At 42.0% G+C, this 1022623-nt stretch overlaps 6 protein-coding genes, 2 long non-coding RNA genes and 1 pseudogene across 21 annotated transcripts; 6 read left to right on the plus strand and 3 right to left on the minus strand.

The window, feature by feature from the left end:
• The first annotated feature begins 29308 nt into the window (after window positions 1-29308).
• MAN1A2 (mannosidase alpha class 1A member 2) lies at window positions 29309-169967 on the plus strand. Its single transcript, XM_066377284.1, has 13 exons — window positions 29309-30403; window positions 54716-54971; window positions 58608-58704; window positions 72356-72474; window positions 78278-78358; window positions 103894-103988; window positions 109116-109239; window positions 110331-110424; window positions 129770-129885; window positions 140707-140923; window positions 143677-143849; window positions 148149-148264; window positions 166412-169967. Exons 1-13 carry the CDS (start codon window positions 30102-30104, stop codon window positions 166542-166544), a joined length of 1923 nt encoding a protein of 640 aa, XP_066233381.1. The 5' UTR covers window positions 29309-30101; the 3' UTR covers window positions 166545-169967.
• LOC136397342 (tigger transposable element-derived protein 1-like) lies at window positions 59272-61906 on the minus strand (annotated as a pseudogene).
• A 74740-nt stretch (window positions 169968-244707) lies between the features above and the next one.
• TENT5C (terminal nucleotidyltransferase 5C) lies at window positions 244708-268972 on the plus strand. Of its 3 annotated transcripts, XM_066377286.1 has the most exons (3): window positions 244720-244813; window positions 246407-246530; window positions 263497-268972. In XM_066377286.1, exon 3 carries the CDS (start codon window positions 263523-263525, stop codon window positions 264696-264698), a length of 1176 nt encoding a protein of 391 aa, XP_066233383.1. In that variant the 5' UTR covers window positions 244720-244813; window positions 246407-246530; window positions 263497-263522; the 3' UTR covers window positions 264699-268972. The 3 variants fall into 3 exon arrangements, with proteins under 3 accessions (XP_066233382.1, XP_066233383.1, XP_066233384.1); XM_066377285.1 differs by lacking the exon at window positions 246407-246530 and having other exon boundaries at window positions 244708-244813; XM_066377287.1 differs by lacking the exons at window positions 244720-244813; window positions 246407-246530 and adding an exon at window positions 245428-245451.
• Window positions 257177-610350, plus strand: LOC136400491 (uncharacterized). Its single transcript, XR_010750322.1, has 2 exons — window positions 257177-257206; window positions 609765-610350. It is a non-coding gene; the product is annotated as an uncharacterized lncRNA (long non-coding RNA).
• On the plus strand, window positions 280604-295478 carry LOC136397788 (uncharacterized). Its single transcript, XR_010749920.1, has 3 exons — window positions 280604-281047; window positions 291554-291605; window positions 294051-295478. It is a non-coding gene; the product is annotated as an uncharacterized lncRNA (long non-coding RNA).
• Window positions 495731-578232, minus strand: GDAP2 (ganglioside induced differentiation associated protein 2). Of its 2 annotated transcripts, none has more exons than XM_066377277.1 (14): window positions 578067-578232; window positions 566388-566621; window positions 564681-564820; window positions 555507-555660; window positions 555022-555110; window positions 552320-552396; window positions 543788-543947; window positions 541581-541737; window positions 519552-519628; window positions 518760-518836; window positions 515968-516107; window positions 514810-514864; window positions 503795-503938; window positions 495731-496287 (listed from the first exon to the last, which is right to left on the minus strand). In XM_066377277.1, the coding sequence occupies exons 2-14, from the start codon at window positions 566552-566554 to the stop codon at window positions 496240-496242; spliced, it is 1485 nt and encodes a 494-aa protein (XP_066233374.1). In that variant the 5' UTR covers window positions 566555-566621; window positions 578067-578232; the 3' UTR covers window positions 495731-496239. The 2 variants fall into 2 exon arrangements, 1 of the variants encoding a protein (XP_066233374.1); XR_010750321.1 differs by having other exon boundaries at window positions 496182-496287; window positions 503795-503901.
• On the plus strand, window positions 578336-610350 carry WDR3 (WD repeat domain 3). 5 transcript variants are annotated; one of them, XM_066377279.1, is made up of 28 exons: window positions 578366-578387; window positions 579543-579655; window positions 582576-582863; window positions 583801-584010; window positions 587500-587618; window positions 589254-589332; window positions 589897-589992; window positions 590847-590960; window positions 591138-591239; window positions 591670-591767; window positions 592791-592898; window positions 593438-593668; window positions 594623-594716; window positions 596762-596863; window positions 598682-598767; window positions 598904-599039; window positions 600310-600366; window positions 601779-601879; window positions 602092-602203; window positions 602341-602475; window positions 602955-603002; window positions 603433-603498; window positions 603947-604039; window positions 604480-604527; window positions 605521-605564; window positions 607037-607165; window positions 608893-608986; window positions 609268-610350. In XM_066377279.1, the coding sequence occupies exons 3-28, from the start codon at window positions 582693-582695 to the stop codon at window positions 609421-609423; spliced, it is 2829 nt and encodes a 942-aa protein (XP_066233376.1). In that variant the 5' UTR covers window positions 578366-578387; window positions 579543-579655; window positions 582576-582692; the 3' UTR covers window positions 609424-610350. The 5 variants fall into 5 exon arrangements, with proteins under 5 accessions (XP_066233375.1, XP_066233379.1, XP_066233377.1 ...); XM_066377281.1 differs by having other exon boundaries at window positions 578372-578387; window positions 582662-582863; XM_066377278.1 differs by lacking the exon at window positions 579543-579655 and having other exon boundaries at window positions 578336-578387.
• A 1739-nt stretch (window positions 610351-612089) lies between these two features.
• Window positions 612090-817606, minus strand: PDE4DIP (phosphodiesterase 4D interacting protein). 7 transcript variants are annotated; one of them, XM_066377294.1, is made up of 48 exons: window positions 817310-817606; window positions 790600-790655; window positions 788473-788624; window positions 770356-770466; window positions 730128-730204; window positions 726498-726621; window positions 726165-726340; window positions 721128-721245; window positions 697647-697778; window positions 696138-696257; window positions 695807-695899; window positions 695472-695684; window positions 685710-685868; window positions 683776-683889; window positions 683449-683586; window positions 682602-682781; window positions 681235-681429; window positions 678068-678235; window positions 677846-677927; window positions 675287-675378; window positions 671330-671446; window positions 670905-671042; window positions 668884-668996; window positions 667655-667782; window positions 657767-657855; window positions 651420-651652; window positions 646674-647109; window positions 645673-645865; window positions 644703-644819; window positions 643551-644079; window positions 641834-642069; window positions 640207-640258; window positions 638130-638353; window positions 637375-637527; window positions 635282-635467; window positions 630976-631227; window positions 629636-629767; window positions 628873-628998; window positions 627076-627265; window positions 626455-626579; window positions 623197-623436; window positions 619708-619821; window positions 618931-619160; window positions 617410-617553; window positions 615705-615843; window positions 615424-615470; window positions 613939-613990; window positions 612090-613100 (listed from the first exon to the last, which is right to left on the minus strand). In XM_066377294.1, exons 1-48 carry the CDS (start codon window positions 817327-817329, stop codon window positions 612823-612825), a joined length of 7533 nt encoding a protein of 2510 aa, XP_066233391.1. In that variant the 5' UTR covers window positions 817330-817606; the 3' UTR covers window positions 612090-612822. The 7 variants fall into 7 exon arrangements, with proteins under 7 accessions (XP_066233391.1, XP_066233392.1, XP_066233389.1 ...); XM_066377295.1 differs by lacking the exon at window positions 635282-635467; XM_066377297.1 differs by lacking the exon at window positions 613939-613990 and having other exon boundaries at window positions 612964-613100; window positions 817310-817605.
• Window positions 817607-891713: 74107 nt separating this feature from the next.
• SEC22B (SEC22 homolog B, vesicle trafficking protein) lies at window positions 891714-912531 on the plus strand. The gene is made up of 5 exons (XM_066377288.1): window positions 891714-891946; window positions 900480-900589; window positions 903574-903734; window positions 906259-906405; window positions 910604-912531. Exons 1-5 carry the CDS (start codon window positions 891872-891874, stop codon window positions 910756-910758), a joined length of 648 nt encoding a protein of 215 aa, XP_066233385.1. The 5' UTR covers window positions 891714-891871; the 3' UTR covers window positions 910759-912531.
• The last annotated feature ends 110092 nt before the right edge of the window (window positions 912532-1022623 follow it).

Consider the following 1022623-nt stretch of genomic DNA (forward strand, 5'->3'; position numbering starts at 1 on the left):
TGGAGCAAAGTTGGCCCCGGGCGCTGAGGATGGTTCCATGGCCTCCACTTCAGGTGCTAGGATGGCTCCAGTTGCAACAAAGCAACACCCCAGATGGGTAGAGCATCGCCCCCTAGTGGGCATTCCAGGTGGATCCCAGTGGGGCGCATGCAGGAGTCTGTCTCTCTGTCTCCTTGCTTATCACTTCAGAAAAATACACACACAAAAAAAGTTTAGGCTCTGGTCGGTTGGCTCAATGGATAGAGTGTGGGCCTAGCATGCAGACATCCCAGGTTCGATTCCCAGTCAGAGCACACAGGAGAAGCAACCATCTGCTTTTCTCCCCCTACCTCTCCCCCTTCTTCTCTCTTCCCTCCCACAGCCAGTGGCTCAATTGGTTTGCACGTAGCTGGTTGATTTGAGCATCTGCCCCAAATGGGGTTGCTGGGTGGATCCTGATCAGGAAGAATGCAAATGTCTGTCTCTCTATCTCCCTTCCTCTCACTTAAAAAAAAAAAATCTATAAAGCAGATTAGAAAAATTATGAAACAGAAACAGCAGGAGCAAAACATAAAAGCAGCTAACAGGATGAACTTATGTTTGAAGTAAACCAGGGAAGAAGCAAAGGTCTTTAAAGACTGAAGGTGGCTATGAAGTGACATCTCCAATCAAGATCAGCACAAGCAGAAATGCAGAAAGTTATCCAAAAGAGCTCGTGGCTAACGGTAGGCCATAGCAACCCTTGTTCATCGAGGGGAATTGGAGGTGGGGAGGTGGTCGAGAGATGGCTGGTGGACCCCTCTGATTGCCCGCTGGTAGGCCATCACATGATTGCACCAGCTGCCGAAGTAACAGGCCCTGCAGCAGAGTCAGGTGTTCCAGCTACTTTAAAACAAACATGTTCTCCCGCTCTGCCCCTGCCCCACTCCACACAGGGGGAAAATGGGTATTTGTTCAGTTGAGTTTTACATCTCAAACAGCTGTTTTTCTCATCACTTAGTTTGTTTTCTAGATAGAAATAAAAGGTGATTTATAACTGGTAGGTTCAGTGGCCAGTGAGAGTGATAAAATTCCAAACGAAAGCATTGGTATTCAGTACCTTTAGCTATTCTGCTATCTAATCTAGTTTACAGCAAGCAGAGATGGGTCACTTGGGGCTCCTAGAGTTCCCATTTATACTTCAGAAAATAATTTCTAATGATTGGGGCAGGGTAAATAAATAAACAGTCAATAAAGCTCAAGGTAAAAGCTACGTATAGATCATATCAGAAACTACACATACGCTAACTGACATAAAACTGTGTTTTGTTGCTTTAAAATTCCACCATCTGGGTTATAACAATGACTCAACATAATAAACATAAACATGTAATAATATACCTCATATGCACATAATGTAAAAATTTGTAAATATGTATTTTAAGCTTCAAAATGGTTCTCAAGTACTGTTCCAAATGTGATTCTCTGAATTTTAAAGTCCCTTCTAATTTTGGTTTGTCTTCACATTTGACAGAATGAAGCAGAATGAAAAATGTCCTAGATTTTAATGTAAAATTTTCAAAAATAATGGCTTACATTTATATAGTGCATTGCAGCCTATGGAGTATTTCCCATATATAGCATCTGTAGCTGTTCATCGTGGACCTTGAAGCAGGTAAACTTTAAAGAGGAGTTAACCGAGTCAATAAGAGAAAATAATTGAAGCCCACACAGCTGGGAAATGAAGCTGGTACTCCAAGTGAGCATGTGTTGAAGCTGAGGGGCGGCCAGGGGAGGAGAGGCTGGCTGTCCCCTTGGGGACTTCACAGGTGGCCTTATTCCATTGAGTAGCCAGGAGTAAGATCTGTCCTTCGCTGTCAGTGTCCCAGAACTTTGCTTTCAAAGTCAACTGAAGCACCCTAACCAAACCCGTGAGGGACCGAGGTCTGCACTGGTTTCTGTACTGTGAGAAATATCACTGCCATGGGAAGCGGAGGGATGCCGTTGTTGGCACACCACCATGCCCTCCTTGTGGGCAGAGGTACATGGGGTGACACATCACAATCACAAAGAGTGGTCGCATGAGGAGGCAGATGTTGGCAAGGAGAAAATGACATGTATTGACACAATATGCCCATTATTATTATTATTATCAATTGCCTTATTACCAGTACTTACCATTATCTGTCCCATTCTAGAAAGGAGGAAATCGAGACACAAAGAGACTAACTTGCCCAAGGTCACACAAGCAGTATGAGAGAGGATTCAAACTCGGTCTCTCTGCTTTCAAGGCGCTTGGACCTTCTTGGAAGGAATGAGTAGTGATTATATGGGATGATGGTGATGGTGGGGGAGGAAGAAGAGGGAGGAGAGGAGGGGGAGGAATGAGGAAGGAGAAAGTGAGGGGGTAAAGGGAAACAGAAGTAGGACAAAGACAAGAAAGGGAAGGAGGGATGGGATCGATCTAGAAAGAAAGGTACAAGGAAGGGGCAGGGGCAAAGGGGAAGGAGAGCCAAGGCTAAGACATAGCCTCTCTAATTGAAGTAGGATTCCACACTTTGAAGGTGCTCTCACAGTAACTCAATCCGGAGCCAATGGCAGGCCTCTACCTAGTCTGTGCTACCCAGGGAGCAAGGCTATTTATTCTCCTGGGGGCAGAGGTGGGATGGGGGAGGGGAGAGCCAGGCAGGCACTGCAGGGCTAGTGTGTGTGCAGAACTTCTGCCCACTTGTGACTGGGCTAATCTACCATTGGGGGATTTGTACAACAACCTATTACAAGAAGAAAATTCTAGCCCATACCACTTAGAAGTGACTGTACTATCTCATCAGACCTTTAACTTGAGGTTCAGGCCTCACTGTTCATTTTCTAACTCGAGCACATCATCACTTAAACTCTCCAAGCCTCAGTTTTCCCATCTGTAAAATGGAATTGAAATATTTGCTCTACCTTCCTTATATTATCTAATATTTTGAAGCATTTGCCAGATACCTGCACTATGCAGTGCTCTCTCCATAGGCACCATTGTTTTTAATATTTATAACATCTTGTGATTCATAAAATAAATTATGATTGTATTCATTTTATAAATGATTAACACGAGGCTGAACAAGGCTGAGCATCTTGCCCAAGGTGGTCTTAGGGTACTTTGTTATAAAAATCTCGGACTTAGCTTAAAAGTTTTTCAACTCAAAGAGTAATGTTTTTTGGGTTTTTTTAATCCTAGCCCTGGGAACACTGGAACCTCATGAGGAAGAAAGCATCTGTTTGACCTCATTTCTAGGTACTGCTTCCTGATATGGTATTCTCACACTTGAGCTGGAAGTAACTTGTTTTGAATTACAGCCATAAAAAAAGGGGTGAGGGGACTTCTCACATAGTGGGTCAGGGCATACAAGCTTGACAGGAGCCGATCTGTCTATGGATAAACCCCCTGGCAGGGCCAAGATAATTCCCTTTGAGTCTCAACCCCATGACTGGTGCATCAGTGAATTTGTTTAGTAGAGTGCTTCACACCGAGCAGAAGGCATTGCAGTCCTCTCTGGAGCTGCCCTCTCCTGGTGGGGCCGTCCTGCCAGACAAGAAGTGGTTTGGGACTTGGATTTAACAATTCCAAAACACTTTTTGAGATTCTTTGTTTTTCAACAGTGACATAAATACCCCATTGCTGACATATAATTTGATGAGTAGTAATAGAGGACCCAATCCCTCTTCTTTTGTAATTTTATAGCTCCCACATTATTTTTTAGAGGTTTAAACACATAATCTCTTTAGGACCCTGTAGATTTTAATTACCAAAACAGCTATATCAGTTTTTACCAAAAGCAGAGTGACCTTATTTTATAACTGAAACAGAGCCCAAAGCTTGGTCCTAGCAGTGGGCAGTTAATAGGTCATTCCATAAAGATTTATATGTACTTTGTGGACAGAGAAGAATGTCAAATAGGGTAAGTCAAACTATGAACTCACTTTAATCACTGTAGGCAAGTTAGGATTTACTTCAATTAGAGGCTGCATTCTGGCTCAACGTGGTTTGTTTTTATGAAGGTTCCAAAAAACACCACCATTAAAAAATTTGGAGAATAGTAAATTCAGCAACTAATTTTCATCTACCTGCAGGGGAAACAAAAACAACAACCAGGTTTTCTTCTGTTTCGGCATGAAGGCAGCCTTCCAGTGGGACCTGAGAAGCAGGCAGTGTCTCATAATTGCATTTACACAGCTGACATGAGGAGATATTACTCCCAAAGTGAAAGCAAAACGTGGACAGAAATAGCTGGGTGTTGGAGGGAGGGTGTGTGTGCTTGTAGGAGAGGGTGTGGAGCCCTCTTATCTTTTAGATTTAGTGACAGCAATATAACCCAGCTTCCAGCCCATTTTGCCTCTGTGAAATTCTTGAGAAAAAAAAATCTGCAATTAAAATTCTCAATCTCTACATCCCTTGCCCCACACCCACTAACCTCTTCCCTCAAAAAAAATCTGTTGCCAGTGCCTTTGCTCTGGTCCTTTCTTGTAGAAGTTTTCTCTGTGAAATGACAGCAAAATCAGGAAAATGTCTTGACCACAGCTCACTGGTTTGGTGACCACATTGAGTCCAGCTGGGGCCCTGCGGGCTCAGACTCCGGCCAATTGCCACAGAGGCAACTGCTTTGAAAAGCAGCTTCTCAAGTCACCATTAACCTCATGCAGGAAAAAGAAAAATGGGGAACACAGTAATATTTTATTCAGTTTTCTGCTCATTCTAGAAAATAGAACCAAGGCAAAATAGGATTGGAATGAAACAAGGTTATTTTTAGCAAGTAAACATTCCACATACAGGTCAGTACAAAATGTGGTATAGAGAGTATTCTGAAATAAAGTCTAGGGGCATTCTTCATTTTCCTATCAATGAGGACCAGGATGAGGTGAGTAGAGGGGTGGGTCGTGAATGATTGACATTTAGAGAAGAGGCCTCTTTATTCCTGTCTTTTAAAATAGCCTTCAAATGTGTATAAGCTTTACAGATAAGTTTGTCATTACAGAGAGAAGTGTCTTTTAAGCATATTCTGGGTGAAATATAAGCGAATGTAGTTGTTACAATGTTTTGAGGTATCAAAATTAAGACTACTAGAATCTTCTGCACTATGGCATATTCTTCATTTGCAGTATAAAACCCAGAGCCCCTTTGCTCTTAGGGAGGAAGATTAGGAGGGGCTGGTTTCAAAGCAAGAACAACACCAGGCACAACGGAATGAAAGTGACAGTTTGCCACCAATGATAATCCACATCTCTTGGCTCTGACATAGTGAATACAAATCTCTAATCACTTGGCTTATTCCTGGCTCTCTTTTTCTCCCCGAGCTCCTGCTGTCGGTTAATAATTTCTTGCATCCGCCTGAATGGCTGTGTCCCCTCATTGCGGGAGCTCACTGGGGCCGGCATGCCTAAATGAGCAGAGACAGGAGTTCCCTGGTGTGATCCTGCCTTGAAATTACATTGTTCTCTTCACTGTGGGATAGGCAAAGGAGGGGCTTCCTACAGTTCAGATGTCACGTGAATCCACAGTTCTCACTCCGCTTCATCACACAGAGAGAGAGAAGCTCAGCCACAGAGAATCAGACTTCAAAGTGAGATGGAAGTCAGGGTGGGACTGGACCTGCCTGGCCAGTAGGAGAGAGGCTGGTGCCTTAGGAGGAAGGTCAGTGCAGTGGCTATGAGTCCAGGCTGCGGGGTCAGACAGGCTGGTTCCTACTAACCACCTGATCTTACTTAGGCTCATTTCTAAACCTATGCAGTTTCATTGGCAGCATTGAGTTTCCTTATTTCAAAAATGGAAAAACTATGTTCTGATCATTACAAGAGCCCTGGCTGGTTGGCTCAGATGATTGAAGCATTGCCCCAATGTACCAAGGTTGTAGTTTCAACCCCTGGTCGTGGCACATTACAAGCATCAACCAATTGGTACATGAATGAGTGGAATGGTAAATAGATGTTTCTCTCTCTCTCTTTCTCCCCTTCTCTCTTTCAAAAGTCTGAAAGTAAAAAAATTTAAAAAAGAGATAGCACATATCTGACATGTAGTAAGCACTCAATAAATATTATATATATAGACTCACAATAATTGTAAGTCATGCTATATATCTTAAACCTATACGGTGAAGTGTGTCAATTATAGCTCAATAAAACTGGAAACATTGAATAAAATAAACAAAAATAACAACACACTATTTAAAAAAAAAAAGAGTAAACAGACACATGTTTTTCAAATGGCATCTGATGTGTGACTGATGGTTCTTTTGTCCCTGAGCTCAGGTTCTCGGATAGGCAAGTAGGGGGTACTTTTAGCCAGGCTTTAAATTATGTCATTAACTTCAGTTCTGCAAATTTTGATTTTGTGTTGGATTCATTTCTGTGCAGAGGAGCTGGCATGAAAGTAGGCTGGAGCTCTCAGTTGGCCATTTTCCCTTTTTGCTTTACCTGGTCTCTACAAGCCATCTAATGAATATTAATGAAGCAGTTTTAATAAATGTCTACCTGAGAGAATTGCAGAGTGGAAACCTCTGACCTTTCATCCTGTCTCCCCTGTTTGCTGGGGCTTTGAGAGTGACAATTATGGTTGTAACATCAATTTTTATTAAATAAGGAAAGAGACTAAATTAGGAAAATGAAAGGCTTGGGTGCAATTGGTTGTGCTTTTTTAAACGTGTATTAACTGTTAACACTAACTTTGTTCTGGGCACTATGCCACCCACTTTCCTCACACTCTGTCCTTTGGTCATTGCAGTAACCTACGTGGAAGTAATTTTATCTCTGCTTTAATGAGGATCAGAGAAATCAAGTAACCTGCTTTAAGTTACACAGCAGCTAATCCATCACTAGCTATGTCTAACTATCCATCCATTCCTTAAATATTTTTGGAGTGCCTGCTATGTATTAGTCACTGTTCTAGGTGCTGGGGACATAATGGGGAGCCAGATAGACCCAGTCCTGGTCCAGGGGCTTCTAGCCTACTGAGGATAGTGGACAAATAAATAGACAATTGTAATTTGTTATAACGCAGAGAGTGTGGGGTGGGAAACTCATTCCAGGCAGGAAAAACGGCCTCTGCTAAGGCCTAGGTCAGGCGTCCCCAAACTACGGCCCGCGGGCCGCAATGTGGCCCCCTGAGGCCATTTATCCAGCCCCCACTGCACTTCTGGAAGGGGCACCTCTTTCATTGGTGGTCAGTGAGAGGACCACTGTATTTGGCAGCCCTCCAATGGTCTGAGGGACAGTGAACTGGCCCCCTGTGTAAAAAGTTTGGAGACCCCTGCCCTAGGGGCAAAAATGAACAAGACACTTTAGGGGAACTGCAAGGAATTCACTGAGGTGTTAAGTGTTATATAATAAATAAAGGAATGGGCCAGAGCTGTGGGCTCTCAGGAAGGGGACCGCTATCTCTGCCCATGAAGATTTAGGCTGACTTTGAGTTTATTTGACAAATTGTGCTGTCTGATTCTGATGTTTTCCAAAGCAGTAATAATAGGCTCTGAGGATGATTATGTGTTATTTCTCGGATTATAATTGTCTGAGAAAGAACGGACTCAAGGTTTCTCCAGGGTTGTTCTGTGTCCCTATGCCTCCACAGAAGGACGGCAGCCCTGACTCAGTCACAGCACAGCAGACTCACCAGAGGAGTCACCAAAACATGATGCAAGGTCCTAGTGTCCCAAAGGGGTAAAACATTTCTCCTCACAACATCACTTGACCTTGACCACCTAACACTATGTGCCAGGCTGTGTTCTCCAGCTACACAAGCACCAACTCATTGAGTCTTCATAATAACCCGAGGACGTTGGAGCACTTACTCCTAATGCTTCAGATGAGGAAACTGAGGCACAGAGCTTAACTAAATAAGATGCCCATGTAAGTGCCAGAACCAATTTTTAAACCCAGGTCATCATGGTTCTAGAGTCTGCTCTTATTCATGGTCCTGTACCCTCTCTTCCCTCCAACTGTCTGAAGTGTGTTCAAATTGCTGAAAGTTCATGGAATCATCTACACAAATTACGGAAGATGAGCCACAGTTCCATTCTCTGGCGGTATATGAATTAAAACCACCCATAGGCAATCTCATGGATAAATCTATCACCACCCACACTCGCCCCAGTGCTTTCGACTCAGTACCTCTGCACCTTCACCAACAACCAGGTGTTGTAAAGCTTGTAACTTTCAGTGGAGCGGTAAGCAAAGGCATCACACTCTGACCTTGGTTGCTTGGAAGTGGAGTGACTGCCTGCAGGTGGGTGTTTTCTTCACTCAGGCCTGAACCCCGGCTCCTCCTCTGATTGCTCTTGAAAGGCTGAACCCAAGGTGGGTGGTGGTGACACTATGACAGCCTTTTGTTCCCAGGGAAGCACCTTAGGGTTCATTACATAATCCCACTCCAGGAGATTCTTATTTAGTGGCTCAGGAAAGGGGCTGGAGTATGCAGATTAAAAAAAAAAAACAAAATTCTATAGTAATGATGATATACTGCTGAAACGAAGAACCACTGGAACTGGTTGATCAGATGGGTCGTTAATATGTCTGGTTCAGAGAGAAAGGTGAACACACCTGGAGCCAGTGATGATGATGTGATGATGATAAAAATTTACATGCTACCAGACTATTTGGCTATTTCATTACAAATAAACAGAGTTCCGTGCCTTTGCTGTGCTGCAGTCTCATCAAGAGACCCATCTCTCTATGGAAAGTTATAACATAATCTACTTGCAGCCCTGTACCTCTTGCTCCATCTTTCTTCCTCCCTCCCTCCCTCCCTCCCTCCCTCCCTTCCTTCCTTCCTTCCTTCCTTCCTTCCTTCCTTCCTTCCTTCCTTCCTTCCTTCCTTCCTTCCTTCCTTCCATATACATTATTTTTCGGGAAGTACAAAGATTTGAAGAAAATATTTACCACCAAACACAAAAACAAAACCCCCTCAACTTTAATACATATGTCAATCAACTGGAAAAATAAAGAACTATAATTTTATTGCCGTGGCCTAATTTTGTCCATTATGTTTAAAACTAACACATTGTAATTTTGAAAAATATCAGAAAAGTAAAGTATGTCAGCTCCCTCACCTTGCATTATAGGAAGATGCCGCCTACAACACCCTGATAGCAGGCCCTCTGTGATTTCAGCATTTCTCCAGTTAACGGAGAGGTATCTGTATTGCATTATGGCACCCAAATCATGCTTTAGGTTCAGGGACATAGCAACAGGCCCTAAAGGAGAAGCCCATTCACTATTTTGCTTTCACTACATCTACCTGGATGCGGAGGGCTGCAATTGAAGAAGGAATATAGATGGTCTAAAGTGAAATTATACAATAATGGCTTGTAATAAACAACAGCCTCCAGGTGTAAAATTTAGTGCAATCTGAGCCCTCAAAAAAGTGTTAACTTTAAAAATCAGACACAAAAATTGCTGGCATGAAAAAGGGATCATCATCATGACCTCATTGTCACTGACTTGAGCCCAAAGGTTGCTGTCTTAAAGCCCAAGATCGCTGGCTTGAGCAAGGGGTCAATGACTTGACTTGACCCCCAGGTCAAGGCACATATGAGAAGCAATCAATGAACAACTAAAAGTAATGCAACTAGGAGTTGATGCTTCTCATCTCTCTCTCTCTTTCTGTCTGTCTCTCTCTCTCACACACACACAAAGGTTGGTTTTGACACAAAGTAAGGTTTTGTCTCTTCAAAACACATCCTTGCCATCATTTAAGAGGCAATAGTATAGTCACACATTTCATTATGGTTTTTTTTTACTATCAGGAAACTTCCAGTCTGCAGACTCCCAGTTGGATTCCCTCTTAGGTTCCAAAGGATTTCTCAGTTGTTGGAGCAGTCCTGTTCTGGATTCCACGCTCAAACTTTAGCAGTGCGATAGAATGTTGGCTGAAATTGTACAGCCCGTCTGGAACTTTAAAACTACATCTCATTTGCATTTTGGAATGACTGTAAAATAAATATGAAACCTTAAAATTTATATTGGAAACCTGTAAGTCTTTTCCATCTTTTTCATGCTTAAAGCTACTAAATAAAGCGCCTTTGGAAAATCAGCTCCTTAATTTTCAGCACTTATAAGTGATCTCAGTTTGCCACTGCACCCAACATCAGTCAATGAAAAATCATTGTTTTTAGAAGGATAACACACATTGTAAATTCAAACAGTAGTTTAAGGTATTTAATAACAAGCAGGAAAAGAAAAAAGAGTCATATGCTATGAAATCTATGACTCGGTAAGAATTCACAGGTCATCAGACAGGATTTACTTGTTCTTAATACAAGCTGTGCCCTAAGGAAAGTCATGACTACTTTATTTCTTCAGTACTTAGGCACATAGGTGTGTTTGAAAATCCATTATCTATATACATATAGAAATATGAAAATATGCAATATAATATAAATAATCTTAAAAGACTATTATTATTTTGTGGAAACAATTATTTAGAATAGATGCACTTTTTTTGGATATTATTATTATTATTATTATTATTATTATTTTTTTTTTTTTTGCATTTTTTCGAAGTTGGAAACGGGGAGGCAGTCAGACAGACTCCTGCCTGCGCCTGACCGGGATCCACCCGGCATGCCCACCAGGGGGCGATGCTCTGTTGCAACCAGAGCCATTCTAGCGCCTGAGGCAGAGGCCACAGAGCCATCCTCAGCACCCGGGCCAACTTTGCTCCAATGGAGACCTGGCTGTGGGAGGGGAAGAGAGAGACAGAGAGGAAGGAGAGGGGGAGGGGTGGAGAAGCAGATGGGCGCTTCTCCTGTGTGCCCTGGCTGGGAATCGAACCCGGGACTCCTGCACGCCAGGCCGACACTCTACCACTGAGCCAACTGGCCAGGGCCTAATTTAACTTTTTTTTTTTTTTTTTATATAATTTTATTTTTTTAATGGGGTGACATCAATAAATCAGGATACATATATTCAAAGATAACAAGTCCAGGTTATCTTGTCGTTCAATTATGTTGCATACCCACCACCCAAAGTCAGATTGTCCTCTGTCACCTTCTATCTTGTTTTCTTTGTGCCCCTCCCCACCCCCTATCCCTCTCCCATTCCCCCCTCCCCCCCCGTAACCACCACACTCTTATAAATGTCTCTTAGTTTCACTATTATGTCCCACCTACGTATGGAATAATACAGTTCCTGTTTTTTTCTGATTTACTTATTTCGCTTCGTATCATGTTATCAAGATCCCACCATTTTGCTGTAAATGTTCCGATGTCATCATTTCTTATGGCTGAGTAGTATTCCATAGTGTATATGTGCCACATCTTCTTTATCCAGTCATCTATTGATGGGCTTTTTGGTTGTTTCCATGTCCTGGCCACTGTGAACAATGCTGCAATAAACATGGGGCTGCATGTGTCTTTACGTATCAATGTTTCTGAGTTTTTGGGATATATACCCAGTAGAGGGATTGCTGGGTCATAAGGTAGTTCTATTTTCAGTTTTTTGAGGAACCACCATACTTTCTTCCATAATGGTTGTACTACTTTACATTCCCACCAACAGTGGATGAGGGTTCCTTTTTCTCCACAGCCTCTCCAACATTTGCTGTTACCTGACTTGCTAATAACAGCTAATCGAACAGGTGTGAGGTGGTATCTCATTGCAGTTTTGATTTGCATTTCTCTAATAGCTAAAGAAGATGAGCATCTTTTCATATATCTGTTGGCCATTTGTATTTCTTCCTGGGAGAAGTGTCTATTCATATCCTCTTCCCATTTTTTTATTGGATTGTTTGTTTGTTTGTTGTTGAGTTTTATGAGTTCTTTGTATATTTTGGATATTAGGCCCTTATCTGAGCTGTCGTTTGAAAAAATCATTTCCCATTTAGTTGGCTTTCTGTTTATTTTGTTATCAGTTTCTCTTGCTGAGCAAAAACTTCTTAGTCTGATGTAGTCCCATTCATTAATTTTTGCCTTCACTTCTCTTGCCATTGGAGTCAAATTCATAAAATGCTCTTTAAAACCCAGGTCCCTGAGTTGAGTACCTATGTCTTCTTCTATGTACTTAATTGTTTCAGGTCTTATGTTTAGATCTTTGATCCATTTTGAGTTAATTTTTGTACAGGGGGAGAGACTGTAGTCCAGTTTCATTCTTTTGCATGTGGCTTTCCAGTTTTCCCAGCACCATTTATTGAAGAGGCTTTCTTTTCTCCATTGTGTGTTGTTGGCCCCTTTATCAAAAATTATTTGACTATATGTATGTGGTTTTATTTCTGGACTTTCTATTCTGTTCCATTGGTCTGAGTGTCTATTTTTCTGCCAATACCATGCTGTTTTGATTGTCGTGGCTCTATAATAGAGTTTGAAGTCAGGTATTGAAATGCCCCCAGCTTCATTCTTTTTCTTTAGGATTGCTTTGGCTATTCGGGGTTTTTTATAGTTCCATATAAATCTGATGATTTTTTGCTCTATTTCTTTAAAAAATGTCATTGGAAGTTTGATGGGAATTGCATTAAATTTGTATATTGCTTTGGGTAATATAGCCATCTTGATTATATTTATTCTTCCTAGCCAAGAACAAGGTATATTCTTCCATCTCATTATATCTTTTTCGATTTCCCTTAACAATGGTTTATAGTTTTCATTATATAAGTCCTTTACATTCTTTGTTATGTTTATTCCTAAGTATTTTATTTTTTTTGTTGCAATCGTGAAGGGGATTGTTCTTTTGAGTTCCTTCTCAGTTGTTTCATTGTTGGCATATAGAAAGGCTATTGACTTCTGTATGTTAATTTTGTATCCTGCGACCTTACTGTATTGGCTTATTGTTTCTAGTAGTCTTTTTGTGGATTCTTTGGGGTTTTCAATGTATAGGATCATATCATCTGCAAAAAGTGATACCTTTACTTCTTCTTTTCTGATATGGATGCCTTTTATTTCTTTGTCTTGTCTGATTGCTCTGGCTAGAACCTCTAGTACCACATTAAATAAGAGTGGAGAGAGTGGACAACCCTGTCTTGTTCCTGATTTAAGGGGGAAAGCCTTCAGTTTAGTGCCATTTAATATGATGTTAGCTGATGGTTTATCATATATGGCCTTTATCATGTTGAGATATTTTCCTTCTATACCCATTTTGTTGAGAGTCTTAAACATAAAATTGTGTTGTATTTTATCGAAAGCCTTTTCTGCGTCTATTGATAAGATCATGTGGTTTTTGTTCTTTGTTTTGTTGATATGGTGTATTACATTAACCGTTTTACGTAATTTGAACCATCCTTGAGATTCTGGGATGAATCCCACTTGATCATGATGTATTATTTTTTTAATATGTTGTTGTATTCGATTTGCTAGTATTTTGTTTAGTATTTTAGCATCTGTATTCATTAGAGATATTGGTCTGTAGTTTTCTTTTTTTGTGCCATCCTTGCCTGGTTTTGGTATGAGGGTTATGTTGGCTTCGTAAAATGTGTTTGGAAGTATTGCTTCTTCTTCAATTTTTTGGAAGACTTTGAGTAGAATAGGAACCAAGTCTTCTTTGAATGTTTGATAAAATTCGCTGGTATAGCCGTCAGGGCCTGGACTTTTATTTTTGTGGAGGTTTTTAATGGTTTTTTCTATTTCTTTTCTACTGATAGGTCTGTTTAGGCTTTCTGCTTCTCCTTGACTCAGTCTAGGAAGGTTGTATTTTTCTAGGAATTTATCCATTTCTTCTAGGTTGTTGAATTTAGTGGCATAAAGTTTTTCATAGTATTCTACAATAATTCTTTGTATATCTACGGTGTCCGTGGTGATTTCTCCTCTTTCATTTTGGATTTTGTTTATATAAGTTCTTTCTCTTTTTTCCTTGGTAAGTCTTGCCAAGGGTTTGTCAATTTTGTTGATCTTTTCAAAGAACCAGCTCCTTGTTCTATTAATTTTTTCTATAGTTTTTCTGTTCTCTAATTCATTTATTTCTGCTCTGATTTTTATTATCTCCTTTCTTCGGCTGGTTTTGGGTTGTCTTTGTTCTTCTTTTTCTAGTTCCTTAAGGTGGGAAGTTAAGTGGTTCACTTGGGCTCTCTCTTGTTTGTTCATATATGCCTGAAGTGATATGAACTTCCCTCTTATCACTGCTTTTGCTGCATCCCATAGATTCTGATATGTCGTATTGTCATTTTCATTAGTCTGTATATATCTTTTGATCTCTGCACTTATTTCTTCTTTGACCCATTCATTTTTTAAAAGTATGTTGTTTAGTTTCCACATTTTTGTGGGATTTTTTTCCTCTTTTTTGCAGTTGAATTCTAGTTTCAAGGCTTTATGATCAGAAAATATGCTTGGTACTTCAATTTTTCTGAATTTGCTGATGTTGTTTTTGTGGCCCAACATATGGTCAATTCTTGAGAATGATCCATGTACACTGGAGAAAAATGTATACTCAGTCACTTTGGGATGAAATGTCCTGTAGATGTCTATCATATCCAGGTGCTCTAGTGTTTTGTTTAAGGCCACTATGTCTTTGTTGATTCTCTGTTTGGATGACCGATCTAGAGCCGTCAGCGGTGTATTGAGGTCTCCAAGTATGATTGTGTTTTTGTCAGTTTTTGTTTTAAGATCAATAAGTAGCTGTCTTATATATTTTGGTGCTCCTTGGTTTGGTGCATATATATTAAGAATTGTTATGTCTTCTTGATTCAGTGTCCCCTTAGCCATTATGAAATGGCCATTTTTGTCTCTGAGTACTTTTCCTGTCTTGTAGTCAGCATTATCCGATATGAGTATTGCTACACCTGCTTTTTTTTGGATGTTATTTGCTTGGAGTATTGTTTTCCAGCCTTTCACTTTGAATTTGTTTTTATCCTTGTTACTTAGATGAGTTTCCTGTAGGCAGCATACAGTTGGATTTTCTTTTTTAATCCATTCTGCTACTCTGTGCCTTTTTATTGGTGAGTTTAATCCGTTTACATTTAGTGTAATTATTGATATTTGTGGGTTCCCTATTGCCATTTTATATCTTGCTTTCTGTTAGTTTTGTGTCTTGTTTGATCCTTCTCTTTTGTTTTCTATCTTTTGTTTTTATTTGGTTGTATTCCATACATCTTTCCACTGTTGCTATCTTTTTTATCTCATGTGCTTCTGTGGTGGTTTTTTCAATGGTGGTTACCTTTGAATAATGAAAAGGGTCCCTACCCTGTTCATTGTAGCGAACTATTTTGTGAGTACTTTTGCACTCCATCGTCCTTTGCTACTGTTAATCTCCATCTTCTCCCCCTCTTTCTTTTTGTTGTTGTCACAGTTTAAATTTGGTTTTATTGTGTTCTTCTTGGAGCTTTTACTTGTGGCTCTGTTTTTTTTTTGTTCTTTGTATCTGATTGGAGAACCCCCTTTAGTAATTCCTGGAGTGGGGGTTTTCTGATGATAAATTCCCTCATCTTTTCTGTATCTGTGAATGTTTTTATTTCTCCTTCATATTTGAAGGATAGCTTTGATGGGTATAGTATTCGTGGCTGAAAGTTCCTCTCTTTCAGGACTTTAAATATTGGGGTCCATTCTCTTCTAGCTTGTAGAGTTTCTGCTGAGAAATCTGATGATAATCTAATGGGCCTTCCTTTATATGTTGTATTCTTCTTTTCCCTGGCTGCCTTGAGAATTTTTTCTTTGCTGTTGGTTTGTGTCAATTTCATTATGATATGCCTTGGAGTAGGTTTGTTGGGGTTAAGAAAACTTGGAGTTCTGTTTGCTTCTTGAACTTGAGGCTTTAGTTCTTTCCACAGGCTTGGGAAGTTCTCATCTATTATTTGTTTGAGTATGTTCTCCATTCCATTTTCTCTCTCTTCTCCCTCTGATATACCTATTATTCTTATGTTATTCTTTCTGATGGAGTCAGATAATTCTTGTAGGGCTATCTCATTTTTTTTAATTTTTGAGTCTCTTTCTTCTTCTCTCTGTTGTGCCTCAAGTTGCTTGTCTTCTATTTCACTAATCCTCTCTTCTATCTGACCTGTTCTATTAGCTAAGCTTGTTACTTCATTTTTCAGCTCGTAAATTGAGTTTTTCATCTCTGTTTGATTTGTTTTTATAGTTTCAATTTCCTTGGACATATATTCTTTGTGTTCATTGAGTTGTTTTCTGAGCTCCCTAAATTGCCTTTCTGTGTTTTCTTGTATATCTCGGAGGATTTTTAGGATTTCTATCTTGAATTCTCTGTCATTTAGCTCCAAGGTTTCCAATATATTAAATTTTTTCTCCATAGATTTTTCCTCATCTAGCTGTGTTACCTCTCTTTCTTTTGTATCCATGATATTCGATTTTCTCTTCCTTAATGGCATCTGAGGGTGGTTTTGTTGATAGTATTAATGAGATTTAATAAAGAATAAAAAGTTTAAAAAAATAATAAAAAAAAATCGAAAAAAGTTGTTTTTTTAAAAAAAAATTAATAATGAAATAAAGAAAAATAAAATAAAATAAAAATTTAAAAAAAAAAAAAAAAAAAAAAAAGGAAATTATTCCCCCCCTCCTTTTTTCCTCTCCTCTCCTCTCCCCTCTTTCTTGATAAAATCTTGTGGTGGACTGTGAATTATAACAAACAATGCCTGTGATGGAGGGCCTGAATTGGGGAAAAGTAATAAAGGGGCAAACAAAAAAAAAAAAAAAAAGAAAGAAAAAAGAAGAAAAAAAAAAAGAGCGTATGGACCCACAAAAAGCAAATAAGGAAAAAATTTGGGTCAAGAATAAAATGATTTGCTTTTAGGTGTTGGTTGTCTAAGAGTTATGATGAGAGGATTAAGAGGAAAACGGAAAAATGGGGGGACAAATTAAAAAATTACTATTGTATTTAGTGGAACAAGAACTAGATAATATGGAGAGCCAGGGATGGGAGCACTGCTAGTGAGTTAAAAAGGTGAAGTAAAAACCCCCCAGAATGCCACAAACATAAGTTTGAGTCCCAGATAAGATAATTTGTTTGTTATTGAGGTTTGAGTGAGAGGAGATGTAAAGGAGAAAGGAAGAAACTAATATAGAGGGAGAAAAGAAAGAGAGAGAGAGAAAAAAAAAGGGGGAACCACTAAAAGAAGAAAAAAGAAAGGAGAGAGAGAGAGAGAGTTAAGGGTTTTGGAGTGCAACCCTCATAGAGAGAAAGGAATAGAAGAGAAAAGATAATGGGAGATGTAACACTTATGGGTAGTGTAGTTCAAGGAGAGGAGAGAGTAAGACCGGTAGAGAGTTAATTGGCCAAATTGGAGGAGGAATAAAAAATATCAAGAATGAAGATAAGAGTAACAAACGAACAAATATAATAAAATGGGATAGGTTATAAAGTCTGCAGATTATTCTTGATTTTGAGAGGTTATCTTCTTGCTTTTTCTTTTCTCTCCCTCTTCCTGGTCGGTGACTCTGTACCCCGGGTTTTGCCCCTTTGCCATGCTCAGGTGGAGGTTTGCAGTTGATAAGTCTCTATGGCAATGTCATGTATTGTGCTTTAGTCTCGTTGGCAGTCTAGGCTATTAGCATTTATAGGCTCCGACAGTGAGAGAGTCCGTGTTCCTAGAGCCTTTCTCCTAGTCTTTCCTTCCTCAATTAGTAGCCTGATAATCCAGCTATGGGGTTGCTGCTGCCTCTGCCTGGATAGTAAGAGGCTCAAAGAGCTGGCAACTCCCCACTCTATTTCCACTCAGCACAGGGCTCTGGGTAAGGCTCAGTCAGTCAGAGCTGCTAGCATAATCAGGCGGGCTTTCCGGCCATTCAAAGACCTCTGGCTCTGCCACTCTGTCCGGTAACACAAGCAGGTGCCCACTTCCGGGGCGCTTGGAGGAAACTTTCACTCACTGGCTGCGCGCGCAGACCAGGATATCCGGCCAGCAGTCTCACGCTCTGAGTGAAACCCCCAACCGCAGGGAAAAGTTGCAGCGTTGGAATTGAGTCTCGCTCCGTCCCCGTGCGCGGCTTTTGCAAGGCGCTGGGGCGGCCCGAGATTCCGCTTTGGCCCACACAAAGGCCCCTGACTCTGCCCCTCTGTGCGATAACACGGGCGCGCACTGCCGAGGCACTCGGAGGAATCGCTCACTCCTTATCTGCGCGCGCAAACCAGGATATGAGGCCGGCCGCTTTCCCTCTGAGTGAAACACCCTCTGGCAAGGAAAATCTCCACCATTGGAATTAGTTCTCACTCCCTCCCATGCGTGCCTTTCCCAGGCGCTGGGGCTGCCCAGAGACTCTGCCCTCGGCCCACAGAAAGGCCTCTGACCCTGCCTCTCCGTGAGGCAACACGGGCACTGACTCCCGGGGCCTAGGAAGAAATCTCTCGCCCACTAACTGCGCACCAGCCAGGAGACCGGGTAAAATGGCCGCGCCGCTTGTCTTTCTTTGTTTGGGTTTGGCGCGAGTGTTAGCTTGTATTGCCCGGGTTGCCACAGGATCAGATTTTCCTCGGCTTGGATCTCCGTGCCACAGCCTGGTTCGGCCGTTTGTTTCGCGGCCTGGATGTATTCACCCCCTTTGCCCGCCTCAGTTTCTATATTCACAGTTACCAGAGAAAGCCGCCCTGTTTAGGTTAGTGAGGAAGGCGGAGCATTTCTTACTCCCTATTTCCTTCGGGGTTTGGTTATATATTTAGCCAATTTTTCACTCAATCATACCTTTGGGTGTATTGCGAAGCATCTGGAAGCTCCAAGTATAGGTTTTTCTGTTTCTGGTTGAAGATCTTGTTGAGTTTTGGGGGAGATTTATCGGTATCGCTTCCTACCCCGCCATTACTCTGACGTCATCCTAATTTAACTTTTTAATGAACCAGTTTGAATGCCAAAATTGAGGGCTGGAGATTAAGTGGCACTATCAGAAACAAGGAAATAATCTCATCTTTCTCCCCAAAGTCCCACTCTTCCTCTTTGTTGCCATGCATCAAGTTCTTTAGGGCAGGAATATGGATACTGTCTCAGATCCTCTCCTCCACTATCCAATCTACTATGCCATCTGAATGCTTCTTGAAATGCCTACTGTTCTTATACACCAATGATACTACTATATAGTTCAGGTCATTTGTATCTCTTGCCTAGATGGTAGAGTTTTTTGTTTTTCTTTCTTTCAATTGATTTTTTTTTTTTTTTTCATTTTTCTGAAGCTGGAAACAGGGAGAGACAGTCAGACAGACTCCCGCATGTGCCCGACCGGGATCCACCCGGCACGCCCACCATGGGGCGACGCTCTGCCCACCAGGGGGCGATGCTCTGCCCATCCTGGGCGTCGCCATGTTGCGACCAGAGCCACTCTAGTGCCTGAGGCAGAGGCCACAGAGCCATCCCCAGCGCCCGGGCCATCTTTGCTCCAATGGAGCCTTGGCTGCGGGAGGGGAAGAGAGAGACAGAGAGGAAAGCGCGGCGGAGGGGTGGAGAAGCAAATGGGCGCTTCTCCTGTGTGCCCTGGCCGGGAATCGAACCCGGGTCCTCCGCACGCTAGGCCGACGCTCTACCGCTGAGCCAACTGGCCAGGGCTCAATTGATTTTAAAGAGAAAGAAAGAGAGAGAGAGAGAGAGAGAGAGAAACATCAGTTTGTTGCTCCACTTATTTATGCATTCATTGATTAATTCTTGTATGTGCCCTGACTGGGGATTGAACCCACAACCTTAGCATATGGGGATGATGCTCTAACCTAGTGGTAGTCAACCTGGTCCCTACCACTCACTAGTGGGTGTTTCAGCTTTCATGGTGGGCGGTAGCAGAGCAACCAAAGTATAAATAAAAAGATATATTTAATTATAGTAAGTTGTTTTATAAAGATTTATTCTGCCAAACAGCGAAAATCCAACATAAAGTACTTGGTAAGTAATTATTATTATATGCTTTACTTGCTGTAACTCTGCTTTATAAATTTTATAAAGTAAAGTTACTTCCCTACTTTGTAAATCACCATTAATGTGGAACTAGTGGGCGGTTAGAAAATTTTACTACTAACAGAGATACAAAAGTGGGCGGTAGGTATAAAAAGGTTGACTACCCCTGCTCTAACCAATTGAGCTACCTGGCTAGGGCCAGGAGGAATTCTTTTAGAAAAACTGATGTCCCTGCCTTTATGTAGTCTGACCACCCTGAAGTCCATTCTCTATTTTATAGCCAGAGTGATCCTTCTAAAAATGTATGTCTGATCTAATCATTTCTCTGCTTAAAACCCTTTAATGGCTTCCTATTGCTCTCAGAATAAAACCCAACTCCTTAATGTGGCCTCCTTAGAGGCCCTTCATGATTCCATCTCTATTAGCTCTGTTTTTGTCTGCCTGATCTAGCTGTGTCTGATTGATTGTTAAAATCTCCCACTCAGAGGTTGGGCTTATCAATTTCTCTTTGTAATTCTGGTGGTTTTGCTTTCTGTAATTGAAGGCAATATTTTTAGGAACATTTAACTTCTTGGTAATGAGCTTCTTTATTTCTATTAATACATTTGGTTTAAAAGTTTTTTTTGACTGATATTAATAATGCTTCATCAGCTTTCATTTTGATAATATTTTAATAATTTATTATTTATCCCTTTATGTCCAGTATTTCTATGGTTTAGTTTTGTGTGTCTTTTGCTAGCTTTTTATACCTGAATATTATTTTATATGAACCTGATAATCTGTCTTTTAATAAGGAATTTAAATCTGTTCAGTTTTGTGTTTACTGGTATATTTGGACTTAATTCTCTTTTCTGTGTGTTGTTTGACATGCCTTTCTTTTCTTCTTTTTTTCTCCTTTTCTGCCTTCTATTGAATGATCTGTTTTCTATATCAAATCTCCCCAACCTTCGGCCACATTTTTCTTGTTGCAGATTTAGAAGCTCCAGATCAGTTTTTTATTAATATAAAGTATCTTATAAAGTATTCAACATCATTATTTTACACCTCTCCCAAATCTGACAAAGGCCTTAGCATGCTTTACGTACCCATTGTGCATTTCCTTTTTTCTTGTTATTTTATTTTAACACTAGAGTAGTTATTTTTATTCTACCATCACATTTATTAATATCTTTCCTCCCCAGGATCCCTTGTAGCCTATGCCTTCCCTTTGGGCTTATTTTTCTTACTGGGAAGTACATTCTTCAGTAGTTCTTTTCATGTAGGTCTGTGAATGTTGTACTCTCTTAGTCTTTTATGATTGAAATATTTTGTTTTGCTCTCTCTCTTCCTGAAATGACAATTTATCTGGAAATCAAATTTTTGGTTGAGAGTGTTCCATTCGATACTTCTAATATACTCAATTGCCTTGTTTCTGTTCTTGCTTTTCAGCACTAGAGTCCCCTTGTAGATAATCAATGTTTTTCCTTTGGTAACTTGAGATTTTATCTTTTTCCTTATTGTTCTGTGGTTTCACTATAATGTGACAAATGTGTTAGTTTACTTTTATTTATCTTGCTCATTACACATGGTGTTCTGATGTTTTTGATTAGAAAATCTTTGTTATATCTTCCTTTTTATAAAATATAGCTTTTGTACTCTTCAGTTTTTCCTTCTGGAACTCTTGTAAGACATATCTTGGTGCCACTCAACAGAACCCCATGAATCTTAACTTGTGAAAAATCACATTTTTAAATCCCTTTACTATTCTCTACTTGTGTTCTGGGTAAATTCTTTAATACATCCCTTTAATCCATTACGTTTTCTCTTCAACTTTGGCCAGCTCCCAGTAACTTCACGTATTGACTTTTTTCATTTCAATGATCGTATTTTTATTTTCTATATATCTCTTAGTTCTTTTTCATATTTACCTATTCTCAATTCAGCTTGTATCTGTTACCTAATTTCTTGTCCTTTTAAAATGAGTGCTATGCCTTCACTTGTTACTTTGAGAATACAAAAATACTAATTAAAAATAATCTTTGTCAGACAGTCCCATGGAGTTAATTTTATGTGGAGTAAATTCACATTCTGATTGCTCATTTGGTTGGCCTTTTTCTTAGTATTAGATATTTGTGTGTGTTTGCAACTTGCCGATCATGCTCATGCTGAATGGGAAGTTTTCCTTTGCTTTTCTCTGTTTCTGCTGGTTTAGTGTTACTCTTTTCCTCTTGCCCCTCTGTGTTTGTCCCTGCATGTCCCGTGAATTTTGCCTCCACCTACTTTCCTGGACCTCCATTCTAGAATCAGTGTAACACTGGCATTTCCATGCTCCTACCTCACAGTGACATTGGGGTACTGCAGAACCAATCACATGGCTAGCTGCTTGGCCTGGTTCCTGACTCTAAGGCTGGATCTTTGCTGCTTCCCCAGGCAGTGGGTTGGCAATTATTTATTTCCAGCCCCCTTTCACCAACTCCTGACCTCAAGAACTAAGTGTCAATTCTCTCCTCCACCTTGTTTGGAGCAGCTTCAGTTCCTGTCTCCCTGCAGGAGACAAAAATCTTGGCTTTTGAAATAGGTCCATGAGGACCCTGTGGCTTCAGACTTGCTAAATGCTGCTTCAGTTCCATTTCTGATCTATGAAAAGGTTTGTTTTTGAGCCTGGTTATGTCTTTTTGGTTTTCTCCTATATTTTAGCTAGCATTATTATTTGTATACGGTAAAGGGAGTAGATCAAAACATGACCTTACTGCACCAACTCAAGCAGAAATTTTCCTGTGTTTAACATTCCAGCTTTATCTCACCATCCCTTCCTCTACAATCTATGTTCTAGCCAAAGTTAATTTCTTTAGAAGATCAATAAATTGCATGCCCTTTCCCTTCATCCTCCCAAAAAAAATTTTGGATGAAAAAAGACAAAGAGGATAATCAAGTGGAGAGTTTTTTAAAATGTCAGCTTTCTTACAGATAAGTTAATAAAGAACAAAATTCTAGGTCTGTAACCCGAAAGAGCTTGCTAACATTCTGTAGCTTTCAACCATCATAGAATTTAGCCTCCAAATAGCCCACCAAAGGGTAAGGCAGGGTCTGTAGAGCAGACATGTTTACCCAGGATCACCATCTGCACTGGTCTGGGGCAGAAAGGGAACTAGAAAATGAATCTTCAGTAATTGGAGGTCTTTTTAATAGATTAGTTCCATCCAGTCAAAAACTATGAGCCATTGAAGGTAATGGTACTCTCCAATAAAGTAACTCATTTCTGAGTGTGAAGGTTAGTGGTATAGGAGCCAAAAGTTTTATTCTAATAGAATACGCTTCCAAGACAGTCCCCTAACCGCCTAGAAAATGGGATCAGGGGAAAGGAGGAACTCCTAACATATGCCATGCCCTTTCTCCTTCATCCAAGTCTTTCCCCAGGTTCTTCCCACCTCTTTCTCTGCTAACTCCTATAATATTTACTGAATGCCAACAATGGAGGAGCAGTATTTACCTCATTTAATCCTCATAACAACCCTATGAGGTATGGATTTTTATTTTAATCTTAAGGGTGAAGGAATTAAGCATAAGGAAGGTTTCCAGTGTTCTCAAGGTTACACAGGTAAATGGTGAGGTAGGATTAGGCCCAAGGTTCTCTAGTTTCAGAGTTTATATTCTTTTCATTATAGCCAGCTGTCTCTCATATTTTATTCCTTTTCAGACATGCTCAGTAATATTTAATGAATGAATATGTAAATCAGTGAAACATTCTCAAACTAACTGCCTTGAGTGGATTAATAACAATTTAATATGAGAATTGATAAAGAATGCTTAACCTCCTTTGGCATCAGATTGCTATTTATTTATTTATTTATTTATTTGTAAGAGAGAGAGCAAGAAAGACATGAAGGGATAGAGATGAGAAGCATCAACTCATAGTTGTGGCACTTTAGTTGTTCATTGATTGCTTCTCATTCATGCATTGACAGGGGGCTCCAGCCAGTGACCCTTGGCTCAAACCAGTGCCCTTGGGCTTCAAGCCAGCAACCTTTCAGCTCAAGCCAGTGATCCCATGCTCAAGCTGGTGAGCCTGCACTTGAGCTGGCAACCTTGGGGTTTTGAACCTGGGATAGTGTCAACCTCAGCGTCCCAAGACAATGCTCCATCCACTGTGCAACCACCATTCAGGCTCAGGTTGCTCTTTATTAAGGTGGACATGGGCATTCGATTTTGAATGTATGTGGGAGCTGCTAGGTTGGTTCCATACAGCTTTGCTGTTATCTCTGTCCAGCCCTTTCAATTTTAGGTCTTCTCCCCCTGGTGTCCCAAAAAGACAGTGGCTCTCTCTTTGTTCTACCCCACCTTTGTCCCTGGCCCAAGCCTGTTGGCCCTTAAAAAGTGGGTACCTTTGGTCCCTGATGCTTTGTTCTTGTGGAACGACTGATGCTTTACATCTTCCTGGCAGCCACCTGTGTGCAAAGACATGCTGTGTATTAGCCAAGACTCTGCACTGCAAGCCACAGAAACTAATTTACTTAAAAAGAAATTTATAGGCTTGTGTAAATGAGAAGTTTACAGAATGAACTATCCTTAAAGATGGCTGGATGCAGAACAGAAATAGATTTATGATGAACCCAGTGAAGTTTAACCTTCTTGGTTCCTCATTGTTTTTAGCTCTGTCTTCGGCACTGGGAGAAGCCCTAGCAACATATTTACACAGTCATATGTTTTTCTAAAAGTTGTAAATTTCACTCCCCCAGTTCAAGAATGTTGGGGGATTAGGGCCAGGAAAGCTATATATTGGAAGAGTGAAGCAAGGGAGGGGTGAGAATAAGTGGCAGGAAAAAGCAGCTATGTATGCCTGTGCATGTTCTGCTACCTAGGTTGGAACACCACCCTTCTCTCTCCTGGTTAATTAAAGGCTCAGCTTAGGTGGCATTTGGTCTAGGAACCTTCCTGACACATTCCCAATCCCCCTCCCCTCACTCTGGTGCTCCTTTAGTGTTCCTATGAGCCCCTGGGGCTTTATTCTAACTGTTCTCTTCTTCCTGTCTTGTAATTGCCAGGGCTCACCTGTCTCCCCACGTCAGACTGTGAGCTCATTGGTTAGGGATTCTGACTTATTTCTCCAATTTTGGACACACAGTAGAGGGTTTGTCACACAGTAGTCCAACAAAGAACTGTTATAAGCAAATGAGCCTCAAAGGCTTTAGCTCAGAGAAACAGCTGAAACTTTTTCAGCTTTGTTTCATAACACTGAACTTCAGCCTACCTTTGACCTCGGAGAAAAAAAAGCTTCACAGAATAGCGATTTTCAATCTTTTCCCATCCTATGAAACACAAACTAATTATTATAATTCTGCGGCACACCAAAAATAGATATTTCTTGTTCACCTGACAAAAAAATAGGTATAATTTTGATTGATTCAAACTGGACAGTTATTGTGTTGGTTGTCATTTTTTAATTTGACAATCTAAGGGAAAAGAGGTCAGTGTCCCTGACTAAAGTCATGTATTTCATGTTTTAAAAATTCTTAAGGCACACTGGTTGAAAATCAGTGCCTAGAATACAAGAGAGGAAAGAGCTAAGTTAAAGCCTGGTCCTTTGGTCATTTTTTCACCCTATATATTTTTTACATGTCCTATACATTTCTCTACACATGGCCATGTCTGATAATTTCTTCTCTAGTATCTTCCTTGGATACTCTGGGAACTAGTTGAAAGTAAGAAGGAAGAGGTTATATAAGTAAATCAAAAACCTCTTTTTGCATATCAACTGTATTTCCCCCCTCTAGCATATAATTTCAGTTTTATTAACACAGAGCTAGAAGGAGTGTGCATGTGTAATAGGTGTTAAAATTGTTTCACTTTCTTCCATAATGGTTGTACTACTTTACATTCCCACCAACAGTGGATGAGGGTTCCTTTTTCTCCACAGCCTCTCCAACATTTGCTATTACCTGTCTTGCTAATAATAGCTAATTGAACAGGTGTGAGGTGGTATCTCATTGCAGTTTTGATTTGCATTTCTCTAATAGCTAAAGAAGATGAGCATCTTTTCATATATCTGTTGGCCATTTGTATTTCTTCCTGGGAGAAGTGTCTATTCATATCCTCTTCCCATTTTTTTATTGGATTGTTTGTTTGTTTGTTGTTGAGTTTTATGAGTTCTTTGTATATTTTGGATATTAGGCCCTTATCTGAGCTGTTGTTTGAAAATATCATTTCCCATTTAGTTGGCTTTCTGTTTATTTTGTTATCAGTTTCTCTTGCTGAGCAAAAACTTCTTAGTCTGATGTAGTCCCATTCATTAATTTTTGCCTTCACTTCTCTTGCCTGTGGAGTCAAATTCATAAAATGCTCTTTAAAACCCAGGTCCATGAGTTGAGTACTATGTCTTCTTCTATGTACTTAATTGTTTCAGGTCTTATGTTTAGATCTTTGATCCATTTTGAGTTAATTTTTGTACAGGGGGACAAACTGTAGTCCAGTTTCATTCTTTTGCATGTGGCTTTCCAGTTTTCCCAGACATTGATAAGAGTGTGGTGGTTATGGGGGGGAGGAGGGAATGGGACAGGGAAAGGGGGAGGGGGAGGGGCACAAAGAAAACAAGATAGAAGGTGACAGAGGACAATCTGACTTTGGGTGATGGGTATGCAACATAATTGAATGACAAGATAACCTGGACTTGTTATCTTTGAATATATGTATCCTGATTTATTGATGTCACCCCATTAAAAAAATAAAATTATTATTAAAAAAAAATTGTTTCACTAATGAAAAACAAAACATTTGATTGAACAAATACATGTTAAGTTTATATTGCAGTACATAGTGGATCTCAGGAATGGTCCTATAAATCTGAATTATGTAGGGGTAAATTTTGTTTTGTTAGGAATTTAATAATTTTAATTTCTTAAAATAGTTTTTAATTTATATAGATTTGTGAAAGGAAAATCACCACTTTATAGCCACTTTGTTATCTTCTCTATACCTTTGATCAAAGCGTAACTATTCTTGGAAGATGACATATTGTCTTTAGACCCTCTAGAATGACATCTTTTCTTGTTGCATATTTATTTATTTATTTATCTATCTATCTCATGTACTATCCACTTTCTGTTGATTACCTTCAGATGAACCCATTCCTGTGTCCACCTATTTGAAATCTGACCTTAACTTTCTCAAGTACCAGTGTCTTTAAAATTATTTACTTATTTAATTATGAAAGTAACACGAACCCATGGGGGAAAATCATATGTAATACCAACATCTTAATACAACAGCTATATTTTCAAATATTCCTTTTTCATCTTTTTATATGCATATTTTATACTTGTAAATCTTAATTTATGAATAAATTTGCAACTTCCTTAAAAAACAAAGCAGAACTGATTTTTTTAAGAACTCATTTGAGAGCCCTGGTTGGATAGCTCAGTTGGTTTAGAGTAATGCCACAAAGTAGAGAGGTTGCTGGTTCAATCCCTGGCTGGGGCACACACAAGAACAGCTCTATGTTCCTCTCTCTCTTCCTCTCTTGCTAAAATCAATAAATAAAAATAATTTTAAAAAACCTCATATAAGACAGACCTAGTTAGTCTCTGGGAGAAAATACACACACCATATTTTTTGATGCTGGTGTAGGATCAAAATAAAGTAACTGATAGCATCATCACTGGCCTTAGAATTGCAGACTGCACTTGAACATCTTGCAATAACCCCTAATTTAAATAATGATGTTTTTACTCTCCTAAAGGAAAAATAAATTTTATAAAACAGGAAAGGGCAAAAATAAAAAATGGCAGGGGCACATATAAGTCTCCTCTGGCTAATAGGCTGAGCCTGCTTATATCACACTTGTCAACTAGGTGATGGCAGGTTTCATTTATCTCTGTGGTTAATGGTGTCAACCTAGATATATTTACTTTTCATATAACTTGCTATTTCATTCAGAAGTCAATATTTATTTTTCCTCATCTTTTCATGGAGAATAATGATCTCAAAGGTAAGAAACCAAAGTGTTTTCCTTTCAGAGGTTCATCATTAGAAACCTCCTCATAAAACTGACATTTTATAAAGACACATTGGGAAGGCAGTGACTTTCTTACATCTACTCTTCACGAGAACTCGCACTTTTTTGGGCACTCTTTCCTGCCACCCTGACTGGGTGAACGCTGAGAGCTGGACTTATCATTGTACGTCTTTGTTAGATTTGGTGAAGCCGGGTCCATGACAACGACTTCTTTTGTCATATGGTATGTAGTTAGATATGCAGAGCTTCTGGAAATAGTGCAGACTGGAATGTACTTTGAATTATGCCAATGAGCATGAGGATATTTGCTTTTTTTTTAACCTAAGCCTGAACCTCCCCCCCCCCCCCCCCTCCATTTAAGGGCCTCCAGTCCAATTCCCAGTCATCAGTAAGGTTATGTAGAGGGGTCTGGAAGTGAAAATACATATCTATATATTACAAAGAATTTTTTAAAACTTAATCACAACCTGGTTCTTCTCAATACTCTGATTAACAGAATCCACACAAGAGATGAGAGGGGGACATCTTCCAGACACTGAGCCAGGAGAAAGCTGTGTCACAGACTCCTCAGAAAGGAAGACTAATGGAAAGCCAAGGTCGCCATTTTCTTTTTAACACAGAGCCTGGCACATGGTTGGTGCTCCGTATTGATGACTCGAGCCTCGGGTGCCCAACTGCGTGCACATGGGCTGCATATAAGAAGTCTGAGCCCTTGTCGGGCCCTCGGGATCATAGATCTGTAATTGCAGACAAGACTTCCACGAAGCAAGATTAAAGGTTAGCCTTAGACGTCAGAACCCTTAATTCCAGTTTTCCTTAATTGCAGGGAAACCTCAGCGACCCAAGCCTCCTCTCCTCCCCTTGGCCCGAACGGCTGTCCAACCGCCCCTCCTCCCCCAACTGGCGATGGCAGGGCGCCTGGCACCGCTGAAGTTGTCAGCGAGGCACAGAAGCGCGCCGGGCCCTATCGCGCCCGGACGGCGGGCGGCAGGCGGGCGCTGGAGCCCGGAGCGGCGGAGGCCGGAGCGCGGCCCGGCGGGGCGGGGGCGGGGCGGCGGCGGCGGGCCGGGAGCGTGCGCGCGCACCTCACACTCCACCGCCCGGGGACGCCCGCTCGCCAGTCCCGGCCGTCAGGCCAGCTCTAGCCCGGCCGCCCCCCACCGCCCGGCTGCCTCTCCGGCGTGTGCCCAACGAGTGTCGGCGGCCAGCTGTGCGGCGCTCTGGCCCCGAGGAGGCCGGTGGCAGGACCGGGTCGCAGCCCCGCACCGCGTGGACGCGCCGCCTCTCCCGCAGCCGCCGTCAGCGAGCCGCGCCAGCGACCGGAGGCAGCACGGAGGAGGCCCGCGCGGCGGCCGGCAGCTGGGCCGATCTCTGCCCGCCCGAGGCGTAGCCGCTCCCGCGCGTCCGGGGCCGCCGCCTCTCCAGGGCTGAGCGAGGAATGAGCGGGCGCCGGCCCCCGGCTCTCGGACCGAGGGGCCGCGGCTCGGCTTCTCCTCACGCCGCAGAGCCGCGCGGGCTCGGTCACCACGAGCGGGCGCGGCGGGGGTAGCGGCGGCCTCGCTCGGAGGAGAAGGAGGAGGAGGAGGAGGAGGAGGAGGAGTCGGCGGGGCGGCCCCGCGCGCACGCCGGGGCTGCTCAGTGGCCGCCCGAGGAGGAAGTTCCGCTGGCTGACAGAGCCGGGCGTTAGCAACAGCAGCGGCGGCAGGTGGGCGCGGGTCCCCGGGGCGCCGATGCCCTTCGCGCCCGCCGTCGAGGGGCAGTGTTGGAGCTCCCCCCGGAGCTCGGAGCCGCGGCGGGAGGCGCGGGGGTCTGAGACCTTCTGCCGCCTCGCCCGACGCCGCTGCTCCGGCTTCCTGGCGCGGCGGGAGACCGCCCTCCCTCCCAGTCGGCCGACTTCGTGGAGAAACCCTGATTTGTCCACCGCTTAGGTTGAGAGATTCTGGGGTCGAAGCATCAGAGGAGGAGAAGTGAGCCTCCCGCTACTCCGCGTATCTGGTCAGGCTGCTCTCGGGGGGCGGGAGACTACATTGGAGCCTCAGCAGGGTGCGGGAATGGAAGAGCCCACCTGGCATCCTCTCGGCGGAGCTGCTTGCCGGACCCACCCTTAGGAATGAGGACGGCGCTTGTAAGAACCCAGAGGAGGTCCTGAAAGGCAGCTGTCACAGGACAGGAACCAGTGATCTTTTGGGGGCCACACGCGTTTCCGAATGTGACTGGACGAGTGTGGAAGAGGTGTCCTATTTAAAAAGCACAGCAATCCTTTACGAGGAGAAAAATTGAATTTTCCCATTTTTTGGACAAGATTTTGAAGACTGTTCAATGTATTGTACATTTGATGTAAGATGAGAACTTGAAAAAAATATTCTGTCCAAGAGCATAACGATGACTACCCCAGCCCTACTGCCCCTGTCTGGACGAAGGATACCACCTCTGAACTTGGGGCCACCTTCCTTCCCACATCACAGGGCTACCTTGAGACTTTCTGAGAAGTTCATCCTCCTCCTTATTCTAAGTGCCTTCATCACCCTGTGTTTTGGGGCATTCTTCTTCCTGCCAGACTCTTCAAAACACAAACGCTTTGATCTGGGTTTGGAAGATGTGTTAATTCCTCATGTAGATGCCAGCAAAGGGGCTAAAAACCGTGGCATCTTCCTGATTCATGGACCCGATGAACATAGGCACAGGTTTGTTTATTTCAGAACTTCTGAATTAACATTTAGCAGAACAAAGTAGGGTTTCTTGCATCAGATCTGTCTGTCTGTCTCTCTCTCTCTCTCTCTTTTTTTTTTTTTTTGCAGTAAAATGCAACTTTCCCTGAGTTGTGAGACTTGTTATTTTGAAACTGGTTGAGTAGAACCATAGATTGAAGAGGCTCCTAGGACCCCATATATAGTTCAGCTCCTTCATCTTATGCAGGAGAAACATTAGTGTCCAGAGATAACCTAAAAAATAGTGGCACACTCCATGCCTGCATTTATTAAGAATATGTTGCATTCAGTCATTGTGCTACCCAGTGAAATAGACAGGGAATCCTGACAGCTTCTGTTGGTTTGTCCTCTCCCAAAGGGCTTTCATTCTGTGACTGAATAATTAAAGCTTGATAGTGAACCTTAGTTTTTTAGGAAGATAAATAGCAGAATATCTTGCATGTCATTTCTTAACATGCAAAAATACCCTTGTTATTTTCAGGGGGTGTTTTTGTGTGCTCTGTATGGAGTCAGTTAAGATAAAGATGTCATTGAATCTTGTCATTTCACTTTGTGAATCTTGTAGACAAGATTTGGTTATGTTTTTAAATTTAACCATGATATATATATTTTCATTCTTTGTTTAATTGAGAGATGGAGTGTGTGGAGTAACTATTAGAAGATATGGTTGATTAAAGGGTCCACATTCTTTCAAATTGCCAAATCTGAAGTGAGCTCTTGGGAGAGTTTGGTCAAATTAGGATAAAATAAAATGGGAGCTCTAGTTAAAATCTCTTTGGCCCTGGCCGGTTGGCTCAGTGGCATGCAGGAGTCCGGGTTCGATTCCCGGCCAGGGCACACAGGAGAAGCGCCCATTTGCTTCTCCTCCGCTCCCCCTTCTCCTTCCTCTCTGTCTCTCTCTTCCCTTCCCGCAGCCAAGGCTCCATTGGAGCAAAGTTGGCCAGGGCGCTGAGGATGGCTCTGTGGCCTTTGCCTCGGGCGCTAGAATGGCTCTGATTGCGGCAGAGCATCGCCCCCTGGTTATTGAATTCTAATAGCAAGGGATAGTAAGTGAGCCAAATCCTGAGACTCTGGATAGCAAGTGCTGTATGTGAGAATTTATTCAAATGTATCTGTTTCCTGAATTTTGGAAAGCAGGAATTCACATAGAGATTAGGTAGCAAGGTATCTCTGCATAAATTTCTGGGTTTTATCAGTTATTTTTATATTTGCTTGGTGTGTTATAAGTTGTTACTTAACCATATCTGAAAACACAGGCAGTGGTATAAGAAGTCTTCTAATTTGAGCAATGAAGTACATTTCAGATTAGAGATCATTCAAATAACAAGTTCAAAATGTGAATCATTAAACATCAAATCATTTTTAAACATTAACTTACTGAAAAATTCAGAAAGATAGCATTTTAATAGAATTAGTTGATACTAAGATCATACCTAATTTGAGTGTGGGTCAGAAAAACATCTTTCTTAATTTGGAAAAAATAAATTGATAATTTATCTTAATTTTGTGTGTGTGTGGAGAAAGGTGCAGGATAGAGGGATGAGAATGAGTAATGGAAAATAAATCATGTCTGTTATTTCTTGTTCACAGTATTTAAGAGATACTTTTTGAATTGGTTCCTTTATTAATGAGTTAGTTTATTATAGTAGTTTTAGTTTATTATAGTAGTTTAAGTACTTAAGCTCTGAAGTTAGATTTAGACTGCATGGATTCATACTGATAAAATGTATACAGGAGCAAAATTTTAATCTTTGTACTTAAGTTGCTTCCTCTGGATGACAATGGCATCTTCTTTACAGATTGTTATATTAAATGTGATAGTACATGCAAATTTCTTTTTTTTTTTTTTTTTTTGTATTTTTCTGAAGTTGGCAACGGGGAGGCAGTCAGACAGACTCCCTCATGCGCCCGACCGGGATCCACCCGGCATGCCCACCAGAGAGCAATGCTCTGCCCATCTGGGGCATTGCTCTGTTGCAACCAGAGCTATTCTAGCGCCTGAGGCAGAGGCCACAGAGCCATCCTCAGCGTCCGGGCCAACTCCAGTGGAGCCCTGGCTGCGGGAGGGGAAGAGAGAGACAGAGAGGAAGGAGAGGGGGAGGGGTGGAGAAGCAGATGGGCACTTCTCCTGTGTGCCCTGGCCGGGAATCGAACCCGGGACTCCTGCACACCAGGCCAACGCTCTACCACTGAGCCAACCGGCCAGGGCCAGTACATGCAAATTTCTTAACATAGTTCCTAGCATTTAGTAAACGCCCAGTAAATATTAGCTATTATTGCCTGACCAGGTAGTGGCGCAGTGGATAGAGCATGGAACTGGGAAGCATAGGACCCAGATTTGAGGCCCCAAAGTCACCAGTTTGAGCTCAGGCTCATCTGGTTTGAGCAAGACTCACCAACTTGAGCCTGGGGTCGCTGGCTTGAGCAAGGGATCACTTGGTCTGTTATGGCCCCCTGACCAAGGCACATATGAGAAAGCAATTAATGAACAGTTAAGGTGCTGCAGTGAAGAATTGATGCTTCTCATCTTTCTCCCTTCCTGTCTGTCCCTCTCTGTCCCTTTCTCTGTGCCTCTCTGTCTCTGTCACACACACACACACACACACACACACACATAAGCTATTATTATTATCAATAATTACAGTTTTAATTGAATATTTTAATTCTGAGTCTACTTACATTTAAGTACTATACATGCTTCTGGAAAGTTGGGTACACATTAATATTTCAAAAGTATATGAGAACCTTGCCTGACCAGGTGGTAGCACAGTGGATAGAGCATTGGACTGGGATGCTGTGGACCTAGGTTCGAGGCCCTGAGGTCACTGGCTTGAGCAAGGGCTCATCCGGCTTGAGCACAGGGTTGCTAGCTTGAGCGTGGGATAATGGGCATGACCCCATGGTCGCTCGCTTGAGCCAAAAGATCTCTGGCTTGAGCCCAGGGTTGTTGGCTTGAGCAAGGGGTCACTCGCTCTGCTATATCTCCCACCCCCAAGGCATATATGAGAAAGCAGTCAATGAACAACCAAGGTGCTGCAATGAAGAATTGATGTTTCTCATCTCTCTCCCTTTCTGTCTGTCCCTATCTATCCCTCTCTCTGACTCTCTCTCTGTCTCTGTTAAAAAAAAAAAAAAAAAAAAAGGCTGGAGGCATGTGAAAAAAAAAAAAAAAAAAAAAAAAGTATATCAGAACCTTATTGTCTAAAGGAACGTTTTATAACCAAATTAGTTAGCAACAAATGTGTATTATGTGTTCAGGCCCTGCTTTTATGGACCATCGGGGGGGGGGGGTTATGGACATTAAATAAATAAATTTATTTTTGAGATGTGATGAGTGTTAGGAAGTTCTCAGTGCTATCAGAGCACACACAGTGTGTTTAGCCTGTGGAGGCCCCAGGGGGTGCTGGGTGTGGAGGGTGGCAGCAGAATAGGGAATGCCTCCCTGAGAAAGCAATGGCTCAGAAACTTGAAACAAGTTGGAGATCTCTGAGGGAAGTAGAGATGTGGGAAAAATGTGGTCAAAGCAGAGGACATGATGTGGGTCAGCCCTTAGGTCAAAAAGCTTGGCATCACTGAGGATCTGAGAAATGTTCAGTATGGCTGATACAGAGATTACAGTGTGGGGCTAGGTGAGATTAGGAGGGAGATCAGATTCGGTCTCCTTATTGTTGTTCAGAAAGTTGGAGTTAGCTGCCAGCATTCACATACCAGGAGACTTCATATAGAAGTATGGATTTCTGATTTCTCTTTAAAAATTAGAGTTTATGGCGGCACCCAAGTCTGTGTTTTCAGAGGACAGCACTCAGCTGGATCTGGGAAGCAGTTACTCTCTCTATGCCACTCAATCAAGTTGCCACATAAGTAAATCTAACCTGGTTATTTTGAGTTCAGATTTTCTAGGCAGCATCCTGGAGAGTTTGTAGTTAAGTGTTTCTGTGGGAAGTCATTGAAGGGTTTTCATTAAAGCAAGGGAATAACATAATTACTGAAAAAAAAAAAAGAATCACTTTGGTTGTAATGTAAACACTGGATTGGGAAAGAACAGAAGGAGATGTAGTGAAATCAGTTAGGAGATTCTAGGTCCCAGATGATATTGGCTTAGACCACACTGGTGATAGTGGAGGACAAAAATAAGTGGAGAAAAGTGGTTGATTCCAGAGCTGTTTAACCGTTAAGTTTCACAGAACTTGGTGGGAGTCCAGGATAACTCCCAGTTTCTGGGTGACATGATTATGGATTACTAAGAAATATATATTATATTTAAATTTATGTAATTGATATTACATGAATTTAAGATAAAATATTTTCACCAGAAAACCTATGTGTTCCTTTTCATTAAGTGGTTCATAAATAATTTAGAGTTTACAGACAATATATACCTTCCAGAAGATAACATGAAATGTATAGTTTGATGTGGATGATAGTAATTTTTAGCATCTGTGATTTTAAAGTAACAAAAACAAGTGTTGGCTATAATATACATGAATGTTGTTATAAATGTATATAGATATACATGAAGTATTATGTTTGTAATTTGTATATATACTAGACCTAATTAAAAATTTCCTTTCTAATTTCTTTCATTTTTTTAAAACTGACATTTGTTTTAAATAATGGTATTATATAAATGGACTTTGTGGTTTTGTTTTGTTTCTTAAATACTTTTTTGAGTTGCCAATAAGTTTCAGCTACCAGTCACGATTTTGTTAGTCTGAATTGAATACTTGAGGGTCAGGTATATGTTAACTTTTGATTGTTTTCTCAGAAGGAACATAGGCTTAGGATTTAGAAGGTCCTAAAGTTGCCTCTTGGTTCTACTAACTAGCTTTGTGATACTGAACTAGACAATTATTCTAAACCTGTGTTGGCCAATATGGTCCTTTAGTGATATTTGGCTCCTGAACTTGAAATGTGGCTGGTTCAAATTGCGGTGTGCTCTATAAGAAATTCTCAGGTTTTTCATGTCATGATTTATATTTTTGCTTGATTCAGTTTTGTTTTTTATTGCAAAAGTAGAGATTTAAAATCTCACTCTTGTAATTTAAATTTTCTTTATTTCCTCGTCTTATCCATTCTTTTCCCCCATATCACTCAGATATGAATAAGGTAAGGTCTGTTATACTTGATATTTATCAGTAGCCTGTAATATAGATGACTTTATCACATGTATTGAATGAATACCTCTTTTCAGCTGTGTAGTTCATCAGTTGATCTATACAGCTCTCAGGCTGTTTTTCTCTATTCTACAGTGATGGTAGAGACTTTTGTCCTCTCATCTGTTTTGGTGATGGAGTAGATTTTATGTCTTTCCCAAATTCAGAGACAGTTGGCAGTGTGGACAGCTGCTGAGATTTCTTTTGTCTTGTCCCTTGCCACCTAGAATGCAGTTTTTCATTTTATACTTCACATGTGCTTAATTTCCCCAGTCCTCCAGGAATTGCTCTCATAAGAACCTAACTAGTTAGATAATAAGGTAAGAATTAAGAAGGGACTGTGGGGAAAGGCAAGTTGAACAGTATTCTGACTACATAGAAGTCTCTGTCCCATTTTTTCATTGGAACAGACTGGTTGCTGAGATAAGTTACACTTGGGATAGGGTGGTAGTTTGACATATTTTGTTTCATGAGTTTGGTCTTGGTGTTCTGTATATTCTAGCTATGGTTATAAGTAAATAAACAGTTCTTCCAGATTCTGTTATGATGGCTCCTGTTTCTTTGATAGTCTGAGTTTTTACCATTTTCTGCATTTTTATGAATTATAATATTGATTTGGAAAAGGCTATATTTTGGGGCTAAGTAAAGTGATAGTGACTTTGCTTTTTTTTTTAGTTTAGCATCTTAAAATCACTGAACATACCAGTATATTTTTCATTCTTCTTAGAAATGAATAAAGTATTAGTATGGTATGGTTAAAATGCAGAATGCTAAGGTAGCAATCCTGATTTTCATGTTGATCAGTAAGTGTTGGAAGTTCCAGAAAATGACATACTGTACAGTGCCACACAAGTTGAATATTAATAGGTGAACAGTATTTATTAGATGAAGTTAAATGTTTTAGGGAAATAAAATTTGTTCAAGCATTAATTTATTTGCTTTAAAAGCTATCTTTACCTTTTTCTAATTTCTCTTGGGTCTTATAAGAAATGTTCTAGGGCCTTGGCTGGTGGGGCAGTGAATAGAGCATTGCCCTGGAGCACCAAGGTTGCCCACTAGATCCTGAGGGCCCTGGCTTGACCCTGAGGTTGCTGGTTTGAGCCCCAATCAGGGCACATATGAGAAGCAGTCAATGGGTGCATAACTAAGTGGAACAACAAGTTGATGCTTCTTTCTTTCTCTGCCCTTTCTTCCCTCTTTTCCCCCTTTTCCTTTCTCTTTCAAAAAGAAAAGTGTTCTAAGGCTATGAAATGTTTATTGACTCTTATTTATTAATATTTCTCTTGGACTTTTGTTTTTAAGGATTTTATTATTTTTATTGGTCTTAGAGAGAAATATAAAAGCGGGGGTGGGGAGGAGGAGCGGGAAGCATCAACTCATAGTAGTTGCTTCTCATATGTGCCTTGACCACTCAAACCCAGGCTTTGAACCAGCAACCTTTGCATTCCAGGTTGACAGTTTATCCACTGATCCACCACAGGCCAGGTTGGACCCCCACCCCCTTTTTTTTAAGCAAGGAGAGAGAGAAAGACAGGCAGACAGACAGGAAGGGAGAGAGAGGAGAAGCATCAGCTCATAGTTGTGTCACTTTAGTTGTTCATTGATTGGTTCTCATATGTGTCTTAACAGGGTGGGGAGAGCTCCAGCTGAGCCAGTGACCCCTTGCTCAAGCCAGCGAACTTGGGCTCAAGCCAGAGACCATGGGATCATGATGATCCCACATTTGAGCCAGCGACCCTGCACTCAACCTGGTGAGCCTGCGCTCAAACCAGATGACCCTGCACTCAAGCTAGCAACCTCGGGGGTTTGAAATCTGGGTCCTCAGCATCCACCACTAGTCAGGCAAGGCTGGACTTGTTAAAGAATCAAACATACAATCTTACAACATACAAACTTAGAATATTCCTTCCATATTATTAACATCGACTTATGTAGATTATGTAAGCCTCTATAACATGTAGTTTAAAATTAAGTGTTGTTTTTATCATTTATTGTAAAACTGTGCTTGAAATTACTTTGAGTGGTATGCATTTAATCTTACTTCCTATTAGCGTTCTCTCATCTAGTGGTTCTTGTTAATGTTAATTTATGTATTAACAGCTGAGATTTCCCAACGTCATGTATAGATTTAGTCTCTTAGCTCTCCTGCCTCTAGGTAGTCTTTTTCCTGCATACTTTTATCTTTCTCATGGATTGTCTCTGATTGCTTATCTGTCACTTGCTTATCTGTCTCTCCCAATTTAACATGGGCTCCTTGAGGACAGATGACTATCTTTTATTTATCTTTATATCTCCAGTGCTTGAAATGTCTTAGTAAAATTGTATACCTATTGAATAAATGATGTCCATGGTAAGGTGACGGATTCCGCAAGAGAAAGTATAAGAAGAATGCAAGGAAGAATTGAGAGAGAAGATACTAAAGTAGGAGGAATAATGTCTTAAAGTGAGAAGGATAGTTTTAATAAAGGCCCTTTATAACAAATAATTTAAAAAATTAGGGAATAATTTGTATTGACCCTTTCTAGAGCATACTTATTCCTGAAAATGTGTCGAAGGCATTTTACATGCCCCCCCCCATTGAATTTCTCATTGTTTAAGGGAAAGAAAAGAAAACAATAAAGAGTATGTAATGACTATTTTCACATATTTAATCTTTATTTTTCTTAAAAAAATTTTTTTAAAAAAATTTTTGTGACAGAGAGAGGGACAGACAGGCAGGAAGGGAGAGAGATGAAGCATTAATTCTTTGTTGTGGCTCCTTAGTCTCCTTAGTTGTTCATTGATTGCTTTCTTATATGTGCCTTGACCAGGGAGGTGGGGGGGGGGCTGCACCAGAGCAAGTGACCCCTTGCTCAAACCGGCGACCTTGAGATCAAGCTAGTGACCATGGGGTCATGTCTATGATCCCACACTCAAGCCAGTGACCCCATGTTCAAGCTGATGAGCCCATGTTCAAGCTGGATGAGCCTGTGCTCAAGCCAGTGAGTGACCTTGGGGTTTCAAACCGGGGTCCTCCGCTTCCCAGTCTCACGCTCTATCTGCTGCGCCACCGCCTGGTCAGGCTTTAATTTTTGGTTTTCACATCTGATCTATAAGTTGAGTATTAGTAATATCAGTTTTACAAAATATGGGTACTGTAAAACTTAGATCATACTGAAAGTTGGGAGATTGTCACCGTAGAAGCCAAACACCTATTCAGTGGTACACGAAACATTAATACAATTGCTCAGCTGGGCAAATGTTATAGTTTCTATTGTGTGGCAATTATAAAAATATTTGGGCTGACTCTCCAAATTCATTGCCTAGGGAAATCATTTTGGTTCTTTCATTTTCCATAATTGTGCAAATTCAGTCATAAAAGTTTCTTTTGATTGCCATTGAATTTTTTTATTGATTTTAATTTATTGTGTTTACATAGATTCTAGTGTTGTCCCAAATGCATCCCTCCTCCCCCATATTCCCCTCAACATCTCCTTTACCTCCCTCTCCATAGTGCCCTCCCCCTTCCCTTCAGGTTTATCCCATCCTATCATCCCCTATCCCTCTGTCCTCTTTTCCTCTGTTTCCTTTGATCTTTCCTCTGTCTCCATTCCGTTCCTCAGTTCACATTGTTCATTAGATTCCTCAAATGAGTGAGGTCATATGATATTTTTCTTTCTCTGCCTGGCTTATTTCACTTAACATAATAGTTTCCAGGTCCATCCATGTTGTCGCAAAAGGTAAGATTTCCTACTTTTTCACGGTCCCATAGTATTCCATAGTATATATGTACCATTGCTTTTTAATCCACTCGTCCACTGACGGACACTTGGGCTGTTTCCAGATCTTCGCTAATGTGAACAAAGCTGCCATAAACACGGGGGTGCATTTCTCCTTTTGAAATAGTGCTATGGTGTTTTGGGGGTGTATTCCTAAAAGTGGGATAGCTGGGTCAAAAGGCAGTTCCATTTTTAATTTTTTGAGGAATCTCCATACTGTTTTCCACAGTGGCTGCACCAATCTGCATTTCCACCAGCAGTGCAGGAGGGTTCCCTTTTCTCCACATCCTTGCCAGCACTTATTCTGTATTGTTTTGTTGATGAGCGCCATTCTGACTGGTGTGAGGTGATATCTCATTGTGGTTTTAATTTGCATTTCTCTAATGATTAGTGATGTTGAACATTTTTTCATCTGCCTATTGGCCATCTGTATGTCGTCTTTGGAGAAGTGTCTATTCATTTCTTTTGCCCATTTTTTGATTGGATTATTTATCTTCCTGGTGTTGAGTTTTACAAGTTCTTTATAAATTTTGGTTATTAACCTCTTATCAGACATATTGTTGAATATGTTCTCCCATTGTGTAGTTTGATTGCCATTGAATTTTTGCTGGAATCTTTTTCCTTTTAGAACATATCTGTCATGAATGCACTGGAGATTTATCTGCAGATTGGGTTTTAGGATTTAAGATAAAGAGAAATCTTCAAAGGGCTTTCATTCCAATGATTTATTTTGGAATTTTATGTATTCCAGAAGGAAATCACTATTGTATATTTAGAAGAACATTGGGCTCAGTGTTAAAAAATAGAAGCTCCAGAGCCTGACCTGTGGTGGCACAGTGGATAAAGCGGCAACCTAGGAATGCTGAGGTCGCTGGTTCAAAACCCCAGGCTTGCCTGGTCAAAGCACATATGGGAGTTGATGCTTCCTGCTCCTACCCCTTCTCTAAAAAAAAAAAAAAAAAAAAAAATAGAAGCTCTGGTTTTAGCATTGTTCTTACTTGCTGGAGTGTATTTAGATAAGCTATTAACGTCTGTGTCTTATTTATAAAACGAGGAAATTGATTTAATCTTTAAAGATTCCTTCTAGCTCATACATATGAAATACGAGTAATTTTATGAAGCAGGGAACCATGAAAATAAAAATGTATTCTAAATAGAATTAGCAGTGCCATTTTTATATATAAAAATTGAGATTTAAAAAATCATTTTATAAATGACTACAATTCATTTATATATTACAGTAGTCCCCTCTTGTCCATGGTTTTGCTTTTTGAGGTTTCAGTTACCTGTGGTCAACCGTGGTCAGAAAATATTAAATGAGAAATTCCAGAAATAAACAATTCATAAGTTTTAATTGTGTGTCATTGTGAGTAGCATGATGAAATCCTACTCCATCCCATTCTGTCTCTTCTGGGATGTAAATCATCCCTTTGTCCAGTGTATCCATGCACTGTATGTACACTGCCCATCTGTTAGTCACTTAGTAGCTCTCTCAGTTATCAGATTGACTATCCTGATACTGCAGTGTTTGTGTTTGTCACCCTTGTTTTTCATAATAGTAGCCCCAAAGCAAAAATGTAATGATGCTGACAACTCTCATATGCCAAAGAGAAGCCATAATGTGCTTTAAGTGAAAAAGTGTGGTATATAGGAAAAAACATATTGAATGAGTCCCTTGTGGATAAGAGGGGTCCTACCTACTGTATATGATTATTTATAAAGTGAAATCTGTACCAGTTTAAAAAGTAAATGAATGAAGTGCTGTTTTATATGTTCTTGTTTTTCATAAGTTTAAAAGTAAAATTTATTGAACATTTTATATACCAGCCTGAAGGTAATAGGTATATTTACAAAAGTATTTCCAGGTCTCATTTTTTAGCCCAGTTAACAATTACATCTTTTAATTTATCTAAGACTTTAGGATAGATTTTGTAGAAAATGATAGTCCTAGCCTCAGACCTTGTGAAATTTTCTTGTGTTTAAGATTGTAATTTTCTGCCTGGCCTGTGGTGGCACAGTGGATAGTGTCGACCTGGAATGATGTTGCCAGTACAAAACCCTGGACTTGCCTGGTCAAGGCAAATATGACAAGCATCAAGCAAGCAGTGAACAACTAAACTGAAGCAACTATACTTCTCGCTAACCCCCCTCCCTGCCACCCTTTCCTCTCTCTGTAAAATCAATAAAAAAAAAATCTTAAAAATAAGACAAATTTTCTGACCTTAATATTGAGAAACACCCTTGAAAGTGTTCTCTTTTATTCTCCATATCTTAACAAGAACTTTAGGGACAAGTTATATAGTTAAAAAAACAAAACAAAAGGATATGAAGTAACCTGGAGAATACAAAGAACAATGTGTGTTGTTTTCTTTTTATATTCTTGACATTTACATATTTATAAAGTTAATCTCTGTTCCTTAAGCAGATTTCTTGATATCTCCTTAGTGATATTGCCATTACATCACTTAAAAAATATTGGTCACATTTTGGCCTTGGCTGGTTGGCTCAGTGAATAGAGTGTCAGTCCAGCATGTGGACATCCCAGGTTTGATCCCCAGTCAGGGCACACATGAGAAGTGGCCATCTGCTTCTCTTCCTTTCCTTCTCCTCCTTCTCTCTCTCTCTTCCCCTCTTGCAGCCATAGCTTGACTGGTTCATGCATTGGCCTCAGACACTGAGGACAGCTCAGTTGAGTCCGGCATCATAGGCCCCAGATGAGGGTTGCTGGTGGATCCTGGTCAGGGAGCATGCGGGAGCACTGTCTCACTATCTCCTCTCCTCTCACTTAAAAAAATATTGGTCACATTTATTCAGCAAATGTTTTTGAGTAGTTATTATGTGCTAAGCATTATACTAAGTATTGGGGATTATTGGACAATAATATAGACCAGTGTTTTTCAGGTGCCAGTCTGCCAGAAATTTTGTACTGTTTCACAGAAGAGTTAAACACCCTGATGTCGTGTGAAGATTATAGACCCAGTGATCTTAGTCGAATTCACTTATGCTGAGAGTGAATTCTGCTTTAGTAGTCCCCAAATAATTCTATTTTCACTGGTTCCCAAGTGTTAAAAAGGTTGAAAACCACTAATATAGATGACTAATTTTAACACAAATACTACTGAAAAGTTTAAATCTTAGGTTAACATAATTCTTAAAGCATATATTATCATCTTTGGAGTCAGATTCTAGGGGTTCTTAACAATATCTTTTAACTAGGTGAAGCTCTGATGCATGCATTTAGATCATTGGCATTTTTTTTTGAAAGTTTAGGTAAGTTATTGCTTTATCTTTCCTTTTTTTTCTAACATGCATTAACTTATACATTTCTGGCATATGGACTGGTTATTTGGATATAAGTTGCAATGTTCTTGCAGCTTTTTTCAATAAGGAACTAGACCCTAGCATCTGAAAAAAATAAACTAATCATTGTGCTAAATTGAGATCTGGCACAATTGTATGTGTTGATGTACCTAAAGCTATTTATATGTAGCTACATGGTTGCTTTTGTTAAGTTTATATAAAAACTTGTATGTTCCTACATGACCTCTTTAGTTACTTGGCAGTATGGTAGCATCTGAAATGAAGTTTATATCTGTTTGCTGTATATCTGTTATGTGTGTAATAATTAATGTGAATTTTTTGTTAATTTGTGATGCCATCATAAAGCACTTCCTTTTTCATGACCTAGATAGTTTCCTGTATTAAAAGGATTGGTAATACCTATGGTGTGGTGAGCATTGAGCAGCTAATTCCTCTTGTGCCTACACTGTTGGTGTTAAGTATAAATTAATAGAATTTTTGTGAAGAACAATTTAGTAATAACTAATTTAGAGTACATATTCTTTGATCCAGCAGTTCTTCTAAGAAGTTATTTTTGGTAAATTTTCACATCAATGTGCAAAGTAATGTTCAAGAATGTCCCCTAAAGCTAAAATATGACATATTGTAAATGATTTAAATGTCTTGTCAATAGGGGATTAGTTACATAAATGATAATATATCAATATATGTACAGAATTCTTTTTTTTAACTTCCTCCTGCCGTAGACTTTGCTGGTTATTCCTAAAAGCACCATGATATTATTGTTTTTATTATTTTTTATTTATTCATTTTAGTGAATAGAGACAGAGAGATAGAGAGAGAGAGAGAAGGGGGGAGGAGCAGAAAGCATCAACTCTCATATGTGCCTCGACAGGGCAAGCCCAGGGTTTTGAACCAGCGACCTCAGCATTCCAGGTCGATGCTTGATCCACTGCGCCACCACAGGTCAGGCTGCACCATATTTTAATTGTATCATTTTATAATACTATGTTTAGATATCTGGTATATATTTTCACTATAATTCTTAGTTTTTAAGTTATAAGCATACATAAAAATATTAACAAATAATATTGTCACTGTATCCACTATTTCAAATCTTAACATTTTAACTGAAGATTACCCTTCTTGAGGTAAACCTCTGAGTTTGATGTTATCTTGCTCAATACATGGTTTCATACTTCTACAATATATATATTGAATAAATATAGCTGGATGATGCTCTAACCCAGCAGTTCTCAACCTGTGGGTCGCGACCCCGGCGGGAGTCTAACACACATGGCCCTGTGTTTTGGTCCTTCGACCCCCGCTGGGGTCGCGACCCACAGGTTGAGAACCGCTGCTCTAACCAACCAAGCTATCAGGCCAGGCTAATTTCTATTGATTTTTTTTTTTTTTTTTTTTTTTTTTAGAGAGAGAGAGGGCAGGGGGAAAGGAAGCATTCATGTGCTGTTCCACTCAGTGTGCATTCTTTGATTGCTTCCCGTGTGTGCCCTGACTGGGGATAGAACCCACAATGTTGTTGTTTCAGGATGACACTCTTGACCAACTGAGCTAACCAGTCAGGGAGGGCTTACTCAACATTTTTAAATGATTTATGTATGTTGATATATTGAGCTGTGGTTCAGTTATTTTATACACTTAGATATATGATTAAATCTCAACTTATACATTCCCCTGTTGATAGATTTTTTTTTAAATTTATTTATTTTTTACAGAGACAGAGAGTGAGTCAGAGAGAGGGGTAGGGACAGACAGACAGGAACAGAGAGAGATGAGAAGCATCAATCATTAGTTTTTCATTGCGCATTGCAACACCTTAGTTGTTCATTGATTGCTTTTTCATATGTGCCTTGACCACGGGCCTTCAGCAGACCGAGTAACCCCTTGCTGGAGCCAGCGACCTTGAGTTCAAGCTGGTGGGCTTTTTGCTCAAACCAGATGAGCCCGCGCTCAAGCTGGCAACCTCGGTGTCTCGAACCTGGGTCCTCTGCATCTCAGTCTGATGCTCTATCCATTGCACCACCGCCTGGTCAGGCCCCTGTTGATAGATTTTTAAGTTGAGTCCATATTTTTGCTGCAAAATATTCTTGTACATGTATTTTTGGCCATCTGTATTTTTTCTCCAAGGTAAAAGCTTAGTAATAGAACTATTAAGTTGTAAAGTATGTGTGTTATTGACTCTAAATTTTGTTGCTCAATTAGCCTCTCCAGTGGTTGTACCAATTTACACTCACACCTGCATCTTTGCAAACCATGGTATTGTGTATTTAAAAAATCTTTACCAATCTGATGTTAATTTTACTTTTCATGTTTCTCATTACTAATAAGGTGGAATATTTTTAAAACATATTTATTGGTTGGTTGTGTTTCCTAGTCTTTTAGTTGCTCACTCACATTTTTTTTTTGCCAATTTTTCTTACGGGTTTTCCTTTCTCTTACTCATTTGTAGGAATTATTTATATATCCTGATGAATTCTTAGGTAGATACATCACATGTATCTTCTTGCAGTGGATCTCTTATTTTTATACTTTGTTTATGGTGTCTTTTGTATTACAGAAGTGATAAATTTTAATGTAATTTAAATTGTCAGTATTTCTCTTTATGGTATAACTTTTTGGATTTTGCTTAGGGAATGCTTTTCTACCTTTTAGTTATAGTCTCCTTATTTTCAGTTTTGGTAGTTTTAAAGTTTTGTTTATCCTATCTAGAAATTTAATCATCTTGGTTTTGGTTTTTGTGTATGTTGAGGTTGGGATTGAATTTGTATTTTTCCATATGGGTGTTCAGTTGTCCCCATGCCACTTATTGAAGCGTCTGTCCTTTCCCATGGATCTGTAATGCCACTTCTGCCATATAACAATTTTTTGTATTTTCATAGGTTTGTTTCTAGGTTCTCTAGGACCTTTTGTATATTTTTGTTGGATCAGTATGGCATGCTGTTTTAATAATAATAATAATAAGTGTAGTAATAATTATAGCTTTATATAATGTATAGACTGAATATTTATGTCCTCTCAGAATTTATGTGTTGAAATTCTGTTCCCCAATTTCATGGCTTTTGGGAGGTAATATTTCTATAATTAGGAATGGGATTAGTGCCCTTATAAAACGACATGAGAGCAATTGCTTTCTCTCGCCTTCTATTCTTTCCTTCATGTCTGCAACCAGGAGAGGGTTTTTACCAGAACCTGACTGCATTGGCACCCTGATCTCAGACTTGCACCTCCAGAACTGTGAGAAATAAATTTTTACTGTTTATAAGCTACTCAGGCTATGTATGGTGCTGTGTTACAGCAGCACAAAGTGAATGTGTTTGTTTGAGTTCCTGTTGTCAGTTCTCTTCAGTAGCTGAATCATTTTATATTTTCATCAACAATGTCTAAAGGTTACAATTTCTATGGTCATTGTCAACACTTTTAAAAAATTATATCTATTCTAGTGTATGTGAAGTAGTATCTTACGGTTTTGATTTGCATTTCCCTAATGACTAATGAAGTTGAACATTTTTTGTATTGTTGGTCATTTGTTATATCTGTGTTGGGTAAATGTCCATCCAAGTTATTTGTCCAGTTTTAAAATTGGGTGGCATGTAATTTTGTTGTTAAGTTGTAGGAGTTTTTTATATCTTTTGGATACAAGACCCTTATCAGTATATGGTTTGTAAATATTTTTCTCCTTTTCTGTAGGTTTTCACTTTCTTTATAATGTCTGTTGATATAAAAAGTTTTATTTTCTTTTGTGGCTTATGTATTTGACATCATATTTAGGAACCTTCCATTGCCAACCAAGGTCATGAAGATTTCCGTTTTTTTAAAGACTTTTATGATTTTAACTTTTTTTTAAACGAGAGAGAGAGAGAGAGCTACAGAGAGAGACAGAGACAGGGAGAGAGATGAGAAGCATCAACTTGTAGTGGCGGCACTTTAGTTGCTCATTGATTGCTTTTTCATATGTGCCTTGACCTGGAGGGGGGTGCACCAGCTGAGCCAATGACCCATTGCTCAAGCCAGCGACCTTTGGGCTCGAGCCAGTGACCATGGGGTCATGTCTATGATCCTACACTCAAACTGGTGAGCCTGCACTCAAGCCAGATGAACCCATGCTCAAACTGATGACCATGGGGTTTCAAACCTGGATTCTCAGTGTCCCTAGTCGATGCTCCATCCACTGTGCCTCCACCTGGTCAGGCTATGATTTTAATTTTTATATTTAGGTTGTGTGTGTTTTATATTTATGTTGAGTTTTTGTGTATGGTATGAGATGAGGGGCCTCAGGTGTAATGGATGCCTTTTCTCTAGAGAGGCTTTTCATCTCCCTTAGGTGATGGTTTTGAACTGGGTAGATGATCAAGACCTCTCCCCAGGAATGACTGAGGCAGACCTTTTTAGCCTGTGCTGGAAGTTATAGCACAGGGGTCGGGAACCTATGGCTCACGAGCCAGATGTGGCTCTTTTAATGGCTGCATCTGGCTTGCAGACAAATCTTTAATAAAAATAATAATAACGTTAAAAATATAAAACATTCTCATGTATTACAATCTATTCATTTCCTACCACTCATGTTCATGGTTGCGGGTGGCTGGAACCAATCACAGCTGTCCTCCGGGACAACACCAAATTTTTATTGGATAATGCGTAATGTACATGGGTTGTTGTATGGCTCTCACGGAATTACATTTTAAAATATGTGGCATCCATGGCTCTCTCAGCCAGAAAGGTTCCTGACCCCTGTTATAGCAGTTCTTAACTCAGGCATGGGAACAGTCTTGCAGGAGACCAGGCTATATAGGTTAATGCCTTGCGAGGTCCCACATCTCTTTCCAGATTTCTGAAAGTAACTTCTATTGAATGATTAATAGTAAAAAGTAATTATGTGCTATTTGACTGTCTCCCTATATTTCATCTTGTTCTCACTTATGTCATATTCAGAATAACTTTGAGTTTTAAATATGTAAGTTGGACCCTATTTCAGTGGTGTTGGTGGGCCAGAATTTTCTATTCTATGTTAGTTGAACTGTTTAACAAGAATTGAGAGGGATTGAGTCAAAGGCATGTACTTTGGTTGTAGTCCTAGAATACCTTGTCCATATTTGCACTGAAAAGACTTGTAGAAGAGGAATTTTGTATACAAATAGTAGTGACCAACTATAATGCATGTAAAATGGGTATTAATTGGAAGACTATGGGTTGGCTTTCAGAACTGACATAAGGTCTAGAGAACTAGATTTAGAAGAAAAGCATTGAGGGAAGGCAGGTATGGCAGAACCATGCTGAAGATTAAGGAACAGTTAATGTACCATTGTCAGTGCGGCTAGTCACTGAGTCTGCTTATGGCTTTGCTACCTTGGGACACTGATTTCTCTGCTTTCTGACTGATTTCTAAAGCTGAGTTCTTGTTTCTTTAAGTCACTTAGTCCAGATCTTTGTTTTCAGCCAGACCATCTGATTGCCCTAGGCCTTGGTCGGCAAACCGCGGCTTGCGAGCCACATGCAGCTCTTTGGCCCCTTGAGTGTTTAGCAAAGGCCAGTTTAAGAGTACCCTAATTAAGTTAATAACAATGTACCTACCTATATAGTTTAAGTTAAAAATATTTGGCTCTCAAAAGAAATTTTAATCGTTGTACTGTTGATATTTGGCTCTGTTGACTAATGAGCTTGCCGACCACTGGCTAGTGTAAGTCATAGGGCCTTGCCATGCTGTTAGACAATAGAAAGATAAGGTACTGAGGACCATTTGGCTTCTATAGTAAGAAAAGAGATTCTGTTACCAGTAAACTGAAAATTTGAATTTAGATAGGGGATTACATATTAACATATTAAGAAATGTAAAGTAAATTGGAAAGAACCCTAAATTTTATTACAGTGATTTGTATTATAGTTGAGGATAAAGTTCTTAACTTGTGCTGAGTTATTTAGAAATGTAGATATAAAAGTTTTCCTAGACTCTACTCTTTTAGCACTTTCTGTGCAGTGCGTTAAAATAGGCCAGTACTGCTCCTCTTAGAGAGGAATCTTGGAAACATGAGGGTATTTTTTGTTTGTCACCATGAAGATAATTCTGAGTGACACTGTTGGCATTTAGTTGATGAGGGCAAGGAATGCTAACTACTCCACCATAGTGCCCTGATGTTCTGCACAACAAAGAACTGAGTTATCTTGCCTAAAATGCCCATAGTACAGTTGAGAAGCACTAGGTTACATGGATCATCTTAATGAGGGCTAGAAATGCGTACCGGCTCCCATTGCTTCACAGTCTGCACTGTACAGCTTGAACATCATTTCTCACTTTCTTGTTCTGCTTCTGGTCTCTTCTTAGTTCAAGAGACTTGATTCCTATTCAAGCCCCCTCCCGCAATTTAAAATCTGCCTCCAATACCATATATAAAAATTAACTCAAAATCAATCAAAGACCTAATGTAAAAGCTAAAAAAACTATATAAAACTCTTGGCATTAGTTTTGGGCTTCAGGGCTTGGAGTTGAGGGCAGGGGGCTATCATAGTCTTCTCAGGCTGCTGTAACAAAATACCATAGACTGGTGGTTTAAATAACAGAAATTTACTTCTCACAGTTTGAGGTTGGAAAGTCCAAGATCAAAGTCTAGCAGGATTGATTTCTGGTGAAGGCTTCTTCCTGGCTTGCAGGTAGCTGTTGTCTTGTTGCATAATTACATGACCTTTGTTTGTGCTTGCAGTGGGTCAGGAGGGGGTGTTGGGGTGGGCGATAGGAGAAAGTTATAAATAGCGACGAGATATACTGCTCACAAAAATGAGGGGCTATTTCAAAATGAATATGAAGCAATAAAAAAAAGCATTTAATTTTTTTTCTGTTAAACAAGAACATCAGAAAAACAAATGACAAGTCAAAGAAAGTTGATTATGCACATGAGATGCAAAACCAACTTTTATTTCATTGATGAAAATGCACTCTACAAAAGGCTGAAAGTAAGGAAGTGTCTGCACGTTCCTTGATCCCCTAATTTTTGTGAGCAGTGTATTTCTTTCTCTCTTCTTTGTTTTATAAAACCACTAATCCTATCAGAGGGCCTCACTCTTATGAATTAATCCAGTGGTTCTCAAACTTTTTGAAGTCAGGGTGCATTTAAAATCCTACAAATAATTGTAGGTGCACTATATACAAATTTCTGAGAAATATGTTATAATAATTAAGTCAAATATTAAAGAAAAATATATAAAGTCCAAGCATGCTTTTATGGTAATTAAACCAAATAAATATGTCAAAATTAAATTTATTCTGACATTAAAAAACATTTTTATGTTACATTTTTTGAGTTATGCTTTTTAGAATTCGTAAAGAAAGGGGGTTAAAAAATTTTAAAAATGACAAAAAAGTTATCTTTTTATATATATAGATGCATTCTTAGTAAGATTTAGTAAATTTGGCAGGTCCCTGTGCAAATGTGTTAAGTTTTTTCATTCTTGTGTTTATGAGAAACATGAGCCTGATGTGTCCTAGTGATTTCTTCAGTGTTTGGGCATATATTTGAAAGGCAAACTCTCATTTCTTCATCAATGCATTGAAAAATTTCTCTTTTTACTCTTAATTGTGTGGAGTGCAGAAAACCCCCTTAACTTTACACCAAATAAGAAGAAGATGGAAGAAACTTGCCTCCAGTCTTTCCAGGGAACATGGGAGTTAGTGTAAGCAATCCAGCACCACAGTTTAACAGCCTTTTGCAACCTAATCAAGCAAGTAAGGTGGGGGGTTGTGCAGACTGTCAGCTTATAGCCAATTCCCCACACCTCTGTCCCCCAAAAATCTAAACTCCAAAAACCCTGTTGGTTTTTTGGTCCCCAACAGGCACATATTTCTCTGGAACACCATAGGGCGCACCTGGAAATCTTCTAGGGCACACCAGTGCGCCCTGGCACACACTTTGAGAACCACTGACCTAATCTAACACTAATTACTTCTTTTGCAAAAGCCTCTTCTCCATATACTATCATGTTTGGGGTTAAAACTTCAACATATGAACTTTTAGGGATACAAACATTCAGTCTAAGATGTAATATCTTATTGAGAAACCAGATGAATGTAGGTAGACCACAGAAACATTGTCAGTGTTAGTAATTTGGTTCTGGAGTACTTAGTAACCTGGGAATGGCTGACCATGTGTATTTCATTATAACAGTTGAGAAAATACAGTTGAATGATGTTGAATGGGAAGAGTATATAGAGTACAAACAGAAGTGAGGATGGAATAAAACATTTTTGGGGGACATTGATGATTTTGGAGCCAATGATAAGCAATGTGTTGGAAAGGCAGGTCTGAGGAAGAGAGAATTTCAAAGGAATGATAAACTTAGCTACCAGTTTTTTTGTTTTTTTTTTTTGCATTTTTCTAAAGTTGGAAACGGGGAGGCAGTCAGACAGACTCACGCATGCCCCCGACCGGGATCCACCCGGCACGCCCACCAGGGGGCAATGGCTCTGCCCATCTGATCTGCCGCAATCAGAGCCATTCTAGCGCCCGAGGCGGAGGCCACAGAGCCATCCTCAGCGCCCAGGCAAACTTTTGCTCCCATGGAGCCTTGGCTGCGGGAGGGGAAGAGAGAGACAGAGAGGAAGGAGAGGGGGAGGGGTTGAGAAGCAGATGGGCGCTTCTCCTGTGTGCCCTGGCCGGGAATCGAACCTGGGATTCCTGCACGCCAGGCCGACGCTCTGCCACTGAGCTAACTGGCCAGGGCCGCTACCAGTTTTTAACTGTGGTACATACAAGACTAATGTGAGGTTGAGGAAAGTAGAGACAGCAGATGTAGTATTCCTTGGAAAAGTATAGTGATAAAAGGAGGAAAGGGAATACCAACCAAGGTGAAGGAGGAAGCAGTTTTGAGAGAAGTTTTTATTTATCTATTTACTTGTCTTTAAAGGATGGCTGAGACTTTGTGTTTGTAGGTGAAGAGTGAAGGTCTAAAGAGAGTGAATATAAAGGGAAAATGTTGGTATATTTGTGTAAATCTTTGCCAAACAAGATTTCAGTGTAATTTTATATATCCTTATGTAATTGAGGATTGTATTTGTCCTTCACAATGTTTCCAAATATAATTTATTTAAAGATTTTAATTGGAGAAGGAAATCTATCCCTTGTTTAATTTATTTCTGGCAAATCATCCCTCAGATACTAATGAGAGCTCCAGGGAAAGAGAACATCTGGATGTGGAGTGGCTCAGTTACGATTAGGTTATTTACCAGCCATAAAAATCACAAAATAACAGTGGCTTAAACAAGATGGAAGTTTATTTTTGATCACATGAATTCTGTGGGAGCATTGTCAATAAGGGGGGCTGAGAAATAGACTTTTGATACAGCAGGGTCAGGTGTTTATCTAAAAATCGAGGGCTCTAAGACAAAGGAATAAGAGAGAAAAGATACTGAGAGACAGGTGTTAGTATCTCCAGTGGTCGGCAAACTCATTAGTCAACAGAGCCAAATATCAACAGTACAACGATTGAAATTTCTTTTGAGAGCCAAATTTTTTAAACTTATACTATATAGGTAGGTACATTCCTTATCAAGATAGTGCCTGCATGTGGTATTTTGTGGAAGAGCCACACTCAAGGGGCCAAAGAGCTGCATGTGGCTCGCGAGCCACAATTTGCCAACCACTGAAGACAGTAAGAGACAAACTCTTAAAATTTATTCCTACTGAAAGGCATACTATTTACGTAGTGTTTAAAAAGCCCAAATGCATGTGCTAGGTTTTCTACTTTCTACAATAATTCATGACCCTGAACACATAACTTAATTTGTACTACTTTGAGTAGTATGAACGTTCATGTACGTCCTTGTGCCTCCTGACCATCCAGAGTATGATCGTACAAAATTATTTTTTAATTTTTGTATTTTTCCGAAGTTGGAAATGGGGAGGCAGTCAGACAGACTCCCGCATGCGCCCGACCGGGATCCACCCGGCACGCCCACCAGGGGGCGATGCTCTGCCCATCTGGGGCGTTGCTCTGTTGCAACCAGAGCCATTCTAGCGCCTGAGGCAGAGGCCACAGAGCCATCCTCAGCGCCCGGGCAAACTTTGCTCCAGTGGAGCCTTGGCTGCGGGAGGGGAAGAGAGAGACAGAGAGGAAGGAGAGGGGGAGGGGTGGAGAAGCAGATGGGCACTTCTCCTGTGTGCCTTGGCTGGGAATCAAACCCAGGACTCCTGCACGGCAGGCTGACGCTCGACCACTGAGCCAAGCGGCCAAGGCCCGTACAAAATTTTTATTTTAAAAATGTGTAAGGCAACATTTAAAAAGGCAAATGTATGTTCTTCTTGTTTCCATAAATTGGTTATCAAACAAACATGATTTTAAGTTAATAGAACTGTAACTGAAACTAATTTCATTTTTTGAAAAAAAACTCCCAGGGGTCAGTGAGCATGAAAAAAACTCACTACTCAAAGGGTTAATTTTCTCTTTGTGCCTTACTATTTTATAATAAGATGCAGAACAGTGTTTAATAGCGGGTACTTCACAAATTGGTGTGAGAATTAAATAAGATAATCTAAGCCAGTGAGTGCCTCTGACAGCTAAGGCACAACAGTTACTAGTTTTGTTGTCATTTGTCTGTGCTTTTCAAGGAACAAAGGTATTTGGAAGGTGTTGGGTTAGATGTTTACTCTTGGAGTAGCCATCATTGGTTGATTTTAAAATAGCTGCCATTTCTGTATTCATTCATGTGGATTGAGGCAGACGTGGAGAGAACACTGAGCTTTCACAAAGTACGTCTGGGTAGAAAACCCAGTGTTCACTGCAGTAGTGGTTTCCAAATATTTGTGTACACCAGAATCAGGGGAGCTCTTAATAATATAAATTCATGGGTGTTACACAGACCTGCTGAACTGGAATCTGTAGTGTTAACAATAGTTCAAGAGATTTTTAAGTCATCATGCCCACATTAGTTGGGAACTGTTGTGCTATAAGCTCTATGGTATTTCCAGTATGCAAAAGTTTTAGAAGAGTATGATGTACCATATAATAAATGAAAAATTTCCCATCCTCTTATTTTTTGGCTTATTTCCTTCCTTGACCCTATATATATTTTTGTCCATCTTGATAATTAGTTCTTACTTCTATTTTTTTTTTATTATTTATTGATTGTAGATAAAGGAAAGAGAGAAAATGGGGAGAAGGGTGGAGCAGGAAGCATCAACTTATAGCAATTGCTTCTTGTATGTGCCTTGACCCAGCAAGCCCAGGGTTTTTAACCTGCAACCTCAGCATTCCAAGTTGAGGCTTTATCCACTGTGCCACCATAGGTCAGGCAATTTTTTTTTTTTAGGTGAGAGGAGGAGATCTAGTGAGATGGACTGCTGCATATGCCCCTACTGGGATCCACCCAGCAACACCCCCCTACCCCTCATTTGGGGTCAGTGTTCACAACTGAGCTATTTTTAGTGCCTGAGGCTGACACTTGGATCAACTAAGCTATCCTCAGTGTTGGGACTGATGCTTGAACCAGTCAAGTCATTGAATATGGGAGAGGAAGAAGGAGAGCAGGGGGAGAGGGATGGAAAGAGAAGCAGATGGTTGCTTCTCCTGTGTACCCTGACTGGGAATCAAACCCAGGACAAGCATATGCCGGGCCAACACTCTATCCATTGAGCCACCAGCCAGGGCCCTTAATTCTACTTTTAATTTTCTCCCTCCCATCTAATTTCTCACTGGTATGTCTCCCTTCATTCCTTTCTTCCTCCTTCCCTGCCCCCCCCCCCTTTTCATGTGTCTACTGATAGGTTACTGATTGCTGTTTTCTCTGTTCTCATTGGCCCTGAAATTGCAACTTTCTTTCTAGGTTTTCTCTTCATGCATTCTGTAAAGTGTTAGCTTGACAGCATCCAGGACCCATACCAAGTTATATTTGTCCTGTTCTTTAGCAGATAGATCAGAATCTCTACAGATCGAATCTCTACAGATCATTCTTAACTTTTAATGACAGAAGAAGGAAGCTATCAGAGGTTGGTGGAGGAAACTTCAAGTTTTACATTTAAAGCTTGAAGTTCTTAAGGGTCATGCTAACCAATCTTTTTTTCCTCCTCTTATTAAAGGGAAGAAGAGGAACGTTTGAGAAATAAAATTCGAGCTGATCACGAGAAAGCCCTGGAAGAAGCAAAAGAAAAATTAAAAAAGTCAAGAGAAGAAATCCAGGCAGAAATTCAGACAGAGAAAAATAAGGTATTCCAAGAAATGAAGACGAAAGAGAAAAAGCCACTGCCACCAGTCCCTATACCAAATCTTTTAGGAATAAATGGTGGAGACCCAGAAGATAATGACATAAGAAAGAAAAGGGACAAAATTAAAGAGGTAATAATAAGCTGAAATTTATGATACAGAGTGGTTATGGATATATATTTGACTGGAGATTCACACACGCACACACAATTTATGTTGTCATATTTGATCTTGTTTGTTTTTGGGTCATAATTGTAGCTTGACTTCAGAGTTGGCAGTAAGGGCTAGAACTCTCCTAATATGGATTATAATATAGTTATTGGACACTTAAAATTTTGTAATGTTGTTTGGATGGTTACATCACTCAACCCGTGTTCAGAGATTTGTTGATATTTAGCATTTTATAAATAATATAGAATAGCTCTATAAATAATTTATCTTTGAATGAGAAATTTTCTAAGTGTTAAGTTATAAAGGACTCTGTTAGGTACTGTGCATATCTCCTTATAAATATGCTTATGAAGAGTTAGCATTATATCTGCCATCTTTTAAGGGACATGTCATAAAACCCATAACTATACAGCTGATTAAGAACATATTCCTTCCAGAGAGTTTCAGTGGATTGAAGAATGGGGAGGGATTGATCTCAGAAGTTTTAAAATTTGTTTAGTCACAGAAGTCTTTCAGTTTGTTATTTTGGGAATGACTTAGAGATAAAGAGAATACTGGGTGGAGGGTATTTAGTGAACATTTCAGATGAACTTTATTAATTAGAACTCCAGCTAATTCTGGGTATAATTTGCAGTTGTACTACTCATGTAAAAGAAGATTTTGTCTGAGTGTAATAGCATCATCAATATTTTAAATAATCAGATATCTCTATGAATATATTCTAGTAATGAATATGAACCATTTAGCAGGTACTTTAAGATTGGCCTTATAAATTATTATAAGACCTTGACCTTGATGGAATAAAAATAGAACTGTACTCTGAGTTTATCTTACCCCTGGTGTCTTGTTTATGCATAGACTGCTTAGGCACTTTGTTTAGATAGTGTTAGGGAGATGTTAATAGTTTTTTTTTTCAGATGCCTGACCTGCATTTTTAGATGCCATTAGGATTTACTGAAATACTTTCTCATGTACCTAGTAATTTAGATAGGTAACTGTGTGTTTAGGGGACCCTAACACCACCCAAAGGCTCAGTGATATGCTAGAAGTTCTCATAGGACTTAGCAAAGCTATTATATTTGTGGTTTCAGTTTATTACAGCAAAATTAAAATTAGTAATAGAAAAAGCACATAGGACAGAGTCCAGAAGAAACCAGGTACAAACTTCTAGTTTTCCTTTCCTCGTGGAGTGATATGGACAGTGCTTAACTCTCCCAGCAGTAATGTGTGGCAGTGTGTATGAAGTGTTGCCAACCAGGGAAGTTCACCTGAGCTTTGGTGTTCAGGGTTTTTATTGGTTTGTTATGTGTAAACTTGGCTGAGCTTAGTTCTCCAATTCCTACAGGGGCCAGGCTGATACTATATGGCCCAAGGCCCCTACCATAAATCACATTGTTCACATAAACTATCTGACACAGTCTAAGGCTTTAGGTGAACAAAGCTACTTTTTTTTTTTTTTTGTATTTTTCTGAAGCTGGAAATGGGGAGAGACAGTCAGACAGACTCCCGCATACACCCGACCAGGATCCACCCGGCACGCCCACCAGGGGCGATGCTCTTCCCACCAGGGGGCGATGCTCTGCCCCTCCGGGGCATCGCTCTGCCGCGACCAGAGCCACTCTAGCGCCTGGGGCAGAGGCCAAGGAGCCATCCCCAGCGCCCAGGCCATCTTTGCTCCAATGGAGCCTTGGCTGCGGGAGGGGAAGAGAGAGACAGAGAGGAAGGGGGGGGGGTGGAGAAGCAAATGGGCACTTCTCCTATGTGCCCTGGCCGGGAATCGAACCCGGGTCCCCCGCACGCCAGGCCGACGCTCTACCGCTGAGCCAACTGGCCAGGGCCAGAAGTAGGTTTTTTGAAGATACCCTTTATTAGGTTGAGGACATTTCCTGATAGCTGTAGTTCACTGACAGTTTTTATCATGAATGGGTATTGGATTTTGTCAAATGCTTTGTCTGCATCTATAAGATTATTGGATGATGTTTTTCCTTTTATTCAGTTAACATAGTGAATTATAATATATTGTTCAGCTTTTTAATGTTAAATTAGCCTTATATTCCTGGGTTAAACTGCATTTGGTCATTGTATCCTCATTTATCTCTAATTTTTGTTCAGTAGTTTTACATTTGTGTTTTACATTGGTCTTTAGTTTCCTTGTAATGTCTTTGCCTGTTGTTGTTTTTTTTACAGAGAGAGAGTCAGAAAGAGGGATAGACAGGGACAGACAGACAGGAACGGAGAGATGAGAAGCATCAATCATTAGTTTTTTGTTGCGCGTTGCGACTTCTTAGTTGTTCATTGATTGCTTTCTCATATGTGCCTTGACCGCGGGCCTTCAGCAGACTGAGTAACCCCTTGCTGGAGCCAGCGACCCTGGGTCCAAGCTGGTGAGGTTTTTTTGCTCAAGCCAGATGAGCCCGCGCTCAAGTTGGCGACCTCGGGGTCTCGAACCTGGGTCCTTCCATATCCCAGTCCAACGCTCTATCCACTGCGCCACCGCCTGGTCAGACTGTAATGTCTTTGCCTGGTTTTGGTGTCTTAGTAAGGCTGGCAGTAAAAAAACAAGTTGAGAAATGTTTTAATTAATAGTGTACTATTAAATGACCAGATTCTAGATACACTAAAGTTCTACTATTAAATATAAATAATTAAACTGGTATATAATTAAACACTTTGCTGTTGTGTTGCTTAGACTCCTTGGGTTGTAAGAAACTCAGTTCAAACAGATTGATACAAAAATGATTATTAGCTTAATGGCTCTGAGGGCTTCAAGGTTGGCTGAATCCAGGTCTGTAGATGTTATTGTCAATAATATGTAGCTGTCTCTCTTTCTTTCTTTCATTATTAACTTCTCTATGTTGGGGGAGAGTTAGCCCCCTTCAACTCTAGGATTCTATGTTACTTAGACTTTGAGGTTGCAAAATGAGAGAGTTCCTCTGCCTCCTACTGTCTGTAAAAATATGTGTAAAAGGACTTGATTGTCAGTGCTTAAATCATTTTGTCTAGGTCAGGGGTTGGTACACTACATCCTGTGGGCCAAATTCTGCCTTTCTAAAAATAAAGTTTAATTGGAACAGGCATGCCCATTTGTTTATGTATTGTTTAGCGCTGCTTTTGTACTACAACAGCAGACTTAAGTAGTTGATATACAACTGTATGGACTGCAAAGCCTAAAATATTTACTCTAAGGAAGAGTTTGCTGATCTTTGGTCTAAGAATAAGGGTTTTTTTAGCCAGGCCTTGTTAATTGTTGTGGAATCAGAGCCTCTTGATTGACAGCTCTATCGAAATCACAGTGAGGGAAGGAGATTAGTTCCCAAAAGAATTGGCAGTTCCTAAAAGAAAAGAATGCCAGACACCTTCCTTTTTAGTAAACAGAACTTGTCTATTACATCCAATTTTTTCTAGTGTTGTGTAAACACTGAGATTAAACATTACTTATGTGTTTCACACTGATATAAATGTTAACAGAATAACATATTAATGTAGGAAATATAGGAGAATATGTAAGGATATAGTGATAAAATCTATAAATTACATAAAATGAAGAGATAATAGTGAATGATGGGAATTTATGGATTATAATTTTTCTTTCCTCAGATGATGAAACATGCCTGGGATAATTATAGGATATATGGATGGGGACATAATGAACTCAGACCTATTGCAAAGAAAGGACACTCCACTAATATATTTGGTAAGTTTACGTTTTTTCTTACAGTTTCCATTTTCTATCTCCATTTTTAAAACAATTTCTAACTTTTTAAATACTTGCTAAAACTTGAGTATTTCTATGGAATTATAATTTGGAGCAACATGTATTTTTTTCTCAAGTTTCAGTCAAGATTGATTATGGTTGCTATGTTGCATTTTCAGTGTACATATATGTGCTTTAGTCATTGATAGAGTATTTTGAAGCTTTTTTTGCGTTATTTTTAATACTGAGAAATTAGGTATCTATTTGTAATTCCATTTCTTCAACACAGTACCAGTTCTGATACTCACACATTATAGATCACAGGGGGGAAGGAAAGGAAATATCAGTAGTGCTGTGTACAGGCATAACTTGGAGATGTTGCAGGTTTGGTTCCAGACCACCACAATAAAGTGAATACTGCAATAAGGCACAACATACAAATTTTTTGGTTTCCCAGTGCATATAAAAGTTATGTTTATACTGTATTATAGTCTATTAAGTGTGCAATAGGATGTCTAAAAAACAATGTACATACCTTAATTAAAAAGTACTTTATTGCTAAAATTACTAATTATCATCTGAGCCTTCATTGAGTCTCAGTCTTTTTGCAGATACAGGGTCTGGCTGACTGATCAGGGTGGGAGTTGCTGAAGGTTGGGGTAACTGTGGCAATTTCTTAAAATGAGACAACAGTGAAGTTTGCTGCATCAAATGACTCTTCTTTTCACCAGTGATTTCTCTGTAGCATGAGATGCTATTTTGGTAGCATTTTACCCATAATGGAACTTATTTCAGAATTGGAGTCAATCCTCTCAAACCCTGCTACTGTTTTATTAACTAAGTTTATGTAATGTTCTAAATTTTTTTTTAAATTTTATTTTTTTTATCTTTCTGAAGCTGGAAACGGGGAGAGACAGACAGACTCCCGCATGCGCCCGACCGGGATCTACCCGGCATGCCCACCAGGGGGCGATGCTCTGCCCCTCCGGGGCATCGCTCCGCCGCGACCAGAGCCACTCCAGCGCCCGGGGCAGAGGCCAAGAAGCCATCCTCAGCACCCGGGCCATCCCTGCTCCAATGGAGCCTTGCTGCGGGAGGGGAAGAGAGAGACAGAGAGGAAGGAGGTGGGGGGGAAGCAGATGGGCACCTCTCCTGTGTGCTCTGGCCAGGAATCGAACCCGGGACCGCCGCATGCCAGGCCGATGCTCTACCACTGAGCCAACTGGCAGGGCCTAAATTTTTTGTTGTCATTTCAACAGTCTTCACAGCATATTCATCAGGAGTAGATTCCATTTCAAGAAACCATTTTCTTTACTCTTCCATAAGAAGCATCTCCTTACCTGTTCAAGTTTTATTATGTGATTGCAGCAGTTAAGTCACCTCTTCAGGCTCCACTTCTAATTCTAGTTCTCTTGCTATGTCCACATCTGCAGTTATTTTTTTCACTGGAATCCAGAACTCCTTACTTAAAGTTATCAATGAAAGTTGGAATCAACTTCTTCCAACTCTTGTTAATGTTGATATTTTGGCCTTGGGCTGTGAATTATGAATGTTCCTATGGCAGCTATAGCCTTATGAAATGTATTTCTTAAATAATAAGACTTGAAAGTCGAAATTATTCTTGCAGATTGTATGTTGTGTTAGCAGGCATGAAAACAACATTAATCTCATAGTCTCCATTAGAGCTTTTGAGTGACCAGGTGTGTTGTCAATGAGTAGTATTTTGAAAGTAATTATTTTTCCTGAACAGTAGGTCTCAAATATTAAAATATTCAGTAAACCATGCTGTCAGTAGATGTGCTGTCATCAAGGCTTTGTTTTTCCTTTTATAGAGTGCAGGCAGGATAGATTTAGCATAACTCTCAAGGGTCCTAGGATTTTCAGAACGGCACATCAGAGCACTGACTTCAATTTAAAGTCACCAGCTGCATTAGCCCCTCACAAAAGAGTCAGCCTGTCCTTTAAAGCTTTGAAGCCTTGAAGCCAGGCATTGACTTTTCTGTAGCTGTGAAAGTCCTAGATGGCATCCTCTTCCAATAAAAGGCTATTTTTTCTACATTGAAAATGTGGTATGCCTGACCTGTAGTGACACAGTGAATCAAGTGTCGACCTGGAATGCTGAGGTTGCTGGTTCAAAACCCTAGGCTTGCCGGGCCAAGGCACATGTGAGAAGCAACCACTATTGAGTTAATGCTTCCTACTCCTCCTCCCTACCTTTCTCTCCTTTACCCTCTCTCCAAAAATCAATAAGTAAAATCTTAGAAAATGTGTTATGTAATGTCACCACCTTCATTAATTCTCCTAGCTAGATCTTCTGGATAACTAACTCACTACGGCCTCTACATCAGCTGTTGCTGTTTCACCTGCTATATTTATGTTATGGAGCCGGCTTCTTTCCTTAAACCTCACAAACCAACTTCTGCTAGCCTCAGACTTTTTTCTGCAGCCTCCTCACTTATCTCAGTCCTCATCGAATTGAAGAGAGAGTTAGGGCCTTGTATGGATTAAGCTTTGGTTTAAGGGACTGTTGTGGCTGGTTTGATCTTCTGTCTGGACCACTAAAACTTTCTCCATGACAGCAATAAAGCTGTTTTGCTTTCATATTTGTTTATTTATTTAGTTTTTACAAAGACAGGGAGTGAGTCAGAGAGAGGGATAGACAGGGACTGACAGACAGGAACAGAGAGAGATGAGAAGCATCAATCAGTTTTTCATTGCGCGTTGCAACACCTTAGTTGTTTATTGGTTGCTTTCTCATATGTGCCTTGACCGCGGGCCTTCAGCAGACCGAGTAACCCCTTGCCGAGCCAGTGACCTTGGGTCCAAGCTGGTGAGCTTTTGCTCAAACCAGATGAGCCCGCGCTCAAGCTGGCAACCTCGGGGTCTCGAACCTGGGTCCTCTGCATCCCAGTCTGACGCTCTATCAACTGTGCCACCGCCTGGTCAGGCTTGCTTTCATATTTGTATGTTCACTGGAGTAGCACTTTTAATTTCCTTCAAGAAAATTTTCTTTGCATTCACAACTTGGCTAACTGGTGCAAGAGGCCTGGCTTTTGGCCTGCCTTGGATTTCGACATGCCTTCCTCACTAAGCTTTATTATTTATAGCTTTTGTTTAGGGTGAAACATGCAACTCTTCCTTTTACTTGAATAGTTAGAGGCCATTGTAAGGTTATTAATTAGCCTGATTTTAAATTGTTGTGTCTCAGAGACCTGAGGAGAGGGAGAGAGATGGGGAATAGTTGGTCAGTGGAACAGTCAGGACATATATGTTTATAAATTGTTTATCTTATATGGAGACCACAAAATAATGACAACAGTGACATTAAAGATCACTGGTCACAGATCACATCACAATAATGAAAAAGTTTGAAATGTGAGAATTAATCTAAGTGTGACACAGAAACACGAAGTAAAAAAACAAACAAAAAAAAAACACGAAGTAAGCAAATGCTGTTGGAAAAATTGGGGCTGATAGACTTGCTTGATGCAGGGTTGCCACAGCTTCCACTTGTAAAAAACACAGTCTCTGTGAAGCACAAGAATGCGAAGTGCCATAAAGTGAGGTGTGCCTGTGTATAAAACATTTAACCTGCTTAAGGTGATTTATTTGGTAAATTGAGTGGTTTATGTTGTACATTCACAGTTACAAAGAAAATATTAAGTGTGATTGTAGGTAGATATCTGGGGAAGAGATATGTTCAGTTCTCTCGAACTTTCTACCTCTTTTGAGTTCAGTCCACTTATTAAACTTCTCAATTTAAAAAAGTTAACTTACTTAACTAACACCTTTTACTTAACTTCATGATTAATTTTGAGAATTATTAAGCTGTTCTTTATAGTCTTCACTTCTTTCACTATTTTCAATCCTTGTTGTGATGGATATCTTTTAAGTAACAATAGATGAAAATATTAATGGGGTAACAAGGTACATAAAGCAGTCATATGCAGTGTAGTTGTCTTTACTAAATGTAACACACCACCACAGTCATTCAAATAGCAGCATTTTCTTTGTGAAACCATGGAAAAATTTTTCTAATGCTTTGTTTCGCTTATAATTTGCTTTTGCTAGGGTGTTTTCTGTAAAAAAGAAAATGAATGAAAATATAATTTTCCCTGGGTATGAAAGATATTGGGACGAAAGAGTAATGGAATATATATTTTAAAATTTATATTATTTAAAAATTATAATGAGATGCTTGAGATCTCTTTATATGACATTTAATTTAGTAAAAATCACTTAATGAAATAAAGTATATTTCCTCAGCAGAGGTTACAGTTGGACGAGTTCCCATTGCTTTATGGATGCCACAGTGTGAGACATTAGTGCAGTAAAATCCATTATATTTAATGGTTAATTAAAACTAGATCCTCTTTTTAAGTAGATATCCCTTTATATTAAACTCAGTAGTAGATAGCCCTTTTATAGGATTGGAGTATAAAAATGTATGGAAAACAAGAGTTGGATATTAAGTTTTTACTTGTTATTTTAACCTTATTTCTCAAAATAGTTAATGTATTAACATTTATCAAATAGATACTGGTTCTAGGCAATGTAGTAGGTGAATAACATACATAGTTTTATTTAATCATTGCAATAACTGTTAGGAAAGATTGCTGAATTTACATTCAGAAGATTAATGAGCTTTCATGTAACTTTAAAAATTTCATTTCTTAAAAGTCAATACAAATCTTTTAGTGTGCAAAGGGATGTTTCTTTCTTAACTGAATATAATTTTGTTAAAAGTTTTTCTTTTTAAAAGTAATAGAATATTTAAAAAATGAAAGGCAGTTCTGGTTTTGGTAATTCTGTCAGACTTGTTCAAATGTAAACTTTGTAGATCACTTTTTTGTTAGGTTGGTAAATGATGAGTAGGGCCTCAGGTTCAGATTATATCAGGTGAATTCTTACTAGTTGGTCATTAGGAGCACTTAAATTGATTTACTGTGTACACTAAGAGTTATTTGTGAGATCATAAAAGTCAAAGGAAGTTAAAGTTGGGAATGAAGACTTTACAAAATAAACCCTTTCATTCTGGGTTAACTGAGTATAGAAGCAAGATTTTCCCAGTGGTCCTTCATTTCAGAGGAATCATTATATAAGTCAGGGGTCCCCAAACTTTTTACACAGGGGGCCAGTTCACTGTCCCTCAGACTGTTGGAGGGCCGGACTATAAAAAAAAAACTATGAACAAATCCCTATGCATACTGCACATATCTTATTTTAAAGTAAAAAAAAAAAAATCAGGAACAAATACAATATTTAAAATAAAGAACAAGTAAATTTAAATCAACAAACTGACCAGTATTTCAATGGGAACTATGGACCTGCTTTTGGCTAATGAGATGGTCAATGTGCTCCTCTCACTGACCACCAATGAAAGAGGTGCCCCTTCCGGAAGTGCGGCGGGGGCCGGATAAATAGCCTCAGGGGGCCGCATGTAGCCCGCGGGCCATAGTTTGGGGACCCCTGATATAAGTGAATGTTAATTAAATATATAGTGTGTCCGTAAAGTCATGGTGCACTTTTGACTGGTCACAAGAAAGCAACAAAAGAAGATAGAAATGTGAAATCTGCACCAAATAAAAGGAAAACTCTCCCAGTTTCATACCTATTCAGTGCAGTTCGATGTGGGCTCATGTACAGAATTTTTAGGGCTCCTTAGGTAGCTATCCCCTACAGATTCGTCACTGACTGATGGCCTACCAGAACGGGTTTCTCCACCAAACTGCCGGTTTCCTTCAACTGCTTATCCCACCGAATAATGTTATTCCTATGTGGTGGCACTTCGTTATAAACGCGCCGATATTCACGATGCATTTTGGTCGCGGATTCGAATTTAGTGAGACACAGAACACACTGAACTTTCCTCTGTACTGTCCATATCTCGACTAGCATGGCCGTGGGCTGCTCTGCTGTATACATGGTGTTATGTCATCATCTGTGCATGTGCACATGCTGCCACATCATCCTACAGAAATTGGGAGGGAGCCCTGGCCGGTTGGCTCAGTGGTAGAGCGTCGGCCTGGTGTGCGGGGGACCCGGGTTCGATTTCTGGCCAGGGCACATGGGAGAAGCGCCCATTTGCTTCTCCACCCCCACTCCCTCCTTCCTCTCTGTCTCTCTCTTCCCCTCCCGCAGCCAAGGCTCCATTGGAGCAAAGATGGCCCGGGTGCTGGGGATGGCTCCTTGGCCTCTGCCCCAGGCGCTAGAGTGGCTCTGATCGAGGCAGAGAGACGCCCCGGAGGGGCAGAACATCGCCCCCTGGTGGGCAGAGCGTTGCCCCTGATGGGCGTGCCGGGTGGATCCTGGTCGGGCGCATGCAGGAGTCTGTCTGACGTCTCTCCCCGTTTCCAGCTTCAGAAAAATACAAAAAAAGAAAGAAAAAAAAAGAAATTGGGAGGGTTTTCCTTTTATTTGGTGCAGATTTCACATTTCTATTGTCTTTTGTTGTTTTCCTGTGACTGGTTAAAAGTGCATCATGACTTTACGGACATGCTATATATTCCAATAAAATATTTTACTTTTGTTCTGGCCAGTTAGCTCAGTCCACTAGAGCATCGTTGCAACACAACAAGGTTGTGGGTTCAGTCCCTGGTCAGGGCACATGCCGTTAAGCAGCCAGTGAATGCATAACTAAGTGGAACAACAAATGGATGTTTATCTCTCTCTCTCTTGCTAGCTCTCCCCTTTTCTTTCTCCCTTTTCTCTTCCTTTCTCTCTTCCTCTATCTTTAAAATCAATCATTAAAAAAAAGTTTTATATTCTCTTTTGCCAGTCTGACCTGAGGTCAGTTATTTGCTTTAGATTTTGTAATTTGGTTTGTGAATAAGGCTATTTTTCTTTAGAGCAGTAGTCATATACACATTAATAGCAATTAACATCCACAGTATTTATATAGTTTATAGTGCTGTGAAGTGAATTGTGTTCCTCACAAATTCACATGTTGAAGCTCTAACCTCCAGTGTGTATTTGGAGATAGAGCATTTAGGAAGTAGTTAAGTTTAAATGAGGTTGTAAGTGTAGGACTCTAATCTTAAGGTTAAATGAGGTCATAAGTGTGAGGCTTCTTAAAAGAAGAGGAAGAGACACCAGAGCTCTCTCTCCCTTTGCATATGTTCCAAGGAAAGGCTATGTGAGGACGTAGTGAGAAGGTGGATGCCTACAAGCCAAGGAGAAAACCACCAAAACCTGGAGCCGTGACCTTAGGCTTCTAGTCTGCAGAGCTGAGAGGAAATTAATTTCCTTGTTTAAGCCTCCTAGTCTATGGTATTTTGTCATGGCAGCCAAGCTGTCTAATAAATGTAGTATGTGCCAAGGACTCATTTCAGAGATTTATGTGAATTGTACTTATGTAGTACCAACAGCAACTTTATGAGACAGATACTATACTTGTTTCCATTGCATAGACGAGCAAGCCAGTCTGAATCAACTAACTTTCACAAGGTCACAGAGGAACTAATGGGACCAGGATTTGAATCCAAACATCCTGGTGCCAAGATCCATGTTTGTAAGCACTATTCTAAACGGATTCAAGAATCCTTCAAGATAGAAACAAACAAAAAAATCCAGTTATTATCAGCAGAGAAAAAATCCATGTGAGAAGGAAAATATAGTGAAATAGTAGACAAAGGGAAAATGCAATCTGCAGAATTTTCAATAGTCAAAATGAGATGCTTATATTTATTATTAATATTTTTGAGTTGGTTACAATTATTTTCCCAGCCAAATAAGAGTTTAGGAATGGATCCTTTATTGTTTTTTTTTAAAATCTTATGTTTTAGATCTACAATTAATTTATTAAAGGATTAATAAACAAGGTTTAAAACTTTGTTTCCTATGTACTCTGTTCCTTTTCTGTATCTAATATTCTTGGTAGTGAGTATAATTTGGGAGTTTGTGTTTTTTTAAATCTGTTCTTTTACCTTTTCTTTGTTTAAATAGAAGTCTAAAAGAGAGGTCGTAGTTCTGAGTGTCTCATTTGACATCCCAAATTCAGTATGCCTTTATAGAATCAGAATCTTAGAGTTCAAAAGAACTTCAGAAGTTTAGCCTCTCTATTAGTATAGGTACATACAGGCGAGTATTGGTACCTTTAGTTACAATATTCTAGATTATACATAAAACAGCTTAAAACATTTTTTTTTTACTTTTTTTTAAGCTTTGATGATTAAAAAGTTCTTATACAAAAACCAGTATTCCTTTTACTTCTATCCAGTTAGTCCTACACATCAGAAGATTCTTCATGTGCAGATAACAGAAAATCCATTTCAAAATGGCTTAAACTAAAAAAGAAATTTAATCAGTTTAATGAAGTCCTGGAGTAGATTGGATTCCAGCTAAGCTTTTTTTCTCTATTTCTTTTCTCTGTTTTCCTCTGTGGGCTGGTAAATTCAGACTGGCTTTTCAGCAGGGTGGCTGCAGCAGCTCGAAGCTGTGTGTTTCATACTACCACATCTACAGAAAAGAACACTGTAGGGAAGAGAGCACTTGGCTGTTTAGAAACTTCATTGAAAGACTCATTGTTTCTTGTTTCTAACTGGGTTTTGTGCCCATCCTTGAACCAAATGCTATACCCAGAAGGATGAGATTTATTTGTTTGGTTTTGCCCAGTTAGGACTCACTGCTGGAGCTTGTGGATAGGGAGAGGGAAATGTTGCTGGACATAAATTAACACTGATACTACTTTTTCCAATAGAGATTAGAGTCTATATATGCTACGTTCCCTTTAGTCACTTAATAGCTGTCTTTGTTATCAGATCGACTGTTGCAGTGCTTGTATTCAAGTAACCCTTTTACTTAAAAATGACCCCAAAGTCATTCACATAACTTTTATTATGGTATATTGTTATAATTGTTCTATTTCATGGTTAGTTGTTATTGTTAATTTCTTACTATGCGTATTTATAAATTAAACTTTATCATAGGTATGTACGTATAAGAAGAAACATAGTATGTATAGAGTTTGGTACTGTCTGCGTTTCAGGAATCCACTGGGGGTCTTGGAATGTATCTCTTGTGGATAAGGAGGTGGCTACTGCACTGAATATTGTTGTAATGTCAGTTCTCTCGAAATTTAGATTTAGAGTTAAAGCATTCCCCCCAACATGACTTTAATGTATAAATGATAGGCTGACTCTGAAATCTATATAAAAATGCAAAGCATGTGAAATAGAACAGTTTTTAAAAAGAAGAACAAAATTGAAGGATTTCTATTACCTGATTTTAAGATTTACTGTACAGCTGCAGTAATGAGGGCAGTATGATCTTAGCTAGCATAAGGACAGCTAGAGATCCATGGAAAAAAATAGACATAGTTCTGCACATACATGGTTAATTGATTTTCATCCATGGTGCTTAGGTAATTCAGTAGGTAAAAAGATAGTCTTTCCATAAATTATGCTGGATTCACTACATATTCATGTAGAAAAATAATGAACCTTGACTCTTCAACGTTGTGCACAAACATTAACTTGAAATGGATCATAGATCTAAACATATAAAGCTAAAAATTTAAGCTTCTAATAGAAAGCATTTGAGAAAATCTTTGTGACCTTGAGTAAGTAAAGAGTTTTTAGAATACAAAAGCATAAACCGTTAATGAAAAAAAATGGTAAATTAGACATTAAAGAATTAAAAATATTTGCTCTCCAAAAGACATTAAGAAAATGAAAAGACAAGCCACAAGACTTGGAGATGTATATGGTATATGTATACAAAGATCTATTCAGAATATGTAATTAATTCAGATACCGGAGAAGGTATATGAATAGACAATAAAGCACATCAACTACCAGGGAAATTAAAATTCAAGCCATAGTTCAACATCCTACACAGCCATTAGAATGACTGAAATTAAAAGACAAACAATACCAAATGTTGACAAAGATGATACAGCAACTAGAACTCCATATTGCTACCAGAAGTATAAAATTGTGTACTCTAGAAGGCAGTTTGTCAGTGTATTATAAAGTTAAATGTAAACTTACCATACAGTGCAGCAATTCTCCTAAATTTTTCTCTGATGCTCACTATGAGATCAGATAGTTTTATTTTTATATATATATAAAACATTATAATAAACCTTATATGAAGGATATCTTTTTTTTAATTAATTAATTTATTTTTAATGGGGTGACATCAGTAAATCAAGATACATATATTCAAAGATAACATGTCCAGGTTATCTTGTCCTTCAATTATGTTGCATACCCATCACCTAAAGTAAGATTGTCCTCTGTCACCTTCTATCTAGTTCTTTTTGTGCCCCTCCCCCTCCCCCTTCCTTCTCTCTCTCCCCCCTCCCCCCATAACCACCACACTCTTATCAATGTCTCTTGGTCTCACTTTTATGTCCCATCTACGTATGGAATAATGCAGTTCCTGGTTTTTTCTGATTTACTTATTTCACTCCGTATAATGTTGTCAAGATCCCACCATTTTGCTATAAATGATCCGATGTCATCATTTCTTATGGCTGAGTAGTATTCCATAGTGTATATGTGCCACATCTTCTTTATCCAGTCATCTATTGATGGGCTTTTTGGTTGTTTCCATGTCCTGGCCACTGTGAACAATGCTGCAATGAACATGGGGATGCATGTGTCTTTACGAGTCAATGTTTCTGAGTTTTTGGGGTATATACCCAGTAGAGGGATTGCTGGGTCATAAGGTAGTTCTATTTTCAGTTTTTGAGGAACCACCATACTTTCTTCCATAATGGTTGTACAACTTTACATTCCCACCAACAGTGGATGAGGGTTCCTTTTTCTCCACAACCTCTCCAACATTTGCTATTATCTGTCTTGTTAATAATAGCTAATCTAACAGATGTGAGGTGGTATCTCATTGCAGTTTTGATTTGCATTTCTCTAATAACTAAAGAAGATGAGCATCTTTTCATTATCTGTTGGCCATTTGTATTTCTTCCTGGGAGAAGTGTCTGTCATATCCTCTTCCCATTTTTTTATTGGATTGTTTGTTTGTTTGTTGTTGAGTTTTATGAGTTCTTTGTATATTTTGGATATTAGGCCCTTATCTGAGCAGGTGTTTAAAAATATCATTTCCCAATTAGTTGGCTGTCTGTTTATCTTGTTATTAGTTTCTCTTGCTGAGCAAAAACTTCTTAGTCTGATGTAGTCCCATTCATTAATTTTTGCTTTCACTTCTCTTGCCTGTGGAGTCAAATTCATAAAATGCTCTTTAAAGCCCAGGTCCATGAGTTTAGTACCTATGTCTTCTTCTATGTACTTTATTGTTTCAGGTCTTATGTTTAGATCTTTGATCCATTTTGAGTTAATTTTAGTACAGGGGGACAAACTGTAGTCCAGCTTCATTCTTTTGCATGTGGCTTTCCAGTTTTCCCAGCACCATTTGTTGAAGAGGCTTTCTTTTCTCCATTGTGTGTTGTTGGCCCCTTTATCAAAAATTATTTGACTATATATATGTGGTTTTATTTCTGGACTTTCTATTCTGTTCCATTGGTCTGAGTGTCTATTTTTCTGCCAATACCATGCTGTTTTGATTGTTGTGGCCCTATAATAGAGTTTGAAGTCAGGTATTTTAATGCCTCCAGCTTCATTTCTTTTCTTTAGGATTGCTTTGGCTATTCGGGGCTTTTTATAGTTCCATATAAATCTAATTATTTTTTGCTCCATTTCTTTAAAAAATGTCATTGGAATTTTGATGGGAATTGCATTAAATTTGTATATTGCTTTGGGTAATATGGCCATCTTGATTATATTTATTCTACCTAACCAAGAACAAGGAATATTCTTCTATCTCATAATATCTTTTCGATTTCCCTTAACAATGGTTTATAGTTTTCATTGTATAAGTCCTTTACATTCTTTGTTATGTTTATTCCTAGGTATTTTATTTTTTTTGTTGCAATCGTGAAGGGGATTATTCTTTTGAGTTCATTCTCAAATGTTTCATTGTTGGCATATAGAAAGGCTATTGACTTCTGTATGTTAATTTTGTATCCTGCGACCTTACTGTATTGGCTTATTGTTTCTAGTAGTCTTTTTTGTGGATTCTTTGGGGTTTTCGATGTATAGGATCGTATCATCTGCAAAAAGTGATACCTTTACTTCTTCTTTTCTGATATGGATGCCTTTTATTTCTTTGTCTTGTCTGATTGCTGTGGCTAGAACCTCTAGTACCACATTAAATAAGAGTGGAGAGAGTGGACAACCCTGTCTTGTTCCTGATTTAAGGGGGAAAGCCTTCAGTTTTGTGCCATTTAGTATGATGTTAGCTGATGGTTTATCATATATGGTCTTTATCATGTTGAGATATTTTCCTTCTATACCCATTTTGTTGAGAGTCTTAAACATAAAATTGTGTTTTATTTTATCAAAAGCCTTTTCTGCATCTATTGATAATATCATGTGGTTCTTGTTCTTTGTTTTGTTGATATGGTGTATTATGTTAACCGTTTTACGTATGTTGAACCATCCTTGAGATTTTGGGATGAATCCCACTTGATCATGATGTATTATTTTTTTAATATGTTGTTGTATTCGATTTGTTAGTATTTTGTTTAGTATTTTAGCATCTGTATTCATTAGAGATATTGGTCTGTAGTTTTCCTTTTTTGTGCCATCCTTGCCTGGTTTTGGTATAAGGGTTATGTTTGTCTCATAAAATGTGTTTGGAAGTATTGCTTCTTCTTCAATTTTTTGGAAGACTTTCTGTAGAATAGGAACCAAGTCTTCTTTGAAGGTTTGATAAAATTCGCTGGTATAGCTGTCTGGGCCTGGACTTTTATTTTTGGGGAGGTTTTTAATGGTTTTTTCTATTTCTTCTCTACTAATAGGTCTGTTTAAGCTTTCTGCTTCTTCTTGACTCAGTCTAGGAAGGTTGTATTGTTCTAGGAATTTATCCATTTCTTCTAGGTTGTTGAATTTAGTGGCATATAGTTTTTCATAGTATTCTACAATAATTTTTTGTATATCTACGATGTCCGTGGTGATTTCTCCTCTTTCATTTTGGATTTTGTTTATATGAGTTCTTTCTTTTTTTTCCTTGGTAAGTCTTGCCAAGGGTTTGTCAATTATGTTGATCTTTTCAAAGAACCAGCTCCTTGTTCTATTAATTTTTTCTATAGTTTTTCTGTTCTCTATTTCATTTATTTGTGCTCTGATTTTTATTATCTCCTTTCTTCGGCTGGTTTTGGGTTGTCTTTGTTCTTCTTTGAAGGGTATCTTTTTTTTTTTTTTTGGTATTTTTCTGAAGCTGGAAACAGGGAGAGACAGTCAGACAGACTCCCGCATGCGCCCGACCAGGATACACCCGGCACGCCCACCAGGGGCCACGCTCTGCCCACTAGGGGGCGATGCTCTGCCCCTCCGGGGCGTTGCTCTGCCGCCACCAGAGCCACTCTAGTGCCTGGGGCAGAGGCCAAGGAGCCATCCCCAGCACCCGGGCCATCTTTGCTCCAATGGAGCCTTGGCTGCGGGAGGGGAAGAGAGAGACAGAGAGGAAGGAAGGGGTGGGGGTGGAGAAGCAAATGGGCGCTTCTCCTATGTGCCGTGGCCGGGAATCGAACCCGGGTCCCCCGCACGCCAGGCCGACGCTCTACCGCTGAGCCATCCGGCCAGGGCTGAAGGGTATCTTTTTAATGACAGTTTTTCCTTTCCAAATACAGGAAGTTCACAAATGGGTGCTACCATAGTAGATGCTTTGGATACCCTTTATGTCATGGGACTCCATGATGAATTCCGAGATGGGCAAAAATGGATTGAAGACAACCTTGATTTCAGCGTGGTGAGTATATGATTGATGATTTCTTTGATTGACTATGAGAAAAACAGTGTTGAACCATAATAGTTTTGAGCACTACACTTGCAGTTTAAGGAAATCCTAAATCTCATTTTTTGGGAGGATTATTAGTTGTTATTTAATTTTTGCATAAAATACTCTCACCATCTTCCTTGTAGTTTTCTTGCCCTTATCATTTGAGGCAGTGTGTTAAGTGTGTTAAGGCAATAGTTGGGGGAGGGGTACACTGAACTAGAAATATGAGGAAAGCATGAACTGTAAATATTGCTTTCTTATTTATTTATTTATTTATTTAAGATTTAATGATTTGGTGCAGCTTTGATGAACCTTCCTAATTAGGCCTGTGCCCATCCTTCCAGCATTTTGGCACAGTTGTTAAGTGGTACTGCTTAGGTTTGAAGCCCAGCCCATCCACATACAATCTACTGTGTGACTTGGGAAACTTTCTTATTCTTTGTAACCTTATCATTGAAGTGCTTTCCCGTTGCAATATTGTGAGAATTATTTGAGATAATCTGGTACATAGAAAATGCTCAGTAAATGAAAGCAATTATTTTCATTATTATCAGTCTTTATCTAAAAGATGTGTGGACTGTTTTGTCGTCTTCATTATCATCTCTCATGGTATTTGTGCTTGCTGTGCTCTGGCTCCTCTATGAGAGTGGCTCACACTCCTCTATGTGTTTTTCTTTTTGGCAGACTTTGTATTACTCTAATTGTGATTTAAATTTATAATTACTTTTTTCTCTGATGTCTTTCCTGATGCTAACTAGACAAAACTGATTACTTTCTTTTATATTATTCTAGTAGTTTGGACATCTCAATTAGAACAATTTCTATTATCAGGTAGGTTTAGGCTTGGCTGTGAGTGGCAAGAAATGTATTATGAAATAGCTTAGATTATATAGATGTTTATTTCTATTTCATTCAAATTAAGTACAGAGATAAGCTGTGTAGGGTTGATTTGGATAGCTCCTGATCATCAAGGTCCTATAGTTTTTTGTCTCACCAACGTCAGCGTACAGCTTAGAACTCCAGGTACAAGGTGGCTTCTCAAGATAAGGTAGAGAAACCTTCCAGTTACAGAAAAGAGGAAAGAATAGAGGAATGTGCTACTGTTTTTTAAGAACACTTCTTGAGAGTTGATCAGCCCACTTTTTCTTTTATACTGTTGAGGACCTCTTATTCATATGGCTCTACCTTACTGTAAAGGAAGGCTGAGAAATGCAGTCTCCCCCCAACTTCCATTTGGCTATGTAGTCCTTATAGATGTAGTACTTTTTGATTCGGGTTTAAGAAAGCCCTGCTCCAGAGTCATGAAGATATATTGCTATATTTAATTTTAAATATTTAATGTTTGTTTTTGCACTTAGGTCTTTAATTCATATGGAATTGATTTTTTTTTTTTTTTGTATTTTTCCGAAGCTGGAAACGGGGAGGCAGTCAGACAGACTCCCGCATGCGCCCGACCGGGATCCACTCGGCACGCCCACCAGGGGGCGATGCTCTGCCCATCCGGGGCTTCGCTCTGTTGCGACCAGAGCCACTCTAGTGCCTGAGGCAGAGGCCATGGAGCCATCCCCAGTGCCCAGGCCATCTCTGCTCCAATGGAGCCTTGGCTGCGGGAGGGGAAGAGAGAGACAGAGAAGAAGGAGAGGGGGAAGGGTGGAGAAGCAGATGGGCGCTTCTCCTGTGTGCCCTGGCCGGGAATCGAACCCCAGACTTCCTCATGCCAGGCCGACGCTCTACCACTGAGCCAACAGGCCAGGGCCATGGAATTGATTTTTTATGTAGGCTACTATCAGTTAACGATAGCGCTATGTATTTCCCCACTATTTGTACATGCCACATTAGTCATATTAGCCTATTATTTTCTATTGCCCTTTTTTCTTTACCCCTTCATTATTAAACTGTCTTAAATACAATATTTTTATAAGAAACTTGATATCTGTATTTGAATCCTGATATCTGATCTTGTCTATCTTTATTTGCAGCTTTTCATTCTTTTATAAAAAAATATTTTAGCCTGACCTGTGGTGGCGCAGTGGATAAAGCGTCGACCTGGAAATGCTGAGGTCGCCGGTTCAAAACCCTGGGCTTGCCTGGTCAAGGCACATATGGGAGTTGATGCTTTCAGCTCCTCCCCACCTTCTCTCTCTCTCCCTCTCTGTCTCTCTCTCTCCCTTTCTCTCTCCTCTCTAAAATGAATAAATAAAATAAAAAAAAAGAAATCTTTAAAAAAAATATTTTATTTACTGATTTTACAGAGAGAAGAGAGAGGAGTGCGGGGACTGAGAAGTATCAACGCATAGTTGCTTCACTTTAGTTGTTCATTGATTGCTTGTTGTATGTGCCTTGACCAGGGAAGCCCACGGTTTCGAACCAGTGACCTCAGCATTCCAGGTCAAAAGGCAGATCTTTGTTCTTTGAAGCTCTGGAATACTGTTGAAATTTTGATGAGGATTACATTAAATTTATAGATTAATTTGAAGAGAATTGACATCAGTACAATCTAAAATACTCCTGTTCATTAACATGGCAGCTTTATTATGATAATTTGCTTGTGTGTTATTTTATCTAATGGCTCTATCAGGAATCAGAACTAAACTATTTTAATTAGAAGATTTGCTTTTAAAATTTGTTAACCAAATAATGGGGAACTGAAAAGGCAAAAAGAGGACACTGTGATATCACAAGAGGTAGTAGTAATTCTAGAAAACAGCTACCACCCCTGGGACTTTGAGAACAATGTGAAGAGATTGGGATAATGAAAATTTAGTAGCTAGGGACTCTGCTTCTGGTACCTTAGGAGCTGTTAGAAGGGCTTTCTTGGAGCTGGGCCTCAGACTTCTGAGGAGCAGATACCTAGCTAGCACTTGGTATTGCTAACAGCCGTAATGAAGCTGATGGGGAGATTGTGTATGTGTGGCAGGGGAACCGTAATCTGGAACCAACTGCCACTGCCAGGGTGAAACTAGAGGTAAATTGGGTGGAATAAGTCCTTTCTCCTTCCTCTATTCTTGTATTATCTTCGTAAATTTCCTATTGGGATAGCCTGGAAGACAGCCAGCTGGCAAATGAGAGCTGCATTTGCAGAGTTCCAATTCTGATATATGAGAGTACAGAGGGTGGGTATGAACCTGAGTAAACATAGCTTAATGATTGGCACGATCACTTATCATCCCTTTACTTTTAACCTGTGTCATAGGTTTAACTGTACATTATACATATGGTAGTATTTTGTTTTTGTTATATTTTTTAAATCTTGGAGGCTTTTAAGTGTTAAGTGTGAAGTAAGTATATTTATTATAACATATTTAGAGTTGGAGCTTCGTCTTTGTTCAGCTGCCTTTATTATTGTACTTTTCATTTGCTTTTATTTTCTGTCTTTATTTTGGTTTAAATTACTTCATGTTTCTTTTTCCCTCTACTAGTCTGACATTTATACTTTTCATTCCCATTCATTTTAGGGTTATGCTTAAAATTTTATATGTATTCTTATCAAAGGTTAAAATTAATCAGTTTCTTTGTTCTCCTTCTAGAGAACATAAGCATCTCAGAATACTTTAATTTAGTTCATTCCCCTCTTATCTTATAATTCTTATCTAATTGGTCCCAACTTGTATTTAAAACTTCCAAATAAAGTAATGAATAAATAAATATATTGAATGCTTCCTCTGTAAAAGACACTTAGATTTTGTGAAAAAAGTAATGAACAAAACAGTCATATCTCTTTCTTTAGGTTATACTCCAGTTTTTGGGAGAAAAACAGTTGTTAATCTAAAAAGGAAAAGCGAAAGTGAGAGGCAACAAGAATTTATTTGGGATCAAAAAGAATTGAAATATAAGAATATAAATTCAGCAGAACCCCAAGTTATGTTCCAATTAGGAGGGAAGGCAAGAGCTTTTTATGAGGAAGGAAAAAAAAATGTGATTGAAAGGAAGGAATTTCTGTTGGTACTAATGAGCCGAGTTATTCGCTATTCTAATTCTAAAGAGAGTCCTTAATTTTCAGTCCTTGTCAGGATTTCTGCTTCCTGTTAGCTTTACAAACAGCTGCTTGCAATATACTGTCATTAGTGTTGCCCAGTTCAGAGGTATTGTTGCCCAGTTCAAATATACCGAAAGTTAGAGGAGTAAGATAGCCAGGTAGCTCCTCTGGAATGACAGCTCTGATTCCATTTTGAAATGGCTTCATTTATAACATTTTCACACAGTAAACAAATATTCTAAGTTACAAGTAGTCTATCAGTTGGTAATAAGTGCTGTGGAGAACAATAGAGTAAGTAGGATTGGAATAAGTAGTCCTTGGGACTGCTATTTTACAGCGGGTAGTTTTGAAGGACTCTGTTATGATGATATTTTTAAGAGGAGATCCCAGGGAAATCATATGGCTATAAGGCTTCTTTCTAATAGATATTATAGCTGGATATAGAATTAGAGATTGATCATTATTTTCTCTTAACCTTTTATAGATACAGTTCCATTGTTGTTTAGTTTCTGTTATGCTGTTGAAAAGTGTCTAATTTTTCAAAATAATGTCTTTTTTCTCCTTATTTTAATATTTTATGTTTTGCTTTGTTGTAGTATAATTCCATTATCATGTGTCTATTATCCTTTGAAGGACTCAGGGTGTTATCAGCCTGAGGATTTATGTTTTTATCAATTTTGGAAGATTCTCAGTTCCTACTCGTTTGAATAATGCCTGTCTCCCATTCTCTCCCTGCTCTCCTTCTAGAACTTCTCTTGTGAGGGAAGGTATGAGTTTTACAAATAACTAATTATATAGTAATCAGATGATAACTGTTAATCAGGGGAATAATGCAGGATAAAGGGGCATTAGTGATAAGGGATTATTTTACTATTTTACATTGTGTTGTCAATTCTGGAACAGCAAGTAGAGCCATTTGATAATAAAAAAGTGAGTCCAAGAAATATTGGTAGGAAGTGACATCAGAGAGGTTGTGAGTAATCTGATTATGTTGAGTCTTATCAGTCATTTTACGCTGAGTATAGCCAGAAGTCATTGTAAGGATTTGCGCAGACTCATAGCCTAAACAGATTTAAGATTACTCAGCTATAGGATGCTGTATAGATAGAGTGTAAGCAGAAGGGTAAGGATGAATGAAATCAGGGAAACTGGCTAGAAGATTATTAAGGTGATAGAGGCCTTCCCTCCCTCTTTCCCTGCTGTCTATATTTGTGAATGTCTGTTACAGTACGTTAAATATTGGGAATATATGGAATAATATAAAGCACCGTGCTTTTGAGGCTGGGGTGTGATGACAGTTATGTTATTAGAAGTTACATTGTATTGTGAAAATTCTATATTGGAGAAATATACTTGTGTTATCAAATGAAGTGTTCTGTCTATGAATGTTGGAAAGACTTCAAGGTAATATGTATTTCCTTTTAATTTTTAATAAATTAATCATAAATGTTATCTTTATATTGGTTGGTTGTGTATATCCTGTGAATTCTTTGGTCATATTCTCTGCCACTTCTGCTTTTCTTTTTTTGGGTTAGTATCAAATATTTTGATAATTTCAGGATAATATGTAAAGGACATGAAAATGGCCTATTGTTTTGTCAGTTAGGAAGCAGCAAGGACAGTAATGGAGGAGCAGCAGTAACATTAGCAAATGGGAGGGGAGATTGCAGTTGCATAGAAAATGGAGATGTAGAAAGTGGAAAAACCTTCTCCACAGGATGTTTGCAAGGAATATATGAAGTATGAAAAACTCTAAAGACTTAAGTATATGTGACTATTTTCAATATGTTTTCACAGAATTCAGAGGTGTCTGTGTTTGAAGTCAACATTCGATTTATTGGAGGCCTATTAGCAGCGTATTACCTTTCAGGAGAGAAGGTGAGCAAGATCAAGTAACACATTGTTTGTGTTGGGGAAGGAACTGTGAATGGAATTTAATAAAGTGAAAGATTCCTCTAGCACAGCATATTGTTTTCTTAATTGTTGAATATTGAACAATTTTAAGGTTTGCTGGAAGAACTGGAGGCTGCAGGTGGGACTGTTCTATGGAAATAGCTTTTCATTTTGAGAATCTCAATAAAACATAAATTCATCACAGATCTTAGCTTTATATATAGCAGGTCTCCTCTGCAAGAGCCATCCTTCTCCAAGCTGTTGCCACTGCAATTAATTACATGGTCAAAACAAAGGGGGGAAATAAATAAGACCATAATTAAAGAATGAATCAGGAATATTGAATATGGATCCTCTTAAGATCAAAAATTAATTATTAAAACTGTCTGAAATTGAATACAGTTTTTTTTTTTGCTATAAGTTAAAAAAACAAAATAACTAAATTCTCCTTTCTAGCAGTCTTAGTGTTAATAGGGACACACTTGAGACCTACTGTGTTGGGGAAGTGGGCATGGAAAATTTCCTTTTCAACACAGATGGGGTAAAGAATGGGGCTGAATAGGAGGAGAAAGAGAGACTAAGAGAAGGAGGTTATAAGTTTTTTCTGTTCCGTTTGCTGAGACACTACTTCCCCTAAATATTTAATTGGTTTGTTGGTCTAAATAATTGCAAGAGCTCTTTGTAAATTTAAGAAAATTCATCTTTTGTTCTATGTGTTGTAAAGATGGATTTCTATGTTGTCTTTAGTTTTTATGTTTGTTGGTTAACCTTAAATTCATGATTTTTAGAATTTTTTTAACCTTTATGACTTATAGATTTTGTTTATTAGAAAGTCATCCCCATGTCTGTATATTATACAACAAAAATTCCCACCTTTATTCTGGATTTTAATGATTTTATATGCTTATATTTAAATATTTCATCTATGTTGTGTGCTTGTATGTGTGCAAAGAGTGAGATATTTCTGTAGTATAATTTTTTTAGAAGTAATATATTTTTCTAGTATTTACTTCTAAAGATGCTGGTATGTACTGTCAAACTTTATTATGTAACTTTGTTAAAATACCTTCAACCCATTTGGCTATAGCCAGAATACTTCAGTTCACATTTAATACAATTTTCACAGAACTCAGTTGTACTCTGGCCAGCAAACAGGTGTTCAAACTTTAGTGTGTACCAGAATCACATAGGGTGCTTTTTAAAAATTAAGGTTCTAAACCCTCCTTGCAGGACTGTGATTCAGGTGGTTTAGTGTGGAGACCATTATTTTAATGTTTTTTTATGGAGGCTTCTTGTTAAAGATGATTTTGGAAATGGTGCTTTTATACTTTGAGAAATTCTGACTTAGCTTATTTGAGTAAAATTATTGTAAATTAAGTGATAGTATTTTTAAGGTCAGATTTATTGAGATATTATTACATTGAGTAAAATTTACCCATTTTTGTGTATACTCCTGTGAGTTTTGGCAGTGAATATAGCAGGGGTCCCCAAACTACAGCCTGCGGGCCGCATGCAGCCCCCTGAGGCCATTTATCTGGCCCCCGCTGCACTTCCGGAAGGGGCACCTCTTTCATTGGTGGTCAGCGCAGCGGCACTCACATACACCACTACTTCCGGTGACGCGGGACGCACATGTCACAGCTCCGGAAGCGCATCATATCACTTGTTATGACTAGCAGTGACAAATATGAAACCGGACATTGACCATCTCATTAGACAAAAGCAGGCCCATAGTTCCCATTGAAATACTGGTCAGTTTGTTGATTTAAATTTACCTGTTCTTTATTTTAAATATTGTATTTGTTCCCGTTTTGTTTTTTTACTTTAAAATAAGATATGTGCAGTGTGCACAGGGATTTGTTCATAGTTTCTTTTTTTTTATAGTCCGGCCCTCCAACGGTCTTGAGGGACAGTGAACTGGCCCCCTGTGTAAAAAGTTTGGGGACCCCTGGAATATAGTCTAGTAACCACCATCATAATCTAGATAGAGAAGAATTCTTCCCAGAAAATTTCTTTTCTCTTTATAGTCACCCTACCCCCTACTGCCTGCCCATTAGTCACTTTGCTGTCTCTTATCAGCTTGATTATCACAGTATATCACAAGTGTTTGTATAAGTAACCCTTATCTTACTAATAATGGTCTCAAAACATAGGAGTAGTGATACTAGCAATTAGGATATGCCAAAAAAGAAGCTGTGAAGTGCTTCCTTTAAGTGGCTGTAAATTCTCTCAGTTTCTTTTAGTTTGAAAGTCTATATGAATTTTTTTCCTGTGTGTTAAATTTAGGTTGAGTTTTTTTCTTTCAACAGTTTAAAAATGTCACTACATTATCTTATAGTTGATGATGAGAAGTCTCTGTAATTCTTTGTCTCTCAGTATGTAAAATGTTTCTACCCACCCCATTCCTCTTTTGGCTGCCTTTAAGATTATCTGTTCATATTTTGTTTTATATGAAGAATCTGAGTGGTTTTTCTTTTCTTTTCTTTTTTTTTTTTTTTTGGAGGGACGAGTGGGATTTATTTATCTTGTTTGAGGTTCTATGAGCTTCTTAGATATAGTTTCATATTTTTCTTTTGAAAAATTTTTAATTATCTTTTAAATTATTTTCTTCTGTTTCCTTTCTCTCCTCCTCCTGGAATTCCACTTACACATACATTAGTCTGTTTGAAATTGTCTCATGGCTCTTGCATTTGATATTCCTTTTTCTCCTATTCACAACTTTTTTATTCCTTGTGTCTCAGTTTGGGTAATTTTTATAAATCTACCTCTAAGTTCACTGACGTTTTTTCTCAGCTCTGTTCATTCTACTTTTAAGCCTGTTGAAGACATTTGGCATCTTTCTTGCTTTGACTTTTTATTATTATTGTAGTATTTCATTTGACATTTACAGTTTCAATTTCTGTTACAATTCTCGTTGTCTTTATGCATATTATGCATATTTTCCACCTTGTTCACTAGCTAGATCTTTTAAGGTAGTAATCATAGTCATTTTACATTCTGTTTCAATCTCAGAGTCTGTTTTGTTACTTAGTTTTTCTCTAGAGAGTAGACTGTTTTTTTTTCTTCCTTTCTTGGGTATTTTATAATTTTTGATTGAATGCCAAATACTGTGTATGGGGCAATAAAGACTGAGGCTAATGATATTTCTGCCTGGATTAGTGTGCCTGTATTGTTAGCTGTCAGTTGAGTCTGGAGTTGAACCAGGTGTAGGTTTTTTATTGCTCAGATTACCTGTAGTATAACACTAGGCTTAAATTCCTCTATCATTATTTTGTAATTAGAGTGGACCTGGTTTGCAGACCAGTTTTTCTTAATGTTCTTGCTCTACCACAGGAATGCCTGCGCCTCAGAGAGTGTCTCTTTCTATATGTACTTTGCCTCTCCCCAAGCCATGGACTGCCGTTACTCCATGCTTCCTCTCCTTTATGTCCATACTCTTTTTTGTCTTTATATATATTATCTATATATAGATAATATGCATATTATCTATATAATTATCTATATATAACTATAATTATCTATATATATCTATATTATCTATATATCTACATATCTATATCTATATATCTATATATATAGATAATATATATCTAGATCTAGATATATAGATAATATATATACATAGTGGAAGCCATGAGTTCATGCCAATAGCTCTAATTTCAGTTAACACAGTAAGATTCATTCTAGCTTTCTGCCTTTTCATATTTCTACTTCTCTAATAGTGAGAAACCTGCCTTCTAACATTCCTTATGTATTTACCTGTTGGCTTAGCCTTGCTGGATGAAACCACTTCCTGACCTCACCAGGCTGCTACCTGGTTGGGTGTATCATCTTCACATGGACTCCTTTGCTTGGTCGGCCTTACTTTCCTCATGTTGGTCCCACCCCCTCCAGGAAGTTATGCCCGCTTCAGTCATACCTTCTGTGCTCTGACCCTGGACCTCAGGAGCTTCTAGAGTGAAATATGAAACAACGAAGAAAATGGAACTATTTGATGCTTTCAATTTCAGAGTTTTCCCCTCACATGTCCTTGAGAAAGGAGAGCATTTTTCTTCTTACTTTTATGCTTATCTGATTATGTAGAAGAAATACTAAATATTCTGTGTGCAATTGGCATACTTGATTAATTTCCCTATCAAAGGCATATGATTCAGAATTCATTATGAACAGCTTGTGAAAGAGAAGTGTCAGCTTTGGCAGTTTCACATTGGGCTCCCTATCTGAAGGTTGAAACAGAATGTTGACAGTTTGGTTGCTGCTGTCATAGGAAAACACTAAAATGATGAAAAAGTTTATAATCTTACCAGCATTTCTTTTTGCCATTTTTATGTCCCAAACTTTAAGAAGAAACATTTTGAGATGGAGGAAAGTACATATGCTTTGACATTAGAGGTTTGAGTTACTACTCTGCCTCCCTTTGTTAATGATATCTGGCAAGGCACTTACCTTCAGTTCCTTCATCTGTGAAAATGTGAGAGTTCACTTGAAAGCTGTGAGGTTAAGTTACATGACAGTGCCTAAAGTAATACCTGACTCAGTAGATTCTACTGTATTTTTCCTCCTCTTCTGACTTTTTTCTGTGTGGTGAATAGTCTATTTCTAATGGGTGGGGAACCCTTTTATTTATTTTTAAATAGCCATCATATATTAACTTCTTAGGATATAGTCTACTAAAAAATAAAGAGAATGTGTTTTACTTTTGTGACTTTCTCATACAATAGAATATTACTATTTTACTTTTCTCTTTGATCATTTTACATTGAAAGCTCTAATCCATATGTCCCAGGAAACCAATAGTGAGTCCCTCAAGTTGGCTAAAAAGAAGTTAAAACATAGAAAAATAATTTAAATATGATATATTCTAATACTGGATAGACAATAAACTTATACATCTCACATAAGCCAGAAAATTACCTATAACTGGCAAAGTGCCTCTCTTCTGGAACATTTTACATGTGTTCTTGTGTTCTGGGATAGGGAACTACTTGAGGGTTAAATGTCATCCTAACAAAGTGTTCCTCTACCGTTGATTTATTCATATCATAAATGTGAAACTTTATCATTTTCTTTTCTTAGAACAAGGCTATTTATATTAAATACTCACAGGTTTAAAAATCTTGATGATTTATTATGTTTACTTGCTGCTAGCCTCAAATATATGGCATTTCTTTTACAGGATTGTCTCTTCTCATTTTTTAATAGTTATCAAAGTGGCATCTTTTCCTGAGTAAGATAATAATGTAATTTATGTGGATAACCGTATCTGAAATCTGTCAGGTGGAGTAGAGAAATGATTATGTAGAGTTTAACACATATTTCACAGATAATAAAAACAAAATAAAAGAAACACCACCACCAAACTCTTTCTTTACCAAAACCCAAATGGTACTATATTGCTTATAGGATAAGATCATTTCTGAATAAGTTCAGGAATATTTTCTTAGACAAATGAGATATCTTTTTTTTACCTAAAGTCCTTTAATAAAAGTTGCGAATTAAAAAAAATGTAGAGTATTTATTTTCCCTGCTTTATATATTGGTCATTAATCTCCTACTGCACAAATTCTCAATTTATTTTTGGAAAACCTGATTTTGCTCCAAAAATTGCTGAAATTTTCATTGAAAATTTGTTATCTTTATTTTCTATGGAAGTGTTGGTAATTAGACAAAACATTTCACTCTGCTTTGCTGACCCGGATAACATTTTAAAATACACTTTCAACATTTTTCTCCTAAATGTGTGAGTTCATATACAAGTTTGTACACAATCATACATGTATACATGTTTAAAGTCACAGAACTAATACCAATTCATAGTTGCTGATTATGGTTATAATTACTGGTTGGACAAATCAGAAGACAGTGTTTGGAGTCTCCTACCATAGGAGTTCGAAATTTAGGTGTGAAACCCAGGATTGAGGGAGCAGAGAGGAAAGCCTCAAATTCTGCATACATGAGACTATGTATTTAGACCACATTGTTTTTATTTCTTTGTATTTTTGTAGAGCTATTCCATAATTTTCTGACAGAAATAAACTCTCATCCTTCTGCTTTCTATCTAGTAAAGAACTTCAACTCTGTTGAGGTTAATTTACATGCAATAAAATGCACCCACTTTCAATGTATGAAATTAATTAAATGTGTAGTTTGAATTTTAACAAATGTATGATAAGCTGTTGGAAAGAATACAGAAGATACAGCTTCTGGAAAATTATTTGAAAGTGTCAGGTAAACATTTAAAATTTAAAATTCTCTTTGACACAGTAATTCACTTCTAGCAATATACTCCCTAAAAGTAAAAATGTAGATACATGAGATATACTTAGGAAGGAGATTTCATTGTGTTTATAGTAGTCAATATTTGAAAAGACCTAGGGGGAATGGTTGAATAATTACTATATCTCTTACTATAGAATGCTATAGAACTATGAACATAAGTTTGTTATATTTTAACTAGAAAGTATGTTTGCTGTGTGTGTGTGTGTGTGTGTGTGTGTGTGTGTGTGTGTGTTCCATTCATCTAATCAGTTAGTCATTGCAGTATTTTGGGTAATACATAAAGGCATCTTGAACTAAGATGGGTTGTAGAGATGAGAGATACAAATGACTTCTAGGGATTTCGGAGGTAAATTCAAAAGGATTAGTGATATTTTGGAGGGAAAATGAGGCAGAAGGAGGAATTGGCTTGTCTCCAGATTTCTGGTTTTTAAACTAGACTGATGATCTGAGAGTTATTATATATAGAATACTTTAAGAATACTGGATTGGGGAGGAAGATCATTGTTCATTTTAAGTATTTTGAGTTTGAGGGATTTTGCTATATTTAAGTAGAAATAGGTAGTAGACAGTAGTAGATTTGGTGCTTTTTGTAGAAGTCTTGACTCGATTTATAAATTTGGGAGTCAATTGCTATGTAGCTGATAATTGAAAAAAATTACGTGAAATCGCTCACATGTGCAATGTAGGGGCTAGGAAGAGAAATACAACATTAAAGGTTAGATATGAGGAGGATAAGTCAGTGAAGGAGGCAGGGGTATTTTAGGACTACTGAACACAAGGGAAGAACTGCCCAGTAATGACTGAAAATGCTTTTTACTCAGATGTGTGGCTAATTCTTTGCAAGATTCATTTCAGTGAAATGATGAGGCAGAAGCCATGTTGGGATAGGTCGAGGAGTAAGTAGGAGGAGAGGAAATGGATACAGTAAAGTAGACAATTTTTTAAAAATTGGAAAGGTACTTGTGTTATGTTAGTAGCAGGAAAAGATAGAATAAAAATCCAGCTACTTAAAAATTATAAGTATATACAGAAAAAAAGAGGATATAAATTTATCAAAATATGCAGGAACCATGCAAGATTTAAAACTTTTCCTTTTGTATTTTTTATTTTTTTGGTTTTTAAAATAAGCATACATTTAATAATAGACAATAATAAAAAATATGGCTTATTTATTTATCATTCAGGTCCATTAGGAGCTAGAAACTATGCCAGTTATTTGAACAGAATTTAATATAAAGTATTAATAACTAGGCATAAAGTTAACTTGATAAATGCTAGATTAAAAACAATACCTAAAGGGTATTTAAAGTGAAATAAGTCAGAGAAAAACAAATACTATATGATTTCACTTATATGTGGAATAAAAACAAACAAAACAGAAACAGACTCATAGATACAGAGAACAAGCTGATGATTGTCAGGGGAGTGCGGGGTGGGGGGAAGGAGAGGGGCTAGGGGAGGGGGAGGGAAAGGCACAAATTTCCAGTTATAAAATAAATACATTATGGGAATATGTACATCATAGGAAGTATAGTCAATAATAATTGTAATAACTTTATGGTGACAGGTGGTAATTAGACAACTCATTGTAAGGTAATAAAATACACAATCTATATAAAATATAGGATATACATAAAACAAATACAATATTATACATGAACTATATTTTAATTTAAAAAATGAGTAAAGTGTCATGGAAATGGCTCCTACAGGAAGCAACCAGAACTGAGGGACTAAGGGGAAAGGTTTCATTACTAAATCTTAGAAACCTTAAGAGGAAGAGCTATGCAGAGCTGAAACAGACCTGTCATGACTGTGCGCTGCAGGTGGTGCGCCTGCTGCTGTCCCTGGAGTGAGGGTTGAGGGTGATGAAGCTGGTTCTGCGGGTGTTGGAAAAACTGCAAAGTGGATTCATCTGTTGTTGCAGGAAGGAGGTGTTGCCACTGCTGATGTGAAGGGTTAGGAAAGCAGTCAACCATAGTGCTTGAATGTCCTTGCTCACTTTTGCTGGGAATACGAAGAATACAAGGCCCTGACTATTCCTTACCCAGGTTATTGCAGCTATGCAGCAATACTTTCAGGGATGCAGCTAGACCAGAGCCGAAGGAGGTCTATTGGCTGCTGTGTGCCAAGGTGAAAGGAAAGGGCACTGCTTGCATGGTATGCACAGTCAGAACATGGAACACAAGCATGGACCAAGGTAAACTGGAAATTGTAGAGCAAGAAAGGGACCATCTTAACATTACATTGCTTGGTGAGCTAAAATTGCCTGGCTTGGGACATTTCCAGTCATGCAACTGCAAAGTGTTTTATTCTGGAAATGACACATTGTAAGGCCAGGAGCCGCCATCGTGGCCATTCACATGCAGGTTCCCATTGGATTCGGGCAGACGATAAAGAAATGGCGGAGTCAGAGGATGGGGGGCCATCCTATTTATTGGTGTCTCACCAAGACAGGCAAACCACAAAAGAAGACAAGGGAAAAGCAGAAAACCAGCTCTTCTCATGAAGGGCCAGGGATCAGGGAAGCCCCTGCAAATGTGATAGCAGGAACTGTGTGTCCAAGCTCCTGGTCTGTCCCACTTTATAGTGTAGAAAACCAAAATCCCTTAATCCAATATACAAACAAGGAAGTCCCCGATACAAAGTCACTTATCCAAGGCATAATTGGATTCCTCATGAGAGAGCACCACCCAGATCATACAATCAGTCAAGGGTGTGGGGAAAAGCTTAGTCCCAAAACCAAACCCCAGGCCACAACGACCTGGCCTGCCCATAGCCTGTCTCCCACACCCAATATAAGTCACAAGCGAGCAAACATATATATCATATTTACAAACTTATTTGACCAACATTCCACCCCTTTTGCTCGCTTTACAATCTAAACCACAGGCATCTTCCATGATGGTCACTGTGCAAGGAGTAGGATACATTGCATAAACAGAAATAGTACCAACTACAGCAATAGGATTAACAGATCAAAAACTATGGGCGAAATGAGAGAGCTGTCAGTGGCACCAAGAGAGGCAAATCTTTTCCCTCTGGCAGAATACAGGCCAGAGTTTTGTCTGCAGACAGCACCGTAGCTGGCACCAGAGGCCGCCCTGAGCGGGCATACCAAACCTTATTGGCCAATACACCAGCATCTGCTGGTTCTATGTGTAGTAAAATAGGGGAACTCATTATTGGCCATAAAGAAATTACAAAGGTGCCCTTCAAAATGCTGTCCCCTTGAGCACTCAAGGGATAATACACTTCTACCTTAGGTGGCCAGGTGCTGGTTGCCCAAGGGGTTAACTGGAGGTCCACCTCTAACCCCTTTCCCCATGGTGCCAACAAGGCCACCCATCTCAGATGGGGGGCCTGTACAGTCCAGGGCCAAGTCCATTGAAGCCGTTGTCCTTTAAGAAGGGCTGTTGGAGCAGGCAAGAGCACATTGCCCTGCTGTCCGAAACCTGGCTTGAGTAAAATGTCCTTGGTGCGTATCTGCAACTGAATAGGGGCAGCTGTCCGATGCAGGAGGGCCTCTACTGGAGCTGGGCTTCCCCGTCGAGGTCGCTCATTCAAAATCCGAAGTACTGTCCATAAGCGGCGTGTCCATCCAGTAAGAGAGCCGGTGCCCCCCTCCTGTCGCAGTCCCTGCTTTAAGAGTCCATTATAACGCTCAATGATACCAGCAGCCTGGGGGTGGTAGGGAACATGGTACTTCCAGTCCACCCCCAGCTTTTGAGCCCATTGCCTCACCGTTGAACCAGTGAAGTGGGTACCATTGTCACTTTCAAGGACCAGCGGTCGCCCGTATGCAGCACTCAGGCGGTCCAGAGCCTGTATGACTGCCCTCTGGTCAGGGTTACGAGCGGGGTAAGCAGCAAGCAGCCCGGTGGCAGTATCTACACAAGTGACTGCATACTGGTACCCTTCTGACTTTGGTAAGGGTCCAATGATGTCTATCTGCCATCGTGTCAGTGGGACATGACCCCTCTGGATCTGTCCAGGTGACACCAGTGGTCTCCGAGGGTGTTCCTTGGAACATACTGCACATTGCTCACAGGCTGCAAGTACCTCTGCATAGGACACAGGCAAGTTCCACGCCTTAACCGTAGCCCACATAGTTTTCTGTCCTGCATGGAGCAGGCGCCGGTGGAGCCACTGTGCCACATCACCTGCAGGTGCAGTCTCCAACCATCGCACCCTTGCCAACGTATCTGCCTCATCATTCCCAGGATGGGCTAGAGGGGCATGCCCTGTGACATGATATACTGTCACCTGCTTCTGGTGTCCTATTTCCCATAAGTCCTGCCACATGGCCTGACCCCATAATGGACGGTGCATTACCATCCACTGGTTAATGTGCCAAGTAGCAATCCAAAGGGTCAGTCCACGATAGACAGCCCAACTGTCAGTACAGATCACCAGAGGTGAAGGTTCATTATGGGCAACTAGCCAAACAGCTCTTAATTCTGCCCATTGGCTGCTTTGACCTGTACCCGTGTCCATCCAAATAGTCTCAGTGGCCGGATGGAAGGCGATAGCCGTCCATTTGGCAGGTTGGCCCCTGCTAGAACCATCAGTATACCAGGCATCTTCGGGGATGGGCACCCGCCCCTCCTGGTAGGGACTGACCTCAGGTTCTGCCTCCTGAGCCCCAGTTGCACCTGACTCTAAGGTCGCATAGGTGACTGGACCCAAGACTTCCTGCAGTTCTGCCCTCAATGGGCTGGTGCTAAGAGCACAGCGTTGTTGCAGATAGGCACCCCACTTGGCCAGGGTAGACATTTGGGCCATACCACTACGTGGTTTAGTATCTCTCACCCATCCAGCTATAGGGTATGTTGTTTTGACTGTAACTGGTGTTGTGGTTGTAATACTCTCAGTTGCCAGGAGGGCAGCATACACAGCTGCCAGCTGCTTCTCTACTAATGAGTAACGAACTTCAGCACCTTTCCACAATTGGGACCAAAATCCAATAGGTTGCTGTAGGCGCTCTGTCTGCTGCCACAAGCCCCATCCAAACCCCTCCGAGGTTACATGAACATCCAGCTCACAGGGCCTGGCAGGATCAAACACATTCAAGGCCTGTGCCACCTTGACAGCTCTCTTAGCAGCTGCAAATGAACCTTGCGCCTGCTCAGTCCAATCCCAGTGAACCCCCTTTCGAATAAGGTTGTACAAGGGGCGTAGTAACTGAGCCAAATGCGGTATAAATGCTCGCCAATACCCCAACAAACCTAAGAATTCCTGTAACTGTTTTACCGTAGTGGGCACGGGGTATGCTTGAATCTTATCTATAACTGCGTCAGGGATAACTTTTGTCTTACCCGACCAGACAACTCCCAAGAATTTAACAGATAACCCAGGTCCTTGTAATTTGTTCTCGTTAACTGCCCAGCCACATGCTTTCAAATGGGATAGCAGGGTAGGGACTGCTTGCTCCAATTCTGAAAGAGAATCACTAGTTAGCATAATATCATCAATATAATGGTACAAGCGGACTACCTCTGGCTGTTTCCATTTAGCCAGGTCAGCAGCCACCAGCCCATGGCACAAGGTGGGGCTATGCAAATAGCCCTGGGGTAACACTGTAAAGGTCCATTGTCTCCCTTCCCAACTGAAGGCAAATTGGTCTTGACTCTCTGCAGCTATATCAATAGAGAAAAAAGCATTGGCCAAGTCTGCCACAAAGTGGTATGTCCCCAACTCATGGCTTAGCCGATCCATCATGTTAGCTATCTAGGGAACAGCAGCGTGCAAAGGGGGAACAACTTTATTAAGTTCCCTGTAATCTACTGTCATTCTCCAGGTTCCATCTGCTTTGCGCACAGGCCATACTGGGGAGTTGTAAGGACTGTGTGCTGGCCAGATGATCCCCACCTTTTCTAGTTCAAGGATTGTCCCTGTGACTTCTTCATAACCACCTGGCAGGCGGTACTGCTTGGTGTTAGTCACACGCCGAGGGACGGGTAATTGCAAAGGGGAATGTGATGCATGTCCCTGCAATACTGCCTTCACAACCCTGATCCGCAGCCGGAACTCCCCAGCTGTAGTTTCCAACCACAGTCATTGCAAGACATCTACCCCCAAAATATATTCAGGTATAGGAGATACATACACCTTATATGGCTTAGGAGGCAGTCTCCCTATCCCCAATGGAATAGTTATTGGCTTCACTTGAACAGTTTGGCCCCCATAACCGTCAATGGCCACTGGGGTCCCAGCAAACCGCTCTGGGTTTCCATAGAGAAGGGAACATTCTGCACCTGTATCCACCAAGGCCAACACCTGTTGTACATTGGAAGGGGACCAGTGGATAGCCAGTTCCACATGTGGCCTCCGGTCCCCGCCCATCCCCGTTAGACGGGTCCCTCGGCCTTTTTCCTATTCAAACTGGTACAGTGGGTCTTGGGAGTTCCCCTCTCCCTCGGCCGTCTCTATCATATAATCTTGTAACCGAGCTGTGCGCGCACCAAACGTTTTATTGGTAGCTGCTGGGGCCTTTCGTCTCAGTGGCTGGAACTTCTGTTCTGGTTTAAGCTGCCGCCAAAGCTCCAAAAGAATTTTATTAGACTGGCCATCCAATTTCCCCTTATCTGCTCCAGCCGCAATCAAGTCTACCCACATCTGCGTTCGGGTAACCTTTACAGGCCCGTTTCCCTTGTTAGTTGGGGGGGAAATACAGGCAGCAGCCCTCACTGCTTTATGATCCCGAGCGGCCTCCAGCTCTCCCAAATCTGCTACCATCTGTGTAACTGCATTGATGGGCTGCCCCACATAGGGGCCCAAGATAGCCACAAGTGACCCAAAAAGGGCTGATGGGGCGCTAGCAAGGACAAATTCCCTCATTTTGGCCGTAAACACTTCCTCGTCTGGCCCACGAGACCCAGGGTTGAAAACAGCATTCTTCATACCTAGTTCTCGAAGGACCTTTACTAACTCACTGTAGCACTGCCACCAACTCATTGCCCCCGGCAGTTCTCCAGCATTCTGCCAGACCATACGAATGGCAGCCATCACCCATTCTAATAGGGTATGGTCTCCTGGGTTGCCATGGCAGTTCTGAAGACGCTGCCTCAAGGAAGAGTGTGTGGTAATGGCGGCCAATTTCTCCATCTCTGTTCCGGAGAGCATGATGCCATCCACCCCTATATCCCATAATCGTAGTAACCAGGCTACCAGGGATTCAGTAGGTTTCTGCCTAAATTGTGCCCCCAACTCCATCAGCTCTGCCTGGGTATAGGGCCGGACCACAGAGTGTTCCATTACCTGGGCAGGAGGCTGTGGCTGCCCCTGAGGGACTCTTTGTTGCTGGGTTTTTACCTTCTTGGCGACAACTGGTCGGGCTCTCAGTGTGCGTATGGCAGCTTCAGCCTGAGCCTTCTCATCCTCAGAAGAGGAGTCGCAAGAGCCTGCTCCCGCTGACTCAAAGCCAATCCACCGGCACGGATGCTGCTGCTCCTTTGGTGACCGTTTAGGCTCCTGTGGCTGCTGGCTTTTGGCCAGAAGCTGAGACTCGAGCTCTTGAATCCGCAGTTGTTTCTCCAACAACTGCCGGTGAAGACGTTCAGCTTCCAGGGTAAACTGCAACTCGCGAACCCGTAATTCCTTCTCCAGTGCTCGCTCCAGTTCCAGCCTTTTCTGCCGTTCTATTTGCAATTCATGCTGAAACTTTTGACCTCGGGCAGTTTCCTCTTGAGTAAAAAACATGTAGCCCATGGCCCCTAAAAGGACAGCCATGGGGAGCCAGAGCAGCAACCAGTACTCTATCCCACCCATCAAGGGTGGTGGCTCCATACCAATCTCTGAATCCTGCCGACTACGCCAGTTGTAAGGCCAGGAGCCGCCATCGTGGCCATTCACATGCAGGTTCCCATTGGATTCGGGCAGACGATAAAGAAATGGCGGAGTCAGAGGATGGGGGGCCATCCTATTTATTGGTGTCTCACCAAGACAGGCAAACCACAAAAGAAGACAAGGGAAAAGCAGAAAACCAGCTCTTCCCATGAAGGGCCAGGGATCAGGGAAGCCCCTGCAATTGTGATAGCAGGAACTGTGTGTCCAAGCTCCTGGTCTGTCCCACTTTATAGTGTAGAAAACCAAAATCCCTTAATCCAGTATACAAACAAGGAAGTCCCCGATACAAAGTCACTTATCCAAGGCATAATTGGATTCCTCATGAGAGAGCACCACCCAGATCATACAATCAGTCAAGGGTGTGGGGAAAAGCTTAGTCCCAAAACCAAACCCCAGGCCACAACGACCTGGCCTGCCCATAGCCTGTCTCCCACACCCAATATAAGTCACAAGCGAGCAAACATATATATCATATTTACAAACTTATTTGACCAACACACATACAACAAGGAAATGGAATGGCTTTAATATTGAGGCAAGGTGTAGCATGGGTCAATCAGACTTCTAGGAAAACCTGTTTACATAACCATCATTCGAGTCTATGCTCCAACTGCAGAGGCTGAAAGCTTTTACACAAGTATCCAAGAAAAAATTGATCACACACCAGAACAAGCCAGGATAATAATTATAGGAGACTGGATGGTAGAAGTAGGAATATAGCAGAATCAAATGCCATTAGAAAATTTGGACTATGGGTCAGGAATGAAGGAGATTGGTCCATGAATTTCTGTCGAGTCAACAACTTGTTCATTACAAACACATGCTTCAGACAACTGTATACATGGACATCACCAGATGGCCAATACAGAAATCAAACAGACTGTGTAATTGGAAGCAGGAGATGGATAAGTTGTACTTTCTCTGCCAAAACAAGATGAGGAACAGATTGTACTGACCACGAACTGTTAACATCAATCATTATTAGAGTAAAACTGGAAGACGATCATTAAAAGAATAACAGTGCCAAAATATAATGTAAATAACATTTCTGAGGGATTTATTTTTGCAACTATTTTTTTATCTTTTTATTGATGTATTGGGGTTACATTGGTTAACAAAATTATTCAGATATCAGGTGCACAATTCTACAACACATCATCTGTATACTGTATTATGTATTCACCTCCCCAAGTCAAGTCTCTGTCCATTACCACTTATCCCCCCATATCCTCCTCCATTTCCCCCCACCAAACAGTTGTCTGTGTACATGAGTTTTTTCTCTTGTTCAATGCCTCCACCCCTGCCCCCACTTAGCACCCCCCCCCCCAACAGCTGTCAGCTTGCCCTCTAAGGAGCTGTCTCTATTTTGCTTATTAGTTCATTTTGTTCATTAGATTCCACATATGAGTGAAATCATATGGTACTTTTCTCTGACTGGCTTATTTCACTTAGCATAATGCTCTCCAGGTCAATCGTGTTGTTGTCAGAGAGGGTAAGATTTCCTTCTTTTTATTTTTACAGCCAAGAAGTATTCCAGTGTGTAAACATACCATAGCTTTTTGTGTGTGTGTGTGTATTTTTCTGAAGTGAGAAGCAGGGAGACAGAGAGACAGACTCCTGCATGTGCCCAACTGGGTTCCACCCTGACCATTTGGGGCATTGTTCCATTGCAACCAGAGCCATTCTAGTGCCTGAGGCGGAGGCCATGGAGCCAACTCAGGCCAACTTTGCTCCAATGGAGCCTTTGCTGAGGGAGTGGAAGAGAGAGATAGAAAGAAGAGGAGAAAGGGTGGAGAAGCAGATGGGCACTTCTCCTGTGTGCCCTGGCTGGTAATTGAACCCAGGCCTTCCACATGCCGGGCCAACGCTCTACCACTGAGCCAATCGGCCAGGGCCACATACCATAGCTTTTTATCCACTCACCTATTGTTGGGCATTTGGGCTGCTTCCAAATCTTGGCTATTGCAGATAACTCTGCAATCAACATAGGGTGCATATATTCTTTCAAATTAATGTCTCAGGTTTCTTTGGATAAATTCCCAGAAGTGGAATTGCTGAGTCTTAAAGCAGTTCCATTTTTATTTTATTTTATTATATTTTAGAGGAAACTGTGCTGCTTTCCACAGTGGTTGCACCAATTTGCATTCCCACGAACAGTGCAGAGGGTTCCCTTTTCTCCACATCTTCACCAATACTTGTGGTTTGTTAATTTATTGATGATAGCCATTCTGACAGGTATAAGGAAATCTCATTGTGGCTTTAATTTGCATTTCTCTGATGATTAGTGACATTGAGCATGTTTTCATATGCCTGTTGGAGAAGTGTTTATTCAGGTCCTTTGTCCATTTTTAAATTGGATTGTTTGCTTTTTGGTTGAGTTTTATAAGTTCTTTATAAATTTTGGATTTAACACCTTATCAGCTGTATTGGTGAATCATGTTCTCCCATTCAGTGGGCTGCCTTTCCATGTTGTTGGTTTTTTTCCTTTGCTCTGCAAAGACTTTAATTTGGTGTAGGTAGTCCCATTTGTTTATTTTCTCTTTTGTTTCCCTTGCTGAGGAGATATATCAGAAAAAATATTGCTACAAGATATGTGCAAAATTTTACTGTCTATGGTTTTGAGTCTTACATTTAAGTCTTTAATCCATTTTGAGTTTATTCTTGTGTATGGTGTAAGAAGGTGGTCTAGTTTTACTTTTTTGTACTTATCTGTTCAATATTCCCGACGTCATTCATTGAGTAGACTATTTTTACCCCCATTGTATGTTCTTTTTTTTCCTCTTGTTGCTTTTAAGATTTTTTCTTTGTTATTAATCTTTGTTATTTTGATTATGATATGTCTTGGTGTGGGCCTCTTTGAGTCCATCTTCTTTGGGACTCTGTGTTTCCTGGACCTGTGTGGCTTTTTCCTTCACCAGGTTAGGGAAATTTTCAGTCATTATTTCTTCAAAAAGGTTCTCAATCTCTTGCTTTCTCCCTTATTCTGGTACCCCTATGATGTGGATGTTGTTAACACTTCATGTTGTCCCAAAAGGCCCTTTAAACTGTCCTCATTTTAAATGATAGTCTTGCTGGATAAAGAAGTCTTGATTGTAGGTTCTTGTTCTTCATTACTTTGAATATTTCTTGCCATTCCCTTTTGGCCTCAAGTGTTTCTGTTGAAAAGTCTGATGTCATCCTTATTGGGGTTCCTTTGTAGGTGATTGACTGTTTTTCTCTTACAGCTTTTATTATTTTTTCTTTATCTCTTAGCTTTGGTATTTTGACTATAATGTGTCTTGGTGTGGGTCTCTTTGGTTTTTTTTTTAATGGGGTTCTCTCTGCCTCTTAAACCTGAGTACTCTCCTGAATCAATTTAGGGAAATTTTCAGCTATAATTTCTTCAAACAGGTTCTCTATTCCTTGTTCTTTCTCTTCTCCTTCAGAAACCCCTATTATGTGGATATTGTTTCTCTTCATTTTGTCACAGAGCTCTCTTAGAGTTTCCTCAGACTTTTTGATCCTCTTTTATTTTTTTTGCTGTTCTGCTTCCGTGCTTTCAGTTATCTTGTGCTCTAAGTCGCTGATTCAATCCTCTGCTTCATCCAGCCTTCTTTTAATTCCTTCTAGTGTAGTCTTCATTTCTGATATTTGTGTTTGTCATTTCTGTCTGGTTCTTCTTTATGATTTCTGTGCCCTTTTTGATGCTTACAGTTTCTTTATTGAGGTGTTCATTAAGTTCGTCCTTTGTAGCTTTGAGATCCTTAAGCATCCTAACAATCATTATTTTATACTCTGCATCCGGTAATTTGATTATTTCTGTTTCATCTTCAGATCTTTTTCTGAGGATTTGTCTTGTTGAAGCATATGATTTATGTTTCTCTATCTCCCATTGTTTCTGTGTGTGGCTTGCAGGCTTGTTCCAATTGTGGTCTCCTTACCTAGTAAAGCCGCTTTGAAGTCTTGATTTGTTTGTTTTCTTTTCAGTTTACTTAACTCAGTGGTAGGCTTGTTTACTGATCTCAGCAGGGGGCTTATTTGAAACTGTATCCAGGAATGTGGTGGGTGTGACCTCTGAGAATCTGAAGGAGTACTGCCAGCTGCTCTGGGGGGAGGTGCTTTCTCAGCTTCAGTAGGGGGAGGTGTATCTCCTAAACTGTCCTCATTTTAAAATTATTTTTTCTTTTTGTTGCTTTCTGATTGGGTGTTTTTTCTTACCTTGTCTTCCAAATCACTCATTTGATCCTCTGCTTCATCCAACCTTCTGTTTATTTCTTCCAGTGTATTTTTTATTTCAGATATTGTATTTTTCATTTCTGACTTGTCCTTTTTTATGGTTTTTGTGTCCTTTTACATGCTGTTGAGCATCCTTATCACCATTACTTTGAACTCTATATGTGATAAATTGCTTGACTCCATTTCATTTAGCTCTTTTTCTAAAGATTTCTCCTGTTCTTTGATTTGGAGCCTTTTCTTTGTCTCCTCATTTTGGCTCCTCTTTGTGTCTGTTTCTATATATTAGATAGATCTGCTGTGACTCCTACTTTTTGTAGGATCGCCTTCTATAGCAGGTTTCCTGTGAAGTCCATGGTGCAGTCTTCTTTACCACCTGAGCTGGATGCTCCAGGAATGTACCTGGTGTGGGTAATGTGGGCTGTCCTGCTGTAATTGAGTCTTGACCGCTACTGGCCTGTTTGTGTGTGGGATCAGCCCTCAGGCTAGCTGACTGTGAGGCTCAACCCCTATGAAGGCATGCGAGCTGCTGTGCAGGTGCTGACTACCTGGAGCGGAATTCACCTCAGCAGGGTCTGGTGCTTGCTGAGATCTCCCTTTGTACATGCTGCCTGTGAAGTTTATTAGATCCTGTCTGATGTTATCTGAAGCTGGCCACTGGATGTATTTGTTCTGGGCGTTTTAAGAGGTTCTCTGGTGCAGGCCAGTGTAGGATGCTGCTGGTGACTGGCCCATGACAACCTGTTTGGAGCTACAAGCAATCCATCATTTGTGGCTGCCTTTGCTGGACCTGGGTGCATGCAGCAAAGACCAAACTGTGTGCCTAGGCTCTTTTTTTACCAGCACTGGGCCCGGGGCAGGTCAGCAAAACTCCCAGGCACCCCAAGATCTGCCTCCACCTTCCAGCTACCTTTAGGCTCAGTCACTGACAGAGCCTTTGGCTCCACTCCGCAGTAGCTGTAAGCTCCACAGGGTGGAGCTTTTGCTTTCTCCCAGACTGATCCCTCATGGCAGGGAGTGCTCCACTCAAGAAAGATGGTGTCTGCTATATGGGAGAATAACTCGGCACAGGGATCTCACAGGCTTTCCCTTCAGCTCTCTCCCCAGAGCAACAAGCCCCAGACTCTTCTCACACAGCTCTATACTGCTCCACCTTCCCTTTGCCAGAGCTCAGAGTGAGTGGTTGCAAATGAAATTTTGTGCATGGGCCAATTAAGCAGGCACCTGTGTCTATAGCAGACTCCCATCTCTTTTTGCCAGACAGCTCTGGCAAACTGCTCTGCTTTTCATAGCCAGATGTTCGTTATATAGCTAACTCTTCCCAGCTCTTAAGCTCTGGGCCGGGGTGCCCTGCTATGCCCTACTTGGGTTTAGATCCCATCCTTCTCAGGGCGAGCCCCCTGCAGCTGAGAGATCCCTCCAGAACCTCAGCCGCTGCCTACATATGCTGGGCCAGCCATTTCATATCTCCGCCCTTCCTACTGGTCTCAATGTGGCTTCTGTAAATCCTTAGTTATGAGACTTCAGTTATTTTTCCTTTGGGTATTCAGGATGATTGTTGTATAATTTAGCTGTAATTTCATTTTGGTTCTGGGAGGTGGTGTGTGTAGCTTCCACCTACTCTGCTGCCATCTTGGATCGCTTTTTCCTTGGCCTGGCTGGTGGGTGGAACCAAGCTGATGTTACTGACTTCTGACGAAAGTGAATGAAGAAAGTGCCAAAGTAGGATTTCATTTGAACAACGAGAAGACAAAAATCATGACCACAGAAGAAATGCATAACTTCAACATAGACAATGAAAATATTTAAATTGCTAAAGGTTTTGTTTTCCTTGAGCAAGTCATTAATTCAGATGGATACTGTGGCTATTTAATTAAGAAAAGGCTGAGACTTGAAGGGCATCTGTGAAAGAATTAGGAGAAAGCACCAAGAGCAATGATGTGTCATTACAGACCAAGGCTAAGATCATATACACCCTCATGTTCCTACTTACTGTGTATGGATTAAAAAATTGGACAGGGATGAAGGCTAATGGAGAACAAATTGATTCATTTGAATTATGATATTGGAGAGAGCTCTGAAGATACCCTGGAAAGAGAAAGTGGGTCCTAGACAAATTAAGCCTGAAACATCACTGTAGTAAAAAATGACAAAGCAGAAGCTTACTCTGGGGACATCATGAAAAGGCAAGGTTCTTTGGAAAAGACAATAATGCTGGGAAAAATAGAAAGCAGGAAAAGAGTAAGATCAAATAGGAGGTGGATTGACTCTGAAGGAAGCCATGGCATGAGTCTATAGGAGCTGAGCAGGGCTGCTGAGGACAGGACATTGTGGACGCCACTCATTCATAGAGTTGACAGGAGTTGGAGTCTACTCACTCGCATGTAACATACAGTATCTACGTCTGTAAGTAAATATTGATATTTAAATGTCAATATCTGTATTTATTGTACTTGACCCTTGAACAATACAGGTTTGACCTGTGTGGGCTCACCATTTAAGTGTTGTTCAAGGGTAAGCTGTACAGTGAAATAGTCAAGCAGGAACACAGACTCTAGATCTGACTACCTGGATTTAAGTTTAGGCTTACCGCTTACTAGCTGTATGACTGTGGGCAAGTTAACTTGTCTGTTTGATACCTCAGTTTCCTACTCTGTAGAAAGGTGGTCACAATGATACTTATTTCATTGGGTTGTTGTGAAGATTAAATGGGTTAATATATCTGTTTGTCATTAGCGTAATAGTCATCATTCCAACATTTTTGTAGACTGTCTTAAAAAGTGCTTAAGACCTTTGTATATTAACATTGGCTATTTCAAGGAGATAGGGGTTGGTATGAAAGAAAGAGAAGGTGATTTACTTGTTTATTATAAATCTCTGTGCCCTTTGGCTTCCTAAATTTATTCATTCGACATTTGTTGAGCACCTCGTATATGCTAGGTACCAAGTATATATACAACAGTGAATAAAACAAAAACATTTTCTTCCCATTACTGTAGGAGTAACAGGCAATAAACAAGATAGATATGTGGGAGAATGTGCGCTTACACATATACATGTACAGCTACATACACTAAAAAGGAAAGTGCTAAGGAGAAAAATAAAGCATGGCAGGGAATAAAGGGTTTTTAATTTCAAATAGAAATTTGAAATTAAATTTCAAATTTAATTCAGGTGAGTGTGTGCCAAGGTAAAAATTTGTGTAAAGGCCTAAAGGGGATGAGAGAATTGTGTGGATGTCCTGTTATAAGAGCATTGAGTTGAAAGGAACAGCAAAGGAAGAGATAGTGAAGCAAAAGCATCACTAGCATTCTCAGGAATCAACAAAAGAAGTTAGTAAGGTAGAAGCAGGTTCCTGTAGGGGGAACAAAGGAGGGAGTAAGGCCATAGAAACGCTCACTTAAAGATTTATATCCTTTTAAAGGATTGTGATTTTTACTCTGAATGAGATGGGGTACCATTTTAGCATTCCAAACTTGACTTCTAGTTAACATTCTCATTCTGACTGCTAGGTTGAAAATAGGCTGAAGAGTATATTACCTTAGTAATTTAAATAATCCAATATAGAAAACAAAAGCACCCATAGATTCTAATATCATTTTCCTCCTCAAGAATCTACCATGGTTCTTGTTATCTATCGTCTTGCTTTGTTTTATTGCTTATATTTTAAAGGTCTTTGTAATCTTGCCATATTGTTTCTGTTTGGCCCCATTCCTCAGATCTAGGAATAATTTTTTCAGTCCTAATTCTTTCAAATGTAGGACCAGTTTTAATATAAAGAAAGTTGATTTTATATAATGGACATTGAATACATAAAGATTTTTTTTCTGTAAATAAATGTTTTCTAACATTTAATCTTAAACAGGCGAGTAATTGATTTACTTTTGTCATCTTATTGGTCAAGGGTCCTAGTAGCAGAAAACAGAATTTGTTTTACCTAGTGACTTATTAAAGGCTAATGACTATCTAACAGAATCTTTGGGAGGGACATGAAATCAGATGCTTTTTGTTGCATAGCTTGGAACCAGGCAGCCAAGAGAAATTCCAAAGCATACTATACAGGTGATCAAGCACCAGCTCCATTGCCTTCATTGCATACGAGGTATCCATGAAGATGAAGACCGATTGCTAGAACTTCTGTTAGAGCTACCACAGAAGAAACAGACACCTTTGCCACTGTGCTTGCAAGACCACGACCTCAGATCATTTGCTTCTTATTTCCCAATATTACATATGTTGGTATATTTGGCAATGCTTACGCCATTATCTAGAACCTTAGCTGGAGTGGAGTCTGAGAAATGTTATATAGTTTTCTATCCTCTGCAGTTTATGAAGGTATGCTTGAAAGGACTGAATGAGTGTTGAATATCTGCCACATTTATCATAAAAGAAATGGAAATAAAAATGACATTGGGATATTCTTTTTCATATCATGTTGGTTCTATAAATTTCAATAACTTTGGTGTTAAGAAAAATACAGGGAAACAGCCACTCAAATTCTGGTAGGAATATAAATTAGTAAAACGTGTGGAGGACAAATTGGCATTAACTCTCCAAATTACAAATGAATATACCCATTGATTTAATAGTTCTGGGATTTATCTTACACAATCTCATAGTTTGGAAACAAATGTATATTAATAGAGGACTGACTAAATAAATTACAATATATCCACAGAGGAGGAAATTCTGCAGCCACTAAAGATAAGGAGATAGGCCCTGGCCGGTTGGCTCAGTGGTAGAGCGTCGGCCTGGCGTGCAGGAGTCCCGGGTTTGATTCCCGGCCAGGGCACAAAGGAGAAGCGCTCATCTACTTCTCCACCCCTCCCCCTCTTCTTCCTCTCTGTCTCTCTCTTCCCCTCCCACAGCTGAGCTCCATTAGAGCAAAGTTGGCCCGGGCACTGAGGATGGCTCCATGGCCTCTGCCTCAGGCGCTAGAATGGCTCTGGTCACAACAGAGCAAGGCCCCAGATGGGCAGAGCATCGCCCCCTGGTGGGCATGCCGGGTGGATCCCGGTCAGGCACATGCGGGAGTCTGTCTGACTGCCTCCCCGTTTCCAACTTCAGAAAAATACAAAAATACAAAAAAAAAAAAAAAAAAAAAAAAAAAGATAAGGAGATAATAGATTTGTGGATTGATAAGGAAAGAGCTCCAGGGTACAATAAGTAAAAGAAGCAAGCTCAGAATAGAGTATATGATACTCTGTGTGTGGGAAAGACAGACACAAAGGCTGTGTGTGTGTGTGTGTGTGTGTGTGTGTGTGTGTGTGTGTGTGTAAACGATAACAGAATTTGTTTCTGGAGCAACCAGAAAATGAGGATCTGATGTGACACAGCTAGGAACTATGCATACCATGGAACTGATTTAGCACAAAATATTTACTAGATATTTAAGAAACAGATTGTTGTTTGCATTGTAGAAGGAACTGTGTAGTTAAGGGATAGGACTGGAAAAGAATTTATACTCTTTGGATTTTGTATTATTTGTCTGCATTGCATACTAAAAGCTAATTTGTTTTAATTCTTGCCATTGTCTACTAAAATATGGTTTTGAAAATAGGGAATGTTAGACTATGATGTATTTCTTTTTAAAGAGTTTGTATATTTATGAATAAATTAAGATAAGCATAGTATAGAAGGAGAGTTTTCTCAATGATTATTAACATGTTTTTCAGGGGCTGTGTAACTCTATTACTTATATATGTTAACTTAATGGCACAGGTAATTGGAAAATAGAAAATACGTCATTGATTACTTCTGGAAGTAAATAGAGAATGCTTTCTATTTAGGAAAAGTTTATGTTTGTAAGACAGTTTACCATTTTGAGTATTAATTTTATATGTAGAAAAGATATGATACAAAATTGTGATTAACAGATACATGACATTAATAATATTAGTTTTTAGATAAGAATTTAGTCCCTTTGTCCTCATGGTAAACAGAAACAATACTATTTATTATATAATGTCATGTGTTTTTACTAACATATAAATGTTAGTACAAAGAGAACTGAATTTACATTTGTGAATTAATGAGATGAATATAAGAAAATTATTAAAACTTTTATCATAAATTGTTATATATATTTTTGGGACTTTTGTATTACAGTAGATATTCAAGGACATGGTAAATTGTTGATCTGTGAGTATATCTAATTAAAAGTTCTGCTAATAGGTTTTGCCATATTTAAGTAGCCTTGCTACTTTATCTTAGCCTCCTGCCTTTGTCTTAGCATCATGGTTCTTTGCTTGAACATTTTCTCTCCCGTGTGTTCTACCCCCAGTAATGTTCTTGTGCTTTGTTTAATACAATCTTAGCTTAGAACTTTGATCTATTCCAGATCTTCACCTATTTACTTACTTGAATATTTTGTGAAAAACATTTGACTACAGTGAAAAGATGGAACCTTAAATAACCAATTAATTTGAGATCTATTTGAGGGAGGATAGGCTTGAGACATATGAGAATGAGCTACATTTTCTGATAGGATGTTTGATCCAATCTCAGTTTGGAGCCTCTGAGTCAATATTCTTCAAAATAGGGTACACAAACCTACTTTGATATGCTAGAAATATTAGAAATTTTACAATATATATCTTGGTAATAATATATGATTTTAAAAGTTTGGAAACCACTGATATTTAGATAATTGATTGTTTCAGGTACCAAAAAAAGCAACAACTAGGACCAAGGGATGAAGTATTTATAACTCTCAAAATTAAACTTGGAATGTTAACAGATGTTTTCTTTTCCTTTAATAATTTGAATAAACCTTGATTGAAAATGTTGAGACATAAATGTGCTTATAGTACTTCAAGGGCATTTATCCAGATTTTATTGCTTCTCTTTTGTACTAGTCTTGTATATCATGGATGAACATTTCAAAGCCTAATAATGTTTTCTCTTAGATCTTTTTCCAGCTGAAAATACAGATACTAGCAACACCAAAACCATGTCTTTCCCTTTCAATTAATTGTAATTTCAGCCCATTATACATTGGGTAGCTTTCTTCAGTATCCAGTTTATATTTTCCCTGATTGCTGTCTGCCACATGGTACCAAAGAGATGGCATTTTTTGCCCTGAACTTCTTCCATGTATCTAGTATCTTACATATGCATTGTAGGAGAGACCAGCAAATAGTGATGGCTATCATCTATGAATATTCATGTTTTTATCTCAGATATTCAAGATTAAAGCAGTTCAGCTGGCTGAGAAACTCCTTCCTGCCTTTAACACACCCACTGGGATTCCCTGGGCAATGGTGAATCTGAAAAGGTAGATTCTATTTTTATATGGTTATTTCTGTTTTAGAATTCTATTTTAATTTATCTATTAGGATTTTTTAATTTATTTTTTAGCTATTTTTTAGTGGTTGCTTTAGGAATCACACTGTACATAATTAATACATAATTAATTTTTCAGTTAACAGTTAATATTTTAACACCTCATGTAAAGTATAGAAACATTTCAACCATACCTGTTCCTTTATACTCTCCCTCCCCTCCATTATGTGCTATAGTTGGCAAGTAAATTACATCTAATACACTATTAATCTCAGAATATATTGTTAAAATATTAAACAGATCTATTTATTATTTTATAGAATTGTGGGGAATCTAATATGTATTATCCAGTATTCTTCATTCGACTTTAAAGATCTGAGTTTTAATCTGGAATTACCTCACATCGGCCTGAAGAATTTTATTTAGCATTTCTTGTGATAATCTGTTGGGGTGAATTCTTATTTTCTTTGTTTGATAAAGTCTTTACCTGACTTGAGCCCAAGTTCGCTGGCTTGAGCAAGGGGTCACTGGCTCGGCTGGAGCCCCCCAGTCAAGGCACACATGAGAAGCAATCAATGAACATAAGTGCCACAACTATGAGTTGATGCTTCTCATCTCTTTCCTGTCCTGTCTGTATGACTCACTCTCTCTGTTTCTCTCACTAAAAAAAGAAAACTAAAACCTTTGCATTCATTCTCTTCCTCCCTCCCTTCCTCCCTTCCTTTATTCCCTCCTTCATTCCCTCCTTCCTTCCTTTCTTCTTTTCTTCTTTCTTTCATGAGAGAAGGGGAGAGTGAGAGAGACAGACTCCTGCATATCCCCTGACCAGGATCCACTCAGTAACTCCTGTCTTGGGTCTATGGTTGAATCGACTGAACTATTTTTAGTGCCCGAGGCTGACCTGCTTAGACCATCCAAGCTATCCTTAGTGCTCAGGGCCAAGACCAATCTAGTCACTGGCTATGGGATGGGAAGAGGGACAGAAGGCAGGGGCGGTAGGGAGAAGCTGATGGTTGCTTCTCTTATGTGCCCTGACTGGGAATCGAACCTAGGATGTCCATACTCTGGGCTGATGCTCTGTCCACTGAACCAGTTGGCCAAAGCCTGCCTTCATTCTTAAAAGATATTTTCAGTGTATGTATAATTTTTGAATAATGGGTTTTATTCTTACTATGCTTTTCATTGTTTCTGATGTCAGAATTTGAATTGCTTTTTTAATATTTTGTTTAGGGTCTTTGCATCTTTTTTGTGTGTAGGATATTGGTCTGTACTTTTCCTCTTAATATTCTTGTGTAGTTTTGGTATCAAGGTTGTGCTTCTCTGAGAAAATATGTTGAGTAGTGTTTTTATATTCTTCTTCTCTGGAAAAGGTTGTAAAACACTTTTCATTTTTATCCTTATGCTTGGTAAAAGCTTCTGGTAAAGTCATTTGGGTCTGGAATTTTGAGAAAGTTTTATACTGCTGATTTAATATTTTTTATTACTTAAATAAATTAGATAATTAGATAAAATAGATAATTAGTTTTTTATTTATTTTAAGTAAATTTTAATAAGTTATACTTTTCTAGGACTCTGGCCATCTGGCATAATATAGTAATTATATCCTTGTATTATTTACTCTCAGTATTATATGTTGCATATTTTCATTTTTATACTAATATCAAACACTCAGTAAGGAATAGCATTTAATTATTTTCTGCATACTCCTAAGCAAGAGACTGTAGATATTTGGGTGGAGAATACTCAGTTTTCCTGTCAAAGTACCAGCCAGGACTATGTGAGTGATATTCAGTGGAGTGAACACGGGACCCAAGTAATGTTATAAAGTAGAGGGCATCTGGCTCTGGCCAGTTGGTTTAGTGGTAGACCATTGGCCCAGTGTGTGGATGTCCCGGGTTCAATTTCCGGTTAGGGCACGCAGGAGAAGAGACCATCTGCTTCTTTAACCCTCCCACTTCCTTCTCTCTCTTCGCCTCCTGCAGCCATGGCTCAATTGGTTCTAGCACATCGGCCCCAGCTGCTGAGGATGGCTCCAGATTGGCAGAGCATTGGCCGCAGACAGGGGTTGCTGGGTGAATCCCACTCGGGGCACATTCAGGAGTCTGTCTCTCTGTCTCCCCTCCTCTCACTTGGAAAAAAAGAAAAAAAAAGTTTAGTATTCTAGGAAGTGTTTAAATGCACTATGGGATAAAACTTTCATTTGGGATTTTTGGCCAGAAAGTGTTTACAGGGAAGGGGAAGGGGAAGCTGTTGGACTTCCTAGGGACTTTGTGTTTATACTTGACCACACTATTATTTATTCTCCATGCTGGTGCCTAGGTAATCTTTCTAAATGATATGATTTATTCCTTAAATCTTATGTTACATTTCTTAAAGTCCTCCATGACTTTAAAATTTTACTATGACCTTACAGAATTCTTATGTAGTTTAGATTATGCTCTCTAACATTTATTTCACCTTCCTGGGCTCTAGCTGCACCAGCCACCTTCTTTTTTCCTCAAGGTCGTTGCATTTGCTGTTTCTTTGCTGGGAAGTCTCTTCTTCCAGATCTAGTCATCACTTGCTCCTCCCTCATATCATTCAGGTCTCAGTTCCAAACTGTCTTTTCAGAAACATTTTCTCTGAACATTATACATAAAAAAATCTCTTCTAACTCACCTTCTTCACTAGTACCCATTTTCTATATCTCTATTTAATTTTCATTTATTAGGGGAGCAGGAATGTTACATGTTAGGTTCACTCCTCTATCTCCTGGAGCATAATAGGCACTTACTATTTGGAAATGAGTGACAGTTCTACGTAGTTACTTACTGATATGTATTTATATTTCTTCCTTGATTCTCACTTCTAGCAACAAAAAAAATCTGTTACTGGTACCATATTTTCTAAGACAGTGTAAAAACTGCACCAAATAATTAAAGAACTTGAAGTGAAGCAGTGACAATATCTTGACATCTATTTTAATGTTTTCCCAACACAGATAAATAAAATATGTCATATTGAATTGGCAGTATACAAGTGGATGTACAATGAGTAAAAGACTTATATTTTTACTTTGTCAACAAAGTAAAGACTCTTGAGAATGGTTTCGAGTTCTAGGAGGAATAACTCAGGAACTGTGCCTGTGAATACTTAAACTAGACTTCCATTTCCAATCATGGAATAGCCTATGTCAGTTTACCCCTATTGCCAAAAACAATCATGAAAGGTTGGCAAAATGGTTTGGGGGCATTGGAGAGCAGCTGACTCAGGTAGGACTTCCTAAGTGAAAGTCATCTCCATATAAACATTGGCTTTTTCTTTTTTCTTTTTTTAATTTTCAATTTTTTTGACAGAGACAGACAGAGAGAGGGACAGATAGGGGCAGACAGACAGGAAGGGGGAGAGATGAGAAGCATCTCTTCTTTGTTGCGGCACCTTAGTTGTTCATTGATTGCTTTGTCATATGTGCCTTGACTGGGGGGGGGGGCAGCTCTAGCAAAGCAAGTGACCCCTTGCTCAAGCCAGTGACCTTGGACTTCAAGCCAGCGACCGTGGGGTCATGTCTATGATCCTACGCTCAAGCCAGTGACCCTGCGCTCAAATTAGTGAGTCCACAGTCAAGCTGGATGAGCCCACGCTCAAGCTGGTGACCTCAGGGTTTCGAACCTGGATCCTCCATGTCCCAGTCCAATGCTCTATCCACTGTGCTACCACCTGGTCAGGCTAGCTTTTTTCCTGAGGGCATTTTTCAAGTCATAGGGTAATAAAAGTCAAGACTAACATGCTGGTCATTTGGAGTAGAGGAGGCTGTGATCAGGTATTGGAGCTGCCAAAATGACTGAGACATGAGGCACAAAATCTCTAAGCAGAAAGAAGTTGCAGAGGAAAAGCTCAAAGTTTTATGTACAAATTTTCCTCAAGTTTTTGGCTGATTCTCTTGACTGCACATTCATAGGGCAAGACTCAAGGAAACCCAGTAGAAAACAGCATTTGGAGGCTAAAGGGCAAAGATGAAAAGCTAACAGTCACATGGCACTAGGGAGACAGAAGTTAGTGTTTAATACTGCCAAGGTGAAGGTCTATTGGTAAATACCCCTGGTTTCAGCTGAATCTCAGATGGCCAAAGGAGTAGAGGTAAAACTGAAATCAATGATCCTTAAATAAGCCTAACACCAAAGTAATCTGCCTGTATTTAACCTGTATTTCAAAAGAAGCTTAACCTTCCTAGAAAAGAGAATGTCCAAAGCCTCAACACATTTTCATTTAACTTGCCTGGCTTCCAATAAAAAATTATAAGGCAGACTAAGAAAAAGGCAGTAATATATCCTAGCAATACATCTGCACAAAAGAAATGTACATAAGATGATTCACTGTACAGGTTTTCATACTAACAAAATATCAGAAATATACTAACAGACCACCTATAGAGGATTGGTTAAATTATATCTATTCATATAATGTAGCTTTTACACTGGCACTATTAGCATTTGGGGCTGGACAAGTTCTTTATTGTATGATACTGTCCTGACCTTATAGGACATGTTACATCTTTGGCCCAAGCACAGTAAGTGCAAGTTGCACCTTCAAGGTTTGAGACAACTCAGAATGCTCTCACACATTTTCATAGGCCTCTGGGTGGGGCATTTCTAGTTGCAAATCATTCCTATCATGGGGTTTTGTGCAGCTGTAAAAATAAAATGAGGATGTTTTTTATGAACTAATATGGAAAGACTACTGAGGTATATCTTAAGAGTAAAATACAAGGTACAGAGCAGTAAGTATACTTTGCTATGTTTTGTTAAAGAAAGAGGAAAATAAGAATATATATTTAGATTGCTTATATAGGCATAAGCACTCTGTACTAACACATAAGTTAATGAAAGTGATTACCTATGGGGCTTGGCGTGTAAGGAGGTTGAGATTTCCAGGGTGAAATATATTTACTATCTACTTTTCTGTTTTAATTTTTAAAATGTGGATGTAGTACCTAGTCAAAAAATAATAAAATTTTAGATATTAAAAATCTTTTGTTAGATATAATAATTTCTAAGAGATTTATTTAAAGTCTATGTTTTCATTAAAAAGATGTTTTGGTCTTTATCCAATTCTGTCTCCTTTTCCCTTTGCTTTCACTCAGTGGAATTGGGCGGAATTGGGGCTGGGCCTCTGCAGGTAGCAGCATTCTCGCTGAATTTGGGACACTGCACATGGAGTTTGTCCACCTCAGCTACTTGACAGGGGACCCAGTTTACTACAAAAAGGTTAGTTTTCTTGCCTTCTTTTCTTTGTTATAAAAGAGTCCTTTAAGCTTTACCAAAAGACTTGATGAATGCTTAGAAAATGATTACCTTTCTAGAAAATGGGTATCAGGACTCTGGCCTTCTTTTTCTTTTTAAATTATCTAAAGAAATATTCTTTCTATTTAGAACATATTTAAAATATTTACTGTTACTTGAGAAATTTTAACCACTATTAGGCTTTTTAAAAATTCATTGCCTGAGGTCGCCGGTTCGAAACCCTGGGCTTGCCTGGTCAAGGCACATATGGGAGTTGATGCTTCTAGCTCCTCCCCCGTCTCTCTCCTCTCTTCCTCTCTCTCTCTCTCTCTCTCTCTCCCCTCTCTAAAATGAATTAATAAAATTAAAAAAAAAAAAAAATTCATTGCCATCTCTGTTCAACATTGTGCTGAAATTCCTAGCCAGCATGGGAAGGCAAGAAAAACAAAGTAAACCAAAAGTTCAATAATTGAATTGACACGGAAGAAAGAAAACAATGATTAATCATAAATTACATGTTTATCTACCTGAAATATTAAAATAATCTACATTAGAAATTATTAGAAATAAGTTTAATATATTTTTTTAGTAGAGATATTAAAAATCAGTAGCATTTCTTTACACCAGCTACAACAGTCAAGAAAACATACATTATACGGCAGGAACTAAAGTGTAAATTTTCTACAGATAAATCTACCAAAAGGTAAACAAAGTTTAAAACTATTGAATACCATTGAAGAGGACCTTAATAGAGAGATATATCATGTTCATGTATAGTTAAAACAATATCATAAGAATTTCAGTCACCTCCAAATTGATCTGTAGTATCAGTTCAGTGCTAGTCGAAAATCTAGTGGCTTTTTGCTTTGTATTTTGTTTCTTGATTTTAAAATAATGATCATATGTCATCATAAAAATGAGGCATTCTTGACCACCATATCAAAAAAACAAAACAAAACAAAAAAACAGGCAGGGAGGTGGTGAAGTTTCTGAGTGAAGAAAAAACACAAACCTTAGATTAATATAAAGCCACGATGACATTTATTTTTGTTATATGCATTCTTTATTTTGTTTAGGTCATGCACATTCGGAAACTACTTCAGAAAATGGATCGTCCAAATGGTCTTTATCCAAATTATTTGAACCCAAGAACAGGTCGCTGGGGTCAATGTAAGTATTTCTAGTACAACTTGATATTTGTTAAAGTATCGTTTGTGTGAAAACTTTGCTTGAGGTGCTAAAATGTACAACACATGTAGAGTGAGAAGCCCCAGTTAGTGTCTAACCTTGTGATTTATAAGAATGTTAACCTTTGGCAAGTTTCTCATCTCTTTAGCTTCAATTTTTCTACTTGTAAAATGGAAACATTAACCTGTCTCACAAAGCATTTTATTTTATGTTTGTGTAAGTAGTTTGTTAAAATATGGTGGGGCATTCACCAAGGGTTGTACTTTAAACCCCTATTTATAAGGCCTATTTTCATGTAAATAGGTATTTACTAAAGGAATATGAAGAACAAATGAGTATCTTAAATGATTAGAAATGGGGGTTATGGCTCTGGCCGGTTTGCTCAGTGGTAGAGTGTCAGCCTGGCGTGCAGGAGTCCCGGGTTCGATTTCCGGCCAGGGCACACAGGAGAGGTGCCCATCTGCTTCTCCACCCCTCCCCCTCTCCTTCCTCTCTCTCTCTCTTCCCCTCCCGCAGCTGAGGCTCCATTGGAACAAAGATGGCCTGGGCGCTGAGGATGGCTCTGTGGCCTCTGCCTCAGGTGCTAGAGTGGCTCTGGTCGCAACAGAGCAACACCCCGGATGGGCAGAGCATCGCCCCCCGGTGAGCGTGCCAGGTGGATCCCAGTTGGGCGCATGCGGGAGTCTGACTGCCTCCCCATTTCTGGCTTCGGAAAAATACAAAAAAAAAAAAAAAAAAAGAAATGGGGGTTATGTTCCATCTTTTGTTTTAAAAGAAGGTATCAATGTCTGTTATTTACCAGGCTCTGTACCAAATTCTTGGATGAAACTGGAGGTAGGGAAGAAGTACGTTAAGAGTTATTCTGAATTCAGGGAGCTCCCAGTATAGCTGGGTAGGCAGGCAAACACACTTAGAAGTAGCTGGAATATAATGTGGTAGCAGAATAGTGTTCCAATTGTTATGTGAGCCTGTGGTAGAAGTGATTCCCTCTGAGGACAAAGTATTTTGTTTGGAGAGCAGTGATTTTCTCATTAGAGCTTTAGAATTGCTCTTTGAAGAATTGACTTTTTTTTTTTTTTTTTAAAGAAAGGTTTTGGAGTTTTTTATTTTTATTTTATTTATTCATTTTTAGAGAGGAGAGAGACAGAGAGGGAGAGAGAGGAGAGACAGAGAGAGAGAAGGGGGAGGAGCTGGAAGCATCAACTCTCATATGTGCCTTGACCAGGCAAGCCCAGGGTTTCGAACCGGCGACCTCAGCATTTCCAGGTCGACGCTTTATCCACTGCGCCACCACAGGTCAGGCAAGAATTGACTTTTTAAAAATAATAAATATTTATGTGGAAATGTGGGATTTACAGAATTTTTTTCTCTTTTGTGACAGAGACAGAGAAAGGGACAGATAGAGACAGACAGATAGGAAGGGAGAGAGATGAGAAGCATCAGTTTTTCATTAAGTCTCCTTAGTTGTTCATTGATTGCTTTCTTATATGTGCCTTGACCAGGGGCTACAGCAGAGCAATGACCCCTTAAGTGAGCATCCTTGGGCTCAAGCCGGTGACCCTGGGCTTCAAGCCAGTGACCTTTGGGCTCATGCCAGTGACCATGGAGTCATGTCTGTGATCCCATGCTCAAACCAATGACCCTGTGCGCAAGCTAGTGAGCCCACGCTCTAGCTGGATGAACCCACTCTCAAGCCGGGAACCTCGGGGTTTCAAACCTGAGTCCTCTGCATCCCAGTCCGATGCTTTATCCACTGTGCTATTGCCTGGTCAGGCTTTTTTTTTTTTAATAATAATTATTTTCTAAGACTTTATTTATTTAAGAGAGGAGAGAGAGAGAGAGAAAATTGGGGGGAGCAGGAAGCATTAACTCCCATGTGTGTCTTGACCAGGCAAGCCCAGAGTTTCAAACTGGTGAACTCAGCATTCCAGGCTTTATTCAGTGCACCACCACAGGTTAGGCTTGGAACTTGCAGAATTTTAATAAATTGTGGGTTTATCAATCATTTTCTATTAAAAGATCAGAAAACTGAAACAAATAGAAGTTGTGACTTTGCCTCTAGTGTAAACACATTTGGACATTTTTTGATACTAATAACATTATAATGAAGTAGTAAAAAAGAGGCAGAAGTAGCAATTACTTAATTTTATCTATGAGGATCACTGTTGAATCTGGCAGTAAGAAGTTATGTGGGCTCATGCTACTGAGAATAGGAAAACGTTTGCCATAGACTTGTCTTTTGGATTCCACTCAAAGGAATTGTCCTCTATTTTATGAAAGGAAAGCAGATTGGCCAATACAGTTATGTCTTTCATGGATCTGGGAACAAATTGATCTTTTGGCTCATATGTATTTTTCCTTTCCTGAAAGTCTTTACATGTAGCTCATCTTCTAGATATAATTCCTAGACTGAGTGGAAATGGTACTTTCTGAAAAAACAAAACCCTGTGAGCAGCATTTCTAAAACATAAAATTGTACTTTTCTTATTTTACATAAGGATGACTAGTTTGGATGTCAACTCAGTAATTGGGGGAATTTTTTATCCTTAGAGTTATATTAAGATTTGGGAATATTCTAACACTGGGGGGAAATTATGTTCATTTTTTTCCTTATATGCTTGTATATGTTTTATATGGTATAACTATTTAATTGTAAAAAATGAAATTATAAAAGTACTAAATAAAAGATTGGTTATAATTAGGAAAACCTTTTCTAAACATGTCACATAAAGCAAAAACCATAAAGAAGAAGGTGTCAGTTTTACTACATTTAAATGTTAATCTACAGTTCATAACAACAGGCAAGTAACAAATTAAGCAAATATATTTGAACATATTTGGAAAACAAAATTTTTATATCCTCTCTACATCAAGAACTCTTATAATAACATAAGAAAAAGATGATCACCCCAATAGAAAAATAGATTAAGAACAGTTCATGAAAAAACACAAATGACCAATAAACACATGTTCATACTTAACCTTAAAAGTGGTGCCTGGAGACAATGTAATGTCTGTACTATAGTAAGATTTATAAAGATGAGCTTCTTTGGTGCCATATTTGTAGCATCTCTACAGGCCAGAGACCTTTGTTTCTCTCTTTTCCCACTTCACCACCTCCCTAATCAAATTAATATAGCTTTTAAACAGAAGACAGTATTCTTTTTTTCCAATATTGTTGGCAGTATTTTTTATTTATTACTATTTTTTTAATTTAAAATTTTTGTTAGTTACAGTATATATTCAGTTTTATTTTGCATTAGTTTCAGGTGTACAGCATAGTGTTTAGCTTTAGACAGTCATATACTGTATTTTTCGCTCCATAAGACACACTTTTCCCCCCAAAAGTGGAGGGGAAAATGTCCGTGCGTCTTATGGAGTGAAAAATACTATATTTTATTAAATATTTTAACATACTATTTGGTTCAGAATTTTTTTTTCTTATTTTCCTTTTTAAAACCCTGGGTTTGGTCAGATATGTCTTATGGAGCATAAAATACGGTCCGTTACAAAGTGTTTCCCCTAATATTTCCAGTACCTACCTGGTACCATACACTATTATTAGAGTATTAATGACTATATTCCCTATACTGTACTTTACATCCCCATGACTGTTTTCTAACTACCAATTTGTACTTTTTAATCTCTTCACTTTTTTCACCTAGTCTCCCAAACCCTCTCCTCTCTGGCTACTACCAGTCTGTTCTCTGTATCTATGAGTCTCTTTCCATTTTGTTTGTTTGTTGATTTTATTCTTATTTTATTCTTTAGATTCCACATATAAGTGAAATCATATGGTATTTGTCTTTCCATGACTGACTTATTTCACTTGCCATAATACCTCTAGGTCCATCATTGCTATCACAAATGGTAAGATTTCATTCTTTTTATGCCAAGTAATATTCCATTGTATATATGTACCACTTGTCTATTGATGGGCACTTGGGTTGCTTCCATATTTTGCTATTGTAAATAGTGCTACAATGTATACATAGGGGTGCATATATTCTTTGGAATTAGTGTTTTGGGTTTCCGAAGACACTAAGGCCTTTATTTATTAAATTGATAAAGGAAATAAACATGTCTCTGGATGCAGTGGTTCAAAAAGTGGAAATTTGTATGCCCTTTGAACCAGCAACTCATTTCTAAGAACTTATTCCAAAGAAATTTGCAGAGCTATATATATAAAAAGTTTATTACAGTAATTTTTAGTTATTTATTCTAGGGATAATTTGGAAGCATTCTTAAGCTATCCAGTTTAGTAAAACTTTTTATGATGAGGAAAATGTTCTAAATCTGTGCTAATACAGTAGGTACATATGGTTATTGAACTCTGCAAATGTGACTAGTACAATGTGGAACTGCATTTTAAGTTTTATTTACTTTTAATTAACTTAGATTTAAATAACTGCTTGTGACTATTGCCTACTATGCCAGAGAGTGCAATTTTAAAACATCCTATAAAAGAGATTTGGTGAAATAAATTATAGTGCCTCCAGATGTGATGTGTTATATGAAACCATTGAAAGTTATGTTGAGGCCTTGGCCGGTTGACTCAGTGGATAGAGCATCAGCCCAGGGTATGGACGTCCTGTGTTCGATCCCGTCAGAGCACCCAAGAGAAATGACCATCTGCTTCTTTCCCCCTATTTCTTTCCCTTCTCTCCCTCTTCCTCTCCCAGAGCCAGTGGCTCAATTGGTTTGAGGGTTGCCCCAGGTGCTGAGGATAGCTCTGTTGGTTGAGTCAGCCTGAGGTGCTAAAAATAGCTCAGTTGATTTGAACATCAGCCCCAGATGGGGGTTGCTAGACAGATCCAGTCAGGGTACATGTGGAAGTCTGCCTCACTTGGAAAAAATGGAAAAAAAAGAGTTATGTTGTATGATATTTGGCATAGATAAATATGACATGTAGAGAGAGAAGATAAACACTAGAAGAATAGAATCCAGAGTGTTATCTGTGTTTTTTTCTGAATGTTTATTTTTTCTTTGCTTACCTTTAATAACCTAAGTTTGATAATGAACATCTATTACTTTTAAATTAATATTAAAAACATTTTTAAATAAAAAAGAGGATGCTATCTTCCAGCCCCAAATCTTAGAATACTGAAAAAAAATAAATCACTGTTTGAGAGTTGTCAGCCTTTGAAATAACCCACAGTATAGCATTGATAACATCTTAATATACCGTATTTTTCGCTCCATATAACTCATTCTCTTCAGCATTTGGTGTTGTAAAACTGGATAACCACATGTAAGAGAATGAAATTGTGTCTTTCTACCATATACAAAATTTAACTTGGAATGTATCAAAGACCCTAAATTTAAGACCTAAAACTATAAAACTCTTGAAAGAAAACAGGCACAGATCTTTAGGACCTTCGATTTGGCAATAATTTCTTCAAAAGCAGAGGCAGCAATAGAAAAATTAGATAAATTGAATTTCATTAAATGAGAAAATATTGTGCATCAAGGGACTCAGGAGAGTGAAAGACAGCCCACAGAATGAGAGAAAATATTTGCAAATACCGTATCTGATAAGGATTTATTATCCAGACTATATAAAGAACTTCTACAACTCAACAACAGAAAGACAAACAGTTTAAAAATGGGCAAAGGACTTGAACATTTTTTCGAAGAAGATACACAAATGGAAAAACACATGCAGAAGATGCTCAACATCATTAGTCATCAGGGAAATGCAAATCAAAAGCACAGTGAGATCCCACTTCATCCCTACAAGGATGGTTGTATTCTTGTATTCAAAAAGACAGAAAGTAAGTCTTGGAAAGTGTGTGGGGAATTTGGGACCCCCTACATTGCTGGTGAGAATGTAAAATGGTACAGCCACAGGGAAAAACAGTTTGATGCTTCCTCAAAAAGTTAAACTTAGAATTCTGTATGATTCAGTAATTCAATGCCTAGGAATGTAACCAAAAGATCTGAAAAAGGACTGAAACAGATTCTTGTATTCTAATATTCATTGCAGCATTATTTACAATAGCCAAAAGTAAAAGAGCCATGTGTCCAACAGATGAATAGATAAACAAAACTGGTATATTTATACAATGGAATGTTTTTCAACCATAAAAAGGAATGAAGTTTTAACACATGCCACAACGTAGATGAACTTTGAAAACATTATGCTAAATGAAAAAAAAACAAACAGTCATTAAAAGGACAAATAATGTATGATTCCACTTATATCAAATATCTAGAGTAGTCAAATTAATGGAGCCAGAAAGTGGATTAGGGGTTACTAGGGGCTTGGATGAGGAGAATGGAGAGTTATTGCTCAATACGTACTGTTTCCGTTTGAGGTGATGCGAAATTTGGAAATAGTGGTGATGGTTGTACTATATTGTGAAGTTATTAGTGCCACTAAATGGTACTTAAAAAATGGTTAAAATGGGAACTTTTATGTTATATATATTTCACCACATAAAGAATGGCAATAAAAATAATCCTTTCACTCTTCCTTGTTTTCTTCCTGCAAAATACATTGAGAGTGAATGCATTTACTCTCAGCAGTTACTAATTTTGAGAGTGCTGTCCAGAGCTGTTCAATGGTTATTTTGGCAAGGGTCTTGAATATACTAGGGGGTTGCCCGGGTATCCTTTCACAGCTGTAGCCCTTACTAAATTGTACAATTTATTCCTTTTCATGTTTTGTGTATTTTATATCGGCTTCTGAAAAGTATATCAAATTTCTTTATTATCTTTGAGCAGTGTACATCTGTCATGTCTATAAATAGTCTGCAAAACAGTGAATTGAATTGAAATTTAACAATTCAGCTTTGGCTAACTGTGTTGTAATTAGGGTAATGATAATGTTTGTGACATGCACATAGCAATCACAGAGTAATTACTGGTAATTACCTTTAGGAAAAGTTCTTTCCAACAGATATAAAAGAATATAGTAACAAACCTAAACTTAAAGGCTCATCATTACTATTTTTAATTTTTTTACTAGTATTCTAAGTACAATCCTTAGCCTATGCCATTTAATGACTGAAGTGGAGAAAATATAGGTAACTGGTCATTAATGATTCATTAAATTTTATACTACTAAATTAAAAATTGTGAAAAAAACAGAATGGGTATAATATTGGAATTAGAAGACTAATCCTAGCTTTCCCACTTAATAATTTATTTATTTAACTTCTCTATGCCTTTGTTTCTTCATCTGTTCTGATTGTACTTATTTCATAGGGTAATCATTTGGGTCATATTTTGAGTTAATATATTTGAAAATGCTTCATAAATTATAACACATAATATAAATATTAGTTTTTAATTCTAGAATTTTCTATAAAACACTTTAATAAATAGCTTCTGTTAGAAACTGCCATTAACTTCATGACATGCTGACATAGATTATATGAATCATTGATATTTAGTAGTGCTTATAATGTGTTATCAATTTCTGAATATCAGAAGGACCTTTGAGGGACACGGTCCATTGAATTTGACAGCTAGCAGTCATGATTCAGTGGTTCAAGTAAAAAAGTCAGACTACTGGGTGATAGTTGTCAGGTTTCTGCTGTATATTAATACAATTAATAAATATTAAATGTATAATCTTCCACTGGAGCAACAGCCTAGAGGAGCTGCAGAGAACCTGTCAGCAGAACTGTGTCTACATCGTACAACCTAAGTAACATACAACTAAATCTGTAAACTGCAATAACTCACAGATCCAAAACACATTTCTCCTAAACCATGATGCCAAAGGCTTTTGTCTTTCTTTCCCTGCTTTCCCCTCTATTTCACCTCCTTTAATTCTGTTAAATTTTTAACCTCATTTTCTTTCCTACTTATTTGTTTTCTCCTTAGATCTACAACATATTCATGTATATATATATGAGGCCAAAGTACAAAATTTTAAAAAGTCCTTTATATTATGTTATTTTAATTGCTCTTTGAAAAGTCTTATGCTCCAAAGTACCATATTTCCCCGTGTATAAGACACTCCCATGTATAAGAGATGCACCTTAATTTGGGGGCCCAAATATTGAAAAAAAATGTATTGCATAATGTTACTGAATTCAAGTTTTATTCATCATAAAATTCATATAATTCCTAATCCCTGTCAAAACTCCCATACATTAGCTTGTCCTCATCTGTGTCTGATGATGAATCACTGCCTTCATATATTGCCTCGTCCTCAGTTTCACGGCATTTGAAATGCCACACTTCTTAAATGACTTGACAACGATCTCAATCTTGATATTATCTCAGGATCTTTTCACCCAGGTAAAAACTTCTCTTATAATTGGTTTCTTCACTCTTCCTGCTGCTGTCAAATTGTCCCCAGAAGACTTCATCCATTGGTTCCATTTGTTTCTCATGGCAGCTTTGAAGGGTTTATTAATGCTGACATCAAGTGGTTGGAGCTGCGGTGTCAAACCTTCAGGTATGACAGCAAGGTTTGATTTTTGCTCTGCAGCAATCTTTGTGGTTTTTGTTATGTACACCCTGAACTGATCAAGCACCAATAGCGCAGGTTTGCATAAGAGCCCACCTGGTCTCCTTCTCCAAACTTTCTCAAACCAGATCTTCATCCCATCCTGATCTATCCAACCCTTGTCATTAATGTGGACAGTCACTCCTCGAGGAACATCTTCTTCTGGCATTGTATTGCATTTGAAAATCAGCATAGGAGGCAGCTTGGTTCCATCTGCACAACAAGCTAGATCAGCTGTATCATGGCTCTTTTCATGTCCACTTGTCTTCACAGTTACAGTTTTCACCCCCTTCTTATCAACAGCTCTGTTACTTGGGACATCAAATTGAAGGGGGACTTCATCCGTATTTGCAATCTGTCCCAACTCAAACTGATGTGTCTTCCGACACTGAATGACGAAATGATGAAATTCAAGGACCTTCTGCTCATAGCTTTCAGGCATCTTTTGGACAAGTCTGGTGTGTGTACACATGCTTAGTCCATTCCATTTCATGAACCTGAAGCACCATTTGTGTCCTCCTTTGAAATCAGCAACTTCTTTTTCAACAGCAATTCTTCTTGCCTTATGGTGAACCATCTGTGTGGGACACAGGAATTCCAATTGTCCTTTACTCTTCAATCCATATCTTCAATTCTCTCTTGAAATCAGGCCATTTTGCTGACTGGCTTCTCATGGCCTTCTTCTGCTGTGGTGTTTTCAGTAGGGTTTCTTCATCCTGTAGCCAGTCTCAGATTGATTTCTCAGTTGGAGGAGGACCAAACTTAGGCTCGCAGCACGATTTCCATTTACTTTTGCAAACCGGATCACTTTTAACTTGAATTCAACACTGTATGAAAATCTTTTCTGAGCCTTTCTGGGCAGAAAGTGGCAAAAGGTAACCTACCATAATATACCGGTAACAAATGCAAAACAATGAGTAAGAAGACAACAAGCGTGAAAAAGTGGAAATGCAAATAAAAAAATCTACAACGAGCACAAAAATAAGTGTGAAAAAGCGGGAAATGCAAGTAAAAAAAAAAAATCTACAACCACTATAAAAGATGCACCCAGTTTTTAAACCCCAAATTTTTTGGAAAAGGGTACGTCTTATATATTCAGGGGGGAATATGATACTATTTGTGTCCCTTAATCACTTTGTGCATTCTCTCTGGATAAACTCTTATGGCTTAGATCCATTTTATATATTGATAACTCCCACCTTAGCTCTTTCTCTGGATTTCTCCATATCTGATTGACTGTTTAGCATAGTAATTTAGATAGCCATCTCATCTGGCACTTCAAAGTCAACATGCCTATAATTCAGACTCCTTTAAGGGTCTGGCTTCATCTCTTCTTCCCTTTGGTTAATTTAGGCCTTCAGTTCTCTCTCACAGTTCGGTATCACCCCTTACCAATACATCCTTCACAGTGGCCTCCATGTTGATGGCTGCTGACTGATTAGGGTGGTGGTTGTTGAAAGTTGGGGTGCCTATGGCAATTTCTTTTTTCTCCTTTTTGTTTTTGAGAGAGAGAGACAGGAACATCGAGCTCTTCCTGTGTGTGCCCTGAGTGGGGATTTGAACCAGCAACCTCTGTGCTCTGGGATGATACTCCAACTGACCAAACTCTTTGGCCAGGGCAGTGCGGCAATGTCTTAAAATAAGAAAACAATGAAGTTTGCAGCATCAATTGATTCTTTTCACAGAACCTGCAGTGCTGTTTGAGAGCATCTTAGAACTTCTTTCCACACCCTACTGCTGCTTTATCAACTAATTGCTTAATGTAAGATTCTAGATCCCTTTTTGTCATTTCAGCAGTCTTGACAGCATTTCACCAGGAAGAGGAGATTTCATCTCAAAAACCACTGTCTTTGTTCATCCATAAAAAGCAACTCATCAATTAAAGTTTTATCATGAGGTTGTAGCAATTCAGTCACATCTTTAGGCTCCATTTGTAATATTAGCTCTTGTGCTATTTCTACCACATCTGTACTTCTTCCACTGAAGTCCTGAACCTCAAAGGTGTCCAGGAGGGGTGGAATTAGCCTCTTCCAGACTCCTGTTAATGATGGTATTTTGACTTCTTCCCATGAATTACAAATGTTCTTAAAGGCATCTAGAATGGTGAATTATTTCCAGAAGATTTTCGATATAAACTGCTCACAAACATTAGGGGATCAGGAAACATGAAGATACTACTCCAGTACTTTCAGCCTTTTGTATAGTACATTTTCACCAATGAAATAAAAGTTAGTTTTGCATTTCATTTGCATAATTGAACAACTTTTTTTAACTTGCCATTTGCTTTTCTGATGTTCTTGTTTAATTAAAAAAAAACCAGCCTGACCAGGTGGTGGCGCAGAACATCAGTCTGGGATGTGGAGGACCCAGGTTTGAGACCCTGAGATCGCCAGCTTGAGCGCAGGCTCATCTGGTTTGAGCAAAGCTCACCAGCTTGGACCCAAGGTCACTGGCTCGAGCAAGGGGTCAAGACACACATGAGAAATCAATCAATGAACAACTAAAGAGCCACAACGAAGAATTGATGTTTCTCATCTCTCTCCCTTCCTGTCTGTCCCTATCTGTCCCTCTCTCTGACTCTCTCTGTCTCTGCCACACACACAAAAAAAATGCTTCTTTTTTTTATTGCTTCATATTCATTTTGAAATATCCCCTAATTTTTGTGAGTAGTGTACTTTGCCAAGATCCAGCAGAGGAATTACTACCTATGGTAACCTTAGCCTTACAAAAATGTATATTTTAAATAATAGGACTTGAAATTACTCCTTGATCCATGGGCTGCAAATTGGATATTGTGTTAACAGGCATGAAAACAACATTAATCTTGTAGTACATCTCCATTAGAGAGCTTCATTAGGATGACCAGGCACATTGTCAATTAATAATATTTTGAAAGGAATCTTGTTTCCTGAGCAGTAGGTCTCAACAGTAGGTTTAAAATATTCATTAAACCATGTAAACAGATGTGCTGTTATCAGGCAGGTTGTTCCCATTTCTAGAGCACAGAGTAGATTTAGCATAATTCTCGAGGGTCCTAGGATTTTCAGAATGGCACTGGCTTCAACTTAAAGTCACCAGCTGTGTTAGTTCCCTAACAAGAGTCAGCCTGTCCTTTGAAACTTTGAAGCCTGGCATTGACTTCTCTCTAGCTGTGGAAGTCCTAGGTGGCATCTTCACCCAGTAGAAGGCTGTTTAGTCTACATTTAAAATGTGTTATGTAATGTCACCACCTTCATTAATTCTCCTAGCTAGATCTTCTGGATATTTCTATGCGGCCTCTACATCAGCTGTTGCTGTTTCACCTGCCATTTTTATGTTATGGAGACGACTTCTTTCCTTAAACCTCACAAACCGATGTCTGCTTACCTCAGACTTTTTCTGCAGCCTGCTCACTTCTCTTAGTCCTCATCAAATTGAAGAGAGTTGAGGCCTTGTCTGGATTAAGCTTTGGTTAAGGGACTGTTGTGGCTGGTTTGATCTTCTGTTTGGACCACTAAAGCTTTCTCCATGTCAGCAATAAGGCCGGTTCACTTTCTTATCATTTGTGTGTTCACTGGAGTAGCACTTTTAATTTCTTTCTAGAACTTTTCCTTTGCATTCACAACTTGGCTGTTTGGTTCAAGAAGCCTAGCTTGGCTTTCAACATGCTTTTCGCACTAAGCATAATCATTACTTTTGATGAAAAGTGAGAGGTGTAGCTCTTCTTCCACTTGAACACTGAGAGGTTTATAGGGTTATTGATTCACCAAATTTCATTATTGTTTTGTCTCAGGGAATAGGGAGGCCTGAGGAGACAGAGACAGGGAAACAGCTAGTTGCTAGAGCAGCCAAGTTTTCCGTTTTATCTGGGTATAGTTCATGGTGCCCCAAACAATTAATAATATTAAAAGTTATAATACAAAACAGATGCAATACAAACCTATAATATATCATCCTGACAAGTGTAATAATGAAAAAGTTTGAAATATTGTGAGAATTACCAAAATGTGACACAGAGATAAGAGGTGAGCAAAGGGTGTTGGGAAAATGACGCCAATAGACTTGCTTGAGACAGGGTCACCACAAACCTTCAGTATTTAAAGAGCACAGTATTTGCAAAGCACAATAAAGCAAATGCATTAAAACAAACTGTATATTTCATTATTTACTTTTCTTGAGCTTTAAACTTCTCTTCATGTCGAGGGTATTTGTTTCTGGTTATTTTTTAGGTATCTTAAACTCAGTATTTACAGAATTAAACTTCTTGTCTCTCCCTTAAAATTTACTCCTGTGATTTCTTGTCTCACCTACACTCTACATAGTCTGTAGCCTGCGCCAGAAACTTGGCAATCTGAACAGACTCACATCCTATTGTTTTTACCTTCTTAGTAATTCTAAAATCTGCTCTTTCATCTCTTCTTCCCTTTGGTTAATTTAGGCCTTCAGTTCTCTCCCACAGTCCGGTATCACTCCTTACTGGTTTCATCTTCCACAGTGCCCTTTACATGAAATAACCAATTTCCTTCATGAGTGGGGACTGAGAAAAAATGACTCTTAAACTGTAGAGCATCATTTGGTTTGGCTATATTATCAGCTAAAGCCAGAATTTAGGAGATTAAGGAGTAAGTAGATGAAAAGGAAGCAGCTGTCAATTCAAACTCTTTAAAGAGAGAAGAGAGGAGTGGAATTGTATATTTTTACAAAATACATTTCTACTGCAGTCACCTGAGTAGTCTGAAGTATTTTATCTGGACATTGAACTGTGAGGTGGTTAAAAAGCTGTAGGTGCAATGGTATGTTTACAGAAGATTATAAAACTCCAAAAGGAAAAGCTTAGTATCAAGATTTTTGTTCATTTTTCTAATAATTCACATTATTGGAGTAGTTTTTTAAACTATCTTTTCAATGTAAACAATTTTATGTATTATAGTTATGGACACCTTAATATTGGGGGAATAAGGAAGTGTTTAAAATAATACACATGAAAATTTTATTAAAATTTGAATGAGTACTTCAGGTATTTAATGTATTCATTCTGCAAACATTTTTTTGTTGAACTTGTAATTATTGTGCTAGGTATTACTACCTATGTCATAATTACTTGTTTTTCTAAACTGAAAGGCATGAGAGACTATGCAAATGGAAACATTTTTTTAAATGGTTTAATTTATTAAAGTAAAAGTACCTTAAAGACAGGTTATAATTGTGAAATGCTATTAATACTTGAAAATGGAAATTTAGCCATTCGTTTAATGCATGCTTACTGAGTACGCGTCACTGTAGGAATTGCGCCAGGTGCTGTAAAGAAGCTTTTAAGTCAATAATGTGAGTGTCCATTGTCAAGTTGCTCATAGGTGGGCAGAATCTGATTTCCTTTCAGGTAATTCTGACTTCTCAGAATATTAAACAGGGCTGTTTTCAGATTGAGTCTGATTTTTTTTCTGATCGATTCATTGTTTTTCAAGTAGATTTAATAAAATTTTCTATATTTGCCAATTTTTCAATGGAATTTTTATTTTGGGTAATATTATCTTTTTCCTTTTTTTCTTAGTACACTTTAAAAATATACTTACCAGTTTTTTCTGTATTTTTCCAAAGTAAGAAGTGGGGGTGGGAGTGGGGGTGAGGGTTGGGAGGCAGACAGACAGGCTCCTGCATTCACCTGACCGGTATCCACCTGGCATGCCCACCAGGGGGTGATGCTCGGCCCCTCTGGGGTGTTGCTCCACTGCAATTGGAGCCATTCTAGCACCTGGAGTGGAGGCCATAGAGCCATCCTCAGTGCCTGAGCCAACTTTGCTCCATGGAGCCTTGGCTACGGGAGAAGAGAGAGAGAGAGAGAGAGAGAGGAGAGGAGGAGGAGAGGGGGAAGGGTGGAGAAGAAGATGGGTGCTTCTCCTGTGTGTCCTGACTGGGAATCAAACCCAGGACTTCCACACACCAGGCCAACACTCTAACGCTGAGCCAACTGGCCAGGGCCTTCAAGTAGTTGAACGCATGCATGAAAAGTAGCTTTGTTTAAGGTGATTATAGGGTACATGGGCTTTACTTGAAATTCTTATCCACCACCTTATTCTTGGCATTTACTAGTGGGCATTATCATGCAGCTCTTTTAAAAAATTGAATGATTTCATTGAAGAATGGTAAGACTTTTTATATGGATGTTGGTACCCCAGAATAATGCCTCCTTTCATTCTACAATTCAAGCAGATCCACAGAGCACAATATGTACATCATTCCTATCTCTAAAGCAAAGCCTGCCAGTTAGCCCACCTGTCCTCCTTAGCCTACACAGAAAGCATCCAGTCAGAATTCCCAATCAGGAAAGAGATGTAGTGACAGATATATCTTTCTAGTGGAGGAACACCCACTGTTCAGTGGAGGAAACCCACAACTAGCTACCCAGAACTTCAGTGGAGCAGAGCTATATACATCAACATGATTGAATCTCACAGTGTTGAAATACAGAAACTAGACACGAGAATAAATAATGCCACTTATTATGTATACCGAAGGACAAAATAAAGCAATAGTGGTTAGAAGAGGGTATTCCATGATAACCATATGGAAAAATCAAAGTGATTACTCCCAAATTCAAGATATTGGTTACCTCTAGAAGGTGGGAACTGTGATTGAAAAGGGGTAGGCTTTCGGGGTACTGACATTATTCTGAGCAGAGGTTATACAAATGTTCTCTATAATGAGCATAATATTTATCTTTTACATGCTTTTTTGTATGAATGTCAAATTTCACAGCAAAAAAAAAAATGTTTAAATTTACAAAGGGGATCCCAAAGGAGATTAAGGCAATTTTATAAATAAACATTTTTAATCCTCTCTTTAATTCAAAGAACTCTAAAAATATATTCCTAAAATAGGAATAGGATACTATGAAAAAGAAGCAATTAGAGAACAGAAAAGAACCCAGAGATTAAAACTATGATTGCTGACATTAAAGCTTTAGTATAAGGACTAAAAGATAAAATTGATTTTTTAAAAGTTCCCAGAATAAAGAGAAAGAAGACCGAGAGACTAAAAATTGAGAGTAAAGAATACTAGAGTCAGCTTAAGAGGTACAATTTCCAGCTAGTGTGAGTTTCAGAGCAGAGATGTGGAGAAAATAAATAATGTAAGAGCATTTTCTCCAAGCTGAAATACATATGAAAAGTGCTCAGCACAATGAATGTAGGGGAAAAAATTAACCAATATCAAAATGCAGATTTTAAAGCTCAGGAAGGCCAGTTGAGTGAGAGGAGGGGGAATTGAGACCTACACAAAATAGAATGGGGGGGAGGGTATAAAAAAGACATTTTCAGACAGCATGGTTACATCCCACATATTCTTTCTTGGGAAATTCTGTGATAATATGATTCAGTAAAAGAGGTATAAACTAAGACATAAGCTGGAGGAAATAGTGAGTCTAACTCAGGAAAGCAAGAAAAGTCTCGACGATCGCTTGTACAATGTGCTTAGAAAATAAGATTGGGAAGAAGGTCTCTAGGGGCAGAAGAAGGGCAGGGGAGACTCAATGTAAGCCTGAGTAACTTGATTGTGAGGCTGGGATACAATACGAATGACAAAAGAAAAAGATAGGAGGCAACTGAAAATCTGGGGCAAAAACTTAAAAGCTAGCGAGAGAGTCATGGTTAAGATAGGAAGACAATTAAAATACAGCATGATTTTAAGCAGCTGATGAAGTCTAAGAAAAACCCAGGCAGCTGGTCAAATAGTAATGCTGTCGTTTCCTCATTGAGTCAAGACATGTTGCCATAGCCACAAAACTGAAGTAGAAGTATTGATGGAGATATTTGTTATAGTGCTTTGAATATAAAACCACTGCCTTTTATTCATTGCCAAATAATGTGCCCAAACGGCATCCCTAATCCTTGCTCTGTCCCAAATGCCTGTTAAGTATGAAGGACTTTCCCACTCTATTCCATATTGTTTTAATATATTATAAGTATGTTGTCTTTTTGATTTTTTATAATTATAAAATGTTTAAGTGTTAGAATTAATTTAGCATCTAGGTATAATTTATCCTCTAAACCCATCATCATATATTATTATAAAATTCTTAAATGTAAGTATGGTGAGTATTGAATGCTATTAGAAATTTAATTGTGATTTTTTTGCATGTGTGCAGTTTGAAGCTTAGAGTAAGGGATCACATGGTAACTGTCTTCTGTTCCTCTAAGTGTCTTCTCTAATATCCACTTACCAGTGTCAGAAACACAGAGTGTCAAATAAGCAGAGGCGTCCTCCTCCTAAATATTTAGATGGAAAACAGTGGAGAAGATTGTTAAGCTAACAAATTACAGTTGAAAGTAAATTCTGTTTTATTTAATGGCCATTTATATAAGTTTATATATGAACTTGGCAAAAAAAATCCATGATGATAGAGATCAGAAAAAATGGTTATCTTTGGAGTTAGGCATTGATTTTGAAAGCCACATGAGGAAGATTTTGGGATGCTAGATACTGGAAATGCTATATATTTTTATCTTGGTGGTTTTGTGGCTATATACATATGTAAAAATTCATTAAATGTATATTTATGGTTAAAAAAAGAAATAAGAGCATTTTAGATGCAAGTTGTTTAAGGTACAAGTGAATTATTAGAGTATCAGCAGACATATTACCTACAGTGAATGAGGGCACTTTTCCCCCTTTTATTACTTTCTATAACAAAAGATGACTTAATTATGCAAGTTACATGTATTCTAATAAAATATAAGTACATAAAGTAAAAATTGAAGGGCTCCTTCCTTAGAGTTAATCACTGTTGACACTTGTCAAACCTTTTATATGTGTACATAGCATTCATTTAAACACATAAATTTTTAGTAGTATTAAACTATTGTTATGAAACCTGCTTTTTTGCTCCCCACTGCATTCAACAACATATAATAAATATCCTTCAATATGACTTATAGATTAACCTGATTCTCTTTAATGATTTCATGGTCTGCTGGAGTATGTTTAGACATAATTTATTTAGCCACTTCCCTAGATATATGAGGAATCTTACTATTTTGCTAGTGGGAATAGTGCTGTGATGCATTTAAATCTCTGTGTATTTATACAAGTATTGTTACGGGATAATTCCAAAACTAGAAAACCAAGGTTTAATTTTAATAGCTACTACAAAATTGCTCTTCAATTCCAGCAACTGTGAACCATAACCTTAGCAACATTGTTATTAATCTTTTAAAATGTTTGTACATTAAATAGAAAAAAATGAAATCTCATTGTTTTAAATCTCATTGTGAAAATCAAATGAAATCTCATTTGATTTTCTCTGATCATTAATGGAGATGAGCTTCCTTTCTTAGGTTAATTATCAATTTGTATTTCTTTTTTGTTAATTATTTATATGTGCCCTGTATCAGTTTTCCTTAGGTTTCAGAGTTCTTTGTGTAGAACATGAGCCCTTATTTCTATTATATATGTTACAAATATCTTCTCCCAGTCTCATTCTTGTCTTACAGATTCATTTATGATAGCTTATACCTATCATATGATACAATAAATCTTTTCCTTTATGGCACCTTTGTTTTGTGTTTTGTTTAAGATCATCTGCTAAAGAAGAGCAGACATTTTCTTATATTTTTTTCTGGTATACTTAAGTTTTCTGTTTACTTTGAAATCATTAATCCACCACAATTTTTTTTTTTTCCTGAAGCTGGAAACGGGGAGGCAGTCAGACAGACTCCCGCATGCGCCCGACCGGGATCCACCTGGCACGCCCACCAGGGGGCGATGCTCTGCCCATCTGGGCATCGCTCTGTTGCGACCAGAGCCACTCTAGCGCCTGGGGCAGAGGCCATGGAGCCATCCCCAGCGCCAGGGCCATCTTTTGCTTCAATGGAGCCTCGCTGCAGGAGGGGAAGAGAGAGACAGAGAGGAAGGAGAGGGGGAGGGGTGGAGAAGCAGATGGGCGCCTCTCCTGTGTGCCCTGGCCAGGAATCGAACCCAGGACTTCCGCACGCCATGCCGATGCTCTAGCACTGAGCCAACCGGCCAGGGCCTAATCCAACACAAATTTATTTTTGTGAGCTAAAGATAAAAATATTGATATGCATTTCCCCCTGACAGTTGTTGCCATAAACTACCGACTAGTCTATCCTTCCCTCACTAATTTGAAAAAAACCCAACAATAATTCTAAATGAATGATTGAAGGGGCTATTAGATACATGATCATTTTCTTTTCATGCAGAGAAGATGTGAGTTTTGAAACAAAGTTCGTGGATGTAGGGTATGGTTGCCTTGGGAGTGATATTAAATTGGATCGAGTTAGAATAGATGGGATAGAATAAGAATATACCTAGGACAAATAGGTACTAATAGCTATATAAATAGTAATCAAGGGTATTGATTTAGGAACATTCTATAGAATGTAAGCAAATATTGCAAAGGAATTCTTGGGCTGTTTTTTTTTTTTGTTTTGTTTTTTTGTAGATTCATTTTAATTTACTGTCTTCAGCACAGAAATCACTGTTCACCACTCTATAGAAAAATGAGCTCTTTTTGGTTAACATCATATTTAAGTATATCTCATATTTAATCTTATAGCTTATATAGTTAAAGCCACTAAAAATGAAGGATAATTATTTTCAGTTCTGGAAACATTTGTATGTGTGACAATATGCAAACTATGTGACTAAAGAAAAGACTACTAACTGTGAAATACTACAACTAGCAGGAAAAGATTTTCTAGCAAATTGGATACACGTGTAGGGGAGAGTAATTATGATGTGCTCTTACTGGACTAAATTTGAACTATATGTTGGAAATAAAGCTGTTAATATAATTTTTAAATTATTGACCTGTAATAGTCATTATAATTGAAAAACATTTTTGCATTGTTTTCTCTCTTGTTACAGATCATACATCAGTTGGTGGTTTGGGAGACAGTTTTTATGAATACTTGCTGAAAGCATGGCTGATGTCGGATAAAACAGATCATGAGGCGAGAAAAATGTACGATGATGCTATTGAGGTAATTACAGTCAGAAAATTTACTAATTTAACATACTGATATCCAGTGTATTTGATATAACAGATGAATATTTTATATGCATTTTATTATATGCACTTGCTATAAAGTTTGTTAGTATTTTAATATAAAAGTCATATTAAATTTTCCTTTATTGTGACATTTTAAAGAAATTATTGAAAGAATTTAGTGTAGCATATTTATGTATGAAAATTTATTTTAATAATTAAAATAATTAAATAATTAAAATAATTCCAGTTATTGTCTGCAGAGACTGGAAAAACTTCTGACTACATGTACTTCCATTAAATTTCTTCTTTTAAACGACCTACTGAACCTGCATATTGAGAGCTGATTGGTAAATAAGAAAGGCAAAACACGTATATATACTGCTCACAAAAATTAGGGGATATTTCAAAGTGAATATGAAACAATAAAAAAAGCAGCATTTGATTTTTTTTTAATTAAACAAGAACATCAGAAAAGCAGTCAACAAGTCAAAGAAGGTTGTCTGATTATGCAAATGAGATGCAAAACCAACTTTTATTGCATTGGTGAAAATGCACTATACAGTGTGTCCGTAAAGTCATGGTACACTTTTGACCGGTCACAGGAAAGCAACAAAACATGATAGAAATGTGAAATCTGCACCAAATAAAAGGAAAACCCTCCTAGTTTCTGTAGGATGACGTGGCAGCATGTGCACATGCGCAGATGATGATGTAACACCGTGTATACAGCGGAGCAGCCCATGGCCATGCCAGTCGAGATGTGGACGGTACAGAGGAAAGTTCAGTGTGTTGTGTGTCTCACTAAATTCGAATCCGTGACCAAAGTGCAACGTGAATATCGGCGCGTTTATAACGAAGCGCCACCACATAGGAATAACATTACTCGGTGGGATAAGCAGTTGAAGGAAACCAGCAGTTTAGTGGAGAAACCCCGTTCTGGTAGGCCATCAGTCAGTGATGAGTCTGTAGAGGCTGTAGGGGATAGCTACCTAAGGAGCCCTAAAAAATCTGTGCATGAGCCCACATCGAACTGCACTGAATAGATATGAAACTGGTAGAGTTTTCCTTTTATTTGGTGCAGATTTCACATTTCTATCGTCTTTTGTTGCTTTCTTGTGACCGGTCAAAAGTGCACCATGACTTTACGGACGCACTGTACAAAAGGCTGAAAGTACTGGAGTATCTGCACATTCCTTGATTCCCTAATTTTGGGGAGCCTGTTGGTTAATTCTAGCACTGTTCTAAGCCCTTTTCACATGTAAAATAATTTAGTCTTTACTGCCATCTTACATACGAGGACCTTAAGTCACTGAGAGCTTCAGTAACTTGATGAAGGCCACACACTTAATAAGTAGTGGAGCTTGGAACCAAACAGTCTGGCTCTGGAGCCTGTGCTCATAACCACTGTACTATACTACATTTATATAACCTCATGCCACAATGCCCTGACAGTTTGAAATTGGAAAAAGTTTCATTCTTGGAAACACACATGATATTTCCAAGCAAAAACTGAAATAGAAATTTGTTAATTACTTAGTAAGTTCTTTGCTTTTTGATCTAGTATAAACATATCCTTTTAATGATTTTAAGCACTTTTTTAAAGTCCTATATTTTGTATATACTAAAATATATATACAATTCTGACTGTAGTCATCAGTCAGTATTTAGAGTTATAGTTGTTGTTTGTTTTTAAATTGTACCAAGGATTTTATTACCTATTTTATATCTTTACCTTTTAGGGCAGCGGTTCTCAACCTGTGGGTCACGACCCCGGCGGGGGTCAAACGACCAAAACACAGGGGTCGCCTAAAGCTATCGGTTGGCGCGACCCACAGGTTGAGAACGGCTGTTTAGGGAAACAGTTTTCTGTAGTTGTTTACAAAAATGAAGAGGAATTGAACTAATATGTACCATGTAGTACTTTGCTCATTGTAGGCATTAGATACATTTTCTTGGGGAACTGAGTTAACTAAGAAATTGAACTAAATTAATGTATAATCAAGAATCTTCATTTTAGTATGTGACTTCAAAAATTCAAAAATTCTTACATTTTGGAAAGTTATTGTGTTATTAAACTTTAGGCCTAGAAGGTTTTATGACTTGGAAAAGTCATCTCTAGGAAGAATGTAGTAGTCTTAGAATCATAGTGTTGAAAATACAAAGCTCTTAGCCAGGGGTCCCCAAACTTTTTACACAGGGGGCCAGTTCACTGTCCCTCAAGGGCCGGACTATAAAAAAAAAACTATGAACAAATCCCTGTGCACACTGCACATATCTTATTTTAAAGTAAAAAAACAAAACGGGAACAAATACAATATTTAAAATAAAGAACAGGTAAATTTAAATCAACAAACTGACCAGTATTTCAATGGGAACTATGGGCCTGCTTTTGTCTAATGAGATGGTCAATGTCTGGTTCCATATTTGTCACTGCTAGTCATAACAAGTGATATGATGCGCTTCCAGAGCTGTGACATGTGCGTCCCGCGTCACCGGAAGTAGTAGTGTACGTGAGTGCCGCTGCGCTGACCACCAATGGAAGAGGTGCTCCTTCCGGAAGTGCGGCGGGGGCCAGATAAATGGCCTCAGGGGCGGGCCGTAGTTTGGGGACCCCTGCTTTTAGCCATTCCCAATAGACTGTGGGTTCCTTGAAGGCAGACTGATTTGTTTGCCAGTGTGTCAGCACCTTGTGTAACACCTGAAACAATAGGTTATTCAGTATTTGATAAATGAACAACTACAGTATATTTAATATTTTTAACATATATATATATTTTTTTTGTGGCAGAGACAGAGAGAGTCAGAGAGAGGGACAGATGGGACAGACAGACAGGAATGGAGAGAGATGAGAAACATCAATTTCTCATTGTGGTTCCTTAGTTGTTCATTGATTGCTTTCTCATATGTGCCATGACTGCAGACCTTCAGCAGACCGAGTGACCCCGTGCTTGAGTCAGCGACCTTGAGTCCAAGCTGGTGAGCTTTGCTCAAACCAGATGAGAACGTGCTCAAGCTAGCGACCTCGGGGTTTTGAAACTGGGTCCTCCGCATCCCAGTCCGACGCTCTATCCATTGCGCCACCGCCTGGTCATGCTTAACATATATTTTTTATATGTTTTTTATATTTTAAATATACTTATAAAGTAACAATTAAATTTTAATTTGAAATATAATATACTTAATGTTGTACATCTTAGCTTTCTTTTCAAAATTATGTACAGTTATAGGTTTTATATTCTGATCAAGTTTTTGGTTTTTTTTAGTTTTTTTTTTTTTTAATTTAATTAATTGTGTTTACATAGATCTAGGGTCACCCCGAATGCAACACCCCTCCTCCCTATTCCCCTCAACATCTCCCCTGCCACCCTCCCTACAGCTCCCTCCGTCTTCCCTTCAGGTTTGTCCCTTTGATCCCTCCTCTGTCTCAGTTCCGTTTCTCAGTTCTCGTTGTTCATTGGATTCCTCAAATGAGTGAGGTCATATGATATTTTTCTTTCTCTGCCTGGCTTATTTCACTCAACATAATAGTTTCTAGTCCCTCCATATTGTTGCAAAAGGTAATATTTCCTTCTTTTTCATAGCCCCACAGTATTCCATTGTATATACGTACCAAGCTTTTTAATCCACTTGTCCACCGACAGACACTTGGGCTGTTTCCAGATCTTTGCTATTGTGAACAATGCTGCCATAAACATGAGGGTGCATTTCTTTTTTTCAGTTGGTGATATGGTGTCCTTGGGATATATTCCTATAAGTGGGATGGCTGGGTCAAAGGGAAGTTCTATTTCTAATTTTTTGAGGAATCTCCATACTGTTTTCCACAGTGGCTGCACCAGTCTGCATTCCCAATAGCAGTGCAGGAGGGTTCCCCTTTCTCCACATCCTCGCCAGCACCTATTGTGTGTTGTTTTGTTGATGAGCACCATTCTGACTGGTGTGAGGTGATATCTCATTGTGGTTTTAATTTGCATTTCTCTAATGATTAGTGATGTTGAGCATTTTTTCATTTGTCTATTGGCCAACTGTATGTCCTCTTTGGAGAAGTGTCTATTTATTTTTTGTGCCCATTTTTTGATTGGATTATTTGTCTTCCTGGTGTTGAGTTTTACAAGTTCTTTATAAATTTTGGTTATTAATTCCTTATCAGATGTATTGTCAAATATGTTCTCCCATTGTGTGGTTTGTCTTTTTATTCTATTCATATTGTCTTTAGCTGTGCAAAAGCTTTTTAGATTGATATAGTCCCATTTGTTTATCCTTTTATTTCATTTGCCTGTGGAGATAATTCAGCAAAAATATTGCTGCGATAGATGTCGGTGAGTTTACTGCCTAAATTTTCATCTAGGATACAAATGGTTTCATGATTTACATTTAAGTTCTTTATCCATTTTGAGTTTATTTTTGTGCATGGTGTAAGTTGGTAGTCTAGTTTCATTTTTTTGCAGGTAGCTGTCCAGTTTTCCCAATACCATTTGTTGCAGAGACTGTCTTTACTCCACTGTATGCTCTTACCTCCTTTGTCAAATATCAATTGTCCATAAAGATGTGGGGGTTATTTCTGGGTTCTCTGTTCTGTTCCATTGATCTATATGGCTGTTCTTATGCCAGTACCAGGCTGTTTTAAGTACAATGGCCTTGTAGTATAACTTGATATCAGGAAGTGTGATACCTCCCACTTTATTCTTCTTTTTTAAGATTGCTGAGGCTATTCGTGTTCTTTTTTGGTACCATATAAATTTTTGGAGTATGTGTTCTATATCTTTGAAGTATGTCATTGGTATTTTAATTGGTATTGCATTGAATTTATAAATTGCTTTGGGTAATATAGACATTTTAATGATGCTTATTTTCCTAACCATGAACACGGTATATGCTTCCACTTGTTTGTGTCTTCCTTGATTTCTTTTATCAATGTTTTATGATTTTCTGAGTACAAGTCTTTAACCTCCTTGGTTAAATTTACTCCTAGGCACTTTATTTTTTGTTGTTGCAATAGTGAAGGGGATTGTTTCCTTAATTTATCTTTCTGACAGTTCATTGTTCGTGTATAAAAATGCCTGTAATTTCTGTGCATTAATTTTATATCCTGCCACCTTGCTGAATTCATCAGGTCTAGTAGTTTTTTGACTGAAACTTTGGGGTTTTCTATATACAGTATCATATCATCTGCAAATAATGAGAGTTTTACTTCTTCTTTTCTAATTTGGATGCCTTTTATTTCTTCTTCTTGTCTGATTGCTGTAGCTAGGACTTCCAGTACTATGTTGAATAAGAGTGGTGAAAGGGGGCATCCTTGCCTTGTTCCTGATTTTAGGGGAATTTCTTTTCATTTTTGTCCATTAATTATAATGTTGGCTGTGGGTTTGTCATAGATGGCCTTTATCATGTTGAGAGGTATATTCCCACTTTGCTAAGAGTTTTGATCATAAATGGGTGCTGGATTTTATCAAATGCTTTTTCTGCATCTATTGAACTTATCATGTGGTTTTTCCTCCTTCCTTTTGTTTATGTGGTGAATCATATTAATTGATTTACAAATGTTGTACCATCCTTGCCTCCCCAGAATAAATCCCACTTGATCATGATGAATGACTTTTTTCATGTATTGCTGGATCCAGTTTGCTAGTATTTTGTTGAGGATTTTAGCATCTAAATTCATCAGGGATATTGGCCTATAATTTTCTTTCTTTGTGTTGTCTTTGCCTGGTTTTGGAATCAGAATTATGCTCTCCTCAAAAAAGGAACTTGGAAGTATTCCTTCCTCCTGAATTTTTTGAAATAGCTTGAGAAGGATAGGAGTTAGTTCTTCTTTGACTATTTGGTAGAATTCGCCAATGAAGCCATCGGGCCCAGGAGTTTTGTTTTTTGGGAGCTTTTTGATAACTGTTTTGATTTCTTTTGTTGTAATCGGTCTGTTTAGGTTTTCTGATTCTTCCAGATTGATTTTGGAAGATTATATCTTTCAAGGAATTTGTCCATTTCACCTTGGTTAATTTTTGGGCATACAGTTCTTCATAGTATTTTCTTACAATATTTTGTTTTTCTGTTGTGTCGGTGGTTATTTCTCCACTCTCATTTCTAATTTTATTTATTTGAGTCCTCTCCTTTTCTTGGTGAATCTTGTTAAAGATTCATCGATCTTGTTTACCCTTTCAAAGAACCAGCTCTTGGTTTCATTGATCCTCCATATTGTTTCTTTACCTTTTATGTCATTTATTTCTGCTCTGATCTTTATTAGGTCCTTCCTTCTACTACCTCTGAGCCTTACTTGCTGTTCTTTTTCTAGTTCTTTTAGATGAAGGGTTTGGTTGTTTATTTTAGCTTTTTCAAGCTTCTTAAGGAATGCCTATAGTGCTATGAACTTCCCTCTCAGGACTGCTTTTGCTGTGTCCCATAAATTTTGAGTTGTTGTTTGCTCATTATCATTTCTTTCTAGGAATTTTTTTATTTATTCCTTGATTTAATTGTTAACCCATTCGTTGTTTAATAACATGCTATTTAATTTCCATGTGCTTGAGTATTTTTCAGTTTTTCTGTTGTGGTTGATTTCTAGTTTCATGCCATTGTGATCAGAGAAAATGCTTGATATGATTTCAATCTTCTTAAATTTGTTGAGATTGCTTTTGTGTCCTAACATGTGGTCTATCTTAGAGAATGTACCATGAGCACTTGAAAAGAATATATATTCTGTTGCCTTAGGGTGAAAAGTTCTAAAGATATCTATTAAATCAAGTTGATCTAGTGTGTCCTTTAAGTCTGCTGTTTCTTTGTTAATTTTCTTTCTTGAGGATCTATCTAGTGATGTTAGTGGGGTATAGAAATCTCCTACTATTATAGTATTGCTGTTGATCTCGCCCTTTATATCCATCAAAGTCTGCTTTATATATTTATGTGCTCCTATATTAGGTGCGTAGATATTTATGATGGTTATATCTTTCTGTTGGATTGTTCCCTTTATCATTATGTAGTGACCTCCTTTATCTCTTACTATAGTCTTTGTTTTAAAGTCCATTTTGTCTGATATAAGTATTGCTACCCCAGGTTTTTTTTCATTCCCATTTGCATGAAGTTTTTTTTGTTGTTTTTTTTTTACAGAGACAGAGAGTCAGAGAGAGGGACAGACAGACAGGAATGGAGAGATGGGAAGCATCAATCATTAGTTTTTCATTGCACATTGCTACACCTTAGTTGTTCATTGATTGCTTTCTCATATGTGCCTTGACCACGGGCCTTCAGCAGACTGAGTAACCCCTTGCTCAAGCCAGCAACCTTGGGTCCAAGTTGGTGAGCTTTTGCTCAAACCAGATGAGCCCACACTCAAGCTGGTGACCTCGGGGTCTCGAACCTGGGTCCTCAGCATTCCAGTCCGACGCTCTATCCACTGTGCCATCGCCTGGTCAGGTTGCATGAAATATTTTTTTCTATCCTTTTACCTTCAGTCTATGTGCATCTTTTGTTTTAAGGTATGTCTCTTGTAGACAGCATATATAAGGGTCCTGTTTTCTTATCCATGCAGCTAACTTATATCTTTTGATTGGATCATTTAATCCATCTACATTTAAGGTTATTATTGATATGTAATTGTTTATTGCCATTTTATTCTTTAAAGCTGTATTCCTCTTTTGCTATATTCTTTTCCCACTTTGATCTGTTTACAACAGGCCCCTTAACATTTCCTGCAGCATTGGTTTGGTTGTAATGAATTCCTTGAGTTTTTTTTGTCTGGGGAACTTTTTATTTCTCCTTCAACTTTAAATGATAGCCTTGCTGGATAAAGTAGTCTTGGTTGTAGGTTCTTGTTCTGCATTACTTTGAATATTTCTTGCCATTCCCTTCTGGCCTCAAGTGTTTCTGTTGAGAAGTCGGATGTCATCCTTATGAGCTCCTTTGTAGGTGTTAGCCTTCTTTTCTCTAGCAGCTTTTAATATTTTCTCTTTATCATTTAGCTTTGGTATTTTAAATATGATGTGTCTTGGTGTAGGTCTTTTTGGGTTTCTCTTTAATGGAGTTCTCTGTGCTTCTTGAACTTGTGAGACCCTTCCTTGCATCAATTTAGGGAAGTTTTCAGCTATGATTTGATTGAATAAAGTCTCTATCCCTGTTTCTTATCTTCGGATGTTATTTCTCTCCATGTTGTCACAGATCTCTCAGAGTTTCCTCAGACTTTTTGAGTCTCTCTTTTTTCTGCTCTGCTTTCGTGCCTTTGTTCATCTTGTCCTCCAACTCACTGATTTGATCCTCAGCTTCATCCATCCTGCTTTTAATTCCTTCCATTGTGGTCTTCAATTCTGATATTATATTTGTCACCTCCGACTGATTCTTTTTTAATATTTCAATGTCCTTTTTTATACTTGCTATCTCTTTATTTAAGTGTTCGTAATGACCATCCATTGTTGTTCTAAGATCGCTAAGCATCTTAACAATCATTATTCTAAACTCTGCATCTGGCTGTTTGGTTATTTCCATATCACTCAGTTCCTTTTCTGGAGATTTCTCTTGTGGTTTCATTTGGATTGCACTTCTCTGTCTTCTCATTATGTCTGTGTGTTTTGTTTGTAGTGCTGGCTGAGTCTAAGTTTGGTGTTGTCTGCCTCCAATTTTCAGTTGTGTTATTTCTAGGTCTTCTTGGGTTGGCATCAGCTGTTATTAGTAATCCACTTTTGGATTTGGGCTGCTTTGAAGTCTTGATTTGTTTGTTTTCTTCTTAGTTATAGTCTTGTTTACTGATCTCAGCAGAGGGCTTATTTGAAACTATACAGGAATGCAGTGGGTGTAACCTGAGACTCTGAAGGTCTAATCTGCCAGTTAATCTCTCTGGGGGCGGGGTGCTTTCTCTGCTTCAGTAGAAGGAGGTGTATCTCAGATCTCCATGGAGGCCCCTCCTCCTCACTTCTTGTTTTCAGCTGTGTCTTGTTGTGCTGATTGGAGCTGGAGAGATGTCAGGCTCAGTGTGGCTTCTTCTTTGCTCCTTGGTTTTTGAGAGCTGGTCTTGTAGTCCAGAGTTAGTTTTACACGCTGATTGTTCCTAAATTAGTTTGTGATCCAGTTTGGTGGTGTGAGCTGAGAGTCTGTGCATCTGCATACTCCACTGCCATCTTCAGGTCCCCTACTCTGATCAAGTTTTTATTTAGTCTTTAATTTTTGAAATAATTAAGAAAAACATACTTTTTAAGGAATAAGAAAGTAATGCATTATTTATGAAGGTTTGTTGAATAGAGGGCAATAATATTACTCTTAATTGTAATTCAATAGTTTGGCATTTTATATAAGTTAAACTCTTAGACATTTGTCATTTTTTAGAGAGAAGAGAGCCTTACAAGTGAGTTACTGGTCAAAAGTCCTATCTTTATATCTACTTTTTACTTTAATTCTACTAGATCCATGGATATGTTTGGTAACTTTTAATTATAGTAAGATTTGTTTTATAATGAACAAAAATAACAAAATGACAAAAGTATCATAAAGTGGTTTGGTATCAAACTGGATATGCTCCTTTAGGTATTTACTGAGTGCCTCACATGTGGAACACATTCTAGATGCCATAGGTCCACAGGTGAAGGGTGTGGTCCCTGTACTCACACACTAGTCTTCTCATTTGTGCTTCAGAGTGCTGTGGTTAAAGCAAACAATGAACATTCATAATCCAGTAGCCCCTAATTAAGCTTATCAACCACTCCTCATTCCCCTAACAGGTGAAATACAATTTTTTACCATTTATTTATAAAATGACTTATTAATTAAACATTTATTGAGTGCGTATTATACTTACAGGCTTTGTGGCATATAAGATGATGATGAATAAGGCATAGTACTTAAAATTCTGTAAAACATTATTATAAAGAAAATAGAATAAATTTTTCCAAAGCTGATTGTTACTGAGCTTGTTAGAGAAAACCCCACAGTAAAAATGTGAGTTAATTTAAGTTCCTTTTTATTGTCAGGAAATTAGTCTCTAATTATATAATAAGGTCTACCAAAGAGAACTGAATTAACGCAGTTTCTTAATCTTTCCCATAAAACTATCTCTAGAGGAAGAGAATCCATAGATTCCATCAGCGATGTGTGAGAACGTAGTCCAAAGTAACAAAGCTCTTACAAATCTCATTTAAAAAATTAAATGTAATTGTTGGACTCTACTTTTTTATATTCAAGTTTAATATAAAATATTTCTCTTGCCATCCCCATGTATTTTGAGTAAAATGGACATTCCAGGAGGATGGACCACATGGCCTCTCCTAAACATGGCACAACATCCAAAATAATGCCTCACTTTGCAAAGTAAGGGATTAAGCAGTTAAATTTGAACTTACAACTAGTTTCCTAAGCTTTATAACATATAAGGTATCTTACCTAATGGTGCCTTTTTAAAGTACTTTTAGTAGAGGTATAGTTATACAACAAAGGAGAAACCATTACTAATTATCAAAGTATATTTTTCTGATTATCTTAGGTATTCTTTCTATTCAGTTTTTGTTGAATGAAATAGAAAATAAATCCACAGAGCCTTTGGGTTTTAATATGTCATCGTGATCTCAATTGACTGATTATTTTAGCTCAAGAAGAAAGATGATCTTTAAACTATTCTCCCCTCTTATACCTTGTTTTGTTAAAGTAGTGATTGGGATATTTGTTCAAATATGTGCAACTTGATTATTCATTCCAAAACTTACTTATTGTAAATTAAGCCTCTCAGTTTGGAAAAGGTACTGCTCTGTAGAATATATTACCCAGGTCTTATAGTCAGAAGGATGCAGTAAGTTTGAACTCTTAATATTTTGCTTCTGAAATTTTGAATAGTTACTCTTTCTTATAGGCTATAGAAAAACATCTCATTAAGAAGTCCCGTGGAGGCCTCACCTTCATTGGAGAGTGGAAGAACGGGCACCTGGAGAGGAAGATGGGGCATCTGGCCTGCTTTGCTGGGGGAATGTTTGCACTAGGAGCAGATGGTTCCAGGGACAAAGCTGGTCATTATTTAGAGCTAGGGGCGGAAATTGCACATACATGTCATGAGTCTTATGACAGAACTGGTAAGAATATTAACACCAATTACTTAGTCTAAAATATCCTAGAAGATAAAAATATGTTCAGGAGTTAGAAGGAAAATATATAGACATTTTTATTTCAAAAGAGTTTAATACAATAAATTATTTTCTTAAGAACTTGAATTTTAATTCTGGAAATGTATTCCTGCATCATTTTCTTTTTATTATTACTGAATTCTGCTACTGTTTCTGTTAATAAAGATTTTGAAGAAGTTGTTTTAAAATCAAGAGCTAGGACATTTGGGGATATGTGGGATAACAGTATTTATTTTAATATAGTAAGAATCTATTTAGCCATTCAATTCAGCTTCTATAAAAATAGTTACTTTAAAGAGGACACAAAATTAACTGATTTAGGTGACATGCCTTGCCTATTCTCTTGTGAAAATAAGATAGTAGTGGTTATATTGATTGTATAATTGGTATCTAGGTAACTAGCAGTTTCTCTCTTAGTTTACCAATAATTTTTTGAGTTGTTTGTGCCTTTAACTAAAAAGATTCTCTGGCATTGCTTTAGGCAAATATGTAATATTTCCTGGGCTTTATCCTTACTTGGAAAATGGGATGATTCTCAGCAGTGACAATAATTGATTCTTGGGGGTGAAAAATAGTTTTTTTATATACAAAGCATAGATGTACATACAGTTATATATAGGTAAACAGTATGTATTATTAAAATTTCATGGAGAAAAAAGGCAATTAGATTTTTTAAATGCTTTAAAATAAGATTGAGGAAAACTGAACTAGACCTTTCAAGGTTTTCTGTGGCTTTAAAAATGTATGTTTCTATATGAAATAATGGGTAATGAGTTCCCTGAAAGAATAAAAATCAATGATTCCTGTTTGTGATTTCAGAAGTTGAATTGTCCATATATTAAACAACTGAATTTCTGTTTTAGGGTTAATTTTACATCAGGTACCATGACACAAATACAACTGGCATAAAATTTATTCTGTTTTAAAAACTGTCAAATTATTTTTATATAATAAGAAATTGAACTTATGGTATAATTAACCCTTTAATTTCCTCAGTAACTAAGTCAGGGCTTCCATTTCATAAAATTAACTAAATCAAAAGAGATCTTATTTTAGGGTAGTTTAAGTGTTGGTATATAATTCATGTAAAATCAATGATCCGAGTTACAAATAGAAACTAAATTGTGTTATCATGTTGATGATATAGAGTATTAAATATGTACTTAAAATAGAACTCCAGTTAGTAACACGTTAAGGACCAGGATGGATATTCAGTGTTTGTGTTAGTACCCATAATAAGGCTTGTTATTATTCAGATTTTGACCACAAATCAAATAATTGTTATAAAATAGGAAGATCTTAAAATATAACAGGCATATTCAAAATATACCATAGTTGTTATAATTAATCATTTACCCCATTAAACATGGAGCACCTATTATATGTCAAGCATTACACTGGTTGCTTATAGGTGAAAGTATGAAATTCATAGAATACTAAAGTTATGAAAAAATTCTCTGTATTATATTTCTTTTTTTTTTTTTTTTTTTCATTTTTCTGAAGCTGGAAACAGGGAGAGACAGTCAGACAGACTCCCGCATGCGCCCGACCGGGATCCACCTGGCACGCCCACCATGGGGCGACGCTCTGCCCATCAGGGGGCGATGCTCTGCCCATCCTGGGCGTCGCCATGTTGCGACCAGAGCCACTCTAGCGCCTGAGGCAGAGGCCACAGAGCCATCCCCAGCACCCGGGCCATGTTTGCTCCAATGGAGCCTTGGCTGCGGGAGGGGAAGAGAGAGACAGAGAGGAAAGCGCGGCGGAGGGGTGGAGAAGCAAATGGGCGCTTCTCCTGTGCCCTGGCCGGGAATCAAACCCGGGTCCTCCGCACGCTAGGCCGATGCTCTACCGCTGAGCCAACCGGCCAGGGCTTGTATTATATTTCTGATCATCATATTTTATAATGACATTGTTGTTGCTGATATGAAAGACTGTGATTATGGAAAGAACATGTGAACTGAGATTCAAAATTCCTTTGTTCCACTGTTTTTTAATATTTTTTTTTCTTAAGCTAGTTGGAGACAGACAGAAAAGAGAGAGATGAGAAGCATCAGTTCGTAGTTGAGTTACTTTAGTTATTCATTGATTGCTTTCTCATACGTGCCTTGACCAGGGGGCTCCAGCTAAGCCAGTGACCCTTTGCTCAAGCCAGCGACCTTGGGTTTCAAGCCAGCGACCATAGGATCATGTCTCTGATCTCTCGCTCAAGCCAGCAACCCCGTGCTCAAGCTGGCAACCTCAGGGATTCAAACCTGGGTCCTCAGCATCCCAAGTCGACAACCTATCCACTGCACCACCACCAGTCAGGCAAAATTGTGTTGACTTTTTAAAAAATAGTTCTATACAGTACAGTCTCATTTTATTTTGGAACAAAACAGAACATGTAATGTGCTTCTGTCTGCCTTTGCATTCGTTTCCAAAGGACTACTGGACTCTTGTCAGTATATGGAGATTTAACAGTTGATGTACATTATTTATGAGAGAGATTTCATGTCAGAATAATAGGAATATTTAAAAGTCTATTATAAGAAAACCAAATGTGGATCTTATAAAGTGACTGATTTTGCAAAACAGCAACAATAAAAATAAAACAAAGGACAACAATAACTATTTCATCCCCTATCCCTTCAGGGGAGGAAAAAGCTTCGGCATACAAACACGCATAGTTTATTTTCTCATTTATTTCTTTTGTCGTGTTACAGCCTTAAAGCTGGGTCCCGAGTCCTTCAAGTTTGATGGTGCAGTCGAGGCTGTGGCAGTCCGGCAGGCTGAGAAGTATTACATCCTCCGACCAGAAGTCATTGAAACGTATTGGTACCTGTGGCGATTCACTCACGATCCAAGATATAGGCAGTGGGGCTGGGAAGCAGCTCTGGTAAGTAAACCAGTTTTTCATTTCGTGTGCATGTGTTATGTCAAGTCCTTTCTAGTGTCACTTCTCCTCCATGCACCTCCGGTTCAGTAACCATAGGGCTACTTACCTTTATCTGACAGAAAACTCTGTCGGTCAGTTTAACTTTCTTAAGCAGCAGAAGTAAACCTTAGAATCCAGTTTAGGTCCTAGCTGGTTGTTTAGTGGATAGAACTTCGGCCCAGCGTATCGATGTTCCAGGTTCAATTCCCAGTCAGGGTACACAGGAGAAGTGACCATCTGCTTCCCTCCTCTCCCTTTCTCCCTTCTCTCCCTCTTCCCCTTCTCTCCCTCTTTCTCTCCTGCAGTCAGTGGCTTGATTGGTTCAAGCGTGGCCCCGGGCACTGAGGATAGCTCCATTGGAGCGTATCAGCCTCAGTTGCTAAAAATAGCTCAGTACTTGAGCATCCAGAATTGGCTCCTGGTGGGGTTGCCAGGTGGATCTAGGTCAGGGCGCATGCGTGAGTCTATCTCTCTATCCCTCCTCTCACCTAGAAAAAAGAAAAAAATAGAATGCAGTTTAGTTCTATAGTCGTGTTTTCCTACTAGTATTTATTCATTATTCTTATCAAATAACTATAGAGAGACATTTAAAAGGCAATTTCTCACTATGACTATAAAGTTTCTATACTTCCCTGCTAATGCTCAAACTCTGAAAAAAAAGAAAATATTGTAAAACTGTCCAAATTCACAGCATAGGTAGATTGCCCCCTAATTTATTTCAGCTTGTGTTCCAAGTAATTCCTTAGTGGATCACAATAAGAAGGATCAATGAATTGTTAAAAAAATTTTAGACTGATGGATAAATATATATGTTTAAAACAAGGAATTTTTAATAGTAAAGTAAGCAAGTAAGTGGTTTACTCTTACAACATGGGCCTGAGAGCCTTGCAGCTCTCAATGTCAGGGCAGGAAGAAAGCCGTTAAGTCTTTTTGTGAAAGAATAGCTTATTCTTGGGAGTGGAGTGTTATATTCTCTGAGATATACTAATTATGATAAATAGTACTAATTAGGATGAATATTCATCTTTAAATTGTTTAACATAAGCCTCTAGTGTAGCTAGAATGAGATAAATAAGGTCAGTAAATTGCTCAGACAAGAATGTACAAGATATGTTCTAGGGCAGAATGCAAACCAATGTATGGAAACAGAATGCTTCACAGTGGCAACCAGAGAGAGCGGTTTGAAACCATTGTGAAGATGGCCTTACATGCCAGATCTCAGTGACACAGGAATAGCATGTGCATGCATGCATGCGTGCGTGCGTGCGCGCACACACACACACACACACACACACACACACTCACACACTTCTCACTTACTGCGTAGGTGTTTTTCATATGGTGATAAAAGTCTTTTGCTCATATATACTGCTCACAAACATTAGGGAATATTTCAAAATGATTATGAAGCTATAAAATATCCCCTGAATGTTTGTGAGCAGTATATAAAGCCCATCAGATCTTTTTCCTCACCATCTGCTCCCCTCCAAAGGTCCCTAACTTGAAGAATCCATTATAGGGTTACTGAAGATTTTTCAAAGGGGGAGGAACTACTTGAAGGCTTTTTAGTGGAAAGTAAGAAAACAGAAGGGTCTGACTGTAATCTGCAAACTGGTGGGTTTTGGAGACTGCTGCAGTACTCTGGGAACAATGCAATATAGACTTGAAGTAAGGTGAGGACACTTACATGTCATTTGTCATTCAGACAGGGAAAGTCCTTACAGAGTTTAATTATAAGAGAAGAGTAATGGAAGGTTGGTAACATAGAACAGAAGCAGAGGCAGCGTTTGTTGTTGCTGCTCTTCCACCTGGGTCCAGAATTGGGAACAGAGGTGCTGGTGAAACTCTGTGCTGCAGTTGAGAAGGTAGACAGGCTGTTGCCACATGGCTCAAAAACAAGACACACATCTGTTGGTAGCAATGGCTTACCAACACTTATGTAAGTCAAACAATATTTCCGATAGGGGCAAGAGATAGGTAAAATCCTGCAGTGAACCTGACTTGAGTGTCCCTAATGTGTAATGGTTCTTACTTAGAGGAAAAGGGGGATAGATCTGAATCGGGGCTAAAGGGTGGTGACAGAAAGGTCTACTCCTTAAGAAATACTAGGGTAATTTATCCTGTTCCTAAGGTCCTTTTTTCTTGTGCACCTTCTTATCCATCAAAAAGAGGTTTTGGTCCTGGCCGGTTGGCTCAGTGGTAGAGCGTCGGCCTGGCGTGCAGGAGTCCTGGGTTCAATTCCCGACCAGGGCACACAGGAGAAGCGCCCATCTGTTTCTCCACCCCTCCCCCTCTCCTTCCTCTCTGTCTCTCTCTTCCCCTCCCGCAGCCAAGGCTCCATTGGAGCAAAGTTTGCCCAGGTGCTGAGGATGGCTCTGTGGCCTCTGCCTCAGGCGCTAGAATGGCTCTGGTTGCAGCAGAGTGACACCCCAGATGGGCAGAGCATCGCCCCCTGGTGGGCATGCTGGGTGGATCCTGGTCGGGTGCATGTGGGAGTCTGTCTGACTGCCTCCCTGTTTCCAGCTTCAGAAAAATACAAAAAAAAAAAAAAAAAAAAAGGTTTCATAAACTCAAATTTTAACCCATATTTGTCTAAATTTGAATTAATACAAGTTTAAATTTTGCTTCTAATAGCACATATGGGCACACACAAAGTATAAAGAACAAGACTGAAATACTTATGCTTTAAATTCAAGTTTCAAAAGTAATTTGTGATGAGAAAGGAGGCAGGGGTAGAGACCAAAGAGGAGGAGTCACATGATAAATAGAACTTGCTTGTCACACCCTCCCCTTTTGGATGTGAAGAAAGTAAAGGGAAGATGTACAGAGACAGGATAGTGCTATCTCAGGTCCTCTGTAGCTTTAGCTTTTCCATGTACGAATTCAAACTTCCAGACACTAAAGTATATCACGTATGAAAATTTGCCTTTAAGAAATGACTTTTAAGTGGCTTAATGATCAGGCATGCCTCCTACTTTCTCAGTATTCTTCAACTGCTCTGATAGTTCTGAGGGGGTAAAGATACACGATCATTATGCAGAGCATGGTGTTTAAAAACTCTTGCATTTAAAAGATTAGATGGAGAAAAGTGACAAATCCTGTGGTAAGAAGACTTGAAAACCCAGCTGTAATCAAAATGGAACTAGATAAAAAAAGAACAGTCTTATTAAGAAAATATGATTAGAGTTAATTAGCTTCTCATTTGAAAGGAGGAAGACCAGAAGAATAAGAAAAGTAGCAAGACTAGGAACAATGAGCATAGCTTCATTCCAGTGTCACAGGGTCTGGTAGGGAAAGAAGTCCACACCTGCTTTCAGCCTCTTGTGGACGGCTGATTTCTGGAGTGTAATATACCTACAAAAGTAGGATAGTTGGTGGCTTTGAATTAAAAACATGCTTTTGAACAGATTCCATTTGATTCAGTATATTTCATTTAGACATGTTCAAAGATGCAAATGAAGATATAAATTAAAATTTTCCACTCCCAGTCAGTTAATAATGTGGAACAAATTACTCTGCCTCAGTTTTCCCATCTGAGAAGTAGAGCTGAGACCACCTCCTGGTGTTGTTGGGAATTTAATTGTTAATACATGTAAAGCTCTGACAAGAGTCTTCAGCACAGTCGATACTTCACCACTGCTGGCTCTTAACATGGAATTATTATGATAGGTGTGTGGGTGGGCACTTCCTGCTGGCAGGTACCACCCATAATGCCTAACTCATAGAATTAGGGTGATGCAATCTCTGTCATATAGTATGTTTACAATAAATATTATCACATTGCTATTCCTAGGCAGAAGTCTAAAGTAATACTTTTGTTTGTTTTTTAGCATGTTTGGATTATTGTTATCTTTGGAAGTAATAAAATTGCATTTAAAAAACTTTATTTTATTTTTTTTTATTTTTTTATTTTTTTTTTTTTAATTTTAATTCAGATTGACCTCCCTCTTGATTTGTCAGAATTAGTGAGACTTAATTGTGCCTTACAGGTCTCGAATCCAGTGTGAGTAGTCTAACTTTGATTCTTAAGTTAGGAAAATATAAGATGTCCTAAAAATATTTTAAGAGTTTTAAAGAGGGAGAAATTCTACAGGAGGCAGGATACCTCAATTAGTTTTTCCAGAGGGAAATACTTCCATATGATAATAAATTTTATTCTTAAATTGTCAAATTCTCATATAGAGCTCTATGAAGTTTTAACTGTGGTCCTTCAACACTTGACATTTGTGGAATTGATCCTCTGTCTGATCTCTCTCCCAGGCCATTGAGAAGTCCTGCCGGGTCAGTGGTGGGTTTTCCGGGGTGAAGGATGTGTACTCCTCCACCCCTGCACATGATGATGTGCAGCAGAGCTTCTTTCTTGCGGAGACATTAAAGTAAGTAGAAGCCTTTTTAGTCATTTTTATTGTAGGCTGGTTTTGCAGGATGATCACTACATGATGAATTATGACTGTAATATATTACACTAGATTTTATTACAAATATCTTTTTATTTAATTGGTTTTAACTTGTTAGCTGCATCTCAAGAAGAATGACTATGAGGTAGATATTTTGGCAAATCAGAGTTTAGTGCCTTTGTTTTTTCCTTAGTTCTTTATTGTGCATTAGAATCACCTGGAAGACTTCTTCAACTAAAGATAACTGAGCCATCCCTGCAGTTTCTGATTCAGTAGGTCTAGGGTTTGATTTTTAGCTTAAGACAGTGGTTCTCAAAGTGTGCACCAGGGCGCACTGGTGTGCCCTAGAAGATTTCCAGGTGCACGCTATGGTATTCCAGAGAAATATGTGCCTGTTGGGGACCAAAAAACCAACAGGGTTTTGGAGTTTAGATTTTTGGGGAGTTGGCTGTAAGCTGACAGTCTGCCCAACCCCCCACCTCACTTGCCTGATTAGGTTGCAAAAGGCTGTTAAGCTGTGGTGCTGGATTGTTTATACTACCCCCCATGTTCCCCGAAAGACTGGAGGTAAGTTTCTTCTATCCTTTGGTGTAAAGTTAAGATGATATGTATGTTGGGGATTTTCTGCACTCAACACAATTGAGAGTAAAAAGAGAGGAATTCTTCAATGTATTGATGAGGAAAAGAGAGTTTGCCTTTCAAATATGTGCCCAAACATTGAAAAAATCGCTAGAACACATCAAGCTCATGTTTCTCATAAACACAGAATGAAAAAACTTAACACATTCATGGCAGGGACCTGCTGAATTTACTAAATCTTACTAAGAATGTATCTATATATATATAAAGATAACTTTTTTGTCATTTCTTTATTTTTTAACCCCTCTTTTTTATGAATTCTAAAAAGCATAACTCAAAAAATGTAACATAAAAATGTTTTTTAATGTCAGAATAAATTTAATTTTGTCATATTTACTTGGTTTAATTACCATAAAAGCACGCTTGGACTTTATATTTTTTCTTTAATATTTGACTTAATTATTATAACATATTTCTTAGAAATTTGTATATAGTGCGCCTACAATTATTTGTAGGATTTTAAATGTGCCCCGACTTCAAAAAGTTTGAGAACCACTGGTCTAAGAATTTGCATTTCTGACAAGCCCCTAGGCGATATGAATGATGCTGGTCTGGGAACCACACCCGAATTCCCTGCACTAGCTAAGGAATTTTGTTAGGAGTAATCGTGGCACTTTGATAGTACTAGAGAATATATGACCATAGCCACCCATTCTTTCAGTAGAGATTCACGTAAAGATATACACAAAGGCAACAATGGAAAAGAAAAATGACAATGTTATTATTTGGGCTTATATTCAGAACTTCAGGGAGAGTTCTCTTTATAATGACTGAAAGAAGGTAGAGACCTTAATTTTTTCCATTGATTTGAGAGAGAGAGAAGCATCAACTCATTGTTCTACTTAGTTGTTCCATTTAATTGTGTACTTGTTGATTGCTTCTTGTATGTACCTTGACTGGGGATCAAACCCATGACCTTGGTGTGCCAGGACAATGCTTTACCCACTGAGCGACCCGGCCAGGCCAAAGGTGAAGACCTTAAGTATGTCCACTTCCCTAAAGACTACAAAGTAAATATGTCTTGATCCTTTCTCTTAAGCTTCATATTTCTATTTCCTGTCTGTCTGTACCTGAATGCCTCACAAACTGTCAAATCATTTGTTAAAAAAATGTTATTTTTCAGTCATTGCTCAGGTTATTTGAGGATAAATCAATAGGCAAAAAAGATAAATATTCCTGCTCTCCTGAAGTTTTTATGCTACTATATTTCTAGCTTACATAGTAAATTTATGTTTAAAACTAAGTTTCATATCCTAATGGCCATCTTTATTCAATTTTTCTTTTTCATTCTTTTTTTTTTTTTTTTTTTGTGACAGAGAGAGACAGATAGGAACAGACAGGAAGGGAGAGAGATGAGAAGCATCAGTTTTTCGTTGCGGCACCTTAGTTCATTGACTGCTTTCTCATATGTGTCTTGACTCGGGGGCTACAACAGAGCGAGTGACCCCTTACTCAAGCCAGCAACCTTGGGCTCAAGCCAGTGACCATGGGGTCATGTCTGTGATCCTCCGCTCGAGCCAGAGACCCCTCCGCTCAAGCTGGTGAAACTTACTCAAACCAGATGAGCCTGCACTCATGCCTGCGACCTTGGGGTTTCGAACCTGGGTCCTCTGCGTCCCAGTCCGATGCTCTACCCACTGTGCCACCACCTGGTTAGGCTCAATTTTTCTTTTGTTAAAACTAGTACTCTTATTTGCACGTTTTCAGTTTGTGCATTAGACAGCTTTCTTTTTTCTCCTAATATATCACTAAGTCTTGCTATGTTGTTTCTTTATTTTGCCTCTCGTTTCCATATTTACAGTTGACCCTAAGCGAGACTCTGTTACTACTGAGATGGTTTAGAACACCTCCCTGGTAGTCAGTTCCCTACTTCTAATAGTCATTTCTGTTTTGATGTATCCTGTGTGATTTGGCTTGAGACTGAGAGAGTTGAAAGAGCACTGGACTGTCAGATTAAATCACAGCGGTGTTAGTTACACACTTGCTACAACTTAGCTGAATGACCATGACAGAATAAAATTTTGCTTTCAGTGATCACATCTGAAAACTGTGGAATTGACCCAAATTATATGAGCTCTTATTTTTTTTAACCAAATTGTAAGAATAAAATACAATGAGTATTTGTATGTCTTTCACCTAGATTTACCTCTGGTTAATTTTTGCCACACCCCCCTACCCCTGAATAGATGTATGTACACATGCATAGTTTTACTATTTATTTAAATTTTTTGCTCTATAATTTGAGAGTTACCAGATTTCTGATACTATTATAAGCATTTTCAAGAAAAGGGCATAACCCTACATAAGTCATAATACAGTTATCACACTTGGGAAACAACATATAACACTGTTATTTCCTATGTAGCCGTTTTCAGATTTCTCAATTGTCCTAATAATGTACTTTAAAACATTTTTTTAACCCCCGAAGGATCATATGGCACATTTGGTTGTCATGTCTCTTTTGTCTCTTTTAATCTAGAACAAGGCTTCCTTGCTTTTTTTTTTGTTACGACATTGACATAAGTATTTAGGCTAATTGTACTGAAGAATGTTCCTCAATTATATATTTATATATTTGTGATTGTCTCCTTATGATCAGATTTAGTTTAAAGACCTTCTTTTTGTTTTTGTATTTTTCCAAAGTTGGGGGGGGCAGACAGACTCTCACATGCACCCGACCAGGATCCATCCGGTATGCCCACCAGGGGGCGATGGCCCCTCTGGGGCGTTGCTCCTCTGCAATCGGAGCCAATCTAGCACCTGAGGTGAAGGTCAGGAAGCCGTCCTCAGCGCTCGGGTCAACTTTGCTCCAATGGAGCCTTGGCTGTGGGAGGGGAAGAGAGAGAAAGGAGAAGGGAAAGGGGGAAGAAGCAGATGGGCACTTCTCTGTGCCCTAACTGGGAATCCAACCCGGGACTTCCACACGCTGGGCCGGCACTTTTACTGCTGAGCCAACCAACCAGGGTGTAGTTTAAAGATTTTTGAAGCAAATATTACAAAAATGGTGTTCTCATTGTATTCTTTAAAGAGACATATGATAACAGTTTAACACCTAATTGGTGATTTTAGGTGTGATCATAAGCTTAGATTTGATTATAAGGTTATGTAAAGAATCTTTTTTTATAAATAATAAGTAATAACTTTGGTAACTTTCAGACTGAATATCCTTTTTCCAACAGTCTTTCATTCACTGTTATTAGCATCTTGCCTGAATCAGATATTATTGTAGTAGTGGTAAAATGCTCATTCTGATGTTCCTTTTAGTCTTAAAATTAAATTACTTTGATTTTCAAAATGTATATACCATTTTCTTCATATCACTTTCCTCCTCAAAAGCGACAATGATTCATTCCTCTCTAGTTTCATCTCTCATTTTTTTTTACTTACAGATTCTATCCTTAAACCCAGCTACTCTATATTCAAATATTCACCTATATAAACATGTACATATAGCTATACATGTAAGTTGTTCCTGTGCATGTCATTGTCTGTTTCATATTTTATTGGTTCTGGCAGGAATACTTTTACCCTTTTTGTAATTAATACCCCGCTCTTGTTTCTAAATTTAGTTCATATCTCACTTCTTGCAGTTTGGCTTTCATAATTCATTCTTAACTGCTTCATTAGTGCAGACCTTGAGCACTTGACCACATTGGATAGGGCTGCAAATGTGTGGCCTTGCTGCCTGGTCCCTTCCAGTGTATACATAGGGAATAGCACCAGTTGACTTTGGTAATTTTCCCTACCTAGTTCTGGAAGAATCCTTCTCAATGCAGTACTCTAGATAACCTGTTATATATCTATATAAATTACTATAATGCTTTCAGAAAAACCATATATACATTTGGGTTAGTAAAAGTAGAAAAGATCAAACAAGGAATCATACAGTAATTATAATGAAACCTAGGCTATGAAAATTTCAACAATTGAGTACAGCATTCAGCACTGAGCTTCCTGGCAGCTAAAGCAAAGGGGACTTCCTGCTCAGTGTCATTTTTATCTGTGAGTTGAGAGAACATGCTGCTTTGACAGATGAAACAAAAGTTTTCCATACTGCTAAATTATAAGGTAACTTAATTTGATAGTTCATTATTAAAAAATATTGAACTATTAGGTAAATGGTATAAAATTGTTTTTTTAAGTAAAAAACAGTTGAATACTGTCAATTCCATGTGATTTAACGTAATACATAATGATAAATATATTAAAACATTGATATTATAGAGAATGCAAAAACACTCACTATGACTTACTCTTTATAAAAACTGATGACAATATTAAAATGCAATTGAATCAAGACATTTCTGTGAAGACTAATATAGTTGTATGTTTATATTTTTCTTATTAAGCTAGAGCTTAAAACTATAGAGGAATGACAGTAAGTCTGACTCCATAGAATTTTCTCAAATATTAATTTAAGTAGACTTTTGTCAGAAGCTGAGTAACTTAATTGAAATTGTATAGTCTATCAAGTGATTGAAATTTATTGTGAATTCAAGAAAGCGTAGCAGTCTATGTGTTTTAGCTACTCAGAAAGGTGAAATGACACTAAGCAGGGTGCTTCCTTTTTGCTTTAGCTTATTATTAATTAAATTATTAAAATAATATGTGGATATGGCAAAATGAATTTAATAGTATGGAACATAAAAAATGAAAAATAAGTTTCTCTGTATCCCATATCCAGTTTTACTTCCCAAAGATAACTCTTATTCAACAGTCCTTGATGTAGCCTTTCTTTTAGAAACATAAAAACACATTTATGTCCTGGCCGGATAGCTCAGTTGACTAGATCATCATTCTGAAGTGCAGAGGTTGCTGGTTTGATCCTCAGTCAGGACATCTACAGGAACAGTTCGATGTTCCTGTTTCTCTGTCTCCCTCCCTTCCTCTCTTGCTAAAATCAATCAATCAATAAAACTATTTATAATATATATACCCTTTTAATAGCCTTTTATCCCCCCCAGATACATTTATATATACCTCCTATTCTGAAACTTGAATTTTTCATCTTACTCTAGAAAAGATTTCCATGTGGACACATATAAACCCACTGAGGAGTATATCACAATTTTATTAATCAGTGCCCTATTTTTAGGTATCTGGTTGGTCTAGTTCTTTGCTATCATAAATAGTGAATGCCCTTTTGTATATATTCACTTTCTGTGTGAATATATTGGTTTAGATTCCTAGAAGTAAAATGGCTAGGTCAAAGGGCATATACATTTGAATTATAACTTTAATTAAACAGAATAAGCCTAGAGAGCTAACTCTTCACAAAATCTGTGATGGCAGAGTGGATAGAGCTTCGACTTAGAGCACCAAGGTCGCTGGTTTGAAATCCTGGGCTTTGCCTGGTCAAGGCACATATGAGAAGCAATCTATGAACAACTAGAGTGAAGCAACTATGATCTCTCTCTCTCTCTTTCTCTCTTGGTCTCTCCCTAAAATCAATAAATAAAGATCTTAAAAATAAAAAAAAGAAGATAGAAATGTTAGAATCAAGGGTGTTCTGAGAAGTAAAAGAAAAAAAAAACATTGCACAAGATAGCTAAAGGAAGGTTTGAATGAGTGGGCTTTTTAAAAAGTTTATCTTAAATTATTTTGAATTTTTAGTGATTAAGAATAAACTCAGACAAGAGAAGAAATCACATTTTTTTTTTTCTGTAGGTTAAGAACATAGATAAGTCAAATAATCAAAGGATCTTGGGAAGTTAATGGGTATTTCACCTCTTTGTTCTTTATCTGCACACTGTTTTTTAAATCTTCTAAGTAAATGGTGTTTAAAATATAGAGATGATACAATGTACTATGTACGATAATTCATCAGACAAGTACTTATTATTAAGTGCCTCGTATGTGCCAATGCTGTTTCAGGATACATCCTGATATCAGGGAACTTACCAGGCACATTCACACTTTCCTTAACCTATAATTGCTGTATTTGTTGTGTGGCTGCCTGTGAAAAGAAACCCTATGTATGTATGTATATCATCTGTACACTCCATTATTCTTTCCCCCGTCCTGCTTTATTTTTCTTTATATCATGTTAACCACCTGACGTATGTTTGTTTATTATCTTTCCGTGTCAGTAGAATAAGCTTCACAATTACAGGGACTTTGCCTTTTAACTGCTCTCACCTCCCTAGAACCCAGCACAGTGTATGAGGCACTTGAAAAATATGTTTTGAATTTGTTGAATACGTCTTTAGCCTGTGTGTTCAGTAAGAAAAAAGTTGACTATTTGTACCTGTACTCTGATCATTCTAGTAGGGGTTTTTTTGGCTAGAAATAAATGATAAAGATTTATTTAAGGGTCTTAGGGTTTTCAAATAGAAACACAGCTAGGCAAAAACTCAGAAATATTCCATAAAGGAAGAAAAGTTAAGGGTTCTCACAGAACAAATGCATTCTAGTGAATAATTAGCCCTACACTGTTAGCCCTGGGATTGGTCCAGGATGTTATCAGTTGGATGTCAGGTGGTCTGGATATGTGGACATTCTTTTCTTAGTCCTTCTAGGGTAATCAGAGGATTAGGTTATCTGGAGTTCTGATGTCTATATATCCAGGCATTGCTGCAGGACTGGAAATTCAAAAGTTTAGTTTTCTCGGCTAGTTAAAAGAAGAATAGACTAATTTCCTCATACCTCCACCTACTTGAGTTTAGAAATTTAACAGTTTGACTAGTGACTTCATTTATATATTCACTCTTTTGCTTACATTATGTAAGTTTAAGGTATAGAGTATGCTGATTAGGGATACATTTATATATTGCCATACAGTTACCACCATAGTGTTAGCTAACATCACTTAATTACTCTTTCTTTTTTGTTGTGAGAACATTTAAGATCTTCTCTCTTAGCAGCTCAAGAATATAATGTAGCATTGTTAACCATAATCACAGTGTTGTACATTAGATCTTTAGAGCTTACTCATCTTTAACTGGAAGTTTGTACCTTTGACCAACATCTCTCTTAATGCCTTACCCCACCCTCCAGTCATGGTAATCACCATTCTGTCCTCTGTTTCCATGTAAGTTTTTGGCTTTTTTAGATTCTACATATGGATATTATACAGTATTGGACTTTCTGTCTGATTTAATTTCCTTAATGCCCTTAAGGTCCATCCATGTTTTCCCAAATGACAGGATTTCTTTTTTTTTTATGGCTGAATAGTAACTTATTGTGTATGGGTTTCACATTTTCTTAGGTTGTTTTAATATTTTCTTAGGTTGGCTATTGTGAGTAATACTGTCATAAACACAGAGTGCAGATAGCTGATACCCTGTTTTTGTTTCCTTTGGATATGACCCAGAAGTGGGATTACTGGATCATATGGTAGTTCTATTTTTAATTTTTTTTTTTTTCTGAAGCTGGAAACGGGGAGAGACAGTCAGACAGACTCCCGCATGCGCCCGACCGAGATCCACCCGGCACGCCCACCAGGGGCGACGCTCTGCCCACCAGGGGGCGATGCTCTGCCCCTCCGGGGCGTCGCTCTGCCGTGACCAGAGCCACTCCAGCGCCTGGGGCAGAGGCCAAGGAGCCATCCCCAGCGCCCGGGCCATCTTTGCTCCAATGGAGCTTCAGCTGCGGGAGGGGAAGAGAGAGACAAAGAGGAAGGAGGGGGTGGGGGTGGAGAAGCAAATGGGCGCTTCTCCTATGTGCCCTGGCCGGGAATCAAACCCGGGTCCCCCGCATGCCAGGCCGACGCTCTACCACTGAGCCAACCGGCCAGGGCCCTATTTTTAATTTTTTGAGGACCCTCCATACTGTTTTTCATAGCATTTGTACCAATTTACATTCCCATCAACAGTGCACAAGGGCTTCCTTTCTCCACATCTTATTTCTTATCTGTTTGATAATAGCCATTCTAGCAGGTATGAGGTGACACCGCATTGTTGTTTTGATTTGCATTTCCCTGGTGAATAGTGATGTTAAGCATCTTTGCATGTATGTGTTGCTATTTGGAAACATGCTATTCAGTTCCTCTGATTATTTTTTTAAATGGATTTTTTGTTGTTATTATTGAGTTGTATGAGTTCTTGGTGTATTTTGGATATTAACCCCTTATCAGATATGATTTGCAAATATTTTCTTCTGTTGTGTAGATTGCCTTTTCATTTTTCTGATTATTTCTTTGTCTGTGTATCAAAGATTTTTAGTTTGATGTTGTATCACTTATTTTTGTCTCGTTGCTTGTGTTTTTGATGTTATATCCTAAAAAATGTTGCAAGATCCTTGTCAAGGAGCTTTTCTACTGTGTTTTCTTCTACAAGTTTACAGTTTCAAGGTTTTAAGTAATAGCTTTTATTTTCTCTTTTTAAATTTCTAATTGTATTTTTAAGACATTCCTTGATCCTTCTGTATAAAATTTCAAATTGCTCCCTTGTTCTTTATCATTTTCTCTTACTTTACCTTTTTGCATAGCACCTCTCGTCTTAACATTACCATAGAATTTCCTAGATGTTCTGCAGCTGGAGTGAAAATCCACCAGGGCAGTGATTTTTTGTACGTTTTCAGTAGTTATTGTTTCCCCAGTGTCTATGGTGAGGCTACACGTTTGTGTTTCAGTATGAAATATTTGCTAAATAAAGGAGTGAGTTATTTGATTCCAAAAGAGACGGCTGAGAAACAGGATTACCTAAGATTTTGCCAGAAATGGGAGCAGTAAGAAGAGAATAATAGATCTATTTTATTTCCTGGTTGGGACTCAGGGCTTGAACACAGTTCAGTTGGTGCTAGGAGCTTGGTAATAATGAATGGGTTAAGGAATTTATAAAGCAAATAGGAGAGGCCCAAAGTAGGATGTGAAAAGTTGGGGAGTCAGGAGTTTTCAGCATCTGTTTTCAGCAGAGTCAGAAGTTCCGGTGCCCACAGGAAGAGAAAAGCAGAAAGGGTACAAACTAACTCTTGTAAGAAGTCACACAAAGTTGGTAAACCTAGGGCAGTGGTTCTGAGAACTCGAGCATGCATCGGAATCACCTGGAAAGATTCTTAAAACACAAATTGCTGGGTTTCATCACCGAAGGTTCTGATGAGTAGGAAACTCAAGTTCCCAGGCGATGCTGATGGTCTTGAGGATACACTTTGAGAGCCACTGATAGCTGTGACCATTTATGGGAGTGTAAAGCCAGTATCCACGGCCACTATCACAGCCGCCTGGCCCATGCAGGTTCGCATTGGATTCGGACAGTCGGTAAAGAAACAAAGGAGCCAAAAACTGATGGGCCATTATCTTGAATTCTAGCTTGCACCCGGTGGGCAAGTAAAATACACACTGGGCTCCAAAACCCACTCATTCAGTGCTCACAAAGCTATTGACTTATCCGAGTTTCCTAGAATCAAAGGTTTCTAGCTCACCAGACTTATTCACCTCTGTTCCCCATCTCCTTCCTTCTCCCTGCACAAACTCTGCACAAACTGGCTTCTCACTCAACAATCCGTCATCTTGGCTGCTTCTCCTGGCCTCCTCCACGTGGCCTTTCTCTGCTCTCCTCTCTCTAATGCTAATCTCAGGAACCAAGAGAGCAAGCTCCCGTTCTGCCCCTATTTTATAGTGTAGAAATCCAAACCTTTAATACAATATACAAAATAGAGAAGTCTCTAATACAGGGGTCCCCAAACTTTTTACACAGGGGGCCAGTTCACTGTCCCTCAGACCGTTGGAGGGCCAGACTATAAAAAAACTATGAACAAATTCCTATGCACACTGCACATATCTTATTTTAAAGTAAAAAAACAAAACGGGAACAAATACAATATTTAAAATAAAGAACAAGTAAATTTAAATCAACAAACTGACCAATATTTCAATGGGAACTATGCTCCTCTCACTGACCACCAATGAAAGAGGTGCCCTTCCAGAAGTGCGGTGGGGGCCGGATAAATGGCCTCAGGGGGCCGCATGTGGCCCGCGGGCCGTAGTTTGGGGACCCCTGCTCTAATACAAAGTCACTGATAAGACATGATGGGATTGCACCACCCCACATCAAAAAGGGTGGGAAAGGCTTAATCCCAAAACCAAGCCCCAGGCTACAAGGATTCTGCCTGTCCACAGTCCGCCCCCAACACATATTAATATCACCTGGGTGATGGCCTCCATGTGGGCAGTGCCATCTTTAACAACAAAGTGAGCATAATATTATTTTATCTGCCCAACAGGGAGCACATGGAGATGAAGAAATTACTTCTGCTGTGTGGCGAAGGCTAGCTAGTACACCAGGCGGTCAGGTGGGCAGATCTTGTTTAGCTGCTATGTCAGGTAGTCCCCTTCTCCTCAGGTGGTATACTGAGGCCTAGGACCTAATTACAGTGTCACAGTGCAATCCAAATAGTAGGCTATTTGGATTTATTTAACACACAGAGTTAACTTCATCAGACTGTTCAATATAAGCATTTTTTTCAGTTTCAAAACTGTGTACTTAGAAATATCCTTGCTAATTGTTTTCTGCTACAGTAGAGGGAACTACAAGCCAAATTGTTCTTATGCAGCAATTACAAATAATAAAGTTATTGTTGGAATCCATGGGAGTCCGAAAGACCAGAGTAACAGGCTTTATTGAAAGGAAGAAAGGAACCCTGCTGGGCACTTCTGGGGGGGGGGGCGGGGGGGGGGGGGAGAAGAGCCCCGGTTACAGACTAGGGGCCAGTTATATACTGTTTGGGAGAGCCTGAGGGGATACTGAGGCAAAAGTCCTGTTATGTCTGGAATGCTCCTCCTTGGGGGCTTGGAGCATGTGGGTGTTGAATCAAAAGTCCTGGTGTGTCCGGAGCCCCTCCTTGGGGCGGCTTCTCAGCTTTTTGGAATTCCTTTGTCTCAGGGGCGGTAGTCCAGTAAAGGTGAGGTCTGACAGATAAGCGGAACATCAAGAGGGCAGTTTGGAATTTACAAATCTATTAGTTATTTTTTCCATCCTTTTCCATTAGTCTTTTTTTTTTCAACATTAAAAGTTAACTTTATTGAAGTATTTTAAGTGTTCAGTTCATTGTAATTTTGGCACTATATAAGCCTGGTAACTACCACCCTAGTTAACATGGGACATTTCTATCCTACTCTTGCAGGAGGTTTCACTCCACCACCAAACACACAGCTTTCTGTCACCAGGTTGCCTGTCTTAGGATTTCATATAATTGGAATCATGCAGTATGCGCTTATATTTTGTCTTTTTTTTCCCAGCATAATATTTTTTAGATTAATCAATGTTGTTGCTTGTATTAGTAGTTGTAAAGCCAGTGGCCATGGCTACCATCACAACCGCCTGGCCCATGCAGGTTCGCATTGGATTCGGACAGTCAGTAAAGAAACAACAGAGCCAAAAACTGATGGGCCATCTTCTTTAATTCTAGCTTGCACCCGGCAGGCAAGTAAAAACACACACTGGGCTCCAAAACCCACTCACATTCAGTGCTCACAAAGCTACTGACTTATCCGAGTTTCCTAGAATCAAAGGTTTCTAGCTCACCAGACTTATTCATCTCTGTTCCCCATCTCTTTCCTTCTCCCTGCACAAACTGCACAGACTGCCTTCTCACTCAACACTCCGCCATCTTGGCTGCTTCTCCTGGCCTCCTCCACGTGGCCTTTCTCTTCTCTCTGCTTTGATCTCTCTGTTCTCTCATGCTAATCTCAGGAACCAAGAGCGCAAGCTCTCGTTCTGCCCCCATTTTATAGTGTAGAAATCCAAACCTTTAATCCAATATACAAAACAGGGAAGTCTCTAATACAGTCACTTCTCTGAGGCATGATTGGATTGTACCGCCCTACATCAGAAAAAGTAGGAAAGGCTTAATCCCAAAACCAAGCCCCAGGCTACAAGGATTCTGCCTGCCTTTAGCCCACCCCAACACACATTAATATCACCTGGGCGACGGGCCTCCTTGTGGGCAGCATCATCTTTAACAAAGTGAGCATAATACATTTTATCTGCCCAACAGTAGTTAATTCTTTTCTATTAGCAAGTAGTAGTATTTTATATGGATATGCCACATTCTGTTTATTCATTTTTTAATTGAACTTATTAGGGTGACACTGAATAATAAAATTATATAGATTTCAGGTGTACAATTATATAATACATCATCTCTAAATTGTAGTCTGTATTCACCATTCCCAAGTCAAGTCTCCTTCTGCCACCATTTCTCCCCACTTTACCCCCCTCCCCCTCCCCTGCCCTTTTCCCTCTTGTAATCACCAAGCCGTTCTCTTTGTCTGAGTTTTTCTCTGCTTAATCTCTTCACCTTCTCAACCAGCCCCCAATTCCCGTAGTCATATGTTTTTGAAAGGAGTTAGAAAAAAAGGAATAAATGAATCACTTGGTCTGAAAATTAAAATATCTCTGCTTTGAAAGATGTTTGAAAAAGAATGAAAGAAAATTAAATGAAACAATGAAAAGTGTCTAGACTGTATACCAACAATAGGGTAACATATAACCCAATTTAAAACCAGAAGAAAGAGCTAAAGTGTCTACTTCACTAATGAAGATTATAAGGATGACAGGTGAGCTGATGAAAACATGCTTGATGTCATTAATACAAATTAGAGCTACGAGATACTACTGCACACCTGTTAAACTATCAAAATAGACCCACATCTGGGAGATATCTGCCTTTACTTTCTGATTTTGGACGTCCTTGTGTGGAGATGTAAGGCAAGGAGCATCTTATAATTCTGAGGAAGAAATCAAGAATATTACTAAGATCCTGATAACTGGGGGAAAAAAATCAAAAAACAAAATCTCCCAACTCAGAAGATCCTGTGCGCAAGTGTAGCAGAAAAAGAAAACATTTTTACTGCTAAGTAAGCATTAAGCCAGACTGCAGTTTGCATCACAGGCACATTGCAAAGATGGGAGGAAATCCCACCTTTCCGTGTAACTGGGGTAGACCGTTGCATACATGTTCTGAAGGTAAATGATAACTTGTCCTCATGTAGTAATACTGTCTCCATAGCACCGTCTTTTATAGTAGTTCATTCTCAGGGCACATGGTGATTGGGGTGACCATCTGTGTTAGTTCATTACCTTAACCCAAAGAAAAAAGAGTACTTCTGTCTTAATTATAGAAGTTACCTAAACTAACCTGCCCTAGTGACAGAGAGGTTGGCTTGCTTTCTTCCTTGATATTTACATTTCAAGGACAGAGCACCCTGGCCTTGAAGAAAAACATATCTGGATTGTAAAACTGGGAAGAGGTTTGCTTTTAAAAAGATTTACATACATATTAAAGGGATAATTACAGGTTTTCTCAAGGCAGTCATCTAAGAAAAAACAGAAGGAGAGATAAAGTCTTTTGTCAAGAGGAACATTGTAATACTTTTACATTAACCTTATAAAATTGGGAGCCCTACAATGTTTTACTGCAAACCTAACCAACCTTTGTTACCATCTACCTCTGGGCTGTTTGTTATGCGAGATAACTCCAATTGTTTGTGTAGTTTAGGTATCCCTTCTCCTATAAGCAAAATTATCCTAACTCACTTGACCCTTGAGGGCAGAAGAAAATGAATTCTCCTTAGCTCCCTATCAGGACAAAGTGTGACCCATCACCACATACCAAAGATGTCTGCCTTCTTCATCTTATCTTTAAAAACTGCATGTGTATTTTGCATTTGAATCCATAATATACCCATGTTTCTTTCAATGTTTTTTCTTCCCTATCCCCCCACCCCCAGAAAAGAACTTTAAGATTTGACAAAAGATGTTGGGAAGGGCAGAGAGGGGCCAATCCTTTGAAGAGCTTAATGGCTGTGTGTTTTAATTCATCATCCTTCAGAATATAATTTTTACTTGCAATTTTAATTTGATTTCTAACCAGTCAGTCAGTTCCAGAGATACTATTTAAATAGTAGAAATATAAATGAAATGGAATTTTTAAGTAAATTATTTTTCAAACAGTCTATTTCTTAGCAGTTCCTTGTAGTCCTTAATGCAAGCCTTTTTAGAGTTGTAATCTGTCCATAATGTACTCAACGTTGCCATTGGTAGTTGTGAAAAAGAATAACTGAGTCCTCAAGGCTTGTTTAATAAATAAACATAAGGGACTAAATAAGAATTCATTAAGGTGGTGGTTGGCCCCTTTGGCCTTACCATTACTCTACAGGTTTCTTGTCAGACTGGTTGACTACCTTCTGAAAAAGCCCCCTATTTAGTTTCCACTAGCGCTGCATTGATGGCTTCTGGCAGCACCACCACCTCTGAGTGTCTTGTTTTCACAGCGTTTAAAAACAGCGTTTAAAAATAGGTCTAGACAAAAGTAACCAAGACATCCAGTGAAACAGCTACTTAATAGCACCTTTTTATATACCCACAGGCTTCGGTCAAAGTCATTTGTAATGTACAGTGTTCTGTAAAGTCATGGTGCACTTTTGACCGGTCACAGGAAAGCAACAAAAGATGATAGAAATGTGAAATCTGCACCAAATAAAAGGAAAACTCTCCCAGTTTCATACCTATTAAGTGCAGTTCAATGTGGGCTCACACACAGATTTTTTAGAGCTCCTTAGGTAGCTATCCCCTATAGCCTCTACAGACTCTTCACTGACTGATGGCCTACCAGAACGGGGTTTCTCCACCAAACTGCCGGTTTCCTTCAACTGCTTATCCCACCGAGTAATGTTATTCCTATGTGGTGACGCTTCGTTATAAACGCGCCGAAATTCACGTTGCACTTTGGTCACGGATTCGAATTTAGTGAGCCACAGAACACACTGAACTTTCCTCTGTACCGTCCACATCTCGACTAGCATGGCCGTGGGCTGCTCTGCTGTATACACGGTGTTACGTCATCATCTTCGCATGCGCACATGCTGCCACGTCATCCTACAGAAACTGGGAGGGTTTTCCTTTTATTTGGTGCAGATTTCACATTTCTATCATCTTTTGTTGCTTTCCTGTGACCGGTCAAAAGTGCACCATGACTTTACAGACACACTGTATTATCTCTAAACTTGAACTGTAGTTTCTAAAAAATCTTTATTAGAAGAAAAAATATCTAGTAGGCTGACAACTAATTTAGACTATAGATTTTCTCAACTTTCACAGCAAAGATCATGCTCCTTTAATTGTTCTATTTTTAAACTCCAGGTTAAAATTTTTAAATTTAAATCAATACTATACTGTGTCCTTGACATCCTTTTTTGAATTTATAATCCAGAGTTAAAAAGAGTTGTTTAGCTGTATTACTTAAATTTTGAATATTGACTTTGTTACAAATTTTAACTGTACACTATATTATTTAAAAGTCTAGTGCAGGGATCGGGAACCTTTTTGGCTGAGAGAGCCATGAATGCCACATATTTTAAAATGTAATTCTGTGAGAGCCATACAATGACCCGTGTTCATTACACTTTATCCAATTAAAATTTGGTGGTGTCCCGGAGGACAGCTGTGATTGGCTGCAGCCACCCGCAACCATGAACATGAGTGGTAGGAAATGAATGGATTGTAATACATGAGAATGTTTTATATTTTTAACATTATTTTTTTTATTAAAGATTTGTCTGTGAGCCAGGTGCAGCTATCAAAAGAGCCACATCTGGCTCGCGAGCCATAGGTCCCTGACCCCTGGTCTAGTGTCAGCCCCTGCTCTTCATGCATTGTTTGATTCTGCCAGAAGGGGTCAGTCTTGCTCCAGACCCCAGGACCAAGCAGCAGTACTTAAGAGCCACAGGTCTCCGAGAGGGTAGGGATGGAAATTGTGTTGTTTTGCTAGGGCTTCTGTAGCAAATTACCACGAACTTGGTGGCATGACAGAAGTTTATTTTCTCTCAGCTCTGGAAGCTAGAGGTCTGAAACCAGCTCTTTTTAAAGGTGCTCCTTGGCTCGTGGCAGCACAGCTTCAGTCTTTGCCTCTATCTTCACATGACCGTCCCTGTGTCTCTGGACCCAGATCCCCCGCCTTTCTCTTCCAGCCATACAAGCCCTTAGATTTATAGCCCACACTACATCAGAATGATTTCATTTTGAGATCCTTGAGATACTGTTTCCAAATAAGATCACATTTGGGGGCTCTAGGTGAATTGGGAGAAAGGATGCAGTATTCAGCCCACTATAGTAGTATTTAATTAAGATCCTTAAAAAAAAAATAATGGCCTCTTTTGTTATCTAAAATGTTCCCATTTGTTACCCTACTGATTTTTATAACATTTCTGTTGACCTGGAAGTACTTCCATAGCGTCTCCCATGGAAAGGAATTGCTTTTCAGGAAGCTCTTGTGTTTTCTCTCTTCCTTCCTTTACTCACACCTCTTCAGAAAGTGATGAGATTCGAGTGAGGCTGATCCATGAGCCCACATTCAACCGACAGACCAGGAAAGTGGCACAAACTTTCCTGGACATTTTTGTGCTCCTGGTCTCCACTCGGTAAGCAGACCTAGCAGAGCGTCTTGCTGTGTCCAGCCAAGGCTGTCTTTTCAGCTCTAATGTCTGCCTACTGTGGGGTGAATCATTCGAGCAGGCTGCAAGGTCCAGGGTCAAGGACTAAGCCTGGAAGCCCGTCCCTCTATCCTCCAGCTTTAGTGCTTGTCAAGTTGATGTGCAGTCTCCATTGATGTCAGTGCTGTGTGTTTATACTCCATCATCCAGAACTATAGCAGTAATCAGAAGAGATATTCAAATGCCCATTTAAAAAATAAATTTTAGCTAAAATACTGTAAAGGAATTATTTACTGAAGCTTATCAAAGCCCAGCTAGTTGTTGCTAAAGTTATGAGTTAGAACCCAGAGTTCCTTACTCTGTGTGTAGTTAGTTTTTATTCTCTTTTATGACCTCTCCCCCCAATAGAATTCAGATTGGAATTTGCCCAGCGCTATAGGTAAGAATCACACTTTGTGTTAAATCTATCATTTGTGATTCCTAAGTAAGCACTGTGGCTTGCCTTTCTCGTGGAAAGGTCAGGAATCCTTGCCTTCATATAAACAGTGCTGTGACTCATGAAGAAAGATTAATAATTACTAAACCTCCTATTAATCCATGTTTCTGAAACCTTTATTTAATAGTTTGTAGCACCTGCAAAAGCTAGTAATATAATAGGAGTGTATAAATGTTCTTGCTATATCTGAATAATGTACTTTATTTCCTTCAGTATTTATTTACAAATGTCAATTTATTAATTTCTATTTATGCTGTGTAAGCTGCCAAAACATATGACTGATACATTAGTTTTAAAAGAATGTCTGAAAAATTATGACGTGGTTTGTCTCATTGCATTTTGCAGCCTGTTGTTTTCCGTGCCTCAGACAGGTGTGTGAACCTGTCCTTTCAGGTAACTCAGAGGTCTCGCCATGCAGCGTCCTGGGCGTACTTAGGCGCCGTTCTGGGACACACTGGTTTTCTGTTTTAGATCATCTTTATGACTGGGGTTCATCCTCTGATGTGTTTTTCAGCAGTGCTGCTCAATATAGGTTACTGGTGTCCTCTGCTATTATAACTGGACCCCAGGGTCTTCTTGTTGAATTCTGATTGAAGCTCATTTTCTCTCCTTTTATTTTTAGGTATTTGTATCTGCTGTTCTCCGGTGACGACCTTTTACCTTTAGACCACTGGGTGTTCAACACGGAGGCTCACCCTCTGCCTGTGTTACATTTAGCCAACACCACACTTTCAGGAAGCCCTGCTGTTCGATGAAAGCAGCTCCAGAAAGCCCATTTTCACCTGTGTGTTGTTTACATGGACCACCACAGAAGTTAGTCTGCAGAGGGGACATTGGAAACCTGAACCTCTTAGGCCCACATGGCAGGGTGAAACATGACTCATTCCCCACAGACTTCGCAACTTGTAGATCTCAATTTTAAAATAATTCCATTTTATACCTGACCAAAACATATTCCAACGTGTGTAGGACAGAGATCTGATGTGCTTTGATTCTTAACGAGATGGTCACATGAGGAGTTATGCCAGTTGCTACGATACTGTTTGTTTTTAGAGTCCTGAATCTGGAGGCTAGACTTCCTAAGAATAAGCCAAGAGTGTGGGCGGAGCATCTTGCTGAAGTTAGAGATGGCCTCTGGCACCAGTTTATATTTGTCTCCCCCAAAGTGGAGCAGCGTTCCAATCAAATATTTACGCCTGTTTATCCCCCTTTTCTCCGTTTTTAATAATGGAATTGACTAAAATACACAAGAAGAAAAGAACAGTGTAACTGTGTCAGCAGCAGGAAGACTCAGAAGAGAAACAGATGTACCTACCCCATCTTAATTTCCACATTCCCCATTGGATGACCAGACTGGCAACCATTTCAAATCCCAATCTATTCCACAGTAATTACTTAGTTAAGATAAATGTTCTCTGGGGCATGATTTACAGAGAATAATCTGTGAGCCTCTGTCTGCACATGGAGCCATGGAAGCTCTGGGTCACAGCCGCTGCTCGGAGCTGGGATTGGCATTCTGTGCATGTCGTTGAGCCTGCGGTTGGCAGCGTGACAGAAAGTGGGGGATGCCGCAGTTGTTGCCCTGAAACCTATTCTAAGGGAAAGCCTTGGTTCTGCTGGTAGGAGATTATTTTTCCTAACCAGCAAATCTACCAAGCAGCCTTTAATCATTTTAACCTCATCACAAACTTAGTAGAGCCCCTCAACTTACAGCTTTGTTTTCGTGGCTTGGCCAAGTTTGCTGTACTGTCATGTAGCTCTGCATTTACCCTAGTGAGCCAGATTCCTGTGGCAGATCATTAAAAACAAAATGCATTCAGTGAAACTTCCTTAAATAGTTTATCTGAAATGGGAACATGGGGTCCTTTATTATCTCATCAGATGAGTGAGCTTTTCAAGAATATTTTTATGTAATAAACTTTTATTTTCTCCAAGGATATTTATAGAAATCCAAAGAGTTAATCAAAATAGCTGGCAAATAATTTTTAGTGTGGTGTAACTAATCATATTACACTGAATTTGGGATATAGCTAAAGAATTTTCTCATACCATTCAATAGATTTTACAATGCTATTTCCTTTTAAATAAATTAATATTTCTTTATATTTGGAGGAAGAGCTTAAATTTTATCAAGAACTATATTGTAAGATAAGTATCTAATGCTTATAAATTTTCTGTCCCTTGAACTATGTCACAGTGCAAGACACTCTTTATATTTAATACAGATGGCTTCCATTAACAATAAAAAGTTGGGAGTAGTTTAATTAGTCTAATATTTACTCTGACTTTGAAGATTTCAAGAAAAAAATGTTTGCATAAGAAGCCCATCTTGGAATTCTGAAGTCTTAATTCCTTATTTTAATAGCTTTTATTTTAAACTTTTTATGGGTATGTAGTAGATTTAAATTGGGCAAAGATTTATAAATTAATAAAATTAAATTTTTTCTAAGGGTGATCATCTTATCCCACAAATAGTCAAGCAGCCTGTAAAGTTCAGCGAATGACCAGTAATGATAACCGTCCCAAGACTTTCTGTGTACACAGAAAACAAGGGGGCGGAGTCAGTTACATTATTTACATCTTTAAGAGAGTTCAGTTTTAGCTTATATTTTGAAATTATAATATCTTTACTACTTGAAAATTAAAATTTTAAATGAGGTTAGATGATTAATTTCAAAAAAAGGGAAAGTAAAGTATTTTCTCAAAAAAAGCAAAAAACTTGCATCAGCAAGGACCCAGGACAGCTATGCAGATGGCACTGAACCCCCCTGCACTGTCTAAAAGCATGCAGAGGAAAGGGCCCTCCCTCCTGAGCTCCCCAAGAACTTCTCAAGGATTAAGGCAGAACCCTCACTCCTAAGTCCTCTGTGTAGTTCTCAAATGCCTGCAGGGAACTTAAAAGAAGGCGGACAAGTGTACAAGCATGGCCAGTCCTGGTAAATTCAAGCACAGAGTTTGAGAGAGACAGGGAAGGGTCACCCCCCTGCCTGCCTTGTGCCTATGAGAAGACTAGAACCTCTAAGAATGCTTCCATTTCTTTCCTTCTTGAATACCAAAGGCAATTAAATTAAAGTTAGCTACAAATGACTTGCCAGTGTCATGTTTTATTTTTGTTATGAATTTTTAAAATTTTTTTCTCCGAGGTCAATCCTTAGGTCATTTTCTGCTTAGTTTCCAAGAGTATTCTTTACTTCCTGTCCTTGACAGTCCTTTGCATTCTGTAGCCCTGTGACTCAGTTTGTGTAACTCAGTCCTTGTGTAAAAGCTCCAGCAAAGAGCCTAGAAATGGTCCTTTCAAAGGTGTCTCCTCGAAGAGAGGATACCTCACTGTGCCTCTGGCACAGATTTGCAAAGTAGATATATCAGTTGGTACATAAAAGAAAAAAAGAGATGTTGAATACCCCTCTACCTTCTACATTTATTTCTATTACAATTTTAGAATCACACCATTTTGTTAAAACCAGTATGAAGTTAAGGCCAAGAAGATGTGGCCCTAACCAAGAAGACGTCTCAGTGCAGAAAAATAAGTTGCCAGTCAAGGGTTCTTATTTCTGGTGGATATATGCTGTTTGTGTCTCTCTGACACCAACTTATTCCTGTCTTTGAGCCAATGTTTATATATAACTGGGTGTTAAAGGAATGTATTTCTTTTGTGGAATATTCTGTGATGTCATCTAGGGGTTCACTTGATAGATTGTAACCAAGCATTCTGAAGTTTTGTTCATCTCATCTCCACTTTCTATTGCCAAAGTCTTTGTCAAAACTACAACTGTGTTGATAAAAGATTGTGCTTGCCATTCTCATCATGTAGTTTTTCCTTCAGCCTGGGCTTCTCTGAATGAATGCATGAGTGAGTGAGAGCATGTGCGTACACACAGCACCCACATATGCCAGGCATCACGCGGGGCACTTCCATGTACAACGCTTCGTGATTACAGTGGCATTTTCTCTATGAGTGTGGTTCATACCATTTTAACTGTTTTCCATGAATCGTGTTACAAAATCTTAACTTTCTATTTCATTGAAATTTAAAGAGTAAAAAAAATTGTTTACATTTTAAAGAATTTGTTACTATATAATCCCAACAGCTATAATTGTAGTTAATGACTAAAGTCTCTTGGAAAATGTCAAAGAAATAAATACTTGATTCCTGATGCAACTTTGACTAAAAGATTTAGGGGTTGTTTTTTTTTGTTGTTGTTTTTTTTTTTTGTTTTTTTTCATTTTTCTGAAGCTGGAAACAGGGAGAGACAGTCAGACAGACTCCCGCATGCGCCCGACCGGGATCCACCCGGCACGCCCACCAGGGGCGACGCTCTGCCCTCCAGGGGGCAATGCTCTGCCCATCCTGGGCGTCGCCATGTTGCGACCAGAGCCACTCTAGCGCCTGGGGCAGAGGCCACAGAGCCATCCCCAGCGCCCGGGCCATCTTTGCTCCAATGGAGCCTTGGCTGCGGGAGGGGAAGAGAGAGACAGAGAGGGAAAGCGCGGCGGAGGGGTGGAGAAGCAAATGGGCGCTTCTCCTGTGTGCCCTGGCCGGGAATCGAACCCGGGTCCTCCGCACGCTAGGCCGACGCTCTACCGCTGAGCCAACCGGCCAGGGCTGACTAAAAGATTTAGAAATAAATACATTCTTATTTTGCTCTACCACTTTAATTGTATAGTTAGAAGTTAATGTTTTCTAGAAATACTGGTTATTTTATATTCAAAAAATTTTGTCACCTAATTCATGGGTAAAACTTTCAGTTGTAAATTATCTTTGTTCTGCTATGTGTCCTACTAATGGTTCTGTGCTGTTAAATATAAAGAAAAATATACTAAAATATTTCTAAGTTTCAAATAATAGTTCCCAGTAATAGTATTTTGAGTTATTTTTCTTTACGTTTTCTTACCCTCAAATTGGCTAGCTCACATCTTACCCACCTTTTACATGAATACATAAATACAGTTATACACAGAAATTTTTAATACTGTGTGTTTACAATTGTTAACTGGGTTTTGGCTGCACAACATCTAAGCAGAATATTTGAGTAATTAAATATGGTCTGAAGAAATTTAAATACACTTGTTCTGGTTCAAGAACATTGGTAATGATGATTTTCTGTTCCTTTAGCTCATTCAGATCATGATGGAGATGTTCTCTTTGGTCTGTGGCTCAGCATGCTTTTCTGTCAAGGTCCAGATAAATATTTCCAGCTTTGTGAGCCGTCCAGTCTCTGTCTCTGCTACTCAGTTCTGCTGTTGAAATGTGAAAGAATATATAGGCATTATGTAAATGAAGGGGCATAGCTATGTTCCAGTAAAACATTATATACCAAACGAGAAGGGCTGCGTTTTGCCTAATGGGTCACAGTTGTTAACCTTGGTCCCAAAGTTTAATTTGTGTAAGACCCTGTGATCTTTGATCTGCATCTTTTCTCTGTATGTGAATTGCATAATTCATTTTTAAAGCAAAAAGATATGTGTATGTACGATTGTATGTATTTGTGTAACCTAAATATATATTTTGTTGTAACCTAAATATATATTTTGTTGTCTTGAAAGTAGGTACACTCCTCTGGAGTCTGTTTAGGTTTCAATATGATGCAGCTATCATGAAAGAGGCACATATTTTTGTCCTTGGGGTATGCTGTCAGCCAGAATCCTTGCCTTGTCATTTTTATTTTTTTCCATTTTTCTGAAGCTGGAAACAGGGAGAGACAGTCAGACAGACTCCCGCATTCGCCCGACCGGGATCCACCCGGCACGCCCACCATGGGGCGACACTCTGCCCACCAGGGGGCGATGCTCTGCCCATCCTGGGCGTCACCATGTTGCGACCAGAGCCACTCTAGCGCCTGAGGCAGAGGCCACAGAGCCATCCCCAGCGTCCGGGCCATCTTTGCTTCAATGGAGCCTTGGCTGCGGGAGGGGAAGAGAGAGACAGAGAGGAAAGCGTGGTGAGGGGTGGAGAAGCAAAATGGGTGCTTCTCCTGTGTGCCCTGGCCGGGAATCGAACCCGGGTCCTCTGCACGCTAGGCCGAGGCTCTACCGCTGAGCCAACCGGCCAGGGCCCTTGCCTTGTCATTTAATTCCAGAGTCCCCATGTAAAAGTGTTTCTGTGGTGTCAGAATAGTAATTCTTTCTAAATTCTGCCTGCTGATTGACCTTTGGACCAGGACTCTGGATGGCTGGGTCTGCAAAAATCCTTGCACTTGAATACTGTTAGAGCCCTCTGACAAGAATATGACAGAATTTGTGACCTTGTGCTACAGAAACCAATCTCTTGAAAATTTTTAAGCAGTAAAAAATGAGTTATGTGCCATTTGGTAGCCACTGCTACTTTTCAGACTGCCCCTCTTACTTCTAGAACTGCCCGAATCTGAGGAGTGCAGAGAAAAGATGCGTCCAAAAGGACAGTCCCCCTTCCTCTTTCCTTGCACAACTCACCTGAAACCCTTCACAGGTTAATCATTATTTCAGAATGTCTGTATGCATCATATTTAAAGTAATCCATTTGAAACTTTGAGCTCAGCAGAACTCATGAAATTACTCAACATCATTACTAGTAGCTACATGGCAATGCACCAGTCATCCTGAGAGAGAATCAGTTTTTTGCTAAGAAGTTTACCAAGTATTTTTGGAAATTCTAGAGGAGAGGAAGCCCGTATTCAGAGTGACAGGGAGCACACATTATCTGAGCTGCCTTCCTAGGTCCAGTATACTGTGCAGACTGCTGCAGCTCAGTGTGAAGGAGCACAGACACAGAAGCCTGCATGCGTGTGTACATGGAGGACTTGAAACAATTGAGAGTGTCTTGCAACTATTGATCTATATTACAGAATTTTACTGCAGACTGCATACCAGAAAACCCCGTGGAGATAAGCTCAGCTCTTGGAAAAACTTAGTTTTTAGAAAATTGAGAAATTAGCTTTTTGTTGGATTAATTCAATTAAGTATCCCGTTTTAATTGCTGGATTTGGCAGTTGAAATGCCATTGCTCAATCTCACTGGTCTCAAATTCACTGATACAGTTTTTCTTAAACTAGTAAGTGGAGTAAGTGTAAGCTCTTCAATCTACTGCTGGCTGCTCCTGAACTGATTTCCTGTCATGTTCTCCGTATGTAATTTTTATAAATTAAAGGTAATATTGTATATTAAAGATCAAATAAAGATGTTCTTTAAGTGAAAAGTCTTTGTCCTTAATTTGTACCCACTGATGACAACACGGTTAAGTCTTCCTAACTACAGAACATATCTGTCTTTTGCAGCAGCTGGTGGTCTCCAGTGCCCTCCATTCGGAGTATTTCCTTAGGTTCTGCGAATCATCACGATCCTTGATCTTACAGAAGGATGAAGAGCTGACTTGTGGGTAATTTTTATTACTGAAAATATTTAATTGTATGGATATACCATACTTTGTTTATCCATTCACCAGTAGTAGACATTTGAATTGTTTCCACTTTGCTGAATATTCTGAATAATGCCATTGTGAACATTTGCATACAAGTCTTTGGACATATTTTCATTTCTCTTGGATATGTACTTAGGAGTAGGATTGCTGGGTAATATGGTAAAAGTTATGTATGACTTTTTAGATGTTACCATACTGTCTTCCAAAGTAACTGTTTTTACATTCCTGTCAGCAGTGTACAAGGATGGAACTTTCAGTTTTTTCTCATCCCCATCAGCACTTGTCTGCCTTTGTTTGTTTGTTTTTTATGTGAGACGGGGAGAGATAGTGAGACAGTCTCCCACATGTGCTCTGACCAGGATCCACCTGTGTTGGGCCAGTGTTCAAATCAACCAAGCTATTTTTAGCACCTGAGGCTGAAGTGCCCTAATCTCAGTGCCTGGGGCAATGCTCAATGTGGTTTTAATTTGCATTTTCTTAATACCTTAGGATGTTGAACACCAGTACTATTAGTCGTGTATATGTTTTCCATGAAGTGAATTTTTAAATATTTTTCCCATTTAAAAAATTGGATTGTCTTAATGAGTTGTAAGAGTATTTTATATATTCTTTATTTTCTCTAAGAGTGTGGTTTGTCTTTTCATTTTTAGTGGTCCATTTCGAAATGAAAAATGTTTTAAATTTGATAACATGCAATTTATCTTTTTTTTAATGGACTGTCTTTTTTTGCCTAAGCCAAGTTCACAAAGACTTTAGACCTAGGCTTCCTTCTAAAACTTATTATTTTAGCTCTAACAGTTATGCTGTGATTCATTTTGAATTAACCTCTCATGTTATGGTAAGGGTCTAAAGTCATTTTTGCATGGGGGTATCGATCCCAGTACTATTTATTGAAAAACCTATCCTTTTCCTATTAAATTGCTATTAAATCCCTACTAAATTGGTGCCTTTGTGAAATATCAAATTGAGCATAAACGAGGTAGATTCTTTTGCTGCATCCATCTATGTCTTTCCTTAATCAATACCACGTTATATTGATTATTGTAGCTTTAGAGCCGTGGTTGTCAACTGAGAGGTTGATTTTGCCCAACCTGCCAGGACATATGTGGCAATGTCTGAAGACATTTTTGATTGTCATGACTGGAGGAAGGGGAAACTGGTATCTAGTGGGTGGAGGTCAGGGACAGAGATGATATTTGACTGCTGTTTCTCCCCCTAAAAATAGATCACTTGATCACTTTTCTATTTCTTTGCATATCTTATAATTTTTTTATTGAAAATTGGACATTTTAGATATTTTGTTGTAGCAACTCTGTATTCTGATCTGACCTCCTCTACCCAAGGAGGTGGTGGTTGTTGCTACTGTCTTGTTTGTTTGTTTGCTTGTTTGTTTGTTTAGTGATATCCCCAGACTAAATCTATGGAGATGATCTTTTCTTGGTATATGGTCACTGCTGTCTCTGCTCAGTTTTGTATTTTTAAAATATTACTCATATTTTTAAATCTTGTTTCCTAGGAGACATCCCTGTGTCAGCATAGCTTGGTGGTCAGCCAGTGATTTGTCCGAGGTTATCAAATGCCTTTAGGCAGGAAGGGCTCCCACCCTTTGCCAGTGGATCTGTGTGTAGTGGGGACCACATTCAAGGTTCAGGCAGTTTCCGAGTCTTCCCTGATCTGGGCCCTTCTGTGTGTTTTCTGCCTATGTCATGGGCCTCATGTTCAGCCAGGAACACATGCAGATAAGGCTCTGTCTGTGGTCTTCCCTGAATGAGTACCCTGCCCTTGCTCTTGCGTGCAGTCTTCCAACCCCAAGGGCTCTATGGCAAGGTGCACTATGTTTGTCTCATTCCATGGTTTGTCTCATCCCATGGGTCCATCTCCCTGTTACATTTCTGGCTGGTCTGCCAATCTGTTGCTTGTCCCTGCTAGAACCAAAACCTCAGGTTAGCTGCGTTGACTTTTCCCATTCATTTGCCACTGAGATGCTTCTGTTTCTGACAAGCCCAGGCAAATGGAGTTTTTCTGTACTCTACTCCAAATGAAGTCATCCCCTCCCTGCTGGTCCTGCTGGGCCAGATATCCTATTGACTCACCCAGAGTCAATGATTTTTCTTGAGTAAATGCTTTCTGATTTTCTGTATGCCTTTGCTCAATTTCTAGGAATTTTTGTCCATTTTATTTCTTTTGGGGGAAAGATTCTGCCATTCCAGGAATAAACAGGAGATGAATGGATGGATCAATATTTTTTGATATTTCTTATCAATCCCTCTACAAATGTTAGCCTTCTTAAAGCTTTATTCTTTCTGCCTGATAGGTCTTTATACACTTTTATCAAAATCCTACTCATCTCTGTTCTCACACACTGAAACTTTTACAGAAACTTTCCTAACTTCCCTACCTTTGAGTGATTTCTTCCCCATCTCTGCATCCATTGCTCCTGCTCTATTCTTGCAGTTTATCACATCCTGCCTTCCATTTACTACAGACATGCCTTCACCGTCTCTCCTGATTGTTGCTTAAGAACGTAGACAGTATCCTAGTCATTTTTTATTCCACTTAACATTTTGACTATCTGTTGAATAAACACCCAGTTCTCAGCCCTCAGTACTCTCCACCAGACCAGGCTGCCCCATTTAAGGGTGATTAGAGTCCATTTATCTTGATTTGGAGTTTTCTATTTAAAAACAAAAACAAAAACTTTAGCAAAGCCATAGACAGAGAAGTCTAAAGTAAACATTATAACAGTGATGTGGCATGTATTGTGCCTTTTTATGCAGCTGAGGGAACTGCACAGGGCTGTTGGTGCAACAATGTCGGGAAGCTCTAGTGAGATGAACAGGGATTTCTGACTAGTCAGGAACCCAGAACTACAGTTCTTCATCCTTCCCTGATTGATTCTAAGACAAGTTACCCGGTTTCTCCAGACCTCAGTGTATTTATAAAACAAGGGGTCTGGACTAGAAAATTCAAATGTGATGCATGAGATAGCTGATATGGTTATTATATTCTAGACACAGTTATTGAGCTTTTATCTACTGTTTCCAAATGCTCTAATAAGCTTTAAGTATGCAGAAATAAATATAAAATCTCTACCCACAATGAGCTGACCTGCTTAATATTGTGACAAAAGGTCTGATGGAGGAATGCATTTTGCATTATAGGGAGCTTCTAATTAGGAGGAACTTCTAATTAAGCTTAGGGTAGGTTTGGAAAGATCCAAAGCAGAGGTAGGAAGGCTAGCATTGAACTTGAGAGGGACATCCATTTCACTCAGACCTGTATAACAATAGTCCTCGAGTGCGGTCCTTTTCAGACCCTGAGTCTGCCTTGTCCATTGCCCCGCGGCACCCACCATGATCACCACAGTGGCTCCCCCTCCCGAAAGTCTGGGTTCAGAGCCCATGAGATACAAAAAAAAAAAAAAAATGAATGTTATTCTGGAAAAGGTTAAGGGACTCCCTGGAAATATCTTTCAAAAATACTTATCAAAGCTTTGGATGATCCAAAAAGATTAGCATGGGCACAGTGTTTTCAAACAGTTCAGCAGTAAAAAGCTAGAAGTGTGTGCCACCAGAGGGCGCTAACGTCTCTTTATTTCAACAACTCCCCACCAACACCCCCCAGCCTCCCCTTAGTTTTAATGAAGCCTCTGACTTAAGTTTTTGCTACACCCTGAGGTTGACTAACAGGCACACCACAGGTCTTGACTGCCCAGGTAAGCCTGTGACTAAGGACTTGCCGGGACCAACAGCAGCCTCAGTACAGGACTCTGCCCACCCCAGGGCTCATGCCCCGTTGAAATCAAGTCAGTGATGAAATGTTTGTCAAACAGAAGACAAATATTGCCTTAAAAAGACTTCCTTCCTTTAAAAAGAACTTTGAACTAAAAGATAAAAGTTTTTAGAAGATGAAAAATATAACCTAGACCTAGAAAATTTTTAATTTGAACCCTACAAATAATTTTAGCTTACATAGTACAATAGATGGGTTGTGGCATAGTATATTCAACGACATTTTATAAATCAAATTGTAATTACAGATCTTTATGAAATTTTAATTTAAGTTTTTTCTTTTTTTCTTTTATATTGGATTTATTGAGGTGACGCTGGTGTAAGGCCAGGGGCCACCACCGTGGCCATGCAGGTTCTCATTGGATTCCAGCAGACGGTAAAGAACAGTGGAGCCAGAAAATGGTGAGCCATTCCCTTTATTAGTTTCCTAACAGCAGACGAGCAAACAGGCAGGGAAGACCGCTTCCCTTTCTCCCATTTCAGGACCCCACCAGTGTCTGGGCTCCCAGCCCCTACTTGGTGGCTGGTGCCACAACCCGGACTCACCCTCAGGACTCCCTTGGCACCCTCTCTTTCTCTCTCACCCTGGACTCTCCAGCAAAACTGGCTGTGGGGAAGAACCCCTGCTCCAACAAACAAGAGCAAACAATGGCCCCTCCCAAGCAGGAAGGCAAGCCGCAATTTGCAATCTGCCGCCCTGAGGGCAAGCACCACAGCCTTCCATAAACTATGCACACATGGCACTGCCCCAATACAAGCGAGCAAACCTAAAAAACACTTGTTTACTCAACACACTTGTTAATAAAGTTATATAGATTTCAACTGTACAATTCTATAATACATCATCTGTCTATTATATTGTGTGTTCACCACCCCAAGTCAAGGCTTCTTCTGTCACCACTCACAGTTATTCTTGTTTACACAATGCTGCTTAAATCCTTTTGGAATTATTATTTTTTTGAAACATTTATTGAACATGTATGTGGCAAGAGTCATGTGAGGCACTGGGACTATAGAGCCAACTATGATACTTGTGTGTCCTCTGGGGTAGAAGAGGATAAACCAGCAAGCCAGAAACTATGTTTTCTAGGAAAGGTGTGTACTGAGTGCTGCTGGAGCTTAGAAGAGAGACACTACTGGTGGGGGGAAGGCAGGAGGGTATGAGACACCATATCACTGATCATGAGCCCGAGTCTTCCCCTTCCGTGGAGCAAGGACAAGGTTTGAAGATGAAGGAGAGGAGGAATCCAAACCATCCTGATGCAAGCTTTCAGAGAGGAAGCATTTGCCTGCAGTGTGAGGAACAACAGTCTGGTTGGATGTGGTAGGGACCTGGCTATAACAGACAAGGCAGAGACTTTCTGGGAAAAGGAAACATATTTATGATTTAGGAGGGGAGCAATTAGGAATTTTTTTTTCAACATACTAATTTTGCAATTCCTATAAGACATCTAAGTGAACGTGGAGCATAAACCATTGGCCCTGTGAACTTGGAGTTCAGGAGACAAGAGATGTGGCCAGTCACCAGCATGTAGGCAGCCATTTGGGCTTATTGAGATCACCTAAGGCAGTAGTTCTCAAAAGTGTGTGCCAGGGCGCACTGGCGCACCCTATATTTCCAGGTGCGCCCTATGGTATTCCAGAGAAATATGTGCCTGTTGGGGACCAAAAAACCAACAGTTTTTGGAGTTTAGATTTTGGGGGGACAGAGGTGTGGGGAATTTGCTGTAAGCTGACAGACTGCCCAACCCCCGACCTCACTTGCCTGATTAGGTTGCAAAAGCCTGTTAAGCTGTGGTGCTGGATTGTTTACACTAACTCCCATGTTCCTCGGAAAGACTGGAGGCAAGTTTCTTCTATCCTTTGTTTGGTGTAAAGTTAAGATTTGCTAATGGCCTCACTTTGCCCTATAAATAAACAAGATGTGGTTTTTGGGGTGCACTTTGTTCTTGCCAACAGCAATTACAGGGCCCTCCGACCCCATATTTTCTTAATTCTGCGTATTTTCTTAATTCTGCACCGTTCCCCCTTTGGGACCTGGAATTACTAGCTGCGCTGGTTCTCGGCATGTGCCCAGATATAAAAATATAGTTACTCTATTATACCATTTCATTACAGAAATACCACTCTTTTTGTTAACACATCATTATTATATTATTAACACATCATTATATTATTTTTAGATAAATACACTCAAATAAAATGGATAAATTTCTCAAAAAGAAGCGTGATATTAAAGAATCCGATTCTGGAAGTGAGCAGAAGTGAAGTGCAAGTAAGAAAGCAAAATCGCAGCCTACTCACAAATATAGTGAAAGTTATTTAAGCTTTGGTTTCACTTGCACTGGAAGTGAAGATCATCCTTTACCGCTATGTTCAGTATGTGGATGTAAAATGGCAAATGAATCATTGCTTCCTAGTAAGTTGAGTAAACATTTTAAAACTATACACTCTAATTTACAAGATAAATCTAAGTTTTTTCAAGAGATTGAACAGCAAACAAAAGCGGCAAATTCTTTTAAAAGTATAATGACTGTTTCTGATAAAGCTCAAATCACTTCTTATCAAGTCTCAGAACTGACAGCAAAAAATATGAAAGCTCATACTTTAGGTGAGTCACTTCTTTTGCCTGCATGCAAAAAAATCGTCATGACAATGCTAGGAAATGAAGCAGCAATGAAAATAAGCAAGATTCCTCTGCCCAACGATACAGTTCACAGGCGTATCATAGAAATGTCTTCTGATATCGAGAAAAATGTATGCAGTAATAAGCTTCAGTATTCAAATTTTGCATTGCAAGTTGATGAGTCAACAGACATTACCAACACGGCACAACTCTTAGCATTTGTCCGTTTTATTAGTGAAGATCAAATAGTAAATCAGTTTCTTTTTTGCAAAGAATTAGGTGTGTCTACAAAAGGTGAAGACGTGTTTAACATTTTGAATAACTATCTTGATAAATGGCAGATAACATGGAAGTCGTGTGTAGGCATTTGTATAGATGGTGCCCCTTCCACGGTAGGCTGTGTTAAGGGTCTTACATCTTTTGTAGAAAAACAAAATGAGAATGTTATCGTAACTCACTGCTTTCTTCATAGGAGGCCTTGATGGCAAAAACATTGGGAGAAAAATTAAGAGAAGTTTTAGATCAAGTTGTTCAGATGGTAAACTTTATTAAAACAAGACCTGTCAGTGTTTATTCGAAAAGCTTTGTATCAATATGGATTCACAATACAGACGGCTGCTTTTACACACTGAGATCACTGAGATGAGGTGGGTATCAAGGGGAAAAGTACTTAGCCCGCTACACGAACTATGGCAAGAACTTCTTGCGGTTTTTGAAGAGATGAAAGTTACATTTTTGTAACCTCCTTCAGTGCGAATTTTGGATTGCCAGGTTACAGTATTTGGCTAATATATTTCAGCAGATCAATATTTTGAATACTAGCATGCAAGGGAAAGAAGAAAATATTCTCACATCCACTGACAAAATGAAAGCATTTCAGAAAAACTACAGATTTGGAAAAGAAACGCTGTTGAAGGTAATTTGGAAATTTTTTCTTTTTTAATTTTTATTTATTTATTTTTTACAGAGACAGAGAATGAGTCAGAGAGAGGGATAGACAGACTGGAACAGAGAGAGATGAGAAGCATCAATTATTAGTTTTTCATTGTGCTTTGCAACACCTTAGTTGTTCATTGATTGCTTTCTCATATGTGCCTTGACCGTGGGCCTTCAGCAGACTGAGCAACCCCTTGCTAGAGCCAGTGACCTTGGGTTCAAGCTGGTGGGCTCTTGCTCAAACCAAATGAGCCCACGCTCAAGCTGGCGACCTCAGGGTCTCGAACCTGGGTCCTCCGCATCCCAGTCCGACACTCTATCCACTGCGCCACCACCTGGTCAGGCCCGAAATGTTTCTACTTGTAAATAACACTTGCATAAATGAAACACTTCCAATAATAGTTGAACATTTAATAAGTTTAGAAGAAAAATTGAGGTCTTATTTTCCATCACTTAACACTGAACAATCCAACTGGATTAGAAAATCATTCATGGAAGCTTCAAGTGATTTGGGTTTGACATTAACAGAAGAATTGGCAGCTATATCCACTGATCGTGGAGTGATGATTAAACATAAGGAATTGTCTCCTGAAGCCTTTTGGATTTCTATAAAAGAAGAATATGTGGCAATATCTAAAAAAGCTTTGAACATTTTACTACAATTTTCAACATCCTATTTATGTGAATTAGGATTTTCTACCCTCAATACAATTAAGAGTAAAAAGAGGAATTCTTCAATGTATTGACAAGGAAATGAGAGTTTGCCTTTCAACTATATGTCCAAACACTGAAGAAATCTCTAGGACACATCAGGCTCATGTTGCTCATAAACACAAGAATGAAAAACTTAACACATTCGCATTGGGACCTGCTGAATTTACTAAATCTTACTAAGAATGTATCTATATACATATAAAAAGATAACTTTTTGTCATTTTTTTATTTTCAACCCCTCTTTTTTACAAATTCTAAAAAGCATAACTCAAAAAATGTAACATAAAAATGTTTTTTAATGTCAGAATAAATTTAATTTTGTCATATTTATTTGGTTTAATTACCATAAAAGCATGCTTGGACTTTATTTTTTTCTTTAATATTTGACTTAATTATTATACATATTTCTCAGAAATTTGTATATAGTGCGCCTACAATTATTTGTAGGATTTTAAATGTGCCCCAACTTCAAAAAGTTTGAGAACCACTGACCTAGGGGGTTAGGTCAGGGGAGAGAAAGAGAGAAAAGAAACCATGTAAAGGCATGCAGATGGTTAGGTGAGGGGTCTGCAGAATGAGAAGCTAGAGAAGGAAGTGGTTGAAGGGAGTGAGAGGCTGCCCCTGAGGATAAAGTGAGGTGATTGCTGAGAACTGACCAGAGGACTTGGCGACTGGAGATCCTTGGGGACTGTAAGAAGGCCCAGTGGCCACCACTGTGGGCATGCAGGTTCCCATTGGATTTGGGCAGCCGGTAAAGCAACTGTGGAGCCAGAAAATGGTGGGCCATTCCCTTTATTAAAGTCTTGTAATGGAAGATGAATGAGCAGGCCGGGCTCCCAAGCACCTCAGCATTCCAGATTCACCCGGATTCACAGCCCCCACCAGCCTCGGCACTCTCCAGCCAAACAAGCCAGGATGAAATTTCAGGGCTCCCAAACCCCTCAGCTAGCTCTCTCTCTCTCTATCTCTCTCCTACCCACTCCCTCCTCTCCAAAACCAATCTGCTGCCCAGAGGGCAAGCACCGCAGCCCAACACAGACTACACACAGAGGCAGATTTTTTTATTATTATTATTAAATTTAATGCACTGACATTGATAAATCAGGGTACATATGTTGAGAGAAAACATCTCCAGATTATTTTGACATTTGATTGTGCTGTATACCCCTCACCCAAAGTCAAATTGTCTTCTGTCACCATCTGGTTTTCTTTGTGCCCCTCCCCTCCCCCACCCCCTCTCTCCTTCCTCGCCCCCTCCCCCCTCCCCCCATCCCCCTACCCCTGTTGCCATCACATTCTTGTTCATGTCCACAGAGGCGGATTTAACAAGCGCACAGGGAGCACGCCCTGGGCCCTGACTTCTGAAGGGCCCTCAAAACCCCAACTTGACACTTTTTTCTAATGACACCAACTTTGGTTGTCACATATGCAATTTTAACACTAATAGTACATAATATTTTTTGTTTATTTAAAAATATGGTTAACATGTATTTTTATTTTCCCTCTCTTTTTTTTAAGGGGCCCAATATTTTCTTCTGTGCCCGGGGCCTCAACCGACCTTAATCCGCTTCTGACTATACACACATGGCGCTGCCTCGCACCAATACAACAATAAGGCAAATAGGCAAAATATAACACACTCGACACAGTGGTTTGCCCAACAAGTGACCTTGACAAAACCTATTCTGTGAGATGGTGGGGACAAAAGCCAGCTCAGAGTAGTTGCAAAAACAAACGGAAGGGAAAGAGGTGGACCATGTCAGCAAGTCCTTGAAGGAGTTTTGGTGCAGTGGGGAACATAAAATCTGGAACCAAGAACAGATTCTCTCTCTCTCTTTTTTTTTTTTTTTTTTTTTTTTTTTTTGCATTTTTCTGAAGCTGGAAACGGGGAGGCAGTCAGACAGACTCCTGCACGCGCCCGACCAGGATCCACCCGGCATGCCCACCAGGGGGCGATGCTCTGCCCCTATTGCTCTGTTGTAACCAGAGCCATTCTAGCGCCTGAGGCAGAGGCCACAGAGCCATCCTCAACGCCCAGGCCAACTTTGCTCCAATGGAGCCTCGGCTGCGGGAGGGGAAGAGAGAGACAGAGAGGAAGGAGGGGGGGGGGTGGAGAAGCAAATGGGTGCTTCTCCTGTGTGCCCTGGCTGGGAATCGAACCCGGGACTCCTGCACGCCAGGCCGACGCTCTACCACTGAGCCAACCAGCCAGGGCCTGAACAGATTCTCTCTTAGCAGAAGCTGTGGCTACCTGCTTGTACTCTGGCCGGGGGGGGGGGGGGGGGGGGCGCTGCGGGGTGGGAGCCAGTCCCTATGGGTAGTGCACGGTCCCCTGCGCAGAGGCCTCCCAGGCTCCCACTCATTTCACCAGGAGGGAGGGCAGAGCGCCAGGGAAGAGAGGCAGGTGAGACTCTGGGAAGGGGGAGCACAGGGAAGTTCTCTTCTGACTGCGCTTGATTTTTCAGTGCAATAAGAAGCCTAGTACAGTGTGTCCGTAAAGTCATGCTGCACTTTTGACTGGTCACAGGAAAGCAACAAAAGATGATAGAAATGTGAAATCACCAAATAAAAGGAAAACCCTCCCAGTTTCTATAGGATGATGTAGCAGCATGTGCGCATGCGCAGATAATGACGTAACACCGTGTAAACAGCGGAGCAGCCCACGGCCATGCCAGTTCAGTGTGTTCTGTGGCTTGCTAAATTTCGAATCTGTGACCAAAGTGCAACGTGAATATAGGTGGGTTTATAACGAAGCGCCACCACATAGGAATAACATTACTCGGTGGGATAAGCAGTTGAAGGAAACCAGCAGTTTGGTGGAGAAACCCCATTCTGGTAGGCCATCAGTCAGTGACGAGTCTGTAGAGGCTATACGGGATAGCTACCTAAGGAGCCCTAAAAATTCTGTGCGTGAGCCCACATCGAACTGCACTGAATAGGTATGAAACTGGGAGAGTTTTCCTTTTATTTGGTGCAGATTTCACATTTCTATCTTCTTTTGTTGCTTTCTTGTGACCAGTCAAAAGTGCACCATGACTTTACGGACACACTGTAGATAAGACTGAGCATGGGGGAGGTGGCGTCGGGGTTTGAGGGTAAAGGAGAAGGAGATCAGAATCAGAACAAGGAATGTCTCTCAGGAAAGCAGGTACATGAAGCCCTGGGGAGCAGCGGGTTATCCACTTGGACTAGTGGCGACAGACTTGCCATCCCTCCCCTCCCCCCACCCCGCGCACAGAGGACAATTTAAAAAGCCAAATGAAATTTTATAAACAAAAGAAATATTTTTTTTAAGGCATATAAGAAATGCAAGCTAGTGAGGGATTGGGTCAAACCAAAATCTAGGAAGAGTGAACCCAAAGAAGTTAGCCTCGCCCTCAAACTGCCTTTGACCCCAAGGGCATTGGTGACAAGGAAGTATGTGAGACAAGAGCTCCTAAATTGTACCTGAGGGGAGCATTAAATAAGTCAAATACCACCCCCACCCCCACCCCCCACTCCACCAGTTCTTCAGTGTCCAGTCATTAATGGGACACTGAGGTGGAGGGCCTCAGGGTGCAGTATGTGACCGCCACTAAGAGGCTCTGCCCGCTCACAGTGAGCCTGGCCTTCACAGCGCACAAGCCCTCTGTGCTCCCCAAGTCACTCAGCTTTCTGTCCTCTGTGCCTGTGTTCGGGGCCTTACACCTCTCAGGGCACCTGCACCAACGTGGGCAGCTCCGCTGGCTATGGCGCCAGGAGGGTCGCTGGGCCGAGGAGCTACCCGGCTGAGCCTGCCCATGCGGCTGTGTGCCCACAGTGCTGCACGTGCGCGAGAGGGTGCAGCTGTGTCTGGTAGGTGTTCCACTCTGTGACCACTGAGAGGGGTCACACATAGGGGGCTGATTACCTGGGCAAACCCTAACATTCTCCACTGAGGTCACCCCCATCACTACAGTCAAGCTTAGCTGTTGAGGGCCAACAGGACTCCCCTCTACTTCTATGCTTAACAAAAAGGCATTTCAAGCAGGAAAGGATGAGGTGAAGGGTAACCACTAACCTCTGCCCTGTACACAGGGCCCAAAGCAGCACCCACCTGCTTGTCCTGGTCACCCTAGGCAGGGTCACTGAGGAGTGGCCCAACATGGCTTTGGACCAGTGCTCTTCAACACAAGAGGCAGGAACCAGATCTGAATACTTAAGCCAAAAGGACTTATGAGAAGGACATATGGGGACTCAGATCATCTGCAGAGGACTGGGGCTCAGGAAGCCAGACCACAGAAGCCCTGGGGCAGGAGGCCACTGCCAGGCACAGCCCACACTGTGGCACCATGGCAGACCTGTTCTTAGTTGGCCCTTGCTCTGCAGGCGTGAAGTTTATGTTTGGGGTGAACAGTGAGGAAGGGTTTGGCTGCTCACTCTGGCTAAAAGTTGAGGAAGCATTGAGACTCAGGTAGCAATGGATTCCCTGTAACTTGGAAGCCTGCCTAGGAGCCGGCAGGTAGCAACAATGGAAAGGACAGCTGTTCCTATAAGGTCAAATATGCTCAGGGTGTAAATTCTAGGTCTGGTGCATATTCACGATGTGACTGTGAGCCACTAATCTAATGTCCTAAGCCTAAGTGTTCTCATCTGAAAAACGGGACCTCTAACAAGGTGGTTGGGAGGATTAATTAGCTTGCCACACATGGCACCATGAGGTCAGATCAACTGAGGCTCAGATCATCTGTTGGGTAAACGAGTGTGTTTAGGTTTGCTTGCTTGTGTTTTGCATTGGCAAGGGGCTGTGCCATGTGTGTGTAGTCCATAGAAGGCTAGGGTGCTTGTCCTCAGGGTGGCAGATTGCAATTTGCGGATTTCCTTCCTGCTTGGGAGGGGCCATTGTTTGCTATTGTTTGCTGGAAAAGGGGTTCTTCCCCCAGCCTGTTTTGCTGGAGACTCCAGGGAGAAAGAAAGAGAGAGAGAGAGAAAGAGAGAGGGTGCTGAAGGGTTGGGAGCGCTGAGATTTCTGCCTGGCCTGTTTGGCTGGGGAGTGCTGTTTTGCTTGTGGGGGCCTATATGTCCGGGTGAGTCCAGAGGGAGAGAGGGAAGCGGTCACCTGCCTGTTTGTCCACTTTTACAAGATTTTAATAAATGGAATGGCCCACCATTTACTGGCTCCACAGTTCTTTTACTGTCCAAATCTGTGAACCTCCATCTGTATGACCATGACAGTGACGGCCACTGGCCTTATGTAAGTCCAGGGGTCGCCACCATCACAGCCAGGCAGGTGCAGGTTCACATTAGATTTGGACAGATGGTAGAGATGCTGCAGAGCCGAAAACTGGTGGGCCATCCCTTTATTCTAGCCTCACACCCAGCAGGTGAGTAAAAACACACAGGGCACCAAAACCCACTCATTCAGCGCTCACAAAGCTACTGACACATCCGGGTTTTCCTAGAATCAAAGGCTGCCACTAGCTCAGTCCCTCTGGTTCCTATCTCCTTCTTTCCTCACAAAGTCTGCACAAACTTGCTTCTCCTTCAGCACCCCGCCATCTTGGCTGCCTCCTCTGAAAAAACGGGGCCTCTTTCTTTCCTTTCTCCTTCTTCACAAACTTTTCTTGGTGCAAACACCCTTCCTCCAGCACACATTAGCATAAAAAAGCCCCTTCCCAAGGAGGAATATAATTAGCTGTTTCACATGGGCAATGGCCATTTTTAACAATAAAAGTGAGCAAAATCAAATAACACAAATTTTACAAACTTATTTGCCCAACATCTTACAACCATCCTTAACTGTCCTGCTGGTGGCGCGGGCCAAGGCCAGGGCTTCACTTGCAGACGGGCCATCTGACTGCAGCCTTGCTCGACTCCTCGCCATCCACCAGGCTCTACAGGTGGCGGGTATTTGCTGTGCCTCGTGTGAAGACTGTGACTCCTCTACACTCAGCTGAAGAATAATACCCTTGTATTCCAAGCCCCTCTAAAATGCCAGGCACCATGCTCATCACACGACAAGCACCCTCTCATGTAATCCTTTTAAGAAAGCGTGCGGTGGGTACTAAGATCTCTCCCATTTGCAGATGAGCAAGCTAAACCTCAGAGAGGCTAAGCTGCTTCCCCTTGGTCCTTTGAACTGAAAGCACACACTCCTAACCACTGGCCTACATCACCTCTGGCAACAGTTGACTCTGCCCGTGGGCCCAGCCCTGGCTGCGGTAGCACAAAGGCCACCTTCCTTGAGAGCCAGTGCCCTCTGCAGTAGTTACAGGGATCCTGCCACCCCCTACAGAGCTGGGTGGGCCTGTCCTTCCACATCCTGGTCTGAGGTATGGGCAGGGCTGAGCCAGTCCAGCCAGGACTCTGGGTGGCCCACAGGGCTCTGCCCCTAACCAAGATCTTGGGAGGACCCCCAACCCATCCCAGGGGGCTCAGAGGAAGCAGCCCCACAGGCAGTGGCGCAGGTGGCCCTGAGCATCCTCTCTGCCTGGCTGCAGCGGCCAGGAGTGGTGCTATCCAAGGTGTGCCCGACGTGCTCGGAATGAGTTGAGGGCCGGGCCTCTGGAATGGCTTGTCGAGGAGATCCACCTGAAAGGGCACCAGTGTGACACATTGTGACAGTTCCTCGGGGCACTCAGGGCCAGCCCTCTTCAGAGCAAGTGCCTGGAAACAGCAGCCCTTTTTGTGGAGGACAGAGGGAAATGGCACACACCTGGCCTGGCAGATACGGTGTAGTTCATTTTACCCCTTAGAGGAAGTGTTTCTAAGAAACACAGAAAGAAGCCCTTTGGGGATTGGGTATTTTTCCACTTGGCAAACATCTGTGATTTATGGGACACTTGGTACTCCTCGCTGAATTTAGTCCTTTCCTTCTGCCTCCGCCCGTGTCCTCTGTCCACCCGGCTTAGGCTGAGGACCTGGGTCAGCTGGGCACACACAGTTCACAGGACCTTGGTCTCTCGGTGGGGAGTCCTGAGGGAGACCTGCAGGGGGCAATCCAGCGGCCACTCAGACCCGGCAGCCAACAAAGCTTCTCCAAATGCAAGAGCAGGGACGCAGGGCCCTGGGTTTTCCTGGAGCCAGTAGATGTCAGAAGAGGCCTCAGTTGACATGTTCCTGGTCTCACAGCAACATCCGGAAAGTAGAGGACATGCAGGGTGAAGCCACCAGCACATCGTAGCTACAGAATAAAGCTTCCATGGCTTCCACCAGCTCGGCTAGAACAATCACCAGCATCCTCTTAAGGAGCAATAATTTTTTTAAACTCTAGCTTGACTGTCCTTAGAGAAAATTTGAAAATTAGGAAATTAAAAAAAAAAGGAGGAAGGTGGGAAGGGGGTTTTAAAAAAATTATTCATGTAACATTTGTTTATTTACAAAGCACATGCTATAATCATTAGTGCTGGGTTACGGAAGGTTTATAGGATTAGTTATATTTAGTCCCTACCTTCAGGGACTTATCACTATATGTCGTTTCTACTTTGAATCAGGAAAATCACTCCAGAGAGAAATCATCCCATCTAGTCTTTCTGACTGTAACTTTTAAACCTGGTTTGCTTTGAGGGAAGTGACTTGGCTAACAATTAGGCTAAAGACATTTTTAGTTCGAGTTAGTGTAGCCGGTATGGGTTCAGTTCAGCTGCACAAGCATTGAGTGAGCATCTTCGAAGGTGGTTGGTACTGGTAGGCATCAGGGGTGCAGAGGAAAAGGGATGCAGTCGTTGTTCTCAAGATCACAGTCTGAATGTGTCCAAAATGTCAGGGAAAGGCATGACAAGCTGTGGGCGGAGAGGGAAGCTTGCATGACTGGGAATTAGGAAAGCTGTCCGAGGAAGGAGGCAATGGAGAGTTAAAACAAACTTCTCTGGCCCTGGCTGGTTGGCTTAGTGGTAGAGCATTGGCCCAGCATGTGGAAGTCCCGGGTTTGATTCCCAGCCAAGGCACACAAGAGAGGTGCCCATCTGCTTCTCCAACCCTCCCCTTTCTCTCTGTCTCTCTCTTCCCCTCCTGCAGCCGAAGCTCCATTGGAGTAGAGTTGGCCCGGGCGCTGAGGATGACCCCACAGCCTACATCTCAGGCACTAGAATGGCTCCGGTTGCAATGGAGCAACAGCCCAGATGGGCAGAGCATCGCTCCCTGATGGGCATGCCAGGTGGATTCTGGTTGGGCGCATGTGGAAGTCTGTCTCTCTGCCTCCCCACTTCTCACTTCAGAAAAAAGAAAGAAAAAAAAAACCCTCCCCAATGCTGCAATCCCTCTGTCTGTCTCATCCCTCTTTTGCTCTTCCCTGCCAAGTCACTTTGTTCGTATATTTAGTCATCCATTCATTCACTCACCAAATATTTATTAAGGTCCACAGTGTCCTAGATACTGTTCTAGATCTGGGGGTGCAGAATGGGTAACACAGATAAAGTCCCAACAATTGGCATACATTCCAATAGGGTGGAGATGGATAACAGATACCAGCAAGTGAATTAATAAATGTAATGTTGGTGCTGTTATAAATTAAAATAAAACAGGGTAAAGGGACTGGCAGTGCATGTGGATGGGGAAGGCATGTGTGTTTCATTCCAAGCACAGTGTCGGACAGGCTTCTCCGAGGTGGGACATTTGAGCAAAGATCTGAATGAGGCAGTGAGGTGAGCCTGAGCACTTTGTGGGGAAGAGCATTCCAGGAGAAGGAACGGCAAGCACAAAGGCCCTGAGGTAGAAACCTGTTTGATGGCCTGATGGCAGGTGCATTATGAATGAGCAGAAGAATGGTGAGAGAACTTGGAGGGACAAACAGGGGCCAGGTCAGGAGGAGCCAAATAAGGAGCTTGGATTGTATTCTGAGGATGATGAAGCCACTGGAGGAGTTGATGACCTGATAACGTGTTTTTAAGAGATGATTGTGGCTCTGGGTTTAAGAACAAACTTTTAAAAGGTCAAGACAGGAAGCAAGGACAACTTGTAAAGTATTTTCTGTTTGAGAAACAGAAAGTAGAGCTGACCTTTCTGATGGAGGGAAATAACAGAGGAGTCCTGCTGGGGGCAGGGAGTTCCGATCCAAGTGCTGGCCTAAGCTGAATATGCTCACTAGATATCTGAGTGGAGACACTGAGCAGGCATTCGGACTCTTGGGTCTGAACTTCAAGGAAATAATACTGACAGCCACCCAGAAGGCAAATGAGATGAAGACTAGCAGATTTCTCTAAGATTTGGTATGCAGGAAATGTTTACAACTTCCTCTCCTAGAGAAGCCTCAGTACAGTGAATGATGAGGGTAAAAGCCAGATTGTGGGTGTGAAGAGAATGAGTATAGATTATTGTTTCAAAAGAACCACCCTTTGGCTTTGTTAACTCTGTTTCTGTGTTTTATGTCATTCATTTCCAGTCTTATCTTTATTATCTACTTCTTTCTGCTATCTTTGGGCTTTCTGTCTTTTTTCTAAACTCTTAGGATGGAGTCTTACCTAATTAGGTTTTCTTCTTTTCTGATGGAAGTGTTTCAGGACATTAAAGTTTCCAAACATAACACATGTTACATTCCCACGAGTCTTATATACTCTCATTTAGTTCTGAGTATTTTAGATTTTTTATTTTGAGTCGTTCTTTGACCCTGACTCCTGTCTTATTCCAAATAAGAATCCAATTACAAAGATACATTTACTGCAGAAAACCAACTAAAATTACAGATTTGAATAACAAATGGAAATTCTGGGAATGAAAGCTGTAACCACTGAAATAAAGATCACATTCAGGCCCTAGCTGGTTTGCTTAGTGGATAGAGCATTGGCTTGGTTGGTTCGAGCATTGGACCCAGACAGGGTTGCCGGGTGGATCCTGGTCAGGGCACATGCGAGAGTCTGTCTATCTCCCCTCCTCTCATGTAAAAAAAGAAAAATCACAATGGATGAAACAGAAGATTAGACACATCAAAAAGAGAATTTATTTAGAGTGCAGGAAAGAAATATAAGAATATGGACAAAAAGACTGAAGAGGCCTAATGTATCTGATTGGAATTTTTTTTTAATTTTACTAGGGTGACATCAATAAATCAGGGTACATATGTTCAAAGGAAACTTGTCCAGGTTATCTTGTCAATCAATTATGTTGCATACCCATCACCCAAAGTCAGATTGTCCTCTGTCACCTTCTATCTAGTTTTCTTTGTGCCCTTCCCCCTCCCCCTTTTCCTCCCCCCCCCCCCCCCCCCCCCCGTAACCACCACACTCTTATCAATGTTTCTTAGTCTCGTTTTTATGTCCCACCTACATATGGAATAATACAGTTCTTGGTTTTTTCTGATATACTTATTTCACTTTGTATAATGTTATCAAGATCCCACCATTTTGCTGTAAATGATCCGATGTCATCATTTCTTATGGCTGAGTAGTATTCCATAGTGTATATGTGCCACCTCTTCTTTATCCAGTCTTCTATTGAAGGGCTTTTTGGTTGTTTCCATGTTTTGGCCACTGTGAAAAATGCTGCAATGAACATGGAGCTGCATGTGTCTTTACGTATCAATGTTTCTGAGTTTTTGGGGTATATACCCAATAGAGGGATTGCTGGGTCATAAGGTAGTTCTATTTTCAGTTTTTTGAGGAACCACCATACTTTCTTCAATAATGGTTGTACTACTTTACATTCCCACCAACAGTGAATGAGGGTTCCTTTTTCTCCACAGCCTCTCCAACATTTGCTATTATCTGTCTTGTTAATAATAGCTAATCTAACAGGTGTGAGGTGGTATCTCATTGCAGTTTTGATTTGCATTTCTCTAATAACTAATGAAGATGAGCATCTTTTCATATATCTGTTGGCCATTTGTATTTCTTCCTGAGAGAAGTGTCTGTTCATGTCCTCTTCCCATTTTTTATTGGATTGTTTGTTTGTTTGTTGTTGAGTTTTATGAGTTCTTTGTATATTTTGGATATTAGGCCCTTATCTGAGCTGTTGTTTGAAAATATCATTTCCCATTTAGTTGGCTGTCTGTTTATTTTGATATCAGTTTCTCTTGCTGAGCAGAAACTTCTTAGTCTGATGTAGTCCCATTCATTTATCTTTGCCTTCACTTCCCTTGCCTTTGGAGTCAAATTCATAAATTGACTTTCTGTATTTTCTTGTATATCTCTGAGTATTTTTAGGATTTCTATTTTAAATTCTCTGTCATTTAGCTCCAAGGTTTCCAATATATTAAATTTTTTCTCCATAGATTTTTCCTCATCTATCTGTGCTACCTCTCTGTCTTTTGTATCCATGATATTAATAAAGAATAAAAAGTTAAAAAAATAAAAATAAAAAAGAATAAAAAATTATTCCCCCCTTTTTTTCCTCTCCTCTCCTCTCCCCTCCTTCTTGAGAAAATCTTGTGGTGAACTGTGAATTATATGGTGCTAAATAGAACAAAAACTACCTATAATGGAGGGCCTGAGTTGGGGAGAAGTGATAAAGGGGCAAAAAAGGGGGTATGGACCCACAAAATGCAAAAAAGGAAAAACTTTGTGTCAAGAATAAAATGATTTGCTTTTAGGTGATGGTCGACTAAGAGATATGATGTGAGGAATAAGAGGGAAACAGGAAAAAGGGAAAAAATTTTAAAAATTACTATTGTATTTAGTGGAGCAAGAACTAATAAAATGGAGAGCCAGGGTTGGGAGCACTGCTAATGTGTTTAAAAAGTGAAGTAAAAAAACCCCAAAGCACCACAAAGAAAAATTTGAGTCCCAGATAAAGTAATTTGTTCGTGATTGAGGATTGAATGAAAGGAAAAGTAAAGGAGAAAAGAAGAAACTAATATAGAGGGAGAAAAAAGAAAGAGGAAAACACAGAAAGAAGAAAAAGAAGAAAAGGAGAGAGAGAGAGAGAGAGAGAGATAAGAGTTTTGAAGTTCAACCCTCATAGAGAGAAAGGAAAAAGAAAGAAGAGATAATGGGAAATGTAACACTTATGGGTAGTGTAGTTCAAGAAGAGGAGAGAGTAAGACCGGCAGAGAATTAGACGACCTAATTGGAAGAGGAAGAAAATAATCAAGACAAGAAGATAAGAGAAACAAACGAACAAATATAATAAAATGGGATAGGTTATAAAGTCTGTGGATTCTTCTTGATTTTGAGAGGTTATCTTCTTGCTTTTTCTTTTCTCTCCCTCTTCCTGGTCAGTGACTCTGTACCCCAGGTTCTGCCCCTCTGGCATGCTTAGGTAGACGTTTGCAGTTGATAAGTCTCTATGGCGATGTCATATATTGGGCTTCAGTCTCGTTGGCAGTCGAGGCTCATTAGCATTTGCAGGCTCTGACAGTGAGAGTCTATGTTCCCAGAGCCTCTCTCCTAGTCTTTCCTTCCTGAATTAGTAGCCTGATGATCCAGCTATGGGGTTGCTGCTGCATCTGCCTGGAGAGTAAGAGGCTCAAAGAGCTGGCAAATCCCCACTCTATTCCCACTCAGCACAGGGCTCTGGGTAAGGCTCAATCAGTCAGAGCCGCTAGTATAATCAGGCGGGGCTTCAGCCCACACAAAGACCTCTGACTCTGACCCTCTGTCCGGGAACACGGGCGCCCACTCCTGGGGGAATCTCTCGCCCACTATCTGCACTCGCTGACCAGGATATCCGGCCAGCCGCCTCTCACTCCTGGTGAGGCGCCCCGCCCACATGGAAAAGTCCCAATGTAGGAAATTTTGCTCCCACTCACTCCCTGCACGCTGCTTTTTGGGGTGCAGGGGTGACCTCAAGACTCTGGTTTCGGCCCACAGAAAGGCCTCTGACTGTGCCCCTCTGTCCAGGAACATGGGCGCCCACTCCCGGGGGAATCTCTCGCCCATTCTTCGCGCTCACCGACCAGGAGATCAGGCCAGCTGCCTCTCACTCCGAGTGAGGCACCCCACCCGCACGGAAAAGTTTGAGCATAGGGAATTTCGCTCCCACTCCCCACACACTGCTTTTTGGGGCGCAGGGGCGACCCCGAGACTCCAGTTTTGGCCCACAGAAAGGCCTCTGACCCTGCCCCTCTGTCCAGTAACACGGGCACCCACTCCCGGGGTTCTAGGAGGAATCTCTTGCCCACTATCTGCACGCCGACCAGGAGATTGGGGCGGATGGCTGTCCCAAGTGCCTTTCTTTGTCTGGGTTTGGCGCGAGCATTAGCTTGTGTTGACTGGGTTGCCACAAGCACAGTTTTTCCTCGGCTTGGATGTCCATGCCACAGCCTGGTTCAGACGTTTGTGCCGCAGTCTGGTTCTATTCACACCCTATGCCCACCCTAGTTCCTATACTCTCAGTTCCCAGTGAAAGCAGCCCTTATTTAGGTTAGTGAGGAAGGCGGAGTGTTTCTTCCTCCTTATTTCCTTCAGGGTTGATTATATATTTAGTCAATTTTTTGCTCAATCATACCTTCATGTTTAGTGTGGAACTTCTGGAGGCTCCAAGGATAGATTTTTCTGTCTCTGGTTGAAGATCTTGTTGAATTTTGGGGGAAATTTATCGGTATCGCTCCTTATGGTGCCATTTCTCTCTCTGATTGGAATTCTGAAAGGAAACTATAGGGAGAATGGAGAAGAGGCCACGCTCGCTGAAATGGCAAGCAAGACAGGTGAGCCCACGGTCGGGGAAGCGTAACAAGAGGAGGGTAAGTTAAAACCAAATCCACTCCTAGACACACTGTAGCAAGATGGCAAAACATCAAAGACAGAGAGAAGACTTTGAAAGCAGCCAGAAAGAAAGACGGATGGCTTAAAAAGGTCCGTTAGACTGACAGCTACCTTCTCAACCGAATGGAGGAAACTAGAAGATGGGCCATGAAGGGTTGAGTGGAAAGTGCTGCCAACCTGGACTTGTGAACTCAGCAAAAGTACTGTATGTGAATGAGAACAAAATATTTACAGAAAACTACATTTAGAACATTTGCTACCAAGAGCGCTATTCTGAAGAATAAACTTCAAGGAAGAAAATGACGCTGACAGTGGAGTGTGATAGGCGAGAAAAGGTGGTAACTATATCAACAAACTCAAAAGTGTTTTTTGCTGAATTAAAAAATATTCCAAACAGCACTGAGTTCAGAGGGAGAGAAATGGGGCTAAATTCTAGGAGAGGAAGAATAAATATACTTCAACTTTAAGACTTTAGACTAAATATGTACAGTAAACTTTGAAAGTAACCACTAACGAAATAAAAATAGTTTGCAAACATTTCAACTGTGTAGAGGAGGGAAATAAAGTACAGAAATAATTTGATTAATTGTTTAAAAAGGCAAGAATGAGGAGAGACAGAAATAGCCAGGTTAAAATAAAACAGTGGTATGCTATTTGTGCAAGACAAGACCAAATGATGAGAACAGGGAAAAGTCACATGTCCCATCGAGGAGTTTAACGTCAGAGTGACTGATCAGGCTCAGTTTAACGTCAGAGTGACTGTGGCACTGCTCACACATGGAGTGTGGAGGGACAAGAAGGCCACAGATGCAACACTTAGCAAACTTCACCACAGTCTAGGCCAGGAATGGCAAGGCCCTGGGCTGAGGTTGCAGCAGTGACAGTAGTGACAGGCCAGGGTGGGCTGGGGGACATGAAAAGGACACCGCAGGATTATCCTGAGATACAGCCCCTAATGGCCAAGCTCTTAAAGCCAAAATGACAGCCACAGGCCTCTGATCTCAAACGGGGAAACTGCAGCACTGTTCCAACACCAGGTCTGGGTTCTGGGCCCAACATCAAGGCCTCTGGAATTGGAACCACATGAAGCTGACCTCTTTTCACTTACAAATGACATCATCCGTGCAGTCTATGCCTTCTAATCCTGTCATTGTGGGAGGTGCTTGCCAAATTGTCACGTTGAAAACCTGTCTCTGCAATTGTCATTTGAAGCTTTCCTGCCTCAGAAACTAGAAAAACATCGTAGGGGAGAGTGAAACACATACACTATCTAAAAACTACCATGTCTGAAGTTATTGCAATAAAAATTCCTTCCATTGAACAAAGCGCGGCCCAGTTCTCCTCCCTGCTCTCACGAGCTCTTCATGCTTCCCTGCACCTCCCTGCACGAGTAGATCCTACCATTTGGTCAGGTTGGGCAGCCAGTATTTTTCACGTTTCACGTTTCTGTCTGCAGATGAGGGGACAGCCCAGAAGTGGATGCACTTGCCCACGATCCCTCCACAGTAAGCGCAGGCTGCGAATGGAAGCGGGTCGGGTGTGGGGCCAGGTCCCTTCCCGCTGACAGGTGCAGACGTGTTTTGGTTAAGAGGCAGGCAGTGGAAGGGAAACCTGAGACTCCAGCCTGTATTTCCATCCACCCCCACTCACCAGTCTTCCTTCTTTATGTGAAGAGGTTTGGGTTTTTACAACAAATAAGATTTTGAGATAAATATAAGCCTTGCATTTAGATTTTAACAGTAGATTTCTCAAGTTCAGTGTCAGAAGGCAGTTCCTGAGAAACAGACCAACACCCTCACAATTGGAGTTACTGAGAGAGAAAACAGAGGAGGAAATCACCAAAGAAATAAGGAGAATTTCTCCCTACTGACAAACATGATTTACACATTAGAAGGACTCTCTGAGTTCCCATCACAGAAGGTGAAATAGACAACACAACTGGAACTGTGACATATCTGAACACTGTGGATAAAGAAAACAACCTGGGGCCCTGGATGGGTGGCTCAGTGGATGGAGTGTCATCCTGGTGCGCTGAGGTCGCAGGTTCGATCCACGGTCAGAGCACATGTGAGAAGTATCCAATGAGTGCACAACAAGTGGAACAATGAGTTAATGCTTCCCCCTCCTTCCAAATCAATGGGAAAAAGTTTTAATAAAAAATAAGAAAGAAAACAATCTGGAAAGTTTCTAAAGAGTTGGAGTAGGATGCTAACGGTTATATAAAAAGGATCAGGAACCAGAACGGATTTGCATTTCTCAATAGTAACCCTACAGGCTAGAACATGTGGACCATTGCTTTCAGGTTTCTGGGAGAAAATAATTTGCAACCGAGAATTTTACGTTTGATCAAACTGTCAAGCATAGGACTAAAATGAGGACATTTTCAGACAAGCAAGGTCTTAAAAATGTGCCACCCAGTGAGAGATGCTGCAGAATGAATGGTATTGGCTGAAGTCCCTAAATCACTGTCATTGAATGAACCCCTGAGACACATGACTAAATCAGAAATTTTACTTTTAAAGTTTACTACTTAATATGTTTAACTATTAAAAGTTCCAGAGGTCAATTTTTAAAGTTTGAAATTGGAATGCAGCAATTTGTCAGCCTTCAAGCTGCTAGATCACTCCTGGTATCATTATATTTGTCATACAAGCAGATGCTCACTTCCTACTGAGGATTGGTGGAGGAGAAAGCTATTTTTAGTGTCTCCTTGCCAGTGTGGGGTACCCCTGATGGTGCTCCCAAGTAATGAATCTTTTCTTTTCTCTGCCATACCAAGGTAATGCTTATTTAGTTCTCAACTCTTACTTAGCGATTTGATTGCTTATGAAGATGCTATTTAATTGAAGCCTGCCCACAAATTCAAGTTTCGTACTGTTGGAATATTTTCATAATGAAACTTCAGATTTTTGTTCTCACACAAATTTGTATTTTTTGAAACCTTAAATAAACAAGTATGGAAATAAAGTAAGAGACTAGATTTCAGAATAACCAAATCTATGTTTCCACCTGTATCAAAGATTTTATTGCAGGCACACTGATTTCAGCATTTTTCCTAGAGAAGAATGAAAGGAGAAAAGAGGAGGTTGTCCTCTTAGAGTTCATCATTTTGGTTACTTCTACAGCAGGTTCTGGCAAATGAATTAATTTCTCTGCAACCAACCTGTAGGTGTAAGCAAATCCCAGTAACTTGGTGTTATTACTTCATACATACAATATTAAGTCATTTTGTTTTAAAGATTTTTATTTATTGATTTTAGAGAGAGGAGAGAAAGAGAGAAAGGTGAGGGGGAGGAGTAGGAAGAATCAAATGGTAGTTGCTTCTCTATGTGCCTTGACTGGGCAAACCCAGGGCCTAGAACCACTGACCTCAGAATTCCAGGTGGATACTCTATCTACCATGCCACTACCAGTCAGATCTTTTTTTTTTTTTTTTTTTTTAGTGATAGGAGGGGAGGCAGAGACAGACTCACGGCCCGATTGGGATCCAACTGGCAAGTCCACTAGGGGGTGATGCTTTGCCCATCTGGGGCCCTTGTTCTGTTGCAACTTGAGCATTTTTTAGTGCCTGAGACAGAAGCCATGGAGCCATCCTCAGTACCTGGGGCCAACTTGCTCCAATCAAGCCATGGCTTCAGGAGGGGAGGAGAAGAGAGAGAGAGAAAGAGAGAGAGAGAGAGAAGAGAGAAGAGGAGGAGTGGAAAAGCAGATGGGCATTTCTCCTGTGTGCCCTAACCTGGAATCAAACCTGAGACATCCATACACCAGGCAGACACTCTACCACTGAGCCAACCTGGCCAGGGACCAGTTAGGCATTTTTTAAAAATCAAGTTATCTTTTAATATGTGATTGCTGCTGTTTCCTTTTGTTTGACTATCTCATATAAGTAAATGACAAAACAACTCCAAAGTCATGTCGTTTCTCTTTAGCTAAAGAAGAATGATGACAGTGGTCCCCTGGTTTGCTTTGGCCTGTAATTCTGTTCAGCTATACTGTTATAATTTCATTCTTAACATACAACTTAAGGATGTATACAAAAATTTTTTGCTTATGATTCCTTAATCACTTATTTTCTTCACTATGATTTTGCTATTGTCAACCTAAAGATTGTTTTTTATATTCTCTGAATGAATGTTTTCCATCAGTTTCACCATTCTCTTGATGAGACTGTCTTTCCCAAATAGGACACCATAACTGAAATCCAAGAAAAAAACCTTGAAATATCAACAGTCTCACAGATGATCCTGGTATTGAAGTTATCAGACATGATTCTAAAAATAATTGATTAATATTTTTAAGAACTGATGACAAAGCCCTGGTGGGTTGGCTCAGTGGTAGAGCATCAGCCTGGCATGTGAATGTCCCAGGTTTGATTCCCAATCAGGTCACACAGGAGAAGCACCCATCTACTTCTCCACCTTTCCCCCTCTCACTTCTCTCTCTTTCTTCCCCTCCTGCAGCCATGGCTTAACTGGAGTGAGTTGGCCCTGGGTGCTGGGGTTCCATGGCCTCCACCTCAGGCTCTAAGAAGAGCTTGAATGCTGAGCAATGGAGCAACACCCCAGATGGGCAGAGCATCACCCTTTAATGGGTTTGCCGGGTGGATTCCAGTAGGGGCACATGTGGGAGTTGGTCTCTGCCTCCCTTCTCACTGAATTAAAACAAAACAAAGAAACAGATGACAAGATGAAGAATTTTATTGGAGAATTGAAACCTATAAACAGAGTCAAGTGGAAATTATAGGACTGAAAAAACAAAATAATTGACATTAAGCTTTACACAGATGATTTGAACTGCAGAGTTTACATAGCAGAAGAGAGAATTCATGATTAGGAAGACAGGTTAATAGGAAATATCCATACTGAAGTGAAGAGACAGAAAAAAGATGGAAATAGAGAGCAGGAGGCACAGAAAACCATGAAAAGATCTAGTGTGGATGTAATTAGTATCTCAGAGAACAAAAAAGAGAATGAGATAGAAACAATATTTTAAGAACCACTAGCCAAATGACAAGAAAATGTATTTTGTTTTCCTCATTTTTTCCAAAAAACTTTCATTTTTATTCATTATTTATATCCTTATTATGTCTGGATCTAAGAGGATTTATCATGGATGATGTGGTACATGGTTTTGAAGTTTCTGCCTTTTTATGAAATGTCTAGGGGACAAAGTACATGCTCAAAAGCCATGGCAAATTTTCTTGAAACACCTTTGGCCTAAATGGAGTTAAATAATAAAAAGTGAAGCAGATCTCTTAATGTTTATTTTGTTAATGTTGTGAATGCTAGTACATCAAAACGTTCTACAATGATTCAAATTATGTTGTGATTTAATCACTATTATTCTCTTTGTGGTATTTGGCTTTTTATTAACATTTTTAGTTCAAAAAGTTCTTTAGATAATTTAACTAACCACTCTATCTTACCTTTCATATCAACTGATAACCTATTTTCTATATATTCAACTATTCAAATGTTTTTTCATAATTGTTTTATAATGTAAAATAACATTATGGTAGTATTTCTATTTTGAGACATTAGACATACATTTATATTCAAGTTATTTATAGAATTAAAAAGTACACAAAGAGATTCTCACTCCAAAATGCACCCAAATGATTACTAATACTTGAAGGTAAGTATTCCAATATTAACAATAATCAATAGCCCTGGTCAGTGGCTCAGTGGATAGAGCATCAGCCCAGAGTATGAACATCCCGGGTTCGATTCTCTGGCACACAGGAAAAGTGCCCATCTGCTTCTTTCCACTCCCTCTCCCCATTCTCTCCCTCTTTCTCTCCTGCAGCCAGTGTCTCAGTTGGTTATAGTGTCACCCCAGGTGCTGAGGATAGCTTGGTTGGTCTGAGCCCATTGACCTCAGGTGCTAAAAATAGCTCAATACTCGAGCATTATCCCTAGATGGGGGGAGCCAGTTGACAGGTGGATCCCAGTCAGGGCGCATGGCAGAGTCTGCCTCACTATCTCCTCTCCTTTCACTTAAAAAACAAAACAAAACAAAACAAAAAACAATAATCTGAATGCCATGATGTTTATATTACTGACACTTTTTGTGCTAATTAGATATGATAGTAACTTTTAAGATCACACAACTTTTGACTGTCACAAACTCATGGGTGCCAGAAATAATGGTGAAGTATGCATTTGGCTCTCTGGCCTTCTTAAGGCTGAGGGTTAATACTAAGGCCAAAGCTAGTACACAGCCTGTGCATACTATGCCCCATTTCTTAGGTGGTCTTATACCAAAATGAACATGTAAACCGAGAAAGAAGAAAACATGAGATTCAGGCAACAGGAGTTCCAACTTAATGGAGGGAGGAAGAAAATCTCTAATTAATGGTGAAAGGAGATTTTGGGATCACAGCTGTGCAACAGGTATAGCTAGAAACCAGTCCAGCAGGTCCAAAGGATCCAGAGAAAGAGCTCCAGGAAGTTGAAATTGACAGACTGCCTGATGTCTCTGAAGGCTTGAGGGGGCTTAGATGGACAGATGAGAGCTGAGATGGCTTAAGTGATCATATATGGAAAACTGTGTCAGACACAAACTCTGGGAGCCTTTCCAGCTGTCCCTGCAGTGGGCCAACCCGAAGTCCCCAGAGTTTGTGTCCTCCCATCACTTCGAGTGTTTGATGAAACACTCTGCCACAAGGTGTGGGATCTGGTATCCAAATAGGCAGCACAAGAAGAGACTGGATATGCACCTGGAAGAGCAAGTGTTATGGAGCAAATGTTACCAAGTAAGAGACCAGAGACAGGAAGGAGGCAGACAGGCAGACTCTCTCCCTCTTCTCTTCCATGGAGGACGCTGAGACATGAGTTATTTAACCTTGCAGCTTACCTGGAGAAATCTCAGGTGCAAATGAACATACCAAGCAACCTGCCGCGTGGAGACACGTCATTTGCACTGCCTCCCGTCCTCTCTTGCCTGCCTTCCCTTTTCCTCATCCTCCGAACTCGGCATTGCATCTTCCACATAAAGTTTAAGCAGTAGAATTTCTACTTTGGACCCTGCTTTTTGGAGGTTCTGGGTTAAGATTAAAAACTAAAGAAATAAACAAGAAACTTACACAAAAACTAAAAGTAAGCAAGAAAGGAAAAATAATCAAAGTATAGTACATGGCTCAGGCATTAATAGTATTTATTCACAACCTCTAAATACTAATTATCCAACAAAAACTGAGACCTCGCTGCACAGGAATGATGGTGACAGGAGACACTGTGTGTGAAGTAGCAGGGGTGAAAGAGACCCAAATTCTCATCTTTTGTAGTGAAAAGTCATTTAGACAGAACAGTCTGAAAAACTGAAAATTAAATTAAAAGTAACAACTAATAGAGTTGAAACATGATTGCACTCTTAGAAAAAGGGAACAATTGAAGACAGTTTTTCGTTTTCAAGTCTTACTGAATTAATCAACTCTTCAATCATTTACGTTTATTACTTCATTTTCAAAAGATACATTGCCTGACCAGGCGGTGGCACAGTGGATAGAGTGTCAGACTGGGATGTGGAGGACCCAGCTTCGAAACCCCGAGGTCGCCAGCTTGAGCGCAGGATCACAAGCTTGAGCACAGGGTCACAGGCTTGAGCATGGGATCATAAATATGACCCAAAGGTCACTGGCTTGAGCAAGGGGTCACTGGCTCTGCTGAAGTCCACCCCCCCGCCCAGTCAAGGCACATATGAGAAAGCAATCAATGAACAACTAAAGTGTGGCAATGAAGAGTTGATGCTTCTCATCTCTCTCCCTTCCTGTCTGTCTGTCCCTCTCTTTCTTTCTCTCTCACACACACAAAACAAACAAACATAAAAATACATTTCAAGTGCTAATTGTGATAAAGGGCAAAAATGTGATTTTATTCTTGTTCACCCTAAAATCAAATTATAATAAATGATTGTTTCTCTTTTAAAAAATTTTTTAGTTCTCTTAAGTGATTGTACCATTTACTATTTTCTCTGGCATGTGAGACTTTTGCCCATGATGCCTCTTAAAAGGAATGGCCAACCTGTCAACATATTGCCACCAGCAGTGGTGGTGTCAGTCTGGGACCCTGTGCCCACCTGCAGTGATGTTGATGAGCCCAGGCTGGTGCTGTGTGCATCAGACCTTTACTGCAAGGCCACTCTAAGCACCAGACACCAGGCGTCCACCTGCCCAGGCGGTGGCTCTGCCCTGTCCTCTGCAGGAATCAGGCTGCTTGCCAGCCCGCAGCCATGCCAAGTTAGAAGCCAGGGCAGGGTACAGAGTCACCTGAAAGCACTCTCTACAGTGGGAGCATCTTACGTGCCAGTGAAGAAGCCTCCTGTTTTGTTGGGATGGTGTTGTCTAGTGTGCAGACCCACTGTGAGGGAGGGAACTGCTAGACCCGGAAAAGGCACCTAGGGAACAAGAGAAGGAACATTTGTGAAGCACCCACTAAGCTCCAGTGGGCCCGCTGGATACTCTGTGAATGATATCGCTAAACCCCACAACAACTCTGCAAGTCTGTAAGCCTTGTTCTGTCTTGGAGAGTAGAACTTGACATTCAGAGAGGTTACAGAACTGGCCAAAAGGCACACAGCACTAAGTGAGGAATCAAGGCTCCATCTTCCTTCGGAGCCCCATGTTCCCCACTAACATCCCACTGGTGCCTTTTCAGAGAGAGGCCTCGGTGGCGCTGCTGGAAGCTGAGAGCTGGCCGTTGGGGCAGAGTTTCCCAAGGAAAAGGGTCCCAGAATCTGTTTGTTCTCAGGTCACTGCCTTAGCCTGGGCTAGAGCATAACCTGGGCCAACAGCAACACCTGGAAGGCTTATGGCAAAAGGCTTTCGCCATTGTCGTCATCACAGTCGGGATTATTGTTGCTAGGCTGCAGACTCGACAGCTGATTAAACCCTTGCACACCCCTTCTTTTATTTGACCTTACAACACCCTGGGAAGTGGGTGTTAGAATTATGTCCATTTTTCAGATAAGCAAAATGAAATGCAGAGAAGTCTTTCCTCCCAGAAAGTTCCTTCCTAGTGAGAGATCACTGTAACCCCTCTGGAGAGGGAGAGGAAGAAGCAGGCTCCCCCCTTCCGGAAGTCAGGGGCCCTGCCAGATGTCTGTGGGTGTGAGACTTCACCCAGGTAAGGGTGGAAGACATCAGGCCCAGTGGATCACCAAGCATTTGAACTCAGCCTCAGAACAGCAAATATTGATTCAAGAAGCTGCCCAAAGGAGCTGACATTTTTATAGTCAACAAATCAAACCAAGCCCCTCCCAGCTCCCCTTAGTCAAAGGCCCTTTCTCCTAGCAGCTGCCAGGGTACATTTCTGTCACCTGTGCCTGGGAAGAGGAGGAAGAGCCGGTGGGAAATGTCCACAGTGGACTGGCTGACGTCACCACTTCACCTTTAGAGAGAGGGGGAGCCCCCACCGCAAGGGTGGGGCCTCGGGGAACCAGCCAGCCAGCCTGACAGGTGTCAGAGTCCCTTGGGGCAGAGCAGAACCTGGCACTGAACCCCAAAGACAACAGACACACCCCCAACATAGCTCCTACTATGGTGGCTCTTTGGCTGCTTAGCATGGCTTGGTGCCCCTCATTCACGGAGGAGGAACCTGAGGCCCAAAGGAAAAATAACTCCTCAAGGTAATAGTAGGATAACAGCAAGGTCCACCTTTATCTTCTGTTTCAAGGCAGTGGGAGGGTCAGCTCTCTCTAAGCTGGAAGCAGAGGCCATCATTGGGCAGACAATGTGCCTGCCCTTGGCTCTGCCACATGCCCTGAAGCCTGGCACTCACGCGCCTACCTCATCCTTTGCTCAGTCAGGTAGGTCCTTCTACCTTCCATAACCCTTTTGGAATGCTGTTCCCATTGCCAGCCTTGTCCACCTGTTATCTCTTCAGAAAAATCTTTCAACTCCCTCCACTCTGCGCTCAAAGCAGGGCACGCAGAATCACTGCTCCCTGCTCAGTGCTCCGAAGCACAGGCTAGCTTCCTGTCTGGGGCAGGGGGGTCATTTCTTGGTGCTTGTCTCTCAGTCCTTCCAGACCAAGAGCCCCCAGCAAAAGCAACTGCACTTGATCCATCCCTGTGGCCCCAGGAGCCTTAGAAAAGCGCCTGGTGTCTGGCAGACATTCAGTCGGTGTTTATGGAATTGAATGAGAATAATCCAAGATACGTGATGAAGAAAGCCAAGAGCAAATTCGGCTGCACCTGGACCCAGGAGAAGCTGACCAAGCCCCAGGTGGGCCACCACAGGAGGAGGCTCTTTCTTTATTGCCCACTCAGCCTTCTCTTCACCCATCAGCCTGTCACGTAGGGTTGAGCCCCTGGGCCAGGCCTTGGTTGGGTGCTGGGAAGGCCAAGGTGGGGAGCATGTGCTCTGCACTCTGTCTGGAGCTTCTAGAGCATGCCAGGGGCTCTAGAAGCCAACAGGCCTTTTGGCTCCCACACTGGCCTGCGGGCCGGCCTCTGTGAGCTGAGGCTGTAGGACTTCCTGGCATGGAGGACTAGCCCCAGGCAGAACTGCAGGGTTAGCTGGTGGTGCTCATCACTGCTGTATACCTGCGGTGCTCCACCTTGCAGGCAGGCAGCAGGATGGCTTCACCGGCCCCTGTGGTCGACTGTTTGCCTGGAGCTAGCTCAGGGTGTACTGACCCCTGCTGAGCTGGATACACAAGTGCCTATTTCATCACCTACATGAGACCCTCAGGGACTCTCATCCTGAGTAGGCATTTCAGTGCCCTGAGGCCGTCCAGGGACCAGTAGTGGGGCAGCTCTGGTAGTCTCCACAGGAGGCCTGGATATATGGCTGTGTCCATGGCAACTGTCCCATATGTCACCAGTTCTCAGACAGCAGGAAGGTAAGAGAAGTTGTGCTGGCCTTCAGGAAGATGAGCCAGGGGCAATTTTGTTCACATCTGTCAGCCTAAACTTTGTCACATGGCCACACCTACCACAAAGAACTCTGGGAAATGTGGTTTCTAATAAGACAGCCATGTGCCCCGCTTAAACTCAGCAAGGTTTATTATTCAAATGAAAAAGAGAGCATGGACACGGGATGGCTAGTGGTCTTGGACTTACTCCTGCTCCACTCTGAACAGCACCTGGTTTTCCTCGACAGGCCCTGGCTGCCCACGGTCCATCCCCCAGCCTCCTGGGTCTGGGGACCTCTCCCTCCCTTTCACCGTCCACCTTCCAGCTCTGAATGACCTTGGACGTCCTTTTCCTCAACTATAAAAGAAGGGTTTTAGACCATGGATCACTGAGGTTCCTTCCAGCTCTGACATTTGTTGTCTGTGGTCACAGGCAAGTTATTTAACCTCTCCGGGTTAATTTCCTCATCTAAAAAATAGAGATTAAAATAGTTCTTACCTCAGAGGGTTGTTGTGAAATCATCCAGTGTTCTGCCTGACATATAAGAAATAATCGCAAAGTGCTTTTTGTTTTTTTAAAATTTTGCTGTTATCAAAATAATCTGAGTTCCGTTTGTCAGTTCCTTAGAAAGAATCTGATGTACTGGTTCGTACTAAGGCCTAACATGGGGCCAGTAAGTATTTGGCACAAGTCCTCCCTCTGTAGCAGGTAACAGACATCACTAATCAATCCAGACATTGTTCACATGAGCCAGGCGATAGCCTCAAAGACCTCAATGCAACCCCACCAATCAATGTAAGATGGTATCTCTTCCTCTAGGAAGCCTTCTTGCTTCAGCCCTAGGTGTGTTCCCAAATCGCAGGCACATATCCCTATCATGGCCGTGGCTATCTGTAGTTTCCTTTTCACTTGTCCGTGCACCAGCTAGCCTGAGTCCCATCACAAGGACTGTACTTTCCTCTCCACGGTCCTGCCCAGTGCCTGGAACATTGTATCAATATATATTAGAAAAACAAAGGCTGGACCCTGTGGCTGGCAGGAGGAGATGTTTAGGGATGGTCCATGTCCCTGCCCCTGGAAGCTGCTGCAGGGGCTGTGGAGTGGGTCCCAGCCAGATTTCCCTGCAGGGTGGGCTGGACACTTCTGAGTGAGTGGGGGCAGCCAGCATATGTGGGTACCAAACTAGGACAACTGGCGTGGTGGCCTGAACCTCAGGCTTTAGGCTGTGGGGCAGCTTCCAACTGAGCCAGGCACCTGTTTCCTACTCTTGCAGACTGACACTCAGCATCTCCTTGGTGACAGTAGAGAACTGGTGTGTGTATGTGTGGAGCTGCCACCTGCCTGGTTACCCAGAGAGGTGATCACTGCTCGGGCCCTGGCAAGTGAGGGTGAGGGCAGTGGCCCAGCTGTCCTTGAGCTGCATGAAGTGCTCACAGACAAGGTAGAGCTTCAGACACAGTGGTTCATGGCCACACAGTGTCAGCTGATTTGGGGGCTATACGGTATGGTTACTGCACGGGTCAGATGGGGAAGCATATGTTATTCAAGGGGACTAAGAAGGCCTATGTGTGCCATTTACCTACCCTTTAGCTTGTCACAGCCAGTGAAATGCCAGAATGAGGAGGAAGCCAGGAGAATCACCTTACTGAGAATGCCTCTTGGCTATGCAATCTATTATTGCAGCCATTTTATAGATAAGGATCCTGAGACTCATAAAGGTTAAGTGACTTCTAAAGGTCACATGGCTTGGAAACCAGGTGTAGGGCTCACCTCTCTGTCCTTCAGACCTTGGCAGTGAGGGCTTGTTCCTCTAACCAATTGTCCTATTGTTCTGCAGCAGACAGAGTCGACAGCAAGGGTCCCTGAAGGGTGACAGCTAAGAATTACTAAATATGTTAAAATTTCTGTTCCTGATCTTAGGTGCTGGGGTGAAAGTGGCAGCAAGCCACAAGCCTGGCCTCCAGGACTTCAGAGCTGGAGGTGGACTCCGCCAGGTGACGGCGAGTGTCCCGTGATGGCATCTCCAATGGCGTCCGCGGTAAATAATAACAATAATAACACACATGCGCCAGTTAGGGAGAAAATGTGGTGAACTGTATTTGCAGGCTTTCCCTCCCCCCCACCCCACGTCTTCCACACCTGCCACCAGCCTTCTCTGGGTTCAGCCAGGTTGTCTGTGGCTTCCCAGGGGTGGGGGGTGGGGTGGGGTGGGGTAGGATTGTTACAACAGGAGCACAACAAGACAAAATTATTATGCAGATTTTGATTTCCACAAGAGGTCTTTTCAGAGGCAAAAGTTGTGAAAGTCATTGCTACTAATTTATAAAAACAAAGGGTACTAAGAGGAAAACAGTTTGTTTGCAAATCCAAATTTCATCAGTCACTTATTCAATGAGTATTTATTGAGATCTTGTTTTGTGTCACCGGCACTGCTGTGGGTACTAAGGCTGCTCCCAGAAACACAGTGGGACAGGAGGCCTCCTGGATCAGCCAGCCTCCTGGGGGGGCTGGGTTTACTCTGACTTGTAGGTTGGAGAGTAGGGGGGCAGAAGGTTGAGGTGGGGTCCAGTGTGGCCTCCTGGACCAGAGTCCTCAGGGAGAACGGTTTTGGTGTGGGGACACTGCCCAGCTCGGCCCGAGCAGCTGCAGGCTCTCTTGTCAGCACTGCCCGGAGTGGGTCTCCATGGTGTCTGCGCCAAGACAGCCCCCTGAGTCAGCAAGAGAGGTATCTGCCTATGCCGCCAGACCTAGTGCTGGGCCTCTGCCCTGTGTGGCAACGCTTCATTTTTAATGACCCAAGGTAGCATGGGAAACTACTGATCTCTCTGAGCTGCAGTGTTCTCATCATACAACATGAGGCGAGGATTCCACTTTGCCTGGAATGTCCTATGTGCCCCTCTGGACTGACTCCTCAGGATAGACGATCAGATGTAGAAGTCCTGGAGCAAAGGGCTCCAGTGCTTTTAAGACTGACTGGTGCTACATGTAGCCAAATGGTTTTCTAGAGTGATTGGCCCAAGTGACACTTTCACCAGCAGTGGGCACAAGCACTTCTTTCCCTGTGGCCTCCTCAGCACGGAGAGTCGGCGTTTTTAGGTTATTTCCAGTTTGGTGAGTAAGCAAGGCACCCCACTGGGGAGACTACGCATGGTGTGCTGCTCTAAGTGCACGCTCTGGGGTTGACTAGTGTGACCTAGGGCCTGCTCCTTGGCCTCGGTTTCTTCATCTTTAGAATGGGAATACATCATGGAATTGTTGTGAAGCTTATTACGATAAGCCACATGGAACATGGTAGGTGCTTAATAAATGTATCGTTTCCATTTCTCTGGCTAGTGGTGAAGTTGAACTTTTATATTTCTTGTCTTTCTTCTCCAACAAATACTATAACATGTTTTTTGCCCACTCTTCTATGCAGTACAGGACTCTTTCTTACTGATCTTCTAATAAATCTTTTCTATTCATTATATTGACATTGGGTTCTCTAATTTTTAATACTAGATACAGATTAAAATCACCTGGGAGCTTTAAAAACTTAAATCAATCTTGTGGGATAGACCTGGGCTTGATAATCTTAGTGCGCCTCTGATGTAGCCAGGGTTCAAAGACGGTGGTCTCTGTTAATGTGGTCATTTGTTTGTTAATTTTGTGTATACCTAGCTTGAGGTTCAAAAGGTTAAATGCTCATGTGCACAGCCATGTTTGCCTTTTTGTCCTACGTGATTTCTTCAGTATCCTTCATGTTTGAGAGGTTCTTTCCCACTCAAACAGGCACATGTTTCTTCTAGTTTCACGAGATGGCGTCACCTCTCCCTCAGCACTGGCCCAGCCCAGGCCCTGTATCAGCGGGTTGCTGAACCCTCCAGGCTTCCTTTTCTCCAAAATGAGGGAGTTGGGCTAAATCAGATTTTCCCCAAATCTTCTGACCTGTTTTGTAAAGAAAACGGGTTACTTGTCCAAATAAGTTTGAAAAATGCACATTACTATATATCAAAAGTTCCAAGAAATTATACAGTAAAGCAGCAATTTTCAACCAGTGTGCTGCAAGAATTTTTAAAACATGCGATACCTATTTAGTCAGTAGCATGGACCTCTTCTCCTTTACATTGTCAATAAAAAAATGACAACAGCCAACACAACAAAAGCTGTTCAATGGAAGTGAGTCAAAACTATATCCATTCTTTTTTGTCATACTGGCAAAAAAAGGTTGGAAATTGCTGGGGTAAAGTATGATGACCCAGCAGTCCCTTTCCTGAGTGTATGCCCAAGAAAATGAAAACCTATGTCTGCACAGAACCCGTACATGAACGTCCACAGCAGCTTCATCCATAATGGTCAACAGGCAGATACAATATAATCCACACATCTGTGAATTGATGAGTGGCTAAACAAAATGCCCAATTGCCAGACTATTATTCAGTCATAGAAAGGAATGAAATACTAATTCATGCTCAACTTAAACAAAGCTTGAAAACATTATGCTAAATGTAAGAAGCCAGTCACAAAAGACCACGTATTATGATTCCATTTATATGAATTGCCCAGATTAGACAAATCTACAAAGACAGAAAGTACATTAGTGGCTGCCTGGGGCAGAGGGAGAGGGGGCATGGGGACAGGGTTTCTTTCTGTGGTTGACATTGGTGGTGTAACTCTGCGAATATACTGAAATCACTGAACTAAATAGTTTAAAGGAGTGAATTTTATGGTTTGTGAACTATATTTCACAAAGCTGTTTTAAAAAAAAAAGGTTAGAACTTTTGAGGAGCTTCCCATTTTGTCTTTGCCTAACCCCAGGACCATGGGCAATATTTTTTAAAACTATCTTCAAGCCTCTGTTTCCTCACCTGAAAACACAGCGTGGAGCAGCACGTCACGCAGCGGGAAGGACACCCCCTCCTCTGCTCCTCGCTGCCTTTCCGGGAACAGGCTCATCAACTGAAACAAAACCCAAGCTCCCATGAGGGCAACTGGGTTCACGGCAGCTGTGAAGTGGTGGTGTTTGGATTTGAACCCGTTTCTGTCGGGCTGGGTGCGCTGATTAATGTCGGCCCAGCCAAGGTCCCTGGGGTGCGGAGAGGTTTGCAGTAATAATGTACAAGAGAACCCGAAGGTGCTGTGCAAAAGTGGGGCATCCTGCTAGCCAGCAACGCTGGGCGAGGAGTGGTCTGGGGGAGTCACACCCATACCCGCTTCCTCTGAAGCTGGGATGGTATCTTTGTTTCAATCTGTGGCCCCTGACCAGCAACCTCACCACTCTGAGCTTGGTGATCCTTGTTGAAACAGAAAGCCAGCCCTGACCTCATGAGAGCTGGTGGGAGACAATAACAGCTGCCCCTCACTGATTGTGAATCAGGCGTATGTGCCCCACCAGACTCAGTGCTTCATGGAGGCTCACGAGACACTTTGGGTGGTGTGTGGTCACCCCCTTTCACAGAGAAGCAAAGAGGGGTGCACCAGCCATCTTATAGCCTGATTTCCCTGTTTAACCTCAGCCCCATTGTTCAATAGTCTCTGAAGAGATTGTCAAAGGCTATATAACTATTCTGTCATAGGCAGGTACCTCCTTTAACTATTGCCCTAGTAGTTGACATTTGTTCCTGTTTTACTTTAAAATACAAACAATGCAATGATGGATACACTTACTCATTTAGTGCATTTTATTAACTTGAGGCGGATTTGGGAAGTGGAGTTATGATGTGAGAGGGTATAAACATATCTACTGTTCTTCCTCTGTGTTGCCAAGCTGCTTTCCAGAAAAGAAGGCTGAGCCCTCCACACCCCACGAGCAGTGCGGGCCAAGCCAGTGCTGGTAGACCAGAAACCAGCTCAGGCCTCGGTTCCTTCTCCCGTCCATGTGGATGATCCCCTGAAAACTGACCTGACCCAGCCTCACACTTGTTAAAACTTAGGTTAACTAGTAACTAGGAATTGTCAATCTCATGGGTCTGTGGAAATCCCCAGGGCACCTTCCCATGGAACCCTAATTGTCAAGGTAGACAATAAATCAAGAGGGAAGTGACTATTCCTGTGGACATTCTCATAACTTTCTGGTGAGGTCTCAGGTGTCATCTGCTGTGTGACAATGCCACTCCTGGTAAGAAATATGGTACTTTGATGCTGTCATCCCCAAGTCAGCCAATCATAATAATTCTTACCATTTATTATTTACTCAATACATTATTTGTATTAATTAATCCAATCCTGATAATAATCCTATAGGTAGACTTTCTCACTTTGCTCATTTTGGCAGTGGAATGAGGAAATGAAGGCACAGAAAGGTTAAGTAACTTGTCTGAGGTCACACAGTAAGTAGGTAGTAGATTAGGGGGTTGACTTGATCTTAGTGGGTCTAACTCCTTAGGTCGCACCCTCACCCATGACACTGTGCTGCTATACTGTCTGGTAGGTGGGCAATAGGTACTCTTGGTCAAGCAGCCTTGAATTGACAGGTGTAGAGGCCTGAGAATATTTCAGTGGGGCTGGTTTCTAGAAAACTCTGTGAGGACAACACTTAACAGAAAATTCAGCCACACTTGAGGCAATCTAATGCCTCTATTGGTTCTGGTATCCACTAAAGGAGTCAAGGTATAAAAAAAAATAGGTGCAAATAAATGGAAGCATATACCGTGTTCATGGATTGGAAGAATTAACATAATTAAAATGTTCATACTACCCAAAGCAATCCACAGACTCAACTCAGTTCCTATTAACAATGGAATATTTCACAGATCTAGAACAGATATTCCAAATATTTATATGGAACCAAAAGAGAACCTGAATAGCCTCAGCAATCTTGAGAAATAAAAGAGCAAAGTGGGAGGTATCACACATCCTGATATCAAGTTATACAAGGTCATAATAATCAAAACAAGTACTGGCATAAGAATAGGCATGTACATCAATGGAACAGAATAGAGAACCCAGAAATAAACCCACACCTTTCTGGTCAATTGATATCTGACAAAAGAGGCAAGAGCATACAATGGAGTAAAGACAGTCTCTTTAATAAATGGCATTGGGAAAATTGGACAAGTACTTGCAAAAAAAAAAAAAAAAAAGAAACTAGACCACCAGCTTATACCATACACAAGAATAAACTCAAAATGAATAAAAGACTTTAAGTCACAAAACCATAAAAGTCCTAGAAGAAATTATAAGCAGTAAACTCTCAGATATCTCTCATAGCAATATTTTTTCTGATATATTTCCTCAGGCAAGAGAAGGAGGAAAAAATACCCAATGAGACTACAGCAAACTAAAAAACCATCAGCAAAATGAAAAGACAATCCACCGAATGGAAGAACGTATTTGCTAACACATCTGATAAGGGATTAATATCCAAAATTTATAAAGAATTTATACAACTCAATACCAAAAAAAAATTCAATTACAAAATGGGCAAAGAACCCAAATAGACACTTCTCCAAAGAGGACATACAGATGGCCAATAGACATGTGAAAAACACTCAACATCACTGATCATCAGAGAGATGAAAATTAAAACTGCAATGAGATATCACCTCACAACTTTCAGAATGGCGCTCATCAATAAATCAACAAATAGTGTTGGTGAGGGTGTGGTGAAAAGGAAACCCTCCTGCACTGCTGGTGGGAATGCAGACTCATGCAGCCACTGTGGAAAACAGTATGGCATTTCCTATAAGAGATTAAAAGTGAGTCTGCCTTTTGACCCAGCGATTCCACTCCTTGGAATATTTCCTAAGAATCGTGAAACACTAATTTGAAAGAATATATGCACCCTGTATTTATTGCAGTGTTATTTATAATAGTCAAACATATCTGGAAACAGCTCAAGTTCCCATCACTGGATGAATGGGTAAAAAAAGCTGTGGCGCATTTATACAATGGAATACTACACAGCCATAAAAAGGGAAATCTTACCCTTTGTGACAGCACAGATGGACCTGGAGATCATTAAGTGAAATAAGCCAGTCAGAGAAAGACCATATGATCTCACTTATATGTGGAATCTAATGAATACAATAAACTGATGAACAGAGGCATGGACACATGGAACAGACGGAAAGCAATCAGAGGGGTGGGGGGAGGAGGTAGGATGAAAGAAGGTGAGGGATTACCCAAAAAACATATATACATAATGCATAGACACATTCAACAGGGAGGCAACAGCCAGGGGAAGGGACGTGCAGGTAGGTGGAAGCAGGAAAGGAGGGGAAACGGGAATGGAAGGGGACTTGCTTGGGGCGGAGGGTGCATGATGCGGTGTGTAGATGGTGTTATATTTACTTGTACACTTGAAACCTGTACAGTTTTGCAAACCAATGTCATCTTAATCATCCAAATAAATTTCTTCTTTAAGATGCAAAATGGTTTTTATTCATTTACCTTTGTGTTCAGTGGAGGGCGACAATTCTTATGCCTCTTCCCTGTGCTACCAAGAGTGAACAGGAGTAGGTATTGATGTGGCTACCAAAATCCTCCTGGGTCCTGCCCAGTGACGCCCATTCCGTTCTCCCTCCCCTCTGCAGAGCTGTAAGGAGTGCTGTGCATGTGTCGCGGGCTCACTTCCTGTTTGCTGGAGTGACCAACTGCAGCACTGAGACCTGGGCCCACCATGGCATCAGGCACAGTGAGGCTCAGAGTGTGGGAAGTGTGGGCAGGCCTGGTGTATGTGTGCGCCCAGAGGGGTAAGAGGGTGGAGGGCTCAAAAGAGATCTCAGCGCCATTTCTTCCACAAGTCTCCATAGACTGTAGGCTCTGGGAGAGCTGGGGCCTGTGGCTATGCTCTGTGACACGTGCTAGAAAGTTGACAAATGTTAGCTGGAGGCGGGTGTGGTGAGGTTGTCAAATATGAATGAAGGATTCTACTTTTAGGAGTTAGGAAAATAGGCATAAAGCCCGGGAAAGGGAAAGTCCAATGTGGAGGAAAAACATCAGTGAAGGAAGTGAAGTGAATCACTGAGCGTCTGCCTTCCGGGGATGGTAAGAGGACCTGCTGTGCCAAGGAAGGCCGTGAGGACCATGGAGGGTGTGGGCTCGTGGTGAGAGCAGAGGTTGGAGGGGGACGGGACCTGTCTGGGAGTGCCCGTTCTGGGGTCTCCTGCAGGCTTGTTAAAACAGACTGCAGGGCCCACTCTACAGTTTCTGATTCAGTAGGTCTGGGGCGGGCCCAGGAATCTGCATTTCTACCAATTCTCCTGACACCTGCACAGCTTTGAGCTCAGCATTCCTGCCCTGGGATGCTCTGACCCTCATCTCAGGCTTATCCGGGGCTTGGGAGCTTCCTTCTGTCTTGAGTCAGGAGACCTATTGGGCACAAAAGCTGCCCTGTGGCTTCCTGTCCGCACACCAAGCCCATCTGCGTTTCCCCCAGGACAGGGTACTTGTGAAAGCACACATGGGCATGCAATGGAGTAGCACAAAGCAGGCCCCGTGAGGTGAATCCCATGGGGCTGGGCTTTCCTCCCATCTCCGTGCTGCCTGCAGACCGCTGCCAATGCAGTGGTGGGTGTGGGTTGGGGGAGGCCAGGCCAGAAGGCTTTAGAAACACAAACTCCTTCCACAGCAAATTCCTGCGAGTTGCTGGACAGACATACACAGTCACATCTCTGTGACAGAGAACCGTGCCAAGTAAAGTCCCTGAGAGGGAGCCCCTGGGCCACTGAGACACCAGTCTGTACCCTCCCCCCATGCCCCCCATTGTGAAGACCTGGAGAATCAGGGCTGAGACAGGGGAAGCAGTGGGCCTGTGACTGGGTTCAAGTTCAGCTTCTGCAGCTTAGATTAAGCAGACCAGGTGAGTTACTAATCCCCCTGGAAGGGTGCCAGTGTACCTGTGAGAGCAGGACACTGAACCCCCCAATGTGGTGGGGGGCTGTGGGGGTAAACGAGGGTACCCTTGGTGCCCCACAGTGCTGCTCAAGGCCTGAGAGGTCCCGGCATGGGTGACTGTGAGGGCCCCAGGCCTGGTCCAGGTGGCCGGTTGGAGCAGGGGCTGAGGCCACGGTTCCTGTGAGTAGAACAAAAGAACAAGGCCACAGACCCAGCACGGAGCAGCTGGAGGCAGGTGCCGCTTTCATCTGTTCTGTTTCCCTTTAGGGGAGGGCTTGACCCCCTCCCTGCCCCTGGAAGCCACAGGCTGGGGGCTCTGGTTCCTCAAGGGCCCACCCCTGCAGGCCCAGCCGCCCTGCCTAGCCCTCCCTTATGATGTCAGGGGAAGGATCAGGGATTTCATTAGGCTAGAGGTTCTCAAACTCAGCCTGCCTCAGAGTCCCCTGCAGGGTTTGCTGAAACGCAGACTGCTGGGCCTACCCTCAGATTTTCTGACTCAGTAAGTCTGGGGGAACTGAGACTCTACGTGTCTAACTGGTCCCTGCATGATTTGCAGTCTGAGACCCACTGTATCAGGCTCATCTCTGCCAGGCGTTCTTCCAATTCCACTCCACATGGCTCTGAGGCCCGGCACTGTTCCAATCTGACTGTTCCATGTCCCCAGCATGGGGCTCTGTTGACTGTCGTGTGGCTCAGTGCACAGGCATTCTGTATGGTCTTTCCCATGGCTTCTTCCCTTCTGCTGTTCCTCCCGAAACCACCTCTGCTTCCTGCGCTCTCCGCTTCCAAGGGCTGCCCCATCCTGGGCTCAGCTTCCCGGGTTCCTTGCCTTTGTTTAGGGCACAGCTCTGTCATTTTCCAGGCCTCCTCAGAGGCTCGCCCAGGCTATGCCTAGTATGTTCACCCCAGGCTCATGTGCCCCCTCACAGGGCCTCTTTTGCGCAGGGGCCCCAGTGCCCACGCCCACCCTCCCTGACCTATGGCTTTAGCTTGCTCTACTTTGTGTTTGGCCAGGGCCTCTCCTCTGGAACTTTCCTCCAGCCCACAGAGGGGGCAGTAGAGGAATGACTGAGGCTCAGGAATGTGCTGGTCCTGGTGGGGAATGCTTGTCTCCTGTGGCTCCAGCTGCAAAGTACATGTGAAGCAATTATTTACTGAAGGAAAAGGCAATAAAGGAGCTCAATAAATATTTGTTGACTAAGGGAACACCAACACCACTTTTCATGATGCACACCCCAACACGCCTCTTACAGAGGGCACTTTGATTCTGAGGGCCCCGCAGGTGTGCAGGCAAAGCCCTGAGCCCTTGACCCAAAGTGAGAAACAGGAACCCCCTTGGTGGGAACTTTCTCAGGCTGGAGACTTCCAGGGAGTTCCATGGCAGTTGGTGTCTCAGGCTGATTAGTGCTACGACTTCAAAAAGGGACTTGGAAAGCAGTGGAGGGAATGAATGTCCACCAGTCCCTGTGCTAAGGGGACCTGTCTCAGCCAGGCTGGGAGAAACTTGCTTCAGGCCTTGAGGACCATCTCCCCAGCTCATTGTCCTGGGATGTGTCTGCTGGACACCTGCCTGGGAACCAAAGGGAGCGTGCAGGTGGGCGCAGGAATGAGGGCGTTCTTCATTCAATCACAGAGCCCTTCTCAGCCCAGAGGAACCAGCGTTTGTGCCCAGGAAGGAGAGGGTTTCCTTCCCTTCCAGGCTTCCACCAGCAAGGCCAGAGAAAGTCACCCCTCCCCTGACTCCCGAAAGAATGCTGGGGCCTTGGGGGTAATTGCTGAGGGTCACAAATAGCTTGACAACTTGAGGTCAGAGAGTCACACACATGCGTGTGCGTGCGCACACACATGCACACACGCACACACACACACCCTAGGGTTGTATGGGTGGCAAACCCTGCAGCTCCAGGCCACTGGAAACATAATCCTGGTTATCCTCCTGGGAACCCATGAGCCACACAAAGACCGGTGGGAATATGGACAAAAAGGTGAGCACGAGTTTGGAGGGACATCTCGGGACAAGGCTGGAAGAACAAAGCCCCAGAGGCTGAACTCTAGAATACTAGGTTGGAGGCAATGGTGGCTGAGACTGAGCCTGGGCACCAGGTCAGAGAGGAGAGGACTCAGGCGAGGACAAGCAGTTGGTGGCAGCAGCATGTAAGCAGTTGGTCGGGCTGTGATCAGGGAGGGCAGGGTGCAGGCACTGCCCTGGCAGATTGGAACCACTGCCCACCTGCTAGTTCTGCCCACGGCAGAAGGGTCAACAGAGTCAGGCCTGGGACTAAGGGGCACCAAGTGAGTGTCCTAGCTTGAGAGCAACATTACTGGGCTGTTCTTCTACCTGCAGACCCGTGGGATAGGGGTCGTGCCTGGCTCTGTTTCTCCTCCTGGGCCACTTCTTTGCTGTGCCCAGCCTGCGAGGGCCAAACTCTCAGTTTGGGCCACACTCTGCTTTTTTATTCTTCATGCTGCTGGCGCTTCAGGTCTCTACCTGGCGTGATGTCCTTCTCATTGCAGGAACCAGTGGGTGACTTCTGAGCCCCTCTGGACGTTTCTTTCTGACATACCCCTCCTGAAGGTGTGTGTGATATCTTCCTGAGGCTGTGTGATGTTTGGGACCTTGTCTTGATGTTTGTCTTAAGTATCTAGCTCCTTAGAGGGCTCAGTCTAGATTTGATTTGATTTGACATAAGGGTGTGAAGGGTTAATCAAAAGATACTGTTGCCTGACCGGGTGGTGGCGCAGTGGATCGAGTGTTGGACTGGGATGCAGAGGACCCAGGCTCGAGGCCCCGAGGTTGCCAGCTTGAGCAAGGGCTCATCTGGTTTGAGCAAAAGCTCACCAGCTTGAGCCCAAGGTCGCTGGCTCGAGCAAGGGATTACTCGGTCTGCTGAAGGCCCGCCATCAAGGCATGTATGAGAAGGCAATCAATGAACAACTAAGGTGTCGCAATGCACAACGAAAAACTAATGATTGATGCTTCTCATTTCTCCATTCTTGTCTGTCTGTCCCTGTCTATCCCTCTCTCTGACTCTCTCTCTCTCTGTCTCTGTAAAAAAAAAAAAAAGAAAAAAGATACTGTTGATCTTCATGCTGCTGGCGCTTCAGGTCTCCACCTGGCATGATGTCCTTCTCATTGCAGGAACCAGTGGGTGACTTCTGAGCCCCTCTGGACGTTTCTTTCACTAGCTGAGCCTTCACTCAGTGCCAAGTTCTGTGACAAGAGGTGACATTCATGCTGGATTTGAAGGATAAATAGGAGTTTGCTCATAATACATGGTAGGGAAAGTTGGCAGGCATTCCAGCAGAAGGAAGGGCTTCTGCAGGTGTGGTAGGACTGAAGGTGCATGATGGGCACAGGCTATGACCATCATTAAAGTCCTTGCTGGGTTGCTGAGATGACCAAGAGAAACTGGGGAGCAAGGCATTCATCTTGGAGAATAATGTGGGCAATTCTTCACTGCTTTGCAGCCTCAAACTACATGTGATGAACATTTCCTGGCATGTGCCATGCTCTCCCCATGAACTTCACTTGTCTTTCCCGAAAACTCTCCTGACTCTGAGTTTTCCCCTTCTGTGATAGTCTGGTATGGGGTGCAAGGCTCTGTGGGGCTTCTTCAGCCACACTGCAGGGGTAGTTCTGCTCCAGCAGCTTATGGAGGACAGGGACTCCAGGAGGCAGTTGATGCCCAGGTGACTGTTGGAGATCTGTCTGTGGGTGGCAAGACCGTAGCTCAGAACTAGTATAGAATAGGACGGATAACCTCCCCTCACCGATCACTGGTCACCAAGTGGGCTCAGAGCAGAGATCCACCTCAGAGGGCATCTGGGGTGCCAGCAGGGTGGCTGTTCAGAACCAGGACAGAGAAGATGGAGCCAGGCTCAGAGGTGGATGCTGCAAAAGGATCAATGAAGGATGCCTGCCCTGGGTAGCAGCACCTCGCTCAGAGTGCAATGTGGGCACCAGGTGCCGTCTGGCGGGGCCATGCCTATGGCTAGACCAGTGATTTTCAACCTTTTTTTTCCATGGCACAAACACACACTAATTACTAAGGTCAGTGCCCCTGACAAAATACAACCATTTTCATCTCATGGCACAAATAAATTAGTTACTAAGGGAGAAGAGGTCAGGGCCCCTTTTTCTTTAGTAATTAGTTTATGAGTGCGTGAGACAAAGGTTGAAAATCACTGGGCTAGACAGTCCCCCTCATGTGTCTGGCTGGGGCTTTCGCAGGTTGGAACTGATAGGTGGCAGAGAAAACCAGCTCAATCTCCTAGGGAAGTGGGTGTTTCACGTTTTTATTGTTTTCCTCTGCACAGAGTGTTGGTTTGGCAGGTGAGACCAGCCTACTGTCTCACATTGGTACCTAATATTTATTTGGGGCTTTCCCTGTGACAGGCACTGTGCTATGTGTTTTGAAAGCATTGCCTCATTTAATGTCCATACCGCTCTGCATGGGCGACATTGTCCTCATCCCTGCTTAGACAGGAGAAACCACGCGCAGGGCAGTTACACAACGCGGCCAGGACCATGAACCTACGCCCAGGAGCTGTGCCCGGGACCACTGCATGGTGCCAGCTTGTCCCCTGAGGGCAAGGCTGAGGAAACTGAGCTCTGCCTGCCCCCTCTGCCTGCCCCACTGCCCATGTCCCCATGTTCGCCACAGTGTTTGCTGACAGGGTCACTGTCCTAGTGGGAGAACCAGGCTGCGCTGAGGTTCCTCATCCTGCCCCGTCCCCCCTCGCTGGGCTAGGCAGAGGCTGGGGCAGCCGCGTCCCCCCTCGCTGGGCTAGGCAGAGGCTGGGACAGCTGTAAACTGCGTTGGCTGTCCGGGAGCTGAGAAGCCATGAGGGCCCGAGCCACGAAGATTTTCTGGGATTAAGGATCCTCTGAGGCCCATGGTACCTGGTTGTGGTGGAGGCAGTTGGCTCTTGGAACCAGGCATTAATCCGAGTGAAATACTTGGCATTTCCAGTCATTCCATCTGGAATTAAACTTAAATCAAGCCCAAAAAGCACAGCCAGGAGAATGTGAGCAACTTGCCAAAGAAACCAGGCATCCAGCCTGCTCAGATGCTGGTCTCACTCCTCAGGAAATGTGGACCATGCATGCCTGTGCCAGGGAGCAGGAGGGAAGAGAGCAGCACCCACTGAGCTCCCAGGCGTCCTCCCGCCGGCCCCATCTGTCTAGGCATGGCCCACCTACACCACTGCTGGTCAGAGGAGAGGCAGGTAGCAGCGTGAGGCAGCCAGGTCAGAGCTCTGGGTTCTAACCTGGATTCTGCTGCTATCACAAGTCCCTTTAACCAGGGTCACACTGTCGTAGTTGGTAGCAGAGAAACAGCCCAGCTTAGTGGCTAGGGATGCGGGCACTGGAGCCAGTGCGCCTAAACCCGACTGGGCCACCCATTGTGCGAGCACTCACCCGTGACCCTCGGCCGCAGCTACCTCACTGGGTGATTGTAAGTACTAAGTCGGTTGATACATGTGAAAAACTGTGCCTGGCAGATGGTAAGCACTGGCCATTAGCTATTATTATTTCCGTGGCCTCAGTTTCCTCACTAGTAGGTGAGGTTGGGTGGCACTTGACCACCAAGGACCTTCATGCGATCTTCTCCAGCCATGGACCCAGCCCTGTCCCAGAAGAGTACCTGCATGCAGGGGAGGGCCTGGTGGCTGTGTGTGCCTGGAGTATGTATATTTGTATGTGTTTGTGTACATGGGTTTCTGTGTGTGTGTATATACATACATCTGTGTTTGTATAGGAGTGTCTGTGTCTATGTGTACATATATTTGTATATATGAGCATATGTATATGTATCTTGTGACTGTGTGTATGTATATGTGTATGTTTACATGCGTGTTTTGTGCACGCATGCACATGTGTATGCATGTGTGTGTATGTATGTGTTTGTGTTGTGTCTGTATACACGTGTGTATATGTATCTATACAACTATGTGCTTCTGTGTATATGTGCATGTATATTGAGTGCATATGTGTGTGTGCCCATGCATATTTGTGTACAGGTAGACAGTGCAGAGAGCCAGCCCATCGGGTCTTTGTTGAAATGCTGTGGGGAGCGCACCTTGGCAGGAGCCTGTCAGGTGGGCAGAGGGAGTAGCCCACACCCCAGAAGGAAGGCCAGAGGGAAGGCAGAGAGTGAGGGAGACGAGCCAATGTGGAATCTAGAGTGACAGGGCTACGGGGTGCAAGCAGGGCCAGTTCCTCAGCGGTGAGCACTGCCCTCCAGGCTCTCTGGGGTGTTTGTGTCACCAAAAAAGTAGGTGAGGCTCAGAGGAACCTGCCTGAAGCCGTCAGTGGTGGAGCTAGGACTCAGGGGCTTCTGTGCTGTGCCAGGCGGCCCCCAGGGAAAGGCTGACAGACTGTGACAGGCACAGTCCCAGGCCTGCACCCTGCTCAAACCCAGGTGCAGGAGGCTCACTGCCCAAGCAATGGGCAGTGTTGGACGGCACCTATCTAGGAAGGGGGGAGGTGGTCATGGTTCCAAGTGCTGAATGACAGAGCCTCTCAGCCTGGAGAGGGGGAGAATCTGCTGAGCAGAAAGCCAGGATCCCCAGAAGCCGGGGCAGCCAGAGGGCTCCAGGAGGGCAGTGAGGTGCTCAGAAAATGGCTTCTGCCTAGACTGCAGGGCATTTAAATTTTACTTCTGTTTACAACAGAGGTCCCCAAACTTTTTACACAGGGGGCCAGTTCACTGTCCCTCAGACCGTTGGAGGGCTGGACTATAAAAAAAACTATGAACAAATCCCTATGCACATTGCTCATATCTTATTTTAAAGTAAAAAACCAAAATGGGAACAAATACAATATTTAAAATAAAGAACAAGTAAATTTAAATCAACAAACTGACCAGTATTTCAATGGGAACTATGCTCCTCTCACTGACCACCAGTGAAAGAGGTGCCCCTTCTGGAAGTGCGGCGGGGGCCGGCTAAATGGCCTCAGGGGGCCGCATGCGGCCCGCGGGCCGTAGTTTGGGGACCCCTGGTTTACAATGTGCATCTTTGGGCCAAATGGGACCACAACCCCAAACCTGACTTCAAGGGAAGAAACAATGTAGCACTGGGGCTAAGAGCCTTGAGCATCTCAACCATAGACTTTAGCCTATGACTTTTACATGCGTGACTTTAGCCATAGACTTTTACATGCGTGTTTTGTGCACGCACGCACATGTGTATGTGTGACTTTGGGCAAGTCACTTAACCTCTCGGCCTCAGTTTTCTTCTATGTTAAATGGGACAACAGTAGTCTCTACCTTTACAATCACCATGAGCATTAACTCAAATAATTCCTATAGAACATTTAGAACAGCACCTGGCACAAAGAAACAGTACATGTTAATTACAGTTGCAGTTGCTGTTTGCCCATAAGGCTGTTGGGACAAAAGGAGCTTGCGCAGAGGAGACTGCTGGGCTGCAGGAACACCTGTGGGAAGAGAGTAGGTCCTATCATTGTTTGCACTTATCCGTGCCCTCCTTCCCTTTCACAGTAACACGTTTCAACCCATTGACTTTGGACTTGATCGTTTGATATAGAATGAGAAGATGTGATGACATTGTCCAGGTCTCAGCAAAATTTAAAATGCACCAAGAGAGTTTCTAGCATCGCACTTGCTTCTTTCCTCTGTCGTGAGAAGCAGCTGACCCAGATGCGGAGCTCCAACAGCCTGGGCTCTGCCTGGAATGAGAAGTCATGGGGCAGAGCCCCAGGGGCCACAGTTGACAGCCACCTATGTGATGTGAGTGAGAAAGAAATGTTTCTAACTGAGCCTCTGAGATTTGGGGTTGCTTGTTACTACAAACTGACCACCCAGACAGTATTAAGAGGAAGGGTCCCCAAGGAGGTGTCCCATGACCTGCTGGAGAGGAGAGGAGAAAAGTCTTGGAAGCTGATGTGAAAGAGGCAGTTGACGCAAATAAAACACATACACACACAGGCGTGCGTGCACACTCACACAGATGAAACACAAGGGAACTCTCAACACGGTCTGCCCTTTAACTATTTCCACCAGACATTGGACTACTGAGCAGGTCGCTAGAGCTAGCTAGCTTTCCTGCAGGGTTCCCTCACCCCACCCTACTCCTCCTATGCTCCTGGCCTTGGCTCCTGGGTCGTTCTCACTTAGAAAGCCCAAGAAGCCCTTCGCGTTGGCCTGTGTTTTGTTTGCTTTCACTTGTGCCATCTGCTGTGGACAAGAAGGAGGCATACCAACATCAGCCCCTGCCACAGACCAAGGGAAACATTTCTTGGCCTCTGGTTCGGACGTGGTTCCCTTCCCGTGGGTCGTTCTCCCAATGCCGGGTGTGTAAACTTGGGGAGCAAATGACTCGTTGCTGTACTCTATTCGTCCTGCAGAGATGTGTCTCAGAGGGGTCAAAGGGAGGGGGCTGAGTCTTTGTCATGCTGCCTGCCCCACGGCCCCAGTGTTCTCACGGTGGGCACAGAGGATCTGGTGGACTCTGCCATCTTGCTTTGTGGAAGCAGGGCTGCTCATAGATTCTGACCTCACTAGTCTGGGACAGTTCTCCACTCAGAGTGCTCTCCATCCAGGAGGCAAAGCAAACATCTGGTCACACAGCTCTCTTGCTCCCTGCCAGCCACCCCACTCGGGGATTCCAGGCAGATTCCATCATTTCTCCATTTCCTTTCCACCACATCAGGCTAAGCTTTGGCTGCTTCTCTCTTCCCTCCCATCCAGGGAGCCATTCACAGCCTCCCCCTCATGTCTGCTCCTGGCCCTGACGGGAATTTTCCTGTGGCTTTCTGTGGCCTCCAATCCTGTAATTTACCACCCAATGCTCGCAGCCTCCCCCAGCATGGAAGACTTTCCGAGCAAATCTTGGTCCAGTGTGGTCGCTCCGCGTAATTATCACAAAGGCCTTGGAGGAGCTGCATCTGTAGCCCAGCAGCACCCAGCCCCCACCCAGCTCACAGCAGATTTGTCTTTGGTGCTTTGGGTGCAAGGACCCAAGTCTCCACACTCAGGCAGCCCCAGGCATTGCTGGCAGGGCCAAGACTCAGCTGCGTCAGCAGGACTTAAGGAGCTGCCTCCATTCAGCTCAGCAGCCAGGCCAGGACTGGTGCCGCCTCTCTCCTTGGCCTGCTTCTGGGTCTTCATCATTCTTGCAGTTCGGCTGTTCTCGGTTGCTGCTGCTGCGGCCACTATCCCCCCCCCCCCACCATCCCCCATCTCTCCCCTCTTCTCCATCTCATTTGCTTCTGCTTGCTCAGAATGCCTCATGCTTTGTGGCTCTGCTCACTGCCATCTCTTGTGGGGACTTGCAGCTTGCTGCGCTCTGCTACAGGAGCCATCTCTGTGTGGTTGCTCTAGAAACTCCCTGAGAAGATGTGGTTAGGGCATTTCTGGTATCTAGTCCTGCTGGACAGAGCTCTGTGCCAGGCCATCTTGAAGGTCTCTGGTGTCCTCATGACCAGCTCATCAATGCTTCTCCAGGAGTCAGTTGCCAAGCCCTAGGCCAACTGGTTACTTATGGCCAACTGCATGGTGGCATGAGCCAAAGTATGGCAACCAGTGGCTAAAGAACCACCGTGGTAGCTCTATTCAGATGCAGGGTGGGTACAGTGGGCACTCGTAGACTCCAACTATTCAACAGCACTGAGAATGCCATTATCTGCCCCACTTAAGACTAGCCCATCTGTCTCCTACTGCTGCTCAACACACACCATGCCTCCAACAGGGCAAGTCCTCACATGTGCCTCCGTCCTCCCTGTCCAGAGTCGCCCTCCCCAGTCCCATACACCTGCTACTCAAGTGCCCACTTAACCACTCTAGCTCCTCCCCGAAGTCCCTTCCAGGAACCAATTATTCTTGTCATTAGGGTTAGTCTTTGCATGTGACCTGTCCCGCACTGTTTTTTATGTGTCATTACCACACTGCTCCTCAATGGTGATGACACACGGCAAGGGTCACTATGGGATATCAGTCCTCAACAAGGCACCCCACTAATAGTCCTGCTTTCTTCTGGTCTCTGTAGTCACAGAGGGCTGAGATGGACTTCCCATCTGGTGGAGAGATCAGAAAGGCATGGTTCAGCACTAACAGTGGTATTTCTGAAATCATATCATGTCACTCCTTTGTTTAAAACCTTCTAGTGCTTTCTATTTGTACCATGAGTCGCATGAAACTCTCTGTGTGACCTGCCAGTGGTGCCTATATGTCCTGATCCCTGCTGACTTCTTCAGCCTCCTCTCAAGCCACATTCCCCCAGCTCACCCAGACTTCTCAGTTCCTCAAAGAACCCAAACTCTGTCTTCTCAGCTAATGTACAAGCTCAAACGGCAGGTTCTGGGCTTTGGGTCCCCACCATGCCTAGATGCTCAACACATATGATTAAGTGAGCAAGCTGTGTGTGGAGTGACTGGAGGGAGAGATCAGGAGGCAGTGTGGCCAGACTGAAGGGCACAGTGATGGTAGATAGGCTGAGGAAGCTTTGGTCAGACCGGGAGTCTGAATGCCAGGCCAAAGTCTGGGCCTGACGCTGTAAACTGCAGCCCGGGGCTGGATGTCTTGCTTAGGAAAGATCATGAATGATTCAGGGAAGGCCTTTGGCAGCCACCAGCAGGAGACACTGAAGCATGAGAAACCTGGAAGGCAGGATACATGTTGGGAGCCTTTGGAAATATCCTAGGGCTGGCAGAGGAGGCATGTGGACTGGGCAGGGCCGTGAGAATGGATGGGTGAGGAGGCTGGCAGGGAGGGGGGGGTACATGGTGGGCTGGTAGAGAGGAGACAGAGCCAAGTCTGGGAACATGAGGACTTGGGGTCTCTCCATGGGTGCCACACCCTGATTTCTAGGAGGGCAGAGGAATGGCAGGGTCTGGAGCAGGGGCAGATGATCAGACCAAGAGCACAGGGCTGCCATTTGCCGTGTCTGCGTGACACCGTGGCAGTGTGGCATGGGCTTTGCCTGAAGTCCCACAGCCTAAGGTTATTTCCCATCTTTGTCATCTATTGGCTTGCTGAACTTGGCTAATCATGTAATCTCTCTGCACCTTCATTTCCTAATCTGTCCTGTGGGAATAATGACGTCCTACTGTGACTCCCTAAGATGATGCAGGCAGAGGGCACCACAAAATGTCCAACATGTAGTCAGTCCTGGGTTACATAGGAACAAATGTTTTGTGACTAATGTTATAGATAAAGTAACAATAATGCAAACCACACAGACTGGGGGCCTAGAACGGATGGGACTCATGCTTGATGACTTAAGCCCAGGCGCTCTGCTGCAGAACGGCATTCCCAAGGGATGGCCTCCTCGGTGATGCTTCTGACAAGAAGTGACAAGGCAGTAGTTGAAGCCAGGTACATAGTGTGACTTCAGGCTTGGCTGAAGGTTCTAATGACCTTGGCGCTCCCTGTCTGACCAGTGACCGAGGTGGCAGTCTCTGTCAGTGGGAGACGTATCCTCAGTTTCTCCTGTAGACACTTATGCTCCTGCTTATGCTCGGCCCCACCCTGGTTTCTGGAACTCGGCTCTCTGGCCGTGGGCACAGAATCACCGTGATGCTCATTCACATGATGACAGCACCTGGACAGGGACTGCAGAACTCTGACTCAGATGGAGCCAAGAGCAAGCCTGGGCCCTGCTGCTTCTGCAGAGGGCTCTCGGATGCTCCTCAACTTCTCTATGTCTGTTCTTTCACCCACCTGAAAACATGGAGACGATGCTTGTCAAGTGCTTATTTGAAAGTTGGGTAAATGCTAAGTAGTAATTGAAATTCTTGAGAAAGCTGTCACACTGTGGTCGTAGTTGACCGTCACAATAAAGCTGGGGTGTGGATGAGGCAGTTCTTATCTGCACCCTACAGGGAGACCAGTGCTCGCAGAGCTCTGTAGCTGACTCAGTGGCACCGAAGCCCGCTCTCTCCGCCTCGAAGCTGGTGCTCCAGGCCAGCTTCAAGTCTAAAAATCTTCGGCTCTGGGTGCTTCAGATTCTTGTTTAGAGGTGGGAGGGGGGTTCAAAAGTGATCTCTTTAAAAGCCTCTCCAGATGGCAAGCTGAGGAGCATTTAGGAAGCTAAGACCTGGAGGGCAGAGGCTCTGAGCCACTCGAGCTGTCATCTTCAAGTCCCTCAGGTGGAAAAGGACACACACATCAGGTTGCCCTGCACAAATACTGGAAACTTGTCAAACGAAAAGCTGGATGCTCTCCAGGCCACAGCTCCAAGAAAGGAGGCAAGCAGGGGGCACCCTGAGCTGCCCACGCGGTGTCTGGAGGGCCATCCCTGCCCTCAAACATGCTGGAGAGACATTGCTCTTCAAGAGCGGCCAGCTCTGGAGCTAGATGGCCCATTTCGAGTCCTTTCTCCTGGCTCACTAGCCCCGTGCCTGTGACTAGGCTCTTAGTCTCTCTGCCTCCATTTTCCTATGTGAAGTAAAAGCCCCATTTCCAGGAAACAGCGCTTGGTACACAGCGAGCACGTAATGATCATGAGCGACTGTTCTGACCATCACTACCTTTGACTCCAGCAGCCTCTCCTCATCCTCATCAGCCTCTCTCTCTCTCTCTCTCTCTCTCTCTCTCTCTCTCTCTCCAGCTCACAGTTAGACTCAGCTGGGAACAGACAGGCTCAGGGACAAGTGTGGAGATGAGACTAACCCCATGGAAGTCAGGTCAGCTTTGCTTCAAAGCTCTGTCATCCCTGGGAGAACATATTTGACAATATGGTCTGATAAGGGGTTAATAACCAAAATTTATAAAGAACTTGTAAAACTCAACACCAGGAAGATAAACAATCCAATTTAAAAATGGGCAAAATTCTCCAAAGAGGACATACAGATGGCCAATAGGCAGATGAAAAAATGTTCAACATCACTAATCATTAGAGAAATGCAAATTAAAGCCACAATGAGATACCACCTCACGCCAGTCAGAGTGGCGCTCATCAACAAAACAACATATAATAAGTGCTGGTGAGGATGAGGAGAAAAGGGAACCCTCCTGCACTGCTGGTGGGAATGCAGACTGGTGCAGCCACTGTGGAAAACAGTATGGAGATTCCTTAAAAAATTAAAAATGGAACTGCCTTTTGATCCAGCCATCCCACTTTTAGGAATATATCCCAAGAACACCACATCAATGATTCAAAAGGAGAAATGCACTCCCATGTTTATGGCAGCATTGTTCACAATAGCCAAAACCTGGAAACAGCCGAAGTGTCCGTCAGTGGACAAGTGGGTTAAAAAGCAGTGGTACATATACACAATGGAATACTATGGGGCCACAAAAAAGAAGGAAATCTTACCTTTTGCAACAACATGGATGGACCTAGAAACTATTATGTTAAGTGAAATAAGCCAGGCAGAGAAAGAAAAATATCATATGACCTCACTCATTTGAGGAATCCAATGAACAATGTGACCTGAGGGACGGAATAGAGGCAGAGGTGGGATCAAAGGGACCAGAGGGAAAGCAGACAGAGGGAAAGGGGATGAGAGGATGGGATCAGAGAAGGGAAAGAGATTAATGAAATTATATACATAACACAGCATTATAGAGAGCAGAAAAGCAAATTCTGGAGGGAAGGGGGAGGATGCTGTGGGGAGGGGGGCAAGAGGGATGTTGAGAGGAACATGGAGGAGGGGGGATGCATTTGGGAGGGGACACTAGAATCTAGGTAAACACAATAAATTTAAATTTTAAAAAATACAAAAAGTAAAAATAAAAAGCTCTGTCATCTCCATCAGAGCCTTCCCTCACGTCAATGTCACCGGGGCCCACAGTACGCTGGTCCAATGAAGGACAAGCCAGGCAGAGACCCACTCTAGTTGATATTGCCAGGTACCACCTTGGAAATGATGGCCACTCAGAATCGAGCCTTGCTGTCCTGGAAATGATGGCCACTCAGAATCGAGCCTTGCTGTCCCGGACATGCACCATAAGACACGGGCCTGTCGGCTGCCCCGCAGAGCTGTGTCCCCTTGCACAATGCCAGAGAAGGGGAGACTCTGTTAGCATGGTGACAAGGTACAGGTCAGGCCAAAAGAGTGGGTGCCCAGAGGCGCTGTCCACTCTTCCCCTCGCTGTCCTGGCGTCGGAAGACTTGGCTAGTGTTCTCGGCGCTGAAAACTATGTCCTCATCTTGGGCTTTTTCCATTACCACCAGCTCCGCTCCACCTGGACAGCCGCCCTGGAGAATTTGTTCAGCAAAACAAATAGAAATGTATTTTGTATCTGCTCACTGGCATCAAGAATAGGCACTAGCTGCCCTCTGACCTGTAAACTAGAACCAAGACCAAGCACTATTCTATGGACATGCTGGCCGTGCCCTCACCCAGACCTACAGACTGCAAGTAGGGGGCATGGAACTGAAGGACAGTGGCTCGCTGCATACAAGGGCACTCTGAAGCTCAGGAGCGATTTGCCCAAGGTCACACAGCAAGTTCAGGAGAGCCACACCTAGAGCCAGGTCTCTGAGCCCTCCCTACCCAGAGGTCCCCAGTTGGTTTGTGTGGGATGGGCATCATTTTTGGATGTTTGGCAGGACTTGAAGCTTAATGAGGTAGAAGCTGATTTACCCTGAATTCTAATTAGTAGAAAGGCCAGTTTGGGGATTCTCAGATACAGTGATAACCATTTCTCCTAAGAAGGACAACAAAGCTTTACAAGTTTTTAAAGTAACTTTCTAATCTTCAAGGATAAAATTATACTCAGCAGAACTTGGGAGTGGCCAGAAGTTCTGTATAAGTAGCCACATTAAAATATTAGTGTGTACACCTTAAAATATTATGCACCGTCTCCCAGTGAGCCCGGATACTTGACCACACAGGATGTCATAGTTCTCCAACGGCTGGACACCAGTTCTTGGAATACTACTAGAAAAACCAGAAGCACTTAAGAGTGCTCATGGTGAGTACATGAGACCTCTGCTCAGCTGTGATGTCAGCACAGGAGACATGCTTGGTGCTGATAGTGCCCTAAGTGGAGGTGGAGGGGCAGGAACCGGCCTAAGGAGCACAGGGCACTTCCAGGCAGAGGGCTTGTCCACTTGGCAGAGAAAGGAGGAGGTGTGAGCGTGCTGGGATGGAGGTGTGATGGGGTGGGCTGTGTATCAGTACAGATTCTGAACAGAGCAGCCTAAGCTAGCATTCCTTCAAGACATTGGAATTAATGTTCATTCTTACAAAAAGTGCCCCTAGAGAGATCTAGGTCTGTGAAGGGGTTTTTAGTCACACTCTGTCACCCGTGCATTGAGAACAGCATCTCATATTGTTTATTCTTCTTAATGGTATAATGAGGCTGATAGTGTTCCTATTTCTCTTAAGAGAAATAATTAAGTCTCATTAAGAAGACTGAGGCACAGAGAGATTAAAGAGCTTGCCAAAGACAGCACAGTCAGCAAGTGGCAGAGTCGGGCTGTGGCCTCAGGCCAGCCTCACACCAAAACCTTTCCTTAGACCAGATGTCTTTAGTTGTGGTCCTTGGTCATCCAGGTCAGAAAAACCAGGGGTGCTTGTCAAAACCAAAGACCCCTGGGTTTTACTCCAGAGCTATGCAATAGTAGCCTCAGGGTTGGGACATGGCCTTTTTAACAGGTACCCCAGGTGGTTCCAACAGTCTTCAAGTTTGAAGAACAGTATCCTAAATGAAGGAACAAACCTGCTACCACAGATGGGAAGCCCTCTCGTGACACTTCAGTCAAAACCCCAGGGCTGGGCATGCTCCTTGGGGCCTCAGCTGTTTCCAGTCTGAGAGGCACCCCTACCTCTTCCCCAGATGAGGGGACCCTGTGATGAGCTCCCCCACATCCTTCCAAAGGCAGCCTTGTTTGCAGTGTGGGTCTTATGTGTTGATTCATTACAGTGACCGGAGGCCAGGTAACAACAGGCATCCCACCCTCTGCTTGAGCTGATTGTATAGATTTTGGCCCATGTGGTTACAAGACCTCTGTCTAGTCTGCAAACACCAGGCCTGTGATGTTTTAGGCTTTTTCATATAAAAACAAGCCCTTTGGGAGAAACGCTCTGTAACAGCACTGTCCTCGCTCTTGCTTTGTGATGACCTCAGCTCGGGAAAGAATCCTTGGCCTGGGAGGAATCTACCTAGGAAGGGAGGGAGGAGGAAGCCTCCTGGTGACAGCTGCCTCAGCCACACACCGCCTGCCCCTCTGTGAGGCCTTGGGCTCTGGGCTTTTCTCTGCTGTCCCTTGAGCCCCTGTGCTCTACCATCCCAACCTAGTAGCCACACAGCCACATGGAGTTGCTGGCACCACCCTCCCCTCTGGGAGTTTGATTTTAGGTAACATAGGTGTGGTGAATCCGTGGTGGGAGAAGGCGCTGGAAAAGATAGTAGACGAGTCTCATGAATGATCAGAAAGTAATATGGTGCCGAGGGAACAATGAGATCCGTTGTGACTTTCTAGTTCCCAAACCAGGTTGTGGGTGCTATGAGGTCAGCTCTCCCTTCTGAGGTCTCTGTGAGATGCCTTTGTCCTCGGTTCCCCAGCAACTTCTGAGAAGTCTTCACTGGCTGAAGCCCTGTGACAGAACTTATTTCGTTGCAACCTCAGGTGGAGCTCTCCCCAGCTCTGTTCCTCATTTCAGTGGAGGCTGGTGGCTCCAGATAGAGGAAGAAAACAGATATTGACGAGACACCATTATGTGACAGGCACTTTCACATGTCACGTGGACAATTTTACATAATCCTCACAGTTCCTCTGAGAGGCAGGGAGGGTGATCCCTCTTTGTTGATGGGCCCACAGAACGACACAGCACCTGAGACTCAAACCTATGGTCTTTGCGCAGTGCACCCTGCACTTGATGTCCAGTATACGCGATGAGCAGCATGGGCTGGATCTGTGTGTTTCTACTGCTATTTCTACACTGAAAACAAAAGAAAACAAACATTGCTGTCCTCCTAGAGAGCCGTGCAGGCCCTTGTGACATTTCTGAGGACAGGGTGGCCTTGCATGGTGCACTGGTGAGTTTTGGTTGGGACCCTTTGCCCCTCAATGAGTAAACCTTTGAGCACAGGGTCCCTCAGCTCCATTCTCCATTTTTTTTTTTTTTGGTAGAGGATGCGGGCACTCCATTCTCGGCCAAAGGCAGCATGTCAGGCTGGAAGGGAACCTTCATTACTCTGGGGCACCCCCTCCTTCATCAGGGGAGGAGATGAATCCCAGGAGAGGAAGTATCTTGGATAGTCTCTAGCTGACATTTTTTGAAAACTTCCTGTCTGACACACACACACGGGACATGAGTTAGCTACTTAATCCTCACAGCATCCAGATGAGAGAGTTCTCTCTCTCTCTTTATTTTTTATTTTTCTTTATTTATTTTTTGTATTCTTCCCAAGTGAGAATTGGGGAGGCAGAGAGACAGACTCTCACATGCGCTCTGACCAGGATCCACCCAGCATGCCCACCAGGGGGTGATGCTCTGCCCATCTGTTCTGCTCAGTTGCTTTGTTGCAAACTGAGCCATTCTAGCGCCTGAGGCAGAGGCCATAGAGCCATCCTCAGTGCCTGGGCCAACTTGCTTCAATGGAGCCTTGGCTGTGGGAGGGGAAGAGAGAGACAGAAAGAGAAAAGAGGGGGAGGGGTAGAGAAGCAGATGGATGCTTCTCCTGTGTGCCCTGGCCGGGAATTCAACCCAAGACTTCCACATGCCAGGCTGACGTTCTTTCACTGAGCCAACCACCCAGGGCCTTCTCTCTCTTTTTAAAATGACTATTGGAGTTTATTTTTTCAAATTTATTTTTCAATTACAGTCACACACAATATTATATTAGGTTCAGGTATACAACATGGTGATCACCTTAAGAAGTGGTTACCCCAGTTAGTCTAGAACCAGAGAGTAGTTCTCTGTTAGCATATCTTATTATCTTAAGATAAGGTAGCTGAGGCTGAACATGGTCAAATCACTCTCCCAGAAGGACAGGCCAAGCTGGAACTTGACCCCAGCAAGTTTGATCTGGGAGCCTGGACTTCAAACCACCATTGCAAATTATGCCCCTCACCCGAACACATTTATTCTGCCACAAAAATCTGGACCCAAGTCGGCTTAAGTGGTCATCATGATGCACGTGGTGCTACCCTCCTAGGCCTCCTTTTTCCTTGACACTTGTGAATGCTGAAGCTAAAGTTTCTGATGACTTGGTTACCACACAATAAAACAATAAAAAAAAAGTTTTATTTAGAGAAAAAAAACTAGTATAGAAAATGCCTCTGTGTAAGGTGCAATAGGGGACTTTGGGACAATGAAGATGTCATTTGGAAGGTCAGCTTGAGTGAGGATGATGTAAAATCAGGGTTATCCTTAAACTGCAGGTGTGACACTTTTTGTTTGGTCAACATGACAGTCCTGTTCTCTGACAGTAGTTGAGTTGGAAAGAAGTTGTTTAATTATTTCAGTTGCTCTTGGTTGATCAGTATCAGAAAATACAGTTAAATTGGCTCAAACACAGGAAGTCATGGGCTCCTGGGAAAGAAGAGTTCAGTGAGAGTGTGGCCTTCTGATTTGGCTAGCGTGGTCTTTGGCCAGCCTTCGCTGGTATGTAGCCTTCACCACACACTGGGGTCTCTCCTGACAACCTGGTGACAGCAGCCATTGCAGAACTCCCATCTACACACCATCCTGTCCAGACAGAGGTGAGTGTTCACTGCTTCTCTATCTCCAACCACTGACCACGGGCAGGAGGTGACTTCTTATCCCGGAATGATCCCAGATCAAGGGGATAAAATTACACTGATGGACAGGGGTCCATTATTGGGACACTGTGGGACGGGATCCATGTCCAGTCTATCTAAGCATCATGGCAGCCCAACCCACCCCATCAGGAAAGGAGAAATGGAGGTTGGTTACCAACCTACAGTTCCCATTACCTACATTTTCCCCCCTATTTTATTTTCATCTTTAAGTAAAAACTGTCTATTATTTGATATTATCCCTAGTGTTAGAGATTGCAGTCTTCCCCCATGATTGAATAAAATTCATTTGCTACAATTCCTAGAATACATTCATTAAAAAGCAATTACTCGCCTCACCTGTGGTGGCGCAGTGGATCAAGCATTGACCTGGAATGCTGAGGTCGCCGGTTCAAAACCCTGGGCTTACCTGGTCAAGGCACATATGGGAGTTGATACTTCCTGCTCCTCCTTCCCTTCTCTTTCTCTGTGTCTATCTTCTATAAAATGAATAAATAAAAATAATTTTTTTAAAAAAAGCAATTACTCCCTGACCAGGCAGTGGTGCAGTGGATAGAGCATCGGACTGGGGATGCAGAGGACCCAGGTTCGAAACCCCGAGATCACCGGCTTGAGCGCAGGCTCATCCAACTTGAGCACAGGCTCACCAGTTTGAGCGCAGGGTTGCTGGCTTGAGCGTGGGATCATAGACATGACCCCATGGTCGCTGGCTTGAGCCCAAAGGTTGCTGGCTTGAAGCCCAAGGTCACTGACTTAAGCAAGGGGTCACTTGCTCTGCTGCAGCCCCCTGGTCAAGGCACATATGAGAAAGCAATCAATGAACAACAACTAAGAAGACTAAGGAGCCACAGTGAAGAATTGATGCTTCTCATCTCTCTGCCTTTCTGTCTGTCTGTCCCTATCTGTCCCTCTCTCTGTCTCTCTTTCTGTCTCTGTCACAAAAAAAGAAAAAGCAATTACTGTTACTTACTCCTCATTTCATAGACTGAAAAAACTGAGGCACATTGCAATCATCTTTTACAAATCCTGCCAGATAATGAAAAGGATGCTCTTCCTCTAAAATCACAAAGCCGTAACCGTCCACTCTCCCTCACAAATGAGACCACAGATATTACTAGTGTAACCTTGAAACAGGACACTTAACTCCCCTGGAGAATTTCAAACCTGGCCTGACATGGATTTGGCCCAGGGATCCTGGACAAGACCAGCAGGGCCACCCTGGCCATCAGCGGGCACATGAGGCATCCAGGGGCAGGGAAGCCCACAGTCCACCTAGAGCCACTCTCTCCAAAGCCAAGCGAATGGGCCAGATGACCCGCCTGGTCCCTTTGGGCTCTATAACTTTCTAGTACAGCTTCTACCGTACACTGTCCTATGATTTAGACAAGGAAACTAGTGATAATCAATTTGATTTGTAAGCCAATGGGGTCCCCTTCCTTCCACAGGATTTGGTCTTAAGCCCCCTTTACATGACCCCTCAGGACCCCCTGAGGACACCAAAGAGCCTTGATTTATGTGAGTTACTTCTGTGGCTATTTACTGCAATAGAACTTCAGAGTGAGAAAGAAGGTTTTAGAACACAAGAACACAACACACATTCCATGAGCCTCAGAGTGATGTCATCACCTGTCACAGGCTCTAGAGACTTCATTGTGTATTCATGAGGGAATGAGAGCTCAGAAGGCAAATATTGACAGTCTTATTATCAAAATAGTTCTGAGCCCAGACTCACTGTAGTGGAGCATAGACTTTGAGAAAATGGGCGTTTGAATCATACTGTCTGAGTTAAAATTCTGGCTTACCTATTTAACTTTTCCAGGCTGATTTCTTCAGCTACAGAATGGGGATGATAATAATAATAGTAATAATAATAATAACTTAGGTTATGGGGGTGTTAGGGGATTAACAATGTAAATAACCACAAAGTTCTTAGAACAGCACCAGTATATAGTAAGCATTACCTACTATTAAATATCAATTACTATTGGCCTAAAAGATTGATTTCTATTTATAAATCACTTTTATTCATGTAGACCTTTGTGCTGTCCTCATGGGCTTGCCCCTCCACCTGGTTTATAGATGTCAGTGCTGTGCCCACAGCCCGGTGAGGCTGTGCCCCGAAGGCCAGTCCTCCTGCATCCCCGAGGTGCCCAGCAGTGTGTGTTACCCCATGGAGGAGGCTGCACTGACCACAGAACTGAAGAGCTGATTCTGCCTCCAGTGAGCAAACCAGAGGTCAGAGCTAGCAGCCAGGGCTTCTAACTCATTGCATTGAAGGCAACACCATAAAATAACATTTGTTGTCAAGGACGGAATTAAGACACCACTACATTTTCTAGAGCTGGAATTCTAGAAATTCAGAATCAGTTGTTGCATTCATAAATGCACATAGTGAAGTGAGCTGGACTATCTCCATTTACCCATCCAGACCCTCCTTCCACCCATCTAATGCCCTCTCTGTGTTTCAGGGAGCTGACTTCTAGAAATGGCACCAACCTGCATTCTAGTTATGCTGGGCCACAGGGAGGCACAGGCAGGGATCAGAGGGCACAGGGACAAGCAGCTGGTGTTTTCCCCTGGCTCCCTCCCTGTGGGGAGTAGATCGGTGTTCAGCCACAGGCTACCGCTCCTACAAGGCCGCCCTTTCCCCAGGTTCTGTGAACCTCCCTCTCCTCATCCCTCCAGCCACAGAGGGAAATGGCTCAGGCATTGTCAGTCCCTCAGGGCTGCTCTGTCCCTTGTTATGGTTTCCCTTAACCTTGCCACAACTAGGTAAATGGTCCCTCTCAAGCTCTCTTCAGTCACCCTGCGCTAGTGTGCCAATGTCTGCTCAAGGACCCTGCCTGAAGCAAGAACAGAACACGTGCGTGAGTATGCACAGGCACCCGTCCATGATATGGAAGGGTAAACACCACGCACTGACAGAATTATTGCTGTAGGGATTAACAATGACTTATTTCTCCCTTCTGCTTCTCTGATTTGTATGCCATGTAACATGTATTGTTTATGTTTTAAAACTGCATAAGAAACGAAAAATAACAGATTTGTGAAATCCATTTGCTTCTATCTATGAGAATCAGGCTCAGGGGAGACTAGAACCCCTGGGATCCAGGTCTGTCAAGGGCAGATCTGGGCCCTGATCCACTTCAGTGGAAGGAAACTGAAGACACTGGCCATTAGCCACTAGATCAGATGTCATGAGGATTAATGAGATAATCGCATCTGCAGCTTGGAATTTTTAACCTGATTAAAAGGAAATAAGAGACTCGTTATCATTCCTTGGCTTTGGAAACGCCCTTTAACCTTGGCTGCCCTGAATACTGCTGCCACCCTGACTGTGTTCTAATCATACCAGGTGCCGAGGAGAAGGAAGGGGTCAAGGCTCCCATGGCACAGAGGATGTCTCAGCTAGGTGGTCTTCAAGCTTCAGCATGCACAGAATCTTCTGAGGATGTGCTAAATGCAGATTCCAGGGCATCTACCCCAGAGGGCCAAGACGGGCCCAGAGATCGGCATTTTAAAGAAGCTGGCCCTCCTCTGTTCCCATAGACATAATGAGGCATGAAGAGCCCTTGCTACAGAATGTAGGTGCAATCCAGCCTCCCTTGGACTCTCAGACCTAAGACTCAGTGAGCAGAGGGAAACAGAAAGGGAAGTGGAGGAGAGCTGGTGGCCAAGATGGGCATCAACATAGGTGCAAGCCCAGTTGATTATCACCAGGACGAAAGCCACAGGCAGGACTTTGAACCTGCCTGGGTGATTAGTGCTCCAGAAACTACCAGGACCCGCTGGAGGCTCCAACCGATGTTGTGTTCTTTTCCATTTCTTCTATGGTTACATTGATTCTGTACTTTTGCTGATGTTGTGACAGTCTAATTATAGACTTCTCGGCTGCTGAGCAAACAGCCATCTCTCTTGGTATATCTGCCTGTTGTTACACAAGCACCAGCTCTGGGACACTGTCATTATATGCAGCCAACCCTATGGGGTGCTGGGCAGCACAGCCACTCACCCTCATTTCACGTCACTGCTGGAGCCATATGTGTTGAAGGTAAGCTAGGCCAGGTCCATTTTTTGGTTTTGATTTTGTTTTTTGCCAGCTGGGACACTGAGGTGTAGAGCAGTGGCTAATATAATGCAGAGCTTGAAATGAAACCTGAGACTTGAGGTTGAGGGAGTGTTGATGTTATCCGAGGCCTCTTTTCTCTTCTCTTCTTTTCTTCTCTTTCTTTTTAAAAAGATTTTATTGATTTTTAGAGAGAGATCAACAGAGAGCGAGAAGCAACAACTCATAGTTGCTTCACTTTAATTGTTTGTTGATTGCTTGTCCTATTGCCTTGACCAGGCAAGCCCCAGGTTTTGAACCCGGGACCTCAGCATTCCAGGTCGATTCTCTATCCACTGTTTTACCACAGGTCAGGCCAAGGCCTCTTTTTTATTTCTTTTTTCCATCAAACATCCACTTAGTACCTATTCTAAGAAATTTGGAGGAAAAGTGTCAACTGGCCAAGAGCAGAGAATATTGGCAGGATGCGCCAGCTGGCTCATCTCCATCCTCAAAGCTTCTCAAGAATCCATTTCCTGGTCCTCCAAATTGTAGGCCTCAGAAACTCATCTGCATCTGTGACCCAGCGGTAGACTGATCAAAAGACACTGATCCATTCAAGCAATGCTCACAAAGGGTGGACATAGGAGCTGAAGGGAACAGGTATGTCATCCAGAATCTGAACCTGTTTTGCTGGTTGGAGAATCCCATCTACAGAGATAGAGCCATCTTCCCAGAGTCAAAACTAAAAGGATCAGATACTCTTGTTTCCAACCCTTCTTTGTAACTGGGGTTTGGGCTCACGATCTGGGCTCCTCCTAGATTTTCAATCAGAAGCTAATGATGGGAATAAACAGGAACACAAAGACTAGCTTATCAATCGATGGTGACAGTGGTGGTGGTGGTGGCCAAATTCTCCAGCCATCCTGCTCATTCTGTGGGCTACCCAATATCTTCTAAAGAAATTCTCTTTTGTTAAAATTATCCAGAGTCATTTTTGATTAATTGCAACTAAATATCTAGACTGATATGAGAACTGGAAGATAATGTTTGAACATTGAGAATCACACCTGGCAGGTGAGTTAGCTGTTCCTGGAGGGGATGTCCCCATCCTTTGGCAAGTTGTAGAGGTGACAAGCCTCTTCTCCAGCAGGCATGGCCTCCAGTGCTGGGAGTTTAGACATTTTGGCAACTGGAAAAAGATACCCAGGGCCTAAATGTAGGGCAAGTTCAGAGTGGATGCAGGGGTTGGTCACAAGTTATGGAATAAGCAGTTTACAATTTACATTTTCACTGAATCCCTTTTCCCTGAAGGGAGATGGGAGATTTTAAAACATTAACCATAGCATGGTGTGGAGAATTCACTCTCCTATCCTCCAACATGCTTGCCAAGCAGTCCTGACAGTAACTTGAGAAAGGGCCCAAGGTTGGCAAAGGGAGACATTTGTGCACAGGGCCAGTTGCCTGCACAGGAATTCAACACTTTGTCTGACAGCACGCACTTCTGTGAAGCAGGAGGTGAATGATCATTCCTATGCTTGGGTAAGGAAGCCAAGACTCAGATCGGGGAGCCATTTGATAGGGACAGAACCATCTGACCCAACCCTCCACCCTTCTTCCAGGGACACCGTTCAGGAGGTAGACAGGAAGGGTTACTCATCATTGATGAGGTCAGTTTAGTCATCCTTGGCACCTATCCTCTTTCCTCTGGCAGGGCCACTATCATCCCTTCCTCTTCCTGGGCCCCTATCTTCTTCCCTTCCCAAAGCCCTGGAGCCCCAGTGTCTCTGCTGCTATGATCATCCCCAAAGATGCAGCCTTCCCCCTCCTTACCCCACCAGATCTGACCAATTTTTAGTTCCCTCCTCCTGTGCTTTTCTCCAAGTAAAACTTACATGCCTTTTTGACTCAAAATTAGTGTTCTTTCTGCAGCACCCAAGAAAACAGTGGCTGGAAAATGCTCGAGAAGGGACAGGGCTTTACTGGTGAGGGTTCTAGATGGAAAGTGGAAAGCCAGTCTGACTTGGCTTCTCCAGAAACTCACTAGAATGGAGATGGTGCTACCGTGGTGGCCTCAAAACAGGCCCTATGTACTTGATGCTTCTCTGCTTCTCATCTGGGTTCCAGTGACACTGGTTTGTTCAGTTTGTGAAAATTCATCAAGCTCTGCTCTTATGATCTGCTCTTGTGATCGCTGCTCTATATGTCAATATACAGCAATAGAACCTTGGCTTAAAATCATTTTAAGAAAGATAAGACATTTAGAACAGGGCATTTTAGCAAGCAAACTTGACTAGAAGGAACCACTGAGCTAAAGCCAGTCCATACAGGGCATTTTAATAAATGCTTATCATGGTGATCCACCTTGAGATAAAGTAATAGAAAAAACACCAGACTTAAAGGAACTGGTCAATGAGGATAACTGGGCACTAAACAGAAGACTTTTTTCCTTGCCTTACAAAAAGGATTAATGATAGAATTTCTTTGCTTCCTGAAGTAGTTAAAATAAGATTCTATTGAGACATAAAACTTTTTCAGGGTCATGGCCACAAGTAAGATACAACCTGCGTTTTAAAAACTATTTCCTGCCTTTGCTTTTCTTGACTCAGCAATCTGAGGTACAGATCAGAGACTCACTCTGAATGCAAAGGTCTTGAACCATTTTCATTGGCTATGCTCCAGCAGTGGCTGGAATTTGCCAAGAAGGAGGCTCTAATCTCAGAAGGACAATTTCAATACGTGGTTCCATGTCCAGTGGGCAGTACCTGGTGACTTCTTGAGACTCCGTACAGCTCCAGGGTGCCACAGCTTTATGAGGTAGAAAGAACACTGTGTATTTAAAAAAAAAATAAGAGGAACAAAATTCTAGAAAAGTCAAGTCATGCCCCTGAAATAAAAAGGGGCCCAAAGAAAACTATATACGCATTTTTGAAAATAGATAAATAATGCATTTCTTTTCTGGCTCTTGGCTCTCTTATCATACCTACCACAAAACTGCCTAATGGTCAGAAAGCTAGACAAAATTTTACCTAAGCAAAGGTAGAACCAAACAACGCCAGACCAAGTTCTCAGTAAGAATTTATGACCTGTGTTCTACCCTGAGGCTACCTGAGCTAATGGTACCCATGAGATACTAAAAAAGTAGATATAATATAATATTTGCATTAATTTTAATGTGACTATGTATACTGGATTTTTATGGACAATCTGGATTTTAAGTAACCATTCACTTTGTTCTCTTAACAGAATTCTTCAGCAGTTCATTCATTCATTCATCTATTCAACAAAAATACTTGCTGATGACATTGAGCTAATTTTATCTCCATATGGAAAAAATAAAAGTTTCCCCAAACTACACAAAAAATTAATTTGAGATAAATCATAGACCTAAAAATGAGAGCTAAAACAATCAAGTTCCTAGTAGAAAATTAAGTAGATGACCTCTATGGCCTTAGTCTGGGCAAAAATTTCTTAAACAGGACATAAAAAGTACTACTCATAAAAATAAGATTAATATGTTAGGTTTCTTTAAAATCAAGAATATCTGTTTATCAAAAGATAACACTATAAAATGAAAAAAAGCCATAGACTGGGAGAAGATATTTGTAATACATGTATTGGACAAAGGACTCATTGCAGAATATGTAAAGTACTCATAAATCAGAAAGACAGACAACTCCCTGAAAATGGGCAAAAGACTTAAACAGCTATTTCATTGACAGGGTATCAAAGTGGCCAATAAGCATATAAAAAGTTGCTCAACATTATTGATTCTTAAAGAAATGTAAATTCAAATCACAATGAAATACACTTTAAAACCCCTTTTTAAAGTAAATAGAAGGACAATACCAATACAGGCAAAGTTATGGAGCAACCAGAAATCTCATATCACTGGCTAGAATATAATTTGCTATACCACTTTGGAAAATTGTTTGGCAGTCTGTTTAAAACTTAATACATGTATACTCTATAATCCTGTAATTCCAATCCTGAGTATAAGACAAATTAGTTCTAGGGACCTGATATGCAGCATGGTAATTATAGCTAATAGCACTGTATTTCATACTTGAAATTTGCTAAGAGAGTTGGTATTAAGCATTCTCGTTACACATACATATAAAAAGGTAACAAATATGTGAGGCATTGGATATGTTAATTAGCTTGGTTGTGCTGATCATTTCATACTGTATATCAAAACATCATGTTACACACTTTAAATATATACAATTTTTATTTGTAAAGTATACCTCAATAAAACTGGGAAAAAAGATTATGTATAAGCAGCTTTATTTGTGACAGGCAAAAACTTGATGCAACTCAAATATCCACTAGTAGAATAAATGTATAAATTATTGAATATTTATATAATGAAATAATACACATTATTGGAAAACAACGAACCATTGTTTCGTGCAACAACACAGACGAACTTCATAGATGCACTATTAAGCGAAAGAAGCCAGACACAAAAGTACACACACTATGTATTCATCCATATCAAGTTCAAATATTGGTAAAACTAATCTATGGTGATAGAGGTCAGAACAGTGGTTATCCTCGTGGGACACTGAATGGGAAGGGGCATAAGAAAGTTGGAGATTGCCAATGTCTTGATCTGGATGGCAGTTATATGGGTGTACACATATGTAGAAATTCATAATTCTGTATGTATGTGCTTTGTACACTTTAATGAATTTATACCTCAAAAACAAAAAGTAAAAAAAAAAAATGCAGACCGTATATCTTAATTTCATGTCCAACATAGAGTCACTGTGGCTTTCCTTACAAGTACTCATCCTGATCTCTTAGCTCCTTGACGTTCCAGGAACTTTTCCCTCCCCAGAGAAGGCATGTATCAATATTTGAGAACTCTTTTTATCCTGGCAGACTCCGAGAGCCATTTTTTATTTATTTATTTTTAATTTTTTTACAGAGACAGAGAGTGAGTCAGAGAGAGGGATAGACAGGGACAGACAGACAGGAATGGAGAGAGATGAGAAGCATCAATCAGTTTTTCATTGCGCGTTGCAACACCTTAGTTGTTCATTGATTGCTTTCTTATACACGCCTTGACGGCAGGCCTTCAGCAGACCGAGTAACCCCTTCCTTGGGTCCAAGCTGGTGAGCTTTTCCTCAAACCAGAGAAGCCCGCGCTCAAGCTGGTGAGCTCGGGGTCTCGAGCCTGGGTCATCTGCATCCCAGTCCGACGCTCTATCCACTGTGCCACCGCCTGGTCAGGCCCGAGAGCCCTTTTTATTTCAGGCAAGAATGGAAGGGGCAGGGTACAGAAATACCGCATCTGGGAAACAATCTTTTCTCCCACTACCCAGTGGAGGATCAGTACAAGCTCAATAAATGTTTATTGATAAACAACAGTTACTATTTGATATAACATTTACCACGCACTTTATAATTAAGCACTGAACTAATAACTTTCCCTTTTCTTATTTAATTCTTATATAACCCTACAAAGCTGTTCCATTTTTAGAACCATGGTACAGGTAAGAAAGATGGAGATTTATGGAGGATTGGTTAAGTTACTTGCCCAAGGCCTTACAGATAGGTGTGAAATGGAAATCCCACTCAGGTTATATGAATTTAGAACCTGGGCTCAACCATTTGCTGTGGAATGAATGGGTGGTGTCCAAGCTTCGCCTGCATGTTATATAACACACCCGGCTGAGCCCTGTGACATTTTGCGTAGGGCGGAAGCTGTGGCGGATGCCAGGCTTGGCGATGGATTCTTCGAGGCTCTTAGTCCCTCACGCAGGTGGTTAACTCCGGCCAGAGAACGAACTGCTTTCCCCAATGATCTCTAGGCACTTTGGTTCGGGAATCAGTTCAGAAACCATGCTTTTTTTCCGACTTCTAAGCACACCGCAAAGGTAGGCTGAGGGATTCACTCCCCACTCCTGAAAAGCAAGAACCAACACGAAACTTCCAGAGAAGCAGAAGAAAAAACAAACAGTCCAACAGGGAGTGGGATGGAGATGGGAAAAGCTTGGGGAAAGTTATGTGACAGGAACGGCAGAAAAAACCGTAGTGGAAAGTGAAAACAGAAGGAGCCCCAGATATTCTGAAGTTAAGGAGGTATCAACAGCCCCTCTCTATTGCGCCTGCGCAGTGCTACACACACACACACACACACACACACACACACACACACACACACACACACACACACACACACACACACACACACACACACACACACACACACCCGCCCCTCCCCCCTCGCCGCTGAAGATTTACTTGTCTCTCGGCAACCATTCACCCGAGGAGCCAATCAGAGGGCACCTTTCGCCCTGCCCTCAGTGTCAGCGTCCAGCCGGAAGAACCCTGTGGGCGCTGGCTCCGCCCAGCCCTGCCCCTCGCTCCCTTGGGAGGCAGGCTTAGGGGCGGGGGCCGGGGCGGGAACGGTGGCCGGGGGCGGGGTCAGTCCGTATAAGAACGAAGGGGGCGGCGGCCGAGCGGTTCACTCTGTGCCTCTGTCGGTGGACAGTAGTGCCCGCGTCGCTCCTGTTGGGGGCTGCCCAACGCCAAGGACCTGCCACTGTCTTCTCTTCCGCCGCCAAGGTGAGTCTAGGGCCCCCTCCTTCAAAGGGGCGAGGATGCGGTGGCTCCAGAGAGTCGCGCGTTCTGCCCTCGGGGGTCTGTCCCCGCCGAGCCCAATGAGGGCGCCGGGGGCGGGAGGGGTGGTGCGGACAGGTGCCAGGACCTGGTGTACTCCCCCCGCCCCCGCCCCCCAGCAGCTTTCTCAGTGGCAGTCTCCCTCCGGCCCCCGCTCCCGTGGGTCAGGCGAGACGCTCCGAGAGCGAGCTGCAACTTTCCAGAGACTTCGGCAGGGTCTTGGCAAACTTCAGTGAGTTCCTGCTCGGCGCGTCCCGCGGGCTGCGCGCTGGCTGGGCGCGGCGGGGAGGCCGAAGCGTACGTGATGGGGCCTTAGGCTGCTGCCCGGGGTCCGCCGGCGCCCCGCCACCCCTTCCTCGCTTGCAGTGTCTCGGGCTCGCACCTGCGCTCCCACTGGCACCTACACCCTCTCCGGCCCGCGCACCGAGAATTCGAATGCGGCGGTTTGGGGAGGCGCAGTTGGAGACGCAGCGGTCAGGGGCTGGTATCCGGCCGGGCCGGGGAGGGGCGCTTCCTAGGCTGGGTGCCAGGGCCCGGGCGGAGATCGCTCACTTTTCTTGGACTCACACCAGGCTGTAGACACGGTAAAGTGACCCAAGCGAGTGACTTGTGCGATGCTCTTTCTCTCGGAAACGTTTTGGAAATAAGGTGTCTGCGACCTGGTTCCGTCCCTTTTAGAAATGAAACTTGCTTACAGTGTAGAGACTAAAAGCCATGACAGTCAGTTGACTCGGCTAGCGGTGCCGAGTCGGTGGCTCAAAGGCGCCGCTGGCCCAGGAGGTGTCGCAGTCCAGATCACGAAGGTGGGAGGGGTGTCCGAGGAAGGTGGCGAACCTAAGTACAGGTGGGTAGCCTGTAGACCTAAACTCAACGCCGGCGGGCGGCAGAGCAAAACAGCGCTACCTCGAAGCGGGAGGGGCGGGGGAGGGCGGACTTAATCCATCTTCATTAAAACCGACTGTTAGGACTGGACTCCGCGGAAGCGATCAGCTCAGCTCCCTTCCCCCTTTTGGTTTAGAGGAGGGCTTCGACTGGGCTGCCCGAGTCCTTAAGTAGGGACCTGCTGCTTTTTAACTTTTGTTTGATTTTTTTTATGGAGTTACAATATGCAAACAATGCAGTGCTTAAAGTGCACCGATTACTGTAAGCGTTTATGTAGACTGTAATTACGATATTTATATTGTGACAGTTGGTATTCACGATATTTGGTTGGTAGGTGGGTTAGGAACCTGAATTTCCCCAGGAAATGAAGTTAAGATGATTAAATCCTCCTGAAGCCGACTCTGGGCCAGGCTCAGCTGCCCTCCAGGGGGGAATGAGAGGCTATTGTTGGCTATACTAACCTTTCAACAAGTATAACTTGACAAGGAAGAGAGCAAGGAAGCAAGGTAAGGGTGGTAGGAGCACTTATCAAGAATTGTGCTGAATCTGAGATCCCCAGAGGTATTTGGGGGGGGGGTGAGAACGGCACATGAGACCCTGCTGTTGAAGGGGGCGGGGTGGGGCCTAGGGAATGCTGACTTTTCTCTTCGCTTTCAGGGAAGCGGTCTGAGCTGGACCAGCAGGAATTCTGTCCTTTGCCATTGTTGTTTGTGAAGATGGAAAACTTAATATCTCTGGAGGCAAGCTTTTACTTGAGATAACTGAAACCTTGTGTCTTCAGGTATACTCATATATTTAGAGTACGCTTATATTCAAGTAGTTTTTAGAAAGAAGTTTTGAGTATGTTGTATATAATTGTTCAGGTAGCAGTGGGGAGAGTCCCATAACATTAAAAAACAACAAATGAACAAAAGACCATTTTTTCTCTGTCAGGAGGCTTCTACATTGTTACCCAAAACAAAGATCCCTAATTTTATAAGGAACATTAGTGTGTGAATGTAGAGCTAACAGCAACACTCCTTGTGTGGACTTTCTTCCACAAACTTCCCTCCTCTCTAGGGATTAAGTTGGGGTAACTCTAAAGGAAGGGATTTGGCCCTTGGCCTGTTTGTCAGAGTGACTGTGATTTAGCCTAGCACCAGCAGTTCCCCCTGCTTAGTCCCTCTGCTCTAGTCTGAGCTCCAGCAGCACTCTGAAGTCCCAGCCTGAGCTGCAGAGGCCCCCCCACAGCCCTCGTCCGGCAGCACCCCAGTTAGCCACATGCCCAGCGTTCAAGGCTAGAGCAGGCTATGGACGTTTTGCACTACCCACTAGAGAACAGAGAAGCCCTCGCACTTCTGAAAGTTCAAGGAACTGCCCGGCAATACAGATAACTTAGTGTGGACTGTAGTGCCCTTGTTTTGCCAGTGCCAGTGACCAGACACATTTGATACTGAATTAGAAAATAATATTTTGTTTTTTAACTGCTCAAGTAAGTAGTCCCTTGTCTTCATCTTTGATATGTTGTGCACATGGAGTCAGTCACTAAAGGATGACAAGCCACATGCTCTGAATGGATGTGGTGTTACTTAGAGAAGTTGTAGAAGCCCAAGGCTAGTTTCAGGAGTTAAACTTGTACTTGGGTTTCTTGGTTTCACACTGTTCTCTGGGCTGTATCTGTTATTTTGTAGGGGTGTGTGTCTGGTTAGATAAGGCTCCTTGCTTATTTTGAGTATTGTCACCAAATTAAGCAAGGCAACATAGAAAAACATGCTCTGTCATCTCAGTGTTTTGACTATAGCATGTGAAGTTGGCATACGCTGTATTACGTGAAGCAGACACCTGTGTAAAGAAACGTTCATGTGTGTACAACCACTCAGATACAGCAGTGGTGATCTCTTGTGCTCCTTCTGGGATTTCTGATCGCAGACTTTTTTATTCTTTCACTACACATGCGCTATAAGGAAGCTCATATTTGTGGTTAAAGGGTATGGAGGAAGCATCTTTATATAACCCAGCTATGTGAGAAATAGCCTTCTGAATTGTTTAGAACTAATAGATTTTAGACAGCTGTCCCCTGTAGCCTGTTCTAAAACTGTTTGCAGAACTTCTTGGAACAACAGGAGAAAACTACTATGAAGAAACAATTGCTGATGTTGAGTAACTCTCCCTATAGCATGTTTTTAGTTTCAGAGCCTTTTGGGGTCTTGGTCACTAACCTACTGTCAGTGTTTTTTTTTTCTTGGATAACAGTGATTGAGTCAGTAAGTGGTTAAAAGTGCTGCCTAGGCAGTAGTTTGTGCCAGGTGCTGAGGATCGCAGGGAACGGGCTGTGGGAAGGCCTGTGGAAGAGCTTAGGGTGCAGGAGGAGCTGGGGCAGCTTCGTTGTCTTCCAGGCACTCAGTTGCACTGCTTTGTCTCAGCCACCAGCACTAGGTCCCCAGGGGGCAGGGCTGTGTGCTCACTGCTGCTCCCCAGCCCTGGAGCAGGGCCTGTCACACAGAGGTTAAGGGCACACAGTGCTCTGCCGGCATTTGGCTGCCATTCCTCTCAGAGAGGGAGGCCTACTTTAAGTACGTGTCACCCTTGTGGGCCAAGGGGCTACGGCTTTTGAGATCAAAAGTTCCTAAAATGCAGGGTGGTTCCTGGGCCGTTTTTTAAGTGGAGGCTTCACAGGTATAGGTTTGGAGCTGAGGGACAGGGACCACTAATTGGCTCACAGCTGAAAGCTCTCAGCGGTTACCCTGCTCCCTTCTGCACTCCCAGCCTGCCCATTCACTCAATACCAGCCTCATGCCATCAGCCCTTCTCTTTCCACAGACACCGGGTGGCTAGTTCTGCTGACTCTTTGTCTTTTTAATTTTTTGTTTTCCACTGCCATCACTGACCTGGTTTAGGGCCCTACAGACAGTAACTTGATGAGAGTAGTAGTCAGCTCCTCTCCCCGCCTTCGGCCAATTCTGCATTTCAAGTTCCTGGAACACCACTTTTCATAACTCGCAGGGACTCCCCTACCCTCAGGAAGCTGAGCATCTTGTCAGGGCCTGAACCTTTTTGACCTTCTGTTTATTCTTCACCTCCTGTGGAAGAACCCTCCCAGCTGCTCTGCCTCACCTCACAGAAGGCACACTCAAACATCTGATCCGATGAACGCTCCTCCTCCCACACTGTCCTTTGATCTGTCTTCACACCCTTCTCAGAGGCCCCTGCACTACCCCATCTGTGCTACCCTTCTCCCGTGCCTCTCCTCTTCAGTACTTCTCCACAGTGCTGCTTCATGCCTTGTTTTCTACTTTTTCCAAATCTTGTCTTCAGTTGGATGAACACAGAAATCCCATATCTGTCTCCATATACGCTCCCTGAAAACACCTGTGAGAACATTTTCCATGACTCTTGAACTGCCCCCACCCCCTTTGGGTGGACATAGCTGCTTTCACCTTGCTTAGCCCTCAGGATTGGGAGAAGGGGCAGTCCTCCACATCACCTGGCCAGCTGCCTCACCCCAAACTCACCCTGTTTGTTTATCCCTGACCTGTACCTGTGATAGTGAGGAGGCAGGCATGAGGACTCCACGGTTAGCCGGCTGTGCCCTTGTGGCCATCCAGCCCACCACGTGAAGGAGCTGTAAGGAGGCTGCAGTGGGGGGTGCTCCCATCCAGGGCAGAGAGGAGGTGTGGCTACTCCCTTAGCACCTGCGTGTGTCTGGTGCTGGCCCAGAGTCTTGGTGCCCAGGGCCCTGGGGGTCTTGATCCTTGCCTCCTCCCTGTCCAAGGCTGCCTTAGCTGTGAGGACACCTGAGTTCTGGTCCTGGCAGCGCCTTGACCTCTTCAGGCTCCAGTTTCTTCATCATAATAAGGACAATAGACCAGCACTATTCAGTAGAAATATGAGAGCCACAGTTAAGTTTCTAGTAGTCACATTTAAAAAGTAAAAATAAACAGGTGAAAAGAACTTTAATTTTATTGAACCCATCGTGTCAACTGTCATTTCAATTTGTAATCTTTATAACAATATTAACGAGAGATTTTACTTTTTTCAGTGAAATCCAGTGTGTCTTTTGGATACAGTGTTCGGCAGTTCAGGTCTCCACCATCTTTGAAAATGCTAGACTCTCTAATTCTGATTCTGTTTGTGTGGGAGACGAGAGTTAGCAACACGAAGTTATGAAAGAAGAGTGGCAGCCGGGATATAAGCTCTGCCAGAGCAGAGATCGTTGTCTCTTGCTTTGTCTCATAAGCTCCCAGAACAGCCCTAGAAACATAGTAGGAACTCATATTTGAAAGAATGAAAGGGAATTCAGTCATGGTGGCCAATTTATTGGTAATCATTCACCCTGTGAGTCAGACATGACCCTAGAACACAGGCTGTTTGATTCCTAGTCCGGCGTGCATTATTTTGTTTTTCTGTAGTTGAGAAAACTTATGAGTTATCATAAGGTAATCAAAGAACTGCAGATAAAATCTGAGAGTGGCAGGGGACCAGGACTCCAACAATATATGAACAATTAAAATTTAAAACTGTAAGAAGAAATAACTTGCAAGTAAACGGTACCTATGAGATGTGTAATGACAACAACACATGAGTTGGTAAATGCTGACTTATTGGTAATTATCCTAGTGAACCATGGCCATGGCTGTTATGACTACGCACGTCTGGGAACACCAAAGACAAGGTGGCTTGGCCACCTGAGATGCAGTTGCTGTAGAAAGAGGTGCCACGCCATGGTTTTCCCTTTCACTTTAATCCCAGCCCTTCCTCAATTCTGCCTGTTTACTTAAATTTCTGTTCTTAGCAGCCTTTATAATGTCAGAGGGACCACTGAGCCTGCTGCCACGCTCAGACCAGAGGTCAGGGATCCCTACGTGAATGTTAACTCCACAGGGAAGGATCTGTGCAAAAGACAAACCTGGATGAAATGTGCGTGATTAGTGTCCTTAGACATATGTGAGTGAGGGTGTGTATATGTGTCTAATGTTTATGAATTGCATTTGAGCACCTGAGAGTGGCCTGTGCCGTTCCTGAGAGGGCCCAGTGATGCTACCAGTGACTAGACTGTTAGGGGACTGAGGATCTGGTTTGGACAGCTGACAGCTGTTCAGAGCTCGCAGCTGGAGAGTCTATGGTAAAGCAGCCTGTGGAAGCAGCCCTTGATAAAACTGAGGGCTGGACTGTCAGCCCTTCAACCTTGAGCATCCTTACAGTCAATGGTCTGCTAGAAAATGTCTTATTTTCTCAGTTTAGTCAGTCAGTTTAAACAGTGGGACCAGCTCTGGGGATCTCTCTTCACGAGTTCAGACCAGTAACATCTCTGATTTAGAAAGAGGCATTTGTTAAGAGAGAGTGGTCCACCCAGTAGCAACAAGGATTATTTCCAGTTTAGTTGCATAGTTAGCACTTAATAATGCTGACACCTTGGAAAAACCAAGGCTTCTCTGCTTAGCTTCCATCAAAACATGTCTGTGTTCTGACCTTGTTCATATCTACATTTGCAACAATTTTAGCATATCCCTTTAAGCACTTGAACGTCTGTGGTGTCCCTGTCACGTGTGGGCCAGCATTTTGATTCTGCTCCTGCTGTTTTGTAGCATTATCTCTCCACCACACTTGCTGAAGCATCCTATTTTGACAGACAGATGAGCTTTCTGTTTGGAGTGTCTCAGGGCGGGTGTCTGTGGACAGAGCCCAGTCATTGATAACCAAGGCTGTGTTGACACAATGTGGAGGAAGAACTTGTGAGGACCCCTCACACTCGGAAAGCCTGGTGCACAGCAAGGATGCACCAGGTTCTGCTTTGGTCCAACACTCTCTCTTTCTCAATTACTGTGAGAATCTGACCAAATTTTCCAGCTCTGGTAAACATCAGTGTTGAGTGGCTCGGAGGATGCTGATAACCCTGAGAAAATAGATTGAGACCTGAGTTTGACCTGAGCCAAGAGTGAGAAAAGGCCATCTGCGGGTCTGTTGTGTCACTGACTTAGAAATGTTTTCTCTGGGCCCAGCTCTGTGGCATGGTGCAGTTATTTGAACCAAGGTAGAATGTATTTGTGGGTGTTTGCATACGCAACTATAAACATAACTTCTTGGAAAAAGTAAACACAAAATATTTTATTGTCCTTTTCATAAGCAAGGCATTGTTTTATCTGGTTTTGTTGCTCTGAGCCATCTACTAATATAAACTTCTATTCCATGTACATTAAACACAGGTGTGTGCCTTGGTTATCTATAACTCTTGAATGTATTTGGGGGCAGTGAGGAAGTCAACCAGAATATCCCCACCTCCGTGGTGGTGGGGGCGGGGGCCCTGGTGAGAGGGTCTGGCTGGCAGCCAGCAGACAAAAGGCTTGCTCAGGCTGCCCCCTGGTCCTAGATAACTTCTGGCCTTCACCACTCTAGGAATTGAAGAAGTGAGGGAGGTTCTCTTCAGAAAGCCAAATCCACCTTGACCCTGGTTTTTCTCCTTTCTGCCCACTTATCTGCTGTTGCATATGTCAAGCCATGGTCATTCAAAGCGCCTGGCTCTTTTCTCCATGATGAAGGAATCTCAGGGATCAAACTATACCCAGGTGGGAAAGTGGCAGGTGTCCAGTCCCAGGTTCACCGTTCACGCATGGGTCAGTCTGTGCCAGGCTGCTTCTATTTTCGGTTCTGTTCCAGCTCTTTTTCTATGCTTGCCCTTGGGGTCCTGGTCACTTCTTGCAGATGGACCTACCTGTCTCTGCAGCTCCAGTTGAGTTATCTATTTCCTGGATCTGATCAAGTTGCCCTCTTGTTTGCAGGGAGTGTCCTGTTCTGTTGCTTTATCAGTAGCTGAACACTCCCGATCTTTCAGGCACCAGAACAGATCCTGGCAGTCACTGCTTTATTCTGTGAGTGGAGCCAAGGGCCCAGTTGCCCAGATAAGTAAAGATTGACCCATTCCTAGAATCTGCCACTTGTGCCATTATTTTTCTTCATAATGCTTGCCCAGCAAGCTGACTGTCCCAGTTCCTTCCACTCCTGGGTCCTCCCTTTTGAGCTTGCTTTCTCCGATATCACCACTGCCCTGCCACGGAGCCAGCATTGCGGAGCTCCCACGGGAGAGGACCCCAGGCCCTCATCTCCCAGCCACTGTTTCTTTAACATAGATATTGGCACAACTATTAGAATTTCTAGACTTCATTACATTCAGTTCTGGTGGCTCACTAGCCTGCCGACAGCCCCTAAGTGCAGGCTGACTCTGAGGGAGAGTTTCTGTACGGACAGTCACTAGTTTGGTTCTCTGTGCTTCTGTCTTGCTTTCAGCACTTGCCAACTGACTTTTCTCAGATGGCTTTCACACATCTCTCCCTCCATCTTGTAAGAAACCTTCACACCTTCTCCCCTTTTCCTGCCTTCCTTCCCTTCCCTTCCTCTTGCTGCAGACTACTTCCTACAACTCCCTGAGCAGCTTCCTTGTCTTTAAGCCCTGCCCACACCCCAACACAGACATTCCAGTGTTCGCCTCCAGGTAGCCTCTCAGTCCCATTTCTGCCACTTCCCAGTTATTCTGTGGATCCTCTTTGTTCCCAGTGTTCTCGTCTGTAAGGGGACAAGATCGGGTCTCCCTCTCCAGGGATGCTGAAGAAGTCACTGCGGCAGTCTGCACACAGCCCTACCACACTGTCTCTGGCATGTTGTCAAGTAGAGTTTGGTGGCTCATATCAGGACACCTGGCTAAACATGTGGTCACTTTGGTGTCCTTGGGCCATGCCTGTGGCCACACAAAGAGCCCCTGGAGGGTTCTGTATCTGTCAGTACCTGCTGGAGCCTGAGGAAGTGGTAGGATTACTCTGGGGGGGAAAGGATGTGGGTGGGGTTAGTGCAGTACTCAGTGATGAAATAACTGCTGTGCATCCCACTGAGAGCTAGGATTTCCCACAGCACACAGTGGGCAGTGAGTTGCCTTTTCTGGTGCATCTCTGCCCTCAGAGCCACCCTGGTGTCCTGGAAGATGACCACTGCCCTCATCTGGAGTCTGCACTAAATAGGCATTGAAGGGTGATTAATTCAAACTTTGCTGTCTCTACGTGGTGGGGGCAAGAGACAGTAGGGAGGTATGTGCCTAGTGATGTGGTTTACAGAAGGCTGCTTTCTGTCTTCCTTTTTTTTCTTTAGAAAGAAAGACAGACAGGAAGGGAGAGAGATGAGAAGCATCAACTCATAGTTGCATCACTTTAGTTGTTCATTGCTTGCTTCTCATACGTGCCTTGACCAGGGGGCTCCAGCTGAGCCAGCAACCTTTGGGCTCAAGCCAGTGACCATGGGATCATGTCAGTGGTCCCATACTCAAGCCGGTGACCTGAGGGTATCAAACCTGGGACCTCAGTGTCCCAGGTTGACACTCTATCCATTGCACCACCACCAGTCAGCAACAGAAGGTTGCTTTCTCCTTTTTTGGACAGGACCAATAAAATCTCTATTTTAGAAAAGATCTCTTTAGCAGGAGCAAGAACTGGTGGTAGTTGCCACCAATTCCAGGACTTAGAACACTGACTTAGGAGCTGAGAATCTGGGGACAATTCACTTAATCCTTCCCGATCCTTGCTCCTAAATTGTGGGGAAGGGACAGTGCTGCTCCTTTGCAGTGCTTGTGAGAGTGAAATGGGAATGATGTGGAGTGGCTCGCGCTCAGTGGTCTTTCATTTGCTTTGACATGTGCCTCTGCACACCTTCCTTTTTCAGGAAACAAAGCAACAGGCCCAGACTGGGCTTCTCATTCCCTCGGCTAGCTAAGGAAGAAGTGGGAGGGACTTCATGATGCATATTGTCATCTACTTCCACTTCTGTTTACATTCTCTGGGCTTTTATAGGTAAGGAAACTTTTTGCTTAAAGGGTCCTCTGTTGTAGATGGAGAATAATAGTTTGTACGGAGGATGCCTCCACAGGTGTATGTGTCTCGTCTCATCCAGAAGCCAGGGACAGCAGGTGTCACCAGACTTGGTCCATTGTCCATGGCTGGGTCTCTTGCCCTGAGCAGGAAATTGTTATTAGGAAGGTCCAGGCTTTCAAGATAACATTCAATAACAGTGAAAGGAAAGTTTGCTGTCAACAGAATGCTGAAATGTGTTTGAGGTTTTTTTGTATTCTTAAAGGGTCAGAGGAAGAAGATGTTTCTCAGTTGTCTCTGGGCTGGATGGAGGGGCTGCTGTAGCAAGAGAGCTGCAGGATTTCCATGAAACCTCTGCACAAGAACTTCTACAGCTTTCATGCTAAGTATCACAGACCTGACTTACATGTGTACCATTTGCGTGGAGGTACAGCTCCTCACACATCAAGGACTCTTTGGACAGGCTGTCTCATACCAGTTGCACGCAGGAGTCAGTGTTGATTTGACCTAAGCCTTTGACCATGAGACCGGGAAGGGCTATAAATGTTCTCAGCACTCTCATCTCCAGCTGTCCCTCTGCCTGTCCTATGAGCCTGCCTTGAGTCCCTGAGTCGCTTCATGCTTTCATAGCCTCTGCCACTCTTGTTTTTGTGTTCTAGGTAAAGTATGAAGCAGAACTAGAATACCCATCTTCCAAAAAAATTAATGGGCTCAAACATAGGTTTTCAGGTCATCCTGCATTGAATGGCTCTGTCCCAGGCTATGGGAAAACAAAGTAAACTAGGCATCAACTTTCTGTCAGGTAGCTTGGTGTAATCTTCCAGCCTCCTTGGATTTTTCCTCCCACTTTGATTGCTATCTGCAAACCTGTGTTCTTTTCATGTGTCTATTTGACACTTGTGTTGCAGACAGATGGTAGAAGAAAAGGAATTCAAGGGTACCCAAGATAGTTGTTCTTTGTGAGTCAAACATTTTAGAAGTTTAAATAGCTTGAACTGAGTAGGAAGTTGGTCATCCTCACTTGTAATAGTGCCTGGATTTTCAAGTCAATGAGAAGTCATGGTTCCTACCTTCTCGTTTCCTCTGTTCAAAATATGATTTTGCTTCTCAGACAGTAAAAGGAAAATAAAACACTTTAGTTTTAATTTACCAGGCTTCAGATTACTTTTCTAATCACTATTTCATGAAATTTTGAACTAGAATTTGCCTTTAAGCAGGACCTTTCATGAGCTGGGAATGTATGTTTTGTGTGATTCTTTTATATGGGGATTACATCTATATTGATTTCAAGTGGTTAATTAAAACTGTCGCACTAAGCTGTGGTGTGTTCTCTAAGCATTTAGGGCCTATGAATTGGATTTATTAATAATACCAATGTTTGTCTAAGTAACTAGAAAATGTACTTCTGATATTTGAAATTGTTTGGGTGGGTGAGGGAAAACAAAGACTTCCTTTCTAGTAGGCACCACTAGCTCATTCTGGACTCTTCTAGTGAGCAAAGTACTGAATATGAACCCAGCCTAAATTGGCGCTTTCAGTACCTTGAGTCCCTATACCTAGATCATGGTAAATTAGGAGAATTAAAAATTACACCATGGGCCCTGGCCGGTTGGCTCAGTGGTAGAGCATCGGCCTGGCGTGCAGAAGTCCCGGGTTCGATTCCCGGCCAGGGCACACAGGAGAAGTGCCCATCTGCTTCTCCACCCCTTCCCCCTTCTTCCTCTCTGTCTCTCTCTTCCCCTCCCGCAGCAGAGGCTCCACTGGAGCAAAGATGGGGATGGCTCTTCGGCCTCTGCCCCAGGCGCTAGAGTGGCTCTGGTCACAACAGAGCGATGCCCTGGAGGGGCAGAACATCGCCCCCTGGTGGGCAGAGCGTCGCCCCCTGGTGGGTGTGCCGGGTGGATCCCGGTTGGGCGCATGCGGGAGTCTGTCTGACTGTCTCTCCCCGTTTCCGGCTTCAGAAAAATACAGAAAAAAAAAAATTACACCATGGCCTTGGCATTTGTTGTGTCCCATACTGTGCCTGTATCTAGATTTTTTTCTAAAAGTTAATATCGTTATTCATATATGTGTCAGAAGCTGACGTGGAAGAAGCCAACCACAGGCATTTTAGAGTATTGAAACGACGTTTATTGCATTTATTAAGATTCTTGCAGCTGTAGCTAATGATCAACATAACACTTTCATATGACAGAAGCCATAATGTCTGAAGTGAGATATAGCAAATCTTATAAAACTACAAAAAACATTTATTTATATTATTTATTTTATTTAAAAAAATTTTTTTTGTGACAGAGAGAGAGAGACAGAGAGAGGGATAGATAGGGACAGACAGGAAGGCAGAGAGATGAGAAGCATTAGTTCTTCATTGCAGCTCTTTAGTTTCTCATTGATTGCTTTCTTATATGTGCCTTGACCTGGGGCTACAACAGAGCAAGTGACCCCTTGCTCAAGCCTGCGACCTTGGGCTCAAGCCAGTGACCATGGGGTCATGTCTGTGATCCCATACTCAAGCCAGCAACCCTGCACTTAAGCTGGTGAGCCCGCGTGTAAGCTGGTGATCTCAAGGTTTTGACCTGGATCCTCCATGTCCCAGACCAATGCTCTATCCACTGCACCACCGCCTGGTCAGGCCAAAAACCATTTTTTTTTTTTTTTGGATAGGCTGTCATCTTTAATTCTAGCTTGCACCCGGCGGGCAAGTAAAAATACACACTGGGCTCCAAAACCCACTCACATTCAGTGCTCACAAAGCCACTGACTTATCCGAGTTTCCTAGAATCAAAGGTTTCTAGCTCACCAGCCTTATTCTCCTCAGTTCCCCATCTCCTTCCTTCTCCCTGCATAAACTGCACACAAACTGGTGTCTCACTCAGCACTCCACCATCTTGGCTGCTTCTCCTGGCCACATGGCCTCTTTCTACTGCTCTCTGCTCTGCTCCCTCTGCTTTCTCATGCTAATCATCCCAGGAACCAAGAGAGCAAGCTCTCGTTCTGCCCCCATTTTATAGTGTAGAAATCCAAACCTTTAATCCAGGGATCTCAAACTCGCGGCGGTGCGGCCCGCCCACCAATTTTGTGCAGCCTGCAGACTAATCAAACTTCGTGGATTAATCTGCGGGCCAGTCTTCGGACCGCACAAAATTGGTGGGCAGGCCCATGCGGCCCATGGGCCGCGAGTTTGAGATCCCTGCAAGTTTAATCCAATATACAAAACAGGGAAGTCTCTAATACAAAGACACTTCTCTGAGGCATGATTGGATTGTACCACCTCACATCAAAAAAGGTGGGAAAGGCTTAATCTCAAAACCAAGCCCCAGGCTACAAGGATTCTGCCTGCCCACAGAAACACACATTAATATCACCTGGGCAACGGCCTCCACGTGGGCAGCACCACTTTAACAAAGTGAGCATAATATATTTTATCTGCCCAATAATCCACCCCTATGCTCACTTTACTATCCACAATCTACATCACCGGCATCCCCGTGCAAAGAAATTAGGCACATTACACAAATTACAACAACATGGCAAATCATACAATTTCAACAATTACAAAAGTACACTTCACCAGTCTCTGAGCACTTTGCCCAAAGCGCACAATGTCCTCGGCCTATGGGAAAAGCTTCCTGGGGCAGGGGAGTGCTTCCAGCAAAGCCATCCCCCACCCCCATCAGGGTATTTCACATTGTCCAAAATCCGTAATCTGTAAGTCCATCCAACAAAGGAGCCAGTGCCCACTCCGGTCGTAGTCCAGGAAATCAGTCCATGCACATGGGGCGTCAGCCACCCCCCTCATCCCTGCCATCCTGGCAGGTCTTACACTGTCCCAAAGAGGAGCACATGGCAATGGCAGTCAGCATTTCCATCTCTGCTCCGGAAAGCATGTCTAGCCCTATGTCCCAAAATCGCAGACCTACCAGGGCCGTAGTAGGTGATCCTTCCAGCTGGGCTCTCAACTTATAGAGACTGCGGATTGCAACTCCAACCCGATTCTCCTCATCCTCCAAAGAGGAACTGAAAACACCAGCTCCGGCTGCTGGGCTCGAGCCCCAGGCCGCTGCCGCCTTCTGCTCTGCAGACCTTGCAGCTCCAGACCTGGCCTCAGCCTCAGCCCTGGCCTCCTGCCGCTGCTGGCTCTCCACAACATCCAGGGCAATCTGCAACTCACGACCTGTGAATCCTCCTCCAGCAGCTGCTCCATTTCCAGGTGAATCTCGCAAGCCTGGTCGACCTCCTCCTCCAGCCCTTCCTCCAGCTCCAGGGTCAGCATCTGTTTCTCCCACGTTTGCTCCAGCTCCTTCCACTGCTCGGTTTGCAGGTCCCAGGCAGCCTCTTCCACAGAGCTCTCAGTTTCCTCATGCATGGCTGTAAAAGTCAGCCAGCCTACAATCCCCAAAAGGACAGCCATGGGGAACCCTAACACTAGCCAGTCCTCTACTCCACCACTCAAAGGCTCCTTGCCGAGCTGTATCGAATCCTGCTGACTACGCCAAATGTAAAGCCAGAAGCCATGCAGGTTCGCATTGGATTCGGACAGTCGGTAAAGAAACAATGGAGCCAAAAACTGATAGGCTGTCATCTTTAATTCTAGCTTGCACCCGGCGGGCAAGTAAAAATACACACTGGGCTCCAAAACCCACTCACATTCAGTGCTCACAAAGCCACTGACTTATCCGAGTTTCCTAGAATCAAAGGTTTCTAGCTCACCAGCCTTATTCTCCTCAGTTCCCCATCTCCTTCCTTCTCCCTGCATAAACTGCACACAAACTGGTGTCTCACTCAGCACTCCACCATCTTGGCTGCTTCTCCTGGCCACATGGCCTCTTTCCACTGCTCTCTGCTCTGCTCCCTCTGCTTTCTCATGCTAATCATCCCAGGAACCAAGAGCCAAAAACCATTTTTTAATAACAGAAAGGTACTAGATGAGACAGATGAGACGGCTTATCAATTATTTTAAAAGTTTTGGGGGGTTTTTGTTTGTTTTGGTAAACAGTGGACATCATCTTTCATACAATACCTAAGTAGAAACTTGACAGAAACTTTCCTCCATTCTGGAGGGAAAATAGTCTCTCCTTCCCTTCCCACCCCTCTAGCGATCAGCATTTAAGGCTTGGATGGGAAGCTTCTAAATTTGTTTGATTTTGGAACATGGATATGGGCATAGTTGGGAAGGATAGGAAAGGAGCTGAAGGAATTAAAGTAGCAGATGAATAGAAAGCTCATGGGGAAAGATTTTAGAACACAGCTCATAAGATTTTAACTTTTTTCAACTAACACATGTATAGGTTCTAAATTAAAAGGGGTTGAAATCAGTTTTTCTTTGTCTTCTGTCTCCCAACCTACAGGTGATACGTGGTACAGGTTGAACCACTCTGTGTCCTTCCAGAGATGTCTGTGATTGTATAAGCATAGACTTGTACTTTCATACACTTGCTTTCTATTAATAAATCTTGATGAGCATTTCACACTCATACAGATAGAGCTGTCAACTCTATGGACAACTGTATGCATTGGTATTTTAAGCTTTATAAATAATTCTCCAATGAATAGTCTTGAGCATACTTGCAAGTATACCCAGGGGATAAATCCAAAGTAGACTTCCTAGAAGTAGAATTGCTATGTCCACGGGTATATCTACTGAAAATTGAGACTGCCACATTGTTCTCTAGAGAGAACTCCTGGGCATTGTACCTAAGGTGACTGCTTCTGGATCTTGCCAATCTGATAGGTAAAAAGGATACACTGAAGTTTTAATTTGCCCATCCTTTTAAGGTATGGGTGAATATGTTATGTGTCTGAGCCACTGTTTATGTGCTTTGACCCTTCTTCTGATAGGGTTCTAGTATTTCTGATCTGTAGAAGCTCGTTATTCATTAAGGAAATGCATACTTTGCCTAATGTTACAAATATCTTTTGTCTTCTGACTTCTTTATGTTTTTTTTAACTATGTAGATTTTAATTTTTACATAGGCAAATGCACCAGTTTTGTGACTTCTAGGTTTTATGTAATTTAGAAAGGACTACTCACTCTATGTAAGTATATAAATTCTATGTTTTTTTCTAGTACTTTAGGGTTTCATATTTTATACTTAAGTTTTTAATTCACCCATTGAGATCTTAATTTGGCACAAGATAAGGAGCCACCCTGTTTATTTTTTTGAATCTAGATAACTATTCAGATGTCTCAAGTTTTCCCTTACTATTTTGAAATATTATATATACAAATACCCTTATTATTAGATTTTATTCCTAGATTTAAAAAATTCTCTTCCATCAGTTTGTCTTTTTTTGCTAGTACCACATGTTTTAATTATTGTGGCTTCATAATGTCTTTTATGGGGCTAATATACATCAGTCCTATTTTCCCTTACTCTTCCATCTAGTACTGCCCCTCCTCCCATATGAACCTTACAAATTCTTGGTCTATAACAAATTTTAACTTTGAATCTACTACAAGTTCAGAGATTTAAAAATATATGAAAATTCTCATGTATATGCACTTTTCTCTCCCAGAAGCAGTGATAGCTTCACCAGCTTCTCACTGGTGTTAGATGTCCCTCCTCTAATGTTAAGAACCACACTGTTTTAGAGGTGGGTGTAATCCTGACTTTAACTCTCCACTACTTCTTCCTTTTTTCTTTTTCTTTCTTTTTTTTTTTTTTTTTAACAATTCCTTAGAAAGAAAGGCCCGAGTCAAAAGCTATTCCTACAGTGATTTTCTGCAACGTGAGAATAACCCTCCAGATTCTTCCTGGAGATTTTCTTAAAATTAATTGTTCTTTCTATTCTAACTACCGATTGGATTAAAGCTCCTCCATTTGTATTTTTACAGGTAGATCAGCATACTTGACCGAAATCTGTCACCAAATCACAGATCATTTACCAGTGGTTTGAAACAAAGCTTGAGCTGTACCTTTCTGTGGGCATTGGAACTTACTGGGTAGTACCCTGTATAATAGGCACAATTACACTGTATGCTCATCATAAAAGGGGTCATGAAGAACCAAATGTACACAGAGCTCATTAGAAAGAAAACTTCTGTCCCAAATCTGACTAGAAGCTAAATGCCAGCCACAGTAGACATTCAATATTTCATCACAAATTTTGTGTGGTTTCTGGAACTTGGGAGTGCTCTGGTAGAATGATCAGATAGCCTAGGACTTTAACACTGTCCAAACAGGTTTGAAGGGAAATTTTTATCTTCCCCTTGGCAAGTAATTTTTCTGTAGCAAGCAGAGGAGCACTCATTCCTGGACTGATCTTCCTGGAGCTCAGCCTTCCTGTGCCAGCCAAGCAAATTCAGGGTCTTAACCTACATGTAAATAGGAGCCTGTGATTGACTTGAGGAGAGGTGCACAGTGGCCAGACTGGACATGGCCAGCTCTTGGCTGCATGCTGCCTCTGCCCGTCAATTCCAGCCACGAGCTCATGCTGGTTTTCAGTTGTCCTGTGTCTCGTCCTCATAAGTCTCCTTTCTGCCACCCAAAGGACACTTCTTTCTTTATATTACATTTTCTTTCTAGCATACACAGCCTATACTGATATATTATGTTCTCACTCACATTCTTAATAGCCAGCTCCTGGAAAGCTCCGCTTACTGGGTGCAGTGGCGCCCAGCCCTGACAGCCGCCCGGTTGATCTGAGCACTGTAGGTAAGGCAAGGATCCCTGGCCCCAGGGCATGACCAAAGCTCCACTTGGAATCCCAGGACAACAGGTGCTGGGTGTGCATTCAGAAGTGCAACTGCAGAGGTCACTGGGGTGGGTGTTGCGTGTGTCCAGTGAGTCAGAAAGGTGAAGGGGGTGGGAAGACTGCTCACTGTGAAATCTGAGAACACCTTGACCTTTTGTTTCAGCTCTTTCATCCTTGTAGCTAATGTCACCTTGACTCTAATATATCAGTACTTTTTTCTGTGTATTAAGATTTCCAGGAATATGTTGCATTTCATTTTCTGCAAAGTATAACTTAGTTGAAAATTAGTGACTGTGGCTCCAGCAGGTGTAGCATGAGTGGTGGTGTTTTACTCCCGCTGAGTGCGAGCTTTCTCCTTGGATAGCATCAAGGTACTACTTTTCAAAATACTGGTGAAAATTGACACTCCCCCGAGGAAGTTTCCCACATGCTGTGTGGGGCCTCCTTGCTGGGCAGAGTGGGCAGAGTTGCTCCACTACATAGCTGACCTAACCCTTTTTAAACCAGGAATTTTGTCATTTAAACAGCTCCTTGGTCCTAGCCTGGATAACAAAGGTGTTAGTCATAGGGTGGACCACTCCCACGAGGGAAAAGGATGCGGGGCTGATGCTACTGTGACATCCATGTAGTTGATATTACCAGGACTGACCTGACCCCCTCTTCTTGGGTGGTTGCAGCCCAGAGTTGAGAACCCATCCGTTCATGGAGTGAAGGGAGCCTTTCCTCATGGAGCCTGTGTTCTGCGAGTGGCGCAGGCTCCACGAGTTCAAGGTGCAGTTAGGGTGCCAGAGCAGGAGAGGTAGTCTCCACCGATGACAAGGGAGACTTAGCAAACCTGCAGGTCCTCGGTTGACTAATGTTGTGTTCAGGTGATGTGATGTAAGAGTCTCTCTCCCTCCTGTCACTTAAATCCCCACCGTCCACCCCCCACCCTCACGCACACAAAACAAGTAAACATACGAAACAAGCACCTACAACAAAATTATGAACTTGTCCAGTTTGGTATAAAGTAAATGTGTGTCTTATCCTTACTTCATGAAAGCACTATTCTTTACATATTTAACTCATTTAATCCTCACAGTAACACCTAGCAGTAGGTGCCATTTATTACTATTTTACAGGAAATGTAAATGTCCAGAGAAAAATCAACGTCATCTCTTGAGTCTCTCAAGCTGTTTTTCCCCATAGAAGTGAATCCTAACTCTGTTTGTCACCCCTCACTTTCAGTTTCCTTGGTGAGAACATCCCCCAAGATGGCTGAGGAGAGCAGCAGCAGCAGGGATGGCATGTCCTTAAGTGTGCTCAGCTGGGACCAGGTTAGCCGGCTGCACGATGTCCTGACTGAGGTCGTGCCCATCCATGGCCGGGGCAACTTTCCGACCTTGGAGATAACTCTGAAGGACATCGTCCAGACCGTCCGCGGACAACTGGAGGAGGCGGGCATCAAGGTGCAGGACATCCGGCTGAACGGCTCCGCTGCTGGCCACGTCTTGGTCAAAGACAACGGCTTGGGTTGCAAAGACCTGGACCTGATCTTTCACGTGGCTCTTCCCAGCGAAGTGGAATTTCAGCTGGTCAGGGATGTGGTTCTGTGCTCCCTTCTGAACTTCCTGCCGGAGGGTGTGAACAAGCTCAGAATCAGCCCAGTCACTCTGAAGGAGGCGTATGTCCAGAAGCTGGTGAAGGTCTGCACGGACACCGACCGCTGGAGCCTCATCTCCCTCTCCAACAAGAACGGACGCAACGTGGAGCTGAAATTCGTCGACTCCATCCGCCGGCAGTTTGAGTTCAGTGTGGACTCCTTCCAGATCATCCTGGATTCTCTGCTCTTTTTCTATGATTGCTCCAGCCAGCCCATCTCCGAGCATGTCCACCCCACGGTGATCGGGGAGAGCATGTATGGGGACTTCCAGGAAGCCTTCGACCACCTGCAGAACAGACTGATTGCCACCAAGAACCCTGAGGAGATTAGGGGCGGGGGGCTGCTCAAGTACAGCAACCTCCTGGTGCGGGACTTCCGGCCCACAGACCAGGAGGAGATCAAAACCCTGGAGCGCTACATGTGCTCCCGGTTCTTCATCGACTTCCCGGATATCCTCGAGCAGCAGAGGAAGCTGGAGACCTACCTGCAGAACCACTTCGCGGACGAAGAGAGGAGCAAGTACGACTACCTCATGATCCTCCGCAGGGTCGTGAACGAGAGCACCGTGTGCCTCATGGGCCACGAGCGGAGGCAGACCCTGAACCTCATCTCCCTCCTGGCCTTGCGTGTGCTGGCTGAGCAGAACATCATCCCCAGCGCCACCAACGTCACCTGTTACTACCAGCCCGCTCCATACGTCAGTGACGGCAACTTCAACAACTACTATGTCGCCCAGCCTCCAGTGACCTACAGCCAGCCCTACCCCACCTGGCTGCCCTGTAACTAACCTTAAGACCTGAGGGTTTCCACAGTGGGAACCCCCATAGGGCAAGGGTTCTCAGGTAGGGAGCCGTAGGTGTTTGGCTTTTAAAGGGGGAACTCAGCTCTGATTCTGCTTTTTTTTTCTTTGTGTACCCATTGGAATGGGTCTACAGTGTATCATGAGCCAACCCTAAGGGACCCATTATTCCAGTACCACTTTGGAAAATGCTATAGGAAGTATGGCTTATCCACATCTTTCCAAGATAGACACTAACATGCCACGTCCCACGCATCAGCACAGGTGGCCTGAGCTCTGCTGTAGCATGGCTGGGGGTGCGCGTGGGCAGTGTATGAGAAGTATTAAGCTACTTGTATTCTCACTTGAGCCTGGAGTAGGCAATGTTACTCTCACTTGGGATTCTCAGTTACATGAAAGGTGTGCTGATTGTATTTTCTTGTGTCAATTTTAGTCAGGCAGAAAATGGTAAACATGAGGGTGCTCCTGTGACTTAATTTTTTGTTCAACAGACTAGATTGCTTAGTTTCTAACCAGTCTGCAGAGCTGAGGCTCTCTCTCATTAATAAACCAAAGCCAGTAGCTGGAGAAGTGAGGTCTGGTTGAAGTGGTTTATGGTTTAGATGCTGTACTATCATGAGGACTTGTGTGACATATTGCTGAGGAAAAAAAGAAAAAAGATCTCTTCTTGAAATGTAACTTGAAAACAAAATAAAATGTGGAATGTGGAACAATGTTAAAATAGAATGGTGATGGGTGATGGTGATTGTAAATAGGAAACATGAATGTTCAATTTTTTTTAAGGAATTCTTATTGAATGACGCTTCTTTTTTCCTTATGAGTTCATCATTTTGTTTTTCTCTTCCCAAGACTGAGGACTATGCTGAGTCTAGGGTCATTGCAGTAACTGACATGTGAGGGTCTTCCCATGTTTTAATTGGAAACCCATTTTGGTCACATTCCAAGCATGACAAGCTGTTTTTTTCAAGTACTTGGGCTGACTTTGTTGTTGTTATTTTCTTTTCAAAAGTGGCAGCTTTCTCCACCAATTTTTTTTTTCTTTTTTGATTTTTTTTTTCTTTTTTGACAGCAAGTGAATCCAGGAATGTCAGTAAAACAGGGTGACCTATGGAATGATCTGCTCTTGTTGGCAGAGTTTTTTGGCTTAAAATTGCTTTTAAATGGAACCTGCTGTCCCTGAGCTGTGTGTGAGGTGGAGGGTTAGCATCCCTTTGGGCCGTGTGTGCATCGACAGTACCAAGGCACCTTGCAATGATCAATTCTGGTATAAGTGGGGAAGAATTGAGTGAATGAAGAAGAATCTTCCTTATCTGGTAGATTTGACCATACCTGTTTATATTCTGCACTTTAGAAGGAAAACAGTATTAATCTCTAGTCTAAAGCAAGCTTAGTAAATAGGAGAGTTCTAGCTTTCCCAGTAGATTAAATAAGGGATTTTGTTTGGAAATTTTTTGTGCAATCTCTTAGCAAGCATCACTTTAGGTAGGATGTTAAAGGCAAAGAAACTCATATTGCCAGCTAGCTTGGTTTCTAAAGTGACTTAATCTAACCCATGGTCCTAATTTTGAATTTCTCCTGTGGCCATAAAAACCCCAAGCTCTGAGTGATTGCTTTCCCCTCGCTTTACTAAGCAATGAAGTTACCTTCATATGGAAGTGCTTAATAGAAAATAAGTGGTTTACCTTTTTCTGAAGATGACATTTTCAGGGGATTTTTTTAGAATGTGATGTCTTGGTCCTCTTAAAAGCAGATGGGACATAACTAAACCCCAAAGCTTAGTTGGTATCCAGGCTGTGCTATGTTAGGTAAATAGAAGCCACTTCTTAGTATATAGAAACCGGCTCCAGTTTCCTTTGAGCCAGTCATATTTGAATTCAGTGGCTTTGAGTCAAGGCCGGTTCAACATTGGAGAGGAGGGGGCAGGGTGCTTCAATATTAAAGGGGGGACAATGAAGAGTGAATCCCAACTTTAAAAATGACGTGGTCATCCATGACCTTAAAAGACTGCCAGTGTGGTCAGATGGCAACATATTTGCCCCAAAATGACAGACCTGTTTAACCAAAACTTTGAAATATGATGAAGCCTCCAACAAAAGCACTCACTAATAGAAGTCAGTATGCATCTACCAGAAGGCTCCAGATGCAGAGGGGTTAGAATCACATCAAGTAATTAAATTTCAGTTTGTCCTTGGAGTTCTTTCTGCTCATTTCCCCCCTACCTGGTATTGGATCTTCTTTAAGAATGAAGGGAGGCACAGAAGATGCTAAAAATTCCCAGCCCCAGAGTTCTTTGCCCCTATGTATGATGGCCAGTTCGCTAGTCCCTTCCCCTGCAGGTTTTGGGCAGCCCAGCTGTTTTGGAGTTTGGGAGTAGACATGTGTTCCAGAAGCATCAGGGTAAAAGCTGCACTTTTGAAAAACAGCACCCTGCGCTAATGGTGTCTCCACCTGCTCTGTGAGCCTTTTACCTGCCTCAGAATAGACCAGGTAACCTTGAATTTCAGGTGTCGGGAAATTCCAGTTGAAACCTGCCTTTCATTCTGTTCACAAGTACCACGTCCTCTGGACTTGTACCGAGTCCAGTGGTTCTTTCTGTGTGTTGAGTAACATGAAACTTGGCAGTGGCCAAGGGCACTAAAGTTCAAGTGCAAGTTATCATATATAAAGCAATCTCATTTGTTTCAGGGCTCTGAACCGTTTTCTGATGCTTTCTACGAGTGTGCAGCTTGTTACCCAAGCCTGCTTCTTGGAATCAGGTTAAGCAGCAGTGAGAGTAAAACAGTACGTTTTCCCCTTGTGTTGGAAGAAGGGTACACACCAAATTCCTGGCCCTGAGCTTCAGTCTCATCCTTAAATCTCACCTTGACAGCATGACACTACTCCTCACTCAATAATTTCAACTCTGAAACTAAACTCTGCATCACTGACACCTTCAAATCAGCATTCCTGCTGACCACATGTGGGATGTGGCTTGAGCCACACCCAGGAGGGCTGGCAGAGGGGTGGAGAAATGTTCTTGATATATGGTGACAAGTATAGTTTGGCATTTAAATTTTTTTCCCCCTGTTTGATTTTTCCCTGGAGTATTGAGTTATGGTGAGCTGTGTGTGAACCTCTTTTTCTTTGTTTTGTTTTGTTTTGGGGTTTTTTTGTGGTGACGCAGTAATACGCAAATGGCTGGAGCCTGACACTGCTTGTCCTTCAGCCTTTCCGCTAGCGTGGTAGGTGAGGGTTATAGGGCTTTCTTAACTTTGGGAAATGGTGCCACTCAAAAGCAACTTCCAAATTTTTGGAATACCTCCTTTCTAGTTAACTTTCTGGTACTGGTGCCTTGTTTTAGGGTGCAGCCAGATTCTGAGCTTAAATGTCCTCTTACAGAAAATAAATGATAGTTACCCACTTATGACCAGGGACCTTGATGCTCACTGGGGCCATCACTTCTGGGGTGTCTGGGGCTCCACACTAGGGAAAACCCTCTGGGGGGATTCCGTGAGGTGAAAGAACTTCCAGTTGCCAAGGTTAAATTCATACATAATCTGGCAGAGACCAGAATGTGACAGCTGACTTTGGAACATATTCCAATTCATGTGGTTACATTAAGAGGACCAGGGGAGGTGTGTGTGTGAGAGTGTGTGTGTTGGGGGTGGATGGGGAGTGTATATTTAAAAAGACCTGGCAACTTTTCAAGATTATTTGTGGAGACTTCCAAGGTGAGGAACAGGAAAAAAAAATGCTTTTTTTGTGTGAGTTCAAGTTCTAAATCTTGTTGACCTATCACTTAAAAATAAAAACAACAAAATAACAGTGTCAGCAAAAGAAAATGCTTGGAGTTTTGCCTGGAAGAGTGCGAGTTGGTGCAAATTGTCATGTGTGTTTGCATAGGAAGGTGGAAGACCACTAAAGAGGAAGTCGTTAAATAATATGGATCTGTGGGTGTTTGAAAACTCAAGCCATCTAGGGGTTTTTTAATGGGTTAAAATAATAGCTGCATTAGGAAAATTAAGAGTTTTTATCCATTAACTTCCAAATTAATATAAGTAAAAAGTAAGATATTCATTAGACCAAATTGGAAGCTGTTACTCTCGATTGACATAGCCTTGGAAACGCTCATTTACTTTGGCACCCAGGACTCCTGAGGTTTCCTCTTTGGTACAATGGTCACTGACCTTCTTATGTGAAGCAGGTAAAATCAGTTAGCAATGCAAATGTATTAGAACTTGATAAAATAGAGCTTTAAGTTGAGAAATAAAAATTTATTTAAAAGAAACACCTTGTCAGTTATGAAACCTTCTTGTGCTCATTTCTTTGTGTGTCTCTTTAGTGGTGAAATTATTTTAATTTTCGGGTAAGGTGTTGTTGCATCATTGTGGGTGGTCATCAAAGGTAACCTTGGCTACTCCTCTGAAAGATGGTGCTTTCTCTGGGGGTTGTGTGGTTACCTCGGGAGGCATCATTCCCTTAATATTTGGGCTCTTCTCCAAGGTTCTTGACTAATTTAAACTGAGCTTTGTTGTTGACAACAGCCTCTCCACTAATGCCCACGTTAGGTGGTATAGTCTTGAAATCTTCCTTCACAGGCACCTTGTTTGATTCAGTGCTAAAAGCTGTTTTTATGACCTTGACCTCGGCCCTATGCCCCTTTCAATAAGAGAACCAAAATAACTTTACTATATACAACTGCTATCATGGTTTCTTCACATTTTAAAAGAAGAATAGAAGTGAACAAGTGATATTTGGGTAGTTAGTAGATGTTTGTAGGGTGTAAAGAGAGACTGTGGATCTTGGGTGGTGATCAGCTTGCTTCCTGATCCCTCTGGTTCAATTCACAGCACCTCTGCGCCCCTGCCCTGCCCCTTCCATGTCCTCTCTTCTGTGCTGAATTTCTTTATCTCCTACAGTATTTTCTGTAACTATCATAAAAAAATGTCTATGTATAAAAATCCTTCACCCCTTGTCTTCAACCTGCCTGTTGCTCCTTTTCAAGCCTTTCAGTCTGAGGCTGAGTGCTGCCTGGAGTCCTGTCGGTGTGGGGTCCTCCTCCAGATCGCCTCCTCCGAGAGTGTTTATTCAGTGGCCCTTTCTTCTCTGAAGCCCGCTCACACCATCTCTGCTGCATCTTTGACCCTAGAGCTGACTTCCTTTGTTGTCACGTCTCCTTGCATTGGCTGGACTTTGGGTTTAGCACTGTGCCTGACCTGTGGTGGAACTGCTTGGGAAGGTTGAAGTGACTCTCTTCCCCTTCCATGATCATAGAAGTGCACCCAAATCAAAGAGCGATTTTGCGGACCTGCTATGTTTGCCTGTGAGCCAACTGTAGGTTCCTTTTCCTCCTCCCTGTCACTGCGTGTTCCTTCTGCAGTGGTCTTCAATTCTGCCCTTTTGATATTGCCTTTAGCACTTGCATGGGCTATTTCATGAGTCTTGTCACTTGCCTCCCTCATTTTTCTTGATTCATTCAAAGGTTCTTTCTAAAACAGATGTGCCTTTGCCCCACCAAACATTAAAACCCAAAGACCTTATTGTGCAAGGGTAGATGTCGCACTGAGAAATGTGAGGAGTCCTGCACAGCTAGCTCCAATCTGCCTTCCCATTCCAGAGCACACAGCTCCTTCCAGGCACCTGTCCATGCAGAGAGCCTGGAAACACCCACCTACCTAAAAACCCACCCTCCCTTCTCCGACCTGCTGTTTCTATTGGTGCGTTAGCTAGGTTGTATCACTTCTTTACCTAGACTGGGAGCACTTGTTGGTTTCGTTTCCCCTGCCTGTCCTTCCGCACAACTGGCAGAGGCTTGGTGCTTCTAATGGTGAACTGGGTGTTTTTGTCCCTAAAGGACTTGGACTTGGGCCACTAGCAACCAGAACGCTAAATCCTGGATATTAACAGGGGTGTGTTGTAATGCCTTATTGTAGTGCCAGAAAACATTTTAGTCCAGGCATTGTCCAGACCAATATTTACATGTGGATCGATGTGCGTGGGAAGTGGTGGCACCCAGTTCTTCAGAATGAGCAGTCACCTCCTGGACACTGACACCATTGGTCACAACTTCCTAATCAAGGTCAGTTCTTATGGCTTCAGTCCTCACACTCCAGTGTATTCTCCCGAACCACCCACTCTCCTAGTACCTCTAAAAGACGTTCTCTTCGGATGTTTTAGTAGAACTTCTCCTGTGTCATCGAGTAGCAATACCTCTGCATTGGAGCAGTGTGCCCATTGGCACCATTATCTCCAGGATTCTGGAAGTATGTTTTCAATCAATGGGTTGTTTTTCCCTTCACTGTCCAAATAGTGACTTGGTGGGATAGTAACATATTTGGTTGTAACTGGGATTGCTATCTGCTAGAAGATGCTGAGAGCATTAGCAGGACCTCAGGGGGTTTACCACACAGTTTCTGAGGGGAGCAAGGTCAAGAAGAGGCAGGTAAGGGTGGAGCCAGTCTGGGATATACATAGTAAGATGTTGGATGGCATCGTGCTCAGTGTCTGGTCCACCTTCCACCCCTGCTCAAAAGCTGAGGGGGACATTGGTGAGGTCAAGTGACTTCCTGCCCCAGGTGACAACAGCAGAGCTGGGTCCACAGTGCTGGCTTCCTGCCATCTGAGCCCACGCTTCCTCCTGGACCACGGTCAGTGTACCTCTTGCAGGTGTAGATGCTGTCTAGAAGCTGGTGCTCCCTGGCAGATGAGCCATATGTCTCAGCCACTCTCCTGGCACGCTGTCTGAGCAGATGCTGGGAACACTCTCAGGAAGCCAGGGAGGCCGGGCATGCTTGAGGGGCGAGTCCTTGCCCGGCTCATAGTGAGCCTGCTAGACCGGTCTGGCCACAACTACCACAGCTCTACCAACTCCAGGATGTTTCATTGAAGCCCATCACCACTCAGGCTGCCTTCTACTGGAGGAAATTTCTTAAAGGTGGCCCTAGGAGAAGGTGTGAGGAGCAAGTCACCTGGCTTCTTTCAGATGCTCACCTGCAGCTATAGTGTGTGTGTGTGTGTGTGTGTGTGTGAGAGAGAGAGAGAGAGAGAGAGAGAGAGAGCACAACAGTGACTCTGGCCAGACTCTCCTGAACAATTTTAGTACTTTCAGTATGGGTTGTGTGTGAGCCTTTGCTCAGGGCTCTGTTGGAAGCTAAAGCCATGAGAAAATGGAGGGACTATAGTTCACATTGGTTAAGGCTTTTGGGTTTCCCAGCCACACGTCCCGTGTGTGCTGCTCGTGGCCTCCGAAGCCTGAGCAGTGGGCAGCAGTGTTCTGGCGACTCCCAAGGTCATGTATTTTGTGCAAGGCAGCCCTGTGCACAACAACCGAACTCCAAGGCCCATTCTTCACTAGCACAACCCTGAGGGCACTCTATAACTCATAAACCCCCACACAAATAAGTGTTGTTGTGCTGGTCCCTCTTGAGGGCCGAGGAGTGTTGAGTTGCCTGGTAATAGATCTGCTTCCCCTTATACAGGAAAGGAATTCCTTGGACAGGGCAGCAGCTTTTCTCAGACAACCTTCCCTTTGTGATTCAGGTGGGGACGGGGCGGGGGGGTAGGGGGACCTCCTGCAGGCCCACTAACTTGTTTGGGGAATATCACCAAGTGAGTGCCAGGTCCTGCACTAGCCATTAGCATTTACTTTCCCAACAGCAAAGAGATGGGACCATCAGGTGTCCAGAGGAGACCAAGTGTCAATATGGTGGCAGAGCCAGTACTGGCTGTAGGGTGTCTGGCTTCAGAGCTCAAGCTTTTAGCCCCCTGCTACATGCTGCTTTGCCTTCCACGTGTACTCTGCAAGGTAGCATGTGGACGAGGCACAAGACAAACATCCGCCTTCTGACAGGAGCCTTTGAAGAGGAATGAACACACCTCCCGATCTATGGTTAGCAAACAGAGTATTAAACTGGAGGCCAAAGGAACTGATTCAATTGTTCTAGTCAAAAACAAAAATTAAGCCGACTGACTAAGCTAACATAGGGAGCCTATTGTGGACTGAGGTTGGCATAAAAATTTAAATTAGGGTTGAAATGGAAACAGCATCCCTAGAAGTTACATAATGGAAGGTAGGGACACTACCTGCAGGCTGGAGAAGGAAGGGCATTCGGGAGGCACAGGGTCAGCGACCCAGCTTGCCCAGCTCCGGAATAATGAAACCGAGAAGGGAGGGGACTCAAAATAATAGCAAAACTTGAAGCAGTTCCCTAGAGTCAAACACCTGTAGGTCTTCATGCACTAAATATAGTGGAAGCTGGGCCATCTTATCCTTAAGTAAACACTACAGCTAGGCAAAGGCTTTTTTTAAATAGCATCTTTACATTGACCCTTGTGTGCCAGAGGCTGGAGAAGCCCGTTTGGGCAGCTAGGAGTGTCTCCTGGCAGCCTGGCTCCTCTGCCACCCCTGTTATCAGGGCCTCCCGCAAATGACCAGTGTCTGTGGTTCTTCCCTCCTCTCAGGTCCACGCCATGCACCTGACTGTCCTGTACCTTTTGTCCCCCAATGTGAGGGGTTCATTTCCTCGGCCTTCAGGGTGGGCGCGGGGACAGGAGAAGAGCCCCTCTCTCCAGCCCTGGTAGCAGAGGCAGCTTTTCGGTAGGTTAATTTTCCAGCCCCCTTTAGATACTACTGAAAGGAAAACGAGTCTTTCTTTGCCTTTGAATTTTGGCTGCTGCTGAATTGGGTGCAGCCTCTATTTCAGGAAATGCCAACCCAGAGGCTGGACGCCACAGCTCCGGGTTCCAAGGCCCCATGGGTAGTGCTTTCAGCCTTTTGCCTGAGCACCAGTTTTGTGCCCAGGTACCCAGCAGGACACAGGGATCAAAGGGGAGGGGCTCCAGAGGGGCAGAGTATCAGAGACAGTGAGGGCAGCAGGCACTTTGGAGCCAGAGGTCTGAACGCAGCGCCTTTACTCCCTGCCTACTCACCGCCCATCAGCTTTGGGTTGCTGGGGATTCAAGAGGCACGATATTTCATTGAAGCCCCAAGCCCAATGCTAGGTGCTCACAGATGGTATCTAACCTTGATATCCTCTGTGCTCCAGGAGTTTACAATCTGCTTGTGGAGCTAAGAGAAACTAAGTGGTGTTACAAGCACTAACATATGGGTGCCACAGACTCTTCAGCTCTGTCAGACATCAGGAAACACAGAGTAACACTAGCTACTACTTACTGAAACCGACAGGGCCAGTGAAGGGCCTCACCTATACTATTGTTAATGCTCATGACTACTTTGCCAGGTGAGTGTAGCAGTTTCTCTGCCCACCCCACCTCCCACTTAACAGACAAGGAACCAAGGCTCAGAAAGGTTAAGCAACCCACACAGCCGGGGCTGAACAATGCCATACCTGGAGCCAAGATGGTGTGGAACACGCCCAGTGGCTGGGCTGGGAGCCTGGGGCTCTGGCCAGTGCTCTGTCCTGGCAGCCTGCCCGATGGCCCATTGGCTCAGGGGTTACAATATCATTATAATTCCAACTAACAACCAATTAGCCTCACTTCTGAGGTGTTGCCAACTCACGCAGTTCCCCAGAACTTCAGACAACGTCCCCCACTCCTGCGCCGGGGGTGAGCAGAAAATGAGATTCCTTCTGGGGGCAGCAGGTCTCTCGCTGTGCAATGAAGACACTTTGTTCTTTTACCAAACAGCTTCCTGCCCCAGGAATGAGAACCTGCAGGCTGAAAAGGCCCGGAACACTCCTGCTCCAGCGTGGCATGCTCATTTGTGAATGTGTGACCTGTGGGTTTTTGCTGGGATGTGCACATTTCTCATAATGGTATTGATAAACAAAGAGGACTTTGCAGGGAAGGGGCACATCTCTCTCCAAAGCTGCTGTTTCATATGTTTCTGGCCCACCTGAGCCCTGGGGCCAGCCCCTCCACAGTCCCTCACCAGAGTCCCTGGAGCTGGGGCTTTGCCTGTCTGGGATTTGGCACATTCACATCCTCGCACAGTTGTGTTTCCTCTGCCAGACCAGTGCTTCCCCACCCAAAGAACATCCAGTGACTTCTAGCAGCATCAGCAGCTAGGACCTGTGGGAAAAGTCAGGGAGACACTGCATAGCCACGTGGGGGTAGCTTGAGTGAGGTTCTGATTCAGCCATCGCAGAAACTGATTCAATACATTACTTACTGGGAATATTTTAAGGGTTCTTCTAATATCTTTTTCTTAAAGGACCAAAGAGTCAATAATTTGGGCTTTGTAGGCTGTATAGTCTCTTGTCACAGAGTGGGACACTTGTTCTCACAAAAATAGCCGTAGACAATACGTACATAAATTGGCATGACTGTGTTCCAATAAAACTTTATTTAGGGACACTAAAATTTGAACTAGATGTAATTTTCATATAACATAAAATATTATTTTGATTTTTCCAACCATTTGAAATGTGAAGTTCACTGTCACTTGCCGATGGCATGTACACAGGCACAGGACAGACGAGCCAGTCCTGGCCAGGACGACAGTCTGCTACACAGGAAAACTCTTGCTCTTTTTTGACTCCCCCAACCCCTAATGGCCCTCAGCTAGATGACTTCCAGTCCCATTACCTGTGTGCTACTGGCTTCCTGCTGACTCCCTCCACCCAGAGTCCTCAGGGTCTTGTGTGGCTGCCCATGGCACCTGCTGGCATGACTTGCTGTCACCACAGCTGAAGCTGGACCTGGAGGTTCCGGCCAGATGAGCACCACTGACCTCCGCCCCGTGCAGTCCTCTTGGTCCGCCTTCCAGCACACCTCTTGCCCAGCTGGGGAAGCCCCTCTTCCCATCACAATTTCTTCTATGTTCTCAAAAAATATGAACTCCCTCTCTCAGTTCTTCATAGAGCCCCTAAATAATACACCTCCTCCTAGGCAGGCTGGTTCTGCTCCTTAAAACTCCTTAAAACTTGGGACACTTTGTTTGGGACTTTCAAGTCATACCTCTTAGTGTTGAGTCAAATGCACCCTTCCTGCCCATGACACTCAGGGTTCCAAGGTGCTCCGCTAAGCAAGTGCAGGTATCCTGGGGGCTGACTACCAGACCGCAGAAATCTTTACCACTTCTTGTAGGGTCCTGGGCTGTTTGAGAGGCAGTCGCTGACTGTATCCCCAGGCTGGGTTCCACAGGGTCGGTCCTGCCTGGCTCGGACCTCCTTCCCCAGGTCAGTGTGTTTCTGCAACAGGCACACAGATTGTCAGAGCTTTGGAAGAACAACAGCCTGCCATGCCAGGTGCTTAAGGCAGGTGGAAGTCCCATATGTGGAAACTATGGATGTTCTCCACAATGAGTCGAAGGATAGAAGGGTGCTAACAAAGTCAGTGGGACTCTACAGGCCATTCAGGTGTTCAGAGGACAAGGTGATAGAGGGGGACATAATGAGAGAGGCTCAACCTTGGCAAGGATTAGTCAAGAAGGCTCAAGCCATGTGGAGAGTATCTGAGGGACAATGAGTTTCCTCCTGCTGTCTGTCTGCGCTTCCTTCTGGTGTCTGTGCTTCCCGAGGAAAGAGACAGCGACAGTGACATACCGTGAGGGCTGAGGAGACAGATGGACTTTGCACTGCCGTTTCCCAACTCAGCGACCTTTGGTAGGTATTTAATCTGTTTCCTTGGTTGTAAAAATGGGGATGCTTACCTGCTCTGGTTGGTGTAAGGATTAAAAGAGATACCGTTAGTAAAGATACTGGTACTAAATGATCGCCTTTGTGTGTGTGTAGACACATCTATGAGTGCTTGTGTGTGTGTATGTGTGTGTGTGTTTACACAGGGTGACCCTCCAGTAAAGCAGGGGCCTGCATTTTGGTCCTCAGATTGCCTGATTGAAATCACCTACTGCATTAGTTAAAAATTCAGACTCCTAAGATCTCACCCTCACATTCTGATTCACTAGGTCTGGGGTAGGGTCAGGGGCTCATTCCCAAATAATTCTCCAGACTTTAGACACCACAGCCATGAGGGTTAAGGAGGAGATGCTCCACAGGAGCAGGGACCATCAGAGGGCCCTTAGAAGCTGGAAAATTGGGGGCTTAGTCACAGGAGATGACATCCCAGAGGATGTCAAAATAGTTGAAAATACTTGAAAATGGGATCACATGTCACAATTTTCAACAAGAAGAAAATGTGACCAGAAACATCAGACCCATAAGCCAAATGTCTACACTTGGACTTGGCTTGAATTTTTAAAGAATTGCCCACATAAATTCAATGAGAAACCAATCTGCCTGTCATTTTCTTGGGCTATTAAATCAGGGTGCAGAAGATAGTTTTATTTTTGTGGTTTTACTTGACTATTGTTAAACCGTTGCATGTTTACTTCAGATTTTGAAAAAATAAATTACTGTTTCTGGGGAGGAACCGTGTACTGAATAGTATTAAAATCAGGGGGATTTGTGGTTTATAGAGCAAAACTGAGTCCAAGATATGAAGTCTGCTCAGACGGTGCTGGTGAAAGATTTCACTTCCATAGTACTATCCCCAGTCTTGAGGTTTTAACTGTGAAAGAATCTTCCAGCAGGAAGAGTAAATGACCTAGCTGTTCTCCCTGCCCATCTGAGCCTTCTCGCTCCTGACCCTGCTACCCCACTGGCCCAGGGGCTGCTCCTCCTTTGCAGACTGCCCCCTCAGGGGCACCACTAAACACTCTTGGTTTCCCAGAGCCAGTTGAAACAAGCTGAATTTTTAAAAAGACCTTTTATGGGCCTGGCTTGTTGCTCAGTGGATAGAGCATCAACTCAGCATATAAATATCCCAGGTTCAATATCCAGTCAGGGCACACAAAAGAAGTGACCACCTGCTTCTCTCCCCCCTTCCACTTTCTCTCCCCCTGTCCACCGCAGCCAGTGGCTTGATTGGTTCAAACATGGCCCTGGGTGCTGAGGATAGCACGGTTGGTCTGAATGGGTCAGCCTCGGGCACTAAAAATAGCTCAGTACTCAAGCATCAACCCAAGATAAGGTTGCTGGTGGATCCTGGTCAGGGGGAATGTAGGAGTCTGCCTCACTATCTACTCTCCTCCCTTCTTTCATCTAAAAAAAAAGACATTTTAAAGAGAACAAAAGGAAAGTAAATAAAGAAAGAACAAGAATTATAAACAAAAGACAACATCCAGAGTCCTGGATGCTCCCCAAGGTGACCTGGGCTTCTAGGCTTGAGTCCATGTCCCCCATGGCTGGCCAGTTCTGGGCTCCAGCTCCTAGAGCCTGGCTCTACATCTTAACCTCCACTGGTGGGCCTCAAGATTACTGTCACCGCCTGAATCATGGTAAACTGTGTGGATTTGCACTTAATATCCACGTTCAGAGTGGTGGCTCAGCATCCCCTTAGCTGTGTCTGGTTTCCTTAAATCCAGAGCCTTGTTAATTCACCCTCCATCATCCACCAGGTGAGGCGGGCGCAGCTGCCAAACAGCGCAGGCTTGGGAAGGAGTTCTTTATGAAGTGCAGCTCTTTATGAAGACTTTTTACAGATCCTCTGGCTTTCTGTCCAGCCCACATTCTGACTTTCAAAGGCTCTAATTCCTAAGCCTTTCTGAGGCTTTGAGTTTCGTATAGCTTTTTGTTTGTTTCTCCCCTCCCCAGCCCTGATTTCGGCTCTCTGAAGCCTGCCAATTCAGTCGCTATCATCGAACCACTTCCCGACTTCCAGAAGAGTGTGTGGTGCTCTCACAGCTGTCCTTCCCTCTCCCGTTCTCACTGTCATTGTGAACATTGGCCTTCTTTATTCTTTTTCTGTCATTATCACTGGGACTGAAGTGAAGTCAGAGATACATGCTCATGTTTCGTTTGCCTTGTTTAACTATCCCAATGTGACCTCCTTTTGGTAGGGCCCCTGAAAGTTTATTTTGAAGAGATTTAAATAATAAGAAAAAAATCTTAATTAAGCCATGCAATTGTCATTTTCAGCACACTTCATTCCATTGTGTAGGTTCAGATTTTTGTAGTTTTCTTACATGTATTAAGGTTTCTTTTGAATTAAACCAATTATCAATAACAATAAATCTCTCTATTCATGCTGTGTTCAGAACAGGTAGAACCTACAGCATTTGTGGTGGTGAAATAACTAAAATATACTGAGCACAGCTGTGCAGTCTGTGGCGGGTTGAGCTTTGATGAAGCCCCCGAAAGACGTCCATGTCATCTGCCCACTCCTCTCCAGAACTGGACTGCATGATGGAGCCTCAGCAGTGAAGGTTGCATCCCATGTCAGCCAAAGGCCAGAGCCAGCTTCTGTCTTTGGACAGTGTGCAAAGGAGTGGGGGAGGGAGGAGCAATGAAATTATTGGTGAAAGAGATTATACTATCAATGCTGTTTTTCAAATTAAAAGCATCCTCTATTACTCGATCTCTTTAAGACCCTGGAAGGAGGGATATTGCTAATTAGGAAACCTATATATTTTGGCAATTCAAGAAAGATCAGGCTAATGGAATGACTCCCTGGTCCTTTATCTCTTATCTCTGGTGGCCTTACAGGGCTGTACCTCTCTGGTTATCCGGCCTCTCAGATGCCAAGAGTGGCTGGGCTAGCCTGTTTCTCACGACCAGAATCCAGCACTTCCAAAATTTTACCTTCTTGATAAATTATTTCTAAATTCATTGCATACTTTTTTGCTTTAGTAAGAGTAATAAAATGACAATACCAATAATAATAATAATAATAATAAAATAATAAAATGAGTTTAGCACAGTTTTAAGTGCTTTACATGGGTTAATTAGTTTAATTCTCACAACAACCCTGTGAAGTATGTACAAGTATTGTCACCATTTCATAGATGAGGACACGTACAAAGAGATGAAGTATTTGTCCAAGGCACACAGATCACAGGCATAATTGTATCTGTTCTTGATAACTCAAGAGATATCACTAGGATCATCAAATATTAGACTGTAGCCATGAATGCAAACACATATAGATGGTCCTTGAAGTTTGAGAACAATCCTGGGGTCCCCCAAAGTTAGAACTATCCTGGGAACTTGCTGAGGACCCTGTGTGAGACAAGCCATGGAAGTCCCCATAGAAAATGAAAGTCGGGGGATTGATGAGGGTGGGGAGCATGTGAAAGCTGGAAACCGTGGCTGTGGGGAAATGCGGGCTGTGCAGGACCTCAGGTTGCACAGGTGAGCGTCATGGTGGGCCTGCCCTGTGCCGCAGTGTGATGGCTGCTGATAATTCAGTGAGTTGGATGGGGCCGTTCGTTCCCGCGTTCACCTGTATTGACACAGTAATTCTGACAGCTACCAAACCTCCATGTGTATTAGTTTGCTCATCAGTAAAAAGGAAAAAATACTTAACATTTAGGTAAGATGAACTTGGATTGACCCAGATATGTACATAAAGCACTTAGCAGTATCTGGAATGTAGTAATAACTCAGTAAATGGTCTTAGCTGTTTTTATTTTTGGGTTTTGTTTTTTTTTTGTATTTTTCTGAAGCTGGAAACAAGGAGTGACAGTCAGACAGACTCCCGCATGAGCCCGACGGGGATCCACCCGGCACGCCCACCAGGGGGTGACGCTCTGTCCACCAGGGGGGCGATGCTCTGCCCCTCTGGGGCGTCGCTCTGTTGCGACCAGAGCCACTCTAGCACCTGGGGCAGAGGCCAAGGAGCCATCCCCAGCGCCCGGGCCATCTTTGCTCCAATGGAGCCTCGCTGCGGGAGGGGAAGAGAGAGACAGAGAGGAAGGAGAGGGGGAGGGGTGGAGAAGCAGATGGGCGCTTCTCCTGTGTGCCCTGGCCGGGAATCGAACCCGGGACTTCTGCACGCCAGGCTGACGCTCTACCACTGAGCCAACCGGCCAGGGCCTTAGCTGTTTTTAATAATGAAGTTTTGGCCTGAGGCCGAGAAGAACAGTTGCCTTTGGTTATATAATACATGCTGTCTACTAGTTTCAGAGCCATAGCCGGCAAGTTTCTCTGGAGGGCGCTTGTCCTCTGAGAGGGAGAGTAGGGCTGGGGCTAGCTCTGAGCAAGGTCCCACCTCCCGTTCCCATCGCGCTGGGCAGTCCTGCACACGGCCCCTTCCATGCTGATGGCCTGGGCCTCGGCTCGCTGACGCTTGGCTCCCAGCCATCATATGACTGCTCCTCACTGTGCCCAACTAGCTAGGGCAGGGATCAGGCGGCCTGCACAGTGATTGACTCCTGTGTCAGCAGCTCTGGAAGCCAGCAGGTCAGACAGGAGGCCAGCAGCCCTGCGCCCATTGGGACAAGCTGAGAGCAGGGCCATCAGACCTGGCAGCACAGGGCCCAGCCGGGTGGAACCCAGACCGCAGGGGCTGCGATGGGTCCCCAACTCCTTTCTCCAGTGGCCCAACTGTCTGCCCTTTCCAGTATGGACTGGGGGACTCCACCTTCTAGAAGCCACCTCTGTCCTGAAGACCACCGGGTGAGTCAGCATCACTGGAATTGGTCCCTGTGTCCAAGGAAGCAGCTTTTCCCTCAGCCCAGAGCTGGGGAGGATGTGGTTGGAAGGGAGGAAATGGGGAGTCAGGGAGCAAGACTCGGGACCTCAGGGCCCAGTGTCTAGCCAGGGGTCCCCAAACTACAGCCCGCAGGCCTCATGCGGCTCCCTGAGGCCATTTATCTGGCCCCCCACTGCACTTCCGGAAGGGGCACCTCTTTCATTGGTGGTCAGTGAGAGGAGCACTGTATGTGGCGGCCCTCCAACAGTCTGAGGGACAGTGAACTGGCCCCCTGTGTAAAAAGTTTGGGGACCCCTGCAGGGAAGCCTGAAGGACAGTGCTTAATTGTTGTGAACCACCGTGACCAGTAATTCCAGGTCCTGAGTGGGAATGGTGCGAAATTAAGAAAATAGGCTTAAAGAATTAAAAAGAATGGCTTCTGGGAGGGCTCTGCGAAGTTGATAGCTGCAACAGAGGGCCCTGCAAAGCCGCATCTTGCTTTGTTTATAGGGCAAAGTGGGCCATTAGCAAATCAATGAGATCTTTGATTATGTTTCCAAGGCAACCCAAGAAAACCCCCACCATACTTAACATCCTAACTTTACACAAAGAAGAGACTTGCCTCCAGTCTTTCCAGGGAACATGGGGGGTAGGATGAGAATCACAGCTAACATGGAGGTGTGGGGAAGGGTTTAGCTTTTTGCATCTTCACAGAACAAGTGAGGTGGGGGGATAAGTCAGCTTACAGTCAACTCCCCAAACCTCTGTCCCTCAAAAAACTGCAAAAACTCTGTTGGTTTTTTAATGAGGAGTCTGGAATAGAGATTTTAAAAAATAAAAAGTGATTCTAGTATTTCTAAATTCTATGTCCATTACTTAGTGTGGGCAAATTGATACCGCAGAGATGTTCTGCATTTCTGTTTTGGCATCAAAGCCATTGTTCAAATGAAGCCCATGGGGGTGCCCACCCCCATGCTTCACCTCTGTGAAGCAGCTGGAAGTCGAGCAGCTGTGCTGCCAGATGGGGGGCCACCAGTCCTGCTCAGTGGCTGACTGCTCCCTTGGAAACCCTTGACCCACCTGCACAGAGCCCCCAGGACCATGCTGAAATCCCTGCAAAGTGAGAGGAAGGGAAATGGAGTCAGCACCCAGAGGAGCTGTCCACAGCCTGCGTACCCTCCCTGGTGGCAGAAGCACCCCCAGACCACAGCCTGAGGATCAGTTCTCAAAAGTCACTTTCCCTCTGTGAGGGCCCCGGATTTGATTCAGGATTGGTAAATCCAAGGGATGGAGCTTTTTAAAAAGTCATTTTGGAATTAGCAGGATGAGAAGATTTGTACTTAACTTTTCCTTATTGGTAGAATAACTACCATTTCCAGTAGCAGCCCTCCCACCCTCACCCCCAACCCAGCTCTGCCCCACTCTCCCCTTTCCAAGGGTGCTGTGCTCCTGACCTTTGGGATGCTCTCGTTTCCCCCCTTTCTTGGTGGTTTTCTCCACTGTGTGTGTACCTCTAAGTGCCTTGGTTTAGTTTTGCCTGTTTTTGAACTTATTGGACAGAATTCACAATTTTATTCTTTTAGCCCTTGCTTCTTTCATTCAACAGCATGTTTGTAAGATCCAATTGTTATGAAATGGAATCAATTTCATTTGCACTGGGTTTTGAATATGTCATCTTCATGTCTTTGGGCAAGTTGTTTCATTTTTATGAGCCTCAGTTGTCTCACCAGAAACTAGTTCAGAAATAGTTCCAGCACCAGCTTTAAATCCCTTCTTTATTGGAGTAGAAATAACTTATCTGTAACACAGCCTTTCTACCCACTCATCTCCTGATGGTACTTGGGCTATTTCCAGACCTTGGCTATTGTATATAACGCTGCAATGAACATAAGGGTGAATATATTCTTTTGAATTAGTGTTTTGGGTTTCTTTGGATAAATTCCCAGAAGTGGGATTGCTGGGTCATATGGCGGTTCCATTTTTAATTTTCTGAGGTAACTCCATACTGCTTTTTACAGTGGCTGCACCAGTCTGCATTCTCACCAGCAGTGCAGGAGGGTTCTCTTTTCTCCACATCCTCATCAACACTTGTTTGTTGATTTATTGATGATAGCCATCTAGCCAGAGTGAGGTGATATTGTGGTTTTAATTTGCATTTCTCTGATGGTTAGTGAATTTGGCAAAGTAGAAGAATATAAAATTAATATTTAGAAATAAGTGACACTTTATACACCAATAATGAACTAACAAAAAGAGAAATAAAGAAAACAATCCTATTTATTATTGCAACAACAAAAACAAAATAGAGTGCCTAGGAATTAATTTAACCAAGGAAGTAAAAGATCGGTACTCAGAAAATTATAGGATATTAAAGAAAGAAATTGAGGAAGATACAAATAAGTAGAACCATACACTGTTTCATGGATGAATAGAATTAACATCACTGAAATGGCCAAAATAGCCAAAACAATCTATAGATTTAATACAATTCCTATTAAAATACTAATGGCATATTTCACAGATCTAGAACAAATATTCCAAAAAATTGATATGAGCCAAAGAAAGACCCTGAATAGCCTCAACAATCTTGAGAAAGAAGAACAAAGTTGGAGAAATCATACTACTTGATATCGAACTATACTTACAAGGCCATAGTAATCAAAACAGCATGGTACTGGCATAAAAACAAGCATATAGATCAATGGAACTGAATAGAGAGCCCCAAAATAAACTCATGCCTTTATGGTCCATTAATATTTGACAAAGGAGGCAAGAACATGCAGTGGGGTAAAGACAGTCTATTCAATAAATGGTGTTAGAAAAATTAAACAGGTACATGCAGATAAAATGAATCTATGAGTTTATTTCTGTTTTTTTGTTTATATATTTTGTTTTTTAGATTACACATATAAGTGAGAGCATATGATATTTGTCTCTCTTTGTCTGACTTATTTCTAAGTGGATAGCTCTGATGGAGAACACTTCAGTCTTCTACCACATTCTTTTTTGTTATTAAGGTGCCATATAAAAACCATGAAAATTACACACAGGAATCATAAACATCATTTATTGGCTCTCTGCCAGTCACTTGAATTTAGTAGAGCTGGAATTTTGCTATCATGATCCTCACCTGAATGCCCCAATATTTCCTGTTCAGATGATACCTCCACACTTATGGTCATTATTCCCCAGCCTATAGCTTTGTTTCCTATGTAGTCAGTCGGGCAATCGTGAGGGCTTCTAGTGGTCATGTACCTCTGTTGGATTTGGTAAGAAAACATCATGAATTCAGAGAATTCCCAGATTGCCCTTAGACCACATTCTGAGGTCCAGCAGCTTCCCTATTGTCCCCAGTGACCTCTCCCAGGGTTACCTCTCATTCACTAAGACCTAATGTGATTTTGTTGTGTAGAGATGGTACTGTCATCCCCCAAAAGTTTTCCTGCTGGGTTTGGAGAATGTTTTGGGTGGGAGGTAGTGGATGGGGTGGGGCCCGAGGCACTGGTTTAACCTAGGCTTGTTTCACTGAGTCCAGCACAGTTAGGATGAATTAAAGCTTCTCTAGAGCAGCAATGGCCAATGGACATTTTGCAATGATGGGGATGTTCTATGTGCAATACAGTAGCCATTTGGCACTTGACTACTGCATAGTACAGTGGCCACTTAGCTACTGTGCTTAAGGAGCTGCATTTTAATGTCATTAACTTATTTAAATAGGTACATGAGGCTAGCATTTCTGTTATTGGACAATGCAGTTCTAGAACATGCCTTTCCTATATAATCTCTTCTTCGTACATATAGCACTTTTATGTCTTCACTACAAAACAAATGCCTTTCTGTCTACACTGTCACCTGTCCCATCTCTCTTCCCCAATTCCCATTTACTTGTGCAGTCTGGCCTCTGCTTTGCCAGTGCACGGACATTTTGGAGATAAGGCTATACGTGCTCTGCATGTTGCCAAATGTCTGACACCTGACATTGGGTTGTTCCCCTCTTATCTCTTCCCCTCTAGCTCTGTTCTTGCACAAAGTATGTCTTCACTGAGTATTTATATGTGCCAGAGTTTCGGGTGATAATGAACAAAAGGCCACTGTCCCAGTTCCCATGCCCCATGTGATAATCTGGGTGCTCATTTTATAAATCAGTGGCATGCAAACTAATTGGAGCACAACCCAAAAATAGAGTTTACCTTGCAACCTAGTATACATATATGCACACATGTAGATACAGTCACAACAGAAGTTTCAGGAAAGAGCTTTACCGAAGTTATATGCTCAGGACACTAATATTTTCGATACTATTTTTGAAGGCTGGTGGAGACTTATTCTCTTTAGGACCTACCCACAGTGTGAAAACCCTGCCCTAAATGCCAGAGCCCCCAGGCCCTGATGTTGCCACTGGCCATGTCATGCTGCCCATTTTCCCTGGGTGCCCTCGGCCAGACAAGTGCCAGCCCCCACCCATGCGGCTGCCCAGTCCTTGGAGCTCTCTCTCCACAGACCCACAGATCCCATTCTGAGAGCCAACAGCTGCCCAGGCACTGGACTGTCCCACTGTTACCTGTCACTCCCTGGGTCCAAATCTGATTTTATCTCTTTTTCCCAAATCCTTTCTCTTCTCCTATATGTACTATATTAGTGCATGGTTCCACCGTCCCCTGTTCAGGGCTGGGAGAAACATCGAAGGCTTCTAAATACACCTACCTCTGGTCACCCTGAATCACATTGCTTCTGGGAGAGACCTTTGCCCTCCATCTCACTGTCACTGCTTCAGTTTAGACCCTCCTTAGATAATGTACCTCCAGAGTCTTCTGAGTCAATTCTGTTCAATAGCACTTATAGCAACAATGAAAATTCTAGATCTACACCATCCACTATGGTAGCCACTGGTGAGGTGTGGCTCCTGAGCACTTAACATGGAGCTAGTGCAACTTAGAAACTAATTTTTTATTTCAGTTTAAATGGCCATATGTAGCTAATGACTAATGTGTTGGGCAGTTCAGGCCTGAAGGATCACCCTGTCACAGTGTACCTGCTCCTGGCCCCTGGACCAAAGAGACAACCAACAAACCCCTTTTGACTAAGCTAATGAATGACATAAAAATATGACAGCCATATAAAGATGTCAGCAAGACCATCAATTAGTAAGGAGTATAACAAGTCAACTCTATTTCTCAGGTAGAATCTTTTCATAAATTAAAGAAGAAGGCACCATGCTATACAGCCTATCTCTGCATCAATTGATTAAATTAAGTAATTAGATATTAATTGTTACCATTGTAGTAAGCATCAGTGATATAAATACGAATCAAACATAATCCCTCAAGAAGCTCTGATTCCAATGAGAGAGAGACAGTAAGCAAATAGTTGTGATTCAGTGTGGTAAGGGCTGTAATGGACATGCATACCACTGCTGGAGGAGTCTAGGAGAAACAGCGGCTCCCTGGGCCTCGAGCACTGTGGAAGGGGACGCAGGTGGAGTGGCATTTACATGGTATGTTGAAGAATGAGGAAATGTTTGCCAGGTAGAGGAGGGGCTGTTTAAGTCCTGGAAAAAGCAGGTGTGTATTAGTTGTTTTTTGCTGCTTAACACAGTGCCTTAAACTTCACAACTCAAAACATTTCTTTTTTTCTTTTTTTTGTATTTTTCTGAAGTGAGAAGCAGGGAGGCAGAGAGACACAATCCCGCATACACCTGACTGGGATCCACCTGGCATGCCTACCAGGGGGCGATGCTCTGCCCATCTGGGGCATTGCTCCCTCATTCTAGCACCTGAAGTGGAGGCCATGGAGTCATCCTCAGTGCCTGGGTCAACTTTGCTCCAGTAGAGCCTTGGCTGCAGTAGGGAAAAGAGAGACAGAGAGAGAAAAGAAGGGGAAAGAAGCTGATGGTCACTTCTCCTGTGTGCCCTGACCAGGAATCGAACCTGGGACTTCCAACCTGGTAGAGCCGACACTCTACCGCTGAGCCAACAGGCCAGAGCCATGCTCAAAACACTTCTTATCTTACACTGACTGTGGGACAGGAATTCAGAAGTGTCTTAGCTAGATGAGTCTGGCCCAGAGTCTGCTGGGATGGCCGACAGGGTGCTGTCTGGTCTACAGTCACATGGAAGCTTTGCTCAGGTTGGAGAATGGCTTCTCCGCACTCACCTGGGCATGGGCAGAAGCCTTCGTACCTAGATGGCTGTGGGTTGGAGGCCTCAGTTCCTCAGCCATAGGCCTCTGCATCAGCTACTTGACAGTTTCCGTGACATGTCAGGTGGCTTTGACAGTGAGTGATAAGTGAGAACAAGGAGGAAGCCACAGTGCATTTAGGACCTAGTCTCTGAAGTCACATGATGTCATTTCTACATTATTCCATCTGTCAGAAGGGAGTCCCAATCCAGCCCACACAGAAGGGAAGGGGTCTCAAGGTCCAACTCTTGAAGAGAGGACAGTTAGAGAATCTGTGGCCTTGTCTTAACACTACTGCATTGTAGGAAAGTATGAGGTGTGGATACGGCTGGTGTGTTCAAACAAGAAAGAGATGCCCATTGTGGGTGGGGTGGATTGCTGTGGAACAGGTGGAGTAAGGGGCACCTGGAGATGAGGCTTAAACCCAAGGCTGGGCCTCACAGTCCAGGCTGCAGAGTTGGACTATAGCTTGTCTCGCCCCCAAGCAGTGAGCTTCGAAGGGCCGCAGGGTTGGGGGTTCCAAGCCTCCCAAAGAGTGTCCTTCTCTGGGAGCCCAGTACCGCGACTGGACATGCTAACCACAGGCAGTAGTGAGGACACCACACAGGCTGGTTCCCGATAACATTCAGCCCCAGAAGAGGCCCCTGAGCTAGTGCTGGCATGTGGAGGGGACTCCTCTGTAGGCTGCCAGGGCTCTGGGGGTCCAGCAGCTCCACCAAGACCTATCTGACAGCTGGAAGGGGAGCACTGAGCCCCTCCTCACACACTGTCTTTACATTGGGGGTTCTAATGAGCCTGGTGAAAACCCAGCCCCTGCTCCAGTGTGTATGTCGGAAAAGCCGACTGGGGCTTTCTCAGCTGCTCTACGCCATCAATGACCCTCTAAGCCACAGCACACAGGAGAAGAGCCACCTTCTTCCCGCCAAGGTCTGCGCTCCCTGACTCTTAGCTGAAGAACTTTGCTGCTTTGTTGTGGATTCTAAATCTAAAACTCTCCTCATAGAGGTGAGGGATGATGGGAAGAGAATAAATTTCCTCTGACTCTATTCAGAGCATTTCAGGTGTTCTAAGTCTCATCCAGGTGTTGCCTGGTCTTTCCCTCCCTTGAGTTCTACAGATTACCTAGATAAGATTGCTCCCAGCCCTCCCTCTCTGCCTGTGAAAGGTTCTAAGTCCTTCCTAAGATTTTCCCAAGATTACCTTATGTTGTCACCTCTGAATCTAAACTCTTGCTTCCACTGAATGTGTTTGGTTTGCAGATTACCCTGCATTCCTGTACTATTCCTGGTCCTGTGCCCCGTGGTCCCAGAGCCCAAATTCATCCTCTGACACAATTCTACAAAACACCCCAAATCATACAAGACATGTTAATTGTAACCTTGACTTTAAATCTATAGAGGGGTTTCTATCATGGCAGAAATATTTCCAGTTACTACCCATAACACCCAGTTAAATTTTAATTTCAGACATTTTTTTTATGGTATGTCCCTCAATTTTTTCCCTAAATCTAGCAACTCTAAAAGCAATCCCACAGCATTAAATTGAACATTTGACATTCTGTTCCTAGCCTTCCCCACACTGGGGACTTCTCACTGTCTGGGCCCCCTGTGGTCCTCAGCTCCACCATCCTGCTGGTCCCTGCTTTTGTCACAGTTCCTCACCCCCACCCCCTGCTGTATTGCAGGTTAGCTTACATATCCAAAACCACCCTGGCTCTGAGCACAACAAAAGGGCCTTTCATTCACCCATACCTGCTCTCCTGTGAAGGTAGTTCTCCCCACTTACATAAATATCATATGATAACCTTCTTCAAGAGGGCCACCATGGTGACAGAAAGGCCTTGTCCTCTACTCAGTATGGTGCCTGAGCTCCCTTGTTGGTTGTGATGTTCCTGGTGGAGGTGTGCTAGGCTGAGCTATTCATAAATCCAGCATACATTTATTGTATCACTATGACTTAATATGCTCTGAACATAAAATGAGATGTAGGTCACTGAGTGGCGTGTGAGGCCTAAGTGCAGGCAATCACAGGATATTGTAGTTGGTACAGGGTAGTTGGTACACTCAGTAAGCCATGAAATCCCATAGCAGGGGGCAATCTCAGAGGGTTTCATGGAGGAGGTGTCATTTATCTAGTCCAGAATAAATTTCTTCTTCTTTTTTAAAGTGAGAAGAGGAAAGACAGACACATTCTCACATACACACCCACCAAGATCCACACCGAACAAGCTACCTACTGGTGATGCTCTGCCTATATATGAATGTTGCCTGGCAATTGAGCTATTTTTAGCACCTGAGGTGGAGGCTCCAGGGAGCCATTCTCAGTGCCTGGAGCCAACTTGGTAGAACCAATCGAGCCATGGCTACAGGAGGGAAAGAGAGAAAGAGAGAAAAGAGAGGGAGAGGAGTGAAGAAGCAGGTGGTTGCTTCTCCTATGTGCCCTGATCAGGAATTGAACCCAGGACATTCACACGCCAGGCTAACACTCTACCACTGAGCTTACCAGTCAGGGTCCATAATAAATTCTATAGAGGAAAAATAGATAAAAGGGATTTCACTGGTCAAGGAAATGACCAATGTTCTATACAGAGAATATATATGTTCAGGGAATAATAGAAAAGTTGGTATGGGTGTAAAGCCAGTATTCGCAGCCACCATCACAGCCGCCTGGCCTATGCAGGTTCACATCGAATTTGGACAGATGGTAATGAAACAACAGAGACAAGAACTGGTGGGCCATCATCTTTAATCCTAGCTTGCACCCGGCAGGCAAGTAAAAACACACACTGGGCTCCAAAACCCACTCACATTCAGTGCTCACAAAGCTACTGACTTATCTGAGTTTCCTAGAATCAAAGGTTTCTAGCTCACCAGACTTATTCACCTCTGTTCCCCATCTCCTTCCTTCTTCCTGCACAAACTGCACAAACTGGCTTCTCACTCAGCACTCCAACATCTTGGCTGCCTCTTCTGGCCTCCTCCACATGGCCTTTCTCTGCTCTCCTTTCTAATGCTAATCTCAGGAACCAAGAGAGAAAGCTCCTGGTCTGCCCCACTTTATAGTGCAGAAATCAAAACCTTTAATCCAATATACAAAATAGGGAAGTCTTTAATACAAAGTCACTTATCTGAGGCATGATGGGATTGCACCACCCCACATCAAAAAGGGTGGGAAAGGCTTAGTCCTAAAACCAAGCCCCAGGCTACAAGGATCCTGCCTGCCCACAGCCCGCCCCCAACACACATTAATATCACCTGGGTGACAGGCTTCCATGTGGGCAGCGCCATCTTTAACAAAGTGAGCATAATATATTTTTTCTGCCCAACAATCCACACCTATGCTCACTTTACTACCCACAATCTACAGCACTGGCATCCCTGTGCAAGGAAATTAGGCATATTAAACAAATTACAACAACATGACAAATTATACAATTTCAACAATTACAAAGGTACATTTCACCAGTCTCTGAGCACTTTGCCAAAAGTGCAAAATGTCCTTGGACTTCTTTCTAGCTGTTTGAAAAGCTTCCCGGGGCAGGGGATGGCCTCCAACAAAGCCGCCCCCCACCCCCATCAGGGTATTTCACATTGTCCAAAATCCGTAAGTCCATCCAACATAGGAGCCAGTGCCCACTCCGGTCGTAGTCCAGGAAATCAGTCCATGCACATGGGGCCTCAGCCACCCCCTCATCCTTGCCATCCTGGCAGGTCTTACACTGTCCCAAAGAGGAGCACATGGCAATGGCAGTCAGCATTTTCATCTCTTTTCTAGAGAGCATGATGGCATCCACCCTTAATGTCCTAAAATCACAGACCTACTGATAGATATATGAATTTACCAGAACTCCAACTGCCCTTTTGTTGTCCCACCTTGCTGCCTGACCCATCCTTACTTACTGGATAATCACCCCTGAAGCAGAAAAGTTCCAGAAAGCTGATCAACTGCCCCAAGAAGGAGCATTCCAGAAAGCTGAAATCCTAAAACCATAAAAGGGAACATACCAGAACTTCTGACTTAGTATCCCCTCAGGCTCTCCCAAACCCTATAAAATTCACCTCATAATCTGTAACCGGTGCCCTTCTCCCCGGAGAAGTGCCCAGCAGGGTTCTTTTCTTCCTTTCAATAAAGCCTGTTACTCTGGTCTTTTCGGACTCCCATGGATTTCAACATTTGGTGCCAAAACCCAGGACAGGGTACTAACTGCCTGGACAATCCCTCTTTGCCGTCCAAACTTACAACCAGGGAAGCAATGGGCAGTGGCAGCTCGTCCCGGGCTTACTCCCTGATTCTATTTGGATGTGTAATTGTAGGTTGATTGGCTGGTGATCAGTCCCTGTCCTGAACCCCTGCTGGACCAGAAAGGTAAGGAGTTTCTCCCTTCCCTCTCCCAGTTGGCTTTAATTCGACCCATAAGTCCCTAATCCATCATCAGACGGCTTTCTCTGGTCAGCCTCACATTTTGAGGGGTTTGCCATTTTTCTGTTCCAGGGACAGCACATTCCAAAAGTCTAAGCACTTAGCCAAATCCCTCCACATTCTCTTTGAGCTTTTTCTTGGGCAGTGATGACTCCAAGGTAGGACAACTCCACATTCCCAGGAGAGCTTTCTCCTTTGAGATTGTGATTGGAGGCAGGGACACCCTCTCTAGATCACTAATCTCCACATTGGGCTCTTCAGAGTAGAAGCTGTCTGACCAAACCCCGTTGAGCTGTCTTCTACTCATTTTCTTTTGCCATACAGCCTGGCACAATATAAACTAGACAATGACTCCCACAGGCCTGAAAACGGGACATTCAATTACAATATCCTGTGAGACCTTGACAACTTTTGCCACCGGACAGGGAGGACATCAGAAATTCCTTATACGTCGGCCTAGCGTGCGGAGGACCCGGGTTCGATTCCCGGCCAGGGCACATAGGAGAAGCGCCCATTTGCTTCTCCACCCCTCCGCCGCGCTTTCCTCTCTGTCTCTCTCTTCCCCTCCCGCAGCCAAGGCTCCATTGGAGCAAAGATGGCCCGGGCGCTGGGGATGGCTCCTTGGCCTCTGCCCCAGGCGCTAGAGTGGCTCTGGTCGCAACATGGCAACACCCAGGATGGGCAGAGCATCGCCCCCTGGTGGGCAGAGCATCGCCCCATGGTGGGCGTGCCAGGTGGATCCCGGTCGGGCGCATGCGGGAGTCTGTCTGACTGTCTCTCCCTGTTTCCAGCTTCAGAAAAACGCAAAAAAAAAAAAAAAAAAAAAAAAAAAGAAATTCCTTATGTGCAGGCTTTCTTCTACCTTCACTCCTGTCCTTAATCTCTGTACTGCTTGTTCTACACGCAGGCCATTTTTTGGCCAAAGAAACCTCACCTAAAACCTCTGCTCCTAATCTTTTCTTCTCCGTGGACTCCCAACTCTCTTCCCCTCCTGCCTGACCCCCGGGGGCACCCCTCTCTCCAGACCCCTCTCTGGTCCCTCTGCACATCTTTTCCACTCGAGTCTCTCCCTTCCAGAAAGCCCCCTCCCTTCGCAGAAACCTGTGCTCATTCACTTGCAAATACCAGTCTCTCTCTTTCTCCTCCCCTGCTGGCCAGGGGCCTCTCCCTTCTTCACTGTGTTCTTAAATCCCTCCTCCCTCCTTACAGATGAGTGGCTCTGTCTCTTTTTCTTCTTCGACCCATCCTTCCCCCTCCTCAGAGACTGACTGTGCCTTCCACTACCCCTCGCCCCCTCCCCTCTCCTCAGAGCTCTAAATCTTTTGACTCCTCTGACCATGTGGCGCCACCACCAGCACTTCAACCTCTTCCTCCTCCTCCTCCTGCACATACTGACCCTCCTTCTTTCCATCCAGCTGCTCACACTGTCCATCCATCTGCTTTCTCTCTTCCTCCCCTCTATGCTGACAACTCCCTGCCATCTTGAAAAGCTTATAAAGCGTCTGGGACCTGCTGCTAATTCCAGCTAGAAGCAGTGGTCACTAGGACTTAAACTCTAGCTGCAAAGTGTAGAAATGTAACCACCCTTTCCCTAAGTACTTACAGGATTTACAGGCTACTCAGCAAACTGTTCAAAGACTGTCCAAGAGGCGCTTCCAGTAGTACATCACCCAAGGACAGACTTTCACGTGGACAGGTCCACACACTGTAATCCTGACAACTCCCACTGCTGCTAAAGTAGAAAAATGGCATAACACCTATATATATCTCCCTACTAATTGAACAGAAACCTGTACCCTAATCTATCTTACCCCAAATATCAACCTAATCCCACCCCATGAGCCTCTTCCAGTTCTTAGTACACTGCCCATCAATCTAAGGACCAAACGAGCTGTACAAGTAATCCCTCTTCTTGTTGCCTTAGGAATCTCTACAGGAACAGGTCTAGGGGCAGGGGGACTGGCCACTGCCCTGTCTTATTCTCTCTCTCTCTCTCTCTCTCTCTCTCTTTCTCTCTGAAGCCCAGCAAATTCGTAAACATGGAATCAGTGGTTTTGCACAAACTGGGCGTCTTGACTATTGCCTTTCATTGGTCCACTCACTCTCCTATTTATTTTTCTAACTTTTTGACCCTGCCTCTTACGTTTGTTCACTAGTTTCTTACAGAACCTCATGCAGACCTTCGCCAATCAGAAAATTGGAAAAATCTACCTAGCCCTACACACCAACTCTGAAACTTGCCCTCATGAAACAGAAAAATCTGGAACCCTATAAAAACACCCCTACTCTGAACAATGGTGGAAAAACCCCTTGTTCTCAATGCTAGCACCAATTATAGGACCAATCCTAATTCTGTGCCTAATTTTAATGCTTGCCTCTTTCTTTATCAAGTTCCTGCAGGCTCGAATGAGAGAAATCTCCAGGATTACCTACAATCAAATGCTTTTACAACTCCTACTACAACTTCCCCCCCGGGGGAGGGTTCACAAAGGAGGCCCCCAACAGGGATAACAGCAGGAAGTAGCTCCAGAAGATGGCCGGTCTGAGACAAACCTCCTTCCTGAACCCCATATCCTCTCCTTCCCCCACCTCTTTTCCTTTTTATCATATCACAGAGTTGAGAAATGATAGATATATGAAATTCCAACTGCCTTTTTGTTGTCCCACCTGGCTGCCTGACCTCATCCTTACTTACTGGATAATTGCCCCTGAAGCAGAAAACTTCCAGAAAGCTAATCAACTGCCCCAAGAAGGAGCATTCCAGAAAGCTGAAATCCTAAAACCATAAAAGGGAACATACCAGAACTTCTGACTCAGTACCCCCTCAGGCTCTCCCAAATCCTATAAAATTCACCTCATAATCTGTAACCAGTGCCCTTCTCCCCGGAGAAGTGCCCAGCAGGGTTCCTTTCTTCCTTTCAATAAAGCCTGTTACTCTGGTCTTTTCGGACTCCCATGGATTCCAACACCTACCAGGGCCGTAGTAAGAACTCCTTGCTGCTGGGCTCTCATCTTCTGGAGGCCGTGGATTACAACTCCAGGCCGATTCTCCTCATCCTCCAAAGAGGAACTGAAAACACCAGCTCCGCTGCCAGCTTTGCAGCCTTGGACCCAGCCTCAGCCCCAGCCTCCTGCCGCTGCTGGCTCTCCACAACGTCCAGGGAAATCTCCAATTCACGAACCTGTGATTCCTTCTCCAGCATCTGCTCCATTTCCAAATGAGTCTCGCGAACCTGGTCGGCCTCCTCTGGTGCTTGCTTCAGCTCCAGGGTCGACATCTCTTTCTCCCACGTTTGCTCCAGCTCCTTCCACTGCTCGGTTTGCAGGTCCCGGGCAGCCTCTTCCACAGAGCTCTTGGTTTCCTCACACATGGCTGTAAAAGTCAGCCAGCCTACAGCCCCCAAAAGGACAGCCATGGGGAACCATAAAAGCAGCCAGTCCTCTACCATGCACATCAAGGGTGGCGGCTCCATACCAATCTCTGAATCCTGCCACAGACTACGCCAAATGTTAAGCCAGTATCCACGGCCACCATCACAACCACCTGGTCCATGCATGTTCGCACTGGATTCGGACAGTCGGTAAAGAAACAATGGAGCCCAAAACTGGTGGACCATTAGCTTTATTCCTAGCTTGCACCCAGCAGACAAGTAAAAACACACACTGGTCTCCAAAATCCACTCATTCAGTGCTCACAAAGTTACTGACTTATCCGAGTTTCCTAGAATTAAAGGTTTCTAGCTCACTAGCTTCATTCTCCTTTGTTCCCCATCTCCTTCTCTCTACACAAACTCTGCACTAACTGGCTTCTCTTTCAGCACTCCACCATCTTGGCTGCCTCTCCTCTCCTCCACGTGGCCTTACTCTGCTCTCCAACCTACTCTCTGCTCTAATGCTAATCTCAGGAACTGAGAGAGCAAACTCCCAGTCTGCCCCACTTTATAGTGCAGAAATCAAAATCTTTAATCCAATATACAAAATAGGGAAGTCTCTAATACAAAGTCACTTATCAGAGACGTGATGGGATTGCACCACCCCACATCAAAAAGGGTGGGAAAGGCTTAGTCCTAAAACCAAGCCCCAGGCTACAAGGGTCCTGCCTGCCCACAGCCCGTCCCCAACACACATTAATATCACCTGGGCGACAGGCTTCCATGTCGGCAGCGCCATCTTTAACAAAGTGAGCATAATATATTTTATCTGCCCAACAATGGGGAAGATACACAGAAGAAGTCAGTAAGATGGGCTGGTCTAGTGGGTTTGATGCACCTCTGTTTATATCCCTGCTACAGCAGAAAGTGATTGCCTCCATTGGTCCAAACAAGAGAAGAAGGTGTAAAAGTATTCATTTCCTATTGCATTGTAATAAATAAGCATAAATTTAGCACCTCATTTTAAAAATTGATTTTAGTGAGAGAGGAAGAGAGAGAGCAGACACATTGATCTGTTCCTGCAAGTGCTCTGACTGGGGATCCAACCTGCAACCTCTGCACTGCTGGATGATGGTCTAATCAACTGAGCTACACAGCCAGGGCAATTTAGCACCTTAAAGCAACACAGAGTGACCCTGGCCGGTTGGCTCAGCAGTAGAGCATAGGCCCAGCGTGTGGAAGTGCCGGGTTGGATTCCCTGTCAGGGCACACAGGAGAAGCGCCCATCTGCTTCTTCACCCTTCCCTTTCTTGCTTTTCTCTCCTTCTCTCTCTCTTTCTCTTTCTCTCTCTTCTCCTCCCCTCCTGCAGCCATGACTCATTGGAGTGAGTTGGCCCCAGGAGCTGAGGATGTTTCCATGGTCTCTGCCTCAGGTGCTAAAAAATGGCTCCATTTGCAATGGAGCAAGGGCCCCAGATGGGCAGAGCATCATCCCCTAGTGGGCATGCCAGGTAGATCCCAGTCGGGGCATATGTGGAAGTCTGTCTCTGCCTCCCCTCCTCTCACTAGATAATAATAATAAAACACACACACACACAGTGTCTCAGAATTTCTGGAGGGTCGGAAATCAGAGCATAGTGTACACACAGGTCTTGTGCTTCAGGGTCTCTTATAAGGCTGCAGTCAAGCACTTGGCCAGGGCTGGGGTCTTATCTGAGGCTCAACTGGAGAGGAATCCACTGCCAAGCTTACATTCGTGGTTGCTGGTAGAATTCAGTTCCTTGCAGGTGGCTAGGCTGAGGGTCTCAGTGCCTCACTGCCAGCTGAAGACCACCCTCAGTTCCTTGGATGAGGAGGCCCACAGTTGCCACTTGCTTCACAGAAGCATGCAAGTCAAAGAGGCAATAGGAGCCTTCTATCAAGAACAAGGCTACAGTTTTATGGAACCTCATCATAGAAATGACATCGTATCACCTTTGCAGTGTTCTGTTAGTTAGAATCCAATCATATTTCCTGCATGGCCACACTCAGGAAAAAGGGTTGAACAAGGACATGATTATCATGAAGTGGGGTCATTGGAATTTTAGGATCTGTCCACTACACTAAGTAACAATAAGGTGAGTGTATTTGTGGTGGAAGATGAGTAGGCAGTGATGGTGCCCTTTGCAGAAGGAAGCACCACAGCGGGTGAGAGAGGGCAGGGAGCCCTCCTCAGGGGAGCCCTACATGCACACACCGTAGCTCCTGCAGGTCAGAGGAGCTGGCCTTCTCTCGGCTACCCCTACACCATGATGACGTCCTATCTCAGGAAACAGGCATGATGCCTAGGAGCTAGGCTGCTACTTGCTATTACGTGGTTCATGAGGAAGGGCATAGACCCTTTCACCTAGTTCTACCCTAGAACCCTGCACACCTTGCCGAGGAGGTTGAAGAGGACCCAAATCAGGGTGGTGGCTATGGGGATGGGAAAGAAAGCCCGACACAGGATTTAGAAGGTAAACATATTGGAAGCCTTAATGGATGTAGGTGTAATGGTGTCAGAGGAGAAAAAATAAATTTCTATGGCAGGAAATAGAAATTTCTATGGGTGGACAGTGGTGTCATTTACCAAGACAAGAAACATAAGTGGGTGGTTCAGGGACTTCAGTTACAATGATTTTCAGAAGACAATGTTAATAATTGCCAGTATAATTTCAGAGCTCAAGACCAGGATGAGGGGTAGGAATGGACCACTGGGAATCAGAGTGAGGAGGTGGCAACTGCAGCCTCCTGTGCGTTCGAAGCACTCACGTGGGAAGAGTTGCTCAGGACAGACTCCTTGAGGAGCATCCTCCACAGAGAGCTAGCAGATGGGAACACCCCAGGAAAGGCTGAGAAGGAGCAGCCACCAGGACGGCAGAGAGCCAGGGGAGGGCGATGTCCCAGGAGCCAAGGGGGGTGGTTGGCAGCATGCAAGGTTGGTACAGATTGGTGAATGCACATATCACATTGGTTTGACTAAAGAGGCCGGCTCATGGAACAGAGGGGTCAAAGCCCTGTGGCCAGGGTCGCAGAGTAAATGGGAAGTGCAGACCAAGTGCGAGAAATTTTCTTAAAGAAAGGGCAGTACAGCTCAGTAGGCAGCAGCGCAGCCTGGGAGCACCGGCTCCACAGCTCACCAGCTGCGAAGCCTGCAGGCAGCTCCTGCTCCCTGAGTCTGTTTACCCATTGATACTGCAGTCCCAGGGGTACAGGGATGACAGCAGCCACCTCCTAAGGTTGTCATGAGGTTTAAATGAGGCAGTGCCATGACAGCGTGGCCAGAGGCAGCTCAAACTTAGCTCACAACCTCTGCTCCCGCCAGTTTATGCTCCAAAAATTACCTTTGAAAAATCTTCCTCGCCCCAGCAGAAATGTTTCTGCCACACGAGAAGCAAGGCTCCGAGCCCACATGGGATGGCTTCTGCTTTCCTCCTCATCCTCACTGAGTAGGACTCTCACACCCTGGAACGGGAGAAGTTCCTGCTGCAGGGCCAGTCTACGTGGAGCTTCTCCTGCTTGGGACACGCTGCCCACCCACCCGCCTGTCACCTGGCTGTCTCCTCCTCGTCCACCTTTTTCAGCTTTAATGTCACTCCCTGAAGTCTCCTCTGACCCCTGACCACACCTCCCTCGTTATCTAACTCCAGACGCAGTACAGACTCAGTGAATGTTTGTCCACGAATAAGTGAGAAATAAATATCAACAACTGGCTATGCGACCTGGGACTGGCCAGTTGACCTCTCTGGGTTTCAGAGTTTTCTTATCTGCAGTAAGGAAGGCGGTCTGTTTGCCTCTCGACCTCTTTCAGTTCTGGCAAGCTTTCCCCCGAACTCTGGTGTCTGTTCAGGATCACGGCAAAGATTCGCTGGACAGTACGTGTGGGAGGACTCAGGGCTATGAGGGGGCTGGGAGGAAGCTGGGGCCAGGAGAAGGGAGCACGCACAGGGAGGCCACTCACCCACGGGTCCCACCCCGACTTGTGACCTGTGGGTAGGACCTGGGAAAGGACAGTCAGGCCTTGCAGCTCCAGTGTCTGGGCTTCTGTCCAATGGGTAGTAAATGTGACACGATTGTAGGAGCAGCAGTCAGTCTACTTCTGGAGAATGAACACTTCATAGCAGTGATTTTCAACTGGTGCGCCGCAAGAATTTCTAAAACATGCAACACTTGACTATTCAGTCAAGGGCACTGACTTCTTTTCTCTTAGACTGTCAAATAAAAAAGACAACAATAGCCACTCAGTGTGAATGATCAAAATTACTGTTTACTTATTTAATTTTTTTGTCAGACTGGCAAAAAATATATTTTTGGGTGTGCCGCAGAATTTGAGTAATTTACATGTGCCATTGGATGAAAAAGGTTGAAAATCACTGCTCTACAGAGCCACGTGAACACAAACAGTGTGCACACCAGCACACAAACACACACACCAAGTGCAGACTCAGAGCCTCAGTCACAAACACAAACATTTCCCAGCACACAACCCACAGCCTGCAGCATCCATTCCGTCCACCTGAGCCCCAGGGACAGGTCCTAGGGACCTACTGCCTTCTCTTTGAGGTCAAAACAGGGCTTGGAAACCAGAATATCTTACATGACTCTCCAGGTGTGTAAATCTTTGCATTTCTAAGGGACTAAGAAAAACTAGAGCTAGTCACTAGAAACTTGGATGTCTGCAGGTGCAACTTTCAAGATAACTGGGGAACAGAGACCGGTGGAGATGCACCTGGCAGGGGGTGGGGGCGGGGCGGGGCAGGGCAGTTTAGTCACTAACAAGAGCTCACTCACCGTCTCATTTAACCTTCACAGTAACCCTGTGCCAGAGGTATTTACAGATGAGGAAACTGAGATTGGACATGTAAAGTGACTTGCTCCAAGGCATGCAATTGTCACAGACAAGTATGGACTCAGACTCAGGCCTTCTGAAGCCAAAGTCACGTTCTCTTTGCCACCCCCATCAGCTCTGCCTCTTGCCTCTGCCTCTGGGGGCTCCAGTTCAGCCTGCTCAAGCTCTCCTCCCCCAGACTGGGCCCTCTGGAGTCCTGGCCTATGTTGAGACGGGCTGGGAGAAGGATGAGTTTTCTAGAAATTCATGAGAAAGCATCTTTGGAGACTGGCTGGTGAGACAGCGCAGCTGCAGGCCCTGGCCCTCACGCTCCTCAGAAGGGGCAGAGGCACCAGGTGGAAAGCAAATATGAGTCAGCAGACAGAGACAAACAGGTCACGTCCACACGCTGGCTGCCTGCACATTGGAATCGTCATGTGGTGACTAATTCTCAAAAGCTGACAACCTAATATCTTTTTGAAATTTAATGCCCAGTTGACAGTTTTGTAAGCCAGAAGTCATGCCCCCCCACTTGCCGTGGGCTGTGGGACTGAAGTGTGCAGGACCACCACAATCTAAGTGACCTTAGTGCTCAAGGAGGCCAGTATTGCCCAACCCATCTTGATATCAAGGATGACCTGAAATACTTACTTAAATGACAGATTCCAACCTGGGCCCCATCCCAGGCCTCCAGGGCCAGAATCTCGAAGGAAGAGGCTGGGAAGGCTGCGTGTCATGTGGTTCCATAGAGATTTTTATCACCAGGAGAATTTGGAAACACCCCACCAAGAGACCAAGCCCTTCATTTTAAAAGCCAATTTTAGTGCCTTCGGGAGGCCCCTTGTGTTGGCCAGCCTCACATAGCAGGGTGTTAGCAGGGCAGGCGCGGGAGTTCCCAGTGTCAGGTCCCGACCACGTGTGGGAGGAAGGATGGAAGGAGCTTGGTGACTAGTCCCTGCCACAGATTGTGGCCTGCTTCTCACAGTCTAACAGCAGCAGCACATAGAACCTCCTGGTGCCAGGGCCTGTGCTGGGCACGTACCTGCTTACAACAGAGCCTTGCTAGGAAGTGTTCCCCCTTGGTAAGAGGTGAGGACACGGGCTCACAGGCTGTCTTCCAGGACCCGAGCATTAGTAAAATGCAGAGTCTGGATTTGAACCTGGATCTGCAAGTACTGTGTTATCTCTGAGAACCCCTTTACCTGTCTTATTTCATCTAATCCTCACAAGAGCTTTGTGATGTGGGCCGTTTATCTTTAAAAGATGAAGAAACCAAAATTTAGGGCTGGGAGGTCACTCCCAGCTTAGGGCTGCCTAAAATTGCGCAGCAGGAAACCATGGTAGCAAGGCCCAGCCCAGGTCTGTCTTGCACCAAAGCCCACACACTTTCCGGCCTGCATGAGAGTTTCAAAGGCTCCTCTTGGGCTCAGACCACCTCTTCTGACCTTCCCACCCCCACTCCTCTGCTGCACCTTCACCATGTCACCAACCCCTTTCCTACCTGAGGGTCCCTGTTCCTCCACCTCAATCTGTCCCTGAGTCATCGTCTGATCTTAACGTGCTCTGAAGTTCTAAAGTGGGGCTCACACCCTTTCTGTAAAGGGCCAGATGGTGAATATTTAAGGCTTTGGGGGCCAGATTGTTGCAACTGCTTAACTCTGACATTGTGTGGACAGAGCCAGACATATGTGAATGGCTGAGCGTGGGTCCATAGAACGTATTTTGTGGGCTGTTGTTTGCCCATCTCTGTGCTGGAAGAATGCTAGGACTGCCTGTTTGAGCAGATTTTTATCTGTGTTTGCTCTGTATGGGAGAGAAAATGTGTTGGTGTGGGAAGGCCGGTGTTTGAGAAGAGCCCTTATATGTCTGGCCACTGAGAACCTCACGCCCAAATAGTTGGGAGAGTGCCTCGTCCCCAAGGACTGTTTGTTTGCATGTTCGTTCGTTCATTCATTCATTCATTCATTCATTCACTCATTTCACTCATCCAATGTGTTTTGAACCCTTACCATGTAGCAGGCACTATGCTGAGCTATGGTGAAACAAGTGGACAAGTTCTAGCCCTCAGCTGAGTCCGAGGTCCCAATACGATGAATGATGGGAGCTCTGGAAGACTTCCCAGAAGTGACATTTACGCTAAGACCACAAATACGGCTGGGAATCATCCAAGTGATGGCAGGCACAAGGCAGGATACAATCAGCACAGGGATGGGAGCCTCCACGACAGGCTTTCAGAGCCGTTTGTACAGAGCCTGTGCTCTGCGAAACCACACTTTGAGGGGATAGGATTCTTTTAGACAATAGGAACATCTGATTTTCCTGCAGATGGACCAGGCTGTTTGTCCAGCCTGTCTCATGACCCAAATGGCCAGTGTTGGTACTGGGAGGAGGAGGGGAGTGGCTGGTGGGTGAGTCGAGGCTGAGTCGATGCCAACGTGGACCAAACCCCCCTCTGTGCTCCTTCAGCTCGCCCTCTGCTGAGCCCAGCATGTCACTCCCAATCCCAGGTCACAGGCTCTGCCAGATGGAATGTTATTGTTAAGGCAGATGCTTGAAAACTTGACATTTGGCATGTAACCTTTATATAAAATATAAAAGTTTTTACTGCCTTTTAAAAAACGAAATTGAAAATCTGACCTCAAGTTATCTTTCAAGGAAAGTATAACAAATACCAACTTTATAAGTAAATAAACTGAGATTTGATTCAGATTCTAATTTAATTTTTATTTTTTAATATGCTTTGGGAACTGGGGTCACCTGGGGAGTATCTGTGCTGTTGGTTCACCCCTGAGCACAGAAGGTGGTGAGCTGTACTTGTTACTTCATGTGGAGAGCCCCTTTCCCCAACAGAATGGCCCCTACTGCAAAACACAAGCCGTGTGCCCAGGCGGGACCTCACTGCATGTTTGGGGATGACGACAAAGACAGTGTTTGGGATGGTGGTGACAGCCCAGCATAAATAAAGACGATGCACCACCCACCTCCTTCCTGCCGCCCTCTGGGCTCTGGGCTCCCTGTTGGTAATGCAAGAACCCCTTGAAGGATGCTCTTGGAGAGTGTCCGGGGCTGCCCAGGACCCTGCCAGGTGACTCCAGGAACTGGATGCACTGCGGAGGGCTGTGTTTCCAGCATGGAACTGTATCTGTGGAAGCTGAGCTTTAGCAGGGGAAGAATGACTGAAAATGAGTCCCTGGGGCCGCTCAGTGTGGAGTTTCCAAACAATCTCACACCCAGCAGCTTTCAGGAAGGTAGTGGAAGCCAGGCTGATTCTGGAGTGGAGATGGAGGAGGCACGCCGCATGGTGGTGGTGGGGGGCTGCTGGAGGTGCATGGGCTTCAAGATGACAGGGACCTAGGAGAAGGGACTCGAGGTCCTGAGGGAAGGAGGAGGGAGGGAGGCTTGCCTTGAAGGAGTCAGATCTCACTGTGGGGCATGTGTGTGTGTGCTGCTGCTGCATCAGAACCTCAGTATTTCTTGTGGTTCTGTGGGCAAGACTGGGGTTTCCTGAGCTGAAGAGTATCTTGTTCTCCACACCATGCAGCATGTGGCCCTGGTCAACATGGCAGGAAGAAGGGACCCCTCACCTCCCAGGTGTTGGCTTGTGCCCCAGCTGCAGGTTTCCAGAGTCCAGGAGCTTTTCATGTGTGCCTTACTTGCTGAGCTGAGTACAGAAGCTGGGCCCGGGCACACAACCACTACCAGGGCAGCAAATAAGCTCCATCCTCAGTGCCAGTTCTGGTCCCTGGTAGTGACTGCTTAGACAGATTTGCTGAGAAGTCCTCAGGCCACCTCTGGTTATGCACGCAAGAGGCTATGACCAATTATTAATGACTGCCATGGGTGCACCACAGACTTACAGTCTTTACAACTCAGTTGTGTTTCCCTGCCACCTGGACCCCATGTACCATGCTATGGATGCTCAATAAATGCTTGTTGAGTTAAATATAATCTACCTAGAACTTCTCTCCTCTTGATTGTCCAGTAGAACCCACACTTCCTTTGGTGGCTCAGAGAGTCAAAACAGACAAGGCCTTTTGAGTTACTCCAGGAATCTTACTGTAGGACTGAGCAGGAAGCAGGGGGGTAGAGACTTGGGTTCTTGCCGGGGGCTGAGCAGTGCGCCAGACCCTGAGGATGCGGGGAGTGCGCTGGGCTGAGGGCAGAGGGGCACCCAGGGCCACCCCGCTCGGGCGGGGGAAGGGGGGCCAGGAAGTCCTGCTGCAGGTACAAGCACGCTTCCAGGTGGCTGAGAGGTTGAGTGAGGAAATCCTCAGCCAGGGCCCTTCTTGCTCAGTCCTTGCAGAACTCTTGCCCCCAGTCCTGATAGCTGGCCCTTCTCCCCACTGAACTTCAGGCCCTTTGGTCCCCACTGGCAATGCTGGAAGCTTCAATGGTCCAGTATGCTCTTCCTGTCACCCATGCCACTGGTGGAGAACTTGAAGCACTTTCTGAAAATAAGCTGCTTTCCCCCTGGGTTTTGCTAAGTTCTGGTAGTTCCAGAAGGAACAAATAAAGAAGGCAGAAGGTCCCCTGGCTTGAAATCGGCCTTCCTCTCACTCAGCCCCACCCTACACCCACTGGGCAGGTCTGCTTGTCCCTGGCCCCAATGTGTGCAATCCCGAGATAAGAATTTCCAGAGAACCTGACTAGCCAGTTACTACTTATTTAGCTTCGTCATGATGTATGTTTCCTTTGCTTGGTTCTTAAAATTCAAAGTTTGCCACTGCATGCACTTCTGAGTGTTTAAATACATGGTTTGAAACTCTAGAAAAAGTTAACATTACCAGTCACATAGATCTTTGAAGACTACGTATCTTGAAACTAAAAGTAGAAATTTTTTTGTTTTGTTTTGTGTGCTTTGAGAAATGAAGTAAGTCGATTGTTTACCTGTTAAAGCATGCTTGCCTGTTCTGTTCATACACATACAAAGCTAATGTGTGTGGAGAGACCATCATCACACAGGTTGATCACATGCCCATTCCAAAGCAAACATACATACGCACACACGTGCGCACACACCCTCACCTACTATCCTGGGTTCTGACCTTCATGGTTGGTTTGTAAAGATTTAAATATCCCACAACACGTGGGCCGGAAATGTGCAAGTAGCTTCCACTTCTCATTAACACATTTTTGTTTTCCCGGACTTCTTCTTATTATGTGTGCACCAGGTACAGGCCAAGAATACACTCAATTATAAATTCACAGGGACCTGAAAGCTCCCCCAGGGGCACATCCTTCTCGTACTTCTGGAGACAGTGTGATGTAGCAGCTAGAGAGCTCAGCCTTTGGAGTCAAAGGGATCAAGACTTGAGCTGCATGCCCTAGACTTGGTCTCTATGTTGCTGGTAGAAATAAGATTCTTCTACTGAGTCTCAAGAAAAGCACTTTGGGAATCCATGCACAGGAGGATGTGAGCAATTGTGGCAAGGTCTACTGGAGCAAAAACAAAGGACTGTCCAAGAATACCTAATGTCTCTTCTGCGACCAGGCGGCTCAGCTCTCTCTGTCTGGCTAAGGAAGACGTCTGACTTCTTAGGCCTCAGGCCCATATTTGTCCTCATCAAGCCCAGGAGGAACTATGACCCAGAGATTCATAATTTATCTGTGTCTCATTTCTCCATCTGCATGTGTGCTACCAAGGCTCAGGGGCGCTGGGGCCATGACCCTGCACTGTGCTCCAGCCCACACAGCTACTGAAGGGGAAGAGCACAGGTGAATGGACAATGAACCTCAGGCCTTTGTTAAGCTTTCCCTATATTTCCTTGGGTTTTGGGGAGAGTAGGTTTTCTTTCAAACTAACCAATCTTCTTCTTAATTCTTTGAGTGCTAAGCCCTTCCCCTTGTGCTAGGCCCACTCCCTGTCCAATCCCTTTCCTCGATCTTTCATGGTTCCATTACCCTATTGGATCCTTTCCTCAGATTTTTCCAGGTCAGATTCCTCCCTTCTGTGTCTCATCTTGGTGCTACTGTGCATGCTCAGCAGAGGAGTTCCCCCTTTACTGGTTCTCCAGCCTTGGGAATTAGTGTCTGTTTGGAGGATTCAGCTGTACAGCTTCCAGACTTAGTTAGATTTAGCCAGCTTTCTCCCTTCTCTCTTGTTAATACCTAACTCTGGAGCCTCCTGGTTAGCAAAAACGGGGACATGAGGTGCTTGCTTCACAGAGCTGTGGTTAGGGTTAAATAAGAGGATGTGCATAAAACCAATTCCACCCCCTGGTCCATAACTGCTGCTTAGTAAAGGTGAACCTCTTTCCCTTTGTAACCAATAAGAGAATTCCATCCATTATAGAGTAGGAAAGAGTCTTAGAGGTCATAGCCAACCCCTACCCAGGTCACTCTGGTCCTCTTGGCACCCTTCCCTGAGCACCAACACCAAGTCCCAGCCTGCATGAGCCCTCAGGGAAAGATTGTAAGACCCAATTGGACCGAACTCCCTGGTCATTTGGCACCCAGGCCCCAGGCTTGAGCAGCTCTGAGGACTAGAAAGAGACTTACTTCTACAGGAGGGAGCCCATTTTGTTGTCAGATGAATCAAGTACTCAGAAAGTACTCAGAAAATTTGACCCAGGAAAGTCGAATATAGGCATACACCTGGTGGCTGAGGCCACCAGGGATGGGTTGGGGTGAGGGTTGTGGCCGCCTTGGGAGAACCACTGTTGGTGCCTTGTGTTCGTTCTCAGAATCTGTAACCCTTCGTTAGATGCTGTGTGTTGCCAACCACCTCATTCACAAGTGCTAACTGCGGTCATGGGATGTATTTTTTTTTCCTCTGGATAATATTAACTGGGAACTACCATGGATCAAAGCCACAGTCACAGCCTCATCGTTGCTTCTGGGCAAGATCGAAACAGTTTCAAACACATGTCTAGCAATCTAGTCTCAGAAGCCTGTTACCTAAGTGGGCATTAAGTGCCTGGTTTGTGATGACTGTTTGCTGCTCTCTGACAGCTTCCTGGAAATCTCCTCATTCTACGTGAGAGAGGAAAGAAGAAACAATACTTTGGTGTTGTCTTAGAAACTATGGTTGGGATTTCCCCCTGTAAGAACACACATGGTTAGTCATATCAGAGACCTTGTTTTAGCACAAGGCAGGCATAGGGAGGCCACATGATATAGGACAGTTTTGAGGTGTGGGTTCCACTCCTGGTTCATCTTGGAAATGTCTATGGGGTCTTAGGAAATGTATTTTCCCTCTTTGAGTCCTAGTGCCTTCCTATGTAATGAGAGGGAGTAGAGAGGATGCTTTTTAAGACTTTTTTCAGCTCTTACATTTTGTGATCTTAATGTAACCACAAAACTCACACATCTGTGGAATCTGGTCTGTGCCTTCATCACCTTCTTTTGGAGCCACTAGGAGATTCTGCTAACAGGATACACTGTCTCTTCCTAGGCCAGTTCTTTGTCAGGGGTTCGTAGGTTGCTGGCTATATTTATATAAAATTTTACCCAGGAAAGTCGAATATAGGCATACACCTCATAATGGCCCAGCTTTAATTAGTACAATTTTATGTGAACTAAATGAATAGGTCAATGAATGAAACCTTTGCTGTATGCTGCAAAATAAAATATAAGGAAGAACAGGTGGCAAAAATAATTCTGGTAACACAAACGTAAGGAAAAATAAGAAGTGATTAACTGCAGTGTATAGAAAAAATGATGAACAAAATAAATTGGCTTAACAGAGTTCATGCTGGAAAATATTTTCTTCCAAGACATGGAAACAACCAAAGTGTCTTTTAATAGAGGATTGGATAAAGAAGAGGTGGTACATATACACAGTGGAATACTATTCAGCCAGAAGAAATGATGATTTAGTGACATTTACGACAACATGGATGGACCTTGAGAACATTACACTGAGTGAAATAAGTAAATCAGGAAAAGCTACAAACTATATGATTTTACTCATAGGTGAGGTATAAAACTGAGATTCACGGACATAGATAAAAATGAAGTGGTTACCAGGGGGAGGGGGACATGCAGGAGAGGGAAGGGAGGGGAGTAAAGAGTAACAAGTATGTGGTAACAGAAAGTGATTCGACTTTGAGAGATGGGCATACAACGCAATCAACAGTTCAAATGCTATAGAGGTGTTTACCTGAAACTTGTGTGCTTTCATTGATCAATATCACCTCATTAAATTTAATTCTCTAAAAAGAATTTTCTTGACAAAAACTTATTAAAGTTTATATAACTCCAATTTAAAAATTTACATTTAAAACATCCCCAGGATGAAAACGGTGGGTTTGCAATGCTGTGTGCACCTTTCTGCTCATCTGCTCCTCCATGTTCTTGCCCAAGATAGTTCTTTCCTGGAAAATACCCTTCTGAGTGGGCCATCTGACCACATGCTCCTTGCCCTTGGCCCAGACTGGGTGTCAGCTCCTTCGTTAGGCCATCCCGCAACCATAAGTACAGCTGCCCACCCCCTGCCCACCACACTCTGTTGATCCCGGTAGGAACCTTTGCTGTGTCAGATTAAGCACACATGTCTGAAGGCTGTGAGCCCTTGGAGGCAAGTGCTCTTCCGCACACCTTGACATAACCAGTTCTGGATCCCTAGAGTCCAGTAGACATATTTTTTAATACATGAGTAAGTTTGTATGAAGCCTTGGTCTGGGCACAGACAGGGAGAGGGGATGTCCTCAGGAAGTGTACTGTCCGGCAGGGAGAGGGCTGAAGAATGTGCTAGAAAGAGCCACATGGCATGAGAGACACTGGGAGGGGGACGCAGACCCAGTGAGGGAATCCAGGATTTCTCTCTTAAAAATACAGTGGGTATTTGCCTTGCATTATAATATATTCACCTTAAAAAATGAAATAATTTAGGGAGGGGAAAAAAAGCATGCCTATTTCTATCACATAATATAGCCATTTGTTTTTTTCAGGCTTTTTCTTTCTGTGTAATATTTGGGGCTTTTAAAAAAACAGGTTTCATGTTCCCTTCAACCATCTCCCACCCCCATGGTAATGTCTTACGTCAATATAGTGTAATATCAAAACTAGAAATTAACACTGGCACAATCCACAGACCTTATTTAGATTTCATCAGTTTACGTGTGATGGTTATTTTGTTAACACATCATAATAGGCTTGTACATGTGGTTTATATTTTATTTTTTCAATTAACTTGATCTCACATGCCTTTTAAAATATTATTGTATAGTTTCCATACCCTCTTTTATAATGACTGTATAATAAACATTCACCCACTATGTGTAGCAGTTTGCCAAATTCTTCCTCCTCTTTTAGAGTTTGCATTACCTTCGGTTTCACTGTTATGAACAACACTAACCTGTACATTATAGTCTTTTTATATTATACACACACTTCTATATTTTGTAGCCTTTCTTTCTTAGGATAAAGTCCCTAAAAAATAGAGGGAAATACAAGGTGAGAAATGCTTACAGGAATATATGAGACTTTTTCACAAGATAGGAACAACTTAAACATATTTTGGGTTGAGTCTGATCAAGGAGAGGAGGAGACCCTGAGATACGGGAGGAAGGGTCTGACAGCACAAAATATGGGAAAGTTGAGGGTGTGGTGGGTTAACTTCATCAGTGTTCCCATTCTCTATCCTTCCTTCTCTCTAAGCCTTTACCAGGTGACTTTGGAGTCCCTCTCTGAAAAGCACAGCGTTTCCCAGCCCTGTGTGGTGTGCTTGCATGTAGCATAAAGCTGAAGTGACAGTGTGTCACTTCTGAGCCCAGGCCTTAGGGTCCTTGAGAAATTCATTGAGGTTTTCTGGTTGGTTGTTGCCTATAAATTTTGTAACCAATGCTAAGTCATGCCTGGTACCCAGGACAGAGGCAGGGGGAAGGTAGGGAAAGAGGAATCAGATCAAGATAGGCACAGGCATTCCAGGAAGAGTTGCATGGGTGTGGTGCTGTGCTTTGTGAAGACCACTCTCTCTTATGTCAGATCTGGGTAGGCAGAGGATGACGCCATCCCAAGTGAACCACTTGACTCTATAAGGAATCCAGCTCCTAAAGGTTCCTGTCTCAGTTGTCAGGGCTGAAGAGTCATAACACGAAGGAAATTAGTCTTTTGTTTGAGGAAGCAGAAGATGAGCTGCTCTGAGGACCAGGCTGTCATGTGCAGTCTTCCAGGCTGTGCCCTCCATAGGGAGCCATCCAGGGACAGTTTGAGGGGTACACAAGTGCAGGGAAGCGTGTATATAAACAGTGAACATATACCCCTCTCCTTCTTTTAAACTCAGCAACATGTCTGCAAAGTCAAAGTGTAAGCAAATACCTTGGGTACCAAAAAGAGTTTCAGTGATAAGAACGACAGGCCAAATATGCAGAATTAGATACAGAATTCCTCAGCATCAAAAACCAAGTGGTTTCATTGTTGGGGCTATTGGTATGCAATAAAAACTAATTTATCACCCCACAGAGAAAGTTGGTTTAATTTTGGTTAGCTTGGTATCCCCAAGACCTGCGTGTTTCCTACGTCATGTGACAAGTGGCAGTAAAAAAAAAAAAAATGGTTTTCCTGTTCTGTTAAGTGGAGTCATTCTTCAGCTCCACACTAGGGGTGACAGTTCCCGGGGTTATAAACTCTGAGGGCCACACCACAGAGGATGCCACGCAAGGAGAAAGTCCCAGGCTGGGCAGGTGTGAACAGGTCTTCCTTGAATTTGTATGAGTCAGGGTCTTGGGGTTGGAAGAATCTGAGAGCTCACACAGACCATCCTTTCATTTCACATGAGGAAAAGAAGGCCCAGAGAGGTAAAGGGACAGGCCAACAGTCACACAGCTCAAGAACACCACCGCTGGGATGGAAACAAGGGACTTTTACTTCTTTTCCTTTGTTTTCATTCCATTCCTATTAAAGCCTAGGAGCAAAATGGGGCTCTAAATCAGTATCCAGAGCAAGGTCCCTCTTTGCAGGAAAATGCAGGTGTAATAAGCAGCCTTCCTCAGTGCCGTGCTCCAGGCTGCCTCGCCCTGCAAGGCCTCAGCGTGTCCTGCTCATACATGGCTCTCCTTCACTGGACAGCATGCTTCTGGGAAGTCAGAGACTGCTTGCATCCTCACCTGTGTCCTTCCCAAGCCAAACAGTCCTAAGCTCATGGTTAGGGTTCAGTAGAGTCTCCTGAAGCAGAATTACTCGTTTAAATATCCTGACAGCAATCACACACTGGGTTTGGACACATTTTTGGTAACAAACCATAGAAATGATCCCTGAAATTTTAATCGTTGGACACATTTTTGTATAAGGACCAACTGGGTTCAAACTTCTAAAATGCCCATGAAACACTGCAGTGATATCAATGGCAGAGTGGGACCACCATAGGAGGGAAAGGTCAGGGTCCTCAGACACCTGAGCAGCCGGTCCCAATACATACTACAGGCTCAGTGCTTCCCAGTCCTGCCCTGTCTCTAGTGAGCTGTGCAGCTTTGGGTGGTTGCCTCCCCATTCTGGGCTTTGGTTTCTCCATCTATGATGTAAGGGGGTGAACTGGATGACCGGGGGCCTCGCCCAGCTGAGGATACTTCCCTCCTTGCACCTGCGTGGACTCAGAGCAGAGCCATCTTCTGAACTTCCCCCTGGGTCCTCCTGCCTGACATTCAGTTCCTCCCCGGGCACTTTCTGTTTTCCTCCCCTTCTGGACACAGGGCTGGTCTGCGGTAGGGTTCTTATCTTCCCTTGGAAGCTGTCTGTCTGGAGCACACCAATGCTTGGGGTGCCTGGCTGCCTCTCCGCTCTGGGCCAGGGTCTCGGGGGGCCACAGAACAGTGGGGCAAAAGGGAACCTTGGTGTCAAAGTCCTGGGTAGCTGCCAGGCAGCAGGGAAGAGCACAGGCTAGCTGTGCCCCAGGGTCACAAGGTGTGACCTTCTCCTTCATAGCTGTTCTTCTCCATTGTCCCTGGGGTGACAGAAGAAAGGTCCTGATGTTGCTGGCACAAAGCAAAGGGAGGTAGGACAGCAGAGATAGTCTCAGGGAGGGAGGGGGGTTCTTCAAAAGTGAGGTCTGGAGTAGAGCAGAAGTCCTGGGAACAGAGAGAGGACAGGGCACGACAGTCAGCAGGCTGAAGTCAGTGCCACACACGTCCCTCCCACCAAGAGAAGAGTGGTTACAGTCCCTGGAGTTTGGGATGTCGAATCCAAAGTGGCCTGCCCAAACAAGAAATTGTTGTGAACCCCTCATATTTTACTTTAAAAACCCAGTGCCTGACACGTGACAAATGCACAGGAAATGTTCACTGAATTAGTGTTAATTCTGCATGTTACTGGATCATTTGTATAATCACCCCATTTTGGAGGCAAACTTCGCTCCATGGTGATCCAGCCTCTGTGCACTGTCTCGGGCCCTCTGGGAACGCGGCTGGGGGGCAGTGCTGGGTGCATTGTCAGGCTTCTAAGTGATCACGTGGCTTGTTGACCAGGTTGCCAGAGGGCCTGGAACAACTCACTCTCCTTCCTGGGCCTCAGTTTCCTTATCTGTGAGACAGATGTAGAGGTAGGGATCGTAAGGCCCAGCCAGCTCTGAGGTCTCAGCTGCTGGCACTCCAGTACACGCCTGGAGCATCTGGGAGGACTTGGTGAAGTGAGCATTGGGCAGATACTTGGGAGAAAGCAGACCTCAGGGACAAAACTCATTGTGCCAAAGGAGCAGGAATGCAAGGGTTTTAAATCAGCGGTTCTCAACCTGTGGGTCGTGACCCCGGCAGGGGTCGAACGACCAAAACACAGGGGTCGCCTAAAGCCATCGGAAAATACGTATTTATTATACAATACATTTTTAAAGAATGAACATTTAATGTTAAAAGCTAAAATATAAGTACCAAAGACAATGGAAACAAAAATACTTGGTAAAAATAAAACGTACCTATAGGAAAGAGTTTCAGAGAAAACACAAATGTAGAAGAAAGAGATGAAAATACTGCTCTGGGATCTGCAGAACCCTGCCTTCTGTTCTGACTACGCTACAGTTTCTTTAGAATGCCTCCCGTTTTCCGTGAATGCATGTGAAGCTCTACCAGGCAGAAAAACACATTGGGGAGCCCCAGACTCAAATGAGGCCTCAATTGGTGAGGGGTCCTCAAGGATCAACTCACACTGCCTGAAAACTTCTGCTGTACTACGACTTCGGCCCCCACCTTCTCCGACCTGCTCTCCTCCTGTCTCACGGCAACCTCTACAACAGCGGTTCTCAACCTGTGGGTCGCGACCCCAGCGGGGGTCGAACAACCAAAACACAAGGGTCGCCTAAAGCCATCGGAAATACATATTTTATTTAAAAATGTATTGTATAATAAATATGTATTTTCTGATGGCTGTTTTAAATACTTTATGCCACTTATGACTCTCCCTCAAATATTCCATAATTTTAGGTTTCTTGCTATGACCCGGAAGATTAGAAAATGAGTTTCTTGGCATTGTGACTCATGTATATATCTGTGTTAAAGCAAAGAAACAAACATAAAAGAACAAAAAAACAATGCAGAAGTCTGCCTTGTGCCTTTTAGACTTGTTGATTCATTCTTTCATTCATTCCTTCATAAGACATTCATTGAGCACCGCGATGTGGCAGGTGGAGTTGATGCGGGGAGATCAAGCAAGCAGGAAGTGATGTCACATGTGAAAGGTACTCTGATAAGGCCATGCACAAAGTGTTTTCAGTGGCTGGTAATGGGACTCACTACCCTTTCCTCTGGAATGGCGTGTCATATGCTCATCACCACCACTCCCTGAAAAGTGCAGTGTCTATGGAGGAGGCCGCTGAAGCTCAGAGAAGTTGGCTGACCTGCCCAAGACCACACAGCCCACATCTTTGGACCACTGTCACTCCCACAGTCACAGATATGTTACGAGTCACCTCCCTTTGGTGTTCCTTTAGTGAATAACTTTTGCTTCATTAAGATTATTTTGTGGTTTGCACTTTAGAAAATAATAATAAAAATAACTGCTTACCTGCTTTCTTTATAAAACTGAGTAGTCTAATAAACTTATACTATATTTTAAGAAAATGAAAATATTTTAAGATTTTTGCCTTTGGCCCTACATTGAGCTGGACAGTCATTTCCATCCTTGTCATCGACAGCAAGCCATGGTCTAAAGACCGTGCATGAACAGACACCTGCCCATGTGTGTGAATTGTCAGGGTCATCCTTACCACGTGAGGTCCTTTCTCAGCCTTCCAGATGTCACACTAACTTTGCTTCTCCTTCTGCCTCCAAGAATCAGACGCATTTTCCCCAACACAGAGAGCTGGGTTATATACAGCAAGGCAGAGGCAGAGCTCGTTAAACCCTTTGCCTTCTGAGAACATTCTTCAGGATTCCTGAGAGCAGGTGAGCACATTTGAATGGAACCCTGACTGTTATGTGACACTGGTCCAGTCATTTAGCCTTTCTGAGCCTCATGAGTTCATTTGTCATACAGATATAGTGACAACACATCTCACAAAAAAGACACCAGGATTTACAAAGGGGTTTGTAAACAGTGACCTCCATTAGAAATGGAAGTTGCATAGCAGATCTTTCTGGGGTATGCAGGCAAGATGGAGTGAATATTGAAAAGAGATCAGACTTCCGAGTTAGAAAATCCCATGTCAAAGTCAATGTGCCTCTTATGAGCTACTACCTCACCCAAGAGTTATAAAAGAACCAGGAAAGTTGAAGCACTGTCTAATCAGGATGTCTGGGGCAGATGGATGCTGGTCAGATTTCCCCGTCAGCAACTGCAGTCCTCCAAGGGGACAGAGATATTGTGAGCTTCTGGCTGTAAGGTCCTGCTAAGATAAGAAAAGGAAGCTGACAGTTCCTCCCCGCCTTTACCTCCCCCTGGGCTCTCTCTGCAGGCCCACATGACCCTGACTAGCCTGCACACTGGAGCCCAGCGCCTTCCTGCTGGGCAATACCCACCACTCTTCCAGCCTGGTCTGCAGGCAGGACCTCTGCTTCACCTTCTCCAGGAAATGCAGTCCTATTGGCTGGGTTTGGCATCCAACACAGCTCCCCTGGCCACGGTCCAGGTCTTTGGTTTTGGGTTCTCTACCAGGAAGACTCAGCTCAGTGGTAGTCACTTGGAGGGAAGGCTAGCCCTGGCTGCTCTGTGAGTTGCTGCGGTGTGCTCTGTCCTGCCCGCCGGGCTCTCTGGCCCCTTAAGACTGATTCTGCTGGTTAGAACATTGCCAGCTACCTCCAGGTAGCCAGTGAGGGTGTGGCAACTTCACAAATAGGGAAACCAGGATAAGGGCAGTGTTTGGCCCTTGAAACAAGTTTGTGATAGTTCTCTGATAATTCTGATTAGACTGCTCCCAAAGAGTGTTTCGTCCACAATAGTTCTCCAATATTTTTGTAGAAATCAAAGGCCATGGCGCTCACCTTCCCTTTGAAGTACTGTGTCTATTTGCTTATATGATTCAGACAGGCTGAGAACCAACCACATGACTCTGTTTTTCATGTAAAATTTTCCTCCTATAAGCCACAGATCCATAAGAAATAAATGTCTGTGACATAAAAGTATTCAGTGAATATTAACTAAAAAGAAAACATGGATATGTTCAAATTAGAAGGTGGTAATCATTGACTACACCAGTTCTCAACATTACCCAAGGTGGTAAATGCTGGATCAATAATGATTATTTCTGGAAATTTTAGCATCAGTTTTTCCAGAAGAATGGCATTTTCCCTGTGGTAGTTCTTTCTTAAAAATATTTAACCTATAATTACCGAATAAACATAATTAATGGCCCTGGCCTGTTGGCTCAGTGGTAGAGCATCGGCCCAGCATGTGGAAGTCCCAGGTTCGATTCCTAGTCAGGGACACAGGAGAAGCACCCATCTGCTTCTCCACCCTTCCCCCTCTCCTTTCTCTCTCTGTCTCTCTCTTCCCTGCCCACAGCCAAGGCTCTATTGGAGCAAAGTTGGCCTGGGCACTGAGGACAGCTCCATGGCCTCTGCCTCAGGCACTAGAATGGCTCTAGTTGCAATGGAGCAATGTCCCAGATGGGCAGAGCATTGCCACCTGGTGGGCATGCCCAGTGGATACTGGTCTGTCTCTCTGCCTCCCTGCTTCTCACTTCAGAAAAGTACAAAAAACCATAATTAATGATTTTCTTGCATGTTTCAAAAATAAGTTTTGTAGAGGCCTTGGCAGATGGCACAGTAGATAAAGTATCAGCCTGGAGTGCTGAGATCATGGGTTCCACCCCTGGTCAGGGCACAGATAAGAAGCAATGTATGAGTACACAACTAAATGGAACAACAAAGTGAAAAAACGACTTAACGCTTCTCTCTCTCTCTCTCCCACCCCTCACAAATCAATAGAAAAAAATCAAGTAAATATTAATAATAATTTTTGGAGCAACTCCATAAACACTTCATATAATATCACACAGAACCTAGCTGAGGAAGTCCACCTTAAAAGTACAAACAGGGCAGATTCTGTGGATCCCAGGTACCAGAGTGTAGATCCAGTTGCTGCCCGTCAGTAGGACAAAGTCAGGAATGTCCAGCCCCCACCGAGCTCTGGAAACTTGAGCTCTGAGTTCCAGGCTCTAGAAGCTGTTTTCCACTGATGGGCGTGAAACAGGCCAACAGGCTGTCAGCTCACACACCCCACACCGAGGCTTCCCCCCTACATTTCAAAGGCACAGCAGAACGTTTTTTTTCTTTTCTCACTTTTTCATCTGAGACGCCTCAGATGCCACAGCCTCCCTTCGGCCAGTCCAGTGTGGAGCTAGGCCAGACTCACGTGGCCACCCGTCTAGTCTGTGTGGCTTTCCAACACCAGGGACAACCGTTGATGAAATACTTCAGTGATGAGGAACTCACTGTTTGGGGCAGCAGTCTATTCTATTTTCACACTAATCAAACAGATGAGCCTTACAGTGAGCTGAACCTGGCCTCCCTGAGCCATTCCCGCTGGTTCCAGCTTCTCTCTAGGAAGCCACGCAGTGTTTGCTTCCTTTAACATGACAACCTTTCAGATATATGAGGACAAGTCTCCAGATGCAACACTCCAGTTTCTTCAACTTTGGGCATGTGGTTCTTAATAATAATTTGGAGGCTTTGGGCCCAACTCCAGAATCCTAGGAAAACTGTGGATCCTCCTCCCAGAAAACTGTGCACATGGCTCCCCCTCTGAGTCCAGCTATGGAGCCCCTAAGAGCCCATGGACCAGAGGTAAGAACCAGGCACTGAACTCGAATGCCTGGGGTAGAAGGGAGCCCCAACCCCCTCTCCTGACCTCACAGATAGAGTTCTACAGGCCTTTGCACCTGCTTGCTGGACCAGGCATTGGGCCTCTGCTTTGATCTGCATGCAGGTAAGGGGATCACAGTGCAGATTAACCAAGAATGCTGAGAACTGCTTCAGGGCTTCATCCTGATGAGGGAGCTGGAGAAGGGCAATGGCCCTGGGCTCCTCCACCCCATGGCCTGAATCTGCCTGGGGGAAGAGTAACTTGATGTGCTGGCTGAATGTGGGTACAATAAGCTGGATTTGCTGGGGGGGGGGCTCCACTGTGCTTGGGCACCAGCCTCCCCAGGGCTGCACTCCATGGGCAGCTCCTGCATTTTATTTCTCAGTGTTTTTCTGACCTCAGGCGGGAGAGAGGTGCTTCCTCCCAATAATTTTATCTGATGTCTGGGAGAGCTGAGTCCCACTAGGAGAGGTGAAGCGATGGTCAGAGCAGAAGTAGGCATGGTCATGGGTGGCTTGGAGGTATTTTGATGTCCCTTCCATCCATGGACACTTGGCACAGCAGTGGGTTTCCCAAGGGCCATGTCTCTGTGGAGGCCAGAGATGATAGGACTCCCCAAGGAGACACACACATTCATGGCCAGTTGGCAAGGCAGCCAGACATAGAATGAGCACCCCAGTGCCTCTCTACACATGACATGACATGGCTTCTTGACCCTCAAGTGTCCTGGTTGCTTCCAGAATGTGGACCATTTTGACAGTAACCACGTGAATATAATTTTATCTTTGAACATCAAAAGAGTTTTTATACAAACATTTTTCATTTTTGTTTTGCAAAAATGTTCTGAAAAGTATGCCAGTGCCATTGCTGCTGAGATGCTTCCCCTGTGCCACTCCCTCCTCCCATGCTCAGGGCAGACTGCTCTCCTCCGCTGCCAAAACACCGGGCAGCTCTGTCACAGCCCGTGGCCCTGGTGTCAGAGTGATCTGACCACTGTTTTCCTGGAACCCAGATGGCAAATTCTCTGGCCAGCTGATTCTCAAACTGCGCCCACCTGTGCTGTGAGGAGCCCCAGAGGGAGGGGCGGTTTGGGGGGCCGGGGTGCTATTCCAGGCCTCTCTACCCTTCCTCGCTAATAAGAGAATCTCTGTTTGTTTTTGCTGAAGTATTGGATTTCCGAGTAAGATTCCACTTTAAAAAGAGGTTTCTGTTTTAAAACAAATGGTTCGAGCTTGGCATGCCCAGTTCCTCAGGTTATATGCATTTTACATACTCAAGGCAACAGTGAAGGAGATAAAGTTTAATATCTCACCTGCTTCCTTCCTCCCTTCTCTAGTCCCACCGTCTCATGCTTAGTGCTCCTACCCTCAGCCCCTCCCTCTGGAAAAGGACTGAATACCTGTGTGGTGAAATAAAAGAATTTGTTCTCTTCAAGGACAGTCACCAGTAACAAGCAAGAGGAGGAACAGAATCTATGGCCAGATCTCTCCAACTTTAGCCTCTGAAGTTAAAACCAAACTAAGAAGCATTTATATGTGAGTGTTCTAGGAGACCCTGAGATGCATCCTAGTGTCTTATGATTAAGTTGGGAAGTTAGTACCTAAACATCTGAGATGTGCGTGTCCCGAAGGCAGCACCAGCATCCCCAACTTCTCCGTGCGTGTGAAAACAGCATGTGTGGTGGGGAAGCAGGGGCTCTGGGTCCAAATGTCTGAATTTTAGTCTCCAGTGTCTTCTTTATGACTGTGGTTTCAGACACATATTATTTTCTGTGCCATATGGGTTCTTTCTCCCAGAGTTCTTTATTCAGATGATCAAATGAAATAATATATATGAACATCTTTCATAAACTGTAAAAATGCTTATATTGATGCTGGTGATGAACCTGAGCCTGAAGAAAGGGGCCCAGCCCATCTAAACAGCAGCTGAGGGAAACTTGTCCTGGAGGATGCCACAGGGATTTTAGAAATTTTCTCTGCCAGGTGGCATTGACCTTATTCCTGCCCTTGAAGTTGGCTCCTCTGTTCCCCACCCCAGATCTGCAGCATCTCTGGTCTGATGGGTCTGTGGGTGCTGGGTATGCCAAAGAGCAAGGGCGGCCCATGCAAGCGTTGGCCAGCTGGCCCCTTTCCCATAAGGGCCCACCATGGGCCGGTGCCCACCCATCCCTGAACCTGACTAAGGGGCCCACTGGAGAGTAACTGGCAGCTTCATTGGAGATGAGCAGTGGGGCCAGCAGCAGCCAGACACAGCGAGCAGGTCTGTGCGCCCCAAGGCTGTTTCCCACGGAAACCCATTTCACCCCCCAGCAGCCCCTGGCCCTCAGCTGGGGGAGTGCTAAGGGGGGAGCGCTGCTAGAGGGCAAGAAGCTCACTGAGCAGCCCAAACTTCCGAAACAGAGGTCTCTATGCCAAGGAAGACATGGCCCAGAGAAGCGAGGTGGCAACTACAAAGTGGCCAGGTCAGCCTGGAGCTCCTGTCTTCTGGCTCCAAGTCCAAAGTCTCCCCCTGGCTCCCTGGCCTCCGCCTCTTCTAAGGAGGATGCAGCCTGTTCACACCCCAGCCTTCCTAGGCCATTTTCCCCACTCCAAGTGCTCTGCGTGCCTCATCCAGACGCAAGCTGAATCATGTTTATAACGTAAGTTAGAAGAAAAAATGTTCACAGTCTACCAGTATTGACTTAAATTATATTTTATAATGTTACTTAAATATGTACACACATAAAAAGAGATATAACTTGCTAAATCATACAACCCTAAATCTAAAGTAAATGTACAGGTTAGATATCATCAAAGAAACACAACAAATAAAGTCCAAAGTGTCTAATGGACTGAAATGGAGGTGGTGGTTTGGCTGGGAGTTGATTGCCTCTCACCAAGTAGCAGCCACGGTCCAGGCTCTTTTGTACCTGGCTCGCCCTACACTTTGCACCTGGCTCGTGCACCAGGAGATCTACTGGATGAACTGTAGAGCTTCAGCATGATGGTATCACCTGCCTTCTCGCAGAACAAGCACTTTATTTTCATGTTGCATGAGCCTCTGCTCTTTACTCCTTTGTTTATGTCAATTAAAGTATTGTTACTTACTGCAAATTGTCAAGGACAGCCTTTAAGCGCAGTCTTCAGTTATAAGGTATTGTGGGTGACTCAGTTAAGTTATCATGGAAATTAATGCAATGAAAGTAAAGATTCTCCATGCAAAGCTGGCAGATCCCTGAGAATACATTCAAGAGTGGCTGTTTGGTCCTGGGACGTTAAGGAAGTAAATAAACGTTCTTGGCAATACCGCAAATGGGGGTTTTGCTCCACACTTCCCCCTAGTGGTAGTCTCCCTCCACAGCTTCCCCAGTGTCCACCTTGGTACATAATTCTAAAGAGGCAGGTCTCTGCCTCAGAGGGGTAAGGGAACAGAGGACAGCAGTGGATGTGGGTGTGATGGCTGGTTAATGGTCTTGGGCAACAGGTTAGGAATGGGGCTGGGTTAATCTCAAATGTGGTTAAGTCTGAGCTCTTGCTCTCTCTCACCTGACCCATCCTCCCTTGCATCCCAAAGCCACTTCTAAGGACACCCTGGTTATCATTGAAAAGTGGCGCAATGTCTAGCCTTAAGAGAGAGTCTCAGACCCTGGAAGGATATGTGATACCCCCTGGAGTAGGTGGTTGGGATGGAATAGAAGGGCCTCCAAAGACAGAAGAAGCACCCTGAACCTTGTGGAGGTTGGAGGGCTTTCTGGTTTCCCTGGTCTCCTGGATCCCACCTTCCTGTACCTCCCACTTCTCAAGAATGCTGGAGGAGGGTGCCTGCCCTAGGAGCAGAGTTTGGACCGGAAGACACTCGGAGAGCTCTAATCCTCCAGTGCCATCTCCGTCTCTGTTAAAGCACTGGTGCACGAGATGGTGGTACGGCCAGTGTTCCCAGGGGGCTTCAAGAGACAGTTCTCAAACACGCGAGGGCTGGAATTGCATCCTCTCCACTACCCTGGCCCCTCTCAAGAGGTCAGAATCCTTCCCATTTGTACAGCCCCAGTTAAAATGCACTTTGGAATCCCATAGACCAGGTGTCGGGAAACTTTTTGGCTGAGAGAGCCATGAACACTACATATTTTAAAATTTAATTCCATGAGAGCCATACAATGACCCGTGTACGTTACACATTATCCAATAAAAATTTGGTGTTGTCCCGGAGGACAGCTGTGATTGGCTTCAGCCACCTGCAACCATGAACATGAGCGGTAGGAAATGAATGGATTGTAATACATGAGAATGTTTTATATTTTTAACGTTATTTTTTTTTTATTAAAGATTTGTTTGGAGGAAGACAAGATGGCGCTGGAGTAGGCAGACATACCAACATCCACCTCCCAGAACCAAAGTGGATTACAAACTAATTTTAAGAACTATCATCTGGAAAAAACAACTAAACTAAGAGGACTCTTCAATCCAAGGAACACTGAAGAAGCCCCACTGAGACTGGTAGGAAAAGCGGAAATGCGGAGAGGGCTGCCCAGCTCCCTGGAGCAAAAGGCAGCCGGGAGAGACTCGCATGGCGGGAAGTGAGTTTAGTAGAGAGGGGAGGGTCCTGAGTCCCAGGAACAAAGCCTCAGCCTGCAGCCCCCAAGCCCAGAAGAGGCGTAAGGACAGTATTTAGCTGGAAACAAGTCAGGATACTGTTTGTGAGAAAAAGTCTGATTTCTCAGACCCAGGATTCTTCTTCTATTTTTTTTTAATTTTTTAAGTTAATATTATTTTTTTTATTTTAATAATTTTATTTTTAATGGGGCAACATCAATAAATCAGGATACATATATTCAAAGATAACAACTCCAGGTTATCTTGTCGTTCACTTATGTTGCATACCCATCACCCAAAGTCAGATTGTCCTCTGTCACCTTCTATCTAGTTTTCTTTGTGCCCCTCCCTCTCCCCTTTCCTTCTCCCTCTCCCCCTCCCCCCGTAACCACCACACTCTTATCAATGTCTCTTAGTTTCACTTTTATGTCCCACCTACCTATGGAATAATGCAGTTCCTGGTTTTTTCTGATTTACTTATTTCACTTCGTATAATGTTATCAAGATCCCACCATTTTGCTGTAAATGATCAGATGTCATCATTTCTTTTTTTTTTTTTAATAAATTTTTATTAATGGTAATGGGATGACATTAATAAATCAGGGTACATATATTCAAAGAAAACATGTCTAGGTTATTTTGTCATTAAATTATGTTGCATACCCCTCACCCAAAGTCAGATTGTCCTCCGCCACCCTCTATCTAGTTCTCTGTGCCCCTCCCCCTCCCCCTAACACTCTCCCTCCCTCCCTCCCATGTCCTCCCTCCCCCCACCCCTGGTAACCACCACACTCTTGTCCATGTCTCTTAGTCTCGTTTTTATGTTCCACCAATGTATGGAATCATATAGTTCTTGTTTTTTTCTGATTTACTTATTTCACTCCGTATAATGTTATCAAGTTCCCACCATTTTGCTGTAAATGATCTGATGTCATCATTTCTTATGGCTGAGTAGTATTCCATAGTGTATATGTGCCACATCTTCTTTATCCAGTCTTCTATTGAAGGGCTTTTTGGTTGTTTCCATGTCTTGGCCACTGTGAACAGTGCTGCAATGAACATGGGGCTACATGTGTCTTCACGTATCAATGTTTCTGAGGTTTTGGGGTAAGTACCCAGTAGAGGGATTGCTGGGTCATAAGGTAGTTCTATTTGCAGTTTTTTGAGGAACCACCATACTTTCCTCCATAATGGTTGTACTACTTTACAGTCCCACCAACAGTGAATGAGGGTTCCTTTTTCTCCACAGCCTCTCCAACATTTGCTATTACCCGTCTTGTTGATAATAGCTAATCTAACAGGGGCGAGGTGGTATCTCATTGTAGTTTTGATTTGCATTTCTCTAATAACTAATGAATCTGAGCATCTTTTCATATATCTGTTGGCCATTTGTATCTCTTCCTGGGAGAAGTGTCTGTTCATGTCCTCTTCCCATTTTTTATTGGATTGTTTGTTTGTTTGTTGTTGAGTTTTATGAGTTCTTTGTAAATTTTGGATATTAGGCCCTTATCTGAGCTGTTGTTTGAAAATATCATTTCCCATTTAGTTGGCTGTCTGTTTATTTTGATATCAGTTTCTCTTGCTGAGCAAAAACTTCTTAGTCTGATGTAGTCCCATTCATTTATCTTTGCCATCACTTCTCTTGCCATTGGAGTCAAGTTCATAAAATGTTCTTTAAAACCCAGGTCCATGATTTTAGTACCTATGTCTTCTTCTATGTACTTTATTGTTTCAGGTCTTATATTTAGGTCTTTGATCCATTTTGAATTAATTTTAGTACACGGGGACAGGCTGTAGTCGAGTTTCATTCTTTTGCATGTGGCTTTCCAGTTTTCCCAACACCATTTGTTGAAGAGGCTTTCTTTTCTCCATTGTGTGTTGTTAGCCCCTTTATCAAAGATTATTTGACCATATATATGTGGTTTTATTTCTGGGCTTTGTATTCTGTTCCATTGGTCTGAGTGTCTATTTTTCTGCCAATACCATGCTGTTTTGATTATCGTGGCCCTATAATATAGTTTAAAGTCAGGTATTGTAATGCCCCCAGCTTCATTCTTTTTCCTTAGGATTGTTTTGGCTATTCGGGGTTTTTTATAGTTCCATATAAATCTGATGATTTTTTGTTCCATTTCTTTAAAAAATCTCATAGGAATTTTGATGGGAATTGCATTAAATTTGTATATTGCTTTGGGTAATATGGCCATTTTGATTATATTTATTCTTCCTATCCAAGAACAAGGAATATTTTTCCATCTCATTGTATCTTTTTCGATTTCCCTTAACAATGCTTTGTAATTTTCATTATAAAGGTCCTTTACATTCTTTGTTATGTTTATTCCTAGGTATTTTTTTGTTGTTGTTGCAATCGTGAAGGGGATTATTTTTTTGAGTTCGTTTTCTAATATTTCATTGTTGGCATATAGAAAGGCTATGGACTTTTGTATGTTAATTTTGTATCCTGTGACCTTACTGTATTGGTTTATTGTTTCTAATAATCTTTTTGTGGAGTCCTTCGGGTTTTCGATGTATAGGATCATATCATCAGCAAAAAGTGATACCTTTACTTCTTCTTTTCCGATATGGATGCCTTTTATTTCTTTGTCTTGTCTGATTGCTCTGGCCAGAACTTCTAGCACCACGTTAAATAAGAGTGGAGAGAGTGGACAACCCTGTCTTGTTCCTGATTTAAGGTAGAAAGTCCTCAGTTTTATGCCGTTTAATATGATGTTGGCTGATGGTTTATCATATATGGCCTTTATCATGTTGAGATATTTTCCTTCTATACCCATTTTGTTGAGAGTCTTAAACATAAAATTGTGTTGTATTTTATCAAAAGCCTTTTCTGCATCTATTGATAAGATCATGTGGTTTTTGTTCTTTGTTTTGTTGATATGGTGTATTACGTTAACCGTTTTGCGTATGTTGAACCATCCTTGAGATTCTGGGATGAATCCCACTTGATCATGATGTATTATTTTTTTAATATGTTGTTGTATTCGGTTTGCCAGTATTTTGTTTAGTATTTTAGCATCTGTATTCATTAGAGATATTGGTCTGTAGTTTTCTTTCTTTGTGCCATCCTTGCCAGGTTTTGGTATGAGGGTTATGTTGGCCTCATAAAATGTGTTTGGAAGTATTGCTTCTTCTTCAATTTTTTGGAAGACTTTGAGTAGAATAGGAACCAAGTCTTCTTTGAATGTTTGATAGAATTCACTAGTATAACCGTCTGGGCCTGGACTTTTATTTTTGGGGAGGTTTTTAATAGTTTTTTCTATTTCCTCCCTGCTGATTGGTCTGTTTAGGCTTTCTGCTTCTTCATGACTCAGTCTAGGAAGGTTGTATTGTTCTAGGAATTTATCCATTTCTTCTAGATTGTTGTATTTGGTGGCATATAATTTTTCATAGTATTCTACAATAATTCTTTGTATATCTATGATGTCTGTGGTGATCTCTCCGCTTTCATTTTGGATTTTATTTATTTGAGTCCTGTGCCTTTTTTCCTTGGTGAGTCTTGCCAAGGGTTTGTCAATTTTGTTGATCTTTTCAAAGAACCAGCTCCTTGTTTTATTGATTTTTTCTATAGTTTTTCTGTTCTCTATTTCATTTATTTCTGCTCTGATTTTTATTATCTCCTTTCTTCGGCTGGTTTTAGGTTGTCTTTGTTCTTCTTTTTCTAGTTCCTTACGGTGTGAAGTTAAGTGGTTTACTTCGGCTCTCTCTTGTTTGTTCATATAGGCCTGAAGTGATATGAACTTTCCTCTTATTACTGCTTTTGCTGCATCCCAGAGATTCTGATATGTCGTATTTTCATTTTCATTTGTCTGTATATATCTTTTGATCTCTGCGCTTATTCCTTCTTTGACCCATTCATTTTTTAGAAGTATGTTGTTTAGTTTCCACATTTTTGTGGGTTTTTCCCCCTCTTTTTTGCAGTTGAATTCTAGTTTCAAGGCTTTATGGTCAGAAAATATGCTTGGTACAATTTCAATTTTTCTAAATTTGCTGATATTGTCTTTGTGGCCCAACATATGGTCAATTCTTGAGAATGTTCCATGTACACTAGAGAAAAATGTATACTCTGTTGCTTTGGGATGAAGTGTCCTGTAGATGTCTATCATATCCAGGTGTTCTAGTATTTCGTTTAAGGCCACTATATCTTTATTGATTCCCTTTTTGGATGACCGATCTAGAGCCGTCAGCGGTGTATTGAGGTCTCCAAGTATGATTGTATTTTTGTTAGTTTTTGTTTTAAGGTCAATAAGTAGCTGTCTTACATATTTTGGTGCTCCTTGGTTTGGTGCATATATATTAAGGATTGTTATGTCTTCTTGATTCAACTTCCCCTTAATCATTATGAAATGACCATTTTTGTCTCTGAGTACTTTTGTTGTCTTGTAGTCAGCATTATTAGATATGAGTATTGCTACACCTGCTTTTTTGGGGGTGTTGTTTGCTTGGAGTATTGTTTTCCAGACTTTCACTTTGAATTTGTTTTTATCCTTGTTGCTTAGATGTGTTTCTTGTAGGCAGCATATAGTTGGATTTTCTTTTTTAATCCATTCCGCTACTCTGTGTCTTTTTATTGGTAAGTTTAATCCATTTACATTTAGTGTAGTTATTGACACTTGTGGGTTCCCTACTGCCATTTTATAAATTGCTTTCTGTTAGTTTTGTATCTTGTTTGATTCTTCTCTTTTGTTTTTCTATCATTTGTTTATGTTTGTTTGTGTTCCATACTTCTTTCCTCTGTTGCTACCTTTTTTAAGTCAAGTGTTTTTGTGTTGGTTTTTTCAAGGGTGGTTACCATTAAGTAATGAAAAGGGTACCTACCATATTCATTGTAGTACCCTATCTTATGAGTATTTCTGCACTTCATCGTCCTTTGCTACTGTTAATCTCCATCCTCTCCCCCCTTTTTTTCCTTTGTTGTCACAGTTTAAGTTTGGTTTTATTGTGTTCTTGGTGGAGCTGTTACTTGTGGTGTTGTTTTCTTTTGTTCTTTGAATCTGGTTGGAAAACCCCCTTTAGTATTTCCTGGAGTGGGGGCTTTCTGCTGATAAATTCTCTCATCTTTCCTGTATTTGTGAATGTTTTTAAATCTCCTTCGTACTTGAAGGATAGCTTTGATGGGTATAGTATTCTTGGCTGAAAGTTTCTCTCTTTCAGGGCTTTACATATTGGGGTCCACTCTCTTCTAGCTTGTAGAGTTTCTGCTGAGAAATCTGATGATAATCTAATAGGCCTTCCTTTATATGTTGTACTCCTCTTTTCTCTGGCTGCCTTGAGAATTTTTTCTTTGTCATTGGTTTGTGTCATCTTTATTATGATGTGCCTTGGAGTGGGTTTGTTGGGGTTAAGAAAACTCGGTGTTCTGTTTGCTTCTTGAATTTGAGGCTTTAGTTCTTTCCACAAGCTTAGGAAGTTCTCATCTATTATTTGTTTGAGTATATTCTCCATTCCATTTTCTTTCTCTTCTCCCTCTGATATACCTATTATTCTTATGTTATTCTTTCTGATGGAGTCAGACAATTCCTGTAGGGCTTTCTCATTTTTTATTATTTTTAAGTCTCTTTCTTCTTCTCTCTGTTGTGCCTCAAGTTGTTTATCTTCTATTTCACTAATCCTATCTTCAATCTGGGCTGTTCTGTTAGCTAAGCTTGTTACCTCGTTTTTCAGCTCGTGAATTGAGTTTTTCATTTCTGTTTGATTTGTTTTTATAGTTTCAATTTCCTTGGTAATATATTCTTTGTGTTCATTGAGTTGTTTTCTGATCTCCCTAAATTGCCTTTCTGTGTTTTCTTGTATATCTCTGAGTATTTTTAAGATTTCTATTTTAAATTCTCTGTCATTTAGCTCCAAGGCTTCCAATATGTTAAGTCTTTTCTCCATAGATTTTTCCACATCTATTTGTGTTACCTCTCTTTCTTTTGTATCCATAATATTCGATTTCCTCTTTCTTATTGGCATCTGAGGGTGGTCTTGTTGTTAGCACTAATTAGAATTAATAAAGAGTAAAAAGTAAAAAAAAAAAAAAAAAAAGGTAATACACCCCACAAAAAAAAAAACAGTAATAATTTATTATTTGCCCCTTTTTCCTTTCTTCTCTTTCCCTCCTCTCCCCTCCTCAGGGAAATATCGTGATGACCTGTGAATTATATTATGCTAAATGGAACAAAAACTGCCTATAATGGAGGGCCTGATTTGGGGTGAAGAGTTCAAGGGGCAAAAAAAGGGAGTAGGGACCTATTAAATGCAAAAAAATAAAAATAAAAAAATAAAAAAAGGAAGAAAATCTTAGACAAGCATAAGATGATTTGCTTTTAAGTGATGGTCGACTAAGAGATATAATGAGAGGGATAAGAGGGAACCAGAAAAAAGGAGGAAAAAAAAAGAATAATAAAGAAGAAAAAAATAATAATAATAAGTAAAAATCTGTTGTATTAAGTGGAGCGAAGACTAAATACAATGGAGACCTTGGGTTGGGAGGAATGCTAGTGAGTTAAAAAGCAACGTAAAAAGTACCCAAAATGCCACAAAAATAAACAAACAAACAAGAAAAAAAACAAAAACAAAAGCGAAAAAGAAAAATAAAGCCAAAAAAAACCCTTGAGTCCCAAATTAACTAATTTGTTCGTGATTGAGGATTAAATGGGAGGAAAATAAAATGAGAAAAGAAAAAATGAATAGAAAGGAAAAAATAAGAAAAAGAGAAAAACAAAGGAAGAAAAAAAAAGGAAGAGAAAAAATCAAAATAAAGCAAAACAAAAAAAAAAAAACAAAAGAGGAGAGAGTGAGAGTTAACTGTTTTGGAGTATACCCTTAAAGGAAGGTGAGGATGAAGAAAAGAAATAAAATGTAACACTCATGGGTAGTGTACTTCAAGAAAAGGGAAGCATAAGATAGGCAGAGAATAGAAGGACCGAGGTGGAGGAAATAGAAATAATAATAATAAAGGCAATAAGATAGAAGAAACAAACAACAACAACAAAAAAATTAGTGGAACAAGTTGTAAAGTCTGTGGATTTTTCTTGATTTTGAGAAGTTAACTTCTTCCTTTTTCTTTTCTCTCCCTTTTCCTGGTCGGTGACTCTGTACCCCAGGCTCTGCCCCTGTGTCACACTTAGGTAGGGATTTGCAGTTGATGGGATTCTATGGCAATGTCATATAATTGGCTTTAGTCTTGCTGGTAGTCAAGGCTTGTTGGCGTTTGCAGGGTCCAACGATGAGAGAGTTTGCTTTCCTGGAGTCTCTCTCCTAGTCCCCCCTTCCTGAATTAGCAGCCTGGTGATCCAGCTATAAGGCTGCAACTGCTTCTGCCTGGGGAGTAAGAGGCTCAAAGAGCTGGGAAATCCCCACTCTATCCCCACTCAGCGCAAGGCTTTGGGAAAGGCTCTGGCAGTCAGAGCCTCCAGTGTAATCAGGCAGGCAGGAGTGGGAGTCAATTGTTGTCAAGGTGACTGTTTAGCACCTAGCATTCAGTTGGACCACTCAACCCAGGCTTTCCACACTTTGTAGCCTGTTTTGGCTGGGAAGAAGAGGCACTAGTCTCTGCTTGCGACTAGTGTAGTATAGATCTTATTATCTGCCAAGTCCCTCTTGTTAGCGTTTATCCCTGAATATGGAGATTCTATCAATCAGAAGTTGCCCCCGCCCCTTTAGCAAGAGGCACTAAAAAATATCACGCCTCTTGTCTTAGATCGCTGAACTGAGAGAGATCTTATCAATTAGAACCCGTGGGTGCGCAGATTTCATGGGTTAAGCTAATTTCAGTGATTGGGTCCGCAGCTGTGCTCCCGAATGTATTTCAGGCTGCCTGAGCGCCCCTCCCCCAACGCTTGATTGTTAGCTTGAATGGCTGGGTGAGGTGCCCCGCCCACGGAGAGAATCTCCCAAGTAGGGAAGACCGCCCTGGCACCCCTCCTGCTCGCCCCGCCGCTGGCGGCTGGGGCGGACCGGGGCGCAGGATAATGGGGCACCCTGGGTGCGCGGGCCAGTAGGGCGCTCTGGGCGCGTGGATTGCCCAGGGCACGCGCTCCGGGCACTGGTGGCTGGGGTCTCTCACTCCCAGTGCACGGGCTGCAGGGAACGTTAGTGGTGCTCGCTCTGCAACCGGACCGGGGGTGCGCGCGCGCCGGCGGCTGCTCGCCGCTCCCAAGTGTGGGCGGTACTCGCTCTGCAACCGGACCGGCGCGCGTTGGCAGCTGCTCGCCACTCCCGAGTGGGGGCGGTACTCGCTCTGCAACCAGACCGGGCGCGCGCCAGCGGCTGCTCGCCGCTCCCGGTGTGGGCTGACTCACCACAGGCGCACTCCCTCCACGGCTTGAATGAACGTCCCTGCGGTAGCTTCCTCTACACCCTCTTTCTCAGATTCAAGTGATAACAGTCCTTTTGCTTTCAGTTTGTGTGGAACTCCGGAATGCTCCAAGGATAAATTTTTCTGTTTCTAGTTGATAAATTTGTTGTGATTTTGGGGAGATCTGTCGGACGCACTGCTCACGGTGCCATTTCCGTGACGTCACTCTCCAATGTCATCATTTCTTATGGCTGAGTAGTATTCCATAGTGTAAATGTGCCACATCTTCTTTATCCAGTCATCTATTGAAGGGCTTTTTGGTTGTTTCCATGTCCTGGCCACTGTGAACAATGCTGCAATGAACATAGGGCTGCATGTGCCTTTACGTATCAATGTTTCTGAGTTTTGGGGGTATATACCCAGTAGAGGGATTGCTGGGTCATAAGGTAGTTCTATTTTCAGTTTTTTGAGGAACCACCATACTTTCTTCCATAATGGTTGTACTACTTTACATTCCCACCAACAGTGTATGAGGGTTCCTTTTTCTCCACAACCTCCCAACATACCTGTCTTGTTAATAATAGCTAATCTAACAGGTGTGAGGTGGTATCTCGTTGCAGTTTTGATTTGCATTTCTCTAATAACTAACGAAGAGGAGCATCTATTCATATATCTGTTGGCCATTTGTATTTCTTCCTGGGAGAAATGTCTGTTCATGTCCTCTTCCCATTTTTTATTGGATTGTTTGTTTGTTTGTTGTTGAGTTTTATGAGTTCTTTGTAAATTTTGGATATTAGGCCCTTATCTGAGCTGTTGTTTGAAAATATCATTTCCCATTTAGTTGGCTTTCTATTTATTTTGTTATCAATTTCTCTTGCTGAGCAAAAACTTCTTAGTCTGATGTAGTCCCATTCATTAATTTTTGCCTTCACTTCTCTTGCCATTGGAGTCAAATTCATAAAATGCTCTTTAAAACCCAGGTCCATGAGTTTAGTACCTATGTCTTCTTCTATGCACTTAATTGTTTCAGGTCTTATGTTTAGATCTTTGATCCATTTTGAGTTAATTTTAGTACAGGGGGACAGACTGTAGTCCAGTTTCATTCTTTTGCATGTGGCTTTCCAGTTTACCCAGCACCATTTATTGAAGAGGCTTTCTTTTCTCCATTGTGTGTTCTTGGCCCCTTAATCAAAAATTATTTGACTATATATATGTGGTTTTATTTCTGGGTTTTCTATTCTGTTCCATTGGTCTGAGTGTCTATTTTTCTGCCAATACCATGCTGTTTTGATTGTCATGGCCCTATAATATAGTTTGAAGTCAGGTATTGTAATGCCCCCAGCTTCATTCTTTTTCTTTAGGATTGCTTTGGCTATTCGGGGTTTTTTTATAGTTCCATATAAATCTGATGATTTTTTGTTCCATTTCTTTAAAAAATGTCATTGGAATTTTGATGGGAATTGCATTAAATTTGTATATTGCTTTGGGTAATATGGCCATCTTGATTATATTTATTCTTCCTAACCAAGAACAAGATATATTCTTCCATCTCATTATATCTTTTTTGATTTCCCTTAACAATGGTTTATAGTTTTCATTATATAAGTCCTTTACATTCTTTGTTATGTTTATTCCTAAGTATTTTATTTTTTTGTTGTTGCAATTATGAAGGGGATTGTTCTTTTGAGTTCGTTCTCAAATGTTTCATTGTTGGCATATAGAAAGGCTATTGACTTCTGTATGTTAATTTTGTATCCTGCGACCTTACTGTATTGGCTTATTGTTTCTAGTAGTCTTTTTGTGGATTCTTTGGGGTTTTCGATGTATAGGATCATATCATCAGCAAAAAGTGATACCTTTACTTCTTCTTTTCTGATATGGATGCCTTTTATTTCTTTGTCTTGTCTGATTGCTCTGGCTAGAACCTCTAGTACCACATTAAATAAGAGTGGAGAGAGTGGACAACCCTGTCTTGTTCCTGATTTAAGGGGGAAAGCCTTCAGTTTAGTGCCATTTAATATGATGTTAGCTGATGGTTTATCATATATGGCCTTTATCATGTTGAGATATTTTCCTTCTATACCCATTTTGTTGAGAGTCTTAAACATAAAATTGTGTTGTATTTTATCAAAAGCCTTTTCTGCATCTATTGATAAGATCATGTGGTTTTTGTTCTTTGTTTTGTTGATATGGTGTATTACGTTAACCGTTTTGCGTATGTTGAACCATCCTTGAGATTCTGGGATGAATCCCACTTGATCGTGATGTATTATTTTTTTAATATGTTGTTGTATTCGATTTGCTAGTATTTTGTTTAGTATTTTAGCATCTGTATTCATTAGAGATATTGGTCTGTAGTTTTTTTTGTGTGTGTGTGCAGTCCTTACCTGGTTTTGGTATGAGGGTTATGTTGGCCTCATAAAATGTGTTTGGAAGTATTGCTTCTTCTTCAATTTTTTGGAAGACTTTGAGTAGAATAGGAACCAAGTCTTCTTTGAATGTTTGATAAAATTCGCTGGTATAGCCATCAGGGCCTGGACTTTTATTTTTGGGAGGTTTTTAATGGTTTTTTTTATTATTTCGCTACTAATAGGCTTATTTAGGCTTACTGGTTCTTCTTCACTCAGTCTAGGAAGGTTGTATTGTTCTAGGAATTTATCCATTTCTTTTAGGTTGTTGAATTTAGTGGCATAAAGTTTTTCATAGTATTCTACAATAATTCTTTGTATATCTATGGTGTCTGTGGTGATTTCTCCTCTTTCATTTTGAATTTTGTTAATATGAGTCCTTTCACTTTTTTCCTTGGTAAGTCTTGCCAAGGTTTGTCAATTTTGTTGATCTTTTCAAAGAACCAGCTCCTTGTTTTATTAATTTTTTCTATAGTTTTTCTGTTCTCTATTTCATTTATTTCTGCTCTGATTTTTATTATCTCCTTTCTTCAGCTGGTTTTGGGTTGTCTTTGCTCTTCTTTTTCTAGTTCCTTAAGGTGTGAAGTTAAGTGGTTCACTTGGGCTCTCTCTTGTTTGTTCATATATGCCTGAAGTGATATGAACTTCCCTCTTATCACTGCTTTTGCTGCATCCCAGAGATTCTGATATATCGTATTTTCATTTTCATTTGTCTGTTTATATCTTTTGATCTCTGCACTTATTTTTTCTTTGACCCATTCATTTTTTTAAAAGTATGTTGTTTAGTTTCCACATTTTTGTGGGATTTTTTTTCTCTTTTTTGCAGTTGAATTCTAGTTTCAAGGCTTTATGATCAGAAAATATGCTTGGTACAACTTCGATTTTTCTGAATTTGCTGATGTTGTTTTTGTGGCCCAACATATGGTCAATTCTTGAGAATGATCCATGTACACTGGGAAAAATGTATACTCAGTCACTTTGGGATGAAATGTCCTATAGGTGTCTATCATATCCAGGTGCTCTAGTGTTTTGTTTAAGGCCACTATATCTTTGTTGATTCTCTGTTTGGATGACCGATCTAGAGCCATCAGCAGTGTATTGAGGTCTCCAAGTATGATTGTATTTTTGTCAGTTTTTGTTTTAAGGTCAATAAGTAGCTGTCTTATATATTTTGGTGCTCCTTGGTTTGGTGAATATATATTAAGAATTGTTATGTCTTCTTGATTCAGTGTTTCCTTAGCCATTATGAAATGGCCATTTTTGTCTCTGAGTAGTTTTGCGGTCTTGTAGTCAGCATTATCAGATATGAGTATTGCTACGCCTGCTTTTTTTTGGATGTTATTTGCTTGGAGTATTGTTTTCCAGCCTTTCACTTTGAATTTGTTTTTATCCTTGTTACTTAGATGAGTTTCCTGTAGGCAGCATATAGTTGGATTTTCTTTTTTAATCCATTCTGCTACTCTGTGCCTTTTTATTGGTGAGTTTAATCCGTTTACATTTAGTGTAATTATTGACACTTGTGAGTTTCCTCTTGCCATTTTATGTATTGCTTTCTGTTAGTTTTATGTCTTCTTTGATCCTTCTCTTTCGTTTTTCTATCTTTTGTTTTTATTTGGTTGTATTCCATACATCTTTCCTCTGTTGCTCTCTTTTTTATCTCATGTGCTTCTGTGGTGGTTTTTTTCAATGGTGGTTACCTTTAAGTAATGAAAAGGGTTCCTACCCTGTTCATTGTAGTGCACTATTTTGTGAGTACTTTTGCACTCCATCATCCTTTGCTACTGTTAATCTCCATCCTCTCCCCCCCTTTCTTTTTGTTGTTGTCAAAGTTTATATTTGGTTTTATTGTGTTCCTCTTGGAGCTTTTGCTTGTGGCTTTGTTTTTTTTTTTGTTCTTTGTATCTGATTGGAGAACCCCCTTTAGTAATTCCTGGAGTGGGGGTTTTTTGATGATAAATTCCCTCATCTTTTCTGTATCTGTGAATGTTTTTATTTCTCCTTCATATTTAAAGGATAGCTTTGATGGGTATAGTATTCGTGGCTGGAAGTTTATCTCTTTCAGGACTTTAAGTTCCTCTCTTTCAGGACTTTAAATATTGGGGTCCACTCTCTTCTAGCTTGGAGAGTTTCTGCTGAGAAATCTGATGATAATCTAATGGGCTTTCCTTTATATATTGTATTCTTCTTTTCCCTGGCTGCCTTGAGAATTTTTTCTTTGCTGTTGGTTTGTGCCAATTTCATTATGATATGCCTTGGAGTAGGTTTGTTGGGGTTAAGAAAACTCGGAGTTCTGTTTGCTTCATGAATTTGAGGCTTTATTTCTTTCCACAGGCTTGGGAAGTTCTCATCTATTATTTGTTTGAGTATGTTCTCCATTCCACTTTCTCTCTCTTCTCCCTCTGATATACCTATTATTCTTATGTTATTATTTTTGATGGAGTCAGATAATTCTTGTAGGGCTATCTCATTTTTTTAAATTTTTGAGTCTCTTTCTTCTTCTCTCTGTTTTGCCTCAATTTGTTTGTCTTCTATTTCAATAATCCTCTTTTCTATCTGGCCTGTTCTATTAGCTAAGCTTGTTACCTCGTTTTTCAGCTCATGAATTGAGTTTTTCATCTCTGTTTGATTTGTTTTTATAGTTTCAATTTCCTTGGAAATATATTCTTTGTTTGTTGAGTTGTTTTCTGAGCTCCCTAAATTGCCTTTCTGTGTTTTCGTGTATATCTCGGAGGATTTTTAGGATTTCTATCTTGAATTCTCTGTCATTTAGCTCCAAGGTTTCCAATATATTAAATTTTTTCTCCGTAGATTTTTCCTCATCTAGCTGTGTTTCCTCTCTTTCTTTTGTATCCATGATATTCGATTTTCTCTTCCTTATTGGCATCTGAGGGTGGTTTTGTTGACAGTATTAATGAGATTTAATAAAGAATAAAAAGTTAAAAAAAATAAAAAATCGAAAGGAGTTGTTTTTTTAAAAAAAATTAATAACAAAATAAAGAAAAATAAAATAAAAATTTTTTTAAAAAAAGGAAATTATTCCCCCCCTCCTTTTTTCTCTCCTCTCCTCTCCCCTCTTTCTTGAGAAAATCTTGTGGTGAACTGTGAATTATATTGTACTAAATAGAACAAAAAATGCCTGTAATGGAGGGCCTGAATTGGGGAGAAGTAATAAAGGGGGGGGGAAGGAGGCATATGGACCCACAAAAAGCAAATAAGAAAAAAAATTGGGTCAAGAATAAAATGATTTGCTTTTAGGTGTTGGTTGACTAAGAGTTATGATGAGAGGATGAAGAGGGAAACAGGAAAATGGGGGGACAAATTAAAAAATTACTATTGTATTTAGTGGAACAAGAACTAGATAAAATGGAGAGGCAGGGATGGGAGCACTGCTAGTGTGTTAAAAAGGTGAAGTAAAAAACCCCCAAAATGCCACAAACATAAGTTTGAGTCCCAGATAAGATATTGTTCGTTATTGAGGTTTGAATGAGAGGAGACGTAAAGGAGAAAGGAAGAAACTAATATAGAGGGAGAAAAGAAAGAGAGAGAGAGAGAAAAAAGAGGAAACCACTAAAAGAAGAAAAAAGAGGAGAGAGAGAGAGAGAGAGTTAAGGGTTTTGGAGTGCAACCTTCATAGAGAGAAAGGAAGAGGAAAGAAAAGATAATGGGAGATGTAACACTTATGGGTAGTGTAGTTCAAGGAGAGGAGAGAGTAAGACTGGCAGAGAGTTAAATGACCAAATTGGAGGAGGAATAAAAAATATCAAGAATGAAGATAAGAGAAACAAACGAACAAATATAATAAAATGGGATAGGTTATAAAGTCTGCAGATTATTCTTGATTTTGAGAGGTTATCTTCTTGCTTTTTCTTTTCTTTCCCTCTTCCTGGTCGGTGACTCTGTACCCTGGGTTCTGCCCCTTTGGCACGCTCAGGTAGAGGTTTGCAGTTGATAAGTCTCTATGACGATGTCGTGTATTGTGCTTCAGTCTCGTTGGCAGTCGAGGCTCATTAGCATTTATAGGCACGACCAGTGAGAGAGTCCATGTTCCTGGAACCTTTCTCCTAGTCTTTCCTTCCTCAATTAGTAGCCTGATAATCCAGCTATGGGGTTGCTGCTGCCTCTGCCTGGATAGTTAGAGGCTCAAAGAGCTGGCCACTCCCCACTCTATTTCCACTCCGCACAGGGCTCTGGGTAAGGCTCAGTCAGTCAGAGCTGCTAGCATAATCAGGTGGGGCTTCCGCCCACTCAAAGACCTCTGGCTCTGCCACTCTGTGGGATAACACGGGCGTGCACTGCCGAGGCACTTGGAGGAATCTCTCGCCCACTATCTGCATGCACAGATCAGGATATCAGGCCAGCAGTCTCACACTCTGAGTGAAACCCCCACCCGCACGGAAAAGTTCCAGCATTGGAATTGGCTCTTGCTCCGTCCCCGGGCGCGGCTTTTTCAAGGCGCTGGGGTGGCCCGAGATTCCGCTTTTTGGCCCACACAAAGGTCCCTGACTCTGCCCCTCTGTGAGATAACACTGGCGGGCACTGCCGAGGCACTCGGAATCTCTCACTCACTATCTGCGCGCGCAGATCAGGATATCAGGCCAGCAGTCTCACCTGAGTGAAACCCCCACCCGCACGGAAAAGTTCCGGTGTTGGAATTGGCTCTCACTCTGTCCCCATGCGTGGCTTTCCCAGGGCGCTGGAGCGGCCTGGAGATTCTGCTTTCGGCCCACACAGAGGCCTCTAACTCTGCCCCTCTGGAGGGTAACACGGGCGCCCACTCCTGAGTTGCTGGGAGGAATCTCTTGCCCACTCTCTGTGCACGCTGACCAGGATATCAGGCCAGCTGCCTCACCCTCTGAGTGAAACTCCCACCCGCACGGAAAAGTTCCAGCGTTGGAATTAGTTCTCGCTCCCTCTCCGTCCGCGGCTTTCCCAGGGTGCTGGGGTGGCCTGGAGATTCCGCTTTCGGCCCACACAAAGGCCTCTGACTCTGCCTCTCTGTGGGACAACACGGGCGCACACTCTCGGGGCTTTGGAAGGAATCTCTCGCCCACTATCTGCGCACGCCGACCAGGAGATCAGGGAAAATGGCTGCCCCGCTTGTCTTTCTTTGTCTGGGTTTGGCGCGAGTGTTAGCTTGTATTGCCCGGGTTGCCACAGGAACAGTTTTTCCTCGGCCTGGATCTCTGTGCCACAGCCTGGTTCGGCCATTTGTGCCACGGCCTGGATCTATTCACCCCCTTTGCCCACCTCAGTTTCTATATTCTCAGTTCCCAGTGAAAGCCGCCCTGTTTAGGTTAGTGAGGAAGGTGGAGCATTTCTTACTCCCTATTTCCTTCGGGGTTTGAATATATATTTAGCCAATTTTTCGCTCGACCATACCTTCGGGATATTGCGAAACATCTGGAGGCTCCAAGGATAGGTTTTTCTGTTTCTGGTTGAAGATCTTGTTGAGTTTTGGGGGAGATTTATCGGTATCGATTCCTACCGCGCCATTACTATGACATCATTTCCACCAGGATTCTTCTTAAAGGGACCGTGCAGAACAGCTCTCTCACAACCACTCACCTGGGGCTCCGGGGAATGGGGGGAGAGGAGAGGACTGGACTAGCAGGAAAAGAGAGTAATCTAGGAGGCACAGGGAGAAACATTTTGGGAGACACCCACCCTAACCCCTGGGACAAGTCACTCCCCAAATCTGACGTGAATATTTCCCCCGGAAACAGCAATACCAGCAAAGGGAAGCAGGACACCAGCCAAACAAGCTCTCTCGAGGCACTCACAGCAGAGTCATTTAGAGGAGGGAGCTTTCGGGACTACAGTAGTGAGTGTTAGGGTCTGAGCTGCAGCGCCTGCAAACACACGTCTGAGGGCTCGCCTGAGGGTGGGTGGCGGCGGGATGCGGAAGCGCAGTTCTGTTGGCAGGGGCAGAAGCCTGCTGGCCACCACTGGGCCCAGGTGTGAGCTCAGTCTTGCCCGGCTACGGAGGAGGGGGCATGCAAAAGTGGTCAAGCCCAGCTGCGGGCAGCCTGCAATCCAGCCTGCTGGAGAAGGGCGGGAACTCTGGAAGGGGTGGAAACCAGCCGTTGAGCAAGGGCACAGGAGCACAGCCTTGCCCCACCCACGGAACTGATGCTTGTGGCCTGACTTGGGAGCCAAAAACCCAGAACAGGCGGAGTTCCACTACTGAGCTGAGTGTAGGCACGCAGTCCTGCCCGGCCGGTAGAGCCAAGGCTAGCAGCGTTCCACGAGGGGGCTCCTCCTGCAAGGGTGGGGCAAAAGCCCAGAAAAAGGCAGAGACCCACAGCTGAGCAAAGGTGCTCGCCACTGCCCTCAGGGCCGAGCATAACGCCACCAATGGGGGTGGGGCAAAGGCCAAGGCCACCAAGGCTTGTAAACCCGAACAATGATCACAGCCACTCCTGTGAAGGAGAGGTGGAAACCACAGCAACAGCCCCAGTGGGCAGGCACCAGCAACGCCCAAACCCAAAAGCCCTAGGCAGCAACAGAAGAGGGGGTGGCGGGCCTGCAGACAGACGATACCTAGGGAACAGAGGCCACACCCAGTGGACTCGAGTGGCCAAAACCTTCCTTTACACAGAGAAAATTCAAAGGCAGAGAAATGCAACACAAATGAACCAAGATAAATCCCCAGAAAAGAACTTGAATGAATCAGATATAACCAAATTACCAGATGCAGAGTTTAAAATAACAATGTTAGGATGCTCAAAGATATTAGAACAACAATAGATGGTCATTACGAACACCTAAATAAAGAGATAGCAAATATAAAAAAAGGACATTGAAATAATAAAAAAGAATCAGTCAGAAATGACAAATACAATATCTGAAATAACACAATGGAAGGAATTAAAAGCAGGATGGATGAAGCTGAGAATTGAATCAACGAGTTAGAGGACATGATAAATAAAGGCATGGAAGCAGAACAGAAAAAAGAAAAGAGACTCAAAAAGTCTGAGGAAACTCTAAGAGAGCTCTGTGACAACATGAAGAGAAATAACATCCGCATCATAAGGGTTCCTGAAGAAGAAGAGAAAGAACAAGGGATAGAGACTTTGTTCAAGCATATCATAGCTGAAAACTTCCCTCAATTAAGGCAGGAAAACATCTCACATGTTCAGGAAGCACAGAGAACTCCATTAAAGAGAAACCCATAGAAATCAACACCAAGACACATCATAATTAAAATACCAAAGCTAAGTGATAAAGAGAAAATATTAAATGCTGCTAGAGAAAAAAAGACTATCACCTACAAAGGAGCCCCCAAAAGGATGACTTCTGACTTCTCAACAGAAATACTTGAGGCCAGAAGGGAATGGCAAGAAATATTCAAAGTAATGCAGAACAAGAGCCTACAACCAAGACTACTTTATCCAGCAAGGCTATTGTTTAAAATTGAAGGAGAAATAAAAAGCTTTACAAACAAAAACAACCCCTCAAGGAATTCACTACAGCCAAACCAAAGCTGCAAGAAATGCTAAGGGACCTGTTGTAAACAGATCAAAGGAGAAAAAGAATATAGCAAAAGAGGAATACAGTTTTAAAGAATAAAATGGCAATAAACAATTACATATCAATAATAACCTTAAATGTAAATGGATTAAATGATCCAATTAAAAGACATAGAGTAGCTGCATGGATCAGAAAACAGGACTCATACATATGCTGTCTACAAGAGACACACCTTAAATTCAAAAGATGCACATAGACTGAAGATAAAAGGATGGAAAAAATATTTCACACAAATGGAAATGAAAAAAAAGTTGGGGTAGCAATACTTATATCAGACAAAATGGATTTTAAAACAAAGACTATAGTTAGGAATAAAGAACGTCACTACATAATGATAAAGGGAGCAATCCAACAGGAAGATATAACCGTTATAAATATCTACGCACCTAATATAGGAGCACCTAAATATATAAAGCAGACTTTAATGGATTTAAAGGGTGAGATCAACAGCAATACTATAATAGTAGGGGATTTCAATACCCCATGAACATCACTAGATAGATTCTCAAGAAAAAAAATTAACAAAGAAACAGCAAACTTAAAGGACATACTAGATCAACTCGATTTAATAGATATCTTCAGAACCTTTCACCCTAAAACAGCAGAATATACATTCTTTTCAAGCGCTCATGATACATTCTCTAGAATAGACCACATGTTAGGACACAAAAGCAGTCTCAACAAATTTAAGAAGATTGATATCATATCGAGCACTTTCTCTGATCACAATGCCATGAAACTAGAAATGAACCACAACAGAAAAACTAAAAAATACTCAAACACTTGGAAACTAAATAGCATGTTATTAAATAACAAATGGGTAAACACTGAGATCAAAGAAGAAATTTAAAAATTCCTAGGAACAAACGATAATGAGCATACATCAACTCAAAATTTATGGGACACAGCAAAAGCAGTCCCAAGAGGGAAGTTTATAGCATTACAGGCATACCTCAAGAAGCTAGAAAAAGCTCAAATAAACAACTTGACCCTACATCTAGAAGAACTAGACAAAGAACAGCAAGTAAAGCCCAGAGCTAGTAGAAGGAAGAAAATAATAAAGATCAGAGTAAAAATAAATGACATAGAGGCTAAAGAAACAATACAGAGGATCAATGATACCAGGAGCTGGTTCTTTGAAAAGGTAAACAAGATTGATGAACCTTTAACCAGAATCACCAAGAAAAAAAGAGAGAGGACTCAAATAAATAAAATTAGAAATGAGAGTGGAGAAATAACAACTGACACAACAGAAATACAAAATATTGTAAGAAAATACTATGAAGAACTGTACGCCATAAAACTAGACAACCTAGATGAAATAGACAAATTCCTTGAAAAATATAATCTTCCAAAAATCAATGTGGAAGAATCAGAAAACCTAAACAGACCAATTACAACAAGTGAGATTGAAACAGTTATCAAAAAACTCCCAAAAAAGAAAAGTCCTGGGCCTGATGGCTTCACAAGTGAATTCTACCAAATATTCAAAGAAGAACTAACTCCTGTCCTTCTTAAGCTATTTCAAAAAATTCAAGAGGAAGGAAGACTTCCAAGCTTCTTTTATGAGGCGAGCATAATTCTGATTCCAAAACCAGGCAAAGACAACACAAAGAAAGAAAATTATAGGCCAATATCCCTGATGAATTTAGATGCAAAAATCCTCAACAAAGTATTAGCAATATATGAAATTGCAGATCCAGCAATATATGAAAAAAATTATACACCATGATCAAGTGGGATTTATTCTTGGGAGGCAAGGCTAGTACAATATTCGCAAATCAATCAATGTGATTCATCACATAAACAAAAGAAAGGAGAAAAACCACATGACAATTTCAATAGATGCAGAAAAAGCATTTGAAAAAATCCAGCACCCATTCATGATCAAAACTCTCAGCAAAGTGGGAATACAGGGAACATACCTCAACATGATAAAGTCCATCTATGACAAACCCACAGCCAACATCATACTCAATGGGCAAAAATTAAAAGCAATCCCCTTAAGATCAGGAAAAGGCAGGGGTGCTCCCTTTCACCACTCTTATTTAACATAGTTCTAGAAGTCCTAGCCACAGCAATAAGACAAGAAAAAGAAATAAAAGGTATCCAAATTGGAAAAGAAGAAGTAAAACTATCATTATTTGCAGATGATATGATATAGTATACAGAAAACCGTAAAGTTGCAGTCAAAAAATTACTAGACCTGATAAATGAATTCAGCAAGATGACAGGATATAAAATCAATACTCAGAAATCAGAGGCATTTTTATACACTAACAATGATCTGTCAGAAAGAGAAATTGAGAAATTAATCCCCTTTACCATTGCAACCAAAAAAATAAAGTACCTAGGAATAAATCTAACCAGGGAGATTAAAGATTTGTACTCAGAAAATTATAAAACATTGATAAAAGAAATCAAGGAAGATACAAACAAGTGAGGCATATACCATGCTCATGGTTAGAAAGAATAAATATCATTAAAATGTCTATATTACCCAAAGCAATTTATAAATTCAATGCAATATCGATTAAAATACCAATGACTTACTTCAAAGATATAGAACACATATTCCAAAAATTTATATGAAACCAAAAAAGAACACAAATAGCCTCAGCAATCTTGAAAAGGAAGAATAAAGTGGGAGGTATCACACTTCCGGATATCAAGTTATATTATAAGGCCATTGTACCCAAAACAGCCTGGTACTGGCATAAGAACAGGCATATAGAGCAATGGAACAGAACTGAGAACCCAGAAATAAACCCACACTTTTATGGACAACTGATATTTGACAAAGGAGGTAAGAGCATACATTGGAGTAAAGACAGCCTCTTCAACAAATGGTGTTGGGAAAATTGGACAGCTACCTGTAAAAAAATGAAACTAGACCACCAACTTACACCATTCACAAAAATAAACTCAAACTGGATAAAAGACTTAAATGTAAGCCGGAAAACCATAAGCATCTTAGAAGAAAACATAGGCAGTAAGCTCTCGGACATCTCTCGCAGCAATATATTTGCCAATTTGTCTCCACGGGCAAGTGAAATAAAAGACAGGATAAACAAATGGGACTTTATCAAACTAAAAAGCTTCTGCACATCTAAAGACAATAAGAACAGAATAAAAAGACAAACTACACAATGGGAGAATATATTTGACAATGCGTCTGATAAGGGGTTAATAACCAAAATTTATAAAGAACTTGTAAAACTTAATACCAGGAAGACAAACAATCCAATCCAAAAATGGGCAAAAGAAATGAATAGACACTTCTCCAAAGAGGACATACAGATGGCCAATAGGCATATGAAAAAATGCTGAACATCACTAATCATTAAAGAAATGCAAATTAAAACCAAGATGAGATATCACCTCACACCAGTCAGAATGGTGCTCATCTACAGAACAACACAGAACAAGTGCTGGCAAGGATGTGGAGAAAAGGGAACCCTCCTGTACTGCTGGTGGGAATGCAGACTGATGCAGCCACTGTGGAAAACAGTATGGAGATTCCTCAAGAAATTAAAAATTGGACTGCCTTTTGACCCAGCTATCCCACTTTTAAGAATATACCCCAAGAACACCATAGCACTGTTTGAAAAGAAGAAATGCACCCCCATGTTTATGGCAGCATTGTTCACAATAGCAAAGATCTGGAAACAGCCCAAGTGTCTGTCAGAGGACGAGTGGATTAAAAAGCTTTGGTATATATATACTATGGAATACTACTCAGCCATAAGAAATGATGACATCGGATCTTTTACAACAACATGGATGGACCTTGATAACATTATACTGAGCGAAATAAGTAAATCAGAAAAAAACTAAGAACTATACGATTCCAAACCTAGGTGAGACATAAAAATAAGACTCAGAGACATGGACAACAGTGTTGGGGTTGCAGGGTGGGGGGGAGGAGAGGGAGGGTGTTGGGGGAGGAGGGGAGGGGTACAAAGAAAACCAGTTAGAAAGTGACAGAAGACAATTTTATCAATGTCACCCCATTAAAATTAATAAAAAATAAAAAAAGAATTTGTCTCATGGCTAATTCAGGCAGTTAGAAGAATAGTATAAGGATGCTAATTCTGCTTTCGGCCACATCCTGCAAAAGGGGACCCAAGAAAATTGGTGATTTGGCTTCTCTGATTTTGCCAATTGGATTTAAAAAAATAGGTTAGGAACGCCCTGAAATGGAACTAACAATACATGGGCATAAATTTAAAAGACTTTTAGATACTGGAGTTGATGTATCTGTTATTGCTAAGCTACATTGGCCTCCTTCCTGGCCCACTCATGCAGCAGCCACAGAATTACAAGGTATACGGCAGAGTAAATCCCCTCAACAAAGTTCTAGTTTTCTACATTGGGAAGATTAAGAAGGTCATTCTGGATTTTTTAAGCCTTATGTGCTCCCTGGATGGCCAGTTAATTTGTGGGGTAGAGATGTTTTGAAAAATATGGGAGCGTTGCTTGTCAGTCCTAATGGTTTAGTCAGTACTCAGATGCTTGATCGGGGATTTTTGCCCACCAAGGGACTAGGGAAAGAACAGCGAGGAATTTTTACCCCCATAGAAGTGGCACCCAATACCAGAAGGTGTGGATTAGCATATCAAAATTTAGCATAGGGGCCTTGTTAGCTCCTGCTACCTCAATAATGCATTGTGCAGACCCAATTACTTGGAAATCAGTACTACCATAATCCTGTATGGGTAGATCAACGGCCTCTTTCTCAAGAGAAACTTAGGGCAGCTGCTCAATTGGTACAAGAGCAGCTACAGCTTGGGCACATTGAACCATCTAATACCCCATGAAATACACTTCCATATTTTGATCTTGTTGCCTCCTGGATTATCAAGAGGCATAGGTGACCCTTACAGCTTATAGGTTTTGAGCCTCAAAATTATTGTTGTTCCTTTTTTCAAAGGATCAACATCAATGGCTCTGGGAAACTTCCACTAAATGGCAAATCGCTCTTGCAAATCAATGGACAACTTTATACTGAAACTGTCAACTTAAAATCAGCTCAAAGACTAGAATTATATGCCATTATCATGGCTTTTCATTATTTGCCATATTCCCCTTTTAATCTATATACAGACAGCAAATATTTACTTATGGTGTTTCCACTATAAAGACTGCTGCCTTAGGGACAAATGCTGATGAACTATTTCAGCATTTCCTCCTTCTTTAAAGACTTGTATGTCAACATAGAGCTCCATGTTTTATAGGACATACTCGAGCTCACTCCTTGCTCCCTGGAGCTTTAGCACAAGGGAATGCCCTTGTTGATCAAGCTACCCAAAAGAAAATTATTTGGAGCAACCATGACAGATCGAGCAATTCAGTCTCATACTATTCATCCCCAGAACGCTGCAGCCCTGTGTAAACAGTTTCAACTTTCTCGGGAAGCAGCATGGAAGTTTGGGAAATCCTGTCCAAGGGGCCCTATACTACAATCTGTCCCTTCATTTGGAGTTAACCCTCAAGGACCCTTACCAGGACAACTTTGGCAAATGGATGTTACACATATACCTTCATTTGGCAAACAGTCTTATGTCCACGTTACAGTGGATACCTATTCTGGATTTGTAGTAACCTCTGTCAGAACAGGAGAGGCTGCTAAGCATGTTATAGCTCATTGTCTGTATGCATTGTTCTATTATTGGATTTCCTAAACTGGTTAAACTGACAATGCTCCTGCATATGGAGCAAAAGCATTTACTGTATTTTGTCAAACCTTTCGAATTATGGGTATTTCTTACAATCTTTAAAGTCAAGGTATTATTAAAGTGTACCCAGCAAATATTTTAAGGTCAATTTAAAAAAATTTAAAAGGGGGGAGTCATATCCTGGAACTCCTACAGGTCTACCATATCATGCTTTTTACTTAAAAATTTTTTAAATTTCTTTTGAATGCTGATGAACAGGAGACGCCAAATCTTTTTCCCCTGCCAACTTCTACCTTCTTTAATTTGATCCAGCTAATAACACTGTTTTGTCTTTTTCCAAATAGCTCCAGATATACAGAAAAGGTTTATATAGGTGGATGGGGATCCTCAAACCCCTCAACGAGATCTTCTGAGCATGGCTTTTAAGATACCAAGAGGCAGAAAAAGCCCAATAGAGATCAAGTGAACTACCAGCTTTTAGAATACGCCCTTAAAGGCTCCAACGCCCCAAAGGGGTCTCATAGGATGCCTGCTTCAATAATGAAAAGGAACATTGAGCTAAAGCCTGCCAGACTTACATGCCTTTGCTGTGAGGAAAAAAGGACACTGGAAGGTAGGCTTCCCCCTCGCTCCTCTAAAGGAAGGTTCAGTCTCTTCCAGCCCTGTTCCAGCCACCTATGACCTAACCTTACCCAGAATGCTGGGGTTTGCCACTGAAGGCTGAAGGTGCCCAGGGCTGTCGGCCCCATCTATGCCACTGTGGACAAGCCTAGGGTATTTCTTCCAAGAAGCAGGTAAACTGATCTCATTTGCACAAGGGCCACTTAACTATGTCTTACCTGAATAGTCAGGTTTCTTATTCTTTTCTCGAAGATCTCTGTTGTGGGTGTTGATAGTCCTATTTTCTGCTGCTTTAATATATAGTGTTTCCTTTATTCCTCCTACCTCAATGCCCCACTCATATTTCAGGCTGGGACCTACTCCTAATTTAGAGCTCTCTTTCCCCCTTTTGCCAACTTCTATTATGAATTTACCTTTGCCACCCAGCTTAGTGTATCCCAAGGTTCTCTTTACCACACCACAGTCACAGAGCTCCAGGGAAAAGCAACCTGGTCTCATCTCTCCAGGCAGAGGAGAACAGAAGCTCCATATCCACACATGCTGCAGATGGCTTTTCCAGTCTACCTGAATCATTACCAGCTAGAAGCAGTGGTCATTGGGATTTGGACGTGAGCTGCAAAGTATAGAATTGTGAAAACAATTCCAGTGCCATGCGGACTTTTCCTGGACTCCTGCTCCATGTGACAGCACCTAACAGACTGAACTGGGGTTGGGTTGCATTTTCAGGGATTTGGAATGGTGATGGTGCCAACTTGGACTTGGTGAACATGTTAAGGACACTACCTTTTTTTATGGATTCTTGCTGTATTGGCCAAGAGTTTGCTTAAAGGTTTTAATCAATGTAAAAAAAAAAACCCCAGAATACTGGATAAAGAAGATGTAGCACATATACATCATGGTATACTCTTCAGCCATAAGAAATAATGACATCGGATCATTTACAACAAAATGATGGGATCTTGATAATATTATATGGAGTGAAATAAGTAAATCAGAAAAAAACAAGAACTGCAGGACTCCATACATTGATGGGACATAAAAACGAGACTAAGAGACATGGACAAGAGTATGGTGGTTACGGGGGGCGGGGGGAGGGAAGGAGGGAGAGGGGGAGGGGGAGGGGGAGGGGCACAAAGAAAACTAGATAGAAGGTGACGGAGGACAATCTGACTTTTGGTGATGGTTGTGCAACATAATTGAATGACAAGATAACCTGGACATGTTTTCTTTGAATATATGTACCCTGATTTATTGATGTCACCCCATTAAAATTAATAAAAATTAAAAAAAAAAAGATTTGTCTGGGAGCCAGATGTAGCCATCAAAAGGGCCACATGTGGCTTGCGAGCCATAGCTTCCCGACCCCTGCCATAGACCAACATTCAAATCCTAGTTCTATCACTAACTGAGCCTAATTCCTTAATACCTATGAGCCTCAGTGCTCTCAGCTCTGCAGTGGGAATCACAGTGCCTTTTGCTCAGACTTGGGATGAGAACTCAGTAGGAGAACATCTTTGAGATGCACGGTCCAGGGCCTGGCACCCTTGGCTCTGGACTTAAGGCCCTTGGTCCCTCCACAGCCCCTGCCTGGGAAGATCGCATGCTGGTGAGTGGAATACTTTTGAAATTCTTCTGGATACTCGGAAGCTCTCACCTAGGGCTCTCCAGTGCTCAACACCCTCAGCTAGGGCCACACTGCTGGCTCCATGACCTCGCCTCACTGGTTACCATCTATTGGCTGTACCATTAGAGTCACTGAAGATGCTGTCACTCTTCCCCAAACTAGGACAAGCCTGGGTTTTATATTGTGATTTTCATTTTTCACCCCCAAAGAACTTTCCCACGCCCCTCTTGGGTATGTGCTGTGCTGCAGCCTGGAATTGTGGTGAAGCCGAAAGCTATTCTGAGATTTTCTTTAGCTTCATGGCTATTTCAGGCTCTAGTGTAGATGTGGGGCGAGAACCCAGTATTCTCAGCCCATGTCTCAACCACAACTTCCAAGACTGGTTCTTTTGTACTCTTATCTCCAGGCAGATCCAAAATAGCCCCCTGCCTGGAGGTGGTTACTGAAACCAGCTTAGATGGAGCACAGAGGGACAGGCATATGCTACCCAGCCTGCAGCTAGAGAGGGTCCCGGAAGGGTCAGGTCTGGGGTTGCGATTGAGCTCCAGGAAGGCAGCCAGGGTTGCACCACACACACCATGAGCTGGCACACCTGCAGCAGGGTGGGGGCTGCCCATGTGGAGTTGCAGCTTCTAGTCCTGGCCCACTGCCACCTGCTGACTTCTCAGTTTGTATACCTCCTTTGGGCTTGCAGTCATTTATCTATGCCACAAGTATAACTGATGTCTATTGTGTGCCAGGCACTGTCTGAGACTCTGGAGGCATAACTGTAGACAAAACAGACAAAACCCCCCACTCTCATGGAGGTTACATTTAGCAAAAATCATTACAACTAATTTGCATTGGCCTCTATAGTTTGCAAAGCACTTTTCCTAAGAGATAATTCTATTATGTGCCCTGTGCTAACACAATACGTGTAGTTCTATAGTTGCCTATTCTCATTTAATTCTTCAGTAATCCTCCAAGTTAGACACTGTGCCATTTTGATGACAAGGAAACAGAGACTCTGGAAGAGTCACTAAATTGTATGAGGTCCACACAGCCAGTAAGTGGCAGAACAAGAATCTGAACCCAGGTATGTTTGACTTCAAGGCCTAAGCAAGATCTTGGGCACAGAGAAGCTAGTGGAACCCACTCACAGATGTAGAGGCTCAGTGAGATGCGAAGAGAGTGCCAAGGGTGAGTTCTGTCCCATGGAATGAGGTGGCATCCGAGGCAGAGGGGACTTGGAGTTTGCCCCTTCTACCTCAGCCCACGTGGGCCCTGTTCTGCTGCTTTGGGGCTTATGGGCTTTCGCTGTGCCATGGGGCAAGCCACCCAGAGCTGGACCCTGTGACATTTCCACAGTCTTTTTTGTCTCTGAAGAACACTCTTGTCCAACCTGCCGACCTGACATTCCCCTTAGAGAACACTTTCCTCCAGCAGAGCCCCACTGACCTCAGCTCTTTGCTTCTTTGTCCCCCCAATAAACAATGTATCCCAGGTGGGGCCTGGTGCCTCTGCATTCTGACAGCTGTCAGCCACACATGTGAGACGTGGCTGTGCTCACTGTTTGGGATGCACCTGTCTCATGCCTGTCGACCATCCTACTGCATGTGACTGCACCACTAGGTGCTCAGTCCATGGTGACTGAGTGAGTGTTAGAGGAACTGACACCTTCTAGCCCTTTTTAGTTGCATGGAGAGATTGGGCTGATTATTATCTAGCCATAGCTGCCCCACCAAAGGAAAGATTTTTTATATTTTTCCTACAGTCTGGGTCATGACGTCAGTGTAACCCCTGGTATCCAACAGTATTTGTGACTTCTGAATATTATTGTTTGAAGGCATTTCTGAAGGCTTTGGCATTTTGTTTTATTTTTTTTTATATTTAGTATTTTATGTGTATGCCACTGCCATATCAAAGAATTATCCTCGTGAAACAGAAATTCATGAAAATTTAGAGAGGTCGACATTCAGGACTGACAGAGGCAGAAGTTTGTGTAGTACGGCGTGTGTGGCAGCGATAAGCTTTTTGTACAGCCATAAAACTTTGCTCTGAATATTCACCGGTTCATAAAAATTAGTATATTTATCTTTTTTGAAAAATGGTTTACAACACCTTCAAAGAGTCATTTCACTACAAAAAGAAACAGACTTTCTGGGGTCTGAAGGGACTCATACTTAAAGATACTCTAGTCAGCAGATAGCCATGTTGAGCATCATGCAGATTGAATACTTTCATATCTGCAGCTCCCTGGGAAACCTTCCTGCACTTGAGCCTGGCCTCCAGCCAGAGCTGGTGACCACTTTCTTCATAGTGGTGATGCCAGAGGAACCAGACCTGGTGCATGTGAGAGCCGGGCAGATTTGTTGGTAGTGGGTTGGGTTGTTTAGTCATGGGTCCATGGGGCCAGACAACAGGACTGGCTTTGGCATTTCAATCCCTGCTCCACCTGTACTGGATGCCCAAGTGTGAGATGGCTGGGTTCTGAAGCAAGCTGGGTGTCTCGGCCATACTGCCCCACTGCCAAAGAAACTGGTGATCTGGGGCATCCCCGAAAGTGTGCCTTAATAGCCACAGAAGATGCCAAGACAAGGAACATGTCTGTGGCTCTGTCCTTCCTCTGTGAAGCTGCTGCTGTTTCCGGAGATCACCTGTGACAGTCAACCACCCGCTTGTCTTTTGGGTGGCCCTTGAGATTAGTTCTCCAGGAAGGGCCACAAGAAGACTGTTCAAACCACTCCCCTGAATGTCCCTTAGCGCACACCCTCTTGCCAGAGGGCAAACAGCCAAGGAAAACATACCTGTGGGTTCTTCAACACCACGGATTGGTTGGGTAATTTCTTTAACTCTCTATTCCCTCTCCACCCAATAAAAGCCTATTTTTGTCTGCAATTCTACGTTAGGTGATCCTCATCTAACTGGTGGGCTAAGGGCTAAGTAAAGTCAACAGACTATTTTGTTTGGGTCCAGAACAAGATTTCTCTTTTTTAATGGAATGCATGCAGGCAGGGTCAGCCTTTTCCAGTTGTCACCGTTCCCACCAGCTCCTGTCTTGTTCCACACTATGCAGGGTGTGCTAGAAGCAAGGTGGCAGCTGGAGAAACAGCCACATCACCTGGTCTGAGTCCTGGACTCACCCCAACAACCTCATTGTACCCCAACTTCTTCATCTGAAAAATGGAAATGATAATAACAGCAAATCTCATAGGTGTGTTGTAAGGATTAATGAATTAATACATTCGAGTGCTTAGTACCGTGCCTGGCCTTTGGTTATATTGATATAATAAATATTTATTGGGCACACACTATGGGCAAGGAGATAGTATGGACTGCGGTTCCATTAGGGATGAAACAGATGAATGCCCACCCTTATGGCACCTATATAAGGCATAGCAGGGGAGAGAAAATAAACAAGAAAGTAGATTATATAGTAAACATCGTGACAAACGCAATAAAGGAAGCTAAATCAGGAAAGATGCTGGAGAATGCTGGTGGTACAATTTGAAAAGGGCAGTCAGGGAGACCCCACTGATAAGAGAGCCCTACAGAAGAGTCTCCAGAGAGGTGAAGAGTGAGCCACGTGGAGCTTGAGGGAAGAGTGTGCAAGCAGATGGAACAGCAAGCACAAAGGCTTGGAGGCAACCTATCATGTTTGAGAAAGTGTCAGCTATTTTTATTACTACCTACCTGGTCCCCTGAGGTATTTGAGTTTGTGATGTTATTACTCACTTATGTTCCTAGAGGCTGTGAACACTGGTCCTGTTACTCTGGTCCTAATTAGGAAAAGGCAAGGGGGTGGGGGCGTGGTGGATAGAGAGACCTTGGAGAGTACAGAGGAAGAAGTCTGAGGGGTCTATCTCCTCATCTTGAGGGAGGGCTCCCTGAAGGCAGAGACCATGTGCTCCAGGACTGGGCTTGACCAATGCTATTACTACTCATGAGAGCGTATGTGCATGTGTGAAAGCACTAGCCCTAGACCGCAGGGCCTGGGAAGAGTAAGCAAGACTCTTACTGACAAGGCTGACATGAGCCAGAGGTAGGAGGAAGCTTTGCTTTCCTGCCCACGTTTCTAGTTGTGATTCTGGGCCAAAGGCTGGTAGCTTTCAGGGGAGTTTTGTTTCCAGCTCATTGGAAACAGTCGTTGGTTTAGCTGCCAGGCTAGCTCCTCATTTGATGCATCTCCAAGCAGAGTGGAGACGTTTTTGCCAGAGTTGCTATTTCAGCAGGCAACAATTTGCGTGCCCACCAGGAAACCAGGTTTGGATGAAAATAGAGCCTTTCTCTGGCATCATGTATTCAGAGACCAACAGTAGCTGGTTTCCTATCTGCGCTGCTTCTGGTGTAGGAAACAAGGCCACAGAGAGGGGCGGGCCAGGCCGGAAGGGACAGAAGGCTGCGGAGGCCGGGTGCCTCTTGCAGACAGAGAAGTGGGTCGCATTGCCATGTAAACTGAGGCGAGCCCTCCCTGCCTGACGGGGTTGTTGTCAGGATGCCCTGACACCTCCTGCACAAAAATGCCTGTGCATCGTATTATTGGGAAATTCAGTTCCCTTCTCCTCCCTCCGGACCCCGGGCAAAGCTGAAGGGCTGCTCTCCTAACTGGTAAGCCCTGGGGGGGGGGGCAGAGGAACAGAGAGCAGAAAGCCAGCAGAGAGTGGCAGGGAGGTCTGTGCCATCCCCAGAGAAGCCGGGCCTGTCGGTTGGACCCCACTCTAAGGATGAGACCAGAACTGGAAGCAGAGGGATCAAGGAAGCCGGGTGGGTGTTTATGTTTTAGACATTCTCGCTGGTGGTGGCTTTCCCATCTTCCTTTTCCTCCTCTCCCTTTAGCCCTGCCTTGTGTAAAAATGTCACCAAGCTATCATCCAAAAGATCCAATCTTTCCTCAAGACCCAAGCTAGGTCAGGAGTGATGCTTGCTCCCAGGAATGGAAAAGAATGCTCCGCTGCGAAAGGAAGAGAGTGGGGCACAAAGGTCAAAGTGCCGAGTGCAAAAACCAAGCTGGTGATGGGGCATCTTGTGCAAAAAAGAGGGCTGTGTGCAAAACGGCCTGAGTGCAACTAAAGAGTAGCTACATTAGCCTAAAATAATTCAGTCACTGCAATGTGGGAAAATGTGCCTTTAAAGCAGTGGTAGTCAACCTGGTGCCTACTGCCCACTAGTGGGCGTTATAACTTTCATGGTGGGCAGTAGCAGAGCAACCAAAGTATAAATGAAAAGATAGATTTAACTATAGTAAGTTGTTTTATAAAGATTTATTCTGCCAAACTTAGCGAAAATCAGACATAAAGTACTTGGTAAGTAATTATTATTATATGCTTTAACTTGCTGTAACTCTGCTTTATAAATTTTATAAAGTTACTTCCCTACTTTATCAATCACCATTACTGTGGAACCGGTGAGCGGTTAGAAAATTTTACTACTAACAGAGATACAAAAGTGGGCAGTAGGTATAAAAAGGTTGACTACCCCTGTTTTAGAGCATGAGCTCACCCTTCTCCATTCCTGGGCCATGGCATAGTGTCTGCTCTGCTTTGTGGAACTCAGTCTCGTTCTATTGGTGCTAAGGCACGGTGCTGAATGATGGGGTTTGTGTCGCCAACCTGGAAGGGTTGGGAATGAAGACAGTCCCCCAGCTGCAGGCACTGATGCTGGTTCTAAGGAGACAGGGGAGGCTGACTGGAATGGTCCTGGGGTCTCTCACTGGTCCAGGGATGCTGTGCAGAGGGCAGAGCTGGGCAGCTGGTAAGCCCCAGAGCAGTTCCTTCAGTGCTGGCCATGACCCAACTCAGCACAACAGCTGTAGTGTCCCTCACAGCCATGGGTCACATTCCCAGGAGAACTCATTGGTCCCAATTGTGTTAGTTATGTGCCTTAGATGACCAGTCAAAATGGATCATTTTTAACATCCTTCTCAATAGAGTTATTTTAAGTAATAATCATGAAATAAAACTAATAATAATAATAATGGCACAAAAGAAGCACAATGAAACAAGTTTACTATTAAACTTTTTGGTCATATCAATAAAATGTAAATTAAAAAGATACAAAATAAAACATCTATTGTGTAATGAAAGAAAAAGTAACAAAATAGTACTCTCTTACCCTGGCCAGTTGGCTCAGTGGTAGAGCGTTACCACAGCATGTGCAAGTCCTGGATTTGATTCCCGGCCAGGGCACACAGGAGAAGCCCCATCTGCTTCTCCACCCCTCCCCCTCTCCTTCCTCTCTGTCTCTCTCTTCCCCTCCCGCAGCCAAGGCTCCATTGGAGCAAAGTTGGCCCAGGTGCTGAGGATGGCTCCATGGCCTCTGCCTCAAGCACTAGAATGCCTCCAGTTGCAATGGAGCAACACCCCAGATGGGCAGAGCATCGCCCTCTTAGTGGACATACTGGATGGATCCCGGTCGGGCACATGCAAGAGTCTGTCTGACTGCCTCCACATCTTTCACATTAGGAAAATACCAAAAAAAAAAAAAAAAAAAAAAAAAGTACTCTTTATTACATTACTGTATTTTAGGGGGGAAAAGGAAAATAAAGTTGTACTTGCATATTGGTCTGTCACCAGTAATGAATAAATAACATTTCAATATTTGTTTTTAAGTTGTAACTTTTGTAAACTTGCAAGTAATTTTGTCAAAAATTAATATTTGCATGTTCATGTTCAATATGTAGTATAAGATGGGCCCATCTATCTTTGCTCATAGTTGACCAAATAACACTTTTTATTAATTTTCATTTAAAAATTTCTTTTGCCTGACCAGTGGTGGCACAGTGGACAAGGCATCAACCCGCCAGTTTGAAACCCTGGGCTTGCCTGGTCAAGGCCCATATGAGAAGAAGCCACTGAGTTGATGCTCCTGCTCCTTCTCCCTTCTCTCTTTCTTCTCTCTAAAATCAATAAATAAAATCTAAAAATTAAATAAATGAGTAAATAAATAAATAACTTTTTCACATAGAGTAACATAAATAAATAAGTAGAAAAAGTTTTAAACATAAGAATAAACTTAGCAAAGATTTCCAAAAATCTCATTTGACAGTGAATTCAAGGACTTACGATCTCATTCATGAATATGTCTTAGGTATTAATTCTCAGAGCTTTTAAATTTGACATTGTTGAATTTTTTGTAGTACAACAGCAATTTCCTCAAACATTTTAATCATTTTTAGTTAAATCTCCCAAAGTTTTATTTTACAGAAATCAGAGTAAATATCTGATTTAACCCAAGCATTATTTGACCCATTGCTTTATATCAAGTGCCCAGTTCTTGGTGATAATGATCAGGACACTCAAACACTGCCCTTTTGATTTCTGCTGTCATCTAAGACCAGCATCTTTTTTCCTGGAATTCACAACATGACACAACTAAAGTAGTTCCAGTTCTGTTTCTTCATGTTTGTAATCACTGCTAGTTTTGCTTATTTTGAATCTGCTGTTTAGATAAAGGAGTTTGTAGCACTACAGGGTTGGGCACACAAAGTGGGCTTGAATGATTCCAAACTGTTAAGAATTTACTTGATACATGCTGTGTGGTTGAGTCTGTATGGGAGTGTGACTGAAAATCTGGGAGTTTTCTGATTAATTTCCATGTAGAATGCAAGTTATAAAGGTAATAAGGACATGGTAATTTGAAGCTTACATACATATTATTAAAAGACAACAATAATGCAGCAATTGTTTAGAACTTAGATCAACAAAAGATTATTTCAGGAAGGGTTTTTTCTTTTACTTCTTATCAAGACATTGTTTTGAATTGCCATCACATGGCGGTAATAAAAAGCAGATTGTCTTCTAGTTGGTTATATTATTGCTTTTAAATTCGTACAGACTTCCTTATTGCCTGCTCTCAGGAATGTTTCTTCCTTTGCCCAACTTTTGGCACCGCACTGCATCCAACCATGGTGGTGGTGCGGGTGGAAGGCAGGGGTGGTTGGGAGGTGTGTGTGTATAGACAAAGGCTTCATGGGCCCACCCAGAGTCTTAGGGGAGATCCTCGAGAAGGGGGCACTGCTGTGACCCAGGCAAATGCTGCACGTGGTGTTTATTACATTCTACTTAGTTGCTTAGCATAAAACACACACATACACAGAGTATATTTCAATCCATATATCCAACATACTTTTGCCCAACATGATCTGACATGCCACATACAACCACAAATGCAAATTCAAAGTTACATCAGCTACTGCATCCCAGGTGATGCAACAAAGCCATGTTCACTGAGTCTAGATAGCCAAGTTGTCTCCGTTCCTTCTCCAGTTATATTGAGATCCCATCTGATATTCATCAGAATATGGATTACTTAGCAAATGATACTACTAATAGCACACCCAAGTCTATAGCAACACAGTTTATCTCATCTTAACAGTATTCCTTTATAACTTCTTCTCTCCGTTAATTCTTCATACCCCCCACCCAAGAGCACATTGAGTTCAAATGCTTGCATAGAGTAGGCAGATCTAGCAGTGGAGCCCCGTAGGGTGGATGGTTAGTTTCCTCCAGTTGGTGGGAGTGGGTGCAGTGAGGAATGTTACAGAGGGGCTTTGAAGGTTCAGGTTCACCAATTTGTCTCTTTCCTCCTATATATCACTATTTCCATTGCTAGGATTCCAATTCTCCCTGACTGTACAAAACCTAGTGAGTTCATAAATGCAAATGGGGGTATGATTCCATAGCCTGAAATATCAGTTTATGAGCTTGTTTTTTAGTGACTTCAGACCAATAGCTAGTAGGATCATAGTAAGACCTAGCCTTACTATTGGGCCTCTAGGGAAGACTTCTGGGGCTGGGTTTGCCGCCCCTTACCTGGGCTGTTCCAGCACACTCAGAAGCAGCACACTCTATAAAAAAAGCAACACTGGAGGAGAAGAATCCCACTCCCACTTCAGGCCAACAACAGTCTCACAGGTCTGCCCCAACCCAGCTCTGTTCTCCTTCCCCAGACCGTTCTCTGAAACATGCTCTTCTTAGAATAGCACAGACAGATTTAGAGTAGTTTACAGTCTGCCCTTTAATAAAGGCAACCCATTTCCAAGAGAAAGAATAGGGACTCGGGACTAGAGACAGAATCGGGGCTTGAATCTCATGGTACTAATTCTTTTCTTTTTTTCTTTTGAGACAAATGACCTTCATTTTTTTTTCTTTGTATTGAATTTATTGGGGTGACAATGGTTGAAAAACTTACAATTCTACAACATGTTTCTACACTGTATCATGTGTTCACCACCCCAAGCCAAGTACCTGTCTGTCATCACTTATCTGCCCATGCCCTCTTACACCACCTCTCTCTAGCCTCCCTGTCCCTGGCAATCACCACACTGTTGTCCATGTCCATGAGTTTTTTATCTATTTTTCTTTTTTGCTCAATTCCTCAACCCCTCACGTTACTAATTCTTATCTGTGTTCTCTCTGTGTGCCTTAGTTTTCTGTCTGTAAATGAAGATAATAGTTCTTATCTTTTAGGGTTATTAGGAATTAAAAGAGCACTTGGCACATAATAAGTACTCAATAAATATTATCTCTCACTTTTGGGGGGCTCCTAATTATTGGGTACTAATTATATGGCGGTCACTGTGGTGTGTGTCTGTGCGCGTGTGTGTCTATACACATAATATATGTAAAGACACTACACACTATGTAATATCTTTTTGTTCATCAAGATAGGTACATAGTGCATTTTATTTACTGCTGGGTCTTATTAACTGGAACAATACCTTCGCATAGTGAGCACCCCAAAACATTGAGTAAATGAATATTTAGAGAAATCTCTAAAAATACACATATTTGTGCACACATACATATGACTATACAGAATCCAATTTCAGGAAATATTTTAGTATACAAATTCTGAGGTTTCAGGAGAAGAAATTAACAGCAATTTTGAAGGACTCAGAGGAGTGGGACTCTTTCCCCAGCAAGGGAGTCGCCAGGGGAGCCCTGGGAATCAGGTCTCTTAGAGCCTCGGTGCTGATTGGCTGGCCACGATCACATCTGCCCCCCCCCCCGGACTCTGGCCCCTCTGGGAGGGTGCCTTGGGTCCTCACAGGATTTTTTCAGGCTGGGTCTGCAGGTTTCCAGTGCTTCCTCTGAACCAAGTGTCTAGTGAAACAGTAGTTGCTTCCCTCTAGACATCCAAAAGTTGCTTTTCTATTTAGGTCAGTCTGCTCAGTTTTCCAGAGCTCTGGGGATTGCTTTTAATGACAACTCCTAGACATTTTAAGTCAAGTCATTTGCTGAGTCACTGCTTAAGAACTTTTCTTCAAAGGAGTCTGCGACTTCACTGACTCAGGCATCAGGCTGCAACACCAAAGGCTCTAGTAACAGGCTGAAACTGACAGCAGCTGGTTTTGAGGCTGCCTAGGATGGGGGAGAGAATGCCGGTATTTCTGCCAGGTGGGCTGCCTACTTCCAGTCTGGTGCAGACTTTTGTCCATGTACTTTTTCCCAACAAGTCTTTGCCTGGAGCAGTCCACATTCCTGCTCAGCTTCTCCTGGGATATCCAAGACAGCAGACCCCTACCTCTTCCCATCCACTTCTCTACCCTGTGTCTCTGGAGACAGTCCAAGCCTAAGTGCTCAAAATGAAGAATGTGAGGAGCTGGTGTAGATCACTTCTTGTGCTATCAGCTCTCTGGAGAAACAGCAGAGATCCACATAAAATGGAATTTAGCAATCACACACTAAGCCACAGATCCTCAATAATGTTAGTTGTCTTCATTTGGGAATTTTTAAGGCTTAGAGGATAGATTACTTAGATTACTCAGGATAATTTCATTAGTTTGGTAAACTGTTAATGTAGACCAAGAGCTCTTTACCCATTAATCAGTAAACTACTTTAGCAACAAAATTCCATATAACAGCAATAAGTAAGCAAATTACAATGGTTTTATATAGTTAGAAATGGTGAGCCTTCTAAATGAGCTCATTCATTCAGGCATTCAATCACCAAAAATATAGTGAAAGCTTGCTATGTCAAAGCCTGCTAAACAAATGGGAACTACCAAGACAAAATAGGAAGAAACAAATGTTGATTTGGCTACACATAATGTTGGGTGCTTTCCCAATCTTTGCAACAACTTTGTGAAGTAGATGTGGCAAAGACTTGTACTTGTCCCTCCATATTTATTCTTCCTAACTATTTCTTAATAGGGTGATGGTAGAATCAGATACTCAGGATTGGTAAACACTTCCAAGCCTCCCTTGCAGCTAGGTGTGGCCATGTGCCTAATTCTAGGATTGGAACTAAAATGATATGTACAACTTTGAGATGAAGCCCTTACTAAGGAAGGTATTTTCTCCCTCCTCCACCTTCATGGAAACTAGAAATAGATGTGGAGCTGGTGTGTAAGCTTTTGTTTGCCTGGGCAACACTAGAGTGATGAGGAAAAAAGAACCCAGGTCTCTGGCTGGCCTTGGAGAACAGTCTCCAATCACCAATGGGTCATTATGTGAAAGGACAATAAACTCCTATTGTATTTGAGTCTATTTAGGAAAAAAATGAAGGTAAGCAAATGTTCTTAAATCACTGAGGTACTAGATGACAGGCCCAGGGCCAGCTGTGCTCTGCTACGTCATGTCATCATCCCTAAAATAAGCAGTGTGACACAACTGTGAAATCCCTGGGTTTCTCAATAAAAGCAGTTGTACTGCAGAGATTTTAGTGATTCATCTTAGAAAAAGTTGATGAAAAGGAGGAGACTAACTTTCACTGCATACCTGTGAATGCCAGTCATCCTGATGTATACCTTACATATGTATGCTATAAGGACCCAGATGTAACTCTCAAAATGTGCACAACCTGAGATGGCATGTACTTAAATGACAATAAGTTCCACACCAGAAAGAGCAAAATAAGTGTTTAGGAAGTGGAGAGGAAGGAAAGGGTATATCTGCATAGGATCAGGAACAGCGTTTAGAAGGAGGTGGCTCTGGGCTTGGTCTTGCAGAACAGGTAGCCTTTGGAGGACAGAGCATTGAACTAGAGAGAGAGGAGCATGAATCAGGACAAGAGGCAGGGAGCACCATGAGCAGTTTCTCAGGGTGGCTGGAATGGAAGTTCCCTGAGTCTAGTCAATGACAGGTAGACGGGGCCAGATTAGGAAGGGCCTCAAGGGACAGGCCACAGAGTTCCAACTTCATGTGTAGGGTCCAGAGTTCTGAATAAGATGGTGGAAAAATCAGATATTCAAAGTCGGTGACCATTACTAAGCCACTTCGGGACCCCAGGCACTGAATGTGCTGTAATGTGGAGGACAACGACACCGAGGAGGAGGACAGACAGGAAACCAGGAGGCCAGCTAGGTGGCTAGCTTGGGAAGCAGTCACAGGAGCAAGGGGCAGGGGTCCCCAAACTTTTTACACAAGGGGCCAGTTCACTGTCCCTCAGACGGTTGGAGGGCCGCCACATACAATGCTCCTCTCACTGACCACCAATGAAAGTGGTGCCCCTTCTGGAAGTGCAGCGGGGGGCTGGATAAACGGCCTCAGGGGGCCACATGCGGCCCGCGGGCCGTAGTTTGGGGATGCCTGATGTAAAGGATGTTATGAAGCAGGACTGGTAGCACTTGGCAGCCCACTGGGAGTGGGAGGCAAGGGAGAGAGAGGAACCCAAGATAACTAGGATGTTTGTTTTCCTCTGGAAGCTGGAAGGGAAGAAAACTACTTAGAGATAGTCTGACCAGCTTTTTTCCTATTAACACAGTAAATGAGAAGGTTTGCAATGAACTAAAAAGATCTCCCTTTTCTGAGGCATAGCTTACAGTTAGAGAAGGAAAAGGGGCATGGTCACAGCAGACTGCATTTCTCTGAAGATGAAAGTGATGGTGGAGAATGAGGATTAATGAGCCCCTTTTTGAAGATCAGACTTTCTGCTTCCCCTGGGAGATGTTGTGGCTAAAAGACCAGGTACAATGTGATCAAAGCCTTTTTCAATGACTCTGGTTGATTCTTTTTCTTTCAAACTGTCACATAACTTCTTAATCTGTAAACTTACCCAAAGTTTGAAAATACCTTGGATACCTCGAGAAATCTTAGGAATCTCAGCAGTCAGTGAACAGGCTATCTATACGTGCATATACAGGCTTCTCAGCCTCCATTCAGCCTGCTTCTCCAGGCAGAAATGAGAACAGAACTCAGCGATTCTTATGTCTGCCTTCCTTCCTTTGCCCTCCCTCTCCTATCTTCCATCACCTTGTTTCACAGGACACTTACAGGTGCCTGGGAAGGGTAAGACTCTGACAGTCAAGCAAAATCAGAGTAAAAAGCAGTTGTTTAACCCATCATGTTCAAACATGTAGTAAATGAAGACCTTTGGGCTTCAAGAGCCAAATATTCTCCATTCCTGAGAAATCTGATCAATTTCTCATTCTGGTGAATGGTTTTACATTACACTTTGCTGCCACAAAGCAAGTAGGTATACCTTTTTGACTGTTGCTTTATCACTAAAAGATTTGAATTAGGAAAATGAATGAAAATAGTTTGTATCTGTATTTTTAAAAATTCATCGCTGAAAAATAAACCAGGTGTCGCTTCTGATGCAAGGAATGTTCTCTTGAGGCTCCATGACACCAAGTCCACATACTTCATGTCTTGTTCTTCAACAGATTCTCTGGGGGCTACCATTGTCCTGTTCAGGTTCAGGTCACTTATTCAACAGTATTGCAGGTTCAGGTCACTTATTCAACAAACATCCTTGTAAAGCAGCTTGTCTTCTTGCTAGGTCCCGTCAATCAAATATGAGCCCCTTGCATCTCTGTCTAGCGGTCTGCTCTCCCATAGCTTTGACCTTGTCCGAATTGCCCCTGGTCCACCACGGCACATACACTGCCACTGAGCCTGCGCTGCTGACCTGTGTCCCCTCTCATGCATCCGCCATTGTCCTGTGTCTTGACTCCTGCATTTAAGCTATGGTCAGATCAGACCTGGGGCCTCATCTTTGCGTAGTGGGGACCCACAGCTGTCAGCTCCCATGTGGGTTAGAGAAGGGTGGGCACTGTAGGTGAAAAGCAATTGTTGTTGTTTTTTTCCTGGGCCTCATTTCTCATCCAACAATCATTATTTTATACTCTCTACTCTGCCTCTCTGTCCTTATATGGAACTTAGTATTCATGCAGTAACTGTCTCGGCACAACTGACTTGGCCCAGGAGACCTGGAGCCAAGACCTTAATCCCTGTACACCATCCCTCTTCCGGAAGTCCCAGTGTGCATCTCTCATGTGACAGGAAACTTGCCACTGACTTACGCATGCATCTCCTAACCAGTTTCTCTCCTTCCACTCATGGTAGCCAGAGCAAACTTTTAAAATGTAAGTCAGAACAAACAAACAAAGGCAACATCATGGAGCAAAGACAGTCCCTTCAGCAAATGTTGCTGGAACAACTGCACATCTATAGCCAAAATAATAACCAAAAAAAAGACAAAAAAATTAAAAACAAAACCAAAAAAAAAGGGGGAAAAAGAAACACAAATCTTGTACCCTTCACAAAACTTAACTCAAAATATATCATAGAAAAAAAAATGTATCATAGACCTAAATGTAAAATGCAAAGCTATAACACTCCTAGAACAGAGCATAGGAGAAAAATCTAGATGACCTGGGGATGATGATGCCTTTTTGGACACAATGTCAAAGTCACCATCTAGGAAAGGAATCACTGATGAGATGGAATTTATTAAATTAAAAACTTCTGCTCTGTAAAAGACAGTATCAAGAGAATCAGTAGATAAGCCACAGATAGTGAGAAAATATTTGCAAAGAACACATCTAATGAAGGACTGTTATCCAAAATATACAAAAAATTCTTAAAATTCAACAGTAAGAAAACCTAACTTAAAAATGGACTTGATAACATTATATGGAGTGAAATAAGTAAACCAGAAAAAATTAAGAACTATATGAATCCATACATAGATGGGACATAAAAATGAGACTCAGAGACATGAACAAGAATGTAATGGCAATGGGAGTGGGGGGGTGGGGGGAAGGGGGATGGGGCGAGGAAGGAGAGAAGGGGTGTGGGAGGGGAGGGGCACAAAGAAAACTAGATAGAAGGTGATAGAAGACAATTTGACTTTGGGGGAGGGGTATACAGCACAATCAAATGTCAAAATAATCTGAAGATGTTTTCTCTCAACATATGTACCCTGATTTATCAATGTCACTGCATTAAATTTATTAATAAAAAAAAGAAAGAAAGAAAATGCATATTCCAGATTTAAAAAAAAAATGGACTTGAGGCCCTGGCTGGTTGGCTCAGTGGTAGAGTGTCAGCCTGGTGTGCAGGAGTCCCGGGTTCAATTCCTGGCCAGGGCACACAGGAGAAACGCCCATCTGCTTCTCCACCCCTCCCCCTCTCCTTCCTCTCTGTTTCTCTCTTCCCCTCCCACAGCCAAGGCTCCATTGGAGCAAAGTTGGCCCAGGCGCTGAGGATGGCTCCATGGCCTCTGCCTCAGGCACTAGAATGGCTCTAGTTGCAACAGAGCAACGCCCCAGATGGGCAGAGCATCGCCCCTGGTGGGCGTGCCGGGTAGATCCCGGTCGGGCGCATGCGGGAGTCTGTCTGACTGCCTCCCCATTTCCAACTTCAGAAAAATACAAAAAAAAAATGGACTTGGATAGACACCTCACTAAAGAAGATATATAAGATGGTAAACACATGAAAAGATACTCCACATCATATATCATCAGAGAAGTGCAAATCAAGACAATGAGATACCACTACCCACCTATGAGAATGGCCAAAACCCAGAACACTGGCAACACCAAATGCAAGAGCAACACGAATTGCTGGTGGGAATACAAAATGGCGCAGCCACTTTGGAAGACAGTTTATCGGTCTCTACAAAACTAGACATACAATCCAGCAATCACACTCTTGGTATTTACCCAAAAGAGTTGAAAACTTATGTCCACATAAAAAAAACCTGCATATAAATATGCACAGCAGCTTTATTCAAAATTGCCCAAACTTGGAAGCATCCAATGATGTCCTTCAGCAAGTGAATGAATAAATAAACTGTGGTGATTCAGATAATGAAATATTATTCAGCACTAAAAGGAAATGAGCTGTCAAGCCATAGGAAGAAATGGAAAGCCCTGGCCAGTTAGCTCAGCCAGTTAAGAGCATTGTCCCAAAACAACAAGGTTGTGGGTTCAATCCCCAGTCAGGGCTCACACAGGAAGCAACCAAAGAATGCATGACTAAGTGGAACAGCAAATGTTTCCTTTTACCCTCCCCTCTTTATCTCCCTTCCTCTCTTTGTCTCTCTAAAAATCAATAAAAATTAAGCCAGGGCTGGATTGCTCAGTTTGTTGGAGCGTTGTCTCGGAGTGTGGAGGTTGCCAGTTTGATCCCTTGGTCAGGGCACATACAGGAGCAGCTCAGTGTGCCTCTCTCTCCCTCTACCTGCCTCTCTCTCTCTCTTTCTCAATTAAAAAAAAAAAAAGGAAAAACTTTAAATGCTTATTACTAAGTGAAAAAGATAATCTGAAAAGATTACATACTGTATGATTTCAACTCCGAGGCATTCTGAAAAAGGCAAAACAATAGAAATATGGGGACAATAGAAATTGGTGGTTTCAGGTGTGGGAGGTGATGAGATAAATAAGCAGACCACAGAGAATTTGTAGGGCAGTGAAAATACTCTGCACAATCCTCTAAAGATGGCTCTACATCATTATACATTTACCCAAACCCATAGAATATACAATGCCAAAAGTGAACCATTGGGAAAACCATGGACATTGGTTTAATGCCCTGCTGTTACCATTTTGAAATTCTTAATAATTTTTGAACAAGTGGCCTGCATTTTCATTTTGCAACAGCCCCTGCATATTATGCCTCTGGACCTGAGGGCACTGTCCGTGTAAGAAAAAAAAAGAGCCCGCCCAAGCTGAACCCACCACAAGCAGACTGATTTCTCACGATTGCAGGAAACAGCTGAGCCCTGGGGCTGTCTGCACTTACATGGGCATTTAATTCACATCTTTCTCACCCAAGAGACCACAAGCTCCACAAAGACAAGACTGGACTTGTCTTCAATGTCACTGTATCCCCAGGATATACTGAATCCCCTAGTATTTGACACATAGTGGACAGTCCATCAGTATTTGTTGAATTAATTAATGCACGAAGAGACAGCCCCCACCCTCACAGAGTTGCTTTTGAGGGAGGAGATAGGCAAATGAACAAGCAAACTGAACAGAAAATTCTGTGATGAAGGTGTCATACATTGGGTGTGTGCATAAGATACCTACCACAGTCCTAGGGCAGTTGGGCTGCTCCTGTAGGAGGTGGTGCCCACGTCCTGTCCAGAAAACTAAAGGGGTGAAGTGAATGAGGGACAGCAGAGAACAGGCAACAGCTGGCTCCAGGTGGGAGAGTCACCTTGGGTGAAGACAGACTGAGACTGCATGGCCTTCAACATCCATCCCACCCCTCTGCTTCTCTACCCCTCCTCCCACCTTTTTTCTCACTCCCCCGCGTCCCAGGCGAAGGCCCTGCTAGGTGACCCCATCAGGAGGAGAGAGCCCCGGCTGGCTCACAACAGGGTAACCAGCCATCCCGGTTGACCCAGGACTAAAAGTCCCACATGCTGGGAAATCCCTGGTCCCTGAGCAAACTGGACAGCTGGTCACCATGCTCTGGACTTGCCCATGGCCATCCAAGCTACCCGGAAGGAAGGAGGAGACATAGAACTGCCTTGCAAAGGCCTCTGGCAAGAGGCCAGGCACCTGTGTTTGAGTCTCGGCTCCATTCCTCACCAGACTTTTAATTCCGGGAATCTCCTTCTCAGGCCACCCTGTCTCACACCTGCTGGAAGGGCCCAATGAGAATGGCTATAAAAACACTTTGTAAGCTTTGAAGTGTAAGGAATTTTTATTGTTATTCCTTTCTGGATCATTCAGGTCTGGAAGTACTGGAAATCCCCGCAGGACACTCTCCAGGACTGGGGAGGCTGCTCAGGTCAGTGGTCTGCCCTCCAGGCGGCCATAGCCCAGGCCCTTGGACAGCAGCCTCCTGGACTCCTGGGCTGGCTGTCTCCTCCCCAGCCTGCGCCTCCTCTTCCTCTCCAGGGGCCGCAAGTGCGGAGTTTAGAGGAATAAAAGCACTCTATAAAATGCTCCTCTGAGGGAGAGAAGCTTCCCATTCCTCAGAGAGCACACATGCTATCGAGCAGAGCATCCCACTGCATTTCTCCAAGGAAAACACGTGGGAAAGCTGGATGCCAAGAACTAGCACACTGGGCGGGGTCCTTCTCGTAAAAGCAGAAGCAGGCGTCCTCTGCTCTAATCCCTTTCTGGAAACCCTCTTTCCCTCCTGCATCCCAGAGCTGTTCACCCTAGTTTACCTCCCTGGCTGGGTGGTTACGAAGGCTGTGTGTGACCCAGGACCACCTCTCAGACACCCAGACTGGGAAGTAAACCCTGAGCAGGCCAGGCAGTGCTGTGGTTCTGTGGCTTGCGGGACTGCTAAGTGGGCTTGAGAGTCGCTCAAAGGACCTTGGAATAGGATGACCAGAAAAACCACAGATGCTCAACTTGTACGGGTCACTCTTATACTAGAAAGTATTTGTAGTTTATCTGAAATTCAAGTTTAACTGGGCAGCCTGCATTTTTATTTGTTAAATCTGATAACCCCACATTGGAAGCCAGTTCCTGAGTCCATTTTTTACTTATTGAGTGGGACAGGCTGATGTCCTTAACTACCTGCTGAGATTTCTGGGTCCAGTCTTTTGCTGCTGTCCCCTGTTGCATGAGTCAGCAGATTCCTAGGTAATGTCAGGTGGGCTCCAGAAGGAACGTGCTCTGAGGGCTATACCTAATGAGCGGATAAGAGAGCTGACTGTGGAATTAGGAGGCAATCAAACCTGGGAATCGTGCAAGGTGTTGACGTGCGCACTATTGGGCAAATGAGTTTGTAAAATTTGTATTATTTGAGTTTGCTCACTTTTATTATTAAAAATGGTGCTGGGCAATGCCAGGTATGTGATCTGTGAAATTGCTAATTGCCTTCCTGCTTGGGAACAGCCATTGTTATGCTAATGTTGCTGGAGAAGAGGTTTTCACTCCAGAAAAGTTTTAAAAGGAGAAGGAAAAGGAGAAGAGGAGAGGAAGCCATTTTTGCAGAGTGAGAGCAGAGAGAAGGAGATGGGAAACAGAGGTGAGGGCTTTTGTGAGCTCCGCTGAGACTGGTGGGACTTTTGATTCTAGAAAAAACCGGAAAAGATTCTCCTGGTTGTGGAACCAGAGAATGTGTCAGTGGCTTTGGGAGCCCTAAGTGAAAAGGAAGTGCTTTTCCCTGTGTGTTTGCTCCTCGGCTGGTATGAGACTTGAATAAAGGTGTGGCCCACCATTTTTTGGCTCCATTGTTTCTTTACCGTCTGCCCAAATCCAATGGGAACCTGCATGTGCATGGCTGTGACGGCCGCGACTGCTGGCCATACAAGCACTTTGTAGATACAGAGAAGATGACTGTGGTTGGGTTCAGTGAGTGACCCTCCCAGGGAAAGATGGTGGGGGGCAGGGGAGGAGCTTGGCTGGGTCTCAGCCTGCTGCTGAGATGCTGGAGATGAAGGGTGAGACATCCCCGTGTTGTAACAGATCTTTTGACAGTGGGGTTTTGGCTACTGTCAAATGGGAAAAGGGCATTGGCAATGCAACCTCTTTTCCTGAACTTTCCAAATAATTAAGTCTCATGTGATAAACTAGATAGGCTTAGCTGAGGCCAGGTAGTAGGAAAGGCAGTGGAGAAAGGGAAAACCTCACGAGGAAACACTCCACAAAGGAAGGAGGTGGGAAGAAACGGGGCTAATGAAAGGCAGTGCTAACTCCAGACACAGCGTGCAGCTGATATGGGATGCCATTTTGACTCTGGCCCAACTTGGGGGGGGGGGGGTCTTGGAGAGTAGAGATAAAGGCTATGTGTGTGAACTAAAAGAGCTGTGCCACTAAGAATTGTTCCCTAAGGGCCCAAGCAGTTTTTCTGTTGGGCGTCCTCATGTGGCTACCTCCTCCTCTTCCTGGAGCAGCACCAGGCTGGATGAACTGGCCCAACCTACGCAGGCAGTTATGGAAGCAGCAAGCTGGGCTCTGGGACAGCAGGAGTGGTGACTCGGTCAGCCCATACCCCTGCACATTGGCCATGCCTTGGCACACTCTGAAGGCACCTGCAGGTTGGAGGCAGCTGAGATGGAGACTGGGTGGTTCAGAGCTCAGTGGTCCTGAGGGCAGATACTTCCGTGAGGTCTGAGTCCCTTCTCTTACAGTACGGGACAGCAGGTGAGCAAAGAGAAGGATTGGGTTGGGCGTAGGGTCACAGGTGGGTGTGTGCGTGCACACACACAGTTTTGGGGTAAGTAACCGAACTTCTCCATTATGGCAGGTGCAGTTATTACAGTTTGGTTTCTAAAAAAAAGGGTTAGTAAGATAAAGGCTTTTGGGACATACATATTTGGAAGGAACTGTCCATTTGGATACAAGTGGACACCAGATTAAACTTTTTTTGATTAAACTTCTTTTGAAACCAGATTAAACCTCTTCCAAAAGGAAAATCTTCCTCAATTTTGTCAATTGTTATTTTTCACAAATGTTCAACTCATAAACAAGTTGGGGCCTATTTTTAAAAGACATCCCTTTTTGGGAGTGGGTACAGTTCTCCCTAATTTTGGAGAATGGAGCACAGGCTTAATTTCAGCCCTCTGTTTTTTCCTCAGATGTGTGCCCCAGCACAACCTTACATTTAAAAAAGAATGTTCTAGAACACACACACTGTTGTATCATGATATTTTTTTTAATTATAATTTTATTTTTTTAATGGGGCGACATCAATAAATCAGGTTACATATATTCAAAGATCAACAAGTCCAGGTTATCTTGTCTTTCAATTATGTTGCATACCCATCACCCAAAGTCAGATTGTCCTCTGTCACCTTCTATCTAGTTTTCTTTGTGCCCCTCCCCCTCCCCCTTTCCCTCTCCCTTTCCCCCCTCCCCCCGTAACCACCACACTCTTATCAATGTCTCTTAGTTTCACTTTTATGTCCCACCTACGTATGGAATAATGCAGTTCCTGGTTTTTTCTGATTTACTTATTTCACTTCATATAATGTTATCAAGATCCCACCATTTTGCTGTAACTGATCCGATGTCATCATTTCTTATGGCTGAGTAGTATTCCATAGTGTATATGTGCCACATCTTCTTTATCCAGTCGTCTATTGACGGGCTTTTTGGTTGTTTCCATGTCCTGGCCACTGTGAACAATGCTGCAATGAACATGGGGCTGCATGTGTCTTTAAGTATCAATGTTTCTGAGTTTTTGGGGTATATACCCAGTAGAGGGATTGCTGGGACATAAGGTAGTTCTATTTTCAGTTTTTTGAGGAACCACCATACTTTCTTCCATAATGGTTGTACTACTTTACATTCTCACCAACAGTGTATGAGGGTTCCTTTTTCTCCACAGCCTCTCCAACATTTGCTATTACCTGTCTTGTTAATAATAGCTAACCTAACAGGTGTGAGGTGGTATCTCATTGCAGTTTTGATTTGCATTTCTCTAATAACTAAAGAAGATGAGCATCTTTTCATATATCTGTTGGCCATTTGTACTTCCTCCTGGGAGAAGTGTCTATTCATGTCCTCTTCCCATTTTTTTATTGGACTGTTTGTTTGTTTGTTTGTTGTTGAGTTTTATGAGTTCTTTGTATATTTTGGATATTAGGCCCTTATCTGAGCTGTTGTTTGAAAATATCATTTCCCATTTAGTTGGCTTTCTGTTTATTTTGTTATCAGTTTCTCTTGCTGAGCAAAAACTTCTTAGTCTGATGTAGTCCCAATCATTAATTTTTGCCTTCACTTCTCTTGCCTGTGGAGTCAAATTCATAAAATGCTCTTTAAAACCCAGGTCCATGAGTTTAGTACCTATGTCTTCTTCTATGTACTTTATTGTTTCAGGTCTTATGTTTAGATCTTTGATCCATTTTGAGTTAATTTTAGTACAGGGGGACAGACTGTAGTCCAGTTTCATTCTTTTGCATGTGGCTTTCCAGTTTTCCCAGCACCATTTATTGAAGAGGCTTTCTTTTCTCCATTGTATGTTCTTGGCCCCTTTATCAAAAATTATTTGACTATATATATGTGGTTTTATTTCTGGACTTTCTATTCTGTTCCATTGGTCTGAGTGTCTATTTTTCTGCCAATACCATGCTGTTTTGATTGTCGTGGCCCTATAATAGAGTTTGAAGTCAGGTATTGTAATGCCCCCAGCTTCATTCTTTTTCTTTAGGATTGCTTTGGCTATTCGGGGTTTTTTATAGTTCCATATAAATCTGATGATTTTTTGCTCTATTTCTTTAAAAAATGTCATTGGAATTTTGATGGGAATTGCATTAAATTTGTATATTGCTTTGGGTAATATGGCCATCTTGATTATATTTATTCTTCCTAACCAAGAACAAGGAATATTCTTCCTTCCATCTCATTATATCTTTCTCAATTTCTCTTAACAATGGTTTATAGTTTTCATTATATAAGTCCTTTACATTTTTTGTTATGTTTATTCCTAAGTATTTTATTTTTTTTGTTGCAATTATGAAGGGGATTATTCTTTTGAGTTCATTCTCAATTGTTTCATTGTTGGCATATAGAAAGGCTATTGACTTCTGTATGTTAATTTTGTATCCTGCGACCTTACTGTATTGGCTTATTGTTTCTAGTAGTCTTTTTGTGGATTCTTTGGGGTTTTCGATGTATAGGATCATATCATCTGCAAAAAGTGATACCTTTACTTCTTCTTTTCCGATATGGATGCCTTTTATTTCTTTGTCTTGTCTGATTGCTCTGGCTAGAACCTCTAGTACCACATTAAATAAGAGTGGAGAGAGTGGACAACCCTGTCTTGTTCCTGATTTAAGGGGGAAAGCCTTCAGTTTAGTGCCATTTAATATGATGTTAGCTGATGGTTTATCATATATGGCCTTTATCATGTTGAGATATTTTCCTTCTATACCCATTTTGTTGAGAGTCTTAAACATAAAATTGTGCTGTATTTTATCGAAAGCCTTTTCTGCGTCTATTGATAAGATCATGTGGTTTTTGTTCTTTGTTTTGTTGATATGGTGTATTACGTTAACCGTTTTACGTATGTTGAACCATCCTTGAGATTCTGGGATGAATCCCACTTGATCATGATGTATTATTTTTTTAATATGTTGTTGTATTCGATTTGCTAGTATTTTGTTTAGTATTTTAGCATCTGTATTCATTAGAGATATTGGTCTGTAGTTTTCTTTTTTTGTGCCATCCTTGCCTGGTTTTGGTATGAGGGTTATGTTGGCCTCATAAAATGTGTTTGGAAGTATTGCTTCTTCTTCAATTTTTTGGAAGACTTTGAGTAGAATAGGAACCAAGTCTTCTTTGAATGTTTGATAAAATTCGCTGGTATAGCCGTCAGGTCCTGGACTTTTATTTTTGGGGAGGTTTTTAATGGTTTTTTCTATTTCTTCTCTACTAATAGGTCTGTTTAGGCTTTCTGCTTCTTCTTGACTCAGTCTAGGAAGGTTGTATTGTTCTAGGAATTTATCCATTTATTCTAGATTGTTGAATTTAGTGGCATAAAGTTTTTCATAGTATTCTATAATAATTCTTTGTATATCTACGGTGTCTGTGGTGATTTCTCCTCTTTCATTTTGGATTTTGTTTATATGAATTCTTTCTCTTTTTTCCTTGGTAACTCTTGCCAAGGGTTTGTCAATTTTATTGATCTTTTCAAAGAACCAGCTCTTTGTTCTATTAATTTTTTCTATAGTTTTACTGTTCTCTATTTCATTTATTTCTGCTCTGATTTTTATTATCTCCTTTCTTCGGCTAGTTTTGGGTTGTTTTTGTTCTTCTTTTTCTAGTTCCTTAAGGTGTGAAGTTAAGTGGTTCACTTGGGCTCTCTCTTGTTTGTTCATATATGCCTGAAGTGATATGAACTTCCCTCTTATCACTGCTTTTGCTGCATCCCATAGATTCTGATATGTAGTATTGTCATTTTCATTAGTCTGTATATATCTTTTGATCTCTGCACTTATTTCTTCTTTGACCCATTCATTTTTTAAAAGTATGTTGTTTAGTTTCCACATTTTTGTGGGATTTTTTTCCTCCTTTTTGCAGTTGAATTCTAGTTTCAAGGCTTTATGATCAGAAAATATGCTTGGTACAACTTCGATTTTTCTGAATTTGCTGATGTTGTTTTTGTGGCCCAACATATGGTCAATTCTTGAGAATGATCCATGTACACTGGAGAAAAATGTATACTCAGTCACTTTGGGATGAAATGTCCTGTAGATGTCTATCATATCCAGGTGCTCTAGTGTTTTGTTTAAGGCCACTATATCTTTGTTGATTCTCTGTTTGGATGACCGATCTAGAGCCGTCAGTGGTGTATTGAGGTCTCCAAGTATAATTGTATTTTTGTCAGTTTTTGTTTTAAGGTCAATAAGTAGCTGTCTTATATATTTTGGTGCTCCTTGGTTTGGTGCATATATATTAAGAATTGTTATGTCTTCTTGATTCAGTGTCCCCTTAGCCATTATGAAATGGCCATTTTTGTCTCTGAGTACTTTTGTTGTCTTGTAGTCAGCATTATCAGATATGAGTATTGCTAAGCCTGCTTTTTTTTGGATGTTATTTGCTTGGAGTATTGTTTTCCAGCCTTTCACTTTGAGTTTGTTTTTATCCTTGTTACTTAGATGAGTTTCCTGTAGGCAGCATACAGTTGGATTTTATTTTTTAATCCATTCTGCTACTCTGTGTCTTTTTATTGGTGAGTTTAATCCGTTTACATTTAGTGTAATTATTGACACTTGTGAGTTTCCTATTGCCATTTTATAGATTGCTTTCTGTTAGTTTTGTGTCTTGTTTGATCCTTCTCTTTCGTTTTTTTACCTTTTGTTTTTATTTGGTTGTATTCCATACATCTTTCCACTGTTGCTATCTTTTTTATCTCATGTGCTTCTGTGGTGGTTTTTTCAATGGTGGTTACCTTTAGGTAATGAAAAGGGTTCCTACCCTGTTCATTATAGCGCAGTATTTTGTGAGTACTTTTGCACTCCATCGTCCTTTGCTACTGTTAATCTCCATCTTCTCCCCCCTTTCTTTTTGTTGTTGTCACAGTTTAAATTTGGTTTTATTGTGTTCTTCTTGGAGCTTTTACTTGTGGCTTTATTTTTTTTTGTTCTTTGTATCTGATTGGAGAACCCCCTTTAGTAATTCCTGGAGTGGGGGTTATCTGATGATAAATTCCCTCATCTTTTCTGTATCTGTGAATGTTTTTATTTCTCCTCACATTTGAAGGATAGCTTTGATGGGTATAGTATTCATGGCTGAAAGTTCCTCTCTTTCAGGACTTTAAATATTGGGGTCCACTCTCTTCTAGCTTGGAGAGTTTCTGCTGAGAAATCTGATGATAATCTAATGGGCCTTCCTTTATATGTTGTATTCTTCTTTTCCCTGGCTGCCTTGAGAATTTTTTCTTTGCCATTGGTTTGTGTCAATTTCATTATGATGTGCCTTGGAGTAGGTTTGTTGGGGTTAAGAAAACTCAGAGTTCGGTTTGCTTCATGAATTTGAGGCTTTAGTTCTTTCCACAGGCTTGGGAAGTTCTCATCTATTATTTGTTTGAGTATGTTCTCCATTCCATTTTCTCTCTCTTCTCCCTCTGATATACCTATTATTCTTATGTTATTCTTTCTGATGGAGTCAGATAATTCTTGTAGGGCTATCTCATTTTTTTTAATTTTTGAGTCTCTTTCTTCCTCTCTCTGTTGTGCAAGTTGCTTGTCTTCTATTTCACTAATCCTCTCTTCTATCTGGCCTGTTCTATTAGCCAAGCTTGTTACCTCGTTTTTCAGCTTGTGAATTGAGTTTTTCATCTGTTTGATTTGTTTTTATAGTTTCAATTTCCTTGGACATATATTCTTTGTGTTCATTGAGTTGTTTTCTGAGCTCCCTAAATTGCCTTTCTGTGTTTTCTTGTATATCTCTGAGTATTTTTAGGATTTCTATCTTGAATTCTCTGTCATTTAACTCCAAGGTTTCCAATATATTAAATTTTTTCTCCATAGATTTTTCCTCTTCTATCTGTGTTACCTCTCTTTCTTTTGTATCCATGATATTCAATTTTCTCTTCCTTATTGGCATCTGAGGGTGGTTTTGTTGATAGTATTAATGAGATTTCATAAAAAATAAAAAGTTAAAAAAATAAAAAATTGAAAAAAGTTGTTTTTTTTAAAAAAAAATTAATAATGAAATAAAGAAAAATAAAATAAAATAAAAATTTTAAAAAAGGAAATTATTCCCCCCCTCTTTTTTTTCTCTCCTCTCCTCTCCCCTCTTTCTTGAGAAAATCTTGTGGTGAACTGTGAATTATATTGTATTTAATAGAACAAACAATGCCTGTAATGGAGGGCCTGAATTGGGGAAAAGTAATAAAGGGGCAAGAAAAAATAAATAAATAAATAAAAGAGGTGGGGGTATGGACCCACGAAAAGCAAATAATGAAAAAATTTGCATCAAGAATAAAATGATTTGCGTTTAGGTGTTGGTTGACTAAGAGTTATGATGAGAGGAGTAAGAGGGAAACAGGAAAATGGGGGAACAAATTAAAAAATTACTATTGTATTTAGTGGAACAAGAGCTTGATAAAATGGAGAGCCAGGGATGGGAGCACTGCTAGTGAGTTTAAAAGGTAAAATAAAAAAACCCCAAAATGCCACAAACATAAGTTTGAGTCCCAGATAAAATAATTTGTTTGTTATTGAGGTTTGAATGAGAGGAGATGTAAAGGAAAAAGGAAGAAACTAATATAGAGGGAGAAAAGAAGAGAGAGATAGAAAAAAAAGAGGGAACCACTAAAAGAAGAAAAAAGAAAGAAGAGTAGAGAGAGAGAGAGAGAGAGTTAAGGGTTTTGGAGTGCAACCCTCATAGAGAGAAAGGAAGAGGAAAGAAAAGATAATGGGAGATGTAACACTTATGGGTAGTGTAGTTCAAGGAGAGGAGAGAGTAAGACCAGTAGGGAGTTAAACGACCAAATTGGAGGAGGAAAAAAAAAGAAAAAAGAAAAAAAAAATCAAGGATGAAGATAAGAGAAACAAACGAACAAATATAATAAAATGGGATAGGTTATAAAGTCTGCGGATTATTCTGATTTTGAGAGGTTATCTTCTTGCTTTTTCTTTTCTCTCCCTCTTCCTGGTCGGCGACTCTGTACCCCGGGTTCTGCCCCTTTGGCACGCTCAGGTAGAGGTTTGCAGTTGATAAGTCTCTATGGCGATGTTATGTATTGTGCTTCAGTCTCGTTGGCAGTCGAGGCTCATTAGCGTTTATAGGCTCCGACAGTGAGAGAGTCCGTGTTCCAGGAGCCTCTCTCCTAGTCTTTCCTTCCTCAACCAGCAGACTGAGAATCCAGCTATGGGGTTGCTGCTGCCTCTGCCTGGATAGTAAGAGGCTCAAAGAGCGGGCAACTCCCCACTCTTATTTCCACTCAGCACAGGGCTCTGGGTAAGGCTCAGTCAGTCAGAGCTGCTAGCATAATCAGCCGGGGCTTTCGCCTACTCAAAGACCTCTGGCTCTGTCACTCTGTCCGGTAACACGGGCGGGTCTGCGCGCGCAGACCAGGATGTTAGACCGGAAGTCTCGTCCTCTGAGTGAAACCCCCCGCCCGCACTGAAAAGTTCCAATGTTGGAATTGGCTCTCGCTCATCCCCGTGTGCCGCTCTTTCAAGGCGCTGGGGCAGCCCGTGACTCCGCCCTCGGCCCACACAAAGGCCCCCGACTCTGCCCCTCTGTGGGACAACACGGGCTCCCACTCCGGAGGTGCTGGGAGGAGTCTCCTTCCCACTCTCTGTGCGCGCAGACCAGGATGTGAGGCCGGAGTCTCACCCTCTGAGTGAAACCTCCCGCCCGCACTGAAAAGTTCCAGTGTTGGAATTAGCTCTCGCTTCCTCCCCATGTGCGGCTCTCCCCGGGTGCGGCTCTCCCCGGGTGCTGGGGCAGCCCAGAGGCTTTCGGCCCACACGAAGGCCTCTGACTCTGCCTCTCTGTGGAGTAACACGGGCGCACCCTCCGGGGGCTTTGGAAGGAATCTCTCGCCCACTATGCGCCTACCAGGGGATCAGGTAAAATGGGTGCCCCGCTTGTCTTTCTTTGTCTGGGTTTGGCGCAAGTGTTAGCTGTATTGCCCAGGTTGTCACAGGAACAGTTTTTCCTTGGCTTGGATCTCCGTGCCACAGCCTGGTTCGGCCGTTTGTGCCACGGCCTGGATCTATTCACCCCCTTTGCCCGCCTTAGTTTCTATATTCTCAGTTTCCAGTGAAAATCGCCCTGTTTAGGTTAGTGAGGAAGGCAGAGCATTTCTTACTCCCTATTTCCTTCGGGGTTTGGTTATATATTTAGCCAATTTTTCGCTCGATCATACCTTTGGGTGTATTGCAAAACATCTGGAGGCTCCAAGGATAGGTTTTTCTGTTTCTGGTTGAAGATCTTGTTGAGGTTTGGGGGAGATTTATCGGTATCGCTTCCTACTCCGCCATTACTCTGACGTCATCCCGACTGTATCATGATATTATACTAGTAAAAGCATTAGTGAACACTTACCATATACCAGGCAGTAATCTAAGAACTTTATATATTTGCTTGAAAGCTTTTGATCCTCACAGTAGCTCTTTTAAATGAGGAAACAGAGTACTGGCCGAGGTGACATGGTAATGATGTCACCTTGACAAGTTACTCTGAATTTGCCCTTAACCACCTACCATCCAGCTAGACTTGGGAAGATTCACTGCAGCAAGGCAGGGAAATGGGTCACGTGAAAGCCAAAAATTAAAGACCAGCAAGAAAACTCAGCAAGGCAAGGAAAAGAGGAAGTAGAGGGCAGTATGTACAAAATTGCTAACAAAATGCTCGTCATGGAGTCCTAGTTACCAGAGAGAGTGCATGCGTAGTTAGCTCTGACTTTTTGTAATCAACAACAAGAGGAAAACCACAACCATTTGCAAGATTCGTAGTGTCTATAGGGCATGGAGTTCAAGTGGAGAAGCAAAGCTATTTGTGGAACTAAGATAAAAAGAAATTGTCTCGTTGGTCTTTGAAGAGCTGCTCATAGTTTCTCAGCCAGAATATAAAACTCAACCATTTGACTCAAGAAACCACATTCTCAGACACAGCCCCATGCTGCCTCTGGAGCTACACTAGGCTCTTAATGTGTTTGTTGAATGGATAAGTGACCTACCCATGGAACTGGAACTGTTCAGAAGTGTCTGGAGCAATGGGATTACAGCTTGATGTGTGGTGGTCATTTTTAAGTAAGAGTTGCTTATAAATTGTTTATGCCACAGGGAATGCTTGTATTAATAATAACCTTAAAAACACTCCCAAACACTGAAGCAAACTAACTTATAAATGCATTTGCTCAGAAAACAGCTATTTTATGTTTCCCTTTTCTTCTGCAGAATCTAAGAATTTGTTTGGACTCAACTTGATATGAATGAAATTTCATTTACTCACAGGAGTTCCACAAAGACTCATTCATATTCATATTCTCTCTCTCTTCCTCCCCCCCCCCAATCCCCCAGCCGAGACTTAGATGAACAGAAGACTGGAAATCAGATATTTGGCTGCTCTTATAGATGTAGATAGGAAATATTATTATAACTATAAAACTGCTTATAAAATTCTTACTGCAAAAAACACAAAAAATACCACAGGAAACATTAACAGCTAAATCCCAGTAGCTTACATTTCATTAAATAAAACATCCTTCAAACATGATAATCATTCAAACAGGCCCATACTCAGCATAGTTAAGCAGACCCAGACCCACAATAAGTAGAAAGTGAGCAGATGGACTCAAATCCGTAAAAATCCCCAGAACTCCATAACGAAGTTTCTATCTTCACCAAAGGGTGTCTGAAATCGGTGCAGCACCTCTTAAACTGAGGCCTGGAATGGACACTACTGAGACTCCACTGCAGTTTAAACCAGCTCTGGTTCTTTCACACACAGTCCCTTCCTTCAACCCACAGCAGCCCTGGGATTTCGGTTGGACAGATACAATTATCCCTGTTTTATAGTTCAGAATATAGGCTTGGAGAGAGATAAAGGAACTTGCCAGAGGTTATAAGTGGTGAGGGACCTTCTTGAGAACAGCCAGAAGCTCAGAATTCAAGCCTGGGGTTTCTGCATTCCTGCACTCTACTCTGATCCTTAACATCCATGGAAGACATGAACCCCATCCAGAGGGAAGGCTGGAGAACCATAATGGCGGAAAGGATGCCAGATGCCAACTGACCCAGCTCCACATCTTTCAATAAACCTGCTTTCCCTGCTGGTGGGGATAAGGAGAGGTAAGACCCACTCACATCCAGCCTTTGCAACCCACTATGTGTAGCACATGACAGCATCATCTCAGTCTGAGTACACACGGAACACTTACAGACCTGCCCAAATAGTAAGTCATTAAAGAAGCCAAAAGAATCATCATTCCGTCTATGTTCTCTAACATGTGAAACAAAATTAGAAACGAATAGCAAAAATATTTTGTTTTAAGCACCTATATCTGTATGAAACTAAAGAGCATCTCTTGGGTTAAAAAAAAAGAGAGAAATTATAAAATAATTTCAACTAAATGTCAATGAAAACACTGTGAGACCTAAAGGTAAACATGTAGTATAAAACACATTCATCAGGATGCAAGAGAGATCAAAAACCAACTCAAACATTTAGAAAAGCAGCAACTGAGCCAACTTCAAAGAAGTAAGATAGTAGGAAATAGTAAAAACCAGAGCCAAAATCAGTGAGCTAGAGAGTGACAACTATAACATCAAAAAAGAACATTAGTAAAACTACATAAAACCAGGTCCTTTCCAAAGATTAATAAGATAGGTCTCTGTTAAGACAGATCAAGAAAAAAAAGATACAAATAAACACAACACAGACAAATAAATATAGATATAACAGAAAATTTTAAGTATAGTTATGGACTAAGTGAGTGATCCCCCACCACCACCAAATACCACCCCCAAGGTGAATCCTTAGAGATATGATTAGAGTTAAAATCATGACAATGGAGCCCCTAGGATCGGATTAGGGCCCTTGTAAGAAGAGTTAGAGACCCCAGAGGCCTGAGCATGTTCCCTCTCTCTCTCTCTCTCTCTCTCTCACTCTCTCTATGAATACACTGAGGAAAGTGAGCACACAATGAAAAGGTGCTGTCTCCAAGTCAGAACAAGAGTTCTCATCGAGAACCAAATCTGCTGACACCTTGATCTCAGACTCCCCAGCCTCCAGCACTGAGACAATGACTGTTATTAAGCCACCCGGTCTAGGGTATTTTGTCATAGCAGCCCACATCAACTAAGACAAGTACACTATGAAAACTCTATACTAATACATTTTAAAATCTAGGTAAAATAAAAACATTTCTAGAAAATTATAGAACACAAAAGTTGATTTTAAAAAAGATAATTTGAGCCTGACCAGGTGGTGGCACAGTGGATAGAGCGTCAGACTGGGATGTGGAGGACCCAGGTTCGAGACCCCGAGGTTGCCAGCTTAAGCGTGGGCTCATCTGGTTTTGAGCAAGGCTCACCAGCTTGAGCCCAAGGTCGCTGGCTTGAGCAAGGGGTTACTCAGTCTGCTGTAGCCCCTGGTCAAAACACATATGAGAAATAAATCAATGAACAACTAACATGCCACAACAAAGAACTCATGTTTCTCATCTCTCTCCCTTCCTGCCTATCTGTCCCTCTCTCTGACTCTCTCTGTCTCTGCCACACAAAAAAGAGATAATTTGAAATTTGAATAGATCAATAGTATTAAATAAAATGAAATAGTAATCAAAGAGCTCTCCTAAAAATGCACAAGTCCAGGTGGTTTTTCATATGAACTTTATCAGATAATTCCTGTCTTAAATGAGTTCCTGACAATAGGAAAAGAATGAAAACTGTTCTCCCATGAGACTAATATATACATATGTAATCTTGTTTTCAAAACTGGATAAGACTATTTCAGGAAGATAAAAATATAGGCATTTCACCTTGAGCATATATGTGTAAATCCTAAATAAAATAGTAGTAAAACAAATATTAGAAAATACACAAATATGATTTATCTTAAGGCTGCAAGAACAGTTCAATATTATAGAACTCTAAAGGAGAAAAATTATTTAATTGTATGATGCAGAAAAAGCATTTGGTAAAACTCATCACAGTTTGTTTAAAACTTATAAAGTAGGAAGAGAAAAGAATTTCTTTAACTTGGTAAAGTTTTATGTACCCAAAACTTAATATTATATATACCAAATATATACTATATAGTATATTAGTATAAAATGTTAATACATATTTAATTAAATAACTTCAGCAACATTTTCTTTAAGATCAGGAATAAGACCAAAGGCTCACTATCATCATGTTTGACAGAGAATTGGAGACCCTCATCAACCCTTTAAGATATAGATTCAATGGGGAGAAATGAAACTACCACTCCAACATGATTTCTTACAGAGAAAAAGCAACAGAATATGAAACATTAAAACTGCTAAGAGGATTAGACTGACCCGTGGTGGCGCAGTGGATAGAGCTTGGACCTGGAATGCTGAGGTCACTCTGAGCTGGCCTGGTCAAAGCACATATGAGAGGTGATGTTTCCCGCTCCTCCTTCCCACCTTTCTCCCTAAATATCAATTTTTTTTTTAACAAAAACTGCCAAGAGACTTCATCAAGCTGTCAGATACAAGATAACTTAATAAAAACCAGTAACACTCTCGGTCATCATCATCAGAATACAAACAGCAAGGCAGCCTTGTGGTCCAGGGACAGAGAAGCACCTTGCTCAGGACCACAATTTATAGGGTGACCTGAAATGAAGATAGGATCAACTCCATCCGGTGATCCTGGGGTCAAATCAACAACAGGAAATAACGTAGGGGCCCTGGATGGGTAGTTCAGTTGGTTAGAGCATCCTCACAACATGCTGAGGCTGTGGGTTTGATCCTGGATCAGGGAACATACAAGACTCAAACAATGATGGCATGAATGAGTAGAACAACAAATCACTGTTTCTCTTGCTTTCTCTCTCTCTCTTTCACTTCTTCTCTCCTTAAAAATCAAATTTTAAAAAAAGCATGGTATAAAGGGGGCAGGGATTTGGAGTAGGTGCTGGAGAAAACTGTGGGACCAAGAAAGAATTTTAAGGTGAAAGAGATACAGTGTATGTTATGCTAATAAGAACGATCTAATCAGATGAATGATGGAGAAGAAAGAGAAAAGGAACAACTAAGGGTCCAAGATGAGAGGGAATGGGACTCAAGGCCCAAGTGGAGAGACTGGTCTCTGACAGAAGAGACACCATTTCAGTTCTAATGGACGAGGAGGGTGTCGATCCAAGAATATGGAAAACTTGGGTGGTGGAGAAGGAACAGAGTTTGATTCTCAAGACTTCCATCTGTTCAATAAAACATGAAGTGAGGTCATCAGCTAAAAGTGGGGATGAGGGAGGGCAGGGGAGAAGCTGAGTAAATATCACGAGGGCAGAAAGTGGGCACAAAACAGTTCTAAGCAGTAAGATACAACACTCAGTCTGGTTTTTACCCCTGAGCTTCGTCCTGGTGAGTGTTCAGTAAGGGTACGTTGAAGGACCAACACAATGAGGACAGCAGAGGGCTCTGGTGTGATGACCTGGGTCGGTGGCTTGCTGGTGGCATGTTCAGTGCCTGGACGACAGAAAACAAAGAGCACTAGATTTGGGAGACAGAGACCTGGTAGTGATTTGGCTTCATCAAGTCTCATTGTGGGATCCTATGAACTTCTTGAGCTTCAGTTTTTCTCATCTGGAAAATGGGGAGGATGATGCCATCCCTTCACAGAGCTGATGTGAGAATTATGTGGGTTACTTTCCACTTGCCTCCCCTCTACAGATCCTTCCTCACCCTCCACTGCCCCGCTCTGTGTCCAGGAGGCTGAGCTCAGCCAACTGTGAACCCTGGTTTCTTGGCCCTGACTTTCCACTTGGGCACAGTCAGGATGGAGGAAGGGCAGCCCCATGGCCGACAGGAGAGTAGAAGGAGAGGGCAGAGCATTTAATGGCACCATTCCCTCCTGGCCTGCTGCGATTCTGGTAATGCCATGTTCCTCCACAGCCATACTCCTGCTTGGCACCCCATGTCATTGGCTTCAGCTCCCATGGGCCCAGAGATCACCCCTCTCTCTTCTTGTCCCTCCAGACATTAAGGGTAGCAAAAGCCGTCCTGCTGCTAGCCCTGGGGTATCCTGGAGCCTTCATGTAAATAATCATTGCATTACACTGTCATTGGTCTCGTTTGAGGTTGTCATATTTAGTGGAAAAGAAATAAAGGCATGTATATTTATTTAAGGAGCTTAACATTTGAGTAACTTCAAATACTGACAACTATATTAGAGCCTCTAGATAGGGAAAGGTGGGCCTGGACCGCCTCATCTAGGAAAGTGGAACATCAGTGGATACTATTCTGAATTTATAAATCAAAAGATAGTAATAGAAGTGAATTATATAGCCAGAATAAACAGCTGGAGAGATTAAAAGTGGTTATCCCTCGGACATGCCAACAGAGGTGGAAGCATGTTGCTTTCATCTCATTATGAATCTCTCCTTCCTGTTTTAGCCACATCCACGTATTTGATAGAAATTTAGCAAAAAACCCCCAATGAAGTGGTGGCCTCACCATCTGCTCTGTTCTTTTCCCCACAGTTAGACCCTCCTTTAGTATTTCCAACATTTCCAGGGGCTGTTTTGGAACACCGAAAAAGGGGGTTACGAGCTCAGCTCTCACTGAGCATTTCCAGGTTCCTCTCCCGTCCCTGAATGGTTTTTATAGCTGTGCATGTTTATCTCCACAATCAGATTGTAGGTTCCCCTGAGGACACCTCTCTGGCTCACCTCCAATGACTTGAACAATAACCTGGCACATGTGGATGCTCAAGGAATATTTGCTTTATAAATACACATCTTATTATCCCTCCAGAGGGTAGTTTTGCTCAGCCTCTCAATCAACTATGTCCCAGACCTTGGAAATGTATGCAGCAAGATCCTCTCTAGGATCATTTTAAGGCAAAACACCCAGTATACGTTTTGATTTCCATTATATATTTAAAAAATTGATACCATAAAATGCTATTGAAAATGCCCAGGAGGACCCTCTCTCCTCTACTTAAACATGAGGTTTTAACCTCATGGGTGTCTTCTGCTTAGCTCATCAACATTCTCTTTGCCCTTAGTGTGTCCTACTACATGCAAAGCTCTGTATAAACACAGAATTTAGTAAGCCATGTTCCTGTCCTCCAGGAGATTACAAACTGCCTTCAAATAATGGAAGGCAAGGTCATGACGTAGATAAAGAATTTTTACTATAAAAACTTCACCGAGTATCCAGGTGCCTCTCCCTTGATAAATTCATGGTTTTGCTGAAAAGTTATTAGGAGATAAAAAATATTTTGTCAAATAAATCGTGTTTCCTCATTGCTTAATGCTGCTATCTCAGAGGTGTCTTCCCTGCATTTCTGATTTATGCTAACTTTTTTTTTCTTTTTTTGTATTTTTCTGAAGCTGGAAACAAGGAGAGACAGTCAGACTCCTGCATGCACCCGACCGGGATCCACCCGGCACGCCCACCAGGGGCGATGCTCTGCCCACCAGGGGGCGATACTCTGCCCCTCCAGGGCGTCACTCTGCCACGACCAGAGCCACTCTAGCACCTGGGGCAGAGGCCAAGGAGCCATCCCCAGCGCCCAGGCCATCTTTGCTCCAATGGAGCCTTGGCTGCGGGAGGGGAAGAGAGAGAGAGGAAGGAGGGGGGTTGGAGAAGCAAATGGGCGCTTCTCCTATGTGCCCTGGCCGGGAATCGAACCCGGGTCCCCCGCACGCCAGGCCGACGCTCTACCGCTGAGCCAACCGGCCAGGGTGATTTATGCTAACTTGACGACAGTTTCTGGGATCCTAGCTTTGAGTCCTTTGCCAGCCACAGCCTCTCCTTTATGTAGTTAACAATCTGTGAACAATGGCCGGGTCACTCCTTTAAGAAAGGAATCCTTTGTGAAGGCCAAAGGGCCTTTGAGGAAGAAGATGGCATTTTCCACACAGTCTGCTCGGTTTAAAAGAGGAACAGCGGCACCTGGCTTTTGAGCCCCGGGGGGGCGCTTCTATGCCTGGGCTCACACCATCCAGGCCCTCAGACTCTCAGGCTATTTCAGGTCTCCCAGGAACCTGATTAGGATGGTGGAGGAAGAACAGAATAAATGATCTGCTCAGGATCCTCTCCTATGGGCTTGGGCTACTTCTGAGTACTCTATTACTCAATAGATCTTTATTAAGAACTCACACTTTTAGAAAACTCCTTAGCTGACCTTCCTATCTGATCATTTCCCAAGACATAAATCCTGCTGCTGAAAGTCTCTCTTGAAGTAAACATAAAAACCCATAATTAGAATGCTCTGTGTCCCAAGCAATAATAGAAGTAAGCATAGATTCAGAAGCAGCTCAGAAGAGAGAATAAATGATTCTGTGTGTGAAGGTCAGGAAAACAGAGGCAATCAGGTCTGCTCAGGGTTTTGACGGATGAGTAGAAGTTTGTCAGATACATAAGGTAGAAGGAGATTTTAAGCAGACTGCAAAAATGAAGATGTCTGGGATCATATGGAGTTTAAAGGAATATCTATTGCCTACCACCAGATCTACATGTATACCTGCATCTGTGTCCATTTTACTTTATTTTAAAATCTCCTTTTAAGGTAGACTAAGTATCCCTTAGGAAAACTGACATTTTTCTAATATTTTTTTTATTACTAATAAGATCCACTAATTTGGATCTTATTGTCTTTTAGTAAAATTTTATGTATTGTTTTCATAAAGATTCTACACATGTTTGGATACCTTCCATTTTGAGTGGTTGTTGTTGTTGCCATTAGATACTAACTTTAAAAAAATATTTCTATTTAGGCTGGGTAGAAAAATGCAATAGACTTTTGTATATTAATCTCATATCAAGTCACCTTGCTAAGTTTTCTTTGTTCTAATAATTAATGAATTATTTTCAGTTTTCCAAATAGACAATCATGTCATCTGCAAATAATAAGCAATTTGTTTCTTCCTTTAAAATTCACATACCTGGCCCTGGCCAGTTGGCTCAGTGGTAGAGCATCAGCCTGACATGTGGATGTCCTGGGTTTGATTCCTGGTCAGGGCACACAGGAAAAATAAACATCTGCTTCTCCCCCTACCCCACCTTCTCTCTCTCTCTCTCTCTCTCTCTCTCTCTCTCATTATTATTATTATTCCTCCTCCTCCTCCTCCTCCTCCTCCTCCTTCTTTTTTTCTTTCACAGGCATGGCTCAATTGGTTTGAGCACATCGGCCACAGGTGCTAAGGATGGCTCCATGAAGCTTTTGCCTCAGGCACTAAAAATAGCTCTATTGTGAGCATGGTCCCAGATGGGTAGAGCATCAGTCCCAGACAGGGGTTGCTGGGTAGATCCCAGTTGGGGCGCATACAGTAGTCTGTTTCTCTATCTCCTCTCCTCTCATTGGGAAAAGAAAAAAAATTACATACCTTCTTTTTATTTGTTTTATATTGTTTCACTTATTGTGACCACCAGCACAATAGCAAATTGGTACAGAATGAGTAGGCACCTTTATTTCCAAATGTAAAGGGTCCATTCACAGGCCCACACCTCCCTCCCCTGAAGCTGTTTTTGCTGAGGCCACAATGACCTCTATATTGCTAAATTCAAAAGACATTTTTAAATGATTGGCTTTAGTTTTACTGGCATCGTTGACCTCTATTCCTGAAACATTGTGTTCTTTTGGCTTCTCAAGATGGAATTCTCCTTCTATAGAATTTGACTGCTTCTGCTCAGATATTTTTTTCCTTAACATCTATCCATCCTCTAAATGTTAAACTCCCAGGGCTTTATGCCTGGATCTCTTCTTTCACTCTACACTCTTCAAAACTGAAGTCATCTATTCCTTGTCTCTATATGCCATCCGAATGATCACACACACAGGTGCACACGTGCGCGCGCACGCGCGCGCACACACACACACACACACACCCCTGACAACATGATATTTTGCTTAGCTGTCACTTAGGCACTTCAAACTGAACATGTGCAAAACTAAACTCTTCATCTTTTCTCCTCTAAGGCAGTTCCCTAGTAGTGTTCCCATCTCCGTAAATGGCACCTTCAACCACTCAGTAACTCAGAACAGAAATCTGGGAGTCATCCAGTCTCCATCTCCTTCACCCCCCACATCAATCTATAACCAGGCATTACTTCTTCTAACTCCTAAATATACGGTAGTCCCTCCTCATCCGCAGTTTTGCTTCTCATGGTTTCAGTTAGTTACCCATGGTGAACTGTGGTCCAAAAATATTAAATGGAAAATTTCATAAGCAAGCAATTCCTGAGTTTTAAATTGCATGCCATTCTCAGCAGCATGATGACATCTCATGTCATCCTCTTCCATCCTGTCTGGGACGCGATGCATCCCTTTGTCCAGCGTCCCTGTGCCGCGTACACTACCCACCTGTCGGACACTTAGTAGCCCTCTCAGTTCTCAGATCGACTGTCATAGTATTGCAGTGTTGTGTTTAAGTCACTTTTTTTTACTTAATAATGGCCCCAAAGTACAAAAGTAGTGATGCTGACAATTCCAAAGAGAGGCCACAAAATGCTTCCTTTAAGTAAAAAGGCGAGTACAGTATACAGTAAGATATTTTGAGAGGAAGAAACAGACCACATGCACATAACTTTGATTATAGTGTACTGTTATAATTGTTCTACTTTATTATTTGTTATTGTTGTTAATCTCTTACTGTACCTAATTTATAAATTAAACTTTATCACAGGTATGTATGTATAGGAAAAAACATGATATATAGAGGACTCAGTGCTTTCTCTGGTCTCAAGCATCCACTGGGGATCTTGGAGCATATCCCCATGGACAAGGGGGTGGTCTCTGTATCTCCTGTTTCCTTCCTCCTTCTCATCTTTTTAGTCTAAGCTGCCCTCCTTTCTTGCGACACCAGTCTTCTAACGGGTGTCCTTAAACTTTTGTTCCTTTACAATCCTTTGACAAAGTGATCTTTAGAAATATAAACAAGATCATGTTCCTTTTTAGTGTCCCTTCAGTGACCTCTAATTGCACTATGGGCACAATCCAAAGCCTTGGTATGGCCTACAAGGGTCCGAATGCTATGACTTCCTCTTCCCTCTCCAGCGCTACCCTGTGCTGCTCCTCTCTTCATTCACTGCCTTGTAGGCATGTGAACCTTCTTGTAGCTCTCTGAGAGGTTGTTTCCCTGCCTCAGCTCTTTTCTCTTATAAACTCTCAAAGGACAGGAACATTATTTTTCTTTTTCTCAGTCATATTGTAATTTCTATTTTAATATTTACTATCATAATCCAGAGATGTGTAAATAGTTAATAAATATTTGCTATATAAATTAATAAATGCCTGATGTTTCTTTTATCTAACAAGTTTTTTCCTCACTTTTTAGCTGGTTAAATCATATTCATTTAGGTCTCATGTCACTTTAAATCTTACCTCCTCCAAAAGCCTTCTGATGACCACCATCACCTCACCTTTTCTTCATCAGGCAGCTCCCCTCACTGCCCAGCTATGGGGGTGAACACTGACCCTGGTGGGACCAACATTATAGTATCCCATTTCCCTGGCCAGTGTAAGTCCTCTTCTTGGGGTTTCTCATCGGGAAGTGGTAAGGAAGGTTCTCTTGTCCTTGGGTTAGAGAGCTCCTTGGCTGTAAATCACATTCTCTGATGTGTAGAGAGAGCTTGTCTGGAGTAGGAGAGAATGAGGCTGACCCAGAAACATGGAGAAGAAGAGAGACAGTTCAGACTGGGAGCCAGTCTCTGGACACATCATCCAAGCTTCAAGCCATCTCCATCCCTGGATGGTCAGTTCTTCCTTGCTTCTGTGAGTTAGCGCAATAGCTTTTCAATCAGTTCCTTCTTTTGGCTAAACTACTTCATATTGGGCTCCCGTTATTTGAAATTGAAAAGCTCCTACGATACATTTCTTGATTCCCAATCTAAATTTGGTTCTCCTGATGTACTCCTTAAAACACCCTATGCTTTTCCTTCCCAACAGTTATTGAAATTTAGAAGTATGCATTAATTTGTATATTTGTTTGTTTAATGTCTGTCTCTGTCTAGTTTACAAAAACCATGTTTATTTGTTCATTACTTTTTATCCAACTCGCAGCACAGTGTTTAACCCTCAGCAAGCGCTCAACAATGAACGTCTGCAGAACGGACTCTGTTGTTGACAGACAGAAAAGGAGGAGGCTTAGGAGAGCTCCACACTTTCTGCCTTTGCCAAGAGGATGGCGGATGATACCATTAGCTCATATTGGGAACATATGAAGAGGAGTCAGTGTAAGGGAGGAAGAACATGAGTTCAATACTGAATGTGAGTTTAGAGTACCCATGTGCCCGTGTGCCGTGGAGCTTTCCAGCAAATATGAAGTCTGTCTCTACCTTCAAAGGGAGGACACATTGGAGATCTGATCTGGGAGGCCTTGAATAGTAGGGAGAGGGAAGTTTTGAGTCCTCCAGGGAATATGAAATGTAGGACAGATCTGATGACTGAGGAGAGGCCCCTGAGGAACAGCCCTTGAGGTGGGCCTAGGTTCAGAGCTGTCCAGTTTCCCCAGGATCTGCTTCATTCCTGGCTTCCATCTGGGCCACAAGAGGCACTGGCCGAGAAGTTTGGTGCTAGGTTTCGGGGAAGTCTCTGGGAAGAAGGCAGGGAGAGGCTGAGCCCCGCCTTCTTGGTCTCTGGCAGATTGGCGCCCTCTAGAGAGCAAGGCGGAGCTTGCCCCTTGCTCTGAGCCTATGTCTCTGCTCAGGCTCCGGCACCCTCCACCAGGACTGCCTAAAGCCATCTGCCATGTGTCAGGAGCTTTTAAAACTTTCCCATGTGTGATCTCGCTTAAACTTTAACCTTTGGAGGTATAAACTATTTTACAGAAGAAAGATCAGGGGTAGAGAAGGCAAAGCAGTTGTCCTGGATCCCACATGCTGGGCATGCTCAGGCCAGGATTGCGGCACCACGATTGTCCCTGCTCTAGGCTGCCTTTTCATCCCATGTTTGGGCCATATGGAGAGGAGAGCGGGTCTGGCACGCAGGTGCTGTGGGAACGAAAGGTCCAGAGAGGGCAGAGTCAGCAGCCTGAACGTTAACTGACCGTGAACTCGGGCCAAACCCCCTTTTCAGAGGGGAGTGATGCCAAGGTCTGCAAACCCAAGGCCCTTCGGTGCTAGCGGCTGATCTGGGCGACAAAGCGGTCTGGCTTGGGGCCGCTCCGTCCCTGGTGCCCCTCTGCCGTTTCCCAGGCCTCTCTCCGCCCACCAGCCATGCAGATCCTCAGGCAGGCTTCTCAGTGCCCCCCGGAGAGTCACGCCTGCGCTCAGGATTCCTTCCTCAGTTCTGGGACTACAATAATTTATCTGGAGGAGTTTCTGGGAATATAAAAGCAACAGATCCAAAAAATCCTCTTAAAAGAAAAAACAAAGTTTTGGGAAAATTACCATACCTTCAAGTACTTTTTTGATGCCATTGCCGACCTAAAACCCTTTTATTAACGTAGAGCCATAAAACATAGAACTCAGTTATTTCTAAAAATTTATCGCATCTATAATAGTATAGTTGGAAACAGGCAGGCCTGGGGAAAAATACACAAAATACAGGGGAGGAAGGGGATTCCCATATTTTTCCTTGAGTTTTCCAAGAAAACAAGTTATTCTCAGAAAGAAAAAAAAAACCCTCAGATTTTATTGTGACCCAGCTTTTATTGTTACTCAGAAAACTATTCTCACAAAAGCTCTCTCTCCTGCTCAATAGCTCCTATCCATGTCCACACTGGAAAGAATACCATATTACCCACGTGCCCCCTCCCTCCCCAAACCAGGGCTCATTGGACCATGGGGACCTCACTATTTGTCTAGGGCAACCACACCCAGACCAATGTGTCTTCCAGATATGAAGGGGATTAAGTCCTGGGCTGGTGCCACATCAAAGTTTCTGGCTAAGACACACATAGAGGTAAATTTCTTAGGAAATTTTTATTGCCATTTTACAGATTCATAATTCCATAAAGATTTACTGGGTTTCTTCCATGTAGCAGTCAAACTAAGGTATGGGGGTATAAATGTGAACAGGTACCTGTAAGGTCTTGATGAAACCCGGTGGGAGAAACCAACAAGCAAACCAGCAATGGTGAGATGTACATAGGAGGCTCAACCTGCACATGAACTCAGGGGTGGATGGAAGATAGTCAGGGAGGACTTCCTGGAGAAGAAGCTCTATTCTGTCAGACCAAAAGCAATTAGCCAAGCAGAGTGAGGAGAAAGGCATTCATGGTAGAGAAAGCAGCATGTGGAAAAAAGAAGTAAGTGAACAAGAAGCATTTGGCACTTTTCTGGGGCTATAATTGGGTAGTCGGACGAGAGTCATCAGAGTGAGTGAGGAAAGAGTCAAAATGAGACTGGAGAGGAAGGCAGTCAGCTCATGATGGAGGGCTTGAGTTTGGGGATTTTCTCTTATAAATCAAATATCCATAAATGTTTTCTGTAAAGGGACAAACATTACACAAACCACTTTGTGATTCATATAGTCTTGGTCACAACTAACTGTTCCACTCTGCTGCTGTAGCATAAAAGCAGCCCTAAACAATGTATAAGTAAATAAGCTTGGCTGTAGTGCAGGAAAACTTTATTTACAAAAACAGGTTGTCGTCTGGCCTGGCCTGTAGGTGCCGAGTGCCAACTCCTGCTATAAACCATAATCAACCTGAAATAAGCTGACCACTCATTCCAATTTTCCCAGGACTTCCCCAATTTCAGCACTGAACATCCCACTTCCTGGGAAATCCCTCAGTCCCAAGATGTTTGGCCACTCTACCTATGAAGGTTGTTTAAAATCAGATAGATCAAAAGTCTATTGGGATTGGGGGAGCTACAGGTGATAGGGTGCTATCTGTAGACAAACAAGTGATCAAATTACTATGTTAGATGGTCTGCTCTCAAGACAGTAATATGTACCCAAGACCCCCACCCTAGATGACTTAAGAGCATGGTCAGCTGGCCCTTTGAGAGGACAGATTCAGCGCAGCTGCAGCACCTGGTCCAAGGCTGGACATTCACTGGCTTAGACAAGTAGTCTGTCTCTGGACCAGAGCAGAGGAGAGAGGAACCACAAGAGCCATGCCATCCCGCCTCTCCCTAGAAGCCAACGCTGACCAGGCCAGGGTGGGGGCTGACATGAGGGTCCGTTGTTTATCTAGAGAGACCACACCCAAATCCATGCTCCTTCCGGAAATAAAGAGGGGAGCAAGTCTCGAACTGGCGTCACAATTTATGTTTCCAGCTAAGGCACACATACAGATAAAGAAAATAAGCAGAGGGGAAGATAAACTTTGGGGCCCAGATGTCAACTTTTGGAAGCTTTTTATGGTCAGCCTTATCAGCAATAGCACTGAAAAACCAGGTCTGAAATTTTCCTTTCTGAAGCAGCAAGTGTTTGACTTCTGTTCAGAAATGGCAACTCTTTAGCTTGGGCAAACAAAGAGTTTTCACTAGAAGGACTAATAGTACTCTCTTAACTTTGCTTAATCTGTTCCTTCTTAATTTAACTTCACAGCCATGGGGGAATTTTCCACTTAATTACAAATAGTGCTTCCTATCTTCTGGACTGCTCATTTCTAAGACAGGTGTGTCTGGTTCTAAGAATGTCAATATAGGAAAATCCATGCTCACAGTACAGATAATTTGAATTACATAAAAATCTTAACATTTAAGATAGGTGGTTGTGCCTGATCTATGGTGGCACAGTGGATAAAGCGTTAACCTGGAACGCTGAGGTCACCTTTTCGAAACCCCAGGCTTGCCCCCAGTCAAGGCACATGTGAGAAGCAACTGAGAGTTGCTTCCTGCTCCTCTCCCCTGCCTCTCTCGCTCTCTCTCTAAAAATCAACAAATAAAATCTTTAAAAAAAAAAAAGTTGTTCTATTGCCTGACCAGGCAGTGGTGCAGTGGATTAGAGCACTGACCTGGGACGCTAAGGACCCAGTTCAAAACCCTGAGGTCACCAGCTGAGTGTGGGCCCATCTGCCTTGAGTGTGGGCTCACCAGCTTGAGCACAGGATCACACTGGCTTGAGCCTGGGATCATAGACATGACCCCAAGGTCACTGGCTTGAGCCCAAGATTGCTGGCTTGAGCAAGGGGTCACTAGTTCAGCTGGAGCTCCTGGGTCAAGGCACATAGGAGAAAGCAATCAATGAACAACTAAAGTGCTTCAACAACAAATTGATGCTCCTCATCTCTCTCCCTTCCTGTCTGTCCTCTCCTCTTTCTCTCTCTTTTTTCCTCTCTCCCTCACTAAAAAAAAAAAAAAAAAAAAAAAAAAAAGACGAAGAAGAAGAAGAAAAGAAAAGAAAAAGAATTAAAAATAGGTGGTTGGGTCTGATCAGCTAGCTTAGTCAGAGCATCGTCCTGAAACATCAAGATTGTGGGTTTGATCTCGGGTCAGGGCACATATGGGACGTGACCAGTGAGTGCACAACTAACTGGAACAACAAATGAATGCTTCCCTCTCTCCTCCTTCCTCTCTTTCTAAAATAAATCAATTAAAAAAATTTTAATAGAGGTGACATCACGGAAATGGCGCCGTGAGCAGCGCGTCCGACAGATCTCCCCAAAATCACAACAAATTTATCAACTAGAAACAGAAAAATTTATCCTCGGAGCATTCCGGAGTTCCACACAAACTGAAAGCGAAAGGACTGTTACCACTTGAATCTGAGAAACGAGGGTGTAGAGGAAGCTACCGCAGGGACGTTCATTCAAGCCACGGAGGGAGTGCGCCTGTGGTGAGTCAGCCCACACTCGGGAGCGGCGAGCAGCCGCTGGCGCGCGCCCGGTCCGGTTGCAGAGCGAGTACCGCCCACACTCGGGAGCCGTGGAGGGAGTGCGCCTGCAGTGAGTCGGCCCACACTCGGGAGTGGCGAGCAGCCGCCGGCGCACGCCCGGTCCGGTTGCAGAGCCCGGTCCAGTTGCAGAGCGAGCACCGCCCACACTCGGGAGCGGCGAGCAGCCGCCGGCGCGCGCCCGGTTCGGTTGCAGAGCGAGCACCGCACACACTCGGGAGCGGCGAGCAGCCGCCGGCGCGCACCCGGTCGGGTTGCAGAGCGAGTACCGCCCACACTCGGGAGCGGCGAGCAGCCGGCGCGCGCCTGGTCCGGTTGCACCGCTAATGTTCCCAGCGGCCCGTGCACTGCGAGTGAGAGACCCCAGCCACCGGTGCCCGGAGCACCCCATTCGCACGCGTGCCCTGGGCAATCCACGTGCCCAGAGCGCCCTACTGGCCCACACACCCAGGGTGCCCCATTATCCTGCGCCCGGTGCGCCCCAGCCGCCAGCAGCGGGGCGAGTGGGAGAGGAGCCAAGGTGGTCTTCCCTACTTGGGAGATTCTCTCCATGGGCGGGGCACCTCACCCAGCCATTCAAGCTAACAATCAAGTTTTGGGGGAGGGGCGCTCAGGCAGCCTGAAATACATTCGGGAGCACAGCTGCGGACCCAATCACTGAAATTAGCTTAACCCATGAAATCTGCGCACCCATGGGTTCTAATTGATAAGATCTCTCTCAGTTCAGCGATCTAAGACAAGAGGCGTGATATTTTTTAGTGCCTCTTGCTAAAGGGGCGGGGGCAACTTCTGATTGATAGAGTCTCCATATTCAGGGATAAACGCTAACAAGAGGGACTTGGCAGATAATAAGATCTATACTACACTAGTCGCAAGCAGAGACTAGTGTCTCTTCTTCCCAGCCAAAACAGGCTACAAAGTGTGGAAAGCCTGGGTTGAGTGGTCCAACTGAATGCTAGGTGCTAAACAGTCACCTTGACAACAATTGACTCCCACTCCTGCCTGCCTGATTACACTGGAGGCTCTGACTGCCAGAGCCTTTCCCAAAGCCTTGCGCTGAGTGGGGATAGAGTGGGGATTTCCCAGCTCTTTGAGCCTCTTACTCCCCAGGCAGAAGCAGTTGCAGCCTTATAGCTGGATCACCAGGCTGCTAATTCAGGAAGGGGGGACTAGGAGAGAGACTCCAGGAAAGCAAACTCTCTCATCGTTGGACCCTGCAAACGCCAACAAGCCTTGACTACCAGCAAGACTAAAGCCAATTATATGACATTGCCATAGAATCCCATCAACTGCAAATCCCTACCTAAGTGTGACACAGGGGCAGAGCCTGGGGTACAGAGTCACCGACCAGGAAAAGGGAGAGAAAAGAAAAAGGAAGAAGTTAACCTCTCAAAATCAAGAAAAATCCACAGACTTTACAAGAAAAAAACTTGTTCCACTAATTTTTTTGTTGTTGTTGTTTGTTTCTTCTATCTTATTGCCTTTATTATTATTATTTCTATTTCCTCCACCTCGGTCCTTCTATTCTCTGCCCATCTTATGCTTCCCTTTTCTTGAACTACACTACCCATGAGTGTTACATTTTATTTCTCTTCTTCATCCTCACCTTCCTTTAAGGGTATACTCCAAAACACTTAACTCTCACTCTCCTCTTTTGTTTTTTTTTTTTGTTTTGCTTTATTTTGTTTTTTTCTCTTCCTTTTTTTTTCTTCCTTCGTTTTTCTCTTTTTCTTATTTTTTCCTTTCTATTTGTTTTTTCTTTTCTCGTTTTACTTTCCTCCCATTTAATCCTCAATCACGAACAAATTAGTTAATTTGGGACTCAAGGGTTTTTTTTGGCTTTATTTTTCTTTTTCGCTTTTGTTTTTGTTTTTTTCTTGTTTGTTTGTTTATTTTTGTGGCATTTTGGGTACTTTTTACGTTGCTTTTTAACTCACTAGCATTCCTCCCAACCCAAGGTCTCCATTGTATTTAGTCTTCGCTCCACTTAATACAACAGATTTTTACTTATTATTATTATTTTTTTCTTCTTTATTATTCTTTTTTTTTCCTCCTTTTTTCTGGTTCCCTCTTATCCCTCTCATTATATCTCTTAGTCGACCATCTCTTACAAGCAAATCATCTTATGCTTGTCTAAGATTTTCTTCCTTTTTTTATTTTTTTTATTTTTTATTTTTTTGCATTTAGTAGGTCCCTACTCCCTTTTTTTGCCCCTTGAACTCTTCACCCCAAATCAGGCCCTCCATTATAGGCAGTTTTTGTTCCATTTAGCATAATATAATTCACAGGTCATCACGATATTTCCCTGAGGAGGGGAGAGGAGGGAAAGAGAAGAAAGAAAAAAGGGGGAAATAATAAATTATTACTGGTTTTGTTTTTTTTTGTGGGGTGTTTTACCTTTTTTTTTTTTTTTACTTTTTACTCTTTATTAATTCTAATTAGTGCTAACAACAAGACCACCCTCAGATGCCAATAAGAAAGAGGAAATCGAATATTATGGATACAAAAGAAAGAGAGGTAACACAAATAGATGTGGAAAAATCTATGGAGAAAAGACTTAACATATTGGAAGCCTTGGAGCTAAATGACAGAGAATTTAAAATAGAAATCTTAAAAATACTCAGAGATATACAAGAAAACACAGAAAGGCAATTTAGGGAGATCAGAAAACAACTCAATGAACACAAAGAATATATTACCAAGGAAATTGAAACTATAAAAACAAATCAAACAGAAATGAAAAACTCAGTTCACGAGCTGAAAAACGAGGTAACAAGCTTAGCTAACAGAACAGCCCAGATTGAAGATAGGATTAGTGAAATAGAAGACAAACAACTTGAGGCACAACAGAGAGAAGAAGAAAGAGACTTAAAAATAATAAAAAATGAGAAAGCCCTACAGGAATTGTCTGACTCCATCAGAAAGAATAACATAAGAATAATAGGTATATCAGAGGGAGAAGAGAAAGAAAATGGAATGGAGAATAAACTCAAACAAATAATAGACGAGAACTTCCCAAGCCTGTGAAAAAAACTAAAGCCTCAAATTCAAGAAGCAAACAGAACACCGAGTTTTCTTAACCCCAACAAACCCACTCCAAGGCACATCATAATAAAGATGACACAAACCAATGACAAAGAAAAAATTCTCAAGGCAGCCAGGGAAAAGAAGAGTACAACATATAAAGGAAGGCCTATTAGATTATCATCAGATTTCTCAGCAGAAACTCTACAAGCTAGAAGAGAGTGGACCCCAATATGTAAAGCCCTGAAAGAGAGGAACTTTCAGCCAAGAATACTATACCCATCAAAGCTATCCTTCAAGTACGAAGGAGATATAAAAACATTCACAAATACAGAAAAGATGAGAGAATTTATCAGCAGAAAGCCCCCACTCCAGGAAATACTAAAGGGGGTTTTCCAACCAGATTCAAAGAACAAAAGAAAACAACACCACAAGTAACAGCTCCACCAAGAACACAATAAAACCAAACTTAAACTGTGACAACAAAGGAAAAAAAGGGGGGAGAGGATGGAGATTAACAGTAGCAAAGGACGATGAAGTGCAGAAATACTCATAAGATAGGGTACTACAATGAATATGGTAGGTACCCTTTTCATTACTTAATGGTAACCACCATTGAAAAAACCACCACAAAAACACTTGACTTAAAAAAAGTAGCAACAGAGGAAAGAAGTATGGAACACAAACAAACATAAACAAATGATAGAAAAACAAAAGAGAAGAATCAAACAAGATACAAAACTAACAGAAAGCAATTTATAAAATGGCAGTAGGGAACCCACAAGTGTCAATAACTACACTAAATGTAAATGGATTAAACTTACCAATAAAAAGACACAGAGTAGCAGAATGGATTAAAAAAGAAAATCCAACTATATGCTGCCTACAAGAAACACATCTAAGCAACAAGGATAAAAACAAATTCAAAGTGAAAGTCTGGAAAACAATACTCCAAGCAAACAACACCCCAAAAAAAGCAGGCTTAGCAATACTCATATCTAATAATGCTGACTACAAGACAGAAAAAGTACTCAGAGACAAAAATGGTCATTTCATAATGATTAAGGGGAAGTTGAATCAAGAAGACATAACAATCCTTAATATATATGCACCAAACCAAGGAGCACCAAAATATGTAAGACAGCTACTTATTGACCTTAAAACAAAAACTAACAAAAATACAATCATACTTGGAGACCTCAATACACCACTGACGGCTCTAGATTGGTCATCCAAACAGGGAATCAATAAGGATATAGTGGCCTTAAACGAAATACTAGAACACCTGGATATGATAGACATCTACAGGACACTTCATCCCAAAGCGACAGAGTATACATTTTTCTCTAGTGTACATGGAACATTCTCAAGAATTGACCATATGTTGGGCCACAAAGACAATATCAGCAAATTTAGAAAAATTGAAATTGTACCAAGCATATTTTCTGACCATAAAGCCTTGAAACTAGAATTCAACTGCAAAAAAGAGGGGGAAAAACCCACAAAAATGTGGAAACTAAACAACATACTTCTAAAAAATGAAAGGGTCAAAGAAGAAATAAGCGCAGGGATCAAACGATATATACAGACAAATGAAAATGAAAATACGACATATCAGAATCTCTGGGATGCAGCAAAAGCAGTGATAAGAGGGAAGTTCATATCACTTCAGGCATATATGAACAAACAAGAGAGAGCCCAAGTGAACCACTTAACTTCACACCTTAAGGAACTAGAAAAAGAAGAGCAAAGACAACCCAAAACCAGCTGAAGAAAGGAGATAATAAAAATCAGAGCAGAAATAAATGAATTAGAGAACAGAAAAACTATAGAAAAAATCAATAAAACAAGGAGCTGGTTCTTTGAAAAGATCAACAAAATTGACAAACCCTTGGCAAGACTCACCAAGGAAAAAAGGCACAGGACTCAAATAAATAAAATCCAAAATGAAAGAGGAGAGATCACCACAGACATCATAGATATACAAAGAATTATTGTAGAATACTATGAAAAATTATATGCCACCAAATACAACAATCTAGAAGAAATGGATAAATTCCTAGAACAATACAACCTTCCTAGACTGAGTCATGAAGAAGCAGAAAGCCTAAACAGACCAATCAGCAGGGAGGAAATAGAAAAAACTATTAAAAACCTCCCCAAAAATAAAAGTCCAGGCCCAGACGGTTATACTAGTGAATTCTATCAAACATTCAAAGAAGACTTGGTTCCTATTCTACTCAAAGTCTTCCAAAAAATTGAAGAAGAAGCAATACTTCCAAACACATTTTATGAGGCCAACATAACCCTCATACCAAAACCTGGCAAGGATGGCACAAAGAAAGAAAACTACAGACCAATATCTCTAATGAATACAGATGCTAAAATACTAAACAAAATACTGGCAAACCGAATACAACAACATATTAAAAAAATAATACATCATGATCAAGTGGGATTCATCCCAGAATCTCAAGGATGGTTCAACATACGCAAAACGGTTAACGTAATACACCATATCAACAAAACAAAGAACAAAAACCACATGATCTTATCAATAGATGCAGAAAAGGCTTTTGATAAAATACAACACAATTTTATGTTTAAGACTCTCAACAAAATGGGTATAGAAGGAAAATATCTCAACATGATAAAGGCCATATATGATAAACCATCAGCCAACATCATATTAAACGGCATAAAACTGAGGACTTTCTACCTTAAATCAGGAACAAGACAGGGTTGTCCACTCTCTCCACTCTTATTTAACGTGGTGCTAGAAGTTCTGGCCAGAGCAATCAGACAAGACAAAGAAATAAAAGGCATCCATATCGGAAAAGAAGAAGTAAAGGTATCACTTTTTGCTGATGATATGATCCTATACATCGAAAACCCGAAGGACTCCACAAAAAGATTATTAGAAACAATAAACCAATACAGTAAGGTCGCAGGATATAAAATTAACATACAAAAGTCCATAGCCTTTCTATATGCCAACAATGAAATATTAGAAAACGAACTCAAAAAAATAATCCCCTTCACGATTGCAACAACAACAAAAAAATACCTAGGAATAAACATAACAAAGAATGTAAAGGACCTTTATAATGAAAATTACAAAGCATTGTTAAGGGAAATCGAAAAAGATACAATGAGATGGAAAAATATTCCTTGTTCTTGGATAGGAAGAATAAATATAATCAAAATGGCCATATTACCCAAAGCAGTATACAAATTTAATGCAATTCCCATCAAAATTCCTATGAGATTTTTTAAAGAAATGGAACAAAAAATCATCAGATTTATATGGAACTATAAAAAACCCCGAATAGCCAAAACAATCCTAAGGAAAAAGAATGAAGCTGGGGGCATTACAATACCTGACTTTAAACTATATTATAGGGCCACGATAATCAAAACAGCATGGTATTGGCAGAAAAATAGACACTCAGACCAATGGAACAGAATAGAAAGCCCAGAAATAAAACCACATATATATGGTCAAATAATCTTTGATAAAGGGGCTAACAACACACAATGGAGAAAAGAAAGCCTCTTCAACAAATGGTGTTGAGAAAACTGGAAAGCCACATGCAAAAGAATGAAACTTGACTACAGCCTGTTCCCGTGTACTAAAATTAATTCAAAATGGATCAAAGATCTAAATATAAGACCTGAAACAATAAAGTACATAGAAGAAGACATAGGTACTAAAATCATGGACCTGGGTTTTAAAGAACATTTTATGAACTTGACTCCAATGGCAAGAGAAGTGAAGGCAAAGATAAATGAATGGGACTACATCAGAATAAAAAGTTTTTGCTCAGCAAGAGAAACTGATATCAAAATAAACAGACAGCCAACTAAATGGGAAATGATATTTTCAAACAACAGCTCAGATAAGGGCCTAATATCCAAAATTTACAAAGAACTCATAAAACTCAACAACAAACAAACAAACAATCTAATAAAAAAATGGGAAGAGGACATGAACAGACACTTCTCCCAGGAAGAGATACAAATGGCCAACAGATATATGAAAAGATGCTCAGGCCTGACCTGTGGTGGCACAGTGGATTAAGCGTCGACCTGGAAATGTTGAGGTCACCGGTTTGAAACCCTGGGCTTGCCTGGTCAAGGCACATATGGGAGTTGATGCTTCCAGCTCCTCCCCCCTTCTCTCTCTCTGTCTCTCCTCTCTCTCTCTCTCTCTCTCTCTCTCTCTCTCCTCTCTAAAATAAAAAATAAGAAAAAGAAAATAAAAAAAAAGAAAATTTTTAGCCCTGGCCGGTTGGCTCAGCGGTAGAGCGTCGGCCTAGCGTGCGGAGGACCTGGGTTCGATTCCCAGCCAGGGCACACAGAAGCGCCCATTTGCTTCTCCACCCCTCCGCCGCACTTTCCTCTCTGTCTCTCTCTTCCCCTCCCGCAGCCAAGGCTCCATTGGAGCAAAGATGGCCCGGGCGCTGGGGATGGCTCTGTGGCCTCTGCCCCAGGCGCTAGAGTGGCTCTGGTCGCAATCTGGCGACGCCCAGGATGGGCAGAGCATTGCCCCCTGGTGGGCAGAGCGTCGCCCCATGGTGGGCGTGCCGGGTGGATCCCGGTCGGGCGCATGCGGGAGTCTGTCTGACTGTCTCTCCCCGTTTCCAGCTTCAGAAAAATGAAAAAAAAAAAAAAAAAAAAAAAAAAGAGGCTCAGATTCATTAGTTATTAGAGAAATGCAAATCAAAACTACAATGAGATACCACCTCGCCCCTGTTAGATTAGCTATTATCAACAAGACGGGTAATAGCAAATGTTGGAGAGGCTGTGGAGAAAAAGGAACCCTCATTCACTGTTGGTGGGACTGTAAAGTAGTACAACCATTATGGAGGAAAGTATGGTGGTTCCTCAAAAAACTGCAAATAGAACTACCTTATGACCCAGCAATCCCTCTACTGGGTACTTACCCCAAAACCTCAGAAACATTGATACGTGAAGACACATGTAGCCCCATGTTCATTGCAGCACTGTTCACAGTGGCCAAGACATGGAAACAACCAAAAAGCCCTTCAATAGAAGACTGGATAAAGAAGATGTGGCACATATACACTATGGAATACTACTCAGCCATAAGAAATGATGACATCAAATCATTTACAGCAAAATGGTGGGAACTTGATAACATTATACGGAGTGAAATAAGTAAATCAGAAAAAAACAAGAACTATATGATTCCATACATTGGTGGAACATAAAAACGAGACTAAGAGACATGGACAAGAGTGTGGTGGTTACCAGGGGTGGGAGGAGGGAGGACATGGGAGGGAGGGAGGGAGGGAGAGAGTTAGGGGGAGGGGGAGGGGCACAGAGAACTAGCTAGAGGGTGGCGGAGGACAATCTGACTTTGGGTGAGGGGTATGCAACATAATTTAATGACAAAATAACCTAGACGTGTTTTCTTTGAATATATGTACCCTGATTTATTAATGTCATCCCATTACCATTAATAAAAATTTATTTAAAAAAAAAAGATACCTTAATTATATTTTTTTAAAAAGAAAAAAAAAAATTTAATAAATGGTTGATATACACTGAAGAGTTTACGAACCATTAAGCCCCTTAACTGTTTGGCCAGCAGTTAGCTATTGCCAAGTGAAGAGCAATCAGAATTAAAATAAAATATGAGATGTGAAGGACAGCATAGGGAGTATAATCAATAATATTGTAATAACTGTGTAGGGTGCCAGGTGGGTACTGGAAATATCAGGGGAGACACTTTGTGAAGTATATGATTGTCTAACCACTGTGCTGTACACTGAAACTAATACAGAATAATATTGGGTGTAAACTGCAATTAGAAAATAATAAAATAATATAAAATATTTTAAACAATGGGGAAATGAGCACACTTTTTTTTTTAAATAAATTTTCATTTTAATAGGGTGACATCAATAAATCAGGGTACATATATTCAAAGAAAACATGTCCAGGTTATCTTTTCATTCAATTCTGTTGCATACCCATCACCCAAAGAGAGATTTTCCTCCATCACCTTCTATCTAGTTTTCTTTGTGTCCCTCCCTCTCCCCCTCCCCCTCTGCCTCCTTCCTTCCCCCAGCCCCCCGTAACCACCACACTCTTGTCCATGTCTCATAGTCTCGTTTTTATGTCCCACCAATGTATGGAATCCTGCAGTTCTTGTTTTTTTCTGATTTACTTATTTCACTCCATATAATGTTATCAAGATTCCACCATTTTGTTGTAAGTGATCCGATGTCATCATTTCTTATAGCTGAATAGTATACCATGGTGTATATGTGCTACATCTTCTTTATCTAGTTTTCTATTTTTTTTACAGTGATTAAAGCCTTTAAGCAAACTCTTGGCAAATACAGCAAGAATCTATAAAAGAGTAGTGTCCTTAACATGTTCACCAAGTCCAAGTTGTTCCCAACACCATGCCAAATCCCTGAAAAATGCCACCCAACCCTAGTTCAGTCTTTTAGGAGCTGTCACAAGGAGCAGGAGTCCAGGAAAAGTCCACATCCAGGAAAAGTCCGCATGGCACTGGAATTGTTTTCACCATTCTATACTTTGCAGCTCACGTCCAAGTCCCAATGACCACTGCTTCTAGCTGGTAATGATTCAGGTAGACTGGAAAAGCCATCTGCAGCATGTGTGGACATGGAGCTTCTGTTCTCCTCTGCCTGGACAGATGAGACCAGGTTGCTTTTCCCTGGAGCTCTGTGACTGTGGCTTGGTAAAGAGAACCTTGGGATACACTAAGCTGGGTGACAAAGATAGATTCATAATAGAAGTTGGCAAAAGGGGGAAAGAGAGCTCTAAATTAGGAGTAGGTCCCAGCCTGAAATATGAGTGGGGCATTGAGGTAGGAGGAATAAAGAAAACACTATATGTTAAACAAGCACACTTTTTTTTACAATTTTATTTAGAAAATTAAATTTAATGCGGTGACATTGGCCAATAAGAGTACATAGGTTTCAGGTGAACATCTCTACAGCATTTAAACTGTTGATTGTGTTGTGTGCCCATCACCCAAAGTCAAACCACTTTCTGTCATAGTATACTTGTCCCTCTTTACTCTCTTCCCCTAGTACCCCCCAAACCACTTCACTTTATCTATGCCCATCAGTCTCAGTTTTAGATCCCACCTATGTGTGAAATCATACAGTTCTTAGCTTTTTCTGATTTACTTATTTCACTCAGTATAACGTTATCAAGGTCCATCCATCTTGTTGTAAATGATCCGATGTTATCATTTCTTATGGCTGAGTAGTATTCCATAGTGTATATGTGCCACATCTCTTTATCCAATCTTTTATTAAGGGACACTTTGGTTGTTTCCATGTCTTGGCCATCTTGAATAATGCTGTGATGAACATGGCGGGTATGTGTCTTCACATACTAATGTTTTTGAGTTTTGGGGGTATATATCCAGTAGAGGGATTCCTGGGTCATATGGTAGTTCTAGTCTTAATTTTTTGAGGAACCACTATATTTTCTTCCATAATGGTTGCACTACTTTACATTCCCACCAACAGTAGATGAGGGTTCCTTTTTCTCCACACTTGTTGTTACCTGTCTTGTTGATAATAGCTAATCTAACAGGTGCGAGGTGGTATCACAATGTAGTCTTGTTTTGCAGGAAATGAGCACTCTTACAGTATCAGGCAGCAGAGTTTGTAGTTAAAAGAAATGGGTCCTCAATTAAACTGCCTCAGTTGGAAACACCACCTTGCTTCTCACTAGCTGTGTGGCTTGGAAATGGTAAGTCATCTCCCTAAGCCTCAGTTTGCTCATCTGTAAACTAGGTTTACTAACAATACTTTCCCCATAGGACAGTTATGAGAATAAAATAAGATCTAAGAGCTTAGCACAGGAAACACATAATAAATATAAGCTGTGATATTACTTCTACTAGGCAAATGATTTCTGTCTTTTGTTAGTTACCAGTTCTCCACTTAACATACAAAAATCAGAAAGAAGGAAAGGCAGGGCTTTGAGGGTGCAGAAACATCACTTCCCAGGACAGCCCTCTGGAAAGTAGCCATGTATTAGAAGGCTGTGTACACAGGGATGCAGCATTTGTTTGATAATAAATGGAGAGAGAAACAGCGAAGATATGCTGGCCTTATACTACATAATGCCCAGCCAGAAGAGTGACATCAGTGGTGTTTTCCTAGTCTATGTTTGAGAGTCAGTCAGAGCTGATATTAGACCTAATTGGGAGGTACATGCTCTAAACCTTTCGCTGGAAATTTCATTCATCTGGTAAGTTTTCATATACTCCACTGGCATGTTTATTGTGTAGAGTGTGAATGTGTTAGCGAAGGTGGAAATACACTGGACTTCACCTTCATCATCAAAGTGGAATGGATTGGTGCTGTAAAGTGGGAGTGGCTTTGGGAGAAGATGGCCACGTCAACTCCCAAATCATAACCAGGAGGGACAGGAATACCAGCCAGTATTCCAAATAGTGCTGACTTTCAAAAAGGAATTCTACAACCACAAATTAGACTCATAAAGAAATTAGTATAAATGTTGTTGTGTTGGTATTAATTTATTCTAGGTATTATTGAGCACCTTCAGGTACTATGCTACCATAGTAACATAATGGGAGACAGAAATGTTTTTAAAAACCATTGTCCCAAAGAAGCCCACAGTTCACAGAGTATATATAGTTTATGGCATCAAGTACACAGTTCCAATATAGTTTCAGGATTGCTAAGGTGGAAGTGTGGACTGACTGCTCTGGGAAACCTGTGGGAAGCCCCTCCCAGCCTGGGAGGGCCTGAGAAAGCTCCTCGGTGGAGGTAACAGCTGAGCCAGGCTTTGATGGATGTACTGTACAGAAGTTTAGGTAAGAAGTACAGCTAAGAAGAGGAGGTTCTTTTTTCATTCTGAAAAAATAGAATGTAAGAGATTGTAATGAAACCTGAGAACAATGTAGCATTTCTCTAACAGTGAATTTGGTTACAGAAAAAAAGGAGGTGGGTAGGGGCTGGAGAGGTAGAGAGGGGTCCAGTTCGTGGTGGGCCTTGAATGAGAACAGCCTTGTTTATGAGCTGAGAGCAAACCAAGAAGAGAGTAGAGGAGAAGCATCCAGAGAAGAAGCAAACCAGAAGAGAGGCCATGAGTGATCATGAATGATCAAGAAAGAGTTTCAAGTAGAAAAACAGTGAATAAGTACTGGGCATAGTGATGTTCTGGGGATGGATAAAGACTGGATACTTCAAAGAAGGGGGGAGAGGGCTCCCCAGCTATATCTTTTTTGAGAAATGGATAAGGGTGGGGAGCCCTGGGCCACAGGCAATGGAGAGTAGCCTGGGGACAAAGCTAGAGGCCTCTGAAAACCCCTGACAGCTGCTAAATGTCCAAAAAGACAGTTTTTATCTAGTCAAGAGTAGTGTCAGTGGATGGTAGGGATCCTCAGATCCTGTGGGCCTAGGGATGAGGGGGGCATGAGGAAGTAGAAGCAGAACATAGCTGCTCTAAAGAGACATGGCTATGAAAGAAAGAACAGATTTAAAGAGGTACTGGGTAAAGAGAGAATATTTTAAAAGAATAAAAAATTTTTTGATTGAACAAGGAAACCTTGAGAGACCTGAGACATTTATACAAAGGGGGGAGGAGCCATCAGAAAGAAAGAGTTTGAAGATAGAGACCAGTGTAAGGGACCCCTGTCTGGCAATGGCCACACTGCCCTTCAAAGAAGTGAGCTCCCTGTCGCTATGGGAGCAGACCCACCGTCAGCAATGCTAGTGGAAAGGCTCTTCCTTTGATGAGCCCAGTCAAACCAGTAGTACCTTCTAACTTAGATTCTTTAATGTGACAATCATTTATTGATATTTTTGTATCTGTAATGCCACACACTGACTCAGGTGGGACACTCAGAGAGACTGAAATTACATTATGGATTCGATCATCCAGTTTCACAGTGGGGCTGTGAGCCCCTTCTGGTTCAGAGATCACAATGAATTAATTCAGGATAGAGGTCGTTAACAGGACAGCCGTGTCCATCACCACCTTCTCACGTCTACCTTGGGGAAGAGCCAGGCAAAGCCACTCCTCTCCAATTTCTAAAGCAATAACTTGGCTTCAAAGTTTGTCATTTTAATTTAACTTCACTCTACTCTATCAATCAAACATCCACTGTGTGTGTACTGTTTGCCAAAGTTGTATGATGATAGGAACAGGCTTCCTGCCCTAAGAAATGCAGTTCTTCCCAAGTCATTCATCTTTTCTATGAACTGGGGATAAATAGAAGACAAATTATCATAAAAATCAGGGGAGTGTTTATCAAACTATTTTTACAGAGCCCTCAGATTTTAAGGAAGTGTCCCCTGACCTGGGGATGGGTGGGAGCCAGAGGTTAGGTTCCAGGCCTTTCTGTCCCAGCTTTGGCTCAAGTAGCTTCTTCGTCATTTGTTTTACATGTTTGGTGGTCATAGGTTATTGTTTGAACCAAGAGTTCCATTGCTAATGAAGATTAAAACCCCACTGAAGTAATGCTTCTGGATCAGAATTAAAAAGGACATAACTGAATACTAAGAATTAAGATAGATCAAAAGTATGTAATAAAAAGATTAGTTCGGTCTTTCCAAACTCTATTTATCAATTCATTCATCCAAAACACAAATACACAGTAGCAGGCATTGTTCCAGCCCCACGTTGGGCATCAGGGAAACAGAAATGAAGAAAACTTGGTCTCTGTCCTCAAGGACTTCGTAATCCAGTAATGGAAAGAGACAGGACAATGATCACTCTCTGGGGTGGTGTCATGATCAAGGTGTGGGTTAAAGGCGGTGGAGAGACAGAGGTGGCAAGAATAAACGTGTAAGGAGGAGGGGAGCGAGGATCTATCTGTGAGGGAGAGTCCGAGGGGTTTGCCCAGAGAGGGTGCAGCTGTTTCTGCGACGGAGAGGGGGGTGGCAAAGGGCGGGAGCAGATGACTGCACGCTCGTGCGCTGTAATAGTGGGGACCAGCTGAGCTGAGCAAGTGATCTTGACAGCTCTTTCATCAGGCTGCACCTGGGCATCTCAGAAGCGCTAGGTACTTCCTAGTCCTGCGCTCCCACGGGGTCTCCAGCTCAGTGTCCTTCCGAGGACTGCCACCTAGTGGCCATACGCAACGCCCACGTTTCCCTGAGGGGTCTGGAATCCGGAGGCAGACTAGGAGTCATCTTAGTCTTCCCACTGATTTTAGAGTTGAAGAAGCAGTGGACGTGTAACCGTGACAAGTGACTACTCTGGGAGTACATACTTTGTGACAGCTGGGACTGGAACAGAACCAGCTTTTGGCGACTCTAGGGCCAGGTCGGTGTGATCTGGCTCTGCAGGCTTCTGCTAAAGGTCGAGTAAGACTGAGGCAGCAAATGCCTTGGAGTGTGCCTAAAACCCTCCTCCTAGGCTTTGGCCGGGCGAGGAAAGTTTGTGTGGGAATACTGGTAGGTCAGAACAGAAGAGGATATACTCTCCCCACCCAACCCCCACTCAGCCAGCCTTCACTCGGGTCTCTTAGCAATGAGAAAATGTGGCTGGTGATGTTCTGGAGGCACACAGAGAGACTGGACACTTCAAAGGAAGGGGCAAGGACTCTCCAGCCCCATCCTTTTTCAGAAGTGGATGGGGGTGGGGAGCCCCAGGGCCATGAGCAATAGGGAATAGCCAAGGGACAGGGCTAGAGGCCTCTGAAAACACCTGCCATCTGCTGAATGTCCAAAAAAGGGTATTCAAATAGGAGTCACTGTTCAAGATGACATTTACATGTAACTTGTTTCAGAAGCCCACCTGAGATTACAAAACTTACTGTGGTTTCAACCTCTACTGTGACAAAGCCATGTGTGCGTGTGGGCACACTGCGTTGCACTTGCACATATTTTATGTTTTGTAAATATATGCACATGTATATGTGTGTATATATATATATATATATATATATATATATAATACAAAAATACATACACATGATTGTTTTATACCCAGCTCTAACGTAGAATGGAGTTTTAAGACTTTGCAATAAAAATCATAAGAACCCTAAGACTGACATGATTGACACAGTCAAAAGAAAATAGGAACTAGATAGCAAAGGAGGTGAGAGAAAAAAGTCTGCATAGTAAACAACAACTTTGGACAGAGGACTAGGTCTGAGCCCAAGCTTTCACCTGAGCATCTCATCAGCCTGGGAGAGAAAAGAATTGCCCCCATGGAGCCCTGAAAGAGTGGCAGGCATTTCACACATTTCTGCATAATGTGCTCTCAGGTAGGTCTCTTCATCTTCATTTTGCTGAACTAAGGCTCTAGGGGTTACTGGACTTTCTGAGGTCATGTAGTTATTATATGGTAGGGGATAAAATGGTAGAGCCCCAAATTACTTCACTGGTATACTTATAAATTTCCTCTTACTTTTTTCCAAGCATCACCCAATCCCCACCCCCAGTGAAGACTCAGGCACACACACAGAAAGTTTTCTGGCTGAGAGTAGGAAGAGCTGGGTTTGCTAGGAGCTCGAGGGAGAGTCCTGGTCAAGGCAGGCTCACAGAGGAACTCGCCTACCCACTCCCAATGAAAAAAACTCCTGAGTTGTTTCTGCATGTCCCACACTTGAGGCTGGGTACCATGATCAGGCATCAGAGTCCTGGAACTTCCCCTTGTACTCATCAAACTGAACTCATAGGGGGTGGGAAGGAAGAAAGAAGAGAGGTGGGGGCTGCTTCTGATTAGCTTATGTCTTCTGCCAACGGGCAATGTCCTCTTTCTGTGGGTAATTAAGTGGTTCTCACAGACCCACCATCTGGGCTTAGCAAAGCGTGGAGTAGCTGCTCTCTCTCTGTCCACCCTCTCCCCAACCCCCAGCTCAGGGACCAGGCCAGTGAAACTCAGAAAACCTAGCCCTTTCCCCACCTCCTACCCTTCCTCCTCTCTTGGAATGGCTGCTGCTAGCCCAGCCCTCCAGCCCTCCACCTCTCAGTAGGCAATGCCAGCCCAGGTACGCCCTCTTTCAGCAGTCCTTAAAACGACCAGTGAGTCACCACTGTCACTATACTGGACCTCAGGACAGGGACTGGTGTCCCTAAAGATGAAAGCAGCCTTAACTTTTCAATCACTCCCAGGGGAGTTCTTGGAGGGGGAAGTAAAGCTCTGAATCAGTTGTGGTTTACAGAACAAACTCACACCTTGCTGCTGATGTTCTTACTGTGATCTTAAGTGGACTGACCCGAGGGTTGTGGGGGAGGCCAGGGATGGGAGGTGCCAACAGAGCCAGGCTCAGACAGAACCCTCGAGCAGGAAGGGGGCCTGACTTCCTTGCCCTGTCTTCTTGGGCCTCATCTTCCTCATCTACAGCCTTCAGGGCTGTCTGCTGGCAATCACACACTTAATTTACTCCCTGCATACCAGGCACCAGCCCTGACCTGGCCCATCTTTTAGCCAGGATGGAGAGATGGACAGGTAAAGAGAGGAGCTGTTAGGTTTATGGAGAGGCTGCCATGAGAACATGGAGGGGAGATGTGAGGACAACCTCCAAGACACATCTGAAAGGTGCAGAGTTGCTTATCTGGCTCAGAAGGGAGAGACAAGAGAACAAAATAACTAGCAATTGTTGCAGGTTTGGTTTTGCATAACTCTTCCTACTACTTAATCTCACTTGAGCCTCAAAACAACTCTGAAGTGAGAGGAAGGCTGTACAGTCCTGGTCCACAGCAGACACCTCATAAAAGTTTTCCAAGTGAGCCCTGTCCAAATAGCCTGGTTGGTTAGAGGATCATCCCAAAGTGCAGAGGTTGCCGGTTCTATCCTCAGTCAGTGCACATACAGGAACAGGTGTTCCTGTCTCTCTCCTGCTCTGTCCCGTCCTCTCTCTAAAAATCAATAAAATAAACATTAAAGATAATTTTTTTTAATTATGAAAAAACAAGTTTTCCAGGTGAGTAATCTCCCTGTTAGAGGCGAGGAAATTGAGGATCAAAAGAAGGTCAGTCTTGGTCCAGGGTCACAGAACAGGAAGCCAGGAGCCAGGACACCTAGGTCTCTGGCACTTGGTCCTGTGTGCTTCCCACCACATTGATGATGTTCAGTATGAGGCCACAGCTCCTGCAGTCCTCCTGCAGATACATAGTTTTCTTTGAAGATTTTCAAATGCTGTGTCTATTGTGCTGATAATTTAACAAACGAATATAGACATATTCTGAGTCACCATGGAACTCCTCATGGCCAAATACACAGAGGAGTTTGATGCCCACATCTGTGTCTGTGTTTCCACACAAATCAGAGACACCATGGAGGCCACCTTGAATGGCTAATAAGGAAATAAAGAGAAGTAGACCTGATGTATGAATGCAGCCCTGTCACCATGGAAAGCCAAATGCCCACTGTAAGAATAGAGAATGGAGAAACATAGCAGAAGGAATACAATAGTACTAAAGTCATGCTCAATACAAGGAAGCTGGCACCACAGCAGTAATTAACATATTTATGTCGCTAGTGACAATTGCATTTTTGTAAAACAATATCATTAGTCACATTAAATTAACCCAAACTGGCTTAAACAATAAAGGGAAATTGTTTTTGTTCCCATAGCTGAAAACCTCCAAAGCATTATGACCAGGATCAGTTTGCTCAGGTCTAGCTCCGTTTCTCTAACTGTCTCCACTTTGCCTTCCTCTACTATCGGCATTGCTTGCAGGCTGGTGCAGTTTGTTCCATAGCAGTAAGTGGGCCAGCCACATGCTTCTTCATTCACATCAGGGGCTGAGAGAAAGCACCCCTGTAAAACACGTAATGAAAGTCTTGAGTTTCACCTGACCAGGCAGTGGTGCAATGGACAGAGAGTCAGACTGGGAGTCAGAGGACCCAGGTTCAAAACCCCGAGGTCGCCGGCTTGAGCACAGGCTCATCTGGTTTGAACAAAGCTCACCAGCTTGAACCCAAGGTCACTGGCTTGAGCAAGGGGTTACTCAGTCTGCTGAAGTTCCCCCCCCCCCCCATCAAGGCACATATGAGAAAGCAATCAGTGAACAACTAAGGAGCTGCAATGAAGAATTGATGCTTCTCATCTCTCTCCTTTCCTGTCTGTCTGTCCCTATCTGTCCCTCTTTCTGTCTCTATCTGTATCTATCACACACAAAAAAGAAAGAAAGTCCTGAGTTTTGCACTAATTGGGCCATTTCTGAACTAACTTCTGTAGCCAAAGGAATATCATGATAATTGTTTGAGCCTACTTATATCAAGAAGAATAGGCCTTGACCAGTTTGCTCAGTGGATAGAGCATTGGCCTGGCATATGGACATCCTGGGTTCAATTCCTGGTCAGGGCACAAAGGAGAAGCCACCATCTGCTTCTCTTCCCCTCCCTCTCCTGTTTCTCTCTCTCTCCCCCTCTCAAAGCCAGTGGCTTAATTGGTCTGAGCATCAGCCCCAGGTTCTGAGGATAGCTCTGTTGATCTAAGCATCAGCCCCAGACAGGGGTTGCCAGGTGGATCCCAGTCGAGCCACACGTGGGAGTCTGTCTCTCTATCTTCCCTCTTCTCACTTAAAAAATAAATAATTAAAAAAAAAAAAAAGAATGAGTTGATCTTGATGGCTGAAACCAAGTAGAGCTTCATTTACACAGAGGGCTGCTACTCAGTGGGGAAAGAAGACAAAAGACACTGAACTCCATTGTCTGCCACATGGGATGAGAACACTCTAGAAAGGGAAGTGCCATGGACACAGGCCCTAAGTAAGGGCCTTATGCGTATTTGAGAAACTGAAGAGAGATCTCTGTATCCAGATCTGTATGACGATGAAATTATAAGGAACTACCTCAAATAGCATTCTAAGCAATTGAAGTTGGGATTATTTTCTTCTAAGTGCAATGGGAAGCCATTGAGGAATTTTAAGTAAAGGAAGGACATAATCTTTTCATATGACTTTGGCAGCTATGTGGAAGTGGGTTGGGAGGGCTAAGAAATGAGTAGAAGTGGGAAGGCCAGTTGGGAAGCAATTGAAACCAGCTGGGTACAACAGACGTACTGTGATGCCAGGAAGCTCCAGCGTCGGGCACGTGTCCATTCATACCTGTTTACAATGTTCATAGCAGCATTTCTGTAATAGCCAAAAACTGAAGACAAACAAAATGCCCACTAACAGGTGAATGGATAAACAAATGTTGGCAGACGACTGAGCAATAAAAAGGTATGGGCCATTGGTGCACACAACAATACAGAATCTTAATGATGCTGATAAAAGAAGCCAGGAAAACAAAATTGTGCACACTGTGTGGTTTCATTTATATAAAATTCTAGGGAATGCAAATGGAGGTCTAGTGACAGAAGGCAGCGCAGTGGGCGCCTGGAGGTGAACGAGAAGAAGGGAATGTCGAGTGAAGGGGTTGCGAAGGGTGTAAGAAGACTGTTAGGAGTGATGGACATGTTCATTACCTTGATTGTAGTTGTGGAATATGCCAAAATTGTCACGTTTTACACTTTTACCATATACAGCTTATTATATGTCAACTGTAAGTCCATAAAACTATTTAGCAAAACTCAAATGTAGTCAGTCTTTTAATTTCTTCACTTAAATGTCTTATCATCTCTTTATTAAATTTTTGTAAGTACACTACAATTTTATTACAGAAGTAACCATAATATAAACTAAACACATATGTGCAGTCAGGCAGGTTATGTCCAGCTGAATGTGCAGTATTGCATAGCCCAGATGCCGGTGGAGAAGAGACATGCATAACCTGACGTTCTCCAGACCAGTGCTTCTCAAAATGTAATGTGCGCCGGAATTGCTTTAGAGCTGTGCTGTCCCCTAGAGGAGACACCAGCTGCATATGGCTATTTGCGTTTAAATTAAAATTAAGTAAAATTGAAAAGTCAGTTCATGAGTCACGTTAGTATTCATCGCCAGCCACATGTGGCCCCCATACTGGACAGTGCAGATAAAAAGCATTCCCATCATTGCAGAAAGTTCTATTGGACACTGCTGCTCTGGAGCCTTGTTTTTCAAAGGTATAGACTGTGGACCAACATTGTGGACTGGGAGCTTGTTAGAAAGGCATAGTCTTCCATCCCAGGGACTTTAATGCACATGAAGGTGTGAGAAGCCCTGGTCTCTATGGTCTAGAAGCAGCTAACAATGGATTTTGTGGTACGGGGAATGTATGTCAAGACCAGGGGCTTGAGTCTTTCTTCTGAGCTGCTAACATGGAATTAAACAGTTAGAGAAAACAATGAATCTCAGCTGAGTCCTTCCTGGACAGAAGACAGGGGCAAGGACACAATGAAGTAAGGCTTGCTCACAGGTGACGAGTCTCTTAGTCAAGGTCAAGAGCAGGAGTACCAGAACCAGAAAGAGCAGTAGATGTACCACAATTTCATCCTATAGGCAGGAAAGGGGCAGCCAGGTCCTCAGAGCAGAAGGTGGGACAGCCTTCACTCACTTTTGCTTAAGCACCTGTCTGCTCTTTTTCTTCCATACATAGAGTCCCTAAATCTCAAAGCTGGAAGGGTCTTTAGTGGCAACCCTCACCCTATTTCACTCAAAGCTCTCAGATATACTAAGACTTTTACAGAACTTTCTTCCTTAGCCTCCTAGTCACTGAGAATCTACTATGTGCCAGGTTCTGTGCTAGGTCATGGGACCTCAAACATTCTAGGGGTGTGACCCAGGAGTGCAGAGATACGCACCCTGAGGACTTGAACATTCTGGATAAATGTCGAAAGCCCAGTCTGCACACACCTACCATCTTTCTCTCCTGCAACCCTGAATAAATGAGTCAGTTTCAATTTCCCATTTGTTGAACCACAGCCATACATTTACAACCCTCAAAGCAGGACCTCTGTTCTGTTGGGATTCCTCATTTCCATGTTATGCTGTTAAATGTTATGGGTCCCCTGCAACTGCATTTGGTCACCCTTCCTTCCCATCCCTCCAACTCCCCTCCTCCTCTTGCCCATTCAGCCCCAAAGAGTGACTGGTATTTGGTTTCGGGTTACTTCCCAGGTGGCTCGGACCTAGTTGATGTTCACTCCCTTTGGTAACTGTTCTCAGGCCTGTTGGGTAAACCCTTACTGGCAGGTATGTGCACCTTATTTACAGTGGATATGCCTTTTACACTTGCTTACATTGGTTTGTTTTTGCTTAAACATTAGCAAAGACATTAACTAAAACCAGACCAGATCCTGCTCTCTAGGGAAGTGCCCTTAGCCCCACTCCCCTCACTAGAGCTGTTTCTGGGTATTTATATCATTTTCCTTCATTTATGATCGCCCAGCCGGTTGTCGAGTCCATGTGACCACGTTCTCATCCAAAGCTGTCCAAACTGGGCTTTGAGCAGCAATGGCGTGGCAGGCTGAGCAAAGTCCTTCACCCAGTTCCAGATCCTGTACTAAAGACCTGACCTCGCCCTGCTTTTCTCTTCGGCTGAAGCTCTTGAACTTGCTCCTTTTCATAAATTTTTTGTGACTTTATCCTTTCCAGATGTTGATGGATTTTCACTGTTAACATCTGTTTTATTACTATGACTATCCAATTTACTAGCCAGTAATTTCCACAATTAGCTTTCTTTTTTGAACATTAATACTATATTTATGGCCTCTCCGCAGTCTCTGCCTTTAATTTTCAACTCTCTTTTCAGATTCCCAATAATTTTTCAAACTTTTTGTGCTTTAACCCAGGATGGTGATGCTTGGGGCACTATTGCTGGTGACAGATTTGAGCATTAACAGAGGTGTGGCTTAGTCTGTATTTGGAACTAGTGTTGCTTAAATCTATGTTGCCAGTTAATTATCCAGGATTTTCTGAACCTCATTCAGATCAAAAGAGAAAAGAAAAATTTTAATAATGACATAAATTGTAACTTTACTTATCTAGAAACCACTTAGCTAGTCACTCACCTATCTAAAATAAGAAAAAAACAAAAACAAATAAAACACAAAAAATCAGAAATAAGCAGAAAAGCCACAGAAAGAATAAAGAAAGATTTCATGAAGTCTTTATATTGAATGACACCAATCTTTACCATTTTCTGAGTTCTTAGGTTTTATCTTCGTTCTCCTAAGCATTGCCTTTAAAATACGTTGGTGTCCCTTAGGCCTGCCTCACACAAGGTCCTGCTACCTGAGGGCTCAGCACTGTACAGTGTTGAGTGAGAGAAAAGAAAATCTGGTGTAGGGTGAGAACACCATTCAACCCAATCCACTTTATTAAAACCATAGTCCACACAGCTGAGAGCATTGTTTTTTAAGTCCTGGAATTCTCTTTTTCCATCTCCATTTAATGAATCCTATCATCTAAAATCATTTGCGTTCCAAGTCAGATCAGAACAAATGAGCAAATCAGAAGGAAGGACAGTGATTGCTGTAAGAAGTCACTCTAAGAAGAACAAAAACAGCTAGCTGCCCGGGAAGATAGAGAAAATCTAGAAAGTAAACCAAAGCCCAAATCTCTGAAGGCTTAGAAGCTTGGGAACCATTTAGTAAGGGGCAAATAACTCTATAACTTAATATCCCCTGTTGAAATGATGCTGTTTAGAAACAAGACAATAAAAGAATAATGATGACCTTGATTCAGAAAGAAAAGTTAAATTAGGTTTGGCAACTATATTAAGGAATTAAGAAAGTGTGCCATTAGTTTCAAACTAACAGGTGATAAATGTACGGCATTCAAAATTCAAAAGGAGCCTTGGCCAATTGGTTCAGTGGTAGAGCATCAGCCCAGAGTGTGGATGTCCTGGGTTTGATTCCCAGCCAGGGTACACAGGAGAAGCGTCCATCTGCTTCTCCACCCTGCCCCCTAACCCTTCTCTCTATCTCTCTCTCTTTCCCTTCCCAGAGTCATGGCTCTATTGGTTTAAGCGCATCAGTCCTAGGCATTGAGGATGGCTCCATGGAGCCTCTGCCTCAGGCACTAAAAATAGCTTGGTTGCAAGCATGGCCTCAGATAGGCAGAGCGTCAGGCCCCAGATGCAGATCGCAGGGTGGATCCCAACCAGGGCACATGCAGGAGTCTGTCTCTCTATCTCTCCTCCCCTCACTTGGAAAAAGAAGAAAAAAACATTCAAAAGGTACAAATGGGTACATAGTGTAAAGCAGGTTTCCTCCTACTTCTCTTCCTTAATTTCCAAGTTATTCTCCATGGATACAACCACTGTAACCAATCTCTTCTGGACTTCTCCAGAGATATTTTAAATTACTTTAGAAAAGTATGTTTTGTAAAATCACTTTAAAAGTTTTGAATTCTAATAAGTAAGTTCCAGTGATCTGGAAAATTCACTTAGGTGGAACTGCTTATTTCCCAACAATTCAGGATGAATTAAGCATCACTGAGTATAAGTATAGTTTTCTAATTTTTTAGATTATTGGGACAGAAAGGGCCATGATTGACCTCCTAGAGATAGTTGGAGAGACCTGCTCTTGGCCTTCACAGGAATGGAAGACTCATGACTGTTCTCAGTGACTGCTGTAAAGATTGTTTCCTCAACCCTATTCCCCCAGTTTTTCCTAATCCTACCACCTGCAAATACAAGGGGTTCGGGCAGGATGCATCTCCTTTAAGGACAGGGTGAGACATAAAAGAAGAATTAGATATGGTCTCCATCTTTAAGTTACTTGGAATCTAACTGTTAATTAAAAATTAAATTTTTACAAAATTCTGTAATATAAGGTATAATATTTGCTATAAGACAATATAGAATGCTATGAGAAGAGAGGTTATTTAGAACTGAAGGAATTCAGAAAAGATTTATGAAAGAGTAGCACTTAAAATAACCCTAAGAAAAAATAAAATAAAATAACCCTGGGAAGAAAAGTGGGGTTTAACCAGGACTGAAGGCAAAGAAGCTCCCAGGAAGAAGACAAAGCATGGAGAAAGATACGAAGGCTGCAGAAGATCACTTCGGGCAAAACTGGTAATAGGGAGAGGCTTCAATGTCCCTTCACTTCCTTCAACACTGCGAGCCTGCTCCCAGAGATTAAGAGCTGCCTCTGGCCATCAGCCCGTAGATCCAAGGGGTATCTTTGGGAGGGAGCTGTGATTGTGTCCAACAAGCCGGGGAATGAAACTGATTTGTTTGCAAGAGCCAACTGCCTCCTCCAGCCCAACTCCAACAAGTCTGCTCTGGGAAACTTTGCTGGTCTAGTGTGCCTAAGCCATGAGTCTAGTTACAAATTCTTGTTTTCCTGGAACTGCCCCTCGTTCTGCGGAGTTCTTGGAGGAATATGCCTAGAATGTTCCCAGAATGCCAGGCCATCTGCTAACTTTGGTTTAGGGAGGCTCACGGCTGCCTCACTCTCCTGAAACAGAGTCCCTGAAGCCAAGGAAAGGGGCAATGCCAGAAGGTAGACTTTCCTGGAAATGGGTTTGCATTTTCTGACAAGTCCCTTCCAAGCTTTCCCAGGGGTAAGAATGGCCTGAGACCATGTGTTTGACATTTCCTTCTGGCAGAGGCCAAACACTCTCATGTACAAATGGATTTGATTAATGAAGGTGTCAGCAGATTGTTTTGTTTTAGGCTGGAGGGTTGTTTTCATAAGTGTTGGGGTTCTCTATTCCTTTGCACTCAGTCTAACACCATCAAGCCCTGGACAGAGAGGACACAAGAGAAGCACCTGCCTTATTAGAAGACAAAGGTTGCCCAGAAACATACATTTATAGACCTCTAGAAAAGAACTCTGTAGTTACCCAGTTTAAATCTCTACTTGATGTAATCCCAGACATGCATCTAAATTTTAAGACCCATGCGGGTAGAAGACCACGTCTGCCTTATTTACCACCTGTATTCCTCTATCTGGTTCTTGGTAGGTGTTCTGAGTGAGTGTTGAATGAAGAGTGTTCAGTTTCTCTTCAATGGTTTTAGGAACTGACAGTTCAGTCTCATGCAAGGCAGCCTGTCTTACGCTTTTAAACATTCTTTTTCATGGGAAAATATTTTGAAATTCATAATTGATATATTTTTTATTTCTTTATTGATTTTAATTTATTGTGTTTACATAAATTCTAGTGTCCCCCTGAATGCATCACCCCTTCCCCGTGTTCCCTACAACATCCCTCTTGCCCCCCTCCCATCAACACCCCCCCCTTCCCTCCAGGATTTGCTTTTCTGCTTTCTATAACGCTGTGTTATGTGTATATAATTTCACCAATACTTTTCCCTTCTCTTAACCCTTCCTATCATCCCCTTTCCCTCTGTCTGCTTTCCCTCTGGTCCCTTTGATCCCGCCTCTGTCTCTATTTCGTTCCTCAGTTCATTGGATTCCTCAAATGAGTGAGGTCATATGATATTTTTCTCTCTCTGCCTGCCTTAGTTCACTTAACATAATAGCTTCCAGGTCCATCCATGTTGTCGCATAAGGTAAGATTTCCTTCTTTTTCATGGCCCCATAGTATTCCATTGTGTATATGTACCACTGCTTTTTAACTCACTCATCCACTGACAGACACTTGGGCTGTTTCCAGATCTTCGCTATTATAAACAATGCTGCCATAAACATGAGGGTGCATTTCTTCTTTTGAATCAGTAATGTGGTGTTGTTCTTGGGATATATTCATGAGTGGGATGGCTGGGTCAAAAGGCAGTTCCATTTTTAATTTTTGAGGAATCTCCATACTGTTTTCCACAGTGGCTGCACCAGTCTGCATTCCCACCAGCACTGCAGGAGGGTTCCCTTTTCTCCACATCCTCGCCAGCACTTATTATGTGTTGTTTTGTTAATGAGCGCCATTCTGACTGATGTGAGGTGATATCTCATTGTGGTTTTAATTTGCATTTCTCTAATGATTAGTGATGTTGAATACTTTTTCATCTGCCTATTGGCCATCTGTATATCCTCTTTGGAGAGTGTCTATTCATTTCTTTTGCCCATTTTTTGATTGGAATGTTTATCTTCCTGGTGTTGAGTTTTACAAGTTCTTTATAAATTTTGGTTATTAACCTCTTATCAGACGTATTGTCAAATATGTTCTCCCATTGTGTGGTTTGTCTTTCTATTTTGTTCACATTGTCTTTAGCTGTGCAAAAGCTTTTTAGTTTGATATAGTTTCATTTGTTTATCCTGTCTTTTATTTCCCTTGTCCGGGGAGATAAATCAGCAAATATATTGCTGCGAGAGATGTCGGAGAGCTTACTGCCTATGTTTTCTTCTAAGATGCTTATGGTTTCCTGACTTACATTCAAGTCTTTTATCCAGTTTGAGTTTATTTTTGTGAATGGTGTAAGTTGGTGGTTAATTTTTTGCAGGTAGCTGTCCAATTTTCCCAACACAATTTGTTAAAGAGACTGTTTTTACTCCATTGTATGCTCTTACCTCCTTTGTCAAATATCAGTTGTCCATAATGGTGTGGGTTTATTTCTGGGTTCTCTGTTCTGTTGCATTGATCTATATGCCTGTTCTTATGCCAGTACCAAGCTGTTTTGAGTACGATGGCCTTGTAGTATAACTTGATAGCAGGAAGTGTGGTACCTGCCATTTTATTCTTCTTTTTCAGGATTGCTGAGGCTATTCGTGTTCTTTTTTGGTTCCATATAAAATTTTGGAATATTTGTTCTATATCTTTGAAGTATGTCATTGGTATTTTAATAGAAATTGCATTGAATTTATAAATTGATTTGGGTAATATAGACATTTTAATGATGTTTATTCTTCCTATCCATGAACACAGTATATACTTCCACTTGTTTGTATCTTCCTTGATTTCTTTTATCAATGTTTTATAATTTTCCGAGTACACGTCTTTAACCTCCTTGGTTAAATTTACTCCTAGGTACTTCATTTTTTTGTTGCAATAGTGAAGGGGATTGTTTTCTTAATTTCTCTTTCAGATAGTTCATTGTTGGTATATAAAAATGCCTCTGATTTCTGAATATTAATTTTATATCCTGCCACCTTGCTGAATTCATTTATGAGGTCCAGTAGTTTTTTGACTGACACTTTAGGATTTTCTATGTACAGTATCATATCATCAGCAAATAATGATAGTTTTGTTTCTTCTTTTCCAATTTGGATGCCTTTTATTTCTTCTTCTTGTCTGATTGCTGTAGCTAGGACTTTCAGGACTATGTTGACTATGTTGAATAAGAGTGGTGAAAGGGGGCACCCCTGCCTTGTTCCTGATCTTAAGGGGATTGCTTTTAATTTTTGCCCATTGAGTATGATGTTGGCTGTGGATTTGTCATAGATGGCCTTTATTGTGTTCAGGTAAGTTTCCTATATTCCCACTTTGCTGAGAGTTTTAATCATAAATGGGTGCTGAATTTTATCAAATGCTTTTTCTGCATCTATTGATATTATCATGTGGTTTTTATCCTCTTTTTGTTTATGTGATGAACCATGATAATTGATTTGCAGATATTGTACCAGCCTTGCCTCCCCAGAATAAATCCCACTTGATCATGATGTATGATTTTTTTCATGTATTGCTGGATCCAGTTTGCTAATATTTTGTTGAGAATTTTAGCATCTAAATTCATCAGGGATATTGGCCTATAGTTTTGAGGGTTTTTTGTATTGTCTTTGCCTGGTTTTAGAATCAGAATTATGCTTGCCTCATAAAAGAAGCTTGGAAGTCTTCCTTCCTCTTGAATTTTTTGAAGTAACTTGAGGATAGGAGTTAGTTCTTCTTTGAATATTTGGTAAAATTCACCTGTGAAGACATCTGGTCCAGGACTTTTGTTTGTTGGAAATTTATGATAACTGTTTCAATCTCATTTGGTGTAATCAGCTGTTTAGGTTTTCTGATTCTTCCAGATTGATTTTTGAAAGATTATATGTTTCAAGGAATTTGTGATTTCACGTAGGTTGTCTACTCTTTTGGCATACAGTTCTTCATAGTATTTCCTTACAATCTTTTGTATTTCTGCTATGTCAGTTGTTACGTCTCCACTCTCATTTCTAATTTTATATATCTGAGTCTCCTCTCTCTCTCTCTCTCTCTCTCTCTCTCTCTCTCTCTTTGGTGAGTCTGGTTATTAAAGGTTCATCAATCTTGTTTACCTTTTCAAAGAACCAGCTCTTGATTTCATTGATCCTCTGTATTGTTTTTCTACTTCTAGGTTATTTGTTTCCACTCTGATCTTTATTATTTCCTTCCTTCTACTTCCTCTGGGCTTTACTTGCTATTCTTTTTCTAGTTCTTTTAGATGTAGGGTCAAGTTGTTTATTTGAGCTTTTTCTAGCTTCTTGAGGTATGTCTATAATGCTATGAACTTCCCTCACAGAACTGCTTTTGCTATGTCCCATAAATTTTGAGTTGTTGTATGTTCATTTTCATTTGGTTCAAGGAAATTTTTTATTTCTTCCTTGATCTCATTGTTAACCCATTCATTATTTAATAACATGCCATTTAGTTTCCAAGTGTTTGAGTTTTTCTATTATAGTTAATTTCTAGTTTCCTATAATTGTGATCAGAGAAGATGCTTGATAGGATTTCAATCTTCCTAAATTTATTGAGACTCATTTTGTATCCTAATATGTGGTCTATCCTAGAGAATGTACCATGAACACTTGAAAAGAATGTATACTGTATTCTACTGCTTTAGGGTGAAAGATTCTGAAGATATCTATTAAATCCAGTTGATCTAGTGTGTCCTTTAAGTCTGCTGTTTCTTTGTTAATTTTCTTTCTTGAGGATCTATCCAGTGCTGTTAGTGAGGTATTGAAATCCCCTCCTATTATACAGTGTGTTCGTAAAGTCATGGTGCACTTTGACTGGTCACAGGAAAACAACAAAAGATGATAGAAATGTGAAATCTGCACCAAATAAAAAGAAAACTCTCCTAATTTCATACCTATTCAGTGCAATTTGATGTGGGCTCACGCACAGATTTTTTAGGGCTCCTTAGGTAGCTATCCCGTATAGCCTCTACAGACTTGTCACTGACTGATAGCCTACCAGAACAGGGTTTCTCCACCAAACTGCCGGTTTCCTTCAACTGCTTATCCCACCGAGTAATGTTATTCCTATGTAGTGACACTTCGTTATAAACACGCCGATATTCACGTTGCACTTTGGTCATGGATTCGAATTTAGCAAACCACAGAACACACTGAACTTTCCTCTGTACCGTCCACATCTCAACTGGCATGGCCATGGGCTGCTCTGCCATATACACGGTGTTACATCATCATCTGCACATGTGCACAAGCTGCCACATCATCCTACAGAAACTGGAAGGGTTTTCCTTTTATTTGGTGCAGATTTCACATTTCTATCATGTTTTGTTGCTTTCCTGTGACCGGTCAAAAGTGCACCATGACTTTATGGACACACTGTAGTATTGCTGTTGATCTCACCCTTTATGTCCATCAAAATCTGCTTTATATATTTAGGTGCTCCTATATAAGGTGCATAGATATTTATAATGGTTATATCTTCCTGTTAGATTTCTTCTTTTATCATTATTTAGTGAACTTCTTTATCCCTTACTATAGCCTTTGCTTTAAAGTCTATTTTGTCAGATGTAAGTATTGCTACCCTAGCTTTTTTTTATTTCCATTTGCATGAAATATTTTTTTTCATTCCTTTACTTTCAGTCTATGTGTGTCTTTTGTTTTGAGGTGGGTTTCTTGTATAGAGCATATGTATGGGTCCTGTTTTCTTATCCATGCAGCTACCCTATGTCTTTTGATTGGAGCATTTAATCCATTTACATTTAAGGTTATTATTGATATGTGGTTGTTTATTGCCATTTTATTCTTTAAAGCTTTATTCCTCTTTTACTATATTCTTTTCCCTTTTTGTTCTGTTTACAACAGGCCCCTTAACATTTATTGCATCATTGGTTTTGTTGTAATAAACTCCTTGAGAATTTTTTTTTTTTTTTTTTTTTTTTTGTCTGGAAATCTTTTTATTTCTTCTTCAATTTTAAATGATAGCCTTGCTGGATAAAGAAATCTTGTTTGTAGGTTCTTGTCTGCATTACTTTTACTATTTCTTGTCATTCTCTTCTGGCCTCAAGTGTTTCTGTTGAGAAGTTGGATGTCATCCTTATAGGGGCTCCTTTGAAGGTGATTGACTGCTTTTCTCCTGCAGCTTTTAGTATTTTTTCTTTATCTCTTAGCTTTGGTATTTTAATTATAATGTGTCTTGGTGTAGGTCTCTGGGTTTCATTTTAAGGGTATTCTCTGTGCTTCTTGAACTTGTGTGACTTTTTCCTGCATTAATTTAGGGAAGTTTTCTGCTATGATTTCTTCGATCAGGTTCTCTATTCCTTGTTCTTTCTCTTCTCTTTCAGGAACCCCTATTATGTGGATGTTGTTTCTCTTCATGTTGTCACAGAGCTCTCTTAGAGTTTCCTCAGACTTTTTGAGCCTCTTTTCTTTTTGCTGTTCTGCTTCTGTGCTTTCACTTATCTTGTCCTCTAAATCACTGATTCAATCCTCTACTTCATCCAGCCTGCTTTTAATTCCTTCTAGTGTAGTCTTTGTAAGGTCGGTGGATAGTGGGAAAGGTCAGACCCACAAACTTTAGCTAGGACCGCCCACAAACAAGCATGCCAAAAGAAACTTCCCTAGAGCCCTTTGGAAAACAGCGACCATGTGCCAGCCAGTGAGATTTCACCATGTCATATTAGCTCGACCACCCTAGGGACCCTTTAAATATCTCCCACACGGGTCACCACTTGCGACTTCCCTGGCCTTCATCTTTCCTCAGGGCCAGGAAACCTTGCCGGTCAGGATGCATGCTCTGTACTCAATAAAGCCTTTTACTATTCCACACTTTGTGGCTCTGGCCCCTTCCTTCCTTCTCAGTGGAGAAAAATACCTTACAGTCTTCATTTCTGATATTGTGTTTATCATTTTTGTCTGATTCTTTTTTACTATTTCAATGTCCTTTTTTATGCCAGCTATCTATTTAGGTGCTTATTTTGTCCATCTATTGTTGCTCTAAGATCCTTGAGCATCCTAACAATCATTATTCTAAACTCTGCATCCAGTATCTTGTTTATTTCCATTTCACTCAGTTCTTCTTCTGGGGATTTCTCTTGTTGATTCATTTGAATTGCATTTCTCTGTCTTCCCATTTTGTCTCTGTATAGACTAAATACCATTCTAACTATGGTTGTTAGGTTCTGAGCTGATGCTCTCCATATCTGGCCTCTGGATGGACCTCCCTGGCCAGAACCTGGTGCAGACCAGTGGGGGTAATTGCTTTTGACTGGCCCTTAGCAACCTTCTTGGAGCTACAAGCAATCCAGAATTTGTGGCTGCCTCTGCTGGGCCCTGATGCCATTGTAACTATCAGCTGCACTCATAGGCTGGGATTTATCTACTCTTGGCCAGTGTTTGTGGCCTCTTTATTCTTAATGTAAGGTCTTTCTGCCGACCCCCCCCCTCTGCCTCCACCTCCTCAGGCACTTGGGCACCAGCACAGGCTTGCAGGCCACAGTTCGGACTCCTTACCTCTCCGAGTTCCTGTGGCAGTCAGCCACAACAAGTATATACCAGGGTCCCAAATGGGAAAAGGTATGGAATTGAAATAAATGATAAACAGGGATATATATATATATATATATATATATATATATATATATATATATATATATGTTATGGAGGATGCCATGGCAAAAGTCTCTACTGTTCCTTAGCTGTAATGCCCGTGCTCCCAGAAGCACATCCACTTTTATTCATAGAAAAAAATGTGGTTCATCAAGCAATTCAATTAAGTTTCCAAGGCAACTCAAAGACAACCCCCACCATATCATTCAAATCTACTTTACACTAATAAGAAACTGGCTTCCAGCCTCCTCCGGAGAATATGGGTGAGACAAATGAGAATCAGGTGTAGCTCTTTGTTAACTAGGCAGGTGAGGTGGGGTTTGGGCCCAGCACCTCTGTCCAGATTGCAAAAATACCCTGTTTATTTATTCCATCCCAACATTTCACCCTTTTTATTTTTATTTTTTAAAACTTCAATTTGTGTGCTATAATTCATACTCATATGAATTCCCATGTTTCTATTTGGAGGCAGACTGGAAAAAATATAAAATAAATAACAAAATTGAAATAGCTAATGCTAACAGATACTATAACAAGTGTCCTAATACAATTAAGTGATTAGATTATCAAGCAAAGTCTTAACTAATACAACAGGATGTAAAATAAAATTCTTACAGTCTTAAATGTCTTTAACATGTTAATATAATTTTACCAAGTCCATGTTGACACCATCATCACCTCATATTATTTGTAAATGTAACCCAACCCCACTTCAGTCTGAGAACTGTCCCAAGAAGCAGGAGTCACACACATTCAGGAAAAGTCCACAAGGCACTGGAGTTGTGGTCACATTTCCACACTTTGCAGCTAGAGTCTAAGTCCCAATGACCACTGCTTCTAGCTGGTAACAATTCAGGTAGACTGGAAAAGCCGTCTGCAGCACGTATGGAGATGGAGATTCCATTTTCTTTAACCTGGAGAGATGAACCCAGAGTACCTTTCCCTGGAGCTCTGCAGCCATGGCATGGTGAGAACCTTGGGATACACTATCCTGGGTAGCAGAGGTAAATTCATCTAAATTAGGCATAAGTCCTAGCCTAAAATAGGCATGGGGCATTAAGGCAGGAGGAATAAAGGAAACACTATATATTAAACAAAGCAGCAGAAAATAAAGACTATCAACACCCACAGAGATCTTTGAGGGATGAATAAAAATCCAAATATTTAGGCAAGGCATAGTAAGTGGCCCTCGTGTCCACAAGAAACGAGAGCAGTTTACCTGCTACTTGGAAGAAATACCCAGGCTCATCCACACTGACATGGGGCTGATGGCCCTGGATACCATTTAACCTTCAGTGGCAAGTCCCATCAGGCTGGGCAAGGTCAGGTCACAGGTGGCTGGAGCAGGGCTGGAAGAGACTGAACTCTCCCTTAGAGGAGTGAGGGGGCAGCTTACCTTCCAGTGTCCCTTTTCCCCACAGCAAAGGTATGGCCCTGGTGGGGGCATAGAAGCCTGGCAGGCTTTAGCTCAATGACCTTCCTTTTCACTCTTGAAGCAGGGCCCTGATGAGTCTTATGAGGCTCCTTTGGGGCATTGGAGCCTTTAAGGGTGTATGCCAAGAGCTGTTATTTTTCCTGATCTCTTTTGGGCTTTGTCTGCCTTTTCTTTTCCTCTTGGTCATTACAGACCTTAAAATCCATGCTCAGAAGATCTTGCTGAGGGTTTTGAGGGTCCACATCTGCCTATATAAACTTTTTCTGTATATCTGGAACTATTTAGAAAAAGACAAACAGTGTTACTAGCTGGATCAAATAAAAGAGGGTAGAAGTTTGCAAAAGAAAGAGGCCTGGCATCTCCTGTACATCAGCATTCAAAAGAAATTCTTCAAAGTAAATAGATTTGCAGGAGTTCCATGACATGACTCTCCCCCCACCCTTTTTTTTTTACAATTGACCCTTTAGCATTTGTTGAGTACATTTCACAATACCTTGACCTCAAAAGCTGCAAGAAACACCCATCTCAATGCCACCTCCAACAAAATACAGCAAATGCACTTTCAAGCAACATTCCCACACCCATCAAAACACTTCTACCTAATTAATCAATAGGCAATTCAAAGAGTAAAAAAAAAATTTACACCTTTGTTAAGCAAATCCACCCTGCTTCAAGCTTTGCAGCTGCAGTAACTTTAGCTTGGAGCAGTTTGGCCAAATTAGGAAGTCTTTAAGATCTACATTTCATTTTATCCAAATCTCAATGAGCGCACTTTACTTGTTCCATTTAAATTTTTTAAATTTGTAGGGATGATATTTTATTTTTACAATATTAGAGCCGGCATTTTCAATTTTTTGCATGCATAAACTTAATTCAGGCCTTGAAGACGACACATTTAGACATTAAACAAAGACTTCACATACAATCACACAAATCAAGAGTGAAACCCGGGATTTTAGAGATTAGAATATGACCTGCTTGATCTTACATAGGGCTATTTTAATAGGAAAGTGGTAAAGATAAATACTAAACAGAAATCTCTCTTTAAAAATCTCAAGTTGGCTGTGTGAGGTTTTTGTTTAGGCACATCCAAACAGGCTCCTCTTTCTTCCTCTTTCCAGGCATGGAACAGGAAAGAAATAAAATGATCTAGAACATTAAAGAAAATTAGATAATAATACAACTTTAAGAAGTATCCCAATCTTCTAATTACTCTTAACAGAAAAAAAGGAATGAAAGCAGAATAAAATAAGTCTTATACAATTGTTCTTTTAAAGTGAGTCTCTCATCCAGAATCATGGTGTCTCGCCAGTCGTTCAGGAATCCACCAAGGAGCTTCAGAAGACCTAGGAAAAACACACACATACCCTCGGCCCCATAAGAGAACAGGGTCTGGCCCTTGCCAGATTCCTGTGAGTGGGTCCCTCCATTGCACTTCAGGGAAGGTTTTCCTTGTAGGGTTCCAGAGTCTTTCAGCTGCTGAAATACCTTGTACATCAGTATTCAAAAAATTTAAAGTAAAAAGAGCATGAGAAAGAAGATTTGCAGGAGTTCAAGGGTATAATTACTGCTTTTTTTATTTTTTCTAATTGATTTTTAAGCGTTTGATGTGCGTGCTCTACAATGCCTGAGGATTGTAAGGAATTCCCATCTTTAGGTCAAATCCAAAAGTCTGACAAAATGTAGTAAATGCTTTTCCTACATATGCAGGAGCATTGTCAGTTTTAACTAGTTTAGGAAGTCCAATAATAGAAAATGCATACAAGCAATGAGCTATAACATGCTTAGCAGCCTCTCCTGTTCTGGCAGAGGCTACCATAAATCCAGAATAAGTATCCACTGTAACGTGGACAAAGGACCGTTTGCCAAATGAAGGTATATGAGTAACATCTATTTGCCAAAGTTGTCGTGGTAGGAGTCCTTGAAGGTTAATTCCAAATGAAGGAACAGATTGTAGTATAGGACACCTTGGACAGGATTTAACAATCCACCATGCTACCTCCCAAGTAAGTTGAAACTCTTTACGCAGGGCTGCAGCATTCTGGTGATGAATAGTATGAGACTGGATTGCTTGATCTGTCATGGTTGCTCCAATAATTTTCTTTTGGGTAGCTTGATCAACAAGGGCATTCCCTTGTGCTAAGGCTCCAGGGAGAATGGAGTGAGCTCGTATATGTTCTATAAAACATGGAGCTGTATGTTGATGTACAAGTCTTTGAAGAAGGAGGAACTGCTGAAATAGTTCCTCATCAGCAGTTGTCCCTAAGACAGCAGTCTCTATAGTGGAAACAACCATAAGTAAATATCTGCTGTCTGTATAAAGGGGGAACATGGCAAATGCTGAAAAGCCATGATAATGGCATGTAATTCTATTCTTTGAGCTGATTTTAAAGCAACTGTTTTAGTATAAACTTGTCCATCGATTATTAAACCTGCTATTCCTGAGCTGGATCCATCAGTAAAGACTGTAGGTGCTTCAGGAATGGGCTCATTAACAATTGTCTTAAGAAAGACAAATGTAGTAACTAATGAAAATTGAACTATTTTATCAGCTGGGTAGTGAGAATCAATTTGGCCTGTAAAATTTGCAAAAGCAATTTGCCATTTTGTGGAAGTTTGCCAGAGCCATTTTTGTTGATCCTTTGAAAAAGGAACAACAATAATTTGAGGCTCAAACCTATAAGCTGTAAGAGTTGGCTATGCCCCTTGATAATCAAGGAGGCAACAAGATCAAAATACGGAGATAAAACTTTCTTAGGAGTAACAGCTAAATGAATCCATTCAATAGGACCTGAAGCTTGCCACAATAGTCCCTTTGGAGTGTAACTCGAAGGACAAATTAGTAAGGCAGTTGATTCTTCAGGATTTATGCGTTTTAGCTATGCTTGTTGCAAGGCTTTTTCTACAAGCTTTAAAGCTTGTTGTCCCACAGCTATAAGTAGCCGAGGAGAAGCTGGTTCAGCCGAGCCTCTAAGAATATAAAAAAGTGGCTTCAGTTCTCCAGTAGTTAATTTCAAGGAAGGTCTAAGCCAATTAATGTATCCTAACAGTTTCTGGAAATCGTTTAAAGTTCGCAAATGATCTGTCCTGATTTCTGTTTTCTGTGAGAGAATTTGTTGTCCCTCAATAATTTGTCCTAAATAAGAAAAAGGTAAAGATTGCTGTACCTTTTCAGGAGCTATATAAAGTCCTGATTCTTTCAGAGAATATTCTAGTTGTTGCAAAATAGTCAACACAATGTCTTTATCTGGATGAGCAATAAGAATATCATCCATATAATGGATTATGTAGGCCTTAGGGTGCTGCCTTCATACTGGAGAGACAGCTTGAGCAACATATTTTTGGCACAAGGTAGGACTATTAGCCATACCTTGAGGCAAAACTCTCCACTGGTATCGCTCCATTGGAGCCTGGAAATTAAGTGAAGGAACACTGAATGCAAGACGCTTGCAATCATGAGGGCTTAAAGGAATAGTAAAAAAGCAATCCTTCAAGTCAACAACTACAAGGTGAAAATTCCATGGAATGGCAGTAGGAGAAGGGAGTCCTGGCTGGCGAGGACCCATAATTTCCATAATCTTATTTATTGCTCTCAAATCTTGTAATAGCCTCCAGTTTCCTGATTTTTTTTTTTATAACTAATATAGGTGTATTCCATGGGCTATTAGATGGTTCAATGTGCCCAAGCTATAGCTGCTTTTGTACCAATTGAGCAACTGCCTTAAGTTTCTCCTGAGAAAGGGGCCATTGGTCTACCCATACAGGATTATCTGATTTCCAAGTAAAAAGGTGTGCACAGTGCATTATTGGGGTAGCAGGAGCTACCAAGGCCCCTATGTTAAATTTTGATATTCTAATCCACTCCTTCTGGTATTGGGTGCCACTTCTATGGGGGTGAGAATTTCCCGCTGTTCTTTCCCTAACCCCTTAGTGGGAAAAAATTCCTGATCAAGCATTTGAGCACTGACTAAACCATTAGGACTGACAAGCAATGCTCCCATATTTTGCAAAACATCTCTACTGCACAAATTAACTGGCAATCCAGGGAACACATAAGACTGAAAAAAATCCAGAATGACCTTCTTATTTTCTCATTGTAAAAAACTAGAACTTTGTTGAGGGGATTTGCTTTGCCCTATACCTTGTAATTCTGTGGCTGCTGCATGAGTGGGCCAGGAAGGAGGCCAATGTAGCTTAGCAATAACTGGTACATCGGCTCCAGTATCTAAAAGTCCGTTAAATTTAAGCCCTTGTATTGTTAGTTCCATTTCAGGGCATTTATGGCCTATTTTTTGAACCCAATAGGCAGCATCAGTGGAACCTAATCCTCAATTCTCTCGGGGTCCCTTTAGCAGGATTTGGCCTTGTCTTAAAGAAGGTAAAGGGATTAATTGAGCAATTTTCATATCAGGGGAGATAGTGACTATATTCCTCAGAGTGTGAGCCATTACTTTAATTTCCCCTGTATAATCTGAGTCTATTACTCCAGGGAGAACAAAAAATTCTCTCATAGTTAAATTACTTCTGCCTAATAGGAGTCCTACTGTGTTACTGGGAAGTGGCCCAAAAATTCCAGTGGGTATAGGTCAAGGTCGCATCTCTGGAGTTAATACGAATTGGGAGGTGGGACTGAGGTCCAGTCCTGAACTGCCTGTTGTTGCCTGGGATAGTTGGGCAATGTTTGGCTTGCTGGAATCAGAATTTGCTGAGGAAACACCCACATCGCCCCTATTGTTTGATGGGGCCGGGGAGGGCCCCATTGTCCATTTCCCTGGCCTTTGGTAGTATATTTAGATTTACACTGAGAAGGGAATGCTTCTCCACTGCCCTCTGGGTCTGCCCCGTCCATCGCCGCCTGGTGTCAGGTCCTGCGGTGGCTTGCACTCCTAAGAGGGGACTATGGCGGGCCTGCATGGGGGCTGCTCAGGCACAAGGTGGCAGGAGCCTCCGCGGCTCCTCTGAATCCTTTGCCCTTCAGCATTATATCTAGACTTACACTCGTTTGCCCAGAGTTTCCCTCTCCTACAAAGTGGGCAGAGGTCCAGAGCCTTAAGGGCTGGCCGTCCTTGAGAGAGAGGCCAAGACTGATATCCAGGGGGAGCAAGGCAGTTTCTAGCAAAATGTCCTACACCCCCACATTGGAAACAGTATCCACAGGCAGAAGTACTTCCCCAACTTTCCTTCATTTGCTTGTTCTGCCTTTTATCAAAGTATTGTCCTGGAAATCTCTCCCTAAAGTCTGTGGCAAAAGCAAGACTTTGTGTGTATGAAGGCCCAACATTGGCGCATATTCTGATATAGGTGGGGTAATTGCTTCTCCCAGGAAGAATGGGCACTTTAGGTTTGGGGAGTGACCCAGCAAAGGGGTCAGGGTGGCTTTCCCCCACAGTCTCTCCCTGTGCCCCCAAGACTACACTCTCCTCTTGCAACTCCAGTCCTCTTGGTGCCCCAAGTAAGTGGCTGTGAACGAAGTTTTCTGTGCAGTCCCTTTAAGATGGAGCCTGGGTCTGAGAGTTCTGTCTCCCTCTCACAAACAGTAACCCAGATCTTCTTTCAGCTCAATACTGTCCATATGCCTCCTCTAGTCTCTGAAGCTCCAGGCTGGGGCTCTGGTCTTAGGGCTGAGGGTCCACAACTCTTCTGGAAACCCACCCAGCCATGAGAGACCCTTCAGGCCACTGCTCACTCCAGGGATAGAGGCAGCCCCTTCCGTGTCTCTGCCTTTCCTACCAGCTCAGTGTGGTTCCTTCAGTTATGCTTGATTATAGATTTCTCTTAGTTTAGTCTAAAGTTGGTTTTTCAAGATGACTGTTACTAAATTAAGTTGTAATCCACTTTGGTTCTGGGAGGTGGGAGTTGTAACATCCGCCTACTCCATCACCATTTTCCCCCCTCTTTTTTATTTCTAAGCATAAGATGATCATGTTTTTTTGCAGCTTTACAGTTCTAGGGAAAGGAGGGGCCATAATGCTGCCTTAGAAAAAAGAGTTGGATGCAGTGGAACTCCCATAGAAGTGAAAATAAAAAGAAAAGGAAAAAAGAAAAACAAACACAACTTGTGGTCCAGGTTTGGGGAGACAATGGAGAGGAGAAAAATTTTGCATATCAATTTTTGAAATTATTTTTATTGCAATATAATTGACATATAACATTCTAGAAGTTTAAGATATATAAAACATATTTGATACATGTATTTCACAATTTTTTAATCAGTCTTTCAATTTCTACAACAGATTGTGCCAGGATTTTGTTTGCAATGGTATTGATTCTTACAAATCAATTTGGTGAAAATGGACATTTTCATAATATTGAGTCTCCTTATCCGTGAACATGGCATAGCTCTTCATTTATTTAGTTCTTCATTTTTCTCAGCAATCTTTTGTAGTTTTCAACATACAGCTCTATACATCTTTTGTCAGATTTATTTCTAAGTCCTGTATTTTATATTTTGATGCTATTACAAATGGTAATTTAATTTCCATTTGAGTTTTATTTATAGTATTTAGAAAATAAAATTGAATTATTTAAATTAACCTTGTATCTTACAAACTTGCTAAACTCAATTTTTTGTTTCAGTAGCTTTTGTGTAAATTCTTTAAGATTTTTTTTAATATGATTAATCATTTACTTAGTGAGTAAAGGTGGTTTTATACTGTCTTTCCAACTTTATGCCTTTTAATTTATTTTTCCTCTCTTATTACACTCGCTAAAATCTATAATGTTGAAGAGAAAAAGTGAGAGTAGACATTCTTTCCTTTACCCCAACTTTGAGAGAAACATTCAGTCTCACCATTAAGTACAATGTTTTGCTATAATTTTTGTAGAGCCCCTTATCAGGTTGAGAACATTCCCTTCTATTTCTAGTTTGCTGAAAGTTTTAATCCTAGATGGATGCTATTTTTTTTTCAAATGCATCCTTTATATGTACTGAAATAAAAACATGGGTTTGTTTTTGTTAATATGGTGAATTATATTGAATGACTTTCAAATGTTAAATTAATCTTGCAATCCTGGGATAAATCCAATATTTATGTTATATTGTCATTTTCACATACTGTTGCTAAACTTTTGTTCAGAATTTTGCATCTGCGTTGATGTGGAATATCGGTATGTATTATTAAAATGTCCTTCACTGGTTTTGTATCAGTAATACTGACTTTATAGCATGAGTTGGTAAACATATTTCCTTCTTGTATTTTCTGGAAGATTTTACAAGGAATTGATATTATTTTTGCCTTAATTATCTGGTCGAATGCAGTAGGAAAGCCACCTGGACCTGTAGACTGTGTGTGGAAAGGGGTGCACTTGCATGTACACACGTGTGTGTGTGGAGCGTCTATGTGTGAAAACCCGTTTCTTGGCCCTATAAGAAGCTCAGCCTGTGAGGGTGGCCTGGAGGGGGCTGACCAAGAGTGAAACAAGAAAACCACTAATAAGACCCAGCTGGAACAAATAGCCTCTGTTTATTTTGGGAAAATAATGTTATGTTATGCCATAGCAATACATCTCTAACTTTCGTGTTTCCAATTGGCCAGCTATGTGATTCAACATATCACCACGGCTCTTCTGCGGAAGATGGCTGCGTCCAGTTTCCTGGTCTTACTCTTCAGGTGCGCCTTGCATTAAGAAGCCTCATTATCAGGAACTGCAAATTTCAAGTACCTGTACTGGTAATTTAGGGAGGCTACTTATTTTGCATTAAAAGAGATCAGAGTCAAAAGGATTTCTAAGAAGTAACAATACTGACATTACTCTCTTGCACCTTTCTTTTTTCTTTCTTTCTTTCTTTCTTTCTTTCTTTCTTTATTAAATTTAATGCAGTGACATTGATAAATCAGGGTACATATGTTGAGAGAAAACATCTCTAGATTATTTTGACATTTGATTGTGCTGTATACCCCTCCCCCAAAGTCAAATTGTCTTCTGTCACCTTCTATCTGGTTTTCTTTGTGCCCCTCCCCACCCCCACCCCCTCTCTCCTTCTTCACCCCATCCCCCCTCCCCCCACCCCTACCCCTGTTGCCATCACATTCTTGTTCATGTCTCTGAGTCTCGTTTTTATGTCCCACCTATGTATGAAATCATGCAGTTCTTAGTTTTTTTCTGATTTACTTATTTCATTCCGTATAATGTTATCAAGGTCCATCATGTTATTGTAAATGATCCGATGTCATCATTTCTTATGGCTGAGTAGTATTCCATAGTATATATCAGGGGTCTCAAACTCAACTCAGCATGTGGGCCGCAGAGCAAGATCACAGCCGTTCGGCGGGCCGCACTAGGTCTACAAAAGGCAACTGTTACGCAACACTTTTCTCACTGCAGTTGAAAACAAAAAAAAATCAGTACAACAAGCACAATCGTACATGCAGTTTACACAGTGTCACAAAACGACCAGAAACTGTAGTTCGCATCACAACTGCTGTTAACTAAGCTAATATCTAGCTAGGATGCTAGAGAAATGAAAAATACAAGTAGGCCCCTAGGCTTACTTAATTTTATCCAAAATATTTTGAACTTCGTGGATTAGTCTGCGGGCCGCACAAAATTGTTCGGCGGGCCGCATGCGGCCCATGGGCCGCGAGTTTGAGACCCCTGGTATATATGTACCAAAGCTGTTTAATCCACTCGTCCTCTATAGCGAAGATCTGGAAACAGCCCAAGTGTCTGTCTCTTGCACCTTTCAAAAGAATTCTTCCTCCTGAGGAGGGAGGGATCAGCATTTAGATAAAGGAGAACCAGGTAACCTAAGCCAGGAAGTGTTTCTGTGGTCTGGGTCTGAGAAAACACAAGAGAGGAGAGAAAGAGGGGCCGGAGGACTACAGGCATGGAGAAGAGCCTGCGAGGGAGGGAGAAGTGACAAGAAGCAAGCAGAGTTGTGAGATAGCACGCCCTGCCCGACTCAGCCACAACACCTGGCAGACAGAACAGCTCACTCTGCCCTTACACGTCCAGCATGACCAGCCACCTCGAACCCTCACCTCACCTCCAGGGTGGATGCAGAGCTCGTCCGTGTGTGCTCTGTGGGCCAAAAGTGGTCCAGAGATATGTTCTCCTTGACCCACTCAGTGATTTTAAAAAATTAAGCATGCTAAAATAACACATACAAAACGTTAGATTTCTAGTTTCTCTTAAAATAAAAAACCAAGAGCCCTGGCTGGATAGCTCTGTTGGTTAGAGCATCAGTAGTACCAATATGCAAAGACAGTGGGTTCAATTCCTGGTCAGGGCACATACAGGAACAGATTGATGCTTGTGTTTCTGTCTCTCCCTCTCCCTTCCTCTCTATCTAACAATCAATAAGTTAATTTTAAAAAAGAAAACAAGAACAAGCAGGTAAAGCTGAACTCATATTCCACCAGGCATCAACTGGTCCCTGTTCAGTGGCTGCCCATTCACAGATGAAATGTGATGCTTTGTCAGGAAATAAACCAGCAAGAGTTAAAGCCCACTTGTGAGGGGTTAGCCTGAGAGAAGGAGGCCCAGAAAAGACCTAAGCCTGCTGGTCAAACAGGGAAGGGGGGACATGATGAAATCTGGGCCTGGACACAGACCAGGCTCCTGCTTATTGGTATAACACATCCTATTCGGATTATGTCCTGTCTCAGCTCCACTTCCTCATCCTCATAGGGTGGACACTGGAGGAGCCGCAGCTGGTCCATGGCCTAGGAGCAGCCACTAGCACAACATCTACTTAAAGAACACTCCAACCTTGAACACGTTCTGCCCCGGCACTGTGGGGGAGGGGACAGGGGTAACAAAGAGTGTGCCAATTCTTGCTCTTGGATTAATATCACCCGATCCATAAATAAGTCACCTCCTTTTTTAGAGTATGTGGCCTAAAGAATGTTTAGTTCATTTGAAACTTGCTATTAGGCCCAGGGATATTTGGCTAAACTTGTCCAATTGTTCTTCTGCAACCCAGTATTCAGGAGTTTGGACTTTATCTGAGGGCAGTGGGAAATACTGAATGACTTTAAGAAGAGTAATGACATAATCAACCATGAGTTTCAGAAAAATCAACCCCAGTTGCTATGCAGAGACTGGCATCATTGAGGTGTTCAAGGCAACGGTTGATGGTGGACTGAAAACAGTCTTATATTATTTTTAACAGATTTTGCTCCCCTTGTAAAGTATCAGATTGGTAAACCAAGACCTATAATTTGTTAGAGTAAACTCGCATAAAACTTGTTTGAAATATTAGAGAAGCTAATGATCTACAGAAGAGTATCCATTTTTAAAAAGGATAATAGATCATGCCTTTGTTTTATAGAGTTGCAGTCAAACCTGTGGAGTTAAGCTAATTAGCAAGGATCACAGTCCACCAGCTGATACAAATTTTGAGTTGTACTAGTGGTAAAATGTGTCCTGATTATTTCATTTAATAATTTAAGCAAGTAACCTATACAAGAAGTGTTAGTGGGCCAAGGCAATGACCCTAGCAATTCAGAGCAGACAAAAGGCCCCGGCCTCCCAGGCATACACTTTTATCTGTATTTTCAGGACCTCTTTCTAGCAGAACAATGCCTTGGACAATTATCATAAATACATTCTCACTAGTGGGTAAAAAACTAGACTGGTGACCTCTTTATTGCAAGTATTTATTACATCCATGTATTCTGGATGCAATAAAAAGTTTATAGTAAAATTAATTATAATAAGATTTAAATTTGATCAGTTCATAGGTCCTGGAGTGGGGGCACTCTACTTTGTTCTCTTGTACCAATCAGTTCATCCAGATAGAGTTTTGGATTTGTTTGTTCTTTTTTTTTGGGGGGGGGGGGGATTTGTCAAATCAGGACATGAGAGATGGAGACACATTAGCTCAAGATTGAAGCAAACAAGAGTGGACCCAGTCTATCAATGGATCTTTCTAAGAGGAAAAGAGAATACCCCTCTTCTAAGGAGAGAGGGAAAAGAAATGGTTAAGCAACAGGGAAGAGCAGGATGTGCTCTATGCATGTCGAGAAACATTGCAAAGATGGTATATGTGTAAGAGACTTTCAAGATTAGGAAGGAGACGGCTTTGCCAGCACCACCCCAGCCAGCTTCAGTGGTGGGCAGAGTAGCCTCACCACGTTCTTGGTATGCCAGACCCATCCCCCCTCTTGGGTTGAAGTCTTGGCCCCAGTTAAATCAGTTCTGACCTTTTCAATGGTTTCTAAATCAAGTCCTTCAGATACTTGCAGAAAAATTTTATTCTTCTTGCTCTTGCCTCTCGGAGATGGTAGCTTCAGGCATTTCCCAACCTTCCTGTTCAGCGGAGTCCTCTAGAGGAGACTTGTACAATCCTTCCTTTTGTTTCCCTCTATTTGTAAAAAGACCTTGCTTCCTCCGGGACATCTGCATCTCCTCCTGCTCAGAGGAGGAAACTCCTGCCCTCTACCCACACAAAAGGCTGTAAGGGGCAGGTTCACAGCAGGACAACTGGTTTAGTTATGCAATTCAAAATTACTAGGTAGTCCAATTAAATTAGACCAGTGAAATATGAAATGTTCTCTCCTATTTGGCATTATATAAGTTTCTGTTATCATAGAATTTAGAATTTACATTCTTGGAGAATGGCCTAAGTCCCCAAGAAGTCAAGAACTAAAAATCCAAACCAACTTGGCCTGTCTGAGGTGATCACATGACTTTTATTCATGCCACCAGTCCAGCGAGGAGTGGTCAGCAGGGCTCTGCAAGGATGAGCTCACACATGGCCTTACCTAGTGGCATACATACAAATACTGCTCCCACAGATGCCAAACCAAGAGCCTTGCTTTATTTCAAAACCAAGAGCCCTCAAATAGACCATCCACATGGCAAGCCTATGATTTCCTATCCTGGAATATGAAGTGGCCTCTTTTCAAATATTTATGAGCAACATAAATTTTCAGTTTGCTTTCCCAAGTGAATCATAATGACTCTTTATGAGAAGAATTCATCCAGAGAAATAAAAATATCCCAAGTTATTATTAATTAAAAGGAAATATACTGAAACATATATCACCTTGGTGAGGAAGAAATAGCATTTCAAATCTGAAATATAACAGAGCCTGCCAACACACAATGGAAAGGAGGATTAATTTGACCCAGAAAGTCCTGATCATAAAAATGTCTACAAGTTCTTCAAAGAATTGGTGAATAGCAAGAGTTAAGGTGAGAATGTTCTCAGAGAGTTTTCCTGAGGCCAGCACCATTATTCTGAAGACAGTGACACTCATCCTGACAAGAGGAGTCAAGATTACTGAAGATTGACACACCCAGATTTAGCAAATGAACACAGTAAATAAGCAGTAAGGGATTAACACAATATTTTAGTAAATTCTTATCAAGGGTGTGTTGGATGATATGTGCTATGTTTTGTTGACAAAGGTCAAGCTAGACTAAGGACTCAGGCAAATATGTGCTAACTCGAACATTCTCTAGAAGGTAGAAGCAACTCAAGTCTTCATTGACGGATGGGTAAACAAAAAGTGGTATATATATATACTATGGAATGTTGTTCAACTTTAAAAAGGAAGGAAATTGGTCCTGGCTAGTGGCTCAGTGGATAGAGTGTTGGTCTAATATATAGATGTCCTGGGTTCAATTCCTGGTCAGGACACACAGGAGAAGCTCCCATCTGCTTCTCCCACCCTCCCTCTCTCCCCTTCTCTCCCTCTTCCCTTATGGCAGCCAGTGGCTCAATTGGTTTGATCATGGCCCTGGGCACTGAAGATAGCTCCATTGGAGTGCATCAGCCTCAGGCATTAAAAATGGCTCAGTACTCAAGGAATAGTCCCAGATGGGGTTGCTGGGTGTATCCCAGTCAGTGCTCATGCAGGAGTCTGCCTCATTATCTCTCCTCCTCTCACCTTAAAAAAAAAAAAAAAAGATGAAGGGAATTCTGATACATGCTACAATATAGATGAACCTTGAGCACATTGTGGTAAGTGAAACAAGCCAGTCACAAAAAGACAAATACTGTATGCACTTGTATGAGGTATCTAGAGCAGTCTGATTCATAAACAGAAAATAAAATGGTGGTTAACAGGGGTTGTGGAGAGAGGAAAATGGAGTGTCATAAATTGAATGTGTCTCTCCAAAATTCATATGTTGGAATCCTAACCTCTAATGTGATAGTATTAGGAAATGGGACTTTTGGGAGGTGATTAGGTCATGAGAGTGAAGCCCTGATGAATGGGATTAGAGCCCTTATATAAGGGATTTCAGAGAGCTCCACATGAAGACACAGTGGTAAGACAGCCCTCTATAAACCAGGAAGTGGGCTCTCACCAGAGATTGAATCTGCTGGTGCCTTGAGCTTGGACTTTCTAGCCTTCAGAACTATGAGAAATTGTTTGTTTTTTTATCCATCCCACCCAGACTGTGGTATTTTTGTTGTAGTAGCTTGAATGGACTAAGATGTGGGAGTTGTTTAATGGATTTAGAGTTTCAGTTTTGCAAGATGAAAAGAGTTCTAGAGATTGGTTGCACAACAATGTAAATACACACAACACTACTGAACACTGAAAATGGTTAAAACAGTAAATTTTATATGTATTTTACCACAATTAAATTTTTAAAAAGCTATTTTATATAGGTGCTATTCATTTTATATGAATCATACCTCAATAAACCTGTCCTTACAAAGAAGAAAAAACAGTAACTCCAGATGGGTCAGCAGGTATGAGCCCATTGTGTCTACGTGGTCAGAGAAGGCTGCAACACAGACCCAGGAGGGGCACCTATACTGGGTGGGGTGAGTGGAATAACGATGTTAACTCTGTGAGATATTTCACACTGATATTCTGTTATATGTATTGTTAATATCTTTCTGTTCCTGAATCTGCTTCCAATGATTTCATAAATTCAGGTACTCCTTTTTTCTTTTCTATATTTTTTCAGTAACTTCTAAATCACTCCTCCACCTAACTAGGCATGTCAAAGAATTTGCTGAATAGTGACTTTTATAAATGCAATTTCAGTGGAAGAAGAAGACTATAGATTATAAGACATAAAAATCATCACTAGAATTTATTGAGCTATAATCTTGTCTCCATTTACTTAACCTTCACAAGAAACCACAAAATATTTTTTTATATATATTTTGAAAGTCTGGTGTTCAGGGTATTTGAACAACTCATCCAAGATCTGTAACTGTTGTGCTAGATGGAGTCCTAGCAGAAGAGAGAATTTCACTCAGATGTTCAAATGAAAGAGTGTTAAAAAATGGGCCAGTTTCAGAGGGGTAGACAGGGTTAAGGAAACCAAGAAGGAATAACAAGACCCAGAGTCTAATAAAAATGAGAAGCCATCATGGTCGGATAGCTCAGTTGGTTAGAGCATTGCCCTGAAGTGCAGAGATTGTCGGTTCAATCCCCCATCAGGGCACATATTCTCTCTCTCTCTTATCCTTCCTTTATAGCTGAAATTAATAAATTAAAAATATTTTTTAATGAGAAGCCATTTATTTCTCTACATGAGAGGGGGTGAAGGAGGTAACTGAGCAGGTGAACATTGGATGGTTATATGATTAAGACCATATGATAATGTTTGTGAATTGAAGGGGAGAAAGTGTCACTGGCTGGTGTACAAAAAAAAAAAATGAAAAAGAAATTAGAAAAAAAGAAAGTAAAGAAAGAGATAATAAAGATAAAAGTAGAAAACAATGAAATAGGGAACAAAGAAATATTAGAAAGCATCAAGAAAGCCAAAAGTTAAAAGCTTTAAAAAGGCTAATAAAATTGCTAAACCTTTATCAAGATTGATAAGGAAGAAAAAAGAAATGTACAACTAAGCAATATTACATATGGCAGTAATTAAAAAGAAAAGGTTGTGAACAACTTTATGCCAATAAATTTGAAATGTAGACAAAATGAAAAATCCTAGAATTTAAAACTGACTCTGGAAGAAATAGAAAGCCTTAATATTACTATCATTATAACTTGAAGCAGTATTTAAATATTTTTTCAATAAATAAAATAGCAGAGCCACAATTGTACTAGTGAATTCAACTAAATTTTTAAGGAACAGATCATTCTAATCTTATAGAAACTCTTCTACAAAACAGAAAAAAAAAGAAAAGGAACATTCCCCCAATAAGTCCTATGAAGTCAGAATGATCTCAATGCCAAAACCAGAGGAAGATAGTAAAAAAAGTAAAATAACAAGACAAAAGCACTCATGAATTTACATACAAAAATCTTAAATAAAATGTTAGAAAACTAAATCCATCTGCTTTTTAAAAAAGAATACAAAAGGACTAAGTTCAGAGGGTTGTGAGAAATTTTTTAGGGTGATAGCAATAATCTTCATGTTGATTATAGTAGCAGTTATATGACTGCATCTATCTATTTTTAAAGATTTTATTTATTGATTTTAGAGGAGAGAGAGAGAGGAGCAGGAAGCATCAACTTGTAGTAGTTGCTTCTCATATGTGCCTTGACCCAGCAGCCCAGGGTCTTGAACGAGAGACCTCAGCATTCCAGGTCAATCACCTTTGCCACCACAGGTCAGACTGATGCATATATTTGTTAAAATTAATTAAACTATACACTCTAAAAGGTGAATTTTAGTGTATCTAAATTATATCTCTATAAGTCTTTTTAAAAAAAGATTATGTAGAATTCCACACCTATTTCATGATACAAAATCTTAGTAAATTACATGAATAAAAGGAAACATCCTTACTCTGATAAAGACTACCCAAAATTTACATCAAATCATTCTTATTTAGAAATGTTAGAAGCATTACCTTTAAAATTAGAAAGAAGACAAAGATATCCACCACTTAGATTTCTAGTCAACATTGTACTGCAAATTCCATCCAGCAGAGTAAGACAACAAAAACAACAAGGAACATAAGATAGGAGAAAAAGAAACAACATACATATTTCCAAACACTATGTTTACACTGAAAATCCCAAGCAATAGAATTAAAAATAGTAGAATTTAGCAAGGTGATTGGCTAAAAAGAACAAGATAAGAGATAAATTTGTATTTTTATGCAGCAAGAAATATAATTTGTAAAAGGAAACCATTTGTTAAAGCAATAAAAAGAGCTACTAAAAAATAAGAAAAAATGTCCAAGACTTATATGTAGAAATTTTTTTAATTTATTGGAAAAGGGAGACTTTAATAAATAGAGAGATTTTCTTTGTCCATGAATAGAAGAGTTCAATACCATAAATATGTCAAGTACCTCCAAGTTGATGGATTCTATAGTTTTCATCACACTTTCAACTTGTTTGGAACTCAACAAACCTATTTAAAAAAAATTTTTTTGAGCAAAATATATAATATATATATATATGAGCAAAAGGATGAGAAAGAAGAATAGGTTGAGATCCTGCCTTACCAGGTATGAAGATTTATTATAAAGTAAGAGAAATAGACAAATAGATAAATTGATTAGTAGATAAAAATAGAAGTAAGTTTACACATCCATGGAACATTGATCCATTATAAGTATATGTGGCATCACAAATCATTGTAGAAAGGAAGGACTATTCAACAAATGGCACTGGGTAAGTTGATTATTCATACAGAAAAAAAGTTAAATTAGATCCCCAACCTTCTCCTTACATAAAATCAGTACTAGATGCATAAGAAAATGAAATGTGAAAGGAGAAATTTAAAAAATGCATACTAATACAGAGAATGCTTTTCTGACCTTGGGGCAAGAAAGACTGTCTTCTTTTTAATAATATTTTATTTTTCAATTAGAGTTGATACACAAATTATGTTAATTTCAGGTATAAATATGGCGATTAGACATTTATATAACTTATGATGTGATCATCCTGATAAAACTAACAATACATAGTTATCACAATATTATTGACTGTATTCCCTATGCTGTACTTTACATCCTTGTGATTACTCCATAACTACCAGTTTGTGCTTCTTAATTCCTTCCCCTTAAGAAAGAATATCTTAAGCAAGATAATATATACTAACTATAAAAGAAAAGATTAAAATTAAAATTTTCTCTTGATCACAAGACAGTAAAAGAAAGTAGAAACACAAACCACACTGTGGGGGTAAAGAATGATACAACTACTTTGAAAAATAATTTGACTCTTATTAGCTGAATATTTATTTGTCCTGTGACTTTGTGGCTCCAATCTTGCTTTTGTGCATGAGGAGGCAAGTATATGAACATTCATAGTGGCACTGATTGTAAGAGCAAAAGCTGACAATCATCTAAGTGTCCTTTTCTAGTCATCCTTGGCTGTGTAAAAACAACCTCAAAGTCAGCGGCTTAAAATGACAACATGAGCCTGCAACTGTAGCAGGAATTAGAGGGGACAGCTAGCCTCGCTTTACCCAGAGTCAGTGTGGTGCTGGAGCAGCAGGGACTGGAGTCATCTGAAGTGCCATCACTCATCACTCGGCTGGTGGTTGTGCTGCCTGTTAGCTGGGACCTCATTTAGTGCTGCTCCACTGCCCCTATGAGACTTTTCCAGCGACAGCCTGGCTTCCTCAGAGAGTAGTGGCTGGGTCCCAAGTAGAGGGGGAGAGAAGGAGGGAGAGTGATAGAGAGAAAAGAAGGGAGGAAGAAATGGAGGCTGAGAGAAAATTGTGTACTATAATAAACAACTTTGGCCTATCATCAGAAATCATACAGCATCACTTTTGCTGCATTCACCAAATATAATATATTCATCAAAGGCAAGTTACCAATGTTAGCCACTCTGCAAGGGAAAGTCAATTACCTTTTGATAAGAGGAGTGTCAGAGAATTTGCAAGCATGTTTTAAAAACCACCACTTGTCCCTTAGCAAAAGAGTATGTAGATAAGTAAATTATTCTAACAACTGAATATTATATATAACAGTGAATGTAAATGAACTGTGGCTGCCGGCCATATGGATGAGTTCTTTAAATATAATTTGAGTGGAAGGAAAGCAGTCCCAGAAGATTATGTTAAATGTAATAATATTTTCAGAACTCTCTAGGTCAAATAAAAATAATACAGGCCCTGACCAGTTTGCTCAGTGGATAGAGCCCAATGTGCATATGCCCTGGGTTCAATTCCTGGTCAGGGCACACAGGCGCCACCTCTTCTCTTCCCTCTCTCTCTTCCCACTCACAGCCAGTAGCTCAGTTGATTTGAGCATCGGCCCCAGACGGGGTGGTTGCCGGGTGGATCCCAGCTGGCACTTGTGGGAGTCTGTCTATCTCTCCTCCTCTCACTTAAAAAAATAAAATAAAATAATATATTGTTTAGGCATATATTTATATTAATGACAAAATTTTTATTTTTAAAAAGAGATATAAAATTGAGAGCAGTCTTTTATCTAAGTGGGGAGGAAAAGGAGGAAGCAGACGACATGAGAAGAACAAGTAGAAAGCTACAAGTTACTGGTTAAATTCTAGATTTTATACTGATTTGTGGGTTTCCAGGTGCTCATTATGTTATAGTGCACTATTATGTATGTATATATAATATGTTTATATTTTACATATTTGTGATAAATACTATTGACTGTACCAAGTATTACATTTAAAACAATAGAGGGGAACAATAGGCCAGGAACTAAGGAGACAGTGTCTCACCAACATAGATGAGCTAAAGTCCCAGGCCAAATGAATTTTTCCCTAGAATGTTAAAAGAATTTGCAGATGTGGCTGTTAAAAATTTTTAGGATATCAGTTAGAGATATGAAAGCAAATTGAAAATAATTAAATGGCCTGATTTTTTAGAAGTTGGACTTTAAAAAATAATGTCAATCAACAATGTTGATTCCTATCACAAACTGCTAATAGATGACATATCGGCATTTAGAAAAGATTCATGTGCCTGCTAGGAGCTCCATGAGTTACTGACAAATGTGATTTCCTTTTGTTACTGGGCAGTTGGACTTGTAACATGATTATGGACGGCATGAAAATGGTATGACATGGGCTTAGCAAGGCTTTGGATAAAATGACTCATTTGTTCTTGCAGACAAGATAGAGAGCTATGGAATCAAAATAGAATGGCATGTGTTTGCTGTTGACTGAGCAAGCCAGAGGATACTGCTCAGTGTGAGCCTGAGTGGAGGTACGAATGAGTCTGTCCCTGGCCTCTGGTCTTTGTATGCAGACCTGAAACGTGGAGGGACAGCCAGTCCACTGGGTGCCAGCACCAGACTGCAAGCTTAAACAAGGCCAACTGCATGCACATAGATGGAAAACAAAGCTCTCAGCTGAGGCTGAAAATGTCCTAGGAACAACGTGGTTTTTAGAAAGAGCTGAATAACAGCAGTTTATCTGAAAAAGGGTAGGGGAGAGGCAGAGACAGGAGGAAGGAAGGAATATTTACTGCAAGTTTAACGTGAGGGAATGGCCCCAGGGTTGCTACAAGAGCTGTAAGACTCACACTCTATTTTGCAAATGGTTAGAATGTGCCAGAGTTCAGGCACAATCTGGGGCACAATATTTGAAAAGGGACATTGCCCAACTAGAGAGGCTCCTGGAGGGCAGGTTTGTGTGTGAGTTACACCAGAAAAGGGTGAAAGGGTTGAAGGAATTTTAGGGTCTTGTGGATTCTTTTGCTGTTGTTTTTGTTTGGTTTGATTTGGTTTTTTGTTTTGTTTTATTTTATTTTGCTTTATTTTTTGCTTAGAAAGAAAAAAGCTCAGGGTGTGATGGCTACTTTTAAATATTTAACCTACTATCACGGGGGAGAGGGATTAGAATTATTTCAGTTCCAGAAGATCTAACTTGCTTTGGTAAAAAGAATTTTCGCGAAGGTATATTTTTTTCAGCAAAACAAAATAAATCTTGCATTCGGTGGGACACTTGAAACTATGTAAACACATAATTTAAATCAATAAAAATTAAAATTTAAAAATGGACCTCACTAACAAAAATATCCACAGGTTAAATTGCCATCAACAGAAGTGAGTTCCCATAACTGGAAGTGCTTCAGCAGTCCTGGGTGTTCTGAGAATTCCACTACTGGCAACATCTGTGCCAGCTGTTAAGGTCCAGGGACTCTATACCTATCCCTCACCCAAAATCTCAACTATGCTACTGAGATGATATTAGAGAAATGCTGTTTGGTGATCAGTTGACTCCAAGAATCCATCTTACAAGTCCAGTTGCTTTTGGGAGTAGCAAGCTCTAAGCAATTAGCATATAACCCTAACCTAATTTATCAAGGATTGGCAATATATTGATAGTAAACTCAAAATTCTGGAAGGAAAGAGAAAGAAATAAAAAAATATTACTTTTACTAACAAAATATGATAATAATAATAATCATAAAGGAATTTTTATGGCAGGAAGTCACCCTTGCACTATTGTCTTAAAAAACTGATTACAGTTAGATATTTTGTGCATTTGTCCCTCTGCACACTGAGGCTTTTTTTTTTTTAAACATAGGAGTAGTGGTCAGAAATCTTTTGATGGGAGAAGGTTGGGAATGATTTAGAGTTGAGTCAGCAGCATGGCACAGAGCAGAAGAGCGCTAGCAGCCAGGAGTAAAAGAGTGGGAGGCTGAAGACATGGAGGGACAGGCTGGTGAAAGGCAGGACGGGGCAGAGGACTGGCTATGGGTGGCGAGTCTCTGCTGGCTGGGTCCTGCCTTAGCCAAGGAGACTGCCGCTCCCTCCTTAGAAAAATCGGCCCCGCCCTCTGACACCCTTGCACCCGCTCTGCTGCTCCACCTCCTGGACCCCTTCCTGCAGGGAAGCCAGCCAAGGGAACCTCCTTTTACTGCAATGTGACAAGACACACTCCCAGTTCCAGATGTTGCTGGCATCAATTGAACAAACCTCATGGAAACCATAAAGCCAAGCACAAACCCCAGATTAGCTGTTTTTGATGTTTTCTCTCTCTGAGAATTGGGACAGGGGTCTCAACCTTCTTCATGCCTGTCTCAAGTTAAGGCTACGTGGTGACAGGAAAAGTTATCATTTTCAACAAGCTGTGTAAGAACAGTGTAAGGCCCAGAGAGTCCAATGAACAGTACCAAAGTTTCCATACATGCTCCTGGGTGGAGGGTTGGTAGGGACAGAGGTCTGGCTTATTCTAGTTTGATATAGTGGGTAGTGGTCTAGATGCTATGGAGCTTCTAAAACGATGACAAAAAGGCATTTTGAAACAAGTTTCCTTACATTCAGGTAATGAAATTCATCAGAGCAGTATAGAAAAATATAGCTCAGTTAATAGAAGGGCCTCCGATGCCAGGGTTAGGTGGGCCCACCATCCGTGTCAGGGACATTAGGAGGCAGAAAGAACAGCGCTGCATGATACACACCAAGAGTCCACTTTCCCAGGAGGGGGCTGGTTTGAGCTCCCACAGCGGAGACTGTCACCTGTAAAGCTAGGCTTCTGGTCCGGTTGAGAGCCGAGCACCAGGGGTGCATCTGCCTAAGTCACGGAGAACAGAGGGAAACCGATCTGCTTCAGTCAATATTTAAGTTGCTCCTCCTGCCTATGACTCAGTCCTGATCCTAGATCCCTTCACCTGGACCCCTTCCCTACTCCTTTAAAATGTATCTTGATGTCACCCCTGTGGGAAGTCTTCCTGCACAATCATTTCAAGTCCAAGTTCCCAGTGCTCTATGACTGCCATGTGTTTTTGTCTCTCCCCCGCCCGGCCTGCAGCCTCTTCTGACATCGGGACCGTGTCCTACTCACTCTGTCCATGTAGAATGTGCTCATCACTGTTCTTTGAATAAACAAATAAATAGCATCCTGGGAGTCTAGGGAGCAGCAGTCATAGCAGAGTCGTTCTCAAGATAGTACGTCATCAGAAGGGGGCAGTGAGACTTTCCCCAAGTACACTGAGATCCATAGTTCCCGACAAAGTCAAGGACAGTAAAGAGAGTGGAGCCCCAGGAACATCTTGGTGACCATCATGCTCTTAGAGTTGACTATGCAGAGTGCTGTAGCAGTTCCGAGACAGCTGCCCGAGCAATGACAAAGAAACCCTACTGTAAGTTACCGGGCGGCTCCTAAGCAGCGCTGGGCTGAGCACTACAGCCTCAGAGAAGCCCCCCGAGCAGGACCAGTAGGAGCCCAGTTGATCTGGATTCTCTTGTTGGATACAGGGCAGAGTCCAAACAACCATGGGGATAGTCAGTGAGGGGCAGGGCGAGGCCTTGCTGTGACAAAGCCATGGGTGGGATCTGGCATGACTTGAGTCAGCCAGGTTGCCATGCATGAGATAAAGCATGTCATTCCTGGCAGAGTCAGCCCCATCAGTGAGAGGACAGTAGTCATTATATTATTTGTAGTATTGTGGGTGTAGAAGGGGCTACATACTAACCCTGACAAGCTCAAGAGAGGCCAGCATGGCAGGTCCAACAAACTCAAAGACCACATGTAGACTCTGGCCAAGTAGCTCAGTTGATTATAGCACCATCCCAATATGCCAATGTTGCGGGTTCAATCCCTGGTCAGGACACATATAAGCATCAATGAATGAATGTATAAATAAGTAAAACAACAAATTGATGGTTCTCTCTCTCTAATAAATGAAAAAAAAAAAAAGACCAAAAGTAAGCATATAAGATGATGGTCTGAACATACAAATTCCTAAGTTAAAAGTGGGTCATGACAGATAGTCAGGTCCTAGGCCTGTAGCTTCCTTGACAAAGTTCCATCTTTACCTTAAGTGGGCCTACTTACTCTCTTTCTGCACCTAAGATAATACATCCTTGGAACGTCAGAGTAAATTCTCTTATTCCAAATCCCTTAATTCCCTTGTTCGGGACCCATTGCACCAGGGCACAGGACCACAGGACCCCTCCTTGTTATCTGATCCCCCAAATCCCACCTCTGTGTGCTGGAAGTTTCACTGTTAACCATCCTGTACCCACCGATGTAAAAGAAGTCTGTCTTCCCATCTCACTCTTTATCCAGTCTCAGGGATTCCCCACTTAGCATTCTCCCACCTCCCTAATTTACCACCAATGGATGTCCTGTAATCCCCGCCTTCTGTCTCCCCCTTTGATTCTAATGTATCAAATAAGCTGTAAAACTGCTGCTGGCAGGAGCATTTTCTCAATCTGCTGAGATTTTGCTTCCTGGCAATTGTCATCAGTTTGGTTCAAATAAACTCATAAAAATTCTCTGTAGGTTTGGATGTTTCTTACATCAGCAATATTAGCAAGGTCAAAATGAAAATTACCCTAACACTAAGTGGCCAGTGGTGGGGGGAGGGGCTGACCACTCGTGCCTGAGGTGTCTTCACTGTGTGGTGACAGGAGCAGGGAGCCAGTAGAAGTCAGGAACACTGGACTAGACTTAGTCATCAAAGGGTTGTGGAAATCTGGTATTACCAGTCAAGATGCCTTACTTTAGACAAAAGTCACAGATTTGTGTGAATGGATGACACTTTTGTTTCTGTCCCTGTGGCACCAAGAGACTCTAACTGAGAGGAATGGTGAGAAAATTGAAGAACTTTGTCATGGGGAATTGTTGCCCTGTTCCAACCTGAGGTAAGACCTCCTCCCCCAGCTCTCTCCTAGAACAAGAATATTCTTTCACTGTTGGGGTGACTGTGCTGTTCTGTGGGTGCAAGACGGCAGTTGTGTCTTCTTTTGTTACCAACTTTCTGTGTTAGGTGACATGGGGCTGGGAGAAATAAAGAAGTCATTCTTCCCATCCTTAAAAAGGAGGACACGGGGAGAGAGATGTGAGCAGCAGCCTGTGACTGAGGCAGGGTCAGAGTCGGGACATCTCTGGAGAAACAGTACTGGCTGTCAGAATTGGAGGGCACTCTGGCACAGTGCATGGGAAGCACCCAGTGGTTATGTGTAAGTTCACGCAGACCACCTCCATTCGTGATGCGATGACCCTCTGGCAGTGTGCAGGGGCCAGGGGGTTTGGTGGGACCTGGTGAGCCAGAGGCCCCCGGACGCCCTGGGCCTACAGTCCAGAAGCTGAAGGCTTGGCAGCGGCTGTCCCTCTCTCAGCAGGACAAAGGTGAAGCCTATTGGCATCGTGTTCAAGCACAATGAGAAGGAGGCGCCAGAGTCTGGTTGGCTGCTCCAAAGCACTAGGAGTGGGCTCTGAGAAACACAGATGACACCTCTCCCCCCAGAGTTTGTTGGCACAGCCCCAGAGAACAGCAGCAACCCTTCCTTGGATAGAGGGACTTGGGCTGGGCCCCAGGGTCAGGCTGGGCTCACTCCCCTTCCTGCTTAGCCCTCAGCTCACTGGTTCCCAAACCAACAGTCAGGTGAAACACTAGCCAGCCCTGTCCAGACCTGCTTGGGCGGACCACCCTCCGTGCTGTTGCCCAGAGGAAGCTGGTGCCCCTTGCTCTGGTGTTAGAGAGCAAACCTGCTGTGTGTGTGTTGGGGGCGGTGGGGAGTTTCCTGCCAATGAGCAGGAATCCATGGGCAGAGGGACAAGGTTTTCAGGCCACGACTACCTCTGCCCCTCTCCTCAGAAAGGAAATCCAGGGGACTCTCCTCCCCATGGCCCTGTTGGGGGGCGCAGAAACAGTTTGAAGTCCACCTGTGACCTCACCCTGGGTCTGCTCTGGGGCCAGGTCAGCTGAGGTTTTGGATCAGGCTCACACCACACAGGGAAACGCCGAATGTCTTCTCCTACAGAAAGGTGAGCAATGCAGTGAGAAAAGGAGAAGATGCTAGTGCCTCCCTTAATATGCCCCTGTGACCAGCAATTATGGAGCAGAGAGCTGAATGTCCTGCAGGACTCGGCTACGCCCCAGGGAGTCAGCTGGGGTCACTGGTCAGATGTCTGTCGTCAAGGCTTCTCAAACTCGTTCTCAGCCTTCCCAGCTCTCAGCACAGAGCACAGCCCCATAGTTCTTACATGCCCTGGGGCAAAATATTGCTTCTCCAGTGGCCAGTCCCTTCTGTGGGAGATACTTTCTTACTCATTAAATGAAGCTGCTGGGACCAGGAGTGGCCCAGGTCACCACACTGGGTCGCCACAATCCAGAGGTTGGCCCTCAGCTCTGCCAGTTTGGGTACTTCATCCCTTCAACTCCTAACAGGCTAGCAGGCGATGGAGAACTGAGTCTCTACAAAAGATCTCGAATGACAGTGAGGGTTGCCTTGTCAACGAGGAGAGCTGACGCTAGAACACAAAGCAGCTGTCCACAAGTTGGACGAAAGCAGAGCAAAGCTTCACAAGGGTTCTTGTTCTTAAGGGACAGCTCATTCTAGAGTACCTGAATGAGCTGCCCTTCTGCACTTGGGAGATGTTTCTGGACAAACAGCGCTGGGCCTCAGAATTGGAGGGCTCCCACTCCGACACGGTGCCTGAGCAACACCAAACAGTTCTGTGAAGATTTACACAGACCACCTCCATCCGTGAGGCCAGCATTGCTTCAGACATAATAGGGTACAACTGAGTAGGTAAGAACTTTCTCTACAAGCTAGTGCTTCCCAATGTTTTGTACACGGTGCACCCAACATTATAGCAATGTCTGCTTGGTATACTGGGGTGACCTGGCAGAGGGTCTCCATCACCACAAGTCCGTTCTGCTACCCCAAGTCTCCAAGGGAGTAAAAGCCCTCCCCTACAACTGTGACTCATTGTGGCTCATCAGTAGGCCTTAGCACACCTGCTGGAAAGTTCTAGCACCTACCAGGCATGACTTGCTTCACTAGATTTGGGAGTATTTAGTAGAAATGGTAAGTACTTTAACCTCATCAGCAACACACCTTTTAAAATGTTTCTTATAATGCTGAGTCTTGGATGTTTCAGTTTTATTTCCAGCAGATGAATTTTTCTGACCCTGCCACCCACCCCCCAAATCTGGAATGTCTTCCCCCGAGAATGCTTTTATATCCTCTCTGCATCCCGTTTTCAGGGCTGGTGTGGCCAGCTCCCAATGGCTCACAGCTGTGTCCTTTCCTAGGCAATGCCCTTGGCAGAGAGCTGCCCGGCCCAAGAATAAGTCCCCCCCCCGGGGGGGGGGGCTGGCTCACAGCCACCGGCTGGCTGACACAGTGATATAAAGGTCAAGCCCCCTTGCTTCCATTGCAGACAATTCTGAAAGCTCGTCCCAGCTCCGGAGCACCCTGTAGGATTATCTAAGGTCTCGTATTTGGGGGCTGTTCTTCCCATTTCTTCCAGTCTTTATAGGTGTCATTATGGAAGCTTACTCAAGAAAACTGCACACCATTCTCTGTCACCAGATCACTTCCAGGGAACTCCATCTCAGCCACTCTCTCTCTGAGGTCTCTTGAGCACTGTATACACTTAGGCTCACCTATCCATTACTGCACACTAAGACTAGATGTACATAAGCACACAGAGTGAGTTGTTAAAAGTCACCTGATCATGTGAGGACCAGCGAGCAGCTAGAACTTCTGGGAAAGGACAGTAATTCAAAAAGAAAATATCTGAGTTTCCCTGTGGGAGAGGAAGAGCCCAGAGGTTATCTGTCCTCTATCTCTCCCAGGACACATCCCCCTCACTCCCTTCATCCATCATATGACCAGGTGGCCACCGATTTCTCTGCTCAGCATTGCTAGGGTTCTACATTTTTCTCTAGAGCAGTGGTTCTCAAACTTAAGCATTCACCAAAACTTCTGGAAAGACATGAAAATGCTGATGGCTGAACCCTACTCCCAGAATTTCTCACTCATTAAGTCATTTCTACCAAGTTCGAGGTGATGCAGACGCTCACGGTATAGGTGTGAAGTTCGTGCTTGGAGAGCCACAGCTCTGTGGTATATAGAGGTTGTTCTCTCAGACAGAAGAACCATTCACAAACATAGTGGCATTGTTAGATGCCTTTAAAGAGTTAATTCAGCTTTTTTATTTGCTCAGTGAGAAGCTCCCTGATAAGGAAGAACATTCCCAGCCCAGCCCAGGCTGAACTACCAAAAGCTAAATCTTATGTGGAGAAGAGGTCACTCTTTTCCACAGGAGACTGCAAAGATCAGAAACCAAACAGATGTGCCAAGAGGGAAGAACTCTTTTGGAGAGAGTCCTTCTAGAAGATTCTGGCCACCTGAATATGATCCGGGATGTTGACGGGCCAGGCGCTGAGCCTCAGGCCCCCCAGAATCCTGGGGAAAGTGCTACAACCTTCCGCTTGGCACCAGCGGGAGTCAGCCACATGGGCCCACGCTGCTGGAGTGCTCTCCTCTGCTGGCCCGAGGTCTCGCCACCCAGTCTGCTTGTACTGGCCATCGTGGAGGTCTGAGGGCTCAGGCATCAGGGCACTTCCTTCCCCAGAGTGCTGCATCTGGGATGCTGAACCTGGGCCTGCCAGTTCCCATGCATGCCTCCAGGCCATGACGTAGCCTGCTGGCCTCGCCTGTCCTCACGGAGTGTTTGGGTGGACAAGGCCCTGGAACTGTCCTCTGGAAGCACTTAGGCATTGTGTGGGAGTGGGAAATCTGCACATAAATCTTCCCATTTTCCTCAAAGGCAGTTTACCCATCTTTAAAGCATCAGAGGGTCTCAGGATGGAGGGACCATGCAGGCCGGTGCCTTCTCTTAAATACACATAGACAACCTAGATGAAATGGACAAATTCCTTGAATCATATAATCTTCCAAAAATCAATCTGGAAGAATCAGAAAACCTAAACAGACCAATTACAACAAATGAGATTGAAACTGCTATCAAAAAACTCCCAAAAAAGAAAAGTCCTGGGCCTGATGGCTTCACAAGTGAATTCTACCAAATATTCAAAAAAGAACTAACTCCTATCCTTCTCAAGCTATTTCAAAAAATTCAAGAGGAAGGAAGACTCCCAAACTCCTTTTATGAGGCGAGCATAATTCTGATTCCAAAACCAGGCAAAGACAACACAAAAAAAGAAAATTATAGGCCAATATCCCTGATGAACTTAGATGCAAAAATCCTCAACAAAATATTAGCAAACCGGATCCAGCAATATATGGAAAAAATCATACACAATGATCAAGTAGGATTTATTCTTGGGAGGCAAGGCTGGTACAATATTTGCAAATCAATCAATGTGATTCATCACATAAACAAAAGAAAGGAGAAAAACCACATGATAATTTCAATAGATGCAGAAAAGGCATTTGATAAAGTCCAGCACCCATTCATGATCAAAACTCTCAGCAAAGTGGGAATACAGGGAACATACCTCAACATGATAAAGGCCATCTATGACAAACCCACAGCCAACATCATACTCAATGGGCAAAAATGAAAAGCAATCACCTTAAGATCAGGAACAAGGCAGGGGTGCCCCCTTTCACCACTCTTATTCAACATAGTTCTGGAAGTCCTCGCCACAGCAATCAGACAAGAAAAAGAAATAAAAGGCATCCAAATTGGAAAAGAAGAAGTAAAACTATCATTATTTGCAGATGACATGATATTGTATATAGAAAACTCTAAAGTCTCAGTCAAAAAACTACTAGACCTGATCAAAGAATTTGGCAAGGTGGCAGGATATAAAATCAACACTCAGAAATCAGAGGCATTTTTATACACTAATAATGAACTGTCAGAAAGAGAAATCAGGGAATCAATCCCCTTTACCATTGCAACCAAAAAAATAAAGTACCTAGGAATAAATCTAACTAAGGAGATTAAAGACTTGTACTCGGAAAATTATAAAACATTGATAAAAGAAATCAGGGAAGATACGAATAAGTGGAGGCATATACCGTGCTCATGGTTAGGAAGAATAAACATCATTAAAATGTCTATATTACCCAAAGCAATTTATAAATTCAATGCAATACCAATGAAAATACCAATGACTTACTTCAAAGACATTGAACACATATTCCAAAAATTTATATGGAACCAAAAAAGAACACGAATAGCCTCAGCAATCCTGAAAAGGAAGAAAAAAGCGGGAGGTATCACACTTCCAGATATCAAGTTATATTATAAGGCCATTGTACTCAAAACAGCATGGTACTGGCATAAGAACAGGCACATAGATCATTGGAACAGAACAGAGAACTCAGAAATAAACCCACAGCTCTATGGACAACTGATATTTGACAAAGGAGGTAAGACAATACAATGGAGTAAAGACAGCCTCTTTAACAAATGGTGTTGGGAAAACTGGACAGCTACCTGCAAAAAAATGAAACTAGACCACCAACTTACACCACTCACAAAAATAAACTCAAAATGGATAAAAGACTTGAATGTAAGCCGTTAAACCATAAGCATCTTAGAAGAAAACATAGGCAGTAAGCTCTCTGACATCTCTCGCAGCAATATATTTGCTGATTTGTCTCCACAGGCAAGTGAAATAAAAGACAGGATAAACAAATGGGACTTTATCAAACTAAAAAGCTTCTGCACAGCTAAAGACAATAAGAACAGAATAAAAAGACAAACTACACAATGGGAGAACATATTTGACATAGCGTCGGACAAGGGGTTAATAACCAAAATTTATAAAGAACTTGTAAAACTTAATACCAGGAAGACAAACAATCCAATCCAAAAATGGGCAAAAGAAATGAATAGACACTTCTCCAAAGAGGACACACAGATGGCCAATAGGCATATGAAAAAATGTTCAACATCACTAATCATTAGAGAAATGCAAATTAAAACCACAATGAGATATCACCTCACACCAGTCAGAATGGCGCTCATCAATAAAACAACACAGAATAAGTGCTGGCGAGGATGTGGAGAAAAGGGAACCCTCCTGCACTGCTGGTGGGAATGCAGACTGGTGCAGCCACTGTGGAAAACAGTATGGAGATTCCTCAAGAAATTAAAAATCGAACTGCCTCTTGACCCAGCTATACCACTGTTAGGAATATACCCCAAGAACACTATAGCACTGTTTGAAAAGAAGAAATGCACCCCCATGTTTATGGCAGCATTGTTCACAATAGCAAAGATTTGGAAACAGCCCAAGTGTCCATCAGAGGACAAGTGGATTAAAAAGCTTTGGTATATATATACTATGGAATACTACTCAGCCATAAGAAATGATGACATAGGATCTTTTACAACATGGATGGGCCTTGATAACATTATACTGAGTGAAAGAAGTAAATCAGAAAAAACTAAGAACTATATGTTTTCATACATAGGTGGGACATAAAGATGAGACGCAGAGACATGAACAACAGTGTTGGGGTTACAGGGTGGGGGGAGGAGAGGGAGGGGGTTGGGGGAGGGGAGGGTCACAAAGATCATGACTTTTCAGCATTTGCCATATTCCCCCCTTAATCTATAGACAGACAGCAAATATTTACGTATGGTGTTCCCACTACAAAGACTGCTGTCTTAGGGACAAATGCTGATAAACTACTTCAGCAGTTCCTCCTTCTTCAAAGACTTATATGTAAACATAGAGCTCCATGTTTCATAGGACATACTCAAGCTCACTCCATGCTCCCTGGAGCTTTAGCACAAGGGAATGCCCCCTCCATTTTTTTTTTTTTTTTTTTAGTATTTTTTCTTTTATTTATTTATTTTTTGTATATTTCTGAGGATGGGGATGGGGAGGCAGTCGGACAGGCTCCTGCATGCGCCTGACTGGGATCCATCTGGCATGCCTACCGGGGGAAATGCTCTGCCCATCTGGGGTGTTGCTCTGTTACAACCCGAGCCATTCTAGCAACTGGGGCGGAGGCCGTGCCCAGGGTGGATTTGCTCCGGTAGAGCCTTGGCTGCGGGCGGGAGGAGAAAAACGAAGAGGAAGGAGAGAGGGAGGAGTGGAGAGGTAGATGGGCACTTCTCCTGTGTGCTCTGGCCAGGAATCGAACCCGGGAATCCTGCACACCAGGCCAATGACTCCGAAGGGTCTACTATATCATGCTTTTTACTTAAAAAAAATTTACATTTCTTTTGAATGCTGATGAGCAGGAGACACCAAATCTTTTTCGCCTGCAAACTACTACCCTCTTTATTAGATCTAGCTAATAACACTGTTCTGTCTTTTTTCCAAACAGCTCCAGATATATGGAAAAGATTTATATAGGCGGATGGGGATCCTCAAACCCCTCAGTGAGATCTTCTGAGAATGGCTTTTAAGATACCTAGAGGCAGAAAAAGCCCAATAGAGATCAGGGGAACTACCAGCTTTTAGGATACACCCTTAAAGGCTCCAACGCCCCAAAGGGGTCTCATAGGATGCCATCTGGGTCCTGCTTCAATAGTGGAAAGGAAGGTCATTGAGCTAAAGCCTGCCAGGCTTACACGCCTCTGCTGCGAGGAAACAGGGACACTGGAAGGTGGGCTTCCCCCTCGCTCCTCTAAGGGAGGGTTCAGTCTCTTCCAGTTCTGCTCCAGCCACCTATGACCTAACCTTGCCCAGAAAGCTGGGGTTTGCCACTGAAGGCTGAAGGTGCCCAGGGCTGTCGGCCCCATCTACAACACTGTGGACGAGCCTAGGGTATTTCTTCCAAGAAGCAGGTAAACTGATCTCATTCGCACAAGGGCCACTTAACTATGTTTTGCCTGAATAGTCAGGTTTTTTATTCTTCCCTCAAAGATCTCTGTTGTGGGTGTTGATAGTCCTATTTTCTGCTGCTTTGCTTAACATATAGTGTTTCCTTTATCCCTCCTACCTCAATGCCCCACTCATATTTCAGGCTGGGACCTACTCCTAATTTAGAGCTCTCTTTCCTCCTTTAGCCAACTTGTATTATGAATTTACCTTTGCCACCCAGCTTAGTGTATCCCAAGGTTCTCTTTACCAGGCCACAGTCGCAGAGCTCCAGGAAAAAGCTACCTGGTCTCAACTCTCCAGGCAGAGGAGAACACAAGCTTCATATCCACGCATGCTGCAAATGGCTTTTTCCAGTCTACCTGAATCATTACCAGCTAGAAGCAGCGGTCATTGGGACTTGGACATGAGCTGCAAAATATAGAATGGTGACAACAATTCCAGTGCCATGAGGACTTTTCCTGTGGGGAACTTTCCTGGACTCCTGCTCCCTGTGACAGCTCCTAACAGACTGAACTGTGGTTGGGTTGCATTTTTCAGGGATTTGGCATGGTGATGGGGCCAACTTCGACTTGGGGAACATGTTAAGGACACTACTCTTTTATGGATTCTTGCTGTATTGGCCAAGAGTTTGCTTAAAGGCTTTTAATCACTGTAAAAAAAAATAGAGGACTGGATGAAGAAGATGGGGCACATATACACCATGGTATACTATTCAGCTAGGAGAAATGGTGACATTGGATCACTTATAGAGGAATGGTGGAGTATTGGTAGCATTGTGCGGGGTGAAATAAGCGAATCAGAAAAAAACAGGAACTGCAGGATTCCATACATTGGTGGGACATAAAAGCGAGACTAAGAGGCATGGACAGGAGTGTGGTGGCTATGGGGAGGTGGGGGGAGGGAAGGAGGGAGAGGGGGAGGGGGAGGGGTACAGAGAGAACTGGATGGAGGGTGGCGGAGGATGATCTCGCTTCGGGTGATGGGTATGCAACAGAACTAAATGACAAGATAACCTGGAAATATTTTCTTTGAATGTATGTACCCTGATTTATTGATGTCACCCCATTAAAATAAAAATTTATTTAAAAAAAAAAAAAAAAAGATGACCCTTCCAGTGAAGGAAATCAGATATCTGAAAGGGTTAAAGGGGGTAAAAAGTCAACAGATAGCCAAACGTGATCAAATAATGATGAGGAAAAGCTTCTCTCTCTTTTTTTTATTAATTTTAATTTATTGTGTTTACATAGATTCAAATGTCCCACTGAATATAACAAGGGTTTCTCTTTATAGAAGTCTCCCAGCTGATAAACAAAAAAAAGAAATGATACATTTCATCAGCATTTGCAACCCCTATTGCAGAAGGTCAATGGCTGTTAACACTGAGAAGGACACTGATATTTACAAGTCCCTGATGGAGGTATAATCCGTTGCCTGTGAAGGATTCAGGTCAACAAAATAGCTGATTCTGACTTGGATCAGGTTATAGACCTACTTACCAAATAACATACAGGGGTCAGAGGAACATGTTAAATGATACATTTTTTGTCCCCAGGCAATAGTTACAAATGCACAAAAATAACCTAAAGAAAACACAAAATTAGGAATAAGAAAGGGGAATTAACTATACATATAGAAATTACTTAAAATGGTAAAATATAACACAATGTCATATAACTAATAATTTTAAAATTTTAGTGAAAAATATGATTATTTTTTGAAAATATAAATAATCAAATTGACCCAAGAATTAGAAGAAAAACTGATTATTAATCTGACAAAAATGCTCTGGGCTTAGGTGGGGGGCCAGTCCTGAGCCTCTGCCCTGGGGCCCACTCCATGCCCTTCTCTAGGCACCAATTATCCTTGGGAGGCAGACTCTGGCCTCCCAGGCTTCCATGTCAGCTGCTTCTGGTAGATTCAGGCAACGGGAGCTACTGAGAGGTACACAGCAGGCTGGAGGAGGGGGGGAGCCAGGGTTCTGTCCTCTCCCATTCTGCCCCTCGTGGAGTCTCCCACACTGGTTACCTCTTTTCTGTAGCTCGAGGTCCTGCTGGTTACCGACAGGATTCCAGCTTCCACCTTGTGACTCCAGGAACACTCTTCCTCCTCCCTTTATTCCCTCCAGCGTAGGGGTCACAGTTGTTTCCTACTACCATTAATTTCACTTGCTTGACTTTTTGACTCCTTCCATCATCTGTGTAATTAATTCTTCCCCTTCAGACTCATCAATTTTCCCTTTCTAGAATTTTATATTGATGAAATCATATTGCATGTATTTTGTTGTTAGTATTTTTTTTTTTTTTTACTCAAATGATGAGTCTAAAGTTCATCTATCTTGTTGTATCTGTCACTATGCTGAGTAGTATCCATTGCACGCTGCACTGGAAAGTCGGTGATCCATTCACCTACTGGGGAACATTTTGGTTGTTTCCAGTTCTTTCTTATTGCCAATAAAGCTGCTATGAACATTAAAGTACAAGTCTTTGTGTGGACATATGCCTTGTTTTATTTTAGTTAAATACTTGGAATGGAATGGCTATTCATAGGTAAGTGTACTTGCAACTTCTAAAGAAATGAGCAGCAGTTTTTTTGTTGTTGTTGTTTTTTGTTTGTTTGTTTGTTTTTGTACTTCTCTGAAGCTGGAAATGGGGAGAGACAGTCAGACAGACTCCCGCATGCGCCCGACTGGGATCCACCCGGCACGCCCACCAGGGGTGACGCTCTGCCCCTCCAGGGCGTCGCTCTGCTGAGACCAGAGCCACTCCAGCGCCTGGGGCAGAGGCCAAGGAGCCATCCCCAGTGCCCGGGCCATCCCCGCTCCAATGGAGCCTCAGCTGCGGGAGGGGAAGAGAGAGACAGAGAAGAAGGAGAGGGGGAGGGGCGGAGAGGCAGATGGGCGCCTCCCCTATGTGCCCTGGCCAGGAATCGAACCCGGGTCCCCCACACGCCAGGCCGACGCTCTACCGCTGAGCCAACTGGCCAGGGCCGAGCAGCAGTTTTTAAGAGAGCTAAATACACCTATTCCCTGTGACCCGTCAAGTCCACCCTGAGTGCATTCCCAAGAGAAATGAATGCATATGTTCAAACAAAAATGTGTATAAGAATGTTTCATAGCACTTTATTCCTAATAGCCATAAACTGTACACATGCCGAATGTGCAGAAATGGTAGTAGGCAGGGCAGCTCCAGCACTGGGGTGTCCCTGAGCCCCTACAGCCAGCAGAGGTATGTTGTTGTTCAGAAAATCTAACTGCCACAATCACTCCGTCACATACACCCTCAACTCCCCTACCCCTCTCTCCTGGCAGTGTTCTTGTCTGTCAAACTCGAACACTCATCAATCCTACTTCCTGCCAGCAGTGCTGCTCCATCAGGAAAGCCAGCTCCTTCGGGTGAGTTGGAAACGCAGCAGGGAGCACAATTGTGAAGGGGTACTACCCAGGGCCAGGGATGCTACATGCTCAGCCACATGCCGGCCCCAAAGGCCAGCTGGGCCTCCACTGAGAAGTACTGCTTCATCCCTGACCTCCAGTGGTCAGCCCTGTTCCCAGCCCGCTTATGACTCCTTATCAGTTCCTCCTCCCACTCCCATAGACAATATTTCTTCCCTCCTCCTCACTTTCAGTTGAAAATCATATTTCTTATTCAACAGAACAATAACAACAAAACAGAAAAGTTCAGGAAACAACTTCCACATGCTCTTGATACCTAGCCATATCTGTAGCATATTCAGTGTCCCTACTGTCCCCGTGGGTAAGCTGTCCGGGCTGTGTTCTAAGTTTTCTATTTGTGCACTGGATTCCACCCGTGCACATACATCCTGGACGCCTTCCCTCCTGCAATCATCGTCTCATCAAGTTCCCCTCTCTGCTCTGTTATTCCCATCAGGGTATAAACAGTCCATAAAACTTCATAAGCCAAAAGGGTTCTCTCCCAACAGCATGTTCTCCTCCACAGTTTAGAAGGTGGTATTTTCAGGGTGTCAGGTGACCTGGTTCTGCCACCATTTCAACAATGACCTGGGGGTGGGGGTGGGATCTGCACCTCTCAGTTTCCTCATCTATAGAATAAAAGGTGATACTAGTTCATCTCTAAGGTCCCCTCTCTAGTTACTATTTGACATCTATGCCCATCACCTCACAATGCATACCCCTGACCAAGCAGGGATAGAAGGGAGGTGTCAGACTTGGTACCACAGGGGTGGGTAAGACACACTTCCCCATCCGCGGGAATGTAGGGGCCGGAGACGGGAACACAACTCTTCTACAAGGAAGGTTAAGGGTAAGAGCCTTAAAACAGGGATCATGTTCAGAGCAGGGACATCAATGAGGTGAGGAGAATGGAGGATGGTTTCACAGAGGTCAGGGTGCATGACAGCACTTAGAGGACACTCAGGAACAGTACAGATTCCAAGAAACAAGCTCTGGGAGCGGTTCAGCCCAATTCCCTTGGAGGGAAGTGGAGGGGATGTCATGCGAAGGAGACACAGCTGCAAAAACAGGCTGGGCCATAATGCTGTCTTGAGGTTTGGGGTAAAGCTTTTTCACATGGAGTGTGCAAATGAACACTGGGGAAAAGAAAGATGATGGAAACAGTGTGTTGTAATTCAGCTTGGGTCCTACTCACCTACATACATAAAACTGGAGCAAAGGTCCTGCCTCTAATAGAGCAAACAGGGCTGAAATAAAGAGAAAATCATATTTGTGATTAGTCTGGTCAAAGTACATCCAGAAATTATCAAAAGAGGCTTGAAAGTAACCCAAAAAAGATAACTGCACGAAATACTTCTTTCTGACTGTAACTACACACTGAACTCCAGGACCTCATCTCTGTAGATTAAGAACCTTCTTTTCCAAGTTGCCACAGGAGAGTGTCATTTCTTGTTTCATCCTGGGACAGGCAGTTGTTGTGGGTGGGGGCCATGACAAGTCTTGTCATAGCAAGGGCAAATGTTAAACCACAGTACAAAATGGTTGTGGTCAAGTATATATTCCCATTTAGTCGCTTTCATATTCTTTGTATAAAGTTCAACATTACGCACTTCAGGGGAGCCCAAGAGTCTGAATGCCCACTGACTCACTGGGCATCCTTAGGAAGTAACAGCCCCTCACTATCACTTGGGAAATAGGAGCCCTGGAGACTTCAAATACCAGGTTCAAATCTTGGCCCTGTCACTAATGTGACTCTGGGCCTTAATTCTCTTTGTGGTCAATTTCCTCATCTGTAGAGTAGGGAGAATAAAATTTCGAGCCTCACATGACTGTTGGGAGAATCCAATGTGTTCATATATTTGGGATGATGCCTGGCACGTGGTCAGGGATTACAAATGGCAGCTGTGTGATTGATCATTCAGCTCACCACACTCTGCCAGCCTCTCCCTGAGCTCTCACTGCTGCCTAGTGACTTTACATGCAAAAGGCACTGACACAGTTTCAGCAAGCTCAAAAGATCGTGAAGCAGAATTTAGGGTGCTCAGAAATGTGACCTCATGCCCCTGGTCTTTCCCCAGACTCACTGGCATGTATCCTATGATCAGAGAACCCTGGGAAGACAGAGAAGTTGTCAGCGTTTTCCTTTGATGTGGTCACAGCCACCTGATACAGCAAGTTCTTCACCCACATAATCCATTTCCATCGGCCTTCTTCAATTTCTTGTTAGTTCCTTTCCCTTTTTTCTCTGGTTGGTTTGTTGATACTGGTTTTTCTTCTCCCTACAGAGCTCATTTTCAGATGTATAGCAATGTCAGGGAGAATGTGCCAGAGGCCAAAGCCTGATAACTTGGGTCCGATTATCAGTTATCCCGGGGGAGGTGGAGAAAAAAGCATGGAGCCTCATGGTTTGCCCACTGGCAGGGAGTGCTTTGGGAACCATGTAGTGGACCGGACTTAGGAGACTTTTGTCAACAAAACTTCCTGTAGAAAACAAAGAGAATGTGTGTTTTCTATTCCTGTGTGCCTTCATCACACCTGGAGCTCAGAAAGTTTTCAAAAATCCAACTCAGGAGCACTCATAGGAATGCTAACGGACATGTCAAAAAATTCAGTTGAGTTCACCATACTTTCAAATCCTATCCTCTGTGGAAAATCTAACAAGGTCACACCTCACTAGAACCATGACCAGATAAGGGCATCATGTGTAGAATGACCATGATACAGTCTCTCTGGAATAGCCTCCCATTCAATTAAAGTTCTAGTCTCCTTAAATGCTCAGTTGCAATTGTCACACTACATTCCCCAAATATTTGAGGGGAAAAAAAAAAGTTAAGACAAGAAAGTACAGTATAGTATTCCTGTCCATAAGTCACCCGGAAGAAAGGGCAGGACTAATAATTTTCTGCTGGAATGTGCTTGTTTGCAACACATCACGGCAAAGTGAGATTCTTTAAAGGAGCTAATAATTTGGTACAGAGATGGCCAAATCTCCTGGCCTTTATTGCTGAACACAATGTCCTGGTCTACTCCAGCTTGTCCCATGACATATCTGTTTGAGGAATCTTGACATTTTCATCACTTCTTTTCTCTATCTTCAGGTTGGTTGCCAGCCACTGTTAACACTGCACAGGATGTAATCACTGACCAAAACCCACAGGACTTTGTGAACTGCTTCTGTTGCATTGTGTTCTTTTCAGGAATTTGCCTTGGCTAAGTCCTTGCATTTATCATGCTAGACTTGGGCAGGCAGGGGCCCATCCTAAAATATACAATTCTGGTAAATCCATGCAATATCAGGGTCCAGGGGTTGGTTGTCTTGACTTCTAAAGGGTGTGATGATGATGGCACTTTCCATGTCAGGTTTTATGCTTTACAGTTTACAGTTAACCTTCAAGTCCATTGAGAGGTAATGAAGTACAATTATCAGAGAGAGCGAGGCTAGAACTACAGGCCAGATAGGTAAGAAAACTGAGAGGCTGGGGTCCAAACCAGGTCTTCTAACCTCAGAGCTCATGTTCTTTCCATGAACTCTACCAAGTTAAGCACTTCAAATAAGGAAGACAAGAAGAAAACAACCCTTAACTATTCAGCATTTCTTACTGAACTGGGACAGGCACTCTTTCACTTGCCAAAGAATGCCTTCTTGGTAAAAAATCCACCCTTTATCTCTTTTTTATAAATAACTCAACACCAAATATCACTTAGATACTTATTTAAACCAAGGAAATACAGTGTGTCCGTAAAGTCATGGTGCACTTTTGACCGGTCACAGGAAATCAACAAAAGATGATAGAAATGTGAAATATGCACCAAATAAAAGGAAAACTCTCCCAGTTTCATACCTATTCAGTGCAGTTTGATGTGGGCTCCATTTGTTGCCGTAATTTGTACCCCGTAAAACAGAGACGTTTCTTTACACCTTATAAACTGTAGTCTTGTTTATATGTAATTGTCGAGCACACGCACGCACAGATTTTTTAGGGTTCCTTAGGTAGCTATCCCGTATAGCCTCTACAGACTCATCACTGACTGATGGCCTACCAGAACAGGGTTTCTTCACCAAATTGCCAGTTTCCTTCAACTGCTTATCCCACCGAGTAATGTTATTCTTATGTGGTGGTGTTTCGTTATAAACACGCTGATATTCACGTCGCACTTTGGTCACGGATTCGAATTTAGCGAGCCACAGAACACACTGAACTTTCCTCTGTACCGTCCACATCTCGACTGGCACGACCATGGGCTGCTCCGCTGTATACACGGTGTTACATCATCATCTGCGCATGTGCACATGCTGCCATGTTATCCTACAGAAATTGGGAGGGTTTTCCTTTTATTTGGTGCAGATTTCACATTTCTATCGTGTTTTGTTGCTTTCCTGTGACCATTCAAAAGTGCACCATGACTTTACAGACACACTGTATATTGATTTTCCCACCTCTTTCTCCTATCTCTCTACCCCCAATTGTAACATATGGCTTTGTAAATACATGCCTAATTGTTTTTCATGGTATATTATAATCTAAAGTTAAGAAAACATAAAAAAAAAATGGGTATGAAGCAGTCCAATACTGCCTATACCTCCAATAATAAGGAGGCTATTTTAGGTTAATTATGAACTATAGTCAAGGAGTACATATTTATAATGTCATGTCCAGAAGTAACTATAAAGGACAGGTCTTCCAATTAATGTAAGTGTCTAAAGCAGTGGTTCTCAAACATTTTGAAGTTGGGGTGCATTTAAAATCCTACAAATAATTGTAGGTGCACTATATACAAATTTCCGAGAAATATGTTGTAATAATTAAGTTAAATATTAAAGAAAAAATTATAAAGTCCAAATGTGCTTTTATGGTAATTAAATGAAATAAATACAATAAAATTAAATTTATTCTGACATTAAAAAACATTTTTATGTTATATTTTTTGTTATGCCTTTTAGAATTTGTAAAAAAGAAGGGTTAAAAAATAAACGACAAAAAAGTTATCTTTTTATATATATAGATACATTCTTAGTAAGATTCAGTAAATTCGGCAGGTCCCAGAGCAAATGTGTTAAGTTTTTTCATTCCTGTGTTTATGAGAAACATGAGCTTGATGTGTCCTAGCGATTTTTTTCAATGTTTGGGTATATATTTGAAAGGCAAACTCTCATTTCCTCGTCAATATATTAAAGAATTCCTCTCTTTTTACTCTTAATTGTGTTGAGGGTAGAAAATCCTAATTCACATAAATAGGATGTTGAAAATTGTAGTAAAATGTTCAAAGCTTTTTTAGATATTGCCACATATTCTTCTTTTATAGAAATCCAAAAGGCTTCAGGAGAAAATTCCTTGCGTTTAATCATCACTCCACGATCAGTGGATTATAGCTGCCAGTTCTTCTTCTGTTAATGTTAAACCAAAATCACTTGAAGCTTCCATGAATGGGTTTCTCTAATCATATTTTTCAGAGTTAGGTGGTGGAAAATGCTATAAATCAGTGGTCCTCAACCTTTTTTGGGCCACAGACCGGTTTAATGTCAGAAAATATTTTCATGGACCGGCCTTTAGGGTGGGACAAATAAATGAATCATGTGACCAAGACAAGCTTCAAGAGTGAGTCTTAGACGGATGTAACAGAGGGAGTCTGGTCATTTTTTAAAAATAAAACATCATTCAGACTTAAATATAAATAAAACGGAAATAATGTAAGTTATTTATTCTTTCTCTGTGGACTGGTACCAAATGGCCCATGGACCAGTACTGGTCCGTGGCCTGGGGGTTGGGGAACCACTGCTATAAATTAAATTCTGCCTGTCAGCCTTCAAGTCCTATTTTATTTATACTTAACTTTTGTTCACTTCCAGAATCGGATTCTTCAATATCATGCTTCTTTTTGAGAAATCTATCCATTTTATTTGGGTGTATTTATCTAAAAATAATATAATGATGTGTTAATAAGAAATATAATAATGATGTGTTAATAAAAAGAGCAGTATTCTGTAATGAAATGGTATAATAGAGTAACTATATTTATTTTTATATCTGGGCACGTGCCATGAACCAGGACATGCTAGTAATTCCAGGTCTCAAGTGGGAATGGTGCGGAATTAAGAAAATACAGGGTCGGGAGGGCCCTGTAATTGCTGCTGGCAAAAACAAAGCACAGCCAAAAATCGCATCTTGCTTTGTTTATAGGGCAAAGTGAGACCATTAGCAAATCTTAACTTTACACCAAACAAAGGATAGAAGAAACTTGCCTCCAGTCTTTCCAGGAAACATGGAGGGTAGTGTAAACAATCCAGCACCACAGCTTAACAGCCTTTTGCAACCTAATCAGGCAAGTGAAGTGGGGGGTTGGGCAGACTGTCAGCTTACAGCCAATTCCCCACACCTCTGTCCCCCAAAAATCTAAACTCCAAAAACCCTGTTGGTTTTTGGGTCCCCAACAGGCACATATTTCTCTGGAATACCATAGGGTGCACCTGGAAATCTTCTAGGGCACTCCAGTGTGCCCTGGAGCACACTTTGAGAACCACTGGTCTAAGGTGACACTCAGTCCAATCAGTCAGTGAAAAACAGACATATTTAGGCAGCTGTTGTGCTCAGCACCACAAGGACCACATAGTCTGCCCCACTGAAGTGCACAGTCTAGGTAGGATGTTGTCTCTTACCAAATCCCACAAGGAAGGTCAATAAAACTCCTTTTGTAACTGCAGCAATTGAGAAAAAACTATTTTGTAGCAGGTGGCACCCAAAGCCTATATGCAGAATTGATGAAGATTGACAAATCACATTACCACTACTTTCCAAGTACAAAAGGGTAGAGAAATGGCTGCAGCCACAGGAATTCATCTGCTAAGGATTCTACACTTTGAAGCTTGAACTTGGAGCAACTGTTCTCAGTGACAAATAACGTTCTGGAATTAGCTGCAGGAAGGTCACCAGTCCAGCAGACCACAGGGTTCCCACACTAGGCTGGATCACACAGCAGATGGAGACAGGCCAGTGTGATGAGAAAGGACCTAGAGGAAAATAAGCTTCCATAAAATTATGGATTAGCCTCCTGATGATAATATTCTGATGGGCGGGGTCAACAAGGACAGAACCATCATAAATACAAGTGGGGTGTTGTCGGCTCCTCTGGTGAGAATAGGTGTGTGGTCCCAAAACAAGGTCAAAGGGCAGATGTTAGAATTTAAAGAAAGACTGCCGAATGCAACTCAGGAAGCTCCAGACTAGGAAGATTCTCAGAATCATATGGAAAGTAGTAAAATGCACAGCAAGAGAATCCAGAATCCCAGCCTGGCGCTGACTAAGTAGAAAGCATATGTATAATTTCACTATATAATTTTACTATACACACACACACACACACACACACACACACACACACACACACACACACACACACACATATATCCGGGCCAGATAGTTCGGTTGGTTAGAGCATTGTCCCAAAGCACAGAGGTTGCCGGTTTGATTTTGATTCCCGGTCAGGGCAAATACAGGAGATGTTCCTGTCTCTCTCTCACCTTCCTCTCTCACTGAAATCAGTAAGTTAAAATAATTTTTTTAATTTAAAAAGATAAGTATATCTATATCTAAATATATATGTATACAATATATATTGTTGGCTCATTAACACTGAGCTCAGTTAATATATCATAACTTACACCAGAATGAAGCTTGCCAATTTATTTTCTCCATAAGTGTGTATGTGTATATATATATGTGTGTGTGTGTGTGTTAAGCCTAATCCAGAGGGACTCGAAACATTGAAGACACGAACAAAATCCGTCGATTACACACCAAAGCTTTATTGTCTAGCTTGGCCAAGTGGCAGCAACTCCGACAGAAATCTGAGGAAGAGCACGCCAGCCCTTTTTTCTACTTAGTTTTTATAGTTTTGCAAGCAGGAAGTATAGAAGCAAAAACTGCAATTAGGCCTGACCTGTGGTGGCGCAGTGGATAAAGCGTCGACCTGGAAATGCTGAGGTCACCGGTTCAAAACCCTGAGCTTGCCTGGTCAAGGCACATATGGGAGTTGATGCTTCCAGCTCCTCCCCCTTTCCCTCTCTCTGTCTCTCTCTCCTCTCTCTCCCTCTCTGTCTCTCTCTCCTCTCTAAAAATGAATAAATAAATTTTTTTAAAAATTACAATTAGGTGCCCTTTACCACTATTGGTTATAGTCATATGCCTTTTAACATGATAGGACCATGTTCAATTTGCAAGCCATACATCATTTTGGAGAAAACAAAATTTTTAAGTCAACACAATGATAGAAAGATGTCTCTTTACATATTAAGAGACATCCCTATATTTTCTAATGTTTATCTGCCATCTCTTTGTCCAGAGACACACACATTAACTATATGCATTCATATGGGAGAGGTAGTTTCCTGGGAACAAATGCCTGCAAATGGCTCATTAGTATAAGAAAAGGTTTATTTTGGCTTTTCTCTTCCTGCACCTGGCTAGCCATTCACCCCTTTCCCCACAGGTGTGGTGGAAGGTCATGGAATCCATGTTTTCCTTCCCTTTGCATTTACAATACAATGCCAAGGGCCATCCTGGTTTTATGCCAATCACACAGTACAGAGATTATTCACAAAATTTCTCTGCACACCTTAACCCAAATTAATAAAATGTTCTTTAAGCCTTTTAAAATATTAATATCAATTCTGTAACTTTTGGTACTTTACAACACCTGCTGGTGAGGTGGCGCAGTGGCTCCTCAGGGCTCCTCATATGTCACCATATATGTGTGTAGACATACATACAGTAGCCATGGAGACTTAGGCAAACACATGGCCACCAGCTGTCACTATGAGATGCCAGCACTTTTCCTGCTCAGCCCAGGAGGTCGTGGCCACTCTCATTACTGTGATGTAAGCAGCTGTGGTCAGTTAGCATCCAAAATACAACCTTTCCGTAACACTTGGACTGGGCCTTTTCCAGACATCTCTGATGAGTGGGAACAGACCTGTTACCGAGACTCGCGTTGGATGCAGAGCTGAGTGAAGGGAGCTTGCAGGCAGCTGAGGTCATTTTAGTGCTGATGGGAGAAGGGCAACAGCTCACAGAAGAGACTCTCCCTAGTCCCCCGGCTAAGGGTTTTGTCCGTCCCTTGTTGTGGGAGAACTGGTCATCAGTATCAGATTCACACTTTTTCTGCATGTTTGCAAGACATTTTTCAAATTTAATAATCCTACCAGACTATTCCAGATGCATGAAGTTAAGGACTGTAACCTTTTTTGTGCAAGACTGTATCTGTACACCTGGCCTGTGGTGGTGCAGTGGATAGAGCATTGACCTGGAACACTGAGGTCGCTGGTTCAAAACCCTGGGCTTACCTGGTCAAGGCACATAAGAAAAGCAACTACTATGAGTAAATGCTTGCTACTCTTCTCTTTCTCTCTCCTCTCTGTAAAAACTCAGTAAATCTTTTAAAAAATGAATTTTAAAAAAATCCTGTATCTGTAGAGCCCAGTGCATAGTAGCTGCTTAACAAGTAGTGTTTGAGCAGGTAGCAAACTTGAGTCTATTAACTCTTTAGCAGGACCAACACAGTAGAGTGGGTTCAGTTGTTCACAACTGCAACCAATTCTTATTATTTGCAATAGTTATGTTCTATAAAGTTGCTGCAAACACTAAATTAGTGAGTACTGAAACATTTCTCCTAGAACTACAAGATGAGGTTCCTTTAAGCCTCAGGTCACATTTTCATCTGCTCAAACCATAACCTTGTAATATGTGTGTCGCTGTTTAAAGATTCCATATGTAATATATATTGTTGGTTCTTTAACACCGAGGTCATAGTCAATAGCAGCATAACTTATGCTTGACTTCAGTACTACACTGGGAGTCATTTTAAACAGTGAAATCAGCTCTTCTCCCCCAGGAGAAGTGCCCGGCAGGGTTCCTTTCTTCCTTTCAATAAAGCCTGTTAGTCTGGTCTTTCGGACTCCCATGGATTCCAACATTTGGTGCCGAAACCTGGGACAGGGTACTAACTGCTTGGACGATCCCTCTTTGCCGTCCAAACTTACAACCAGGGAAGCAATGGGCAGCGGCAGCTCATCCCGGGCTTACTCCCTGATTCTGTTTGGAAATGTAATTGTAGGTCGATTGGCCGGCAGTCTAATCCTGTCCTGAACCCCTGCTGGACCAGAAAAATAAAGAGTTTCTCCCTTCTCCTTCCCCGGTTGGCCTTCAAATTTCTCTCTAAAAACACCCCTTCCTGGTCGGACGGTTTTCTCTGACACGCCTCACATTTTGAGGGGTTTGACTTTCAGTCTCAGTGGACTGCATGGAAGACTAGGTGCCTAGCCAAACCTCTCCACTCTCTCGGACTTCTTGTCCTCGGAGCTCCCTGACAGGTGGTGACAAACTCTATCAGGGACGGCTCCCCCACATGGAGATTCTCTCCACTTGGGACAGTGGCAAAAGGCAGGGATGCCCCCTCTTGCTCACCTGTCTCCACTATGGGCTCTTCAGAGTCTAAGCCTTCCAACCAGACCCCTCTAGGATGTCTCATAAAAAACCTCACTAAACTCAGTCTCTCAGACCTCAAACCGAAGAAATTCATCTTCTTCTGTAACACGGCATGGCCTCAGTACAGACTAGACAATGACTCCCATTGGCCTGAAAATGGGACATTCGATTACAATATCCTAAGAGATCTTGACAATTTCTGCCACCGGACGGGAAGGGCATCAGAAATTCCTTACGTGCAGGCTTTCTTCTCCCTTCTCTCCTGTCCTTAATTTCTGTGCCTTCTGTTCTACACGCAGACTGTTTTGGCCAAAGAAACCTCACCTCATTCACCTGTAATACCACACTCTCTCTTTCTCCTCTCCTGCTGGCCAGGGGCCCCTCCCTTCTCCACAGTATTCTTAAACCCCTCTTCCTTCCTTTCAAACTATGACTGTGCCTCTTTCCTCCTCATCCTCTCCCCTCTCCTCAGAACTCTAAATCCTTTTGACTCCTCTGACCATGTGGTGCCACACCAATACTTTAACATCTTTCTCCTCCTCCTGCAGATTCTGACCCTCCTTTTTTTTCATTCAGCTGCTCACACTGTCCATCCATCTGCTTTCTCTCTTCCTCCCCTCTTTTGCTGGCAACTCCCTGCCATCTCGAAAAACTTACAAAAACAAAATTGTCTATTAAGCTTTGTGAGTAAGTAATCCGTCTTGTCTCTGTTTGTCAGAAAATATCTCTAGTATAATTTGAATTGAAACAAGTAAAGCATGCTCATTTAAATTCCTTAATTCATAACTTTTATGTAAAGTCTTTGTTTAATGTGTAACTGTGTCTGTTTCTAAGGCCTTAAACCAATAATTACCCACCTCTTAAACCAAGTTTACTCATCCCCACGGACTCTCCCTACAGTACCCCCATCCTTCCTGTTCGAAAACCTTCAGGGGCTTATTGATTGTACAAGCCTTACACTTAATCAATGAGGCAGTAATTCCCCTCCATCCAGTAGTCCCTAATCTCTACAGGTTACTGTCACACATTCCCTCAAACACCACTCACTTCATGATCCTAGACCTCAAGGATGCCTTCTTTACCATTCCTACACCCTGACTCTTACTTTCTGTTTGCCTTTACCCAGACACTAATGCAGCCCAGCAATTTACCTGGATTGTCTTACCCCAGGGGATCAGAAACAGCCCACACCTGTTTGAGCAGGCACTAGCTCAGGATTTAGCAGCATGCAATCTCAAAACTAGTACTCTCTTACAATATGTAGATGATCTACTCCTCGGCAGCCCCTCCCGGTTTGCTTCAAGGAGACACTTGATCACCCTTCTTAACTTCCTCACTATGAAGTGATATCGTGTCTTCTCTGTTTTGGGTTAACTTTATTTTCAGTCCCTAGTCTATCTAGGCATTGCCTTAACCCCCACCCCTGAGGTCTCACCCTAAATTAAACTCAGACCCTCCACAGTCTCCAATCACCTACCACCACAGATCAAATCTTTTCTTTCCTCACCCTAACAGGCCTCTTTAAACACTGGATTTCTGCCTGACCTGTGATGGCACAGTGGATAAAGCATCAACCTGGAATGCTGAGGATGCCGGTTCAAAACCCTGGGCCTGCCTGGTCAAGGCATATATGGAGGTTGATGCTTTCTGCTCCTCCTCCCCCTTTCTTTCTCTCTCTCTCTCTTCTCTAAAATGAATAAATAAAATTTTTTTTAAAATAAATAAATAAACACTGGATTTCCAATTTTGCTCTCTTAGTCAAGCCCCTCAGTGAGATCTTCTGAGCATGGTTTTTAAGGTCTATAATGACCAAGGAAGTTAACAGAAAAGGCAAATAAGGCCCAAAAGAAGTCAGGAGCCTGACTGTGGTGGCGCAGTGGATAAAGCATCGACCTGGAAATGCTGAGGTCGCTGGTTCGAAACCCTGGGCTTGCCTGGTCAAGGCACATATGGGAGTTGATGCTTCCTGCTCCTCTCCTCCTTCTCTCTCTCCTCTCTATCCCCCCTCCTTTCTAAAATGAATAAATAAATAATTTTTTTTTTAAAAAAGTCAGGAAATACCAGCTTTTGTCTCCAGCACCCTAAGGGACTTCATAGGATTCCATCAGGGCCCTGCTCCAGAGTGGAAAGAAAGGCCATTAAACTGAAGCCTGCCAGGCTTCCCGGTCCCATCAAGGGACACATCTGTGCTGTGGAAAGAGGGACACGAGAAGGTAAGCTGCCACCTTGCTCCATGGAGGGAGGGTTCAGTCTCTTCTAGCCCTGCTCTAGCTACCTGTAACTTGACCTTGCCCAGCATGCTGGGAATTGCCACTGAAGGCCCAAGGACATCGTTCAGGAGTCTAAGGTATTTCTTCCAAGTGCAGATAAGCTAATCTCATTTCTTATAAACACAAGGGCCATCTACTATGCCTTGCTTGAATATTTAAGTTTTATTTATCCCTCAAAGATCTCTACTGTGGGTATTGACAGTCTGAGTTTGTTACTTTATTTAATGTATAATATCTCCTTTGTTCCTCTTATCTCAATGTCCGATGCCTATTATAGGCTGGGACCTGCTGCTAATTCCAGCTAGAAGCAGTGGTCACTAGGACTTAAACTCTAACTACAAAGTGTAGAAATGTAACCACCCTTTCCCTAAGTACTTGCAGGATTTACAGGTTACTCAGCAAACTATTCAAACACTGTCCAAGAGCTGCTTCCAGCAGTACATCACCCAAGGACTGACTTTCACATAGACAGGTCCACACACCGTGATCCTGACAACTCCCACTGCTGCTAAGGGTGGCTCTTTCCTCCACCCTGACCATCTGGAGCTCAGAAACAGAGAAACAAAACTGACCCCTTGTCCTTCTATTCTCTATTCGCCTCTCAGCCTACCTCACCCAATAAGGGGCTTTCTACTCATATGGGACCAACACCTATACGTATCTCCCTACTAATTGAACAGAAACCTGTACCCTAATCTATCTCACCCCAAAAATCAACCTAATCCCACCTCATGGGCCTCTTTAAATTCCTAATACATGACCCATCAATCTAAGGACCAAACGAGCTATACAGGTAATTTCTCTTCTTGTTGCTTTAAGAATTTCTACAAAAGTAGATCTAGGGGCAGGGGGACTTGCTACTTCCCTGTCTTATTCCTATTTGCTCTCTCTCTCTCTCTCTGAAGCCCAGTAAATTTGTAAACATGGAATCAGTGGTTTCACACAAACTGGGTGTCTTGACTATTGCCTTTCATTAGTCCACTCACTCTCCTATTTATTTTTCTAACTTTTTCTAACCCTGCCTCTTACGTTTGTTCAGTACTTTCTTATAGAACCGCATGCAGACCTTCACCAATCAGAAAATTGGAAAAATCTACCTAACCCTACACACCAACCCTGAAACCTGCCCTCACGAAACAGAAAAATCTGAAACCCTATATCAGCAAACCTCCTAAGTCCTATCTTTCAATCCCTACAGGTCCCCTAACCCTAAAGCTCTCCCGTATCCCTGAAGAACTAGGAGAATAAATAGCATTCACCTCAACACTTCTCAGTCTTTTTACCCTTCACTTAGTAAGAGGACAAGATCGCTGGGTCTTCTTGGCCAAAGAAGAGCCTACAAATGGACATGAAACATTTCTTTTAGCTCAAGCTAAAGGCTCTCTCCAGGGCTGCCAGGAAAAATATCTCTAACTCTTTACCATGGAAAAACTTTCACCTCTCCTCTCCCCCCCCCCCCCCCCCCCCCCCCCCACTATACAACCCTCCTTATCTCTGCATTCTTAATCTCCAAATATTTGCCCCCTTCTTTATCAAGTTCCTACAGGCCTGGATGAGAGAAATCTCTAGGATTACCTACAATCAAATGCTCCTACACTCCTATCCCCAACACCCCAAGGAGAACTTCACGAGGGAAATATCAAATAGGTGGGGATGACAGCAGGAAGAAGCCGCCCCTCAGCCCGAGAAGTTCCCTCCTGAGTGTTCTCCAAACCCCCTTCCTTTTAATATTCAGTTCTTCTAAAAACTTACACCAACAGGTTTCCTGTCTCTAAAAATCTCCACATGTCCTCCCATTTGAGAGGAACCAGACCAGCATGTCTCATGAGGCTCATCCAGGAGACCATGTATCACCATGTCACTGTCCACTCAGCACTCACAGCAAGGAATCCACAATTATTTCCTCGCAAAATTTTTTTACTTCCTCACTCAGGTTTTCGAAGACATCGCCTGGTTCAGACCTTACAGCATGTAAATTGACGACCTCCTTAACTGGATGAGGGACTTGGCTTGGCAAGGTTCTCTTCTTGAGTTCTCTCCAGAAAAAGCAATAATTTTCCAATTTTTTCTCCCTTTTCTCCTCATCACCCCTTACCGTATATTATAAAATTAATAACTGCCTTTCTTTTATATGTAACCACAGAGTTGAGAAATGATAGATATGTAAATTCCAAACTGCCCTCTTGATGTTCCACTTATCTGTCAGACCTCACCCTTACTGGACTATTGCCCCTGAGACAGAGGAATTCCAAAAAGCTGAGAAGCCGCCCCAAGGAGGGGCTCCAGACATACCAGGACTTTTGCCTCAGTATCCCCTCAGGCTCTCCCAAACACTATATAACTCGCCCCTAGTCTGTAACCGGTGCTCTTCTCCCCCAGGAGAAGTGTCCGGCAGGGTTCCTTTCTTCCTTTCAATAAAGCCTGTTACTCTGGTAAAAAAAAAAAAAAATAAAAAACAAAACAAAACAGTGAAATCAACAAAGAGCAAAAATGCAAAATGCACAACTAAATAGACCAAAAAAGGAAACTGTTTACAGTACTAAAGCTGAGAAGGCAGATTGTCACCTGTTTCTCCTCCATTATTTTGCTGTCCAGAGGAAGAAGACACACATCTCTTTGGTGTGATTAAGAACGGTCATGGAGCTGCCCTGGCGGGGTAACTCAGTTGGTTAGAGCATCATCCTGATATGCCAAGGTTGTGAGTTCAATCTCTGGTCAGGGCACATATAAGAATCAACAACCAATGAATGCATAAATAAGTGGAACAAATCAATATTTCCCTGTCTCTCTCTTCCCCCCAGCTTAAAAAATAATAAAATAAAATAAAGAACAGTAATGGATCCAAAAACACAGTTTATGGTTACTAGCCAGGTAACAGTCCCCCAAGAACATGGGACCGGGTTAAGAGCTATGTGCTTCTGCAGATGGTTACACAAGGAAGAGACACTGGGGTAGTGAGGTGTGGAACTAAATGACCACCGAATTATAAAATGCTATGCTTGCAGGTACTCCTTGAATCTTAAAAAAAAAAAGCAAATTTAGAACAAATACAAGATTAAATGTCACAGAGTAAAATTAGAGAATAAGAGATGGCACAGGCTGGAAACAGATTCAGAAAAAGTGCAGGAGCATTCACAGGTGGCGATTAAGGAAAGGAAGTGCTAGAGAACTCTTAATATGCTCCACACTGAATTTTGGATTCCACTAATTATATGTTTATTCTGTTTCCTTTCCCAGCAAGGGAGACGCACTGATGCCCAGGTGTGTGTAGGTGAGCTTTACTGCAGGACGCTCCAGTGGTAGGTATTAAGCCACCACAAGTGCTGTCTCTCCTGTATGTGCGGAGACCAGCTGTCAGGATGGACAGGAACAGCTCTGGCCACTTAGGCTTTACAGCTCACATCACTTATTTTTGGTGACTCCATCTCCACCACCGCAGGAGACTGCACAGACCCCGTCAGCAACAATGCTTCCTCCCCTCAGAGCCCTCCCAGGGCACCTGCACCTTTTTGGCTTAGGATAAGACCACTAGCTTCTACCTCCAGGTCTAGTCTTTGGTCATTAATGAGACAATTGAGACCTGAAACCCAATCTTCGCTTATATCCACCTTCCTGGAAAAAAGCAAATTAATGAGTTAACGTTGTGAAGCAAGGCTATTAATTGAAGGACAGATCATTTGGCTTGTTTACAAAAAGGATGATAGGGAGTCACTTAACTCCTGTCTTTCCTGCTCCTAGGACTCACCAAGAAGTTCCCCAAAGTGGTTCTCCTGCTTGTAGCTCTTAATTCTTTGATACTGCAAGCATAAACATACTGTAGTTTTCCTTGTAGCAATTATTTAAAAGTCTACTACATGTCAGGGACTGTTCAAGGAGACATTGGGAACACCACAATGAGCAAAACAGAAGTCTATGCCCTTAGTCACTTACATATACCATATATATGTATTAATACAATTTTATGGTAATAAATAGGTGGATTTTTTTAACTGGTATGGCACCGGTACTGACCAATCAGAAGAGATGTTGGCCATAGTCTTAGAGTGGGGTCCTGGAAGGGCAGGAAGCATTAACCCTTTAGGTGCTGGACTGTGGGAGGGGTGGGGTAGCAAAGGCATTTGGAGGGCTCACCACAGCAGCTATTCACCTACTCAGAGGGAAGTGCTTAAGTACTTTTAACAATTGATGTGGCTGAATATGAGCTCTAGTAATAGTGCCATGGAGAGAAATTAAATATGACATGACCAAAATGTGAATAGAGTGATTTATCCCAGAAACAGTGAAAAAAAAATACTCTTGTTTTACAATGGAACTTTTTTGGGGGGGTTGGGGGAGATGCAGTGAAAAAGTGGGAAGGGAGTAGCAGGCAAAGGCAGTACCTTAATATTTTCTTAAGTCTCCATAAACAGCAGATTTTCTTTTTATGGCATTCTGTGAAAACAAAATATCCTTAATCTTACCACACTGCTCACAAAATTTAGGGGATCAGGGAAAGTGCAGATACTCGAGTACTTTTCAGCCTTTTGTATAGTGCATTTTCACCAATGAAATAAAAGTTGTTTTTGCATCTCATTTGCATAATCAAACAACTTTCTTTGACTTATCATTTGCTTTTCTGCTGTTGTTTAGTAAAAAAAAAAATCAAATGTTTTATTGCTTCGTATTCATTATAAAATATCCCCTAATTTTTGTGAGCAGTATATTTACCTGCATGAGCCATGATCACACAGTTCTGGTATAAATGAAAAGGGAACATAAACAGGAGATGCTTTATAGGAGAAAAGATTAAAAATTGGTAACATCTGAATTTCATCAGGTCTGAATATTAATAACCCCCTCTCACTGACTTAACAGGAGGTGAGTAGGGAGAAGGAAAGTTGTGAGAAAATGACAAGAACAGACACGGCAGCAGGCCCCCTGTAACAGACTGGGCTGGCCCTGGGCAGTGAAGAGTGGCTACTTCCCTCACAGTTGTCTGAACACAAAAACTGCGTGTTAATCTTAATGGGCTGTGGCTGTCACTTCTCATGTTGAAGCAATTGAATCTGATAAAGGTCATTTTCAAATAGTAAATTTTGAGAAGCTCACTTTCAAGGGAATCAAGAGTTTTAAACAAATGCCCAGGAGCAATGAGCAGTGCTTTAACACCCTCTCCATCCTGATTTCAACAAAAAGACACCTCCCATTTTATATAAGACGAGTCCTGTTTCTATGCTTATAAAAATAATATAAAATGATACTATTCAGATAGTTGGCCAAATACTCAAAGTGAGGGTTTTCAGTCTGAGATTGGGTAAATCTGGAGAGATGGCCCAGAATTTAAACTGTTCCTCAAAGGCATTCCTGACATGAGAAGATGAAGAACTATGGCATAACTGAAAGTTTCTCTCATTCGTTTATCCAACAAGCATCTATTCCATGCCTGTTATACAGCAGCTACCAGCCTAGCACTGGGGATATAACACAGGATGAGTCCAATGAGGTCCCTATGCTCACAGAGTTTATATTCTATTGAGCGGTTTGGAGGGTTTGCAGAAAGAAGTATAAGTCAGACACCTGGGCTTAGATATTGGCATTGTAACCTCAAGTGGGTCATTTTCCTTCCTGATTCTCTATTACTTCACTAAAGTGGTCCCTTCACCAGGAGGAAGTTGGTATAGATCAGAGTGATATCACTATTTAATTTTTATAGATAAAAAGGTTAGCTCAAAGTGGTTGAGTGAATTGTTAGGCCAGGCATGTTAAGAAAGCTGTGATGTGGGCTGGCTAGCTGACAGTGGCAGGCTTGAGTTTCCTCCTCATTATTTTTCCCAAATTAGGGCTCTGCTGGATCTATCAGCCTTAAAATACCATTGAATTACTTAAAATGAGAGTTGCCAAAGTACAGCCCACTGGCTGTTTTTATATGGTCCTTGAGTTTGGTGTTTTTTACATTTTCAGACAGCCAAAAACAGAGAGATAGTATTTTGTCATTCTTTTTTTTTGAGACAGGAATGGAGGAGATGAGAAGCATCAACTTGTAGTTGCATCACTTTAGTTGTTCACTGATTACTTCTCATACATGCCTTGACCAGAGGGCTCAAGCCAAGCCAGTGACCCCTTGCTCAAGCCAGTGACCTTGGGCTTCAAGCTAGCAACCTTTGAGATCATGTCGATGATTCTGCACTCAAGCTGGCGATCCTGCGTTCAGGCTGGTGACCTCGAGGTTCCAAAACGGGGACCTCAGCATTGCAGGTTGACGCTCTATGCACTGCACCACCACCAGTCATTCAAGATTGTTATTCTTGAAAATTATTTGAAATTTAAATTCAAGTCTCCTTAAATAAAGACATGCCCATGGCTGCTTTTGTGCTACCCCAACGCAGTTGACTAGTTGTGACAATAGACACGGCCTGAAAAGCCTAAAATACAGTGCGTCCGTAAAGTCATGGTGCACTTTTGACCGGTCACAGGAAAGCAACAAAAGACGATAGAAATGTGAAATCTGCACCAAATAAAAGGAAAACTCTCCCAGTTTCTTACCTATTCAGTGCAGTTCGATGTGGGCTCACGCACAGATTTTTTAGGGCTCCTTAGGTAGCTATCCCGTATAGCCTCTACAGACTCATCACTGACTGATGGCCTACCAGAACGGGGTTTCTCCACCAAACTGCCTATTTCCTTCAACTGCTTATTCCACCAAGTAATGTTATTCCTACGTGGTGGCACTTCGTTATAAACACGCCGATATTCACGTTGCACTTTGGTCACAGATTCGAATTTAGTGAGACACAGAACACACTGAACTTTCCTTGTACCGTCCACATCTCGACTGGCATGGCTGTGGGCTGCTCCGCTGTATACACGGTGTTAGTTCATCATCTGCGCATGTGCACATGCTGCCACATCATCCTACAGAAACTGGGTTTTCCTTTAATTTGGTGCAGATTTCACATTTCTATTGTCTTTTGTTGCTTTCCTATGACCAGTCAAAAGTGCACCATGACTTTACAGACACACTGTATTTACTATCTGACCAGCTCCCCAAAATCTTGCCAACCCCTCCCCTAAACTTTCATTTTCTCTTGAAGGAAAGACATATCAAACACAATTATCCATCTTCTGAATTGGTAAAAGTAAAGACCTAAATGTGTCTGATAAATCCACAAAATGAGACTTTGGCCATAACAATTAGAATATTTAAGTAAGAGCCAGAATTTATAAGTATTAAGTCGTTTGATCCTTACAACTGTAAGAGGTAAATATTCTTCACCTATGAGAGAACTGAAAATCCAAGGTCAGGAATGTGCCCAAAGTCATAAAGCTGGTAAACTGCTGAGCTGTGATTTGAATCAAAGCCTGTGCTTCTTAGGTGCGAGCCCAATGCCACGTAATGGATAGCTCAATCTTACTATTTTAAGAAGCTTTGCATAGGTATCATCTCTCCTTTCCAAAACATATTCCCTAATATTATCATTTCTTTACTTCTCTAAGATCTTTTCTTCTTCTTCTGTAAAATGGGGAAAATACCTAGTTTGCAAAGTCAATGTAAGGCTTAGAGATAATATATTTACAATGCCTGGCTTTCCATAAATGATAGCTATTGTTTCATCACTATTGGGTAGAAGCTGCTTCTGTAAGATGCATGCATAGAAAATCTGCAAAGACAACTCTGGGTCAGGAGAGGTGGGAACAGTAGGAGAGAAAGATGGTTAATTCTGTCCCCTAGTTTCTGTAAGATACGGCGATCAGACCTAGACTGCCAGGGACTAAGGGAGGCAGCCTATCTTGGAGCGGGCTCCATGCCCATGAGGGACAGGAGCAATGACACTGAGGTCGGGCTGAGGGGCTGGCAATTCGCCCAGGGGGGCAGTGCTGCATGGCCAGCTGAGCAGTGCCTGCTTCTAAAGAGTGTGGGCCCTGCTGTGAGAGCCAGCACCACGCAGGAAAGGCAGCAGCTGCAAGGTTGCAAGGTAAGGCAAAGGACATAGTTCTACATTGAATTCTAGAATTCTCTTTTCTGAGGAAGGGGATCAGGGTGATTAAGGCACAGGAAAGTGCTATGCCTCTCTGAACCCCTAGGTTGGTGACCAGGGTGACTATATGCTACATCAGGGGTCCCCAAACTATGGCCCCCTGAGGCCATTTATCCGGCCCCCGCCACACTTCTGGAAGGGGCACCTCTTTCATTGGTGGTCAGTGAGAGGAGCATAGTTCCCATTGAAATACTGGTCAGTTTGTTGATTTAAATTTACTTGTTCTTTATTTTAAATATTGTATTTGTTCCCGTTTTGTTTTTTTACTTTAAAATAAGATATGTGGCCCTGGCCGGTTGGCTCAGCGGTAGAGCGTCGGCCTAGCGTGCGGAGGACCCGGGTTCGATTCCCGGCCAGGGCACATAGGAGAAGCGCCCATTTGCTTCTCCACCCCTCCGCCGCGCCTTCCTGTCTCTCTCTTCCCCTCCCGCAGCCAAGGCTCCATTGGAGCAAAGATGGCCCGGGTGCTGGGGATGGCTCTGTGGCCTCTGCCCCAGGCACTAGAGTGGCTCTGGTCGCAACATGGCGACGCCCAGGATGGGCAGAGCGTCGCCTCATGGTGGGCGTGCCGGGTGGATCCCGGTCGGGCGCATGCGGGAGTCTGTCTGTCTCTCCCTGTTTCCAGCTTCAGAAAAATGCAAATAAATAAATAAATAAATATGTGCAGTGTGCATAGGGATTTTTTCATAGTTTTTTTTATAGTCCGGCCCTCCAACGGCCTGAGGGACAGTGAACTGGCCCCCTGTGTAAAGTTTGGGGACCCCTGTGCTACATAGTTCCCCTGGTCACCAATGTAGGGGTTTCTCTTTCATCAGCGAACCAGTCTTACCCTCCCAGTGTAGGCCAGGCGCTATGCCAAGTGCTGTGGCCATATTTTCTCACGTGATTCTCAGGACCACACCGTGCAGTAGACTGCTGTCTACATTTTATGGATGTGGAAGCCAAGGCATAAAAGGACTGAGTGATTATGAACCCAAGCAACACAGCTAGTGAGAATCCAAATCCAGTGTTCTGACACCCAACCCACTGCCCGCTCCGTCACTCGTCAGCTGCACCCACGGCTTGTGGCTTCATGGGCGTTAATTCATCATCATTGACACACTGTCCAGCAGTGAGTGTGACTCGGAGGAGTGCAAGCCAGACAGAGGTGGGAGGGTGGAGGGTGGGAAAGGAAACAACTGTTCATAAGTATGAGGCTTCCTTTCTGGGCACTGAGATGTTCTCCACGTGGACAGTAGTGATGGCTGTGCAAGCCTGAGAGGACACGAAAAACACTGGACGATACATTTTAAATAAATTTTATAACACCAAATTATATATCTCCAACAAGCCGCTAAAAAAAGAATGAGAAAACCATAATAAACAAACCAAAAAAGGATATACTCTGTAAGGCTAAGAGTAATAGGCATATGTCATAGGAGTCTATATTGAAAAAGAATATAATGTATTATAATTTGATTCTGGTACATATCACAATAAATTTTTATAAACATAAAAACAAACCAAAGCCCCAAGATGCACGTGGTCTTACGGTGCCATTCCACTGCTGTGACCTAAACGGGAGCTTCGTGCCTTTCTCCGTTTCTGTGTAACTCTCATGGAAGTAATGGGAGGCTCAAAACTATTGGTTAGGACACCCTTGTCCACACCAAGATGGCTCCAACAAGGAAACGTCCGCACCACTTAGTTCCACTTTGGCCTAAACTCTATGCAAGGAGACCGCCGTGCGGCATGTCAGGCGCACCGGTCAGATGTAAGTGGGTTTCACTAGGGACTGGGGAGAGACAGGGTCTGAACGCCTCGGCCTGTGTGCTAACTCTGACTCAGCTGGAAACAGAAGTTATCACTGATTCATGATCCTAACCAGCAAATGGTATAATCTAACAATTCAGGTTAAATTTGAGGCCTTGTTCTTATGTGAACTCACATATGAATGGTGCTAGATTGCCTTGAGTAAAGGCCACAAAATTAAGGCTGCCATTTCTTTCCCAGTTTTAAAGAACTTGATGAACCTAAAGTAAACCACCCATAACATCAGTAAATATACAGTAATTAAACTGGAAATTTAAAAATTAAGAGTTTAAGAGGCAAAAGTCAAGAATACAAATACTGGGAACTGACTCAAAGATGCTATAGCCTGACCAGGCAGTGGCGTAGTGGATAGAGCGGTGGACTGGGACGCAGAGGACCCAGGTTCAAAAACCCGAGGTCGCTGGCTTGAGTGTGGGTTCATCTGGTTTGAGCGCTGGGTCACTGGCTTAAGCCCAAGGTCGCTGGCTTGAGCAAGGGGTTATTGCCTCAGGTGGAGTTCCTGAGTCAAGGCACATATGAGAAAGCAATCAACGAACAACTAAGTGTGGCAACAAAAAACTGATGCTTCTCATCTCTCTCCTTCCTGTCTCTATCTGTCCGTTTCTGTCTCTCTCGCTTAAAAAAAATGTTCTAAAGGCCGAGATGGCATTCTTTGGGCAGTAGAGTCCGCACTGCCTCTGAAAACTTTCTCTACTGTGCACAAAGAATTAAGAGTGTGAAAAGGATGAGCCTGAGATACCATGGGAATTTTTTTTTAATTTTTTTATTTATTCATTTTAGAGAGGAGAGAGAAAGGGGGAGAGAGAGAGAGAGAGAGAGAGAGAGAGAGAGAGAGAGAGAGAGAAGGTGGGGAGGAGCTGGAAGCATCAACTCCCATATGTGCCTTGACCAGGCAAGCCCAGGGTTTCGAACCGGCGACCTCAGCATTTCCAGGTCGACGCTTTATCCACTACACCACCACAGGTCAGGCACCATGGGATTTATGTAAATCAGGACGTAAAGCCAAAATTAACTTTGAAAAACCAGGTTATTTTCTGGTTGAACAAAATTATTTGATCTAAATAATCCTGTTTGGGCTATTTCAATTAATCTAGGGTTAGTTACCACATGTTATGACTATAGCCCATTACACAGGTTGCCTCTCCAGGTTCAACAAATTAGTAGACTGTTTCTGTGTATACTTTTAAGTTCACAGAACTTGGTTATATATTAAAATTATGGCTGCTGTCTATATCAGGGTTTACTAGGACAAACACCATTTGCTGACTTTTTCTGTGCTCACTCATTTCTAAGGAACAAAGACTTAAACCTTCTGAATAAGAAAATCATCTCAAGACCTTTTCAAAGAGCTAAAAGCCCTTAGTGTGACAAATAAGATTGAAAGAGGGTGAGTTCAAACAGTTACAGTTCAAAAGCTGTATTTCCTTATATTTTTTAAAGTGAATCTAAGCATGTGGCAACAGCCAATGCTTACTAAGTGTCAGGTGTTAACATTTGTGTACATTATCTCTGGAGGGATATATCCAATAACACCCCCCCCCCCTTCACAGATGAAGAGGTGGAGGCACAGAAAGGTTAAGCAATCTAGCTAACATCATGCTTCCAGTAAATGCCAGAGCCAGGATGACAACAGTGACTCTCAAACCTTAATGCGGGTACCAATGAGCAGGGACCTTGACAAAATGCAGTTTGGCTGTGGTTCTGGGGTGAGGCCCAAGCCGCATTCCAAACAGGTCACTGCTCCTGATGCAGACTTGACTCTGTGTAGTGAAGTATCACAAGACTGAGGGAAGGGCATCTAGGTGCTCCTCCATGCCGTCTGCTTTAGAGGACATGTACTTTAGGGGAGAGAGGCTCTGGGTACCAGTGGCTTCAGTTTTCAGGCATGTCCGGAGCTCCCCCAGGGGATTTTGTCCCAGGCACAGCTGTGATCGTGTGCCAACACCTCTCTTACATTTGCTCTATCTCTGCTGGAGGGTGTCTTTTATTCCAGTCATTTCTACGTGGCTGGAATAAATCTTTTATCATTTTTTTTGTATCCAGCTCCTAGTAGACTGGATTTCTGCAGAAAGTCGGACACCAAGTTCCTATCCTTCCCCTCCTGGACCCACAGTGAGCCCACATTCCTTGGCCTCCTGTGGGATGGCTGAGTCCTTGCTCATGGAATATGAGTGGAACTGGTGAGCACCTGCAGCAGTGAAGCCCTCCATGTTCCCTCCCTGTCTGCCCATTTGAAGGGGGAAGATGGAAGCTTCGAAAGCCACATAAAGAGAGCACAGCCACAAAATGGAAAGAGTGTAGGTCTCTGAATCAGGACCTATAAAAGAGCTCCTTCTCATCAGTAACACCTGTTTGGACTTCATGTGAGAAATACATTTTTATTGTGTTTAAGCCACTGGGCATGTTCAGGGTGTCACAGCACCCAACATCACTATTTAACACACAGATCCCTAGTCACTCACTGAAGGAGCGGAAGAAGTGCAGCTTCTCTACTCTGTGACCTTGCCCACCAACCAGGAACAAGGCAATAAGAATGTGTGTGCTGTAAAAGGGTGGGAACAGGGGCTCCTGGATAAGAACTGTTTGTTCTGCACGAGCCCCCATGATTTCTGTGCAGCCTCTCCTGGTGCACCGTCAACCCCTTGGCACATGCGCCAGCGTGGCCCTGCCAAATCTGTGCAGTTTTCCAGGTGGCATGATTTCATCATTCTCTGATAAGCATATTCTCAACGTTACTTGGTTTCCAAAGAGATGGTTGCCTTCTGGTTCAACTTTGCTAGAAAAAATCTTTACTTAAGAAGTGGGATAGTGAGTGGATAGCTGGGTATAATCAAAACCAAAACCACACTGAGTGCACCTGATCTGGTCTGATCTCCAGAGCTAAGCAGGGTTGGCCCTGCTCAGCAACTGGATGGGAGACCTCCTGACAGCTGGGTATATAACTAAATTCCAAACTTTTAACTTTAGATCAGAGGTAGTCAACCTTTTATACCTACCGCCCACTTTTGTATCTCTGTTAGTAGTAAAATTTTCTAACTGCCCACTGATTCCACAGTAATGGTGATTTTTAAAAAAAATTTATTCATTTTAGAGAGGGAGAGACAGAGAGAGAGGAGAGACAGAGAGAGAGAAGGGGGGGGAGGAGCTGAAAGCATCAACTCCCATATGTGCCTTGACCAGGCAAGCCCAGGGTTTCGAACCGGCGACCTCAGCATTTCCAGGTCGACGCTTTATCCACTGCGCCACCACAGGTCAGACCACAGTAATGGTGATTTATAAAGTAGGGAAGTAACTTTACTTTATAAAGTTTATAAAGCAGAGTTACAGCAAGTTAAAGCATATAATAATAATTACTTACCAAGTACTTTATGTCTGATTTTCACTAAGTTTGGCAGAATAAATCTTTATAAAACAACTTACTATAGTTAAATCTATCTTTTTATTTATACTTTGGTTGCTCCACTACCGCCCACCATGAAAGCTGGAACACCCACTAGTGGGTGGTAGGGACCAGGTTGACTACCACTGCTTTAGATGAACATTTACCTCATACTCCCAATTGTTTTTAGTCCCTGAATGACCTCTGCTGCCGACTACTGGCTCTGGTCCTCCCTTGAAACTTGGCTGAGCAAGTGAAACTTACCGTATTTCCCCATGTATAAGACACACCTTTTTTTCGACAAATATGGGGTCTAAAAACTGGGTGTATCTTATACAGTGGTTGTAGATTTTTTACTTGGATCTCCAGCTTATTTGTGCTTGTTTTTGCACTCATTATTGAAGGCATCATCAGACAAGCTAATAATGGATGGAAGTTTTGACAGTGATTAAGAGTTGTATGAATTTTATGATGAATAAAACTTGAGTTCAATAACTTTGTATAATACATTTTTTTTTTCAAATTTCGGGTCCCAAATTAAAGTGCATCTTATACATGGGTGCGTCTTATACATGGGGAAATACAGTAAATAGAAAGTGATAAATAAATAATTAATAAATAACCAACCCCTTGGAGAACATAAGAGGGAATGCCAAAGTCAAGCAGCTGAGCAAACACAGTTAAAGCAAAGAGCTCAGGGTCTAGCTGGCAAAGCCACCCTTAAGCGCCTGGAACCCATGTCCTCTGGCTAGGAGCCCAACCATCTTAACCTGCCGGACATCCATTTCTCCATGTGTAAAATGAGAGGGTTGAGTGGTTCTTAACTGTTTGAGAACTAATACCCCTTGTCATAGTAAGTTTTAATACCTACTTTACTATTAGAAATAAAACTCATAAATAACATAGCCCACCTAAAAACAATGCTTAAAAAAAATCAATGTTATAAGCATTTCAAAATGAAAACGTCAGATACATCTAACCTAGAAGACATAATGAAACAGTCAAATGCTTTATATACCTACTTACAAAGAATAAATTTGAATTTGAAAGAAGCAAAATACTTGAGGCCATTTCAACCAAGTAGTAAAGGAACTGTGATAATAAGCCAATCTTACTTGTGTTATTAAAGAGGGAAATAACTTGAACTGAAGCAGAGCTCACAACCCACAGCAATCAGGAGGCTGATGAAACAGCACGCCAGGGAGGCTGGGCCTTTGCTGTGGCTGTGAACAGGCTATGCCTCATGCTGTCCTATGGGGTGGGGCTGCCAGGTACCACGTGTTTTCTATCTTGGCAACCCACCTGTACAGATGAGGAGGCATGCGTTCATTCAACTCCAGGACCCTGCCGATGGGAGGAAGAGGCTGGACTGCAAAAAAAGAATAATTTCTGCAACATGGATGAGTACCATACTTCTGTATAAAATGGCAGAGAGGAAAATATTTTTAAAACAGACTTGAATGAAATTCAGTGTCAGCCTCATTTAGGTGTTTCCACTACTTTAATAACCTACACAAATGTGGTACACTAAGTAGAAAAAGAACTTGAATTTGATACATACTATCCTTGTTAAAAAATAACTTAGTTCCTCTTAAAACCCTCTCTTGGTATTTTCTCCCATCACCCAATGAGAGAAAAAAGCCAAATAAAAAAAATTAAAAAAATCCAGCCTGCCGTGTATGTTTGTTCATTTTTCAGAACTCTAGAATTTATTTTAGCAATTAGGAAAAAAATAGAAGACTTACTAAAAATTATTTTAAAGAACAGTTAAAGCAATTTTTCAAATACGTTTCACAGGTGAAATTTAAAATATTTGTCTACTATTTCTCAGAACTATCAAGGAACATCAGGATAATACTTGTCGGGGGAGAACTCTTTTTCTGCAAAAACTTTATCAAGATTTAGGGGTAGTCTCATGTTACCATTAGTTACAAACCACAAATGTGTAACATAAGGTACAAGTTGGGACTAATGGCCTCAATATTCCTTTACTGGACCACAACCTAGTATGACAACCTGTAAATAAAATTCGTATTTATTTTGTTTCAATTTATTAGCATATTCACACAATTATTTAAAAAAACCTTAGCCATTTCCCCTCCACAGAAACATTAATTTTATAACAAATACTGTATTGAGAAAATATAATTTAATATTAAAAAACATATAAGCAACTGATATTGATGGTCTACATTAAATTGTTTTTCATAAAAGCATGGGCTTTTGGCCCTGGCTGGTTGGCTCAGCGGTAAAGCGTCGGCCTGGCGTGCGGGGGACCCGGGTTCGATTCCCGGCCAGGGCACATAGGAGAGGTGCCCATTTGCTTCTCCACCCACCCCCCTCCTTCCTCTCTGTCTCTCTCTTCCCCTCCTGCAGCCAGGGATCCATTGGAGCAAAGATGGTCCGGGCGCTGGGGATGGCTCCTTGGCCTCTGCCCCAGGTGCTGGAGTGGCTCTGGTCGCGGCAGAGCGACACCCCGGAGGGGCAGAGCGTCACCCCCTGGTGGGCAGAGCATCACCCCTGGTGGGCGTGGCGGGTGGATGCCGGTCGGGCGCATGTGGGAGTCTGTCTGACTGTCTCTCCCCGTTTCCAGCTTCAGAAAGATACAAAAAAAAAAAGATTCTTTTAAAAGCATGGGCTTTGGAGTCAGACTTGGGTTTAAATCCTGATTCTACCACTCAATATATAAAATAATATCAAGAACTTAGCAAAATGTTAATTATTTCTAATCAAAGCAATGATAGCCATCACTTACACTTACTATGCATGCTTCATGAACATGATTGCATTTATTTCTCTTATTCAATAAGTGCTATTATCCCTATTTAAAATATGAAAACACTGAGGTTCAGAAAAGGTTGAGAATGTGCCCAAGTCTGAACCCAGATATGTGAGGAGCCAAAGCACCAATGCTACTAGCCACTATTAAAAATTCTTGTGGAGACCTTCTGGGTATCTACCTGAAAATTCTGAAAACATTTATTCATAAAGATATATGTACCCCTGTATTCACTGCAGCATTATTTAATGAGGCCAAGACAGAAACAATCGATATGTCTTTCAACAGACAACTGGATAAAAAAGATGTGATACATATTTACAATGGAATAATATTCAGCCATAACAAAAGATGCAATACGGCCATTTGCAGCAACATGAATGCATCTTGAGAGTATCATACTAAGTGAAATTAAGTCAGACAGAAAAATTCAAGAATTGTATGGTTTTACTCAAACATGAGATATAAAACTGAAAGCAACAAATGAACAACAAAGAAAAACAAAGACTCAGACACAGATAACAGTATGGCAGTTAAGTGAAGGAAGGGGCAATAGGCCCTGGCTGGTTGGCTCAGTGGTAGAGCATCGGCCTGCCGTGCAGGAGTCCCGGGTTTGATTCCCAGCCAGGGCACACAGGAGAAGCGCCCATCTGCTTCTCCACCCCTCCCCCTCTCCTTCCTCTCTGTCTCTCTCTTCCCCTCCCACAGCCAAGGCTCCATTGGAGCAAAGTTGGCCCAGGCGCTGAGGATGGCTCCATGGCCTCTGCCTCAGGCGCTAAAATGGCCCTGGTTGCAACAGAGCATCGTCCCCTGGTGGGCAGGCTGGGTGGATCCCGGTCGGGTGCATGCGGGAGTCTGTCTGACTGCCTCCCCGTTTCCAACTTCAGAAACACACACACACACACACACACACACACAAAAGGAAGGAGGAATAAAAAAGGTAAAGGAGTCAAATATAACAGTGATGAAAGGAGATTTGAACTTTGGATGGTAAGCACACAGTACAATATACAGATAATGTACTATATATTGTACATTTGAAACTAACATAATTGTATTAACCAATGTCATCCCAATAAATTGAATATTAAAAAATTTAAAAATTCTTGTGGCGAGACAAGAGGGAGGGAGGGAGAAAAGTGTGTGTGTGTGTGTGTGTGTGTGTGTGTATTAGGGTAGGGGAATCCAAGAGTTTGCTATGAGAATTGGACATTTTTTATGTTGATAAAAACGTTTTAAAATAATCTTCATGTTCTGAATGTTCTGGACAAATGCTCTAAAACAAAGCAGCACAGAGAGAGCACGTCAGTGCCAGGCTTGCACCTGCACTCCGTGGCACACCGGAGCAGGGTTCCGCTTCAGCTGTGGAAGACTTACACAGAACACAGCTGCCTTCGTAGGGCAGCAATGCAGTCCGGCTAGCTGAAGGCCAAATGACATCATGATGTGCCTGACAAGTCAAAGTAACAATCTGAACAGAGAAAAACAGTGGGGGAACTGAGTCACCAGCCAGCACAGTCAGCATGTGCATGCTGAACTCAAGGAACCGCTTCAGCACTGAGCACCATAATCACATTACCAGTGGCAGTTTCGTTTGAGGCAAAACATCATCATCCACCACATTTAATTAATGCTATTTTAAATTTTATTAGTTTTATAGTTCTACTTGTGTCTGATCTGTAAACTTCTTTTGGTTTCATACTTGTGCAAGGGCTACAGGCATTTAGTTGTAGCTTTATCCTTATATATACTTAGATAACATTATAATAAATAAAGCAAAAACTGAGGTGCTAAGAGAATTTTTCCTCAATAAAAGCAGATGTGCGTTATTTAGGTTTGAAAAAACACTGCTTTATACTGCACTGCCTGTGTGGGCTTCAGGTCACTCAGCCTCTCTCTGTCACCACCCACCTCACAGGATCTGGAGGGTTAGATGATGGTCTGTCTCTGCTGGGAAACAGGAAAAATAAGGCAGCGGGGTATAGTCTAAGCACTTCTAAGTGTTGTCCTGGACCAGGAGCGTATTAGAAACAGAAGCCAGGCTCAGCTCCAAGACCTACTGTGTCAGAATCTGCATTGTAACCTATCGCCAGCTGGCATAACAGATACCCGTCAGAGCATGAGAAGCACTGCTCTAGACCTCCAAAGGGGTTGACAGAAAAATTCACTGCACTTCGTCTCCTCTGTTGGTTAACTTTGGTGATTAGAGAAATGCCGGGCATAAATGGCCAAAACAGCCTGTCCTCCCCTGGAATTCCATATAAACATGACCACTTTACTACTGGTTCTTCACAGGCTGTATGTGCAGAGTGGGAATCTTTCGAAAAGAGACCTAACTTTCAAATCAGAAAGACTGATGTATATTTTTAAATAAAAAATATTCATAAGTCCTGGCCGGTTGGCTCAGTGGTAGAGCGTCGGCCTGGCGTGCAGAAGTCCCGGGTTTGATTCCTGGCCAGGGCACACAGGAGAAGCGCCTATTTGCTTCTACACCCCCCCCTTCCTCTCTGTCTCTCTCTTCCCCTCCCGCAGCCAAGGCTCCATTGGAGCAAAGATGGCCCGGGCGCTGGGGATGGCTCCTTGGCCTCTGCCCCAGGCGCTAGAGTGGCTCTGGTCGCGGCAGAGCGACGCCCCGGAGGGGCAGAGCATCGCCCCCTGGTGGGCAGAGTGTCGCCCCCTGGTGGGCGTGCCAGGTAGATCCCAGTTGGGCGCATGCGGGAGTCTGTCTCTCCCCGTTTCTAGCTTCAGAAAAATACAAAAAAAAAAAAAAATTCATAAAAGCTTTCTGAATATTGAATGAATAACTTTTACAGTCATTTCCATTGGAACACTTTTCAGTTTCCTATGCCCAATAACAATTACAACCACTTATGTATATTAAGCTCCAATTTAAATATTTTGGTCCACGTGACCTGGCCTGACAAATGACAAAGTCCTGGATCAGTTTATAATGATTGCGTGCTTACACTAATGAAACACATTTTAAAAAGTGTGATTGTGTATATAAAACATATCAGTTTTAACTGATAAAAATATTAGATCGCAGCCACCAGTTCCGATTGTTAGTGTAATTCCCCTACAGAATATCTATGCTTTCTTCTTGAACTCAGCAGTCCTAAGGTTTAACGCATGCTGTACTTAAAAAGGTTCAAAAACACTGTTCTTGGAAACAACAGAAAACAAAGTTAACAACTAATATCCAATAGAGCCACTAATATCTAAAATGTCCTTGATACCATCTACAAAGGGCTATTTTGGTAGAATCAAAAATTTACTGCTCTATTTCTCTACATATGGGCCATAGAAATCACATTCAAAGAAAGCAAAGCAGATTATTGTGTGTACATATACATATTTATGGGGGATGGGGGCTTAGGCCTACTGGGAAATCCTTATAATTTCTGAGTTTTTTATTTTTAGATATGACTTAGATTACAGGTAGAACTCTCCCTTATCCTTCATGGTCTCAGGCAATTGCAGACCAATATTCCATCACATAGCATGAGGTACATACTAAAACTTCCAGTATAGCTAAAAAGCTCTTGTCCATGTTAATTATAATGACTCTAACTTAAGAGAACCCCAATTTTAGAAGTTTATATAACTGTAGTCCTTTTGGTCCTAAATATAATCAACCACTCCACTGCTCCTAAAACCACATAATTCTTCTCTAATACTTCAAATTTTAATAATGTCTGTCCATATATTAATCAATTTAAATTCTCTCTATATATACAGACAATGCATCAAGAGAAACATAAAAAGTGTTTCCAGCCTGTAATGAAGATCACTTTCTTATTAACTGTTGCAAAGAAAAGTTTAAACCATTACCTACCATTTGAATTCATTAAACAATATCTCATCAAATAGAAAACAAGTAGAAATAGACTATTATTTTTATTCTAAAGTGATTATACTCATCTATCTCTTCAAATAGGAAATATTTTAATCCTTTCAGATTTTGGATATTTAATAAAAAACCTTTGGTAAGAAAATTCATTTTTCTTATCAAAAATACTCTGAATATTCTCTCTTGATTAGTCTCAAACTACTGGAGATGGATTCCTTTAAAAATTGGAGCACCAGCCAATAAAATAAGATATATATTAAAGAAAATCTTTAAAATATGAACCACTTTGTGCCATGGCTGGATGGCTAAATGGATAGAGCATCATCCCAATTTTCTGAGGTTGTAGGTTCGATCCCTGGTCAGTACGAGAAACAACCAATGAGTACACAACTAAATGGGACAATTAAGTAGAATGAGTTGATGGTTCTCTCTCTCTACCTTCCCCTCCTTTCTCCCTTTCTCCCTTTCTCTCTCTCTCTCTCTCTCACACACACACACACACACACACACACACACCACACATATCAATGGAAAAAAATATATAAACCACTTTGGTCTCTAAACCTTAAGAGTCTAATAAAGTCAGTTTTTTTCACAAGGTTAATTTTGCTATCAAGAAACTCAAGATAAAGGCCAGTTTTTAAAAATTCATATTATATTTTATATAAATTAATAAATTTAATATTCTGTGAGTTGTTTCTTCCTCAATTTAACTAGCATTTGGCATGACCAAAGTTGAACTGAATTAGGGACTTGGAGTGGTGCTCTGAATTAACATCAGATGCTAGTGGTCATCCCCACCCAGTCACCCTTTCATCTTCAAATGTGACCTTGAAAAGGGCATGTTACCCAGGCTATCCAACCGTTTGACAGAGGAAGATATATACTGAACATTACCTAATCACTTCAATGCCAAAGTCACTATGTTCCACTCCTAGGGTTTTAGTACATCGAGAAACAGCTTTATTATAAAACACTTTAGACAGCTATAAAAGCATGAACTTAAACCCATACCAAATTTAGTTTCAATGAGAAGAGTAGCCATTATCTTTGATCTCCATTAAATTATGAAATGCAGTTGATATGTACGTAGCCCTATACTAGTCCTAGAACACCTACAATCTCAGTATATGTAGTAGAAACCTGCTTGTGTCACTGAGCATTAATATACTAGCACGCATACAGCGAAGGGACATCCTTTAAAAATTATTGCCTATTTAAGAAATTGTACATATAAATTTGCTTCCTTTCAAAATGGCAAAGTAGCTTGCAGCCTCTATTCTCTATAGAGAAAATGACTCGGACCATTTTGATGTGGCCAAGTCTAGCTTTAGCAAAGAAAAGCTGGTGTATTTTTACAACTGCTCCTAGTGGAAAGATACCTCAAACATGACCTAACAATTACCTGGAGAAGATGAAGCTAATTTTTCAGATTTTTAAGACTCAAGGCTCAAGGGGTTAAAGGATTACTATTTGAGAGGAAGCTTAATACCAGACATCTGACTGGCTCACTGGACCTGATGAATTAAGCCATCAGGAAGTCCTTAACAAATGAGCATATTTAAGTAACAAGCGGTTTGAATTTCCCACAGAAAGTAAATGAATCCATTTCATGCAAAATAGGAGAGAGCTTATCTAAGAAATGTAAAGCCTCTTTCTGTGTATATGGGAAAATGCAGGATGCAGTTAACACAACTACAGGGAGATTTCTCTATCAAAAATAAAGAGAAGTTGTTGCTTCTCCTTCCATTGAAGCATTAGTGTGAGCACAGGGGAACAAGACCCTTGGAAGCACCAATCCTGAGTACTTTAGAACCGAAGACGTCTACCTTTTCTCCTCCAAAATGCCAGTGTACGTGCTGGGGTGAAGAAGGGTGGGCATAGGAATCAAAAGGAACACGAAGACACCCAGATGGAAATGATAGTAGTTTGACCTTAATTCAAGAAGAAGTGCTTACAATAGCATTGGGGGAGGAGGAGGCCAGAAGAATTCTGGACAGAGCATGAAGGAGGTCTCAGAGTTGAGATTCTGCTCTAATAGCTCTTGTCCCCCAAAAAGAAAAATCATTCCAAAGGTGCTAAGGACAAGAGGAATGGTTTGTAGTACTTACTCAAGTTTATTTATTATCACTGAAAGAGCTAATTGAAGACAACGCCACCACACAAACTCCCCTGACATTTTTCATCCAAAGCCATCACAAGCCCTTTCTAAATGCTATCCTCATGATACCTCTGTGAGGTAGGGAGCATGATTCACATTTTTATTCACAAGCAAGCTAAGGCACAAACAGAGCCTGAGTGACAAAAGTGGTGCAGAGTTTTGTTCCAAGCAACACACTCCCTCCATACTGATGTAGGCAGCTAGGAAACGTCCTTAGAGGGGGTCGTTCTAAGAGCCAGACAAGATCATTCATGACTTTGGAAGACAGCCCCCTCTCTAAAGGCTCACCAATAGTCTTAGGTGAAGCCCTTCACATCCAGATCCTAACATGCACAGCCCTTTGAATAAGGATACCAGATCACCCATGATTACAGGGAAAAGGCTGTCTTACAGTTTCCCCCACTATTGAGACCAGACAAACTTAACAAATCATATAATCCAAGGAACTTTAGTACTTAAATCTTTGTCTTAACCAATGCAGTAAAATTCTAAGACCTATATTCTGCTAACGATTTTTATGTTTTTGATCAAGTACAGTTCCACATCCTTGGCCCCAGACAACTCTTTTTTATCATCACATTATCTGTATGACATGTGATGTCAGGAGCTGAAGCAATAATGCACCCGGTCACATACACTGGTTCTATATATTTTGAGAAACATTTATGTACATAAAGGAAGCATGCAGTGTTAAAGAGACAATATGAACAGTATTGGTAGCTTGTCTAATGGAGAATCCAGCATCCTTTCAGGAAACTGAAGATACTCAAAAGTTGCTCCACAGTGGCTATTAAACAACCTTTTAAAAATGAACATTTTCATTTGATACAAATATACAAATTTAAAATAAGTGTGCAATTTAGAATGGCCTACCATTTTCAGATTGCTATGTGCCAGAAAATATACAGTCAATAAAAAAATACCAGAGAGGTGGGGACAAAAGGCTCTCTGGATCTGTCCAGCAAAAATGAGGATCACTTTAATAGGTAGTGATTCGTGGAGAAAGTGGCGTCCTTGGAAACCTGCAGCACTAAAAAGTGGTGGGTCACAAATCTGGTGATAGTGGGTAAGATGTATAGTAAGGCCCATTTTCCTGTAGAAAGAAAAAAAGACAAGAACACTAAGTCATAAGATCAATTTCACCAGGAATATGTAAACAGGAAGTTATAGTCAAGGACTCAGTCTATATAAAATGTCTAGCGCATGCTGGTCCTGAGCAGGCCCTCAACCATCACAGAAGTTTCCATGGAATCAGTCAGTTGCTGTACAATAGGTAGAGGTAATCAGGATGATGATTATTTCTTAATAACATTACCACTCACTGACTATTCTGTATGCCAGAAACATTGTCAGCATTTTTCTTTCCTTACCCGTTTATATCCTCACACAATGCTGTGAAGCAGGCAGCATCCTCACTTTACAGAAGGGGAAACTAAGGCTCACACAGATTGTGTAACTCACCTCAGCTCACTTACTTCGTGAGCAGAAGAGCCTGAATTTAAAGCCACAGCTATTTGAATACAATGCCCGGTTCTTTTTTGTTAGACTGAGTTATACTGTGTGCTGAATCTTAATATACAGTGTGTCTGTAAAGTCATGGTGCACTTTTGACCAATCAAAGGAAAGCAACAAAAGATGATAGAAATGTGAAATCTCACCAAACAAAAGGAAAACCCTCCCAGCAGTTTCTGTAGGATGATGTGGCAGCATGTGCGCACGCGCAGATGATGATGTAACACCGTGTATACAGCGGAGAAGCCCACGGCCGTGCCAGTTGAGATGTGGACGGTACAGATTAAAGTTCAGTGTGTTCTGTGGTTCGCTAAATTCGAATCCGTGATCAAAGTGCAACGTGAATATCGGCGCGTTTATAATGAAGCGTCACCACATAGGAATAACATTACTCAGTGGGATAAACAGTTGAAGGAAACCGGCAGTTTGGTGGAAAACCCCGTTCTGGTAGGCCATCAGTCAGTGACGAGTCTGTAGAGGCTATATGGGATAGCTACCTAAGGAGCCCTAAAAAATCTGTGCGTGAGCCCACATCGAACTGCACTGAATAGGTATAAAACTGGGAGAGTTTTCCTTTTATTTGGTGCAGATTTCACATTTCTATCGTCTTTTGTTGCTTTCCTGTGACCGGTCAAAAGTGCACCATGACTTTACGGACACACTGTATTTTCTCTATTTCTGGAAACAATAATAGAAATTTAAAGAATGTTACCAGATAAATTTATATACTCTCTTCTTTATATATAGTCATAAGAACGTTGACTAACATTTCCTTTCTGAAATGGTTTCAGTACCATTTTGATGCAGATAAATAAAACTTATCTTCTAATTACCTTCAAAAGTTCCTTTTAATCCCATAAAACTTACATCGCTATTCTAAGTCACATAAGACCCAGAAAAAGAGAAGCCCAGTGATGCCATCAGCAGATACTGCACCATGCTCTCACCAGATAAAGAATACACTATGTGCCAGGCATAACTGAACATAATAAAATTAATCAACTCTATACTCATTTCTTTTTTTCTAATCACATTTTTACTTCTTCCTAGCAAAGGAAAGTTTCCTTGTAAGGTAACTCCAACCACGTCCTGAACCTGCATCTTAGTGCTGCATGGGCACCTCAGACCCCCTGAACACATCATCATTCTGTGCTGTTTCTTTAGCCGTCTTCCTAAACAGGACTACAATGGCAGCTCTCCCTTGCAGAACATTCCCCACAGACTACAGAGTCGAAGTTCTTTCAACAACATGGGTTTGAACTGTGTGCATCCACTTATATGCGGATTAAAAAAATTGGGGGGGGGAGGGATTTGCAACAATTTGAAAAAACCTGCAGACAAACTGTGTAGCTTAGAAATATTGACAAAATTTAAAAAGCGAGGTGTATCAGAAATGCATAAAAAATATATATAGATACTAGTCTATTTTTATCATTTATTACCATAAAATAAACACAAATCTATTATAAAGTTAAAATTCATCAACAGTATGCACACAATAACAGTACATGTCCCCATTCAAGAGAAATGTAAACAAATGTGAAAATGCAGTATTAAATCATAACCACATAAAATTATATGTGGTATATACTATACTACTGTAATAATTTCATAGCCACCTCCTGTAGCTATTGTGGTGAGTTCAAGTGTTGCGAACATTTGCTTAAAATGTCACATACTCTCCATCATCTGTAATCATTTCCGTGTGAGCAGTTCATTGCTCCAGGAAATTGCACAGTGTACTGTAGTAAATCTCTCAAGCATGGTTCTTGTGTATTTTTCATGTTCAGTACAATACTGCTTAACTTGAAGAACACATGGGACACATACAAAGTGCCACTTATGATGCTGCAGGTGCTCCCAAGAAACAGAAAAAAGTCATGACATTACAAGAAAAAGTTGGTGTGCTTGATACGTAGCCTGCAGCAGTGGTGCCCACCACGTCAAGATAAATGAATCCAGCATAAAGACTATTATAAAAAAAGAAAGAAAATTCGTGAAGCTGTCATTGCAGCTAAACCAGCAGATGCAAAAAACTTGCTTTTTTTGTGAAATACACATTTTTATCTCATATTGAAAAGGCGGCTTTTGTGTGAGTGCAGGATTGCCCCAAGAAAGGCATATACCTAAAGACTCGCACATAATTCGAGAAAAAGTGAAGTCATCAGATGACACCTTAAAGCACAAGGAAGATGAGGGACCTATAGCTGGGGAATTTAATGCAAGCAAAGGATGATTTGATAATTTTAGGAAAAGACTGGGCTTAAAAAATGTCAAAATAACAGGAGAAGCAGTTTCTGCAGACCAAGAAGCAGCAGGGAGGTTCCCAGACACCATTAAGACAATCACTGAAGAGAAAGGATATCCGCCTGAACAGGTTTTTAATGCAGACACAAGTGCCCTATTCTGGAGAAAAAGAAATGCCACAAAGGACATTTATTAGTGGGGAAGAAAACTGAGCACCAGGATACAAGGAGGGAGGATAGGCAACTCTACTGTCATATGCCAAAGCAGTCGGGTTTATGATCAGGACTGGCCCTATCTATAAGTCTGCTAAGCCTCAAGCCCCGAATGGAAAACACAGCCAGCCGCTGCCAGTCTCTGGGCTGTACAACACAAAGCCTGGACCACGAGACCCCTTTCTGGACTGGTTCCACTGCTGCTTTGTCCCTGAAGTCAGAAAGTACCTCCCCAGTAAGGAACTGGGTTTTTTTGTTTTTTTTTTTACAGGGACAGAGAGAGAGTCAGATAGAGGGATAGATAGGGACAGACAGACAGGAACGGAGAGAGATGAGAAGAATCAATCATCAGTTTTTCGTTGCGACACCCCAGTTGTTCGTTGATTGCTTTCTCATATGTGCCATGACCGCGGGCCTTCAAGCAGACTGAGTAACCCCCCCCCGCTCGAGCCAGTGACCTTGGGTCCAAGCTGGTGAGCTTTGCTCAAACCAGATGAGCCCATGCTCAAGCTGGTGACCTCGGGGTCTCGAACCTGGGTCCTTCCGCATCCCAGTCCGACGCTCTATCCACTGCGCCACCAACTGGTCAGGCCGGAACTGGTTTTTAAAGTTCTTTTGATATTGGACAATGCCTCAGTGACCCAGAACCCCATGAGTTCAACACTGAAGGCATCAAAGTGGTCTACTTACTCCTAATCACCATGTCTCTAATTCAGGCTCTAGATCAGAGGGTCATAAGGATCTTTAAAGGTCATTACACATAGTACTCTATGGAAGGAGTTGTCAACAGTCTGGAAAAAAACCCCAGCAGAGAGAACATCATGAAAATATGAAAGGATTAAGCCATCAAAGATGCCATCATTGTTATAGAAAAAGCCGGGAAAGCCATCAAGCCCAAAATAATAAATTTCTGCTAGAGAAAACTGTGTCCAGACACTGTGTGTGACTTCACAGGATTTCTGACACAGCTAATCAAGGTGTTTGGGGGGTCAGGGGACATGTAAAGGCTTCATGATATGGATCTTTGAGAAATTCAAGAGTTAACAGACATCATACCACAGGAAATAACAGAAAACAATGTGATGGAGATGGGTGCTTCTGGACCAGAGCCAGATGATGAGGAAGAAGATGTAGAGGAAGCAATGTCAGACAAGAAACTGACATTAGCCCATCTGGAAGAAGGATTCTGATTAGTCAAGCTGTTTTTGATCTCTCACAACATGGAAAATTCTAGGATACAGGCACTGAAACTACAGCAAACAGGAGAAGTACTGGTACCACATAGAACCATTTTTAGAGAAATGAAAAGCAAAAAAGTCAAGCAGAAAGTATGATGTCTTTCCGTAATGTCACAGAGTGTGTGCCTGCTTCTGCTGCCTCCCTTCCCCCCCTGCTGTTATGCCTCTGCCACCACAGACAGACAACCAGACCAACCCTCCTCCCTCCTCCTCAGCCCACTCAGCGTGAAGATGAGAAAGAAGACCTGTATCGCGATCCACTTCCGCTTAATGAATAGTAAATAATCATCATGCTGTACAGTTAATAAACTCATCTGTTGTGTATGGGTTTCTTCATGTAAAAATCTATTAATTGTATGATGAGAACTGTATGAGATGTTTTTGTGTCTTTAGCATCATCATCACCATCACCTAAATATTCATCATGTAGAACATTATGTGCATGATTTGTATGGAAGTGGATAGTCTATCCTTACATAGGCATTAATTGTTAGTTTTCTTACTGTTTTATAACTTCTAAGGAATTATACAGTATGCCACACTCTCTCTTAATTGGAAACACTGTCTATCAGCCTACAGCATAGATTTTTTTTAAAAATGTAATGTTTCCAATATGCACTGTAAGTATGAGTGAAATAATCATGAATGTCATGAAAAGTTTATGATTCATTTATTAGTGTACAGGCAAGGCTGCTGTAAAGAAAGTATCAGTTTACACTAAGCTACCAGAAAGCAATCATTGTGCTGCTGCTTCGTCATCAGTGCACAAATTGTTATACCTGTAAAGAAATGTGGGTTTTTCACATTAGCTTTTCATTGTTGATATCTAGTGCTAGTAATACCTGTAACATCTACAGTGTTTTATACCCTTTAAGACAATATTGGTGTAGGTGCTGACAGACAGATGATTTACCTTGTAAACAGAAAATGTAAAATGTTACTGTACTGTACTATAAGTGTATTTTCTCTTTCTTATGATGATCTTAATAATATCTGCTATTCTTTAGCCTACTTTATTATAAGAATACAGTATATACAGTGTGTCTGTAAAGTCATGGTGCACTTTTGACCGGTCACAGGAAAGCAACAAAAGACGATAGAAATATGAAATCTGCACCAAATAAAAGGAAAACTCTCCCAGTTTCATACCTATTCAGTGCAGTTCGATGTTGGGCTCATGCACAGATTTTTTAGGGCTCCTTAAGTAGCTATCCCGTATAGCCTCTACAGACTCGTCACTGACTGATGGCCTACCAGAACAGGGTTTCTCCACCAAACTGCCGGTTTCCTTCAACTGCTTATCCCACCGAGTAATGTTATTCCTATGTGGTGACGCTTCGTTATAAACACGCCGATATTCACGTTGCACTTTGGTCACGGATTCGAATTTAGTGAGACACAGAACACACTGAACTTTCCTCAGTACCATCCACATCTCAACTGGCATGGCCCTGGGCTGCTCCACTGTATACATGGTGTTACGTCATCATCTGCGCATGCGCACATGCTGCCACATCATCCTACAGAAACTGCTGGGAGGGTTTTCCTTTTATTTGGTGCAGATTTCACATTTCTATCGTCTTTTGTTGCTTTCCTTTGATTGGTCAAAAGTGCACCATGACTTTACGGACACACTGTAGTACATATAACATACAAAATATGTGTTTACTGACGGTTTATGTTAACAGTATGGCTTTCAGTCAACAGTAGGATTTAGTAGTTAAGTTTTGGGGGAGTCTGAAGTTGCACGTGATTCTCAGCAGCGCAGGGTGCTGGTGCCCCTAACCTCCACATTGTTCAAGGGCCAACTATACCGCAGCAAAATAAGTAAGGCTCTAGCACCTAGTGCCCTACCCGTTCCTGCCTCCCCCATCATCTCTGACTCCTTTTTTAGTTTCTTCCCACCTTTTAGTCCTCTCTTTGGCTTTTACACAGAGAGGGTCTCTAGCATCTCAATTTTAGAAAACGGTAGTACAGGTGTGGAGAGGTGGTCCAACGGCCCAAGTGATAGGTTATAGTTTATTTAATTTTGATTAGTCATATTAATTAGGCCTGTATTTGACACAAAATGTAACAAAATTCTAAAACAAACACAAATGAACAAACAAAAAAATCCAAGCTTGAGTGTGATGTTAATATTTAATGAAATCCTGCTTTCTAAGATGGCAAGTATATAGAAAATGTGTTGGCTTAAAAAACAGTCCTTTGGGTTTTCTAACTAATACAATCCAACTTGTACATTTTTACCCCAGAAAAGAAATTATAAATCCAGATACTAGCTCTGAATTATCATGTCAAATTTTGGTATCATATGTCTTTTAGAGCCTTTCACATTTCCTCCTATCCATTTTTTTAAATAGTATTAAGAGTAATGTATATAGTTGAAAAGAATAACAGTAAGGCCACTTTCTGCTCCAGCAGTCTGCAATAAATACAAACTGATGTCCTTCCCTCCCACAGACTCAACAGTCCTTGTATCTATGACCCAGGTGCTCTAGTTACAAGTCCTCACGTACAAAAGCCAAATGTGAGATCTTATTAGCCATCACAACACATGAAATACTCTGCTCTTCACATATAAGAGCACAGAAATCCTAGCTGAAGTCAGAGAAGTTAGAGAGAAAATGTGTTGTAGGATATTTATTTTATAGTACATAGGTTGTACAATAATTAGGGAAGAAGAATTCATTTCAAACTTAGTACAACTGTCAAATATTTATATTCCCTGACCTGCATAAAAATACCTTAATCAGCAACAACTGAATAAGGAGGCTGACGATCTTTGGGTAGAGCATATTACTCACCTTTGTTTTGTTTTGTTTTAACAATTAAAGCGATAGTGTGAATAAATACAATGGAATAGAGCTATGATGGAATTCAGGAGTGACCCTTCACTAGTATTTAAAAAACAGAGTCAGAAAAGCACCTATAAGTAATAATACTAATAGTATTGGTTGATATTTATAATAACATTATATAAACTTTCAGCAAAATGAAACTTTTAGTAAAGACTACTAAGACAGGCTATCTGGTTTACCATTAGTACTAAAATGGACACTAGTAGATTCTCTGGTTCTATTTATGTAGATGAAAAGCAATAAAACAAACATTTAAAAAAAAGAAAATTCACAATACAACCAAGGACTAGCTTCAAAAATTATAGCACAAAACTTTGTCATTGAAAAGTTTCCTGGTGAAAAGGACCTCTTTTAGGATAAAGCATTTTCCTAATGTTATTATAGAAAAAGAATGTTGAATAATACAATCAAGTATACAAAAATGCACTAATTGCATTAATGTTATCTTACAATGAAAGGATGTTATACTAATAAGCACTGCTCTGCAGACAGTTAGACACGACACCAGGGCAGGTAGAACTCCTGGTACTCACCCTGGCATCATATTCAAGGACAAAAGGAGGAAAGTCAATCTGTTCTGGGGAGATGGCAGAAAACAGCTGGTGGAGGCTGTCCACATGGTGGATTTTGTCCTTCAGTCCTGAGACAGAAAAGGTGGTAAAAAACCATGTTGATACCTGATTAATAGAAAAGAATTTAAGACAGTGGTCAGTTAAAAATACAGAGTTTGAGAATTTATAATACATATAAACTGTATTTCAAAACTGAAATTGATATTAGAAACATCTTATAATAAGCACAGTTTTTCAAAGTGCAGGGTGTTGGCCATGTGCAATTTAGTTATGATGTGCATTAAAAAAAAAGAAATGCACTGGAGTGACAATCACTGGGGAATGTACAGAGGAGCTTTGTTTCCTGAACCCGTGTTTCCATTGTGTCCCTGTGCCCCTGCATGTCGTGCACTGACACAACACACTGTCTGTGGGTACTGTCAATCCGCAGCACAGCTGGTAGAATAACTGGCCCACAGGTACTCTGAAAATGGTCAAATCTCCATGTCTCACAAACTCTTCTCGTTTTTCCCCAATGATCTGAGTGAGGGAGAGACCGAGACGGCGAGAGGGATAGAGACAGAGAAGCATCGACTCATTGTTCCACTTACATGGACCACTGTTCCATATATTTAGTTGTGTACTCATTGACTGCTTCTTATACATGCCCTGATCAGGGATCGATCTGTGACCTAGGCATGCCAGGATGCTTTATCCACTGAGCAACCCGGCCAGGGCCTCATTTTCTTTTCAAATGAGACTTAAAAAGAAATTTCTGCAAACATTTCAGACATTTAGTCTTTCTCCAGTGCATCTTCCGTGGACGTGGTGCTACCTTGGTTCCCTTGACATTATTACACGTGACCCCTCTGTAAAAGCTAGTCGCAACCTTTGCTGGTTCCAAAATAAGAACTCTCAATAGCAAACAGTACTGACATAAACTAGGTAATAGCTAGAACTAACAAATTATTATTCATCTATCTAAACTGGTGATCATAACTGGATTGTTTACCAACAGCCTACACAACAGCTCTATGAGGTGGGTGTGATATTGTTGCTATCCCTATTTTATTTTAAATTTATTGATTTTAGCAAGAAAGGAAGGGAGATAGAGACACACACACAGGAACATCGATCTGATCCCATATGTGCCCTGAACAGGGATCGAGCCAGCAACCTTTGTGCTTTGTGACGATACTCAGGACCCTATTTTATTTTTATCAACATGTGGAATACAGAATAAGGTAATCTAGTGCATGGTATATATTTCTATAATTAAGGTAACATGTATATACATTCTCAGTGGACTGGTATAGTATACTCCAAATGTATAACTGCTTACATAATGAATCCATGCCACTTTAGGCACTACCACTGATACCTACCATTTTTAATTTCTCTGACACTCTATCACATTCTTTAGTGGTTGTTCCAAACCTTTCACATATTCCAAACCCTTCTAATATAACACACTTTTTTTCATGCCTACTTATGAGAAAATACATAGACTCAACAGAGACAACATGGAACCAACTCATCTCTATCAGAATCCTATCCAAACTGCCAAATTTGGTAGAGACTCATCACACCATTGTTTCCCCTCCCATTTCCAAACATATCACTCCCTCTATGACTTCGTACAGCCTGAGTTTACATCGCATTCATGGCACTTACTCCTACTCCCTGGTGTTTCAGTTACTTACATTCATTTCTGTAACTTTCCTAGTAGACAATCAAAGAACAATCAAGTTTTATAAAGTACAGACAGAACCATGCACTCTCAAGTATATGATAAAGAAAGAATAAAGATAAGGCCTATTTTATAATGATTTTTATGGCTTGGGTCACTATTCTATTTTGGTTACACTACATACAATGACTGGTATAAGGCCTGAAATATTGACATTACCCTCTCCCTCCCTTCTTACCAAGTTTATTTGGAGGGAGGCGGGAGACCAGGGGAGGCCTTGGCCTTACTATTACCAAGTGAGTTAATTCAAATCAGATTAAAGTCCCTTAATTACAACCAAAATCAGTTTTTAACATCAGTTTTGTTTTTTTTAAGACTTTATTCATTTTAGAGAGAGAAAAAGGGGGGAGGAGCAAGAAGCATTAACTCCCTTATGTGCCTTGACTGGGCAAGCCCAGAGCCCTGAACCAGCGACCTCAGCATTCCAGGTCAACGCTTTATCCACTGCGCCACCACAGGTCAGGCTTAACATAAGTTTTTTTAAAAAACACATGCTGTTATATACCAATTGATACAAACTTTTGTAAACCAGATTTGTGAAAAATCCATGTTAGGAGCTCTCCAACCAGCCACAGAGACAGCTGATAAACCAGTAAGAGCTACGAATAAGCTATGTAAATTTTAGAGATTCTAGAAAAACCTTTAAAAATAAGACTGTAGAGTGAGAACATTACGGCTGTGTGGAGGTACATGTGAGCAAGGAGTTAACACCCACTGGTTATCCACTGTGTTCTAAGCACTGGGCATGGCTGTAGAGTTCATGAGTAGTAGCAATGAGGCCATTTCTCTAAGAGGGGTTTGACCTAGTAGAGGACCTAGATTATAACGTAAGAATAACCACCTAAGGCAAAATGTACTAAATGCAGTGAATGGCCCAAAGAAAAAACATGACTATGAACTGTGTATCTGGGAAAAAGTGTAAGGTTACAGAGCTAGAAGAGACTACGCAGGGAATTTCTGTGCCACAGTCTCTTACTTACCTCAGGCCTTTCACAGGCTGCTCTCTCAGCTCTGACTCCTCCTCCTCAATTCTTTGTCTAGGTAGCTGTCCTTCAGAGCTCAGATCAGGTCACCTCAGTGAAGAAGCTCTCCTGGCCATCCTCAACCCAAAGAAGGAAAAGGAACTTCCTCGAAGTGTTCCAACAGTACTGTGTTTACTCATACTACTGCATAATTAACATTCTGTACTGTATTATCTGATTCTCTAAATAGACTGTAAACTCCCTGATGTGTGATGGTCTGATTCCATAACACATTCATAAGGACTAATTATGTCCAACATAAAAAGGAATTTGTTATTGTGTTAATAAATAAAAGAATAAGAGTTTCTGGACTTACTGTTTAGAAATGGTCTAATATTCTTTCATTCTACAATAATTGTACTTCAATCTGAGATTCAGTTTCTTCATAAAATGAGCAAGTTAGATTTAAATGATTTTCAGTGATTCTTAATTCTGCAAATCTATGGAAGGACTCTTGAATATGTTGTATCATGCAGACATGGAAGGGTACAAATTTCAAAGACAAAAGGGCCTGGGAAGAGTAGGCAGTGATCTCAGGCATACAATCTTTGAAAGAGATTTTCTCCCATTTCTGTGCCATTTTCTCCCATTACCTCCTTCACATCCTTCAAGTATTACCAAGAGAAAACTACCCAAAGTAGACAGATTCAGAAATCCATTTAGCTGTATTCTGTTCAGGGAGACCCAAGAACACTCTCTTCACTTTTTCCATTTTAGTTCTATATAACCTGGCTTTTAATTCACCATTATTTATGTTATAATTTAGTTAGGTAAACTGCATTCCTTAGTATCTACCATTTAAAAAGACTGAAGAAAATTAACTTGAAAAGAATTGCTGTGACAGTCTGTAAATGCTAGAGATTCTTTCATCCAGTTATTTACAGACATTAAGCCAAGAACACAAGGTCACAACATAAACGAGGAAAAGATGGTTCGCACAAGTAATGGTGAACTCAGTAATCCACTAAAATCAGCGTCAACAATGGGTTTAAATCCTATTTGCACCCTGTTAGTAAATTTCAAAGAAGAACGAGAGTAGTGATTTATAGAGCAGTCAATTATTGCTTTGGGTGGAGTGGCCTGGAAAAGATCTGAGGAGTATGAAAATCAGAACAGTGTGACTGGACAGTGTGACTGGAATGTTTTAGTATCCCTTGATTTCATCTCATTATATTATAATTAGAAACACTCCATTTATAGTTTTTGATTTAACATAAAATGATAGTGGACTTCATTACACAGGGGTTTTATTCTCTCAATCCTCCCTCCTTTTCCCAATCCCAAAATATTATGGAGAGGTAACAGGATGGCTTTCAGGTTACAGACGTGGTCTTCAGCCTCTGCCCGACCGGCATTCATTCACTCCTATCTGAGGCAACTCCAACAGCCTGACAACCAAGGCCAGGGACTCTAACACTGAAATTTCTGGTAGCATCTATCAATTAATGTCACGTGAAGGATAGACAGTTATTTATTGACTCTAGTATGGGGCAGAGGGGTTAAAGTAAGATCTTAGCCAACAGTGGCTACATATTTTCATATGTTTGATATAAAGGAACATTCTTCTGAATTGTGACATGAGTAAGTTTTTTTCTTTCCATTAAACACATTATGAAAGTGTTCATTCACTAAAGAATTTTACAGTGAACACCAGGATAGCCAGACAACCATTAACTTTTTCTTTAAAATGTATCTATCCATTTCTCTAAGTTAATCCACCACCCCACCTTTTTGCTGCATTTCAAAGTAAAACTGCAGGTATCAGCAAACTTTTCCCAAATACAGCATTCATATTTTTAACTACAGTTCAGTATTTGTTCCATTTCTTTGCCATAAAATTTATTCAATGAAATGCAGATTTTCAGTGTACTTTTGCTCTTTAGACAAATGCACACACTGTAGAAGCAAAATTCCTATGAAGATACAAATATTTCCATCATCCCAGAAAGTTCCCTTGTGCCCCTGTCCCCAAGCAAACACGGTTGTAATTTTTTTCTACCATGGATTAGTTTTGCCTGCTCTAGAATCTCATAAATAGAATCACACTGTGTGACTTTTTTATGTAAGGCTTCTTTCACTCAGCATAATGTTTAGGATTATTTCATGCTGTTGTGTGTATCAGCAGTATGTTCTCTTTTACTGCCAAGAAATATTCCATTACAAGAATATACAAGAGTTTAATTATTTATAACCTTATGGACACCTGGGCTGATGGAACTAAAACTACTGTGAATATTATTACAGAGGTCTTTTTAGGTAATATATTTTCATTTCACTTGACTAAATACCCAGCAATGAAACTGCTAGATCACACACTTAGGTATATATTTAGTTTATGAGAAACTGTCAAAACTTTTTTCAAAATAGTTACACAATTTCACATTTCCAGTTGTAGAATTCCAGTTGCTCCGTATCACTGCCAATTTTGGTGTTGTTGGTCTTTTAAATTTTTGCCAATCTAGTGGTATCTTACTGCAGTATATTTTTCAAACAGTTAAGATATAACTGACATATAATAAACTGCACATACTGGAAGTATACAATCTGTTAAGTTCTGACATATGTACATACCCATGAAACCATCATCATAATCAAGAAACTGAACATGCCCATCCCTCCCTAGAGGTTCTCAGGTCCTTTGTAACTCCTGCCCCTACTCTCTATCCATAGGTAACCACTGCTCTGCTTTCTGTAATTATACATTACTTTATATTCCCTAGAATTGTATACAAATGGTACAATAAAGTATATACAATTTTTTTCTTGCTTCTTTTACTCAGCATAATTGAGATTCATTCATGTTGCTGAATGTATCATTTGTTCTTTTTCATTGCTGAGTAGTATTCCATTATGTGGTTATACCACAATTTTATTACCAGTTCTCCCAGTGTCCAGCATATAGGTTGTTTCTGATTTTTGGCTACCACAACTAAAGCTGCTATAAGCATTTGTGCAGACATGTTTCATTAGTCTTGGGTAAATATCTAGGAGTAGAATGGCTGGATCACATAGTAGATATATGGTTAACTCTAAATTGTGTTCCAAAGTTTCTCTAATGTTTTGTATTCTGATCAGCACTGTATTTGGTACAGTCTTTTAAAGTTTAGCCACTCTAATAGGAAGAGAATATCTCAGTTTGGTTTAAGTTGTACTTTCCTAATGACTAATTCTCTTGAACATTTTTTTCATATGCTTACTTGCCATCTGTGTATTTTATTAAAGTGTTTATGCAAATCTATTGCCTATTTCTAAACGTTTGAGATTTCTTTATATATTCTAAAGGTAAGTCTCTTATCAAATAAATGCTTTAAGATTCTTCTCTTGGTCCTGGCCAGTAGCTCAGTGCACAGAGCATATCGACCCGGGGTATGGACACCCTGGGTTCAATTCCCAGTCAGGGCACACAGGAGAAGCAACCATCTGCTTCTCCACCCCTCCCGCATCCAGTGGCTTGATTGGTTTGAGAGTGGCCCCAGGCGCTAAGGATAACTCCATTGGAGCACATAAGCCTCAGTCACCAATAGCTTGGTACTCGGGCATCGCCCTGATGGGGCTACCGGGTAGATCCCAGTTGGGGAACATGCGGGAGTCTGCCTATCTCCCCTTCTCTCACCTAAAAAAAGGAAAAAAAAAAAAGATTTTTCTGTCAGGCTGTGGTTTTTCTTTTCATTCTCATGACTATCTTTAAAGGGACATTATTCCCTGGGTGGGTAGCTCAACTAGTGAGATTGTCATCCCTATATGCCAAGGTTGTAGGTTTGTCCCTGGTCATGGCACATACATGAATCAATCAATGAATGTGTAAATAAGTAGAATAAATTGATGTTTCTCTTTCTCTCTAAAATCAATAAATAAAAAAATTTTAAAATAAAAGGACAATGTTTTTAATTTTGATAAAGTCTAATATCTTTTATGGATTATACTTTTTAATCTGGAGAACTTTGGTATTGTATCTAGGATATCTTTGCTTCACTCAAGGTCACAAAGCTTTCTTGCCTATATTTTCTTCTAAAAGGTTAACAGTTGTAAGTTTTACACTTAGGTCTTTAATTTATTTTCATTTCATTGTTATATGTGATGCAAGATGTAAAACATAGTTCTTTTTTTTTGCATATGGATATTCAATTGTTCCACTAGTGTTTGCTGAATAGACTATCTTTTGTCCACTGATCTAACTTTGCACTTTTGTCAAAAAATATTTCTAGATTCTCTACCATGGCTCCACTGGTCTAACTGTCTATCTTTATGGCAAGACCTCAATGTTTGGATACTGTAGCTTTAGAATAAGCTTTGAAAGCAGGCAGTGCTGGCCTCTAGTGTTCTTTTCTGGATCTAACTCATCAACTTTTAAACATGCTAAAGTCTCCACTTACCGCTCTTTGCCTTTACAACCAAAATATTTGAGTGTCATCTGTGTTCTTTGCTCACCATCTCCATTTTTCAGACCCCTTAAATTATTCCAGTTTGGTTCGAATCCTACTATGGCAGCTAAAGCTGCTCACAGCCAAATCACTGGTCGTTTCTGTTACTAAGCCCTGTGGATGCTGTTCTGTCTGTCTACCCTGTTTCCCTCTGACCTCAAACACCATGATCACCTTTCCCTCCACACACTCTGTCCTGACTTCTTTGAAACCTCACTTGCCCAGCTTATCTCCTGCTTCCAGCTGCTCCTTCTGTCCCCTTTGCTGTTCCCTCTTTCTCTGCTCTTCCCAAGTTCTCTACCCTGTTTTTTCATTCTGTGCTTTTTTTTTTTCCTGTGGCTTCAGCAACCCTTCAGAATACATGCAACCCACAAATATATGTCTGGGGAGCTAGCAAGTCTAATGTTTAAAAGCTTAATCTTGAGATATGCCACCATTCTGCATCTGAGATTAAGATAATGTAGGTTCTAATCCCAATTCTACTGATTACCAGCTTCTCATCTCAGGTAAGTTATATAACCCCTCGATATGCTTTAATTCCATCTATAAAATGGGAATGATAATAGTACCTACCCTGTTAGGGTTGTTGAAATAGAATTAATACATTAAAATGCTTAAAACGTTGGCTTACACAGACTGAACACTCAGTAATTGTTGGCTCTCATCATCATTCCTATACTTAGAGCTGCATGTTGAAATACTAACTAGATATCTTCACTTAGATGTGCTACAGGCCCCTGAAGTTCAGCATGTCCTTCCTAACCCCTAAGTCCCAATCTACTTTTTATATTCCCTATCTAAGTAAATGGGACCACTCTCTAGTCAGGGGCCAAGCCAAAGATCAGGGAGGCTGCCTTCAGAACTTACCCTACCTCACCTCTCAGCAGACTCCATCACTTCTGTCTTCAGACCTGACTAATGAAATTTTTTAATAAAGTTACTGTTGTCCAGAAGTATTTACTATAGGATCCTTTGCAAAAGTTCGCCAAAATATGGTCTCAGGCAAAAAATAAAAATAAAAAAAAGAACCTAAGTACATCAGTGGGGTTTAAAGAAAAAAATAACTCATTTGAACATAAAAACCCAGGGTTTAGTGGTTTACTGGATGACTGGGAGTGAGAGAAAGGACTGGGTCATCCATGACTCCCAGGTGGCATCAGATGTAGGAATCACAGATTGAAAATATCAAGTAAACTGAGCTTCAGCTCTTTAAATGTGTGCTAATGAATAAAATCAGAGACTCAGTAAAGAGGACAAGTGAAGACAGAGCCTTGGCACAAAGGAAGGAGACTGGGAAGTTAAGTCATCTAAAAACCAAGAGGAAAACCCAGATTTGACTAATGCCATGGAGCCGGCAGATGGGAAAAGCATCAAAGACAGGAGAGACAGTCATTATTTTAGAGCACTGTGGAGAAATTAAGTAAGATAAATGGTGACAAGTCATTATATGTCATGATGAAGAGAGATGAGTTAAGACTTCAGTGAGAGAATGTTTTCCACTTTGGGATTTCTCACGGTTTACAGAATTGTTGTTGAGTTTCTTAGTCAAATATCATCTTTAAAATTTGCATAAAGCATTTAAGTAATTATTTTTAAAATTGCAAATCTCCTTTTGGTCTGTCAGTGTTAGAACAGCACAATAAGTTCTAACTAAATGCTTATGGGAGCATTGCTTGGCCAGGCCAATAAAAGGGGGGAACAAGTACAGTTTGTGAAGTCAGTTAAATGAAGGACTTTTCCTTCTCTTCAGTTATGTTTTGATTGCCTGGTCTTATCAGCTAACATATATTATTAACTTTCCCACAATTTTGTTATGTGCAGCAGATGGAATACTTGAGGAAGTAATGCTTGACTATTTCCCAAACTCTCATCATTCATTTATATTTTTGTTCATTTAGCATCTAAGATTTTTTTCTCTGTATAAGACGAACAGAAGAGTTAGCTTGATCTGTAGTATGTCTTTGCAATAATGTCTGCTCTCCCCACTTCCATTCAGTATTGGACTGAACTTTCCAGCCAGTGTAAGATAGCAAGGAGAAGAGGTTCCTGAGGAAACAGAAATGTACTGTGTAGTTATGAGTGTCGGCTTTCTAATTAAAATGCCCAGATTCAAATCCTGCTTTTGCTATTTAATAGTTGCTTACTGTGGACAAGTGATTTAGTCTCTCTTTGTGTGTGTGTGTGTGTGTGTGTGTGTGTTCCTGAAGTGAGAAGCGGGGAGGCAGAGAGACAAAACTCCCACATGTGCCCACCAGAGGCCGATGCTCTGCCCATCTGGGGCTTTGCTCTGAATGGCTTTGCAACCAGAGACATTCTAGTGCCTGAGGCGGAGGCCAAGGAGCCTTCCTCGGAGTCCCAGCCAACTTTGCTCCAATGGAGCCTTGGCTGTGGGAGGGGAAGAGAGAGACAGAGAGAAAGGAGAGGGGGAAGAGTGGAGAAGCAGCTGGGCGCTTTTCCTGTGTGCTCTAACCGGGAATTGAACCCAGGACTTCAACACACCAGGCCGACGCTCTAACACTGAGCCAACCAACAGGGCTGATTTAGTCTCTCTAAGCATCCATTTCCTTGTCTGTAAAGTGGAAATAGATAACTATCTACTTTACAGACACGTTATAATGCTCCAACAAAATGATTCATGGGAAGAACTGGAGTATAGCAGGTGCTTAGAAAACATTAACTGTTGTTATTACTATGGGATACAGAGTATGGGGAGGGGACTTCCCTTTATTAAGGAGAAATATTTTTGTGACAGAGCAAAAGAAGGTAATGATAAGAAGCTGGTAAGTATGGGGTGGGAGGGAGACAAGAGGAAGCTCCTTACTGAGGTTTCCTATGCTCTTGTTAAGCCCAAGGCCAGCCATCTGCTGGGAGAGAGCAGCAGCTGGTAGGTCAGGGCTTACAAGAGCAGAGAGCCACACTGGGCACTGACCATCAAGTATCAAAGGCCTGTAGCAGTGAAAGCCCCATGAGTCTGCCCATCAGCCCCAAATCCCGTGGCTCTAGGATTTCTCCACCAGTGCTCAAGAACCCAGATACAGGAGTAAAGAAAGCGGAACGATGGGGTATCTCAAGATTAAGACCTCTGGGCTAGTGTGATGAAAGGATGAGTCCCAGGCTCTTTAGTAATTTACAGGAGTGGCTGAGGTGATGGAACATGGGTTTTAGGCTGAAGAGGGGAAAAAATCAGGACAAAAAAGAGATGACATTTTCAGCAAAAGTAAAGGACCAAAGGACTACATGCCTTGATGTAGTAAAAATGTAGGATTGGATATTAGGGATGGAGCTGTGAGCCAGATGGCTATATTCTAGCTCTCCCAGATCTTGTAGGCTTACATATAATACAGAAAGCTAAACAAGTCATTTGAATTCAAACAATAACGATGATGGAACACAATCAAATCTTATGGAGGTAAAATCAGGAGCCCCTACTAGCTGCAGGATTTTCAGGGAAGGTTTTCTATGGAAAGGAACTGCTGAGCTGAGATCTGGAGGACCAGTAAATCAGCCATGAGCAGAGGAAGGAAAGTGAATTCTGCACCAACATAAGCAAAGCCCGGATGAACAAAGAGCAGGGAGAGCAAAGACTGAGAAGCCAACAGCTTGTGCGGCTTGTCTACAAGGATACAGAATCCCATGAGACTGACATTAGGACCACAGCTCAAGCCCACTTAACAAGGAAGAATAAAGAAAGAAATTAGCAGTTACACTGGTGACAGCAAGAATTAAGATGCTGAAATATACCTTAATATGCTGGCATGCAGTGCTCTTAAATTCAGGATTTAGCTAAAAACAAAAATACTGTACCTTTGAACGAAATGTTGGATGAACAAAATAAACAGCCTTCAAATTCCTCTTGTACCTGATTTAAAATTTAAAAAAGGGTCAGTATAAGTCATGCCTAAAACCAGTTACCATTATGGACAATTCACTCTGCTTGAGTATATATATTCACGGAGAAAAAAAATTTTAATAGCTCTATTTTACATATTGCATTTTAGGTGAAATAACAAAAACAGTTCAGAGAACATGTCATTATTTAAGTGCGTTTTATCAAAAATACTGTTTTTCTTGGCTGTAAAAGAGCCTTCTATAGGTAGGACAAAGAAAATTTATATTTAATGAACATTTATTATATGTCATTTTTTTATATGAACCTAAAATCTTTGGGATCAAGTTATAAATTAAACAATAAAACCACTTAACATTAGAACAAAAATTAGAAACGAAACATTTAAATGATCATATTACAACAATAAATATAGGGAGTTTACTATGTCCCAGAAGTTGTACAAAGATTTTATACCTAATTCTCATAACAATTCTATGAACTGAGTACTAACACTGTCTCAATTTTAACCTTTCAAAAGTCCCCAGCCGTCAACTAGTAGAGCCAGAAACTGAACCCTGGCTGAATGGTTCCAGCATCGTAATCTCATCCCTACTCTATCTAGCCTCTCCAGGTGTGCCTAGAATCATTTCAATGGCTTATGATCACAATTGGTTCACGTAAGGTGAACTGGAGAGGATGTCAGAGAAATAGTACAAACTCTTCATTTCATAGGTGAGGCCTGTTCAAAGTTAAAGAACAGTTAGTGGTACAGAGAAAATTACAGTGAAGTGAAGTTTCCTGATGAAACCCACATTCAGAGCAAGCTAAAAAGGTATCTATGAAGAAATCGAAACTTTTCCTGTGGCTAATTAAGATGAGATTTAAGGGGAGATTTAAGTAAGAGAGTTAAAAATTATGGTAATTTGCCTTCTTTGCACACTAATTGTAATATAGATTTTTCAAAGCTGAAATTAAGGAGAGCCCAATATTATTTAAAAAATCTAAACTATGAATGATAAAAATCTTTGTTACATGAAATATGCTTTCACAGAATACATAGCAATGTTTGCTACTGCTTCAGTTAGACAAGAAAGAAGCTACTTCCCCCTTCATAATTTGCAAAAATAACTAACTTGACATCAACAACATCGTAGAGTTTCTTCAGGAAGTCCGAGTCCAGGTGATTGTATTCGCTGGTCAGTGTGTGGAAATATACTAATACATATTCCTTCACAGCAATGTGATCCATCACGTGGATAAAATATAAGAGAGCCTGGAAGACAAGAGGAATAAAGGTAAAGGTCATTTTGCACACAAGTCTATTTCCCAGAGGCCGAGAGGGGAAAAATCCCAAAGATTAACCTGATCTATGCCCCAGGCATTGCAGATGAATGGAAATTGCACTCTGATGAGTGCCAGTTCTCTTTAAAAAGATACTACGGTACAATCCCTTTTTGTCCTATTCTAAGTGATGACCGAGAATAATCAGTCCCTACCCTCTCAAATAACTCTTCAAATACTCGAAGAGTTCTCTGGTCAACTACTAGGTTTCCCTGCTCTAGGATAATGATATCAAAATCATTAGAAGTAGAATTTCTAGACTTTTAATCATACTTGAAGTTTTTGCTTGAAGTCAATGAAAATCTTTGCAGTCTCTACTGAGACAGAGGCTCATGGCTCTCTTGTAGCTAAAAATTACCATAAATTTTATAATGACACCTCAGATGGCTTATTCTGAGGGTTAATTTTCTTAGCACCTTTACTGTTGAGCTGAATGATGAAAGTGAGAACAGGTTGAGCCAGGAGATGGCAATGGGCAGGGCAGCATTTCTAGAGGTCCGAGAGACTCAACTTAGTGTGACCCAGATTGGTGAGAGAAAGATACTAATTCAAGAGAAGATAACATTAAGAGAAACAAACCTAAAGCAGACAGACTTATGGACAGGGTCAGCATGATGCAGTAGTATATAGCTATAAACTACAGTAAGGAGGAAGCTAAGAGGTAACAACTAAACGATTATTATCAAACAGGCTGTTTCCCAACTCACTGGGTTAGCATGGATCAGGATGCAGCTGCTACCAGAACAGAGGGCACCAAGAAAACATGGCTGTCACAGGGTTTGACCTCACAATGTATCTCATTATTTTATATGAAATGATACATAACAAATAGAGGGAACACCACAGAAGTGCACAATGACATCACATGAAGGGAGGCTATGTTTTTATTGTACCAATCACATTATCAATAAGAACGACTGTTATACTGATTAATAACACAAAATAAATAACCACAAGCAGAAACTTACTGATATAATTTGCATTATGTATGTGCGTCACACACATATATGTATATGTGTGTGTGTGTATATATATGTTATAAAACTCAGGTGAGTTTTTCCTTTGTGTGGATGTATTTTTATTACTATATAATTTTATCATTTCTGTTCTGACAAGATTGCTCTGGTCCTTTCTATCTACTCTACACCCTGTCCCAGGGCAATTAACATACCTATTTTTAGCTACAAATCCCCCATCTTTAACTTCAATATTTTCATTATAAAGAAATACAGCCATGTAACAGAAAAATGTACAAAACAAATTTCCCCCAAACCTTGAAATCCACTTTCAGATAATTTCTTCGTTTTTATCTTAATGCCTTAAAAAGTCAGTGTAGATACAATTTAATGTATCACTTTTTCTCCTGTTGATATTACAATGTAAATATTTCTCTACAGTAATTACCTTTATAACCATAATTTTTAAGGGTCACAGAACATTCCATGTGTGGCTTTCCTGTTAGGAATTTAAGTTACAATGTTGTGCTACCATGAGCCTGTGGGTAACATGCCAGATCCATTCCTTTCACAATCTTCTTTGTTAACCCAACACTAGTGACCAGGATTCTATGGGCTTAGACAGAATTATCTGCTTTTGCACAATTATGTTTTATCTTAAAATTTTGTGCAATTTTTACATTATCCTGTGAATTCAACTGTTTTTTGCCTGCATATTCCAACTTGGGTAGTTTCAGGGCTTATGGCTACTTTCATATATTGGATTATTTCCTTAGTACAAGGTTTTGGGAATAGAATTACTGGGTCAATTACTGTGATCACTTTTAATTTCACTTTATCTCTGAGCCTGACCTGTGGTGGTGCAGTGGATAAAGTGTTGGCCTGGAATGCTGAGGTTGCTGGTTTGAAACCCCAGGCTTGCCTGGTCAACGCACATACGAGAAGCAACTACTGCAGGCTGATGCTTCCCGCTCCTACCACCTCCTTTGCCTCTCTTCTCTCTAAAATCAATTTATCTTTGATCACAGTAATTTAAAAGTTCTGGCTAATTTTGAGGGTGAAAAAAGATACCTCATTTTAATTCAGCTTTTTTTTTTTTGGATTACACAGCGGGATGAAACTTTAAATTTTCATTTACCAGCAATACCATTTTTTCTTCTAAGAATTGTCTTTTTTTCTGCTGTGCCTCCAACTGAAGGGATTATGGAATTATGACATCTTGGGGTAAACTACATCTCTGGTTTCTTCAGATAGATACTCAAATTTTTTTTCTTTCCTTTTTTTTTTTTTTTTTGTTGAAAGGCAGACTTTGGTTGTTAGTACACTGATAATGACAATACAGAATGGTTCCAACCGAAAATTTGCCGGTTACATGATATCCAGAGCAAAGCTGATGCGTTTCTGAAGATTACATTATGGCATTCCAGTAATTCTGTTTCTCCCACAGAGCAAAGCCAAAGCCCCAACTTAACTAAAATGACATATGCAGACCTGTAGTCCCCCACGGAGGGCTCCTCCTCCACCACAAATATACAATCGTCTCACATCCTCAGCACCGATTCCAAATTCATATCCTACTTAATTTTCAATCAACATTATTTGTAAAACAGAGCCTTGTTGTGGCTTACCTTGTCCATATCTATTAATGTGACAGGAATGTTTCTTCCAACTACCACCATCACTGTGCGACCACAGTTATCAACACCTATAAACAGGAAATGTAATCAGTACCCAGAAACTTTATTCCAAAAGTATTATTTTCCCTGGGCACTAACCTTTTAAAAATATTTTACATAAATGTAAAATACTGGGAACCAGGAACGTATGTTTTTCACATTTCATCTTCAGATCTCTTTTACTATGTAGAAAACACCACTTTTTTAGTTTATGAGGTTTCGACAACTGCCCTTACTTTTAAGAGAAGTCCTCTTTTGGGTTTTAAATCAGGAACAGTCAAAGGTAAGGTTGCAGGACAAAGATCTTTCTATAAATAGCTTTTTGTTTGAATTTATTATAACTTTTAATAACATTAGTGATCCGGAAAAACTAAATTGAACTCAGATATGAAAATTAATAAAGTATTGTCTGAAAATAGTATCATGTAGAAAGTATGGAAGCCTGAGAACTTTCATTGTCTCAATTATATATTTATATAAGGTTTGAATTTCATATAGCAAGTATATGGTACTTCTAAAAGCAGAAAAAAAATTTAAAGGTAAAAAAAGGATATTATGAAGAAATCAAGTTGACCAATGTAGAAATACCAGTTGAAATTTTTATAGGTTCTATCTTTATTAGTACAAAAACACTTTATTCATAGATAAAATGGACAAAATCAAAGAAAAATGTAGTCTCTAAAGGCCTGACAGGTAGGGTCCTTAATTAATAAAAGAATTAAGTTACCATATCCTCAAGCTCACCTGTTTGGTATAAGGCTTTTAGAGAAGCAATATCAGATAGATCCTCAGATCTTGCTTGACATAACCAGCGATTATAACTAGAGAAACAAAAGATTTAATTATTATAAGTCCTTGTAAATTAAATTTAACAGGACCTGTTTTTAATCTTCTCCTGTTCCTAAAGAATGTTTTATCATAACGAGGAAAGAGGCAAGGAGGCTGCTATACTATGCAGAATCTCTACTATGTATTATTGATAAAACAGAACCACTTACTGAGAAAGGAAGGTGTTCATAAATATTTAAGAAACCCTTTATGATCCAATGAAGACTACTCATGCGAATGGCTCAGATACCAAGTTATCAAATTAACACTCTTTAAATACTATTACTTTCCTTTGCTAAAAGAATGCACAGAGAAGGCCTAAAGCAACAGTTTTACAAAATTGCTGTTCACTCATTCAACAAAGATTTATTTATTATACGATAGGTATTGAGAATACCATAGTAAAAGACATGGTCAGTGCTCTCATAGAGTTTACTTTTCAGAAGAAAAACAGGTAAGTGTCGTACACATCATGTGGGACCAAAGGAACCAGGTAATTTTATCTGTGAAGTCCGGCTTCTTTTCTGATTAGTCAAACTAGTTAGTTGCACTTATACCACCCATACCAGACCATGGGGACTGCAGTCTGGCTTTGGCTGAAAGCATATTAAAGCTGGAAAAAGGACTTTAAAGATCTCAAACAGGGGAAGTGACTTGGAAAAGGCCCAGTTAATCTTCCAGTTACCAACCAGTCAAACGGAAAGCTGAATTCGAAGTAGCATTCAGGTCTCCCGATTTCTGGAAAGTTCATCACTATTTCTATTTCATGCTGCTTTCTTAAAGTTCAAAGTGCCATTTATTTGACTATAAAAAGCACCTAGGCGCTGGCCAGTTGGCTCAGTGGTAGAGCGTCGGCCTGGAGTGCAGGAGTCCTGGGTTCAATTCCCAGCCAGGGCACACAGGAGAAGCGCCCATCTGCTTCTCTACCGTTCCCCCTCTCCTTCCTCTCTGTCTCTCTCTTCCCCTCCCGCAGCCAAGGCTCCATTGGAGCAAAGATGACCCGGGTGCTGGGGGTGGCTCCATGGCCTCTGCCTCAGGCTCTGGTTGCAACAGAGCAACGCCCCAGATGGGCAGAGCATCGCCCCCTGGTGGGCATGCCGGGTGGATCCCGGTCGGGCGCATGCGGGAGTCTGTCTGACTGCCTCCCCTTTTCCAACTTCAGAAAAATTTAAAAAAAAAAAAAAAGGCACCTAAATGTGTGAAGCATCTAGGTCACATATGGTGACATCTGCTAACATAAAAGAACTAAACCAGGAGAGAGGAGACTTGGGTTCTAATCCTATCATTTTCTGAAATCATTTCATCTCTGTGGACTTCAGTTTCCTGCAAAATGGTGTTTATGTAGAACAGACAGTACAATCACACAACTAAGACTATGTAATAGGAAGTCTATTACACACAGATTGTAATCAACAAATTTCACAGAGATTGTGACTGCTTGTGAAAAACACACCTGGTATGGCATAGTTCTAGACTGCCTTTTTAAATGCAGAAGCTTGTTCACCTATGTGAACTGAAAAGTCAAAGACAATAGCTTTTAATTTTGTTTTAAGATATAACGTGCAAGTCAAGAAAAGAACATGTGCACTGTGGCTCTTCCTATGCATAAGTACTACTCTACATTTCCATATGGTTATTTCTACTGAATCCTCAATTATACTGTTTTTTAATTGTTTATAATTAGATAACCTCACAATACTAAACACAATAATATTTCATAAATGTCTTATAAGCACCACAAGTCCTAGCACAGAACATGTAACAGGAATTTGGTAAATACCCATTAATTTTTACACTCTATGTATTCATTAGCTCATTTTTCAAAGATTTAGTGTATAAATGCAACGCCTAAATCATAGCAGAAACTCAAATCTTTGTGGAATAAAATAATAGGCATGAGAATTATTCAAGGTATTTTGGAGACCTGAGAATAGTAAGACCCCTGGCTTCGAAGAGTTTCAGGTTGAATATATAGGATAAACATATTACATAGACAATTTAATGTTGTAATAAGAGAGAATGAGACAAGCAATCCACCAGACACCTAAGTCTGCTGAAAGGGGAACAGGCAGGAGGAGAGGTGAGGGGGTTGAGTCGGGGGGGGGGGGGGGCACACATGTTAGTAGGACTGCTCCCATCTTGTATCACAAAGATTAGCATAAGGCTTTAACCCTTTATTGCACTGTCTGCTTCTGCTGTATTAGACCACAAGATAGAGAATGTGCCTTACTTGTCTCTCTCTCCAGCAAATCTCTAGGGCAGTTCCTGACACTTGGTAACCATGTGTTCAATAAGCTCTGAAAACAATTGTTTGTAAACTGGAATTTAGGTGCATAAAATATAGAGTTAATCACCATTGGTTAAAAACATTCAATCACTAGTACATGCATAGTTCCCTTTAAAGAAAACTGGTTATATCACTAATTACTTTTAATGAATAAGCACTCCAAAACCTAGTACCCAAAACAAAAGTTAGTACCCTTGCAATAACCTCATCAGTTTCTTGCTTTATTTTTTATAGTTTTAATTCATCTATATGTATTCCCAAAAAGTTTTTTGGTTATTTCAAAAAAGAAAAAAGGCTGATCATACTTTATGTAATCTTTGGGTCTTATTTTTTGACTTAGCATATTACTAAGATTCACGTATTTTGTTAGGTGTCAATATTGTTCATTTGTTTTGACTACTATATATAATGTATTTATACTATCTGGAAACCACAGCTTTTTTTCATCCACTCTCCTACTGAAGGGCACTTGGGGTGTACCCAGGTTTCTGCTACTTTCACGTGTCTCCTGGCATGCATATGCATGACTTCTCTTGGGTAGACAAGGTAGTAGTGGAAATGCGAGGTTATATGGTTTGTTTACTTTTAGGAGGTAAGGCCAAATCTCTTCTCAAAGTGTACTACCAATTTACACTTCTACAAACAATGAGTAGAAGATCCTGTGAGTCTGTGTCCTCTTCAACACTTAGTGTTAGCAGACGTTGGTCAATCAATTAAGTCTGCAATGGTCTATCGCCTTTTAGTCACTAACGATGCGGAGATCCTGTCATGCTTGCTGACTGCTTTCCTCTTCTGCGAGATCTGTTCGCGTCATTTGTCCATTTTTGCATTAGGCTGTTTGTTCTTTTCTCACTTACTCGTAAGTGTTCTTTTTATATACATGACACTAATCATTTCCCAGTTTTGTATGTTGTGAATTACTCCCAGTCTGTAACTTGCTTTTCACTTTCTTTAATCTCCATTGCTCCACTTTCTAAAGTGAATATAGTCAAAACTATTTTTTTCTTTTTAGTCAGTGCTTTTTATAGCTTAAGAAAACTATTTCCTCCAAGATATGAAAGATACTAACCTGTAATTTCTTCAATGGGTTTTAATTTTTTTAATCCATCTAAAACGGATTTCAGTCCATGTGAACTCTGAAATAATATAAACTCAAAAATGTTTTTAATCTTGATCTGTAATTAACAATTTGAGGCTGAATCCAGAATAGTTTTTGGTTGGTAAAATCCACATGAACATGTTTATGGGGAAAAGGTTTACATCAGAATCTTAAAGGCTTTAAGATTCAAAAAAGTTCTCAATCACTGTTGGGACGGTGGTGCTGCTTCAGTTTCTAAGGACCATGAGATGAATTCCAACTCAATAACACATGAAAGGAATCTCACCTGCTTTCTTCTTTATCCTAATTTAATGTCCTCCATTCCCAGTATAGATTGTGTAACTTTGACTTGATTATCTTATTTTTAAATTAGTATTTGGGAAGAGGAAACAAAAGCAAAAAAATATTAGTTTTGCCTCCTTACCCAATAAAAAAGTAATGTTTTCCGTGTTTTCTTGATCTACTCAAAAATATTTACAAGTTTCCATTTTATCTCTCATGAACTGTACCTCACATTTGCTGTAGTTTATTTCAGTAAAAACATTCAATCTTTGATTCCAATTCAACAATCAAAACTAAAGCTAAAAAAGAAAAATATCAATTCAAAGTTGTTTATTTTCCTATAGCTTACTCCAACTAAATTCTATTACTTGACGGTAAAATACCTTAATCATGGGTAAACAGTCGCACAAAATATGTAGCAGCAAAAGTCGCCACTACAAGTACTCTAAAGGCATAAATACTGAGTAGTGTCTCAGTAAGCTTTAATCAACTAATGTTGGATGCTGTCCTTACAAAGCTAATAAAAGGCAATTTACTCCAGTTAATCAGTTACCACCTAACTGCACAACCAACAGATGAATGATAAAGAACACTTAAGCTAAACTACTCTTAAAAGAGCAATACCTAACCCATCTGTGTACAACCAACAGCCAAGGAAAATTTTGGAATTAATCCGCTTTTCCTGATCTCATACAACCTCCTCACACTGGACCTGGTTAAGACCCTTGTTATACACTCTTATTATGCCCTATAATCTAAATAAATCAATCACATAAGAATCAGTCTAACAATTCTCCCTTTGCAAGACCCTAGGCCACACAAGGCTGGGACTGTATCTGTCTTGCATGTTACCTTATAACATTTCTGGCACAACTGGCACATTAGTAAGAGCTCAATAAATATTTAATAATAAATGAGATGAAGTTTTTACTGTGAGAAATGACGTAAGAGTTGCAGGCAACTGGACCTTAAGCCAACCAAGGACACTTGAAAAAGAAAAAAGGTACTGTAAAATAATTAGAGTTTTAAGAGCTGCATCTTTTTGAAAAAATAGATTGCTTCCTAATTTTTGTAAGTAAGTCAACTTCCATCCTATGATACATCCAAATTAGTGTCTCTACTGAAGACTTGGAAATATTAATCAAGAATTAAATAATACGTGGTGTTTTTTTTCATATGTTAAAGAGAATTATTTCACAGAGATACTGATGTTGCAAAACAATGCTATGTAAGGAATGATCAAACTTAGCCAATCCATGTGAACTTTCGTTCTATTATTCATGGAAGAAGGAAAGGCTTCCAAAAAGATATCGCTGACTGAAGACCTACTTACTTCCTCAGAAAAATTCATCAGTAGCTCAACCTGATCAACTAACATGACCAACAGAAACCAGACTGTTTTATGTAAATAGCCTGATTGAAAAAGAGTAAGAGAAAATAAAATTTAAACACTACAATCTGTGATCTTAAACATTCAGCACATGGCAGAGTATGAACACAGATGGGTTACAGCTCAGTTACATCATAAACTCCTAAACTGTTAGTCAGTCTAAACCAGTGGTTCTCAACCTTTCTAATGCCGTGATCCCGCAATACAGTTCCTCATGTTGCAGTGTCCCCAAACCAAAAAATAATTTTGGTGGCTACTTCATAACTGTAATCTTGCTACAGTTATGATTTGGAAAGTAAATACCTGATATGCATTATGTATTCTCATTGCTACAAATCAAACATAATTTAAACATAGTGATTAATCACAAAAACAATAATTATATATTGAGAAATATTTATTACTAATGGACCTCCTTACCTAGTGTATTGGGGCTACCATTCCGTAAATAGCTGCTTAACTAATGGATCTGTTTTTTCCAGATTAGTGGCAAGTTTTCTATATAGAACAGTGTGAACTACATCATAGGATACACTGCAGTTTCTGCACAGCATGGTATCTTTCAGGGCTCTTTCACACTATAAAGCAGCGCTTTCTGCGGTGGAATCCACATCTCACTTACTTCAATGGGAGACCTGTGGATTCTGAGGACGAGAGATCCCCTATACGGCAGAAATGCAGTTCCGACACATTTCTTCCTCTCCTATTCAAGTCAATGGGAGGCCGCAGCAGATTCCGCTCAAATATAGAGCATGTTGCTTAACTTTTTCCATGCTAGAACTTTTCCTAGAGCAGAAAAATTCCAAAGGAGGAATCCGCCACCCCCAATAGACTGAAAGAGGCCTCACACTGAGGAATCTGCTGTGCAGATTCTGCAGTGTAAAAGATCTGCCTCCTATAGAAGTCTACAGGAGCCATCCCCAGCGCCCGGGCCATCTTTGCTCCAATGGAGCCTTGGCTGTGGGAGGGGAAGAGAGAGACAGAGAGGAAGGGGGGGGGGGTGGAGAAGCAAATGGGCGCTTTTCCTATGTGCCCTGGCCGAGAATCGAACCCGGGGCCAGGCCGACGCTCTACCGCTGAGCCAACCGGCCAGGGCCCATTATTAACCTTTTTTACACCAGCAGGCTCTCTTGGCTCTCCGCCTCTTAGGCTTCTATCCTCCGGCGCTTGCTGCACCCGCCCACTGATAACGTCAGCACGTAATGCACTGCTATGGACGAGCAGCCGCGCTGCTATGGACTGTGGAGCGTTCCCCCCCGCTTTCCCCGCCCCTTAGGCCCCGGACGGATGATGCAATGACCGCAGGCATTCAGTTTGGAACACACGTCCATAATGGCGTGCGTTCAAGCTGAATAGCGCTGCTGCAGGAGGTAGCATGGCTTCTCAGCAGCTAAAGCCATCGGAAATATGTATTTTCCGATGGCTTTAGGCAACCCCTGTGTTTTGGTCATTCGACCCCCGCTGGGGTCGCAACCCACAGGTTGAGAACCTCTGGTCTAAACCTTTTTGGTCTCTGGACCCTTTTATGTTTATGTCAGCTATATCCACCAATATTTTACCATATTAGGAATTAAAATAGAAATTTAAAAAATGATTCATTTGAAAATAAAAACTAATTATATAAATGTAAGTTTTTATTTTTAAAAAACTATATTTAGGGAGAAGAGTTACTCTTTTACACTTTTGCAAATCTCTTTAATTTCCACTGGATTCTCACACCTGCTTCTGTATTCAATCTACTGCAATAGCACATGCTAGGCAGCCTCCAGAAAACTCATTGAACACTGTGAGAATGAGAATTAAAAGGGCAAATAAATCTTAGTAACTTTGATCAAAAAAATAGTTTTGATTTCACAGGCTCCCTGAGAGGGTCTCAGATTCCCTTGGATCACATTTCTGTGCTGCTGTTATTACTCTGAAGTAGTCTGTGACATAGATATAAGACTTCAATCATCATAGGCACTGGGCACATAAATGGGATATTTGAAAATCTTTCCATTCAGAAGTCACTTGTCACTCAAGAGACCTGCGTGGCAGGGGCACCAAGCCCTTTTTCTTGGTTCAGGCTTTTTTGGGGGGCGGAGCCGTGGGCCATGCCCTCCTCCAAGTCTACAAATACATGAGCCTAGAGGCACACAGCCACCTGAGTACTGTCAGAACATGCCTGACATCTGAAGATGGTATGGCGGAGTCATGAATTTCCAGAAGAGAGGGACTACTTTATCTCCGTACAGTTCAGTATCTAGAATATTACCTTATACAAAGTAAGTCTGCATTCCATCCTGAAATGAATGGAAGCTGTCAACTGTGTGACCCACTTGAATCTCAAGATCAAGTCTCTCTACCAAGGAGAAGAACACTGTAGATGCTACCTTTATGTTCCCTCCTAGAACTGACTTCTTCCAAATACAAACTTTAAAAAGTCCTGTACGACTCATGGAGAAATAAAGTTATGTGGGATGTGTGTATGTGTGTGTTTATGAGAAGGGGGAGAGGAGAAGGGAGAGGGGAGAGGAGAGAGGGGAGAGGAGAAAGAGAGACGGGAGAAGGGAGAGGGGAGAGGGGAGAGTGAAGAAGGGAAAGGAGAAAGAGAGAGGGAAGAGGGGAGAAGGGAGAGGGGAGAGGGGAGAGGGGAGAGGGGAGAGGGGAGAGGAGAGAGGGGAGAGGGGAGAGGGGAGAGGGGAGAGGGGAGAGGGGAGAGGGGAGGGGAGAGAAGAGAGGGGAGAGGGGAGAGGGGAGAGGGGAAAGAGAGGGGAGAGGGGAAAGGGGAGAGGGGAGAGGAGAGAGGGAAGAGGGGAAAGAGAGAGGGGAGAGGGGAAAGGGGAAGGGGGGAAGAGAGAGGGGAGAGGGGAGAGAGGGGGAGGGGAGAGAGGTGAGAGGAAAGGGGAAAGGAGGAAGAGAGAGGGGAGAGAGGAGAGGAGAGAGGGGAGAGGAGAGAGGGGAAAGGGGGAAGAGAGAGGGGAGAGGAGAGAGGGGAGAGGAGAGAGGGGAGAAGGGAGAGGGGAGAGGGGAAAGGGGAGAGGGGAAAGAGAGAGGGGAGACGGGAGAGGGGAGAAGGGAGAGGGGAGAGGGGAGAGGAGAGAGGAGAGAGGAGAGAGGGGAGAGGAGAGAGGGGAGAAGGGAGAGGGGAGAGGGGAGAGGGGAGAGGAGAGAGGGGAGAGGGGAGAGGGGAGAGGGGAGAGGGGAGAGGGGAGAGGAGAGAGGAGAGAGGAGAGAGGGGAGAAGGGAGAAGGGAGAGGGGAGAGGGGAGAGGGGAGAGGGGAGAGGAGAGAGGAGAGAGGGGAGGGGGAAGAGAGAGGGGAGAGGGGAGAGGGGAGAGGGGAGAGGGGAGAGGGGAGAGGAGAGAGGAGAGAGGGGAGGGGGAAAGAGAGAGGGGAGAGGGGAGAGGGGAGAGGGGAGAGGGGAGAGGGGAGGGGGAAAGAGAGAGGGGAGAGGGGAGAGGGGAGAGGGGAAAGGGGAAGGGAGAGGGGAGAGGAGAGAGGGGAGGGGGAAAGAGAGAGGGGAGAGGGGAGAGGGGAGAGGGGAAAGGGGAAGGGAGAGGGGAGAGGAGAGAGGAGAGAGGGGAGGGGGAAAGAGAGAGGGGAGAGGGGAGAGGGGAGAGGAGAGAGGAGAGAGGGGAGAGGGGAAAGAGAGAGGGGAGAGGAGAGAGGGGAGAGGAGAGAGGAGAGAGGAGAGAGGAGAGAGGGGAGAGGGGAGAGGGAGAGGGGAGAGGGGAGAGGGGAGAGGGGAGAGGGGAGAGGGGAGAGGGGAGAGGGGAGAGGAGAGAGGAGAGGGGAAAGGGGAAAGGGGAGAGGAGAGAGGAGAAAGGGGAGAGGGGAAAGAGAGAGGGGAGAGGGGAGAGGAGAGAGGAGAGAGGGGAGAGGAGAGAGGGGAGAAGGGAGAGGGGAGAGGGGAGAGGAGAGAGGAGAGAGGGGAGAGGGGAAAGAGAGAGGGGAGAGGAGAGAGGGGAGAGGGGAAAGGGGAGAGGGGAGAGGGGAGAGGAGAGAGGAGAGAGGAGAGAGGGGAGAAGGGAGAGGGGAGAGGGGAGAGGAGAGAGGAAAGAGGGGAGAGGAGAGAGGGCAGAGGGGAAAGGGGAGAGGGGAGAGGGGAGAAGGGAGGGGGAAAGAGAGAGGGGAGAGGGGAGAGGGGAGAGGAGAGAGGGGAGAGGGGAGAGGGGAAAGGGGAGAGGGGAGAGGAGAGAGGGGAGGGGGAAAGAGAGAGGGGAGAGGGGAGAGGGGAGAGGGGAGAGGGGAGAGGGGAGAGGGGAAAGAGAGAGGGGAGAGGAGAGAGGAGAGAGGGGAGAGGAGAGAGGGGAGAGGGGAGAGGAGAGAGGAGAGAGGGGAGAAGGGAGAGGGGAGAGGGGAGAGGAGAGAGGAGAGAGGAGAGAGGGGAGAGGGGAAAGAGAGAGGGGAGAGGAGAGAGGAGAGAGGGGAGAGGAGAGAGGGGAGAGGGGAAAGGGGAGAGGGGAGAGGGGAGAGGGGAGAGGGGAGGGGAAAGAGAGAGGGGAGAGGGGAGAGGGGAGAGGAGAGAGGGGAAAGAGAGAGGGGAGAGGAGAGAGGGGAGAGGGGAGAGGAGAGAGGGGAGAGGGGAAAGGGGAGAGGGGAGAGGAGAGAGGAGAGAGGAGAGAGGGGAGAGGGGAAAGAGAGAGGGGAGAGGAGAGAGGAGAGGGGAGAGGAGAGAGGGGAGAAGGGAAAGGGGAGAGGGGAGAGGGGAGGGGGAAAGAGAGAGGGGAGAGGGGAGAGGGGAGAGGAGAGAGGGGAGAGGGGAGAGGGGAAAGGGGAGAGGGGAGAGGAGAGAGGGGAGAGGAGAGAGGGGAGAGGGGAGAGGGGAAAGGGGAGAGGGGAGAGGAGAGAGGGGAGGGGAGGGGGAAAGAGAGAGGGGAGAGGGGAGAGGGGAAAGGGGAGAGGGGAGAGGAGAGAGGAGAGAGGGGAGGGGGAAAGAGAGAGGGGAGAGGGGAGAGGGGAGAGGAGAAAGAGAGACGGGAGAAGGGAGAGGGGAGAGGGGAGAGTGAAGAAGGGAAAGGAGAAAGAGAGAGGGAAGAGGGGAGAAGGGAGAGGGGAGAGGGGAGAGGGGAGGGGAGAGAAGAGAGGGGAGAGGGGAGAGGGGAAAGAGAGAGGGGAGAGGGGAAAGGGGAAGGGGGAAGAGAGAGGGGAGAGGGGAGAGGGGAGAGGGAGAGGGGAGAGGGGAGAGGGGAGAGGGGAGAGGGGAGAGGGGAGAGGGAGAGGGGAGAGGGGAGAGGGAAGAGGAGAGAGGGGAGAGGAGAGAGGGGAGAGGAGAGAGGGGAGAGGGGAGAAGGGAGAGGGGAGAGGGGAGAAGGGAGAAGGGAGAGGGGAGAGGGGAAAGGGGGAAGATAGAGGGGAGAGGAGATAGGGGAAAGAGAGGGGAGAGGGGAAGGGGGAGAGGGAAGAGGGCGGAGGGGGAAGGGGAAAGAGAGAGGGGAGAGGAGAGAGGAGAGAGGGGAAAGGGGAAAGGGGGAAGAGGGAGGGGAGAGGAGAGAGAGGAGAGGGGAGAGGGGAGAGGGGAAAGAGAGAGGGGAGAGGGGAAAGGGGAAAGAGAGAGGGGAGAGGGGAAAGGGGAAAGGGGAAAGAGGGAGGGGAGAGGAGAGAGAGGAGAGGGGAGAGGGGAGAGGGGAAAGAGAGAGGGGAGAGGGGAAAGGGGAAAGAGAGAGGGGAGAGGGGAAAGGGGAAAGGGGAAAGAGAGAGGGGAGAGGGGTGAGGGGAGAGGGGTAAGGGGAAAGAGAGAGGGGAGAGGGGAGAGGGGAGAAGAGACTGATTTCAGAAAGGAGATAACAATTCAGTTATCTCTAGCCCTTTCCCCACAACTCCACAGCGGTCTAGGGCAGTGAGCCAAGGATGAGGGACAGAAGTGATATACACTGCAGTGACCATTGTGAAGGCTCTTCTTCAGTGGGCTCTAACTCTAGGGATCAATTGTCCCCAACTCTTGGGGTTCACTTACTCAGTTAAGTAAAAAACTCAGGGTAGATGAGTGATTTAGGGCATAAGAGTCATCTAAGAAACTTTAGAAGATAGATTCCAAGCCCCTTGCCCAGAGGTTCTGATTTAGGAAGTTTGGTGCGGGACCTACAAATTTTTAGCAAGCACCCCGATGACCCTAGTGCTCACAGACAGTGTGCTCCACTGTGGAGACTTGTATCAAATGATTACCAAAATCTCTTTCAGCTCTAAAGTACTGGGGACAGACCACACACCAGTGGTACTAAAAGTGGGCCCGCAGTTCTGAGATTTTTTCTCTGGGGCTTTGCAAAGCGAAAACTATTTTCATAATAATATTGAAAGATCATTTGCCTTGCCCACTGTGCTAACGTTTGCACTGATGGTGTAAAAGCAACAGCTATGTAAAAGTGCTGGGGCCTCCGCAGGGCTCCAGGCACAGAGCTCAACACAGAGGCACTGACTGAGCAAGCAGGCATTGTCTTCTTTGCCAAAACACTCACAGGAAAATAAAAGCCAGTTTCATTCAAGAATGTCTTTGATGAGAAGGTAAAAGTTAATAATTGTATTAAATCAACCCTTGGGAACACATCTGCTTAATATCACTGTGTCACAAATGGGGAAACACAGCAAGCAGCCTGCACACTGCAGCATGACACTGTTGGGAAGACAAGTGCTATGTGTTTGACTTGCAAGCTGTGTTTTTCCATGGATCACTGCTTTTCTTCAAATAATGACTGACAGGCAAAGCATGGCTATTCTCATTAGTAGACAGCAGATCATTTTTCAAAAATGAATAAAGTAGCCTGACCAGGCGGTGGCGCAGTGGATAGAGTGTTGGAATGGGATGCTGACAACTCAGGTTCGAGACCCTGAGGTCGCCAGCTTGACCATGAGCTCACCTGGTTTGAGCAAGAGCTCACCAGCTTGGACCCAAGGTGGCTGGCTCGAGCAAGGGGTTACTTGGTCTGCTGAAGGCCCATGGTCAAGGCACATATGAGAAAGCAATCAATGAACAACTAAGGTGTCGCAATATGCAATGAAAAGCTAATGATTGATGCTTCTCATCTCTCTCCATTCCTGTCTGTCTGTCCCTGTCTATCCCTCTCTCTGTCTCTGTAAAAAAAAAAAAAAAAAAAAAGAATAAAGTGACCCTGATACTTCAAATAAAACAACCAACAGTACTGACTGCCAATGATAAAACGTGATCTCTAAAAATATATGTAAATTTTGGGGGAAAAATTTTAATAATAATATTCTTTTTTATTTTGACAGAGACAGAGAGAGTTAGAGAGAGGGACGGACAGGAAGGGAGAGAGATGAGAAGCATCAATTCTTCGTTGTGGCACCTTAGTTGTTCATTGACTGCTTTCTCATATGTGCCTTGACCTGGGGGCTACAGCACACTGATGACCTCTTGCTCAAGCCAGAGACCTTGGGCTCAAGCTTATGAGCTTTGTTCAAACCAGATGAGCCTGCGCTCGAGCTGGCGACCTCGGGGTCTCGAACCTGGGTCCTCCACGTCCCAGTCTGACATTCTATCCACTGCACCATCGCCTGGTCAGGCTAAATTTTGGAAAATTTTTCTCCACCACTAGAATTTTACACTGCCTAATACTTAGACTTTTCTGATTATATCAGTGGTGAAATTAACAAATATAATCTTTTGATATTGTGTAGCAAAAAATGTCAATGTGAAAGATCTGAAAAATTCAGTGCATAGTTTTCAAAAGACCAATGTATCATGCTACATATTCATGCTCTAAATTCCTATTATAAAATCCATTCAGCCTGATCAGGCAGTGCACAGTGGATAGAGCACCAATCTGGGATAATGAGGACCAGGTTCCAAACCCTGAGGTCTTTGGCTTGAATGCAGATGCATCCAGCTTGAGCGTGGGGTCATTGGCTTGAGTGTGGGATTATAAACATGATCCCATGGTCACTAGCCTGAGCCCAAAGGTCATGGCTTGAAGCCCATGGTCGCTGACTTGAGCCAAAGGTCTCTGGCTTTAGCAAGGGGTCACTCGCTCTACTGTAGCCATCCCTCCACCCCACCCCCGGTCAAGGCACATATGAGAAAGCAATCAATGAACAACTAAGGAGCTACAACGAAGGACTAATGCTTCTCATCTCTCTCCCTTCCTGTATGTCTGTCCCTTTCTGTCCCCCTCTCTCTTGCTTAGAACTAAAAAAATTCTAAGTTCTAATATAAAATACAAAAATTCATGAATATAGTTTGCAATTACACATTACAACTAAACTTTAAGACTTAAACTACTATTTATTGAGCTATGATGTAATATCAAGAATATCCCCAATTATTAGAAAAGACTATTGAAATACTCCTCCCTTTTCCAATTTTATATCTAAGGTCTAATTTTCTTCATATACTTCATCCAAAACAACTTGTAGTTTGAATATTGATATGAGAATCCAGCTGTCCTTTACTAAGACAAAAATTACAAGATTTGCAAAAATGTAAAACTGTAACTCTCCTCCTCTAATTTTAAAAAAGTAATTTTTCATAAAATTATTTTCAGTGAACACTTTCTTTTCTTATGATTTTATGTTTACATAGATTCAAGTATCCCACCGAATATATCTCCCCACCCTCTTATTACCCTCAGGCCCGCCCCTTTCCCCCTCCAACAAATGCCTTCCCCCCTTCCCTCCAGGATTTGCTCTCCTGTTCTCTATAATGTTGTTATGTATATATAATTTCACTAATCTCTTTCCCTTCTCTGATCCCATCTTCTCTTCTTTCCCTCTAGTCCCTTTGATTCCGCCTCTCCTCTGTTCCTTTGCTCAGTTCACATTGTTCACTGGATTCCTCAAATGAGTGAGGTCATATGGTATTTTTCTTTCTCTGCCTGGCTTATTTCACTTAGCATGATAGTTTGCCCATTTTTTGATTGGATTGTTTATCTTCCTGGTGTTGAGTTTTACAAATTCTTTATAAATTTTGGTTATTAACTCCTTATCAGACATATTGGCGAATATGTTCTCCCATTGTGTGGGTTCTCATTTTATTTTGTTAATGGTGTATTTTGCTGTGCAAAAGCTTTTTAGTTTGATATAGTAGCATTTGTTCATCCTGTCCTTTATTTCACTTGCCCGTTGAGATAAATCAGCAAAAATATTGCTACGAGAGATATCGAAGAGTTTACTGCCTATGTTTTCTTCTAAGATGTTTATGGTTTCACGACTTACATTTAAGTCTTTTATCCATTTTGAGTTTACTTTTGTGAAATGTTGTAGGTTGTTGATCTGGTTTCAATTTTTTGCAAGTACCTGTCCAATTTTCCAAACACCATTTGTTAAAGAGACTGTCTTTACTCCATTGTATGCTCTTACCTTCTTTGTCATGTATCAATTATCCATAAAGGTGTGGGTTTATTTCTGGGTTCTCTGTTCTGTTGCATTAATCTATATGCCTGTTCTTATGCCAGTACCAAGCTGTTTTGAGTACAATGGCCTTGTAGTATAACTTGATATCAGGAAGTGTGGTACCCCACGCTTTATTCTTCTTTTTCAGAATTGCTGAGGCTATTCATGTTCTTTTTTGATTCCATATAAATTTTTGGAATATTTGTTCTATATCTTTGAAGTATGTCATTGGTATTTTAATAGAAACTGCATTGAATTTATAAATTGCTTTGGGTAATATAGACATTTTAATGATGTTTATTCTTCCTATTCATGAACACGGTATAAGCTTCCACTTGTTTGTATCTTCCTTGGTTTCCTGTATCAATGTTTTATAATTTTCCAAGTAAAAGTCTTTAACCTCCTTGGTTAAATTTACTCCTAGGTACTTCATTTTTTTTGTAGCAATAGTGAAGGGAATTTTTTTCTTAATTTCCCTTTCAGACAGTTCTTTGTTGGTGTATAAAAATGCCTCTGATGGCCCTGGCCGGCAGGCTCAGCGGTAGAGCGTCGGCCTGGCGTGCGGGGGACCCGGGTTCGATTCCCGGCCAGGGCACATAGGAGAAGCGCCCATTTGCTTCTCCATCCCCCCCCTCCTTCCTCTCTGTCTCTCTCTTCCCCTCCCTCAATGAGGCTCCATTGGAGCAAAGATGACCCGGGCGCTGGGGATGGCTCCTTGGCCTCTGCCCCAGGCACTAGAGTGGCTCTGGTCACAACAGAGCGACGCCCTGTGGTGGGCAGAGCGTCACCCCTGGTGGGCGTGCCGGGTGGATCCAAGTGGGGCGCATGCGAGAGTCTGTCTGACTGTCTCTCCCCGTCTCCAGCTTCAGAAAAATACAAAAAAAAAAAAAGCCTCTGATTTCTGAATATTGATTTTTATATCCTGCCACCTTGCTGAATTCATTTATGCGGTCCAGTAGTTTTTTGACTGAGACTTAAGGATTTTCTATGTACAGTATCATGTCATCAGCAAATAATGATAGTTTTATTTCTTTTCCAATTTGTTTGCATTTTATTTCTTCTTGTCTGATTGCTGTGGCTAGGACTTCCAGAACTATGTTGAATAAGAGTGGTGAAAGGGGGCACCCCTGCCTTGTTCCTGATTTTAAGGGGATTTCTTTTAATTTTTGCCCATTGACTATGATGTTGGCTTTGGGTTTGTCATAGATGGCCTTTATCATGTTGAGGTATGATCCCTGTATCCCCACTTTGCTGAGTTTTGATCATAAATGAATGCTGGGTTTTATCAAATGCTTTTTCTGTATCTATTGATATTATCATGTGATTTTTATCCTTTCTTTTGTTTATGTGTTGAATCACATTGATTGATTTGCAGATATTGTACCAGCCTTGTCTCCCTAGGGTAAATCCCACCTGATCATGATGTATGATTTTTTTTCATGTATTGCTGGATCCAGTTTATTAATATTGTGTTAGAATTTTAGCATCTAAGTTCATCAGGGATATTGGTCTATAGTTTTCTTTCTTTGTAGTGTCTTTACCTGGTTTTGAAATCAGTATTATCTCCTCCTCAAAAAGGAGTTTGGAAGTCTCCCTCCTCCTGAATTTTTTGAAATAGCTTGAGAAAGATAGTTCTTCTTTGAATATTTGGTAGAATTTGCCTGTAAAGACGTCTGGTCCAGGACTTTTGTTTCTTGGGAGCTTTTGATAACTGTTTCAATCTCATTTGATGAAATTGGTCTGTTTAGGTTTTCTGATTCTTCTATACTGATTTTTTTTTTTTTTGACAGAGACAGAGAGAGAGTCAGAGAGAGGGACAGACAGACAGGAATGGAGAGATGAGAAGCATCAATCATTAGCTTTTCGTTGCGTATTGCGACACCTTAGTTGTTCATTGATTGCTTTCTCATATGTGCCTTGAGCATGGGCCTTCAGCAGACCAAGTAACCCCTTGCTTGAGCCAGCGACCCTGGGTCCAAGCTGGTGAGCTTTTTGCTCAAACCAGATGAGCCCACACTCAAGCTGGTGACCTCAGGGTCTCAAACCTGGGTCCTTGGCATCCCAGTCCAACACTCTATCCACTGTGCCACCGCCTGGTCAGGCTATATTGATTTTTGAAAGATTATATGTTTCTAGGAATTTGTCTATTTTGCCTAGGTTGTCTAATTTTAAGGCATACAGTTCTTCATAGTATTTTCTTATAATCCTTTGTGTATCTGCTGTGTCAGTTGTTATTTCTCCTCTCATTTCAAATTTTATTTGCGTCCTCTCCCTTTTTCATCATGAGTCTGGTTAAAGGTTCATCTATCTTGTTTACCTTTTCAAAGAACAAGCTCTTGGTTTCATTGATCCTCTGTATTGTTTTTTGGCCTCTATGTCATTTATTTCCGCTCTGATCTTTATTATTTCCTTCCTTCTACTTCATCTGGGCTTTACTTGCTGTTCTTTTTATAGTTCTTTTAGATTCAGGGTTAAATTGTTTATTTGAGCTTTTCCTAGCTTCTTAAGGTATGCCTGTAGTGCTATGAACTTCCCTCTCAGGACTGCTTTTGCTGTGTCCCATAAATTTTGAGTTGTATGTTCATTTTCATTTGTTTCAAGAAAAGTTTTCATTTCTTCCTTGATCTCATTGTTAACCCATTCGTTATTTAATAACATACTATTTAGTTTCCAAATGTTTTGAGTGTTTTTCAGGTTTTCTATTGTAGTTGATTTCTAGTTTCATGTCATTGTGATCTGAGAAGATGCTTGATATGATTTCAATCTTCTTAAATTTATTGAGACTCATTTTGTGTCTATCCTAGAGGATATACCATAAGCACTTGAAAAGAATGTATATTCTGTTGCTTTACGGTGAAAGGTTCTGAAGATATCTATTAAATTCAGTTGATCTAGTGTGTCCTTTAGTCTGTTGTTTCTTTGTTTTCTTTCTTGAGGATCTATCTAGTGATGTTAGTGGGGTATTAAAATCTCCTACTATTATAGTATTGCTGTTGATCTTGCCCTTTATGTCCATTAAAGTCTGCTTTATATATTTAGGTCCTTCTATATTCGGTGCATAGATATTTATAATGGTTATATCTTCCTGTTGGATTGCTCCCTTTATCATTAGGTAGTGACCTTCTTTATCCCTTTGTTTTAAAGTCTATTTTGTCTGACATAAGTATTGCTACCCCAGCTTTTCTTTCATTTCTATTTACATGAAATATTTTTTCCATCTCTTTATTTTCAATCTATATGTATCTTTTGTTTTGAGGTGTGTCTCTTGTAGACAACATATGTATGGGTCCTGTCTTCTTATCCACGCAGCTACTCTATGTCTTTTGATTGGAGCATTTAATCAATTTCATTTAAGGTTATTATTGATATGTAGTTGTTTATTGTCATTTTATTCTTTAAATCTACATTCCTCTTTTACTAGATTTATATTCCCCCCTTTGTTTTGTTTACAGCAGGCCCCTTGACATTTCTTGTAGCATTGGTTTGGTTGTAATGAATTCCTTGAGTTTTTTTTTGTTTTGTTTTTTTGTCTGGGAAATTTTATATTTCTCAATTTTAAATGATAGCCTTGCTGAATAGCAAAGTCTTGGTTGTAGGCTCTTGTTTAGCATTACTTTGAATATTTCTTACCATTCCCTTCTCACCTCTAATGTTTCTGTTGAGAAGTCAGACGTCATCCTTATGGGGGCTCCTCTGTAGTAATAGACTGCTTTTCTCTTACAGCTTTTAATATTCTTTATCTCTTAATTTTTGTATTTTAATTATGATGTGTCTTGGTGTTGGCCTTTTTGGGTTCATCCTTAATGAAACTCTCTGCTTTCTAACCTTGTGAGACTTTTTACTTCATCAGTTTAGGGAAGTTTTAAGCTATGATTTCTTCAATCAGATTCTCTATCCCTTGTTCTTTTTCTTCTCCTTCAGGAACCCATATGATGCGGATGTTATTTCTCTTCATGTTGTCACAGAGTTCTCTTAGAGTTTCCTCAGACTTTTTGAGCCTCTTTTCTTTTTGCTGCTCTGCTTTCATGCTTTCGTTTATCTTGTCTTCTAACTTGCTGATTCAATCCTCAGCTTCATCCATCCTGCTTTTAATTCCTTCCAGTATGGTCTTCATTTCTGATATTGTATATGTTATTTTTGACTAATTCTTTTTTATTATTTCAATGTTCTTTTTTATACCTGCTATCTCTTTATTTAGGTGCTCGTTATATCCATCCATTGTTGCTCTAAGATACCTAACAATCATTATTTTAAACCCTGAATCCGGTAATTTGGTTATATCCGTCTCATTCAAATCTTTTTGGGGGGATTTCTTTTGTTGATTCATTAAGGCTGCATTTCTCTGCCTTCCCATTTCATCTGTGTATAAGAAGGGTGTGGCAACAGGAGTCTGATGGGTGTGGCCTCTGTGTTCCCTAGCTGTAGTCTGTCTGCAGGCCCACCACCCCCTCTGCTGCCGCCTCGGGTATTCAGGAACGGGCATTGCCAGTGCAGGCCCACAGCAGCTGTTGCTGTGGCTTCCACCTCGCCTCCTTGGGCCAGATTGTATTTGTGTGCCTGGGCTGCAAGCCCTGGCCGCCCCCCAGCCTTCACCCGCCCCCACAGGTGGGACAGTGCTCCTGCTTCTGGGCTGCAAGCCTTGGCCAGCCCCAGCCTTTGCCCTGTGGGCGGGACAGCGCTTGCATGCTGGGACTGCAAGCCTTGGCCCCGAGGGCCGGGCTGTACTCCTGCGCCCAGCGGCAAGTCTCAGCTAGGAACTGGCTTTTGCCTTGCCCCTGCAGGCAGGACTGAAGGCCTGACTGCTCCCGCGTGCCTAGCCCACAACCACATTTCGGACAACTTTCATGCGCCCCTTCTGCCACCACCCAACCAGGCGGGACTGCGCTTGCGCCGGGCCTCAGTCTCGGCAGGCTCAGCTTCTGCCTCTGTGGGCAGGACTGCACTCATGCCCAGGCCACAGCCACAGCCAGCCCCCAGCTTCTGCCCTTGCCCATGGGACTGTGCTCCAGCATCCCACCACCACCCCACTCTGGCGAGCCCTCAGCATTGTGGGGGGAGGGGGCAATGCAGCTCAGACCTTAGCACTCAATACTGTATCTCTGATGGCTCCCTGCTTCTAAGCTATTCTTTGCTCTGACTGCAGCAGGATAGCTTCTGTTTGGCTGGTGTCCTGCTTCCCTTTGCTGGTATTGCTGGTTCCATAAAAAATATTCACTTTAGATTTGGAGAGTGACTCAGCCCAGGGGTTCGGATGGCTGTCCCTCAAAGTGTTTCTTCCTGTGCCTCCCAGATTACACTCTCTCCCTGCTACTCCTGTCCTCTCCTCTCTCCCCGTCCCTGGAGCTGCAGGTGAGTGATTGTGAAAGAGGTTTTCTGCGTGGACCCTTTAAGATGAATCCTGGGTCTGAGAAATCTGTCTCTTTCTCGCAAACAGTATCCTGGCTTGTTTTGCAGCTAAATACTGTCCTTACGCCTCTTCTAGGCTCTGGGGCTGCAGGCTGGGGCTTTGTTCCTGGGACTCAGGACCCTCCCCTCTCTGCTAAACTCACTTCCCGCCACGCGAGTCTCTCCCGGCTGCCGTTCGCTCTGGGGAGCTGGGCAGCCCTCTCCACATTTCCACTTTTCCTACCAGTCTCAGTGTGCCTTCCTCAGTGTTCCTTGGTTAAAGAGTCCTCTTAATTTAGTCCAAAGTTGGTTTTTCCAGATGACTGTTCTTAAAATTAACTTGTAATTCACTTTGGTTCTGGGAGGTGGAAATTGGTATGCCCGCCTACTCCACTGCCATCTTGCCACCTCTCAGTGAATAATTTCTCATATGATAAGTATTGGTAGGTATAACTTAGGTAAACAAAAACTCTCTAGAGTCCTTAGCAATTTTTAAGAATACAAAGGGGACCTGAGACCAAACAATTTGAAAACTACTGCCCTAGACGAAAAGAGGTACCCAAACCAGGCAGACCATGAATCATGGTGAAAAAGCTTTAAAATATATATATAGCTGTCATAGTACCAGTCACAGGAGGGACAGCCAGTCACTGCATTTAAAGAAAATGTTTGCCAGATAATTCTTACACAGGGTCAAGTTTAGAAATCACTGCAACTAGCCTGACTGGTGGTGGCGCAGTGAATAGAATAGCAACCTGTAATACTGAGGTCTCAGGTTTGAAACCTTGAGGTGGCCAGATTGAGTGCAGGCTTGGCAGCTTAAGCACAGGATCATCAACATGATTCCAAGGTCTCTGGCTTGAGCAAGGGGTCACTGGCTTGGCTAGAGACCCCAGTCAAAGTACATATGAGAAGCAATCAATAAGTAACTAAACTGAAGCAACTATGAGCTGATGTTTCTCACTCTCTCCTCCCTCCCTATCTCCCCCCTCTCCCAAAATCAGTTAAAAAAAAATCACTGAAACTATCATTTGAGTGTATAACTGCCTCTGGAAAAGCTATTTACTGGTGCCCCCTAGTGGCCACTTTGCTTTTGTTTATAAAAATTAAATCAGAATAAAGTGAAGACCAGAAACTAGGAGCCATGGAATTCTAACTCTAAGGGACTCTGGAGGTCACCTAGTCCAACTCTCACTTTAGAGATAGAGACTGACAACTACACCTCATTAAATATAGTGGATGAATGCTGTGCTATGCTTCAAATACAGTCGAAAAAGCACAGAGGAGGAGGCATCTACTCCAGACCTCTAGTTCTCTATTCCGATTTATCTCTGACAGGTAAGTTTCCAGAAGCCATCCCTTCTAAGCTGAAACCTGGAGAATGGACAGGAATTGAAGGACCAGAGTATTCTAGTCCAAAGGGATGCTGAGTAGCAAAGCTCAAAGATAAAACAGACCATGATTTGCTCAATACTGAAGAAAACAGCAGTGACCAATTTTAAAAGCTGTGCTAACTAAGCTCTTGACATTATTTTATTTAACATTCAGAATTGAATGAGATGTCATCCCCTCAACCAACCCTAGAAGGTAATGGATGATATTAACCATTTTTAGCTTATAATTTTTTCTTTCCTTTAAACTGAAAAGCAGTTAGCCTTCTAAGAACTGTTGACCCTTGGAAGAGCTTACCCAGAAGTACAAAAGCTGCTTTTCTTTATGTTTCAAAGGGATTTATTCAGAATTGCTTTAGAAAACGCCTGAAAAAATGGAACGGCTTTGTAAGGGCCTAATGATAAAATGAGAAGAATAAAATGCCTTCTAAATTTAATAAAACTGTAGATTATGGTTTAGTTATAAACAGTAAAATTAGTAAACTCTAAGTCTGCCTTTCCCTAGCTTCTGCTTTTACAACAGAACCTCACCCAGAGGCACCACAATTACAGCAAAAGAGCAGCTCTGAAACAGACATGACCTGAACACTGACTTCCACACATTAACTGTGCCCACTGATAAATTAGCTCTAAATTTCTGCATCTGCATAACGAGGACAATACCACTCTCGCTGGATGTCATGAGGAATAAATGAGAACACATTCTATGTAGAACATTTAGCAGATGGAAGGCCCTTTCTTCTTTCTCAGGTCCTTAAGCGTTCCACAGGCCAGAGGCGTTTCCTTACTTTCTCTGATGCTGCTTCTGCAGGGCTGCCTCAGATAACTGTCCCTGAAGGATCAGTCTTCTCTGCTTATCAATATCTCCTTCCATTCGAGCAAAAGCATGGGAGCCAATGAAAGAGAGATCAACTCCCAAGCCTTCATCCTCTTCTTCTTGATCGTCTGTAACAAAAATATTGTCAACAGAGAGCTTGGAACAAACTTAATAGTAAATGCTACAGATTGTGAACACACAATAGGGATGACTGAGCTAATTTTAAAAATGAGATTAAGGCTGTTTAGAGAATAAAAGTGAAATCAAATTTAAGCATTTGAAGAACTGAAGTAATAAAGAAAACCAGCAAATGTTTGGGCTCATTTATCCAGAACTGTTTGTAAGAAGGGAGAACCTGATTGGTGGGCACATGAATTTCAGTCCTCAGGTCAGGTAACCAATGAAGGAAGATGGATGGAGCAGGACTGCAGGGTGTAACCCACATACGCTATAGTGTGTTCGATTCTAATTTAGCATCCTGGTTTTCTACACGGGTCCTGCCTACATTCTGGTCCATAAGAATTACAGTTCTCACTACAAATTACTAAATTCACTTTCTGATTTATCCAAATTATCATTTTATGTTTGGCTAGTAGAAGCACGTCACTGGGGACTAGATGATGTCCCCAGTATGTTCCCCACTGCCTTACCAGATCTGCTAAAAAAAATTTTTTAATGAAAACAAAATCCCCTGGACTATGGGGGGCTTGTGAAGGCAATGCTGCCACCTGAAGCTCAGCCTGGCGGTTCATCCCGCTGGGACTCGGGCCTTCTTTATATCCATGTCACTGCTCCAGGCTGCGACAGGCCCACAGCTCAGAAGGTCTGCTTCTATTTAAAAAAATACCCAGGAATCATTTTTCAATCCCTCAAGAAAAGCTGATTTTACATTTCTTTTAACAGATTTAACATTCTAATTGAAAATATTTATGAACAGCAGGGCTTACATCTATGAAGTAACAGTATTCCCGGAGATACAGATGCAAATACTCTCTGAGAATGGTGGGTAGATGGAGACTTTTGGCTGATGAGTTAGTCTCACCAATTGCCCAGCAATGCCATCTAACCTTGATTGTGCTATTCATTACTCCTTGTTATATAAAATACACTTTATACATTTAGAAAAAATATATTCTATAATGGTGATCACAATTATGAGAATTTCCACACGACTCTGGGCATAATCCAAGCATGTGTTCTATTGGGGGCTCTTGAGATTACATGGGTATTCCTCCAGCAAAGCTTGGTCCAGAGATATTTCTTGATGCTATATCATTTACAGTTCCCTCTATCCAATTTACGTCTGTGTGCTGGTGAGTAAAAAGAGAAGAGCAGTCTCCCAGAGATTTTAAGTTGATGCTGATTTAAAATTTTTCACAGCAAGAATCGCACAGTAATTCCTAAGCTGCAATCTCCAGCACTGAAGCTGCCTCTGTAGAAGTGACTTACAACCTTAAGCATATACCCATGAAGGTCAGTACTGGTTGTCATACAGAACAGATTCGGGGACCTCCCATCGTACTGTGCTCTACAATGTTTCAATCTATAATAGTATGGAACCTAAAAAAACAAAATGAACAGTTCTAGTATTCTTGCCTTAGAATTTAATTTTAGGTATGGCTTTAGAGGACACTATTGAAAATTTTAGATGGTGCCTGACCAGTAGTGGCGCAGTGAACAGAGCACTGACTTGGAACCCTGAGGTTACTGGCTTGAGAACGGCGGGGTTGCTGGCTTGAATGTGGGATTATCCACATAAACACATGGTTGCTGGCCTAGCTGGACCACCCCCCTCAAGGCACATATGAGAAGCAATCAATGAACAACTAAAGTGAAGCAACTACGAATTGATGCTTCTCACCTCTCTCTTCCTCTCTATCTCTCTCAATCTCTCTCTGTCTCTCTCTTGCTAAAATGAAAAAAAATGTTTTTAGATGGTAATGTACATGACTACTGTCTCAACAGTGTCCTGTTGAAACTATAAACTACGTAAGGGTAAGAATATTGTTATATTTACCTCTAAATTTCTATTGCCTAACACAGACTTGACATTTATATGTGTGGGTGCATTTTTTTTTCATTTATAAAGTAAATCTTAACAAGAATAAGACTCTAAAAACATCTAAGTTGGCCTTGATCTCAGTGGTACACTAATAGCTACTCAAAGGTTGAACTCACCATCTGGAGCACCAGGTTTCTCACTTATTCGAATCTGCCGTTCAGGCACCACAGGCTCCCCCTCTGCATTTCCAATATCTGCAGGTAGATACAGCAACGATCGACTTTCCTCCTTTAATGATCTTGGGAAGTACAGAGGTAGCAGCTTTTGGTAAGTAGCCTGTGTCAAAAAAGCAAGATATTCTGTGACAGGTCTGTGTTAAAGTCAGGACATCATTGCTAGTTAAACATGATTCCTGTACCAGCAGTTCAGGTGACCGAGCCTGGACCGAGTCCCACCACTCCTGTCCCTTCCCTCTCCTTCACCTTCCTAACAACATTTGTCTTTTTGGATTCGGCTCGGATGCCACCTCCTCAATCCTCCATGTGCCATCAGGGTCTACTGACAGGTTTAGTTTTTGAGATTTTTTTTTTTTTAATGCTTCTAACTCTGTGAAGAACTGCTATTTCAAGACTTTTATTTTTCTTTAGAGGTTTCCTGAAGAACAAAGGTAAATTTTTCTTTTTCAAAAACAAATTAGAATGAAACTCATTCTATCTTATAATTTCCATGGGTTGGCTCACAGGACTCATTTATAAATCCATGACACATTATAAGCATTTAGTACTCTTATTTTTCCTGTATCTTTCTTCATCCTAGGAATTACTTTAATATTTAGCCATCAATTATTCCCAACTATACTAAAAAAAGACTAAAGTAAGAAACCAAAGAATGATGGAATTGCTTAGAAAAACAAAGAAATTATTCAAGAAATCATGATCTGTCAGTTACTGTGTCACCTGTAATATTGCATCATCTTTCACGTAGAAATACATAAGATGAATATATAAGACTGAAGACATCATCTTTAAAGCCTTTTTAAAAAAACTGATAGAATTCACATACCATAAAATTCACCCTTTTAAAATATTATAATTCAGTGGGTTTTAGAATATTCATAAAGTTGTGGCACTAATCTACTCTCTGTCTACATAGATTTGGTATTCTGGACAGTTCATATGAATGGAATATAGGCTGTGGGCTTTTGTGTCTGGCTTCTTTCATGTAGCACAATGGTTTCAAGGTTTACCCATGTTTTGGGATATAGAAGTATGTCATTCGCTCTAATAGCTCAGTAGTATTTCATTGACTTTTGGTTATTACAAATAATGCTGACATAAATATCGCGTGTACAAGAGTCTGTGTGGACATGTGTTTTGGATTCTCTGCTATATGTACCTAAGAGTGGAATTGCCGTTCAACCTTTTGAGGAACTGCCAGACTATTTTCCAAAGAAGCTGCACAATTTTATATTCTCACTGGACACATGTGAAGTTTCTGATTTCTCCACATCTTCACCAACATTTGCTATTAGCTATGTAATTATAGCCATACATATTTACATACACACACATTTATATATACATAACTACATATTGTCTATGGAATTACAGATGTGGAATGTTTTTCATTTGTATTTTCCTAATGTTAATGTTGTGAAGCATCGCTGCATGTGCTTCTTGGTCATCTGTATATCTTTTTAGAGTAATGTCTATTTTAAACTTCTGCCCATTTTTTAAAAAAGACTTTTTATAGAGCAGTTTAGTATTTTAAAAAAACTGAGAAGGTACAGATTTCCCATCTCCCTGTCACAACACATGCACAGCCACTGGAGTGGTATATCTGTCACAATTGATGAATTTACAATGTCACATTTAATCACTCATAGCTTAAATTGGACCTCAGTCTTCCCTGACCGGTGGTGGCGCAATGAATAGAGAATGACCTGGGATGCTGAGGTCCCAGGTTCGAAACCTAAGGTTACCAGCTTGAGCATGAGATCATAGACATGATACCAGGTTGCTGGCCTGAGCAAGGGTTCAGCTGGAATCCCCACCCTGGTCAAGGTATGTATCAGAAGAAATAAATGAACAACTAGAATACTGCAACGAGTTGATGCTTCTAATCTCTCTCCCTTCCTGTATTTCTCTTTCTCACTAAATTAGGGTTCAGTCTTGGTGCTGCATTCTACAGGTTTGCAAAAATGTATGACACCTTACCACCGTTCTAGTACTATATAGTTTCACTGTCCCCAAAATCCTGTGCTCTGCCCATTCATTTCTCTCTTACCCTCAACCTCTGGTCTTTTTACTGTCTGTCATATAGTTAGAATCATAGTATATAGTCTTTCAGATTGGCTTCTTTCACTCAGAGCAGTGGTACCTTGAGATACAAGTTTAATTCGTTCCGTAACCGAGCTAATAAGTCAGTCAACTTGTATATCAAATTTCTCACATTTAAAATAACTGAAATAGATTTAATCTGTTCCAGCCCTGTGAAACATCCCCAAACCATCCTAAATTATAAAAAAAAAGACATTTTTTTTAATTAAGAAACACACGTGCCTGACCAGGCGGTGGCACAGTGGATAGAGCGTCAGACTGGGATGCGGAAGACCCAGGTTCGAGACCCCGAGGTCACCAGCTTGATCGTGGGCTCATCTGGTTTGAGCAAAGCTCACCAGCTTGGACCCACGGTCACTGTCTCGAGCAAGGGGTTACTCGGTCTGCTGAAGGCCCACGGTCAAGGCACAAAAGAGAAAGCAATTAATGAACTACTAAGGTGTCACAACGAAAAACTGATGATTGATGCTTCTCATCTCTCTCAGTTCCTGTCTGTCTGTCCCTATCTATCCCTCTCTCTGACTCTGTCTCTGTAAGAAAAAGAAACACATATATAGTTTACAAATGCTTAACAAAATATATGAAATTTAAAAAAAGTATTATTTAGTACTGTATTCTTTTTTTTTTTTTTTGTATTTTTCTGAAGCTGGAAACAGGGAGAGACAGTCAGACAGACTCCAGCATGCGCCCGACCGGGATCACCCAGCACGCCCACCATGGGCGAAGCTCTGCCCCTCCGGGGCGTTGCTCTGCCAAGACCAGAGCCACTCTAGTGCCTGGGGCAGAGGCCAAGGAGCCATCCCCAGCGCCCCGGGCCATCTTTGCTCCAATGGAGCCTTGGCTGCGGGAGGGGAAGAGAGAGACAGAGAGGAAGGAGGGGGGTGGGGGTGTGGAGAAGCAAATGGGCGCTTCTCCTGTGTGCCCTGGCCGGGAATTGAACCTGGGTCCCCCACACGCCAGGCCGACGCTCTACCGCTGAGCCAACCACCAGGGCCAGTACTGTATTCTTACCTTGGAGGCAGACAAGTGCGGCTAATGGACGTGAATGGCAGAGGACAAGGGAGGGAAGAAGGGATGCAGGCACTGTAGACACGTCGTAAACTAAAACTGCATTTTCTTTACTTTAACAAAACTAAAACTGTATTTTCTTTACTTAAAATGAAACCACAAAAACTTAATTGTAAAAAAATGCACTTTCTTAACTTTAAACTTAACCTAAGCTTAACATTATGTATTTTCCATTTAATCATCACCTGGTCTTGCCTTTTTGGCTGCACTTTCAGTTGCAGGACTTTTGAATAAAAATCTATCCAAAGAGGTTTGCTTTTGCCTGCCTTTTAAAATGTTACGGAAATGTGAAAACTAATGTCATTAAAAAGTGCTGAAAGGGCCAGGTGAAACTTTTTCTGGGTGTTTCTTTTCAATGAAACTTGAAAGCATCTTCCACATTGCCATCATGTCTTTAATTTCACTTATAGAAATCACTTCATCTGACTCTACCTCCTCCTCACTACTAATCTCTTGCTCAGTATGTTGCAACATCTGTAGCTCCAACTCCTCAGTTGAGAGTTTCTCTTCATGTTCCTCAACCAGCTCGTTTATGTCACCCTCATCTACCTCCAGACTTTCTGAGGGACACAATCTCCTCCAACGCTTCTACCTCGGCCTCGGGTTCGAATCCTTCGAAGTCCCTGTCTGCAACAGCATCAGGCCATAACTTCTTCCATGCTGAGTTCAAGGTTCTTCTTATAAGCTCTTACCATGCCAAGTCAATAATGCATAAACATATCACAATGTTGTAGTGATCTTTCCAAAACTCTCAAAGGGTTATTAGATTTGTATTCTCAGTCACCTCAAAGCAGTGGCGGAACAAATGCTTTGTGCAAAGCTTTTTAAATTTGGAAATGACCTGTTGATTCATAGGTTGCAAGACTGAAGTCATGTTGGGTGGGAGGTAGAGGACTTTCACAAATTTGAGCTCATCGAGAATGTCATCTTCAAGACCAGGTGGGTGGGCTAGAGCATTTTCAAGGATTAGCAATGCTATCATCGGGAGTTTATTTTCTTGAAGATATTTCTTCACTGCAGGACCAAAGATGAGATTTACCCATTCAATAAAAAACTGCCACGTGCCTGACCAGGCGGTGGCACAGTGGATAGAGCAATGGACTGGGATGCGGAGGACCCAGGTTTGAGACCCCGAGGTCACCAGCTTGAGCGTGGGCTCATCTGGTTTGAGCAAAAGCTCACCAGCTTAGACCCAAGGTCACTGGCTCAAGCAAGGGGTTACTCGGTCTGCTGAAGGCCCGCGGCCAAGGCACATATGAGAAGGCAATCAATGAACAACTAAGGTGTCGCAATGAGGAACGAAAAACTAATGATTGATGCTTCTCATCTCTCCCTTCCTGTCTGTCTGTCCCTGTCTATCCCTCATTCTTACTCTGTAAAAAAATAAATAAAATTAAAAAAAAAAAAAAAAAAAAACTGCCACGTAACCCATGCCCTAGCATTGGCACGCCACAAAACCTGCAGTTTTTCTTTAAGAATCTGTGAGTCTTGCCTGACCAGGCGGTGGCGCCGTGGATAGAGCGTCGGACTGGGATGCGGAAGGACCCAGGTTCGAGACCCCGAGGTCGCCAGCTTGAGCGCGGGTTCATCTGGCTTGAGCAAAAAGCTCACCAGCTTGGACCCAAGGTCGCTGGCTCCAGCAAGGGGTTACTCAGTCTGCTGAAGGCCCACGGTCAAGGCACATATGAGAAAGCAATCAATGAACAAAGTCGCAATGCACAATGAAAAACTAATGATTGATGCTTCTCATCTCTCTCCGTTCCTGTCTGTCTGTCCCTGTCTATCTCTGCCTCTGGAAAAAAAAAAAAAATTAAAAAAAAATTAAAAAAAGAATCTGTGAGTCTTAAAAGCTCAAGGATTTTCGGAATGATACACTAGCAGTGGCTTTACTTTATAGTCACCGCTAGCATTTGCACACAATGCAAGGGTCAGACGGTCCTTCGTGGGTTTATGGCCTGGCAGCTTCTTCTCTTCTGTGGTGATAAAAGTCTTCTGGGGCATTTTTTTCCAAAACAATCCTGTTTCCTCACAGTTGAACACATGTTGGGGGATGCAGCCTTCCTTTGAAATAAGCGCAGCAAAACATGCGATGTACTCCTCAGCTGCCTTAACGTCAGCACTCGCAGCTTCACCATGCCTCACCACCGAGTGGATGCCAGAACTCTTCTTGAAATTTTTAAACCAGCCATGACTTGCCTTAAACATATCTTCTGCTGCCTCTTTTGAGGTTGATGGTTCTTTCCTCTTCATGTCGCCATAAATAATACGTGCCTTTTCGCATATTACAGTTTCCATCACTGTGTCTCCTGCCAGCTCTTTTCTCTTTCACCCACACCAGCAGAAGCTTCTCCATTTCTTCATGGATCCTTTGTCCTTAACTGGGACAGAATTGTAGTTCCTTTCGCTGGATTTGCACTTTTGATGGCATCCTTTTGTTTAAGGATGGTACAAATTGTAGATGTATTGTGGTCGTACAGCCTTGCCAGTTCAATCACTCGTACACCACGCTCATGTTTTTCTATTATTTCTTGCTTTACTTCTATTGACATCATTCTCTTCTTCTTCTCACCACTTCAGCCCCATGAAGCACACAAAAACAGTTAGTAAAAAATGCAAAAATGATGCAAGAACGAGTACAGTGCATGAGATTCTACTTGATTCTGTAATACATGAGAAAAAACAAGACGCTGGTGGTGTGCTGCTAATACTGGACCCGTGTGCCAACGCACCAACTAACAGGAGCTTCCCGAATGACAACTCATATCTCAGAATTTCGCTCTGATCTCAAACCAAGATACGAACCGAGTCGCAGCTCGTATCTTAAAAAATTCGTATGTTGGTCTGCTCATATCTCAAGGTACCACTGAAATACACATTTTTTTTCTTAAGTGAGAATGGGAAGGCAGAGAGACAGACTCCCACATGCGCCCTGACTGGGATCCACCCGGCAAGCATCCTACCAGGCCATGCTCTACCCCATCTGGGGCTGTTGCTCCATTGCTCAGCAACCAAGCTATTTTCGCGCTTGAGGTGAGGCCATGGAGCCATCCTCAGTACCTGGAGCCAACCGAGCCATGGCTGCCGGAGGGGAAGTGAGAGATACAGAAAAAGAAGGGAGATGGGGAGGGGTGGATAAGTAGATGGTGGCTATTCCTGTGTGTCCTGACTGGAAATTGAATCCAGGACATCCATACACTGGGCCAACATTCTACCACTGAGCCAACCAGCCAGAGCCTCAGTAATATATATTTAGTTACCTCCATTTCTTTTTATGGCTTAATAGCTCATCTAAATTCCACTATTTGGAAATACCAGTTTATTTATTCACTCACTGAAGAAAATCTTGCTTTCTTCCAAGCTTTGGCAAATAGAGTACAGCTGCTATAAACATCTTCTGCAAGTTTTTGTGAGGACATAAATTTTCAACTCCTTCGGGTAAGTACTAATTTTTGCTCATTTTTAAATTGGGTTATCTTTTTATTATTGAATTATACGTGACCAACTGGTCTATATTTATTTTGGCTGCTTGTGCTTTTGATATCATATTAAAGAAACCATGGCCTAATCCAAGGTCATAAAGATATATATACCTCTGTTTTCTTCAAGCAGTTTTAACATTTTAGCTTTACACTTAGGTCCTATATCCAATTTTTTTGGGGGGGAGGGTATTTTTCCAAAGTGTGATGCAGAGGGGAGGCAGATAGACAGACTCCCGTATGCGTCTGACCAGGACCCATCCAGCATGCCCACCAGGGGGCGATGCTCAGCCCCTCTGGGGCGTTGCTCTGCCACAATCAGAGCCATTCTAGTGCCTGAGGCAGAGGCCATGGAGCCATCCACAGCGCCCAGGCCAACTTTGCTCCAATGGAGCCTTGGCTGCGGGAGGGAAAAAGAGAGACAGAGAGGAAGGAGAGGGGGAGGGGTGGAGAAGCAGATGGGTGCTTCTCCTGTGAGCACTGGCCAGGAATCAAACCTGGGACTTCCACACGCTGGGCTGACACTCTACTGCTGAGCCAACCGGCCAGGGCCCCATTTTTAATTTTTGTATGTGATGTGAGGTACTGGTCTAACTTCTTTGTTTTACATGGGGAAATCCAACTGCTCCAATACCATTTGTTGATAAGAAGATTGTTTCTGGGTAACTGTCTTGGCAGCTTTGTCAAACATTCCATCCCATCAATCCACGTTTATTTACACACCAGAGCCACACACTCCTCATTACAGTACTTTAAGTACATTTCAAAATAGGTTATGTGTAAGTCCTTTAACTTTGTTCTTTTTTTCCAAAGATATGCTTTTTCTGTTTTTTTGTTTTTACTCTTCTGGATCCCTTGCATATTAATAATAAATTTAGGATCAATATATTAATTTCTACCAAAAAGACAGTTGGGATTGTGATAGGGATTCTGCTGACTCTGTAGAAAAATTTGGGGAATGCTGCCTTCTTAACAACATTAAGTCTTTAAATTCATGAATAGGGGTATCTATTTATTTAGGTGTTTTCTTTCAAAGGTATTTTATAGCTTCAATGTACATGTCTTACATATTTTGTTAAATATTTTATTTTTTGATGTTATTATAAATGGAACTATTTTATTTTCAGATTCATTGGTTGTACAGAAAATATAATTTATTTTTTATATTGCTCATGTCCTGTAACCCTGCTGAACTCTGTTAGTTCTAACGGTATTTTTGTAGGCTTAATTAGAATTTTTATATACAAGATCATATCATATGCAAATCAAGATAGTTCTATTTTTTTCTTTCCAATCCAGGTGCTGGTATTTCCTCTCATTGTCTAAATACCCTGACTGGAAGCAGTACAGTACTGAACAGAATTGCTGACAGTGGACATCCTTGTCTTGCTCCTGATCTTAGCAGAGAACTTTTGTTACTTCACTATTAAGTATAATGGTAGCTAGGGTCTTTCGCTGATGCCGTTTATCAGGTTAAGAAAGTTCCCTTCTACTCCTAGTTTACTGAGTGTTTTTATCATGAAAGAGTGATAAATTTTATCCAATTATTTTTCTGCATCTACTGAGACGATCATATTGTTTTATATTTTATTATATTATTATTCTTATTTTATTATTATTCTACTACTGCATTACCTTGACTGATTTTTGTACATTGAACCAACCATACATTCCTGAGACAAATCCCAGTTGGTGATGGTATATAACCCTTTTGTATATTGCTAGATTCAGCTTACTAATACTCCATTAAAGACTTTTGCACCTCTATTCATAACAAATACTTATCTATAAAATTTAAACAATGCCATATAATAAAGCTAAATACCTCTTCAAGTTCAGAGACAGCAAATACTACTTTTTCAATGGGCTCCCCATGAATCTCTAGGAATCTCCTTACAGTGCCTAAAAAAAATTAGATTATTCAATTAAAAAAACATTACTGATAGATGAGAAAAATCTAATTCTTCTAAGTTTTATTTTTATAATGGATGACTCCTCATTTCATTCAGGACTCTGCTCAATGACACCTTACCAGCGAAGCCAACCCAGACTTTCCTATTTAAAAAGCCTTTCCTGATTTCTTTTTCTTCAGAGCAACTGCCATAGACCTTTTGTGGAGTTTCCTGTTTAATGTTGATCCTCACTGCCCCCTGCCATCCACTAGAATGAGAGCTCCCCGCAGGTAGAGCTTCCTTTTCTCTATGGCCTCATTGCCCGTGCCTGGACCAGCACCGGCCACAGGAGCTGCTAACTCTGGGCCAGTCTCCCTAGTCTAGTCTGCAGCTGTTCTCCCTGACCAAAATGATCTAGCACAACCGTCTTTCCATTCATTCAGTTCCATCAGTGATTTTCAACCTTTTACATCTAATGACACACATAAACTAATTACTAAAATTCTGTAGCATACTAAAAACTATATACTTTTTCCTGATCTGACAAAAAAAAAATAGGTATAATATTGATTCATTCGCACCAGATGGCTATTATTATGTTGGCTGTTGTCATTTTTTTGGACAACCTAAAAGAAAAGAGGTGAGTGCCTCTGACTAAATAAGCATTGCGTGTTTTAAAAATTCTTGAAACACATCATTTGAAAATCTGAATTATTAGATGTCCTACTCAGCCCTTCATCCCGGTCAAAATCCCACCTGTCCAAAGCTGAATTACATTTTTCTTAACTTCTGTTATCCAGATTCTTCTCTTTCAACTTCCTAACAATGAGATCTGATGGCCTTCTCTTAGTCCCTAACTTACTAGAGATTTCTCTAGCTTGGTTTTTAAATGCACACGCGCCACCTTAAAAATGTTGTCCTCCAAGGTTCTATCCTCACATATTTTATTTTCTTGACATATATATTTCCTTTAGCTAATTTGTTGGTTAGGTACTACCACAAATGCTGATAGCTCTCAAATCTTTATAGTCTGTTTTCTGAGCAAAAAACCTGAATTCCCTCCCACCTACTGGGCATATCTGCCCACATTACTAAGGGACCTCAAACTCGACATGTCCAAACCTGATCTCCATTTTCCCCACCCCCAAACCTGCTCCTTCATCTGTAGTCCAGCTCCAGTTACACACCAACATTCACCCCTCACCCAAGCTAGAAGCCTGACATTTTTGGCACTTCCTTTGCCCCTTTCTTCACCTGGCATTTCCAATGGGCTTCATGTCCTTTAAATCCCATTGCTGGCACTCTGACATTCACTCTTCTCTTCTGGCTGCTCTCAGGCTCTCAGTGCTCACAAAGACTTGGGCAATAAGCTCTAACTGTTCGCTTGTTTCTCTCTTTTCCAAGTCTACTTATCGTATTGCCCCATGTATAAGATGCTCCCATGTATAAGATGCACCTTAATTTGGGGGCCCGAAATTTAAAAAAAATTGTATTACATAAAGTTATTGAACTCAAGTTTTATTCATCATTAAACAACGAGCACAAAGACAACAAGCATGAAAAAGCAGGAAATGCAAGTAAAAAAAAAAAATCTACAACCACTGTATAAGACGCACCCAGTTTTTAGACCCCAAATTTTTTGGAAAAGTGTGTGTCTTATACATGGGGAAATACGGTAATCCCTCTTGCCTGAGTTATCATCTGATGCTGTTCTCATTACTAAACACTGTGATGGCTCTGACTGCTTATAGGTTAGAGCCAAAGTTGCTAGCATGGCTCTTCACACTGAGACCTCAACTAATCACCCCTCCACCCCTGCCCTTTAGTCCTATTTACCCCCACATACCTATGCTTCAGCCAAATCATTCTGCTGTACTCAGAACATGTCACTTTTATGCCACCCTACTTGTGCATGCATGGTTACCTTTCACTAGAATACCATTCACCACCATGACGCTGTTAATGAATACCTACTCAGTTTTCCAAACCCAGTCAAAGCCATCTCCTTTGTGTAGAACTCCACCTTCTGCTCCTCCTCTGCATTCTGAGAAGGCCTCCACTGGCAAACTTCTCACAGCATTTTATAGCTAGACTATGAGTTTTTTGAAGGCTACTTTGCATTATACATAAAATACATGAATGTATGTTATATTAATAGCTCACAATGACTGAGCCAATTTTTTTGAAAGCTAACTACAGGGTTTTATACATTAAAAAAGCACATGCAAATGCTGCCGTGTTTGAAACAGCAAAGCGCTGTGTGAATCTGATATTATACAATCCGGTTTGATTTCACTGTTGCAGCTATTATGGTTATTCTGAATTAGGATTCAAATACCCAATGCATTGGTTATATTTCCTAGCTTGGTACCATTTTCAAATTTAATAGGCATATATTCCCAGCCTTTATTCAAATGGGTAAAAATGTCAACACAAGAAAGCAAATTCAGATCTCTGCACTTTGTCAGGACTAGCTTCCCTCCAGGTGCCATGATCCGGCAGCAAATCTTCCTTGGTTGTAACTATTTCCCTAGTAATAAAACATTTTTTAAGACTCAATTTATGCACAGCACCCCTAAGGCCATGTACAAAGCACTACACCAGTTTCTGCACAGCAACTCCAGTTACCACTTACGAAGCGCAATGTGTGTTGCGTCCTCTAAAGGATAACCTCGTTTTGCAGAATTGATGACACAGAAGCCGACAGAAGACATTGACAGCTCTCTATGATCAAACGGAAAACACAAAAATTATACAGCAAACACTCATAACACACAACTAATTTAAAAATGCAGCTTAACATCTCTTTCCCTGTCCCTTCGACAAATTTACTATAATAGTTACCCCAACGGCAATATTTAATGACATTGATATATAATTTAATTGCATCATTTGAGGGAAATATATTCCAAATAAAGGCCACAGTAAAATGGAAACAAGTTAAATTCTCAAGTCACCCACAGCCATTGCTTTTACTCAGCTAAGTTTGAGGAAACAACTCTATCTTCAAGATCCTCTAAAACTGTCTAAATCCCTAAAAATGTGACTTCCATAGCTAGGTGTCAGTTTAACGGCAGGGCTTTAACCATGCCTGGCATGGTGTCCCAGGAGGACGCATACTTTGCCAGCTGAAGGACGTTCCTGTAGCAGCTGTGCAGGGAGCTCTCAGCGGCTGTGCGATAGCGGCTCTTGTACTTAGGGCCCACAGTGTGAATGATGAACCGAGCAGCTAGATGGAATCCTTTTGTCAATTTGGCTTCACCTGTCCGGCAACCTGGGAACAACGGAGGATATGTAAGTCATGGTGGTGTTAGAAAAACACAATAGAACAGAGGAAATTTTAAGAACATTGAAAAATTTCAGTTAAAAATATGGGTTGAACACAAACATCTGCTCCCAAGATGACAGTGAAACCAGTACAATAGGTATGAAAACAGAGACAAAAAGAATGGGAGAGAACATGAAGCAGATAAGCATCATCAAAACCACAGGAGGCACAAAGTCAGAAAACTAAAAGTAACTGATTCAGCAACAAGGAGAATACTCTGCTCCAAACTGGCTTCCAAAATATATACACTCAGGCTTATACCCCTGGGAGAGTCCTTTCAGAAAACAAAGAGGCCCAAACCAAAGGAACTACAGATGCTGAGAACCAAGAGGTCCCCTCTCCCTCCACAAAAAAAAAGGCTCCTGCTCATCTACTTCAAGAGCCAAGCCAACATAATTAAATAATCAAGTCAACCAATAATCTAGAGGAAAAATAACTGCAAAACAAATACTAATCTTGATAGGGGAGCCCAAAAGTTAGAAATTTGGCTTCAGTAATAGTAGCTTTTAGTTTTAATCAATAGATTATGTAAAAGTTGCTAGACTAGTCTGTAGTTATACAAAGAAAATCTGTTTTACATTCAGTAAGTTATCTTAAGAAAAAGCAAATAGCTTGACTAATGAACAATGTGTGTGATCTCTGTTTTATGTTCCTCTCAGGAATGCAAGGAATTACTTTCCAGATGAGTTCCCAGGAACCAAGGATGCCAGCACCTTGAAGACCTCTATGCCATAGCTGAAGTCAATCAAACACCCTGCACCCCCTGGAGGACATCCTTGCACTCCCAATTCCCCCACCTCCTACAGCCTGTTAATTAACTGACTGCATGCTCAGTAATGAATTTTCCAAAAAACATAAATTGGCCAGTCAGCTGAGACTGTTAAAGACAGTTTTCCAGACCTGAGTCCACTGTCTTCGCAAGTTGCTGCAGTTTGACTTAAAGATGCTCTTATCCCTACTCAATCTGTCATGAAATTGGCTAAAAAAGGATGATGGGCAACACGAATCCTGGCTTGTTCTGGTAACAATCTGTGTTCTAATCAGCCATGAGTGACATTTGAATAGTCACAATGTTAAATGCTGAATATTCATTTCATAAAAAGTTGATAAACCAATTTGGGGAGGTGGTGAAGGGAGAAGAAAATGTATGAGAGGTGTATGTATATATAAAAGGGGAAAGAATGAAAGCGAATTTAATCTTTAATTTCTACAATAAGTCAACAGATATTGAAAAACATGAAAAAAATCCCGCTATTAGTCTTAGCATATTATTTGGAAATAGAAGGTAAGTAAGGTAAGGAGCCTAAAGGTCTGAAAGTATTCACTCCTGGAGAACAGGAATGAAAGCTGAGAAGGAAAGGTAAGGACTATTGCTTTCCATCAGACATTTGGATACAAAATTCTTTGACTTGTAAATTACACACATTAATCAATGCAAAGCTACAAGCATAAAATGACACTCAAAAAGAGAAAGGGACCATTTGAGGCTAATAAACCAATTCTTTATTTGGAAAAAAATACATTAAAATCATCAAGCATTTCTTCTGCCCCTTAACAGAACTTAATTCAGAGGAAGCCACATAATGTGTCCCTTTCTGAGGAAAGGCCTTATTTTGCAGAGCTCCAGCTAGTAAGCATGGACAAAGGACAGATTTCAGAAAACATAACTTCATAATCTAGTGAAATTACTGATTCAGACAAGGACTATAAATTGCTGCTAAAAACACTGTGTAACTATCTGATGAGGAAATGGACATACATTGAGCCTAAATAACACCCTATCGATTACTTTTCAGTCACAAAAGATAAAACACAACTGCACAAAGGAAAAGGTCAAACTCTCTTCACTCTACTGCAGAGACAACTTAGGGTCAGCAATGGTCCACTAATGGGTCACTCAGATTTTATATTATCTTCTAATATGATACAATAGAAAGTAGACAGCACAAGGTCACCTATGAAATTTATCCACACTTGATTCCATTATATATAACTTTCAGTTCATAGGAAATACAGCAGATAGAGCAGCAAAACTAAATGGCACTCCTGGTGAATCAGAGAAATCCAGAAAATGAGACCTCTTAGAAAACACCTTGGCTTAGTTCATTCAACAAGTCAGGGTCATAAAAAGGAGAATGCTGGATTTTTTTCAAGCCGACCATTATGTCAATCTAGCTGTCTCTTACTATGCCTTGTTTATTTACCAAAATAACAAACCCCACAGAGCTCATTTCACAAAATTCCTAAATTCAAAGAGCAAATGTGAGATTGATTTTCTCAAAAAAAACCTTTGTGGCCTGACCAGGCAGTGGCGCAGTGATAGAACGTTGGACTGGAACACAGAGGACCCACCTTCGAAACCACAAGGTCGCAGGCTTGAGCACTGGCTCATCTGGTTTGAGCAAGGCTCACCAACTTGAGCCCAAGGTCACTGGCTTGAGCAAGGGGTCACTCAGTCTGCTGTAACCTCCCAGCCAAGGCACATATGAGAAATCAATCAATGAACAACTAAGGTGCTGCAACAAAGAACTGATACTTCTCATCTCTCTCCCTTCTTGTCTGTCTCTCCCTATCTGTCCCTGTCTCTGTCAGACACAAAAAAAACTTTGTGTACAATAAACAAATCTGTCCATTCAGTTTTTAGACAGATCTATACTGTTCACAAAAAATTAGAGGATATTTCAAAATGACTATGAAGTGATTAAAAAAAAGGATTTGACTTTTTTATTAAACAAGAACATCAGAAAAGCAAACAAGTCCAAGAAAGTTGTTCTATTATGCAAAGAGATGCAAACTCAATTATCATGATTAAGCTAGTGACATTGGTGGGGGTGAACAGAAGCATGTCAAACTGGACGAGAGTGCCACACATTGTCTGTTCAGTAGGGTGTATGGTCACCCCAGACTGCCAAAACACACTGACAGCGATGGGGCAGGACAGGATCAGACTGTCCAGCAGTTCTTGTGGGATCCTCTGCCACTCTTGCTCCAGGGCAACCTCCAGGTCAAGAAGTGTGGTCGGAGGCATTGGACGGTTTGCCAGACGTCTTCCCAGTACATCCCAAGCATGTTCAATGGGATTCAGGTAGGAGAACATGAAGGCCAGTCCATGCGTTTGATTACTGCCTCTGAAGCATGTTGTTAACGAGATGCACACGGTGGGGACTTGCATTATTGTCCATGAAAAGGAAGTTGTTTCCAACTGCTCCAGCCTAGGGTTCCACTATAGGGTGCAGGACCTCATCTCAATATCTGACAGTAGTCAGAGATCTGTTTCTGATGACATGGAAGTTGGTACAACCACCAATGCTGATGCCAGTCCACACCATGATTCCACCATCACCGAAGGAGTCCCTTTCTCAAATGAAATGTGGATTCTCCCATGTTCCTCAATCACGCCAGATCAAGACGTGGTGATTGTCAGACTGCAGACTGAACCGTGACTCATCAGAGAAGAAGACAGTTGAACATTCATCACTGGTCCAATGACAATGCTCATCAGCCCACCCTCTATGGGTTCTATGGTGTTCAACTGATTAATGGAATGCATACCACTGATTGCCAGGCATGCAGTCCAACATGATGGAACTGATTTCATATGGTATGGGTGCATATCCGTCGTCTAGTGGCAGCAAGAAACTGTCCCCACTCTGCCTTCATCTTCTTCGTACTGTGCCAGTCTCTTGAAAGTGATTCCACAGTCTGCTAATCACGCTTTGGGATGTTCCAGGTGCTGTTGTCACTCTCGTCTGTGTTTTGCCAGCTTCAAGACATCCCATGGCTCTCCAGTCTTCGCTTTCAAGCAAATCGTGTTGCAGGGGCATTGCAAGGGCTGGGAAATTGTAGGACGTGCACTTTCAAGATCAGGAAACATGCAGATACTTCAGTACTTTCAGCCTTTTGTATAGTGCATTTTCACCAATGCAATAAAAGTTGGTTTTGGATCTCATTTGCATAATCAAACAACTTTCTTTGATTTGTCATTTGCTTTTCTGATGTTGTTTAATAAAAATAAAAAAAAATGCCTTTTTTATCGCTTCATATTCAGTTTAAAATACCCCCTAATTTTTGTGAGCAGTGTATTTCTTAGAAAAGTTTCTCTGACTGAATTGTCATGTATATCCCTACCAAGAATTCTAGAATCACAACAAAATTACCTCCTTTTTTTCTCAATATAAAACTTTCCCAAATATTTGAGAAAAACTATCATATTGCTCTCAAATCTTCTCTTCTCTATGCTAACTCTAGCTCTTTAAACTATTTCTTCAAATAATATGTTTTGCACAATGTCTACCATGTGAAGCATTTTCTTTCAGGTGTACCTCAGTTTATCACTCTTAAAAAGTGCTAATAAAATAAGACGAACAGTCACACCATAAGGTCCTACCAGGACAGAATAAAACAGCCTCTCTTGACTGTGATGCTGTACTTCTTTTTCCCTCCCAGCCTTATTAAGGATAATTGACATATAAACATTGCCTAAGTTTAAGGTCTACAATATGATGATTTGATATATGCACACAATGTGAAATAATTGCAGTAAGATTATTTAACATATCTATCACCTCAAGTAACTATTTTTACTTAATAGTAAGAACATTTAAGATCTACTTTCCTAGTAGCTTCTAAGTATATAACATTTATAACTGTTAATTATAGTCACCATACTGTACGTTACATACTCAGAACTTAGTCATGTTATAGCTGGACGTCTGTTCACTTGAGCAACACCTCATTTTCCACCCCCATCTCCCAACAACCACCATTTTACTGTTTCTATGAATTCAGTTTATATATTCCCCATATACATGAGATCATAATATATTTGTCTTTCTCTGTCAGACTTATTTCACTTAGCATAATACCATCAAGGTCCAGACATGTTGTTGCAAATGGTAGGATTTTCCTATTTTTATGGCTGAATAATATTGCATGTGTATTTTACAATATATAATGGGTACACACATATGTGCTTACACACATACATGTTGTTATCCAGTTTTCCCAACACCATTTATGGAAAAGACTATTCTTTCCTGTTGATTATTCTTGGCTCCCTTGTCAAAAATTAGTTGACTGCATATGCAGGGGTTTATTTCTGGGCTCTTGATTCTATTCTATTGGTCTATGCGTCTGTTTAATGTCAGTACTGTACTGTTTTAATTACTATGGCTTTGCAGAATAGTTTGAAACAAGAAAGTGTGATGTCTCCAGCTTCACTATTCTTTCTGAAGACTGCTTTGGCCACTCAGGGTCTTCTGTGGCTCCATACAAATTTTGTGATTTTTTTTTTCTATTTTTGTGAAAAGTGCCACTGGAATTTTGCTTGCAATTGACTGAATCTACCGATGATTTGGGGTAATATGGACATTATAACAATATCAATTCTCCAATTAATAAAAATAGGATGTCTTTCCATTTATTTATGTCTTCATCAATTTCTTTCATCCATGTTTCATAGTTTTCAGTGTTCGTATCTTACACTTCCTTGGTTAAATCTATTCTGAAGTAATTATTATTAATTATTCTTTTATTATTTTCTCCCCTCAGCTAAGTTTGGGCACAGACTGTTCTTTTTCTAATTCCTAGAGGTTTAAAGTTAGGCTGTTTGAGATTGTTCTTTTCTTTCAATGTAGGCACTTGCTGCTCTAACTTTCTCTCCTAGCATGGCTTTTGTTGCATCCCAGTTTTGGTGCATTGTATTTTCATTTGCAATTGTCTCAAGCCTTTCTGATTTTCCTTTTGCTTTCTTCTTTGACCCACTGATTGTTTAGAAGTGTGTTGCCTAATTACCATGTATTTGTAAATTTTTTTCATTTTCCTCCTGCCATTGATTTCTATCTTCACACCACTGTGGTCTAAAAAGACATAAATTTAATAAGGCTTAGTTTGTGGCCCAATATGTGATCTATCCTGAAGAATGTTCCATGTGTACTTGAGAAGAATGTGTATTCTGGTGCTATTGGATGTCTATGTGGTCTATAGCAGTGGTCCCCAAACCCCGGGCCACAGACTGGTACCGGTCTGTGGGCCATTTGGTACCAGTTTGCAGAGAAAGAATAAATAACTTACATTATTTCCGTTTTATTTATATTTAAGTCTGAATGATGTTTTATTTTTAAAAAATGACCAGATTCTCTCTGTTGCATCCATCTAAGACTCACTCTTTTTTTTTTTTTTTGTATTTTTTCTGAAGCTGGAAACGGAGAGAGACAGTCAGACAGACTCCCGCATGCGCCCGACCGGGATCCACCCAGCACGCCCACCAGGGGGCGACGCTCTGCCCACCAGGGGACGATGCTCTGCCCCTCCGGGCCGTCGCTCTGTTGCGACCAGAGCCACTCTAGCGCCTGGGGCAGAGGCCAAGGAGCCATCCCCAGCACCCGGGCCATCTTTGCTCCAATGGAGCCTCGTTGCGGGAGGGGAAGAGAGAGACAGAGAGGAAGGAGAGGGGGAGGGGTGGAGAAGCAGATGGGCGCTTCTCCTGTGTGCTCTGGCCAGGAATCGAACCCGGGACTTCTGCACGCCAGGCTGACGCTCTACCACTGAGCCAACCAGCCAGGGCCTAAGACTCACTCTTGATGCTTGTCTCGATCACGTGATACATTTATCCGTCCCACCATAAAGGCCAGTCCATGAAAATATTTTCTGACATTAAACCGGTCCGTGGCCCAAAAAAGGTTGGGGACCACTGGTCTATAGGGTTATTCAAGCCTGTTGTTTCCTTATTAATTTTCTGACTGGATGATCTAGCCAATATTGAAAATGAGGTATCAGAATATTATTGTATTCTGTCTATTTCTCCATTCAGTTCTTTTAGTATCTGCCTTATTCAGGTGCTCCCATGTTGAGTGCAAACATATTTACAGTTGTTAAATCCTGCTGATGAATCGAAACCCTTTTCACTACAGAGTGACCTTCTCTGTGCCTTGTGACCAATTTTGACTAAAGTCTATTTTATCTGCTATAAGCACAGCCACTCCTGCTCTCTTTTGGTTTCATTTGCATAGGATATCTTTTTCCATCCCTTCGCTTTCAGTCTATGTGGCAGTAAAGCTAAAGTGAGTTATACATTGTTGGATCTTATTTTTTTATCTTTTAGCTACTCTGCTTTTTGTTTAACCTTTTTACATTTAAAGTAATTACTGATAAGTAAGGACTTCTGTTGCAATTTTGTTCATTGTTTTCTGAGTGGTTTTTTTATTAGTTCCTTTGTTTCTCTCCTGCTGTCTTACTTTGCAATTTTTTAAAAGCTAATTAATGCTTTAATTCCTGTCTTTTTATCTTTTGTGTATCTACTATCGGTTTTATTTCTTTGTGGTTACCATAAAGCTCATATACAACATCTTATAAATATAACAGTGTATTTTAAGATAACAAGTTCCCTTCAATTTTGATACTGTATTTCTAACAATGTAGTCTCACATTATTAGCATTTCCAGTAGAACTAAAATACTATTACCTCTGAGTATAGTCAGTTAAAAGTCCAGGGAATTTCCATTTATTCCTCAGCTACTTAAACATGCCTGCCCTCATGGAGTTCAACTTTTAATAGAGACATAGTCATTATGTAAAGAATTTACCATTACAATTGTAATGAGAGGACAAAAGTAAAGCAATACAGGTGGGAGCATATCCCACTGGGAGACTGATCAAGTCTAGAAAGAAGGAAGCAATGCTGTGAGGAAGAGATGAAAGCAAAGACTTAAGAGTTGAAAACTGACAGAAAGGGAAATAGCACAGGAAAAACAGATAAGTAGCTTGGATGACAAGGCAACAAGAGATCAGTCTGGTTCAAGTATGGTGAGAGGGGACACGGAGACATGGGATGAGCCTGGAGGAAAGGGAATGAGATCTTACAAGTCCTTGGAGACCAGTCTAAGAAGTCTGGATTTTATTTTAAATGTAATGGAGCCACTACATGATTAAAACAGGGGAGCAATAAAAAAGGATTTATGATTTAAAAGGCAAATGCTTACTTGTGTGGAAAATAGACAATAAAAGAATGGACACAAGGAGACCAGTGGAGAGGGAGGCGATGGCTGTGGTCCAGGCAGGGGACAATGGCAGCACAAGCGAGGCTGGAGGAAGTGGTGGTGCAGAGACTCAGACATATTTAGAGCCTGACGACAGACTTTATGAGGGAATAGGGAGAGGGCAGTGTTAACCCAAAGGTTGTTTGGATGAAAGAGGGAGTGGATGCCATTTTACTGAGACAGCAAATACTTTTTTATATAAGAAAGGCTGGCAAACTGGACTGCTCTATTCTGATTTGGGTAATGTTTTAAACTTAATGAAGGTTTTTTTATTCATCCCTGTCAATTTTATCATTTTTTGGCTCTTACTTTCAAACGATTCAGGTATTTAAAAACCTTTAGTCTACCACTCAATGTTTCCTGTTATTCCTCTGAACTTTCTATCATCTACAAGTTTGGTAAGTCATACTTTATAATCATTTATAAAATTGGTATTAAAGATGAAAAAAGGGACAGGATGAACAATCCAGCCCATCAGTGCATCATTAACAATCTATCTTCATGCCCTCGCCAGAGAGCTCACTTGTTTAGCACATCATCCTGATATATCCAGGTTGCAGGGTCAATCCCCAGTTGGGCACATAACAAGAATCAACCAATGAATGCATTTGTAAGTGGAACAACAAATTGATGTCTCTCTCTCTCTCTCTCTCCCTCTCTGTCTCTCCCTCCATTCCCCCTCCCTTCCTCTCTCTAAAATCATTTTTAAAAATTCAAAATTCAAGAACATGGCAGAGAAGTTTTACTGAGAGTAAAGTCTCAATGTTCAGCTTCTAACACACTGTGGAGCTTTCAAAAGCTGTTTTTATTTAGTTTTAACAATAGCAGCAAAACATCTACATAATTTTCTCACATAAAATGAAAAATAAGTTCTTCAACTATCAAAACAAATGTTTCCTGAGCAATAAACACCTAAGAAAATTCATTCACCTTTAAGTTTTTGGAGTTCCTCCTTCAAATCTGGCCCTGCAAGCATGAAGATCCTTTCTGACACAGGGTTCTTGTCTGTGAGATTTTCATTGCTGGTATTCACAATGGCTGTGCAGTTCAGTAACGCCACATCGCCTTTCCTAAGGAAATGATAAATAGAGAACAAGTGTGGGAAGACTAGAGAGATAAGAAAGCTAGTTTCTCCTTCTTTCAAAACATTCTACCCTCATTCCCTTCATGATATTGGTTTTGCTAGCTGACAAGCTTAAGCAATAGCAGAAAAGTAGTTCCTAACTCAGAAAGATTAATCTGGCATCCCAGATAGATCTTTAATACAATTACTATGACCCTGAAACAAACAAAACCATGTTACTCTTTTGCTTCCTTCATATGCTCATAATGCCAGCAGTGGTTGGTCTGAAGAGTTCAGACACAACAGCATTACTCATGATAGCCAAAAAGTGTACACAACGCAAATGTCCATCAACTAAAGAACTGACAAACTAAATGTGGTATATCCATACAATGGAATATTATTTGGCCATGAAGAGGAATGAAGTACTGATTCATATTACAATATGGATGAATCTAAACATTACACTAAGTCATGATGGATTAAATTTATATTAAATGTCCAGAACAGATAAATCGGCATAGCAAGAAAGTAGCTTAGTGGCTGGCTAGAGTTGAGAGATTATGCATGTACAAGGGGGTGAGGGAGATGGGCAGTGACTGCTAATGTGTACAGAACTTTGAGTTGATGACTATGCTCTAAAAATGATTGTGGTGATGGCTACACAACTTTGTGATATACTAATTCATACAATATAATTGGTGAATTGTATCCCAATAAAGCTTTTTATAAAAACTAAAGTATTAATACTAATACATTCAACAACAAAGTTGAACTTTCAAATAATTATGCTGGGGTCAGACTGAAAAAAGAGTTCATGATTCTCTTTTATTTAAACTCTAGAAAATGCAAACTAATCTATAGTGACTGAAGAATCAATGGTTGTTTGAGGATGTAGAGGCAGGGAAGGATAGGAGGGAGGAATTACCAAGGGTGACACACACACACACACACACTTTTTTTTTGTGTGTGGCAGAGACAGAGAGTCAGAGAGAGGGACAGACAGACAGACAGGAAGGAAGGGAGATGAGAAACATCAATTCTTTGTTGTGGCTCCTTAGTTGTTCATCGATTGCTTTCTCATATGTGCCTTGACTGGAGGGGGAGGGGGCTAAAGAAGACCAAGTGACCCCTTGCTCGAACCAGTGACCTTGGGCGCAAGCTGGTGAGCTTTGCTCAAACCAGATGAGCCCGCACTCAGGCTGATGACCTCGGAGTCTCGAACCTGGGTCCTCCACATCCCAGTCCGACACTCTATCCACTGCGCCACCACCTGGTCAGGTGAGACACAAAAATATTTTGGTGGTGATAAATATATTCACTATCTTGACTGAGATGATGAGTTCATGGGTATATATACATGTCACAATTTACCAAATTGTATACTTTAAATATGTACAGTTTATTGTATGTCAGTTATAACTCAATAGAGCCACAAATGTCTATGCAAAGCAATATTCAACAATGTTAGGGCTTACAAAAAAAAGTTTAAAAGAAATTCTGAGAAAAAGAAATTAGGAAGAAGTTCTGAGAATGTACTATCATATCATAATATGATTTAATCAAAAAATTACCAAAGAATCACTTTTCCATTGATCTTCTTGTTATAAAGAAAAGGTGATCTAATGGTGTCTGTTTCAGCTGCACAATCAGAAGCATTTAATTCATCTTCACAGGAGTCGCTCCAGGTTGGCAGTGTATCCACGTCCACAAACTGGGAAGGTGCACCCAAGGGATCCATGTGACGGGAACTTCCGCTTGTCTTTTCCCAAATCCCTCAGCAATTCAATATTCACTGGATACGTTAGCTGAAGAGAAAAGAAACAACTGTTTTAACTGAGAAGCACTGATACTACTCTACTTCTACTACGGCAAACAACAAAACTCTGTTAAGTGCTCTAAAAGTACATTGTGTTACTTAAATAATCCATAAAAATCAATATAAAACAAAGAATTACTAAATTTTCCTTTCTAATTTTTTCCAGCTTTTCTAAAAGAGGAAGAAAGAGGGATTATTTAAGCACAAATTCTTTTCAGAGAATTGCAGACATTAAAATAATCACAAGAGCCACCAGTTCTCCTTTCCAGAAACACAGGACTAGTCACTCAACACTCACTGAGTGTGTGCTATTAAAGGGGAAAGTGCTAGGTTCTGCAAGAGATATAAAGATAAGTAATATGTACAACTTAAGGAGTTCAGTCTAATGATAACATGGAGGATATATTAAGACAAAATGAGAAGCAGAGAGGTTACTTCAATCAAGTAGCAAGAGATAATAAAGCTTTGAACTAAGTAGAGGAGATGGAGACAGCATGGATCCAAGAGGCAATATACAAAGAAAGAATGAACAGGATTTGACAATTTATAGGATATGGTACATAAGACACTGATGTGGTAGTGGGTTAATTGTACAGAAACGTAGAAATCAGAAGAGACTAGTGATAGGAAGACACACAGTGTCAACACTACAGAGAGGTCATGGGAAATTTAACACGAGAAAAGGATACTTAATTTGCCAATAAGTCAGAGAACTGTTTCAGTAAAATGGCAGATAAATTCATTCAATAAATCTTTGTAAATAAGCATCTTTTATGTGTCAGGTATTGTTCTAGGCACTGGGGATACACTAGTGCAGTGGTTCTCAAAGTGTGTGCCAGGGCACACTGGTGAGCCCTAGAAGATTTGCAGGTGCACCTTTTGGTATTCCAGAGAAATATGTGCCTGTTGGGGAACAAAAAACCAACAGGGTTTTTGGAGTTTAGATTTTTGGGGGACAGAGGATGGGGAATTGGATGTAAGCTGACAGTCTGCCCAACCCCCTACCTCACTTGCCTGATTAGGTTGCAAAAGGCTGTTAAGCTGTGGTGCTGGATTGTTTACACTACCCCCCATATTCCCCAGAAAGACTGGAGGCAAGTTTTTTCTATCCTTTGTTTGGTGTAAAGTTAAGATGATATGTATGATAGGGGTTTTGGATTGATGATTAAACATAAGGAATTGTCTCTTGAAGCCTTTTGGATTTCTATAAAGGAAGAATATGTGGCAATATCTAAAAAAACTTTAAACATTTTACTACAATTTTCAACATCCTATTTATGTGAATTAGGATTTTCTACCCTCAATAAAATTAAGAGTAAAAAGAGAGGAATTCTTCAACGTGTCCCAGTAGAGCCCAAGCTCCTCGTCAATCAGGTGTCCCTGATTCGACTTCCCCGTGCAGTGGGACACACCTGTTTATCAACAGGGCTGGCAGCCTCTTTGAGACTACTCTTGAGGCAGCTATGAGGATGCTACTGTTAACTGCCACCGGAGGAAAGACACGACCGACACAAAAATTAGTTGCAATAATCACACAGGCAATTTATTACTCACAAATCCTTTTGGCGTGCCTGGGTACAGCTTAAGGGGGCCCCGTTGGCGTGCTCCTCTCGACTGGCTTTGGTCAGAGCTCAGAGCTGTGTGGAGACAGTCCACATCAACATTGGAGTCTGAGCGACTACTGCAGCACGGGGGGGGGGGGGCCCACAGCTTTAGTACCTTTCTTGGCCAACACCTTCTAACAGGTGTCAATCTGTAGGATTATCACCTCAAACAACCTTTTTTGGGAGTTCCTCACAGGGAATCCCCTCTATGTCAATCTACTGAAATGTTTACATCAAAACATTTTTAAGCATTTTGCAAAATGCTTAAAAATGTTTTGATGTAAACATGTTATCTTTGAATATATGTATCTTGATTTACTGATGTCACCCCATTAAAAAATAATAATAAAAAAAATAAAAATAAAAAAACATTTTTAAGATGTTCTCTTAATGTACATTAATGTAAATAACACCAAGTCACTTCTTATCTATGTATAACTTCACACACATACAAACTGGGCTCTGCTTGTAAGTCAGTCTGTTTATCACATTACAGAATTATGGTACCAAGCCACTATATTAATTCCTATCCAAATGGCCTAACTTTATTTAATCTTAATAACTATTTTTAATATTATTTTAATTACTTTTATATATCTTCCATATTTTTATATTTCTATATATTTAATTACTATAACCTTATATTACTACAACACAATGTATTGACAAGGAAATGAGAGTTTGCCTTTTAAATATATGCCCAAATAGTGAAGAAATCGCTAGGACATATCAGGCTCATGCTTTTCATAAACACAAGAATGAAAAAACTTAACACATTTGCGCTGGGACCTGCCGAATTTACTAAATCTTACTAAGAATGTATCTATATATATAAAAAGATAACTTTTTTTGTCATTTTTTTATTTTTTAACCCCTCTTTTTTACAAATTCTAAAAAGCATAACTCAAAAAATATAACAAAAATGTTTTTTAATGTCAGAATAAATTTAATTTTGTTGTATTTATTTCCTTTAATTACCTTAAAAGCACGCTTGGACTTTATATTTTTTTAATATTTGACTTAATTATTATAACATATTTCTCAGAAATTTGTATATAGTGCGCCTACAATTATTTGTAGGATTTTAAATGTGCCCCGACTTCAGAAAGTTTGAGAACCACTGCACTAGTGAGTAGGCAGAGCAGGTACATATCTGCCCTTACAGAGCTTATACTTCCTGGAGAAGAGATGACAAACAGTAAACAAGCAAGCAGGTATCTCACAGAATGACTGGAGAAAACGAGTATCAGGAGAGAAAAGGTGATAATCTGACTAGAGACCTAAATTAAACAAGACAGCAAACCATGTGAAGCTCTGGAGGGTGTTTCAGGAAGAGGAAACAGCAAGTGCAAGGGCAGGAAGGAGCTTGATCTATTAAGCAAAGAGCTTGGTTTGGCTAGAGGAAAATGAGCTACATGAGTAGGTGAGAAGATTGGTGAAAGAGCGAAAGGCCAGATATCATTTGTATGCCAATACAGAGAATGACTTTATAAATTACACTGAAAGAGTACCTAGCCTCTGTGAAATTGAGTGGGGCCCAAGAGTAAAATCAGAGACTAGTAGAAAACAATTGCAGTAATCTAGGTGAGATGGTGAGGTAGGTGGTGAGAAATGGTATGATTTGGAATAGATTCTAAGGATAGACTCAACAAGATTTGCTAAATGAATATGAAACGTGAGGGAAATAAACAGAATCAAATATAACTCCTAGATTTCTTGCATGAGCAACTAAGTAGATGATGATATTTACAGATAAGGGGGAAGACTGAAGAAGGTTATGGGGAAAAGAGATACTCCTGTATGTTTTCTGCATGTGTTAAGTGTTAAGAGATGACTATTATATGGTCAAGTATTTATGTCAAACATGCAACTGATTATATGAGGCAAGAGCTCAAAGAAGTCCAGCTAAAGATAAATTTGGGACTCTCAGCATATAGATAGTATTTAAAGCTATGGGAACTGGACAAGATCACCGAGAGAAAATGCAAACAGAGATAAGAGAACCAACAATTGAGTCCTAAGGCAGAATTTATAGGTTGGAAAGAGGACAAGTCAAAAAATGAGATATAGAAGAACAGGTGAGAATGGAAGAGACACCAGAAAAGTATGGGAGCCTAAAAGCCAAATGAAGAAAGTAATTCCAGAAATAACAGGAAGGATTGGCTAGGGTTAAATGCTATTGAAAGGTTGAGTAATAGATCTAAGAACTTATTAGTGGGTTTTGTAAATTGGAGGTTGCTCAGAACACTGAATATACAAAGATGATCAGGGAATAAAAGTTAGCATGTGAACTTCTTGAGAAATTTTTCTGTACGATTCTAATGTTTGTTGTTAAGTCAAGAAAAACGGTCTGACCAGACGGTGGTGCAGTGAATAGAGCATTGGACTGGGATGCGGAGGACCCAGGTTCAAGACCCCCGAGGTCGCCAGCTTGAGAGCAGGCTCATCTGGTTAGAGCAAAAAACTCACCAGCTTGGACCCCAGGTCGCTGGCTCGAGCAAGGGGTTACTTGGTCTGCTGAAGGCCCACAGTCAAGGCACATATGGGAAAGCAATCAATGAACAACTAAGGTGTTGCAACACGAAACGAAAAACTAATGATTGATGCTTCTCATCTCTCCGTTCCTGTCTGTCTGTTCCTGTCTATCCCTCTCTCTGACTCTCTGTCTGTGAAAAAAAAAAAAAAAGAAAAACGCCCTTCTGTGCTTAATGCCTTGGTGTTTCTTGCTCATGACATGGCACACCAAATGGAATAAACCACAGATCTGACACATATGCTAATTCCTATATGAGCTCTGTGTAGTAAGAAATGTGGTCATTTATATAACCATTTCAGAAAGATTTTATAGATTATATTGTTAACAGCAGAGTTGGACCTCGGTCCTTGAATTCAGCTAAGAAAGAATTCAGAACCAAGAATTCTAGGGAAAGAGGTTTATCTAGCCGTTTTAAGACAGAAATTCACAGAGGCAACAGGAGGGAGCTAGCTTGGCTGCAAGGACTCAGAAAATAAGTTAATAGAGGAAAAAGAAAAAGGGCCCTTGAAGCTTAGGAGAAAGCAAAACATACATGAGTAAGAAAAGAACAAGAGGGGAGGGGAGGGGAGGGGAGAGGAGGGGGAGGAGAATGGGGATGGGGGGAGGGGAGGGGAGGAGAGGGGGAGGAGGATGGGGATGGGGGAGGGAAGGGGAGAGGGAGCCCATTGAGAGTCTCTTTTGCCTTGAGGATTTTTATGTTTTATAAAGGCAGGAATTTTAGGGTAGGGGAAGGATCTCAACACAATATATTTTTTAATTTTTTTAAATGGTTATTTTATTGATTTTAGAGAGAGGAAGAGAGAGAAAGACAGGAACATCCATCTGTTCCTATACGTGCCCAGCCTGGGGACTGAACCAGCGTTTGTGCTTCATGAGAGCTATACTTGCAGAGGTCAACAGAATATTCATCAGCTCTCCAGGTGTGTCCTTTCAGGGTCATGGTCTCTACTGATTGATCAGCCTGGAGCTGAAACACAACTGAGGCCTACATGTTATCTCTAGTTTGACTAAAACTCTGTCTCTGTGATCAACAGATCTGAGGCTTTGTTCCTAAAATTATTGATACTGATCAGGACCTCATTGTCCTGAGGCCCTGGTGCTTAATTGAGTGGTCTTACAAGGGCTTGTATGGGAGTCCTATAAGGCTATTTATTCTCTGGGCCCCTTGTTTCTTCTCTTAGGAGAGTCTAAACTGTATAACCAACTACATGCACAGGGAAGAAAGGACACCCTGGGAGGAAAGTCCTAGCTTATAATAGTTGTTTTCTCTAGTCTTGTCCACTAGGACTTTTTGCCCTTGGTGACATTCCGTACCTGCTTTGCTCATATCTAGCTGCCTACTCTATCAATACCATGATAAGGCCCTGGCCGGTTGGCTCAGCGGTAGAGCGTTGGCCTGGCGTGCGGGGGACCCAGGTTCGATTCCCGGCCAGGGCACATAGAAGAAGCGCCCATTTGCTTCTCCACTCCCCCCCCTCCTTCCACTCTGTCTCTCTCTTCCCCTCCCGCAGCCAAGGCTCCATTGGAGCAAAGATGGCCCGGGCGCTGGGGATGGCTCCTTGGCCTCTGCCCCAGGCGCTAGAGTGGCTCTGGTCGCAGCAGAGCGACGCCCCGGAGGGGCAGAGCATCGCCCCCTGGTGGGCAGAGCATCGCCCCTGGTGGACGTGCAGGGTGGATCCCGGTCGGGCGCATGCGGGAGTCTGTCTGACTGTCTCTCCCCATTTCCAGCTTCAGAAAAATACAAAAATAAAAATAAAAAAAAATACCATGATAAAATTGCATGAGAAGATTATCTTTATTTGATACTAAGAACTCCTTTGAAATTATTTTGAAATAGAGAAACTTATCCAGAAGTTGATATTTAGTATATCCAATCAGTCTTTGAAACTGGAGGCACCACAAGTTCTGTTGACTTATTCACAAATATCCAGACTTGGCCTAACCAAGTGGTGGAACAGTGGTTAGAGTGTCAAACTGGGACACGGAGGACCCAGGTTCAAGACCCTGAGGTCGCCAGCTTGAGCGCAGGCTCATCTGGTTTGAGCAAGGTTCACCAGCTTGAGCCCAAGGTCGCTGGCTTGAGCAAGAGGTCACTTGGTCTGCTATAGCCCCCCAGTCAAGGTACATATGAGAAAGCAATCAATGAACAACTAAGGTGCCACAACAAAGAATTGATGCTTCTCATCTCTCTCCCTTCTTGTCTGTCTGTACGTATCTGTCCCTATCTCTGTCTCCGTCACACACACACACACACACACACTAAATATATCCAGGTTTGAACTACACAAGCTGAACAGAGAACAATAGAAGACTATACTCACTGTTCACTTTACTAGTTCTCTAAGAGAATGCAGTCTGGTCAATTCTCATTCACAACATCTAATCTCTCCTTCCCTTGAGTTGGCCTATTATCAAAACTTTTTCCTACACCACTTCTTCAGAAATGTAACTTCTTAAGAGCAATCTGTTTTGCAGCTCTACTTTCTTTTCTTTCATTTATCAACCTACCACAGTTTTGCTTCCACCTCTACAGCAATGCTAAAACTGCCCTTGCAAAGTCAGCAACTCCCTAAATGTCCCATCCAAGAACTAACCAAGTTTTATCTGCATTTACTGTTGATTCATCCCTTTCTGTAACTATTATCATCTTTGACAGTACATATTAGGAGTTCTCCTTTATCTCCAATCTCATCTTGTCACTATAGTTTGTAGGATCTTCTCCCTAGATCTTAAAAATTGTTGTGACCTTACATGACACTGGGTGTTAAACGTTTTTGTGGGGCAGAGTTTAATGGCATTATATGGGCAGTGCCATGGCATTTAACAAAAGGTGAATTTTTTTTTTAATTTTTTTTCTTTATTTTTTTTTTTAGAGAGGAGAGAGAGAGGGGGAGAGAGAGAGACAGAGAGAGAGAAGGGGGTTGGAGCTGGAAGCATCAACTCCCATATGTGCCTTGACCAGGCAAGCCCAGGGTTTCGAACCAGCGACCTCAGCATTTCCAGGTCGATGCGTTATCCACTGCGCCACCACAGGTCAGGCAAAAGGTGAATTCTTTTTCAGCTCCATCTTTAAACAGAAATTTATTTTTCTCATCAAAGAGAAATTTAAATCTTTCACTCCCCAACACACACACCTCAGCAATAAAGCAAATGGAGCACCAAAGCCAAACTAGGCAGAAAAATCTGATTCATAATCCTTAAAGAACAGTAATGTTTAATATTCTTAGAGTCATAGACCCCTTTGAAAATCACATGAGCAATAAATACCCTTTCACCACCCAAAATGTGAGTCTATGAGCTCATACAAGCACAGGTTTACAAATAAATGTGAGAGTGTTCCCAGACTCAGACTAAGAATCCCAGTGATGGAAAGAATGCAAACAGAGGACTCAGGTAAGGGGGTAGGATAGAGGAGGGGAAGACTAAAATAAGCTAGAGCTATAGCCAGAATATTGAAGAACATTAAAAAGGAGCAAGACTCTCCACTGAAAATCAACTGACCAGTTCTGTATTTTTTTATTTTTTTTCTTCATTTTAGAGAGGAGGAAGGGAGGGAGGAGGGAGAGAGAGAGAGAGAGAGAGAGAGAGAGAGAGAGAGAGAGAGGAGGAGCAGGAAGCATCAACTCCCATATATGCCTTGACCAGACAAGTACAGGGTTTTGAACCGGCAACCTCAGTGTTCCCAGGTCGACGCTTTATCCACTGTGCCACCCGAGGTCAGGCCAGTTTTGTACCTTAAATTAGTTCATAAGCAAACACTAAAACTTAGTTTAAAAAAAAGTCTCCAGAAGCAAGACATTTTAGTCCCAGGATCAAAAAGACTACATGGAACAAACAGATGATTCCAGAATGACTCGTATCTATTCCCTTAGCCAAACTATCTTAAAGGTTATCTTCAGTATGTCTGTGGATGAGAACCTAAAGACGAAAGAGAATCCACTCTGTATACTTCATAATTCAAATCCACAATGAATATGAACAGTTCTAATTACACTGTTGGTTGTCTTTTATCTCAATCTTGCCATCTTTTTGTTTAAGTACTCATTTAAAAAAAATCTTGTTGTCTTTTAATTCAAGGAGTCCTTCTAAATAGTGCTTTATAAGAATAACTAGACTGGCTAGAGAGATTAGATTTGTATTGGGCAAGACTGAACAGAATCAGGCAGAACACCTTGGAGCACAGTCTCAAAACAACCTGATTGTGGTCTGGATAAAAAGAAAATGGAAATGGTATCATTTTCCTGGAAAACAAGAACTTTAAATCTGTTTTTCAAAATGTTTACATTGATTAGACAGGCCTGCAAAAAACTACAAAGAAAGCTGGTCCTTGCTTGTGACCTCCATTTGTGACCAGATGAATTTCTCGGTCTTTGCACAAACTACGAGTTTACTATTCTTTATGTCTTTGTATTTCAATATTTAAAACTTGAAGGTACATTAAATATTTGTGCACAATTCACGTCTCCCAACATCAAATATATTTAAGACATTCTATGCAAACAAAGAATTACTTTTTTTAAAGTTACTTATCTGGAAAGACAAGTGGTCAAATATGTCAACAATAAATACAGTATAACGAAAACATTTCTAAGCCATGTCAATGACCCAGGTCAAATTTATTTATTTATTTTTATTTTTTATTTATTTATTTTTTGTATTTTTCTGAAGCTGGAAACGGGGAGAGACAGTCAGACAGACTCCCACATGCGCCCGACCGGGATCCACCCAGCACGCCCACCAGGGGCGACGCTCTGCCCACCAGGGGGCGTCGCTCTGCCGAGACCAGAGCCACTCTAGCGCCTGGGGCAGAGGCCAAGGAGCCGTGCCCAGCGCCCGGGCCATCTTTGCTCCAATGGAGCCTTGGCTGCAGGAGGGGAAGAGAGAGACAGAGAGGAAGGAGAGGGGGTGGAGAAGCAAATGGGCGCTTCTCCTATGTGCCCTGGCCGGGAATCGAACCCGGGTCCCCCCGCGCGCCAGGCCGACGCTCTACCGCTGAGCCAACCGGCCAGGGCCTGACCCAGGTCAAATTTAACACCATAATTCAAGAGCCTCCAAAGAATATGCTGTAACTGTGAGTTAGTACTACCACATTCATAATAAAAGAACTTTACTATTTTCAATTCTAGGTATTAATACAGTGAGCAATTTGAAACTTAGATAAGAAATTAGGGTGACACTCTTGTAAAGTGTATGTGTTGGGAGTTTTATAAAATGCCTAATCTTAGCATTCAATCACAGTTGTCTTCACACCAACTTTTATTAAATTCTTTTTTCCACCTGGGGTTGTCCTGTCCCATAATATTGTACTAATAGGTTAAGAGAATTTTTTTAAAGGTAAAATGACTCATTCCAACATAAAAATGAATGTGTTTTTTATTTTATTTAACTCACAAAAGAACCAGACAGATGGGAGATAAAGGGAATCCCAAAATTGAGTGCATTTAATAGATCAAGAATAACAATATGAATGCACAAGGTGGTAAAATTTCCACTGAGCCTCTAATTGACTCAGTGCAATTAGAGTCAGATTCTGACATTAGTTAACAGCTTTTTATTAGTTATTTACACTTGTAAAATAGCTCTTAGAATCAGATAATCCAAGGGGTGTCATTCTGGATAGTGTCTAGACCAGGGGTCCCCAAACTTTTTACACAGAGAGCCAGTTCACTGTCCCTCAGACCGTTGGAGAGCTGTACTATAAAAAAAAACTATGAACAAATCCCTATGCACACTGCACATATCTTATTTTAAAGTAAAAAAACAAAACGGGAACAAATACAATATTTAAAATAAAGAACAAGTAAATTTAAATCAACAAACTGACCAGTATTTCAATGGGAACTATGCTCCTCTCACTCCCCACCAATGAAAGAGGTGCCCCTTCCGGAAGTGCGGCGGGAGCCGGATAAATGGCCTCAGGGGCCGCATGGAGGCCGTAGTTTGGGGACCCCTGATCTAGACTATTAGGTTTTCTACTCAGGCAGACATTTTCTCATTACAATAATATAATCACCTCACCTATAAGAGATATTAACTACTCATACCGAAATACTCCCTTCCCCTCCCCCCAAACTTTTGCGACAGAGACAGAGAGAGGAACAGATAGGGACAGACAGGAAGGGAGAGAGATGAAAAGCATCAAGTCTTTGTTGCAGCAATTTAGTTGTTCATTGATGGCTTTCTCATACGTGCCTGGATCAAGGAACTACAGCAGAGCAAATGATCCCTTGCTCAAGTCAGCGGCCTTGGGCTCAAGCCAGCTGAGCCCGTGCTCAACCAGCAACCTCGGTGTTTTGAACCTGGGTCCGCTGCTTCCCAGTCCAAAGTTCTATCCACTGCGCCACCGCCTGGTCAGCCCGCCCCTCCCCCCAATTTTTGAAATAGTCTGTTGCCACAATTTCCTTTCTTTACATTCATTCAACCCACAGTAATCGTTTAAAAACATTTATGCTGCTGCATATTCATTCTCTACTATTGTAATTTTCTTGAACATGAAAGACTAGCTGAACATGTATTAAAAATTCAAGAAACGTCTGAAGAAAATCAGATAAGGTAAAAGTCTAATTTCTAGACTGACCACAGGTATCTGGTTCAGTAACAAAAAGCTGAGGCTTATTTCTTTTGTATAGCTTATAAATTAGCTTTAATTTTCCACAGTTACAGACACCAGGGCTCATTTCTGAACACTTTTGTGCAGCCCAAGAATAAAAGCGGACAGAACTGCAAGAGAGAAAAGCTCATCTCCACCTGGTGACAGACCACCGCCTCAATTACCGAGCAAGGAGGAGTCAGCTCTGGTCACTTGCCACTCAAGCGGCCAGGCGGCGGAAACACAGAGCCAGACCAGTGTCACTCCAGGGACCACGGGGATCCACACAACTCGGCATCCTGGGGTCAGCGCCGACCCACCCGACTCGAACTGCTCTCGGTTCGTGGGACGCCCGGTCCATCCCGCGGCAACAGACTCCGCTCTGGGACTACAACCGGCAGGGCTCTCGCCGCCCTAGTTCACCTGCACCCCAGGGCCCGTCCCCCCAACCCCCAGCACCACGGCCGCTGTGCCGGGTCTGCCCACCCTCTCTGTCTCTTCCCCAGAATACGCCGTCCCCGACAGCGCCTCGGGCGACAGGAACCCGACCGCCAGCTAGGGAAGACGCGGCAGACATTCTCGCAGAGACCCGACAGAACCGACCCTCCGCCCGCACACCCCGCCGGGACCGAGTCCCGGGCGCCTCCCGCCGCGCCCCCGGCCCGCTCCGCCCCCATCCCTCCTGGCCTTCGGCCAGAGTCTTACAGCGCTCCGGCGGTCCCATCCACGCGGCAGGCGGGCCCGGTTAAGCTCCTCGTAGAAAGCGGCGAAGCGGCATCCTCGGACAGCCCCCGGGATAAAGCGAGTCAAAGTCCCAGGAAGCCGGCGCGATCAGCTGCCAGAGCTCTGAGCGGCGAAACATCGACTTCCGTTCGCGGTTGGCGTTCACCAATCAGAGCCTGGTTTTACGTCATTTCCGCCTCGGAGGCTCTGGGAACGTCGGAAGGAAGAGGATCCTGGAGCCGACCCGGAAGGGGTGGGTCCGGTGGGCGTGTTCCAGCGGCCAGAAACCTCGTGGAGGCCGAGGTGAGTGAGAACCTTAAATTCTAGGCAGCCGAAGGCTTTTCTCCTCGGCTCGGGTTTGGCTGGTCCTGGCTGAGGCCTTCGTGGTGCCAGCAGCAGACCAGGCGAGGGGCACATGGGGATAGTCGCTGGGGTGGAGGGAAACTGGAGCGATCACGCTCCCCTCCGCGTACCAGATGATCGCCCGCGTACGTCCGGGGTTGGTGTGTGCCGCTTAGTGCCGCCTGGCCCGCAGGTGCACGGGTTCACCCGAGGATTCTCCGGCAGTGTGGTCGGCGTGCGGAGTCCCTCTGACCCTCGCCTGACTGACGTCTGATAGGTCTATTACCACGTCGCAGCCCTTCAGTGCATCCACCCTCGAAGCAACATATTTGAGGCCTGGGTTAGAAAGCAGAGATGGTAGGGGAGCCGAAGAGAGGCCATGATCTCTGTCTGTGCCCGTGAGACAACTGGTCGATGCCAGATTGTATGGAAGACAAGTTAAGTGTTGAGGCAATGGAAGAGACTGCAAGGATTGTACTAGCCCTGAAGGATTGGGCCTCAGAGGACAATGCTGATTAAAATAAGTAGAGGAGAGAATGTTTGTTGTGGTGGCAGGAACACTCAGAAGGGTAGGTTGCAGGCCAAGGATGGAAACCAGCTGGCCTGACAAGAGATTGTGCAAGAAATAAACACGGATAGATAGAATGAGCTCTTAGAAAATGCAAACACTTTAGCTTTCTCAAGGTCTTTGGGGTAGAGACAGTGCGTGTGAAAAGGTTAACGTGGTAGCGTTATGGCTTTTAAATGAAAATAGTATAAACCAGTGGTAGTCAACCTGGTCCCTACCGCCCACTAGTGGGCGTTCCAGCTATCATAGTGGGCGGTAGCGGAGCAACCAAAGTATAAATAAAAAGATAGATTTAACTATAGTAAGTTTTCTAAAGATTTCTTCTGCCAAACTTAGCGAAAACCCGACATAAAGTACTTGGTAAGTAATTATTATTATATGCTTTAACTTACTGTAACTGCTTTATAAATTTTATAAAGTTACTTCCCTATTTTATAAATCACCATTACTGTGGAACCGGTGGGCGGTTAGAAAATTTTACTACTAACAGAGATACAAAAGTGGACGGTAGGTATAAAAAGGTTGACTACCCCTGGTAAACCATGCAGGTGGAGAAGCTACATGGAAAACCAGTGCAGGAGCTCTGATAAAGGAACTGGAACAGCCTGACCAGGCGGTGGCTCAGTGGATAGAGCGTCGGACTGGGATGCAGAGGACCCAGGTTCGAGACCTCGAGGTTGCCAGCTTGAGCATGGGCTCATCTGGTTTGAGTAAAAGCCCACCAGCTTGAACCCAAGATCGCTGGCTCCAACAAGGGGCTACTCTGTCTGCTGAAGGCCCGCGGTCAAGGCACATATGAGAAAGCAATCAATGAACAACTTAGGTGTTGCAACACGCAATGAAAAATTAATGATTGATGCTTCTCATCTCTTTCCATTCCTGTCTGTCTGTCCCTGTCTATCTCTGTCTCTGACTCACTCTCTGTCTCTGTAATAAAAAAAAAAAAAAAGAACTGGAACAGAAAGTAATGGAAGAGAGAAAAGAGAAACAATCAGCTCAATGGATGTTTCTGACTAAAGAAAACAGGCAAAGAGAAGCAGTGTAGCCTAGTGGTTAAAAGAAGAAATGTTGGAGTTAGACGGGATTGGAATCTGGTTTTGGCACTTAAAACTCACTAAATGTTATTGGGCTTGCAGTTTCACATCTCTGTCTAGTTTACTGGTCTGTGAAATGGGGATAAGGGCAGTACCTGCCTTGTAAGATTATGGTGAGGTTTTTTTAGATTTTTTTATTTATTCATTTTTAGAGGGAGAGGAGAAAGAGAGAAAGAAGGAGGATATTTTCAGCTTATAATGGGTTTATCTAGATGTTCCTCCCAGTTGAGCAGGAAGCCTCAACTCCCAGATATGCCTTGACCAGGCAAGCCTGTGGCTTCAAACCTGCGACCTCAGCCTTTCAGGTCAACACTTTATCCACTGTGCCTCCATAGTTCAGGCTAGAATTTTTCATATTTACACAAGGCTAGATGCCCTTCTAAGTGCTTTATGTATATGAATGCATTTAATTAACTCAATTGCTATATGTAGTAACTAAACAACGGTATATGTTTACTCAGTTTTGTGCATGTTTTAGGTAACATATACAGACAGTGAGACAGTCCCAACTTAGGATTTTTCTACTTTATCATGATGGGAAAGTGATATGCATTCTCTTCAAACCTTACTTCAAATTTAGAACTCTGATCTTTTCCCGGGCTAACTCTGTGCTGCATGATACTCATGAGCAAGGCAGTGGCAGTGAGCTGTAGCTTCCAGTCAGCCACACAATCATGAGGGTAAACAACTGATACACTACAGTGGATTGGCTGTCTTAAATGATTGGGCCCAACTATAGACTAATGTAAACGTTCAGAGGAAATTTTAGGGAGACTAGGCTCAGTTGTGATGTTCCGTAGGTTGGATGCATTAAATGCATTTTTCGACATACAATATTTTCAACTTATAATGGGTTTATCCAGATGTTCCCCCATCATAAGTCATGAATAAGCACTCTTTAAGTCTTGGCTGCTATAAAAATATTTTTTATTCATTTGTTTGTTTTATCTAACTTTATTTTTAGTGAGAGACAGGAAGAGAGAGATGAGAAGCATAAAGCATAAACTTTTAGTTGCATCACGTTAGTTATTCATTGATTATTTCTCATGCATGCCTTGACAGGGCGGGGGGGAGTACTTTAGCCCACCCATTGACCCCTTGCTCAAGCCAGTGACCTTTGGGCTCAAGCCAATAACCATGGGATCATGTTGATGATTCCACACTCTAACCAAGGACCCCACGCTCAGGCTGGTGACCTCAGGGTTTTGAACTTGTGACCTCAGCATCCCAGGTCAACTATCTACTACATCCCCACTGATCAGACAACAATATTTTTTATTGATCAACCAAAGGTTACTATAAGGTTTTGAGCCTGAATGACTAGGAGGTTTGTATATCATAGAATCAGGAAAAAATAAGAAGGGTTAAGGAATCAAAGTAGGTTTGTTTTTAGACATGTTAAACATTATGCTGCAAGGTATTCAAATGGAATGTCTAATTAGTATTCACAGATGTGGACAGGACTGGAAATAGAGATGTGGTAGTACCTGGGCCAAGGCGGTCTCTAAGAAATACTGTGGAAAGAGTGAGCAGATGGTCAAAGATTACCATAAGGAGCAATGACAGTTTAGGAACAAGATGAACTGGAAAATATTGATCAAATGGCATAGGCTAAGAGCATTGATGCCATGTTAATGGTATCTTTCCTTGATTTTTAACTGACTTATGTTAGTTCCTATGGTAAGAAAAAAGAGGCCAGTAAGTGATTATCGTGTTTTTTAAGTTGCATGGTTGTTTGGGGGCATACTTTCACTTTTCCATATCAGGAACACATGGGCTTGGCTTGTTATCTCCTTCATGCCTTGTCTCTTTTATCCATAACCAGTGTTTTCAGTGAATGTGGTTTAGTGGGGGAACTATGACATCCTTCAAAGATAGTGTGCCAGGTTACCATTCCATTTTCTGTGCTATGGGGCATGGGGCATGGCTGCCCTGGCTTGGAAATCAAGGGCTGTTCTAGAACAGTAGATCTCAAAGCGAGGTATCACAGCAGCAGCACTTGGGAACGTGTTAGAAATGGAAAGCCCTGGGCTCCACTGCAGACCTCCTGAATCAGAAATGGGCACTGGGGAGGGGGAGGTGGCGGTGGTACCCTGAATTCTTTTTCTGTAAGCCCCCGGATGCTCTGGCCTCTTGCTAGGGTCTGAGAATCACTGAGCTGGAAGGTGAGTGCCCTGGGGTCAGGGCATTTGCTTTCCTGTTTCTCTAGCATCTACAACAGCTCTTGTCTAATTAGTAAGTTTACAATAAATGTTCATTGATAAATATTTTCAGTCTCAGGCTTTCAATCTCTGTAAAAATTTAGATGGTGATAGAATGGGCAGAAGCTAATTGTTTAGCGACAGTGAGGCCTTATGTCAGATATTTGTGAGGGGGTGTCACAGTGTGACAAGATTGCAGCTTGATGAATGAGGAATTACATGTTGAACCATCAATGAATAAAAAATTAAGATGTCCAAGTATCTTATGCCATGATTTATTATATAGGTTAACCACATGATAAATGGGGTGTTTGCTAGCCCAGTAGAACCGAAGTACCTGCAGAACTGAGTTTTCTTCATTTGCCTGCACAGCTGCCGCCCCTGTGGTTTCAGACCTTCTACCATGGGGCTCACCAAGCAGTACTTACGCTATGTTGCCAGTGCAGTCTTTGGCCTTATTGGCAGCCAAAAAGGCAATATTGTCTTTGTGACACTGCGTGGTGAAAAAGGACGCTATGTGGCAGTACCGGCCTGTGAACATGTTTTCATATGGGACTTAAGAAAAGGAGAGAAGGTAAGCCAAAATCAGCTGGGTCGATGTTGATGTGTGGGTATTTGAGGGAGAGGCAGAAGAGAGTGAGCTTTGATATATCATGCACAGATTTTTTTATGTGTGTGCTCCTAGAGGGGAAGTCTTTTTCCTTTGGGCAAGATAGCCAGGTTTTAGGTTCTACTGTGTTCTTTTACATGAAATTCTGAAAGCCACAATCAGAGAGGAACTTACCTCTTAGGAATCTATTTGGGGTGATATTTACACTTATTAGTAATCATTATTCCCCACGTTTTGTTTTCTCTACTTGACTACTTCTATATATTTCAGGTTCTTCTACTTGCTTTCACAACTAGTTTTAAAATTCAGGCATTGTAAAAGAATAGTACTCTGCTATGTTGACTGAGTCTTTTTCTTAGACAGATGAGGCCCAGGGTTGTTTTAACTAGGCTTTGATAAGTTTGTAATTCTAAATTCCAGAAGCCTACCTCTTCTGCCAAAGCAAATACAGGCATTTTGATCTTGTCCACTCACTGTGTGATTCCAGGAGGTTAATACATTGATACTTGTTGCTGTATCAACCACAACATAAACCACATAGCACTCTGATGCCATGTAGGTTGGGTTCTTACGAGGTGGAGCTCAGCGCAAGGAGTAAATCATTTTGTATTGAAATACGATAAGGACTTAGTAATTTATTCCATTGCCTGAAAAAATTTTGCACATACTATGCTAATGTAGGACTTTGGGAAAAAAATAATTTTACCTTTTCTTGACTGTTTCATTGCTCAGTACAAATAATAATTTCTAAAGAACTTGAGATGGATTGCAGTTTCATATTTGTAAGACTAATTCGGAATTGCTGGTGCTTTTATTTTGACAATACCTGATTCTCCCCATGTTTGTCCCTTGATACCATGCTTATTAACCCCTCTACTTTTTTTAATTCTTGTGATTTCAGATTCTCATTCTTCGGGGCCTTAAAGAAGAAGTCACGTGCTTGTGCCCCTCCCCAGATGGCCTGCACCTAGCTGTTGGTTATGAGGACGGGTTTGTTCGGATCTTCAGTCTCCTGAGTGGGGAAGGGAATGTGACTTTCAATGGACACAGAGCAGCCATCACTTCCCTGAAGTATGATCAGCTAGGAGGCAGGCTAGCATCTGGGTCCAAGGTGAGAACTTGAATCAGGTGCCCATGCTTTGGTCTAGTACAGAGGTATAAGGTCTATGCTTAATCTGGATTTTCACAAAAATTGTTGAGTGAAACAGTGGGCATATGGTATACAAAACGGTAGAAACAGTGAGAGGGATGGGTCCAAATTGGGAGGTTCATTTGTTTCCTGTCATAGTCACTATTTAGAGCCTACTAACTACAAGAACAAGGTAAGGATGCCTGTGGTCACTGGATATAACATCATTGTGGAAGAGCCACCCAAAACAGTACCCAGGGGAAAAACCAGATTGGAAAAGGAGAGACAAAATGATAATTCTTTACCATTGAGTTTGGTAAAATTGATACATTTCCTGTATCTTCAAGTTAGTAAATATAATGTAAAAGATTCCACTTAAAATGTACTGCTCATAACCTGACCAGGTGGTGGCACAGTGGATAGAGCATCAGACTGGAACGCTGAGGACCCAGGTTCGAGAACCCAAGGTCGCCAGCTTGTGCACGGGCTCATCTGGTTTGAGCAAGGCTTGCCACCTTGAGTCCAAGGTCACAGGCTCGAGCAAGAGGTTACTCAATCTGCTGTAGCCCCCGGTCAAGGCACATATGAGAAAGCAGTCAACGAACAACTAAGGTGCCACAACAAAGAATTAATGCTTCTCATCTCTCTCCCTTCCTTTCTATCTGTTCCTATCTGTCTCTCTCTCTTTGACTCTTTTTGTCTCTGTCACACACAAAAAAAACATATATATACTGCTCACAAAAATTAGGGTATATTTCAAAATGAGTATGAAGCGATAAAAAAAAGAAGCATTTGATTTTTTTTATTAAACAAGAACAGAAAAGCAAACAAGTCAAAAAAAGTTGTTCGGTTATGCAAATGAGATGCAAAACCAACTTTTCTTTCATTGGTGAAATAGCACTATACAAAAGAGTGGAAGTACTGGAGTATCTGCATGTTCCCTGATTTTGAAAGTGCATTTTGAAATATCCCCTAATTTTTGTGAGCAGTGTAGTATATTAAGTAACATTCAGAAAAATACCATGACATTGCTGAAGAATGAAGCAAGACATAAGTAGAGACATACTGCATGCACTTGAGTGGGAAGACAAGGCACTGAAAGATGCTAGTGCTTTCTAACTAGTGTATATAGTAAAAGCAATTTAAATAAATATCCCAATGAGTGTTATTGTCATTTTTAGAACACGCTCAAATGATTTAAAAGCATATATTGAAAAATGAATCAAAGACACCAAAATTCTGAGAAAGAAGACTAATAGAGGGTTTCAGATTTAGTCTTTTTTCAGGGTTAGATTGTTATGGGAGGTTTCAGATATTACAATGCATTGCGAAATCATAATCTAAAAACCATTAATCCTGTATCAATATAAAATAAGTTATTGCAACCTAATAAGAATCCCTGAAACTAACCTACTTTATTCTTGCTAAATAGTATACTTTAGAGATGATATTTCTGGTGAATAGAGAAGTGATAGATCACTTACATAAGATGGTACTTAGACAATTGGCTAACGTGGTGGGAAGAAATTGAAGTTAAAGCTTTACCTACTGCCGTGGACTCAAATGAGCCACAGATTAAAGACAAATATTAAAGAGTGATAGATATTTTAAGTATTAGAAGATACATAGGTAAGTATTTACCTGATACCAAGATGGAAAAGGACTTCAAGCATATCAGCAAAGAGGTAAACCCTAAAGGAAAAAGAGTGATAGATTTGAATAGTTAACTTTAAAACATCTGTACACTTAAAAATATATAGGAAAATTGTTAAGAGTAAATCCTAAGAGAGAAAATAGTTTTCGGTTTTTTCTTTTTTTCTTATTGTATCTATCCGAGAAAGTAGAAGTCAGCTGTACCTGCTGTGGTAATCATTTCACAATATGTTTACATCAAACTATCTTGCTATACACCTAAAACTTACACAGTGACATATATCAATTCTCAATAAAACTGGGGGAGGGAAAGTTAAAGGACAGTGAAAAAGGAAAAGTATATAATATTTTCAATATCAAAAGGAAGGATTAATATCATTCTTTTTTCTTTTATCTTTTTTCTTTTTTTTTTTTTTTTTTTTTTTTTGTATTTTTCTGAAGGTAGAAGCCAGGAGGCAGGCAGGCAGACTCCCGCATGCCCCCGACCAGGATCCACTGAGCATGCCCACCAGGGGGCGATCCTCTGCCCATCTGGGGTGTTGTGCAGCGGGAACCATACTAGCATCTGAGGCGGAGGCCATGGAGACATCCTCAGTGCCCGGGCAAACTTTACTCCAGCTCGGCTGCAGGAAGGGAAGAGAGAGATAAAGAGGAAGGAGAGGGGGAAGGGTGGAGAAGCAGATAGGCACTCCATAGTTAGTACCATAGATAGTGTACAGAATTTCTTATTGATATTTGGAAATGCAAGTCAAATACTGAGGCACCACTTTTAACTTGTGAAATTGGCAGTGGTTTTTGAGAAACTGATAATGCCCAGAGCCGAGGTGATGGTAAAGCACGCCATGTCACACAGATCCCTGGGGGGCTTATGAATTGGTGTCTCCTCTGGAGAGTACCTTGATGGTGTGAATTGCAAATCTGAAAAATAGAAATACCTTTTCACCCAAGAATTTCCCTTTATAGTGTTTATTCTGACCAGAGATAAAGATTTATATACATAAAGATTTATGTACAAGAATGTTCATTTCCACATATATATAATCATAGAATATTGGAAACTGCCTAAATGGCTAAAATAGAAAAAAAAATTAAGTAAAATTATGGTATATTTTTTTAGATTATTATGTGACTATTAAGAATTGAGAGCAGGCCCTGGCCAGTTGGCTCAGTGGTAGAGCGTTGGCCTGGCATGCAGGAGTCTCGGGTTCAATTTCCGGCCAGGGCACACAGGAGAGGCGCCCATCTGCTTCTCCACCCCTCCCTCTCTCCTTCCTCTCTGTCTTTCTCTTCCCCTCCCACAGCCAAGGCTCCACTGGAGCAAAGTTGGCCCGGGCACTGAGGATGGCTCTATGGCCTCTGCTTCAGGCGCTGGAATGGCTCTGGTCGCAACAGAGCAACGCCCCCAGATGGGCAGAGCATCGCCCCCTGGTGGGCATGCCGGGTGGATCCCGGTAATACAAAAAAAAAAAAAAAAAGAATTGAGAGCAGTCTGGAAGGACATGGAAAAATAGAAATACATTAAATGAAAGAAAGGATGAGAGTTTTAAATGATATGAGCAGCATGGTGTCAGTATTCTAATAGGAAAATATCACCTGGGTCTATGTATACATAAGGACTGGAACAATATAAAACAGCATCTGTGGTGATTGTATCTGGGTGGCAGGTTTAACTGGTATTTATTTCCTCTGTGCTTTGCTGTATGCTTTCCAGATATTCTGCAAGGGCTATATATATCCCTTTCATAATAAAAATATTACATTCCTTTGTTAGGCCTTACATGGTAAAGAAAATTCTTCTGTATGATTTGATCCCTTTAGGACACAGATATCATTGTGTGGGACGTGATCAATGAAAGCGGCCTCTACCGTCTAAAGGGACACAAGGACGCCATCACACAAGCCTTGTTTCTACGAGAAAAGAATCTGCTAGTTAGTAGGTAAGGGAGTAATGGTTTTTTTTCCAGTTCTTTTCTAGGTAAACTCATCAGAGAGGGTTCTAGAGAGCGAGTTTGCTTCATTCCTCACCTCGCACTCCAGTCAGGCCCCTGTGCTGGTCCCTCTGCCCTCTGTCTGCCCCCCCACCCCAGTTAGTATCAGAGAAGCTCTCCAGAGTTACTTACAGCATTTTTAAATTTGTTTTCTGCCTTGTCCTTATTTCCCTCTACTCAAGCTTTTCATGTTCCTTAACCTCTCAACACCCCTTCTATAGACCGAGCTGTCCACTCTATAAAATGAGCTGTCCACTCTGTAGAACGAGCTTTCGGGAAAGCCCAGTGTGAGCAGGGGCGGACGTGAATACCCCTTGACCTGGCCTGTCTTTTGAGAAGAGACGTGCTCCATGGTTAGACCTCCAACATGTTAGGTCAAACCCTTTGAAATTTCCATTTCTGCCAGTCAAAAATGGTAGGTCAGATATCAGCAATTTCATAGACTTCAACCTAGTATAATAATTACCACTCCTTAGGAATGGCCCCCAGGACAGTGTGGGATCCTGAGGTGGGCCAGGCAGGAATGAGAAAGGCCACAGTGAGGACGCAAGTGCAAGAGGACCAAGTGCTGTGCCAGTGGGGGCTGGTCTTGGGGGGACGCGGGACCCAGTGTCCTGTTCAGACGACAGCTTCTGTGCGAGGATGCATGACTGCACTCAACTGGAATGTAGGCGTTGTAGTTTGGCGACCATAAAGGGAAGGAAATAACATTAAGAGGTGGGATTATGTAGGAAAGACTTTGTAAATCAGGTTGTATTGTTTTGGTTTTTTTCCACTCTGGTCATGAAGGAGGATTTTATTAGAACTGTGTTGGTGAGGAAGCAGGGAGGGGCAGAGTCCATTAGTAGCGAAATTAAGAGCCAATTAATGGCAGGTTCAGAATGGTGCTGAAGAGCCCGATTTTGAGTCTAGAGAAACAAGCTACTGTAACCTTAGCCTTGGTCGGCAAAGCGGCTCGCAAGCCACATGCAGCTCTTTGGCCCCTTGAGTGTTTAGCAAAGGCCAGCTGAGGAGTACCCTAATTAAGCTAATAACAATGTACCTACCTATATAGTTCAAGTTAAATGTCAATCGTTGTCCTGTTGACATTTGGCTCTGCTGACTAAGGAGTGTGCCGACCACAGCCCTAGAGGACTGAGATGATCTGACAAGTGTACTGGATGTGACGAGGAGACAGGAGTGGGCAGAGAGGCCAGCTGTTAAAATAACTCAGGCAGTAGGACTTGAATTCAGTCGTGTACAGAAAGGGACTGGAAGGGCTCGAGCCCCAGTGAGGTCACAGAGGCGGCATTTTCAGGACTTGGGGACTAGCATCGTGGGAGACAAAGGAGCAGGAGAGGCCTAAGAAGTTTCTGGGTTAGTGCGAGAATGTTTCTGTGCTTACAGGTGAAACATGTTATTTTCTACCTAAAAATATCCACATAAGAGTTCAGAGCCTGTACATTTTAAAAGAAAGTTCGGGTAGAATACTAGCACAGATAGTATTGCTGTATGTTACCATTTTAAGGCTACAAAAGAGACCTAGATTATTACCCTGTTAGTTTAGTGACTTTTTCTAATAAGATTTCCTCCTATTTCTTTTAGTGGGAAAGATGCCGTGGTGAAATGGTGGGACCTTGATACTCAGCACTGTTTCAAAACCATGGTTGGCCACCGAACTGAGGTACGTGTGGGCTCTCGGGCCAGGGAAAGAATGGAGAGACAGAAGCAAAAATGGTGTCCCCCTAGTCCTTCCACGGCTCTTCGTGTCCACAGCTGGCAGTTGACAGGCTGACTGACTGACTATTGATTTGTAACAGTACTGCTGTTGTTGTTGTTTAGTTCTTGGATATTTGAGGCTGAACGTCATGCACTAGACATGAACAGAGCTCCTTTTATGTGCGAGGCAAGAAGTATCACTTAAAATCTTCATTTGAATGGATTCTAGTTAAAATTTATGCTGAACAGCCATTCTCTAAATTTCAGGATAGAAAATTGCAGAGAAATGTTAGTTATCACATAGACAACAGTTCTACCACAGGTCATTTCTTCTAACAGTGGGATTTCTCTTAGTATATGTTGAAAGGGTTGCCTTCATGTTAGACTTAGCAAATGCCAAAGAGATTTCAGTACAGTATACTGAAACTTGGAATGTCACTTCATACAAACATACATACATACATACACTTCATACAAACATCCTGGAGTCTTAAAAGTTGTATTATTTAAATCTTTTTATACTCTGCAGGTGTGGGGCTTGGTTCTGGTGTCAGAGGAAAAGCGACTCATCACAGGGGCATCTGACAGTGAGCTGAGGGCGTGGGACATAGCCTACCTGCAAGAGGTGATTACCTTTTCTGATCATGTGCCACGGGCCCAATACCTGTCATGTTGAAGCCATTTTAGAGGCTCATCGGATTTGGAGTCAGATGCAGATATTCAGTCCTGCACTTGGGTTCCTGTGGTACTAAAGGAATGCTATCACACCGATAGCCAGCCCCTTCTGTGCCTCACTGCCCTCACTGATTTGGGCTCAGAAGATAGCTTTAGACGTGTGGCTTCCGGTGATGTTGATGTGTGATCATGGATGGACTTCAGAATATCTCTGACCCTTTCCCCTCAACAAAATTCTACAAAAAATTTGTGTTTATAAATATGTATATTCTGATCTATAACTTTTTTTCAGATCCTCAAGAGATTTTGTGAGGGAAAAGGTTATAGACCTTCAATTTAGCAGAGGTATGAGTGTGGTGTGTCCAGTAGCTATTTGGATAGGTTCTACATTAGTCAGCTAGGGCTTATCTTTTCTTAATTTAATGAGAAAGTGAACCTTTCTTTCAATGCCTTTGCAATTCTTAATGCTAGCTTGAATTTTCAATTCTAGAATACAGTAGACCTTCACCTAAGAAGGTTTTAAAGTTAATGAAGAGTCGATCGTCACTTTGTCACCTTGTTACTAAAAAGTAGTCTTTATACTTGGGAAAGTTACTGGAGGTAGTGTGGTGAACAGTGTTTTGTTTGCATCTGTTTTAGTCAGGTTCTAATACATTTTAACAAACAGCCCACCACTGAAGAGGTCTGATCAGAGAGTTCATTAAGCAGAAGTCATTTGTGCCGTCAGGACAGGCTTCTCCATCCTCAGGGTGAAGCATCACTTCCTGCACACATTATTTCAGGTTTCTTATTTTGATAAAACAGATTGACGACCTCGAAGAACCAGAGCCCAAGAAGATCAAGGGGTCCTCCACTGGGAAGCAGGACACGCGTGAAGCTGAGGGTGGCAGCCTCAAGGGTGCTGAAGCTCCAGAGGATGTGATTCATTTCTGTTTCTTATTTTTATTCGAGCTGAGGGGTGGGAAAGCTGAAAACTGCAACTAAATTCTCAATTCTTGTCATCCTTGTGGGGAGTGTCTTTGTCATCTGCATTTCTGGGAATCTCATCTTTTCAGAGATTCTCATTAACCTTCACCTTCTCTTGCTTCTCTGTAGCGCATCCTCACGTGCACAAAAGTTGGCTCCCTCATGCGGGAAGGAAGGGACAGGGTCGTGAACCTCGCAGCCGACAAGACGGGCAGGATTCTGGCATGCCATGTGAGTTCTGCCCTTACAGAAAGGAACAAGGACTATGCCACTCCTTTCCGAGACTGCTCTTTCATATTCAGTATAGAAATGAGACTTTCTTGGGTTGTGTTAAAAGATCGTGATGATATTAGGTGGACATATACCCCCTAGCTTCTATCAGCATAACAATAATTGCTATTATTGTTCTTATTAGCAACCATTTATTAAATGCTTGCTTTTCTGTGCAGTTTAAGAGCACTAACTCTTAGTCTTCAGAGCAAGGCTGTGAGTGGGAGGTGGCACCCCCACTTTACAAGATGAGACAGTCAACCCAGAGAGATTAAGTTGTCCAAGGAAATATAACTACTGAGGGAAGAAAAAGAAACATGGTTTAGTTCTTTCTGAGAAAAGCTAAGTTACACATTGTCCATCCTGGACTCCCCGCCTCTTGTCTTTCTAGGGAAATGATTCTGTGCTGGAACTGTTCTGTATTCTTTCCAAAGAGGAGATGCAGAAGAAAATGGAGAAGAAGATGAAGAAAGCTAGAAAGAAAGCCAGGTGTATTTCTGTGATATTTACTACTAAGAAAGTATCTTGGGTGGGCCCACATAGTACTTATAGAAAAACGGGAGTTCTTAAAGAAACATTTACTGTTACCATTTACTAGTAAAGGCTAGAGGAGATTTTGCAGTAGTGTGAGTTTTACATTTCTGCTGTGCAGTACAGCTTTGTAACTAGTGCATTCCTGAATCTTGAACTCAGAGCCACACAGAACTAGAAAGAAAGCAGATTTTTAAAACGAGTTTCTAAATGATTTACTTCTCAGAGGCTAGCCGTGTGTCAGTGACAGCAGCCCACACAGAAGGAACCTGGGTTGCATGATGCTAACTAATTTTGGCAACTGTGAGAGGAAAGCCTGGTTGGACAATTATGTGATTGATGTTGGGAGACGACATAGTCCTGAAATAGATCATTATAACCAGAGAAATTGGCTTCTCAATGGTTGAAACTCATCAAGTTTCAAAGAAATAAGAAGTTATCTGCCTAGGCAACTCTTTTGAGATCTCTCATTCATTTGACATGATTGGATTAATAAGGGCAAATTCATGGATTTTCTAAAAATTCTTGAAGTTAGAAAAATTTACCAGATAGATACATTTCAATAGAATAGTTCAAATGCAAGGACTTGTCCCAGGAAATGGTATGGGCTGTTGCATTCAGAATCCACTTTTTGAGAGTACCCCTAAATGGAGTGACACTTTATTCAGGATGGGGCAGAAATAGGTTTACTGTTGTGAGTATGAAAAATAATACAGTAATTAACAAATAATAATATAAGAATAAATTTTATTTCATGTAGTCACAATGGGAAACCTGCTTTTGTCCCACTCTTTATTTCTGACACTGTGGTTCACAAAGCATTTCTACATACATTGCATTTTTAATTCTTGTGGTAATCCTGTCTGGTTAAGTTAACTCTCCCAAGATCACACAGGTTCTTGGTCTCAGAGCCAAAACTTGACTCAAATAATAGCAATGCTTCTAGAAAAGTGATAGCATGGCAGTCTTTTTTCCCTCTAGATTAAATTCTGGCAAAGGGGAGGATGAAGACCTTGAAGTCAAGGTTGAAATGACTCTGCAGGATGAAATCCAACGGGTGATCAATATCAAGACTTCTGCCAAAATCAAGTGAGTAAAAATGTAGCATATGAAGTGCCTGAGAGAAGTTTCTGGAATAGTATAGAAATAGTAAGCTACAAAGTTATATTGGCTTTGTCATGCTATTTGTAAGCAGTCTTTGCGAATTATATATTTGGAGACAGCGATCATGAGATGCCTGTGTCATACTCAGCTCCTACTGCCCTCACTGTGGGCTCACTACTCATCATCTCATATTTGTTTTATTTTATAATAGTCTTTTACCTGTTGGTTTACTGTTCTGTCCTGCTGCCAATTGAAAGGAAAAATGTACATCTATTCTGAAAGGGTTTAAAGGAACTTACAAAAGATAACACAAAAACCTGTCATACAGTATCTAAGCCCAGATTTCTTTTAAAAGCCTATACTTGACTACTGTCCAATATTCAGAGTACTCTTACATGTAACATTCTTTGTACTTGTTCAAACTTCATACACGTTGAGGACATTGCAAAGCCTTTGTCCTAGAAAAAGTTCACTTTGTGGACTCAGTTGGCAGCTGAAAGATCTTTGAATATTTTCTCATGCAGATCCTTTGACCTGATTCATTTGCCTCAAGGTGAGTTAAAGGCCGTCTTCCTGCTGCAGAACAACCTGGTGGAACTGTATTCACTGAGTCCATCAACACCAGCTCCTCAGCCTGTGAGGACAAGCAGGGTCACCCTCGCGGGTCATCGCAGCGACGTGCGGACCCTGTCCTTCAGCTCGGACAACATCGCTATTCTTTCTGCAGCAGCTGACTCCATTAAGATTTGGAACAGGTTTGTGAGATGACACTTTCTACAGCTTTGTGCAGCGGTAGTCAGCCACGTCTCATCACCTGCACTGCCAGCACCTGACTCCCAGGACGTTGTCTCTCGTCTGGATTGTTGTGATAGCTTCCTGACCGGCCCCATGCTTCTGTCCTGTCTTCTGTAGTATCTCTTCTTAACACAGTAGCCAGCAGTCTTTAGGGTGAAAGTTATGTCACTTCCAATAGCTCCATCTCACTCCAACTAAAAGCCAAAGTCCTTCCAGACCTTCTCCCTTATGCTGTCCCCTTCGGCTCCATGAGAGCCACACTGGCCTTTTTATTATTCCCAAACACAACAGGAGTGTGCCTGGGACCTGGCTTTGTACTCCCTCAGTCAACTGCCGTCTTCTCCAGCTTCTCGTCAGGTGGCCCTTCTGCTCCCTCCCCCATGCTCGCACTGCCCCCCCCCCCCAACCTTGTTTCTCCAGAGCTCCTGCTGTAAGCTGAGCTCTAATTTATTTGCCTTGTTCCTAAAGAGTGTTGGGCTGTACGAGATTCGGTGCTCAGTAAATGTTTGATGAATGAAGTAGGCATTTGATACATATTTGTTGGGCGGCTGGATGTTTATGGTCCAATGGGATGAACTTCCAGGGATACGCACTAAGGAGCTAACTGACCTGCAGTCCTGTGGGCCCCCTCATGTCCATCCGTGCGGCAGCAGGTTGGGTCTTAGGAGCCCAGTGGGTGCTCTCCTGCTTGTGCTGTGTGATCCCTGTTCCTCAGGAGCAGGAGCCCCGCAGGCAAAGCGAGGCTTGATGTCATTCAGCATCTTCTCCCTTGACTGTAATTGGGTCTCAGCCAGGAGAGAGTCAGGCTTTGTCCTCTCTCCTGCTGATCACGGTATGTGGCTGGGTGTGAACCAAACACATTGACCTCTAAGGCAGCTTCTCTCAGCATGTCTTTGTCACTCCCTCTGCCCCAGGTCTACACTGCAGTGTATCCGCACCGTGTCCTGTGACTATGCGCTATGCTCGTTCTTCGTGCCTGGTGACAGGCAGGTGGTCATAGGAACGAAGGTAAACAAACTTCTTGGATTTTGGCATCTTTTCTACTCAGTATTCTTAAAGATGTTTGAGAAATCGGGTTTGTTTTATTTGTTTTTAAGAAATCAAACCTTATGTCCAATTATGAGGAAGATAAAGTCATGACCCTGAGATCCCTGTCATCAGCATGTTGGTGATCAGCCTTTTGTGCATCTCTGAGCACATGTGTAGCTGTGCTCTGAGAAGACTAGTGATGAAATACAGTGAGACCCCACTTAGCGCTAGGCAGACGGAAGCACTTGTTAGCTGAACTGAACCATCCCCACACAGTTGCCCGTCAGGGAGTTAACCATGTGGGAATGAGCAGGCGTGAATTTGGAGGCAGAATCTTCCTCACAAAATGGGTCATTTGGTGCAAGTCACATAACTTCTCTTAGTGTGTCTCCTAATCTGTATAATGGGACAGTGACACTTGCTTTTGACATGCTTTCACACCCACTGTGCCTGCGATTGAGTCCTAGCTCTTCCACTCACTGGCTGTGTGAACCTGGGGCAAGTTACCTAACCCAGTAAGCCTCGTTTTCTCATGTGAAATGATACAAGTAATCCACCTTCCAGCACACAGAGCACTTGGCACAGAGTCTGGCTAATAGCAAGTTACTAATGAGAGCTGGTAGAGTAGCAGCGATGCATAGGAGGGAGACTAAAATGGAGCAAGGTCTGTTGGATGTTTTGAAAAGTGCTTTTCAAGTATTTGTCATTTTTATCTCTGCAAACTAATGCCTATATGTGCACAATTATTTTATTAGAAAACCTCTGTATTACATTAGCTATCTTTTTCCCAACACCAAGTGTAAAATAAGCTAGAGAGGCCCTAGTATTATTGTCAGGGAAAGAGCATTAAATTTCAATTAAAAGTTTTCCTCATTTTTTTTTTTTTGTGTGTGTGTGTATTTTTCTGAAGTTGGAAACAGGGAGGCAGTCAGACAGACTCCCGCATGTGCCCGACCGGGATCCACCCGGCACGCCCACCAGGGGGTGACACTCTGCCCATCTGGGGCTTTGCTCTGTTGCAACCAGGGCCATTCTAGCGCCTGAGGCAGAGGCCACAGAGCCATCTTCAGCGCCTGGGCCAACTTTGCTCCAATGGAGCCTTGGCTGCGGGAGGGGAAGAGAGAGACAGAGAAGAAGGAGAGGGGGAGGGGTGGAGAAGCAGATGGGCGCTTCTCCTGTGTGCCCTGGCCGGGAATCGAACCCGGGACTCCTGCACGCCAGGCCGACACTCTACCACTGAGCCAATTGGCCAGGGCCGTTTTCCTCATTTTTTATTCATTCTTCCCCAACAATTGTTAATCTCCTATTTGCTGTTGGGAGATTATTTTGCAAATTGCGTTGAAGACCGAAATACAATCCCTAGCCTAGCTTCTGAGCCGTGTAGTTAATGTACACCATCTCGTTTAATCCCCACAATGCTTTAGAAAGGTTGGTTTTTACAGGTAGGCCGTCCGCTGTGTGCTCTGTGCTGGCACCGTGACCGTGGCCTGCACGGAGTTCTGAACAGCATTGTGGCCGATTGCTTTCTAAGCTGCTGCGTAGCCCTTTCTAGCACTGAGGCAAGTTGCCCTTTCTCATGGTCAGTGATGGTAGAGGAGGAAACCAGATCTAGATGGAGAGTGATTGGTTAAGCTCATTACCGTGGAGGAGAGTCCCCTTAAAGGACCGATTGACCTTGGGAGCTTTCTAGGTTTGCCATTTGCTGTTATGTTTGTCCTATTTGCCTGGGGGCATGCTATTCCCTTTTGAAGTTGGGGAACCAGTGAAAATGCCTGGAGTCCAGTACTCCAGGGCTGTACGATTCCATAGTTGACAGCATAGCAGCTTTGACGGGGTCCACTCGGCTTGTCAGGAGTGGGTTCTCAGCATTCATTCAGATATGCAGTTCAGAGCATGGACTGTGGAATCTGTTTCCTGAGCAGTTGCCCGCATGGCTGCTGCTGGTTGTGAATTTCCCAGGTGTGTGGACACGACCAGGGGGCACGGGGGGCCCCTGGGGCCATGCTCACTCTGTGTCTCCGCAGACAGGGAAGCTGCAGCTGTGTGACTTGGCCTCGGGAACGCTGCTGGAGACGATGGATGCTCACGACGGGGCTGTGTGGTCCGTGTCCCTCTCTCCAGATCAGGTAACTAAGCCAGATTTTAGGTATGGACTCCAGGACTCTGGGCTCTGGCTGCAGCTCCCATGTCTTCTGTCGGTGTTACTGCTGCCTCACAGTTTTATCTCAGATCGGCCTCTTTACAGAAAGCTGCATTTTGTCTAATCTTCAGATTTCTTATATGAGATTGTATCACATGCTACATAATGTGACCAGCTCTCATTGTGAGATGAGTCCCTGTTCAGCTGCTTCTGATTGTCAGCTACATGACCGACTCCTTACCTTGCTGATTTCTGCCAGTGGTTGGTGACACTCCTTAAAAGGAACTGTGTCCTTGGGCTGCGCAGTGCCGAGGACAGATTGGGCTCTTGGCTCCCCTTTAGTCCGCTCACCTGTGACTCTGTACGTCTAGTGATTTTAGAGAATGTGTCATTCACAGTGTGCTGCCCTTCAGACGAGTCACCGGAGACTGTCCACTCCCTCCAGTGACAGTGCAGTGGCTCAGGACATTTTGAGATTTTTTGTGAAAATCCCTTGAGATTGTGATCTGTACATTTGAATATTGTCAATGATGACAAACCTTCATTCATTGAAGTGGACGTGATTTGGGGGGAAAAATGAGCTCTGGAATTTAGAGTGGGTAATGCCATTGGGGTCAGAACAGAACTGCATTTAAAATTTAAATAGTAATATCATCTTATATTTGTACAGTGGTCTCTCTTTTATAAGATTTTCACATCCATTACATCTTTTATTGTTTTTTGTTTGTTTTTAAGTGAGAGGAGGGGAGGTAGAGAGACAGACTCCTGCATGTACCCTGACCAGAATCCACCCAGCGACCCCCGTCTAGGGCCGATGCTCTGCCCATCTGGGGCCTGTGCTCGCAACCAACCTGTTTTTTGCACCTGAAGCTGAGGCTGAGGCTCAACAGAGCCACCCTCAGTGCCAGGGCCAGTGCACTCGAATCAGTCGAGCCATGACTACGGAATAGGGAGAGAGAAAAAGAGAGAGAGAAGGGAGGAGGAAAAACTGATGGTCACTTCTCCTGTGTGCCTTGACCAGAAATGGAACAGAACCTGGGACTTCTGCATGTCAGAGTGATGCTCTATCCCCTGAACCACCAGCCAAGGCCTATTGTTCCTTTTGCAGTGACTTTGTAAACCAGGTAGTGTTTATCCCTACAGCCGCAGTGAGGATCAGTGTCCAGTTGTTTCCTGTGTATAAACAAATCTCTGAATGGCCGACCAGGCGCCTGAGGTTTAGTTTCCGCCCCTGTGTTCTAGCTCAGCGGCTTCAGCCTCTTTCATCTCATGGCACACAAACTGATGACTAAAATTCCACAGCACATCGGTTGAAAATCGCTGTTCTAGACACTTTACACTAACACCACAATGTGACGAGACTAATTTTCTTGATGTTAGAAAACAGTTTTGAACATATTTTAAGCAGGGAAAAGTTTATACTCTTCTGAGGTAAATAGTTGAACAAACTTAGATTATCCAGTATTTGTCAGACTACTTTACTACTTAACAAATTGTTAGACTGCTGCCTTATTAGGGGAGCAAACCTCCCCCACCCCTGTGTTCACTGAGTCTTTCTTCCTGACGCTGAATGAAAGTGTGAGTAAAACTTCCCACTTGTCCTCTGTCTGCATCAGTGTCCCCTAGTTCTCAAATGGGGTCTGAGCAGTGGCCCCAAGAGAGAATGAGAGGGTCAGAGAGTCCATGTCTTCTTTCATTTTACCCCCTGCCAGGAAATGCAAATGGTCTTTTATACTATCTTAGTGTGTCTTAACCAAGTTTCTCTAATAAGTACTTTTTAAGTGAAATGCCGTTTGGTTTTCAGCGTGGTTTTGTGACTGGCGGTGCAGATAAAGCTGTCAAGTTCTGGGATTTTGAGTTGGTGAAAGATGAAAATAGTCCCCAGAAGAGGCGAGTAGATGTTTTTCGTTTGTGTCTGTTTCCTGGGGTGAAAACGGGAGCCCCTGTGCAGACTGCTGAGCTTCAGAGGGTCTGGGGTCTGTCGGCCCTGCAGACACTCACATGTCCTGGGTGCTCTGTGGTGCAGACTGTCCGTGACGCAGACCCGAGCCCTGCAGCTGGAGGAGGACGTTCTGTGTGTCAGGTACTCTCCCGATCAGAAGCTGGTGGCTGTGTCTTTGCTGGACTGCACAGTGAAAGTTTTCTATGTCGACACCTTAAAGGTATGATGGTTGTGCCTGGGAAACTTTTCTTCCTTTCCGACTGACCCTGGCAGGAGTGCATTTCTAAAAAGTTGTATGTGAATCAAAACTTTGTGCACTAGGTGCACTAGGAAAGCTGGAGTTTTAGCAGAATCCTCAGATTTATAACTTCTTTTTTTAAGATTTTATTAATTTCAGAAAGAGGAGAGGGGTGGGGAGAGGGAAGAATCAATTTGTTTGTGAGTGTGCCTTGACCGGGCAAGCCTGGGGTTTGGAACCAGCAACCTCAGCATTCCAGGTCAGCACTCTGTCCACTGTGCCACCACAGGTCAGCCTTGTTTATAACTTTTTTTTTTTTTTTTTTTTTTTTTTGTATTTTTCTGAAGCTAGAAACGGGGAGAGACAGTCAGACAGACTCCCGCATGCGCCCAACTGGGATCCACCCGGCATGCCCACCAGGGGGTGATGCTCTGCCCACCAGGGGGCGATGCTCTGCCCCTCCGGGGCGTCGCTCTGCCTCGACCAGAGCCACTCTAGCGCCTGGGGCAGAGGCCAAGGAGCCATCCCCAGCGCCCGGGCCATCTTTGCTCCAGTGGAGCCTTGGCTGCGGGAGGAGAAGAGAGACCGAGAGGAAGGAGAGGGGGAGGGGTGGAGAAGCAGATAGGCGCTTCTCCTGTGTGCTCTGGCTGGGAATCGAACCCGGACCTCTACACGCCAGGCCGACGCTCTACCACTGAGCCAACCGGCCAGGGCCGCCTTGTTTATAACTTTTGATCAGAGCAAGTTATATAGCATATGTTCAGAGAATCTGTGGATGAAAAAGTCTGTTGTAGCCAGTAGTTTTAAGAGCATCGGTAGGTGTCACGATTCCACATTTGGCTGTACACCTGGGACATTGGGTTGCTTTAAAAATATAGATTACTAGGCCACACCCCCCAAAGGGTTGGTGGGACTGGATTGGACCTGAGAAGAGTGGGAAGTCAGTGGTTGGGGGCCTTTCAGCTGCGAGATCAGAGACCGTCTCTGCTGTGTCGGGGCCAAGGCATGGGCCCTGCAGTGTCCCTAACTCCGCTCTGCTGCCGGGTCCTTGGCCAGGGCGGGCAGGGTCTGTGTGCCGGGCGTGAACACCGCTGTCCTCAGTGCTTTGTCATCTTTGAAAATAAAGACAAACCCACACAGAACAGTGTCAGCATTGTCCTTTATCTTAGGGTTTAGATTCATATGTGATAAATTGTGCCTGCATTTTATAGACAAACATGGGTTATTTATATTCTTTTTGTTTAATGTATAGTTTTTTCTCTCACTGTATGGACATAAACTGCCTGTTATATGCATGGACATCTCTTACGTAAGTAAAATTTAAATAGTAACTCAGTAACAAGTTATTTTTCTAAAGGATTTTCATTTTTTGTTTTCCTTTTTATTAAATTATTGGTATGACAGTGGTTAAGAGAATTATAGAGGTTTCAGGTGCACAGTTCCACAACACATCTTCTGTGTATTGATGTGCTAATACACTGTATTGTGTGTCCACCTCCCCCCCCCCCCACGTCACATCGCCCCATTTATCCCCCGTGCCCTCCTCCCTTTCCCACCACCTCTCCCCTGGCAGTCACCACACTATTTAATGTCCATGTCCACGAGATTATTCTTTTTCCTTTTTTTGCTCAACCCCTCCATCTCTTTCACTCTTTCCCCCGACAGCTGTCAGCCTGCTCTCTGTCTGTGAGTATGTCTCTGTTTTGCTTGTTAGTTCATTTTGTTCATTAGATTCCACATAGAAGCATTTTTTTTTAGTTCTTGACTTTGTGTCTTCATTTTAGAGTATTTTTTCATTCTATTGTACATCTTTCTCCCTCAAAATCAAAATAATATATTACCATCCTACTTCTCATGTATATGTTGCTTTAATGCTTTCAGAATATTTTCAAAATATCTGAATGAATCCTCATAACTAGCTCCCTGTTATAGATTCCTCAAACAGTATTTTGTCTAAAATACTATAAAATAGAGCACCCTAAAACATAAATAACTTTAAAAAGGTAACCCTCTTTTGCTTTGATGGGGGGTGAGGAACGTGGACCTAAGCTTGTATTTGGATATCCACTCTATTTTGCACAATGTATCTTTTAGTGTCTTAACCAGAATCACATCTCTGCCGTGTCTGGTTATGATGAGGGCAGTATATACTCAGAAACGACGTCTAGTGTGTACAAAAGACATTGGCCCTGTGCTCTGTCTGTGTGGTCAGTGCATTCACAGAACAAGTTGTTAAAAGTATTTCCAATTTTCTTGTGTTCACAAGCACTTGAACTAGACATTGAAACAGGGATAAGAAGAGAAATAGTGATAGGCAACATCAGATAAGAGGCTAGAGCCAACATTCTGGTAGATTCTTTCCCAGCCTCGCTCTGCCCTTTTTCCCTCTTCCTCTCCTCTCCCTCCAAATCCTATGACAGATCGGAGATTCTTTTCCTAATTAACAAAGTAAATAACCTCCATCAGGGCACAGCCCTGGCCTGGATCTGTGCAGAAACATTGCAGCCCCACACGTCTTGGTTTCACTTAACAAGCTTTCAAGTAGATCTGTAGATAAAAGCAAAAAAGTAGGTGCTCTTGGTAGAGAAACGCATTTACTTTTTGGGCACTGATTTTAATGTTTTGAACAGAGATGGGTTAAATGTCCTGGTTAGCTTTTCTTTGTCTAATTTTAGAGTTTTGTATAATCCAGGAAAGTGACGTGTTACCTGTTCCTCATAGGATGGAGCCCTGATAGCAACTGGCTCTGCCGACAGGAACGTGAAGATCTGGGGTCTGGACTTTGGGGACTGCCACAAGTCTCTCTTCGCACATGATGACAGGTGGGTGCCGTCTTTTCAAAGACCTCCCTTTCAGTCACCTGTGCTGTCTCCCCGGAGATGTGACCGTCATTTAGTGTTCTCGGCCATATGTTTAAAATTCTAAAATACAAATAGGGCATTCTAGAACCAGCTAGTCAAAAGCTACTTCTGTGTATAAGACTTTTACATAATGTAGAATAGGATGATGTTTGAGTACTTTTCTCGCTTTTCAGTGTGATGTACCTGCAATTTGTCCCCAAGACTCATCTCTTCTTCACTTCTGGGAAGGACCGTAAGATTAAGCAGTGGGACGCAGACAGGTTTGAGCACGTACAGACGCTGGAGGTAACTTCTGCCCACTTTGTGTGCTCCGTGCTGGAGAACTACTTCAAAGATTAAGTGTTGGTATCCTCTCATGTAAGCAGGGGCAGTGTATGAGTAACACTCTTAACTCAGGGTTTGGGTTTCTTTCCTCTCTCCAGGGGCACCACCAGGAAATCTGGTGCTTGGCAGTAAGCCCCAGTGGAGACTATGTCGTGTCATCGTCCCATGACAAATCTCTGAGACTTTGGGAGAGAACAAGGGAGCCTCTTATTCTCGAGGAGGAGAGGGAGATGGTAAGGACTCTAGGTCTGGTAACAAATACTGCCTGACCTGTGGTGGCGTAGTAGATAGAGTGTCAACCTGGAACGCTGAGGTCGCTGGTTTGAACCCCAGCCCTTGTCTTGTCAAGACACATGAGAAGTAACTGCATACTACAAACTGACACTTCCCACCCCTTCCCCACCCCCTTTCTCTCTCTCCTCTCTCTTAAAAAAATAAAATAAAATAAATAACACATCTTTACAAGTACACAGTGGGTGCCTAGCACGCTGTCCCACCCAAAGTTTTCTGTATGCTGCAGTCACACCTAGTTGGTGCAAGTCAAGGACCTGCGTGAGATGTTTCCAAGCCTGCTGTCACTCTCAGCATCCAGGCAGAGACAGATGCCACAGGGAATTGTATTTTGAAAGAAGCCACTTCTCTCTGTCTCATTCTCACTTCGCTTCACGTAGAGACTGTTTTTTCTTTCAAATTAATTTCTGTCTCTTGGCAGCAACGAGAAACAGAATATGAGGAGAGTGTGGCCAAAGGCCAGCCAGCAGTAAGTAAAGTGCTTGGGGTTCCCCTGTAATTATTTTACTGGAATTTACTATAATTTTAAGAATTTCTGGTGGAATTAGAATTGGACTCGATGCCAAAGTCATCAGCAGCTGATAGGGGAAAGAATCTGAGTAGTCCTTTGTATTCTACTGTACTCTGGCTTTTTTTCTGTTTAAGGAGACTTCAGGGAATTACTGCAGAACTAAAATAAAAATCAGGAAAAAATGAGAAATTGGGCATGATTTTTAAACATTTTTAAAGGAGGATATGTTTACGATAATAGATGTAAAATACTTAACATAGTGTCTGGCCCTTACTAAGTTCTCAGTTAATGATAGAAGGATAATGCCTGTCCTTCTATGAATATAAGAGTGTATTAGCTCTTTAATGCTTGTCAACAACATTATCCAAGGATCCCTTGTTTCTGGCAGGTTCCAGGGGAGACTCAAAGTGAAAATTACTTTACTGGAAAGAAAACTATTGAAACAGTCAAGGCGGTAAGTTGATTTTTTTTTCATAGGACCTTTATCAATCCGGGAGTCCTTTTGTGGCAAAATGCTAATTGAATTTATAGATGGAGATCAAAAGCTGTTTCCCTTCTTTCTAAGCAAGGACAGGGTGGTATGGAACCTGTTTGGTCCGGCTGTGGTTTCTAGAAAGGAAAGCTCCCTCTCCTGAAAGGAGCACCTCTCAGACATTCCCGGAGCTGCTGCTCTCTCAGGGGGCTCACTCACTGTCCCCTCACTGCGGAACACTGCCTCTCCTCCCTGCATAGTAGGGAAGAAAGATAGAAAACCCAAGGTGTCGTAATGCACTTCGGCACTGTTGGTGTATCTTTATTAAACTGGGTGAAGCTGTTTGGTGATTTCCCATCACCTTCCAGGTACGGTGATCGGGGATGAAGGAGTGTGTTGTGATGATCTCTGTCCTTCGTCATCTCTGCAGGCTGAGAGGATCATGGAGGCTGTGGAGCTATACCGAGAAGAAACTGCAAGAATGAAAGAACACAAAGCCATTTGTAAAGCCGCAGGGAAAGAGGTTGAAAGCCACTAAGTTACGCTCTGGGAGACAGGGTCAAATAGAGATGGTCCCAGAGGAGAAAACCAGCGTTTCAGGACATAACTGGCTCAGATCAGGAAATGAGAGCAATGTGGCAGAACTTTCTCATTCAGTCATTAGGAAGAAGGAATGGAGGAAGTGTGGGAGAAGGAAGCTTGGTCCAATGAAAACAGAGGAAGGACAGTGTAGACGGAGGTGGTTACTGTCCTGAGCAGATTCTCGTGCCCCCCCTAGGGTTCGGGGGGCCGTCGAGCCAGGTCAGATTTCTAGAGGGAACCTGCTGCTCAGGTTTACTCGGAAGTACTATTGGTTTGGGGTCAGTTTCCTCTTTCAGAAATGTAAATACTATGATCACCCTCCCTGTGACAAACACTATCAGTCTCATTTCTTATTGACTGGATTTAATCATTTCTTCATAGGTTCCTCTTCCCACCAACCCCATCCTGATGGCTTACGGCAATATCTCTGTGAGTAGACCACAGTTTCCCCTTGGTCAGTCAGGTTACCTCAGGGCTGAGAGAGGAGGTAGTACTTTGTCGTTTAAAGTCCTTCGTGAAGGGTGGCATCCTCGAGTACTTTGAATTTGAAAAGGACCATTTTAGTGTAACTTCCAAGTCATCGTTTGCTTGCACTGGACTGGCTTTCTTGCTTCCTGGTGCTTATCCCTGATTAGTGTCCCGATCCCTCTGAAGATTCTGTTCATCTAAATCAGTCTTAGTCAACCAGGTCCCTACCGCCCGCTAGGGGGCACTCCAGCTTTCATGGTGGGCGGTAGCGGAGCAACCAAAGTATAAATAAAAAGATAGATTTAACTATAGTAAGTTGTTTTATAAAGATTTATCCTGCCAAACTTAGCAAAAATCTGACATAAAGTACTTGGTAAGTAATTATTATTATATGCTTTAACTTGCTGTAACTCTGCTTTATAAACTTTATAAAGTAAAGTGACTCCCCTACTTTATAAATCACCATTACTGTGGAACCGGTGGGTGGTTAGAAAATTTTACTACTGACATACAAAAGTGGGTGGTAGGTGTAAAAAGGTTGACTACCCCTGCTCTAGATGAAAGTTGAAGGTTTGGGGGGAAGAGTTGAGAGTTGAGAGGAATCAGTCAGATCAAGGAACGAGGGAGGGCAGTGGGCAGTGGGTGCTGTCAGCAGTCTCCAGTTCCTTAGTGCTTTGCTTGCATGTCTCCCTCGTCACAGTAACCATGTGAGTCAGCTATTTTCATCTGACAGACAGGAAGCAGGCCTCCCTTACAGGTAGAGGGTGACGTAGCTGGTTAGGGGCTGAGCTGGAGTGTGAGCCCAGAGCTGAGTGACGCCAGGTTCATGCATATCCTGCTGTTTTCTGTTAGAACACTGTCATGAGTGGGGGGTCTGGTGTTTAGGAGATGGGATTAGAGAGTTCAGGAGAGACCCGTCAGGAGAGTCAGTAACACTGTTTCCTTCCTCTATAGCCTTCCGCTTATGTGTTCGAGATTTTTAAAGGGATCAAGTCAAGGTGAGTCTCAGCAGTTATTACCATTTGTCAGCTAACATTTATTGAGTGCATATCTAAACATGCGATAAATAGAAATTATAAGTGATGATTATCATCCCTATAGGTTTAACTAGGTCAAAATTTTTATGGAAAATAATTCATTATAATGTTCTTTTTGAAGTAGAGCTACACGTAATAAACAGGACCTATCTGAGTAATGATGAGACTTCACTAGAGAAGTGTAAAACGGCATTTAGATTCACGGAGGTGCAGCCTGACCTGTGGTGGCGCAGTGGATAAAGCGTCGACCTGGAAATGCTGAGGTCGCCGGTTCGAAACCCTGGGTTTGTCTGGTCAAGGCATATATGGGAGTTGATGCTTCCAGCTCCTCCCCCCCATCTCTGTCTCTCTCCCTCTCTCTCTCCTCTCTAAAAATGAATAAATAAAATAAAAATTAAAAAAAATAAAAAAAGATTCACGGAGGTGCAGTGCATTCCTAGATGGGAAGATTGTGTGTTTTAAGGATTTAGTTTTTCTTTTTTTTTTTGTATTTTTCCAAAGCCGGAAACGGGGAGAGACAGTCAGACAGACTCCCGCATGCGCCCGACTGGGATCCACCTGGCACGCCCACCAGGGGCAACGCTCTGCCCACCAGGGGGCAATGCTCTGCCCCTCCGGGGCGTCGCTCTGTTGCGACCAGAGCCACTCTAGCGCCTGGGGCAGAGGCCAAGGAGCCATCCCCAGCGCCCGGGCCATCTTTGCTCCAATGGAGCCTTGGCTGCGGGAGGGGAAGAGAGAGACAGAGAGGAAGGGGGGGGGGAGAAGCAAATGGGTGCTTCTCCTGTGTGCCTTGGCCAGGAATCGAACCCGGGTCCCCCACACGCCAGGCTGACGCTCTACCGCTGAGCCAACCGGCCAGGGCCAATTTTTCTTAAACTAATTTACAGGTTTGTGATCCCAATTAAAATCTTCTTGGAGTTGATGAAATGATAAAGAGCTAGTTCAAGGAAAGTAAAACAAGCCAAAACCAAAGCAGCTATTCTATATTTAAACAATCAAACAAACAAACCCCCTATACATTAGCAAAATTAAAATAGATAGTACTGTACAGGTTTGTTGTCAGAATCAGTTGATCATCTACACAGACACAGAAGCCCTGAAACTGACTCTATCATATACTGTACAAGGTTCAATAAATGGTAAGAGAAGCATCATATAAAGATGGAATGTTCAACAAAAGGCTTTGGAGAAATTATCAGGAAAACAAAATGTTAGATTCTTCTACCATGTCATGCGCCAGTGCATGCAATAAATTAAAATGTTCAATATAAAAACAAAGCGTTGACAGGCGAGAACCATCTGGAAAGAGATGACTATTGACTTTAACTCTGAAGATCTGTTGAAGAGGAAAAGCAGTAGGAGGGAACAGCAGAGGAAGGGTCCCATGCTGACGGGTCGGGTGTGATGTCTGCGTGTCCGTGTTTCCTCTTCAGCGAGCTGGAGGAGTCTCTGCTCGTGCTGCCGTTCTCCTACGTGCCAGACGTCCTCAGCCTCCTGGAGGAGTTCATCCAGCTGGGCTCGGATGTTGAACTGCTGTGTAGGGGCCTCTTCTTTCTCCTCAGGTAACGTCCTTTTCCCCAGCAGCCGTGTCTGCTCAGCAGGACTGCTGCTTAGAACCTTCACTGAAGCTGTCAGGACTTTGGGAGAAAAATCTGATGTTTTGGTTTCAGGGACTGTTAAAGAGTTTCACTGCTGCCTGACATAAATTATAGCTTATCCTTCAGAATCGGCCTTGCCCTTAAAGCAAGGGTAGCGCTGGCCCAGCCCTTTAATAAGCGGCCACGTGTTGCCCGAGGCACCGGGCTTTAGCAAGCACAGGTCTCTGGCTGCGGTCAGGCAGGGGAGCTCTGGTTCTAGTCAGTTTGCCAAAAGCTCCAGTACTGAGTGGCCACTTTGCCTCCTTTGTTTTTTTTCCTTTATTTTTTTATTTTTCTGAAATGAGAAGCAGGGAGACAGACAGACTCCCGCATGCACCCAATTGGAATCCACCCGGCATGCCCACCAGGGGGCAATTGCTCTGCTGTAATCAGAGCCATTCTAGCACCTGAGGCAGAGGCCATGGAGCCATCCTCAGCACCCGGGCCATATTTTGCTCCAATGGAGCCTCAGCTGCGGGAGGGGAAGAGAGAGACAGAGAGGAAGGAGAGGGGGAGGGGTGGAGAAGCAGATGGGTGCTTCTCCTGTGTGCCCTGGTCAGGAATTGAGCCCAGTGCATCTACACGTTGGCTGACGCTCTACCACTGAGCCAACCTGCCAGGGCCTGTTTTTTCCTTCTTAATGGTTTAAGTTAATGTTTTTGTTTTGTCCCCCTACCAGCTTTTTCAAGAACAGTGGATTTCTTTTCCAGTTTTCTATAGGTACGAATACAAAAGGACAGACAGAAAGAACTAGATTGGAATGTTCATTAGATTCTATTTTTAGGCATGAAAATTCATGTTCATATGTAATTGAGAATATATACTGCCCACAAAATTTAGTAGATATTTCAAAATGAATTTGAAGCTATAAAATATCCCCTAGTTTTGTGAGCAGTATTGACCAAGGCTTAAGAATAGATTCTTGCCTCCCACTCTCTGCCCCTCAGTTAGAAGCTGTTATAACAGAAAACAGAAATAGGGACAAATTGAACATTACTTAAAATGCTGTTATGAGGACAAAATAAAAACTAGTCAGTTATTTTATACCAATTAGTTAAAACAAACAAGTATGTTTAGTGAAGTTGGTGAATTGAACTGTTTTAATGATTCTTAACCCTCCACTTCTTTTCGTCTACCTGGATATTAGCAGAAGAACAATATATTATTCTATTGCCATATTTAGAATTTGGGGCAAGTTGTGAGAACATAAATTCCTATTCAACAGTAGTACTATTAATTTTTACTGGTATGGCAAATATGCTGTTGAATCAGGGTTACTTCTAACAGAAACACCATGAATCCTTCTGGCCTATCAGAGGGCGTGGATGGCTCTACCTCACAGGCAGGTAGGGCAGGGCACAGTTGAGAGATGGTGGGCGTAGAAGTAAAGGAGCCTGAGGCCGTCAAGGGCATCTTGCTGCTCTGTGTCAGAGTTTGAACATGTTGATAAGGTCTAGGATAATATTTTTTAAGTTATAATCAGATAAAACTGAATAGCAGGGAAGAAATTTCTTTAGCTTTTTTTGTTAGAAGCATGTCCATACTCCCATGATATTATAAAATATTTTTTTTGCTTTGATACTGTCTATTTGCTATGTATAGAACCAGCCCCTACCCCTCTTCATAACATGGGTGTTTTGTTTTTCTATTAGGATTCACTTTGGGCAGATCACTAGCAACCAAATGCTTGTGCCATTGATTGAAAAATTAAAGGAAACAACCATTTCAAAAGTCAGACAAGTCCGGGTGAGTATGTTTGTATAGATAGAACAGCGAGGGGAAAATCCTAGTGTGTGTGTGACTTAGAAGTGGCATAGTGTGTTGTGCCTTCTTGGGTGGGGTGGACTAGACGTCATTTGCATTGAGATCAGGTTGTCCTTGGAGCTGGTAGGAATAGGGAAACAAGACCTGAGGCTGGGGTGGGGGGTGAATAACAGCACCTACAGTGATGGTCCCGACTCACAGATGCTGCGATATCAGAGGTGAGAGCAAATTTGTTTAATCTATCTTTCTTATATTCCTCCCAGGATGTTATTGGCTTCAATATGGCAGGTCTTGAGTTTCTCAAGAGGGAATGTGAGGCAAAGAGTGAAGTTATGTTTTTTGCTGATGCTACCAGCCATCTGGAAGAGAAGAAAAGGAAGAGGAGAAAGAGAGAGAAGTTGATTTTAACACTGACTTAGAACTGAAATGTGGTGCCTTTTCCTACTTTTTCTTTTTTTTTCTTTTTTTTTTTTTAACAGAGAGAGAGAGAGTCAGAGAGAGGGATAGACAGGAAAAGCATCAATCATTATTTTTTGTTGATTGATGCTTTGGTTGTTCATTGATTGCTTTCTCATATGTGATTTGACCGAGGGTCTACAGCAGACCGAGTGACCCCTTGCTCAAGCCAGTGACCTTGGGTCCAAGCTGGTGAGCTTTTGCTCAAACCAGATGAGTCCGCGTTCAAGCTGGCGACCTCGGGGTCTCGAACCTGGGTCTTCCGCATTCCAGTCTGACGCTCTATCCACTGCACCACCGCCAGGCCTCTACTTTTTCTTTTAAGGGACTTCTAAACTAATCAGCAGTAGAGCCCATATCAACTTAAAAGTAACCAAATAACAATTTCCTGTGCAGCCAAAGATCTCAGGATGTGGTCCCAGCTTTGCTGAGGCAGTTCCAGCATGGGCCTCTGGGCTCCATTTCTTGGACTTGACCCAGAATTAGTTTAAAATCTTTTCTGTGCCCTGGAAGGCTGAGCCTTTCAGGAATTATTCCTGTTATATTGTAGCAGGGAGCGAAGATTTTTTTTTTTTTTAACTAGGTCTTCACTAGACTTGAAAGGAATATTTCAAAAGTTGATCTGATTTTTCTGTGGCTGATTTGCTGGTTGATTTGTTGGTCTGTGCTCTCCTCCTGAGAACTCAGACGCACTGTAGAATGTCCTCCTTCCATAAATGCAGTCGTGGACTTGGAGAGCTGACCAGGACCATAAGAATTATCTAGAGCAGCCTCCTTAAACCTAACCTCTTGCAAGTTTTTATATTTGTATATAAAAATATCCTACTTGCTGATTGTTTATACTTCTCTCAATAGAAAAGTTGTTTCTAAATAAAGTGAAGTTGAGCTGAGACTCCCTGCTGGGCGTCTGGGTGACTGATGCACTGTATATATAGAGTGTGTACATGGGAGGGCCATGGGGAGTTGGGAATGTTTTAGGAAAAGAAATGGACTTATACTTTGGGCCTGGGCCTTTCTTTGTGGGAAGTTTTAAAATTCCTCCTTGAACCTCCTTGTTACAGTTCTGTTTGGGTTTTCTGCATCTTCTTGAGTCAGTGTCAGTAGTTTGTGTCTCTCTGTGAATCTGTCCATTGCACCAAAGCCGCTGGTGAAAGAAATGCTACCATTTTCTGGCCGGTCTCAGAGTTGCATCCTTGTTGCTTGCATTCTGTCCCAAACCACAAGTCTATGAGGCTCCTAAGCGCAGCAGCCACCGCAGCGAGGTGAGAGATGCAGTGGTTTATTTGTGAGACAGAATAAGGGTAAAGAGAAGTTGGCATCGAGTTCCTGAAGCTGAACGGTGAGCAGACAAGACGACGGGGCGTCTGGAAGCTTTCTGTCTGAAAGCTTTAGACAGCTGTTCCTGCTCCAGGCAGAGGAGTTCACTCTTAAATGAACAGAGGCTGAATCCACCATTGTGTTTCTGCTTCTTGGGGTTGTCCATCAGATCATAAAGAAATTGCAGCATTTTCCATTAATGTTTTTGATGGTTTCCAAAACCACAGTAAGCACCAGGAGGGCACTCTGTACATATATGTTTCAAAGTGCCACCTCCCCCCAGCTTTGTACCATTTCAGGTTGGTTCTCCCAGGGGGCATCAGGGGGTTTCTATCTGGTGTGCCCCTGCTGATGGAGTGGTGTGCACAGTAAGCCCCTCAGCTGTGACTGCTGCTCAGAGGCCTTGACCCTCCTTAACCCTAAAGGTTTGATGCTGACCACTGGGTTACAACGTAAATTGTAAGCCAAGTAGATTTCTAGTCATTATGTCAGCGTTTAGTGGCAGTCATTGGCTATGTGTCACCCTTAGTACAGAAGCCATTTAATGAGAAATATTTCTTGGAAATAATGTAATGTTACCAGTAGAAACCTGTAATGCCATAAAGAAAAGACTCATGAATAGTTTTGCCAACTTTTCACCCATTTTGCTGAATCTTCCAGCAAGTTACTCTGTACTGAGCGCTGAAGACACTCATGGACATCCTGGAACAGCTGTGCGTGAACACCTGGCGGTCACACCAGCGACTGAAAGGAAGATATGGCTGGAGCTCAGCTGGAGTCTGTTGTTTACATTTCTAACTGTTTATAAGAAATAACTGGCATGGAAAGCCACAGTTCTGGAAAGGAAGTGGCAGAACAAAGGACGTTCCCCAAGGAATATTTTTAAGATCTATGTCAACATTTATGGGATAACATATACTTCGTGATTTGAGGTTATGAATTAAGCTAAGATTAATTCTGGCTTTGAGTCAGTGTTATGAAAGTATCTCTCAAATGTGGTCTGTAGCCCGCCTGCATCAGGCCTCTGGGGAGCTTTTGTGCATATGCAGATCCCAGGGCTCATGCCAGCTGAAGCTGTCAGGCTGGGGCCCAGCAAGTAGCTTCTCTAGTCCCCACAGCTGATCCTGAGACACCGGAGTTGAGGAGGACTGCTTGTATATATATTTTAGACAAGATTCTTACAAAATGACAAAAAGAAAACCTCTGTCTTCTAAACTTAGACTTCAAGCATGAGACCACTTCTCCAGGGCAGGGTGTCCTTCCTGTTTCTACACTCTCAGCTGAGACAGAGCAGACACTGCACACAACGCAGGCGAAGAAAACCTTTTTATTTCTTTATGCACATTTTGCTCTAATAGCCACCAGGAAAATAAGGTTTCACTTCCTCTCCAGACCCTGTCCACCAGTTATGTCGGCCTTCAACATATCGCTATAGCAACATATAAATATATATCATACATTTATACACACACACATTCAAGAGAACTGTGGAGACAGACTAGGCTTTAGCACAACTGGGGTGTCTCACATGCCACCTAAATATGGTCACTGGTTTGCTTTAGACAAGACTCAATGGTTTGGTCTGGCCATCAGTCCCCAATACCCTGGAGAAGGTAGGGTGATAAAATAGGACAGCATATCTAGAGTGAGGTCAGTACACTTTGGAGATCATAAATAGAAATAAGAGGTGCTGGGCTGAGCATGAGATGGTATCCTGGAATCCCCCCTACCACCAGGTGGATTCAGGAACATGGTGCTGCTGTATCGGGTGCCCAGCTGAGCTGCCCCAGCAGGTATGGGTCTGTGAGTGGTGCCAGTGAGCCCCACAGTCCCTCAGGGCACCCTGCTCCGACGGGTGCTTTCAGAGCTGCCGAGGAGCTCCAGTGTTGGGACCACGTGCTCCATCCGTGGGCAGCAGGGCCCTGTTTCCCCTGAGTTGACCATCTGAGGATAGTTGCTGAGGCGAGACTGTGCTGTTGCTGGTTCCCATTGAGCCGGGCATTCAGAAGCAAAGCCACACAGTCCTCTACAAACTACGTGTTTGCTTAGTGCTGAGCAGCGGGGGGCCGGTGTAGGCAGTCAGTGCAGGGAGGGCTCCGCCTTCCGCCCTGCCCGACGCCACGACTGGTTCCTTCTAGACCCCCAGCAGAAGTGGAGGTGTAGGGCCAACATCTCTTCCCGCAGACAGGGAGCTGCACCAGAGGGGGGCAGGCCCATCCTTCCTGCTGTTTTAAGGACCTCTGGTGGCTTCGCTTCTTGCATGGCTCCTGGAAGGCAGGGGTCACGAGACTGGAGCACACGGCAGAGCCCTTAGGGATTTCACCTGGAGACAAACAGAATAAAGTGAGTCTGTTACTAGGCCCTGCGGGGCGCTGAGGCTGGACAGAAGCGTGAGCACAGAGACCCTGTTAAGAGGATGAGCTGAGGGGATGCTCTGTGCCACCAGGTTAGAGGAAAGCTCCCCACCTCCTCGTATGGTGACATCCTGCTCAAAGTCACTGCACTCAGGGTGGCCGGATCCTAGCACCCCCTCTTCAGAGGCCAGCTCACTCTCCAATTCACTTTGGAGCCAAATGATGGCTTCTGTGACCTCCCAGGAAAAGAAGTGCTTAGTATGACATGCACACACACAGATGGCTCAGAGGAAAGAAAGGGCTGCACCAAGTGTCCCATTACGTCCCATTTATTTAACTAGGAGAGAAAGGGGCCTAGTCAGCAGGGACCTCAAGAGGTCATTTAGGTCTAGTGCCATCTCTTACAGAGGAGTGGCAGCAGGCTCGGAGACTAAGGGGCCGGCCAAAGCCACACAACCAGTTAGTTGTGACAAGCCCAGGTTAGAACCCAGACCTCAGGCCCTGTGCAATGGCCTAGCGCCCCAGTCAGCAAACTACAGCTTGCGAGCCACATGCAACTCTTTGGCCCCTTGAGTGTGGCTCTTCCACAAAACACCACATGCGGGCGTTACCTCGATAAGGAATGTACCACCTATATAGTTTAAGTTTAAAAAATTTGGCTCTCAAAAGAAATTTCAATCGTTGCACTGTTGATATTTGGCTCTGTTGACTAATGAACTAATGAGTTTGCCGACCACTGGTCTAGCGGAAGTAGAGAGGAAACTTCTCAGTCTGAGGAAGCTGGCGGTACTGAAGCCATTGAGTTACCTTTGCTGTGACAGGAATAAGGCTTTACAGAGGCAATCTTGGAACTGTTCTTCTAAAAAGGCTCAGGAAAGAAAGGAATCAGAGAAAAACAGAAGGGAATTAGGAAAACAAAAGGGAGGGCAGAATTCAATCCAGGCCCAACCCATTGCACACTGTGGGGGGCAGCATTCCTTCAGGGACCAGTTAGAGAGGCTCAGTGCTTATGGTAAATTACAGTCTAAGTTAAGACTTGGTTTCTGGTTTTTCAGCCATTTCTAACATCTCAAGTTTTTCTTTGGAGCACCTGTCAAGGAATGTGTTAGTGTTTTAAGTAACTGGAGACGGTCTACTTATACACCAGATCTTTCCCTTTAAGTTTCAGCCTTTATTTATTACCAAACTCTCTTTTAGGTCAATAAGACCCAACAGTTTTCTTTTGTGATACTGTTTAAATTAAAAAAGAAAAAGATGGGCCCTGGCCGGTTGGCTCAGTGGTAGAGCATCAGCCTAGCATGCAGGAGTCCGGGTTCGATTCCCGGCCAGGGCACACAGGAGAAGCGCCCATCTGCTTCTCCACCCCTCCCCCTCTCCTTCCTCTCTGTCTCTCTCTTCCCCTCCCGCAGCCAAGGCTCCATTGGAGCAAAGATGGCCCGGGCGCTGAGGATGGCTCCGTGGCCTCTGCCTCAGGCGCTAGAATGGCTCTGGTTGCAAAAGAGCAATGCCTCAAATGGGCAGAGCATCGCCCCCTGGTGGGCATGCCAGGTGGATCCCAGTCGGGCACATGCGGGAGTCTGTCTGACTGCCTCCCCGTTTCCAACTTCAGGGGAAAAAAGAAAAGAAAAAGATGTATTGAAGTCAAACTGCTGTTTTCAGCCCAATAGTGTGCAGTGAAATCAATTTGTTAGGATGCATCTTGCTTTTATTTTTTACTTTTTTTCACAAGTTGCATAGAAAACGCCAACACTGAACTGACCTCAGAAGCCCTTTACTGAAAATAAATCAGAGGCCAATTCCTGACCTCTAGTATCAGCTATATGGCCTTCTCCGGGGTCCTGGCATGGCACAAAAGGATAGATAACCGGAGAAGAGAGAAGACGATGGCCGTGTGAGAATGAACTGCAGCATCAGGCCGTCAGGGAGAGAGCCCCGATGAAAGGCTGGAGGAGCAGGAGCAGACATCCCCAAATGACCGGATAAATCCCCCTGAGGCCATTTATCCGGCCCCCTGCCGCACTTCCAGAAGGGGCACCTCTTTCATTGGTGGTCAGTGAGAGGAGCACTGTATGTGGTGGCCCTCCAACCGTCTGAGGGACAGTGAACTGGCCCCTTGTGTAAAAAGTTTGGGGACCCCTGATAGAGGATGCCTGTTGACTACCTGAGCTCCTATACGCAGACCAATCAACCTACGTGGTCAGAGGAGGTCGAGAGTCTCCTGCAGACTGACGAGACACAGGGGAGGTCTTGGGGCAAGCTCTCAGGCTTTGACTGGGGCAGTGGGTTTCTTACCTCCAAATTAGTCCTTGCCTTCTTCAAAACATCATGTGTCCTGGTTACTGAAACAACAGAAGAGCCCAACAAGACAAGTTAGCAGCTGGGCCCAGGCTTGCCTTCGGTGTGTGTTCTCAAGTGTGTCTCTCTGGCCACTCAGGTTGGGGGATCCTGTTGAGCCCATTCCACTGTCCCTCTGCATGATGATGACCCAGGGCACCGGATGTTCGGGACGTCACATCAGTGCCTCCCCACCCCCAGCCCGTTTCCTCTCCCTCTCCCTGGCCTGGGGCACCCACAGTGGCTGAAAATGAACTGCTCCATGCTCTCCTTCTGCTGGCTGGCCATCCGCAGGCGCTCAGCGGTGCTCTGAAAAAGGCTTTCCTGTTTGGACAGTTTGGATCTCAGTTCCAGAAGTTCCCTTTTCATGGACTCTCCCTGGGGAAGAGAGACAGGCCATCTGTCAATGGTCAGAAGGCCTAAAGCACCCTGTGTGGCTCTTTACAATCCAAAATAAGATTCTAGCCTGACCAGGCAGTGGTACAGTGGATAGAGTGTCGGACTGGGATGTGGAGGACCCAGGTTCAAGACCCCGAGGTCGCCAGCTTGAGCGCAGGCTCATCTGGTTTGAGCAAAGCTCACCAGCTTGGACCCAAGGTCGCTGGCTTGAGCAAGGGGTTACTCGGTCTGCTGCAGGCCTGTGGTCAAGGCACATATGAGAAAGCAATCAATGAACAACTAAGGTGTCACAACGAAAAACTGATGATTGATGCTTCTCATCTTTCTCTATTCCTATCTGTCCCTATCTATCCCTCTCTCTGACTCTCTGTTAGAAAAAAAAAAAAAAAATCTACAATCTTCCTATTTCTAGACCAAACTCCATGACAGTGTCTCAAACCCTGCAGTTGCAGGCAGCTCAGGAGGAGGAGCCTGAGAACCTGGGGCCCCCATGCGGGAAGCAGCTGCGCTCCTGCAGCTGAGAGCCCTACTCCAGGCTGGTAGTGAGATTCCCAGCTGGGAACCAGAGCGCAAGTTCTTGCATCATCATTGACCTCACTCGGCCTCACAGGTGAGCCTTGGCAGTTAGGAACATTAAGCCTGGGGAGATTGGGCTGGCTTGAGACAGTCTAGTTTTGTAGATATCTGTGCCAACCTCAAAATGGCAAAAGTCTCCTCCCTTAGAATTAGCATAGTTGAGTAAGGTGTCAGTGGTATTAATCTGGATTAGAAGCCCTCGGAGGGGATTCTGAAACCTGCCTAGCCAACCAGAGAGCAGGCACCTGGGGGTGGCTGGCTCCCCCAAGAGCGAGACCCAGAAATGCAGACTTAAGTATGTGTTGGGATTCCCGAAGGTGGTTACAAGAGTCTGGCCATCTCGCGGTGACATTCTGCGATCCTGCTGTGTGGACGGTGGGTGGATAGGAGTATTGACGCTTTAACCTGTCCCTGAACTGCAGCTTCGCCCAACTTCAGAGTTCAAGACACTGCACATTTACAGCTTAGGTTACCGGGATTCTCCTGTCTCTGCCTTCTCTGTATCCTTTCCTTCCCTCTTTGATTTCTCATCCTGGGAAGTGGGGGCTGGGAGCAGAAGAGATGTGGTCAGAACTACACTGGAAGCAGCCATCACAGATGAGGAGTCTCCCCTAGGAACACTCCTCGAAGGTCCCCTCTGTGTCAGTTCACCGTTGGGCTCCTCCTTCAGGATCTGAGGGACTGAGTGGGCAATGTGGTAACTGGGGGTAGTACCAGTCAAGAACACTGGCATCGCCTGACCTGTGGTGGCGCAGTGGATAAAGCGTCGACCTGGAAATGCTGAGGTTGCCGGTTCAAAACCCTGGGCTTGCCTGGTCAAGGCACATATGGGAGTAGATGCTTCCTGCTCCTCCCCCCTTCTCTCTCTCTCTCTCTATCTCTTCCCTCTCTATAAAGAATAAATAAAATCTAAAAAAAAAAAAAGAGAGACCTTTAAAAAAAAAAAAAAAAAGAACACTGGCATCTTACCACTTGGCCAGGCAGCGCAGGGCCGTGGGGGCTTGGCAAGGCCGCTCGCCAGAACATGGTGAGGAGGGAGGCCGACTCCTCCAACATGTGGTGCAAGGCACTGGCGTGGCTCCGAAGTTCATGGGCACCTCCACTGCCCAGTGCCTGGGAAAGGGGGAGGACACCAGGGGCATCGTGGGACTGGGAGGTCACTCCCTCCCCCCCCAGGCACAGTGGGTCCTATAAGTTCTCAATGATATTAAGCTTCCTTTGTGAATGAGGCACAGACACGGGTCTGCTTGCTCCTGTGAAGCCCTAACCTAGAAGCCCAGACTCTGATCTCAGCAGTGACCACCCACTTGCAAGAATTCATGTGACTCAAGCTTTGCCCAGCCTCTGAGCTTTTAGTCCTGCTCCATAGTCTTGAGTCTAAAGTCCTGAAGGGGAGCAAACCATACCATTTTCACATATGAACTCATTTGAATTAAAGTTACTTAAGGAAGAGCAGGTGCAAGAAAGTATAAAAGCTGCCTGCTTTGATCACTTCTTTGAGACTCATGTATTTGGGGCTCCCATGTGAAATTAAATTTGTGTTGCTCCCATTAAACTGTTTATGTCAAGGTAACTATTAGGCTAGGCTAGCCAGAGAACCTAGAGGGGAGGCAGGGGGAGCTCCTGCCCACGCCCTGATGTCTGCGCTGGCACGCCTTGCCCTGCCCTGAACCACACCTTAGGCCAGGCTGAACCAGACTGACCCATCTGTAGCTCGGGGATGGGGATGGAGATGGGGACGGGGACAGAGGTGGCACCCTCTCTGCCTGGAATGCCCGCTCCACCCAGAGAGCCCACATGTCCCCCTGCACTATCACTGTGCTCGCCTGGGCTAATGGCCACTCTGTGTCCACTGTGCCTGGAGCCCCTTGTGCTCATTTACTTGGATGAGTGGCTTTCTCTCTGGGGTGGGCATTCCTGAGACGGGGTCCCCATGTGTCTGTATGTCTCCAGTGGCTCAGACAGCACAATCACTGGTGCCTGTCTCTCTGTGGGAGAGCACTCTGAGGGGCCTTGCTGCCAGCTTCCCTCCCCTGCTCGGTGGGAGCAGGGAAACCCATGGCCACCAGGCTTCCCACCCATCCACACGTGTGGCCCATGTGGATGTGAATATGCAATTTCCAGCCATCTGATTAAGTGACTGTATTCTTGCCACGGATGGCCATGTGCCAACAGGACTGTAACAGATACTAAGCGACCCAAGGGAGCTCGGCACAGCACCACGTGGATGTCACACTAACAGACACTCTGCTGATGAACACGGGGGTGCTGCACAGGCTTTTCTGGGGTCCTGAGGGGAAACACCAAGTCTGCTCCGTCTGGACAGAGCAGAGCTCACAGTGAAAACAGAAGACAGAGAAGAATGGCCTGGCTGGGTAAGACGGATCCTCAGCTGTTGGGTGATGCAGAGTGTGAAAACAACAGTAGGAGAAGGAGGTAAAATCAGAAGGAAAGGGCCGGAGAAGGGCACTTGCAGCTGTGACGGGTTACCTCGGCGCCCCAAGCTTCACGGCCCGGGCAGCTGCAGGCGGACCGCGCGATGGACGCTATCCTCCTGACCAGCAGTGTGCCCTCTCCGATCTGCTGTCTCAGGGCGCTGTAGTCATCAATGTGGCCAATGACGTGGCGGCCATGCTTATTGGCAAAAGAGCCATCAGCCACATCACCCTCCAGCTTGGGAGGGTTCTTCATTACTGGAGAAGAATCACAGCCCTGCTGCTCTGGAAAAAAACAACAACACACACACAGCAAAGAAGCCCACTGTTATTTATCATCGTGTCTTCAGTTCACTTCAATCCAAAAGGCACATCAAATAGTGGAGATGCAGGAATGGGAGGCAGTCACGGAAAAGCACAAGTGGGCGTGACGTCCACAGATATCCTGGGCTCTGGGTTTTTATCATCTTTCTTACATCATCTCATAATGACAAAACTGCCATGAGTCAAATGCTGTGCTTGTTACAAGTGAAAAATTCAGAACAAATACTATAAATTAAAAATTTAAACTTTCTGAGGAGAAGACACAGGCCAGGAGAGAAGCTGGTGATGCAGGGCACAGGTTGGCAATGTCATTGCAATAGGACAACCGCAGGCGGACATGCATGGCAGGAAAGATGGCCACCGAGGTCGCAGTGAGTAGGGCTAGAGGCCTCAGGACACGCAGAGAGAACTTTCTAAGTTCAGATAATGCAGTTATAGAAAAGCAAAGGTTACTTGCATTAATAATTTTCCATCATCAGTTCCTGAGCCCTGTAGCTGCCATATTTACCATCTGTCCTAATGAAGACAGCTTTGTCCGCACCAGGAGCCCCGGAGGGAGAGCTGGGGAAGCCAGGCACTGGGTCCATGCCAACATCCCGAACTGGAGGGGAGGCAGCTGAACCTAGGGGTGGAGACAAGAGAGAGCTCATCACACACACGCAGGGTCCCTGGTCTCTATGAGAGCTCAGGCGGCACAACTCACCTCTTACACATCCGTCATCACAAGGGAAAACAAGAGCAAACCAATCGCAAATTCCTGTTTTTGTTTTTTTAATTGATTGTGTTGACATGGTTTCAAGTGTCTCACTCCAAATAACACCCTCTATACAATCACTAGTTTGGAACAAGATGTTCTTTTTTTTTTTTTTGTATTTTTCTGAAGCTGGAAACGGGGAGAGACAGTCAGACAGACTCCCGCATGCGCCAGACTGGGATCCACCCGGCACGCCCACCAGGGGCGATGCTCTGCCCACCAGGGGGCGATGCTCTGCCCATCCTGGGCATCGCTCTGTTGCGACCAGAGCCACTCTAGCGCCTGGGGCAGAGGCCAAGGAGCCATCCCCAGCGCCCGGGCCATCTTTGCTCCAATGGAGCCTTGGTTGCGGGAGGGGAAGAGAGAGACAGAGAGGAAGGAGAGGGGGAGGGGTGGAGAAGCAAATGGGCGCTTCTCCTATGTGCCCTGGCCGGGAATCGAACCCGGGTCCTCCGCACGCCAGGCCGACGCTCTACCGCTGAGCCAACCGGCCAGGGCAGATGTTCTTTTAATTGAAGGATATTCCATGAGAAAGTGAGTTGTAGTTTATTTTTTTATAGGTTTATTTTTTTTTTATGATTTTTATTTATTCATTTTTAGAGGTGGGGGGAGCAGGAAGCATCAACTCTCATATTTGCCTTGACCAGGCAAACCCAGGGTTTCAAACTGGCGACCCTAGCATTCCTGGTCAATGCTTTTATCCACTGCACCACCACAGGTCAGGCAAAAGTGAATTGTAGTTTAAAAATTATTAGTTATATTTTTCTAACCCTGGTTTTGAATGTAATGTTGTATGTAGTGCCCATACTATGCTTTGTAACTAAGTATAAATGTTAAAGATATGGAATCAAGGAATGAACAGATGTATAAGCGACTAAACATTCTTTTTTTTTTCCAATTTTTGTTATGAAGAGGAGAGGCAGAGAGACAGACTCCGCATGTGTCCTGACCGGAATCCACCCAGCAAACCCAGTAGGAGGGATGTTCTGCCCATCTGGAGCATTGCTCTGTTGCTCAGGAACCAAGTCATTTTTTTTAGCACCTGAGATGGAGGCCCCAGAGCCATCCTTAGTACCCAAGGCCAACTCACTCCAAGCCATGGCTGCGGGAAACGGGGGAGAGAGAGAGAGAGAGAGAGAGAGAAGAGAGGGGTATAGAAGCAGTTGTTTCTCCTGTGTGCCCTGACCAGGAATCAAACCCAGGACTTCCACACACCAGGCTGATGCTCTACGGCTGAGCCAACCAGCCAAGGCCTAAAATCAGCATTTTAATCACCATTCTGATAAGGAGTTAGTATTGGAAAAAAATGTAGTAGTATGAGAACAGGAGACAGAAGCCTCAGTGGGTCAGAGACGTGTGTGGGAGACCAGGAGGCTAGCCTAGAGTGGAGGGCTTGGAAAATATTACAAAGACAGAAACAATCTTGCTCAGCATCCGTGGCTGAGAGCCGCTTCCCAGGTCGGCCTCTGGTGGGACAGGAGCAGCAGTGACTGAGCCAGGGGCCTGAGTCCTGGCTGTTGTTGGAGACTGTGGGGGAAAGCCTGGTTAGAGAGTGGTTGAGACGCAACTGAACACTACAACCATCATGTTGGCCTGAATAGGGCAAGGCATCCACTAGTGTAGGCTGAGCAGTTTCTGTGTGCCAGTCCATATATGCTTTCTTCTCTTTCTCTTTTATTTTGATTGATTTTAGAGAGACAGAGAAAGGAAGAGAGGGAGAGAGAAAGAGAGAGAGAGAAGCATTTATTTGTTGTTCCACTTAGTTTTGCATTCATCGGTTGCTTCCCATATGTGCCCTTACCAGGGATCAAACTGACAACCTTGGTGTTTTGGGGTGATGATCTAATCACTGAACATCCAGCCAGGGCCCGCTTTCTCATTTAACAGCCACAACAACATGATCAGGGGAGTATCACCTTCATTTGACAGATGATGTCATTGTCTGATAAGTGAAAATCTAGCAGAACCAGAAAAATGAAAATTAAAAGATTAACATGCTCAGGAAAAGCACGCAAGAAAGTTTGAAAGCTGAGCTCTAGGTGATCCTGAGCAGAATTAGTTTTTGACTATAATAAAATTGAGGATACGGCCATGGAGGTGAGTGGATATGAATTAATGGTGGACCAACAGGAAAGGAAAGAGGAAGTAGAAATAAATGTGTCAAGAGACTGCAGTGTGGGGACAGTATTAACATTCATGTTAAAACTAGGGGAAGTGAGAGTGATGAAGGATATTGAGATGAGAGGGAGAAAGCAGTTACACATTTCCATCTGCAAAGGTGGACAAAGGTGGCAAGGTGTGAGGACAGAACTGGTTGACAGCCACCTGAAATAAATATGGTTGCTTTCCACCACTTTCCAACAGCCAGATTTCCTTGGGGACAGGAACGTTTCCCACATGGCTGAGTTCCCCACATGTTAGGCAAAGGGAAGCCAGGCCTGCGAGTCTGGAAAGGCCAGCAATATGGAGACAGAGCAGGTGAGGCGGAAGGAACACAGACTGGAAACCAAAACCTATGGTTTGAATCTGGGGTCAGTCTCTCAGCTCCTGTCAGCCCTAGACTGTTTCAGTGCCTGAGTTTTCCCATGTGAACAGAATAAAACCTGCCCTACCTCAGGTGAAGTTGTTTGAAATATTGCTTGAAATTTTGTGGTAAATTTTAACACTCCATAAATACAAGGAATCGTTAAGCTACACAGCTATCAAATTACTGAGCAATTCTTATTTTATCAAACACTTGTAAATTGTTTCACTTAATGTTCCAAATAACCACACAAACTAGATATTATTATTATCTGCATCTTTTTTGTTTATTTATTTTATTGATTTCAGAGAGAGAGAAAAGACAAGAGAGAGAGACAGGAACATCAATCCATTCCTGTCTGTACCCTGACCAGGAATTGAACTAGCAACCTCTGTGCTTCAGGACAATGCTCTAACCAACTGAGCTTTTTATTTGGTCAGGGCTATTATCTACATCTAAAAAATGAGGAAACTAAGGCTTAAACCCCTGAGGAGGTCAAACCCCTGACTCAAGGCAAACACCAGCAAGTGGTAGACTCAGACTCAGAACTGGAGGTGGGTCTGACCCTGAATCCATGCCTTCCCACACATACACTGGAGCATATCCAGCTTCACCCTGACTTTAAGGAGCTAAGAGGAGGTAAGACTGTCCCCTCCACCACAGACATCCTGGTGGCCTCCCTGCTGGCTGACGGCTTCCCGACTCCCTTTCCTTCCTACCTTGGAAGGGCGGCTGCTTGCTTCCAGGGTCAATGTGGGCTGCCAAGTCTGGGCTGGTGGAGGAGGGTCCCAGGCTGGCTTTGCCGGCCCCATCGTCCAACTGCTGCTCCAGCTGCAGTCGCAGATTGTTGTTCACCTGAATGCTCTGCTCCAGCTGCCCTCTCAATGCTTGGATCTCTGCCACCAGGTGGCTCAAGTCACTGCTCAAAGGTACTGGGTGACAGGCATCCCAGGTGTAAGCTGAAAGAAGAGGGAGGAGGGGTTGGTAGCATTGATCCAAGTATTTCTAAGCATTTGTCAGAACAGAAATTGATTGACAGATGGGGTCAAGTCTGTTATTTCATGTCTGTATTAACTTTAGTCCTGCTGGCTAGTGAGCAGTGTCTTCCAAGACAGGAGGTCAGCACTCTAACGAGGGCAGGGGCTGGGGGGAAGGGACTTGACAGGATGCATGTGCCACATACACCACGTACTGCGTCTGGGCCACAGGATTTGCACGCTCACTATTTCTGCAATGAGTTACATGAATATTCTCACTAAGTGAGATAAATGAAGATTATGAAAACACTTTGGTGTTTTCAGTAGGTTCAGTTTTCAAGCTGGTTAAGTTAGGTTTTGTCATCAAATGAGTATATGAAAAATATTTCAATTCAGAGCTTGTACTGAATAATAGAATCAAGGATAAGCGATTATTGGGCTTTAGTAGGAGTAGCTTTGAAATGAATCCTAAGATACCTGTGGAAATGGATAAAGGCAGAGAAGGTGAGGTGATTCAGGATACTAACTGCAAAGTTCCATGATGCTCCTCCCTCTCTTTCTTTCCCTAAATCCAAATTCTCATATTTTGCTTATTAAAAAATGTTTTTCATTTATCCATTCCCCTTTTTCTTCCCACTAGCACATTAGATTATACTCTCATCACTTAATATACAAAATATCACTATACCCATTCAACAGGTTTCCCTGATTCAGAGGACTGCCAACTCCAATATGTCCCATCAGTCTTATCATCTTAAAATTACATTTTCATCATGTACCTATTTTGCTCAGAAAAATCAAACTCATTTTCCATTGCCGACTTCACAGAATGTTAAATTTTGCCCTTTATTGATTTCAGAGAGAGGTCTTCCATATACTGGCAACTCTCCTTCCGACCAGCACTACCCTCACACCAACGGATACAAAGCTCTCCACAGGCGGGTTGGCCTCCCCCCGGAGGTCCCGTGACTTTGTACGTGAGCCGCTCTCAGCCTGCGGTGCCCTCTAATGTTTCTTCAAGCTCATGTTCATCTCATCAGCAAAATTAGGACACTCAAGAAGGTTTTATGACAATTCAAATTGGGCTGAATAGTGAAAATTCTTAATATAATAAACCATATTGCTTATGGAATTTCTAAATATATAATAAAAAAAAACTAGAGTTGAAAGACTCAGGGAGTCAACCTTCCATCCAAAGCAAGAACTGCCTCTATGTCGTCCTTGACAAAGCACCGCTTTCTGTTTAGACAGGGCTGGGACAGGAGCTCATTCCTCACAAACCAGCTGTTGCATCACCAGACGGCTCTAGCGCTAAGGAAAACATGACTTATGTAAATCCAAACTCCATCACCCCTCACCCTCTGCCCTTTGCTCAGCCCTCTGCAGGCACATTAGCTCTTGGTCACCTGACTATTCTTCAGATATTCAAAGCCAGTTCTCATCCTCTTAGGATCTTTTTCAAGCCTAAAAATACTTAAGTTTCTTCAACCAGTTGGAGATTTCTGGTCTCTTGACCTTGTGGTCTGTGTCTTCATTATGTTCCTTAGTTTGTCAATGTCCCTTTTACAAGATGGTGCCCACCATCTAACAATATTTCTGATGTGGTCTCACCATAGGGACACCTTGCTCACACTGCTGTGGTCTCAGGCTGAGTTGGCTTTTCTAGCAACCCTGACCTACACTTCCTTGTGGAAATGTGTTCCTACCTAACTCCCCCATCCTCAAACCCAGGAATAGCTGCAGACCCAAGCTACCTCATCCTGTATTTCTACCACTGGTTTGTTTGTTTGTTTGTTTCAATTTATTGATTGGTTTTAGAGAGACAAGAGAGGAAGGAGGAGAAGAGGAGAAGAGGGAGAAGCTTTATCTGTTGTTCCACTTAGTTGTGTATTCATTGGTCACTTCCCATATGTGCCCTGACTAGCGATGAAACCCGCAACCTTGGTATTTTCTTTTGTTTATTGTTTGTTTTGGTTTTGTTTTTAAATTTTATTATTATTATTTTGGTAGCTTCAGGACAACGCTCTCACTGAGCTAACTGGCAGGGCCTACCACTGATACTTTTAATCAAGCTCAGGACTTTTTTAAGTTATTTTAACAGGTGGCAAACATCTTCAATAAGAGTAAAATTTAAATTGAGCCTTGACATTTAGGTCTTATTAGTGATATTCCCATTAAAAAAAATTGTATCTGTTAATTTTTTCACTGGAAAAGGAGTCAGAATGGGATCAGGCTGCCTGCTACATGGGCTGCACAGGTAGTCAGTATGTATTATTTATAATATTCAAAACCTTTTTCAAATGATGACACTACCAGGACAATTCTTTGTATTTAAACAATATCACTGCATATCTGGACTTTAATAAACTTGTTTCTGGCCTAGATGGTGGGTGAAGTTTGACCCAGGTGGCCTATTTTTATTTATTTATATTTTTTTATTTTTTACAGAGACAGAGAGAGAGAGTCAGAGAGAGGGATAGATAGGGACAGACAGACAGGAATGGAGAGAGATGAGAAGCATCAATCATCAATTTTTCGTTGTGACACCTTAGTTGTTCATTGATTGCTTTCTCATATGTGCCCTGACCGTGGGCCTTCAGCAGACCGAGTAACCCCTTGCTCAAGCCAGCGACCTTGGTTTCAAGCTGGTGAGCTTTGCTCAAAGCAGATGAGCCCATACTCAAGCTGGCGACCTCGGGGTCTCGAACCTGAGTCCTCCGCATCCCAGTCTGACTCTCTACCCACTGCGCCACCGCCTGGTCAGGCCCATGTGGCCTATTTTTAAAGATGTCTAGCTAGGCTTGATCTCGCTCCTGTGACCAACCTCTGGGCTTTGTGTATGAGATCTGGGAGCCACAGGCCTGGCAGGTGGCTTTTCTGAGACTTCCCAAAATCTCTGTGGCTTCTCCAAATCTGCAAATTCCCAAGGTAAAGAAGATCCCACTGGGATTCTAGCAAGGGTAGGAAACTGGTGGGGTGGAGGAGGAGGGGAACTTGTACCTTTCAGCCCCGTCTTGGAATCACCATAAAGGGCCTCGTAGATCTGCAGCTCTGACTGCAGGGTCTGGAAGAGCTGCTGTTTCTCCTCACACTGCTGCTGCAGGAGGGCTAGCTTATGCTGCAGCCTGCAGGGGAGACGGGAAGACAGGCCGCTGAGCTGGGGGCCCTCAGTCACACTTGGGCAACATGCTGTGAGCCAACCTCTGCAGCACAGAGTTTCAGCTCTAGCTGTTAACTCAGGGTTCGTGAAGACCATGGTCATGAATACAGAGGCCCAGAGAGGTGCAATAACTTTACTTAGAGTCCCGTCATTAGCCACAATAGCTAGGACACACCAGCACAATATTCTTACTGCCTGGAAGTGCTCTTTGCACACTGCCAAGCAGTTATAGACTTTATGCTGGGGACGAGCATCACAGCTGGCTTCAGAGGGTTACTTGCTCAGCTCTGGAGGAAAACAGGCATCCCAGAGAAGTCCTTCCTTCTGCTCAGTACCCATAAATCAGGAATAGCAAAGGGGAAACTGAGGCTTCCAAAAGGGACTATTAACTGTCTTGCCAATATCCCTTCTTCTAAATGTGAAATTAGGGCCACCTTCCTTATCAGTGGGCTCCCCCTGACCTGGAGTCTTTCTCCTGCAGGGACAGTCGTTCCTCCTGGAAATGCAAGATCTCCTGCTGCTTCTCCTTCAAGTCTTCCAAAAGCTGCTGCCGGCCCACCTTTTGGTGCTCCAGATCCACTTCCAGCTCTTGAAGTCGGGATCTCGAGGTCAACAGGGCCTCCCTCAGGCACTCTGTTTCCTGGGAGTGCTCTGGAGGGCAGAATCAGGAGCATTTAGATTGTGGGCCAAGGTCAGCAAGGAGATGAGCCCAAGCACATCCATCCTGACAGACAGAACTAAGGCTAAAGGAAGGCCAGCTTCTGCTGCAGTCAGCCAGGAGACAAACAAAGTGTCCGGTCACCATACCCACACACTCTGGGGAACGAGGAGGTGGGGCTCCGACTTCGCAATGCACTTGATCCTCTGACTTAATAAGCCCTACCTTGCTATTAGAAAAAACATTCTGGTTTCTAACGTTCACTATTTCTAAGTGCCCACCACCTTCTGCACAATAATCCATTCTTGAATTTTGCCAAAGATCAACATCAAGATTTCCTGTCTACCATTTTTAGTATATGTTATTGTCATCATTTTTTTTATTTTTTTTTATTTTATTTATTCATTTTTAGAGAGGAGAGAGAGAGAGAGACAGAAAGGGAGAGAGAGGAGAGAGAGACAGAGAGAGAGAAGGGGGGAGGAGCTGGAAGCATCAACTCCCATATGTGCCTTGACCAGGCAAGCCCAGGGTTTCGAACCGGCGACCTCAGCATTTCCAGGTCAACGCTTTATCCCTGCGCCACCACAGGTCAGGCATTGTCATCATTTTAATAGGGACATCTGTTCTGGGCTTATGTCATCTTTCTGATCTTCGTGATTTCTTAAAGATTCTTGACAGGACGGTCTGGGCAGGAATTTAGCTGGCCTGGCAAATTGTACTCATTTAAGTACAATCTTCTCACCTGTAAAGTCTGTTCTAGTCTTTCCAGACATGCAATGATAGTTTAGTAGTTGTGCCTTCTCTGTTATCTATTAAGTTCTATTAACTTCCCCAAGCAGTGAGCTATCCTCTCATATCTTCCCAGTCTTTTAGAACTATTCCCAGATTAAGACACTATTCCCAGTCTTTTATGGCTATTCAATAAATATTTGTAAATAAAAATCAGTTGTTGATAATACAGTGATTTGAGCAAGTCAATTAACACTCTGGTCAGCTGTGCCCCAGGCCGCACAGGAAATGATGCCCATCCATGAATGCCCATTGCACAGAGATGGGAATCTGGGCAATGATAGACATTTTGCTAGCACCTCTAGACACAGTCTTGAGGATTACTGACCAGAGAGAAGCCTTACCGATGAGTGAGGGGACGTGGGGAGGACACACAGGGATGGCAGCTCAGACACACAGGACAGACACACAGAGCTGCAGTCAAGTCTGGAGAAACTTGAGAGGGTTTATAGGCACTCACATTCCTTCCTTTTCTGGTTCCCAATCAACTGTGGGTTGAGGGGAGGTAGAACAGATACCCAAGTGGTATCCACTTTGCTAGCTGATGATTCTGCATATCTGCAGGCTGTTGGCTCAGAGCGGTAGATTTCCGGGAGTTATTTGTCCCTGGAGCCTATGGGTCAGAGGTCCACAGTTGGCCCCTCTCTGGAGCACCCTTTCCCAGACTGAGAACAGCTATGGGAATTTGGGGTTGGTAGACCTGGGGAGCTGGTATTTCACCTCCTCTCTCTGCTTCTCCAGTTGGTGACTGGTATGGCCAGGGAAGAAAGGGACTGAGAGAGACCACAGTCTGTGGTTTTTGACCACCCACCTCTGGAAACATGACTCAGCTGAGCCTGCAGGCTCCGGTTTTCTTCCCTAAGGAACCTGTTCTCGTTGTCGTTGTACAGCTGAGGCGTGGACTCCAGGCCCTGACTGTAGAAGTTAGAGGTGGATTCTGTTCCGAAAAGTGCAAGCAGGCAAGTTACACAATTGTCCCTTCTATGTCCCCAAAGATACTGTCCCAGTCCAGCAGAAAACCCTGAGGACTCAGTCCTGGCTGAAAGCCTGGTGGGCTGGAGGCTCAGCTCCCTGTGCCTCCTCTCGGGGTCCTCGCTGCATCATCACGTGCCCTCGCTGCTACCGGTTGGGGGGGCCCGTTCCCTAAATTGCTGTGGCTGCTGCGCTGTGGGCAGAACAAGGTGTGTGGAAAGGATGGCCTCCCAGTGACAGCAGCCTGGGGGAAAGTGGGGGAGGGGGATAAGTGGCTGGGGAGGCCCAAGACCTGGCTCGATCACCTGCTAGCCACATACAAGGGTGCAGAGGAGACAGCACCCTTGAGCAGATTAAGGATGGAATGAGAAGTCACACGGCTCTGGGGACAGAACCTGTTGGTTCTGCAGTGAGGGAAGTTACCCTCTGAGCTCCCCGACATCTACCAAGTAAAGGTGATATTACTGACCCAGCTACCTTGCTGGACTGTGTGCAGGGAGCCACTGCAGTGAAGCAGACCACTGCGCCTGAGTACTGCACAGAGGGCCTCCCTCCCGAGGCTCCCTAACTGTGACCCAAGGAGGCCCCCTGGGCCGGCCTACCGCTCCCAGGGGCAGTGGAGCTGAGCCGGTGCTCCAGCTGCTCCCGCAGGTGGTCGTTAACGCAGATGGACTCCTCCAGGTGCTGGCGCAGGTTGTGGATTTCACCCAGGTGTTCCTCCAGCAGGTCGGCCCCTGCAGCACGCCAGACAGGAAAGAGGTGGAGATGGAGAATCCTGGTCACAGGTGGGGTCCACGTGGGGCAGGGGTTCAGCCACTGGCCTCTCAGCAAGACCCCTAAACATCACCATCCTTCTGCCAACTGCATCCTTTCATATGGGCACCAGAAACACAGGACAGCCCAGTGCGAGGCAAGCCCCATGGACCTCCTCCCATAAAGGGCTAAGTGCAAGGGAACTATTAGTGTAAGTGTGCAGTTACTGGTGTAACTAGTGAGGGTAAGGCAGTGCCACACAGTTTAGAAAACTAGCTGAAGGCTGTGGGCTGTGGACAGGACATCTGGAACGGTGTGGCCACCTCCTGAGTGTCACTTTGGCTGTGGCAGAGAAGGCCTCACACACCCTAATACCTCTTCTTACTGCTACTCAATTAAATAGTCTTTGGCATGAGACAAAGCTTTTTCTCTGCCCTCCGACAAAAGGCCTTGGGTCAGATTTTATGAACATAAACTCATCCCGTGGGGTTAATGGTCTGCAATGCTGCCCTCTCACCCCTCTCATATGGAGGAAGGAAGGGGAGCTGGCTCTGATCTGGGGGCTGGTGAGACAGGAGAAAGAAGTAGCCCCACAAGGGGATGAAAGATGCAGAACAGAGAAGTGGGAGGGGTGCTAATAACAGACTACGTCACCTACACCGTTGTGCTTCTGCCTCAGTCTGTTTCTGAAAAGGGCAACCATCTCACTGTTGGAACTGAGCCACACCCCATGTTCACTATACAGCTAACTTGTCCATGTGTGCGATGTCTCACAGCCCTGACCAGTAGAGCTCGGAGAGGAAAAGTTTGAACTGGGTTTTGTTCACAGAATCTATCTGTGGGGCAGGGAGCTGTGTGGAGACAGCATCCTTTCTGTTACAATTCCTGACTGATGGAAGAATGTCCTGTGAGTGCTGGGGCCTGGCATTCTGAAAGGGTCCTAGAATGGGCTGTCCGGGCTCAGGGTGCAGGGAGAGGGGACGTGACTATGAGCCCAGCGGGGGATCCCTGGCTGTCCCACGCCCCGCACAGCACCGAGGCCGTGGGCAGGGAGGATTCAGGATGCTTGAAGCACTGTATGGCTCCTTCATTTCACCCCTGCTCTATGCACCAGGGGCCAGAGAGAAAGGAAAGGCCCTGCCCGGGGAGGACAAGAGTGGGCTCTAAGTAGGATTTCATTTCGCTTTACCTGTGGGTTTGGAGTTAAACTGGCACACGGAGGAGCCCGAGGACAGGTCTCCAGACATGCTCCCTTTCTGAGGTCTCATATCCCACTGGCCACCGCTTCCCAGGTACCTAGTAGGCTTCAGAATTCCACCCAGTTCTAGGGTGCCCCTGGGAGAAGAATGGGGCTGGGCAGGGTTGAGATAGTGGGCAAGGCCAGCTTCCAAGTGGCTGCTCTGCAGTGTGCCTGGGGAGGCAGGGGAGGCGGTGCTGACACCTGGGCGGGAAGAAACACGAGTGGGAAACAGCGTCAGAGGTGAAGTGTCCGCGAAGGCAACATGGGATGTCAGGATCCCAGCCCACTGCCAAATATCAATTAGATCAAGACATAACCTAGAATCCATGTATTTGCTTTCATGAGACACAACAAGGTAGGGGACAAAGTATATGAAAGTCACTGGTGTACACAAAGGGGAAGTCTAGTACTCCCCCTGGCTCCTGCTAGAATTCCTTGCGACAGAGTCCAGGGGAGTTCCAGGAGTAGAACTCACTCCCAAAGTCAGGGGTCAAAGATGTGATGGGATGTAGCATTGAGCACACCTGTGAACGGGACTATTTGGTTGGCCAGCACTACTTGCCTTCCCCAGCAGGTAACCAGGGAGCTTTTCCTTTGGGGCTGTCAGAGGAGAAAGGGGACATGAAATGCAGCTAGAGATTGTTGTTCCCATTCCTCCAGACTGAGGAAGTCTTTGCTGAGGCTAGGGGAGGCTCTACAGAAGGCAAACCTCACCCAACACTGATCCACCACTGCTGTCTAAAGAATCACTGAAGACTTGTGCAGAGGCAGGGAGGCCCTTTCATTTCATAGGCTGATGCTCTCACTGATCTCATGACGTCATGGGCCTTCCCTTGAGCTCCCTCATGTCTGTGTCTATGTAACAAGAGCCCAGCTTGGGGCGAGGGGGAGAGAGGTGGGCAGGACTATAGTTTAGGATATTGATACTCGTGGCTGCTTTCTTTCAGGTAGCATGCACATGAGTAGCAGGGTAAACAGGCATGTTCACCTAAATAAACAGAAGTGAGGTCACATTTCCTCCTGCAAAGCCAGATTCCTCTGAGTAGTTAAGTTAGTGCAATTGGCACTTGCCAATTTTTAACGCCCTTTGTAACTAGTTCTCAAATTGGCTACATACTGGAAACACTTGGGACAATGTAAAAAATACATGTTTTTACCAGGCCCCCCAGAGATGTTGCCTAATTGGTATGGGGTACAGCTTGGGCCCTGTGTTGGGGACTGAATAAATAAACAGGGTATTTTTGCAATCTGGTGCTGGGCCCAAACCCCCACCTCACCTGCCTAGTTAACAAAGAGCTACACCCGATTCTCATTTGTCTCACCCATATTCTCCGGAGGAGGCTAGAAGCTAGTTTCTTATTAGTGTAAAGTAGATTTGGATGGTATGATGGAGGGTTGTCTTTGAGTTGCCTTGGAAACTTAATTGAATTGCTGATGGACCACATTTTTTCTATGAATAAAAGTGGATGTATTTCTGGGAGCACGGACGTTACGGCTAAGGAACAGTAGAGACTGTTTGCTGTGGCGTCCTCCTGAACCCATCTGTATGTATATATATCTTTAAGTCCCTATCATCTATTTCAATTCCATACCTTTTCCCGTTCGGGACCCCGGTATATACTTGTCGTGGCTGGACCGCAACAGCCCTGGATGTTTCTAAATCATCCCAGGTAATTCTAATAGGCAGTAAAGTTTGAGAAATACTGTGATGGGTCTTTCCTTCCCCAATTTGCAAAATATAGACATTCATTAGGATCACTGGGAGTTAAAGAAGAGGATGAACAACATAAGCCTCTAAATTTTATTTAAGATTCAACAAAGATGTTGTTCCCTACCCTCTTCAATGCACCCCCTCACAAGGCAAAGGGGGAAATCATGGTTGTTGACAGCTTACTTTTTAACCAAGGTCATAGGAGGTTCCAAGTCTGTCAGCACTGTGATCAGTATACTCATTCTCCAGCCTCCCTGGCCACACAAGACAGAGAACATGCCCTTAACCATGCAAAGACACCACAGACTTGCATCAGATTTTAGCCCCAAAGCAACCTAAGAAGCCACCATGCACCACAAGGAAGCTTGGTTCAAAGAAAAAAGGAACACTGGTAAGCAATGGTCCCTTGGAGAGGACCACACATCAGGAGGGCAAAGAAAGGGCTGCAGTCTTCCTCACCAATGCGGGGACCACCCCAACTCTAGTCAATGCCGCAGACTAGATACAACTCCAGTTCATACCACCAGACCCCTTTCTATGCAGGGCTCTCCTTTTATGTCCCCTTGGACAGAGGTAAACTGACAACTGTGGAAACGTAAAGGGGGAAAGTAAGTTAGAAAACATTCTTGCTACGTTGGCATGGGACATATTTGTCACCCGTCAGCTGCTGGCTCCAGAGCTGCTAGAGCAGCAAGTTCCAGGTCAGACACACCAGCACTCTCCACTGGTCTCTGCAGGGAGAGAGAGAGAGGACTATTGCAAAGGCCTCAGAATTCGTTCAGCTGAGCTTAGCTCACGATCTGAGCAGGATGGTAACAAAACCATCCTAAGCTGAGAAGGTATACTGGAAACACGGACCACCTCTCCCTCTTCCTAGTGCCCTTGAACAGGTACCTCTCCTTCCCTGAGCCTTAGCTCCGCTCTCTGGCTCCCCTGTCACGCAAGGTGCATGAGGCTCAGGAGAGAACAGGTCCATGTTGCCAAGTGAGCCTAGATTGCTGTACCTGTGTGAGCGATGAGCAGAAGGTAGCCTCTCAGACTTCACTACTGGCAGAAAGGAAGATGCACAAACTCTCCTAAAAAATAGTCTTAGTCTACCTGGTTCTGGAAATCAAATAAAAAATGGGGCAGTGAATCCATTTTCGGGGTTGACAAAGAAAACAAACTGGTCTAAATGACATATGAGGCTTCAGGTGTACAAATTCCTTTCTGTAGTCTTAGGTCACTGGACGCCCCTTGTGTGGTGGTTCTCACCACCAATCTGGCTCACCTGAGCCCCTCTGCAGGCACAAAGTATGGCTCTAAGTGATGGCAAACTGCTTTCCAGCTGGTTTTTAAAGCACTACTAAAAAGTAAATTTATCATGTAAGGTTCTTTTCTTATTGTTTTCCTGAGCTATAAGTGATCACACATGAAAAAAAATTTATAGCCCTGGCTGGTTGGCTCAGCGGTAGAGCGTCGGCCTAGCGTGCAGAGGACCCGGGTTCGATTCCCGGCCAGGGCACACAGGAGAAGCGCCCATTTGCTTCTCCACCCCTCCGCCGCGCCTTCCTCTCTGTCTCTCTCTTCCCCTCCCACAGCCAAGGCTCCATTGGAGCAAAGATGGCCCGGGCGCTGGGGATGGCTCCTTGGCCTCTGCCCCAGGCGCTAGAGTGGCTCTGGTCGTGGCAGAGCAACGCCCCAGAGGGGCAGAGCATTGCCCCCTGGTGGGCAGAGCATCGCCCCTGGTGGGCGTGCCGGGTGGATCCCGGTCAGGCGCATGCGGGAGTCTGTCTGACTGTCTCTCCCTGTTTCCAGCTTCGGAAAAATGCAAAAAAAAAAAAAAAAAAAAAAATTTATAATGAGGTATGTAATCCATATAGACATCAAACTCTTTTCTAAAAGATGACAGTAAACAGTCCGTGAATTCTGTGACTACATCACATCAACTGCCTCTGTGAGTTCGAGGATAGAACTCATGAGCAGACATCACAGCCCATGTATCTGTTTCTAACTGCCCATCTGCCACCTGTCCGGGGCAGAAATGAACCTGTGCAATAGGAAGAAGGGCTGTCACCCCCTTCTGAATCCCTATGTCACCACCCTTTATGGCCCTCACCTGAGGAGGTTAGGATCTGACCTTGATTAAAAGCATTTCATAGCAGGAAATAGACATGGGAAGAATCCCACTAAACACGGCCATCTTTGCCATGGCCACTTCATCCAAAGCTCCCTCCCACGCCCTGCCCTCCAGCATGTCACCAGGCTGTCAGGCTTTCGGCACACTGGGTGTATTACACACTGTCAGCTGTTGGACAGCACCTGGTGAACGCATATGCCTGTTAACAGATGAGACACACACACCAGAAAGTTAACAGTCGATACATTTAAAAAAAAAAAAAAAAAAAGCAAGCAGAGCTGTCCCGCCATCATCCATCCACAAGTGACATGTATCCCTATTTTTTCCCCCAAACTCTGCCATCAAGCCACAGCCATGCAGAACAACACAGGGAGTGGGGGCTGGGGGATTGCTCGCAAGCACACAAATGCAGCGGAAGTGCTCACTTTCTCCCAACTGCTTCTGCAGCATCTGCAGCTCCTGCTGAACCTCGGCCAAGGAGACCACTGGGGCCTCGCAGCAGCCAAGGAGGGGAGGGCCAGTGGAGCCAAAAGGCAGGAAGCTGGGTGGAGCTGAGGGCAATGGTGCCTGGGGGAGGCTAACCAGCGTGGGGACAGAGGAAAAGTGAAGGCCTAGAAACAGAAAGTTAGGGAGAAAGTAGACACATCATTAGAGAGAAAGGAAGAAAAAGGAATGGGTAAGACAGAGGAGATAAAACTATTCTTCAACCACCTGTCTCCTTGGGGAGTGGCCATCATTCAAAGTGGCACTGCCTGGGATGGCTAGGAGTGATCACTGCCATGGCCTAGGGGGAGCACTACCCCCAAGAGGCTGGCCTGGCCACCCCCTTCCCCCATCCCCTGCCAGGGCCATCCTGCACACAGTCCGTGCTCAGCTTGAAAACAAGTGGCTACAGAAGGCAAATGGCATTACCGTAGCCAGGCTGCTGCAGCCTGTCCCAGCCATCCTGGCCACGGGCAGGTCAGGAGAGCTGTGTCTGAATGCTTCCTGGAGCCCCTGGGTGCTGCTCCTAGCATGCGCCAGTTCTTCTTATTGACAAGACTGTCCCTACACTGAGAACCCTTTTCCCTGAAAGCATTAGGGCTCACCCTGAGGAGGGCAAGAGTGCACTAAGGCTATGGGAAAACTTGTGTTATTAATGCATGTAATTCAAGACTGATGTAAACAGATTTTAGAATCTGAAATCAATACGTTCATTCACCAGATGAAAAACAGAGGTGTCCCCAAAGTGACTTGGACAGTATAGTTTACAAACCTGTCTGGGTATTTGTATCACGTGGGAAAAATTATTTTTCTTTTTTTTTAAGAATGCCTTCATTAAAACAAAACAAACAAACAGAAAAACACCTTATTTATTCATGTGAGAGAGAGAGGAAGGGAGAGAGGGAGAGCGAGGTAGTAAAAGAGGGAAGGCGGGAGAGAAAGAAAGAGAGAGAACACTGATCTGTTTCTGTATGTGCCCTGACCAGGGATCGAACTGCCACCTTTGCCTATTGGGATGATGCTCTAACCAACTGAGCTATCTGGCCAAGGCAAGAAGATAGTATTTAAATGAGTACACTTTGCCAGGCCCAGGCACCCTTCAGGGAAGCATTCTGATTGTAAAACCCTTGGCCTTCTACTCTGCTTGAGCCCAGAGCACTTATGCAGATGAGCAGCTCTCCATGAGTTCCTGGTGCAGCTGCTGCTCACTGTGTGAGGCTCAGTAACTTGACCACATCTTCCTCCTTAAGATCTTAGCTGACTGGTCATCAGGAAGCAACAGAAGGAAGTGCTGTGCTTTCTGGGGGCAACTCTACACAAACTAACCTCCTCACAGACCACACTGAAGACAGTGGCCAGGGAAAGTTGGGGGGTAGGGAGCCAAGACAAGCTTTGCCCTCTTCCTGTCACGGCTGGTGCAGACTTGTGATTAAATGGTGCACCCTGGCGACTACCCTGAAGCAGGTAAGTGAAATGTACCCCTCTGACTGGCCCCAGGATACACACATGTATGGATCAAGGACTGCCCACCCATTCATAAATCCTGAACAACAGCGCAATAGGAAGGGAACCTTGTCTGATGGTCCTGGGGCCACCTCAGCCAGAATGCAAGCAGCCCCACCTGGTGCAGAGGCTGTGGAGCAAATATAATGAATGGGTGATGTGTACTGGGGAGCAGCTGTGAATTTTTTGTTGTTGTTCTTTGACTACTTTGATCCTGGGAGAAGGATTTTGCCACTTTGCTCCCCAGGGTGAAATGAGAGAAAGAAATGAAAATGTTTATTTAAAAATGATTAGGCCAACTACTTGTCAAAATTTGTATGCAGCTCCAAGTCTGTTGTGGATTACTTATTTTTCTAAAATATTTAAAACAAAGAAGAGACAACACAATTAATGAATTAGGAATGGTTTCTTCTTTTTGTCTCAGGTTTGATGCAAATAAGCTCCTAACAGTGAAAACATCTGTCCCTGAAGAAAAGTCAAACAGGCAGCTGGGGAAGAGCGATGAGGTTCCTGTCCGCTGATGGTCGCATACCTGGATGGGCTTGGCCAGCCTCCTGGGGGAGGTGCCGGGAGGCAGGTGAGCTGGCAGGGCTGCTGCTGGGTTTGGCCTTAACCGCCTGAGGTGCAGTGGTGGATGATGGCTTAGAAGACAGTACAGCAGGATGACGGGGGTGATGGATGGAGTCTACAAAACCCATGAATAATAGAAAATGTTTGATGTTCCACAGAGAATTGGGACCTGGCCTTCCATTTAAACAGGGCACCAGGGCAAAGCCCTGCTTTCAGGACAGCACCAAGCACAAGCACTGTGGGCAGGGAGGGATCCTTTTCTTTCATACAGTAAGGCAAGCCACCTTAGAGGTGACACTGGGCCCAGCACCCTGAGACCATGAATATGGCACCTCCGGTCATATCTGGCACAACCGGCAGCACCAGCGGGATGCCATGCTTGGGGGTGCAGCTAACCAGAGCATCAGAAGACCTATCACAAAGGAGGTCAGCAGATAGATTCTGTGGTCATGAGGCAGTGGGGACGAAAGTCCACATTATCTTCCCATTCTCCCCTTGGGTCTAACAGCATGTACATGCTGGTGGAGACCTGGGGACAGGGTAACTGGAAGAGTCAGAAGCAGAGCAAAGACCCTGACCCGCTGGGGCCTATGCTTGGCACTTGGTCCCAGAGCCATGTTCAGTGTCATCCACACCAGCGTAGGTCTAGAAGTCCTGGTGATGGAGGTCTCCTCTCAGCCTAGATAAAGCTAGTACCACTCGGAAAGGGGAGATTACCTGGGTGGCAAGGGGAAGCCTTCTTCTCTTCATAGGGTGTGTACTCGCTGGCCATGTCCATGTCGGAGCAGGCTTCCAGCTCATCAGACAGGAAGGAGGAGCTGCTGGGGGAGCGCTGGGAGTCGGAAAAGGCGTGGCTACTGGACGGCGTGAGGGACCGGGCATCCAGCTTGGCCTGCAGGACTTCGATCACTTTCTCCTTCTCCTGCAGCTCCCTGCTGAGCCTAGAGGGGTGCGGGGGGACAAGAGGTGAAATCAAGGTCCCTGGCTGAGACACTTGAGCAATACACAGAAGTCAAGGGGGCCCTTCCTGCAGAGAGTAATCAAAATAACCCATCTCTGATTAGGGTGGGAGCAGGTGTGGTGCAGAGGGAGGGAAGCAATAGCTGCCCAGCGCCTGGGCACATGATATGCTGGGGACCAGCGGGGACTCTAAGAGCCCTCCAAGGCACTGCTGCCTAAAGTAAGGTCCCCACGACAGCTGCAGCCTGAAACTTCTGGTAACCCATCTCCCAACAGGTCAGTATGGAAGTGGAAGATAAGCTTTGGGAAACACAGAGCAATGCGACATTGCCTCAACATCCAAGAGCACAGTAAGGAAGATCACTTGGATGACTGAGGTATGGGCCATGCCTGTCTGCGATGGATCAGAAATGAAAACAAAAGCAAAAACGAAAACATTATGTCTTTCACTACGGATATTTTGAGAATCACTATGTGCTCTAAAGCAGTGGTCCCCAACCTTTTTTGGGCCATGGACCGGTTTAATGTCAGAAAATATTTTCACAGACCGGCCTTTAGGGTGGGACGGATAAATGTATCATGTGACTGAGACAAGCATCAAGAGTGAGTCTTAGATGGATGTAACAGAAGGAATCTGGTCATTTTTTAAAAAATAAAACATCGTTCAGACTTAAATATAAATAAAACGGAAATAATGTAAGTTATTTATTCTTTCTCTGTAGACCAGTACCAAATGGCCCACGGACTGGTACTGGTCCGCGGCCTGGGGTTAGGGACCACTGGTCTAAAGCACACTTGTGACACAAAGTAGCTCGAACTAGTGGCTACAACAATATTCTATTGTACACTATAAGGTTACATGCAGTGACTCTTCAAAAACTGGTTTCTAAGTCACTGTAGTTTCTTAGGGGACTGCAATGTCAGGTCATTTTCAACAGGAACTGTAACTTAATTCATTTTTTTCCCCAAAGGAATTGGGTGGCTATAAACTAACTGCCAACTCAACCGATGTAAGCCAACTGGGCAAAAAGTATACCCTGGTCTTTAAACACAAAGGGGAAAGAGATGTTGCCAACATGATACGGTGTGCAGGTGATGTTCTATTGAGTTGCACACTTGAAACCTGTATGATTTTGTGAACCAATGTCACCCCAATAAATTCAATTTTAAAAAGAGAAACACACAGAAGGGAAGCAGAGAGGACCCTTGCTTAGTTCACTTTTAAACAGACTGACTCCATGTTACCAAGCCTGGAGAATAAATATGCAAATAGAAATCAACAGAATTATATCAAAAGAGAGTAAAGAATTAGGTTAAAAACAACAGTAATGCCAGACCAGGCGGTGGCGCAGTGGATAGAGCATTGGACTGGGATGCGGAAGACCCAGGTTCGAGACCCCAAGGTTGCCAGCTTGAGTGCGGGCTCATCTGTCTTGAGCAAAAAGCTCACCAGCTTGGACCCAAGGTCGCTGGCTCAAGCAAGAGGTTACTTGGTCTGCTGAAGGCCCGCGGTCAAGGCACATGTGAGAAAGCAATCAATGAACAACTAAAGTGTCGCAATGAAAAACTGATGATTGATGCTTCTCATCTCTCTCCATTTCTGCCTGTCTGTCCCTGTCTATCCCTCTCTCTGACTCTCTCTGTCCCTGTAAATAAATAAATAAATAAATAAATAAATAAATAAATAAATAAATACAACAACAGTAAATTGTTCCATGAATAAATAGATTAAAATCAGCAATTTGCACCCCATTCCCCCATTCATGAAGCCACAGCCATGCTTAACCCCTTGGGCCTTGCTCCTGACCCCTCCACCAGATCCTACTTGAATTACCTGAGGGCCAGGGGCTCGAGTTCAGCTTGATCTTTCTCAATTTTATGATCCTCTGCAAGCCAAAGAAAAGAAACAGTCAAAAAATTAAACAGGTCCTACTTCACACATTGTAAACACAGGAGCCTATTTGCATGCAGAATAATGATTACTCTATGTGTGCCCAGGCTATATGGAAGAGCTATTCTAGGAGGCCTCAGATTGTGTCTTTAGAGAAGAGACCCACAGGTTGACCTGGTGATCACTATGACTTCCTCTGCCCTAAATCAAAGTGGAAACGTTTAAAGGGCACTTGCCCAGCTTCCCTCTGGAATAATCCAGCCTCCGAGCATGCCATACACTGACTCCCAGTGTACAGCTATGTGTCCCTTCATGGCTTTCATGCAGAACCTAGACTTGCTCTGAGATGACTAGGCCCTGTCCCACTTCGGCACCTGCGACCAGATGTGGCGTGGTCGACTCAAAGACTGATCCTGCAGTACTCAGGAAATTCTCTCTAAGCAAAGAGCTCCACTAATAACCAACATTCCTGCCCAGGCTGGCTAGCTCAGTTGGCTTTAGAGCATCATCCTGATATACTAAGGTTGCGGGTTCAATCACCGGTTAGGGCACATACAAGAATCAACCAGTGAATGCATAAATAAGTGGAACAACAAGTCAATGTTTCTCTTTCTCTGTCCCTCTTCCCTCCCTCCCTCCCGACCTCCCTTCCTCTCTCTCTAAAATCAATAAATAAACATTTATAAAATAATAACCAACATTCCTAGGCTGATACTATGATAAACCATGCCTCAAATACGTCCAAAAGGGCATGATGCTTTACTATATTTTAATTACATTCATGTATGATTCCATGCAATCAATGACAAAACAGACACCAAAAAGGTAAGTCATTTGGCCTGACCAGGCGGTGGCGCAGTGGATAGAGCGTCGGACTGGGATGAGGAAGGACCCAGGTTCGAGACCCCCAAGGTCGCCAGCTTGAGCGTGGGCTCATCTGGTTTGAGCAAAGTTCACCAGCTTGGACCCAAGGGGTTACTCAGTCTGCTGAAGGCCCACAGTCAAGGCACATATGAGAAAGCAATCAATGAACAACTAAGGTGTCGCAATGAAAAACTAATGATTGATGCTTCTCATCTCTTTCCGTTCCTGTCTGCCTGTCCCTGTCCATCCCTCTCTCTGACTCTCGCTCTGTCTCTGAAATAAATAAATAAATATATATATATTTTTTAAAAAGGTAAGTCATTTGCCCAGAGCAAGTTTATAGCAACATCCAGGCTAGAGCATGGGTCTTGCAGTTCGAAGTTCAGAGCTCTTTTTACTACAGCAAGGTCCTCTGATCTCACCTCCCTCCCTCTCCTTAGCACTGGATGGATGAGCCTCCTTCCCTACAGGTCACATGAATGATGATGCTTCTACCATGCTAATCATGGCCGCTCTAACCCTGTGTGTTCCTCTTGGGTACTTCACCCGCTACTTACTCTTACAGGCCTGACTCTGCAATGGCCCCAGGAATGAAGTGGAAGCCAGATGCTGGGTTAAAAGGCTGCTATGAAGATGTGCCAACCATCTGGGCCTGAGAGTGTGTGAGAGCAACTGAGTCTATTCCAAAGTCCTGTGGCCAACTTACTGGTACTGAGTTTGCTGATGAGCCTGTCTGTCAGCTGGCTTCCCTGGGCAAGCTGCTCCCGGAAGCTCTGCCCCAGGTAGTAGTCTATGTCATTGCTCCTTAGGAGGTCCTCAAAAAATTTTACTGTATCTTTTGCGTGCTGGGTGAGAAGATAACAGATACCTCTCCCTTCTCGTATTATCTGGCGTAAGTAGGATAGTTCTCGGGCCTGATCCTGGATCAGGGAGTCATATTTCCTAGATCAGGGAAGAAGAGGAAAGAGTGAGAATGGAAAAGAGTGAATGATAAGTTATTGGGGCTTCCATGGAGATTTCTGTAAGAACATCTCTAGGATCTCCCCCAAGTGGAATTCTGGCACATAAACCACAGGAGGTATTTAGCAGTAAATCCTGCTCTGAGAAATGACTGCATCAAACAATTTATGCCCGTTCTTCCATCACTTCATATATGTTACCCACATGTCCAAAAATGAATCCTAAGTTCTGTGGGCGAAAGACAGCCATAATATTTTACACCCCTTACAGCACCAGGATAATAGACTCACAGTGATAATAAATACTAGGTATATATTTACTATGTATTTATAGAGTATATACTGAATAAATACTAGAAATAAATTTAGTAGAATCACTTAATCCTAAGTCTGCACAGGACCTTTCATATCTTCTGTTTCTAAGACCATCCATATAATGTCCACTGCATTGCAAAGGTGTCCATCACACAAGCTCCTGTTACTTTGCTCTTGTGCAGTGAGGCCTGGCTGATCTTCCATCAGCAGGTAGAGGCTACTCTCCATCCCCTTGAATCTGACTGGGCTCTGTGACCCACTTTGACCAAAATAATAGAGCGGAAGTGACAGTGCCAAGTGCAGAGAAGCCCTTAACTGGCCTGGCAAATCCTACTTTCTGTCTCTTGGAAGTCAGCTGCCACACAGGAATAAAACCACCCTGAGACCACGATCCTAAGAGAAGCCCAAGCCAGGAGAGGCCCTGGAAAAAAAGCCACATGGAGAAAAAGAGAAGCGAAGGAGCACAGTCACCAGGCACATCAACGAGGACACTGTGTCCAGCCAGCCAGACCTTCTAGATGACTCCAGCCACGTGAGAGACACCCCCACACGCGAGAGCCACTCAGCTGAGCCCAGTCAGACCACACAAATCACTGTTTATGTTTCAGGGTGATTTGTTACTCAGCACAGATAACTGGGATGGACACTGAGATGGATGTCTACCCAGTGTTTCTAAACATAAAATATAAAGAACAATGATGACAATGGCAAAGGGTATTGAGAGCTTAATGTGTGCTAGGCATTATTATAAGTATTTGTATTAACTCATTTAAACCTAATAGCCACTCTTTGAGATAAGTTCTTTTACTACCCTCACTTAATATGTAAAAAATAGGCTCAGAAAGACTAAATAAGTTATGCAGCTTTTAAGTGCCAGAGCCAGGACTCAAACCCAGGCAGTCTAACTACTGTGGCTACTGTTACTTTCCTACTATATTTCTAGGAGGCAATCCCAGAGACCTGTCTCTCCCAGATGGGGCCACCCATCCAATGCCCTGCTGGCTGCCCCCTGCCCTTTCTGCAGACCTAGGTCGACCACCGAAATAAATGCCCCAATGGGTTTTCACTTTCAGCTGCCTTGCTACCCTGCTTCAAGCACAAACTCAAACATCATCAGTCTATTAAGGGTCCAAAGAATGCACGCCTTACCCAGGCCATGAGGCGGACCTCAGCTCCTCAGTCAGCTTCCCTTCCAGTCCAGTTTTTGGGAGCTGGGCCTCCAGCTGGGACACTCTTTGGATCAGACTTTCCAGATCCTTTTTAGCCTGAAGCCCTGGGGGATAGAAAGTTCCAGTGCCATCAGACAGCCACCCCTCATCCTCGTCGGTGACACTATGAGGTGATGACCCCTCGAGGGTGCTAACAGCCTTTAGCTTGCGGGGCCTCTCCAAACTAGATGAGTAATCACTTGTGACCGAGAGAGACCGGACCCGGCTCTTGAGGTTTTGAATGATCTTGTTGGCAGTCTGCAGCTGGTCCTTTAGGTCTTTGATGTTCTTATGGAGGACAGAGATGTCTTCTGATTTTCCATATGCCTGGAACACCTCCTGCTTCCCCAGCTGGCTTTCCAAGGGCTTCTTCCCAAGGGGGCTAGCCCCTGTCGAGTCCAGGCACTCCTGCTGAGAGCACAACCCCTCCATGAAAACTGTCCCCCTGGGGCTGCTGTGCTCCTCGCACTCTGAGAAAAGACAAAGACATCTTCCTAAATAAAGCTGGGCATGCTGCCGTAACCTCTGCCTTCCAGCAGAGGCAGGTTTGGTAATAAGGACAGTAATTACAAGAGAAACACTTAAAGCAAGACTTTCTTCAGCCCTGGCACTGGAGTAGCGCTCGAATACAGGCTTCCTTATCCTCATAACTGCCCTGCAAATCAGGTGTGGCCACCCTCTGTGTCACTGAGCATTTTTACCCTCTTCTTAATTTCAATTTGGTGGGCATCCCTACAGTCAAAGTTCTTTTATAATAGAGAAACAATTTGTTAACTTATGGTTTGTATATTCCCAAAAGCTTATTTGCTCTTTTAATTAATAAGTAAGCGTTGGTAATTTTTTTTCTATAAAAATCAGTTGGATAGAATAGTGTTTGCTTTAATAATAGAATGCTATAGAAATTCAAACTCACACTCATCCTCATCTTGGGCAAGTTTTCCTTTGAATTTCCTGTCCCTCTCTGGTCCTGTGTCCCCTTCAGTCTACAACAGTCCTTCACCCCTCCGCCTCATTAGGTGTGGGATGGGCGAGTAGCACCCAGACGTGAAAGCTGAACGTGGGGAGGGAAGACAGCCTGCACGTGTAATCATACCAGGGCTGGTGTTCTCCTCCCGCTCAGCCTCATTCTCACTGCGACCACAGGTCTCGTAGCCCAGGTCCTGGAGGCCCACCTGGACCTGCTTGCTGTCCTGCTTCACCAGGGGTTCACCTGCTCGGGAGAGACAGAGGGTGCTGTAGAGTGTCTGAGCTTCTCACAGACTCTGGCACATCCACTGGCCCTTGGGGACAGGATGTCAGATCCAGGGTGGGACAAAGATGCTTCTTTGGACTCATGTGGTAGAGTGCCCGCCCTCTCCAGGCAGCAGGACTTCCTCTGCCAGGGTGAGCCTGTGTTTGCCGCTGATGATCTCACCTACAGATAACCTAAACTTAGTTGGGACCAGGCTTCTTTAGTCATGCATTGCCTCCCCTCATCTCTAGAGGCTCCAGTGAAGCTAGCAAGTCCCGTATCATGGAGCTCAACTACGTAATTTAGAATCCCAAGTCATCCAGATCTGCACTGTCCAATAAGGTAGCTCCTAGCCACTTGTGATGATTTTATATTAAATTAATTACAGTTAAATAAAACTTAAAATTCCCGATTTAAACTAGCCACACTTCAATAACCCCATGTGATAGAGACAGAACACTTCCATCACCTCAGAGAGTTCTATTGGGAAGCACCGATTCTAGACCAACAATGATTGACATAGTTTTGTAGAATCTGATGTGGTGCAAACAGGAGCAAAAGAGAGACAATTAATACATGGTGAGTGAGGTAAGGCAATTTACTGAAGACAGCAGACATTAGAAACCCCAGGCATAAGCCACTTTCCCCCATACACTCACTGCACACTCCTTCATCCCTCCGTTCCTCTCTGCTGTTCACAAGTCAAAGAGAAATATCCCTTTCCCCCATCCAGCACTGTGCTGGATCCAGGATCAAGTGCATTTTGAGGCCAGGAAGAAAAGTGAAGCTTTTCTGCAAAGCACGTAGCTTCCCAGGGAGGAGACAGACTTACTGAATATGACTCTGTACTTCTCCAGCTGGTTGGCCTGGGAAAACACAGTGGCTTCCGAGATCAGCAGCTTCTCCTGGAGATCTTGATAGCGCTGCTTGCATTGTGCCAGCTGGGAGCGCAGCTGCTTGATGGGTCCCGGGAGGCTGAATTCTGACTGAATCCCAGGGCTGCGGGCCTGGGGTTGGCTGTCCAGCTGTGGAAGGGGGCCGGCACAGGGAAGTGAAGGGACCAAGACAGTCTGAGGCCATCCCCCAGGCAGTGACGGCCACTTCCCCTTCTGAGCCCTGTGGACTTGATGCACGTGTCTGTCACAGCACTGCTCATGTCATTTGGCAGTGACTTGCTTTCCAGGTAGAGCACCTGGAGCGCTGGATGGTGTTTCATTCATCTCTGTATCGATGGCACACAGCACAGTGCCAATCGAGTCTGCGGAGGGCTCTCAGGGAATGTTTGCTCAATGTTTGGGAAGAGAAGGGATAGGAATCTCCACTCATCTCTTTCCACATCCCTGCCCCACTGTCCTCTCTAACCCTCCCCTTAAAAAGGACCCTGATAACCCCTCTGAGACCCAGGAACCGCGCCTGTGATGAGCTTGATGACAATGGCAGTGATAAGGAATAGATATCATTACACACCACTGTTGGCTGCCTGAGAGCCCCCGCATCCCTACAGGGCATGCTGCTGAAGTGACCTGGCGTGGTGCCAACTCCCTCTACACTGGCTGCCTGAGGACACAGGCTGGGTCTTCTTGTTGCCTACCTAGTGTGTTGCTAGAAAAGTAAGCACTCAAGATATATTTACAGAACATTAACTGCTTGAGAACTATTTCTGAAATGTAGTAAAAGCCATTCTAAAGGCTGAATATGTGAGGAATAGTGTGACCACTGTTTGTGGTGCCAAGGAGTCCTCCCTTCAGTACCTCCTGACCCACAAGGCAGACTGCTCAAAGTAGAAACTGACCTCTCCACCCTTGTCGAAAGAACTTTCATTCCCACACTTACTCGGTGTGCATCCACTGTGAGGGCAGCCCCAAGGTCAAGGCTCTGGGGTCTGGGGCGAGGCCTAATGCTCACTAGCTCTTCTTCTTGGCCGTGGTGCTCCCCAGGAGAATGGTCCAGCTCTGTGTTCATCCTGTCGATCTCCCTGGCCAGGTGCACAAGGAGCTCTGGACTAAGCTTACTATTCCCTTCCTTGCTGCTCAGCACCAGCTGCTCTTTGAGGAAGTTGATGATGTTGTGGGCATTCTTCAGTTTTCCCTGGAGCTTTCTGAACTCAGCCTGAAGGCTCTTCTCACTCAGACCCCCTTTGGCCACCACAGTTTCCCCCATTGCCTCGCCCTTCTCCTTGTCCTCCTCCATCTCCCATCCATCAGACATGGCTTCTCCCATCTGCTCTTTCAGCTCTGCATTCTCAAGGTAAAGGCTCAGCATGGTGTTCCTGCAGGAAATATACATCATCAGGGGCCAGGTCTGGCCTTGGCCTCAGTTCCTAAACTCCCTTTCCTACATGTCAGTCCATCACAGACTCAGAGACACCCCAGAGCAGGAAGCAACCTCAGAGACCTGAAATTATGCTCTTGTCTTATAGACAAGAAAACTAGGGCCCAGGGAGAGTAAGAAACTTGCCCACACTCCCACAGATATTTGGTGGCAGCACCATCACTACAAATCTTGGACTTAAGGCACCGGTTTTGTTGTCTTTACTTGGGCCACATAGCTTCATGCTCTAACTTTCAGTGGCCCCTGTAATAAACAAGGATACTTACACTGTTGAGAAAAAAATTAAGACCTGCCTTATTATCCATGACAAACTGATTATCATGGATTCCACAGTTCTATTAATTATCATCAGTCAGTTTTCAACTATTGGATAAGAAATTGGCACCTAGGAACACAGAAGAAATAAATAATACAATCAGAATTTCAATCAAACATACTTACGTACGCCCTGGCCAGAATGCTCAGTGGATCAAGCATCAATCCTGGTGTACCAAGGTTGTGGTTTATCTCCCCAGTCAGAGCACATACAAGAAGCCACTAATGAGTGCACAACTAAATGGAACTAAATAGAACAATGAGTTGATGCTTCTCTCTTTCTCTCTTTCCCTTCCTGTTTCTCTCAATCAATGGAAACATTAAAAAAAAAAAAAAAAAAAAAAGCAAACTTATATAAGTATTTGCTTTATGTCCTCCTATAATAAGAGATCACTTTCCTAAGAGTAAGGACTGTCTGTTCTGCTCAGCCCATACCCCCAGGGCCTCCACATTAAACATTCATATTTGTTGAAAAAATAAAATGGACTCAACAAATAATTTTCACCAAGACATCTAGACCCCCCTTTTCCTCCCACCAAACCCTTTAGTGGGACTGGTGGAAGTAATAAAAAAAAAAAAATCATGCCTTTAACAAGGCAATTCACTTAAATTGGCAATTCACCTAACCTCTCTGAGTCTCGGTCCCCTTTTACACGAAATAAAGATTACAATGTTTACCCAGTGGAGTTATTGGATGCTTAAATGAAATCACATGTGTGTGGTTAGCTCAGGTCAGCAATGGAGAAGCCACTGACTTCTACTGTACGAGCTGCAGACCTGAGGAACACTAACTTCAGAATCTATAAGGCCTGTGAATCTACATTGTTACTTAAGTTCCACAGGTGCTGTTTTTTGTTGCTGTTGTTTTTTAAGGTAAGAGAGACAGAGACAGAAAGGGAGAATGATGAGAGGCATTGTAGTAGTGGCACTTTAGTTATTCATTGATTGCTTTCTCATATGTGCCTTGACTGGGGGCTCCAGCTGAGCCAGTGACCCCTTGCTCAAGCCAGTGACCTTGGGCTTCAAGCCAACCATGGGATCATGTTGATGATCCCATACTCAAGTCGGCAACTCTGCGCTCTAGCTGGTGAGCCTGCACTCAAGCTGGCGACCTCAGGGTTTCAAACCTGGGAGCAAGCACAGCATCCTAGGCTGATGCTCTGTCCACTGTGCCACCATAGTCGGGCTTAAGCATGAGAACTGCTGACTAGAACAGTCAAAGGAAGTGAGTACTTCACAACTTGAAGCATTGGCAGCTGGCGGTGCACCCACATTGAATTTCTCAGAATCTTGAAGTCTTGGAATCAAGAGCAGAGCTTGTCTAATATGAATTAAGGAAGAAACTACTTTGGACAATCTATGAAACAGTTTCTTTTTTTTTTTTTTTTTGTATTTTTTTGAAGCTGGAAATAGGGAGAGACAATCAGACAGACTCCCACATGCGCCCGACCGGGATCCTTCCAGCACGCCCACCAGGGGGCGACGCTCTGCCCACCAGGGGGCGATGCTCTGCCCCCTCCGGGGCATCGCTCTGTTGCGACCAGAGCCACTCTAGCGCCTGGGGCAGAGGCCAAGTAGCCATCCCCAGTGCCCGGGCCATCTTTGCTCCAATGGAGCCTTGGCTGCGGGAGGGGAAGAGAGAGACAGAGAGGAAGGAGAGGGGGAGGGGTGGAGAAGCAGATGGGCGCTTCTCCTGTGTTCCCTGGCCGGGAATCGAACCCGGGACTTCTGCACACCAGGCCGATGCTCTACCACTGAGCCAACCGGCCAGGGCCGAAACAGTTTCTTCAATAGAGAAAAAGGGGGCTGATATTTTACCAAAACTGCGATGTCAGAAGGAGAGAAAGAGGCACATGTGTAGTACAGAAGAGAATATCTAATAATAAAACTTTATGCTTTGGGGGAATCCCTATTATGTTCACAATACAAACTAATGAAAGCAAAGCTCAACAAAATCTTCTCAAGAGACAGGCTATGCATTGCATAAATTCTATTTTCTATAATTCCAGTGAATCTTAGGGTTGGATGGAGAGTTAAACAAATCAGTTCCAGGTCAGTAACTCTGGGGGAAAAAAGATAATATCCACAAAAATATGTACATATGGTTTGATTGTAGGTTCAACTGTAGGATCAAAAGAGATACCCCTGCCTGACCAGGTGGTGGCGCAGTGGATAGAGTGTCGGACTGGGATGCGGTGGACCCAGGTTTGAGACCCGAGGTCGCCAGCTTGAGTGCGGGCTCATCTGGTTTGAGCAAGGCTCACCTCAAGCAAGGGGTTACTCGGTCTGCTGAAGGCCCACGGTCAAGGCACATATGAGAGAGCAATCAATGAACAACTAAGGTGTCACAACAAAAAACTGATGATTGATGCTTCTCATCTCTCTCTGTTCCTGTCTGTCTCTCTCTGTCACTGTAAAAAAAAAAAAAAGAGAGATACCCTGTTCTAACCTATGGCAGCTCAACTAAGTGTACGAATAACAGTTTAAGTAAAATGTATACTTCAACTTCAGGAGAATTTACAGAAAGAAATATGATAATTCAGAGTAAAAGAACAAGCAAAAAAGAACTATGATCATAAGAATATTTCAAAAATTGTATAACAAAGTATAGTATAGAAGAAAAGGCATAGATTTCAAATGTTGGGAGCTAGGGGGTCTAGCCATAGACTTCATGCAACCTTAAGCAAGTTACTAGAACTTTTTAGGCCTAATTTTCCTTGACTATGAAACAAGAACATTAGGCTAGAGGCCAGGGTTGTGTTTGGTGCTAATATTATTCTGTGGTGCAGAGATGTTTAAGTGGCACATAATCAGCTGGAAAATAATAGAGCAGGAATGAGAAGTTGTACAACTGGACAGCTCTAGACAATGATTATGGGTAATCAGGGATGAATGAATACATGAATTAACCCTATTATCAACATGTTCCCCAAGCATCTTTTGGAAGAAAAAAAAAGCCATTAAAGACAGAGTGGCCAATCTACTAATTAATCAGCTCTTTGCCACTTTTGTAAAGTTAGTAAGATAAAAATGCTTAATTAATAAATCAATTGGGCCCTGGCCGGTTGGCTCAGTGGTAGAGTGTCGGCCTGGCGTGCAGGAGTCCCGGGTTCGATTCCTGGCCAGAGCACACAGGAGAGGTGCCCATCTGCTTCTCCACCTCTCCCCCCTCCTTCCTCTCTGTCTCTCTCTTCCCCTCCTGCAGCCAAGGCTCCATTGGAGCAAAGTTGGCCCGGGTGCTGAGGATGGCTCCATGGCCTCTGCCTCAGGCGCTAGAGTAGCTCTGGTTGCAACAGAGTAACGCCCCAGATGGGCAGAGCATCGCCCCCTGGTGGGCATGTCGGGTGGATCCCGGTCGGGAGCATGAAGGAGTCTGACTGCCTCCCTGTTTCCAACTTCAGAAAAATACAAAAAAAAAAAAATCAATTGATTAAATAAATAAATTATTAATTATTTATTAATAATTACATATTTATAATTAACAATTCTTAATTAAATTATTGAATTAATTAATTTAATAAATAAAATTGCTTAACTGCTTAGTTAATAAAATTGCTGTTCCATGATTCAAGGACTCACACTTCTAAGAGAGAGCTGAGTGGAGATGAGAGTTCCTCTGTGTATTCTCCTCATGGACTGTTCTGGTTCTTTCAGTCAATTCAAAACTAGATTTCCACTCACGACTGTCATATGGTTGGCTAATAATAAGCATTATCATTTTGAATTAGGATCAGATTTATTTGAATGGTAAGTATTGATAATCACCATTATCCACTATTATTCACTTTCCTCTAAAGAATTTGTAGACCATAGATGCATGGAGTGGGCACGTGCATTAAGAAGCCCCGCGGCTGCCCACTGCAGTCCATCGCAGTCCTTCTGTGATGGTAGCCTCTAATTAGCAGACTCCCTGTCTCCAGGGGGATGTCCTACCTGATGTTGGCCACAGAGGAGAATCCTGCTTCCTCAATTTGAGCCTTTAGCTCTTTTAGTTCCCCCTCAGCTCTCCTCTTCTCCTCTAAATACTGGTGGATCTCAGCTCTCAGGTGGAGCATTTCCTCCTGAATACCCCTGTCACTTTCCCCTGCTGTCAGGGACGGAGGGGGAAGAGACATCTTTGGGGTCTCCATAGCTGCCAGACTTTTCTCCAAGGCCACCTTGATGCACTGAAAGAAAATCATGGTTTAAAGAAGTCAGGTCGTTACAGAGGATCCAAGAGAAACATCAGATTGCGAAGGCAGCCTTAAATGGGAACAAAAACAGGCAGACCTAAAACAAGCTCCCGTCAGGCTTCCTGGACCCAGGGCCCTGGAGGCTGGTTTGGGTGGGGAGGATACACCCTGGGAACAGGGAGAACCGTGGCCATGGGCAGGAAGAGGAGATTCCAGAGGTGGGTGAGCAAAAGTCACAAGCATATAATGAATTTAAAACAAATGCAAACAGATGACGTTTAAACAGGACTGGAGCGTGTGGGGGCTGGGATTCTTCTCTTCCCATGGAGACAGACGTCCCTGAGTCTTCTCACAAGTCAGGAAGCTCTGTCAGCCCTGGCACCTGAGTCCTTGACTGCAAAGATCAGGGCTGCAGATGCCAGAGCTCAAACCCTAAGCTGCGTCTTTCACTCAGACTCAAAAAAGGATGGTGAAGAGGGAGGACTCAGGGCACTCAGCAGTCAGGGTCACATCTCAGAATCAGAATGCAGGCGAAGCCCCAATTAAGACAAGCAAGCTCTATCTCCCAGCAGGCAGCAGGAGAATCACACCCCACAATTGCTGAGATGCTCAAGTGGGGCCACCTGCCCGTGGACAACTTCACTTGCTGGATAATCTGCCAGCCAAACTCCCTCTATACATCTAAGTGTGAGAATAGAACAAGGCAGAAAGAACTTCCCAACAAGGATACTCTTTTTTTTTTTTTTTTTTTTTGACAGAGACAGAGAGAAAGGAACAGATAGGGACAGACAGACAGGAAGGGAAAGAGAGAGAGATGAGAAGCATCAATTCTTCATTGCCGTACCTTAGTTGTTCATTGATTGATTTCTCATATGTGCCTTTACCGGAGGGGGAGGGGGCTACAGCAGATCAAGTGACCCTTTGCTCAAGCCAGCGACTTTGGACTCAAGCTGGTGAGCCTTGCTCAGACCAGATGAGCTCACACTCAAGCTGGCGACCTCAGGGTTTTGAGCCTGGGTTCTCTGCGTCCCAGTCCAATGCTCTATCCACTGCGTCACCGCTGGTCAGGCAAGGATATTCTTGATGTTACTGATCAGTGTTTCAACTAAAGCAGATCGTATGGTGTTTCCCTCAAATGAGAATTCTTCACTTTTAGACTTTCTTATGTACCTTGCGCTCCTCTCCAGTTTTTCCCAAGCTTTTAAAAGTGTAGAAACCCAAACCCAAGTTATATAATCAACTTAGTGCATGACTATTTTAGCAAAAGAATTTGCCCATCTGTCCAATATTAATCTTTATGTCAATGTCATGTGACTTTTTCCTCTCAGTAGCAACATTTTGAAGGGTTTTACCTAACGTCAGGTCAACCTTGACCTCCCACTTCCCCACCTCTCCCCACAGCTATTTCTGGGTCACGCTGTTTGTCATCTTTTATCTCTAGAAATATACTGCTCACAAAAATTAGGGGATCAAGGAATGTGCAGACACTCCAATACTTCCAGTCTTTTGTATAGTGCATTTTCACCGATGAAATAAAAGTTGGTTTTGCATCTCATTTGTATAATTGAACAACTTTCTTTGACTTTTCATTTGCCCTTCTGATGTTTAATTTTTAAAAAATCAAATGATTCTTTTTTTAATTTTGTTCCCTGTAATGTTTTTTTTCAAATGTTTTTTATCGCTTCATATTCATTTTGAAATATCCCCTAATTTTCATAAGCAGTGTACTATGTCTTGTACTTGTCACTTATACATTCATTCTGACTATACAAAATCACTTCCCAATTATCAAAGTCATCAAGCTATTTATGTGCATCTCTGTAAGTCACGTAGTGGCCACTTGATTAGGTACATGTTGTAGAAATAATTAAGTGCTTTATTCCTTTATTAAAGTCACAATATGTTGAATAGAACAGTGACCAGAGGAAGGTAAATGGGTCAATTATTGATAGAGCTGCTTGGCTTGGCACAAAGCTATTGATCTTTGTGACTTTTTAACAGAGCATGTAAGATTTAGGCTACAGGCATGTATGTAGTAGTGCTGATCATGGCATACATGTGCAATGGCAGTTAGTAACATAGAAGTTGGGGTTGTAAAGAGATGCTTATCCATGTCAAAGATGAAAGAGATGAGTGAACACAACTGAATTTCCTAGGCATCCAACCCCACCTGGGACTGTGAACCTGAGATCTGTCTCCATGCCTCGGCGATCAAGCTGGCTTAGACTGGTGGCCACCCCTGCATCTGCCACAAAGCATCTGAGACAAAATAAAGGAAGAGGGACTGGATATAACCACTTTTGAAAGTTTATGACCTCAGCCCTCATTTAAACTATATGATATCTTTCTATGTAATCTCTTTGCAACTAACATTGCCATTAGCTTTGAATATGGGCACAACATTTGTTCTTTTCTAAACCTTAAGGGTTCCTTCTGCTTAAAAATATCTAACAATACCCACCTATTTTTATTTCTTTATTTTTGTGTGTGTGTGTGTGTGACAGAGACAGAGAGAGAGACAAAGAGATAGATAAATACATACATACATACAGGAAGGAAGAGAGATGAGAAACATCAATTCTTCATTGCGGCTCCTTAGTCTCCTTAGCTGTTCGTTGATTGGTTTATCATATGTGCCTTGACCGGGGGCTACAGCAGAGAGAATGACCCCTTGCTCAAGCCAGCAACCTTGGGCTCAAGCCAGCAACCTTTGGGCTCAATCAAGCCAGCAACCGTGGGGTCACGTCTACAATCCTACGCTCAAGCCAGCGACCCTGCACTCAAGCTGGTAAGCCCACACTCAAGCAGGATGAGCCTGTGCTCAAGCCAGCAACCTATGGGTTTCAAACCTGGGTTCTCCGCATCCCAGTTCAACGCTCTATCCACCACCCCATTGCCTGGTCAGGACCCACCTATTTTTAATGTGTCTTTTGTATGCATACCTTTTTCTATTGATTTAAATATATCTACTTTCTTTAAATAAAAAATTAAGACCCATGGAATGTTAACACTAAAAGGGACCATAAGGTCAATGTGGTCTAATTTCCTATTTTAAAATATGAAAACACTGAACTGATTTGTTCCCAGGCTAATTTGGTTTTTATATTTCCATGGCAAAGAGAACTTAATTTTTCTAACTTGTCTTTAAATTTTAAATACAAATGCATGAGGGCCGTGGCTGGTTTGCACAGTGGAAAGAGCATCAGCCTGGCATATGGACATCCTGGGTTTGATTCCTGGTCAAGGCATACAAGAGAAGTGACCAGCAACCATCTGCTTCTTTTCCCCTCTCTCTCTCCCTTCTTTCCCTCTTTCCCTCCCACAGCCAGTGGCTTGATCGATTTGAGCATAGGCCCTGAGCACTTAGAATAGCTTGGTTAGTCTGAGCACATCAGCCTCAGGTGCTAAAAATAGCTCAGTTGGTTTGAGCATTGGCCTCAGACAGGGTTTGCCAGGTGGATCCCAGTAGGGGCACTTGCAGGAGTCTATCTTACTATCTCCCCTCCTCTCACTTGAAAAAAATGCAAATGCATGAAAGCTAGTATTTCTTTTTCTCTTTCAAATATAACCCCAAGTATGTGTGCTAGTATGTAGTATAAATCCTTTAGATTTGTTGTTAATTATATATGGTATAGTTTTTTTTTTTTCCTTTTTTTCACATTCCCTAATTCATCTGTTCTACAGCTTCCATGGTATAATTCAGCTGTTCTGTGTGCTGGGTTTCCATTTGCCCCCATAGAGGTCTACATGTAGCTCTGATCTCTTATATGACTAGATCTCTTGTTTTGTTTTTACCCTGTTGCTTCACATCTCTCACACTGTAAATCAGTTCTCGGACAGCCCTGAGGGCATAAACAATACTCTCTTCTCAAGTTCATCACACCAGTCTACTGGTGTTTCTCTTCTTTGATTTGAATCTTGATTCTTGATTAACTTTTCTCCATTGCAAAAGTACAAGTAAAAAAAACCCCCACAATAATTGATTACTCTGGTTTCTTTCACAGGAATTTCCTAGGTCTAGGTATTTATTACAGAGCTTACATCTGATTGAGAATGGAAATCACCATCATGGCCAAACCTGAGACTTCCTGAGGCAGGTGAGTTCAAATATAAGGATAAAGCAACTTGCTTTGGCCAAAAGGTGGTTCTTGGCCAAAAGTGGGATGTGTTTGTTAGGGCAGTTGTGTGTATGTTTGAGGTAGGAAGGGAGCTTTGTGTCAAGAATAAAGTCAACCTTCTAAAGACACAACTAGAAGAAGCTCAGAGACTAATCTTAAGGGGCCATTTCCCTGGAAGCAAGCAACACATTGTTGAGAATCTGGACACAAAACAAGTTATGGCAAAACAAGCTTTATTTAACTGGTAGCAGAAGAGTCACACCCTCAAGCTCCAGAAAAGCTGAAGTAAATTTAAAATGGTTACACACGCCTCTTACCCAAAACGGAAGATCAGAGTTTCAAGACAAGGTGATGAAAAGCAAAATGGTGTTTATCCAAGATATTCTTCATCCAATAGGTATATACTTTGTCTATCATGAGTCAAGCCCCAATCCAAAGATTTTTCTAACCCATAATTTATTATCTCCCATGCCTACTAATACGGAAGACACTGCAAGGGAAATACAAATGCCCCAATGGAAAGGTTGGCTTCAGGGTTGAACTGACCTCAAAATGTGCTCTGGTGATTTTCTCTGCATGAGGCTATTGGAAAGAAGATTAAGGAAGAAGTCACTTTACTAACCAGTTTGCCTCCAACTGAGAATTAGAGTGGAGGATGTGTCAATCAGAATCTGGCTCTCTTCATATCTGTGTCTCCAGTCTATTTATGCTGAAGTTAATCCTGACCCACAGCAGCAATAAACATCAGAGACCTGCTGACATCCTAATCTAGCTCTGTCTTATGAGGGGCATTTAGTATCCTGAAGATTCCTCTCACTCACCCAGAATCCTCTATGAAATCAGGAAGTGGGAGGCAGAGACCTGTCCAGAGGGGCTGCATGTACATAATCAAAGTTACAAGCATCAGGAAGGAGGACTCAGAAGAAGTTGTTCAAGCAAAAGAATAAATAGAGCTCATGCAAAAACTAAGGGAAAAGAAAGGATCAGGTATATCTATAGCAATAAAGAAAGGATCTTGATAGAAGGTCAAGAATTAGTCTTCAAGAGCCAAAGACTGTGCCAAATCCTGTGAGATTTAGGGACTGCTCACTTGTGCTCTTCTGGTTGGTTTATTAGCTGTCTCCTCTTTTTCTTGTGCAGAAAGCCTCATTTCCCTACAGTTTTCCTAACAGCCCTTGCAGAAGGGCAGGTTCCAATAATCTGCTCTCTTTTTAATAACTCAGAGTGACAGACGTCCATCTAGATGAGATTACTAAATGTCTCTGGGCAAGGGGGAAACACACAGGAGTACAAGTGAGTTCTTTGGGATCACTAATGCTGACTTCATCTCTGAGGTCCAGGCCATCCAATTCTTGAGAACATGCTGGTTATACCTTCATTGAGGGCTGGTGAGAACAGTGTTTCAGCCTTGGGTTCCAAGTTCTGAGGTTTGACAGGGGCTGACTCTTGAAGTGTCTTCTCCTGATCACTGATGTGTCATGACTTGGGTGGTTTGTCAGGTTGCCCAACAAAGTTCTCTTTTGTATATGATTTCACTGGGAATGATTCCTAGCCTCTTCAGAGTTTCTCAGAGAACATTCCTCTGGGGCAGGTCCTAGGTCCCGCCACCTCCCCAAATAGCCCTTCAACGACTGTCCCTATGGTGTATTTCAGTTACAAAAGCCCAAGAGGGGAAGTGTCTGTGTCTCGCTGTAAATAAAAATTCTGGAGCTACAGCTATATAAAGACATAGGGGCACAGGTGCATGAGGGGTAGAAAGCAGGAGCAAGAGAAGGAGTAAAAACTAAAGGGGGGATTGGAGAGAAAAATGGAATAAGGATAGAGGCTGGCAAGGTTGCTGGGAAGCTCAGGAAGGGCAGGAAGACCGGGAAGTGGTTTATATAAAAAAGATAGCTTCTCACTCTAGGTCTGCAAGGGCTACAGGAGACCGCTAGACCCCAAAGGGCTATGAGCCTCCCACCCTGGGACCCAGAACCTGCCTCAGACTTACTTGCGGGTGGCTGTTGTGTGCAGCCTCCTCCTCGATGCTGTCGGTGAACTCGGTGCTGGCATCTTCAGTGTCATCCCCTGCAGCTGCACCTGGAAATAAGTTCAAAACAGAAAGGTGACTCCCTTCACAGATGGCTTCCAGTCAGCAGCTAAAATTACACCCTTGCCATCCGCCTCTAATTCCTTCCCTTCCCCATATGCATGGCCCCCTAGCCAGCAGAGCCGACAGGGAAGGCAGAACCAGTGTGCCAAATCTGTAGAAGAGCCTTCTTGCTGTATGAAATATTTTCTAACCTTCAAGTTTAAGCTTCAAAATATAAGCTGACTTGGATTGCACAGACCTGTACCTAAGGAGCCAACTGCCAGTGGTTACCCCTCACCTATTTCCAGAAAGCCTGAATTATTCCCCCTCCTGCCACCAACTGACTGTGCAACAACCTTCTCTTCTAGAATGTGGGCCCAGCATGACTAACCTTTTTCTACCACTGAGTGCTGAGGGGGTTCCTGATTTTGGGGGGATTAGGGCAGCCCTGCTCCTCTCATACTTTTCCATTGTTAGGGCCAGTTGTGCATGGGTGACAATCTCTCCTCTAGGGGTCCTGTGTCCTACAGAAGCTCAGGTCTAGTTAAGAGTCAAAGCACAGGAGTTTCTTAATTCCTTCCTTAACCTCCTCCCCCCCGCCCCCAGCTCTCTGACTCTTGTTCAGTGCCAACACCCATGGCCTGAAGGGTTCTTGTACTGCTTTTTCCAAATGGGATTTAATCCATTCCTTTATCCCCCAAAGATGGATACAGTCACTCTAGCGTACAAACATCTATACCCTGCATTAGGGGACAAGAAACTGCCCCTGGTGGGCTGGGCAAAGTCGAGAACTGTGCTAACTAATGGACTTTCTGCAATTCTGTGTCTGCTCCCCAATACTGTAGGCAGTAGTCACACATGGCTACTGAGCACTTGGAATATGGCTAGTGTACCTGAGGAACTAAAATTTTTATTTAATTTAAATTAAAATTCAAACAGCCACATGTGACTAGTGGCTACCACATTGGACAATACAAACTAGGACATATCTTCCTCTCCACATCTGTCTACTATGCTTACTTCCAATTTTTTTTTCTGTACAACAGTACAGATCAGAATCATAATTTTTCCTGCCACACCCCCCAAAGGCACTGCCTTTTCAACTGGTGTGCTGCACGAATTTTTAAAACATTCAGTCATTTAGTCAGGGACACTGACCTCTTTTCCCTTAGACTGTCAAATAAAAAAATGCCAACAGCCAACACAATAGCTGTCTGGTGTGAATCAATCAAAATTATACTTGTTTTTGGTTAGATTGTCAAAAAATGCATTTTGTGTATGTATGTGTGTCTGTGTGCGTGCTGCAGAATTTTAATAATTAGCTGATGTGTGCCATGAGATGAAAAAGGTTGAAACCACTGGTTGAGGAATGATGCTGCGCTGAAGAGCGCACAGCTGAGATCAGGATCCTCATCCCACACCATTCTTGGTGAGGTGAGTTGTGTAACCATGCTGGGCCCACATCCCAAGGTGATTCCTGCACTGGGTTCCAGGAGCAGGGTTAGTGGGGGATAGAATGGCTGATTTGTCTCTGGTCCTGAGGGCTTTTGTCTAACTTTCTGCACTCCACTCACCTCCGCCACCTTTCTCGTGCCACACCTGTGTTTCTAGGCAATGCTGTCTCTAATTCTCTCAGGGTCAGGGTACCATGGTTTTGACGAGTCATCAAGAGTTAAATGGAGACCAGGCAAGAATGCCCATTTTACCCAACACTCCCCTGCACATGGGTTTTACTTTACTTAGTTACTTTTTTAGTTAGTTTATAGTCTGCTATACTTCCTTTGGAACAGCTTCAGGGCTGCTCAGCCTTTTACCATCTTGAATTAGAATGCGAAAAGCTTTTTTGTGTTTGAGTACAGTGGAATAAATTTTTTTTTTAATTTACAGAAAATATTAGAATGAGTATTATCACACACAAGGTCTTATATGTTTTACATTAGATATCCCTCCTGCTCTCATTTTTAAAATAAATGACAATAATAAAAACCTTTTTTTATGTGTGCGAAATACCCCTTTCTAAGCTTTTACAAGGCTACAAAACACTATCTTCAAATCTGACTTGGAATACTTTAAATTTCTAATTTAAAGGTGTTATATTTTGTATTAATGAACCTCCTACTTATTTTTCATAAATGTGAAATAAAATGGTCACCTTTAGCATCTCTGAAAGCTAAGAACCTGTTCATTCAAATTTAATTTGCTTCTCCAGGTTTTATCCCCAGGGTTCAGTTTTATGTTATAGAAATTTCATTAAAAACTTTTATTTGAGGATTCGATGGTAGTTCTCAAGTTGTGGTTCTTGCCGGTCTCCGGGTTCTGAACCACACAGAATAGGGGGCACCAGACCTTCCTTTTTCAGATTTAGAAAGTTCTGTTCTACCAGCTATCTGATTATAAAGTACACAGAAATAAAACAAACCTCCAAAATACTGTAAAATCCTTGGGTGAAAATGGAAACACTATGCAAATATATTCATTAGGGCAAAAATTCACACGTTTGTGAAGCTTTGTAAGTTGAGGATGGCTGTAATTAAGAACATGGGTTCTGGAGCCAGAATGTCTAGGTTAGATTTCTGCTTCTGTCATCAGTTACGTGACTCAAGGCAAGTCACAATCTTTTCGTAACTCAATTCCCTCAGTTGTTAATTAGGGTGAATAGTAATATCCACCCCTTACAGTTGTGAACTTTAAAGGGTTTGCTGCTTTTTTTAAAAATTTTTTATTTATTTATTCACTTTAGAGAGGAGTGAGAGAGAGAGAGAGAGAGAGAGAGAGAGAGAAAGGGGGGAGGAGCAGGAAGCATCAACTCCTATATGTGCCTTGACCAGACAAGTGCAGGGTTTCGAACCGGCAACCTCAGTGTTCCAGGTTGATGCTTTATCCCCTGCACCACCACAGGTCAGGCCAAGGGTTTGCTGCTTTTGAAGTGCTCAGAACAGTGCTTGGCATAAAGCATGTGACAATAAATATTGCCCTTAAATAATATTATTGTTCTATTAGTATTGTTGGTAAACTGACAAGGCGGAAGAGTTGAGGGTTGAAAAAGCAGGTTGTGGGACCTAAAAATGACCAGCAGAGGGAAACTTTGTACCCAGTGTTATTAACTGGATGACCTTGATTGAGTCTATCTGCACTTCACTCCTGAGTGTTTCTCCCCAGTAGGAGGCTGGAAGTAATACTTTGCTCTCCCGTTTCACAGGATCATTGAAAAAACATAGTTGAAAGTAAGTAGGATGAACTCTTTTGAATAATAGGTGCTTCACACACAGGGCTCATCATCATTAAATTATAACTGCCTTAAAACTCTATCAGGCATGAATAAGCGTTAGAGGGAAAGCCATGAGGTGTTACTTCAATTCTTCAGGAAGGAGCCCAAACTGGGTTGTGACAAGACAATTTTCCCCACGCTATCTACATCATTACTGTTTCCCCTTTAAGACATTGATATGTGACCAAGAGGAAAGGAATAATATTCTCCCATATAGTTACTCAGACTATATTAGGAGTCGCATCTATTTTGAAAGAAGATTCAAAGAGCTAAAAACTTTACAGCATGAACAAGTTCACTGTGCCAAGTTCCCAGCTGTTCCTCCCCCAGGTGCCTGGCTCACCTGCCAGGTCCTCGGTGCCCATCCCACTTGCACTTCTAGGCAGTCTGCCATGGGCTCCTTACGAGAACTCTCCAATGTCCACATCATGGACCAGCTATTGCTGGCTCAGATATTCTGATGCAATATGAGTGAATCAAAGAAACACGTTCTCCAATCAAACTCTGCAATTTCACCTGCATCAACTCCCTTCTGGACCATAGAAAATGTTAAGATTTAATATAGTCTTCACAAACTTCTGGCAAGAAATAAAATTCTTTAACTAGACAGATTTTGATTTTAGAGAAGTAGCCAGAAAACTGTTGTCTGTGGACAAGCCCCTTCACAGTGCAGCTTTGTCTTTAAATTGCAACATCTCTTAAGTAGCCTTCCAGCTTTACTCAGAAAGCAACTGTTTTCAGTGATTGAAATTCTATGTGAAGGAATGCTTCCTGCTCATGGTCTTTATCCCCTCAAGGGACTCAGGACAAGGCCTTTCCAGGAACATTTAAGGGGATAGCACCACCCACCATAACAACTGGCTCCTCCCATCCCCACCTGGCTTTCTACTTTACAAGAAGAGCAAGGAAAGGGTTTTAGGTAATTTTCTGCAGAAAATATAAGGCTCTTTCTTTAGTCTCACTTCTTCGCAAGCAGAAAAATGCAGGTTTCTTCCTCTTCCTTCCTTTAAATGAATACAAAGGCACTCACTCATTCCAGAGTCTTACTTTGACTTGGAATTTTAGTACAATGATTAACAGACTGATTCTCCTATAAGGGGGAAAAAAGTTAGGAGCTTTCTCTCCTTTTATTATTTTTTTCGCATTAATTTTTTAATGATGAAACCGATAGTTACTGTTTAGTCCTGGATACTTTTATTGATTGATCAGTAACAATTTTTTGTGTGTCTCAACTAAAGTAGCTGAAATTCTAACACTTATATACTCAGCACAAATGTTAACAGTTTAGCACAGCACAGTGCCAAGAAGAAATGAACTTCCAGAGGAAAATACACAGCTTATTGTGATGGGGAAATAGTCCTGAAAATAATCTAATGCAGTAACGAATAAGACACTGGATCGTTTAACAAGTCACTTCCTCCTTCATTTAAATTGTATGAATCATTTTAATTTTTCTTAACAGCCTAAGAGCAAACTTTTAAGTGGTAAAAGTAAAGCTGTTTTTATTATCAAACTTCTACTACTTCATGGAAACAAATTCATGACTTATAAAACATACTTGTACATACACATGCAGCTTGAGAGAGGTTGGTGTTTTAGAGCAATGACCTTGCTAACTGCAAAAAGCAGCACAGCGTACTCAGGTTACAGACTAAAAGCAAACCTATATGCATCTGCTAGACATTTATGAGTCCCTTAAAGGGAACAAGGAGGCTGATTTGATTCATGTGCTTAACACCTGACTCATCAGATTATTTTAGATCAAACAGTTTCTGGTGTTGCTGAACTTTCTATTTTTTTCCTTCCAGCTTCAGCAAGAGGAAAACAGTATGATAAAGATGTTTATTTCTGCAATTTGACTTTAAACAACCAAAAGGGAAAGTAATGAAAAAAGAATTAGTACATCACTAAGTTTAATTATTCTTGTTTGAAATCTGGTAAAATTAGTATTGTTCAGCTCTACAGTTTTGTTTCCTTCTACTTCCCAGCCTTTGTTGGGAGCTAATTACAATGCTAATTTTTCACTTGGGAAACTCATCCTGGCTCCTGTGATTATATAGGAAGAAGTTGAGGACTTACCTTCTATCAACACTCAAAGTACTAAACAGCAACATGCTTGTCTTGTAATCATAATAAAAATAGCTTAACAAAGTTATTGCTCCAAATGTCGAGTGAGAGGGTGGCTTAAATCATATTCCAAAATGCGTTAAGAACCAGAAATTATTACCCACAGAAATCACTCTGATGTACCTATCCTGTTGACTCATTCCTTGCTTTTTATTACTGGTTGTCTCACGAGCTCCATATTACCAGCTATTCCTCCTACAGCATCAATGGGTCTAGATCACCAAAGAAGAGGAAAAGCTCTGAGCCTGAACCCAAAGAGAAATGAGAGAAAATGCTCTAAGGCTTCATCTCAAGGATGTTAGTATCTGAAAAAGAAAGCTAATTTCATGTAGTCTCCCCTTACTACAACTTTTGTCAGACAAGATGAAAAATGGACTGTCTGTGGATTGCTGATACTTCTTCCCAAGCTCACCTTTCCCTGCAGGGCACTGGCTGCAGACCTGTATCATTACTAGTGAGGTCCTAGTTGATGAGGCAACTTGAATTTTTTAGGGACATCAAATGTGAAGATTTTGTGACTTTTTCATTTAAAAGGACCAGGAAACCAGAAAATGACTTTATCCTAATGACAGGAACTAGAGTTTTCCAATACTAGCTCAAGGAAAACCAACGTATTCAAGTACTATTCCCTCCAAGGCTTCCAGTCCAAAGAGAAGTGACTTTAAGTAGGTCAATCAACCTTTATTCCTCAAAGACAATTTTTGGTATAATCCGATCTGCTCCCTCCTCTTCCCTAATCACAGTATTCTACATCCATCTGGAAGACAGAAAACTGAAATCAATTTCTTGAACCATTCTAAAGCTAAAAGCCAAACTTCTCAAGACTAAATATGGAATTAGGAACATAAAGAATCTTCTTAAAAAATGTCCTGCAGCTAGAATCTAATATCCTCTACAGGGCAAGGTTTGCTTGATCTTTAATAGAGCTCTCACTATATATAACAGCAGTGACAAACCTTTTAAAGTCATAAATAAGGAAGTAGAGGTACCAAAAATATTGCTGCCATCCACAACTGAATGAAGAGCAGTGGTGGTGGTGGTGGGGGGGTAAGGATAAGAGTACACCCTATCAAACTAAAACTGGCAATATAGAATTAGAATAGCCCAATCATGTCCTTTCAACAGCTACAACTTGGCTAAATAGCTAAAAAAAGAGAACACCAGGAAAATGTTGATCAATACTAGGCACAACAATCATCATATTTCAATAACATAATTTAAACCTGCAATAGAGAAGAGTTTAGGGGAAATTCTGTCTTCCACTTCACTCATTAAAAAACCCTCTTGGAGGCTCTTTTCAACTCTTATTTCTAAGAACTAGAGACTGAATCTATTCTGACCTCTCACAACCATTACTTTGCACATTTGCCATTATTCAAAAAGGAAACATGAGAAAAACCAAATCTATCAATATGGACTTTTCTCAATTTAAGTTCCACACTTCCGATTTAGCATGACCTGAAGGAGAATTTAATTCATTTATTTTCTTCTGAGATTTTTTAAATCAGTCACAAAGTTCTATAAGCAAAACATACAATATTTTATCTAAAATTATGGTAATGTTGAAAAATGCCTCACACAGAATAATCCAGTAAGAAAAAGGGTGCTTCCAAAGACAGAATGGAATACTGAATATGATTATATTTGTGGTCAATCACAGCATCACTTATACATGGGTTACAGAACAAACTTCATCAGAATTGTGTTGCCTAACAAGATGTCAAGCGATCACACAAAAGTTAGTCCAGCAAGTGTTTGCGAGCCTCATTCCAGCTGTCATGACCAGAAAGTTAGTAGTGGATTTTAGTCACACCTATGGTATCAAGATCAAACTCTTCATTTATCCTTTGCAGCTAAAGCACTTAATTTTCTAAAATGTTTTCCAAAGACTAGTATCAAAGGCAAGTAACAAGCTTGTCTTTTCAGAATCCAAATCAGGACCAACCAGAAATTCACTTATATTTTTTTGCTAATCTATTTTGATAACTTCAATAGAAGTTAGATTTCTCATTATTCATCCAACTACCTTATTTCTCTTTTTTTTTTTTTAAGTGAGAGAGACAGAGACAGAGAGAGAGAGGGACAGATAGGGACAGACAGGGAGAGAGATGAGAAGCATCAATTCTTCATTGCGGCACCTTAAGTTGTTCATTGATTGCTTTCTCATATGTGCCTTGACCAGGGGGCTACAGCAGAGCAAGTAACCCCTTACTCAAGCCAGCAACCATGGGGTCATATCTATGATTCCACCCACACTCAAGTCAGTGACCAGTGACCTTAGGGTTTTGAATCTGGGTCCTCTGTGTCCCAGACCACTACGCTCCTCCCTCCCTCCCTCCCTCCCTCCCTCTCTCCCTTCCTTCTTCCCTCCCTCCCTCCCTCCCTCCCTTCTTCTTTCTAATATTTCTAATACTTAAACAACAGTTCAGATACCTCCTCTAATTGGAGGTTGACAGCAGCAGCAGTGGTAATTAACATGAGTTTCTGTAATCACTGTAAATCATTAGAACCCAAGAATCACCCAAGGATGATTCTTAGGAGACCTAGAAAGCTTCTCTGGTCTATTAATAAAATTAAGGAAAGCCACTTCCTAAATGTTTTGGTTGGTTTACTGTTTTAAATTTTAATTACCCCCATCCTTACTTCTAGAAAGTCACAGAAATCTCTGCAGGACAGGCTCTCTTTAGGTTAGAAGACTAAGAAAAGTAGATGGTTTTGCTTATGCTACCTACCTCCTTCCTTAAATGACTCCTTTTTCTCCAAAAGCCATTGAACCTGGCACACATTCCCATTAAGAGAAAGGCCTTTGGCTATCAATCTTTGCAAAATACTTAATAAGACAATACAAGAGTGCTTCTCTTGGATGGAATTTAGAATGTCAGGCAAGCCAGGTCAATACATGAATGTGAAAAAAAAATATGGAGGGCAAACAGAAAACATTGTGCTCCGCCTGATGATTTACAGAGTATGCAGTCTCACTCAAGGTGCTGTTCACCTAAATTTCATGTTTAAATACTAAAATCTCATAGGCCCTTTGTTCCTGGTGGCAGAGCCACTGTTTATTGTTTAAAGTTCTAGAATATCTCAGTTCTAATCTAAGAAACTTCTATCTGACAGAATAAGAAATTTCATAGTGTTGAACTCACAAAGCTCTAAAATTATCCTGGTTACTTTTTATACTCTCGACACTGACAACCCCACAAACACAATCTCCAGTGCCCCTTTCCTCATACCTGTCACACTGCCCAAAGAAAGCACTGAGACAATGACCAGAACCTAAGAACTCAGATCTGTGACATTTCTTTCTAAACTATTCAAACACCTCAAAGCCTGAAGCATATTACTTATTTTAATATGGGGAAAGCAGAAGCACTAAAAGTAAAAAATACAGGATTCCATCCGGGGCCACTACCAACTGGAAATACACAAGCAATAGTCTTCAGGCTATAATGACTTATTTAGGGAAATGCTAAATTTAACCCTTTGAGTAGTACGAACATTCTTGTACATCCTCGTGCCTCCTGACCATCCAGCAAGCATGAAAAAAACTCACTACTGAAAGGGCTTAAAGGGGGACGTTCATTTGAAATTATCTTTTTACATGAAGGATTCTGACTCTGTAAGACCTGGGCATTTTCTTAGTCAGGTTCTGACTAAATAACATACCCTTCATTTAGAGAACAATAAATTAATAGAATTTAACCTGCTCCTAATCTAATTCCACTGTCCTTCAATAATCGACTCTGACACAATATTAGCAGTAAAGGTTTACTGTAAATACTTAAATAGTTTTTGCCTCTGCTCTTGGACTTGGCCTTCCCAATAACATCGTCTACTCAGCAAGACTTGCTTTCAGTTATTATCTGATAAGAATTAAATCGTCTTTGCAAAGTCATTCTTAGACTTTCCATCACTCTCATCTTGAAACTTTTGATTTCAAAACTGCTCTCCCTTAAAGAACAGGAGTTGACTGAATGGCAAAAACAATACACACACATGCATTCACGACACGGCAGGGAACATGAAATGGACTGTGAGAGTGGGGGAGGAATAAACTTTATTGGCCCACAAAAGGGATGAGGGAATCAGAAGAAAGGACTGGAGGAAAGAACGAGTACGGGTGGAAAAACTAAAATGGAATGATTTAAAATGTGCAAATATACTTTGTAACCTCTACCATTCAACTTTGAGGTGGGGTATGTACTGTGAAAGGCAGGTAGATTAAAGTGAGTTTCACTTTGTAGCTGATGCTACTCGTACCAGTTTTATCATTAGCAAGTCACCACTGAATTCTGCCCAAGTCAGACACGGCTCTCTGGTTAGTACAGACAGGTTTCCGTCCTGGTGCAGCCTGACCCACCAGGCTCAGAAGGCATGCTTGTGACGAGCTCGCACACTCTCCAGTTCCCCACCTCCATTGGCGGCCAGCGTCTCCAGCCTGCTTAAGCACTCCAGGCTTCTTCCAAGGACTTCTTCGAGCCGACTGCGTAATGCCTGGACCCCTTCCAGTTCCACCTGCAGAGTTCGGTCTCTCTCAGAGCTGATTAAACATGCCACATGGAAGGAAAACGGATTAACCATCAATGATAATGAGTCCCCCTGTGCTTCCAAAGAGCCACCAGTGCCATGAGACCTTCTAAAGTAACTGTCGTCCAGGACACGGCACATGAAGGCGTCTGTGCCATGCGTCTGTGTGCAGTGCTGGGAGACTAACAAGGCCTGCTCCTCTCTTTAAAGCTTGTTCCTGTATAGGATACCTAGGTTCTGGGCCGGCCTCACATAAACATCTAGTTCCTGAGATTTATCTCACACCCCTACAGCACACGTAAGAGAAATTTCATTATTTGACTAAGCGTGTTAATTTCTGAAAAACCAAAACCCAGGGAAAATCTAACGCACACTGAAGCAATACTGAGCCAAGTAGGACTGTTAATGAAGATGTTTGTTCTCTGGTTTGTTAACCAAACCTGACAGTGCTCTGAAAGGAACCCAGTTCAGAGACTAAAGATCCAGATGTTCTGTAAAAAAGTAACACAATCAAGGGGTTCTATTCTACCTTTCCTCTTCATTCATTTGCTTGAAGTAGAAAGAAAAAAAAATTTAAACCCAACAATAAACTAGAAAAAATTAACAGTAAAAGAATAAAAATCAGAAAAGAGAAAAGGGGGCTAGAAGGGAAGACAAAATGGAAAGGGAAGGGGGCACAAAGAGAGCCAGAACAATATAATACATATAATGACCCAAACATGATGGCTACTGGTGATCCTGGGTTGACATTTGCCATCACAAAAAATAATTTTCCTCGGTGATAACCAGTGGCTGTCAGTGCCCCTTACAGCCTTACTCCTATAACAGCCTTTCACAGGGCATAGAGCAGAGAAAGAAAAGAGCTATACAGTGAGTGCCGACTAAATGCAAGGCATTATTTCAGACACCTGCTAGGCCTTCTCACTTGAAATCTACAGTAGCTATATGACTGACTTAAGATTCAGACACTTGGGCTCAGAGCAATTCACACAACATATGGCAAATTGGGTAGTCCTGGTAGCTGTCTCTGCTTTCTTCCCTTCCCTTTTCAATGCCATAAGCATCTGCACTTAACAAGAATAACAGAAAGGGAGGTGCATGCAGTCCCTCTTACCTGTCGGGATGCGCATGGAACTTCACCAAGCTGTTGTAGAGCTGTCTCTCTGTTTGCAAGGCCTCATTGAGCCGACTCCGCTCATCCACCAGTCCTTCCAGCATGAGCAGCAACTGAGGAAGAAGAAGAGAAGAAATACACAAATGGAGACATGAGACATGAAGCCAGTTAATCCAGAGAAAGAGACCAAGAGAATGCATTAGCATGTACTATGACTGGAAAAAGATCACTCTATTATTACTTACGCTTTCCAGAGTATTTTAGTTTTCAAATCAATGTCACATGTGTTACCTTTTTAAATCTTTAACACACAATAAGGCAGAATTTAAACATGGAAGCAAGTAGAAGGAAGAGAGGAGCCCCAAGACTGGGAAGAAGCTGAGAGAAAGGAGGGAAAGAAAAAGGAGAAGGGCAAGAGAAACAGAGGACTACTAGTATTCCCTATTCATTCAATAAATATCTATTGAGCCCCTTCTCATGCGCCAGGCTCTATTTAGGGATAAGCTTACTATCTAGTCGGGGAAGGGGGAGACACTCATCAATCACATTTGTCACTGCAAGCTATGATCGTGTACAACCAGCAAAGACCTGTTTAAGTGAATACGTAGAGCTAAGAGCCAAATTGGAGTGAGATCAGTAGTAAAAGAGATGATAGTGGAGACAGGGAGCACAGTATGGTATTTTGAAAACTTCACCATTGAAAAATGGTTAGGGCCTGATCAAGTGGTGGCGCAGTGGATAGAGCGTCGGCCTGGGATACAGAGGACCCAGCGACCCTGAGGTCGCTGGCTTGAGACTAAAGGTCCTGGATTGAAGCCCAAGGATGCTGGTGTGAAGCCCAGGTTGCTGGCTTGAGCAAGGGGTCGCTCACTGTGCTGTAACCCCCTGGTCAAGGCACATATGAGAAAGCAATAATGAACAACTAAGGAGCTGCAATGAAGAATTGATGCTTCTCATCTCTCTCCCTTCCTGTTTATCTGTCCCTATCTGTCCCTCTCTATGTGTCTCTCTCTCGGTCCAAAAAAGGTTAGGCATAGGGTGGCAGTTACAAAAGAATCTGGGACAGAAGCACAGTTCTTTTTCTTTTTGTTTTTTTAAAAAACTTTAAAAATTTTAACATTTAATCACTTTTTTTTTATTTTTTTATTTTTTTGAGATAGATAAATAGAGAGAGAAGGACAGGACAGACAGGAAGGGAAAGAGATGAGAAGCATCAACTCATAGTTGCAGTACCTTAGCTGTTGATTGATTGCTTTCTCATATGTGCCCTGACTGGGGGGCTCCAGCTGAGCCAGTGACCCCTTGCTCAAGCCAGTGACCTTGGGCTTCAGCCAGCGACCATGGGGTCATGTCTATGATCCCACACTCAAGTTGCTGACCCCGTGGCTCAAGCTGGTGAGCCTGTGCTTAAGCCGGATGAGCCCACACTCAAGCTGGCAACCTCGGGGTTTCAAACCTAGGTCCTCAGTGTCCCAGGCCGACACTCCATCCACACTGCCACTGCCTGGTCAGGCAAGATTTAACCACTTTTAAAAAGTGGTTAAATGGCCTGACCTGTGGTGGTGCAGTGGATAAAGCATCAACCTGGAAACGCTGAGGTTGCCGGTTCAAAACCCTGGGCTTGCCTGGTCAAGGTAAATATGGGGAGTTGATGCTTCCTGCTCCTCCCTCCTTTTCTCTCTCTCTCTCTCTCTCTCTCCCCCCCCCCCCATCTCTATAATGAATAAGTTAAAAAAAATGGTTAAATGCAGGAAGGTAAGAAGGATTCGGCTAGAGAGGTGACTTATGGATCACAGTGAAAGTTATGGGACAGCATGTGATCGAAAAGAACTGCTTCTCCTTTCAGAATGACAAATACAAGAAAGTAGGGTCCTTGGTGCCGCTGACCAAGGCAGGAAACTTCAGAGCAGATTCTCTCTATGAAGTTCCACCAGTGGACCCCTCCGTAACTAACTGAGATTGACAGCCTTTCCAATGTTTATTTCACAGTAAAAAGTACGGTTTGTATTGTAATTACTGACTTGTTGTCTTCGGTTTCCTGAAGCTTCTTGACCCTGTGATTCTACCAAAGCAGCTTTCTCTCGAAGAAGTAAGACTTCTTGGGTCAGGCGATCCATAGCTGGTATATCTTCAGGATCAACCAGTTGCATTTGCAGGTCCTAGAAGTCAAAAAACAACAATAGTAATAAAAATACTATTCAGCCAAGGAGCAAGTTCTCCTAAAATAGTCTGCTATACTTTTAAGTGGGCTGCTGATAAGCCATATGATGGTAATAATATATTCCTTATGAAGTCTTAACAACTATGATAAGTCAATGAGAATACAGCAGTATCAAAGAAAGCAGCACTGGCCACAGGACTCAATACACCCAAATACTGTTTGCAGATGCCCTACAGGTACTGAGCTGTAATGACTTCCAATGGTCTTTTAAAAGCTTTGAGAGACCTTTATGAGGTCTTCTTTAATCTGTATGTTCCTGGTCAGGGACTCCATGTCAGCCGCCTGCACCTGCAGCTCTTCCTCCTGTGTGGCCATCATGGATTGCAGAGCGGAAAGCTCCATCTGCGCAGAGAAGAAATCTTCAAGTCAGTGGGCTGAGAAAACGGTATCGATCACATTGATATTTCAACACTGAGGCAAATGTTTTTCTATCACATCCCTAGAAACCAGTAAGTCAAGCAGAAACTAGAACATGAACGACCTTCTTCTGGATCAGACTGATAAACCACATGGTGGGGCCCAAAGGACACTATGGGAAGCTGTAACAGTGATTTTAATGATGTCCTCTGATTTATTTAACACTATAACACACAAAATTTTTTGAATTAGTGATTTTTTATGATACTTAAAAAGTTGGTCACCACTGTATCATTAGCAGATGCAAAAGTAGATGTTTTTCTTTAAATAAGTACGTATTTCAACTAATGAAAGAAACAATGATAGAGTATCTGTATTTTGCAACCCTTAATGAGCAAATGGATACAGGCATCTATCATCAATAGCTGCTAAATCACAAGAAATCACCAAACCTTACATGCCTCCTGATGGAAGATCATGCCCCCAGCTCTGAAATTCTACCAAAAGTCAGCACTGGACGCTCTATACTTTCAGGCTTGTATCAACCAGAAAATGGCAGTATCTGTTACAACAAAGTTCACTAGTAAGCATGATGATAACCAATAGCATTCATATTTACTAGGTGCTTACTATGTCCCAGGCACTATAAAAGCTTTGGATATATTTAATCCCTTTAACAAACCTAGTGACCTGGCTCTTACCTACTTCTCCAACTTCAATACCTGCCATTTTAATCCTCATTTATGATTTCCTAGGCACATTGGACTCTTTCTGTGCTAGGAATATCAGACTTTCTCCTAACTCAGGGCTTCGCACCTACTCTTCCTTCTGCCTGAAATATCTTCTGTAGAGTTGCCACCTTCTTGTCCTCGGGCCCCAGATCACATGTCATCTACTCAGAGGAGTTGTCTTTGGCCAATTTAAATTAGTCCCCATCCATGTTACTTTCTGTTATTTTCCTCAGATTACTTATTATAATCTGTAACTATATTGTTTATTTGTACACTGTCTACATCTCTCCAGGAGAAATTAATTACATTGGGTCAGGGACTTTGTCGACTTTGTTCACAACTTCATTCCCAGTACTAGCTCTGGCTTCCAGAAGGTGCCCATAGTTGATGAATGAATGAGGAAATCCTCAACAACCCTGTAGGGTAACTACTCTTATACTCCTCAGTTTCTGGATGAGATGACTGAGGCTACAAGACATTTAGGAACTGGTTCAAAAATCACATAGCCAGTGAGTGACAGATGCAGAACATGAACTCAAGAAAGCAGACTCAGAACCATTAAGCTAGAACGCCCTCCCTGTAGATACCGCACCACCATACTCTTTAAGGTAAATTTAAGTAAACATTTTAAGGAAATATTTTGAGATAATTAAAAAAAATCAGTCATAAGTAAAGACGGATAGCACACAGCTAGTTTAAGGTGTAACCACGCTTCCTAAAAGAAGCAAAGCCTTTTTCTTTAAATATTTAAAATGTAAATTATAAGCAATAAAAATTTTACTTGCCTATCCTCTAACTCCATCAATGCATACAGTATCACTGTGAGGGCTCCTGATGACCTATAACCACACAAACTTATCTGATGGCTCTGGGCTACCGTGGCCCATCAGAGAAAAATGGTCCTTCTCACATTTCTTTGCACGCCGAAGGGGTCCAGGTAGTGTAGCCCCTGACCCCTCTGCACCCCTTCCCTCACTCAGCCCCAGGAGGCAGAAGGACTCGGTTTCATGGCACACAGGGAAGAATGAGCCAGTGTGCTTGACAGTCCTGCCTGTCTCGACCTTGGGGGAGCTGCCTGCAGAGCCTGTTTGGCCACAGCTTCTCCAAGGGCTGGCTCTTCCCTACCATGCAGACTGGGGGTCTGCCGGAGCCCAGAGCTGCCTGTGACTGGGTAGAGAGTCCACTGAATTCTAGGGACCAGCTAGCAGGTCCACTGGGCTCTTATAGTAAGCTCTCAACCTAACCTTCATCACTAATACAGCTGATAAAGTATCACACTACCTGCCATTGCTGTTTTATTTCTCAGCTTATTTGGGTTTGGGTTATAAAAAAGGGGTGCTATTCATGAGGCCCTCTTCAGAGATCTCTATCATTAAGTATCCAGATATCTGCTCCACAGAAGAAAAATGAAAAAATGAGGAAGAAACGCGATTGCATTATGACAAAGGATGTGGTCAGACACAGGTGAGTTTTATATAAATCATGGCATAACCCCCTGACAAGGCATTTAAACCGAGCTTCAGTTTCCTCGATTGTAAATGGGGTAATGACTACTTTTCAGGGCTGTGTGAGGACAGAGGAGATGTACCCACAGTGCCTGGCACAGAGCAAGCACTCAGTGAGTGAGAACTACTGTTACCAGTACTGCTATTATTCCGAGATAGCAGACAGAATGCTTAGAAATTTGAGAAAACCTACATGGCTTTTAGAAGACACCTAGTATTAGAGGGAAAGCGATAATGAATACAGGCCTTGAACTGAAAAGTTAGAAGCTGATTAAGGACCTAGGATGGTAAGTAATGTAGTTAAACAGCATTCACTCAAAATATCCATTTAGTCATAATTTTATAATCCTGAAAACAGAACCAAACCAAAAAGCAGCCCTGCTCTGAACCGAATATATATGAGAAAAACAGGAACAGCATATGGAAACTAAGTATCTGACATGAATAAGCTTATAACCGCTAAGGTAGAGTCAAAAAGGGGGGTGGGGAAACTACGCAATTTTTAAAACCGGTATTTTTAAAATGCCACAATATTTCATATCCTCAAAACTTTAGTCATATAATGTGAGTATGTTTATAAAGATATAAATGGTGTAAAAAGATAAAATATGAGGTATAATACGATAACTTCATCACAAAAATCAACACAGGCTTTATATGATAGCTCTAACTAACCCAAAGACTTGGAACAAAAATGAGCAGCAATGTAGATTAACCAGCTGCACTTCACTTAGAAACCATGACATTGACCGATGGCTAACACAGTTGCCATGGTAACATAAGGTGTTTTAATTTTAGTCTGGAACTCTAGTGAGACCCCAATATTTTTTCTGCATCACAGCTGGACATACAACTAACTGCATAGGGAGGCAGAAGGAGAAAAAATTCTGTAAGGCTGAAAGGTCTCTTCTAAGAAAATTGATGAATACTTTAATACTAGAAATAGAGCATAAGGATGGGAAAAACCATTTGTTCCAGGAACTGACTACTTTAAAAGCCTTTTAAGTCACAAAAGACTGAGTTTAAATCTTAGTTTTGGCATTTCGTAATTATAGGACTATTCCCCACCTCCATATTTTAAAAAAATCCATGTTTCAGCTTTCTTCGTCTATAAACTAGAGTTGATAACACTTACATTGCATACAATTGTAAGCATTAGTGCTAATTTAAGTACTCAATACAGCGCATTGCACATAACAAGTAATCAGCAAACATTATTGATCATTCTCAATTTCTCGTTTCATGTTTCCATAATTTCATGGATCTAATGTAATAACTCTAAGGTTTAGAGCAGAATGTCATTTATTCCAAGGTACTTTACGAGTATTTTATTCCAATTAGCAATGGGCAGAGAAAACTGTGTTATTTTGGCACTTAAAAAGTTTTAACAGTCCCAATTTATAAAAACAAAAGCACCGTGGAGAGGTCAGGTGTATATGAAATAATAGATATTTTTCTCCACAAAGAAAAAAAAGGCATACATTGTATTTGGACCCAGATATTATACCTGAGAACTATACTCTTTTAAATATAAAGTACTTTGAAAGAAAAACCAGAATTTAGAAATTAGGCTTCACTAGAAAACTCACCCGACTTTCTCTTTCTTTTTTAGCCATGAGCTCAAGTTCCTCTTTGGCATTACTCAGTTCTTTTTCCAGCACCACAACTATGTCCAAGTCTCCTTAAATCGAAAAATAGTGTTAGTTTTAATCACTATTAACATGTGATCTCTGCTGCCTCATTTCTCAGGGATTTACTTTGAAGACACACTCCAACAATAAAAACAACATATATGCACAGGTTTTCTTTGCAGCGTTATTTATAAAAGCAGAACACTACAAACAACCTACATGCCTATAAGAAGAAGATTAAATAAACTATAGTTTATCCACACAATTATATTATAGTTTTGGGTAATTATGGTTATATAGATAACTACCCTTGTTCTTTGGAAATACATAATGAAGTATTTAGAAATGAAGTGTCATAATGTCTACAAGTAATTTTCAAATAGCTTGGAAAAAACATATCTATGTGTGTGTACATGCAAAGAAATTATGCAAATGTGGCAAAATGTTAATTGGTGAGTTTTAATAAAAGTGTATAGGGGTATTCAATATACTACTTTTGCTCCTTTCTGTAGGTTTGAAATTTGCAAAATATTAAGTTGGGGAAAGGCACTTTTAAAGAAAAGGTATATAAAGAGTAAATTAAACAAATCCACCATTCTTTTTTATTATTATTATTCATTTTAGAGAGGAGAGAGAGAGAGAGACAGGGGGGAGGAGCTGGAAGCATCAACTCCCATATGTGCCTTGACCAGGCAAGCCCAGGGTTTCGAACCGGCGACCTCAGCATTTCCAGATCAACACTTTATCCACTGCGCCACCACAGGTCAGGCAAATCCACCATTCTTTACTTTTTAACTAGTATAAAGTTTTCCTACTAAAAAATGACTACTTGCGTGACTTATCTATGGAATTCCATAATGCCCTACACCAATGGTTCTCAAACTTTTTTAAGTCAGGGCACATTTAAAATCCTACAAATAATTGTGGGTGCACTATATACAAATTTCTGAGAAATATGTTGTAATAATTAAGTCAAATATTAAAGAAAAAAATATAAAATCCAAGCGTGCATTTATGGTAATTAAATGAAATAAATACAACAAAATTAAATTTATTCTGACATTAAAAAACATTTTTATGTTACATTTTTTGAGTTATGCTTTTTAGAATTTATAAAAAAGAGGGGTTAAAAAATAAAAAAAGTCATCTTTTTATATATAGATAAATTCTTAGTAAGATTTAGTAAATTCGGCAGGTCCCGGTGCAAATGTGTTAAGTGTTTTCATTCTTGTGTTTATGAGAAACATGAGCCTGAGGTGTCCTAGTGATTTCTTCAATGTTTGGGCATATATTTGAAAGGCAAACTCTCATTTATTCATCAATACATTGAAGAATTCCTCTCTTTTTACTCTTAATTGAGGGTAGAAAATCCTAATTCACATAAATAGGATGTTGAAAATTATAGTAAAATGTTCAAAGTTCTTTTAGATATTGCCACATATTCTTCTTTTTATAGAAATCCAAAAGGCTTCAAGAGACAATTCCTTATGTTTAATCATCAATCCAAAACCCCCACCAAACATATCATCTTAACTTTACACCAAACAAAGAATAGAAGAAACTTGCCTCCAGTCTTTCTGGGAACATGGGGGGTAGTGTAAACAATCCAGCACCACAGCTTAACAGCCTTTTGCAAACTAATCAGGCAAGTGAGGTGGAAGGTTGGGCAGACTGTCAGCTTACAGCCAATTCCCCACACCTCTGTCCCCCCAAAATCTAAACTCCAAAAACCCTGTTGGTTTTTGGGTCCCCAACAGGCACATATTTCTCTGGAATACCATAGGACACACCTGAAAATCTTCTAGGGCGCACACTTTGAGAACCACTGTCCTACACTGTAACATAAACACTAAATTTTTACATTCTTAATATCATTAAAAGTCGTAAACCTTTCTTATCATAGGACTACAATCACCACTTCAGTAATCATGGTGAGTCCTTACTTCTGGGACTCAGTAGGGAATGGAGTTAGCCCAACCTTTTGCTCTGAGAAAGTCAGAGACTCTAATCCCAGGGATCCATTTGAACTTTGCTGCTACCATCCACAAAATCAGACTGTTTTTAGGGAATTCAAAGCCTACAACCATCCCTTGGATGGAGGTAAGCCTGGAAAGTGACTCAATGTACACCTGGCCCTCCCAAAACTATAATGTAGATGATGTTAAGTTACAGTGAGTGTCCTCAGTCTTCTTGAAAGATACCCAGAAGGTATCAGCCCACAGTCTTGCTGTGCAGCTTTGGAAACACTACCTCCTGCATTTCTGAATCCCAGCAAAGCTATCTGAAAAGGAGGATGCAATTTCCATGGGCTAAATTGTGTACCCAGAGCAATCACCTCAATTCAACTTAAGGAAAAGGCAGTCTTCTAGAATAGACATGTCTTCATCCTTTCAGGAGAATCCAAATTTAGTTTTTCCATTAAGGTAGGACAGGAAAGAGTCTTGGCCAAGCCTATTAACAGAGAATTATAAAAAGGAAAAACAGAGGTTCCTTAAGGAAATGAAATATGATACTTACCTAATGAAGACCTGGGTATGCTGGTATCCTCTGTGGTAGTCAATGAAGTGCTTTCACCTCTGGAGGGCATATGCATTGCACCCTTAAAATCAGAAGAGTTAGAGGATTTAGGAAGGTGCAGGAACCATGATCACAATTACAAGGACTTGGAATGTTCTCACACAGTTCAGGTAATTATCAAACTTAGGCCTCAGAATATCTAGGCAAGCCTACAGTTCTTACTTGATCTGTCTGCTCTCCAAGATGGGGGCTGACGGAGGTCACTTCTGCTGGCTGGCTAGAGAAGACTTTTTGGGACACCATGAAGTCTTTTCCTCCTAAATATTGGCGCAGGGCCTGTAATTCTGAATTCCTTTCCATTAGGGCTTGCACCATCTTCTCTGAGGCAGCCTAGTAAGGAAATCACACATAACATTAAAAAGATAGTCAAATGAAAACAAAATTTGTATTTGATGTTATTTGTTAAAATCCAACCATTTATGAAGCTAGTGCGACTCTAGAAAATTGTTTCCTTGCTTTCAGTTTATAGAGAAAAACAGCTGATGAGTGGAGAGTCTCCTGTGGGTAGAATACTGGGGAAAAAACTGAATATAACAAATGTTATTAAAGAGAAAATGATCTGAAATTGGTTTTGCTAGATCTCTATGAGACTAAGGTGTTACGATTCTGGTTTAAGTTGGGATAACAGAGTCTTTCTTTACTCTGGGGTACTGTGCTTTTGACCTAGATGTTCTTCACCAAAACATTAATTTGGCTTGCTCCCTTTAGGTCTTTGCCAAATGCTACCTTATCAGATTGGCTTTTGCAGCATAGTTTATCAAAAACAGCAATCTCCTTTCTATTCCCAATTCCCTTCCTCATGCTATATACATTTTTAAAAATTATGCGCTTACCATTATCTGATATATCTGTTTACTGTCTCTCTCTCTCTCTCTCTCTCCCCCCACCCCCCAAGTGGATGTAAGTTTCCAAGTTTCCTAAGGGAAGGTACTATAATGTTTTGTTCAGTGCTGAATCCCAAATGGCCACAGTAGGGTTTAGCACATAGCAGGCGCTCAATACATATTTACTGAATGAATCAATTACACAGAAACATTCGTATCACACTACATGAGCAGGAGAATCTGAATTTCAAAACTATCAAACTCAGCTAATTCACTACAAATCTGTTTTCTAAAATAGCTGATGGCATTGCAAGGAAGAGATCTAGAACATGATTTGTGACCATTACCACACAGAAAGTCTGCATTTCATCAGAACATCTGGAAATAATAAACTAAGACTAAAATTACTGGAGGGGTAAAAGATGACGAATTAAAACCATTATCTATATCATAGCACAAGCTATCCATGGGAAAATTATCACCATTTCTTTTTTTATAATTTTTAATTTGATTATTTTTTTTTTTTTTAGAGAGAGGAAGGAAGGGAGAGAGAAAGAAACTGATTTGTTACTCCACTTATTTGCGCACTCATTGGTACTTTTTTTTTTGTATTTTTCTTAAGTTGGAAATGGGGAGGCAGTCAGACAGACTCCCGCATGCACCCGACCGGGATCCACCAGGCATGCCCACCAGGGGGCAATGCTCTGCTCCTCTGGGGCGTCACTCTGTTGCATCCAGAGCCATTCTAGCGCCTGAGGCAGAGGCCACGGAGCCATCCTCAGCACCCGGGGCCAACTTTGCTCCAATGGAGCCTCGGCTGCGGGAGGGGAAGAGAGAGACAGAGAGGAAGGAGAGGGGGAGGGGTAGAGAAGCAGATGGGCGCTTCTCCTGTGTGCCCTGGCCGGGAATCGAACCCGGGACTCCCACACGCCAGGCCGACGCTCTACCACTGAGCCAACCAGCCAGGGCCTCATTGGCTGATTCTTGTATGTGCTCTAGCCAGGGATCGAACTCACAACCTTGGCATATTGGGACAATAATCCAACCAACTGAGCTACCTGGTCAGGGTACTATTGTTTTACATGAGAACATGAGCTCCTGTCATCATTTCTAAGGGAAATAAAAGAATAACCTTCAATTTTTAGTAAGATTTGGACTCTGATGATAACCATCACAGAGACATCAATACATTAATTTGCCTTATTAAAAATCTCTGTGAAGAGATTTTATGATGGGAAAAAAATGCAAATTCTTGACCCCCTCCCATACCTCCTAATTTCTAACTCTGGGGGTGAGTTTGAGAATCTGTTTTTAAAAGTTATTGAGGAAATTGTTATGCATGTAAAGTCTGAGAAGCAGAGCTAAAAGAATAAAATCATTACTCTTCTTGAGTTGAAAAACTTTTGTAATTTCAGTCATCTCCTAGGTCCCATTATTTTACCACCACAATGTATAATATTTCTTTCTGAGGTATAAGAAGACTAATTCTGCATGACCTGCGGTGGCGCAGTGGGTAAAGGCGTTGACCTGGAACACTGAGGTCGCCGGTTCGAAACCCCGGGCTTCCCTGGTCAAGGCACATATGGGAGTTGATGCTTTCTGCTCTTCCCTCCCTTCTCTCTCTCTCTGTCTCCTCTCTCTAAAATGAATAAATTAAAAAAAAAAATCTAAAAATAAATAAATAAATAACAATAATTGAAAAAAAAAAAGACTAATTCTTTCAAATTATAAAAGAGTTAAAAAGAAAACTTAAATAAAGACTTGTTAGCCTGTTTCCAAAGACTTAAATAATTCAAAATGATTGTGCTGGGCTCTACTCTAGAAGCAACTCTGAAGCACATGGCAGCAGGCTTCTAACAAAACAGACTGATGTCAGTGGGCCTGCGAGTTCGAGTGGAGGATCACCACTCCCAAAGCACAAGAAGTGTCAGAGAACCCTGTCGTCAAACAACACGGCAGATGGTTAAGACTCTAGTTCCCTCGGAAAACTGACTAGGGAGAGTCTGAGCAGCTGGTCCCTAAAATCCAGGCACAAGTCAAATGTGTCTTGAGGAGAAAGGTACATGAAAACAAGGATAAATTACAAATTTACTTTTGAAATACTTGTGTACCCTTATTTTGAGATTAATTTATCCCCTATTATGAGATTATTTATTCTCATCATGGCTTTAAAAAAATGCAAATATTTCTTTTCCTCTTAACTCAGATCTTACAAGAATTAAGATGAACTATATGTAAGTTTGTCTCTATCCACTGAGCCCCTGGACCAGGGTGAGACATGCATTGTTTAGGCACCTTTCCAAATGCAAAGTGTTCTAAAAATATTTTATACTTTGATGATTGATGTAAAACTGTTATCTAGTTAATAGGCTGAAGGGGAACAAACCCTAACAGAGTGAACTGTAAAATGACATAAACACACACATTACAAGGTTCAAACGCTTTCTTTTCACAGAAGGTAAGTGCACTGAGTGGCACCTCCCTGGTCTGGGCGGCAGTGCTTACACGGCTCTGCTGCTCCCGGGTACTCAGAGACTGGAGCAGGCCCTGAATCTCCAGTTCATGTTCCAGCACCAGCGTGTTGCGGTCACTCAGGAGGTCCTGCAGCATCCTTTCCTTCCGCTGCAGACACTGGCACAGCTCCTCGGCCACCTCACTCTGCCCTGGTCCCAGTTTGCAGAGCAGCTTTGCGCTAACATCCTAAGACAGAAGAAACTCTAAGTTTTGGAGGAAAGAATGCCCTCTACCTCATATCAAAGGGCTTACAGGAGTCTATCATAGAAGAAAGAGCTGTGAGATTCTGAAGAACAAGTAACTATGTTCCATTTGCTTCTGTCTCCCTAATCCAGAACAGCCTGGCAGAGAAGGCCGTAAACACGCGCTCAGTGAAAGAACACGAACAATACAGGAAAGTACTTGTAATGGCAACTGACATACTGTTTTCAGAAGTAAGACCTTTCCCAATTTGCTCAGGGCACATAACAATTCATATTAGCTGAGGATAAATATACAAGCAGTTCACTTATTTCATTTGTTTTCTCCCCAATGTAACTTTATAGGGGGAACACAAAACAATAAGCTGAAAAAGAACAGTGAGCACTACATCCATTAGCTGGGAGATGCAGTCCCTGCTTCTGCACTGAGAGGCAGTCATGGTGGCGGAAGCTGTGGAGCCACACCACCTGGGCCGCACACTGGCTCTCTCCTCATGGGCTATGTTAATGGGTGGGGACAAGCTACTTCACTTCAGAAGTCTGTTTCTCTACCTGTAAAAGAGGGATGCACCTCATAGACTTGTGAGGATTCACTAGTTAATATCTATTAAGCTCTTAAAATGGCACATGACATAGCATGAGCACCATGACTAATAAAGGTTAGTCATTATATTGTAGGTGCATTTCAAATTCTTATTTTATTTTTCAATTCCAGTTCACATTCAACACTATTTTGTATTAGTTTCAGGTGTACATTATAGTGGTCAGACAGTCATATATGGTACTGTATACAGTGACCCTCGATATTTCCAGCACCCACCTGGACCATATAGAGTTATTAGAATGTTACTGACTATATTCCCTGTATTGTACTGTACATCCATGAGACTATTTTGTAACTACCAATTAGTACTTCTTAATCCCTTCTGTAGGTATATTTTTAGATCTCACTAATCCTCACACAATTTCTTTGAGAAAGATAATTGTCTCCTTGAGTTTACAGAAGGGATGAAAGTCCCAGGAAAGCCAGTGACTTGCCCAGGCACAGAATGGAATGAAAGACTTGAATCACTGCCTCCCAGACCTCATGAGTCCTAAGCTAAGACTGAGATTACATAAGCACTAAACCAACTGCCTTCAAGTTAACTAAAGTCTTGCCTCCACTTCTTTGTTCCTATCATGCAGAGATGTCTGTAACTGCTGAATGATATTTTCTTGTTCCTTCTGCCAATGGCTAAATTTGGTTTCCATTTCTTCCTTCAGCCACTGGAGGTTTTGACAGGTAGCAGATAACTGTTCCACTTCCAGGCCTTTGGCCCTCAGGAGATTTTCCATACTCTACAATCACAAAGAAAGCAACCATAACTCAAAGGCCCACCCCACACATGTCAGGTTATACTAGAAACACAATCTACTTTTAAACTATCTCCTATATTATGAACTATTTTACAAAAGGAGAAAATTTAGTATCTCATCTAAAAATGCCATGGTAATCTATTTCTTGTTTTTAGAAACTCTCATATAGCTTGTAGAGAAATACATAATAAAGTATTTTCAAGGAAGTAAGCTATACTATACAGGAAGTGAAGAACTTTAAAGTGGCAGATGGTCAGATACATAAACTCTAAAATATTAAAAAATAGCCCACAGTAAGTATTAATAAAGTCAATAAGTGTTCTCTGGTGTGACTATACATGGACACGTATGTGACATTATTAACAAAGCTACAATAGTTGCACCTTAGTGATAGTTATGTAAAAGTATACAGATATTGACAAGTATTAGAAATTAATTGGGACCACATATGGAATATCCACTGCCTCCCCCTACAAATTTCATGAAAGTGCTAAAACTTCTCACTTCTTATTATAAAGATGAAACTAATAACTGTTAATTTTTGTTTTGTATTGTTTTTCTTATAAAGAAAATATGCTGGTTTTCAGAACAATGATGCTTCAGGAATCTAAGGAGAGGGATGCCAAGTCACAGCAGATTGTGCCTTTACCTGCATGGTAGCTTCATTGGAGGAGAGGATTCCGCGCAGTCTCTCCAAGTCGTGATCGCGCTCTCTCATGGCTAGATGAAGTTGCCGCAGCTCTTTCTCTTTTTCTTCTAGAGTGGAGAACTTTTCATCTATAGCCCGCTGCAAGGAAAGCAAGAATCCTAAGGCTCCTTAATAGCTACTATTCTGATCACCCTTTTTCAATAAGAATCCAAATAGAAAGGAATGGAGAATTGACTCTGAAAGCATCAAATCAGTAGACACAGATTTCTATAGGACTTATGTGGGCAGACAAATACATAGCACCATGAGCAAAATTATGGGACATACCTCTAGAGCAACATCTCTATCTTGTATTCGCTGCCGCAGTTTCTCAAGCAACATTTCATTTGCTTCAAGGGATTTCTCTGAGTTATCTCGATATTGCAGGAGCTCCCGAAATTCCTAGTGAGACCACAAAATATTTTCCTTTATTCACTTATCCAATATTAACTGAATTCCCATCCTCTGCCAAGCAATTTATTAGTTGTTCAGGATAAAGAACAAAATATGATCACTTTCCAGGGGGAAAGTGATTTCCCACAGTTTGGCAGAGATACAAAACATAAATTTTTAACTATTCTGCATCACATATATGTATGTGTATATATACATAATAAATGAAGTATTTTGGAGGAATTAGGCTATAGTATTCAGGAAGTAAAGAACTTCTTTAAGACGTGGCAGACAGTTAAATATATATGCTCTAAAAGAAATATTCAAAAATAGCCAATGGTAAATATTAATAAAATAAACAGGTGGTCTGATTGTGGCCATACACAGACAGGTATATAATATTAATGACAAAGCCACAATATAACACATAGTTAACACACACACACACACACACACACACACACACACACACACAGCTAGCTAGCTACTAGGGCAGGGGTCAGGAACCTATGGCCTGCGAGCCAGATGTGGCTCTTTTGATGGCTGCATCTGGCTCGCAGACAAATCTTTTTTTTTTTTGTATTTTTCTGAAGCTGGAAACAGGGAGAGACAGTCAGACAGACTCCCGCATGCGCCCGACCGGGATCCACCCGGCACGCCCACCAGGGGCGACGCTCTGCCCACCAGGGGGCAATGCTCTGCCCCTCCGGGGCGTCGCTCTGTCACGACCAGAGCCACTCTAGCACCTGGGGCAGAGGCCAAGGAGCCATCCCCAGTGCTCGGGCCATCTTTGCTCCAATGGAGCCTTGGCTGCGGGAGGGGAAGAGAGAGACAGAGAGGAAGGGGGGGGGTGGAGAAGCAAATGGGCGCTTCTCCTATGTGCCCTGGCCGGGAATCGAACCCGGGTCCCCCGCACGCCAGGCTGACGCTCTATCGCCAAGCCAACCGGCCAGGGCCGCAGACAAATCTTTAATAAAAAAATAATAACGTTAAAAATATAAAACATTCTCAATTATAACAATCCATTCATTTCCTACCGCTCATGTTCATGGTTACGGGTGGCTGCAGCCAATCACAGCTGTCTTCCGGGACACCACCAAATTTTTATTGGATAGTGCATAAAGTACACAGGTCGCTGTATGGCTATCGTGGAATTACATTTTAAAATATGTGGTGTTCATGGCTCTCTCAGTCAAAAATGTTCCTGACCCTGTACTAGGGGAACACAGAATGTATTGTCTAACTCTGCCTAAAGGTGTCACTAAAGATCTCACAAAAGATTACTTTTGCTCCATCTTGAAATGACTAGCAGTTGCTCAAGTAAAGAGGCGGCGAAGGTACTTCTAACAGAGTAAAAATGTACGCACAATATATGCATACTATAAAACTACTGTATGCACAGAGAAATGTAAGGGATTCAACATGACTGCAGCTTACAGTAGCTGGTAGAAATGAGCACTGCTTTTTTTACTGTTTCATTTCCCCCTAAAACTTTCCTTTTACCATCTGGGGAAACTTCTATACAGATGTCTTCTCCTACTAGACTGAAAGCAGTGGCCATGTCTCGTCTTCCTAGCACTTAGCATACTTTCTGTCTCACAGAGGTGCTTAATAGCTATTTGCTGACTATTTATTGCCTACAGCTTATATTTCTTTTTTCCTACACTTCCTGTCAGCATCTTGGTTCACAGATTATACCTTCTATTATTTTAAACCCACCCGACTCTACTCCCACTAGTGCAAAGATGGACCGCTATCTTGAGATGATGTGAACAGGAACTTCAGAGCTCTATGTGCCCAGTCTCAGCTGTAATCACTATGTGACTCACCTCAAGCAGCTGCTCTCTGTGACTCAGACTCTGGTTCAGGTGCTGAATGTGTTGCTCCTGGGTTCGAATCTCACTATACTTTTCAGCCTTTGAGGTACGAAGCTGTTGGCTCTTACTCTGCAGTTCTCCCCGTAGCTGCTGCAAGGCTTTCCGCAATTCCTTAATTAAACAGATTCCCTTTGTTAGTTATATTATTTTCTGAATTTTTTAAGTTTATTTGCGCCAAGCTGACGACATAAGCAAGGTATCAAATGCACCCTCAAGTTCTTTTTTTATACAATCTAAAGTTTTCACATGGTCATTAGCTACAGAGGCCTTAAAACTTTACAGACAGCCCTGGCCAGCAGTGCAGTGGATACAGCATCTTCTATCCCTGGGGTCACAGGACTGAGCCCCCGTCAGTGCACATATGAGAAGCAATCAAGGCACAACTAAGTGGAACTATGAGTTAATGCTTTCTCTCTCTCTTTCCATACCCTGTCCCCTCTCTCTCAAAAAAAAAAAAAAAGAAAAGAAAAAAGAAAAATTCCAGACATGTAAAATGAAATATAAAGTAACAGAAAGTGCTCCTTGTTCCACTTAGTTGTTCTTTCTTTATTTATTTAAGTTGTGCACTCACTGATTCCTTCTCATACATGCCCTGACTGGAGATCGAACCCATAGCCTTGGTGTGCTGGGCAACACTTGATCCACTGAGCACCTGGCCAGGGCCAAACGTGCCTTTTTTTTTTTTTTTAATTTATTCATTTTAGAGAGGAGAGACAGAGAGAAGGGGAAAGGAGCAGGAAGCATCAACTCCCATATGTGCCTTGACCAGGCAAGCCCAGGGTTTCGAACCAGCAACCTCAGTGTTCCAGGTCAACACTTTATTCTCTGTGCCACCATAGGTCACACCAAAAGTGCCATTCTTAAAATTATTCAGAAATATTGTACATGAATCAAATAGAATATGGGAAATTGTTGGAAATTGTTGAAATTATAGAAAATTGTAGAACATTGTGGGAAGTGTGGATGGGGTTAGGATTTGGTATTATATATAGTTCAATACTGATTTTCTGGCTTAAAAATGATAGACCTCTAAAACTACTAAGGAGGACTCCATTCCACTGTAAACGTGGATCCTTTTTTTGTTTTGTTTTATTTTATTATTGGTTTTAATTTATTGTGTTTACATAGTTACATGTGTACGCCTGAATATATCGCCCTCCCCCCTTGTTCTCCTTGATACCCCTTTTGCCCTCCTCCCCCTACCATTTTCCACCCTTTTCTCCATGATTTACTATCCTGCTCTCTAGCTCTCTGTGCTATGTTTATATACTTTCACTAATGTCTTTCCTTTCTTTGATCCCCTCCTCTCTTCCCCTTTCCCTCTGGACTCTTTAATGCTTTCTCTGCCTCTATTCTGTTCCTCAGTTCTCATTGTTCATTAGATTCCTCATTTGAGTGAGGTCATATGGTATTTTTCTTTCTCTGCCTGGCTTATTTCATTTAGCATAATAGACTCCAGGTCCATCTATGTTGCCACAAAGTGTAAGATTTCCTTCTTTTTCGTGGCCGTGTAGTATTCCATTGGTGTATATGTACCATTGCTTTTTAATCCACCCGTCCACTGACAGCCACTTGGGCTGTTCCCAGATCTTGACTATTGTAAACAATGCTGCAATAAACATGGGGGTGCATTTCTTCTTTTGAATCAGTGATTTGTTATTCTTAGAATATATTCCTAGAAGTGGGATAGCTAGGTCAAAAGGCAGTTCTATTTTTAGTTTTTTGAGGAATCTCCATATTGTTTTTCACAGTGGCTGCAACAGTCTGCATTGCCACCAGCAGTGCAGGAGGGTTCCCTTTTCTCCACATCCTCGCCAGCACTTGTTATGTGTATTTTGTTAATGAGCACCATTCTGACTGCTGTGAGGTGGTATCTCATTGTGTTTTTAATTTGCATTTCTTTAATGATTAGTGATGAACATTTTTTCATATGCCCATTGGACTTCTGTATGTCCTCTTTAGAGAAGTGTCTATTCAGTTCTTTTGCCCAATTTTTGATTGGATTCTTTACTTTCCTGGTGTTGAGTTTTACAAGTTCTTATAGATTTTGGTTATTAACCCCTTATTGGATGTGTTGGTGAATACGTTTTCCCATTGTGTGGGTTGTCTTTTTATTCTATTCATATTGTCTTTAGCTGTGCAAAAGCTTTTTAGTTTAATATAGTCCCATTTGTTCATCCTGTCCTTTATTTCACTGGCCCGTGGAGTTAAATCAGCAAATATATTGCTGCGAGAGATGTTGGATAGCTTACTGCCTATGTTTTCTTCCAAGATGATCATGGTTTCACGACTTACATTCAAGTATTTTATCCATTTTGAGTTTTTTTGAATGGTGTAAATTGTGATCTAGTTTCATTTTTTTTTTTTTTTTTTTGCATTTTTCTGAAGCTGGAAACGGGGAGAGACAGTCAGACAGACTCCCGCATACACCCGACCGGGATCCACCCGGCACGCCCACCAGGGTGCAACGCTCTGCCCACCCTCCGGGGCGTCGCTCTGTCATGACCAGAGCCACTCTAGCACCTGGGGCAGAGGCCAAGGAGCCATCCCCAGCGCCCGGGCCATCTTTGCTCCAATGGAGCCTCGCTGCGGGAGGGGAAGAGAGAGACAGAGAGGAAGGAGAGGGGGAGGGGTGGAGAAGCAGATGGGCGCTTCTCCTGTGTGCCCTGGCTGGGAATCGAACCCGGGACTTCTGCACGCCAGGCCGACGCTCTACCACTGAGCCAACCGGCCAGGGCCCTAGTTTCATTTTTTTGCATGTATTTGTCCAATTTTTCCAGCACCATGTTAAAGAGACTGTCTTTTTTTTTTAAAGATTTTATTTATTCATTTGAGAGGAAGAAGAGAGAGAGAGAGAGAAGGGAGGAGGAGCAGGAAGCATCAACTCCCATATGTTCCTAGACCGGGTGAGCCCAGGGCTTCGAACCAGTGACCTCAGCAATTCCAGGTTGACACTTTATCCACTGCGCCACCACAGGTCAGGCCAAGAGACTGTCTTTACTCCACTGTATGCTCATACTTCCTTTGTCAAATATCAGTTGACCATAAAAATGTGAGTTTATTTCTGGGTTCTCTGTTCTGTTTCATTGATCTATATGCCTCTTCTTATGCCAGTACCAGGCTGTTTTAAGTACAATGGCCTTGTAGTATAACTTGATATCAGGAAGTGTGATACCTCCCACTTTATTCTTCCTTTTCAATATTGCTGAGGCTATTCGTGTTCTTTTTTTGGTTCCATATAAATTTTTGGAATATTTGTTCTATATCTTTGAAGTATGACATTGGTAATTTAATAGGAATTACATTGAATTTGTATATTGCTTTGGGTAGTATAGACATTTTTTAAATTATTTTTTTAAATTTATTTATTCATTTTAGAGGAGACAGAGAGAGAGAGAGACAGAGACAGAGAGAGAAGGGGGAAGGAGTAGCAAGCATCAACTCCCATATGTTGCTTGACTGGGCAAGCCCGGGGTTTTGAACTGGCAACTTCATTGTTCCAGGTCGACGCTTTATCCACTGCGCCACCGCAGGTCAGGCCAGTATAGACATTTTAATGATTATTTATTCTTCCTAATCATGAACACAGTATGTGCTTTCACTTATTTGTATCTTCCTTGATTTCTTTTATCAATGTTTTATAATTTTCCGAGAACAGGTCTTTAACCTCCTTGGTTAAATTTACTCCTAGTTACTTTATTTTTTTTGGTGTAATAGTGAAGGGGATTGTTTCCTTAATATTTCTTTCTGACATTTCATTGTTGGTGTATATAAATGTCACTGATTTCTGAATATTGATTTTATAACCTGCCACCTTGCTGAATTCATTATCAGTTCCAGTAGTTTTCTGACTGAGATTTTAGGGGTTATCTATGTACAGTATCAAGTCATAAGCAAATAATGATAGTTTTACTTCTTTTCCAATTTGGATGCCTTTTATTTCTTCTTCTTGTCTGATTGCTTGATTGCTGTGACTAGGACTTCCAGGACTATGTTGAATAAGAGTGGTGAAAGGGGGTACCCCTGCCTTGTTCCTGATCTTAAGGGGATTGCTTTTCATTTTTGCCTATGGAGTATGATGTTGGCTGCGGGTTTGTCATAAATGGCCTTTATCATGTTGAGGTATGTTCCCTGTATTCCCACTTTGCTGAGAGTTTTGATCATAAATGGGCGCTGGATTATTATCAAATGCTTTTTCTGCATCTATTGATATTATCATGTGGTTTTTATCCATTCTTTTGTTTATGTGATGAATCACATTGATTTGTGAATATTGTACCAGCCTTGCCTCCCTAGAAGAAACCCACTTGATCATGATGTATTATTTTTCATGTATTGCTGGATCCAATTTGCTAATATTTTGTTGAGAATTTTAGCATCTAAGTTCATCAGGGATATTGGCCTATAGTTTTCTTTCTTTGTAGTGTCTTTGTGTTTTGGAATGAGGATTATGTTCGCTTCATAAAAGGAGTTTGGAAGTTTTCCCTCCTCTTGAATTTTCTGAAATAGCTTGAGAAGGATAGGAGTTAGTTCTTCTTTGAATATTTGGTAAAATTCGCCTGTGAAGCCATCAGGCCCAGGGCTTTTGTTTGTTGGGAGTTTTTGTTTTTTATAAATTTTTATTTTATTTATTCATTTTAGAGAGGAGAGAGAGGGAGAGGGAGAGAGAGACGGGGGGTGGGGGGAGCTGGAAGCATCAACTCTCATATGTGCCTTGACCAGGCAAGCCCAGGGTTTCGAACTGGCAACCTCAGCATTTCCAGGTCGATGCTTGATCCACTGCACCACCACAGGTCAGGCCCCTGTTGGGAGTTTTTTGATAACTGTTTCAATCTCTTTTGGTGTAATCTGTCTGTTTAGGTTTTCTGATTTTCCATACTGATTTTTGAATGATTATATTTTTCAAGGAATTTATCCATTTCATCAAGGTTGTCCCATTTTGGGGCATACAGTTCTTCATAGTATTTTCTTACAATCCTTTGAATTTCTGCTGTGTCAGTTGTTACGTCTCACTCATTTCTAATTTTATTTATTTGAGCCCTCTCTCTTTTTTTCTTGGACAATCTGGATAAAGGTTCATCAATTTTGTTTACCTTTTCAAAGAACCAGCTCTTGGTTTCATTGATCTGTATTGGTGTTTTGTTTTGGTTTGTTGGGATTTTTTTTGCCTCTATGTCATTTATTTCCACTCTGATCTTTATTTCTTTCCTTCTACATCCTCTTAACTTTACTTGCTGGTTTTTTTTCTAGTTTTTTTAGGTGCAAGATGAAGTTGTTAATTTGAGCTTTTGCTTGCTTCTTAAGCTATGCCTGTAATGCTATGAACTTCCCTCTCAGGGCTGCTTTTATTGTGTCCCATAAATTTTGAGTTGTTGTATGTTCATTTTCATTTGTTTCAAGAAATTTTTTTATTTCTTCCTTGATCTCATTGTTAACCCATTCATTATTTAATAGCATGCTATTCAGTCTCCAAGTGTTTGAATGTTTTTCAGTTTTTCTATTGTAGTTGATTTCTAGTTTCATGCCGTTGTGGTCAGAGAAGGTGCTTGATATGATTTCAATCTTCTTAAATTTATTAAGACTTGTTTTGTGTCCTAACATGTGGTCTGTCCTAGAGAATGTACTATGAGCATTTGAAAGGAATATATATTCTGCTGCTTTGGGGTTAAAGGTTCTGAAGATATCTATTAAATCCAGTTGATCTAGGGCAGGGGTCTCAAACCTGATCTAGGGTGTCATTTAAGGCAACTGTTTCTTTGTTAATTTTCTGTCTGGAGGTTCTATCCAATGATGTTAGTGGGGTATTAAAATCCCCTACTATTATAGTATTGCTGTTAATCTTGCCTTTTTTGTCCATCAAAATCTGTTTTATATTTAGGTGCTCCTATATTAGGGGCATATATATTCATAATAGTTATATCTTCCTGTTGTAATGCTCCTTTTATCATTATATAGTGACCTTTTTTTCTCTTACTATATCCTTTTTTTAAAAATTTTGTCAGATATAAGTATTGCTACCCCAGCTTTTATTTCCTTTCCATTTGCATGAAATATTTATTTCCATCCCTTTATTCTCAGTCTGTGTTTATCTTTTGTTTTGAGGTGTGTCTCTTGTAGATAGCATATGTACTGGTCCTGTTTTCTTATCCATGCAGCTACCCTGTGTCTTTTGATTGTAGCATTTAATCTATTTACATTTAAGGTTATTATTGATATGTAGTTGTTTGTTGTCATTTTATTCTTTAGATCTATAATCCTTTTTCTCGATTTTTTTTCCTTTGCTCTTTCTACAGCAGGCCCCTTAACATTTTCTGCAGTACTGGTTTGGTTGTAATGAATTCCTTGAGTTTTTATTTTGTCTGAGAAGCTTTTTATTTCTCCTTCAATTTTAAACAGTAATCTTGCTGGGTAAAGAAGTCTTGGTTGTAGGACCTTGTTCTGCATTATTTTAAATATTTGTTGCCATTCCCTTCTGGCCTCAAGTGTTTCTGTTGAAAATTCGGATGTCATCGTTATGGGGGCTCCTCTATAGGTAATTGACTTCATTTCTCTTGCCGCTAATAGTATTTTTTCTTTATCTCTTAACTTTAGTATTTTAATTATGATGTGTCTTAATGTAGGCCTCATTGGGTTTCTTTTTATTGGGACTCTCTGTGCTTCTTGAACTTGTGTGACTTTTTTCCTTCATCAATTTAGGAAAGTTTTCAGCTATGATTTCTTCAAACAGTTTCTCTATCCCTTGTTCTTTCTCTTCTCCTTCACGAACCCCTATGATGTGGGTGCTATTTCTCTTCATATTGTCACAGAGTTCTCTTATAGTTTCCTCAGCCTTTTTGAATCTCTTTTCTTTTTGCTGCTCTGTTTCTGTGTTTTTGTTTATCTTGTCCTCTAATTCACTGATTCGATCCTCTGCTTCATCCAGCCTACTGTTGATTCTTTCTAGTGTAGTCTTTATTTCTGATATTGTAATTGTTATTTCTGATTGATTCTTTTTTATGATTTCAGTGTCCTTTTTGATGCTTGCAATTTCTTTATTTAATTGCTCATTAGGTCCATCCATTCTACCTTAGGATCCTTAAACATCCTAACAATCATTATTTTAAACTCTGCATCTGGTAATTTGATTACTTCCATCTCATTCAGTTATTTTTCTGGGTATTTTTCTTGATTCATAGTTTACGTTCCTGTCTTCACATTCTTTCTGTGTGTGGTTTGCAAGCTTGTTAGAGTTGTGGGTCTGAGGTTGGTTTATGGAATGTGGTTTCTTCTCCAGGACTTTATTCCTCAGTCTCTGCTGGTTGCTTGGATTTTAATTCTCCTTAACTAGTAGAGCCACTTAAAAGTCTTAATTTCCCTGCTGTTTGCCAAGTCCAGCAGGAAGCATCTATGTTTGCTGATCCCAGCAGGGGGCTTCTCTGTTTAGGAGGGGAGAAGTGGGCATATCTTGGGGTTTTTTGTTGTTGTTGTTGTTGTTTTTGCTTTTAGCCCCAGCTGAAACTGTCCAGGAATGTGGTGGGTGTGGCCTCTAAAAAACTGAAGGTGTGTTCTGACCAGTGCCTCTCTGGGGGTGGTGTGTGTTCTTAGTATGAAGGGGGAGGTGTAGCTCAGATCTCCCTGTAAAACTGAGTCACTGCCCCTCCCCTTTACTTCCTCCTTTCTGAACAACCTTTCCTGCTTATTGGAGCTGGAAAGCTTTTTGGAGGTGGGTCAACTGGTTCTACACTAGACTTATACAGGGTGGAGGGAGCAACCCCTTTCCCAGCTATGGCTGCCAGGGCACTGGAGAATGAGTTAGCTCAGCTCAGATTTTCTTCTCCCCATCACTGTTTGTTCCCCGTGTCTCACTCTCCCCACTCTCCTCATGCAAGACCAGTCCTCTCAGCCCTCCATGCCCCCGGAGCCCCAGGCAAGTGGCTGTGAGCAATATTTTCTGTGCTGGCCCTTTAAGGCTGCACTTTCTTTTGCCAGCCACTTCCCACAGACAGAACTCTCGCTCTTCTCCCCACTCAATGCTGTCAGGCTGTCTCTTCCAGTTCCTGTGTTTCTAGCCTGAGGCTCTGGTCCTGAGACTGAGGACCCCCACCTCTCCTTGCAACGAGAGCCCTTCTGGACCCTCAGCCTCAGCCTCGCCTTGCTCCTGGGAATGAGAGAGCCCCCACCATGTCCCTGCACTCCCTACCAGGATTGCTGTGGATTCTTCTATGCTCCTTGGTTTTTGAGTCCTGATCTTTTAATCCAAAGTTGGTTTTAAACGATGGTTGTTCTTAAATTAATTTGTTTGGTCGTGGGAGGTGGTAGTCTGTTTGTCTGCCTACTCCGCTGCCATCTTGGAATCTCAAAGTCCACTTATCTTTATTATTCTCATTTTCTAAGACTCTCCACCAACAAGCTGGGTACCCGTTGGGTCGGAGCAGACAGGACTAAGTGAGACTGCACAGACAGCACCGCAACTGCCTCAGAGTTAACCTGGATCCTTTATAATAAGCTCAAGGATAGGATATTTCTACCATCCTTTTAAATCTTAAAAAAAAAAAAATGATAGTATATGCTCTAATCCAGGGGTCCCCAAACTTTTTACACAGGGGGCCAATTCACTGTCCCTCAGACTGTTGGAGGGCCGCCACATACAGTGCTCCTCTCACTGACCACCAATGAAAGAGATGCCCCTTCTGGAAGTGCGGCGGGGCTGGATAAATGGCCTCAGGGGGCCGCAGTTTGGGGACGCCTGCAATCTAACAAGATGAAGAAACCATTAAAAATTATGTGTTTTATTTAAAAATATACACAGTTAATGGTGCATGCCATTCCTTTGACCTTGGTTGTTCTTCCCCCACTTCTTTCTCAATGACTTATACCCATCCTTTAAGAATAACTGCAGTCTGACCAGGTGGTGGCTCAGCGAATAGAGTGTTGGATTGGGAGGCAGAGGACACAGGTTCGAAACCCTGAGTTGCTGGCTTAAGCACGGGCTCACCAGTTTGAGCCCAAAGGTCACTAGCTTGAAGCCCAAGGTCAGTGGCTTGAGCAAGGGGTCATTCGCTCTGCTCTAGCCCTCAGTCAAGGCACATATAAGAAAGTAATCGATGAACGACTAAAGTGCCGCAATGAAGAATTGATGCTTCTCTCTCCCTTCCTGTCTGTCTCTGTTACACACACAAAAAAAGAATAACTTCATATATTGTCTCCTTCATAAAGCTTTCCGTGACTCCCTTCCTCTGCCCCTCCTCTATTTTGTAGAGGGCCCCAGACTTATCCTGCCTACAGCACTTACCACACTGAGATTCTACGTGACTGTATTATACTAAATTACAAGTAGGCCTGACCTGTGGTGGCGCAGTGGGATAAAGCGTCGACCTGGAACACTGAGGTCGCTGGTTCGAAACCCTGGGCTTACCTGGTCAAGGCACATATGGGAGTTGATGCTTCCTGCTCCTCCCCCTTCTCTCTCTCTCTCTCCCCTCTCTCTAAAAATCAATAAATAAAGTATTTTTAAAAAAAATTACAAGTAACTTATGAGAAAATTGCCTGTGATATTCACTCTTGATTTTCTGGAACACAGCCCAATATTCAGCACACAGTATGAGGGCAACAAATGTTGAACTGAATTACTCAGATTAAGCAAGTGACTAAAGGTTTCAACATGGACTGTCCTGATAAAATTTTATCATCAGGGCAAAGTCGGCAGGCAGGGCCACAGAATGATTAATGGCTTACCTGGTTATGTTTCTGAGAAGCCTCCTTCTGCTGTTCCTGCTCGTGGGCTGCAGCCTCTACAAACTGCACACTGCGCTTGGCCTCAGCCAGCTGGCGTTCTCTGTGCCGCACGGCCCTCTGGAGCTTCTGGATTTCCAGCTGGCTGCAGAATAAAGCGCTCTGAAGGTCAAGTAGAGCCACCTGCTGCTGAGCGGGAGCAGTTCCCTCTGCACTCTGCAAAGAGTAAGAATCATGATCACAAGGGGAGCAGGCACTGGGTGGCTGAGACCAACAAAATAAGACTGACAGAGAATGGCACCCCTCCACGGGAGTCTCGCCTGTGTGAACCCACATACATGAAGCTGTCCAAGCTGGCTCTGGTGCAGCATTTCTCGAAGCTTGGCCATTGTGTCGTTTTGACCTTCAATCACCTGGTACAACTCCTCAATCTGAAAAGGAGAGTGGGAATACAAACTATGTTAGTACACTAAATATGAATTCCATTTTCTCACCTGTACTAATTTTGGTAATAGGACTATTCTGAAACAACAATTTAGGTTAAGCTACAATTTCCCTGGGGTAAGATGTTAGTCTGCCAATATCCATTTGTACAAAAATATAGAATATATGGTGATTTGGATGTGACAAATAACTTCCTCGCAGGTCCTTGATTGCCAAATACTTTACCTCACTTTCCCTGCTTTTCAGAGTTTCTCTCAGGTTCTGAATGATACCATCTTGCTTCTGAGATGACTCTTGAGCAGATTTAAGTTCACAGCTTATTTCATTCAGTTTCTCTTGAAGAATCTGAATTCAGAAAAGTACAGTGGTTAAGTCAGGTCAGTGATTTCTTTTAACCTCAAATGCAGCCATAAAATCATCCCTCACATTTAGGTTTAAAGGATTTCTTAGGGGAATATTACCTTGTTAATTTCCCCACATACAGTGACCATTAACATCCTAAGCCAATCAGCAGAAGAAAGTAGAAGGAAACATGACATACTTCCTTCCACACTCTAATTTAGTCATAGTCAACCTGGTCCCTACCACCCATTAGTGGGCGTTCCAGCTTTCATGGTGGGCAGTAGCAGAGCAACCAAAGTATAAATAAAAAGATAGATTTAACTATAGTAAGTTGTTTTATAAAGATTTATTCTGCCAAACTTAGTGAAAATCCAACATAAAGTACTTGGTAAGTAATTATTATTATATGCTTTAACTTGCTGTAATTCTGCTTTATAAATTTTATAAAGTAAAGTTACTTCCCTACTTTATAAATCACCATTACTGTGGAACCAGTGGGTGGTTAGAAAATTTTTACTAGTAACAGAGATACAAAAGTGGGCAGTAGGTATAAAAAGGTTGACTACCCCTGATCTAATTGCTTCAATTCTCACGCACTGTGCTTTCTCCATGATGGCAGCCATACCAGGCACTGGTCCACGTGATCCACTGTGGTTCCCTCACACAAAAACCAAGGAGCTTCTGCTATCTAATCTAGGGCAGGACTACACCAGGCCAGAAGCTCAGCATCCCAAATTATGGGACTCTTTTTCTAAGCAGATGTTAAAATCCATAGGCTTTTAACATCAGCAGAGGTCAAAAGTTAAGCTAAATTCAAAAGCACAAACCTACTGCGTTGACACCGAATACAGTTAAAAATTATGTTCAAGTTTTGTTTTTTTTTTTTTTTACAGGGACAGAGAGAGAGTCAGAGAGAAGGACAGACAGACAGGAATGGAGAGAGATGAGAAGTATCAATCATCAGTTTTTCGTTTTGACACCTTAGTTGTTCATTGATTGCTTTCTTATATGTGCCTTGACCGCGGGCCTTCAGCAGACCGAGTAACTAGTGACCTTGGGTCCAAGCTGGTGAGCTTTTTGCTCAAGCCAGATGAGCCCGCACTCAAGCTGGTGACCTCGGGGTCTCGAACCTGGGTCCTCTGCATCCCAGTCTGACGTTCTATCTACTGCGCCACCGCCTGGTCAGGCTATGTTCAAGTTTTAATCACAGACCTAGAAGGCACCAGGTTAAAATCCTGATGAGAAATAGAGAACTATACTTTTAAGTCAAATATTACCAGAAATACACAGTATCCATCTTCCAAGTCCTAGTCAGAGAAGTTAACAGACTCAGCTAGAGCCAGTCACATTCTCAGGGAAGACTGATCTCTGAGGGCCTGGTGGTGATCATACCTTGTTGGTGGCCTCTGTTTGCTGGATTTTTTCCTGGAGTTCTGCAAAGTGGGAATCAGATACAGACTGTTGAATTATAATGGTCTCATCTGAATTCACCTTTTGTTGTTTGAGTAACTCTTCAGACATGGGCTAGGAAGAAGCAGCAAGAGAAGTTGAGTTAAATGTAGCCAACAATAAATTTTATCTTCCAATGTTTATAGCATCTTTTGCCTAAGAATGAGAAAACTGGAGTTGTTGCATAAATTATGAGTATGAATTCCTGAAGACAGTACTGATTCAATTCCATTCTTACTATACCCCCTAGCTTCCCTTCCTAATTCTCCCTACAAACTCAAACACTACTACTCAGTTAAAGCAATTAATTCAGAGTTTAAAGAGAGGGGAGAATTCAAAGCAGAAAATGCTTATGATATTGAATATTCACTTTATCCTGTTTTCAATCAGGGAATTCAAAAGACACACTGATCTAACTTATGCCATCCCTCAGAGAGGAAAAGTTTTATTCCAACTATCTTTCTATGACGTGCCTATCCCCATGATTGGAAACACTGGCAAATTTTGAATATGGACTATACATTAAATAATAGCATTTTATCAATGCTAAATAACTGTCATTTTATAAGAGTCATCTTTGTCTTTAAATGCTGAAGTATTTAGTGTAAAGATGCATAATATATGCATCTAAATCCCAAATGGTTCAGAAATTGAAAAAATAAAAATGTGTCTATATAGACAGTGAGAGCCAATGTAATAAAACATTAGGCAACTGGTGAATATGGACGTCCTCTGTATGACTTCTCTAAATTTTAATTATTTCAAAATAAAAAGTAAAAATATTTAGAAATTAACTTTACAATCCATAGTGGTCTGAGAAGGAGGTATATCTTATAGCAACTTACCAAAACAATTCATTCGAAAAAAAACCAAAGCACATATTATTTATACATGGGATGATTAATCAGAGTAAGATGAACATATTCATTATGAGCTACTAGTACTTACTAAAATAAAGCTTTAGGAACTCTTGGGCATTACTTTCATCTCCTCCCTCCCCGCCCCACCCCTACTCCAATTAGAAAAAATATAACCATGAGGAGAAAAAAGGCAACTGCTATGCATGTTTTCTTTCCTTCACTCTTTCAAGCTCTGACTACCACCTTGCAGGCAGTGAAACTACAGCTTACCTTGAATCCCTCCCTGCCAGCAACTGACTGGGAACATAAAGATTTCAGAGGAAAAATCTTTTCTACTCCTTCAGGGCTCTATCAATTCTTCTACTTCACCATGTATTACTATCTCCTCCGCTCAGTGCACTCCCACCCTGTACTATCCAGCACATCTGGTAGATGCCACAGTACATAAAGCACTGTGGAAGTCAGAATGGGGAGCTATGTAAATAAAGGAACAAAGAAATGCATAAAATATCAGATAGTGATAAGCCTTATGCAGTAAAATAGAAAGCATGGTTAAGTGACTAACTCACTACAAATTGGGTGATCAGTAGAAAGTCTCTATATGGCAACATTTAAATGGACATGTAAATGACATGGCGCCCATCTTGCAAAGATCTGTCTATAGGACAAGCTAGGTAAATAGAACAGTTAATGGAAATGACCTTGTGTGGATATGAGCCTGGGAAAGAGAAAGGCCTAAGTGACTAGAATTTTGCTTTCCAATAGAAATATAATGAGCCATACATGTAATTTATAACTTTCTAGTATCTTCACTGGCTAAAGTAAGAATAAATAGGTGAATGCAATTTTAATAAAATATCTTATTTAACTCAATACATCATATCCAAAATACTATCATATACATGCATTCAATATAAAAATTATTAACAAGATACTTTACATTTTTTTCATACTAAGTCTTAGAAATTAGGGGTATACTTTTTACACTCAGTACATCTTGATTCAGATTAGTCATATTTCAAGTGCTCAATAGCCACAATAGGCTCATGGCTACCTTGCTGGACAGCACAGGGACAGAGCATAATGGGCAAAGGGGATAGTCATATACGGTGAGGTGGATAAGGCGGCAGGGGTTAAGTCATACAAAGCTTTTCTACACCAGGGTCAATGAGATTGAATTTCATTCTCATGGCAGTGTTTTAACAGAAAAGTAATCCAATCACATTTGATATTTTAGGAGGTTGCTCAAGCTGCTCTGTGATGAGTGGATTGTGGGGGACAGTAGTAGAAACAGAGAGACTAGGTGGGGGGCTGTTGCAGTAATATAGTGAAAGACAACCTGGATTATAGTGGTAGTAACAGATGGGAAGGGAAATGGGTAAATACAGTCTGAAAGGACAGTCAATAGGACTGGATGGTGGAAGAGAGAAAAAGAGAAAAGAAGCAAGGAAAATGACTCCTAAAAAAATTGAGATATTTGTTATGATAGAACAGGGAGCCTTGCCCTGAAGCAATGTGGATCATGTCACACGTGGGAGAGGTAAACTATTTAATAGCTAGGTACAACAATTTGAAAAGACAAATAATGTTATCATTTAATTTAATGGTAAAACACTGTCTACAAAACTTGGCTTCTTACTTCCTCCAGTAAAACAACTTATCAATAATGTCTATTATAAGATATTTTTCAAATTTAAACTATAACAAACAGAATTAGAGAAAACAGTCTCAAGTTTAATAAAGCAGGAAAGGTGGTCACATCTATGCCACTTTCAAGAATCTTAGCGATGTGAAGAAAACTTTTAACACCAATCATCTGGTCCAATCCCATCTTACATTTGAAGAAATTGTGACTTAGAGACGTAAGTTGTCCAAAGCTACACAGGAAATCAGGAAAAGGTTCCAATTAAACTGAAACTTGGTAATGTACCTTCACCTCTATAAAACCACCCACTCCCTACTGTAATACCTGAAATATTATAGAGACCGAAAGATTTTGTTTAGTAAATAAAAAACAATAAAAAGCAAACAAAAAATAGGCCTGTCTCCTAATTCTCAGGCAAATGTTCTAATCCTTCAGTGGCTCTCTTAGAAATAAGACCAGATAGATAGATATAGATAGATGGATGGATGGATGGATGGATAGATAGATAGATAGATAGATGATAGATAGATATTGAATACAGATATTCCAAAAGCAGCATGAAAGCCAAAGAATATCATAGACAAGTACATATGAATCAGGATCTCATCTGAACCCACCTTGGCATAAACTGTCATAAGAAACTCCCAATTCAATAATGTACTGACCTAAAAGCTGGAAGATGTTTGATTCTTGTTTATTCATAATACTCTATTATTTTACATCTCAGAAAATGTCCTTTCAGATCACAGAATGCCAGAAAAGCACTCAGTCCCACTTGATCAACAGCTCATAGTGAATTCTTGTGAATTCTCAAGTACATAAACCAATTGCTCCTATGAAAATTTTAGAGCTTGAAAGCAGTGCTATTTGATTTGGCTGGTCAGTGTTAGTCTCTAGACTACCAGTTACTAAAATCATGTGGTAATAATTTTAATTAAGCTGCTTTTGATTCAGTTAGGACTAATCCAGTAACAGAAGAAAAAAAAAAGAATTGCTTCCAGGGCTAATGCATATTGTAAGTCCTTTAAGCTGAAAGGCAGTCATTTAGATCTTCTGGGTTAATAGCATTTCTCTAGGCACTTTTCTAGTCATCACAATAGCAAGTCATAGTTCTCAAGCTGCTGTAATTTTCTATCCTGTTGTCAATAGGAGGAGATACATAAGAAGCATCAGCTAGCATAAATATAAAGGCCTAATCTTGACCAGCATCTAACACACCTTCCAAAGGACCTGCACTCCAAAGGGCCTGATTTATGTTACGTACCTAAACTCTGAGGGTAATAATTGACTTATGGTCAGACAGGAGCAGACCCTAGCATTGCAAAGCTTGAAATAAAGATGTGTGCTCTTTGAATGTAGACAGAAAAGGAAATTGCACATGGGCCAGACTTGAATTGGTGTTTACTAAGGAACCACACTCTTCCTATCATAGCTTTCCTAGTGCTGGGCCAGACAATAAAGAAGGAATAATTACCAGCTAGAACAGGGGCAGTCAACCTTTTTATACCTACCGCCCACTTTTGTATCTCTGTTTACTCTGTTAGTAGTAAAATTTTCTAACCGCCCACCAGTTCCACAGTAATGGTGATTTTTAAAGTAGGGAAGTAACTTTACTTTATAAAATTTATAAAGCAGAGTTACAGCAAATTAAAACATATAATATTGATAATAATTACTTACCAAGTACTTTATGTCGGATTTTCGCTAAATTTGGCAGAATAAATCTTTATAAAACAACTTACTATAGTTAAATCTATCTTTTTATTTATACTTTGGTTGCTCTGCTACCACCCACCATGAAAGCTGGAACGCCCACTAGTGGGCGGTAGGGACCAGGTTGACTACCGCTGAGCTAGAATAAGGCTTCAAACCTTTCTTTAGATATTTAAACAATCTTGGGTATAATTCTGTAGAAGGCATAAATTCTTTAGAAGGCAAGTAAGTCAACTTATATAATACTGGAAAACGTGTAAGCAGGAGAATGACACTGTTGCTGTTTGTCTTTAATATAAAGAAGAAAGAAAAAGAGAGAAAAGAAGAAGAGCAATCAGGAGGCATTGTGATGGTGACATTTTAATAGTGCACACAATGGGATAAGCAGAGGATTAAACAAAGGACTCAAAATGACCTTACAGAACAATCTTGCTCTCAGGATAAAAGGTTTTCTTCATATTTATAATAGAATATAACTAAAGGAAATCTTTTTTCTTTCATGGATTTTTTTCTTTCTACAAACTAAAAAGACAACTACAAAAAATAATTTACATTTATTTCTATTCTTTCCCCATTTTCTCAGAGAAATAGACAAAAACCAGTTTGCCTTTTGTTTCACTTTGCTCTGGCTTTGCCATAAAGCACAACAGACATAGGGAGCTTAAAATTAAAAGTCAACTCCATCTAAAGAACAGACCAGGGGTCCAAAATATACATTTTATTTACACGTTGAGCCCAGTTTATCTTTGTATTTTTCCCCACATGGAGAAAATGGCATAATAATTAAACGCCTTAATTCGAGCTGAATATTATGTTCTCCCTCTTCTAGATGTTTTATCATTCAACAGCAAAGAATGTAAGCCAGGTGACAGCAGAAAGGTCATAAACTATTGTTTTAAACGATTATTTTTTTAATGTCCAGATTTAGTGAAGTAAAGGGACTTGACCTAAAGATACAGTCAACATTATTTAAGTGTGCTCAATTTTCTTCACAGAATCCCTCAATAATCCTCCTGGAACCCTCAGGTTATACAATAGAAAAAGGCTTTGTTTAAAATTTAATTCAATGTATAGCAGGCAATGTAATATACAGAATGAAAAAAGGTCTTGGCTGAGAATGGTTAGGGATCTTTGGCTCTGCCTGGGCTGTTATTTAAAACATAAGCTTCCCATATCTCTAAACTGAGGGCCTGCATGAGATGATCTTTAACATCCTTTAAAATTTAATGAGTGCAGGCACCAAAGGACAGTATTTTCAATTAAATGTGCATTTAAAAATTACTCTTGTGTTCTGCAATTTTCTAAGTCTCTACTTTTCTATAATATAGACCATCTATGAGGGGGTAAAAACAGTTTTTTTCTACCCACCCTGCCTAGCCTACTTTTAAAGATCCTAACATGAAAACACTATGTTTAATTTGTGACATCTATGTCTGGTCACACAAATCCTGGAATGTCCAAATTTAGCTGTGAGGCTGCACTCTAAGAAAAGGAAGCAACAGAAAAGCAGCCCAAGCATTAGGCATACTAACTAATACTCGATACTTTACACAAACGAAAACATTTAAAACCTTTTCATGACTGTTGAAACATACATACTGTTTCTGCCAATTTTGTCACTGTGATGCAAATTTCATATATAATAACATGACTTTTCAAAAAATTTCAAGTGACAATCTATAGTTTCCTTTGTTATCTAGCTCTAAGTTTGTAGGATGATGTTGGCTGTGGCAGGTTTTCCAAAAACACCTTCTAGAATATCCACCTTCATAACAGTATCAGTAAAGAATCTGTATCAAGTAGAACCTGCCACATGTTCCACAAAGTAAATAACCTAGCATTCACTGTTGCTGCAGAAACAAAATATAGTAGCATCTGTCAGGTCCTTGTAGGAAGCTGAATTTAAAAGCTGGCGCTGGCATGAAAATCAACTGGCCAGACATAAACAACTTAAATTAAGATCAACTGCGCCTGACCAGGCGGTAGCACAGTGGATAGAGTGTCGGACTGGGATGCCGAGGACTCAGGTTGGAGACCCCGAGGTCGCCAGCTTGAGCACGGGTTCATCTGGTTTGAGTAAAAGCTCACCAGCGTGGACCCAAGGTCGCTGGTTCAAGCAAGGGGTTACTCGGTCTGCTGAAGGCCCGCGGTCAAGGCACATATGAGAAAGCAATCAATGAACAACTAAGGTGTCACAACGAAAAACTGATGATTGATGTTTCTCATCTCTCCGTTCCTGTCTGTCTGTCCCTGTCTATCCCTCTCTCTGACTCTCTCTCTGTCTCTGTAAAAAAAAAAAAAAAAATCAACTGCCATCTTCTAGTTATTTAGAAATAAACTTGATAATGGATGATTCCTTTCTTAGCATCAAACATCTTCTAAAGGAGCTCAGTAGACAAACTGGCTGTGAAAAGTTGTCTTAAGATTTTAAATGACAACACTTGAATTCCCAAATCTCTTTTATGAGCAAGTCACCATTAGTCCTCAAATGACCTATTAATTTAGTATAACCTGGATGTTACAGTACTTCGGTGAATTAATAGGTTTCCCCAAACTTTTATCCTCTGCTCTAATAAGTTTGAGGCATACCTTGGATAAAACTCCAGGGAGAACAAACTCCCTTACCAAATGGAAGAAAACACCTACAAATCAAAAATAAAAACAAAACAAAAAAAGAAGAGGGGAGGAGGGAAAAGTTCTAGTGCCAGAAATAAGATACGTGTTTTCATGGGGTCAAAGTGAATTAGGAATCTTTACATTTTTTGTCTTAAAAGGTCTGCAATTTTGGTAATTAATAGAAAGGCTAAAAGATGTTGCTAGAAAGAGGATTGTGAAAAGCAAATTATTTGATTATGAATTACATGTACTAAATGGGACACAAGCAAGAGGTGTAGCAAAAATGGGCTCAATGATTAATTGTCTCAAATTGAGAATTTTATTAATCTTTATCCAGACAAAAAACCACGTGAAGGTTAAGGCTGGATAATTATTATAATCAAGAAGGCGCTATGTAGCCATTCTGTATACCTGGAAGCGGAGTGGTAAATATTCTTCACAGAGATCATCCCACAGCTCCTGCAGGTCCGAAATCTCCAAGGAGTAACTGACAGGTGTCTTGTAAAAGGGTTTCAAAGACCTGCTAAGGAAATCGGAACTAACTCCATCGGTCACGATATCGCCAGGCCTGACTCCAGGCGGGTTGGATTTCACCGGAATAGGAAGCCTGCTCCCTCGGGGGCTCTGGATGGGTTTATAATCAAGACCTTTCATCATGTTAAGTGCTAGCTCCAGCTTGTGCATACACACATGCTGTGGAGCCAGATCATCTGAACAGCAGTCACACTTTACAAGTTCCTTTGCACTTCTGTCGGTTTCCTCATCCTTTTGTTGTGAAGGACTAGCCTGGACACTTGCATCCAAAGATTCCACAGAGGATCCGGGTGTCCCTTCCTCCATGCTTTCCCCATCTGGGGCTACCTTTGTGCTTGGTAAGTCCGGAGGCCCAACCTCAGACAATGCTGGTTCTTCAGTGCAAATGCTGGTGGACCACCGGGAAGAAGGGCCACACGAGATACTTCTGGCCACCTTTCGAGGCACTTTACAAATGGCTTCATAGTCAGAATCAGCCACCCGCAAAGCTGCACAACCACGGCACCTCCTGGGTCGGTTTCCAGGGCCTTCCGAAGCATGGCAGCTGTGTAGCTCCTGAATCTGGTCCTCATTTTCCACCCAACACTCAAACCCTGAATAGGCAAAGTCTTCCTGGAGCAGCGCAGAGTATCTTACATCGGGTAAGCCGGAAATATCAACCGTCCCGTTCCCTGCCTTGGTCTCCACGCCGGAGTCCTCGTTATTCTTGCGATACATGCTGGCGATGCAGAACTTGAGGCGGTCCTTCTCCAACAGCAGCTTCTGCAAGCGCTCGATGGAAAGGGCTTCGATGCGGGCAATAACGGTGTCGAATCTATAGATCCGATCCAGCATGAAAGCACACTTGCTGCAAGCAAACTCGGCTTTGCCATCGCGGGAGACATCCTTCCCCAGGACATGCGAGAGCAGAATCTGGAGGTTGAGCTTGGACGCCGTGTGGAAGATCCAGCGCCGCTGGTTCCCGCACAATTCCCGGGCACAGATCCTGCAAATCTCCTTCATCTTCCCTCTCTCTTTCCCGGCGGCGGCGGCGGCGGCTGCTCGGAGATCGCTCATCCGCGCCGGGCTGCGCTCCGCCTCCCGCCTCGGTGGCCGTGGGTCGGCATGGCACAGTCCGGCGGGGTCCCCACGGTGCGCGGGATCACCTCTGCTCCGCGCGCTCACGAGCTCTGGGTACCGGAGTGTCAGCCCCGCCCCGCGGGAGGGCGCGAGGGAGGAAACGCCTCGGGACGGTGCTGAGTGACAGCAGCCTAGACCGCGCTCGGAACCTCCCCGTCTCCCCGGGCTGTCTCTCCCGCTAGCCTCCGCGTCCTCCCTTCTAGCTTCTAGGTTCGCCGCGCACCAGCCGCCGCTGGTAGCTGACGCAAAGGCTCAGAGACTGAGGGTCAGATTTCAAGATGGCGTCAGCCGCTAAGCGCCCGCACCCCCCGGCACGTGCCTCTGGGAACTGTAGTCCGGAGGGGCCGCGCCGGCTTTGCGCATGCGACGTGGCGAGTGTGTCCCTTCCCCCAAATCGGGTCACCTCCCCTCTCGGTGCAACATAGATCTGGCTCACAGTGCGTTCCCAGTGGGAAGCAAGACGGATTTTGACCCCTGTCAGGCCACTTTCATCTGCTAAGATTTCACCAAAAAAGTGCACTGTCCCCACAGGGGTCCTCCCTCCCGCCCCTGAAGCGTGTCCCGAGGCCCCTGCGGCGTGTCCCGAGGCTCTGCGCTGGGAGGGGAAGGCCGAGTCCCCTCCCCCTCTCTCCACGGGTAGCGCCACGTATCCAGAATGGAGCAGCCAGGCAGCGCCACTAGGGACTGATGCGTGCTGCCTCCCTCCCGCCTGCAGCCCCACCCCACTCCTTACCCGGGGCCTGGATTCAAAGGCCCTGGGGCTGCAAAGGCGGGCGTAGAGAACGGGTGGCTAAACCAAAAGGGGCGGGTAGGGCGCATTTCAGAGGATCAGATCAGCTTCGCCCTCGGCTTTTGGGAGTACTGGAAAAGGGGACAAGTGTTTCTTCCCTCGATGTGGTAGAAGGTGGGAGGTTTAGAACTCCCAGATGATTTGCCGTTTCTTTTTCTTTTTTCTTTTTTTAGAATAGAAATCAAGAGAGGCACAAAACAGTCACCTGAGAGTCTAGCAAATACCACGTGAATGCAGCTGGTTAACCAAGATTTTAAAGATAATAGAAGAGAAAGTGGGCTTTTTCAACAATGTTGACACCTGAGAGTAGATCACTATCACCGAATTTTCTTTCAGGTTCAGGTAGACGGAAGTCCTTACTTTGGGCGTGGGGAGAGTAGACAAACACTAGAACAAAAGACCTAGCTAGCTTCAGTGAGCAAGAGTCCCGAGTGTCAGGAGTGCTGCTTTCAGCGGAAATCGGGCTGGGGATTTCTCAGACTTCAGTAAGTACCCTGTCTTACTTAAAACACTACAGTTGTAAGTCATCCCACCTTTCGGTAGAGAACTTGAGAAGCACAGAGACTGGAGGGAAGCTGCAGCTCTGACTTGGAGGAATTCAAGTGTCAAGTCATTCATAATAAAGAATTCTCTTGGCGTGAGAGGCATAGAGACACAAAGCAGGAAGGAAAACAGCCCAGGAAGTTACCTGGAGTCCAGTCCCTCCCACCCCCACCCCCCTCAGGACATTTGCCAGTGAAAATTCTGAGTTTCACTGACTTGACCTTGTGAGAGGTCAAGGCCAGCAACAGTTTTCAGTATATCTGAGCCCCTACTCCCAAACTTGGGAGACATGCCTTCAGTGAAAGCTCATAAGCCCCCAGACTTCTTATGGAAGATGAAATGAGATGATTTGGGGGCAAGTACTTTAACAGTGCTTAGCTCATTAAATGATGGCTAATGTTGTTATTTTAATACATGTATAATAAAAGGGAATATTTTAAAGTAATTTTTAAACTTTATGGAGTTGTGCACATTTAAGATTATATTGTTCTTTTATTTAATCATCAAAGCAAAATCTTAGTAGCTCCACAGGGAGAGAGGACAGTTCTTAGAGCTGGGGACCTCACAGGCTACAGAACTTTGCATATGTGATTGGTCTGGCCCTAAAACCAAGAATGTAAAATAGTTTCACGTAAAATGCATTACAGCTGCATTTCTCCCTGCCTCTACTATGACCTTCAAAGTCAGAAGAAATTAAATGATCTTTGGTATTTATAATGCTCTATAAAGAGGCAAGTAGTTTCTGGATTCACTCTACTGACAGACTGCCTGTCAGGGCACTACCCAGTTTTAAGTATTGTCCCAAAGAACAACGAGGATTCAAAGGTACATAAAAGTGCAAAATAAGACATTAATCAAGCCTCTTCTTTGACTGTCAATGCAAGCCACATTTTTCTATTGGGGAAAATACCAATGAAAAAGTAATTAATAAAGTACTTTTCAGGAGGAAACTAATACTTTGTATTATTCTCTATTCCTTAATAAGATTTTGCATCTGACTGATAGTCTCTAAACTTTAATGATTATATTAGATGGCCCCGTGGAGAAGTGCAAGTCAGTATAAATGGAGAAAAGAAAAATTACCATTGAAGAATATGTTTGCTATAAGTAAAGATCAATATACTGAAAGAGACTATACATACCTAAGCTTCCATCAACAGATGGGCATAAATTATTCAACAATCAAAGAAAATCTGAAGATGGCACTCTGTTCACTCCTCAAGAAAATATTTAAAATCTGTATTTCAAAGTGGACAGTAAACTAAAGTACTAGAAACTGTTCTAACATGATTATTTGGTAATCTAATTCTGGTTTTGGAGAGAGTTTCCAAGATAATCAGATGTGAAAAATCCCCATGTCTCAAACCAGTTGTATTAGGTTTCCTTGCCCTAGTTATGACATTGGAAATAGCTGTTCTAATTACTAAAAACTATGCCAAAAAAAGTGATTCTGGCAGATGAGGAAATGCAAGAATATCCAAATCAAGCCAGTTAGCCTTTATGGTAATACCACAAGCATGATTTTACTGTGCTGCCTAGAAATCTTTAAGACATAAGAAACAATCGTGTTCTGCATGAATTATTAATACAGCATTTCAGAAACACTTGGTTTTTTAAAAAAAATTTCCATTGATTGGAGGGGGGAGAATAAAAGAGGGGAAGGGGAAGGGGGAGGGAGAGAGAGAGAGAGAGAGAGAGAGGCATCAACTTGCTGTTCCACTTAGTTCTGTTTAGTTGTGCACTCATTGATTGCCTCTTGTACGTGCCCTGACTGGGGATCTAACTCGTACTCTTGGTGTGCCAGGTCGATACTTTATGCACTGAACCACCCAGCCAAGGCCCACAATACTTGTTTTAAAACCAGGAGATTTCCAGTTCAACTACAGATTGTAGTAATAGGTGTATCAGCAGAATCCATTAAAATAGTAAACATCAGTCTTTCAAATTAAATTATTAAATACCCATGGCTGTTTAATTGGATTTTAAAGTACTGTTAAATCAATCATTCATTGAGCAAGAATTTATGCAGCCTCAGTTTCTTCTCTCTGTGCCTTCAGGGAGCTTTCAGTATAGGTAAAGCAGAAAAAAAGTGGATGCTACAATTAGAACAACTGATTGGTAAACTAAATGGTACTGACTTAAATTCAATGTGAGTGCAGAAAAAGTTGAGATTTGCATGGGTTAATGTAGTTGTGGGAGACAAGAGTGGCATTTGAGATGGGTTTAGAATGGAGGAAATAAAGGAAGTACCTGAAGAAAAAGAAAATAGCATCATCAGAAGTCTTGGAACTTGGGTTAAATATAGTGCTAGCCTGTAGGTAAAGGGAGATATTAGAGACTTTGTGGGACATTTGAATAGCCAGGTTCATCCTACTCTATATATCTTATCTTCTATGATTGTTCATTTAAAGAACATGTATGAAGGGCCAACTATAAGCCAGACACTATACTGTGGTACTCCAGAAGGCCTTGGCAACCAGAATTGGGACTTAATGTTATAAACTTGAGCAGAGAATGGCATAATGAAAATTTCATTTTAGAAAGATTAGCCAGACAACAGTCAAAATCTCAGTCAGAGGTCAGAGATTGGAGTTTCGGGGAGAGATTTTGGGATGGTCAGAGGAAGACCCACTAAAAAGCTATTGCAGTTATTCATATGTGGGATGATAATAAAGGTGTGGTGTGGAAATAGAAAGTGGTATGAAGGAATGAACAGCAGGACTTGATAACATATATGCAGAATGGATGAAGGAAAAGAACAAATTAAAAATGGAGGTAAAGTTTTTAGTCTGGAAGAGTGTTAGATAAAATGGCCTGAATGAACAGGAATGTGAAGTTGAGGAGTCCATTTGCAAAAAGATGAGAAATTTGATTCAGGCCTTGTTGAGTTTAGGTGACTTGAGAAAACTCTTCTGCAATCAAAGCACAGGTGAGAAGGAGACAGTTTCATGAATGAGAGCAATGGCAAACATTATTAAAAGCTAGAGAGAGATCAGCAGGAGAGATAAGGTTAGTCTCATCATTTTGTGTCACTTGTAAACTTCAGAGTTGTTACCTTGAACTGCTCCCAATCCTTCCCTATTATACCAAACACTAAATTATTTTTGATTCTTTTCCTGAGCATCTCTAGTTTGTTCAGAAATGTTGCTTCACATTTTCACTAAACTTTCTATTTCAGGTTCTTGAAACCTAAAACCTGAACCATCACACAGCCTTAGAAACTTATTCCTCTAAGCATTCTGCATACTATTTCCAGAACATTTCTAGTAAAGATCCATCATTGTCTACTACCTACAGGAAGAAGTCCAAAAGCCTTAGCCTGGCATTTCAATAGCTCTACAAAGAGATCCTAATCTACTTTTTGGCTTCATCTCATACTTCTTCCTTAACCAAATGGTGACAAGGTGAAGTTTTGGATATAAACATGTTTTGTTACCTGTATGCCCCTGCCTCCGTCTTTTCTAATCTGAAAGTCAGATAATGCCCACAGCATCATCTTGACTCAGGAGTTTTTAAAGAGTGAAAAGCAGAGGCTGAAATCAAATACATACATTCCCCGACTTTAAAAAGAAATATGTAATTTTTTTTTTGAGAGAGAGTATGAGAGAGAGTCAGGAAGGGAGAGAGAGAGAAGCATCAACTTATAGTCACTTTCACTCTCATTGTGCATTGATTGTTTCAAGGGAGGAGAGCAAGAAGCACCAACTCACAGTTGCTTTCACTTTTGTTGTACGTTGATTACTTCTTATATGTGTCTTGACAGGGGCAAGTCAGTATCCCCTTACTCAAGCCAGCGACCTTTGGGCTAAAGTTGGTGAGCTTTGGGATAATATGGACATTCCCCAGCTCAAGCCAGTGACCCTGTGCTGATGAGCCTGTGCTCAGAGTCAGCAACCTCAGGCTTTGACCTGGTAACCTCAGTGTTCTGGGTCGACGCTTTATCCACTGCACCACAACTGCTCAGGCAGTTTCCCTGAATTTTATAAAATTCTAAACCTACCTAGAAGATTAAACCAAGTGTCCCAATGGAGAAAAAAAGAGAGAAATGCCTTTGAGATCAACAAGTGAGGAGAAGGTGAAATTTCATCCATGGGGGGAGTCTGTAGGGGGTGTCAAAGAGTAATAAGGACCCACCTCCATTCCATTTCAATGCCCTGGGGAAGCAGCAGGGCCTGAGGGGAGAAGGCAGTGGGTGACTTGGAGAGGCTGGACTCCAGGTCCGTGGGTTCTGGCTCCATCAAAGATTCTAATACAGCAAGCTGTTAGGGTTGGCAGAACTGTGCTTGCTGGGGCAGGGCTGCTTCACTGGTGGGCCAATGATCAGAGTAATCTCCTAGGAACCTTCACCTTCACATAACTGAGAGTGGGGAGGAGGAAGTATCAAATGGATAAACCTGAGTACCCTACCAGCCTGATTAGGATAGGGACTCAGGATGACATTAAATTGGTTTAAAGAAACAATGTGATATTCCCTGCATAAATGAATTTGTAAACTAAAAGTCATACCCACAATGAACCTTTTGTAGGTGTTCAGTGAGTTCTGAGGTAGTAACCATGGTGTGACACTGCTGTTAACTGCTTCATCTAATCCATTCTGTGAATTAGACAGGGGCAGAGAAAATGTAAAGCCCATTTAAAAGCACTTTGTCTCCCCCTCTGTACACAAGAATGTGTGGCACCTCCTGCTGTTTGGGCACCTGAAACCTCTCTTTTTTTATTCTCTTTCCATATCATCCCATCCTTTCCCACCTTTATACCAGTAACTTCCCTTTTATATCTTTATCCCAGAATTCTCCTCTGAGTTCAATTCTCAAATAACCAACTACCTACTTGTGTCTGCATGATGTGTCAGCGACATTTCAAAATTACCACAGGAAAGACTTGATTGCTATTTTCCCCTTACATATAATGCCCCCCTTCCTCCTAATTCTCTATTAGGGGTCAGCAAACTACGGACTGTGGGCTAAGTCCAACCCCCACCTGTTTGTGTAAATTAAGTTTTATTGGAACCCAGCCATGCCAATTTCTTTATGTATTGTATGTGGCTAAAGTCTAAATTTAAATTATCTACTCTCTAGCCTTTTACAGAAAAAGTTTGCTAGTCCCTGCTCTTTGTTTTCTTTGTGTACTTACCACAATTTGCAATTATTTATTTGTTTGATTACCTGGTAATTTATCTTCCTCCTTTATTGGCATGTAATCTCCTTAAGGGGAAGAGATCTGCCTTTCTTATTCTTACTCTTTCGCCAACACCTAGCAGCACCAGAGTTTGGCCATGGTAGATACTCAGTAAATTGTAACTGACTATTATATATGAATGAATGAGTGAATGAATGAATGAATGAACAAACAAGTTGTTCATTATTTCTTAAAATGTTTCACTCTCTTGCCTTGTCAGAAGCTTCTATTCTTGGCTACCCTCTGGTGACATCATATCTTAAGTAATAGAGTTATATAATAATTAGTCCCCTAAACTTTTTCCCCTTCTATTCTCTCCTCCTTCTGGATTAATCTTTCTAAAACAGAGCTCAGATATATCACTTTCCTGCATAGTAACCTGGAGACCTAATAACTTCTCAGTTGATCATAAACTCCTTAACCTTCTATTTAAGGTCCCCTGACACTAGCTTCCCCGTTTCTCTAGCCTACACTCACTGTCTCCCTGCATATACTCTATTCCGACTGCTGTTTCAGTACCAGAACTTCCCTACCTCCCCATCTCATCTGCTTGGTATGTTCTTTCCAATCACTACCACCTCTACCTGTCAAAATCCTATTTAACGTTCTAGTATTCCTTTTAAGCTGCTTCTCTTAATCCCTTCAAAAGACATCTTTCTTACTTTTTTTTTAATTTCTTATTTATTCATTATAGAGAGGGGAGAGAGAGAGAGAGAGAGAGAAGGGGGGAGGAGCAGGAAGCATCAACTCCCATATGTGCCTTGACCAGGCAAGCCCAGGGTTTTGAACCGGCAACCTCAGCGTTTCCAGGTTGACGCTTTATCCACTGCGCCACCACAGGTCAGGCCAAAAGACATCTTTCTCATCTTTGAATTTCCAAAATATTTTTTACCTGTAGTAATATGTGTGTCATTTCTCCATATTGCCTTTTCCACATTAGCTGGTAAGCTCCTTAAGAAGAATAACCATACACTCTACTCATCTTGTTATCTTCTGAGGTACTTAGAACAGTATGTTCCTTGATCTAAGTATATAATCATTGAATGAATCAATAAATGAATGAATGGATGCTTTTCCTTTTCATCTCTTATTAAACTCCTACTCATATTTCACACAGTGGATGCTCACCCCATCCAGGATGATTATTTTCTCTACTGCCTTGTTTTGTCTCTATCAGTGACCTTTTTACATTCCAATTAGATTATAATTTCTAGAAGTCAGAGATGAAGACTTACACATCTCTGTGTTTCTCTTCCTTCACGTAACAAAACTACCATATTTCCTCATGTAAAAGATGCTCTAATGTATAAGACGCACCTTAATTTTGGGGCCCAAAATTTGAAAAAAAAAGTATTACATAAAGTTATTGAACTCAAGTTTTATTCATCATAAAATTCATACAACTCCTCATCACGGTCAAAATTCCCATTCATTAGCTTGTCCTCATCTGTGTCTGATGATGAATCACAGTCTTCAACAATGAGCGCAAAAACAAGCGTGAAAAAGTGGGAAATGCAAAATATCTAAAACCACTGTATAAGACGCATCCAGTTTTAGACCCAACCCCCAATTTTTTTTTAAAAAAAAGGAGCATCTTATACATGGGAATATATGGTATGTGCACTGTAAATCTCAGTAAATATTTTCAGTGAAGCTGCAAAGTGGTCTCTTATTTTCCACCTCCTTTGCTGCTCTAAAGGGTCAGAACTATGACTGTCTTAGCTGATAAGACCTGTTTCTGATATATGTTACCAATGAGAGTTATGTCTAGAAGCCAGTGATGTTGAATGAAGATTTGTCAGTGAGTCTCCAGCTTCAACATTCATTTGCTTAAGAAGGGGATGCAGAAAAGCTGCTCTAAAAAATCTAATATGAAATTAGCTGTGGCCGCCCAAGCTACTAATCCATGCAAGTTTCTCAATCTATGCCTTGAGCACTTAGAGTACAGTACTGCCTTAACCTCCACTTCAGATATCTCCATGGTAACACTGGAATGTTTGCCATTTTAGGAAATATGCCTCACTAAACCCAGTGCTATTTGCATTAGGTTCCAAACAAGCCATAAATGCAATGGCTTGAGTATCTGCTGCTTTGTGTGTGTGCCTTATTGTTTAATGTGTGCCTCTTCCTAATTCTGTTGTCTTCTTGTGAAATTACATGTTAAAAAATACTGTTTATCTTATAATTGGGAAAAATGGAGAGAGAAAAAGGGAAAGAAACAGAAGGACAATTCCTCAGACTTTCTTTTGCAAGCACATCATTTCCCCTGCCTGCACTCCCCCAGAACTGGTTTCATTTGAAAATCTCTTTGAGATGAAGCTTCCGACATTCTGCAAAAGGGAATAATATCAATAACTGGATCCCCCTCAACTGCTGGCTTCCCCCGGAAATGCTGAGGATGCATTCATGAAGGAAGAGAGAAATGCTCTGAGAATTTTGCTTTATTCAGCTTTTTGAGTCCCTAGTGAAAAAGATGACAGCCACATCAAACAGCTCCTGAGCACTCTGATCACAACATGCTATCAATCTGAATAGATATACAGACGGGCCACAACCCAGAGTGCTGTCCATTGGTGGCATGTCAAGCTTATGGCATTTTGTTGTTGTATGAAGTTAATTATACAACAGAAGCTCAGAAGTATTGTGCAAGTATACTCCAGCTAAAATGGATGCTGTATAATGTTTTGCTAGACTGGAAAAGAAAAACAGAGGGAGAGTAAAATCTATTAAGTCAAATAATCTGTATCAAAACTGTGTGTCTTGTTTGAAGGAACTAAAACAGATACTGTATATTAGCAGTAAGGATAACACCCAGAGCAAAGGCTTCAGGTGTCCCAAACAGCAGGAGGTGCCACACATTCTTGTGTACAGAGGGGGAGACAAAGTGCTTTTAAATGGGCTTTACATTCTCTCTGCCCCTGTCTAATTCACAGAATGGATTAGATGAAGCAGTTAACAGCAGTGTCACACCATGGTTACTACCTCAAGGGGCGGCATCAATTATCTGTGCAATCCTCTGTCTAAACCAGTGTTTTTCAACCAAGTCTATGATCTTCATACAATATCAAGGTGGTTAACTCTTTCGTGGACCGGCAGAAAACTTCTGGTGGACCAGCACCAGTCAGTGGACTGACAGTTGAAAAACACTAATCTAAATAACCACCAGGATTATTGTCTCTCTAAAAAGCAACCATATGCTTTTATTCCCCTTGTTTAATTTGTTTTTAATTCTCTGTTGCTTACAACATGAAGTCCTTAGCTTGACGTTTACAGGCCTTGCCAGCTATGCAGTTCTTTCTCCAGCTCTTACTGTATACTTGGTAATACCAATCCTCCCATTGCCTTAACTACAATATGTTCCGCACCACTGCATATACTGTTCCCCTGCCTAGAATGCACTTCTCCTGTTTTCTGCCTGGTGCACTCAGTCTTTAAGGCCCAGGTCAAAGGTGATTTCCAGGGGAGGCTTTCTTTGACTTCCTTGCTCCCTGTTATCTGTGGGGCCCTTAAGCACCACACGTATATTTCTATGTCTCTATTTATCATCCTGTATTTTAGTTCTTTACATGCCAACCTTTTATTGGACTATAAACCCTTTGAAGGTTCTGCTAAGCAATTATACAATCTCCTGTAGTACATTCTGCAAATTCATGGGGTGCTTCTCGTTTTTATTGTCACAATGATGAGTGGGGCAAAGGGTGCTACATAATTTGCAATGGACAAAGCATGGCATTTGAATGACTTCCAAATATCCCATAGGGCACTGGTGGGGGTAATAAAACTGTTTTTATAGTCGTCTGAACCTAGGACTTAATTCTACTGTATATATGAACACGTTACTAAACACTAAATTTTCCATGAATTGAACTGCTATGTAAGTTAAAAGAGGACTGTTTTTGTTTCATCTGGAAACTGACCAAGAGTTTCTCACTTTGGCATCACCACTAGCTCATTATCACCTGGCATGACCACTAGCTCATTACAACAGCATTGCCATTTTCCATTTCTGAAGTGCCAGTGTAAGCTATCTGCATGTTATAATTCCATTTATAACATCAGAACACATTTGAAGCTGTGATAGTCACAGTAATTTTTATTACAGGTATAAGCATCTATTTCTTTATGTTTTTTAATATAGTTGTGCTCAAGAATTTACATATTAAAATAAACATTATTTTATTATAAATTACTCTCTTTTTATGTCTCATACATAAATAAATACTTCACAGGGTTGTTTTAAGACTTAAATTAATTTGAGTTTATTTTTTTATTAAAATTTTTTTTAATTTATTGATTTCACCAAGAGAGGAACGGAGAAGGAGAAAGAGAGAGAGAGAGAGAGAGAGAGAGAGAGGAACATAGATCTATTCCTGTATGTGCCCTGACTGGGGATCTAATCAGCAATTTCTGAACCTCAAGATGATGAAAACTAACTGAGCTACCCAGAGCTAATTTGACTTTATATATAAGAACAGCACCTGGCACATAAAAAATGCTACAATATGTGCTGATTTCATTATTACAGAAAAGTTGTTGAATATTCACTGATGTTTTAAATTACACTTGGAATATGTATTTAAGAAATCCTATAAATTCACTTTTAGGTTTTATATAGTAACCTGAATCATTTGAGTGTGACTAAATGTTCCCAAGATGTTACAGAAAGTGCTTCAGTATTTCTTTTTGTCTAGGAGATTCAAGTGGGATATAATTATCATTGTGACCAATTTACCCTGAACCATGCATATTCTGTTATGGTCCTCCTGAGGAGCAATAACTCTCATTAACAACTACGAGTTCAGTTTTTCCCTATATAATAGTTTTTCTTTGTTCAAGGCTAACAAGTCCAGAGGGAGAAATACGACCATTGATCTCACTAATAACTGCCATATTTAATTTTGTCTTTGTTGTAAAACAAAGATAGTTGCAATATGAGTGAGGCTTGCAATATCTGACTCATTTTCTTTATAGCTGCTACTCGTTTTAAGAACACCTTTACTCTCTTTTAGGTTGTTAATATAGATAATGATGCTAGTAGTTACCATGTTTTAAGTAATATGTTAGACACCTCATATATATTATTTCTTTTTTTATATTTGTGGTTTAAAATTTTTTTAATTGATTTTAGTGATAGAGGAAGGGACAGAGAGAGACAGAGGCAGGAACATTGACCCATTCCTGTATGCACCCTAACCAGGAATTAAACCTGGCAACCTTTGCTCTTCAGGTCAGTGCTCTAACCAACCAAGCTACCTGCCCAGGGTTCATATATGTTATTTCTTAAATTTTTTTTAATTTTTTATTTATTGATTTTTTAGAGAGAGAGGAGTGAGAGAGAGAGACAGAGAGAGAGAAGGGGGAGGAGCAGGGAGCATCAACTCCCATATGTGCTTTGACCAGGCAAGCCCAAGGTTTCGAACCGGCGACCTCAGTGTTCCAGGTCGATGCTTTATCTCACTGTGTCACCACAGGTCAGGCCATATATGTTATTTCTAATCCTTACAAATAGCTGAACATTAGGTGTTTTTATGCTTATTATACAGAGAAGGAAACTACTCAGAAGGGTTATGTAACTTGCCCAAGGCCAACCATAAAAAAGTGTTGCTACTTGGATCCAAATTCCAAAACCTGAGCTCATGCTTTCCTGCCATTTTACTGTTTCCTTGTCTTTGGCATCTGAATATACTGGGAGAAGGAAGCTTTCAGAGGACTGTTAGACACTCACCAGAAGGCTGCGTTCTCTGGCTAGGCCACTTTGGGCTGTTAATATGGAATAATGATGACGAAATAATTCTATGTAGATTGGCCAGTACTTGGGGCTTCGTTATTCCCACAAGGCACAAACCCAAAGGGAAAACATGGAACATGAGCTGTGGGAGACTTTCTGTCCCCGCTGAGAGGCCCTATTGTCAGAGACTGCAGTAGCAGAGCTTCCCAGCCTGGGTGTTCCGGCCAGTGTGCCTCTGAGCGGCCCACCACAGTCCTGTCTTTTCCATCTTTCTGTTCTTCAAGTTTATTCTGAAAACTGGTACCAAATAAAGTCCTCCCAGTAACTGCAAACAACAAAGTACATATCCCCATTTTGGTGCTTACCAAAGACACTGATGAAAATAAACACGTGTACACAAATACATCCATATTTATGTTGTCTGTAAGTATAAAACTAAAGCAGTGAGAGTGATTTTATTTCAGAATTCACATGAGTATTAAGTTTTTCAAAGTGTATACTTTGAGGACAATACATTTCTGATGATACTGAATTCATTATGATAAAATGTCAGAATTATAGAAGACTTTGGAGATAATTTGGGCTATTTTTCCCATTTTACACATATAGAAGCTGAGAAAGGAATGTACCCATGATCATACAGTTAATAGAGAAAGAATTAGTATAGAAATCAAATTCTCCAAATTACCAGTCAGGTTCTTTCTAATTAAATAAGTGTTATGAAATCTTTTCAGGAGTCCCATCAGATTTACACATATTTCAATATGTATCTTGCAAAAAGTCTATGAGCTTGAATTTTACTCATCATGTCAAATTATATGCACACACATCATTTTCTAAGTGTAACCAGAACTTTCTAACCGAAATGAAGCCATAGTCTGAGAGGTTTACAAGCGTGGCAAAGAACGTGATTTCGTCTGCCCTCATTGTGGCCTAAGCACCTAAGCTGGACACCTCCATTTGAGAAGCTCCATCCATTTACCACTACACCTTACAGATAGGATCATTTATCACCTGTGCCACAACACTGGAAAGGGAGGGAAACTGCTTTAAACAAATTCATATCACTTCTTTTTTTATCCTGGTTCCAACCTCTATATCTGTGAACCAATAAATTAAACTACATTTATTTTGCTTTATTATTGGTCTAAGATCTCTAAGAATACAGTACCTGGTAATTGCTTATATGGTCTGGACACATTTATATTCTAGGGTTCCTTTAGAAAGTATCTTTTTAGTAAGTTAAAGTCCAATGGAGGACAGGAGTTCCTCTGAGATAACTTCCGAGAGCAACAATCTAGATCAATGCAGTTATTTTCACCCCAGTCAGGGTTCTATCTTCAATATTAAAACCACATTACATATTCTATATCACTCAGTGAGGTAGATAAAATTTTAACAGTCCCCATTATTCTCATTCCCAGCTCTCCACACCTTTGTATAATCCCCATCCATTGAGTGTGGGCAGGACCTACAATAAATATAACTTGCTTCCAACCAATAGAATAAGGCAAAGGTAATGGATTATTACTACAAAGTTATATTATGTTATATGGCAAAGGTAATGGGATGCTACAGATGTAATTAAGGTCTCTACTCAGTTGACTTTAAGTGAACCAAAAAGGATGGCATTCTGGCAGGCCTGATTAATCAGGTGAGCCCCTTAAAGAGTGTTTAGAAGTGAGAAAGCAAGTCTCTCTCTCTCTTTCTCCTTCCACCCTTCTCTTTCTCTCTCTTTCCCTCTCTCCACTGCTGGCTATGAAGAAGCAAGCTGCCATGACTTCTGTAGCCACACAGAAATAAATTCCTCCAATAAGCTGATGAAGCTTAGTAGTAAGTTCTTTCTTAAGTGAGCCTGCAGAAGAGAAAGCAGCTCCCTGAAGCCTTGATTTCATACTTGTGAGACCCTGAGCAGAAGAACCAACTAAACCATTCCTGGACTTCTGACCTACTGAAAATGTGGGATAACAAATGTCTATTTTTTAAAATTTATTTTAGAGAGAGAGAGAGAGAGAGACAGAAAGAAACATCAGTTTGTTGTTCCACTTATTTATGCACTTATTGGTTGATTCTTGTATGTGCCTAGACCAGGGGTCAAACTCACAACCTAGTGTATCAGGATGATACTCTATCCAACTTTGCTTCCCAGCCAGGCCTTAAATGTATATGGTTTTAAACCACTAAATATGTAGTAATTTGTTACGCAGCAACAGATAGCTAATACATTTAGATATTAAAAAGTAGGCCCTGGCTGGTTGGCTCAGTGGTAGAGCCTCGGCCTGGCGTGCTGAAGTCCCGGGTTCAATTCCCGGCCAGGGCACACAGGAGAAGCGCCCATCTGCTTCTCCACCCCTCCCCCTCTCCTTCCTCTCTGTCTCTCTCTTCCCCTCCCGCAGCGAGGCTCCATTGGAGCAAAGATGGCCCGGGTGCTGGGGATGGCTCCTTGGCCTCTGCCCCAGGCGCTAGAGTGGCTCTGCTTGTGACAGAGCAACGCCCCGGAGGGGCAGAGCATCGCCCCCTGGTGGGCAGAGTGTCACCCCCTGGTGGGCGTGCCGGGTGGATCCCGTCGGGCGCATGTGGGAGTCTGTCTGACTGTCTATCCCTGTTTCCAGCTTCAGAAAAAATACAAAAAAAAAAAAAAGGCAGGGCCCCTGAGAGCATGAAGCACATGCCTCGGGAAGCACAGCCTAGGCCTCACCTGCAGTTCCATGCCAGTTGACTCCTCCAGCAGATGTAGCAGCTGTTGTTTCTCTTGAGAGAGCTGTTCTACAAGCTTCTCTTGGGCAGCCAGGCTCTGATTCAGTTCTTCAATTTGTCTGGACCAAAGAAAAAGTAACAACAATTAGGTCATGATACTATTATTACTTTCAGTCCACTCCCAAAAGAGCATGGTTCAAAACAGTAGGGTTTTTTGTCTTTTAGGGCCACTAAACTATTTCTTTCCTTCTGAAAGCTATATGTTCTGCTCCAGCCCCTAAATATTTACCCAAGTGACTTTTTTTTTTGTTTTTTTGTGTTTTTTTTTTGTATTTTTCCGAAGCTGGAAACAGGGAGGCAGTCAGACAGACTCCTGCATGCGCTCGACCGGGATCCACTCGGCATGCCCACCAGGGGGCGATGCTCTGCCCATCTTGGGGCATCGCTCTGCTGCAATCAGAGCCATTCTAGCGCCTGAGGCAGAGGCCATAGAGCCATCCTCAGCGCCCGGGAAAACTTTGCTTCAGTGGAGCCTTGGCTGCGGGAGGGGAAGAGAGAGACAGGGAGGAAGGAGAGGGGGAGGGCTAGAGAAGCAGATGGGCACTTCTCCTGTGTGCCCTGGCCGGGAATCGAACCCGGGACTCCTGCACGCCAGGCCGAGGCTCTACCACTGAGCCAACTGGCCAGGGCCCCAAGTGACTTTTTGCTTACACTGTCACCAGGTTTTTGGACTTCCTGAAGCCACCCTATGGATCTATAGACCATAGGTATGTAAATCTTGAAATAAGTGCCCAGATGTTGTGGTTTGGAGGTGGTAATTACTGTTGTTTCACTCAAAAAATCATTCTTAGATAACCTTTATGTATACTCAACACACTCTACCAAGTCCTGGGAATACAAAGTTGGAAAAGACACAATCTCTGCTCTGTAGAACCTCACATTCTTTCAATATGTGCGCCAAAGGTGCGGGGCGTGGGGAGACAGAGCAGTAGAAACAAATAACAGTAACAGAGCGCAATGAAGCGCTATCACACTGGAGGTGTAGACCATGTGGTAGACTGGGTGCTGCCACGGAGCCATAAGAAGACAGCTAAAAAAAAGTGATTCGTTTGACAGGAAAGAGTCAGGGGGAAGCTCAGGAGAAAAGATTTTGAAGATTGGGTTATGTTCCAGGCTAAGAGGGAAGAGCATGAACAGAGGAACGAAGGCATGAAGATACAAGGTGTATTTGGGGAAGAGTCACTGTAGAGGAAAGGAGCAAAGGCTGAGGGGGAAAGAGACAATGGTTGGAGAAGAGGCTGGACTCTCAGATGAGGATTAAATGGAATGACTACATGCTGTACTGAAATGTACAAACCACAGGTTCAAATCAACAGTTATTTTTCATCTACAGCATGCAGGGCATATCTTGCGGTTTCCCTGTTTGTAAATCTTTGAGTACTAGACACATCTTTCCTTGGAAATGTGCTGTATTAGATGAAATGTTTCCAATTGTTTGGATTACACTGTGTAAGTGTAAGACAGTGATAGCACTTTGAGAGGAGAATCGTTTGGCAAAAAAGTGAGGGGGTACCAGAAAGTCAAATAGGAATCTCAGAGATGAATTACAAATTCATTTAGGGTATGACGACCAGCTTAGATTGGGGCTAAGAACTTAAGAGCACTATACAAATGCAAGCTGTAACGCTTATTCTGATGCTGAATATGGACTCCGTAACAAAGTACGCACAGTATCAGTGCTGGGACATCTCTACTTTCCTTGTCTCCCAGCTCACACATTGCTCTGACCTTCCGTTCCTACAGATGATCCCACTTTACAAAGCTGGTCAAGACCATCTGAATGAACTCCCTCAAGTCATCTGTCAGGTGTAAATATGTTTTCTTTCTTTCTTTTTTATTTTAATTTAACAAGTGTTTATTTTAGTTTAACAAGTCTCGGAGTCTAGCAGGGAAGATCTGAAAGAATACAAGACCACACTGAGAATTGTACAGTGAAAGATGTGTATATAAAAAAAAAGCAACTATACAGACTGAATACTGCCCTTACAAAAACCTTCACAGAAGTAACAGAAGTCTTAGTTTTTAAGGATGAATAGGAAATAGACTCACAGATACGGAGAACAGACTGACACTTGTCAGAGGAGATGGCAGTTAGAGGACTGGATGAAAGAGGTGAAGGGATTAAGCAAAGGAAAAAAATCTCACACAGACAACAGTATGGGGATTACAAAAGGGACAGGGGCCAGAGGGGGTAGAACAGAATCAAGGGAGATAAATAAATGGTGATGGAAGTAGACTTGACTGGGATGGTGAATATACAATACAATATACAGGGCCCTGACCGTTTGGCTCAGTGGTAGAGCATTGGCCTGGCGTGCAGAAGTCCCGGGTTCGATTCCCGGCCAGGGCACACAGGAGAAGCGCCCATCTGCTTCTCCACCCCTCCCCCTCTCTTTCCTCTCTGTCTCTCTCTTCCCCTCCCACAGCCGAGGCTCCATTGGAGCAAAGTTGGCCCGGGCGCTGGGGATGGCTCTGGTGGCAACAGAGCAGCGCCCTGGAGGGGCAGAGCATCGCCCCCTGATGGGCAGAGCGTCACCCCCTGGGGGGCGTGCTGGGTGGATCCCAGTTGGGCGCATGCGGGAGTCTGTCTGACTGTCTCTCCCCGTTTCCAGGTTCCGAAAAATACAAAAAAAAAAAAAAAATTAACAATACAATATACAGATGATGTATTATAGAATGGTACACCCGAAACCTACATAATTTTATTAGTCAATGTCACCCCAATAAATTATATATATATTTAAAGAATGAATAGGAGTTCACCTGGTGGGAAAAAGATAGATGAAGAAAGAGCATGAGCAACATTCTGGAGCTCTGACATAGTGTTACTGCTTTACATGGAGGCAGCGTGGCTTCCGGGTATGGATTCCAGCTCTGCCTGAAACCAGGCTGCGTTGTCAGCTTCTTCATTTATAAAGCATAATGCTCCCTATCTCTGTCATTGTGAGGAGAATTAAACAAGGATGTAAAGTACTCAGCGCAACAAGTCTTGTCATCATTATTACTAGTCTGACATCAGTGAAGTGTGAGGGGTCAGAGTGGGGAATGATTCTGGGAGAAATCAGGGGTTGGATCATAAAAGGCTTTGATGGTCACACTAAGGAAAATGAATCTTATCTCCTGAAGGCATTGGAGAGCTTTTTAAATGAGATCAGATTTATGTCCTAAAAAGATCACACTGGCTATGTACATTTTTATGTATTCAGTTAAAAACCACTTAAGGTTGTGTGTGTGTGTGTGTGTGTGTGTGTGTGTGTGTGTGTTAGAGACAGAGAGACGGACAGATAGGGACAGACAGACAGGAGGGGATAGAGATGAGAAGCATCAATTCTTCATTGTGGCACCTTAGTTGTTCATTGACTGCTTTCTCATATGTGCCTTGACCGCGGGCCTTCAGCAGACCGAGTGACCCCTTGCTCGAGCCAGCGACCTTGGATCCAAGCTGGTGAGCTTTGCTCAAACCAGATGAGCCTGTGCTCAAGCTGGCGACCTCGGGGTCTCAAACCTGGGTCCTCCATGTCCCAGTCTGATGCTCTATCCACTGCGTTTAAGGTCCACTGCACTTAAAGGCCCACTTAAGGGTTTTTTTATGCCACTATCATATCTGGCATCTAAGAGGCTCAATTATTTGTCAATTTGATAATGTTGAAGTCTCCACTTCAAAACTGCTCTGAACTGTTGGATGGAATGGACTGTAGAGGGGTTGGCATGGAAGTGAAGAGAATAGTTAGAAGTTGCTGCCATAACTCAGACAGTGGTGGCCTTACCAACTGCCCGATTATTATTATTTTTTTAACTGCCCGATTATTTTTAGGAACAAATTCAAGTTCCTCACTATAGCACACAGAGCTGGCACAATCATACCCCTGTGGTCAGTACAGTTTACCTCTCTTACTCTGCCCAGACCCTTTGCTCTAGTTACACGGGATTAGCAACACGTCTTGAAACATGCCCTTCCCTGTGTCCCCTCCACAGTGTCTCCTTCTGCACAGAATGTTTCTCTTCCTCACCCACTACCTACGCTTTCTTCTAAGTTCTATGCATTCTTCAACTCTCAGATTTCAGCTCCTCTAAGAAACTTTTAGTCTAGAATAGATGGCAACCCTACATGTCTCCAGAGCATCCCATGTCCCTCTATCAGAGAACTTACTAGGACTGCGCAACATGTTTTTTTTTTATTTTAATGGGGTGACATTGATAAATCAGGGTACATATGTTCAGAGAAAACATCTCCAGGTTATCTTGACATTTGATTATGTTGCATACCCATTACCCAAAGTCAAATTGTCTTCCGTCACCTTCTATCTGGTTTTCTTTGTGCCCCTCCCCTCACCCCCCCCCCCCCCCGTAACTACCACCCTCTTGTCCATGTCTCTGAGTCTCATTTTTATGTCCCACCTATGTATGGAATCATATAGTTCTTAGTTTTTTCTTATTTACTTATTTCACTCTGTATAATGTTATCAAGGTCCATCCATGTTGTTGTAAATATATAAAACAGCTCAAGTGTCCGTCAGTGGACGAGTGGATTAAAAAGCTTTGGTACATATATACTATGGAATACTACTCAGCCATAAGAAATGATGACATCGGATCATTTATAGCAACATGTTTCTTGATGAGAGAACTGGGCCTTTCATCTCTGTAACCTCAGTGCCTGACCCAGTGTCTGCAAAGTAGCAAGTGCTCAAAAAATGTCTGTAGAATAAATGAATGCACGTCTCCTGCTTGCTACCCTTTGACTGCTCTTCTATTTACATCTGCCCAAGGCTCCCAATTGCCAACAAATGAGTTTCATTAATGAATACCATTGAAGACACAACCCTAAAAAGAAAGTCTCTGGTTCTGGGAGCCTCGGAGCCTTATAAATGGACACTGTCAGTCCTTAAAAGGGAACAGTGCAGTTACTCTATATGCTCATAGGCTTGAGAACAGGCAAAAGACAAGTGACAATACAGCACCAAAGAAAGGCACCTACTTGTCCCTCTGGGCCAGGGCCTCAGTGTATCGGTCTGGCTTGACCCGGTCTCCTGGCACATCTTCCCTGTCCTTGGTGACCCCCTTCAGCTTCTCCGAGAGCTCCAGGTTACACTCTTTCTCTGCTTCCACCAGAGCTGCCATTCGCGCGGCTTCATCCTTGGCTAGCCTGGATTCCTGCAAGAACAACAACATCTGAGAGGCTGCAAAATCCCCACGCAGGTGAGGAGTCCTGGAACACAGGGTCACTGGATGAGTTTGGGAAGCCATGCAGGGGGCGGAGCCATGGGGAAGGAGGGGAAAGAGGAGCCCGGACCTCTGGAAGGCTGCTCACCTCCTGCAGAAGCTGGATTTTATTCTCCAGGAGCTCATAGACATGCTCTGTCTCCTGCTGTCTCTCCTCAAACTGGCGCCGGAGCTCAGCTTCATTGTGGCTGTTGAGATTCTCTACATCGGCACTGAAACCACGGAGCACGAGCCAGTCAGAGCCAGTCATGGAATTTAGCCCGTGAACCCAGTAAGGCTGTTTCACACTCATGAGCAGAAAAATGCAGCCTTTTCTCCTCTGCAATTACTTGTGGGATGCTCTTTCCACCTTTTACAGGCAGTCTTTGGGAACTCTACATTTTTATTGCTTGTCAATCAGAATACACTACTCCCTAGAGGCCTCATTATTGCTTCAGCTTAATGAGGGGAATCTTTCATTGGGAAGGTAGATAGTCACCAAATGGTTCAGAACTCAGTATCCACATTCACTGTCATCTGTCCCTGGAGTCTTCCATTCAGACTGTCCTCCCAGAGTGCTTTGCTAGTTCCCTGCCTTTCCTGCTATTGAAATTTATCTTTCTTTTCTTTTCTTTTTAATGTTTATTTTATTGATTATAGAGAGAGGAAAGGGGAGAGCAGGAGAGAGACAGGAACATCGATCTATTCCTGTGTGTGCCCTGAATGGGCATCAAACCAGCAACCTTTGAGATTCTGGATGATGCTCTAACCAACCAAGCCATCCTGCCAGGGCCTTATTATTGGAATTTAAAGTGTTCCTTCCATATAGGTTGCTGGGACAGAATATCCGTTTGGACAGCCACAGAAATGCATTCCTCCTTTATAGCCCGTAACCCATAAATATCCGTCCTGAATCTGAGCTACCTGTCCAGAGTTTGACCCAGTTTTCTCATGGTCCCATACAGAAAGCGGACACTGAAACTATGGAAGCCCAGGGTTTAGGACTAGCTTTGCTCCTCTGAAGTCCTTAGAAATGAATGTCCAGGCACTAGCCCGAAGTGAGTAAGGTGTCACCGGCTTATTTTTAGCTAACAACAGCTGCCCTTGGATGTCTGAGGATTAGAAATTTGGGAGCTGTATCAGGTACTGAATGATCTTAATTCCGGTTTGGTTTTATTCTTATTTTAAGCCAGTTATTGAGAACCACAGACCACCTTCTTGTGTTCAGGCAGAGAACAATACTGTACCTCCACAGACTTGTGATAAATCAAAGTCACTCTTCCCAAGCTCAGTGGCTCTTTAATATTTGACCTAGAGGGTTGTGTCCATGGAGATCAAATGGAGCTTCCCTAAAGATCAGAGAATTGCTTTGTTACTGGTGGACACTACTCAGTACCATCCCACAGGCTATATTTAACCTGAGCTCCCATGTCATTATACAGCCTTTCGGGGATAAAAGGCTCTTGATGGTATTGAGGAACACAAGTCAAAAGAATAGCCTTATAAGAAATTGTGAGGTTTCATTAGGTAATAGAAACTCAAGTGTTCAGAGTCAATTTTAAAATATAATATTAATAATTCTTTTAAAATAAAAAAGAATAACCCTAAACAGAAAGCCTTAAATAGTCAGACCTCAAGAATCAACTTTTACTTTGACTCCGTATTCCTTGATAAATGCACTAAATGAAAGCTAACTATAGTATCTTGAGAATGGAAGTTAAACATTTTCTGAGCAGCTCAGTTAGTCGGGAACCCTGAGTTAACAGGCTTCAGCTGTTCTAAAGTCAGCAGTGCCTTGAACTGATGCCAGAAGATGTGGATTCTGCCACTCATTTGAGAAGTCTTAGCACTCTGCACCTTAAATTTCTCATTTGTAAAAATAGAATGATGCTACCTATTTTAAAGCTGAAATGACATAAAAAAAATTTAAAGCATTACACAAATCTCAAAATCTATTACTCAGTTGTTATTTTACATGTTTTCCTAAAATCTATCAGCTCACTTCCTGCTTTAGTGTATAATAATACCAGTATATTGTGTATTATTGAGTCTGGTTTTGGGTATTCTGATCTTGCTGGACTTGCCATCCTAAGTACCAAGAGATGCTATAGCGATAGTAAGAATACCACTACAGATTGAATGTATTCTGTACTCAGGATATAATCTGAAAAATTTTTTTTTTTTTTAAATTTATTTTTAGATTTTTATTTATTCATTATAGAGAGGAGAGAGAGAGAGAGAGAGAGAGAGAGAGAGAGAGAGAGAAGGGGGGAGGAGCAGGAAGCATCAACTCCCATATGCACCTTGACCAGGCAAGCCCAAGGTTTTGAACCAGCGACCTCAGTGTTTCCAGGTTGACGCTCTATCCTCTGCGCCACCACAGGTCAGGCCTGAAAATTATTTTTAATAACAATTTTAATAATACTTATCACTTAAAACTTAGCTTTTTTTTTTTTTTTTTTTGTATTTTTCTGAAGCTGGAAATGGGGAGAGACAGTCAGCAGACTCCCGCATGTGCCCGACCGGGATCCACCCGGCACGCCCACCAAGGGGCAACGCTCTGCCCACCAGGGGGCGATGTTCTGCCCCTCCGGGGCGTCGCTCTGTTGTGACCAGAGCCACTCTAGCACCTGGGGCAGAGGCCAAGGAGACATCCCCAGCGCCCGGGCCATCTTTTGCTCCAATGGAGCCTCGCTGCGGGAGGGGAAGAGAGAGACAGAGAGGAAGGAGAGGGGGAGGGGTGGAGAAGCAGATGGGCGCTTCTCCTGTGTGCCCTGGCCGGGAATCGAACCCGGGACCTCTGCACGCCAGGCCGACACTCTACCACTGAGCCAACCGGCCAGGGCTAAAACTTACCTTTTTAATTATAAAAACTATAAATTACAAAAGTAACCATTTTAACAACAGGAAAGTATGTAAGAAAAAATCAAGTCTTCTCCCCATCACAAACTCCATTCTCACTCCCTTGCTAGAAGCAATGTAAAGGATTTGATACATAACCCTCCAGTTTTTTCTAGGCATTATTAAGCAAACACATGTACATACAAGAGAGGACTGCTTGTCTTTACTCAAAGGGGCTGATAGTATAAACAACACTTAGCACTTTTCCCCCTTATTTAGTCTGTCAAGGACTTCCCACCAGGATAATAACATAGAGCTAACTCATTCTTTTTAATGACTGCATAATATTCTGCAATATGGTTATATCAAAATGCCTTTAATGATGGCTATACTGAGGCATAGTTGATTCTAGGTTTTTGCCATTACAAATAATGATTCAGTAATCATCCTTATACATTTATCCTTTCATACTCATGTTTTCATTTATAAGGAAAGGATTCCTCCTAAGGATTATTTGATCAAAGGAAATGCTTATTTTTTTCTTTGATAGGGAGTGCCACATACCAAAAATACTACCACAATTTACACTCTCAACAGCATCATGAGAGTGTCCATTTCCCCCAAACTCTATGCAAGCCCTTGGTGTTAGTAGATTATTGAATAGGGAATTTATAAGTTTAGGTCTGGTGAGTTTAGCAATCTATGACAATGTCTGTCAGACTTAGTAACAGACACAGAGCCCAAGGGAAAGAAAGCACGTGATTTCAATTCCTGAACTACACATGACATCCAAATGCCATATTCAGGTTAAGGAAGTTGGTTCCACATCGACTGTTCTCAGATTAGTGAGCCAGACTCTGGAAGTGACCAGAGCTCAAATAGGGTGACTACAACTCACCAAGTTTTATCCAAATGCTGTTTCTTGTCTTGGAGTTCTTGTTTCAGGCTCTCCACTTCGACCTTCAGCTCGATGTTCTGAAAAGCACACAGGCATTGTCATTAACTGCCACAGATCTCTACCCTGGAACCAGGCTCCAACTTGATCTTGCCTTGGGCCCACAGCTTGTCATCTCAACTCAGCCCTCATTAGGGCCCTTGACATAGTGACCCAGCCAGTGATGACTGAGCTGCGGCTATAGGATTTCCTAGGAGCTACTGACCCATTCTCCTAATCAGTTCATCACAGCCCTGGTGATGAATGCTGCCCAGCCTGTCCGCTCTCTAAAGCACTGGAGGACAGAGTATACACTAAAATATTTTTTTTCTTGCCAACATAGGTCTGTTCCTGAAAACCAAAGTGCTATATATAGGATATTTTAAATATACGTAGGGGTTGAATTATTTAAAGAAGTTATGTTGTAAACATTTTTGAAAATAATATACTGCTTTTATCATAAAATTAAACTTTTATAAATTGCACTTGTTCAGTTGAGACGAGAGTCTGATGGCAAATATATGAAGGAAACAATTAATTTTTATTGAGTTGAAGTAGCAACAAGTCAGATTGACAAAGAGAAAAAATAAATAAAAACATCCCAAGTGAAGACAAGTATGAACAAAGATTTGGTGAGAGGGTGGACATGAGTGTCCAGGGCCGGTGACATGGCCTGGTGTGTGGTGAGGAGTGGGAAATCAGTACAGAGAACAGTGCACAACCAGTTTGTGAAAGTCATGCTGAGAAGACTGAGGAGTAATCAGTAGAGAACAAGAACTTACTAGGGAGCTGCAGGCAAAATACTGTCATGACCGGGTCACACTGAGGAAGGAATATAGGGCAGATGTGAAGAAGATGGATGAGTCAAGAGGCCAGAATAGGATGGGGACTGTCTGGGGCCAACGAAGCACAGGGAGGAAGACACACGACTTTCAGAGGCAGAATCCATAGGGCTCGCTGATTTGTGAGAGGTTCCAGTTAGACCACAGGGAGGAGCCTAAAGCCAAGGCTGAGGTTTCTAGCAAGTGGGTGGTAATGCATATTATTAACTAAACTAGGGAAGAGAAAAGGAAGAGCAGGTTTGTGGGGGAAGGTAAGGAGGAGTCTATGTATATTAGGTGGAGGATTTACCTGATTCAGGCTCTGAGCCAAGTGCACAGAGATGAGTCAGTTCCTCCCCTGATGGAATCCATAACACAAATTAAGCAGGAAGAATTTTATTAATACTATGTCATGGGCTTGATCACATGAGCCTCAGTTTTCTCACAGGGGTGGTGTGGTTGCTCTCTTTTTCAATAAAGACAATAATGCGTATCCCACAGGGGACTTTGTGTGGATTAAATGAGATAATGCACATAATACACCTGACTCCTAGAACACTGCCTTGCACATGGCTGCTCAACAACCTTCATTCCCAGGCCAACTAGTGCCACCTCAGCTCCTCCCAAGAAAAATATTTAAATCTAAAGGGTGGAAAATGGAGGATGCAATTATGTGGGCTCTATCTGCTCTAAATCCTAGATAAGAAAATGAAGGGAGCTTGACCAAGCGGTGGTGCAATGGATAGGGGGTCAGACTGAGATGCAGAGGACCCACGTTTGAAACCCTGAGGTCGCTGGCTTGAGCCTAAGGTCACTGACTTAAACAAGGGGTCACTTGCTCTGCTGTAGCGCCCCCCCCCAGTCAAGGCGCATATGAGAAAGCAATCAATGAACTAAGGAGCTTCAACAAAGAATTGATGCCTCTCATCTCTCTCCCTTCTTGAAGTGAATACTTGAATTAATTTGATGAAAGATTAACATTTTAAAAAATCTTAGCATTTATCTGTTCTGGGTCCCTCATTTTAAAAATAAGGAAATTGAAACCCAGAAGGGCTCCTAGAATACAAGCAGTAATGGAGTCCAGCATTCCACCCGACCATTTCAGCCACAGACCAGTCAAGAAACACTGCCAATTTCTGCCTGATTTAGTGGAATGTGGTAAGCTATAAAATATGCTACATGAAGCGTACTCTCGAAAGATGCGGAGCAGTGGCCAAGAGCATAACCTCCTCCCCTGTCGAAGGGGATCATAATGACACCTCTCTTTTAAGGGTGTTAACAGACCAAATGAAATAACGCACAAATTACATTGCACGGTGCCTGGCATGCAGTAAGCATTCAAAAACTATTAACTATTATTAACTATAAAACAACAATTTACCCTGTCTAACTAGGACAGTTAAAGTTCTCAGTCATAACCACATATTCAACTAGTATTATGTCATAGAAAGAAAAATAAATTTATTACACCGACAGTGGGCTATACCAGGACCCTATACACAAATACACATCCAATTGGAACATCTTCACATAAGTTTTATCCTTCTGAGATAAGCAGAGAAGAGAAATGAAAAGGAGGAAAAGCATAACATTTTTAAAAAATAAGGAAAGATAAAAAATGGAATTATTCCTCTAGGCTTTAGTAGTATGTCTATTCAATCAAATAGACAATGATTTTGTGAGCCTCACATAGAACTGCTAAAATGGCTTCATCTCCACAAGATTAGATCTGAAATCTGATCAGTAAGTCCAGTGGATCAAAGTAATTTCATAGGTGCTACAAAATCTTACCACATGGAAATGCAAGTACATACCAATTTAAAGTCTATAACCTCTTTCTGCAGAAAACCCACTGCCTAGTTACACAGTGTTTAATCAGACTGTCCTTGTGTTGGCAGCACAAGAAGCAATCAATGAATACACAGCTGGGTCAAACAACTGAATGAAACAAGTTGATGCTTCTTTCTTTCTCACTCCCACCTACCTCCTCACCCTTCCCTTATCCTCTCTCTCAAATCAATGAAAATTTTTAAAAAATAAAAATAAAGAAATGATATATACATAGGTGAATCTTGAACAGATTATGCTAAATGAATGAAGTCAGTCATAAACCACCACAGAGTATATGATTCTTTGATATGAAATATCCAGAATAGGTAAATCCACAGAGAAATAAAGTGGTAATTTTGGCAACTTCTGTAATGTCTGTCACAGTAAAATACATCTGGGTTCTCAAAAAAAAAAAAAGAAAAGTAGACTGGTGGTTGACTAAAGGATGAAGAGGGATAAGGGAATTAGAAGTGATGTTGAATAAATTGGGGTTTCCTTTTAGAATGATAAAAACTGGGATATTTGCACAACTCTGAATATACAAAACACATTGACATGTACATTGAATTGTATACTCTCAAAGGGTGAATAATAACGATATGTGAATTTTATCTCAAATTGTTATAAAAAATGTTTTCAGTTCTGACCAGGCAGTAGTTCAGTGAATAGAGCATCAGACTGGGATATGGAGGACCCAGGTTCGAGACCCCAAGGGATAGTGTCAGACTGGGGTATGGAGGAGGTCGCCGGCCTGAGCATATGGAGGAGGTCGCTGGCCTGAGCACCGGCTTACCAGCTTGAGTCCAAGGTCACTGGCTTGAGCAAGGGGTCACTCGCCCTGCTGTAGCCTCCTGATCAAGGCACATATGAGAAATCAATCAATGAACAACTAAGGAGCTGAAATGAAGAATTGATGCTTCTCATCTTCCTCCCTTCCTGTCTTTCTGTTTCTTCCTGTCTGTCTGTTCTTTCCTGTCTGTCTGTTCCTATCTGTCCCTCTCTCTGACTCTCTCTCTGTCAAAAAAAAAAAAAAAAAAAAAAAAAAAGTGTTTCCAAAAGCCCTAGAAAGTTAAAATAGTTAAAATTCAGTGATAATTCAAGCTTCTCTAACAGAGATTAGCACTGGATATTTCAAAATCTCTTTCCAATCCTGCCCTCCTCGGCAGCCTCTGTGTTCAGGACTCTGTTAAATACTCCTTCCTGGCCTGACCTGTGGTGGCGCAGTGGATAAAGCGTCAACCTGGAAACGCTGAGGTTGCCGGTTCAAAACCCTGGGCTTGCCTGGTCAAGGCACATATGGGAGTTCATGCTTCCTGCTCCTCCCCCTTCTCTCTCTCTCTCTCTCTCTCTCCCCCCCCCTCTATAATGAATAAATAAAAAAAAAAAATACTCCTTCCTTCTCACTATGGTTGGAACAAACAGTCTCTTAATCAGCCTCCCCAACCACAGTTTTTCCACCACTTAGCTCTGATCAGTTTACTCCCTTTAGTCAAAAAACTGTAATGGTTTTTAACTGCACAGCAATCTGGTAATAACAATTTCTTTAAATTTAACCTCACCCTATATCCCGTTTTATCTCCCATCACACTCCACCAGCCTGACACTCTCCAACACACATCTGGTGCTTCCTCAGGACCACGTCCCCGTTCCCTGCAGTTTCATCATTAAATGCATGTCCCTAATGAAGCCTTTCTTTATGTCTCCTTCCCCCATTAAAAATTATTTCTTTTTTCCTTTTTTTTTTTAAGTGAGAGGAAGGGAGATAGACTCCTGCATGCGTCCCAACTGGGATCCACCCAGCAACTCCTGTCTGGGGCCAATGCTGAATCAACTAGGCTGTCCTCAGTGCCTGGAGCCGATATTTGGATTAATCGAGCCACTGGCTATGAGAAGAAAAGGTAGAGAAGGGGGAGAGGGAGGGGAAGAGAAGCAGATGGTTGCTTCTCATGTGTGCCCTGACGGGAATTAACCTGGGACCTCCATAAGCCAGGCAGACGCTCTGTCCACTGAACAAAAAGTCATTCCTTACACCTCTGATTTTTCATACTATCATTTCTCTTGTGCATCCATAGAAACACACCTACGACACACCACATAACTCTTTGTATTTCTACACACTTCTTATTTACCCTTTTAAAAACCATAGGCTCCCGAGGGACAGAGAAAAGGTGGCACTATCAAGGTGTGCTAGTCTTCGCTTTTGCCTTTCAACTTTGGGATGCTGGGACAGGGGTTTCAGGACAGGTAGACCCAGAGAGGCAAAAACGCCTTCCTGCCATTTATTTACTAGCTGGGTGATCTTTTCTGGGTATATTACTTAAATTCTTAGAACCTAATTTTCTCATCTATAAAAAGGGGTTATAAAAATTACTTGAGGGTTGTAGTGAGGAGTAAATGGAATAACCCATGTAAAGTACCCAGCATAGTAACTCATTCAAATAGCTAGCAGCTGTGACTAACCTGAGGCCTCGCAGTGCTTTGCATTTGTATGTAGTGAATACACTGAATGAGAAAACCAACCAACCACCAACCAACCAACCGACCAACTGGAACAGATGAACAGGAGGAGGCAGAAGTGGAATGACAATGTTTACTGAGTAAAAAGGGATAGGAAATGCTGTGATTGTGCAAAAAACTCTCTATCGGGAGCTTTTAAGACTTTCTCTGGTTTAAACAGAATATTCTCTAGGAAGTATATTATTAACCCATTGAGATACAAGGCTGTGAAAACTGAGGTATAAAAAAAAGAAAGAGTTGCCAAGTCACTAGAATTCTGAATATAACTTAGGATTCCAGCCTCCTCTGCCTCTCCTGCTCCCTGCCAAACAGTCCAACATTCCACTCCTAAGCCTACACCGAGATACTAATTCAGATCTCCAGACCTTAAAGTGGACATTTTAGAGGGAAAATGGACCAAGTACTGGCTGGTATTAAGGAAGTATTTTAAAGCCTTTTGGGTAAAATAGCAGTACATGCTTATGTTTCAAAAAGCTCTTTATGTGTTAGAGGTACATTCTGATGTCTTCCCAGACATAGCTCTATGATCTAAGAAGAAGGGGAAGGCAGAGACAGCACAATGTTGCTAACTATTAAAGTTGGGTGACAGGGACAAGGGTCACCAATCCATAGCACAGTTACATGGGAGATACTACTTCCTTTCTCCCGTGTATATTTGAAAAATTTTCGTAATGTAAAGTTTAAAGCAGCGGTTCTCAACCTGTGGGTCGCGACCCCGGCGGGGGTTGAACGACCAAAACACAGGGGTCGCCTAAAGCCATCGGGAAAATACATATTTCCCCGATGGCTTTAGCCGCTGAGAAGCCGCGCTACCGTCTGCAGCAGCGCTATTCAGCTTGAACGCACGCTGTTATGCACAAGCGTCCCAAACTGAATGCCTGCGGTCATGCGCAGACGTGATTGCATCCGTTGGGGGCCTAAGGGGCGGGGGGGACACGCCCCACAGTCCATAGCAGCGCATTACGTGTGTCCAGCGCTTGCTGATGTTATCAGTGGGCGGGTGCAGCAAGCGCCGGAGGATAGAAGCTTAGGAGGCGGAGAGGCAAGAGGCGGAGAGCCAAGAGAGCCTGCTGGTGTAGAAAAGGTTAATAATGTAAAAACAGTACACACACCATACACACAATACTGTGTAAGTGTAAGGTGCTTTGTGTGTAATCATTACACAGTACACAAAGCAGCTTACACTTACACAAAGCACCATACATTTACACAGTGTGAACTACATCGGTCTTATACTATAAGAGACCACTATAAAATGTAGTGTTATAAGATCCATTAGTTAAGCAGCTACACACTGTTCCCCAATGTATAATTATCTCCCATATCTCCCACTATTTTCCCATATTCTGAATGAGGAAACTGCTGAAATAAGTGGTTTCCGGCATTGAATCCGCCTCCTATTGATTTCATTGGGAGTGCTGCGGATTTTGTGGAAGAGAGCTCCCAAGAATCTCGGGTTACCACACAATCTATCGCAGCCTCACACTGATAGACACCAATAGACTGAAAGAGGCCTCACACTGAGGAATCTGCTGTGCGGATTCTGCAGTGTAAAAGATCTGCCTCCTATAGAAGTCTATTGGGGGTGGCGGATTCCTCCTTTGGAATTTTTCTGCTCTAGGAAAAGTTCTAGCGTGGAAAAAATTAAGCAACATGCTCTATATTTGAGCAGAATCTGCTGCGGCCTCCTATTGACTTGAGTAGGAGAGGAAGAAATGTGTCGGAACTGCATTTCTGCCGTACAGGGGATCTCTCTTCTGCAGAATCCACGGGTCTCCCATTGAAGTAAATGAGATGTGGATTCCAATGCAGAAACTGCTGCTTTATAGTGTGAAAGAGCCCTGAAAGATACCATGCTGTGCAGAAACTGCAGTGTATCCTATGACATAGTTCACACTGTTCTATATAGAAAACTTGCCACTAATCTGGAAAAAACAGATCCATTAGTTAAGCAGCTATTTACGGAATGGTAGCCCCAATACACTAGGTAAGGAGGTCTATTAGTAATAAATATTTCTCAATATATAATTAAATATTGTTTTTGTGATTAATCACTATGTTTAAATTATGTTTGATTTGTAGCAATGAGAATACATAATGCATATCAGGTATTTACATTCTGAATCATAACTGTAGCAAAATTACAGTTATGAAGTAGCCACCAAAATTATTTTTTGGTTTGGGGTCACCGCAACATGAGGAACTGTATTGCGGGGTCACGGCATTAGAAAGGTTGAGAACCACTGGTTTAAAGGGACTTTTTCATCACAAGGTAAGTGTCCACATTCGTTTTTATTCTTCACGCTCACATTCGGAATGACTGACATTAGGTCAGCCAGCAGCGAATGTACAGCTCCTAGGATAGCTTCTTTACCCACCAGACTGCCACAAAACAGTGCTGCTCAGTCCATTTCCCAACACTGAGGGATTAAAAACATAAATGTGCCTCTAAGAACCTCTTAAACTTGGGGATCTCAGAATACCACTGTGTCTGAGTCAAAGGGAAGAAAGACGAAAGGCAGGAATAAATTCCAAACAAGTTTCTGTTTGAGAAGAGTCTTTACTGTGCAGACAGAACTAGTAAAGGCACAGTTGTTTCACTCTCTCTCTTACCATCTCCCAGCCTTTCCAATTCTCACACTGCCTCACTCTCTTCCTCTGCCCCCTTCTGACCCTACACAACTTGGACAGTGGGTACCCTTCTGATCTGACACAGGACCACCATCCAGTGGCCATTGTTTCTGATAACCAGAGTTCTGAGTGATGGCAGTTTGTGGCAACATAGTTTCCATGACTCCTCCAGCCTTTGGTGTCACTCTTTACTCCTCTCAACCCAGGGCTTCTACTGATTGAGAAATCAATCACGTAAGTGCCCTTGGATGCCTCCAGCCTTTGTCTGAGCTGCTGTCAGCTCTGATGCCTTCTCTGCTCTTTCTAAGCCTGTTCATTACAGCTCAGCTCAGGCATCCCCTCCTCCGGGAAACTTTCCAACCCCCTAGTCAAAACTAATTCCTTTCTCTTCGCTCCCACTGCACTTATGCTCTTTGTTTATACCTAAGAGGACTGTAAGTTAACATCCATCCTGAGACTCTTCTGAAACTCTTTTGCCAGGACAACAGGCAAAAATCGGGACTGTTCTGAGTAAACCAGAGCTCATGGTCATCGATGCCGATGTTCCGTACAGCACTCGCCTCATTTTTTTCTTTTCTTTCTTTATTTTATTTTATTTTTTGTATTTTTCTGAAGCTAGAAACGGGGAGAGACAGTCAGACAGACTCCCGCAATGTGCCCGACCGGGATCCACCCGGCACGCCCACCAGGGGGCGACGCTCTGCCCACCAGGGGGCGATGCTCTGCCCCTCCGGGGCATCGCTCTGCCGCGACCAGAGCCACTCTAGCGCCTGGGGCAGAGGCCAAGGAACCATCCCCAGCGCCCGGGCCATCTTTGCTCCAATGGAGCCTCGGCTGCGGGAGGGGAAGAGAGAGACAGAGAGGAAGGAGAGGGGGAGGGGTGGAGAAGCAAATGGGCGCTTCTCCTGTGTGCCCTGGCCGGGAATCGAACTGGGACTTCTACACGCCAGGCCGATGCTCTACCACTGAGCCAACCGGCCAGGGCCCTTAATATTTTTCTTTTAATGTCTGACTCCTCCCTCTAGGTTTTAATGTCTGCAAAAGTACTTTTCCTTCCACAGCTCTCTGGGTATGTTTATGGAATAAATGCTTTACCAACCGTTTTGAATTGCTAACTGACATTTTTGTTTTGGTATTTAAGTTCACATTTTTGTGTATATGTTTTATTTCAACTAATCTTCAAGCACCTTGAGAACAAGAAATGTGTCTTATGTTACTTACTAGCCTTCATAGTTTGCTGCTGGGATGAGTAGGCCCTCAAAAAGAGAAGAAAGAAAGAAAGAAAGAAAGAAAGAAAGAAAGAAAGAAAGAAAGAAAGAAAGAAAGAAAGAAAGAAAGAAAGAAAGAAAGAAAGAAAGAAAGAAAGAAAGAAAGAAAGAAAGAAAGAAAGAAAGAAAGAAGAAAGAAAGAAAGAGAGAGAGAGAGAGAAAGGAGGGAGGGAGGGAGGGAGAAAAGAAAGAAAAGAATGGAAGGAAGGGAGGGAGGGAGGGAAGGAAGGAAGGAGAGAAATAGGAAGAGAAAAAAGGGAGTAAGAGAAAAACAACTTGATAGCATATCAGCACACATTCATTGATAAAATTAGCAAGTATGTATTGGAGACAAAAGGTTCCCAAAACCAAAGTGTTTTCCTTAGCATCAGAGTCCTGGACCTCAAAGACGCTCTCAGTGTAATAAGAGGTGGACTGGGGTGAGCAGTGGAAGGAAATGAACATTGCCTCTCCTAAGACCATAGGAAACACACCAGAGAGGAACACACGGTCTCTAAAAGGGTCTTTATTTGGGACTAAAATAAATATGGCCAAATCCCACCCTAAATCAGTTCTATAAACTGAAGGAATTAAAAAAAACATAGTGTAGGAGGAGGAAGAGACTCAAAATCTTGCGAGCAGAATTTGTGTAATTCCTGATGATTCACCCAAAGTGAAAAGTAAATCTTTGTAGTTGTGAGGTTGGTTGGCAATGGGGGAAGGTCATGTGAGGAACCAGGCCTGGGAACTTTGGCTGGAACTGCCCATATCCATGCCCGCCAAAAAGAAACGCCTAGAGCCCTTTGAAAAAAGAACAACTGTCTGTCAGCCAATGAAATTTTGCCACATCATATTAACCTGACCACCCTAAAAACACTATAAATTACCCCCAAATAGAGGAGGTGGTGCGACTTCTCTGGCCCTTGTCTTGTGGACCAGAGAACCTCCTTCCAGAAGCACTCTACTAAATAAAGCTTTTGCTGTTCCACACTACGCCTTTCTTTCTTCCTCAGCGGGGAAAATACCTTACAGTAGTTGGTTTTACTTTAAAATCTTTTCTATTTAGAGTTTTATCTCTTTTAGGAAAAGTATACTTCATAAATATTTTTTGTATGCAGAATGAATATCTTCTCAGGACCTCTCTGATATCAGTGGAGCAAAGCCATAGCTCTACAAAACAGGGTAAAGTACTGATGTAAGGTATTTTTCCCCCGCCGAGAAGGAAGGGGCTGGAGCCACAAAGTGCGGAATAATAAAAGACTTTATTGAGTACAGCATGCATCCCACCCAATGAGGTTCCCTGGCCCCAAGGAAAGATGGAGGCCAAGGAAGTTGCAAGTGGTGACCCATGTGGGAGATATTTAAAGGGTCCCTAGGGTGGTCAAGCTAATATGATGTGGTGATATCTCACTGGCTGGCAGATGGTCGCTGTTTTCCAAAGGGTTCCTGGGAAGTTTCTTTTGGCGCACTTGGTTGTGGGCGGTCCTAGCCAAAGTTCCTGGGCCTGAGCTTTCCACATTATCCACTGACCTTACATTCTGACCTTTTGTGTTAAATAGAATAGGGGCATCGTTTATTCATCTGGCTACTTCCTGCTGATTAGGGGCATTGTGGGGAGGGGGAGATCGGAAGGTGGTGGTTTTGAGGGGTGTCAGGAGGAACATCTATTTTGCCGTGAGTTGAGAAACTTCACGGAAGCAGTCCTGTAAAGATTAAAAAAAAAGAGGAGTAATGAGGGATTTGTAGGGTCCAGCCTTTTAGTGAGCCAGAGATAGATGGAGTCCAGTGGTTCTGACTGCCAGTGGTCCTATAAGGAGGCAAGCTTGAGGCAAAACTGCAGGTCAGGAGTGGCGTAAAAAAGGGAAAGGTAGGGGTGTCCCATCCATTCCCATAACCAAGACCTGTGAGGGAATTAGAGGTCCAGAGTGTGATGACAAAAAGAGAAGGTAGCCCCCGTGTCCACAAGAAATGAGATGGACTTACTAGTTGCAGCATACCCTGGGTTCTCCAAGTCCAGGCTGTGTCCTAGGAGTTTGAGCGATGCACCCATCTGGCTGGATTGGCCTCCCATTCGGGCAGCTTGTCCTCCACGTAGAGGTGCTGAGGAAAAGCTTGTTGCCCAAAGGGGCAATCACTCCACCAGTGACCGGGCTGTTTGCAGTCACGGCAGGGCTCAGTGGGAAGCCACAGGCAGGGGCCCTGTCGGGACCAGTGACCCTGCTTGCCACACTTAAAGCAAGCTGCTGTTGGGATTTATCTTTGCGGCTTGGACTTGGGTTGGGGCATCTCCTGTGTCTTGCCTCTGTTGCTCTGCAGGCCTCAGGGTTGCCACAAGAGCCTGGGTTTGGAGCATTGTCTTCTGCTGCATGCAGGCCTGGCGAACAGCCTTGGCCTGTTTCTACTAGTTGGGACCATTAAAAACTTTATTTTTTTTATTTTTATTTTTTTTAAGTTTTTTTTTTTTTTTATTCATTTTAGAGAGGAGAGACAGAGAGGAGAGAGAGACAGAGAGAGAGAAGGGGGGGAGCTGGAAGCATCAACTCCCATATGTGCCTTGACCAGGCAAGCCCAGGGTTTCGAACCGGCGACCTCAGCATTTCCAGGTCAACGCTTTATCCACTGCACCACCACAGGTCAGGCCCATTAAAAACTTTAAATGCCATGTTCACAGGTTCCGGATAGGGGTTTGGGGGTTGAGAATAAGAGGATTGGGGCTCTTGGGGAGCCCAGCACCCAGATCCGGCAGGAAACGCTGGAGCCAAAGGCAGGACTGGGCCAGAACTTCCTGCAAGAAAATTGGGTAAACTGGTGTAAGAGCCAAAAGTAAGTCGAGAATAGCCTGACGGAGGAGGGACTTAAGAACACAGTGGAGAAGGGAGGGGCCCCTGGCCAGCAGGGGAGGAGAAATACAGAATGGTAGTGGTGAATAAGAAACAGGATTTTGCAAAGGGCTTTCGGAGGGAAGAGACCCGAGCAAAAGAGGTCCACAGAGGGACCAGAGAGAAGTCCCAAGAGAGGGGCGCCCCCGGGGGTCAGGCAGGAGAGAAAGAGAGTTGGGAGTCCGCAGAGAAGGAAAGATCAGGATCGGAGGTTTTAGGTGAGGTTTCTCTGACCAGAAAATGAGCCTGCATGGTGGATCAGGTGGCACAGAGATTAAGGATGGGTGTGCAAATAACTAGAAGCCGTGAATGTAAGAGATCTCCAATCAGCTCCTAGCTTTTTTTGGCAATAGTTAAATTGGTGAAGGTGTTAAAACCGAAAGTCCCTCCAGGAGGCTAATTCAGTGGGTTCTGTGGCCTGGCCACAGTGGAGAAGAAGAACTGTTTCTTCTTCTTTAGGCAGGGAGATTCCTGTGCCCCCACGGCCGCCTTCAGTCCTCAGAGTGGTCAGATTTGAGCATCAGCGTCCCAAAACTCAAGCTCTGGCCACAGACGGGTAAGGTAAAGTGGATGAGCTCAGGACATCTCCACAAGCACATGCACTTGGAACAGAAAGACTTCCCTGATGTAGCTACGGTTTCTGGACAGGGAGTCTTGGAAGAAAGAACTCAAGGGTGGCTGGAGGCAGGGGACTTACTGCACCGTGTGCCAAAGTGGGTGGAAGGTCGGAGATCCTGGTTCTTTCTTGGAGGGGAAGGGAATAGAAGCAGTCCTTGTGGACTTCAATTCCTCCCGGGTTTGGACACCAAAATGTAAGGTATTTTTCCCCGCCCAGAAGGAAGGAAGGGGTCGGAGCCACGAAGTGTAGAATAACAAAAGGCTTTATTGAGTACAGCGTGCATCCCGCCTGATGAGGTTCCCTGGCCCTGAGGAAAGATGGAGGCCAAGGAAGTCGCAAGTGGTGACCCGTGTGGGAGATATTTAAAGGGTCCCTAGGGTGGTCGAGCTAATATGACGTGGTGAAATCTCACTGGCTGGCAGATGGTCGCTGTTTTCCAAAGGGTTCCTGGGAAGTTTCTTTTGGTGTGCTTGGTTGTGGGTGGTCCTAGCCAAAGTTCCCGGCCCTGAGCTTTCCCCATTATCTATCAACCTTACACTGAGTATTTTCATAAGAATTCTATTTGTCCTGACCAAAGGACAAGGAGCTGGGTCAAGTTCCTAAAAGTACATTGTAGTAGCTTCTAAGAGAGTTCCTTTGTAAATAAAATTTCTTACCATTCACCCAGTTTTAAAACAAAAATAGAACCAAGTAGGTCTAAATATTTGGCTCTGTCATTAACGAACTGTGTGCCCCTCCAAAGCTTTATGTTTTTATACAATTAAATTGAATCAGAGCTAAGAATTATTATACCATCCTCACTGCTCATCTTCTGGGTAGACGTGAGTGAGACACTGAAGCCAGAAGGTGTTCAAATGCAAAACATTAAGTCCTTTTAAAGAGAAAACCACAGGCCCAAAATGGCATCACTTTGTGCTAAAACCCATGATACCCAACCTAGATTTAATATCTGACCCAATTGCTGATTCAAACTCTCCCAGAAACATGGTCTTACTCAACCAGTCTGGAATTTTCTGGTTAACACCAATGAGGTGATCTGTCACATAGGCCCTCTCCATCCCCCACAGAAAGAAGAGGCAATCCGCATGATAAAAACGATGCTGCTCCCCTCCCCCCAAAAGAAGATGCCAGGCATCTAAAAACAATCCTTTCCTTTTGTTATTAGCTCCCTTTCCTCACCCTTCTTCCTGTAAAAACCTTCCGTTTTGTATAACTTCTGGGATCATCTTTCAGGATGCTGCCTGATTCATGAATTGCTTAATAAAGCCAATGAGATCTTCAAATTTGTTCAGTTGAATTTTGGTTTTTAACAGTCCATAGACCATAAGATAAAGGAAAGACTTTAGTCAGAGGTGTAATTTCTGCCTTTCTTCAGATTCCAGGTTCACTGTCCTCTACTAAGGAAGGTAAGCAGCAAATTAGACACATAAGTTGCCCTAACATGTGACAAGTGTCCTTCATTGCCAGGGAAAGAACAGCAGGGAAGTGTCCACAGCTTCTGTAACCAGAAGACTCTACAAGGCCAGGGCACTTTCCTGTCAGAGGCTGCTTTTATGTCCAGTCTCCAAAGAGATGGAAAAAAACCAAGTGGAAAATTTCTGTTTACACAATACATAATACAAGGATCCACATCCAAATGGCATAGCTCCCCTATTCAGGTCACTCCTACAAGCTCAACCCATGTCAGTCCTTAGTAGGGGCCTGACAACAATACCATTCTCTTCCCTCGCCTGAGCAGACAAACACAGACAGTCACATCTGAGTAAGCACTGAGGCTATGAATGTGTAAAGAGGTAAGGAGGTCAGGAGTATGGAAAGACACAGAAGAGAGAAAGAGAGAGCACAATGGGCAGAAGACAGGGTGACTTGTGAGATGTAGCATTTGTTTCTTTTTGATCAAATATTTATGAAGCATGTAATCTGGATGTGCAAGGTACTCTAAGAGGTACTACAAAGGGCAAGGCAGACACATAATCTCAGTCTTTGGGGAATATACAGCCTCCAGGGGCAATTACACAGATGGTTACAGTACAGTATGATAAATAGAAGGTACCCAGAATCAAATAGTGTATGGACAAGCACACCGGTGGTGACTGTAAATAGCAGATACACAAATCAATACAGGTCTATCATATAATTCCAACTTCAGCCTCCAGAGAAACACTTCTAGACACAACTTGTGCTATGTCATACCTTGGGCTGCCCTTCCTCTCTGCTCCCTAGTTCTAGCCTTTAGAGAGGGTATAAATCTGCATCTACAACACTGCCAAGGGAAAACAGAATCCAATATTTAAGGCAGTGTAGGGTACAATGCAAAAAGTGTGGACTTTAGAACTAAAAGACTAGCTCTAATATTCTATTAGGTTGAATAATAGCAAAAAGTATAGATACTCAATCAGTTACACATGGTTCACATGGTTCCATATAGTTAACCTCTGTATTCTAGTGGTAAATCACTTAACCAAGGAATATTGTAATAATTAAATGAAAAGATACGGTGAAAATATCTGACATAGAGTAGGTGTTCAATAAATTAGTTTTCCAAATGCAGGGGTCTTAAGAAGGAGAGAGGGCTATTTCTGGTCAAGAATAAATTTAAGAACCCCCTCAAAAAACAGATTCAAATGAGATGTCTTTGGATTTGGATGGTGGGGAAGCCATGCATGTGTGGGGAGCAGGAGGTATAGGGGAGATCTCTGTACCTTGGGCTCATTTGCTGTGGACCTAAAACTGCTCTAAAAATAAAATCCACTACAAAATATGGAGGGGAATATGGGGTGTCTTGGGCTTGTTGTAGTTAGACAATGAACTCAGAAGGCCCAGAAACCTCTGTTGATCTAGCCCACGTGGTCTGGCAAGTGAGAAGCCATACACATAAATACCAATGACTTCAGTGCTGCTCTCCCCTCCCAGAACATTCCTTAGCTGGATGAATCTCTCTCACTTGGCTGGAGCCTCTGGGTCCACAAATAGGCCTGGCTGGGCTTAATTTAGCAACGTGCAGTCCTCCTGTAAAAGTTGGGGTGAGGCCAGAGCCCCTGCAATTCCCAGGATACCTTGTCCAGAGACAGGAGCCCAGCCCCACTCAAAGGGCTGACAGTGATGCTCAGAGTGACCTGTTTCCCTCACTACTCAGGAAGAGGAGCTCGGGGAAGCAGCTTGTGCTTTTTCTGGCTTCTCTTTGGGCAGCAGGTATAGAACTGGGAACAAAGTAAAATTTCACTATGGAGTTAAAAAGTATAAAAACTATATTGATTTTTCTATAGATAAATTGGTGCACAAGAAATGGATGGCCTACTATTTTTAAATTATCTGTGTCGTCTAACATGATTTGACACATATCCCCAAATTCAGCTCACTTGTTGTTGTTTTTTTTTTCTAGAGAGAGAGAGAAAGAGAGAAAGACAAGAAGGAAGAGAGGGGAGGAGAGCAATGAGAACTATCAACTCAGTTGTTTCACTTTAGTTGTTCATTGATTATCTCTCATATGTGCCTTGACCGGGGGGCTCCAGCTAAGCCAGTGACCCTTGCTCAAGCCAGTGACCTTGGGCTTAAGCCAGCAACCCTGGGATCATGTCAATGATCTCTGATCTCATTCTCAAGCCAACAAGCCCGCGCTCAAGCCATCAACCTTGGGTTTTCAACCATGGGATCTCAGCATTCCAGGTTGATGCTCTATCCACTGTGCCACCACAGGTCAGGTTGTTCACTTGCTTTTATTTTTCAAAAAGGATAAAGCCACTGATTGGTGTCCTGCAAAGTCCAGGACAGTTTTTCTAACACTGAAGCTTATGCTCCAAACTGGAATCTAAGTCACTCCTCCCTTGAAAGCCTAGCTGTGTCCTGAAGCCAGGCCTTAGGATCAGGCAACTCTTCTGAGGTTGTACTTCTGCTTGGGACCAGAGAACTTAAACTATACATCAAGGATGGCAGCCACAAGCCACATGTCACTATGGAACCCTTGAGATGTGACTAGTCCAAACTGAGATTACAAAAGCTAACCATAAAAAAAGAAAAAAAGGATATAAAATCTCAATTTTTAAATATTCATTTCAAGGTGAAATAATATTTTAAATATATTATTAACATAATTTCACATATTTCTTTTTACTTTTCTTTCAATGTGGCTAGTAGAAGTTTTTAAATTTCCCCTGTGGCTCTCATTATATTTCTGTTTGACAGCATGGCTCCATACAATGTTAGGAGAAAGACATACCAGCTTTAAGTACATCACACAGAAACAGGCTCTGACCTGCATCACACTTAATCCTGTGGTACAGGAGAATCTGCACATGTTTTATGCCAGGGGTCGGGAACCTTTTTGGCTGAGAGAGCCATGAACGCCACATATTTTAAAATGTAACTCCATGAAGGCCATACAATATGTTTAACACTAAATACAAGTAAATGTGTGCATTTTATGTAAGACCAACACTTTTAAAGTACAATAAGTCTCCGAATTCTTTTTAATAAAGTTGTTATGCTGTTGCTAACAATGATGAATAAAGTACTTCTTACCATTAATGTGACTTCTAGTGCTGCATGGTTTTGCTGATGGCTTTGTAGTCTGGTTGATACGTGGTGAAGTTAAGCTTCATGCAGGCACTGAGACTTCCAACAGTTAAACGTGATTATAGGTTGGTCTTAACGTTCTTTTGATGTGAGAAAGACTGCTCACATGCATATGTAGAGCCAAACATTGTCAGTACAGCAATACTCACACGCTGCAGTGTGTGGTATGTGATGGGAAGCGCATTCCAAGTTTTGACAATCAGCTGGTCCACGGGTTGAAGTTTTTTCATTTCTCCCCACTTGTGTTTGCTCACCAACTCTGCTTGCTGTCGTGCAAGTCTTTCTAAATCTTCATTCAGTGACTTGAACTTATTCACCCACATGTCTGAGGCCTTAAGGTCAGCAGCTTGTAGCTCAAAATCTCTGATGGAAATACCAGGGATGTAACTCAGGTCAGTGCTGTACACTGCACACTTGTGTAGATGGGTGATGAACTTAAAAAGACAGTGCGCTCCTGAAATTCTCCAAAGTGCGCTTTCAATGACTGCAGGAGATTAGATGTGAAGCCCACTAGCTGCTGGAGATCAAGATGTTGAGCAGGGTCACTTGCTGTGCATGCATCTTTTTTTTTTTTTTTTTTTTTTTTTTTTTTTTCATTTTCTTTTCTGAAGCTGGAAACAGGGAGAGACAGTCAGACAGACTCCCGCATGCGCCCGACCGGGATCCACCCGGCACGCCCACCATGGGGCAATGCTCTGCCCACCAGGGGGCGATGCTCTGCCCATCCTGGGCGTCGCCATGTTGCGACCATCCTGGGCGTCGCCATATTGCGACCAGAGCCACTCTAGCGCCTGGGGCAGAGGCCACAGAGCCATCCCCAGCGCCCGGGCCATCTTTGCTCCAATGGAGCCTTGGCTGCGGGAGGGGAAGAGAGAGACAGAGAGGAAGGCGCGGCGGAGGGGTGGAGAAGCAAATGGGCGCTTCTCCTATGTGCCCTGGCCGGGAATCGAACCCGGGTCCTCCGCACGCTAGGCCGACGCTCTACCGCTGAGCCAACCGGCCAGGGCCGCATGCATCTTTAAACTCTCTCAGTTTTTCAAAGTGTAGTAAACGACCTGTTTCAATGTCAGTGATGAAGAGTTCCAGCTTGTTTTCAAATGCAAACACTGCTTGTTGAAGGGATAAGACTGTATTTCCAACACCTTGCATTTTCACATTGAGCTGGTTCAGATGTTCAATTATGTCCATGAGATAGTAGAACTTCAGGAGCCACTCAGCGTTAGTTAACTCAGGATGCTCGACGCTTTTCATTTCAAGAAAAGTCCGGATTTTGCTCAGACAAGCCGTGAGACGGCTGAGCACCTTCCCTCTTGACAACCAATGCACATTGCTGTGCAGAAGCAGACCAGGATAATTATTCCCAACTTCATCCAGCAGTGTTTTAAACTGGCAATCATTTAAAGCTTGGGCAACAATAAAGTTGACCACCTGAATGACCAGTGACATCACCTCACCAAGCTACTCGCCACACATCTGAGCACAAAGCACCTCTTGATGTAGGATGCAGTGAAAACTTAGGATGGATCTCTTTTCATGTTCACGAAGAAGCGCTACAAATCCTCTGTTTCTCCCCACCATGCACGGAGCACCATCAGTACATGAAATAAGTTTATCCATCGGTAGATTTTTTTCTTTAGCGAACTCAGTGAAAGACTTGAATAAATCCTCCCCTCTTGTTGTCTCTTTCATAGGCAAAACAGCAAGACTTTCCTCACGTAGTGTGTCACTGACAGCATACCTTGCAATCACACTGAACTGGGATAAATGGCTTAAGTCTGTTGACTCATCCAAAGCGAGAGAAAAGAATGGTGCTGCACTTATGTCCTTCATTTGTGTTGCATCAATTTGATTTGCCATCATGACGGTACGATCGTGAACAGTTCTTGCTGACAGAGGCATGTCTTTTATTTGTTTGATTATCTTGTTTTTATCCAAAAAGTCGTCAAAAAGTTCATTGGCAACATCAAGCATGAATGTTTTAGAATACTCCCCATCTGTGAATGGCTTTTTGTTTCTCACAATTGCTAAAGCACCAGCAAAGCTAGCCAAATTCCAGTCACCTTGTTGGGTCCAACCATGGAGTTGCTGCTGACTAGCTTGCACTCTGCACAATAGCTCTTGTCATGCTTTCTTCCTGCTGTCCCCCGCTGGATATTTTTATGCAAATGTAGTATGGTGTGTGTTGAAGTGCTGCTTTATATTTGACCGTTTCATCAATGCAATTTTATCATTGCCACTAGACACACTGCAGAACCTGCTCTCTACACAATGGTGAATTCCTCTGTCCATTTCTGCTGAAAAGTATGATACTCCTCATCTTTTTTTCTTTTAGCCATTTTCTTCTTCAAAAGGGTTTCTGCAATTAGCTAGCTGATTACTTGATTAAAAGGAGGGAAGTTTACTTCCTGACTTCACAACAACCCATGTACACTATGCATTATCCAATAAAAATTTGGTGTTGTCCTGGAGGACAGCTGTGATTGGCTCCAGCCACCCACAACCATGAACATGAGTGGTAGGAAATAAATGGATTGTAATACGTGAGAATGTTTTATATTTTTAAGATTATTATTTTTATTATTAAAGATTTGTCTGCGAGCCAGATGCAGCCATCAAAAGAGCCACATCTGGCTCGTGAGCCATAGGCTTCTGACCCATTTTATGGGGTTATGGAATTCATCAAACAAAATATGGACATAACTCCAGCTCATTATAAGTGAAGCAAAATGAGAGGAGTGATAACAAGCATGACACTGAACAAAAGCCAGCTCAAACTGTGTTCTGACACTAAACTGTGAGTGTCAAGAGACAGGGACCCCCTATATTTTCTCAGCATTTTTTTTCTATTTATTTTATTTTTCTTTTTTATTCTCACCACTTTTTTATCCCCATTGTTTATCATATGACTGGTGTTCAAAACAAAACACAGCCCACTCTTAAACAATTCTGTCCCAGTAGAGCCCAAGCTCTATGTCGATCAGGCGTCCCTGATTCATGATTCGACTTCCCCACACAGTGGACACTCCTGATTATCAGCAGGGCTGGCAGCCTCTTCGAGACTACTCTTGAGGTGGCTATGAGGACGCTACTTATCAGTGTAGAGACCAACCACCACAGGAGGAAAGACAGGACCGACACAGAAGTTAGCTGCAACAATCACACAGGCAGTTTATTACTCACACATCCTATGGTGTGCCTGGGTACAGCTTAAAGGGACCCCAGCGGTGTGCTCCTCTCGGCTGTCTTTGGTCAGAGCAGCATGGAGCAGCGTGGAGACAGTCCACGTTCACGTTGGAGTCTGGGTGACTACCGCAGCAGGGGATGCCCCTCAGCTTTAGTACCTTTTCTGGCCAATGCCTTCTAACAGGTGTCAATCTACAGGATTATCACCTTAAACCACCTTTTTGGGAGTTCCTCACAGGGAGCCTTTTAAAAAAAAAAAAAAATAGAGAGAGAGAGAGTCAAAGAGAGCGATAGATAGGGACAGACAGACGGGAATGGAGAGAGATGAGAAGCATCAATCATCAGTTTTTCATTGCAACACCTTAGTTGTTCATTGACTGCTTTCTCATATGTGCCTTGACCACGGGCCTTCAGCAGACTGAGTACCCCTTGCTCGAGTCAGCGAACTTGGGTCCAAGCTGGTGAGCTCTTGCTCAAACCAGATGAACCCGCACTCAAGCTGGCAACCTCGGGGTCTCAAACCTGGGTCTTCCGCATTCCAGTCTGATGCTCTATCCACTGCGCCACCACCTGGTCAGGCACAGGGAGACTTTTTTATATTAATCTACTGAAGTGTTACATCAAGGCACTTTTAAGATGTACCTAGGGGAGCCTCCTGTCTACGTCAACCCACAGAACTATGACATCAACCCACTTTTTTATCTATATATAACTTCAAACACACATTAACTGAGACCTGTGTGAAAGGCAGTCTGTTTATCATATATGTACACACTATATTAATTCTTATCCAGACACCATAATTTTATTTAATTTCTTTTAATATTATATCCTAATTATTTCTATATCTTCCATATTTTTCTATATTTCTATATATTTAATTACTACAACATTATATTACTGCAACAAATTCTCACTGTCAAGAGTTTCTTCCTCTTACCTGTTTCTTTTCTCATTTTGTTTATCTTCTACCATTGCCAGCCCTTCTCTTGGAGAGACTGCTCAGTTCTGGAAAGAGCTGGGCTTCACCTGGAGTGCTCAGATGAACACTTCTGGGCCTCTCAAGCAGAAGAGAGGCAAAGGATGAAAAGATGTTCTCCTCTTCCTCCTTGTCCGTACAGATAAGCCTCACTTGCAACTCCTATGATATTCGCAATCAGTCAACACAAACTTTCTGAGTTTCTTATTACAGGCTCAACAATGTTGAATTGATGTTGAAGGTTACAAGAAGAAGTTTAAAATCCATCCACCCCACAAAGTGTTCATAATCTAAAAGGAGGGACAATAAGTGTATACATGGAAAGACAGTTGCCATCCAGGAATTAAATAACATTTGCCAAATAATGTATCTAAACTGTAATTGCCAGGAAGGCCCATTGAGCAGGTAGAATATGCGTTGGACTCTGCAACCTAAGAAAAGTTTGGACAAGTGGAGAAAAAGGATACAGGAATTTCAGGTGTGAACAAGGATATACCAGCAGGAATTAGCACACATGAGGGAGACTGATTCATTCTAGGAACATGTTTGAAAATACATAGTGGGAGATTAAGCTTACTTTTTTTTTTTACCTCATTCAGAATATTGAAAACAGCTAGAAGAAAACTGACATTCTTCTACCACCATATCTATTCATCCACCAGCATCTGAGCTCACTCACACTCTGTCTCTCTACTCGTGACCACAGATCAACTATCCACGCTCCCATCTAAAGCCAAACATTCCATTTATGCATTAGATCACATTTTCTCTACCTCTCAAAAGTAACATCCAGAAAGTCTCCCTTTCTCTCTTTCACCAATATTTCACTTTCTACTGGAAAATTTTGTTGGTATACAAACATGCTATTATTCATTTATCTTTTTAAAAAGACTTCTATAAAATCCTTACTAGTTACTGTCCAACTTCTTTGCTCTCCTTGGCCACAAAAATCAACATAATCTGTCATACTCATTGACTTCAATTCTTTTCCTCTCATTTTCTGTGAAACCTACTGCAATACCAGGCTTTGCCTCCACCAGTCCACCAAAACTACTCTAATCAAGATCACTAGGTGGTGTAGTGAATAGAGCGTCGAACTGAGATGCAGAGGACCCAGGTTTGAGCCCCAAGGTCTCGGGCTTGAGCACAGGCTCAACCGGCTTGAGCGCGGGCTTACCAGTTTGAGTGCAGGGTTGCTGGCTTGAGCGTGGGATCATAGACATGAGCCCATAGTCTCTGGCTTGAGCCCAAAGTTTGCTGGCTTGAAGCACAAGGTCACTGGCTTGAGCAAGGGGTCACGTGCTCTGTTGGAGCCCCCCAGTCAAGACACATATGAGAAAGTAATCAAAGAACAACTAAGATGTCACAACAAAGAATTGATACTTCTTATCTCTCTTCCTTCCAGGCTGTCTGTCCCTATCTATTCTTCTCTCTCTCTCTCTCTCTAGCACATTTTAAAACAAAAAATCACTAAGGACCTTGGTGTTGTTCAATCCAACAGTCAATTCTCAGTTATCATGCTACTTGAGCTATTAGCAGCATTGTAAAAGGCTGACCCCACCCCCTTCTATTACATCCTTTCCTTACTTGGTTCCCAAGATTCCAGACTCTTGGTTTTCTTCCCACTTCACCAGTTGCATCTTTTCTACCTAATTTGTTGGTTCTTCCTCCTTTCCTCAAACCATTTATGTTTGAGTGACCCACAGTTATGTTTTTGGTCTTTCTCTCTTTCCCCTTGGTAATTCTAACTCCCTGGTGAGCCGATACTGTCTCATGGTTTTAAACACCATTTATAGGCTGAGAAGTCCCAAATTTATATCTCCAGCTCACCCCATTATCCAGAACTCCAAACTTATGTATTCACCTGCTCATTTGATATTGTCACTGAGAATGTCCAACAAATCTCTCAAACACAAAATGTTCAAAACTGAAATCCCATTCTCCACCCTCAAACCTGCTCTACATATAGCCTTCCCAGTTTTAACCATGGCAACTCCATCCTCCCAGTTGCTTAGGTTTTGACCCTGGAGTCTTCCTTGATTCCTTTCTTTCTCTCACATTCTACATCCATCCTTCAGTGAATCATGTTGGTGCCATCTCCACCACTTCTCCCACATCCTTAGTCTGATCACCAGCACCTCCTCTGTGGATTCCTGTAATAGCTTCCTAACAGCCCTTCCAGCTACTACCCTTGCCCTTCTCCAGAAATTCTCAATACCATAACCACAGTGATCTTCTTTAAATTAAAAAAAATTTTCAGTTATAGTTTATACTCAATATTATTCTGTGTTAGTTTCAGATGTACATACAGCATAGTGGATAGACAATCATGTACTTTATAGAGTGCTCCCCCAGATAATTCAAGTACCCACCTAGAACCATACATACTTATTTGATATTATGGACTATATTCCCTATGCTGTCATTTACATCTCTGTGACTATTCTATAAATACCAATACGTACTTCTTACCTTTCACCTTTTTCACCCAGCCCCCCAACCTTTCTCCCCCCACTGTCAACCATCAGTCCTCAGTGATCTTTTCAAAAGTCAGATAGGACTGTCATTTGTTAGGTCACTGCTCTGTCCAAAACTTTTCAATGGCCTCCCTTGTCAATAAAAATAAAAGCCAAAGTCTAAAATGATCTACAAGGGCCTATCTGATGGATATCAGCTCCATTAGCTCTAGGGCCTCTTCTCTCAGCATCCTTGCACCTTCTGCTTCAGACTCCGTGGCTTTCCCAAATTGTCCTACTCTCCGTTATATTTGGCTAGCTTCCTCACTTCCTTCAAGGTGTCACTTAAAAACATTTGCTTTGGCATAGCCTCTTTGGAAAATAGTTTACCCATTATCTTATAAATTAAAACTATGCTTATTATATGACCTAACAATTCCACTACTGTATCTACCCACAAGAAATAAAACAAAGACTTATATATGAATATTTAGAGCAGTTTTATTCATAATAGCCAATCACTGGACACAACCCATATGTTTACCCACAGGTGAATGGATAAACCAATTGTGTCTTATTCATATGACAGAATATTACTCAGCAATGAAAAGGAATGAACTACTGACACAAATATCATGAATGACCCTCCTCAAAATCATTATGCTAAATAAAAGCAGCCAAACACCAGAATCTTTACTATATGATTCTGTTTATATGAAATTCTAGAATAGATTTTAAAAAATAAGCTATAAACAGAAATCAGAGCAATGGTTTCTTGCAGTCAGTGGTGTGAGAGAATTGGTACCAATGGGATGTACAGTAACTTTTTTGGGTCGCAGAAATATTTCACATCTCAAATGTGTGGCGGTTGTTACATAGATGTATATATTTGTTCAAATTCACCAAACTGTACACTTAAAGTTGGTTTAAACAAAAATATGAGAAGGAAGACATGCTAAAGGAAGGGTCAATGTAAATAGCCAAGCACAAAAGGTGAGTAGGGCGTTTGGCATGGAGACCACCAGTCCGGAATGTCTGATGGCTATAAATGCTGTGAAGGTAATACTGAGGGACAAATCTTCCTCTATTGGTCACTCTAGTGTCTACTTCTCTTTCCATCCCATCTCTGAAAAAAAAAAGTGGGACAATTGCATGGTGGACTCCCATGATATCTGCCTTCTGGTGTTCATGTGTCTTGTATAATTCCCTCCCCTTGACTATGGGCAGCATGTGTACCATGTTCCCTATGTATAAGACACTCCCATGTATAAGACACACCTTAATTTTAGGGCCCAAAATTTGAAGAAAAAAAAAAGTATTACATAAAGTTACTGAACTCAAGTTTTATTCATCATAAAATTCATACAACTCCTCATCACGGTCAAAACTCCCATCTATTATCTTGTCCTCATCTGTGTCTGATGACGAATCACTGTCTTCATATATTGCCTTGTCCTCAGTTCCCTCTATGGCATTTGAAATGCCACAATTACTGTATAAGATGCACCCAGTTTTGTTTTGTTTTTTTTTGTATTTTTCTGAAGCTGGAAATGGGGAGAGACAGTCAGACAGACTCCTGCATGCGCCCGACCGGGATCCACCCAGCACGCCCATCAGGGGCGATGCTCTGCCCACCAGGGGGCGATGCTCTGCCCCTCTGGGGCATCACTCTGTTGCGACCAGAGCCACTCTAGCGCCTGGGGCAGAGGCCAAGGAGCCATCCCCAGCGCCCGGGCCATCTTTGCTCCAATGGAGCCTTGGCTGCGGGAGGGGAAGAGAGAGACAGAGAGGAAGGAGGGGGGGGTAGAGAAGCAAATGGGCGCTTCTCCTATGTGCCTTGGCCGGAAATCGAACCCGGGTCCCCCCGCACGCCAGGCTGACGCTCTACCGCTGAGCCAACCGGCCAGGGCCGATGCACCCAGTTTTTAGACCCTAAATTTTTCAGAAAAAGGTGCGTCTTATACATGGGGAATATGGTAACTTGCTTCTACCCATAAATATAACAAAGGTAGGGAATGTCACTCCTATGACTATGTTAAGTTTTAAGACTGTCTTGCTAGCATCTTGCTCTAGAGCCTCTCCTTGCTGATTTGATGAAATAAGTTGCCATGTGAAAACTTGGGAAATAAATTTTGCCTACAACCCCAGTGAGCTCAGAAGCAGATTCTCCCCCAATCATGTCTCCAGATGAGGACTCAGCCCACCAATACCTTTACTGTAGCCTAGGGAAATCCTAAGTGGGGAACTCAGCTAAACTGTGCCTGGGGTGCTAGCTCACATACAGTACAAAATAATAAATATGTATGTATGTTTTTAAAATTACTTTCTAGGCCCTGGCAAGTTGGCTCAGTGGTAGACGTTGGCCTGGTGTGTGGAAGTCCCAGGTTCGATTCCCAGTCAGGGCACACAGGAGAAGCGACCATCTGCTTCTCCACCCCTCCCCCTCTCCCTTCTCTCTATCTCTCTCTTCTCCCACAGCCACAGCTTGAATGGTTTGGACATGAAGATGTCCATCTCTCTGCCTCCTCGCCTCTCACTTAACAAAAATAAAATAATTAAAAATAAGTAAAAAATAAAATTATTTTCTAAATGCGGCATCCCTTGACTACTCATTAACACTGCAACCTGCTTTCTAGTCTTTTTTATTTTTTTTAAGATTTTACTTATTGATTGATTTAGAGATAGGGGAGAGAGTGAGAGAAAGGGAAGCAGGAAGCATCAACTCATAGTAGTTGCTTCTCGTATGTGCCTTGATGAAGCAAGCCCAAGATTTTGAACTGGCGACCTCAGCGTTCTAGATCGATGCTTTACCCACTGCACCACCACAGGTCAGGCCTGCCCTCTGTTCTTTTTTTTTTTTTTTTTTTTTTTTTCCCTCTGTTCTTATACTTTCTGACCTCCTTACCCTGCTTTATGTATTTCTTTTTATTCCCAAGAGGACTTACCATTTTCCAGTATTCTATATATTTATTGTTCATTGTCTGTCTTCTTGAACTAAAATATAAATTCTATAAGGTGGCAATGCTTATGTGTTTTGTTCATTGATATATTCCAAACACTTCCAATAGAACCTGGAATATAGTAGGTGTTCAAATATATTTTTTAAATGAACAATGCCTAATTTTTCTGTGTAAATTAGGATCAACTCACTCTTATTTGAGACAGAGCATAACTAATCACCATCTGTCACATACTGAGACTTCAGGTACCTAAAAGCTACTATTTGGTCACCTCTAAGTTTGTTCTTCCCCAAATTACAAATCCTAATTCCACTGCCCTTTTCTCATTTTCTGATTTTTACTTTGGTTTGAATATTACCTAGTTTTCTTTATATTCCTGGAGTTCCATACCAGACTCAGAGCAGTGTACCGGGGGATAAAAATAGTGTGGTTTCTGTTACATTCCACATGGCAATCTGCACCTGTTCCATAAGTAAAAATGATATCAATGCTACCTTTTACTGCAGATACAGCAGAGATAATGCCACCCTTCTTGTCATAGTCTTGGTGAAAGCCTATAAAAAGAGATACCAGTTTACTAGAACTCTTTCTTCTCTCTTTAGTCAGACTTTAATACAGTACAATGTTGAATTAGTCACCAAAAACATCATTTACATTTAAAAGCAAGATTAACTTTTAATTCTAAAGAATGTACCAAGGCCTTGATTATTAACTGAAGAATCAGGCCATGTAGCCACTGGGATACCATGTATATTCCTTGGGGCCACTGGTGGCAGATCTGGCCCTGTGAGAATGAGGACACCAACTTCACAGGGCTAGTTTGTGGTTGAGATTAAATATGTGTAAAAGCAAAGCACAGAGCCTGGCCCACAGTGACACTCAGTGGATTTCCTTCTCCAGAGGGTTTAGGTTTAAGTAGGAAACATTTAGCACTTATGTGTGAAATTGGGGAAGGAGAAAGGATATGAGACAAAGAAGGACAGAAAGAGTCTAAAAGTGGCCAGAACACTAATACCAGGAGGTGGGACAAGACCTGGCTCTAGAAATTTCTGGGGAGAAGTAGCCTAGAAAAGATATGAGTTTTTCTCCTGAGCATTTTTTCTTCCATCTTATCTGAAGACTTGCTTTCACCTGAAGCACTGGTGCCATACCCTGACACACCCTGAAGAAGCAGGGGAAACAGGGGAAAAGAGAAACAGGAACTTGCAAGCTGGCAGTCGTGGGCTGAGGGCAGAGAAAGCCCAAGGTAGAGTTCCAGTTCTAATGGACAGCACCTCCCTCCACCTGTTGCCATCCAGGCAAGCCCCCTTATGTGGCTCCTATACAACCAAGCTTCCCACAGCTGAAGGAGCCCCTTTGCTGTCACTCCTAACTTTGTAGAGGCTTCCAGGGACCAGTCGCTACTATTCTGACTTGGATTCCTCTGAGGCTCCACCAGATGGTCTGGAAGCAAGCTGGGCTCCTCCACAATCTAAAGCCTAGAAAGGGTCGGAGAGAAAGACGACTTAGAACAGAGAGTGCTCCCCATCTGTAAGTGACCTGCTCACCCGGGCCCCAGAGCTCCACTACCATCATGTGACTTCTGTGCCAGGAAGACCTGGAATCCAGGTCTGTACTTGGGAGCTCCTGACTTTGAGCAGAGTGATGACAACACACATTGGGCCTCAACTGAGCTGTGCCAGGTGGACAGGACCAGGTTTCTGTTTAGTATTGAGCACAGACTTGGTTTGACTAGACAGGATGAGGATAGGGAGGTCTGATGGAGTATCTCTGAGAGGGCAGCCACCTATGTGGCCTCCAAGGAAGCTTGGACACCTACCAAGAGCAAGTGGCCTAGAAGGACTTGCTTACTTCTGGCTGAGACTCTCCTTTTGCAGCTCCAGGTCATGACCTTCATGCTAGCAGCCTCCTTTCACTTACCCACCAGCCTCAAAGTAGGCTTCTTCTGCACGCCTCCATGTGGCTTTGTAGGGCGCTGTGTGCCCTTCATGACAGCGGGGCCTTGTGTGAGGCTGAGAGATGAAGAGCTGGCATTACAGGGCACCCAGTGCCTTTCATTTACTCCCAACCCTTTCTAGTGAAGCTGATAACTGCCCATTGTGGCCCAAAGTCTGTTCTGAAATTGCTTGGCAAGAAGCCACCTGGACTGCTACTCTGCTCCACACAAAACAGCATGTACCAAATCCTTTGGTGTGTGGCTGGCTTTGCTGTTCTTTAACATGATAGGGTGGACTGCTTCCCAGCTTGCACCAGTTCCCACTCTGGGCCTTTCCCGGTATAGCAGAGCCTTCTTTTGCTGTGAAGTTTGTGAATTCGAACTTGCTTAGATGAGATGGCAAAGCAGGAAGCAGAGATAAAAAAAAATGTTCACAGTGGCTTTTGGAAACATAAATGAAACTCCAAGGGAAGGCGTATGTAGGCCAAGGAACTAAATAATTGCTTGCCCTGGCAGCAGGCACAGGAGTCAGAGCCACTCACCTATCAATTATTCTAGCTTCTGCTATATATATTTCTATTTTAACCCTACTAGTAAAAAAGGGAAGAAAGTTTAAATTTTTGACAATCATGACAACCTTGAGACTTGGCTAAAGACCAATGAAGTCATTGCAAGTGCCTCCTGGATTCTAGTCCCAACCTGACCATTAATTTGCTGTGTGCCCTTAGGCAAGTTATTTTACTATACTGCTCACAAAAATTAGGGGATATTTCAAAATGAATATGAAGCTATAGGATATCCCCTAATTTTTGTGAGCAGTGTATTTTGGGCCTCAATTTCCTTATCTTTAAAATAAGGTGTTTATTCATTGGGGAAAGCTGAATGAATGATATATAAAAACTCTCTATATCATTTTTGCAACTTTTCTGTAAGTCTAAAATTATTTTTAAATAAAAGGCTTTCTTGCAAAAGTGAAAGGGTTATATATAGATTATTTCCAAGATCCTCTCTAACTCTGAACTCTGATGCTAAGTTCTTATTTTTCTCCCTTCAGGTGAAAGCAAGTCTCTTTCCAGCTATCCAAATGTATATTAAAGCAGAATTCTGCCCACTCCTTCTACCACACAGAAGATCTTGATTAGCCCTAGCACAAAGCCATTTTCTGCTTTTAGCATACCCTAGACCCTAGGTAAAAACAGAATTCCCTAAAACCACATTAAAAATATTCCATCCATATTCACTTTGTTCCTACAAACAAGTCAATTCATCAAGTAGGAAAAGCTGTTTCTGGCAGCACATGCCTTCAGAATCTCAGTTTTCCCCTAGCAACTGGGCTAATTATAACTCCTGCTACCTGGTAACAGTACCAGATTTTCCTGACATTGGCTGGCAGTTTTAAAGCCATTTCAGCTCCACTGGCACCTCCCATTCTGAGAAGGCATCAGATGAGCCGAGAGGCTGGGAGAAGGGAGGTAACTACCTAAAGGCAGGGTGAGAGTATCCAAAAGAGCCTGTTCAGCATCACAGAACTGAAGCGGGAGGGACACTGGTGTGATTGGGGTCCAGCCCACTCATTCTATACATGAACAACCGGAGGCTGAGAAAGAGTGACTCATCTTAGCCTGGAACCTGACAGTCTTCTTGATTCTTTTCCCTCACTCCTCCCATCCCAGATATTTTACCTCCTAAATATTTCACAGATCAGTTCCTTACCTTCTGTTTCTATCACCATGAGCCCTAGTTTAAGCCTACATAAATCTCTTTTCAAATTTTTTCTTTTTCTTTTTCACTTTTAAAAAGTCTTTATTTTTCTAGAGCAGTTTTAGGTTCAGAGAAAATTGAGCAGCATGTAAAGTTTTCACCTACACAGCTTCACCCATACCAACATCCCCCACCAAAGTGGCACAGAGTGGCAAACAACCTACATTGACACACAATTATCACCCAGCATTCATAGTGTGCATTAGCGCTCACCCTTGGTGTTTTATGTTCTACAGGTTGGTACAAATGTATAATGACATGTATTCACCACTATAATTTTTTTTTTTAAGTTTGGGGACCCCTGCTTAATGATTTAAATTGGTGCTTGTTAACTTTTTATTTATTTATTTATTTACAGAGACAAAGTCAGAGAGAGGGATAGATAGGGACAGACAGACAAGAACAGAGAGAGATGAGAAGCATCAATCATCAGTTTTTTCGTTGCGACACCTTAGTTGTTCATTGATTGCTTTCTCATATGTGCCTTGACCGCGGGCCTTCAGCAGACCGAGTATTCCCTTGCTCAAGCCAACGACCTTGGGTCCAAGCTGGTGAGCTTTGCTCAAGCCAGATGAGCCCGCGCTCAAGCTGGTGACCTCGGGGTCTCGAACCTGGGTCCTCCGCATCCCAGTTCCACGCTCTATCCACGGCGCCACCGCCTGGTCAGGCCACCACTATAATTTTTTACAAAATAGTTTTATTAACCTAAAAGTCTTCTATGCTCTGCCTGTTCATCCCTACCCTTCCACCCAATCTCCTGGCAACTACTGATCTTTTTACTGTCTCCATAGTTTGTTTGGCTTGTCTGTCTTCTGCTTTCCTGCCTTTCTTCCTCGAATTACTCTTTCCTACCCAACAGCAGAATCTAGGCATTCCCTGATGTTTAAAGCCCATCAATGGCTCTTTATCATCCTCAGGATAAAGTCTACATTCTTTAAAATGGCACAAAGGATTACATCCTGCAGGCTTTAAAGCAGTGGTAGTCAACCTGGTCCCTACTGCCCACTAGTGGGCGTTCCAGCTTTCATAGTGGGCAGTAGTGGAGCAACCAAAGTATAAATAAAAAGATAGATTTAACTATAGTAATTTGTTTTATAAAGATTTATTCTGCCAAACTTAGCGAAAATCTGACATAAAGTACTTGGTAAGTAATTATTATTATATGCTTTAACTTGCTGTAACTCTGCTTTATAAACTTTATAAAGTAAAGTTACTTCCCTACTTTATAAATCACCATTACTGTGAAACCGGTGGGCAGTTAGAAAATTTTACTAGTAACAGAGATACAAAAGTGGGTGGTAGGTATAAAAAGGTTGACTACCCCTGCTAAAGTCTTATATTATGTCTACTACTTAAATTTATCAACACAGAATCACTTTCGTTCTTCACATGAACCCTGTGGTTTCTTGCCTCCAGGCTTTTGTTTCTGCCAAAAGCCCTTTCTTTCCACCCCACCAACCATGGACTAACTTTGCACCATGTTGATCACAGCTTTCTACCACTCTTGCTTACTTGTGTTTTACTAATCTTTGAACCCCCAATTCTACCATAGTACTTGGAATATAGGTACCCAATTAGCGTTTATTAAGGAATGAGTGGATAAATTCAAAGCTCTCCATGATCTGTCCCCTGCTTCCCTTTCCAGTGTCTTCGTCTCACCTCCACAAGCCTTACCACACGTTCTAGCCATGCTGCATGATGGGAAGTGTGCCCAGCACACCAAGCTTCTCCATACCTCTACGTCATCATATATGCTCCTGCTCCTTCCTCTGTCTGAAACACTTTTCCCCATTCTTTGTGCTAATGACCTTTCAAGATTCAATCCAAACTTCACACACTTGGCAAAGCCTTTCCTGGTGGATTTTATTATTCTCTTTAGTACTAGAGATCAATCTGTACATACCTCTATGGAAGCCCTTATTAAATCATTATTATTTATTTGTAATGTCTTTCCCCATCGAGCACAGTAGCTAGCATGTGGTGGATAATCAATAGCTGTTTGGATGAATGCATGCATGTGTGCAAACCTGAGCTAACAAATGGCCAAGGTGATAATGCCAACAAGGGAAACATCGGAGACAGGATTTTAGAATGCCCCCTTTCAACTATATCAGGCTACTTCCAGGAGTGCGTAAACCTGGATGTGCAAACTAAGAGGAAGGAGTGGTTTGGTGGTAAGCTCAAGTGAGAGCATAAATTAGGCAGACATACCGTATTTCCCCATGTATAAGATGCTCCCATGTATAAGACGCACCTTAATTTTTGGGCCCAAATTTTGGAGAAAAAAAAAAGAAAGTATTACATAAATTTATTGAACTCAAGTTCTACTCATCATAAAATTCATACAACTCCTCATCACTGTCAAAACTCCCATCCATTAGCTTGTCCTCATCTGTGTCTGATGACGAATCACTGTCTTCATATATTGCCTCATCCTCAGTTCCATCTATGGCATTTGAAATGCCACAACCACTGTATAAGATGCACCCAATTTTTAGACCCCAAATTTTTCGAAAAGTAGTGCATTTTATACATGAGGAAATATGGTAGTTAAGAGGATAACTGAAAGTGAACTAGAATTAAGTCAGCCTCCAGATGTTAGTTTTAGATTTGTTTCCTAGCGATTAGGAAAAAAGGTCTCAAGTAGTCAAAGGAAAAAAGTACTTCTTCCAAAAGGCAAGTGTTAGGACTTCCAATTAAAAGATCTTTAAAATGAGAAAAGTTATATTAAGTAAAAAACAGAGAACAAAGGGTTTTGGTCAAGGTTTCTACATTTTGTTAAATAACTGACAGTTGCTTTAAAGTTCTTTTATAGTGGTGAAATATATGTAACATAAAGTTTACCATTTTAACCATTCTTAAGTATACAGTTCAGTGGCATTACATTCAAATAACTGTGCAACTATTCATCTCCAGAAGTTTTTCTCCAACTAACTATATCCATTAAATAACTTCCCACCTCCACCCCCAGCCCCAACCATCGCCACTCCACAGCCCTGGCAACAACCACTCTAATCTTTGTCTCTACGAATTTGACTGTTCTGGGTATCTCATATAATTGGACCCATACAATATTTGTCTGTTTGTGGCTGGTTTATTTTACTTTGCATAATGTCCTCAAAGTCCATCCATGTTGCAATATATGTCAGAATTTCCTCCTTTTTTAAGGTTGAACAATATTCTGTTATCAGTGCCTACCATATTTTATTGATTCCTTTGTTAATGTACCCCTAGACTGCTTCTACCCTTTGGCTATTGTGAACAATGCTGCTATGAACATGGGTGCACAAATATCTGTTTGGTTCCTGCTTTCAATTATGTTGGGTATAAACTAAGAAGAATTATTGAGTCATATGCTAATTTTATGTTTAATTTTTTGGGAATCACCATGCCATTTTCATAGTGGCTATACCATTTTACATTCCCAACCAGTTATGCACAAGGTTTACCATTTCTCTACATCCTGGCCGACACATACTATTTTTGTTTGTTTGTATATTTGGGTTTTTTTGGGTTGTTTTTTTTTTGTATTTTTCTGAAGTTGGAAATGGGGAGGCAGTCAGACAGACTCCCACATGTGCCCGACTGGGATCCACCCGGCATGCTCACCAGGGGGTGATGCTCTGCCCATCTGGGGTGTTGCTCTGTTGCAACCAGGGCCCTTCTAGCGCCTGAGGCAGAGGCCATAGAACCATTCTCAGTGCCCGGCCAACTTTGCTCCAATGGAGCCTTGGCTGCAGGAGGGGAAGAGAGAGACAGAGAGAAAGGAGAGGGGGAGGGGTGGAGAAGCAGATGGGCGCTTCTCCTGTGTGCCCTGGCCGGGAATCGAACCCGGGACTCCTGCACGCCAGGCCGATGCTCTACCACTGAGCCAACCAGCCAAGGCCAACTATCTTTCTGTAATAGCCTTCCATGTTCAAGTCAGGGTTCCCAAGTCACAGAGCCTGATGGAGTGGTTTGGCACTTTTTGGACCTCTGGATACTGAGCACAGTATGGCTGCATCATGCTGTCACTCATCATATTGGTCAAAGGCTACAGAAAATCATGTTAGGACTAAAGGAAATCAGTCAGTGAGCCAAAAAGAAATTTAACAGAGTATATCTTAAAAGTTTTCATCACAAGAAAAACAACTTTTGTGACTGTGTGTGATAGATGTTAACTAGATTTATTGTGGTCATCATTTCATGATATACACATATATTGAATCATTATGTTGTATACCGGAAACTAATATAATGTTATATGTCAATCTATCTCAATTTTAAAAAGAGATGCCAAAAAAAATTTTTAAGCTGAATTTAGAACCAGACCAAATAACATCAGAAAGTATTAAACCATGATGATAAATCACTTTGAATTATAACCAATCACAGCCATAATAATTTTAATAAAAGCAAAGGACTTTGTATCATTACTAAATAAAATATTTTTTTACTCATTTACAGCCTTTCTTACTTATTCTCTTTGAAGGAACAATTTGTATTTGAGGGTAACAGTAAATTTGCTACAATAGGGGGATTTACATTCTATTATGTTATTGATACATAGGCAAACTAAAATGGAGATTATGACAAATAGGACAAATGGTCTCAAATCCACTACTGAGGAAAAAGAAACTAATTTGGAATAAAAAATGGTTCAGAGTGAATGTGTCCAGTCATTGGACTTATCTGGATAATTTTGTTATCTCTTAATTTGTCACAATAAAGGCAAATATTTTTTGGGGGGCTTACTATATGAGAGATGTTATATTGATTCCAACTAATTGGTTCATTTAACCCTTGTCCAAATCCTATAAGGTAGATGCTATTACAACATCCACTTCAGCTCAGAGAAATGATAGTATTCATCCAAGTTAATGGTAGCAAAGGGTAAAACCAAGATGCCATCTCAGGTCCATCTGGTTCAAAATTCTTAACTACTAAGCCCAATGATAGCTGGATCAGAAATGTTGAAAATCTGGTAGGCAAGTAAAGCCAGTAGTCTGTTTATCACAATTTTAAAAACCTAGCTGCATTAATATGCTATATATAAACTTCAAAGTTAGCTCAGGAAAAATATCATTCGATTTCAAAGATGAGAAACCATAACTCAGAGAAGTTGGGCAGTTGAAGGGCCAAAGAACAATAGAACACAACTTTTACAACTCCCATCTGAAGGCCAGATCCACTTTAACCTTCTGAAGTCAATTATGGTTTGTTTGTTTTTAATTTTTCCATTCATTTGAGAGAAAGAGGAAAAGGGAGAGGGGGAAGAAAGAGAAAGAGAAAGAGAGAAAGAAAGAGAGAAAGGAGCATCGACTCTTTTTTCCACTTAGTTGTACACTTATTGATTGCTTCTCCTACATGCCCTGACCAAACTCATGACTTTGGTGCACTGGGACAATGGTTTATCCACTGAGCCACTTGGCCAGGGACAATTATGTTGTATTTAAACACTGGTCCAGGATGACAACCTTCAGTTTCTCCTGATATTTTTGTTATTAGATCTGGCCCCATCAGATTTTAAATTCTATTCTTAAATCTTTTTTAAAGTACTTTAATAATAAATTCACAGAAGTTTAGCATGCAAGTAGTCATCTTAAGGCAAAACATAGTGGATGATGTTTTTGTGTGCTGTTTGGGGATTGAGAGTTTACCACACGGCGGTGGATTTCATAAATTCTGAGGCTGAACATATTTCTAGTGGTGATACACTCAGCTATAATGGGAAGATGCCAGATTAGATAATCAACAACAATAAAGAAATCAACCAAGTTGCCACCTAGGAATTGTTTACCAGAGCAGCTGCAGTCCAGCAATGCCAACAAGCCACTCTCTATAGAAGTGGGCCATACTCAGCTGTGGATCATCACAGCATGTTCTCACTTTACTTTGCTCCAGAATCAGGAGCTAACTGTACTGCAATAGTTTCTCCTTTCCTTGCTGTATTCATTCTAAATTGTCTTCCCCCAAAAAACTGAACCTACAATTACTATCTGCTACCAAGAGGGGGCAGTATGCCTCAGTTTTTCCTGTGCTGAGAATAAGCAGCTTTTTTCTGTTTTTGTTTGTTTGTTTGTTTGTTTTTATTATTGATTGATTGATTTTAGAAAGAGAGAAACATCAATTCATTCCTATGTTTGTGCCCTGACCGGGGACAGAACCCACAACCTTGTGAATCAGGACCAACACAAGGCCATCTGACCAGGGCCCTGTATATTTAATTGTTTTTAAAAATGAAGCTTAAAGCATAGTTTAAACACTCAGCAGAAAAGTAGCCAGTCTTACAGAACTACCACTTCTCTTACAATTAATTAAAATCCTTATGAATTATATCTATTTTAATATCTCCCTTAATCAATTACATAAGGGACAATTTGCTACTTAGAAGAACAGAACCCTCTCTTCAGTCCTCTTCTCCTAACATTTCCTGTATTTATTTCCCTTCCTTGCTGTCATCATGGCAAAAAGCTTGTCTCTTCGTAAGACAGTAATTTTTCACTCCTAAATACAAATATCTCAACAAAATCTGAAGTAACAGAAATATGTAAAGTGATCAAATAATTACTATTCACAACAGACTCACATTACATGTTCCACAAACACTGGTTTTATTTAAGAGAATCATGCATACAGCATCCAAATTATTGCAGATTCTAACTCAGTTGGGTATGATTTAAAGAAGTGACCTTCCAACAGCAAAAAAAAAAAAAAAAATCAAGTGAAGTTTGGTCACAAAACAAGGCTCTAAATCCCCACCTGAGTCACCTGAGTTACCATGTGATGCCATGCATGTCATTCTTGATGTCTCTTCACCAACATGGCTATTACTTAATCAACCTAATCTTACAGTATCATGATATAATTAACAAGGATGAACATAAGATACTATTGGGGCCCAAGACAGGTCACTCCACAATGACATGTTGATTACTTTGAATTAAAGTTACCTGACAAACAGCTGGTCCCAGAAGGGCACCCTTGTCTCTCTGAATGCAGAAAATAAATCTCCCATGTGACAGGTGTCCTCCAGGGACTGGAAGACACCTCTCTATCATGAGAGTTAAACAACTCAGCTGAAAACTGGGTGAGAAATCTTGTTGCCTCTTTTCTAATGTATATACTTCTTTGCTTCATTTCCTCATTAATGAATACCCAAACCTTGTTTAGATTGCTTTCTAATGAGCACCAACTTCCTTTGACCTATAATTTCCTCACAGTGATTTCTTTGTTTAAATAGTATGAACAGGTTCCTGGCTTGATCATTTCTTTGAGCTTCATTTTATGATCTGAGCATTATCTAGTGAATCTCCGATATACATGTATTAAATTGTTTTTTTCCTGTTAATATAGTTTTGTATCAATTTTATTATTTTATTAGACCAGTCATAAGAGCTAAAGAAGTGGAGTGGGGGTCTCCCCTTCCTGAACAACATGTTCATGGGAATATGAGGGTGAGATGAAAAGGATCAAACCTTTTCTTGTTTTTAAATATCAAAATAACTATCACTACTAGTACAAATATAACTGGTACTCCTTTGAAGTTTAACAAAGTGGTTTGCTATGTCTTCTTTTCTAATCTTTATGGTTGCTATTAATTCATACATACCCTCAACAAAAAACTTTCAGTGCCTACAGTGCTCTGCATTGTTCTTAATGCCAGTTCTACAGGGGCTGGAACAAGCCCAGGGAGGTTCAACTCCTTGACTAGGTCCCCTGGTTGTCCAGGGCCCCTAATGTGGTGGTTTTCTAATCCTTTGTCCTTCCATCAATACAAAACTGCTCTGGTTCCTATTAATCTGTCATCACTATGTAGTGCAAGAAACTAATTTCAATTATAATGTTATGATTAATAATGGTTTTATGTGTTCTGTTTCCCAAATAAAAGCATTTTAACTTAAGCCTTTAGTGTTTCACAAGTCACAAATGGGATGAGTAATGTGACAGGTGGAATGAACAAAGTTTGGTGAGAAGGGAAATAAGGGAACACAGATTCCTCAAATCATATGGTGCCAGTAGCTGCCTGGCTACACTGTAATTAACAGAGTACAGAGTAACAGAGACAGGACCATATCTGCTTCCTAAATGGGACTAGTGGCATTACTGGTCTAACAGAATGGTTGTCATCTGTGCATTTGATAATGTCCTGTGACCCCTCCCTCCCCATCTCCACCCCTCAACAACTTCTATAATCTTATTCAGGCTTCTCCAGGACAGGGATGGTGCCTGTGCACACCCTGCCCATGTTCACTGGAGACAGCTCTTCAGCCAGTGCAGAGCAGAGGGTGAGACCAAATGATTCAAGCAGTCAGTTCATTCAAACTTAAAAAAACCCTTTCCCTCAAATTACCTAAGAAATTATATAATTTCTTCCTTCTGCCTTGTTTTGGGGACAGTTAATGGGAAAATGTTCTTCCCTCTACAAAGCGAACGAATTCATTCACTATTTCTACCCTGAGGCAAATTCTGCCACCTTCCTCCCCTCTCTCCATCTTCCGGACCCTGGCAGCTCCACTGAGGCACATGACGAGTTAGCCATATTACAGATGAAAGGTGAATCTAGATCAGTTTCAGGAAAATTCAGTTTAAAACATGGAAATCCAGAAAAGACAGAAAGCAGGACTAAATCCCCCAATTTAGGTGTCCACATTAGTTGATTTACCAAATGATCATTTGGACGTCATAGACACCAGTGCTGATCAAGACACTATCTAGCAGCCGGTAATGGTTCCTGGAGCAGCACAGTGCTCACATTTGTATAGCTCTCTGGTGTAAACAGTTGAAGATTCAGAACCTCTGATCAAATCAGAGGCGACCAGCTGGGGTCACTTCAGTGCTTGCCCAGACACTAAGAGGACTGTGGAAACCAATATTGTGGAAACCAGTGAGGACGTTTAATCCTTGTAACCCATAGCCTGATGTCCTCTTACCAAGGTGCTGTCTCATCTCACTCCCAGCTTGGCCAATCCCCTCCATCCTTCTTTTCCACCCCATCGCGCAGCTGTCAATCAAGACGGCCCTCCCTCAGGGAAGCCACCATGTCCCCTCCGCCCCTCCTCAGGCAGGCTGCTACTCCATCAGAAGTACCTTTTTCTTCATTCTGAGGTTATCTATTCCTAAGGCTGAAAATAGCCAAGATTCTGTCTTAAAAGCTTATCTGCAAATAATCTGCAAAAACAAACACAAATTTCTCAAGGGCCAGAAATGCCTTGGTCGCTGCCCTTTTCTCCAAATCATCGTTCCATGACTCCACGGAGAGCCAGAGGGGCCCTTCTCTACCTGAGCGAGGGAGCGTGGGACGGGTAGCTACCTGCTTCAGTGACTGCTGGGGATGGTTTTAAAATGCAAATTTCCAAACTCTGCCTCCCTGTTACTAAATTAGAATCCCTGGGTGTGAGGTACATAATATACATTAAAAAAAATTTTTTTTTAAATTCATTTTAGAGAGAAAGGAAGGAAGAGAGAGAGAAACATTGCTTTGTTGTTCCACTTATTTATGCATTCATTGGTTGGCTCTTGTATGTACCGGAACCAGGGATTGATCCCGCAACATTTTAAACCAGCTCCCAGGGCGACTGTTCTGCACAGTTCCACACCGGAGTGTTAGAGCCTATGATTTAATCCGGCTCCCTCTCTTTACAGAGAAAGAAAGTAGAAAACAGGCACAAAGGAGGCGAAATGGGCTTGTCCAAGGTCACACGGAGTTGAGGTGAGCAGCCCAGGCCTGAAACCCACCTCCCTCGCTCACCTGCACAGCACTACCTTGGAAGAGCCTGGAATATCGCTGCGCCGCTGACCCTGCCCGCACCCCGCACTCACCCGCCTGTAGATGTCCTCCCGGCTGGCCTCATACTTCTGTTGCATACGCTCCTCCAGGAAATAGATGCGCAGCTTGAGACTGAAGTTCTCCTTCTTCAGGTCATTGAGGTGCTGGGACAGAGTGCGATATCCATTAGACATGGTGGGCAACCCATGGGGAGGAGCATGCCCAGTCACCCCTTCACCCCAGGAACGTGGTGCGGCTGCACTGCGGCATGAAACGAGCGGCCGGGACGCTGCTGGGGCTACTGCGACCGCGACATGGCCCTGATGGCTGGCGCTCTCTCAGGGACTCGGGACGGGGCTCACTGCTCTGGGTGCTGCAGCGCAGAGCACTTTCCTTTTTTACCTCTGGGAGATATTTGCGGAATCCCTGACAGAGGAACATGCTGCGTGAACTCAGACACAAGTGGTGTAACCTGACTCCAAGCCGGGACTCCAAGCTGTCACTCTCCCAGGCCCAACTGCGGCCAGTTAAGAGCTTCTCGGAAAAGAGAGGGGGGTGACCCCTAGAAGCTTCCAGGAAATGGGAAATGGGAGTAATTCAGGATGATGGTGGGGGCTACAGAAAAGAGGAAGAAATGAAGAGTGGGTGGGGAGGGGTGGTATTTAACCTACTGGTGGCTAATTTGCACAATAAAAGCCAACGGAATGCGGCCACAAGCAAGAAATAAAGAACATGTGTACACAAAACGGTGATCACATGTCAAATAGCCCCTTTCTGTCAGGTGCAAATCTTAGAGAGCTACTGCTAGAGGGGTCCCTAATTTCCTTTGACCATCCAGACATTCACCTCTTATCAGTTCCTTCCCAGTTTTCTCCCCTGACTTTTCCATCCCAGAAGTGCCTAAATCAATAAATAGCCTTTATTACCATGGGCCTCCCCGCATATACACCAGAGCCAGCCCCAAAAGAAAGAGCGAACCTTCTAGTTAACTGTAATCTTTGCAAACTGTTTACCAGTTACACAAGCTCACAGAAAGGCTGGGTCAAAGGCTCCTCCCCAGGAGGGATGAGGGAAAGAGAGGATGGGAAGGGAGGGGAGGGAGGGAGGCGTCAGCCTGGAGCCCAGAGAGTTCAGCCAGTCACTGGTTCTTAACTCAGGCACCTGCCAAGTGGAGCCAGGCACACATCACCAGATCCTGCTCCTAAAGCAATTTAAGATCCTTGAATGACAGCTGCAACATTAGCAGGAAGTGTTATTTATAGCACATCACACAGGACATTGAAGGTGACTGGGAGACACACATACCAAACACAGGCTCTTGGCTGCAATAAATACTAGGTTGGAAAAAAATTAACATTAACATTCAAAGTAAAAGAGACTAAAAAGTTTATACTTAATTTAAGTGTTCACGTCCTCCCCAACCTACCTGCTCTTCATTCTTCTAGTTCTTTCTTAACTCTTCATAATAGCTCCAAGCAACACTGAGTCCTCACCAGGTGGTATGTTGGGCATGAGGGATACTAAGATAAGTTGTGTAGTAGGAGCTGTGTGTTTTACACTGTAATCCTCCAAGCCTGTGTTAGTCACACTTTTTACACTTTATACTGCAATCCAGCACACACACATACATGACGTGAAAGTTTCATAAAGTAATGTTGCCCTCACGACGTGTGATGCACGCTGATGTTATTTATTCTATTTCTCTTTCTGGAGTGACCCACTGAATTGATGTCATGACACATTGACATTTCCACCTAAAGTTTGAAAAACACTGGTGTATGGCCAGGGGTTGCCATTGTGGCCATTCACATGCAGGTTCTCATTGAATTCGGGCAGACGGTAAAGAAATGGCAGAGTCGGAGGATGGTGGGCCATTCTGTTTATAGGTGTCTCACCAAGACAGGCAAGCCACAAGAAAAGCCAGGGGAAAAGCAGAAAACCCGTTTTTCCTTCCCATAGAGGGCAAGGGATCAGGGAGGTCTCTGCAATGCTGATGGCAGGAACCGAGAGAGAAAGCCCCTGGTCTGTCTCATTTATAGTGTTGAAAATTAAAGCTTTTAAGCCAATATACCAATAAGGAAGTCTCTGATACAAAGCCACTTATCTGAGGCATAAATGGGATTCCTCAGAAGAGTGCACCACCCCACATCATGCAACAGTCAAGGGTGTGGGGAAAAGCTTAGTTTTGAGAAGATCTTAGTATTAGAAGGGAGGAAAAGGCTTAGTCTTAAAACTAAGCCTTAGGCCATAATGACTTTGCCAGCTTATAGCTGGTCTCCCACACCCAAAGCGAGCAAACATATACATCATATTTACAAACTTATTTGACCAACAAATGGATCTATGGCAACCTGGAAGACAAAGGGATTCTTACTGGGTTGATGTCATAAACCTCATTCAGAGTTGCACTTACCCTTCACTTCGAAAGATAGAAAAAGTTTGAGTAACTCAAGTGGCCTCAGGAGGGCCTAATTAGAACTAAGCATTCTCTAGAATAGATTTGAATTATAAGCAGTCAACATATTTCTTACCATAGACTGTTGGCAACTTAAGACAAAATATTCCTCATTTTAAAAAAAATGCAGACATTTAAAATTGACTTAGCTATTTTTGTCAAATCTGTGCTCTTAGAATAAATGAATGTCATTTAGACTTAGAGTGAGGAAAAGAAAAGTCTAAATTAAAACTCAAGAAGGTCGTTTTCTGGTCCCAGTTCTATCACTGAATAGTTGTGTGACCTTAGAAGGGCACTTCTCCAGAGGCCTCATGTCCTCATTTATAAAGCAAAGTGGTTGAAAACTAGGTGATTTTTAAGGCATTTTCTTAGTCTAAGCTCCTAGAGAAATAACCTAGTTATTATCACCTCCACTTTGGACAGGGGAACCAGGTGCCAGATTTATGATTAGTGTTTGAAAACGTTTTTGATGTCTATTTGGATTCTTTTATTCAGTGAAATAATCTAACAAAAGTTTTATGAAAAGTAAAATTGCATGAATGCAGGGTATTCTTTTTTTTTTATTTTATTTTATTTTATTTTTTTTTTACGTTTTTCTGAAGCTGGAAACAGGGAGAGACAGTCAGACAGACTCCCGCATGCGCCCGACCGGGATCCACCCGGCACGCCCACCATGGGGCGACGCTCTGCCCACCAGGGGGCGATGCTCTGCCCATCCTGGGTGTCGCCATGTTGCGACCAGAGCCACTCTAGCGCCTGAGGCAGAGGCCACAGAGCCATCCCCAGCGCCCGGGCCATCTTTGCTCCAATGGAGCCTTGGCTGCAGGAGGGGAAGAGAGAGACAGAGAGGAAAGCACGGCGGAGGGGTGGAGAAGCAAATGGGCGCTTCTCCTGTGTGCCCTGGCCAGGAATCGAACCCGGGTCCCCCGCACGCTAGGCCGACGCTCTACCGCTGAGCCAACCGGCCAGGGCAAATGCAGGGTATTCTTATCGAACCTAGATACTTCTTTCTGCATATTAATGTCTATTTCATTTTATGCCCTGTAACCCTGTTCTTTTATCTCTCTGGTCCCTTTTATGGTTTTTGCTGCTCCTTAAAGTGAGTACTTAGATAATGGTTAGTCCTTAGTCTCCTGCTTTTTTTCTCTTCATACTTTCTCCCTTTGAGATTTTATCCACTTTTAAGACTATCACTTTTGCCTCCCAAACAACACCCAAATCTCCAGCCAAGTCCTCTCTCTTGTTCAAGATGTAGCCTTCCATAACACACTCTTTGCTAGACAGCTCAAGTTGAATGTCTCCTTCTCACAACAAATCTCATAGCAAAAACATCTGCAAGTCTCCAACTATGTGTGCCAGAATTCAGTCATCGGCTCTCCATATTATAGCTAAAGCAAAGCCTTCAAAACTCAGCTCTTACCTGCCATCTTTCTTACTTAAAGCTTTTAGCAGGCATCTCATCCCTCTTAGAATTAAAGAAAAACCCAATCACATTCCCTCAAGATATGCTGCCTCTTTTTTCACATCCCTAATTCACATCCCACCCAAACAAAGTGTTTCCTGCTACCCCAGCCTGGGAAGATTTTGTCCTCTGTTGAGCTCCTAAGGCAAATCAAAATTTGCATTTGGTAAGTGTTCACATGCTGCTTCATGATATTGCTGTTCTATTGTCTTGAATGGTTATTTACACTTTCTAGAGCTATTTACCTTGTGTGTTTCTGTTTCTCCAACTAGTCTGTAAACTGCCCAGGGAAAGGGTCAAGAACTTACATGTCTTTCTGCATTCATTTCACTCCCACCACAACCGAGAAGGCCTGGCAAGTACCATGCGTGCCACTGTACAGTCTCTTGACAATCACCTCAACCAGGCCAGGGTGTTTTAAGGACATTTTTGTGCCTTCGTATTCTCACTGCATAGTATTTAGGAAGCACTCCCTAAGTATTTGTTGAATTGATGAATAGATAAGTGTTCAATATATTTCAAATTTTGCTAATTACATTTGTTAAATACAGGCTACCTCGCTTTATATTGGTCTCACAACTTTGCAATAATATAGAAAGGTTTATTCCAAGAGTTCCAAAGAAACTACCTTTGCTAGAATAATTACTGTTGAAAAATGATGTTTTGTTCTCTTAAATTTCTAAGTTTATGCCCATCTTGACCTTTTTCCTTATCCCCAGTCCACATCTAACTTCCGAGTAGAAACTTCCGCTTGAATGCAGACATCTCATGTCTGTGGTATCTAACTCTGCACTTCTGCTCTTCCCCAGGGCACACACTCCTTCCTCACTGGGCCCTCATTTCAGTTTGTAACAACTCAATACCTGCAGTTGTTTGGGACAAAACCTTTGAGTTCTTGTCTCTTCTTTGTCACACACACCATCTCAGCTGTCTGTAAATCTCATTCTTCTGACTCTCACTCCATCTCTATCTACCTGTGCTTATGGGCCCCTCTATGGCTCTCAATGCATCTCTATCTACCTGTGCTTACAGGCCCCTCTACGACTCTGGCCCAAGACACTAGGGTCTCTCCCCTAAATTATTTGAACAGCCCCCTTCCTGGTCTCCCTGCTGCTACCCTTGCACCCCTATAATCTCTTCCTAGCATAGCAGTCACAGTGACCCTTTTAAAATATATCAGATTATCCCTCTGCTGGAAAAGCCCGCTGGCGTCCCACGTAACTTAGAGTGAAACTTTGAATCGCTTCATTAGCCCATGAGGCTCCAGGGCGCTACGCAATCAGGAGCCTCTCTCCCTGCTCTTCTCCTCTCTTCCTACTCCTCTCTCCCTACACCTGCTGTGCTGTTTATCAGAAACAGCAGACACCCTCCATCCTCAGACCCTTTGAGCTTCTAGGTCCTCCATATGTTACACTCTTTCTCTAGATATTTAAAACTGTACCTCACCTATGCTCTACCCCAGCACTCCATCTCTCCTTGTTTACTTCCTGCCACAGCATAATCATCATCTAGAATATAGTTACTTATTTATTTTGCTTCTTGTCTGTCTCTTTCCACTAGCATGTAAACTCTAAGATTTTTGCCTGTTTTGTTCACTGCTATCTCACCAGTACCAAGAGTGTTAGATAAAAGAATGGAAGAAGAAGGCCTGGCTGGGTAGCTCAGTGGATAAAGCATCATTTCAGCACACCTGGTGGCAGATTCCATCCCCAGTCAGAGTGCATATGAACACACAACTAAATGGAACAACTAAGTGGAACAAGTTGCTGTTTCTCTCTCTCTTTCTCTCTCTCTCCCTTCCCCACCTTCTCTCTCTCTCTCCTTCTATGTCTCTCTGTCTCTCCAAATCAATGAAAAAAATTTTTTTAAGAACGAATGAAGAGCCCTGGCCGGTTGGCTCAGCGGTAGAGCGTCGGCCTGGCATGCAGGGGACCCGGGTTCGATTCCCGGCCAGGGCACATAGGAGAAGTGCCCATTTGCTTCTCCACCCCCACCCCCTCCTTCCTCTCTGTCTCTCTCTTCCCCTCCCGCAGCCAAGGCTCCATTGGAGCAAAGATGGCCCGGGCGCTGGGGATGGTTCCTTGGCCTTTGCCCCAGGCGCTAGAGTGGCTCTGATCACGGCAGAGCGACGCCCCGGAGGGGCAGAGCATCGCCCCCTGGTGGGCAGAGCGTCACCCCTGGTGGGCGTGCCAGGTGGATCCCAGTCGGGCGCATGCGGGAGTCTGTCTGACTGTCTCTCCCCGTTTCCAGCTTCAGAAAAATACAAAAAATACAAAAAAAAAAAAAAGAATGAATGAAGAGTTAACCTATTGACTGACTTCACCAGATTTAATCCTAGGAGAACTCAATCTGTATACAATATTATAAAGATGCTTTAGGATGAAGAGCATATCTAAGGTATTCTTCTTTATAAAAAGGCTATCTTATAAGTAAAATAAACTATTCTCTTTTTTTTAAGACAAGATTTTTTGTTGTTGTTTTTATTAAATTGATTTAGAGGGGAAGGGAGAGAGAGAGAGGAAGGGAGAAAGAGAGAGACAGGAACATCAATCTATTTCTGTATGTGCCTTGATGGGGGATTAAACCAGCAACCTCTGCATTTCAGGATGAAGCTCTAACCAACTGAACTAACCAGCCAGGCCAGGGCAAAATAAACTATTCTAACAGAGTAATTTTAATACACAATGCAGAATCTGAACTTTGTATGATATCTGAGCAAATGGGGCTTAATTTAATTGTTTAAAGACATATGAACTGTACAAATAGTAAAAACTGTAAAACTTAGGAAAGAAAGCTGTCAGAAGGCTCCCCAGAGAAGGGGCACCTCAGCTCTCCTTAAAGGATGAATCAAGTTTGGCTCAGCTTGGGGTTAGAACACAAGGCAATCTAGGCAGGTGGAACTTCAGCTAAGGTACAGAGAGCCGACTGGACTGAAACAAATGGCACATACTGTGCTGTGATGGGGAAACAGAGAGCATGGGAAGTGAAGAACCATTTTCAGGAGATCATGAGAGTCGGAAGCAGGAGTCTGAACTGAGCCTGTCCTCCAGGCACATCCTGGCTCTCAATTAGGACACAGCTGAAGAGAAAGGCAGTGGGGGAGAGCCAGGAACTGATTACTAGGAAGATTGTTTTGTTTGATTTTTTTGTAGCTTAACAAACGAATATGCACCTATCTGAGATGCACACAAGACCTACTAAATCAGGGCCTCTGGTGGGCAGGTCCCAGGCCTCTATGTTTTGGTGAGCTCTGAATTACTGAGGAAAGAAACAATGCAGGTTCTTGAACAAGGTTTAGTGCATCTGTCTTTGTTCTTCCTTTTTTCACACAGTACATCAAAAATCTTTGCCCTTTCCTCAAAATATTTTTTCCAAACATTAATGGCTCTCTACTCTTCCCTTAACTTCTTCTTCTCACTGCTTCTTAATGCATTAGCTCAAACTGGAAATAAGACTTTAATAAGCACTCAATCAATGTCAACAATAGTAAGAGGATTACAACCCAGCTGTCACATGTCATGCCCCATTAACACAAACATCTGTCAAGCCAGCCTTTAAAAAAGACTCAGTTTCACATGTGCCTAATCATATTCAGACCCCCCAGATAGCTCTTATAAATGGAAACGCTTGAAAACATATTAATCTCTTATCATTCTCTCCTAAAATTTAAAGTTCCACTACACTAAAAATGATTAACTGTCTTAATTGACACATTGTTTTCAAATATAATAATACTTCTGCAACTTAAACTCTACTAATTTGATATCTTTGACCAGGAGTAGTCAACCTTTTTATACCTACTGCCCATTTTGTATCTCTGTTAGTAATAAAATTTTCTAACCGCCCACTGGTTTCACAGTAATGGTGATTTATAAAGTAGAGAAGTAACTTTACTTCATAAAATTTATAAAGCAGAGTTATAGCAAGTTAAAGCATATAATAATAATTACTTACCAAGTACTTTATGTCAGATTTTTGCTAAGTTTGGCAGAATAAAACTTTATAAAACAACTTACTATAGTTAAATCTATCTTTTTATTTATTTATAATTTGGTTGTTCCACTACCACCCACAATGAAAGTTGGAACACCCACTAGTGAGCGGTAGGGACCAGGTTGACTACCACTGTCTTCGACCATTCATATGTTTACATTTCATGAAAATAAAAATACTCTTGCCCTGGCCGACTGGCTCAGTGGTAGAGCATCAGTCTGATGTGTGGATGTCCTGGGTGTGATTTCCAGTCAGGGCACACAAAAGAAGTGACCATCTGTTTCTCCAACCCTCCCCCACTCTTTTCTCTCTCTCTCTCTTTCTTTCTTCATCCCCCCCCCCCCTCACAGCCATGGCTCCATTGGTTCGAGAGCATCAGTCCTGGCACTGAGGATGGCTCCATGGAACCTCTGCCTCAGGTGCTAAAAATAGTTCATTTGTGAGCATGGCCCCTGATGGGCAAAGCATTTGCCCTAGACAGAGGTTTCCAGGTGGATCTCGGTCTGGGCACATGTGCACTTCTGTCTGTCTCCCCTCTTTTCACTTGGAAAAGAAGGAAAAAGAAAAGAAAAAGAAAGAGTACACAAATGGAGAGTATTTCTTGCTCCTTAGCATCCAGTGGAATCAACTCTAGGAGCCCAACTTGTTTTGAATTGGAAGACAGGGGTAGACAGGAATGAGGCAGGGAGAAGGAGGATAGTATGTCTGAAATACAGATTTTTTATTTATCAATATAATACATCTATGTGTCTGGGAGTCCCTATGCTTTTCTGATCAAATCTAAGTTGCAGCAATGCAAAATTTTAATTCCTGGCTGTTTCGAATGACTTGGACTTGTCTTACAAAATTAAATGGATATAATTACATTTTCTCACAATAACATAGAATCTGACAATGTACAAAGCACTTCCATGTATGTTATTTCATTTTATCTTGTGAAGTAAACAGATTAGGTTTTATTATGCCCATTACTGTCAAAGAAAGTGAGACATCAAGAAGTTAGCTGACTTGCTTCTCTAAAAAGTATACGGGCACAGACTATCCAACAGTCTACTCTAACATATTACATATTAATCAGGGCCTTAATCATGACACTAGATGAGCCCTGTGAACCCAGGACTACCTTGTGACTGACAAAGTACTGCCACTAATGTGAAAAAAGCCAGGCACAAAAAGTCACATATTGAATCATTCCATTTATACAAAATGTTCAGAAAAAGCAAATTCATAGAGAGGAAAACAAGGTGGGTGGTTGTCAAGGGCTGGGTAGAGGGGGAATAGAAAATGACTGCCAATGGGTGTGAGGTTTTTTTGGAGAGGTAAAAACATTCTGTAACTAGATAGTGGTAATTGTTGCACAACTAAGTGAATATACTAAAACCATAGACTTGTATGCTTGAAGAATTTTATGGTATGTAAATTATATTTCAATATAGTTGTTATTTTAAAAAAAGAAAGAAACCTAAGCAGAGAGAAGAAACTCGCCCAGTCCTTTGCCCTTTACAAAAGATTTTTTTTTTAATGGTTAAATTTCAGTTAAGGTTAAATTCCATTCAATTTAGCTAAAACCAAAGTGGTTTAGAACTGATCATTTCAAAATGTTCTGTATATTGGCCCTGCTTAGATGAAGGGGCCCTAACATAGAAGCTAGATGAAGTACCCTGAAATTAGTCCTCAATATGGAAACCTCATGGGTTACTATGTTTTATCAAGTTAAGGTTTTGTTACAGTCCTCAGAAAGAAAACACGTGATTCACTCTGTTATGACACAGGAAAAGCATACTCATTAGGCTGCCCTGAAGAATATGCATAACTTTTGCAGACCATTTCAACAAGGAAAAGTGTCAACTGAAGTCAGTGAACTTGATTTTCCACTCATCAATAATTCCACTTCCACTCAGGACTCCTGCCCCCTGTATTCCATAAGCCAACTGTTGGTGTCTGCTTCAGAGAGCAGTCTACAAACTCTACAAAGACCTTTATTTCTTTTAGGTTGCATAATAAACAAATCTTTCTTCTAAAATTGTTTCTGAAATGTCAACATAATTCCTCTAGTTCCAGTGTCTTTTAAATGCTACATTATTAATCATATCATTCCATTTTCTCCCCTAAAACTCAGAAGCAAACTGATACCCATCCTGTACACAGCCTTTTCTTGAAAAAACTGGCCTGGTGACAGAAGAGCTAACAACAGCTATGACATCAGGTCGATAAATAATCCTGTCGCAGGCAGCATCATCATGTGGATGAAGGATAGGGGGTCAGATGATGTTCCTGCTGTCTTCTCCCACCATAGCTACACACCCGCACCACCCCCAATCCTGGAATAACAAGGTGCTGTTGTCATCATCACATTAGAGCACTGTGAACTATATAAAACCAAAACAAAACAAGTCACTTCCCTGACTACCAAAAATACACAGCCTGGCCAGAAACAATGCTGTCAGAGGCAGTTGAAGGGGCTCCATGGCAGAAGCGCCCGTGAGCTGCACAGACTTAGGCTCCAAACTAGATTCCCCATCAGTGTGGCTCCATCAACAGCAGCAGGAAATGGTGTTGTTTGTGCATAACTGGTTCAACCCAGGAAGATTTGTTTTTCTTTTTTTTTTCCAGTAAGATTATTTGCTGAGCTTCTAGTCTTCAAGGGGAAACAAATCAACTTACTGCCTCACCTGTTTTTCTAGATTTTCAACACAACTAGGACTTTCTCTAGACATAGAGCTAAGAATCCACAGTATACCATCAATGATCATGGCTGCAACAATAAGGCCAAGAGTAGAGGGTGGGGAGGGGGAGACACTGCCAACTTGAACCTCAGTCAACACTCCAGTAGTTCAGCTATGACAGAAAGTCTTCTATTTCTGAATTCACAATGCTCTCTGCTGTCTCCAGGACTTGTCATGGGTATCAGTGTTGGCCTGGAAACCATTCTTCTTCACTACCCACTCAGCTCTGACCAAACTATCTCCAATTTGCCCTTAAGGAGTTGATGTAGACAGCCACCTATTAAAGGAAGCCTGTCTGACCCTAAAGTTCATGTTAGGGTCCCTCCTGAGTGCTTTCTACCATTGCTATTTCGGATTATCTATTTTTCTTGTCGATTAGATTTAGATTCCTTAAGAACAGAAGGATCTCCTCAATTTTGCTCCAAAAATGAGAATCCTTCTACTGGTTTTTGGTCTTTGTTGTTTTTGTTTTAATGATATAAAAGAACTACATGTGCCTGTTCCAGCTGTTCCCTTTCTCAGAGGATGGCATCACCTCAAAGTTGCCCTAGCAAGAAAGCTTGATATCATTCATTCATCCAAAACACAACAGAAAGAAAAGGCATGCCTACTATAACTGGGCATTATGTTAATCACTATAGCTAGGAATGAATGAGACAGACTCTGTCTCTGCTCTCATGGAGCTCAGATCCTAACAGAAAAGAGAGACTTTGAAGAAATAAATCATGTTATTAAAGGAAAAGTGCAAGGCACTCTGGCAGTTTACAAAAGGTGACAAGCTAGTCTGCAATGGGAATGGAGAGATGAGTTAGTGGTAGGTCATGCTTGGGCTTCTCCATCACCGGTCATACATCCAATCAATCACTTAGTCTTGTCACTTCTGCTTCTCTCTCTCTCATCTGTCCATTTCTCTCACTTCTATACTGTCATCACTACAACCTTTGTAGTGCTGCAGCCTCCTAGCTACTCCCTCTGCCTTAGATCGGCTCTTCCAATCCAGAGCCACAGAAGCCAAAGGGACATTTCAAAAGGAAATTCTGATCATGTCACCTCTCTGTTTAAAAGCTTTCAATGGTTCCCCATAAAGCTCCGATAATATTTAAAACCCTTTACATAACTTGCAAGGCCCTGTATACTGGCTTCTCTTGCCCTTTTTTTCTCCAGTCAACTCTTAACATTTCTAGCATGCATAATCTAAGATAAATTAATTTACTAAATTCTTTTTCTCACCTGGATCATGCTGTTTCCTTTGCAAGAAACATTCTTCATTGTCCCACTCCCAGTCCATCTTATCAGCTAATACTTCTTCTTCTTTTAGGTCCCCAGTAAGATGTAGCTTCCTCTAGGAAACTTTCCCTTTGGACTAAGTTAGGAGCTTCAGCTACAGATCGTATAACATTCTTTACCTCCAACATTCTGATTATACTCCATTGTAATTGGCTAATATGGAAGTTCTATGAAAGCAGGGACCATGTTTGCATATTCATTATTGTATTTGCTGTACTTAAGATATTTACATAGTAGGAACATTAGAAATATTTGTTTAATGAATAGATAAATAAAATACATGTTATAAAAATTCAGATAATATAGAAAGTTATAAAGAAGAAAAAAATCATAACTAATCCTATTGCCCAGATATAATTACTATTAATATTTTGATTTATATCCTTCCAGATATTTCTAATTTTTCTCCCTCAAAATTGAGATATTATTTTATGTAATATTAAGACAAATTGTTGCTGTTTTATTGTTTAATCTTAAATTTGTTACTATCTGCCTGGCCAGTACAGTACATTGCTCTATGATGTTCTATTTATGTATATACCATGCCTGAAATACTCAACCCTCACTTTGATAATGAAAGTATTTCTAATATTTTATTAGTATAAAAATATGGAAACAAACACTCATTCTTGAACACACATTTTAAAAAATACATTCATATTTGATCACTCTGCATTTAATAGCTAGAACTGGGCCTGGCACACAGAACACACCCGTCCACTGAGGGGACAAGGGGACAAATAGTGCAATAAATAAGGGCACCAGCTATCCATAGAGATGCATAATAAAAGTGTGGTTAAGGTTTGAAGAGAAATGTACTTGTTTCAAAGCTTGAACTCTTAATATTAAGGTTGTGAGTTTGACCCCTGGTCTAGGCACATACAAGAATCAACCAATAAGTGCATAAATAAGTGGAACAACAAACTGATGTTTCTGTCTCTCTCTCTAAAATCAATTTCAAGCTTTGAAATAAGTACATTTCTCTTCAAACCCAGCTCTAGTCCTTTCTAGCAATCACTAGACTTCTTCTGGCTTCACTGTCCCTCTCTGTACAATCCAAGATAATGGTTGTACCAACCAGTAGACAGTCATTAAAACTGACTAAGATAATGTAAGCCAAGTGCATTCATAGAGCTTTGCACACTGTAAGCACTCAATAAATATTAATTGGTATCTTATTTTAGTTGCTATTTTAAAAACATTTTTGGAGTGCAAATTATTACTGAAATGAAAATTCCTCAAGGTCCATAGGGAAAAAGATAGAGCTTTCTTCATACAGTAAAGAAGAGACATTTATATATGTATATATGAATACAAATTTTAAAATGTTTTTTCATATTTAAGTTTTAAAGACAGAAATTTATTTGGCAAACACTCTAAACTTCTGTTATGTCTTTCACAGTTGCCTAAGCTATTATTTAAATAAATCTTGCATAACTTAAATTCCATATACCCAATCAGGTTTTTTGAGAATGTAACAGTATGCATCTCTGTATCCTCTACAATGCTCAGAATCATTTCTTTTATTCATAGTTCTTAAGGAAAAATGGTTGTGTTGATACATATCTAACAATGTTGCTTAGAAATGAAAACATTTCTGAAGTTCCTTGGAATGACTGTGGAATCCCTCTGAAGAGTTATGTTGAAAAGAAGAAAATGTGGTCTTTATGATTGCTGGGAGTTTAGGATTTCTCTCCTTGCCTTCTCATCTAATAACTATGAATGGTTCAAACACAAGTGAAAACAAAATCAGTATGTTTGGGGTAGTGTAGTTTTGGGAGCATAAATGCTGGGTTTTTTAAAAAAAAATAAAAACACACTTCACTGGTAGCATTCATTTCCCAAGGCTGTAATTAGAGAGAAACACCCAAGAAACACAGAATCAGCTGTACCTACGAACAACAGTGACGTGGTCCAGATTCACTGAAAGCAGAACAGGAAACCCAGACTGTGAGAATTCATATCCCCAGAAAGACAGAAAAGCCCCTTTCAGGCCCTGTCCTCCCCACCCCCCACCCCAGATTTCAAGAGTCAAGTGAAAAAAATTTTCCAGGATGGGTGGAGCCTCACCAGGCTGACTCTGTGGTTGGATTCCAATTACCAGGGAAAGCTGGCTTCGGACTATAATTAGGCAAACACTGCAGCTGGTTTCGCTGGCATCTTCACATTAAAGACAACATCATTAAAAACGTGTAAGCAGGGGAGGGCAGTGGAGGCCCCCTTTAAACCTTACAGCTACAGACCCCCACCTCTCCATAGCTTTTCTATAGCATCTGCCATTTGATTCTCTATATAAAACCACACTACACTCATTTCACCAACGTAACTCTATCTCTGAATGGTCCTCTCATTTCCCTAGGAACCTTGGACATCACTGGGGTTATCTTGTTCTGTCACTTTAAACCTGTATAGCTCTAGGTAAGTGATTTGAGTCTTGGTTTCTTCTCTGGTTTAATGGATGTAACAGTACCTATCTGATAAGTAGGCAAATTAACTAAAAATGGTTGAAATAAAATACATTAAGTATCTAGAAAAGTACCTAGCATATAATAAAAATTCAATAAATATTATTTAATATTTGGTTATTTAATAATGATTAGTTACTATTAATGATCTTATTAAGTCCTGTCAAATATTTCAAAAGGTCCCTGCTTCTTTCACTTACTTGGTATGTAATTTTATCATCCCAGTTTAGGTGGGAAATGGTCTTCCTTTAAACTCATCGTAAAAACAAGTGTACTTTTCTTGACTTGTCAGTTTCTTATCCTAATTATTCAATTAATACACCAATATCCTCCTTAGAACCATCCAACTTGCTGTGAATACATTCTGTGAGTCCTGAGCCACGGGAAATGCAAATCTAACAAGTTTAGTTTACTTGGTGTGCATTTACTGAGCACGTACTATATACACTGCCATTATGTTAGGTTCTAGAGACTAGAAAAGGATGAGCAGGACGTGTTTTCTACCCTTGAAAACCATAGAGTCAGGGTATATATTCTGAGATTGGAAAGTCAAGGAAGGCATCCTAAAAACACAGAAAATGGCACCTGAGCTGAATCTTGAAGAATGAGTAGGCTTTAACTAGAGACTAGGAGGGAAAATGTATTCCAGGCAGAACAGAAACTGGGAAATGTCACACAGTTTGGAATTGCAAGCAGTTCAGAATTAATGCAATAAAAAGCATGTGATAGAGAATATTAGGACATAAAGGCACACTTCCAGTTTACCTAGAAAAGACAGAATTGCACTCTGTACCTATCTAAACACGAGGAGCTAATGGTTCCAGTCTCATTACCACCAAACTTTCATTGGCTGAGCTCCCTAACCTAGGAAGCACTCACCATTTTAGGTCACAAAAATGATGAGTATTTTCAGTCTCACATTATGAGACATTAGGTAAGTTCTTTTTTGTGCCTTTATTTATCATTTATTTTATTTTTTAAAAAAGATTTTATTTATTGATTTGAGAGAGAGAGAAAAGGAGAGGGGCTGCTTTCTTTACAGGGTTGTCATGAGTGTTAAATGAGATCATACTGCACATACTTAAAACAGTACTCGTCACATAGAAAGTGATCAAGATATAGTATTATGTATGTGCTGCTCTCGTCTCACTCATCCCAGATATGCTGTGGTGGTGTGGGTACTGTAATCAGCGTCTAAGAAGGAGCTTTTCTCAACAGTTTTATGTAATAATCTCTCTGACCTGGCAAAATTTATGATCACGGTATAGAAATTCTATTACCCTTTCTGAGCCCTAGCAATGACCTTTCTGACGGAAAAAAAAGTGTGTCATAGCCTTGTTGTTATTTATTTATTACTTGACACATAGGAGAGAGATTTAAAATATCTCCTCTTGGACCTTTCTCTGTGTCCTAGGTTGGTTTCTATCAGTGGTTCGTGGCATTGAGAAGGACTAATCAGGAATATTACACCTGGATGGTAAGAGGAGAGGATTTATAACCCCACACCTGAAAGCCAGATGATTTCTGTTTGTCACCCAACTCAGCATCCAGCCATTCATTCTCTCATGGAGGTGATAATCCTCACTTTAATGTTCCAAGTCACCTCGGAACCAAAAGGAGCATGTAGGCAGACCGGCTCTCAGAGGGCGCCCCACCCAGCTGTGGGGGCACTGCAGCCTGCTCACCCCTTTGTGTTGAAACAGAATCAAAAGGTGAAAACGAGGAAGGGACTGGGGTGTTACCAGCCCTACGCCCACCACCAGCACCACAGCTGCTCAGAGGTTTAGTCTTCAAAAGCCACTTAATATTCCTACAAACTCTTCTTTAAAAAAAACCCAATGGACAGTATCCATGACAACCTCGGGTGAAAACAAAACAAAACCAAAAATAGGCTGATTAATTCTCAGACACATGTGACCTGGAGCATCTTCTTTGTCCACAGGAATGTCTGGTGTGATGTACATTAAGTCCTTGGGAAACATTTCTAGTTACAAATTGAGGGAAGACGGAGCAAACCAAAGTCAACACTGCTTTATTAACCCTGTTTTGAAAATGGATTTTATTATTTTATGTCAAAAGCTGTCAATTCAAGAACAAAAGAAACACACTGTATCTCAAAATATATTTTATACAGTACTCCTCTGTGGCGGGATGCCTGGGTAACCTCCAGGGGGCACCAAAGAGCTGTTTCTATTTTTAGCACACGGTGTAAGAAATCCTGGGTGCTTTTTACAAGCTATATAAATACCGGTAGATGGGTTCCATTGTACACCCTTCCTGGGATCAATCCAGGGTCCAGGGAGCTGGGGACCTGTATTACATTATCAGTAATTTGGTTTGGCCAAATCTAAGGATAAACATATCAAGCTGCAAAGCACTTCAAAGAGTTTCATCAGTTTTGAGCCACAATGACAGATCTTGTTGAGAAACAAATGGCGAGCCACCTCAGACTACAGACAGTATCCAGATATGCAAAGTTGTCCAAGCCAGCTACAGAGAATACAATGCCAGCCACTGGACTGGGTGCCCTGGGCTCATATGCCATTTAAATTTCCTGAATTGATCTGAGAATAAACCAGGGATAAAAATGGTAAGCTTGAGAATCACCAATAGAGAGAACTGCCCACGAACCACAGCATTCAGCACATAGCTAATGCTGCAGATGCTCATTGGAACATATGCTCTTTTATTTTTTTTTATTTTTTATTTTTTCCCTGTATTTTTCTGAAGCCTGAAACGGGGAGAGACAGTCAGACAGACTCCCGCATGCGCCCCACCGGGCACGCCCACCACAGGGCGATGCTCTGCCCCTCCGGGGCGTCGCTCCGCAGCCACCAGAGCCACTCTAGCGCCTGGGGCAGAGGCCGAGGAGCCATCCCCAGCGCCCGGGCCATCTTTGCTCCAATGGAGCCTCGGCTGCGGGAGGGGAAGAGAGAGACAGATAGGAAGGAGAGGGGGAGGGATGGAGAAGCAGATGGGCGCTTCTCCTGTGTGCCCTGGCCGGGAATCGAACCCAGGACTTCTGCACGCCAGGCCGACACTCTACCACTGAGCCAACTGGCCAGGGCCTGCTCTTTTATTTTTATTTATTTATTATTTTTTTATTATTATTATTTTATTTTTCTGAAGCTGGAAACGGGGAGAGACAGTCAGACAGACTCCCGCATGCACCCGACCAGGATCCACCCGGCACGCCCACCAGGGGGCGACGCTCTGCCCACCAGGGGGCAATGCTCTGCCCCTCCGGGGCGTCGCTCTGTTGTGACTAGAGCCACTCTAGCGCCTGGGGCAGAGGCCAAGGAGCCATCCCCAGCGCCCGGGCCATCTTTGCTCCAATGGAGCCTCGGCTGCGGGAGGGAAAGAGAGAGACAGAGAGGAAGGAGAGGGGGAGGGGTGGAGAAGCAGATGGGCGCTTCTTCTGTGTGCTCTGGCCGGGAATCGAACCTGGGACTTCTGCACGCCAGGCCGACGCTCTACCACTGAGCCAAATGGCCAGGGCCCTGCTCTTTTATTTTTAATTGAATTTATTGGGGTGACATTGGTTCACAGAACCATGCAGGTTTCAAGTGTGCAACTCAACAAAACAGCATCCGCATACTGCTTTGTGTGCCCGTTGCCCCAAGCAAAGTCTCTTTCCATGGGACATATGCTCTTAAAAGAGACACTATTATGGTAAGAAGGCCCACCATCCAGAGTAAGCCATGGACCATATTTTTATAAGACATCACTGCCCCCTGGTACTCCTTCTGCTGGGATAACTGACACCCAGCCATGTGACTTACCTTCTCAAAGTCTCGAAGAGCCTGAGGCTGGACCGGAGGGGCTTTTTCAAATGCTCTCAGGTAATGTGTCTGCCCGAAGGGGACCTTCTCACAACTTCTCCAGGTCTGTGACTGCACTGGGGGGCCTCGATCTTTACTGTCACTAAGAAAAGCTGCCAGTGAAATGGAAAAACATGTTATATAATGGTGGCGTGATCATTTCAACCCGCATAATCCAGCAGAATTTGGTTCTTGCAAAATACAAACCAATTCTGAGGCACATGAGAAGAGTTCACAAAGAATATCCTGTGGTAGATCATACTCATAAGGGTCCCCACGCAGTAAAACACACTAGTTATGTCCATGCCCCTTAGTAACTTGATGATCCTGCTTCTCCATCAAAAAGTGTTGCTTATTTCTCAACCTCTTAAATCTGAATTAGCCAACTAATTTGCTTTGAACTATTGAATATGAAAAGAATACCACTGTGTGAATTCCAGAGACAAAGCCTAGAGAAACCTTGCATTTCTGAGGTCCTTTTTAGGACCCCAGGACCACTATGCTATGAAGTAGACCCGTCCCCCTTCCTGGAGAGGGAGAGGCCAAGTATAGGGGCAATGCAGATGTCCTAACTGACAGCAGGGCATCAGCTGCCAGACACTTGAGTAAAGCCATCTTGGACCTTCGGCCCTAGCCAAGCTGTCAAGGAGATTGCAGTATTTGAGTGACCCCGAATGAGGCCCAGCAGAAGAAATGCCCAGTTTGCCAAGATACAGGACTATGAGAAAGAATAAATCATTGTTTTAAGCCCCGACTGGCAAACATTTCTTAAAAGGCCAGATAGTAAATATTTTAGGCCCATGGGCCATACCTTCTCTGTCACAACCATGAGCTCTGCCTCTGTCACTCAAAACAGGCACAGATAATGTGTAAATGAATGATGTTGCTATAAAACTTTTTTTTTTTTTTTTTGCCAGAGAGAGAGAGGGAGACAAGAAGGGAGAGAGATGAGAAACATCAACTTGTTGTAGCAGCACCTTAGTTGTTCACTGATTGCCTTCTCATATGTGCCTTGGCTGGGGGACTCCGCCTGAGTCAGTGACCCCCTGCTCAAGCCAGTGATCTTTGCGCTCAAGCCAGCCACCATGGGATCATGACTATAATTCCACACTCAAGCCAGCAACCCTGCACTCAAGCTGGTAAGCCCATGCTCAAGATGGTGACCTCCGGATTTCAAACCTGAAACCTCAGCGTCCCACATTGACACTCTATCCAGTGTGTCACCATGAGTCAGGTTACAAATGCTAATTTTAAGTGACTCTGAAGTCCTTAACACATTTAAATTACAAAGCGTTTTCCACACTGTGCATCTGAACCATCTGTGTTTCAGGGCTGGTATAAAATAGGCAAAACACTTAGCAAAGTAAAACCCTTAGACAATTAAGTTTTTGTGAAAAACTGTCCCCAAAAGTGAGCTATCTTCACATTGGTTTTGTAATTTAGGTAGCTCTCTGGATAATGTTAGGGCAGTAATGATGTGATATTATTATGAATACTTTAATAATTGTATTGACTGGGTGCTTATTCCTTCATGAGTTCTGTACAAAGAACTCTTCCCACTTAATCTCACTTACGAGGTTGACACTGTTATCTATGATATATAATACTAATACTCATTTAAATGGTATATTACAGCAAAGATTTCATCTTAGTGGCAGAATTAAATAAATTCTGCCACAGTAAGGAGTCTAGTGTGGCTGGGCAAAGTGAGTACAAGCTTAGAACAGTGCCTAAAAACATAGCAGGTACTTGACAAGCATTGTTCATATATTTTGAGATGTTTTTTCCCTTCTCTACTAGGGATGGTGGTCTTCACTGTGCCGGGTAGATACTCCTCTTGCTACTGAATTTTGGGTTTTTTTGTTTGTTTGTTTTACAGAGATAAAGACTCAGAGAGAGGGACAGATTAAAATATAATAATTTTACAAATGACTTTAATCTTGCAGTACAGAATCATTAAAAGTCCAAAGAGTTCACATAAGTATTTTGGTTATGATTCACTGCACTGTTCTGGGAAGGTCAGGAATTATATGCTGCAGTGCTATGTTTGGAAATTCAGAAAAAGTCTGAGGCCCATACTTTCCTTACCTGTTGTATGACTTGTTCTGGGTACAAGCTCCCCATCATCCTCTGCAAAATAAGCTCTGTAGAGAAAAGCAAATAGTTAATGAGGTAACCTCTCCACACAGTCCCAAATCCCTGGGGTGGCCAGACACCTATGTTCTGTTTTCATTTACTTCTCCACATGTATTCTGTAAACTCCTACTATGTGTCAGGGACAGTGTTCAGTGCCAGAGATACAAAGATAAACCCAATATGAAGGATTCTCAACCTAAATAAGTACACCTAGTGACAGCCATTGAATAAACAATCCCATAAACACTGAATTATCATGTGGCAAATGTAATGAAGGAAAATGCAGAGCAAGTTAACTAGTAGAGAAACTCAGACAAACTCAGAAAAAAGGACATTAAAACTGAGATAAAGCCTGACCGGGCGGTGACACAGTAGATATATCATTGGACTGGGACCCGGAGGGCCCAGGTTTGAAACCTCAAGGCCTCTGGCTTGAGTGTGGACTTACTGGCTTGAGCATGGGATCAGAGACATGACCCCATGGCTCCTGGCTTGAAGCCCAAGATTGCTGGATTGAGCCCAAGGTCACTGGCTTGAGCAAGGGGTCACTTGCTCTGCTGTAGCCCCCCAGTCAAGGCACATATGAGAAAGCAATCAATGAACAACTAAGGAGCTGCAACAAAGAATTGATGCTTCTCATCTTCTCTCCCTGTCTGTCTTTCTCTATCTGTCCCTCTCTCTGAATCTTTACCCCTGTAAAACAAACAAACAACCCAAAATTCAGTAGCAAGAGGAGTATCTACCCGGCACAGTGAAGACCACCATCCCTAGTACAGAAGGGGAAAAAACATCTCAAAATATATGAACAGGAGATGACGTCAGAGTAATGGCGGGGTAGGAAGTGATACCGATAAATCTCCCCCAAAACTCAACAAGATCTTCAACCAGAAACAGAAAAACCTATACTTGGAGCCTCCAGATGCTTCGCAATATACCCAAAGGTATGGTCGAGTGAAAAATTGGCTAAATATATAACCAAACCCCGAAGGAAATAGGGAGTAAGAAATGCTCCGCCTTCCTCACTAACCTAAACAGGGCGGCTTTCTCTGGTAACTGTGAATATAGAAACTGAGGCGGGCAAAGGGGGTGAATAGATCCAGGCCGCGGCACAAACGGCCGAACCAGGCTGTGGCACGGAGATCCAAGCCGAGGAAAAACTGATCCTGTGGCAACCCGGGCAATACAAGCTAACACTCGCGCCAAACCCAAACAAAGAAAGACAAGCGGGGTGGCCATTTTACCCGGTCTCCTGGTCGGCGTGCGCGCAGTTAGTGGGCAAGAGATTTCTTCCTAGGCCCCGGGAGTGGGTGCCCGTGTTGCCCCACGGAGAGGCAGGGTAGAGGCCTTTCTGTGGGCCGAGGGCAGAGTCTCTGGGCAGCCCCAGCGCCCTGGGAAAGCCACGCACGGGAGGGAGTGAGAACTAATTCCAACGGTGGAGATTTTCCGTGCTGGAGGGGGTTTCACTCAGAGGGAAACGCGGCCGGCCTCATATCCTGGTCTGCGTGCGCAGATAGTGAATGAGAGATTCCTCCGAGTGCCTCGGCAGTGCGTGCCCGTGTTATCGCACAGAGGGGCAGAGTCAGGGGCCTTTGTGTGGGCCAAAGCGGAATCTCGGGTCGCCCCAGCACCTTGCAAAAGCCGCGCACGGGGACGGAGCGAGACTCAATTCCAACGCTGCAACTTTTCCCTGCGGTTGGGGGTTTCACTCAGAGCGTGAGACTGCTGGCCGGATATCCTGGTCTGCGCGCGCAGACAGTGAGTGAGAGTTTCCTCCAAGCGCCCTGGAAGTGGGCGCCCGCCTGTGTTACCAGAAAGAGTGGCAGAGCCAGAGGTCTTTGAGTGGGCGGAAAGCCCGCCTGATTATGCTAGCAGCTCTGACTGACTGAGCCTTACCCAGAGCCCTGTGCTGAGTGGGGAGTTGCCAGCTCTTTGAGCCTCTTACTATCCAGGCAGAGGCAGCAGCAACCCCATAGCTGGATTATCAGGCTACTAATTGAGGAAGGAAAGACTAGGAGAAAGGCTCCAGGAACACGGACTCTCTCACTGTCGGAGCCTATAAATGCTAATGAGCCTCGACTGCCAACGAGACTAAAGCACAATACATGACATTGCCATAGAGACTTATCAACTGCAAACCTCTACCTGAGCGTGCCAAAGGGGCAGAACCCAGGGTACAGAGTCACCGACCAGGAAGAGGGAGAGAAAAGAAAAAGCAAGAAGATAACCTCTCAAAATCAAGAATAATCTGCAGACTTTATAACCTATCCCATTTTATTATATTTGTTCGTTTGTTTCTCTTATCTTCATTCTTGATACTTTTTTTCCTCCTCCAATTTGGCCGATTAACTCTCTGCCGGTCTTACACTCTCCTCTCCTTGAACTACACCATAAGTAGTTACATCTCCCATTATCTTTTCTCTTCTCTTCCTTTCTCTCTATGAGGGTTGCACTCCAAAACCCTTAAATCTCTCTCTCTCTCTCTCTCCTTTCTTTTTTCTTCTTTTAGTGGTTCCCTCTTTTTTTCTCTCTCTCTCTTTCTTTTCTCCCTCTATACTAGTTTCTTCCTTTCTCCTTTACATCTCCTCTCATTCAAACCTCAATAACAAACAAATTATCTTATCTGGGACTCAAACTTATGTTTGTGGCATTTTGGGGGGTTTTTACTTCACCTTTTTAACTCACTAGCAGTGCTCCCATCCCTGGCTCTCCATTTTATCTAGTTCTTGTTCCACTAAATACAATAGTAATTTTTTAATTTGTCCCCCCATTTTTCCGTTTTCCTCTTATTCCTCTCATCATAACTCTTAGACAACCAACACCTAAAAGCAAATCATTTTATTCTTGACCCAAATTTTTTCCTTATTTGCTTTTTGTGGGTCCATACGCTCTTATTTTTTCTTTTCTCTTTCTTTTTTCTTTTTTTTTCTTTTTTTTTTTTGCCCCTTTTTACTTTTCCCCAATTCAGGCCCTCCATCACAGGCATTGTTTGTTATAATTCACAGTTCACCACAAAATTTTCTCAAGAAAGAGGGGAGAGGAGAGGAGAGGAAAAAAGGAGGGGGGGAATAATTTCCTTTTTTTAAAATTTTTATTTTATTTTATTTTTCTTTATTTCATTATTTTTTTTTTAAAAAAAACTCTTTTCGATTTTTTATTTTTTTATTTTTTTTATTTTTTTTAACTTTTTATTCTTTATTAAATCTCATTAATACTATCAACAAAACCACCCTCAGATGCCATTAAGGAAGAGAAAATTGAATATCATGGATACAAAAGAAAGAGAGGTAACACAGCTAGATGAGGAAAAATCTATGGAGAAAAAATTTAATATATTGGAAACCTTGGAGCTAAATGACAGAGAATTCAAGATAGAAATCCTAAAAATCCTCCGAGATATACAAGAAAACACAAAAGGCAATTTAGGAAGCTCAGAAAACAACTCAATGAACACAAAGAATATATGTCCAAGGAAATTGAAACTATAAAAACAAATCAAACAGAGATGAAAAACTCAATTCACGAGCTGAAAAACGAAGTAACAAGCTTAGCTAATAGAACAGGTCAGATAGAAGAGAGGATTAGTGAAATAGAAGACAAGCAACTTGAGGCACAACAGAGAGAAGAAGAAAGAGACTCAAAAATTAAAAAAAATGAGATAGCCCTACAAGAATTATCTGACTCCATCAAAAAGAATAACATAAGAATAATAGGTATATCAGAGGGAGAAGAGAGAGAAAATGGAATGGAGAACATACTCAAACAAATAATAGATGAGAACTTCCCAAGCCTGTGGAAAGAACTAAAGCCTCAAGTTCAAGAAGCAAACAGAACTCCGAGTTTTCTTAACCCCAACAAACCTACTCCAAGGCATATCATAATGAAATTGACACAAACCAACAGCAAAGAAAAAATTCTCAAGGCAGCCAGGGAAAAGAAGAATACAACATATAAAGGAAGGCCCATTAGATTATCATCAGATTTCTCAGCAGAAACTCTACAAGCTAGAAGAGAGTGGACCCCAATATTTAAAGTCCTGAAAGAGAGGAACTTTCAGCCACGAATACTATACCCATCAAAGCTATCCTTCAAATATGAAGGAGAAATAAAAACATTCACAGATACAGAAAAGATGAGGGAATTTATCATCAGAAAACCCCCACTCCAGGAATTACTAAAGGGGGTTCTCCAATCAGATACAAAGAACAAAAAAAAAATAAAGCCACAAGTAAAAGCTCCAAGAAGAAAACAATAAAACCAAAATTAAACTGTGACAACAACAAAAAGAAAGGGGGGAGAAGATGGAGATTAACAGTAGCAAAGGATAATGGAGTGCAAAAGTACTCACAAAATACTGCGCTACAATGAACAGGGTAGGAACCCTTTTCATTACCTAAAGGTAACCACCATTGAAAAAACCACCACAGAAGCACATGAGATAAAAAAGATAGCAACAGTGGAAAGATGTATGGAACACAACCAAATAAAAACAAAAGGTAAAAAAACGAAAGAGAAGGATCAAACAAGACACAAAACTAACAGAAAGCAATCTATAAAATGGCAATAGGAAACTCACAAGTGTCAATAATTACACTAAATGTAAACGGATTAAACTCACCAATAAAAAGACACAGAGTAGCAGAATGGATTAAAAAAGAAAATCCAACTGTATGCTGCCTACAGGAAACTCATCTAAGTAACAAAGATAAAAACAAATTCAAAGTGAAAGGCTGGAAAACAATACTCCAAGCAAATAACATAAAAAAAAAAGCAGGTGTAGCAATACTCATATCGGATAATGCTGACTACAAAACAGGAAAAGTACTCAGAGACAAAAATGGCCATTTTATAATGGCTAAGGGGACACTGAATCAAGAAGACATAACAATTCTTAATATATATGCACCAAACCAAGGAGCACCAAAATATATAAGACAGCTACTTATTGATCTTAAAACAAAAACTGACAAAAACACAATCATACTTGGAGACCTCAATACACTGCTGACGGCTCTAAATCGGTCATCCAAACAGAGAATCAACAAAGACATAGTGGCCTTAAACAAAACACTAGAGCACCTGGATATGATAGACATCTACAGGACATTTCATCCCAAAGTGACTGAGTATACATTTTTCCCAGTGTACATGGATCATTCTCAAGAATTGACCATATGTTGGGCCACAAAAACAACATCAGCAAATTCAGAAAAATCGAAGTTGTACCAAGCATATTTTCTGATCATAAAGCCTTGAAACTAGAATTCAACTGCAAAAAAGAGGAAAAAAATCCCACAAAAATGTGGAAACTAAACAACATACTTTTAAAAAATGAATGGGTCAAAGAAGAAATAAGTGCAGAGATCAAAAGATATATACAGACTAATGAAAATGACAATACGACATATCAGAATCTATGGGATGCAGCAAAAGCAGTGATAAGAGGGAAGTTCATATCACTTCAGGCATATATGAACAAACAAGAGAGAGCCCAAGTGAACCACTTAACTTCCCACCTTAAGGAACTAGAAAAAGAAGAACAAAGACAACCCAAAACCACCCGAAGAAAGGAGATAATAAAAATCAGAGCAGAAATAAATGAATTAGAGAACAGAAAAACTATAGAAAAAATTAATAGAACAAGGAGCTGGTTCTTTGAAAAGATCAACAAAATTGACAAACCCTTGGCAAGACTTACCAAGGAAAAAAGAGAAAGAACTCATATAAACAAAATCCAAAATGAAAGAGGAGAAATCACCACGGACACCGTAGATATACAAAGAATTATTGTAGAATACTATGAAAAACTTTATGCCACTAAATTCAACAACCTAGAAGAAATGGATAAATTCCTAGAACAATACAACCTTCCTAGACTGAGTCAAGAAGAAGCAGAAAGCCTAAACAGACCTATCAGTAGAGAAGAAATAGAAAAAACCATTAAAAACCTCCCCAAAAATAAAAGTCCAGGCCCTGACGGCTATACCAGCGAATTTTATCAAACATTCAAAGAAGACTTGGTTCCTATTCTACTCAAAGTCTTCCAAAAAATTGAAGAAGAAGCAATACTTCCAAACACATTTTATGAGGCCAACATAACCCTCATACCAAAACCAGGCAGGGATGGCACAAAAAAAGAAAACTACAGACCAATATCTCTAATGAATACAGATGCTAAAATACTAAACAAAATACTAGCAAATCGAATACAACAACATATTAAAAAAATAATACATCATGATCAAGTGGGATTCATCCCAGAATCTCAAGGATGGTTCAACATACGTAAAACGGTTAACGTAATACACCATATCAACAAAACAAAGAACAAAAACCACATGATCTTATCAATAGACGCAGAAAAGGCTTTCGATAAAATACAACACAATTTTATGTTTAAGACTCTCAACAAAATGGGTATAGAAGGAAAATATCTCAACATGATAAAGGCCATATATGATAAACCATCAGCTAACATCATATTAAATGGCACTAAACTGAAGGCTTTCCCCCTTAAATCAGGAACAAGACAGGGTTGTCCACTCTCTCCACTCTTATTTAATGTGGTACTAGAGGTTCTAGCCAGAGCAATCAGACAAGACAAAGAAATAAAAGGCATCCATATCGGAAAAGAAGAAGTAAAGGTATCACTTTTTGCAGATGATATGATCCTATACATCGAAAACCCCAAAGAATCCACAAAAAGACTACTAGAAACAATAAGCCAATACAGTAAGGTCGCAGGATACAAAATTAACATACAGAAGTCAATAGCCTTTCTATATGCCAACAATGAAACAACTGAGAAGGAACTCAAAAGAATAATCCCCTTCACGATTGCAACAAAAAAAATAAAATACTTAGGAATAAACATAACAAAGAATGTAAAGGACTTATATAATGAAAACTATAAACCATTGTTAAGGGAAATCGAAAAAGATATAATGAGATGGAAGAATATACCTTGTTCTTGGCTAGGAAGAATAAATGTAATCAAGATGGCTATATTACCCAAAGCAATATACAAATTTAATGCAATTCCCATCAAACTTCCAATGACGTTTTTTAAAGAAATAGAGCAAAAAATCATCAGATTTATATGGAACTATAAAAAACCCCGAATAGCCAAAGCAATCCTAAAGAAAAAGAATGAAGCTGGGGGCATTACAATACCTGACTTCAAACTATATTATAGGGCCACGACAATCAAAACAGCATGGTATTGGCAGAAAAATAGACACTCAGACCAATGGAACAGAATAGAAAGTCCAGAAATAAAACCACATATATATAGTCAAATAATTTTTGATAAAGGGGCCAACAACACACAATAGAGAAAAGAAAGCCTCTTCAATAAATGGTGCTGGGAAAACTGGAAAGCCACATGCAAAAGAATGAAACTGGACTACAGTCTCTCCCCCTGTACAAAAATTAACTCAAAATGGATCAAAGATCTAAACATAAGACCTGAAACAATTAAGTACATAGAAGAAGACATAGGTACTCAACTCATGGACCTGGGTTTTAAAGAGCATTTTATGAATTTGACTCCACAGGCAAGAGAAGTGAAGGCAAAAATTAATGAATGGGACTACATCAGACTAAGAAGTTTTTGCTCAGCAAGAGAAACTGATAACAAAATAAACAGAAAGCCAACTAAATGGGAAATGATATTTTCAAACAGCAGCTCAGATAAGGACCTAATATTCAAAATATACAAAGAACTCATAAAACTCAACAACAAACAAACAAACAATCCAATAAAAAAATGGGAAGAGGATATGAATAGACACTTCTCCCAGGAAGAAATACAAATGGCCAACAGATATATGAAAAGATGCTCATCTTCTTTAGCTATTAGAGAAATGCAAATCAAAACGGCAATGAGATACCACCTCACACCTGTTCGATTAGCTGTCATTAGCAAGACAGGTAATAGCAAATGTTGGAGAGGCTGTGGAGAAAAAGGAACCCTCATACACTGTTGGTGGGAATGTATTGTAGTACAACCATTATGGAAGAAAGTATGGTGGTTCCTCAAAAAACTGAAAATAGAACTACCTTATGACCCAGCAATCCCTCTACTGGGTATATATCCCAAAAACTCAGAAACATTGATACGTAAAGACACATGCAACCCCATGTTTATTGCAGCATTGTTCACAGTGGCCAGGACATGGAAACAACCAAAAAGCCCATCAATAGATGACTGGATAAAGAAGATGTGGCACATATACACTATGGAATACTACTCAGCCATAAGAAATGATGACATCGGAACATTTACAGCAAAATGGTGGGATCTTGATAACATGATACGAAGCGAAATAAATAAATCAGAAAAAACCAGGAACTGTATTATTCCATACGTAGGTGGGACATAATAGTGAAACTAAGAGACATTGATAAGAGTGTGGTGGTTACGGGGGGGAGGGGGGAATGGGAGAGGGAAAGGGGGTGGGGAGGGGCACAAAGAAAACAAGATAGAAGGTGACAGAGGACAATCTGACTTTGGGTGGTGGGTATGCAACATAATTGAACGACAAGATAACCTGGACTTGTTATCTTTGAATATATGTATCCTGATTTATTGATGTCACCCCATTAAAAAAATAAAATTATTAAAATATATATATGAACAATGCTTGTCAAGTACCTGCTATGTTTTTAGACACTGTTCTAAGCTTTACAAATGTAGCAGTGAATAAAACAGACACAATGCCTGCACTCATGGAACTTAGAGGAGTGGGGAACAAAAAAGGAAAATGTATAGTTAGCAACTGGGACAAGTACTTTAAAAATTAAAGTAAGAATGAAGATCTGGAGTGCCAGAAGTAATGGGGTAGGGAAATGGCAATTTTCAGTAAGTAAGGTTTCTCTGAAAAGCACTACGGGTAGCCATGGGGTATTTGGGGAAGGAGTCTTCTAAGCAGAGAAAATCAAACGCTAAGGCTCTTAGGAGGGAGCACATCAGAGCAATTTTGGAACAAACAGTAAGGAGTCCAGTGTGGCTGGGCAAAGTGAGTACAAGGTGAGTAGTAGGAGGTGAGGTCAGGGGAGTAATGGGGAGGCTGGGCGGGAGCAGATTATATAAAGCCTTTTGGAACACTGAGAAGTATTTAGCCACTGGCAACTTGTGAGTCAAAAAGAGAGGTGAATTGAGTGATGAATGTTCTAAAAGGGCTGGCTACTGTTTTGACAACAGACCAGCTGAGTGGGGAAGGCAGAAACAGGGGATTGCAATACAATGAGATAGATGCTTTCAACAATTAGCTTATTCCTTAAACCTTGGGAACTCCCAGTTGGCTGCTCCAAAAATAATTCTGTAGACAGAGATTTAGAGGGCTTCCCTTTTTAAAAGCCAGAAGACAGCCTAGCCTATGGTGGTATAGTGGATAATAAGACAGCAACCTGGAACACTGAGGTCATTAGTTCAAAACCCTGGGCCTGCGGTCAAGGCTCATATGGGAAGCAACTGCTATGAGTTGTTGTCTCCCCCTCCTCCCCATCTTACTCTCTCTGTGTTTAAAATCTATAAATAAAATCTTTAAAAATAAATAATAACTAAAGCCAGAAGACATTCACGGGGAGGCAGAAGAGAGCCTGGTATTTGTCTAGAAATTGTTGATGTTCATCCTTCTCTGCCTCAGGTCTGGATTTTGGCACAAATCTTCATTTTTTAAGTTTCAGATGGAACCTGACCAGTAGTGGTGCAATGGACAGAGTGTCAATCTGGAACACTGAGGTCCCCAGTTCAAAACCCCAAGGTCTCTGGCTTGAGTGTGGGCTTGACAGCTTGAATGTGGGGTCACTGGCTTGAGCATGGGATCATTGATATGATACCAAGCTTGCTGGCAGGATTCCAAAGGCCATTGGCTTGATCAAGTGGTCACTGGTTCTGCTTGAGTGCCCTGGTCAAAGTACATATGAGAAGTTGTCAATGAACAACTAAAGTGAAGCAACTATGAGTTGTGCTCTCTCTCTAAAAAAAAAAAGGAAAAAAAAGTTCCAGATGGAAATGAAAGAACCAGGAAGGACACAGTGGTCTACACACACAACCTCCTGATTCTCGACAATTCAAAAGCAGATCACCAGTCGGTGGCTCCTCCCAGGTCTCCGTCTCTTTCCCTTTCCACTTCTCATAAAAACTTTCCTTGAAAAGTGAACAATGAAAGAGATGAATGTGCTACTTGGATGTTGAAACTATCATCTAGAGCAGGGGTAGTCAACCTTTTTATACCTACCGCCCACTTTTGTATCTCTGTTAGTAGTAAAATTTTCTAACTGCCCACCGGTTCCACAGTAATGGTGATTTATAAAGTAGGGGAGTCACTTTACTTTATAAAATTTATAAAGCAGAGTTATAGCAAGTTAAAGCATATAATAATAATTACTTACCAAGTACTTTATGTCGGATTTTTGCTAAGTTTGGCAGAATAAATCTTTATAAAACAACTTACTATAGTTAAATCTATCTTTTTATTTATACTTTGGTTGCTTCGCTACCGCCCACCATGAAAGCTGGAATGCCCACTAGTAGGCAGTAGGGACCAGGTTGACTACTACTGAGCTAGAACAATATCTTGAAAAATTTGTAGGGAATAAAACTTATACTTAGCTGCTTCTATCCATGTGTTAGATGAATTCCCTTATGCTCAGCCCACAGATCGAGGTAGACATCAGGAGAAGGGTCATTCCTCAACGCAAATCCCACAATCAGCCCACCCAATGTGTCTTATTTGGTTAACACAAAGTTGACTCATTTCTAACTTCTCTAGGAAAATGAACGAGCCACAATGGGATAAGCTGCCGCCTTTAAACAGAACAGACGTATTCTCCAGTTTGTCATAGTCCCTCTCTCTCCCTGTCCTTGTAGTCATAACTCGTGAACTCATTTGTGATACTTGTCAGGCTCCTTACAGGTCTTAGAGGCTGTTATCTCAATACAGATGAACTACAAACAGAATTTCATTTCTGCTGTAAAACAGTTTCGAGTAATCTATTGACTTTAGTGCGCGATTCATTAATTTGTGATTATAAGCTACTAACTGGCTTTTAAGTCACTTACCTCTTGCAGGCTTCAGTTTCCTCAAATATTTGTAAAAAAAGAGTGCATGAATTTACAGGGTTCCTTGCAGTAATAATGCAATTGTATTATATTAGATGCTTAAGCATAAAACCCATTTTAATACTTTCCAAGGATCTGGGGAACTTTCCAGACATGATCTCATTCAATCTTCCTTGCTCTGAAGATTCCACATTCTAGATCAGGAGCAGGTTACAGCAAGGCCATGCATATGGGCCCCATGAGGTCCCTCACCTTCCCTAGTCCGCCCACACCCACTCTGAGCTAGCTGCTGTCCAGGATGAATCAATAACTGAAAGGATAGAGAGGTCACTTGAATGGGCTTATTGCAATCTCAGGAGATTTTTCAAAAATCACTTTAACTCTATTAACAGCTCAAGTTCCCTCTTATTGCCAGAGAGGAGGGCTCAGTCAGCTGCTCCGAAAGGTTGGTAAGAAATCTGATGCTCCCCCAGGGAAAGGGCTCATAGTGAAGAAACACAGGGTAGATGTCTAGGGGACTGCAATTTGTGACATCTGATAAACCAAAGTGCAAAGAGAATTAGAGTATGCTAGTGACAGACTCCAAGCTTGCCCCCCCTCTCTGCATACAAAACAACACATACAAAGCAGTAATATATGTCAGTAAATTATTCTGCATTACCCAAGCCTGGAAAAAAACTTGAAAATCCTTTGTCCTAGTTCCTCAAATTCAAGTGTTTTCTAGATTTCTTTTTTAAACACAAGTGCATGAATGACTCATGCTCAGCTTCTATGTGGATCACCAGGGAATTGAGAGCTCTCCTGCATAGATGTACATATCTATCTTTCCCTCAAGATGCTGTTACCTTAAATGGTGCTTTTCCTGTATAAATGAACTATACTTTCCTTCAATGAGCCTTTTCCTTTTCTCCCTACTGCATCCATTTGTCAATACTGACACCAATTAATCTAAAATTTCATTCATTAATTTTTACCAAGACAGTCTTCTGCTTAATTTGATGAGCCAAGCATTTTCCAAGTGCAACTCATCCACCAACTGTTCACCTACTTAATTTCTGCATGGTATATTACCCACATTTTCATGATTTGCTCTTAAGTAGTTATGAAGACATTGGGTTCAAATGATACAGCAACATTCACTATCCCATATTACTAGCTTTTCCTACAGTTTTCCAAGATGACTAGGTTGAGAATGATCAAAAAACAATTGCCCCTCTCAAAGCCATCTGCTCCATTCTGATACTCTGATACTGTCAAACTGTGCTCTGATCATTTCTTCCAACAACTTTCTAGGTATGGTAGTTTCACTTATGTCAGGAATATCCACGGCACTCCGTTTTGCTTTTCTTAAAAATGGCCACTGATGTGCTTGCTTTGGCAGTACATATACTAAAAATGGCCACTAATATAGCTCCTTTCCAAAATTTGAGCAACTTTAGTCCCACTGGTCTAGCCTCTCAAAACACTTCAGTTTTTCTACGTTAGCAAAGGGTGACACCACAATGGAGTTTGCGTGGAGATATTTTCTCTAATGCAGTCATAGATTGTCCTTTGCAAATTGCATTTGGTGTAATTGCCTTGCTTTGGCTTGTTTAATTTATGCGCTGAGAAGAGGATTGTGACAATGGACCATATCATTCATGAGCAATGGCAAGATGGCAATTGTACTACTTCACCCTCACAAAGCAGGTCATCCAGCAAGTCTTTGAAAGGTATGAAATATTAGTATCTCCAGACCAAACTCACCCTGAACTATATATTTCTAAGAGCTGTTGTCTGTCTAGGTCTCATTACCTTTTCCTTCTTAGTCTTACCTATTAAGATCATTAATATAAGGCTATTGCTTCCCATATGAATGTCCAAACTCCCAGGCCAATCACACACACTGAGGTTGTCTGGTCCCCTTGTTCATCACCCACCACCACCCTGCTTCACATTTCTAAGCCTGGGACAAAGGTCATCTCTCAGAGACATTTTTTGTCTTTAAACTTCTTTTTATATGATTTTCTTATTATAAACATAAATTCAGAAGGAGAAAAAAAACCCACTACAGCAGTACTTAGAGCAAGAAAAACCAAAACAGGCTCTGGTTGCTACTTTTAGGATTTGCATTCCATTTCATAAACAATGATTGAGAAGTTGCTTATATGCTGAGCACTGGTGATATAAAAGTGAAAAAGAAATATACCTTGTCATCAAGGTGTTCAGAGTGTATTGGGGGAGGAAGACACGATTCAAAAAGGTGATTATTAGAATAATGAAATTTAAAATAGGTTTCAGAATATACATGAAATAACAATTAATTTTATCCTAACTGGGTACCAGGCGGGCTAGGAAATCTACAGATAAGAGAGAACATTAAATTCAGGCCTCGAAGGATAGGTACGGATACATAAGAAAACATGACAATGCCCCAAAATAGGAGAACGAAGGGTGTGGTCAGGGATTTCATTTTGTTCCTGCCCCTGAGTAAGCATGGGCTACCCCTAAAGACCACTTCTGACTTCCTGTTTACCTTTCCCTCCTCAAGCCTTATTCAGCCAGATGCTAACTGTCAGGTAGGAGCATTGACGGGAGTTGGGGGAAGCCATTTCTTCATTTTCACATCCCTCCTCAGACACTATAGCTTTATCTAACTTCTTAGAACCCCCAAAGATGATTTCATATAATGTCTCCAAGAAAGTATCAGGGCTGATCGGCCCTCTGGTAAAAATGCCTGCAGGTACAGACTAGCAGAAACTCCCGAGAAGTGAAAAGGCGGGGGGGGGGGGGGGGGGGGGGTGGGGGGTGTAGGATGGTATAATTCTTATTTTTTTAAAAATGAGGAACCATCTTTCGATTTAATTTACATTGCTTTTCTAATGAGTGCCCTTGATAAAGATGAAATATGAAAGGGATGAGGCTCAGTGTGGCCTTCTCAAACAGGAGGCACATGTGGTATGATGGGAAGATTGCAAAGTTGGCTGTGTTGGGGTCCTCCAGTATTAGGCACTGAATCAAACACATTCTCTCTTAATTCCCATATTCTTACACCTCACTTGGCATGAGCTGCTAGATTAGGTTCAAATGATATCTTTCTAATGTTCAAAGACCTATCGTTCATATTTTTTTTATATCCACACTCAACCCTTGCAGATATAAATGGGCCTGAAAGAGAAGGAGAGCTGTGGCCTACTTTCTTTAATATGTGATGCTTTGGCTCTGAGAATTTATAAATGGTAGGGTTTCACAAATAGTGCCAACTTAAAAACAAAGACCTCAACTGGTAACAATCCCTGGACTGCCTGCACACAAGTTTACAGTTCAACATATTTTCTTACGCTGGAATTTTCCTCATCACTAATCTTGAATTAAATGACCATCATTATTATTGAGACAACCACCACCACCCACCACCAATGCTACCACCATAATTTGAGTGCCCAATATTTTCTAGACATTATCTCATTCAATCCTCACAAAATCCTGTAAAACAGGCACTGTTACCCCAGTTTTATACATGGGGAAACAAGGGGCCTAGAAGGATAAAGTAACTTGCCCAAGATTAAAGAGCTATTTGGCTAGTTCGTTCAAAAACTAATTCTGACTCCAAACCTTTACTCTGCTCTAGCCACACTATTGGCACCCATGTATTTATTTACTGGGTAGATAAGCCTCCTTTGTACCTGCCTTGACTCCGGGGAGATGATGCCTGGAAAGTCAGGTGAGAGGAAGGGTGGGCAGTGGTGCTGTGGGAGGAAGATCAGACTTTTTTCTAAAGATTTTATTTATTGATTTGGGGATGGGGTTGGGGAGGAGAAACTGGAAGCATCAACTCACAGTAGTTGTTTCTCATGTGTGCCTTGACCTGGCAAGGCCGTGGTCTTGAACTGCTGACCTCAGCATTCCAGGTTATTCATTATGTCACCACAGGTCAGGCAAGATAGGATTTAGATTCAGATCCTGACACAAATTTGTTTCTTAGGACACCAACTCATTTCCAATGGGCGCAGCTCACCCTTGAGTGTGTGAGTACCAGTAAAAACAGATGCCATGTGACAAATGATTAAAATCCTAAAAGGGAAGTGGCAAGTATGACTTTTTATAGAGGACCTATCCTAAAAAGTGAGCCATCCATTATTTTGTACTTCCCTATCTCTATCCAAATTTCTTCAAATATTCATGCCTTCCCTGAACCCTTCTGTGGTAATACTTGGCATTGTCCGTAACAGACAAAGGGACTGACAGGCAGGAGAGAGAGTGGTGATGCAAATAGATACAATCAAAATTGGAGAAGCCATTAGTGAGTAAGCTGTGAGACTTCTCAGATCTCTTCTCCTTTTGCCAAGAGAGACACTGAGTATATATCTTCTATGTTCCAAATATTGCCAGCTACCACCCCCCATTTGGCACCATAATTACAACAACATACATTCAAATGCAAATAGGGTAGAAGTCACAGATACGGAGAACAAGACTATTATATATAATTTTTTCTTACCATGAGACCTATCATTATAAAACTGCAAGCTAGTATGCTTAACTGGCAAAGCCCCTTTGACAAGACAGAGTATCACTCGTGAGGGGCTCCCTCTGACACCGGCTAAGTGTGGGCTGACTTGGCACGCTACAGTAACATCCAGTTTTCTCCAACACAGGCTGCAATTTACACCCTGCACTCAACAGAATCTATTCACTGAGACTGACCACAGCCAATCAAACACTGGGAGACAGTTTTTCTGGAGTGCTAAGTCCTCAATGGCTACAGGGAGCTACAAGCACCGTTAAGCAACTGCATCAACTTCGAATTTCATGACTTATTTTGCTCCAGCATTAAGTCTTCATCCTAAAGGGAAGTAACATTCTTTTTCTTCTTGCTACCCATCAAGGTTCAGAAAAATCACATACTACTATAAAAAGATAAAGGTAGTTCAGTAATTATACTCCTCACTTTGACCTATGAGGTTATCAGACATCTAAATATGTAATAGACTGTTTTCTCTGTCCCTTAAATTAGCCAGGACACTGATATCACTCTTTTATAAAAGACGTGAAACTAATTTGCTTGGAATTCAGCCACATCACCCAGGAATGACACAAGGGCTCTCTACCCACTTCTAAAACATCCTTTATTGAATTTATTGGGGTGACATTGGTAATAAAACTATACAGATTTCTGGTGCACAATTCTATAATACATCGTGTATATATTGCATTTTGTGTTTACCACCCCAAAATAAGTCTCCTTCCATCACCATCCATCCTCTCTCTTCCCTCTTCAATCACCCCCCACCCTGTTTCCCTCCTGCGATCCCCACACTATTGTCTGTGTCTACAAGTTGTTGTTTTTTTTCTTGGCTTAATCCTTTTTGGTCCTGGCAACGCATTCTGTACTCCTCAGTTTCCATTAACAACCACTATTCAGGAAGCACTGGGGTATGCCAGGGCAATTGGCTCAGTCTTCTCAGAGCCCAAGACCAAGCATCAAGAGATAGGTGATTCACCCCCCCACACTTTTAATTTTTTAATTCCCATTATCTTTTACTGTTTCCTTTCTTAGGAATGTCTATTTCTAACAATTTGAAAAGATTATGTGCTTCTTCTGAAAATTTTGGACAGGAGAAAAGTGTATAGAAAAATATAAAAATAATTTTAAAAAGACCACTATCTAAAGGCAATATTGATAAAGGTTTTCATGTATTTACTTTAAAAATGTTTTAATTGATTGATGGGTTTAGAGAGAGAAGAAGGGAGAGTGAGAGAGAAACTGATCTGTTGTTCCGCTTATTCATGTATTCATTGGTTGATTCTTGTATTGCCCTAACCAGAGATCGAACCCACAACTTTGGCGTTATTGGGTTGACATTCTAACCAACAGAGCTACACAGCCCGGGCTTATGTATTTACTTCCAGTTTCTCTTCAGTTCACATGCCTGTGTGAATTCTACAAAATAAAAATAACAGTGAACAAACCATTGTGTTTCTTGATTTTTTATTACAGAAATCAAAGGTTTTGATGAATGTGTTTTCCGGAGGAGTCAGGTGAATGAAGGAGGAGAAAGTATTAACATTACAGACCTGACAGAGATTAGAAAGAATGAATCTAGAATCTCCTTTCTCAGTATGGTTTTATAATATACTAAACCAGAGCTTGCAGGATGCTAGAGGATAATAAACTGACTGAGGGTTACCAAAAATGGAGACTTTTGAAGCGGCAAGTGCTGGGAACCACTTAAACAGCTGACTCTGAGGCCAGTGCTCAGTGAGGAAATGAATGGAGAGCAGAAGGCCTGGAAGATACTGAGAAGTGGAGCAACTGGAATAAGTGATAGGCAGATGGAATATTCAGAAAGAATGAAGACATGAGGACTTGACCTTGTGGTCAGGGAATATAATTTTAGAGTTAAGGATCATAGGGATGGAGAGTTTGGAGTGAAGATGAGCTGGAAAGGGTGGCTATGCTTACAGTGTACTGAAGTTAATTAGAATTGAGGGACTGTGAGGTCTGGCTGCAATAGGATTATATATTCATGCCCGATGATGCCTCTCAAATGACAGCACCTTGAAGGCAGGATTTTTATATCATTCACTATTATCTACCTACCATTTAAGAAGTCTAGATCTTAACAGGAATTTGATGCACATTTTTTTCTTTTTTCTTTACTCTTTTTAGGTGAGAGAAGGGAAGATAATGAGGCAGACTCCCACATGCACCCCAACCGGGATCCACCCAGCAACCCCAATTCTCAATCTGGGACCAATTCTCAAGTACCAAGCTATTTTTAGCACCTGAGGCTGATGCACTCAGATGGAGCTATCTTCAGTGCCCAAGACCATGCTTGAACCAATCAAGTCACTCGCTGTAGGAGGGGAAGAGGGAGAGAAGGGGGACAGGAAGGCGAGGAGAAGCAGATAGTCATTTCTCCTGTGTATCCTGACCAGAAATTGAACCCAGGACTTCCATAGGCTAGGCCAATGCTCTATCCACTGCACCACCAGCCAGGGCCTGATGCATATTTCTTAAACAAATAAAGACAATTTGAATGTATAATGGCACCAAGCTCTGATAACCTGGTATATCCGTTCCATCATGAGATATCTACCAAACAGTCACATGAGCCTTGTAGGGAATGTTCTCCAGAAACTTCTAAATTGAAGATCTGATGAGTGCTATAAGCAATGTAAGATACTGAAGATTTAAAAACAAAAGACAATCCTTTCTTCCAATAACCTTAGAGTATGGAAAATACCAAGGAAAATAACTAGCTGCATGCTACAACAAAGAAGGCTGAGCGTGCTTTGCTGCAGAAACCATCAGAACTAGGTTCCAAAAGTAATTCCAAAAGGAGGTAATGCTGTAACTAACCTCTGAAGGATAAACAAAGTTATCCTAGCAAAGCCAAGGATAGGTGTGTAGGTGGGGACAACTGGTATATTGCAGCCCACTCATAATCATTTTAGCTCAGGGTGAATAAAATAATACTCCATAGCTAGCTGCCTATTTCTGCCCACAATAATGCTGCTCTTGTGGTGCCAATCATCTGGAAATTGCAAAGTAAAGGAATGCACAGAAGAAGCTTTCCAAAACCATCTCAGTTCCAAACTGTTCATGTTGTCACTCGGTAGACATAAATGTAACCTGATTTAAAGACATAGACTGACCTAGTTTCAAAGCAGCATACAAAAGGTGGTTCCATAATCCTATAACCAAATACAGCATTCATTTTTTTTTCTCTCCTTGCAATAGACATCCTAATATGTATGCATTTTAGGTAAATTATATCCATTGTTATTTCTTATATTAAAATTTTCTGTTTATTTCAGGAAATACTTCAAGATGGTAACAGAGATAATAGCAACAGTGAGGCACTTTAACCCAGAGAGAAGTGAAAGCTGGGACTATTGCTCCTGATTCCCCTAGGCTATCCTAACAGATGCCCCTTTATGGCAGTGTGTGTGCTTCCATTTCCCCTCTGCCATATAGAGAGTCGGGTCTTGAAAATGATATTTAAGTTGAATGCAATACCCTCTATGTTATTATGAGTTATATGATTCTAAACCCTAAGCAGACTGCAATGTATTTTCAAGAATTAGAAGTGTTTGACATAGTTATTCCCCTTCTGGACATTTATCATGCAAAAACAATCCTAGGAAAGAAGATGCTTTATGCACCTAGATGTTTATCAAGTGCATACAACAGTTAAGAATTGGAAACCTAAAGGGCTTAGGATAGAGGCATGACTGAGTCAAGTATTATTCCATCTGACTTGTTATTCTACGTTTAGAATAGTAATATTCCACATTATGGAATGGTAAATATATTCTTCAATTTTATGAAATTCTAGAATCTTTTCAATTCTCTTAGCCAATCAATGTTTTCTATATCTCAGAAGTTACTATTTTTTGTGTGTGTGTGTTTTTTTTCCTGTATTTTTCTGAAGCCAGAAACGAGGAGAGACAGTCAGACAGACTCCCGCATGCGCCCAACCAGGATCCACCCGGCACACCCACCAGGGGGCGCTGCTCTGCCCCTCCGGGGTGTCGCTCTGTTGCGACCAGAGCCACTCTAGCGCCTGGGGCAGAGGCTGAGGAGCCATCCTCAGCGCCCGGGCCATCTTTGCTCCAGTGGAGCCTCGGCTGCAGGAGGGGAAGAGAGAGACAGAGAGGAAGGAGAGGGGGAGGGGTGGAGAAGCAGATGGGCGCTTCTCCTGTGTGCCCTGGCCGGGAGTCGAACCCAGGACTTCTGCACGCCGGGCCGACGCTCTACCACTGAGCCAACCGGCCAGGGCAAGTTACTGTTTCTTTACACACCTTCCACCTTGGCCATGATGAGAGGACACCTCTTCCCTAACTGGCCTTGCAAAAGCCAAGCAAGAAAGAAGTTTCTGCAAAAGAAACAAGTAGAAAAGGACTGGAAACAGAGACAGATTAAGGGGAAATATAATAGAAACTATTACAAGGTTATGAAAACATAAGTTATTATTATTATTGTTATTATAATAAATAGGCTATGACTAATGAAGTGCTTCAGCCATGAGGGGAAAAAAATAAAATTCAGATCATGCTCATCTTGCTGACCACAGAACTCAGGTGTTCTGAGACAAAGAAAAACAAGTCTTCAGTTCATTTAAATATTTAAAAATAGAATCAGATAGAACCACTTTGGGTCATCATGACATCTCTTTTATTCTGGACTTTCTTCCAACTTTAAATGCTATTTGAATTTTGCCAGAGACAATATGTGGAATGTTCTGAGCCAACTTTGGAATTTTATTTATATAATACGGTAAATTTTAATAGGAGTAGTAAGTGTTGCAGGGCACCCACTGAATGAATGGGTGCTCCACACAGCCATGAATAAATGACCCCTGAGTCCCACAGAGTGGAGAAGGCACTGTGATGGAGAGGAGTCAACCAACTTATCCTTTCTGAGACAAACACAACTTCTCTTTGGCCTCTGGTTCTTTAAATTCATGTAAGTGGAGAGAATGTGGCAGGACCTCGTCTGATCTAGTGTGTGGGAAATACGTAGTGGGGAAAGCAGAAACTAAAATAAAGTTCTCAAGCCAAGATCCAGGTATGGGCTCACTTAAATCAGATCAGAGTTTATCTGAGCTGTGAAAGCAAAGAGATTCCTTCACCAAATGCAGAAAATTAATTGCTAGAAGTGCTGAATGTTAAACAGGAAATCCAACATCCAAAGATGTCTTGATAATAGAATTATGAAAAGGAGCTTTTCCCTAACATGCAAGGCAACAGCACCAAGGTAAGCAAAGGTATCAAAATCAACCAGATCTTCATGCTGCAACATTTACTTAACTTTCCTAGCTCAGCTGCCACATCTATAAATAGGGGAAACTACATCTCTGGTTGCCACTATGCATTAGTAAATGGGACTCTGCTAATTTACTATGAATTCAAAGAGAAATAAAGGTCCCGGCTTCCTCTAGCTTAAGAGTATTGATTGAGCAGGAAAAAAGCAAATAATCTATATCAATGGGAGTTATTTAAGTGCAATTCAACTGCATCTTCTCTTACTCGAATGGTACACTTTAGCTATGTGGGAAAGAAGGAAAAATTCTTCAGTTGTGAGACCAAGCCACTATTTTTCTTGGATGTTTCTTCCCTTCCTCAGATTTTCACAGCCACAGCAGGCAAATACAATTAATGCTTGCATTTTATCAAGTCAAATTATGGGTTAATATAAAGCAAAACAGAACAGGTTAATTAATTTGTTTTCCTTTTCTACACTTCAGTCTTATAGGTAGCCCTTAAACATTTCAAGTTCACTTTTTCTTGAGTTACTTGTTCAGGGAAATCCTATAAGGTTCACATATGATTCAGCTGACTTTTATTCAGCTTTTCCATATGCTAGGAACCAGAACATTTCCACCTAAAAAGGGAAGAGAATTAGTAATTACTTTTCCAGCATTCAGCAGTGTGGTAGGCTGAACAGTGGCCCTACGAAGAAGTCCACGTTTCTAATATCTGTGAATATGCTGCTTTATGCAGCAAAAGAAACTTTCTGATGGGATTACAAGTTTTGAGATAGAGAAATTATCCTGAATTATTCAGTTAGGCCCCACAAAACCAAAGGGACCTTGTAAGAGATAAACAGGAGAGTAAGAATGAGAGGAGATGAGATGAACAGAGGTTAGAGTGATGCTATTTCTGGAAAGGGACCATGAACCAGGGAGTGTGGGAAGCCTCCAGAAGCTGGAAAAGGCAAGGGATGGAACACCGTCCTGCTGACACCTTAATTTTAGCCTAGAAGACCAATTTTCAGACTTCTGACCTTCAGAACTGCAAATAATAAATTCATGTGTTTAAGTCATGAAGCTCATGGTCATTCTGACAGCATCAAAAGAAACTACTACAAACGGACCCTGAAACATCCACACGGTTCTAGGGAATTGTTAGTTCAGATAGATGAACTCTAAAAATTAAGAGCAGCAGAAGCTATTTGTCTAATTGGATTTACAAGGTCAGCAAAACTGTCCTCATCACCAGGTTCCCCGTCATCTCCTTCAGCTTATTCCTTTGACATCCCCTACCCTATTAATGGATATCAGTTTGATTAGTGATCAAACCAGCTTTTTATAAGACTTATGGGCTCTGGCCAGTTGGCTCAGTGGTAGAGCATCAACCTGGCATGTGGAAATCCCAGGTTCGATTTTCAGTCAGGGCACACAGGAGAAGCAACCAGCTGCTTATTCCCCCTCTCCCCTTCTCTCACTCTCTCTCTTCCCCTCCCGCAGCCTGGCTTAATTGATTCAAGTACATCAGCCCTAGCCTGGGTGGGTGCTGAGGATGGCTCTGTGGATCCTTCCCCTTGGGCACTAAGAATAGCTTGGTTGTGAGATGAGCAGAGCATCATCCCTAGACAGGGGTTGCCAGGTAGATCCCAGTGGGGTGCACGCAGGAATCTGTCTCTCTTATCTTCGCTCCTCTCACTTAAAAATAATAATAATAATTTAAAAAACAATATATATTAAAATAAATAAAAGATAAAATAAAAATATCAGGCTTATGTATTCATGTAAAATTTGTCATTCATTCTCTCTCCAAATGTTTACCGTATTTTCCCACATATAAGATGCACCCTTTTTTGAAAAATTTTGGATCTAAAAACTGGGTGCATCTTATACAGTGGTTGTAATTATTTTACTTGCATTTCCCACTTTTTTGCGCTTGTTTTTGCACTCATTGTTGAAGACAGTGATTTGCCATTAGACACAGATGAAGACAAACTAATGGATGGGAGTTTTGACAGTGATTAGTTGTATGAATTTTATGATGAATAAAACTTGAGCCTAACCAGGCGGTGGCACAGTGGATAGAGCATCGGACTAGGATGTGGAAGATCCAGGTTCAAGACCCCTAGGTCACCAGCTTGAACACAGGCTCATCTGGTTTGAGCAAAAGCTCACCAGCTTGGACCCAAGGCCGCTGGCTCGAGCAAGGGGTTACTCGGTCTGCTGAAGGCCCGCGGTCAAGGCACATATGAGAAAGCAATCAATGAACAACTAAGGTGTCACAATGAAAAACTGATGATTGATGCTTCTCATCTCTCTCCGTTCCTGTCTGTCTGTCCCTATTTATCCCTCTCTCTGACTCCCTCTCTGTCTCTGTAAAAACAAAACAAAACAAAAACAAATAAAACAAACAAACAAAAACTTGAGTTCAATAACTTTATGTAATACATCTTTTTTCAAATTTCGGGCCCCCAAATTAAGGTGAGTCTTATATAAACATGGGAGCGACTTATACATGGGGAAATATGGTAATCAAAGAGTCTGGCAATAGTCAGGCAAGACTCCTGTGAACAAATACTCCCACTAATCTGTAGCAGGGAAGATGTGTATAGCTGGGAGTAGGGGATATTTAACTTTGAGAACTCAAATACTCATCCTTTTTTGGAAGACTAAACAAGATAAAGAGTATGTGGGCTCACTGGAAGAACCAGAGCTGCCAAGAATAAAACTTGGAAACAGACTCACTCTTAAACTTACTCATAAGCTTAAGAGTAGTCAGGTTAAGTAGCCAGCTTCAGAACCATTTCAGAAACTGAGTCACCCATGAGTTTCCATTTAAACAAAGCTATTAAGAACACAGCCTTTGGAATCAGATAGTTCCAGGCTGTATGTCTCCCTCACCTGTGCACATTACCTGAAAATATTATTTAATATCTCTTAAGTTCAATTTTCTTATCCTTAAGAGGAGTATAATAACATTTACCTTATACCTCATAGGATTGTGAGGCTTAGGTAAAATAAATTATGAAAAGGAATTAACAACACACAAGCTAATGAATGCAAGCTTAATAAATGATAGCTTTGTAGTTAATTTTTATTCTTTGAATGCTCCAGGCTGTGCTGCTTCCCTGCGCTCCCAGAGCCGCCAACGCCCACATCTGCCTTAGCCTCTCTCTAGCACAATTACAGAGCCTGAGAAAGTCAACCCTCCAAGGCAGAAACCAGTCTCATTCATTGTTTTACCTTAGCATTTAGCACAGTGCCTGATCTGTACTGGGCTCTCACATTTTAAATAATGAACTGATCTTAGCTGTGAGTTAGAAAGTATCTGAGACATCAGTTACAATATATGATTAAAGGATTTTTCCATGTGTGACCCATTAGATGGCAAAATAAATTTAGCGAGTCACACCAGCATTTATTTTTTAAAGAAAAGCAATATGGTAGAAAAGATCAGAGTACAAAACACATAGTAAGGTTAAGTATTGTTACATAAAACTTGTTTCAGTTGCATATGGGAGTGTACTTGGTGGCAATGTTAACACATTTCTTATTGTGGCTAGGGGTTAAAAAAAAGTGTGAGCATTCTGACTGATTCAGCTCACCAACATTTGGTATTTTCTGTCTTTTTTCATTTCAGACAGTCTGATAGGTATATAGTGATACAGCACTGTGGTTCTCGTTCACATTTCCCTGATTATTAGTGATGTGGAGCATCTCACTGTGTCACTGTCCTCTTGAAATCCTCTTTATAAGTGCTTTAAAAAACTATTTGGCAGTATCTGCTAGAGTTAAACATGCATTTCCTATTACCCAGAAATTCTATTTCTATGTCTTTACACAACAGAAATATGTTCCCCCAAAAACATGTACAGAAATGTTCTGAGTGACACCACTCATAATAGCCCCAAACTAGAAATTACCCAAATGCTCATTAACAATAGAATGGATAAATAAATTTGACATATTTACACACAATACAATCCCACATAGAAGCAAAACTGAATGAACTACAACTATGCGCAACAATGTCAAAGAATCTCGCAAGCACACAAAGGAGTGACTGGAGCCAGACACAAAGAGTACACAGTGGATAGCTTCAGTTACATAAAGTTCAAAACCAGGCGAAACTAATTTTGGTGTTAAAAATGAGAATAATGGTTATCCTTAAGGTCACGAGGGCTTCAGGGGTGCGGGCAATGTTCTCTTTCTTGGTCTGAGTACCCATTACATGGGTATACTCAGCTTTTGAAATTAGCTGGACTATAAACATATATTTTGTGATTTTTCTAAATTATTTCAGAATTCAAAATTGTTTTGTCTAAAAATAAAGTTCAAAAGTTAATAATACTATTTTTTTAAATGTGAAAAACACATGCAGAGCAAGAATCCCTGAGATACTCCCTCTCATTACCATCAAGTGGTCATCAAGCCTTTGTTGAGTACCTCCAGGGTCAGGAATCTATTTACTGCCCCCGTAAGTCACTTGCCAGAAAGCCTTCCACTTACTCTCAGCCATAACTTGCCTCCCCACAACTTGTTCCTGTCAGGTGTTCTGTCCTAACAGATTCCAAACAGACCTATTCCCTCTACCACCAGCTGCTCTTCAAATAGTTGCAAGGAGCTACCATATAACCCGCTCCGCAAGTCTTCACTTCTCCAGACTAAAGAGCTCCAGGTCCTGCATCCACCCCTCACGGCACAGTTTTCAGTCCCTCTTGTGTCTCGATTGCCTTCCTTTTACCTTGTGATGCCCAGAACAGAGCACAGTCCCCTAGGAAAGGCCTGAGAAGACCAGAAAAGAGTGAAGAGTGGAATCATCACTTGTAAATCTAGATGGTGTACTTCTTACCAGCACACCCTAAGCTTCAATTTGCCCTTTCTTTAACATTCACATTATACAGTTCTCTCCTGTCAAGCAGTTGGCTAGAACTCCCCAGGTCTTTTTCACAAGTATGGTTAAGTCCACATTTACTGTCTGTGTTTGTCCAGCCTGGGAGCTCCCTTAGGACTCGGAACACCCTTTGAACCCACTCCAATTCTCTAAAGCCAAGTCTTGGAGATGGAGGAATCTCGCTTACGGAAACGCCTCTGAATAGTCTCTCCACCTGCCTTCCCACTGAAAAACAAAAATGAAGTCTTGGTCTCAACACATCATCTCTTATATTTGAGTGAGCTCCATGGTAAAGTATATTTGGGGGAAGGAGTGGGAGACAGATAAAACAGAATTCCACCAGGCAGCTCCAAACCATGACCTAAAAGCTAGCTGTAGCCCTGGCTTCCACAATGCCTGCCTGAGCAATGAAGGGCAGGCACTCGGGTCTCTCTTTCTCCTTTCCTCTCCCACAGTCAGCTCCAACTGGAGGCTTCAGAGATGAGCATGGCTGGGCTCTGCTCACTCAGCCTCTGCCTTTGTATGACTCGTATGACTCGTGGAGGGCGACGTTAGGAAAGGAAAACGTGGCAGGGAGAGGAGGAAGTGTGATATTTTTCAAGGTATCTGAACTCAAAGGTATTTCTAAAGAAAGATCCGCGGGAATCGCTCATCTATGGAACAAGGAAAAGACAGAGAAACATTTTTACAAAAACTCCCAGGCAGCCTCACGGGTATTTTTCATATCAAGACTCGGTGGAGGGGAGATTCGTGGGGCAAGGACCCGTCCGAGAATCGAACGTGTGCAGGAGGACCGAGAGCAAAGGGCTGGGAGCCAAGGAGGGCGAGGCGACATAAGGAGAAGCTGTCCAAGGCCCCTAGTGGCGAGCGGCGACCTCTCGGTAAAGGCGCGGGGCTGGGGCTGGGGGCTGGGGGCTGAAGGGAGGAAAACAAAATCCGGGACGCGGCGAGGAAGCAGCCATCACCCACCTTGTCCACGTCTGCTCCATTTTCCAGGCGCTGTCCTCACTCTCGGGCGCTCGTCAGCCGGGAGGGGAAGCAGCCTGGGAAAAAGAGAAGGCTCGCCCACGAGTCTCCAGTTCAAAGAGCAGCAGCCTTTTCCTCCCCAGCTCGCTCCTTCTGAGTCCGCCAAGAGAGAGCTCTGCTCCTGGTTGTTTTTAGAAAACCCGATTTGACGTGGCCGAACCTCCAGCTAACGGTGCGACGGGCACAAGGGAGGGACTGTTCTCTGGAGGAAGCCGGACGCCCGGAGCTGTTTTGGGAGCTGGGCAGACAGCGCAGGCTGAGACACGACTGGCTGGCACGAGTGGCTCGGCACCAGCTGAGCTGTCAACCGCGAGAGGAGGCGGGGCTCCAACGGCCCCAGCGCAGGGGCTGAGCCGGCCCAGGTTACAGGCCGCTGGTCCACACCCTCCAGCTTTCCCTGCCTTGAGGATGATGGCAGAAGGATAGAGGGCTTACTTCGCACCAAACCTCTGTCACCTCGCCTACTCCACCGAGGGGCTTTGGAAAAAACAACCAACTGTTGGGAGAATTTAGAGAGGAGGTCCTCTGTGTGCCTGCATCGCCCCACCCACAGGGAATCCCGAGACAGAGCTGGGGTGGAGAAAGGTTTTAGGCGCACTCCTGGCTGAATGCAGATAAATGCACATACTACATAAATGGTCATAAACGTGTTGTTACTTTTCTAGAGATCTGACATGTCAGTCTTATCATCAATTTGGGGGCAGGAACCTTCCTCAGAAAGGGAAGTATCCTAACAAAACCCTGCAGCCTTCTCAGCTATCTCCATTTCAGATATCTCTGGTTTTATGGTATTCTATCTTTCTGGGTTTCAGTTCCCCAAGCACAGAAGCAACTGGGATCTACCACTAGCTGCAAGAGGACAAAGGGCTCCGGAACTTCCCAGAACACTAGAAAAGCTTCAAGACACTGGCCATCAGGACCTAGAATCTCTCCCTTATAACAGTTCTAAAATCATGGAAAAGGCCCTTTGGAAATAGCACTGCCTGAGACCCTGGGTTATCTATTTATGTAACAAGATTTAAACAAGTCAGACATGCTATAATTAAAGTGGTTAGAGCCCTGAAGTTCCTTTTTAGCTCTAAAATAAAACCTTTTTATTGAGTGACATAATCATTGTTATTATTAGCATTACCACTGACCTTTTTTTAATTTGTAGAAAACTTTATAGTGCCCACATGTGGCAGTACTGATTTAGTTATAGTTATTTCACGGAGGATAAATTTGAGGCCCCAAAAGGCTGAAAGTCTCTGTTAAGGATGTTTTCTACAAAGTATGGCCCTAGAGACATGCTCTCTGAAGATCAGATCAACAAGGCTTCTCTAGAATAAAGTGGTATCCTAGCAGTTAAACTCAGGAAGGACCCTCGCATGACTGAGATTTTGGGACCTTATATCCTGGGGCAAACTGTCACCCTGCTTCCCATCTCTTGGATTAGTTGTCATAATTATCAGTATAGAATAGAAGCTGGGCAGGTACGATAACACTAAAACTTTTGAGAGTTTAGAGGAACTGTCTAAAAGACCCCCAAACCTTAACACTTAACTTCTACCTAAGGCCACAGTGCTGCAGAACTTAGAATATTTTCAGCAAACATTTTAAAACATTTAATGAGACAAGGCTCACAGGCCACTGGTCTTGAAAAGATTCTACTGCTGCCTCTGAAGGAATTAAAAGGGGGAGGGCAGGGAAAGTCAGGTTTCTGCCCTCCATCTCAAAGTTGTCACTATATTTAGTTTTGTGTCAAATCAAATTATGGGCTAGTGAGTTTGGAGAGGAACTCTGTCTACAGCCAGACATGCACTACATTCAAGAAATCATATATTAACTATATAAAGTGTGAGATCTCAGAAGTGAGGCTAGAAAATATGCTCATTTGTTCTTAAAATTACTTTTTTACAAAGTTCATCATATAGTCAATGTAAAATATTTGAAAAATACAGAAAAGTATGTAGAAAGTAAATTACCCGCACTCCCCAGAGATAATCAATGCTAAAATTCATTTAATTTATTTCCAATCTTTTAAAAATGTATTTTCTAAACCAAACAATGACTCTTACACAAACACACACACACACATACACGTATATTGAGAAATTTGTTGTTTTAGATATTACATTTATTATCAAAAAAGAAACTTTTTGTTATATTTTTAAAACAACCCATTCACCCTCCAGCACAGCTGTTGAAATTTTTCCATATTCCTCTAGTCATTATCCATATATATTACGTATCCATTCATAGAGTTACAACTACAACTTAGACATAAATTTATAACCTCCTTTTTTCACTTGTTAAATATTTGACCATGTTATTAGTGAGTGTTCATATTCATATTCTAATGATTGTATATTATATAATATCAACATAACCATAGTTCATTTAATAATGTTCTATTACTGCACACTTATTCTATTTCTAGTATTAGACTTATAAACAATATGTTAATGAAGTTTCATGCATTCATTATTTTAGTGTTTTGAAGGTATAAGAATTTTATGGTAAAAGGACTAATTTTTTCATCTTACATAGCTTCAACAGCACTAGGATTCATCATTTTATTTTTTCTTGTTACTTAGTAGATAAGAAATAATTTGATAGGTAGGATATTTTATTTTTATTTATTGATTTTAGGGAGATAATAAGGGGGGAGAGACAGACAGACAGAAACATTGATTTGTTTCTGTATGTGCCCTATCTGGGAATCAAATTGACAAACTCTGTGCTTCAGGACAAAGTTCTAACCAACCAAGCTCTCCAGCCAGGGCATGGATATTTTAGATATATATATATTTAACATCACTGCATTTTACTTTCTATTTCTCAGAATATTAACTAATAAGTTCTTTTCCATATACTGATTTACAAACTATTATCTATAGTAGCCAATCATCATGAATTCTGTTGTGTTGAATCATTGTATATTATATATATTAAAGCAGGGGTAGTCAACCTTTTTATACCTTCTGCCCACTTTTGTATCTCTGTTAGTAGTAAAATTTTCTAACTGCCCACCAGCTCCACAGTAATGGTGATTTATAAAGTAGGGAAGTAACTTCACTTTACAAAATTTATAAAGCAGAGTTACAGCAAGTTAAAGCATATAATAATAATTACTCACCAAGTACTTTATGTTGGATTTTCGCTAAGTTTGGCAGAATAAATTTTTATAAAACAACTTACTATAGTTAAATCTACCTTTTTATTTATACTTTGGTTGCTCCACTACCGCCCACCATGAAAGTTGGAATGCCTACTAGTGGGCAGTAGGGACCAGGTTGACTACCACTGTATTAGACCATATTAGTCACCTTTTTGCTGAAACAATGCTGCTTAACAATGAACTCCCAAATCTCAGTATTGTACAACAAATATCCATTTCCACTCAAATATCTGTGTTTCAGGATTGAATTGGTCATGCATGGGTCAAATCTACTCCATGTATCTCTCATTCCAGGATCCACACTGAAGAAGCAGTAGCAGCTACCTGAGAAATATTGTTCTCAAAGTAGGACACAGGAGTGCAGGAGAGGTGAGTATTTGTGGAACAATAATACAATCTACCAGTTACTCTATTTCCTTCTTTTTGTTAAGCTTTTCTCCTTGTGGATACATGGTAACTTTTCCTTCCCTACACCATTTAAAATTAGGTGTGGCTTTTGGCCAATGAAATATAACTTTTTTTGGCCATTGAAATGAAAGAAAGTCACCATCTAGCCATTTCTAGGTAGAATGTAGAAAATTTTAAGAGCCAGTATACAATAGGCAACTGTCAATTTCCACTATTGTATTGATCCTTGAAGATCAGTATGTGTCAAGATGAAAGTTTAATCAGCCTGGGTCTCTGGATGACTCTAATGACCAGCATTCCTACTGACCCAATTGAGCATAAGCAATATGTAGGAAATACATTTTTGTTTTGTTAAGTCACTGAAATCAGGGAATTCTTTATTGCTGAAGCATAACCTGGCTATCTCGACGTATTATTTTATTTTTTAATTCATTTCGAGACTAAGGCAGAGAGAGACTGTAGGTCCCAGTGCTCATTATGTAGAAGGTCAAATATGTTCTGTCACAGTTTTCTGGATTAGAATTCACAGAATCTGGGTAGTTAATGTTGATAAATTAAACCAGTTACTTTAATCTTTCCTGAATATACTACTCTTGAACCTGTCAACTGATTGTGCTTCAGGAAATGTTTGAATTAATGACAAAGGACAAAAAATAAGAAGGCATCTATCTTTAGAGTTGGCTGAAAATATTCCAATTGTACTTTAACCATCCATTAAGATTTTCTATTCCTTTTTTTCCTTTCTCCTCCCCCGCTTGATTCTGGATAGAAAGGACTATTGATCTGGATGTGGATTACTCTGTGAACTATAAAGCAATAACAAAAATAATCACACCTGCCTGACCTGTGGTGGCGCAGTGGATAAAGCCATCAACCTGGAATGCTGAGGTCATTGGTTTGAAACCCTGGGCTTGCCTGGTCAAGACACGTATGGGAGTTGATGCTTACTGCTCCTCCCCCACTTCTCTCTCTCTCTCTCTTTCTCATTCCCTCTTTTTCATCTCTCCCTAAAAATGAATGAGCGAATAATTAATTAATTAATTAATTTAAAAAAAGATTTAAAAGTGTTGTATGTACTGATTCCTTCCATCCTCAAAATAACGTAATGACATGGACTCTAGTTATCTCTGTTCTGTAAATGACTCATGTAGAGCACAGGCAGGAGGTAAATTATATTGCCTACATTCACAAAGCTGAGATCTGAAATCACTTTAGCTCCAGAACATCATGCCTAACCACTCACTATGCACTGTATACTGCTTTTCTGATTTTGACCCCTTACATTCACTGAGACTTACAGTGGGGACACTATCTCTGCAACATCTGTCCCTTCACTGATCACTGCAATTCTGCAATTGGTTCAGCTAACTTGGTTAGTCAGCAGATGTCTCCTTTGTCCTTCAAAGCTCCATGTCATTCTCTCTAACCTTGGGTTTAAAATATGTCCTCTCCAGGCCCTGGCCGATTTGCTCAGTAGTAGAGCGTCAGCCTGGCATGTGGAAGTCCTGGATTCTATTACCGGCCAGGGCGCACAGGAGAAGTACCCATCTGCTTCTCCACCCTTCCCCCTCTCCTTTCTCACTATTTCTCTTCCCCTCCCACAGCCAAGGCTCTATTGGAGCTAAGTTGGCTCAGGCACTGAGGATGGCTCCATGGTCTCCGCCTCACGTGATAGAATGGCTCCAGTTGCAATGGAGTAGCGCCCCAGATGGGCAAATCATCCCCCCCTGGTGAGCATGCCGGGTGCATCCTGGTCGGCACATACAGGAGTCTGTCTCTCTGTCTCCCTGCTTTTCACTCCAGAAAAATACAAAATAAACACCCAAAACCCCAAAAAACATGTCCTCTCCAGACAGAGAGGAATCATTCTGCAATCAAAGATAGTTTCTGTGATAGATTAAAGATGACCACAAATTCTTTCCTCTTCTCCTACGGAAGGACAAAATCTAATTCTCCTCCCTTTAATTTGGGTTGGTTTTAGGGACTCACTTGACCGTAGAATGCAGTGTAAGAGACATTCTCTCTGGGACTGCCAAAGCCAATACAAAATGAAGGCTTGTAACTTCCATGCAAGACTCTTGTGAGACTCGCTTTTGAAGCCCTGCTGCCAGATAATAACCCCTCTGCTAGAGAATCCATGTGAAGAGGTCCTGAGACTACAGGGAGAGAGGAAGGGGCCTAACTGAGCACCGCCTAGCAGTTCCCATCAAGGTGCCAGGTGCATGAGTGAAGCAGTCTTGGACTTTCCAGATCAGTTCAGCCAACAGCGGGACATAATCAAGCAACCCCAGCTGTGGCTATATGGAGTGAATTTGCTCTGCTGAGTCATGCTAGAATTACTGATCCCCCAAACTGTGGTAAGGTACCAAAGAATTGAAAAATTAATATTGATGTTTTAAAGTCAGGTTTCTTGTTCTTTTCTTTCTGTAGGGAGTGAAAGTAAAGGAATGTGGGAGTTTTTTGGCTTGCAGAGACATACTGTGTAGGAAACCCTTTTTACCAGGAAGCTTAAAGGCCATTTTATAATTTGGGCTAAGCATACAGAGAGATTTTGTGAATATGATTTTATACTTGTGTGTGATTTGCACCAACTCAGGATAGACAAGAACATTGTGTTGTAAAGAGATTTTGTGCTGGGGAGACTTAGATTCCCCCTCCCCCACCTCTGTGAGACACAGTAAACACCTAGCCAGGTGTGGGGAGGGGAGGGAGAGACAAGGCAAGCCACTTTCCTTTCTCTTTCTTTCTTCTTTAATGGGTCATTGGCAGGCTTAATCCCCTGAGGCCATGTAAATTCTCCCTCCCCTCCTGAAAAACGTGTGATTGATGTATATACCTCTAAACAAAGGAATGGCAAATGAACAGTAAAAAATTTGGGATTATCTTCTAATATGTAGAACAACATTTTTCGCTATGGTGTTACCTTGTAAGTTTTGATATGTAGAAATGTTTTTTATAAATCTTATAGACGAGTGTTATAAGCTTGCTAATGTATTGTGTCATCACTCCCCCTCCCCCTTTTCCCACCAACCTGTGTGTGATCAAAGGTATATAAACTGCCTCAGGACTGTGAGCTGCCCGGGTGATTTGGGTCAGCTATGTCCTGTGTTAGCCATATGCAGCCAGCATATTAAATTTCCTCCTTTTAATAAAATTCCTTAAAAATTCATTTGGACTTGGTGTCTCTATGTAAACCCAGTGAAACGGTACTTTACAACAAAATCATGAGATATAATAAAATGTCTTTTATGTTAAGCCATAAGTTTTGGAGTAATTTACTATGTAGCAATAGATAACTGGACCAAATTTGGTACCTGTGAGTGTCACTGTAACAAAACTCTAAAATAAATGGCATGACTTTGGGACCTGGATACAGCAAAAGCTGGAACAGCCTAAAATGGAGGAGGTGCCTTCAAATGCACACCATAATTCTGATGCATCTCTCAGTGGAGAAAACTGGTGGAGAAAAAAACACTGGTGGAGAAACTATAAAGGACAGTAAAAAAAATATTATTGGGGCTGAAATAAAATAATCTGTCTTATGTAGTGGCAGAAATTTAGCAAAACTATTATTCCTTGGAATGTGGAAAATAGAAAATGTACCCAATGTATGGATAGATCTAGCAAAGGAAATCTTTAGAATTTACAAAGTACTAAATGGTTTCTTTTAACCACATATAAAAAGATGGGAAAGAAAGAAAGAAAGAAAGAAAAGAACCATTCAGTTTTTAAGCAGAATTTAGAGGAAATATAAAGAGTAGGACCAGGTTAAAAACCAAACTACTTCTTAAGGCCAGTCTCTCTAGATTGCAAGAGCTTTCAAAATAAGAACTATGGGCCCTGGCTGCTTACTCAGTCAGTTGATACATCATCCCAATATGCCAAGGTTGCAGGTTGGATCCCAGTCAAGGCACATATAAGTATCAATCATTGATTTCTCTCTTACCCACTTTCTTTCTCTCTAAAGTCAATATATATATATTGACTTTAAAAATATATATATTTATATATATATATATATATTTTTTTTTTTTTTAAATAAGAATTAGCTCTGGCCACTTGGCTCAGGGGTAGAGCATCAGCCTGGTGCGTAGAAGTCCTGGGTTGATTCCCAGTCAAGGCCCACAGAAGAAGCAACCATCTGCTTCTCCACTTCCACCCCCTCCTTGTCCCCTCCTGCAGCCATAGCTTGAATGGTTCTATTGCAGGAATCAAAGGAGGACAAAAATGCCCAGACAACTTGATGAAGGAAGTAGGATTTACTAAAGCTGGTGGAGCACATGGCACTTGTAACTCCAAAACACGAGCTCCCCAAAGTTGACTTTCTTACAGGTTATATACCTTTACAGTATCTAAGCAATGGGCATGTGATTTCTGTGTTTAAGGTTTCCCAGGACTCAGGGAGAGGGAAGGGAAAGTTTTGATGGGGTAAACAAGGGGGAAGGGGTTTCCAGATCACTGGCCATAGTTACATACAGATCCTGCTATTCTTGTTTTGTATTGTAACTATGGGATATAGATAATTTATCACTGGCTGACTCAGTTACCCCAGCTGGCTCCTTTCTCTCGTATTCTTTTCATTTCTTCCTTCTCAGGGAAGAGGAGGCCTGCCCCTCCTTCCTCAGTTCAAGCAAGTTGCCCCTGGGCACTGAGGATTGCTCCATGGCCTCACTTCAGATGCTAAAATAGCTTGGTTGCTGAGCAATGGAGCAGCAGCCCCAGATGGGCAGAGCATTGCCTGCCCGGTAGGAGGCTTGCCAGGTGAATCCCAGTTGGGGCACATGCGAGAGTCTGTCTCTCTGCATCCCCACCTCTCAAAAAAAAAGAAAGAATTATAGTTGACCCTTGCACAACAAGGGTTTGAACTGTGCTGGTCCACTTACATACTGTTTTTTTTCATCTTGTATACAAAGAATGTAGATATTCTGGTCAAGATGGTACCTCCTCCCATGACCACATCAAAATTACAACTAAATTATAGAACAGTCAATCTGGAGAACCATCTGAAGACTGATCAGAAATCTTATAATTAAGCATATAAAGAAGAAACCATGTCAAGACTGGTAGAAGGGGTGGAGATTCAAAAGGGCCTGGCCATACACCACATGTGGCAGTTGAGAATCCAGAGAAATATCTCAGTTGCAGAGGTCACCACTGAGGAGCAAGGATTCTCAGCCCCATGCTGACCTCCCCAGTCCAGAACACCAGTGCTAACAAGAGGTACCTACATACCATCTGGCTGTGGAAATCAGTAGAATTCCATATATCAGGGTGAGATGGAGGGCTGCTGCAAATGTAAGTGTCCTTTTAAAGGGCCAGCACACAAACCCTCACTCATAGGCACTGACTTTGAGCTCCAGTATAGTATAGATGGAGTGGCTCAGGGGACACCAGAGACATACAGGGAGAAACTGAGTTGTGTGGCTTGAAGGTGAGGTTTGAGAAACAGGTGCCATCTTCCCAGTGTTGAGCCCTCCTCCCACATGGCCAAATCTAAATCTTCATCAGCCTGGTGACCTCCACTAGCTCCACCTTGAGAACTCCCTGAGACCTTACCTTACCCAAGTAGCACATGACCCAAGGCTTTCTTAGCAATAACCAGCCTGGACCTGCACTGCAATCTTTCTTAAAAAAACTCTTGAGGAATTCCCATCAAACTCAGGTGTTACCAGGAACACACAGGGAGAAACTGAATTGTGTGGCTTCAATGAGAGGATTGGAGGAACAGCTGCCATAGTGCCTGTGTTAAGCCCTTCTGCAGGAAAGAGTGCCATTTTTCCTGTGTGGATCCCCACACCAGATGCCAAATCTTAGCCCTCATTAGTATGGTAAATGCCACTAGCTTTACCCTGATGACTCCAAGACTCTGCCTGACCCAACTCACACATGGCCTGAGGCTCTTTCAGAATTAACCAACCAGGGCCTGCACTGCTGTCTTTCTTAAAAATCTCTGGAGGGATTCTATCAGGCTCAGGGGTATGAGAGACATAAAGGGAGAAACCTGAGTTGTGTGGCATCAAGACAAGGACTGTAGGGATGCCCACCATTGTTTCTGTGTTGAGTCCTTGCTCCACATGACCAAAACTGAATCTGTATTACCCTGGTAAACTCCACTGGCTCCACCCTATAAATTCCCTGGGATCCCACCCCAGTGCAAAGATTCACTGGCCCCAGGTGGGTGGTGCTGGCCTTAGTGTACCCTGAGACTTTTGTTGAGTAGCCTCAGGCCAGCTCTGGAACCAGATTTGACTCTGTATTAACCTGATGAACACCACTCTCCCCCCTCTGGTGACTCCATGAGACCATGCCTCACCCAACTCATGTACTGCCTGAGGATCCTTCAGTGGCTGAGCCTTATGGGCAGCCAGCAGGTGGTGGCAGATTTCAGGGTACCTTGCTATTTATTGACTTGCCCCAGGCCTGGTACTGGTAGAAACAGGCCTCAGTTTGCAGTGTGGCCCCTTCCACATTCAAAATATTCAGCAATGCAGTAAAACGATCACATACTATGATCAAGTGGAATTTATTTCTGGGATGCAAGATTGATTCAATATATGCAAATCAATTAACATGATACACCACTTAACTAAAGCATAAAAGTCATATGATCATATCAAAAGATACAGAAAAAACTTTTGACAAAATCCAGCATTGGTTTATGATAAAAAACTTTCAGCAAAGTGGGAATAGAGGGAATACAACTCAACATAATAAAGGCCATATAAGACAAACGCACAGCTAACATGTTCAACAGGGAAAAGCTAAAAGCCTTTTTCTTTTTTTTCTGTTTTTTTTTTTTTCATTTTAGAGAGGAGAGGGAGAAACAGAGAGACAGAGAGAGGAGAGACAGAGAGAGAGAAGGGGGGAGGAGCTGGAAGCATCAACTCCCATATGTGCCTTGACCAGGCAAGCCCAGGGTTTAGAACTGGCGACCTCAGCATTTCCAGGTCGACGCTTTATCCACTGCGCCACCACAGGTCAGGTCTAAAAGCCTTTTTCTTAAGATCAGGAACAAGTCTGATCCGGCGGTGGCACAGTGGATACAGTGTCAGACTGGGATGCAGAGAACCCAGGTTTGAAACACTGAGGTTGCTGGCTTGAGCACAGGTTCATCTGGCTTGAGAAAGGCTCACCAGCTTGAGCCCAAGATCACTGGCTTGAGCAAGGGGTTACTCGGTCTGCTGTAGCCCCCTGGTCAAAGCACGTATGAGAAAGCAATCAATGAACAACTAAGTTGCCTCAACAAAGAATTGATGCTTCTCATCTCTCTCCCTTTCTGTCTGTCTGTCCCTATCTGTTTCTCTCTCTCTCTGATTCTCTCTGTCTCTCAAAGAAGAAAAAAGAAGAAGAAGAAGAAGATCAGGAACAAGACAGAGTTGTCCACTTTCACCACTTTTATTCAACACAGTATTGGAAGTCCTTGCCACAACAATCAGACAAGAAAAAAAAAGGGGGGGGGGATCCAAATTGGAAAGGAAGAAATAAAACTGTCATTATGTACAGATGACATGATACTATACATACAAAAACCTAAAGATTAACCACAAAACTTCTAGAACTGATATGTAAATTCAGTAAAGTAGTAGCAGGATATGAGATTAATATTCAGAAGTCAGTCACATTTTAATACACCAATAATGAAATGACAGAAAGAGAAATTAAGAAAACAATCTCACTTATCATTACATCAAAAAAAGGAAATACCTAAGAATAAGTTTAACCAAGGATGTAGAAGACCTGTACTTGGCCAATTATAAGAAACTGAAGAAGATAGAAATAAATGGAAGCATATATCATGTTCATGGATATGAAGAATTAACATTGTTAAAATGTCCTTATTACCCAAACCTATCTATAGATTCAATCCAATCTCTATCAACATACTAATGATATTTTTCATAGAACTAAAACAAATAACCCAAAACTTTATATTAAACTACAAGAAAAAAGTACAAAATTAGAAGTATCATGCTTCCTGATATCAAGCTACATGACAAGGCTATAGTAATCAATATGGCACTAGCACAAAAACAGACACATAGACCAATGGAACAGAATAGACAGCCAGAAATAAACCCATGCCTTTATGGTCACTAAATATATGATATAGAAGGCAGGTAAAGGCAGTCTATTCAATAATGCTGCTGGGAAAAGTGAACACATACATGCAAAAAATATATAAATAAATAAAACACCTTCCTACACTATATACAAGAATAAACAAACTCAAAATGAATTAAAGAATTAAATGTGCCTGACCAGGCGGTGGCTCAGTGGATAGAGCATCGGACTGGGATGCGGAGGACCCAGGTTCGAGACCCCGAGGTCGTCAGCTTGAGCGTGGGCTCATCTGGTTTGAGCAAAGCTCACCTGCTTGGACCCAAGGTCGCTGGCTTGAGCAAGGGGTTACTTGGTCTGCTGAAGGCCCACCGTCAAGGCACATATGAGAAAGCCATCAATGAACAACTAAGGTGTCGCAATGCGCAACAAAAAACTAATGATTGATGCTTCTCATCTCTCTCCATTTCTGTCTGTCTATCCCTGTCTATCCCTCTCTCTGACTCTCTCTCTGTGTCTGTAAAAAAAAAAAAAAAAAGACTTAAATGTAAGACTCAAAACCGTAAAATTCCTAGAAGAAAACACAGGCAATAAAATTTCTGACATAGCTCTTAGTAATATTGTTTCTCATATATCTCCTCAGGCAAGGAAAACAAAAGAAACAGTAACCAAATGGGACTATGCAGCAAAATGAAACAATTTTGCACAGCAAAGGAAACCATTAACAAAACAAATGGGAGAAGATATCTGCAAAATGATACATCTGATAAGGGGTTAATATTCAAAATTTATAAAGAACTCATACAACTCGATACCAAAAAAAAAAAAAAACCCAAACACAAAAAGCAATCTGATTTAAAAAGGTGCAGAGGAACTAACTAGACACATCTCTAAAGAAGGCATGCAGATGGTCAACACACACACATACACATACACACACACACACACAATGTTACTAATCATCAGAGATATCAACTCATACTTGTCAAAATGGTTATTGTAAGGTATTTTTCCGCGCCGAGAAGGAAGGAAGAGGGCCAGAGCCGCAAAGTGTGGAATAAGTAAACGGCTTTATTGAGTACAGAGCGCATATTCTGCCCGGCAATGTTCCCTGGCCCCGAGGAAAGAAAGAGAGATGGAGGTGAAAGATGGAGGTCAGGGAAGTTGCACGGATTAAACCGCGTGGGAGATATTTAAAGGGTCCCTCTAGGGAAGTGGAGCTACTATTACGTGGCAAAATTTCACTGGCTGGCAGACGATCGCTTCTTTCCAAATGGTTCCTGGGAAGCTTCCTTTGGCGGGCTTGATTGTGGGCAGTCCTAGCCAAAGTGGGCGGGTCTGAGTTCTCCACATGACTACCCCTCTATCCACCGACCTTACAGTTATCATCAATAAATCAACAAAAAAGTTGGCAATGATTTTTAAAAAAAACTCTCATGGGCTGCAATAGGTGCAGCCATCATGAAAAACTGTATGGAGGCTCCTCAAAAAACTAAAAGTAGAACTAGCTTATGATCCAGCAATCCAACTGCTGCATATATATCCATAGAAATCCAAAATTCTAGTTCAAAAAGACACATGTGCACCTATGTTCATTGCAGCATTATTAACAATAACCAAGATATGGAAACATAAACTACTGGATAAAGAAGAGGTAGTACATGTAAACAATAAAACACTACTCAGCCATAAAAAAATGAAATTTGCCCTGGCCAGTTGGCTCAATAGTAGAGCATCAGCCCGCCATGTAGAAGTCCTGGGTTTGATTCCTGGTCAGGGCACACAAGAGAAGCAACCATCTGTTTCTCCACCCTTCACCCTCACCCCTCTCTATCTCTCCCTCTCTCTTCCCCTCCTGCAGCCATAGCTCAAATTGTTGAATGGTTCAAGCAAAGTTGGCCCCAGGCACTGAGGATGGCTCCAGGGCTTTGCCTCAGGAACTAAGTAGCTCAGTTGCTGAGCAACAGAGCAGTGGCCCAGAGGAGCAGAGCATTCCCTGATAGGGGGCTTGCCAGGTGGATCTTGATTGGAAAACATGCGGGAGTCTGTCTCTGCCTCGCAGCCTCTCACTGAATGAATGAATGAATGAATGAATGAATGAAAAGAAAGAAAGGAAAGGAAAGGAAAGGAAGAAAAGAAAGAAAGAAAGAAAGAAAGAAAGAAAGAAAGAAAGAAAGAAAGAAAGAAAGAAAGAAAGAAAGAAAGAGAAAGAAAGGAAATCTAACTATTTGCAGACAACATGGATGGACCTAGAGGGTATTATGCTAAGTAAAATGAGTCAGCAGAGAAAGAAAAACACCACATATTTTCACTCACATGTGGACTCTAAAAGAACAAAATAAGCAAATACACAAAACAGAAACACAGTGATAGATACAGAAAACAAACTGATAGTTGCTAGATAGAAGAAGGGTTTGGGGGCTGTGTAAAAAAAGGGAAGGAATTAAAAAGTACAAATTGGTAGTTACAAAATAGTCACAGCAATATAAAGTACAGAATAAGGAATATAGTCAATAAAATCATAATAATTCTGCATGGTTCCAGGTAGATACTAGAATTATCAAGGGGATCACTTTGTAAATTATATAATTGTCTAACCAATATGCTGTACACCTGAAACTAATAAAATAATATTAAATGTCAACTGTAATTGAAAAATAAAATGAGGTCCTGGCAGGTGCCTCAGTGGATAGAGCGTTGGCCCAGAGTCTGGATGTCCTGAGTTTGATTCCTGGTCAGGACACACAGGAGAAGCGACCATCTGCTTTCCCCCTGCTCTCCCTATTTCCCTCCCATAACCAGCTGGACTGGTCTTAGCATGGCCCAGGGTCCTGAGGATAGCTCGGTTGAAGCACATCAGCTTCAGGCACTAAAAATGCATTGGTTGATTTGAACATAGGCCCCTAATAGGGTTGCCAGGTGGACCCTGGTTGGGGCACATGTGAGAGTCTGCCTCACTATCTCCCCTCCTCACACCTAAAAAAATAAGAATAAAGTAAAATAAAATAGAGGAGGTAAACATACAGTATAGTACTGTAAATGTATTTTCTCTTCCTTATGATTTTCTTAAAACATTTTCTTTTCTATAGCTTTGTTTATTGTAAGTATACAGTATATCATACATATAACAAAAAATATGTGTTAACTATGTTATTAATAAAGCTTCCAGTCAACAATGGACTTTTAAATTTTATTTTATTTTATTGAATTTAGAAAGAGGAAGAGAGAGACAAAGAGAGAAATATCGATCTGTTTCTGTATGTGCCCTGACTGGTAATCCAACCGGCAACTTTTATTCATCAGGACAACACTCTAACCAACCAAGCTATCCAGATAGGGCAACAATAACTATTAATAATTAAGTTTTGGGGGAGTCAAAAGTCACACACAGATTTTTGACTGAGTGGGGGTTGGCAGTCCTAATCCCTGTGTCATTCAAGGGTCAACTATAGTTTCAGGGCAAAAGTCAAATCCAGGTTTTAACTGTTAGACTGATAGTTAAGAACACAAAAAGGTTTAAAGTGGTGTCTCATATACCATTTCAGTTAAACTAAAAGACCTGTAAGAATCTTATGTGTGTGCCTCTCCAATAGACAAAGGAGCCCAGAATTTTATGGATCCATTATCTTCCAGCAGCTTTATAGAAAGCCCAAGGTAGAGAAGAGTTTGTGTCAGAATGAAGAGTGTGTATGGCTTTTGTCTAGGAACTGACTATAAATTTGTAAAAAAGATACCCTCAAAGTTTTTAAGTGAATTGTGCCAGCATGGACTGAAAGAAATTAGACAGTGTGCCGGGGTCCAGCCCCGGGGGGAATCCAGGCGTCCCACAGGAAGAGACGGCGTCGACGTGAGTCGAGTGAGAGAGCCGAATTATTTTCTTTCTCTTTATTCTCTCGTTAGCATTTACTGCCAGGCATCTCTGCCAAATGCTGGTCTAGCTTTACTTTTATATACACACACTAAGTTACAATCACATGGTATTCAGAATACATTGATTAATAATTGTTTTTGTTTCACTATGGTTACATTTTCTAGGTAACAGTTCATTCATTTCTATAAGCTATAAATCAGATGGTAAGTCATTCAAAGTACAGTTATACAATAACTTGAATAGCAATAACAATATTGGTACAAACTTCTAAAAGGTTAGTACTGATTAATAACTCTACCTTACTTAAGATTCTATTGTCTAGTCAAATTTTATTTATTTACTATATTCATATAGTAGTTCTTAACTAGTTAAGTTCTAACTTTATTCTTCTCAGAGTGTTCCACCACCTGCAGGTCAGGTATGCAAGAAGAAAGGAAAGTTTCTTTACTCTACCACATGAAAAGGCTAGGGAGGTAAAGTGATGAATTAAGTGAAGGTTGAAAGGTGCTCTGTGTATAGTTACTGTTTCCTACCTATTCATAAGTCACAATCTATTTTTTCTAACATGATTAATAAGAAGAAATTCTCCTACAAACTTAACCCTTTACGAGGGATATCATAGCCAGCCTCTTATGTCTATGAGCCCAGTTCAAGGGGCTTACAGGCTTTTCTGTGGAACTCACACCCTCTGTCTTATTTCCAAAGAAATTACTATGAATCTACAGGGAAAGCACAGTACTATTATCCCTGTGCCATAAATGATAGCACACACCCAGAAAAGGGGGGATATAAGGCCAGATTAATTCAAAAAGGTCAAAGGGGGAAGTATCATTGTGCCTTTCCTTTGTGGTGACTTTGTCAACCAGCAGCCATTGGTCTTCTCTGCTGTGACTTTGTCAACCAGCAGTTCTGGATCTTCTTCTGCTGTGACCTTGTCAGCCAGCAGTTGTGGATCTTCTCTGCTGTGACCTTGTCAGCAAGCATTTGTTGATCGGCTCCCGATAACAGTGCAGAATGAAAAAAATGCCTTTGGACTATCAACCTGCTACTGAGAGGAAGCAGGCTAAGAAAGTTGCCTGACTACAGATATGTACCATTTCTTATGGAAAAAAAAAAAGAATGACTCAAAGAATGGAACCAGGAGCCCAGGGGGCTAGACCAAAAGGTCTTCAGATTAAGAAGAACCATACATCCTGACCTGTGGTGACGCAGTGGATAGAGCACTGATTGACCCTGAATGCTGAGGTTGCTGGTTCGCAACTCCAGGCTTGCCTGGTCATGATATATAGGAGAAGCAACTACTATCTCCCTGCTCCTTGTCCCCCTTTCTCTCTCTCTGTCCTCTAAAATCAATAAATAAAATCTTAAAAAAGAGAGAGGAACCATACATTTATCCCCCCTATACGACTTGACTTGTGGGGTAGTGAATACACAATACGGTGTATAGAGATGTGTTGTAGAATTGGGCACCTGAAACCTGTATAATTATGTTAACCAGTGTTACCACAGTAAATTCAATTAAAAAAGAAGAAGAACCATATTTAAGGAGCTGTACCACAGAAGCCCCTCATCTTCAGCTGAGCCTGATTTAGATAGATTCTGAACTGAGCTGATGCAGTAAATGTTATAAAATTTGGGGGGCTTTGGGAAGGAAAGAGTAACGCATGTGGTAATGTTTATGGTCAAAAGCTAGAGGAATGTGGCGGCTTAGAAATAATTGAAAATTCTTTGCGACTTTTTCCATGCAACTTGGGGTCTAATTCTCCACCCCTGGAATCTACACTGGTTTTGGTGACTTGCTTGACCAACAGAATGCATTACTAGCTCATAAATTCTGAGAAGCCTGGCAGTTACTCTGAGGGCTCAATACAACGAACTGCCATAAAAGAAATCTGGCCACTCTTCTGGAGAGACCCTCAGGGGAGCCCCCAGGGTACTTGTGAAAGACCACCCAGCAGTCTACATGAAGGCATCAGGCATCACTCACACTCTATGCCGGTGAGTGAGGTTGTTTTGGCAACTCCGGAACAACCTTCAGCTGAATACCACCCACTGACTGCATGAAGCAGAGACATTACTCAGTGAGACCTGTCCAAATTCCTGACCCACAAAATCAGTAGATGCAATTAAATGGTTGTTGGTTTAAGCCACTAAGTTTTTGAGCACATCATTGTGCAGAAATAGACAACTGGACCAATGTCTTCTAATTTACAAAAGAATTCTGATACATTCTCATTCATTGATTCAAAAAATATATACTGAGGACCAATGTGTGTCAGGCACTATGATGCTATAGCAGTTTAAAAAAAGAGAGAGAGAGCAGCAAAGACTCCTTTTTCATGGAGCTTACAGTCTACTGATATAAACAATAAAGAAAAACTACACTATGCCAGATGTTAGTATGTGCAATGAAGAGAAACCAAGAAGCATTAAGAGAGCATCCCAGCAAGGCAGCCCTCTTTTATAAATGATAAAACGAGTTTTTTTTTGTTTTTTGGGTTTTTTTTTTGGTGGCAGAGACAGAGAGAGTCAGAGAGAGTCAGAGAGAGGGACAAACGGACAGGAAAGGAGAGCGATAAGAAACATCAATTCTTCATTGCGGTTCCTTAGTTGTTCATTGATTGATTTCTCATGTGTGCCTTAACCGGGGGGCTACAGCAGACCGAGTGACTCCTTGCTTGAGCCAGCGACCTTGGGTCTAAGTTGGTGAGCTTTTTCTCAAACCAGATGAGCCCGCAATCAAGCTGGCGACCTCGGGGTCTCGAACCTGGGTCCTCCACATCCCAGTCTGATGCTCTATCCACTGCGCCACTGCCTGGTCAGGTAAAAAACAGGTTCTTAAAGAGATGAAATGACAGGCAAGTAAGAGAAGCAGGTTCCCACGTATAATAAAACTGGAGCTGCATGTAGTGAAAAACTGACCAACATAGTTCATAAATTCAAATCTGTGATCTGTATTATTAGTGCAACAGAGGAAGTTAATGGGCAAAACGGAGGCTCAGACGCATGTGCCTGGTTCCCCCAGTCATGAACTAACCCCAAGAGAAAAGGCTGGATGTATGTAGATGAACTAAAGAATCTGCCCTTCAGTAGCGGAAGCAGAGCAGGGGCTAGGGAGATAGGAGGACCATACACAGGAAGCAAAGTGGCAACTGTGCCTCAGGGCCACAGCGATCAGAACCAAGAGCAGCTTTAGGGATTGGGAAACACCCTTGGGATAAACAGAAATATTTTTGTGGAAAAGAGGACTTGGTAAAAGACTTCATTTCCTAAATGAACAAGTGGGAGTTCATGGGACTTAATTTATTCCCACAGTCTGATAAAACTCAGGGGCAATTTGGTTACCTTAGTTCATTCAATTCAACATAAATTCAACAAACACAGAGCATATCCTAGGTATTGTATTACATGTTTAAAACTTAGTGTGGAAAGTCAGGCAGGCAGTTGTCAAACTATAATACAAATCAGATTGTGTAAGTGCTACAATAAAGGTACAAAGAGGAACATAAAGGAGGCAATGATTAGTTAAACTTGACTAGAGAAGGTTTCATAAAGAAGGCAGCATCTGAATAGGATCCTGAATGATGCTAGTAATAATACAAAACATTATCATATATTAGGATTACAAAAGATCGCGCTTTTATTAACCAACCTGAATTTTCACTAGTAGAAGGAGAGATGTTTGGTTTCTTCTGAGTGACTGCTTAGGGTCCCATTCACCCAGAAGAGCCACGCAGCATATAGCTGCTGTCACTGGCAGGCATTAACAACAGAGTGGTTAAGATTTCTGACTTTTGGATAAGAGACTTGGGTTGAATAATTTCCACCTTTTCCCCCAGGGACACACACACACACACACACACACACACACACACACACACACACTTCGTCAATCTCCAGCAGTCTGGTGATTTTGACAAGTTACTTAAACTCTATACTTTAGATTCCTCATTTGTAAAATAAGGTTAATGATATTAACTACATAATAGGGTAGTTGTGAGAACAAAATAATACATGATGTATCGAATTTGTTGCCTAGCCATTCTAAGCATTCAATAAATCATAGCTATTTTTTTAATTAAAATTTGCATACCAGGCAGGATTCCAACCCTGTATAGAGACATGGACTTAATTTCAGTTCTGTTCCAAACTGCTCTCTAGGGCTGAGCCAGATTCCCCGTCTCTGATCTCTGATTTATCATATGAGACCAGGGCACTGGCAATGAAGTTGAATGAACTGGTTGCTCACTACCTGCCTTCATCCTGTATTCCCTCTATCTCCCAACCTTTTCTCCTGCCTTGAGGACTGTGTGTGTGTGTGTGTGCGTGTGCACGTGTGTGTTTTATTCAGACCCAGCTCCTTCACTAGCTAGCCCTGTCAGCTGTAACAGGAGCCTCAAGGAAAAAATTATGATCAAGCCTTCAGACAGCTGGTGGTAATTTACTCATACAATCCCCCACATTCTTTCAACACCCACTACTTATGTGTATCTGATGTGGGAGGAGGGAGGATCATGCAAGGAATGTGGTATGTACATTTCCAGGAGGGGGAGGGGTTGGAACAGTGAAGAAAGACCTGTGTGGAATACCTGGATAATTCTCATTGCTTTGAACATAGATATTGGGCTTTAAAAATAGAGGAATGGTGTGACGAGGGTTAAACATTTCTGGAATCAGTAACGTTACTGGAATAAATGCACAAACAGCTTTCAAAGCATTCATGACAATTGCACCATCACTAAAACGTGAGTCATTTTCCCGCAGGGAACAAGTAGTGCTGATCCATGGCCAGGAGCAGGTGTCAGGCAATGTAGGCCACTAAAAACCTCGAGGGACAGTGCCTAAACACAGCGCACGATCCTGGGTTAGGACTCAGACTGGATTCTGAATTAGAAAATATTGCTAAGGACAAGGCAGCCATAGAGCTATGTAAGATCCCTGCCTTTGTTTCTGGTATCACGCCATCAATTACCAGTCCCTTGATCAATCAAGATGAATTGCTCTGGATTTAAAATTCTGGCAGACACCGGGAAACCTTGTGTCTGTCTCCTCTACAGATTGGACCAGATGTATATATACTGCTCAGAAAAATTAGGGGATATTTCAAAATAAATATGAAGCAATAAAATCCCCTAATTTTTGTGAGCAGTGTATACATCTTAAGCATGTATATATGTGTGTGTGTGTATATATATATATTCTCATAGATATAAACCAGTTTCATATAACAAATCAGTTTTTTAAAAACTTAAAGATTTTAAACATATGGAAAATTTGAAAAGAAAAAATAATACAATGAAATCTTGTAAATCCTTCACTTGATTCACCAGTTGTTCACATTTTGTGACATTTGTTTTCTCCCTTCCCTATAAACCCCACATGCAATACTGATGAACCATCTGAAAATAAGATACAGACTCTTCACCCTTAGATATTTCAATGTGTATCTTCTAAGAATAATTAAAATAATTAAATTACTGTGATTATTTAAAAGACTATATCACCCTTTTCCAGGTCAGCTTTTGTCACTATTAAGCAGAATCTGACATACCTTCACTGAATTACTTAATTCATATCTGGAGCTATTCCTCGTAGATATTTGGTTCTTATCTGCAGAAAGAGGTCTCACCAAAACTATCATTCCCAGAAGAAAAGTGAAATAAAAAACAAAAACAAATTTTCTCTTGTACAATTAGAACTACTGGAAGTCCATTTCTTCACAGTTTAGAGCAGCTGTTTGTCCTTTCTTCCAGCTAGCAAAGGTCCAGAAATATTGAAATACATCCTCAGAAACTCTCATCCTAAAAAGAAAAATTTTAATGAGAAAAATACCACTTTCGAGTATCTGTTTTTATTTTAATTTTCATCTTAGCATAAAAGAAGCCAAAATCCTGAACTGTGGAGTTCATTATCAAACATCTGTCAATCCTAGACAAAAATGAGAACTTGACAGTCTTTTATCCTTGCGAAGTTCAAGTGAGGTTAGTGACTGTAAGAGTTAATCCTATTCCAGATCATATCAGTCCAGTAAAAGAACAAATGCATCCAACCTCAACCACTATGTTTCCTTTCAACTAAAATATTTAAATTAGACATGCATATCTCATTTTTTAGGATAGGTCTGTGATGTAACAACAGGTACAAAAATACTAGCTGACTCTAAATCAGAGGTTGTAATATACAGAAAAGAATTATTGTATCCTCTACTTATTGGTTTTGGTAGATCCTCAGGAGATAAAGGGGAAAAAACAAGGCCAGAAGGTTCTGGTGCTGATAGACTATTCAACTGGTTCAAGATTTTGATTCAGCCCTGGCTGGTTGGCTCAGCAGTAGAGCATTGACCTGGCATGTGGAAGACCTGGGTTTGATTCTTGGGTCAGGGCACACAAGAGAGGTGACCGGCCCTGGCCAGTTGGCTCTGTGGTAAAGCGTCAGCCTGGCGTGCAGGAGTCCCAGGTTTGATTCCTGGCCAGAGCACACAGGAGAAGTGCCCATCTACTTCTCCACCCCTCCCCCTCTCCTTCCTCTCTGTCTCTTTCTTCCCCTCCCACAGCCAAGGCTCCATTGGAGCAAAGTTGGCCCAGGTGCTGAGGATGGCTCTGTGGCCTCTGCCTCAGGTGCTAGAATGGCTCTGATTGCTGCAGAGCGATGCCCCAAGATGGGCAGAGCATCGCCCCCTGGTGGGCATGCCGGGTGGATCCCGGTCAGGCGCATGCGGGAGTCTGTCTGACTGCCTCCCCATTTCCAACTTCAGAAAAAAAAAAAAGAGAGGTGACCATCTGCTTCTCCCCCCCACCTCTCTCTCTCTCTCTCTCTCTCCTCCCGCAGCCATGGCTCCATTGATTCCAGCGCATCGCCCCGGGTATTGAGCTAAAAATAGCTTAGTTGGAAGCATGGCCCCAGATGGTCAGAGCACTGGCCCCAGACAGGGGTTATCTGGTGGATCCCGATCAGGGTGCATAAGGGGGGCCTGTCTCTCTTCCTTCCTCTCACTAAAAACATAAAAAAGATTTTGATTCAACTGTGAAGGTGTTTAGGGCTGGACCTAGTGTGAGGGGAATGAAGCACTCACTTGTGGTACAAAATTTAAGGGATGCCAAAAACTCAGTAGTCAAAATAAAGATTTTAACACAACAGTTTAATAAACAAAGTGCAAAAATTCTTCATGAACAAAATATCAATATTTTCAACAAAAACAGGATCTGCCTCTGCATTTGCACAACCTTGGGAGTGAGTGCCTTACTTGCTTCACTCTGGTCGGGGCCCTGGCTGTCCATTCCTGATGGTGATAAGAGCCAAACCTTTAGCTGCATCTCCACTGGGGCTCTTTAGTGCTATGTTCTGCCCACCTTGGTGGCAGCACCTCTCTGTGCATTATGACACTGGGTGGCACCTTTAACATAACACAAGGCTAAAGTGACTATGAGAGCCAAGGCCAGCTCTTTCAACCTCCTTCCCAAATAGTTTCAAGGTTCAAGGACAAGATTCTGTGATTTATATAGGGCATGGGGGAGACAGTAGCACAGGTGGGAAGAGGATATGGTGGGAGAGGGGGAAAAAGAACAGGTTGCCTCACGAGCTTCTGCTGATGTAACTCAGAGGCAATTTTAAAGAGCCTGTCCTTTTCAGAAAACCCGAGTCCCCACTCTGTTTGAGGTAGCTGCCCAAGAAACTCAAAAACCAAACCTGCCTCACTTTTAGTCTTCCTGTCCCATAGACTGCAGTTGACTCTGGAAATCAAAGTAGCCATCCACAACCTTCATGCAAGTGCTGGTTAATTCAAGCTGCTTAGGAAACTACCAAGTTGGAGCCTCTTCTTTGGCAAGAACTGCCCATCCACAATACCAAACTTGGTCTTGTGACAGTGCAAACCATCAACAGATGCCCCTTGCTTGAAGAACCTAGCTTACAGAGAGGCCTCACCATGTATACTGTTGGCTCTTAGAAGGGACATAAACATTCCCAGTGATCACACTCACCAGCACTACCTGGCAAGGTCTTCCACCTGACCGGCTTCACAATTTTTATTACCTGCCAGGCCATTTGTAGGCAACAAGTATTTGCATTTTCCTTCAGATGGCTTGCCTGGTTCTTAACAGTGGGGAACCCTAGGCCTGCCTTCTGTCTCTCTACCTGTATCTGCCTCAAAGGGCCAGGCTGCCTTGCTAGTTTTGGGTCCCTTGTGTCTTTTTTTTTTTTTTTTAGCCTATCCTCTGGGGTCACAGCTCTGAACCGCCCAAAGAGCTGACCAAGTTCTTGACAGAGTATCAAAGGGCCTGATACTGCTTCAAATTTCCTTTATTGTAGCTCTTTAGCTCAGTGTATGTCAGCTTTATTTTGGGGGGCTGGGCCCTGCCTCTGGTCTGCCTTGACCTCCCATCTCTGCCGGTGAGAGACGACAGACCGAGTGGGCATCATCCTGGGAGGATGGGGAAAGGGAAGCCCTGAGAGCCAGCAGAGAGTAAGATACATAACAGTCTTTTAAGGTTTCACTGAAGTATGAAAAAGAAAAAAGATGCTGCAGGCACTGAAGAGCTGAAGTTGAAGGTTGAGGAAAAACTAGCCCTGTGTCAAACTAAAAGAGGGAAAAAAGGGTGTAAAATTTAAGAGATGCACCAAAGTTCAGCATCGCCCTTGAACCAAAATTTGCTGTTTGGCTTTGGCTTTGCAAAACCCAGTGGAGCAGTGCCCCCACCCCTCACCTGCAATTTCTCTTTCCATGGTTTTAGTTATCCATGGTCAACTACAGTCCGAAAATATTAAATGGAAAGTTCCAGAAATAAACAATTCATAAGTTTTAAACTGTGTGCCATTATTAATGGATGAAATCTCATGCTGTCACACTCCATCTGCTCAGGATACGAATGATCCCTTTATCCAGTGTATCCACACTGCATACCCTACTTGCCAGTTAGTCACAATAGCCGTCTGAATTATCAGATTGACTGCCACGGTATCACGGTGCTGTGTTCAAGGGACCCTTATTTCATTTAATAACATCCCCAAAGGGCTAGAATAGAATGCTAGCAATTCAAGTATGCCAAAGAGAAGCCATATAGTGCTTCCTTGAAGTGAAAATGTAAGTATGTATAAGAAAAAACATAGTATCAATTTAGGGTACTATCCATGATTTCAGGCATCCACTGTGGTCTTAGAATGTATCCCTCAAGTACAGGGGAAGGAGTGGGTTACTGTAGCTGACTTCATATTATGTCTGACATCTGTAAACTTGTGCTCATGTGCATTACTATAATACCTAACCAGCATAACATGTTAGCAATACATAAAGTATGGCATTTAGATTTTTGTTACTATCTAAACATTTAGTCTCAAATATAGCTTAAGTATTCTAGATATAATTTGAAATGAAAACCTCCTTATATACTTTACATGTTGAAATTCTGTTCACCCTCCAAACTATAACATTTTAATTATTACTTTGAGTAAAATGATGCAATAATAAAAACATTATGAAAGCTACTAATTTAAAAATCAATAGTTATTATTTTTATTAATATTAATATGAATAGTTATTTTAACTGCATATTTTCCCTCAGTTCCTGTCTCTATAGAGCCCTGAGGGGTCTGAGTGCAGCTCTGCTAATTTATATTACAAACATACTTAAATTGGTTGCAAGTACTGTTACATTGTAGTCCATATGAGAGACAATGGATACATCAACTAGAAGCTTTTCTTGGGCAATCTTTAGTGAATGAATACTGGCTTAGAGGCCATCAATAAACTAAATATACAGGGTGGGAAAAAGTAAGCTTACAATTGTTTGTGTAGTAAATAATACAATAATTAATAAATAATAATACAAGAATAAACTGTTTTGCATACGCACAACTACAAACCTCTTTTGCCCCACCTTGTACAAGGTGGTCTTGCAGCAGGTCAACTAAGGCAGAGCTTCCCAACCAGTGTACCTCTTGTGCTGCAAACAGGTTATATTGTCTGTCCAGGACTTGATCCCCTCACCTTTAAGGCACCCAAGAAGACAGCCAGAGCCAATCACTGCCAGCAATGTCTTCTAAAGATGCTTACAGAGCTGAGTGAGCAAGTTGAGTCTGGGTTTTTGTTGTTGTTGTTGTTTGTTTTTTAAGTGAGAAGAGGGGAGATAGTGAGACAGATTTCCACAGGTGCCCAACTGGGATCCACTCAGCAAACCCTGTCTGGGGCTGATGCTCAAATCAACCAAGCTGTCCTCAGTGCCCAGGCTGATGCTCAGACCAATCAAGTCACCAGCTGTGGGAGGCGAAGTGGGAGAGGAGGGAGAAAGGGAGGGGGAGAAAAGCAGATTGCCGTTTCTCCTGTGTGCCTTGACCGGGAATTGAACCTGGGACATCCATCGCTGGGCTGACGCTCTATCCCTATCCAACTAAATACTGCAACCAAAATGTATAGCTTGACTATAATCTCAACAAGAAACTTCTTGATGGATTTTAACTTTCTAAAGAATGTTTTTTTGGTAGTAATTAAAAGCAAATTATGGAGAGGGAGAGCTTAGGCAGTATATTCTACAGAATGGTCTTATAAAGGTACTACTTTTCACTCCCTTAATTTTCACCATAAATTTAGATTTTCTCGGCTAAGGCCAAGTCTGGGGATTTTATTGTTCTGAGGATACAGGTGAAAATCTTTAACATGACATACATAGCTTGGCAAAGTCTTCAGCCTTAGTTCTGGTTACATTCCCTGATTTTTAAAATAAAATTTTCTACAACCTTGACCAGTTGGCTAAGTGGTAGAGCATGGGATTAGCACATGGAAGACCCAGGTTCACTTCCTGGCCAGCACACCCAGGAGAAGAGACCATCTGCTTCTCCACACCTCCCCCTCTCCTTCTCTCTCTCTCTCTCTCTCTCTCTCTCTCTCTCTGCTTCTGCAGCACTGGCTCAGTTGGAACAAGTTGGCCCTGGCCACTGAGGATGGCTCCATGGCCTTGCCTCAGGTGCTAAAATAGTTCGGTTGCTGAGCAACAGAGAAATGGCCCCAGATGGGTAGAGCACCTCCTGGTAGGAGACTTGCTGGGTGGATCCTGATCGGGGTACATGTGGGAGTCTGTATCTCTGCCTCCCGCCTCTCACTTAATTAATTAATTAATTAAAATTTTCCTATCATTTGAGAGAGGAAGGGTCAGGTGGAAGGAGGAGTGGGAAGGAAGGGAGAGAGAGAAAGAGAGAGGCATCAACTCATGGTTCCACTTAGCTGTGCACTCATTGGTTGCTTCTTATGTGTGCCCAGACTGAGGATCAAATGCAGACTGGGATTATGCTTTATTCACTAAACCACCTAGCCAGGGCTACACTTCTTGATTTTTGTGCTTGATTTGAAGTGGCCTTATTCTAGAAGGAAGAAAGGAAAGGAATAAATCCCATTTTTCATCTAATTTCTAGGAACTGAGGTAGTGGATGCTGACTGTGATAAGCAGTCTTTAAGATGCCCCCCCCCATCCCTGGTAATCACAATCTTGGTATTAGAAAGATATTTATTATAAGGGATTGACTAATGCAATTACGGAGGGTGAGAAATCCCATGGTCAGTTGTGTGAAAACTGGACATTCAGAAAAGCTGGAGTTCTGACAACCAGAGGACCCATCTGGTCAAAAAACTTATATTCCAATTCAAGCAGTCAGGCAGAGAGAGCAAATTTTCCCTTCCTCCATCTTTCTGTTTTACTCAGTTTACTGATTTCAAAAGCTAATTTCATCTGGAAACACCCTCACAGACTTACCCAGAAATAATGTTTAGCTAAATATCTGGGCACTCTGTGATCCAATCATGTTGACACATAGAATTAACCATTACAGCCACTAAAATTTGGGGTGATTTGCTATGCAGCAATAGATAACTGATACATATTCCTGAACCTTCCTACAATCCAAGATCATGCTGAAGAGTTAGAGATCCACCCTCACCATTCAGAAAGAGGCTATTATTTTCTTTAGAAGAAGGACAAAGAATCCAGAACACTTATTTATGGCAGCACAACAGAAAATCTAAATTTATGGTGAAAATTAAGGGAGTGAAAAGTAGTACCTTTATAAGACCATTCTGTAGAATATACTGCCTAAGCTCTCCCTCTCCATAATTTGCTTTTAATTACTACCAAAAAAACATTCTTTAGAAAGTTAAAATCCATCAAGAAGTTTCTTGTTGAGATTATAGTCAAGCTATACATTTTGGTTGTAGTATTTAGTTGGAGATTGCAAAGTCAAGGTTTATATAGCAATGAGACAAAATCATGTTATATATTAGAATATTAGGGAAACTAGAGCATGCTGAAATATGGTATTGTTTCCATTTGGACACTAAGGTTACTTGTGCATGTTATGTCTTTTATTGGCTCCACTTTCCTGGAGCAGATACTCTATGGGTAATGTGGGTATATATGAGCACACACAGGGAACAAAAGCCCCCCTTCTGTGAACACGTGTGTCAGTTGTTCTGGGCACTGAGCTTTAAGTCTTTGTTATTTGAATAGTGTGCCAGATTCTCTTTTGAAATGTGCCATTCACTCATTTTTATTAACTTAAATATTAGCTAACTGATGGTTTTTTTTGATAGATTCTTGTCATGCCCCAGCACATGACCAAGAATTTATTTTAATTTATTTACCTTTTAATTTATTTATCTCTCTGTGTTGGCCTTAAGGTATTTTGTACTATGAATTGAAAGCAAAGTTAGAATTTAATAATGCAGCTTATTATTCTAAAACAAATGAAATTTCACACATGATATGATAATTTGGAGAACTCAAAACCATTTTCAGCCTGACCTGTGGTGGCGCAGTGGATAAAGCGTCGACCTGGAAATGCTGAGGTCACCGGTTTGAAACCCTGGGCTTGCCTGGTCAAGGCACATATGGGAGTTGATGCTTCCAGCTCCTCCCCCTTCTCTCTCTCTGTCTCTCCTCTTTCTCTCTGTCTCTCCCTCTCCTCTCTAAAATGAATAAATAAAAAATAAAAAATAAATTTAAAAAAAGGATTTTAAATAAATAAAGCATATCCTATAAAAAAAACCACACCATTTTCATCAAAGCTCAAAGTCTTTTTATGGTTGTTTTGTTTTCTTTATCTTTCTTTCTTTTTTTTTTTTAAGGAAAAGAAAATCTAGAATCATTGAAAGGAAAAAAAAATAAGCATACAAGATGGGTGTATGCTTTACGTGGAGTAGGTGGACGCTGTGTTCACTTCTTCCCATGACCACATAAAATTATAACTTAATTATAGAACAATCAACCTAGAGACCATCTGAGGACTAGATGAACATAAGTCCTATAACTAAGGATATAAAGAAGAAGCCACATTGAGACTGGTACAAGGGGCAGAGATACAAAATGGGCTGACCCCATACCCACTCTGGGCTCATCCCACCCCTGGCTCCCCAGCCCAGAGCAGTAGTGCTCTGGCCAGGGGAAAAGAGCTCACAGAACATCTGGTTGTGAAAATTAGAAAGTTCTGTATGTCTAGGTAAGATAGAAGACTGCTGGAAGCCCAGGTGTCCTCTTAAAGGGCCCATATACAGACTCTCACCACTAGGCACTCACCCTGGGCTCCAATGGAGGGACAGTAGGTCACGAGCTGCCAAAGATATACAAGATGAAACTGAGTTGTATGGCTTCAGGGAAAGGACTGGAGGGACAGCTGCCATGGCCCCTATCTTGAGTTCTCCTTCAATGCAGCAAACATAGGTGACATCTTTTTTGTGTTGAGCTTTCCCCCAACACAGTCAAATCTGAATCTGCATCAGCTTGGTGAACTCCACTCGCTCCACCCTATGACTTCCTGAGACCATGACCCTCCCAATGCTCATAATGCCACAGGCTTTTTCCAGGTAGTCAGCCGGCCTAGACCTGTGCAGCAGTCTTTCTTTAAAAAACTCTCCAGGAGTTTCAGTGGAGCTAAGAGGTGCCAGAAACATTTAGGGAGAAACTGAGCTGTTTGGCCTCAGGGCAAGGACTGAGGGACCACTGTCATTTTCCTGGGTTGAGCCCTCTCCCTACATGGCCAAATCTGAATCTGTATGATTCTGGTGAACTCCACAAACTCCATCCTGAGGACTCACTGAAACCCTGCCCCACCCAAAGGTCCCCAGGCCACAGGTAGGCGGTGGCCTCTCAGTGACTCTCAGAGACCCTGCCTCACGTAACTCCTGTACCACACAAGGCTCTTTCAGTGGCTAACCCTTACAGGCAGTAGTGGTAGAACTCAGCATGCCTTGTGCCTTTTGCTGACCTGCCCCAGGCAGGGTACTGGTGGTAGCCAGATTCTGTTTGCAATGTGGCCGCTCTCACATGAATCCAGGTCCAGCACAGGCAACTACAAACTGTGATCACTTTGTAGCTTCTAACAGGTCAGTCACAGGCAGCTTCTGATATTGACCTGCACTGGAGTCCCTCCTAAGAGGCCCCAGAACCAACATACCCAGTCGCTGGCTTCAGACCAGAACATAAGACCACCTGATTAGTTCTAGTAGATGCACAACCAGAGAATGGTCTCAGCACCAGACCTCACTGGGAAAAGTCCCACACAATGGTGTCAGTCCCTGCACAGCAGCTCATATGCTTTGAACATGACCAATCCTCACAGCCAGCCAGCCTGAAGGTCAGTCCCACCTACTGACATGCTAATAGCAATCAAGGTTCAACTATAACAGGAGAGCATACCCACACAAGGGACAACCCTGGAGCACCTGGCAGGTGATCAGGGAGACTGTGTCACTGAACCCCACAGGAAACCTATTACATAAGGCCACTTTGACAAAACTGGGAGACACAGCAGAAGTAATAATACATAGAAATAAAACAAAGAAGCAGCCAAATTGGGGAAACAAAGAAACATGTCTTAAATGAAAGAACAGGATAAATCTCCAGAAAAAGAACTAAATGAAATGGAGGCAAGCAAACTACCAGATATAGAGTTCAAAGCACTGATTATAAAGATGTTCAAGAACTTAGTGAGAACTTCAGTGAAGGATAGTAAACATAAAAAAGGACACAGAAAAAAAATGAGGATAGTTTAAGGGACCTCTGGGACAACATCAATTGTCACAACATTCACATAAGGGAATCAGAAGAAGAAAAGAGACAGAGCAAGGGATTGAGAACCTATTGAAAAAAATAATGACTAAAAGCTTCCCTGATCTGGTAAAGAAAATAGACATATAAACTCTGGCCAGGTAGCTCAGTTGGTTAGAGTGTTATCCCATTACAACAAAGTTGTGGGCTTGATTTCCAGTCAGAGCACAAGAGGAGAGAATTTTTTAAATTGATTTTAAAGAGGTGGAAGAGAGGGAGGGAGAGTAAGAAGGGGAGGGGGGGAGAGAGAGAGAGAGAGAGAGAGAAAGAAAGAGAGAGAGAGAGAAACATTGATTTGTTGTTCCACTTAATTATGCATTCATTGGTTAATTCTTTTATGTGCCCTGGCCAGGGATCAAACCTGTAACCTTGGAGTATCAGGACAATGCTCTAACCAACTGAGGTAAGTGGCCCAAGAGAGAACTTTAAAAGCAGGGCAAAGAGCATTTTAAAAACAGCAAGAGAAAGATGGCTACCTAAAATGGAGCTCCCATAAGATGGTCAGTTGACTTCTTAGCAGTAACTTTTCAGGCCAGACGGGACTGGCACAAAATATTCAAAGAGATGAAAAGCAAGGAACTACTACCAAGCCTATAATATCCAGAAAATCTATAATTTAAAATTGAATGAAGCCCTGACAGGTTGGCTCAGTGGTAGAGCACGGGCCCAGCATGTGGATGTACCAGGTTTGATTCCCATTCAGGACACACAGGAGAGGAGACCATCTACTTCTCCACCTCTCTCCCTCTTTCTTCTCTCTTGATCTCTCTCTTCCCCTCTTGCAGCCATGGCTCAGTTGGAGCAAGTTGGCTCTGGGCACTGAGGATAGCTCCATGGTCTTGCCTCAGGCACTAAAATATCTCAGTTGCTGAGCAAGGAGCAATGGCCCCAGAAGGGCAGAACATCATCCCATTGGGGGTTTGCCACATACATTCCAGTTGGGAGCCTCTCCGCTTCTCACTTAAGAAAAAAAAAAAAAACTGAAGGAGAGATAAAGAGCTTCTCAGACAAAAAAAATCTAAAGGAGATCATCACCACTAAGTCAGTATTACAAGAAATGAACATCTTTAAGAAGAAGGGAGGGGAAGAATCATAAATATGAATAATAAATGGCAATAATTACATACCTACCATAATCACTTTAAATGTAAATGGATTAAATACACTAATTAAAAGACAAAGAATAGAGCTATATATGCTGTCTACAAAAGATCCACTTCAGATTGAAAGACACACAGAGACTGAAAGTAAAGGGATGAAAAAAAATATTTCATGCAAATGGAAATGAAAAAAAAAGCAGGGTAGCAATTCTTATATCAGGCAAAGTAGATTTTAAAACAAAAGCTATAATAAGAGACAAAAAAGGACATTATATAATGCTATATTCAACAAGAGGATATAACCCTTGTAAACATTTATGCACCCTACATAGGGGCACTAAATATATAGAGCAAACATTAATGATATTTTGATAGGAATTGTGTTGAATTATTTTTATTTTTATTTTATTTTATTTTTTAGTGAGTGAGAGAGAGAGACACAGACAGACAGGAAGGGAGAAAGGTGAGAAGTATCAACTGGTAGTTGCAGCGCTTTAGTTGTTCATTGATTGTTTCTCATACATGCCTTAACTGCAGAGGGTGGTCTCCAGCTAAGCCAGTGACCCCTTGCTCAAGCCAGTGACCTTGGCTTCAAGCCAGCCACCATCAGGTCATGTCTATGATCCCACATTCAAGCTGGTGACCCTGCACTCAAGGCGGTGAGCCTGTGCCCAAGCCAGTGATCTCAGGGTTTTGAACCTAGGGCCTCAGCATCCCAGGTCAATGTTCTATCTATTGCACCACCACCTGGTCAGGCTACATTGAATTATTGATTGCTTTGGGTAGTGTGGACATTTTAATGATGTTAATGTTTCCTATCCATGAATATGGTATATATTTCCACTTATTTGTATTTTCTTCAGTGTCTTATCATTTTCTGAGTATAGGTCTTTTACCTCCTTGGTTAAATTTATTCCTAGGGTTTTTTGGTTATTTTGTTTTGATTAAATTGTAAATGGGATTGTTTTCTTAGTTTCCCTTTCTGATAGTTCATCATTGATATATAAAATGTAACTGATTTCTGAGTGTTAATTTTGTATCCTGTTAGTTTATTGAATTCATTTCGCAGTTCTAGTATTTGTGTGTGTGTGTGTGTGTGTGTGTGTGTATGGAATCTTTAGGGTTCTCTAAATACAGTATCATGTCATCTGCAAGTAATGACAGTTTTATTTCTTCCTTTGTGGTTTGGGTGCCTTTTATTTCTTCTTCTTGTCTGATTGCTGTGTTTAGAACTTCAAGAACAGCATAGAGGATACAGTCAATAATACTTTAATAATTATGTATGGTGGCAGGTGGGTACCTGAAATACTGGGGAACCACTTTGTAAAGTACATGATTATTTAACCACTATGATGTACACCTGAAACTAATACAAATAAATACTGAGCCTTACCAGTGGTGGCACAGTGGGTAGAGTGTTGGCCTAGAACACTGAGGACTCAGGTTTAAAACCCTGAGGTTGCCGGTTTGAGAACCGGCTCATCTGGCTTGAGCACAGGCTCACCAGCTTTAATGCAGGGCCATCAGCTTGAGCATGGAATCACTGGTTTGGCTTAAGCCCCCCAGTCAAGGCATAAAAAAAAAAAGGAGAAAAAAACAAATATTGAATATAAACTTTAATTGAAAAATAAAATTTTAAACATAAAAAAGGAATGGCTAGCTCTGGCCAGTTGGCTCAGTGGTAGAGCATCAGCCCGGCATGTGGAAATCCCAGGGTTTGATTACTGGCCAGGGCACACAGGAGAAGCATCCATCTGCTTCTCCACCCTTCCCCCTCTCCTTTCTCTCTACCTCTCTCTTCCCCTCCCGCAGCCAAGGCTCCACTGGAACAAAGTTAGCTCGGGCACTGAGGATGGCTCCATGGCCTTTGTCTCAGGTGCTAGAATGGCTCCAGCCACAACAGAGCAATGCCCCAGATGGGCAGAGCATTGTTGCCCCCTGGTGGGCATGCCAGGTGGATCCCGGTCTCAGGCGCATGCGAGAGTCTGCCTGACTGCCTCCCACCTTCTAACTTCGGAAAAATACAAAAAAAAAAAAAAAAGAAAGAAAGAAAAAAGAAATGGCTGTTTATATCCATTGAAATGCCTATATCTTTTTTACTGTTAATATGGTAAATTACATTAAGATTGGTAAAATGAATGTTGAGTTTCTGGAATAAATTCCACCTCGTCATGATAACCTATCTTTCCTATATTGTTGGATTAGATCTGCTGAGAATTTTTAAAATAATTTTTGCATCTATGTTGAGGAGGAACATCGGTTTTTATTCTTTTCTTTTTTTTATAAATTTTTATTAATGTTAATGGGATGACATTAATAATTCAGGGTACATATATTCAAAGAAAACATGTCTAGGTTATCTTGTCATTAAATTATGTTGCATACCCCTCGCCCAGAGTCAGATTGTCCTCCGTCACCCTCTATCTAGTTTTCTCTGTGCCCCTCCCCCTCCCCCTAACTCTATCCCTCCCTCCCTCCTGTGTCCTCCCTCCCCCCGCCCCTGGTAACCACCACACTCTTGTCCATGTCTCTTAGTCTCGTTTTTATGTTCCACCAATGTATGGAATCATGTAGTTCTTGTTTTTTTCTGATTTATTTATTTCACTCCATATAATGTTATCAAGATCCCACCATTTTGCTGTAAATGATCTAATGTCATCATTTCTTATGGCTGAGTAGTATTCCATAGTGTATATGTGCCACATCTTCTTTATCCAGTCTTCTATTGAAGGGCTTTTTGGTTGTTTCCATGTCTTGGCCACTGTGAACAGTGCTGCTATGAACATGGGGCTACATGTGTCTTTACGTATCAATGATTCTGAGGTTTTGGGGTATATACCCAGTAGAGGGATTGCTGGGTCATAAGGTAGTTCTATTTGCAGTTTTTTGAGGAACCACCATACTTTCCTCCATAGTGGTTGTACTACTTTACATTCCCACCAACAGTGTATGAGGGTTCCTTTTTCTCCACAGCCTCTCCAACATTTGTTATTACCCGTCTTGTTGAAAATAGCTAATCTAACAGGGGTGAGGTGGTATCTCATTGTAGTTTTGATTTGCATTTCTCTAATAACTAATGAAGCTGAGCATCTTTTCATATATCTGTTGGCCATTTGTATTTCTTCCTGGGAGAAGTGTCTGTTCATGTCCTCTTCCCATTTTTTTATTGGATTGTTTGTTTGTTTGTTGTTGAGTTTTATGAGTTCTTTGTAAATTTTGGATATTAGGCCATTATCTGAGCTGTTGTTTGAAAATATCAGTTCCCATTTAGTTGGCTTTCTGTTTATTTTGATATCAGTTTCTCTTGCTGAGCAAAAACTTCTTAGTCTGATGTAGTCCCATTCATTTATCTTTGCCTTCACTTCTCTTGCCATTGGAGTCAAGTTCATAAAATGTTCTTTAAAACCCAGGTCCATGAGTTTAGTACCTATGTCTTCTTCTATGTACTTTATTGTTTCAGATCTTATATTTAGGTATTTGATCCATTTTGAATTAATTTTAGTACACGGGGACAGGCTGTAGTCGAGTTTCATTCTTTTGCATGTAGCTTTCCAGTTTTCCCAACACCATTTGTTGAAGAGGTTTTCTTTTCTCCATGTGTGTTGTTGGCCCCTTTATCAAAGATTATTTGACCATATATATGTGGTTTTATTTCTGGGCTTTCTATTCTGTTCCATTGGTCTGAGTGTCTATTTTTCTGCCAATACCATACAGTTTTGATTATTGTGGCCCTATAATATAGTTTAAAGTCAGGTATTGTAATGTCCCCAGCTTCATTCTTCTTCCTTAGGATTGCTTTGGCTATTCGGGGTTTTTTATAGTTCCATATAAATCTTATGATTTTTTGTTCCATTTCTTTAAAAAATGTCATAGGAATTTTGATGGGAATTGCATTAAATTTATATATTACTTTGGGTAATATGGCCATTTTAATTATATTTATTCTTCCTATCCAAGAACAAGGAATATTTTTCCATCTCATTGTGTCTTTTTCTATTTCTCTTAGCAATGCCTTGTAGTTTTCGTAATATAGGTCCTTTACATTCTTTGTTATGTTTATTCATAGGTATTTTTTTTGTTGTTGTTGCAATCGTGAAGGGGATTATTTTTTTGAGTTCGTTTTCTAATATTTCATTGTTGGCATATAGAAAGGCTATGGACTTTTGTATGTTAATTTTGTATCCTGCGACCTTACTGTATTGGTTTATTGTTTCTAGTAATCTTTTTGTGGAGTCCTTTGGGTTTTCGATGTATAGGATCATATCATCAGCAAAAAGTGATACCTTTACTTCTTCTTTTCCAATATGGATGCCTTTTATTTCTTTGTCTTGTCTGATTGCTCTGGCCAGAACTTCTAGCACCACGTTAAATAAGAGTGGAGAGAGTGGACACCCCTGTCTTGTTCCTGATTTAAGGTGGAAAGTCCTCAGTTTTACGCCATTTAATATGATGTTGGCTGATGGTTTATCATATATGGCCTTTATTATGTTGAGATATTTTCCTTCTATACCCATTTTGTTGAGAGTCTTAAACATAAAATTGTGTTGTATTTTATTGAAAGCCTTTTCTGCATCTATTGATAAGATCATGTGGTTTTTGTTCTTTGTTTTGTTGATATGGTGTATTACGTTAACTGTTTTACGTATGTTGAACCATCCTTGAGATTCTGGGATGAATCCCACTTGATCATGATGTATTATTTTTTTAATATGTTGTTGTATTCGATTTGCCAGTATTTTGTTTAGTATTTTAGCATCTGTATTCATTAGAGATATTGGTCTGTAGTTTTCTTTTTTTGTGCCATCCTTGCCAGGTTTTGGTATGAGGGTTATGTTGGCCTCATAAAATGTGTTTGGAAGTATTGCTTCTTCTTCAATTTTTTGGAAGACTTTGAGTAGAATAGGAACCAAGTCTTCTTTGAATGTTTGATAGAATTCACTAGTATAACCATCTGGGCCTGGACTTTTATTTTTGGGGAGGTTTTTAATAGTTTTTTCTATTTCCTCCCTGCTGATTGGTCTGTTTAGGCTTTCTGCTTCTTCATGACTCAGTTTAGGAAGGTTGTATTTTCTAGGAATTTATCCATTTATTCTAGATTGTTGTATTTGGAGGCATATAGTTTTTCATAGTATTCTACAATAATTCTTTGTATATCTATGATGTCTGTGGTGATCTCTCCTCTTTCATTTTGGAATTTATTTATTTGAGTCCTGTGTCTTTTTTCCTTGGTGAGTCTTGCCAAGGGTTTGTCGATTTTGTTGATCTTTTCAAAGAAACAGCTCCTTGTTTTATTGATTTTTTCTATAGTTTTTCTGTTCTCTATTTCATTTATTTCTGCTCTGATTTTTATTATCTCCTTTCTTCGGCTGGTTTTGGGTTGTCTTTGTTCTTCTTTTTCTAGTTCCTTAAGGTGTGAAGTTAAGTGGTTTACTTCGGCTCTCTCTTGTTTGTTCATATAGGCCTGAAGTGATATGAACTTTCCTCTTATTAGTGCTTTTGCTGCATCCCAGAGATTCTGATATGTTGTATTTTCATTTTCATTTGTCTGTATATATCTTTTGATCTCTGCGCTTATTTCTTCTTTGACCCATTCATTTTTTAGAAGTATGTTGTTTAGTTTCCACAATTTTGTGGGTTTTTCCCCCTCTTTTTTACAGTTGAATTCTAGTTTCAAGGCTTTATGATAAGAGAATATGCTTGGCACAATTTCAATTTTTCTACATTTGCTGATATTGACTTTGTGGCCCAACATATGGTCAATTCTTGAGAATGTTCCATGTACACTAGAGAAAAATGTATACTCTGTCACTTTGGGATGAAATGTCCTGTAGATGTCTATCATATCCAGGTGTTCTAGTATTTCATTTAAGGCCATTATATCTTTATTGATTCTCTGTTTGGATGACCGATCTAGAGCCGTCAGCGGTGTATTGAGGTCTCCAAGTATGATTGTATTTTTGTCAATTTTTGTTTTAAGGTCAATAAGTAGCTGTCTTATATATTTTGGTGCTCCTTGGTTTGGTGCATATATATTAAGGATTGTTATGTCTTCTTGATTCAGTGTCCCCTTAATCATTATGAAATGACCATTTTTGTCTCTGAGTACTTTTTCTGTCTTGTAGTCAGCATTATTAGATATGAGTATTGCTACACCTGCTTTTTTTGGGGTGTTGTTTGCTTGGAGTATTGTTTTCCAGCCTTTCACTTTGAATTTGTTTTTATCCTTGTTGCTTAGATGAGTTTCTTGTAGGCAGCATATAGTTGGATTTTCTTTTTTAATCCATTCTGCTACTCTGTGTCTTTTTATTGGTAAGTTTAATCCATTTACATTTAGTGTAATTATTGACACTTGTGGGTTCCCTATTGCCATTTTATAAATTGCTTTCTCTTAGTTTTGTATCTTGTTTGATTCTTCTCTTTTGTTTTTCTATCGTTTGTTTTTGTTTGTTTGTATTCCATACTTCTTTCCTCTGTTGCTACCTTTTTTAAGTCAAGTTTTTTTGTGGTGGTTTTTTCAAGGGTGGTTACCATTAAGTAATGAAAAGGGTACCTACCATATTCATTGTAGTACCCTTTCTTATGAGTATTTCTGCGCTTCATTGTCCTTTGCTACTGTTAATCTTCATCCTTTCTCCCCTTTTTTTTCTTTTGTTGTCACAGTTTAAGTTTGGTTTTATTGTTTTCTTGGTGGAGTTGTTACTTGTGGTTATGTTTTCTTTTGTTCTTTGAATCTGGTTGGAAAACCACCTTTAGTAGTTCCTGGAGTGGGGGCTTTCTGCTGATAAATTCTCTCATCTTTTCTGTATTTGTGAATATTTTTATATCTCCTTCGTACTTGAAGGATAGCTTTGATGGGTATAGTATTCTTGGCTGAAAGTTCCTCTCTTTCAGGGTTTTAAATATTGGGGTCCACTCTCTTCTAGCTTGTAGAGTTTCTGCTGAGAAATCTGATGATAATCTAATAGGCCTTCCTTTATATGTTGTATTCTTCTTTTCCCTGGCTGCCTTGAGAATTTTTTCTTTGTCATTGGTTTGTGTCATCTTCATTATGATGTGCCTTGGAGTGGGTTTGTTGTGGTTAAGAAAACTCGGTGTTCTGTTTGCTTCTTGAATTTGAGGCTTTTGTTCTTTCCACAGGCTTGGGAAGTTCTCATCTATTATTTGTTTGAGTATATTCTCCATTCCATTTTCTTTCTCTTCTCTCTCTGATATACCTATTATTCTTATGTTATTCTTTCTGATGGAGTCAGACAATTCTTGTAGGGCTTTCTCGTTTTTTATTATTTTTGAGTCTCTTTCTTCTTCTCTCTGTTGTGCCTCAAGTTGCTTGTCTTCTATTTCACTGATCCTATCTTCTATCTGGGCTGTTCTATTAGCTAAGCTTGTTACCTCGTTTTTCAGCTCTTGAATTGAGTTTTTCATTTCTGTTTGATTTGTTTTTATAGTTTCAATTTCCTTGGTAATATATTCTTTGTGATTGTTGAGTTGTTTTCTGATTTCCCTAAATTGCCTTTCTGTGTTTTCTTGTATATCTCTGAGTATTTTTAAAATTTCTATTTTAAATTCTCTGTCATTTGGCTCCAAGGCTTCCAATATGTTAAATCTCTTCTCCATAGATTTTTCCACATCTATTTGTGTTACCTCTCTGTCTTTTGTATCCATAATGTTCGATTTCCTTTTTCTTATTGGCATCTGAAGGTGGTCTTGATGATAGTGTTAATTAGAATTAATAAAAAATAAAAAGGAAAAAAGAAAAAGAAAAAAGGAAAACACTCCACACACACAAAAAAGTAATAATCTATTATTTCCCCCTTTTTTCTTTCTTCTCTTCCCCTCCTCTCACCTCCTTAGGGAAATATCGTGATGACCTGTGAATTATATTATGCTAAATGGAACAAAAACTGCCTATAATGGAGGGCCTTATTTGGGGTGAAGAGTTCATGGGGCAAAAAAGGGAGTAGGGACCTACTAAATACAAAAAAAAAAAAAAAAAAAGGAGAAAATCTTAGACAAGCATAAAATGATTTGCTTATAAGTGATGGTCGACTAAGAGATATAATGAGAGGGATAAGAGGGAAACAGAAAAAAGGAGAGAGAAAACAATAATTAAAGAAGAATAAAATAAAAATAAAAATAATAAGTAAAAATCTGTTGTATTAAGTGGAGCGAAGACTAAATACAATGGAGACTTTGGGTTGGGAGGAATGCTAGTGAGTTAAAAAGCAATGTAAAAAGTGCCCAAAATGCCACAAAAACAAACAAATAAAGGAAAACCAAGAACAAAAGTAGAAGAAGAAAAAAAAGAACAAAACAAAAAAACAAAAAAAACTTGAGTCCCAAATTAAATAATTTGTTCGTGATTGAGGCTTAAATGGGAGGAAAAGTAAAAGGACAAAAGAAGAAATGAATAGAAAGGAAAAAATAAGAATAAGAGAGAAATGAAGGAAGAAAAAAAGGAAAGGAAAAAAAAACAAAAGGGGAGAGAGTGAGAGTTAAGGGTTTTGGAGTGTAACTCTAAAGGAGAGTTAGGATGAAGAAAAGAAATAAAATGTAACACTCATGGGTAGTGTAGTTCAAGAAAAGGGTAGCATAAGATGGGCAGAGAGTAAAAGGACCGAGGTGGAAGAAATAGAAATAATAATAAAGGCAATAAGATAGAAGAAAGAAACAACAACAACAAAGAATTAGTGGAACAAGTTATAAAGTCTGTGGATTTTTCTTGATTTTGAGAGGTTAACTTCTTCCTTTTTTCTTTTCTCTCCCTCTTCCTGGTCGGTGACTCTGTACCCCAGGTTCTTCCCCTGTGTCACTCTTAGGTAGGAATTTGCAGTTGATGGGATTCTATGGCAATGTCATATAATTGGCGTTAGTCTCGCTGGTAGTCAAGGCTTGTTGGCGTTTGCAGAGTCCAACAATGAGAGAGTTTGCTTTCCTGGAGTCTCTTTCCTAGTTTCCCCTTCCTGAATTAGCAGTCTGGTGATCCAGCTATGAGGCTGCCACTGCTTCTGTCTGGGGAGTAAGAGGCTCAAAGAGCTGGGAAATCCCCACTCTATCCTCACTCAGCGCAAGGCTCTGGGTAAGGCTCTGGCAGTCAGAGCCTCCAGTGTAATCAGGTGGGGCTGGGAGTCAATTGTTGTCAAGGTGACTGTTCAGCGCCTATCATTCAGTTGGACCACTCAACCCAGGCTTTCCACACTTTGTAGCCTGTTTTGGCTGGGAAGAAGAAGCACTAGTTGCTGCTTGCTTTATGGATCTTAATATCTGCCAAGTCCCTTTTGTTAGGTATATCCCTGAATATGGAGGCTCTGTCAATCAGAAGTTTCCCCCGCCCCTTATCGCTGAACTGGGAGAGATCTTATCAATTAGAGCCCCGTGGGTGCATAGATTTCGTGGGTTAAGCTAATTTCAGTGATTGGATCCGCAGCTGTGCTCCAGAAAGTATTTCAGGCTGCCTGCGCGCCCCTCCCCCCAACGCTTGATTGTTAGCTTGAATGGCTGGGTGAGGTACCCCGCCCACAGAGAGAATCTCCTGACTAGGAAAGACAGCCTTGGCGCCCCTCTTGGACCGTGGCTTGGGGCGCGCACACGGTTTCTCTGCACGCCAGTATCCGGGGACTCTCTGGACCGCGGCACGGGGCGCGGGCGCGGTTTCTCAGGGCATGCAGCGGCGGCCACCAGTACCCAGGCTGCCGCTCCCCGAGTGTGGGCGGGCAGTTGCACGCGTGGGTTGACTCACCACAGGTGTACTCCCTCCTCGGCAACAGTCCTTTTGCTTTCAGTGTGTGTGTGGAACTCCGGAATGCTCCGAGGATAAATTTTTCTGTTTCTAGTTGATAAATTTGTTGAGATTTTGGGGAGATCTGTCGGACGCGCTGCTCACGGCGCCATTTCTGTGACATCACTCCCTCGGTTTTTATTTTAACTTGTAAAGTTAAATATCCACTTCTGCCCTGGTCTGGTAGCTCAGTTGGTTAGAGCATCACCCCAATATACCAAAGTTGCAGGTTCAATTCCAGTCAGGGCACATACGATTCAACCAATGGGTGCATAAATAAGTGGAATAACAAACCAATGCTTTTCTCTCTCTCTCTCCTAATATCAAGAAATAAAACATTTTAAAAGCATCTATTTCTAATAAAACCACTCAGAAAATTGTGAATAGAAGAGAACTTCCTCAACCTGATAAAAGGTACCTATGAAAAACCTACAGGTAACCTGACCAGGCAGTGGCGCAGTGGATAGAGCATTGGACTGGGATGTGGAGAACCCAGGATCGAGACCACGAGGTCGTCAGCTTGAGAAGGCTCACCAGCTTGAGCCCAAGGTCGCTGGCTCAAGCAAGGGGTCACTCAGTCTGCTGTAGCCCCCCGGTCAAGGCACATATGAGAAAGCAATCAATGAACAACTAAGGAACCGCAATGAAGAATTGATGTTTCTCATCTCCCTCCCTTCCTATCTGTCTGCCCCTTTCTCTCTGTCTCTGCCACACACACACACACAACAAAAAAAAAAAAAAAAGAAAGAAAAGAAAAACCTACAGGTAACATCTGAATGCTTTTCTCCTAAAAGTAGAAACAAGACAATGATGTTTTCTCTCACTATTTGAATTCCACTTTGTATCAGAGATGCTAACAAAAGCATAAGGGAAAGTGAATAAATGACATAGAGATTGGAAAGAAAGAACTGTCCTGGCCGGTTGGCTCAGCGGTAGAGCATCAGCCTGGCATGCCGGAGTCCTGGGTTCGATTCCCAGCCAGAGCACACAGGAGAAGCGCCCATCTGCTTCTCCACCCCTCCCCCTCTCCTTCCTCTCTGTCTCTCTCTTCCCCTCCCGCAGCCGAGGCTCCATTGGAGCAAAGATGGCCCGGGCGCTGGGGGTGGCTCCTTGGCCTCTGCCCCAGGCGCTAGAGTGGCTCTGGATGCAACAGAGTGATGCCCCAGAGGGGCAGAGCATTGCCCCTTGGTGGGCATGCCGGGTGGATCCCGGTCGGGCGCATGCGGGAGTCTGTCTGACTGCCTCCCCGTTTCCAGCTTCGGAAAAATGAAGAAAAAAAAAAAGAAAAAAAGAAAGAAAGAACTAAAACTGAATTTCTTTCTCTCTCTTTGTAGGTGACATAATCGTCATGTAGAAAAGTCTTTGAAATCTACAAAAAAAAAAATCTACTAAAACTAAGTAGTGAGCCTGACCAGGCAGTGGTGTGGTGGATAGAGTGTGGTCCTGGGACGCTGAGGACCCAGGTTCAAACCCCTGAGGTTGCCGGCTTGAGCATGGGATAAAAGACATGACCTCATGGTCACTGGCTTCAGCCCAAAGGTCGCTCGCTGGCTTGAAGCCCAAGGTCACTGGCTTGAGCAAAGGGTCACTGGCTCTGCTGCAGCCCCCAAGTCAAGGCACCTATGAGAAAGCAATCAATGAACAACTATGGTGCCACAACAAAAAATTAATGCATCTCATCTCCTTTCCTGTCTGTCTGACTGTCTCTCTTTCTCACTAAAAAATAAAAATAAGTAGTGAATTTAGCAAAACTCTAGGATACAAGATCAATATACAAAAATCAACATAAACTCACAATGAACAACCAGAAGTTGAAAATTTAAAGACATTATTTTTTATAATATAATTAAAACTATGAAGAATTTAGAAATAAGTATTTCATAAAACATGTTAATCTTTTATACTAAAAACATAAAACACTGCGGAGAGAAATTAAAGATAAGCTAAATGAGGGTTTCTCAACTTCAACACTACTGATGTTTTGTTTTGGATAATTTTCATCATTGGCACTGTTCTGTCCATGGTAAGATATTTACTAGTATTTCTGACCTTTATCTACTGGATGCCAGTCTCACTCTTGCCATGAGTTATGATCATCAAAAGTGTCCAGATACTGTCAAATGTCTTTTGTAACACAATTGCCCCCCCCCCTCTGAGAACCACTGACCTGAATAAGAGATATACTATGTTTATGGATTGGAAGACTTAATATTGTTAAAGTATCAATTCTCTTCAAATTAATATATATACTCAATACAATCCCATTGAAATTCCCAACAGGCTTATTGTCTACATTGACAAGTAGATTCTAAAATGTATATATAAATGCAAAGGAACTGGAATAGCCTGAACAACTCTGAATAAGATGAGCAAAGTTGGAAGACTTACACAACATTATTTCAAGACTTATAAAGCTACATTAAACAAGATAGTAGTGTATTGGTCTAAAGATAGAGAAACAGATTAATGGAACAGAATAGAAAATTCAGATAGACTCACTGTATATGATCAACTGATTTCAATAAAAGCGCCAACACAGTTATATGGAGAAAGGATAAATTTCTCAACAGTGTTTAACAATTGAATATCTATGTATAAAAAATAAAATCTTGATCAATACTTTGAACTTTATACTAACGTTAACTCAAATGGATACTAAATACATACTAAAAGGTAAAATGCTAAAACTAGAAGAAAACATAGGAGATTTTTTTTTGAGAGAGAGAGAGGCAGGTAGAGAGACAGAGAGACAGGAACATCAAGCTCTATTCTTGTATGTGCCCTGACTGGGGATTGAATCTGCAACCTCTGTGCTTCAGGATGGGAGAATATTTTTGTGATATTTGATTAAGCAATGGTTTCTTAGACATTACATTAAAAGCAAATCTATAAAAAAAATTTGATAGTTTGGATTTACTTTAGCAAAATTTCAAAACTTTGGTCCTCAAAAGACACTATTGCTAAAATGAAAAGACAAGCTCTAGATTGGGAGAAAATATTTTCCAAGTAGATATACAATAAAGACTTGTATTTATAATATATAAAACCTCCTAAATTTAACAATAAAAAAGAAACAATTGAATAAAAAAATGGAGAAAATATTTTAACAGAAACTTCACTAAAAATATGAAGATAGTAATTAAGCACATAAAAAGATATTCAACATCAAAAGTAGAGAAATGAAAATGAAAACCATTTAAGATGCCATTTCACACCCACTAGAATGGCTACAGTAAAAAAGGACAGTGACAAGTGTTGCTAAGGATGTGGAAAATGGGAACCTTCATACATTGCTAGTGAGAAGGTAAAGCTACAAACCCTTTGACAAACTGTCAATTTCTTAAAAAGCTAAGTGTATGATTGCAATTCCACACCTAGAAATTTACCCAATAGTAATGAAAGCATATGGTACACATAAAGACTTGTACATGAATGTTCAGAGCAGCTTTATTTGTAATAGTTCCCCCCAAAAAACTGGGAGCACCAAATCTGGTGAATTAAACAAATTGTGACATACATAGTCATACAATAAAACACTACTCAGCTATGAAAGCAAATGAACTATTAATATCCAAACAACTTAAATCTCAAAATAACCAGGCTGAGTGGAAGAAGCCAGGAAAAAACAAAGAGTATATTCTTGATGACCCCATTTATGTAAAATTCTAGAAAATGTAAACTAACAGACAGTGTCGGAAACATCAGTAGTTATCTGTGTGTTAGTGAGTCAAGAATAGACAGGATGGAGGGATTCTAAAAGGGATGAAGGAAAATTTTTGTGATGATAGACATGATGATTTCATAGATATATACATATATCAAAATTTTTTGGCCCTGGCTGGTTAGTTCAGTCAGTTAAGAACATTGTCCCAAAGTAACAAAGTTGAGTATTCAATCTTCAGTTAGGGCACACATGGGAAGGAACCAATGAATGTATAAATAAGTGGAACCATAAATTAATGCTTCCCTTCCCCTTTCCCTCTCTCTCCCTTCCTCTCTCTGTCTCACTAAAAATCAACCAATAAATAAAAAATTAAGCCCTGGTCAGATAGCTTGGTTGATTGGAGTCTTGTCCTGAAGCTATGAGATTGCCAGTTCCATTCCTGGTCAGGGCACACACAGGAACAACTCTATGTTCCTGTCTTTCTGTCTCTTTCTAACTCTTAAAATTTGCCCAGTTTATTGTATGTTAATTATATCTCAATAAAGAAGCAAAAATAATAATAACAAAAGTAGAGATAGCTAAAGAGACATAATGGTTGAAGGTTGATGTTAGAAACTCATTGAACCTTCTCAGACATGACCCCCCTGCCCCATCCCCTGACAGTCATCTGCTGGTTTCAGGCTATCTGCCTAGAATAGGCAATCTGCTAGGCTTCAAAAGTGCACATTGAAGCAGATTGCCATTGGTGGCTAACTCACTTAATTCCTCTATTTAAATAGTTGTATACTTGAAAGAGGATTGCCTTTAATTAAATCCAGAAAAGTTCTATCACAGCACTGGTCTCACTTCAATGAGACATTTTCCTAGGGCCATACATTTACCTGTATACCTCTACTTAAATTTGTTACCCACCCAACAATGGCTTTCTTATCTAGTTAGGCCAAAGTTGAACTACTGTGTGTGTGAAGCCCTCTCTGATCTACACCTCTTACTACTCTGTCTGATTGCCATTAACCACCTGGTTCATATTGCCAGCATGTAGTGTTACCAAACTCAGGATCTCAGGATGGAAGCAGGGTGGGGGTTGCAGTATTTGTTACCGAACTCAAGGGGCTACACTTGGAGTTCTCTATTCATGAACAAGACATGACTGTTGCGTGGTAATTTTATTTACTTGCAGCAAGTAAAGAAGATGGGATTCATTTACAAAGCTCTGATCCCTGGAAGTAAGGCTTAACAGTTGCTTATACACTATGTGGTCACTTACATGTAGATTTCTACTTTGCAGTTAGCTATTTACCAGATTGGGTTCCTGTCAAGCTTATCCTGTTCACAACTGGTCTGCAAAATACTAGGTTACATTTTAACATTTAGCAAGAATAGCATTTAATAAGAATGGCCCAGACCTTGAGACCTTTCTACTATCTTAACAGTAGGGGCTATACAAAGTCCTCCCCATCTCACTTCTCTACCCTCATCATGAATTTTACTTAAGGAAATGTAAGCTTGTCATTTGGAATGTAGACTTTACAATGAAGATAAACTGATTCAGAAATGTGCAGACATTTAGAAGAGACACAGGATTCCAACCAGTTGCTTGAACATATTAGCATATCAGAGACAGAAAAAAAGGTGTACATGAGAAGAGAGGTTGTTCATTGATGACACTCACCATTCAGGGAAGAAAGAACTCTTGATACTCTGTTTGAAGCTGCTATTATTATTATTATTATTATTATTATTTTTAATGTAGAATTTGGCCCTGGCCAGTTGGCTCAGCGGTACAGCATTAGTCCGGCGTGTGGAAGTCTCGGGTTCGATTCCCAGTCAGGGCACACAGGAGAAGCGACCATCTCCTTTTCCACACACCCCCCTCCTTCCCCTTCCGCAACCATGGCTCGAATAGTTCTAGCAAAGTTGGCCCCAGGCACTGAGGATGGCTCCATGGCTTCATCTCAAGTGCTTAAAAAAAATGGCTCCATTAGAGCAGCATCCCAGACAGGCAGAGTATTGCCTGGTAGGGGGCTTGCTGGGTGGATCCCGGTAGAGGTTCAAGTGGGAGTCTGTCTCTGCCTCCTTGCCTCTCACTTAAAAAAAAAAAAAGTAGAATTCACTGATCAACTCTTCTTGCTCTAAAGTCAAGTTACACAAATAATCTTTTGGTTATAATTTTGCTTCCAAATGTGGCAAGATGTCAAGAGGCCTCACTGAAATAACGAAAGAGGGTCTAGTTCTCTAAGATGTTAGAATCCTCATTATAAATTGATAATCGGCCATTCTCAGTTCATATAGTCTTGTGGATTTGTTTAATGCTAAAGACCAAATTCTGATATATTTTCCTACATAATGCCACTTAGATGGCCTCTTGGGACGTAGATAACTTCGCCCAGAGTGATCCTTTTACTTACTTTTTATTTCCACAGTTCATCTTTCTGTTACAGCAGTTACCTGTACTTTATATTATAGCTAGATGAGCATAGTTTGAACTATAGATTCTGAGCTACCTGAGGGTAGTTTTGCATCCAGCTTTGAACTGGCCTCCACCATCATTGCTCAGTAATAACTGTGAATTAGATCACATCTGTATAATGTGCAGAGCTGCTCTCTTACATTTTCAGTTGATTGAAAATTAGAATATTGAATACCAAAAACACCCTTCAGTATGTGCAAGTCTCTAATACTCAGAACCCTCTGATACTACAGCTAAAACAGATATATTTTTTAAAGTATGCTGCACATTTCCTGGAGAACTGGTTTTTAAAAGAAGTCAGAATAGCAGCAAACTTGGTGAAGTTCCTGATATTTGAGAATCTCATTTGAGAATTCCAAAAATGCTTTAAAGCATTTCTAGGTTCAGCATTACATCAACTGAGAGGAATGTGGAGGTGACAGAAGAAACTATCAGGGAAATAATGAAACTGTGCTATCTTTTCAACAAACTACAAGTTAGAGAACCAAATTCTGACTCTACAAACTTTGTGTTACCAATGACAGTTAAAAAAAAAATCACACCTTTATGACAAAGTAATGATGTATTTAAAATTTGACTTATTTTGATAAAAAGAGTTTACCCCCATGTATATAAAGTACTCAAGAAGACTTTAAATTATAAGTACATACCATATTTCCTCATGTATAAGATGCAACTTAATGTTGGGGCCCAAAATTTGGAAAAAAATGTATTACATAGTTATTGAACTCAAGTTTTATTCATCATAAAATTCATACAACTCCTCATCACTGTCAAAACTCCCATCCATTATCTTATCCTCATCTGTGTCTGATGACAAATCACTGTTTTTATATACAGTGGTCCTTCATCTATTGCAGGGGTTAGGCTCCAGAACCTCCCACAATAGGCAAAAATCTGCAAAGTAGCAACCTTATATTTTATTATATTTATATATTTTAAGGCTTTATAAACCCTCCTCACACTTACAAACCTTTCCCACACTATTAACCTTTCCCATACTCTTATAAACACTTTCTATGCCCTTAAACACTTTCTACACTCGTAAATGTATGTAATTTTAACAACATATAAAATTCTATATGGGCACTCAGCAGTGAATATACAGTAATATTCTTTTAATATGTTTTAATTAATATTTTTATGTTGTTTTCCATTTTTAGGCTCAAAAGTGCTTATTTTACTGCAAAAATAATTAAAATAATATATAAAAATACCTATATATCACAAAATCCCACAATGTAGAAAAAATCCGTGATACAAAATTAGATATGTGCAATTAAAAAATCTGTGATACAGTGAGACCATGAAAAGTGAACCACGATATGGCAAGGGATGACTGTATTGCCCCATCCTCAGTTCCATCCATGGTATTTGAAATGCCACACTTTTTATATGACTTGACAATGATCTCAATCTTGATATTATCCCAGGACCTTCTCACTCATGTACAAACATCTATAGTTGGTTTCTTCACTCTTTCTGTGGGTGTCAAGTTGTCCCCAGAAGACTTCATCCATTGGTTCCATTCGCCTCTCATGGCAGCTTTGAAGGGTTTATTAATGCTGACATCAAGTGGTTGGAGCTGGGATGTCAAGCCTCCAGGTATGACGGCAAGTTCTGTTTTTTGCTCCGCGGCAATCTTCTTTGTGTTTTTTGTTATGTGTGCCCTGAACTGATCAAGCACCAATAGAGCAGGTTTGCATAAGAGCTCACGTGGTCTCTTTCTTCAGACTTTCTCAAACCAGATCTTCATCCCATCTTGATCCATCCAACCCTTGTTATGAATGTGGACAATCACTCCTCGAGCAATGTCTTCTTCTGGCATTGTCTTGTGTTTAAAAATCAGCATAGGAAGCAGCTTGGTTCCGTCGGCACAACAAGCTAGAACACGGTATAATGACTCTTTTCATGTCCACTTGTCTTCACAGTTACAGTTTTCACCCCCTTCTTATGAACAGTTCTGTTACTTGGGACATCAAATGGAAGGGGGACTTCATCTATATTTTCAATCTGTCCCAACTCAAACTGATGTGTCTTCCGACACTGAATGACGAAATGATGAAATTCAAGGACATTCTGCTCATAGCTTTCAGGCATCTTTTGGACAAGTCTGGTGTGTGTACACATGCTTAGTCCATTCCATTTCATGAACCTGAAGCACCATTTGTGTCCTCCTTTAAAATCAGTAACTTCTTTTCATCAGCAATTCTTCTTGCCTCATGCTGAACCACCTTTGTGGACACAGGAATTCCAATTGCCCTTTGCTCTTCAATCTATATCTTCAATTCTCTCTCTAAATCAGGCCACTTTGCTGACTTGCCTCTTATGGCCTTCTTCTGCTGTGGCACTTTCAGTAGGGTTTCTTCTTCCCATAGCCAGTCTCGATTGATTTTTCACTTGGAAGAGGACCAAGTTTACGTTCAGCAGCACGATTTCCACTCACTTTTGCAACCTGGATCATTTTTAACTTGAATTCAGCACTGTACAAAAATATTTTCTGAGTCATTTCTGGGCAGAACATGGCAAAACGTAACCTACCATAATATACCAGTAATAAGTGTAAAACAATGAGCTCAAGGACAACAAGCGTGGCCTGACCAGGTGGTGGCGCAGCAGAAAGAGCATCGAACTGGGACACGAAGGACCCAGGTTCGAAACCCCAAGGTTGCCAGCTTGAGTGTGGGCTCCTCTGATTTGAGCAAGGCTTACCAGCTTGAGCCCAAGGTCACTGGCTTGAGCAAGGGGTCACTCAGTCTGCTGTAGACCCTCGGTCAAGTCACATATGAGAAAGTAATCAATGAGAAATAAGGTGCTGCAATGAAGAATTGATGCTTCTCATCTCTCTCCATTCTGGTCTGTCACTATTTGTCCTTCTTTCTGTCTTGTCTCTCTCTGTCTCTGTCACACACACAAAAAAATTGACAAGCACAAAAAAGCGGGAAATGCAAGTTTTAAAAAATTACAGGTCAGTTGAGACTCCAATGTTAAACATGGACTGTCTCCCTGCCTTCTGACCAAGGACAGCTGAGATGAGCATGCTGATGGGGCCCCATTAAGCTGTACCAAGGCACACCATAAAATTTTGTAATTAATTGCACTAAGATGTGGTACTCCCATATTTTCAATGTTTGGGTCAAGGACAGCTGGTAATTGGTATGTGAATATTCTAAGCAGATGGGAATCTAAACAGATCATCAAAATCAGCTTCCAAGATGTCATTTCTGCAGCAGTTATCAAAAGAAAAACCTCCACCCAGTAGCTTCTACATTGACATAGTGTGGTCTTCCTCGGAACCAGGCTTTCAAGTATTTTTATTAAGAATTTCTCCATCAGAGACCTGAAGATGGCAGCAGAGTAGGCAGACGCAGACTCCCAGCTCACACCACTGAACTGGATTGCAAACTAATTTATGAACAATTAGCATGAAAAACCAAATCTGGACTACAAGAACAGCTCTCAAAAACCAAGAAGCAAAGAAGAAGCCGCAACAAACCTGGTAGGGAGTGCCTGAATCTCCCCTACTTACAGGAACAGGAAGGGGGGGTGAAGCTGAGAGCCCAGAAGAGATCTCACTCCAAGGAAAAGAGCAGTAAATACTGCTCGCAGCCACTTGCCTGGTGACCAGGGAATGAGGTGCTGTTGAAAGGGCTGGCTTGTCTTCCAGAAAGAAAGGGGAGAGAGAGAGACAGATGGTGAGGGCAGAGGAATGCAGGGGATGACCTGAAAAGCTGACTTATTCAGTGCTGGAGGCGGCCATAGCTGGGGGAGGGGCTGATCCTTCCACAAAACAAAAGTCTGAAGTGCTTCCAAGTCACAGATCTCCAGACATCTCTCCAGCTCCAATCAGCACAACAAGACACAGCTGAAAACAAGAAGTGGGAATGAAGGGCAGTAACTCAGGTCTCCATGGACATCTGAGATACACTTCTCCCTACTAAAGCTGAGAAACCAACTCACCTCCAGAGAGATTAACTGTCAGAAGAGGACTTCAGAGTCTCAGGTTACACCCACCACATTCCTGAATACAGTTTCAAATAAGCCCCCTGCTGAGATCAGCAAACAAGATAATCACCTGTTAAGAAAACAAACAAATCAAGACTTCAAAGTGGCCCAAATACGAAAGTGGATTACAAATAATAGCTGATGCCAACCCAAGAAGACCTAGAAATAACACAATTGAAAACTGGAGGCAGACAACACCAAGCCTAGACTCAACCAGCTCTACAAACAAAACACCCAAACACACAGATATAATGAGAAGACAGAGAAGTGCAATCCAAATGAAACCACAAGAGAAACATCCAGGAAATGAACTGAGTGATATGGAAATAACCAAACTTCCAGATGCAGAGTTCAAAATAATGATTGTAAGGATGCTTAGGGATCCTAGAACAACAATGGATGGTCATTATAAACACCTAAATAAAGAAATAGCAAGTATAAAAAAGGATATTGAAGTATTAAAGAAGAATCAGTTGGAGGTGACAAATACAATATCAGAAATGAAGACCACAATGGAAGGAATTAAAAACAGGATGGATAGAGCTGAGGATCAAATTAGTGAGTTGGAGGACAACTGGAATGAAGGCATGAAAGCAGAGAAGAAAAAAGAAAAGAGACTCAAAAAGTCTGAGGAGGCCCTGGCCGGTTGGCTCAGTGGTAGAGCATTGGCCTGGCATGTGGGGGTCCCGGGTTCGATTCCTGGCCAGGGCACACAGGAGAAGCGCCCATTTGCTTCTCCACCCCTCCCCCTCTCCTTCCTCTCTGTCTCTCTTTTCCCCTCCTGCAGCGAGGCTCCATTGGAGCAAAGAGGGCCTGGGTGCTGGGGATGGCTCCTTGGCCTCTGCCCCAGGTGCTAGAGTGGCTCTGGTCACAACAGAGCGATGCCCTGGAGGGGCAGAGCATCGCCCCCTGGTGGGCAGAGCGTTGCCCCCTGGTGGGCGTGCCGGGTGGATTCCGGTCGGGCACATGTGGGAGTCTGTCTGACTGTCTCTCCCCATTTCCAGCTTCAGAGAAATACAAAAAAAAAAAAAAAAGTCTGAGGAAACTCTTAGAGAGCTCTGTAACATAACATCAGCATCATAGGGGTTCCTGAAGAAGAAGAAAAAGAAAAACGAATAGAGACTTTGTTCAATCATATCATAGCTGAAAACTTCCCTAAATTAATGCAGAAGAAACTCTCACAAGTTCAAGAAGCACAGAGGACTCCATTAAAGAGAAACCCAAAGAAACCTACACCAAGACACATCATAATTAAAATACCAACGCTAGGTGATAAAGAGAAAATATTATAAGCTGCTAGGGAAAAAGAGGCTATCACCTACAAAGGATCCCCTATAAGGATGACATTAGACTTCTCAACAGAAACACTTGAGGCCAGAAGGGAATGGCAAGAAATATTCAAAGTAATGCAGAACAAGAACCTACAACCAAAGACTACTTTACTCAGCAAGGCTGTCATTTAAAATTGAAGGAGAAATAAAAAGCTTCCCAGACAAAAAAAAAAAACTCAAGGAATTCATTACAACCAAACCAATGCTGCAGGAAATGTTAAGGGGCATGGTGTAAACAGATCAAAGGAGAAAAAGAATATAGCAAAAGAGGAATACAACTTTAAAAAATAAAATGGCAATAAACAACTACAGATTAAATGATCCAATCAAAAGACATAGGGTAGCTGCATGAATAAGAAAACAGGACCCATACATATGCTGTCTACAAGAGACACACCTTAAAACAAAAGATGCACATAGACTGAAGGTAAAGGATGGAAAAAAACATTTTATGCAAATGGAAATTTAAAAAAAGCTAGGGTAGCAATACTTATATCAGACAAAATGGACTTTAAAACAAAGAATATAGTAAGAGATAAAGAAGGCCACTACATAATGATAAAGGGAGCAATCCAATAGGAAGATATAACCATTATAAATATCTACGCACCTAATATAGGAGCACCCAAATACATAAAGCAGACTTTGATGAATATAAAGGGCAAGATCAATAGCAATACTATAATAGTAGGGGATTTTAATACCCCACTAACATCACTAGATAGATCCTCAAGAAAGAAAATTAACAAAGAAACAGCACACTTAAAGGACACACTAGATCAACTCGATTTAATAGATATCTTCAGAACCTTTCACCCTATAGCAGCAGAATATACATTCCTTTCAAGTGCTCATGGTACATTCTCTAGGATAGACCACATGTTAGGGCACAAAAGTGGTCTCAACAAATTGAAGAAGATTGAAATCATATCAAGTACTTTCTCTGATCACAATGGCATGAAACTAGAAATCAACCACAACAGAAAAGCTCAAAAGTTCTCAAACACATGGAAACTAAATAGCAGGTTGTTAAATAACGAATGGATTAAGAATGAGATCAAAGAAGAAATAAAAAAATTCCTAGAAATGAATGATAATGAGCATATAACAACTCAAAATTTATGGGACACAGCAAAAGCAGTACTGAGAGGGAAGTTAATAGCATTACAGGCACACTTTAAGAAGCTAGAAAAAGCTCAGATAAACAACTTGACCCTGCACCTAAAAGAACTAGAAAAAGAACAGCAAGTAAAGCCCAGAGCTAGTAGAAGGAAGGAAATAATAAAGATCAGAGCAAAAATAAATGACATAGAGGCTAAAGAAACAATACAGAGGATCCATGAAACTAGGAGCTGGTTCTTTGAAAAGGTAAACAAAATCGATGAACCTTTAACTAGACTCACCAAGAAAAAAAGAGAGAGGACTCAAATAAATAAAATTAGAAATGAGAGTGAAGAAATAACAACTGACACAACAGAAATACAAAATATTGTAAGAAAATACTATGAAGAACTGTATGCCAAAAAACTAGACAACCTAGATGAAATGGACAAATTCCTTGAAATATACAATCTTCCAAAAATCAGTCTGGAAGAATCAGAAAACCTAAACAGACTGATTACACCAATGAGATAAAAAAAGTTATCAAAAAACTCCCAACAAAGAAAAGTCCTGGGCCAGATGGCTTCACAAGTGAATTCTACCAAATATTCAAAGAAGAACTAATTCCTATCCTTCTCAAGCTATTTCAAAAAATTCAAAATGAAGGAAGACTTCCAAGTTCCTTTTATGAGGTGAGCATAATTCTGATTCCAAAACCAGGCAAAGACAACACAAAGAAAGAAAATTATAGGCCAATATCCCTGATGAACTTAGATGCTAAAATCTTCAACAAAATATTAGCAAACCAGATCCAGTAATATATGAAAAACATCATATACCATGATCAAGTGGGATTTATTCTGGGAAGGCAAGGCTGGTACAATATTCGCAAATCAATCAATGTGATTCATCACATAAACAAAAGGAAGGAAGAAAACACATGATAATTTCAATAGATGCAGAAAAAGCATTTGATAAAATCCAGCACCCATTCATGATCAAAACTCTCAGCAAAGTGGGAATACAGGGAACATACTTCAACATGACAAAGGCCATCTATGAGAAACCCACAGCCAACATCATACTCAATGGGCAAAAATTAAAAGCAATCCCCTTAAGATCAGGAACAAGGCAGGGGTGCCCCCTTTCACCACTCTTATTCAACATAGTCCTGGAAGTCCTAGCCACAGCAATCAGACAAGAAAAAGAAATAAAAGGCATCCAAATTGGAAAAGAAGAAGTAAAACTATCATTATTTGCAGATGATATGATATTGTATATAGAAAACCCTAAAGTCTCAGTCAAAAAACTACTGGACCTGATAAATGAATTCAGCAAAGTGGCAGGATATAAAATTAACACTCAGAAATCAGAGGCATTTTTATACACCAACAATGAACAGTCAGAAAGAGAAATTAAGGAAACAATCCCCTTCACTATTACAACCAAAAAAATTAAGTACCTAGGAGTACATTTAACCAAGGAGACTAAAGACTTGTACTCGGAAAATTATAAAACATTGATAAAAGAAATCAAGGAAGATACAAACAAGTGGAAGCGTATACCATGCTCATGGTTAAGAAGAATAAACATCATTAAAATGTCTATATTACCCAAAGCAATTTATAAATTCAATGCAATGCCAATTAAAATACCAATGACATACTTTAAAGATATAGATCACATATTCCAAAAATTTATATGGAACCAAAAGAACATGAATAGCCTCAGCAATCTTAAAAAAGAAGAATAAAGGGGGAGGTATCACACTTCCTGATATCAAGTTATACTACAAGGCCATTGTACTCAAAACAGCCTGGTACTGGCATAAGAACAGGCACATAGATCAATGGAACAGGACGGAGAACCCAGAAATAAACCCACAGCTCTATGGACAACTGATATTTGACAAAGGAGGTAAGGGCATACAGTGGAATAAAGATAGCCTCTTTAATAAATGGTGTTGGGAAAACTGGACAGCTACCTGCAAAAAGATGAAACTAGACCATCAACTTACACCATTCACAAAAAAAACTCAAAATGGATAAAAGACTTAAATGTAAGCCATGAAACCATAAGCATCTTAGAAGAAAACATAGGCAGTAAGCTCTCCGACATCTCTTGCAGCAGTATATTTGCTGATTTATCAACTATACAATGGGAGAACATATTTGACAGTACATCTGATAAAGGGTTAATAAGAAAATTTATAAAGAACTTGTAAATCTCAACACCAGAAAGACAAACAATCCAATCAAAAATGGGCAAAAGAAATGAATAGATACTTCTCCAAAGAGGACATACAGATGGCCAATAGGTATATAAAAAAATGCTCAACATCACTTATCATTAGAGAAATGCAAATTAAAACCACAGTGAGATATCACCTCACACCGGTCAGAATGGTGCTCATGAACAAAACAACACAGAGTAAGTGCTGGCAAGGATGTGGAGGAAAGGGAACCCTCCTGCCCTGCTGGTGGGAATGCAGACTGGTGCAGCCTCTGTGGAAAACAGTATGGAGATTCCTCAAAAAATTAAAAATCAAACTGCCTTTTGACCCAGCTATCCCACTTTTAGGAATATACCCTAAGAACACCATAGAACTGTTCCAGAAGGAGAAATGTACCCTCATGTTTATGGCAGCATTGTTCACAATAGCGAAGATCTGAAAACAGCCCAAGTGTCTATCAGAGGACGAGTGGATTAAAAAGCTTTGATACATATATATTATGGAATACTACTCAGCCATAACAAATGATGACATTGGATCATTTACAATAACATGGATGGACCTTGATAACATTATACAGAGTGAAATAAGTAAACCAGAAAAAACAAAGAACTATATGAACCCATACATAGATGGGACATAAAAATGAGACTCAGAGACATGGATAAGAATGTGATGGTAACAGGGGGTGGGGTGGGGGGGGGCGAGGAATGAGAGAGAGGGGGTAGGGGGAGGGGAGGAGCACAAAGAAAACCACATAGAAGGTGACGGAAGACAATTTGACTTTGGGTGAGGGGTATGCAGCATAATCAAATGTCAAAATAATCTGGAGATGTTTTCTCGGAACATATGTAATGTCACGGCATTAAAATTAATAAAAAATAAGATTTAAAAAAATTACAACCACTGTATAAGACGCACCCAGTTTTTAGACCTCAAATTTTTTGTAAAAGGGTGCATCTTATACATGGGAGTATATGTTATGAACCTATTTTTTTGGTTTCAGCCTTGTAAAAATTTCAAAGTTGTCTGTGAAAAATAAACACCCCATAGATATATATTTTCTTTTTAAGTAATTATGTTTGGGATAAGATTATATTTTATAAAAAAAACAAAACAAATAATGAATACTTCTTGCTTCATTCCTTCTTAAATAGTAATTTATTATTGATTTTTTAAAAATAGAAATGTGGTTTCCTTTAAGCATTGTTGATTGAATATCTGACTTGGTTTTCTCAAACAGTGGACACTGTGATGAATAAATACAATCAAGTGTCTGTGAATAAACTAAGTTTCCTAGTTCACAAATAAAGCACAGTCCTGAATACAGAATACGGGTCCATTAATATATATTTACTTCTTAATTAATACCCAAAAGATCCAAATCCTGATATTATGCATAGGAAACTGAAGCCTAGAGAAATAAAGCCACTTCTTTTAGATCCCAGTTAGCGAATGACTCTAAGAGACAGACTATTGTTGCCTTATACTTGGATTTATGAGTATGAGCCTCTCAGAAAGAATACGCTAAAGATGCTATGACGAGGAAATTCTTATATCAAAAAAAAAAAAAAAAAAAAAGCAGCAGCACAATCTGTCTCTTTTTAAAATATCGTGTGTATGACAGATTTTCATCCCGCTGCTGTTACATGAAGAAAATTTGGGTCTAATTTGTCTGGTCTTCCAAGTCAGGACTGGGTTTAAGGTGGCGCTTGTCCTGCATTGCCTCATCCAGCCAACATGTAGGGCTCCAGCTCTGCAGGGGGAAAAAAGTAGGTAGGAAAACAGAACTATCTCTGACCCCCAAACCTGCTGTTTATATCTAAGATAAATATAAACAAAAAAAGAAGAGAAGGCAGTGCATAGTCTTTCAACATCCACACGCTTATCTTCTATCCCCTAATGCTGCCACCCTGGCACCACAACTTAATTATACGCTCATCTCTCCCTTGACCCAAACGGTATGACCTTCACTCTCATCTCCAGCAACAAAGTGGGTGCCGACACAATAGGCAAAGATCTTGGGATAAAGACTGGGTTGCCCAAGCTTTAATTCAGTATAATCAGCGCCACACCTTTATTGCTAGGCAACTCCCCACTGTCTCACCACCTCCGCCCCCGCCTCTGGCCCTATCACCGCCCAACGCCATCCCGGTGCCCTCTAACCTTCTCCGGATTAATGTCACTCCGCAACAACCCCTGGCAGACGCCCTGATCTCCAGCCCCGGGAGCGATTCTTCAACCCAGCGCACGGCACCGTCTGCAACCCGGCAGCCCTCAGGTGCTCTGACCTCATCCAGGGTTCCTTTTCCTCCTCGGCCGCCGCTGCCCAGCTCCCTGCCGGCTCGGGATGCCGTCTTTCCCGGCCTGGAGACTGCCGCGATGACTTTGGGGCTCGCGCTGAGTCCCTAGGCCAGTAAGGCGCGTGGTGCGCCCGGCCGGACGCGCAGCAGCGGCGGCAGCACCAGGACCCACTGTCTGTCCTCTTCATGGATTTCCCGGGCCTGGCCACCCCAGTCCTAGTAATTAGATCCCTGCTCGGTCTTCCCGCACTGCCATCGCGCAATCTCTGGGTGTGGACGAGCATCCGCCCTGGTTGACAGTGCTGTGGCGGAGACCTGGAAGGAACAGGCCTCCTCCCCGCTGCCTCTGCCACCTTCTCCGCCCAGATGGCTCTGTCCCTCTCCCACAAACACCCGCCGCTGCTGCTTCACCCTCTCTCATCTCCCCATTTGCTACCCACCCACTACCTCAACCTGGAGATGTCTTCATTCTCAGACCTCTTTTATTTTCTTCTATCAGCTCCATTTTTACCTTCCTGAGTTTCCAATCTCAAAAAGTTTCCCCTTTTCTCACTCCCTCTCTCCATCTTCTCCCGGTTTTTGTCTTCCTCCTCCTTCCAAACCAGTCATCCTCTTACTCTCTCCCTGGAAACACTACTTCTCCAGGTTGTTGTCTATCTAGCCTGATAACCACTGTTTTAAAATCTACTTTTCTTTTCAATTTTCCTGTTATTGTAAAACCTTGACAATACTCAATTTTCCTTTCAGTTAAGACTTTCTGGTTGCCATTTTTCATTAAAAACTCAAAGTATATATAGCTTGGTATCTACCATCAAGTCAAGGGAATGTTTTTATGGTTTAAAAAAAAGTTCATAGGTTAAATAAATCCACTAAATGTTCTAAAAATCCTTTTCGTATATTCCCACTGTGTCCTCTAAACTAAAAGGAAGCTATCAGGTCTCCAAAAAGCAGAAAGCTTCTAGTACACTATTCTCTATAGCTCAGGCCTGCAAGGGAGAGGTTTATCATTGTAGTAGCTACTATGGATCTCAAGGTTCATAGGCAACAGTCACTATTGCTATTATTATTATTATCATTGATTTGAGAAAGTCCTACCTCCAATGACCACCATCCTATCTCTCACTACCCTTAGAACCAGTTTACTTAACTACATTGTGTTCATTTGATGTCTACACTTCCTGATTTCCATTCATTCTTTACCATTGAATTCTCTACAATCAGGCTTCTAGTAGTATTACTTGGCTGAAGCTGCTATCCTAGCAGACTCAGACTTTGGTTTTGCCCACAGAAGAGTTGTAGATTTTATCTAATACACAAGTTAAGGCCCTGGCTGGTTGATTCAGCAGTAGAGCATCTGCCCAGCATGTGGAAGTCCCAGGTTCAATTGCCGGCCAGGGCACACAGGAGAAGCACCCATCTGCTTCTCCACCCTTCCCCCTCTGCTTCCTCTCTGTCTCTCTCTTCCCCTCCCACAACCAAGGCTCCATTGGAGTAAAGTTGGTCCTGGCACTTAGGATGGCTCCATGGCCTCCGCCTCAGGTGCTGGAATGGCTCCTGCCACAATAGAGCAACGAGCCCCAGATAGGCAGAGCATCGCCCCCTGGTGGGCATGCTGGGTGGATCCCGGTTGGGTGCATGCAGGAGTCTGTCTGACTGCCTCCCTGCTTCTAACTTCCGGGAAAAAAATACATAAGTTAAAAGGAATCAGAATGGGGTTCCTTAATTTAAAGAGAATCATTAACCTTAGTTGAGGCAGACAAACAGTTCAGTAAAATTACTACAAACCCAAAAGTTAAGAAGTGCTGAGACTTCCAGTTCCAGCCAAGATGAAGGAACATGTGTCAGACTAACTCTTCCCCTGGTTAGGGACAGTGAAATAAAATAGAACATATTATATTTATATAGTTATAACTAATTATTACATATATAACTAGAGAATATTACATATGTAACTAGAGAAATACAAAAATAACTTTTTGAAGGCATTGAAGAATAACCAAAGCAGGCAGGACTTGAATCTATGACCCCAAAGAGAAGAGAAGCACATGAGGTGAGGCTCCATATTCACTCTGGGGTTTTTCTCCTGAGGGCATTTTCCAAACCAGATGCTATAAAATAAAGTAAAAGATGGCAGTATTCCTGGGCTAAAGAGTTAAAGGTCAAAGTTCAGAGCTACGAAAGTGGCTGGGACTTGAAGGAGAACTCCCGAAGAAGAGAATGGTAGAGAAGTAGCTCAATAATCTAGGCACAAAGTCCCCTCGAGATAGTGGTCATTCCTAAGTCTCGCATACACAAGCAAAATGCCAAAAACCACACCAGAAAACAGCAGTTTGGAGGCTAATGAGCTAAGCAGAGATTTCAGCATCCAACACAAGTTGGACGTCAAGTCTCTCTAAGGCAGTGGTTCTCAACCTATGGGTCGCGACCCTGGCGGGGGTCGAACAACCAAAACACAGGGGTCGCCTAAAGCCATCGGAAAATACATATTTATTATACAATACATTTCCAATGGCTTTAGGCGACCCCTGTGTTTTGGGCGTTCGACCCCTGCCGGGGTCGCGACCCACAGGTAGAGAACCGCTGCTCTAAGGTAAAAAGACACCCAAAGCTTTTGGTTGAGACTCAGAAAAGGCCACACCTTTAGCATAAGGGCAATACTGAATGAAACAGATCTAACAAAGCTTAAAGCCAATCTTCACAGGTTCAAAGTGATTTGCCAGTATTCTGTCTACTAGAATAAAACTTAACTCTTTAAAGGTAGATAACATCTTCCAGAGCCTCTACAATTTTTTTTTTTTATTCACAATGTGTAGGATCCAGTATATAATTGTGAGGCATGCTAAAAATCAAATCCAAATGACTAAACACTAAGAGAAAAGTTAATAGAAACAGTTACAGATATTTGAGTTGACTGGACTTTAAATATGACTAATATGTTTAAGAAAACAGAAGAAAAGATGGGCAAAGATGAAAAGATAGATAAAATTTACTTATAGAACTGGAATCTATTAAAAATCATATGGACACTCTAATTATAAAAATTACAATAACTGGAAATAACCCATTCAGTGTGCTTAACAGCAGTCCGAATGCAGCAGGAGTCAGGATTACTGACATGGAAAGTAGGTCCGTAGAAAATTCCAAATTGAAAGACAAAATAAAGAGCAGTTTATCTTCTCAATCTCTTGACAGTGTCTTTCGCAGAGCAGGAGGTTTTTTTTTGTTTGTTTGTTTGTTTGTTTGTATTTTTCTGAAGCTGGAAACGGGGATAGACAGACTCCCGTATGTGCCCGACTGGGATCCACCCGGCACGCCCACCAGGGGGCGATGCTCTGCCCCTCCGGGGCGTCGCTCTGTTGCGACCAGAGCCACTCTAGGCCTGGGGCAGAGGCCAAGGAGCCATCCCCAGCGCCCGGGCCATCTTTGCTCCAATGGAGCCTTGGCTGTGGGAGGGGAAGAGAGAGACAGAGAGGAAGGAGAGGGGGAGGGGTGGAGAAGCAGATGGGCGCTTCTCCTGTGTGCCCTGGCCGGGAATCGAACCCAGGACTTCTGCACGCCAGGCCGACGCTCTACCACTGAGCCAACTGGCCAGGGCCGAGCAGGAGTTTTTAATTCAAATTAAATGCAGTTCAGTTTTTCAATTCTTTCTTTCATGGCTCGTGTTTATGTTATATCCAAAAAATCATCACCAAAGCCAAGGCCATCTAGATTTTCTCCTCTTATCTTTTAGGAATTGTACAGTTTTGCATGTGCATTTAGGTCCGATCCATTTTGAGTTAATTTTTGTAAAAAGGGTAAGGTCTGTATCTAGATTCATTATTCTGCATGCAGATGTCTAGTTGTCCCAGCAACATTTGTTGAAAAAAAGTATCCTTTCCCTATTAATTTGCCTTTGCTTCTTTGTCAAAAATCACTTGACTCTATTTTGTTGGTCTATATTTGGGCTCTCTATTTTTTTCCATTGATCTATTCATTTATTCTTTCACCAGGCACACTGTCTTGATTTCTCAGGTAGTGTTGTTCCTCTTTGTTCTTCTCCTTCAATATTGCCTCTGCATATAAATTTTAGAAACAGTTTGTTGATATCCACAAAATAACTTGCCAGTATTTTTTTAAATAATTTTTTCCTTCTTTTTCCAAGTGAGAGGAGAGGAGATAGACTCTTGCATGCAGCCCAACCAAGATCCACCCAACAACCCCCATCTGGGGCAGATGCTCTGTATTTTTAGGGCCTGAGGTGGAGGCTCCACAGAGCCATTCTCAGTGCCTGGGGCCAACCTGTTCAAATTAATCAAGCCATACTGTGGGAGAGGAAGAGAGAGAGATAGAAGGGGAAGGAGGAGGAGTGAAGAAGCAGATGGTTGCTTCTCCTGTGTGATTCCTGACCTGGAATCAAACCCAGGATAGCCACATGCTGGCCGACCCTCTACCACTGAGCCAACCAGCCAGGGTCAACTTGCTATTATTCTGATTGGTATGCATTGAAATGTATAGATCAAGTTGGGAAGAAATGGCATCTTGACAATATTGAGTCTTCCTATCCATGATCATGGAATATCTGTGTATTTAGTTTTTCTTTGATTTTTTTCATCAGTAGTTTTTTTAGTACAGTCCCTGAATTGTGCAACCATCACTTCTATCTAATTTCATGCTATTTTTATCACCCCAAAAAGAAAGGCCATAGCCATCACAGGCACTCACCATTTCCATCCCTATCATCTGCTCTCCTTCCTCCCAGCCCCTGGCAACCAGTAACCTATTTTCTTTCTTCACAGATTTGCTAATTCTGGACATTTCATATAAATGGAACCATACAATATATAGCCCTTTGTGTCTGGCTTTTTTCACTTAGCATAATGTTTTCAAGGTTCACTTACTTTGTAGCATGTGCCAGTACTCCATTTATTTTTATTGTTGAAAATATATCACATTGTATGAAAAGACCATATTTTGTTTATTCATTCATCGGTTGATCAACATTTGAATTATTTGCATTTTTACTATGAATAATACTGTTTTGAACATTCATGAACATAGTTTTGAGTGGACATAATTTTCAATTCTTTTTGGTAGATACCTGGGAGTACAATTGCTGAGTCATATGGTAACTGTATGTTTAACTTTTTTAGGAACATATCAACTGTTTTTAAGTAGCTGCATGATTTTACATTCCCACTAACAACAGGTGACATGGAAGTTCCAGTTCCTCTATATACTCACCAATATTTGTTATTATGTGTCTTTTTTATCATAGTCATTCTAGTAGATGTGAAGTGACATCTCATTGTGGTTTTGATTTGCATTTCCTTAATGACTAATGATGGTAAATATCTGTTTGTGTTCATATTGGCTATTTGTAAATTTTTTTTGAGAAATGTCTGTTCAAATCTATTCTCTCCTTTGGTTGTTGAATTGTAAGAGTTTGTGTGCATGGCCATAGCCAGGTGGCCCACTGGAGAGAGCATCATCCCTGCACACTGAGGTTGCAGGTTCTATACCCAGTCAGGGCACATGTGAGAAGCAATCAATAAGTGCACAACTAAATAGATGTATCTCTCTCTATCTCTTCTTTCCTCTCTCTCTTTCCCTTCCTTTCTCTCTCTCTGTCACTCTAAAATCAGTGGAAAAATTGTAAAAAGTGTTTATGTGTGTGTGTACAATTCCCTTACCTGCTATGTGATTTGAAAATATTTTCTCCCATTTTGTGGTTTGTCTTTTGATTATGCCCTTTGAATCAAAAAAGTTTTACTTTTGATGAAGTCAAATTTCTTTTTCTTCTGCTGTGCTTTTGGTGTCACATTTAAGAAACTGTTTCTGAACCCAAGATCATAAAGATTCATTCTTATGTTTTATTCTGAGAGATACATAGTATTAGGTCACACATTTAGGTTGATGATTCAGTTTGAGATAATTTTTATATATGACATGAGGTGGAGGGTTTTCCATCATAATTTTTTACATGTGAATATCCAGTTGTACCAACCTAATTTGTTGAGAAGACTATTCTTTCCCTCATTGAATTATTTTGGCACCCTTGTTAAAAATCAATTGACACAAAGAAAACTAGATAGAAGGTGACGGAGGACAATCTGACTTTGGGTGACGGGTATGCAACATAATCAAATGTCAAAATAACCTGGAGATGTTTTCTCTGAACATATGTACCCTGATTTATCAATGTCACCCCATTAAAATTAATAATAATAATAATAATAATAATAATAATAATAAATAAAACCACTTAGCAGGGGAAGAGCACAAAGAAAACCGGATAGAAGGTGACGGAAGACAATCTGACTTTGGGTGACGGGTATGCAACATAATCAAATGTCAAAATAACCTGGAGATGTTTTCTCTGAACATATGTACCCTGATTTATCAATGTCACCCCATTAAAATTAATAATAATAATAATAATAATAAATAAAACCACTTAAAAAATCAATTGACCGAAGATGTATGGTTTATTCTGGACTCTCAACTCTATTACATTGACCTATATGTCTATCCTTACTCCCGATAACACTGTCTTAATTACTGTTGCTTGTTGTAATTAAGGGATGTGTGAGGTTTTTTTTGGTAATTGGGATGTGTGAGTTGTTTTTTTTTCAAGATTGTTTAGACCCAATTGGTCCCAACATGCCAAGGATGTGGGTTCAATCTCTGGTCAGGGCACAAACAAGAATCAACCAATGGGCACTGGCTGGGTGGCTACGTGGATAGAGCATTGTCCAGCATGCTGCAGTTGAGGGTTAGATCCCTGGTCATGGCACATACTAGAAGCAACCAATGAGTGTATAACTAAATGGAACAACTAAGTGGAACAATAAATTGATGCTTCTCTCTCTCTCACTCTCCACTCCCACCACCAAATCAATGGGAAATTTTTTTTTAAAGAATCACCCATGATAGCATGCATAGGTGGAGTAACAAATCTGTTTCTCTGTCTTTTCTCTCTCTCTAAAAATCAATAAATAATTTTTAAGAGGATTTTTAAAAATATTTTGAGTCCTCAGCATTTCTATATGAATTCTAGGGTGAGCTTGCAATTTCTGCAAAAAGAAAAAGCCAACTGAAATTTTGGTAGGGATTGCAATGAATATGTGAATTGGGGGTTATTGTCATCTTAAACCTTTTAAATCTTCTGACCCATGAACATGGGATAGCTTTCCATTTATTTAGGTTTTCTGTAATTTCTTTCAACAATGTTTTTGAGTTTTCAGTGTATAAATAATGTTTTTGTTAGAATTGCCAAAATACTTCAATTATTTTACTCATTAATTTTTTTAAGTGAGAGTCGGGGAGATAATGAGACAGATCCCCCACATGCACCACTGATTGAGATCCAACCCGCAACCCTGATGCTCTTGAGTCAACAGAGCCATCCTCAGTGCCTGCACTACATTCAACCAGTCGAACCATTGGCTGCAGGAGAGGAAGAGAGAGAAAAGGGGTGAGGGATGGGGCGCCAACTGGCCATGGCTTTTATATTTTGATGCTGTTGTAAATGTGGAATTGAATTCTTAATTTTATTTTTGGATTATTCATTTTTAGTTCACAAAAATGCAATTGATTTTTGCATATTGCTCTAGTATCCTACAATTTTGATGAAATCACTTATTCTAATTTTTTTGTGGACTCTTTAGGATTTTCTATATACAAGATCCAGTCATCCAAATAGACTTCATGTTGCTTCTTCTTTTCCAATATTTATGCCTTTATTATTTTTTCCTTGCTTAACTTTTAGTCCTAGACACAACGTCCAGTATAATGTTGAGTAGAAGTGGGTATCTTTGTCTTGTTCCAAAACTTAGAGGAAAAGCTTTCAATCTTTTCCTTTTAAATATAATGTTAGCTGTGGGCTTTTCATAGATACCATTTATCAGGTTGCGGAAGTTCCCTTCTATTTCTAGTTTATTGATTGTTTCTAACAGAAAAAGAGTTTAGGTTTTCTCAAGTGCTTTTTCTGCATTTACTGAGATCATGTGGCTTTTATCTTTTATTCTATTTATATGGTGTATTACATTTATTGATTTTCATATGTTGAATTGATCTTGTATTCTTAGAATAAATCCCATTTGGTCATGATGTATTACCCTTTTTATTGTATATGTTGCTAGAAAAAGTTTACTATTATTTTGCTACTTACTTTTACAGAAGGCATATTGGTCTGTCATTTTCATTTCTTGTGAAGTCTTTGTGTGGTTTGAGTATCAGAGTAATTCTGATCTCAAAGAATAAGTTAGGAGATGTTCTCCTATTTCTTAAAAAAGATTTTATTTATTGATTTTAGAGAGAGGAGAGGAGAGAGGTGTGGGGGAGGAGCATGAAGCATCAACTCGTAGTGGTTGCTTCTCATATGTGCCTTGACCAGGCAAGCCTGGGGTTTTGAACCAATGACCTCAGCATTCCAGGTCCACGTTCTATCCACTGAGCCACCACAGGTCAGGCTATTTTGTTTTTTTGTTTGTCTTTTAGAAACATCTGCAAAGGATTAGTGTTCTTTAAAATTTTGCTAGAATTCACAAGTTAAGCTGCCTAGACCTAGACTTTTTTTAGTATTATTATTACTACTACTGATTCAATCTCTTTCCTTGTTATAGGTCTATTAAGGTGTTCTATTCTTCTTACATCAATTTAGGGAGCTGTGTCTCTCTTGGAATTTGTCAGTCTCATCTATTTTTTTCTAATTTGTTGGCATACAGTTGTTAAAAGTAGTTTTTATTTTTGTAAGTTAGTAGTAATAGCCTCTCTCTCATTTTTAATTTGACTCCTGTGGGTTTTTTGAGCTTTTCTCTTTTTTAAATTTCATTTTTTAATTACAGTTTACATTCAATATTATTTTGTATTAGTTTCAGGTGTACAGCATAATTGACCCGTGTGTGTGTGTGTATGTGGTTTTTTTCCATTGACTTGAGAGTGAAAGAGAGAAGAAGAGGGTGTGTGTGTGAGAGAGAGAGATGCATCAACTTGTTGCCCCACCTAGTTGTTCCATTTAGTTGTGCACTCGTTGGTTGCCTCTCACATGTACCCTGACTCAGGATGGAACTCGTGACCTTGCATGCCTGGATGATTCTCTATCCACTGGGCCACCTGCCCAGGTCTGACCCATGTATTATATTTTGAAGAAAAGTATGGGTCTCCACCGGCATCTTCTTCCCCAAACAAAACTCCCAGAAAATTCCATCTGAGACAAATTTCAATAGTTACAAAGCTACGAATGCCAACTTATAAAAAAATACAAATTTGCCTCTGGTGCAATTTGTGGTAAATGGCATTTGTATACAGTCTAATCTGGATATAAACTGCCTCAACCTTTTCCTTCATTCTTCAAAAAAAAGTGGTTTAAAACTTATACAAGTTTTATGAGCTTATGACATCACTGGTATATCCTCCATCATACATACTAGCTTCCTGACGTTTTTCATATAGCATATTGGAAAAAAAAATCAAGTAGCAACATAAAACTTACTAAAAATCTAAACTGAAATGCAGTAATTTATTTATTTATTTTGCAAGAGCGACAGGGACAAACAGGAAAGGAGAGAGATGAGAAACATCAACTCATAGTTGTGGCACCTTGGTTGTTCATTGATTTCTTTCTCATATGTGCCTTACTGGGATACTCCAGCTGAGCTATTGACCCCTTGCTCAAGCCAGTGACCATGGGGTCACATCTATGATCCCATGCTCAAGTCAGCGACTTCACACTGGATGAGTCCATGCTCAAGCCATATGAGCCTGTGCTCAAGCAGGCGACCTCAGAGTTTCAAATCTGGGTCCTCAGCATCCCAGACCAATGCACTGTGCCCCTGCCTGGTCAGGCTCAAATATGGTAATTTAAGCTGAGGTTTTGCCATGTGTAACAAAAATGATGGATTCCAACAAGAATACACATCCTATCCCAAAGTAATATAAAAAACTAATAATTTTATTTTTGAAGAAAGAACTTTGCGATAAAGTGGTATATAGCATACAGAATGAGGAGACTGATAAGGAAGGCATTGTATCATACACAAATTTCAAGAGTCCAATCCTGCACAAATAGTGTATTGTAATACTTCTTCCCAGCTAAAGGCTGCCAGACAAAGAACAGCTGCAAGTCTATGGGATCACCACCACCACTAAACTGGAGGATGCAAAGGTGCTGAGATCACTTTTGCCCACTGGCAGGCCTCAGTTCTCCTCTGTGTACAGCTGTACCCAGTAATAGTTTTTATTTTTAATTTTTTGATTGATTTTAGAGAGACAAAGAGAGGAGCGGGGGGAGAGAAAAGCATTCATTTGTTTGTTTGTTTTTAAGAGAGAGGAGGGGAGATAGAGAGACAGACTCCTGTATGCACCACAACCGGGATCCACCTAGCAACTCCCATTTGGGGCTGATGCTCAAATCAACAAGCTATCCTCAGCGTCCAGGGCCAACGCTTGAACCAATCAAGCCACTGTGGGGGAAAGGGAAGTGAAGAGAAGGAAATGGTCGTTTCTCATGTGTGCTTTGGCTGGGGATCGAACCTGGGATGTCTATATGCCAGACTGATGCTCTATCCACTGAGCAAACCAGCCAAGGTCAGCATTCATTTGTTGTTCCACTTTGCTGTGCATTCATTGGTTGCTTCCTGAATGAGCCTTGACCAGGGATCCAACCTGCAACCCTGGTGCTTTGGGACAACACCCTGAGCTAACTGGCCAGAACCCAGTAGTAGGTATTTTTGAGAAGACACTGGCCACAATGCAAGTACATTCTGGTTTGGTTTCCAAAGTAAGGAGTTTGCCTGCCTCTCTTGGGAAGACCTGCTGTTTCCCACTTTGGTGGGTAAATCTGCCTAATTCTGGGATAAACTTTTAGCAAGACTTTTAGATCATCATGAATTTAAATCCATATCCTCACTTAGTTTAATCAGTAATAAAAGTAATATTATTTCTCTATTTGGTTCCTGTCTATTTCCTAGTTTGATCTCAACATAGAAAAGAAAGGATTGTTGTCTTAATCCCCTAAAATCTGGACTCAAACCTGCCATTGTAATAGTCTCAAGAAGCAACAGGCTACATAAATAAAAAGATTTAAAAAAGTGAATTGCTTTTGGGGTGTTGGTTTTCATCTGCCTCAGGGCTCTGAGGTAGGCCTCCTTAGAGAAACGGTGCATAGTACTTTGGGTCTGTCAGATTTCCCAGAACCATAGGATCACATTCCCTAATAAAATAGGGGGGGGGGGGAAAGGTCACATCATTTAGTGATGGACAGAGAGGTTTGGTTAGGGGGCTTGGGAAGGATGATGAGAAGAAATTGATTAACAAAAATTACATCTTTGGGAAGTAGAGAATTCACCACAAGAAAGCACTGGCAGCCAGTTAGGTCGTACTCCATTTTGTCACATTTGAAACATATTGGATTCAGTTTTCTGGCAGGTAAAGCTGAGTAAGTCACGCATATGTGTATATATATTTGTTTTTTAACAAGGAAGGACAACAAAGACCAGTAATAACTGAAGGATTTGACTCTAAAGATGGTAAGAAAATCACTTAGAAAGCTGTTCACTAATTTCTGAGAGACCAGTGTGGATAAAAGAGAGAGGGTCCAATAAAGACACAATGGCTGAAGGACTATGAGAAGAGAAAGTCAGTCAACAGTGAAAGTTGTTGAGACAGCAGCTAAGATCAGGAAATTGTAATGGCTACTAGGAACAACTCAATCCACTTGGACTCCAAAGAAAGGGAGAAGGGCATCTGGGTAGATACTCAGGATAGAAAAAAAAAATTGCTATCCAAAGCTTTTATTATTTCCAACTGAGGGGTGGGAAAGGAATGGGTGTAGAGGTGGGTTGGGAGGTAGGTAATGGGAGAGACAGAGACAGGAAGAATATGACCTCTACCAGCAAACGTCGTATCTTTGGTTCTCCTCTGTTAACCCAGTGCCTGCTATCCTTTTTAGCCCATAGTTCTTGAATAGTAAATATTTATAGAATAACTAATTGGATGAAGGGAATGGCTATGAATATGTTTTCACTTAGTACATACAGTACCACTGAAAATTGTGCTGTATACAGCCAATGAAGTATTGTCTCAATCCATGAGCATGCCATTCATTCAGCATTAATTCAACAAACATTAATCAAGCATTTTCTAAGTTCCGGGTACAGGATACTAGACTCCAGGGAATAACAAATGACTATTTTTTCTGCTCTGAAAGGATTTAGGCATTAGTAGGGGAAAAAGGAAAGATGTTAAAAATTATTTTAATTTCAATAACATATTTAGATGCTATCGAAACTATCCCAACTATTTTTCTCAACACTTCACCCTCCTGACCGCACCCCCACTATTGCAAACTCCAAGCTGGGCCTGGTTTTCCTGGCAAAGTATGGTGACAATGAAAGACGCAGTTTCATGAGGTAGTTTCTAGAAGGCAGGCTCGGTATCTGAAACTGGCTATCTAAATCAGTAATTCCTTTAAATAAGGGCTTTCACATTACTTACAATATGCACTGTGTTCTTTTCTCCTCCTTCCTCCCCAAATCTTTACTTTTCACTTCAATGTCTGGACAGACTGGGTGCATAGACTCAGGTAAGGTCTGTGAGCGAATTCAAGAATGAACATGACAAATTCCTTCTTTCACGGGGCTCGCACTGTACGAAGGCTTAGTCAGGGATAATATTTCAAAATTGTCACCAGCATAGACCGTGTCAGTACGTCCATCTGAGGGTGCCGCTTCCAGCCCGAGAGTGGCTACAGGGGACAGAGAACTGGGGGCGTGGCAGAGGGGCGGGCACCAACATGAAGGCGGGCCATTGTATTTCCCAGAAATAGCCAATCGCCCTCAAGGGGGCGGAGCTCTTGAGGCTGACTGGCATAGAAACCGACCAAACAGAACCTGACCTCGGTGACCTGCGGAGGTCGAACCAGAAGAATTCTGATAGCGTAAGAGTGGTAGGGGCGCAATAGCTGTTTACTAACCTGTAAGAAAATGTTTCAGTTTTTAAATAGTTTGGCACCTGGCTGGCTATCAGCCCAGGTATAGTGGCTGTGGCTATCTATTTGTGTCTAAGAGCACCATCTCAAACTGAGAAATGCTTTTTTTCCATTTAAGCAATCATGTAATTACAGGAGCTACTATTACAGATATTTTCTCCTAAGCCACGGTGTTTGGTCTGGGGGTAGATAAGAGCCGCAGGAGTCTAGGATTGTTATTCATCTTCAAAACCTAGCTCAGTGTCTAGCATATAATTAGGTACTCAAGAATTGTTTAAGATTAAACGAACACAAACCTTTATTGCTTCCTTTGATCTCTTGTATAAAAGCTCTGCGACCTTCTGACTTTTCTTTAATGGAACATCTATCCTGTTTTAGAAACAATTTAAATTTATTTTGATATGTGCTTTACTTGGTTTCTTTGATAAGTTTTAAGAATTTGCTAGCAGTTCTGATATTAAAGGGTTCTGTTTTCCTTTTTAAATTTTTTTTTTATTAGTATTACAATATTCACAAGCTCCATGATTCTGACCCATTTCACACTGTTGCCATGTTTCAGGCAAAGGATATACATAAGCTTTATTAAACTCTAAGATTGTGAACAATGTTTGCTACTACCTTTTTCATTTCAGGTTTTGATCAGTGTTTGCCATTATTACTTAGTACTGTATTACCCAAGGACCAAAGAGCAGGAGCTCAAAGGTAACTCCTGGGTGTGAATGAGATGATGCTGATGGAGTCAGAAACAAAAGCAACTCAGATTTCAGGATTCCTGAGGTCTAAGTCACACAGAGACAACTCTGGCCTTCTCCTGACGGCTGCTCTGTGACCTAAGAAGACCACTGCCCTCTCCCTGGAGGAATAATTTCAGTGTGTCTAAAGGGTGTCAGAATCATCTAGTGCAGGGGTAATTAACATTTTTATACCTACTGCCCACTTTTGTATCTCTGTTAGTAGTAAAATGTTCTAACCACCCACTGGTTCCACAGTAATGGTGATTTATAAAGTAGGGAAGTAGGGAAGTAACTTTACTTTATAAAATTTATAAAGCAGAGTTACAGCAAGTTAAAGCATATAATAATAATTACTTACCGAGTACTTTATGTCGGATTTTCACTAAGTTTGGCATTATAAATCATTATAAAACAACTTACTATAGTTAAATCTATCTTTTTATTTATACTTTGGTTGCTCCGCTACTGCCCACCATGAAAGCTGGAACGCCCACTAGTGGGCAGTAGGGGCCAGGTTGACTACTACTGATCTAGTGTGGCTAAGAGATGCAAGTATGAATATTTTTGTTTCAGGAAAGTATTGTTTCAGATGGACTCTGCATTCCTCAATTAATTAATTTTTTTTTTGGTTGTAAGTAACAGAAACTGAGGGTAACAAAAGGGGGATTTATTGTAAAGAAATAATGGTAGCCTACAGAATCTGTGTGCAGGAATGTCTATGGGTCTTGGGAAGAGCCTAGTGCTAAGAACTGGAAAGAAGCTGGGACTTGTGCAAACTCTGCTCCTTGTGCATGCCTGCTACATTCTCTCTCTGCTTCTCTGATCTTCATGGCAGTATCCTTAGTAAAATATTTGTATTAATAATTCCTCATTACTGGAATTGTTTCTGTAGAGGCTGGATAACCATCATTTAATACTGTGGTAGAAGGCATGTACTTACTGAGGTGGAGGATGGGAAGTTAGACCTGATTTTAACAATGGGTTATTCTAAATGTTAGATACTATGATTTAATCAATGTAGGCTTTCATATACACAAGGCTTGCCTTCTATTTTACTTTCTCCCGGCCTCTGTTAATAGAATCTTTGATTTCCTTGTCTTACCTGTATCCTTGTTCTTCAGCTTTTGTGTGGAGTCAATCATTAGGTGTTATTGGGTCTTCCTCCCAAATACCTCTCAAGAAATAATACTAGTTTTGAGAAAGACAAATACCATATAATCTCACCTAAATGTATAATCTAATAACTGAGGAACAAAATAGAAACAGAGGCAGGGTGACAGGGAACAGATGGACAGATCTCAGAAGAAAGGGGGAATAGGGGACAGGATCAAACAAAGTGAAGGGATTGGCCAAATATATACATGACACATGGATACAGACAACAGGGTAGCAATTCCCAGAGGAAAAGGGGGGGGGATGAGATAGGGGGAGGGGGCAAAGGAGGTAAAACAGGGGTGGAAAGACACTTTGAATGGGGCATGGGGGGCACAATGCAGTGGATAGTGGGTGTTATATTGAATGGGATACTTGAAACCATGTCAGTACAAAAAAAAAATTAAAATATATTTAAAAAAGAAATAATACTAGTTTTCCCCTAATAGCTGTAGAGCAGAGGTCCTGTACTTGGTCATTTATTCATACATACCCTATATATCTTTATTTATTTATTTTTAACCAGAAACTGTGTAAGGACCAGGTGATATGCTTAAACAAGCCAAAAAAAAAAAAAAACCTCTGCCCCAAAATATACGAATATATACAATATTATGTATAAAATATATCAATATAATATAGAAAATAGAAAAATTAAATATCCTGGTTTTAATTTTACACACCCTTCATCTAAGTACCCATTAACTCCCTTTGTCCTTCTCGGCCCTCTTCCCAAATTTAAAGTTTTAGGATAAAAAAAGATTCTATTTCAGTTTGTGTGCCACGCCCCCTCAAGAGTTAAGGCTTATTGGAAGCTCGAAATTTAGAAAAGTGAGAGGGGCCTTGGAAGCTTTGAAAGTGGAAGGACAGACCGCGGAACCAGTGTTCCGGCAGCTGTGATTCTCCACGGGAATCCAATTCTGAGGACCGGTAGTGGAAAGCTCCCGAACTTGTTTCCGGCCACCTCAGCAGGAAGCGGAGACTCGAGCCGCAGGATCTTTGGAAACTAAGGTAGAGCTATAACTGTTGTAGCGGCGGAGGAAGTCTAGAGGACGCCGACAGCCGTGCTGGCTCCCTGTAACCTGTGAAGATGTTGCTGCTGACGATGATCGCCCGAGTGGCGGACGGGCTCCCGCTGGCCGCTTCGATCCAGGAGGACGAACAGGTAGGCGAGCCACTAGATCCCCGCTACCTCGAGTCCCTGCCAGAGGGCTGTGGTCTGAGCACCCGATTCCTTTTGAGGACGCGGGAGACTTGCGACTTCCCAGGCACTCCCGTCCCCTCTGAAGGGCTCTTTTATCTTTTGACTTTGGAGAAACTACCTGTTAGAAGAAATCTGTTCTGAAAGCGGAGGTAGATTTTTGTGTTACCTGTTTCTCTTAAACGAACATACAAAATGCTGTAGAGAATAGATAAATTCGTCTAATTGTGATCGCCCAGTGTTCTGCAATTCTTTAGGGACTTTGTTCAAATTCAGGTTTCTACATTTTTTCTGATAATAAGGTTGACTGATAGTTCCCTGGGTTAAATCACTCTCAAATGCTTCAACTCCAGCACCTGATCCTTGTCCTAGCTTGCTGACATCTTTTGGACGTGGGTGAGGTAATATTGCCACATATAGGCACTTTTTGAAGTTCAGGTCAGAACCTTCTTTCAAGGCTATGCTCTCTGTTCCTACCTCCTTCAATAAATACTTACTGTTGGAATTATAATCCCTGTGTTATATTCCTGTTACCCTTTATACCTTTATCTTACTATTTTCCTGTGTCTTTATTAGTAGGGTTTTCAGCAGGCAAACAATAGATCTTAGTCAGCTTTGTGTTTCCCACAGCTTTTACAACAGTAGCTTTATACAAGTAGGTGCTCAAAAATGTATTGAATTGATTAAAAAACAACTCCAGGATCTTGAAAGGGAGTTCCTTTGTGCCTTAAACTCACAAGGGAACTTTCTTGTGTGAGAAGTTTCTGGAGCAAGGTTGGGAGGTGCCTGAAGAAGGGAGGCCATGAATGAAATTTTTATAACCTATTTAAAGTAATCAATTTTATCTTACTTTCTCTTTTAATGAGGTGTTTCAGAAAAACACCCCAAGGCCTTTAAAAATGATGGGTCAGTCCGACCAGGCAGTGGCACAGTGGAAAGGACATCGGACTGGAATGCGGAATATCTTGGTTGCCAGCTCGAGCGCGGGCTCATCTGGTTTGAGCAAGGCTCACCAGCTTGAGCAAGGGATCACTGGGTCTGCTGTAGCCACCCGGTCAAGGAAGATATGAGAAAGCAGTCAATGAACAACCAAGGAGCCACAACAAAGAATTGATGCTTCTCATCTCTCTCCCTTCCTGTCTATCCCAATCTGTCCCTCTTTGTCTCTATCACACACACACACACACACACACACACACACACAAACACAAAAAGAGTTGTAGAAGAAATTATTTTGCACATATCTTTTCTTGGGCTTTTCATTCATATATTCATGAAAGACCTGTGGTGGCGCAGTGGGTAAAGCGTTGACCTGGAATGCTGAGGTCGCCAGTTCGAAACCCTGGGCTTGCCTGATCATATATTCATGAAAAAAAAACTTACTAAGCACATCAAATGTGCCAAGCATGGTGCTAATGCAGGAAATTAGGGGACATAGTTCCTACTTTCACAGAGCTTAGAGTTTAATGGAAAAGCTAGATAACTAACAATTTTAATGGAGTGTAACTGCTATGAAAGAGAAAGGAGTTTCTGTGGTTTAACATGGAAAAGGTATGGTATCTAAGTTGATTTAGAGAGATCAGGAAACTTCCCAGATAAAATGACATCTAAACTGACAGTAGTGTCTAGTAATAAGGAAGGCTTCTCTTCCGTTATGTGCCTTTGTAGATTTGATATGGAAATATGTTTACCTTCACTTTTAGAAGAATAGTGATACAGAGTTTGAAGTTGCAGGTCATGCCATTTGAATGTTTTCCATTCATTCAACAAAACAAAGTTTAAACATTGATATAAAATATGAACAAATTGAGCATGTCCTAAATTTTAAATTGTGAAGTAATTTTCTCTTTTCCAATTTGTTAAGATTTTCTAAGACCACCCTGCAGAATGACTGAGAGTTTAAAATGAAATATGATTTGGACAAATGGGATAGTGTGGGGGAAATTCCTTAAAAGTTATATCATTTGAGAAATGATTTTCCCAAAATGGGAGAAATTTGGTCAGTTTTCCAACTATTGCATTGAATTTCAATGTGGGCAAAGAGTATAAAATGGATTTGAAGTCAATATTAGTAGGTGCTTACTGTCTACTTTGATACTTTATTGGAACATTGCCATTTTATCATGTGGGGTTTTTTTTTGTTTTTTTTTGTTTTGTTTTGTTTTTCATTTTTCTGAAGCTGGAAACAGGGAGATCATGTGTTTTTTAATTTGATTCCAAATTAGGTATCGGTGTAACAAGATAGATTGCTTTGTTCAATTGACAAGGAAAGAAATAGTTTTTGTGCTTGTAATTACGTGTTGATTTCCTTTAGAAATGTTGGCTTTGAATGATAAAGTCCTAAACTTATAATATATACAAAAATATTATAGACTAATTTTTATTACTACAACAGTATACAGAATGTTTATACAATGCTAACTATATACTATGCACTGTGCTAAGACTTAAGTGTATGATATCATTCAGTTTTCATACCAATAGGTACTGTTAATATCCCCATCTATAGATAAGGAAGCTCTGAGGGTTAGAGGATGGGTCTCAAGAGTAAAGTCACACTGCACAAAAGTAGCACAATGGAATTTTTTATAAGGGTTTCTTAACTTTGGCACTACTGACATTTTGGGATGGGTAACTAACAGCATCCCAGGTCTCTACATCTTAGATTGCCAGTAACACTACCTCTATCCTCCCTCCAGTGTGACAACCAAAAATATTTCCAGACATTGCCAGATGTCCCCAGGTGGGGGGTGGGGCAAAAATCAACCCTGTTTGAGAACCACTGGTTTTTAATCAACATCTCTCTGACTCCAGACTAGAACCTTAGTACCTAACCGCTACACTTTACTGCTTTGTTCTAAGACTTTTAATAATGACTTTTTAATAATGTATTAAAACATAGTAGGAGTCCAGAAATAACATTTTAAGAAATGGCATCTCAACCAAATAGTTTTATAGTAGGTACCTTAATTGCTTAGGCCAAATAATTCAGTGTACCTTTTCATTTATTTACACTGATAAAATAGAAACTATATTTTAGGTAGTTTCTAGGTGCTAGTCACTGTACAGCTGTCTGATTACTGCAGTTGAACAATTATTCAGATAATACAATAGAGGGTTAAATAAAAAAAGTGATATAGGCAGTTTCTTATGTACTCTGTCCTCTGTGCTTAACTAGAAATGTAGGCCCAGGTTTGGTAGGGAGATGAACTTTTCTCTTCAAACCTAGATTCCCTAACTGATCATCTATTTCCTGTTCCATTCTGCTATTTCTCTTTTTCACATGTTTGCAGTTTCTTCATCGACCTTTCTATTCTACCTCAAAATGAATAATATTCTCTTCTCATTCATTTTCCCCCAGCTCTGGGGACTTGAAGAGCTAACCTAGTAGGCACCAGGGAGCTCCAAGAAAGCAGATAGTCTGTTTACAGTTAAACACATTTTGATTAATCACCTTACTGTAATTGCTTTTAAAGGAAAGTGGTTGGTTCTGGTGCTTCTGGCCTTTGACCAGTTGAGTTCAGTAGGAATTTAAAAATGATAAGAGTATTTTTGAAAATGCAAAAGATGGCATTTGATACGACTGGTTGTTCAGCAGTCTTAGTGACAGCAATAAAAAAAGTACAGCAATTGTGTTATAAATTACTACTCTGTACAAAACCAAATCCTTAATTTGCTACTGGATGACCTCAGATTCATTTTAGAATTTGTTCATTCATATCCTTTTCATTATTGGATTATTAACAGTTATCTTTCCACTATAGTGTATATAATAAGGTCACGTCTGTTCTAGTATTGAATGAAGTAGGAAGCAGAATTAGGATATATAATCTAACTATATATTTTTAGGTAGACTGGCTGATTATGGGCCCTTTGTGAATTTAATTTTGAGAGCAAACAGAATTTTTCTGTAAAGCAGTGATTATGTGAGATCTAGATCCTAGCTGCCACATGATTTCTTGAGCATTTCCTATGAATATGGTTTAATGGATCTGCTGTCACTGAAGCAGTTGTTTTGTTTGTTTTGGGGTTTTTTTAGGTGATTGGAGGGGAGATAGTGAGGCAGACTCCCACATGTGCCCTGACTGGATGCACCCCAACAGGGATCTACCTGGTAACCCACCTAGGGCTGATGCTCAAGTACCAAGCCATTTATAGTGCCTGAGGCTGTCACCCTTTGGACTGAGCTATGCTCATGGTCACTTCTCCTGTGCCCTGACCAGAATCGAACCTGGGATGTCCATACACTGGGCCGACACTCTATCCACTGAGCCTCTGGCTGGGGCCACTAAAGCAGTTTTAACCAAAGAGGGGGTATAGCATGCTTACGAGCAGGCACTTCAGACTAGACTACTTGTATTCACATGGTAGCCCCTTTCCTTTTTGGTCCCAAGTCCTTGAGCAAGTTTGATTTCTCAAATGTAAAATAATCTTTAAGATGCTCACCTGCCTTTCACTGTCAAACAACTTAACATCTGTGGTTGTGGATATTTTAAAAATAGCAATTTATGAGTTCCATATGTCGGATGCTGATTTAATTGGTTTGGAATTGGAGATTGTACATGAGTAGTGTTTTTCTTTTTTTTCTTTTTAAAGATCTCCAGGTGATTCTAATGAAAACAAGGTTGAAAATTATCAATCAACATTGATATTATTTCTTGGTACTTTAGTAGCATTTCCAACTTTATTTGCAATCCTTTTATCTATTGTCATGAGGTCAGAACTCGTCTGAATGCCACATAATGGCATAGGGAAGCAAACAGATTGGCAAGTACCATTCAAACTTCGGAAGGTAGGATATTGTGTACTAGTTAAAAGCATGTGATAGTATTCACTCTCCTTTACTGGCTGACCAGTCATGAAAAAAATACACACACACACTCTCACACCCATGCGCTCACAATATTGTTTAATGATAGTATATAATATTAATTATTTTAAAGTATTACTAATATATAAAACTATGTATATATATACATATACACACATGTATATGTATATATATACATGTATCGTTAATGGAAAAGCATTTCTCCAGTGAACAGCATTATAACAAATTATTGCCACGAGGACAGTGCTAAACAAGGTAAATATACAAAGTGATAGATCTAGTAGTGGTCTCTGCCAGAGTCCTCTAGTTCATTCACCTTATGCTTATTTACTTTCTTACTCATATTTAAATTTTCAGTTTACCATTTTATTTTGTTTATTTTTTGAGGTATAATTGACCTATAACATTATATTAGTTTCAGATATATAACATAATGATTCAATATTGTATATACTGTGAAATGGTCATCACAGTAAATCTAGCTATCATCTATCACCCTACATAGTTGTAATGAGGATATTTAAAATTTACTGTTAGAAACTTTCAAATATGCAATACATTTTAATTAATATTAGTCACTGTGCTGAACATTAGATGCCCATGACTTGCTTATTTTATAACTGGAAGTGTGCACCTTTTGATCCTTTTTACCCATTTTTACACCCTGACTCCCCTGTCCTCTGGCAACCATCAATCTGTTCTCTGTGTTTTCTGCATCTGTGAGCTTGTTTTTTTGATTTTTTGTTTTTTAGAGTTCACATTTAAGTGAGATCTTAGAGTATTTGTCTTTCTCTGATTTGTTTCACTTGGTGTAATGCCTTCAAGGTTCATCCACAATGGCACAAATGGTAAGATTCTGTTTTCTTAATGGCTGAATAATATTCCATTGTGGATTTATACCATCACATCTTCTTTATCCATTCATGTATTGTTGGATGCTTAGGTTGTTTCCATATCTGGCTATTGTAAATAATACTGCAGTGAATAATAAGGATGTATATATATTTTCAAATTACTATTTTCATTTTCTTTGGATAACTACCCAGAAGTAGAATTGCTATATCATATGATAGTTCTATTTTTAATTTTTTGAGAGAGAGACCTCCATACTGTTTTCATAGTGTTTGCACCAATTTACATTTCCGCCAATGGTGTATGGAAGTTTCCTTTTCTCTATATTCTTGTCAACACTTGTTATTTCTTGTCTTTTTTGGTATTAGCCATTCTGACAGGTGTGAGGTGGTATCTCATTGTGGTTTTGATTTGCATTTCCAGTTCAGCATTTTAAATATAGCTATACTTGTACATTGCTTATCTGCTACTTACACAATTTTTTTATTGCTTCCTTGTTTTTATTGCTTAGCTCAGTGATTTACTATCTAGAATTTTCAGATTTCACTTTGTATAATACTTTCTCAATATTAGACCTCAGGTCCAGAGCTAGGGCAAACCTTGTATAAACACTTTTCTATTTAAACATGTAGTTATTAAACATCTATCAGGGGAGACTGTATTTTATCATTCAAACCAAAATAAATAATCCCCAAATAAAATAAATCCTTGCCATCACATGGCAGGAGTTTTTTCTCCCCGGTACATAGGTGAATAAATAATGTATTTTTGCTTCCCATTCTTCTTTTTATTTTCTTTAGTGACAGAGAGACAAGAAGGGAGAGAGATGAGAGCAACTTGTAGTTGCATCACTTTAGTTCATTGATTGCTTCTTATACATGCTTTGACAGAGGGGGAATGGGGACGCTCCAGCCAAGCAGTGACCCCTTGCTCAAGCCACCGACCTTGGGCTCAAACCAGCAACCATGGGGTCGTGTCTATGATCCCACGCTCAAACCAGTGATCCCGTGCTCAACCTGGCAACCTCAGAGTTTCAAACCTGGGTCCTCAGTGTCCCAGGTTGACACTCTGTCCACTGTCAGGCTCTTCATGCATTCTTTTCTCTTTTGGATCTAGTCAGTTAGTGAGGTACAATTTTTCTCCTTTTGGTGACACTGTTCTTTCCTCAAGTAGACTTTCCCCTATGGGTTGTTCTTTTTTAACAAAATTGTAAAATTATTTAGAAATTGTTCAGGGAAATATTGCCTATAATTCTAGCATCTGAATATTATTTTCAGTTTTGTATGCATATATCCTTTGTTTTCCAAATTTTGTTATCTAGACTTGGGAACCACATAGTGGATACTTGACTTTTCAGTCTTTGTCCTTTCTTAATTCATTTTTACCTAGTTTCAGTTTCAGTGTTCATAAGAATTTGCAGCCATTGGTGCACACATTTAATTTTGCTGAAATGCTCAATACTGTAACACTCTGTGGAGGATTTTGCTTGATATTCCAGCATAAGAATGAGGCTCATCAATTTGTTGTTCCCATGATTTTTCCAAGTATAGAACATGTTGTTCTATTTTGTACCAGTAACTATGCAAGTGAAATGGGTTAGGAGGCACTTACCTAATAAAAAGAAAGAACACTGGATTGACAGTGTCTCAGTGTTGGTCCGAGCATCAACCTCAAGTGCTAAAAATGGCTTGATTGACTTAAGCATCGGCCACAGACAGGGTACCTGGTGGATCGCAGTCAGGGTGTTTGTGGGAGTCTATCTTACCATCTCCCCTCCTCTCACATAAAAACAAGAAAGAAAGAAAGAGTCTCAGAGCTATAAATTACAGCATAGGGAATATAGTCAATAGTATTGTAATAACTATGTATGAAGCTAGGTGGGTACTGGAAATATTGGGGGAGGCTGCTCTGTAAAGTATATGATTGTCTAACCCAGGGGTCCCCAAACTTTTTACACAGGGGGCCAGTTCACTGTCCCTCAGACCGTTGGAGGGCCGGACTATAAAAAAAACTATGAACAAATCCCTATGTACACTGCACATATCTTATTTTAAAGTAAAAAAACAAAACGGGAACAAATACAGTATTTAAAATAAAGAACAAGTAAATTTAAATCAACAAACTGATCAGTATTTCAGTGGGAGCTATGGGCCTGCTTTTGGCTAGTGAGATGGTCAATGTTGGTTCCATATTTGTCACTGCTAGCCGTAACAAGTGGTATGATGCGCTTCCGGAGCCATGATGTGTGCATCCCGTGTCACCGGAAGTAGTACTGTACATGAGCGACTCGGCGCTTTGCGGCACCGCCACATACAGTATTCTGCATCCTGTGCTCTCACTGACCACCAGTGAAAGAGGTGTCCTTTCCGGAAGTTCGGCGGGGGGGGGGGGGCAGATAAATGGCCTCAGGGGGCCGCATGCGGCCGGGCGGGCCGTAGTTTGTTGACCCCTGGTCTAACTGCTATAGTGTACACCTGAAACTAATACAGAATAAAATGGAATGTAAAGTGTATTTAAAATTTTTTAAGTGATTATCTTTTAAGTACAATAACAAAAAAAAGTTTAAAATTGCCTTAAAAATAGTTGAAAAGTACCTTTTGCTGCTTAGCAAATAACTAATATGGTTTTCTTGAAAACCAGGAACTTTATCTTCCTTTTTGCTCTAAAAGTAGGCCTGTTTGTTAAAATGAATCTTACTAACCTGTAAATGAAGGACCTTATTCACATAGTGTCCTCATAATCTGATGCTTCTCACTAATTTATAGTGTTTTGAGGGTGTGTGGAAGATTTTTTAATGAAGTGGTCTTCTTTCAGTCTGTCCGGGACCTTCAGAAGTACCAGAGTCAGGCTAAGCAGCTCTTTCGGAAGCTGAATGACCAGTCCCCTACGAGATGTTCCTTGGAAGCTGGCGCCATGACTTTTCAGTGAGTATAACCCTGACTTTTTTGTCATCACTTAAGTATGAAATACAGTAAATGTAAGTAACACCTGATGAGAATGATAACAATTTTTTAAAAGTAAAGATAACTTTGAAAGTATAGTCTGTACATGGAAGCAACTTCCCTGGCTCTAGCTATGTAAAACTGAAGTCTTGGTTTGTTTTTTCAACTTACACACAATTGAACTTATTCTCCTGTGTCTTGTGAGTGCTGTCATGTAATAATAGATAGCTTTGTGCTTTGTTTAATAATAGGGGCCTCAGGGAACCAGATGCATGGAGGTTAGCACTCTGCTTAAACATTGATTAACAGCATAACCTGGAACAACTCACAGAGATTCTCCAGGCCTCAGTTTCCTTTATAAAATAGGAGAAGTAATCATAGTTTTGATTATACATGGAGGGAATCCATGTGTATCTTTTAATATCTTGCCCGGCACATAGAGAATAGTCAATAAGAGTCCATTATTACTTAGAAAAAAGAAAATTATAAAAGATACTTTAAGAGTATCTCAATCAGTGGTTATAGATAACACATACAGCTGAAAGAGGAATAAAATGCACTTTATTAGATTTCAGATTATCCACAGATAATTGGTATTAAATGTTTATTTAATTCATGTCAAGTTTGAAGATGATAAAATAGGAAGATTAAAGAAAAGAGAGGGCCCTGGCCGGTTGGCTCAGCGGTAGAGCGTCGGCCTGGCGTGCGGGGGACCCGGGTTCAATTCCCGGCCAGGGCACACAGGAGAAGCGCCCATTTGCTTCTCCACCCCCCCCCCTCCTTCCTCTCTGTCTCTCTCTTCCCCTCCCGCAGCCAAGGCTCCATTGGAGCAAAGATAGCCCGGGCGCTGTGGATGGCTCCTCGGCCTCTGCCCCAGGCGCTAGAGTGGCTCTGGTCGCAGCAGAGCGACGCCCCAGAGGGGCAGAGCATTGCCCCCTGGTGGGCAGAGCTTCGCCCCTGGTTGGCGTGCCGGGTGGATCCCGGTCTGGCGCATGCGGGAGTCTGTCTGACTGTCTCTCCCCGTTTCCAGCTTCAGAAAAATCCCCCAAAAAAAAAAAAAAAAAGAAAGAAAAGAGAGGACAAGAAGATCAGAGAAAAATAAAAAAGGCATAGATGAATACCTTGCTATTTTAGGAACTCAGATATTAAGGTAATACAGGCCTGGGAGCAATCTTCTATATTTAACATAAAAGGAAATAAAACCTCCACTTATCCAAAACAAGCAAATAAGTATACAAAACCAAAACGAAAATCCTGGCCTGTTGGTTAAGAAAGTAGTGAATATTAAGTTTTATAAGATATTAATTTGTGGAATAGATAAAACATTTTCCATAAAAGTTTTAACATCAAAAAATTACAGGCACTTAGTTATAAAGCACCTTTATCTTTACCATGGGTTAGGTACAAATGAAACAGAAGATCTAGGAAAGTTCTTGTGGAATTGAGCAGAGCTTTTTTTTTCTTTTTTTTCTTTGTTTCTTTTGGACCTTTATAGTAATATTCTCATACTTTGTTTCCATCCAAGAGCTATTTCTTAAAAATTTATTCTTTGCCAGACCATGTATTAAGTCCTATCTTTAATGTCCATAGTTTTAAAGAGCATATCTGACTAGCAGAGAGAGATGCATATGCAAACAATAGACAGAACAAAGCAATACATTCCTATTTGTAGGGAGGAAATTTGAGGAAAGGGAGTAGAGAGAGAATTAGAGAAAGTAATTAGAAAAAAAATTAGAGAACTAACAAGGTTTCTTCAGATATATTAAAGAGTGTTACAGTTAGAATAATACAACATAAATAGAAGTCCCTGAGGATGTGAACAAACCTAGCTTGATGGAGAATAGCATGTCATTTGATGTGCTTTTAGACAGTTAGGATATATGATGCAGGTGGCTTACAATTGTGTTGGAGGGCTGCAAATACTATATACCAAGGAACGTGATTTTATGTTATAGGTATTAGTGAGCCCCTAGAGTCTTTAAGTAGGGTAATATGGCTGTATTCACTTTTTAGGAATAAAACTGATGGTTTAGCAGATGGTCTAGCCCAATGGCAAGGAGACCAGTTAATTCAGGTAACCAAGCAAGAGATAGCACAGCAGTTATTATTATTTATTATCATCATCATTATCATTGTCATCATCATTATCATCATTATTTTAAATGTCCTGAGAAATCATATAATAGACTACATTATAGTCCTAAAATATATTTGAAATTCTAGGATGCCTTAGTAAGGGGAGATGTGTATAATGCTTTGGGCCCTTAGACTCCTACTTAAACAAAATAACTTACTTTATTTGCTATACATATTGGTCTTCTAAGTGTAACTTTTCCTAAAATAAAGAGTACAATGGCTAAAAAGACATCTGAAAACCACAAGTAGCCTAACATCTTTCCAAAACTATCTCAGACCTATAATCACAGAGCCAGAAAGCACAAGAGGAGGTCAGTTCTGTTACTGGATAGTTTTCAGATGATACAGAGTTTTCTTACTATAGATATTAGGAATATTATTAGTCCCAAGGTTGTTATTTTCTGTACCCAATAATATTGTGGCATTAACTTCCAACTTTTAAATATCCACAAAATTTTCCCGTTTCATTTTTTATAGCTGGAAGGAGTTTAAAACTGTGTATACTAGTTTAACATACAAAATCAAAGTATGGATGGAGTCACAACTCCACAAGTTTTCAAGATAAAGCTTTAGGTATTAGGATAATTTTGTTGAAGAATTATACTAAATGTATTTAAAAACTCCTTTTGGTATATCCTTGTAGTAATAGAAAGATGTTTGCTTTCTAATTCCAAGGATTTGTGATTTGAAATTGGCTTTCTGATTTAGCCTCAAAGGGCTTAGGTTAGAATCATTTTAAAAGTTTGTATGGCACTGAGAATCTATTTCAGATTGTCAGAGGTATTGTTACACTATAAACAACTTTTTCTTGCCTTTTCTTGTCTCTCCAGCTACATTATTGAGCAAGGGGTGTGTTACTTGGTTTTGTGTGAAGCTACCTTCCCTAAGAAGTTGGCATTTGCCTACCTAGAAGATTTACACTCAGAATTTGACGAGCAGTATGGAAAGAAGGTGCCCACTGTGTCTAGACCCTATTGCTTTATTGAGTTTGGTAAGTTTTTGCTCCTCACCTCTCTATTTAGGGAGCAAAGAATATAGAAAATCTCTTTGTAATGCTGATATAATTTTCACAGTTTACTGATGTTTACTTACAGAAGTTTTAGATTCTGCCTCTTCCATTCCATCTCTTTTTGTCCTTTTGAATGAATGGGGCTTCCTTCTTATAAGTAATTTTCTCTATCTTTTTATCTTTTCCCAGTAGAACTTGTTGCCCTTTGCCCTTTTTGGTTATTTGGTTGGTTCTTCATTAGGGTCAATCAAGAACTGTGCCTAGAGGCTTAGTCTTTTTCCCAAACCCATAGACACATACACACACACTCTTAGTAAGGCTCGTTTTATGGAGATAAAATTTAGAAACCAGAAAAAAATGGTGTTTTCTTTCATTTAGAAAAATAAGATTGTCTAATTTTAAAGAAAACTACCAGAAGATAGATGGTTTTGGGGGATGACATTACTGCTTGCAGAAGTAGTGAGCATGGGTGTTTATATTTGCAAAAAAATTATTGACTCTCACTGCTCAGTCCTGTTCAAGTATCTGATGGCAGCATCAAAGGAAATATCCTAACTAGAGAAAGTGAGAACAAGTATGATCAGACTATATCACTGACATTTTTAGTTAAAAAAAGAAATTGGTTTCTATGATCTCTGAATTTCTGAAGTCTTTCAAGTTTTCTAGAGAAAAAAGCCATCTTCCTTTTTTTAAAATAGATTTTTTAAATAGATTTGCTTCTGTTACAGTTTTTTCTTTTTTGTTTACTCATTTTAGAGAGGGTAGGGGGAGGGAAAGAGGGAGAAAGAGAGGGAGGAAGAACAGGAAGCATCAACTCCCACATGTGCCTTGCCCAGGCAAGCCTGGGGTTTCGAACCAGCGACCTCAGTGTTCCAGGTCGATGCTTTTTATCCACTGTGCCACCACAGGTCAGGCAAGCCATCTTCCTTTTTAGAAATGAATAAAATTTAGCAAAATACTCCAGTATTTTATAACTCGAAACGCTCCAAGTGCTAATTTTTCTAATGCCCAGTTTTTCAAATTTTACTTTTGTAGACAATAGCGGTCCAGTAAACTGAAGAAAAAAACTAAGAGTACTGTTTTCAAGATCACACAGGAAATAGTGGGTTCACTCAAATTAGGTTAAAGGATTATACACAAAGATATGAACAGGTTAAGGTGAACTGGAAAGTACTGGGCCAGTAACAGTCATTGTTACCATCCCTAGGCCTGAAGGGACGAGAGAAAGGAGCGGCTTCTGGATTGGGGAAGGAGACATTTACAGAGAAAGCCAACTTTTAGTGGAGTGATACTGCCTGCCGAAGGTGACTTCTCAGGGAGGAGCTAGAGCAGTAAATATCCTGATGTCACTGTTCATTCTTTTTCGTACTCTTGGGACTCCCCCTTTGGCTGATCCTAACTGTAGGCTATGGGGCAAGGAGCCCATTGATGTAGCCCAGGTAGGTCAGCTTCCCAAGGCAAAAGCAGGGTGCAAGAGAGAGAAGAGGAGACCGAAAGAAGCAAAGGAAAGGGATCCAGCACACATAGCTTAAGATTTTCCAAATGTTGAAAATCTTTACTAATGTCATTCTTCTTACAGTTCTGAGAAATACAGACATGGGCCAAACATGAAGAGACTACAGTTTTATAGTGGTTACTTGGGAAACTTCTTACACATGTTTGCTTTGCCCGAAGCTTAGGAGCAGAGTGAAATTGGGAGTGTATGTTAAAGAAAATACTTTAAGACCATTTTTTTCAACTTTTTAACAATAGAGTGACTCTTTTGCCATGTTAGGCTGTAGAAATGCTAGATTGTTATCAGCATTCTTTTCAGGGAATGTATCAAGTTAAGTAATGAAACATTAAGGGTCCCTGATATAAAGTTTAAAAATTTCTGCTTTCGCCTGACCAGTTGGTGGCACAGTGGATAGAGCGTCGAACTGGGATGTGGAGGACCCAGGTTCAAGACCCTGAGGTCGCCAGCCTGCGCGAGGGCTCATCTGGTTTGAGCAAAGCTCACCAGCTTGGACCCAAGGTCACTGGCTCGAGCAAGGGGTTACTTGGTCTACTGAAAGCCTGCGGTCAAGGCACATATGAGAAAGCAATCAATGAACTAAAGTGCCACAATGAGAAACTGATGATTGATGCTTCTCATCTGTCTCTGTTCCTGTCTGTCTGTCCCTATCTCTCTCTCTCTGTCTCTTTAATAAAAAAATAAATAAAAATAAAATTTCTGCTCTCAGTAATGTCTTACTGTAGTAGGTTTTAATTTCTCTAAGGTTCCTGAGGATAGATGCCTCTAATTCAGAGGTGTGCAAAGGACAGTTCTCCTGTATGGCCATCTACTTATATCTTTACATTTTATAAATGAAGGAATCAAAACTCACATTGTGATACTTACTCAAGAGCTTGCTTAACTATCGATAGTTGCAATCCAGGACTAAACTCAGCACACCCTATTTCCTACTTCATTACTTGGATGAGTGTGAAAGAAGTGGTTAATGGTCATTTTTCTTTGTCCTTCTAGAGACCTACATTCAGAAAACCAAGAAGCTCTACATTGACAGTCGTGCTCGGAGAAACCTAGGCTCCATCAACACTGAATTGCAAGATGTGCAGAGGCTTATGGTGGCCAACATTGAAGAAGTGTTACAACGAGGAGAAGCACTCTCAGGTATCTGAAAGCAATGTGGGTCGTAGGAAGAGGTGGTTCTCATTCTATAGACAAGGATAGCTTGTTTGGGGTACCTTTTATGCTGTCAGATGCTATCGAGCACTGTTAAGAATTCATCTCTCAGAAACAGATTACGTTATAAAGTTTCCAATGTTTTTTTAAGCATGATTAGTTTTTGTTGAGTTGAAACAGAGTAAGGGTCTTATTTCATATCAGAAGCAATTACTATTTCCAAGATATTTACAAAGTTAAGTAAATATTTATAGAAACATATAAGTTAAAGGAAATGAAAAGAAGAATGATAGGAAATTGTCAATGGCAGTGGTTTCCTGAGTGGCCACTGGGGGGACTTCACTGCTGCCAAATCCAGTGTTATAAAATGCCATTTTCATTAAGCCGTTCCTCTGCTAAAAAACATGAAAACCTCAGACTGCAAGATAAATTCTAGTCTGGCCTCTCCTACTTTTCATTCATTCAGTCATTATTAATGAGTGCTTATAATGTGCAGAGCATTGTGTTCTCTAATGGAAGACATGGAGATCACAAATCCCTCTCCTGCTCTCTTGTTCATTGACACTCTGACTCACATCATCCTTGGCCTGTTCTTTAAAATCTAGATTAGGAACTGCCTCTTCGAAGAAGCCTTTTCTGATCCTTATAGCCCACATCACATTAAGCTCTTTAAAGCACTAAGCTACATGGGTTTTTTTTTTAGCATATAATGGGATGTTTGTGTACATATATGTATATGCTTATTTATCTAATTTACCTGTAAAGTAAATATATATATTTACTATATAATATAATTAATAATAAATAAATTTATAATTAACATTTAGTGTTTAAATGTTTCTTAAGTGTTTGAATATTACCTAAGTGTTTAATGTGGGTCTGTACTCTTTAAAGGTAGTGCTTATGTTTATGTATATTTCTTTTTTTTTTTTTTGTCTCATAGTAATGATCACAAGTAGATGTCTTGATGACTATTTCTAGAATTTAACCTTGCTATTCATAATGTTTTTATAAATTATATATTGCAAATGTTAACCTTGATGTTAGTAGTAGGCAGTTATTCCAGCATATATATATAGATTCACATTCTTTAAAGATCAAATTTTGAGTCTGTATATATTTTCATCATAACAGACTTATAGTTTCTACCTGGGATAAAGCAGACCTGCAAAGGAGTTTTGTCAGTTTATCAAAAGTGTAAAGAATTCTCTCCTAGTGCTTTGCTGGTAGCTACAAAGCTGATATGCTGATTGAAAAAGAAGTTAGTTTATACCCTGAAGTGACTTCATCTGATTGGGAAAATCAGAAACATTGTCACAGAGAAAATTACAGATAGTACAAGGAAACAAACATCCATTGAACACTTTGCGCAGGCAATATGGTAGGGGGACTGCCTACATCTTATTTATTCTTTGGAGTAACTCCTGGTGAAGTAGTATCAGACCAGTTTCCCGATAAAGAAGCAGAGACTCCGAAGAGTTGAGTAGCTTACTAAAAGTCAAGTCTAGTGCTGGGTAGGATTTAGTGGCCCACTGAGCTGTTGTCTGTCTTTAGTGTATGATCATTTTAAATAGATGTATAGACAATGAGGGCTATAAAAATGTAGAATGAAGTAGGTAAATGTGAAGTGAGCAGGAAATATTTCTTGAAATTTGATAGATTAGGAAGAAGTAAAGAATGGTATTTTAAGAGAAAAAATGCATTTCTGATCAGGGCATATTTGAAGGACAGTGAAAAGATTAGCTTACCTCAAAAAAAAAGTTTTCTTTCTCCTTAAGCTTCTTTATAATGAGAATCCATCTTTTATGCCTTCTTCTAATTCTAATTTTAAAGTTGTATAGCTAGCCTACTTTACATTTAAGACACATGAATAGTTCTGTGGGTTCTTTCAGCAAGATCAAATTATGCCTTGTTTTACTGCCTAAATATACTTGTTTTTTTTAAGCCATAAGTTTTGTTTTTTTATTCAAAGGTGTCACCCTACTAGACTAAATTCCACAAATACAGGGATCAAAAAACATATTTTGACCATCATTGGATCCTCTAGCGTTTCACATGGTGTTGTCACTTATTTGCTAAATGACTTCCAAGCAGTAGTTTTGTCCTAATGATATCATGTGCTTCTAAATGTTTCTATGGAAAGAATTCTCTTAACTATTACTTATTTTATATGACCTAATACTTGTTTGCCTGCCCAGTTTTTCTCAGCAGATTTAGATTCATTTAGCAAATATTTATTTATTGAACACTGATTATCTGCCAAATTCTGTTCTAGTTACTGGGGATAGAATAATAAACATAGTAGTTAAAAACCTCTGTCCAGCCCTGGCTGGGTAGCTCAGTTGATTAGAGCATTGTCCCAGTACACCAAGGTTGCAGGTTCAATCCCCGGTCAGGACACATACAAGAATCAACCAATGAATGCATAAGTAAATGAAACAACAAAGCAGTGACTCTCTTTCCCTCCATCCCTGCCTCTCCTTCGTTCCCTCCCCCCTCTCTCCCTCTCCTCTCTAAAATAAAAAAAAAATTTTTTTTAATTAATAAAACCCCTCTGTCCAATAAGTTATGCACTCTAGTAGACTGGCTAGAAAAATTCCTTACAGCATTGTCATGGTTATTTTTCATCCTGTGATTTTTTTGTTTGTTTATTTGCTTTGGTTGGTTTCTTACATGACTAGGTGTTTTTCTTCCTCACAGGACAAGTTGGTAATTTAGAAGTAACTGCTATGCCTGTGTTATTAAGTAATGCTACATTTATCAATCAGTACCAGTCTCTATTAGGCAACTCCAAATATTCCAAAAGCATTCGGTGAAGAAGAACAAACAAATTCAGATTATAACATAGTTTTTCAAAAATTTAAAGAAGTAAAAAATTTGATCAGAATTTTTTTTGTCAGACTGAGAGTCTGTTTTTATTATTAAAATATGCCGTATATTTTAGTCCAGTCTAACATGTGTCTGTCTGGCTATTTCTCTAAGTGCTCAGTTAACAATTATGTGAAGATAATGACATTATAGATGCCCTTATAGGCAAAGATTCTAAAAAGCTTAATTTAGTAAATATTGGTGGTTTTCTAGCACCTGTTCCTGTATTTCAATTACAGTACAACTTTCCTATGTCTGTTGAAATATAATTGCTGATAGCTTTATCATCATAATAGTCTATTATGTGGAGAATCTTAGAAATTTGGCAACAGTCACCACTGAGATATAGCTTAGGCCCTGGCTAGTTGGCTTGACGGTAGAGCGTCGGCCTGGCATATGGAAGTCCTGGGTTCAATTCATAGTCAGGGCACACAGGAGAAATACCCTCTGCTTCTTCACCCCTCCCCCTCCCTTTCTCTCTCCCTCTCTCTCCCCCTCCCTCCTTCTCCTATAGCCATGGCTCAAATAGCCCTGGCACTGAGGATGGCTCCATGGCATTGCCTCCAGTGCTAAAAATAGCTCTGTTGCCAAGCAACAGAGCAGTGCCCCTAGATGGGCAGAGCATCGCCCCGTAGGGGGCTTGCTGGTAGATCCCGGTCAGGATACATGCAAGAGTCTTTCTGCCTCTTGCCTCCCTGCCTCTTACTTAATAAAAAAAAAAGAGAGAGAGATAGCTTAATACTCATTTTCTGGTTACCTGAGTCTTATTTTACATGGATTATTTTTTTTCAAACTATGAGAGAATTGATTTATACCACTGAAAGATTATGTATATCATTAATGTCAGCTAAGATTTATCAACTCTTTACCATATGCAGGCATTGTGCTCACTTTACAGGCATTCTCATGTACCTATAATCCTATGATATAGCTTCTGTTATTCCCGTTACTATAGATGACGAAACTGAGTCTTTAGAGAGACCGAGTTGCCCAACATCACATGGCTGGTACATCTGAAATTTGAACCAAAGAGTTGGAGGCCAGAACTTGTACTCCTAACCACTTCATTATAGTCACAAGAATTTGAACATAAGTTGGTCTGATAATTTTAAAATGCACTGCAGATTTTTCAGTGCTTTAGGATCATGAATTAATCAATACATGCAATCTTTTAAAATAAAAATACTTTAAGCTCTGTGGTTGTTTGGTATAGTGCCATTAGTTTTGGTTATTTTAATGTGTTAATATATTTGATAAAATACTTCCATGGACTAATGAATGTTGTTGGTTTTTGTTGTTGTTTTTTCGTCTTTAACAGCATTGGATTCAAAGGCTAACAATTTGTCCAGTCTGTCCAAGAAATACCGCCAGGATGCGAAGTACTTAAACATGCGGTCGACTTACGCCAAACTTGCGGCAGTTGCTGTGTTTTTCATCATGTTAATAGTGTATGTGCGATTCTGGTGGCTGTGAAGTAGTGAGTCCAGTCACTGGCAAGGGAGAGCCTAGAGCCTGGCAGGTGCGTGTTTGCAGGAAGCTGAGCTCACAGAGATGTATATTAGAATCCAAGCGAGCTTCTGCCTCTAAAGACCTTGCAAGAAAAGACACCTCCTGAAAATGAAAGGTTACACCTCATTTAAAGAAGCTTAACCCTATGTAGGAAGTCTCCTTTGGGGACAGAGGCTTTCTCTGGGTGCTAAGCCATATATGTTAGGGAAAAGTTGATTGTTTTGATTTTTTTTCCTCCCAGTGTTTTACATTTTTAAAACAGCACTGACTGGGGCATCTCATTCTGTAACGGAGCCTTTGGTGAGATTTAACTCAACCAACCCATGCCAGCAATATTCTGAAATTCCTTCAGAGAAGGCAGCCCTTTGGGAAGGTTTTTGACTCTATCTAATCAACATTCCTTTTGTTGCTAACATTTGTGATTTTTGGTAATCTGAGTTTTTGATGGCCTTTCAGTAAGAATCCAGTATGTGAAGGTTATTGCTGCGCTGCAAAGGTCTGTCTCTTGGCCCCTGTAGGAAGTTAACCTTTGTTATTTTCCTTTTATATTTTGCTTATTGCACAATTATTGTAGGATTAAATGGATTATATTAAGATGCCTTGAAATTATATTATAGCACTCCTTGATTAAGAAGCTAAAGTGTTTTCTGTCATTTATTCCTTAAAAGACTTAAATTAGTTTGGGACATTCTTAATTTTATTTTTCAGCATCTGGTTTATATTAGTACCTATAGCCAGAGGCCCTGACTTAATGAGAAGAAAGGCCCAGCTTGTATCTACAGCTTTGTCCTGCCCTTTCTCACTGTCTCCACTACAGTCCTCCCCTCTGTCTTCCTCCTGCCACACTTTGCTAACATATTTTAAAATTCATCTGTGCCCAGTAATTTCATGTCCCATAAGCATTCTTTGAGGACAGTCTCAAATTCAAAATGGAGAATGTTCAGCTGTATATTTAATTAAGTTTTTGCAGTGTGACTACTCAAACTACTAAATACATCTGCGAAGAACTCTAAGAGCACCTGCTTCAGTTTCTATAAATTTGTTGAGAATGAGCTAGCGCTAGATAACTCATTTATAGTGGCTTCTATTAACACCAGTACCTATGATTTTTCCCTTTTTTGCTCAGGGATAATGGGGATTTCCTTTTACCTTCTGAGATAGAATTTTTTAAATGGGAGTATAGGCCTTTTAAATATTGCCATAAGGGTCTGCAATATAACCTATAACTCCTACAAATACTGTAGGTATTTCTTTAAATTATATAGGGAAATGAGCCAACTTCTTATTTCTTAACATTTTCAGAAAGAACTTGAACCACTGAACTGTTTTATGGCTCTGTGGGGTCATTAAGGCTACTGTCCTGATTCCTGATAGAGAAAAAAAATTCTGTTTCCTTATAATAAGGCAAGGAGAGATGCTTATTTTATTCCTAATAATTTATAGAACTAGAATAAATTTTTTTCTTTCCATTTTGGACCTCAGTCCACCAGTTAGCATTTTGTGCATGAAATATGAAGTTACTTTTTATAGAGAATAAGTGCTTTTAGGTCCCTAAAAGGCTTGTCCCTAAGTAATAATGTTGGTCATAAGAGCCTTTGAAAGGCTGAAAAGCTAGGTGGTGGCACCGTAGCATCTGGTGCTTCTGTAGGAGTGGAGAGCGGCAGCTCGTTATTGAGAGTTGCATGCTATAACCAAGTGGTCAACAGTGAAATAAATGTTTCTAGAATGTTCCCTTCAGTGTGAACTTTTGTTATCTAGTTATATTTAAGTACATATAATCTTCTAGGTATATTTCTACCTAAACTCAGTGTAAATGAGAAGAGGGTTGTGAAATGCCATACAGGAATAAGAAGTTGGTTTAAGGTTACAAGGGTAGAAAAAGAGAGAACAAGTCTGTCATAATACGGCTCCTGCTTCTGTTCTTTATTGGAGGAAGTGGGAAGGGAAGATCTGACTAGAAGAAATGTATCAGCAACCAAACCCCCATCTAACATAGAATGTGTGACTATTCTGCAGGGTTATTGGGGCACATTGAGAAAAGACACCTAATTTACTTAGGGAAGGAATGTGGTAAGACAAGCAGAATGGGATATTCTAGACAGCCAATGGCTTATGCAAAGTCCTAAGTTAAAAGAATAAGGCCTATTTTGGGGATTGTAATTAGCTTAGTTTAGTATAACTGGTAGGGTAAGTGTAGGAATGGAGACTTAAGGAACAAGAGCTAGACTGGTCCACTGTCATAAAGGGACTTGTCTACCGGGCTAAGGAGCGTAGGCTACCCCAACATCAGGGGCAAGAGATGGCATCAGATTTATAGTTTCAAACGATCATTCTGGCCACAGTGTAAAAGACATTAGGGATGAGCCTAGAAGAATCAAAGGTAGAGTGAAACTTCGGAGACAGGTTTCAAGTGATTTTGAAGAAAGAAATCCCAATTACCAAATAACTAATATTTACATAATGCTTTTTTTGTTAGACGCTAACTTAATTCTCACATTGACATTTTGAAGTAAGTTCTGTACATACCGTATGAATGAAGAAATTTTTTCCAAAGGATACTACTCTCGGGCCTGGAGTTAATTTGTCCAAAGTTGCAGAGCTAAAAAGTGATGGAGCTAAGATTTGAACTAGGCAGTTTGGCTCCAGGGTCTGCTTTTCTCCCTTTTAGTCTACCACCAAGTGGTCAAAAGAAGTACCAAAAAATGTATTTTGAATTTAGTAATTTGGACTTCTATAAGGCAGAAGTAATTCTAGAGAACTGGAGACAGAAGTCAGATTGCAGTAGGTTGAAGCATTGTGGGAATTACTAGGAAGTGAAGATGTAGACCTACTTTTTTTTTTTTTTTTCATTTTTCCGAAGCTGGAAACGGGGAGGTAGTCAGACAGACCCCCGCATGCGCCCTACCGGGATCCACCCAGCATGCCCACCAGGGGGTGATGCTCTGCCCCTCTGGGGTGTCGCTCTATTGCATCCAGAGCCAATCTAGCACCTGAGGCAGAGGCCACAGAGCCATCCTCAGTGCCCGGGCCATCTTTGCTCCAATGGAGCCTTGGCTGCGGGAGGGGAAGAGAGAGACAGAGAGGAAGGAGAGGGGGAGTGGTGGAGAAGCAGATGGGCGCTTCTCCTGTGTGCCCTGGCCGGGAATCGAACCCGGGACTCCTGTACGCCAGGCCAACGCTCTACTGCTGAGCCAACCGGCCAGGGCCAAGACCTACTTTTTAAAGTAGCTTTTCTGGTGGTTATGACACTGCACTTCCTAAGATGCTTATTAAGAAATCTCGCAAATGTTAAAATACAGCAATATTTGGCAAATTGTACATACATATGTTTATTTAAATGTCTAACTGATTCTTAAGCTTTTTGGAAAGCCTTAGAAAATCTGTTGTGCCTTTACCCTAGAAAAAGTTGACGTACATGCATACTAAGTATCATCACATTCTTTGTCAGGGAATCAAGAACTCCATAAAGCATGCTTGTAACCCAGTGGTCACAATCCCCCAGTTAAGAACTTCAGATAGGTAGGATATGGAACTCAAAGGTAAGTACCCAGAAGCCTTGAAAACTGTTCAATTCTGATGAGCTGGAAGAACTCTGTCATTCGAACTACCTGTGGGTGAAATGCACTCCTGAAAGATTGTGTACAAAAAAGTTCTACCAGTATTTTTCTATAGTACATGTAGGGATCGGGTTGTTCAGAAAAAAAACTGGTCTCAGTTCTGCAAAATCACATTTAAGGATTTTAAATTTATATTTTCTTTTATCAGTAGGAAGTCTAGCAAAAGCAAGTTAAGAAGACAAATGGATAATTATCTCTGCACATAATATTTAATAATACATGTATAAGAAAACATAATTTAATTTCCCATCTTATTGGGAGTTTTGATGCCTAAAGACTTAAATGTTGGTGGCCACATAGTGAAGGCTTTTTAGTTAATAAAACTACCAAAAGTGACTGGACCCTCTCCTGGTTGTATTTTTAAACAGCTCAGCAAAAAGGCAAAGAGCAGTAGGTGTACAGATATTATTGCTATAATTGCAAATTACTGGATTGGACCAAAGAGCTTGTACTGTAAAGATCCCCAAGAAAATGTGTTGCATGTGTTATGTAGTTTGAGATAGAGTGGGCAAATTGAGTGTCACATCATTTGCTTACTCATTACAGAGAAGGCTAACCCAGCAGTGTAAAACTATTTCGAGCAATTCAGTTACTCAGTTCTGGTAAAGTTTATTTTAAATGCTGTAACTGAATCCATGCTTTAGATTAGAAAAATCATTGGAAATTTGACTTCCACGTACTAATCAAGATGTCCAATTTTTTTCTCCCATAACCTTCATTTATTGAGCACTATATATTAGGCCAGGGGTCCCCAAACTGCGGCCCCCTGAGGCCATTTATCCGGCCCCCACCGCACTTCCGGAAGGGGCACCTCTTTCATTGGTGGTCAGTGAGGAGCATAGTTCCCATTGAAATACTGGTCAGTTTGTTGATTTAAATTTACTTGTTCTTTATTTTAAATGTTATATTTGTTCCCGTTTTGTTTTTTTTACTTTAAAATAAGATATGTGCAGTGTGCATAGGGATTTGTTCATTGTTTTTTTTATAGTCCGGCCCTCCAATGGTCTGAGGGACAGTGAACTGGCCCCCTGTGTAAAACGTTTGGGGACCCCTGTATTAGGCGTTTACATGTATTGTTGCAATCCTCATAACCATTTCCCAGCTTGCCCAAGACCACAGCAAGTTGAAGGACCTCAGTTCAACTCCAGGACTGCTAGACACGTGCCCAGTACACTAGTCTGTTTATTACCCCTTAGCAATCATGCAGACATGTTTGTCTTAAGCACTTGGCATTTTACTTTGTTCTGTCAAGTTATTTCATTTGCTTTTTGTTTGGGAAAGATATATATATTTTTTAACAATTTCATTTTATTATTCTATTCTCTTTTTGTATTTTATTTTTTGTCATTTTTTCTGTATTCCTTTTTAATATTTTTTTGCTCTTGAGTTCTTATTTGTTCTTTCTCATCCTAACTTTGACTTTTTCATTTTATCTCAATGTTAATTCAACATTTATCTCCATCTGATTCACATAAGGTTTAGCAAAATGATTTTTAAAAATATATCTGCCTGACCTGTGGTGGCGCAGTGGATAAAGCATCCACCTGCAATGCTAAGGTTGCTGATTCAAAATCCCAGGCTTCCCTGGTCAAGCACATATAGGAGTTGATGCTCCCTGCTGTTCCCCCTTCTCTATTTCATTCTCTCCCTCTCCCTCTCAAAATTAATAAATAATATATATATATATATATATATATATATATATATATATCTCCCCTTCTAGTCTTTTTGCCCATTTTCTTTTTTCCTCACTTCTTTTATCCCTTTTTATTTTATTTCCCTAGATGCTGTTTTTACTGAGGAGTTAAAGTAACCCTTCAACTTTGCTCTGTAAGCAAGGCCTTCAAAACCAACTTTCATTTACTTTTTCTTTTTAGGCATTAAATTATCTTACCTTTTATTGATTTTGTAGTATACTATGTTCTCTTATTAATTAATGTAAATACACCCCTGCTTTAAGGAGTCCCTTTATTAAAAATTCCAAACATCGTCCGGGCTGGTTGGCTCAATGGTAGAGTATCGGCCTGGTGCGTGGAAGTCCCAGATTTGATTCCTGGTCGGCACACACAGGAGAAGTGCCCATCTGCTTTTCCACCCTTCCCCCCCTCCTTTCTATCTCTCTTCCCCTCCCACAGCCAAGGCTCCATTGGAGCAAAGTTGGCCCCTGGCGCCAAGGATGGCTCTATGGCCTCTGCCTCAGGCACTAGAATGGCTTCGGCAGCAAGGGAGCAACACCCCAGATGGGCAGAGCATCGCCCCCTGGTGGGCATGCCGGGTGGATCCCGGTCAGGCGCATGTGGGAGTCTGACTGCCTCCCCACTTCTCACTTTGGGGGAAAAAAAACTTCAAACATCAGAATTCTTTAAGAACAAGCTCCACTGGTTTGTCTTCCATATCTAGGGCTTCAGCTTTCACTTAGAGATAATTCTAAAGAGTTCCTGTCTGTCCTCAAAATTGATGTCCAGACCCCAATTTTTTTGCTGCTGCTTGGATATCTGTGATTGAATATTTGTAAAAATACATAACTGTATCTAAAACATTACCTCCAGCCTGACCTGCAGTGGCGCAGTGGATAAAGCATCGACCTGGAAATGCTGAGGTCACTGGTTTGAAACCCTGGGCTTGCCTGGTCAAGGCACATATGGGAGTTGATGCTTCCTGCTCCTCCCCCCTTCTCTCTCTTCTCTCTAAAAAATGAATTAAAAATTTAAATAAAACATTACCTCCATTTCAGTACTCAGGAAAAACCTCACCTGTGCTTCCTACTGTATTTCAGTGTTCAGGGCTCACCTGCCATCCCTTTACCAGATCTATAAGTCATGAACTGCATTTGACTCCTATGTTTCTGCCTCCCACCTCTCAACTGTTAACCAAAACCTGTTTCTAATAACCACCGTAATGCTTCTCATACATCACTTTCTTTCTTTTGGCCTTAGATTCAAGCTCTCATTAACTTTTTTAAAATATTTTTTTCTTTATTGATTTCAGAGAGAGACAGAAACATCTGCTTCTGTGTGTGCCCTCACTGGGGATCGAACCAACAACCTTTATATATCGGGCTGATGCTCTAACCAACTGAGCTAGGCATTAGCTCAGTTAACTTTACCCTGGATTCTTGCAGTGGCTTCCTTAATGCTTTACATACACAAGTCCCTTTTCCAATCCAGTACTACTATGTTAATACCAGAAATTTTCTAATAGGGGTGAATCACACTCCCATTTCCTATAGAATAAAAGATCACATACTCCAGTGTGCCTTCCACTATCTGACTGCTGTGTACCATTCCAGAATCACCTGCTACTCCCCCACCTCTTCTCTTTGAGCCATATCACATCATCTGTTCTCTAACCAGCCAAGCACTTTACCTTGTGCCTTGGCTTATTATTACCTTTTCTCCAGAACATCTTTTTTTGTAAACTTTACCCTGTCCTTTTCCTTCCGATCTACTCAAGTTACACTAATCTTTGGAAGACCCAGCTCTGATGTCTCCCTAGTAAAGCCTTTCTAACGTTCTCATGTGCTTCTCCCCACCAACCTGGGAGAAACTGTGATTTCATCCTCCCATAGCAACTTGTTTACATTTCTAGCATGGAATTTCCCAATGTAAAGGAGTCACTGTGCTTGTCTGTCTCCTCCGTTGTAGACCGTGTGAGGTCCCTGAGGTACAGACCAATTGTTATATGTGTTTTTGAATCCTTGGCTCAGTGCAATGGCTGATGTGAGAGGTACTCAGCAATATTTGCAGAATCAGGCCCTGGCCGGTTGGCTCAGTGGTAGAGCGTCGGCCTGGCGTGCAGAAGTACCGGGTTCGATTCCCGGCCAGGGCACACAGAAGCGCCCATCTGCTTCTCCACCCCTCCCCCTCTCCTTCCTCTCTGTCTCTTCCCCTCCCGCAGCAAGGCTCCATTGGAGCAAAGATGGCCTGGGCACTGGGGATGGCGCCTTGGCCTCTGCCCCAGGCGCTAGAGTGGCTCTGGTCGCAACAGAGCGATGCCCTGGAGGGGCAGAGCATCGCCCCCTGGTGGGCATGCTGGGTGGACCCCGGTCGGCGTATGTGGGAGTCTGTCTGTCTCTCCCCGTTTCCAGCTTCAGAAAAATACAAAAAAAATAAAATAAAATATTTACAGAATCAGTATACTAACAAAAATCATGCACAAGTTTTCTAGAACTAGGCAATTGTAAGTCATGGATATCCACATAATTTCAATGACAGAGAAAACAAAATAGAATAAAATGGCATAGGCCTAATAAAGATATGGGAAAAGAAATAGGCACATTCAAAAAGAAGTCGCAACAAAAGAGGACCAGCAGGAAGACTCCTTATACAGTGAACATGTTGGAAAAGGAATACAGCTGTTGAAATCAGTTCTGTAGGGCAGAAACAATGGGAAGGTAAGAGGGTGAAGAGTGGGAGATTCAGGCATGGAGGCAAATAAGACGAGAAAATACGAAGTCTAAGACTGGCAGATCTCGGTCTGGCAATGTTTCCAATTGGCCACAGAGCCACCGTGCCTATGGTTGCTTTTATGTTGTGTGGATACTCATAAATGTCACTTAACTCCTTACCAATTTGTCATCCAGAAAAGTGGCTCCAGCTCAACGGCAAAGATGACCATTGTGCCCAGTAAAGGAAGATGTATTTTATCATGCTAAAGTTGTGAAACTGGTTATGGCTTAGCTTTGACCGCTGGTGGCTGTTTGCACCTGCCCAGCTTGTCCCAGTGGTTCCAGTGTAGGTGTGTGATGAGGTTTGCTGGGCTGGGCATGCAAGGGCACGTGGTAAGGCCGAGGAAAGTGAAGACTGAGGAGCACGCCAATTTGTATGCCTTCTGTTTGGCCGGTTCACTAATATGCAGCGTGCATTTACTTGCACACTTAGAATTGTAAAATAAAAGTACTTTTACCTTCAAATTGGTTCTTGTTTTGTTTTTTAAATCTTTATAGTCTTCTGTTTCTTCCATCTTTCTCAAACTCAGTTTTACCCAGTAGCAGAGTTGGGCCTTGCTATTACAAAACTGTGTGCAAAGAATCTTTAAAAAGAAAATGAAACAAAACTTGTTTTTATTTTTTTAAAGACTTTATTTATTTTAGAAGAGAGAGAGAAAAGGGGGAAGAGGAGCAGGAAGCATCAACTCCCATATGTGCCTTGACCAGGCAAGCCCAGGGTTTCAAACCAGCGACCTCAGCATTCCAGGTTGACGCTTTATCCACTGCACCACCACAGGTCAGGCCCAAAACTTGTTTTTAAACAAGATGTAGAGTAAGCATAGGAAATATAGTCAATAATATTGTAACAACAATGTATAGTGCCAGGTGAGCATTAGACTTTGAGTGATCTCTTCATAATTTGTATAAATGTCTAATCACCATGTTGTACATCTGAAACTAATATAATATTGTATGGTAACTGTACTTGAAAAAAACATTTTAAACAAACTAAAAATACTAAAGAACTTCCAAGCAAAAGTTTAAGAAGCTCTGCTATAGTCCATCCATTTGTTTGTGGGATTTCGGTAGATATATTTTTGTTTTTACTACACAATATTATTGTAGCCTTACTAGAATTGTATACAGTTCTATACAAAGTAGCACATTTGTTTCATCAATACAGTGAGCATCATGAGACATTGCTGGTGAAGGGTAGTGACATGAAAGCGCAGCAGAGCAGATACTACCCTCCCATGGAGCAGTGGTCTGCGTAGGTGAAAGGGGAGGAAACACTGAACTAGGGACTCAGGAGATTGGGTTTCTAGACCCAGCTCCCCTCTCTGCCCCTTGAGGATGTTAGGTAAGTTATTAGGCCTCAGTTTCCTGTGAAGTGATATCTGCTGTGCCTACTTCATATGGATTATTGGAGGATAAAAGCAAGTAGACATCAATATTGGTTGTCAGGGTTTTATGAACTGTGAAGTGACCTACCTGTAAGTACCACAGGATATCATCATCATTATTACTATTATTACCCTAACTTCAGGGAAGCATTTGTGACCAGTGCAAGCCTGTTTGTTCCTCTGGAAACTAACAACCAGCTCCATAATTACTTTACTCCTGTTGCAGCGGTATCCAGATCTGGTTATACCGTGGGGTTTAGGATCCTCAGCACTGTCCATTACTCAGGTCATGTCTTCATGCTTCCAGAAGAGGGAAGCAAAACTAGCTCAAAGGTTCTTCATCACTTCCGCAAAGTGGCTAACCTCAGTGTCTCCTTGAGAAGAAAACAACTATACTGTAAAGGGAGCAGCCTCTATTTTTATTATTATATTTTACTATTCTTTTAAAACAATTTTTTTTCAATTGCAGTTTACATTTAGTATTATTTTGTATTAATTTCAGATGTACATACAGCATAGTGGTTAGACAATCATGTACTTTACAGTGTTCCTCCTTATAGTTCCAGTACCCACCTGGCATCAAACATAGTTATTACAGTATTATTGACTATGTTTCCTGTGCTGTGCTTTACATCCCTGTGACCATTTTTTAACTGGCAATCTGTACTTCTCAATCCCTTCAGTTTTTTCACCCAGGCCCCCAACTCCCTCCTCCCCTCTGGCAGCCATCAGTGTGCTAAGAGAAAAGCCTTTAAAAAATGATGGCCTGTAAGTGACAGATGAGGCAGACCCTTTACGATAAATACTGTAACAAACATTCATTTCAAATAATAGTTTGTCTCTTCTGTATCCTTTGAAAAAACCTGAGCTGTCCCTTTCATCTCATTTTAATGATTTGACCTGTGCAATCAGAAACTCCTAGCCATGTTTTCCCATTTAACTCTAGAATTTTAGATCTCGCATAGCACTAGTTTTTAAATAATTTTTTTAATAAGAAGAAAGAAACAGAAACTTGTTCAGGCCTGATTCTTTCCATTGAAGGTGCTGACCTAAGTCCAAAAACTGACTCCCAACACTATCTAAATATGTCTGTCAGAGTGTGCCCGTGTCATTCAGAGTAAATGTTATCTATATCTTACCTTTCTTATTGTCTCATTATTCAGTTTTGTTTGAAAGTGTCCCTGTGCTTCTATACTGTGTAAGAACACGAGCAGCTAACACGTGAACTGTTCCAATAGTGTAGGAGGCCCTCTCACACTTGTTTTCCCGTGAGGGTGATAGCCACCTGCCCCACCTCACAGGGACATTTCCTCACCTGGAATCAGATAGCTGCTCTTGGTTTAAAGAGAAAAGTGCTGGGAGATGCCCCATGTGTCAAGGAAGTCTTGAGGGGTGGGCACTTGTTCTCTCCTCGTAAATAATAAAAGAGCCAGTTCTGAATCCGATGCTTCTGTCTGCTTTACTGCCATCGGAGATGGGCTAGCAAGGCATTCCGTTACCGTTTTCCATTTCTTTTGGCTCTGCTCTTTTGAAAAAAAAAGACACTCCCATTCTACCCCCTCTCCTGCCATCCTCAAGTCAGAGTCATCTTTCCATTCCAGCCAAACCTCTTCCTGTTCTTAAGAATTGCATCACATTCTTGGCATAATGCAGACCAACACCCCCACATGGGCACCAGGGACTATGGACCTCTATTGGTTCAAAGTTCCGGTCTGGTGAGCACAGAATAAATCACTCACTTCCTGACTTCCAGCCCTGGCTGAATTTGTCTCCAGGATATTATATATATATTACTTAGATTTTTGTTTGTTTATAAATCCCCTTCACTTCAAATTGGCAGTTATGAAATAATCATGGGGATATTAAAGTACAGCATAGGGAATATAGTCAATATTGTGGTAACTGCGTATGGTGTCAGGTGAGTACTGGAAATATCGAGGGGAACATTGTATACCTGAAACCAATACAAAATAAAACTAAAAGACAGTCAGACAGACAGACAGATAAATTCTTTTCACTTCAGTCCAATCCTGGAATGGGCAATAATTTACCAAGTAGGATTGGTGTGGGAGGGCATTTAGGGGGAGGGAGAGTAGGCACACCTCAGTGAATGTGCTATCTACCCTTGCTGATTCTGATTCTTCACTTTCTCTCTCTTTTCAGCCCTGTCTAATCTGGCATTGGCTCTCATCCACTGTGTTGAAGGGGCTTTTGCTAAGGACATTAATGCCCCCTATATCACTAAATTCAATGGACACATTAGTCTTTATCTTACTTGACTCTAAGCATCTGGTGATGCTATTGACCTCCTTGAAAGACCTGCTGTCTTCCCTTAGTTTCCATGCAGTATTCTTTCTTTTCCTGTCTTAGTCATAGATCTTCAGCATTCTTTGCAAGCTCCTCCTTCTCTGTGAACTCCCCCCCCCTTTTTTAAATTAAATGAGAGGGAGGCAGAGAGACAGATTTCCTCATACGATCCGACCAGATTCCACCTGTCCAGACCCCTACTGGGTGATGCTCTGCCCATTTGGGTTCATTGTTCCATTGCTCAGCAACCAAACTATTTCAGCACCTGACGTGAGGCCATAGAACCTTCCTCAGTGCCCAGGGCCAACTTGCTCCAACTGAGCCATGGCTGTAAGATAAGAAGAGAGAGAAACAGAAGAGTGGAGAAGCAGATGGTCGCTTCTCCTGTGTGCCCTGACTGGGAATCAAATCGAGGACTTCCACACTCCGGGTTAACGCTACCACTGAGCCAACCAGCTAAGGCTCAACTTTTTTTTTTTTTTTTTATGAGCCAGAGAGAGGGACAGATAGGGACAGACAGGAAGGGAGACAGATAAGAAGCATCAATTCTTCCTTGTAGCACCTTAGTTCAGTGGTTCTCAAACTTTTTGAAGTCGAGGCACATTTGAAATCCTACAAATAATTGTAGGCACTCTATATACAAATTTCTGAGAAATATGTTATATTAAGTCAAATATTAAAGAAAAAATATAAAGTCCAAACGTGCTTTTATGGTAATTAAATGAAATAAATATGACAAAATTAAATTTATTCGACATTAAAAAACATGTTACATTTTTTAGTTATGCTTTTTAGAATTCATAAAAAAGAGGGGTTACCCTCTTTGTCCTCCCTCACCCCTGAATTTAATTAATTATTATTTTTATTGATTTTAGAGAGGAAGGAGGTGAGAAAGAGAGAGAGAAGCATTCATTTATTGTTCCACTTAATTGTGCATTCTTTGACCACTTCCCATATGTGCCCTGACCGAGTGTCAAACTCACAACATTGGTGTTTGGGAACAACGCTAACCAACAAAGCTAACTGGACAGGGCCCATGAATTTAATTAATTTTTGAATTAACTTTATCTCATCCTATGTATTTCCTTATTTCTTTAAAAAATATATTTAAGGGTATGTCCTAATGAAAACACATTTGAACAAATTAACTTAGATCAGAATTGACTATTACCATGACTGAATGTGAACTGGAACATATTTTTTAAATTGCTGAAATGTTTTTTCAATTATTATTCATCGTGACGTTTTATCTTTGGAATTTCTTTTCTCAGTTCCAGCTGGCTTCTACCACTTTTGTTTCTTACCTTACCACCCTTCCAGCCTGGTTGCCCGGCATCAGCCCTGGACAGACCTGGTTTGCACGCGGTGGTAGCTGCTCTGAGGCCGCAGTTACCCAGAGCAGCTCAGCTGCAACAGGAAAGCGCTGAATTGAAAGCAAAGAGGAGGAAGCACAAACCAATACCCACCTCAAAGCTGCTGAGTGCCCAGCCTGACCCCGGCCGCACTGTCTGATGAGGAGCCAGTGGAGGAGTCAGAAGCCACAGGCTTTAATAAATCATCAGCACAGTCTGCTCTTCACTTCCCCAGATCCATCCTTCCTGGGTCACCATGACTGTCCCCAGGTACTGGCCCAAGAAGGTGGGTGGTGACAGAAAAACCACCAGAGAGGTCGAGGCTGGGGTAAAGTCCCTGAAATGAATGACTGTGGACCATTCATCTCAAAGTCCCTCATGGTCCAGCTCCATGAGCAGGAAGATCCTGGGTACACGAGGTTTCCAAGAGCCCTCTACCTGAGGTGACTCCCAGGCTAAGCCTCCCCCTTTGCTACCTGCCTGAAAGGCTGCTTCTAGTAGTGCCCCAAACTTGCTTATTCTATAACTGCAGATAAAGGTTCTGTGAGATACAAGAGAACTTTATACACATGAAGTTACACACGAGTATTTTCAGACTCTTTCTTGACCTCGGTAGAGAGAGAAGGAGAAAGAAAAGAGATAGGAGCATCAAAGCTACATGTCCCCTCCTTTGTGGCTTTGCCATGGCCTGCCCTGACTACTTAGAGCTGTCCCCTTTGCTTTCAAAGGAGATACTAATTCTTGAGCAGAAGGATTATAGAAGGGATGAGAGTGTGAGAAAATGTGTAGGAACTACATCTAGATTTTAGACACTGGTCAGGTTGGGAACTCCTGGGCATGGTCATCTCATCGGGGTTCATTTACCTCCAAATCCCTGGAGGTGGGTGCTGGGCCCTGTTTTTACAGCGGCAGCCGCAGAGCACTGGGCAGAGGGATGCCTGGCTGGGTCTGGAGGAAAGGCTGCCAGGCTTGGCTGGAAGTGAGCATTTGTGTCTTCAGAGAGTGCCAACCTTATACTTTAGATAACAGAACAGGAAGTATGGTTAGTGCAGCTGGGAGGGGAGAGAGAATTAACTGTGTACCCAAGACCATTACTCCCTGGCTTCTTTTCACCATACTTTTGATCCTGTAAGTGACTGCGGACCGACTCTGCCCAGCACTGGGAAGCGGGTGGCATGTGCCTTGGGCATCACCCTGGCCCTGCCCCTGCAGCATTCTCACCCTCTCCTGTTGGGTTCAGCTTCTTAAGACTCTTCAACTCAAAAAAATCTTTCAAGATCTAGCTTACAATGAGGTTGAAATGGAGGAATTATAGGTACTTTGGATAGGAGGTGAGAGGAACAATTCTGGAGTAGAGGGACCTTATCTTCTCACAAGGCCAGAGCTACAGGTTCTAAAAATGTGGCCTGTTTTGCAACCCCAACAGCAGTGAGTTGGAAGGGACCCTACTATAAATGGGTTTGTGGTCAGATAAATTTATTTGGAAACAACCCTCCTTTCTTCTCTCTCCCTCTCTCCCTCCTTCTTTCCCTCTCTATTTGCCTCCATCCCTCCCTTTCTTTCTTCCCTTCCTACAGGAAAGGAGGGAAAGTACCCATAAAAGAAGCAACTCCTTGGAGCTCTGAGGAATGTTGCAAGCTCCCCAAGCCTGACTGCCTGCCCAGAGTTTGCTCACTCTCTTCAGAGATCAAGGACATTTCCTCCTGTTAACCCCTCAAGTTGTGTTTAACACTATGCGCAGTCCCAGCTGCAGGAGCTGGGGACTGCGCTCCCCAAGCGCCATCTTTCAGCCTGTGACCCGCCTGTGTACATTACATTCCTTAGACGAGGGAACTCCACATTGTGAGTGCAAAGAGACAGGGAGTGTGAGCTACTTTTTGAAAGAGCTTACTTAATGAGAGAAGAGACATAGGCTGGCTGGAGGGCATGTGAAGAACAGAATGGATTTTTCTTTTTTTTTTTTAACTGAGAGAGGTTTAGGTATGTTTACACACTTGAGAAAGTCCTAAGAAATCTTAGTCATTTCATTTCTAAGCTTTGATTTTTCTCATGGGGTTGGGGGAGGTTTCTGTAAAGATTAAAATTAAATGAAAATCAAATGGCCTGATCGGGCAGTTTAACAGTGGATAGAGTCTGGGACGCTGAGGACCCAGGTTCAAAACCCCAAGGTCGCTGGCTTGAGTACAGGTTCACCCTCTTGAGTGCGGGGTCGCCGACTTGAGCGTGGAATCGTAGACATGACACCATGGTTGCTGGTTTGAACCCCAAAGTCACTGGCTTGAAGCCCAAGGTCACTGGTTTAAACCTAAGATCACAGGCTTGAGCAAGGGGTCACTGGCTCAGGCACATATGAGAAAGCAATCAATGAACAACTAAGATAACATAACGAGGAATTGATGCATCTCATCTCTCTCATTCCTGTCTATCTGCCCCTATCCATCCCTCTCTCTGTCTCTCTTGCTAAAAAAAAAAAGATTAAGTGCATGGTAGTGGCTTGTACACTGCAAAGCCCTTCACACATGTTAATTATTATGACCCTTCTCATTTATTGACTGTACTGATGAGTAAGCCCTGGTCACAGCTTTTCTGTCTCTGTTTTTTCTACCCTATATGACAGGGCTGTGAGGAAGAGATGGACTCTTGACTGGGCAGGACCAAGACTGACAAGGAAGAGGCTACTAGGGGTACGACTGGCATCCTGTCACGCTTTAAACTTTTGGGAATGATGTGTGTCTGCACACCTGTGAGCAATGAGTTCCCACTGCACTGTTCACCTGCCCTGGATTCTTATCTTTAAATTCTTCCTTAAAAATGGGCACATTTCAGATTCAACATCTCTCTTAACGGCTCTAATTTAGGGATAACCTTTTTAGAAATTAAAAAACAAACAAACTTGAGATGCAAAGGTCTAAACAAATAAGATTATGCCCACAGGTCTCTGCTTAGAAAAAGAAGCATTGTTCTAGAGTTTCTCTAATGTTAACCCACAGCTTTGTTTGTAGAAAAGGTTAATCTTGTATTTTTTTCTGGCTATTTGCAGAAGTGCATTATAATTTTTCTCTGATACAAATTTGGTGCTAGCGATCATGATTGCTTTTTCCAATTGGCTGCAGTGCTCGTGTACTTTTACCAAATGATTCCCATCAGCTCTACACGGCGTTATGTACTCAGTGAATAGGGAAGTCTTTCTTTTCGAAATAATTTGCTTTGCCGCTTTGCTTTGAACCATCAACCCCTTCCTACACAGTTGGCAGTAAGGATATCCTGCAGATTCCACTCCCACATTTCCTCTCCCTTTCCCACCTGGCTGTCCAACCTTGAGATGATTTATGTCTTCATTTCTGGTGCATCTCTTCTCCTATTCCTCATCGTCCCTCCTCCATCCCTTCTTTTATCCTCCTCTTCCCCTGGCCCTTTGGTGCCTCCAGCTTTTATTACTAGCAACCCTTAGGGCAATTCTCATAACATGCTCCTCCATGCATGACAAGAACAAATTTTTGGAGGGCACTGAATGAAACAATCTGGTGTTCTTTTTTCAGTAATGAACAAGAAACAACTTTTCAAAATAGCTTTTTTGAGATATAATATTTAACCTGTAAAGTTCAAATGTGTACAATTCAATAATTTTTAGTATATATATAGAGTTGTGCATCTATTTCCTTCATTAATTTTAGAACATTTTCATTATCCCCCCTAAAACCTATACCTTTGAGCAGTCACTCACCATTTCCACTCCCTCACCCCACCCTTTTGCTCCCCTTAATTCTGGGCAACCAGTAATGTACTTTCTTTTTCTATGGATCTGCCTATTCTAAACATTTTATATACATAAAATCTTTTATGGCAGTCTTTTGTGATTGGCTTCTTTTACCTAGCATAATGTTTTTAAGGTTCAACTGTATTATAGCATATATCTGAACTTCCTTCCTTTTCATTGCCAAATAATATTCCATTGTATGGCTCTATCACATTTTGTTCATCCATTCATCATTCGGTAGACATTTGGTATGTTTACATTTTGGGGTATGCAAATAAAACTGCTACGAATATTCACGTGCAAGTTTTTGTATGGATATATATTTTCATTTCTCTTGGATAGATATCTAGGATTGGAATTGGTAGGTCATATGATAGCTCTATCTTTAGCATTTAGAGGGACTGCCAAACTGGTTTCCAAAGTAAAATCGCTACACCATTTTACATTTCCATCAGCAATATATGAGGGTTTCAATTTTTCCACATCCTCACCAAAAATTGTTATTGTCTGCTTTTTTTTTTTTTTTTTTGTATTTTTCTGAAGTTGGAAACGGGGAGGCAGTCAGACAGACTCCCGCATGCGCCTGACCGGGATCCACCCGGCACACTCACCAGGGGGCGATGCTCTGCCCATCTGGGGCATCGCTCTGTTGCAACCAGAACCATTCTAGCGCCTGAGGCAGAGGCCACAGAGCCGTCCTCAGCCCCCGGGGCCAACTTTGCTCCAAAGGAGCCTTGGCTGCGGGAAGGGAAGAGAGAGACAGAGAGGAAGGAGAGGGGGAGGGGTGGAGAAGCAGATGGGTGCTTCTCCTGTGTGCCCTGGCCGGGAATCGAACCCAGGACTCCTGCACTCCAGGCTGATGCTCTACCACTGAGCCAACCAGCCAGGGCTTCTGCTTTTTTAAATTATAGCCATTCTAGCAGGTGAGAAGTGGTATCTCATTGTGATTTTGATTTGCATTTTCCTACTAACTTTCTATATGCTTATTTTCCTTTGGAAAAATGTCTATTGTAATTGCCCTTTTTTTTTTTTTTTAGTGTAGAGGAGGGGAGGCAGAGAGTCTTCCTGCATGCACCCTGACTTGGATCCACCCAGCAAGAGCACTAGGGGGCGATGCTCTACCCATCTGAGGCCCTTGCTCCATTGCAACCAGAGCCATTCTTTTAGTGCCTGAGGCAGACACAGAGCTATCCTCAGTGCCCCGGGCCAACTCACTCCAATCGAGTCCTGGCTGCACATGGGGAGGAGAAGAGAGAGAGAGAGAGAAGAGAGAGAGAGAGAGAGAGATGAGATGGGTGCTTCTCCTGTGTGCCCTGGCTGGGAATTGAACCTGGAACATCCACATGCCAGGCCAATGCCCTACTGCTGAGCCAACCGGCCAGGGCTGTAATTGCCTATTTTTAAACTGGGTTATTTGTCTTTTTATTATTGAATTTAAGAATTTTTTATATTCTAGATAAAGTCCTTTATAAATTTATGACTTGCAAATGTTTTCCCTCATTCTATTGGTTGTCCTTTCACTTTTTCATGATGTCTTTTGAAACACAGAAATTTTGATGAAACTCAATTTATCAATCTTCTCTTTTATCACCTATGGTTTTCATGTTGTATCTAAGAAATCATTGCCTAACCCAAGGTCACTTACTCCTATCTTTACTTCTAAAAATCTTACAGTTTGAACTCCCACATTTAGGCCTATGATCCATTTTGAGTTAATTTTTATGTATGATATTCGATGCAAGTCCAGAGTCTCTTGCATGTGGATAGTCATCATCCCAGCACCATCTGTTGAAAAGACAATTTTTTCCTATAGAACGCTCTTGGCTTCTCTGTCAAAAATCAAATGACTGTAACTGTTAGGATTTATTTGTGGATTCTTCACTCCATTCCATTGATCTATATGTCTATCTTTATGCCAGGACCACACTATCTTGATTACCTAGTTTTCCAGTAAGGTTTGAAATCAGGAAGCATGAATCCACCAATTTTGTTCTTTTTTAAGATCATCTGGCTATTCTGAGTCCAATGCCTTTTCATATGAATTTTAGGATCAGCAGAAACTGACAAATTGATCTTAAAATTCATAAGAAACCCCTCACTTTTAATATTTGATTAAAATTTTTTCTTCCAGACAAGGAATGAAATTGGATAAGGACGATGGAGGAAGTGGACTTCGGAGTTGTGGAAAGCAGGGGGTGGGGCTCGTTGGAAAGGAGGACCAAACTGCTGGAGGAAGGGCATGAAGAGACCAAAAGTTTGATTAACTTCCCACCCTGGCAAGAGAAATGTTTGCTCAGAGAAGACTGTTTGATCTAGCACCAGGGGATGTTGTGAAAAATAATTGAAATTGTTAAGTTCATTGATCTCCCCAGAAGTAAAAAAAGGTCTCTAAGTATTGTTGGTTTGTTGATTCTTACCAAAGAAGATTCACATCTGACTGAGGGAAGCAGCTGGCCCTTTCTCAGGGCTGTAACACAGGGGGCAAAATGAAGAAATTTCTCCCTGTCTTTTCATACCTCTCTCTGTGGCCAGCCTTAACCTTTGTTTGTCTTTGTTACCCTGTCCCTTTATAAGTTCCCCAGAAGGAGAGGGAAGAGAGGGAGTAAAAGAAGAAAATCATGGTGGGAGAGAAGGTGAGAGATGCTAGGATAGGAGAGGAATTCTGGAGCAATCAAAGTGAAAGATCGTTAAGGTACTGTTAGTGGAGTCTACTATGGAACATGGCATGATATGTAGCAAGAGGCATAAGGATGATCATATTCAGTAATCCAACCCCTAATAGTTTTGTTTTGTTTTTGTATTTTTCTGAAGTAAGAAGCGGGGAGGCAGAGAGACAGACTCCCACATGCACCCAACCGGGATCCACCCAGCATGTCCACTAGGGGGCAATGCTCTGCCCTTCTGGGAGGTTGCTCTGTTGCAACTGGAGCTATTCTAGCGCCTGAGGTGGAGGCCATGGAGCCATCCTCAGTGCCTGGGGCCAAAATTGCTACAATGGAGCCTTGGCTGTGGGAGCGGAAGAGAGAGACAGAGAGAAAGGAGAGGGAGAGGGTTGGAGAAGCAGATGGGTGCTTCTCCTGTGTGCCCTGGCTGGGAATCGAACCTGGGACTTCCACATGCCAGGCCGATGCTCTACCACTGAGCCAACCGGCCAGGGCCCCAACCCCTAATAGTTTATCCTAAGGAAATAAGAGATGCAAAAGGCATGAGTGGCAATGTTAATGAGAATGTTATCTGTAATAGCACCAGCTGGAACAACCTATATCTCTAAAATAAATATATATGACATCAGGACGTGCAAAGAGGGTAGAGTAGCATGCTGGCTCCACTTTTAAAATATTCTATCACTTTTTACTACATTCTCTATGACCCCCAGTACAAGTCACATCATCTCTCATCCAAATGGCAATGGCCTCCCAACTAGTCTTTCCTCTTTCATCCTTATTCCCCACACTTCTCTATTTTCAATGTAACAGTCATAGAAACTTTTTTTTTCATAAAATATTTATTTATTAGTTTTTCTGTGTTTTTTTTTTCTTTTTTTTAAATTAATTTTAATGGGGTGACATTGATAAATCAGGGTACATATGTTCAGAGAAAACAGCTCTAGGTTATTTTGACATTAGATTATGCTGCATTCCCATCACCCAAAGTCCAATTGTCTTTCGTCACCTTCTAATTGGTTTTTTTTGTGCCCCTCCCTCCCCCATCCCCCTCCCTCTCCTCCCCCACCCCATAACCCCCACACTCTTGTCCATGTCTCTGAGTCTCATTTTTATGTCCCACCTATGTATGGAATCATATAGTTCTTAGTTTTTTCTGATTTACTTATTTCGCTCAGTATAATGTTATCAAGGTCCATCCATGTTGTTGTAAATGATCCGATGTCATCATTTCTTATGGCTGAGTAGTATTCCATAGTATATATGTACCAAAGCTTTTTAATCCACTCGTCCTCTGATGGATACTTGGGCCATTTCCAGATTTTTGCTATTGTGAACAATGCTGCCATAAACACGGGGGTGCATTTCTTCTTTTCACACAGTGCTATGGTGTTCTTGGGATATATTCCTAACAGTGGGATAGTTGGGTCAAGAGGCAGTTCGATTTTTAATTTTTTGAGGAATCTCCATACTGTTTTCCACAGTGGCTGCACCAGTCTGCATTCCCACCAGCAGTGCAGGAGGGTTCCCTTTTCTCCACATCCTCGCCAGCACTTATTCTGTGTTGTTTTGTTGATAAGCGCCATTCTGACTGGTGTGAGGTGATATCTCATTGTGGTTTTAATTTGCATTTCTCTAATGATTAGTGATGTTGAGCATTTTTTCATCTGCCTATTGGCCATCTGTATGTCCTCTTTGGAGAAGTGTCTATTCATTTCTTTTGCCCATTTTTGGATTGGATTGTTTATCTTCCTGGTATTAAGTTTTACAAGCTCTTTATAAATTTCAGACGCATTGTCAAATATATTCTCCCATTGTATACTTTGTCTTTTTATTCTGTTTTTATTGTCTTTAGCTGTGCAGAAGCTTTTTAGTTTGATATAGTCCCATTTGTTTATCCTTTTATTTCACTTGCATGTGGAGACAAATTGGCAAATATATTGCTGCGAGAAATGACAGAGAGCTTACTGCCTATGTTTTCTTCTAAGATGCTTATGGTTTCATGGCTTACATTTAAGTCTTTTATCCATCTTGAGTTTATTTTTGTGAATGGTGTAAGTTGGTGTTCTAGTTTCATTTTTTTGCAGGTAGCTTTCCAATTTTCCCAACACCATTTGTTGAAGAGGCTGTCTTTACTCCAATGTATGCTCTTACCTCCTTTGTCAAATATCAGTTGTCCATAGAGCTGTGGGTTTATTTCTGGGTTCTATGTTCTGTTCCATTGATCTATATGCCTGTTCTTATGCCAGTACCAGGCTGTTTTGAGTACAATGGCCTTATAGTACAACTTGATATCAGGAAGTGTGATACCTCCCACTTTATTCTTTCTTTTCAAGAATTGCTGAGGCTATTCATGTTCTCTTTTGGTTCCATATAGATTATTGGAATATGTGTTCTATATCTTTGAAGTAAGTCATTGGTATTTTAATTGGTATTGCATTGAATTTATAAATTGCTTTGGGTAAAATAGACATTTTAATTATGTTTATTCTTCTTAACCATGAGCACGGTATATGCTTCCACTTATTTGTATCTTCCCTGATTTCTTTTATCAATGTTTTATAATTTTCCGAGTATAAGTCTTTAATCTCCCTGGTTAAATTTATTCCTAGGTACTTTATTTTTTTGGTTGCAATGGTAAAGGGGATTGATTCCTTAATTTCTCTTTCTGAGAGTTTATTGTTAGTGTATAAAAATGCCTCTAATTTCTGAGTGTTAATTTTATATCCTGCCACCTTGCTGAATTCATTTATCAGGTCTAGTAGTTTTTTGACTGTGACTTTAGGGTTTTCTATATACAATATCATATCATCTGCAAATAATGATAGTTTTACTTCTTTTCCAATTTGGATACCTTTTATTTCTTCTTCTTGTCTGATTGCTGTGGCAAGGACTTCCAGGACTATGTTGAATAAGAGTGGTGAAAGGGGGCACCCCTGCCTTGTTCCTGATCTTAAGGGGATTGCTTTTCATTTTTGCCCATTGAGTATGATGTTGGCTGTGGGTTTGTCATAGATGGCCTTTATCATGTTGAGGTATGTTCCCTGTATTCCCACTTTGCTGAGAGTTTTGATCATGAATGGGTGCTGGATTTTATCAAATGCTTTTTCTGCATCTATTGAAATTATCATGTGTTTTTTCTCCTTCCTTTTGTTTATGTGATGAATCACATTGATTGATTTGTGAATATTGTACCAGCCTTGCCTCCCAAGAATAAATCCCACTTGATCGTGGTGTATGATTTTTTTCATATATTGCTGGATCCGGTTTGCTAATATTTTGTTGAGGATTTTAGCATCTAAATTCATCAGGGATATTGGCCTATAATTTTCTTTCTTTGTGTTGTCTTTGCCTGATTTTGGAATCAGAGTTATGCTTGCCTCATAAAAGGAGCTTGGAAGTCTTCCTTCCTCTTGAATTTTTTGAAATAGCTTGAGAAGGATAGGAATTAGTTCTTCTTTGAATATTTGGTAGAATTCACTTGTGAAGCCATCAGGCCCAGGACTTTTCTTTTTTGGGAGCTTTTTGATAACTGTTTCAATCTCATTTGTTGTAATTGGTCTGTTTAGGTTTTCTGATTCTTCCAGATTGATTTTTGGAAGATTATATGTTTCAAGGAATTTGTCCATTTCATCTAGGTTGTCTAGTTTTTTGGCATACAGTTCTTCATAGTATTTTCTTACAATATTTTGTATTTCTGTTGGGTCAGTTGTTATTTCTCCACTCTCATTTCTAATTTTATTTATTTGAGTCCTCTCTCTTTTTTTCTTGGTGAGTCTAGTTAAAGGTTCATCGATCTTGTTTACCTTTTCAAAGAACCAGCTCCTGGTTTCATTGATCCTCTGTATTGTTTCTTTAGCCTCTATGTCATTTATTTCTGCTCTGATCTTTATTATTTCCTTCCTTCTACTAGCTCTGGGCTTTACTTGCTGTTCTTTTTCTAGTTCTTTTAGATGCAGGGTCAAGTTGTTTATTTGAGCTTTTACTAGCTTCTTGAGGTATGCCTGTAATGCTATGAACTTCCCTCTCAAGACTGCTTTTGCTGTGTCCCATAAATTTTGAGTTGATGTATGCTCATTATCATTTGTTTCTTGGAATTTTTTTATTTCTTCTTTGATCTCATTGTTTACCCATTCGTTATTTAATAATGTGCTCTTTAGTTTCCAAGTGTTTGAGTATTTTTCAGTTTTTCTCTTGTGGTTGATTTCTAGTTTTATGCCACTGTGATCAGAGAAAGTGCTCGATATGATTTCAATCTTCCTAAATTTGTTGAGACTGCTTTTGTGCCCTAACATGTAGTCTATTCTAGAGAATGTAGCATGAGTACTTGAAAAGAATGTATATTCTGCTGCTTTAGGGTGAAAGGTTCTGAAGATATCTATTAAATCGAGTTGTTCTAGCATGTCCTTTAAGTCTGCTGTTTCTTTGTTAAATTTCTTCCTTGAGGATCTATCTAGTGATGTTAGTGGGGTATTGAAATCCCCTACTATTATAGTATTGCTGTTGATCTCGTCCTTTAAATCCATCAAAGTCTGCTTTATATATTTAGGTGCTCCTATATTAGGTGTGTAGATATTTATAATGGTTATATCTTCCTGTTGGATTGCTCCCTTTATCATTATGTAATGACCTTCTTTATCTCTGACTATAGTCTTTGTTTTAAAGTCCATTTTGTCTGATATAAGTATTGCTACCCCAGCTTTTTTTTCAATTTTATTTGTGTGAAATATTTTTTCCATCCATTTATCTTCAGTCTATGTGCATCTTTTTTTTTAAGTTGTGTCTCTTGTAGACAGCATATGTATGGGTCCTGTTTTCTTATCCATGCAGCTACCCTATGTCTTTTGATCAGATCATTTAATCCATTTACATTTAAGGTTATTATTGATATGTAATTGTTTATTGCCATTTTATTCTTTAAAATTGTATTCCTCTTTTGCTATATTCTTTTTCTCCTTTGATATGTTTACAACAGGCCCCTTAGCATTTCTTGCAGCCTTGGTTTGGTTGTAATGAATTCCTTGAGGTTTTTTTTGTCTGGAAAGCTTTTCATTTCTCCTTCAATTTTAAACGATAGCCTTGCTGGATAAAGTAGTCTTGGTTGTAGGTTCTTGTTCTGCATTACTTTGAATATTTCTTGCCATTTCCTTCTGGCCTCAAGTGTTTCTGTTGAGAAGTCAGAAGTCATCCTTATGGGGGCTCCTTTGTAGGTGATAGCCTTTTTTTCTCTAGCAGCTTTTAATATTTTCTCTTTATCACTTAGCTTTGGTATTTTAATTATGATGTGTCTTGGTGTTGATTTCTTTGGGTTTCTCTTTAATGGAGTTCTCTGTGCTTCCTGAACATGTGAGATGTTTTCCTTCCTTAATTGAGGGAAGTTTTCAGCTATGATATGCTTGAACAATGTCTCTATCCCTTGTTCTTTCTCTCCTTCTTCAGGAACCCCTATGATGCAGATGTTATTTCTCTTCATGTTGTCACAGAACTCTCTAAGAGTTTCCTCAGACTTTTTGAGTCTCTTTTCTTTTTTCTGCTCTGCTTCCATGCCTTTATTTATTGTGTCCTCTAACTTGCTCATTCGATTCTCAGCTTCATTCACCCTGCTTTTAATTCCTTCCATTGTGTTCTTCATTTCTGATATTGTATTTGTCATTTCTGACTGATTCTTTTTTATTATTTCAATGTCCTTTTTTATATCTGCTATCTCTTTATTTAGGTGTTCGTAATGACCATCTATTGTTGTTCTAATATCTTTGAGCATCCTAACAATCATTATTTTAAACTCTGCATCTGGTAATTTGGTTATATCTGATTCATTCAAGTCCTTTTCTGGGGATTTCTCTTGACTCATTTGTGTTGCATTTCTCTGCCTTCTCATCTTCTCTGTGTAAAAGAAAGTCTTGGCCACTGGAGTCTACTGGGTGTGGCCTCTGTTCCCTAGGTGTGGTCTGTCTGCAGGCCCGCCACCCCCTCTGCTGTTGCTGCCTAGGGCATTTGGGTATGGGCGTTGCCAGTGCCTTCCCACTGGGACTGTTGCTTAGGTTTCCACCTCTCCTTCACAGGAGTGGCTGTGATCACATGCTCAAGTGTACAAGCCTTGGTGGCCTTGGCCTTTGCCCCACCCCCGTGGGTGGCATTATGCTCGTCCCTGAGGGCAGTGGCGAGCACCTTTGTTCAGTTGCGGGTCTCCACCTGATTCTGGGCTTTCGCCCTGCCCCTGCAGGAGGATCCCGCTCGGGGGACGGCTGTAAGCCTTGGCTCCACAGGCCAGGCAGGACTGCGTGCCCATGCTCAGTAGCGGGACTCCACCTGTTCTGGGCTTTTGGCTCCACCCCCACGGGAGGAGCCGGCTCCCAAGTCAGGCCACAAGCCTGGGTTCCGCAGGTGGGGGCAAGGCTGTGCTCCTGTGCCCTTGTTCAAGGGCTGGTCTCCACCCCTTCTGGGGTTCCCGCCCTTCTCCCGCAGGCTGGATTATAGGCAGCCCGCAGCTGGGCTTGACCACTTTTGCATGCCCCCTCTTCCCCAGCCAGGCAAGACTGAGCTCACACCTGGGCCCAGTGGTGGCCACCCAGCTTCCGCCCTTGCCCACAGAACCACGCTTCCGTGTCCTGCTGCCCGCCCTCCAGCGAGCCCTCAGCTGTGTGGGTGGGGGCGCTGCAGCTCAGACCCTAACACTCACTACTCTAGCCCCGAAAGCTCCCTCCTTCTAAGCGACTCTGCTCTGAGTGCCTCAGGAGAGCTTGTTTGGCTGGTGTCCTGCTTCCCTTTGCTGGTATTGCTGTTTCCAGGGGAAATATTCACTTCAGATTTGGGGAGTGACTCATCCCAGGGGTTAGGGTGGCTATCTCCCAAAATGTTTCTCCCTGTGCCTCCTAGATTACACTCTCTTCCTGCTACTCTGGTATTCTCCTCTCTCCCTGTCTCCCAGAGCCCCGGTTGAGTGGTTGTGAGAAAGGTTTTCTGTGCAGTCCCTTTAAGAAGAATCCTGGTCTGAGAAATCAGTCTCTTTCTCACAAACAGTATCCAGACTTGTTTCCAGCTAAATACTGTCCTTACGCCTCTTCTGGGCTCTGGGACTGCAGGCTGGGGCTTTGTTCCTGGGATTCAGGACCCTCCCCTCTCTGCTAAACTCACTTCCCGCCACACGAGTCTCTCCCAGCTGCCATTCACTCCGGGGAGCTGGGCAGCCCTCTCCGCATTTCCGCTTTTCCTACCAGTCTCGGTGTGGCTTCTTCAGTGTTCCTTGGTTGAAGAGTCCTCTTAGTTTAGTCCAAAGTTGGTTTTTCCAGATTATAGTTCCTAAAATTAGTTTGTAATCCACTTTCTTTCTGGGAGGTGGGAGTTGGTATGTCTGCCTACTCCATTGCCATCTTGTCTTCTCCATAGAAACTTTTCAGGAAATTTTTTTTGTCAATTACAGTTGATATTGGAACTATGGGGAACATTTAAATGTGTTAATCTTCCATTCAAAAGCTTCTGTGGCTCCCCTCATTTAGTATAAAAGCCAATGTCTTTTGTTGGCTTCTGTTACTTTCTGACCTCATCTGATACTTTTCCTCTTTCATACTCCACTCTAGCTAGACAGGCCTCCTGTTTCTTGAAGACACCATGTCTTCTCTTACCTCATAACTTTGAACTCACTCTTTCCTGTTTTCCCAGGTATCTATTTGGTTCATTATCTCACCCCTTTATATGTCACAGGTGAGCTTTCTGTCCCTGACCATCCTATTTAAAATCGCCATCTTCCCCACCCTCAGCTCCCAGCATTTCCTATTCCCATCCCTTGTTTTATCCTCCTCATTCCACTTAGCACCTCACGTGACTTACTCATTTGGGTCATTGTCTGATTCTCCCTGTGGAATCTGTGCTCAGTGAGAGCAGGGATTCACGTTTGTTGCTCACTACTCTATCTTCTGTGTCTTGACTGTACATGGCACAGAGTAGCTGCCTGGTCAGTATTTATTTAAAGAATGAATGTATCCATAAAAGTAATAATTATGAAAACTAGGTCGTACCCTGGCCAGGTAGCTCGGTGGGTTAGAGTGTCGTCCCAACACACCAAGGCTGTGGGTTTTAACCCCAGTCAGGGCACATACAAGAATACACCAATGAATGCATAAACAAGTGGAACAACAAATCAACGTTTCTCTCTCTCTCTTCCTTTTTCTCAAATCCATGAATTTTTAAAAAGTTAGAAAAAAGAAAACTAGGTCATGATTTTGAAAGTGAGAAGTGTACATATTTAAAGTGTGACCTGCACAGCAGCTATGGCAATTTGCTGTGCTGGAATCTGGAGCTACAGTCTCCAGAGAGACTTGGATTCGGATCCTGCTACACCCCTTTCTAGTTGTGTGACCTTGGGCAAGCAAGTCTGACCTCTCCATCTCATCCTCTATGAAACAGGTATAGTGGTGCCTCCCTTATATTAGTGTCATGAAAATTCAATGAGGAGCTGTAAAGTAATCACTTGGCTCAGAGTGGGTGCTCCCTCCTCCTGAGGAAGAATATATACCCGGTAGACAAGGGCTGGGTGGAAATACACAAAAGTGGAAATAGTTGGGTGTGTCAAATTGAGTAGTTAAGAGTGTGAGGTTGGTGGATAATGGGGAATAGTCACGTGGGGAACTCAGACCCACAAACTTTGGCTAGGACCGCCCACAACCAAGCGCGCCAAAAGAGGCTTCACAGGAACCATTTGGAAAAAAGCGACTGTCTGCCAGCCAGTGAGATTTCACCACGTCATATTAGCTCAACCACCCTAGAGGGACCCTTGAAATATCTCCCACATGGTTTAATCTGTGCAACTTCCCTGGCCTCCATCTTACCTCGGGGCCAGGGAACCTTGCCGGGCGGGATGCGCACTCTGTACTCAATAAAGCCTTTTACTATTCCACACTTGGTGGCTCCGAGCCCTCTTCCTTCCTTCTCGGCGGGGAAAAATACCTTACAAAGAGTATTTACAAACACTTCATTTTTCTCAATAGTCAGTCCTTCCTATGCATGGGCATGTGTAAAAAGTTGTGGCCCAGGAATGAGATTCTCCCACTTATCTCCTGGGTTCTGGCTTCACCTCTGACATGGATAAAGATGTGTGACATTAAGCAAGTCCTAACCTCTCTGGACTTGTCTCCTTACATGTAAAACCAAGAGATTGGATTTAGTAACTTTTAGTCCCATCAGTGCTTAAAACTTCCCTAATTCAAGTGGGCAGGCCACTGCACCTGGCTCCATCAGACTTCAGCCCAGCCTGACTCAAGTGTGACGGCCAGATGTTTCCAATCTTAGGCATACAAGACTCCATTATTTGGTTTTCAGAGGCCAAAGGAAACTGAAAAATTTAGGAAAATAACTAAGTCAATGAGCTTTCTTTCTCTCTGACTCTAAAATACGGCATTCATTTTGTTCAAACTTAAGAAAACACGAAAAGCAAAGCAAACGTGCGCCTTTGGGTTTGAATCAACGCGAAGCTAAACCATGAAGGAAAGGGTGTGTGTGTTTAAGCAACAACCGAAAAGTAGACGTCAGCAGTTCTTGACTGTAACTATAACCTTGTGCCCGTGTGACTGTGAGCCCAAGGGAGGAGGGAGGGGCTGGAAAGGAATGGCTGCAGCCTTCCCCAGCTCTGAAAAGCTCAAAAGCTCATGGCTTTGTTTTCTTTGCCTTGCTACATGGAGGCAGGGGAGGCAGAGGAGAGGAGGATGTTGGGTTTGCAGGCTTCGGGTCAAGTTTGCAGCCCTTCACTGAAGTGTGTGTGTGTGTGTGTGTGTGTGTGTGTGTGTGTGTGTGTGTGTGTGTGTGTTTGGAGGGGGTCATTAGCTGCCCAGGCCTCCCCAAATACCCCATCAATTGCAAAGCTTTGACTTTACCCAGCTGAAAAGCTGAAAAGGGATAATCTTCATCTGGAAAGAGTCAGTTAAAAAATGACAGAACTGCCCAAAGTAAACAGAGGGAACAACCACAACAGAAACGTTTTCTGCAATGTTTCCTTATAATTACAGGCTGGCCACCGCAGCTCTGGCTGGAGTCTCCAGTCCCCTCCCCGCTGCCCCCGCTGGGTGGTCTGAGCCCTCACTGACTGAGCATGCATCCCTGAGCTCAAGCCTCCCTCCAACCTTCTCCCTGGAGATGAGGGACAGTCCAGATTGCAGGTTGTTTTGTGAATGGAGTTTAGGGATCATCAGACAAGAAAACCCTGTGGAGCTAATTTATTAGGACTCCTAATAGATGAGTAAACTCAGCTTCATTGGTGTGTCAAAAGTCCTTAAGATTGAGGTAGAGCTTGTCTCCTATTCCTAACCGACAGCTCTTCCTAGGTTATCACACACTGTGGGAAGGGACAAAAAATAGAGCAAGTTAACCTTACAGTTCTCTTTCTCCACCTTTTTTTCTAACTTGCTCTTGTCACTCTCCTTGGCTGAGTGATCTTAGCCAAGGCCTGGAACCAAGCCATCTCCTTCTCCGGGGTGGGGGCTAGGGGGTAGTTCTTTACCAACAGATGAGGTCGAACTAGATGATTTGGAGGTCCCTTCATGCTTTAAAGCAGGGGTCGAGAAACTTTTTGGCTGAGACAGCCATGAACGCCATATATTTTAAAATATAATTTTGTGAGAACCATACAACGACCCGTGTATGTTACACATTAGCCAATAAAACTTTGGTGGTGTCCTGGAGGACAGCTGTGATTGGCTCCAGCCACCCGCAACCATGAACATGAGTGGTAGGAAATGAATGGATTGTAATACATGAGAATGTTTTATATTTCTAATGTTATTATTTTTTTATTAAAAATTTGTCTGTGAGCCAGATGCAGCCATCAAAAGAGCCACATCTGGCTTGTGAGCCATAGGTTCCTGACCCCTGCTTTAAAGCCATCCTGAATAAATAAGTTGATGTTTTTGTTTTTTTTGTTTTTTTTCTTTTTGTATTTTTTTGAAGTGAGAAGTGGGGAGGCAGAGAGAGAGACAGACTCCTACAAGTGCCTGACTGGGATTCACTGGCATGCCCACCAGGGGGCGATGCTCTGCCCATCTGGGGCATAGCTGTGTTGCAACCAGAACCATTCTAGCACCTGAAGCAGAGACCATAGAGCCATCCTCAGTGCCCGGGCCAACCTTGCTCCAACGGAGCCTTGGCTGCGAGAGGGGAAGAGAGAGAGACAGAGAGGAAGGAAAGGGGAGGGATAGAGAAGCAGATGGGCGCTTCTCCTGTGTACCCTGGCTGGTAATCGAACCCAAGACTTCCACATGCCGGGCCAACACTCTACCGCTGAGCTAGCAGGCCAGAGCTGTTGATGTTTTCCTATAAGAGATGATTTACACTTTGAGGGGCACTGTGAAGCCCTCTGGACCAAAAATATCGTTTTGCCACCAAGTCTTCAATGGAGCATGATGAAGCTGCTCAGACGTTGTGTCTCCATGCACCACTTACCAACCTGCGGGTAACTTAACTGGCACACAGCCAGTTCAAGTCCCAGTTACATCCACCTTACATATAGAGTGAGACAGCAATCTATAAATAAGTATATAATGTTACCTAGATCGATAAATTAATATATGTATATATACACAGAAAAAGAACTGAGAGATATCCATCACACTTCTTTTTTTTCCTGCTTTTCCAAGTGAGAGGAGGGGAGATAGAGAGACAGACACCTGCATGTGCCCAGACCAGTATCCACCTGGCAACTCCCATCTTGGGCCAATGTTCTGTCCATCTTGGGCCATGCTCGCAACAGAGCTATTTTTAGTGCCTGGGGTGTATATTCTGCAGAGCCAACCTCAACACCCAGGCCAATGCACTTGAACCAATTGAGCCATGGCTAAAAGAGGAGAAAAGAAAGCAAAAGAGAGAAGGGTAAGGGTGAAGAGTGGAGAAGCAGATGGTCACTTTTCCTGTGTGCCGTACCCTGAACTCAGGACATACACACGCTGGGCCAAGGCTCTACCACTGAGCATACTGGCCAGAGCACCATCATTCTTTTAACATTGATTATTCCAGTGGAATAGGAAAGTGGAAATGAGAGTAAGAATTTTACTTTTTACTTTAAATTCTTCTATAATGTTTGCTATTTTTAATAACTAAACTATTTTAGTTATTAAAAATAAAATTGTTTTTAAAACAAACCTTAAAAGTCTTACACAAATTTTTAAATAAGATTTGAAATCAATGGCACCAGCTGTTCAAGAAGAGGCTCTACCAAAAACAAATCTATATCTTGATATTTCATTACAGCCTTTGCTATAGTACTGATTTATAAACAAACGTTCTATGCAGGCTAGGGACCCAGATAGAGAGGCCCCAATAACATCATCAGAAACTCTCACTGGGTAATCTTGGGCAGCCTGAGTTTGCCCAAACTTAATTGATTTGGATTTTCCCCCTGATAACACAAGGTTGTTTATAGGGCCCTTTTTATTCTAAAGACCTAGGATTCTGAATATTGTGCATTCAAAGACCCAGCTAGGAAAGTTAGTTTTCTGATGAGAGCCAGGAGAGAATTTCTCACTTTTCTCCAAAACTAAGTGAAAATTGATGGGAAACAACTTCTTTCCCTATCCCTGTCTCCCTTGCTACACCCGTTATCTAAACTCTATATGTTTGGGACATTCCCCACTTTATGGGCTCTAATGGGATATAGAGGCAACCTCTCACTATAGAAGCTAAAAATATCAGATATTTACTTCCAGCCTCCCTTCCAGCTATACACAAGTGTAGGGATCTTCAATAGACTTTGATTCAGGAACTAGTGACCTCAAATAGCAAAGACTGCTAGATCTGCTCTGCAGAGAGAGCCATTAGTTGCAATAACCACATCCAGTTTCCAGATGCTTCAGTAGTGGTGGTTGCAGTAGCAAGGATCAGGATCCAAACAGGATGTCCACTGTCCAGCAGCCGTATCCATGCAGTGGAGGCACTGGTGTCTTCATAGCATTGCTCTAGAAGTTGTTTCTGGATATGTAACCTCTAAACCTAGATCTCCAATCCTTCTGGATTGGACTTGGTTTGAAAAAGAAAGTTTTTAAAAAGTATTTAAGAGAAAAAAAAGCAAGTCTTCTCTTTCTTAACCGCTTATTTTCCCAGTTCCCCTCTTTAGAGGTAGCCGTAATTGCTAGTTTCTGTCTTTCTCCAGAGATATTCTGTGTTTATGTAAATACACCTATTTATCTGAGAAAAAATACTTGAAAAACCAAATACAAAAATGGAGCCATTCAGATGCATTTAATTCATATCTTGTTATTAAACTTAATAATATATGTTGGAAATTATTTCATAAATATAAAGGTATCTCATTCTGTTTAATATCTGCTTAGTATTCCATACAGTATATAGAATGAATATACTACAGTCAATGTAGTCGGTCTCCTATTGTGAACAGTTGGGTTGCTTACAGTTATTATAACTACAAATTAGGTTGTAATGAGTATCCTTGTAAATATGTCTTAAATATATCTTTTAAAAATTTTTATTTATTGATTTTAGCAAGAAAGGAAGGGAGTGAGAGACAGGAACATCGATTTGTTCCAGTAAGTGCCCTAACCAGGGATCAGACCAGCAACTTCTGCATATCAGGACAATGCTCTAACCAACCAAGCTACCCAGCCAGGGCTGTCTTAAATATAAATGCCCAGAACAAGAATATTCATAGGATAAATTTTGTCCTATGTGAAGTTGCTAGGTCAAAGGATGTAACTTCTTAATAGTACCAGGCCCTGGCCAGTTGGGTCAGTGGTAGAATGTCTTCCTGGTGTGTGGATGTCCTGGGTTTGATTCCCAGTCAGGGCACACAGAAGCACCCATCTGCTTCCCCACCTCCACCCCTTCCCCTCTTGCTTCTCTCTCTTTCTTTCTCTTCTCCTCCCCCATTTTGCAGCCATGGCTTGATTGAAGTGAGTAGGCCCTGGGCACTGAGGATGGCTCCATGGCCTCCACCTCAGGTGCTAAAATATGGCTCTGGTTGCAACAGAGCAAGGGCCCCAGATGGACAGAGCATGACCCCCTAATGGGCTTTGCTGATGGATCTCAGTGGGGTGCATGCGGGATGCCTCCCCTCCTCTCACTAAATTAAAATAAAAAAGATAGTACTATAATACAAAGAGACTGCAGCAACTTTCAACGACATAAAAAATGTTTTAGATTTCTTATCTTCCTATATTCTCACCTTGCCAATACATATGATCATATTTTTATGATGTTGCCATTCTGATAGGTTAAAAATGGTTTCTCACTGTTTTGATTTTCATTCTTAAAATCATGAGTGAGGTTGAGCATTTTTTCATTTTTTTTCTTTTTCTTTTTTTTCCAAGTGAGAGGAGGGGAGATAGAGAGACTGACTCCCACATCCACTCCCACCGGAATCCACCCAGCAACCTCCATCTGGAGCCAATGTTTTGCCCATCTGGGGCCACGCTGGCAACTGAACTCTTTTTAGTTCCTGAGGTGGAGGTTCCACAGAGCCATCCTCAGTGCCTGGGACCAATGTGCTAGAACCAACAGAGCCATGGCTGTGGGAGATGAAGAGAGAGAGAGAGAGAGAGAGAGAGAAGGGGGAGGGGGAGGGGTGGAGAAGCAGATGGATGCTTCTCCTGTGTGCCCTGACTGGGACTTAAACCTAGGACATCCACATACCAGGCTATGCTCTATCACTGAGCCAACCAACCAGGGCTGCATTTTTCTTTCATTTAATAGCCATTTGCTAATGTATTTTTTTCTTTGTTTTTTTATTTTTCCAATGTATTCTATTTATAGTCTTTGCCTATTGTTTTCTATTAGACTTTGATCTGTTTTTAATTCTTTTGTAAGAACTTCATATTTTAAGGAAAGCTCTTTTTCATATTAGTTGCAAATATTTTTTTCCAATTTGTTTTTGGTGTCCTGACTTTATTTTATTTTTGCTTTCTTGCCTCACAGAAATCTCAAAAACAACACTGGAGATTCCTCGTTAAAGACAACAGATTAAACACCTGCACTGTGCTTTACTCCCTCCAAGGGCTCAACCAAAAGTTAATGTTTGATGAAGTAATACATTCACATGGTTCAAAAACCAAAAAAAAGAAAGAAAAAAGCACAAAGTAAAAAGTATGTCATTGACCTTCTTCCTGTGCGTAAGTGCTGTTACCAGTTTCTTATGTGTTTCCAGAGTTTCTCAGAAGACCCGAGAAAGCAGAATTCTCAGCCAGCTGATGAGAAAGCTAAAGCAACTCACTTTACATTTCAGGATCCTCCATGAGTTTGGCCACCCCAGGTACTCTTGTATTTTGTGAGTAAAGCTGTGGTTAAAATAAGTAGGATGACTTGAAAGTCGAGTCAGAGGCATTGAGGTCCCAAGGATCCCCAGGGCACCTTGCTGCTGTCAGGCCACAACGGCCAAAGAATGGAAGTTTTTCTTTTGGTGGGAGAGTAAGACAGAGGGAGGACCAGGCACAGTTGTGTGAAAGGACAGCATACAGTGAAAAAGATTACCCAGAAATCCTGCCTTCTTCCCTTAAGGAGGGAGTAGAACCATAGTGTTGCAGGAAAGCCACCCAAGGGAGGCCAGACACTCAGAAACTTTATAAAAGGAAAAGAGAATTTATATATTAAAAGAAGCCAGCAGAGCATGTGGGGCTAGTGACTCCAAAGACACATGCTCCCCGAAATTAGATTTCTTACATCTTATATACCCTTTACAGAACACAAGTTCACATGCAAGGGGGTTCGTGATCCTCTTTGTCTAGAGCGGGGGTCAGAAAACTTTTTGGCTGAGCCATGAATGCCACATATTTTAAAATATAATTCCGTGAGAGCCATACAATGACCCATGTATGTTATGCATTATCCAATAAAAATTTGGTGTTGTCCCGGAGGACAGCTGTGATTGGCTCCAGCCACTGCAACCGTAAACATGAGCGGTAGGAAACGAATGGATTGTAATACATGAGAATGTTTTATATTTTTAACATTATTTTTTTAATTAAAGATTTGTCTGCGAGCCAGATGCAGCCACCAAAAGAGCCACATCTGGCTCGTAAGCCATAGGTTCCCGACCCCTGGTCTAGAGGTACACCTCAATCACACGAATTCAGGATGGGAGGAGGTTTAAGTGATATCAGAGAATAAGCGGTGGAAATCGCCCATTAAGGTCTTAAACTTTTAAGAAAAGGGGAGAGGAAGGGGCTATTTAGCCCCCCCCCCATTGCTTCTCTTCCTCCTCAGTGAATAGGAGAGGGGGTGGTCTAATTTCTCCTTCCTTCTTTCTTTCAAACTTTCTAGTATGAAAACCTCTCCATTAGAAAAATAATAGCCCTTCCCAAGCAGGAAGACAATCTGTAACTTCACTGACCATTTTTAACTGGTGTTGCCTAGCTCTCATTGTAAATCACACACAAGTATAAAAATCATATTTTTACAAACTTATTTTGGCCAACATTCTATCCCTTTTGCTTGCTTTGCTGTCTACACCACAGGCACTCCAAAGCAGGGAATGAAGTATATTACAATAACAGTACATGTCATACAATTACAAAGGTGTCCTTTACAAAATCTCTCTGAATGCTTGGCCTAAAACATAAAATGTCCTTGAAGCTTCTTGGTTCAATGGGGGAGGGGGGCTCCTTCCTTAATAGCATTCAACGGGGAGATGACAGTTTGCTCTGGGAACCTGACACACTGGAGAGAAATGCCCTAAAGAGAATTTGACAACAGCAGCATCTCTGAGAAAATAAACAACAATAAGTTATTAATATCCTCAGAGATAAGAGGGAAGAGTGCACACATGAAATAAAAACAGAACACTTTTTTAAAAAAAGAAACTTCTAAAAACAAAAGATACTTTATTTATTTATTTATTTTGTATTTTTCTGAAGCTGGAAACCGGGAGGCAGTCAGACAGACTCCCGCATGCGCCCGACCGGGATCCACCCGGCATGCCCACCAGGGGGCGATGCTCTGCCCATCCGGGGCGTCGCTCTGTTGCGACCAGAACCACTCTAGCGTCTGAGGCAGAGGCCATGGAGCCATTCCCAGCACCCCAGCCATCTTTGCTCCAGTGGAGCCTTGGCTGTGGGAGGGGAAGAGAGAGACAAGAGAGGAAGGAGAGGGGGAGGGGTGGAGAAGTAGATGGGCGCTTCTCCTGTGTGCCCTGGCCGGGAATCAAACCCGGGACTTCCGCACGCCAGGCTGACGCTCTACCACTGAGCCAGCCGGCCAGGGCACAAAAGATACTTTAGAGAACAAAACAGAGAGTTTAGAAATTTAAATATGATGGCAAAATTAAAAGAAAAATTTCAGGAGATTTGGAAAGTAGAAAGTAAAGCATAAAGATAAGAGCAAGAACATAGAAGACAGACGAGCACAGGTAGTTTATTTGGGAGATGATTTCTGGAAACACCTGTAAGGCAGTAGGAAGTGCAACAAGGAAGCCAACAAGTCCAGTGAGTTACTGCAAACAGCTGGGACTTGATTCCTGCGGGGAATTCTGGAGACCAATGTAGAAAGTGTGCCTCCAAGTTATCCTTACTCAGGGATGAAGAAACTGGGGTGTTTATCTATCACCTCTTATCAGTCCTTGGTTAAAGGTTGTTCCTAGGGAGGAGGGGGTTAATTCCCTAAGAGTTTCTGATTGAACCTTCAGTGGCCAGAAAAAGTCCTTAGGGTAAGAAACATTTGTGCTGGCAATTTAAAATGCATGGATGTGGTAGATGCCGAGACTGTGGGCAGGGCATTGGTGGCCTGTGACATCTTCCTTAGAAAATTACTGAAGGATGTGCTCCACCAAACAATGGAGTGAGTCAAGAATAAAAAAGAAGTGCAATCCAAGAACCAGAGCAGTCAATATAACAGGTGAAGGGAGTTCCCAGGATGTGATGAAGGGAGATCCCAAGGTGACAGCTGTACTGGGTGAAGCCTTAAAAAAAAAAAAAAAAAAGAATACTTTTCCCTTTTCTTCCCACCTTTTAAATTCTTTTAGTTGGGTTAAAAATCAAATTAACACTGACAGATTAACAGAAAAAAAATCTAAGTTATATATAATGTGTGCACATGGAGAATCCACATACACTGGAAATTCCAAAGGCAGGCAGTGATGCAACATCGGACATATAAGGCACTTTGTACAAAGAACAAAAAGGGGGGTTGATGGGGTATTATATTTCTGAAGTGACAGCAGGTGATTTATAGGTAGTTGAGGACACTTATATGGCAGGAAAATTCTTGCTAGGCAGCTCAGAAACAGTGGGACACAAGGGGTACCTAGCTAGCAGGCTTGGAGTCTTCCTGACTAACACTAAAGATACTTAAGGTGACTAAGCCAAGGGTCTCTTCCTAAAACAGTTTTTTCTGCCTGAAGATCTTGGGCCTGAAATTGGAGGGAGGTGTTTAAATTTCTTTTTTAGTCTTGTTTCTTAATAAACAGCTTAAAATGAATGTCCCAAAGGCAGCTTTAGAATGTCAAAACATTGGTTCCCTTCAACAGCAAGCCTAGAGATGAATTAGCCCAACTAAGAGCAGATTGGAAGGCTCTGGAAAAACTTTAAGGTGAAATTCATTAAACACCAAATTTGAACATTTTGAGAGTAAACAAACAACTGGGGGAGACTGGGTAGGAATTACATTAGTGACACAGGCAGAGAAACATCTAGGCAAATGAAAAATGATGCAATTATCAACTCCAGAGAAAGCAAGATACTATTGAGGAAAGTGATCATAATTTATTAACAACACAGGTGTGAATAGCAGTTATTTACTCAACACAATTTAAGCACTGAGTATCAATTTAATAATGATACAGGTACATAAGTCAGAAAATATGTGTGTGTGTGTGTGTGTGTGTGTGTGTGTGTGGTATGGGCAGGTGGAAGTTAATAGATTGTAGGAAGTAGCTGTTTAGAGATTGGTGATACAAAAAATGGGGGCAAGGATTAGTTAAAACATTAGGAGTGATTTCCTCTGGGGACGAGAAATGGGAGGGGATGGAGGGAGGCACTGCTATTTAATAATGTAGAACTATTCTTCTATTGATATAAATAACTAAATTAACATATTTTTCTTCTGCTGTGTGAAAAAAGAGCAGGTAAGACAAAAGGGATACCAGTCCCAGCTGACAAGGGAGCAGGGGAAGTGGGGGGCATTCTTGTTCCTTGAGGTCATCAACCAGCAGGCCTTTTTTCATCTCCTGTTAAGGCAGGAAATGAAAAATGATTAGCAGTGGGAAATTAAGACTTTAAAAATCTTTAAAAGAGCTGTTGATACCAAACTGACCTGAAATCTGGGGCTGTCCCAGGAGGGCTTGAATCCAAGGAAATGATCCAAGGTAAGGTGCCAAGAAAGGATTCTAGCCAATTCAAAAATAAAACTGCGATTATATTAAGAGGATGTAGTGCCGGTGGCCGAGGCCAGGCTGGTCCACATTGGATTTGGGCAGACGGTAGAGAAACTGTGGAGCTGGAAAGGGTTGGGCCATTCCATTTAATAAAGTCTCACAATGGCGGACAAGCACACAGGCAGGGAAAACCACCTCTCAGACAAACAAACAGCAAAACGGACCCTCACAGTGGCGGACAGGCAGTCCACAATCCCCCTGAGTGCAAGCACGCATAGCCTTATATAGGCCATACACACGTGGTGCTGCCCTGTGCTCACGCATCAATCAGGCAAAGCCCTTGCAGCCAGCACACCAGCAAGCAAACCTAACACAGCTGCCCACAGGGGGCTATTACTAGCACTAAGGTGTCAGTGGAATAAATTATTAATTGCATCTTATGTAAACTTTTTGAAATTTTACTTTAAATGCAACTACTTTAAAACCCCAAATTTAAAAATCTGTTTTGATTTTTAAAAATAAATGGAAATGCTTTATACAGAACTTTTAAAATGATGAAAAATTTTTTTCAATTACAGTTGACATACAATATTATATTAGTTTCAGATGTATAACAAAGTGATTAGACATTTATATACCTTATGAAGTGATCATCCCAGTAAGTCTAGTACCCATCTGATACCATACATAGTAATTACAATGTCATTGACTATATTCCCTATGCTGTACTTGATATCCCAGTAACTATTTTTATAACAGGCAATTTGTACTTCTTGACCTCTGTAAGGCCAGTAGACACGGCCACCATCACAGCCACCTGGCTCTTGCAGGTTCCCATTTAATTCGGGCAGATTGTAATGAATCGAGGGAGCCAAGAACTGGTGGGCCTTCCTTTATTCCGGTTCACAACCAGTGGGCAAGGAAACACACACAGTGGGAAAACACTTCCCTTTCCACCCAGGGCTCCCAAAGCCACTGACTTTCTCTGTTTTTTTCCTAGAATCAAAGGCCTCACTCAGTTCCCTCTACACACCTCCATCTTGCTCCCTGCCTCCTCTGCAACCATGTGGCTTCTCTCCCCTGGAACAAGGTGGTTTCCTCTTCTTCAAAACAGCCTCCTAGCTCCTCCTTTTAAAACCTTTCGTTGGGACAATCCCCTCCTCCAGTACACATTAGTATAACCAAGCTTGTTCCCAAGCAGGAAAGTAATTAATATTATCCCCTAGGTGACAGCCATTCATGTGGGCAGCGCCATCTTTAATAAAGTGAACATAAAATTACAATTTACAAACTTATCTGCCCAATAACCTTTCACCTTTACAGAGTTTTGATTAACCATCTCTACAATTGAAATCACATCCTTTCATTCTGAGATCCAATCAAGACACCAGAGTCTACCCCTTTCTAATTGCAGACAAAATACCCACAGGAATGGGGCCTCCTGGAAGCTAACTCAGTCCTACATTCTCTTCCTGTTTTCAGTCTCTAGCCACCGGATCTTTCTCCTCAGCCTAAAAAATGCTCAAAATTTCTCCCACCCAAAGTAAAAATAAAAAAGAAATTCTCCCTGTAGCTATCAACCTAACTTTCTCTTCTCCTTCATGGCAACACTTCTAAAAAGAATATATACTAACTTCCTTCTTCCTTCACTTCCTCTCCACATTGTACTTCTTCATCTCGAGCAATTAACTCCCACTCTGACCTGCTGCCTCACGGGTCACAGGGCTTCTTGCAAAATCCTTTGGTCCCATTTAGTCATCCTCCTCAACCTCTCTTAAGTTTTTGACTTTTAAAACCTGTCCTCATTGTCTCTCTGAATTCCCCCGTGTCCCCCCACTATACTCCAGTCATACCGGTGTTTCTTTCAGTTCCTCTACTTGACCCAGTTCTTATGGCCTTGGGCCCCATTCCCCTACCTGGGACTCCCTTCCCCGCCCCTCACCCCTCCACCGGGCTATTTCCAACTTGACTTTCAGGTCTCAATTTATTATCACTTCCTCAGAGTGCTTACCCTCCCTACCCCCACCAAACGAAAATGTCCCACTTTCCATCTTAGAAATTAATTTTCTTCTTTAAATTATTTATACTTATGTTTAAAATTATGGACTTTAATTATTATGCATATCTGCTTAAACAGTTGCCTTTCTTTCTGGAGTGTAAATTCCATAAGGACAGGAACCTTGCTGGGTTTGTTTACCACACTGTGTATTTAGAATTCAGCACAGTCCTGGGAACAGTAGATTCCAAATATTTGTTGAATGAAAGAATGAATAAATGAAGTGCTCTCTTCATGCCAGGTACTACATTAAGTCCTTTATATATATCACTTCATTTAAATTTTTTTAAAAAATTTTATTTATTGATTTTAGTGAGAGAGAAGAAGGAGAGAGAAAGAGAAAGAAACTTACAGGATCTGTTCCTGTAAGTGCCCTAAATCAGTAACCTCTGCGCTTCTGGATGATGCTCTAACCCAGTGATTTTCAACCTTTTTTGAGCTGCGGCACATTTTTTACATTTACAAAATCCTGGGGCACACCACCTACCAAAGTGACACAAAATGACACTCTAACACAGTACATATTATACATATAGTTAATAATACAGTTTCTAAATGTATTTATACTCAGTGTGAAACCTGGGCCTGTTTCGATGAACACAAAAGGGATATCCTGGCAGGAATGGTAGAAAGACACACACAAAGCTCTTCCTCAACAGTTCTCAGTCTCTCTCTGTTTTTAGTTTTTATTGCAGTCAAGCTTGAGAAGCTCAACTCACATAGATATGTGGTTGAAAACTGGAGCAATGTCAAAATAGCTTTGTTGGCCAGAATGGGGAACTCCTTGGCAACAGATAACCAAAGACTGTCCAAAGGAAGATCAGCAAACTTTAGCTTTAAAGTTAGATAACATTGTGGTGCATTGTGATGCATTGTATATCACCCTCTGCGGGGGCCTCTTTTAAAAAGAAAAAGGCCAAATATCTATATACACCATCAGGATAGACATAACCAGCTGAGGCTGAGGCTTCATCTAGTGGTGGCAACATTTACCTCCAGTCCTGACCAGGATTAGAAATCGGGACCATGGGGAGGAGTAGCAGCTTCAACTACTCGCCTTGGCCACACAATGACAAGTGCGGGGCAGCCGGAGCGGGACCTTCCTGGGTGTGGATGAGAGGTGGCCTACTATTGGTTCATCGCTAGTGGTCAGGATGAATCCTAGAAGGTGATTGGTCAGTGAGTGTTCCCTGTGCCTCCACTCTTCCTGTCGCTGATAGCTGGAGGGATTGTGAAGGGAATGTTTATGTTCGGATGGAGGCGGCTGATGGCAAGCCAGATAAATAGCCTCCGTGGGCAGTATCCGGCATGTGGGCCGTAGTTTGGGGACCCATGGTTAATTTCCCCACGGCACACCTGACCATGTCTCATGGCACACTAGTGTGCTGCGGAACACTGGTTGAAAAACACTGCTCTAACCAAGCTATCCCACCAGGACTATATCACCTCAATTTTATTTTTACAGCAAACTAATGAATAGAAAGTATTACTAGGGGAGGAAATTGAAGCTTAAAAAGACTGGATAATAATACCCAAGATGTCGCAAAAAAAAAAAATGAGCGTGAAAGCTAGAATTTGAAAATACATTTTTCCGACTCTACATAGGACTTCCGAATTGTTATATTATTATAGTGCTCCATCATTGACAAATTTTCTTTTTTTTTTTTATATTTTTCTGAAGCTGGAAACAGGGAGAGACAGTCAGACAGACTCCCGCATGCGCCCGACCGGGATCCACCCAGCACGCCCACCAGGGGTGACGCTCTGCCCAACAGGGGGCAATGCTCTGCCCCTCCGGGGCATCGCTCTGCCACGACCAGAGCCACTCTAGCGCCTGGGGCAGAGGCCAAGGAGCCATCCCCAGCGCCCGGGCCATCTTTGCTCCAATGGAGCCTCGGCTGCGGGAGGGGAAGAGAGAGACAGAGAGGAGGGGGGGGGGTGGAGAAGCAAATGGGCGCTTCTCCTATGTGCCCTGGCCGGGAATCGAACCCGGGTCCCCCACACGCCAGGCCGATGCTCTACCGCTGAGCCAACCAGCCAGGGCTGACAAATTTTCTACATTTGCCTTCCAAAACTTTCCTCACACTTATTCCCTCATGTCTGTTTCTATGGTTTTGTCTTCCTTCCAGGATGTCTTCCAAGCTAAATAATGGTAGGTGGGCGGGGCTGGTCACAAGGAGACTGGGCGGCCCTGGCAGTTTGCCTGTCTGTCTAACATGTGTTCCTGAGAGCACTGGGAAGACCTGTGAGGCAGACAGCACAGCAGTCAACATGCTGACAGCGTTCCTGCCCTTGCTCTGTGCTTCGCTCATTTCTTGCCCTCCCCCCACACAACTTTGGGCAGCTTCTCATGGTGGTACCTCCCACAGGCCTTCTTTCCCTGGCCACAGAGGCCTCAGTGCACTGCAGACCCTTTCCCTGATGAAAATGTACCTGTCCCGGAAAATTTTCAATGGAGAGTGGTGAGTGATGAAAAAAAAAAGTAAGATTAAATGGTATATAAATAGTTGCTCTGCTTGAATTGTGTCCCCTCCCCCATCCCAATTCATATGTTGAAGCCCTAACTCCCAGCACCTCAGAATGTTCCCTTATTTGGAAAGAGGGTTATCGTAAATGTAATTATTCAAGTTAAGATGAGGTCATACTGCCGTAGGGTAGTTCCCTCATGCAGTGTGACTGTTGTTTTTATGAAAAGCATGCCATGTGGAGACAGATATGCACAGAGGGTGAGCAAAGATGTAGGCACAGGAAGGGATGATGCACCAGAAGCCAAGGAAAAACAGAGATTGCCAGAAAACCACCAGAAGCCAGGGGAGAGGCCAGAATGTTTTCTTCCTCACTCCCCTCAGAAGGAACCAATCCCACCGACACCTTGATTTTAGACTTCTAGCCTCCAGAACCGTGAGACAATACATTCTTGTTGTGTAAGCCACTCACTTTGTGGTACATTGCTGTGCTAGCCCTAGCGAACTAACAGAAACACTATAATCCCAAACTTGTCCATGTTATGGATTGTCCTTTTTCTCTCCCCCTGGCCCCTACAACTGAAAGGAAATACAGGTTATAAATAAGTTAACTGATTCTTCTGGGAAAGTGGATGATAATGGGTGATGTTGCTTCGTACATTTTCCCGCACCTCTGGGCATTTTCTGGATTCTCTTACATCTATCTCTACAATATTATCTATTATTACATAGACAAATCCTGGGCTATGGCCTCCTTGGTTGTAATTTGAGAAGAGCCACACCCATCTCTCAGCATTCTTATAAGGATTAAAGTAGCTAACACCTAGTAGGTCAGTTGGGGTCCCTAGAGTCAGGAGAACAGTTTCAAAGAAGTAAAGCAGGGCATTTGTCATTCAGGGGTTGCTCAGTTCTTAAAAGAAGTCTTCAGCCATGGCCGACTGGTTCAGTGGTAGAATGTCAATCTGGCATGTGAAAGTCCCAGGTTTGATTCCTGGTCAGGGCACACAGGAGAAGCGCCCATCTGCTTATCCACCCCTCCCCCCTTTTCCCCTCCTGCAATCATGGTTCGAATGTTTCGAGCAAAAGTTGGCCCTGAGTATTGAGGATGGCTCCATGGCCTTTCCTTAGGAACTAAAATAGCTCAATTGTCGAGCAACAGAGCAGCAGCCCAGACCAGCAGTGCCAGGTAGAGTCTAGTCAGGGTGCATGCAGGAGTCTGTCTCTGCCTCTCACTTAATAAAACAAAAAAGAAGACGAAGACTTCACCATGGCTGCTAAGCAGAAGTGTGGCTACTGCTCAGCCCTGGCCTTACCTGGTAAGGCTGAAGGTGGAGAGTGAGATGGCACAGGGGCTAGCTAGACACCTTGGGTTTGGGAGGGTCAGCAAAGAAAAGCGAGAGAGGGATGTCTTAGTCTGAGGTGACTGTCTGACTGGGTGATTGAAAGGGAAAGAAGGATCAAGATAAGGGAGAAAGCAGTCAGGCAGCAAACAATTCCTTCCATTACAAAGAATGCCTCACCCCACCATTTCTTCTATGAAAACCCTATGGAAGCAGAGTGAGCAAAAGAGCTTCTAACTTCCCACAGCTCATGGGAACATGCTCTTTCCCAAGGAGGGGTATTTTCCAAATATCCCTCTTTCAGGCCGTATCTGGGATAAGATGTTCTTTTCTGGAGACTGTTTAGGTAGATACTACCCAAACATTTAGACTTGTCTCTGACTTATCTCAACAAGGAGGGTTAATTGTCTTGAATCTTCAAGTTAGCTATCTGTGACTTCAAATTAATCATTGATTTTAATAAATTAAGGGGGTGTTTTAATTCTTTGTAATCAGTTATTTTTTCTCTATTCCCATTCTAAATCCTAGCCCTGAAGGGATGATTTGTATCTCTACAAATGCCAGTCACAACCCATTCCTTTGTGGGAGGTCCCAATCCCTTTGCCAAAAGATACATTTCCCCTTTCCTTTTATATCTATAAGATTATGTAGTAACATGGGAAAACATTTATAATATAATATTAAGTGATGAAAGAAGAGAATATAAAAATTGTGTGTAAATTATGATTCTGGCTATGTAAAAACAAACAACACACACACACACACACACACACACACACACACACACACACGGAAAATAAGTCCAGAAGAAAACAAACCACATAATTAATAGTGGTTATGTTAGAGTACTAGGATTGTGAATTTTTTTCCTTATTCTCTATTTCCCCAAAAGTTTTCATTATAATGGAAAAATACTTTTATAATTAAGAAACAGACTTACTAAGATAAGGTAAAGGGCAGAATGAATAACAAAGTTTGATAAAATAAATGCAACAGGAAAACTAGTTGTAGATAAGGCTTTTCTGGAAGTAAATATACATGGTTCTCAGCTCAGTGTATATGAGACAGAGTTATGACCACAGAATTCTTGTGGAAGACCCTTAACCAGTTGTCGTCCTGTGTCTGCTGAGAATGACAAAGAGCAAGACTAGCATAAGACTCCAAGCCCTTTGGGCATTTGAGAGGGGCTGGGGGTGGGGGGTGGCTAGGAGTCCAGGCACATTAGAGGTTTGGAGGCTGCAGAGAGACAATGTAGCTATCTCTAAATCTTGGGGTTTCCGGGAAGTGTTTCAAGCACGACATGGTGAGGCTCTGATACTGTTTATTTTTAGAAGTCCTGTTGAGAGGAGTATCTTTCGCCTTGCACTAAGTTAACTGCGCTCCTTGGAACCATGGACATCTTTCTGCTGTAGCAGCAGTAGGATCAAAGCACGTGTTTAGAAAGAGAAGTGAAAAACACCAGATGTGAGCAAAACCACAAGGGGAATTTCAGACAGGCAGCATGCACCAGATTACCCAATTTGGAATGTGGCCTGGACCCCAGGACAGGCGACCCTCAGAGGATCAGGCTGGAGAGACTGAGGCTATTGATCCTGATGTAAGCCAAATGCTGCTAACTTGACCTGTGACCTTGCTCAAGTCATTGACATCCTCCAAGCCACTTTCACTGTCTGTAAAGTGGAAGGACTGGCTTATTTCCTCCAAGGGATATAATGGAAACCATGCTAAATACTAGAGGTACGAATGAGGCACGATCTTGAAGGATAATGGTAAATTGTGTTTGAATATTTAAACACGCAACATGACCCTGGCCAGTTAGCTCAGATGATTAAGAGTGTCGTCCCTTAAACAACAAGGTTGTGGGTTCAATCCCAGATCAGGGCACAGATGGGAAGCAAAAAATGCATGACTAAGTGGAACAACAAATGCTTTCATTCCCTCTTCCCCCTCCCTTCCCCTCTCTGTCTCTCTAAAAAATCAATAAAAGTTAAGCCCTGGCTGGATAGCTCTGAAGCATGAAGCTTGTCCATTCGATTCCCTGGTCAGGGCATATATAGGAGCAGCTCCATGTTCCTGTCTCTCTCAAAAAACAAAACAAAACAAAACAAACAAAAACACCACAACCTATTCACATTTCCAAAGTGTACATACAAATTTTTTGTAGAAAGGATGTGCGTAAAAAAGGCAACAGGATTTAGGCCTGACCTGTGGTGGCACAGTGAGATAAAGCGTCGACCTGGAACACTGAGGTTGCCGGTTTGAAACCTTGGGCTTTCCTGGTCAAGGCACATATGGGAGTTGATGCTTCCTGCTCCTCCCCCTTCTCTCTCTCTCTCTCTCTCTCTCTCTCTCTCTCTCCTCTCTCTCTAAAAATAAATAAATAAAATATTTAAAAAATAGAAATAAAAAAAAACAACAGGATTTAAAGATCGCGTCACACAAATCACAAAGTAAAATCAATTCACAATGTAAATAATCTACATGTTGAGACTTGAACAGGATATGACAGGATATGTGTTTCTGCCACATATCCTGGGTCTCCTGGGGTCATGAGGTCACCCCAGATCTAGACCAAAGCACACTACCTAGTTCAGGGGTCCCCAAACTTTTTAAACAGGGGGCCAGTTCACTGTCCCTTAGACCGTTGGAGGGCCAGACTATAAAAAAAACTATGAACAAATCCCTATGTACACTGCACATATCTTATTTTAAAGTAAAAAAACAAAACGGGAACAAATACAATATTTAAAATAAAGAACAAGTACATTTAAATCAACAAATTGACCAGTATTTCAATGGGAACTATGCTCCTCTCACTGACCACCAATGAAAGAGGTGCCTCTTCTGGAAGTGTGGTGGGGGCAGGATAAATGGTCTCAGGGGGCTGCATGCGGCCCGCGGGCTGTAGTTTGGGGACCCCTGACCTAGTTCATAGTTAGTGCTGAATGAATGTTAGTGGAGAAGAGAGCTTCAGCTTTGAATTCCAGCTTCCTTTACCACTTAGTTGTATGTGGACTTGGGTAAATTACTCCATACTTTTATGTCTCAGTTTCCTATTCTGTAAAGTGGTGGTAATACTAACACTTGCCTCATAAACTTGTGAAGATTATATGAAGTAATCTATGTAAAGAGCTTAGAAGAGTGCTGGCTGGGTCATGTTAATTATTGTTATTTTCCCAAACATTCAATATGGACTTTAAAGTTCTCTGCATTTCTTTCTTTTGTCTATTTTCTTATCTAAATGTTTCCCACCTTCTTGCTCCGTTCACCAATATTTCTTGTCTTATTCATCCATGTAGGACCCTTCTCCCTTCAGACTTTAGTTTTGTTTATTTTGTGTGTGTGTGTGTGTGTGTGTGTGTGTGTGTGTGTGTGTGTGACAGAGACAGAGAGAGTCAGAGAGAGGGACAGATAGCAACAGACAGACCGGAAGGGAGAGAGATGAGAAGCATCAATTCTTTGTTGCAACACCTTAGTTATTCATTGATTGCTTTCTCATATGTGCCTTGACCAGGGGGCTACAGCAGACTGAGTGACCCCTTGCTCAAGCCAGCAACCTTGGGTTCAAGCTGGTGAGCCTTGCTCAAACCAGATGAGCCCGCGCTCAAGCTGGTGACCTCAGGGTTTCGAACCTGGGTCGTCTGCGCCCCAGTCTGACGCTCTATTTACTGTGCCACCGCCTGGTCAGGCTCTCTCCAGACTTTAAACGAGTCCTACTCACCCCCAACCAAAACCATTATTTATTCCTATTCATGCTAACTTTGAGTCAACATCTAGGTTAACCCCACAATCACAAATCTATGAAGCATCACTAAATCCTCTGTCTACTCATGGTGGGATTCTTACATAATGAGATGCCCTCTTAAAAGAGTAAAATAAAATAAAATAAGCCCTGATCAGGTAGCTCAGTTATAAGAGTGTTGTCCTGATATGCCAAGTTGTATCAACCAATGAATACATAAATAAATGTAACAATAAATCGATGTTTCTCTCTCCCCACTCTAAAATCAGTAAATTTTACAAAAATGAGATGCCCTCTTAACCAGAGGTGTCCCATTAAAGATGGAAAAGTATGTTTTTCTTCTCTTAAGTAGAAGTTGCCACTGATGGCAGCCACAAGTAGAATGGGAAATAACCTTGGAGTCACTGAACATTGCAGTCTTTAGGAGGGTAGTGCAAGGAGAGGACTCGTGAGCACAGTGAAAGTCTCCTCCCCTACCCTTTTGGAGAAAAGCTGTCACTGGAGAGGAAGAGGGATGTGATACCGGATTCAGGAGTAAAGATGATGAAATCCATCCTGAGCCTCAACTTGTATGATCTGGAAGTGGCCGTATATGAGAACAGGAAAAAAGAAAACATAGTCTGATCAGTGAGAGTTGTGATACTCTGGACGTTAGGAGATGATGGGGGCAAGACGGAGTGGAATGTTGGGGAATCACCTTCCCTAAAGTGCCAGCGTGAGTGGACTCCCTTTGGCACCAGGGAGCAACAGAGAGAGGACTCAGTCATCACAACCATTCCCTGGACAACTTTGGTTACAGCTTCGCCAGCACTGGCATCCTTCCTTCCAGGAACATCCTGTCTTCCAGCATTACCACGTTTGTGAAAGTTGTTATCATCCTTACATTACTATCTTCAAATCAGTCAACCATTTTTTTTTATCCTTCAACATATTATCTTCTAGAATGTTTTTACTACATATTGGAGTCCCTAAAGATGATTCAGTTCCATAGAAATGGTTAAGCCCCTATTATATAAGGCTAAATCCTAGGGAACACAAAGATGATTAAAATATGGTCACCACTCTCAGGGAGCTGATGTCATATGTTTCAGATAGATTTAAATTGCGAACTTACATTTAATAAAGTGATGGCCTAGTCAGTTGTCGGCAAACTCATTAGTCAACAAAGCCAAATGTCAACTGTACAACATTGAAATTTCTTCTGAGAGCCAAATTTTTTAACTTAAACTATATAGGTAGGTACATTGTTACTAACTTAATTAGGGTACTCCTCAGCTGGCCTTTGCTAACACTCAAGGGGCCAAAGAGCTGCATGTGGCTTGCGGTTTGCCAACCAAGGCCTAGGTTCCCCTGATCATCTTCATATTGGCCTGCCTTATCCTGTGCATTTTTAAAACACACTATTGAGCACCTGCTATATATTTAGCCACTGGGCTTGCCTTAAGATGCAACAACAAAATAAAACAAACATCATCTTTACCTTCAGACAGCATAACTACAATGTGAATTAACTATCAATAGGTTCCATGATATACCTGGTTGACTACCAAAGGAATAGGTAACATTTAGTATTCCTGTCTCTCCCCCCAGAGAGAGGGCTGTACTCCACTGTGTCTCCCTCTTCCAGCCATTATGCGGTGAAGTTACAGTTGAGACGTGTTAAATTCTTACTTGAGTCCAACTTGAGAGGCACCCAAGAATAAGAGGGGAAAGGAGAAATCTCCACCACAATGATGAGTGGCTGGAAACTCCCTGTTCTGTGCTCCTCAGCAATATCCTCATCCACCCACTTCCCAGGAATCAAATACTCTTCCTACCAGTGCTTAATGCTATACGGGTTAGAATCTCTTAAACATAAAAATGTGAACTATCTTTGGTTTGTTAATAAACAGCCTTCCACATTTGAAATTAAATCAATTATATAAATGTTAAGCTTCCAATGAAGGATAAGGGAAGGAGTTCCAGGGAAATGTTTTTTATTGGAAAATGCACTTAAGATGAAGGCAAGTATCAAATTTCAATTGATGGTGATGAAACTACTTATAACATCAGGTGTACAGTTGATGTAATAATAGCTGGCCAAATAAGGGTTATTGTAAATCCCTGCCCAGCCTCTGCCTATTCAGTGTAAGACCGCAGGCCATGGAGGAATGACTCATTGTGACTAACTCAGCCAACTATTGACTGTGTTCAGGGCACAGCATAGTATCAGAATAGAAAGGAGCATTATAGATTGTATTGGATTACTAGCTCAAGATGAAATTTGGGTTCAAATTTCAGCTCAGGTTCCTCTTGTCAACTGGGCCTGCGGCAGTTTACTTAGCTTCTCTGCCCCTTTATTTTCTCATTTGCCTAAATACAGATTTAAAAAGACTAAAATGACATCACCAAAGGCACTTGGCACAAAGCAGGCACTCAGTCAATGCTCTTTTTCATGTTAAAGATAAAGAGCCAAAGCCCAGGGACTGATGGAACTTGTCTGATGCCATAGTTAACCAATGTCACACCTGGATGAAAGCCCCTGGCTTCTAACCCCAGTCCTGTGTGGGTCTATTGTTTTCATAATGGAAGTTGAGCAGAGGGAATTGATAGTGCTTTTCTAAAGCTTGAGGGCACTGACAGAAAAGGAGGGGAGGAGGCAGTGTGGGGTGAGAGGTGAAATGGCAGATTTACTTCCCCGGTTTTGCGTTACTTTCCGGAGTTTACATTGCTGAACACAGACCTACTAATGGTGGAGGAAAGTGGCAGAGCGTAGCCAACTGGGATTAAAGATTGTGTCACCTCAATCCGCAAAGTAAACAATCTCCATGTCCACAATTGAAAGGTGTATGGCAGGGTGTCTTTTTTTTTTCTCACACACAGCTCTTTGGGTCTCCTCAGGCCACCCCAGATCTAAACGTATTTTCTAGGAGGTCTTTCATAAACATTTTCTTCAGAGTTCTGAACTTGCTAATATGTGTGTTTGGCAGAGTAGTGCAAATTAAGGAGGTTACACGCAAAAAGTCACTTGTAACCTGAAAGTCATTTCAGTGTGGGGTGGGTGCTCCACGTGGTTAAGTAGAAAGAACCCTGGGCCAGACAGAGATGGGATGCCTGACTGCTTCCCCTGGTACTGCCACTAAACTAGCGGGGGGCTGGGAGGGACCCAGAGGGGGAACTTGTCTTCTCTGGGCATCTGTGCTGTCACTTGTAAAAACGCTATCAAGTAGTCATTTCCTAAATATTGAATGCAAAACACTCACCACGTTTTATTTTCCTTTATCCTTATAAGAGCTCCACAAGGTAGATAGTAGTCATCCCATATCAGAGACGAAGAAACAGGCATACAGATGTGATGACTTGCTCAATATCATTCAGCCAGTAAGCGGCAGAATCTGCTGGCACTGGGATTTGAACCCAGAATGTGTTCTCACTTCTAAGATAGACTGTCTTTGCTATGAGGGGGAAATGGGTATTAAAGCTCACAGTACTTTGAAAGAGTTTAAACAAAGTGTACTATAATCGTATACAGGAGTTTAATCCCTAGGAAGAGTCTGCATGCAAGTCATTTTCAGCTGGCTGACTTTCTTATTCATTGCTTATTGTCTAATCTGTGAGCATCAAACCACAGTTACCTTCTTTCATCTCATTTGTTTTTGGTGTCACTTCTCCCACATTGACTATTGCACGGGGAGCCGGCGCCACTTCTTGCCAAGTGGGGGAGTGTAATTATAGGAGCCATTCTATCACACACATGCCCACACACATCAACCCACATGCTCATATATTCATATTAGTTTGTTATACACACCCACGTTTTCAGAAACTGACATTTCAAGAATCCGTCATTATTACATCAGTGTGTGTATCATGTATAAATAATTTCCCGGAACTGGGGTTTGGCATGAAAAAAATTCTGTAATGCAGAGGAGAAAGGGGATAGACATGTATTAAGACTAGCAGGAGACTTAGACCCTCTGGCTTCAGCCCCAACCTTGAATTCTACTCTAAACCTATGAATTTCTCCCAGGCCACTCAGCCCCCTGCGGGACCCTTCCACAGTGGGCAGTAAGTTCAATATGACCTCAGTGTTACTCGGGACCTGATTCTGAGCTTTCACCCTGTTCTCTGGGTATGAGTCCCAGACAGTGGCAGTCATCAGACTACCTACTTCGAGGTTCAGGGTCACATCTGTGGAATTCTCCCTTCGGTGGTTTGCCATTACATACAATTAGCTCTTTGGTGATGACCACATTTTTCATTCTTGCTACTGCTTTTTGCTTGGTTTGCTTAGGAGTCAGACACAAAAGATTCTGAGCTTCATTTCATTATGTATAGACCAGAATTGTTGTGGCACTCAACAAATGAGTTTAGTCATTACGTTTGTACTTATTGAACATGGTGGTAATGTTATTTTATTTTGGCGTTAACCCTTAATGGTGACAAAGCACATTTGTGATAGTGTCACATTCGAACTTTTCAAGAAGCCTTTGAGAAGGATAGAAAGGCAGAAGTGTTTTAGAACAAAGCATAGCTCAGCGGGGAGGGTACAGCCCAGGGCATGCACCACAAGCTGCTCTGCTATTCATTTTGGGTTCGGCAAATGCTCTTTCTTCAGCACCTTCACATACACTGTTCTCACACCTTCTCATCTTTCCTCAACCCGTCACCTGAGCAACGCCCATGCTTCTAGGCTTAACCCTGACATCTCATCAACCAGACTTTCCTGAGCTGGTCTGGGTTTGCACCTACTGATATAAACACCCGAAATGCCTTGTTTTTGAGAGTACTTGCCCAATATCTGTCTTCCCAAATAGAATGTAAGCTACAAGAAGTCATCAAGTTTATCTTGCTTGCTGATTGACATGTCCCTGGTACCCTTACTGCGTCTGGCACATACGTTAAGTGCAGAACAGGTGCTGGCCAACAGAAAGATGGAGAGGAGGAACACTAAGAAGAAGAAGAAGGAAGAAATTGACTTAAATGCTACCAAATCCTCTGAGAGGTGCCATTGGAAGAATGAGGAAATGTGGAGTGGGAAATGGCCAGGAATTGAGAAAAAGACTCCGATGCACAGGAAAAGCATGGAGAAATAATGGGTGTAAAGAATAGCACAGGTGTCCATGTGGGGCAGCCCACCGTTGACCGAGCCTTCCACAGACCAGGAAAGGGGGCTGAAGGAGCCTTTTCTGCCACACTCCCTCGTGTTTGCTGCCTTTTGCTAGAAAAAGACTGGAACTCCCTGCTCTTTACAGATGACTAACCGGGAAGCCGTCTACGGAACACAGTGATAAACCTGCTGAGGAACGAGGAAGAGGAGTTTCCACCGGGTTGATAGATTTCTGACTCTGCCGTGTAGACAGCAAAGATGACGGTGGCGGTGGCGGAGATTTTGGCAGGAAGCATCTACCTCTGCGGGAATCAGAACTGTGCTGGGGGGAGGCGCGACCCTGGCAGCCAGCGCCCCGGCTTCTTTCACTCCACACCCTCAGCAGTGGTGCCTGCATCATCTCTGGTGCCTCCTTCTAAGTTAGAGCAGCCCGAGGGAGGAGGTGAGGCTGGAGCTTCAGCAGGGGCCATTTTGTTTACGTTCCCACCCTCTGGCCTTGGAAAGTCCCGAGTTCCCACAGTCACTGAGGCAGGAAGGTCACCACGGACACCTCATCTGTCTGGGTGGATGACTAACTGCAGATAAGCAGCAGCTGCTGCCTTCATGTTGGGGTCACCTCCCAGATTACCCACCCTAGACCTGGAGGGAGAAGGCCCCGCCTGTGCCTGTGCACACATGGGGCCTGATGAGTGACACGGCCAAGGGCAGGAGAGGTCTTAGCCATTACAACCAAGCAGCATAAAAGCTGCCAGGGTGTCATTTCTAATCTTACATTGTGAGCTCTGCTGCACTTTTTCTCACATCACTCTGACCACCACCCGTGAAGAACACAGAGCAGGTGTTTTTGTGTCCATTTTGCAGATGAGTAAACAGCCTCAGGATCTTCGAGTGACTGGCCCAACTTCTCACAACTAGTCAATGCTAAAGGCTGTTTTCCACCTCTAACTAGTGGGTGTTTTTTAAATTTTTATATTGATTGATTGATTGATTGATTGATTGATTTTAGAGAAAGAGGAAAGGGGGAGAGAAATTAATTCATTGTTCCATTTATTTCTGCATTCATTGATTGATTCTTATATGTGCCCTGATTGGGGATCAAAATTGCAACCTTTGTGTATTGGGATGATACTCTAACCAACTGAGCTACCCAGCCAGGCCCCAGTGGGTCTTTCCACTACTCCGTGCAAAGACAACAAGCCAAGTGGACAAGTACCAATTTTTTCCCTGAAAGAGAACCTTAGCTCCCAGGCTTAACCCAGTCTGGGTGTAGTGAGAGACACTTCAGTCCTGGAGTTTGAATCATGATTCCTCTTCTTGCTGGCCAAGTAATTTAGCAGCTATATGATTTTGGACTTGATTTCCCTGAATATTTGCTTCAACATATATAAAACGGAGATAATATTGTTTAAGTTGCAGAATTGTTGTCAAGTTAAGAATAACAGTAAACATAACCTAGGCTCAGTTCTAAGCATCTTAGGAACATTGACTCATTGAATTCTCACAACCCTATGTTATTTCATATACACTATGCTATTTCATTTTATAGATGAGGAAAAATGGCAAAGAGGTAAAGAAACTTACCCTTGGTTACCCAGCAAACAAATAGCAGAGCCAGGATTCTGACCCAGCCTGTCTGTCACTGAAACCAAGTGCTTAATCTCCACGCTCTGCTTGCTATGCAAATTATGTTTAGGATAGACCCTCAATTAACAGCTGTTACTAGGAATGGAAGCAGAGTTAGCTTGACTTAAAAGCAAAGTGAAGTGCTAACTACCTGAATGAATTAGAGAAACCTAAAAGCCTGTTCACTCCAGAGTATCTTCAGTTTCGTATGCCATGGTTTCTCAATTCCCACCACTAGAGTCATTCCTTTAGAGTAGGAAGACACCTCGGGTTGTCACAACTGTGTGGGTGCTACTGGCATCTAATGGATAAGGCCAGGAATGCTGCTAACCATCCTGCAAGGCACAAGGCAGTCAATCCCCACAACAAAGAGTTATCTGACCTTACATGTCAATATGCTGAGGTTCAGAAACTGCTTTAATGTTAAGTATTGAGTATTTAGTATTGAGTCAAAACTATTTTAGGCTCTTGAAGGGCCCTGTTAATACACAGACGTGTCACATGAAACTGCAAAGTACTGTCTGTTTAACATCTATTGGTATTAACACAGTTAAATATATGTGATCATTTGTCATTACCTATAGTTATTGTTACTGTTGTTGCCAAGCAAAGGTCCTTGCCCTAGAAATGGTCAGACTGATTTGGGCCTTGCGGTGAAGTTAGAATTTTGAAGCTGGTAAAATTCTAATTCTGTAAAATTATGTTACCAACCCTTAGATTGCTGACATTTCTTCCAATATGTTGAAGTAGGTCACAAATAAATTCACAGCAATGCCATTTTCCTTCAGCATCAATATGCAGCTCTGTGCATCCTTGTATCTCTCAGTTCAGTCAGCTCTTGTTTCAGGCCCCTCCTGTTATGTATACACACAATAGATTTTATTTTAAGTCTGATTTTGTTGGCCTCTTTTGAAAACTCCTATAGCAACTGACATCTTCAAAATGGTGAAAACATACTTTGCCAAGCAGAACTTGGACCAGAAGAATTTTCGTGTGTCACATTTCGGGGATGCCTGGTAGCATATCCAGCTTGCTCATTTTGTTGGAGAAGCCCATACCTGCATCATTATGACTCACTTATTTTCATATCATTGTGCATCAGCTTCAAATATTCTGTGAATAATCCTGAAAGGACTGTATCAGTAAGTTCAGGTTAGGTTATGATGTAGTAACAAATGATCTCCATAGTCTAACAAAAAAAAAGATTTATTTTCTGTTCATATTGTGTGTATGTCATGTATTGGTTGCTGCCCTGTTTCATCCTTTTTATTTGAGATTTAGGCTGAAGGAGCAGACTGCATTGGGGACATGGTGGTGTCACAGCAGGGGGAAAGGGCAATGGTGAAACCACATGATAACTAAGATAGCTGCTGCTTAGATTGCTCATAACTAGTCAGAATTGGCACATGTCAGATATGTTCACATATCATTGGCCAATGCAAGTTGATAGTCAAGCCAGATTCAATAGAACAGAGATGTAGATTTCTCCTCTAGGCCCTATAGGCAGGGGCAGTGAGTATTCTGAATAATAATATCATCAACCACAGGAGTCTGTCACCAAAGTCATAAACTTCATAAGAGCCAGAGCCTTGGCCTTGAATCACTACAATGTCAAGAGATTTTTATTAAGAAATAAAAGAACAATAGAAACTGAAAGAGTTGAACAGGCAAAATCATCAGATTCTAATGAATGATTTGATGAGGAGCAGAGGTAGAAGGCAAGTGTGAAGGAAAAGACAGGAGTCAAGGATGACTTCCAAGATTCCAGCCTGGGTGACTGATGAATGATGATGCCAGCAGCTGAGGTAGTGAATAGAGAAGAGGAGGTGGAGAAGGAGAAAAGATCAGATTTATTTTTGACCCAATGAACATGATGTGTCTTTGGAACATCCATGTAGAAATATATAGTAGACAGATGGACATAGGAGTATGGTCCCCAAGCAAGTAATGAGCTAGCAACAAAGATCTGAGATTCAGCAGCATATAAGTAATAATAAATTATTGCTATATGATTACATTTATTGAGCACTTACTATGTCAGGCATTGCACAAAGCAATTCACATATATTATTTAATATATATAACAGTCTTACAAGCTACTTGGTTTTATTCATCCTCAGTGTGTAGATAAGGCTATGAAGCCTAAAGAAGCTTAAAAAAAAAACTTCATGCAAGTCTCACTAAACATTGTTAAATGACCCACGTCCTTTGTCTCCACAAACCACATTTCAATCAAATATGCCCTTAATTTGGAACCACAATAGCAACTGAGACTAGCCAGGCACTATGGAAAAAAGAGAAGCTAAGAGCAGGGGGATCAAGGGCAGGACCCTGAGGAATATAAATATTTAAGAATCAGGAAGCCCTGGCTGGGTTGCATCAACCTGATGCACCAGAGGCTACAGGTTCAAACCCCTTTCAGGGCACACATAAGAAGCAATCAATGAGTGCACAACTAAAAGGAACTACTAAGTGAAACAATGACTTAATAATACTCTTGTTTTTTTATCTCTCTCTCAAATCAATGGGAAAACATATATTTTTTAAAAAATCAGGAAGAAGAAGAGCCCTTGAAGAAGATAGAAAAAAGCAGATAGGAGAAAACCAGAAGAGTACAAATTCTCAGAACCCAAGTGTGTAGAGAGTGATAACAAAGAAAGAGTGTCTAATAGCAGCAGACAGCAGAGTACTCAAAGAGCAGGGCTGGGAAATGTCCATTGGTGTTGACAGGGAGGCCCAGTTCCTGACAGTACCTCTAACTTCCCAAAAGCATCTGTAACCAGCCATGTTCCCCACCTAGACCCCCAGGGGTAAAAGAATGAACCACAGATGGCTAGTCATATGCTGACTTTGGAAACATTGGCCTGCCGCTGGTTTACTCTCTTTGAACTCTGCCTCTAGAGACTGTCTTGATGGTTTGACCTATTTAGGTAGGTCTCTGTGATTTGGCTTTTGGGCTCTACCTGTTTGTACATGTCTGAGATTCTGAAATGCTCTCTTAGCTTATGAACTATATCCCTACTTTTGGTTACTAACTACTCTTACTTGAGAGAGTAAGGTCAGACACTGTCCCTCAGTCTATAAGGCTGCATTTCCTGCTAATTTTCAGCATCTCAGCTCCCAGAAGGGAAATGAGGAGTGTCATCTCAGATGGTGGCTGCTGTATCTTCTCTGAAGACGTGACAAATTACTAGCAACAGGGGTGCTGGCTTTGAGATCACAAGTCACTGTTCAGACCTTGCCAAGTCTTCCAATGCCTGTGGTCAGAGCAAGATCTCTGTCTTCGGTTGCCCTCCTAGTGGCCATGCTTTTTAATCTAGTTCCAGCAGTTTATGGAAATGCACTATTTATATTTGGGGACAGAGGACACTTATGTAAGTGCGACTTATCATGTATTGAAAAAGCAGGATGCTATTGTCCAACTACAGTCTGGAAGATCACTCTGTGGGCACCACTGGGACTTTCTCACAGCCATGACTAACTGGCAAGAGCCTTTGATGTCCATGGAGTGGCCAGCTACAATGTTAGCGTGGAGAAGTATCCAGACCTGCTTCACTCCCAGCGACCTGAACTGAGTGAGCCAGTATTATGGAACCCCTGTAAGGTGAAGGCACCAGACTCCTCTAACATCTCTGCTCTTTGAACTCAGTTGGAGGCTGCACGTCTCCACCGTGCTACCACAACTACACCTCCACACCCTCAGTAGATTACTAGAGATATTAAATATAAATACAAGAAACCCAGTTAAAATTAAATTTCAAATGAACAACAAATCTTTTTTAGTATAAGAATGTGCCATACAACATTTGGGATTGCTTATACTAAAAAAAAATTATTCATTGTTCATCTGTAATTCAAATTCAACTAGGTGTCCTATAATATCTGGCAACCCCCATATCCTAAGACTCAGTGGAATTCATAGACCTTGGGGTCTACTGGGCCTCTACTTCTCTCAAAAAGGCATGGGACACTTTGTGAAAGAGAAAAGTAAAGAACTGGGCCTCTGCTAGGACTACTGCAGTCCTGATCCTGTCCGGTCCCCTCATGCTCACCCTGGGCCAGCTCTGGGTGTTCATGAAATTAGACCATCTCCATTCCTATCACCTTGTTTGCCTTTCACTAGCTGTATTTGGAATATAAAGAATGAATGATCATTTTCTAAAAGTGTCTAGAGCAGTGTTTTGCAACAGTTGACAGTCTACCAGACATTCTGTGTTGGTCCATGAAAGAGTTAACCACCCTGATGTTGTATGAAGATTAATTTCTGCGACAGGTCCATGGACTGGCATCGGGCATCAAAAACCACTAGTGTAGACAGTTCGTAGTGAACCTGATGCCCCTTAACTTGTGGCAACATTAAATGCTCAGTATCCTGCATGACTATCTAAGGCGGTGTTTCCCAACGTGGGGCCCACGCCCCACAGGGGGGCAATTCGATAGTTAAGGGGGCAATTTGAAAATGGACTCGACACGACTTTAACTCTTTCGCCCCGGGCCATTTAAATGCAATGCTAGATATCGGTGCCAAATTTAACAAAAAATGCAATTCTTAAATAATTGCGGTAAATAATTATTAAGTATAATTTCGTTTGACGAGACCAAAATATCAACTGGGTGATTGGCGTCAAGTAAACTTCGTCCTGGGTTCACCGCGGAGCGTGCCGTCTGCCGCGGGGAACCCCGGACGTTTTAAAAAGTTTTAAAAACTCGCTAAACAACGCAGTTATTCTCACCTAATTGGCCCATCGCAACTTCTGTAGTGTTTCACATCATTCAGTTGGTGTTATTTTGAAATAAGTGTCAGTCGAAACTGTTGTAAAAGCTCGTTGATTTAATAAATATACATATATATTGTATAGATATAATTGGTAAGTATTTGATTTTATTTTTATCAATATTAAACTCTTTATTAAGTACTTCTTGCATCGGGGCTAGAAAGCAATAATATTTTATAAATATTATTGGGGCTATAATAGTGCATGCATGACAATTTTAATTTTAGAAGCATAACTTTCCAGAAAATTTTGTCAAGTGGAAAAATATAGATACCTTTTGATTTGCGGTGGTAGTGTAGTAAATGTGTTATATACATTTAAATAAATATGAATTTTTAGTATACGTTTACTCTATGTCACATTGAATATATTTTAACACATATTTTAATATCAGCATTTCTTTTTTTTTTTTTTTTTTTTTAAATAAATTTTTATTAATGGTAATGGGATGACATTAATAAATCAGGGTACATATATTCAAAGAAAACATGTCTAGGTTACCTTGTCATTAAATTATGTTGCATACCCCTCGCCCAAAGTCAGATTGTCCTTCGCCACCCTCTATCTAGTTCTCTGTGTCCCTCCCCCTCCCCCTAACTCTCCCCCTGTCCTCCCTCCCCCCACCCCTGGTAACCACCACACACTTGTCCATGTCTCTTAGTCTCATTTTTATGTTCCACCAATGTATGGAATCATGTAGTTCTTGTTTTTTCTGATTTACTTATTTCACTCCTTATAATGTTATCAAGATCCCACCATTTTGCTGTAAATGATCTGATGTCATCATTTCTTATGGCTGAGTAGTATTCCATAGTGTATATGTGCCACATCTTCTTTATCCAGTCTTCTATTGAAGGGCTTTTTGGTTGTTTCCATGTCTTGGCCACTGTGAACAGTGCTGCAATGAACATGGGGCTACATGTGTCTTCACGTATCAATGTTTCTGAGGTTTTGGGGTATATACCCAGTAGAGGGATTGCTGGGTCATAAGGTAGTTCTATTTGCAGTTTTTTGAGGAACCACCATACTTTCCTCCATAATGGTTGTACTACTTGACAGTCCCACCAACAGTGAATGAGGGTTCCTTTTTCTCCACAGCCTCTCCAACATTTGCTATTACCCGTCTTGTTGATAATAGCTAATCTAACAGGGGTGAGGTGGTATCTCATTGTAGTTTTGATTTGCATTTCCCTAATAACTAATGAAGCTGAGCATCTTTTCATATATCTGTTGGCCATTTGTATCTCTTCTTGGGAGAAGTGTCTATTCATGTCTTCTTCCCATTTTTTTATTGGATTGTTTGTTTGTTTGTTGTTGAGTTTTATGAGTTCTTTGTAAATTTTGGAAATTAGGCCCTTATCTGAGCTGTTGTTTGAAAATATCATTTCCCATTTAGTTGGCTGTCTGTTTATTTTTATATCAGTTTCTCTTGCTGAGCAAAAACTTTTTATTCTGATGTAGTCCCATTCATTTATCTTTGCCTTCACTTCTCTTGCCATTGGAGTCAAGTTCATAAAATGTTCTTTAAAACCCAGGTCCATGAGTTTAGTACCTATGTCTTCTTCTATGTACTTTATTGTTTCAGGTCTTATATTTAGGTCTTTGATCCATTTTGAATTAATTTTAGTACACGGGGACAGGCTGTAGTCGAGTTTCATTCTTTTGCATGTGGCTTTCCAGTTTTCCCAACACCATTTGTTGAAGAGGCTTTCTTTTCTCCATTGTGTGTTGTTGGCCCCTTTATCAAAGATTATTTGACCATATATATGTGGTTTTATTTCTGGGCTTTCTATTCTGTTCCATTGGTCTGAGTGTCTATTTTTCTGCCAATACCATGCTGTTTTGATTATTGTGGCCCTATAATATAGTTTAAAGTCAGGTATTGTAATGCCCCCAGCTTCATTCTTTTTCCTTAGGATTGTTTTGGCTATTCGGGGTTTTTTATAGTTCCATATAAATCTGATGATTTTTTGTTTCATTTCTTTAAAAAATCTCATAGGGATTTTGATGGGAATTGCATTAAATTTGTATATTGCTTTGGGTAATATGGCCATTTTGATTATATTTATTCTTCCTATCCAAGAACAAGGAATATTTTTCCATCTCATTGTATCTTTTTCGATTTCCCTTAACAATGCTTTGTAATTTTCATTATATAGGTCCTTTACATTCTTTGTTATGTTTATTCCTAGGTATTTTTTTGTTGTTGTTGCAATCGTGAAGGGGATTATTTTTTTGAGTTCGTTTTCTAATATTTCATTGTTGGCATAGAGAAAGGCTATGGACTTCTGTATGTTAATTTTGTATCCTGCGACCTTACTGTATTGGTTTATTGTTTCTAATAATCTTTTTGTGGAGTCCTTCGGGTTTTCGATGTATAGGATCATATCATCAGCAAAAAGTGATACCTTTACTTCTTCTTTTCCAATATGGATGCCTTTTATTTCTTTGTCTTGTCTGATTGCTCTGGCCAGAACTTCTAGCACCACGTTAAATAAGAGTGGAGAGAGTGGACAACCCTGTCTTGTTCCTGATTTAAGGTAGAAAGTCCTCAGCTTTATGCCGTTTAAAATGATGTTGGCTGATGGTTTATCATATATGGCCTTTATCATGTTGAGATATTTTCCTTCTATACCCATTTTGTTGAGAGTCTTAAACATAAAATTGTGTTGTATTTTATCAAAAGCCTTTTCTGCATCTATTGATAAGATCATGTGGTTTTTGTTCTTTGTTTTGTTGATATGGTGTATTACGTTAACCGTTTTGCGTATGTTGAACCATCCTTGAGATTCTGGGGTGAATCCCACTTGATCATGATGTATTATTTTTTTAATATGTTGTTGTATTTGGTTTGCCAGTATTTTGTTTAGTATTTTAGCATCTGTATTCATTAGAGATATTGGTCTGTAGTTTTCTTTCTTTGTGCCATCCTTGCCAGGTTTTGGTATGAGGGTTATGTTGGCCTCATAAAATGTGTTTGGAAGTATTGCTTCTTCTTCAATTTTTTGGAAGACTTTGAGTAGAATAGGAACCAAGTCTTCTTTGAATGTTTGATAGAATTCACTAGTATAACCGTCTGGGCCTGGACTTTTATTTTTGGGGAGGTTTTTAATAGTTTTTTCTATTTCCTCCCTGCTGATTGGTCTGTTTAGGCTTTCTGCTTCTTCATGACTCAGTCTAGGAAGGTTGTATTGTTCTAGGAATTTATCCATTTCTTCTAGATTGTTGTATTTGGTGGCATATAATTTTTCATAGTATTCTACAATAATTCTTTGTATATCTATGATGTCTGTGGTGATCTCTCCTCTTTCATTTTGGATTTTATTTATTTGAGTCCTGTGCCTTTTTTCCTTGGTGAGTCTTGCCAAGGGTTTGTCGATTTTGTTGATCTTTTCAAAGAACCAGCTCCTTGTTTTATTGATTTTTTCTATAGTTTTTCTGTTCTCTATTTCATTTATTTCTGCTCTGATTTTTATTATCTCCTTTCTTCGGCTGGTTTTGGGTTGTCTTTGTTCTTCTTTTTCTAGTTCCTTAAGGTGTGAAGTTAAGTGGTTTAATTCGGCTCTCTCTTGTTTGTTCATATAGGCCTGAAGTGATATGAACTTTCCTCTTATTACTGCTTTTGCTGCATCCCAGAGATTCTGATATGTCGTATTTTCATTTTCATTTGTCTGTATGTATCTTTTGATCTCTGCGCTTATTTCTTCTTTGACCCATTCATTTTTTAGAAGTATGTTGTTTAGTTTCCACATTTTTGTGGGTTTTTCCCCCCCTTTTTTGCAGTTGAATTCTAGTTTCAAGGCTTTATGATCAGAAAATATCCTTGGTACAATTTCAATTTTTCTAAATTTGCTGATATTGTCTTTGTGGCCCAACATATGGTCAATTCTTGAGAATGTTCCATGTACACTAGAGAAAAATGTATACTCTGTCGCTTTGGGATGAAGTGTCCTGTAGATGTCTATCATATCCAGGTGTTCTAGTATTTCGTTTAAGGCCACTATATCTTTATTGATTCTCTGTTTGGATGACCGATCTAGAGCCGTCAGTGGAGTATTGAGGTCTCCAAGTATGATTGTATTTTTGTTAGTTTTTGTTTTAAGGTCAATAAGTAGCTGTCTTATATATTTTGGTGCTCCTTGGTTTGGTGCATATATATTAAGGATTGTTATGTCTTCTTGATTCAGTGTCCCCTTAATCATTATGAAGTGACCATTTTTGTCTCTGAGTACTTTTTCTGTCTTGTAGTCAGCATTATCAGATATGAGTATTGCTACACCTGCTTTTTTTTGGGTGTTGTTTGCTTGGAGTATTGTTTTCCAGCCTTTCACTTTGAATTTGTTTTTATCCTTGTTGCTTAGATGTGTTTCTTGTAGGCAGCATATAGTTGGATTTTCTTTTTTAATCCATTCTGCTACTCTGTGTCTTTTTATTGGTAAGTTTAATCCATTTACATTTAGTGTAATTATTGACACTTGTGGGTTCCCTACTGCCATTTTATAAATTGCTTTCTGTTAGTTTTGTATCTAGTTTGATTCTTCTCTTTTGTTTTTCTATCATTTGTTTCTGTTTGTTTGTGTTCCATACTTCTTTCCTCTGTTGCTACCTTTTTTAAGTCATGTGTTTTTGTGGTGGTTTTTTCTAGGGTGGTTACCATTAAGTAATGAAAAGGGTACCTACCATATTCATTGTAGTACCCTATCTTATAAGTATTTCTGCACTTCATCGTCCTTTGCTACTGTTAATCTCCATTCTCTCCCCCCTTTTTTTCCTTTGTTGTCACAGTTTAAGTTTGGTTTTATTGTGTTCTTGGTGGAGCTGTTACTTGTGGTGTTGTTTTCTTTTGTTCTTTGAATCTGGTTGGAAAACCCCCTTTAGTATTTCCTGGAGTGGGGGCTTTCTCGTGATAAATTCTCTCACCTTTTCTGTATTTGTGAATGTTTTTATATCTCCTTCGTACTTGAAGGATAGCTTTGATGGGTATAGTATTCTTGGCTGAAAGTTCCTCTCTTTCAGGGCTTTAAATATTGGGGTCCACTCTCTTCTAGCTTGTAGAGTTTCTGCTGAGAAATCTGATGATAATCTAATAGGCCTTCCTTTATATGTTGTACTCTTCTTTTCCCTGGCTGCCTTGAGAATTTTTTCTTTGTCATTGGTTTGTGTCATCTTTATTATGATGTGCCTTGGAGTGGGTTTGTTGGGGTTAAGAAAACTCGGTGTTCTGTTTGCTTCTTGAATTTGAGGCTTTAGTTCTTTCCACAGGCTTGGGAAGTTCTCGTCTATTATTTGTTTGAGTATATTCTCCATTCCATTTTCTTTCTCTTCTCCCTCTGATATACCTATTATTCTTATGTTATTCTTTCTGATGGAGTCAGATAATTCCTGTAGGGCTTTCTCGTTTTTTATTATTTTTGAGTCTCTTTCTTCTTCTCTCTGTTGTGCCTCAAGTTGTTTGTCTTCTATTTCACTAATCCTATCTTCAATCTGGGTTGTTCTGCTAGCTAAGCTTGTTACCTCGTTTTTCAGCTCGTGAATTGAGTTTTTCATTTCTGTTTGATTTGTTTTTATAGTTTCAATTTCCTTGGTAATATATTCTTTGTGTTCATTGAGTTGTTTTCCGATCTCCCTATATTGCCTTTCTGTGTTTTCTTGTATATCTCTGAGTATTTTTAAGATTTCTATTTTAAATTCTCTGTCATTTAGCTCCAAGGCTTCCAATATGTTAAGTCTTTTCTCCATAGATTGTTCCACATCTATTTGTGTTACCTCTCTTTCTTTTGTATCCATAATATTCGATTTCCTCTTTCTTATTGGCATCTGAGGGTGGTCTTGTTGATAGCACTAATTAGAATTAATAAAGAGTAAAAAGTAAAAAAAAACAAACAAACAAAAAAAAGAAACAAACAAAAAAAAAAACCAAAGGGTAAAACACCCCACAAAAAAAAGCAGTAATAATTTATTATTTCCCCCCTTTTTTTTTTCTTTCTTCTCCTTCCCTCCTCTCCCCTCCTCAGGGAAATATCATGCCTATAATGGAGGGCCTGGTTTGCGGTGAAGAGTTCAAGGGGCAAAAAAAAAAGGGGAGTAGGGACCTACTAAATGCAAAAAAAAAAAAAAAAAAAAAGGAAGAAAATCTTAGACAAGCATAAGTTGATCTGCCTGCGGGTGATGGTCAACTAAGAGATATAATGAGAGGGATAAGAGGGAACCAGAAAAAAGGACAAAAAAAAGGAATAATAAAGAAGAAAAAAATAAAAATAATAAGTAAAAATCTGTTGTATTAAGTGGAGCGAAGACCAAATACAATGGAGACCTTGGGTTGGGAGGACCCAAAATGCCACAAAAATAAACTAACAAGAAAAAAACAAAAACAAAAGCGAAAAAGAAAAATAAAGCCAAAAAAAACCTTGAGTCCCAAATTAACTAATTTGTTCGTGATTGAGGATTAAATGGGAGGAAAGTAAAACGAGAAAAGAAAAAACGAATAGAAAGGAAAGAATAAGAAAAAGAGAAAAACGAAGGAAGAAATAAAAAAGGAAGAGAAAAAAACAAAATAAAGCAAAAAACAACAACAACAACAAAAAAAAAAAAAAAAAAAAAAAAGAGGAGAGAGTGAGAGTTAAGTGTCCTGGAGTATAACCCCAAAGGAGGGTGAGGATGAAGAAGAGAAATAAAATGTAACACTTATGGGTAGTGTAGTTCAAGAAAAGGGAAGCATAAGATGGGCAGAGAATAGAAGGACCGAGGTGGAGGAAATAAAGGCAATAAGATAGAAGAAACAAACAACAACAACAACAACAACAAAAAAAAAATTAGTGGAACAAGTTGTAAAGTCTGTGGATTTTTCTTGATTTTGAGATGTTAACTTCTTCCTTTTTCTTTTCTCTCCCTCTTCCTGGTCGGTGACTCTGTACCCCAGGCTCTGCCTCTGTGTCACATTTAGGTAGGGATTTGCAGTTGATGGGATTCTATGGCAATGTCATATAATTGGCTTTAGTCTTGCTGGTAGTCAAGGCTTGTTGGCATTTGCAGGGTCCAACGATGAGAGAGTTTGCTTTCGTGGATTCTCTCTCCTAGTCCCCCCTTCCTGAATTAGCAGCCTGGTGATCCAGCTATAAGGCTGCCACTGCTTCTGCCTGGGGAGTAAGAGGCTCAAAGAGCTGGGAAATCCCTACTCTATCCCCACTCAGTGCAAGGCTTTGGGAAGGGCTTTGGCAGTCAGGGCCTCCAGTGTAATCAGGCGGGGGTGGGAGTCAATTGTTGTCAAGGTGACTGTTCAGCGCTTAGCATTCAGTTGGACCTCTCAACCCAGGCTTTCCACACTTTGTAGCCTGTTTTGGCTGGTAAGAAGAGGCACTAGTCTCTGCTTGCGACTAGTGTGGTATAGATCTTATTATCTGCCAAGTCCTTCTTGTTAGCGTTTATCCCTGAATATGGAGGCTCTATCAATCAGAAGTTGCCCCCGCCCCTTTAGCGAGAGGCACTAAAAAATATCACGCCTCTTGTCTTGGGTCGGTGAACTGAGAGTGATCTTATCAATTAGAACCGAGGGTGCGCAGATTTCACGGGTTAAGTTAATTTTAGTAATTGGGTCGCAGCTGTGCTCCCGAAGGTATTTCAGGCTGCCTGCGCGCCCCTCCCCCAACGCTTGATTGTTAGCTTGAATGGCTGGGTGAGGTGCCCCGCCCGCGGAGAGAATCTCCCAAGTAGGGAATACCGCCCTGGGGCCTCTCCCGCTCCCGTGCGCGGGCCGCTGGGAATGTTAGCGGTGCTCGGTCTGCAATGCTCGGTCTGCAACCAGACCGGGCGCTGCTTGCGGCGGCGGCTGGCGGCGGCGGCTCGCGGCTGCTGCTCGCGGCTCCCGAGTGCGGGATGACTTACCACAGGCGCACTTCCTCGCGGCTTGAATGAACGTCCCTGCGGTAGCTTCCTCCACACCCTCGTCTCTCAGATTCAAGTGATAACAGTCCTTTTGCTTTCAGTTTGTGTGGAACTCCGTAATGCTCCGAAGATAAATTTTCCTGTTTCTAGTTGATAAATTTGTTGTGATTTTGGGGAGATCTGTCGGACGCGCTGCTCACGGCGCCATTTCCGTGACGTCACTAATATCAGCATTTCTTAAAACGGTTCTTGAAAAAGATGACAAAGATGTAAAAGCTATGCCACTCAGTGACAATACTGTTAGCAGAAGAATAGACAAAATGAGTGAGGATATTGAAAAACAACTTATTGAAAAGCTGAAAACAAGAAAATTCTCCTTGCAAATGGATAAATCAACTTTGAGAGACAGTGAGGCAGTATTGATAACTTGCGTAAGATATATTGATAAAGGACATTTTGCTGAAGAAATGTTGTTCTGTAAAAGATTAGAAAGCACCACTACCTCCAAAGATATATATAATAAGCTAAAAAACTACTTAGATGTCAATGATATACCAATGAAAAATATAACATCTTGTGCTGCAGATGGTGCTCCCAATATAATGGGCTAGAAAAATGGCTGCTTAAAATTGATGAAAGATGCGAATCCAGAAATGATTCTTGTGCATTGTGTTATTCATAGGGAAAACTTGGTAGCTAAAAACATCTCGCCTGTTCTGAATGAAATATTACATACAGTAATAAAGTGTGTTAATGCTATTAAAGCTAGTGCCAAATGTGAGTGTCTTTTCAAGCTATTTTGTGAAGAACAAAATGAAGACCATGTGAGACTTTTACTTCATACTGAAGTAAGATGGCTATCTAAAGGAAATTGTTTGAAAAGATTTATGGAACTGTTTGATACTCTTAGTGATTTTTTAAGCGACAAACCTGAAATGAAGTATCTGTTAACAATAGATGGTAAAGCATCTGTGAGTTATTTAGCTGATATCTTTGAAAAACTAAATATATTAAATAAGCAACTTCAAGGAACAAATAAAACTCTTGTCAATGCAAAAGCAAAGATATTTGGTTTCATTACCAATATTGAGTTATGTCAGAAACATTAACAACAAAAACTTTAAACAGTTTCATTGGCTCCAAAAATGTGAAGTAACTGATACCGCTTTACTTGTTATTTTCAATCATTTGAATATTCTATCGGCTGATTTAAAAGAAAGATTTTCTGATTTAAAACAAATTGATTTTCCAACATGGATGATGCAGCCAATGTTAGTGGATTTGTCTGATATATCAAATATGCAGTATCAAGAAGAACTCGCAGAATTGCAAAATGATGAGTCAGTTAAAGCTTTTTTTTTTTTTTTTTTTTTTTTTTTTTTTTTTTTGAAGGCTGTGGGGCTGGACGTTTATGATACCACAGGACGTCACTGCCATCATTGGCCCCATTTATTTTATTTTATTTTTTATTAATTTATTTTATTTTATTTATTCATTTTAGAGAGGGGAGAGAGGAAGAGAGAGACAGGAGAGAGAGACAGAGGGGAGGAGCTGGAAGCATCAACTCCCATATGTGCCTTGACCAGGCAAGCCCAGGGTTTTGAACCGGCGACCTCAGCATTTCCAGGTCGACGCTTTATCCACTGCGCCACCACAGGTCAGGCTAAAGCTTTATTTAATATCAAAGGAGCGATGGCATGGCTTTGTGAGGAAACAGAAATTAAATACCCAAATTCAACCAAATGTGCAAGAAAACTATTGCTACGTTTCCATCTTCATTCATTTTTAGCTGAATGTGGATTTAGTGCTGTAAATGATTTACTGGTAAAAAAAAGAAATCGGCTGGATACAACACAACGTGGAGACTTGAGACTAAAGCTAACCAAATTGGAACCTAATATAAAATCTCTGTGCAGCAAGCATCAAGCGCAAGGATCACACTAAATTAAAATAATAAATTAATATAGAAAAATCTGTATTAAAATTATTTGGAATTTAAATTTTTGTTTTTCATTATATGTTTTGAAATTTTACTTACTGTGTTTTGTTAACAATTTCATAGTGATTTCTTCCTAGAACCTATCATTTATGTTTATTAAGTGAACAAATCAATTTTTTAATGTTAAAAATTATGTATGTTACATAGGGGGGGGACATAAAAATTTTAGAAAGGTTAAGGTAGGGCATGGCACAAAAAAGGTTGGGAAACACTGATCTAAGGGATGGTTTTTGCACTTCTTCAACCATATCCTAACATACTCTTGAATATCTGCACATATACCCTGTGCAATGAGGCCTAAGTAACATTCTAGCCCAACAGTCTTGGATTTCCTGAGGCATTGGCACCTCCAACACAGTCTCCAGGAAAGTGTGGCATTTTTAGACCAAATCCATTGTGACCAGGTGCCGATAATTCTGGACTGATAGACCCCTTCCTTGTCACTTGAGGACACCTAGACATTCCAAGATATGCTTGATAACAATTTGTTATTTTTTGTGCAACTGACCTAGTCATGACTTCCTGACCTCCTAAAAAAGAGAAGGAAGTTGGTTTGATGTGCTGAGGTTGACACCATTTTTCAGGCAACTCAAGACTCCCTTCACCTCTGCCCCATTATAGCTTTAGCAGGAACTTACTGTGTGCCAGGCAGTCATTTTTTTTTTTAGTTTTAATTGAATTTATTGGGGTGACATTGGTTAATAAAATTATACAGGTTTCAGGTGAACAATGCTACAAAACATCACCTGTACATTGCATTGTGTGTTCACCATCCCTGGTCAAGTCTCCATCACCATCTATCCTCCCTTTCCCTCCCCCACCCCCACCTTTTTGCCTCCTGCAATCCCCACACTGTTGTCTGAGTCTATAGTAACAAACTTAATAGTCCTAATAATCCTATGAGATATGTGCTGTTATTATTGCTTTTTTTTTAGATGAGGAAACTGAGACAGAGAGATAAAGTAATTCCTCTAGGTTAAAAAAATGTTGCTAAGAAGTAAAAGCTAAGATTTGAATGTGGGCAGTCCAGCCCCAGAATATGTCTTCTTAACCTGTGCCAACTCTAGGCAGCCGGCACCCAACCTAGTTCAACCTTACACTGTTGGTACTGATGCTGGCAACACTGTGGAGGGACCATCCTGATGGAGGAGGAATACTGTCCGGTCTTCCATTATCCCTGTTTGTATCCCTGTTTGGGAAGGAGAATGGCTTGCTCTCAAGATATCTTCAAGGCAAAGGGTCTAAGCTGTGATACTGAAGTCAGTCTGCAGTGGCCTGGAGCAGCCAGAACAGACCTGGAAGCTCAGCTCATGTTATGTGGGTGGCTCACCTTATCTCAGATGCATCAGGTGCTCCATCAGCACACATCCAGCTACAGGACCACAGAGCAGGGGCCTGTATTGTAAGCCTAGGTACCAGGGACAGCAGAGGCACTCAGCCTTGGGAGACTCTGGTTTGAGTGTTGTAGTCAACTTTCAGACATCTCCATGTGGGCCTCATCCAGATCTAGAACCTCTTATGAGCAACTCAGAGATGTCCTGAATAAGAGTAAGAGTAAGGTGGCATGCATCTCACCAAAAAGGCCTGACTGCATCATCAGCTGACACCTATCCATTCTGCTCCCAAAACACAATCTGTGGCCCTCTCACGATGTGTTCACAACCATGACAACACTTGAACCTCAAGCAAAGATAACTGGGTCTTCCTGAACAGCATCTGTGACTTCTGATCTACACACACCTCCAGTACTCCATCTGTGGGACTTCTATCTCTGTCTGCCCTCTTTCCCAGTCATGACTGACAGCTTCATAAAGATGGCATGCTTCCCTCCCTGCATCGCTCCTTCATCTACTCCAGCCACTGTACCCTGATGGTACAAAAGAGAGTTCCTGCTTCCATGGTCTGTCAAAGCACTGCTTTCCAACCAGAGCCTCTGGGCCTATCAAGTTCACTTTCATTTGTCCACCACCCCTGGATGGATGACAAGAGTAGTGCTTAGCGAATACCTGCATTCTCTCTTTCTCCCACACAGCTGCTGCTCTGGCCAGTGTTGCCACCACAGACTTTGCTGTTCGAATTTATTGTTCCCTTCCTTCCAGAACAGTTTTCCTGTGCAACAGTGGTTTTCATCCTTAATTTTCTTGCATCACTTCTCCCTGGTTCCATTGATACTTCTCTGAGATAGTACTTGGGAAGATATGCACCAATTTGAAGGAATTTTGATGAAGGTGCCATGTTCTGGTACAGAGAGAAGGCTTGAGTACATGATGCCATCTAATTGTCTCCCTAGCAGCACAATCAAACATGAAAGCTAGACGATTGTTAATAATAAAACCACCAGCAACAACAGCTATAATTTACTGAGCACTTACTATGGGCTAAATGCTTTGCATACATTTTCTCACTTAATCCTACAATGGTGCAAGGAGAAGGATACTATGTATTTTACTTCCAATTTTTAGCTGAGAAAACTGATTCACCAAAGATCAATAATGGCCAAATTTCTAACCTCCAGCCACTCTACTGCCATTGTCCTATGTTAGCTGGCTGCCTCTATATCCAGTCTCTTAGCTTATATTCTTTTCTCTTCTTCTGATTCTTTAACCACCACCCCAATGATGAGGGAGGATGAATATAATTGTGTTCTCAAGAAAAAGCAGACTCATTATGACACCATGGCTGACCTCACCAATGGGACCATGGGCAAAAGCAAAGACACATTTTAATTTGGCCCTTTGAATCAGAGACCCTACCAAAAGAAATGAAAGATTTTTTTCTCACTACTTTTTCTCTTTTGTTCAGTGATGGATCCTAAACACACACAACCAGACCTAGCTCATTTAAAACATTAGCCCAAAAAACATTAGCAAGGAACCCCAGAAGTTAGGGTTGGTCTGCTGAAGACACAGGAACCTTAGTAAATTTGGATGGCAGGAAAATAGCTTTTAGCAGAGCCAGATGACAGGCTCTTCATAACAGGGTACACCATTTCTCAGCTATTCTTTGCAGGTTTGCCTTTTCCTCATCCTATTCCAACTAATAAATTCTGTTTACATTTCATGTGTTTTCTCTTCTGCATAATTGCTGCTTATTTATAAATTCTGCTTTTGTAGCATATTTCTCTGCTTCCTCATACTTTGGTTTGTATAACCATAGTTCTCCAGGGCCCCTACTCCATTGTATGGCACCCTCTCATCTTCAGTTTTCATAGCTAACTACCCCATTATCTCCAGGTTTCTCAATTCAAATCCCAGAAGGAGAGAGAATCTGATGGACCTCATCTTGTCAGTCTGATTGAACTCATCTTTTGCATTCACGCCCTGGTTTTTTGGGGGGGCAGCCGCATGTCAAAGGCCAATCCTTGGTCCAATTAGGAGCCATCCCTGGGTAAAGAACCACCTAGCTCTGCTGCTCAGAACAGGGGGCTGTGGGTGGGGCAGTTTCATCTTGAAGAGGAAGTTGGGTGTGCAGGCACTTTGTTGCAGGCACTTTGTTGACATATCCAGTGTAGGAGTGCTCCTGGGAGACCATCTCACATTTCTGAAAAGTGACTTTGTAAGTTAGGACTTCGCATCAAGCATTCCCAGGAGAGCCCAACCAGATGCAGCTGGTAACCTCCTGAATTTGCAATTCCTCTTGGCTTGCCATCTTCTTGTACCTTCCTTCTGAGACTACCTTACTTTGTCAGCTTATTACCTGTTTGAAGCTGACTTGTTGCTGGACTTCCTCTTCTGCTTAGGTAAGTTGACTTCCAACTAGAATGCTTGACTCTTGGACAAGGTGAGTGTTTGGATTTTCAAGTTTGGTCTTAGATCATGCTAAGGATGATCTTAGCTTGGATGAAATGGTCTTACTTCTTGCCCCCTAACCTCCTTTTCTTCAACTCAAATTTACTCTGCTCCAAGTTATCATCTACCCAAGAGTGCCTCCTTTGCCAGCCCACCAGCATAGTCCTGAGGGAATGACATTAAGAAATAGTTGGTGGTTTCAGTAAGAGCAATTTTAGAGGAATGGTTGGGGCAGCAACCAGATAGAAGCAGGTTGAGGAAGTGGAAAGAGTGAGTCTAAGACGACACTTCTGCCTAGTTTAGATGAGAAGGGAAGGAAGAAAACAGCTACATGCCAAGAGTTGTTTTTCTTTTAATTTTAAGAAATTGATTCTGATTATATGATACATAATTTCACAAAGCCCTTTGAAAAGTAAAAATAATAAAGAATAAATTTCTAATTTTCCATGATTCAACTACTCTCATAATTACGATAGTTACTAATTTGGGGGGCACCTACTCCATAAAAGAATCATGCCAGTCACTTTATAATAATGTTCCTAGTAACTGTGTAATATTATACAAAGGCCCAGATGAGCCCGAATTAAGACAGATCTGTCTGTGATACAGAACAAGATGGTATGCCTTCCCCTCAAGCAATGATTGGCATCCATTGATTTACAAGGAGGCTGAGAAGTTTGCTGTGGGTAAAACTCAAATCCTGGCTTCAGTAGGGTTTTAGCCATTGATAGATATGTCTTGAGAGAGTTCCAGGGATAGGCTGATTGCTGATAGGGAGTACACAACTTGTTGAGGAAGAAGTCTGCAATGAGAAAGCTGGGCTTTAGTCCTGGAAGTCAGTCTGGCTGTCACGGGCCAGGGCCTTACTCAGCTTCCTTGCATGTTTCTTCTTAGGAGAAAACAAAGAAAGACTTCTGTGTAACAGAAAGAACCATTTTATGAAACTCTGCAATGCCCTAGGGCCTATCAGTGAGTGGGTAAGTGAATGTAGCACCCAGGAAGAGAGCTTTTCCTCTTACAATTTGAAAAAGGGTGCTGACAGGCATCGCAGGGGCTCTTCAGCCTTAAAATTCCCCCAAGGCTAGCACCATGGGGCCAGCTATGGTGATAGAAAATTACTGTCTAACTTGTAGCAAGATAATAGTAGCTGACATTGGTTCGGTAGCAGTTTAGCTTGAGCATTAATGCTGAAACAATGGGCTCTCTTACTTCCTGTTTTTCTTCTTTTTCCTTTTCTTTTTCTTTTTTTCTTTTTTGGAGGGAAAGAGGGGGACAGACAGGAAGGGACAGAGATGAGAAGCATCAACTCATAGTTGCAGCAGCTTAGTTGTTCATTGATTGTTTTCTCATATGTGCCTTGACCAGGAGGCTCCACCCGAGCCAGTGACCCCTTGCTCAAGCCAGCAACCATGGGCTCAAGCTCAGTGACCTTGGGCTTTAAGCCAGTGAACTTTGGGCTCAAACCAGCAATTGTGGGGTCATATCTATGATCCCACACTCAAGCCAGTGACCCCACACTCAAGCTGGTGAGCCAATGCTCAAGCCAGATGAGTCTGTGCTCAAGACAGTGACCCCACGCTCAAGCTGGTGACTTTGGGGTCTCGAACCTGGGCCCTCAGCATCCCAGGCTGATGCTTTATCTACTGGGCCGCCACATGGTCAGGCTCTTACTTCCTGTTTTTCAAAGGCATTGTTGACTAGGGGAACAATGTTAAGTCCCCAAATGAGGCACTGGGGTGGCTTCTAGCTCACTATGGTGTGGTTACAGCCAGCATCATGGTATCTAGTTAAGCTAATTGTAACAATAAATGATGGTGTGACCAATTCAAGAACACACATAAGATCTGCTCACTAATGTCTTTGCACAAGCAACACCTTTTCAATGAGAGCACCCTGTATAAAACTGAACACTGCCTAGCACCCCCTACCCCAACTTCCTCTCCATAGCACTTATAACCACAAAAGCACTGTCTCGGTCTATGTATTTACTGCTCTGTCCCCAGGGCCTAGGTCAGTGACTAGTACAGAGTATTTGATATTCATTGAATTCATTCATTTTGTGGGTTTCCCAGAATATTTGGGAGAGGATGAGAACTATTAAGTTTTTTTTTTAAGTCAGTGAAAGGAGAGGAGACAGAGAGACAGACTCCCACATGCACCCTGACCGGAATCCACCTGGCAAGACCACTAGGGGGTGATGTTTTGCCCATCTAGGGTGTTGCTCCATTGCTCAGCAACCAAGCTCTTCTTAGCACCTGAGGCAGAGGCCATGGAGCCATCCTCAGGGCCAGGAGCCAACTAGCTCCAATTGAGCCATGGCTGCGGGAAGAGAAAAGAGAGAGAAAGAAAAGCAAGAGGAGGAGGGGGAAGGAGGGGAGAAGCAGATGGTCACCTCTCCTGTGTGCCCTGACCAGGAATCAAACCTGGAATATCCACACTCCTGACTGATGCTCTACCACTGAGCCATCCAGCCAGGGCCAAGATTTTTAATTTGCTTCTGGATTTATAGCCTGGGGGGAATCTAGCACATTTGCTTATATTTATTGTAACCCTACAAGGCATTTATAATATGCCCATTAGATAGATGAGGAATCTAGGCCTTAGAGGAAAAATAACTTGCCTCAGGGCTCATAGATCATAGGGCTGGGCAGTATAAACTGGTATGAGAAGTAAGAAGACCATGTGGGAGGTATTGCTATAACTGAGGCAAGAACTAACAAAAGCCTTAATTGATATGATAAAAATGAGAAAAACAGAAAAAAAATGGAAAGGAAAGAAACTGAAGATTGGTTAGAAATATGGAAGAAAGAATTTGACCTGCTACTAGAAGGAGCCCATAAAAATCAAGTGAGGAAAGCAGGGTTCCTTCTAAGAGGGAGGTAACTTCAATTTCTTTCAGAAAGATAAGAGTGGCTGGGGGAAAACCAAGAACATAACAGACCAAGTAAACTCAAACCTTGGGAGTTTTGAGCAAATCTGTGGTGAATATACGTTAAGGTAGATTTCATACTTGGATTTGAATTGCAAAACAGATGAGAGTAAAATACCTTATGGCAAAAAGAATCAGAGTTGAGTCATAATACAGAGAAGATTCTGGCAGTGGTATCCAAGGAGTGAGTCAGGAAGCAGTACAAAGCCTTGGGCAGAGGGATTCTCACTATTAAGACTCAAGGTTGTGGATCACGAGATTCCTAGGCAATGGAAGAGACCCTGGGAACAGGCCTTGGCTTAGGGAAATGGAATCAGTGGGTCCAACTAAGAAGGTCTGGCCCGCCCCACTTCCCTCCTCACTCCAGCTCCTTATTCCAGTTCATCAGCTGGCATTGCAGACTATCCCAGGATCCTCCCGGGGGATTTGGAGAGGAAACTAGAAGCAGATGACTGGATCAGAAGAGCCAGCTAGGATGGTCAGCCACACATGGTGAGAGGCAGGTAGGGAAAGTGAAGCCTAATGCACATAAGAAGCTTCAAGCAGATAAATCCATCCCAAGTCACACTAGCCACTGTCTAGAGGGCTCCTATTTGTTCATTCAATCAATGTTTACTGAGTGTTCTGTATAGGCCAGGCTTGGCTTCCAGCACTGGACCTAGTGCTGGGAATCAAGCTATAAAATAAGCGATTTCCTGATTTCTCCACTCTTCTGGAGAAAGAACTGGAATGACATCTGGCTCTCACTGGCATGAAGATCGCACAGGACTGCATCTGCACCAGGCAGACATCAGCTTGGGCAGTGAGGTCAGGCTGGGGACAGCATGGCCTAGTTGATACAATACTTGCATTGTACCTGGAATTTGTGTTTATTTTCTATGCTCAACTTGGTATTTTTTTATATTTGATAAGCAAATTAACTATATTTTCTTATAAGTAATTTCCAGAAACGCAGTTATGATAAATGGGGGAAGAGTGGCTTTTTATGTTCAGTCTTAACAGCAACAATGTGCCTGAATTGCTGGGCCTACCAACCATTGTTAACAACCGTATTTCAAACCACTCAGGAGAAACAGCAGCAAATCCGGGGGAGGGCATGATCCATTACTCCTTCATTATATGGCCAAACCGTGATTCACAGTGGGGAAGCCCCTGAAGGGTGTAAGGATTTTAAGTCATTGCAGGAGCAGAGGTCAGTGTGCAGCTACTCTGGAGAGATGATCTCACCCAGAACTCTTTAAGACACAACATTTGGTAACCACTTAACTCATAATGGCAACCTGGCAATGAACTTCCCTTAGGGCATGTGCCCTAGTTCACTCAGCCAACAAGTAGGCCTACAAGATCATGCCTGTTCTCCCAGGCAAGAGTATTTGTCTTAATTACTCAAAGAGTAATGAAGAAACAGAGATAGTGTCATCAATAACCCTAGGCCTTCATGGAGATGAATACTCAACTATTTGCCATTGTGGAATGTGTTTTCCCAGTAACAATGTTGTACATGATTGTAAGATCACTTTAATGGTTTATTTAACTCTGAAACACATATGTGGTTGACTCCTATACAGAATCTAGCCCAGTGACTTTATTATAACTGGTACTCAACTTATAGTAATTGAAAAAAAAAGTTATGCCTGTAGAAAAAGGGGAAAGAATAAGAGAATGAACAAGAGGAGGAGCCAAAATAAAAGTTTTCTTTTCACCCGTATTTAATTTTGGATATATGTTTGTAGGTACAGGTTCCAGCTATAAAGGTTTCCATTGCTGCTTTAATGTAAACAGGATATTAGGAGACAGACGATTTTACCATCCCTTTTTAAAGTTTCTTGATCTATGATCTATACCCTATCAAAAACTGAGGCCATTCATTGCTACGAAGAATTTTAATCAGTGTAATTCAATCTTAACGTTTATTAAGTGCTTACTCTGTGCCAGGCACTTTTCTGATCATTTTACATGCATCCATCCATTCAAACTCTGAGGTAGAAACCATTGTTGCTTCCATCTTATAGATAGGGACACTGAAGCACAGAGAGTAAGTAACTTGTTCAAGATCTCATGACTAGAAAGTGATAGAGCCAGGATTCACAATCAGACAACCTGACTCCAGAGGCTGCGCTTGCAGCCACCATGATGCATTGGCTCTGCAGACTTAGCTGGCCTAGTAGAATGGTCAGCAAACTGTGGCTCGCGAGCCACAGGCGGCTCTTTGGCCCAAGTGTGGCTCTTCCACAAAATACCACATGCAGGCGCTACCTCGATAAGGAATGTACCTACCTATATCGTTTAAGTTTTAAAAATTTGGCTCTCAAAAGAAATTTCAATCGTTGTACTGTTGATATTTGGCTCCATTGACTAAAGAGTTTGCTGACCACTGCCCTAGTATGTATCTCCAAGTAAATAATTTCCTAAAACCACCCTTAGATGTGTAAATGTTTGGTGCTCATTTGTTACCCCTGAAATTTGTTAACTTTCTTTTTTTTTTTTTTTTTTTTTTTCATTTTTCTGAAGCTGGAAACAGGGAGAGACAGTCAGACAGACTCCCGCATGCGCCCGACCGGGATCCACCCGGCACGCCCACCAGGGGCAACACTCTGCCCACCAGGGGCGACGCTCTGCCCACCAGGGGGCGATGCTCTGCCCATCCTGGGCATCGCCATGTTGCAACCAGAGCCACTCTAGCGCCTGAGGCAGAGGCCACAGAGCCATGCCCAGCGCCCGGGCCATCTTTGCTTCAATGGAGCCTTGGCTGCAGGAGGGGAAGAGAGAGACAGAGAGGAAAGCGCGGTGGAGGGGTGGAGAAGCAAATGGGCACTTCTCCTGTGTGCCCTGGCCGGGAATCGAACCCGGGTCCTCCGCACGCTAGGCCGACGCTCTACCGCTGAGCCAACCGGCCAGGGCCTTAACTTTCTTTTTGAAACAAAATGACAAGCATACTTTTTAAAATCATCTTTTTCTGCCCTCTTTTTCACAAGAGGTAGTAGTAACTCTTTAAGAAACAAAGTAAGTGTAGAGTTACTTTTTTGAGAACAAACCATGTAGAGCCATTCTTAAAGAAGCTGGACCAGAATTTCAGAACCTATTTTTTAACAGGTTCTAGTTGCTACTATGGGAAAGCAACCTATATACCGGTAATGTTAATATTCAATAAGATCATAAAATTTGTTTATTTATATGCATTAAAATCTGGAAGTTACCTCTCATCTTTTCATTTTTCTTTTTCTCTTTCTTTCTTTCTCTCTTTCTTTCTTCCTTGCTTTCTCTCACTCTCTTTCTTTCTCCCTCTCTCTCTCTCTTTACTTTCTGTTAATTTTAGTATTCTAATTCTATATATTCCATTTTCTTCACCTTGAATAAAAGTGAATTATCTGATAAAACAATAAAGTAGGCTAGGAGTTTAAAGATCACATCTTTAGTACCCTTTTTTCTGATAAGATATCAATTCTTCATTTATACAACAAAAGTAAAGATCTAAAATGCAGTTCTAAAAATATGACATTATGATTCTTTAATAGTATATTAAAATGCTATCTAAATATTCAGAGAAACAATTACATAATTTTTCATACCCTTGATTAACCAATGAAATATTTAACTGCCTTAGAAAAGTATAACTCAAACCCTAGATCCCAAATCTTATAACCAAATTACCTTTTTCAGCCCTGGCCAGTTGGCTCAGTGGTAGAGCGTAGGCCTGGCGTGCAGGAGTCCAGGGTTCGATTCCCGGCCAGGACACACAGGAGAAGCGCCCATCTGCTTCTCCACCCCACCCCTCCTTCCTCTCTGTCTCTTTCTTCCCCTCCCGCAGCCAAGGCTCCACTGGAGCAAAGTTGGCCAGGGCGCTGAGGATGGCTCTGTGGCCTCTGCCTCAGGTGCTAGAATGGCTCTGGTTGCAACAGAGCAACGCCCCAGATGGGCAGAGCATCGCCCCTTGGTGGGCATGCCGGGTGGATCCCGGTCAGGCGCATGTGGGAGTCTGTCTGACTGCCTCCCCATTTCCAACTTCAGAAAAATACACAAAAAAAAAATTACCTTTTTCTTTTCTTTTTATTTATATTTATTTATTTACTTCATTTGATTGCTGAAGATCTTAATGGAACTGCATTAAAATTTTTTTCAGTTACACTTTACATTCAGTATTACTTGGTGTTAGTTTCAGGTGTACAGCACAGTAGTTAGATAATCATATACTTCATAGAGTGGTTTCCCCAGTATGTTCAGTACAGTAGGGTACTGTACTGTTATTACAATATTATTGACTATATTCCCTATGCTGTACTTTACATCCCCATGGCAGATTTTATAACTGGCAATTTGTACTTCTTCATCCCTTCAACATTTTCACCCATTCCCCCTAACACCCCTCCCATTTGGCAACCATCAGTCTGATCTGCATCTATGAGTCTGTTTCAATTTTGTTTGTTCATTTCTTTTGCTCTTTAGGTTCCACGTATAAGTGAAAGCACATGGTATTTGTCTTGACCTGATTTATTTCACTCAGTATACTACCCTCTAGGCCAGTGGTCAGCAAACCGTGGCTCACGAGCCACATGCAGCTCTTTGGCCCCTTGAGTGTGACTCTGGGGGGGGGGTGTCGGTTGGTGGGTCAGGTGAGGGGACACGGCACAGGATGAGCAGTGCAGGGGGGAGGCACACAGTTCATGCACGAGTTGAGTGAGCATGTGGCTTCCCTTTTCCCTCCTCCTTCCCCTCCCCCTTCCCCTTCCCCCTTCCTTCCCCTCAACCCTCCCCATTCCTTCTCCTTCCCCCTTTCTGTTTCTCCTCCCCTTTCCCCCTCCTTTCCCTCTCCTTTCCAAGGTAATCACAGCCTCAGCTTTCACATTCTTCATTTTTCAGGTGGGGAAAACAAGGCTCAGAGAGGTTGGGAACCACAAAATACCTTCTGCTTCTTTCCCTAGGCCAGTGGTTGGCAAACCACAGCTCTCCGGCTCTTTGGCCCCTAGAGTGTGGCTCTACACAAAATGTCACATGCGGGAGCACAGGTACGCAGGGGTGGTATCGGTTGGTGAGGCCATGGGGAGAGGCGCCACAGGATACACAGCAGCAGCACAGGGGAGGCGCGCCATAGGATATGCAGCACAGGGGAGGAGCGCGTGATTCATGCACGAGTTGATTGAGCATGTGGCTCATCAGCGCAGTTTGCCAACCACTGTTCTAGGCCCATCCATGCTGTTGCAAATGGTAACATTTCATTTTTATGGCCAAGTAATATTCCATTGTATATATATACCACAGCTTTTTTTTATCCACTCCTGTCTTGATGAGCACTTGGATTGCCTCCCTACCTTGGGTACTATAAATAAATCTGCAATGAACAGAGAGGTGCATATATTCTTTTGCATTAGTGTTTTTGGTTTCCTCAAATATACTATATTTCCCTGTGTATAAAACACTCCCATGTATAAGACGCACCTTAATTTTGGGGCCCAAAATTTGAAAAAAAAATGAATTACATAAAGTTATTGAACTCAAGTTTTATTCATCATAAAATTCATACAACTCCTCAAGTGGGAAATGCAAGTAAAAAAATCTACGACCACTGTGTAAAATGCTCCAAGTTTTTAGACCCCAAATTTTTCAAAACAGAGTGCATTTTATACATGGGGAAATATGGTATACCCAGAAGTGGAATCACTGGGTCTTAAGGCAATTCCATTTTTAATTTTTTGAGGAATCTCCATACTGTTTCCCATAGTGGCTGCACCAGTCTGCATTCCCACCAGCAGTAAAAAAGGGTTCCCTTTTCTCCACACCTCATCAACACTTGTTCGTTGATTTATTGATGACAGCCATTCTGATAGGTGTGAGGTGATATATCATTAAGGTTTTAATTTGTACTTCTCTGATTTTAGTGACATTGAACATCTTTTCGTGTCTATTGGCCATCTGTTCATCTTCTCTGGATAAATGGCTGTTCAGGTCCTCTGCCCATTTGTTAATGAGATTTGTGTGTATGTGTGTGGTGTTGAGTTGTATGAGTTCTTCATGACTTTTTAATATTAATTCCTTATTGGCTGTATCATTGGTGAATATCTTCTACACTCAGAAGGTTGTCTTTTCATTTTTTAAATTTACTGTACAAAAACTTTCTAGTTTAATATAGTCCCATTTGTTTATTTTTTTAATTTCCTTTGCCCAAGGAGATATGTCAGAAAAGAAATATTGCTAAAAGAAATGTCAGAGATTTTTCTGCCTATGTTTTCTTCTAGAAGTTTTATGATTTTGAGGTATACATTTAAGTCTTTAATACATTTTGAGTTTATTACTGTGTATAGTATAAGAAGGTAGTCTAGTTTCATGTTTGGTGTTTTGTTTGGTTCTTTTTGCATAATTTTGTCCAATTATCTGACCCTGGCTGGTTAGCTCAGTTGGTTAAGAATGTTGTCCCAAAACAATAAGGTTGTAGATTCAATCCTCAGTCTGGGCACACACAAGAAGCACCCCCCCCCCAAAAAAAAAGCACAATTGAGTAGAACAACAAATACTTCTCTTTCCCTTGCTCTTTCTAAAAAAAGTTTAAAAATAAATAAAAAAATTAAGCCCTAGCCAGATAGCTCAGTTGGCTGGAGTGTTGTCCCAGAGTGTGGAAGTTGCCATGTTTGATCCTCGGTCAGGGCACATACACGAGCAGCTCATTGTTTCTGTCTCTCTCTCTCTTCCTGCCTCTCTAAAAAGAGAGAGAGAGAGAAATCTCATTTAAAAAGTTTTTTTTTCTGCTACCTTGTTTTTCAAATCACTGATTTAATCCTCTGCTACATTTAGTCTGCTTTTGATTCCTTCTAGTGTATTCTTCATATTATTCATTTCTGAATGGTTCTTTTTTGTGGTTTCTATGTCCTTTTGTATGCTTATTTCTTTGTCGAAGTTCTCACTAAGTTTCTTGAGCTTATAACTGTTGTTTTGAACTCTGATAGATTGCTTACCTCCATTTCTTTTCATTCTTCTTCTGGGAGTTCTTTCTGTTCTCTCTTTGTCTCCTTATTTTGGCACCTCTCTGTATCTGTTTCTGTGTTTTAGGTGTATCTGAGATGTCTCCAAGTCTTGGCAAGGTGGCCTTATTTAGTAGGTTTCCTGTGGGGTTCACTGGTACAGTCTCTCTGATCATTTGATCTAGATTCTCTAGAAATATCCCTTTTCTGAGTCTAGTCTTCATTGCTGTTGGCTAATCTGTGGGTGGCTTTGACCCTCAGGCTGGTTGACTGTAAGGATTGATTCTGACTACAGTGTATGAGCAATATTGTACAATTGTATGAAAGATGCACCATAAAGTGGAATTTGTCCCAGGAGGTTCTGGTGCCTGCCAAGATCTCCCTTTGGGTTTGCTGTTTGTGGAGTTAATCAAGTCATGCTCTTGTGCACTGATGCCAGCCACTGGGTATATTGGTTCTGGTACCTCTTAGGAGAGACTCCCGTGTAGGTCAGTGTCAAATGCTGCTTGTAAGAGGTCCTGAGTTACCTGTTTGGAGCTACAAAGCAAGCCACATGGTGACTGCCTGTTCTGGGCCTGAGTGTATGTGGGAAGGGCCAAGCTGTTTACTGGGGCATGCTTTCACTAGTAGAGTCTGGGACAGGTAAGCACAATTCCTACGGCACTCTGAGGTTCTCCACCTGCTGGCTACCTGTTAGGCTCAGCCATTGAAGAGCCTCTGGCAGTACATGAGATATGTGAAGCAAATTCTGAGTCATGAGGTAGAGACGAGTAGTGTTCGCCAGGTTAATATAGATTCAAAGTTGGCACTGGTGCTGAGTCTGAGGCCACTCAGCAAAAATCTCAGTGTATACCAATGCCAGCCACCATGTGCCTGGGGCCTGTGAACCTTTGCAGTGGGGCCGGGTCTCAGGGAGTACTCTGGGTGGAACCAGTAGAGGTCATCAGGCTAAAAGAAATTAAAATTAGACCCTGTGGAGGGTAGGCTCTGCACATGAACGGTGGCACTGCTCAGGGCATGTGGGGGAAAATCCTCCTTGTCTCAAAGCCACACAACTCAGTCTCTTCCTGTGTGTTTCTAATACCCCTTGAGTCTTCTCAGACCTCACTGAGAGCCTTCCAAGAAAGACTGCAATGCAGGCCCAGGCTGGCTGCAACCAGAAGACTCCTCCGTAGGGTGTGAGTTTGGCGAGGAGAGATCACAGTGAGTTGGGAGGATGCAGCTACTGTATTTCCTCAGGCCCATGCTGTAAGGGGGGTGGTTCAGGTCAGAGGCATGGGAAAAACAGCCCTCACCCTAAAGCCACTCCATTCACTTTCTCCCTGTACATCTCTGACATCCCCTGAATCTGCCCAGACCTCCTCGAGAGCCTTCCAACAAAGTCTGCAACATGGACCCAGGCTGGCTGCAGCGAGCTAATTCCTCCAATTGGCAGGAGCTTGGCAGAATGGGACCACTGGGAGTCAAGAGGGTGGGGCGTCATTCCCTTAGGCTGATGCCATATGGAAGGGAGTGCTTGACCCAGGAAAGATGGCATCCATGGGCATGAGAGAGGGACTCAGCACAGGGATATTGGCAGCTGTCTCTCTAGCCTTCTCCCCAAAGCCACACAACCCAATCTCTCCTTGTGTGAGTCCAGTCCTCTTTGAACATCTGTTTCTCTGCTCAGGGCATGTGGGGGAAAATCCTCCTTGTCTCAAAGCCACACAACTCAGTCTCTTCCTGTGTGTTTCTAATACCCCTTGAGTCTTCTCAGACCTCACTGAGAGCCTTCCAAGAAAGACTGCAATGCAGGCCCAGGCTGGCTGCAACCAGAAGACTCCTCCGTAGGGTGTGAGTTTGGCGAGGAGAGATCACAGTGAGTTGGGAGGATGCAGAATGGGAGCCCAAGGTGAGTGCCCACAAATTAGATTTTGTGTGTTGGTCCTTTAAGAGGGCAGCTGGGCTTTTAGCCATCTCCCATGTCATCCTGGTAAACAAAATCCTTGCTGATTTATATAGCCAGATACTTCATGGGCTCCTCATCCTGGCACTGGTGCTGAGGGTTGAGACTTCTCGCTCTTCAGGGGGCATTTTTGCAGCTGAAATATCCCTCTGATTCTCAACTGCCACTTGTGGGTACAGGGCCAGCCCTTTCATGTATCTGCCCTTTCTACTAGTCTCATTGTGGCTTCTTTTGTAAATCCTGGAGTATAAGACTTCTGTTCAGCTAGTCTTCCATTGGTTATTCAGGTTGATTGTTCTGCAATTTAGTTGTAATTCTGATTTGGTTTTGGGAGGAGATAAGTGTAACTTCCACCCACTCTGCCACCATCTTGGATCATTCCCAAGTCCTTTTCATTTTTCTTATCTGCCATTTTCTGAAGTTAATACCCAATTTTCTCTCATTTCTCCCAGGTTTGATATAAGGCTAACCTTTTCACATTTAATAAGCTTAGGAAAATGTCACCAAAAAGAAGTGGATGGGAATGCAGTCAGACTAACTATGTATTAATATATGATATTTTAGTATTTCAGTAACTCTTATGTTATTTTCTCCAGGTTCTGCTAGGTCTAGGATGGGGAAGAGAAACTCATCTGGAGTGATAACATTTCTTCTTCCCATTATTATTTCTTGCATAGGATATTTTTTAAGTTTTTATAATCATCTCACTTTGGAGATAAGAAAAGGAATAGGAAGTACATCCTTTTTATTGGGAATTTCTCCATAGAATGTTATTTTTACTTTCTTCACAAGATAAAAGAGAAGCTAAAATTATATCCTGCTTCAGTTTCAAATAATGCATTTTGGTTCAAAATTTGCTGCAAATTTTAGAACTTTCTATTGTGTCATAGTGACCTGGCTAGAGTTTTTTGATTCCTAAGCACCATTAATCTTATACTCCTAAATATATTTCAGATGCAGTTCAACAAATGAAAATGAGATGCTGTTAGTGGGTTTACAGTAACTGTGCCAATGATAATAAGCCCCTTAATAATAATAGCCTTAGGACCATGGCCAGGTGGCTCAGTGAACAGAGTGTCATCCTGGCATGCCAAGGTCATGGGTTCAATCCCCCATCCAGGCACATATGAGAAGCAACCAATGAGTGCACAACTAAGTGAAACAATGAGTTGATGTTTCTCACTCTCTCTCTGTCTCCCATCTTCTCTCTCTCAAGTCAATGAGAAAAAAAATTTTTTTAATAAAAAAGAAGAAGAACAGCCTCAGAGAGATGGACCAGTCAGGGACAGTCTTGTCTCTTCTTAAGAACAACTGTTAGAAGCCAAGCCCCTCTCTGGAGGCAAAATTGTTGTACTCGACATTTTGTTTGTTTAGATGACATTGTGAGACCCAATCCATCCTGCTAGCTCATTCTCGAAGGACAAGCCAAGCAATTGAAAACAGAGTCTATGCTCAGTTATGTCAAAGCCCAAGGGGTTACTGGCATCACAGGCTTCACTGCCCACCTGGAGCGAGTTTGTGTGGGAGAGAATAAAGGAAGGGTGCCGTCACCACTACCTTTCTTTTTGTGTCCACTGAACTACTAAACAGGTTTCTTTTCCTTTTCTAAAGTCTTATTTTAAAGGAGGCTAGCCTGTCCTGTGGGGCACAGTGGGTAAAGCATCAGCCTGGAATGCTGAGGTTGCTAGTTTGAAACCTGGGGCTTCCCTAGTCAAGGCACATGCAAGGAGCAAATACTACAAGTTAATGCTTCCAACTAAGCCCATAACCACCACTGCCTTTCTCACTCTCTCTATTCTGCCTCTAAAATAAATAAATAAAAACTTTAAAAAAATAAATAAAAGAGGCTCAATTCAGTTGAATCATGTCCAGATTACTGGAGCTGGTTTATAAGCCACTCTGTGAGGTTATCCCTGGCACAAATGTATCCCCTGTGTTTTACAGTAAAAAGGAATCCAGGGACATTGTTTAGTATGAGAATGTAGTCAAAGAGAAAATAGATAGCATATTAAGAAATTAGATCATTTATATATTTGAGCTTAATATTAGATAGTATTATTTCTTGGGAAAAGGCTAAAATGATATTAAAGTTTAAAAACAAATTCTTTAATAAATTAGGTTTAAATAATTATATTCCAATATCAGTGGAGAAAGATGATGGTAGAAGAATACACAAAAGAAACTTTCAATTAAAAAAATAATTTAATTTATTTTCATTAAGAAAAACAGGAGGTCTAGGAAGCAAACAATCTAGGTTGGAATATGAGAAGGGGACCTGGATAAAAAAGCCAAAACTAACTTCCTAATTCTGTGGAAAACAGAATTGAGAGGCATATGACAGAGCTACAGAAGTATTTAGAATTAACAATTGTAGCCTGACCAGGCAGTGGCGCAGTGGATAGAGTGTTGGACTGGGATGCAGAGGACCCAGGTTCGAGACCCCGAGGTTGCCAGTTTGAGCGCAGGCTCATCTGGTTTGAGTGAAAGACCACCAGCTTGAACCCAAGGTCGCTGGCTCCAGCAGGGGGTTGCTCGGTCTGCTGAAGGCCCACGGTCAAGGCACATGTGAGAAAGCAATCAATGAACAACTAGGGTGTTGCAACGCGCAATGGAAAACTAATGATTGATGCTTCTCATCTCTCTCCATTCCTGTCTGTCTGTCCCTGTCTATCCCTCTCTCTAACTCACTCCCTGTCTCTGTAAATAAATAAATAAATAAATAAATAAATAAATAAATAAATAAATAAAATTTAGAATTAACAATTGTATACATTAAGAGAAAATAAAAGAACCAATTAATAACTCTAGGAATATTTTTAAATTTGAATAAGAAAGAGAACAAAGTCATGCCATTCTACTTAGCTCAGACAAAAAAGAAATTTACAGTCATCATCGTGTCAACTCTGAATGTTGATTTGCTTAAAAATTATGATATAACTTCAGAAGAATGGTAATTACTATGCAATTTTTAGAGCTATGTTCATGAGTTACTTTAATAAAAATTTTTTAAAAAGAGAAAAACCCTCTGGATAAAAGATAGTAAAATCATATCAGCCAAAAAAAAAAAAAAGCCCAAAAATAAAAAAAATTTTAAAAAGTTGTTTTATGAGTTAGCTGAAAGCTGTAAGCCTCAGCCAGATAAAGATCAAATAGAATAAAGGCTAAGAGAAACCTTTGTTGTTGTTGTTTTTTAGTAGAAATTGGCCCTGTTCCTAGAAATCCTCATTTTCTGGTAATCAGACCAGCATGCCACTGATGAAGCAGAAATGTGACAGCATATTCTACTAAGTCAAAGGCACACAAAAATTATGAAAAGGACATGGAGAAACTGATAGGGCTCTAGATATTCTGCTGAGCTAATAATCAGTAGAGAACTAATTTACAAGTGGATAAGATTCGAGTTTCTCTCAAGCTTCTAAGGTTTTCAAAATGTGTTTGTCTTACCACGTAGAGGCTTATAACAACAATAATCTAAATTCTGTTTATTTTTCTCAGAAAAGTCTCAAACATTTGAGGAGTCAATTCTGTACCCACTTCAGCAGGAAGAACTTGCCCCTTTATTGTGTGAATGATTTAACCAGGATCATTGCTCACTGTTCAGAGAAAGGCTCAACCTTTGGCTCAACCTGAGCTTCATGGTGCACTAAGCTCTTACCTCTCACCTCTATAAACTAGAGACAGATTTCTTATTTATATTACCAAATATTGATTGCAAACTTTCAGAAAAAGGAACCTCCCTTATAGGATTACAGAATGTTAGAGCAAAAGAGAACTGAGAGATGATCTTGAGTAAGCCACCATTTTACAGATGAAGCACAGAGTGACTTGCTGATGTCTTACTGAGCTGAAACACGAGCTGGCCTAAGCTTGGCTCCCCTGACTCTCAGATCCACGCTTCAGACCTGATGTCACATAGTTTCTGGCTCATTGCTTGGTGAATGAGTGTGTTAGGCACTGAGAAGGTAGAAACGAAGGAAATATGATACTTCAATTCACATCAAGGAACTCAAAATCTAATAGGGAGAGTGGATATATAGACTCACCCAAAAGCATTATATTGTACTCGGTACACTGTTGCTAGAATGATTTCTCTAAATATAGAAATGGGAACATTTTGTCTGTTCCTGCTTAAAACCCTGCAGTGACTCCTCCTTGTGCTCTGATCTCTTGTCTAACTGCATCGATATTAGTGTGGGAGATCAGACATAGGGAACCAATTACTTTTCCCTCCATGTGGCATGCTGTTCCATTCTGCCAGGACCTTGCCCACACTGCTCCCTACCTGGAATGCCCTCTCTTACAAAAGGGAGAAGGCTTATTTCCTTGGGTTCCTCCCCTCTAATCTCCACTCTCACAGGTAGAATTAAATACTCCTTCCTTTGTTTATTGTCTACTGTGTCCTGCTCACACTTATCCTATAGCATCTAGTGTGTTCTGTAACATTGATTAAAAAAAAAATCATAAATGTATTTACTATTTACACTTATATCTTTCTCTACTAATTGAAGGTAAACTCCTTGATGGCAGCACCATCTTCGTGGTACCTCTAGAATGTAGCCCCACTGAAGGCACTGCCCACAGAGGTCCCTACCAGGTGCTATGGAGACACAGTGGAAGGGACCCTGACCTGCACTTGGAGGAGCTGCCCCAGAGGATAAAGTGTGTGGACCACATCTTAAATGATCAGTAGCCCATCAAGACAGAGGGCTGGGGTTGGTTCATATCTGATGGCAATAATAGAATGCATAAGCGATGCAGAGGCCTGAGATAATTTGGAAATGGTGGCATGTTTGAGAAATGTTAAAGAAACCCCAGAGGACGGACTGTGGGATATGGTGATTTTGCTGTTGTTGTTAAAGTAAAAATGTTTACAAAAGCCAGTCAAGGCCTGTATGTGAAAGTCCTGCTAATCTATGCTGAGAAAGGAGTTTTGATTGTATTTTAAGGAGCTAGTAAAAAAGTTGTGAAGTTTAATATTCCAGAGTCTGAATAATTGGGTGAGCCTGTTGAGAGGAAAGACAAGGCAGCAGCTAAGTAGAGGCTGCCCTAGAGAGGGTTGGGGCCGCAGCTCCAAGTCCAGCATGACATTGCTGATTGGAGGGTTCAGAGAACTATGCCTGGTGGTGGTGAGAGGTGATGGGAGCCAGGAGCACGGCAGTGGCGACGAGAAAAGGAGGATGATCGGAGAGACCCAGCGGTGGGGGTATGGTGAGTGGGGACTAGTTGAAGATGAGGAACTAATACTAGAGAAAGAGAGGAGTGAAGAATGATTTTAAGCATTTATCCTGACTGTTTAAATGGGTACCTGTGTCCTGACATGGGATAAGGGAAGAAGAGGTTTTAGAGAATAACATTAAATTGAATTTGTGATGCTTGTGAGCTACATACATAAAGATATTAAGAAGAGAGTTGGAATTATGTGTTTCTTACTTAGAATGCGTACAGGTCATGAGGATATCTAGATGATAATGGAATGCCCAGGAGAGGATGAGAGCACCTGGAGATCATGTGAGTGAGAGGAGAAGGGCTAGGATGGAACTCCTGGGAAAGGAGAGAGAGGAGAGCCAGACAGCAAAGACGACACCGGAATAGACAAAGAAGTAGGAACAAATCCAACGTGGAATCATGGTAGCCACAGAAAAAGAGTTTATTCCACAGAGAAGAAAGAGTTAGTGGTGTTGAAACCAAAGAAAAGATAAAGATGGTGAGGATTGATAAAAGGTCCTGGAAGAGCTGTAATCAAAGGCTGCAAACATGCTCATTGGGGGCTGGAGGAGGTCCAGCATAAACCAGCCCCAGCGCTGAGCCAGTGAATCCGAGACAAAAGGTTATTTCCCAGTCCCACAAGCCTGAGGTTGAATTAAACTATGATTTATGCTAAAATGGCTTCATCTATTTAGAGCTAGTGAAATTGAGGTGATTCGACTATCTCTGGCAGGAACTTGAGAAAGAATTGAGGGCCATTCACATTAATTCTTCATTTGCATAAGTTGAGGTTCAGTTAAGGAGATAGCTGACTAAAGAAGTAAGAGAAAAACAAAAAGGAAGGGAAATGGGAAGCATTTGCTCTTTAAAACGGTGATGTACCAAACAGCAGTTCTAGAACCTTTATTCTCCTGCCTCCATGTAGTCCAGAGTCTATTTATAGGAATACTATAAGCTAGCATGGCCAATATAGGTTTTAGTGGGCTAACAGAACATGTGATCACCCTATAATTTGTTCCAGATTCCTCAAAAGTCCCTTACAAAGAAAGGGACTTTGTAAGTATGAGGACTCAACATGTGTTCTGTGGACAGTGTTGAAATGGAGACGAAGAACTTAAAAATTGTCAAGTCAAATTAAGAATGCTGAGCTTGTCCTGTGGTGGCGCAGTGGATAAAGTGTAGACCTGGAACACTGAGGTTGCCAGTTTGAAACCCTGGGTTTGCCTGGTCAGGGTACATATGGGAGTTGATGCTTCCTGCTCCTCCCCCTTCTCTCTCTCTTCTCAAAAATGAATAAATAAAATCTTTTTTAAAAATCACTTGATAAATTAAGAATGCTGTGACATACAGCACTTCACCAATGGACTTGTCATTGAGCAGGGTACTGGGTGAGTTTGGGTGTTGTGAAATTCACACAGTGATTCACATGGGACATGACCTGGGCACAAGTCATGTGCAGGACGACGAGGTGAGAGACCACAGTAGTTTGGAAATTTTAGAAAAAACTAAAAAACAATAAACCCACAGACAGTTTGAGAAGCACTACTTTTAGTTCACAACCCATTTGTAAGTTAAGCTTCTTACAGTTATTTTGGAACAAGGTAGTTGACAGAGAGCTTGAGCACACACCAAAAAATTTAGACCTAAAGTGAGAGGAAATTGAAAGTCATTGTGGAAGATGTGAATTGGTGCTGGAAGTGTGTCCAAAATTAGCTTCTGGAAAGACCTTCTAGGTTAAATGCAAGCCAGTTTATTTCTTAAATTGTTTTGTTCATTAGAATATCCCCTGGGTCTGTTAACAGTACCTGGTACCTAGTAGGTACTAAATAAGTATCTGTTGACTGTTGAATTAGTTGTTGTAACTACAACACTGAGCATGGATTGTATAGGGAAAAGGAGAACATTAAAAAAAAACAGCCAGGAGAATTTAAGAACAATCTAAATATAGGTTGGTGAGACTAATCAGCCTAGTGGACATTAAAATAAAGAAAATATAGATCTAAGGAATATTGGGAGAAATCTCTAGTTTTCCCCATCCAAGTAGGAGGCAGCATGGCTATCCATTAGGCTCTCGGAAATTGGGGGTCCTCCTTGACTCTCCCTGTTGTCTTTACCCCCAGTGTTCTGTCTCTTTCTGAGTCTTAAACAAGTCTCCATTCTCACTTCTCCTCCTCTGCACAGGGCTTAGTTGAGCTGCAGCTCCTGCCCCAGGACTTCCGCAATCGCTTCCTAAATGATCTCCCTGGCAGGCTTTTCCCTGTCCGCCTTTCTGTCAAGATGGAAATCTAGTATTTTTACCTTGTTGTTTAAAACCATGAAATGGTTCCCAATTTACCCGCTAAGCCAGGGGTCAGGAACCTTTTTGGCTGAGAGAGACATGAATGCCACATATTTTAAAATGTAATTTCATGAGAGCCATACAACTACCAGTGTACGTTACGCATTATCCAATAAAAATTTGGTGTTGTCCCGGAGGACAGCTGTGATTGGCTCCAGCCACCCGCAACCATGAACATGAGTGGTAGGAAAAGAATGGATTGTAATACATAAGAATGTTTTATATTTCTAACGTTATTGTTTTTTTATTATTAAAAATTTGTCTGCGAGCCAGATGCAGCCATCAAAAGAGCCATATCTGGCTCGCGAGCCATAGGTTCCCGACCCCTGCTCTAAGCTTATGCAATACCTAACCCCTGTGGCAGCACAGCCCCTTACAAGGCCCCCTACCATCTAGTACTTGCCTTTTCTTTTTTTTTTTTCTTTCTTTTTTTTTTTTTTTTTTTTTTTTTTTTTTTGTATTTTTCTGAAGCTGGAAACGGGGAGAGACAGTCCGACAGACTCCTGCATGCGCCCCACCGGGATCCACCCGGCACGCCCACCAGGGGGCAACGCTCTGCCCCTCCGGGGCGTCGCTCTGTTGCGACCAGAGCCACTCCAGTGCCTGGGGCAGAGGCCAAGGAGCCATCCCCAGCGCCCGGGCCATCCTTGCTCCAATGGAGCCTCGCTGTGGGAGGGGAAGAGAGAGACAGAGAGGAAGGAGAGGGGGAGGGGTGGAGAAGCAGATGGGTGCTTCTCCTGTGTGCCCTGGCCGGGAATCGAACCCGGGACTTCTGCATGCCAGGCCGACGCTCTACCACTGAGCCAACCGGCCAGGGCCCTAGTACTTGCCTTTTCTTCTGCTCCTTCCTTACCTGGTGGCCCTTGAAGCTCAGCACATGGAGCTGCCTATGCCCCTGCCCCCGCCCGAGGGTGTGCATGCTAGTCCTGCTTCTGCGCTCATGCTATTCCTTCCAACGACTGCGCTCTACCCACCTGTGCTTACTGCTCCCTCCCTATTCGTTTCCTATGGCTGCTGCAAAAAGGGACCACAAATGTTGTGGCACAAACACACATGTCATTCATCTTACCTTTTGGGAAATCAGAAGTCTGAAATTAGTGTTATGGGGCTAAAACCAAGTTGTTAGCAGAGCTGCACACTTTCAGGAGGGTCTGGAGAGAATCTGTGCTTTGTCTTTTTTAGAGGCTCCCTGCATGTTTTGGCTGATGGTCATACCATCCCCACCTCTGCTACCATTGTCACATCTCCTCTGGCTCTGATACTCCCCCTTCCCTTTCACACAAGCATCCTTGTGAATCTATCCACTCACCTGGGTGATCAGTAATCTTTCCATCTTCCCTGAATGTATGAAGTCCCCATTGTCATGCAAAGTAACATATCCACAGGTTAGAGCACGGACATCTTTGGGGAGCCATTATTCTGCCTGCCATGCCATCCAACGCCCACTGATCTCTTAAAGCTCAGCTCAGCTAGTATTTTTCTTTTTTATTTTTTTAGAAGTAATTTTATGCAGAAAATTTAATTTAATGGGGTGACATTGACCAATAAGAGAACCTAGGTTTCAGGTAAACATTTCTATAGCATTTGAACTGTTGATTGTGTTGTGTGCCCATCAACCAAACTAAAATAATTTTCTGTCACTGCATATTTGTCCCTTTTTACTCCCCCTTCCACAACTCCCTTCCTCTGGTAACTGCTTCACTTTTCTTTCTTTTTTCTTTCTTCCTTCTTTTCTCTTTCTTTCTTTCTTTCTTTCTTTCTTTCTTTCTTTCTTTCTTTCTCTCTTTCTTTTTTTCTTGCTTTCTTTTAGTTCAGTTAGAGAAGGGGAGACAGAGACAGACTCCTGCAGGTGCTCTGATTGGGATCCACCCAGCAAGCCCACTAGGGGGCAATGCTCTGCCCATCTGGGGCGTTGCTCTGTTGCTCAGCAACCAAGCTGGTCTTAGCACCTGAAGCAGAGGCCATGAAGCCATCCTTGGTGCCTGGAGCCAACTCACACAAATCAAGCCATGGATGCAGGAGGTAAAGAGAGAGAGAGAGGAAGGGGGTGTGTGGAGAGGTAGATAGGTGCCTCTCCTCTGTGCCCTGACTGAGAATGAACCCAGGACATCCACACACTAGGCCAACGTTCTACCACTGAGCCAACTGGCCAGGGCCAATACTTCACTTCTCAGCTAGCATTTTTTTCTGAAGCATCCTCTGTTAATCCTTCCACACAGTTGTACTCTACTCTGTTTTGTGTCATATATATGATACCATCACGGCCTGGATTAGCCTCAGTTGTACATTAAATTTTTAAACATGCCTATCTCTTTACCATACTTTGAGCTCTTGAGAGGGCAGCTTATTTCTCTTCATATCACCAGCACTCAATATAGTACATGATGTATAGTAAATATGAACAAAATTTACTTTTAGAAAATAAAAGTACGAGGCACAGTGATGACCTATTTTTATGAGCCTTAGAGATGTAGAATTAAATGGTAACTAAAGCTAGTGTGCCCTGACTCTCCAGGGTTCTCTCCTGCCACCCACCCCCGCCCCTCCAGCCTCACTGTCACACCTGGCATCCCTTGAGTCATGTGGACTTTTTAACCCTTCTTTTCCCTGCCTTTCCCATCTACGTCTATCTGTAATGCCCTTCCTCCAACTTTTTTGTTTGACTCTCTATTCATTCAAGGCACAAATGAAAATTATTTTCTTCTGCAATGCCTTTATGATCTCCTCAAGAGACAATTAATCACTTCCTCATTTGCATTGCTAAGATATTTTGTACTTATCTGTATTACATATCTCACATTGTTTTGCTTGTTTTCCCACAAGTGTGTGCAAAGACCATATCTTGTTTATAACAGTGCTAGACATACAGCAAGCAATCAACAAGTTTGTTAAATTAAACCGAATATGTGCATGCCTGAGCATGGAGGGCCACAGAAAAGAATCGAAGACGAAGGATGCCCTTGAGAAAGGTAAGAAGGAAGGAGGAATTGGACATGACACAGAGTGTCAAGAGACTCATAGAAGCAGTGTGATGAAGAGCAGAGTTAGTGACTGACCTCTAAGTAAAGAGAAGAGCATGCACAGCAGCACCAACAACCACTGAGATGCTGACTGGGAAGTCGATGAGAAAGGCCACTGAGAGGTCCTAATGGTTTTAGGAAGCACAGTTTAGTGAGTGTTCAGTCAGGGCCCAGAGACCACTCTGTTGTTATGTCAGGCAAGAAAGAATCTCCAGAGAATAAATGACTCGAGGAAGAGGAGAACTAGACTTTTTATTCCATCAATCTGTTTGAATGCCCGAGTCCATGACACTGCAACACAGCGCCAAGTCAGGTTGGAAGGCTCGGTTTTTTCATTTGACATAGAGGGTTCAAAGTATGTGGTAATGTGGGTAGTTCTGAGGGAATACAGGGACCAACTTGATGTGTTCCCCTATAATAATCAGATGTTCTCAGCAATGGGGCACAGTCAACCTAGTGGTCCAGAGGCTCTTAGGATCAAAGGTAAAATGGCTAATCTTCCTTCAGACCTAAGAGTAATTTCTCTTCCATGGAACTTCTCTGGGTATTGGGATTTCTCTGAATGAGGCATTCTCTGACCCAATGGACCAATATTCTCCACACTTCTGCCTTCTTTGAACTTTGATCTCCTGTCTTCTACCAAAACTACCTTCAGCTGTATTTTCCAACCTATGTCCTGCTTGGCTAACCTCTGTGGCCAGCTGTCTGTCTTGACCCATACTAAGCCCAATCTAGACAAATTCCCATGCCTGCTACCTGCTTGGATTTTTTCCCAAGTTGGTATCATGTAGCATCTAGTTCTGTGATCTGCGTCTGTTGTGTCTACTTTGGTCTCATAGGTCATACATTTTCAACATGGTTCTTGAGGGATAAAAACAACTTAATTTTTAAAAACATTTACTTTTATTGATTTTAGAGAGAGAGAAAGGCACATCGATCTCTGTTCCCGTATATGCCCTGAGTGGGGATTGAACCAGCAACCTTTGGGCTTCAGGACGATGAAAACAGCTCATTTTTTAAATGTATAAAATGCAGATATACATACATAAACTGATATAATCATATATCTGTGGTATTAAAATGTCATGGGAGAGTGATTGAAAAGTGCCTAAAAATGCTGCTTAGGAGGGCAATGAGGGGAGTGAAAAACACTGTGATAGGTTATAAGACTGAAATTTGAGTTACAAGTTTAACTTAGAAGAGCGGATGACGAAGAAACAGAGGTAGCTAGGGTTGGTTACTTGTCTGGGAAGTAAATGATGGAGAAGATTCCAATCTAGGAAACAAATTTTGAGCATTTATTATGTGCCATGAACTGTGAAACCCTTTCACATTTGTTAGCAGGAAGCTTCTCCTTATTAGTTTCAATGCACAGGTTCCTTTAAGGAACAAAAGCAACAGTTTCCATTGAGATAGTAGCCTACCTATGTCCTCTCAGCTTTTATGCTAATCATGCACTTGGAGGTAACTCCTCATGCACATTTTACAACATAAGAAAATGAAGGCCCTGGCCGGTTGGCTCAGCGGTAGAGCGTCGGCCTAGCGTGCGGAGGACCCCGGTTCGATTCCCGGCCAGGGCACATAGGAGAAGTGCCCATTTGCTTCTCCACCCCTCCGCCGCGCTTTCCTCTCTGTCTCTCTCTTCCCCTCCCGCAGCCAAGGCTCCATTGGAGCAAAGATGGCCCGGGCGCTGGGGATGGCTCTGTGGCCTCTGCCCCAGGCGCTAGAGTGGCTCTGGTCGCAACATGGCGACGCCCGGGATGGGCAGAGCATCGCCCCCTGGTGGGCAGAGCGTTGCCCCATGGTGGGCGTGCCGGGTGGATCCCGGTCGGGCGCATGCGGGAGTCTGTCTGACTGTCTCTCCCTGTTTCCAGCTTCAAAAAAAAAAAAAAAAAAAAAAAAAAAAAAAAAAAAGAAAATGAAACATAGCCCTTCTTGTGTTTGTAGAAGTTCCTTTCATGGCAACCTTTCAACCCATTGGGCAATTTAAATGATGCAGTTGTAATCATGACTAACTCATTAATATGTTCAGGGAAACCCAAATATCTTTAACCTACTTTTGAAAAAAGAGGCAAGGAAAATACAGGAGTGAGAATAATCCAAAGAAAACAATATTAAATTTTTGAACAATAGACAGACTCTAGACTTTGCTTAGCTGGGCTTGAGAGAGGATAGGACAAAAAAAAAATCTTCCTTGGAGGAAACCCACAATCATTTCTCTACTTGTTTTTCTAGAGTCTGACCTTGACTTGGTTGTTTGACTTTTAAAATGCTCTTCTTTGTTCTCTCATAGTATTCATTAAAAATTTACCAGTAAGCCTGACCAGGTGGTGGCGCAGTGGATAGAGCGTCGGACTGGGATGTGGAAGGACCCAGGTTCGAGACCCCAAGGTCGCCAGCTTGAGCACGGACTCATCTGGCTTGAGCAAAGAGCTCACCAGCTTGGACCCAAGGTCACTAGCTCCAGCAGGGGGTTACTCGGTCTGCTGAAGGCCCGCGGTCAAGGCACATATGAGAAAGCAATCAATGAACAACTAAGAAGTCGCAAGGAGAAACTGATGATTGATGCTTCTCATCTCTCTCCGTTCCTGTCTGTCTGTCCCTGTCTATCTCTGCCTCTGGAAAAAAAAAAAAAAAAAAGAATTTACCAGTAAATCTTTGCATTTATACTAGTCAGATTGTCTATTCTATGTACTCATCTCTCATACCGGACTACTGAATTTCCATTCTCTCCTGCTTTCCTACTTTGTCGTGAATGCTGACGCAGGGGTGATGTTGTTGGGGTGGAAAACTGAGGGGGGAAGTTGGATGAGCCACAATGTCCACTTTGAATCTATAGCCAACTCTTGGCAGCTTATCCGTGGTAAATCTTGTTTTCAACTTCTTGTTGACTTTATCACCCACTCTGTGTGCTTAACAATCTGATGGATGTTATCATTAGCTCTATTTATTCACAATGCCAAGAGCACCCGTGGAACAGGGAACTATTCAGGAAAACCTACTCTTTAAGGGTCAAGTTTGCCAGGAAGAAAGAGAAAAGTTATTGTTTTATTAAAATTGGCTTTGTTTTACAAATAATCATTTATATTTAGTCAAACTAGTTGTGCCTGCGGTCACAGTCCTGTTCCTTCTTCCTGATGATACTTCATACTCCAGAGGAAAGGGAAGGGATGAAAGGAAGATTTAAAAACACAGCTTTGAGTGGGAGTCTGAACTACAGATAAATGTGTGACTTTAGAGGATAGGGAAGCATCTTTGCTTCAGTGCACGTGACTGACCATCGTCTCTAAGAGCACAGAGACAGGGTGCACCGTTGGGCAATTAGGCAGCTTTTCCAGTTCTGGGTCATTTTTACATTGTGGCCTCAACATATTTTTTAAGTTTTATAAATCTTTGGAACATTAGACATACCCACTTAAACATTTCCTTTAATAATTAAAGTGATTATTTCTAGCCTGCCCTGGGAAATCAGGACACCTTATATTTAATCCCTGCTGTGACATTGCTGAGTCTATAACTTTCAACCTTTTTCAATTCTCCAAGATGATAGGAAGATGGAAAATGTAAAGGCTTTGGAATTATCACAATGTGGGTTTAAATTCTACCCCTACCACACGCATTGGATTGTTGACTTTGGAGAAGTCATTTAACTTCTTTGAGCCTCAAAATCTTTGATAAATGAAGATACAGAGAACTATCTTGCAGGCATGTTGTGATGAGCTGGTGATATCATGTATGGAAACATCTAGCACATAGTCGTCACAAAATAAATGACTGCTCTCACAGGAATATCTGCACAGAGGTAGGAACAACCTAGGTGACCAAAGGCATGGCTTTCTGAGCGCATTAGCTGCTAGATACTTCCTTAATCCATGGTATCATTAGAGAATGGGGAGAACGCAGCTTGGCCATATAGCAACAACAGCCCTCCTGTTTTATTTCTGCAGGATCTGGTCACCACAGAAGTCAGAATATGCAAGGGTAACATGGGGGTGGAGGGAGGTGTTTGAGAAGAATGGGAAGGATCTTTCTCCCCAAAGGCAGAAAGTGTGCAGCACTTCTCAGTGGGACAGAAATGGGACGCAAATAGCTACCTGCTGGGGACAGGCTCAGGGAGCCAAGCAACTGAAGCATTTCCTGCTCAATCAACACAGATGTTACTCCCTATCTTTGGAGGAGTCTCCCAGAAAGTACTTTGTCAAAAGCAAGGAAGGCAGCTGCATAACTGCCTTGGTCCACGAAGCTGACAAACCGGTATGTCATTAAAGCAAGAGAGTCATGGGAAAGAAAAGCCCATGGCTCATCCTTTCCATCAGGGAGTCAGATGGGTGTGAGGTAGCACCTTCACTCTTGCTCATTAACGAAGTTTCTCTTCATGTCCTCCTCCCTCCCCTTTGTCTGCTACCCACTACTGGGTTCCACTGGGGAGGCAGCAAGTACGTATTCAAGTCATTAATTATGTGTTCTGTGTGTACCCAACATTTATTCAGCACACCTAATTGAATGTCTTCTATGAGAACAACAAAAATAATAAGATAGATGGGATGTGAAGTACGCAGAGGGAACATAGTCAATGATACTGTAATAACTACGTATGACAGCAGGCGGGTACTAGGCTTAGGGCGATCACTTCACAAGGTACATTCTTATCTCACCATTAGGTTGTACACCTGATACTAATATAATATTGTATGCCAACTATAATTTTAAAATAAATTTTAAAAATAATAAGAATCAGACTATATACTCAAGTAGGTCACAATTCAGCAGTCACATGTTCAAGTAATTGTTAAATGTTATATATGATATGCAGAAACCAACTGTAGAGGGGCTCAGGGAAAAACACAACAAAAGTGAAGAAGGCTTCCCAGAGAAGATGACATTGGATCTAGGCCTTGAGCTGGAATTCCACAGGTCAGGGGTAGGATGGTTGAAGGAGGGAGGAATAAGGGCATACTGGGGTGGGGGAGTACGTATGCAGAGGTGAAGAGCATGTGAGTTCACAGCACATCTGGAGACTGGCTGGTAGGTTGATGTGCCTTGAACATAGACTGTGCAGTACGGAGCAGCAGCAGGAGAAGAGGTAAAGGTGGCCAGAATGGAATTTGGACTCTAAATGCAGGGAATGGGAAGCCACTGGAGGATTTTAAGTACAAAGTGCTAGGTTTACCATTCTGTTTTGGACAGTCTTGTGGCTTTCAGTGTAGTGAATGGATTGAAAGAAGGTGAGAGAGACTGGAGACTGGGAGACCAGTTAAGAGGTCATCAATTGTATCAAAATGCTGCAAACTGGTCCAGGGGATGAGAACCGAGGGTTCATTGGGTTTGGCAGTTGAATATCTTGGTGACATCTAAAAGTGATTTTACTAAGAACAATTCAAGCAGAAGCCGGGTTACTAAGCCAGTAGTTCTCAAAGTGTGGCCTCCAAACTGACAGCATTGGAATCACCTGGGAACTTGCTAGAAATGCAAATTACCCAGCCTTACCCCAGACCCCACCCCAAAACTCTGGGTATGGAATCCAGAAATTTGTGTTTTCACATGCCCTCTGGGTGATCCTGACGCATGCTAACATTTGAGAACCATTGACCTAAACAAATCTTATTCAGCTCTCACGGTAACTGAGCTGTCTGCTATTCCCTAAGTAATCGTTAATATTGTGGTTTCTCAGACCTCTGCATAAGTTGTTTCCTCTGTCAGGCCTGCACTGTTCCCAACTCAATATATATAGTCTCTACCTGGCAATATTGAATTCATTGTTCAAGGCCTAACTGCTGTCACTTCTCAGGAAGTCTTTTCAATTGCCTCTCCAGACAGCCCTTCTTTAGATACTATTATGACACGTATTTTATTGTGTAGTGTTGTTTGGTTTAATCTTTGTCTCTCCACTAGCGAGAAACTCCTCAAGAGTAGGGACTGCCTTGTTCATATCTATTTACCCATTGTATTCACACTGTAGATGCTCAATAAATATAGAGAAAGGAACCCATTATGAGTTGAGTAGGTAAAGACAGCAAGGGATAAACTACTCTTGTAAGAGACCTGGGAGTGAAAAAGAACAAACAAAACAGGAATTTGAGCCAAATTTAATGTGTGTGGTGTGTAATGCATTTAGGCTAAAATAAGACTGTTGGCTGAGGGGATTAAACCAGCAGAGAAGAAGAGATGAACGACAGTGACAGTGGAGGTAAAAGCATAATGAATGGCAAAGGGTCTTGCAAAAGGCAGACGCAGGTGAGCTCGATGGCCAGAAAAGAAAGATTCACACTGGCATGGAGGAAAGACTTTCTTTCCTCCAGGACACAGGACTGGAAGGAAGGGTGGGTACATGAGAGAAACTGGGAGGTGGAACGAGAGGGTTGGAGGAGTTTTCAGATGGCCCCCAGTAGCAAAGGGGGAGAGCGAGGGGTATTTTTATAGGGGAGATGATATCTAAGCTAAGAGATGTCTTTATTGAAATGGGAAGTGAAGCCTTTTGCTGGGACGGAAACAGGGAACAGAAGGAGGGAAAGAGGTATGCAGGAGAGTGGTGACGTTTTGCAAATGCCATGGAGGTAGCGGTAGTGGTGCTGGTGGGGTGGCAGTGAGCTTACAGAACAGCAGCAGGGGGCTCTTTGGGCTGATCCTTTTCAGCCGCTGGAGGGCCTACCCATTCACCCCTCTGGTTTTGGCAATGGAAGCAGTATGGGAGGATTGTCTGCAGGGGCTTTCTCAGCAATAAGATAGACAACTCTGGACTCCCAGGCCAATGCTAATGGAGAAAGTATTCTAGCTCCATTTATCATTGGTGCCAAAACACCATGCAGAAACTAACAATGCTACATATGACAATTATGTAGCAACAAAGGAAAGATTTATGATATATTACTTAGCTGAGATAGCAGGATAAAAATTGCATGTATGTCTTGGTTATAAGTATTTGAAATGTGCAGATGAAGGAACAACTAAATAAAATGTTCCAAAATGTGATCAGTGGTGGTATTATAGGTGATTTTCTTGTAATTTTTAAATAAGTTTTTTGGTTTATAATTTAAGCAAAGATATGGTAATAAATAGAATTGGTTCTTTCCCTATTGGCTTTGTTATTTTATTTTATTTTTTTATTTTTATTTTTTACAGGGACAGAGAGAGAGTCAGAGAGAGGGATAAACAGGGACAGACAGACAGGAACAGAGAGAGATGAGAAGCATCAATCATCACTTTTTTGTTGTGAGACCTTAGTTGTTCATTGATTGCTTTCTCATATGTGCCTTGACCGCGGGCCTTCAGCAGACCGAGTAACCCCTTGCTCGAGCCAGCGACCTTGGGTCCAAGCTGGTGAGCTTTTGCTCAAACCAGATGAGCCCGCACTCAAGCTGGCGACCTCGAGGTCTCGAACCTGGGTCCTCCGCATCCCAGTCCAACATTCTATCCACTGTACCACCGCCTGGTCAGGTGCTTTGTTATTGATTAGGTACACTTAGAAGAGAGTATTTCAGAATAAAAAGTTTCAGTGTGGAACCACCGTGCAAAATTGACTTTCTCTCATCTGAGGAATAGAAGCAAGGACATAATGTCCTTGAGTTACCCAGGGTTGGAGGCTGACAAGCGAAAGACTGGCTATCATGCTGTAGGGCAGCACAAAGGACAAATGTGATCAAGCCTTTGTCTCAAGAAACTTGGGAGACTAGGTTTACAATAGATGATTATAGGACAACTTATTCCAGGTTCAAGTGGGTAGTCCAAGCAATGAACAAGACCAGATCTCTAAGGCAGAGACACATAGGGTGCCATAGATACCAACCTGAGATCAATTCTGTGCCACCAGGGGAGGCATATGGACCTGGATTATGCCACTGTTTACGGCTGTATAGTTTTGGGCAACTTCTCATGCTTCACTTTTGTCTGTCTGTGAAGTGGGAATAATAATACCTACTCATAAACTGGTTGGAGCATTACAAACAATAAAGTAGGTAAAATGCTTAATGCAGTCATACCTGACACAGAGTCAGCACTCCAGAAATGTTTACTGCCATGATCACTGTTAATGTGGTTGCTATTATTGCATACAAATATTGATGATGGAGGGAGCCATGTGGCCTGGCCATTTCGAATTCTTTGGAGGGAGTCCAGGAAGGTATCTGAGGATATTGAGGGCAGTTAGTTCTCTCTCCCTGTGAGAACAGTGCTGTGTGTTCACCCCAGGCCCTCAGGAGGGAAGAAGGAGACATGCAAAGAGGAACTCCACATTGGTTCTTCTTTTGCTAGTGTCTCTGCTGCTTCCCCACCTCGAAACAGGTGCATCTTACTCCCGAGCACCCTTTCCCCTTCCTCTCCCACTCCTCTGTTCTGGTTTTCTTCTCTTCAGCTCTTCTTACTTCCCTTTTCTTCTCAAAACCCTAAGTGGTGGATGAGTAAGAAAACAGACAACTTCTGGCACATTCTAAGTTTGCCTTTTTCAAACATGAAGATTGTCTTTTAATTCCAGGAGTTTACATACACCAGTCTGTGTTCAGCCTAACCATTCCTTCACTTCCTTCAGAATAACTAAACCCCAACCACTGTCTTTAGTAAATATCTTAAATGATAGACATCAGTAGACAGACTAAGATTTGGGACCATTAAGGAGGTGCTTTTGAGGTAACTGTATCTTGCAAAAGAAGCCAACAGAGATGTGAACAGTACACAGGGTTCTTCTTGCAATGAAGGGTACTTTCCTGGCTCCGGATGTAGATCTCAATGTGGGGAGCATTCTGCCTTGCTAGCAACTCTTCTTCTTGTCTTGCTTAGACTTTTAGTGAGTGTGGTAGGAGGGAAGGAGTCAAAGCTGTGACAGGAAGATGATTAGCCCAGTGATCCGAGCAAGAGAACAGGGGAATCATATGGCATGATTTTAAAATTTATTTATTTAATTCATGTTTTATATTTAAGTATAGTTGGTATACAATCACATAGTGGTTATATTGGTTTCAGGTGTATGATATAGTGATTTGACATTTTTATACCTTACCATGTGATCACCCCACTACTTCTAGTACAGAAATCAGAATGATGAAAAAGAAAAACAAGTTGCATCCAGATCAGGTACAGTGACCGTGCAACTGATGAGTTCCAATTTCACATTCCATTCCACACTGACAAATAACAATGATGTACTTTCAGCTTTGTTGGAAACCCTATTCGTATATGGACAAGGTCATTATCTTCAGCAAGAGATACCTGCGCAGAGCCCAGCAATTACCACCTCTGTCTCTGCGCACAACACATTAGCACACATACACACTACAGCCCAGCAATTACCCCTGTCCCTGCACACATTAGCACACATACACAACACAGCCCAGCAATTACCACCTCTGTCTCTGCGCACAACACATTAGCACACATACACAACACTGATTTGTACTTTCCTATAAAATTACTCTTTCCCTTTTTAATTAGAATGTTTTCAGAAGCAAACCCCATCGTTAAGGCCATGTATGCTTCTATTATAAATACAGGTTGCCAGCCATTAATTATCTCCTGATGAATTACTTTAGCAGGAGACTTTTTAATGCTTACTTTTAAAAATGGGATTTCTTTTCCTTACTTTTGATGCCCCCATCCTCACACTTATTTAACTACTTTGCATTCCACATAAGAAAATTTTCCCTTTTCCTCTGCTTCAGGGGGCTTAGATGTGATCTGCACTCAGATACTATGAAAATCTTTTCCATACTTTAAAGGTGGAAGCTTTTTGTATGTCTGGACTTCACTGCTCAAGAATTTCTTGGCTAACCCATGAGGGAAGAACATTAACAATGTTGGGTAGAAACAATTGAAGTCTCTGAGAACAAGCACCTAACATTTCACAAATATCCAGAGTTGCATAACCTCTGAAGTGACTGAAGCACTGCAACAACTCACCCCACAGTACTGGGGTTTGCTAATTACCCAGTTGTGGATTTCTGGTGCTCTCCAGTGGGGAGACATCCTGGTGCATACAGGTCAGCTGGGGTTTTTTAAGTGAGAGGAAGGGAGGTAGACAGACTCCCAAATGTGCCCCAACCAGGATCCACCCGGCAACCCCCATCTGGGGACTATGCTCAAATTAACAGAGCTATCCTCAGTTCCCCAGGCTGATGCTTGAACCAGTTGAGCGACTGGCTATAAGAGGGTAAGAGAGAGACAAGGGGGAGATGGAGGGGAAGAGAAGCAGATAGTCACTTTTTCTGTGTGCCCTGACCGGTAATCAAACCCAGGACTTCTGTACTCCAGGCTGACACTCTATCCCCTGAACCAATCAGCCAATGGATATATAAATTAGGAATTGATGTGTATTATCTCCTAGCATAAAATACTTAAAAGAAAAATTTAAGTCAGTTAATGCTAGGAAGTGAACATTCCTATACTACCTTTCCTGCTTATCTCATGGCTAGCAGAGAATTTTGGATTCCTAGGTAGGTTTTCTAGGTACCATTCATCATGTAGTATATATACATGAGAAGAGTTAATTATACAAGGACAATCTTAAATTTCCTGCTCCTTGATATTAAATTCAAACAATCACATTCTTAAAAGGGCAAAAATATATCAAGAAGCTCAAATTACAGTTTCTTTTATTTTTTTTAATTAAATGAGAGGAGGGAGGCAGAGAGATAGACTTCCTCATGCACCCCAGTGAGGATCCACCTGGCAAGCCCCCTATAGGGAATGCTCTGTCCATCTGGGGCTGCTACTCATTGCTCAGCACCTGAGCTATTTTAGCTCCTGAGATGAGGCCATGGAGCCATCCTCAGCACCTGGGGCCAACTTGCTCAAACCAATCGAGCCATGGCTACAGGAGAGGAAGAGAGGGAGGGAGAGGGAGGAGAAGAGTGGGTAAAGAAGCAGATGGTTGTTTCTCTTGTGTGCTCTGACCAGGAATTGAACCTGGGACTTCCATATGCCAGGCTGATGCTCTATCACTGAGCCAACCAGCCAGGGCCCAAATTACAGTTTCTTATATTGCTTATACCCTCAATTAGAACAGAGACAGTTGTGTCTAGGCTCATTTAAAGGGTCTGACTGGTTCCTGATTCTAAGAGTAGTTTGAATCTTGAGGTTGGGTTGATTTCTGCCTTCTGGAACTTGTCCTTTGTTTGACTGAACCTGGTGGACCTCCTAGAATGTGCTCTATGCTCTATACACTTACTCTATGTTCTGTGCAAGGCAAAGAACCAACTATGACGGGGTTTACAAACATGAACAAGGGAGGTCCTTGTGTCTACACTACTTATAGTTCAGTTGTACAGGTCACGTCAAGTCATTCATATCTTACAGGCTGGGAACTGAGCAAAATGAACTTGGCCTTAGAATTAATCACAGTGCTCTCTACTTCCCCACAGCCCTGTGCTTTATCTGTGCTGCAGTTATGTTGCTTGTATGTTGTTCCCCCAACCTCTCAACACTCTGTCATCTCCAGAGAACAGAAGTGTAGGCTGATACATGTCTGTATTGCCACAGAGTCAAGGATGTGCTTTGCAGAGGGTAGACTCTAAAAAAATAATGCTTTTAAATCAGAGAATGCATTTGCTTACTTAGGCTTCATAATTACAGTGGATCAACTTGTTCTAAACCAATATGGAAGTATAAGAAGCTGGTGGACCTTTGCCCAGAGGTCACTACACCAAAAATCATCTTGAATATACTTCCCACTGTTGGAGAAAGAGTGGAATGAGACTGGATCGGAAGGCATAAACTGGGGGTTTTGTCTCAGCTCCATTACTAATTACTTATTTAACCTTAGGAAAACACTTAAACTCTTATCGCAGTTTCCTCATCTGTGAAATGGGAATCATAATGACTGCCTTGGCTCTTTCCCACGACTGCTGACTGCCGTGAGAATCCAATGAGATATATACTTAAAAGTGTTTTTGGAAAGCCTGAAGCACTGCACAAATGCAAGGCATTATTTTGCAAAGAAACCTTCCTTCTGTTTCCCGCATCACACATTCCTGGGTTCCTGGGGCACGTGGTGAAATGTGTGGAATAGCTCAACCTGTGCTTGATATGTATGCCAGAGCTTGTCTGCAGCATCTATCGTGTTTCACTGATTCAGCCTGGGATTCTCCAAAACACCTAGACCTTCTGCCACTCTTGCATCTCTCTCCAATTCCACATAGATATAGATGCTCCCCATTCAATATTTATTTAAATCATACATTATTGAGCACATATGTGCACTATCATGCTAGAAGTGAGGTAAAATAAACAAATACCATTGGATCTCTGCCCTTGAGGGGTTTATTCAGCTCACTAGATCTGAAAGAACAGACATGAAAACAAATAAGGGCTCAATTCTACATACAAGTTTTAATTAGTTAAGACATACACGTACATTTTTAGCTTTGACTAAAACAAAAACTAGTGATGGCCCTTACTCATGTTTCTCTACTGCTAATAGTCCATAGATTTTTTTTTGGTGGGGGTGGGTGTCCATAGATTTTAATTTGAGCTTGGACACAGACTTTTTTTTCAGAGGAAAGTTTGTGAGATCCATTTTTGTATCAGTGAAACTATGGAATGTTGAGGAATAGCAATAGCTGTGATTAGTTATAGGATCACATGAATGTTTTCATGCTAATTCCTCCTATAAAGGAGATTTTGCTTTGACTAGAAGCACTGTTCTTGGGGCAGACCATTCCCAACCCAGCTGAGCAGTTAAACTGCTGAGTACATTTGGGGCTAATATTTCTAGGCAGCTCCTGGCATTTCACATCCTTAGCTGAATTTGAGTTTTAGGACTCCACCGTAAGACTCCCCCACCCACACCCGGCCTCCGCTTGGGATCAAGGAAATAGTGAAATAGCCACCTACATGCACATAATAGAATTGAGGCTTAGCTTTGAGGAGAGGCCAACAGTAGAAAGCATATTTCAGTGCAAGTTCATCCTTTTAATCAGTCCCACTACTCCCAGCTCTCCCTAAAGCAGTCAACAGTCCCTGCTGATACTGAACACAGTTTCCCCTCTTCTGGCTACATAGATCTCTTATCTTGCTTGCTTATCTTATCTAGCAAACCTCCTTTTCCCTTCCCCTTTATTTCCTGTGTCCATCATGCCTCAAGATACTGAGGTTATTGCTGATTCCTTGATGGACCTTCCCTTTCTCATTGAAGCAATCACGAACTAGGAGCCAATGCCCATCTTTTCTACATTCCCACAGCCCCTGCCTAAGTCTTTATCTTCCCACTTTCGGGAACAGGCTCTGGTTTCTATTGTTCAACTGCCTCTATACTTGTTCCCTTGCTTGGTTGAAACAGCATAGATCACTAAATAATCTTTTGGTTCACCAATTTTAGTCCAGCTGTTGAAGTTGATTTGGAAGCCTTCCCAACCCCCCAACCCCCTCCCCCCCCCCGCCCCGGCTGAGCCAGGACTCATAGTCCCTCAACTGTCCCACTGGATCTTAATTGTTGATCACAGTCTCTCTTTCTTAATCCCTCTATTCCTCATATGGGATCTGTCCTGTGGTAAATATTCAACCTGGTTCAATGCTGGTTGATGAGTGGGACTTACTTGTTTTCATCGCTCAATCTCTGCTGATTCTGGTTTCTTCCCTTGATTTTCAGCTCCCTTTTTTGTTTTTTAACCTATTTATATCAATAATTTCATTGAAAACATGTCTTTAACAACACCCTTTCAGTCATAACCTCTATTTCCATTCCTAACATTTACTCTTTATTCCTCTTGCCATTATAAGAATGTATGCAATAAGTTTAACATTATAACAAATCCCAAAATGTTACATGTTAACATAATCACTTTATTTAAACAATCACCTTGAAAAACCTTGCACCGATTGTCATAGTAGTGTCACAGCCACAGTCTTTCTGGAGCTGCTCTTTGGGAATGACTGCATTGACATTCTTCTGAATATATTTAATAGTGATAAAACTAAGGTTTGGGGTTTTTTTAAAAAATCATATAAAGCCAAGTCACTATGAACTGTATTTACTGAGTAAAGAGAATGATCAAGTTAATAACTAGGCATCAACAAATAAAAAGTAATGTTATTATCTTTCTCTGAACTTATTTGCACAAGGGAAATTCCAAAAACAAGTTGAGTATGTTATTTTTGAAGAGAGTTTCTAGCATCCCAAGGTACTCACTTTTAATAATAGCACTTGCTTATCTATTATAAAGTGCTTATTAAAATCCGGTTGGGAATTTCACAGGCTTATGATCATAGCGACTTGTACTTGTTTAGTTCTATTTTACATTCAACATCAATTATGTGATAGACATTGGGAATGAATAAGGTCATGGTCCTTGTCCATATGGACCTCCAAGTCTAGTTGAAAAGAAAAATACAAACAGTCCTGTGTGAAAAATAGATATCAGTGTATGATACAGAAGCAGTACAGTGGAGGGACTGTCTGTGAGGGGGAGGAATTTGTTACAGTGTCAGCAAAACCTTCTCAGGACTGAAGGATGAATAATTAGAAGTTCACCAAGAGGAGGAGGGGAGGGGGACTACAAGAGTCATTCCAAGTCAAGGGGACAGAAGGTACAGAGACTGAAACAAGAAAATATGTTTGGAGGAATCTCAAGTCATTCAATACCGTTATTGTGTAAAGTTCACAATGGGGCAGAGAGGACAAGAGAGGAGACCCAGCAAAGAAAAAGCCTTGTATTTATCATTTTTAGAAGTATGGACTTTATCCTGCAGGAGCCAGGGAAAGGCTCTGTGACTAGGACTTCCCTTCCCAACAGGACCATAAACCTCCATCCCATTAGTCACATAGGGTTGCCTGTTCCCCTAACCCAAATCTTTTTTTTCTTTTCTTCAAGATTGTCTCAGATACATCCCTTTCTTTTCCTTTGATATCTATCTCATTAATTCAAGTCTTAATCACCCCATGCCTGCCTGGACTGTTTTACAAACGCTTGACTGCCCCTTGGTAAACAAAGTTCATCTTTTTTTCCTGACAATTTTGCACAGGATTATTGGAGTAACCTTTCTTTCCGTCAAGTCTTGCTCCCAACCAAAAACCTTCAATGATTTCCTATGACCTGAGAGTTAACTACTCCCCCCCCTTCTCACTCACCCCTTTCCCTTTTCAGTTTGTCATTCAAGGTCTTGCAGGACCTGGTCCCAAACCCCTTTCCCTCCTTGAGTCCTGTCACTGCTATTCTGTCCCCTTGCTTTTATGGTGGCTCTCCCTTGGAATGCTGTGCCCACACAAACTCTTGTTGCTGTTGTTTATTTCAGCTATTTTCTTACAAATAACAAGCCCACTTGTACCCATGCCTGATCACACCCTGCCTCTCCTCCCATGAAGTAACCAATGTTCTGGTTCTATTCTTTCACTATATACTGGATGGTATGCATCCTTAAATAATATGTGGTATTGTTATGAAAAAATTTAAGTAGATATACATGGTCTACTTATATCTCCTTCCGCAATTATTGATAGTTTTTCAATATTATTTTATTTTTAAGATTTATCCCTATGGACATATGTGTATAGTCTTTTAATTGGTGTGTTGCATTTCATTTTATAAATATACCATACATTCTTTCTTCTATGCGTAAGCATTTAGGTTGTTTCTAATATGGGGCTATTACAATGTTACAATGAATAAACTTAGCTGCTCTCCTTGTCCTTACAAATTTACTAAACTTTTAAGATCCAGCTGTCATCCCAGCTCCTCCATGAAAGCCTGCCCTGAATCTCGCAACCCACACCAGCAAAATCTCGGTACTCAAAAGTAGCTGTTCCGTTTGCGTCTTTAGTACCATTCTATTGTGCCGGGCAAACGAACGAACGAATGAATGAATGAATGCATGAATGAGGGAGTGAATGGTGCAGCATAACCCAGTTGATGGCACTGTTCACTTGCAATAGCTTTGGAACCCT

Source organism: Saccopteryx leptura, chromosome 3 (assembly GCF_036850995.1).
Source record: "Saccopteryx leptura isolate mSacLep1 chromosome 3, mSacLep1_pri_phased_curated, whole genome shotgun sequence".
Taxonomy (NCBI): domain Eukaryota; kingdom Metazoa; phylum Chordata; class Mammalia; order Chiroptera; family Emballonuridae; genus Saccopteryx; species Saccopteryx leptura.

Bases quoted from the DNA above. Each gene is read 5' to 3' on its own strand.
- MAN1A2 (XM_066377284.1), top strand. From the start codon at position 30,102: ATGACTACCCCAGCCCTACTGCCCCTGTCTGGACGAAGGATACCACCT. The intron at 58,705-72,355 runs GTAAGTTTACGT...TTCCAAATACAG, and splicing joins ACACTCCACTAATATATTTG to GAAGTTCACAAATGGGTGCT. The intron at 140,924-143,676 runs GTAAGAATATTA...GTCGTGTTACAG, and splicing joins TGAGTCTTATGACAGAACTG to CCTTAAAGCTGGGTCCCGAG.
- TENT5C (XM_066377285.1), top strand. From the start codon at position 263,523: ATGGCTGAGGAGAGCAGCAGCAGCAGGGATGGCATGTCCTTAAGTGTG.
- GDAP2 (XM_066377277.1), bottom strand. From the start codon at position 566,554: ATGGATCCCTTGGGTGCACCTTCCCAGTTTGTGGACGTGGATACACTG. The intron at 514,865-515,967 runs GTTAGTTATTTT...ATTTTAAATCAG, and splicing joins TACGATGTTGTTGATGTCAA to GTACAAGAGGAATTTGAAGG. The intron at 496,288-503,794 runs GTGAGTACCAGG...TTCTTTCTACAG, and splicing joins TCCTTGAATATGATGCCAGG to GAAAATGGGCCTTACTATAC.
- WDR3 (XM_066377278.1), top strand. From the start codon at position 582,693: ATGGGGCTCACCAAGCAGTACTTACGCTATGTTGCCAGTGCAGTCTTT. The intron at 603,003-603,432 runs GTAAGTAAAGTG...TGTTTCTGGCAG, and splicing joins TGGCCAAAGGCCAGCCAGCA to GTTCCAGGGGAGACTCAAAG. The intron at 604,528-605,520 runs GTGAGTAGACCA...CTTCCTCTATAG, and splicing joins TGGCTTACGGCAATATCTCT to CCTTCCGCTTATGTGTTCGA.
- PDE4DIP (XM_066377292.1), bottom strand. From the start codon at position 706,127: ATGAGCGATCTCCGAGCAGCCGCCGCCGCCGCCGCCGGGAAAGAGAGA. The intron at 685,869-695,471 runs GTAAGCCATTAA...TGTTTAATTAAG, and splicing joins CTTCTCAGAAACATAACCAG to GAATTGCGGAAAGCCTTGCA. The intron at 647,110-651,419 runs GTAGGACATCCC...TATTTCCTGCAG, and splicing joins TCCTCTGTGGCCAACATCAG to GAACACCATGCTGAGCCTTT.
- SEC22B (XM_066377288.1), top strand. From the start codon at position 891,872: ATGTTGCTGCTGACGATGATCGCCCGAGTGGCGGACGGGCTCCCGCTG. The intron at 900,590-903,573 runs GTGAGTATAACC...TTGTCTCTCCAG, and splicing joins GCTGGCGCCATGACTTTTCA to CTACATTATTGAGCAAGGGG. The intron at 906,406-910,603 runs GTATCTGAAAGC...CGTCTTTAACAG, and splicing joins ACGAGGAGAAGCACTCTCAG to CATTGGATTCAAAGGCTAAC.